The 981460-nt window shown below is 41.6% G+C and overlaps 16 protein-coding genes, 1 long non-coding RNA gene, 1 other non-coding gene and 3 pseudogenes across 69 annotated transcripts; 10 read left to right on the top strand and 11 right to left on the bottom strand.

Annotated features, from left to right (window-relative positions):
- Positions 1-34158: 34158 nt before the first annotated feature.
- RAB3B (RAB3B, member RAS oncogene family) lies at positions 34159-99036 on the bottom strand. Its single transcript, XM_072723978.1, has 5 exons — positions 98865-99036; positions 90537-90764; positions 53750-53868; positions 50535-50659; positions 34159-37931 (listed from the first exon to the last, which is right to left on the bottom strand). Exons 2-5 carry the CDS (start codon positions 90762-90764, stop codon positions 37744-37746), a joined length of 660 nt encoding a protein of 219 aa, XP_072580079.1. The 5' UTR covers positions 98865-99036; the 3' UTR covers positions 34159-37743.
- A 20294-nt stretch (positions 99037-119330) lies between these two features.
- Positions 119331-149194, bottom strand: TXNDC12 (thioredoxin domain containing 12). Its single transcript, XM_025991834.2, has 7 exons — positions 148989-149194; positions 134709-134769; positions 126003-126055; positions 124931-125004; positions 123065-123134; positions 122064-122147; positions 119331-120185 (listed from the first exon to the last, which is right to left on the bottom strand). Exons 1-7 carry the CDS (start codon positions 149083-149085, stop codon positions 120106-120108), a joined length of 519 nt encoding a protein of 172 aa, XP_025847619.1. The 5' UTR covers positions 149086-149194; the 3' UTR covers positions 119331-120105.
- On the bottom strand, positions 131123-132474 carry KTI12 (KTI12 chromatin associated homolog). Its single transcript, XM_025992238.2, has one exon. It carries the CDS (start codon positions 132414-132416, stop codon positions 131397-131399), a length of 1020 nt encoding a protein of 339 aa, XP_025848023.2. The 5' UTR covers positions 132417-132474; the 3' UTR covers positions 131123-131396.
- Positions 149195-149213: 19 nt separating the features above from the next.
- Positions 149214-172514, top strand: BTF3L4 (basic transcription factor 3 like 4). 8 transcript variants are annotated; one of them, XM_072723976.1, is made up of 7 exons: positions 150254-150319; positions 157094-157207; positions 159174-159253; positions 168017-168241; positions 169166-169367; positions 170191-170250; positions 170824-172514. In XM_072723976.1, the coding sequence occupies exons 5-7, from the start codon at positions 169172-169174 to the stop codon at positions 170868-170870; spliced, it is 303 nt and encodes a 100-aa protein (XP_072580077.1). In that variant the 5' UTR covers positions 150254-150319; positions 157094-157207; positions 159174-159253; positions 168017-168241; positions 169166-169171; the 3' UTR covers positions 170871-172514. The 8 variants fall into 8 exon arrangements, with proteins under 8 accessions (XP_072580072.1, XP_025847620.2, XP_072580074.1 ...); XM_072723974.1 differs by lacking the exon at positions 168017-168241 and adding an exon at positions 153483-153549 and having other exon boundaries at positions 150263-150968; XM_072723971.1 differs by lacking the exons at positions 150254-150319; positions 159174-159253; positions 168017-168241 and adding exons at positions 149214-149241; positions 153483-153549.
- LOC112914722 (uncharacterized) lies at positions 155900-211011 on the bottom strand. The gene is made up of 3 exons (XR_003233924.2): positions 210633-211011; positions 203927-204036; positions 155900-156199 (listed from the first exon to the last, which is right to left on the bottom strand). It is a non-coding gene; the product is annotated as an uncharacterized lncRNA (long non-coding RNA).
- Positions 186969-190258, bottom strand: LOC140594191 (sal-like protein 4 pseudogene; annotated as a pseudogene).
- A 179-nt stretch (positions 211012-211190) lies between the features above and the next one.
- On the top strand, positions 211191-400919 carry ZFYVE9 (zinc finger FYVE-type containing 9). Of its 4 annotated transcripts, XR_011994794.1 has the most exons (20): positions 211191-211430; positions 273046-273151; positions 286002-286106; positions 290641-292742; positions 323466-323565; positions 326012-326188; positions 327789-327958; positions 331856-331976; positions 336756-336878; positions 338815-338970; positions 356080-356304; positions 357904-357986; positions 366509-366613; positions 383457-383607; positions 386202-386282; positions 389096-389258; positions 393495-393600; positions 395552-395728; positions 396770-398016; positions 398464-400919. XR_011994794.1 is itself a non-coding variant. In XM_072723960.1 (19 exons), the coding sequence occupies exons 3-19, from the start codon at positions 286037-286039 to the stop codon at positions 396929-396931; spliced, it is 4272 nt and encodes a 1423-aa protein (XP_072580061.1). In that variant the 5' UTR covers positions 211191-211430; positions 273046-273151; positions 286002-286036; the 3' UTR covers positions 396932-400919. The 4 variants fall into 4 exon arrangements, 2 of the variants coding, with proteins under 2 accessions (XP_072580061.1, XP_072580062.1); XR_011994795.1 differs by lacking the exon at positions 326012-326188; XM_072723960.1 differs by having other exon boundaries at positions 396770-400919.
- On the top strand, positions 219371-219725 carry LOC112914998 (small ribosomal subunit protein uS10-like; annotated as a pseudogene).
- Positions 231268-232779, top strand: LOC112914952 (ferritin light chain pseudogene; annotated as a pseudogene).
- Positions 399895-414492, bottom strand: CC2D1B (coiled-coil and C2 domain containing 1B). Of its 2 annotated transcripts, XM_025991830.2 has the most exons (25): positions 414139-414492; positions 412955-413041; positions 411030-411174; positions 409951-410060; positions 409421-409576; positions 408872-408997; positions 408546-408711; positions 408165-408346; positions 407918-407993; positions 407700-407810; positions 407489-407619; positions 407234-407306; positions 406941-407071; positions 406409-406526; positions 406155-406327; positions 405626-405751; positions 405099-405157; positions 404899-405015; positions 404460-404533; positions 404308-404366; positions 404041-404092; positions 403568-403667; positions 403303-403393; positions 402149-402278; positions 399895-401896 (listed from the first exon to the last, which is right to left on the bottom strand). In XM_025991830.2, exons 2-24 carry the CDS (start codon positions 413018-413020, stop codon positions 402150-402152), a joined length of 2571 nt encoding a protein of 856 aa, XP_025847615.1. In that variant the 5' UTR covers positions 413021-413041; positions 414139-414492; the 3' UTR covers positions 399895-401896; position 402149. The 2 variants fall into 2 exon arrangements, with proteins under 2 accessions (XP_025847615.1, XP_025847613.1); XM_025991828.2 differs by having other exon boundaries at positions 401437-401896; positions 406941-407306; positions 414139-414282.
- Positions 414493-417270: 2778 nt separating this feature from the next.
- Positions 417271-447436, bottom strand: ORC1 (origin recognition complex subunit 1). Of its 7 annotated transcripts, XM_072723967.1 has the most exons (20): positions 447133-447421; positions 446445-446589; positions 445452-445573; positions 443549-443652; positions 441197-441296; positions 440447-440574; positions 438455-438633; positions 436970-437288; positions 432818-433187; positions 431325-431429; positions 430369-430564; positions 428109-428206; positions 427401-427502; positions 426802-426973; positions 425809-425916; positions 425377-425526; positions 424330-424449; positions 420354-420523; positions 419543-419630; positions 417271-417612 (listed from the first exon to the last, which is right to left on the bottom strand). In XM_072723967.1, the coding sequence occupies exons 5-20, from the start codon at positions 441289-441291 to the stop codon at positions 417421-417423; spliced, it is 2592 nt and encodes an 863-aa protein (XP_072580068.1). In that variant the 5' UTR covers positions 441292-441296; positions 443549-443652; positions 445452-445573; positions 446445-446589; positions 447133-447421; the 3' UTR covers positions 417271-417420. The 7 variants fall into 7 exon arrangements, with proteins under 7 accessions (XP_072580068.1, XP_072580064.1, XP_072580066.1 ...); XM_072723963.1 differs by lacking the exon at positions 445452-445573 and having other exon boundaries at positions 447133-447370; XM_072723965.1 differs by lacking the exon at positions 445452-445573 and having other exon boundaries at positions 441197-441308; positions 447133-447336.
- PRPF38A (pre-mRNA processing factor 38A) lies at positions 447419-461827 on the top strand. Its single transcript, XM_025991826.2, has 10 exons — positions 447419-447731; positions 449822-449981; positions 451497-451618; positions 454210-454295; positions 457043-457153; positions 459518-459630; positions 460201-460227; positions 460334-460431; positions 460891-460939; positions 461426-461827. The coding sequence occupies exons 1-10, from the start codon at positions 447602-447604 to the stop codon at positions 461466-461468; spliced, it is 939 nt and encodes a 312-aa protein (XP_025847611.1). The 5' UTR covers positions 447419-447601; the 3' UTR covers positions 461469-461827.
- Positions 461828-468099: 6272 nt separating this feature from the next.
- Positions 468100-581961, bottom strand: TUT4 (terminal uridylyl transferase 4). 15 transcript variants are annotated; one of them, XM_072723948.1, is made up of 30 exons: positions 581824-581961; positions 551136-551957; positions 542544-542707; positions 536395-536511; positions 529815-529992; positions 527680-527768; positions 526552-526603; positions 523454-523523; positions 521967-522093; positions 512645-512764; positions 512261-512473; positions 508332-508506; positions 505528-506222; positions 503142-503292; positions 497528-497614; positions 495536-495639; positions 492705-492762; positions 492508-492611; positions 492125-492214; positions 490181-490294; positions 485579-485656; positions 485266-485443; positions 484899-484946; positions 484727-484809; positions 480744-480859; positions 479594-479817; positions 478681-478781; positions 475170-475617; positions 469685-469843; positions 468100-468838 (listed from the first exon to the last, which is right to left on the bottom strand). In XM_072723948.1, the coding sequence occupies exons 2-30, from the start codon at positions 551863-551865 to the stop codon at positions 468771-468773; spliced, it is 4941 nt and encodes a 1646-aa protein (XP_072580049.1). In that variant the 5' UTR covers positions 551866-551957; positions 581824-581961; the 3' UTR covers positions 468100-468770. The 15 variants fall into 15 exon arrangements, with proteins under 15 accessions (XP_072580049.1, XP_072580045.1, XP_072580054.1 ...); XM_072723944.1 differs by having other exon boundaries at positions 468100-468749; XM_072723953.1 differs by having other exon boundaries at positions 475188-475617.
- A 47901-nt stretch (positions 581962-629862) lies between these two features.
- GPX7 (glutathione peroxidase 7) lies at positions 629863-637971 on the top strand. Of its 7 annotated transcripts, none has more exons than XM_072723940.1 (4): positions 629882-630031; positions 634535-634760; positions 634990-635251; positions 637106-637971. In XM_072723940.1, the coding sequence occupies exons 2-4, from the start codon at positions 634635-634637 to the stop codon at positions 637267-637269; spliced, it is 552 nt and encodes a 183-aa protein (XP_072580041.1). In that variant the 5' UTR covers positions 629882-630031; positions 634535-634634; the 3' UTR covers positions 637270-637971. The 7 variants fall into 7 exon arrangements, with proteins under 7 accessions (XP_072580039.1, XP_072580041.1, XP_072580042.1 ...); XM_025991814.2 differs by lacking the exon at positions 629882-630031 and adding an exon at positions 630295-630823; XM_072723939.1 differs by lacking the exon at positions 629882-630031 and adding an exon at positions 630295-632563 and having other exon boundaries at positions 634277-634760.
- Positions 637972-653799: 15828 nt separating this feature from the next.
- SHISAL2A (shisa like 2A) lies at positions 653800-671841 on the top strand. Its single transcript, XM_072723943.1, has 3 exons — positions 653800-654142; positions 659425-659564; positions 671546-671841. The coding sequence occupies exons 1-3, from the start codon at positions 653961-653963 to the stop codon at positions 671812-671814; spliced, it is 591 nt and encodes a 196-aa protein (XP_072580044.1). The 5' UTR covers positions 653800-653960; the 3' UTR covers positions 671815-671841.
- Positions 671842-697266: 25425 nt separating this feature from the next.
- COA7 (cytochrome c oxidase assembly factor 7) lies at positions 697267-709871 on the bottom strand. The gene is made up of 3 exons (XM_025991810.2): positions 709687-709871; positions 706599-706739; positions 697267-698529 (listed from the first exon to the last, which is right to left on the bottom strand). The coding sequence occupies exons 1-3, from the start codon at positions 709790-709792 to the stop codon at positions 698081-698083; spliced, it is 696 nt and encodes a 231-aa protein (XP_025847595.1). The 5' UTR covers positions 709793-709871; the 3' UTR covers positions 697267-698080.
- A 23064-nt stretch (positions 709872-732935) lies between these two features.
- ZYG11B (zyg-11 family member B, cell cycle regulator) lies at positions 732936-823113 on the top strand. Of its 8 annotated transcripts, none has more exons than XM_072723933.1 (15): positions 734207-734332; positions 735089-735284; positions 756692-756857; positions 769456-770210; positions 779624-779764; positions 780651-780827; positions 782532-782596; positions 786555-786654; positions 786914-786964; positions 789416-789577; positions 789687-789734; positions 796920-797117; positions 797251-797303; positions 798866-798963; positions 813939-816668. In XM_072723933.1, exons 3-15 carry the CDS (start codon positions 756845-756847, stop codon positions 814127-814129), a joined length of 2052 nt encoding a protein of 683 aa, XP_072580034.1. In that variant the 5' UTR covers positions 734207-734332; positions 735089-735284; positions 756692-756844; the 3' UTR covers positions 814130-816668. The 8 variants fall into 8 exon arrangements, with proteins under 8 accessions (XP_025847594.1, XP_072580033.1, XP_072580031.1 ...); XM_072723934.1 differs by lacking the exon at positions 734207-734332 and adding an exon at positions 734438-734537; XM_025991809.2 differs by lacking the exons at positions 734207-734332; positions 735089-735284 and adding an exon at positions 732936-733900.
- Positions 804962-805068, top strand: LOC112915091 (U6 spliceosomal RNA). Its single transcript, XR_003233990.1, has one exon. It is a non-coding gene; the product is annotated as a U6 spliceosomal RNA (small nuclear RNA).
- Positions 823114-908636: 85523 nt separating the features above from the next.
- Positions 908637-933546, bottom strand: SHCBP1 (SHC binding and spindle associated 1). The gene is made up of 13 exons (XM_072723928.1): positions 933477-933546; positions 930536-930703; positions 930051-930166; positions 928401-928609; positions 925750-925842; positions 922113-922346; positions 921858-922026; positions 921400-921520; positions 917985-918116; positions 917169-917287; positions 912123-912209; positions 911606-911747; positions 908637-909839 (listed from the first exon to the last, which is right to left on the bottom strand). The coding sequence occupies exons 1-13, from the start codon at positions 933538-933540 to the stop codon at positions 909514-909516; spliced, it is 1980 nt and encodes a 659-aa protein (XP_072580029.1). The 5' UTR covers positions 933541-933546; the 3' UTR covers positions 908637-909513.
- A 10313-nt stretch (positions 933547-943859) lies between these two features.
- VPS35 (VPS35 retromer complex component) lies at positions 943860-971972 on the bottom strand. Of its 8 annotated transcripts, none has more exons than XM_072723924.1 (18): positions 971510-971941; positions 968537-968746; positions 965529-965627; positions 964013-964109; positions 963139-963262; positions 962299-962481; positions 959824-960037; positions 958210-958293; positions 957251-957360; positions 954123-954219; positions 953848-953996; positions 952222-952429; positions 951469-951624; positions 949509-949631; positions 947051-947230; positions 946329-946568; positions 945719-945862; positions 943860-944845 (listed from the first exon to the last, which is right to left on the bottom strand). In XM_072723924.1, exons 3-18 carry the CDS (start codon positions 965541-965543, stop codon positions 944666-944668), a joined length of 2304 nt encoding a protein of 767 aa, XP_072580025.1. In that variant the 5' UTR covers positions 965544-965627; positions 968537-968746; positions 971510-971941; the 3' UTR covers positions 943860-944665. The 8 variants fall into 8 exon arrangements, with proteins under 8 accessions (XP_072580025.1, XP_072580023.1, XP_072580024.1 ...); XM_072723922.1 differs by having other exon boundaries at positions 968556-968746; positions 971510-971607; XM_072723923.1 differs by lacking the exon at positions 968537-968746 and having other exon boundaries at positions 971510-971972.
- Positions 971923-978476, top strand: ORC6 (origin recognition complex subunit 6). The gene is made up of 7 exons (XM_025991808.2): positions 971923-972321; positions 973064-973193; positions 975146-975309; positions 975540-975629; positions 976440-976552; positions 977011-977079; positions 977914-978476. The coding sequence occupies exons 1-7, from the start codon at positions 972089-972091 to the stop codon at positions 978039-978041; spliced, it is 927 nt and encodes a 308-aa protein (XP_025847593.1). The 5' UTR covers positions 971923-972088; the 3' UTR covers positions 978042-978476.
- Positions 978477-981460: the final 2984 nt, after the last annotated feature.

Raw genomic sequence — 981460 nt, 5'->3', positions numbered from 1 at the left:
ATGATGATGCTGTATCTCAGTAAGCAAATTCTGAAGGACTAACAGGTTTTGGAGGAGAAAAGTATAAGCTCAGTTTTGGATATGTTAAGTTTGAGTCATGTGTGTGCCATGGAAAAGAAAGATTAGATTGGAACTCAGAAAAGAGTCTAATTGGAGATGCCAATTTGAAGTTTATCAGCTTACAGGTGGTAACCAAAGCCTATTGAATGAGATCACTTACATTGAAGTTGTAAAATAAAAAGAGAAAAGGGCTGAAGGACCACGCTTTGCAGAGGTTTTAGAAGATAAACTCCCAAAGAGACTGAGCTGAGAAGGAACTACATGAATGGTAAGAGGAAAACCGGAAGAATGTAATATTCTAGGAAAAATACCTCTGTAGGTTGGCCCAATGCAATTCTGACTCTATAGCAAATGTCAAAGTGTCAGATTAGAAGTATAGAATATGAGAACTAACAAAGGATCACAGAACTACTTTAATCTGTCCTCTTCAGATGTAAAGAGAAATACCTACCCAGAGAGGTGAAGATCATAAGCAACCTGTGGCGCAGCAGGACTTCCAAACCATTTAAAATACAGTTAACACAGGGCGCCCGGGTGGCTCAGTCCATTAAGCATCTGACTCTTGATTTGAGCTCAGGTCATGATCTCAGGGTTGTGGGATCAAATCCCATGTTGAGCTCTGTGCTGGATGTGGAACCTGCTCCTGATTCTCTCTCTGCCTCTGCCCTTCCCCTGCTCTCTCCATCTCTAAAAAAAATAAATACAATTTAGGGACACTTGAGTGGTTTGGCTCAGTGTGTGATCCCAGGTCGAAGGATTAGGTCCCGCATCTGGCTCCCTGGGAGGAGCCTGCTTCTCCCTCTTGCCTATATCTCTGCTTCTTTCTGTGTCTCTCATGAATGAATGAATGAATAAATAAATAAATAAATAAATAATTAAACAAAATCTTTTAAAAATACAATTTACCCTGAACAATACAGACGTTTAGGGACACCAAACCCCCCACATGGAAACAAAATTTTGCATATAACTGACTCCCCAAAAACATAACTACTGATAACCTACTGTTATTGGCCAAAAGACTTAACAATAATAAAAACAGTCAACATTTATTTTATATGTTGTATGTATTACGGATTGTATTCTTACAATAAAGTAAGCTAGAGAAAAAAGAAAACTAAGAAAATTTATAGAAAATACACTGTACCATATTTATCCAGAAAAATCTGCATATAAATGAATATACACAACTCGAACCATGTTGTTCAAGGATCAACTGTAGTTTAGAAATTTGCCATTGTTTATTTGAATATTCATACTTATTGTTATGAGTATTCCTCAGAGAAAACCAACTATTGCCATTTTATAGGAAATTGAACCATTAGAAAGTTAAAAAAATTGAGATCCACAGGAGTGCCTGACTGGCTCAGAGAATGGAGCATGTGACTCTTGATCAGGCTTATGAGTTTGGGCCCTGTGTTGTGTGTAGTGACAACTCAAAAATAAAATCTTAAAAAGGAAAAGAAGGAAGGAGGGAGGGAAGGAAAAGAGAAGAAAAGAGAGCACAGATTATAATTTTTAGCCTCATTTACTGAGGCTTTCTCAGAGTATTCAAATACTTTCCTCTATCTTCAGCCACCCTAATACTCCTTCCCATTTTTACCTCAGAGATTCCCCTCCCATTAGGTTTGATGACCCTTCTCTTCCTATTTTTCTGATAAGAAGTCAGAAATTATGAAAATTAAAAACATCTCATTTCTGTGTTTGGTGCTCACCTCTGAAAGTTATTTTAGTCAATGCAATGGCTGTCTGCATCCAGAGGGACAAATTAAGCTCTACTCCTAAACATTCAAAGGTAAATTATTTTATTAACCCCATTGCCACCTTCATATTTGAGAGTCATGATAAGTCAGAAATATGAAATGTTGATTCTAGGTTGAAAATATTGGAAGGGGGACACCTGGATGGCTCTGCCGTTGAGCTTCTACCTTCTGCTCAGGGCGTGACCCTAGAGTCCTGGGATCTAGTCCCACATCGGGCTCCCTGCAGGGAGCCTGCTTCTCCCTCTGTTTCTGCCTCTCTGTGTGTGTCTCTCCAGAATAAATGAATAAAATCTTTGAAAAAAAAAAGATTGGGAGTGCTGTAAGCCCAATAAAGCCTCAAGCCCAAAATCTTCTATTTTACCTTATGCCTAAAATTCCCCCGTTAGTGAGCCATTGTCCTCCTTATAATTCCTTTTAAATGCCAATAATAATCCTGAAAGGAATGAAAAACTATCACCATTTTGTGAACAGATTTGTTTTGTTTCCCCCGTTTTTGAAACATACTGTGGGCAACTTGAGATCACCATAAACCTGGGGTGGTTGAAGACTGCTAAAGGTAGGAAGACAGGCACAAAAGAGGAAGTAGGTAATAAGAGAAATAGTATTTATTTACAATGTTGTCCTGGGCCCACACTCTAAGCAATTATATCTTTGGAGTCTAGCCATTAAGTGTGCTGCCCACTGATTGCTCTCCATTATCGGGTAGCTTTGTATCTAGGTCAAGAAGTAGGAATGTTCTTATAGTCTTCTCTTGGGAGACCAGATGTGTGTACAACATACCAAAGAATTGGTGTGACCATAACAATTGTTTTTTCCTATACTTTTAGCACTAGAGAGAATTTGGTATTCAAACTTTAAAAGAAACTAGGAGAGCAACTCGAAAAAAATCTGTCAAATGAAAAGTTATTCTATTACAAATCCAGCTGAGCGCTCTCATCTCTGATCTAAAGGTATAGATTTTGAGACTCTGCTTGGAAGGGGGAATGTTAAGGCACAAAATGATATTTAAAATATATAAATCAGGGGCACCTGGGTGGCTCAGCAGTTGAGCGTCTGCCTTTGGCTCAGGGCGTGATCCCGGGGTCCTGGGATCAAGTCCCACATTGGGTTTTCTGCATGAAGCCTGCTTCTCCCTCTGCCTGTGTCTCTGTCTCTGTCTCTCTCTCTCTATCTCTCATGAATAAATAAATAAAATCTTTAAAAATATTTATATAAATCAGGGGCCCCTGGGTAGTTCAATCAGCTGAGCTTCCAACTCTTGATTTCAGCTCGGGTCATGATCTCATGGTCGTAAGATTGAGCCAAGGGCTCTGACTGGGCTTGGGGCCTGCTTAAGATTCGCTCTTCTCCTCTGCCCCACCCCCCTAAAAAATAATAAGAATAAAATTTAAAATAAAGTAAAGGGGCACCTGGGTGGCTCAGTTGGTCAAGCATCTGCCTCCTCATTTCAGCTTAGGTCATGATCTTGAGGTCATGGATGCAGAGTCTGCTTAGGATTATCTCTCTCCCTCCCTCTGCCCCCCCACACTCTCTTAAATTAATTGATTAATTAACTAATTAATTAAAATACATAAGCAGAACATAATGCTTCTGTTTTTAAAAACTCTCAGTGGCGGGGATCCCTGGGTGGCGCAGCGGTTTGGCACCTGCCTTTGGCCCAGGGCACGATCCTGGAGACCCGGGATCGAATCCCACGTCGGGCTCCCGGTGCATGGAGCCTGCTTCTCCCTCTACCTATGTCTCTGCCTCTCTCTCTCTCTCTGTGACTATCATAAATAAATTTTAAAAAATAAAAAAAAAAACTCTCAGTGGCTTCTCTTTGCACTTTGAATAAAATTTAGCTGCTTGCCATAACTTATAAGGCTCACTTAATAAGATTTCTGTCCTTCCTCTATGTTTGTTCCATCTCATCTACCTTTGTGCCCTTTGCTCCATTCACATTGGCTTTTTTTTTTTTTTTTTTTTTTTTTTTTTGAGAGAGAGAGAGAGAGAGATTGAGAATGAGTACATGCTTGTGTGCAGTGGGGCAGGCAGCAGAGAGTAAAGAATCCCAAACAGGCTCTGTGTCCAGCTCTGAGCCCAATGCAGGGCTGGATCTCACGACCCGGAGATCATGACCTGAACTGAAATCAAGAGTGGGCTGCTTAACAGACTGAGCCCCCAGGCGCCCCACACTGCTTTTCCTAATGCCTTTCCAATGCACTAAGGTAGTTCTTGCCTTAGGGCCTTTATATCTGTTCTTATGCTGGGACTGTTCTTTAGATTTTGCGTCACTGGCTCCTTTTCACCAGTCATATGTCATTTCAAATGTTACCCCTTAAGAGAGGCCTTCTCTTATCATTCTATCTAAAATATCCCCCATTAACTGAAATTATGTTATCTGTATATCCCCTCTATTTTATCAGGTCCATTGGAGAGTTGGTACTTTGTCTGTCTCATTCCCTACCATGTCCCCAGCATCAGAAATAGTGTCAGGCACATAGTGGGTATTGAATTAATGAATGAATGATACAGGAAAAAGAGAGGACCATTGAAGTTACAAGGTTCCTAGGGAGGCACAAGAGAGGGATTAGTTATAAATTAGAAAGGGACACCTTTATCATCAGGCATGGAGGGAAAGAGGCTCAGACAGGTACAGAAGCAGCAAAGATTTTAAATGTTGTTAGGAGGAAAGAAGGGGTAGAAATTTAATAACTTCCACCTTTGGGGTGCCTGGGTGGCTCAGTGGGTTGAGCATCTGACTCTTGATCTTGGCTCAGCTCATGATCTCAGAATCCTGAAATCAGGCTCTACATCAGGCTCCATGCTCAGCAGAGTCTGCTTTTCCCTCTCCCTCCCCCTCTGCCCCTCCCTGCACATATGTGCATGCTTGCACGCACTCTCTCTCTTAAATAAATAAAAATCTTTAAAAGCCTCCACCCTCTTTTTGAAATATGATACAAAGTCAATGCTGGGAATGAGGGGATAGATAGTGATGGATCCTGCTTCCGTGGGAGTCAGTAAATAAGATATTTGCTTTTTCACTTTGTTTAAATTTCACACATCTTGAAGCCAAGCCCCGTTGTAGTTTTCATTTTCTGAATAACAATAGTTTAGGCCAAGCATTTTATTTACCTTAACTCATTCAGTCCTCATAACAACCTGAGCCTGTTAATCCCTGGTTTACAGATGAAGAAACAGGTTTAGAGAGGTTAAATAACTTGCACAAAATCGCACAACTGGAAAGTAGTATTACCAAAATTCCAAAAGATTTTTTTGTCTCTTACATGCCACCTGTCAAATACCCAATAAACAGATTTTTTTCTTTTTTCTTTTTCTTTTTTTTTTTTTAGATTTTTACTTATTTATTCATGAGAGACACACAGAGAGAGGCAGAGACACAGAGGGAGAAGGAGGATCCCTGCGGGGACCCCAATGCAGGACTCAATCCCGGGACTCTGGGATCATGCCCTGAGCTAAAGGCAGACGCTCAACTGCTGAGCCACTCAGGCATCCTAATAAACAGATTTCTAATTCATTATTTGATCATTGATATTCCTTGTTGTGGTTAATGCCCCGTCTAGTTTTTAAATGCAATATGCAAAATAACAAACGTCATAACTTAGATATCCCAAAAGGACAGTTCGTAACTATCATTAAGAAAGCATCTGGCTTTCCATCAGTCTTCCTTCCTTCCTTTCTGAATGATTATATCTACAAGTCATTTGCTTGGGTGGGGCTAAGCAAACGAGGCCCTGCGCCCAGGGTATGGAAGAGCGGAGAGGTGTTAGAGTGTGAAGGATGCGAGAAGGGTGAACATGTGGGCTGATAGTGCAGAGTATCAGAGTCCTAGCACAGTAAGGAGGGTGAGGGATGATGGCAGCAGTGGCAATGACAATTAGTTACAAACAGCAGTGATTTATCAAATAATAAATATATTGAAGATAATGGAATATTTCTTCTCATTAAAGGGAGATGGGAGGAGTTACAAATATGGAAAAGCAGAAATTAGAGTAAACTGTCATGTTGGATTGGGATTGTAGGTATCAATGTGAAGCCATAATTTTCAATAGCTAGATATAGAAATATAGATATGTGAACATGTATATATATATATATATGGGAACATGAATATACATATGTATATTCTCAAGCCTTGTTCATTGACAGGACCTGGGAGCAGTGACACCCCAACAACAATAAGCACAACTAATATTTCCATCTTGGTTTCTAAATGTTGTTCTTCACTAAAAGGCCATTTTCCTCTAAAAGGAACTGCTTCTTAGAGAAATAACTGATTCTGAGGCAAGGGCAGGGAAGGTACAAGATGAACCTGCAACCTCTTATCTGCCAGAAAGTAGGGAAATATTCAAAGAATGATGAGGACATGTCAAAAGGACGCAGAGGACAACTTGAAGGGGCCCCCACAGGACCAGAATGAGACAATCGAAATAAATAACAATAGCAACAGATTATAACCCCTTGTATTAAATAAGGATCCATCCAAACTGGATATGAATAAATAAAAAGTGGAATGCCAACAGTGAATGTAGAAGGGATGATAAAAAAAACCACCATTTGGCAATCATAATAGCAATAATTAATTAAACCAAGAAACATCTATGTATGCTAAGCCACTTGGTGAAAATTTGATGAGGAATGGGATATTTATATAGCCTCAAAGTACTTCCCCACAAAATACTTATTAATTAAGAAAGGGGAAAGAACAACTTTACTATGGGAAAAAAACACTTAATCTGTGAACAGTTAACATCAGCAATAGGAAAATTGAAATTGTTACCACCTGATGGTATGCAATGAGAAAAAAAAAAAAAAACCAGCATCACTTCTGTGCTAGTGTTTCCTTTTTTTTTTTTTTTTAAAGATTTTATTTATTTATTTGACAGAGACAGAGAGAGATAACACCAGAAGGGGGTGTGGCAGGCAGAGGGACAGAGAGAAGCAGACTCTCCACAGAGCAGGGCTCCATCCCAAGGCCCCAGGTGATGACCTAAGCCGAAGGCAGACGCTTAACTGATGAGCCACCCAGGCACCCCCACATCTGTGGTATTCTTGCTAAAAATGCATTACCTGAGTCTAATTAAGAGGAAATATCAGACTAACCCAAACTGGGAAATGTCCTATTAAATAACTCACCTATAATCTTTAAAAGTACCAGTCATGAAAATCAAAGAAAGGCTACAGAACTGTTTTTGATTAAAGACTCATGATGGGTGATAATTAAATGCCTCACCATAAAGGCCATTATTGGGAAACCATTATTTGACTAAAATCGAGTAGAGTCTGTGAATTAGATGATAGTAAGGCATCAATGTTAAATGCCTTATTTTTATAATTTGTGGACAATGAAAAACATACGGGCAACCTACTCTCAAAGGTTTAGAAATTAAAATATCTTTTTTGTACTGTGCTTATAACCTTCCTGTAAGTTTGAAAGCCTTTAAAATAAGAAGGAAAAATATTAGCAAGGGGGTCCAAAAGAATACCCTTCAAAACATTGGAACTGACAACCAATGTCTTAAATGGAAAATATGATTCCTGGAATTGTGGGTAGAAAAACACTGCTTTGTGGGCTTAAAAATAGCCATTGTTTTCCATCTAATTACACCCTCCAAGATGCTGATAGACTACCTCTTCCTGCAAGCCTTCTTTGACTCTTCAGCCCACACTCATCATCCATACCATAATTAAAATTATGAACTGTTCCAGAATGCAGGATACATATTTTTTGCATCACTTCCTTGGTATTTAATCATATATAAGTTGTGACTTCTCTTATGCTATTATCATATATAATTTTTGGGTTCTTTTTTTTTTAAAGATCTATTTATTTATTTGTTCATGATAGACAGAGAGAGAGAGAGAGAGAGAGAGAGAGAGAGGCAGAGACACAGGCAAGGGAGAAGCAGGCTCCATGCCGGGAGCCCAACGCGGGACTTGATCCCGGGACTCCAAGATCGCACCCTGAGCCAAAGGCAGGCGCTAAACTGCTGAGCCACCCAGGGATCCCCTAATTTTTGGGTTCTTGCTTAAATCCTCTCATGAATATATCATCTCCATAATTGTGTTGCAATGTGCCTAGGAGCAAACATCATATATGATCTTTTTTTTCTTCCCAGGATCTCAGCATGTTTGTTGTTTTTTATTGAAGTATAGTTGTCACACAACATCACGTTATTGTGAAATGTGCAGCACAGTGAGTTGACAACTCCATAGTTATGGTACCTAGCATATGTTTTGCAATCACATTTCCACATTCCAAGGACTGTCAAAGGATAATTGATCTCAATTGATATTTCTTGCATCCCTACTACATATCAGGTACTATAAACAATAATTTCTCACATGTATAGAATGCTTTACAGTTTATGCTACACCTACAAATCCTTGTCTCATTTGTTCTACATAACTCTGTGAGGTAGGTGCTGCCATATGATAAACATGCTCAGAGAAGACCTGTGATTTACTGGAAGTCACACAGCCATTTAATAGAATTTTCTGGTCTTCAGATTCCAAGTCCAGCACTTTTTCAACATCAGCATAGGAAACAGGTAACAAGTCTGGACACACTGGTGGTCATAGGTATTGTATTAATTTTTTATTGCTGCTGTAACCAGTTATCACAAATATAGTGGCTTACACAACATAAATACTTGCAATTCTGTAGGACAGAAGTCTAACAAAGGGCTCACCGGGCTAAAATTGAGGAGTCCACAGGATTTTATTCCTTTCTACAGACTCTAGAAGAAAATCCATTTCCTTGCCTGTCTAGTTTATAGATGCTGATCATGTTCTTTGGATCGTGTCCCCCTTTCTCCATCTTCAAAGCAAGCAACAGTGGATCTCTTTGTGCTTCTGTCTATAATTACACCTTCCTCTCACTCTCTCTTCCACTTATAAAAACCCTTGGGATTAAAATTGGACCTACCAGATAATCCATGATAATCACCCTATTTTAGGGTCAGTTGATTAGCAACCTAAAGACCTTCTGCAACCTTAACTCCCCTTTGCTATGTGTACTAACATATTAACAGATTCCAGAGATTAACACGTGGACGTCTTCAGGGGCCACTCTTCTGCCTATTATCTGTATGTCCTTCAAAGTTTCACTTTCCAAAGATTCCCCGAGCACTTTAACATCTTAAACCATGATATGAACAGTTTTTCATCTACTGAAAACCAACCATCAGATTCTAACAGGACATTTTGTCTACTAATACATTATTAATTTATAGAAATGAGTTATGAAAAATGAGTCAGAGTTCATTTTACAAAAATTAGTATTTTCTGAGTCCAGTGGTTCTTAATTCAACAAATTAGAGAATTGGGGCCAGTGACATTGAGTGACTTTTTCAAGGACACACAGCTAATAAGAGACAGAGTAGGAATTCAAACTTAGGGCCTAGTTCAAAGATCAGGGCTTTTCCATTATACCATTTCTCCACCAAGAATAGTTCCTCCCAGGGCCTAGTGCCCTAATTTAATGCCTGTGATGTAAATATCAATCTGTTCCTTTGGATCATCCACTTTTTGTGGGCTGACTGCCTTGCAAATGTAAATCCCTGCAGAAGATTAACACAAATCCCTCCAGTAGCAAATTATATAAGATGATGGTTGTACACCTATGTTGTAAAGGGAAAGAAAAACATATGTTAGATAGATGTAAGCATTAGTGTATAAGCAGACAGTGTGAAAGCTAGGGAAGGCTTAGAAGAGGCTTGATGGAATCCTGACTCTGCCACTTACATGATCATGGACAAATCCTAAACTCTGGTAAACTCTTTTAACCTTGATTTTCTGATTTGTAAAATACATAATTCGTAGGGTTACTGTGAGAATTACACGCCATAATTCTTGAAGAGCACTTATGCCAGAGCCTGGCCCAAAGTATATGTCTAAGAACTGTTGGCAAGTTAATAAAGATCCTGATGGCTTCTTTACCTAGTTCAGGAATTGATTCTGGAATGGGTGATTTCTTGATCGACCACAAGGTGGAGGTAGAGACACAGGAATTTTGAATTTAACGGGGTAAAAGGAGGAGCCTTTCCTTCTGGAACTTGACGGAATAGATGGTATCTACCTTTAAGCTACCACACATACTCCTCCATCATGAGAGCCTTTGCTTTCTGTTTTTTGTTTGTTTGTTTGTTTGTTTTTCAGAGAGAGAGAGACAAAGGAGCTTTCAATAGATGTTCTTTATTTTTAAAAAGATTTATTTATTTGAGAGAGAGAAAGAGAACGCGGGAGAGAGGGAGCACACACAGGGAGAGGAAGAAGCAGATTCCCTGCTGAGCAGGAAGCCCAATGTGAAGCTCGATCCCAGGACCCCGGGATCATGATCTGAGCCAAAAGCAAATGGTTAACAGACTGAGCCACCCAGATGTCTCTTAATAGACATTCCTTACTGCTGTTAATTTTACTTTGACTTGGAGAAAATGTGGTATCTGGTACAGAAGAGATGACTGTATAGTTATTAGAGAATATCTTTAATACACTTATTTTCTCCTACTTCCTCAGTCCAAAGGCAAGAGACAGATTTTTTTTTAACTTTTTAAAAAATGGGGGATCCCTGGGTGGCTCAGCGGTTTGGCGCCTGCCTTTGGCCCAGGGCGTGATCCTGGAGCCCCGGAATCGAGTCTCGCGTCGGGCTCCCTGCATGGAGCCTGCTTCTCCCTCTGCCTGTGTTTCTGCCTCTCTCTCTCTCTCTCTCTCTCTGTCTATCATGAATAAATAAATAAATTTAAAAAAAAGATTTTTAAAAATTTTATTTATTTTACAGAAAGGGAGAGTGCACGCAAGGGGAGGAGCAGAGTGAGACGGAGGGGAAGATCCTAAGCAGACCACGTGCTGAAATGGAGCCCAACATGGGGCTGGATCTCATGACTCTCAGATCATGACCTGAGCTGAAATCAAGAGTCAGACGCTCAACCAACTGAGGCACTCAGGTGTCCCAAGGCAGTTTTTGTCTGCACTCTTTGTCTAAAAGGCATACTTACCCTTTCTCCCAAGAAGTCCATTGGGTCCTCATGAAAATAGGACTCCTAGATATCTATCTTAGTATCCCAGGATCTTAGCATCGGTGTAGATTTGGCTTCAGCTGTTCTCAGAGGATCACTTTCTAAGTATATTTTGATAAGTTCATTAAAAACTCAACTCTCATTACCTCCAGGCATGATCTTACAGGCTATACAACTATTATAATCTTTAAAAATTATATATTATATACAATTAAGATTAGAATAAATAAAATCATAAAGTCTACTTGAAAGATGAGGGTACTATCAAATATCAATTTCAAAGGGCCACTACATTTAGGACTCAAGAAAGCATTACTATAGAAGCAGAGCTTCTATAGAGTTTTCCCCCAAAATCTAATTGGATGAAAGAAACTCCTCTTCCTTTCTTTGTATAACTAAATGATGAATAAGCATTAACCAAATGATGGAGAATGAAAGAGGAAAGATCATTCAAAGCTGAGTTCCAAGACATGTAAAGGGTCAAAGAAGAAAAAGCAATGTTCTTGTAGGTTTGAAAGTAATTATATATGGCTTAACGGTAAAGATTGAGAGGGGAATGGCAATAGTTAAAACTGGAGGGGTAAGCTGGAGATAAATCACTAGGCTCTATGTTTTATGTTGAGTATGAACTTTATCTGAAGACAATGCAGCGTCACCAAAGGACATCAAGGTAGGGCAAGAGAAGCTCAGATTAATGCTTTGAAAGATCATTCTGGCTGCAAGATAGAGACTAGATGGAAGGTGTGCTAAGTATTTTGTTTGTCTCTCCAGATAGTCTTTCCACCCTACTCCACTTGTTTTGTGTCATAGAAGATTGACCTATAAGGGCTCCCAACAGGCTCCCTTGCCTCTGGCTTCTGGTTGGGTCCAGTATTGGGAAATAGCAGCAGAAGATCAGAGGTGGAGAGGAAAGAAAGGCCTGAGTATTTATCCCCCAGTTCCCTCCCTGCTGAGTCACTTTGTGAGGATACTTCCCTCCACCAAAGCCCATAGCTCTTAACAGACAGCAACCCTCCATTCAACTGCCCTCTTTAGACTCTGATAATCACTGTCTCCCTTATTTTTTCATGCTTTTGGCTAGTAATGACTCCCACTGTTGCTAGCCCCGGAGGAACTTAATTTCCCATGTTGATTCCCCTAAAACCTGCACACATTTTGTAAATAGTTCCTTTATTAAACATACTGGAAATTATCTAGTATGAGTGTGCTATTTCCTACCAGGACTCTAACTGATAAAGAGACAGTAATGATAAAAGTATAATAATAATGACAGCTAACATTATGTTCCAAGCATTCTCCTAAAGAGTTTACATACATTAACTCATTTAATGCTCACAGCAACTCTATGAAGTATCCCTCCTTTGGAATCTGAGATATATAGAGATTAAGTAGTTTTCCCAAAGTCACATAGCTAGTAAGGAACTAAACCATAACTCAAATCTACACAGTCTGTTTTCAGAGTCTGTGTTCTTAACCACTCTACTCCTTTGATGAGGTAAGAGCTGATGCTCTAAGTTGAAGTAATAACAGTGGGATGGAGAGGAATGGAGAGGGTTAAGAGATATTATTCCTAATGTCAGCATAATTTGAAGGATTAGTTGAGATCAAGAGGCAATATGAATGTTTAAGAATGAAATGGACCCTTGTTTATAATTTGTATCTTACCACCTGGGTGATCTTGAGTAAGTCACTTTATTTTTCCGAGTTTTAGTTTCTTCATCTGTAAAATGGGACCAATAATACCTACACCATGGACTGGCTATAAGAATCAAACAAAGTAGGGACACCTGGGCAGCTCAGTGGTTGAGCTTCTGCCTATGGCTCAGGGTGTGGTCCTCGAGTCCCGGGATCTAGTCCCACATCAGGCTCCCCGCAGGGAGCCTGCTTCTCCCTCTGCCTATGTCTCTGCCTCTCTCTGTGTGTCTCTCATGAATAAATAAGTAAAATCTTAAAAAAAAAAAAAGAATTAGACAAAGTATTGGAAGTCCCAGCCAGAACACTTAGGCAAGAAAAAGAAACAGAAGGCATCTAAATCAAAAAGGAAGAAATAAAACTGTCTTCATTTGCAGAGAGAGAGAGAGAGAGAGAGAGAGAGAGAGAGACTCCACTGAAAAACTGTGAGATTAATAAATTCAGTAAAGCTACAGGATACAAAATCAATATACAAATATCACTTGTATTTCTAAACACTAATAATGAGCTATCAGAAAGAGAAATCAAGAAAACAATCCCATTTATCATTGCATCAAAAAGAATAAGATATCCAGGAATATTCTCTTACACCATACACAAAGATAAACTCAAAATGGCTGAAAGACATAAATGTGAGACAGGAATCCATCAAAATCCTAGAGGAGAACACAAGCAGCAACCTTTCTGACTTTGGCTGCAGCAACTTCTTGCAAGACATGTCTCTAAAGGGAAGGGAAACAAAAGCAAAAATCAACTATTGGGACTTCTTTTTTTTTAAGATTTTATTTATTTATTCATGAGAGACACAGAGAGAGAGAGAGAGACAGAGACAGAGAGACAGAGACAGAGACACAGGTAGAGGGAGAAGCAGGCTCATGCAGGAAGCCTGATGTGGGACTAGATCCTGGGACTCTGGGATCATGCCCTGAGCCAAAGGCAGCTGCTCAACTGCTGAGCCACCCAGGCATCCTGAACTATTGGGACTTTATCAAGATAAAAAGCTTCTGCACAGCAAAGGAAACTGTCAACAAATCTAAAAGACAACCTACAGAATGGGAAAAGATATTTACAAATGACATACTGGATAAAGGGCTAGTATCCAAGATCTATAAAGAACTTACCAAACTCAGCACTCAAAAAACAAACAATCCAGGCAAGAAATGGGCAGAAGACATTACATTGACACCAGTTAGAATGACTAAAATTAACAAGACAAGAAGCAACAAATGTTGGAAAGGATGTGGAGAAAGGGGAATCCTTTTACAGTGTTTGGTGGGAATGCAAGGGAAAACAGTGTGGAGGTTCCTCAGAAAGTTAAAAATAGAGTTACCCTACAACCCAGCAATTGTACTACTGTGTATTTACCCCAAGGATATGGATGTAGTGAAATGAAGGGTCACCTGCACCCCAATAGTCATAGCAGCAATGTCCTCAATAGCCAAACTGTGGAAGGGGGAGAGATATACTTCAAAAGATGAATGGATAAAGAAGATGTGGTCTATACATATATAGCGGAATATTACTCAGACATCAGAGAGGATGAATACCCACCATATACATTGATGTGGATGGAACTGGAGGGTATTATGCTGAGTGAAATAAGCCAATTGGAGAAAGACAATTATCATATGGTTTCACTCATATGCGGCATATAAGAAATAATGCAAGGGGGATGCCTGGGTGGCTCAGCGGTTGGGTGCCTGCCTTCGGCTCAGGTCGTAATCAACAGATCCAGGATCAAGTCCCACATCAGGCTCCCTGTGAGTAGCCTGCTTCTCCCTCTGCCTGTGTCTCTGCCTCTCTCTCTCTCTCTCTCTCTCTCTCTCTCTCAATCTCTCTCTCTCTCTCTCTCTCTCTCTCCCTCTGTATCTCTCATGAATAAATAAATAAAATCTTAAAAAAAAAAAAAAGAAAAAGAAATAATGCAAGGGACCATAAAGGAAAGAGGGGAAAGTGAATGGTGAAAAAATCAGAGAGGAAGACAAGCCATGAGAAACTTAACTCTGGGAAACAAACTGAGGGTTGCTGGAGGGGAGGTGGGTAGGGGGCTGAGGTAATTAGGTGAGAGGCTTTAAGGAGGGCATCTGATGTGATGAGCACTGGGTGTTTTTTTTTTAATGTTTTGTATTTATTCATGAGAGACAGTGAGAGAGAGAGAGAGAGGCAGAGACACAGGCAGAGAGAAGCAGGCTCTATGCAGGGAGCCCGACGTGGGACTCTATCCTGGGTCTCCAGGATCACACCCTGGGCCCAAGGCAGCGCTAAACCGCTGAGCCACCCGGGCTGCCCAGCACTGGGTGTTATATGCAACTGATGAATTATTGAAAACTACATCTGACACTAATGATGTACTATATGTTGGCAAATTAAATTTAAATAAAAAATAAAAATAACACTTGGAAAAAATTTTAAAATAAAGATATGCTTGAAAATGACTTTAAAAAATGGTACCTAAGAATAAATTTAATCAAGTAAAAGACCTGCACACTGAAAACTGTTACATGCTGATAAAAGACACTGAAGAAGAAACAAATAAATGGAAAGGTGTTTCATGCTCATGGATTGGAAGAATTATTATTAAAATGTTGCTATGACCCAAAGCAATTTATAGATTCAGGGCGATTCCTATCAAAATTTCAATGGCATTTTTCATAGAAATAGAATAAGTAATCCTGAAATTTGTATGGCACCACAGAAGACTCTAAATAGCCAAGGCAATCTTGAGAAAGAACAAATCTAAAGACATAATACCTTCTGATTTCAAACTATATTACACAGCTATAGTAATTAAAACAGTATGATATGGTCAGTTACTTTATAAAGGAGCCAAGAATAAACAATGGGGAAATGATAGTCTCTTCAATAAAGGTGTTGGGAAAACAGGACAGCCACATGCAGAAGAATGGAACTGGACTCTAACTTATACCATAAACAAAAACAACTGAAAATGAATTAAATACTTGAATATAAGAACTGAAATTACAAAATTCCTAGAAGAAAGTATAGGGGGTAAGCTCCTTGACATAGGTCTTGGCAATGATATTTTGGATTTGACACCAACATCAAAGTCAACAAAAGCAAAAATAAACAAGTGGGGCTACATCAAAATTAAAAGCTTTTGCACAGCAAAGGAAACCATCAACCAAATTGAAAGGCAACCTACAGAATAAGAGAAAATATTTGCAAATCATATATCTGATAATAGATTAATATCCAAAACACACCAAGAACTCATACAACTCAATAGCAGCAAACAAACAAAGATATACAAATAGCCAGCAGGTTTGTGAAAAGATGCCCAAATACAAATACAAATCAAACTACGAGATATCCCCCTCACACCCATTAGAACAGCTATTAAAGTAAAAAATAAAAAAACATGAAGTGTTGGTGAAGATATAGAGAAAAGGGAAGGAACCCTTGTGCACTGTTGGTGGGAATGTAAATTGGTGCAGCCACTGTGGAGACAGCAGTGTGGAGACTCCTCAAAAAGTTATGAAAAGATGTGATATCCACTTCTGGCTATTGGTTCAAATCACTTGAAAAGGTATCTGCAACCCCACATTCACAGCAGCACTTTACAATAGCCAAGGAAACAATCTAAGTGCCCACTGATGGATGAATGAATAAAGAAAATGTGTACACACACACACACACACACACACACAGTGGAACATTATTCAGCCATAAAAAAGGAGATCCTGCTATTTGCAACAACACAGTTGGACTTTTCTTTCCTTCGGGTGTCCACACTACCGTGGTCATCTACGGCATCTTTATGGCATGTCTTTAACTCCTTCTGCTGTAAAATTGAGTGGTTCATAGATCTCTTTCCCCTACGAAACTCCATTAGTCAAGGATTGAGTCATAGAATCCTGTTTCATAGCCTTAGCTTTAGTTACTACCATAATTGGTAGCACACAATAAGTGCTCGGTAGTACTTGGTGAATGGGCGAATAACTCATTGCTCCTAGGAAATTATTTCCTGAGTTTTATCTCAATTTGTCTCTCCTGCAAATTTGCCTCTCCTCCTCAAGAAGGCAAGAAAATTACTCTGTTACTTTATTGATTACTTTTCTTGTTTATTCACAAAGCCTGGGACACAATACGTGCTTACCAAATATTTGTTAAATGAATGAACTAACATCAAGCAATTATAGTCCACTGGCAGCTTAGCACAGTGGAGGTTGTGGCATCAGATTAGGTGGATTCAAATCCAGGCTCTAAAGCTGTGAGATGTTGAGCAAGTGACAGATGCTCAATGTGCCTCAATGTCCTAATATGTAATGAGGATAATAGAACTTATTTCATAGGGGCTCCTGGGAGGCATCTGCCTTCGGCTCAGGTCATGATTCCAGGATACTGGGATCAAGTCCCAAGTTGGGCTCCCTGCTCAGTGGGGAATCTGTTTCTCCCTCTCCCCCTGTACCTCTGCTCATGTTCTCTCTCCCACTCTATCTCAAATAAATAAATAAAATCTTAAAAAAACGCTTATAGACATAAAAGAATTGTGAGAGCTAAAAATGCTGGCTGGCTCATGGTAAGGGCATAACAAATGTTACTCACTGAAGGTAGAGAGGCACCTTGGAGCCACCATTATTTCTTTCTTTCTTTTTTTTTAAAATTTTTTTATTTATTTATGATAGACAGAGAGAGAGAGAGGCAGAGACACAGGCAGAGGGAGAAGCAGGCTCCATGCACCAGGAGCCCGACGTGGGATTCGATCCCGGGTCTCCAGGATCGCGCCCTGGGCCAAAGGCAGGTGCCAAACCGCTGCGCCATTATTTCTTTTTTAAGTCAGTATGTGAGGCCTAGTACACAGGGCATTACTCTGAGGCCGGCCTCCGTTTTTTTTTTTTTTTTTTTTTAATTTTTAAAATTTATTCATTATAGTCACACAGAGCACAGAGAGAGAGAGAGAGAGAGAGAGAGAGAGAGACAGGCAGAGGGAGAAGCAGGCTCCATGCAGGGAGCCTGATGTGGGACCCGATCCTGGGACCAGGATCACACCCTGGGCCAAAGACAAGTGCCAAACTGCTGAGCCACCCAGGGATCCCACTTTTTCCGTCTTTTCTATTCAACTCTTTTCCATCCACTAAGATTTGGCTCATACAACTCCTGCTCCTGGCCCAGTCCCATGCACCTTCTCAGAAGCCCTCCTTGGCTATTTTACTTGGACCTCCTCTCCTCCCCATTCTGAGAAAAACAACCTCCTTTATTCTTTGCTTGTCCATCTATGCTTTAAGATTCAGTGGAGGGGCACCTGGGTGGCTCAGTGATTGAGCATCTGCCTTTGGCTCAGGTCGTGATCCTGGGGTCCTGGGATCGAGTCCCACATTGAGTTCACTGCATGGAGCCTGCCTCTCCTCTGCCTGTGTCTCTGCTTCTCTCTCTGTGTCTCTCCTGAATAAATAAATAAAATCTTAAAAAAAAAAAAAGATTCAGTGGAGTGTTTCCTGTGAAAAATAAGGTCTTTCCAAGTTTATTTTCCAGATGGGCATCCATCTTTTATTAGTGTACCGAGAGGGTTTAGCTCGCAAAACTCATTACTGATTCCAAAGCTGTACTATGTTGTCAGCATCTGTTTCCATGAAACTAAAGAGCCTATGTGATATTTAGACTAAAAATATAATAATCTAAATTTTTTGACTCAGAGTTTCTATTAAATAATAGGAAAAGTATGGTGGTAGACAAAACAATCTGTTTTAGGGCTAGTCTTGGTGAAGGTCCTAGTTTCTGAAAGTTGGAACTGGTCTTTATTACCAGCGTCTTTGTATCCCCCTGTAATACCGAGCAAAATACTTTGCATCAGTATGTATCCAATATGTAAATGATTAAATCATGGCCTGCTAATCCAAGTTCTTGATTTTGTTGTCCCACTGGATAAACATTAAGGCCTGGGGAGTATGATTTACTTGTGTGATGAATTGTTTAAACATAAGATGAAAGAGAAAGCATAAAAGTATGGCCCACAATGTGACTGTATTTAGAGATAGGGCCTTTAAGAAGGCAGTTACAGTTGGGATCCCTGGGTGGCGCAGCGGTTTGGCGCCTGCCTTTGGCCTGGAGCATGATCCTGGAGACCCGGGATCGAATCCCACGTCGGGCTCCCTGCATGGAGCCTGCTTCTCCCTCTGCCTGTGTCTCTGCCTCTCTGTCTCTCTCTGTGTGACTATCATGAATAAATAAATAAAACCTTAAAAAAAAAAAAGAAGGCAGTTACAGTTAAATGAGGTCATAAGGGTGGGGCCCTAATGCACTATGACTAGTCTTCCTAAGGAAAGACAGACACCAAGAGATGCACCTAACAGAAAAGGCCATGTGATGACACAATGAGAAGCTGGCCACCTGCAGGCCACAGAGAGAGGCCTCAGGGAAAACTAAACATGCCCACATTTGATCTTGGACTTATAGCTTCCAGAAAATAAGAAAATAAATTTGTTTAAGCCACCCAGTTTGTCATAGTTTGTTTATAACAGGCCTAGCAGACCAAGGTAAACTTTAATCTACTTTCTAATGGGAGCAGAATTTCCCCAAAGCATGTTCAGTAGAACTTCAGCAGAGTATTGATGGAGGCCCTGAAGAGGTTGTCCAATGGTCAATAACCTTGAGAATCATAGGGTTGAACAAATTAGAGCAGATTCTCAGGTTGCTGACATATGTTCTGGTTTTCCAAGAGGACAAAATAGTATGTAGCATTTGCCAAACTTCCCTGACCGTAGAGACACCCTCTTTTTGGGGGGAGAGTGGCAATGCATGGTCTTTCAAGACCAGCATTTTGCAGGAAATAATTTAGGAAATACTTATAGTTTTGGGGTGCCTGGCCGGCTGGCTTGGTCAATAGAACATACAACTCTTGACCTCAGGATTGTGAGTTCGAGCCCCTCTTTGGGTGTACAGATTACTTAAAAAGAAAACCATTTTAAAAAAAGAAAAAATACTCATTTATAGTTTTGATCTTGATCATCCTGTTCTTAGCTATCCCATTATTCACCATCAGGATCTAGACAGATGTTGAAGAACCTTCGAGAGGGAGTCTGGTTTGCTTCAGATGAATTATTCCCTCTAATGGCGTATGACTCTTCCTGGAGGTCTGTCAAGCTTGTTTCTTCAGTGATCAACCCAGAGGAAGAAGTGGTAATGACCAAACCCAAAAGAAGAATAGTTAAAAGGAAAGGACTCAAATCTAACCCAATTTCCTACATGGAAGTCAAACTACACTGCCAACCAAGACATTTGTAAATATTTATTGTTTTTTATTCCTTTTGTATTTCACTAAAATTGTTGGTAATAAAATCCTTTAAAAAATAACTCTGAGCTTGCAGTGTAAGGAACAAAAAGGTGAAGAGGGAGTATATCTAATTCTGTAGCCAGATTGAGAGAGGGGTGAGGTGAAAGGGTGGCAGGATACCCCAAACCCGGGGCGTATGCCGGTAACAACCACCAGGAAGAGGGAAAAGGAGACTGAGTCTGTGGGACTTGTAGACAGAATTAAAGAAATTCTTTCTGGCTTGTACAATGGGATTTTAGAGTTTCTTAAAAAGTGTGAGGGGTGCCTGAGTGACTTAGTTGGTTAAGCATCTGACTCCTGATTTCGGCTCAGGTCATGATTTCAGGGTGGTAAGATTGAGCTCCATGTTGGACTCTGTGCTCAGCAGAGTCTGCATGAGATTTTCTCTCTCTCACTCTCTCTCTCTGTCCACACCTACTCCACAAGTGCATATGTGTGTGCTCTTTCTCTCAAATAAATTTTAAAATCTTAAAAAAAAAAAGTGAGTGAGGATTTCTTGGTTCTGTCTGTATTGTGGATAGAGAGGTCCTACGCCAAAGTTAGATATCCACTGGGTTAATATTCAACACATATTTATTTAGTACTTGATGTATCAACACCATTCTAGCAAAGAACCAAGACAAAAATCTGCCTTCCCAACCTTTCGTTCTAGTGGGAGTTTATTTTATTTTGTTTTTGTTGGAAAATATATATACAAAAGGTCCCACAACATATGGGACCATATTAAAGAATAATCATAAAGCAAATACACATCTGCAAACAGTCCATCTTAAGAAATAGAATACTACCAGTACATAATGAGCTCCCCGTCTGGCTTTTTTATATCATGTTTACACACACAGAGACACACACACACACAGAAGTAATTACTATCCTGAATTTTGTGTTAACAAAATTTCTTTGCTTTTCTTTATCAGTTTTTCTGCACTGTCTATATATCCCTAAACATTATTGTATCAGTCAGGGTCTTGGCAGAAAACAGGTAGCACACTCCAATTAGAATATAAGGAGGCAGGGTATTATACGAGTACTCTAGGATATTATTTTGAGGCTAGTAACAGTGCTCTTTACCACCCTAGGATTGAAGGAGGAGAGGAGGGAGTAGCTACCAAAAGTAAGAAATAGTGGGCTGTGTGGAGAAGACCCCTTGTTAGGAACTGAGACCTTGAGTGGAGGAAATCCAACCGACTCACAGCAACCCACAGTGAGAGTACCAGAGAATAAATACCCAGCCCCATTCTCCCCTAGTTCTCTAATCCTCCGCTGATGCCTACCATCAGCCAAACCTGACCACAAGCCAGAAGTCGAAAGATTCAGTACGTGCAACTCAGCCTCCTGGAAATAGAATTGTGGAGAGGGAATCTGGGGGCAAACTGAAGATACTCAGCCTAAGTACATTGCTTACTTTGCTTTTTAAAGTCTACATAAATGGAGTCATACGGTATGTATTCTTCTGTGACTTGCCTTTTTGTTTATTCATTAGAGTTCAAACGTGTAGATATAGTTCATTCATATTCAGTTCTGTGTAATATCCCATTGTATGAATCTACTATGATATATTTATCCATTCTACAGTTGATGGGCGTTTGGATTGTTTCCAGCTTTTTGTTAACAGATAATACCAAGCTATTTTCCAAAGCCATACAGATTGACACTCCAGATAGCATTAAATGAAGCTTCCTGTCACTCTACCATCTCGTCAATACTTGGTATTATCAGACTTTCTAACTTTTTGTGAGTTTGATAGGTGGGAAATAGTATCTTTGTGGTTCTAACGTTCATTTCCTTGAACATTTTTGCGTGCTTATTGGCCATATATGTGATTATTTTTTCTTTTGCTCATTTGTCAGTTATATTATAAATACCATCTCTCCCCAAGTACCTTGTTTTTTCACTCATGATATTGTATCTTTTGGTGTACAGAAGTTACTAACTTTAACATAATTGAATTTATACTTTTTTCTCTTTGTGGTTTGCACTTTTGGTTCCCCTTTAAAAAATTCTTTTAACTACTCTGAAGTCATGAAGATATTTCCTATTTTGTCGTCTAAAAGGTCCATTGTTTTACATTATACTAAAAGCTTTAAGTATTTCACAGTTAAGTCTTAAATCTACCTGGAACTAATAATTGTGTATGGTGTAAGGTAGGGGTCAGATTTATTTTTTCCACATAGATAACCAATTTTTGAATAGTTCATTTTTCCCCCAACTGGCTGCAAATACCTTCTGTGACAAGAATTTTGTTTCAGTTATATGTATTAGCGTTTTCCTGGATTCTTTGTATATTCTGCTAAACCTGCCACAGTGCCTGAGAGTCTACTCTTAGGGACTTCAGCTCCTGAAGACTTATTTGATATTAGTTCCTCTGGAGAGATTATATATTAACCAATATATTTTAGATTATTTTTTTATTTTTTTTATTTATTTATGATAGTCATACAGAGAGAGAGAGAGGCAGAGACACAGGCAGAGGGAGAAGCAGGCTCCATGCACCGGGAGCCCGATGTGGGATCCGATCCCGGGTCTCCAGGATCGCGCCCTGGGCCAAAGGCAGGCGCCAAACCGCTGCGCCACCCAGGGATCCCTCTTTCAGATTATTTTAAAGGAAGACTACTTCATTAGTGTCTATCAGGATCTGAGAGTGTGGTCACTTTAACGCTGGAGTAATGTTGGAGAACAGGATTTAAGTCAACATGAAGACTCTGGTTACCTGAAAGGTGATGCCTTTTGCAAAGGGGAGCAAATGAAAGAAGACAGAGAGAGGTGACCCTGATCCTAGTAGCTAAGGAATATTTATGCGAATCTAATCTGTCAGGATGAGCAAGTTTGTGGAGCAGAAGTATTTCTAGAATCATATTTTCAAGATATGTAAAGAAATCTGCTTATGTGAAGATATATATATATATATATAATGTTTTATATATGTGTGTTGAAAAATAGCTATTCTTATTTTTAGAGCTGTTCTTTTAAAGTCAGCTAATTGAATCAAGCATAGATAACCCAACTATTTAATTTAGACAATTGCCAGTTGATTCACAGGCATCCTATATACCATGACAGGCAGGAAGACACCATTAAGGAAGGCATGGAGGCTTCCCTTTCTTTTTTTTTTTTTTAATGTTTATTTATTTATGATAGTCACACAGAGAGAGAGAGAGGCAGAGACATAGGCAGAGGGAGAAGCAGGCTCCATGCATCAGGAGCCTGACGTGGGATTCGATCCAGGTCTCCAGGATCGCGCCCTGGGCCAAAGGCAGGCGCCAAACCCCTGCGCCACCCAGGGATCCCGAGGCTTCCCTTTCAATAGGCACAACTGCGATCTAGGCAGCTCTTACAAAAGCTGGAAGCTTGGAAAGACAGTTCCCCATAGGTGCCTGATAGTGGACTCTGGATATCACAGCCACCTTATCCGTGAAGAAAACTGGGGGCAGGGGGAAGAGTTCTCCAACTTAAGCAGACTGTATAAGTATTAGGAGAGGACTTCAATAAGACCTTTCTTAAAGCCAAGAAACATGTGGCTTTAAGCTTGTGACCACACCTCAACAAACCATTTCTTTCATGGCCCCCTCCAGAACTAGCTTGACTGTGATTTCTCCATGTTCTTAACACCCTCCCAAAATACCATCACCACCATCACCCTTCAGCTAAAAATCCAAGATATCAGCAACTGCCCTGTCCAGCAATCATCCCATCTGTTCAGAACAAGCATTCAATTTCCTTCATTCAACTAATGATCATTGGACACCCTTAATGTGCTGACACCTGTGGAAATCAAGGGATTGAAAGAGAAATGAAACCCTCCTCCCTGACCTCCAGGGGCTCACTCTTTAGTGGTGGCAAAGAAAAACTGGCTGGGCCCCAGAACACATTTGTTTCTTAGAGATTGCCCCAGTAGTGTTCCATAAAGCACTGATGCAGGCACCAAGGCCAGGGGTGTCTGAAACATGGGCAGTTGAGAGAGATCCTTTCCTCTGCTTCCGTGACACCACTAGAGGGGGTTGCTTTGGGTGTATCTCACGTGGGTCTGATTGAGGAGCTGGTCTCCAGAATCAGTCCCTGTGCCTGCCGCTAGCGTGAATTCCCTGACCAAGCTGAAGCTCTTCAGGATGTGAAGGAGGACAACACCCTATCCCAGTGCTACATGTAGCCACGAATTACCTTGCTTAATAAATTGACCCTCACGGCCATTTCCCCAGGCACACGCCTGCCCAAAGGAGGACAACTAGATGCAAATTTCATGCCTAATAGACTTGAACAAGTATTCTCCTTCAATACTGTCTTGATTTTTGAATCAGTCCACTGGCTCTATCTCTTTCCCTTCTCTTGGTGATTTTATTCATTCAAAAAGGATTTGTATTAGGAGGCAACATAGTGTCATTGTTAAGGGCAAGGACTCTGGGGTTTCAGTCCCTGCTCTACATTTACTAATTGTATGGCCTTAGGAAAGTCAAATATCTTCTCTGTTTCCTCATCATTATGAGGCTAATAACAATATCTATCTCCTAAGGATACTAATAAAATCTACCTAATAAAGTAGTGAAGATTAAACTAATATATATGTCAAGGACTTAGAATGGTGCCCAGAACATAGGGAGCACAGTATAAGTGCTAGCTAGTATTGACTATCACCTATGTGCCAGGTGATAATCCCAGCTCTTACATAAACATCTTTAATCCTCATAATAACCCGATGAAGTTGGTACATTCTACAAATGAGAAGTAACAAAAGTTTTAAGTAAAATAGAAGTAAAGTAACTTGCCAAAGGCTCTGAGGGTACAGCAGTGAACAAAATAGTCAACGTCCCCACTGTCATGAAACTTTAAACAAATAAAATAATTCCATCATGATTAATGCCAGGAATAAGACAGTAAATAAAACAAAATGAAGTGGTATGATAAAGTTGCGGTATACTTTTGTGAGGAGTGATGTCCAGGGATGCCCTTCTCTGTCACTGGCCTATGTCCACAGCCACCCTGGTTTACCTCAACACAGCTCAATAACTCTGAATCTTGCAAGTGAGTCTATTGGAGTCTCATTTCCTAGTTTAACTAGGTTTCCAAACTCCTTATGCACATTTGCCTACTGCGTGTCTGGTTTATTTTTCAGAAAAACTGTTTATTTCACAGAAACATGTGGCAATCTACTCCCACAACTAACCGGGAAATTACAGTATAACACGGTAGGTTCTATGGCAAAGGAAAACAAAGTGGGGTATGGTTCCCCAGAGGAGGTTCCTAACTCAGTTTGGGAACCAAGAGTAGAAAGAACAACATATTCAGAGGCTCAAATCTGAAGTGTGCCCCAGTCCTCCTCTTAAACCAAGGAGAGGTTGCGCCTCACTTTATTGGCAGCCCTCACTCTATGAAACTACTACCATTTGAAAATAGTATTTATTCTCTGTGTGAAGGTGAAGGTAGAAGGCACCTCCAGGGGACTCTTGGGCAGTAGGACCCATGAGCAGGCCCAGATTTTCTGTTGGGATCTCTGGGATGACCTGGACTGTCCATACCTTCTAGCAGGACACAGGGATAGAGAAGAACCATATCCTCAGGATTGCTGCTAGCTCACGCAGCACCTGTATTAGTATCCAAAGGATGCTTCACAAAGTGCCACAAACTGGGGGGCTTAAAACAATAGAAATGTATTCTCTTACAGCTTTGGAAGCTGGAAATCCAAAGTCAAGGTGTTAGGAGGGTTGGTTTCTTCTGAAGGCTTTGAGGCAGACTCTGTTGTGCACCTGTCTCCCAGCTTCTGGTGGTTGCCAGAAATCTTTCACCTTCCTTGGTGTGTAGCTGCATCACTCCAATCTCTACCTGCGTCATCACAGAGCCTTCCTCCTTGTGTCTCCTCTGTGTCTCTGTGTCCAAATTTCCCTCTCCTTTCCCTTATAAAGCTATCAGTCATTGGTTTTAGTGCTGACCCCAAACCAGTATAAGTTAATCTTAACTTGATTACATCTGCAAAGACTATTTCCAAATAAAGTCGCATACTGAAGTACCAGGGGTTAGAACTCACATATGCCTTCTGGAGGACACGGTTCAACCCACTGCAGCACATTTTGCAAACTGGAGAGATAGGTGGCCCCTCTGGATGGCTTGGTGAGCAGATGACACTTTTGTGTGAATTACACAAAAGAATCCTTCCTCCCAGCAGAGGCAACTCCACACCAGGGCACGAGGCCCTGCACTTAGAGCCAAGGCTGTATTTCAATCCCTTGGCGGGCACACACTCAATCCAGCCATATACACTGACTCTGACCGCTCTGTACTCTGCTGACTGCCTCAGGTCTGCCCCCCCATCCCTGCCCACTTTATGTCTTCCATCCCCACATCCTAAGGGCAAAAGCCATTTTTGTTCTCTTCTGTCCAGTTTTTAAATGTCTTTTGTGCAATGATCTGATTCTGTATCTCCTGTGAATAGCTGATATTTTTGCCTAGGCAGCATCCATTCTTTTCTTCTCTGGAAAAAGCACCCTCATTTTTTTTTTTCGAGCAACCACTTCTCTCCCACTTTCACTTCATCTGGTTTGAGAAGTTCTGACCCCAGCCTCCCACTCCTGAGATGGAGTTGGACAAGATCTAGGCTTAGCCAATCAACACCTCACCTTCTAGCATAATTGATCTCAGAATAGGTACATGATCCAGGACTTTTGCCAAAACAATTAAAGCAAAGACTGTTTAGATGGCTATATTGGTAGGGTAAGCCTGGAGTGTACTTAGAATGAAGCCAACCCGGAGAATACTGATAACATAATTTAATCACCTAGTTCCAGATGGGCCTGAAACTAAATATATCACTGGACTTTACGATAACATGAGCTAACAAATTCCCCTGTCACCATGACCTCTTTCTTTTCTTGTGATTATTTAAAGTGGGGCTATGTCACGCGCATTAAGGACCACGTGATGTGAGGAGCACTGGGGGCTACACCATATGGAGGCAAATTGAATTTAAATTTTAAAGAAGTGGGGATAGGTCACTTAAAATCAAAAGAATCTTGACTGATACAGAATCTGACACTTCCGTCACCCCTGCTCTGCATTTCCACAGCCCTTCATCCTCTCTGGCCCACCAGGCTCTCCATGCCTGAGTCCTGATGGACGAGAAGGAGTTAAGCAGGCTGAAAAAGGGGAAGGGCTCCCTACCACACTGTAGTGGGAATGGGCGAAGAACTAGACTGAATTTGCTGCCTTCTTAGACTTGTTATAGTTTTGGGGCATTGGCAGGTGGGGAATGGGTTCTGCTACTTTCCAGAGCCATCAATTGTGTCTCCATTTTGTTTCATTCTCTTGCGGGCTCATTGCTGTCTCTCCAGCTCAGCAGCCTGACTTCCACATGCTGTCCAGCAGTATAGCCTAGCCCTCTGTTGGGGTACACTCTGCTCCCCAAGACACAGGGTCTCCAGAAGTACAAGTTGATTGGCTGTCCCTGGCCTCTGGCAGTGCCAGTCCTTCCTCCTCCTTGAAGCCTTTCCGAGAGTTATACTCATCCTGATTTCCCCCTATCTTGAGTCAGTCATGAACTTGCCTTGCCCATCATGAACTTGAATACTGCCTTGTATTGTGGCTTTCATTGCAGTTCCTTCCTAAGATCTCAGAAGTCTACCCCCAAAGTTGTTAGCACATACCCAGGGAAGAGTCTCTCCATACATGAGGTACAGTTCAGTTGAACTTTAATGCACATGCCATCGTTGCCATTACAATAAGGATAGGAGATACATGAAGCTAAGCCAGTCTGAATCAATAAAACATATCAACACAGAAGAGGCAGACACCACAGATATTTGCAAATGGGATCTTCCCTCTTGTTACTGTGCAAACGTGTGTGTATGTGTATCTTTGCATTTGTACAAGCTCACAATACCACATAACATTTCATATATCACTTTGAATAGCTGTTAGGACACAGAATATAGGGAGAATAAAAAAGCATGAAAACATCTGCTTAGCTAGAACCTTATGGGGAGAGATAGGAGCGTTATTATTCCCTTTTCTGCTCAGTCCTCTAGAGGGAGAACTCCAAATTTGCTAATTGCTCCTCCTGAGGACTTCTGTTCAGCCTAGGCTGGCATGAGACGAGCCCAGTCCCTGGTTGAATAAATTAGAAAGAGCAACTGGAGGAGTTGAAAAGTGGTGTGCAAATTGAGTAAGGTGACATTTCTCTGTGTGACTGCTGAGACTATCAGCCTCTGGCCCATGATATGAGGAAACCTCTGTTCTAAGGTTTAACTGTATTAAGGGTGTGGGTGTGGGTGTGCCTCTCCTTTCTTCTCTCCCACAAGCAGAGAGGAAGCCAGATGTAGACACAACTGATGTCTAGGTTTTCTCTTCAGCTACCCCTAATCTCCTCAAATGGGCAGGGCTCAGGATCAGGACCTCTCACTCCTTGGGCAGACTCTCTTGTTCTAAGACCAACCAACCACTTGCTGCCTTCATTTTGTAGTCTTGAGTAGGTTGCTTCAGGTGCAGGCCTCAGTTTTCCTTATCTGAGTACTGGGAATGATAAACCCATATCACAGGGTTGTGTCAAAAACCATGAAGCTTCACTGAGAAAGTACTTTGGGAACTGCAAAGTGCCAAACACACAATTGATGATTTTTGTTATAATATACTAGTCACTGTACAAATGGACCCTACTGCCTGCCTCTCCTGAGCCCCAACCCCATCCACAGCTCACCGCTCTGTTCAGCATGCAGTGGTTGATTCTCTTTGGCTGATCTTAGCTTCTGGAAGTTTCTCTGTAGCCAACCAAACTTCTGGGTATAAGGCATGTTGGCCTGACATTTCTCTGCGAGGTTAGGTTCCTGGGACCAAAATGTGGGGTAAGAGGGGAAAGCTGGTAGAGGTGGAAGGGACCCTTGGAATGACTCTGGAGGGTGTGGTTTCATTCTGGAATGAACACTGCCTACTCCTAGCCCCTCATGCTGGCTCCATTTTATACGTCCGCAACATTTCATAGTTTCTTTTATTTGATTCTCACAACTATTTTGTAAAGTAGGCAAGATTATTAATCTCATTTTATAGATGAAAATATGTTTGTCCAAGGTTCACAGCTAGTACGTTGTAGGACTCAAACCCAAGTCTTTTAAGAACCCTGGTTTTCTGAGCACTGGGGTTTTGTTTTGTTTTGTTTTGTAGTAAATGCTACTCCCAGTGTGGGGCTCAAACTCATGACCCAAGATCAAGTTTCACCAACTGAGCCAGCCAGGTACCTGTTGGTGGGGCATCTTTTGACAAAGGCTCCAGGACACTTTGCCTAATTGAGACCTTGTGTAGTACAATAGTCAACACATGTTCAGCACCTACTATGAATGCCAGGCTCTGCACTAAGGGCTTTACACTCATCCCCACATTTAATCCTCTCAACAACCTCTGGAGGCAGATATTATTCCATTTATATAGGAAGTAATTGAAGTATCATGAGTAACTTTCTCAAAGTCACACAACTGTTTTGTGATGAAGATCTAAGGACTGAACCCAGATCTCTTGGACTATAAACCTTATGCTCTTAACCACTCTACCACACTGCTTTCTCAGTCTTCATCCTATAACTTGGATGTTTGGAGGGACTGGAAGACAGCTCAGCACAAATCTCTCAGCCCTTTAGTTTCCAGCCTTCCAGCTGAATGACAGAAATTGCCCTCAAAAAGATCTTACCCAGCTCAGCCTGATGCATGTCTGGTGCTAGATTCATTTCCCCTTGAATTGGAATGCATTTCTGGCCCTTAAACATGGCTACCTGGTGTTGCTTCTCACTTGCATATGTCTGTGTGCTATTCTCAACAAGCCTCATCAGAGATTCTTGTTGTTAACCTTTAGGAACCTCTGGCCTACTACAGACAGACGTGGACCATCCAGAAGCACTTAATTGCTAAGGGGCTTTCTGGGAGTCTCAGAAACCAAGGCTACAAGTCTGGCTGATTGATGAGGGCAGGGCATGCACACAGCCTTGGCTGTTTTCATCCTACCCAAGAAGAAAGAAGGCTTTCACAATGAAAGGATTCCTGCCAAAATCCTGTTTGCCACTTGCAGCTCTGACAGAAAATGGGCCTAAGCTCCAAGAGGGCCTACAGAAATTATCTAGTCTAAACTCATGAAGCCCAGAAACAGGGAGTGACTTAATCAAGGCCACACAGCCTATTAGCTTTATCCCAGTCCATTGGTAAAACTCAGGAAGAAATGCATCAGAATCTGAAGGGAGCTGGGAATCCTAGTCACACCCCTCAGGGACTTGCTGATTTACTGTGTCAGACGTTAGTATTTCTATGACATGATTTTGTAGCAAGCAAAGGAAACTCTATTCAAGTCTCCCAGAGACTTTCTGTTTGGGTATTTGCTGTTTAGCCACTTCAAAATTATAGAAGAGAAGCTGACAAAACAGATGTCACACAACTCAGTCTAGTCAATTGTATTATCAAGATGGTGGGTGTCACCAAGTTGCTAGACATAGAACAGATGTGGAGAAAGAGCAGCAGTGATGTTAGCTGTTTTGTCTAGTGTTTGAATCCCTGGGAAGCTAGTCTCTGTGTGGACCAGTAACCTAACCATTCTTTGTCTGTGCTGTCATCAGTGTTTGTGGAGAACTACTTTTCACCTTGAGAAATCCCTTTTCCTCCTTAATTCAGGTACATGAAGAGAAAATGGTGAAGAGAGTGGGGTTTGTTCCAGATTATACAATGTCTTCATCAGAAAGTCCACAGAAGTGGAATTTTTCTGAAAGACTCAGTGTTTAGAAATTAGAATTACTGCACTTTGGAGATGGGAGGATGTATAAAGGAGAAAACTGAAAACCAAAGAGGGGACAATATATTTTTGGTTATTAAGTGTTAAGAACTTAACTCCAATGAGCAAAACTAAATGAGGGCTTTACTGGAAACATATACTGAGGTGTGTAATAGAATCAAAGGAAGATGTGATTCCACATCTTCCTCAAGAGGCTGGAATCACAGCTGAGAAAGCCACAGACGCACTTTCTCATCTTAGACCTATGCCTCTGTCTGCATGATAGCCTTGTTTTCCCCTACCATAGATCAGCATTCTACACATTGTTTGAGGATAGGTCATCACAGTTTTAGAGCATGCATCCTCACAATATCTGCCACTTAGAAGGGAAGAAAATAGCTCCAATTTTTTCTTTTTAAATCCTAGGGAAGAATTCTGATTGGCCTTGGTTGGTCACATACTCACTTTATTGACAGTCTTCACTAGAATCACCTGGTTTGGATGAAGGTATAGCAGTACTACAAAAGAAAAGATTACTATTTCCAGAAGAAATTCTGGGGAGAAGTGATAGCTGGCTATTACAAGAAATTATTTACCAGGGGTCCTATAGTAAGTTAGGGGCAGATTCAGGGCTAGAAAGATAATTGATGAAATAACTTTTATTAATAATAATTAAAGTCTCTGGATTCTTTTCATGTGTGGTATTAAAGTAAACCCCAGTGTTACTGAATTGTTCATTTATTTATATTTTTAAAATATTTGTGTTGTGTGGAGGATGGACTGTAAGAGAGCAAGTGTGCACTAGGGAAACTGGTTAGGAACTCTATGGTAGCTCTCCAGAAGAGAAACAAGTGGCTTGAACCAAGATCATGGCAATGGCAATGGAGAAAAGTGGGCGAACTTGAAATACATTTTAAAAGTAGAGTCACAGGACTTGTTGCTGGATGTGGACAGCAAAAAAAAAAAAAAAAAAAAAGAAAGAAAGAAAGAAAGAAAAGAAAAAGAAGGAATTAAGAATAATATCGAGGTTTCTGTGAAGACTGGGGTTGAAATAAATTTGGGGCAGAATTAAGAGTCCTAAGGTGGAGATGTTAAATTTGAGACATGGAAATGTCTACTGGGCCCTGTGTATACATGTCACTACCAAAGACTTGGCATCTAAAGCCACAGGACTAGATTAGGTTGGGAGCAGAGGGCCCAAGTGTTTTTTTTGTTTTGTTTTTTAGATTTTATTTTTAAGTAATCTCTACATCCAACGTGGGGCTCAAACTTACAACTCCAAGATCAAGAGTCACATGCTTTACTGACTGAGCCAGCCAGGTGCCCCTCAACTATTCTTTGAGTCATCTTTTCTGCATACACTGAATCCTTCTGCTGGGCTTCCCACCAGGAATCTCAGGTGGGAATCACAACCATTATTACAGTTAATTCCATAGAATGAGATTCCAGATTCATCCCTCAGGGAGTAGCTAAGAAATGAATGGTGAAATATGCATCAAAACTCCATAGAGAGGGATCCCTGGGTGGCGCAGCGGTTTGGCGCCTACCTTTGGCCCAGGGCGCGATCCTGGAGACCCGGGATCGAATCCCACATCAGGCTCCCAGTGCATGGAGCCTGCTTCTTCCTCTGCCTGTGTCTCTGCCTCTCTCTCTCTCTGTGACTATCATAAATAAATAAAAATTAAAAAAAAAACTCCATAGAGAAGTTTCTTTCATTCTTTGGACAACTAAACAAATGGTGTGACTGCCCTGATGTAAACTATTTTGATGTTTCTCTTTGGGGATAATAGATTTTAAGACCCAGGGAAATTTATCAGACTTGGTTTCAGATAACTTATCATTGCTTCCTTTGGTGGGTTGAAAAAATGGCCACAATACTTTACAGCTCCTCCATCAAGGGACAGCATCTATTTCTCCACCCCTTGTATGTGACTTGCATTAGTCAGTGGGACATTAGCAAACATGATACAGAGGCTTGAGAAGTATCTGCATTGGAGCTTGCCCTCTCTTACTGCTGGAAAAACTTCTAACACCATGTGAACGAGTCTGGGCAGCCTTCATGGAAACACATGGAGGGGCACCTCAAGCACCCTAGTCATTTCAGCTGGGACTCCAAGCATGTGAATGAAGTCACTCTAGACCACCCAGCCTGAGCCAGAAGAATCACTCAGCCAACCCACCAATTTATGAGAAATAATAAATGTTTGTTGTTTCAAGTCACTAAGTTTTGTGGTCATTTGTTATGTCCCTTGGAAGACAGTAATTAACTCTGAACCAGGCAGTCTAAAGATATTTCATAGGTACAAATGTTCTTTCTGTCACTCTTACTCTTTTTGGAGGATCTGTGTCTGATCTGATCAGTCATCAAAGGTTTGAACTAAAAAACGAAAGCTTGAGGAATATAAAGCAATGGCCAGTGGATAGCAGAAGTATTTGGGGGCAGTGGAGTCTTCCTAGGACTCTTGAAACAGCTCCACAAATATGATTTAGTTTTCCCAGTTGTGTTCTCACAGAATGATGTACCTTTTCTTCAGAGCACTTTTTAACTGTATTTGGGTATTTTACAATGTCTAGACTACACCACAAGCTACTAGACTACAAGCCTCATGAAGGAAAGGCTTGTGTTTAATGTGCCATTGATTGTATCCTGACACATACTAGACACTTACTTATTAAATGAGTAAATACAAATGAATAAATCTTCATATAAGGGATAAAGACCTTAAAAAACATCACTTAACAGTATTCATATCTCAGGGGCCTGTCTCGGGTGCAATCCCAGGCATAGGCTGATCCTCCAACTGAGACAGGTAATCAGGGGTAACTTAGTAGAGATGCAGAATCTGAAATCAGTGAGATCCCAGGACACTGGTTACTATAATTCCTTCTCCTTACCCCAAACTATTGGCAAACAAACTCAAATAAACATTCCTCAAGACACTCTAGGAATCTTGACACCCAAGCAAAGAGCCCTGGAGCAGGAGCAGGTGATGTGAACTTGAAAGTCAGGTCTGGGAGATATTCATATAATTCTGTGGAGATTACAAGGCTGTGGTCACAAAGTAATTGTGAGACCAAAGGACTCTCACTACCACTGCTCCATATACTCTTCATCTGAGAGACAATCTGAAGAGAGAAATTGAATGAGCATGATTCAGAAGTGAACTCAAATGATATTACTGATTGACTTGAACACCTTAACTTTTCCAAGGCTATGTTTCCTTGACTGCCACATTGGGATATTTTAGAAACAGCACCCCCATGAGACTATAGGTACCTTGCAGGCAGGGATCATTTGTTTTCATATATATATATATATCTAGTGTTTAACAGATCCAGGTCACAGTAGATACAAAACAGATAAATTTCTACCTGGAGGTGATCCAAGACGGGGTCCTGACTCCATCACTGACATACTCTCAGAGTAGACCTTAGGAAATTTCCTTTTCCTCTCTGGACCTCAACCCTCCTCTTTGTAAAATGAGGATCTGGGACAAGATTTTCTCTAAGCTCCCTTAGAGCTTATATTTGACAAGTCTGTGGCCATTCAGTGCACCCAACCCCATTGCTGCTCCTAGCTGTTAATTAATGCTACAGACTGAGGAGACAGTAATAAGTCATAAATCACTGTATTTACAGATACATATGCATTTAAAACATTCTGTAAAGAGCTATAATACTGTATTGCACTTTTGGCCTACTTTTGCCTCTTTTGAGGTCAAGAGTTTTTGTTTCTGTTTTTAAATCTTTTATTTGGATTGTTAAGCAAGACGAAAACCAGGACAAGTTGCCTCTAACATACCACGCAGCTTGAACCTTGGTAGCTAATTGCACTATTATCGTGATTGAGGAACATTGCACTGTAATCAGCTGGAAGCTCCTGCCTTCCACGCTGCAGAAACAAGGTCACAGAGCAGGGCTGGGGAGCTGCCCTCTAGCCAGCAGCTCTGTTTGTTGCCCAGTAGAAGAGTTTGCCACTATTACATTTAACTCTTGATTCTGTCCGTTGTGAAGAAAATTGCTCTCTTAAACTGGCTCCTGATTTTAAAGAATTTAATAATTTTTAAGTAAAAATTTCAATCCTTGCCTAGGTATCCAATATGAAAGAAAAGATTAATGGATATATGTACTAAAATATCCAAAGGTCACGAGGAGCTCAGTCTGAAATCCTAGTACTAGGGTGGATGGGTGTTACTGCCCAGAAAAACAGTAATTATGCCTGACCTGTATTGATTTGACAGTGTAAAAAAGCACACCTAGAGCCACTGCCTATAAAGAGGTCACATTCTTCTGTGGTCAAAGAAGTTAGCCAAGTCACTCCTGCAAAATGTCCCATTGCTGAAGTAGGGAGGCTGCTTAAAGTCCTGCTTGACAGCTACATAAGATTTGCCTGACAAAGGCAGATACTGTGACTTGGGCCTGAGAAACACTGGACAATTTTTGCTCAGGCTCTTGGAACCTGGTTGCCTCAGAGACTGACTCCTTCAGAAGCATTAGACATCCATCACTTTGGATTAGTCTGAATCGTTGAGAGATTTGCTAACAGAGAAGAGACATAAGTCTTTTCTCCAGTGGACTTAGAACCTGATGGCCTTAGGATCGGGTCCTAATATGAGTCTAATACTTGCTAGCTATACCATGTCTCTTAACCTTTTTGGGTCATAGTTTAATCTATTAAAAATGTAGTACAGAATGTGGTGGAGAGCACAGACCTTGGAGCCTACTGCCTGAGTTTGAACCCCAGTTCTACTATTTACTCATGATGTGGGGTTAGGCAAGCTAGAGAATCTTTTTTTTTTTACCTTATCTTCCTCATCGTTAAATGAGGTTGATTATAGTGCCTCCTTCACAAAGTTGATGAAAGGATAAATAAGTTAATACATGTAAAGTGCTTGGAACAATGCTAAGTACAGAGTACGCATGGCACTGGGGTTAGCTACAACAACATTGGGGTGATAATCCTCATCTCTTAGGTTTATTTTTCAGATCAACTGAAATGATGAAGGTGAAAAAAAGAGTCACAGAGTTATTAGGACTAGAAGGGACCTTAAAGATTACCCAAATAACCCCCTCATCTTATAGGCAGGAAATCAAGACTGGTCCAGAGTCATGCTTGATTTAAGGGCAGAGTCCAGGACTCCTGATTTCAAGTCTAATGCTCTAACCTCTGCATGGCATTGAAGAAAGCAACACCTCCATGGAGCTGACTCTGGAGGGTCCTTTTACGTTGTCAGTGGACCTATGCCAGTTAATGCACTTTCCTAGGAAAATGAGCTGCATTTGAAATGGACAAGAAGCTGGAGGAGACTCCCCCTCCCCCACCAAAACTTCTAAGGTGGTGTGTTAGTGCAGCGGGAACTGGAGATTTGGGCCAAGCCTGGGAGGAAAGATTTTCAGGAATCATTGCTAGTTCCATGTCATTATTTCAGCTAAAAACCAAACACATGCCAGGTCTTAAGAAGCTAAAATCCATTCAGTTTGTTTCTGGTGTCAGAGGGTTTTTCATGGTTGTGATTTTGGTTTGTTTTCTCCTTCAGGTGTTTAATTAAGCAGTTTTCACTAGGAGTGGCTTCACATCCACTCTTCAGTAGAAACTAAGATTTCACTCCCAGGAAAATGAGTTTGAGATTGAGACCTCTGAGTTCAGTTCCCCTAATTTTGCTAGGGTTATGCCCTCTTAGATTTATTCTGCTTTGAATCACCTTCCCAGTTGGACTACTCAGGAGTAACTGAAAGATGGGTTGGAAGAAAGGGCAAGATGAGGGGAAGATACTATCAAGAATGGCAGAGCTACTTAACTCAGAGAAAGGGCGGAGGTCATGATTTCTGTTCTCAAATCAGCCAAGGGTCTCAAGGGTCAGAGGGAACATAGACTGTGAGGTCTCTGGCAGCAGAGCTGGGACAAATGGGGTGAGAAGAGGAAGAAGAATTTCCAAGGGAGAGATTTCAGCTTAAAACAAGGAAAACTTTCTGATATTGAGAGCAGTCCAAAGGTGGTGTAGACAATAAGCTCCCATCCCTGCCTAGAAGGTATGTTTTAGAAGAAAGATATCTGGGGGGCGCCTGGGTTGGTTCAGTCCATTAAGCATCTCAGCGTTGTGGATAGAGCCCCAAGTTGGGCTCCATGCTTAGCAGGAAGTCTGCTGGAGACACACACACACACTCTCTCTCTCTCTGTCTCCCCACCCCCCACCCTGCCACCGCTCACTCTTTCAATAAGTAAGTAAGTAAGTAAATAAATAAATAAATAAATAAATAAAATCAATCTTAAAAAAAGAAGAAGAAAGAGATTTGGTTGTGAGCCCTGGCAGCCACTTATCGGAGATGTGAAGATGGAAATGGACTAGTCAGACTAGGCAACTCTAAATATTTCCAATTCTGGGAGTCTGAAAAACAAAGGCTAATTTCATGGAATTTTCACAGTTAAAACCAGCTGGAAAGCAGCAAAATCAGGAAGTCATGACCCGTTCCTTTATCTTGCCTGTGTTTCTCTTTTCTTTCTCTTCATCTTTCTTGAGCTTACTGTCTTGCTCTTTTATATAGCAGGAACCTTTGACATTTTGCAAGGAATAATCTTTTCTTTTAAGTGTATTTCTGACTCAGCCTTTGCTCCTTCAGCATCATTAGAGAGTCTGAGCTCTCTGGAGATTAGCTCTGGCCTGTCACCACAGCAACTGCCCAGGCCCTGTGGGCAGCCGTAGTAATGGGCAGAGGGCTTTGAGAATCAAAGCTTGGCTTGCAGTGAGAGGAAGCCCCACAGGGAGGCTGATATGAAGCAACTATGTTGTTATGAGGACGTTTTCTTAATAGGATTAGCTGTACCAGTGGGCCTTACTTTCCCAGGTGGCCAGGCCCTGAAAAGTGTCCTTTGTCAAATTTTGGTAAATGGAGGAAATCTTATTTTAAAGGCAGAAAAGAAACTCCCTTTCCTAGTCCCTGAAATAAATCGCCTCTGTAAAAATGGAGTATTCTTCTGTAAAGTGGATCTCTACCCACGTGTGACCTGGCGGTCAGTCTAGAGCTGGGTATCTGTAAGGGGGGCCACCCCCAGAGACCTCAAGGGGGAGACTTCCGCTCCGCTGCAGGCAAGAACAACAGCAACTCGGCTTGCTTGGGGCTCGGGGTGGACGGAGCATAACAGGCGAAGCAGGGGGGCTATGGGGCCACAAGAAGGGGAGATCGGGAAGGTGGGCCTTGCCTAACATGAGCAGTTCTGCTGCAGCAGCGGTGGGGTGTCTGAGAGACGGGTGTTCTTGGAGGTGCTCAATGTGGAGGGGTCTGTGTCCAGCGAATCAGACATTTTGTCACAAATGGCATCTACCAGGCGCTCAAAGGCCTGCCTCACGCTGATGTTCTCCTTGGCGCTGGCTTCAAAGAAGTCAAACCCTAAGGAGAGAAGAGAGATAACAGTAAGGATTTTTCCCTTCCTTTTTATGCCCTCTGGCCAGAATACTCTAGATTAATACAGCCAGTACAAGAGTGAAGCAAGGAGACCTAATTCCATGGGAGAGGAGTCTGCTTTAAAGAGATGCTATAGGGGCACCTGGGCAGCTCAGCCAGGTGAGTGTCTGCCTTCAGCTCAAGTCAGGTTCCAGGGGGTTGGGACCAAACCCCCTGTCAGGCTCCCTGCTCAGCAGGGGGTCTGCTTCTCCCTCTCCCCTTCTCCCCGTTCATGCTCGCTCTCTCTCGCCCTCTTTTAAATTAATAAAACCTTAAAAATTAAAATAAGAAAGAAAGAAAGAAAGAAAGAAAGAAGAAGAAAGAAAGAAAAAGAAAAAGAAAGAAGAAAGGGGGAGAGAGAGAGAGAGAGAGAGGGCAAGGAAGGCCCAGGGCAGGGATTATTGCATCGGCTGTAGTCAGATCCCGGCCCTACCTTCGGCGGCTACGTTACCCCAACGAGTCACCTAATTCTCTTTATGAATCAATGTCCTAGTTTACCTCCCTCATTAAACGAGATAACGCAGGTAAGGTATACAGTGCTGTGCCTGACGCAGAGTGGGGTCATTATATGTTTCCTGCAAGAATGAATTCTTCCAAATGTGTACACAGCACCTCACAGTTTTCCACAGCCTTGATCACGTCCATTATTTCATCTGCTCCTCGCATCACCCCTGGGAGAACAAATGTCTGGGCAGACCCTCTCCATTTCACTCCTGCAGATGCTGTGGCTTAAAGAAATAAGCCGACTTGCCCCAGATGCATAGAGAAGCCAGTCTGAGAAGTCCAGGCTTTGGCCTTTCTGACGGGATCTCCCTCCTCTTTGCCTTGCTTTCCCCTCGCCTCAGCCTGGCCAGCTCTAGTCTAAGGTCTGGGAGGCCCAAGATCCACAGCGGGCAAGCAGCTTCACTCGCCCTTTCTGCCCTGGACACACTGGCTTATCTCCACTCCATGAGGTTCTTCCTCCTGGATTCCCCCAGAGTTCCCCCGTGGCTCCCCTCCCCACACGAACTCAGCAGAAGGCACGCGGAGGACTGCACCTGAGGCCTGAGATAGTCTTGTTTGTTTTGTACCTTGAGATCCTTAAGGACACTTGCTGTGACAATGAACAGAACGTGGTTGTCCAGGGAGACATAAGAAAGGTCTCCTGATTCAGACCAAGTGGCTGCTTTCTAACTGTGGAATTTCGGCCAGGCTGCTGGCAGTCCTTCCCTACAGGTCCCTGCCCCAGCCTCCTCCCTCCTCTTTTGTCCATCTTCCTTTCTCTTTTCTTTTCCTTCCAGGTCCATCTTTTTTTTTTTTTTTTCTCCTCAAAAGCTTTTCTCTTCCCTTTTTTTGGTGTCACTCCTTCTTTTTCCTTTTTTAAAAATTTTTTATTTATTTATGATAGTCACACACAGAGAGAGAGAGAGACAGGCAGAGACACAGGCAGAGGGAGAAGCAGGCTCCATGCACCGGGAGCCCGACGTGGGATTCGATCCCGGGTCTCCAGGATCACGTCCTGGGCCAAAGGCAGGTGCTAAACCGCTGCGCCACCCAGGGATCCCCACTCCTTCTTTTTCCTGATGTTCCTTACACTTTCTCCTTGGGATTCTTTATATTTATTGAGCACCTACTAAATGTCAGACACTAGGCCAGGAGCTTTAGAAATACTATCTTATTTAATTCTCATACAGCCGGTGGGTAAATATAATCATGTTCAGCTTATAAATGAGAAAACGAAGCCTTCAAGGGATTACATAACTCACACAGGTCACATGGCTGTATTAATGGAAATTGAGTTTAGACCTGGGCTTGGCTGGCTCCAAAGTCCATACTCAGCGCCGTCTCCCACTTCTTCTCTTTCTCCCTTTCAATTTCCTTTCTTTCTACCTTTTAATTTCATATCTTCCTTCCTTTTTTTGTTCCTTCCTTTCCTCTCTCCCTTCCTTCTTTCTTTCCTTTCCTGACTATAACTTTCTCTTTCTCTTCTTTACAAGTGTCTTTGGCCCTCTCTGCTTTTATCTATCACAGTGTCTGAATCTGGGGGTCACTTTATGTCTCTGAATCACTTAGTTTCTCTGAGTCTCAGACTCCTTGGCTGTCAAATAGGGATAGCCACAGTGTCTTCCTGCTAAGAGCAGTGGGAGAATTGAGTGAGATGATGGATAATCTGCTGTACGAAGTTGCCTGCTGGAATGACAGTTGCTTTTTCTCTATATTTCATCTTGCTCCTCTTACCTTCTCTTCATCCTGTTTTCCTTCTCTTGTCATCTTTTCCTACAAAGGAGGGGCTCTCTTTCCTCCTCCCTCCTCCTTATTATCCCACTGTCCACAGAGAGGGCTAAAGCCCCCAAGTACAAACAAGGTTCTTCCTCCCTTGCCATCTCAGCTTGAAAGCACTCTCAGCTTTTCCCAAGGCTCCTCTGGTTGACAGCCTCTCTGTGGCCCATTTCCTAATCCAAGAAAGGACAGCAGCAGAAGTGTGCCCTAACTGTGGACATGTGATAAAGAAGGAGGCAGCTGCTGGTTTATTATCTTCAGCCATAGAAACCCAGTCAGCTTCAGAGACCCTCCAGCATGTAGCTTTTCTTAATGACCATCATAAAAACTGACGCTCTGGTCAATTTGATAAGCAAGCCAAAGGCTGGCTTATCACAAATGACAATGTTTAGGGAGGTGGAGGAAGTGTGTTGCTTGCCTAGGAAAGGGACAAATAGGTAAAGAAGTAAATAGGCTTTAACTATTGGTTTGGATGAAGATGAGGATACAAATCAAGGCCAGGGGCCCCTTCTAAGGAACTGGCACTAATAGGTGGACATGTCATGTTGTACAGGTGGGCAGTGAGAAGATGCCCAGGAATCATATAGCCTGGCTGTGTGACCTTAAGCAAGATGCCCAACCTCTCTCAGCCTCTGTTTCTTCATTTTTAGAATAGGGTGACTATTACCTACCTCATAGGGTGGTAATAAGAATTAAATGCACAGAAGTAAGTGAAATAATTGGCCTGTGGGATACATGTTAATTCCCTTTCCCTTCTATTCCTAGCCCACTGTAGTCCCAGCTTCCTTACACTCAGGGCCGTTAGGGAAAACTTTTTCCTCCTCACCAGGGTCAAACAATAAAATAGGTCTTTAATGAACATTGACTTTGTGCCAGGTCTTGTGTTGAGAACCAGGGACAAAGGGAGATCAAATCTAATTGTGGAAAAGACACACTAATCAGAGTTTCAATCTCGCATGTGTGCATAGTCTGTAACAGTTCACAAATACAATTTTATTTTTTTTTTCACAAATACAATTTTAAAACAACCTTGTGAGCCAGGTGGGGCAAAGCAGGAGTTATGACTTGTAATTTACAGATAGGAAAACCTAGAGCCAGAGATGGGCATAAGCCAGGGCTCTATCCCTTATGCCCCCTTGTCTCACTCTCAACTGGAACAGTGACAGAACACACTATAACATTCCTAACCCAGGTAGAGCAAACCAGAGGCTATGCAGGAATGCAGTGGAGAGAGAATGGCAGCGGGAAGACAGCAGGAGGAGGCTTCCAGAAGTTGGTGGAGAGGGGAGGCTTTAAGACTAGAATGGAGCATAACTTCACCTAACGTCTCATTCTTCAGGACTCAGCTTAGATAACAGCCTCTTCATTTTGCTCTGTGCTTCCTTCTGCTATGGCACATTACCCTGCATGGTAGAGGGACATTTGACAAGGAGCTCCCTGAGCAGAGATCGTGTCATTCATCTGGGTCCCAGCATTAGTCAGAGGAATAGGCACTTGGTGAGTGTTGGTTGATGAACAAATGAATGAAGGAGGTGGGGATGAGGATGGACAGTGTGCTTGAGAGGATGGGGATAGTGGGGGTCATGAGACCTCACCTTAACATGCATGAGGATACTGAGGTGAATCAGTAGTTCCTACCCTTGTGGAGCTCCTAGTCTAGTGTGGGAAACAGATACACTGACAATAGTACAGTGATAAATGCTGGAGTGGTGGGAAGCGAGGGGATTAGCAGGGCACAAGAGGAGGCACCTAACTGTCCTGGGGGCCAGGGAAGGCTTCTTGGAGAAGGTGATTCCTAAGCAGGTATCAGCTAGATAAAGATAGGTGATTGTGAGTTTATGTGTGAGCACATGCATGTGTAGCATACCAGGCAGGGGAAACAGCATGAGCACAGATAAAAGCCTTTGGTATGTGCCAGAATGATCATAGCAGTTTGTTATCATTAGAGCAGAAAGCTCAGTGATGAGACAAGGCATGATGAGTAAGTCTTGTGGAAACTCATGGCGAACTCTCCATGTCATGCCAAGGAGATGTTGCCACTGTCATCTCACAGGTACCCAAGGTATGGGGACCAGCTCTTGGCCTTAGCCAGCTCATGGGCCTCTCTTCCTAGCAGAACTGCCCCAAATGAACACCCACCCAATTACTGTCAGACTTCTGGAAGCCTCCACATTAGCAGGCCCAGGTGGTAACCTTTTCCTCAGGTTCATTAGTAAGGATTCTCAGGAGTTGAGAACCTGATGAGGTCAGGAAGATGACAACCAATTAATCAGACTCAATCCTTTCCTCCCTCTAATTGGCTACAGAACAATATTTCTGCTCTTTAATAGGGTTCAACTCTTAGCTGAATCTGAGATAAGCCACACCACCCACCATGATCATGTTTACCTATCCTGTCCAAAGGCAGCTGCCAGACCCACAGATTCTACAGTTTGCCCACACTGCCTGCTTCTGAATTTGACATCAGAATTCTATTAAAAACTCACAGTCAACTGAACTCACCTCTCCTCATCCTGACATTGCCCCAGAACTCTTCTCCTCCACTTTTATGTTCAAATTCCTTTTCTACCTCGCTCTGATACCTCCCAACCCTGTCATGTATCAACCTTCAACTCATCCCCCTCTGGTCACTGAGGATTTAGCAAGGGATTCACCATGTTCCTTTCTGTCAAGAGTTGTTCTCATTTTCAAGAACTTTGGGTTTCATGCGAACCATTCATCCAACACCCTTTATTTCTCAATCATCTCATTTAGAGCAACTTTCTCTTCTGTTTTGCTCAAATATGCTTCTGTCCAGCTATTTTGACTTGGATTTATGTAACTGGGACTGAAAGAGGTCTAATAATGGAATACCCAGCCTCATTGACTTAACACCCAAGGCAGAGACACAGGCAGAAGGAGAAGCAGGCTCCATGCAGGGAGCCTGATGTGGACTCGATCCCAGGACTCCAGGATCATGCCCTGAGCAAACACTCAACCACTGAGCCACCAGGGTGTCCCAACTAGTTCCTATTCCTAATCACCTTCATTATTCACCTGTGGAATCACTGATTCCAAAGAACCTTCCCTTTCTCTTCCTGCCCCACCTCCATCACTCAGAACATACAATGTACCTCAATGTACCTCTCCCTGTACTCCCAAGGCGCCTTACACAGTTGTTTCAGTCAGATTCCAACAGGAAAATGGGAACTATTCTTAACATTTAAACCAGAGGGAATTGGTTATATAGGTGACAGAAGAATAAAGAGACCAATAGAATAGTGAGGAAACCAGAGATCCTCAACAGCAAAGAAACAAAACAAGCTAGCTTCTTTAGCCTTAGTAATAAATGGCCAAAAGAAGCTAGAATCATGGGATCAGGAGCCAGAGAAGAGAAGCAGCCTCTACTTAAGGAGTGGGGAGTGGGAATATACAGGTTTCCCCTTTCTCCATCTCTAATCACCTGCCAGTGTCTCTCCTTGGCTAAACCCAGACAAAAGCCACTATCTCAGGAGCCTGGGAAACACAGCCTGCAAATGTTAACTCCCTGGGATGGTGCAGGGGCTGGGGGTACTTGCAGAAGAGAGAGTAGAAGAGTGAAGAATGATAGCATACGGGCTAAGGACTGACAAAGCCATCTACCCAGAGGATGTTGAAATTATATATCCACTATTTTGTTCCCCTAGTCAATGGGCATCTTACTCTTAAAATATTTATTTATTTATTTTATTTATTTATAGCAAGGAGGAGGGGCACAGAGAGAGAGAGAGAGAGAGAGAGAGAGAGAGAGAATCTCAAGCAGACTCAGCATGGCACTGAGCACAGAGCCTGATGCAGGACTGTATCTCATGACCCTGAGATCACCACGTGAGCCAAAACCAAGAGTCAGATGCTTAACTGACTGCACCACCCATGCACCCACCCCATCAGTGAGCATCTTGAGGGCAGGGAACCCACTCACCTCTGTGTCCCCAGGGCCCACATGTGTTAGGTGATAGTGGCAGATTATTCCCTACCCTCCCTGTAGAGGATCTGGCATCCCCACCCACTGGCAAGTAGCCTGCAGTGCCTGATTGTGGGAGGAATATATCCCCAATCCACTGACATCAGATTTGGTCATGTAACTTGCTTTGGCCAATGGATGTGAGCATTCCAAATCCCAACAAAAAATTTAAGAGCCTTTGTGTAGTTTAGCCGTCCCAGATTAGATCCCAGAGTAAGAGGACACACAGAACAGTCACAACTGACCTGCAGCTGGCATATGTGAGAAACCTTTATGACCTAAGCTCCTAACTTATATGTGTTACCACAAGAGAGTCTGAAGAAATCTCACAAACACTGTGACTGAGGGCAGGAATTTGATGAGAAGCTATGGCAAGCTTTTGGGAAAATACCACTGGATGATGATATACTGGGAATGTTAGGAGTTTTAGTCCAAAGGCTGAGTTTGAGTATTGGGCCTAACACCTGTTACCTGTATGGCTTAGAAAAATTACATAATCTGTCAATGAAAAAATAAAGACAGAGAAGTGTGGCACAGCTCATTATATGCAAGAAAACACAAGTCTAGAATCAACGTCTTCATTAGTATAATGGAGCTGATGGTAATGGCATCCTCCAGGCCAGAAGTAAGAGTAAGGATCACAGAAAATTGTTGTGAAAGCACCTTGTAAATTAGTTACTACACCAAAATTGGTTACTATCAATGTCAACTGGGTCTCTGATTCTGTCTAACCGGACTTAGTGACCCAGGTTTCAATTGTTCACCCCAATCCAAAAAAACCCACATCTAACAGGCACCTAAAATAAGCAAGGCAGTGTACAAGGAATCTGAGTGATAAGCAGGAACTATGTGAATTGAAATCATGGAATCAAAGAGGGGTAGAGCCAAATGGGCCTTCTCGTCAATGAATCCAAATCCTCTGTTTTCAGATAGGCAAAGTAAGACCCAGAGACAGGAAACAAGATGCTCAAGGTCACCTAGTAAACTAGTGGCAGGAACAGGATAAAACCCTCAGCCTCCTAACTCCTGGTCTTGTTTGCTTTTCCCCCTCTACTTTGCTGGAATGAGTGTATGTGTGTGTTCCAAAACCACGTTGTAAATGAGTCTCTCCTTCCCTTGTAGGCAGAAGTGTGTTTCTCTTTTACTATCCTTCGGGCTTTGGCCAGACCCATCTGCATTCAGATCTAGGGAAGGGACAAAAAGCCCCTTCCTGAAGGGCACAGGAGGGCAGAAGCCCTAAAATGCTGTGCCTCTTGGTACAGGAGTCTCTGAAACTCTCCCATGCTCCCAAAGATCCACTTGCCTCAGTGACTCCACAGTCTCACCCATGTCCCAAGAACCTTGAGGATATTGATGGCCTGCTGCTACTCATAGCTTTAACAAAAGCTAGCTGCTGGCCATATCACTAGTCTTAGCCTAGTGAGCTGAGAAAAGCTAAAGGAAAGGGAATCCTGAAGAGGAATCCCATGAAGCAGAAGAGGGGCACTACTGTGGTAGCAAGCAGACCACTGAAACTTAACTGCTGGCATAGCAGGGTAGGACTGATGTGGGGATGAGGAAGGCTGAGCATCCTCACTGTGCACTGATCACATCTTTGCAAAATTCTTAAATGGCCCACAAGATCTTTCATGATCCGATCCCTGCCTACCTCTCTACTCTCACCTCACACCGCTCTCCCCTTGATTGTCTAGCCCCTGTGGCATGGCCTTCTTTCAATATCATGAGTGCTTCAAGCTCTACCCCACATTAGAACTATTTTTGATCTGGAATATGGCCCTCTGTCTCCCCTCCCCCCACACCCACACCCACACACACACTCACACTCACTCTTTGCCTGGCTAACTTTTTCTAATCTTGTAGTTCTCAGCTTCAGTGTTACTTTCTCAGAAGATCTTGATTCTCCAGTCTAAAATTAGATTTTTCTTTCTCACTTTCTTCATAGCACTTGTAACTTATGTTACTTTTATCTGCCCACCATTCCTTCTTTTGGGGAATCACTATTTTAAAGAGTTGTGGTGGCACTATTGGTTATAATACCCGCCTCCCCCAGCCACTGGGACAGGCACATGACTCACAGGTGGCCAATCATAGTCTTCCCTGACATTGATATTTAGTGGTTGAGAGACAGAAAGCCTTTTATTGAAGGAGTTGGGAAAATATGAATCTGGCACTGCCATCATCCATCTTACTCCTCATGCAGAGTTTGACTGGAGAAGGAAGGAGGCTGAAGGGATAAGCAAAGTTGAGAATCCTGGGTCTAGTGGACTTTCTAGCTACATGAGTCAATGGATTCTATTTATTTAAAAATATTTTATTTATTTATTTATTTATTTTTTTGAGAGAGTAAGTCAGAGAGAGAGAGAGAGAGAGAGAGACTGAGAGGAGAGAGAGCACAGCTTGGGGGAGAGGCAGAGGGAGAGGGAGAAACAGACTCCTTGCTGAGCAGGGAGCCTGATGTGGGGCTTGATCACAGGACCCTGGGATTGTGACCTGAGCTGAAGGCAGACACTTAACTGAAGGCAGATACTTAACTGACTGAGCCACCGAGGTGCCCCAATAAATTCTATTATTAAAAAATTAAAGCTAGTTTGATTTGGGATTTTATCACTTGCCATAACAAGAGTACTAATTCGTGCAGAACTTACCACAGTTTCTAACAGGTTTATCAAGATATAATTCACACACCATTCAATTTGTCTACAACATTTTAAATTATATATTTATTTGTATAATGATTTGTTTATTGTCCCTTTTCCATGAGTTCCATGACAGTAAGTATCATAGCTGTTTTGTTCACTATTAGATCCCAAGTGCCAACACAGAACCCAGCTCAGAGTAAGTGCTCAATGAGTAAGTGAATAGATGTATGAATGAATGTCTACCCTATTCTGCGTGCTTAGGATAATGGACAAATTAGGCATAACCTGGTTGCTCTCAAGATCTAGCAGGAGAGACAGGTGTCTAAATAGGCAAATACTGGCAAATAATGGAGGAAATTGTGTAGGACAGACATAGTTTAAAATAGTAAACCTGCCCAAATCTGATCTATTCATTAAGGTCCTCTTTAAGCGCCTCCCTAAAACCTGCACTAAGAATTAATCAGACTTCATCTATGTTCCTACATAAATCTGATAGATCTAAACTGGCTCCACTACTTCTTACCTACATAAACTTGAGCACATTATTTAACTCCTCTGCACTTCATTTTTCAGAGTATTGGATATACATTATAGTACCGACTTTGAAGGGTTACAGTGAGAATTAAGTGAAATAATTCTCTTGCTAGTAACAGAACCTGTTACTAGCAAGTTACTCAATTTCTCTGTGTCTGTTTTCTCATCCATTAAAAAAAAAAAAAAACCCAAAAAAATAACCCAACCCATAGAGATAAGAGAAGCACATATATCAGAGGGCTCTAGGGGGATTAAATTAAATGAGTAATATTTTAAAACACTTAGAACGGTGCCTGGCACGATGTAAATATGTAATAAATATTTAACCAACTCACTTTAAAAAAATCTTAGTCATAAGGGCTTGGCATGCCAATTATATTCTTTCCAAACAGAAAACTAACTCACCTTTTAAAACTTAGTCTTGTTTAAGTCTAAGGACTTGACATGCTGAATATGTATTTTTTTCTAATACATATAAAAGCATGTACATAAAATCATCTTGCACATTCCCAATGGCATAAGTCTTTCTCTTTGGAAAATGCTACTCTCGACTCATACAGTCAATGATTTATAGTTCCCTGAACACAGAGTGCTGTTCCTCACAGCCAGTGAGGAACAGTGTTATTCCCCTGAAATGTCCTTGCTTCTCCCCCTCACTTGGCTGCTCCTATTTGTCTTCAAGACTCAGCTTGGGCATTATGTTCTCTGATCCCCACCGAGTTAGGTGCCTCCTCTGCACCCCCACAACCCCCAGCATATCCCTCTATCACAACACTGATCACTTGGGGTATCACTGTTTCTGTCCTTCAGATGGGGGTGTATATCCTATTTCACAGCACAGTACCTGGCATGGAGTAGGCACTCAGGAAGTCTTAATTGGATTGAAATAAGATGAAGTAGCCAAATACTTAACATAATAAAATTTAATCAAAACATATTTTTGCAGTGTCTACTTGGTGCCAGGCCATGTAAGTAGGCACTGTTGGCACAAAAATAAACTAGACTTCATTTCCTGTCCCCCTGGAACTTTAGGGAGGTGGACAAGTAAACAAGTGTACCCAAGTGTGATAGGTACTGTATCTGCTGTGTGTGTGAGGTGGGGGCATGAAAAAGAGCTCTCAGAGCCAGGGGAGGCTTCACAGAAGATGTGAAGCTTGAGCTGTTTTGAAAAGTGAGTGGAGGGGATCTCTGGGTGGCGCAGTGGTTTGGTGCCTGCCTTTGGCCCAGGGTGCGATCCTGGAGACCCGGGATCGAATCCCACATCAGGCTCCCGGTGCATGGAGCCTGCTTCTCCCTCTGCCTCTCTCTCTCTCTCTCTCTCTCTCTCTCTCTGACTATCATAAATAAAAAAAAATTAAAAAAAAAAAAAAAAGAAAAGTGAGTGGAAGTTTACTGGCTAGATGAAGGTAGGGGGTGGGGAGTAGAAAAGAACACTCTAAACAGATGGGGTGTAGCCACTGCAGGGAAGGTGCTGGGAGTGTCCCTGGGGACAGCAGGTTGAAAGCATAAAGTGATAGCCTAAGGTCACCCAAATAAATGCTTGGCCACATGCCTACTGTTTTGTGAACCTGCGGGACGGGTTGGTGACACTTTCTGGATCCTGTGAACTTCTGTGGTGGGCTAAGAATAGTAAGGTCCAAGATAATCCAACCTCTCTCTTTATTAAACACCTACAGTTTGCTTATTTCTATTCCAGGCTACCCTGGGGAATAGAGGAGGGAAGAAAGAGTATAATACACTCTCCTACACATGTACTCATAATACACATAATACAATATATACATAATACACATATATACCACACACAACTCACATTTGTCTATTTTACAGTTTACTGCCCACAAGCCCAAATATCTATACTTCAGAGACCATCAGAGAATACCTTTAAACTCCCTACTCCTCAATATTTACAATACCTAGGTTGTAAGACATATTTAGAGAGATTGGCTAAAAGTTAAGCAATATATCCTTTCTTCTAGGGGAAGTTTTCTCCAAGGTGATCCTACATTGAACCTCAATATAGAAAAGACAAGAGAAGACAAGAAAACAGGACACCTGGGTGGCTCAGTCCGTTAAGCCTCTGCCTTTGGCTCAGGTCGCGATCCTGGGGTCCTGGGATGAAGCCCCATTTCGGGCTCCCTGCTCATAGGGGAGCCTGCTTCTCCCTCTGCCCCTCCCCCTGCTTGTGCTCTCTCTTTTTCTTTCTGTCAAATAAATAAATAAAATATAAGGAAGGGAAGGGAAGGGAAGGGAAGGGAAGGGAAGGGAAGGGAAGAAGGGAAGGGAAGAAGCTGCTCTTTGAAGCAAGTATTGGTAGGCGTTCTGCTGTGGGGCCACTGAGACAGACACACCTGAAGTGCCTGGGTCTTGGTGGAGCACAAAGATAAAGGCGCTTTAACTTTGGAAAAAGTCAGAGCATCACTGAGCTGCATACTTAAACCACATTGTTTCATCCCTTCATATAATTACTTTTGTTGTGATTGTGTTTTGGTAAAGAAACATCAGTTTACATTGAGAGAAATTCTAAGACACAATGTTGTGATCACTGTAAGGAGGTTTGATATTAAGGACACAGTCACACCCAACATATAGAGTCTGCTCTACAGTTGCCAATGAAAAGAAGTGCTTCTCTGAACAATGGGTTTGTTTTTATGTTAAGGACTCTCTCGAGACCCTGTAATTGACTATGTTTCTCTCTTTGCATGGCTGATAGGAAGCTCAAAAGCCAGTATTTTGGCCCAGTTCTCACACATGCCTGGGAACTTAAAATATATACATTTATCTCACCCTCTTCCTCTTCCTCTTAAGTTCCTCCTCCTTCTGCTTTCCCTTTTCTCCAATTTTCTTATTTTTTTATTGATGTACTATGATGATTTTTATGGGACACCTCAAAACCTTTGTGGAAGGAACTGGTGAAGAAGAGTTCATAAATTTAAATTGTACTTATTAATTCAATGTAACAAAATATACACATCATAAATAACATAACCTAAAAGAGCAAAAAGCTTATATGCACATTGCACAAATATAAAACAACGTACACAGAGCACACATGCACATCATCCACAATCGCAGCACCCCCTTATTGTCCCACTCCCATGTAAACATGCACACACACATATGTTGTGCCCATACCAAGCTGTTCTGCAAGGAGCTGCCCCTTCTCAGTGGGAACAACCCTCTCTTCCTCCATGTCACACTTGTTCCCAACCAGGATAACCTGTGCATTGTCCCAGGAGTAGGTCTTGATCTGAGTAGCCCTAAAGAGAGACAGAGAGAGGACTGTGTTAATGACATCCTGCATGCTGGCAAGGACTCTGCGAAAGTCGAAGACATCATTTCCCTTCCAGGGAGCGAACTACATCCATATTATGTCAATGAACTCAGCTGAGGACACATAGATACCTGCCCCGGCTGGCTGCAACAGGTGCTGACCCGTAAGCCCTGCTTGCACACCTCACCCAGCCCTCCTCTCTCCTCACTGGGCGGAAAGCTCTTTCTTTCTTTCTTTCTTTTTTTTTTTTAATTTTTATTTATGATAGTCACAGAGAGAGAGAGAGAGAGAGGCAGAGACATAGGCAGAGGGAGAAGCAGGCTCCATGCACCGGGAGCCCGACGTGGGATTCGATCCTGGGTCTCCAGGATCGCGCCCTGGGCCAAAGGCAGGTGCTAAACCGCTGCGCCACCCAGGGATCCCTGGAAAGCTCTTTCTAAAACATCTATCTGACCACTTTAAGTCCTTTCTTAAAAGGACTCATCTATAGCCCTCCCGACTAGCTGAGTGATGAAGTGTTCAAGACCTAAGGTGTTCAAGACCATTCACATCCTGTCTCTGCAGCTTCATCACACTTCCTCCCACTTCCCACCCATGCTGCAATGCTCTTCCATGGCTTGTGCCTCTGCCTATACTGGGAGTCCCTTCCCCACACTAACTTATTCCCAGAGCTGATCCCATAATTCCTTGGGGGAAGCCTTCTCAGGCTTTCTCAGGCCTTTTCCCTAGTCTCTCCTTCCTCTTCCATGACTTATAAACATTCATTAAGGTCTCAGATGATTATTTGTAGAAACCAAAATATCAGCAGTGATTTCCTTTATATAGGATGGGTTATGAAACTTTTAAAAAATACTTTTCTGTAGGAGTGCCGGGGTGGCTCAGCTGGTTAGGTGACTCACTCTTGATTTCGGCTCAGGTCATGATCTCAGGTCACGGAATCAGAGTCTGCTTGTCCCTCTCTCTCTCTGCTCTCCTCACCCCCTCAAATAAATAAATAAAAATCCTTGAAAAAATACTTTTCTGTATTTTTCAAGTTTTAAAACTGAACATATGCTACTTATATAATAAGAAACAAAAATTTTAACATAAGGAATAAAACAGGACCCTGATATTGTGGATCTATCTCTTTGTGGGGATGGGCCTAACTCTGTCTCTAACCACTCCAACAGATAGAAATGATTATTTCTCCTTTTGGTTCCCTACACCTTTACTGCGGCACCTGTTACATTTGGCTGAATTTATAAGTCTCTCCTTGAAGGCAGGGATAGTCTCATTTATCTTTGGAGTGCCTGTCCCCAGCACAGAGCACAGAGCAGAGAAGGTGTCCACAAATGTCTGATGAATGAATAGGCCAGCAAATGATTAATCCTGTAGCAGATCTTAAATGTGACCCTATCCTGACACTGACACTCAATTTAATTCAACCCTAAATACAACCTGGACGGATTACCAACTCTGCTCCTAAAGCTTATCCCACCACTAATTTTCTCTTTAAGTGTGAGAAACCATTGCCTCAAGCTACGTAATTCACTCAGCCACATTTGTTGTGGGCTGCCAGGTGCTGAGCACTGGGGCTCAGATGGTGGGTGGAGGCTAGTCTAGGACCAAGTTGCTCAGAGGCAAAACTGAAAGGCTAGGGCTTGGAAGAATAGACACTCAATCTTCAGCCTCAAGGCAGGGAACTAGAGCCAACTCTCCATGTGTCCTCTTCCTGTCATCTTCCTCCTTCTTCCCACCCCCATCCACTCTCAGCTTCCAGATTAGCAACTCAGGTTATTCTTGGAGGAATCGTCACCAGGTGTTAAAATCACAGTGTTCCTGAGACAGAATGAACAGGGACTGATTTGGTGAAAGGGAAGAAAGTCAAAGCCAACAGAGAATGAGCAGTGTGGAGACACTTAAAGAAAGAGCTTGTCACTCCATGGTAGGAGGTGGGGGGAAAGATGGAGAGGGAGGGAAGGAGGAGGAGGGAGACAGAGCATGATTGAAGAGAAGAGAGGAAATAAGAAAGGGGAAAAGGAAGAGAAAAGGGAAGAGAAAAAAGGAAAAAAGAAAAGGAAGATAGTACTTGTTAAAAGGGAAGAGAGAGAGAAAGGAGGGAGGGGAGAATGACCGTCAGGCTGAGAAGGAGAACGAATGATAGACATATGATTGGCACCCGGGACACTCTGCAAAGTCACCCTCAGCTCAAGGCTACAAGGCCCCAACAGTACTTCACATACTGCAGCACCTGTTCTGTCGGAGAAGGGAAGTCCTCAAAGGGTGACTATTATGCAAAGGGGAGCAGATCAGCTTGGCGCTGGCCAGCACTGCTGCAGCACCCCGGGCCTGCTCAGCCTCTCTGGCTCCAAAGAAGACCCATGGCAACAGATGCTCCACCTTTTCCCATCCTCATCCTTTTCACTGATTAGGGGCAAGAATCCCGGACTGTTCCTCTTACCTATCCTCCCCTCATGCTCCCTTCTCCCTGTGAGTTATGCTCCCGGAAGAAAGATGTAAGTTACTCAGAGGTTGTGCCTCAGGAGCTGTGCTTAGTTCCATTATATAGTGGATCTTTACAAACTTTGAATGGATGTGCTTAAAAAAAGATTTTAGGGCAGCCTGGGTGGTTTGGTTTGGCGCCTGCCTTCGGCCCACGGTGTGATCCTGGAGTCCCGGGATCCAGTCCCACATCAGGCTCCCTGCGTGGAGCCTGCTTCTCCCTCTGCTGATGTCTCTGCCCCACCCCCCCTTTCTCTGTCTCTCATGAGTAAATAAATAAAATATTTAAAAAATATATTTTATTTATTTATTCATGAGAGACACAGAGACAGAGGCAGAGACACAGGCAGAGGGAGAAGCAGGCTCCCCCTGGGGAGCCCGATGTGGGACTCAATCCCGGGACTCTGGGATCATGACCTGAGCCAAAGGGAGACGCTCAACCACTTAGCCACCTAGGTATCCTGAATAAATGTGCTCTTGAACCCCATCCCAGGGATAAACTTCATGGGGAAGTTGTATGTGGATTCACTCACACAGTAGGTTTTCCTAGACAGTTTGATGAAGAATGAATGAACAAGGTGAATGAATCTCATACCAATCTTGGACAGCATTGAAGGAATCCTCATTGGTAATGTCATACATCAGAATGAAGCCCATGGCCCCACGGTAATAGGCTGTGGTGATGGTCCGGTACCGCTCTTGTCCAGCTGTGTCCTGGGTAGGAAAAGGAAAGAGTTAGCTTCCTAGAAAGTCTGCTTTTGTTCCAAGAAATCCTTAGACTAATTAACAACTAACCCAAGGTGTATTTAAGGATCACCTATTATGTGTCTTGTACTGTACTTGGTAAGTGGAATAAAACGGTTTTTAAAACCTCATAAAGGGGGCACCTGAGCGGCCCAGTGGTGAGCATCTGCCTTCGGCTCAGGGCGTGATCCCAGGGTCCTGGGATTGAGTCCCACATCGGCTCCCCTCAGGGTGCCTGCTTCTCCCTCTGCCTGTGTCTCTGCCTCTCTCTGTGTGTGTCTCTCATGAATAAATAAATAAAATCTTAAAAAAAAGAAACTCGTAAAAATTGAGGTACCTTAGTTGCCTCAGTTGATTAAGCATCTGCCTTCAGCTCAGGTCATGATCCCTGCCTGGGTCCTGCGATCAAGCCCCAGGTCAGACTCCCTGTTCATTAGGAAGCCTGCTTCTCTTCTTCTGCTGCTCCTCCCTCCCCCCATGCTCTCTTGCTCTCTCTCAAGTAAATAAATAAAAATCTTTTTTAAAAATAAAGAAAACTTCATAAAAATTAATAAGAAAATAACTGAGGGGCACCTGACTGGCTCAGTCACTAGAGCAGATGACTCTTGATCTTGGGGTTATGAGTTCAAGTCCCATGTTGAGGGGGGGCAGAGTTAACTTATGAAAAAAAAAGGAAAGAAAGAAAATAATTGAAATTCCAACAGAAAAATGAGCAAGAGGAACAAACGATTCACAGGAAAAAAGGCAAATGAATAATTATTATGTAAAAAGATTTTAACTATTTAATTATAATTCCCATTATAGATGAAAATGTAATGTAATGTGTGATGTGCAACCTCACACCTTGCTTGTGGAAACTTGGTTAAGTCTTTCTGAAAAATCTATTTCAAAGTCTCAAGACATTTAAAAATATTTTCACTCTTGACCCAGAAATTTTCCTCCTCAAAATTTTTGCTACAAAATTAGAAAATCATACCTATGCACAAAAATATTTGCTGGGACATGGGACATGCTTGTATATGTGATATAATATCAGTTTTGTAACTATAAATTCAGAGAAGAAAACTGGAAAGAAGCACATCAAAAGATTAATAGTGACTATCTCTGTATAAGGGTTAAGAATTACAGGGATTTTAATTTTTTTTCTTGCATTTTTATTTTCTCCAAAATAAGCACATATTGCTCTTATATAAGGAGAAATAAATATTTTGCTTAAAAAGTAACCAACCCATGGTGGGAACATAAGATGGTGTAGTCACTCTGGAGAACAGTGTGGAGGTTCTTCAAGAAGTTAAAAATAGAGATACCCTATGACCCAGCAATTGCACCACTGCATATTTATCCCAAAGATACAGATGTAGTGAAACGTTGGGGCACCTGCACCCCAATGTTCACAGCAGCAATGTCCACAATAGCCAAACTGTAGAAGCCTCGGTGTCCACGGACAGATGAATGGATAGAGAAGATGTGGTCTATGTATATAGTGGAATATCACTAAAAGCCATCAGAGAGGATGAACACCCACCATTTGCTTCGACATGAATGGAACTGGAAGGTATAATGCTGAGTGAAGTAAGTCAATCGGAGAAGGACAATCACCATATGGTTTCACTCATATGTGGAATATAAGAAATAGTGAAAGGGACCATAAGGGAAAGGAGGGAAACTGAGTGGGAGAAATTAGAGAGGAAGACAAATCATGAGAGATCCTAACTCTGGGAAACAAACAAAGGGCTGTGGAAGGGGAGGAGGGTGAGGGGATGGGGGGAGGCAGGTGGGAGATGGGGTAAGTAGGTGACGGGCACTAAGGAGGGCACTTGATGGGATGAGCACTGGATGGTATACTATATGTTGGGAAATCAAATTTAAATTTTAAAAAAGAAAAAATAATAAATAAAATAGGCATAAGAAAAGAGATTGAGAGAAAAAGAAGCAAACTGTAAAACAAACTCTTAACTCTTGAGAACACATTGAGGGTTGCTGGCAGCGGATAGGCTAGATGGGTGATGGGTATAAAGGGAGACACTTGTGGGGAGCACTGGGTATTGCATGGAAGTGATGAATCTCTTAAATTCTACTCCTGAAACTAATATTACATTATATGTTAACTGGACTTCAAATAAAAACTTGAAACAAACAAACAGAAAAGTAACCAACACAATTCTTTATTTTAAGCAGATCACAGTCTAGTTGGAAAGACTGTAAGCAAAACAAGCAAAAACAAGACCAACAGCTAAGTGTTATTGGAACACATTGGGATGCTTCACAAATGTCCACACAGTCCTTAGGTGCGGGACCAGCCAATCTTCTCTGTTTTGTTACAATTTTAGAATGATGATACTTGAGCATGTATAAAACATTTCCCCATGTATTAACTTATTTAAATTTTATGAAAACCCTGTGATAATCAGTATTATTAGCATTTGCATTTTATAGTTGAGAATGCAAAAATGCAGCCAGGGTAAGTGACTTTCCCAAGGTCACAAAACTGGTGACAAAAGCTATGCTTTAAATCTAGGACTTCTGATTCCAAGTCCAATGCATATACCACTAAACCTCAACCAATGAAAGACGTATGCACAAGTATTTCTTGAACACAATCTATAATGATAATAAAAACAAATAAGGAAACAATGATAACTACACCATGCCATTATTTGTACATATGTTGCACTTGTTATGCACACACTTCAGAAAAAACCTGTAGGGCATATATGGTTACTCCATTTTACTCCAGGTGAGGAAATTGAGGCTCAGAGAGATGGTCACTAAGTGTCAGAATTGCAATTCAAAGTAAGTCTGGCTCCTACACTCATGACAATTTATACGTTAGCCATGAACCATGTTTTGTGTGATATAAAAATGGACCAAGCACAATCCCTGCCCTCAAGGATCCTCAGTAAAAGTGCAGAGGTACTAAGACATACCAGTAGACTGATAATTAGCAGTATGTGGCAATATGTCACTAGTTCCATTAGTTCCAGATAATCAGTATAAAGAAAACGTGTCACACAAGTCAGGTAAGATAGAAATATGTGGTTTTGGTAATTATAGAAGATGTCAAAGCAGAGAGAGAGTGTTGTCAGTTAGGAAATACTGAGTTATTCAATAACAAAGCAATCCTCAAATCTCAGCAGCTTAAACAAGGTTTTATTTTTTACTATTGCTACATATCCACTAAGGGTTGGCTGGATGCTCTGCTTTTTGTCTTTCTTATTCCATTGTCTTTCTTATTCCAAGATAAAGACTGACACGGCAACAACCAGAGAGAAAAAGTGTGTGAGTCATGTGTTGGCTCTTAAAACTTCCACTTCTCTCATTTCACTAGCTAAAGCAAGTTACACACTCACATCCAAGAAAATGCAATCTCATAATATGCCCAGGAGGAGAATCATAAATGTGGTAGACAATGAAGCTCCCACTAATGGAATCTGTACCAAATCCAGAAGCATTGCCCTGAAAGATGTGCTTATTTGATAACAGTAGGAGGACAACAAGGACTTTTCTAAAGGAAAATTTTCTAAGCAGAGAAGTGAAGGAGAAGTATTTTGGCAGAAGGAAGAGTTTTTGCCATTGAGTACTCCAAAAGAACTTAAGGAATGGTAGGAAATGGAAAATTGGTTGGTGCTGAAGCTAGAGAGAGCTTTAATGTTGTACTATGGGATTTGGACTTTACCTCTTTTTTTTTTTCTTTCTTTCAGGTTGCATGTCCAGTGCAGAGCCCAATGTGAGGCTCAAACTCATGACCTTGAGATCAAGACCTGAGCTGAGATCAAGAGTCAGACACTCAGCCAACTGAACCACTCCAGTGCCTATGGGACTTTATCTTTTAAAATAAAAGATTTTGAGGCAGGGAATTATCATAATTAGATCTGAACTTTATTTAGAAAGATCACTCTGGCTTGATGTGGAGAATGGACTGGAGGAAAAGAGGGGAGGAAGTAAGCTACTTAGAAGATCTTTGCAGTGGTTCAAGTGAATTCCAATGAGGATTTGAACAAGAACAGTAGCAATGAGAATAGAGTAGAAACAGATTCAAGAGGTATTTAAGAGATGAGTTGTAGGGCATGGTATTGGATTAGAGCCAAAGAGATGAGAAATCGAAGATAAGAGTTATGTTCCTGGCAGGGCTCATTTTCTCCATATCCTCAGCAATTCAGCTCTGGCCAGACTTGCACAATCTGACTCAGCAAAACAAAATCTGTACTTACTACCCCCACAACCCTTGGGGAGCGTATAAATCTCCATCTCCTTTTGTTGAGCATGGTTTTTGGGTGTCTTACTCCTTATACCCTTACACCTCAAGCAGCTTATCAGAATAGTCCTCCTAACCACATACAGTACTTCTCCCTAAGAGTTCTGGCAAATACAATTTTCTCCAGTTTATAAATCAGTGAATGGATGAATGAATTAATGAATAAATGAAGAGATGGACGAATGAGTGAACATGTAACACTGGGAATTTTAGGCACTACTGAGAGAAATCATCAGTTTGCACTATCTATGCAGAAGGTTTGTGTGTATCTATGAAACACTTCAGCAGAATTTGATCCACCCCACCCCCACACACCCTTGCCTCAACTTTCTGAGCTCCTTGGAGTCAACACCACAGATGCGACTCTTTCCACACGAATCTTGTCCCATAGGGTTTTGTCCCATTCAGACTAGTGATTCTGAGGCCCAGGCATGATTTTTGAACAGCTTCACTGCTATTGGGTCTCAACCCTTCTCACTCCATCTGTGTTGTACCATTTTCCCAGCTCTGACTGGAGCCTGGCCCTGTGCCCCAGCTCTTTGACAGAAAAGTCTTGTCACCCAATTGATGTCCAGCTAAGCCCCACAGTGGGTGTAGAGATTATATAAAATAAAACAATAAAGTAAAATAAAATAAAAGCTAGTGTGGAATAACAAATGAGATTGGAAATGGAACCAGTTTCATCTCTGTGCTCCTAGTGCTTAGCACAGGGCTGTGCATTCCATAGAGATTCAATCACCACTTGCTAAACAAAAATGCCACATAGTTTTGAGATTGAGAGCATGGTCTCTGGAGTTAGACTCCTGGGTGTGAATCTCTGTTCTACTGCTTCGCTTACAATGTGGCCATGGTCGGCAGCCTCTAAAATGCTTCCCAACGATCACTGTCTCCTGGTATTTATGCTCTTGTGTAATCCCCTCCTTGGGCAATTTGCCTTTTTGAGCCTTAGTCTCGTCATCTATAAAATGGGAATAATAGCAATATCTACTTATTGTGAAGAATAAGAAAGGTATTAATTCTAAAATGCTTGGAACAGTCCCTAGTACATAGTAAGTGCCATAAAAGAATCAGAATTATTATTTCTGTACTTCCAGAGTTAGCCCCAGGCACAGGGCCAGCTTCCCAGGGTCTGCCCAGCTGGAGTAGATGAGTTTCATGCTATGTGTCACTTCCCACTCATTCAAACATGCCCAGGGCTGCCTCCAGCCAGAGTCTTAATATGATGCTTCCCTCAAAGAGTAGCAAATGGCCTGATGGAAAGAGATGAGTATAAAAGTTGAGCAGGGCTTGGTCTGACTCCCAGCTCTGCGATTCATCAGTTGTGTGATTTTGGAAAGCTTGTATTTTTTTTTTTTTTTCATCTCTCTGACACTCAGTTTCCCCACATCTAGAATAGAAATAATAATGCTGTTTGCAATTAAATAAGATTTTTAAAAATGTCTAGCTCATAACTGGTATGTAAATATGGGAGTACATATCATTTTCATTATTACCTAACTCTTCTAAGCCTTCATTTTCTCATTTATAAAGTAGTGACAATAATAATACCACCCTTGAAGTGCTTTATGTATGATGAATACAGATCATGTATTTGTAGAGCTTGGCACAGTGCCATGCACACAGTAGGTGCTCAGAAAGGTCATAGTAGTTCCTGCTACTACTATTGATAGTGTCATTATGGTTATTTCACTTGAAGAAAAACAAAGTTGGAAACCACAACAATCCAGCTCTCACTGTCCTGTGCTCAATGGAAAATAGCCCAGAGAATTGCTCCTGAAGCTCCCTCTCTCTCCCTCTGTCTTTTATTTTTAAAAATCACTTTGACAAACATAGATTCCCCTCCTACTGATGAGAGTCAGAAATAGAACCAAAGAGGAGACAGGAAGGAGGAGAAAGAAAGAGGCATGAGTCACTGGCTACTTGATGAAGGAGACCATGTCATCAAGAGTAATCAATTCACTTCTGTGAACCAGGCATTCATTGAGCTCTTTCTACAGGCAGAGCATTATGACAAAGACTAGACACCAGGGTGAGAAGCCACTGCCCCAGCCTCCAGCAGCCCCATGTGGCAGCAGGCACACAGGCAAGGCGGAAAGAAGCTAACATCAACTGAACACCTACTATGTGCTGGATATTTTGAAAAATGCTTCATAAATGGGATCTTATTATTTACAGTAACAAAATAAAACTGCTAGTTTTATTTTATTGAGCATTGTAATATGCCAGGCCCCATGCTAAGCACCTTTCCTACTTTACTTAATTATCAAACAGCCTTGAAATACTGTTATCTCTATTTACAGAGAAGAAAAAGTTAAATAATTTGCCTAAGATCTTGCAACCAGCTCATGGCACACTGAGATTCAAACTTGGATCTGTCTGATTCCAAAGCCTATGCTCTTCCCGGGGTGCCTTTTACTCCGCATCATTTCTCTTAATTGTTACAGCAGCCTAAAGTAGAACAAGTTTGAGTCTCCATTTTATATATAAATTAACTGAGGATCTCAGAGATTAAATAAATTGCTGGAGTCACAAGATATAAGGAGACAGAGTCAAGATTCAAATTCTGTCTTTTGACCACAGCCTGTGCATTTTCAGTACAACCTATAGCCCAACCAGACTATGTACTCTTGATCTCCTTCCACCCCCAGGGCAGAACGCAGCCCACTCCACAGCCTACAGCCCCCCTGCCCTCAGATAGGAGGTCCTCTAAGCCTTCCTGGGGTAAACAATCTCTGCTTCACCAGAGGGTAAGGCCGTATATTACCCACAGAGTTTAAACACAATCACATGTGTCTGGCACACAGGTGCTTGACCAATATTAGTTATCTTCTTCATCTTCCACTGAATCATCAACCCAACACAGATCCTTCATTTCTTTCTAGGGTTTCCTCATGGTCGCCCACACATGCCACACTCACTTCTGCTCCATATTTCTGTTCATGCTACTCTCTGCCACATATGCCCTCTCTCAGTTCCTCCATTTGTCTTAACTACCAGATTGTTGAATTCTAAAGTTAAAAGGAAATCTTAAAAGTTATTCAATTTAGAGATGCCTGGATGGCTCAGCGGTCCAGCATCTGCCTTTGGCTCAGGTCATGATCCTGGGGTCCCTGGATCAAGTCCCACATTGGGCTGCCTGCATGGAGTCTGCTTCTCCCTCTGCCTGTGTCTCTGTGTCTCTCATGAATAAATAAATAAAATATTTTAAAAAAGAAAAGTTATTCAATTTACCCTCGCACTCATAGCACCCTCAAACTCCATAGCACACTTGTATTGGGTGTTTCTTTTTCTTTTCTTTTCTTCTTTTTTTTTTTTAATCAGATTTTTATTTATTTACTTGAGAGAGAGAGTGCATGCATGCACAAGTGGGGGTAGGGGCAGAGGGAGAAGCCGACCCCTGATGAGCAGGGAGCCCGACGGGGTACTAGATGGCAAGACCCTGAGATCATGACTCGAGCTGAGGGCAGCTGCTTAACTGACTGAGCCACCCAGGCACCATATTGTTTCTAATGTTGGCTTCCCAAAACCTTAAAAGGCAGCCATTCCACTGATGGACAGTTTTTGATTATTAGAACATTTCTTCCTTCTGTTGAGCTGAAATCTGCATGTGGTAATTTCTATCCATTGATTTAATTCTGTTCTCTGGAGACACAAAGAATAAATCTAATTTTTTACTCATGTGGCAGCCTTCCAAATATTTAAACTCTATGTTTGTTTAGCTCTTAGAGGTTATAAAGTTTGTTCTTATTATCTCAGTTAATTTCCAAAGAAATCCTATGAGAGAAGAACCAACTCCCCATTCCACAACAGAGGCAACTGAAGCTTGCGGAGGCGAAAGACAGTGGACGATGGAAAGGGGCTTAAATAAAACCGGTCTTTTGGCTCCAAGGGACCACAGCTCTTTGCTACATCTCTGTTTTAAATCACCTGTCACAGGGACCTGGACAATTAGCCCAATGACCAGAACAGTGATGGGAACTTGAAACTGTATCCGGGAGGAACAACTACAGGAAGTAAGATGCTGAGTACTCTGGGGAATGGCACTGCTACCTTGGAATATCTAAAATGCCTAACGGGTTTTCCTCTTTTGTCTTTCTTTTCTTTCAAGGCTGCACTGGGTCTGGTAGTGTTTTTATTTATTTATTTATTTATTTATTTATTTATTTATTTATTTATTTATGATAGTCACAGAGAGAGAGAGAGAGGCAGAGACACAGGCAGAGGGAGAAGCAGGCTCCATGCACCGGGAGCCTGATGTGGGATTCGATCCCGGGTCTCCAGGATCGCGCCCTGGGCCAAAGGCAGGCGCCAAACCACTGCGCCACCCAGGGATCCCTGGGTCTGGTAGTGTTGACTAGGTCCTGAAGACCAAAGGAGGGGTACAACACAATACTTGCTTGAAACTCACCCCAGAAAGTAAACCTGCACTGGATGGGGTTCTGAGGCCTGGGAGGCTGTTACCATAAAGCCTGCCTGTGCCTTTTCTTGAGGCAACACTCTTGCTTTGGAGCTCAGCTCAGCAGAGAAGCTGCCCTGACCATCCTGGCAAAGTCAAATGCTCCAATTACATGCTGTCCTGGCACCATGTACTTCTCCTTTGTAGCTCTTATTCCCACTGTAATTTTGTATTTATTTGTGTAATTATTTGATTAAAGTCTGTCTCCCCGGCCAAACTGCAAGTGCCACAAGAACAGGATGTCTGGTTTTGCTTACTATTGTGTCTTGGTGCCTGGCATAGCACTAGCACATAAGGGGGGGCGGGGGGAAGATTTCCAACAAATACTTGTTGAAAGGATGAATTTATTGGGTGTCTGCAACATTTTCAATAGAGCACACTGAATGTCGGATGGGTCTAAAATCCAAATCTCATTATTTCCCTCTTGATCTCAATCCCTTCTGTGGCCTCTCCTGTGGCCTTACACCTAAGGTCCAAACTTCTCAGTAGAACATACTTCAGGATCTAGTTCAGGCTTCCCTTCAGTTACTTCCCTCTCTCACCTCCACTGAACCCATGAGTTCCGGTTTTGCCTAACTACCTGTGGGCCTTTTGCTGATATGCAGATGTTGGCCTATTCTCCTTTATAATTCTCCTTTATAATTCACAAACTCATTCAAAGGTCACATCCTCTCTGAAGCTTTCCCTTACCTCCTGTCCCCTGACAAAGTAACTTCCCTCTCTATCCTTTCATGCTTTGGCATTATATCAGTGGACACATCACAGTTATTATAGTTACTAGTTTATTTATCTGTCTCCTCTTTCAGATAATGAGCATCTTGAGACCCCATCTTATATTTAGCTAAATCCCCTGGCATATAGTAGGCACTTATGAAAGACGCCTGGGTGGCTCAGTGGTTGAATGTCTGCCTTTGGCTCGGGCGTGATCCCGGGGTCCTGGGATGGAGTCCTGCATCAGGCTCCCTACCGGGAGCTTGCTTCTCCCTCTGCCTGTGTCTCTGCCTCTCTCTGTGTGTCTCTCATGAATAAATAAATAAAATCTTTTAAAAGGAAAGAAGACTGCTGAATGAAACTCAAGGGCTGACCATGTGCTGGATAGGGAAAACTCATTTAGAACTTCAAGATTGATTAGAAAAGGGTCTGTGAGATTGTACAAACCACCCCCTCTTACTGGACCCTTCCTATGTCATAGACAAAGGGGGGAGCCCAGAGCAGAGACAGAACTTGGAAGGTCACACAACTACTAAGAGGTCATTTCTGGGGCCTCCATCCCTGTGGCATTCCTTCTCCCCCCAGCCAGACTCCTCCCTCCTCCCTCTTCAATTTACTACCTCTGGGCCATGTTGGGAGTTAGAAATATTGAGCACCAAGAAAGCAGCTTCCAGACTGGCTCTCCCCACACCCTACCCTCTGACCCACAGCTGCCAAGCTCTTTGTATTTTGCAGCAGCATGGAGCAGAGGCATTATGTCCCCTGGGAATGGGAGGAAATCAAGAGGTAGAGAGCTTCTCAGGGAGAGTCAGTGGATCCTGGGAGAAGCAGAGAGCTGAAGAATGGGTAAGTGATCTCTTGGAGCTAACTTGGTGTTACACCCATCTGTCCTCAGCAGTACAGACCACACTGCAGAGCTCCTACAGTGTATAAACATTTTATTGTGTCATCTTATTGGATACTAACAATAACCCTGGATGCAGACTTTTTAGAGCCAGAAGAAATCAATCTTAGCTCATCCAGTCTGACTCCTTTATTTTGCAGGTAGGGAAACTGAGACCTAGGGAGGTCTTACCAAAGTCATATGGCTACTGGGCTGGGGTGGGACTTAAATCCAACTATTTGGACTCCACAGGATGTTTTTTTTTTTCCAGCATACTATGTATTACTGTCGCTAGTGGTTTACAGGTGAGAAAATTAAAGTCTAAGGATGTATAGGTAGCAAGTGATAGATCCTTGAAAGCTCAGGGCAGGAAAGAGGTCACTGGAATCCAGGACTTGGGACTATGCAGCACTTCCCTGCCCACTGTAATCTTCTCTGACATTTGAGGTCCAGATCAAAGAGCACCTACTCCAGAAAGTTCTTTGGGATCCAGCATCAAAATTTGTCATCATTCCTTCTGGGCTCCCACACAATACATGGGACTTTATTTTAGTGACAGAAGAGCACAGAATATTAGAGCAGGAAGGCCCTTATGAGAATAATCAATTCCACAAATCTTTATTGAGCCCACACTATGCCAGTGAAAAAAATCCATGTAATCTCTGCTCTGGGAATTCTCAGTCTAGTGGAGAAGTTACCTCACATGTGACAAATCCCATGTCACATACATAATGGGTCAACTCCCTCATCTTATAGGTGGGAAGTCAAGGTCCACAGAGACGAGTGCCTTGGATTCTTATTTAGGGCATTGGTGTCTTACACAAAATCCTCAAAAATTCAAAACTCAAGATCTCTCAGGGATATAATTATTGATTTCCATGATTTCCATGAAGATATAGGCAATACATTTTACTTCAAGCAGATAAACTAACCATCAAAGAACTTCCTTTCATTGTTCCTCAATATATCTGGCATGTCTTGGGTGTTCAATAAATATTTTCTGAATGAATGGATGACAGCACTTACATCAGGGATTTGTTTCGATTCCGATCTGTATCTCCTCATTTAGACTGTGGGTTTGGGCTATGTCTTTCATTTCTGTACCTTCAGCAATGTCTAAAGCAGTGCCTGGCATGTGACAGGTATTCAAAAATACTAAATGAACAAAGAAATGAAAAAAGGAGAGCAGGGTAGATAATACGATCTCTCTGTTGTCCTAAAAAACAAATGACATCCCCCCAACAAACACTCCTCTTCTTGAACCCCCTCCTTTCCTCTGAGTCTATGAAACCTTGCTTCACCAAAGTGTTCCCTTTATCCCCCCCTGCTCCTGCTCTGTCTTCTACACGGGCTCTTTATCTTCCCTTAGGCTCCTCACTTCCAAGTTAGTTTCAGAAGGAAATTTCCAGTTATCTGGGAACCTCTCCACTGGTCTGAATGCCTCTGAAATATATACAGTTGACTATTAATTATGACCTATTTCATTGTGTCTTCTCTAGCTAATAAGCCTTTAACAATACCCAGCACAGATCTGGGCACATAGCAGGTATTTTAAAGACACCTGCTGAATGAACCATCATTCATAAAACCCGAGTGCTTTGGCATGGACAAATTTAGCATCAGAGTTACCAACCCATTTTGTCCTCCCCCTTTTTGCCTCCAAATTGACATCAGCACCATTCAGAGCATTCTAAGAAGTCTGTCTGAGGAATTCACTTAATTTTTCTCTTCCTGTATCTTTTAGGTGACTCACCCAACTCCCCTTCAAGACAGGAAGAGGTGGGGGAAGAAGTGAGGTAGGAGAGGGCCAGGAGGAAAAAGAGAAGCTTGGAATAAGATTATACCAGGTCACAGCAAGTAAAAGGAAATAAGAGTCAGACTTTGTACTGAGAAATTGCCAGTGATAAAAATAGGAACCTTGTTGAACAGACAATTTGCAGAAAACAAATGGTTAATAAATATATAGACAATCATTCAATAACTAATCAGAGAAATGCAATTTGAAATGATGAGATAACATTTTTTGCCTATTGAATTAGCTAAGATTAAATAATATAACATCCCATGCTGGCAAAGATAGAGCAAAACCGGAATTTCACTATTGAAAATCTATTTAAAGGAAATAATCTGAAACCTAGGAAAAGTTTTACACACAAGGACGGTCACTGATCACTGTAACATGATTCAGAACAGCCCCAAACTGAAAAGTGGTTAAACATTCAAATAATGGAGAACAACTAAGCTTTGAGAGGCCAGAGATTGTGGCTCATTCTTTTACCATGATTTAGAGTGCCCAACACATGTAAGTGTAACAACTACTGTTGAATGCATGAATTAATGAACGCATTTGGTGCAACCTCCCTATAATGTACAATGAAATCGTTAAAAACATATTCATAAAAATTAGCTATACTTACATCATAAAGTTACATTTTTTTAAAAAGCAAGAAAAATTGAATGATCTAGCTAACTCCAGCCTCACTGGAGGCTTGGTCTTGAAGATCTTGAATGCCAGGCCAGGTGCCTGGACAGTGTCCTGACATGTTAAAAAGTCATAGAAATGAAACCAGAAATAAACCAATCAAAATATCAGTAATTTTTTCCTCCTTATGCTTGCATGTAATCTTAAGGTATTTTTTAAAATGAGCATATATTACTTTTATAATTAAGAAAAATTAGCTATACTTACATCATAAAGTTACATTTTTTTAAAAAGCAAGATATAAAAATTGAATGTACAACTTCAAACATGTTAAAAAGTCATAGAAATGAAACCGGAAAGAAACCAATCAAAATATCAGTAATGTTTTCTTCTTTATGCTTGCATGTAATCTTAAGGTATTTTTTAAATGAGCATATATTACTTTTATTATTAAGAAAAATTAAGCTCATAGTTAAGTAGTGGCAGTTGCTATTAATATTAATATTCCTAGGAGAAAAAAATAGGGCTAAAACATGGAGAATAAACCATAAGTTGATAATTGTTATAGATACAGAGTGCATGTTTTTAAAAATTTATTTCTTATTTATTTATTTATTTTTATTGATGTTCAATTTGCCAACATATAGCATAACACCTGGTTTTCATCCCACCAAGTGCCTCCCTCAATGCCCATCACCCAGTCACCCCAACCCCCCACCCACCTCCCTTTCCACCACTCCTTGTTCGTTTCCCAGAGGTAGGAGTCTCCATGTTTTGTCTCCCTCTCTGATATTTCCCACTCATTTTCTCTCCTTTCCCCTTTATTCCCTTTCACTATTTTTTATATTCCCCAAATGAATGAGACCATATAATGTTTGTCCTTCTCCGATTGACTTACTTCACTCAGCATAATACCCTCCAGTTCCATCCACGTTGAAGCAAATGGTGGGTATTTGTCGTTTCTGATGGCTGAGTAATATTCCATTGTATACATAGACCACGTCTTCTTTATCCATTCATCTTTCCATGGACACCGAGGCTCCTTCCACAATTTGACTGCTGTGAACATTGCTGTTATAAACATTGGGGTGCAGGTGTCCTGGCGTAGAGTGTGTGTTATATTTAGTCTCCCTACTTGAGTGTGTGTTTGAAATTTTCCATAAGAAACAGTTAAAAAGAAAAAAAAAAAAGGTAAAGCCTGATACAGCATGGCGTTTAGGGAGAGTATAAGCAATTCCATTTTCACTGAAGTATAAAATATTCAGAAGGATTGTAAGATGTCCACTTTTTCACATTTTACATCTCTGAAATAAGAATATAAATTACAATTGATAGCATTTTAGATTCTCTAAAACACAGTACTTAAAATACTAGGTAGGGGAGGAAGTAGGAAGTGAGGCTGGAGTTAGCTAGATCATCAAGGTCTTGAATGCCAGGCCAGGTGCTTGGACAGTGTCCTGAAGAGACCAGGGAGCTACCGAGGGTTTTGTGGTGCCCAACATGGGGCCTATCACCTGGAAGACATTCAGAAAGTGTGAGAAAGTGTGTGCTAAATGGTGAGGCCCCTGGGGATGGGGACACTGCTGTTTATGTCAAGGGTCAACGAAATTGCCGTTTATGGAAGAAGTGTTTGAGGCCTTGCTTTACCCCCTTCATCACCTCATGAGTCTCAAATCTCTTCAGCTCTGCAGGGCTGAACCATTTGGTTGTCTCATAAAAGTTGTGTTTCTCCCTCCAATCCCTTATAGTACTTCCATTTTCCTGGAAGTAAGAATCATTTCTCCAGAATTTGAGCCAGCACCATAGCTGAATAGCTCATGTGAATTCCACAGGCTTTGGACCTTCCACAGCATCTTTTGACTTGACTTCAAATCCCAAAATCTCAGCTTGGAGCCTGGTCACAGATTTACTTATGAACTCATTTTCAAACAGAGAAACAAAGAGTTAAAATACAGATGGCAGATAGGAGATTAGAATAAACTCCTCAGGACCTCTAGGACTTAACTAGAAAGACAGTCCAGGATCTCTGCCCTACCCTGGGCTGTACTTTCCCTTTGGTTTCATAGCTGCCTTCTTTGGGGAGTTGGCCCAAGTCACCATAGCAGACAAGTCCCCTGAGGATAATTTGCATACAGGTGCCAGAGTATTCTAGAAATAGTATAAACACAAAGCAAATGCCTTGAAATTTATTTACAAGGGATGGGAGACAATCCTCTGAAGAGGGAGGGAGACTCTGTCAGAGGCAGCCTGACAATAGTAAGGGAGCCACGTGTTGCAGGCTGGGAGTCAGGAGGCCTGGGTAGGATTCATCCTACCACTAACTTGCTTTGAGGGGGGTTATAAATATGAATTATAAATAATTCACTCTGGGCCTTGGGTTTGCCATCTTTGTTTTTTTCATATTTTTTATTTAAATTCAATTTAGTTAATATATAGTATGTTATTAGTTTTAGGGGTAGACTTTAGAGATTCATCAGTTGCATATAACACCCAGGGCTCATTACATCAAGTGCCTCCTTAATGCCCATCACCCAGATACCCCATCCCCCCATACCCCATCCCCCCACCCTCGTCCCTCCAGCAACCCTCAGTTGCTCCCTAGAGTTAAGAGTCTCTATGGCTTGCTTCCCTCTCTGTTTTCATCTTATTGTATTTTTCCTTCCCTTCCCCTATGTTCATCTGTTTTGTTTCTTAAATTCCATGTATGCGTGAAGGCATATGGTATTTGTCTGACTGACTTATTGCACTTAACATAATACACTCCAGCTCCACCCATGTCGTTGCAAATGGTTAAGATTTCATTCTTTTTGATGGCTGAGTAATATTCCTGTGTGTGTGTGTGTGTGTGTGTGTGTGTGTTGTATCACATCTTCTTTATCCATTCATCTGATGATGGGGATTTTCTGTCTTTAAAATAAGGACAACTGGGCAGCCCTGGTGGCGCAGCGGTTTAGTGCCGCCTGCACCCCGGGGTGTGATCCTGGGGACCTGGGATCAAGTCCCACGTCGGACTCCGTGCATGGAGCCTGCTTCTCCCTCTGCCTGTGTCTCTGCCTCTCTCTCACTCTGTGTCTATCATGAATAAATAAAAAAAATAAAAATAAAATCTAAAAAAAAAAAAGACATTTTAAAAAAATAAAAAATAAATAAAATAAGGACAACTGGGGCGCCTGGGTGGCTCAGTCAGTTAAGCAGCTGCCTTCGGCTCAGGTCATGATCTCAGAGTCCTGGGATCAGGCTCCAGGTCAGGCTCCTTGCTCAGTGGGGAGTCTGCTTCTCCCTCTGTTCCTCTCCCCCACTCATACTCTTGTGCTCTCTCTCAAGTAAATAAAATATTTTTAAAAAATTAAAATATAAACAACTAAAATAGGGCATCAGACTAGATAATTTTTAGGGCCCCTTCTAGTTCTAAGGAGTCAGGATAAATAGTAATAAAAATAATTAACACAAATCAAGTATTTACTAAGTGTCAGGCACCATGACAAATGTTTTTCATACATTACTTCACAATCTTCACAACTGGCTCTAAGAGGTGGGTAGGACAAAGAAACCAAGGCATAGAGAGGTTAACTACTTGCCCAAGTTAGTAAATGCTGGAGCTAGTCTAACCCCTGTGCCTTCCAGGATGCGAGGCTGCTAGATTTATCCCTAACTTAATAGTTGCAAGCTTAGTAGTCTTACTGCCTTAAGCTCATGCCACCCCTCCCATTCTTTCTCCCCAGGTTAGAACCGCTCCGGGTCCCAAACATTGTGTTCTTCAAAGTCTGTGTTTTATGCTGTTTCCTTTGTCTAGAACAGCCTGATCTCCTGCCCTGCGGGACCAGTCCCTATCTGCCATTCAGAATTCAGTTGAAATGTTTCTGCTTCTAAAACAAAACAAAATAAAACAAAACAACAAATGTTTCCTCTTCTATGATCCACATTTCCCCCCCAGTACCCACAGGCAGAAGGAATGACCGGCTGTGAGTTGTGAGCCTTAGTGTGCGCCAGGCCTGCGCTACCTCCCTGCTGCACTGTGGGGGTGGGGGATTGGGGGGGGGGGGAGGGGAGGTTCTGTGCTCACACCCCTCCGCAGATGAGGGACTGGAGGTTAAACACCTGCGGGGGGGAGGGGGGAGGGGGGAAGAGCTGAACCGGGCAGCCGGGCAGCCCCGCAGCCCCCCTACCCCGGCTCTGTTCTCCCTCTAATTCATTAGTACTCTAGCAATCGCCCAGTTGTCTTAGCCACGACACCACAGACTCCTCCAGTTTTGTTTTTTGTTTGCTTTGGTTTTTACTTTTTAGGTCTGCCTGAAGTGCTGGGAGGCCGTTTGGAGCAGCAGCCCCAGAGGAGGCGGGGAAGCAGGCTGGAGCCAGAGCCAAACCGGGGGGATGAAGTCCTTCACTCTGTCTAACCTTTCATGACCACTTTAAATCTCTTTGGGAACAAGATAAAATATAAATTCTTTTAAATTCTTTTTTTTAAGATTTATGTATTTATTTATGAGAGACACAGAGGCCGAGACACAGGCAGAGGGAGAAGCAGGCTGCAGGCAGGGAGCCTGACTAGGACTCAATCCCGGGACCCCAGGATCACGCCCTGGGCTGAAGGCAGACGCTCAGCTGCTCACCCCACCCGGGCGCCCCTATATTTTTAAGTTCTATATATTGATATTGGATTCTGTTCCCATCTCAGGGGTGGGGTCACCTCCTCCCAGAAGCCCCTTAGAACCTTTATTCTTATCATCCCCCTAACTTTAGTGTACCTTCAACACTTGTCATTTACTTAAACATCATAAGCATTTAATGAGTGGGTACCGTGAGGGGCAGCAGTGACAGCACCGGGGTGGGGGTGGAACGCATCTGAGTTCACATCCCAGCTCGGCCACTTCCGGCGTGTGACCTCAGAGCCGTCCCCTGACCTTGGGAGAGGAGCTGCTGGCTGCGAAGTGGGCTGGAGGCGCCTGGGCGGCTGCGAGGCTCTTAGAGCATCGGCCGCGTGCACTCGGTTTGCAGCTTGCCCTCCGCCTTCTGCTGCTCCCGCCCTGGTGACCATGGGGGGTGGGGGGACAGCTCCGGGGCTGGAGGTGGGGGGGGGGGGCAGGAGGCGGGAGCCCAAGGCCCCGCTGGGAGGAAATTAAAAGGCTGGTCGAGCCTCTACCGGCGGGGAGTGTCCAGGCGGCGCTTGCGCTCTGTCAGCGGCCACAGCGGCAGCGGCAGCGGAGGGGAGGCCAGAGGCCCGGCCGCGGGGGCTTCGCTCCTCCCCGAGTGGCCCCTCGCAGCCCGGGCGCAGCGGCCAACCTTGGAGCCGCCTCCGATTTCCTGTCCTCGCTCTTGCTCTTTGCTCTTCGTCCCTCTTCTCTGGCTGCTCCAGCCCCGGGTGCGCAGCCCGAGGGCCCAGCCGGCGGCCTCGAGCACACGGCCTGCTCCGGGGCGCGCGACAGCCCTGCTCGGGATTGGAGCTCATTTTTCCTAAAAGCATTTTTTTTTTTTTTAAGATTTTATTTACTGATTCATGAGATAGAGAGCGGCAGAGACCCAGGCAGAGGGAGAAGCAGGCCGCACGCAGGGAGGCGACGCGGGACTCGATCCCGGGCCTCCGGGGTCACGCCCCGGGCCGCAGGGCGCCAACCCGCTGGGCCACCGGGCCGCCCAGATCTCGTTTTTGACCCGCGGACACCTGGTGACCCAGCGGGGGGAGCGGGGCTCAGGCTAAGCCGCGAGGCCGTCTCCCCCCCGCCCCGCCCCCGGGGTGTGACCTCGGCCCGGCGCTAAGCCCCCTCGTCTCCGGGCCTGGGCCGGGGGACAGGGCGCCGCCTGCCTCCTCTGGGGCCCAACGAGGTTACCGATCGGCCAGCGGCCCGGGGAGCAGCCACAGGCCCCGAGCCCGAGCCCGAGCCCGGGAGGCTCCCGGCGAGGCCAGGCGCGGGGCGGGGCCGGCGGCCGGCGGGCAGCGGGGTCGGGGTGCGCGGGGCACAGCCGGCCGCTGCAGGAGGAAAGCGGAGCCTCCCGGGCCAGGGCTGGGGCCCCGCAGAGCCGGCCCCGCGGCCTTACGCCCGAAGCCCCGAAGCGCGCCGTCAGTCAGGCGAGGGTGGCGCCGGCCACACGGTGGAGCCCCGCCTCCGGCCCAGGGCGGGACCCCGGGGCCCCGGATCGAGTCCCGCGTCGGCTCCCTGCGCGCGGCCGGCCTCTCCCTCTGCCTCGTCCCTGCCTGTGTGTGTGTGTGTGTGTGTGTCATGAATAAATAAATAAAATCTTTAAAAAAATAAAGGCAAATGGAAGTTTGCTGGTGGAAAACAGAGGTCAGGGGGGAGGGGGGTGTGAGGGGAGGGTAATCCCTGGGGAAAGGGAGAGCGAGAGACAGAAAAGTGCGCCCTGTCCCAGCCAAGAGGACCCTAAGCAGGCATGATAAATACACGCAGTGGTATCCTGGATGGGGTCCTGGAACAGAAGAGGGATATTAGGTAAAAACTAAGGAAATCTGAATAAACTCTGGACTTTGGTTAATAATAAGGTATCAATATTGGTTGATTAGAACCAACGTACCATATTAATATAAGATGGTAATAATAGAGGAAACTGGATGCTGGGTAAATGAGAACTCTCTGCACTTTATAATTTTTCTGCAACTAAAACTATTCTATTGTTTTAAAGATTTTATTTATTTATTTGAGACCGCAGGAGGGAGACGGAGCACAAGCAGGGGTAGGGGCAGAGGGAGAAGCGGACTCCTCACGGGGGTGAGGGGGTGGGGGGGTGGTTCTATCCTAGTTTCTTAGGATCATGACCTGAGCTGAAGGCAGACGCTTAACCGACTCAGCCACTCAGGCGGCCCTACAACTATTCTAAAAAATAAAGTTTTTGTTTTTTTAAGTGCATCCTGTGTTTGGATTGGGGGTTTGGAGAACACATGGGTGCAGAGTGGACTGCCTAAAGGTGAATGACTCAAGATAGAGCTGGGAAGGCAAAAAAGGGCCTGGAGTGCCAGGCAAAGGAGTTTATTGGGTACCAGTGGGCAGCCCTTCCTGGGCTTTGCGCAGTGGAATGACAGTGATCAGAGAGCAGATGGAGCACACAGGGGGACCCGCTTGGGCTGCTGCTACGGTCTAGGGGGGAAATAAGGAGAACCTGAGGTCGGAAAGGGGCAGAAGCGAGGCTCACAGTTAACTCTAGGTAAATATTTATGGAGCAGAACCATAAATATGGAGGGAGGAGGGAAATGTGGGAGATAGAATTGATGGTTCTCATCAACAACTGGATGACTAGGACAAGAGCTGAGAAGAAAAAAGGAGGACCCTCAGTTTTGACGCAAAGGCTCAAAAAGAGAGGGACTATAAATACTCCCTGGGACTTGACCTCCCATCCTTTCCCATCTTGTCCACCTCCACCCTGGGGCTTGAGCTCAGAGCCCTGCGTCACTAGCACAGAGCTGACACACTCACAGAGGAAGGTGAGAAGCACAGGAGTACCCAGCCGTCACCTGGCAACCCAAGGTGTGCGCCAAGGGTGTGGGGGAAAGGGGAGGCAGTAGAAGGAAGAGATCACAAATCCTCCGTTGAGAGGCCTCCCCTACCGCTGCCCCCACCTCAGCAACACATCAGGCAGGACCCAAGCAAGCTAGGGGAATCTTTGAAGGCTCCAGAGGCAACTGGGCATCTCTAGGAGCAGACACTGCTTCTCTCTCTATCCCTCACTGAAAATGGGGATAGAAGGTCCACAACTCATGTGTAGTTTCTCTGCTGATGGACTCTACCCTGGAAGCCCCATGCCTCACAATCTTTAAAATGGTAGCAACCAAGAGCAGTCACAATAGTATGGTGCAATAGAACACTCACGAACCTACCCTGGCTCTACTCTCACTATGTGGCTTTGGGCAAGTTTATTGAGCCCCTAATATATAACAGGCATGGCTTTAGGTCCTTTCCTTATATTGTCTCATTTAATCTTTACTCCACTACTAAGAAGTAGTCATTAATATTATTCCTCTTTTAGAGCTAAGGAAACCAGGCTTCAGCGACATGTTATTTACCACAGTGCTGGGGCCACGTCTTCATTCTGCTTCTATCACTGCTGAACTAACCCGACTCCATTATTCCTTTCACTCTGCCAGGGCAGCAGCTCCTTACAACCTACTACACTAAGGGCCAGGTCACTTACTTACATACCTATGTCTCAGCATCGTACAACTTTGATGCCCATCAGAATCACCTGGGAAGTTGTAGTGGGGTGGAGAGAGGGAGCAGAAGGAGCGCAGCTGGAAAGCTAAGAGGAGATAGTTTATAACACATAACCCATCCCTTTCTGGGCGTTTGCTTGGAGGCTCCAAATGTCAGCCATGATACTGGCTCTCTATCACCTGTAAGGTCCCTGCGGCATCACAGGGCAGTGGGAAGAAGGAAGGGCGCTGGCTGTGAAAAGAGTACGGGATCTGGGGGCCCCTGGGTGGCTCAGTCGGTTAAGTAAACCAATACTTGGTTTTGGCTCAGGTCATGATCTCATGGGTCCTGCTGGAGCCCTCAGTCAGGTTCCATGCTCAGCAGGGAGTCTACTAGAAGATTCTCTCTCTCCCCCTCCCATTCCCTCACACATGTGTGTGCATGCTTTCTCTTTCTGTCAAATAAATAAATAAATCTTAAAAAAAAAAATACAGGCTCTGGCAGCAGATGGCCCTAATTTTGAATCTCAGCTGTGCCATTTACCAATCTTAGCAAGATTTGGTTGAGTTCCTTAACTTTTGAGTCTTGGTTTTCTCATTTGTTCTGTGCAGTATAGTTGTAATAATTTTTTGAAAAATGCATGGAAAGCATTTGCACAATATACAGTTGCTTCTGAATAAATTACAACTCTTAGCAACATTTTCACCACCTATTGAGTGCTTTCTAAGTGCCCAAGCCCTTACCCATGTGAAGATATAACAAGAAGGGTAGGGGAAGAGGGCACAGGATATGCAGGGGTTTTGAAAACAGATCTCAATTCACATCTGGACTTTGCCACTTACTACTTGTGTGAACTTAAGTAAGCTACCTAACTTTGTTGGACTTTATTTTACTTATCTGTAAAATAGGGACAATAACAGTACCTAGCTCACAGGGTCTTGTGAGGATTAAATGAGTTGATAAAAGCTCTGAGCCCAAGGGTGCCTAGCTGGCTCAGTTAACAGAACATATAACTCTTGATCTCAGGGTCATGAGTTCAAGCCCCACATTGGGGAGAGAGTTAACTTTAAAAAAAAGAAAGAAAGAAAGAAAAAAATATATATATAAAGGCACTGAGTACAGATCGCCACCAGCCAGTGCCACTGGCAGCTCACAGCAGCCCTGTGACAGGTGAGAATATTTTACATAAATGGTAGTTCAGGTTTATTGCCACAATAATTATTAATGTGTGAAATCAAGAGGGAGGCATTCCAAGTAGGAATGCACCTCCAACAGTCTCTTTTTTTCTTTTAAAGATTTATGTATTTATTTGAGAGAAAGAGAGCATGAGGGGAGGGGCAGAGAGGGAGGGAAAGAGAGAATCCCAAGCAGACTCCCTGCTGAACTGAACACAGAGCCAGACTCAGGGCTCCATCCCATGACCCTGAGATTGTGACCTGAGCTGAAACTAAGAATCGGACGCTTAGCCGGGGGGCTGGGTGGCGCAGGTGGTTAAGTGGCTGCCTTCTGCTCAGGTCATGGTCCCAAGGTCGCGGGATGAAGCCCCATATCAGGCTCCCTGCTAATAGGATGTCTGCTTCTCCCTATGCCTCTGCCCCTCCCCCTGCTTGTGTGCTTTCTCTTTCTCTCTCTATCAAATAAATAAAATATATTTTTTAAGATTTTACTTACTTATTCATGAGAGACACAGAGAGAGAGGCAGAGACACAGGCAGAGGGAGACGTAGGCTCCTCGGGGTGAGCCCAATGTGGGACTCGATCCTGGGACTCCGGGACCATACTATGAGCCAAAGGCAGACACTCAGCCGCTGAGCCACCCAGGGATCCCGTTAATAAAATCTTTAAGAAAAAAAGAATTGGATGGCTTAATGGACTGAGCCATCCAAGTGCCCCTCCACCAGCCTCTTGACTTCTAAAAGCAGGAATCAAAAGAAAGCAAGGCCCTATTTCCCCCACCACCACCACCACCACTGTCTGTCTTGGTACCATCTGTCTGTATTTTAATTTCTTACATTGTACCTTTTACTCCTCTACTCATGTCAGTCATGGCAAGCAACCAAAATCTCTCAAGCCGTCTTTGATCTCTGGCCTCTGAATCCCATACAGCTCTCTGTACTTTATCTTTTCCAACCCTAGCCCCTCCGTTCCCCACGGACACCTCTCCCTGGGCCTTCTGACACCCAAAGTGAGTCATCAGAGAAATCTCTTTCTTCGTCTTCTCTGAATGTTTAATTCACCTCCTTGCTGTGATGGAAACCTGGTTTTCCCTGAGGACACAGCCTCCCCTAAAGTCTCCTAAATTGATGGTGGCTTCCTCTCTCACCACCTTTGAATCTCTGGGCCAGCAGGTGGAATAAATATTGTTGCTTTTCACCTCTGCTTCCAGATCATTCTCTTTCCTGCCTTCAAAAATCAAAACACCTCCAGCTTTAAATCTCACATCTTGACACTCTGCCACCCACTTATCTACCTACTGACCGGTCAACAACTCCTGGTTCGTTTTTCATTCTCTCCATAATTCTTGGTGATTTCAAAGTCCATAGAGATGAGCCTTCCAACATCTTGGAGCTCTCACTTCCTTGAGCTTCTTTCCTCCAGCAATATTCATGTCTAACCCCTCCCAGCTCAGCCACTCACCCTCCTCATCATACCCTGCATCTTGTCATTGCCAATAGTCATTTCCAGCCTCCCATTTTCAGATCTCTAGGATTTTTCTAGCTCATTCCTTCAATGGTCATCAACCCCTATGATCTCACTGTCTTCTACCCCCCTTATGTCATCACCTCCCTCTCTGCCCAGCTTGAATCCTATGGCCAAAAATACACTGGCTTCCCTGCACACATTCCTGACTGCCCTGGCCTTCTGTTGCTTTGTCCATACCTGGGAAAACAATACTTTTATTAAATCCAACTCTCTGCCTATTCTATGACTATATCCACCGAGCAAAAAGTGATTAGAGAGAAACACACAACCATGTTTCAAATTCATGAATTCATGAATTTAAATTTATGATCACTAATTTCAACTGGAGCCTTTTTTAAAAAGATTTATTTATTCATTCATTCATTCATTCATTCATGATAGAGAGAGAAAGAGAGAGGCAGAGGCACAACACAGGAGGAAGGAGAAGCAGGCTCCATGCCGGGAGCCCGACACGGGACTTGATCCCGGGACTCCAGGATCGCGCCCTGGGCCAAAGACAGGCGCCAAACCACTGAGCCACCCAGGGATCCCCTCAAGTGGAGCCTTAATGTTAATGAGCAATCAAATTACATTTCCCTAGCCTATTCACTCTCCTGCCTTCCCACAGGACAGTCTCCTCTCCCTTGAATCTCCATACTTCCTGCCCTCATCCTTGCCCTCAGCTGATGACTTTCTACTTCATTGGAAAATGGTATCAGGAGAACTCCCACTAGTACATGTCACCTCTAACCTGTGCCCATGATCCCTGCTCTCTCCCCTGTTGATGTGGATGCGCAGTCTGTGCTCCTAGCAAGGGCTCAGCCTCTGCTTGTGAGGCCACCTCCTCTCATCAATTCAAGGATATCATCCCAGTAATTCTCTCCTCTCTCCTGTAGCATCAGTTTTGTGTTTTTGTTTCTTTGTTGGTTGCTTAGTTGGTTGAGTTCTATTGGATTGTTCTGCCGGCATACAAACATGCTAACAACAACAAAAAACACTCCCCCTTCACCTTCAGCTACCAACCATTTGACTCCTTTCCCTAAGAGCAAAAATCCTTGGGGGACCTGGGGGGCTCAGTCAATTAACCATCTGCATTTGGCTCAGGTCATGATCTCGGGGGTCCTGGGATTGAGCCCCACATCAGGCTCCCCACTCAGCGGGGAGTCTGCTTGGCCCTCTGCCCCTCCCCCCACTCGTGTGCCCTCTCGCTCTCTCTCATAAATAGTCTTTAAAAAAAAAAAGCAAAAATTCTTGCAAGTGCTATGCATACGTGGTATGTCCAATTTCCCTTCTCCAACTCCCAGCAGGCTTTCATCCTTACTACTCCACCAAATAGCTTGTATCAAGGTTACCACTGAAATCCATGTTGTTAAATCCAGAAGTCAATTCCCAATCCTCAGCCTCACATTCATGACTAGCAGTAGCATTTGACACAGTTGGTCTCTCCTTCCTCCAAAAAGCTCTATCTCTACTTAGCTGCAAAGACACCATACTTTCCCTTTTCAGTTGCTCTTTTTCAGTCTCCTTTGCTGATTCTTACTCATCTTCCAAACATCTTAGTGTTGGAATATCTCTGGGCACGTCTTCAGAACTTTTCTTCTTTCTATCTGTTGATTTTATTGGCTTCACCACCTCTATGCTGATGACTTGCTAATTTAGATCACCAGCCAGGGCTTCTGCTCTGAACTCCAAACTCATTCATCCAACAGCCTATTCTATATCTCCATTCAGTTTTCCAACAGGCATCTCAAAATTAATGAAACCAAAACTCAGTCTCAATTGTCTCCTCAAATCCTGCTCTCCCTGCTTTCACAAGTATCTTTGACCTTCTGGTCACTCAACCAAACCCTCAGCATCATCCCTGACTCCTTGTCTTCCTTCTGTCCCCACACTCAACTCATCAGCAAATCCTGTCAACAATATTTTCAACATACACGCATCATCTGACCATTTTCTCTTCCACCACTACTACCTCTCTACTACCAGCCACATCATTCCTGGCCTGGATCATTGCAAATCCTAACTGATATTCCCTGCTTCTGCCCTATGTCTGTTAATAATTTATCCTTGAAATAGACATAATCCTTCCTCAGAGCAATCGTATTAAATATTGAAGTGTAAGTCACTAAAATATTTTTGGAGTTAGTAGTGATGGTTGCACAATTTTAGGTATCCTTTAAATAAAAGGGTGAATTTTATAAGATATGAATTATATCTCAACTTTTAAAGTGTTACTAACTATAACATGAATTGGACCCTGGTACAGTAAAAGGACATTATTTGAAAACTAGTGAAATGTAGATAAAGTCTATAGTTAAGTTAATAATATTGTACTAATTTTAATTACTTAGTTTCGATAAATGTACCATGGTTATGTAAGATGTTAATATTAGGGAAACTGGGTGAAGGATATATGAGAACTTGCTGTACTCTCCTTGCAAATTTTCTATAAATCTAAAATTATCTAAAAATAAAGTTGATTTTTAAAAATGTTAGTCAGATCATGTAATTCCTCTGCTCAAAACCCTCCCAACTCATTCTGAATAAAACCTGAAGCCTTTCCTTAATTTTTTGAGGAATCTCCATACGGTTTTGCTTAGTGGCTGCACCCACATTCCCACCAACAGTGTACAAGGCTAGACAAGTGTACAGTGGAATAATGGTTCCAATGTCTCCACATCTTCACCACCACTTGTTTTATTTTGTTTTGTTTTGTTTTGTTTTTGTAATAGCCATCCTAACATATATGAAGTAATACCTTATGGTTTTGATTTGCATCTCCTTGATGACTAGTAATGCTGAGCCGTTTTCATATACCTGTTAACCATTTACCTGTCTTCTTTGGGAAAATGTCTTTTCAAGTCCTTTGATAGAACTGCCATATGATCTAGCAATCCCACTTCTGGGCATGGATCCAAAAGAACTGAAATCAGAATCTCAAAGAGGAGGGGATCCCTGGGTGGCTCAGCGGTTTAGCGCCATCTTTGGCCCAGGGTTTGATCCCGGGGCCCTGGGATAGAGTCCCACATCGAGCTCCCCACAGGGAGCCTTCTTCTCCCTCTGCCTGTGTCTCTGCCTCTCTCTCTCTCTCTCTCATGAACAAATAAAATCTTAAAAAAAAAAAAATCTCAAAGAGATAGCTGCAATCCCATGTTCACTGCAGCATTTTTCACAATAACCAAGATATGGAAACAATCCAAATGCCCACTGCTAAATAAATGGATATAGAAAGTGTGGTATGCACATATAATGGTATATATTATCCAGCCCTTGAAAAAAGGAAATTCTGCATTTGCAACATATGAATGAACCTGAAGGACATTATGCCAAGTGAAATAAGCCAATCACAGAAAGACAAATATTGCATGATTCTATTTATGACATATCTAAAGTAGTAAAACTCATAGAAGTAGAGAATAGAACAACGGTTTCTAGGGATGCCAGGGTGGCTTAGTCGTCAAGTGTCTGCCTTCTGCTCAGGTCAGAATCCCAGGGTCCTAGGATTGAGCCCCACGTCGGGCTCCTTGCTCAGCTGAGAGCCTGCTTCTCCCTTTCCCTGCTGTTTGTGCTCGCTCTCCCTATCTCTGTCTCTCAAATAAATAAAATCTTTAAAAAAACAAAACAAAAAAGTGGTTTCTGGGGCTGGAGGGAGGGGAAATGGAGAGTTGTTTATTGGTATAAAGTTTCAGTTATACAAAATGAATAAGTTCTAGAGATCTCCTGTATAACAGAGTCCCTATAATTAATAATGCTGTGTTGTGCACTTAAAATTTTATTGAAAAGGTAAATCTCATGTTAAGTGTGCTTATCACAAAAAAAAAAAAGAAAAAGAAAAAGATGTGGAGAAGGGGACACAAGAAAACATTTAGATGTGATGAATATGTCTATTACCTTAATTGTGGGGATGGTTTCACACATGTTTGCCTAAGTCCAAATTCATCAAATGATATACATTAAGTATGTACCCTTTTTTTGGTGTCATAAAACTGTTTTTAAAAACTCCAAAGTCTAGTTATGGAATAAATAAGTCATGGAAATAAAGGAGGCAGCATAGGGAATATGGTCAGGGATACCATAATAGCGTTGTGTGGTGACAGCTGATAGCTGCCCTTGTGGTGTAGCATGATGTACAGAAAGGGTGAGTCACCATGTTGTACGCCTGAAACAAACGGAACATTGTGTGTCAGCTATCTTCAAAAATAAAATTTTTTGGATCCCTGGGTGGCGCAGCGGTTTGGCGCCTGCCTTTGGCCCAGGGCGCGATCCTGGAGACCAGGGATCGAATCCCACGTCGGGCTCCCGGTGCATGGAGCCTGCTTCTCCCTCTGCCTGTGTCTCTACCTCTCTCTCTCTCTCTGTGACTATCATAAATAAATAAAAATTAAAAAATAAATAAATAAAATAAAATTTTTTACACAAATTATATATATAGGCCCCTCAGAGGGGGCCTATACACTCCGTCCCTCCCACCAGCTCTCTGGGCTCATCTCTGACCACTGTCCCCCTGTTCCAGCCACACAACCTTACTGCTCCAGGAGTGTGCCAGGGAATCCCCTGCCTCGGGGCCTCAGGGCTTCTGCACGTGCCATTCCTTCTGCTTCTTGTGGAGGGAACAGCTGCACCCCGTGGCATATGACGCAGAGGCAGGAGCTGTGACTGCAGGTACCAGAGGAGTCCAATCCCCTCACAGGAAAAGCTGCACAAAGCACACTACTGCGACACATGACCTTCCTTCATGTCAACCCCCTTTCTTGGGATGTCTCCATTACACTCTCCCTCTTTCCCCATTCTGGAGTGCCACCCCCACTGCCTTCCTCCCAGAAATTTTTTTTACCCACTCTTCCCAATACTGAACTCTTCCCTTTAAATTTCCATTGCATTCACTCAGCACCACACATTTTAGTTTCTTATGGTTTTCTAACTTCTTTTTTATCTCCCCAGCTAAACTCTTTGTGCTATTAGGGCACAGCTCTGCCGAGGGAGTCAGCCACCAACCATCGCCCTCAGCACGGGACTGAGAAAGCATTCAGGTGGGCGTCCATCAATTCCCGAAAGACGCAGAGTCCAGCTCAGAGCACGTCCAGATGCCGGTGCCACGAGTCAATCCCTGGGAGTACCAGAGTTAATAATAACAAAAACTACAAAGTAATAATCATTTAGTAGGTGCCAGGCACGAGGTTAAGCATCATCTTATCTCATTCTCTCAGTACTATGTAGGTGCTACTGAAATTACCCTTATTTCAGAAAGAAGAAAGCGAAGCACAGGCCGGTAACAGGACCTGAACAAGGTAACAATGGCAGGAATGGGTTTGTAGCGTGGGCCTGGCTCACCGCTCACCCCACAGCCTCTGCTGCTGAGGACAGGCTGCACTGCTTCCCAAACATGCAAATCATTTCAGGGAATGTCGGAACACTGCCATGAGGCAAAAGCTGAGGCCAGCCTGGACCACAGACCCAGAGAGAGACAGCCCTGCCTCAGAGGACGTTATGATCTGTGAGACCTGACTCATTACAATACGGCCACCTCCTCCATGAAACCCTCACTGATGCTCTCAAGCTGAGAGGGAGCACTCCCTGTCTGAACTCCTTAGGAACTTTCTGTGCCTCTCGAGGCATCATTCATGTTTACAGCATCATTAATATTTGTACACATGTTACATCTGTCTTATTGCACCAGTGCCTCTTAGAGGAAGGGATGGGTCTCACCAGTCCCTATCACAGCCAGCTATATGACGTGTCCTAAAAGCAATCACGCTTTGGCAAATGTTGGTAAAATCTTTCCTTTTGTTGGTAAAGATCTTCCCCAGCATTAACCTGAAAAACTCTGACTCATTTACCAAGACCCAGCTCAAGTGTCCCCTCCTTTGTGAAGCCAAAAAATAACTTCCCCAGGCAGAGGTAGCAGCTCCTTTCTCTCTCCTACAGCACTTTATCTCCTTATTGTACCATTCCTATTGTATCATAGCTGTCTATTTGCCCTCATATGACAGTGCCTGGAATGTAATAGGTACGGGGTTATTGAATGAATGAGTACACAAATGGGTTGTAGGCATTTATTTTTCTCCCACATCAGTCTGGATAGAGGTAAGGGGGTGATGACCCAAAAAATGGAGGCCCCTTGAAGCCCCTTGGAGCCAATAAAGACTTCTGGTTAATTCATTTGCAAATTCCAAAGGCAGACTATGCCTGCAATTCTGATTTGACTTCCCATAGTCTTTGTTGTGATTTAAAAAATAAGATTAAATCTCTCCAGCAGCTGGTTCCTACCAGCTTTGGGGAGATGAAAGTGTCAACATGTCTCTGCAGCCACACCAGGAAACTTGCTGCCTAGAAAAATCAGTTTTGATTATCATAAGAGCTAAGTATGAGATGTTGTACTCAGGAACTGTTTCCATATTCCTGGGGCCACCGGGACCTGTCAGAGCCCCAGCATCCCTATTCAGCCTCCAGCCTCCTCTGTGCTGCCTACCAGTCTCTCTATGGCTGGCCAGCTTATGTTCAGGTGGCCAGATTTCACCTTCCTGAAATGGTAGGATTAACTCCGGAATGTGTTAAGAAACCTTACTGTGGGGGCAGCCTGCGTGGCCCAGCAGTTTAGCACCACCTTCAGCCCAGGGCGTGATCCTGGAGACCCGGGATCGAGTCCCACGTCGGGCTCCCTGCGTGGAGCCTGCTTCTCCCTCTGCCTGTGTCTCTGCCTCTCTCTGTGTCTCTCATGAATAAATAAGTAAAATCTTTTTTAAAAGGACTGCTTAAGAGCCACAATCCTTCTTAATGTAGGTTTCTGATATGATTATATTTCCCCACATTCCTAAGCTCCATTACATTTATTCCATTCTTTTTTTTTCTTTTAGAGAGGGAGAAAGAGAGAGAGAGAGAGAGAGAGCAGAGTAGGGAGGGGCAGAAGGAGAGAGAGAGAGAGACTATGAAGCAGGCTCCATACCTAGCATGGAGCCCTATGCAGGGCTTGATCTCACAACCCTGAGATCATGACCTCAACCAAAATCAAGAGTCCGATGCTTAACTGACCAAGCCACCCAGGCACTCCATATTTACTGCATCCTTATATTACTTGTTCTAAGGTATGTCTTTGACATTCTCAGATTTAATATTCACTACTTTTCATAATTTTAAGTGACTCTCAAGCCATGTGGTAACCTAAATTTCTTCAAGAGGGTGGTGTGGAAGTAAGATAGTTGGTTAGTAAGTGAATCTAGCTGGTGGCTTCCCAACAGCCTATGTCATCTGGTCTTATTGTTCTCAGCTCCCAGTTATGTAGAAAGTCACTTGTTGTTACCATAGAATTCAGGATTCCCAGAAAATCTCTTAAGGCTCCTCTTATTTTTCTCAGTTTTCATTATTCTGCCCAACTTCCTTTCAGAGTGAATGCTTACTTCTCTCTCTTTAATTATTAAGAGTTGTTAGAGGAGGGACTCTCCCTTCCTCCAAGAGGAAGACTGAACATGGAGATAGAGGCATCTAATGCCAACCTGGGTGGGATGCTTTAGGCATGAAGCATTAGTAAGTCTGGGCCACATGGACTTTGACCTTGGATGCATAGTGCAGGAGCTAATTGCTGCTGTCCCATGTTGGCCTGCGATTGGGTTTCTACGTCTACCTGACTCCAGAGTGAAGTATTAGGAAGCTCCACTTCCCTGAAGACTTGGACCAGGTGCTTCACCCTAGCTTTTATCAGTCATAAGGCTGTCACATTACTCCCCATCTCTCTGACTTCTGCATCTATCTCTCATTTGTTTCCAAACTTAAGTAGGGAAGAAAAGGAGTATCATCTCTTGATCACTCAGGAACCTTAATAAAAATTACTGTCTGTTGAGTGTTTAGTCCATGCTAGGCATTATGTTAGTGCTTTACACACTTTCTCCTTTCAATATCATCACCAACACAACAAAACAAGTAGAATTACTTATTTATTTATTTATTTATTTATTTATTTATTTATTAGAGCATGTGCATGCATGCATGGGTGAGGGGAGAAGGGGAGGCAGCGGGGGAGGGAAAGGAAGGCCAAGAATCCCAAGCAGACTCATACTAAGCCTGGAGTCCATCATGGGGCTCTATCTCAAGACCCCAAGATCATGACCTGAGGCAAAACCAAGAGTCAGAGGCTTAACTGACTGAACCTCCCAGGTGTCCCCAAATTAGGTATTTTTTTATTCATGTATTTAGTGTCTATCTTTCCTCCTAGAGGGCAAACTCCACGTGAGCAGGAAAGCTATTTCCCCACAGCTAGTACAACACCTGGCACAATGTCCATGGAATGAGTTAAAGAATGACGTTTACAGTTTGGCTCCACGTAAGTAACTTCACATCTCTGACCTCAAACACCCATTCTTTACGGAGATAATTACCTCCCTGGGTCAGACCGAAGGTGGGAAAGATACAGACAAAGAATGACTGAGATCACACACAAGACGAATTCGCATGGCTGACAACGTGCACGATCCTCTGGTCTCCTGAAGGCTTCAGAGTTCTCTTTCGGCTCTCCTTTGTGTTTCCTCACTTGATCTTCATAACAACTCATGAGGCAAGAAGAGTAAGGATTATTTTCTTCCTTTGATAGTTACGGAAACAAGCCCATGGAAGCGAAGTGTCACTCCGGATCACAGGACTGGAAGGCAGAGCCAAAGTGAACTCTGAGGCCTTCAGAAGACCAGAGGATTGTGCACACTGTCAGCCATGTGAACTCATCGTGTATGTGATTTCAGTCCGAGGTCAGCTCAGTCCTCCCACAGACCCCGAGATTCTTCCCTTGACCAGCACCAGACCCAAAAGTCCGTGCAATGGGCTCCAAATGGAAGTAATGGAAGGCCCTCCCCTGCTCAAGTCTTCCCATACATAGGCCTCTAACGGTTGCTTGGCAACCCTCACCCAGCAGTAAATGGCCTCTAGTCAGGTCTGTTGCTGTGGAGTTACCAAGTCTCTCTCCCTTCACACTTGTGCATGCTTCCACTCTGTATTAACGAGACTGCTCCCCTACCCCCACATCCCGAGTCTTCTCACATCCACAGACGGGGCTCTCAGGGACCTATGTAGCCAGGACCCCGAACAAAGCACTACCAATACCTTCATCATCCAACATCCTCCAGAGATGACAGAAACTTCTTTTGTGAATGGTCCTGCTCAGCAATGCTCATAACCTCCTCTTATTCCCTCTCTACCTTCCACTCTGACAATGGCTTTCTGAAATCCCCTAAGAGATCAAATTGGCTGGAGAAATTTAATTGAACATTTCAGACCACGCTAGTTCTGTTTCAGCACCCCTGGAACCACAGGAGGAAAGCCTGGGAGGGGACCCAGTCAGACTTTGCATATGGATCAGGAGCCAAGGAAAAAGGAACCTAACATTTATTGTGTTCCTGATATGTGCCAGGCATAATACTATGTTATCACATGCAGCCCCCATCGACAAACCTGTGAGCCTTTTATAGCTGAAGATATTATTTATTCATGGAAATTAAGTAACTTACTAGAGCTCACACAGCTTTAAAAAAATCACAGAACCTGTGTTTATAAAAGCAAATATGTGTAAGTAGATATATATCTATCTAGATATCTAGAGGAGATATATGTTCCTCCTTCTTCCTAAACAATTAATTGATCATCAAATTCTATAAATTCTAGTTCTAAATCTCTCTCCTATTTCCATCTCTTAGGTCATCTTGACACTGTCTAGTATACATCCCAAATGGCTGTGTTCTCCCAAAATTCATACATTTGAAGCTCTAACTCCCAATTTGGCTCTATTTCAAGACGGGGATTCTAAGTTAGTGATTAAGGTTAATTGAGGCCATAAGGGTGGGGTCCTGATCTGATAGGATTAGTGTCCTTATACGAAGAGACACCAGAGAGCCCCCTCACTCTCCATAAGCACCAAAGAAGGGCCATGTGAGCACACAGCTAGAAGGCAGCCACCTGCAACCCAAGGGGAGAGCTCTCGCCAGATATCATCCTGGCTGGCACCCTGTTCTTGGACTTCCAGTCTCTACAACAGTGAGAAAATAAATTTCTGTTGTTTAAGCTACTCAGTCTGTGCTATTTTGTTACTGCAGCCTGAGCAGGCCCTTATAACTTACCCAAACCACTGGTTTCTTTGCTTCCATCTGTCCTCCAAACTAAAGCAAGGGATTATTCTAAGATGCAAATCTGACCTTATTAAAACCCTTCTATGGCTCCCCACTGTCTGGTAATGGTCTCTAAATTTAAACCCCTGTAAGTAAGGCCATGTGAGCATATACCCACAATATTCGTATATTTACTTAGATTGTATGTACATATATATTTACTTCTGTAACAAAAGATGCTAAAATACATTAAAATTACATGATGAATATTTAAATGTTTACATTTTAATGTATTTATGAACAGTACAGACTTTTTTTTTGCTATAGGAAACATATGCACACATGCACAAAATCTCTTTGCTCATTTTTTTTTGCAAAAGCTATATGATTGACTATGTCAGATCTAATCTGATCATCACTGATTTTACCTCAAAACATGTTTGACAATGAACTTGTGCTGGGAGTCAGAGAAACATCAGTTCAGCCATTTTCCATGCCTAGTTGGGCTCACTACACTGAGTATAGTCTTCAGGCAGAGGTTTCTTTGCAGGACACTTTTAACATTACATATCCATCGTGAAGGCTTATTTAGTGAAAATTAGGTAGTATAATCAATAAAGTCACTGCAAAAGCTCACAATGCTCTGAACATAAAGAAAGGAGTGAGGGAGTCACCACTGCCAGTCCTTTAGAGCAAACTGTCCTCTCTCACTTGAAGACTTTTTGAGTTCAGGATATGTGACCATGTGATGTGGAGATCAAATGAAGACATCTATGTCAATCCATATTGGAAATATTGGTAAGCATGCATTTTATGTTCATAGATAAAAATAAACTCTAAGAGTTTCTTTAGCTCTGTAAACAATCATCAGGTAGGTAAACTCTGACCCATGACAAGAAACTTCTGTATGCTGTGCAAGGTCTCCCCGACCCTCCAGCCCTTGCCTGATAGCCTATCCAGCAAATTTCTCTCTCAGCACCCTTCCCGGCTCCTCACGGCCTTGCTCCAGTTCCCCTGTATTCTCACCATTCCCTGATTTTCTGTGCTCTTACCTCTCTGTGTGTTGGCTGTGAAGAGAATGTCAGATAACACAAGAGGAAGCACCCGGCACATTTATTCTCACCACGAGATCGGTGAACCAAATGGTAGTTAAACCAAAGTGGTTCTTCAATTTTAGCCTGCCTCCAAACCACCTGGAAGGCTCGTTATAACACACATTGTTGGGCCATCACTCAGAGTTTCTCATCTGAGGAGGGGCATGAGAATTTGCATTTTTAAAAAGATTTTATTTATTTATTCATGAGAGACCACAGAGAGAGGCAGAGACATAGGAAGAGGGAGAAGCAGGCTCCATTCAGGGAGCCCGACGCGGAACTCGATCCCAGGACTCCAGGATCACGCCCTGAGCCAAAGGCAGATGCTCAACCAATGAGCCATGCAGGCATCCCAAGAGGATTTGCATTTCTAACAAATTCCCAGGTAATGCTGATGATGCTGACTTGGAGACCACACTTCTAGAACCAATGAACTAAGTAGTTTGTTTAGCTTCTCACATTTCTAGTAACTCATAATTCCTCAATACTTTTAATAGAGACTAAATGAACAAAATAAACTTTTATCTCTATATAAATTAACACTTAACTTGATCATAAACAGAAATATGGGCTCTGTAAAACCTAACACACAGTGTAGAGAAAAGAGCACAAAGTTTGGAATCAGAAGGTCTGAGCAGGAATCCCACTTGCAACTGTGTGGTTGACCGAAGGCAAGTTAATTACCAAGTCAGAATTTTTTTCTTCTGTAAAGTAGGAGTGAATTAAAATAATATCTGACCCGTGGGGTTAATTGTAAGATAATAATATATGGAGAAAATTTACAAAATGAAAAGTATTGTATACAGCTAATAAGATATATGCACAATGTATTAATGTACACTTAGGTTGAATGGAGAGATAATAACACATGCTTTGAATACTTTAAATCACTAATTTTCAAAATTTCCAATCCTAGAACTAATTTATTATTGATAAGTATATGGTCTACATTTTGCTATATCATCTCAAATATGTATATATTTTATTAGTACCACAGTAGATACCAACAATAGTAGCTGTGGTGGCCAGCTTCTAAGATGGTCGCCAATGATCCTCACCTCCCAGGATTCATACCCTTGGGTACTTTCCTCCTACACTAAATCAGTGAACAATAGACTACTCTAAGGCTAAGTAATAAGAGACATTGCCACTTTCTCTCTGGTTTCTTGGATCTCTCCCCCTGGGAGACGCCATGAAGATACTTAAACAACTCCATGGAGAGAACCACATGGAACTAAATCTTCCTGCTAACAGCCAATACCTCACACATTAGTAAGCCACTTTGGAATGGGATCCTCCAGCCTCATTCTAACCTTCAGTTGACAGCAACCCAAGCCAATATCTGGCTGCAACCTCATACGAAGCCATAAGACAGAAACCAAGCCACTCCCAAATGTTTGATCTACAGAAACTGTGTAATAATGAATTATTGTTGTTTTAAGCCATCAAGTTTTGAGTGATTTGTTATCCAGTGATGGATTATGGACACAGGAACTAACATTTACTGTGCATTTACCACATCCCAGGAACTATGCTAGGAACCAACAGCCCTATGCTGTAGATGATATTATAATCCCCAAAGGAAAGGGTAACCTAGAGAGATTAAATAATTTAGTCAAAATTCCAAGATTAATAAGTGGCAGAACTGGAAATCAAATCCAAATTTCTACCAACAAAGCTCAGATTCTTGGCCACTCATTTGTATGAGCAGGATATAGGCTCTTAGACAGCTAAGCAGTAGAAGCAACCGAGCCCCCCAGAAGGGAGAAACGTCTGCAGTTCAGGGGCTGGACCTTCAACAGCTCTAGTGCTTGATGCCATAAGACTCAGGAATTCCAAACTTGCCCCACCTCCCACTCCTCACACCAGCAGACTAGTCGCCCTCCAAGATAATCCCATACAAGATGCCCAGGACTCACCCAGATCTGCAGCTTCACTCGCTTCTCATGGCGGTAGACAGTCTTCACCTTGAAGTCAATCCCTACAGTGCTGACAAAGGCTGGGGTAAAGGTGTCATCGGCATAGCGGAAGAGGAAGGAGGTTTTGCCAACACTGCTGTTGCCAATGATGAGCAGTTTGAACATGTAGTCAAAATTCTGGTCGGAAGCATCTTTGACTCCAGCTTTACTATCAGTCACTGAAGCCATCTGTAGGAGAGACCCATGGTCACTCAGGAACATACCTCCAGTGTCACCAATCCTTAACGGCCACTCCACCATTCACACACATACTCTCCACCCGAGCATCATTGAAGAAACACAAACAGCACAGAATCACTCCAGTCCTGTACCTGCCTCCAAATGTTGTCTCAGGATTGGGGTGGAACCTGGTTCCTCCCATTCATCCCTTCAGCAAATATTTATTGAGCATGTTGCTCTAGGTCAAGCCCTGTGCTTGGTAAAATGACTACGGATATGAATCAGACATGGTGTATGACCTCTGAGTGGTCACAGATCAGAGTAAAAAAGCACGTAAACACAGGGCAACAAGGCAGTAGATAAGTCGTAAGACAGAGGGAAGCCTTGTCCAAGGAAGCTCACAAGAAACATCTAACATCTAACCCAACTTGAAGGCGTGATGGTCAAGGAGAGTCTCTAGTAGGAAGCAGCTTCTGAGCTGAGTTTTGCAAACCAAAAGCCAAAATAGTAAACACATGAATATCCCAGGGAAGGCTCAGCACAGGGCATTCATTCCCCTTTGAAAAGCGTTCATAATTCCTCATAGCTCTACGACTGAGCCCAAACTGTTCAACTTGACCAAGAACCAACTAACCAAAGAATAACCTCTGTAAACTTTATCTTCCCCCTAAGCCTTGTCCCTACCGACCTGTGCCACTTTTATATCAAATTACACTTTAAATATGCCATTTTATTTCTTGCTTTGTCCTTTAGACATGTATTCTTTGTTTACAACACTCTTCTAATAAAATCCTGTTCATCCTTATAGATGCAAATGAAGTCTCACCTTCCCCACTCATGCAGAAGCCTCTGTGTCCCCAGAGCACACTCACAGCAGTGCTATCATTTCAAAACTGTTGGAATGGGATCCTCAGCTCCTCCTTTAGACCAAGCATTCTCCTCCTCCTTTAGACCAAGTATCTTGTACTTCATGTACTTCATCCTGCATCTCTAGCCTCTAGCACAAGTCCTAGTACATAATCAGCACTCAGTAAGTGTGTGCTGGATTAATAAAAGTTACATCATCCCTCTGGGATTTAATCTCATCATCTAGAAAATGGAGAGGACAATTTCTGCCCTTCTTTCCTTACAGGGCTTTTACAGGACTCAAATGAGATGACAATAAGTAAGACCTTAATAAACTGGTAAATCCCACACAGCTATGAACATAAGTCATTATTATTCCAAATCCTTTAAAGCCTTGATCCTTTATTTATTTGTTTGTTCACTCATCTATTCAGCAAGTATTTGTTTATGTGCCAGGGCTTCCCTGAGATCCCTGCTCTCTCAAATCTGCCACCACCTCTTTTCCTAGAACACTTTGGATCTGAACCCTATAATCCAGCACTCAGTCCCATAGTCCTGTTGGTGCAGCAGGCACCCTACTTCTCTACCTGCAATCTCCCCTTATGTTCCGCAGTGGTTTGTTAGACAGGCTGTGTAAGTGATTAGAGGAGGGTGGGAGGACAGCCCTCCCGTGAGATAATGTCCAGGGTATCATGCTTTTCAGAAATTCCTGTTTTTGTTTCTCAAAGGAAAAGAAAGAGATTTTGACTGGTGGATTTATCTCTGTGAGCCTCTCAGGCGAGCTGTAAGGACAAGGAACTGACAAATGTAGAAAGTTTAAAGCTCTCTTGAAGAAAGGTAAGACAAGTAAGTGGGGTTATTAAAAGCCCTTTAATATGCCACCACTAGCCTCCAGTGGTCCCTGTTCTTCCTTCTCTTTCCTCCCAGCTCTCAAGCCTTTATCTGAGACCCTGAGCCCCATTCCTATATCAATCTGCCCCATGACAACGCTCATCAGTGGGTGTGGAACATGCCCAGGACACTTGGACACTTACAACATTTACATGGAAGAAGAAGGTGAGATTGGAGAAGAGGGTGCCATTGCTTGCTTAAACTGTCTTATAGACCTAACTTTTCAACTTTTCATGATACAAGATGCAGAGCCTGTTTCAAGAATTGGCAATTCAAAGGAATTAGCCTTTTTCCTACTTAAAACTAGAGAAGCAACCACAACAACTTCACACCATCCTCCATTCTGCTGCCAGTCGTTTTTGTTTGTTCACGAGAAATTTCTGCTTTGAAAGTATTCATTATAAAAAATTAGAAAAGAACACAAGACACCCCATCCACTCAGAAACTACCACTATTAACATTTAAATGTATTCCCTCCCTTATTTTCTTTTTCAAAAATTCTATTTAAATTCAATAAACATATAATGCTCTCCCTTATTTTCTCATGTAACAAATTACCATCTGTTTTTAAATTATATTTTATTATTTTTTCATTTAAAAAGTAACACATACATTGAAAAAAATTCTAATTTCTACTATTTGCAAACATGATCATATCACCATCTGTAGTTGGCATTATTTTCTTAATTTTTACCATAAACAATAAGTAATATGTAACCTAAGGTTTATAGTGAAGAGTTAGTTGAGCTTCCACCCCTGATCCCAGCCTCTCCTCTCCCCAGAAGCAAACATGTTACCAATTTATGCATCCTTCAGGGTTAGTCTTTGCATATATGAACATAGAGATGTTTATACTTCTTATCTATATATAAATGATAGCTTACCATATATCCTTGTCTGTATCTTCTATGTATATTTTAGTAGCTGAGATCATACTTTCCATTAGTTGTGTATCCTGCTCCTTTTCACTTAACATTATATCACAATATTTTTCTGAGATTTGTACAGCACTTCATAAACATCATTTCAATTGACTACATTGTATTCCATCCTATGGATATGTCATAGGACCAATTTCTAATATTGCATCTTTATTTTTCTATTTTTAATTATTATAAATTAAATCAGAGTGGTTCATGTCTTTAGATAAATATTTGCTCAGTTTCTTATTTATTTCCTTAAAAACAAACTCTAGAAATGGAACTGCTGGTCAAAGAATACCATGCCTGAAACACAGATTTGATCCTTACCTCATTTCAGGTCCTCTATCTCATTTTATCCTCTAAGCCTGGGAGACAAAATTAGATGGACAGACATTATTATTCCCATTTAATCAAGATAGAAACTGAGGACCAGAAATTAAGGATTTGCTCAAGCTTGACAGCCAACAGAAGAGACTAGACCTAGTACCATGTATCGTTATAGGGAAGTTCAAAATCCCTGCTCTGTTCTTCAGCTGAATTTTTGGGCAAGTCTTATCACCTCTTTAAGTCACAGCAGTTTTACTTTAAAATATAGAAAATACCACCTACTTCACAGAGTCATGGTACAAATAGAATGAGAAGTTACCATATGTAATTAATCTAGCATGGTTTCTTGGCCCATGAGAAGTACTCAATAAATATTATTTCACTGGCCCCTTTAAGTCACTTCTGCAGTCAACTCTTGTTCAACTGTTCTCTCCCTAATCTGGACTACGTTACTGGAGCATTACAATTAGCCACCTGCCTCCTCTTCTGGATTCATCTGGGTTTTGTCCATCCTTACACTCTATCAACACTGGACCCATAGCAAATTTTTAGGGCATGTTACTCCTTTCGATAAACATTTATTGAGCATTTGCCATGTGCCAGACTATTGATGTAAATGTCATATTATTGGTCTTCATTTTTTCTGATGCAACTGTTTACACTCTTAGATTTTTGGAATAAGAAGGGATTTGGGGGCAGCCCGGGTGGCTCAGCAGTTTAGCTCTGCCTTCAGCCCAGGGCCTGATCCTGGACGCCCAGGATCGAGTCCCACACTGGGCTCCCTGCGTGGAGCCTGCTTCTCCCTCTGCCTGTGTCTCTGCCTCTCTCTCTCTCTCTCTGTGTGTCTCTCATGAATAAATAAATAAAATCTAAAATAATAATAATAATAAATTTTTTTTAAAAAAGAAGGGGAAAAAAAAAAAAAGAAGGGATTTGGGAGTGGCAGCTTTATCATAACAAAAAGCCTGGCTCCCAGTTTTCCCATAATTCAATGTATGAACTTGGGGCAAGTCACTTAAACTCTGAACCTCAATGTTCTCATCTATGATACGATATGAAAGAAAGCATCGCAGAAAGCTGCTATGAATTTAAAATAAGAGAATACATATAAATGTGCTTCATACACCATGTTGAGAAAAACACATGTGGCCTCCTGGAGAATCAACAGGAAAAGTGCCTGCTTTTATGAGGTATGTCTGCCACAGGAAGTGAGGCAAGAGTAGAAACTAGTTTGTTTTCTTTCTTCCTTTTTCTTTTTTTCTTTTTCTTTCTTTTTCTTTCTTTTTGATATTTTATTAATTTATTTGACAGAGAGGGAAAGAGAACACAAGCAGGGGGAGCAGCAGAGGGAGAGGGAGAAGCAGGCTCCCCTCCGAACAGGGAGCCCAATGTGGGGCTCCATCCCAGGACCCTGGGATCATAACCCAAGTTGTAGGCAGACACCTACACAACTGAGCCACCTAGGCACCCCTAAAAATTAGTTTCATTCAGTTCCTAATCTGATCCACTTCCCTTCATTTCCCAGGTTAAAAAAAATGAGGCTCCATAAGGACAAGTGATTTGTCCAAGGTTATACAGCAAATCAGTTGGAGTATTATGACTAGACCTTGTTATTTAATGACTCCCAGATTGGATTAGGCTCGGGGAAATTTAAAACTTCACATTTTTAGGGTGAGTAAAGAAGCATATCTAGCAACCTGAGCAGCTCTTTCCTAGCACTTGCTACCATACTGTCAACATCTGTTTATGGGCACACAGCATAGCTTTCCCAGTAGGTGGTGTGAGAATAGGGAGGGGCCGGAGGGCAGAGAGGTTCTGTTGAAAGGTACATTCAGATGGAAGCCTCCAAGGGAATCTTTTCAGGAAGGTGGCAGGGGCTACAGACATTTGGAAGAGAGGCCAAAAGCAGCCCAGCAGGCAGCCGCCTGAGGCAGATATGAGTGCAGAATGTATTTATAAGATAAGCATCAATCCGATCTTCCCTGTCTTTTGTGGCAGTCACAGAAATGATAGAGCAGCGGAGCTCACTATCTCCGTGACAAGCAATAAAGATGAAGGCCCAGGGACTATTTGTTTGTTTGTTTGTTTTTAAATTTTTATTTATTTATGATAGTCACACAGAGAGAGAGAGAGAGAGGCAGAGACATAGGCAGAGGGAGAAGCAGGCTCCATGCACCGGGAGCCCGACGTGGGATTCGATCCCGGGTCTCCAGGATCACGTCCTGGGCCAAAGGCAGGCGCCAAACCGCTGCACCACCCAGGGATCCCCCCAGGGACTATTTGGGAAGTCATCTCTGGTCCCAAGCTGGGGAAAAGAAGGAAATGGCCCCTCCAAAGACAAATAAGGCTTCCAGTCTGATAGGCAGCAGAAACAAGCACCTAAGGAAGAAGCTAACTCCAGAGAGGAAAGAGAGGAGAGAGCCCTACTCTCTAGTAAGAGATCAACGCTTTACATTTAGTAAACAAGTGAATGAATGAACTTCTCTTTTGATGGACAGAGCACAAGATTGAGTCTGAGACCTGGGCTGGGCCCAGCTCTCTCTCGGCAGTTGTGAAACCTTAGGCTGATCAGTTTCCTCATCTATACAATGAGTTAATCAAAGACTTCCTAGAAGAGTGCTGTAAGAATTACACTCTCCCAGTATATGGGAGAGTGCTTTATAAATCTCTTAACAATTTTTTTTTATCTGTCTGCTTCATGTTTTCTTCTACCAAGTCATCCTGGGTAGTGGAAATAGCTTGGGGTTCCAAATCACACAAACTAGATTCAGCATCCAGGTCTGTCATTTATTAGCTGTGAGACCTTGGTAAGAAATTTTACATGACTAAGACACAGTTTCCTATTTGTAAAACAAGCATTGTTGGGGAAATTATAGTCAATGTTGGTAAAGCATCTAGATAATACACGATATACAGCAGGTGCTCAATAAATGTACTCCATCTTCCCACTGGGAACATTTATTTAGGATAGGAAGAGGAGTTGGGCAAATGTGGACCTTATCATATTATAGATAAACTCCTCCCTAAAGCCATACTCGACTAACTTTTCTAATTCAACCTTTCTTTGGACATTCCCCAGGCCAGCACCACCAGCCCAGTGCAGCCCACCTCCTCACGGTTTCCTCCAGTCTCTTAGAGCCACAGAAACCGTATATTAGCTAGCACTTATTGCCCACCTACTAACTGCCAGGCATGCTCAGTGCTTTCAATGTATTCCATCTCACACAGAATGTAGGCACGCCTGCGTAATACCAGTGGCCTCTCTCTTTTGTACACTGCTTTATAGTTTATGAGGCTCTTTTCACCCATGTTATCATGTTTCATCCTTACAATAATTCAGGGATGGGGGATGAACAGGTCATTTGTTCCTGAATGAATCAACATTCACGGAGTACCTCCTGTGCATCACACCCTGTGCTGTACTCTGGGGAGATGGGGAGGAACTGTAAGGAGTTCCGAGCTCAGGGGGGAAATCTTTTAAAGCATCCTCTATAGGTTATTGGTATCTCTCTTCACATCATATTCCTTAAGAAACTGGAGATTTATTTATTGAACTGGAGATCATTTTAGAGTTTTGCCATTTCCCAGAGTGTTTCCTCTGATAGGAACACACTGTGCTCCACATCCAATCCTTCATGACCAGAAAGCTTTCCCTTACCCATCCGTCTTCTTCTGGCAAAATGTCTTCTCTGGCTAACACACTACCAAGGCTTCCCACTACCATAGCTGGGGCTTTTCATGGAATTCCAGGGTCTTTCTCCCTTAATATGCACAGAACAGGTGGGCACCCACCTGTGAACACATATTCCTTTTATTGTCCCTAACCCCTTTCCATCTGAATTCCAGGAAGTTGAGATGGAAGGCCTTGCCTCTCTTGCATTCCGCTCCACACCTTTAGCAGCTTCCAGAGGCTGCCTCCTTGCCCTCCCTAAAGTCCTTCCCACATTTGGATTCTAGAACAGAGGCGGCCAGTGGATGAATTTTTCTGTCCAAAATTCTCTCCTTGTCTGTGATCCCAGGTGGCAGTGGAAGAGTTCAGTGCCTGCACCCCCGCCCCGGCCTTCTGAGTGGCTAGGACACGTTTAGCACCCGGGTGCCCATGGACTTCACTACGGGCCCCATTATGTTTCCACCTTCACACAACCCACACCTGGCTTCCTCCAGCCCAACCCAGCACACCCATTGCGCGGTCTCCAAGCTCCCGACGGTTCCTCCGCACCCCACCACCCGCTCCCCGCCCGCTCCCGCCCGATCTCCGCCCGCTCTCCGCCGGATCCCGCTAGCCCCCCGCCCGATCCCCGCCCGCTCCCCGCCCGCCCTCCGCCGGATCCCGCTAGCTCTCCGCCGGATCCCTGCCCGATCCCCGCCCGCTCCCCGCCGGATCCCGCTAGCTCTCCGCCGGATCCCTGCCCGATCCCGCCCGCTCCCCGCCCGATCTCCGCCCGCTCTCCGCCGGATCCCGCTAGCTCCCCGCCCGATCCCAGCCCGCCCCGCGCCGGATCCCGCCAGCTTCCCGCCCGCCCCACGCCCGATCCCGCTTGCTCCCCGCCCGCTCTCCGCTGCCAGCCCCCAGGCGCCCGCAGCCCGGGTCCCAGGCCACCGCCCTGTCCCCCGCGCCCCGCCCCTCCCTCCGCAGTCTGGGTAGACCCAGCCGGGCCCCCAGCTCCCCGCTCTGAGCCGCGCCTCCAGGCCCCCCACGGCCATCCCGCCCGCCGGCCTCGGGCTCCGCGTCCCTTCCGCTCCCAGCTCCCGGCTCACAGCCCGTCGCCCTGTTCCTCGGTCCCCGAGCAGCACCCAGCGCTGCCCAGCGCCCCTCCCCTCGCGGCCCGCACCCCCGTCCCGCACCGTCTGGCTCAGTCCGTCCCTACGTGTCCCCGCCCGCAACGCCCCGAGTCCCCCAGGGGCCGCTCGCGCTCCCCCACCTCCCGCCGCCCCTGCCCTCGGAGCAGCCCTCGGCGCCCCTCCCCGGGCCAGCGCCTCGCCCCGGCCGCGGTGCCCCCTCCGCAGGCCTCCCGCCGCCCTGCTCCTCGGGGTCCCTCCCGCCGCCCGCGCCCCTGGCCCCGCTCGCCGCCGCCAGCGCCCCGATTCCCTCCGGGAGGGGAACCCGGGCCGCGCCCCTTACCTGGGACTCCGGGCGCGGGACGAGCGGCTGGCCGCCGGCAAAGCAGCGGGACCGCAGATCGGGCGGCCGGGGGCGCAGCGGGGCTCGCGGACCGGGCGGGGCGGGCGCCCACGGCGGCTACTTGGGGCTGAGGCGCCGGCGACTGCGCGGAGGCCCCGCCCACGGCCGCCCAGGCCCCGCCCACGGCCGCCCAGGCCCCGCCCACGGCCGCCCGATGGGGCGGGGCCCGCGTCCGTCCCGCCCCGCCCCAGGCTCGAGCTGCCGCCAGGTGTAGGAAATCCGTGGTACCTTGGGCCCCCGCCGCCCCACCCCGAGTTCGCCGATATCTGGGCGACTACTGTGATTTGTCACGTCTCATCCCGCAGACTGAACTTACGACGGTGATCAGAGAGCTTTAATAATAATGTAGATGATGACGGGGACCTGGCCTTGCCATTATTGCCCAGGCACTCTCCGGTCATGTCGCTTGAAGCTCACAAAAGCCCAGGGAGAAAGGCCGAACTGGACCGCTGACTACGAGAAGAAATGAGGTCAGAAACCTGGGCCTTGTCCTCTACCTTAAGCACTCCTTTACGTCCCGCAACCCATCGATCCCGTAATAATATCTCCTTAAATATCCCACCCTGCCCTTCCTCTCCACGTCCACAGCTCTCACTCTGGTTCAGGCCTCATCTCTTCTTACCTGCACTGCTGTAACAGCCTTCTACGGACCTCCACACTTGCACTCTCCAACTCATTCTGTACACCAGCAGCCTGAGCGATTGTTCTAAATATCACCATGTTACCATCAACCTTATTAAAACAAAACAAACCCTTTCAATGGCTCCCCTTTATTAGCAGTAGCTTGGAGTGAGAAAATGTTATTGCCTAGTCATTAGGAAGTCCCAGTTCTGTCAGGGGTGGCAGGTAGAGGAGGCAATTCGACCTCCCATCCTGGCTTGGACTTCACTTTAAGTCTTCCCAAGGTCACAGATATAGCTGCCAAGTTGGCTTAGAATCATCGTCCTCCTCCCCGCCCCCCCCCCCCCCACTCTTCCTCCATTCCAAATCTTAGAGGTCTGAGTCAGCTACCAAAACCATTTTTCCTCCAAGTGCCATTATGACCTTATCTGCAATTTGTCTCTCCAACCTGGGGAACTGCCCAATTCATAGTCTCTCTGGTTGTCTAACTTCTCTCTTCAACTTATCCTTATACATTTCTGAGCTTCTCCATCCTCCTCCCACCCATTCACTTTCCCACTGCCCACCTCTCTGGCAGAACTTTCCACCTCTAGAACCCCCATTCCCTTGTCAATAAACTCTTCTACATCCTCTGCTTCTTCAGAGAGTTTTCAGGTTACTTCTTTGCCTTTTTTGAAACTTGACCCTCTTCCAAGACTCCTCTTGTAGCCCTCTGCAAGAAGGCTTCTGATTTTCCCACTCCCCACAAACCATAAAACTAGGAGGTGGAGTCAGCATTGCCACTTCTACCCTTGTACAAGAATTCCTTCTCCTTTGCTCTTCAGCCATCCCACCTTCTACTCCTCATCATCACAAACATCACTGACCCCCAGTTACTCCTTATGCCTTGAAGATTTCGGCCCCAGGCTTGTGGTTATCCTCACTAGTCCCTGTCCTGCCAGCCTGGCTTCACTAGCCACGTGGCTTCCTGATCCCTTAGTCTTTGGTCTCCTCTTCACATCACCCTGGCTCCCTGGCTCCCACAGTCACACTGGAATGTCTTACTGGCCCCAAACAAGTGCCTCTGTGATCTCAAGATCAAATATCCTATACCACCTGCTCCCTCACTCCCCATCTCCTACAAGACCCTAGTTTACTCCTATCAAAATAGGTGAGATGATAATACTATTCCTTCTTTGCAGGAATAATGAGATAAGATACAAAATTATCCTTTTAAAGTTGTGAAGCAATATAAAAACAGATGGTGTAGTGTTTATGTAGCCTTGGATCTTCTGATTACTTTCTCTTTCTCCTTCCCCTGGAAGGCCACATTGTAAAATGGAAGGAGCACAGACTTGGAGCCAGCAAGATCGGGTTTCCAACCCTTGTTCCACCACCTCCTCACTCTGTGATCTTATGCAAATTACATAATTTTTTCTGACATGCACATACCTTATACTCATTTGTAGAAATAACAGTAATGAGAGCTACCTCCCTCCCAGGGTCATTGTAAAGACCAAATAAGAAAATGAGATAGCTACTGGAACCCACTTGATAGAGAGTCAGGCACATAGTAAACATTCAACAAATGGGGAACATTGTGGTTATTATAAAAAAAAATGCTATTTTTAGTCACAACTGCCTTCCAAGAAGGATAGACACTAATGTATAGAAGGTCCTTTGTCCTACTCAGGGCCTTGAAGAATGTGGCTATGTGAGGGTGGGAGGAGGAGGAACACTATATTATTTTGGCTAGGAAAGGGAGGAGAATTTAGAATTCACTTGGCAAAATAGGAGGGAAAGGCAATAAAGAGAACTTGGAAGGGGAAAGAAAAAAGATGAGTAGGAAAATGAGTGGTAAGGGTTGGGCTACATGGGTAAAAGGTCAGAAGAAACTGTTCCATAGCAGGTGGACACAAGAGTGTTTAAGCTCTAGAATGCATAATGGGATACATTGTCATATGTATGATGTGACCACCTTCTGCCACTCTTGAGACTTTAGTAAAGGCCATTAAACTCAGGAATGCTTTCTGAGGGGAGTACTGAGGATGAGTGAGTAGTGAAATTGTGCAATGGTCTGTTTTTCTGAGTTGAAAAAGAAGACTAGAGGCAGAGACTATGAGAACACAGCCCTCGAAGAATTTACAAAAATTTCCAGGAAGGCTTGGAACTTATAAGGGTTATAAAATGTGAAAATTGAGGTTCAAGCCCAATGCATTTAGATCTTAAGGGGACAGAGAGGCCCCTTCTGACACTTGAACTGTATCAGTTATGTCCCCCAATAGCTATCTCCCTATTGACTAGTAGGTTACCACCAGAAAGAACAAATCAAATTTTATTTAATTGCCTTCACTTCCAGATCTAAATGCCCAAATAAAAACAGAAAAAAAGACATATTTTACTCCCAAAACTCTACCTTTTGCCTTGGATCAGATTGATTAATAGCTACGATTATCAAGGGGCACATGGGTAACTCAGTCAGTTAAGCATCTGCCTTTGGCTCAGGTCATAGTCTCAGGGTCCTGGGATTGAGCCCTGCATGGGCCCCCCACTCAGCAGGAGGTCTGTTTATGCCTCTGCCACCACCCCCCACTCATGGTCTCTCTCAAATAAATAAATAGAATCTTAAAAAAAAAAAAAAAAAAAATATATATATATATATATATAATTATAACCACTAAGACCTTAAAATATGATGGGTTCATTCATGTCTTTTATCTCATTTAGTCCTCAATACAATCATACAATGTTTCCTGTTTTATAAATGAGGAAACAGAACTCAGAAAATTTAAGTGACTTGCCAAGGGTGCATCTCTGATAAATGGCAGAACCAGATACCAAGTCTGTCTGATTCCAAGTCTAGAACTCTTTCTATTAGACTCCAGAATTGTGGTTGTTCAGTGAATACCACTGTGATTAAGAGTCCTACAAACAAAATTCCCTTAAATCTTTTCTAATTCCCAGAGTAATCACCTTCTCCAGCTCCTGATATTTATATGAAATATAAAATTGATGCTTCTTATTGAATAAGAATAGTCATTTAGTAGTATCATAAGGGTGGATATCATTTGGAATGTTCAAATCTTTACAAAGTTCAAATCCACATCCCAGTATGAGTCCCTCATGACCAGCTAGGAACTTAGGCATGTTGACAGGTTAAGTGTTTTCACCTGACCCCTTCAGAGGCTGCCTCATGCAATGAGGGAGCTTAAGCAGGTGCCAGAAGGTCACCAGAACCTGTGAAGCAGCTCTAGAAACAGGGCTCAATGAGAGAAGTAGCAGAACACAGGATGAGAAGAAGCAGGGGCCAGATGATCTTAAGACCTTGTAAATCCCGGGCAGCCAGCGGGCTCAGCGGTTTAGCGCTGCCTTCAGCCCAGGGCGTGATTCTGGAGACCCAGGATGGAGTCTCATGTCGGGCTTCCTGCATGGAGCCTGCTTCTCCCTCTGCCTCTGCCTGTGTCTCGGCCTCTCTCTGTGTCTATCATGAATAAATAAAATCCTTTTTTAAAAAACCTTCATAAATCATGTTTAAAATGCTGGAATTTACCTTGCAAGCAAAAGGCTTTAAGCAATGGAGTAACATGGCAACCTATGCATGTAACAAAGAATGCTCTGATGCTGGCAGGTATGACAAGTAGAACGGGAAGGGTAGGGAGCGAGAGACAGCACTTAACACACAGGGAGCACACGAGAGCTTGCTGTGACAGTCCAGGCGAAAGATGAAGAGTATCAGAACTCATGTCCTGGGGCACCTGGGTGGCTCAGTCCTTTAAGCGTCTGCCTTCAGCTCTGGTCAGGATTTCGAGTCCTCTGCCCCTTGGCCCGCCACTCCCCTGCTTGTGTGTGTGCTTGCTCTCTCTCTCGCTCTCTGTCATATAAGTAAAATAAAATCTTAAAAAAAAAAAAAAAAGAAGAAGAAGAAGAGGGCAGCCCTGGTGGCTCAGCGGTTTAGCGCTGCCTTCAGCCTGGGGCCTGATCCTGGAGACCCGGGATCGAGTCCCACATCGGGCTCCCTGCATGGAGCCTGCTTCTCCCTCGGCCTGTGCCTCTGCCTCTCTCTCTCTCTTTCCCTGTGTGTGTCTCTCTCTGCATCTCTCATGAACAAATAAATAAAATGTCTATTTAAAAAAAAAGACCTTTTGTCCTAGCAGTGGGGAAGTAGAGAGAGTTTTGATATGTACTTAGGAAGGATTAAATGCGAGCAATGAGGGAGAAGGAACTGCATGAACCATCAGGTAGGCCAGGAAGCTATTTACTGACAACAGGAGCACAGAAGTTGCTTACTGCTGCAGACAAACCACTCCCAAAAATTCGTGGCTTAAAACAGCAAAAATGGGGATCCCTGGGTGGCTCAGGGGTTTAGCACCTGCCTTTGGCCCAGGGCACGATTCTGGAGTCCCGGGATTGAGTGCCGGGTCAGGCTCCTGGAGTCGAGCCTGCTTCTCCTTCCTCCTGTGTCTCTGCCTCTCTCTCTCTTTCTCTCTCTCTCTCTCTCTTTCTCTCTCTCTCTCTCATAAATAAATAAATAAATAAATAAATAAATAAATAAATAAATAAATCTTTAAAAAAAACAGCAACAATGTATTATTTCTCACAATTCTGTAAATGGCTGAATGGTTAGTCTGCTGGTTTTATCTGAAATCACTCTGAGCGGTCCCTTGGACTGAGAGGTCTAAGACGGCCTCACCCATGGGTCTGGCAGTTGGTTCTGCCGAAGGCTGAAAGCCTGGTTCTTCTCCAGTCCTAACCTACCAGTAGGCTAGACCAGCTCCCACAGAGGCCTCAGGGCTACCCTCTCAGAATGCAGAAGATGCAGAGATGCAGTCCCTTAAGGCCTAGCCTCAGAAATTGCATAACATCACATATACTCTATCTGTAGGCCATGTCAAGTCATAAACACAGCCCAGATTCCAAGGAGTGGAGAAATAAACTTCACCTCTGGAAAGAACACACCACAAAGGGGTATGGATAGGACACAAGGGAGGAAGATACCTGCTGCGTTTCACCAATCTACCACCAGAGTGGGAATAGATTTAGAAAATGAGTATTTCAAATGGCACTTCATGCACTAATCATTCCTTCCTTCTCTGTGCTTCAGTTTCTTCATTTGTAAAATAAATAATGTGCTTGGCCATTCTCTCCACTAACATAATAAGTTTATAAGTGAAATTGGTTACATGCCCATTGAGGACACGGTCCCATCATCAGGGCATACCACCGTCAGCAGCGGTGCAATCTGAGACACACGGGGAAACATTCAAGATGTGGATAGTCAGAGCCCGGGTGCTCCCACCAGCCCGTCCCTCTTCCTTCACCCACCCTGCCAGTCCTTCGCAGGAGCTAATCCATTCTACCTCCTGAGCACTCTCCATTCCATTCCTTCCTCTCCATTCCAGGGCCACAGCCTCCTCCTCACTGTCCTACTGTCACCACAGCCTCCAATTTCCCCTGTAACCCAAGCTCCACATGGCAGCAGCAGGGGGCTCTCTCTAAACCCAGTTTAAAATCCCCTACCACAAGGGTGCCTGGCTGCATGTGACTTTTGATCTTGGGGTTGTGTGTTCAAGCCCCATGTGAGATGTAAAGATTACTTTAAAAAAATAAAATATTTAAATAAACAAATACACATACAGAGCCCTACTCATTGGAAGGTTATCAATCCTGGGGCAGAGGGAAAAACAAATAAGTAAACAAAATACATAAGATAACTTCAGTTAATGATGAGCACATTAAAGGAAATATTCCAACAAGATGATGGAACAAAAGTAACTAGGAGAGGGGATTATGTTAGAATGATCTAAATAGGTTGATTTAAATAGGGAAGTGACATTTGAGTTGAGACCTGTTGGAGGAGAAGGAGTCACCTCATTTTAGAGATGAGGAACTTAAGGGCCAGATAGGCCAGTATTGTCCCAGAGTGAGGCTATGGCTAACTGACCAAACTGAAAACCTCACATCTTGCAGGATGTTTATAAGGCAGCAGCAGCACGGGCACAGATATGGCCTGTGGTCGGGGTCTTCAGTCCACCCGGGACACAAAGTCCCTCTTGGTCTCATCAGTTATCACTCACCACTGACCGGTTCTCTATTTGGACAATCTCTGTTAAATAAGGGAGTTGAATGAAAATAAACCCCAAGGCTTTCTAAGGTAAAACAGTGTGGGATAATCAAAAGCACGTAAGTTTTGGAATCAGAGAGGTCTAGGTTCAAATCCAACTTTCACCATTTGTAGTCATATGTAGTCTTGATCACACAGGTTGCTCATCTGTAAAAAGGGGATGAGAATTATTTTACTGCCTTTTTCAGAGAGTTAAATTAAAAGTGATAATGTATGTAAAATAGGTGGTATATAATAGGCTAGTCAAAAATACCAGCTACTTTAAGGGATCTTTTAACTAAATCCAGCACGCTTGCCAACAGTTTCCCCCTTCAAATACATATCCAGGAACCTGAAGAACAGTTACCACTTACTTAGAATCTTTCAAATAAGTCAGGTTGCCTTTCTGATTTTGGAAGAACCTCTCCCATTTGTCTTTCTCAGAGGGTTTGCTAAGGGAGGCCCGGGCCCTGTAACCCTTTGCAAAGGTTCAGTCTCATACTCCCTCTTGTGTTCCAAATGGGAACTTCATGCTCTCAGGACAGACCAAAAGACATCTGGGGAAATCAACCTGATTATAGGGGTGAAAGAAAGGTAATTAACATTTTTTTAATAAAAAAAAATTAGATTGGGTGTACCGAACTTGGGGCTCGAGCTCACGACCTGGAGATCAAGAGTCACATGCTCTACTGACTGAGCCAGTCAGGTGCCCCCAAAGGGAACTAACATTTGATAAGCATCTACTTTATTCCTGGAACCTCTGAAGTACCCTCCACACACTATCTCACGTCTCTTAACAACCATTCAACAGGAAAGGAAACTGAAGCTCAGCAGGGTTAAATGACTCTTCTAAGTATTGATGTGTAAGAGACAAAGCAGACCTAAACAAAGAACTGGAAAAATCAGTGATGTTTGCTGCACTATAAGAATAAAATTCAACCTCGTTAGCAAACTTGATCTGATCCTTTTCTCTCTTTATCTTTCACTTCTAAGGTTTTTGGTCCTTGCTCTCTGGACATACAGAATGACGCATAGCTTCCAAAAACTGCTTTAAACCTCAGTGTTTTTACAAACCAGCTTCTTCTACCTTAAGTGTCTTCCTTAATATCCCTCCTTTATCTAGAAAACTCCTTAGTCATCCTGCCATCTACTCCATCCTTCTTACCCAGAGATAATTTGTACTTCTTCTGGACCTTGGGCTTGCTGTTTGTACATGAGAGCTAAAGTAGAACAGTTAGCCCTAGGAAATTAATTAACACTGTCCATGCTTTCACACAACTATTCATTTATGGCATACAGGTCTGATTACAGTTTGGGCTGTAAGTCATGGTTATGATCCCAGGACCTGGGATTGAGCTCCACATGGGGCTACCTGCTCAGCAGGTAGACTGCTTCTCTCTCTCATCTCTGCTTCTGCTCACTCTTGCTATCTTTCTCTCTCTCTCTCAAAAAAATAAATAAATAGTTTGTTTTTTTTTTAAACAAAAGGAAAAGCAGTGAAAATATAAGGCCATTTTGGTGGCATGATTAGGAAAAGTTTTACAGAATAACATTTAGGTGGGATTTCTGAAGAATGAAGTAGGCTAAAATATGGGGAAGGACACTCCAGTGAGGGAATAGCGTGTGTTAAGGCCACGAAGAACTTTGAAAGATGGAAAGAACACAATTGTGACTGAAACACTCATGATAGAATGAGAGAATAAGATGTATTGAAGACGAAGAGTGACTTGTGGGCCAAATTATACCATCCACTTAAACAATATTATTGATTTTGGACTTCATCCTGAGAATAATGGAAGAGAGACAATAAAGCAGGGAAATGATGTAACCTGAGTTTTAATATAAAGAGAGTAATCTCGGTGAAGAACAGTTAGAAACAGAGACAAGGATGGCTGCAAGGACACTGCTTGAGTGGCTATTCATTTATTTAACTGTTTCATTAATATTTATTAAATGTCTACTATGTGCCAGATTGTGTCCTAGGCTTTGAGGATATAGCAGCAAGTTAAGTTAAAAGCCCTTCCCTGATGGATCTGATACTGCAAAAAATCTAGGCAACAAATGCTGCTGCTGGTGGTGATAGAGACTAAGAATGTATTAGTTAGCTTGGCTTTCCATAACCAATTACTACAGGCTGGGTGGCTTAAATAACAGAAATTAATTTCCTCACAGTCCTGGAGGCTAGAAGTCTGAGATCGGATTGACTTCTTAAGATCTCTCTTTTTAACTTGTAAATAGCCATCTTCTCCCTGTATCTTCACATGATCTTCCCTCTTCTGTGCCTTAATCTCTTCCTATGAGGACATCAGTCATATTGGATTAGGGCCCACCCAATATGACCTCATTTTAATTTAATTACCTTTTTAAAGAGTCCATATCCAAATGTGGTCACATTTTGAGGTATTGGTCAGCATATCAATGGAGAGGGGACATAAATCAGCCTATAACAAGGAGTGAATAGATTTTTAAAAATATTTAGGAGAAAGAATTAACAGTAATTGATGACTAAGAAGTAAGGGAGAAGAAGATGTCAAGAATAGTCTCAGGTCTCTGACATGTAGAACAGTGGAGGGTGGTGCTATTTGCTTTGATAAGGAACACTATAGGAAAGTTCACTGTTAGGCCCACTGGGATACATTTCCTCTTTTTTTCAGTAGTTCTGATCCTTTGGAAGTCTTAAAGCAATGAACAAAAATACAGTATTTTGACCAGCAGCATATCAGGGTGTTTATTGGCACAGATATCAAATATGCATTAGAGGTTGTATCAAGCATTACCCATGCAAGTCAGAATTAGAAAGAGAACTTTCAAAAATAATTTTTTCAGCTAGATTTCCTTCACTCACCTCCTAATCCCATATCTTCTCCATTACCTTAGTAGGAGCCATATAGGTGGAGTTGTAAAGGGATATGTCAGAATGGAGAAGGTAAAGGTTGAAGAATGAATAAGAATGATGAAAGGTTGACAGCATAGGTCAAGTTGAAGAGACACATAAAATCTACGGATTATTTTTACTATATATATATTTTTTTAAGATTTTTTTTTTTTACTGTAATCTCTATCCCTCAAAGTGGGGCTTGAATTCATGACCTCAAGCTCAAGAGCTCCATGCTCTACTGACTGAGTCAGTCAGGCACCTCCATATGATTTTTTTAAAGGCTTATTTACTAGAGAAAGAGCACAAGCAGAGAGAAAGGGAGACAGGGGAGAGAACTCCAAGCAGACTCCTCACTGAGTGTGGGGCCTGACATGGAGCTCAGTCTCTCAACCATGAGATCATGACCTGAGCCAAAACCAAGAGTCCACTGTGTAAGCAACTGTGCAATCCAGGCACTCCAGATGGTTTGTTTTTAAATGAGAAAACCAGCGCTTGTTTAAATGTGTATAGGAATGATCCAATGGACCATAGATGGATGATACAAAAGAGAGAGAAAAAGAAACATTTATAGATGGAAAAAATCTAAGTACAAGGAGGGGATAGTTCCAGAGCTCAATGGAAGGATTGATTTGTCTCTGATAAGTAGGAGCCATCTTCTTCACTGAAAAAGAGGGAAAGAAGGAGAAGATGGGACAGATGTAGGGCAGGCCTATAGATCCACCAGTGGAAAGTTGAGCAAGTTACATCAGAAGAACTGGATAAGGTCAAAGTGTAATAGGAGATGTTGATCGGTGAGGTCAAAAGGACAAATAGGTGCTTGTGGTCAAAGACTAGAATATCTGCGTTCAAGATTTCAAAGGTAGAACAATTTTGAGTGATAACAAGATGAGACCCTTGGAGTGGGTTGCTGAGAGAGTTGACGTCATTGGTGGTGAGAAAGTCAAATAAATGAACAGCTAAGATGTTAGATGATGGTTCTTATCACTTTTCATGGCAAATAGTGGGAAGCTGAACTTGAGCTGTTTTAAATATAAGGGAATGTCACCTCGCATATCTCAAAGTCCAAAACCAAAGTGGGATTCAAAGCTGACGTAACCCACTGGTTCTGGCCATGTTTCACTGCAGTTTTCTCAGTGTGCCCCCCTCCCTCCGTGTGTCAGCATCATACTTGGTCTGCTAACAGGTACAAATTTCTTTCTTGTGAGACCTCCCAGAGGTTCTAAAATATTCCTTTGAATTATGAATCATTCCAAGAGATATATTACTGTCCAAATGTAGTGAGTCAAGGACTTTCTCTTCCATGAAATATACTTTTGAAGATGCTGCTATAACCTTTTGAACAATGGTTATTGACAACTATATCAGTCACAGTGAGTGACTTACTCTGGCTTATTCATGGAAAAAAATTATATAACATTGAATAGATCATAAATTCCCAAGGAGGCTGGAGAACCACTTTGGGGGTACACGTTACAGATATGCTGGGGAAGACACTACTACTGTTGCCACTAAGCTATAAGCTTGTACAGCCAACACTACCAGTTTCCAACATTGCACATGGGCACTACAACCACCATTCCCCCCAAGAATTCAGTCAAACTTCTGCTGCAGAAAACTGCAGAAGGCCTATCTGACTGGCTGAACCTAGGTCATGAGCCTTTAACCTAGCAGAAGAGGAGGCTGGGAAAGCAATTATCTGGTATTTCCAACTTCTAAAATGGAAAGGGGGTTTTGCCTTCTTTTCAAAATGTATAAGGTGAAGGATTTCTTAAATCTAAGAATGAATTTTAGTGCAATGGCGAAAAAGAATTATAAATGTCCATAAAATCCACTAATTTGCCCTACATAGCCTTCCCCCTGCCCCCTATCTACACTTCAGAAAAATCCCAATTAATGTAATGCAACTCAAAGTGCAATTACCCACCTCACTAAAGGTGATGCAACCCAAAGTCTCTTCATTTACTACATCCAGTCACAAATCTAGAACCTCAAAGTGATGACCTTGGAGTCACATCTATATATATGATATCTTAATTAGGAAAGTTTACCACTAGAGCCAGTATGGTTCTGTTGTGGTTAATAGGAGCCATTCTAACTATTTTAATCAGAAAAGCATTTAATACAGAAAATTAGGTGCTAAAAAATCGGTGGAAGGGCTATAGGAAAAAGATACTGGGCTGAGCCTCAAGGAATGACTCCCAGACAATATCACAGATTGTCCTGAAAAAGAACATGGAAGTTTTATATCAATAGGGAAGGTGGAGAATTCGGAATCTACTCTCTCAGGCTCTGGTTCCAGGATTAAACCACTTTAGGTACCTTCTGGGATTAAGGAAGCCACTGTCCTGCTGGAATATAACACCATAGCTACAAGCGGGGCTCAGGAAGCTGCTGCCGGAACTGTGAGCTCCAGAGCCATGTCACACCTGCAAGGTCATGCCTTCAAAACCGAGGCCTCCTAGGCTTCTGACTCTCCCCTCCCACCCCTGCCCAGTTTCCAATCCAGGTCTCACACGCAAGCATCGCTGTAATGTGAGTTCACTCCTCCAAGGCAATTTTGAGCCAGGTAGCATGATGGTAAATAAAGCAGACTGAAAATCCACAGACGGGGTGACACTGTAGAAGCTTGGTGGGGAGGCCAGCCCGGGGGCTCAGCGGTGTAGCGCGGCCTTCAGCCCAGGGTGTGATCCTAGAGACTCAGGATCGAGTCCCACATCGGGCTCCCTGCATGGAATCTGCCTCTCTCTGTTTCTCTCTCTCTCCCCCTCTCTGTGTCTCTCATGAATAAATAAATAAAATCTTTAAAAGAAGAAGAAGAAGAAGAAGAAGAAGAAGAAGAAGAAGAAGAAGAAGCAGCAGCAGCTTGGTGGGATAAAAAATCCATATTAAGACTCTCTTCCTTTTTTTTTTCTGTTAAAGATTTTATTTATTTATTTATTTATTTATTTATTTATTTATTTATTTATGAGAGACATAGAGAGAGGGAGAGAGGCAGAGACACGGGCGGAGGGAGAAGCAGGCCCCACGCAGGGCCTCGATCCCGGGCCTCTAGGATCCCGCCCTGGGCTGCAGGCACCAAACTGCGGAGCCACCCGAGCTGCCCGAAGACTCTCTTCCAATAAAGTCAGGTCCCTGCTTCATCCCCGACAGGAGGAAAGCAGTATAACCATATGGATTATGATTTAGTAGCTGGCTGGAGCCTCCGGATTGTGGCGTCAGGTCGGCTGCTGCTGGGGGCAAGGGGGCACCCGAGGCAAGCACCCCTCAGCGCCAGGCCCGGAGAGGCCGCCTAACTGTGGGCAGTCACTCCTGCTTGAGTGGCCCGGGAGGGCGGTCAATTTTCCTGCCCACAGAAGGGACTAGAAGTGTAGTGAGGGGCTGAAGGAGCCAGAGGGGTCTTGCAGACAAGACCAAGGAACCGAGTGAGTGGACTGCCCCCTGGAGGCCGAGAGGAAGACGGACATCTCCGCAGGCGCTTTCACGGAGGGAGGCGCCAGGCCCAGGGAGAAATACCCTCCGTCTCGGAAGATGTCAGCTGGGGCAACGCCATGACTCTGCATGATTCTCTGAGATTTAGATGCCACCAAGGGAGAATAAAATAAACACGTAAGGAGCACGTGGGGGGCTCAGCCAGTTGAGCGTCTGACTCTTGATTTCGGCTCAGGTCATGACCTCAGGGTCGTGGGATACAGCCCTGCCCTGGGCTCTGTGCTCAGCAGGGAGTCTGCTCAAGATTCTCTCTCTCCCTCTGCACTTCCCCCTTAAGATAAATAAATCTTTTTAAAAAGAAAAATTTAAACATCTGCCAATTTAAACCTCAAATACCTGAAAAATCTCAGCTCTGACTATAAAATATTTCTGTTTTCATGAAGAAGGGGGTTTTGAAAAAAAGTTTTTGGAATATACAATTATGTTTTCTTTTTTTGTAACTGTATTAGTTATCCTGAAAATTTAGACCCCTTCTATAGCTAGGCACTGATACATTCCTTGAGCGGGTTGACTACAAACAAACTGCATCAGATGGTATGGTGGTTAAAAGGGTGGATTCACCAAACTGCCCACATTCAAATCACAGCTCTGATACCTACTAGCTTGGGTAAGTTACTTATCCGCTGTGTGCCTCAGTTTCCAATCTATAAAGCAGAGATGATAATGATGGTAATAGAACCCAATCCATCAGGTTGTTATCAGGATCAGAAGAACAAATGTCACTGGAAGGTTTAGAATAGTTCCTGGCACATAGTGCTACATAAATATTTGCACTATCAGTTGAGGAATGTTTGAAACCAGTAGTCTTGAAATAAATTTAGGTCGAATAATCCTTGAAAGAATTTTGAAAACTATGTACTTTTGACACACGTAACTTGATATTTAAAAGTTTCATTAGATAACTGCCAAGGACATAATTTCTGGCATACTGTAAATATTAACATTCAAAAATAAAACTTACATCACTTTTTAGACTGTATACACTAGAATCTGAGTGCCACAGAAATGTTATACCCACCTTATCCCCTTAAAACTAATACATACACAAGCTCTTAACAGTTGTAAATTTTCTATCACAGATTCTCCTTAAACATGTATTGCTTTCACCATACCCACAGGATTTTAACTGAATGAAATGCTTTTATATGCTTTACAGTCTTTTATTGGGGCACCTGGGTGGCTCAGTCAGTTAAGCATCTGTCTTTGGCTCAGGTCATGATCCCAGGATCTGGGATGGAGCCTCACATTGGGTTCCCTGCTTAGTGGGGAGTCTGCTTCTCCCTCTGCCCCTCTCCCTTGGTCGTGCTCTCTTTCTCTCAAAAAAAAAAAAAAAAAAACAAATAAAACCTTTTAAAAAATACTCTTTTATTGATCACTGTGCCATACTTCTCTATAGTAAAAATATGTATTTAATTGGAATTAAAATACTAAAATTTCTTTTGATTATAAGAAACTATGTTAGAGGGCAGCGCTGGTGGCTCAGCGGTTTAGTGCCACCTCCAGCTCAGGGCCTGATCCTGGAGGCCCCAGATCGAGTCCCATGTGGGGCTCCCTGCATGGAGCTTGCTTCTCCCTCTGCCTGTGTCTCTGCCTTTCTCTCTCCATGTCTCTCATAAATAAATAAATAAATAAATAAATAAATAAATAAATAAATAAATAAATAAATAAATAAAATCTTTTAAAAAAAAGAAACTATGTTAGATAACTTTCATACCTTATTTTACATCTTTTGCCCTCTTTTATCCCCCTTTAGCTGTCACTGTGGTGACCTGCTACATTAGGAAATTGAGGATATGTACCTATCACTGTATTCCCTTATCTCTTTTTTTTTCTTCAAACTTTCTTTAAATTCTAGTTAGTTAACATATGTGCAATATTGATTTCAGGAGTAGAATTCATTGGTTCATTACTTACACACAACACCCAGTGCTCATCATAACAAGTGCTCTCCTTAAAACCCATTACTCATCTAGCCCAACCCCCACCCACTTCCCTCTATCAATCCTAAATTTGTTCTCTATTGTTAAGAGTCTATATGGTTTCTTTTCTTCTTTCTCTTTTTTCCCTGCTCTATATGTTCATGTTTTACTTCTTAAATTTTACACATGAATGAAATCGTATGGTATTTGTCTTTCTCTGACTGACTTTATTTCACTTAGCATAATACACTCTAGCTCTGTCCCTGTCGTTGCAAATGACAAGATTTCATTCTTTTTGATAGCTGAGTAATATTCCATCCATTAGTTGAAGGACATTTGGCCTCTTTCCATAGTTTGGTTGTTGTTAATAATGCTGCTACAAAGATTAGGGTGCATGTGCCTCTATAATACAATCTGTATTTTTGTATCCTTGGGGTAAATATCTAGTAGTGCAACTACAGGATTATAGGATAGTTTTTTTAAAAAAAGTGCTGCATTCCTTTATCTCTTGCTTTCTGCCTCAAGGCTCTCTGTCACCTCTATACATATAGTTTCTTAGGAAATTAACTCCTCTGAGGCAATCCTCGACTAAGAAGGATAACCAGCTCAATAATGAACCCTGTTTTGACCATCCCTACTGTGCTTCACTCCCCTCTCCTGTTCTCTAGAATCTCCTCCTGAAATATACGACCTATACAGAAGGCCTTATCTCAGGCCCTGCTTTTAAAGGAAACTAAGTTAAAAACATAAGAGTTAAAATTTTTTTTTTAAATTTCCAGATTTAGTTATAAAAATCATTAGTATGTCAGTCAAAACAAGCATTACAGGGGCAGCCCGGGTGGCTCAGTAGTTCAGCGTCTGAACTGTCTCAGTAGTTCTGTGTCTCTCATGAATAAATAAATAAAAATCTTTTAAAAAAGAAAAAACAAGCATTACAAATGCTGATAATTTTTTTTTTTAATTTGTGATAGTCACACACAGAGAGAGAGAGAGGTAGAGACACAGGCAGAGGGAGAAGCAGGCTCCATGCACCGGGAGCCCGACATGGGACTCGATCCCGGGTCTCCAGGATCGCGCCCTGGGCCAAAGGCAGGCGCCAAACCGCTGCGCCACCCAGGGATCCCCAGTGATACAACTTTTTAAAAATATGATTCATGTATTTGTGGGAAGAATGTTACTTATGGCTAGCAGGATTCAGCATTAACTCTATTTTTAATACCAAAAGTAATTCTCAAAATGTTAAAAACTTAATTCTCAGTTTCTGAGCACATGCCAAATTTTTTATTAACTCATTAATGAGGACCAGCAAGATGACAAAACCAATTCAAAGGAGGATATGAGAAATGCATGCATATACATATGTGTGTGTGTGTATATATATATATATACGTATATATATACACATATATATATATGTGTATATATATATATGTGTGTATATATATATATATATATATATATATATATATATATAGCCAGTAACAAAAAGGAATCCTGAATTAAGACTGCCAAATCAAAAAACAAAAACAAAAACAAAAAAAAAACAAAAAAAACCCTGCCAAATCAAATATAAAACCGGTTAATGACCGAAAGGCAATAGAGCCAACTTTTAAAGTTATATTCTCCCTGGGAAAGAAATTATTTTCATCTAATTAACTTTCTTATAAGTTAATATCTAACTCCATTGAGTTGTAAAATGTTTGTGCCCTATTTAATAGTAAATGGTAAATCAAATTAAGTTATATTCTCTTAGAAAATCAGACAGCTCTTTATGCAAGCTTGTTACAACAATGCTCTACAAAAACATTGAAAGTTTTAAACAATTTTTCTTAACAGTACCTATTACGGGATCCCTGGGTGGCGCAGCGGTTTGGTGCCTGCCTTTGGCCCAGGGCGCGATCCTGGAGACCCAGGATCAAATCCCACGTCGGGCTCCCGGTGCATGGAGCCTGCTTCTCCCTCTGCCTATGTCTCTGCCTCGCTCTCTCTCTCTCTCTGTGACTATCATAAATAAATAAAAATTAAAACAAAAAAAAACAGTACCTATTACGTTTAGAAATAGAAATGCTGAGAAATGTTCACATAAATAAATACATGGGAATGGAAGGAAGGAGTTTTGTTTTTGCAATGGCATTGAAGTCTTTCAACTCTTAACTGAGTTATATGTCCCAAAATCACAGTGATCTAACATCAAAAATTTCAAATGATGTACCAGTTGATAATTCAATTAGGCCATCTTTCAATCACATTATAAGCAAAGAAATAGAAAGCATCTACTTGGTGAAAGGATTTGTTGCCCATTCGCTTTCTCAGTTTCTAGAAAGCATACCAAAAAGACTTATCAAATACTTGTTAACTACTTGCCTTTTATTTATTTGCTCATGAGAGAACAGAGAGAGGGAGAGACACAGGCAGAGGCGGAGCCCGATGTGGGACTTGATCCTGGGACCCTGGGATCACGCCCTGGGCCAAAGGCAGATGCTCAACCACTGAGCCACCCAGGTGCCCATCATCAGTCTTTTTAATTTTAGCAATTCCAGCAGGTAGGAAATGGCATCTCCTAGTTCTAATCTGCTTTTCTTTGATGCCTAATAATATGCTTATTGGCTATTGATATATCTTTTGTGAAGTATCTGTTTTTGCCCAGCAGCAACATTGTAATTCCATTTTTTGTTTCAAATAAACGTTAACATAAATCTCTATGACAACTACTCTAGTTCCAAATTATGTTTTTAAGATTTTATTTATTTATTCATGAGACACACACAGAGAGAGAGAGAGAGAGAGAGAGAGAGCAGAGACACAGGCAGAGGGAGAAGCAGGCCCCATGCAGGGAACCCTCCAGGATCAGGCCCTGGGCTGAAGGCGGCGCCAAACCGCTGAGCCACCGGGCTGCCCCCTAGTTCCAAATTCTAAGATTAATTCTAAATTCTAGGAGGTAAAGACTTGTCCTGAGTTTGTCACCTGGATGCTTCTATGCTTTCTTGGAATTCTCCCTCGGGAGAAATGCCTTTCTAAATAATAACTGGGGACTGGAAGAAGTAAGTTTTCAACATTTCCACTATACAACTTGTCTGAATTCAAAACATCTCCAAATAGCACAAACTGCCCATTTCTAATGTCAAGTTTTGCTCCTGACAGAACTATGCTTAAGACAGAACCGTGAAAAAAAAAAAAAAAAAAAAAAAAAACCAAGACAGAACCATGGACAGGACAAAAAGACTAATCATATAGGCTTGGTACTAATTCAGTTTTCCTTTGTTTGGTACCCTAGAGGTTTTTACATAATAGGGCAATGCACCATAGTAAGATTCAAGATGAGAAGTACGTTTTTCTCCTGTAAAGTGGGGAAAAGGTGAACAGTAGAAAGGGAGGTGGGAATGTTTTCTGGGAAGTAGTTTTTTTTTTAATCGTGATAAGATATATATACCTACAAGTTACCATTTAAACCACTTTTAAGTGTACACTTCTATGGCATTAAGTACATTCATATTGTTATGCAACCATCACCACCGTCCACCTCTAGAATTTTATCATCTTTCTCAACTGAAATTCTGTAAATACTAGCTCTCTATTCCCTCAGCCCCTGGCAACCACATTCTACTTTGACTATGAATTTGGTACCTCGTATGAGTGTAATCATACAATATTTTATCCTTTTGTGACTGGCTTGTTTTACTTAGCAGAATGTCTGCAAGATTCATTGATGTTGTAGCATGCATCAGAATTTCCTTCTTAAGACTATCTTCCATTGTATGCATACATCACATTTTGTTTATCCATTCGTCCATGGATGACCACTTGAATTGCTTCCATCTTTTGGCTATTGTAAAAAAAATGCTGGAACGTGGGTGTGTAAATATATACTCAAGTCCCTGCATTTGATTATTTCAGGTATATTCCCAGAGATGGAATTGGTGCACCATATGGTAATTATATGTTTAATTTTTTGAGGAATCCTGGGAAATCACTTTTAAGAAAATGAAGATCTGAATATCAATTCACTCAAGTTTCTGTGTCCATGTATCTCTTCTAAAGTCTTTATGTACCTCAGATTGAAAACTACTGTTCTGAGTCTCACCTTGGAACATAAAGGAGATAATGTGCAGAAAAGCATGAATTTGAAATAAGATAGAAATGGTTGGAATCCAGTATTTACTTGTCTAGAAACTGCGGGCAAGCCAATTCCCTCTCCAGTTTCCTTTTCCATAAATGAGGATAACAATACCTATCCCACAGAACTGTCAAGAGAATGGATGAAAAGAACCTACCATGGAGGTTGACAATTCACTTGAAACCACATTCAACGACATTCAATGTACCTTGATATGTAGGCCAGGGGAATAATCTCTGCCCTAGAGAAGCATGGCTACCTGGTGACAGCTGTTAAGTGTGCAGAGAACTACAGTATCATGTAGTGGGGGGCCAGGACCGATGTGCTTGTGGGGGTAGGTACAAGGACACTTTATCCTCATGAGAAGAATCAGGAAAGACTCTTCAGGAAGAGGGGGCAGTGGAAAGCAAGCCAAGCAAAGACACAAAAGCATAAGAAAGCATGTTGCCAAGGGGAACCTGAAGAAACTTGGTGTCACCACAACACAGAATGCAAAGACAGGATTGGGAACAAATGCAGTTGAAGAAGTAGGCAGCTTCTTAAAGGCCATGATAAAGATCTTGACTTTCTTCTGTGCCTCAGTTTCACTGTGTACCTCAAATTCCTCTGTAACATGAGGATTGTTATATACCTTTCTCATAGGGCTGTTAGGACCAAAATAAAAGGAAATGGGATAACACACACACACAGCACTTAGAAGAGTGCCTGGTACATACCGAGGCCCAAATATTTCCTTATGTTAATCCTATTGTCTTGAGGTGGCCAGAAACATTTTAAGTAGGGGAGTGACAGGGCAGCCCAGGTGGCTCAGTGGTTTAGCTCTGCCTTCGGCCCAGGGCCTGATCCTGGAGACCCGGGATCGAGTCCCACGTCGGGCTCCCTGCATGGAGCCTGCTTCTCCCTCTGCCTGTGTCTCTGCCTCTCTCTCTGTCTCTCATGAATAAACGAATAAAGTCTTTAAAACAAAAAGTAGGGAGTGACAATGTCACCTTTGCATTTTGAACAGATCAATGAGGCAAAGGGGATGGATTGTAGGAGTACAATCCTGTGTACTTGACGTAAGTAGGCAAGAGGCTGTCACAATAAACAGTCTGGGAAACAGAAAAACCCTGCCCTGTACGGAAACAGTGACAGAGGGGACAGAGGGAATTCAGCTACTTAAATAGCAGAAGAGATGAGCTCTGATGCCCATTTGGATGTGGGAGGAGTGGGAAGATTCCTAGATCGGGCCCTCACGGTTAGTCTTCCTGAAGTGATCTCCATCCCTTCCTCCACTCTCCAGTAACAAAAAGGCCATCACAACACATTTCCTTTCAAAGTTTTATTAAAGTTTAAAGGAACAATTAATATTTTTAATTTTTTTTGTTAACCTCAGTACAAAAATACAGTTGATGACTAGACAAAAATGGCTCCACCTAGGGCTTAAAGGTTTCTGTTTCTGGAACAGTAACGGGGCAGAGCATGCTTCCAGCTGGGATTGAGTCCGAGCACACAGCCATTCCTGCACACACATGCGTGCAAACTGGGAAGCCCAAGCAGTAGAAGAGGATGGAAGTTGCCAGGATTCAGGAAGAAGCCCAAGATTATTCCCAGGAGAAAAGGAGAAGAAACAGGCTGGTCTCTGGTGGGCATAGAATTACTGATTTATATTTGAGTTTGTTGTTTTAAATGAGAAACTACTTCTGCAATTTTAATACTGTAGAAAAGATGCTACCGGTCTCCTTTCACCATCAAGGTGAATAAAGCGGGAGGAAACGGAAAAAGATTCAAATATTGACGTATGAGGAGTAAATCTCCAAATGGCTCAAGTTTTATGTCAAAAGCTGTCATTCTTTACATTCCATGACGAACAGACATCTAGGAGGGGGCAGAAGGAAGTGTGCTGTGCTGTGCTGGATCCACAGACGTGGAAACCAGCTCCTGTCAGCAGAAGTCTTCCACAGTGACAGTGCTCCTTCCCACGTAGACAGGAGCAAGGCTTCCTGGTCGGTTGAACTGTCCTGAGCAATTCCTCAATATTCCCTTCCCTGCTGCTTTCCTTCCAGAACACTAACTTTGATGAAAGAAGGGACATATTCATGTTACAACTCATCTTCAAGATGTTTCTCTCTGAAGGCATCCCCCGTCAGCCTCTCCTGAGCTTCCTTCATCCCCTGAACAACTGTGGAATAAAGGTTGGGGGGAAAGAGTATGAAGCAGGTTTTTAATGTCTAACATTTGACAACTAATGTAGATTTTTACTATAGGAGAAATATGACAGGATCTGGACTCAAGGTCTAGTTCTGGATTTTAGTCCTGTAAAGTCATTTACCTTTTTGTATTGGTTTCCTCATCTATAAAATGAAGTAATGCTACTTACTTCACACAGGATCACAAAAGAGCTTTAGAAATTATGAAACGCTACAAAAATACTACTAGTTACTATGGTTTCTCCCCCAGGATTAGGGCTGAATCCCCGTCACAGGCTACAGATGTTCACTTGTCATTAAGGGAATAGAAAACCCTCCTATCACCCCCCGTCATATTATTTGAATGACTGCTGTGTTTATTTCATTTCCTGTGGAAGTTACAGATGAGTGTGTGCGTGTGCTTGGAGGGGGTATGGCCTTCAATGAGGGAGGCAGTCATTGCTAGCATCAACTATACAGAAAAGCAACCAAGTTCTCAGTCAAAAAAAAAGAGCTGAAACTTGTCTCAGGACATCTCCCCTGTTGATTCAGCTTCAAGGGGGGCAGTTGTTTGGGTACAGGCTCTCCAGACAGCGACAGGCCAGGGGCTGGGTTGAGCCGCATTCTGTAAATCTCAGAAAGGAAGCCTACAGCCGTGTTAAGAGCCAGGTAGTACAGTTTGTTATTTCTCTTTTGCTTTGTCTAAGCCTTTTGTAAAGCCAGGCTTGACGTTCCAGTTTCATGTCAGCTGAGCCATGGGGGATTCAGGCAAAGGTCTTGGGTCCACATTTGGACTACTGTGTTGAAAGATGATAGCAGTGTGGAGATAGCAATGGTAAGGTGGATGAAATACTAAAGGGAAGGTGAACTCAAGGGTCAAGAGTTGGCAACCTAAAATCTAGCTGCCTTTCCCATGTGGGAAGGTTCTCTCTAATATACCAGCCTCTGATGATCTGTGGTTAGGTAAGGAAGAAGACATGCTCCTTACCCATGGCAAGGAGATAACCTCTCCAGATCTCTTTCCTCTCCCTGTTCTGAGAAACAAGAGTTCCAAGTACTCAGAACATAAAGTGATCAACAACCCGACAACATGGCAATGTGGGACATGTGGCAACTTAGCCAACAACCCCCTCCTATAGATGATAGGAGGAACTTTGGAAGGAACACAGGGAGAGTACTTAGCAGGGATTCAAATCCCGGCCTCTAGAATGGTTGTGTTCAAGGATTAGAGAACAAGAAGGCATGACATGATTTCAATTTCCCTTCACCTGTTTGTGCTGATGCTGTTCTCTCTGCCTGGAACGTGCTTTTTGCATTATCTGCTGGCTAGGGCTCATTCCTTAGGATTCAGTCCAGGCACTGTGTCCTCCCGCAAGCCTGTGGACTCTCCATGTAGGGCTACCCCCCACCCTATGCCCCACCCTCATATCTGTCCATAGAGACAAATTCTTAGCCTTCTTAGGTCCAGTTAAAGCTTACTATATCATGATACCTTTTAGACTTGATCAGCTACTTTGCATTCTTTAGGAAGAGTAGCGTTAGCACAGTAGGAAAAAAACTTAAGTTCTGGACAGAAATTCCGGCTCTGCAACTTAATTTTGAGACCACAGGCAAGTGACTATCTCCATGAGCCTCAGTTCTTCAGTTTCCTGTGGTTCAGTTAGCGCCACACTGCACTGTAAGCAGCGAGGGAAGGGGCTCAGTCTCATCTTTCTCCTCTGTTCCACAAAGATTCTAGCCAAAAGCTGTTCTTGCTGGGGATGCTCAGCTCACATGTGGAATCCAGCCTCCTCCCACAGACACTGCATGGGGTTCATCCTAGTTAAATTTAGCAGCAAGTCTCCCTCCTCTCTCTCTCTACGTAGCCATACCTTGCTCAGCACTGACATAGAAATACTTGTAGCTGGGGTTTCCATTCTCATTGATGATTTCAGGATGCACCTTGCCACTGGGATCTATTGTGGACAAAACGGCACAACGATTATAGTAATTAGAGAGGTATTTCAAATGCTATATAGTACATTAGGCCTGCTAGGAAATGAGACCTCCCCACTTCGCAGCCCATTAGCTCACCACTCTACCCCTGTGTTTTATGCTATAATCACAGTGAATTCCTTGCAGCTCCCTGAACTCAAGTCTCCCGTGCCTTCGCATATGCTGTTCTCTCTTCCTGGCACGTTCCCTTTCTTCTTGATAATGGTAGGATGCTATATTTCTATTTGTCCCCCCCCACACACACACAGAATCCAGCAGGATGCTGAGGAAACATTAGATGGTCATTAAATTTAACATCTTTTGGGGATCCCTGGGTGACTTAGCGGTTTAGCACCCGCCTTCGGCCCAGGGCGTGATCCTGGAGTCCCGGGACTGAGTCCCACATCGGGCTCCCGGCATGAGCCTGCTTCTCCCTCTGCCTGTGTCTCTGCCTCTCTCTCATGAATAAATAAATTAAAAATCTTAAAAAAAAAAAAAAAAAAATTAACATCTTTTATACATTGTTTGTGGAAAGATATTTGTCTGGTTATAGTACTCCACCCCTTGGATGCACTATGAGGTCAAGGGTAGGAACTGTGGCTTATCTCTGTCCCTGTAGAGCCGCCTAGTGTAGAGCCCAGTGCTTGACATACAGCTAATACACAGATGAATAATGGATGATTCCAGTACTCTGTCACTGATCACAAAGACAGTTAATGGAAAAAATTTTCCTTCAGGTTTGAAGTTCTGGCATTCAGAACTCCCCCACTTTCCAGAAACTGGTTGTTTTGTTTTTAGCCATCCTTGCATAGTTTCACTATATGGAATCAGTGCCTTCTTCACTCCTTTATCTCTCCTTCCACATCACAGATCCCCAGATTAAGATCTTTTACCTTACCCAAAAAAAGGATTCGTGGAATGTAACCCCCATCAGGGCTGAAATCTTCATCCTTTGGCTCCTCTTCATCCTATTAAGTGTAAACCTTAAGTCAGGTCATGTCCTCTCTCTTCAAAACCTTTAGGTGGTGGGGTGCCTGGATGGGGCAGTCGGTTGAATCTACAACTCTTGGTTTTGGATCAGGTTGTGATCTCGGGGTTAGGAGATCAAGCCCTGGGTCAGGCTCCACGCTCAGTGCAGAGTCTGCTTAAGACTCTATCTCCCTCTGCCCCTCCACCTTGCTCTTTCTCAGATAAATAAAACTTTAAACAAAAACCTTTTAGTGGCTTCCCCTCTCTCTCGGGGTAAAACCCCAAGTCCCTGCAGTAGCCTAAGAGGCCCTATGTAATCTGCTACCTGGGCACCTCTCTAACTTTATGTCCTACCTCTTGTTCAGTCTTTTTCAACCACACTAACTTGCTTGCTGTTTTGTCATTAAACAAGCCAGGCATGCACCTCACTTAGGCCTTTGTACTTGCTCTTTCCCCTGCCAGGACATACTTCCTCCATTATCCACGTAGCTCACTCCCTTTTTGGTTTCAAATCTTTGTTCAAATGTCACCTTCTTTTCAACCATCTACTTAAAATTGCAAAGTATCCCTTCCACCCTTCACTTTTAGCCACCATCTGACATATTTTAACTAGTCTATCTCCCCATATTCAATTTCCCATATGTAATTTCAGTGAGTACAGGGAATTTTGTCTGTTTTTCCATTGCTGATTCCCAATATCGACATCACTGACTTACACACAGTATTTCTTGCACACAGCTAAATGAGACTAACATTTTAGCTATAATTATGGAGTTACAGTCCTCCCAGGAGATATGACCACATAATTAGCTTTCTTTTAAAATCTCTGAATTTGGAGTATGCTCACTGAAGGCATTTCTGTTTCCTCTGAGTGGTGATTCTAACTTAGAAAGTGATGCATATGAACTTAGTTCATATGCATAACAAATAAATAGTAATTTTGTCATTCTTGGTGTGGATGCCATTTAGGAGTTAAATGGGATTTCTTCAACCTGTAATATAATTTTGCCTTGAGTGAGGTGTGTCAGCATTCAGGCTATCCACTAGTTACATAAGCAATCCCTTAGCTGCCTCAACATTCCCCATTAACATGCTCAAAAGACTTCCAGTCCTATGTGTAAGTAAATATTATCTTTATAGAAACTCAGGGTTAGAAGTTGCATCATAGAGCATCTAAACATCCCTCATTTGAAGAGTACAGCCTGAAAGGAAGCATAGCTAGGTCATAGTACCTATTCTTATCACTCGGCTCTACGATCTTGACTAAATCAACTCATTCCTTCGGTCCCAAGATGCTCTTTCTGAAAAATGGCTATTACCAATGGCCGAAAAATCCCTTCTAAAATCTGATATTCTGACTTGAGATTACGAGACCTGTAATCTATGTCAAGTACATAAAGGATAGTTCATGAAACAGAAAGGTTTTACATACAAGCCCAGCACAGAGAAGGGGCTCAACTGTATCACATTTCGCAGGGTTCTGTGTCCTGCATGTGTTACTACTATACCTTTAGTTTAGCCACACAAAGATGTAAAACATGTCATAATCATAGACTAAGATTGAAGGGACCTTAAAATTTAGTCATCTTATCCAATTTCTCTCTTCTTCCTCCAACAAATGGAGGCTGGATGGCTTTCTACACTGACACAAGACTTAGTATTAGAGTTCAAGAGGAAAACGCTCTCATAATGAAGCCAGATCCGCTGAATATGATTTTACACCACCAATGATGATAATTTTAAAACAGCAAAGACTTAAAATCATTGCAGCAAGGAGAAACTCTCAAAGTCTTACCTCAAGATTCACCATAACAAAATTATGGGAAAGTTCTGAAATTTCTGTAGATTCTGCAAATTTGGGCTTTAAAGCTAGAAGGAAAAAGATTTTGGAATAGAAGAAAACATCATTGTCATATCCAAACCCTAATTTGCTGAGTTGATTCAAATAACTGGACCTTTTTTTTTTTTTTATTATTTTTAAAAAAAAACCTAAGAACCAGAAATCAGGACACCTGAATTCTGGTCATGCTTCTGCCACTTACAAACATAGGTATGTGACCTGGAGCGACTGACTTCATTTCTCTGAAGTTTTTATCATAAATATAGAATAATGGCATACGAATTTCTATTTGCTTTTTATAGCCACATTTCAATAACTTCTATTGAAGTAATAGACAATAGAGTAACATTTCCACATATACATATAATTACGCTATTTACATTAATTTTATGCTCCTTTTCCAACTAGGATTTTGTTAAGTATAGCATATCAAATAAAGGAAAAAAAAAAAAAAAAAAAGCCTGGAAAGCAGCAAGGTGGCACAGCAGAAAGAACACAGACCACAAATAAACGTGGGTTGTAATTTTGTTCCCACTTCCTCCAGGAAGACTTCCCTAATCACTTCTTATGTCTCTATTTCAGTTTCCTATATCTATTCTCCCTTGACTACTGTAGCTCTAATCCCATACTCTCCCTCATCATATCTCAATTGCTTTACCCTCCAACCCCTTGCAAAGATAACTGCAAACTTCTTGAGGGAAAGGAATCTATGTCATATATTTCTTTGGTATTCCTTAAAGCAATCAGCAGTGCTAGGACAAAATCTGTGCTAGTATTTTTAAAGTGTTACTATTTAAGAACACATTTGAGGGCAGCCTGGGTGGCCAGCAGTTTAGTGCCGCCTTCAGCCCAGGGTGTGATCCTGGAATCCTGGGATCGAGTCCCACGTCGGGCTCCCTGCATGGGGCCTGCTTCTCCCTCTGCCTGTGTCTCTGCCTCTCTCTCTCTCGCTCTCTCTGTGTCTCTCATGAATAAAAAAAAAAAAAAAAAAAAAGAACACATTTGAAGTTTGATTATTTGCACTTACCTTTGCAAGCTCCACACCAGGACTTATGGATAATCACCATCAGAGGTAAGCCACTTAAAAAGATAACAAAAAAATTACAATCTAGTAATTCCATTTCTTTATGTCTATCCTAATGACCACCTTATAAAGACAAGGTTAATGTACAAAGACATTTATTAGTATGATTTAGATTAAAAAAAATTTTTGGCAACCTAAATATTCAATATAGATTATTGTAATAAAACTATTGGTAAGTTCTGACATTCCTGTAAATTCTGCAAATTTGGGCCTAAAGCTAGGGAGACTGTAGAAGAGAAGAAAACATCAAATTACAGTATTTCTAAATATGGTTATGTAATCATTGAAAATGTTAGTAGAATTTTTCAGTTATATCAAATTGAAAACTAGAATGGGGTGCCTGGCTGACTCAGTCAGTATAGCATGCGACTCCTGATACAGAGTCATGAGTTCAAGCCCACGTTGGGCATAGAGCTTACTTTTAAAAAAAAAAAAAAACAAAAAAAAAACAGGGATGCCTGGGTAGCTCAGCAGTGTAGCACCTGCCTTTGGCCCAGGGCGTGTTCCTGGAGTCCTGGGATTGAGTCCAGGTCCCGCAGCAGGCTCCCTGCTTCCTCTGCCTATGTTTCTGAACCCCCCCCCACCCCTCTTTCTCTCTCTCTCTCCTCCTGTGTCTCTCACGAATAAATAAAAATCTTAAATAAATGAATGAATAAATAAATAAAATAAACCAAACCAGAATATAAAATTATCATCTGTAGTTTGGATTAAAATTACAACTACATACAGAGGAAAAGAGCCTAAAAGGAAATGACAGAAATGTACCAAAATATAATAGCAGTTTTTCCTAGGTAACGGGATTGTGGATTTTACACTTTTTCTGTATTTTCTATAATTAAATGTAATTTTTATAATCAAAAGATTTATAAACCTTTTTCCTTTTTAAATGATAAGCAACACAATCCACCTGAACCAGTCTTGGCCAGATGAAGCTCTTATGTTGTCAAGGCTCAAATGCCAACTTGTAGGAGAGCACTATGTAAGCAGCCAGGGGCTTTCTTCATCATCCAACCCCTGCATCACCAGACCACCATACACTGTAGAATACAATTGATGCATTTACTGCCTTGAACTCTATTACTTACCTGTCTCCCTGAAAGACTTTTTTTTTAAGATTTTTTATTTATTTGAGAGAGAGTATGAAAGAGAGCACAAGTTGGGGAAAATGTAGAGAGAGAGAAGGGAGAGAGACAGAGAGGGAGAGAAAAAGGGAGAGATAAAGGGGGGGGGTAGGGCAGCCCAGGTGGCTCAGCGGTTTAGGGCTACCTTCAGCCCAGGGCCTGATCCTGGAGACCCCGTATCGAGTCCCACATCAGGCTCCCTGCATGGAGCCTGCTTGTGTCTCTGCCTCTCTCTGAGTCTCTCATGAATGAATGAATGAACAGATAAATAAATAAAATCTTTTTTAAAAAAAAGGAAAGAAAAAGAAAAAGGTGGGGTGGGGGGGGGAGAGAGAGAACCAGACTCCCCGCTGAGCAGGGAGCCCAAAGCAGGGCTTGATCCCAGGACCCAGAGATCACGACTTGAGCCCTAAGCAGATGCTTAACCAACTGAGACACCCAGGCACCCCTCTTTTTTTGTTTTTAAAGATCTATTTATTTATTTAGGAGAGAGCACAAACATTTGGTGGGAAGGAGCGGGTACAGAAGGAGCAGGGAGAATCTTAAGCAGGCTCCACACTGAGGCTGATCTCAATGGGGCTTGAGCTCACGACCCTGAGATAATGACCTGAGCTGAAATCTAGAGTCGGAAACTTAACTGACTGAGCCACCTAGGAGCCCCCAGACTTGGGGTTTCCTAAGGTTAAGAACTTAGCTCTTTCCACATGCCTTACATCTGGCACATAGAATATTACTGATAACAAACACTTACGTAGCATTTACTATGTAGCAGGCACTATTCCAAATATACATAATTAATTTAGTAACTGTCAAATGAATTATTCAGCTACTTCATTAGAGACCTACTACAAATCTGGGATGGATTTGTGCCTCTAATACTTGAAAAAGCTTATAAACCAAACAGGGCAACCTTATGTGAAAAGTGGGATCTAAGTAATCACAGTAATAATAGCCAAAATCTAACCATGTATTATACATTGCGCTATGTACTTTACATGCATTATATCATTTAAATCCTCACTACAGGGCAGCCCAGGTGGCTCAGTGGTTTAACGCTGCCTTCAGCCCGGGGCCTGATCCTGGAGCCCCAGGATCGAGTCCCATGTCGGGCTCCCTGCATGGAGCCTGCTTCTCCCTCTGCCTGTTGTCTCTGCCTCTCTCTGTGTCTCTCATGAATAAATAAAATCTTAAAAAAAAAAAATTCCTCACTACAGGGGCACCTGGTGGCTCAGTCAGTTAAGCATCAGACTTTGTTTCAGGTCATGATCTCACAGTCCTGGGGTCAAGCCCTGGGACTACTGGCTCCTTGCTCAGCAGAGGGTCTGTTTCTCCTTCTCCCTCTGCCCCTTCCCCTGCTTGTGTTCTCTCTCAAATAAATAAACAAATCTTTTAAAATAAATAAATCCTCACAACAATCCTAAGGTATATACTATTACTGTTCTCAAACAGAAATGAGAAAATTGAGACTAAGACTCCTAAGAGATTAAATATATGGCCCCAAAAAACCTAGGTTCTGCCACTTACTAATTCATGAAGTCTGACACCAAAACCAATGCTCTTTCTGTTACTGTCTACTTCATTTTAGGATGGCAATCCACAATCAATAATTAACTTTAAATCAGATAAGAGGTTGGAAAAGGCCTTACAAGCTGCCTAGTCCAAGCCTCCATTTCATTCCGGAATTATAATGTATCATCTAATACTTTATATATAATTATAATATATCCAATATATTTCATATAACAAAGGGTGGCCCAGACTGCCTGAAGAAAAACATCACCAACCAAGGCAGCCCATCCTTTTAATAGCTCCATGCACTTACAGAGCAGTTTATTTTTTTTTTTTTTAATTTTTATTTATTTATGATAGTCACAGAGAGATAGAGAGAGAGGCAGAGACACAGGCAGAGGGAGAAGCAGGCTCCATGCACCGGGAGCCCGACGTGGGATTCGATCCCGGGTCTCCAGGATCGCGCCCTGGGCCAAAGGCAGGCGCCAAACCGCTGCGCCACCCAGGGATCCCTACAGAGCAGTTTAGAATGCCTTGCTCCCTCCTCTCTCCCAAGCAAACTTCTATTTATCCTTCTAGAGCAGACATCAGCAAACTAGGGTCTGTAGACCTGATTCAACATAATACCTGCTTCTGTAGAGCTGTAAGATACAAATTCCTTTTCATTTTTAAATGGTTGAAAACAAATTAAAAAATAGTACCTTGTGGTATGTTAAGATTAAACATACTTTACCTTTCAGTGTAGCATTAAAATATACTGTTGCATACTTACTGTATATGGCTGCTCTTGTGCTACAATGTGCTACAGTTAATAAGCTGCAAGAGACCTTATGGCCTACAAAACCTAAAATATTTACTATTTGACCCTTTGCTGACCCGTTTGAGTGACAGTTCAAATGTTCACCCTCTGTGAAGCTTTCCCAAAACGACCTTCTCTCAAACAGCTAATTAGTCCTTTCCTCCTCTGGGTTTCCAAAGCATTCTGTCTTCATCCTGCAACCACCAGCCCTTTTCATCCCATAATCATGTCTACATGTGTGTATTTTTCACCAAACTATTAGTTCTCATGGGCAAAGACTACCTCTAATTTATCTCTGAAAATCACAAGTGCTTGCTGGGGATTTACCCCAAAGATACAGATGCAGTGAAATACCGGGACACCTGCACCCCAATGTTTATAGCAGCAACGTCCACAACAGCCAAACTGTGGAAGGAGTCTCGGTGTCCATTGAAAGATGAATGGATAAAGAAGATGTGGTCTATGTACACAATGGAATATTACTCAGCCATTAGAAACGACAAATACCCACCATTTGCTTCAACATGGATGGACCTGGAGGATATTATGCTGAGTGAAATAAGTCAATCAGAGAAAGACAAACATTATATGGTCTCATTCATTTGGGGAATATAAAAAATAGTGAAAGGGAATAAAGGGGAAAGGAGAGAAAATGAGTGGGAAATAACAGTGAGGGAGACAGAACACGAGAGACTCCTAATTCTGGGAAACGAACAAGGGGTGGTGTAAAAGGAGATGGGCGGGGGTTGGGGTGACTGGGTGACGCGCACTGAGGGGGGCATTTGATGGGATGAGCACTGGGTGTTATGCTATATGTTGGCAAATTGAACTCCAATAAAAAGAAATTAAAAAAAAAAAAAAAAAGAGGGATCCCTGGGTGGCGCAGCGGTTTGGTGCCTGCCTTTGGCCCAGGGCGCGATCCTGGAGACCCGGGATCGAATCCCACGTCAGGCTCCCGGTGCATGGAACCTGCTTCTCCCTCTGCCTGTGTCTCTGCCTCTCTCTCTCTCTGTGACTATCATAAATAAAAATTAAAATTAAAATTAAAAAAAAAAAAAAGAAAATCACAAGTACTGGTAAGGTAGGTACCCACCATTTAAGGAAATAAATGAAAGAATTAAAGAAGCTTACAGTGATACTTGCCTTGAAATACAGAATGAAGCACAACAGTTATAGAAGTGTTAATTGCCCTAAGTTAGAGCAAAATATATAGTCTCTCACTAAGCACTGCCAAAGCACTACTTTGGTCAAAGGCATAATAGTGATGTAACATTTAGATACACATATATTAAGTAAATTACATGAATAACATTAAGTTATATTAAGTGAAAAAGATTCCAGCCAACTTTCTTCTCCTAAAAGATTTTATTAGATGAAATAGTAGTTGTCTTTCACTTCCACTAAAACCAAAGCTTCCCAAGCACAGAAACCCGTGGATATATCTGTGACCTTTGGCTCCGGGACAGATTAGCAAAAAGTAGGCAGAGTACTCAAAAAATTATGATATGAAAGAAAGGCCAGTGCAGATGCAGACCTGAGCCATCTTCAGGTTTTGTTCATAACTGTTTTAAGACAACTCATCCATCCAGTCTGCGCTCCCACAGTTCAGATGGGGAAAATCCATGTCTGTTACGTCAAGCAGAACCCAATCTAAACAAACTCTGTTCACCTGACTGTGCCCTGGGGAAATTTGCCAAGATCCTCCGAGCCAGTTCTCTTTTCTTGAGTTTCAATCTATGCTGTAAACACAAGGCCTACCACAGAGGAAAGTGTGAGTAAATCAATCACAGCAGCTCTGCCACCACACATCAACATGCCCTGCAGACACTGAAATTAGTCGATCAAGAAACTTAGGGAAGTGGAGGTTAGACAAGGAGCCACGCCCCCCCCCGCCCCCCGCCCCCGCCCCTAGTGCAGGCTCTGGCTCAGATACTGCAGAAACATGTTGGCCAGCTGAGGCAGGTTCTCATTGTTGGGATGCATCTTGGTGTAGGAAATAAACTGGCGGCGGAGGCGACTCAGTTCTGCCATGGTCAAAGGCCGGGTAAACCGCAGGTGCTCCGTGGTGCCAGGAAGCTTAAGCAGGTCTCCAGGGACCGCGCTCTTCTGCGCTTCCATCAGTCCCGCCAACACCTGGCTCGTGACCTGATCCAACTGGTGCAAAAAGCTGCCGGAGGCAAGGGGCTGGGACTGTGTAGACTGATGGGGCGGGGGGGCCTGGTTCTCAAACAAGGCAGCCCGAATCTCGGCCAGGGGCAACGGCGCCTCTAAGCCTACCAAGGTGAACAGCGGTCGGTCCCAGCGGTTCCGAGAGTCTGGAGCCTCAAAGCGCACCGTCAGGGCTTCCATAAGCTCGGGGGGGTAAGACGCAATGGACCCGAGCCTTGCAGATTCTTCGAATTCTAGAGTCCCAAAAGCCGGGAGAGCGGGCGCCGCGGTCTCCTGCTCCGCTTCCTGAGGCTCGGCGGCCCAGGGCTCCCTGCGGACCGCGGCGCCCGCCGCCAGGGGTCTCCCTCCGTCCTCAGCGCGCGGCCTCTGACCCGCACCGCCATTCGGGCTAGGGTCCGCCGCCGCCCGAGGCCCCGCGCTCACACTGCCCGGCCGCACGCAATATACCAAGCAGAGTGGGGTGCGCGCCGCCCGCGCGAGGCAGTAGAGCTCGTAGCGGAAGCCCTTGATGTAGTTAAGCGAGTCCAGGATGACCACGTCGCGGCGGCTCAGGCGCCGCTCCACCGCGGCTCGCAGGGCGCCGCGCAGCGCCTTCTCCCGGGCGGAGTCGCCGTACACGGTCGCGTCCTCCGCGCCCAGCACCGCCGCGTCGTCCACCACGCAAACCGCGCGGCCCTCGGCCTCCAGCGCCCCGCGCAGCTCCTCCGCGCGCCGGCTCCTGCCGCTGTACGGCAGCCCGCACAACACCACGAGCGGCATCCCGGCGGGGCGCGGCCGTGCGCGGCCGTGCGCGGCCGCCGAGCGTCACTTCCGGGCGGCCGACGTCTCCGACGCAAACCGGAAGGCCACGCACTTCCGACCCCACCCGAGTCCACGGGACCTGCTGTTGCTATGGCAACACGAGTTCGCTCCGAGGAGACCCAGGACCTGCTAGCTCAGGAAAGTGATGGAAACTAGAACGACGGGTTAGTTATGTCAAGAGGCCTCAAAAGGATGGGAGCCCTCTGTGGCCAAAGGCGACGTCCGGCCATTATCCATAATGGGGCCTGAAGGAGCTTAAACACTGCAAGACAGTCTGCACCATATTCAGCACAGGACCGGGGTCAAATGCTAGTTTCCGTCCATTCCTTACACCCAGTGACTCTCAGAAACGGTTAACTCCATAACCATTTCAATCACTCAACCTCTCCACGATTGGGAATTCGGAAATGAACACCAGGCAGTTCCCGCGAGGGAGGTTAAGGGTCTGAACGGGAAAAATCAAGCACCTACAAGGAGAGTCAGACATCCTACAACGGATAGAGTAGGTTGGGATGTAAAGGTATGGAAGAAAAAAACAAAGTGCCCCCAAAACTCACTGAAAACTTTATGTAGGAGTAGTCATTTGCTTTAGAACTTCAAACTTATTTTTTGTTTCTCCTTGGTAAGGTTGCCTGATTAAATACAGGATGCCTAGTTAAATTTGAATTTCAGATAAGCAACAAAAAATGTTTTTACTATTTCTCAGATACTGAATGGGGCATATTTAAAATTACTCCTTGTTTACCCAAAATTCAAATTTAACTGGGAGTCCTTATTTTTATTTGTTAAATCTGGTAACCCTGCTCTACAGAATGTGTGAGCCTTGTGCCATGAAGCTGTAGGATCTGTTCTAGCCAAAGCAAGCATTATGCAGTTGAAAAACAAGGGTTTGGATTGCACAGGTACACTTATTATGCAGATTTTTTTTTATAGTACCGTAAATGTATTTTCTCTTCCTTATGATTTCCTTTAGCTTACTCTGTTGTAAGAATACAGTATGTAATAAATATAACATACAAAATATGTGTTAATTGACTGTTCATGTTACCAGTTTTCGGTTTTGGGGGACTCAAAAGTTACATGCAGATTTTGAGCGTGTGGACTCAAAAGTTACATGCAGATTTTGAGCATCCCTAACCACCCCTAGCACTATTCGAAAGTCAACTGTAATTTTGCAGGTGCAGAAGTGTGCTGCTATGCAAGGATATAAAGTAGATGCACATATACTAGGTCTTTGTATCTCTCCAGTACAATATAGTATAAAACATTCAAGTACTTGTTGTGTCACTTACTAGCTGTATAATCTATTGACAAGTTATTTAATAATCAGTGTCTCATTTTCCTCTTGTGTAAAATAGTAACAGTTCTTATTCCACAGGCTGAACCAACCCCATAGGTTATAAGGATTAAATAAATGAATGCATGTAAAGCACTTAGATCTGTGGTTAGCCTTCCCTCCCCTGCTCTGCCTTTTCTTCCTCCTTTGCATCACCTATGTGCATCAGTGCATAGGCTAAACCTAACTGAAACTTAACACTATTCACCTTGAGACTGTTAGGCAGTGTGGGTTACTGGTTGAGTGCAGGCTCCAAAGCCAGAGTGCCTGGGTTTGAATCTTGGCTCCACCACATACTAGCTGTGTGATCTCAAGCAAGTTACTTAACTGCTCTGTGCCTTAAGTTTTCTCATCTCTAAAATGAAGGTAACAGCAGTACCCACCTCAAAAGAGTTATGAGAATTAAATAAGTTAACTCAAATTATTCAATGTCTGGTGCATAATAAGCACTTAGTAGTAGTATTTTTTGTTATCATCAGGCAACTACTCAATTCTGGCTCTGGCATAACTTTTCATGTGAAAGTAATATTAAGCTGATGGCTGGAAAGTGTTTCACTAGCATAAATAACCTATTGAATGTATTTTTTTAAATCTCTAGGTCCAACATGGGGTTGAACTCACAACACTGAGATTAAGAACTGCATGCTCTGGGATGCCTGGGTGGCTCAGCGGTTGAGAGGCTGCCTTCGGCCCAGGCCATGATCCTGGAGTCCTGGGATTGAGTCCCACATCGGGCTCCCTGCACAGAGCCTGCTTTTCCCTCTACCTATGTCTCTGCCTCTCTGTGTGTGTGTCTCTCATGAATAAGTAAATAAAATCTTAAAAAAAAAAAAAGAAAAGAATTGCATGATCTACCTGACTGTGCCAGCCAGGTACTCCTTCCACTATAAATAACTTAAAACCGTATCTTGTACCTGGCAGCTGCTTCCTTCTTCCCATCTTCTAGTGTCCTCCAATGAATGTGATCTCCAAAACCTGGAAGAAAAGAGCCTTATAAACATTCACCCATGAACAACGAGCAAAGACTCAAAAAGAAATGTGGCATGTTCACAAGATATCCATAAAAAAGCTTTCCTCTGTCAAGAGCATGGTGTTAAAGTCACAGCTCCACAACTTTCTAGGTGTATAGGACCATTCAACTGAAGGTCAACCTCAGTTTTATTTTATATCTATAAAACAGAGATAACATCACCTAATTCATAGTTTTTAAGGAAATTAAATAATGGCTGTGAAATGCTTTGTAAACTAACACTGAGTATGCAAATAATACTATAAGAATGAATGAGAATTTTCTACAGAGTAAACATAAATTAGGTCATGCAAATCATTACTAGTTGAAGACAATACAGCAACATAGATTTAGAGTCAGACATATATGGGTAAGTGACTCCACTACCTATTAAATGTGTGAATACAGTAAATTCTCCAAGTCTCAATTTCTTCATCTTTAAAATCAAGATAATAATAACTACCTCCAAGTGTTGGTGTAAAGATTAAATGACATAAAAGTATTTAAAGCTACTCTTGGGACATCTGGGCAGCTCAATGGTTGAGTGTCTGCCTTTGGCTCAGGTGGTGATCCCAGGATTCTGGGATCGAGTCCTGCATCAGGGTCCCCACAGGGAGTCTGCTTCTCCCTCTGCCTAGGTCTCTGCCTCTCTCTCTCTCTCTCTCTCTGTGTCTCTCATGACTAAATAAATAAAATCTTAAAAAATAAATAAAGCTAGTCATTCCCCACACTTCTGCCAGAGTGATCTTTTAAAATCACACCTCTGCTGGGTAAAAACCTTTCAGAGGCTCTCCAATTATCTAAAAAAAAAAGGTCAAACTCTGATAGAAGGCCTTACACAGCCTTTCAGAATATGGCATCTGCCCATCTCCCCAGGCTTACTGTCCACACTTTTTCTAAAATCCCAGATACAAAAACTACTTTCATTTCCTTAAGCTTGCCGCCTCCTCTGTCTTTCCTTCCACCCTTGCTTCCAATTCATTCTTCAAGTACAAACCTAGAGCGCATCATTACTTCTGGTAAATCTCCCTTACTCCCGGGCACCTGGGTGGGATCAGTTGGTTAAGCATCTGACTTCAGCTCAGCTCAGGTCATGATCTCAAGGTCCTGGGACTGAGCCCAACATAGGGCTCCTTGCTCAGTAGAAAGTCGGCTTCTTTCTCTGCCTTCCTCCTGCTCAGGCTTGCTTGCTCTGTCTCTCCCAATAAAATCTTAAAAAAAATTTTTTCCCTGACTCCCAAAGCACCCCATTCTTGCCCCATCAGTTCCCAGGCTGAATTGTAAATGTTTATGTGCCTGTCTCCCTCACTCTAAAGGGAATTCTCTAAGAGCTGAGATCATATCTGTCTTATTTCCTCCTGTTTCCCCAGCGTTGAGCACTACACATGGTCATAGTAAGTGCTCCATAAAATATTTTTTGTGTAAATGAATCTTATTTAGGCCATACCATGTAAATGACCTAATTTGATATCTGGAAAATGTTGAGTGATTATAATAATGCTGTCATTTATTGGTGACCTTATATGTGCTCATGTTAACTACACATTATCTCATTTAAATTTGGCCTGAACAATAACCCTTTTTATGTTTCCCTATACTTCTGTTTTCTCATCAGTAAAATAAGTAAAACAATAGCTACATCTCATAAGATTGTTACTGAATATTACATAAGAAATACTATAGTTATTAACTTAGCAAACTGCTTAACATTTTATAAATGATCAGTATATAGCAGCTTTGTTTGTTCTTCTTTACAGCTGAGATTTCAAAGGCTCAGAGGAGTTACACAACCTGGAGCAGGTCACATTGCTGGTAAATAGCCAAGCCGGGATTTAAACTTCAATTTTATGACCCCTCGGTTATTACACTATTTTTCAGGTCCTTCTTTCCCAGAAGTAAATTAAAATTTTCATCATTGTTACCACAGGGGAATAAACAGATCATTCAGATTAGCACATGGAGGCAGTATCCAAACTAATCATCATCACTTTTCATTCCCAACAGCATGGGCTGCTAGCCAAGAGAAAATGTGTCATTTGCCAAGCGCCCAAAGTCTAATCCTGAAGAGTCAATGATTAAGTGAGAGTGAAACTGGAACAACTAGAAGGTGCCTAATATGACTGATCACCATCATTCTACCTTTCAATACCTAAACTCAGGCAACTGAACCCTGCTTTGGTGAGATGCCTAACTAGACAGTCTGGAGGGATATCCACCTACAAAACAATAAAATCCTAGATAAAATGGACTTTCAAAATATACTCACTGGGCTCACAGTAATAAACACAAATCCAAAGTAAGCTAAAACCAGATGAAGAATAGTGAACAACAGGCAAAAGGGAAGGCTCACCTGAAAGCAAATGTTCATTACAATAGAGCAAAATGGAGAAGATAAATCTGAGACTCAATATTAAACCAATTCAAAAAAGATTAAAGTGGTAATACCCCCAGGTTTCTAGGCAAATCAAATACCAAACCTGTCTGGAGTAAAGTACTCCCTTCTTTAGGCCTCCAGAATAGCCAAAGATGAACAACAATTATGAGTTTACAATCCTAGAGCCCCAAACACGTAAGAAAACAAGCTACCACAAGTAAGATTCAGCAGAAGCAACAGATAGATTTAGACCCCTGAGGATTTCAGGTATTAAAATTATCAGCCATTGGATACAAAATAACTATGTATGAATGTTTAAAGAAGTAACACAGGGGATCACAAAAATGGGAATGCAATATGCAAAATAAATAGGCAAATCTATAAAGGCACTTGCAGGACTTTTAGAAATTAAAAATATATGAGTACCTGGCTGGCTAAGTCAGTAGAGCATTTGATCTTTGTTCTCAAGGTTGTGAGTTCAAACCCCACATTAGGCATGGAGTCTACTTTCAAAAAATTGTTGGGGTGCTTAGTGGCTCAGTTGGTTAAGTGTCTGACTCTTGATTTCAGCTCAGGTCATGATCACAGGATCATGAGATCAAGCTCTGTGCTGGGCTTGTGCCTAGGATTCTCTTTCTCCCTCTCCCTCTGCCCCCTCCCTGCTTCATTCTCTCTCTTTCTCTCTCTCTCTAAAATATAAAAAAAAAGTTTTTTTGAATTACTGAAATAAAAAAATCAATGGATATTCAGTGATAAAAAGAAATGAGCTATAAAGCCACAAAAATACATGGAGGAACCTTAAATGCATATTTCAAAGTGAATGATGCCAATCTGAAAAGGCTACATAATAAATGATTCCAACTACATGACACTCATGAAAAGGCAAAAGTATGAGATTGTAAAAAGATCAGTGGTTGCCAGGGGTTCATAAGGGAGGGTCGGATGAGTAGATGGAACACAGAATGTTCATAGCAGTGAAATTATTCTGTATGATTCTGTAAGGGCAGATATATGTTATTACAGGCTAAACTGTGTCTACCTCACCAAACTGATAGGCTGAAGTCCTAAACCACAATACCTCAGAATATGATTGTACTTGGAGACAGGATCTTTAAAGAGATAATTAAATTGAAATGAGGTCATTAGTGTGGGCCCTAATCCATTATAGCTGGTGTCCTTCTAAAAAGAGATTAGGACATAGACACATATAAAGGGAAGACCATGTGAAGACACAAAAAGAAGACAGCCATCTACGCGTAGAAACCAATCCTGCCAACCACTGACCTTGAACTTCTAGCCTCTAGAACCTGAGAAAATAAATTTTTGTTTAACCATGTCTGTAGAATTTGTTATGGCAGCCCTAGCAAATTCATATATATCTCATTATATATTTGTCAAAATCCATAGAAGGTGAACCCTAATGTAAACCAGGGACTTTAGTTAATAATAATGTATCAATACTGGCTCATCAATTGTAACAAATGTGCCAAAATTAATGCAAAATGTTAATAGAGAAAACCAAACCCCTAGAGTGGGAAAAGTGAGGACTTACATGGGCACTCATTTTTCAGCTCAACTTTTCTATAGACCTTACACTGCTCAAAAAACAAAATACATTGGAGGGGTACCTGGCTGGCTCGGGTGCAAGAGTGAGCAATTCTTGATCTCCAGGTTGTGAGTTCAAGTCCCATGCTGGGTGTAGAGATTAGTAAAATATGTGTGTGTGTGTGTGTGTGTAGATAGATAGGTAGATAGATATAGACATGTATATATGTATAAATATAAATATAGGCCCAGGTGGCTCAGCGGTTTAGCGCCACCTTCAGCCCACGGCATGATCCTGGAGACCCAGGATCAAGTCCCACATGGGGCTCCCTGCATGGAGGCTGCTTCTCCCTCTGCCTGTGTCTCTGCCTCTCTCTCTCTCTCTCTCTCTCTGTCTCTCATGAATAATAATATCTTAAAAATAAATAATATATATAATAACTTTAAAATTTTAAAAATAAAAAAATTCAATGGATAGGTTAAAACAGCAAATTAGAGACAGGTGGGGAGAAAAATTAGAAGTTATCCAGACTGCAGCATAGAGAGATAAGGACAATAGAAAATGTGAAGGAGAGGGATGCCTGAGTGGCTCAGCGGTTGAGCATCTGCCTTTGGCTCAGGGCATGATCCTGGGATCCAGGATCGAATCCCACATCAGGCTCCCTGCTTGGAGCCTGCTTCTCCCTCTGCCTGTCTCTCTCTCTCTCTCTCTCTCTCTCTCTCTCTCTCGTGAATAAATAAATAAAATCTTAAAAAAAAAAAAAAAAGAAAATGTGAAGGAGAGGCCAAGAGATATTGAGCAGATCAAGAAAACTAGTATTAAAAAATTGGGAGTTTCAGGGGCACCTCAGTGGCTCAGTCAGTTGAGTGTCAGACTCTTGAATTTGGCTCAGGTCATGATCTCAGGGTTGTGAAATCAAGCCCTACATCAAGCTCCATGCTCAATAGAGTCTTCTTGAGATTCTCTCTCCCTCCCTCCCCTCTGCTCCACCCACTGGCTCCACTTGTTCCCTCCCTCAATAAATGGAGGCACCTGGGTGGCTCAGTTGGGTGGGAAGCTGCCTCCTGCTTTGGTCATGATCTCAGGTCCTAGGATCAATCCCTGCATCAGGCTCCCTGCTCAGCAGGGAATCTGCTTCTCCCTCTCTTTCATATTCTGTCTCAAATGAATAAATAAAATCTTTTTAAAAAGTAAATCTTTTTTTAAATTGTAGTTTCAGAATGAAAAGATGAAAGAAAAGGACATCTGAAAAAAATAATATCACTAGGGTGGACGCTGGTTGACTGGGGAACAAAAGTGGAAGGAAAAATACCTTTTGAAATATTAAACCATGTTAGTGTATTACCCACTTAAAATACATTTGCATCTTTTAAAAAGAAAAAAATAGCTGAGAATTTTCAAGAACTGAGATAAAACATGAATTTGCAGATATATGAAGCACAATGTAACTGGGACAAATTATGAAATCAAAATACACACATTTAAACTGTAGTGAAACTGCAGAACCACAAAAATATTAAGACCTTAAAATCAGTTCAAATACAACATATCTTTTTTTTAAATTTTTTAAAAATTTTTATTTATTTATGATAGTCACAGAGAGAGAGAGAGAGAGAAAGGCAGAGACACAGGCAGAGGGAGAAGCAGGCTCCATGCACCGGGAGCCCGATGTGGGATTCGATCCTGGGTCTCCAGGATCGCGCCCCGGGCCAAAGGCAGGCACCAAACCACTGCGCCACCCAGGGATCCCAAAGACAACATATCTCCTACAAAAGATTTTAAAAAATCGACAGGAGCAAACTAGAAATCAGAAGAAAACAGAGTATCAACTTCAAAATACTGAAAAGAAAGTATCTCTAAACTTAGAATTATGTGCCTAGCAAAACTATCAAAAACAAGGGCAAAACAGAGAGTTTTAGAAAAACTAAGGTATTTTTCCACCATCTAGTATTCACAATTAACTATTATTTCAATAAACAGACATTCATTACATAGTATTAGTGGTCAAGAGCATAAACATAGGTAGCGATTAAGAGCATAAACTGGACCTAGACTCCCTGGATTGAATCCTAGCGCTGCAGCTTACTAGCTGCATGACTTTGGGCAAATTACTTACCCTCAATTTCCTCAGCTGTGGATAACTGAGGATAACAACAGTGTCTATCTTTTAGGATTGCTGTGAGGACTGGGAAAATGAATACATTAAAGAACTCCAAACAGCATCTGGGATTGGAGAATTGCTACAAGTATTTCCTATTAATATAATATGCAAGGAGGCACTATTCTAAGTACTTTACAAATATTGATCCTCATAATAACCCTAGAGGTAGGTACTCTTATGAATCCCATTTTACAGATCAGAAAACCGAGACACAAAGTGTTAAGTAACTTTACCAAATTCTTTATCACTAGTGAGTATCAGAGCTGGGATCTGAACCTAGGCAGGCAAGGTCCAGATTCCTTGCTTTTATTCACTAAACAATGGTGTCCCTCGAAGTAGAAGGAGGAAGAATAAAGAGGCAAAGGAGGGAGCAGACAATGCCCAGCCCATAAACCACTGTAAAGACTCTAGCTTTTACTAAGCTCTTGGGTTTTGAGCAGAGTAGTAACATGATGTGGTCTAGGATTATTTCAACTTCTATGCTGAAAACAGACCATTGTGGGGTGTTATGAATTGAATTGAATCTCATAAGAAAGGGACATTGAAGTCCTAACCCCCAGGACTGTGATCTTATTTGGAAATAGGGTCTTTACAGAGGTTATCAAGTTGAAATGAGGTCATCAGGGTGGGCCCTAACTCAGTGTGACTGGTCTCTATATAAAAAAGGAAAACGTGGACACAGATATGCACACAGGGAGAGCATCTACAAGGAGAGAGGCCTAACACAGATCCATCCCTCACTATTCAGAGGGAGCCCATCCTGTTGATTTCATACTTCTACCCTCCAGGACTGTGAGACAAATTTCTGCTGTTTAAGCCACAGTCTGTAGTACTTTGTTACTGTAGCACCAGTAAAATAATATAGATGGGGAAAGCAAAAGTAAATGAGACTAGTAAAGTGGATATTGCAATAATCCAGGCAAACGATGATAATGGTTTGGGCCAGCTGAGATGGTAACGAGTGTGAGATACGATAGGAGTCTGGATGGATATATTTTGAAGGCAAAGTCAAAAGGATTTTGCTATGGATAAGGGGTGAGAGAGTTAAGGACAACTGTAAGGTTTTGGCTTTGGCAACTGGAAGAATGGAATTGCCATGAACAGAATTGGGAGAGAGAGAGTTAGAGTGAATTTTGGAAAGAAACGTTAAGAGCTTAAGGGCACCTGGGTGGCTCAGTTGGTTAAGTGACTGCTTTCGGCTCAGGTCATGATCTCAGGGTCCTGGATCAACCCCAGTGTGTTGACTCCATGCAAAGCAGAGTCTGCTTCTCCCTCTGCCTCTGCCCCCACCGCCAACTTGTGCTTTGAGACTATCTCTCAAATAAATAAAATCTTTAAAAAAAAAATAAAGAGTTCAGATTTGGATATGTTCATTTTGAGATGCTTACTAGACACCCAAGTAGAGATGCTGAAGAGGCAACTGAATGTCTGAGGCTGAAATTCAAGGGAAAGTTATCAGAATGTGGATGTTAGTTAAGCCCTAAGACTGAATAAGATCACCAAGGAGTGAGTGTAGATGGAGACGGAGTCTAATAGCCCTGGAGCACTCCCACGTCAGGTTCAAGAAGAACCAACAGGACAAGACAAGGAACTGGTAGTGAGATCGGCAGAAAGCTAACCATGGATGGAGCCCTGGAATCCAAGTGTTTCCAAGATATTTCAAGAAGGATGATCAACTTGAATGAATCAACTTCTGATTTAACGGATGCTCCTGTTAAATCAGAAATCATCACAATGTTTAGCAAGTGGAGAATAATGCTGACCTTGACAAGACCTGTTTCGATTAGTAGAGTGGGATAAAAGCATGATTTAGAGCAAGATCAATGTAGCCCAGGGGAAGAATTAGAGGAGTGCCCACAACTCTTGCACAGAATTTTGCTGGCAACTACCAGAGGGAACAGTGAGGAGAGGAAGGGTTTTTATTAAATATAGAGGAAAAAATAGGGCTGTTGAAAGCTGATAGAAAAATGACATAAGGGGATCCCCTGGGTGGCTCAGTGGTTTGATGCCTGCCTTTGGCCTAGGGCCTGATCCTGCAGCCCCGGAATCGAGTCCCAGCTCGGGCTCCCTGCATGGAGCCTGCTTCTCTCTCTGCCTATGTCTCTGCTTCTCTCTCTCTCTCTCTTTCTCTCTCTGTGTGTCTCTCATGAATAAAGTCTTAAAAAAAAAAAGAAAAATGACATAATAAAGGTAGGACAATTGATACAGGAAGGAACAGTCAATAATATCTTGAACAGGTGAAAGAAAATGAGAGTTACTACTCAAATAGGGGGATCAGCTTTTGCTAGGAGCACAGATAGTTTATCCAGCAGACAGGGGAGGAAGAATATATGGACGCTAGTACTAGAAGGTGGGTAGATGTAGCGATGACAATTTTTGAAAGTCCTCTTCCAACTGCTTCTGTCTCCTTTTTTTTTTTTTTTTTTTGTCTCCTATTAAATAGCAAGCATGGTCACCAGCTGAGAGCAAAGACTGTGGAGGAAGTATTGGGAAATACTTCCCAAGACAAAGGGTATGAAATAATCCTCTAGGAGAGAAGAACCAAAGAGACTAAAAGAATAAAAAACAGGCGCATTTCAGGAAGAAAATGATTCCAGAAGACCTGATACAAGGAATAGTGAGCAAAGAAACTGACAAACATGTAGATAAATCTAAATATTTTCTGTACAAAAAAATGTTAATGCTCAATTTGTAGAGTTAAAAAAAACCAAAACAAAACTAAAGCACTGAACAATTGCTAATAAGTAAAGAGGAGGTGACTGAAGTTGAAATGCTCTAAGAACCTCTTACCATTAGAGGGTTAGGGTATTAATGTTACATTTTGTAAGTACGCAAATAAAATTTCAAAAGTAACCACCAAAAGAATAGAACTAGAATGTCAACTTCCCAATCAATAATGGAGATAAAATATGAACAAGAAAATACTCGACAGCATAATTTGAAACAATTCACTACATGTACAAAACTTCTTTGGAAATTCATATTAAAAAGTACATTGGAGGGGCACCTGGGTGGCTCAGTCAGTTAAACGTCTGCCTTAGGCTCACATCATGATCTCAGGGTCCTGGAATTGAGCCCTGCATCAGGCTCCACGCTCTGTGGGGAGCCTGATTCTCCCTCTCCTTCCGCCCTTCTCCCCACTTGTGCATGTCCTCTCTCTAACAAATAGTTTTTTTTAAAAAGAAAGTACATCAAAGGGTCACTTCCCTGGCTCAGCCAGTAAAACATGCAACTCTTGATCATGGGGTTGTAAGTTTGAGCCCCACATTGGGTGTAGAGATCACTTAAAAATAAAATCTTGAAAAAATAAAAATTACATTGGAATTTTTCATAATAGTAGTAATCACTACTATCATTTTTTAAATGCTTACTTTGTGATAATCACAATAATGCAATGGTAACAACAATATTAATAATGACTAATCCATATTGCATTCACTATGTGCCAAGTACTGTTTTCCATGCTTTCACATGGAAACTCTAAGTATCCCCATTTTACAGATATGGAAGCTGAAGTTAAGCAGCTTGCCCAAGGTTTCACCGCCAGTAAGTGGCAGAGCCAGGTGGAGACTCCAGGCAGTAGCCACGTGCTCTACTGCCTGTCTAGCAAAGACTGAGTGAACAAACAATGAAGGAATATGGCCTCACCAAAGCAGAATGAAAACACTGACTTCAGATCTGGAAAACTGGGTGCTTTTGCTTTCCTTCAAAAATAACTTGAAAGTGTACAGGGTTAACCTTGTCACTAAAACCACCCGCTTCCCTGACACCACGCACGCGTTCACGCGTGCCAACGTGGAGCACGGGATGACAGTCCAGTTCCTGACGTGGCACAGGCACAGCCACTTCACGTAGGCCACTACTTGCAAGGTGAGCTGAAGGCGCCCACATCCAGCTGCCCTTTCCCTAAAACATCACCTTTAACGGGCGAGGAGGGGAAGGGACCCTTTCTAAACACGGCATTTATATCAGAATTTCCAAGGCCTTCATCTTAAAATTGTTTTCATGAACGAAGTGGGAGATATCAGAAAAGTATTACACACCCTCCCGGGCTGACGAAATAAAGGGTCAGGTGTCAGAGCTGTAGCCAAGCCTCTAAAACAAGCAACACGGTACCTGAGAGGTAGAAAAACACTGTGGCTGAGGGAGTAGAGTCCAACTGCAGTGGAACAGCCCCGGGTTGGAATCCTAGCTCCGTCCTCTGCTTTCACAAATGCATAATATGACTAACAAAATATCGACCCCACAGGACTATTGTGAAGGGGCATAGCGTGGAAGGTAAACCCTTCATATGTGTCAGTGCTAAGTTTTTATTCCAGAGACTTGACAAAGTCCTCCATTTCTGTTTCAGGAGGGAGAGCACAAGAACCATTAAGAGCCTTCCCATTTCTCCTGGAAAGGCTCTCCTGGAGTTCCTGCACTCTGAGGCAGGAGTGGTACATGGCTTACAAGCGTGGCCTCTGGGGTTTGTACCCATTTACCAGCTGACTCCCTTGCCCCATTTAGGGTTCAGAGGGCCCCCATTTTGGGTTGTTCGTTTGTGAAATGGGGATTATGAGAAAAAATATTACCCATCTTAGAGGGTTATCATGAGGACCAAACCAGTCAATACATGAAAAATGCACGCAACAGTGCCTGAAATATAATAAATGTACATAAAACATTAGTCATTACAATCCTCCCCACAGGTGATATATTCCAAATTTTTAGGACACAGAGAACGACAAAAATTATAGTTGACCCTTGAACAACATGGGTTTGAACCGCAAGAATCTACTTATATGTGGATTTTTTATAATACAGTACCATGAATGTATTTTCTCTTCCTTATGATTTTAACTTTTTTCCTCTGGTTTACTTTATGATATAAAACAGTATATAATACATATAACATAAAAAATATCTTGACTATGTTATTGGTAAGGCTTCTGATCAATCAGTAAAGTTCTGGAGGAGTTATATGTTGATTTTTTGACTATGGAGTGTGGGGGAATCAGCAGCCCTGCCCTTATGTTGCTCAAGAGTCAAATATATTCTAGAACACCATAATGTTAGATTTGAAAGGACTCTCAGGAATTATCTCTAGTTCAACACTCTCATTCAATAAGGAGTCCCCAGGGAAGACCAGAGCTGGCTACATGGTCTGACTAGCATTAAATCCCAGCCTCCTGATTCATCCAGTGCTCACAACACACCATCATACTTCCGTTCTTAATGAAAACATGGATCCCTGGGTGGCGCAGCGGTTTAGCGCCTGCCTTTGGCCCAGGGCGCGATCCTGGAGACCAGGGATCGAGTCCCACGTCGGGCTCCCGGTGCATGGAGCCTGCTTCTCTCTCTGCCTCTCTCTCTCTGTGTGTGTGACTATCATAAATGAATAATAATAATAAAAAGTTATATAATAATAATAAATAATAAATAATAAAGTTATATAATAAAAAAAAAAAAGAAAACAGTACGGTCATTCAGTCTCTCCTCCATATAAACCAACAGACCATCTCCTGGAAACATTTGGGAAGAAATCTTAACTCATCAGAATTTTCAGGAACCACTGCTTCAGGTAGCACATTTTGGGTACATGGGCTCTAATTTATTTCCCAAGAATCCATACCCAAGAGACACAAAAAACAAAAGTTTGAAACATTATTAATTCCTTTCAGGAACAATTAAATATTCCTCCTTGGGAGGCCATAATAATAAATATTAACTAAATTTAGCTTTCTAAGTTTCCAACACAATATTAAGTGCCTTTCATTTTTCCACTGAATCCTCACAACACAGACCTCCTTCCTCAGGATGGCCCTCCTAGAACCTCCTGCCCACAGTGAAGATGCTAGTGTCTGCAACTGCTTGCCTACTTGTCTTGACAGTCTTCAGACTATAAGCTGAAAAGACAGGGATCTCAATGATCAGGTGTCTCATTCATTTCTTCTTCCAACAAATATTCCTAAGCATAAATGAGACAGAAATGGTCCTGGCATACTGGGGCTTTCTTACAAAGTGACCCTCAACGTTGCTTCCATGGGGGTCCTTCCCCTTGAACATATCCTTGCAGTGGAAGTGATACTATGCTTTGTAAGGCTAGATAAAAATGCAATGCACTTCCACCTTGTTCTCTTGGAGCAGGCACTCTTAGAATCCAGCTGTCATGCTGTGAGGAAGCCCACACCTTGCCCATGGAAAAAAAAAAAAAATCCCATGGAGAAGCCACTTGCTCAGCTGAGGCCCCAGACATGGAACCAAGGGATCTACCTTCCCCACTGTGCCTTGTTTGAATTCCTGACCCTCAGAATCATGAGCATAATAAAATGACTTCTTTACACCACTAAATTGGGGGGTGGTTTATTATGCAGCAATGGCAACTGAAACAACCACACATAGTTTACGTCTAACAAGGAATAAAGATACTAAATAGGTGACTCCAAGGTACTGCCTACGCCTAACAGTAACTGGAACACAATACATTTTTTGTTGAGTGTCCAAGGTAGTTATTATTATGCCCATTTTGCAGATGAGGAACTGAGCTTTGGGAGGTTTAGCAACTTGCCCTAAGTCTCTCAGCTGGTCAACAGCAGAATAAAGTCAAACTCAGATCTATACCCACACTCCTAACACCATATTCTGTCTCCCTTGGTACTTACAATTTTGTGCTAAGTATACAGTAATCTGTTTCAAACTGGGATTGTCAGTATTGAAAACATTCTGGCCTAGTAGAATCCACTGTGCAGTTTCATCACTGAGATGGAAACCCACATACCACCTTCTTTGACCTTCCTGGCTCATGTAATGCTAGATCCCTCATTCTCCCTAGCTATTCCACTCCATCAGTTTCCTTTCCTTCATAGCACTTCTCTAGCTGAAATTTTCTTGCTTCCTAATTTGTTCTTATTCATGTGTCCATGTATCTCTGACTTGAATACAAACTCTGTGAGAGCAGGAACCTTATCTGTCCTGTCCACTGTTTTATCCCTAGTGCCTAGGGCAGGGCCTGGAATATGACAGGGGACCAAAAATTGATTATTTACTGAAGGAGTGACTGCATTCAGGCACACTGAATGTCCTCCCAACTCATCACCTACCAATATGTATGCAAACAGGGAGGATAAAGCAGAATTTAAAACAGGACTGTAGGGATCCCTGGGTGGCACAGCGGTTTGGCGCCTGCCTTTGGCCCAGGGCGTGATCCTGGAGACCCGGGGTCGAGTCCCACATCAGGCTCCCGGTGCATGGAGCCTGCTTCTCCCTCTGCCTGTGTCTCTGCCTCTCTCTCTCTCTCTGTGACTATCATAAAAAAAAAAAATAAATAAATAAATAATAAAACAGGACTGTATCAGAATCATTCTATCCAGTAAGGTCAGTACAAAAAATGGAAGGAAAGGGGAATCCATGCTACCACTCTTCCACTTAGAAAAGCATAAACCCCAAGTTCCAAAGAAGGTGTAGGTAAAGGGATGGAGAAGGGGGTCACATCTCCTATCCCCCATTCATAACCACTGTCCCCTCAGTCCCCAAAAAAGTTCAGTTTCTTCAGACACATTTGTCTGAAGCACACCAAGGACAACTCGCTGGTGATCCTCTAACATCAGGCCCTCTATCCTTCCTGGCCTTTCTTTATATACCAGTCATGCCTTCCTGGAATGCAGGTCCTATTCTCCCTAAGGCACGGAGGGGGCAATGCCCGACTCTTCGGAGAAGAAGTGAGAAGGGTGATGTAAAACCAGGGAGAGGATCTCTGCATATGCAGGTTCCAGAGGCCCTATGCCGCCCAGCAGGGAAGGGGACTGACTGTTCCTAAGGACCTTACCAGTGCTAAGCACCGATGCTGGACTCTTAGACATGCTTTCCCTGATTTAAGGGCCATTCCTTACTCCCAACCCAAGAATTTAGGGAGGCCTCAAGCACAACTTCCCCATCTCAACGTTCCCCGGACCCGCTACTCCCTAACCCCGAAAAATCCTCAAAATCCAGGAGCGGTTAAGGAGGAAGAAAAAAACCCGGCGTGGCCTCGGAGACAGAAGGGGCGCAGGGCCGTGTGAGCACAAGTCGGGGGTTGGGCGGGCCGGGCCCAGGGTGAGTAAAGGTTAAGACAGGAAGTTGGTCTGACCCTTTCCGAGCCCGATGTGTCCATCAGAAGAGGTGACGAGCAGCAGGAGACCGAAGCCCAGCGCACAGGTGGCCCCGAGGTGAGGCCGCAGCTCCATGGCGACAGTGCGCGGGGCCGCGTCCCCGCCAAGGCCCGCGCCTCCCCGAGCGCGGCTCAGCCGCACCCCTCCCGCCCCAGAGTTTCTAGCTCCGTGACCCTGAGGAAGTGATGTGGGACGGATGTGGGTGGGGCCTCCGGGGTCCGCGTGACACGGGTAAGTTTAAAGGTGCAGATCACGCAGCTCGGTGGGGGAGGAGGGGGGCTCTCCGGCGGCCGGGCGAGAGGGCGGGGGCGGCGGCGGGGACGGCCGGGGCGGGGCGGCTGCCTGCGAGCGGCCCCACACCCAAGAACCGCGGCCCTGAACACTCACAACGCAGATCACTGATCGGTGGGGTCAGCCGCTCCGAACAGTGAGCGCGTTGCCCATTGGCCTCCCCTTTCCTGCTCCGCAAATAAAAAACGTAGACGACCGGATTTCATTCTTCAATTCCTGCCCGGGCCAGGAGGAGAGCTGGCAAGTCTGTTCTGCAGCGCGTGGTCTCGTGCCTTGCAAGAATGCCCTCTTCTGCTGGAGAAGCAGCGCTGGACCTTATTTTTCCCCGCGGTCGCATCACTCACGGGTGATGCAACGAACTGGTGCAAGCTCCGGGAAAACCAAACTTCGGATTATTGCAAAACCGACCTAGCTCTTCATGGAACCAGGACGAAAGTCACTGCAGGCATTTAGAGCGTTAAGTTTCATCTAGTCAAACCTAATTGTTTTGTCGTGCTTAAACTTTGTGGGTTGACTATTTCCTTCTCAATTGTTTTTTTTTTTTTACACGACCAACAGGTCAAAATTTCCCGTCTCCTCCCTGAGTGGAGACTAGTTGAGTCTTCATACTAGTGAGTCCGCACTAGTTGAGTTCAACAGTGCGGAGTTAATGCTCAGTGGAAGCCCTGCGATAAAGTACACACCCAAACAAAAACGTACACTTCTCTTCCGTTGGGATCCCTACCAATCTGTAGGCACCGACACAATGGAATGGAAGGGGGACTGCAAGCTCCAGAATGCAGTGCGGCCACCTGCGCCTGCCGCGCTTCTAGTGGGAGTCGCAGAGCAGCCTGGGTTGTGTAGTCCCTGTCTGCGCTCCCCGGGATAGGCTGCCCCGGTGAGAGAGGGAGGCGGAGCCGGGCGTGTCACGTGGGCCCCGCTCCCGCCGTCGCTCCTGCCGTCGTCTTTCTCTGTCTCGACTGAGGCAGCCATCTTGCTCTTGCCGCGTGCTGTTGTTGGAGGACCCTCCCTGCTTCAGGTGAGACCCCCGGCGGTCCCGCCACTCCACGGCCATAGGCCGCTGCGCACGGTCTCCCCCCGCCCTCTTCTTCCGACACCCGCCAACCACTCGGGCTGCCACTTCCGCCGCGGCAGCCGAGTGGGGGCGGAGGCGGCTGGTTGGGATTGTCGGTTACCGGCGGCGCAGCTGGGGGTCGGCACCTGAGGGAAGGTCCCCAGCAGCACCGCCCCTGTGGGGCGAGCGGGCCCGCGCTGCTGCCGCCCGGATTTTGCCCCAGGAGCGGGGGTCTCTCGCCTCTCTCTTGTTCCTCTTCTTTATTCACAACAACAATGCTGTGACGACAGCCTCTTTTGTCATCTCCTTGATCCTCCCACTCTCCTGCTAGGGAGACTGAGGTCAGCGGCCCCTTCCCCCAGGCGCTTGGGACTGAAGCCGTCGCTGCGCCTTCCCCTCCCGATGGCAGTGTTTGTTTACGGTTGCGCTTCCCTGCGCGCAACCCGGCCGCCTCGAGGGCCCCGCCACGCTGCCGACGCGTAGTGGGCGGTCGGGAGCTGGACTGGCCGCGCGCGCCCCGGCCCCCGGCTGGTGAATGGCGGCGTCCGCCTCCGTGCCCACGTCCTGCACCACAAGTTGCTGCCCCCTCGGGAGGGCAACGATAGCTCCCCGCGTGAGTCTCCTGCGAGCCGTACCCTGCGCCTCGTACTGACCTTTGACCCCGAAGCGAGCTGTAGACCGTGTGGTGGTAAAGCTTTTCGGACCAGAAGGAATACAAGTTCAGAAACTAAACTACCTCTCTGAAGCCCTAATTGGTAGAACCTTGATCCTTCTGCTTCCAAAACTTGTGCCTCTCTTAGAGAAACTCCACATAATAAAAAGTCGGGACTAAAGGTTGAAATGATTGTCTCTCTATGTAAACAGGTGAAAGTGCCCGCCGTATTGCTGGGAACGTAGGCACTCAGTAACTATCGATTATAACCTCATTATTTACCCCTTTCTCGAGTCCTTGAATAAAGGGCTGAACCATCCTGGGATCCCCAAGGAAGAATTGAGTCGTTTATGTTCTTAGGAAGTGACTTCTCCCTTTTGGACCCTCATTTCCAAATCCATTAGGAGAGAGGTGAACTATTTGATTTGTTTATGATTTATTTATACCCTGTTGCTTGCAGGTATTTGAGATGGCTTCACATACAAGACAGGAATAATGGATATAATGAAGTGAAGGTTGCTTGAGGAATAGGAAATGAAACCAGGTGATCTTTGAGGTCTAGTCCACATTCTGAAGCTTGGCATTTCATCCCTCAAACACCAAATCCAATCCTCTTTTCTCCTTCAATTCCACACACCCCAACCTGCTAGTAGACAAAGGACTACTTTCTTCCTACCCTGCCTCCTTGAGTTTACGACTTCCCTAAAATGCTTTTTCTCGGATAATTCTTGGGAAGAAGTTTTCTGTTGTACTAATTACATGGAATGGAATCTGTTCTTTCATCTACATATTGATATAAACGGTTAATTTTCTTTTTTTTCTTTCTTTCTTTTTTTTTTTTTTTTTTTTCAAACAAGTCAAGACTCTTCATCTTGACTTCAATCTCTTGTCTTTGATCTCTTCTCTTGGAGATTGTTATTTCAAAATGCAGAAAAGTCCCAGAAAGTTTACCCTATGTCTGGTTCTAATATTTTCACTTAGCCCCTTTTTTTGTAGAAAGTTCCTTAGGCTCTTTGTTACTTCTCTATATTATCATGGCCATGTTCCTTTGGGAAAAAGTGAATATTTGTCCTTTTCTGTGGATACTGAGTATAGACATTGGGATTTGCCTCAGCAAACTTAAGTCTATGGCAGAGTTGAGACTGGCACACACCTAAGCCTGGCTTTGTATTCCTTCTGTAAAGGAGTGTTTTTAGCTGTTTGAGCATTGTGATACAATGCTGGGCAAAGATTGAGGAATCCTATATTCTGAATGTTATTTGGGAACTAGACTTTATTTAGCCTTAAAGTGTATATATGTGTGTGTGTGTGTGTGTGTGTATACAGATTAGTGCTAAAGTGCAGTATCAGAATACAGAATAGTGCTTATATAACTTTGATTCTCTTTCATCTCTCACATGAAGACATCTTTTTCATGTGAATGATAATTATAAAGAGATTAGAGAATTGGCCAGAAAAGGTTTGATAACAGCCTTTATTTCCTCTTTCACATCTTACTAACGATCTGTTGGTCCACAGAACAAGTAAAACAAGGCTTTTAACCTTGGCTTTTATGTGTTTATACAGTGTGGAATGTTACAACCCATTATAAACTTTAGAACCTTTTTTCTTTAATAGGAATATCACCAGATTAGGATTTATGATTTTACAATTTTCTTTGAATTTCCAAAATCAAAATTAGCCTTAAAAAAGTTTATTTTTAAGAATATCCTTGCCCCTAAAGACACACAAAAATTTAGAAGTAAAGTAGTAGAGATGTTTTTATCAAATTGTGCAAGGAGGCATTTTACCATGTATGCAAGAATATCTTGACAAGTGTGACATACTATATCAGTGCAAGGTATTGAATGAACTCTGTGGAAAGGGTTGCTAAACTGCTGAATGTCTGAAAATCTGGCTCTCTTTTCCTGTTATTAACATACCATCTGACCTTGAAGATATGCTACCTCATATCTTGACAGCTAGAGAGCCTTTGTTGAATTTTTTCTTTGGCTTTTGGTGGGTGGTTTCTGTTTATGGTTACAAAGTTATTTATGGTTCATTTATGATTTGGGAGAAAAAGTCTACTTAAGGTTGTGCTAATAATATTTGGTAAATGCTGTCTACTGTAAAAATCTCTGGGGTAAGAAAACTGGCTTTGTCTAGAGATTTTATAACTGGGTAGGTTTTGCTGAATGCTAAAGAATTGAATTTTGTTTTTAAGGAAGGATCTTCAAATAGGTAACTTGGAGTCCCTTTCTATTTTCTGTTTGTATATTAGACACCCTGGTGGTCCTATTTAATTTTGGTTCTCTTAATATCTGGTTTATGAAGCCAGAACAAGTTATTAATATTTATTAAGAATATAGAGAGAGTATTGATATCATGGTGGTGATGCATATTGCAAGCCTAGTGAACCAGAAGGTACTGTTGCATAAACAGTTATTTTATTTTGGTAAAACAGTGACTTTAACAAATCTATTTTTCCCCCCCTAGATTTACCAACAGCATGAATCAAGAAAAGTTAGCCAAACTTCAGGCTCAGGTCCGGATAGGGGGCAAGGTGAGTGTGGCATAAGAAAAATTGAGAGGAGACTGTATTATTACTAGATAGTAGTATTATTTTGGATTTGTGGTCATTGAAAATCTAAAGTCATTTCAATAATCAAGATCAAACCACATTCCAATTTGAAAATAACTTGTGTAGATTGAAAATAGGTAACTAGAAGACTTCTTTGTCTGGTGGTACAATGGAAATAGCCACCTTTGTTTGAATCCTCTTAACATTTGGTAGTTATGTGACATGAACAGGTTATCCAACCTTGTTAGGCCTCCATCTTCCCATCTGCAAAACAGAAATAATCCTGCATAAGATGCTTCCGAGGATTAGAGTAATACTTATAAAACACCCAACATAGTGTCTGGCACAGAGTATATACTTAATAAATGATAACTGGAACGCCTGGGTGGTTCAGCGGTTGGTGCCTGCCTTCAGCTCGGGGCGTGATTCTGGAGTCCCGGGATCGAGTCCCACATCGGGCTCCCTGCCTGGAGCCTGCTTTTCCCTCTGCCTGTGTCTCTGCCTCTCTCTATGTGTGTGTCTCATGAATAAATAAAATCTTTAAAAAAAAAAATAGCTGTTATTATGTTAGACTCATTTGCAGGGCATCATCTTAACTGGATACACCAACTTCTACAGTTAGGTTTATTAGTTTTAACTGGAAATGCTCAAGCTAATTGTACATTCTGTTCATTGCTAGGTTTTCCTCCTAAATTCCTGCCTATTCTTCTGTGTTGGTCAATATGAGCACAAACATTCTTATTCCATGTACTTTGAAGCCTAAGGAAGAGCTAATTCTGAGAATCTTTGATTCCCTTTAGCTCTAGCCCCTGGCTCAAGGAGAATGCCCCGCCCTTATCTCTGCCCAGTACAATCTTCGTAAAAGGAAAAGCAAGAATGGTACTCAGCTCAGACCTGGGCAGTGAGTAGGTAGGATACTGTGTAGCTTCTCTACTTTTCATTTACTTTGATGATAACCATATCTACGGAGATAGAAAGGGAAAGGGAGAGGTGACTAGCACTTTCTCCTTCCATAGCTATACAGTTATAGGACTCCGGAGTCATAGTAACATGTTCATGTAACCAAAGTAGTCACATTGTAGCATCAGGCATAATGTAATGTACCAATGCAAAAACTTGGGATATTCAGAAACCATAGAATATACCTGGAAGAGCTTGATTCAGCACATTATTAGGTATTTTAAACCAGGTGGTTGGCACATTCATTCATTTAACTAGTTTACTGAACACCTACTATGTGCTGGTCAAGGTTTTCTTCTGACATAGTTCAGCTTGAAAAAGAGACATGCTCACAATTACACCATAGAATAGTAAATGTTAGAATGAGATACAAGTTGCTCTTGCCTAGGAGTGACAATGAAGTCAGCACTGAGCTGAGTTTTGAACAAACAAGAATTTATTATTAGGTAGATAGGTGAGGGTAAATGGGTAGAGTGAAAAGGGGATCATCATTCTCAAGCATGCTAAGACACCTAAGATGCAGATAGCATGGCACTTAATGGAATGGTTTGCTTTAGTTCGGTACAGTTAAAATTTAGACTATATAATGGATACAGAATGGTAAGAAATGAGACAACTAGGTAATTTGGGGTTGTACCATAGTCTTATGTGCCATATTAAGGGGCTTAGGATTTTATCCTATAGGCAACGGGCAACTATTGGAAGATTTTTAAGAACAGTCATTTTAGAAAGGTAGGTGCTGGCAACATGGAAAATGGAGTGAAATGGAAGTTTGGCATAGAGAACAATTCAGAGGCTGCTACTATAGTATATGGAACACAAATTTAGGAGGTGGAATCAACATAACTCATGAGGGGTGAAAGAAAAGTCTGGGATGACCCTCAGACTTCTGGTTTTAAAGACTAAGCATATGGTGGTACCATCAGCTGTAAAACTTAGGAAGTAGAGGAAAAACAGTTTGGTTGCCTGATGAGCTTTCAGACATACTAAATTTGAGGTACCTGAGGATCATTTCATTTGAGGTATATAGCAAGCAACTGAGCTGTTCCTGAGTTAAGAACATTTTACGAATAAATGACCAGCTGTGAAAATAGTCCCTCGTCCATCCTCCAGCAACTGGGTTTTACTACAACCTCTGCGGCTACTCCCAGAATTCTCTTCCATTCCCACCCGCGTGGCTGAGACTGAAGCCCCTGCCTACTCTATAAAGCTAATCCCCTGAGTCCTGCAGGAACTACCCAGAGATGGAAACCTCTCCTTTCCCCTTACTCTGCCAGGTCTCAGGAAGTTTTAGCCCTCAAGACTTAGGCTTCTTTTGGTAATGTTTTATTTCTGTGTTATAGATTACATTTTTTAAAAATTGGCCCAGGAGTTTAATCCATTTTTTTAGCTTTTTAATGGAAATACATATTTAAAGTTTTGAAGTATCTGTTTAGAAATATCTCAGCAAATAGTATAGTTGTCAACCTATTTGCTCAAGCCAGTATTCTAAACATCATTCCAGATTCCTTTTTTCCTCATACCCCATGTCCAATCCATCAGTATGTTGGTTCTTCTGACAGTCTAAGCTCTCACCATCTCCACTGCCAGATTTCTCTTCTCTCGTCAAACTGCTGCAGTAGCTTCCTGATTGATCTCATTATAGTTCACTTTCCACAGCAACTTCAGTCATCTATAACAATCATAAATGAGGTCAAATCATTTTCATGCTTAAAACCTTCCTATTACAACTGGAATAAAATCCGATTCCTGCCCATGGCATTCTAAGCTACATGATTCGGCCCTTGCCTATCTTTCTGATTGCACTTTCCTCCTCCTTCCCTTTTGTTCACTCTGCTATAGCCACGACTGACCTGCTTTCTCTGTAGAAACAATAGGTTCACTCTTACTTCATTCTACTTGGATGGCTCTTCCCCTAGATCTTCCCATGGGTCTCAGCACATAATGTCAACTCTTTAGACGGCTTTCCCTAAACATTCTAATAAAGTAGTGCTTTGCCCCCACCTAATACGTATTCTTATTACTGTGTTGGGGTTTTTTTCCCTTAATGCCTTTATCCCATTTGAATGGTTCTGTTTATTATTGACTTTTCCCCTCGCACTATAATGTATCCTCCTTAAAGTAAGAACTTGATTTTTTTCATTCCTAGATTCTAGGAATGTAGAACACTCATATAGTAGATATTTGATTCTTAATTATGTCAGAATCTTCAGTTTCAGAATATCTTTAGACAACTTTATTGTCAGGGTGGTAGCTATGATTAAAAAAAAAGCATGTTTGGAAGTTGTTACAAAACACACAATTGCTATATTGTATTTTTTTATTAGAAAACTTTTGAAACCTATTGAAATGATAAATGGATACTGGAAAAAATAACTGGCTAGAACTGACCCTCAAAAATCTGGGTTAAGCTAACAATCACAACTCTGAGCAGTCTTCTTAGTCATTACTATTAAGTCAGCAATTTCTTACATGAGTTTTAACTAGAGTATCGTGACTAGGAAGACATGTGACTGCATTTGCCAAATGCAGGGCATCCTAATACTTCTGCTTGGTTATTTTTCAGGGTACAGCTCGCAGAAAGAAGAAGGTGGTACATAGAACAGCTACAGCTGATGACAAAAAACTTCAGAGTTCTCTAAAAAAACTGGCTGTGAATAATATAGCTGGTATTGAAGAGGTACGATCGTTTTGTAAATTGTTAAATTATGTGGACAAATAGTACATTCATAAATAATGATATACACTTTTCAAATGTAAAATATCAGCTTAGAAACTCAGATATTGTCACTCAGGTGTCTTTGAAGGGACTAGGTGTTGAATTTGCTTATTGTATAAAAATGGATGATTGTAAAAAAATAATTTTAGTTGAGATAAGGAATTCATCTTACTTTGTGACTCAGAGTGTTTGCATATGTGACAATATGTGACAAAATTATGAAACTGCTCTTGAATTTTCATGCAAAATAAGATTTTTTTTATAGTATAGAAATAAACTCCAAGATTTCTTCAAATTAGGTGGATTTTTTTTCCCTTTCTGCTCAACGGCATCTCTTTATTACTTCAGCCAAGAAGCTCTAGCATTAGTTTTACATGGATTGGATTTCATGTTAGACCTTTTCCAGAAATTATTGGTTAAAATTTTTTAATCATCTTATGATATTCTGATGATACTGCTCTTCTCAAATACAAAGCCAAAGACTGATGTTATTACAAAAGATACTCAAGAAAAATGATAACATCAGCTATTTATTATCTGTTACCATGTAAATTCACTTCTACCTGCTGATTCCATTTCGGAGAATAACCATAATGTTTAAATTTTCACTGCCATAAATTAAATTGAATGTTTAAATTATATTTAATGATATCATTACTATGTGTGGTACCATCTCACATTTTTTAACAGATCTTTTAATGCACATGTGCTATAAAACAGAAATAATGTGGAGGCAAGGATCACTAATAAATAGCAGAGTACCAAAGAAAAGGCAGTGAAATGGCCACATGTTCCTTCTACTGTGCATATATGAATAAATATAATACATCATTTAAAACTGCTTTGTACTTTCAAAATTAGTATACCAATAAAATAGTAGAAAATGTTAGCCACATGTATCTTTTCCTTTCAGCTTGATGTGCTTGTGCATTCTTACTCTGATAAAGATTAGAACTTCATTTGCAAGTCTTGAAATTAAGCATTTTATATCCATTTTTTTCTTCTGTGTTATTGAAAGCTTATATATATTTTTATTGATCTAAAATAATTTTCAGAGAGATCACTCTTTTTATCGGGGGTGAATATAAGGGGGGAAAATCTAAGCCTCCTTTAAATCTGAGGCTTGGAAAAAAAATAAGTTGCAATAATAGACAATAGCTGATAATGTTAAACCTAAACAACTTATAAGTGTTTTGGCAATCTTATATCTTTGCCTACATTTCTACTCTCTGACTTCCCCCCCCTCCCCCAGCCCTCCCTGCCACCTAAGCACTATTGACATTGTGAACAAGATAGCTCTTTATTGTGGGAACTGTCCTGTGCATTGTAGGATGTTTAGCAGCATCCCTACTCTCTACCCAGTAGATACCAGTAGCCTCTATTTACCCCCCAGTTATGACAACCAAAAATGTTCTCAGACTATCACATGCTCCCTGGGGAACAAAGTCAACCTTGGTTGAAAAACATTAGAGAGAGGAAAAGATTCTATTTATGCCTTCTTGAAGTATAGATTTAACTATGTAATATCTCCAAGAGCATGTTCTAAATGTTTAATTTTGTTCAGATTTGAGACACCTTCTGGTTCTTAGAATTAATAAAATTATTGTGGTCAGATAGCATTTTATAAGTGTTTTATAATAAAATAAGGAAACCAATCAGTTAACAGTCTTTTATCTTTTCAGAATGTAGCCAAACTTGTTACAGTGCTATGCTGAGGTGATGGTAATTTTGTAGTTGAAATTGTCCTAATAAAATAATGATAGTCAGCACTTAATGGACATCTACTGTGTGCCAAGCATTTTGCCAAGGATTTGTTAGGTGTTGTTCAAAAGTTATTATTCATAGTCTCTGTTCTTTGGAGCTTACAGTCTAGTCTAGTAGGGAAACTAATTAGATAACTAGACAAATATCTGTTATCCCATTTCAGATTCACAATCTCTTTGAATCAGTTGTTATTGGTTACAGAGGAGAAAGCTGAGACAGAGAATTAGGTACCTGCCCAAGCTAGTAAGTGCTGGAATCTAAATTTGAACTGAAGTATGTCAAAACTAGATGTCAATTCTGTTCATCAATTTATCCTGCTTTTTGGTCTTTTTAGTTGCACTTTCTTATATCCTCTCTTGGCCTTTCCTCTCTCCTCCTGCTCCCCTCCTTCATCCCTCAAGCCCCCCAAAGAAAGAATCTGCCTTATACCCTGTATTATTGAACACCTACCCTGCAGAATTTATTAGTTACACCATTACAGATAAAAGCAATCCCTACCAGGGTCGCCTGGGTGGCTCAGCATTTGAGCATCTGCCTTTGGCTCAGGGCATGATCCCAGGGTCCTGGGATTGAGTCCCACATCGGGGTCCCTCTGGAGAGCCTGATTCTCCCTCTGCCTTATGTCTCTGCCTCTCTCTGTGTGTCTCTTATGAATAAATAAACAAAATCTTTAAAAAAAAAAAAAAAAGCAATACTATCCGCTATTTCCAAGGACATTGATGTTCCTCTTTTTTCAGGTATTTAATGTAGGCATGATTCTCCCAGAAGCCTTTCTGATAGCACACATACACATTTTGTATGAAGAAGGGTCAGATGCCTTTCCTATGTGCCTTCATAATGCCCTGTATTTTTATTATAGCATTTATTAAACTGGTGTGAATTCTTCTTTGTTGGTACCATTGATGGTCGTCCTAAACTTTAAGGAGTCGTCGTAACTCCAAAACATCGCACAGAAAATTAATGCTACAGGGGCGCCTGGTTGGCCCAGTTGCTTAAGCATCTGACTTCAGCTCAGGTCGTGATCTCAGAGTCCTGGGACCAAGCCCCACATCAGGCTCCCCCTCCCTCAGCAAGGAGTCTGTCCCTCCTGCTCATTCTCTCTCTCCCTCCCAAATAAAGAAATAAATCTTCAGAAAAAAAAAAAAAGGAAAATTAATGCTACATAACAAGCACATGTACACTCTCATTACACGCCAACTCTGTGTGAGATGTCTTCCAGTCCTCACAGACCAATTATACAGAGAAGATATGCATAAAGATAATTAACAATGCAAGGTAACAGCTATACAATTTTTGAATATTTGAACCTAAGATGGGAAAGTTTCACTTTTTTTCCTTCTTTCCCTGTTTCTAAAATTGGTATTTTGAAGACTCAGATATTTGTACTTTATATAACATTTTGCAGATTTTGTGTAGGAATATCTTGTATACTATATATAACGTGGCTTGCCTCAAACATGTTTTGTGTTACTAAGTTTAGAGGTTTTTTCAAAAATTTTTTAAAGAAAATGATGACACATGCTTGGTTTAAAAACAGCTCTTTGGAGGGAGAAAAGAAACTACTGCATTAAATGTAAACATGAAAATATATATGTACAGAAGTTTTCAGAAACACTAAGGATGTGAAAAAATATATCTTAGAAGAAACACGTTAATTACAATTTTGTTTTTTTTGTTTGTTTTTTTTGTACAATTTTGTTATTTTTTATTTGGAATGTTTGAAACTTCTTTCAAAGTGCTGAACTCAGGGTCTGGGTGGCTCAGTGCTTAAGCATCTGCGTTTGGCTCAGATCATAATCCTAGGGTCCTGGGATTGAGCCCTGCATTGGGCTCCCTGCTTAGCAGGTAGTCTCCTTGTCCCTCTCCTCCTCACTGGAGCTTTCTCTCGCTATCTCTGTCACTGTCTCTCTGACTCTCTCAAATAAATAAATAAAAACTTAAAAAAAACAACAACAACAAAGTGCTGAACTTTGGGGCACCTGGCTCACTTAATCAGTAGAGCAGGGGACTCTTGATCTTAGGATCATGAGTTTGAGCCCCACATTGGGTGTAAAGTTTATTTATTTACTTATTTATTTATTTTAAAAGATTATTTGTTTATTCATGAGAGACACAGAGAGAGAGGCAGGCTCCACGCTGGGAGCCCGACGTGGGACTCGATCCCGGGTTTCCAGCTCAACGTGGGACTCGATCCCGGGTCTCCAGGATCACACCCTGGGCTGAAGGCGGTGCTAAACTGCTGAGCCACCAGGGTGCCTCATAACTAAAATTTTTTTTTTTTAAGATTGATTGATTGATTCATTCATTCATTCATGATAGACACAGAGATTGAGAGAGAGGCAGAGACAGAAGAGGAGGGAGAAGCGGGCTCCATGCCGGGAGCCCGACGTGGGACTCGATCCCGGGATTCCAGGATCGCGCCCTGGGCCAAAGGCAGGCGCCAAACCGCTGAGCCAACCAGGGATCCCAGTCATAACTAAATTTTTAAAAATGTTTTATATTCTATGACATTTGAAGGTATTTGGATATGCTTCTTATTTGGTAATCTAGTTGAATATAGTGATCATGCTGTCATCTGTCTTCACCTGGTAATGTAAGTCTATCAACAATGGGATCTGTCCATTTCTCAGAAATGATTGATTTTTATCAGATTTATTTGGTAAGAAATGTCACCAAAAATCTGAGTTTCTGATCCAGATGGCCTAGTTGCTTCAGAGTTATATTCAGAGTACATCTTCTATTGTAACTAGGATATAATTCTGCCTCTATGAAACTTCCTTTATTTCCAGACCTAATTAATTAATCAACCTTTCTACTACCCTTAGCTTAAATTGTTCTGCTATCATACGTTTAATGACCACCTCATATTGTGGGGTATAAAGGTTACTTATTAACCAGTTAGTCTGTTTTTCAGATTATAAGAGTCTTGATAGCAGGGAGTGTGTTTATTCATTTTTAGTCTATAGTATGCTGATTCCCATGAGTTTGTTTGAGGCCTATTAAGTTTAAGGCATTCTGATTATTTGAGATGGAATTGTTCTTAAGAAGTTAGCCTTTGGAGTGCTGGTTTATTCAGTGGGGCTTCTAACTCTTGATCTCAAGGTCATGAGTTCAAACCCCATATTGGGTGTAGAGATTACTTTAAAAGAAAAAAAGGTTAGGCATAGAAAGCTGGAGCTCAGGAAAACACTTAGGGCTGAGAATGTAAATTTTGTAATTGTACACATAGGGTTTTACTGTTATATTTTTCTCATTCTGGTTCTTACTTTTCCTGAGCCACTTATACCGAAAGGAGGACTGTTTCTTTTTTTTTTTCTTTAAATTAATTAATTTATTTATTCATGAGAGACACAGACAGAGACATAGGCAGAAGGAGAAGCAGGCTCTCTGCAGGGAGTCTGATGTGGAACTCGATCCCAGCACTCTGGGATCACGCCCTGAGCCAAAGGTAGATGCTCAGCCATGGAGCCACCCAGGTGCCCCTGGAAGGAGGACTCTTAACCATAATTCCTTTTTCCTCCAACCAGAGCCTCAGGCTCTGAGTACAGGAGAATAAAAGGGAAACATCATGTCCCATTCACCTTTCATTCCATTGAAGCCTTACTTTATCTTTTAAGATCCTGCTTTTCAGGTTTTTGTTTTATTTTTTACTGTTTTTTTTATCATGGTAAAATATATGTAACATAAAACTTGCCATTTTAGCCATTTTTAAGTACAATTCAGTGGCACTAATTATATTCACAGTGTTGTGCAACCACAATTTTTCATCATCCCAAACAAACTATACCCATTAAGCAATAACTTTCTATCCCCTCTTCTCCAATTCCTCATAGCTTCTAACCTACCTTTTGTCAATTTGCCTGTTGCAGATATTTCATAAAATACAATATTTGTTCTTTTGTCTCTGGCTTACTTCACTTAGCATGTTTTCAAAGTTCATCCATGTTTTAGCATGTATCGGAACTTTCCTCCTTCCACAGCTGAGTAATATTCTGTTGTGTGGATAATACTGCATTTACCCATTCATCTGAATATTTTCTGTTTTTATTTATTTTTATTTATTTTTCTGTTTTTAATATCACTTTCCCCCTCCAATATAAAAATATATTGTTGGGGATCCCTGGGTGGTGCAGCGGTTTAGCACCTTCCTTTGGCTCAGGGTGTGATCCTGGAGACCCAGGATCGAATCCCACGTTGGGCTCCCGGTACATGGAGCCTGCTTCTCCCTCTGCCTATGTCTCTGCCTCTCTCTAGCTCTCTGTGTAACTATCGTAAATAAGTAAAAAATTAAAAAATATATGTATATATATATTGTCATTGTAGGGGTACCTGGGTGGCTCAGTTGGTTGAGCATCTGACTCTTGGTTTCGGCTCAGGTTGTGATATCAGAGTCATAAGCTAGAGCCCCGCGTCGGGCTCCAGCACAGAGTCTGCTTGAGATTCTCTCCCTCCCCCTTCCTTTCCCCCTCTGCTCCTTCCCCCCGATTACATGCTCGTGTGTTCTCACTTTCTCAAACAGATAAAATATTAAAAATATATAGTTATTGTGGAAAATTATGGTTATACAGAAAATATGAAGATACTAACATTCAATGATAATCCTCACTAACCAGAAATAACTATTATTAATTTTATATCTTCCCCATCTTTATATGTGTGTATTTTACACATTTGAGACTGTGCTAGATGCACAATTTGGAATCCTTTTTTTTTTCCCCAAATAGCATTATGTTGTAAAAAATTGTTTCATATTAAAAAACTTCTTGGGTCACCTGGGTGGTGCAGTTGGTTAAAGTCCAACACTTGGTTTTGGCTCATTTCATGATCTTTCAGTGTCGTGAGATCGAGCCCCATAAGGTACTCCACCATGAAGTCTTTTTGGTATTCTCTCTCCCTTTCCTGCTGCCCCTCCTGCTTATGCTCTCCCCCTCCCCCAAAACAAATCTTTAAAAAAATAAATCTCTTCTTAATTATCAATGTAGATGTCTACATATATTCCAATAAATGGTTATGCCACAATTAAACATTTATTAATTTATAATATAATACTTTGATAATAAAAGAATCACATGTTTGACTTTTTTTTTTTTTTTTTCAAGATTTTTTTATTTATTCATGAGAGGCACAGAGAGAGACAGAGACATGGGCAGAGGGAAGAGAAGCAGGCTCCATGCAGGAGCCTGATGCGGCACTCAATCCTGGAACTCCAGGATCATGACCTAAGCCAAAGGCAAATGCTCAACTGCTTGAGCCACCCAGGTGTCCCTTGACTTTAATATACATAATATGTATCTTCATCTCTGATTTCCTTCAGAGAGATTCTTGGAAATAACAGTTACTGGCTGAATGAGCATGAACATTTTAGAGTTCCTTTTTTTTTTTTTACATTTTAGAATTCCTCATCCATGTTACCAAATTGCTTTTCAAAAGGTTATACCATTTTATAGTATCTACTGCATAGCTGTGAGGAATCCATCTCATCAGACTCTTGCCACCAGCACATAAAAGAAAATGATCCCAGCATATCATACAATTTAATGACAGCTGTTAGCTGTAGCTCATATTGACAATAATAGGTTATGCTTCATACAAGCCTTTAGAAATAAGCAAGTGCTGAGCTTAGAAGGACTGAATGTGAAAGAAACTGACTTATGGAAGTATGTGCCAAGCCCATAATCTTCAAACTCTTACATCCCTTAGCCTCACAAAACCACAGACACTTGTGTGCCTTATTCTTAAAATGTCTATCATTTTACCCCATTAAGATAAGGGAGTAAGGCAACAAAAGATGAATTTCCTGATAAACATTTAAATGCCATTACAGGAGCAGCTGGCTGGCTCAGTTGATAGAGCATACAACTCTTGATCTTAGGGTCATGAATTCAAGCCCCACGCTGGATGTGGAAATTACTTAAAAATACAGTCTTTTAAAAATAAATAGATAAATGCCACTACATACAGGAAGGAGTATCAGTAAAACTTGATTTTTAAGACAACTGTCAATTTTCAGAACTGCAGCTAGCTGGCCTGGTGGGGACTTGGATACAAAAAATACCACATGGAAGAATTTAAACTTCCTCTCTGAACTGAGAAGGCAGTTGTCTGCGAGCTGTAGAGTTGAGGATAACTTTGTGAGCCTCCAAGAGCCATAAAAGCTTATTGCTGTATAGGAATAAAGCAAGCATCAGATTTACCAGATAGAAGGTTGCTGTGATTAATACATGTGCCCCAATCAGGGTTCACCAAAGGCATAAGGTTTTGATAGCAGCATAATGGGGCCACCCAGCAGTTGCCAAGAATGACTTAAAATGCCCCTGAATTCTGTTGGGCATTCACACTGATTCTGAAAAGTCAGAACAATAGAAAAAGTCAAGCCAAAGATACAGCTCAGGAGGTTCTATGCATCTTCATTAAGAGTACTACTGGAGCAATTTCTAAAACTTGAAATGATCCCTCATCTAGCATTTGGGGAGTTGAAGTCTGACAGCATCCATATTTTAAAATAAATTGTATTTGAGGTGTCCATTCATTTGGCAAATTTGAGTGACTATTATGTACTGGACACTTGGGGGCATACTATGTGTAGTAGGGCATGGTCTCTGATCGGAAGGTATTCACCTTCTAGTAAAGTCAGACTTGCAAACACAATTATACTACAAGACATTTCTTTTTTTTTTTTTTTAAAGACATTTCTATATAATTGCAATTCCCATGAAGTGCAGAAAGTACATAAATAACCCTAAATTTTCATAGAGGAAGAAGCATCTGACCCAAATCTTGGATAAATGAGAATCTGCAGGTGGAGAAGCAGAAAAAGTTTCTTCTAAACAGTGAAAACAGCATATGTAAATGTACTGGGCATGAGAGAGAAAATAGTTTTTGGTAACTATAGGACATGTCAGTATTATTTGAGCAAAAAATAAGAGCAAGGGCATCTGGTGGTGTGGACTGGGATCTCAAAAATGCTGCTTCCTCCATAGTTCAAGTAGTATCCTTTACCTTCAGCTTCCTGTTGAAGTGGAAAAAACATTTTTTAAAAGATTTTATTTATTCATGAGAGACACACAGAGGAAGCGAGAGACAGAAGGAGAGAGAGAGAGAGGCAAAGACACAGGCAAAGGGAGAAGCAGGCTCCAAGCAGGGAGCCTGACGTGGGACTCGATTCCGGGTCTCCAGGATCATGCCCTGGGCTGGAGGCGGCACTAAACCACTGAGCCCCCGGGCTGCCCTAGGTAAAAACATTTTTATATAAAGGAGCTGTTTGATTGGAAAAAGACCTAAGCTGGTACAGTAGCTGGTTTAATGGTCTTTGTTTCCTTGTCTGCTTCTTATCTTTATATTGTATATAGATTGTATTACTTGTGTTAACCAACAGCAGTAAAATAACTGGAAAAAGTGAAGTCTCCATATGAAATGCACACAGTTTGCTTTGTGAATTTAACAAATTCCTTATCCCTTCTTTGCCTCTAAAAGGGTGTGGGGGAAGTGTCTAACTGATCTTGCTCAGCCCAACAATTCATCCTTTGATCATCTCCTCTAATAGCTTGCATCTAGGAGTCTTACATAACCATGTTATTTGCTCAGTAGAGAGGAAAGAATGGTAGATGGAAATAAAATATTCTGGCCTTTAACTTCTAATACTTCATTCTCTAATCTAAAATTAAACTCTCCACCCTTTTCTGGACCTCTCAATTCATGAAGCTACATCTTTTGTGCAACCCCATTTAAAACAACTATTTATAAATGTATTTCTGTTTCACAGTCTGAGATGGAATTCATCCTGCTTTTCACACTAAACCCAACATATTTTAAGCAACAAAGACCTATATTAGGTCGTAAAATATGACTTAACATTTAGCCTTTGGTACAGAAGCTTAAATAGGAAAATGCATGATACAAGGCGGGGGAGAGGGGCTTGTGTTAGCTTCTTGTTTCATAGCCAGTAAGATATATATTATCCATATATCTGTGTTGAGGTTTTTTGCTTTCTCCATTAAGCCTTTATTCTGAGATAAATAATTCTCTGGCAAGCTTTCATGGGGCCATAGAATTGAATTTTTATAGGCAAATAAACATTTCTAAGAATGAGAATGATATCACAGGAAGTAAACTAAACAAAGTTAGGACCCCAGGTTCAAGTTCTAGGTTTGCATGTAACTAGCTACTGTCCTTAGATATGTTGCTTAACCAAGAGCTCTTATCTTTAGTATTTATTTGTCTGATAAGACATTTGAATTAGAAAGCCTCTTAAGTTCAACAAATATATGGCCTGACTTCTGGAGGAATATTGATTTCAAATTTCTTATGACTTAAACATTTGTAAATAACAAATATCTCAAATTCTAGTATTTCAGATTCGTTTCATGCCTGGATGTATTACAGAGATTTGGTCTTGATTTGGAATGTAAAGTCCTACTATATCCTTATTCTTTTTCCAAACTAGAATAATGTGACGCTAGGGTAGATACAGAACAACATTCCATTCCATATCCACTATGCCACCTCCTTCTCAAATCACTCCTCTTCCAAATTTTCAGCCGCTTTACTATTAAACTTTTCTACCTGAACTATAATTATCTTCAAAACTATATCTTTTTCTAAAGCCAGTATAAATTTTAAGACACCTGGGTGACTCAGTTAAGCATCTGCCTTCAGGTCAGGTCATGATCTAAGGGTCCTAAGATCGAATCCTGTGTCAGGCTCCCTGCTCAGCTGGGGAGTCTGCTTCTCCTTCTGCCCCTCCCCCTTGCTTGTGATCTTTCTCTTTCTCTCTCAAATAAAATCTTTTTAAAGTTTTATTTTTAATTCACAATGGTATTTATTCAGAACAGCTGGATTGAATCCTTACTGTATCTAATATGTGTAATAGAACCTTAATTATAATAGAGATACAGGGAAGGGTAGAGAATTCAAATTGTGATTTTTGTGAGAGAAAATTTGGGAAATTATTTGTAGAGCTCAGTTACAGTTTTCCAGGGGATTTGCCTTATTTTCTCTGTGTTCCAGGTCTTGCCTGAAATTTAGAAGCCCCTTTGTTCCTCTTCCTTTCTGGTGCTATCAGTCGTGGTGATCACTTTGAGGAAGAAAAGCCCACTTCCCACTGACCATGGAGAACACTCAGCATCTCTTCTTGATTGTGACAAAGGCAGTTTTTGGATCATGAAATGCTTCTAAAGTAGCCAAGAGTTAACTCTCCTAACCTTTTTATATAATAAGCATGTTACCATCAAGGTAACTTACCCAGTGGAATCAACTACTAGTGGAATCACATTTTTTACACCCTTATTAACTCATGCAAATTCAACTCTACTAAAACACAGTAAGAAAGTGAATGAGTGAGAGATAAAAAGAATTTAGATAGTGCATGTTTAACTTTCCTTTTCAAGCAATGGATAAAGTCCAATTTGAAATAGTCAATTCATGTTGGTGAAAGCTACCAAAAAATGTGAGGATGGTTTTAAAGGTTTCCCAATAATTGATAAAGCATGTTCAGGTGGCCAGGCAAGTGAGTTAGAGAGCTTCTTTGATCTTTATAAGGGTTATTGAAGGTTGTTGAAAAGTCATACTTAAGAGTTAGAGGAACTGACAAAATCCTTTACAAAGAATGACATGATGAGAACAATTTGAAATTTTAAAAATTTACTAAGTGTTCAAAGGAGTGAAACATCTGATTAAATTTCTGAGTGTTCTTTATGGATTTTCAGTGGTTATTTTTTACCATATGCTATCACCCCTTTACAACCTGTCACCTGAATACGATGCTACCCCACCCACCAAATGGAATTTGTACCAAATTAGTTTGATATAGTATAAATCGGGCAAGATAATGGGTTTTTCATTAAGAAGCCAGTTCTTGGCTGATAATTCCATTATTTTTAAAATCTGGGCATGGACTTCTTATAGTAGAAGTCTTTGAATTTAAAATCTAGGTGCTAAAATGACTATTTCTTGACTATCCTAGTAATTTATGCCATCTACACAATTTTATGTTGTTGCTAGGGTCTTTTTCCACCCATATCTACTGCTTAGACAATTATTACCTGGGGATTGTAAAAAAAACAAACAAACCATAATTGGCTAAGTTGTTATTTAAACAAATAATTGTTTTAGTTGTACCAAATATGTGAAGTACATTTTTCTTCTATGATCATATAGGTGAACATGATTAAAGATGATGGGACAGTTATTCATTTCAACAATCCCAAAGTCCAAGCTTCCCTTTCTGCTAACACCTTTGCAATTACTGGTCATGCAGAAGCCAAACCAATCACAGAAATGCTTCCTGGAATATTAAGTCAGCTTGGTGCTGACAGCTTAACAAGTCTTAGGAAGTTAGCTGAACAGTTCCCTCGGCAAGGTAGGTATTTCAGTTTGTATCTTTCCTTGTCTACCTTGTCTACCTTAATTTGAAGAGCCTAATGATTTAAAAGGTGTCCCATTTGATATTGGAAGAATTTATTTGTATGTAAATTTTACTTTTTAAAATGTTGCTTCTATACTTCATAAGTTTTTGAATTTATTTCTTTAATAATTATGCATTGTGGTATATAGAATATTCGGATACATTTTGATAATACAGAGTTGAGAGGTAATTACCTAAAAGGTCTGCAGACCACATTTTATAGGCAGTATTTGATACTCACTTCTGATTAATGACAAGAAGATATTATTATTACAGAACTGTATTTTTAATATTGTTGACTAAACCTATAGTTCAACCATGGCAACCATAAGTTCTGAATTTCCACTATAGCTCTGGTTTCAAATGTGTCTTGTTACCCCTAAAAATCAAAGCACCTTTTACATTAGTGCCCATACTACATAACTAGATACTTTCTTACACCAGAAGAGATGGAAAATCTTAAATATTGATTTTTGACTTACAGCATATGGAATTCAGGGAATAAATTAAGTATAATGTCTTTTTATTCCTGCCCATCTGAATTATTTCATTTTCCATATAAATTTTACCTTCACTGCCCATTGAAATTGACAGCTATATTTAGTATATACCTAATAAAGTGTTACTGATTTCCGTGTAAGTAAAAAGTATAGTCTTAGATCAGACAATCTTTAGCTTTTCTGAACTATGTAAGATTTAGACAAGAGAAAAGAATAACATTTTAAGTGTTTTGTAAAGGCCTTTGTTCTAAACTAATTTTAAAATAAATTTTTTGTAGTGTTGGATAGCAAAGCACCAAAACCAGAAGACATTGATGAAGAGGATGATGATGTTCCAGGTAACTGACATTTCTTTAGCTCTAAGATTTTTAGCAGCCTGTTTATCTCACTTAATTCACTGTATAATGACTTTTAGTTTTTGTTGATAGTGAGCTCATGAATTTAAATTGACTCATAAAAACACGGATACAATCTAATGAAAAAGAATAAAAGACCTCTCATTTAGAACTTAGAATCAGAAATTGTCACATAAAGCTCTGCTGCCTGCATTTGTTAAATTAGAACACTGTGATTTTAAATTTGCATAGTTATTGTTAAAACATTTCTGTGGGAATTGTGATTGACATACAAAAATGCTGTTCATCTTAGTAGTTTGCACAGGCAAAAAAAACCCCTAACATTTCCTTAGGATTAGCATTTTAAAAGCAGATAAATGAAGTACCATCAGTTCATTCATTTCTGCTTCTTGTCCTGTATGTTTTCAGGCTAATTCTAGTAGCCACAATTTGGTTTTTATTAGGGCTACAAGTTAGGAATTTCATTTACCTCCTTTTTATTTATTATTTATTTATTTATTTATTTATTTATTTATTTATTTATTTATTGTATCTTTAACTCTTTTTTTTTTTCAGATCTCGTAGAAAATTTTGATGAGGCATCAAAGAACGAAGCTAACTAAATTTTTTTTTCTGGTGTTTGGAAGCTGGCATGGACTAGATTTAACAAATCAGCTATGTGGTTCCAAAGTTTTACAGACATGGAGAACATCAACTGTTACTAGTTCAGTAATATAAATATTTTGTATATTAATAATGCTGTTTGTTCAGCATTTTTCGGTCATTTGATTTTGCATTTTGCACTTCCTCCCAGGATCTATTCTTTTGGTCAAAATACGAAGTATTGGTGCAGTTTGAGGGTGTTTTGGTGTTTGATTCTCAGTTTTCTGGTTTTTTTGTTTGGGTATTTTTGGTGTGTGTATGTCTGTGTATGCGTGTGGGTATGTATGTATACAGTGGAGAGCAAATTGGAAAACGGTTCTATTTATCGTCCTTCTTCCCCCAGTAGAAAATAAAACAAATCTTTACATTTGTTACTTTTATTTTTTTTCTAATCACAGAATTAATGAAAAGTGACTGTCTTCAATTTCATATCTGAGGAGATTTTGCCCTTGGAAGTTTGGTTTTAATTTGCTTTGTTAACATATTTTTCATACATTTCTCTGGGTTTAAAATGTCTTGAGATATTTTACCACCAGCTCCATGTTGGCATAGTGGGTAGCATATCTTTGGTGCATCTGCCTTAGATTCACTTACCTAGTTAGACCCAGAAGATTTTCTTCTAGCTTTCTTCCTAAATGCCTTTTTCCCTTTCCTTTTGGGCTCCCAGTGGCCTGGTCAGCCTTTGGTAATGCTCTTCCTCATCTTCTACTAGCCTGAGAAGGATGTTTCTCCATATAGAGTTAAGTGAGTGCCTAATCCCTCTTTTGGTAAGACCTTTTTCCCCTCATCTTGAGGAACAACAGCTCCATCTCCAACTTTTTATTTCCCCCTTGATTTTATAGTTTGGTAGATTTCAAACAGGAATAGCTAGCATGTGCTTGCTAAATAATTTTATGCCAGCCTTATCCTGTATACTAGCTGTTCTTAATAACAGGTGCAAAATGCCTGTTTTCAGCAAGGTTAAAATTAGGAATGTCCTTTTGAGTCAGAAAAAGATAGGCCATAGACTCATTCCCCAACACAAATGGTCATTCTATGAAATGGTACTGGCCCCAGGAGGATTTCTTCAACCACTCTCCTACTCTTGGTCTTGAACCTACCTCTGGATTAGATCTTACTGTTGTAGCTGCTCACAGCATCCTCCTGCATGCTTAGAGTAATGCTTTTGGGGGAACACTGGTAAAATACAGTATTTATTTTTTTCACCTCCTTTCAGAGGACTTGGAGGTAAGTTGCATTCATTAATTCAAGTTTCCCTCTTGCTGTCTGATGATAAAAGCTTGCATTTTGCTATATCAGCATTTGTTATAGACAATATTTAAGGACAAGAGTTAGAAAATCTATCATTTCCTGGCTCACCCGCAGACTATGGCTTAACCTTGCAGCATATCAACTTATGTTTCAAGCTAGATATCTTTATTTGATATCTAAAGTGCAAGACCAACAACACATCAAGAGATCTGTAGGCAAGAAGGCAAAGCTCTTGTATTTTTTTCATCCAGACACTTCAATTTATTTTATAAATTTGTTCATTTTTCCTGTTCTGTTTTATATAATACATGGACTTAACTACAAAATAAAGTAACAGTAATAAAATAACAAAAGAGGATAATATTTCCTCTTGTGCTTCTCTTATTATTGTCTACAGAATTTTCTTCTTTTGTATTTCCTCTCTACTCCCCACCCCCTGATGAATTTCAGCCTACTCATTGTTTGAAATATTTCAGCCATTGTTAGGTTAGTAGTTCTAAATGGTCTACATGGTCCAAAATTATTTTTCTCTGACTGTCCCCAGGGGGCACATTGTGGGTCAGAGACAGGGAGACTTCAAGTGATTAAGGACATATAAGAGATAGCATAGCAAATTTTAAAAAGAGCACTCATCTGGAAGTCAGGAAACTTGGGTCCTAGTGCAGACTCTGGCATTAAGTATGACCTTAGGCAGGTCCCCTAACTACTCTGAAGTTCATTGTTAGACAAGTGAGATGAAATCTTAACATTTTTTCTGCTCCTGTCGTTCAGTGAATCTCCTTTCTGAAAATTCTCAACTGATTTTTATGTATTTTCAGAAATGTCTGTTTTTATCAAGGCCCATAGAACTTTTTGTATGTGTATACTGTTTTCCCTTTTTATCACATATTAACTATTCACCCAGAGGAGCCCAGGTCAGTATTTCCCTTTTATCCTATTGACAACTCTTTAATGGCTGGCCTCTCTTGGGTGCAGTGAGCCAATATTCTTTTTTGTTTTGTATTTTCATACCTTCCCCTTTCCTGGACAAAGCATATTGAGATATTGACTCAATCCAAAGAAATGTTTCTGCCTTCAGAGGGAGCAGGCATTGATAAGAGTATGGATGAAACTTTTGTAAATAGTGCTCTTGGCTTAAGTATTAATTATGCAGGTTTTTTTTCACCTATGAAGTAGTAACTATATTTTATATGGTCATGTATTTATTGCTAAGATAACTACAGAATAAGCATTTTCTGGGAAATTCACCTTAAAATTGGAGGATAATTCAAGAAACATCTGTACAAAATTGATTCATGGTCTTAACATTTTATGAGAAGTCCTTTCCATTTATGTGAAGCTCCTTGTTTATCTCTCTTGGGGAAGCCCAAAGTAAATAGTTGGGACCCTACTCTTGTTTTATCCTACCTTACCTATTAAGTAATGGTTTAAGAATACATCCAGCATTTTGATGTGTTAAGTAACTAGTATTTATGGAATTCCATTAAATTAATTTTAATATGCATACGAGGTTCCTATGAAAACCCATAATGGGATGTATTTGATTAGTTTCTTTGTTGTAATTCAGTGTTTAATTTACCTATGCTCTATATCCATAAATGACATCATCATTAGACATAGTATGATATAGTAGGAAATGCACAAGTTTTTAGATAGAAATCAGTTCCATTATTTACATGCTGTAACCTTTCCAACATAGCTACTGTGATGCACAACTTTAGAGGCCATCATTCATATTTGTTGTGTTCCAGGGAACACCATTTTCTTTTCTTTTCTTTTTTTTAAGATTTTATTTATTCATGAGAGAGAGAGAGGGAGAGACACAGACACAAGCAGGCTCCATGCAGGGAGCCCAACGTGGGACTACTCCAGGATCAGGCCCTGGGCTGAAGTCCGCGCTAAACCGCTGAGCCACCCGGGCTGCCCAGGAACACCATTTTCATAAATTACAGTGTGAATAGTGCCTCTGTAATAGTGCAGTGATGGCCTTGCTCTCTGAGCCTGTTTCTTCTTCTGTAAAATGGTACCTGAAAAATGGTCGAACAAGATGTCTTAGAACCTCTTAAATGGTTAACGTGAAGATGAAAGATGACTCAAGTGTGTCATCCCCTATGCCCTGGCAGAAGGGCTCATGGTTGTAGGCACAGCAAAGCTCCATTCTGCACTGCTACCGTCCAGTTCAACCATTACTGCTCTGCCACATAAGAGTTTCCCTAGATTATCATAGCCTCCCCATTGGTTTTGCTTATGTCACTCTCTTCAATTCATCCTCTACACAGGAGACCAAGTTCCTAAATTTCATATCTGAGCATATCATATAGCCTTTAAACATTTATCTCCAACATGCCATTCTGTTTCAAGCTTCCATTCCTTTGCATGTATTTTTACTATAGTACAATATTCAGATTATTTGATTTTCTTTATACTTTCCCCATCTAGATTGTGAGCACCTTGAGGGCAAATAGACCTACATCTTTTATCCCCAACATCTAGCAGAGTGACCAAAGTGTAGTCTGCTCATGATCATAACTAATACATACTGAATACTTAACCATTGGATATAGAGTTCTCTCACTGAACTCTCAAACAGTCCAGTGGGACAGATATTCCAGTCCTTTTATTTTTTATTTTTACTTATTTTTAAAGTAAATTCTACATCCAACGTGGAGCTTAAATTCATGAACCCAAGATCAAGAGTTGCATGTTCTACCAACTAAGCCAGCCAAGCACCCCAGTCCTACTTTAAAGAGGAAAAAAAAATGGTTTAGGGGAGGTGCAAAAGTTACACAACTGATCGGTGGGAGAACAAGGATTCCAGTCTAGATCTATCAAATTCAAGAGTCTAAACGCTAAACATCTCCCCACACCATTCAACAAATGTTTATTGAAATGAAAATTATGTGTATGTGGCCTATAGACAGATAACCTCATATATATATATTCAAATACCACTCAATATTAGCCTAAAGGTCAAACCTATCTTAAGACATATTTAAGAAGTTTGAGGGATCCCTGGGTGGTGCAGCGGTTTGGCGCCTGCCTTTGGCCCAGGGCACGATCCTGGAGACCCGGGATCGAATCCCACATCGGGCTCCCGGTGCATGGAGCCTGCTTCTCCCTCTGCCTGTGTCTCTGCCTCTCTCTCTCTCTCTGACTATCATAAATTAAAAAAAAAAAAAGTTTGAAGCTTTTTTTTTTTTTTTTAAGATTTTATTTATTCATGAAAGAAGCAGAGACGTAGAGGGAGAAGCAGGCTCCCCTTGGGGAGGTTGGTGCGGGAATCGATCCCAGGATCCTGGGATCACAACCCGAGCCAAAGGCAGACACTCAACCACTGAGCCACCCAGGTGCCCAAGTTTGAAGCCTTTTTAAAAAGGAGGATTTGTAATTTTTTGTATATTCAGGAACTGACTTTATAAACTTCATATATTGCATACCCAGGACAGGATCCTTAGTTGTGTTTGGGACTCTTAGGTTGCATATGTTGATCTCCTTGACAGTGGTATTTCTTCTGAAAATTTTGACATCTTTTAGGCATACCTTGTCAAAAATATTCTGTAAACTTGAGCAAAGTGGTGATGAATTTATCCTGCAGACACACTTTTTCTGTTAAAAAAAAAAATCAAGTGTCTAGACGTGCCTGGCTGCCTCAGTTGGAAGAGCATTTGACTCTTGATCCCAGGGTCATGAGTTTGAGCCTCACACTGTAGATATCATTTAAAAAGAAATAGGGGCACACCTGATGTTTGACTCTTGGTTTTGGCTTGAGTCATGATCTCAGGGTTGTTAGCTTGAACCTGGCATGGGGTTCCACACTCACTGAGGAATCTGCTTGAGATTCTCTCCCTCTCTCTCTGCCTCTCCTCCTGCCTCTGTCAGATAAATACATCTTTTTAAAAAGGCAAAAAAATAAGGAGACCCTTTTCTCTTACACCCAATGATCAGAGAATGTTAATTACACAGCAGAATTGTGAGAATTGGAGAATTTTAGAAAAGGCTGAATTCTCAGTATAGTAACAATGGCGATAACTATTCTCAGTAACAGTGGTAATAAGATCTTAGACTAGTATAGGCACCACCCAGGTGCCCCAAGAGATGATGCTAACAGTGAGGTCCTTTGCTAGAATTGTTGATTAACAGATCTGAGTTTGACATTATCTTTCATCAGTTAATGGCTCTTAGCAACAGTCACCCACTTCCACAATTCTTATGGTTATTTCCCATATATCATTCAAATGCTTGAAACATTGCACCTGTTGTATGGAGCATCCCCTCCCTTCTACCTATGTCCACTCCAAATCACTACAGATGAAAGACCGCAGTTACATCTATAGAATGCCAGGGAATCTCATACTCCATCTACCACAGTCCTTGTGTGATCCAATTCCAGGATCCCATCATTAGGATCTGCTTTCTAGGAGCACTCTTGGCAACAAATATCTTAGGTTCCCTAGAAGCGGAGCCTGAGATTGGGATTCTGGTTCAAGTGATTTATTGGGGGGATTTGCTCAAATGAGGAGAGAGAAGTAGCACAGAAGAGGAGAGAAAAACTAAGTAATAGTGTAGATTTGAAGACCAGCTTCAATCTAATCCTACAGGGAAACTCTGAAACAAGAACTGTACCCCAAAATTAATCTCTTCACTCATGAGACTATGTCAGAAGGCCATTGACAGTTCTCCCCACTTCCCTTGCTCACAAGAGAGATGGCTCTTGTTTGGTTTAGGACAAGTTTCCAAGAAGGGGAAAAACTGTGAGTTGTTTTTTTGTTGTTGTTTTGTTGTTGTTTATTTTTTATTTTTATTTTATTTTATTTTTGTTTTTTTTTAAACTGTGAGTTGTTAACCAACACAGGCAGCTACTGAAGAATGTATGCATCAACTGGTAAAAAGGATTTGAATGTGGCACCAACACATCCTTCATAAAAAAACACATTTTCTTAAACTTTGGAGAGATACATATATATAATAGTCACATTATCTTCACATAATAATACATGTTTACAATCCCTTATCCACAAGTCCAAAATCCCAACTAAATTCAAGATGGTTTGGAAAAAAAAGTATATTTTTAATAACTGTGGTACAAATTCCATAAACATAAAAATGTTGGATTATAGGGTACTGCATCACCTGGGGTCTTACTTATATAACCTATGTCCTATGTTTCATTTTTTAAACCCAAAGAATTCCTAATTCTAAAATAAATCTGGCTCTGAGCATTTTGGGTACAAAATTATGGACCTACAGCTACCACTTGTCAATATGTAAACCATACACATGTCAAAAGTAATCCTTAACAATGCTGAAACAGGGATTTGCTTTTCCCATTTCTCATATGGTGGGGGGTCAGAGGCACAGGAAGGTTAACTAATCTGAGTTATTAATTTACTCAAAGTCACAAGCTACTGAATGGAAAATTCAGATCTGTGAGACTTCAAAGGCTGAGTCACCATGCTGTGTCTGCTAGTGAAATCATTTGTTCTTTATATAATGATTTTAGTTCTCAGTAATCTGTGATGTTTTACAAAGAGCACTGTGACTTCCAGGACCCCTATTACCTAAACATCTTTGAAAATCCCTAGATTTGATCACTTTAATGATCTTTTTCTACCCCCTAGAATTCTGTGTGATTCTGTAAATTCTAAGCCCACTGCCAGTGGTGGACTACTACCATTGTTATAACATCTATGGAGGGTCAGTGCATTAGCTTTGCACAAAAATGACAGCTTTCTATTTTACTCATTAGCATCTATTCCTCTCAGAATAATTTTCATGGGATTTAGAAAGGACTGCTTTTAAGCACAACATGGCCAAACAAAATGAAAAGTGTCTGGGAATTAGATATAAATTCAAATCTGGTTTTTGCTACTTCATTCAATAACTTACAAAGGAACTATATCACTATGAGGCACAGGGAGAAAATTGGTCCTTAGATGCCAGATTTCTATTTTACTGTCAGGTTTCTATTATGACTGAATACTATATGTTGGATTTTAATATATGTATTCCTAATTTTTTTTTTAAATTTTTTTTAAGATTTTTATTTATTTATTCATGATAGTCACAGAGAGAGAGAGAGAGAGAGAGGCAGAGACAGGCAGAGGGAGAAGCAGGCTCCATGCACCGGGAGCCCGACGTGGGATTCGATCCCGGGTCTCCAGGATCGCGCCCCGGGCCAAAGGCAGGCGCCAAACCGCTGCGCCACCCAGGGATCCCCATGTATTCCTAATTTTTGCAAAATATATGCCAAGTAATAAATCAAAATTCCTTTCTGCGGATCACAAAAAATGTTTGTGAAAGTGTGACATTTGTTTTACAAAATGAGTATAAGAATATTCATATCTTATGGATTCTTTGTGGAATGAGAGACCACCAAGGTCAGGTTATCTTGACTATCACTGAATCCAGAGAGGCAGAATCTAAGCCACTGATAAACTTTCCAATGCTCATTGTCTAATTAGGCCTTATAGTGGTATTGGGATATTTTGTCCATCTCCTTCTCCTAGAACAAACGGGACAGCAAACAGGACACAGAGATGGCTCTGTGTTACACGGCTTCCTCAAAACTCTCGGCTATCTGCCAGAGACACTGGTTGCCTGCACCAGGGGCTACCCGGTCCTGACATTCATGAAGGGTACAAGAGGATTCTTATCCTGCCACTTGTGTTATTTTGCCCCTTATTGGCCTTTTCTTCCTTCCCTCACAGGCTTGAGGGATGTTTTGGGGTGGTGGTAATAAAGCAGAACAATGAAACTCATTTGGCAGGTGCTTGTGAGAGTCATTTCCTTAACCAATAAGCCTGAGCCTAATAAAATAGAAGGAAAACTTGAAGATGTGAAGTTTTCCACAGTTTTGATTGTGCTCTATCCCCCAGAACATTATTCAATCATGACCTCAAGTTTACTAAACTACATAGCCTTTTATGATGACCTTGTTCAATGAGTTAGAAGAATTTAATTTTGACTTAGATCTCCAGGCACTTTAAAAGTCCTGTTTTATTTATTTTTTTGAAAGATTTTATTTATTTATTCATGAAAGACACAGAGATAGAGGGAGAGACATAGGCAGAGGGAGAAGCAGGCTCCTCAAGGGGAGCCCCATGTGGGACTTGATCCTGAGACCCTGGGATCATGACCTGAGCCAAAGGCAGACACTCAACCACCACCCATGCATCCCTTAAAGTCCTGTTTTAGAGGCAAAATTGGAAGTGGCACTGAGTTAGAGGCTTGCAAGTCACATTCTCATGGCTACCACAGGAAGGTAATCAGAAAAATATTTTGTATTGCATATGTACATGGGCAGGCATCAGCCTTACTTTTTTTTTTTTTAAATCATCATCATCATCATCTAAGGTGAGATAAGATAGGTTTACATCCATCATTCTATTTAATTCCAACAAAAATCCTGAGATAGGTACTATTGTCCCTGTTTTTTTTTTTTTTTTTTTTTTTTTTTTAAGATTTTATTCATGAGAGACACAAAGAGGGAGAGAGGCAGAGACACAGGCAGAGGGAGAAGCCGGCTCCATGCAGGGAGCCCGACATGGGACTCGATCCTAGGTCTCCAGGATCATGCCCAGGGCTGAAGGCGGGTGCTAAACCGCTGAGCCATCCAGGCTGCCCCTATTGTCCCCGTGCTATCAGTGGGGAAAATACGGATCAGAAAGGTTGAGTAACTTGTTCAAGATCACACAGCTTGCAGGTGACCAGCTGGAATTTGAACACAAATAGGTTTGTCTAACTCCAAAGCCAACGTGACAGGTATTGTATTTGTTTGGGCCTGAGTTAATGGATAAGATAAACAGTACAATCCTCAGGGAGCTTGCAGTACTGATAATCCTCCCAGTAATCTTGTTCCTCCTCTGTCCCCTTGCCTCGCAGGCTACCGTTTAATGATTGCTTCTCTGTGCTCATCACAATACTAGGTGCCTTATAGACATCATATCACCTAGCCCCAAAAGCTTCCCTGTCAAATGGGTATTACTAGCCCTCTTTTATACATGAAGAAACTGGAGTTTAGAAACATTATAGCTATAAAGTACAGCTAATATTTATTGAGCTGTACATATAAAGTATAGCTCATATTTCTTGAGTTCTCACAACAACTGTATGAAGTAAGTGCTCTATCATTTCCATCTTACAGATGAGGAAACTGAAGCACAATTCATTCAGTAGTCTTCTCAAGGAAACACAGCTAAGTAAGTGGTAGAGTCTAACCTAGGTACTCCGATTTCAGAGCTTGCTTGCTTAACTCCTGTGCCAAACCCCCTAACACCAAGAGTGCTGGATTTGTATCCCCCGTCTGACTGACCCCAAATTATTCTCTGTCTAGGCCATATATTACTCTTCTGCTCAACTGTTCTACATTCACTTCTTTTGTTCTTTTTTTCTTTTTGAATCACCCACTTCCCCAAAAAACACTCACTGAATACCTACTGTATATGCTACATAGTCGGGAAATAGGATACCCAATCAATGAAATACTATATAGCCATAAAAAAGGATTTCAATACACTAATAGAGCACAATCTTTGGGTTATACTATTAAGTGATAAAGCACGGTACAGAAGAGTAGATATTGTATACTTTTTTATGTGTAGGAAAGAAGGGAACTATGGAATAAATGCTATAGACTCTTGACAAGTATTGGTATGATGAATGACAAAGAAAAGTTAAAGGGTGAATATTAAAAGAGACTGGGCAAAGGAAATGCAACAGGTGAGTCCCCAATAAGATCCTGGATCTGGGGAGGAACAAAAGCTATAAAGTGTTAAGTCCAAACTGCAAAGGGTCTGAGATGTTACCTTACTTGTATAGTTATACACACACACACATACACGAAACCTCCAGATCTGGATCAAAGAGCAACTGTTTTTACTAACACAGCAATCTTAGAACCTATTTTCTATGCCCTACTTTCCCATAGGGTGACAGAAAAAGGGTCTGGTGTCATCTGCTTACACTATGGGAAGTTTGCACCATGGAGTTTGTACTATGTAAGAGAAACTCCAAAATTATGAATCTCAGAGCCTATCTAGAATGACCTTCATAGCTACCCATCCCTCCTTCCAGAGAGGGACAAACAGATCGTGGCTTTAGAATGTAAGCAAATCCCATCTGGGGAAAGGTGGGAATGATCTCTACTTCACCTTTGCAAATGTAAACAAGCAGCTGAGGAGAGGGGAAGGTAAGACTTTTTATCTCTCCAGAAGTCTCTCTTTTTAGGGTTGCTATACAAACCAGCTTTGACAGATTTTTTTTTTCTCTGAAAGCCCTAACCATGTAGAAAAGTGAAAATATTTGTGGAGAGTTGTTTTTTGACCTAAGGGATATCAGTGGGACAATGAGTGAAAATTACATAAGGACTATATATTAGACAAAAATATTTAACAAATGTAAAATTTCCTGAAATTGAGAATTGTATTATGATATATTTGAAAATGTCCTTTTTCTTAGGAGATAAACACCGAAGTTATTTATGGGTAAAAGGTCATGATGCCTGCAGCTTGCTCTCAAATGGTTCAGCAAATAATAATAATATGCCAGCCTAAAATAAAAAATAGAAGAAACAAGTGTTGGTGAGAATGTAGAGAAAAAAGAGCACTACTTACAACAATGTTTAAGGAAGGCACCATTATCCTCTCTGTACAAAGGAAGAGACGAGCTTGAAGATAAAGGTGCTTGCTTAGTGGCACAGCTAGTAGGTTAATGAGCCTGCTTTTTAAACCCAGGTATGTCTGATGCCAAAGTCATCATACTTGTTTTTCCACATGATTTCCTCAGGGGCAGAAACTACTTGTGATTTCTTTTTCTTTATCCAAGGCCTACACTGTGCCTGATAAGTAGCAGGCAGGCACTCCATAAATATTTCTTTGCTGAAAAATTGCTAGTTCATACCATGTTAGATCATACTTCCATGTTTTCTTTGAGTATTTTCCCCCCTGACATGCCCTGCCTTCTTTTTTGCCTCTCCTTCTTCCTTCCTTCCCTCCTTCCTTCCTTCCTTCCTTCCTTCCTTCCTTCCCTCCTTCCTTTCCTTTCCTTTCTTTTTCTTTTTCTTTCTTTTCTTTTCTTTTCTTTTTTCTTTTCTTTTATTTTCTTTCTACCTACCTACCTACCTACCTACCTACCTACCTACCTTTGAAATGCCTTGAAAGGCTCCTCTGTGGGGCGTTCCTGACTGTTGAGCCTATACTGATCTCTTTCCTTCCATTTAAATAATGCCAGCCCCGCAGTTTAGCGCTGGACTACATTCTACTCTATATTGGGCTTATACTGTCTTATTCATGGTTAGCTTCTCAGGATGAGGACAGGGTCTTCTCTTTGGAATGCCTCAGAGCACATATCATAAGCCTAATCACATGGCTCACTGATTGGAAGACTTCTCATCTAGAGCCAAATAGCACTGGGAAGCTACAGTCAATTCTATATTTCTGAAAGTAGCAGTCAAAATCGTACTCTCTGATTAAGAGTCCTGCCTAATTGAGGGGTGCCTGGTTGGCTCAGTCTGTAGGTCATGTGACTCTTCTTGATCTTGGGGATGTGAGTTCAAGCCCATGTTGGACATAGAGATCACTTGAAAATAAACTTTTAAAAAGATTTTATTTATTTATTTGACAGAGAAAGAGAGCAAGAGCTCACAAGTAGGGGCAGAGAGAGAAGCAGGCTCCCCGCTGAGCAGGGAGGCTGATGCTGGACTCAATCCCAGGACCCTGGGATCATGATCTGACCTGAAGGTAGTCACTTAACCAACTGAGCCACCCAGGTGCCCAAAAATAAAATCTTAAATTAAAAAAAAGTCCTCCCTTAGTGAACAGGAAAAATGATTGTTGCCGAGGCACAATAAATTCACTATTAATAAAGGATAAGTGTTGAAAACAGAGATGAAAACAACTCTATCAAGATTTCGCCAAATATAACTCCAAGTTCTACTTTCAGTCCCAGAATTCTTCAATGGCAACTCTAGATTGTTCTACAGAAATTCCCAGGTTCTATTCTGCAAAACCCAGATTCTAATATTGGACCTCCAGGTCTGAGAATACCGGATTCTACAACTAGAAGTCCATATTTCACCATCATTCTACTGTTGGACTACAGATTCTACTCTAGGAACCTAATAATTTGTGTTCAAAATTCTAGGTTGTATTCTTTGAGTCCAATATTCTCCCAATGGACAAACAAATCCCTCTATTACAATCCAAGATGCTGCTTCTGGAATTATAATTCCTATTTTGGCAACTCCAGATTCCATTTCCCAAATTCCACATTCTAATATTCTAATAACCTCAGATTCTCAAGATTCTCAGTCAAGGCTCAAGATTTTTTTAAAAGTATTATTTTTATCTATTTGATAGAGAGGGAGGGTGCGCACAAGCAGGGGAAGCAGCAGGCAGAGGGAGAGAGAGACGGAGGCTCCCCACTGAGCAGGGAGCCCAATGCAGGGCTCAATCCCAGAACCCTGGGCCATGACCTGAGCTAAACGCAGACACTTAACTGACTGAGCCACCCAGGCGCCCCAAGGCTCAAGATTATTATTATTATTATTTTAAGATTATATTTATTTATTCATGAGAAACAGAGAGACAGAGAGAGAGGTAGAAACACAGGCAGAGGGAGAAGCAGGCTCCATGCAGGGATGCCAGGTCTCTAGGATCACGCCCTAGGCTGAAGGCAGCGCTAAACCAACCTCTAAGCCACCCAGGCTGACCAAGGCTCAAGATTCTAACATTGGAACTTCAGGTTCTATTTTTGGAATCACATATCTCACTTTTGGAACAAAAGGCTGCATTCTCTGAACTCAAGATCTTAATTTTGGACATTATATTCTGCTATTACAATTTAAGATTTCATTATTGGAATCTCAGTTTCCAATCTTGGAACTCAAGAATCTACTTTAATAACTTTAGATTCTACTATTAAAACCCTAGGACTTTGTCTCCCCTGAAGGTTCCATTATTAAAACTCTAGATTTCATTCTCAGAAACTAAAATTCTACTATAGTAACTTATACTTTAGTCTCAGAAACACAGATTCTATTATTGGGATTAGACCTGAAGTTGAGGCTGAAATTCTGATAATAGAATTTTGGGCTCCCATTATTGAGACTAAATTGAGGTCTTTCATTTGGAACTCTGATTTCAGAAATGAATAATTTATGTTTGGAATCCCAGATTCTATTGTGTTAAGTCCCTCATTCTATCTTTGCATATAAAGAGTATTCAAGATGCTGCTATTGGCACCATAATTTTTATTAGAGTAACTCCAGGTTCTATTTGTTAAACCTCAAGCTTTACTAAATTTAAATTTCTAGACTCTAGTATCTAGAGGTACTTACCATAGTGGTTAAACGCATGTGCTTTAGAGATACAGAACTTGGGGGATCCCTGGGTGGCGCAGCGGTTTGGCGCCTGCCTTTGGCCCAAGGCGCGATCCTGGAGACCCAAGATCGAATCCCACGTCAGGCTCCCGGTGCATGGAGCCTGCTTCTCCCTCTGTCTGTGTCTCTGCCTCTCTCTCTCTCTCTGTGACTATCATAAAAAAATAAATAAAAAAAAAAAAAGAGAGAGATACAGAACTTGTGGTCAGATACTATCTCTGTGCTTCCCAGGCATGTGACCTTTGGAAAGTTATTTAACCTCTCTGTGCCTCAGTATTTCATTTGTAAAATAGAAATAGTAATAATAGAACTCACCTTGAAGATTTTTTATGGGCATTAAATGTAGTAATAATAACAATAATAATACATGTAAAGCACTTAGAACAATGCTTGGCACATAGTAAGCACTTAATAAATGTTAGCCATTAGCATTATTGCTGATTCTAATAGTAATCTAGTAAGCTAGATTCCAATTTCAAAATTTCATAATTTAATATTGCACCTCAAGGTTCCATTATGCCACCTCAAGATTCTCTACTGAAACTCAAGATGTGCTATCTGAATCTCGTATCTTTTAAATTTTTTTAATTTTTATTTATTTATGATAGTCACAGAGAGAGAGAGAGAGAGAGAGAGGCAGAGACACAGGCAGAGGGAGAAGCAGGCTCCATGCACTGGGACCCCGACGTGGGACTCGATCCCGGGTCTCCAGGATCGCGCCCTGGGCCAAAGGCAGGCACCAAACCGCTGCGCCACCCAGGGATCCCTGAATCCCATATCTTATCTTGTATTTCAAGCTAAGCCTTCAAATTTTAGTACTGTATTATAGGAACTTAAAGTTCCAATCTCAAAATCCAAGATTCTAATAATATAATTCCATGTTCTATTTTTTTTTTGGGGGGGGGGGAGAAAAAAAACATCCAAAATTTATTCTCCAACAAGACAGACAGCATCAGCAGGTAAAAACTACAGGGGTTTCTCCACAGATCATACATTCACACGGGCATGATTTGCTTAACAGGGAGACAGGCTCTGGTGTGTTCTCTGTAACAATATCCACTTCACAGTGTAAACAGGTACTAGCATTGTGTTCTCAACTTACAATTCCAGAAGGAAAGGCACAACATGGCAAAAAAATTTTTGGATCCTAAAGTCAGGTGCAATAACACAGACCAACTTTTGTTAAGTCTTGATCTACTTTTCCACAAAGAAGGAAATTCTCCACTTGGAAATCAAGGTCTTTCTTTCTCCTTCCTTGTTCAACCATCAGAGCATGTTTCATCATTACATATACAAAAAGGGGGGGGGGGGGCGAGAGTTAAAAAAAAAAAAGAATCATGAAAATATCTTCAACGTCCAGGTGCTCCCACCACACATCAACTCAGGTTTAAGACAGGGCGTCAGAACACTTCAGCGGTCATAAAATAGGAAAATAGACACTATGGCTACAAAAATAAAAAATAAATGAGGTAGATAAATTAAAGCTTTCACACTCATGACTTGCCCGTTTGAACATCGTAGCCTTCATGCAATACTCAAGAACAATCTTCATACTAACTTGGCATAAGCTGCACCAAGGATATTTTTTTGTACAAAGTAGTATGTGAACCTGTAAAGAAATATGCCCTTTCCGTGAGTTTCTTCAAGAAGGAAAACCCAGGTCTTTGATTGAGTAGGCACTGGCGAACCAAATTAAGTCACCTGAGGGTCCCTGCTTAGGTGCCTAGCCCTCCTAGTGGCTCAGGAAGGAGGCATCTGGAAAGCATAGGGAGTACATTGGTACTCTTGGGGCTCCAAATGAACTCTATTTAAATAAGCAGCAACACACATTGACTCCCTAAGGACTAAACCAGTCCATTTGAGGGTATCCTACCTAAGGTCCCAAGGTTGAAGGAATTTTGTAATTCTACAACCTTAAAGAAAAAAAAAAAAGTACATTCAGGAACAAAAAAAAAGGAAGGATGGGTACAGGGATGGGGGGGGGGGGTGTCATACGAAACAGGTCCCTAAACAGATGCCAGATCTTGTCCATGTACCCGCATACAGTCACCAGGGAAGTATACAGTACCCCCTCCCCCAATTAGGCTAACAGTTGTCTTGTCCATTGTAGTTCAGTAAGTTCCAACTTGAAATAGGAGGATAGTCTTTGGAAATAGTTACTCTTGGTTGTACAAAGGTTTTATGTATACAGTTTGTCGCAAGTAACAACGCTACTTTGCAGGACCCGCTTCTTTCCAAAATTAAAGGAAAAAAAATTCTAGTCTGTATATGTTTTAGTATTTTTTGTTTTTTTCTTTTTCAATTTCTTTTCTCTTTTTTGATTTTTTTCGATTTTTTCAATTTTTTTTTTTTTTTTTTTGCAAAGCAGCATAACAACATCTGATTGTAGGACTTGCCTGAGGTTGTGATCACAACTGTAAACATCATTTGCACATCAGTAAGAAAAACAGGAGGAGATGGGTTCTTTTAACAAGGAAAAAAAAAAGTAGTAGAGTTCTAGAGGTCATTCTGCCTGCATTTCTCCCTCGACAAAGAGCTTAGCTGACTGCAATCTTATTTTCTTCGAGGAAGTGAGGGAATTGGTGTTTGGGGACGCTGTCGGCAGCACCTGGTTTTTCCACTTCAGCACTGATGGCAGACTGGGAGCCATCCATCTTGGAGATAGTGGTGTTGTTCACAATGGAGCTGGCCCCCAGGGAGACTGGGAGGGTAGGAATCCCCCCACTCCGGATCACAGAGATCTCATTGGTCTTCATGGCCAGACCTCCATTGAGCATGGTGGTGTACTGGTTCCACACGACAGGGTCCATGTTCACCGAAGGGGCCAAGATTTCCTTTGGAAACATCTCAGGGACTCTCTTCCCATCAGTTCCTAACAGAGCCATGGTGTTCTCGATGGCCAGCTTCCTCCCACGGCGTGCCGAGCTATTGTTCGCCCCATGCGTCATATAGTGGACCTTCAAGTTGCCTTTGGTGGTAAAAGCTCGCCCACATATGTTACACACGAAAGGCTTCTCCCCAGTGTGAGTCCGCTCGTGAATTTGAAGAGCGCTCGCCGAGGAGAAATTCTTCCCACACCGTGTGCAGCCGTGTTGTTTGGCCTGTCGGCGTGGCTGGGCCGTTAGCAAAGGTGTCATGCCTGGGGACATGGTCGCAGGTCCAACAAACGCACCAGGGACTTCGACTTTGACATAGGTTGGCTGGGCTCGGATAAATGCTGATGGCAGACTGCTACGACCTTCCATCTCAGTGCGGCTGTTCTCGGAGCTGTCTGCTTTGCCACCAGCATCAGGAGACCTGGACTTGATGCTCTCTGCCTGGCTATTGGCCGGGGACAGGACCTGGAAGGACGCGGTCTCCAGCACATCTGGACTTCGGCTCTGGTACTCCTGGTCCCCCATCACCGAGGACGACGAGTCGTTGGTCAAGCCATCGCTCTCCACCGAGCCGTTTTCTCTGCTGCTCTGCCGCTGCAGGACAAGAGGAGCAGGACCCACTTTCCCCGGGGCATCTAGGGCGGCCGTCACGGCGAACCCGAGAGTGGGGGATGCCGAGTGGATGCTGGGAAGCGGCACGGGGACCTTCAGGGAGCTGCCCGAAGCATCCTGGGGACCCAGCTCGTCCACGTCGATGCTCTCGATGACGTCATCGTGACAGGTGGCACCCACACTGCCATTTTCGCTGACCATCTCGGCCTTGGGACCCGCAAAGTCACAGGGATTCTCGGGCAGAGGCGTGTTGGGCATCTGGCCGCCCATGTGCATCCGGATGTGCTGCTGCAGCAGGACCGCGTTCGTAAACTTCTTCTGGCAGATGGGGCACGAGTGCTGCGTCTTTATGGACGTGTTGGTCCGGTGAACCCCGAGGTGCGTCTTCAGGTTGCCCTTGGTGGAGAAGGCCCGACCACAGATCTTGCACTGGAACGGCCTCTCCCCGGTGTGGGTGCGGTAATGCATCTTGAGGGAGCTTTGGCAGCTCAAGACCCGGTGGCAAATGAGACATTCGTTAGGGTCGGTGGTGGCCTTGTCGATGTTCTCCACCAGCTGCTGTAATTTCAGGGTCTCTGACCCCGGCTCGGGGGTCCCACTCCCTTGGAAGCCACCAACCCTCGGGGAAGTATGGTTTGGCCCCCCCCCCCAGACAGTAGGGATCCATCCTCACTTTCTGGGGAAGGCCCGGGCTGCAGGTCGTTGGGCAGAGGGCCGCCCAGGAGGTCCTTGGGGTTAGTCCCTGAAGAGAGATTCTGAGGTAGCCCTAGACCGGGGGTCCCTGTTACAAGGACAGGTTTGCTGTCTAAAGAGAGACTCGATTCATCTACGGGGACGGGTACAGAGAGTGCATAGGGAATGCCATTGCCTGCTGTCATTTTGTCGTGGAACTCGGCAAAGAGCTGGGGGTTGGCCTTCACCTGGGGATGTCGATGAAAGTGCACCTTGAGGTTGCCCTTGGTGGTGAACTGGTGGCCACAGACAGAGCACACGAAGGGTCTCTCTCCGGTATGGGAGCGGAGGTGGATCTGCAGGGAGCTATCGGACCCAAAAACCTGTGCTTGCAGAGGATGGCCTCGTCTTTGGGTTTGGCCTCCACCGGGGACACGTTCGGTGGCTTCCCCTTCCCTTTCTTGGACGGTTCTAGCGTCACAGTGGAGAAAGGGCTCTGGAAGAGCACAGAGCCTGGGGCTTGAGGTAGCAAAGCACCGGGAAGGCGCGACATGACGTTCGGCAGCACCCTCGTCCCGTCGGGCTTCAGGGCGAAGGACGCCAGCCCCTGGGAGCTGGCGGTGGAAGGGATGTTTGCGTGAGGTAGCTTGGCTGGTTTCAAGGCGTCCAGAGACAGGCCCTGGCTGCCGGCTTTCTGGCTGAGCAAGGCCACGGCCGCAGAAACCTGCTGGGACATGTGGCTGCCCAGGGTCTTGAGGGTGTCCGCTCCCACCACGCCCGAGTGGAGGGCGTGCGAAGCCCACATGTTCACCTGCACGCGGATCTGCTCGGTGAGCTGGATCTGCTGCAGCTGCTGCTGCTGCAGGCACAGGATCTGCTCCAGGACCCACGGGATGCTGCTGGCGCCGGGCACGGGGGCTGGCGGCGCCTCGGCGCTGCGCTGGTTCACCGCCACCTTGGTGCCCCGCAGTGCTTGCAGAGTGACCTTAGTGTTGGCCACTTTGCCTTTGGGTAGATAGCTTATGTCCTGGGACGCGGTGGGCAGGGCGGTCTCGGCCTTCAGGTACACGACAGACTCGGCACCCAGCTTCTCCTTCAGCTCCCCCGCGCCGCCGCCATCCTCCCTGTGACCCTCCTTACCGCCTGGGCTGTGCGGCGGGTGGCCGAGCGCGGCCCCGGGGAACTCCTCCGGAGGCACCGGCCCCTCGCTGTCGTTCATGATGAGCACCGGTGGGGTTTTAGTGCAATTTTTCTTATGTTCTAAGAACTCCGAGAAGCTGAAAAACTCTGCACAGCATTTCTCACAGATGTGAGTCTCCTCCCGACGAGTCCTCTTTGCAGTCATTCCATCCCTGTTGGCTTCACTGCCGGTCCCGGGTGGTTCATTGGAGCACCCGGCTCCCCCGCCGCCGGCGCCGCTGCGGCCGCATCTGCAAACTCCGGGGCCGGCTGCTGCGGGGGCTGCTGGCCCTGGTCCTCCTCCGAGTTGATGTGCTGGGGTTTCGCCTGCTTGCGCCTCGACATGGTGCGAGCACCGGGCCGCCTGGAGAGCCGCGGTTATTTGCCCACTCCGCCACAAATTCCTGGAGTTAGAAAATTTCTAATTCCATGTTCTTTTTTTTTTTTTTTAATTTTTATTTATTTATGATAGTCACAGAGAGAGAGGGAGAGAGGCAGACACACAGGCAGAGGGAGAAGCAGGCTCCATGCACCGGGAGCCTGATGTGGGATTCGATCCTGGGTCTCCAGGATCGCGCCCTGGGCCAAAGGCAGGCGCCAAACCGCTGCGCCACCCAGGGATCCCCTCTAATTCCATGTTCTAATCTTGTAACTCCAGGTTCCAGTTCAGGAACTCTAGGTTCTTTCCCTGAAACTGAAATGCTATTGGACCTCTAGATTTTACTCTCAACCTGACATTTTACTATTAGAACTCTAGGCTTTGAATTCAGAGCCTGAGATTTGGATACTGAACTGCAATATCTACTACTGAAACTTCAGGTTCTATTCTCTATTCATTCTACCAACAGAACTCAGCCACTAACTGGAACTTAAAATTCTGCTATGAAAGCATAGGCTCTACTCTTTGAACTTGAGTCCTGTAATTATATTACTTTTCTTATATTTTGTCTTTTTTAGATTGGGAGAAAGATAGGGGATGTGGAGGGGCAGAGGGGAGAGGGGGAGAGAGAATCTCCTTGGGGTAGAGCCCAACCGGGGCTAGATCTCACAACCTGAGTCCAAATCAGGAGTTGGGCGCTTAACTGGCAGAGCTGACACAGGCACCCCCTATAATTAGATTCCTAAATCACAACTAGAAATTTTACTTTAGGAATTTCAATAATGGCAACCTAAGAACTGTATTTAGAATACCAACTACTATTCCATGACTTTTGTATTTTCTTTGACCTCCAAGTTCTATCAAAGTCTGAGATTCTAACACTAAATTATAGGTGTCAAACTTGGAATGGCAGATTTTACTATTTTACTCCATATATCATTCTTATAACCCCAGATTTGACTCTCCATTTTCTGGCATCTAGAGGATGCTGAGAAAGGTTTCTTGAGCATTTCCCAAGCATTACTACTTGATTATACACTGAATCCTGCTCTCATATTCCTGAGATAACAAATTCCTTGGTGAATGGAGTCCTCTGGCAATGGCTACAATAATAGGGAACCAGGTTGGTCCATGACAAAATTATTAAGTTAATGAAACTTCCTACAGTTTGCCTTCCTTTCCCCCACCCCTTGTCTTATATTTGAAGGCTCTCCTTCAGGTCCCCAGTTCCCTCATGCACTCTCAATGAATCCATCCAACCTACTTAGGTCAAGTAAGTGGCTCTCAAGAATATATTTGAAATTTTTTATGCTAAAGTGAAAATGAATTAAAATATTTCATACATTCCCCTTCCCCTCTCCTCCATTTACTCATTTTTAAAAATTTATTTATTTTAGAGAGAGAAAGCACATGCATGAGTGGGCGGGGGTGGGGGTGGGGGAGGAGAGTGATAAGCAGACTCAGAGCTGAGTGCAGAGCTTGACCCAGGGCTTGATTTCAGGACCCTGGGATCATGACCTGAGTTGAAACCAAGAGTTGAAGCCACCCACGTGCCTCTCTCCTCCATTTAAATACTTAAAATTTAAAGCCTCAGCCAGCGTTTAAGCTCCTAATGTGACATTTCACATATTTTCAAGTAATGAGATTAGTAATTTGGAAAATCACAGGGCCTCTGGAGGACCCTTGAAATCATCACCTTATCTGGTTGATTGATATCATGTTCCAAAAAGATTCTGGGATTTAGAAAAGTTTCCTCATTTCCCTTCTCATTTGTAAAATGGGGCTAAAAATTTATGTAGATAACATATATAGGAGAGCTTTGTGAATATTATGCAATTATGTAATGCTGGTTTTGTTATTACCCCTCTCCTTCACTCTCTTCTAATGAACACTTCTCTAGCTGCTTTGCCAATGACTGCTATGCCATGTGTTGGACATGGCTTGAATTACATTGCTATTTTTCTCCTAAGCAACACCCAGCAATCACTTTAGATTTTCTCTGGCACACTAGAACACCCATTAGATAGACAATTCCCTTGATTGGTTTCACTGAATTTATAATAAATGATTTGAGATTAATGAGCATAACAACTACCTATTGAACATTTATCAAGTGGAAACAGCCAAGAAGATAAAGATGGAGAAGTCTTAATGTCTAGAGTTGAGGAGATTAGGGATATGCCAGCATGTTAGGGAAGACTTCAAAGATCAGGTGATCTGCTACCTCATGAAAGGAGCATAATTCTAAGAGGGGAATAAGAGCACTACAGGCAAACAGAATAATATGAACAGAGGCTCAGAACTGTAAAAGTGCCTTTGATAGGAGCACCTGGCTGGTTCAGTGGGAAGAGCATGTGACTTTTGATCTTGAGGTCATGAATTCAAGCCCCACATTGGGTGTAAAGATTACTTAAATAAACTTTATTTTTTTTAAATTAAGGATTTTATTTATTCAATTGAGAGAGAGAGAAAGCACTAGTGGAGGGGAGATGCAGAGGGAGAGAGAGAAGGAAACTCCCTCCTGAGCAGGGAGCCTGACATGGGGATTGATCCCAGGACCCTGAGATCATGACCTGACCCAAAGGCAGATGCTTAACCATCTGAGCCACCCAGGTGCTCCCAAACTTTAGTAAATAAATAAAAATGCCTTTGAGGGGTCTCTGGGTGGCTCAGTCAGCTGAATGCCTAACTCTTGATCTCAGCTCAGGTCTCCATCTCAGGGTCGTGAGGTTAAGTCCTATAAAATGCCTTTGAGAATGGCAAATTTCTCTGTTAGAGTATCAGAGGATGCCTGGGTGGCTCAGCGGTTGGGTGGTTGGGCATCTGCCTTCGGCTCAGGGTGTGATCCCAGGATCCAGGATCATCCAGCATCAGGCTCCCTCTGGGGAGCCTGCTTCCCCCTCTGCCTGTGTCTCTGCCTCTCTCTGTGTGTCTCTCATGAATAAATAAATAAATCTTTAAAAAAAACATAGAGTATCAGGTCCATGGAAGGAGGAAGTGATAACAGTGATTAATAGCCAATATTCACAGCTTCCCAGTGTACAAAGTCCTTTTAAAAAGGAAGGTTGGGGTGCCTGGGTGGCTCAGTTGGTTAAGTGCCTGCTTTTGACTCAGGTCATGATCCCAGGGTCCTGGGAGTAGGTCCTGCATCAGGCTCCCTGCTCAGTGGGGAGCCTGCTTCTCCCTCTCCCTCTGCCTGCCACTCCCCCTACTTGTGCTGTCAAATAAATAAATAAAATCTTAAAAAAAAAAGAAAAAAAGAAAGAAAGGCTCAAGGAAGACTTTATAGTACAAAGACTGACATGTAGGACTGTCATAGCAGCTAGACCCAGGTTTAAGTCTGTTATATTTGATAAATGATACATTAAGTTTCAGTTTTCTCTCCTGAAAATAAAAGTGCTCACCTCATTGGATACTCATCAGGATTAAATAAATCTGTCAAATTCTTATACTCTAGCTGGCATGTAATAACTACAATAATTAGTAGCTAATATAAACTACTATTATTTAATCTGTAAGGTAGAAAGTACTATCCCAGTACTACAGAGGAGGAAAAAGGTTAAGTGGCTAAGGTGGGATGCAAAAAATCTTTTCTTTCCCTCTTTCTTTTTCTTTCTTTCTTTCTTTCTTTCTTTCTTTCTTTCTTTCTTCTTTCTTTCTTCTTTCTTTCTTTCTTTCTTTCTTTCTTTCTTTCTTTCTTTCTTTCTTTCTTTCTTCTTTCTTTCTTCTTTCTTTCTTCTTTCTTTCTTTTCTCTTTCTCTTTTCTTTTCTTTTAACAATATCAGAGACTCCAGATTGCAAAAGCAAGTTGGGACCAGAGTGTTAAGAACTCTAAATGGGGGATCCCTGGGTGGTGCAGCGGTTTAGTGCCTGCCTTTGGCCCAGGGCGCGATCCTGGAGACCCGGGATCGAATCCCACGTCGGGCTCCCGGTGCATGGAGCCTGCTTCTCCCTCTGCCTGTGTCTCTGCCTCTCTCTCTCTCTCTCACTGTGTGCCTATCATAAATAAATAAAATAAAAATTAAAAAAAAAGAACTCTAAATGGGCTTTATACTGTATAGGTTATGAGGAGCCACAGAATGTTTTTCAGCAGGAGAGCATTTTTAAGTCAGATTTCTGTTTCAGAGAGAATTCAGAACCTTTTGAGTAGATTCGCTGGACTTAAAATCAATGGTTGTAATTATAGTGATAATAAAAATGTATTGAGCATTAATTATGTACCAAGCATGTGGAAGGAGAAAAAACTTTGGACCGCATTTTGTTTTTAGAAAATAGTGTTGGGCAACCTGGGTGGCTCAGTGGTTTAGCTCTGCCTCAGCCCAGGGCGTGATCCTGGAGACCCAGGATCAAGTCCCACGTCGGGCTCCCTGTATGGAGCCTGCTTCTCCCTCTGCCTGTGTCTCTGCCCCTCTCTCTCTCTGTGTGTTTCTCATGAATGAATGAATAAATAAATATAATCTTAAAAAAAAAAAAAGAAAATAAAGTGTTAGATGGCATTACCCTACTTTAAAAACAAACAAAACCAAAAAACCTCATAGGAAGAAAACAGAGGGTCAGCTCTCTTAATACTATATTTAAAAAAAATATATACTATATTTTTAATGTGATTTTTTCCCCTAAAGAGAAAAGGAGATTATATGCTTTTCTTCTACAGGTATTTTACAGACACTATCTCTAATCTTCATAATATGCAGGGCCTGGGGATCTGAGGATGGATGGATAACCTCTCCAAGGTCACAGAGCTGGTAAAATGGCATGCCAAGATTTAAACCCAAGGTTATCTACTCCAATGCTATTGCTCTTTTATCAATACCTTACTTCCTCCCAGTGGGTAAAGAAGATATTTTAAGGCAGGAAGATGTCTCCCTGGAATTATACTCAGAGAATGAGTGTGAGGACCAATGGTGGGTGCTGAGGCTGCTTCCTTGAATGCAGAGAAGAAAAAGAATCTGAATCCTGGAAGCTTCCAGTCATTGGCTGAGACTCTAGGGGAGAAATGAGGGGGATGGGAAGCAGAAAGGGCCAGTAGTTGATGATAATCTACCTGATAAGCCTCACCTCACCAGGTAACCAAGAGCTCTGGTAAACCTACACTGTGCCAGGGACCTGGAGTTGCAGGAACTAATACATTCTGATTCCATAGATCAGAACTAGCAGGGCTCACAGCAATTAAGTCCAGTATCCTCATTATATAGATAAGGAAACAGGCCCTGGGACTTGCCCAAGCATCACATAGCAGTGAGGGACAGAATTTAGCACCCTTGCCTTATTAGGACTTACTTCTCTTTAATTCATGCCCAAATGAAGGCAACCGATAGAAGATGCTTTCCCAAAAGCATGCTTTTAAGAGAACAGAAAATACGTGCAGTAAGAAGGGGGCAGAGAGGAAGGAATGGCACTCAGAATCTTAGGGACAGTTCTGGCCCCCTCCCCAGCATTCTCCGGAGTAGGCCATGTTTGGGTATTTAAGAGGCTGTAACGTGGGAAGATAGTGACTCGTGTTTCTAGCAGGGACCTCTTGGGAGTAGAAGTGAGATTTGTCTTCTTTCCTCCACTCAAAACCACACTTTCTCTACCTGGAATTCATTTGATACAGTATATCCCAATGTAAAAGGATCTCAGGCCTATCAAAGAGACGGCAGAGCTTGGTTCCGTGGGAACTGTGGGCTGAGAGTCAGAAGATCCAGTTTTAGCCCCAACTCTGCCACTATCATTCTAAGTGACCCTAGCCAGCTCTTCCCCATCTTTGAACTTTAGTTTTTAGTTTTCTCATCTGTGAAGTGGGACACTTGTGTCCTACAGTCTGTAAGGAGTCTTTCAAACTCTATCAATCTAATTACATCTTTCTGGGGTCTAAATCGTTAATGTTGCCCAGCAACAGAGGTTCCACATTGATTGGAATCTAGGGGCCCTGATCGCCTGGTCTTGTGCTAAGGCACAAACAAAGTTTTCTAGGTGACATAATCTTGTCTAACTACAGAAGTTCCCTAGCTAGATTGACCTCTTTCTGATGAAAAAGACTCGTCTTTTAGACAGAAGCTTTATCATGCTAATCACCCTGACACCTACTCTGGATTCAGAATATCCATTACTTTACTTGGCAGATAAGATGATCCATTTTTTAAAAAAACATTAAAAAAAAAATTTTTTTTTTTTAAATTTAAAGTAAACTCTATCCCCAACATGGGGCTCTAACTCATGACCTCAAGATCAGGAGTCACATAGTATTTACCAACTGAGCCAGCCAGGCACCCCAAGATGATCATTGTTAAACAGTGTGAAGCATAATATGGAAGCTGAACCTCTCTTAATCTCAACTTCCTCATCTATAAAATAAAAAAAAAAAACTTTAAAACCTGTAAAATATCTACATAACTGGGTTGTTGTGTGGGGCTTAAATAAGAAAATATATTTCACAGTATCTGGCACATCTAATTCATCCACTCAAAGTTGTCCTTCTCCATTGCTATTACCTGAGGCGTCGTCCAAGATACCATCTTGCTTGGATTTCTGAAAGAGTTTCAGATCTTATTTCTACAATTCCATTGCCTCTTAGCAATCAATGGTATTCTAAACATAAATTGAATCATGTCCTTCCCTGACTGAAAATGCTCTTAGGCTTCCCATTTTTCTTCAGGAAAAAAATCTCAAATCTTTACCATGGACTACAAGTCCTTTGTGACCCGACTGTTTGCCTACTCTCTTGGGTCTCATCTCTCGACACTCATTCCTTGCTCAGGTCACTCCAGCCACACTGTCAGTTCCCCAAGGTGCTTTTTCACATCAGGCCATTCATTCCACATGCTGTCTCCTAGCTAACTAGGACTTGGTCTTCAGATCCCAACTTACATGTCACTTTCTCAAAGACAGCTTCCCAAATCCTCCTGAATAATTATTCTCATAGAATAATAACGATCTCCCTGCTCCCACTAATATCTTTCCTGATGATCTTATAATATTTAAGAGCTTAAGAGTATGATCTTTGGAAGCTGAGATCTGGGTTCAGATCCTTGCTCTGACACTTCTGCTGTGTGATCCAGGATCTATTCCTTAACCTTTCTGAACCTCAGGGTCTTAGTAAACGGAGAAGTTAGCATCAACCTCAAAAGATTGTTATGAAGATTAAATGAGAATGCAAATGAAGCACTTAATGCCATGAGCAATAAGTGCTCATAAATTGTAGCTATTTATTATTATTGGTAACTATCACTAATAATTCTGTAAATGCTGCTAGGCCTATGCTATTGTACTTTTGTGCCATGGAAGACAACTACAATTTGTGTCAATATTCCTAGGTTTCAGTCCTGAAATGGATTCCATGGACTTGGGTATCCTTGGTCTTTGAGCCTCATTTCTTCACCTATAAAATAGGCTTATTAGCCCCTCCCCTACTCACCATGAAGGGCTATTATGGGGCTCAAACAGGACAGTACATGTACAAAGGTCATCCAAATTGTAAAGGGCTATATGCAAAAGGTCTGTTATTAATAATCTTTGGCTCACCTTGCAAACGGACACTGAATAAACAAGGTAACATTGAAGTCATGTTCTAAGTGATTGAGGCCAAGGGAAGAGCTTTGGTCTGGAGGCCAAGTCTGAACCTGATCCTTTCTCTTGGGGCCAGCCCTCTTACCCCTAATTGTAGAGGGAAGCCTGAATATCTCCCCAATCTCTTCAATGCCTCAGGGTGTAAGGAGAGGAGAGAAAAGTCCAAAAGTAAGACATGGCTTGTTCGCCTGCTCTATTGCTGTCTGCCCAGATAGGGAGAGGGACCTGGTTAAGTCTCTTCCTGTGTCCTGATTCTTCTGACTCCTCCTTCCAGGTACACAGCATTGTTAAAGCCCTGGATAGAAGGGCTTACTAGCTAAACTAGGAATAATGTTTCACATATCTTCACTGCCCATCCTACTTTGGCATTGTCACAGAAAACATATTTTCCTAGATAGTCAGGTAGATGGGTTAATATGTAAAAGAACAACACATGACTCAAATGTTGACCATCCATCCATTCATTTATTTGTGACCTAAGGCAGATCTTGAGTTTCATGTCCTCATCATATAAAATGGTAGATGCTGGATTCTAGGATCTTTGATGTTCCAGCCAGTGGCATGCTGGTAGATGCCTAATTAGATAATAAGTGAATAAGTAAATAAATACATTTAATAAGTAATTAAATAATGCATAATTACTGGCTCTCTGAGTATAGTTATGAAATGAAGGTTAATATTTTGTTTTTGAATAAGAAAGTGAATCAATGAAGAGATCTATTGGAAATTCACTCATTTGTCAATAATATGACTTATTTGCTACATCAGATGATAGGGTTTTTAAAAAAGATTTACTTATTTAAGAGAGAGAGAGCAGGGAGGGGGAGGAGCAGAAGGAGAGAGAGAGAATCTCAAATGTAGAGCCCAACGCGGGGTTCAATCCCACAACCCCACGACCCTGAGATCATAACCTGAGCCAAAATCAAGAGTCAGATGCTCAACCAACTGAGCTCCCCAGGCAGTCCCAAGTAATAGTTTTCAAGTGTTAGAAGAACATTTCTTCAATTTTTGTTGTGCTTTTCACAATGTGACAGTTATAGATACGATACAATTTTTTAAAAAAAGATTTTATTTATTTATTCATAGAGATGCAGAGAGAGAGAGAGAGAGGCAGAGACACAGGCAGAGGTAGAAGCAGGCTCCACGCAGAGAGCCCGACGTGGGACTCCATCCAAGGTCTCCAGATCACGCCCGGGGCTGCAGGCGGCGCTAAACTGCTGCGCCACCGGAGCTGCCCACGATAAATTTTTTTTGAAACGATACAATTTTAAGTTTAATCCACATTACTAACATTTGCTCTAACACTTTTAAAATCTAGACAATTGGGACTCCTGCGTGGCTTAGCGGTTGAGCATCTGCCTTCGGCTCAGGGTGTGATCCTGGAGACCCGGGATGGAGTCCCAAATCAGGCTCCCTGCAGGGAGCCCGCTTCTTCCTCTGCCTGTGTCTCTTCCTCTCCCTCTGCCTATGTCTCTGCCTCTCTCTCTGTGTCTCTCATAAATAAATAAATATATTAAAAAATAAAAATAAATAAAATCTAGACAATTAAGAAAACAAACCCTGACATGTGCCATTTGCCAATTTCTGTGGTATAAATATTCTCACCATAGCCAATTTCACAAAGTTTTAAAATTTGATGAAGACCAATTTGTCCCTTTTTTCTTTGTTGTTAGAACTTTTGATGTCATATCTAAGAAATCACCACTTAATCCACAATCACAAAGAGTTGTATCAATGTTTCCTTTTTTAATTTAATTTTATTTTATTTTTATTTTTTTTATTTATGATAGTCACAGAGAGAGAGAGAGGCAGAGACACAGGCAGAGGGAGAAGCAGGCTCCATGCACCGGGAGCCCGACGTGGGACTCGATCCTGGGTCTCCAGGATCGCGCCCCGGGCCAAAGGCAGGCGCCAAACCGCTGCGCCACCCAGGGATCCCTCAATGTTTCCTTCTAACAATTTTATAGTTATAGCTTTTACATATAGGTCTTTGATTCATTTTGAATTCATTTTTTTATGGTATGAGGTAGGGGTCCAATTTCATTATTTTGCATATAGATAACCAAGTGCCCTGGCACCATTTGTTAAAAAGACAATTCTTTCCCCATTGAGGGGCATAGTGCACTATAATTTAAAATGTTCAAAACACCGAGTTAAAGCATTTTATTTCTTAGTAAAAAATTGTTAAGAGTAATTTGAATGGTGCTTGCTTTCTTATTGTATAATTTACAATATGACTGATCAACTTTTCCATGCTTGGAACATGCTCCCACTTCTAAGTTTGGGTCAGCTTTCAACATTTTATTCCTTGCTCTTTCAACATTATGAAGTATATCCAATAATTTTAATGTGAAAAACATCTTCATTCTCTTGGTCACAACCATTATCTTCACTTATATCAATAAATTGGCCTTCACTAAGTTCCTCTGGCTGTATATCTAGAGTCTTTCAAATGGAAGGTATATCAATATTCCTATACTCAATGATTTCTTCTATAATTTCATTAACATTAAAGTTTCACCTGCAGCTGTACCCCTTTTTGTTTCTTTTCTTTTTCTTTTTAAAAAAGTTTATCTATGTAATCTCTACACCCAATTTGGGGCTTGAACTCATGAGACTGAGATAAAGAATTTCATACTCCTCTGACTGAGCCAGCCAGGTGCCCATCACTTTTTGTTTCTTTGCTTCATTTGATCTCCCTGCCAACCTCCTTGTTTGATTATTCATTCTTTTAAAGTGTCGTGTGGTTTTTATCACTAGTAGAAAAAGAAGCAACACAGTATATAATTTATTATCTGTGTCAAAATTGAAAAAAAGATGACCAATCACTGACAGACTTTGAAAGAAGTGATTGAGGGGGGGCCTGGCTGGCTCAGTCGGTAGAGCATGTGATTCCTGATCTCTGTGTTGTGAGTTCAAGCCCCACATTGGGTGCAGAGCTTACAAAAAAAAAAAAAGTGATGTGATTGTTCAGTGAACATGATGTGAATCTATTATTTACATAGTGATTCATGGACTGAAGAAATAGCAGCAGTATTTGTACTTTGTGCAATTACTTATAGTTAACATACTACGATAAATGAAACTTCAGGGCTCCTGGCTGGCTCATTCAGTGGAGAACACAACTCTTGATCTTGGGGTTGTGAGTCCGAGCCCCAGGTTGGGTATAGAGACTACTGAAAAATACATTTTTTAAAACAAACAAACCTGAGTTGTGTTTTGAGGGGATGTTACTTAACTAAACTGTGGTAAGTAAAATTCGCAAATTTCAGACCTATGCAAAGCAAGGGCTGCTTGTATTTAACTGTTCTTAATATAATGTATTCAGTTATAGTTTTATATAATTTAGCCTTTTACAAATTGCTGTAACAATTGGCTAGCAAAGTTTCTCAAAACTTAATAATTGGCTCTCATGATCCAATACAAGTTGGCCCCAGCCCATTACTGTTTGCAACTTACATGCTCCTCAGTTCTATAAATCCAATCCTTTCTTCCCACAGCCAAAACTGAGACACACACACACACACACACACACACACAAATACTTTCAAAATAAAGGAAAAACTTTTCACCTCTATTCCTATAGTGTCTGGTTCATAGAGCTCAGTACTTGTAGAATTCAGGTGGATTCATATTCACATGAGAATGCGCACATAAATTCAGTTATTTCCTCATATGCATACCCTCATATGATTGGAGTACAGCATACCCAAATAAAATAGACCTGTAGGTTATCAGGTTGTAATGGATGCTAACTAATGGGCTGGTCTACTCTGTGCCCCCAAATATCTTTTGTTTATTTGGTTTTCTGATTACAAGAGGATATATGTACATTGGAAAGACTAAGGAATGGTGTAAAGAAGCCATTAACTCTTTTCTAGAGCTTTAGAGATAGAGATAGAAAACAGTGTTTGAGGTTAAAAAGAAAAGGCAAGGAAAGATAATTAACTCTGTGTTTACCATGTATCTGGCACTTTGTTGGTAACACATATAATTGTGTACCATACAAATAAGAAAAGTAAGACTTAGAAAGTGACTTCCTTCAAACAGCCTGAAATTGGTGCAGCTTGTATCACTTAACTCCAACGTGCAAGCTCCTCCCACTGCACTGTACCATCTCTGTATACGTTGGGCAGTGGCATGGACTGCGCTGGTGGGTAAAAGAGACCTGCTGAAGTGGACACCCTCAGCAAAGGCCCAGAGAGTCAAATGCTATATAACTTTCCTCCTCCAGTCCAGTCCATACTTACATCATTAGAACCCAGGTATCCAGGGTCTTTCTACTGTACCATACATGCCACGCTGCCTCATCTGTAATTCGTATAAAAAATACATCATAAACATTCCCCAGCATCAAGTGTATCCTAATATTTTCCTTCTGGGACCAGAGGATGGCAGTTTGAGTCATCATGATCAATGTTAATAATAATGTTTATGCTTATGGAAATACGCTCTTGTGTTATTCAGTCAGATTTGACATATATGAAGGCATTTCACTTATATTATAATGCTCGTGGTGGTTTGCCCCTGCCTGGTAGTTGGTGCACATTCCCACTGAGTGTGGGAGGATCCCACGGCCAGCATCCCACGGCCATGCTGAAGCAATGAGGAAATATGTAGTCAGATGGACCTGGGTTGGAATCTTAGCTCTGCCAATTACAGTCACCTTAGATAAGTAACTTCATCTCTCTGAACCTGTCTCCTACTCTGTCAACATGTTGAAACAGCACTCATCATTTTTTCCCTCAAGTCTGCTCCTCTTCCCCTGCTGTCTCTCTCTCGGATTGCACTGAATACCAAGTTGCCCAAGCCAGAAATTCAAGGGTCTCCTTTGACTTCTCCCTCTTTTTCACATGCCAATCTAATCATAGTTTGGTGATTTTGCCTCCTGAAATCACCATTTTCCCTCTACTACCCTTACTCAGGTCACCACCACTTTTGCCTGGGTTATTTCAATAGACACTTATAAATGGCTTCCTTGTCTCCAAATGAGTGTCCTCTAGTTTCTACATAACAGTTAGAGTGATCTTTTTTCTAAAATCAAACCCTTAATGCCACTGACCAGCTTAAATGCTCTAATGGCCTTCGATCACCCATAAGATAAAATCCAAAGTTCTTGACATGAATAAGGCCTTACTGATTTGGCCCCTGCCTTGGCTATCACTGCTCCCAACCTTGCCCTCACTGCCTCAACCAAAATTGCCCTCTCGGTTCTCCAGACACATCACGTTTTTTCTTGCCTCTAGGTTTTTGCACATTCTATTTCTGCTGCCTGGGATATGCTCTTTTCCTAACTATTCCCTTCCCACTTCCCCATTCAATTTATGTAGCTAAGTCCCAGCCATTCTTCAGGTCTCTGCTTAGGTATCATTTTCCCTAAAAACTCCTGCCCAACACCTAAATTTGGGTCAGATGCCTCTGATTTGTTTTCTGTAGTACACTGTACTTACCCTCTAAAATCATAATTGCCTATTTTCTCATCTACCTCTACTAGTAGAGTCTAAACTCCTTAGGCAGAGACAGTACCTTGCTTACCACAGAACATAGTGCCCGGTAAATAGTAGTGTTCAGTAAACAGTTGACCAAGTGATTGAATTAATGAACTCTTCTTTGCTCTTACTGCTCAGGTTTTGTACTCTAGGTTTCAGCATCTGCTTTTAGCCTCTTTTCTGGTTTAGGTGACCTGTTCTTTTCTTGTACCTCCCAAGGCAACTCTATATTCTTTTACTGTCAACATCTTCTATAGTTCATTAGTATAGTCTATTTTTTTTTAAAAAGATTTATTTATTTATTTATTTATTTATTTATTTATTTATTTATGGCAGGGGGAAGGGTAGAAGGAGAGAGAGAATCCCAAGCAGACTCTAAACTGACCTCAATCTCATGACCCCAAGATCATGACCTGTGCCAAAACCAAGAGTAGATACCTGCCAACTAAGCCATCCAGGCACCCCAGAACAGTCCATTATCTGTGCTTGTCAACTCTGACTACCTTCCTAGTTGTCCAGAGAGATTCAGATAATAACATTATTACCATTTAATGAACACCTACTCAATTCCTTGTATATACAATACACATTAGCCTCATCTCATTGATGAGTACACAGGCCCTTCCATTCATACCTTGTAGTTACTCATGATTTGAATCCATGGCTGTCTTTTTCCAAAGCTGTTCCACTACATAGCCTTGAAAGTGCTATATCTCTTATTGTATCAGGTTGGGCAGAAAATATCTGTGTTGGTAGGGGAGAGAGGCAATGATAGCAGTGAGGTACAACTCTTAGTAAGGGAAATTTGGTAATATTTAACAGAACTACATATGTATTTATCCCAGATATCCCACGTCTAAAAATTTACCCTAAAGATATATCTACATTAGAAAAACATGCATATATAAAATTATTCATTGCAACATTGTAATGGAAAATATTATAAACAATCTAAATGCCCTCAAATAGGGGAATGGGTGAATAAACTATAGAAGTGGTTCTCAAACATTTTGGTCACAGGCCCCCCTTTACTCTCTTATAAATTATTGAGGACCCCAGAGTTCTTTTGTTTATGTGGATTATATCTATTGGTATTTATCACCTTTGAAATTAAAGCTAAGAAAATATTTTAAACAATTATTTATTTAAAATAACAATAGTGAACTCATATGTTAACAAAAATAACTCATTTTAATAAAAAATAACTATATATTCTAAAACAAAAACATAGTAAGAAGAGTGGCATTATTTGCATTTTTGCAAATCCCTTTAAAGTTAATCCACTAGAAGATAGCGGGGTTATCATATCTGCTTCTCCATTCAATCTGTTGGGATATGTTGTTTTAATTGAGATATATGAGGAAAATAGATTTTGTAGTTAGGAAAGTGAGGAATGTTTTATTTTTTAATATATTTTTTAAAAGGTTTTATTTATTTATTCATGAGAGACACAGAGAGAGAGAAGCAGAGACACAGGCAGAAGGAGAAGCAGGCTCCCTGCAGGGGGCTTGATGCAGGACTCAATTTCAGGACCCTGGGATCACGACCAGAGCCAAAGGCAGACACTCAACCGCTGAGCCACCCAGGTGTCCTGAATGCGGCAATTTCTTAAAGGTTAACTGCAACATGGAACCTGAAACTATTATCAATGAACTTTTTGTACTCTATTCCATTAAAATCCTTTGGTCTATATTAGACTTTAAGGGGATATTTTACCCATGTATGTTTTTATAACATCATGCATTGGTCATTTTTAAAAAGATTTTATTTATTTATTAGAGAGAGAAGAGAGAGGAGCAGGGGAGGGTCAGAGAGAAAGGGGGAAGCAGGCTCCCTGCTAAGCAGGGAGCCCAATGAAGGGCTCAATCCCAGGACCCTGGGATCATGACTTGAGCTGAAGGCAGATCCTTAACTGACTAAGCTGCCAACACGTCTCGCATTGGTCATTTGAAAAAAATACTAGCTCAGAGTTATGCACGCCTTCCAAATATTAACACGTTTCACTATACAATAATTTTCATAAAAAAACACTCCACAACATTTGTTCATATCACCACTCACGTCTTCAAAAAAGTTTGGGAAGCTGCTGAGCTCATGGTGGTGAATACATTTTCCAAAATTCTAATTTTTACTTGAAAACTTGAATTTTATCTTTGGCAACAAACACTTCCTTGAAGTGACAAGCATATCCATTTTGTTTTCTAGAAAATGTCTGCCAAATTTCCACATCTGAAAAATGACAGTTTATCTGTTGTTCTTTAAAGTAAAAATGATGTTCAAGTAAGTGAGTGGCGTGTGTGTGTGTGTGTGTGTGTGTATGTTTTCTAGCTTTATTCCCTTAGGGAGCTTAGAAGCAATGGTACCACAGTGACAATGAACACACCTACTACCTAGATCTTGATTTTTAAACATCATTCTCCACTAAATGGAACTAGGGTTATGAAAGGAAATGGGTGATTCTAGAGGCTGGGAAAGCACAAAGTAATCCTGGGACGTAGTGCTACAAAGTAAGGGAAATGTTTAAAAAATGATAAGCTCCCAGCTCATTTTGATATAAATCAATAAATTGATAAATGAATAAATGAAGGAGAAGCAAGATGCTCTCCTACACAATAAGAAGACAAAAAAATGTATAAGGAATGTTAATGATGGAATTATAAAATTACCATTTGGCAACAATTATAGTCATAACTGTTTCAAACAAGCATTATCAATAATGTTAAAACTTGAATGTAGTCCCAGATGACTCCCTACAAGATATTTATTAATTACAAAAAGCAAACTAGTTACTTAACGCTGGATAAACCTGACAGATAACACCTTAATTAACCAAGTGAACAAAGTTGTTATCACCAGTGATGGGACACACAGTATCCCATGCCTCCTGAGGCACTAAGGAAGACACAACATCAATTCTGTAGTATTCCCGCCAAAAATACATAACTTGAATCTAATCAAGAAAAAAATATCAGACAAACTCAAATTGAGGGGTATTTTACAAAATAAATGACCTATATTTTTTAAAAGTGTCAAGGTTATAAAACACAAAGACTGAGAAACTGTTCCAAATTAAAGAAGATTAGAAATTTAACAACTATTATGTGTGATCCTGCACTCAATCCTGGACCAGAAAAAAACAATTATTTTTTGTATAAGGAATGTTAGTGGGACAATTGGCAAAATTGAATAAGGTCATAAATTAGATCATAGTATGGTATCAGTGTTAATTTTCTGATTTTGCGAACTGTACTGTGATATTTGTACTCTGTTTTGAGGAAATGCACTGAAAAATATTTAGGGATAAATGGGCCAGAACATAATTACAACAGTTTGTTTATACATCTATAAGTGTATCCATCTCTAGAAGAAGGAGGAAGAATGACAGCAAGTGCACACACAAGTCAGTAAATGAGAATAAAGCAAATGTGGTTAGATATAGGTGAGAGATATATGGGATTTTTGTAGTATTTTTGCAACTTTTCTTTACATCTGAAATGATTTTTTTGAAATTATTTTTTTTTGAACTTTCTCTTTTTAGGGTCTAAAATTTTTTTTTCTAAAGTAATCTCTACACTCAACATGAGGCTTGAACTCATGACCTGCTGATCAAGAGTTGCATGTTCTACCAACTGAGTCAGCCAGGTGCCCCAAAATTATATTTTAAAAGAAGTTTAAAAATCCCATAAACATAACATTTTGAACTATTTCCTTCTAAATAAATATATAAAAACTTAATTGGGATCATACAATACTCTTTTACTTAATGTTGCTTTTCTTTTCTTTTTTTAAAGAGATTTTGAGAGAGAGAGGGAAGGAAGCAACCTCCCTGGGGACTATCCCAGGACTCCAGGATAATGAGCTGAGCCGCCCAGGTGCCCCTTAACACTGTTTTAAATTTGATAGTGAATCCTGAGCAGTTTTCAATGTCATTTAAAATTCTTTAAAAACACAATTATTAATAATATTTGTGTACTGTAATTCATTTAATTCCTTTATAGTTTTCCTTATATTTTTGTTATAAACCTACAGCAATGTACATAATAAAGATCTTTTTGCATATATCTTTACTCACATATTTAATTACCTACTTTTGTTTGATTCCTAAAATGGGATTTGCTTTGTTCTTTTGTAAATGATTCAAGGGACCTAACAATTTCCTTTTTAAGTCTGGGCTGCACTACTGACTTATGGTCTGGTCTAGGGCTTGCTTGTTCGGTAGCACTGTGAATTCTGGGTTTGACTCCTGGCTGTGGTTGGTGATTACAGAGGGGTGTGGAGGATTGCAGCTGGCAGCAGCAGGCTGGGGGCAGTTCAGGGCTGCAGGGCAATCATCTGTTGAAGGGGAGTCTTTCTCTATGGTGGGCCCTGAAAGTTAAAGAGAATGACCTAAAAAGTCACTGAATGGGTGGAATGCACTAGTTTGATGCACATCAGGCTAAGCCAGCCGAGATCAGTTTAACATTCTCTGAGCTGTACTCTGAGACTGGTTGTGTGGACACAGAGATGAACCAAACACTGAGCCTGGGGCTCAAAATCTGATAGGAGAGACATGTAAGTAAACAGAGATTGACAGTGTATTGATAAGTGCTTATAAATTTGGGAAGCACAAGGATTATATGGAACATGAAAGAGGTTTTGTGCCTTATTTTTTTTAAAGATTTTATTTATTCGTGAGAGACACAGAGAGAGAGGCAGAGACATAGGCAGAAGGAGAAGCAGGCTCCATGCAGGGATCCCGATGCGGGACTGGATTCCAGGACCCCGGGGTCACAACCTGAGCCAAAGGCAGAGGCTCAACCATGGAGCCCCCCAGACACCCCTTGTACCTTCTTTTAAACTTTTTTTTTATTAAGAATTTTATTTACTTGTTCATGACAGACACAGAGAGGCAGAGACACAGGCAGAGGGAGAAGCAGGCTCCCCATGGGGAGCCCTATGTGGGACCCGATCCCAGGACCCCAGGATCACGACCTGAGCCAAAGGATGCTCAATCACTGAGCCACCCAGGCGTCCCTTCTTTTAAACTTTTATATAGTATCTACTCACACATAAATATTCATTCATTTCTCTTTCCTCCTCCTTTTTGTTCATTGCACATATAATTTACTGAACATATATATACCCTAGACCACAGTGAGTGGTAGTAGAGTTGGAGAGGAGAGAAATTTCAGTAACAGCAAGAAGTATAATTTATCAGACTCAGTGACTAATTATCCAGAATTAAGGATAACTCCTTAATTTCTTGCCATTCACAAAGCAAGAAAATGGATATCTCTTTGGCCTCATTTCCCCCCCCCCCCCAGTTTTATCGATGTATAATTAATTGACAAGTAAAAACCTTGATTTTTTAAGTTTATTTATTATTTTTGTTAGTAATGTCTACACTCAGCATGAGGCTGGAACTCAGGACACTGAGATCAAGAGTTGCATGATTCTCTGAGCAGGCCAGGTGCCCCAAGACCTTAATTTTTCAGAATAAAATTTAAAAGCAAAGAAAATTTTTATTGGGATGCTGCTATAGCTTAAACTCACGTGAAGAAACTATTCTTAGCATACTGGCTTTCTACGGGATGTGTATGGCATAAAAATGAAAATGGAAAGGTCTATCAGATTAGGAATAAAAGGGTATTTTAGAGTCACTGTGTAGTTGCAAAACTGAGGGTAGGTAACCAAATCAATTGACAGCAGGTGAAAGATAAAAACGAAAAAGGTTTATAGTAAAGGAGGGGAAAACAGAGGAGAGCTATTTCAGGAGCAGAGAGCAAACTGGGTAGGAAGAGTTGAGTGATGGAATGAAATTAGAGATGAAATGATTTACAGTAGACTACTATGATCAGGAAGTGATAGTGATGATAAAGGCAGTCTCTTTCAGCAACATATTTGAATAGAAGGGGAGAAAGCGTGAAGCAAGAGGAAACTGGTCTTGGGAACAAATGAATCATCTTCATGTAGTAGCTACACCCTGGGTAGCATGATTATTCATAAACAAATGCAGATTTCCTGTGGTGGTAGTGAACCAGGTTTGGAAAGCACTGTTAACGCTGGGCTGCCAAACTAATCTAAATGAAAGGGCCTATTTCTCTAGATTGAAAATTTTTAGCAACAGTAACTTACAGCATTTTCTGAGTATTGCAAAAAGGATTGTTAGGGCATCAGATGGGAGACTGAAGGAATCTCAGTGTCTACTTCCAGCTCTCCCTTCTGTTAGATGTATTTCACATGTAAAATGGTGGTAGTAGAGTACTTAATTCATAGAGTTGTTATGAGGATGAATCACAGTTTTTCTCTGAGCCCCAGTTTCTCTTGTTATAAAAAGGGGATAGTGATTTTTTTTTTTTGTAATGTGACTCAGAAGTAGGTGGTGAAGGCACACTCAGGATTGTACAAGAACAGGAACAGCTCATTGATTGGAGGAGAGCTGTAAGGTTATATTTTCTCTAAGGTGGCTGCTCAATTATTATTTGAACGTTCCCAGAGACCTTACATAATTTTCTCATTAAGATTATTATTAGGACATAACCTAAGGTGAGATTGCCTTATAACTTTTATATACAGAAAAATATACTAGCTTTACGCTAAAATCTGCTTTGCAATAGAATATTATAGCATCTAGTGTATTAGGCTCTATTTTTCCTCAGTGGAGGGAAATTACATAAATCTATTAATGAAATTTAGGAAAATTTTACCCAGACCAGGGACAATAAAGAACAATGCACCATCTTTTTTTCCTTTTTTCCTCCCTTTTCTGATGCACTCATGTTTTGAAAGGGATATATTTACACAGAGATTGAGAGAGAAAGAACAAAAACAGATGGGAATAATCTTGAATTTAAGAAAGACTGAGAGGGTGTTTTGGAACCAACAATAATTGGAACTAACATTGAGAAGCTACTTCTCTGGGCTAGTTCTTCACATAAATTACCTCCCATTTTCACAACAACCAGCACCGCAGGCACGAGTAACCCCAGGTTCAGAAATAGGAGGTAACCTGCCCAGGGTCACCGGCTAACCTGCGCCGCCAGGTCCCTGCTTGCCCATCCGCCACAGCGCTCCAGGACAAAAGTGTCCTATTACTGGGGAGTTTGGGCCCAGGCGATCTGGAGGTTTCCTTCCCTTCCGACGGTCTTTTGGTTTCTCCTGCTTTCGGTTCTGGCGTGTGCATCCCGAGGCCGAGGGGGGCCGCACGGGATCCCCGCAAACGGAAGGGTTCCGCAGGCCGCGCGACGCGCCCACTTCCTTCCCTCAGGGCCCGATCCGGGGTCTGACTGCGGTCGGGGCGGAAAAGTGGGGGTGGGATGGGATGGGGGTAACGTAGACGACGGGGGTGGGGTGGTTCTTACCTTTAAGTTGTTTATGAATTTCAGGACAACCCGTTGGCTATTCTCTTGCTCGGCATGTTATGGTTTTTTCTAATTTGGGGTCGGTTTGGGATTAAGGACCTGGTACCCGTCGGAAATTTCTGTACCGCTCTGCACAGCAGATCCAGAAGTTAAGGTCAAAGACCATTCAGGTGCTTTGGGCGCGGGTTTTGCGCGGGCGCGTGGACGCAAGGTTGGCGCTGGGTCCGCATCCTACACGCACACCCACGGAAGGGCTCAGGGGGCCGTCGCCCCCCGAGCGACGGAAGCCCGCAGCGCCCCTCAGGCCCGCTCTGACGAGAACGCGCGGTGACGGCCGCCCGCGCACCTTCGGGGGAGAAGGAGAGGGCCGGGCGCTCGCGGCCCGGGGCGGGGGCCGGGCTTCCGAGGGCAGCGCCGCGCCCGGAGCCCCCGCCCTCCCTGCCGCTCGCGCCGGGCGGCCGCCGCAGTCCCCGCGCCGTAGCGGGCCGTGGGGCCCAGGGGGCGCTGTGGGCCAGCGGCGCCGGCGGCGGGAGCGGCCACGGCGACGCTGGAGGCTCCGCCGCCGCCCCCCCCGCCCGCAGCCCCGCGCCCGGCCCGGCTCAGCGGCGCCCCTCCGGGACCCGCGTGCTGCGGCGGCCCGTGAGCCCCATGCGGCTCGGCGGGCGCTGGGCCTCAGCAGCAGCAGCGGCGGCCGCAAGCCCTTCAGGAGCGGCAGGCGTCGCGGCGGCGCCCTCCGCAGGAGGCTGTCGGCCCAGGCGCGGCCCCCCGGCCATGCCGAGGCGGCGGCCGCGGCTCGAGGTGAGTGTGGCGCGGCGCGGGGGACCCCCGGCCTCCCGCCGCAGGAGGGAGGGGCTCGGCGGCCGCCTCCGCCAGCCCGCGGCTCGGGCCTCGAGCCTTCCCTCCGCGTCCCCGCGAGGCGCGAGGCTGGGGCGACTAGGCCCCGCGCCGCCGGGAAGCCCTCGGCCTGGCCTGGGTCCCGGCGGCCGCGGCGGGCGCGCCCCGACCCCCGCGGGCGGCCCGGGCCCGCGCACCCCGGAGGCCGCCGCTCGGCCCCGCGGTGGGGGCGGGGGGCTCCCAAGAAGGGGGCGCGGAAGCCCGCGGCCCTCGCGGCCGCTGCCAGGGTCGCCCACCGCGCACCGGGCGGGAACAGCCTCTTGCGTCGTATTCGAGCTGAGATTTCCTCACCTGCCGCGAGCTCGCCCCTGCCGCTTCCTGTGACATTTACCTCCGAGACGGGGCTGTTGGAGAAAGCCCCTCCTAGCTTGGCGCCAAGTTTCCTACATAAATACTCACAATGATAAAAATATCCTTTTTTTTTTTTTTTTAAACAATGGTCTGTTCCCCCTTCTCCCTAATAAGAGTGTGAATATTGTAATGCCTCAGTTCTCAATACAAAGAAGTTCCACCTATTAAATAGATCCCCAGAGTGGATGACAAGGGGATTTTAAAAAGTCAGGCTAACTACACTAATGACATACCTGGTCGAAATGGGACAGTCTAAATTTTAGAGGTTAAGTGATCTGGTATTAATGTGAAAAATAATGATTACAGATTGATACCTTAAAGCCAGGTGTTTTGGTGTTTATGGCTCATGATAAATGTGGTTACAGGTTATTCTTGTTTTCCTATTATGTATGTGAAGGTTACAGGATTAATAAGTACTTCTAGAACTTTGATAATTGTGAATAAAATCTGCTTATTGTAGAAAATTCGAAGAATACAGAAACCTGTGTCAACTCTCAATAAATATTTAATAGTGCGGAAAAAGTCACCCATAATCTTATAGTTAGTACATTTTGATGGTCACTTAAAGTTTTAAATGGGCTTGTACTGTTGGTGATTTAAAAGTTATTGGCTTATGATTACCTTGTTAATTATTCAAATTATGTTTAATTATTTCTGTCAGGTTCAGAGTTAACTGGTTCCCTTTTACTATTTAACATCCAGTCGTTTTTGTAGGACTTACAAAAATGTTTTACTAAATTACGTTGCAGTCATAGTTGAACTCATCAACTATGTGAAGAGAGAGGCAGAGACACAGGCAGAGAGAGAAGCAGGCTCCGTGCAGGGGCCTGAGGTCTGCAGGCTCCTGAGGTCTAGAGAAGTTTGGTGTAGTAAACATTTTTGAGGACCTTTCCTGTTAGATGTGGTAGGCTTGGATTGTTTTTGTAAGATTTTGCTTAAATACTTAAAACTGTAAAAAAAAAAATTGGCTTGATTAAAATAATTGGGGGGAGTAGATTAAGTTTTAGAAGTCTAGTTCAATTCTCAAAGGGTCTCTAAAGACTACAACCATTAGAATCAGCTGAGAGTGCTTATTAAGATATACAGATTCCTGGTCCCTTGAATCAGGATTTCGAGATCATGGTGGCCCAAGGATCTTTATTTTTATCAAGCTCCCCAATTCGTAGTCCTCTTAAAGTTTGAGAATCACTGATATACGAAGTTAAAAGTTAACTAACCTGGTCAAGCCTAAATGACAGTATCTGTTTTCTAGCAAAGTTATCAATCTTAAGTGGCAGTACAATCATTTATCATAGCAACAGATAATGGTATTACAATCTTAGAAAGAAAAATGATATTTCAAGGGATAGCTGATTCAATTAACGTATATCAAGAGCCTTTTCTGGTGGCTGTGGTGTTATAGGATACCTGGCCACTTATCTTGGCACTTAATCTCTTCTTGGATTTTAAAGTCATTGTCTATAAAATGTAGATAGATACTACACTTACCTTGCAAGGCTTTTAGGGTTAATTCACCTGAAAAAGTTTTGTAATTTGTGGAAGATCTTTATAAAAGTTTAGCTATTAGTATTAAGTGTTAGGTCCTGTGTTTGGTGTTCTAGGAAGCACAAAAATGACCATGGCCTCTCTGCTAGCAACTAGCCAACTGTGGAGACAGAACTCTTACGAGGCAGACAAGAGTTGAGCAGAACATGCTGGATCTCTCTTTAAGGCTTCGAATATTTAGGGCACCTGCGTGGCTCAGAGGTTGGGCATCTGCCTTTGGCCCAGGTCGTGATCCTGGGGTCTTAGGATCAAGTCCCACGTCAGGCTTCCTGCATGGAGCCTGCTTCTCCCTCTGCCTATGTCTCTGCCTCTTTCTCTCTCTGTGTCTCTCATGAATAAATAAAATCTTAAAAAAAAGAAAGCTTCAAATATTTAATCAACAGCTTGCCCTTTAAGAATTAGTAATTTTTGTATGTGATCATTCCCTTCTATTCTGTAATTGTTTTATTCTGTAAGGAGAAAGTTGTATATGTTGCCTGGTAAGTAATAGTTGTATATTAACTCCCTTAGAAAGGCAGAATGAATGAAGATGGTCCCATTTCTTCTTCTGTTGCTAAGCTACCAGTGTGCATCCCATTCAGTAAACTTTTATTTGGCACCTGTTATATATGTTGGCCACAGACAAGTTGCAAGGCACAAATCTCGTTTAAAAGATAATTGCCTGGACTTAAATACATTCCTAAAGACATTGTGTGTGTGTGTGTGTGTGTGTGTGTGTGTGTGTGGTGGTGTTTTATGGTTGCTAATTGCATGATGTGGTACAGAGTATGGAGTCAGATATGGGCAGGAATTCTTACTACAACTCTTAGAACAATGTGACATTTAGATCCTGAGTTGCTTCTTATGTAGTAATAATTGGAGTAGTACCCATCACAGAGAAGTAGAACTAGTTCCATGAGATAAAAATAATGAAAAGCAATTAGCTCAGGATCTTTAAAAAGCACCCAATAAATGTTCACATCCATTTCTCTTTTTGGGAAAAACAAAGTTAAAAATAGGGTTTGGAATTTATATGTGACTTAAAACATGGTAGCTTTAATTTTTTTTGGAGAATGAATCTACTTTTGGAATTCTTAAAAATTTTTGATAGAAAACAATTTTGATTGTAATTATTATACATATTTCCCATCTCATTTTTACTGAATAAATGAGCTATTCTGTATGTATAGGGTACACTTACTACATTGTCAGAGTTTTATTTTCCATTATTCATTTTCGGACTTTTACGTGATTTTTTATTTTAGTTGTGTGTACCTGACTTGCATTATATCGAGCAACATTTTTAGTGTAAGGTAATAATGAGAGATAAATAGTTGCAGTTATTGAATAAAACTAGTCTATATACTTAGTTTTCAAAAACTATCAATTTGTTAAATTGCATTATTTAAAAACTGAACGGTCTTCAAAACATAGACTTTTCTTTACAAACTGTAGATTAGATCTAGATTTTTATAACCTGTCAGATATGGGATTCAGTCTTATAACCTATAGGACCTTGAACAAATTTCCTACCCCTTTTAAGCCTTAATTATTCTATAAAATGAAGCTGTTAATGCCTATTCTATAGAATTATTGTAAGGATTAAATGATACAGTATGTAAATCAGAGCTGCAATTCAATCTCATGAATCCTGGTAAATCATTGTTACCCTGAAAGTGGAAAGTATACTTTTTGTTTACTTGTATTTGAAAAAACTTGAAAGATCATTATTTATACAGTTTACAACTAGGAAATAAAATCAATATGATTAATTTTGAACTATTAGAGATTGCTAAATTAGGGAGAAATTAAGGTATCAGTAGAGTTAGTATTTTAATGGTGTAGTTAGTGGAATGTTTTATGCGTCATAAATAAATATTTAATAAAACAATTTAAAAATGCTATGTTTAGGGACACTTGGGTGGCTCAGTGGTTTAGCACCTGCCTTCAGCTCAGGGCATGATCCTGGAGTCCCCGGATAGAGTTCTGCATCGGGCTCCCTGCATGGAGCCTGCTTCTCCCTCTGCCTCTGCCTGTGTCTCGGCGTCTCTCTCTCTCTCTGTCTCTGTCTCTCATGAATAAATAAATAAAATCTTAAAAAAAAAATAAAACACAGAAGTAGTAAATCCATGCCCTAGGTTTTAAAGGTTAATTAAACTTAAATGAAAACTTAGTATCTTTTGAGGGAAGGAGTCTTAGGAAGTAAGACCTAAGGAAATGATAAAATGAGTCTAGAACTTTTCATTAAAAAAGAAAGTTTGGGTGTATTCAGTCCTGGGTTCTCCTGGCTGTTTGAAATAATGTTAACTTTATTAGTTAAAGTTAACTTTAAGATGTAAAGTGAAGAATACATATATTTCAGTTAAATTTAAAATATTAGATAAGACTCTTTTAATAACAGCTTTGTTGAGATATAGTTCAAATACTATACAGTTAACCCATTTAAAGTGTACAGTTCAATGCTGTGAGGTATTCAGAGTTATGCAGATATTACCAGCATCTGCTTTTTGATATTTTCATGACCCCAAAAAGAAATCCACTCCCTGTTTCCTCTCAATCTACCCAGCCCTAGGCAACCACTAATGTGCTTTCTGCCTATATCCCATCTCTTCTGGACATTTCGTATAAGTGGAATCATAAGATATATGATTGGTTTCTTTCTTTGAGCATAATGTTTTCAGGGTTTGTCCACGTTTTAGCATGTACCAGTAATTCATTTCTTTATACTACTGAATGATACTACATTATAGGGATATTCCACATTTTATTTATCCCTTCGTCAGTTTGGGTTATTTTTTCTTTTGGGCTGTTATGAACAATGTTACTGTGAACATTTATTTTTTTATTTTTTATTTTTAAAGATTTTATTTTTTATTAATGAGAGAGGCAGAGAGAGAGAGAGAGAGAGAGAGAGAGAGAGAGAGAGAGAAGCAGACTCCATGCAGGGAGCCAGACATAGGACTCAATCCCAGGTCTCCAGGATCACACCCTGGGCTGAAGGCAGGTGCCAAACCGCCGAGGCACCCAGGCATCCCTACTGTGAACATTTAATGTACAAATGTTTTCCTTTGTTTTGGGTATACACCTAGTGTTATATTGTCAGGGTCAAAAGGTAACTTTTCAAACCTTTTTGAGGACTGACCGTTTTGTATTCCCACCAGCAATGTAGAAGGGTCCAGTTTCTGCATATCCTCACCAACCCTTATTATTATTATTTTTTTTAGATCTTTTTAATTAGAGCCATCTTAGTGGGTGTGAAGTGGTAAATTAAGGCTCTATTTGAGGATTATAACTTTTACTTACAGTCATTATGTAAATTGATGAAGCTTTTACTTGCAGATAAATTATGGGAGTCTTTAATGATAAGGAATCTTTTTGCCTTGAGGACAAAAGCTGTGAACTTTCTAGTTTCCTGTTTAGTAAACAGTGAACTGGACAGAACTAGTTAACCACGTTGCGTAGTAATGGGAAGAGTGTTTTATGGGGATTTCCAGCTGGAAGATTATCTTCTAAGAATATTTCCTTAAGTTCAGTTTTCCTTTAACTGTTAAAACATTTCTAAAAAGATAGAGTCCAATAGCATAAATATGCTACCCATTAACATTTCTAAGCATTGAGGTCTGACATATTAAGTGTTAGGTTTTTTTCCAAAATGAACAGCGGAGAAATAAAAAACCCAGCAGAGCCAGGCAGTAGGTTCGAGAGTGCTTTAATGGGGAGTGCCCCCGGGGAGAGGTGGCCTCTGAGTCAGGGAAGGTGCACCTCACCGCACCACTCGGGGGTTCGGGTGGGTCCCTTGCCAAATTAGGCAAGGGAACATCTGCGCCTAGGGGATTGGCTGGGGGTGGGGATAGTACAGACGATGGGGGGTGGTCCCTGGCTGGAAAGTCCTGGATGGAAAGTTTTGGTTTCCCATCTAGGCTTCGATTTACTGGAGATGATGTGGTCATGGCTGCTTTGGCCCAAAGATCAGCCTTTTTGGGTGCCGGGTGCCCCTGTCTCTCAGCCAGCCCAACATTAAGGATTGTAAGGATTGTCATTGTCTCTCCATGATATGTAATTCTATATAAATATAGTTGAGTCATTGTTCTTTATCACCTCCCCCAACGGACTTTAAGTAATCTCTACACCCAATGTGGGATTCAGACTTAAAACCCCAAGTTCAAGAGTTGCATGCTCCCCAGAATGAGCTAGCCAAGAGCTCCTATTCTTTATTATTATACGTAGTATAGTCCCCTATTGTTTGTTCCCATTGAAGATATTAAAGCTTTTCTATGAGGTTTTGTAGAACACAGATCAAAGTCAGCAATAATAACTTGGTAATGTTTCTAAAGATTTTTTTCAAACTAGTTAGGAGATACTTCAGGGAACTATTTGAGCAAAGTGCAAGCTTTGGACCTTCATTCTATATACACAGTATTTTAAGTGTTTAGGATCACTTTTAGGTCCTTTAATGCAGACCTTCAACTGAATGAGATAAAAAGGCCTCACTGGTTTGTTATACAGTCTTTTAGTTTCGAATGTCATAATTTCTATAGAAAATTACAAAAAACATTAGTTCTGGAGCCTTTTAACTAGGGTTAATGAAGAGATATGCATTTTTATTTGTAATATGATTTTTTTTTAAGATTTTTATTTTTAAGTAATCTCTACATTCAAGGTGGAGCGCAAACTCACAACCCCGAGATTAAGAGTTGTATGCTTTATGGACTGAGCCAGCCAGGTGCCCCTGTAATATGGTTCTTTTCTAATCTCTTGTTACAGTTTGGTAGTTTATCTGCCAGTTTGTTTTATTAAAATGAAGAAAGAGTAAATGGTATATGTTTTTGTATTATATTGAAACAAAATATTGGTTACCTCAAAATTTTCTTTACTAAAACAAAGAGCAAGCAGTTTAAAAATTTTGTGAAAATATTGTCAGGGTTTATGTAACTCTTAGTCTCCATTTTTCATTTTCTTTCTTTCTTTTCTTTTCTTTTTTTTTTTTTTTTAAGATTTTACTTATTTCGGGATCCCTGGGTGGCGCAGCGGTTTGGCGCCTGTCTTTGGCCCGGGGCGCGATCCTGGAGACCCGGGATCGAATCCCACATCGGGCTCCCGGTGCATGGAGCCTGCTTCTCCTCTGCCTGTGTCTCTGCCCCTCTCTCTCTCTGTGTGACTATCATAAATAAATAAAATTTAAGAAAAAAAAAAAGATTTTACTTATTTCTTTGAGAGAGGGAGTGAGGGGGTGGGGGCAGGGAGAGGGAGAAGCAGACTCCTCGCTGAGCAGGGAGTCTGTCACACTGGGCTCCATCCCAGGACCTTGAGACCATGGCTGGGCCGAGCCTAAGGCAGATGCTTAACTGGCTGAGCCCTCCATTTTTCATTTTCAATTGAACAAGAGAACCCTTAAAAAGTCATTGAAGCAGAACCCTTCCAGTTTCAGAAAAACCTTAAAACTTAAGAATATATCATCTAGACCTTTTTGTGATTCTAGTGATGTAATAACTGCCCATAGGTATTTGTTTTTATATTATTATTTTTTAAAGATTTTATGTATTTATATGAAAGAGAGAGATGGTTAACACAAGGGGTGGGGGTGGTTTGGAGGGATGGGAAGGGCAGAGGGGCAGAGGGAGAGAGAGAAGCAGACTCTCCACTGAGCAGGGAGCCAGACACCACTGGATCCCAGGATCCTGGGATCATGACCTGAGCTGAAAGCAGAGACTTAACTGACTGAGCCACTCAGGCGTCCCTGTTTTTGTTTTTAGTTAGTAGCTGAAGTAAACTATTTTTGAGATTATTGTGAGGTCACTCTTGGAAGCTTCTGCTCAATGTTTAAAAAAATGAAGGTTGAGCTCTAGGAGGAAGAGGCTGTTGCAGCTACAGTGGAGCTCTGGGCACCCTGCTCCTGCTCCTGACTCACGGCTGTTCGCTCACTCTTGCGGAGGAATAAGTGGGTCAGGAAGCTGCACCCCGCCACAGCCATGGCTTTTAAAGACACCAGAAAGGCACCTGTGGAACCAGAGGTGGGAATTCACTGGGTTAGAACTAACCAGCTGCAACCTAAAATGTTTGGAAAAGGTATGTGCTGACTTGATCAGAGGTTCAAAGGAAAAGAGTCTCAAAGTGAAAGGACCAGTTCTGCTGCCCACCATGACTCTGAGAATCACTATGAGAAAACTTCCTTGTGGTGAAGGTTCTAAGACTTGGGATTGTTTTCAGATGAGGATCCATGAGTGACTTATTGATTTTCACAGTCCTTCTGAGAATGTTAAACAGATTACTTTCATCAGTTTTGAGCTAGGAGTCCACATTGAAGTCACTATTGCAGATTCTTGAATCAGCCTTTTAAATAAATTATCAGTTGTTAAAATATATATATATATATATATATATATATATATATATATATATATATATATAGCTTTGACCACTGTGTGCCATCTTTTTGGTAGGTGTTTCATATATGTTATTTCTAATTCTTAAAATGACTGTCATACTGTCATGAAGGTTTTATAACTTAAGGGAACTGTGGCATGGAGATTTTTACTGACTTTCCTAAGCCCACATCCATGATTCAAACCATGTATCTCTCTGACTACATAGTTTGCAGTCTTTTTCATCATGTGAACCTCTCCATGTGTTTTGTATTTGTTTTAAGATATTCCAGGGGCATCTGGGTAGCTCAGTTGGTTGACCATTCGACTCTTGGTTTTGGCTGAGGTTAAGACCTAGAGTTGGGCTCCATGCTTAGTGAGGAGCTTGCTTGGAGTTCTCTCTCCCCCCTCCCTCTGTCCCTACCTCTGCGCCTCTCTCTCTCTCTGTCCTTCCCTCTTAAAAAAAAAAAAAAAGATACATAGTGCTTTAGGAAGTATTCATATTAGGAGAGTTCAACTTTGTTTGATTGACTTTGGTGGTATTTGCCTTTGAAGTATACTACTGGCATGTAGCATTTTGTATGATAAAAAAATGTGGGGTGTCTGGTTGGCACAGTTGGTTTGGGGTCTGACTCTTGGTTTTGGGTTTTGCCTCCAGTGGTGATCTTGGGGTCCTGGGATTGAGCCTTGCATTAGGCTTCACACTGGGCATGGAGCCTGCTTGGGATTCTCTCTCTTCCTCTCCCCCTCTTCCCTGCTCTCTCTCTCTCTCCTTCTCTCTCAAAAAAAAATGTGTATGTGCATATATTTTGGGAATTTCAGCTTTCATATATGTATTTTTGAAGTAGATAAATGTCTGCCTTGCTATTATCAGAAAAATATAATAACTGATTTCTGGGCTGCATTTCTCTGACGTGAAAATGAATGATGGACTAGATGCCCCTTCCACATTTAATATTCAATCCAAATTTCCAAAGAACTGGATGAAAACATAGATGGCATATGCATAGCTCCAGGCAGTGGACAGTATCATTAATGAAAAAACATAATAGGGGGAATGGGCTAAGGAAAATAGGAGAATTAAGAACAAGGGATTGTAATTTACATAAAAGTTTCTCCTGTAATAAGAAAAGAGAATATATTTCTAAATAAAAACACAGAAACTCTGGGAATTAGCTGGATCAGTAGTCTGCAACTGATGTCTCTTCCCTCCCTACCTGTTACTCCCATTCTTCTGTCCTTTCTTGTGATAGTGTATATGTGCTTGAGAAAAAAACATCTAGATCTGTGTTAAATGAAATTACCAGGTCACCTGTAGCACACTTGAAATAAAGCTTTCATATTGCTCATAAAGTGAAAATTTAGTAATTAAAATGTGAACCCATTATTGCAGATCTTTAGAGAATTTGTTGATAAAGCAAAGAAGGGCATGTTTTATATTAAAAAAGGATGAGATGCATTTTAGTGACAACTTTTATATATCCTTTCTACTCTCAAAATACTAAAGATGGTTATTTTGACATATAGATAGGTGATATTTTGACTAGTTGGAAAATTGTTAGCCAGCTAGAAAATTGTCGTTCTTTCCCTCGTTAGCTTTTGGAGACCTTGATCAGTGAATTTTGACTTTTTTTTTTTTTTTTTTTGAATTTTGACTTTGGAACTAAATCATCCTAGGCCAGGAGCAAGGAAGTATTCTTTAATCAAATAAGTTTGGATATTTTGAGGGAGGGGCAAGATGGCGGAAGAGTAGGGTCCCCAAATCACCTGTCCCCAACAAATTACCTAGATAACCTTCAAATCATCCTAAAAATCTACGAATTTGGCCTGAGATTTAAAGAGAGACCAGCTGGATGCTACCGTGAGAAGAGTTCGCGCTTCTATCAAGGTAGGAAGACGGGGAAAAAGAAATAAAGAAACAAAAGGCCTCCAAGGGGGAGGGGCCCCGCCAGGAGCTGGGCTGAGGCCGGGGCGAGTGTCCCCAGGACAGGAGAGCCCCGTCCCGGAGAAGCAGGAGCTGCACCAACCTTCCTGGGTGGAAAGGCGCCTGCAGGGAGTTAGAGCAGGACCCAGGAGGGTGGGGATGCCCTCAGGCTCCCTGGGACACTAACAGGCACCTGCAGCACGGGCAGGAGAGTGCGCCGAGCTCCCTAAGGGCTGCAGCGTGCACACATTGACCCCTAGCAGCTCGGAGGGGCTCGGGCGGCGGCTCCGCGGAGGGGGCTGCTTGGCCAGGAGCGCGAATCCAACAGTGCAGGCCCCTGAGCACAGGGCGCCGGGACACAGCCCAGAATCCGGCCTCCCCCTGGGACAGGCAGAGACCTGGAGGGCCCAGGACAGCAAGGACGCTCCTGCCCCGAGCTGAGCAGATCAGCGGCCCCGCCCCGGAGCCTCCAGGCCCTGCAGACGGAGAGCCCCGGAGTTACTGCGGGGGCTGAATCCAGGTTTCCAGAGCTGCCATAGCCACTGTGGCTGTTCCTCCTGGGGCCTCACGGGGTAAACAACCCCCACTGAGCCCTGCACCAGGCAGGGGGCAGAGCAGCTCCCCCAAGTGCTAACACCTGAAAATCAGCACAACCCGCCCCTCCCCCAGAAGACCAGCTAGACGGACCAGTTACAGAGGAAGTCAAGGGACGTAAAGTATACAGAATCAGAAGATACTCCCCCGTGTTTTTTTTTTTTTGTTTGTTTTGTTTTGTGTTTTTCTTTCTTTCTTTTTGATTTCTGATTCCCCACCCCTTTTTTTCACCTTTCTTTCTTTTTCCTTCTCTTTTTCTTATCTTTTTTCCCTTTTTTTCTTCTTTCTCTTTTTTCTCTTTTTTCTTTTTTTTCTTTCCTTCTCTCTCTCTCTTTTTCTCCTTTTCCCAGTACAACTTGTTTTTGGCCACTCTGCACTGAGCAAAATGACTAGAAGGAAAACCTCACCTCAAAAGAAAGAATCAGAAACAGTCCTCTCTCCCACAGTTACAAAATCTGGGTTACAATTCAATGTCAGAAAGCCAATTCAGAAGCACTATTATACAGCTACTGGTGGCTCTAGAAAAAAGGATAAAGGACTCAAGAGACTTCATGACTGCAGAATTTAGATCCAATCAGGCAGAAATTAAAAATCAATTGAATGAGATGCAATCCAAACTAGAAGTCCTAACGACAAGGGTTAACAAGGTGGAAGAACGAGTGAGTGACATAGAAGACAAGTTGATGGCAAAGAGGGAAACTAAGGAAAAAAGAGACAGACAATTAAGAGACCATGAAGACAGATTAAGGGAAATAAACGACAGCCTGAGGAAGAAAAACCTACGTTTAATTGGGGTTCCCGAGGGCGCTGAAAGGGCCAGAGGGCCAGAATATGTATTTGAACAAATCCTAGCTGAAAACTTTCCTAATCTGGGAAAGGAAACAGACATTCAGATCCAGGAAATAGAGAGATTCCCCCCCCCCCCCCAAATCAATAAAAACCGTTCAACACCTCGACATTTAATAGTGAAGCTTGCAAATTCCAAAGATAAGGAGAAGATCCTTCAAGCAGCAAGAGAAAAAAAGTCCCTGACTTTTATGGGGAGGAGTATTAGGGTAACAGCAGACCTCTCCACAGAGACCTGGCAGGCCAGAAAGGGCTGGCAGGATATATTCAGGGTCCTAAATGAGAAGAACATGCAACCAAGAATACTTTATCCAACAAGGCTCTCATTCAAAATGGAAGGAGAGATAAAGAGCTTCCAAGACAGGCAGGAACTGAAAGAATATGTGACCTCCAAACCAGCTCTGCAAGAAATTTTAAGGGGGACTCTTAAAATTCCCCTTTAAGAAGTTCAGTGGAACAATCCACAAATCCAGGACTGAATAGATATCATGATGACACTAAACTCATATCTGTCAATAGTAACTCTGAACGTGAACGGGCTTAATGACCCCATCAAAAGGCGCAGGGTTTCAGACTGGATAAAAAAGCAGGACCCATCTATTTGCTGTCTACAAGAGACTCATTTTAGACAGAAGGACCTACAACCTGAAAATAAAAGGTTGGAGAACTATTTACCATTCAAATGGTCCTCAAAAGAAAGCAGGGGTAGCCATCCTTATATCAGATCAACTAAAATTTACCCCGAAGACTATAGTGAGAGATGAAGACGGACACTATATCATACTTAAAGGATCTATCCAACAAGAGGACTTAACAATCCTCAATATATATGCCCCGAATATGGGAGCTGCCAAATATTTAAACCAATTAATAACCAAACTGAAGAAATACTTAGATAATAATACACTTGGTGACTTCAATCTAGCTCTTTCTACCCTCGATAGGTCTTCTAAGCACAACATCTCCAAAGAAACGAGAGCTTTAAATGATACACTGGACCAGATGGATTTCACAGATATCTACAGAACTTTACATCCAAACTCAACTGAATACACATTCTTCTCAAGTGCACATTGAACTTTCTCCAGAATAGACCACATATTGGGTCACAAATCGGGTCTGAACCAATACCAAAAGATTGGGATCGTCCCCTGCATATTCTCAGACCATAATGCCTTGAAATTAGAACTAAATCACAACAAGAAGTTTGGAAGGACCTCAAACACGTGGAGGTTAAGGACCATCCTGCTAAAAGATGAAAAGGTCAACCAGGAAATTAAGGAAGAATTAAAAAGATTCATGGAAACTAATAAGAATGAAGATACAGGGATCCCTGGGTGGCGCAGTGGTTTGGCGCCTGCCTTTGGCCCAGGGCGCGATCCTGGAGACCTGGGATCGAATCCCACGTCGGGCTCCCGGTGCATGGAGCCTGCTTCTCCCTCTGCCTATGTCTCTGCCTCTCTCTCTCTCTGTGACTATCATAAAAAAAAAAAAAAAAAAAGAATGAAGATACAACCGTTTAAAATCTTTGGGATGCAGCAAAAGCAGTCCTGAGGGGGAAATACATCGCAATACAAGCATCCATTCAAAAACTGGAAAGAACTCAAATACAAAAGCTCACCTTACACATAAAGGAGCTAGAGAAAAAACAGCAAATGGACCCCACGCCCAGCAGAAGAAGAGAGTTAATTAAAATTCGAGCAGAATTAAATGAAATCGAGACCAAAAGAACTGTGGAACAGATCAACAGAACCAGGAGTTGGTTCTTTGAAAGAATTAATAAGATAGATAAACCATTAGCCAACCTTATTAAAAAGAAGAGAGAGAAGGCTCAAATTAATAAAATCATGAATGAGAAAGGAGAGATCACTACCAACACCAAGGAAATACAAATGATTTTAAAAACATATTATGAACAGCTCTACGCCAATAAATTAGGCAATCTAGAAGAAATGGATACATTCCTGGAAAGCCACAAACTACCAAAACTGGAGCAGGAAGAAATAGAAAACCTGAACAGGCCAGTAACCAGGGAGGAAATTGAAGCAGTCATCAAAAACCTCCCAAGACACAAGAGTCCAGGGCCAGATGGCTTCCCAGGGGAATTCTATCAAACGTTTAAAGAAGAAATCATACCTATTCTACTAAAGGTGTTTGGAAAGATAGAAAGAGATGGAGTACTTCCAAATTCATTCTATGAGGCCAGCATCACCTTAATTCCGAAACCAGACAAAGACCCCACCAAAAAGGAGAATTACAGACCAATATCCCTGATGAACATGGATGCAAAAATTCTCAACAAGATACTAGCCAATAGGATCCAACAACACATTAAGAAAATTATTCACCATGACCAAGTAGGATTTATCCCCGGGACACAAGGCTGGTTCAACACTCATAAAACAATCAGTGTGATTCATCATATTAGCAAGAGAAAAACCAAGAACCATATGATCCTCTCATTAGATGCAGAGAAAGCATTTGACAAAATACAGCATCCATTCCTGATCAAAACACTTCAGAGTGTTGGGATAGAGGGAACTTTCCTCGACATCTTAAAAGCCATCTACGAAAAGCCCACAGCAAATATCATTCTCAATGGGGAAGCACTGGGAACCTTTCCCCTAAGATCAGGAACAAGACAGGGATGTCCACTCTCACCACTGCTATTCAACATAGTACTGGAAGTCCTAGCCTCAGCAATCAGACAACAAAAAGACATTAAAGGCATTCAAATTGGCAAAGAAGAAGTCAAACTCTCCCTCTTCGCCTATGACATAATACTCTACATAGAAAACCCAAAAGCCTCCACCCCAAGATTGCTAGAACTTATACAGCAATTTGGTAGCGTGGCAGGATACAAAATCAATGCCCAGAAATCAATGGCATTTCTATACACTAACAATGAGACTGAAGAAAGAGAAATTAAGGAGTCAATCCCATTTACAATTGCACCCAAAAGCATAAGATACCTAGGAATAAACCTAACCAAAGAGGTAAAGGATCTATATCCTAAAAACTACAGAACACCCCTGAAGGAAATTGAGGAAGATACATAGAGATGGAAAAATATTCCATCGTCATGGATTGGAAGAATTAATATTGTGAAAATGTCAATGTTACCCAGGGCAATATACACGTTTAATGCAATCCCTATCAAAATACCATGGACTTTCTTCAGAGAGTTAGAACAAATTATTTTAAGATTTGTGTGGAATCAGAAAAGACCCCGAATAGCCAGGGGAATTTTAAAAAAGAAAACCATAGCTGGGGGCATCACAATGCCAGATTTCAGGTTGTACTACAAAGCTGTGGTCATCAAGACAGTGTGGTACTGGCACAAAAACAGACACATAGATCAATGGAACAGAATAGAGAACCCAGAAGTGGACCCTGAACTTTATGGTCAACTAATATTCGATAAAGGAGGAAAGACTATCCATTGGAAGAAAGACAGTCTCTTCAATAAATGGTATTGGGAAAATTGGACATCCACATGCAGAAGAATGAAACTGGACCACTCTCTTTCACCATACACAAAGATAAACTCAAAATGGATGAGAGATCTAAATGTGAGACAAGATTCCATCAAAATCCTAGAGAACACAGGCAACACCCTTTTTGAACTCGGCCACAGTAACTTCTTGCAAGATACATCCACGAAGGCAAAAGAAACAAAAGCAAAAATGAACTATTGGGACTTCATCAAGATAAGAAGCTTTTGCACAGCAAAGGATACAGTAAACAAAACTAAAAGACAACCTACAGAATGGAAGAAGATATTTGCAAATGACATATCAGATAAAGGGCTAGTTTCCAAGATCTATAAAGAACTTATTAAACTCAACACCAAAGAAACAAACAATCCAATCATGAAATGGGCAAAAGACATGAAGAGAAATCTCACAGAGGAAGACATGGACATGGCCAACAAGCACATGAGAAAATGCTCCGCATCAGTTGCCATCAGGGAAATACAAATCAAAACCACAATGAGATACCACCTCACACCAGTGAGAATGGGGAAAATTAACAAGGCAGGAAACAACAAATGTTGGAGAGGATGCGGAGAAAAGGGAACCCTCTTACACTGTTGGTGGGAATGTGAACTGGTGCAGCCACTCTGGAAAACTGTGTGGAGGTTCCTCAAAGAGTTAAAAATAGAGCAGCCCTACGACCCAGCAATTGCACTGTTGGGGATTTACCCCAAAGATTCAGATGCAATGAAACGCTGGGACACCTGCACCCCGATGTGTATAGCAGCAATGTCCACAATAGCCAAACTGTGGAAGGAGACTCGGTGTCCATCGAAAGATGAATGGATAAAGAAGATGTGGTTTGTGTATACAATGGAATATTACTCAGCCATTAGAAATGACAAATACCCACCATTTGCTTCAACGTGGATGGAACTGGAGGGTATTATGCTGAGTGCAGTAAATCAGAGAAGGACAAACAGTGTATGTCCTCATTCTTTTGGGGAATATAAATAATAGTGTAAGGCAATATAAAGGAAGGGAGAAGAAGTGTGTGGGAAATGTCAGGAAGGGAGACAGAACATAAAGACTCCTAACTCTGGGAAACGAAGTAGGGGTGATGGAAGGGGAGGAGGGCGGGGGGGTGGGGGTGAATGGGTGACGGGCACTGAGGGGGACACTTGACGGGATGAGCACTGGGTGTTATTCTGTATGTTGGTAAATTGAACACCAATAAAAATTTATAAAAAAAATTTTGGATTTTTCAGTGTTCTATATATAGAACCTCAGAGATTGATAAATACACTTTAGTGTTTTAAAAATTTAGGAGTAAAAGTAAAGAAACTGGTTCAGAGTTTGTTCAGCCATATATTATCCAGTTTATTAGCTGGGGATTCCTTTTTTTCACATAATACTTAGTAGTATGTTTCTTACTGATGTAGGTTAACTTTTATGTTTTATAAGGCCACTCACAATATCCATGACTATTTCAACTCTTGGGTAATAGGCCCTGATTACTTCCTGAAGGACCTTTCTGTTAACTATTAGAAAAAAGTCTTTTATATTTACCAAGTGCCTTTTTTTTTTAAACTATCCATCCTTTTGTTGGTCTTATGGGGGAGTAAGGTAATACAGGAAAGGAAAGGGAGTGCAAGCTGAACTGACCTACAAGAGCCTCAATCTGTGATACAGATTAAAAAAACAACAAAACTCAGCTAATCCAACAGGGAGCTCCAGAGCAAAAATCACCTGTTAGGGGAGTCCTGCATTGGGAAGAAATGGCTGGGTTCTAGTACATCCACCATGTTTCATCACTGGCTAGGAGCTGCCCCAGAAGAGCCTGGCCTCAACTGGAATGCCAAGATGAATTCTGAACATGCTGCAGCTGGAGCCTGTTAGCTAACTGTCTCCTTGCACCTGAATGCAAGTTCTTTCTTCTTCTTCTTTTTTTTTTTTAACTTTTACAAATGCAGGGCTTGAACTCATGACCCTGAGATCAAGAGTTGGACATTTAACCAACTGATCTACCCAGGCATCCCTCTTCTTTTTTTTTCCCTCCCCTCTTCTTTTTTAATACAAGTTCTTTCTTGAAGGGAGATCCAAGTATTTGCGACAGTCCATTTCTTGTGCTGTAGGATCTAGGTCTCCAAACATTTTCTGAAAGCAGTTCTTTCAGTGTTCCATGGACTTATCTCTCTCTCTCTCAATATTTTATTTTTTTAAAAGTAATCTCTGTACTCAATGTGGGGCTCAAACTCACAACCCTGAGATTAAGAGTCTCATGCCTCAGCCAGGCACCCTGGACTTCTCTTCTTGATAGGAAACTTCAAGGAAATGGATTAGTGAGACAAGCTTCAGCCCTCATCTGTGTAACTGGTCTCAGGGCTGCAGTGGATCTCCTTGTCTCCTTTACTATTCAGTCTAAATTTCCCTTGCCATTAGCTATCATTTCTGTTGGTCTGGGCAATTTACCTAGTGATATGACCCAATCCTCATTTTTGAGGCTGCTGAGAATCATACTGCTATGAGGCTGGAGTGGTTGCATTTGTCCATTCATAGTCACAACTGGGCAGGGGAGTATGTGGGCAAATGCCACCCAGATGGATCATCTGAGTTCCACACATACTCTTTGTTGCTCCTATTATGTAACAGCAGACATACTTCCTTCTGAGGATGAGGCTTAATTTACCCTGCCATGGTGGTGATTCTTCTTGGCTCTTGGTCCAGGGACACAGAGTCCCAGTTGTACTGGCTGCAGCTATAACTTATAACTCAGTATGATCCTTGACATATCTCCTGGCAAAAATATGCCCAGGGTCTCTGGAGTCCAGCATTGCCCAGATGGAAAGCACAGGTCCTCCAGTGGATTGTTGGGAATGATGGTAAGTGGAGGCCATTTCTGCTTCTACCTCTTGGTTCTCAGACTTATGTGTTCTTCCTACTGGGAACATAGCTCTGAATCAGTGCACATACTCTATCCTAGAGGATAGCACACCATTCTTGTCTCTGAGCTGGTTTATCAGCTGTGTCTCTAGTAGGCCATTTCAGTACTCTATAAGGCTGGATGCTTTTGTATGATGCTGTTATATGTATGATAAGACCACTGGAACCCATGGTTATGGGCCCATTGCCACAATTCCTTCATTGTAATGTGGTTCCTTTGGTTGGATGCTACATTAAATGGGATTCTATGTCTGTGGATCAGGTATTCTGTTAGCCATTCCTTAGTGGTATGGCTGGGGTTCTATGGAAAGAAAAACCTATACCTGGAATAACTATCTATTGAATACCTGTGGGGATCAACTGCTGGCCTTTTCAAGATGGAAGGAATAGGATGTGGTAACTGGTTGGTCAGCTTGAGGCATAGTGCTATACTGGGGGTTCAGTGTTGGTCTCTGTTACTCGCAGATTGGATGTTCAGTGGGGGTGGTAGCCTGATTGGGCCTTGCTAAGTGGGAGGCCATGCCTCCTCCTTTGCTTCTATTTTTATTTCTGCCACACTGGCTACTTTATTCATGTCCCATCATGCCAGTTCTGGGGTGGTTCATGTCAACTTTCTGAGTCATTTTGTTCACTTGGTTATTTGGTGTCTCTTTTCATTGGATGCTTCTTGGGGGTTATTAGCACGTGAAAAGAATTTTCACACTTAATGCACTATTACCCATTCCCATATGTCTATTAATTTGCTTCTACCCATGCCTTCTTCTAATAATTGTGTAGTCTTTTTCCTTAAAGGCCCCTGAGCAGTTAGCCATTCCATTTGCAATTGCTTATGAGTCTATATTTTCACCTCTGGCCACTCTTCTTTTTACCAAAGTTCATGACCAGGTGTATCATTTGAAGCTCTGTCCTTAGGAAGATTTTTCCCTTCCCACTGTCAAGGTCAACCCTAAGTGTGGCTATAATGAAGCTGTTGTTTCTTTTTTCAGCTTCCACTCACATACTCAGCCATTTATAATCTATTTATAAGCCAAGCTTTGGCTTTTATCTCCTTAAGTTGGTCATAAAGGATCCCCCAAGCAGCTGTAGGTGTGAACTGAGGAGAAGGTGCTGGAATAATTGTGGTAGCTGCCTACATATATAGCTTACTTGTGTCTTTTGGTTCTGCTTGGGTTTTTTTTTTTTTTTAAGATTTTATTTATTTAGTCATTCATGAGAGACTTGCATACCAGAGAGAGGCAGAGATATAGGCAGAGGGAGAAGCAGGCTCCATGCAGGAAGCCTGATGTGAGACTCAGTCCTGGGTCTCCAGGATCACGCCCTGGGCTGAAGGCGGTGCTAAACTGCTGAGCCACCCAGTTTGCTCAGTTTTGATTTTTTTTTTAATTAAAGATTTATTTATTTATTTATTTAGAGAGGTAGCATGTAAGCAGAGGGAAGGGCAGAAGGAGAGGAAGAGAGAGAACCACAAGCAGGCTCCCTGTTGAGTGCGGAGCCCCACACAGGGCTGTATCTGGATTTCATGACCCCAAGGTCATGACCCAGGTAGAAACCAAGAGTTGGATGCTCAACCTACTGTGCCTTCAACCAAGAGTCAGATGCTCAACCTGCTGTGCCACCCAGCTTGAGTTTGATTTTAGATGTACCATTTCCACTTCATAATGGATTGTTCCTGAGCTCATTTGACTTTATAATTTGGAGAGTCCTGTTGAACCCAGCTCATTATGGGCAGTTCTGGACATACAGTGCCCAGTGGGTGAGCAGTTTCTTTCCAGAGCCCAGAAACACACCAGGAGCTTTTTTTTTTTTTTTTTTTTTTTGTAACAGTATGATTGTCTTGCAGATCTCTGGGTGCCTGCATTGTGATTCTTCCACTAAGGCTTGCTGTAAACTCTCTACTGCATATTTTCCCAACATTTAGACCTCCAACAGGATAGGAACTGCTTGCACTACAGCCTGGACTTGCTATAGAGTTGTTTCCCCTACTCAAAGCTGGCAGTGAGCTTTTCGTATCACTCATTTCATGGGTTATAGCAATATTCCTATGTATACAATGTGTTGCCTCTGGAATCTGAAGAAGCCAACCAGAGTTGTGGTTCCTTTTTTGTACTGGGAGATGCAAGATGCAGCAGTTTGTCTTTTGCTTTGAAGGGAATGGGTTGGAATGACTGTGACCTCCAGAATTCCTGAAACTTCACTGAAATGGCACGGATATTTGTAGAGTTTTTCACCTGCCCTTTGGAGCACATGTATCTTACCATGTACTTAGCATGCTGGCCATCTCTTGTTCATCTTGCACGATCAGCTTGATTAAATGGATCAGTGTGCTGTTCTGAGTCTATTTCTCTTCATACTTTTATGATCGAGTAGGAGACTTAATATAGCCCTGAGGCGGCAGTGCTTTCAGTGGTCCTGCGGATCTGTCTCTTGCTTCAACAGTGTTTGGACAGAACAGACCCAGGGACGCCCCTTCCACCAGCCAACGGCCACCCTCCAACCTTTTTTCCAGTCGCAGCTTTCGGAGCCATCTTCCTGGCCATCTTCTGCCACCAGCAGTGAACACCCAAGTTTGAATTTAATTCCTTATCTGGGATCAACCGTGAGCTCCCAGATTCGTCAGAATTATTCTACCGAGGTGGAGGCCGCCGTCAACCACCTGGTCAACATGCACCTGTGGGCCTCCTACACCTACCTCTCTCTGGGCTTCTATTTCGACCATGATGATGTGGCTCTGGAGGGTGTGGGCCACTTCTTCTGCGAGTTGGCTGAGGAGAAGCTTGGCTGAGGAGAAGCGCGAGGGCGCCCAGCGTTTCTTGAAGATGCAAAATCAGCGCGGCGGCTGTGCCCTCTTCCAGCCAGGACGTGCAGAAACCGTCCCAAGATGAGTGGGGGAAGACCCTGGACGCCATGGAAGCCACCCTGCTTCTGGAGAAGAGCCTGAACCAGGCCCTTCTGGATTCTGGATCTGCATGCCCTGAGTTCTGCCCACACGGATCCCCATCTCTGTGACTTCCTGGAGAACCACTTCCTAGATGAGGAGGTAAAACTCATCAAGAAGATGGGCGACCACCTGACTAACCTCCGCAGGCTGGCCACCCCCCAGGCTGGGCTGGGCGAGTATCTTTTCGAAAGGCTCATTCTCAAGCACGACTAGGAGCCTCTGGAGACCAGCAGCCTTTGAGGGGCTCCTCTGGCAACCCCCCGGTGCCAGGGCTTGTGCCTGAACCTTTTCCCATGCAGCCACTAGGCAGTTTTTTAACCATCCTGGAGCCCTTTCCCAAAACGTGGGCCAAATGGAGACAATAAAGCTTTTTGCAGCAAAAAAAAAAAAAAGCAGCCCTGAGGCAAAACTGTGAATGTATACTGTCTATTCCATGTGAAAGGAGCTGTTTCTGATGAGGATAGAAAACTCATTTGCCAAGTCAGTAGCTACATACCACACTGAGGCTATATTTATTTATCTAGTGTAGCAAACATAATACATCTCGTAGGGGCAGCTTTGGTTATGGCTACTACTTGGTTGAGCTTGTGGTTGTCTCTCATCATTCTCTAGGATCCAGCCGGTTCCTGCAGAGGCGTTAAACACAGGAAAGGGACCACTACCCCTGCATGTTTGAGATCCTAAGGTGGTGCTAATCTCTGCCATTCCTTTTACCTTCACCCTCTATGTAGTACTGTTTTTGATTTACCATTTTGGCTAAGGGGTGGGAGATGTTTAGATTACTTGTAGGTTTCTCTTGTCTTTTTCCCCATGATAGTTCTTACTCCAGAGGTCAAGGACTCAGGGTGGAGATTACCTCAACTTCCGGGGATGCCAATCTTGTTATATTCAGGGCCTGTGAAAATGACTCCCTGGTGGATCTGTAGACTAGTGGACCCATTGTAGGCTGGACTTTGGCCACAACTCCATTTATTGCTTAGTTTCTATATTCTTTTCCTGTAATAGGGCAATAATGATGTTCCAAGGTGTCTAGATATCAACATCAACTCAGACTCTATGACCAATAGTTCTTTAAATGTCTGGGTATTTTGCTTTACCCACTGTATAGTCACCAGAGTAAACAGCCATAGGTGGTGTTGGAGAAGGATATATATATATATATATATATATATATATATATATATATATATATGTGTGTGTGTGTGTGTGTGTGTGTGTATATATATATATATATATCTGAGTATCTGTATAGTATATGAGCCAGCCATCTCTCTAAGCTGGTGGGTCTGGATCTGACAACTAGGTCGGGTCCAAGAATTAGGCAAGGGATAGTAGTTTTTTGTTTTGTTTTTTTTTAAAGGTTTTATTTATTCATGATAGACATAGAGAGAGAGAGAGGCAGAGACAAAGGCAGAGGGGGAAGCAGGCTCCGTGCAAGGAGCCTGATGTGGGACTCGATCCCGGGACTGCAGGATCGTGCCCCGAGCCAAAGGCAGGCACCGAACCACTGAGCCACCCAGGGATCCCCGGGGATAGTAGTTTTGTATTGAGGCCACCACTCTCAGCCTTGTGCTTATGCATTCTTGCCTTATTTTGATTGTAGATATTAAGCAGCAATGTTGACTGCTTATTTTGCTCTAATGACACCATGTTCTGTTAACTATCTCCACAGCTCCCTGTGGGCCAAGGTTTATTGGCTATTTCCCATCTTGCCAGTTATAATAACTGTGGTCCACTAGCTTCTGGTTTTAAGTGCCACCACCTGGTTGCTTCAGTGCCTCATTATCCCTATTGCTATGAGCCAAACTATGACAGCATGTATTTTAGAAGAGAACAACCACTTCTTAGTGATGGTGGTGTCCCTCTCAGCGGTATATTTCTGATGGCCTTGGTGAATGGTGTGTCTTACGCACTCTCTTATGGTACATAATCCTCTGGTGGGTCTTCTGACCTCACATTAATATATTCATTCTAGCATACCCACTTTCCTGAGCCCTTTATTTTTTTTTATTTTTTATTTATTTATTTTTTTCCTGAGCCCTTTAATCCCAAGTTCCATCCTCTGCTGTGTCAATTCAGGCATTTCACTTTTTTTTTTTTTTTTTTTTAAGTAGGTTCCATACCCAGCATGGAGCCCAGTGCTGGGCTTGAACTCATGACCCTGATATCAAGACCTGAGTTGAAATCAAGAGTTAGATGCTTATCCAGTTGAGCCATCTAGGCATCCCAATTCAGGCATTTCAATTTCATTCAATGTGGGCCTTTTTTTTTTTCCAGGCTTCTAGGAGTCACTGTAGCAGGAACTTCATGCCACAGTGGTGACCCCCATCTTCTGAAATGGTGTCCTACCCCCAGTCAAGTAGACTTTACCTTATAAGGCTAACATTCTGGCCTCCTTGACTAAGTGAAGCCCCACTCTGTTGTCTCCGTGATCCTGCTGGTATGTGTTGGTGAATTCTTGCAACAACTTTGGGCTCTTATCTCTTTTCTCCCTTGTGAGGCCCAAGATTTCCTTGGCAAGGTTAACATGAGTTACTATCATGGCAACTAGCCGTGGAGGTGGGGGCCCTTCCTGAGGAGAGCCTTTTATTGCCTTGCAGGTGAGAGACCTCTGAAGTGTTTCCCATACAGTGGGGAATGGAGTTATCCCTGCAGACTCTGAGAGCTCAGAGCAGTCTAGAGAATCGAAGTCTTTGGGGTCAACCATTTTAGATATCCCTCTCCCGTCTGTCATGCTTCCCTGTTGTCCAAACCAGGACCCAAATCTTGGCACAATAAACCTGCCCTCACTGAGCATTCAGTCGTCTTAGCATCGCAGTCTCGAACTGTCCTGAGTTTGGTCTTCAGCTTTTGTGCTCTTCCACTGTGGGTGGTAAGGACCTCTTTGGAGCTACCAGAGAACCCTCTGGTTGTGATATTTAGCTTCTAATTGTTTATTAGCTGCTTTCTCTAGGGAGTTAGTGCAGCATAAAAGCTAGCCACTTCCTTTGTGCTTAACATGCATTATTCCCCTCATACATTTCAAACATAAGAATCATTATACCAGTCACATAGAGTCCTCTTTGGGAATATTCTCCCAAGGAAGTGTTAGCACTCTTCCTAAGAAAGTTTTAACATTTCAGCCACCAACTTGTTACCAGGCACTGTCCACATTTCACATAGTACCCAGGATGAAATCCATACTGCAGTAGGATAGGAAGTGATCTAGTTTCCAAATCTGATTTTTACCTTTTGCTTTCTCAGTCCATTTCTGGTCAACTATGCCAATTTGAGTTCTCCTGGAAGCAGATGCTGGAGCAGAGTTAGGAATACAAAGAAGTATATGATAGGGGAGGAGGAAGACTCCTATGAAAGGAAAGGGGGAGGAAAACAGTTGGCAGGGAGGGCTTCAGTATGATTCAGATCTGACAGTCCCAGACCCAGTGAAGACTCTAGAGCAAAAATTCTTCATTAGAGAGTCCTGCATTTGACAGAAATGGGCATGATGTGACCAGTTGTTGGCTGAGGCTGGCTGCCCAGGAAGAGAATGGTCTCAGCTTCTAGGGATCTTGAAGAAACAGGAGGCTGTCAGCTTACTGCATGCCTAGCAGCAGAATACCATGTTCTTTATTGAAGGGAGATACAAGTGACATATCTCCATGAGTGCCACACATAAGTATAAAGGAATTGTTAGGTATTACTGTTATAATTATCTTCTGATTAAATTTCTTAGTTACTTTTATACTCTTTAAGTAAAAACTTCTAGACATCTCTTATTTTCTCTTGGATTTTTTTTTAAGATTGATTGATTATTATTTATTTATTTATTTATTATGAGAAACAGAGAGAGAAAGAGAGGCAGAGACACAGGCAGAGGGAGAAGCAGGCTCCATGCAGGGAGCCTGACATGGGACTCGATCCCAGGTCTCCAGGATCACACCTTGGGCTGAAGGCGGCGCTAAACCGCTGAGCCACCCGGGCTGCCCTCTTGGATGTTTTTATTTGTCACAATGCATCATGAGTCTTGTGCCTGGAAACAGTATTTCAGGTATGGTTTAGGACCAAGTAGGTGCCCAGTGAATGTTGGTTGAGGCGAACTGTGCTATTGATCATATAGCCTGAAATTGCCCTACCCTCTAACCCCTCCATTATGGACATTTCTTTTTCTTTTTCTTTTTTTAAAGATTTTATTTATTTATTCATGAGACACACACAGAAAGAGGCAGAGACAGAGGCAGAGGGAGAAGCAGGGAGCCTGATGTGGGACTTGATCCCTGGACTCCAGGATCACGGCTGGAGCTGAAGGCAGATGCTTAACCACTGAGCCACCCAGGCGCCCCTGTTTGGGTCTTTTTGAACAGGAATGTAGAACTATAGATCTCTGTAAAGCATCATGTTAAATAGATTTAGTTTATTCTAATTTGATTAGATCTTTTGAATACTGATTCTTTAATCTAGCAGATCCAGCTGTCACACTTTTCTTTATATCATATCACAGATTTCATCATTGTGCCACAAATGGTCATAGCCAAATAATTAACAAAAATGTTGAATAAGTTAGAACCAAGAAGATTTAGGCCATGCTATTAGTGATGTGCCTTCAAGTGGATAGGTGTTTATGGTCAGCTGTTCAGCTTGTTAGGAATCCGTTAACCATATTGATAATATGACCCCTATTTTGACATTTGTCCATTAAAAGATGAGAGACTTTGTTAAATACCTTGCAGAAATTCAGCAAACTAAGCCTAGGTCCTGAGGCAAAAAAGGAATCTATTTGTGAATCTATTTGGCTATAAATGATCAATGCTTTTGTTTCTACATAAGTCTTACTTTTGACATTTATCTGCCATAAAGCAGATAGTCCTGCCTATCAGGACTTGAGATTCCTTTCCAGTAAAATAATATTGGAAAGTTCATAGAGACAGAAAGTAGAATAGTGATTACCAAGGACTGGGGGGAGATGGGAATGGGGAATTAATGTTTAAAGAATACAGTTTGGGAAGATGAAAAAGTTCTGGAGATGGATGGAAATGATGGTTGTACAGTAATGTGGATATGCTTAGTGCCACTGGACTGATTTTTGCTACAAATAATTGGCAGTTGGCCAGCTTTAATCTGATCCCTCCCCTAAACCTCTCCTGCTCATCTGGTGTTCCCCTCACCTAATTTGCTTTGTCCTGTCTTTGCTTGGAACTCTCCTCCCCTAGATATTTTTAGAGTTGTTCCCTGACATTCAGGTTTTGACATAAATGTCACCTTCTCAATGGGACTTTCTTTGGCTGTTCTAAAATTATAACCCCCAATCTTTCTCCTCCTTTTCGTTTTTATTTTTCTCTTTGACATGTATCATCTGGTATGTCACATATTTTACATGCTTATATTGTTTATTATCCATTTCTACCCATTAGAATGTGAGCTCCAAGAAAGCCACATTTTGTCTGTGTGCCTGCTGCTTTATTCCCAGTGTTTAGATATGTGCTGAGAACATAACAGGTGCTCAGATATTGGTGAAGCAAATATTTGTATCATATAAATACAAATTATGTAGAGATTGTTTTTTTAAAAAAGATTTTATTTATTTATTCATGAGAGACACATAGAGGCAGAGACACAGGTAGAGGGAGAAGCAGGCTCCATGCAGGGAGCCCGACGTGGGACTCAGTCCTCGGTCCCCAGGATCACACCCTGGTCTGAAGGCAGTGCTAAATCACTGAGCCACCCGGGCTGCCCATATGTAGAGATTTTTATTGTAATTTTGTTTGTTAGGAGATTTGACACAAAAGCTTGCTCATACAAAGTCTTTCAAACAAGTGCATAGCTTGTTTGCAATTTGATCTTGGCCTTATGGTAGTAAGCTCAAAGATATATTCTTTGAATAGATTTGATGGATTTGTTAATCAGGAAAGTTCAATTTTTTTTTTCTATAGAAACATTTTTGTTTCTTGATGTACCAGTTGCATACATTGAAACAGCTTAGAATTAGTTTTGATTTTTATAGATTAAAACAAAATTCTTTTCCTTTTTTTTCTTTTTAAGATTTTATTTATTTATTCATGAAAGACACACACACACACACACACACAGAGTCAGAGACACAGGCAGAGGAAGAAACAGGCTTCATGCAGGGAGCCCGATGTGGGACTCAATCCCGGGACTCCAGGATTACGCCCTGGGCTGAAGGCAGACGCTAAACCGCTGAGCCACCCAGGGATCCCCTCTTTTCCTCTTTCTAAATTTTTCCAAATCCTACCTCTCTCTCAGTATTTGTTTCATAGTTTTTCCATGTCGCCTCAGATTGTTCTAAGCTGTAGTGATTTTTTGTTTCCTCTAAATTTTTATAACTTCTATTTGTACATTTGTTCCATTTTAATATTGTGTACTTTTTTCTGAATTCTGTCTTATATTTTGTATTGTTACCTAACTCTTCATGAATATATGTCTTCTTGCTCCTCTACTACATATGAAGAATCTTTTTTTTTAAAAGATTTTATTTATTTATTTATTCATGAGAGACAGAGAGGCAGAGACACAGGCAGAGGGAGAAGTAGGCTCTATGTAAGGAGCCCAATGTGGGACTCGATCCCGGAACCCCAGGATCATGACCTGAGTCGAAGGCAGGCACTAAATCAGTAAGCCACCCAGGGATCCCCTCAAGAAGCTTTTCGAGAAAGGAAAATTATGTTTCTTAGTAGTGCTCGGTGAAGTACTTAATTCATTCATTTATCTGTTCATTTAACAACAGTTATATTGACATGTTTACTCTGGTAAGACTGTGCCCAAGTGCTGGAGATAGATTAATGAGAGAGGAACCTGGGTGCCTCAGTCAGTTAAGTGTCCAGCTCTTGATTTCAGTTCAGGAGATAATCTTAGGGTCCTGAAATCGAGCCTTGCTTTTGGCTCTACATTTAGCAGAGTCAGCTTGTCCTTCCTCTGCTTCTCCCTCTTGTCAGTCTCCCCCTCTCAAATAAAGAAATCTTAAAAAAAAAAGAAAAAGAATAGGATGTCTTTGTCATCAAGGAATTAAAGGGCTATTGGGAAGGCAGATAATGTAAATAAGTAAATGCACCAGATTTACCAAGTTCTGCCAGGAGTTCACCGAAGAGATGATGCTTGTGTTCAGTATTGATAATTAGCAAGAGTTTACCACGAAGAAAAAAAGAGAGGGACATCTTAAAGGAAAGCCTGGGTGTACAAATGTGTGAAAGTATGTGGAGCAACATGCCGTATTTGGGGAATAGCGAATAGTGTGGCAATGTAATTTTGTAGGTTGAAAGGATGAGGGGCAGAAGTTGAGGTGGAGACCTAAATGTGAAGCCAGGTGAAGAAAAGCTGCATATGCTGTTTAAAGGAGTTAGAATTTTTTTCTTAAGCATGAGGCACCAATGAAGAGTTTAAAATAGTAGACCAATTGATCTTATTTGGGCTTTTAGAACAATTATTTTGGTGTCAGTGTAGCAGATGTATAGAGGAAGGCAAGAATGGTGACAGGTATACCAGTTGGGAAACTATTGAATAAATATAAGCCAAAGATCAGAGTATGAATAATATCTGAGATAAAGAAGAAAGAATGGATGTGAGAGGTAATTGTTGGGGGGCACCTGGGTGGCTCAGTTGGTTAAGTCTCCGACTCTTGATTTTGGCTCAGGTCATGCAAGATCTCAGGGTCCTGGGGTCAAGCCTCGCCTCAAGCTCCCCACTCATTGCAGAGTCTGCTTGTCCCTCTTCTCTGTTCTCTCTCTTTCTAAGGATTTTATTTATTTATTTGCACATGCGTGAGAGAGTGTGTGTGTGCGTGCATAAGAGAGCACAAGTAGAGGGGAGAGGGAAAAGCAGGTTCCCCGCTGAGCAGAGAGCCCTATGTGGGGCTTGATCCCAGGACTCTGGGACCATGATCTGAGTCAAAGGCAGATGCCCAACCAACTGGGCCACCCAGGCCACGTCCCTTCCTCTCTTCTCCCCCTTCTCTCTCTCTCTCTCTCTCTCTCTCTCAAATTAAGTAAGTAAATAAATAAAATCTTTAAAGGAGAGAGAATTGTTGAGATTAATTAGACATAGTTGATGAAAAGAGTAGTTCCTAGGTGTCTGGCCTTGGATCCAATATTGAATATATGGTGAAAACTTTTTTTACAGAAGGAATATAGGAAATATAATAGTCTTTAGGGAGAAGTAGTTAAAGTCAAGAGAGTGGATGAGAATCTCCAGTGAAAACAAGTAGAGACAGAAGAGGTCTCAGAACATGACTGGATAAAAATCATATTTAAGAGAGAAGCTCATAAAATGAGACCGAGAAAGAAAAGACATGGGAGGAAAATATGTAGAAACTATCAAGTTTTTTTCTTAAGTATTTATTTAAATAGTCTCTATACCCTCTGTGGGGCTCAGACTCACAACCTGGAGATCAAGAGTCACATGTTCCTCCAACTGAGCCAGCCAGGGATTCTGAAAGTATGAAGTTTTAAAGAAGAGAGGGAGGAGAGTTTTTAAAAGGAGTGGTCAGCTGTGCTGGTTCCAGTGCCTAGATTAAGATGAGGATTTAAAGTGTCTATTGGTCTTGGCAGTTAGAAAGCATTGATGAATTTAATGAGTTGCAGTGGATTGAAAATGAGAGTTGGATCCATAATTTTAAAAAATTATTTATTTATTTATTTTAGAGAGAGCATGTGAACATGAGTTGGGGTAAGGGTAGAGGGAGAGGGAGAGAGAGAATCCTCAGATTCCCCTGTGAGCTTGGAGGCTGACAGGAGGATTTGATCCCCGAATCCTGAGATCATGACCTGAGCCAAAATCAAGAGTCGGCAGCCCAACCAATGGAGCCACCCGGGAGTCCCATGAATCTGTAAATTTTTTAAAAAAGAAGTTGGCTCTGCAGGGAAGGCAAAAAGGTAGTAACTAAAGGGGAATGTAGAGTTGAAGAAGAATTAATGTTTTTATTAAAAGATACCTCATACTGAAAGATATATGAAGATATTTATAGACCAAGAGAAGAAGAAATTGACAGCTGATAAGGCACTGAGTATATATATTGGGATAGAGATGGATTACAAAATTAATTAGTATACTGAAAGATTAATATCTACTTAACTAGACTAATTATGAGTGCTTGGGATATACTTTTATTGTAATTTATTAAAACAGCAATGCTGCTTGAGATGGTGGACAACATGGTGGTTGACTACGATGTCAGGACTCTTAGCTAGGTGGAAATGAAGCCCAATGTGATTGACCACTACCTGGGCGAATTCTCAATCACCTACAAGGCTGTGAAGCATGGCAAGCCTGGCATCAGGGCCACCTGCCCCTCTCCCTTCATCCCTCTCGGGTAGCCTATTCAGCCAATAAATGCACAGACTTCTCTTTGAAGGAAAAAAAAAAAGCAACCACCAACAGAACATTCAAAGTCAATTTTAGAAATCATAGAGTAGTTAGAGATCTTCTAGACTAGTCCTTTCATTGGATAGATAAGTGAATTGAGATGTAGGATGGTACTTTTGTCTTTTAAGTTACTAACCTTATCTAAAATTATTTAAATCAAGGTGAATTTTTTTTTAAAGATTTTATTTATGCATGAGAGACACACACAGAGAGAGAGGCAAAGACACAGGCAGAGGGAGAAGCGGGCTCCATGCAGGGAGCCCGACGTGGGACTCGATCCCCGGTCTCCAGAATCAGGCCCTGGACCAAAGGCAGGCACTAAACCGCTGAGCCACCGGGGTTGCCCAAGAAGGTGAATTTTTTAAATGATTTTATTTATTTATTTATTCATGAGAGACAGAGAGAGAAAGGCAGAGACACAGGCAGAAGGAGAAGCAGTCTCCATGCAGGGAGCCTGATGAGGGACTCGATCCCGGGATTCCAGGATCGCGCCCTGGGCCAAAGGCAGGCGCTAAACCGCTGAACCACCCAGGGATCCCCTTGAATTTCTTTATTTTGTTTTTTTAGGACCAATCTTTTGTTATACATATGCTTGTTTAGGTAAAATACATCCAATTTTTAAAATATTCTAATTACTTATGTGACTTATGTGATATAATAGCAACAACAACAACAACAAAAAAAAACAGTCTGGATCAGTCAACATGAAAAGCTTAAAAGCATGAGTTAGGCAGCAAAGTCATTTCTTAGATTCCACATTCACCTCAGATACTCTTGGTTTTTCTTCTTCCAGTTGAATTTTATGTTGCATCTCTGGGGCACATGGCTGGCTCACGGCTCTTGGTCTTAGGGTCTTGAGTTCAAATCCCACTTTCGGTGTAGAGATTGCATGCATACATATACATACACAAACTAACCAACTTAAAAAAATTGAATGCTACATCTCTGAGCATCCAGAGATGTCATGGGTTATATCATATTGTTGGTCCCTCCTTGCATTGGACTGGAGGTTTCCTATTTTCAGAGCTCCTAGCGCTGCTCTTACGCATATATAGTGAGAGATCAGTAAATACATGCTTGAGTAGATGCATGCTTGGATGAATTCATAGACTGGACAAAAAGATAGGCTTTCCTTTTGCTCATGCATATATTTACCAGTGCCCAACAGAAGGAATTTTCTATACCAGCAGGTATAACAATCTTGCTTCTGGATGAGTTGCAATAATTTATAAGCATTATTTTCAGCATTTAGGTATAGTCCCCCTGCTTTACTTTGAAGCATCCCAATCATGTATTTTTTAAGTTGTTTACCCTTATCTTCTGAACTTATGTTACTGGATGTTTTGAAGATACAATTGATGTAGACCAAGGTCTTCCTTATCTACTTATGGATTGTCTTTTTTTTTTTTTTTTTAATTAATTTTTATTGGTGTTCAATTTACCAACATACAGAAAAACACCCAGTGCTCATCCCGTCAAGTGTCCACCTCAGTGCCCGTCACCCATTCCCCTCCAACACCGGCCCTCCTCCCCCCTTCCACCACCCCTATAAAGGAAGGGAGAAGAAATGTTGGATTGTCTTTTATTGTGAAGATTGACCAGAAAATATGTGTGAGTTTATGAAAATTGTGAACATACTCTCAGAATTCCTTTATTATTAGGTGTGTTCCCTCTTCTTTTGTTATTCTTTCCAATTTTGTCTTTAATACAAGCTGTCAGAGCTTTTCCTTTTACAGAAATAATTTTTAAAAAAGATTTTATTTATTTATTCATGAGAGGCACACAGAGAGAGGCAGAGACATAGGCAGAGGGAGAAGCAGGGTCCTTGCGGGGACCTTAATGCAGGACTCACCCCAGAACCCCAGGATCACGACCTGAGCCAAAGACAGACACTCAGTCAACCAGGTGTCTTACAGAAATAATTTTTAAAAGTTATTTAAAGTAAGGATGGAGTGGGGCTGCAGACAGGATATCACCATGTTTTATAAACTCATGTAACAGATAATTTGATACAGTTTTTACCCCTTGGGAATGTACCTTTTTAGTTGGCAACTTTAAATTAGGTTACTTCATGGTTCTATTTGTCCTTTTGGTGTTTCTTTCATGACAAGTGGGGATGTCTCCCTAGCATGGTATTTTTAGTATAGTTTGCTTAGGGTGTATTGGAGAAAAAGCATTACTGTGCACAAATATTATTTGTATATTTTAAAAATAACATTGAACAGGTCAACATGACATTTTTGTGACTTACTGCTTAGAAAGCTTTAAGGAAAATAATTTTAAAGTCAACCTTTCCAATTTTTTTTTTGTTTTGTTTTACACAAAAACAAATTCTTAACTGCCTGGGAAGATTATCGTTGATAATGATCCTTTAGTTTTGAAGAGTTACTAATGTTCAGTATGAAAGAATTGATAAAAAGCTTTTCAAATCCAGTGACATACTTTTTTTGTTGTTTGGAAATAGAACCTTTAAGTCTGTTTCCCCAGTATAGCACCACCCCCATTCCAGGTTTATATTTTTCTTTAGACATGTTTGATACTTTAATTATCTTCTTGACCAGTTTTTTCACTTGGGGGAGGTAGTAATCGTGCCTTATAGAGTGCTTTTTCTTTTGATTTTCATAGCCATCATATTGAGGATTAGGGCAGATATTTTTATTACCCCCAGTTTAGAGGAGGAAAAAATAGTTAAAAAGAAATTAAGCAATTTTTATGTGGTTACACCATGCTAAAAGATGGTAAATTCACATGGAAAGCCTAATTCTGACAAAATTATCAACGTTTAATGTAGGTACTTTTTATGAAACTACAAGCTTGGGAATGTTCAGGAATGTCCAAAATTCTGTTGCTTAGCTCTGTTGGGCGATTACAGAGTTACTAGTCCTTGATTAACAAACCAGACAAGTAAAATATCCTATTTATTGAGTTGGAAGTTTTAATAGAGTTTTGCTAAACACTTTAAAATCCTTTGTTAAAAATAACTGCTCAAGAAATCGAGCAATTTTATCACATTTGGCAGTTGATGAATGTTTTGAAGATGAATGATTTGATGAATGATTTCATTGAAAAAGAATAGTTTTGGGAGCACCTGGGTGGCTCAGTTGGTTAAATGTGTGTCTTCAGCTTGGGTCATGATCCCAGGGTCCTGGGATGGAGTTGCACACCTGCCTCTTTGCTCAGTGGGGGCCTGCTTCTCCCTGTCCCTCTGCCTGCCCCTCCCTCTGCTTGTACACACGCACGCACACACTCTCTCAAATAAATAAAATCTTTTAAAAAGGTAATAGTTTTGTAGCTCTTAAAATGAATTTGTTGTGAGAGGCCAGGTTGCTAATTTTTCTACTTTAGAATTGAAGATTTATTACAGTGGTTTTCATAAGGTAGATTGATGGACATGGTCAAGCATGCATGTTAAGTTCAGTCAGAATAGTGATAGTTTTTTCTAGTTTTAATGCATTAAAATAGCTTTACTGGCTTATAACGTACATACTACAAAATTCACCTGCTTAAAATGTAGAATTCAGTAATGTTTAGTACATTCACAGAGTTATACGATTATCACCACTATCTAATTTTAGAACACTTTCATCACCTCGAAAAGAACACCCATTCCCATTACTAGCCACTCCCTGTTTCCCATTGATCATCATCTTTCCTCCGCTTGGCCCGGCAACCACTAATCTATTGCCTGGACCGGCAACCAATAATCTATTTTCTGTTTCTGTAGAATTGTGTGTTCTGGACATTTCATATGAATGTCATCTGGCTTCCTTCACTTCGTAAAATATTTTCAAGGTTTTATCATATTGTACATATATCAGTACTTCATTTCTTTTTATTACTGAATTGTGTATACCACATTTTTATTTATCCATTCATCAGTTAATGACATTTCAGTTTCTGCTTTTTGATTATAGATAATGCTGCTTTGAACATACATGTACAACTTTTTGTGTAGACATAATTCTAGGGTATTTTCCTAGGAGTGAAATTGCTTGGTCATATGGTATCTCTCTGTATTCACCTTTTCTTTTTTTTTTTTTTTTGAGGGACTGACAAACTCTGCAAAGAAGTGACAGCGTTTTACCTTCCCCTCGGCAATGTGTGAGGATTGCAGTTTTTTCCACATCCTCACCATCACTTGATATTGTTTGTCTTTTTGATTCTAATCATCCTAGTGATTGTGAAGTGATATCTTTATCAGGTTGTTGATTTGCATTTCCTTGATGCTAATCATGTTGAGCATCTTTCATGTTCTTAATAACTACTTGCATATTTACTTTGGAGAAATGTCTTTCAATTCTTTGCCCATTTTTAAATTAGGTGATTTGTCTGTTTTAATTATTTTAATTCCAGTATAGTTAACATTTAAAAATTATTTTATTGATGCTATGTTTATCAAATGTGTCTATTGAGATTATGTAGCTTTTGTCCTTTCACTAATATAGTATATTACATTGATTAATTTTCATATGTTAAACCAACCTTGCAGGTATAGAATAAATTTCATTTATTCATGGTATATAATCCTTTTTTATATGTTGCTGGATTTGGTTTGCTAGTATTTTGTTGAGGTTTCATGTATGTTCATAAAGGATTTCGGTCTGTAGTTTTCTTAGGGTGTCTTTGATTTGGTGTCAGTAATAAATATTAGCCTCATAGGATGAATGCAGAAGTATTCTGTTTTTTTTTTTATTTTTATGAAAGATTGGCGTTAATTTGCTCTTTACATATTTGGTGGAGATCACTGGTGAAAATACCTAGGTTTGGATAGGAAATTTAAAAATTAATAATTCAATCTCTTATTTACAGGTCTGTTCATAGTTTCTGTTTCTTTTGGAGTCCAGTTTTGGTAGTTTATTTCTCAGAATTTGTACATTTCATCCAGCTTGTGTAATTTGTTGGTGTGCAATTAGTCATAATATTATAATTTTTATTTGTTTCTGAAAGGTATTAGTAATGTCCCCACTTACATTTCTGATTTCTGTAATTTGAGTCTTCTCTTTTCTTGGTCAGTCTAGCGAAAGGTTGTCAAATTTTGTGATGTTTTCAAAGAACTACCTTTTGATTTTGTTGATTTTTTTCGCTCTAATTTGTTTTCGTTCTAAAAAAAATAAAAATTAGAATAAGAATTATAAACTTAATAAGTTAGTATTTGAAAATTTGTTTTTTAAAAAGTGTGTTTTAAAACTATAAATTTCCTTTGAAGCATTGCCTTCACGACATCCCATAAGTTTTGATGTCTTGTTGTTTTTTTTTTTTTTTTTGTAAGGTTTTATTTTTAAGTAATCTCTACACCCAGTGTGGGGCTCAAACTTAACTCTGAAATCAAAAGTCACATGCTCCACTGACTGAGCCAGTCAGGTGTCACTGTTGTGCTTGCATTCTTATTCATCTCAAAGTATTTTCTAATTTTTCTTGTGATTTGTTACTTGGTTGTTTAGTATGTTATCTAATTTGTACATGTACAAATTTCCTTCTGTTAGTGATTTCTGATTTCATTCCATTGCATAATTTCAATCCTTCTAAATGTATTGAGGATTGTTTTATGGCTTAACATATGATCTCTCCTGACCCATGTATACCTGAGAAGGATATATATCCTGCTGTTGTTGGATGGAGTATTTTGTAGATATCTATTAGGTCTAGATGACTTACAATGTTGTTTACATTTTCTCTTTTCTTGCCAATCTTCTTAGTTGTTTTATTCATTATTGAAAGTGAAGTATTAAAGCCTACAAGTGTTCTTGTTGAATTGTCTATTTTTTAATTTGTTAGTTTATGTTTATGTATTTTTGGGTTCTTTTGTTAAACATACTTTAGCTTTATTTTATTTTTAAAATATTTTATTTTTTTAATTAATCTCTACACCCAATGTGCAGCTCACACTTAAAAACCTCAAAATCAAGAGTTGCATGCTCTACTAACTGAGCCAGCCAGGCACCCCTACATACTTTAGTTTTAACTCTGACGCATAATATGGATTGGATTCTGTGTGTGTGAACACTGTTGATAACTAAATAAAACATTGCTTCTATCTCATATGCTGTGACCAATAAATGGATTTTGTTTTGATATAGCTTTGATACTTAAATGATTTTGACTAATAATAAATTGTTAATGTCGAGATTATGTAAAGAAACACTTGTTTCTGAGAAGACTCTTAACCTCACTGGGGCAGTGGTTCATTATAATGTTTTATGTGTATGTGAGTCACAGAGAACAGTAGCTGTTTAAACATGGCTGAGGTAAAGTATTTAAATAATGACTTTCCCAATATACTAATTTTTATTGAGATTAAAGGGTAATTGGTAGTGTAATATTCCTTGATCTAGAATAATTTGAGTCAGTACCTATTATTATTAAACTGTTAACAGTATCTACTTTTTATACAACCAAGCTCTAAATCATATCTGGTTTAGGAAGAAGCAGATAGAAAAGTATCTATTATGTGATATTCTATGGATATTCTTTCTTTTTTTTAAGGTTTTATTTTTAAGTAATATCTATACCCAATGTGGGGCTCAAACTCAAAACCTGAGATCAGGAGTCAGATGCTTCACTGACTGAGCCAGCCAGGCACCCTGGTATTATTTCTTTTTGATCCTCCTAACAATGTTTTGATGTGGGTGGTGGTGCTCTCACTTGACAAATGAGCAAATTGAAACTCAGAGATTTAAATTTGACTAAGTCACTGGTGAGTGTTGTTTTTTTTTTTTTTTTTGACTGGTGAGTGGTTTTTTGTTTTCATTCTTTCATTTTTTTAGTCTTTCAACAAATATGCCAGGCTTTGGAGATGCAGCCATGCCCCAGACTGATGTGATCTTTGCTTTAATGAAGTGACTTGTCTGGTGGAATCCTTTTGTTGAGTTTTTGAGCCATATTTCATATACTAATGACAGATGTTTATAGAAGACTTCATAAAACATTTCTGCATTATTATCTAATTTTGTAGTTCTAATTTTGCAGTCTTGTGACTCAGGTGGAGTAGATATTATTGATGATATCTTCATTAATAATAAAACTGAAGGAAACTGAGACCCGGTCATGTAGTTAGTAAATGGCTGAGGTAGTACTCAAAAACATCATCGGGCTGTATGGATCCTGTAGTTCTTCCATTATACCACAGTGTCTCATTTTTTCCACATGAAACTACAAGCCTAGATCACCAAGAGTGATAATCTAGCAAGTAACCTGTCTAGTAAAACTTAACCAAACAGAGCGCTACCAGGCAGAGTGTGTAGGAAGATAAATCAGGAGACCCAAAGAGCTGTGTCTTGTCCTGAAGTGGACTTATTCTTAAATAATTCAGGGAATGGGGGTCCCTGTGTGGCTCAGTGGTTTAGCGCCGCCGTTAGCCCAGGGAGTGATCCTGGAGACCCGGGATCGAGTCCCACGTCGCGCTCCCTGCATGGAGCCTGCTTCTCCCTCTGCCTGTGTCTCTGCCTCTCTCTCTCTCTGATGAGTAAATAAAATAAAATATTTTAAAAAATATTTTAGGGAAAACAATGCTTTGTAGAGATACTAAGACATGAGAAATACCGCACAGATGTCGTCAAGCAATACCTAGATGGGCTCATGGCACAATAACTTGCCTGGGGCATTTTACCCCCCTAGAACATAGACTTGAAATGAATAGTGAATATAATTCAGGGACTCAAACACCAGACTGCAGCTGCAGATAGAGCTATCTGCAGCTGCAAATCAGGGTGTAATCTTTATGTGAGGGAGGGATTGCTTCTTTTACATTGATTACCTCAGTTGCTTCCATGCAGTCACAGAGATACTGATCTTAGTAAAACCATTTGAATGCTGCTTCTGTGTAAAAGCACTGTTAGGCATTGTGGGAGTGATACCAATGTAAGTATGACACCATCCTTGCCCACAAGGAGCTTGTAGTCTAGTAAGGAGATTTTGCATCCATTCAAACAATACTTGTTCATCCAGAGTCGGTTATGTGCCAGACCCTGTAGCAGGTGTTTAGGAGACCAAAGTGGATATGCCCCTAAGCTTTAGCTTATACTTTTTTTAAAAAAGATTTTATTTATTCATGATAGAGAGAGAGAGAGAGAGAGAGAGAGAGAGAGAGAGAGGCAGAGACACAGGCAGAGGGAGAAGCAGGCTCCATGTAGGGAGCCCGACGTGGGATTCGATCCCGAGTCCCCAGGATCGCGCCCTGGGCCAAAGGCAGGCGCTAAACCGCTGTGCCACCCAGGGATCCCTAGCTTATACTTTGAGTTGCTTGGAGAGTATTTTTTTACCTCCTTCCCCTAAGTCTGAGCAATTAGAAACTTTTTATTTTTTAAAAAAGCTTTTATTCATTTATTCATGAGACACACACACAGAGAGGCAGAGACACAGGCAGAAGGGGAAGCAGGCTCCCAACAGGCAGTCCAACACAGGACTCGATCCCTGGACTCCAATCAGGTCCTGAGCCAAAGGCAGATGCTCAACCGCTGAGCCATCCAAGTGTCCCAGTTAGAAACCTGATTGATTGATTGATTGATTGATTGAAACCTTTTATTTTTTTTGTTTGATTGAAACCTTTTAAAGTGAAGAATAGGGCCTGAAATTCTCTTAGCAAAACAGCAATGAATACTGCTATTCTTGTGACTTGGCTACAAATAGATCCTGATAACCTATTTGTCAGCTTGGGTATCATACTAAAAAATATTTGTGTCATATTTTATTTAACAGTCAAATCAGTAAGAAAGTACCAACATCCCAACAGAAATGGACAGAGAATTTCAACAAGAGATCACAGAAGAGGAAATACAAAGGGAAAAATATGTGTCAATCTTACTAGTAACCAGTTATTGATAAGGAACTTGAGGCATAAGGATAACTTCCCCAAGGTCAGACACCTGGTGCTTGTTGAACCCAAATTTGAACTTAGACAATTTGTCCCTAGGGCCTTTAGTCATCTTAATCACCACAGCAAGTGCCTTTGTCTGGGTTGGTTACGTTATGTTGTATACTCAGTTTCTAGAACAGTGCTTACCACAAAGAAAACACTTATACTTATTGAATGAATTCTTTTTTTAAAAAAATATGAGTATTTATGACGCACAATCTTACATTAGTTTCAAATGTTTAACAGTGACTTTTGACAAATTTATACATTAGGCTATGTTCACCCAAGTATAGCTGCTTACCATCTGTCACTGTACAACACTATCACAATATCATTGAGTATATATATTCTTTATGCTGTGCCTTTTATTCCTGTGACTTAATTGATTCTATAACTGGAAGCCTGTATTTCCCACTCTGCTTCACCTATTTTGCTCATCCTCTACCTCCCTCCATGTGAATAAATCCTTAAAATGAAAATGTATTAGGTACTTAATTTGGAGGGTAATTTGTCAGTGTCGAAAAAGGATACACACTGGGATACCTGGGTGGCTTAGCAGTTGAGTGCCTGCCTTTGGCTCAGGGCGTGATCCTGGAGTCCCGGGATCGAGTCCCGTGTTGGGCTCCCTGCATGGAGCCTGCTTCTCCCTTTGCCTGTGTCTCTGCCTCTCTCTTTCTCTCTCTCTCTCTCTCATAAATAAATAAAAATCTTAAAAAGAAAAAAGGATACATGGGATCCCTGGGTGACTCAGTGGTTTAACGCCTGCCTTCAGCCCAGGGTGTGATCCTGGAGTCCTGGGATCGAGTCCCACGTCAGGCTCCCTGCATGGAGCCTGTTCCTCCCTTTGCCTGTGTCTCTGCCTCTCTCTCTCTTTCTGTGTCTCTCATGAATAAATAATAAAATCTTTAAAAACACAAAGATACACACTAATGACTCAGTAATTTCTTAATGTGTATTTTTTTTAAAAAACATGTATATAAGGATGCATGTACAAAGGTATTCATGACCACATTCTTGGTAATTGTGGAAAAATATGGGAAAGTGTAAGTACTCTTAGTGCTATATAAATAACTAATAAACGTATTAGTTATATATAGTTATGAATACAGATAACTAAACTATGATATGAGTATATTTTAGAATTCTATTATGCACAGTTAAAATAAATGAAATGGTGGCTCTGGAAAGATATTTAGATACATCATTTAATGAGAGAAGTAAGTTATAGAACTTTACCTACCAAAATTGATTCTAAAAAAAAAAAAATTGATTCTAGATGATGAAAGAGTAAAACAAGTAAAAATAATCATAGAAATAGAGAAAACACGGATGAATATTTTTATTATATTGGAATGAGGAAGGTTTTTCTTTCTTTTTTTTTTTTTTAAGATTTTATTTATTCATGAGAGACACACAGAGAGGAGAGGCAGAGACACAGGCAGAGGGAGAAGCAGGCTCCATGCAGAAGCCCAACATGGCACTCGATCCCGGGACTTCAGGATCACACCCCGGGCCAAAGGCAGATGCTAAACCACTGAGTCACCCAGGGATCCCTGAGGAAGGTTTTTCTAAGCATGATGTGAAATGAATTCATAAAGAGGATTGATAAATTTGTCTACACAAAAATGGAACATTTCCATGTAGAAAAAAAGAACAAACATTAAACTGGGACGAAGATTCTAAACATGATACATATAAGGCATTTATAGGCAATTTTTAGAAAGGCCAATAAACATAAAAGATATAAATAGATGTTCAACTTCTGTTCATATTAAGAATAGAAATTAGAAAATCAAATCCCATTTCCTACTTGGGGGATGGGCAAGGGTAGTAGTAAGGACAAGAGTGTATAGAAAAAAATTTATACATACTCATGGAGGAAATAAAAATAAATACGGCATGTTTGGAAATTTTGGCAATGTTTATTAAAATTTAAAATGTATACTACTTTTTGTCTCAAATGCCACTTTTAGGGATTTATTTATTTATTTATTTATTTTAGGGTTTTATTTATTATAAAGTGTAAAGGTACGCTTATCAAGATATCCATTATATTGTGTATAGATACAAAAATGTGGAAACAATCTAGATGTACACTAATAGGGATGAAAGTTAAATTGTAATATAACAGAATGCTCTTTAGCTATTTAAAGAGACTGGCAAATCTACATGTACATGCATGTCTCATTTCACACTGTTCTGTGTAATGGTAATTATAATCCTATGTTAAATAACATGTATGAATATAACAGTAGACGTGTATATATTTTAAAAACCCCTTATAGTAACCTGTTGATGTATATCTTTTCTCTTGCTCTGCTCTGAGTACTATTTTTTTTTAATATTTTATTTATTTATTCATGAGAGACAGAGAGGCAGAGACACAGGCAGAGGGAGAAGCAGGCTCCATGCAGGGAGCCTGACGTGGGACTCTATCCTGGGATTCCAGGATCACACCCTGGGCTGAAGGTGGCGCTAAACCGCTGAGCCATCCGGGCTGCCCTGCTCTGAGTACTATTATCCCTAGGGGTAGCATTTATAAATTCAGACATACTGTAGTCTAGTGTTTATATGTTATTTTTTAAAAAGATTTTATTATTCATGAGATACACTGAGAGAGAGACACAGGCAGAGGGAGAAGCAGGCTCCATGCAGGGAGCCCAATGTGGGACTCGATCCGGGAAGCATAGGATCATGCCCTGAGCTGAAGGCAGTGGCCCAACTGCTGAGCCATGCAGGAGTCCCAATATTTATTTGTGATTGAACCAGAGTTTCTTTTTATTTTAGCAAAACAGAACAAATTCTGGTTCACGGAAGCATTTCTACACCACATTTACTTCCGAATGGTAAAGAGGAGAAGTGAAGGAAGAATGTAGTTTCCACATATATACATATCCAGTTGTTAAGAGTCTGGCATAAGAAACCAGATTGCCTGAGTTCTAATCCTGGCTCTGCCACTCTCTGTGACTTTATCATAGTTTAGTTATCTGTATCTCTGTGCAAGTTACTGAACTTTTTGCCTCCATTTCCTCATTATTCATTCAACAAATATTTGAGTGCTTACTATATACCAGATACTATTTGGATGCCATTGATACAACAAGGAGGATTAAGATAAAATGTGTGCCTTCTTATAGTATATGTACATTTTGGAGGGCTTAATTCCACACCAACTACTTAGGGTTTTTAAGAGGATTAAGGGTTTAATACCTGTAAAGCACTTACTTATAGTAAGTGGACAATAAATAATATTATTTCCCCTCTTCAAAAAATGGACACAAAGTGTTGATGATTAAGTATTTTATGAAAGTTTTTGTTAAATTCAACATTAAAGGACATAAAAATAATCTATTTCACCATATTATCTTTGTTCACATTCTGAGTGCTCTTATACACTCAGCCATTGAGCTCTAACTTGGCAGATTATATTATACACTACTGGCCAATGAACCTTACCATACCATGTTGCAAAAGCTCTCATCTAATGAGTATTCTCTCTGTGTTTTTAGTGTCCAGCATGTTGAAATGCAAAATTTACAATGGTTCTTTTAAGGAGTCTTGGTTGAAGTGCTAGAGAAATCAAGAGGGTAGAACTCAACAAATTATTAAGATTGGTAAATTGAAGATCATTATAAACATCAGTGAAGCCTGAGAGGATTGATTAATGATAGCATGGCATTTAATAGGAGAAATTAAATGTAGTTTTGTTTATTGTTGAATTTATAACATATCAACATGTGTTCATAGAAAAATATTTTCTGCTTGCTAAGTGGGCTGTTAGTATTTTGGTGAAGGAGATAGTCATGTAACCTGTCCTCATGCCAGCTGATATTTTACAATATTACAAAAATAATTATAGAGTTAAAAGAGAGCTATGCATAAAACCCATGCTGAAGGGATCAAAGGAGCTCTTCCCTGAAGAATTAACATTTATTTTCAGACATTAGCTGGGAGGGTAGAGTAGAAAAGAGTCAGAAACAATAAACCGAGGAGGGGGAACAGCATGGATAAAGGCTCAAATTTGGAAACAACATGATAGTCTTGAGGAACAGGAAGATGTCAGTGTGAATGGAGGTAAGTAAATAAGAGGGAAAATGGTAAAAGAATGAGGTGAAGGCTTAGGGATTAAATTATGCAGGACCTTATAAAATCATAGTCAGGAGTTTCAATAATTTTAAATGCAGTGGAAAACAATGGAAGAATTTCAGGATGAAGAATCATTTGATTAACTCTTTTTTTAAAATTGTTTAATTGCCACATAACATACTAGTTTCAGATGTGCAATATAATGATTTGATATTTGTACATATTGTGAAATGATCACAAGGAGTATAGTTAGCATCTGTTGTCATACACAGATATTAAACATGTTTTTTTAGATCTACTTTCTTCACAACTTTGAAATGTGCCATACAGTATTACTAACAATAATCACCATGCTGTATATATATTACATTTCCATGACTTATTTTATAACTAGAATTGTTTGTACCTTTTGACTCCTCCCTTCACCCATTTCATCCATCCCCCAGCCCCTGCCTCTGGCAATTACCAGTCTGTTCTCTGTATCTACAAGCTAGGATGTTTCTTTTTTTTAAATTCCACATATAAATGAGATCATGTGGTATTTGTCTTTCTCTGTCTTCATTTCCTGTAATGTTCTCAGGGTCCATTCATGTTGTCACAAATGGTAAGATTTCATTATTTTTAATGGTTGAATGGTATTCCACTGTAAATCCATACCTCATCTTTCTCCATTCAGCCATTGATGGGCACTTTGATTGTTTTCATGTTGTAGTAGCTATTATAAATCATGTTGTAATGAGCATAGGGTGCAGTTATCTTTTTAAATTATATTTTTCATTTTCTTCAGATAAATACCTAAAGTGGAATTGCTAGACCATACAGCAATTCTGTTTTTGTTTTTATTGAGGCATAATTGACATACATTATATTAGTTTCAAGTATACAACATAATATTTTAGTGTTTGTATATACTGGGAACTGTTCACCACAGTAAGTCTAGTTAACATTTGTTACCATATGTAGTTACAGGATTTTTTTTCTTGTGATCAGAACTTTTTAAAAAAAGATTTATTTATTTTAGAGAACACAAGAGCATGTATGGGTGGGGGAAGGAGGCAGAGGGGCAGAGGGAGAGAAACTCAAGCAGCCTCCGTGCTGAGCCTGGAGACTGATATGGTTAAGCCACGTAGTGCTCCCACACCAATTTTCTTTATCTGCTTAGGTTGTCCTTGGTATTTTTAAGTTTTTCTTTCTTTTTTTGTTTTTTGTTTGTTTTTGTTTTTGTGAGTAGGGAGACAGGCAAAGGGGAAGAGAGACTCTTAAGCAGGTACCACGCTGGGGTCCCTGAGTGGCTCAGTGGTTGAGTGTCTGCCTTCAGCTTAGGTTGTGATTCCCGGGTCCTGGCATCCAGTCTGGCATAAGGCTCCCTTGCAGGGAGCCTGCTTCTCCCTTTTCCTGTGTCTCTGCCTCTCTGTGTGTTTCATGAATGAATAGGTAGAATCTTAAAACAAACAAACAAACAAAAAACCAGACACCATGCCAAGCATGGAGCCTGACATGGGGCTCTGACTCACAACACTGAGATCATGACCTGAGCTGAAAGCAAGAATTGGCTGCTTAACTTACTGAGCCACCCAGGTGCCCCTATATTTTTAGCTTTTTGAGGAATCTTCCTACTGTTTTCCATTGTGGCTGCACCAGTTTAACATTCCCACCAACAGTGCATAAGGATTTCCTTTTCTCCATATCGTTGCCAGCACTTGTTATTTCTTTTTTAAAAATTATTTAAATTCTTTTTTTTTAAGATTTTATTTATTCATGAGAGACTCACAGAGAGAGGCAGAGACACAGGCAGAGAGAGAAGCAGGCTCCCTACAAGGAGCCTGATGTGGGACTTGATCCTGGAACTCCAGGATTATGCCCTGGGCCGAAGGCAAATGTTCAACCGCTGAGCCACCCAGTTGTCCCCAAATTATTTAAATTCAATGTAGTGAATATATACTGTATCATTAGTTACTGGGATAGAATTTAATGATTCATCAGTTGCATATAGCTCTCAATGCTTATTACATCCAGTGCCCCTCCCACTTTTAAAGATTTTATTTATTTGAGAGAGAGAGTATAAGCAGGGAGAGAGAAAGGGGGAAACATTCCACTGCTGAGCAGGGAGCCCAATGTATGGCTTGATCCCAGGACCTTGGGATCATAACCTGAGCCAAAGGCAGATGCTTAACCAACTGAGCCACCCAGGCGCCCCACCCCTGCCACTGCCCAAATTGTTAATTTTTACCATTCTCATTGGTGTGAGGTGGTATCTCATTGTGTTTTGATGTGGATTTCCCTGACGCTGAGTGATGTTGAGCATTTTTTCATGTGTCTGTTGTCCATTTGTGTGTCATCTTTGGATGAATGTTCATGTCTTCTGCACATTTCTTGACTGGATTTTTTGTTTTTTGGGTGTTGGGAATGATAAATTCTTTATAGGTTTTGGATACTACTAGCCTTTTATCTGATAAGACATTTGTGAATAGTCCTCCCATTTTGTAGGTTGCCTTTCAGTTTTCTTGACTGTTTCCTTTCCTTTATCTTGATGAAGTCCCAGTAGTTTGTTATTGCTTTTGTTTTTCTTGCCTTAGACACATCTGTCTAGCAAGAAATTGCTGCGGCTGAGATTAAGAGGTCAGCACTTGTTATTTCTTATATATTTTTGATAATAGTTATTCTAACAGGTATGAGATGATCTCATTGTTTTGATTTACACTTTCCTGATGATTAGTGATGTTGAGCACCTTTTCATGTACCTGTTGGCCATCTGTATGTCTTCTTTGAAAAAATGTTCAGATCCTCTGCCCATTTTGTAATTGGATTGTTTGGGTTTTTTTTTGCTATTAAGTTGTATGAATTCTAAATATATTTTGGATACTAACCCCTTTTGGTCATATGATTTGCAAATACTTTCTCCCATTCACTAGGCTGCTTTTCATTTCCTAGATTTTTTTAAAGATTTTTATTTATTTATTTGACAGAAAAAGAGAGAATGAGCACAAACAGGGGGAGCAGCAGGCAGAGGGAGAAGGAGAAGCAGGCTCCCCACAGAGCAGGGAGCTCGATACAGGGCTCAATCCTAGGATCCTGGGATCATGACCTGAGCTGAAGGCAGACACTTAACCCATTGGGCCACCAAGATGTCCCTCATGGATGATTTTCTTTTCTCTGCAGAAGCTTTTTAGTTTGATATAGTCCTACTTGTTTATTTTTGCGTTTCTTGCCTTTGCTTTTGGAGTCAAGTTAAAAGATTACTTCTAAGACCAGTGTCAAGTAGTTTACTGCATATGTTTTCTTGTAGGAGTTTTATGGTTTCAGGTTTTATTTTATTTTTTTTAAGATTTTATTTATTTATTCATGAGAGACACAGAGAGAGGCAGGGACACAGGCAGAGGGAGAAGCAGGCTCCACACAGGGAGCCTGATGTGGGACTCCATCCCAAGACTCCAGGATCACACCCTGGGCTGAAGGCAGGCACTAAACCACTGAGCCACCCAGGTGTCCCATGGTTTCAGGTTTTATGTTCAAGTCTTTAATCTTACTGAGTTAGTTTTTGTATATGGTGTAAGGTAAGTGTCTGGTTTCATTCTTTTGCATGTGGCTGTCCAGCTTTCCCAACACCAGTTACTGAAGAAACTGTCTTTTCTCTACTGTATATTCATAGTTCCTTTGTTGTCAGTTAATTGACGAAATATGTGTGGGTTTATTTCTGGATACTTGATTTTATCAATCAGTGTGTCGTTTTCATGCAGATACCATACTGTGTTGATTACTGTATGTTTGTAATGTACGTTTGAAATTTGTGACTGTGATGCCTCTAGCTCTGTCCTTTCTCAAGAGTGCGTTAGGTACTTGGGGTCTTTGGTGATTCCATACAAATTTTAAGATTATTCTAGTTTTGTAAAAAGTGCCATTGGAATTTTGATGGAGATTGCATTGAATCTGTATATTGCTTTGAGGAGTATGGACATTTTAGCAATATTAATTCTTCCAACTCTTTTTTTTTTTTTAATTCTTCCAACTCTTGAGCACAGAACATCTTTCCATTTTTTTGTGTTGTCTTGAATTTCTTTCATTTGTATCATATCATTTTCAGAGTACAGATCTTTCACCTCTTTGGCTAAGTTTATGCTTAGGTATTTTATTCTTTTTGATGCAATTGTAAGCAGGATTGTTTGTTTAATTTCTCTTTCTGATAGATTTGTAATTAGTATGTAGAAATGCAACCAATTTTTGTATGTTAATTTTGTGTCCTGTGATACAGAATTCAGTTATTTAACTGAGTTCAGTTATTAGTTCTAGAAATTTTTTTTATGGAGTCTTTATTTTTTAGACTTTATTTATTTTTAATTTTTAATTTATTCATTTAAAGAGAGAGAGCCAGAATGTGCACATGCAAGCAGATGGAGGGGCAGAGGAAGAGGGAGAGAGAGAAAATCTCATGTAGACTCCCTGCTGAGTGTGAGGCCAGACAGGGGCTTGATTTCACCACCCCAAGATCATAAGCTGAGCCAAAATCAAGAGTCAGATGCTTAACCGGCTGAGCCACTCAGGTGATCCTACCCTATGTCTTTTGATTGGAGAATTTTAGTCCTTTTACATTTATAGGAATTATTGATAGGTGTACTTATTGCCATTTTGTTCATTGTTTTCTGTTGTTTTTGTAGTTCATCTCTTATTCTCAAGGCTCCTCTCTTTTGGTTTGATGGTTTTCTTTAGTGTTATGTTGCTATTTCTATTTTTTTCTTTTTTTTTTTTTGGTATCTCAGGTTTTTGTTGTGGTTACCATAAAATTCATATATATCTACATAAATGTATAGCAGTCAATTTTAAGCTGATAGTTGAATGCATTCTAAAAGCACTACATTTTTACTCATCTCTCATTTTGTGTTTTTGTTGTTATAATTCACGTCTTTTTATTTCGCATATCCCTAAACTACTTATTGTAGTTATAGTAGGTTTTACTATTTTTGTCTTTTAACCTTCAAACTAACTTTTTATTTAAAACAATTTTTAAAAAATAAACTCTGTGCCCAACTTGGGCCTTGCACTCACAACCCAGAGATCAATAGTTGCATGCTTTACCAACTGAGCCAGTCACGCAGCCCCTACTAGCTTTTTAAGTGGCTGATCCATTGCCTTTACTTTTTATTTGCTTTTACCAGTGAGATTTCTTTCATAAATTTTCTTTTTTTTTTTCAAAGATTTTATTTATTTATTCATGAGAGACACACACAGAGAGAGAGGCAGAGGCAAAGGCAGAGGGAGAAGCAGGCTGCACGAAGGGAGCCCAACATGGGACTCAATCCTGGGATTCCAGGATCACGCCCTGGGCTGAAGGCAGGTGCTAAACCGTTGAGTCACCCAGGGATCCCCTCAAAAATTTTCTTATTTCTAGTTATGGCCTTTTCTTTTTGGCTTAAAGAAGATCTTTTCAGGGCAGCCCCGGTGGCTCAGCGGTTTAGTACCACCTTTGGTCCAGGGCCTGATCCTGGAGACCTGGGATCGAGTCCAACGTCAGGCTCCCTGTGTGGAGCCTGCTTCTCCCTCTGACTGTGTCTCTGCCTCTCTCTCTCTCTCATGAATAAATAAATAAAATCTTTTTTTTTAAAAAAAGATCTTTTCATATTCTTTTTCTTTTCTTTTTTCTAAGATTTTATTTATTAGGGTGCCTGGGTGGCTCCAGTCAGTTAAGCTTTTTGCTCAGGTCATGAACTCAGGGTCCTGGGATGGAGCCCTACATCAAGCTCCCTGCTCAGCAGAGGGTCTGCTTCTCCCTCTGCCTTCTGCCTCCCGCACTCATGCTCACTTGCTCTTTCTCTCAAATAAATCCTTAAAATTTATTTATTTATTTGACAGAGAGAGTGAAGGAGGGGCAGATGGGGAGGGAGAGAGAGAGAGAGACAGGCTGACTCCGAGATCAGAGTGGAGCCCAACATGGTTGATCCCACAACCCTAGCTGAAAATGAGTTAGATGCCCAGCTGACTGAGCCACCCAGGTGCCCCCATTTCATATTTCTTTATGCTGACTTGCTGGTGGTAGTCTTGCTCAGTTTTTGCTTATCTGGGAAACTCTATCTCTTCTTCAATTCTGAATGATAGTCGTGCTGGGTGTTTGTAAATTTGTTGTGAGATTTTTTGATTGGTGATTCAGTCTCATTACTAGTAATTAGTCTATTCTCCTTCATGATTCAGTCTTAGAAGGTTGTATATTTCTAGAAATTTGTCCCATTTTTTCTAGATTGTCCAATTTTTTGGTATATAATTGTTCACAGTAGTCTCTTATAGTCATTTGTATTTTTGTGGTATCAATTTTAATGTCTTTTCTTTCATATTTGATTTTATTTGAGCCCCTTCTCTTTTCCCCCCTGCCTTGGTTAGTTTAGCTAAAGGTTTGTCAGTCTTGTTTATCTCTTCAAAGGACCATCTTTAATTTCATTCATCTTTTTATTTTTTAATTCTGATCTTTGTTATTTCATTCTTTCTACAAATGTTGGGCTACATTTTTCTTCTACTTCCTTGAGGTGCAAAATTAGATTGTTTTAATTGAAATTTTTCTTGTTTCTTGAGATACGCCTGTATCACTATGAACTTTTCTCTTAGAACTGCTTTTGCTACCTCCCATAAACTATATTGTGTTTCATTTGTCTCAAGCTTTTAAAATTTTTCTCTTTTAATTTTTTTGTTGACCCTTGTTTAGTTACTTTAAAAGATTAACTGCTGAGTAGAGAATGGAATTAGGGAGGAGGTAGCAAAAGTAGGTATGAGAGAGGGAAGGAGGGGAAAATAAAAAAACCTATGAGAAGATCATTGAAAAGATTATTACAGTAATCCAGATCTGAGATAATAGGGGCTTCAACCAAGGTAGTGATAATAGACAGAGTAAATGGATTTTCATCAATTTTAGGAGATGGCTATTGATTTTGAGTGTCATGGAGAAAGGGATAGAGAATGACTGTATTATGCACAGCTGGGTAGATGATGATATAGGAAATGGAGAAGAAAAAGCATTGATTAGTATCAGAAAAGATATGCTTATTGAGTTAGAGATGTCTGTAAGATAAAAGAGGCATGAATAGGCACCTGTGTGTGTGTGTGTGTACACATACCCAGAGAAGAAATCTGAAGTGGATAAAAGGAATTTGGGACTTGTTAATAGATGGTGTTAAGGCAATGGTAGTAGAATTTCCTTAAAAAAGAAGATAAATCAAGAAAAAAGAGGACCGAGTACAGAAATTTCAACTTTAAGTTTGGGTAGAAGGAGAGGAGTTAGGAATGGAGTTGAGACGGAGGAGTCAATGAAGTAGGAGAAAATTAGAATTTTTAGTGGCAAATAAGTAATGGAGGAAAGCTTTTATAAAGGATGAAAATGTGATTTACTGTAATTGAATGTTGCTAGGATGGAGAAAGAAGCCAGAAAAGAGTGGGGGCATGAGTGGGAGGTGAAGAGGAGACAATGAGAGTACATAACTCTTTTGAGATTGCATTCTTTTTGAATGTGAAGGGTTCACTATTTGAAAGTTGAGGTGTAGTGGAACATCCAATGGAGAAGTAGTGTATATTGGATACGTGAAGTCGTGGCCCTGGAATTTGAGTGAGAGATGAAGATTAGAGAAATCTGAGAGTCATTCATATGGAGAATGTAAGTAAGTAACTTGAGCATGGATTTGTTTCATTCAACTCAGTTGTTCAGAGCTTTGGCTGAGACAATTCAAGTTTTGCTCTTCTTAATCTTGACATTGTTAAAAGGAAGATAAAATACTGTAAAGGCTCACAAAGAATTGTCAAAACAAGAGCATACATTGTATCTAGTTTTACTGCAAGTATTAGGATAAACAATTTTAAGAACCTATCAATTTGGTTAGTTTTCCAGTAGTTGGTATTTTGTGAAATACTGTAGTTACTGGATTAGTAGTGAGTCATAATCTGGTTTTACAGTATATGTGATTTATCACTCTTGGTGTATACAAGTTGTGGTATACAAATTGTATCACCCTGTTAGTCGGCTACCTAGAATGATCCAAAAGGTAAGATATTTCTCCTACTGAATTCATTTCTCAGTTATTATCTACTTGTAGATTATAGAATATCTAAGTTAGTGTCTGATCTTTGAAATTTTTGGTATGTGATTAAGGTTGAAACTGATTTTGATTCTGTTTGTCTCCATTTATATCAAACTATTGGGATATATTAAAATTCTTATTGTAAGTTAAAGCTTGCTTAAGAAAAAAAAGTCAAATAAGGATATGAGGATATTTTACAGATATATTACAGCTTGTATGTCTCAGGGATAGTATAGAAGGGTCTGTAATTCATTCAGTTTAGATCAGGAGTGCACACCTGGTTAATAAACTGGTTAGGTTGATAGGTTTCCCCAGAACATGGTGTTTAATCTTACAATAAAAATTTATGTGTGTGCATGTGGTGAGAGGAATTCTAGAATTCTGTTTTACAAGTATAATCTGAAAGATATGTACTAACTAGAAATTCAAGGTAAGGAGTTAATTAATGGTTCCAGTCATAGAACAAAAATATCTGTGTGCTATTTTAGAGATGTTGAATATCTGAATAGTTTCTGGCCCTAAATCACATATAAACAAATTCATCTGTGTGGTCTTGAGTCTTATTACTGCAGAGATGAAAATTGTACGTGTTACTTGTTTTAGTGCTAATCTCAAATCAGTTGCTGTTTTAGAGTTTCAGTGTGTGTATACATCTATATATGTGTATATATTTGACACATCACATGTGTTATTATCACATTTCCAAATATTTGTTAAACTGTGCTTTTTTGTTTAGTGAATACTAGATGAAAACAACCACCTGATTCTAATAGCTCTTGACTGAGAATTCAGTGTTCGTGAAAGATGCTGGATTGATCCTTGAAATTGAAGCCTTGTGTGAATGTGGGGTAGCAACAATGTCAGCTCCCAGATTCTGCTCTATTAACATACTTTGGTCTGATCTGCAGGAATAAAGCTCTTCTCAAAGATTCGGATTTCTTTTTTCTGCCACTGTGAATGAGGGTGTTGATATTCAAAGGGTTTTTTTAAGGATCAGATTTACTTAGCGGATATATATCAGATATACCAGGGATCCCCTCCCCAGAACATTTTTATCACACTGAAAAGAAACCCTGCACCCATTTGTAGTCACTCCCTATTCTCTCCTTTCCGTATTTTCTGCCAACTACTTATCTACTTTCTGTGTTTAAGGATTTGCCTGTTCTGGACATTTCATATAAATAGAACCATATAGTATGTGGTCTTTTGTGACTGGCCGCTTGCACTTAGCATAATATTTTTAAGGTTCATCCATATCATAGCATGTATCAGTATGAAGGCCCGTTTTGAGGAATGGAGATGGGCAAGATTAAGAATTAAAAGTTCGGGGATCCCTGGGTGGCGCAGCGGTTTAGCGCCTGCCTTTGGCCCAGGGCGTGATCCTGGAGACCCGGGATCGAGTCCCGCGTCAGGCTCCCGGTGCTTGGAGCCTGCTTCTCCCTCTGCCTGTGTCTCTGCCTCTCTCTCTCTCTCTGTGTGTGACTATCATAAATAAATAAAAGTAAAAAAAAAATTAAAAGTTCAGTTGATTAGGATGACCAGTGCGTAGAGTAAGAATTTGAGAATAGAGAGAAGCTGTCATACTGGAGAGGTAAGCTGAAACCACTGTATGATGTTAAGTACAAAAATAGCATAATCAAATTTGTGTTTTGTGTTTGCATAGAGAAGAGGCTTGATGGACACAAAACGAGAGGCTAGTTAGAATTCTAACAAAATTCTGGGGAATGGAAAGGTGTGGGATATGGCAGTGGAAATGGAAAGAAGTACATGGGTTTGAGAGATTTTATTTTATTTTTTAAGGATTTTATTTATTTATTCATGAGAGACAGAGAGAGAGAGAGGCAGAAACATAGGCAGAGGGGGAAGCAAGCCCCACGCAGGGAGCCCGACATGGGACTTGATCCTGGGTCTCCAGGATCACACCCGAGGCCAAAGGCAGGGCTAAACCGCTGAGCCACCCAGGCTGCCCAGTTTGAGAGATTTTAAAAGGCAGTATTGATAAGACTTGGTGTTAGACTGAACGTAGAGGGAGGGAAAGGAAAGGTAGTATCTAGAATGGTGTTTAAGGCTTTGAGATGGTCAGAGGGTGGATAATGGTGCACAGACTCATTAAGGAGTTAGCTAGATGGGTTTCGGGGTGCTGATCTATGAGGAGTTCTAAAATGGCACTGAAAAGTTAGAGATGAAAAATGCATTTACCAGAACTCTAAGTATAATATTGTACATTGTTTAGAGGAAAACTTTGATAAGGTTCCATAGAAGAAGGTAAGATCCCCTCCCTCACCTAGCTTGTTTGAATGATGAGGTAGTTCCTGAACTGTTCTCTAAGAAGCTCAAAGCCTGTTTTATTGAGTGGGATATGCAAATTTGGAGTCAGAGCCAAACTAGTTCAGTAGAGAACAGGCTGCTATCAATTTGTCTTCTTTTTTTTCCCTTTTATGGTTCTTAACTTTTCCTTTAGAATATTTATATGATTGAATTGAAGAGTATCAAATTGGGGCATCTGGGTCGCTTAAGTATCCACTTGGTTAAGCATCCACTCTTGATTTTGGCTCTGGTCATGATCTCAGGGTTGTGAGATTGAGCCCCTAGTAGGGCTCCACACTGGGTATGGAACCTGCTTAAGATTCTCTCTCTCGGGGATCCCTGGGTGGCGCAGCGGTTTGGCGCCTGCCCTTGGCCCAGGGCACGATCCTGCAGACCCGGGATCGAATCCCACGTTGGGCTCCCGGTGCATGGAGCCTGCTTCTCCCTCTGCCTGTGTCCCTGCCTCTCTCTCTCTTTCTCTCTCTGTGTGACTATCATAAATAAATAAATAATTATTAAAAAAAATAAAAAGATTCTCTCTCTCGGGCAGCCCCGGTGGCGCAGCGGTTTAGCGCCGCCTGCAGCCCGGGGTGTGATCCTGGAGACCCAGGATTGAGTCCCATATCGGGCTTCCTGCAGGGAGCCTGCTTCTTCCTCTGCCTGTGTCTCTGCCTCTCTCTTCGCTCTCTCTTCATGAATAAATAAGTAAATCTTAAAAAAAAGAAAAGAAAAAGATTCTCTCTCTCCCTCTTTGCCCCTCCCCCTTAAAAGTATCAAATTACCAACCTTTTATGTGTATCTATTGCTATGTAATAAATTACACCAAAACTTAGTGGCTTAAAACAACAATTATTGCCCCTTCCTATTAGAGGTTGGCTAGGCTCAGCTAGGTGGTTCTCAATTAGGTTTTCATGACGTTGTAGTCAGACAGTGGCTGGGGCTTGCTTGAGGCTTGCTCATCTTGAGGCTTGCTCATTCCATATGTAAAGACTTATGGGCAAAATCACCTACGTAAAAAAAAAAAAAAAAAAATCACCTACGTGTGGCCTTTCCATGTGGTCTCTCTAGTATGGTTACTGGATTCCAAGAGTGAGTATCCCAAAAGGACCAGGAAAAAAGCTGTTACCTTTTATGACTTAGTTTTGAAAACAGTATTCTTCTGTTTTGTTCTGTTTGTTGAAGTAGTCATGAAGTACTGCCTATGTTTAGAGGAAGGGGGCATAGGTTTCACTACTCTTGTAAGAAGATCATGTGGGGGGATCCCTGGGTGGCGCAGCGGTTTGGCGCCTGCCTTTGGCCCAGGGCGCGATCCTGGAGACCTGGGATCGAGTCCCCACGTCGGCCTCCCAGTGCATGGAGCCTGCTTCTCCCTCTGCCTGTGTCTCTGCCTCTCTCTTTCTCTCTCTCTCTCTCTCTCTGTGACTATCATAAATAACTAAAAAAAAAAAAAAAAAAAGATCATGTGGGAATGGAGATACTGTAGCAAGTATCTTTGCAAATATGATCTGCCACACTTAAATTGAGAGCCTTAGGATAGGGAACAAAGAAAATGACTTTCGAAGATTGAATGCGATTTTGTATATACTGGGTTTAATTCCTTGTCAGATTTACTGGTGGAAATGTTAAGAAATTTGGTTACTAAGCAGTTACTGACTGTTCTCTCGTAACTAGTATTAATCCCAGCCATGATAGAAACAGTATTTAACTTAGAATGTTTCTTCTCATTTTCTTCTTTGCTGTTGTCTTTTTTTTTTTTTTTTAACCTGTGTCCTGGATTGTGGAAATTACAGACTGTTCCCTACTTAACAATGGTTTGACTTACGATTTTTTTTTGACTTTAGAATCATTGGAAAGCAGTACACATTCAGTAGAAAACTATACTTCAAATTGTGAATTTTGATGTCTTCCCAGGCTGGTGATATGTAGTGATACTGTCTTGTGATTCTGGGCAGCAGCAGTGAGCTACAGCTCCCAGTCAGCCATGTGATTGCAAGGGTAAAGACTGATACACTTAAAACCATTCTGTACCCATATACCCGTTCTTTTTTTCACTTTCAGTATAGTATGCACTAAATTCACATGAGCTATTCAGCACTTTATTATAAAATATACTGTGTGTTAGATGATTTCGCCTACTGTAGGCTAATGTAAATGTTCTGAGCATGTTTAAGGCAAGCAAGGCTAAGCTATGATGTTCGGTAGGTTAGGCGTATTAAATGTGTTTTAGATTTAAGATATTTTCAACCTACGATTGGTTTATTGGGACACAATTCTATCATAAGTTGAGAAAGATCTGTATTACCTTCATAAATCTCTTCTGTTATAAACATGTTCACATCAAAGATTTCTATAGATTGCTTACATTTTATATTTTATTTTATTTATTTATTTTTATTTATTTATTTATTTATTTTTCATTTTATATTTTAAACATCATCTTTATTCCTGTCATTTTCCTTATAGGGTTATTAAAAAAACTTGGTTTTTAAATTTTAGATGATTTTTCTTTCACTTGCCCCATATAATTAAAATTTAATCTTCTGTTATATATCCCAGTGAGATAGTCTTTTAAAATTCCTGTATTTCCTGTTTCCTTCCTTTTTCACATTCAAAGGTAAAAATTTAAGTAGCTTGGAATTTTAAAAAAATTTATTTATTTATTTATTTGAGAGAGTGAGAGAGCGAGCCAGGGAAAAGGAGCAGAGGAGGGAGGGTGCAAAGGGAAAGAGAGAGGGCGGGAGAAAGAATCTCACACTGAGCCCAGAGCCTGATGTGGGGCTCCATCTTAGGACCCTGAAATCATGACCTTAGCCAAAACCAAGAATTGGATGTTTGACTGACTGAGCCACCCAGGCACCCCTAGTATGGGTTTTTATTAATTGAAATTCATGTATTCTTTATTCTCTTTTCAGTTATTAACAAATAATAAACATTCATTCCAAGAAAAATTAGGGATATAGAAGACTGAAAAAATGTAAATAACCCAAACACTACCAAGAGATTCTTTGTTGTATTTTGGTGTATATTTCTTAAGACTTGTAAGTTTTGGCATACCCAGCTGGCTCAGTCAGTGTAGTGTGTAACTCTTGATCTCAGGGTTGTAGGTTTGAGTCCTATGTTGAATGTGGAGATTACTTAAAAATAAAAGTCTTAAAAAAGAAAAAAAGAAAGACTTTTAAGTTTTCCCCAAATATGGAGTCATAAATGACTCCTTTCTATTGACATTTAGATTTTTCCCAATATTTTGCTATTTTAACATCCATCTAACAGTTATTCCATATTTTTTTCTATTTTTCCAGTTATTTCCTCAAGATATAAATCTCTAGGAATGCCTGGGTGGCTCAGCAGTTGAGCATCAGCCTTTCGCTCAGTGTGTGATCTCAGGGTCTGGGGATTGAGTCCCTTATTGGGCTCCCTGTGAGGAGCCTGCTTCTCCCTTTGCCTGTGTCTCTACCTCTTTCCATGTGTCTCTCATGAATAAATAAATAAAATCTTTAAAGAAAAAGATATAAAGAAAAGGTATAAATCTCTAGAATGTAGTTATTATGTCAAAGGCCTTGTTTTTATAGAGTGATGATAAAATTTCCTAATTATTATGCTTGTTTGGCTCAGTCAGTGGAGCATGTGACTTTTGATCTCCGGGTCATGAGTTCAGGCCTTATGTTGGGCGTGAAGCCTACTTTAAAAAAAAAAAAAAAATCCAATTATTTAAATCCTTGTCACTTTTTTTTTCTCTTCCACTAGACAGTTCTCTGTTTTTGTTTCTCTCTCGCATGTTTTGCTTACTGTCTCATTCTCCAACACAAAACATACACATTCACAAATATTAGCGTGGAAGAAATCCTCATCATAGGTTGATTACTTAAAAATGGACTTCATTAATCTCATTCGATTTATCTTTTCATGAAACATTTGTTGAAAACTCTGTGCTATGCCCTTGGTTACAGAGAATGAAGACATAGTCATTGTTCTCAATGAACTGACAGTTCAGTGGGGGAGGTAGACAGGCATACTGACAATATAAATTAATTTGTTAAGCGCCGCCATTTGTGGAGAGAATGCATGATGTGAGTATAGGATGACTCTTCTAAAACAGCCTGTAGAGAGAGAATCAGGGAAGGCTTCCCAGGTTGAGTTGAGAGTGAGTTTGAGTTGAACCTTTGGTAATAAAAATTAGCTAGGCAAAAAAGAGTGGCAAAAGTGTCTGAATATAGGCACAGAACATGAAATGATAGAGAAGTGTGATAAAGCATTTCACAAGAAATATGGATATTTTTATATGATTGGAGCTTAGGGAAGTAGTGGGAGAGCAGGTTGGAAAAGAGACAGAGACCAAGTTCTGAAAGGATCTCTATGCCATGCTATTAAAAACAAACAAACAAACAAAAAAACAAAACAAAAAAAACCCTGTACTTCATTCTTAGAGGAAGAGAGTAAGGGGATTTATTCATTAGCTAGAAAAGCACAATCAATTTGGGTAGTATTTGTGGTGACAAATGAAGACTCATCACTGACATCCAGAGATCTGTTCATTAAGTAGGTGAGATAGGAGGGGGGTAAGATGAGAACTGATGAGGGCTTTATTTTATTTTTTTTAAAGATTTTGTTTATTCATAGACACAGAGAGAGAGAGGCAGAGACACAGGCAGAGGGAGAGGGAGAAGCAGGCTCCATGCCGGGAACCCGATGCGGGACTCGATCCCAGGTCTCCAGGATCACACCCCATGCTGGCAGCGCCAAACCGCTGCGCCACCGGGGCTGCCCTGATGAGGGCTTTAAATAAGGCAGTTGTAGGGGCACCTGGGTGGCTCAGTGGTTGAGTGTCTGCCTTTGGCTTGGGTCGTGATCCTGGGGTCCTGGGATCGAGTCCCGCATTGGGCTCCCTATGGGGAGCCTGCTTCTCCCTCTGCCTGTGTCTCTGCTTCTCTGTGTCTGTCAGGAATAAATAAATTAAATCCTTAAAAAAAACATGAGACAGTTGTAAAAATAGAAGGAAAGAGATAAAATTAGGAGCTGTTTATCTGGAATCTTTGCCATGGGAGATGTGTTATATGCTATACTTAATTAAACATCCTGGATATTTTGAATACCTACTATATGACAAGCACTGTGCTGGGGTCTTGGGATAAAGGGGGGGCGGATAAAGGGCTTCTAGCCTTGAGTGGCTAATTGTTTCATGGAGTGCAACAGATTGTAAAGAGAAGAATTACCATGTAGTATGAAATGTGTTATAGATATACATGTATTATGAGAGCATAGAGAACTAAGTGATTATTAATTTCACATTAGGAGGTGACATTGAGCAGAATCTTGAAGGCATTCTATGAAATTTTTCCCCCTGTATCTTGGACTGTATTTAAAACATTAAAAAAAAATTTTATACTGTATTTTATGCTGTATATATACCCAGTTACTAAACTTTTGTTTTTTTCCAAAAAACAATACCATAATGCCAAAAGGCAATGAAATGGCCTCTGCCATAAAGTGCTTATTCTGGGCAAAAAGTACTGGATTACTGTCTCTTATATGCAAAGCATATTTTTATGTGAGGTGAGGAAGGCACTACTTGTTGCTAGTCTGTTTATCTCTCTTTCCCTTTGTTTTTCTAAACTATCTCTTAATTTATTTGCTAGGGCATTGACAACTTTTAAGGCTACTTTTAAGAAAAAATACAGTATTCTATGTTCTCAAAGATAATAATGGAAACTTATGGCTAAATAGGATGGATTGGCACCACACTTGCCTCCCCCCCACTCTTCTTTTTTCCTTAGAACTCCCCTGAAATGATAGTAGGAAACAACATTGGATGGGAGGTTTCGATGAATAGAAAAAGTAAAACAAAGGTCTTGGAAATGAAGAAGCAATAAATTATGGAGGGAGATGTGATGAGAAGAAAGTCTACACCCCCAAAGACCCTTAGAGAAACTTGTGGAGGTTCTAGGGATCTTTAAAGGTTTATTAGGGGAAGTATATTGCTGAAAAGAAATTGGTTGGAAGTCTGTACATGGAGTGGTTAGTTACGCCGGTATTCTACTTACCTTATGGCAGCTAAGTAATGTTACTCCTTGTCCTGCAGGAAACTAAAGATTTATTTTTTTGCAAGAATTGAATTATGAAAGCTTTGCATTAAGGGATTCTAGGCATGTCAGAAGATAAGAATGAGGTGCAGAGTTGAAAGCAGATTGACTAAGGGAAATGTAGTGCAAAGTCACAAATGTAGAGAACAGTCCTCCTGTGTGACTTTCCTCTAGACACATTTAAGCCCCTGGGGGTACATATGGCGATAGGTAGATAATTGGATTTAACCCGACTTGAGGCTTTGCCAGCTGAGGCTAAAAGTCAGAGGGATAAAATTTCAGAAGACAAACTTGTAATGTTTGGGACAGTTACATAATATTATTGGACTTGCCTCACACATTAAAACAGATACAGACATACAGGATTTGACTTTGAATCTATAGAGTTAACTTTGTTTAAAAAACATTTAATTAAATTGTTTAAGTAGAGGTAAGGACCTTACTTTTGCCTCATTCATTTGACCTTGGTACTTCTACCTTGTATATAGCCATTTCCTATTTCTAGTATGATTTAGTTCTTTATTTGATAGATGTAACCTGGTTCTTAGTACCAACAGCACTTTTCATTTAGAATATGTAACAAATACATATTTTTTTCAAGTCCTCAAGATAGGAAAATCTTTCACTAGTGATTTTTTTTTAATTTTTTTTTTTTTATGTTACACACACAGAGAGAGAGAGAGAGGCAGAGACACAGGCAGAGGGAGAAGCAGGCTCCATGCACCGGGAGCCCAACGTGGGATTCGATCCCGGGTCTCCAGGATCGCGCCCTGGGCCAAAGGCAGGCGCCAAACCGCTGCGCCACCCAGGGATCCCTCACTAGTGATTTTTATTAGTCCCTGGAAACTTGTATTTTAGGCTTTTTCTTATTCTTTTATTTTTTATTGAGTACATAATTTTCACATCAGATAATGGAATTATATTTGCCATAATGCCAGGAAAATTTCTTTTAGTGCTTATTATCTTTAAAATTGAATGATGTTCCTTATTCATTAGATCATATCTGAAATACTTTGCTATTCTGAAAATGCTATGATTGTATGTTAGATGTTTTATATGGATAATATGAGATTCTTAATTTTATTCTTATTACAACTACTAATCTTGTTCAAGGCTAAATTAGGCTCTTAAAGAGTTTTAAATTTTCTCTAAGCAGCTACAGAGGTATTTAAATCGGACTACCATAACTTCATAGATGTTGTCATATATTCAGAAGAAGGAAATAACATTTGAGGAAGCTTTGACAGCTTTGTCTTTTGCATACCCTTGATAGTAAAGGTTAATATTGGATTAACAGATCTACTACTTCTAAACAGTAGAAGAGGATTGGAATCGTAAGAGATCCCACTTGGAGGGAAAAACAGTTGTTTTTCCAATAAAAATCTCAACAGGAAGCCTCTGAATCTCAATTTAAGGATTCTGTATGTACAGGAAAAAAAATCACACATTCTCATGAAGCAGCAGTTTTTCTGGCTTTGGATTCTTGGAGGACCTATTGTAATATAAAAATAAGTGGTATTTTTATGAATTAACATAGAACCAACCATTGGATAGAAAGTGCCTGCTTTTGGTGTTTCACTATGTATTATCCATTAAAATTAAGAAATGTTAAAAAAATGCTAAACTGTTTATTGAAACATTTAACTTTTGGCTTTCTTACACAATAAAATATGTCTGCTGCATTTCATGCTGGCCAGGTCTTTGAATCGAATATGTAATTGTAATGTATTATTTAAGCCCATAGCTTTCATTCGTTTGGCTATGATAGGTTTATATGAAGAAAATTAAGGCTTATTGCTTTAGCAAATATAATGAGCAATGTGTTTTTTTTTTTTCTTTAGGATCAAACAGAGCATACTGAATCAGCAAGACTGGCTGGTGGTGCAGCAAGCATCATGAGTAAGCACAGGGAAGTCTGTTCCTTATCACGTGTGTAAGGGGAAAAAGGTAAGAAAACCAGTGTTCTATTTTTATTAAAGACTGAACTTAAGAAAACAACTAAATCTATAGAAAATAATGCTCATGTATATGTACTGCTTGCTTCATTTATAACTTTGCCTCTTGTTAAACCAGGAGTATGGTTTTAAAAAAAGATTTGACTTAAATCCAGAGCAAAGGGTATTTTTAAATTACTGTTGAATTATGTCAAAAATTCTAATTTTTCTGCCAGTGCTTGGCTTTTTCCTTTTAGAGTCAACTTCCACTTTGAAGATAGAATGGTAATTTCAACATGAAAAAGAACATGGATTTGAGCAACATTGTTAAGAGAAAAAAAAATCTAATCTTATTTTTCTTTCTTAGTCATCATGTAAGAGCTAAACAATTAAAGCTAATTTGGGGGCAGGGAATCAGAGATACAGATTTAATAACACTATTTTATTTTGTATTTTTAGATTATGAAGAACAGTAATTTCCAGCAGAAAATTGGAAGTATTTTACTAATTCTTATAGAGCAGGAATCATTGATTTTTTTTTTCCTGAGTAGGAATCATGTTTGATTTCTTTCATGTCTTACAATTACTTAAGGGGTAGAAAATGGTCTGGCATGGGGGAGGGGGAGGGCGAAGTTGGAGATTATGTGGGTAAGATTAGTTTCAAAAACTGATTATGCCATTCACGAATGGCATGTTGCATACTCTGACTGAGTTCGTTGATTTTTCATGTAAACTTTGAGGATAGAGGGATGGGTTGACAGTGTGTGTGATAGGAGACGGAGCTCCTTTACTGCTCAGTTGAGAGTGGAGCAGAGTGGCACTTAGTAGTGCCTTCCCCATCAAAACTTCTGTGCCTGCAGCTGGAAGAGTATTTCTTGTACCCTAGCTACCTCATGGAGAGTATATGAAAGGAGTGCCCTTTTCTGCCTTTACTGGAAAAAATCTTATTCAGGCATTACCTCTTTAGGAAGTTTTCAACCTACTGCAAAAATTATCTACAATAATAAATAGTAAATACTCAGTGATAATCAGTTATTAGAGTATTTGTCATAGTAACCCACTTTACCCCAAAAATATACCCCTACTCAGCCTGATTTAGCTTCACCTTTTCTTTGGCTCCACAGCATTCAGTGCATATATCAATGGTACAGTGTTTTATATTTTAAACTCATATGTTTCACTCATATCTGTCTCCAATATGAAACATTAGGTACCTTTTGGTCAAGGACATTGTCTTATTTCTCATTATAATCTAATGACTAAGACAGTACCTGGTACTTTGTATAGATACTCGGTAATGTTTGGTGCATGGATATATACATGTTCATTGTAATTAGTAGGTAGCATAAAGAGGAAATACCAGTGAAGAAAACATAAAAGGAGCAATCAGATCAGTGCTATAAAAGTGGGACCCTCTAAGACAGTTTCAAGAGAGTGTCCAAAAAGACTCTGGTCAATAGAATAAAAAAGGAGACATGTAGAAACCCAACAACAAAGAGGTCCACAGGAAGAAACTGTATTAAATTAAGTAATTATTTTTCTTTTTTTGAGATATACATGTATAATATTTAGTGACTTCTATTTTGGGAAGAGTTAGATGCTTTTATAAGAAATAAAGAATCCTGACATTAGGGGTTCCTGGCCGGCTCAGTCAGTAGAGCATGTGACTTTTTAAAAATTTTTTTTATTTATTTATGATAGTCACAGAGAAAGAGAGAGAGAGAGAGAGAGGCAGAGACATAGGCAGAGGGAGAAACAGGCTCCATGCCGGGAGCCCGACGTGGGATTCGATCCCGGGTCCCAGGATCACACCCTGGGCCAAAGGCAGGCGGCAAACCGCTGCGCCACCCAGGGATCCCCGAGCATGTGACTTTTGATCTCAGGGTTGTGAGTTCATGTCCCACATCAGGTGTGGAGCCTACTTAAAATAAGTAAATTAATTTAAAAAATGAGTCCTAACATAGGATTTAAATCATCTGGGAGACCCACCTTATGCAATGAGAACACTGCCCCTCTCCCAAGTCTTCAAGAGACCATATGTTTTTTTTTTGGAAGATGAAACTAAAGATGCTCAAGACTTGGGGATACTAAACATAACAGATCAAGGATGAGGCACCATAGTGAAAGCAGGGGAATTAAGGGAAATCCTTTATATTGAAATGTGAGACCCTTCCCCTCACTTTTCTTTCAGAAGGTAAGTCTGGTTTTACATCCTTGTATTCCCTTATAGAAGATAATATGAGTCCTCTCTGGAGTCTAAAGAGAAGACTTATCTATACTGACATTTAGAGGTCTCCCAATGAAATAGCTGTATTCCCGCCTGACCACCATGTAGTGGAAACCTGGTTTGAAAAGCCAGGCATACAGATCTTCCAGTTGGTTTTAGTACTTCCATTTATTCAATAAATAGACTTCCATTTATTCAATAAATAGGCATTTGGGAAAGAGTTCAATGAGAAACAGACCAAAAGTACAAAAGAGGAACTTGAAAGAAATAATTCAGGTTATGCATTTTTTTGTGGGACTATCACAGAAGTGGTGCTATTTTTGTTTTTAATTAATATACTTTATTTTTTTAGAGCAGTTTTAGGTTCATAGCAAAATTGTGCAAAAATTAAAGGGAATTCCCATAATCCCTTGACTGCCCTCGCTCCCTACTTGCCTCCCCCTGTATTGACATTGCTGTGTCCTTTTCATTGCAGCCTATCAGAGAGCACAGATTTCATTTGTCGCATTATTGATGATGCTTTGATACTTGTGTAAGTTGGTGCTTGCCAGGCTTTGCTGTCAAGTTACTCTTTTTTCCTTTGGTAATTAGTATTTTGTGGAAAAGAACTTTGAAGCTATGTAAATATACCCTTCCTCATCACACTTGGGATTCATTCATTCATATTGCAAAGACTCTTGGTTCTCTTTTTTATTTAGTGGGTTATAATCCATTGCTATCATTATTTATTTTGATTTTCTTATTTAGCCTGTGGGAACTTTTTCAGGCTGCTTTCTGTGTCCTTTTGACATGTACCCATATTCTTGGTGTGCATAACTTGCTTTCAGGCACGCAAGATAAGGTTGTTCTTTTTTTAAAAGTTGAAATATAATTCACGTACCATAAAATTCATTCTTTTAAAATGTAGAGAGTCTAGTGTTTTTTATATATTTTCTGAGTTGTGCAGTCATCACATTCTGTGTAGTTTTAGAACATTTTTATCATCCCCAAAAGAAATCTTATATCATTAGCAGTCCCTTCCTGTTTCCTTCCAATTCCCCCTAGCACCTGACAATCACAAATTAATTTTCTGTTTCTATGGATTTTCCTATTCTGGACAATCCATACAAGTGGAATCATATAATATATAGCTTTTTGTATCTGTTTCTTTAATATTTCCAAAATTCATTCATGTTGTAGCATATAGATGTATCATCTGTTTTTATTGTCCTATAATATCCACTTTGTTAATATACCATACCACACTTTATTTATCCATTTATCAGTTGATACACATTTGGGTTGTTTCCACCTTTTGCTGTTGTGAATGATGTTGCTCTGAGCATTTGGGGATTAGTTTTTGTGTGAATATGTTTCCATTTCTCTTGGGTATAAACCTAGGAGTGGAATAGCTATGCCAAAAAGGTAACAGTGTTTAACTTTTTGAGGAACTGCCAAACTGTCCTTCTAGCAATGTGTGACAGTTCATATTTCCCTACATCCTCATCAAAGCTCTTGAAGTTTTTCAACTCCAGCTATGGAATCAGCCATTTCTCTTGGAGGCCCTTGCTTCCTTTTCAGTGGATGACAATACTTAGAAACCAAATCTGGTGCGAGGTATATGCTCATTGTTACTTGAAGTAAAGATAGAATTTTGCTGCCCCGAGATCCTGTGCACAGAGCTAGAGAAGGTGTGTGTGTGTGTGTGTGTGTTTGTGTGTGTGTGTGTGTGTGTGTGTGTGGAGACACACATTTACATCTATATCTATTGTGTGTGGACCTATACACGTTATATCTTTGTCTTATTGTATCTGTTTCTTGAAGTCTGTGAGTTCATACTGATATCTAGAATTCCAAATCAATAGTGCAGGGTTCTTTCTGGTTTTCACCTTTTGTGAATAGAAAGACTAAGTATCATTCCCAATCCTGAGTGAGGGGCAGGCTAGGAATTCTAATTTCTGGAAGTTGATTTTATTGGAATTCCATTCCATCCTGTTCAGTTGTCATTTTGGAGCCACTTGGGATAGTTTTTCCCCTAGCTCCTGGCTTTATTCAGAGAGCCCAGTCTGGCCCCTTCCACTGAAGAAACATCTATACATTTGCAGCCAGTAATTTCCATCCTCCCTGCTTGCTTTCAAATCCTAGGCCTAAAGGTTCCTGTTTAGTTTTGCAGGTTCTGTGGACTGACACCCTTTAGTTCTAACTCATTGCTGTGGCTTGCTTGCTTCTTGGTTTATGTATCTGTATATTTCCTTTCTTGCTTTTGAGTTTGGCTGTAGAAACTATTTTAAAATAAGTTATTTTTTCTAGAATTTCTATATTCAGAGTGAGAAGGAATGTTTCCTACCACTAGCTCAGTACATTCTTTTTCTTTTGAAAAAAGCCAAGCTTATAGAAAAATTGAAAAATAATACAATAAAGACCCATATATCCTTCACCTAGATTCACCAGATTTTACAATTTTGCTTCTTTTTTGAACATCTCTCTTCCTCCCTCCTTTCTCCCTTCCTTTCCCACACTTATACACACATTCACATATTTTCTTTTTCTGAATCATTTGAAAGTTAAATACAGATAATACAACACTTCTTTCCTAAATCATTCAGCAGGCATCTCCTAAGAGTAAGGATATTTTCCTACAAAATCAAAATGACATTATCACATCTAAAAAGAAGATTATTAATTTATCACCTAATATATAGTCCAGATTTCCTGGATTATTCTCTACATGTAATTTTTTTTTGCTGTGTATGTGTATATGTGCGTTTTCTTGATCTAGGATCCAGAGAGCATTCATGCATGGCATTTGATTATTTAATCTCTTTAGTCTCTTTTAATTTGAAATGATGGTTTTTGTAACATTGAATTTTTTGGAAAGTTCAGAACAGTTGTATTATAGAATGCCTTGCATTCTAGATTTGTCAAATTGTCTCTTCAGGATTCAATTCAGGTTAAACATTTTTGGCAAGAATACTGTGTTGGTAATGTTTTAAACTTCTCATTGCATCACATCAAGTGGTGCATCATGTCAGCTTGTTAAACTGTTGGTGATGCTAAGTTTGATCATTTGGTTTAGGTAGTAATTACATCTTTTTACTATAAGCATATTTTTTCCTTCGTGATTAATAATCTGTGGACTAATACTTTGAAGCACTGTGAATATTTTCTTCCCCCAGTGACCATTTATCTGAAGGCTTTCACATTCTTTTTATTTTTTTTAAGATTTTATTTATTTATTCATGAGAGATACAAAGAGAGAGAGACAGAGACATAGGCTAAGGGAGAAGCAAGCTCCATACAGGGAGCCTGATGGCGGGACTCGATCCCAGGACCCCAGGATCATGACCTGAGCTAAAGGCAGACACTCAACTGCTGAGCCACCCAGGCATCCCGCTTTAGCAGATTTTTTGATGCTGGACTGAATCAGTAATTATCATTGGAGTTCAGCATACCTTCTTGACCAGCTGTTCACACAGTAGTCCCTGCTTATCTACAGGGGACACGTTCCAAGACCCCATTGGTGCCTAAAACCATGGATAGTACCAAAACCTGTATATAATATCTGTTTTTTTCCTATATAAACATACTTACGATAAAATTTAATTTATAAATTAGGCAAAGTAAGAGATTGATAGCAATAACTAATAATAAAATGAATAATTATAACAATATACTGCAATAAAGGTTATATAAATGTGCTATAGTGCTTCCCATTGCTTAAAGTAATACAATACCTTTCTCAGACTGGCATTCCACAGCATAAATAATATGATGCCTGTCTACATCTCCAACTATGTCCTAATGTTAACTATCTAAATAAAGTCCTGATCCAGTTTCAGTGATCACTCAGTAATTGCCCACCCCTAGGGTAATTCCTTATATGTCTCTCCCTGTTTGAAATTTCATTTCTGCATCTTGCCATCTGGAATATCTGTTAAAATTTTTCTATCCTTCTGGACCCAGTTCCAACCCATAAATAATGCTTTCTTTGACCATCCAGACAGTGGTCCTGCCCATTTCTTGAACTTTTATAGTACTTACTCTGTAGCACTTACCTGTTAATTTTATCTGACAAATTGATCAAGTAGTACTTTGTGTCTCTTGTACTGTGTTGTAACTAAATTCATTTATTGGGTGGCCCAGGTGGCTCAGCAGTTTAGCGCCGCCTTCAGCCCAGGGTGTGATCCTGGAGACCTGGGATCGAGTCCCATGTCGGGCTCCCTGCATGGAGCCTGCTTCTCCCTCTGCCTGTGTGTCTGCTTCTCTCTCTTTTTCTTCTCTGTGTCTCTCATTAATAAATAAATAAAATCTTAACAAATAAACTCATTTATTATTGTATTAATTTTCCCATTGACTGTTGTTTACCATTAAGTTATAAGCTTGATGTTGAGAATGATGTATGAGAATTGAATTGATTACAATACCCTACGTATAGTAGATGCACAATATATATTGGATCCAATTATTTATGAATATTTTATATATAATGACTGAAATACGGAGTATTGTAAATGTATATTATATGTGCTAGATTGTGTGAGAAATTTCATTGATGCTCTTAGCATTAGAAAGTTTAAATATGCAGTCTTTATCAAAATACAATGGCATGTATATGAAAATTTTGAACTATAAATCATTATACACAAAAGATTTAAGAAAAACCATTAAGGGATTATTATGCAGTCTATTTGTCTAGGGAGCCTGATGTTAACTTAATGTTAACTTAAATTATTTAACAGGAACCAACCAATAAATAAAAGTTGGGTGAATAATCATGGGGAAATACTTGAGTAAATCTGTTAAATCCCCTTTTTTATTGGTAAAATGAAAGAAATAATATTCACACTTTATGTGTCTTAGAGGAGAAACACTACAAGTCAAAGAAAATTCATGTGTTAGATTTACCTCAAAGTTTGTAATAGTAGTTAAATTTTTATTTTCCCTCTTCTTACGTTTTTCTTAGAATTTTTAAAAATTTTAGTTATTTATCCATGAAAGCCGCAGAGAGAGAGAGAGAGAGAGAGAGAGAGAGAGAGAGGCAGGTAAGACACAGGCAGAGGGAGAAGCAAGCTCCATGCAGAGAGAGAGAGAGAGAGGGCCAGGCAGAGACACAGGCAGAGGGAGAAACAAGCTCCATGCAGGGAGCCTAACGTGGGACTCAGTCCCAGTTCTCCAGGATCACACGCTGGGCCAAAGGTAGCGCTAAACCGCTGAGCCACCGGGGCTGCCCCCCATTTTACTTTTTATTTAAATTCAGTTTGCCAACATACAGTGCAACACCCAGTGCTCATCTCATCATGTGCCCTCCTTAATGCCCATCACCCAATAACCCTATCCTCCCACCCACCTCCCCTTCTGCGACCCTTTGTTCCCCAGAGTTAGGAGTCTCTCATGGTTTGTCTCCCTCTCTAATTTTTCCCCCTGCTCAGTTTCCCCCTTCCCTTATGGTTCCTTTCACTATTTCTTATTCCACATATGAATGAAATCTTATGGTAATTGTCTTTCTCCGATTAACTTATCTCACACAGCATAATACTCCCCAGTTCCATTCACATCAGTGTAAGTGGTAGGTATTCATTCTTTCTGGTAGCTGAGTAATATTCCATTGTATATACATACCACATCCATTCATCTGTCGAAGGTCGTAGTGCCTCCTTCCACAGTTTGGCTATTGTAGACATTGCTGCTACGAACATTGGGGTGCAGGTGCCCTGATGTTTCACTATATCTGCATCTTTGGGGTAAATACCCAGTAGTGCAATTGCTGGGTCATAGGGTAGCTCTATTTTTAAGTTCTTGAGGAACCTCCACACTTTTCTAGAGTGGTTGAACCAGTTTGCATTCCCACCAACAGTGCAAGAGGTTCTACCTTTCTCTACATCCTCTCCAACATTTGCTGTTTCCTGTGTTTTTAATTTTCGCCATTCTCACTGATGTAAACTGGTATCTCATTGTGGTTTTTTAAAAATTTTTTATTTATTTATGATAGTCACACAGAGAGAGAGAGAGAGAGAGAGGAGAGAGAGAGAGGACAGAGGCAGAGACACAGGCAGAGGGAGAAGCAGGCTCCATGCACTGGGAGCCCGACGTGGGATTCAATCCCGGGTCTCCAGGATCGCGCCCTGGGCCAAAGGCAGGCGCCAAACCGCTGCACCACCCAGGGATCCCCCTCATTGTGGTTTTGATTGATATTTCCCTGATGGCAAGTGATGCAGAGCATTTTCTCATGTGCTTGTTGGGCTTGTGTAGGTCTTCTTTGGAGAAATGTCTGTTCATGTCTTCTGCCCATTTCTTGCCTGGATAGTTTGTTTTTTTGGGTATTGAGTTTGGTAAGTTCTTTATAGATCTTGGATACTAGCCTTTTATCTGATATGTCTTTTGCAAATATCTTGTTCCATTCTGTAGGTTGTCTTTTAGCTTTGTTGACTGTTTCCTTTGCTGTGCAGAAGCTTTTTATCTCAGTGAAGTCCCATTAGATCATTATTGCTTTTGCTTCCTTTGCCTTTGGAGATATGTCTTGCAAGAAGTTACTGTGGCCAAGGTCAAAAAGGTTGTTGCCTGTGTTCTCCTCTAGGATTTTGATGGATTCTTGTCTCACATTTAGCTCTTTCAACTATTTTGAGTTTATTTTTGTGTATCCTTATTCAGACCTTTTAGGGGAATTGTGATATTACCTCTCCTCCCACCTGCCTCCCTGTATACCAGTAAGAAACCAAGCAGTTTACAAAGAACATTGAGAAATTAAAGAGATAGATAAATATGAGGATTATTAAAATACAGATAAAAATGGGATAATGTTTATTGAACAACTACTGTGTGCTCTTGGCATTCTCTTAAGTAAGTGACATACCTAGTGTATGTACCCACAGAATGCTTTAGATGAATTAATACCAAGAAAGACTTAGAAATAGTACTTGAAAAGAAGAAGTTCAAAAAGAATAACTAAGGGTTGCCTGACTGGCTCAGTCAGTAGAGCATTTGACTTGATTTCCAGGTCATGAGTTCGAGCCCCAAGTTGGATGTGGAGATTGTTTTATTTTTTTTTTTATTTTTTTTTGGAGATTGTTTTAAAAACAACCTGAGACCTATCCTATTCAAATGTACCGTTTGTCTTCTATAATTACATTTTGATTATTGTCAGCTTAAAGGTTTCTAGACCTTATTAGCTTAAAGATCTTAGCATACCTCTAGTGGGATGATGTTTTATAGTTTACCATGGTCTGAGTAGATTTATAAGACATTTTATCCTTGTTTACTTAAGAGTTATAAATTTATATAAATATTTGTATTCATAAATCTATTTTTCACTTTTTTCCAGCTTATTGAGATATAATTGACATATAACATTGTATTAGTTTAAGGTGTACAACATAATGATTTGATATATGTATATATTAGAATGATTACCACAATAAGTTTAGTTAATATCCATCACTTCAGACATAGTTGGCTTTGTGTATTTTCATTTTTAAAATAAATACCTACTAGAGGAATTGCTGAATCATAGGACTATTAAAAATAGTCCTATTTTTAATTTTTTGAGGAACCTGCATACTCCTTTTCATACAGTTTGCATTCCCACCAACAGTGTACAATAACAATTACACTTATTATTTCTGTGTATTTTTTGGTTGGATTGCTTGGGTTGTTTTTGTTTGTTTGTTTTTGCAGTCAAGTTGTATGAGTTCTGAATGTATTTTGGGTATTACTCCTTATTGGATATATGATTTGCAAATATTTTCTTCCATTCAGTAGGTTGCTTTTTATTTTGTTGATGGTTTCCTCTGCTGTGCAGAAGCTTTTAAGTTTGATATAGTTCTACCTGTTTATTTTTGCTTTTCTTGCCTTTGCTTTTGGAGTCAAATCCAAATTATCATCTTTAAGAACAATGTTAGGGGGGTGCCTCGGTGGCTCAGCGGTTGGGCGTCCGCCTTTGGCTCAGGTCATGGTCCCAGGATCTGGGATCGAGTCCCACATTGAGCTCCCTGTGGGGAGCCTGCTTCTACCTCTGCCTGTGTCTCTGCCTCTCTCTCTTGGTCTGTGTCTCTCATGAATAAATAGATAAGTAAATATTAAAAAAAAAAAACAATGTCAGGGAGCTTATTACCGCCTTTGTTTTCTTGTAGGCATTTTATGGTTTCAGGTCTTATGTTCAAGTCTTTAATCCATGTTGAGTTAAGTTGACCTTTGTGTTAATCTTTGTGTGTGGTATAAGATAGGTGTATGGTTTCATTCTTTTTTTTTTTTTTTTAATTTTTATTTATTTATGATAGTCACAGAGAGAGAGAGAGAGTCAAAGACACAGGCGGAGGGAGAAGCAGGCTCCATGCACCGGGAGCCTGACGTGGGATTCGATCCCGGGTCTCCAGGATCGCGCCCTGGGCCAAAGGCAGGCGCCAAACCGCTGCGCCACCCAGGGATCCCGGTTTCATTCTTTTGTATGTGGCTGTCCAGCTTTCCCAACAGCATTTATTTTTTTTTTATATTTTTAATTTATTTATTAGAGAGAGAGAGAGAGAGAGAGACAGGCAGAGGGAGGAGCAGGCTCCATGCTGGGAGCCTGACAAGGGACTCGATCCCAGGTCTCCAGGATCACACCCTGGGCTGAAGGCGGTGCTAAACCGCTAAGCCACCAGGCCTGCCCCCCAACACCATTTATTGAAGACTATCCTTTCTCATATATTGTTGACTCCTTTGTCATAAATTATTTGACCCTATATGTGGTTTTATTTCTGGGATCTCTTTACTGTTCCAATGATTATGTGTCTGTTTTTTTTATGTCAATACCATACTATAACTTTGAAATATAGTTTAAAATTAAGAATTGTGATGGTTTAAAAAAAAAGAATTGTGATGGTTCCAGCTTTGTTCTTTCTCAAGATTGCCTTGGCTATTCAGGGTCTCTTGTAGATCCATTCACATTACTGGATTTTCTTTTGTTTTTGTGAAAAATGCCATTGGAATTTTGATAGAGATTACATTGAATCTGTAAATTGCTTTGGGTAGTATGGACATTTTAACAATATTAATTTTTCCAATCTATGACTCAGAATATCTTTCCATCTGTGTCTTCTAATTATTTCATCAATGTCTTCTGAGTGCTGATCTTTCACCTCCTTAGTTGAATTTATTCCTAGGAATTCTGTTCTTTATGATGCAATCATAAATGGTATTGTTTGCTTAATTTCTCTTTCTGATAATATGGTGTTAGTGTATAGAAACCCAAATGATTTTTGTGCTTCACTTAAAATTTTTTTTTTAATTTAAAAAATTTAAAACTCTATGCCACACATGGGGCTTAACTCCCAAACCAGAGAACAAGAGCTGCACACCCTACTGACTGAGCCAGCTAGACATCCCTTGTGTATTGACTTAATCTTGCAATGTTATTGAATTCATTTATTCTAACAGGTTTTGTGTGTGTGTGTGTGTGTGTGTGTGTGTGTGTGTATCTGGACTCTTAAGGATGTTCCTTTTTTTTTTTTTTAAGGATATTCCATATATATCATGTCACCTGCGAGTGCAGACAGTTTTACTTCTTTTCTGATTCATGTGCCTTTTGTTTCTTTTTCTTCCTAAATGCTTTTGCTAGGAATTCTGGTATTATGTTGAATATAAATGGTGAGAGTGAGCATCCTAGTCTTGTTCTTATGCTTAGAGGAAAGCTTTTAGGTTTTCATTGCTGAGTATGATGTTAGCTGTGGGTTTGTCATAGATGACCTTTATTATGTTTAGGTGTATTCTCACTCTACCCACTTGATTGACGGTTTTTATCATAAATAGGTGTTGAATTTTGTTAAATGCTTTTTCTGCATCTATTGAGATGATCATCCTTCATTTTGTTAATGTGATACACTACATTGATTTGTAGATGTTGAACCATCTTTGTGTCCCTAGAGTAAATCCCACTTGATCATGGTATATGATCTTTTTAATGTATTATTGAATCTTGTGTGCTAATATTTTGTTTTTGGATTTTTGTATGTATATTCATCAGGAATATTGGTCTGTAATTATTTTTTCGTTAGTGTCTTTACCTGGTTTTGGTATCAAGGTAATGTTGGCTCTGTAAAATGAGTTTAGAAGTGTTCCTCCCTCTTGTATTGTTTGGAAGAGTTTGAGAAGCATAGTATTCTTTTTTTTAATATTTTAAAAATTTATTCATTTGAGAGAGCAAGAGCATGAGCAGTAAGTAGGGTTAGAGAGAGAGGGAGAAGCAGAGTTCCCACTGAGCAGGGAGCCCGATGCCAGACTGGATCCCAGAACCCCAGGATCATGACCCGAGCCAAAGCCAGACACTTAATCAACTGTGCCACATAGGCACCCCAGTTCTTTTTTTTTTTTTTTTTAATGTTTGATAGACTTCGTCAGTGAAGCCATCTGGTCCTAGAGTTTTCTTTATTGGGTGGTTTTTAATTACTGATTCAATCTCCTTATTAGTAACTGGTCTGTTCAGATTTTCTGTTTCTTCATGATTCACTCTTGGTAGGCTGTATTTGTCTAGGAATTTATCTATTTCCTTTAGGTTTTCCAATTTGTTGGTGAATAATTGTTCATAGCAGTCTCATGATCATTTGTATTTCTGTTATCAGTTGTAATGTCTATAAATTATATTTTAGTAATTGAAAGTGTAATACAGATTTGACCTACTTTCTAGGTTTAAATAAGTCTCTTCAGGGTGTTTCCTCACCGATGGAGAATTACTTCCAAGCAGAAGCTTACAACCTGGACAAGGTATTAGATGAATTTGAACAAAACGAAGGTGAGAATTTATTTTGGTGAATCTATTTGAATGCATTTATGATGTGGAGAATGTGGGGTATAAGAGGATGCAACACTTAAAATAAAATGACTTAATAATTTAATAATAATAGTATTGTATTTTAATACCCAGAAGAAGAACTAACGTTTTTTAGCACTATGTGCCAGATATGATGGTAAAGCATTTACATAGGCTGTATTATTAATCTTTGAAATAATCCCATGAAAATAGATTTTATCTATACTTTATAGATGAGAGACCAAAAAGATTAAGCAATTTCCCCAAAGTTAGTTAGCTGATAAGTGGCAGGATGATTAGTTATCCAGGCATTATGATACTAGAGCCTGAATTTTCTTTATACAACAAATTTATGGTCAAGAGAAGCTTTAGAATGTGTGATTATATTTCCTAAACTAAGAAAAATAACTTATTGCCTGTTGATTGGCCAATAAAGTACACATACATTTTAAACCTAATTTTAAAAGACTTACAGTTTTAGGGACACCTGAGTGGCTCAGTTGGTTAAGTGTCTGCCTACAGCTCAGGTCATAATCCCAGGGTCCTGAGATCGAGCCCCACATTGTGAGGAGTGGGGGCTTCCCTGCTTTGCAGGGGGTCTGCTTTTCTCTCTCTCTTCCTCTGCCCCTCTCCTTCAGCTCAGCTCTTTCTCCTTCTCTTTGTCTCTCTCGTGCTCTCTTACATGCATTCTCTCTCAAACAAATAAAATCATTTTAAAAAATTAAAGATTTACAGTTTTAAGTTACTGCCAAAATGGTTAGATAAAATGTCTGCTTAAGAGTCACTTCATTTAGGAAAACCTTTTCCTTAAATTTCCCTCTCAGTATGATTTAAATGAATAAGCCAAAATTACTATCTTTTAAAGATTTTATTTATTTGACAGAGAGAGAGCACAAGCAGGGGGAGCAGCAGAGGGAGAGGGAGAAGCAGGCTCCCTGCTATGCAGGGAGCCTGACGGATGCGGGGCTTGATCCCAGGACCCTTGGGATCATGACCTGAGCTAAAGGCAGATGCTTAACTGTCTGAGCCACCCAGGTGCCCCAGGATAAGCCACTATTAGATTTTTCCTTCCCTGGTATTCTCCCTCTCTCTCTCTCTCTGTCTCTCTCTCTCTCTGCCTCTCTTTCTTCTTTTCTGAAAGAGAGAGCACTAGTGGGGGGGGGGGGTGAGGAGGAGTAGAGGGAGAGAGAGAAGCAGATTCCATGCTGAGTGGGGACACCCCCCTCCCTCCCAGGCAGGGCTCCGTGAGCCCTGACCTGACCTGAGCCTAAGGTAGACCCTTAACTGAGCTACCTAGGTGCCCCCTGGTATTCTCTGTTTCTAAAAGGAAATGACATGTAACAAGTTTACAAAGTGATATATTTCGATCTGAAGTCCGTGATTTTAGTAATGGACTCCAGACCTTTACTGTTATCCAGTGATTTTAGGTTGTTCTTTGATAGCAGTTGGAAAGAAAGATTAGGTTTTCTTTTGTTTTGTTTTGTTTTTTTTTAAAGATTTTATTTATTTATTTGAAAGAGAGAGAGAGAGAGCCCATCACCTGAGGGAAGAAGCAGTACCCTGGGACGATGATCTGAGCCAAAGGCAGATGTGTAACTGACTGAGCCACCCAGGTGCCCCAAGAGATTAGTTTTAATGTTGTTGCTTTGGGTCTGTGATAGAGCAAGGCTTACAGAATTATGAGGGTAAGGAAGGAAAAGGGAGAAGGAAGGATACATGCAATAGCCTGCTCTTCTCATATTTAACCTTTGATGACCCATAACTATTCCATAGCCGTAGGATTCATGTAAATGTGAAATTAATCATTTAGGATTTCATTGGATCTACACACCAAGGTGGGAGGTGTATTTTTATTTTATTTTCAATCATTTATACAAATAATTTCTCAATCCTTTCTTTGGTGTGGCCCTCTGTGTACCATGGTTATTTACTATGAGATACCTATACAGGTACTATACCTAATCATATGAATAGTATACTTCTAGAATACCGTTGACTCTAATAAAACTGTTAGTTCATTCCATCAATCTTTTTGTGACCTCTGTAGATTCTAGTAGGGTACTTTGTATATAGTTGATTTTGAAAGTATTTTTTTTTGAATCAGTAAAAATTGTCTTTTAGTTCAAAAATACAGCATTTGCTTATAAAAAATAATTCCTTTAGAAGGAGAACTTCAGAAGCCCGATTCTTGTTTGAAACTATGTTGTTTACTTGTTTTGAACTACTTTTAAAAAATCTTAGTACTAGTTGCATTAAAACTATCACCTCCAGCTTGGTATCTTTCAAAGTATATTTTAAATAGAGTGATTTTTTATTTTGTGTTAATTTCCTTCTTTAAATGAAAAACCACACACAGACTCTGATGACACTAGATAATTAACAGTATGTATATGTAGTAGGTGGTTGAATAATGAAATTTTTGATAACTGATCATTCTTACTTAAATATTATTGAATATTCTTGTATGACACAGCATTTCCTGTTTATTTCAATGAACCATCTTGGAAATAATGGTGCTTTTTTTTTTTAAAAGAAGTATATGTTACTAAATCTTAAATTTGCTAGTTCAAATTTGATCAACCCTGTATTTAACACTCAGAGGATTTAAGACCATTTTCCAAACATTTTGATGTTTTATGATCTTTATCATCTGCCCTTTTTAGCTGCTTTTCACTTCTTCCTTACACAAATTCTTTTTTCAACCCAAACTGATTTTACTTATTGCTCCCTCAGATTGTTGTGTTTGGGGCTATACTTGCTCCCCCTTAGGAATGACCTCTTTTCCAAACTTAAATAAAATTGTTTTCAAAGCCTAGCCCATTTCTTCCTGCTTCTATGAGGCTGCCTCAGCCTCTAAAATATTTCTTCTCTGAATTTATTTTCTATTTATTTTTGATACATAATAGTTTTCAAATACTAATGCTGTTCTGTACTGCTAATTACTCATCTGTATTATATCTGTGTCTTATTTTTCTAACTAGATTATGTACTTCTTGAAGGCCAGAGCTGTCATTTAATCTTTATGCTTCTTAAGCACAATGCTTTTACTATGATAGGTACTCACTAAGCATATATTTATTGTGTACCTACTATATACCAGGCACAATGCAAAGTGAAGACTTACATTGATGGAGAGAAATGGTTGCTGTCTGAAAAAATCAGGTAGAAGCTATTGCATCATAGCATAGTAAATGCTTTAATAGTGATATGAAAGGTCCTAATGGGGCATCGAAGATAAATGTTACTACCTAAGGGAAAATATATCTACATAATTTCAAGACTGTGATTATTAGATTTACTGTAAGAAGAGAACAAGAGAGAGAGAAAAAAAAGAAGAGAGCAAGAAAGACAATAAATGCATTACTTATTTTTCTAAGTTATACATATAGCACATATAGCACACATATAGTTATAATTAGGAAAATAATCGTCATAGTTATAATCTCTTAAAAAGTAAACATGAATTTATGCTTATGGATAGAAGTTTGGGGCAGCCCGGGTGGCTCAGCGGTTTAGCGCTGCCTTCAGCCCAGGGCGTGATCCTAGAGACCCGGGATTGAGTCCCATGTCAGGCTCCCTGCATGGAGCCTGCTTCTCCCTCTGCTTGTGTCTCTGCCTCTCTCTCTCTCTCTCTCTGTGTGTGTGTGTGTCTCACATGAATAAATAAATAAAAAATCTTAAAAAAAAGAATATAAATAGGTTGATTTAATAAGATAAATGAATATTTTTCTGCCAAATATCCTCAGATAATAATATAAACCTAATTAATAATATGACTCAGTTATAATTTCACATACTATAGCAAACTTTTTAAAATGCTTATTATGGACAAATTTCAAATACATACAAAGAGTAGTGTAGTAAGCTCTAGTATACCTATTTTCCAGCTTCAACAACAGTTATCACCCTGCCAGTTTTCATTTGTATCTTCATTCACTCCTTGCTGCTTATAAATTTTTTACTGTTTTTTAAGATGAAATTTACATACATTAAAATGTATGATCTTAACTGTACCAGTTTTGACAAATAAATCTATCCCTGTAACCCACATCCCAGTCCTCATGTAGATCATAGAGCATTGTCTCCATAGAAAATTCCTTTGTTTTCCTTCCCACTTAATTAGTACATCTTTACCACTGTCCTAATTTTTTTCACCTTAGATTAGTCCCCACCCTGTGTTGTATCCAGCCAATCTAAGGTCCTTCCCATTGCTATTCCCTGCCCCCACCACCAAGTACAACCTATGTGCGATATTAATTATGTTACTAGATTGAAATAGAATTCTTTTGTTGTTTGGAACATTCTGGGATATTACCACTTGGTGATATGTAGGAACAATCTTAAGCATATTTTTTTTTTGTTCTTAGCTTAAAAATTAGAAACTTCAAATTCTAGGAATATTCTATTTTTAGATACCCTAGGAATATTTGATTTCAGAATATCTGCAAATGTAGTTAATTAGTCCTAGTTTTTCCATTGTCACCAGCAAACTTATTGTAATTATTTATTTTTTCAGATGAAACAGTTTCTCCTATTTTATTGGATACCAAGTGGAATAAGATTTTAGATCCCCCTTCTCACCGACTGTCATTTAACCCTGCTTTGGCCAGTGTGAATGAACCTCCAGTTTCTAATGAGTCACAACCACAACTAAAAGTCTTTTCTCTGGCTGATTCAGCTTCTCTTACCACAGAGGGAGAGGACCATTGTGCTAATGGACAGGACTATAGTCTGAATCCAGAGATCAACACAATGTGGATTGATGAAAATGCCGTTACAGAAGATCAGTTAATTAAGAGGAACTGTAATCGAGATGATCAATGTAGTACTATCCAAGTGGGAGAGAAGAAATGTGGAAACGTAGCTTGTCTGCCAGATGAGAAGAATGTTCTTGTTGTAGCCGTCATGCATAACTGTGATAAAAGGACATTACAAAGCGATTTGCAGGATTGTAATAATTATGACAGTCAGTCCCTTGTGGATGCTTTTAGCTGTTCATTGGATAACGAAAACAGACAAACTGATCAATTTAATTTTAGTGTTAATGGGTCCACTGAAAAAGATATGAACTCAGAGAAACAAATGGATCTGTTGAACAGACCAAGTGCAGTGGGGGATTCTGTTAAACATATGTGTACTACTTCATCTGATAATCTAACCAGTGTCTGTTCCCCTTCACAATTAAAGGATGATGAAACTACAGGTAGAGACCCATCCATGTCTGTGATTACAAGTTTAACAATTGATTCAGTAATCTCATCCCAGGGAACAGATGAAGGTCCTGCTGCTAAAAAGCAAGAGAACTATATTCCAGATGAAGTTCTCACTGGCAAAACCGGCTCTGCTAGGACAGATCTAGGGAGTCCAAACTCCTTTTCCCACTTGAGTGAGGGGATTTTGATGAAAAAAGAACCAGCAGAGGAGAGAACAACTGAAGACTCTGTCCGATCTGGTCTATCTTTGCTTCTCAAAACAGACATGCCTAATGGGTCTGGAAGGGATAATAACTGTGAACAGTTTTCAGATTGTCTTGTGCCCGGTGACATTAGAGCTGATAAAAACGAAGGTTGTGAACGTGCAGAAATTCTTGGCACTTCAGAACTTCTTAATATGACAGAGCATTTCTCTGATTCTCAGGAGATGACTAACTGGAAATTGGCTAAACTAAATGATATGAATGACAGCCAAATAAATAAAGAAAATGAGAAGTTTCTGCCAATGAATCAGCCTGAGGACATTTACAATGATAGTGGAGGAGAGTGTGAGAGAATGGCAGAAGCAGATCTAGATTTAAAAGGAACTTGCATGAATGAAAGTGAAGGAAGTGATTTCTCCACTATGGATACACCAGCAGCAAATTCTCTACCTAATTGTGATTCCTATGGAATGCAGAGCCCAGTTGTTTGTTTTGTTCCAAAGACCTTACCCTCCAAAGAAGATTCAGTAACAGAAGAAAAGGAAATAGAAGAGAGCAAGTCAGAATGCTACTCAAATATTTATGAACAGAGAGGAAATGAAGCCACAGAAGGGAGTGGACTACTTTTAAACAGCACTGGTGACCTAATGAAGAAAAATTATTTACACAGTTTCTGTAGCCAAGTTCCATCCATGCTTGGGCAGTCTTCACCCAAGATAGTAGCAAACCTGCAATCTATCAGTGTTCCTTTTGGTGGTGCAAGACCCAAGCAACCTTCTAATCTTAAACTTCAAATTCCAAAGCCATTGTCTGACCATTTGCAAAATGACCCTCCTACAAATCGTGGAAATAATATTAAAAACAAAAATGATGTTCTTGGGAAAGCAAAATTAGGGGAAAACTCAACAACCAATGTATGCAATGCCTCTTTGGGAAACATCTCTGTTGCTGATACAAATGGGGAACATTTAGAAAACTACGAGTCTGGGATATCCAGTAGACCGTGCCTTGCATTAGCTCCAGAAAGCCCAGATAATGATCTCAGAGCTGGTCAATTTGGAATTTCTGCCAGAAAACCATTTACTACTCTGGGTGAGGTGGCTCCAGTATGGGTACCAGATTCTCAGGCTCCAAACTGCATGAAATGTGAAGCCAGGTTCACATTCACCAAAAGGAGGCATCATTGCAGAGCATGTGGGAAGGTAAGTGGTGTATATATCAGGTCAGAAATATGATATGCCTATTTTATTGAACTCAATTAGAGATTAATAAAAGCAACATACAGTGAACATACTTCTGATTAAGATGATATTATAAATAGCTTGGAACACCCAGTTCTTGTAAATCTCTAAATAAAAAATGACCTTGCTGAATTTTAGTGTTTATATAATTTTTTTTTTTTTTTTTTTTTGGTGCCAAGATTAAGCTGAATCTCTTACTAGGAACAGATGAAAATTGAGGAAGTGCTAACTTTGTGGTTTCTATATTGATAGATACTTGGTTAATGGAATAGTTTGAAATAAGGAAGTTATTTTTTTAAGAAATACTTGTGAGATCCCTGGGTGGCTCAGCGGTTTAGTGCCTGCCTTCGGCTTAGGGCGTGATCCTGGAGTTCCGGTATTGAATCCCATATCGGGCTTCCTGAATGGAGCCTACTTCTCCCTCTGCTTCTGTCTCTGCCTCTCTCTCTCTTTCTTTCTTCTGTCTCATGAATAAATAAGTAAAATCTTAAAAAAAATAAATACTTGATTTATTTAATATTTTTTTATTCTTGAGAAATTGAATATTACACTTAAAATCTATCCTAGTTTTTACTGTAGGATTTTGGTCACTCTACTAGACATTCTGGAGCATTTTATACACATATACACATATTTTTTCTTTTTCCCCCATATAACTTTTACTTTTAAAGATTTATTTATTTATTCAAGGAGGGTAATAGGCAAAGGGAGAAAGAGTCCCAAGCAGACTCCGTGTTCAGTGCAGAGCTGGGCCTGGGGCCTGCTTTCATGACCTAGAGATCACAACCTGAGCCAAAACAGAGTCAGGCCCTTAAAATCGATTGCCCCACCCAGCCAGGCACCTCTTCCCCATGTAACTTTGGTATAAAATAGAGTTGAGGGATATAGATCCTGTGACAAGATTATAAGAATAATTGAGGGATGCCTGGGTGGCTCAGCGATTGAACGCCTGCCTTCGACTCAGCATGATCCTGCGGTCCCGGGATCGAGTCCCACATCGGGTTCCCTGCATGGAGCTTACTTCTCCCTCTGCCTGTGTCTCTCCTTCTCTCTGTGTCTCTCATGAATAAATAAATAAAATCTTTAAAACAAAAAAAAAGAATAATTGATAGTCCTTAGCTCTCCCTGAGTTTTGCTTGATAGTATCATATCAATTTACTGGTTTATCTTTTTAACAAGATCTGGAAACAAGGAGGAAGGGGATTTTATATTTTTTCAAAAATGCAAAATTTGTTTTCAGGTATGGATTTCAATTTTAGCATTGTTACTATTACTATATAACTTTATTAAGCTTTTGTTTTTATAAAAACAAAAGATTAGTAATTTTCGTTGGGCTGTTGTGAGATTAAATGAAATTAAATGAGATTACAGATGTAATAGTAAGTGCTCAGTAATTAAATCTACTTCCCTTCTTGCCTGACTTATTGGCCTCTTTGTGTTATTTAGGATGCTTTCAACTTTAAAGAACAGAGGATCTGACCCTTAGTGACATAGATAAAAATAACATTTCATGTAACAAAAGCCTGAAGGTAGAGTCTCACTTAGGCCTGGGTACAGTCAGGATCACTGAAGTTTTCTTGATCTTCCTACGGCCTCAATAGAGTGGCACAGCTTAAAACATCAAGTTGAACCTGGCAACTTCTTAAGTACAGGGAAATTGGTGAGGGGCAAGAGAGCCTGTTCTTCTTGCTGCCCTCTCATCAGGAAGGAAAGAATCCCTAGCAACTTTTTTCAATTTATTGGCCAGTTTTAGATCACAGGTTCCATTTTATATCAATTATTGACAAACAAGAACAGGATTGCTAGGATTGGCGAAGATCAGTCACGATCATCCCCTGGGACTAAGCCCAGTGTTGCCTGAACAAAAGTGAGATTCCGTGAATACAAAAAGGAGGAGAATGTTTCCTGGGTGGGCAGTCGGCAAGGGCTACTGTAGGGTACAAAAGAACCAAGTGATGGGGAGCAGAAGGAAGTGAAAGCTATAATTGGGCTGCTGGTCTCTGATTATTAAAATTTGAAGAAAATAATTTTTCTAATTCCTATATCTTGTAGTCTAAGGTAAACCTATGGTCAGTAGTCTAAACAGTCAATTTTCTATTAAGGAATTAGAGCTGTCATTTTTATGTTCTATGTGTTGCTTACTGTGTATAACACTTTCTGAAAATTTTGCTCTCGAGCAAATAATAACACTTTAGCTCTAGATCAGCATATCCAGGTGTAATGAATAAATAGGTAACTTAGGTGGATTTGGAAAGGAAATGGTGGAGGGACTGCTGGGTAGCTTAGTGGTTGAGCATCTGCCTTTGACCCACGACCTGATCCCCAGCGATAGCGTCCCACATTGGTCTCCTGAGGAGAACCTGCTTCTCCCTCTGCCTGTGTCTCTGCCTGTCTCTCTCTCTCTCTCTGTCTCTGTCTCTGTCTCTCATGAATAAATAGATAAATAAATGAATAAATAAATCTTAAAAGAAATGGTGGCAAAATGCACATAAACTGAAAAGTTTGATGGAAGTTTTGCTGGGAATTTATGAATTTTTGGATTGATGTGGATTATAGATTCATATTCTATTTTTTTCCTTTCCATCTCCAGTTACCTCAGGGATGTTCTGTAAAAATCTTTGAGCTTGGGATCCCTGGGTGGCTCAGCGGTTTAGTGCCTGCCTTTGGCCGAGGGCGTGATCCTGGAGACCTGGGATCAAGTCCCGCATCAGGCTCCCTGCATGGAGCCTGCTTCTCCCTCTGCCTGTCTCTCTCTCTGTGTTTATCATGAATAAATAAATAAAATCTTTAAAAAAAATCTTTGAGCTTCCCAGAAGAAAAGAGCTTGTAAATATAGGTATACTTTTTCTAGCTATTAATGAGATGATACTGGGAATGTAGCTAGATAAATAACCCAAGCAATGGGATTTTGTAAAATAATGCTTACTGTTGAAAAAACAAATTTAGTTTGTATTTCCATTAATTTCTCTACTTAATATCTACAGCTTAATTCTCTTTACTCTAACAAGCATATATTAAACATCTAATATGTGAAAGGTTCTGGGCTCGGTATTAGAGATTCAGAGATACAAAAATTGTGATATATGACCTCATGAAGTTTGTAATCAAGAGCACTGATTTCAATAAGTTGGGAGAGGAATATCTGCATTTCCTGGAGTTTAAAAAAAATCCTAAAAAACATTTTGAACCATTGATCTGAGTAGACCATCCCACTACAAATTATAGGACATTGCATTAAGAGCTGGTTATATATGCTTTATATTCCATCTCATTTAATCCTCATTACACTCTTGTAGAATAGGTTGTTAATTTTTTCCTATTTGATTAAGAATCAAAGGCTCAGAGTAGTCAAGGAATATGCCTAGGATCTCATAGCTTGTAAATGCTAGAGGCAGCTTTAAAGCTAGTAATCTTTTTTTTTTTTTTTTTAATTGTGAGAGAGAAGAGACAGTGACAACATGAGCAGGGGGAGGGGCAGAAGGAGAGAAATTCAAACAAACTACCACTGAGTGTGGAGCTGACTGGGGCTGGATCCCATGACCCATGAGATCATGACCTGAGCCGAAACCAAAAGTGGGACGCCTAACTTAGACACCAGGTGCTCCAAGCTAGTATCTTTCTTTCAGTCTTACTGCTTCCAGCATGTCTCCTCATTTATGCTAGCAGTATGAACAAAATACTTTAGGATCATTGAGAATAAGGCATTAATTTTTTTAAGTGGCAGAGTGAATCAGGAAAGTCATGTTATGAGATGACTGGAGAGGGAGATATATAAAAGGATATAATTTATGGGACAGAGTTCTAAAGTGTAAGAGAAAAAAGATCACATCAGAGTACAGGTGGAAAATTCATGGGTAAAGGGAAATTCATCTTACAGAAGAATGGGTCAAGATAAAAATACACTTGAATATCGAAGGAGTTAACAGAAAATTGTGGGAAATTATTTAGTGTAGTTTAAAGCTTATATTCAATTTTTGATAAGCAATTGAATTTTTTTTAAGGTTTTCATTTATTTATTCATGAGAGACTGAGAGAGAGAGGCAGAGACACAGGCAGAGGGAGAAGCAGGCTCCATGCAGGGAACCCGACACAGGACCCTATCCCTGGTTTCCAGGATCAGGCCCCAGACCGAAGGTGGCGCTAAACCGCTGAGCCACCGGGGCTGCCCAGTAATTGAATTGTTATAGCATTTATCTTGGTAAAATGTAATTAACTAGAATGTAAAATAATTACACTAGAATTTATGAAAGTTTTAAAATGTATTTTATATCTATTGCTAAAATGGAGATCAAGATTTCTGGATTCCATTCTTGTCTTCATTGTTAATTGGAAAAGTATGTCACACTCTAAAATGGTCAGCAAATGTGAGTTTTATTTAATGATTTCACACGTTATTAATATATATAATTGCTCCATATAGCAACATAATCCCTCCCTCTCCTTATAGTAGTAGGTGATAAATTATAGAATAGAAAGAGTACAGAGAACTCTTTCCCCAAAAGGTGCCCTCTAAGTTCAGATGATCACCATTATTACATATCCATATTAATTTCCTGGGGAAATCACTGACCTCAGCCAGATCATGAGTATTCATCTTCTGTCAAGCTCCATTTGCCATCAATATTTTGACCCCTTTTTATTTGATCATTTGACTTCAAAGGACTAAGAAAACATTGAATTTAAGAGTAAAGGAAAGAGGAGTTTTGAAAGTGAAGAAGTTTTTTTTTTGAAAATGAATAATTTTTAAAAGAAAAAATGTCTTCCAATTGATCATTTTCTTTCTTTTTTTTTTTTTAAGATTTTATATGAGTGAGAGAACACATGGGGGGGGGGGTGTTGGGTAGAGAGGGGAGGGCAGAGGAAGGCAGAGGGGGAGGGAGAAGCAGATTCCCTACTGAACAGGGGAGTTCAGGGTGAGACAGGGCTGGATCCCAGGACCCTGGGATCATCACCTGAGCTGAAGGCAGATGTTTAACTAGCTGAGCCATCTAGGCATCCCTGGTCATTTTCAAAGCTTTGTCACACTTTATCCATTACCATCTCTGATGTGGCCCATTATTAGTTATTTGGTGCCAGGCAGTTAATGACTACTCTGTTTACTATTTAATAGAAGTAGACATAAAAATATTTAAAAGTAAAATTTCTGGGCAGCCCGGGTGGCTCAGCGGTTTAGCACTGCCTTCAGCCCAGGGTGTGATCCTGGGGACCTGGGATCGAGTCCTACATCGGGATCCCTGTGTGGAGCCTGTTTCTCCCTCTGCTTGTGTCTCTGCCTCTGTGTGTATCTCATGGATAAATAAATAAAATCTTTTAAAAAAATAAAAGCAAAATTTCTTGAACTGATAATTATTACCTGGATATTTTGTATTTGTTTGAGATGGTGTGAAAGATAAAGAATAGAATAACATTTTGAACATTTACACTTTATGCTAGACTTATCTAATATTACAGTTCTGTGAGATATAGTTACAGGTGAGAAAAATGTGCCTCAGAAAGATTAAGTAATCTGCCTATATCCTCAGTTTGAAAATGAGAGAGCATAGATTTTTTTAGAAGATTTTTATTTATTTGAGAGAGACCAAGCAGGGGTTGCCATGAGCAGGTGCCCCAAGAGCATATGGATTTTAAGACAAATCTGTCTGACTCCAAAGCCTTATCCCTTTTTTTTTATTTTTATTTTTTTTTCCTTTTTTTTTTTTTAAAGATTTTATTTATTTATTAATGAAAGGCACAGAGAGGCACAGACATAGGCAGAGGGAGAAGCAGGCTCCCTGTGGAGAACCCGATGCGGGACTCGATCCCAAGACCCCGGGATCATGACTTAAGCCAAAGGCAGATGCTCAACTATGGAGCCACCCAGGCATCCTGCCTTATGCTCTTTTTATGACACTGGACATAGCAACAAGGTTTATCTGTACTTGAATTGCTTACTAGAAATATGTCTTTGTCTTTGGGTGAACATTAGTTTTGGGCAGTGGTAAAGGATTGGGAATTTGAGTATTTGAATTTAAAAGGAAGAGGAGGGATCCCTGGGTGGCGCAGCGGTTTGGCGCCTGCCTTTGGCCCAGGGCGCGATCCTGGAGACCTGGGATCGAATCCCACATCGGGCTCCCGGTGCATGGAGCCTGCTTCTCCCTCCGCCTGTGTCTCTGCCTCTCTCTCTCTCTCTTTGTGACTATCATAAATAAATAAAAATTAAAAAAAAATAAAAGGAAGAGGAGAATTCTGAATGATTGGTGATATCAGGTGAAATTACCAAAATTAGCAGGATTTTAGGTTTAACTTTACCTATCAGGTCTTGATTTACAAAGTAAAAAAACAATACGAACGCAAAGTGATTGAATGAGGAGAGATTTAGTGATGGTAATAATGTGTACCACTTCAGTTTACTCACAATTATTTTTTCCATTGTAATTGGCTTTAAAAGTATAAACGTAGATGAATTTTTTTATTGCATTAGTAATTTGAATAAATAGAACAGAGAAGAGAACTGTAAGAGAGGTAATGTAGAAAACACTGGAATGGATATGAAAGAGCTCTAGGCTTCTGTTTCTTTTATAAAAGGAGAGGATTGCATAGACTATTCTGTTTCCTTGCAGCTCTGAAAGAGATTTTTATGAACGGTTTAAAAGAAAAAAAGAAAATGGAAAGATTTGTACTAGCAGTGATTTATCTCTGTAAAATTATTACTAAATGTACTGATTAGCTAAGGTCACTTTGTGAGAAGAGTACACCATTAAACATTTTGAAGTGTGCTGTGCTGAAAGTGTGTTTTCTGGAAGTCCTCTCGGTTAAATGCTCTTTATCAAGGTGTCAGTTAAATGTGCTACAGAGAGTTTTATTTTGGAATTACTCTTTCCTTTTTGATTCCCAGTATTTCTTCAAGATCCCTTTGGACACACATGACCTTCATTACAGTTTGTAAAAATATAGCTTGATGATATGCCTAATGTTAAAACAGGATTTTGAAAAATGACTCAGATTAACTTTTAATATAGTTCTGATAAGTTTTCCCCTTTCAGACACTTGGAATTACAGATATTTAACATATATTGAGCATTTACAAATGTAATTATAAGACATTAATGTGATGTATTTTATATTTACATACTATATAAATATTTTATAAGTTTATATAATTTACATAATATATATGTTTCTGTATATAATGGCAAAACAGTTAATGTCTAATGCTACTTTTAATTTGAATTAGTGTTCCACAGTAATGTCAGGAGTAATTTTATATATAAAGATGTGTAAGAGAACTATAGGGGTGCTTGGTGGCTCAGTCAGTTGAGCATCCTTGTTTCATCTTGAGTCATGATCTCAGGAATCATGGGATGGAGCTCCGCTAGGCTCTGCGTTCAGTGGGGAGTCTGATGATTCTCTCCCTTTGCCCCTCCCCTCACTTGTACACTCTTTCTGTCATTCTCTCTCTCTCAAATAAATATATAAATCTTAAAAAAAACCTATATAATATTTTGAACTCATGTCATTATGCCATATTTTTAGCTTAAGTGAAAATATACTTTAAAAATTAAAATATCATTTTTAAATTTTTAAAAAAGATTTTATTTATTTATTTATTTATTCGTGAGAGAGACACAGAGAGGCAGAGACACAGGCAGAGGGAGAAGCAGGCTCCCTGGAAGGAGCCTGATGTGGGACTTGATCCTGGATCCTGGCATCATGCCCTGAGCTGAAGGCAGATGCTCAACTGCTGAGCCACCCAGGCTTCCCTAAAATGACATATTTAAAACCAAGAATAAAACACATTATTTAAAATAATTTTTAGACGTTAACAATATTTTTATTCAGTAATATTACAGAATACAGCATCATACTCACGTGAAATATTAGGGGAGAGTTACAATGTTTTTGATGCTATCTGGAATAAAATAATATTGTTTCAGAGCATGAAAAAATTTGATGGTGCTTATATTTTAACCATAGGAAAATGCCTGCTGCATTAGTTATGATAAACTTGCCTGATACCAAATTCGATTTATGTCATATGTACTGTTTTAGCAGGATTCCAAGAGTATTTGTCAATATTGACTTCATCCAGGTATTTAAAGAATTCTTATCCTGAGAGCTCTAGAATATGACAGGAGCTTCCTCATCTTTACAAGGATGGAAATACTGGACTACTATTCTTCTGTTCTTTTTTTCCTCTTATTTACTATTAGATTTACTTTATTTTACCTATTTTGGAACTCAGACATCAATCATGGCACACATTTTTTTTTTCAAGATTTATTTATTTATTTTAGAGAGGGGAGGGAGGGGCAGAGAGAGGGAGAGAGAGAATTCCAAGGAGGCTCCCTGCTGAGTGCCTCCGCCCTTGCAGGGCTTGATTTCATGACACTACGATTATGACCTAAGCCAAAACCAAGAGTCAGCCGCCCAAATGACTGTGCCACCTGAGTGCCCCCTCGTGGCACACTTAAAAAAAATTTTTTTTTAAAGATTTTATTTATTCACGAGACACACACACACACACACACACACACACACACACACACAGAGGCAGAGACACAGGCAGAGGGAGAAGCAGGCTCCCTGCAGGGAGCCCGAGGCGGGATTCGATCCCAGGTCTCCAGGATCAGGCCCTGGGGGGAAGGCAGCGCTAAACTGCTGAGCCACCCGGGCTGCCCTTTAAAATTTTTCAATTCTAATGTAGTTAAAATGCAGTGTATTTTAATATTAATTTAAAATAATGTTTATGATGGCAACCTCTTAATATCTGTCTACCTCTTTTTTTTTTAATTTTTATTTATTTATGATAGTCACAGAGAGAGAGAGAGAGAGAGAGAGAGAGGCAGAGACACAGGCAGAGGGAGAAGCAGGCTCCATGCACCAGGAGCCCGACGTGGGATTCGATCCCGGGTCACCAGGATCACGCCCTGGGCCAAAGGCAGGTGCTAAACCGCTGTGCCACCCAGGGATCCCCTGTCTACCTCTTAATATCCCTGTTCTTTAATTTAGCTTCCTAGACATACCCAGTTAAAAAAACAAATAGACTATTTTTTTAGAGCAGAAAAGCTGAACAGAAAGTATAGAGTTCCCACACACTCCCTGTAGTTAACCCCATTATTAGCATCTTGCCACTAGTGTGGTACATTTGTTAAAATTGATGAACCGATATCAATACATTGTTATTAACTAAAAAGAAATATATGCTGTGGTTTACTTTAGATTTCATTCTTTGTATTGTATGGTTCTGTGGGTTTTGATAAACGGTATTATGTATCCTATTATATAGAATCCTATAGAATAATTAAACTACCCTAAAAATCCCTTGTGTCCCACTTGTGCTTTCCTTCCTCCCCCTGAACTGCAGGCATTCACTGATGTTTTTACTGTCCCTACTGTTATATAACCTTTTTCAGACTGGTTTCTTTCACTTAGTAATATGCATTTAAGGTTCCTCCGTGTCTTTTTTTAAAAAATTGAAGTATAATTGACATACAACATTATATGAATTTCAGGTGTATAAGATAATTGATATTTGCATATATTGTGAAATGATCACAATAAGTCTGGTTAATATGTCACAAAAATTTTGTACAAAATTGTACATATATTGTACAAAATATATGTTACAAAATTTTTTTTGTGATGAGAACTTTTAAGATTTACTCTTTGATGGGATCCCTGAGTGGCGCAGCGGTTTAGCGCCTGCCTTTGGCCCAGGGCGCGATCCTGGAGATCCGGGATCGAATCCCACGTCGGGCTCCCGGTGCGTGGAGCCTGCTTCTCCCTCTGCCTGTGTCTCTGCCTCTCTCTCTCTCTCACTGTGTGCCTATCATAAATAAATAAAAATTAAAAAAAAAAAAGATTTACTCTTTGAGGGGTGCCTGGCTGGCTCAGTGGGTGGAGCATGGAAGTCTAATCTTGGGGTCATTAAGTTCAAACCTACATTGGGTGTAGAGATTACCTTAAAATCTTTGTTAAAAAAAAGATTTACTCTCTTAGCAACTTTGAAATATGCAATACAGTACTATTAACTATAGTCACTATGATGTACATTACATCTCCAGGACTTATTTTATAATTGGAAGTTTGTACCTTTTGACCACCTTTACCCATTTTGCCCACCTCTCACTCCCTGCTTCTGGCATCCACTAATCTATTCTCTGTATGAGCTTTTTTTTTTTTTTTTAAAGATACCACATATAAGTGAGCTCATATGGTATTTGTTTTTCTCTAATATTCACTTAGCATAATACCCTTATGATCCGTCCTGTTGTAAACAACAAGATTTCCTTCTTTTTTATGGCTGAATAAATTAACTATTGTGTATATATACTACATTTTCTTCACCCATTAATGGATATTTAGGTTGTTTCTGTATTATGGCTATTATAAATAATGCTGCAGTGAACATGGGGATACAGATATTTTTGAGTTACTGTTTTTATTTTTTTTAAATAAATACTCAGAAATCCCATTTCTGGGTAACATGGTAGTTCTATTTTTAATTTTTTAAAGAATTGTCATATTATTTTTCATAGTAGGTGCATCAATTTATATCGCCACCAATATTGCACAAGGTTTTTCTTTGTTCTACATCTCTACCTGTTATCTCTTGTCTTTTTGATAGCCATTCTAACAGATGTGTGGTGATGTCTCATTGTGGGTTTGATTTCCATTTCCCCAATGATTAATGATATTGAGACCTTTTCATATAGCTTCTTTGGAAAAATATCTGTTCAGATTTCTGCCCCCTTTTTAAATCAGATTGTTCTTTTAAATTTTATGAGTTCTTTATATATTTTAAATATTAACCCATGGGTGCTTGGGTGGCACAGTTGGTTAAGTGTCTGACTCTTGGTTTCTGGCTCAGGTTGTGATTTCAGGATCCTGAGATCAAGCCCCACATGGTGCTCCGTACTCAACAAAGAGTCTGCTTGATATTTTATCTTCGCCTCCCTCTGCCCCTCCCACTTGTGTCCTCTTTCTCTCTCTTTCAGATAGATAGATAGATAGATAGATAGGTAGATAGATAGATAAATAGATAATAAATCTTTTTAAAAAACTAAATATTAACCCCTTAGCAGACAAATGATTTGCAGTTATTTTCTCTCATTCCATAGGTTGCCTTTTCATTTTGTTGATGGTTTCCTCTACTGTGCAGAAACTTTTTAGGCTGATGTAGTCCTACTTGTTTATCTTTGCTTTTATTGTTTTTGGTTTTGGTGCCAAATAAAAATATCATTGCCAAGACCAGTGTCAAGGAAACTCCATGTCTTTTTGTGACTTGATAGTTCATTCCTTTGTATTTATAAGTAATATTTTATTGTGTGGGTGTACCATAGTTTTGTTTATTCATTCAACTGTTGAATGACATCTTGGTTGCTTCCTATTTTTGGCAATTGTAAATAAAGCTGTTATAAACATTCCACATGGAGGTTTTTGGGTGGGCATAAGTTTTCGGGTCATTTGTAAAAATACCTGGGAAAATGATTGGTGGATTGTATGGTAAACTTGTGTTTCTTTTTGTAAAAAACTGCTGATCTGTCTTCCAAAATGGCTGTACTTTTTTGCATCCCCATCAGCAATAAATGAGTTCTTATTGCTCCACATCTTCACCTGCATTGATATTGTCAATTTTGGATTTTAACCATTCATATAGATGTTTGGTAGTTTCTCATTTTTGTTTTAATTTGCAATTCCCTGATGACTTATGATGGTGACATATCTTTTCATGTGCTTATTTGCTGTCTGTATATCTTTGGTGAAATGTCTGTTCAGATCTTTTTTCCAATTTTAATTGGGCTGTTTGTTTTCTTATTGAATTTAATTTTTTTCTTGTTGAATTTTAAAAGTTCTTTTTACATTTCATAAGTTACAAGGTTTTTTTTAATCAGATATGTTTTTTTTTTTAAGATTTTATTTATTCATTGATGAGAAACACAGAGAGAGAGAGAGAGAGAGAGAGGCAGAGACACAGGCAAAGAGAGAAGCAGGCTCCATGCAGGGAGCCCGACATGGGACTTGATCCCAGGTCTCCAGGATCACGCCCTTTTATCAGATATGTTTTACAAATTTTTCTCCCAGTCTGTGTTCCTTTCATTCTTAGACATATTCACTTTTAATAATCTTAGAAGGATCTCTGGGATTTAACTGAACATTTTCTTAAAATGTCTTTCCTTTGTTTTTAAGTAATCTCTATGCCCAGCATGAGGCTTGAACGCATAACCCTAAGATCAAGAGTCATGTGCTCTATTGACTGAACTATCCAGGCCACCACTCCTTAACTAAACATTTTTATATTGGACATTTCAGTAAAGTTTCTTAGCTGTTTTTTGATTATTAGTGTTAGAAATTATTTATTAGCTTTTCAATTAAGATTTTATTTACATATTTTCTTATTTTTTTCTCCAATTCGAGTCTTAAACTTAGTGCAGATAAGTATCTTTTCTGCCTTAATTGGTGCTATATTCTCAGTCCTAACACATTAGTGGGTGCTTACAAAATATTTGTTGGATAAACCAATGAATACTGTCTCTTAATGGAGCAGTACGTTTCTTATGTAGCACCTTGAGTCTTCAGATAATGGTGTCAAATTCAGAATATAATATAAGATCTTTGGAAAATATTTTAAATTAATTGTGTATGTTTCTCTTGACAGATTCAAACCAAAAAGAGTTTATTTTCCTGATTTCATATTTACTTGATGGGGAACAATAGATATGAGAGTGAGAAATGGATGCTTTAAATAGAATATTCTTCAATAATTAGTTTTCTTTATACTCTGCCTAAAACCTTGACTTATCATTGACATGATGATCTGAACCATTCTGGTATGGTAAAACAGGAAAAACATTTGTATTAACCTTGGTTTCTAAAGAAGTTAAGGAAATATTTTCCATTCACATCCTTCAAAAGTTTGTGTAATGGCTAAAAGCCAGCCTCACCCATGTCATAGCACTTATCACACAGTATTGTGTCTGTCCTTCTCATTGGAAGGTAAGGATCTTGAGATTGATTCTGATTTATCTTTTGTCCCCAGCATCTAGCAAAGTACCTGTCACCCACAAATTCCTTTATAAATGTTGGTTAATGAATGAATAAGTGAATGCCCGATCATCAATTCACATTGAGTGCTTGTTATTTCTCTGTCACTGTGTTGGGTGCTAGGTTTACATGGATGACACTGTGATCCCTACCTACCCTTATGTAAAGATTAATGGGAAGAACCAAAAGCAAACAAATGTATAATTACGAATTGTAATAAGAGCTATGAAGGAAATTGACAAGAAGGGCTAATATAAAAGATGAGGGGTGGAAGATCTGGGAAGGCCTCTGAGAAAAGACATTTTAGTTAACATATGAAAGTTGAGGAGTCAGCCATTCAGAGTGCAGGGAGAAAAATGCTTCAGGAAGAGAGAACAGGTGGACTTAGCTAAGAAGACACTTATACAAGAAACTGAAAGGAATCTAGTAGGGTTAGTATAATAAGGGAAGACAGTCACATAAAAAGAGCTTGGAGAGGAAGCCAGGGAATACATCATGTAGTGTTCTGCAGGTCGTCTGAGGAATACAGTGGGAAGCCATGGGAATGGATGAGCTTACCTAGGGAAGAGTTTACAGAGGGAAGAAAAGGGGCCCAAGGCCGAGCTACTGAGGTCAACAGAGGAATACTGAGGTCAAGCAGAGGAAGACCCAGTACAAGTGACAGAGGAGGCATGGCCAGGGAGTTAGGCAGAAAACCAAAAAAATGTGGTGTCTTGGAAATAAAAGGGAGAATGTAGTTTGTCATAGGAGGGGAGTTATCACCTATATAAAGTGCTGATGGAAGGTCAAGAACATATGAATAGGAAAAGGGACCAGTGGACTGATCTATATCAGACTCTGATAAAAGCAGACTTAGTAGAGCTGTGGATACAGAAGACAGAATAGGTTGAAAATGGGGGATGAGTGGAAAATGGAATAAAAAGTGAGGAGGTAGAGTTTTTTCAAGAAGTTTTGCTGTGAGGGAGAACAAACAAAATTTTGGAGCACTTATTAGATGAAGATGGTGGTTATAGATGAATTTTTTAAAAGATTTTATTTATTTGAGAGAGAGAGAGAGAGCAAGAGAGAATGCACAAGCCGGAGAGGGGAGCAGGGATCCCACTAAGCAGGGAACCTGATGCAGGGCTCAATCCTAGGGATCATGACCTGCACGGAAGGCAGACGTTCAATGGACTGAGCCACGGTGGCACCACTATAGATGAATTTTTTAAAGGATGAGAAATACTTACTCTTGTATTTATGTAATTAAATGAATGATCCTCTAGACATGTTTTTTTGGGGGGGTGGGAAATGATTGATCAAAGGAAGAAGAAAATCCTTAAGAAGGCCAAAGGAATGGGATCTATGCACATGTTGAGGGTTTGGTCTTCAACTGGGGAAAGGAAGATTAAGTTGGGGACAGATTAAGTTAGGATTGTGGATTTATTGTTGAGAGCACAAAGACATTTACTCATACTTGGCTCATACTTCATATAGAAAATATGAACACTGAGAGAGGTAAATGATGAAAGTTTGAGAGGTCTGAGAGTTTCCTGGGAGTAGGAAAGTAAAATCTAGTTAGAGATTGAAATTTTGGTAGCCCTGTGAGACTGGGTATATCAAATTTTCAGTCATTTGGGCAGCCCCAGTGGCTCAGCAGTTTAGCGCCACCTGCAGCCCAGGTTATGATCCTGGGGACCCGGGATCGAGTCCTACATCAGGCTCCCTGCATGCAGCCTGCTTCTCCCTCTGCCTGTGTTTCTGCCTCTGTGTGTGTGTTTCTTGTGAATAAATAAAATCTTAAAAACATTTTTTTCAATCATTTTATACTAGTACAGTCCTGACTTCATGGGATAAAGTCTTTGGGGACATTGTGAGCTTGCTACATTATCTTTGCAGTACACAGCAATTTTTGGAGAAGCAAGAAAAGTTTTATAAGGCCAATCTATGCTGCCATCTCTCTGTCCATTTCCATTTATTCTTTCATTGATTCATTCAAGTTTTACTTATTGCTTAGTGTTCTGTTTTCAACCAAAGAGATGAAAGAAAAAATAGAATGGCTATCCTATTAAAACATACTGCTCATGCTTCCATAGATGACAAAATTTAAATATATAAAATAAGTAATAAAACAATTACAAAAAATAATAAAAAATAAAAAAATCAGAAAACTGTACATGCTTTGCGGTGGGAAGAAGATAGATGATGATGGTAGTGGTGGTGAGAGTGAGATGCTGAATTTTTGTTGAGTGTTAACTGTGAGCCAGGCACTTTTCTAAATGCTACTTATCTTATTTAATATACATAACACCCTGTGAAGTAGCTAGGGTTATAGTCCACATTTTACAAGGGACTAAATAGGCCTAAAATTTTTAAGTAACTTGTTCAGAATCACACAGCCAATAAATGAGTTAGGATTCAAATTTAGAGCCCACACGCCAAAGCAATATGCAATAGTTTCAGGGAAAAACAAACGGTAAGGGAGTGATAAAATTGAGGTCCTTAACTTTAGTAAGGATCACTTCAACACTTGGAATTACAACTGCAGAGCTCCTAGGCAGCCAGCTAAGCAGGAAACGGAAAGTAGCTAAACCTTTGTTTGGTGCATACTCTGTAATTTATCATTTTCCTAGTAAATCCATTGTGAAAGGTTTATTATTCCTATCTTCCAGTTGAAAAAACTGATAGTTTCTTCAGTTAGTGAACTAGGAACCAGTGTTTTCTTTTCTCTCTCTCTCTCTCTTTTTAAGATTTTATTATTTGAGAGAGAGGGTGATTGAGAGAGGAGAAAAGCACAAGCTGGGGGAGAGGCAAAGAGAGAGGGAGGAGCAGGCTTCCTGCTGAGCAAGGAGCCCCAAATGGGGCTGGATCCCAGGACCCTGGCATCAGGACCTGAGCTGAAGGCAGATGCTTAACTCATTGAGCCACCCAGGCACCCCAGTCAGTTTTTTCTTGTCTATATAACTCACATTCTTTTCCTTTAAATATAGTTGACAGGACAAAAATGAAACAGTTCAGTAAGTTTTATGGTGGTTTTTATATTGTTTTCTTAGGGGAATGTCTATGTTTATAGCATGTGTCCAAAGCAAATATATTTATTTCAAAAAGAAAGTTGAAAAATATCTGGTACTTATTAGATGGCAATTTCTTATTTTAAATAAAATTACATGTTAAATTACTCACAATTTACTCTTGAATAACTTGAGTTACAGGCAATTTTGTTTAACATTTGAGAATTTTGGTAGTGAATACAGAATAATCTTTTTTGGACTCGAGTAAAAAGCACTTTAAGAAAATCTGTTGGTTTATAACTTCAGAGATCAGTTTTCTTAAGGTTTGTTTTGTTCTCTGCTGTTAAAACATGACCACTGGTTGTGCTCCTTGGGAAGCAGAGAAGTGGAAATTTCTCACAGTGAAAGTTTGTTGAAATGTATTAAGAGCATTATAAACAGCAAAAGAGATCAATATTTCTCAACACCTAGATTCAGAATAACTTCACAGCTATTTGCTAGCTTCTTTATGATATCAGGCAAGGCACTTTGATCATCTGTAAAATAAAGATGGTAATACTTAACCTATACAATTATATAATAAAGATCTGTTGAATTAATTATGTGTATTAGAAGTAATAAATGTGTTACCTAGTACTATATGTAGTAGACTATCATTAAATGGCAACTTACTATTTTAATTATGTCTTTTTGGAAAATTGGCTGTAGTTTCTTTAAAAAGTGTTCTTTGTTGTAGAATTCTCTATATATTCTGGACATCAGTCCTCTGTCAGCTATGATTTGCAAATCTTTTCTTTCATTCCATAAGTTACCTTTTTACTCTGTTGTTAGTGCCTCTTGATACAAACAAAGTTTTAAACTTTGATGTTCATTTACTTTTCTTTTGTTGCCAAACTAAATGTCATGAAGCTATTTCCCTATATTTTCTTCTGTTTTATAATAGTTTTTGCACTTAAATTTAGATTTTTTTATTCACTTTGAGTTAATTTTTGTATATGGTGTAAGAGTCCAATTTCATTCTTTTGAATATGGGTATCTAGTTTCCCCAGCACCGTTTGTTCAAAACATGTCCTCTTTCCATTGAAATGTCAAAATCATTTGTGTATGTGTGGATATATATCTGGGCTCGCTGTTTTATTCCATTGTTCTTTATGTCTGTGTTTATACTAATATTGTAATGTTTTGATTACTGTAGCTTTGTAGTAAATTTGAAACCGTAAAGTAAGAATCTTCCAAAGATGTCCTTTGTCAAGATTATTTTGGCTATTTGGGATCCCTTGGGATTCCATATTAATTTAAGGATAGATTTTTCTATTTCTGTGAAGATCAGGGAGTTTTGATAGAGGCATCATTGAATCTGTAGATAACTTTGAGTAGTATGGACATTTTAAAAAAGATTTTATTTATTTATTTTAAGAGAGAGAGCACATGAGCCAGTGTGGGGAAGAGCAGAGGAGTAGGGAAAAGGAGAGGGAGAGAATCTCTAGCAGGTTCCATGCTGAGCACAAGCCCAACTCAAGTCTGGATCTTAGGACCCTGAGATCATGACATGAGCTGAAACCAGATGACTGAACCACCCAGCCTCCCAGGATAGTATGGACATCTTAACAATAATGTCTTCAATTCATGAATTGTCTTTTTACTTGTTTATATCTCTACTTTTTTTCAGCAATTTTTTGTCATTTTCAGGATGCCTAAGTGGCTCAGTAGTTGAACATCTGCCCTTCTGCTCAGGGCGTGATCCCGGAGTCCAGGGATCAAGTTCCACATCGGGCTCCCTGCAGGAAGCAGGCTTCTCCCTCTCCTTCTGCCTGTGTCTCTGCCCCTCTCTCTCTCTCTCTCTCTCTCTCTCTCTTTCTGTGTCTCATGAATAAATAAAATCTTTAAAAAAAAAACTTTCGTTATTTTCAGTGTATAAGACTCTCACCTCCTTGGTTAATTCCTAAGTATTTTATTATTCTTGATACTACTATAAATGGAATCATTTCCTTAATTTCATTTTTGACTTGTTCATTATTAGTGTATAGAAATACAACTGATTTTATGCAGGTGCCTACATGCCCCAGTTGGCTGAGCATCTGACTCTTGCTTTCAGATGGGGTCATGATTTCAGGGTCATGAGATCAAGCCCCAAGTCTGGCTGTGCTCAGCAGGGAGTTTGCTTGAGATTGTAACCCACTGCCCCACTCATGTTCTCTCTTTCTCTTTCAAATAAATCTTAAAAAAAAATTACAACTGATGTGTATGGGTTTACTTTATATCCTGCAAGCTTGCTGTTATTTATTAGTTTTTATAGTTTTATGTGTGGAATCTAGTATTTTTTACATATAGGATCACGTCATCTGTAAACAGATAATTTTACTTCTTCATTTATGATTTGAATGCCAATTTGTTTTCCTTGCCTAATTGCTCTGGCTAATCTTCAAATACTAAGCTTGAATATTAGTAGTAAAAATGTACATGCTTGTCTTGTTCCTATCATAGAGGAAAAGTTTTTTAGTCTTTCGTAGCTGTATATGATGTTAGATGTGAATTTTTTATATGTGGCCTTTTATGTTGAGGTAATTTTCTTCTAAGTTTGTTAGATGTTTTTATCATCTAAAGGTGTTGAATTTTGTTAAATGCTTTCTCTGTATTGGTGATCATGTGGATTTCTTTCCCATTCTGTTAATGTAGTATATTACATTGATTGATTTTTCTATGTTGAACCACCCTTACATTCAAGGAATAAATCCCACTTCATCAGAATCCTTTTAATGTGCTGCTGAATTTGGTTTCCTAGTACTTTGTTGAGGATTTTTTTTTGCGTCAGTATTCATAAGGGATATTGGTCTGTAGTTTTCTTGTAGTGCCTTTGCTTGGCTTTGGTATCAGGGTAATGCTGGCTTCATAGAATGAATTAGGGAGGGTTCCTTCCTTTTCAGTTTTTGGAAAGACTTTGATAAGTCTTTCCAGAAACAGATGGCACGATCCTATTTGTTTTTTAAATGTTTGGTAAAATTCACCAATGAGGCCATTTTATTTGGAACTTTTTCTTTCTTCCTCTCCTCTCTTCTCCTCTCTTCTCCTCTCTTCTCCTCTCTTCTCCTCTCTTCTCTCCTCTCCTCTCCTCTCCTCTCCTCTCCTCTCCTCTCGTACCCTCCCCCCCTCCCCTCCCTAGAATAAAGGGTGAATTTACTTTTATTTTTATTTTTTTTTAAGATTTTATTTATTCATGAGAGACACAAAGATAGAGGCAGAGACATAGGCAGAGGGAGAAGCAGCCTCTTCCCCTGCAGGGAGCCTGATGTGGGCCAGGCCCCCAGGATCACACCATGAGCGGACACTCAACTGCTGAGCCATGCAGGTGTCCCTATTTGGAGCTTTTCTTTGTTGAGATGTTTTTGATTACTGTTTCAATCTCTTTACTAGTTATGGATGTATTTGGATTTTCTGTTTCTCCCTGATTCAGGCACAGCAGGTTTTGTATTTTTAGGAATTTGTCCATTTCATCTAGGTTGGTCACAATTTTTTTCCAAAAAAAATTTATTTGAAAGAGAAGGAGAGCGTGCACACATTCGCAAGTTATTGCAAGGGCAGGCGAGGGGAGGGGCAAAAGGAGAGGGAGAGAGTCTTAAGGAGACTCTACACTGAGCCCAACACAGTCTTGATCTCACAACCTTGAGATCTTGACCCAAGCGGAAACCAAGTCAATCACTTAACCAACTGTGCCACCTAGGTGCCTTATTACAATTTTCTTTTAAGTAATCTGTACACTTAATGGGGTGCTCAAACTCAGATCCAAGAGTTGCATGCTCTACCAACTGAGCCAGCCAGATGCCCCAGTCACAAATTTTTTAAGCCAGAAGAGAATTATTTTAAAAATGGAGAGTAGGATATTGAGTCTTAAATCAGTGCTTCCTTTGATAGAACAAATCAGTGCTTCCTTTGACAGAACAACACAGGGATTGAAGTCACAACTCTAAGATCAAGACCTGAGCTGAGATCAAGAGTCAGACACCTAACTGACTGAGCCTCCTAGACATCCTAGTGTTACTTTAAATAGCAAGTGCATTTCAAATAATTTCTCTCTACAATTGGATAATGATAAGTTAAATATGATATATACATTTATTAAATATATATAATTTGACCATTAAGAATAATCATGATGGGATCCCTGGGTGGCTCAATGGTTTAGCGCCTTCAGGCCTGGGGCGTGATCCTGGAGTTCCGGGGTCGAGTCCCATGTTGGGCTCCCTGCACGGAGCCTGCTTTTCCGTGTCTCTGCCTCTCTCTCTCTCTCTCTCTCTCTCATGAATAAATAAATAAAATCTTTTTAAAAAAAGAATAATCATGATAAAGCAGTATAGAAAATGCCTATGATGACACAGGGATAAAATAAAACGCAAACTCATAGTTATGCTTTGTTTATAATTATAAAAGTTATTCTTGGGTATAAAAACATGTATTTATAAATCAACGTAAAATTATAAATAATTTTAATTGGTGGAATTCTGGATAATTCTTTTTGTTTTTAATTCTTAACAAGGTTCCTAGTATTGGTTCAATTAAAAATAATTCAAGATCTATGAAATAGTCTTCCCAGAAAAAACATATTCTTTTTAAAATTATTTGAGAGAGACAGAGTGAGAGCACAAGCAGGAGTGTAGGATCAGAGAGAGAGAGAAACAGACTTCCCACTGAGCCGGGAGCCAGACATGGGGCTTGATCTCAGGACCTTGGGATCATGACCTGAGCCAAAGCAGATACTTAACTGTCTGAACCACACAGGCGCCCCTGGAAAGAGCATATCCAAACTGATCAGTTTCTATGTCTAGCAGTCAATTTATAAGAAAGTTAAGAGAAACACATTAAACATCACCACAGGAAGGCAACCAGTGAAATCCATATTGTGGGAAAGTACAGGACAAATGATTCAGTTCTTTCAATAAAATATGTTTGAAGGAGAAACTATATAATAAAAGAGACTTGAGACATTCACTAATTATAGTATTAAGGACCTCTTTGATTTCTACTTCAAGCATAACATTAAAAAGCTAAATAAAATGTAAAAATATACAATACAGCATTAAATGCATAAATGAGAAAAGAAAGATCTAAAGTCAATCATCTAAGCTTCCACCTTAGGAAACTAGAATGATTGATGTTGATAATGGCAGAGACTAGGCATGTGTTGGGGCAGGGGAATATGGAATGCCCTGTAATGTTCGCTTCGCTTTGTTGTGAACCCAATACTACTCTAAAAAAAAAGAAAAAATGGGGCAGCCTGGGTGGCTCAGCGGTTTAGCACCGCCTTCAGCCCAGGGCGTGATCCTTGGAGACCCGGGATGGAGTCCCATGTTGGGCTCCCTGCATGGAGCCTGCTTCTCCCTCTGCCTGTGTCTTTGCCCCTCTCTCTCTGTGTCTCTCATGAATAAATAAATAAAAATATTTTTAAAAATTTTTAAAAATGGAGTCTATTAAAAGATATGTCTATTAAAGATATAACATTGTTCAGATACTTGATATTAAGAAATTAAGTTTAAGAATCTTAATTTTAAGATATACTACTGTTGAAATAGTCCTTGTGTTTCAGAGTTATGTACTGAAATATTTAGAGATGAAATGCTATCTGAGATTTATTTCAAAATTATTAAATGAAGAACTAGACGAGGATTTGCTTTAATAATTGTTTCACCTGGGCACTGGGCACTTAAGGATTTTTTATGCTGTTATGTCTACTTTTATATGATTGAAATTTTCTATTAAAAATGTTTTAAAAATGCAGAATGACCAAAATATGGCTTAAAGTAGGGGGGATGTGTTTTAATTTTTTGCCTTTAACAAATTAGCACTTTTTAAAAAATATTTATGTATTCATGAGAGAGGCAGAGACACAGGCAGAGGGAGAAACAGGCTCCATGCAGGGAGCCCAATGTGGGACTCGATCTCTGGTCTCCAGGATCACGCCTTGGGCGGAAGGCAGGCGCTCAACCACTGAGCCACCCAGGCGTCCCAAATTAGCACTTTTTAACCTACACATAAAACATAAAACACAATATATGTTATTTATAAAATAACAACAGGACATATAAGAATTAATTTATAGCGTATTACAGGAATTGAGTTTGGTAGCTTCAAACAAATTTAAGGTTTTATGTTGAATTTATTTTCTTATAATTCTGGTGTTGTATTTGTCTGTGTAACCTGGATTGGAAATAAAATTGTGGGATCCCTGGGTGGCACAGCAGTTTGGCGCCTGCCTTTGGCCCAGGGCGCGATCCTGGAGACCCAGGATCGAATCCCACGTCGGGCTCCCGGTGCATGGAGCCTGCTTCTCCCTCTGCCTATGTCTCTGCCTCTCTCTCTCTCTCTCTCTCTCTCTCTGTGTGACTATCATAAATAAATAAAAATTAAAAAAAAAAGGAAATAAAATTGCAAGGTTAAATTAGAGACCTTTTATAGCCCTTCCTGTGGTATACTCTTAAAATGACTAATAATTATTTTTGTTTTCAGTTAATAACAGTAGTTGGTTGGAACAGGTGCTTGAATAGAGGCAGAGTTGGCATCAGAACTGCTTTAGCTCTTACTACATTGGTTTTGGTATTTGCTAATAAGCAAGGGTAAAGTACTTTTCTGACTTTAAGAATTTTTACAAGCTGGGATGTCTAGGTGGCTCAGTGGTTGAGCATCTACCTCTGGCCCAAGGCGTGATCCTGGAGTCCAGGAATCGAGTCTCATGTCGGGCTCCCTGCAGGGAGACTGCTTCTCCCTCTGCCTGTGTCTCTCTCATGAATAAATAAATAAAATCTTTAAAAAAAAAGAAAAAAAATAATTTTTATAAGCTGTTACTGTCACTTTGTGAATAGCTGGGTATTAGTCACAAGCACTTTCATGCTTTTTGTTCTTGCAAGGCAGTTATTTTTGTCATAATTACAGTGCTTTTTGAAGACCTGGGATGTCACTTTTTCCACTTTCTGAATTGGAACGAAATAAGTGAACATTTGGTGATTTGAATTTTCAAGAATTTTCAAGGATTAATAAGTATTATTTACACTCTAAAGGGGAATAAATAGGCACAAATGGTACTTGAGTATAAAACTTGCTTATAAATTTGGCAGTAAGATGTGTTATGTAGAAAGCCATGAGTAGGAAGTTTGGAAAGGGAAATAAAGGCACCATCATTTCACTCGGTCTCAATTTACTACGTTTTATATGTATTATCCATTTAATCCTCATAAAAGCCTTACAAGGAGAATATTAACATTTTATTTTTACATATAAGGAGAAACTGAGGCTGGCAGAGTTTAAAATATTCCCATAAAGGGGATCCCGGGGTGGCTCAGCGGTTTAGCACCTGCCTTAGGCCCAGGGCGTGATCCTGGGGTCCCGGGATCGAGTCCTGAGTCGGGCTCCCAGCATGGAGCCTGCTTCTCCCTCTGCCTGTGTCTCTGCCCCCCTCTCTCTCTGTCTATTATGAATAAATAAATAAAATCTTTAAAAAATATATTCCCATAAAGTTATTTGGTCAGGGAATGATAAAGTTGAGATTGAAGTCCAGAAATGGCACATTAAAGAAAAATTACAAATACTCTAGATGGTCAGAGAAAAATACCATATGATCTCTCTTTTATGTGGAATCTAAAAGTAAAAAAACTAATACCCTAAGCCCATAGAATGGATAAGTGGTTGCCAGAAGCAGGGAGGAAATGAGGGGTAGGGGTAGGGTAAAATGGCAAAATGGTTGAAGGGAGTCAAAAGGTATTGACTTTCAGTTATAAAATAAGTCATGGGGACGTAATGCAGAGCATAGCAATTATAGTTAATATTACTATATAGCATATTTGGAATTTACCAAGACAGTAAATCTTTTTTTTTTTTAATTTTTATTTTTGATAGTCACAGAGAGAGAGAGGGAGAGGCAGAGACACAGGCAGAGGGAGAAACAGGCTCCATGCACCGGGAGCCCGATGTGGGACTCGATCCCGGGTCTCCAGGATCGCGCCCCGGGCCAAAGGCAGGCGCCAAACCGCTGCGCCACCCAGGGATCCCCAAGACAGTAAATCTTAAAAGTTGTCATAACAGGAAAAATTCTGTAACTATGTATGATAACATATGTCGACTAGACTTTATTGTCGTCATTTTGCAATATATACAAATACTAAGTCATTATGTTGTACACCTGAAACTAATATAATGTGTGTCAGTTATACCTCAATTAAAAAAAAATTAAACTCTACAAAGAATAAACCTTAATATATGTAAACAATGAAATAAAGGAACTGACCTCAGTAAAAACAACAACAACAAAAACAAACAAACAAACCCACATAAGTGGAACATTTTAACTGGTCCTTAGCTGGAACATTGAATAGCTTATGCACTATAAATTATCATAATTTGTCTCTTTACAAAGAGACAACTTTTACTATTTGCTTCTCCACTCACATATTCATGTGTGCAGTAATTTTAGTAATCAGGAAGCAAGAAACATTCGTTAAGCACCTATTTTATTTCAGGCACTGTGGTATCAGTATTAAAATACTTCAATCCTTCATGAAGTTTACATCCTAGTGTGGGAAAATGAAGACTATGGTAAATGTAGTAATAGATTGCAGTAGATTGTGTTAGTTGTGATAATAAAAGTATATGGGGTGATATTTTGGTAGTATAATAAGTTTGTATGTGCAGATAATGTAATTCTCTATTTCTAGAACTGTCTTTTTGACTCTGACCCTCAGCTCAGAACTGGGGAAGGATCTTAGATGATGTTTGGAATGTGAAGTGGGATGCTGTTTGTTTGTCACAGTGACTGGGATTGCTACTGGTGTATAGTAATTTGGGACCCGGGCTTCTAAACATCCTGTGTTAAGCAGAACAGTGCTGTGCAGGGAAGAATTGGCTGCCCCAAATGCCAAGAATGCCAAGTTGTTCAGAAACACTGACTAGCCTGATTCATGGCAAGCAACTTCATCTGGTAGTTTTAAATCCAGAATTATTATTGTTCTCATGTGGTTCAAATCTCCTAGATTCTACATATCTATTCCATGGTACTAATTCTAATGACCTGAGGAGCTTATTACATGATAGTCTTTGTCTTTTTGAGAATGAAAACCAGCATTTCTGGGTCATTCTTCTGTTTTATGTTGTGGTACGACACCTGTCAGCAGTATGTACTGTTCTGTGGTGGTTTTGTGATTTATGTTACATTTGATCCCATGTAGTTCTCTGGCATGGGTGATCCCACAGAAATGCATCCATTTGCCTGACTCCCATTTTCTTTTTTTTTTTTTTTAATTTTTTATTTTTTTATTTATTTATGATAGTCACAGAGAGAGAGAGAGAGAGAGAGGCAGAGACATAGGCAGAGGGAGAAGCAGGCTCCATGCACTGGAAGCCCGATGTGGGATTCGATCCCGGGTCTCCAGAATTGTGCCCTGGGCCAAAGGCAGGCGCCAAACCGCTGCGCCACCCAGGGATCCCCCTGACTCCCATTTTCTTACCATTGTAGGTAGTTTCTTGGCAGGTCATCCACTTTTCTAACTAACTTCTGTACCTTTCTCTAATTTCCTTGGAGACATAAAAGATCCCCCTTCACACTATTGTTAGACCCATCGCTTATTGGGAAGGATAGTAGTCTTAGGTGTTGTTGTTTAACTGCATAATGCTGCCCCCTAGCTTGCTTTTTAAAAAGGGTATCTTTGGTTTTTGTTTTGTTTTGTTTTGTTTGTTTGTTTTTTATACTTTCTTGAGGATTTTTTACCCAAAGCAAGTCCTTTACTTTGGAAAGTTGCTAGTTGTATTAATTTTATAGGACTGCCATAATGAAGGACTACTGGGGGATACCTGGGTGGCTGGGTCAGTTGGCCTCTGATTCTTGATTTCGGCTCAGGTCATGATCTCAGGGTGGTAAGATTGAGCCCCAAGTAAGGCTCCAGGCTCAGTGCAGAGTCTACTTGTCCCTCTCTCTCTGCTCCTTCCCCCCACTCACACTCACTCGCTCTCAAATAAATAAATAAAAATTTAAAAATAAAGTACCACCAACTGGTGGCTTAAACAATAGAAATTTATTGTGCCACAATTCCAGAGGTTAGAAGTCTGAGATTGAGATGGTGATAGGGTTGGTTCCTTCTGATGGTCTTGAGAGAAGGATCTATTCCGTGTCTTTTTCCTTGGCTTATAGTTCATATCTTTATGTTTATATCGTAATCTCTGCATACTGTGTCCATATTTGCCCTTTTATAAAGTTACCAGTCATATTGGATTAGGAGCCTACCTTAATGACCTCATTTAATTTGATTACCTCTGTAAAGACTCTGTTTCCAAATGAGTCACATTCTGTAGTAGTACTGAGAGACTTAAATATGTGCATTCAGGGGAGAGACGATTCAACCTGTAACGCCCAACTAATGTCCCTTTTAATTCTATTTTTCATTTAGAATACAGAAAAGGGTCTACTCAAAATAAAATTAAAATATCCCAGTCCAACACCTAGAAAATGTATATAAAATAAAAAGAGAGAGGGGGAAAAAGCCCTGTTTCCATCCAATTCTTATCCTCTAACTTGACCTTTTTACTGTACCCTCACCACCATTGGATGATACCAGTTTTTTTTTTTAATTTTTGTACAACGAAAAAGAGTATCTCATTCCTTTAATTTTTATTTTGTCATAAGTGTTACTTAGTATATCTTTATTTACTAGCCATTTTATTTTTCTTTTCTTTTTTTTTAAAAGATTTTATTTATTCATGAGAGACACAGAGAGAAAGGCAGAGACACAGGCAGAGAGAGGAGAAGCAGGCTCCATGCGGGGAGCCCGATGTGGGACTTGATCCCAGGTCTCCAGGATCATGCCCTGAGCCAAAGGCAGATGCTCAACCACTGAGCCACCCAAGCGTCCCTTTATTTTTCTGTAAATTTACCTATGTGAGTTATCTTCTCTAGAGGTATTTGTATTTTTCTTATTAGTTCATTGAAGCTTTTTATATGTTATGGATCTTAGTCCTTTGTTCATTATATATAACATAAATATTTTATCTAGTCTATTTTAGTCTTTTTGATGTATTGTAAATGGAATTGTTTTGTAATTTCCTTTTCAGATTGTTCATTTTTAGTGTATAGAAATGCAACTGATATTTGTGTGTGGACTTGGTATACTGCAACTTCACTGAATTCATTTATAAGTTTTAATAGTTTATGTGAAATATGTAGGGTTTTCTGTATATAAGTTCTTATCATCTGCAGACAGATATTTTTATCTGTCAGATATTTTACTTCTTTCTAGTTTGGATGCCTTTTATTTCTTTTTCTTGTCTAAGTACTTTGGCTAGAAATTCCAATACCAATGTTGAGAAGAGGAGGTGAAAGCAGGCATCCTTTTAGAACTTAGAGAAAAAGCTTTCAGTTTTTTTACCATTGAGTATGTTTGCTGTGGGTGTTTTGTATATGGCTTTTATTATGTTGTGATAGTTTCCTTCTGTTTCTAGTCTCTTGGCTTTTTATTATGAAAGGGTGTTGCATTTTGTCAAAGGTTTTTTTTTAATTGAAATGATTTTATGGGTTTTTTTCTTTCATTTTGTTAATGTGTATTACACTGATTGAGTTTTGTACATTGAAAAATCCCAGACCCATTCTTTTTTTTCTACACTGTAGCCATGCAGGTCTGATTATATCTTTCTCTTTGATTAAAATATTTAAGTGATTTCCCACTGCTCTCTTTAGAAAACCAAAATTATTAATAAAACATATAGAACCTTTGCTTGGTTTGCCATCTTTTTTTGTAACTGAATGTAATTAACATACAATGTTATATTTCATATGTATAATATAATGATTCAAGAGTTCTATATATTACTCTTAATGACTGTTCCCTATGCTCTACTTTTCATCCCCATGACTTATGACTCCTATAACTAGAAGTTTGTACCTCTTAATTCCCTTTATCTATTTCATCCATACCCTCCCCTCACCCCGCTAACCTCCCCCTGGCAACCACCAGTTCTCTGTATTTGAGTCCATATTTTTGTTTGTTTCTTTGTTCATTTGTTTTGTGTCTTAGATTCTACACATGAATGAAATCATATGCTATTTGTCTTATCTGGCCTCATCTTATTCCTCGCCTCCCTTAACCTAAGGGTCTCTAGCTACATTAACTATTTTTATTTTTTATTTATTTTAAGATTTTATTTATTTATTCATGAGAATATACAGAGAGGAGAGAGAGAAGCAGAGACACAGACAGAAGGAGAAGCAGGCTCCATGCAGGGAGCCTGATGTGGGACTCGATCCCGGGTCTCCAGGATTATACCCTGGGCTGCAGGCAGTGCTAAACCGCTGAGCCACTGGGGCTACCCTACATTAACTATTTTTAGTTCCTTAATGGAGCCATGCTTTCTTCTCCTGATGAGACCTGTGCATTTGCAGTTACCTTGGCTTATTATTGTCTCTCTCTCCTTGTTACCATTTTATGCCTAGAAAACTTTTACCTCAGAGTTTATCTTTCTCATTTCCTAAATAAAACCTTCCTTGACCCTGCCAGTTGTGGTAAAGCCTAGAATACATCTTATTTTACCATGTACTTCTTTTGAAGCAAATAATTTTATATTCACTTGTGTGATTATTTAATTTTAGATTACAATCTCTATAGACTATAACTTTCATTAAGGCAAAGGTCATACCTGTTTTTGTTCACTGATGCATCTAGTATGGTAGCCTGACCCAGCACATAGTTGGGGCTCAAATAACTGTAGCGTAAATGAATAAATGATGCCTTCTTGGCTTTACATCTTGATTACAAAGATTATCATAATTAGGTTTACTGTTTAGAAAGTTTGTCATTTATTGTTTGTGTGAAAGATGAATTAGAAAGGCATCTGAAGATTAGGAGGACAGATCATTATGTTATCTTCTTGGCCTCGGATAATAGAAGCCTGAATAAAGGCAGCAGCATTAATGATGGAGAGGGAGAGATGGTATTTTGGGAGTACCATTTAAGGGGTAGAACGAGGGCAGCCCCGGTGGCTCAGCGGTTTCACGCCTGCCTTCAGCCCAGGGCGTGATCCAGGAGACCCAGGATCGAGTCCCACGTCGGGCTCCCTGCATGGGCCTGCTTCTCCCTCTGCCTGTGTCTCTGCCCCCCCCCCCCCCCCCCGTCTGTGTGTGTGTCTCATTAATGAATGAATAAATAAATAAATCTTAAAAAAAAATAAGGGGAGAACGAATAGGACTTAGCAACTGACTGACTAGATGTAGTCATGGTGAGGGAGAAGGAAAAGTCAAGTCTCAAAATGAAATGCCATCTATGAATTAGAATGAGACAGTATTACGTAGTGGTTAAGAACAGAGCCTTTGGAGACTTATTAGGTAACCTACTAGCTGTACAGCTGAATGATTTTACTTGACATTTTTTTATTTAACTCTGTTAATTGTGAATGATTGCGTTCACAGGTTAAATGAGATAATATATGTAAAAAGCTTGTATTCATACAATTTGCTGTGAACTTGAACAAGTAGTCATTTAACCATCCAAACTCAGTTTCTTCTGATAGCAAAAAGGATAATATATTTCTTGTTCCCCCTGCATTGCAGTTACTTTGAGAAATATAAAGCTTCTGAAAACTAAATTGATAATCATGGTAGGAGAGGAGATGATCTCTCTCGGTCTGAGACCTGAGGTCTATGACCTCATTTCTTGATTCATCTTTGTAAGATAGATACTTCCTTTTTTTTAAAGATTTTATTTTTATTTATTCACGAGAGACACACACACAGAGGGGCAGAGACATAAGCAGAGGGAAAAGCTCTCCCTGCGGAGAGCCAGATGCAGGACTCGATCCCAGGATCACTCCCTGAGCTGAAGGCAGACACAACCACTGAACCACCCAGGTGCCCCAGATAGGTACATCCTGGCCACAAAGACTGGATTAGTAGAATTTATCCTACTGCAACAGCCTTCTGTCTGTATGGAGCTCTCTGTGATAAGTGACTAATGACTCCTCAAGAAAATAAATCTTAGCAGGGAGCTAAGGAGATTCTTATTGCCTGATGTGGAAGGGAGAAGAAAGTAGTATTATCAGGAACCAACTCTGGAAAGTGGAAATAAGGTGCTAGAAATTGGCCTTGGTGAAATTGGTGAATTTTTGGTTGCCTGCTCTGATTTCCTATAGCTGGGCCTGTGCTTATTTTTGTGATTGAGTTGTATACTTTGATTTTTCCTGGCTTTCATAGCAAACCAGTGAAAATAAGTATTATGATTATTATTCCACACATAAAATGAGTAAAAACCAGAAGCTCAAACCTGGAATTCTCAATGCTTGCTTATTATTTTATCCTGCTCTATTGCCTTTCCAAACAGATGTAACTATCTTTAAATGCCCATGTTACATGGTATTGTGTATAGGAATATCACCTAAGGGCAGTTCATTTTTCCCCCTGCTGTGTATTTGTTATGTAATCTTGGATAAGATTTTTATTTTCAACCAACACTTTTACTTCTTGCTGACAGATGTGTCATCTCACTCTTGCTTTTGAATTGGGTCTTGTGCCCAGCTTTCTCAATTGCATTTTCCTTTGAAATTTTCAGTGTTGTAGTAATATGATATCCTGTCAGTCAGTGTTGGTCAGTATTGGTTTATTCCCTTTGTACTGTGATCCTAAATACATTTAGTATGTTCTTTTTCTTTCCTATAGGTTTTCTGTGCTTCCTGCTGTAGCCTGAAATGTAAACTGTTATACATGGATAGAAAGGAAGCTAGAGTATGTGTAATCTGCCATTCAGTGCTAATGAATGGTAAGTATTAAAACAGTTTGAATTCACAGTTATGAAGACAAAACAAGAGAATTCCTATGAAAAGGCTACTGTTTTTTCCTGCCTTTCTCCATATGTTGTTCACCTTCTCAAAAGGCACACCTTTAACTGAAAATATTGAGCTAAATTTCCATGTTTTGAAGATGTTGTAGCATTTCAAGATTCCTGTGCCTAATTTAATGAATGAATGCTAATGTCAGGTAAGTTTTGCAGGAAGAAAGGAGGTTCTCATGGAAATCTGGTGCTGTGTGGCTTTACTGTTCTGTGAAATGACTAAAGTGGGATGGTGGGTAGGCTATTGACTACTCAGATGATGAAATACTAAAATTGGGCCAAGGTTTTCCTTTCAAGGGAAGCTATCTCTTTCTAGGGAATACCTTGATAACTTAAAATGTGTTCTTATTAACACCTTGTTTTATTTATCTTGCTAAAAATAAGTATTTTAGCATCTAAGATCAAATAGAGAAGTGCATTTATCTATCAGTTATCTCCTTAATACTATTTAGATTTGTCATAAGGATATTAATTTTGAATTTAGTTATGTGGTAGAAGAATATGGCCAGAAGAAAGTAAATACAGCTTGTCCAGTGTTCATCTTTTGTGGGACTGGAAATGAATCTAAGGACATTTTAGTTAAAACTTTAAAAAAACAACAATAGAATTTTTGTAAAGAGATACAATAAAATTGATCAGGCTGTAGTATTTTCTCTTTGAGTACCTCTTTGCACAGTTGCCAGAAGAATTGCTAATAAAATGTTCAACTTGGGCACCACTGCTGCCTGTGCCAGGGAGTGTGCATCCTGGAGGCCGGAACCTATCTGCTTCAGACCCCTCCTGCTCTGTCTGTCTGCGTTGCTCATAGTGATGTTTTCCTGTTGCTGGCTTATTAACCTACTGCATGTCAGTTAATCTGATCTGTTCTGATCTCCTGTGATCCACCCAATTTCCTCCCATTTCTGAATTCTTACAGTTTTGATCAAATGTTAATTCATTCTCTCCACTCTTAAGGGTCAATTTTTAGATTGTAGTTATTTCATTCATTTACTCAATTGATGATTTTTAATTCTGCTTTCATTTTCAGCCATATATCCACAGAAAAGAGCATGATACTTAATTACAGTACCTACTACCTCTTTTATTTGATGAGGTCTTTCAAGTTGATAGCTTCTTCCTTTTTTTTTTTTTTTAACTTGGCATAGCTAAAGATGAAGGAAATGGCAGAGGATTAATATAGAATACTTATTTTTATTAAGCCAAGGATGCCCTTACCAGGGGATCCTAAAGTATCTACTTTTTCTGGTTTTTCCAGTGTCTTTCCTCTTGCATGGCTTAGCGAAGTCTTTTTCTGAATATTTAATTTGATGCTTTTCAGTGTTTCCTATCCCTATTTCCTTTCACTTTTTTTCTTCCTACCATTTTTCTGCCAGTGCTTTCAAAGGAACACAGCTATTGTTTTTAGTCTTGTCCTGGAGTTTAGAGGCAATAAATGTTCATAATCTTATGGATCATTCTTTGATGTTGAATGAGAGTTTTTAAGAGATGCTTTAAAAAATTGAGTGGATTCCATTCCTGGGCATATAGTATTACCTGAACCTGAAGATAAAATTTGATATCTTTCATTTCTGTAGTATCTTGCATCCTGTTTACTTTAAAAACAATAGTTGATATGTCAATATTTAGTTAGTAAAATTATATAGAATATACAGATTCTTAACACATTTGTGATCATTCATATTGGTTGATGGCAGTTATATGACATTGGCACATTTTCATGTTCAAATGGGTCCTATGCTTTTGAGGCACACCAGAGGTGTGAAATGGTTTTTGTTGCTGGATACTTTTACATGAAGTAATGATTACACACAAGCAGAATTCACAAAAATGTTGAGATGTGTTCTCTTGAGCTTTAGCCTTCAGAATTTTTCAAGTGAGATTTTACCTCCACTGAGAAAAGCCTAGAAGTCTATAAATGAAACCAAGAATATCATACAATGGAGTTATGCTATTTTAATCTCCGATTTTGATTTTCATTAGAACTTTATAAAATGCATAGAATATTAAACCTGCCCCCGCCATGTCTAAATGCTATCGCAGTTGCAAATTCTAGTTTGATGTTTCACTCCCTGTTAAGGGAACATATGGTCTCTTTTAAAGAAGCCAGGTGCCTAGTCATTAACCTCAGACTGATATATCAGTCTGTATCAGAAGTATCACCTACTTCTTATTTGTTGCTTCCAAATAGTTTACTTAACTAAATGGTCTCCTTTATTGAGTAAAATCACCTATCTCCTTCATACTTTCACTAGCTGGAAGAGAGACATACTATGAGTGTTAATGAGGAGGAACTACATTATTTATCCAATATTGTGGAGGTCTTGATGTCCATATTTTGCAATCCATTCACATTGATTGTCTGTATTTGCTTTAGCTCAAGCCTGGGAGAACATGATGAGTGCCTCAAGCCAGAGCCCTAACCCTAACAATCCTGCTGAATACTGTTCTACTATCCCTCCCTTGCAGCAAGCTCAGGCCTCAGGAGCCCTGAGCTCTCCACCTCCCACTGTGATGGTACCTGTGGGAGTTTTAAAGCACCCTGGAGCAGAAGGTAGGGGATCATGTGCTCTTCTCTCTCTTTTTCCTCACCAAGTTCCTCTGAAAATGTGCTGATGTGATTTTACAGCACAAGTCTTTAAAACACTGTAGATAAGTCCCTTTGGGTGGTTATTAAAGTGGAAGGAACAAGGTGAGAAATGTGTCAAGACTATTTCTGGGCAAATAAAGAATAATACTGTGTTGCCTGATATTTTGGAGGCACCTCTAAAAATATGCTAATACACTCTCCAGCTTAAGAATGGAGTGATTACACTGCTTATACTTGAAAAAAGATACAGAATTTGAGGTTGGTCTGTAAAATCCTAGCTTCATGCCTACTTTAATGTTCTTTGTAGGAGTTTATGAAAATGGAGAGTTCTTTCTTTGGACCAGCCCATTCTAATATTGCTTTTTGAAAACACATTGCCATTTTCTCTTTTCATTTTTAATCTATCCATATAAAAATATGAAAATATGTTAGGTACTTAGACCTTTATAAATCTGGAACTTTAATTCTGATTATATAGGTGATAGGTAGGAAATCATAGGTTCAACTTATTTTAGTCTATTATATCTTTAGGATTATGATATTGTCTGCTGAAAGGCACTTTGTAAATTCAGGAGATAATCAGTAGTAAAAATAACAATTATGTATTTCCTTAAAAAGATCTTGTGAAGAAGTTTCCCTTGATAATTAAGATCAATCTTCTTTGATTAATTTTATGTCTTTTTGTCTAGTAATATTTCCTTCCCCTTGCTAACTAGCCCTCCTCCCTGTTTGAAGATCAAAGACTTCTACTGACATTGTCACATTCTTCCCCATTTCCCCCTCTCTTCAGATCATCCCTTAGTCATATTCCTTGTATTTTTATGAGTTCAGACTTTCTTTCTTAAAATCTTTATTCTCTTCATTTGTTGTTTTTGTTGTTCTTTGCTAGTCGTTCTTTGTTTTGGTTGTTTGGAATTGATTTCCAGAACTGGATTTAAAGAGATCATTTCATCAGACCTAGTGTTCCAGCTTTTCCCCTATTGCGAACTACTTTTGCACTGCCAGGTCACTCTTTTTTCATCTTCAGTTATACTTCAGCCAAAAATCTGGTCAGTTTGCTTCCCAACTCTCTTATATATCTGTGCCAACTCTTCCTTTATTAGTAAATAATTCTTGAACATTCTTCAGGGCATCTTTTGCCCTTTAAAAATACCAAATCACTTTTCCAGATATTTAATTCCTGGGGAAACTTCATACTTTTAGGAGATGTGGATATCTATTGCTAGATATTTTCCCCCTGCTATTAATTTATTTCTTAGGCATTTAAAAAACCTTTTTTAGTTTCTCTGTCAATAATAGGGAACAGAGTATGTGACATTATCATAAGTGTACTTAATATTTTAAAGCAAAGTGTTTTAAATCTTTAAGTTACAGAAATAAAGAATATATTTAAACTCATATTTTATTTATAACTACTTTTAAACACAGTTACAATTCTTATATTTATAAGATGCTAAGAAGTGATTTCTTAGTACTTCTGGAATTGGTGACCTTCTCTTCTTTGATGTTAAGAAGTCCTACCAATATCACATTGATACCTGTTTTATTTTTCTGGCTCCTCAAGTGGCTCAGCCCAGAGAGCAGAGGCGAGTTTGGTTTGCTGATGGGATCCTGCCTAATGGAGAAGTTGCTGATGCAGCCAAATTAACCGTGAATGGAACTTCCTCTGCAGGAACCCTGGCTGTGTCACATGACCCAGTGAAGCCAGTAACTACCAGTCCTCTACCAGCAGAGGTAAGAAAATAAAACAGCAGCTAAAAATGTGTACTTAGTTTACTCAGCATTGTGCTGCTTCTGCCTTGCCACTTTCTAAGTTGAGTGACCTTTCTATGGAACCCTGTGGGTTTCAGATACAGTTTAGTGCATATGTCTGTGTGTCTAGGGGTAAAGTAAAGGTGGCAAAATCAGGTTTTTTTAAAATAAAGATTTATTTATTTATTCATGAGACACACAGAGAGAGAGAGGCAGAGACACAGGCAGAGGGAGAAGAAGCAGGCTTCCTGCAGGGAGCCCGATGTGGGACTCGATCCCAGGACCCTGGGATCACGCTCTGAGCCAAAGGCGGGCGCTAAACCACTGAGCCACCCAGGTGTCCTGGCAAAATCAGTTCTTGTTTGCTCTATATTTAGAGGGTTTTTTTTCCCCCCAAGAGAAAGACTCTTATGAAGGTTGTTCTCAGTGGGCTCAGGCTACTGCTGTAGTTAGATAGAGGTCATGCAGAGGGAATCCTGCCGCCTTTGTACATTGGTTTTCAAACTATGTTCCCCAGCTTCTTTGGTGATCTCTTGGGAGTGCCATGGTGAGGAAGGGCCAGGCCATATACAGGTGGCTGAGGAATCCCTCTCTTCCTTTCTCTTCAACTGAGCATCTCTACTTTCTTCTGTTCTACTTTTTGGTTTCTATGTAAGATTTTTAAAGACTTTATTTTTAAGTGACCTCTACATCCAACGTGGGGCTCAAACTTAAAACCCCAAGATCAAGAGTTGTGCAATCTACCAACTGAGCCAGACAGGTGACCCTGATAGGTTTTTAAAATATAAATTTTGTTTGACTGCAAGAGGAAGTTCTGGTAAGTGAATATTACAGGGAAACGGTTCAGCTCAGTTTACAAAACTAAACCAAGATATTTTATTTCTGTCTTTTACATTGTTCAACACTCTATTTTATTTTATTTTATTAAGATTTTATTTATTTATTCATGAGAGACACACAGAGGCAGAGACACAGGCAGAGGGAGAAGCAGGCTCCATGCAGGGAGCCCGATGTGGGACTTGATCCCGGGGCTCCAGGATCATACTCTGGGCCGAAGGCAGGCACCAAACTGCTGAGCCACCAAGGCATCCCTCAACACTCTATTTTTAAACACTTATCTGGTAAAATGTAGGAAAACAAATTTAGGGCCAGACTAGAATATATTTTTCTCATCTTAATGGTTCAGTAAAATGCATGGCACTTAGTAGGTACTCAGTGAATGAAATAAATTCCTTTTCGCAGATGATACATAAGAGGAAACCCGATGACCACTTTCTGTGAAACTAAAAGATGGATTTATGCATCAATAAATAATAAGTTAGAATAGATTATTTCCTCTGCTAGGTTTCAAATCAGTAATAATGGTTTGTCAATAAAATTTTCCAGTGATGAGAACACTGCAAAATTTTTAGCAAAAGCCTGCTAAAAACTGATAGAGTCCTAAATAATAGCATAGACAAAAATATAGTAAGACATGGACATATTTTTTAAAAAATAGTTTTAGGGATCCCTGGGTGGCGCAGCGGTTTGGCGCCTGCCTTTGGCCCAGGGCGCGATCCTGGAGATCCTGGAGATCCAGGATAGAATCCCACATCAGGCTCCTGGTGCATGGAGCCTGCTTCTCCCTCCGCCTGTGTCTCTGCCTCTCTCTCTTCTCTCTCTCTCTCTCTCTCTCTCTATGACTATCATAAATAAATAAAAATTTTAAAAAAAAGTTTAAAAAAAATAAAAAATAGTTTTAATCTTTATTCAAGTATAAAATCTAGATAGCATTGTGCTTGAGGCACATTAATCTTTAAGAAGCAACTTGATGAACTTATGGACATACCCATGCAACCACTACCCAAGTGAAAATACTCTAGAGGGTTCCCTTGTGTCCTTTTCAAAACCTGCCTGTGTTTTCCCCAAGGTAATCATTATTTTGATTTGTATTACCATGGATTACTTTTGACTGTTCTTAAATTTCATCTAAATGCAAACATAGTATATAGTATTTTGTGTCTAGCTTCTTATGAAGATTTGATTATGAGATTTATCCATGTTGTGTGCATCAAAAGTTGGTATTTTTTTTATTGCTGGGTAATGTTCCACAATATACCACAATTTTTCTGTTTTCCTGTTAACGGACATTTGGATGGTTTCCAGTTTATGGCTGTTATGAATAAAGCTGCTATAAACACTTTTATTTTTTTATTTGGCTTTTTTGGAGGATTTTATTTATTTATTTGAGAGAGAGAGTGTGCGAGTATAAGCAGGGAGAGAGGCAAAGGGAGAGATCCCAGGGTACTGGGATCATGACCTAATCTGAAGGTGGACACTTAACCAACAGCCATCCAGGTGCCCCTATAAATATTTTAAAACATGTTAAAAACAGTTTTTAAATGCTTTTATTTTAACATTTTTTAAAGCTTCTTTTCTTTTTTCTTTTCTTGTTAGAGAATATACTGAAGAGAGCATTATTTTAATAGATCTTTGAGTGTATTCTATTAAGTTGTTAATTAAATGGATTTAACTCCACCCCAAATGTGTCTTGCAGCATTATACTTTATTAGAGTAGTTAATGTGATCTTCATATTAATGCAAAGAAAAATGAACTTGAAGTTTTATTTCACTGCATAGCAAAAGAAAACAATGACTTGTTTTAATCTATGTATTTTTAAAAGATTGATTTGAGAGCAAGAGCAAGCATGAACTTGCCCACAAGCGCAGGGGGAAGGTCACAGGGAGAGGGAAAGAAATTCTCCAGTATAATCCCTGCTGATGTGGAGCCCAATGTGGGGTCTGGACCCAGGACCCTGAGATCACAATCTTAGCTGAAATCAAGAATCAGATGTTTATCAGACTGAGCCACCCAGATGCTCGTTTATTCTGTATTTATCAGTTAATTTTTTTCTCTTTTTTTATTGTGGTAAAATACACATAACATAAAATCCTTCATTTTAGTCATTTTTAAGTGTACAAACCAGTGGTATTAAGTCCATTCACATTGCTGTACAACCATCACCACTATTCTCAAAGTTTGTTTTATTTTTTACAATTTTTATTTTATTTTTTTAAGAAAGAAGTGGATGGAGGGGCAGAGGAGAGAGAGAATCTTCTGCAGGCTCCAGTGGAGTGGAGCCAGGCAAGGAGCTCGATCTCACAACCCTGAGAATATGACCTGAGTCGAATCAGGGACATTTAACCAACTGACCCATTCAGGTGTCCCTTTTTATTTTTAAAAAGCAATGAAAATGAGACTTTTTTTTTTTTTTTTTTAGAGATTTTAATTTTATTTGAGAGAGGGAGAGAGAGCAATGAGTAGGGGGGGAGGGGCAGAAGGAGAGGGAGAAGTAGATTCCCCACTGAGCAGGGAGCCTGACCTGATGTGAGACTTGATCTCAGGACCGTGAGATCCTGACCTGAGCTGAAGGCAGATGCCTAACCGACTGAGCCACCCAGGCATCATTGTAAATGAGACTTTAAGTGGACCCAAATGCATTAAAGGTTCAGAAATTGAGATAATACTGAAACTTAGTTTCTGTTCCACTGCAGTTTTTAAAAATGTTTTCTTAAAAATAAATAAATAAATAAAAATAAAAATATTTTCTTTTATGGCCGAAGAAACCTAGATAGAGAAAGCTTTAACCTAGGCTACAAGGCCTCTTCTCTCATTCTTATGATTTGGTGATGCCAAAAAGAGAAACAATACAATTGGAAATACTTTCATAGTATAAATCCAGGTGTTTGGGAAACCACAAGTTAATGAGAAACTTGTGCTATTTTTCAAAACGTATGAATTCCAAATTTTCACTTAAATTCCGATTTATATTTTCAACAATATTTTGGTAAAATCTTGAGCTCTCTGCAATGCTCACTTTGCTGATTTGCTTTTCCTAGACGGATGTCTCTCCGTTCTCTGGGAGTATAACTCAGGTTGGAAGTCCTGTTGGCAGTGCAATGAACCTAATTCCTGAAGATGGCCTTCCTCCCATTCTCATCTCCACCGGTGTAAAAGGAGGTATGTGGACTTACATATTTCAGCAGGAATAATAATGGCAGGATGCTGGATGTTGTCTTCTAATTAAGGGAAAGAGAGAGAATTCGAGTGATAAACCCACCTTTTTCTTCTCCAGCAGAGAAAACAACTACTCAGTGCCATGAAAATAATTGTTGCTGTTACTTATATAATTTTAGAGTAGATATTTATGTTTTTATATTATATGGTCATTTTATTTGTTGGAAAGATATATTATTTTTAATTATGGTATATAAATGTTCATTGGCACTTTTTTCTTTAATTTCAAAGCATATAATACTCTGATTTGGCCCACCTGATTGAATGGTCAGAACGTTTATCTAACTTTTTGTTTTTTAGTATAATGTACATTCGGAAATATACATGTAATAAGTGGAGAGCACTGACCTTAAATAGCCATTTTATTAAAAATATATTTTTAGTGAGTTCTGGTAAGAAGTAAAATAACTATCCAGTCAAAACAATGCTATCTTTATGTGAAAGTTTGTGTTGATAGATGCAGATTAACATCTAGTTAGTACATTTTTGGGAGATGGGTTTATCAATAAGCTTTCCATAGTTTTGCCTAGTCTTTTACCTGGTCTCCATGCCTTCAGTCTTTCTCTCCTTTGTCTTATCTTCCATGTTGTTGCCAATTATCTTTTAAACATAGATGTTATCATAGATTCCTCTGGCTTAGAAACATTCAGTGGATTCCCAGCGCCTTCAGTATAAATTAATTATTTTACCATGCAATGTTCCTTATATCTTTATCCCAACTTATCTTTCTAACTTTATTTCCAGCCAATACCCCAGTACTTTACATGCATACTACAGATTATTTACTGTCTTCTGAATATTCACTTTCCACACTTTCATGTTTTTTCTTATGCTGTGGAATAATGGGGAGAGAATAGACTACAGAACTGGACAAACCTGAGTTTTAATCCTAGGACCCTTATTTCCTAGCTGTGATTTATCAGTGGACGGATCATTTATCCTACCTGAATCTTTTTCCTAATGTTAGGTAACACACCTATTTAAAAAATCATTGTGAATTTTAAATCAGATTTCATACCTGAAAGTGTATAGCAAGAACAGGGTCTGGTGCAAAGTAGAAATGTAATTAATACTTTCCTTATCTTCTTTCCTCTGCCTAGAATACCTTTGTATGCTGTAGACTCCTTAAAGAACTTCTCAACCCTTCAGAACCCAGATTAATGAAAAGCTCTTCTCTGAATCTTTACCAATGCTGTCTCCATAGAATTGTTTTACATCATCTCCATTTGAATAGAAATTCTTTTTTTTCTTTTTTCTTTTTGTTTTTGTTATTTTTATTTATTTATTTTTTTATAATAAATTTATTTTTTATTGGTGTTCAATTTGCCAACATACAGAATAACACCGAGTACTCATCCCGTCAAGTGCCCCCGTCAGTGCCCGTCACCCATTCACCCCCACCCCCACCCACCTCCCCTTCCACCACCCCTAGTTCATTTTCTTTTTTTTCATTTAAGATTTTATTTATTTAATTTTTTAAAAAACTTTTATTTAAATTCAATTTCCCAGCATATAGTATAACGCCCAGTGCTCATCTCATCATGTGTCCTCCTTTGCCCATCACCCAGTTATGCCATCCCCCACCCACTTCCCCTTCTGCAATCCTTTGTTTGCTTCCTAGAGTTAGGAGTCTCTCATGGTTTGTCTCCATCTCTAATTTTTCCCCACTCAGTCCCCCCCCTCCCGCTTCCCTTATGGTCCCTTTCACTATTTCTTATATTCCATAATTGAGTGAGACTGTATGATAATTGTTTCCCTGATTGACTTATTTCACTCAGTATGATACCCTCCAGTTGCATCCACATCAGTGTAAATGGTAGGTATCTGTCCTTTCTGATGGCTGAGTAATATTCCACTGTATCTATAGACCACATCTTCTTTATCCATTCATCTGTGGAAGGACATAATGGCTCCTTCCACAGTTTGACTATTGTAGACATTGCTGCTACAAACAGCGGGGTGCAGGTGTCCTATTGTTTCACTACATCTGTATCTTTGGGGTAAATACCCAGTAGTGCAATTGCTGGGTCATGGGGTAGCTCTATTTTTAGAGCTCTTATTTTTACCCTATTCCTTCTTGAGGAACCTCCACACTGTTTTCCAGAGTGGCTGAACCAGTTTGCATTCCCACCAACAGTGCAAGAGGTTCCACCTTTCTCCACATCCTCTCCAACATTTGTTGTTTCCTGTCTTTTTAATTTTCAGCATTCTCACCAATGTGAACTGGTATCTCATTGTGGTTTTGATTTGTATTTCCCTGATGGCAAGTGATGTGGAGCATTTTCTCATGTGCTTGTTGGGCTTGTGTAGGTCTTCTTTGGAGAAATGTCTGTTCATGTCTTCTGCCCATTTCTTGCCTGGATAGTTTGTTTTTTTGAATATTGAGTTTGGTAAGTTCTTTATAGATCTTGGATACTAGCGCTTTATCTGATATGTCATTTGGAAATATCTTGTTCCATTCTGTAGGTTGTCTTCTAGCTTTATTAACTGTTTCCTTTGCTGTGCAGAAGCTTTTTAACTCAATGAAGTTCCATTAGTTCATTATTGCTTTTGTTTCCCTTGCCTTTGGAGATATGTCTTGCAAGAAGTTACTGTGGCCAAGGTCAAAAAGGTTGTTGCCTGTGTTCTCGTCTAGGATTTTGATGGATTCTTATCTCACATTTAGATCTTTCAACCACTTTGAGTGTATGTTTGTGTTGTTTATTTATTTTAGAGAGAGAGAGTGCATGTGCAGCATAAGTAGGAGGAGGAACAAAGTGGGAGGGACAGGGAAGAGGGAGAGCCTCAAGCGGACTCCCTGTTAAGCCTGGCGTCTGGCATGGGGTTCCATCTCACAACCATGAGATCATGGCCTGAGCTGAAATCAGGAGTTGGAGGCTTAACTGACTGAGCCATCCAGGTGCTCCTGAAGAGAGATTCTAATAGATCTTTACTATATTAACACTTCCCTGCAATTTAGATATTTTATAGGTTTGATTCTTTTACTTAGAACATGGATTCCTTCAATCCTAATTCATACTCATGTCTTCTCCTCCTATGGTGCTGGACCTATAGCAGGCTCTCAGCAAGGTTGGCTGAAAGTATCAAACTATAAAATCCAGCCATGTCCCAAATAGTTCAACAGTGAACTTATATGTAGGTGAAGCGTTCTTTTGACTAGGACCCCTTAAAAATATTCTTTTATTAGTTAAATTACTACTTAGGTTCATATTTTGGTTATTTTAATGAGTCTTAGATTTAACTTATAAGAAGTTTAATTGGCCTATTCTATTGTTTAAGATAAATAAGATTCCATTTTCATTAAATCTAATTATCCAAACCCCTCCTACTAAGAAACAACAGCTAGTTATTTATATTTACTTAAACCACATTACTATCTCCTTACCAGAATTTTGCAGTTTTGTATTCCAGTGGAATAACTTCATACAAATGTTTTCTTCTTTTTAAAAGTCACTTCATATTTCTCTGTTCAATAAATATTTTCATTGGTAGAGTAGACATTTCTCCTTACATCCAAAAAATAGTTTTTTGGTTTCTCTTGATTATTATCCATGATTTTGATGTAAGGGTGAGAAGACTACCATCACTCAAAATGGCATTACTGAATATTGATTGTATACTGTGGTTTCAGGAATTAATTGGGAAAAGTTCTGTGCAGGATCTCAAGTATTAACTTGTCCGTGTTCAGAATCTATTGTGTGATTTACTAGTGATTTTGGTGATTGATACACATGCTGAACTTTGACTGAGAGGAAGTGTTTCATGAAACCAGTGACTTATGATAGTTTTAGTTTATTTTCTGGGTACATTTGGTAAGTAGTGTATTATCACTTTCTTGTATATCATAGATTATTTTAAATGTTGGTCTTAGAACTTGTAATATATGTGAAATTCTTGTTATAATAGTTGGAGAATTTTTGTTAAATAAAAGAGCTGTCTTTATTTTGCTTTTTCAAGTTTTTATTTAAATTCTAGTTAGTTAAAATATATGGTAAAATTGGTTCCAGGTATAGAATTTAGTGATTCTTTACATATATATAACACCCAGTGCTCATCATAAGTGCCCTCCTTAATACCCATCACCCATTTAGCCCATTCCCTCCAATCAATCCTCAGTTTGTTCTCTATTGTTGAGTCTCTGATGGTTTGCTTCCCTCTCTTTTTTTCTTTCCTCTATGTTCATTTTGTTTGTTAAATTCCAGATATGAATGCAATTGTATGATATTTGTCTTTCTCTGACTTATTTCACTTAGCATTTCTAGCTCCATCCATGTCCTTGCAAATAACAGTATTTCATTCTTTATCTTCATTCTTTTTGATGGCTGGATAATATTTCATTGTATATATATGCCACATCATCTTTATCATTCATTAGTCAGCGGACATTTGGGGTCTTTCCATAGTTTGGCTATTGTTGATAATGCTGCTATAAACAGCGGGTGCATGTGCTAAAGGGGTGTCTTTAGATTATGGCATAAGTCAGTTTGTGGAAAAGTCTACATAGGATAACCATGTTCTTATCTGAACTGGACTGGAACACTTTTGAGAGTGAAAGGGAAACTATTAGCATTACACTGGGAGAGCAGGTATAAACGTAGATTCACCCTATCTATAAATCAGTGCTTAACTCTTTCTTGTGAATAATCAGCCCATTTCTCCATCAGATTTCTTTCTTGATATGTCCCTTTATCTAATCTTTTACATTGTTTTCTTCCCTTGCAGACTATGCTGTGGAAGAGAAGCCATCACAGATTTCAGTAATGCAGCAATTAGAGGATGGTGGTCCTGACCCACTTGTATTTGTTTTAAATGCAAATTTGTTGTCAGTGGTTAAAATTGTAAATTGTAAGTTAGAAATTCGTTTTTTAAAATTAAAATGAGATACTTTACTGACTCATAGATAATAAGTAAAGCTTTTAAATTCATTATACACAGTATTTTTATATGGATGGAGCCACATTTTACTGAAAACTGGGTACCAAAGATATTGGTTTGTATAAAATAACATCTCCCAGAGGACAACTGTGGGACTAACTGAAACTCTTGAAATGAGATAGGTGAATTCCTCAAAGAGGAAAGCCAAACAGAATTTCCTGAGATGGATGTGCTAAGTCACAACTCACCACCAGAGTAGTTGGAAATGGATAAATTATCCAAGAGGGTCAAATAATTTACAGGCTAGATTTAAATCTCAGAAACCTTAATCATGTGCAAACCTTCATTTGAGAGAAGTGTTAGTTAGCTAACACTTACATTAAAATTCAGTACATTAAATTTAAGATTCAGAAGAAACTTCCTAATTCTTGGGGCTAACTTCTAAATTTTGGGGGCATCAGAATGAGTAAGAGAATAGTAAATTAGAATCTTAATTCCAGGATTGTCTTGGAAAATAGAGAATTCATTTATCCTGGATGAATGTCAATAGGCAGAGTTTTGGAGAGAAGAGTAAAGCACTGAGGAACTGTCCTCTAATTCCCACTGTGTACTTGTTTTAAGTTGATCTCGGAGACCAGAAATACCTACATGCTACTTCCTTTGAAAACCTGTATTAAAGAGTGCAGGTTTCTGGCTTCCTTATTAATTGTACTCTTGTATATTTGGCCAGTTATTAATGCTTTCCCCCTTTCCCTCTAGGATCAGGTTTTAAAATAATTTGTGAAATTTTAATTTACCATATCTAGTTTAAAAGTTATACTTAGAAAATAGCTAACCCAGAATTCCTAAAGTGTATACCATCTTAATATGGTTGTATTCAGTGCTTCCTGTTTAGGTATATAAAGTAACAATTCCCAAAGGGAAAGAAAGGGAAATTTTATTAGTTTTGATTTACATTGTGATGTCTGTAATTATATTTGAATCTTATTTCAGCTCCTTTGGGGATCCTATTATGTGTAGAATAAAAATGATAAAAGTATCAGATTGAACATTATTTTTAATTTCATATAACTTGTGCTATATATTGGGACTCTACAATGCCATAAAGTGAAGAAGTGGAAGTAAATAGTCCAGAAAAGCCATTCTTTCACCACTTTTTACAGGATAAAACCAAGTAAAATCATGTTGCTGTTTAGCTAAAATTTTCTCCCAAAAAGGACTACAATTTAAGAAGCTAGAATCTTGAGGACTTGGGTGACTCAGTTAGTAGAACACTCAACTCTTGATCTCAGTTTGTAAAGCTCAAACCACATGCTAGTGTAGAGATTACTTAATAATAAAATCTTCAAAAAAATAAAAAGCTAGAATCTTTCTAGCTAGGTTAAATTTAAAATGTATATATAAATATATTTTTTCTTTAAGCCACAACCTGAATCCAAAGCTATAATACTGGCTTTTGTTGTTGTTTCTAGTTCTACATGAGTAATTATTTCCTTGGTAAAGTGAATTTTTTAAAAATACAGGTGAGAAAAAAAAATACAGGTGAGGGAATATATTCTTTAATCATATAGCCTAGGATACCTTGTTTTATTTTATTTTTATGAAATGCTTTCTTTTAATAATTACACCTTCTAATAATAGGAGTTAAAAGTTTTAAATGCATTTTCTTTTACTATTACTTCTTTTACTTCCCTTCCATTGATTTTCTAAGTATTTACTTAAAGCCAGAGACATTGGAATTCTTTATTTTCTACAATACTTTGTCTCAGTGGATTTATAGTTCACAGTTGAATTGTACAGATTCAATATAACCTGTTTTGTCCTTTGATGTATTGTAACAGTTTTCTGTGCATTTCTTTAAAGGTAAGGATTGAAAAGAATGTCTTTATTTTTATTCCATTTATAGATGTGAACAGGAAGTGCTGGTGTTTCACAACCAAGGGGATGCATGCAGTGGGTCAGTCTGAGATAGTCATCCTTCTACAGTGTCTCCCGGATGAAAAATGTTTGCCGAAGGATATCTTTAATCATTTTGTGCAGCTTTATCGAGATGCTCTGGCAGGTGGGAATGCTTTATGACTTAGTCTGCACCCTTTACAAGATAAAAATTTTACGAGCCCCTGGGTGGCTCAGTTGGTTAAATGTCCACTCTTTTTTTTTTTTTAAGGATTTTATTTATTCATGAGACAGAGAGAGAGAGAGACATAGGCAGAGGGAGAAGCAGGCTCCATGCGAGGAGCTCAATGTGGGACTTGATCCCGGGTTTCCAGAATCACGCCCTGAGCTGGAAGGGAGACGCTTAAGTGCTGAGCTACCAGTCATCCCATAAATGTCCAACTTAAGCTAAGGTCTTGATCTCAGGGTCATGAGTTCAAGTCCCATGTTGGTCTCCAAATAAGTGTGGAACCTACTTCAAAAAAAAAGATGAAGGCAGCCCCGGTGGCCCTGTGGTTTAGCGCCACCTTCAGTCCAGGGTGTGATCCTGGAGACCTGGGATGGAGTCCCACGTCGGGCTCCCTGCATGGAGCCTGCTTCTCTCTCTGCCTGTGTCTCTGCCTCTCTGTCTCTCTCTCTGTGTCTCTCATGAATAAATAAAATCTTTAAAAAAATAAAAGAATAAAAATATTTTTTAAAATATGAGTGAGAATTTAAAAAAAAATAAAAATTTTGGATTCAGTTGCAAAATAATAGTCATAAATACTGAAGCCTAGCATTGGACTTTGGTATCAGCAGCAAGTTAGAACTTGCCAAGGTTTAAGGAAATATAAATTTTAGTACTTTACCTGGTGTGGTTGTTATTATTTTACAAAGGCTGGAATCAAAGGTCAGAGATTACCCATTGACCATGATATAAGAATACTTTTCTTTGAGTGGCTTAGGGTACCTGGTACTTATTGGCAACTGGTAGAAGGAAGCATAATCATAACTTACTACTTGTTTCTTCAGTTAACAATATCTATATAATCATTATGTAAACATTCTTTAATTTTCAAGTTTTAAAAACCACTAGAATGGGCAACTTTATTATGGTTTCAAAGTAAATTATAAATATTGCTAGCCCTACCAGTGTAAAAGTAAATGCATAACTACTGGAAAAGGCTAAGGATACTAATAAAAAGACATATTGTTATAAATTAAGAGAAAAATATATGTGTATTATTTGGCATTACAAAGTTGACCTCCTCTGATTTAACAGAGGAAGTAAGAAGTGGTGTAGTTGAGCTAAATTCTCATCATAACAGGAAGTAAAAAAAAAAAACCAGTACCTGTGGTTGGTAAATAGGAAAAGAGTTGTGTAATAACTACAACAAATGAATAATAGAAGAGATTGTCTCTGAGGAACAAGGCTTGGAAAGGGGAGTGAGATTGACCAGGGTATTAAAATTATTTTCATGTATTACATGGTAATATTTTATAAATATATTAAAACCATTAATTATTCATATTTTCTGAATGCAGTGATTCCCCTTGTGGGATTCTATGTCAAAAAAATGATCTAAAATGGGGCACATGGGCTGCTTGATCAGTTCAACCTCTGCCTTCAGCTCAGGTTATGATCCCAGAGTCCTGAAATTGAGCCCCTCATTGGGCTCCTCCTCAGCGACAGCCTGCCTCTCCCTATGCCCCTAACCCTACTTGTGCTCTCTCTCTCTCTCGCACTCTCTCTCAATAAATAAATAAAATCTTTAAAAAAAATTATCTAAAATGTAAAATACATTTTGTACATGAAAGTGTTTATTACAACATTACTTACTGTTAACACAAAAATTTAGAGGTAACCTAAATGCCTGGCTACAGGTGAAACATTTAAAACTGTTATGCTGATTAGATGTATGCATCTTTTTTAGAACATTTTTTAGCCATTAAAAGTAATATTTATGAATAGAATGTAACAACATGGAAAATGTTCTTGAAGTAAGTACAAAAGCGGGATATAAAATTACATCTTTAGTGTGGATTATAGCTAAAGATTATACCTTTATGTCTTAGTCTCTATGATAATTTAGGTATCCTATTACATGAGGATAAGACAGTAAGTACATCAGCAACTGACCACATACCTATGAAGTATACTTCTGTATTTACTGTGTCAGTTCAAAATATATGGGGTTAATATGTAGTCATTTAGAACCTTCAGGCCATATAATACTCAGGACCTACATTTATTTCCAGAAATGATCTGAAACACTCACTTTTCTCCTCAATTTGGATGTATTCACATATGAAAACTATAAGCAGAGAAATGACATTGGAGGTCCAAGCAATTGTATATTCATGTACATTTTAAGGGGGAATTAGGGACTAAAAGCATGGGAGATTCATGAAAGTCTTGTTCAAGAGTCCATGCTTTATTGTGTAGGCAATGAGGAACAATTGAAAAAATGAGTGACAGACACTGTGTGTCTGGTGGCAGGTAAATTGAGTTAAGAAGCAGTTACAGTGGATAAACAAAAAATTATAGTGGATAAACACTAGAATACTGCTCAACAATAAAAAAAAACCTGCTGATATATACGACAGCATGGATAAATATCACAGATATTGTGCTGAACAAAAGAAGCCAGGCACAAAAAAGTACATATTAGAAGATTCCATTTACATGATTCTCGGAACAGGCGAATGAATCTGTGGTGTTAGATCATGTTTGCTTCGAACTAGGGGTGGTGGAAGGGGGGAGGAGGGCGGGTGTTGGAGGGGAATGGGTTACGGGCACTGAGGTGGACACTTGACGGGATGAGCACTGGGTGTTTTTCTGTATGTTGGTAAATTGAACACCAATAAAAATTAATTAAAAAAAAAAAAAAAAAAGATCATGTTTGCTTGAGGTGAGTTGGGGATGCAGGTGTTGCAACTAACTACAGTGGGGCCCTGGGAACTTTCTGGAGTTATGTAAATATTTCATATAGTGATAGGGATGGTGGTTACATGAATATTTACATTTGTCAAAACTCATTGAACTGTATATTTAAAATCTCCGGGTTTTATTGCATGAAATTATTTCCTAATAAGATTGACTTAAACATTTTTTATTGAGATATAATTCATATGTAACATTACTTTCAGATATAAAATATAATGATTTGATATTTGTACTTACTGTGAAATGATCACAGTAAGTCTATTTAACATCCATTTTCACACTAGTTAATAATTTTTTCTTTCTGATGATAACTTTTAAGATCTACCCTTTTAACAGTTTTGAAATATACAATACAGTATTGTTAACTATAGTTCCCCTGCTGTACATACATCCTCAGTACTAATTTATCTTATAAATGGAATTTTGTACTTCTTGGCCACTTTTACTGATTTTACCCACCCTCTCAACCCCTCTCCCTCCCCCACCAACCTGTTCTCTGTATCTAGGAGTCCTGTGGTTTTTTGTTTGTTTGTTTTTTAGATTCTACATATAAATGTGAGATCATATGTTATTTATCTTTTTCTCTCTAGCTGATTTTACCTAAAATAATGCTATCAAGTTCCATCCATGTTGTTGTAAGTGACAAGATTTTATTTTTTATAGCTGAATAATATTTCATTGTATATATACACACCACATTTTCTTTATCCATTCTTCTATTGATGGACACTTAAGTGTTTTCCTGGTCTTGGCTATTGTAAATAATGTTGTAACAAACATTGGGATGCAGATCTCTTTTCAAGTTAGTGTTTTCATTCTCTTCAGATAAATACTCATAAGTGGAATTGCTGAATCATATGGTAGTTCTGGTTTTTCTTTTTTTTTTTTTTTTTAAGATTTTATTTATGGGGTAACCTGGGTGGCTCAGCAGTTGAGCATCTGCCTTTGGCTCGAGTGGTGATCCCAGAGTCCCAGGTTCGAGTTCTGGGATCAAGTCCTGCATCAGGTTCCCTCTGCCTATGTCTCTGTCTGTCTCTCTCTGTGTGTGTGTGTGTCTCTCATGAATAAATGGATAAAATCTTTTAAAAAAATAATATTTTGGGCAGCCTGGGTGGCTCAGTGGTTTAGCGCCACTAAACCTCGATCCTGGAGTCCCGGGATCGAGTCCCACGTCAGGCTCCCTGCATGGAGCCTGCTTCTCCCTCTGCCTGTGTCTCTTCCTCTCTCTCTCTCTCTCTCTCTCTGTCTTCATGAATAAGTAAATACAATCTTTTTAAAAAATTATTTATTTATTTTAGATAGTGCAAGCAGGAGAGAGGGGCAAAGGAAGAAGAGAGAGAATCCCAAGCAGACTCCATGCTAAGTGTGAGGCTCAGTCCCAGGACCTGAGATCATGACCTGAGCCGAAACCAGGAGTTGGATGCTCAGCTGATTGAGCTGGTTTTTATTTTTGAGGAAGCTCCATACTCTTTTCCTTAGTGGCTGCACCAATTTACATTCCCACCAATGGTGCGTGGAGGTCCCTTTCCTCTATATCCTCACAAACAGTTTGTTATTTTAAAATTGAATTTTTAGAAAAGCTATTGTCAGGATCCAGCAAGAAATTAAATTATCAAGGTTTAATAAAGTAATTAGGTAATAGCAGTAGGAACAAAGATTATTGAAAAGAAATGAAAGACAGTGATGTTTCAGTTCAGTAGGATTTGGTAACCAAGTGGATGTGAGAGGTGAGAAGGGACAAGTCAGAGTGGCTTCAGATTTCTGGCTTGGACATCTGAGTGGACTTTGCTCTTATTCCTTGAGATAAGAAATAGAATAAGAATGGATTTGGCAGAGGAGTGGGATATTGGTTCTTTGTCCATTGTGTTGAATTTGAAATATTGACAACAAATGGTGATACGTAAATGGTTGATGACTGTATAGATATGGACCTCAGGGAGTAGATCTGATATTTGGAAGACCTAGCAGTTACACGATTGTTGAAACTATAGTTGTGAATGGGATAGGTCAGTGAGATGAGACTAGAGCTGTGAATGGAACTCTGAGAAATACCAACAAAGAAAGGCTGTGAGTCATTACATGAGTTATTAAAATATGTTTACCATAAGTGGTTATTCACTTTTCAGAAGTATCATTATATATCAGTAGAATCTATTTTGAACTATCATATTAAAATGCAAAAATTCCGCAACAAAATTACTGATACTAAAATAATGGTGATAGTCTAAGGTCAGACTATAACCATGTAAGCTGTTTTAAATATTCATAATATAGATGAGGGCATGTGCATATATGTCTAAGTAAATAAAACAAGTGAGTCTTAAGAGTTTCTCCTCAACTAGGAATCATTTCACAACTTATAAAATACTGAGACTAGGAGGTATCTTAGATCATCTGGTATAAACTATTTTTTAGATGAGGAAAATGAGAGGTGTTAAGGCTAATCTAAATCATAGACCTAGACGGTGGCAGAATTAGGCCTAAGGCTCCCAGACCTGTATTCTTTACAGTATGTCAGTTGTCTCAATGTGTATATTAATAGTACCGCAGTTTTTAAAAAAAACAACAGGTATACGTAATATCTGTGCTATGTGTTATATCTGTTTTATTAAGAATCCTGTTTTTAGATAAGCAAGGTAGTAACTTGATATATAATTTCACTACATCATTTTAAATAAGTGGAAACATCTTTTACATGTTATGAAATGATCCTAATATTTTTCTCTCCTGTGTAGCACATATTGCAGAGTCAGCAAATTCTGTCTTAAATTTCCTAAATGTGAAAGCCTTGAATACTCTGTCACTTGTGTAGGAGTTACTTTGCCATAAATTACTCAAAAAGCCTTAGAAGCCCTTGAATGAATTTTATTTACAATTTCTTATGAATTTTTAATCCAAACTATATGTATTTAATAATATATGTATATGTCTTTGTGTCCATATATGTTTATTTAGCATATGTACATTTTTTGTCATACATAGTTGCTTATGCTTCCCACAATGAGAGAGAAAGTTACCTTTGGTGAGTAACAACATTCTGAGAGTTTTGGGGTGCCTTCTGGTTATCATTATAGTGCCGTGGGAGATTCTAGATCATGTATTGTTTCTTGCCATCTCTCCTCCATTCCTCCTATGTTTTGTACTTGTTTTTTGCAAACAAACATTCAGAACATGGATTTGAATGAAACGAGAATTGTATGTACTAGATTATTTTTTCTGGAGTTAATCTCTTGTTATTTTCCTCTCTTATTCAAAAATCTTTATGGGCTTTGTATTGCCTTTAGAATAAAATGTGTATTCTGACTTTCAGTATTCTATGTAATCTGATCCTGTTTTCCAGTTTCATTTCCACTAGTAGTCTCCCAAACTAGACATTTCTCGGCTCTTTATATATACACTCTGATGATTTCCTACTTCACTACCCATGATCATGGTGCCTCACTACCACCATACTGTTTCATACTATCCAGACTATCTGGATCCTATCAGTTGTCTTAAGTCTTACTCAAAGATGACTTTCTCTGTGAATTCTTCTCTAATAATCCTCCCAGATAGAAGTATTTTTTTGCTAAACTTTTTTTTAAGGTTTTTTATTTATTCATGAGAGACACAGAGAGAGAAGCAGAGACATAGAGGAAGAAGCAGGCTCCCTCCGGGGAGCCTGATGCAGGAATCGATCCCAGGGATCACAACCTGAGCCAAAGGCAGACACTCAACCACTGAGCCACCCAGGTGCCCTTCTTTCCTAAACTTTTTTTTACTTATCCTTAAAAAATTGTTTGGTATATATAAAAGCGTGTAAATATACATATATTTAATAATTATGCAAGTTATAAAGCTTAACAACAAAATAACCACCCATAAACAAAATACCCAACTTGAGAAGTAAAAATGACCAGCCCACTGAAGCACTGATCAATGACCAATCCTGATTACATCTTCCCCAAACTTCCGCAACCCTTAAATAACCACTGACTTTAATCTTGTGTTAGTTTTCTTGCTTTTCTCTGTAATTTTATCACAAATATTTTGCATCACTAAGGATTACTATACATTTATTTTTGCATGCTTTTAAACTTTATACAATTGATATCACACTGTATATATTTTATGTGGTTTGCTTTTTTCATTCCATCATGTTTCTGACACTTGTTCATAGCTCTAGTGTTTTAGTCCATTCATTTTCAGCTACTGTTTTATACCTATTATATACGTTTACCACAGTTTATCAGTTTTCCTGATGAATAATTTGCTTTTTTTTACCAATATATTGTTATTCAGACATGTTCTTTAAAATTTTTGTACATGAACACTTAAGGAATAGAATTGCTGGTTTAAATATGGATATGAATATCTTCAACTTTATTAGATGATGTTAGACTGTTGCCCAGAGTAGTTTATCAGTTTATATCCACCTGTCCCCATCTCCAGCATATAACAGTTGCCAACATTTGATAGTGTTTTAATTTTTGCTAAGCTAGTAGATAGAAAATAGTATCTCAGTATGATTTGCATTTCACTAATTATTAATGAAGCTGCACATATATTTATTGGCTGTACATAATTTGTCTTCTGTGACAAATATGTCTCTGGTTGTATCTTTCTTTTAATTTTTTTAACATATATTCTGAATTATGGCCTTTTTCTAACAGAGTTAAGTTATTCAGTATGTATTAATTTTCTACTGATGTATTTCTAAGCAACAAACTTAGTAGCTTGAAATAACACCTGTTTCCATGATTAGGAGTCCAGGCACAGTTTAGATGAATCTTCTGTTCACAGTGCCTCACGGTGTCATCTGTGGTGAGGTTTCTCATTCAGAACTCAGGTTGTTGGCAGAATTCAAATCCCTTTTTTCTTGATAGATGTTGGCTGGGTGATCCTCCTGGCTCCCGGAGGCTGCCTGCAGTTCTGTGGCTTCCTGGCTCCATGGATAGTTCACAGCAATGGTGTTTCTTTCAGATCAGGAGGAGTATGTTTCCACTTTGAATCTCTGACCCCTAGACCTAGATTTAAAGGTTTGATGTTAGGCCCACGCTGATAACCTCCCTACTAATTAGCTCCATTGATAAGTAACCTAACCATGGGGTACATCCCATTATATTAATAGATGCTGCTGTTGCTCAAGCAGAGGGAATTACGGTGTATATACCAAGAGGCAGACAGAATTCTGCCTCCAACACAGGATTCTTATCCTCCCAAACATGACACAGACCTAAAACATGCTTTACTTGGGCAGCCCCAGTGGCTCAGCGGTTTAGCGTCGCCTTCGGCCCAGGGCCTGACCCCGGAGACCCGTGATGGAGTGCCACATCGGGCTCCCTGCACAGAGCTGCTTCTCCCTCTGCCTGTGTGTCTGCCTCTGTCTCTCTCTCTCTTTCTGTGTCTCTCATGAATAAATAAATAAAATCTTTTTAAAAAAAATGCTTTACTTGATACCTTCACTAATCTTACTGTTGTCTATAGTTTGTTTTGCCTTTTGTTGTAAAAGAAAAAATGTTTTTATTTATATTCATCAATTCAACTTGGTGTCAGTATCAAAAATCACTGTCATTATTCAATTCAATCAAGATTACTAAATTTGCCATTATATTTTCTCCATATCTGTTGTTTTAGTATCTTGTGTTTCCTTTTGGACTTGCTTTTCTTGCTGAAACTCATCTTGTTATTAGTTCTCTTAGTGAAGCTCTGTGGTTAGTAAACTCCATTAGCCTTTATATGTCTGAAATTTTTTTATTTTGTCTTCTCTCTTGAATAATTCATTGGTTATAAAATTCTAGGTTAATCTCTTTGGGATTTTTTCCCCCTCCCTTTCCTCTTTCGTTCTCTCATTCCTTACTTTCTTCCTTTTACTTCCCCTTAGCAAGTACTTTGAAGATACTCCTTTGACTTTTGGCATCTCCTACAGCCTAGTTTTTTTTTTTCTTTTTAAATATAGTTATTTGTCTTTACTCTTTTACTTTTAGGATTTTATTTTTATCCTTAATTCTGTGCAAGTCCATTGCTAAAGTTCTCTGTGAGCTTTTTAATCAGGTTTATTGAGGTATAACTTATATTCACCTTTTCAGACATAAAGTTCAGTGAGTGTAGATGAACAGATGCAGTTAGGTCATCATCACCAGAATCAGCATACAGAATGATTTCTGTCATCTCTAAACCTTACCTCATGTCCCTTTGTATTTAATCTCCTTCCCTTACCTTCTGCTCCAGGCAACTATCATTTTAATTTCTTTCCCTATAGTTTTGTATTTTCCAGAAGGTTTTATAAATGCAATCACACATTTGTATTTGGCTTTATTTCATTTAGCATAATGCTTTTGAGATTCATCCATATGTTTGGATGTATGTATCGCAGCTTTGTTTATACATTTACCTGCAATGTATGAAAAATTCCAATTATTCTGGACCCTTGCCAGCACTTGATGGTGCCTTTTAAAAATATTTTTGCTTTTCTAATGAGTGTGTTGTAGCATCTCATTATAATTTTAATTTGCATTTCCCTAATGACTAATGATATTGAGCATCTCTTCATATGCTTATTTACCATCTGTAGCTCTTCTCTTGCCCATTTAAACATTGAGTTTTCTTTTTTTTTTTTTTTTTAATTTTTTATTTATTTATGATAGTCACAGAGAGAGAGAGAGAGGCAGAGACACAGGCGGAGGGAGAAGCAGGCTCCATGCACCGGGAGCCTGATGTGGGATTCGATCCCAGGTCTCTAGGATCGCGCCCTGGGCCAAAGGCAGGCGCCAAACCGCTGCGCCACCCAGGGATCCCTAAACATTGAGTTTTCTTAATGAGTTTTTAGTATTTTATAAATTTTGGATAGAAGTCCTTTATCAGATAGTACATTTTGCAAATATTATATTCCAGTGTATGGCTTATCTTTTCATTTTATTACTCTTTCAAAGAGTTTAAGTTTTAAATTTTGATGAAGTCCAGTTTATCAGTCTTTCTTTTATAGTTTATACTTTAGTTTCCTAAGAAATCTTACCTTAACCCAAAGTCACAAAAATTTTCTCCGAATATATTTTTTTCTGGAAGTTTTATAGTTGTATCTCTTACATATAGATATATATATAATTCATTTTGAGTTAATATTTCCACAGGGAGTGAGATGTTGGAGAGTAAGAGTTTCCTGTTCTCTTGAAGATTCTTCTAGCTGAACTAAAAACCAACTTTACATGAGACAGATTAACAGGAGAAAATCAAATTTAGTTTCATACATATGGGGAATCCATACAGTCATGGAAATTCCAGAGACAGGCAAGGTGAGGTATATATGCCATTCTGAACTAAGCAGAGGGAGTGGTAGGGGGTCTGGGACTTCAGAGGGAAGGAATGCAATTCACAGGAAGATGAAAAAGAGTGTTTCAAGTGTTTGCTGGGCCACGCAGAAACAATGTGACATAGAGAACTTTGATCAAATGGGCCTGCATGGGTTTCTTCTTGTCTTCCATACCTAGTTCATGGTATAATGTAGTCATCTATGGGTGATAGTTCTTTTACCAGGCCAGATCCTTTATTTAAAATTTTTGTAGACAGTTATATGGGAAGAAAAGAGCTATTCCTGAATCTGCTGGGTTTTAATAGTTTTTTTAACTCAGAAAGAATAATTTTTGTGCCAACATGGCCTCTCTAAGGGGCAGCTGCCCTTGAGCCCTACAGAGATAAGGCTCAAAGTTCTTTGTTTTTTTTTTTTTTTTCGCTTATGGATATCCAGTTGTTCGAACAATTTGTTAAAAAGACTATCCTTTTGCCATCAAATTACCTTGATGCTTTTTAAATATTAGTTTGCATTCTATGTATGGGTTTCTTTCTCTATTCTGTTGATCTATATGTGAACATATATGAGGATCTAGTTTTATTTTTGTTGTCTAGTACCAAAAGTGTACTTTTGATTTGAAAACACCTTTCTTTAATTTGGAAAATTCTTGGTTATTATCTCTTTGAATATTACTTCTCTTTCATTCCCAACATTGTCTTCCTTTGGAACTCCTTTTTGATGTTGAAGCCTCTGAAATCAATCTGGGTATCTCTGAGCTGTTGTTTTGGGTAATTTTTGCCTTTTGTGCTGGATCCTAAGGTATATTTTCTCTTCAAAAAAGTCATCAATTTAATAGGAATATTAATGTGAATTGATTAATACTTACATGGACATAACAAGGTTTACACTGTTACTGATTTTCAGCTTTTAGATTTAACTTTGGAATGAGGCAAAAAGACCATTAAAATTATAAACACAGAATGTAAATATTAACCTTGCGTGTTAAATCATTTTATCTTTGAAAAATGCTTTTTGTTCCCTTTCAGTCATTTGCAGTTTTATGTTTGCAGACCTGTTTATTTTCTCTCAGCTGTTCTTTGGTTATCCTAAATCTAATCCCTGCAAATTGAGAGCATATTTGTGTAGCGTAGTGATGGGTATGAAGGCACAATGGAGGCTTCTCACTACAAATAAGAATAAACTCCAAATGCCTTTGGCCTACAAGATTCTATATGATTTAGTTTCTGAAGATTTATTTGACCTTATCTCTTACTATTCCTTAGTTTAGCTTCATTGATCGCCTTTGTGACCTTTGAACCCATCAAACTCATTTCTAACTCTTGACTTCTGTACTTACTGTTCCTAGACTTGGAATGCTATTCTTTGCAGATCTTAACTGGTTGGTATCTTCTCTTCATTCAGATCTATTATCAGATGTTTCTACCTCAAAGGATATTTTCCTTACCCTCATAGCTAAAGAAGTGTTCTCTCCCCTGTCTCCATCAATCTTTTACATTACCTTTCTTTTATTTTCTTCAAAACATTTATCACTATCTTTGCTAACTGATGTTTGTCTGCCTCCTTTAGAATATAAGCTCTGGGAGGGCAAGATTTATCTGTCTGGCTCAACTCTGTGTACCAGCCTTTAGAACAAATAGTCTGGCACATTGGAGAAGTTTATCAAAAAACAAACAAACAAACAAACAAAAAACGTGGATTGAAGCAATTTGTCATTTTGTGGAGAAGTATCTGGAGGAAACGAGTCCTGAGAGAACGCTTCTATTAATAAAAATGCTGTGCTTATTATTCCTGACTTTCTTGTTCCCACTGGGACTTGGAAACAAGATTAAATGCTATTGAGGTCAACCTAAGAGCATTTCTGAGACCCCAGTGTCTCTAGTACTTGAGAAAGAAATACCATGAGTCACTCAGATTACTTGGGAAGTTTCTATAATTTCCTATCTTTGAAAATTTTTTAAAAATTATTTCTCTTTATCACCTACTCTGCTAAAATCTTCCTTACTTTGTATCTTTAAATTGTGGTCACTTGGGTTAATCCAGATGAACTTTTGGTTAATTTAAATTTCTTATATAGATTTATCAAAAGGCAAAGTAAATTTTAAGGTACTATATTACTAATGTATATGTTATTGATAATTGCATTCATTTTTGAATTTTATTTTTATTAATAATTTTGTAATGTCATATAAAATTATAGGCCTCAAATATAATGGAATTTGATTTTTTTTTTTTAACGCAGAGATTTATCTCAGCCTAAGAGTATAGATGCATACTCACTATTAATTTAGAAAAAAAAATGTACTTAGGTATTTTGAAACCACCGTCTCTTGCCAATTTTCTATCCCCACAAGTATTTAGAAGAAAAACTGTAGGTGGATTAGAGAAGGGGGGCAGGGAAGAGATTTTAAAATAGTAGTCTCTCTTGGGCAGCCCAGGTGGCTCAGCGGTTGAGTATCTGCCTTCAGCCCAGGGCGTGATTCTGGAGTCCCGGAATTGAGTCCTGCATCGGGCTTCCTGCATGAAGCCTGCTTCTCCCTCTGCCTGTGTTTCTGCCTCTCTCTCTGTGTCTCTCGTGAATAAATAAATAAAATCTTAAAAAAAATAGTAATCTCTCAAAGAATATAAATAATTGATAAGACATTTATAAAAACATGATAGGTATCCTGCAAATGTTTGTGGAATGACTAGGAGTCTGTCAAGCTTTGTGCATCTTAGAAGATATTTTGCTAATATGTGTATCTCTTTTTTGGACCAGTATCTAGCAGTATATCATGTGGTAAATTTTTGATTGATCAATCAATGTCCAGTAATTGTTTCTGATTTTAGTAGCTTACTATTATTTCTCATGGCTATTAAAATTATACTGCTTATAATCTCTAGTATTTCTGAAGTAAGTCACTTTTTTATATGTAAAGTAAGAAAAAAAATGTTTCCTAGCAGCTGTGCTTCCAGGGAAGGAGGAACTTCATTGGTGTTTTCTTCATCATCAGTAATTTCTTGTATTGTTTTTCCAGTTAAAGATGTTGTATCATGGTTTGGATTTTTAGTCTTCTTTTGCAATTAATTATGAACCTTTTTGGTAAACTAGTCTTGTATCTTTCTATGAGCAAAGGAGCCATGTTATTGTGCTTTTTGCAAAGTAATTTTTCAACCAATGAGAAAGAAATATGGAATTATTTATGAAGAGTAATTTAAGGCTAATATCTAGTATTTATTTACTTATTTAAAAAGATTTACTTACTTGAAAGAGAGCATGCCAGTGTGCACATTCAAAGGGGAGGGACAGAGGGAGACATTCTTAAGCAGACTGCCTGAGGAGCATGGAGCCTGATGCAGGTCTCAGTCTCACAACACAGATCAACCTGTGCCAAAAGCAAGAGTTGCAGCCCCCGTGGCGTGATCCTGGAGACCCGGGATTGAGTCCCGCATCAGGCTCCCTGCATGGAGCCTGCTTCTCCCTCTGCCTGTCTTTCTCTCTCTCTGTCTCTCTCTCTCTCTCTCTCTCTCTCTTTCTCTCTCTCTCTCTCTCTCTGAATAAATAAATGAAATCTTTAAAAAAAAAAAAAAAAGCAAGAGTTGGGTGGTTAACCAACTGCACAACCCAGGCACCCTTCTAGTATATATTGAACACTCATTGCATGTTAGGCCATACTCATTGTTTTATGTGCACTATTTCATTTCTTCTCGACAACTCCATGAGATTCTTATTGTTCTTGTCCCCATTTTACATATGAGGGAACTGAGAGGCACTGAGGGCTTAAGTAACTTAATCAAAAATCAGACACGTAGTTGATTAGTGGCTGAACCCCGGTTTGAATTCAGTTGTATCTTCTCTAAATCTCATGTTCTAAAAAAGCAGTAAACGGCCTCTTGAATTTTTTGAAGTTAGATGGCAAATCTCGCAGATGCTCTGGACTGAGGAAATGACGTTTTTTGAAGTACTTATGCTTAACTGCAGTTTATTGTATTGCAAAGAACATTAAGCAGCTATCTAAATTCTTTTGATAGTTTGAAGTTTAGTTATATGTTAATCATGAATATTAATTTCTTAAAGTAAGTAAACCATTTGTTTGGAAATTGTTCCATTTGAGTTAGCTGTGAGAATAAACATGTTTTGAAACAAAAGGAAGCTGTTGTCACATAGATATTTAAATTGTATTTGAATTGAATTTAAAGATGGCTGTAAGCACTTTGAAAAACAAAGTTAAAATTCCAAATTTAAGATGGAAAATTGTAAATTACTATATATAAAATATACTTATTATATATATGTATGAAAGACAGTATGGTATATTAAAAGACTAGGAGATTAAAAGATCTGCTCTCTAGATCTTATTTTGGCACTTATTTTACCTTGTCTTTTGAGAGTCACTTCACCTCCACTCCTAACCTTCAATTTCCTCATCTGTAAAATAAAAAACCCAGAGGTACCTGGGTGGCCCAGTTGGTTAAGAATCTGCCTTTGGCTGAGGTCATGATCCCAGGATCCTGGGATGGAGCCCCGCCTTGGGCTCCCTGCTCAATGGAGAGTCTATTTCTCCCTCTCCCTCTGCCCCTACTGCTTGTGCGCACGCTCTCTCTCTCTCTCTTAAATACATTCATTCATTCGTTCATTCACTCCTTCTAAAGTTCAGTTCTAGTGGCACTGGTCTGAGAATTATCTGATTAATGCCATGCAAAATAGCTTTGTATTCTTGGTCATTTAAGCTCAGAAGCAAGAATCAGTATCTACTTTATGTATATGGATTCTGTAGTAGTCTTGGGATATATTAGTTCAGTAGATTCATTCTATTGTATCTTCCCATAGAGAAGTACCTGTATAAACCAATATATAACAGACTTCACGAGTTCAAGAGCCCCAGATTAAGTTTTCAACGAAAGCTTGTGTTTGTTAAATTCTCATACCCAGTGTTTTATTTTTGCTAGTATCGACACCTGTGGAATGCTACATGTTTATCAGTGAGGTGGTATATAGCAGTCTAAATCACTTATTACGATTGATAGAGATTTACCTTAAAAAATGTTTTTAAGAACATAGATGTTTACAGTATAATGTATAATATGAAGGTGCATAGGGAAGAATCTGAGTGTTATTGAGACAGGGAGAAAGAGGTTGTTAGGTGGTAGAAGCAAAAAGGTAATATCTATGGAAAAATAGCCAGTAATAGATTATCCATAAATAATCCAGTCTCTAATAGGGAAATCCCCAAAGGGATAATGAATGAATGCCTGAGTACCAAGCCGACAGAGTTTTCACCTTTGAGGTATATAAGCACTAGGGCAGTTTTATGAAACATAAACATTATGCTCTTGTTAGAACTTCAGAGGAATGCTATTGTATCCTCTCCATTGTAGATGGAAAAAAAAAAAAAAAAGTCTTCTATCTCTTTTACATCCCATTCTTCTCTCCAGGTTAAAAGATGAAAATTTATACAAACTTTAAAATCTTTGATAAAGCAAAGAAAATCCTATAATATTTGCCTAGTCATTATATGTACATGTACATTATAACAATAAGAGTTACAGTTTTTTGAAAACACACTGTGTGCCATGTGTTCTTAGGCATTTTGCATAAATTCTATCGTTTATTCAACAGTTCTGAAGTTTATAATTTCCCCTGCTTTACACCAATATTGATGCTTGCAGAAGTCAAATAATTTGCCCCCAAATCACATAATAGTGATTGAACTAGTATTCAAACCATACTTCTGTGACTCCACAATCTGTGATTTTTTCCCCTAAAATACATACTGCTTCTAGATATGGGGATTTTGTTTTCATAGATCTGACCCAGCAGCTAAAATGTGCAGCCAGATTTGGTTAATCCTGGGGTAAGAAGAGTACTGTCTCTATATGTATTTGGCAAATAATAATGTACAGGTGAATATGGCTCTCAGCTTCTTACTTCACTCCTGGATTCTGTGACCCATTATTGAACTATTCTGTGAGCAGAGCCTTGTTTTCTAGGAAAGTAAGCATTAAGTTTCCTGATGAGCATTTCTGTATTTGCTGTTATTTCTTTCAGAGATATTGGAAGAAGCTTACACATGTCTAGGGAACCTATCTACCTCTATGGAACATCTCCTGTTGGGAAGTTCTTCTGTAATTCCAAACTGAGGAAAATGTCATCTTAATGAAAGGCTGATTTGTCACTGTTTCATTTAAAAAATATCTGAATTTAAAAAAAATAAAATAAAATAAAAAATAAAAAATATCTGAATTAGAAAGTGCTTAGGCAAGAGCATTTGCACCTAAGAGGAAAAAAAAAACTAGTATGAATTTAAGCCCTGCATTATATTTCATATTTGTCCCACCCAAAATTACAAAATATAAATCCTGTCTGTGATACTATCTTCTCCATAAGTTTCCTTCCCTCAGTGTCTCATACATAACTACGTATGGTCTTAATTTATTATGTTCATGAACTGACTGTATTCACCCAGTGAGATTGTAAGGTCTGTGAGAGAAAGTACCTGGTCATAACATTTTTTTCATGACTTTTGAGGCAGTGATTCTTATCCTGATACCTCCAAAGTGATTCATACAGTAGAGTTGTCCAGTCTAAGGAAGGCATTAATATTTTGGGCTTTTAGCTAGATAGACTTCCACAGTGTGATAATATTTCATGCTAACCAGAGGCCCTGATAAGATTGGAAAACAAATTTTTGGGCAGCCCGGGTGGCTCAGCGGTTTAGCACTGCCTTCAGCCCAGGACCTGATCCTAGAGACCCGGGATCCAGTCCCGCATTGGGTTCCCCGTATGGAGCCTGCTTCTCCCTCTGCCTGTGTCTCTGCCTCTCTCCCCTCTCTGTGTATTCTCATGAATAAATAAATAAAATCTTTAAAAAAAAAAAAAAAGAAAACAAATTTTCATTTAGTAAATACCGTTTATAAATGCGTCTTTCATAGTGAAAGTTTGGGAATTAGTGTTCGGCAGTGTCTGGCCCAATGTTAAGTAATGACGATTATTAAAAATGTGAGTGATTTATTAAGGGAGTAATTAATGAACTTTTTTGTTTTAGGAAATGTTGTGGGCAACTTGGGACATTCCTTCTTCAGTCAGAGTTTCCTTGGCAGTAAAGAACATGGTGGATTCTTATATGTGACATCTACTTACCAGTCACTGCAAGACCTAGTACTCCCAACCCCACCTTATTTGTTTGGGATTCTCATCCAGAAATGGGAAACTCCTTGGGCTAAAGTGTTTCCCATCCGACTAATGTTGAGACTTGGAGCTGAATATCGACGTAAGTGTAAAATAACTTCTACACCATATGACCAAGATTTGATGACTAACGGCCCGAGATATTCAGACCCTCTCCCCACAGTGATACAATCCAGGAGAAGTCTTTTGAAATAGCCAACCTAAATTTGGTCATTGTCTTTACTTATTTTAGCTTTAATGGAAAGGACTAAAAATCTCAAGTGAGGAAGTTAGTGATTATTTATTATCTTGTAAACTTACTGGTTTTATGTAGTTCGCTGATAAATATATAATCATCTTCAGAAAAAAAAATTGGAATTTAACAAGTATCTTTTTACAGTATCTATAGTGAGCATTTTTTGGTAATTTTGTTGGAAAATACTTAGGACAAATTATATTTTACATAACGTAACATGCTAGAAACTAGTGCTGTAGAGATCACTCTCAGTTGATAAAGTGAGCAATAGAAGAGCTTCCTTGCCCATGGTGGAAGCAATACAACTAAGTTGTGAGTATTTTAAAGACATTAAGGCCTAAATGCAAGCTTTCTTTTAAACTATCTTCACTTACTCAGAATTGCTGTGGTCTAGGAATCAGACCATTTGAACAGGGTTCGTAACTCTATGACTTACTAGCTCTGTAACTTTGGGCAAGTCACTCAATCTGTCAGTTTCCTCTGCAAGTAGAAAAAATAATACTTGTGTTTTACATTATTATGTAAGATTGTTAAGAGGATCAAATGAGATAATGAAAAACTGTTTTACAAACTATAAAACAGTATATTATGTGTTTTCAGGAGGTCAGCTTCATTATTTTGCTTATTTATTCATTTAATAAGAATTTAACAAAGCCCTACTATTTGTAACAAATCCTGGAAATTCAGAAATAGCTAAGGCATGGTTATAGGCTCTTGGAAACCTCTGTAAGGAAGACATACAGGAATAATGATTATAGTAGTATATTGTGTTAAAGCACATGTTCAAAGCTAACAAAGTTCTTTTGGAGTTCCAAGACGGACTCTGACTTCACCAAGTGTGAAGGAGTTGGATAAGAAACATCTCTTGGACCAATTTGCTTCTGGACTGAATTGTGAGAGAGACATATGAGTCAGCTAAATGAAGTAGGGAAAGGAAAGGATTGTTTGCAGAGGAAACAACGTGTATATCTTTCTGTCCTGTATAGGCAGTTCACCCCATAAAATTCGAGGAATAAGCCAGCTAATAGGTTGTCTCACCCCATAAAGTTTGAGGAATAAGCCAGCTAATAGGTTGCCTATTCTAAGGAGGATAATCCTGTTAGGGAGGTGTGTAAGAGTAAACACAGAAGAATTAGGAGATATTTGTTTCCTGGATCATATTAATCCAGTTTGAAGAAGAGTGCTTCCTAAGACTTTGTAGTTCATTTTTGAGACAGTTGCATCAAAAGGCTTATTCTGGTCATCAAAAGATTTAATCTGGTATGGTTTGTAGAAGATTCAGAATTTGTCTTTAATGCTACTATGCCAAAAGCTTTTGAGCCCTAAATTTCATATGCTTTAAAACAGCTGTTAGAGTTATATTTTGAAAACTTTATGAATCATGATATCTCTTTTACCAAAATGTTAAGCTGTCAAACTGAGTCTTGTTATTTCTCATTTCCATAGTTTATCCATGCCCACTCTTCAGTGTCAGATTTCGGAAGCCATTGTTTGGAGAGACAGGGCATACCATCATGAATCTTCTTGCAGTAAGTTGGGGATTTTTATTTTCTTTTTTCTTACTGGGGTTTGTACAGGAAAAGGAAGAGAACGATTTCATTTTTTGTTAATAGCCAGGTGGAGATTTATACTATAGGAAAAGAATAACATACATATTCTTTGGAAAGTATATGGAGCTTTGGAATGAAATAGTATAGGATTTCAGCCCTTGATTATACACTTACTAAATGTCCTTGCAGGATTATTGTAAGGACTAGACGTAATCAAGCACCAAGCATTCTGTCTTGTTTTAATTTTAAGCTTCCCGTCATATGGGTGTCCCCTTTGTCTATGTAGCTTATTGCTTAGCCCGAGATTGCTCAGAGATTTATTAAAATACCCTAGGTGACAAAGGTTTTCATCCTTTTTGATGGATTTGTGTATAGATTGGGATTCAAACTTTATTATTTTCCTTTGCACTGGGCTCCCATGTGCCTTTGCACATGCACAGGCTCTAACTCTGTTGACCAAGGATATTGGTTGGCTTGGGCCCACTAAGGTCTTTACTATACGTGTGCACAGACTAAGGTCACTCCTGGGTGTGTGGAGAGTTTGTGAAGCTTTTCAGGGCTGTGTCCCCTCCCAAAGCCTTTGTTAAATCTCTGACTAGCCTGCCTGCTCCTCACTTACCCCAAACAGGCCAGCGAGTAGCAACCTTGAGCCAACCAAGCTTTCTGTCTTCATGAGCTGCTGAGATTACCACTACCACTCCAAATCAAGTCAGATCCTTCCAGTAGCAGAGATTATTGTTTTTACAAACTACCTTAAACTACCTGAGTGGGCTAGGAGGCAGCCCCAAGCATGATCACGGGCTCAGCTCTCATAGGCTCAGCTCTACTGGCCTTGCTTGGAGTTGAACAGCTTTCATGAATAAACCTGTCTCAGGATGTTGTATGCCTTTGGTCTAATCCAGAGCATTGTAATGATTGTTTTTTTTAAAAACTGCTTACCCAGCTTTTTAGTTGCTTTCTGGGGACTGGATTTATTTCCTTAACTCTGTCATGCAGTTGTAGTTAATAGTTTCAATTATGTTTTAAAGATATTTAAATAATCAAAACTTATGTAGCTTTACCTACATAGTTGCCATTTCCAGGGATCTTCATTCCTTTGTGTAAACCTGTATCTCTATCTGCTGTCCTTTTCCTTCTGCCTGAAAGATTTCCTGTAACATTTCTTGTCCTGTGGGTCTGCTGGTGAGAAGCTCTTTTGACACCTGTATTTCTAACAATATCTTTATTTTGCCTTCATGTTTGAAAGATATTTTTGCTGGATATAGAATTCTAGGTTGGCAATTTTATTCGAGTATTTGAAGGATGAATAATAATCCTTCTACTATCTTTTGGTTTGCATTGTTTCAGACAAGGAGTCTATTTTCCCTCTTTGTTCCTCTCTACATAATGTTGTTTCCTTCTCTGGTTGCTTTATCTTTTTTTTAATATATTTTATTTATTTATTCATGAGAGACACACAGAGAAAGAGGCAGAGACACAGGCAGAGGGAGAAGCAGGCTCCATGCAGGAAGCCTGACATGGGACTTGATCCCAGGTCTCCAGGACATACCCTGGGCCAAAGGTGGCGCTTAACTGCTGAGCCACCCAGGCTGCCCACTTTATCTTCTTATTACTGGTTTTGAGCAATATGATTATGTGCCTTGATATGGTTTTTTGGTATATGTTTCTTGTGTTTGGGGTTCATTGAGCTTCTTAGTTTTGTGAGTTTATAGTTTTGTTTTTTTAAGATTTTATTTATTCATTTGAGACAGAGAGAAGGAGAGAGAGAGAGAGAGAGAGAGAGGGAGAGAGGCAGAGACACAGGCAAAGGGACAAGCATGGAGCCCGACATGGAACTTGATCCTGGGTCTCCAGGATCAGGCCCTGGGCTGAAGGTGGCGCTAAACCACTGAGCCACCGGGGCTGCCCAAGTTTATAGTTTTTATCAAATAACTTTCTGTCTACCTCCTCCTCTCCTTCAGTGACTCTAATGTTACAGACAATATTAGGCTGCTTGAAATTGTTTCACAGCTCACTAATGCTTTTTTAATTCTTTTTCAGTCTTTTTTTTTCCTCTTTATGTTTCATTTTGGATGGTTTTAATTGTTTATTGTCTTCAAGTTCAGTAATCTTTTATTTTGCATTGTTAAAGCTGCCAGTTCCATCTTTTTAGGGGAAAAGGGGATTGATCTTACTCATTGTAATTTTCATCCCTAGAAGTCTGGCTTAGGTCTTTTTCTGTATTCTGTATGCCTATACTTAATATTTTGAACATCTGGAATATGGTCATAGTAATTATTATAATGTAATTGTTTGATAATTATAACATCTCTATCAGTTCTAGTTCATTTTAACTACCCCCTTACTTTGAGTTGTATTTTCCTGCTTCTTTGCATGGTTGGTATTTTTAAATTTTTTATTGAATGCCAAATATTATGATTTTTCCTTGCTTGGTGCTGGATAGTTTTCTATTCCTATAAATATTTTTGAGTTGTGTTGCAAGTAAGGTAGTTAATTTACCTAAAAATAGTTTGGTCCTTTCAAGTCTTGCTTTCAAGATTTGTAAGGTGGAACCAAATCTGGTTTACTATAATACTAATTATTCCCCAATACTAAGGCAAGACCCTTCTGAGTACTTGAAATGACTTTTGGCCCTATTTGGAGTTAGGCCAAAGTTCACAGATTAAAGGCACATTTTTTACAATACTGTTGTTACTTCCGACACCAGTTTCAAGTTTAGGGATTCCCAGGCTACCCATACTTCTGACTAACTGGATACAAATGTTGGCATTCCCACTGCCATCTCAGTTTTGGTAATTCACTAGAATGATTCATGGAACTGAGCAAAGTGTATTATACTTATGATTACAGTTTTATTATAGTAAAGGAATTACAAATTAGAGCCAGTAAAAAGAAGAGACACATACTACAAGGTCTAGAAGGGTCCCACATAGGAAGCTTCTGTGTCCTCTGGGACTTGTCACCCAGCTGATGCATTGATACATAATATGCACAGAGTAAGCACCTGACCTTTTGTGTCCCCAGTTTTTATTGGAGTTTCCTTACCTAGGCATGATTGATTGAGTCACTGGCTATGTGATTGAATTCAGTCTGCAGCCCCCCTGATATCATGTGCCCCTAAGCCCCAACCTCTAGTCAGATGGTTGAACTTTTTGTCATGGCCACACCCCACCCTGAGTCATCTTGTTGGCATAAACTATCTAGAGACCCACTGTGAGGGTCTAAATTAACATAGACTATCAAGGGATCCACTGCTGAATAACAAGGATACTCCTGTAGCTCAGGAAATTCCAGGGCTTTAGAGGCCACCTCTCAGGAACCAGGAGCAAAAACTAACCAAATTCTTTGTCGTACAACAATGCTGTGCCTAATGTCCATGGAATAGGAGATTCTCCTCTCTGGTTTTTAGGTCTAGGCACTATATTCACAGACCTGTGTACCAGATAATGTTTCCAGTAATCATTTCAGGTAGTTCTTTCACTGGCCTCAAGAGATTTCTTCATATACATTTGCTAATCAGAACTCTCCTGAATTCTGGAGTGAGATCCCCTACAAATCTTTGGAGTTCTTCTCTGCATCAGTTTTCTGCTCTCTGATACTCTGTCCTGTGAACTCTAGCTACCTTGGGTTTTTGGATTCTTAGTTTTGCCTCAACTCAGGTAATCTGTCCACCTCTACCTACATTCCCCCTTCCTGCACCTGAACTTGGAAACTCTCTGGAGGCATAAGCTGAATAGTCATAGAGCTCATCTTGTTCGTTTTCTGCCTCTCAAGGATCACTGTTCTATGTTGCTTGAGACTAAGTATCTTTAAAAATTATTGTTTCCTGTATTCTGTGCAGCTTTGTTTGTTTCAGGCAGGAGAATAAATCTAGTCCTCCTTTCTTCATTTAGGCTGGAAATGAAAAATTAATTAATTGATTTTTATTTCATGATCCCTACCCTCAATGTGGGACTTGAACTTTTTACTCTGAGATCAAGAATATCATGCTCCACGATCTGAGTCAGCCAAGCCCCCCCCAAAGTGGAAATTTTGAAGTTATATTTTATAAGATTTCCTTCTCTCCCATCTCCCTCCCTCCCTCTTTCTACTCTGGTCCCCATCCTATTGTCACTCTTTGACATCTTTAGTTTTTAGTCACATTTTTGACAAGGTAATTTTTCTAACTGATCATAATCTGTGTTAGCATGAAAAGGAGATATTTATCCTGTAATCTAGTAGCAGAAACCTATGGTTTTTATGGCCTATATCAATTTACTTATATAAACTTTTAGTGGATTATTTACTGAAGTGTCTTGCTCTGCATCACGACTATTGGAGAGGAAAATTTTTTCTCTGTCTTTAAAGATACTTCCAACTGGTCTAAGAATTAAATTAACATGAGACAAATTAACAGGAGAAAATTAAATTTTGTATATATATGTGAGAACCTCACATACATGAGGGGTTCAAAGACAGAAAGGTGAAAGGAGTTATATATGCCATCCTGAGCTAAGGAATGGGATAGGGGCCTAGGGCCTCCAAAGGGAGGAGGGCAATTCATAAGGCAGTAAGAATAAGAACAGATGTTTGCTAATTAGGTGTTTTGGTAATCTGCCATACAGATGGGTCATACAGATAGAATTTATCTCTAGTAATAATTCTAAGTCTGGGAAAGACCCTCAATTTAGGTTCTTCTAGGTAGTTTAGATGAAGGCAAAAGCTTCTCTTGAGCTACAGAGTCTCAGTTGCCTTCAGTTCAAGGTGACGCATTTGGAGGAAACTTGCTTTGAACCCTTTACCACCTTCTCTGTCTCTAGCTTATTAGGACTTACAATCTATTGATTCCTTTTTTTTTTCAGATTTTATTTATTTATTCATGAGAGAGAGAGAGAGAGAGAAAGAAAGGCAGAGAGACACAGGCAGAGGGAGAAGCAGGCTCCATGCAGGGACTGAATTGGGACTCGATCCCAGGACTCCGGGATCATGCCCTGGGCCGAAGGCAGACCCTCAACTGCTTAGACACCCAGGCGTCCCCAATCTATTGATTCTAAGACTGTTCCATTGTCTCCCTCCTCTTGCTTTTCTCTTTCCCTGTCTTAAGATTCTATGGTTTCATCATTAAAATCACTTTTTTGCGGGGGACATAATTCTAGTTCCTCTCTGTCTCTTCCCCTCTATTGTGGTGGCCTGGCAAAATGTAAACCCTATTTAAATTTACCTTTCTTAAAAAAAAATAAATAAATAAAATAAATTTACCTTTCTTAAAGAAACTTTTTTTTCATTGATGTACAGTAAAATTCACCTTTTGAAGAGTTTGGACAAATGAGTTATGTTACTACCACTGTTGCAATTAAGATACAGACAGTTCCATCACTCCAGAAAACTTGCTAGTGCACCCCTAATGTCTGGTAACCATTGATATTCTGTCCCTATAGTTTTAGCTTTTTCTGACTGTCATATAATTGGAATCACCCAGTATGTAACATTTTCAGTCTGGTTTCTTTTACTTATGTATTTGAGATTTATCTGTGTTACATATATTATTTAGGAGGAAATAATAGTCTTTTTCCTTTACTTATCTTTGGTTCTTTGACTGAGGCCCTATAAATGAGACTGACCAAAGAGTGATTAACAGGCATATTTTGGGGTGACATATTCTGGTAACCTTTAATACAAATAGTTCATTCATCTTTATTGCTGTGTAGTGTTCGGTTGTACATATGAACCACAGTTTCCATTTACCTGTTGATGGATCTGTGGGTTGTTCTAGTTTGGGGTGACTATAAATAAAGTTGCTATAAACATTTAATTATGAAATTTTAGGTAAACGTCAGTTTTCCCTTCTCTTGGATAAATACCTGGGAATGGGATAGTTAAGCCATGTTGTACATTTAGTGTTATAAAGAACTGTGAAATTACTTTCCAGCACACCTGTAGTAGCTGGCACTCACAAAGAATATACAAAAAAAATTTTTTTGCCAGCACTTGTTATTTCTCTTTTTTGTTTTTAATTTTTGCCATTCCAATAGGAGTTTAGTGATCTTAAGTTTTGTGATTTTAATTTGTATGCTGTTTATAGTGAATGATTCAGAACATTTGTTCATGTGCTAATTTTTCCTCTTTATATCTTCTTTAGTGAATGTTCGGATTTTTGCCCATTTAAAAAATATGGTTGTTATTTTCTTGTTGAGTTTTGAGAGTTTTTCATGTATTCTGAATATAAGTCTTTTGGTAGATTTGTATCATTTGTTATATTTTCTCCCAGCCTCTGGTTTATCTTTTTATTCTCTTAACACTGTCTTTCACAGAACAGAAGTTAATTTTGTTAAAGTTCAATTTCTTAAAAAAAAATGTTTTTTTATTTATTTGAGAGAGAGAGAACATACACAAGCAGGGTAGAGTAAGGGAGAAGCAGGCTCCCCACTGAGCAGGGAGCTTGACTCAGGGCTCAATCCCAGGACCCCAGTATCGTGACCTGAGCTGAAGATAAATGCTCAACCAACTGGGCCACCTAGGTACCCCTCAAGTTTCTTGATTTTTTTTTTTTTTTATGGAACATGCTTTTTGTATGCTAAGAACTTATTGACTAGAATGATATAACAAATATTTTCTTGGATGTTTCTTTGTAGTAAGCTTATAGTTCTATTTTTATGTGTTATATTTAGGCCTATGGTCCATTTTTAGTTTTTATGATTGTGAGGCATTGTTAGAAACTTTTTTTCATTCATATGTCCAGTTGTTTCAGTACCATTTGTCAAAAAGACTATCCTTCCTTCATTTACTTGCCTTTATACCCTTTTCAAAAAGTCAGTTGGGGCTCAGTCAGTTAAGCAACCATCTCTTGGTTTTGGCTCATGTTTGTGAAATCATGCCCCTCATGGGACTCCATGCAGAGTCAGCTTGAGATTCTTTCCCCCTCTCTCTCCGTCTGCTCCTCCCCCTGTTCTTGCTCTTTCCCTGTAATTAATAAATCAGTCAATCAACCTAAAAAAAAAAAAAAAAGAGGGATCCCTGGGTGGCGCAGCGGTTTAGCGCCTGCCTTTGGCCCAGGGCGCGATCCTGGAGACCCGGGATCGAATCCCACGTCGGGCTCCCGGTGCATGGAGCCTGCTTCTCCCTCTGCCTGTGTCTCTGCCTCTCTCTCTCTCTGTGACTATCATAAATAAAAAATAAATAAATAAATAAATAAATAAATAAATAAAATAAATAAAATTAAATAAATAAATAAATAAATAAATAAATAAAAAATAAGAAAAGTCAATTGACTATACATACCTGCGTGGATCTACTTCTTCATTCATTCATAACCTTATCCAAGCCTGTAAGTGGATGAAGACAAGCCTATTCACTGTTCTCACCTTAGATTCATGACCAATACCATTAAGGAAGCTCTCAGACTTACCTGGCAATCTTTCCTGGTCCATAACACATTCCAATTTTTCTGTTTTCTCAAATTGCCAGTACTCCTCTCCTTTTCTTACTTCCAGCTGATGACCCAGCTCCAATTTCCCCAATAGAAGCAGTCAGAAAACAATTTTCACACTGTTCCATCCAACAGCTTACCAGTATCTATACATTTTCTTTTCTTAGCTTCTAGGACACCTTTCTTCTGCAGACTTCTGACTTGCCACCTTCCCCTTTGCATCATGTTCTGCCTCTCAGTAAATGGCAATGCAGTCTTGTAGTTGCCCAGTCCATATACTTCAGAATCATCTTTGATTCTTCGCTTTTATTCCACATTCCATATTCAATGCAGTGATAAATGTTGTCAGGTTCCCATTCAAAATATATCTGGAATCTCATTGCTTCTCACCACCTTTTGAATTTTTGACACTTTGGTCAAGTTATCACTGTCTCTTGCCTGAATTATTTTTATATGTTTATTTGATCTCTTTTCTTCTATGCTTGTTCCCTTACCTCTATTCTTTACAAAGTAGTCAGGGAGATCTGTTAAAGTAGGCCAGACACCTCACAGTAAAGGCAAAGGTACTTATAGTGGCCTATGAAACCCTATGAAATCTAGCTTTGTGCCATCACTTTGACTTGAACTCCTACCGTTTTTGCTCACTTTGTTTCAGCCACACTGGATATGGTGTGTATATGTGTATATGTTTTACCCTACAGATATTCATTGAGTGCCTAGGCTGTTCCAGGCATCTGGGATATAACAAGAAGAAAACAAGTGAGAGTACCTACCCTCTTGGAGCTTACTTTAGAGGGAGGAGACAGTTAACAAATACAGAAAATGTTAAGTAATGGTAAAGCAGAGTAATAAGCATTCAAATATTTATTTAATATTGTATATAAGGTGTATATGAGACTGGTCTACTTCCTTATGAGAGTTTACATTCTAATTAGGGAATATATACAATAGGATTTCTATAATACATTTCCTTATTTAAATAACTGAGATCTTTTAATTTTCACATTCTTTCTGTTTATGCTGATTTTATTGCTATAAATCAAATCCTGCCATCGGCGAATTCTTTATTTAACCACTTCAATTTGCTTTTTCCTAGGATTTCAGAAATTACCAATATACATTGCCAGTAGTTCAGGGTTTGATAGTTGACATGGAAGTTCGGAAAACCAGTATCAAAATTCCCAGCAACAGATACAATGAGGTAAGATTTACCATGAAGACATATTTCTCATTGTCTCATTGTCAAATACATAAATGAAGATGAAAAATATGTGATTGTTTATAAATTTCATTTTTAAATTAATTGACAGTGAATAATACTGTGACTTAGATGAGTGATGAGGCATTTTATGAAAGAAAATCAAGATGTTAGGTTTGTGATTTATTTAGTCGTTAATTGTGTCATTGATTGTGCTTTTCATACCATGATAATCAGTGATTGATTTGCATTTCAATTAAGGTATAAAATTAACTTTATATCGGTAGTATTCATGGTGAGATCTTTTCATTTTTCCTCCTGTTGTAAGTATATATTAATTTTGACAATACTCAACATTTAATCGTTCACTCCTGAAAGGAATTGTAAGGTTTCAAAAACAAATAAATGATTGCATTTTGAATTAAGCTGTATTTTGTAACTATAATGAAAATTTGCATACTATACACACATTAACAAAATTATGTAAATAGTGCATTTTGCCTACGTGCCATGTGAAGTCTTTCTTAAATTTAAAAGTTTCTTAAAATCAGTACTAAAATGTCCAACAGTAATCATTATGGTATAAAGGAAAAATCTTATTTTGAAACTTAGTTTGATATAATAATGGTTACAATTTGATATTTTATTAGGATGGTAAGTCCCCAATTACTACTTCCACTATCTATTGGTATAAAGTAATTTCCTCCTTCCCTCTCTTTTTTACATTTTTTTCTTCTTTCTTTTTCCCCCTTCATTCAGCCACTCATTCATTATTCATTTGTACACTCAAACATTTTGTACTTTCACTTAGAATCATGTAAATGTCTTTATAAGCTCAGGAGAATGAGCTTTATGAGAATGACCTATGTCAAGAAACGTTTTACCCATGGCTTTCAATACAATGGCTTTTTTCAGGATAGTAGAACATGTGCTTTTCTTTTTTTCTGTGATACAATTAATAGTTTTTATTTGTTATATAGCCCTACCTTGGAATATCAGATAGTAATAGTTGAGATTAGGTAGTGTCAAATCTTTAAAATGAGCAGATTTTTATCAGTACCCTAAATAGCCTTAAAAGAGCTATGCTTTGAAAATGCATTTATTTCTCAAATTTGAAAATTTTTTATTTCACAAACATTTGTTAAATATAATCTGTGATACGAAATACAAAGATGAGTAAGAACATTTTGCTGGCCTTCTGGGAGCTTATTGTCCAGAGTAGGGCAATGAAATGTCATTCTCAAGCAGGTGATATACATTGCTGTCCTTGGTATTTGCAAGATGATGTTTGGAAATTGGATCTGTTTATAAAAGCATATCTGTAAAAAGCTGTGAGGCCTCCATAGTTATTTCAGTACTGACCTAGGACATTTATGACAACAACTGCCATTTATATTACCTGTCTTTATCTGCCTCCTAGGTTTATGGTTGTGCAGGTTCAAGTATCTTTTTTAAAAGACAGTAACTCTATTTCTTGTTGTTTATTACATTTAATTTTCAATAAAGTTTACCAATTATATATCACTTATTTTTCTTATTTGATTTAGCAGACTAACTTTCCTTCTAATTCAATTTTTATTTCAACTCATATTTTAGGTTTATTTCAACTCAGTTCAATGTTTCTCTCATAGTCTTGGACATCTGAATTGTGTTGCTAATAATTCCACTTTACTTTGTAGTTGAAAAAGTAATTTCTTATATATTATTCACTTACGACAATATTTCATTTTTCCTCTTATTTATTTTTTGTTGATATCCATAGTCTTACTTATTTTCTAAACTATGTTTCCTTTTGCTCTAAAGCCTTTGCACAAGCCATTTCCTTATTGATGCACACTTTCCCTATTCCTTACCTGCCTAACTCTCACTCATTTTTCAGGTGTTAGATGATATTTTCTCAGATAAGCTTTCAGTTAACTCCCAACTAGAGTAACTCTCCCTGTTATAAACATCTCTAGAATTCTACACATATTTGTGTGTAATACAAGTATTATATTTGTAATTCCTTCTTCAGTATCTGTTTTCTCTACCAGACATATTTCTGTGAGGAAATATGTCTGTCTTGTTTACCACTGTATCATTAGCAGACTGCCTAGTAAAGAGTAATTGCACAAGAAATATCTATTGAATAAAGACATGAAACAGAACTAATATAGATAAAACATTGTAAAAACAAGTGCTGAAACTTACTGCAGGTTTACTAAAGGTCTAGAGAAAGGAGAGCTTTGGTAAATGGAGCAGTCAGGAATGTTCTTTTATTTCGTTTTGATCTTGAATCCTTAACAGCCAGAGCAGCATGTTCCACATAGGACAAGTTTGTAAATGTTCGTGTAAATGTCTTATAAGTGCAAATGAATAAAAGATTTGAAATGGACAATGAATGATGTTTAGGCACAGAAAAAGAATGGTGAAAAATAACAAGTGAAAAGGATGATAGATGCCTGCAGAAAAAAAGGCAGGAAAGCACCAGGAATGGACATGTCATGAGAGGAAGATAGAAGACGACAGCCTACCCAGTGAAGAAGAGGCTAAAGTAGACTAGGAGATAAAGTTGTACAAAGACTGCTGGATTTTCAGAGGCCTTCAGAAATCAAGCAAAGCAATCTAGACTTAATATGATAATCTGTAGATAGATTTTATAGGTTCTAAAACAGAGAAGTGACTTAAAATGAGTTTTAGAAACCTGAGTTTTGTGGCTATATGTAAACTGTGAGGGGGCCACTAAGGAAAGATTTTAAGCTTAGAAAGCTAAAAAACAGTACTTCTGACAGCATGGAAAATTTAATAAAGGAAGTAGACTTTATATATAAATTCTCTAATCAAGGCCATTCAAGCTCTGTTGGTTTACGTAACCCTACTCATGTTATAATTGTGAGATTATTTTGATCTTTGGGTTGACTGACATTTATTGTTAGTTATATTAACATTATAACATTTATTGAAAATATACTATGTAACAGGCACTATTTATTCTTGACACTGTTTCTGTGAGATTAGCATGTTTAATTCCTTTTAATAGATGAGGATATTAAGGCATAAAACTAGCAGGTGGTGGAGCCAGAATCAAATCCAGATACTCACAAAGGGAAGATGATGTAGAAAGACATAAGGAGAAGATGACCACCTACAAGTCAAGGAGAGAGGTCCAGAACAAATCCTTCTTTTACAGCCTTCAAATGGAACCAGTTCTGCCAACATCTTGATTTTGGACTTCCAGCCTCCAGAACTGTGAGACAATAAATTTCTGTTGTTTAAGCCATCCAGTTTGTGGTACACTGTAATAGCAGTTCTGGCACATTAACACAGAGGTCTGCTTTAAATAGCTAAATGTCGCCATGAAATAAGTAAAGAAAGAAAAGGGCAGTGGAGCAGAGAAAGTGAGCTCTGTGATTGCCTTGTTTTACTGTCTGGTATTTCCAGGTCATAGTTCAGGTAGGGGAAACCCAAACTGAACCTAGAAGTCTCCTTGAGTTGAAGAGACAGAGTTGAGGAAGTAGGGAGGTCATGATGGCTAGAATTTGTAAAACAGATTAAAATAAAAGAAATAAAAGAACTCTGGAGATCTATAGGAGATTCCCACTGTCTCCAGCTGACTACTTATCAGAGTATGTATGTGAGAAAAGCACTAGAAAGATACAGGTAAAACAATTCTCACAGGACCAGGCATAATTTGTCTTCTTATCAACCAAAGTGAACTAGTGGCAGATTATTTCTGCTGAGCCAGATTATCCATAAATTCAGGCTGCTCTGATGTTACCTATCAAGCTTAAGAGAAAAGGCTTAACAGGACCAAGGCACAAGCATGTTAAGGACAGACTTGGAAAATACTAAAAAGACTCAAATCAGACTTTAAGAAATGAAAAAGACAATAAAATGAAAAATCTGGATGAAATTAATAGTAGATTAGACACTGCTGAAGAAAATATTAGCAAACTTAAAAGCATAATTATTAAGGGAGCAGTTCATCAAAAGGATATAACAATCCTAGACATTTATGCACTAATAACAGAGCTTCAAAATTTTTGAAGCAAGAAGTGATAGAACTGCAAGGGTAGACAAGTCCATGACTGTATTTGGAGATTTCAGTAACCCTGTTTTAATAATTGTTAGACGTAGATAGGGAAATCATCAAAGATAGAGACAACTTGAACAGTACTGTCAACCAATTTGACTTGAGTGGTTTTTATAGAACACTCCCCCCCCCAAAAAAAGGCAGCAGAGCATACCTTCTTTTCCAGTGTACACAGAACATTACAAGATACTGTGGTGTAAAACAAGTCCTAGTAAATTTAAAATGATTCAAATTACACAAAGTATGATCTCTGACAACAATAGTATTCAATTAAAAATACCAGAAGAAAAAAAAAATACCAGAAGGATCTCTAGAAAATTCCCAAATATTTGGAAACATAATACACACTTTTCAATAGCCCATGGGTCACAGTAGAAACCTAAAGGAAAATTAGAGAATATTTTGAGCTAATAGAAAATGAAAATGGCATATCAAAATTTGTGAGATGTAGCTAACACAGTGATTAGAGAGAAATTGGTAGCATTAAACTTTTATAGTAGGGGAAAAAAAGACATTTCAAATCAGTGACCGTAGGAAACTAGAAAAGGAAGAATAAAACACAAAGTAAATGGAAGAAAGAAAATAATAAATACAAAACCAGCAATTCATAAAGTAGAAGACAAAAAAAATTAAGAAAAATGAAACCAAAAGCTTGAGATCAATAAAATGGACAGACTTATAGTCAGACTGATTAGGCTGATAGCCTAAGACTCATAGCCAAGAATACAAAATGCCATTATGAGATATGAGAGAGGGGGATATTATTACAAGTCCTGTAGACAGTAAACAACAAAAGTATATTATGAATATATTTGTGCCAGTAAATGTTCAACTTGGACAGAATGGACAAATTCCTTGAACATCAAACTTTTGTATCACACTTAAAAAAAATAGAATACATAACCTGAATATCCCTGTATCTATTGAAAGAATTGAATTTATTGTTACAAACCTTCCTACAAATTAAAATACAGGTTCCAGGGTGCCAGGGTGCTCAGTTGTTTGTGTCTGACTTCAGCTCAGATCATGATCTCGGGTTCTGGGATCAAACCCCACATTGGGCTTCATGCCCGAGGCGGGGTCTGCTTCTCTTTCCCTCTGCATTCCACCCCCGCCCCCACTCATGCTCTCTTTCTTTCTGTCTCAGTCTTTAAAAACAAAACAAAACAAAACACAGGTCCAGATAGTTTCACTTGTGACTTTGCTACACAACAAAGGAAATGATACCAGTTCTGTAAAAACACTCAGAAAATAGATAAGGAGGGAATCTCATTCTGTGAGGCCAACATTACACTAATAACAAAACCAGGGGAGAGGGATCCCTGGGTGGCGCAGCCGTTTAGCGCCTGCCTTTGGCCCAGGGCACGATCCTGGAGACCCGGGATCGAATCCCACGTCAGGCTCCCGGTGCATGGAGCCTGCTTCTCCCTCTGCCTATGTCTCTGCCTCTCTCTCTCTCTCTCTCTGTGTGACTATCATAAATAAATAAAAAATTTAAAAAAAAAAAAACAAGAAAACAAAACCAGGGGAGAAAAATTGCAAGAAATGCAAACTGCAGACCAAGATCCCTCATGAAGATAGTTGCATAAAATGTAACACATTTTTAGTAAGTCCAGCAAAACACAAGATGATAAGGTACATCATGACTAAGTGGGGTTTATTCCAAGAATGCTAAGTTGATTTAACATTCAAAAATTAATCTTAATTAAAATTTAATCTTAATTAAAATTAATCTTTTTTCCTCTAATCTTAATTAATATTAGAGGATAAAAAAAGGAGGATTACATAATGGAGAAAAAGCATTTGACAAAACCCCACTTCCATTCTAAGTGTGTGTATGTGTAAATGTATCTTGGCAGCCTAATAAACACATCTGTGAAAAACCTGCAATTAATATATCAAATGGTGATAGACTAAATGCTTCCACTTTAAGATTAAGAGCAAGGAGAGGATGTCTACTCTTATTTCTATTCAACATTTCAGTGGGGCTTCTAGCCAATGTAATAAGACAAAATAAGATGATATAGGTTGGAAAAAAGAAGATTGTCTTTATTCGCAGATAACATGATTGTTTACTATGTCGGAGATCTAAAGGAACTTACAAAATGGCTACTAGATCTAATAAGCAAGATCCTTGTGTAAATATCAATCATATTTCTGTATATAATAATAAACATTCAGAAATTGGAATTTATGGGGCCGCTAGGTGGCTCAGTCACTTAAGCATCTGACTTGATTTCAGCTCAGATCATGATCTCATGGGTCCTGAGATTGAGCCCTATGTTGGGCTCTGAACTCAGGGAGGAGTCTACTTCTCTTCTTCTCCCTCTACCCTTCCCCTTCCACCCACTTTCTCTCTTTCTCTCTAAAATAAATCTTTTTTTAAAAAGATTTTATTTCTTTATTCATGAGATACACAGAGAGAGGGAGAGAGGCAGATACACAGGCAGAAGGAGAAGCAGGCTCCATGCCGGGAGCCCGACGTGGGACTCGATCCCGGGACTCCAGGATCACACCCTGGGCCGAAGGCAGGTGCTAAACCACTGAGCCACCCAGGGATCCCCTAAAATAAATAAATCTTAAAAAAAAAGAAATTGGAATTTTAAGACAGTAAATAGCATAAAAATATTACATACTTAGGGATAAATTTGACAGATCTGTAATACCTATACACTGAAAGCTAAAAAAACACTGCTAAGAGAAATGAAAGAAGACCTATGGGTGCCTGAGTGGCTCAGCTGGTTAAGCATCCGACTCTTGGTTTCAGTTCAAGTCATGATCTTGCAGTCATGAGATTGATCCCCACAGTGGGCTCTGCACTCAGTGCATAGTCTGCTTCAGACCCTTTCTACCTCTCCCTTCCTTTCCTGCTCATGCTGTCTCTCACTCTGAAAGAAAGAAAATCTTTAAAAAAAAAAAAGGAAAAAAAAGGGCAGCCCGGGTGGCTCAGTGGTTTAGCGCCACCTTCAGTCCAGGGCATGATCCGGGGGACCTGGGATCGAGTCCCATGAAGGGCTCCCTGCATGGGGCCTGCTTCTCCCTCTGCCTGTGTCTCTGCCTGCCTCTCTCTCTCTCTCTCTCTCTCTCTCTGTCTCTCATTAATAAATAGATAAAAATATTTTTTTAGAAAAAAAGAAAAAGGAATTAAAGAAGACCCAAATAAGTGAAAAGAGATACTATGTTTATGGATTGGAAGATTCAGTATTGTTATGATGTCCGTTCTCCCCAGATTGACCTTTAGATTCAACACAATCTCAATCAAAATGCCAGCAGGAATTTTTTTTTTAATTTAACTGTTTATTCTAAAATTTATATGGAGATACAAGGAACATAGAATAGCCAAAAACAAGTAAAAAAAAAAGATTTTATTTATTTATTTGGAGAGAGAGAGTGTACACACTGGGAAGATGGTCAGAATAAGAAGGAGAAGCAGACTCCCTACTGAGCAGGGAGCCTGATGAAGGACTTAATCCCAGGACCCTGGGATCATGACCTGAGCTGAAGGCAGATGCTTGACTGGCTGAGCCACGCAGGTGCCCCTACCCAAAACAACTTTGGTTGTTTTTGTTTTTGCTTTTTTAAAGATTTTATTTATTTATTCACAACAGACACAGAGAGATAGATAGGCCAAGGAAGAAGTAGGCTCCATGCAGGGAGCCCGATGTGGAACTCGATCCCCAGACTCCAGGATCATGCCCTGAGCCAAAGGCAGACATTCATCCGCGGAGCCACCCAGGCATTCCCCCAAAAACAACTTTGAAAAAAGAACATATTTCAAGGATTTATACTACCCAATGTTAAGGTTTATTTTAAAGGTAGAATAATCAAGATGGTTTTATTTTGCTCTCTCTCTCTCTATATATATATTTTTAATTTTGCTTCTTTTCTTTTTTTAATTTATTCAGAGGCAGAGAGAGAGAGAGGCAGAGACACAAGCAGAGGGAGAAGCGGGCTCCATGCAGGGAGCCCAATGTGGGACTCGATCCCGGGTCTCCAGGATCACACCCCAGGCTGCAGGCGGCGCTAAACTGCTGTGCCACCGGGGCTGCCCTGCTCTATATATTTATGTATAGATTAGTGGAACAGAGTAGAGAGTGATTTCAGGTACTGTTTTTATGGGGATATACACATCAAAGTTTTTACATTTTTGTACATTTTGCCAATTTTAAATATAATTGTAAAAAATCAGTTTTTAAAGTAATCATTTAATCTCTTATGACGTAACTGCCAGAATAGAGCCAAACAATTAACCTAATGTCAAAATCTCAAGTCTCAAAGTTTTGTTAATCCTTTACTCAATACCAAGGAATAAAGAAATTTATGTTGGTTGTGATATAATGCAAGGGCCTGTGAAATTCTATGGCTGTACAATTCCCTAACTAGTATAACTTAGGCTCAATGGCCTCTTGAGAATCCTTCCCTCTCTAGTATACTAAAATAGGAGTTTGGGTTTATTTTAATTCAAGGCTACACATATTCTTCAGAGAAATGTGAACTTACAAAAGCATAATTTCAAAGGTTCATTGTAGCATTAGCAAGAACAGATGGCCCTAAAACCTGTTTGAGGAATATCTTATTTTCTGGCCTTCAAAGAATACATTTCTTTTAGGGGAGGAAGAGCTGATAGTTCTCTTTTCAAAAGAATGAAAGGAGTTGCAAATCCAACAATACATTAAAAAATTATTCACCATAATCAAGTGGGATTTATTCTTGGGATACAAGGATGGTTCAGTATTCACAAGTCAATTTGCATTATATCAACAAGAGAAAGGATAGAAACCATATGATCACTTCAATAGATGCAGAAAAAGCTTTTGCAAAGTAAAATTATCCACTCGTGGTAAAAACCCTCAACAAAGTAGGGTTAGAGGGAACATACCTCAATATAATAAAGGCCATATATGAAAAACCCACAGTTAACATCATTCTCAACGGTGACAAACTGAGAGCTTTTTCCCCAAGATCAGGAATAAGAGAAGGAAGTCCACTCATACCACTTTTATTCAACATAGTACTGGAAGTCCTAGCCAGAGGAATCAGACAAGAAAAAGAAATAAAAGACAGTCAGATTGGTAAGGAAGAAGTAAAACTTGCCCAAATTGCTGATGACATGAATCCTATATATAGAATACCCAAAAGACTTCACCAAAAGACTCCTAGAACTGATCAATTAATTCAGTAAGGTCACAGGATACAAAATCAATATCCAGAAATCTGCATTCCTGTACACTAATAATGGAGTAGCAGAAAGAGAAATTAAGAAGAAAAAAGAATGAAAGGAGGTGGTGAAAGGTGTGCTGGAGAGTAGTGCAGAGGAGGGAGGTAAAGTTCCATTGACTTAGTGACATCACTGTTGCTAGTATTAAATGTAGAAGACACTATTTAACCACACATTAAAAGGACTCCCAAGAGGGAACCTTGGCTGCTGTACCTTCACTTACTGCAGCAGGAGGTCACCGCTGAGCTCTGTGTACTGGAATAAGACCCTCCTCCATTCTCTGCATGCCCGCTACTAGGAGGGTCGGTGGCTTCTGGACACTCCGCTGCTAGCCAAGCCCCTAGTTGTCCCTGTCTCTCAGCACTCCCAGCTCTGCTGCCACTTTTGGCCCCGAGGCCACCAGCTCTAATCTCACTATGTTCAAGCATCACAAGAAGTAAGAGACCCCTAGGGTGTCTCTCATCTCCCACAGTTTAATTTCTATATCCGTATACTCATTTCTGACCCTATTTCTCACACATTTTAGAAAACGCAAGGGCTCCATCTTTCTAAGTTTTATTTCCCTATCCATTTCCATAGTGATCTGTCCAATCCTCTGGCCTTAAATACTGTCTCTATGCTGATGTCTTCCTCCAGCCAGAATCTCTCCTCCATTTTGTAAACTTGAGTATCTTGCTGCCTTGCTGGCATCTCTACTTGGGTAGGCACCTCAGGCTTAGCTGGTTTAATTCTGACCTCCTGATCTTCCCTTAAAACTTGCAGCCTTACCTGAATTGGAGGCATGGCCATCCTTTCACTTAGTAGGCCCCAAACTATGGAGTCATCTTTGAATCCTCTTTCTTCCACATCCCATGTTTAATCTGCCTGGAAATCCTGCCAGCTCTGCCTTCCAGAAGCATCTAGAATCCAAGCCTGTCTCAATCTTTAGACCAGTTTGGGTCTAAGTTGTCATTTCTCCTCTAGGTTTGTGCAGGAGCCTCCTAGCTGGTCTTCCTGTTGGTACCCATTCCCCCATCAGTCTGTTCTCAGTACAGCAGCCCTGTTAAAACTAAGTTAGATCATGTCACTCCTCTACTCAGAACCCTCCAAAGATTTTCATCTCAGTCAGAATAAAAACTGAAATCCTCTACACATTTGTACTCCTTAGCCCATTACCTCTCTAACCTAATTTCTTATACCTCTTTTTTTTTCTTTTCCTGTCATTCAGCTTCAGCCACACTGTCCTTAATGTTCCTTGAAACTGCCCCAGGGCCATGGAACCAGCTGTTTTAAATGCCTATAAGGTCCTTCCTTATATATTCCCATGGCTTTTTCCTCACTTTTCAGTAAGACATTCCTTGACTGGGCTATTTGAAATGGTACCCACCAGTACTTCTGGTCCTGCATGCATGCTTTTCTGTAGAGCATTTATCAATGTCTAACATGTCATGTACTTTACTTATTTCATTTATTGTTTTTGTTCCCTCATGCACACATGAGAATGTAAGTTCTGTGATGGAAGGAATTTGTTCCTTGCTGAACAAACCCAACTTCCTACTGAACAAACACAGTGCAGATTAGATGCTCAATAAGTTTTTGCTGAATGAATGAGAGGAGGTTCAAAGGTTCATAGTTGGTGATATGTAGACCCATAAGACTTGAACGTGGGTTGGTAGCTTCTGGACACAGATGAGCTCCAGGTAATGGGAAGGATATTTATATTGTTCTAGAATATCTCCAGGAAAGGATATTCCCTCGGTTCGATAATTACTCAACTCCGTGTTCTTTTCTCAGGTCTATTCCTGTTCCTTCACTCAGGACTTTCCCCTTATCCAGAGTGCTCTTCCTTTATACTTGATTTCATAGCCAATTCGAATATTTTACCTAGAATTCTCCATCCCCCAGACAGTATCACTCTTTCTTTCCTTTGTTTTCCTAGCTTTCTTTACTCATGTAACTTGTATAGCAGATGAGTAGGAAACCCTTTCTGCTTTGAATTTTGAGTCCCCTGAAGGCAGAGTCTGTCTTTCATTCTTCATTGTATCTCTGGTGAAGTGCTTTCTTAAATTTTCCACTGTCTCTGCAGTGTCTTTCTACTTAAATTCATTGTCAGCCTCTTAATAAACGTTTATAGAATTATATCATTAAAACTTTATTAGGTAACTAATCTATGTGACACTGCAGTTGTATGTGAACAAAACAAATTTTTAAAATCATACTAACCACATTTTCTCTTAGTTTAACTTCATAAATCAGATAAACCCTCCAAATCTATCCCTATTTATATGGTTTACTAATTAGTATATTTAGCAAATATTTATTGAGCACCTGTCATAAGCCAAGCCCTGTGCCAAGCCTTACACATTATATAGATATTGTAGCTGTTTCTCGGGGCTGTGCATAAACTTCTCCTGTAGGTATAATTCTTTCCACTTTAAATCAGGAGGTTAAGTAAACTGTCATTTTTAACATGAGATCTCAAGAGAGGAAATCAAAGGACGTGGCATGTTAATTCAGAGATGGACTAGATGTTATAACTCCTCACTTATTTCTCTAACACAATCATTCCTAGAACTGTATTCTTTTAACTGGCTTTAAACAATTATCATGGATGTTTAGACTCTGGGGGTGGGAAACATAGGAAGATAAGGCTTCTGTACTGCTTCACCTGCTATGTTAAAATAGTCTTCTGAGATAAGACCTGTGTAACATTTAGGTCAATTCCTGACTCAGGCTTGACACTCTATAGATGTTAGCTATTCTGCACATACTGTTGTCCCAGCAGTTGTTTCCTTGCCTTTTATCAGTATGTCATTTCCACTAATTCGTGAGCTCTTAGGAAGGATCTGAATCCCATTATCTCATAAGAGGTACTTTGTTGAATTACTTGCTACTGCTTTTTAGGTTGCTTTACAATTTTGTAAGCAGAGTGGAGGAGACAAGCATACAAATTTTATTTGCAAACACATCGTCAGTACTTACTATGTTCTTGGTGCTATTCTAAGCACTTTATAAATATTTATTTAATTCTCATAATTGTATGAAATACTTTTATTATCTCCTCTACAGAGGAGGAAACTAAGACATAGAGAAATCAAGTAACTTGCCCAAGGGTACACAGTGATTTAGTAGCAAAGCTAGGAAATGCAAGCAGCCTGGCTTGAGTCCTTGATGCTAATCCAAACCTGAATGTTGATGCAGTATAAGAAATATAAACAATGTCCTATGGCAGTTAAAGAAGGAAGCAGTCGCATTGGTGTCTGGGAATTAAGGCTGCTTGCAAGAATTGGTTTTTTTTTTTACTAGACCTTATTTTGGGGAGTAACTTTTTCAGGTGCTTGGATACAAAGGATTAATAGGAAGGCTAAAACGCTTAGAGATGGGAAATGGTAGCACATCAAGAAGTAGTCCTGCAAATAAAGATATGGTAGGAAGGGAAGCAAGGCAGGAAAGCTGGTTTGGGGTTAAGAGCATGGGAAGCAGGATCCCTGGGTGGCGCAGTGGTTTGGCTCCTGCCTTTGCCCCAGGGTGCGAATCTGGAGACCCGGGATCGAATCCCATGTCGAGCTCCCGGTGCATGGAGCCTGCTTCTCCCTCTGCCTGTGTCTCTGCCTCTCTCTCTCTCTCTCTCTCTCTCTCTCTGACTATCATAAATAAATAAAAATTTAAAAAAAAAGAGCATGGGAAGCTAATTACTTCAAGTAGAGAACAAGGTAGAAAAGATTGACATGATCTGAGCTGTGCTTTGGTAAATACGGAAACATCATGGAATGGATCAGAACTGACAGACTGCAGAAAAACCAGTTATAAGGTTATTATTAGTCCAAAAAACAGACAAATATATCTTGAATTCTGGTGAAGTTAGGGATAGATACAGGAGATATTACAGAGTTTGAATTGATAGAGCAGAGGAATAGCACGACTAGAAAATTGAGTATATCATATGACAAATGTAATTTCATTTTATGGTCAGCAAAGCCCTTTGAATATTTGGGAAACTTGGTATAAATGAACATGATTTTAAGAAGGTAAAAGTATTCATTTATAAAGAAGTATGAAGTTTGTTTATCTCATTGGGGTTTGAAATTGACATCTGGGGAAATTATTATATAGCGGCTAGCTAACTTATTTACAATGTCTGAATTGAGAATGTTTCTTGGGATGCCTGGGTGCTCAGCGGTTTAGCGCCTGCCTTCGGCTCAGGGCGTGATCCTGGAGTCCCGGGATCGAGTCCAGCATCGGGCCCCCTGCATGGAGCCTGCTTCTCCCTCTTCCTGTCTCTCTCTCTCTCTCTTTCTCTCTCTCTCTGTGTCTCTCTCTGTCTCTCATGAATAAATAAAATCTTTAAAAAAAAAAGAGAGAACGTTTCTTAATCTGCTTAGACAAAGTTAGAAACCACTTTAGCCTAATGATTTGGAAGAAACGATAAAACATTCTTTAAAATTGCTATGTGGGAGCACCTGGCTGGCTCAGTCAGTAGAGCATGCAACTTGATCTCAGGGTTGTGAGTTTGAACCCAATGTTGGAGATAGAGTTTACTTTAAAAAATTATTATATGTGATTATAACAGCTTTTTCATGTGATACAAATGTAAATTGCAAATGAGAACCTAAATTAGTCTATCAATGGACTTTGCTATATAGGAATCTTCCTACTGACTTATCCTGTTTGCAGAAAACTTACTCAAAAGTAATCTTTGGAAAACACTGATAGAAGTTGTTTGAATTCGTGAGGTAGATAAATATCAGTGTGAGAGGAATATTCAGTTATTTGGATGCCTCTGGTGGTATAATTTATTAAAACACAAACTTTGCAAGAGTTATAAACATAACAAAGTAAAGCCAGGAAATGAGGATATCTTAGAATTGTATTGGTATAATATCTAGGAATAAGCTTAACCAAGAAGGTACTAGTACTTCTAAAAAGACTAGTACTCCTAAAACTATAAAACATTGCTGAAAGAAATGAAGAAAACCTAAATAAATAGGAAGATGTCTCATGTTCATGGATTAGAAGACTTAGATGTCAGATCCAGTGCAAGCTCTATCAAAATTCCAATGGTCTTTTTTTTTTTCCAGAAAAGAAAAAGCCAGTGTTCAAATTCTTTTGGAATTGCAAGGGCCTCCAAAGCCAAAATAATCTTGTATAAGAACAAAATTGGACACCCTTCCCAATTTCAAAACTTACTGCAAGGCTACAGTAATAAAAATAGTGTGGTACTGGCATAGAATAGACTCAAGAAACTGGAAATAAATCTGTACATTTGTGGCCTGCTGATTTTGGCAGGAGTGCCAAGATCATTTAATGGTGAAAGAATAGCCTTCAGTAAATGGTGCTGGGACAACTGGATTTCCACGTGTAAAAGAATGTGTATCCCTACTTCACACCATATATAAAACGTAACTCAAAATGGATCAGTAACCTAAATATAAAAGCTAAAACCATGGAGCTCTTTGAAAAAAATATAAGGGTACTTTTTCATGACTTTGGATTTGGCAGTGGATTCTTAGATAATATACAACAGTACAAGTAACAATAGAAAAAACAGATTGGACTTAATAAAATTAAAATCTTTTGTGTATTCAAAGACATTAACAAGAAAGTACAAAGACAATATACAACATGGGAGAAAATATTTACAAATCATATCTGACAAGGGTCTGATATCTAGAATGTATAAAGAATTCGTATAACTCAACAACAAATGACAATCCCATTTTAAAAATAGGCAAAGAGCAACTTTTTTCTAGATATGTCTCCTGAGACAAGGGAAACAAAAGCAAAAATAAACTTTTGGGACTACATCTAAATAAAAAGCTTCTGCACAGTGAGGGGAAACAATCAACAAAACTAAAAGGCAACCAATGGAATGGGAGAAGATATTTGCAAGTGTATCCAAAATACATAAAGAAATTCTCAAACTCAACACCGAGAAAATGCAAGTGACTTATTCCAATAAAAGTTTAGGATCCAAAATACATAAAGAAATTCTCAAATTCAACACCGAGAAAATAATCCAATTAAGATGGGCAGAAGATATGAACAGACATTTCTCCAAGTGTACAGATGGCCAACAAATACATGAAAAAATGTTCATCATCACTTACTATCAGGGGAATACAAATCAAAACTACAATGAGATACCACCTTGCACCTGTTAGAATGGCCAAAGTCAACAACACAAGGAACAACAGCGTTGGCGAAGATGGGGAAACAAAGGAACCTTCATGCACAGTTGGTAGGAATGTGAACTGGTGTAGCCAGTGTGTAAAACAGTCTGGAAGTGCCTCAAAAAGTTAAAAATAGATGCAGTGCCTGGGTGGTGAGTCAGTTAAGTGTCCATGATCCCAAGATCATGGAATTGAGCCCTGGGTCGGGCTCCATGCTCATCAAGGAGTCTGCTAGAGATTCTCTCTCCCCTCTCCTGCTCCCATGCTTGTGCATAAGCGCTCTCTGTCTCTCAAATAAATCTTAAAAAAAAAAAAAAGTTAAAAATAGGACTGCCCTACAACCCAGCAATTACATCACTAGGTATTGACCCAAAGAATACAAAAACATGAACTCAATGGTGTACATGCACCCCTACATTTATAGAAATGTTATTTACAATAGCCAAATTATGGAAAGAGCCCAGATGTCCATTGAGTGATGAGTGAAGAAGAGTGGTATTATACATGATGGAATATTACTCAGCTGTGAAAAAGAATGAAAGGACATTTGTCATTTGAAAGGACATAGATGGAGCTAGAGAGTATAAGGCTAAGCAAAGTAAGTCAGAGAAAGACAAATACCATATGATTTCACTCATATGGAATTTAAGAAATGAAACAGATAAATATAGGGGGAAAAAGAATAAACCACAAAACAGACTCTTTAGAGAACAAACTGAGGGTTGCTGGGGGGTGATGGCTGGGGGCAAGGGTTAAATGGGTGATGGGTAGTGAGGAGGAGATGTGATGAGTACTGGGTGTTGTATGTAAGTGATGAATCACTAATTTCCAAAACTAATTTTACACTGTATGTTAACTCACTGGAATTTAAATAAAAACTTGAAAAAAAAAAGAACAAAGCAACATACTAGTAAGTGATTTCATTGATTTCAAGCATCAGTTAGTAAAACTAAGAAGCAGTGGAGTTTATATATTTCTAGAGGAAAACCCTCCTTTGTGTGGATATGAGAAAAGTAGGCAAATATACTTACATATAGGTCATTCTTTTGACTTAGAATTTCAGTGTAGATATCCTCAGAGAATCCAGTGGGTAGTTGAAATTACTGTAATTAGCTAAACTAATAATGTTCATTGAGCTCCGTGCAGCAACAAAAATACCAAAAAGATGAATGCAAAACATGTCATGTACTTACTTAGGTTATTATAATACAAATCACCTATAAACTATACAGAGAATTGTTGTATATGTTGGGTTTTTTTTTTTCCAATGGTGACTAATTTTCCACTGTGTTTTCGTTACTGTTTTTTGGTTTTGAGGTAAAGGAGTTGTCTTGTGTCAGACCCAAAAAAAGTGCCCATTTATGTTTGGTAGAATAATAAAGTTATAACCCTCTTCTTTGATCGCAGATGATGAAAGCCATGAACAAGTCCAATGAGCATGTCCTGGCAGGAGGGGCCTGCTTCAATGAGAAGGCAGACTCTCATCTTGTCTGTGTACAGAATGATGACGGAAACTATCAGACCCAGGCTATCAGTATTCACAATCAACCCAGAAAGGGTGAGTATTTGAGCTGATTAACGGTAAGAATTGTGCTGGACTTGGAAAGTTGGATATCTCGGCCCCATAACTCTAAACTTTCTAGCTAAGTGGCCACAAACAATTTGATGAAATTAACCTTTCCAAGCTTATTCTCCAAGATGATATTGACTCCCCAAGTAGCCAGGCTCAGAGTTGCAAATGGGATCTCTACTATTGAGGGGAACATTTTGAAAATACTGCCTCAGGACATTGGCAGGGCCAGAATTGATATTTGAAGGTAGGAGACTAGACCTCTTAGTGAGAATATGCTTAGGTAGATTTGAAGCTTGTTGAATGATCATATCCAAAGAATGGTAATTAATAGGTTGCCTGCATTCTGAAAGAAGGCTTCTTGGTTCAGTGGTACTCAGAATATGTCCTCTTCACTTAGGAGATTGTTAGAAATGAAGTGTCTGTACTCCAGATCTGCTAAATTAGAATTTGTTTTTTAACATGGTCCCTGTGTTCAAATGCACATTGATATTTATGAAGCATTGCTTATAGTGGCGTTTCTTAAGGTGTCTAATTGGGTTCTGTGGTTTTGAAAAATAGATAAGTGAAAGTCTTGCTTAATACATTAAACTGAGAAATCCTGGGTTAAACAAGTTTAAACAGATTTCTTTACTACAGGAACCCTCAGAGCCTTTAATAGGCTGATTTGTATTGTGATTTTCCAAAAGGAAGATAGTGCCTAGACCTTCCAAAATTTATTTGACTATGAATCTTCTTTTTACTCAGAATATCTCCCATAACTAGCTTTCTTTAGTAAGCTTTATGAAATACTTCTCTGGTTGACAGTGACATAGGTCACTGTCTTCAATATGTTTTTTAAATCGGTTGTTTAGTAATGGCATAAAACGTCTTTGTCACGTGTATGTATATTCAATATGATATCTAAAATACGGTAGGTGATAAGTCCTCAATGCTCTCCATTAGTCAGCTCACATCGTAGAATATTTGAATTAAGTTCTGGATATCATTAGTGTAATTGATGATATCCATTGATAAAACTAGAGATTCTTCAGAAGATGACTCAGGGCCTATGAAAAATCTAGAAACTAGGTCAAAAGTTTTGAATAAAGTATAAATGTTTAATTTGGGAAAGTATAGATTGGAAGAGTGTGAAAAATAGCTATTTCTATTTTTAAGGTTTTCTAGTACATGGAAATAAGATTCAGTTTATTCTCTGTAGTTACAAAAGGCCCAAACCAGCACCATTGGGTAAAAGTTATAAGGATCTAGATCTGGACTCAATTTGAGAGCACATTTTGTAAGACTGAGAGTTACCAAGAAATAGAACGGGCTGCCTTGTGCCATTTTGTGTTCCTTGTTACTAGGAGTCTTTGATAAAGCCTGGATGTCCACCTGTTAGAGATATTGCAGGGCTACTGAGCAGGAAATTGGATTAGCTTAGTCCAACGTAAGATGCGGAGAAGCCCAGGAGCTCCTACCTGGCTCAGTCAGTGGAGCACTCGACTCGATCTCTGTGTTGTAAGTTCAAGCCCCATGTTGGGTGTGGAGATTACTGAAAAAAGACAAAATTTTAAAAACAAACAAAAAAAGATATGAAGGAGCATAGTGAGATTTTCTTAGAGTTAAATGTGATTAAATGTCCTTTTATGAAGAAATAATGGTAACAGATATTTGTCTTTTGAATAGGTATTTTTTTAAGAGAACTGCATTCGGTGAATAAAGTGGTTGCCAGCCACATCTCCATCTTCAAAACATGTTTTATCTAAAAAAAAAAAAAGTATTAGATCGGGGGACAGCAGACTTTTTCCATGAATGGCTACATGATAAATATCTTAGGCATTGCAAGCCTGTGGTCTTTGGTCGCCAGTTACTCAACTCTGGCATACTTCAAAAACTGCCATAGACAATATGCAAATGAGTGGACATGGCTGTGTTCCAATAAAATTTTACTTACAAAAACAGAGGACAAAAAAAAAAAAAAACAGGACAGAAAAAAAATTAAATTAAATAAAATTTAAAAAAACAAAAAACAAACAAACAAACAAAAAAAAAACCAGGGGACAGGCCAAATAGGTTGTAGTTTGCCAAACCCTAGACTTGACCACTAAGATTTCTTTGCTTGTAAGATTCTTTAATTCTTGGGCAGCCCCGGTGGCTCAGTGGTTTAATGCCGCCTTCAGCCCAGGATGTGATCTTGGAGACCCGGGATGGAGTCCCACGTTGGGCTCCCTGCATGGAGCCTGCTTCTCCCTCTGCCTGTGTCTCTGCCTCTCTCTCTGTCTCTCTCTCTCTCTCTCTCTCTGTTTCTGTCTCTGTCTCTCTCTCTCTCTGTGTCTCTCATGAATAAATAAATTAAAAAAAAAAGATTCTTTAATTCTTGATTGGAGGGAGAGGAAAACAAAATGAGGGGTATATCTTAAAAGTTCATTCCCAAAGCTACCATAAGCATTATTGGTTACTTGTATATTATGTTACATAGAGTTGATGTTCTTTGTTTTCTGTTTGATGGTGGCTGGAGTTACCAACTATCAAATATTTCATTATTGTTCTCAGGCTTTATATCTCAGAGTCTACACTAAACTATTTATATTATATTTTAGTGACTGGTGCCAGTTTCTTTGTGTTCAGCGGCGCTCTGAAATCTTCTTCTGGATATCTTGCCAAGTCCAGTATTGTGGAAGGTAAAGAATAAGTCGTTTACTGCAAGTATATTCAGTCCTAATCATACAACTAAAAAGGATGTTGGAGTGCCTGGCTGGTTCATTTGGTAGAGCATGTGACTCTTGATCTCCAAGGCCTAAGTTTAAGCCCCATGTTGGGCATAGAGCTTACATAAAAAATAATAATAATAATAAAAGTTAAAAACTCAAAAGCAGAGGATGTCAAGTGAAACCATGACACTTCTACAGTAGACTTCTGACTTCTATTATGTATTCGGTAGCATCTTAACTGGTAAGCTAATTAATACTGTTATATAGTGCTTAGTTCTCCAAAGAAGGGAATAAGTGATACAGATAATCATGGGACAGTGACATAAAAATTAAGAGATGGCCTTTCAGAGCTCTGGGTTAGGGCATCCAAGAGGACATAGTTTGAGTTCAGTATATATCATTGGGCTCAAATTCAGTTTGTCTTAACTCACAAGAATGCTGCAATCATCACTTGGGGTACAGAATGGGATGCGTTTGCTGCTGGTTGCTATAATTAGATTAGACATAACACATATCCCAACAAAACTAATTAAATGAGAATTAATGAAAGGCTCATGAGCATACTGTTTATTTTCTTTGTTGGTTGATTCTTCCTATATTTTGATCTGGTTGCTTTGATCTGGTTACTGTTGCTGCATAACAAATTTACCCAGAACTTAGTGGGTTATAGCAACTGTTTTATCAGGTTCAGTGATTCCTCTGGGTCAAGAATCTTGACAAAGTAGTGTGGAGAGGGCTTGACTCTACTCAGTGATGTCCTGGGCCTCAGTTGGGATGACTTGATAGCTGGAGGCTAGAATTTTCTGAAGGTTCATTCACTCACACATCTGGGGCTGGTGTGGGATGATTTAAAGACAGAGTGGTGACTGAAGTACTCACACCTTGACTCCTCAGCATGGCCTGGCAGCCTTGGGATAGCTGGACTTCTTACTCCAGGCACACGTGTTCTAGCAAAGGGCAGAGCCATGTTGCTTCTTATGACCCAGTCTCGAAAGTCAAACAATGCCCCTTTCACCATACTCTAGTGTTGGAAGTAGTCATAAGCCTGCCCAGGTTCGGGGATCCCTGGGTGGCTCAGCACCTGAGCGTCTGCCTTTGGCCCAGGGCGTGATCCTGGAGTCCTGGGATCGAGTCCTGCATCAGGCTCCTGTAGGGAGCCTGCTTCTCCCTCTGACTATGTCTCTGCCTCTCTCTGTGTGTGTCTCATAAATAAATAAATAAAATCTTAAAAAAAAAAAAAAAAAAAAAAACCTGCCCAGGTTCAGGAGGAGAGGAACTAGACACCACTTCTTAATGGGGAAATGGGAAGGTAGCGCTGTGAGAAAGCGCTAAGGTGGGAGATACTGAGATGTGAGATGGGAGATATTGTGACCTTTGGAAAGTACAATCTGCCGCACATAGTGGAAACAGGTTTTCATTTCCACAGTGGCTTACTCCAGTGGCCTGTGTGAAAGCAGTCCTTCCTGAGGCTGGAGTCCAGTATGTTAACTGAAATACATAGACAATCTTACACGTTAATAGACACTGCCTTTGACCTCCTTTATTGGTAAACTTAATAAAACAGCTAGTGAAGAGCAAACTACACTAATATTTTACAACTAAGTCTCACAACTTTGACTACGAAGTGGAAACATGCTATTAAATTGTTAAGGGACACCTAGGTGGCTCAGTTGTTAAATGTCTGCCTTCAGCTCGGCCTGATCCTGGAGACCCGGGATCGAGTCCCGTGTGGGGCTCCCTGCAGGGAGCCTGCTTCTCCCTCTGCCTGTGTCTGCCTCTCTCTCTCTCTCACGAAAAAATAAATAAAATCTTAAAAAAAAAAAAGAAATTGTTAAGAAATCTAGGGCTTATACAGTCATTGGTCTTAAATGACTATTTAATGCCTAAGTGATCAAGTACTGACTACGTTTGGAATTGTGTCTTGACAAGATGATTAAAAAAATACCCTTTAAATGTTGCGGAAATGGTAATTTGAAGTGACACAGATCCTTATAAATGCAAAGTAATATGCTTAAAACTTAGGTCTGTGTCTTTGGACTGAAAATTTCTTAGGTCTTATATTTTACTGTGTGTCAGTGGAGCAGTTGGCTGCCTGTTTATGATATCTTTATTGAAGCTTTTTAGAAATTATTTTATTTTTTAAATTTTATTTATTTATTCATGAGAAAGAGAGAGAGAGAGAGAAAGAGGCAGAGACACAGGAGGAGGGAGAAGCAGGCTTCATGCTGGGAGCCCGACTAGGGACTCGATCCGGGGTCTCCAGGATTGTGCCCTGGGCCAAAGGCCGGCGCTAAACCACTAAGCCACCCAGGGATCCCCTAGAAATTATTTTAGTTGACAAAATTTTGTGTCAGTAATTGCTTAATATGTGACGACTTTATGCTGAATTTCAGTGTTTGCCTTTGACGAGGCCACGTAGAATTCTCATGTGTTAGCTACACGGTAGCTCGTGGAACCATGTGGTAGGTTTGCCCTATTCATCACTAGCCAATGAATGGATTCATCTCTTCTCCCACCGCTGCTGTTTTTATTCGGTGACGTATTTAACAAATATTTCCTGGGCATTCGCTGTATACTGGGCAGTCGTGGGAAGGTGAGAGAGACAGAGGTGCAGACACACAGATATGATTAGAGCAATTAAATACAGAGTGAAAACAGTTCTGTGTGGAAGAGGGATGCGGCCATGTATAAGCTTTCCCTTGGAGCAGTCTTAGGAGAAGCTCTAGCCCCTCTCCCTGGCTTGGCGCTGTTTCCATCTGTATCATCTTGATGCTGATTCTCAGATGGCGTTATGGTCCAGATCACAGCGGAGAACATGGATGCCCTGAGGCAGGCGCTGCGAGAGATGAAGGACTTCACCATCAGCTGTGGCAAGGCGGACGTGGAGGATCCGCAGGAGCACATCTACATCCAGTGGGTGGATGATGACAAGAACGTCAACAAGGGGTAAATACAGTGGACTTTGCCCCTTGTGGCATGTAGTTCTGGGCTGGGCTCTGGGTGTTGTCTACACTGGTGTTTATGACTTTACTGAAAGCCCAAAGAGAAAGTACTGCTTTGAGTGTATATAACATAAAATATTAAATTTCTAGTTTCTTGGCTCAATTTCTGAAGGAAGGAAGTTTCTCTGCATATTTTTGAAGGGAGGGGAAGAGGAGTTGATGAAACAAAACAATCCTCTAAAGTTATTGAGATAATAGTAATAACCTAAGCCTTTTATGGTTTTATAAAAAAAAGCTCTTTTGCTAACATTGTTTCATTTGAGATAATAACTAGTGTTGTTTTTCCCACATTATAGATGAGTAAACAAGTACCTGAAGGCTCCATGACTCCACAGAGCCAGGAAGTGGCAGGGCTAGTACTTAACACCACCCTCCTGGGCTTCAAGCCCTGTACTCTTTCCCAGTATATGGCAGCTCTACTCTGCAGACTCAAGCCAAACCTTTGGCATCATCTTTGACACTTGTTTTCCTCTCATACCCTACACCTATCACAATGGTGAATCCTGGTACTGTTATATTTTATAGTATGCATTTTATATATTCTGTTGGATTTTATTTCAACATCTATCACACCACCTCTCCGTCCACCATCATTTGGTCTGGATTATTGCAATCGCCTTTTAATTGGCTTGCTTGTTTGTAGTCTTGAACTCCTCTTGCCCCCCAACCTAATCTGTTGCTAATACAGCAGCCAGAGCAGCGTCACTTCTCTGCTCAGAACCCACCACTGGCTTTCAGTATCTCTCGGGGAAAAGCCAAAGTGGTTTTCAGCTTATATGGTCTCCCACCACCCGCCCACCTCACAGAAGCAACACGTGCCTTCTTCCCTGAGCACATCGACTCTACTTCTGCCCTCAGACATTTACCCCTGCTGTTCTTTCACCTTGTACTCTGCCCCTCAGTAGCCAAGACAGCCAGATGAGTTCCTCCTTCACTGACTTCAAGGTTTTATCTAAAATGTCATTTTCTCAGTAAGGTCTTCCTTGGCCAACCTCTCTAAATTATAACCCTCCCATACACCTTTCTTCTCTCAAAACTTCCTATCTCTCTTTCTTGCATTATATTTCTCAAGAGAACTTTTAATTCTCTAACATAAAAAATATATTTTTACTTATTATATTGCCCTGGAATGTGAACTCTGTAAGGGCAGGGATTTTTGTCTGGTTTCTTTATTGCTGTATCACCAACACCTAAAACTCTAGTACCTAGTAGATACTTAAAAGATTGATTGGTTGAACAAATATATCCTACGTCATTGTATTAAGCTTTCTCTGGTCCAGTCCATCCCTTTTTCCTTCAGGCAATAATTCTATGTGTAGGTCTTTGGAAATACAAAAATGAATTGTACAGACTCCCTACTGGATAAGTGGTTCAGCCTGGTTTTGAAGATCGTTATAAATAAGTGCATCAAAGTATGGGAGATGCTCATAGAAAACTCTAGGATACAGTGAAAATACGAAAGTAAAGAGGGGGCCTGTAAGGATGCTAGGGCGGTACTCAGGAAGCCCTTCATAGAGAAGTGGCCGCTGATGGAGCTGAATGTGGTATGTGAGTAGGTGTCTGCACATAGTTGAGGCACAGTAGGCATCCAGCCTGGGGGAGCAGCAGGAGCAAAGGCAGATAGAGGGCATTTCTAACACAGCACGCCAGATTTAAAAAAAAAAAAAAAAAAACCTCTTACGCTTTTGTTATTGAACAAAAAGAAGCAATTTCTAAATCAATGAGTATATTTGCCTATTTTATAAATAACCCTTTATCTTCCCATACTAAGTTGGAAATTTAAATTTCAAAAACAATTTGTGTTTAATATTCTCCTATAGTTGAAATGAACATAGTTATTAGGACCAAAAAACTGATAATCTGATGCCGTAAGATATCAGTAACTAATAACCAGCAGGTTGCCCCTTCCTACCTACAGCAGCTGCCAGTGGCAGCATCTTAGAAAACAGGACGAGGGATGCCAGGGGGGCTCAGTGGTTGAGCATCTGCCTTTGGTTCTGGTCGTGACCCCGGAGCCCCGGGATTGAGTCCCGTGTCAAGCTCCCTGCATGGAGCCTGCTTCTCCTTCTGCTCCTGTCTCTGCCTCTCTCTCTCTCTCTGTGTGTGTGTCTCTCATGAATAAATAAATAAAATCTTAAAAAAAAAAAACAAAAAAAAAAACAGACCAAAAACAGGACGAGAATTAGATAAGGAAGGCTCTTGAATTCAAGAGTTTAGTGTGTAGTGTATAAAGTGAATGTTTTCCAGCTTGTCCCTCAGTGTCTGGGTATACTGTCCCAAAATACTCTAATAAACTAAGATTACCCTTTTAAAAAAGATTTTATTTATTCATTTTAGAGAGCGAGTACATGAGCAGGGAGGGAGCAGGGAGGGTGGAGAGGGAGAAAGAATCTGAAGCATGGTCCACACGGAGCACGGACCCTACTTGGGGCTCGATCTCACCAAGAGTCTGATGCTCAACTGACTGTGGCACCAGGCGCCCCAAGAGCGCCCTTGTTTGACACTGTTGTTTCATGAGTTACAAATTAAATTCAGTGTTGTTTAAATAATTTTAATTCAGGTGAATGAAATGAATCCCCTATATTGAAGTTTAAGTTTAATTTGATCTTTTTACATAGAGATTAAAAAACATAAACAGGTTTGAAAATTGTTAGGAAGAGCTTGCGGGGGCGCCTGGCGGCTCAGTCAGTTGACTGTCTGCATTTGGCTCAGGTCATGATCCTGGTGTCCTGGGATGGAGCCTCACATGGGGCTTCTCCCTCTGCCTCATGTGTTTTCTCTCTCTCCTCCCTGCACCAAATAAATAAATAAGATGTTTTTTGTTTATTTTTTATTTTTTAAGGATTTTATTTATTTATTCATGAGAGACAGAGAGAGAGGCAGAGACACAGGCAGGGGGAGAAGCAGGCTCCCTGCGGGGAGACCGATGTGGGACTCTATCCCGGATCAACAGGATCATGTCCTGGGCAGAAGGCGGTGCTAAACTGCTGAGCCACCGGGGCTGCCCTGTTTTGTTTTGTTTTGTTTTGTTTATAAATTTATTTTTTATTGGTGTTCAATTTGCCAACATATAGAATAACACCCAGTGCTCATCCTATCAAGTTCCCCCCTCAGTGCCTGCCACCTAGTCACCCCCACCCCCTGTCCACCTCCCCTTCCACCACCCCTAGTTTGTTTCCCAGAGTTAGGAGTCTCTCATGTTCTGTCTCCCTTTCTGATAGTTCCCATTCATTTTTTCTCCTTTCCCCTTTATTCCCTTTCACTATTTTTTATATTCCCCAAATGAATGAGACCATATAATGTTTGTCCTTCTCCGATTGACTTATTTCACTCAGCATAATACCCTCCAGTGGTCTATGTATACAATGGAATATTACTCAGCCATTAGAAACGACAAATACCCACCATTTGTTTTTTGTTTTTTAAAAGGAAGAATTTGGAATCTTTGTGACAATTATTTTAAATCCTCATCAGAATGAGGGTGAATCTCCACCTATTTATACTTGCTATATTTTGAAGAGGAAATTATTATAAAAAGTGGCCTTTTTTTTAAAGTGGCCTTTCTTTATTCAGAAATCCAGGAGTGATAATTTAGCACTAAAGGGAATTTGTTGCAATAATAATATCAATATTTGTTCATGAGCTTACACCAGCACTGTTAAAATTAACATACTTGGTCAAATGATTCTTTTAACCAATAAATATTAAACTCCTACATTCTAAGCAGTGGGTAAGAACTGGGAGTACAGCATACAGAGGCAAGTGTATCATGTCCCTCCCCTTAAGAAGTTCATTTGTGAGGCAGATATGCAAATGTGTGAGTGTTAGGGTCAGGAGCAGTGAGAGCACCAGGCAGAGAGCGCGATATCAGGTGGTGGCCGTGCACTTGCTGAGTTCAGGAAGGAGCAGGTTTGAGTAGAGAGTTTTTTTTACATTGAAAGAAGCAATTCCTGGAATCATGGCTCCTTTTTTATGTGTCCTTTGAATGATTTCAGTGCACAGGCCCTTCCCACAAGAGCTCTAGTTACGTACATTTCTGTGCAGTGTCTTCTTGCTGTGATGTGTTGCTCAGGTGTGTTCAACAAAGTGCCTGGTATAATTAGTAGCAAGACTTGATTAGAGACATGGTTCTTCTAACTTCAAGAGCTGCTCCCATCTCTTTCCTTTGTCTCTATTGTAGTGTTGTAAGTCCCATAGACGGGAAGTCCATGGAGTCTATAACAAGCGTGAAGATATTCCATGGATCAGAGTATAAAGCAAATGGAAAAGTCATCAGATGGACAGAGGTAAGGAGATGAAACTTTGGGTGATTGGGTGGCTCAGGTCATGATCTCAGGGTCCTGGAATCGGGTCCCTCATTGGACTCCCTGCCCTGCAGGGAGTCGGCTTCTCCCTCTCCCTCTCCCTCTGTGCTCTCTAATAAATAAGTAAAATTTAAAAAAAGAAAGAAAGAAAGAAACTTGGTGTCTTGATCTCCTTTGAGCACAACTTTTTGCAAGGTCCAGAGACACACTGTGGACGGATTCTGGAGGATAAGAAAAGAAAATTTTCTGTGTACCCTCTATACTCCCAGGTCCCTCCAGTCTGTCCAGGAAGAAATGCCACCAAGCACAGCCTGTAGTGATCTGATTTCTCTTCCTTTTTATGAACAAGCTTTTAGAGATTTTTTTGCTTTAGAATTCAAGAAGGATGCTTGTCTGAGTGGTATATACCCTCTGTGCTGTGCTCCTCAGAATGGTGGGCTAGTTAGGCTGTGCTCACAGTTAGTCTCTTACGTAACACAGGCTTTAAAAAATAGGCTCATTTCACCAATAAGAAAACTAAAGCTCAGAGACTCAGTAACTTGCCCAAGATCCCAAGGCAAACAAGTAATGGCAAAGTTCTGCTTTAAACCCAGATGTAGCCAGTGCCGAACTCTTTCCCCCGTGGTCCTGTCTCACCTGAGAGCTGCAGAGAGAGGCTCACCTGGGAGTGGGAGGGGCAGGGCAGCCCGTTCGGGGCGCAGCTCAGGGAGGTTATTCTTGGAGAATAAACGGGGAGGTTGTAGGTCTCTTCATTTCTCTTCAACCTGAGTTACACTCCACAAAATAAAATATTACATGAGAAGACCTCTAAAATTCCTTACAGCCTTAAAAGTCTGAATTTGTTTTAAAAAAATTCCGTGGCTTCTAGCTTTTCTGTATTACACACAGTTAAGTCCAGGCAAGCGATGTCCAATGCTTTACCCAAGTTACCCAGAACCTGGTTTCCCATTTCTGGGGCTGTCGTTCCGAGTGACATACCCTTTGTACGACCAGGCCCAGTGTTCTCATGTGCAGCTCAGTGGCCTTGGCCGCTTTGTCACCATTTTCCCTTGGACGCGTTTCAAGTGGAACAGGGTCTGGGCCACGGGACCTCCTTACCACTCCGAGCGGTGGCCGCCTTCCCCACCTTGCTCCCCAGTAATCCTGAGACAGCAGGCGCCCATTGGCTGGCAGAGCAGGGGCCCAGGTCTCCGGACGCCTCTGCGGACTCCGCTCGGTTGTGGTGCTGCGGCCCAAGGGCCTGGGCCTCCCGGCCACCCCTCGTGGTACTTGTGTGGGCTGCTCGGCAGGCCCAGGGCGGGGAGTGTGCGCAAGAGCCTTGGGTGTTTGCACATCTCCGGCTTCTGTGTTATGCTTTTACATCATTTATAGTCACCAAGGAGGACAGGGCTGCCTTACGAAGGAATAACCGCACATTAGGAAGCCCTGAGCCTCTTTGGCCAGGACTTGCATCTCTCAGTTCTGCTGCTGCTGCTCCGATTCTGTCCGTGCTGCTCCGCGCACTGCCCCGGCCTCAGCGGGCACGGCCGTGCGGCAGGAAAGCCTTGTCCTGAGAGGCAGGAAACTCTGCTTCGTGGCGTGGCCTTGCCTCTACTTCTGTGCCCTGAAGTCGCTTCTCCTCTCGGAGAGATGTGGGACGTGCTGGGGTTGGGTCACAATCTGTAAGAGCTGTTCCCTCAGACTTCACGGTCATTTCCTAAGAGGAGTCACCACATAAAAGGATCACCTTTTAGAAGAACACAGTGCGAAATGCCAGCCTTTTCTGGTTCTGAGGAGAACATGCCCTTACGAGCATGGCTGAGACCAGGGAGATGGGAGGCCTTCCCTAAGGCCTTTGGGCATCAGGGCGGTCATACCAGTAAGTTCACGGACTTGCTCTTTGTCCCCACATCTCCCAGGCACGAGGCTAAAGTCTCTTCTGTTTGGGGAACAGGTATTTTTCCTAGAAAATGACGACCAGCACAGTTGCCTGAGTGACCCTGCGGATCATAGCCGACTGACTGAGCACGTGGCCAAGGCCTTTTGCCTCGCACTCTGTCCCCACCTCAAGCTCCTGAAGGAGGACGGAATGACTAAACTAGGACTCCGTGTGACACTAGACTCCGACCAGGTAAGAAGAGTGTCAGGCAGCCTGGGAAGCTGGGCTTAGCGACGCCTGTATCTTCTGACAAGTGAGTTCCCTGGGTCTTCGGCCTTCCCTCAGCCGGGAACGTCCCCAGATGCACTGCTTGGGAGACTCTGAATCGCTTGAACCTTGGCTTCCTCACCCGAGTATGTCCAAGGACTTAGTCGTGAGGGTGGGGAAGGAGTGGAGGTGTGTGGGAGGACCTGCCACCCTGTGTGAAGGGCATCAGCACTCCTCGTTGCCCGTCCTGTCCTTAGGGACCGACCTGCTGCCCTCAGCCTGCATGTCCCTCACCATCCTCATCCTGTCGTTTCCCTAACCCAGCTGCGTGGGCCTCACCGGCTCTGCTGCTGCCAGCATCCCCATGCTGGTCGCGCTGCGGACTAGGAACAGCCCACCCCCCCTCCCAGGTCCTCGCCCCTGTGGCTCTCTCCCATTGCCCTGTATTCTGATCTAGTGGGTCCCCGGGACGTGTCCCACTTCTCAGGCTTTGGTGCAGAGCTGTGTCACCGTCAGGGAAGATGGGAGAGGTTGTGACTGGGCTCCGCTTCCAGCTGGTCATCAGTCCGCGGGTTTGTTTCCTACTTAAGGTCTTGACCCGCGCGGCCCTAGTGAGCCTATAGGGTAACACGAACAAGGGACTTCGGCCCTTTCTCGAATGCGACTGATGACCTGCTGGAGGGTCACCGGCCTGAGCAGTCGCAGAGCACACCTTCTCAGCAGGCCCCCCTTCTATTCACCTGGGTCCTTTCGGGTGAATGTGCCTTGTGGATTTCGCGCCCTGACGTCCAGCCCCGGAGGCCTCGGTGTTGCTGCCCAGGCGCCGTGCTCTTGGTGCCGCCCCTTCCTGGGAGCCTGAGGCCTTCGGGGTTGCGCAGCCCCAGCAGCACGGTGGGGATGAATGTGTCCTGATGGGCAGCAGACAACGGGGGAGGAGAGGGAAGGAGGGCACGCGGTGGCAGTCTCCCCACAGCCCGGCTGCCTAGCCTTCCCTGGGCGGTGACGTCCCCCTCTCTCGTGTGCCAGGTTGGCTATCAGGCCGGGAGTAACGGGCAGCCCCTGCCCTCGCAGTACACAAGTGACCTGGACAGCGCCCTGGTGCCGGTGATCCACGGAGGGGCCTGCCAGCTGAGCGAGGGCCCTGTCGTCATGGAGCTCATCTTTTACATTCTGGAAAACATCGCATAGACGGAGAAGACCTCACTGGTTTTCTGTTCAGACCTGTTGCAACAGCAGTCATACCCAAATCATTTGCACTTTAGAACTGGAAGATTAAGCTTTTGTTAACACTATTAAATGGGGGGTGGGTGGGAGCGGGGCTTGGGGGCAGGGGTGGGAGAGGGTGGCCGGGGGTCAGGTGTTCCGTAATTCTGAGTCTTCTATGCATTGTCCACCAAGAAGATCCAGGCAGCTTCTGTTACCGCACAAGTTACGCTATCCTTGCTGCTAATCCCCTTCCGTTACCGTTTAGACAAAATTCCTGCTCCCCTCTCAAGATTTCCATATGCTGTTGTGCTCAGAAATGCTCAGATGGGTACAACCATCGCCAAGGATGGGGTTGGGAGGGCAGAGGGGAAATAAACAAAGAAGCATTGGTCTTGCACTCTTTGTACAGAATTGATATAAAACAGGAGACTCCCGCACTGATTTTGTCCCTTACATCACAGTGACTCCAAGTGGAATTCCCCCTCAGTGTTTTTGAGCAGCTCACTCGCTGCAGTGAACCACAGCCCCAGGGGCCATCTCCTGTGGCCAAGGTCCGAGGTAGGGCAGCTCAGTGTGCAGTCCCTCGAAGCAGAGCTGCGTTCAGGATCGCTCAGGCTCTGGGCCTTTCTGGGAAAGAGAGAGTACACGCAAGACACCTCTAGGTCTGTGCTGGACGCATTTCAAGAAACACTGTATTGAGAAGTAACGTGAACCTCCGGGAGAGCTGTAAATACAAAACCTACGTGCGCTTTACCTAGACTCACCGCTTGTTCTTGTTCACATACTAACATTTTGCTTCATTTGCTTTAGCTTTTTCTCTCTCCATAAAAAAATTAAGGCATTTGAGAGTAAGTTGCATACATCATCATCCTTTATCCCTAAATAATGTTTAAATCTTAAAAATGACGTTCTCCTTCATAACTGCAACTTCAGTTTAACATTAATAGGATCCTTGAATCTGGCATCTGTCATGTCCTTCAGAGCATTTTTTCCTCCAAAGCTTCCAGCCTAGGATCAGACTGAGCAAGCAGCTGTCCTGACTCACCTTAATGTCCTCCGTATTTTTGGTGAGTATAGGTTTCTTCACCCCATTTTTGAGTCGACAATGCCTCATTTTGTGTTTGGTGCTAAGTTTATGCATTCTTGGCACTTTAGCAGTTATGCTTGGTCATCTGTAAGCGGAAGCCCTTCCTTCTTTCCTATCCATGCACTTAATTACTTTTCATTGTTAACATTACGTTGGAGTAGTTGTAATTCTCTATTTCGGGGCTCAGGTGCTCTCAGCTCTGGCCAGAGCGCCCCTTCAAGCCAGCGCCCACATCCTTGTGAGGCGCTCCTCCCATTTTCCTCTCTGTCCGAAGGCCACCATCCCAGTTCATGGAGTATCTACCCTGCCTGCGCTTTGGAATGTGCCCCAGTGTCTTTTCGTGGGAGCGGTAGGAGAAGCCAAGATCTAGGTGACCCTTGATACACGTGATATGTGATCATGTTCTCTTTGCTAAAAACTTCTTTAGTCACGGACCAAATGGATTTCACAACTCGGTTTGAAAAATCCTGGTCTAGGGCAGCTCCCTTGCCGCTGCCATCTACTCGCAGCCCAGCCAAGCAGGAGTCCGCCCTTTGCGTGAGCAGCACCGCTCCAAGAATCCCCCAGAAGTTAACGCAGGCCCCTGGGGGTGAGCGCTGCGACACCCCCCCCCCTCCCGGCAGCTAAAGTTGGTTTAGCGCCTGGCGTCTCGGACCGGACCGTGGGCCCTAGCCTTGCGTGCTCAGCTGGGCTGATCCCTCGTCCGGGGGGCGGGGCTTTGTGGCTGCAGCCGCGGAGATCTGTGGACTGGACCTTCCCGTGGACCCAAGGTGCCCCCACAGCACGCTGACTTGTCAGGACTGAGCTCTGGAACCACCCCCCACCGCAGCTGCCAGACGGGAGACACTTAAACGTGTGTCGCGGGCGCGCCACCCAGGCCGCCTCAGCCCCGGAACTTGAAAGCCGCCCAGGAGCTGGCCGGTTTCCCCGCAGTGGATCTTTCCTCCGCTCGGTACATCTCGCAAAGGCGGCTTCTGCGGGACCAGTGCAAGCGTGGGAGTCCTGCTGAGGACGCGCTCTCGCCCTGCATAGTCGGGCCTGCATTTTCCTCAACTGTATGAAACACCTTTTGTTTAGTAAAGTCATCTTGTGGAGCGGAGCATAAAGTAACCCGGGCTGGTTTACTTTTTTCCCTTGTTTTATGTTTCTATATGTTGTAGAACGATACAAAGTGGAGGGCTGAAACCTCACATTTCTAAATAAGTGAAAATTTTTTTAGAATATTGTACAGAGATCCTTATAAAGAAGAAAATAATTGCCATCTTGGTAACTTACTAATTTTAATTATTGAATTCTTACTAAACGTTAGGCAATGTAGTTTGTCTACATATTTTTATCAACACTCTGAGTACCTTCTGGTCTCCAGGGTCACAGGAATGTGGGACTTTGCTTTGTGGAAGTTCCTATCTAGTGTCTTCCCCTGTCCGCTGTGGTCCCTGAACGCTGGCCAGCCCCAAATTTCCAAATGAATTTACTTCTATCATAACTAGTCCCTGGGGAATAATTTATGCATCTTGTGTTTCAGTCATCAGGGCATCTGCTGAACACTTTCTGTTTGTGGTGTGGTTTCTATTTTAGGGAGTGAATATATGGCTAGAAAGGCTAAGGAGTAGAGCAGGCATGATCATGCCCATTTTAGAGCTTGGGTAGCTGAGGCCCTGGGAGGGAAAAATCTGTGATGGAGCTGGAGCAGGTGCAAGTTCCCTGGCTCTGTCTCAGCCCTACAGTTTCATCCTAAAAGGAGCTTTCTTAAGGGACAAGATCTTTTGGGAGCCATCCATGAATACTTAAGGAAACCTTGGAATTTGGAAGTAACAATGAAGGTTTCACAGTGGTGCCATAAGAAAGGAAAATAATGTTAAGGTTCTAAAATCTTTTGCCCTTTAATAAGATAAATTTTAAAATTTTTATTTTATTCAGTTCACTAATTCTAAAGGAAGCACATCTAGCACTAGACTGAAGAAAGAATTTATGACGTAAAGTTATTTGGGTTGTGACTGGTTCCCAGCTGCCCAGGAGTCCCAGAACTCTTGATGTCTGGTTGCTGCAAGAGGACAGATCTTAGGACCAGGAGGCTGGGCAGGCGCCGCCCACTAGTGACCCTTGCACGCCGTGGCTGCTACAAGGGCCTTCTAACAATCTGTTTCCAAGTCCAGTGGGTGGCTTTGTCTCACCTTCCTCAGCCTGCGGGTTGTTTTCCAAAAGCAAAGGGGAATGACACGTACCGGAGGAGAACAGGTCGTGAAAGGACGTCTCTGAGGCACAAAACTGTCAAATCAGAACAGGGCATTCATTCCTAGCGGAGCCCGAACATAAAACCTCCTAGGGCTGTTTGTAACCTCTGAGGATAATTGCAGCTGGAGGAATGCCGGGGTGGGTGCACACCCTCAGGAACCCTCCCGAGTCACCCCCCCCCCCCCTTTGCTCTAGGCCACCTTCTAAAAGCTAACAACCTCCTTCTCATTCTAGATTATTGCTTGACACAGATATGACTGCAATCAAGTGTTCTAGCTCTCACATCTGTGGAAATTTTGGTAATTCACTGATAGGTAAGGAAGACTGGCTAGAAAACTTTAGGAAAAAAGCCGTTTGTCATTCCTATTCTGTTCATCATGAACTGCTCTGCTCTTAAGGGCAGGAAGCATGGTCCAGCCCTATCCTGGAAAAAGACACGAAGAAGTTCTATCCCTGAGCTGTGCTTGTGCAGTCCCATGGTGACTGGGAAGCTGAATGCATCTGCTTCACTCATAGCCTTTAAAAAATCTTGAGGAATGCTCTGTTGAACCTAATGCTTCAAAAAGGGGGGAAAAAAAGATGTTAACGCTTATTTCTAAGAAATGTAGCATATTGCGGTTTTGGCTATTAAATCTAAATCTATTCTAACTCCCTCTGTTGTCTCCATCCATTCAGAAAAACAGAGCCAAAGGAGAATTTCCTGGGCAGGAACCAAGGGACGTGTCTAGGGGAGCAGCAGACCAGGTTGCTTCCCCTTGCCCTCCCTCAAAAGCAGAAGCCATGGTGGCAATTTCTGTCAGTAACAAATGTTACTGCTACTCTGGCTTTTAAAAGTGACAGGGAACAGGGCTTTTACTCAGGACTTTGATAATTACTCTGCATATAGAGTGTTGTAAAACCCCTATAATAAATTTGACCTAGTTTCTTAAATAAAAGCGGCTACATAAAATTACATATATATATATATATATTATTTTTTTTTCTATTTGTTTTTCTTCTTCCAGTTAACAGTCATTTAGACTTAGATGCACGGACCAAACCCGAGACCCAGCCTCGCCCCTACTTCCCAGCATGCCTTCCTGGGTGTAACTTCCTCCTCCAGGAGAGCTTCGGGAAGTAGGGAGGCTGGCGCAGCAGCAGTCAGGAGCCAAGGCACAGGCACAGCTAGGGTAAACTGAGTTGTGTGGGACAGGCTGCACTGACCAAGTGGAGTCACGGAACCCGGCCCCGCCCCAGGCAGGGGTTTCCCGGTCACCCTCAAGTTCTCCCATCTCTCAGTTAGAGCTTTGAAAGGCACATCCAGAAATGTTGCATCCAGGGTGAGGATAAGCTACACACAGTTGCTACACAAGGGTTAAGGGGCTGGAAGACCCCCGGCACAGAGCAACGAGGCTAGGAGGCCATCCGTGCCCTGGCCTGGCGACAGGGGGTGGCAGGGGAGAGCTCCGGGATCCAGCCTGCTCCGGTGGAGGACCAGGGCTGTGGTAACACACATACTCCCCAGATCTTTGGTGCTCGCGTAGCAGCATCTTCCTTACATACAAAGGTTTCTGTAGCCAACAAAGCTGGGAAGAGTACACTCCACGCAGCTGCCGCCCGTTTCCTCTCCCAGCGCAGGCCGTTTCCTGCACGAGGGCACAGAGCACGTGTCGTGAGTCTAAACTGTATTGCACATGCCAACAGTTTAGAAAAGATTTCCTGCAGTCAGACTCGAGACCTCCAGTTCTAGAATCCAAGGAACTTAGCCCCAGCCCTACCCAACAGTTTTGCCCCTTGGTTGTCTTTACAGAGGAGAGAGTCCTAGGTTTTCTCCCCCACAGGAGAGGAACCCAGACCACTCTGGAGGGCAGAGGTCAGGGACCCAGGCAGCTGCCCACCTTACAGGCCCCTGGGCTCCAGGACCAGCCAGTTCTCCAGGACCGTCTGTACATCCTGTCCGCTCAGAGGCTCCCGCAGCCGCACCTTCACCTCCAGCTTGCCCCCGGTGGGCTTCCTTCCATCCAGCACCTGTGAAGGCCACGGAGACGGTAACTGAGAGGCCCGGGGCTGGGAGCAGAGCGCTCCTCGGCTCACGGGTCAGAAAAGAAAGGAGCTCATGTCCTGCAGTGTCTGCACTGGCGGGACAATCCTGCGGTCCTGCCTTCTGGCGGTTTTAGGTTAAGTCTTAAGTAACACGTAAATCCAAGTAAGTATCCGTGCTCCAAGGTGGAGAGGCGACCCCAGGGCTCCGCCCAGTCTTCCCATGGACGCTCCCAGAACAGATGCTCACACTTCAAGCCACAGCCCGAAAGCCACTAAGCCCTAAGCTGCCCTCCTTCACAGGTGGCCCCGAGAGAAGTGGACGGTAAGGCTGCACAGCCAGCGTGGCAGGGCGAGGACTGGAACACAGGCCAAGAGCATCGATCCAGCCCCCCTCCTCCGAGGAAGGAGAGGCCCCAGCCTACACAGGCAGTAGCAAGGACATGGGCCGAGGCCCGCCAGTGGCACCATCTCGGTGCTTACCCGGCACCCTTCTCACTGGACCTTCGTGTCCTCACCTGTCAAACACAAGGTCTCCGAGTCCCTGCCCCTGAAATTGAGGGAGTTCATAGAAGTTCAAGAAGCTCTCTGGAGCCAATTCCTAAACGCAGAGCAGCTACACTCCAGGAGGGCCTCAATCTGGAACTACCTGCTCAGCTTTACGTCCAGAGCTGGTTCTGCTCCACCGTGCTACTAGACAGCTGTGCCGATCACAACCCGCCCCCCCCCCCAAAACGTAGGATGGCAGTCGTCAGACCCTCGAGGGGCCCTCTAGTCCACCATCCCCGGGGACGTAGCGGGGCATGTTGTGCAGAGCATCACAGCTTCCTGTCCAGTGACGCTAGCACGCTGTCTCGGACCCTGTCAGTCTCATACATGGAATGGAAAAGCACCTGGTCTACGGCACATTTACGATGCCTCAAAATGAACGGGTGCAAAGAAACCTACAGTAGGGACTAACGCCCACGAATGTTGGTTCTTACTTGCAGGTCCTTGGGTTTGCTCATCCTACCTCCACAATCTCTCTGATCTCACATTCGTTCTCTAGCCGCTCCAGCTTCAGGTGAGCTGTGCCAACCAGTTTGTCGCTTCTGAAGAAGGACCTGGGGAACCAAGAATCAGCCGACTGTTGGACCGGGAAGGCCGGTGGGAGCCCCGGGCTTGTGCAGGAAAACAGAGTAGGGGCAGCAACAGAAGCTGCTCTGCTCCCCACCCCACCCCACCCCCCCACTCCCCGCCCCGGGCCCATCCTGGCAGTTGCCTGAACAGGGCCTCACCCTTTGTGGAAGATTTCAAACTTGATTCCTTTGCTTTGGATCACCCTCCTGAAGCCCCGGTGGTTTCGGTTGATGTTTAGTTTGAAGAGCTGATCAAATTCTGCAAGAATGGGAAAAGACAAGAAGTGGCATGGACTCACGGCTGGATTTCCCTCTCTGCCTACAATTCGGAGTGACACCTACCAGACAGTGGTGGAGCTTCTAGGCCCTGGTTTGGAAGTCCACACAATTTTTGTGCTCTTGCTAGATACAGATTATACCAAAACGGAAAGGATTTGGATTCAAGTCCCATCTCCATTGCCTCCTTGCTATGGAGCCCTAGGCAAGTCCCTCTACCTCTCTGAGCCTCAGTTTCCCCAAATGTATTACCTCTTGAGTAAACCAACTTAAGATAATAAACTGAAAACACTCTGAAAACGAAAGTTCTGCACACACAGAGGAGAGAGCGGGTCGGAGGAGAGAGCGGTCCTCACCTGGAGAGTTTGTGTTCTTCACTACAGCTGTTTTGCTTTTTTGAGCCTGCTCCTAAAGCAGGAGGATGGAAGAAATCAGGAAAGCTTGAAAAAGAGGTGTATAGGGCGAAACCTCTAGGCTGAGTGTTGAGGGAAGTGCCTGCCCCCCAACCCCGTCTTCAAACCCCTCCCAGTAGCCAGACGTCCCAGGGAATGCAGAGAAACTGGGCACAGGGTCCTGGAGTAGAAGATGGGGCTCAGGGGATCCTCCTTCTACCTGAACCTCACCGAGTTAGGGTAGTGGAACTCAAACCGCACAAAAGCATCCAAGTCATCAGGAGTCACCCCTATGATGGAGAAAGGGGAATTGGGATCAGAAGGAGTAGCCGGGGCTGAGGGGTCTGGGCAAGCGCCCAGTGCAGAGGTGGCCCTGGGGCTACCTGAAGGAGCTGGGAGGTTCATTCCCCGGACGATGATCAGATGCATTTCCGTGCTGTTGAGTTCTGAGAAGATCCTACAGCCAAGAAGCAAGGACAAAGAGCTGTACAAAGAGCAGTAGGGAAGGTCCCCTTGTCCGGTGCCTGCCTGGCTGCCTTGCTGGAAGGTGGTCAGGAGAGCAGGCCCAGGGAAGCAAACCTAGCCTGGGCGAGCAGTGGCAGGGCTGGTACGCACACCTCAGACCTCCGTGACCTCCAGTCCCGAGTTCCCGCCACCATCACCGCAGCTCTGAGCTTCTCATGGGCAGGCAGCCACGGCCCACTCCTTCCCTGCGCCAGTGCCTATGGCACGGCCAGCCCCGGACGCCTCACTAAAAAGGCCTATGTCTCCAGTCTCTTGTCCTATCCCTGCATGGAACCCGTTTCCCTTAAGCCTTGGCACCTCACAATCTGGAATGTCTTCAACTCAAAATGATGGCTGGGAGGGTCAAGGCCCTGGGCCTGGGCCAGCTGCAGGATCTCCAGCTGCTTCTTGCGGTCCTGAGCAAGATTCTCAAACCTGACAGGGACAGGTGGGCACGTCAGCACGGCAGGGCTCATCTCCCCCACCCAATAAGCCGCAGCCCTGGGCCCACTGCTCACCTGGTGGTCTCGGCCACGTTGCCCTGGTGCATGAACTGCTTGGAGAACAGCACACATTTCTGCAAATAAGCGCCCAGAGTGACACCAGAGCCCGTAGCAGGACTGCTTAGTTTAGCATTCGAGGCCTGAGCCCTGCCGTTCCTCTGTATATAGCCTCACCCCCCTTCCCCTAACACATACCCCAAGGCCACTGTTCCCAAGTCCCATCACACTTTTCTAACTTTTTGCTGTTTTCTTTCCTGAGGATAGCCATTCCCCCAAATTCACTTAGCGAGCTCCTGTTCAAAACCTAATAGAAACAGCATTTCAGAGGCTGACTTACGATGGACACACACCCAGACACACAGATACACGCGCCTCCCTTAGTACTCCTTTCTCGCTCCCGTCTTCAAAGTACGTTCCCCTTGGTCACACAACCAGTAAGTAAAAGAGCCAGAATTTGAATCCAGGCCCATCTGACCTGAGCCCTACACCTTTCCCTGAAGGGGGCCGCGGGCACTGAAAGGGGAAGAGAAACAACGACTGACCTCATGTTGCTCCAGAAGCATTTTTTGTAGCTGGGCATACACCTCCTCAGTCTTCTGGGAGAGCTGCAGGTCCTCGTGGTGAATGAGGATGAAGTCGCCCTCCTCATCCGTCAAGGGTGAAGGCACCTGCCCAGGTCACAAGGCCCCTCAGGGGCCCCAAGAGTCAGATTATTTCTCTATTGAGCATAACAAACACCGAATCCACATTACTGTTTCTCCAGTTCCCACTAACCTCCAGTGATGGGAACTCACTACCTCCCACTCTACCCCAGGCCGCCACCACGCTCTGCTTCCCCCTCGCCTTGCCCTGCCTTGTCACCTCTAACCCCAGCTAGCCCCTCTGGCCTCCTGGCCTCCTCTGGGACCACAGGGCAGAGCAACATAAGCAACAGCTCTTTCCCAGGTGTCCCCGCATTCTATCTGCACCTTGCCCCCACCAAGCGGCTGCTTCATTCCCGGCCCCGCCCGTCAAGCCAGCCAGCGCCTCCCCTGACTGAGAAGTTCTGCTGCTCACCGAGGCAAGACTCACCTTGGAGAGGTCCACAGGTCGGCCAGCTCGTACCTGCGTGATCTGAGCCTCCAGGCGTTTGGCCACCCGTAGGTGGGCCTTAGCTTGCTCCAGGTCCTGGCCACGCTTCGCCTGCAGGGCTGCCCGCTGGTATTGCAGTCTCCGTGCCTCCAGCAATGCCAGCTGCTCCCGCACTGAAGGATGAGGGATGATGGCTAGGGCCATGCCTGTCCCTCCCTGGAGCCTTCGCTCATCCATCCTTCTCCCCAACTCACCAGAGGGACTCAGCGACTCCTTAGAACTGGAGGCCTTGGGATCAGGCAAGGCCCGAAATGAAGGGACCGCAGGCTTCGCTGGCTTCTTGGCCACTGGGGCCTGGGCTGGGGGCTCATCCTGCAGGTGCCCGGGAACGTGTCATGGGGGTCTGTTTCCCACCCGGGCTGTGGCAGCTCCCAGACCTGTGCTTCCTTCCTAATGCTGCACTAGCTTGCCATGTAACCGGACGTGAGTGGCTCTCCCGTCACGGGCCCTAGAAAACCTCAGAGCTGGAAGCTGCCTCAAAACCTTCCCAGTAGGAAAGCAGGGTAATGGGGACTGAAGCAGGGCCCTGGAGTCAGAAACGCTGGCTCAACTCTAGCTCTGCTAACTCCTGGCTGGGTGCACTTGACCAAGTTTTTTCTCTGTGAAACCAAAGAAAGCATACCTACCTCACTGAGCTTGTTAGTACGGATGATGACAGGGAGTGGGCTTAGCCCTCGTCCGCTACTCCCCCCAGCCAACCCCTGGAGCCTCGGGCCTGAGCCAAACCTCATCCTCCTCCTCCTCTGCTGAGGCTGGATCCTCCGAGGAAGCCAGCTTCTGGGCAGCAGCTAAAGTAGCTGCCACCACATCTTCCTCGGTGCCCACAGCGGGCGCCAGGCCAGGAATGGGGGGGAATCCTGTGGAAGACAGATGGCTGGGAGAGGGGCAGGGGGAGCCTCGGAGAAGCACGAGGCGGCTGTGGGCCATGGCTAGAGGCAGACACGTGAGCAAGCACTGCCCCTCCCCACCTATCTTGCTCCCAGACCTCCGTATAAGGCCCCCATGCCGAGCCCGCTCACCTGGCGGAACAGGCAATTCAGCAAAGTCCACTCTCCGTCCTGCCCGGTGTGCCCGGATGGCATCCTGATATTGCTGCAAGGGAAGGGGGGACTTGCGGGGACCGCGGCATGTAGACTCCACGCAAGGAGAGGGAGACCCAGAAGGGAAGCGAGCCCCTGAGGCAGCACGAACTCCCGAGACAGAGACAGACAGACAGAGACCCGAAGAGCGAGGCCCATCGCAGCCACAGAGAGGTCGTGCAGCTGTGGGCCCACCTTGGCTATGCGCTCGTGCATCCGCGCCTTGCGCTCATCCCCACTGCCCCGGGCCTGGATGCCTGCCTCCCGATACTTGTTTAGTCTCTGCTGCAGGGCATCCAGTACCGTCGGTGGCTCAGCAGCAACCACTTGAAAGGAGAAAAGAGATGGCATCAGTCTGCTGCCTCTCCCCAGGGCCCCAGCCCACAGTTCCACCATCCCGTCCTACCTGGAGCTGCTGGAGTGTCAGAGCCTGTCACTGGCTGCACTCGCTCCAGGGCTAGGGGTACAACTGAGGGTGCTGTGACAGCCTTGGAAGCCTGTGGAAGGGCCTTCAGATCTGGGGACCCAGAGGAGAGGTGGAAGTGGAGGTGCCTGGTGAGTCCTGGCCCCGAAACTCCCCGATGTCAGCCTGAGCCGGCCCCAACCCCCTGTCCCCATACTGACCCTTAGGTGCTGGGGGCATGGCACTCAGGTCCACAGGCTGCCCCTTCCCCAGGGCCTCCAGGACTGCACCAAATCTCTACAGTAGGAGAAGCAGGTGTGGGCATCAGCCAGGGAACCCTTGTGCTAAACCGCCCCCCCCCCAGACCCATCTTCCTCAGGCCCAGTCTACATGCATGACCATGTGGGTCACTGCCCCCATCTGTGAAACAAGGGGTTGGACACAGGGCCTCTGAGTCAGATGCCATACCTTCCCAATCCTCATGAGTTCTCGGGCACGGTCTAGGTCTCCAGCCCGCTTGGCATTCAGGGCAGCCAACTTGTACTCTCTCTGTCGAGCTGACAGCAGGGCCCATGGGTCTGGGTCTGAATCAGGTGGGGCAGAAATGCCAGGACTGCCCGAGAGGCTTGTCTCCGGCTGAGAGGGCTTGTCTATTAAGAAACAAAAAGCCCGCAGAAGTGGCACGAGGGTCAACGAAGAAGGCGCACCCTTTGGGTCCCAGTGCCTACAGGTCCAGTTGGCCCAAGGACCTTTCAGGGAAGGTGCAACTGATGACAATGGGCAGGGTGGGATGGGGAGGCAGGCTCTGAGCTTAGAGACTAGGACAGGACTTGGAATGCCTCCAGGTACCTGACTCCTTGGTGAAGGGAGCTGGGGCATCTGCCTCTGCCTCAGGGTTCCTGTCAGCGGCTTCCTGGGGGGCCGGCCGTCTCTTGCCCACAGCCACTGGAGGTGGAATCTCATCCTCACTGATCTTCTTGCCTTTCCTCACAGCAGCCAGCTGAGCCTCCAGAGTCTGAAAGAGAGAACCAGAAGCCCAGCGAGTCATCTCAGCCTGAACCCTGCCTGAAGATGGGCCAGGAATCTTCCACCTCCACAAGGGTGGTGGGGAAGCCTTACCCACTGCCCTCAGCCCCACTCCTCCCAGCGCTGTTCCTTGGCCAGGCCCAACCCACCTTCAGGCCACGCTCACAGCGCCTGGCTTTGGCTGCTTCACCTGCCTCCCTGGCACTGGCTGCAGCCTCCCGGTAGTTGTGGATCCGATCCTCCAGCAGAGCCTGCAGCCCCCGAGGCCCTCCAGCCTGTAGATACTTCAGTTCAGGGCATGGCCACTCCAGGGCCAGTTAGGCCCTTGCTGCTCCCTCCCTGCAAGGAAGCTGCCCCCGAAAATGAAGCTCTTGGATTCAAGGAGAAGGAAGAGCCTAAAAGCCTCAAGGTGGGAGGCAAAGACTCACTGGAGAGGCCAGATGCCATGTCAGAGGGAAACACAGAGGCCTAAACAATCTGTGGAGGCCAGGAAATGGCTGCAGGGGGTGGTTTGGGAGAACAGAGAGGCCTTTGAGGCTGGCCAGCCGCAAGCAGCTTCTCAGGCTCTGTCTGCTTGGGGCGGCTTGGAGGAACGCGGAAGGGCTACTGCAGCCTTCCTAAGCAAGCCATGCTACACGCATGTTCTCCACAGACACTTTCAGGGCATCAGAGGTGCACAGGATCCCTCCAGAACCTACCTGAGCTGCTGGGACTGAAGCTGTCAGTAGAGCTGTCTGCCCTGGGGCTTCGGTGTCTTCCTGTCCCTTCTCTTCAGAGCCTCCTGGGCTAGCTGTCTCATCACCATCCTGGGGCCCAGCCTCCTTATCCACACCCAGGACCTCCTGCAGCTCAGTCTGGAAAGAGACAAGTCTCAGGAGCTTGGGAACCTCGGCATCATACCCATGACAGGGTACGAAAATAAAGCCCCCCACCCCCAGCAGCATCGCCAGCATCAATCACTGTGCCTCAAAGTCCTCTTTACCAAAACACTCCTTTAATCTGACCTTAAAAGCCTTAAAAACAGTGAAGACTCCAAATCTGAAAATTCCCAAATGCACAGCTCAGACCACACGTCAAAAGAGACCTCACATCGTGGTTAGGAAAATGGACCCTTCTTGGGCAAGGCACTCACTCAACCTCAGAGCACACACGAGACAAAGCCCAGGCCTCTTCCTCAGGCTTGATCACAGAGCCCCCCCTCCCCCCCACACCAGCATGGCAGACGCACCAGCAAGTCTGCATCCTCCTCCAGCCCTTCCTCCTCCAGCCCTTCCTCCTCCTCCACATCCCGCATGCAGTCTGCAGCCAACTTCTCGATGTGGGCCATAGGCAGGGGGGCTGAGGGAAGAAGGTCACAGACGGTGAGGGCAATCAAAGGTCCGTGAGGAGAGTCTTTGGTCCCCTGTGCCAACAAGACACATCCAGGGAGAAATCCTCTTTCCCTTCCACAGCCAAAGTCCCACCTGGAAAACCCTTGCTCTTCATGACCCAGCTCAAAAGACCCTCAGCTGGGAAAGCTTCCTGGGAATGCTCCCTTCTTGGCATTTTTGTCATAGGTATTCACAGACATGCCCATCTATTCCCCAAAGCCTCGTTTCCCATATGTGTAGACTTTTAACATCCAGGGAAGCTTTACGATACTTTTACAAGGTAGGTGTCACCCCCATTTTACACATGTGAGCTGATAATACCAAGGTTAAGTTTCCTCACATTGCAATCTTAGTAACCAAGATGCAAACCCAGGCTCATCTAACTGTAAAGCCGGTTTGGACTGAGAGAAGTAAGGGCCATGGGTCTCCCAGACCAGTGACTCCCTTCCCAGGTCCTCCCACTGTCCTCATCTCAGGGGCACATGGGATGAGGGATGGTTCTCTCTAAAGGAAAGATTTAGACCCTCAGACGCTCCCAGGCTTCAGGTCTCTGCCCTCTTCCAGGCTGGGGAGGGAGACTGCACTTACTCAATAGCGTCTGTGTACTTACGTGCTCAATGCAACCTGTGCTAAGCCCGAGCCCCTCCGCTCTACTGGGCCCTAGCTAGGGCTAAGATAGAGAAGTGAGTCAGTCTGAGACTCATTAGGACCATTGTCCATAATGGGGAGAGGGGCCGTCAGAGAAGGAGTGAGCTTCCCATCACACAGGTGTATGAGCAGGACGAAACAGCCTCCTGGTGGGAGTACTGCAGAAGACAGGGTATCAAGGACCTGGTGATCCAACTGGCTCCTCCCAGCTGTGAGGAGACAACCGTCTCTACCACCCACCTGAACCATCTGGTCCCAGCAACAAGCCCGCCCAATGCCACAAACTCACCCTGCCCCTTGGGGGCTGGCTTCCTGCCTGTGGCCCCTGCTTCCCCGGTGAGGGCCAGCAGTTCAGCCTCCAGGTCTTCATCATCCTCAGTCTCCTCCATTCCCAGCATCATGTCCTCAGGGCTAAACTCCACAAAGAGCCCCAGCTGAGAGCAGAGAAGGGTTCTTAGGAACCACACAATGAGGACCAGTCCTAGAGCCAGTCTCAGGCAGTCCGAGGCTCCTTCATTATGTGTGAGGCACAATGTGCAGACAGGGAAACTGAGGCCTGCAACATTAGCCTTTGGGGCAATTATCTCCCTAGTGAGTATAAAGAACCCAGTAAGACTACATTGTAAGTAAGTAAGTAAGTAAGTAAGTAAGACTACATTGTAAGTAAGTAAGACTACCATTATTATTACAGCGTAACAGCACTAGCTGTCAGACACTGCACTTAGCATTCTACATGATTTTTAATTCTCAAATCCTGAGACTTAGGCCCTGTTTTTTTTTTTTTTTTTTAATTGTGGTAAAACACGTGTAACAGGGTGCCTGGCTGGCTCAGTTAAAAGAGCTTGGGACTCTTGATCTTGGCCCCATCCTGGGTGTAGAGATTACTTAAAAATAAATAAACTTTAGGGATGCCTGGGTGGCTCAGCAGTTGACCATCTGCCTTCAGCTCAGTGCCTGATCCCAGAGTCCCGGGACCAAGTCCTGCATCAGACTCCCTGCATGGAGCCTGCTTCTCCCTCTGCCTGTGTTTCTGCCTTTCTCTCTGTGTGTCTCTCATGAATAAATAAATAAAATCTTTAAAAATAAATAAATAAACTTTAAAACAAAACATAAAAGGGGTGCCTGGGTGGCTCAGTCAGTTAAGCATCTGCCTTTGGCTCAGGTCATGATCTTGGGGCCCTAGGATCGAGGCCTGCATCCCTGAGCAGGGAGCCTGCTTCTCCCTATCCCTCTGTAGCCCCCACCCCACTTGTGCTCTCTCTCAAATGAATAAATAAAATCTTTGAAAAAACAAATGAAACAGAAAAATTATCTTAATCATTTTTTTAAGGTAAGCTCTACGTCCAATATGGGGCTTGAACTCAGGGCCCTGAGATCAAGAGTTGCATGCTGTACCAACTGAGCCAGCCAGGTGCCCCTCACCGTAACCATTTTTAGGCGTCCAGTTCGGTGGCATTTAGTATATTCACATTACTGTGCTACCACCACCACCACCAGAACTGTTCTCATCTTACTCAACAATTCCCCTTTCCCTCCCCTACCCTGTCAACCACCATCCTACTCTCTGTCTCCATGAATCTGACGGCCCTAGGAAAAGGTAGCCCTAGTTCCATCACCATGCTCAGGTGAAACTGAAACAGCCTTAAGTAGCAGAGCTAGCATCTAAAGTAAAAGGCTTGTGACTTCAGTCTATGCTCTCCATTCCACACCCTCCCTTACCCACTTCTTTTAAGACAATAAAAAATGGACTAAGAAGTTTCAGGACTTGGGCCCAGAAGAAATAAAGGGAGCAGATTAGAGGATACACTTTTCAGTCTCCCACATGGGCCAGAGCCCTGTGTCTCTAAGCAGCAAAGCTCTTCCAATGGCCACAGTCCTCAAGCCTTGGCATCCTTGGCTGGCAAGCAAAATCGTGGCCCTAAATGAGAAACCTACGACAGTGATGACACCCCATCAGAACACCCCAAATTTGGTGGCTCCTGAGCCCGCTCACTCATGGAGTGACCGTGGCAGGAGGACGCCTGGGTCGAAACGCAGCCGGGTTTAGGCTCCGCGGCTGGTCGGCGCTAGTCAGAGGGGCCTGACCGCGCCGCCGCCTCCAGGGAGCGCCGCTCGTCTCACAGGACCAGCGAGGCAGTCAGGCAGGTGACCCGGTTTGCCCGAGCCGCGTGGAGACCCCAGGCGGCCGGGACGCGAGGGGGGCTGCGTCCATACCTGCTTCGCAGCGGCCACGCCCCGGCCACCGGCCTGAGGGCCTTTCCGGGGTCTCGGCCCTGGCATCTCGGCAGCGCGGACGCCGGTCTGACGGGGAAGGAAAGCGCGTCAGGCGGGAGGAGCCTCCGGGCCCGCCCCCAGCAGCGCCGCCGCCGTGGGTGTGGCTGCCAAGCTCCCAGCCCCGCACCTGCACCGCCCGGCGGCGGCACGGCGGTGGGAGGCCCCGGCCCGCCTGCTCGGCTTGGGCGACACCAGGAGGACGGCGGGGGCGCGGTCGGCCACTCAGGGACCCGCTGCGCGCAAGGCTGGAGCCTTCAGAACGGCTCCCGCTACGTTACGGCTCGAAATCCAGTGCCTCAACCAGTAGCCGCCACTGGCAGCACAAACCTGGACACTCGTCCCCACACCAAGTCCCGTCGGGCCGCTCAGCTCCGCAGCGACCCGCATTCCCGCTCGGGCTCCCGACCGCAACAGGACACGACGTGACGGAACCCACGCCCCCGCCGCCCCGGCCTGCCACCCCTCAGCGGCCCCGGCCCGTCACCCCCCAGCGGCCCCCGCCTGTCACCCACACACGCGCGCCCCGCCGGCCTGTCACCCCCCAGCGGCCCCCGCGGCCCCGGCCCGCACCCCCAAAAGCTTCTGGAGAAAGTGATGCTTGTGCTGAGTCATGAAAAAGTTGGGGGGAAGGCGGGGAATGGACTCCCAGAGGGAACCCCCACAAGGGTTCCGGGGGAGGAACCCGCGCGAGGGAGCTGCGGCCTGGGGCGCAGGGAGACGCGGCACGGCGCGGGCGGGGCCCTAGGGGCTCCGGGAAGCACCCGGGGGCGGGGGACGTGACGGAGCCGGGCGGGCGATCCGGGATCCTCCCTGCGGCCGCGGAGGGAGCACGGAGGCCGGGAGGCTGCCCAGGACCGAGCACCTCGCCACGGCCCCGCGAAGTGGCGTCGCGATGGAGACGAGGGGCGAAACCCACGGGGCTCCGAGGCTCACCGGCCGCGGGCGCTCGGGGTGACGGCAGCCCTCGGGGCGCTGAGGCGAACGGGCTCGGGGCAGAGGACGTCAGGTCCCCAGGCCGAGGCGCGAGGGCCGCGGAGCGCGCACGGGAGGCGAAGCCGAGGGACCCGCCCCCGCGCCCGCATCTGCCCCGCAGCACCCCTCGCCGGGGCGGGCCCGCTGCGTACCTCGCCGCGGATCCGACGCTAGCCCGGTCCTAATCCCGCCCGGCACCGCCCAGGGCTCCCGCGGCCCCGGGGAGGCGGCGGCGGCCGCGACAGGAAGCGACCCTGCGGGAGGCGGCTCCCGCCCGGACACGTGACGCCACGCCCGGTGAGGCGCGCACCACGCAGGCGCAAGCCGGGGCGGGCGTGACGTGCCAACAGGTGACTCCAGAGGTGAGGTTTTCAGCGCGCAGGCGCCTTCGGGCAGGTAGCGCGACGCTCGGAGAGACAGACGGTAGTTGGGCAGGTTTGGGGCGCGCCGCTGCTCGCGCACATGCGGCCGCTGCGTCCCGGCAGCGGCTCTTGGCCGCTTCCCCCGCCGAGCTCCCTCCCCTCCGGCGCGACGCCCGCGCCACGCCCCGCGCCCCGCGCCCCCCCGCGCCACGCCCCGTCGGCGTGGGGGCGGGGCTGCCGCAGGCTCCGTCCCGGAGGCGGGACGCTCCTGCTTCGCCCCCGCGGTCGGGGTTTGCTCGAGACCTGGGTCGCCAAAAAACGCGAAGGGGCTGCTCTTTCTCAGTAAGGCACTGCACGTCCCCTTTCTCGCCGGAAGGCGCGTTGCCCAGGTGAGAGCGGCTGGGCCAGGCACCTCGTCCAGGTCACTCCGGCTTGACGCGGAGACAGCTCCCCTGCCCTGCTGACCCAGGGATGTCGGGTGGAGGGGCGTTAACGGGAAGCTTCGCCTACAACAAACCTAGCACCGCGCTCCTGCCGGAATCCTAAAGTTTTACATTATTATTATTTGCAGTTTGTAGTTAGCGGTTTCAAAAATCTTCCACTCTTCTTGGACAAAGGGCCTGTTTTCTTACTGCTTTTGGGCCATTGTCCAAAGAGGTCATTTCACCATTCAAAATGAAGTTTCGCTCTCATATTCTCATCTCTCTTCTCATTGAAGAAGTTTTCTCTTATAATGAAATAATTAATATACACAGACATATGCAATATTTCATATTTGTTTGAATGCAAGCTCCACGAAGGCAGAGGTTTCTGTTTCCCGAGTTCTCTCCAGTGTCTAAAGCAGGTAGCTACTCAATAAGTAGCTCCTATTTTCTCTAGGAACTGACCTAAATACACGGGTATCTACCACAAATTTAAGAGAAAAAAAAATCACAATACAGTTGAAGCCACCTGTACACCTCTCAGGTTGCAGCATTTTCCCAAAGACAAACTTACTCGGCTGAATTCTTTGCCCTCCTCTGCACGTGGGGATCTGGAAGCCGTCTATAGCGTTTGTTTGCGAGCATCAACATCGTGTCATTGGTCTCACTACACACATTCTTCAACTCCTTTTTCTGCTCTATTTGTAAGCTTCATCCACATCAATACTTAATACTGTATCTGGTTATTTTTCATCTCTATAGTATTTCATAGTATGAAAATGATTCTTTCCCAATTGCTTGCCATTACCGTGCCGTAAACATTCTTGTACACAAACCCTGGGGTCCAGCGTGTTTCTCTAGGGTATATATCGAGGTGGGATTGCTGACTCGGAGGGTTCCTGCATTTTCCAGATTAAATATTACCAAATCAGCTCCAAAACAGAGCCAGTTTACATTCCCATCAGTGGGGCATTTGGGTTCTAGTTGTTTCCTATGGTCATGGAAAGGTTTTCTAATGTATGTGTGAAAGAGTTTTGACTTGCAGGCCTCATTTAGTAGGCTTCCATTTTGTTAGTCATTCATGTGTCTTATTGTGTAGATGACTTATTTACTCATTTTTCTTTTTTATTGTGTAATTTTTTGCTCTGATACTGATCCTCTATTAAATCCAATTATAAACATATGCATATATGTACTTTTTTTCTGAATTTTTGAGAACTATTTGCAGATGTTCTTTCACCCATAAATAATTCTATAAGAACATTCAATAGAACGGCAAAAACTTGCCATTCACAAAGTTTAACATTTACCTCAAACTTACATATAATATATATTCCCTAATGTTTATACTTGTTCGCATCCACAACCCAATCAAGGTTCACATGGTGCATTCTATTTAGGCGTTTTGTTGTTGTTGTTTTTTAATTTATTTATTGAGAGACACAGAGAAAGAGAGAGGCAGAGACACAGGCAGAGGGAGAAGCAGGCTTCATGCCGGGAGGCCCGACATGGGACTCAATCCTGGGAATCCAGGATCACGCCCTGGGCTGATGGCAGATGCTTAACCACTAAGCCACCCAGGTGTCCCGATACTGATATTTTTGAAGAGGAACAGTTGCTTTGCATATCTTCCCCTCAATTTTGATTCCTCTGATAACTTTATCAGATTTGGTCGAACATTCTGGAAGGACTATTCACAGGTGCTGTGTTTTTCCTTAGTGCCTGACAGGAGACTTTAGATGTCAGTTCCATTGTTGGTTGGAAATGTAAATGTTGGTTGGAAATGTAAATGAGAATTGCAAAGTTACACAAAAACCCTGCCAAGATTTTGACTGGAATAGATTTGTATTTAGAGACTATATCTCTTTATTTATTTCTCAGTATATTTTCTGTGCCTTCTAAGTCTTTTTAAAGATTTTTTTGATAAATAGTAATTTTTTAAAAATTATACTTTAAAATATATTTCTATATATATATTTATATATATATAGAAATATATGCTATATTTCTAGCAGGCTTTTTTTTTTTAAGATTTATTTATTTGAGAGAGAGCATGGGAGGGGCGGTGGGGGCAGAGGGAGAGACTTAAGCAGACTCCATGCTAAGCACAGAGCCTGATGTAGGATTTGATCTCATGACCCTGAGACCATGACCTGAGCTGAAACCAAGAGTTGGATGCTTAACCGCCTGCACACCCAGGCACCCCAAGTAGTAGTTCTCTTTTATAAACTTTGTTATATTCACATTGTTCACTGACTTACAGTAAATCTAAAGCCTGACCATAGCCATCTAGTTCCTTCCCAGAGGCAATCAATGTAACCAATTTCTTACACATTCTCCCACCACTATTTAATATAGATACACATAATTGTATGCATACCATGTTGCCATTAAATAATTGGCAGGGCTAACAGAAGAGTCACAAGAAGGGCCTACTGTCAGAAGGATGGTTTGGTTTTTATAATTTGGTGTTTGTAATGACTAGACTTCTCAAACACTCTAAAAAAAGCAAATTATTTAATGGAAAATTTCAAAAGTCATGACAGCCATTTCCATGCAGTATACTTTGCTACAACAATCCCATGTGCTTAGAAAGCGGAAATCAAGCTCTTTGCAAAGAGCTGGTCACAGTCCTTCCTTGTGAAGCCCTTCACTCCTTCAGCGCGTATAGCACATCATCCTGGCTGACGTTGAGCCGCACACGAAGGAGCAGGTCGTTTCTGCTGGGCTCCACAAGGAGGAGGTGGCAAGAGCCCAGGTTAGAACACACTGCCATGGTCTCTGACATGGTGGGGTACGGGAGTCCCTCCATTCTGCACAGTGCCACGTGTTGACTGTACACCTAGAAACAAAAAGCAAATCTGAGGTCAGATGCCAGAAAGGGGAAGAGGAAAGGCAGTACTGGCTCTGTACCTCATCATTTATTTCTTGTAGGCAAGTCAGACATTTTTTTTTCTGTTTTTTAAGATTTTATGTATTTATTCATGAGAGACACAGAGAGGCAGAGACACAGGCAGAGGGAGAAGCAGGCTCCCTGCAAGGACCCCGATGCGGGACTCGATCCTGGGACCCCGGGATCACGCCCCAGGCGGAAGGTAGGTGTCAACCACTGAGCCACCCGGGTGCCCCAAGTCAGTCCTTTTTTTCTTTTTAAGATTTTATTTATTTATTCATGAGAGACACAGAGAGAAAGACAGAAAGAGAGAGAAAGAGAGAGAGAGAGGCAGAGACACAGGCAGAGGGAGAAGCAGGCTCCACGCAGGGAGCCTGACATGGGACTTGATCCCAGGTCTCCAGGATCACACCCTGGGCTGTAGGTGGCGCTAAACCACTGCGCCACCGGCGCTGCCCCCCCCCCCCCCAAGTCAGTTCTTATGTAGGATACTCAATACCCTGAAGGCATCACCAAGTGCCCTGATGGGGCACAGATCCAGGGCCAGCATGCTGGTCGGGCTTTGGAATCAGAACAGGTCTCAATCCTGGTTCTCCTGATCACCTAAACACACAACCCTGGGGAAGTTACTTCACTTTTTGAGCTTTAGTTTCATCTATTAAGCATACTCCCACATCCCTCATGTGTTAATGGATATAAAGTATCTAGTAATTGTCACTTACATAAACAATCCTAATCTCCAGGGAGTAAGAGTTCCAAATGAGATTGTCATAATTCAAGTCAAATTTTGCTATAAGGGTACTTTCCTTAGCAGATTATAGCACAGGTGCTAAAGCACAAAGGCCCAAAGAGAATATTGCATAAAGAGAGACGGGGGTACTCCTAAGGCGCCCGGCGCCAGGCAAGCCTGCAGCACTTCCTGGGCACTTGCTATTTATAAATCACCCCCACCCAGGCTGGGAACTTGTCAAGAACAGGGTCGTTGACCAATTCAACTTGGTTCCTGCCACACTTTCACAGTTGATGACACATTACAGATGTTCAGGAAGTGTTTACACACTAAAATGAAAGCCACTCTGGAAGAGCTGTCTCAGGCTCTAAGAGGAGAACAATAATGGGCAAGCATAACTAGCAGTTTAAAACAGGTTTTTAAAAAGTTAAGAAACCATGAAAGTACAGAAGTAGCTGGACCTATCTGAATGTCTAAAATACAGTCTCTCTCACACACACGGACACACACGCTCCCAGGTAGACACTCAGACACCTTTAACAATCTTTTAAGGTTAGTCCATTATCTATGGACACTAATTCTAAACCTCCAAACACTAGCCCTAATGAGTCCAATGTAATTGAAACAATGCTCAAAGAGTGTTTGCATTGATATTTGTAATTTGTTTTTAAAATGGGTCATGCTGAGAGCCTTATCCCCCCCACCCCCCAACACACACACACCAAAGCTGTATTAGGGCAGTAACTCTTGTCTTACTGATCTTTGTTTCTGTTTTTTTTTTTTTTTTTAAAGATTTCTTGGGCAGCCCGGGTGGCCTCAATGGTTTAGCACCGCCTTCAGTCCAGGACCTGATCCTGGAGATCCCTGCATGGAGCCTGCTTCTCCCTCTGCCTGTGTCTCTGTCTCTGTCTCTCTCTGTCTCTCATGAATAAATACATAAAATCTTTAAAAAAACAAAAACATTTATTTAATTTGGGAGAGAATGTGTGCGCGTGCACGAACACACACAGCTGGGGTGGGGCAGAGGGAGGAATCCTGAGCAGACCTGCACTGAGCGCAGAGCCCAACTCGGGGCTCAATCTCACAAGCAGAAAACAAGAGCAAAACAAAAGCAAAATCTAGAAGAATTGAAAACAAAAAATCAATCACCTGTTGAAATGTTGCTTCTTCCAGTCCTGACCGACGGAACTCAGCAAGAATGGCTCTCAGGAAACTCTGTTCCAGAACAGAGGAATTTCTTAAAGAAAATATAAGAATTCTCGTTAAGTGGCTATACCACTGGCCCAGGGAAAAGCCAAATAAAGTTTTCCTGTGTCTTCAGAGAAGAGAGGGGGGAAAAAAGCCTGGGAAATATTTTCTCCTATATTATTCAGTAAGGTTTCCTCTACCCTTAAAGTTTCAAAGCGATATAGAAAATGCCATTTGTGCAAGCCAGGGACACAACTACACATCTGGAAACATACCAGCATGCTCATTTCATGAGCAGAGTGTATCATTCATTGGGCGAGAAATAGCTTCTTCCTTCCTCTTGTTCTAATAGCACTTTACTTCGCTGTGGGTGCTGATACTCATAAAAACCTGAGTACCAGAATCAGGTCATGATTCTCCTACTCTGCTGGTTTGCATTTCTAGCTCCCTGTAGAGTTTGCCCCTTAAGAAAATGGCAGTGTCTTCAGTAAATGCAGGCTGAATGAATAAAAGCACAGAAATTTCCATGGACTTCCTACACTGTGGACCTTCTCTGGGTTCTATCGAGGAAGCTTCAGGGTCAGGAAGCAGAAGATTCTTGCTTTTTAAAAAACTGAGTATATTTGACACATAACATTATGCACTTTTAAGGATTACAATGTAGTACACTGGAACATTTATATATTTAATAAAATCACCTTTGTAGCTATATTTATCAAATTACATAATCACAGTACAATATTGTTATGTACATCCATTAGAAGCAACTTACTTGATGGCAGTGATATATGACGATGAAAACATCTCATCTACTGCTTGGAGTAAGTGGGCTATAGTGACCAGGCCAGGGGAGTCGGGCTTCCTGCAGGAGAACTCACAGATCTCTGTGGCACGCCTACAAATGTCCAGGCAGCGTCGTGCATCTCCAGAAAGGGCTGCTACCTACCAGAGGAAGTATTTTATTCCTTGAGGTCGTTTTACCATTATCTCAGCCCAAGAGAAAAACCAACAGATTCTATGTTCAGCTAAAAAGGAAAGGCAGTGCTGAGAATGGGCTTAAGCCTGCAGGTATGTGCTTAGCCCCAGTGGGAACCTGGTGGAAGCCTGGATATAAATTATTACACTGTTTCTGGGATTCTTCCTTGAGTCTAAACCTTTGTCTTGGATTTATAGATAAATTCATAATGGAAAGGGCAGGAATTCTTAGCTTTATTGAAAATCTGGGAAATAAAACTTAGACCACTGGTCAAGATCATTATTGAACCACCTAGAAACACAAGTGTTCTCATTCCTTTCATGAAGAGAATAATGTGCCCCAAAAGCAGCCAGCCAAAGCCAAGAGGCTGATGTGGAGCCAATCTTGATTACAGCAGTCTCCCTCACAGCATGTGGTAAAATTTGGAGACTACCTGGTCAATGGCTAAATGAACCATATCATGAGGGAAGGAAGCCACAAAGCTGGAAGACACAGAGGAATCTGTGGTTAGATGAATCAGACCAACCCATGAAGCCAGTGACCCCACTGCTCCTTTCTTTCCATGCACACAGGCTCCCTTTATAGGGAATCGTGTCTCTCTCCCAAGCTGACTGAGAAAGCCACTTGCACTATAAATTTCACGGAGATTGGAATTCTTGGACTCTGCAGCCTGCAAGGATCTCTCAGTATTCCAAGGACTTGCCAGCGATCCCCACCATTTGCCCAGCAGCCATCACAGGTAACAACAGCCTGCCTGACGACATCCTGAGATGATTATTTCCTCCCAAAATTCATGCTACGCTAAGTTACAAGAGCAAATTGTATAGGCGTATACATACACATACACAACACACCAAGATTAAAAGTGGTCATCTGTGGGAAGTGAGATTATCAGAGTTTATAAATGTTTTGTGTATATTTATTTTCAGAACGCAAATGTAATGTTCAAATAAAAGTCACTTTTCTAGTAACCCAAGACAAAAACATGAGTATCAGCTTATATTCCCCCCTTCTCTGATTTTCCATATCCAGTGGGTACAGAAGTCCCATGGATGGTTCCAACTTATCACTTCTTCCCTCCCATTATTACCACTGCAGTGGGCCCACCCCACATGGAATCTAACAGAAGACTTGGACTCTGACCTCAACTACTTCATGTGGATTTACAGCCCAAATTTATGTTGTGTCTCCTAAAAACCTCAAGTGGAGAATTTTGTTTAAAAATGGTCCCAGGTGATAGTGGCCCTTGGTAACTGACAGAAGCAAAAACAGATTCTAAATGAACTAACTTCAACCCAGCCCTCAACTAATTCTCAAAGTTCTAACACAAGCATATAGTAAAAAATAAATACGATAAAAAAAAAAAAAAGACACAAAAACAAAGCCACATCTGCATGGGATGCATGGGAAACAGCATCTAATTGTAAAAAAACAGAATATAAAATAGTTATGTTTCTTTATATGTATAGAAATGAAAGAGAGGTTTGAAATTACAGGCAAAGTTTTGAGTAAAAACAGCATCTAAATTTGATGCCTTCTGAAACCAAGAACCCCAAAAGGAAGGGAAGGAACGTGAGAGGAGCAGAGAGTATCGTTCTGCAAGCTGGAAGAGGTGGCAAAGTAATGGTTGATTCTGCAGACTGGAGAGAGCCAATTCCTAAGTCACTATATTAAGGAATCCAAGAAAAAAAATCTAAGTTACACTAAATATCTTCAAAGTGCTCAGATGATTGCAATACTGAAACTGGAAGTAAAGGGGGATGGTTTGGCTAAAATAAGGACTGGTTGAAAGTTAAGAAACCAATGCCCTAGGGTCACCTAGGTGGCTCAGCAGTGGAGCGTCTGCCTTCAGCCCGGGGTGTGATCCTGGAGTCCCTGGATCAAGTCCCACATCGGGCTCCCTGCATGGAGCCTGCCTCTCCCTCTGCCTGTGTCTCTGCCTCTCTCTCTCTCTCATGAACAAATAAACAAAATCTTAAAAAAAAGAAAGAAAGAAACTGATGCTCTGGAGCAGGGGTCAGCAAAGTAGAGCCTGCCACACATTTTTGTCCATAAAGTTTTATTGGAACACAACTATGAGCATTCATTTACCTAGTCTGCATGGCTGCTTTCAAGATGCAAGGGCAGAGCTGAATAGTAGTGACAGAGACTACTATAACCACAAGGCCTATTAACATCTCCTCCCTGGCCCTTCACAGAATAGGTTTGCTGCCCCTTGCCCTAGATTCCTTCCCCCATTTCATGCTGTTGGGTAAATATGAGGGCCACTCACAGGAAGGTTTAGGGCTCTGTGGGTAATTCTGTGCCTTGGTTATTTGTACTGTCGCTATAAAACTCTTTGCCCTGGAGATGATCCCTCTTCTGCATGGCAGGAGTCCAGAGATTTATTCTCAAGCAAGAGTAAACAAAAAGTCTCTGGACCAGGGAACACTAGGTATGATTGCAGGGAGGGGAGGTCCCTTACTAGACATAAATGTTTACTATTTGCATGCTGAATTTGAAGACCTCCACCCTCTCTGACTGCAGCCTACCTCCCCCACTTCCAGAATACTACCCTCCAGGCTAGGACCAAGATGCCTACTCTGGAAAATCTGACCATCTTAACCTAAAGGGAAAGAACTGGAGATAATGAAATTGGCCCAATCAGATTACTCCACAGTGAAGCTCTCAGTGAACAAGCCCCACTCATGTGCTCAGAACTCCCCAAAGCTCTTAAGTCTTCGTGCATACACGAAGTAGACAACCAAGACATCTGAGGAAAGTCTCTAACGCTGCAGACAGAGTCCAAACTCAACAGACAAAAAGCATCTTGGAGGAAAAGAGAGAAAACAATCTCAAATAAACAGATCGGCATTAAAAAGGACACTTTAGAGAGACAAGAGACAAAAAAGAACTTTCAGAAACTACATGATAGCAGAAGTGAAAAACTACCCAACCGAGGAGTTAGGTGCTACCTTTGAGCTCCTAGAAAACAAAGCTTGGATTTGAGCTCCCCATCTGTCTCACCTCTGACCTCAATACAGCAACCCATACAGCACCCAGCTCTGAGCTGCCATGACATGTGTTGCTGCTTTAGGCATTCAGAATTCTGATCATGTCAAGTGAGAAGAACCAGAAATAAGTTTCTACTTCTTTTAAGTGCTGAAAGACTGCGGATCTGTGGATTCTTGCATTCAGCTTGAAGCAGACATTTCACCCACTTCTGCTCCTCAGCAGCCTTAGAGAACAGGCTTGACGGGCATCCTCCCAGTGAGCTTGGAGGATGTAGCTATCCAGTACCTCACACCTACCCTGGCCTGTGTGCCTTGCTAGACACATTACAAACATGATCTCACTTAATTCTCAAAACAATCCTAGGAGGTCAACATTTTTATTCCCATTTTTCAGAGAAGAAAACAGGCTTGGGAAGTTGTTAAGTAACTTTCATATAACCTCCAATCCCCGCTAAATATTAGAGCTGGGATTCAAACGGTTTGCTACTTGACTGCCTATAATGGCCTTTTCATTATACAATGCTGTTTGCCCCCTGAATCCATTAATCTTCATTTGTATGTAAGCCCACCATATTAAAGCCTGCTAATTAATTATACAATGAGAAGGTAAAGGAACTTTTCACACTTTTGTTCTACTTTTGATATTTACTTTTACAGGACTTTCTCAGTTTCTCTTCATCTGCAGAGCACCCAACACAGGCCTCACACTGGCAGGCGTTCAGCCAAGACTTGCTGCCTGGTTTGGAGGTATAAACAAATGCTCCCTGAAGCTGACTTACCTTCCTGGCTACCAGCTGGATGGCATCGTCCTCAAAGGCCTTTATGTTTTTGAGTCGGGATATAAGGATCTGCTGCAGCTGGCTGTGAGTATAGGGCTGGAAGGACATCCTGGTGAGACCCTGAGGAGACAAGATAATAGAGAACAAGTTCATTAATTATCCACCCTCATAGTCCTGCCACATGGCCACCCTTGTGTCTCTAAGCCTGATTTCCAAGTACCATAGAACGGGTTACACATTCCACCCTGGGACCACCACGGATTCCAGCTCCTTTCACTACTGACAATGACCAGTGCTATCCTGCAGGGCAGCAGTAGTTCTCAAGTATTTCTTTATTTTGTTTAAAATAACTTGGGGATCCCTGGGTGGCGCAGTGGTTTGGCACCTGCCTTTGGCCCAGGGCGCGATCCTGGAGACCCGGGATCGAATCCCACGTCAGGCTCCCGGTGCATGGAGCCTGCTTCTCCCTCTGCCTATGTCTCTGCCTCTCTCTCTCTCTCCGTATGACTATCATAAATTTAAAAATAAATAAATAAATAAAATAAAATAAAATAAAATAAAATAACTTTTATTCTACTAGAATCATTTACTAGATCAAGGCAGAGGTGCTCTCATTTGAGTAGGTGGGAGTATCTTTGGCTCTCTGGTAAGCACAGGCCTGGCTCCTGGCTTCACTCATCACGCTCTATGTACTTGATGTGGGCTTCCTGATGAACCACCAGGTCCACAAGGGCAGACGTTGCATCTTCCTTACTCGCCGCTATACTCCATGCATCTAACATCACCTAGCAGGGGTGAGTGCTTCAATATTTGTCATGAATAATTAGACCTTCAGGGCGCTGTGCTGCATAAGAGTACCAGGTGGCAGACACCAAGATGTGTTTGCAGAAAATCGTGTAATGGTGACACATTTAATTAGGAGAATCTCAGAAATCACATTTTATACTTTTCCTATTTATTATAGCTTCTTGTATATTTAACTTTTGCAACTCCTTAGCCCAGGTTATGGATCTGAAAGAACAGCTTGAGAAAAGCCTTTGGACCTACTAGTCGGCTTGATACCCGGTTCATCATGATGCGCTCTGGCAGGTCCATCGTGTTGGCAATGGTCAGGACCACAAGCCGGGCCTCCTTGTGAGTGGGCCAGTCAAAGAGATTGTACATTACGTCTTGTTTCTGAGTCCACAGAAGGTCAAGCTGCCAGTAAATGGATAGAGATGCAGGATCAACCACAGACCCGAGCCAGAGCCGCAAAGTGAAGACCGGTTACCACTGCTTTAGCTGCATGTGCTTCTCAGGTCCCAACACGAAAGCAGCAAGGATATCAAGGGACATATGCCTCTCCCCACCAAAGAACAGACTCAGATGAATGAAGGATGAAAGGAGCCAGGACCTCCCTCTCGACCCAGCACTTGCTCCCGGAGTGCCACAGGCAAGCACGATGCCACTTTTCTCATCCTCCCAGGGGAACCTCCTTACCTCATCCACAAGCAGCACGGTGGTTTCCTGAGAGGACCTCTGGGTAAGGAACCACTTTGCCAGCAGTTCTGCCGCATGGTTAGCTGTTGCCTTTTGGCCTGTCAGTTTCTGCAATGCGGGGAAAGGAGGTATGGTAAACGGCAAGGTTTGTACTCTCCTGAGCTTAATGTTAAATTTGCAAGAGAGGAAGCAATTTAGTCTGAGGACTTCAGCATCCTAAATTCTGCCTTCTGCTCTCATCTTAACTTTAACCTGGAAGAAGAGAAGGCACCAAAAGAGATGATAAAGAAAGTGTTTGAAATGAAAGTGAGCCACAGGCAGGTCCTAGAAGCCTCTCCACAATCATTACTGCATGACTCCATTTATAACTGGACATTACCTGTTCCAAGAAAACAGCAAATGAATGCAAGAGCCAGGTTCAAACTCCAGCCAATCTCAAATCCGTTTGCCACAGTTTGCCACGGGGCCTCCTGTCTGCAGTTTTTACCACGTTAATAAATCCTGGCTTCAGTAATTCATGTCCAGCTCCTAGACTTTAAGGTCCCTGAGGGTAGGAATTTTGCTCTCTTTGCTCTTGCTACAAAGGACAATGTCTGGCACATCATAAACATCAATAAGCACAAAATTAGGGGCGTGTGGGTGGTTCAATCCGTTAAACGTCTGCCTTCAGCTCAGCTGATAATCCTGGGATCCTGGGATCAAGCCCCAGAGTCAGGCACCCTGCTTTTCCCTCTCCCCTCTGCCTCTCCACCCCCTTAGTGTGCTCTCTTTCAAATTAAATAAATAAATAAATAAAATTTTTAAAGCACAAAATTAAGTATTAGGTAAACTTTTCCTTTTAAAAAGATTTAAAAAAAAAATAAAAAATAAATAAAAGATTTTATTTATTCATGAGAGACACACAGAGAGAGAGAGAGAGAGGCAGAGACACAGGCAGAGGGACAAGCAGGCTCCCTGCTATATTTTCCAAAAAATTCAAATAGCTTTACTCACCTGTAAGATTTGCACATAGACTTGATGTGGCTCTGTCAATTTCATGCCATTGACCTCGATGTATTGAAAGGGAGGAACATCATTTGCCTTGGCTGCCTGCTGCAGGCAGCGTATCACCTCGTGCACAGTGGCAGTTTTCCCTGTCCCGGGGACCCCAGAGATGTACATGCACCTATGGCAAGAAGGGAAGACCCGTGGGCTAAGTCTGTGCCGGCTGCCTCACAGTAGCACCAGTGAGAGGTGTGGGGACGTGTGCCAAAGGAAGGGCCCAGACCCCTGATATGTGGAGGTGGAGGTAGTAAGCCATCCTTGGAGGCTAGTCAGAGCAAGACATAACCATGTCTTGTCACAGAATCACTCCTTCTACACAAGCAATACTGTATGCAAAGAAGACCAGTTTCATTTTCTCTGAAAAACAGAATTTTTCCTCCTAGAGAACTAGTTTGACAAAAACTGCTCTAGAAGCCTTCAGGCTTCAGTAACGATTTTGCCTGTTCTGACACTGGGGAAAGACCAGTTGGTTAAACTGTGACACCTGAGGTAGTATGCTAGCAGGGGCCTTCTCCCCAGATCGTCCCGTCTGCCTCAGCATGACTCACCCTCCTGTATGGTCAAGGAGTTTGCTTTCCACAAAGTTGTAGATGTTTTGGAATTCCTGTTCCCGACAGGGAAGAGACTCAGGTACAGCAGAAACATGCAGCCTATGATCCGTGGCACATAAGGGAAAATGAAGATATCAGAAACATTTCACCATCTCCTTGGTAACAAATGGTGTATTTTATTGTGTAGTCTCTATATGAAACTTCATCATAAATCCACAGGAATGCCTTCATTCTCAAATCTCTACATTTGTCCTCATAAGCCCTTTCTCCACCCAAATTACTCAACTGATAGGTTCTAACCAAGGGTACATGTCACCCAGGGAGCTTTCCTAAATTATAGTGGACCTTATCCCACAAGGGATTCTGATTTACTTTTTTGCTGGGAGGATCATGGCTTATATATTCTGAAAAAGTTCCCGCATAGGTCTAAAGGGTGCCATCATGGAGAAGCGGTGTTCTGACTCACCGGCCATCTTCTATCACTAAGCAAACGGTGGCAGTAGTCTGGAAGGCTACTCCTTCGAAAACATGTCCCCACTATCCCACTCAGACACCGCTTAAAAGGTTTCTTCTCTCTAAACACATATGTTCATTTTACTCTCTACCTTCATGACGTATACGAATGACTACAAATTACTTGTTTGACGTGAATGAAAGCAGAGACCCATTCCTGCCTATCTAAAAGGGGCCCACGAGCAGTGTCACCTCAGCCGGGCCTCCTCCAGCACACTGGCTGGCTCCTGGGCAGCCAGGTTTCGGCTGCGGATCTGGGGAGTGGCATGACGTGGCGTATGAGGCTTGGGCTGTAGTCAAAAAAAGAGAACATATTTCAGAAGGAAAAAACCCAAAGCAAAAACACCATTTAGGACACATCAGCAACTCTGACTCATGATAAGATGGCAGGAGAAGTGGTGGATCTCTTAGTCCCTTTCTCTCTCACATTAGGTATGCTGTTCACAGGCCAAACACAATTTCTTTTTTCTCATTTATACACAATATCGGAATTTGAAAAACATGTCAATCTGAGTAAAGAATGAAAGTATAGACTAAATACTATTTAAAAGTAACATTTTCCTGAAAGACAAGAAATGATTAAGAAACCCTAACTACTCTGCCCTATACACAGTAAGGTAGGAGGTATAAACCTAGTTTTTTGAGTCATATGTTTCTCCTTTAGACTCATTTGAAAATATGGTCAAACTTTAGTTCAGGACTTCCATAATCCAGACTGGTAGAGACCTCACCAGATTTTTCCACTCCAAACCCCCAGGTCACTGTTCAGTGTAGGCTAACAGCCCTACTCTCTTTTCTTCCTTGCTACTGGCAGCGCACAGGTCTCCTACGGTACCTTCTTGGTCTTCCCACAAAGCACTCCCTTCCAAGGAGGCCTTTCCCTTATCCACCCTCTGATTTCCACCAGGCAGTGAAGTAGGAACAATCTCTCCAACTCTTCCTCAGGCAGAAAGCGCTTAGATCCTAACACTTTTACAACCATTAACTTGGAGGTAACAAGAAAGGAATACCAAAACCTTGCTGAGAAAGTAAAAAAAAACCTTGGTGGACTTCTGACTTTTTTTATTATGCTAAAGATGCCTTCACACTCTAATATCCCTTTTCTGGGTGGGACCCAGCAGATGCAATCAGAACCTTGTGGGCTGTTTGCATAATGAGAAACCCCAGGTTAAGACTACCTCTAATCCAAAGGTGAAGTATTTGACTTCCTTCCCTGGAGGTCTTTTCTGACTTCAGCCCAAGCACAATCACCTTTTTCTTGATATGGAAAGATGGAGATCAGCTATAGACAAAATCTCCTAAATAAGCATTTCCTAAAAACAATTTGCTCCATTCAATGAGAAGAGTTTCCTGATCAAAGACTCTTGGAAGGCCACAATAACATTAATAAATTTATGGCCTTGAGAAGTCCTATGACAATGAACCAATTTAACTGTGTAATCCAAACATTTCTCCAACATACCTGAACATGGGAAGACCCTCTTTTAATAGCTTTTAACATTCTGCTAAAATTCCACAGGAAGCAGAAGAGATGGCCTCTTCCAACTTCCTTTACACAACTCATTTCCAACACCTCAGTAGTACTCCTATTTCTCAGGTCAATCAAGCGGCACAACAAAAACATTACATAGCTCAGTAGCCCTGGACTCCAGACTTGATACCCACTGAGCACTTGAAAGAGGACTTCACTGCCATTTTGACCTTAGACTATACTTTCTGATTTAGTTCTTCTTTCTAATTTATCTCTTTATGTGGGCAACACATCCCATGATGGGAACTGAAACTACCCCTCAAGCTATAACCACCACCCTGACAAAAGCAAGACCTGCCCTCCGCAGGTCAGGCCCCATGATAATCATTGACCTGACTTTACTGCCCACCAGCATGTACCCACTCACCTTTGTCCCACATTTTTCTGGTAGACATCTACATGTGTTTTCAGCACTTCGGAGACAGACTTTGAGATGCTAGTCTGCTCTCTTCCCCATGGTGGCTTCACTGAAATAAACTCCTTTCTGGTTTCACCCCCACTGGTCTCTCTGCTTTTGGACTTTGTCAGTGTCAAGTAGCCGAACCTGGTCTGCTCAGGACCCCTGGAGCCAGGTGCTCTTGCCCCTGCAATCCCCTGATTACACAAAAGGCACTCTGCTAGGTTTGTGGGGAATGCAAAGATGAGGAGCAAGGTCTCATCCCTTCCTCAGGAAGTCTGTCTCTTGGCTATTTGGCTCTGTATCTTAAAAGAAACTCGGATTCAAAATCATTGTCTACTGAATTCATGTTCAGTCCTAGGGTTCACTAAGATCTTTTCCTCTATGAATATTCCAAGTGGAATAACTTTGAGCATGATAGACGCCCTCAGAATCCAGCTGTTACTACTGTGTGACCTCAGCCACCACAATTTTAAAATTAAGAGAAGGATCCTTCCCTGCAAACAAACCTAAAAGAGCCTTACGGTTTTCTTTGGTGTCTTTGAGGGGGTCTGTAAGGATGACTTCATGGACGAGCTTGGGTCCCTGGATACCCTGCTGGATGTTCTCCCTCGAAGGGGTGGTGTGGAAGTCTCTTCCTCCTCACTGCTAGAGTCTGAAATCTCTGCTGCTGGCAGAAACTCATCCTCTTCTTGGTTACTTTTACTATTACCTAAAAACCTGAATGGTGGGACACATTATTTCTGATATTCAGTGTCTAAATAAAAAGCTCCCTAATAGGTCACTGTGGACTAGAGATATAGTCTTTCCTGCAACCAAGTAATATAGGATACGCTCTGCTTCTTGGGCCCTTGTTACTGTGATGCTCTGCTAAGGGCTTTAATTTTATTATCTTATTAAATCCTTCAACAACCTTGTGACTTGTATATTATTATTCCCATTTTATAGAAGAGTAAACTGAGGCTTAGAAAAGTGAAGTAAGGGATCCCTGGGTGGCTCGGCAGTTTGGCACCTGCCTTCGGCCCAGGGTGTGATCCTGGAGTCCTGGGATTGAGTCCCGAGTCGGGCTCCCTGCATGGAGCCTGCTTCTCCCTCTGCCTGTGTCCCTGCAGCCCCCCACCCCCATGAATAAATAAATATTAAAAAAAAAAAAGTGAAGTAACCCTTCCAAGGTTACATAGTATGACAAAGCTCAGGTTTAAATCCAAGTTGCAGAATCAAAGTTCATGCTTTTAGGCACTCCACTAACAGCCTTGCTGGGTATGAATAAGGGCTCCTGGGACGCCCCCCTGAACCCAGGGCAGCATTTCCTGCTCCTTTCAAACTATGAATTAACACAATCCCACACATACTAAGTAAAAGGCAAATTTAATGGAATAGCAAATAACAAACAAGCAATACAGGAAGCTTTAAGAAATGAGATGATAGATATCATAGATGGCAGTGACAAACATTTTCTGCTTGCTTAGAACAGTCTTACCGAAGCTGCTGCCTAATCCGATTCAAAGTCAAGAAAGAACTTTTTCTACGGATCCGATGCGGGGTAGAGGTAGTTTCATCCTGAGCTTCTGGTTCTTCTGCCTCCCTGCAAGATATCACAGCAAGATTATAAGAAACAGTTTTGGGTACTAGGAATCAGCAGCAGGCGCCAGCAGTAGTCAGTGGCCTGACTGGCTCCTCTTCTTTTACAGCTACTTTGGAAGGAATTAATCACACTTTGCCAAAAAGTTTATAATTGAAGCCTAACTCAAAACCAAAGATAAGGGGATCCCTGGGTGGCTCAGTGGTTTGGCGCCTGCCTTCGGCCCAGGGCATGATTCTGGAATCCCGGGATGGAGTCCCGCATCGGGCTTCCTGTATGGAGCCTGCTCCTCCCTCTGACTGTGTCTCTGCCTCTCTCTCTCTCTGTGTCTCTCATGAATAAATAAATAATATCTTAAAAAAAAAAAAGAAAAGATAAAAGTTTGCCTGAAGCTTATCATTGAAATCAGACTTATGACCTCCCCAGCTGGAGACTAGAATGTTCTCATGCTAGGCAGAGCTTCTCGTCCTCTTTCATTTCTGAGCCATTGATGGATTTACCGTCCAGGCTCAAGGTGAGCAGAAATGCAGCTATATATTCAATACAAAGCATTTACCAAGCAAACCCAATATATACCAGGTACTGGAGTAGTTTCTGAGCAGGAAATATGGCAATGTGTAATCTCTATTTGGTCATGACATTATTTGTGCAGCCCATTATTTATAAACATTGTCTCGTGTCAAACTGCAAAGTTTGTTCTAGATGTATTATCTTCTTGTACTATATGTATTTGAGAATGGTTTCTAGTTTAAAAAAACAAAGAACATGGGCAGCCCAGGTGGCTCAGCGGTTTGGTGCCGACTTCGGCCCAGGGCATGATCCTGGAGACCCGGGATCGAGTCCCACGTCGGGCTCCCTGCATGGAGCCTGCTTGTCCCTCTGCCTGTGTTTCTGCCTCTCTCTGTGTGAATAAATAAATATGAATAATAAATAAATAATGAATAATAAATAAATATTGAATTGAATAATGAATAATAAATAAATATGAATGAATAAATAAATAAAATCTTAAAAATAAAAAAAAAAAGAACAAAAAACAGACAAAGAAAGTGAGTGTTAACATGTGGCAAAGAGCCACAGCAGGACTGTGAAGCATTCCAGGTTTGGGACATTATTTCCTAGATCAGTGATTCCCCAAAGGACAGCCAAATATATCAGAATCATCCCAAGAGCATTTCCAAATGCAGATCCCTGGGCCTAACATTTGGAAATTGATTCAGTACATCTGGGAAGAGGCTCAGAAATCTGTATTTTGGAAAGGTTCCTGGGTGATGCTACAACAATCAGATCTTAGACTTGCTGTTCTACCTTGAACAGCCATGTCCCACACATTGCACATCACATAAAAGATCTCAGTTTGCTCTGTGGGAGGTAGGCTAAGGCCCAGTCACCTCTTTTTGATGTTTTTTGGTGTCAGAATCATGGAAAGCACCACTGAGGATTGCCAGCCCCCGTTGATAGGCTTAAGTGTTCTTTCCTCAATAATCTCCGTGGTATTCAAAGCTGGGACTCGGGTTCTCAGGATTCTCTGACAGTCAGGTGATGCCTTCTTGTCATTCCTGGCACATGAGCTGTGAATCTCTCCAGTTTTCTGTGGAGTTTTCGGAGCTGGAGACAAGGTATGAAGTCCATCAGGCTGAGACCTCTTAGTAGGTGAGGTGATCTCAGATAAGGCCACTTTTCTTTTACTTCTTCCGGGAGAATCCAACAAGGCCCCTGAATTCTGCTGGGAAATCCTAGTGCTAGGTGTCCTAGGGAAACCTAATCCCAAAAGAAATTACCATAGACAATGCATGAATTTTATAATAAGCACTAATATACAACCTCAATCTCATTATAGCTAAATTCCTCCACTGAAGTTTTACAAAGATATGAGTTAAAAAAATATATATATGTATATGTATACATACACACACACACACACACACACACACACCGTTGTCCATGTATATAAATATATATACTTTTTTTTTCAAAGGCTTGCTGCCTCATTGTATTTTAGGGGCCAGTTACTTTATTATTATTATTTTTGAGTGCACCTGTGCACACAAACAGAAGGGAGAGTGCAGAGCGAGCGAGAATCTTAAGCAGGTTTTATACTTAGTGCAGAGCCCGATGCAAGGCTTGATCTCCTGACTCTGAGATCACAACTTGAGCTGAAATCAAGAGTCAGACACTAAACTGACTGAGCCATCTAGATGCCCTATGAGTTGCCCATATTTTTAATCACTCCATGCTTTCTTTCCCCAGGCTAGCCAGCTCTCATAATTTTTCATGTCTTCTAAATTCCATAGGTGATTTTCCTAGTTAGAACCATAGGTCAGCTGTTAAATCAGCTTTTGTGGATAAATGTTCAGAAGTTCCCTGAAGTAAAAACTTCCCAAAAGACTGATTCTTAACCATAGGTGATTCTGCAAGCCCTCAGGCCCCATTTAACAGCATTTGAAAGAATTTCTATCAGTGGCTCGGCTGAGTAACAATAAGACCTAGATTCTTCCTAAGTCAGATTCTATCTACACATAGGTAGAGAGGAGGTGGATCACTGGAGGCAATCAAATGGGTTCTGTGAATACACAGACCCACACCTGGATTTGCTTCCCTCTTACCATAAGGCACCAGGAACCCAGCCATTCATTCAGATATCAATGGAGCTGCAAAAATGACAGAGTACATGCCAGGTGATAGGAGAAAACAAACACTGAATGAGACTCAATCCTGGTCCCCATCCATAAGACACTCTAGTATAACAGGGGAGATGATACACATAATTGCCTGTAATTTGAAGTAAAAGTGTCCTTGAGCACCTAAGTTCCAATATGGCTGTTGAGATAGACCTTGAAAAAAGGCAAGATTTCAACAGAGATGAAAGGGGAGGAAAAGGAACTAGAGGGAGAATAAATGAGATCGATATGAGTAAAGGCAACAAGGCAGGAAAGTACTGGGCACAGAAACGTTCACTTTAGTCACAGTCCATGGCTATGTTGGGATTAGCTGCAGATAAAGTGCAGGAAGTTATCTAGCACCTGTGTGGTGAATACAAGGGTAACTTATATCTAGATCAATATAAAAATGTTCCAGTGTCCTGGTCTCCCTCATACTTCATCCCCTGTTAAAAACAATCCAGGGGTACCTGGGTGGCTCAGTGGTTGACTGTCTGCCTTCAGCCCAGGGCGTGATCCTAGAGACCCGGGATCGAGTCCCACATCGGGCTCCCTGTGTGGAGCCTGCTTCTCCCTCTGCCTGTGTCTCTGCCTCTCTCTCTCTGTCTCTCATGAGTAAATAAATAAAATCTTAAAAAAAAAAAAATCAAAAATTTTTTCATATTCTCTCTCCTCTAATTATATAATTATGTCAAGTCCGGATTTCTTACCCTAACTGTCAAGGTTCTGCAAAATCAATAGTCAAGGGACACCTGGTTGGGTCAGTCAGTGAAGTGTTTGCCTTAGGTTCAGGTCACGATCCTAGGGTCCTGGGATAGAGCCCCCATGTTGGACACCCAGCTCAGCAGGGAGTCTGTTTCTCCCTTCCCCTACCTGGCTCAAACTCTCTCTCACTCACTCTCTCAAATAAATATTTTTTAAAAAATATCAAAAAATACTGCCATTTATTTCTAAATGATGATGTTACCAATTATCATCCTGTTATGTGTCATTAGTCCTTCTGAATCCTTTGCGTATGTGCCAGGTTGGATAAGTATAAGTTATCTGTGTTCTTGATAGCTCCTTAATATAGTGAATATTTAGGAGCTTAACATAAACATGTAAAACATTTGGGAAATTCCAAAAGATTACTAAAGAAATAACTGATACACTGTGTGTGTATCAGGATTGCTCCTGGGAGCCAGAACTCTTCTTGAAGAAGGGAAGTACAACAATGGAAAATGGGAAGGAGGGGAAGAACCCTGTGGTACAGATTAGAAGTATCGGTATGGACAGCCTGAGTGGCTCAGCAATTTAGCGCCACCTTCGGCCTGGGGCGTGATCCTGGAATCCTGGGATCGAGTCCCACGTCAGGCTCCCTGCATGGAGCCTGCCTCTCTCTCTCTCTCTCTATTTGTGTCTCTCAGGAATAAATAAATAAAATTAAAAAAAAAAAAAAAAGACAAGTATTGGTGAGGATATGGGAAAAAAGGAACCCTCATGCACTGTTGATGAGAATGTAAATTGGTAACAACCACTATGGAAAATAGTATGGAGGCTCCTCAAAAAATTAAATACAATCTGGCAATTGTACTTTTGTATACTTATCTGACGAAAATGAAAACACTAACTTGAAAAAATAGATGCACTGCCATGCAGGCATTATACACAATAGCCAAAATATGGAAGCAGCATGAAGTGTCCGTTAATGAATGAATGGATAGATACACACACACACACACACACACACACACACACACACAGAGGAATATTTTTCAGCCAAAAAAGGAATAAAATCCTACCATTTGCAACAACATGAATGGACCTTGAGGGCATTACACTAAGTAAATCAGAGAAAGACAAATACTGTATGATCTCACTTATATGTGGAATCTAAATTTTAAATAAAAAAACAAAAAAACCAAGCTCATAGATACAGAGAACAGATAGGTAGTCACCAGTCGGGGTGGGTGAAATGGCTGAAGGAGGTCAAAACGTACTAACTTGCAGTTACAAAGTAAATAAGTCATAAGGATATAGTGTATGTGGAGGTATAGTGGCAACTATAGTTAAGAATACTGTTATTGCATATCTGAAAGTTGCTATGAGAGTAAATCCTAAAAGTTCTCATCTCAGGAAAATAATATTTGTAAACATGTATGGTGATACATATAAACAACTCATTAGGTTACATACCTGAAACTAATAACATGCTATAAGTTAGTTATACCTCAATCTTTTTTAAAAAAAGAAATTTTGACGCTGCAACATGGATGGTCCTTGAGGACACTGCGCCAACTTAAATGAGTCAGAAAAGGATACGTTCTGTATGATTCCACTTAAATGAGGTACCTTAAAATAGTCAAATTCAGGAAAAGAAAATGAGGGATCTTGGGAGCCTGGGTGGCTCAGCAGTTGAGCGTCTGCCTTCGGCTCAGGGTGTGATCCAGGTCCAGGGATCGAGTCCCACATCGGGCTCCCTGGGAGGAGCCTGCTTCTCCCTCTGCCTGTCTCTGCCTCTCTCTCTGTCTCTTATGAATAAATGAATAAAATTTTTAAAAAAAGAAAAGAAAAGAAAATGAGGTATCTAGAGTAGTCAAATCCAGAATGGTGGTGGTTGCTCAAGGATGGGGGATGGAGACATGGGAAATTATGACCTATTGGTTATAGAGTTTCAGTTTCAGATGATGGGGATGACTGTACAAAAACATGAATGTATTCAATGTCACTAACTGTACACTTAAAAATGACTAAAGTGGTAAATTTTATGTTATGTGTATTTCAACATGTATCCACTCAGTACCTGGCCCACTGCTGCACTAATTCGATACTGTAGCAAGAGTACATATTTTATCATATTCCTGTAGTCTCAATATTGCCCACTGTGACTCATCTCACACTTACCACTGAGTTCCAGTCTCTTCTTTGCCCTTGGGGTGGCAGGATGGGAAGGAGTTGGGCGAGATTTGGAGGTAGAGTGCCTTGATTCAATCCTTTTGATATCATGCTCTGCTCTGGTCCAAGAAGGGCTTCTTATGGCCTTAGTCTTGGCTCCCACAGGCTTCTGGCACCTAGGACTGCATTCTCGTAGCTTATCAAACTCTGTAAATAATTCTGAGGATAGTGGTCTGAATGTCTTCTCATTCCAAGATAGTTTCACAAAGAGTGTCTCCTCATTTTTCAGATCCATAGGTATCACCTCATCTGGGCCTAAAGCTACTACCTGTATATAAGAAGTATAGATGAACAGGAAGAAATGAGAACCAAATGAGCCAAGGGATGCTTCATGAGAGCTATGATTAAATAGCATTCACATCTGCATCCTTACCCAGAATGTCACTCTTCCAAACTAAAGAGGCACAGACATGGCATAGCATCTTTCCAGGCTTTTAGCTATAGGGTATGATACCCAGTCCAATCTATTCACTCATGCCAAATTTCCCCACAACAACTTCTCTAAGCATGCTCCCCTGCTCAAGGCTATAATGGCTCCCTGCTACAGCAAGATTTGATTATTAAACTGATCTTTGGTACCTTCTAATATCTGGTCCCACTTTACTTCCTGAGTGCTTAGTACTCTTCCCAATGGCCTTCCATCACTCGCTGAGCTTGGCTTATCACAGTCCTGCTCAGCCTTCCCACCCCATCATGCTCCTGCCTTTCTTTCTCTGCCTTTCTAAATCCACCCATTTTGCTGCTTCAACTTCTATATCTGCCTTTCAATCCTTTACTCATTTAACTCAGAGACAAATTATCTTGAGGCTTATGTTATGCTGGGCTCATAGACTGGAAAAATCTGACTATGGTCATGCCAGACCTAAGTCTCTCTGCTCTACCATTAAACTAAACTTGGGACCATACTTCATATCATGATATAATCCCCTATTTGGGGGGCCTGAAGTAGCTCAGAAAATAACCTGTATCTTAGTCTCTAAACCAGTGTCTCCATTCAACCTTCAGCTCATTAGAACCTGATTCATCACAAAATCCCATAATACAAATTTGCTCTTAGCAACTAACACTCTTTGTACTGATCTACTCAAGGTGAAGTCCTCATTTAAGTAAGTGTATCCAGCCTTGCAAAGCTTTATGCCTGCCACATTCACAGCTAAATATAATTTCCCACTGAGATACATATGCTAATTCCTGCTCATCCCTCAGGTCACAACCTAAATGTCACTTCCTCCAGGAGGCTCCTAACACATGGAAAGTGCTCTCAATAAATATTTATTGAGATGAAGCAGGTAGCAAGCAGAAGAGACAACAAACAGGAAAAAAATTTATTTCCATGGCATAAGTTAGAGCCAAGAATATTTTTGAGGTCATGCAGTTTAGGAGGCAGCCAGAAATAAGCTCCAAGATAGAACTGAGTATCAAGACATCACCTACCTGCACGCGGCCAATGATGGTCTCAGCATTAATGTTGCTGTTACAGGCAGGGTAATCATACCAGAATATCTCCTGTGCAGCAGGCTTCCGGCCCAGCAAATGCCGTTTACTGACAGGAACTTCACAGAATCGGATAAACCACTGTACTCGAGCACGTTTCTTAGAATGAGGTTCAGAATCTACGAGGCATAGGTGAAAAAGAGAGGTGTAAGAAAATGCAAGAACATTTTATTAAGCACTTCTCGTGTGCCAGACACTATGCTAAGCACCTGATAATACGTGATTAACATATTATTTTTAATCCTTATATTAACCCTGCAAGGTAGATACTATGGCTATCTCCCCTTCACAGGCAAAGTAATCAAGTTACAGAGAACATAGATAATTTGTCAAAGGTCACAGGACCAACCAGCAGCAATCTGACTCTCCCCAGCATCCATGTCCTTCTCACTTTGCTCCACTTCCTAATGAGGTTATCAGTCATCAGAGAAGTTACAAAAGGCATCTGAGAGGAAAAATTCTAATCACAGGCACTGAACAAATCTTGCAAATCAGTGATCATAAAGAAGCTACCAAAAAGCAGCAAAACAAAAAACCTGGCAAAAATCAGAGCATTAGCCACTGAAGTTACTTCTCACAAACATATGCTTACAATTCCTAGCTTTATCTTTACAATAACACCATTAACATCACTCTGTACCAGCATTAGATCACTTAGACCTAAGTATTCATTAGTGCCACCATCATCATCACCTCTTCTCTTCCCCAGCTCTCTCCAGAGAAAGACTCCAGCCATCCAAACATTCCAAAATCTATACCACAGGCCCAAACCTCAAATACAAAAGCCCACAGTGCTGATGTGCTCCCCCTGGTGGATGTTGTTTGATAAGGTTTTCCTCCACATTTGTCAAATACCCTTTCCATCTCTGTGATATAAAACATCTTTATCCACTCACCCTATCAGTTCCTTCTTGTAGGCATACAAACTGCCCCAGGAATTACTATCATGTCATCCCTCTTCTAGCTGTTGGAAGACAAACTTTTGTGTAGTTTCCATTGCTATCTTCCTTCTTAGCGCTTCATTTAGAACTCTGTCCGATTCCCACCTTTCTGCACTCTTTGCTTTGCAAAGGGTTAAAAGCTTAGAAAATTGGTTAAGGACTATGAATGCAGACAGGTAAGCTGTATCTTCCCTTTTGTTCCTCCAGCATTAGGGGCAGTAATGGCTTTCAGCACTTACTGATCTCTGGGAAATATCATCTTTTGTTCTCGCCTTTTCAACACTATACACAGATCACTATGGGTAAAATACCTAAAGTGTTTTTGTGCTCCTAACTGAACATCAACTGATATACCCTCCCAATCCAGCTTACTTATTCCATTGTAAAAGTTACACCTGTGGGGCACCTGGGTGGCTCAGTGGTTGAGGGTCTGCCTTCAGCTCAGGTCGTGATCCCGGGGTCCTGGGATCAAGTACCACATCAGGCTCCCCACCAGGAGGCTGCTTTTCCCTCTGCCTATGTCTCTGCCTCTCTCTGTGTGTCTCTCACAAATAAATCTTTAAAAAATATTTTTTAAAGCTTTAAAAAACGTACACTTGCAAAATTTACCACTACCTTCCTCATGCTAAAATTAAAACACAAGTCTGTATTATAGTGTAAATCACCTATTTTTTTCTTCCCCCCTTTCCCTGAATTCATCCTTTGTCCATTCCAAAAATCCTGCCTTAATGACCATTTTAACCCACTCTTAAAAATAATGGAAAAGGTAAATTCTTGAACCCCCCCATCCCATTTTTACCCAATACTGCTCTAGTGAGTAAAGAAGTTTACTAGATATGAGGGTACAGCCAGTGCTTAAGTGACTCCCCCCCCCAGAATCTAAGGCTCACACCCTCTATGGTGCCGTGAACAGAGAAATCAGCAATCAGAAATCTTGCAGCTCCCAATTGTTCATGATAAGGAATGGTTTTCATTCCAGCCCCAAACTCACCATCTTCAAACAACTCAACCAATTTAGCAACATATGGATTTTCATCATCATCCCCTTCAATCAACACGAACTGTCCAACTTGGATGTGAATCTCAGTCAGACCACCTTCTATTTTGACACTCATTTCTCTAGGAAGGAGAGAAACATGTTAGGAAATCACTTAGGGTGGGCCAAGGACTTCAGACCCTCCGGGGAGATGAAAATGCTCTCTAATTGGAAAATCTCCTAGTTTCTCTCTGATAACCAAGTCTCCTACTAGGAAACCAATTCACCCATAAAGTCATATGCAAGAGGAAATGAAATGGGTTGAATGAATTGTTTTGGTGTGAATGATTAATCCAGAGGCCTTACTGTGAACCCTAAAGGCTCAGTTATTGCCAAAGAAAGGCTTCCCAACGCATAAAAGCTGTCCAGTAACAGATCAAAATTTTCAGAGACCTCTAGGGCTGAGAGGACATAGAAACAATATCGAATCCTGCCCTGTTATCATGCAGAAATACACAGAGCCCACTTTAAATAAATATAGCATCATCATATATACCAAATTTTATTAACTTGACATGTCTTTCTCTATCAATGCTATATTTATGATATCATCTTGCATCAAATAAAAACTCTCCTTATAATCCATCCATATTTATTGTCCCTCAATTCTCCATCTGTAGTAACTAGAACAGGATGGATACAAGTAACAGTTTAGTGTGGAGAAGCTATTATTTCCAGTACAACCAACAGAGTCCAGTCACTCACTTGTAGCTGTGGTAGTGTAGTTTTGGATTCAACAATGGCTTGCCAACCCACGAATAAGTCTGTCTGGTCCTCAGCCTTGTAGAGTAGCACGCCATGGCTCCTGTATAAAAGTCTCGAACTCTGAGTTAACATGACAGTGCTCTGATGGATTCTAGCACACAGTCCCTGCCTTCAGTGAGTTCAGCCTTCTCTTCTGCCCTGCAGGCTCCATGCAGGAAGCCCAATGTGGGACTCGATCCTGGGACCCCGGGGTCACAACCGGAGCCAAAGGCAGACACTCAACCACTGAGCCACCCAGTGCCCCCCTACAGGGGTTTTCTGAACTGAACACTGGATAGTAAGTAGCTATTGATAAGATAAAATTAAATAAGGGATTCCAAGGAATAGAGGCAAAAACACGTAAGAGGTATTTAAGGGAAAAGCAATGGGTCTTATCAAGTATATCATTACACTTACATTAAAGACGAAAATAAAACCAATCTGGCAGTTGAAAGGGGTATTTTCCTTTACAGCTGACAGGCCCTAGTAATAAGTAGTATGAATAGCTGAAAAGAAATGCTTATATTAGGGGGATCCCTGGTTGGCTCAGTGGTTTAGTGCCTGCCTTTGGCCCAGGGCGCGATCCTGGAGTCCCGGGATCGAGTCCCACGTCAGGCTCCTAGCATGGTGCCTGCTTCTCCCTCCTCCTGTGTCTCTGCCTCTCTCTCTCTCTCTCTCTCTCTCATAAATAAATAAATCTTAAAAAAAAAAAAGAAATGCTTATATTAAAGTATATGGGGAAAAAAAGAAACACTTTTACTGACAAAGAAATGTAAATGAAAAATCCAAGCATATCTGACAATCCTCTTTACAATTTGAAAATGGTAATCCAGGGACCTCGGTGGCTCAGTGTTGAGTTTCTGCCTTTGGCTCAGGTCATGATCCCGGGGTCCCAGGATCGAGTTCCGCATCAGGCTCTCCATAGGGAGTCTGCTTCTCCCTTTGCCTATGTCTCTGCCTCTCTCATGAATAAATAAATAAAACCTTAAAAAAAAAAGAAAAGAAAAAGAAAGCTGCAATCCATTAGTCCTAATAATAATGACAATCTATTATCTTAAGTCTAAGTAATCAAGATAAATCTTTCTTCTAAATTAAATGTTTTTATGGAGCTAAAATTTGACAAAACCAGGGTTAAAAAATATTTTCTTTAATCTGACAGAATTACTCTAAATTACTGATAGATGGATTAACAATTTCAATCTGTGTTGAAAAGATAATTTAAAAAAAAAGGCCACAATAGCCAAACTGTGGAAGGAGCCTCGGCGTCCATCGAAAGATGAATGGATAAAGAAGATGTGGTTTATGTATACAATGGACTATTACTCAGCAATTAGAAACGACAAATACCCACCATTTGCTTCAACGTGGATGGAACTAGAGGGTATTATGCTGAGTGAAATAAGTCAATCGGAGAAGGACAAACAGTGTATGTTCTCATTCATTTGGGGAATATAAATAATAGTGAAAGGGAATATAAAGGAAGGGAAAAGAAATGTTGGGAAGTATCAGGAAGGGAGACAGAACATAGAGACTCCTAACCCTGGGAAACGAACTAGGGGTGGTGGAAGGGGAGGAGGGCAGGTGTTGGAGGGGAATGGGTGACGGGCACTGAGGTGGACACTTGACGGGATGAGCACTGGGTGTTTTTCTGTATGTTGGTAAATTGAACACCAATAAAAATTAATTAAAAAAAAAAGATTTTATTTATTTATTCATGAGAGACAGAGACAGACAGAGAGAGAGAGAGAGAGGCAGAGACACAGGCAGACTCCATGCAGGGAGCCCGACGTGGGACTTGATCCCGGGTCTCCAGGATCAGGTCCTGGGCGGAAGGCGGCGCTAAACTGCTGAGCCACCTGGGCTGCCCCAAAACAAGAGATTTTTAATAGCTTACTGATATCCTGATTAAACAAGCTTCTATCCTAAATTTCAGTAGCATTATGTCCAATTTTCTACTTGGGAACATTCTGACCTATAAGATTTTCTGCTTTTAAAAAAGGTATTTTTTTAGTATACTTTGAGGAAACTAATTAACAAAAAGATACTAAGTCATTAGTAAATACACAGCTTACAAATGATGCTTAAATGATTACTTTGAAGAACATTAAGAGTATCATACAGTTCACAACATGGTAGTATTAAAATTAATCTAATTTTAATTAAGTACATCACAGAAATGAACAAACAGCTAGCAAAATTCATGAGTAAAAACAAGTAGAAGATTTGTGCTCAAGTAAAAAATAAATTTGGATTCATTATATCCAATAAGCTTTTGGTAAAAATTAGTAGAAGTGTTCGAGGACACTAAGTCACCTTATGACAGATACTCCTTTCTTTTAGTGGATGGTCTAACACCGAACTATCAGAAGTAAACCTGGAACTTTTCACCTTTCCACAATGCAATCAGGCAAAATAGGCTACGAGAGAACAAAAGGTCCAAGTCAATTACAGGTCTCACTAAACACTGCTGTTAAAAAAAAACAAAAACAAAAACAAAACTGGAATATCACTGAGAGTACTTTGTAGCAAACTGGTTATATCCCAGAAAACTTTCTACAACTCCTGAATAATCTAATGTAGGACAAATGGCTTGATTTGTCACTTTGACTATGACACTTGACCACACTGAAACAATCATCTCATTTTTTTCAAACCCCAAATTGGTAAACAGGGCCATACCTACCTATAAGTTACTCCTGTATACCTAAGAGAATCAACTCCATGCTCTCAAATCTTTAAAATCCGGACGATATTTAAGCTTACTAAAGCAGGTATCCTCCTTCAAAAACCAATCCAAGATAAAATTTAACATTTTTTTTCTAGAAGATCATGAGCTGTGTTCAGTGAGATCAGAATATGGACACATATGTACAAGAGTGGGTGATTTACCCTACGCTGAACAGGCAGGGATATTGGATGAAAGAAGATTGGATTTGGACATAAACCCTGCCTCACTCTGGTCTATCACTCTGTTCTAGGACTGCTTTCCGAAACCTCAAATAGACCAACGTTGTTGGTGCCCTCAAACGTATTACACCATTGTTGTTCTCTCTTCTTGCATATCTTCTCAGGGATGGCTCAAGTCTCAACCCCAATAGAACTTTCTCAGGCCTTCAGTGATACTCAATGGAAATTTACCCTCCCACTACCTTATACTATCCTTCAGGGCCATGTTCCATTATATCACCCTATGATCAAAGCAATAAGCATTATATTACTTCCTTATTTATTGTATGTCCTACATTAGAATGCTAACTTCCAAAAAGCAGAGATCTTGGAACCTTGTCTATCTTGTTCATAACTGCATTCCCAGAGCCTCACTTAGGACTTGGCACAAAATAGGTGAATGAATGAACGAAAAAACAATCTGGTTTTAAAAATCATTAGGACAGGGATGCCTAGGTGGCTCAGGGGTTGAGCATCTATCTGCCTTTGGCTTAGGGAGTGATCCTGGGATCAAAGCCCACATGGGGCTCTCCACAGGGAGCCTGCTTCTTCCTCTGTGTCTCTGCCTCTCTCTGTGTCTCTCTCATGAATAAATAAAGTCTTTAAAAATCAATCAATCAATCAATCAATCAATCCTTAGGACAGTACCAAGTTTGTGTGGTAAGGACAGAACAGTCAGTCCTCATACACTGCTGGAAGGCGTGTAAATTGGTAAAACCACTTTGAAACATGGGCAACATCTAGTAAACTGAACATATGCACATCCTACGATTCAACAGTTCGAACACAATATACCCAACATAAAAACCATCAAAAGACACGAACCAAAATGTTCATGGAGCACTATACAGCAATGAAATCAAACCAACTACAACTGTACACATGGGAAAATCTCACAAACAATGAGCTAAAGAAATCAGACACCATAAGAAATCATACTATATTGATTCCACTCACATAAAGTTTAAAAATAGGTAAAAGTAACCCATGGCGTTCGAAGTCTGAACAGAAGGTAACCTAAGTGACTGAAAGAGAGCACAGAGGACAAGGGTAATGTTTCTGGGATGCTGGTCTTGTTTCTTGATCTGGAGGCTGGTTACACAGGTATGTTCTCTTTAAGAAAATTCATTGACCTGTACATTTATGATATGTGCACTTTTTGGTATATAGTTATTTTTTAATGAAAAGTTCAAAAAATTAACTGAGAATTCTTCTAAAGAGGCATCATAAGGAGGTCAAGCCACTTTGTACTGTTATCCTACTTTCTTACCTTAGGACCCAGAATTTCATCTCACCCACCACCAGCAGAGAGAGATGATGAACGGGGTAGAAAGGCTTTGGCTTCTAGGAGATACCCCACCACAGGCTCTCAATGTTGGAGATACTAGAAATCTGGCACATACACACCACCAAGTGCAGGGTGCCACGCCCAAGGAAAACATAAGGGAGTTGCGGTAAGAGTGATAGCAGATATGTATTAAGCCAATATAAAAACTCTCTATATATTTATCTCATTTAATCCTCAAAATAATCCTAAAACAATACGAGTACATGCTAAGTGCACAGTAGACTCTCAATAATAAGTATGTGCTCAGTGAAAGGTAGGTGCTACAGCACTTCACGAAGATTAACTTGTCCCAGTGTCACACAGGTAGGACAGACTTAATTTGCACCCTGAGCAGCCGGATTCCAATGACTCTAAACCACTTTACCTTACAACACCTGTGTGAAAGCAGGTACTGTTAATACATTCCTGAGAGGCCTTGCTTCAGGTGTGCTTACCACACTTACTAGCCACCAACTGAGAAACCAAATGGACCTCAATTTCCTTACCCACAAAATGGTATGATAATAGAATCTCCCTTTAATTTAACCAATATTTATTAATCACCCACTGTGTGCCAGGCCCCATTCTAGAATTAAGTGAGAAAATGCAAAATGGCAAATTCACTTCCCCACTCCCTTAATCTCTTGCATTTATTTGTAAGAGACAGTGGATCTTTAAAAAAAAAAAAGAAGAAAAAGAACCTGATGAATGTTAGGAAACTCGCGTACAATTCGCATAACATTTTGCATTTACTTTCAGGGAATTCATAAACCTTCTAACATCCACATATTGACCTCTGTTATGTTAAAAAGTATTGCAAAAAAGACCTGGTACACCTTGCTCTCACTGTGGAAACCTCGGCGGGCCTTCACAGGTACTCCTAACAGCGACGAGGGTACTATTTTTACAAACAACTAAAATCGAAAACTGACATACCTAATCACTTCAGTTTCGCAGACAGTAGCCCAGGATAAGAACCTCACATCTCATGCCTCGAAGTCTAGTGCTTTTCCAACTGTGAAAACAGAAGGCGCCTCTATTCCGGGCTAGACTAAACTAGAAGTAAAGTTGGACTTCTTTCCTAGAAAGAAGGTGCATTAAAGGCCGGCAATTAGGAGCGGGTCCCGGGGGGGGGGGGGGGGGGGACGGGGGACGACTTGGGCAGGAGCGCAGGCCTCTTACAAAAAGCAACCTAGATAAGTCTCTGGGCTCAACTGCTACATCCGTAAAATGGGGCAGTAACTTCTGTCCCGCCTTCTCTGCGGCGCTTGGTTCGCGGTGGCTCAAAGGAGGGAAAGACGCAAAGGCTCCACAAGGGCAAAGCAGACAGGCGGCCCAGTTAAGACCACTTCTGAGAACCTCAGGCTGCTGACGACGGGAACGCTCACGCGTCTCTAAGGTTGGCTTCCGGTGCCTCAACTGCACTCTCAGGCCCTGGGGGAGTGGGAAGCCCTTTATAAATCGGGATGTGGAAAAGAATGCTCCTAATGGCCCTGGGACAGGGCCTGGCAGTCAGCAGCGCGCAGTGGATATCCGCTGGATGAATCAATGACGGAGTCCCCAGAGAAGAACTTCTCCAGTCTCCGCGGCTCCGACCCCCGTCCCGCCCGGGACTGCCACTCACCGGGCGCCGAAGCCCTCCGCTCCCACCGTCTCCGCTCCGGGAGTTCGTCGGGCCGCAGCGACTCCAGCCTGCCCCAGCCGGACTGCTCTCACAGCCACCCGCCGCACCGGAGCCCAAGCAGGTTGAAAATGAACCTCGCTACGCAAGGTGGAGAAAAGAAAATTTCGCGCCAAAAGCCGTGGCTCCGCCCCCAGACTGTCCCCACGTTGCGTCACCAGCCAGCCCTCTAGCTCCGCCCACCGACGCGAGGCGCGCGCCGTACGTCTGCCAACGTGCCGCGGCCATCATTGATTCGGTGGGCGACGCTGCTGGCGGAAGGAAGTTCTTTCCTTCGAAGCATTTCCGCTTCCAGATGATGGTCTGAGCTACTTAGGCTCCCTCCGCCCTTCTTCGTCTCTCTCCGGTTCACCTTAACCTGGATGTGACGCATTAAAGGACCCGACGGAAGTAGAACTGAAGGCGTCCTAAGATGGCGAACCGTACGGTGAAGGATGCGCACAGCATCCACGGCACCAATCCTCAGTATCTGGTGGAGAAGATCATTCGGACGCGAATCTACGAGTCCAAGTACTGGAAAGAGGAGTGCTTCGGCCTGACGGGTGAGCGGGCGCGCGCGGACCCTCCTCCACCCTGGTGGCCCCGTTCCGCGTACGGGGCGCGGGGCACCGGCCCCGGCGGGAGACTGGAGCGGAGTCTGTCAGTCACTCAGAAAAATCTAGCACCTGCTGTGTGCCTGGATCGATGTTGGTTGGGCTTTGGGAACACGTGTGAGTCTGCTGCGGCCTGATTCTGAGGGTGTCTGTTGGGTTCTCTGCGTCTATTCATCTTTAACGATAATCTCCCGAGTTCTCAAACCCTCTTAAACTCGGAGACTCTGAAGTCCTTAAAGGAACGTTAACATACCTGAAGCCCAGTTCCTGGTCTTTCGTTCTCTAAATCTGCACGATGTGCAGTTATTTCCACGTTCGGGTCCTAATAGAAACCTTAGTTCTTCCGAGAAGGCTTCCAAGCCTTGCAGTCTTCGAATTCTGGCTCCTGATTTTAGTAGCTCTGCTTTACCGGTGAACGATGTATGGCTTCTTCTGCTGTAGAACGGGTATCTTGCCCACCTCAACGGTTCTAAGGAGTAAAACGCGTCATGTATAAGGAGTATTTGGTATGGTTACTGGTGTGTATTTTAAGAAGCACCCAGCACTACTCTGTGCCATCACTGTCGCTGCCACGACCGCTGTGTGTCCCTGGACGTGTCACATCGTTTTTCTGAGTCACCGTTAAATTTTGGAGTTATGTAAATTTTGGGTGAATTTTGAGGCCTTTTCTCACTGCAGGTTCTCTCCTTGTATGATCTTACCTGTAGATGCCTTCAAATTTCTCTCTTCAGCCCAGATCGCCCTCTGAGATCTCAATTTCTAATTAATAATCAGGCCAACTCAGTATGTCCAAAAGTGAACGTGTGACCTTTTTCCTCCAATGCTAGATTATGTTCCCTTGTTGTATAATTGTATTGCATTCTGCATCTTATTTTAGCTATTTGTCCCATTTCAATTATTTTTCCAATGCTTTCTGCCTTGCCAGACTGTAAACTCTGTAAGAGTAGTAATTTTGTTCTTCTTTATCATTCTACCTATATCTCTAGTATTTAGTACCTGGCTGTAAGTTGTCAACTGTAATGTTGAATGAATTAATAGGAATTTATCAAAAAAAAAAAAATAGAAATTTATCCTAAAGGAACTTGAAATCTGATTTGTAAAATGATTTTCGACTAATGGAATCTCTCATACATTATTTGCTGTGTATCATGTAGATGTTAACATTTATTTGTACTGTCTCATTTAACACTCACTATAGCCCCTTAAACTTTGTACCTTTACTGTTCAGATTTAAATTGACAGTCAAAAAGAAAAAAAGTAAGGTAAAAAGACTTGCCCTAGAGTTCATACAGCTAGTGTTTACTTTTGAAAACAATTGTGGAAGGTTGCTTTTTTTTTTTTTTTTTAAGACTTTATTTGAAAGAGAGAGACCCAGAGAGCACAAGTAGGGAGAGGGGCAGAAAGAGAGGGAGAAGCTGACTCCCGCTCAGCAGGGAGACTGACATGGGACTCAGTCCCAGGACCCTGAGATCATGACCTGAGCTGATGGCGGATGCTTAACTGACTGAGCCACCCAGGCATCCCTTGTGGAAGGTTATTATCCCTATTCTGTAGATGACATTTACTTAAAGTTATGTAGTTATTGGGTCATATACTGTTGCGGTTTCTTTTAGCTCCAGATTTGGCTGCTTTTCTCCAGACATAATGGAGATAGACATGGACACTGGAGATAGACTGCTTATATGTAAATCCAGGCCCTGCTACTCTCCGGTGGTGGACATTGAGCAAGTCACTTAACATTTCTTAGCCTTCATTTTCCTTATCTGAAAACAGCCTCTGTGCAGGAATTTCATGGCTTGTTGTGAAGATTAAATGAGATAATATGACATGCTTAGGAGAATACGTGGCATATAGTCATCCTTTCTTGTATATTGGCTGCTGTTATTATTATTACTATTAATATACACACTTCTAATATTGTTGATTAGTATTGAGCACCAAACCTTGAACTAACTTATCTCCATTTCAGACTGGGAAAAGCTTGGCCCTAAATTATCTGAGATGCCACTTTGTTTTTGTTTTTGCCTTTTTTTTTTTAGCTGAACTTGTAGTTGATAAAGCCATGGAGTTGAGGTTTGTGGGCGGTGTCTATGGTGGCAACATAAAGCCAACTCCTTTTCTGTGTTTGACCTTGAAGATGCTTCAAATCCAGCCTGAGAAGGATATCATTGTGGAGTTTATCAAAAATGAAGATTTCAAGTGAGTGAAATGTTGACTAGCTAATTTAAAAGCTTTCAATTTCAGTGGTCCAGAATTTGGCTTCGGTTAAGAGGAGTAAGAGCAGTGTATCTTGTTTCTACAGAGTTCTACTCTAGGATTTTGGCTCCTGAGCTCTCCAGTGTGTATTTTGTCTGTTCTGATTGTATTGATCTTCTTTACATTCTCAGTCCTGGTAACTGCTCCTCTCCCCCAGAAAGCATTTCACAAATTCACTGAAAATATATTAAGCAGGAGTGAGCGCTTAGTGTGTTCATAGCACTGGAGGCTCAAAGATGAAGAAAACTACATCATGTGGTAGATAAGCAGGAGAACTTTGGTGTAGGTGGAGGGAGGTTCATATCCAGGCTCTGTTACTTATTGTGACCTTAGAGAAGTTTGTGAGCTTTACTTTCTTTACTTGTAAATGGAGATGATGATACCAGCTCAAGGTTGATAGGAGGGTTAAAGAAGATAGTGCTGTATATCTCACAACACAGTGCCTTTTGGTAAAGACTCCCAAAATGTCAGCTGCTCATATTCTTGTATTACTTATTCTCAAGGAGCTCACGGACAAATATAAGAGACAAACATAGTAGCTAATTTTGTACCATCTTCTAAGGGATTAACATATAATCATTTACTTAACCTTCACAACAACCCTGCAAAATTATTATCTCAGTTACACAAGGTAGGAAACTCAGGCACAGATTAATTTCCTTGAGGTCAGATACCTAGTAAGTGGTAAAGCTGGCTTCAGTGTTCAAATTCTTTACTATTCTGTTGTGTTTGTCATATAAAGAAACTGTCGAGCTTCAAATGCCTACTAGTTATTCCAAGTGAAGAATTTGAGTGGATAGTTGGATATAGGAGAAAAGAAAAAGGAATCTTACAAAACAGTAACAGCTAGAAAATAGCTTTCTTACTATGTGGTGTATGCTATGCTTAGCACTTTACACACATTTCTCACTAAGCCAACAAATTAGGCACAATCATCTCCATTTTACAAGAATTGAGAAAGCAAGTAACTTGCCTAATATAACAAAGTCAATAATTAATGGAATCCAAATTGCAACCCAGATGACTTTTTTCCAGAACTAGCACTCTGTGCTGCCTAGCAACAATTTATATATTCACGTGTATGTATATTATTTCTTGTACTATTAGTAAACATATTTTATATGTTGTTGTTAAATTCAGTATCTCATTTGAGATAATCCTTTAAGGTAAATTGGTTCCTATTTTCCTGTCATATATAGACTCTAAATATAATAGACTCTGAAAGTTGAGCAACATGTCCCAAGCTCCTGCAGCCAGTAAGTGGTAGAATGGGAACTTGAACCCAGGTTTCCATATTTTAGCTCTCTTTCTGCTCCATGTTGCCTCAAAATTGCAGTTCTCTCATCGCCAAAGAAGAGAAAGAACTTGTTCATCCACTGCTTTCGTGAGAAAAGCCAGGTATGCAACTCAAGAGCAAGAACTTTTTAGGATGGCCTACTGTTTGTCTTCTTCTGTCAGGTATGTCCGCATGTTGGGAGCACTTTACATGAGGCTGACAGGCACTGCAATTGATTGCTACAAGTACTTAGAGCCTCTGTACAACGACTATCGAAAAATCAAGAGCCAGAACCGAAATGGGGGTGAGTATAGTGTTAAGGGTCTGGACCTTCCTCCCTGAACCAGTTTTTATTTCACCAATATTTCTGCCTTCCTTTTTTTTTTTTTTTTTTTAAGATTTTATTTATTTATTCATGAGAGATAGAGAGAGAGGCAGAGACACAGGCAGAGGGAGAAGCAGGCTCCATGCAGGGAGCCTGATGTGGGACTCGATCCCGGGACTTGGTCCTGGGACTCAATCCTGGCACTCCAGGATCACGCCCTGGGCTGAAGGCAGGCGCTCAGCCGCTGAGCCACCCAGGGATCCCCATATTTCTGCCTTCTTGTTGTAACATTGTGAATGCCCATCATCATTGTTGTTACGGTCTTCATTTCAGGTTCTTCACCTCCTGCATGGAGTATTCCATTAGACTCCTAGCTTCCTGTTAGTCTTGCCCAATCTGCCCTTGTCTGCCTACTTTTCCAACTACATCTTATATCAGTCTCAGCCTTGCATCATGTACTTTTTCCAATGTACTCCATCCCATCTGATCTGCCTCCAGAATGACCTCGTAAAAGCCTTCCTCAGACCTCGCAAAGTTAGTTTTCCATGTGTTACATCATCACGGTTATTTTTTTTTTAATATTCTATTTATTTATTCATGAGAGACACAAAGAGAGAGAGGGGCATAGACACAGGCAGAGGGAGAAGTAGGCTCCAAGCAGGGAACCCAACATGGGACTCGATCCGGGTCTCCAGGATCACGCCCCGGGCTGATGGCGGCGCTAAACCACTGAGCCACCTGGGCTGCCTTTTTTTTTTTTTTTTTTTTTTTTAAGATTTTACTTATTTGAGAGAGAGAGAGAATAGGAGCAGGATGGAGGAGGAGAGGGAGAAGCAGATTTCTCGCTGAACATTGAGCCCAACATAGGGCTCAGTCCCAGGACTTTGGGATCATGACCTGAGCCAAAGGCACACACTTAACTGAGCCACCCCGGTGCCCCATCATCACAGTAATTTTTAGTGGCCTCTTTTTTTTCCCCCCAAGATTTTATTCATTGATTCATGAGAGACAGAGAGAGGCAGAGACAGAGGGAGAAGCAGGCTCCATGCAGGGAGCCCAATGCAGGACTCGATCCCGGAACTCCAGGACCATGCCCTGAGCCAAAAGCAGATGCCCAGCTGCTGAGCCACCCAGGCGTTCCTTCTTCTCTAGCACCGTACTTCCCACTGCAGTATAGGTTAAGTGTACTCAGACTTACATAGGAATCCCACAGTGGGCAGCTCCATACATTTTACAAAGATATTTTTTGTGGAAAAGGCAGATTCAGGGAAATGCAGTCAAAACCTTTTTCTTCTTAGTGTCTAACTAGAATTTGCTTTTTACCTCTACATGTAACATTAAGAAATAGAAAGCCAAGAATTTGTTATTTTACTTTAAACTTTTATTAACTTATTACCTTGTTTATTGAATACATAATTAAGTGCCAGTATCATGCCAGGTACTGTGCTACATACTGGAAATAACATGGTGAACAAGATGGACATGGTTATGGCCATCATGGAATTACTTATGTTTATATTATGTTAAAAACTAAGCTGGGGTTACTCAACCTATTGACAATTTGATCCAGATGATTCTTTGTTATGGGGAGCTGTCCAGCCCATTGTGGGATGTTTAGCCATATCCCTGGCCTCTATCCACTAGTTGTGGGTGACAAAGTTAACTGCTGCTTGAGAACCACTGAACTAAGGTAATGTTTACTATAACAATTCTAAAAAGCTTTTGCTTTACCATGTAAGATACATGCTGTATATTTAGAAATATAGTGGGTTCACATGAGAAATTGTACTTGAGTTATATAATCTATTCAAGAACATCACCATGGGTGGCTTGGTTGGTTAAGCATCTGCCTTCAGCTCAGGTCGTGATCCCAGGGGTCCTGGGTGTAAGCCCCGTGTCGGGTTCCCTGCTCCATGGGAGCCTGCTCCTCCCTCTCCTCCCTGCTCTTGCTCTCCCTGTCTCTCTTTCTCTCAAAAAAAAAAAAAATAAGAATAAAAAACTTTACAAATAACATCACTCCTGGGCACTTGGGTGGCTCAGTCAATTAAACATCTGCTTTTGGCTCTGGTCATGATCCCAGGATTCTATAATTGAGTCCTACATCGGGCTCCCTGCTCAGTGGGGAATTTGCTTGTCCCTCTACCTCCCCCCCCTGCTGTACTCTCACTCTCTTAAATAAAATCTTAAAAAAAAAATCACCCCTATACAACTTAGATATGTTTGTGCATGCTTTTGTGTTGTGTCTCCTGCTAATTGGGACAGCTTCATTCATCCCTTTATCCTCAGCTCCAAGAAGAGGCCTGATACAGATGGCCTCAGTAAAGGTGAGCTGAATGAATGAGGTAAGTGATGACAAGGCTATGCATGACTGTAGTTTGACCCCAGGTCTGTTTAGTAATCCCTTCTCTGTAACCACACTGAGTGGTTTTATTAGCAAATGTGTAGGGAAGGGAGGCTGCAGAGGATTCACACTTTCTATACCAAGTATTTTATAATAGAGTCTTGCACTTTTATTTTTTGACTATATAAATTTATTTCCAAGTTGCCTGAGCATGTGATTGTTCTTTCAGAGTTTGAGCTGATGCACGTAGATGAGTTTATTGATGAACTGCTGCACAGTGAGAGAGTCTGTGATATCATTCTACCCCGGCTACAGGTAAGAGATAAAGGTCTCTTATCAGAATTGCCCTTCTTTCCCCAAGACAGGGACAGAGGAGTACACATACACAATAAAACACTGAAGCCCAAAAAAATAAATAAATAAAATAAAAATAAAACACTGAAGCCCATGATCTCAGGGGTCCTCTTAACTAGTCTTCATACCTATGAAAAAGAGGATTGGGAGAGAAAAACAGAAGTAAAGTATTTGAAGAGTGGGGCTTTAAAAGGGAGTAATACAGGGTGCCTTTGTGGCTCAGTGGTTGAGTGTGTGATGGGCTCAGGGTGTGATCCCAGGGTCCTGGAATTGAGTTCCACATCGGGCTCCCCGCATGGAGTCTCCTTCTCCCTCTGCCTGCATCTCTGCCTCTCTATATGTATGTCTCTCATGAATAAACAAATATTTTTTTTTAAAAAGGTAACACAGGAAATGACTTTTTAAAATGTTATATGAAGGAAATTGTAGGCTGTAAAACAGATAAAAGGAGAGTCAGGAGTGGTAGACTAAGATCTTAATCTCTTAAATGTCAAACTTTATAACCCTGCTCCACTTTCTAGTGATAAATGATTATCCATGAAGCACTTTTCAGGAATGGGTCTTGCAGAGTATTATTTAAAACTACTGTTAAATACAAAGGGAAAACAGTAGGTTGCCTAAAGAGAAAAGGAATGATGTATAATGGAGAGATGACTGAGCAGGGAAATAGATTAAATTTCTGGATTGTTATAGCTGACTAGCTGTGGAAACTGGTTTTATTTTCCCATTTATGAAATGGGGGACTTAGACTACTTCACTGGTCTTTAAACTACCCTGTGGGACTGTTTAAGACTACAGAGAGGAATAAGAGGAAACAGCCCACATATTCCAACCAGAGTAGCTCTTTTTTTCTCTAAGGCACATATTGGGCTTGAAAGTGAGATTTCATGTGAACAAAGGCTTTTTTTTTTTTTTCTTTTAAATGGCTTTATTAATGTATAATTGATGTACATTAAACTACATGTATTTAAAGTGTGGTTTGGTAATTTTGCCATTTGTGTGTACACCCTTGAAACTCTTCACAGTCAAGAATAGTGAACCTACTTGTATGTGCTGTTTTTTTCCTTATTACTCAGCATGGTAATATATGTTTCACGATAGTTCAAAGTAGGAAATAGAATGAATTGCAGGTATCTGATAAATGGGTCAGATGAGGCAGCAAATCAGCTGGATAAAAAGTAGTTGGTAGATGAGTACTCACATTTAAATGCAATGTACCAACTCTTCTTCCACAGCGATCCAGTAATAGGACTCTATAAAAGTTCTAAAAATATGTATGCTATATCTGTTTTAGTCTGTATTGGCTACTGTAAACTGTGTAGTGAAGAGATTTCAAAACTGAAAATCTGCTTTCAGGGCCCAATTCTCACACTTCATTGTGGTTATGTTAACTGTCATTATTATTAGCTGCTCCTATTTTTAGAAATACTATAAGAAATGGATTATTTTGAAGTACAATTATAGGGGTTCGAAAACCCATTCAGTTTGAAAGCAAGCCAATTGATGCAGATAAGATGGTCTGAATAGAGTCTAGAAGACTGCAAAACATGCCTCACTGAGAAACTGAAATCTGACTGGTGTACATTTTATCACCAAGAAGTGTGGTCTGGTGTGGGTCTGTGTGTCCTGGAAGTGACCCTTAAAAACACCTTCTGCTCTGATTCTGTTCTTATTAAGCACCTCATCAATTTAGCTTCTGATGTGTCCTGTCCTGACATTCCAAGAATCTGCTCTGGAATAAATTCTAATTTCATCAAACATCAATACTGTGAATTAATATATTGATTTTAGTCTGAGCATTAGGGATTTGGGATGCCCTGTCTGATACGGTCCTAGATCCCAAACTATGGTGATTGTGTAACTGAAGAGCCTTTTTCCAAGGAGCTCTTTAATGAGGATTGACTACACAGAGTGGTATCTGTTTCACTTCTGCCAACCATTATAGAATTTTGTTAGAGATAAGCTAAATGTTATTTTAGGACTATCCAACATTCTTTATATCCTGGGCACAAGAAAATGGTAAGGGATCGTATGACTCAGGCAGTCCCATTTGGCATTTTTGAACTCATCCTTGCCTTTCGGGTCCTTAATCACACAATAAGCCAGCTAAGCCACATCTCAGAAGAAAATGGAACCAGAAGATGGATCGTGTATATCCTATAGTTTGTTCAAAATGTGTGACTCTACTAGACTGTTGCCTAAATCCCAGGTCAAGTAAAGTTGATGCTATTCCAAACCAGGACCAAGACAATCTTCAGCCCCCAAACTGGGCTGGGCCTCACTGGGTCTCTTAGGGTAGATTTTGCTTTGACCCTGTCTTGGAACTACCAGCCACCAGTCACAGCTCTGAACTTATATTGGCCCTTGTATATGAAGCTCCTTTTTTTTTTTTTCAGGGCTACATCTATATTGATTGATATTTCAGTGACTTTTAAGTGTAAAAGATCACAGAGAATAAAGCCTAAAGCCAACAGAAAATGAAGTTCCCTTCGACTTTGTATTTATGTAATTACAGGGGGATGTAAAAGTATAGATTCCAAGTATGTTAAATTCCTTAAGAAATTTTTGAACTGTCTGGAATATCTTTGAAATGAAATTGCCTCAGCTGTTGATCACCAGTTTCCCATCTATCCCAGAGCCCCAGTGTCAGGGGTTCAGGACATAGAGAAGACAACAAAGCCCCCTGACTCTCATTATGCTTTCTGTAGAAACGCTATGTGCTAGAGGAAGCTGAGCAACTGGAGCCTCGGGTTAGTGCTCTAGAAGAGGACATGGATGACGTGGAGTCCAGTGAAGAGGAGGAAGAGGAGGATGAGAAGGTCAGGCACCTGGGAGCTTAAGGGTTCAGGAGGGATAATTATGGGAGGGGATGAGGGGAATGGTCCTTCCTTGTTTTGTTTTCCGACTTTAATTTTTAACTTTAACCAAAAAATACAATATTTATCATTTAAGAGTATGGGCATTGAAGTTAAATAAAGGCTTTGATTCATATCTCAGCTCTCCATAATCTTGTGTAAATTAATCTCTGTCTTTCCCTTAGTAAAGAAGAATGATACCTTTCTATTAGGATTATTATGAGCATTAAATGAGGTGATATACATAAAGCCCATTGCATATTGGGACATTATAAGTGACTCACAGTTGGTAGCTATTAATATAAATACTTAAAATAATAATACTGTTCATAGTTGAACCTATCCTAAGGATTAAGCTAGCTTAAGGAAAAAAATAATACCTACTACATGGTCATGTTTTTTACTAGTTAAAATGTTGACAAGTTGAAAACAGTCAGGAAGCAGTCAGGTTAACTATTAGCAGCTCAACAGGCTTTTAGCCATTAAAACTTATGAAAAGTATATGATGTGGAAATGCTTATGGTTAGGAAAGAAGGATCTGAAACATCCATGTTGAAAATATAATACTTTATGTATCCAAAAAGGGTAGGGGGGAAATAAAAGAAACGGTGGATACTGAGTGTAAATGGAAGTGTAGCTCTGAGCCAGTAGGCTCCCTTTAAGGAGTGCAAAAGGAAACATTCGTTCATGAATTTAAAGCCTTCTAAGGCTGAGGTGCTTTTTTGTGGTGAGGGAACCAAAAGTAGTCGTTCTGTTTTTCCTTTTTTTTAATGGAAAATTTCAATCACAAAGTGGAGAGAATGTGCCTCCATTTACCTGTCACCTAGCCGCCATAGTATCAACTCAAGCCATTTTATTTTTTTTCTAATGTCTTCCAAATTGTCCCCACACCAGTTTTCTTGACATAGATCACAATCATCAGTATATCTCATCCATATCTCAGAAAAAGCCTAACCATGATAACTATCATCACCCCCAAATCATCAGTAATTTCTTAATGTCAAATATTCGGTATTGAAACTAACATATTTTATGTTAACCAGAATTTAAATAAAACTTGAAACAAGGAAATGAAATATTCAGTATTCACATTTCCCCAATTGTCCTATATTTAATAGTTTGAATTAGTATTCAGAGAAGGTCCATAAATCAAGTCATATTATTCTATACAGATTTTTACAATTGTATTCTTCTGATTATGTCCCTGTGGGGTCACTTAACATGTTTGTTTGTCCCTTGTATCTTCTGTAAACTCTTAGATCTGGAGGCTCAATTGGATTTGAGGTTTTTGTACCCTTTGCAGTAAAGCAACACTACTTCATAGGTACTCATGTGTACTCTCCGTAGGGTGAGCAAAGTCTGTTTCTCTGCCTTATTAGGAACCACTGTGCCTAAATGATCTCTGCCTAGACCCATTAGGGGTTATAAAATCATGATGTTTAATTCTTTGCTTTTTCATCATGTTACCTATAACACTGCTGTAAAATCTCCCAAGTCAATACTCAGTTTTTCTTAGGTACAGTTGATATAGAAAAGAGAAATACTGGGTTACTTCTCAGTTTTTAAAATAATGAGTTGAGTCCATAATATCCTCCCAATGTGATGAATGTGCTTTTGTCCTTGGTAACATAAACTCATGGATTTATGCTAATTGGAGGTGTTTTGAACCAGGTCCTTGTTGATGATGAAATTGTCCCCTCTTTGGCCAAAGGATCGCTGCTCCGCCCTCCCCCCCCCCCCCCTTGACTCATGAAACTGACAACAACCATGGTAGTCTCAGACTCCTTGCCTTCTGACGATATATTCTAGTCATGTTTTATAAGCTTCTGGCCCCAATCTGAAATTGCCATTTTTCCAGGGAGCCATTGGTTTCCTTTACAGGGAAAATGGTATTTAGATACCACACTCTGGGCACTATAAATGCTCATTGCTATGGGTTTGGTTGGTGTTTTTAGGTCTTTACAGTTGGCAAACCTAGAGGAAAAATTTAAGAGTAAAGTACACTTTGTACTTAATTTTACTGATCTTACACCTCTCTTTTCACATTGGAAATCCAACCTTTTAAGGAGATACACGTAATTACTTAGCTCTCACAATTCTCACATAGTCCCAGAATAGCGGTACCAACACTGGAGTAGTAGGATTATTGGAAACAGTTTTTTTATTTGGTAGTTCTTTTTGTCCTTAGGGTTATCTATGTATTATTGTGTTTTAAATTCACTTGAAGGTAGAATTTGGGACAGGTTGAGGAGGGGAGTGTATGTACTACCCCTAAATAGTTCTGTGTTAAGTCTGTACTCAGCGTTGACCTATCCATTTCTTTCCCAGTTGGAGAGAGTGCCATCACCTGATCATCGCCGGAGAAGCTACCGAGACTTGGACAAGCCCCGTCGTTCTCCCACACTGCGCTATAGAAGGAGTAGGAGCCGGTCTCCCAGAAGGTAAAGCCCTAATTCTTGGCCTCTTCCAGGGAAACTTTAAGCCTGGTAATTAATACAGAAGTTTGGATTTCAGGGAGGGAAAAAATTCAGCTTGTGGGGAATGTTTGCCCAGTATAGGAATTGCTATAAAACCACCACCTGCAAAATCTCCGTGGTAGATGATAACCATTTATTTAGTTCACAAGTCTGCATCAGTGATTTAAGCTGGGCTTGGATAGGCAGTGTAAGTTCACATACCTGTTTTGTGGTCAGCTGTCTATTGGCTTTTAATGAGGATACCTGGGGCAACTCATCTCTTCTGTGTGTGTCTCATTCTAGGCTAAGTTAGGCATGTTCCCTCAACTGTGACAGAATTCAAGAGCAGACAAGCTCAATCATGCAAGTTTCCTTCCAGTATCTGTTGGTATCACATCTGCAGATACCCCACTGGCCAAAGCAGGTCACATGGCCAATCCCAGACTTAGAGTGGGAGGATTCTAATAAAAAGTTATGTAACAAAGGTCATGGATAAGAAGTGGGTGAATGTTTGAGCAGTGTGCCTAAGGTTCTTCCTCTTTTCTTTCTGTGTAGGCGGAGTCGGTCTCCTAAAAGGAGGAGGTAGGCCTTCAGTTGACTTGTAATGAAGGATACAGCTTTTGGGGATGGAGGGGTGTGATGTGAGTATAAATGTCAGAAAAAGGAGTCTAACGAATCATTTCCACAGCCCCTCCCCTCGCCGAGAAAGGCATCGGAGCAAAAGCCCAAGACGTCACCGCAGCAGATCTCGAGATAGACGGCACAGATCCCGCTCCAAGTCCCCAGGTATAATATTTGGGACTTTTGCTATTGGTTATCTTAAATGTAATAGATGCTTAACCTTCTCCAGGACAGGAGTGCCTAGCTATATGATTGCTTAAAAGAAAAGGAAATGAAAATCTGAAAATTAAGAATTCACATCTTTACTTTCTCTTAAAAGCTTTACTGAAAGAATGATGAACTTCACTTTTTTCATCTGAAATTATAGGAATTAAGACCTATGTGATGTTTGTGAAATTAACCATAACCCTCAAATGCATATGAAATGGATTCAGTTCTTCTGGCACTCCACCGTAAACAAGCACCCCCATAAACAAACAGTCCAGACAGGTGCTATCAAGATGTGTGTCTAGCATAAGCCAGAAAAAAATATTATGCCAGTGAAAGGGATTGGGAGAAGTGAAAATCACAGTGGAAAAGTAGGTGGGTAGAGTATCACTTATCTAGTGGCCTTTTCTTCCCCAGGTCATCATCGTAGTCACAGACACAGGAGTCACTCAAAGTCTCCTGAAAGGTATGGATTGACTTATTTTAAGAATTTTTTTTTACTCAAACTTCCAATCACACAACTAAGTCAGACCTGAAATTTCGTTTTGATGGGGATATTTAGGAACTTTATTCCAGGACAAAATTGGCCTATTGCCCTGAGAATTACTAGGATTATGTATTTGTTTTGTGTTATTTTGTTTTTTCCATGTAGCATTGCAGCTTTGGAGAGTGGGCCATGAGCTTTGGTCTCAGGAGACCTGTGGTTAAGTCCCAACTTTGTTAACAATTAACAGTTGAGTGACATTGGACAGGTCACTTTCATTTGATAAACTTTAAGATAGTAATACCTGCCTCAGTGTTGCTTAGACATAACACTAAGCACATTTAATGAATACTAGATGTCATTTCTGTCCCATCAGTATCAGCATACATGTATCTTCCTCAAAAGTTCTTGCCTACCTTCTTAAACAGCTGTTAAATTTATTATGGTTCATGTGTGTTACCATTTCAGATCTAAGAAAAGCCACAAGAAGAGCCGGAGAGGGAATGAATAATGGACTCAGTTTGGTATTAGATCAGATGGCCACCTGTGGATCTAAAGGCATCTGTCTTTGTGGAAGGATTAAGATCTTACTCCCCAGGCAGCTATGAGAATATTTTAGCTCTTTTTAACCAATTTCTCTTTTTTTTTTACTTAAGTGAAAGAGGTGCTGAGTTTTGTATCTCTCTTTGAATTGTAATCCATTTGAGGAATAGTGCTTCCCAAGGGCTGCTTTTGACCCCTTTGTGCAACCAATCTTGACTGTACTCAAATTTACAAGGGTAGAAAGGATTTGAGGGGTGGAGAGGATGAGTGACAAGGACAGGATGTGGCTGCCTGTTGACCTTTTTGTTATTAAATTTTACACACCTATTTTCCATTTTTCTGTAGTTTTGTTTTGCTCCATTATGGGAACTGTTCTGAGAATTCTGAGATTTATTGCTGCTGATAGTACACTCAAAAAATCAAATCAGTAAAACCTATAACCTCCAGCTTCTACACCGCCCCCCCCCCCCCCCCAGGACCATGTAGGAATAGTAGTAGGAAAACTGACGAGTTAGCAGCAGCTTTGTAAGAAGAAAATGCATTCAAAAGTAAGGCTTCTCTGGATCATTGGATCATAAGCTAAGGCTTCTCTGGACCAGTTACGTTGAACAGTTCAACAATGAAACTTAAATACCTTTTATATAACATAATATAATGTATGTTCTTCTTCCCCAAGAGCCTTGGATTCTAGGTTATGGTGCTCAGCCTTTATCTTGTAAGCACTGACATTTATCCAAGAATAGTCAGCAGTAAGGTACTAAGACTGAAAAGAAATTATCTAATAACCCCTCAGGGTTTTGACCTGTATTGCTGGAAAACAGTGCCATTCATTCACAAGGCTATAAAATAGAACAGGGAGAGGCCAGGATTTAGAGGGGCATATGGTGAAAGTTGTGTTGGTAGGAAAAAATGATGCATTCAGTTTATCCTAAAGTGTAATTAGAGACTGCTGTAATATAAATAGGAACTGGAGTTGAGCCAAGAGATCTAACCCTGAATTGACAACATTTAGGTAACTGTGAAAGAAGTAGAATTAAGTGGAATTGATTGCCCATGAGGTGTGTGTTTATGTAAGAAAAGCCAACAACAGAACAACAGAATCATTGGCAACACTCAACACTGGTGAAAGGAAGCAGTGCAATCAACCAACTGAAAATGGAAAGGAGCCATTCAAGAAAGGAGAATTAGGAGACAGTATGTTGAAGAAGCTAAGTCTGAGGATTCAGAAGCAAAATAAGAACTGCAAGGTGTCCACAGGCGTTGACAATGGGGGGGGGGGGGGGGTATTCAGTCTACCAGTACTTACCTTTCCTCCTTTAAAAAGGGAAAAGTGAAAAAAAAGGAGTGGGGAGAGGGAACAATTTTGACTTCCTGCAGCTCTGGACCCAGCAAGAATTATGAAGACCAGCTGCCTCACAGGATCCAGTTTCCTGGGAAGCTTTATCTGGTCATAAAATAAACATTCTTTTGATTGCTGTTGACTTGAACTTTTGCAGCAATGTTAAAGCATTTTGGGATATTTGAAATTTCACATTCTTCAGAGATTCTTCTGATGATATTTGAGCTAATAAAAGTTGACCATAAGAGCTATTGTTATCCATTATACAACTATATATAGGACTGCCTTTAAGGATTCAATATAAGCACCTCTATTTACATCTGTTAATAGAGTCCCAGCAGTTAGTTATTTCTTTACCAAAATGATCGAGATCCAAAGAAATGTCTCTGGTTTAATGACCTATGAACCAATCAAGTTATCATCCTGTATTATTGTTAAAATATTCACTTTAAAGTCTAAGATAAATTCAAATACCTGCTCCTGCCCCTCCTCCCCCCACCAAAAAAAAACCCATGCAGCTTTTAATAACCGAAATAAGCCTCCCCAAACAAACTATAAACGCATACTTACTTATTAGGTATATGGTGAAATCTGAATCAATAGTACAGCCAAACTATAGCAGGAAATAGATTGTTCCCATTCTTTCATTAGTTCAAAGAGCTAAGAGTTCTTGAGTGGGATGTGTTGAACATCTCTCTAAAGATTTGGTATATTACTGAATTCCAGAAGAGGTGGAGCTAAAGACAAACTTGGCTGAGAGCCATTTCTGTCATCTGTGTGCTAGCCTACTGGACAGGTCTTGGAACTGTAGTATTCTAACTTTGACTAGTCTATATTAAGAAACATTTTACATCTGTACACTAAAAGTTATATTCTGTAACTAAAACATGTCAGGAAAAAAATTTTTATGTAAAACTGATCTATTTCCTGTACAGTATTTTTTTTAGTATGTTTTTAATATTGGATGTAAACCACTAAATTGATTTCACTTCCTAAAGTATGGTGAAAGTCTTCCAATATAATAACCCAACTGAAAGCTCATTCCTCTAGCCTCTTTCCATTATTTCTATCATATAGAGTGACCTAAGGTTAAATAAGTATTGAGATAAGAATGATCACAGATGTTGGTCACTCCCTACAGAAAGTTAAAGTGGTAAGTTCTTCACAAAGACTATAGCAAAGTGATGTTTTAAAAAAATGCACAAAGTATAAAAGAAGTTCAAAGATGATATTAAAACCTAAGATGGAAAATAAGCTTAATAGAGCTTAAATGAAGATCTGAAAAATTGGAGAAAAGCCTTTTTAGAAAACAGTATAAAATAAGGCATAGAGAAAATAGGCTGGAGGAAATAAATACTGAAAATCATAGAAAACTTAAAAGCTACAAAGATAATAAAATACCTGAAATCGGGATCCCTGGGTGGCTCAGCGGTTTAGCGCCTGCCTTTGGCCCAGGGCGCTATCCTAGAGTCCCAGGATCGAGTCCCGCACCAGGCTCCCGGCATGGAGTCTGCTTCTCCCTCCTCCTGTTTCTCTGCCTCTCTCTCTCTCTCATATAAATAAATAAATCTTAAAAAAAAAAAAAAAAAAAAAAACAAAACCTGAAATCCTACATAGGCATAATTTACATTATTAATGAGAATTGAGCAAATTAGATAAAATTTTCCTGAAATAAAAAGCAAACCTTCAAGAAATATCCTAATGAATTTAAGATATAAAGGATTATAGGGATATACCTAAGCAGAGAAATCAAGTCTTATATAAAAGAGAAAACTTCAGAAGCTGGTCTCCTATGACTCTAAAGGTGTGCAGAAAATAGTGATAGGAATTTTATACCTAGCCAAAGCTGTCTTTAAAACATAAAGAGAGGGATGCTTGGGTGGCTCAGTCAGTTAAATATCTGCCTTCAGATCAGTTTATGATCCTAGGGTCCTGGGATCTAGCTCTGCATCAGGTTCCCTGCTTCTCCCTCTCTCCCTTGCTTGTGCTCTCTCTTGCTATCTCTGTCTCTCACAAATAAAATCTCACAAATAAAAACAATGGGAAATAATTGTAGAACTCAACTTATATATGAACATTGTCTATATAAGAAATAATATAGGGACACCTGGGTGGCTCAGTTCTGGAGCATCTGCTTTTGGCTCAGGTCATGTTCCCCAGGGTCCTGGGATCAAGTCCTGCATCAGGCTTCCTCTGAGGAGCCTGCTTTTCCCTCTGCTTATGTCTCTGCCTCTCTCTGTGTCTCTCATGAATAAATAAAATCTTTAAAAAATTAATATAACCAAGAAGTAGAGGAACTGGTAAACATTTTTTTCATAACAGGAGTCATGCATGATCTCTAACTAAAACATACCTGAAAACTAGGAAAAAATTACCAGCCTCTTTAATGTTTTCTAGAATTGTCCTAAACTTTAAGGGGAATCTTTTAGAACTAATCTTTTTTTCTACTAAAGTTTAGGAAAAAACTTTTGAGTATTTCATCTCACATTTTTTTTGTTAAATCCAAGTGAAATTAATCTGATGATGTATACACACATACACACACACATATATATATATACATATATATTAGATTATATTTATTCATGAGAAACAGAGAGGCAGAGACACAGGGAGAGGGAGAAGCAGACTCGCTGTGGGGAGCCCAACTGCAGGACTTGATCCCAAGACCCCCGGGGACCAGAACCGGAGCCACCCAGGTGCCCCAACTTGCTATATTTAGTAAACAGCATATGAGCCCACTTTTTTGAAACTCTATGTATGTATGTCTATGTTTAAGAAAGATCGTTGGGGCTAGGGGAAGGTGCCTAGCTGGCTCAGCTGGAAAAGCATGTGGCTCTTGGATCTCAGTCACAAGTTCTAATCCCACATTGGGTGAATGAGAAAATAAACAAAAAGTTGGAATGGATAAAGTTCACCAGCTATTAATGGTATTTATTTCTGGTTGATGATCTTTTTATACTTTGATTTTTATACTTTGTTTTTATTTAATGTCTCCCCTTTTTTTTTAATACATTTAAATTATCCTTTAAGGAAAAAAAATGAATTGTTTGGACTTTAAAGTTATTTGATAAGCTTACCAACACAGTTTATATACTGTTTGCTGGGACCACAGAAACGGTAACCAGCTTTCCGGGAGGCAATTTGGCAGTATGTAGCAGGAACTTAGAACTTTATCCTTTTTACTGAATAATCCCATTTATGAATATAAATTCACCATACTAGAATAATAAACACAAAAATAGCTTTATCCTATCATTTTACATATTATTATATATGAGAAAAGCAGAAATGCCCATCAGTAGAGGACTAAACAAATAAATGGTACATCATTAATATTCAGTTTTGAATGATCTTTAATGACACTGAAAATATTAATATTTCCATGTCATTAAACATTATACAAAACATTTCAAAACAATACAATCTTATGTGTGGGGTGTATGTGTACTCTGCAGAAGATTGATAATTTGAGCACTTTTCAATTGCTCCACAATGAATCTGAATTCACAATCACAAAAGTTTACAACTTTGAGAAGTTTGCATACTTCTAAAACTGAGCAGCTACTGTATAAATGACAAACTAAGAGTATTCTATTTTTCCACTTGCTACAGTTTTGCCATTTAATGAGCACTGGTAATTGCTAAAGGAGGCACAAGTCATAGAGGCATTCCTTCATTGCACTTCACAGATACTGCGTTTTTTTTGTTTTTTTGTTTTTTTAAACCAAGGTTTATGGCAACCCTCCATAAACAAGTGTATTGATTTTTTTGTCTAATGGCATATGACAGAGACACCAAGTTGTCTGTATCGTATTTTGGTAACAGTAATCTGTGTCATGGTTTGGGTGCCACAAATCCTGCCCATGTAAAATAGCAAATCTAACAAATGGTTGTTCTGACTGCTCTGTTGACTGGCCACTCCCCTGTCTCTCTCCCTCTTTGGACTTTCCTATTCCCTGAGACAACAATACTGAAATTAGGCTAACTTTTAACCCCAATGGCCCTGAGTGTTCAGGTGATATGACAGGGTGATTGGTGTGACAAACTTCAGTTGTCCTATTTCAAGAAATTGCCAGTCATCCCAACCTTCACCAACTACCACTCTGATCAGTCAGCCCTCAGCATCAAGTCAAGACCTTCCACCAGCAAAAAAGATTACAACTCACTAAAGCTCAGCTGATGGTTAGCATTTTTTTTTACAATAAAAGTATATTTAAATTAAGATGTGAATTTTCAACATAATGGTACTGCACACTTAATCAACTACAATAGTGTAAACATAACTTCTATACACTGGGAAAATCAAAAAAGGCATTTGACTCACTTTATTGCAGTGATCTGGGACCTAACCTGCAAGATTCTGAGGTATGCCTGTATTTTAACACAAAAGCATACAACTGGGCCAGCTATCTCATTAACAAAATAAATAAGCGAACTCCACCATTTAGTAGGATTCTGAGAGATACTGATCTTAACATTTAATAAATACCTTTTCAGGACTGCAAATATGGCAGGAAAGCCCTCAACCTCCTGCAATAGATTTCAAGCATCTTGCAAGCTGGAAAATATGGCAAAAGCCCAGGTAGTCTCCTATTTAAGTAATGCATATCTGAGGAAGCAGAACAAAGATAATACACTGTCCTTAAAATACGTTTGTATTTACTTATAATGCAAATTTCCAAATCTATACGATCATTTAGTCCAAAATCCCTGGCAAATATATAACTGGAGGAGGGGGGTGTTCAGATAAAATTACCTCACTGCAGTGTACCAAAACACCACCCGATATACAAAAATTTTAATTTCAACTATACTCAAGTGACCACAACCATTACTGGTAAAAACCATCTTGGGAAGTGTGCATTCCAGGTAGTAAGAGAACTCAGAATGGATAGTCTGGCACATGCTAGTACTTCAGTAAATAAATATCTCCCTCCACTCTGTCAGTATCACTCTCAGTGCTTAAAAACTCTCCTTCAAAACATCTGTTTCAATTCTCTTTCCAACATATAAATGTGCTACCTTGGATTTCACTTTGTTTTGCACCTCAGTTTTCTCAATGATAGAATGGAGATAGCATATGTTTCTGTCAACTTCATATGGGTATTGTGAAGATCCAGTAAAAGACATAAAAAAGATCCTTGGATCTCTAAAACTAATTCTGTAATTTTGAATACTCTATTCACAGAGAGTAAAACAAATCTCTAAATTGTTACATTGTATTTCCATGATCTAACAACCATATGAATTAACCAAATTTGACTCTTGTCAAAAAGATTTATTAACTTAAAATAGAATTACTTCAAATACAGACAAAAGCAACTTTCTGTTCAAGTTTGAATATTTTCAATATACAAGAATGTAAAAGAAAAAAATTCTGAATCTTCATGTTGTAGTTTTATTTTTTTTTTTCTTTTCTTTACCTTTTAAAAAGTTTTGGCACTACAAGGTTCTGTAAAGAATAGAAGTGACAAATTTAAAACACATGAAAGTTTTTCCTAATTCTTAAGAACAATATATATATAAAGTCTGAAGCAACCAAAGTATGAATACAGCTAATAGAAAATAAAGAATGTAATTTTTAAATTCTCTCTTTATACAATTCATCAAGATTAAACAAAACAAAATTCCCTTAAAAATAGGGTAATAAAATAGATGAAATTTGTATCACTCAATTTGGTGATACTAGTAAAAACTATAGTTCATATTTATATACAAATAATACAGTCTTTAAAAACAGTCTTAGAATTTAAATAAGCTATCTAAACGTGTTAAAATTTTAAATCAGGACCTGATTTGTTTTGTTTTCCATTAAATGTCACTTTTTCTGCTGAATGTAACTGACATTGAGGTACGGATACCCTTGAGACAGCAGGATTGGCTGGTTGCTGTGCATCGGTAGACCAGCTGAAAGAAAATGGACTCGCATTACTCCGACACGTTTCCTCTTGGTGGGTGGGGACAACGCTCTCTACACCGACGGGTGGCACATCTGTCTGTTGGACACAATACAGACAGGAAAACTGAAAGGCTTGTGCCTGTTTATCTGAAAACCCTTAGAATTTAACTTGTAGCTAGTTCTTTTTTTTTTTTTTTTTTCTATTTATACAGTAAAGAGGACATAACACATGTCAAAACATTTAGCAGGGGAAGGAGGAGGGCAGAAGGGAAATGGTATGTGAAAGAAAAGAGAGATGAAGAGGAGGAAAACAACAATTTCACCAAGGAAGAACTTCAGACTCCCCCTATGACCCCACCGAGCCCTAAAAGGGCTTGTATAACCAAAAGTAACTTTCCTCAACCCTAGTTCTTTACTCTGAAGAATAAGCACAGTCAGTGCTCTGCCACTTGATAATACAGGGATGCCCCTGTAGTACATGGATAGTTTAGGAAGGCTAAATGGAATCTGCACCAGTGGCTTCCCCTTAAAGTTATCATTTCATTCAGTCAACATTTCCTGAGTCCCTTAAGTTCTTGAACTCCTAGTTATATTATTTTTTCAGCTAAGAACTCTTCTCCTGTAATCTCCAGGAAAAAAATCCTGTATCTCTAGTTCAAACGTCAAAATCTTGTGTGAATTGATCCCTGATGTCCATATCTTCTGTTAACTCTGGTCCTATTCTTGTCTATTTTACATGCCTGGCTCTCCTAATAAAATATGCATTAGGTATACAAGTTTTACTTAATTCTTGCTTGAACAACATGCACCTGACACACAGTATGCTCTCTCACAATTTATTGAATGCATAAAATTTTACTCCTTGTTTCTGGCCTTCACGTAGCTTCCTTTGTCCCAGAGTAAAACCCACCCAGCCTGTTAATGAATTTGTAAGCAACGGTACCTTGAGTATAGAACGGTTTGTTGGGCTGAAATCTGGCATTTCCCTGATGCATGAAGTTTTGATGCAAACCATAAGGCCACGAAGCTGGGACAAGAGGGAAATGGGGACGTGGTGCATGTTCCCAAGGAATTGGAGGATTTAGTCCTGGAAAGCCTGGCTCTGCATTTTAACAAGACAGGAAAGACATACTTTAAAACATCAGTTTGTTCATTTCAATACACCTTCATTCCACAAAGATGTACTGAGTACCTACACTGGACAAGAACAATGCTAAATGTGAGGATATCAAAGTTTTTAAAGAATCAAATATGTAACTGTGTTCAAATTACTCCTAAGAGAGACATACAAGAGGATGACATATAATATGTGGTCACTGCTGTAATAGATGGGTGGAAGGTGTTCTAGAGAGGGCACTAACATATTTGGTTCAAGGATAGAGAAGGTTTTTCTAGGATGATTAAATAGAATTTTTAAGCACAAGGAACAAGTTAGGCAAAATGAGGCAAAGAGGGCATTTTAGACAGAAGGAATAGCATGTACAGTAGCCAATAAACAGGAAAGCACAGAAGTTTGGGAAGCTGCAAAACAAATAGCAATACAAAGAAAGGAGTAAAGGCAGGGAGTGATAAGAAAAAAAGCTGGACAGGGTAAGGTAAAATTTACATTTCAAAGAACTACAGTACATCATTAAGGAGCTTACATTTTACCCTAAAGACAATGCCAACTATCCTAGAAATAATTATATCATGGCCTGAAAGTTGATTCTATTAGAAACTAAAGCACTTGGTGTAATGGTTGAGAACTTGGGCTTTGGAGCCAAAGAGGTTGAAGTTCAAATACCAATTCCAAAAATTATAAAGGTTCTATTATGCACCTCAGGTTATTGTGAGGATTAAATTAGATAACAGAGGTAATGTGACTTACAGAAGTTCTGGTATGTAAGTAAGAACTCAAAAACACTATGAGTGCTATTCTTTCTACGGCAAACCACCCCATAGTCTACGTCCCTTTAAGATGTATCTGTAAGTAAATCTTTCAAAGTGTAACTTTTTAAAGTACTCACTAAATCTTTTGGATCATTTTGGTGACTTTTCTCATTCAGGGTCATAATGTGGCAGGAAATAATCTGAAAGACACTGTCCTCATTCACTGAACTTCCTAGCAGGAACTCAAATTAGGAGGTACGGGATAGGGAGGAGTACACAGTAAAAAAACTAAAACCCATACTAGACACATTCTTCACAAGCTCAGTCTTCTCGGGAGGTAACCAGAAAAAAAAAAGCAGCTGGTTCATGGAAGTTCATAAAATCAAGTTACAACTAAGAGCTGAGGCTATACTACAAGGTATATTGTTTTTCTTTAAACGAGACTTGGCATACATATTGAGGTCCAGATGAATTGAGAAACGATGTTTTAACACAGAAAGGTATTTCTTAGAATACATTCCAATCTCCCTTGGCCATTTTTCACAACCAAATATTTTCATAATACAAACATGGAGAGAAGGGATAGCTAACACAACTGGAGGATAGAATCAACAAGAATTAAGGGTGTCCTGCAGAAAGTAAGGTAAATTTAAAGATGGGGGATGAGTGATCAAGCCAAGCTTTCTCACAAAGCAAAAGGAGGGGAGAGTGAGCAAGAGAGGTAAGGGAGAGGACTTTCTAGGCAGATGGAACAAATTAATTAACAATTAGGGATAAGAGACAGTATGGTGTGTTTCTGGGATGTTAATTAGTTCATTAAGGCGTAAAGAGATCAACTAGTGATGGTACACGGAGGACTAGAACTGTAAAAACTGAGCCACTGTACCAAAGGGCAAGGCACTGGTGGGTCTGTGTTCATGTTTACATAACTCAGTAACTATCAAGGTACATGTCATGACATATATACAGTGAACATTTGTTGAGTGACAGAATGGCTATGTATGCCATATATCCCTTGACCTTGGAAATCTAAATGAGTTCCCACATTCTGGCATCTCTGCTCAGCAAAATGCATTATCTGTATTGTTCAAAGAGTTCAGAGATACCTCCTCCATCATAGTGCTCTAGGTAATAGTAATAGCATTATTTTTGTTTTAAAAGTACTGTATTTAGGGACGCCTGGGTGGCTCAGTGGTTGGGTATCTGACTTTGGCTCAGGGTGTGATCCCGGGGTCCTGGGATTGAGTCCTGCATCGGGCTCCCCTCAGGAAGCCTACTTCTCCCTCTGACTGTGTCTCTGCCTCTCTCCGTGTGTGTCTCATGAATAAATGAATAAAATCTTAAAAAAAAAAAAAAGTACTGTATTTCTTTTGAAAATTGATAAAGGGAAAGAATCAAGCTTAGTCTACTTTTCCCATACAAACTATATTTCAGGATAATCAACTAGCTAATAAGGGAAAGTTCTTTATAGAAGAATCACAAATTGTGAATAGAAAATCATCATTTTACAACCGATAGTGAAATAATGGTTATCAGCAATAATTATCTATGACAGCTACAACTATTGTGTAAAAATTAATGAGGAACTTAATAATGAATAGAACAGCCTGACTTCGCCTAATTCATTGATCCATCGTAGGTCACCAAAAGAGGAACAGAAAGTAAGTTCTTTTTAAAATGAGGGAACAAGAACCATATAGCACCAACCAAAAAGTAAAATTCTTGCTAACAAAACTAACCTGAATCTAATCCAGACGCTGGACCTAACTACCAATTTACAGAAAATATGGGGACAGAGGTACAATTTAAACAATGCCCCCAAAATAAAATTCACCCCCCCCAAAAAAAATTTCACTCAACACCAGAATGTGGGAAGTTCTATTTCTTAAAGTTTATATGGGGTTTTGAAAAAAAAAAATAGGAAAAACTATTATAAATTAAAGAAGGCTTAAGAGAACAACCATATATAAAGTATGGGGCTTTGTTTGAATCTTAATTCCAAAAAATCAACAGTAATTTCAGAAAAATAGGTAAATCATGCACCTGTGCCAAAATTTCTTGACAGTCATGCAGAGGGGGGTTAAAAAAAAAAAAAGAAAGAAAAGAAAAGAAAAGAAAAGAAAAGAAAAGAAAAGAAAAGAAAAGAAAAGAAAAGAAAAGAAAAGAAAAGAAAAAAGAAAAAAAAAAGAAAAAAGAAAGAAAAGAAAAGAAAAGAAAAGAAAAGAAAAGAAAAGAAAAGAAAAGAAAAGAAAAGAAAGAAAAGAAAAATAGGTAAAGATGAACAAGGACTAGGTATTAGAGGACACTGGGTTTGGTAATAATAGTCTCGTGTGTGTGTGTGCGTGTGCACGCGCGTGTGTGTGTTTTAAGAAATACAAATACATTTATAGGGAAATTTAATCCAGTGCCAAAGATTTGATTAAATACTAAAGCCAAGGGCGTCTGGGTGGCTCAGCTGGTTAAGCATCTGCCTTAGCTCAGGTCATGTTCCAGGGTCCTGAGACTGAGCCCTGCATCGGGTTCCCTCTCCCTCTCCCTCTATCTCTGCCTGCTGCTACCTCTGCTTGTGCTATCAAGTGAATAAATAAAATATTATAAAAAATAAATAAAGCCAAAGCTTTTTTTAAAAAGGGGGACACCCAGATGACTCAGCAGTTGAGTGTCTGCCTTCAGCTTCAGATCAGGGTGTGATCCCAGAGTCCCAGGATCAGGTCCCTCATCAGGCTCCCTGCATGGAGCCTGCTTCTCCCTCTGCCTATGTCTCTGCCTCTCTCTGTGTGTCTCCCATGAATAAATAAATGAAATCTTAAAAAAAAAAAAATGAGGTGAAGGAGTGGGATGGCTGGGTGGTTCAGTCAGGTGTCCAACTCTTAGTTTCAGCTCAGGTCATGATCTCAAAGTTGTGGGATCAAGACCTCACCTACATCAGACTCCATGCTTAAGAGGGAGTCTGCCTGAAATGCTCTCCCTCTTCTTCTGCCTCTACCCTCCCCCCACCAAAATAAATAAATCTTTAAAACAGATAAATGCAGTAAAGGAGTCAAAGACTAGCAAATACTGATAACTGCTAAAAGCTGGGTAATGGGGAGGAGGGTGTAATTCATCATTTTCTTTTTGTGTACATTTCAAATTTTTAATAATACAGTTTTTAAAATAAAAATATTATCAGGGCAGAGATCCCTGGGTGACGCAGCGGTTTGGCGCCTGCCTTTGGCCCAGGGCGCGATCCTGGAGACCCAGGATCGAATCCCACGTCAGGCTCCCAGTGCATGGAGCCTGCTTCTCCCTCTGCCTGTGTCTCTGCGCCCCTCTCTCTCTCTGTGTGACTATCGTAGATTAAAATAAATAAAGATTAAAAATATATATATATTATCAGGGCATCTGGGAGTCGCAGTCAGTTAGACAACTGACTCATGGTTTTGGCTCAGGTCGTGATCTGAGTCTTGAGATGGAGCCTCCAGTTGGGCTCTGCCCTCAGCACAGAGTCTGCTTGAGATTCTCCTTTCTTTCCCTCTGCCCCTCCCATTCGTAAGCTCTCTCTAAAATAAATGTCTTTAAAAAATGGACTAAAAAGCTAAATATAAAACAAGATTTATCTTTTATCAAATATTTTTGATTATGCAATATTTAAAAAACAAATGGATGGTAAGACACCTACATATCACTTGGCAGCTACGTCTAGGAATTGAGAATATGGATTATTCTTTATTATTCAAATGTTCTATGATGAAAATATATTAGAAATCAGAAAAAAGACTAGTGTTTTGTATTTTTTTGTTTAAGATTTTATTAATTTGAGAGAGAGAGAGAGAGAGAGGGAGAGCGTGAGAGAGAGATCACAAGCAGGTAGGAAGGGCAGAGGGAGAAGCAGGCTCCTTGCTGAGCAGAGGGAGCCCAATGCAGTACTTGATCCCAGGACCCCTGGAATCATGACCTGAGACAAAGGCAGACACTTAACCGACTGAGCCACCCAGGCACCCAAAACTAATATTTTTTAATGCTACAAAATGCTACCAACCTTTTTAAAGAACTGATCCTTACTCGGAGAAATGAGTCTAGGGCAAAGATCATACATAGGTTTTGAAGAAAGAAATTGGTAAATCTTGGATCTACTATGCTTAATTATGACAGCATGACAGTTACTTAACCCTGCAATTTCCTTAACTATAAAGTTAGTTTTAATAATACTTACACCATGCTGGATTGCTGTGAAAATTTAAAATAATAATAAAATGAGTAACACTTAAGTATATTACTTCATTTAATATTCACAACATTCCTGTGAGTTAGATGCTATTAATATCCCTATATTACTGATGAAACCAATGCACAAAGAGATTATAAGCAACTGCCTAATGCCACATAATAAATGGCAAGGCTAGGATTCAAATCTAGACAGTGTGAATTGACAGCCCATAAACTTTACCTAATCCTATATTGTCCCTCATAAATATTGCTTCCCATTCTTTTCCTCATATTTATTTCCCCAAGTTCAACCAGTAATACCAATCACCCAACCTTTCTACAGACAGATGCAAAAGAAGAAAAGGAAGGGTTACCCGAATTCCCCACTGTACCATTGTTCACCAGGGAATTTGGAGCCACAGTACGAGGCCAGTGTCCATCATGAGAGGAGTTAGGGATCGCCACAGGTCTGGCAGCAGGCTGTGCAAAGATGATGCTGGGATCGTTCAGGGTAATATTGCTGGGAGCACTGCCTGGTGCAGAGTGGATCACTGGGCCGTGGATAGGCCAGGATGGGGCAGGGATCTGGAGAGGGTGCATTGGCAACAATCCCATATTGTGCATGGGAGAATACTGAGCTGGTGGTGACTGGGGAAAGTTATACATAGGCATCTGGACCTGATGGGGGGTCTGGGTTCCCTGCTGAGGTGGGCCAAGCTTGGGTTGGGATCCTGGCTGGGATGGAGACTGGGTAATGGCAGCTGATTGGGAAGTGTTCTGTGGAAATGGCTGGGGCTGAGGAGAATAAGATGGCGAATCAGACTGCAAAGAGAAAAAGATAACATTTTAAAATTAATTTCAAAACATCTTAATGTATAAAAGCAGAGATTATCTAAATACAAAATTATGGAGTTATTTCATCAGAACATTATAAACACAACTCTGATGTGCATAGTAAGAGCCTCATTTTACATGAAAATAGAATTTTCTCCAAGAGCCTCAAACCTTCTCTGACATATATATTACCCTATAAATGTTTTTACTGTCCAAAGAAGAGAGAACCTAGATGTCATTCCCATCATGCAGAACCCATATTTCCAACTGTAACTAGAAATTTATGTCTAAATATCTCACAGCCACTTTGATTCAGTCCCTCAACAAGCTACTGTCAATTATGTCTGGGCATTGTTGTAGGTATTAAAAATCAATACTAACATGCATGCCCCTGAAGGAACTTAAAGTTTATAAGGGAAAGGAGAAAGTGCAGATGAATAGATTACATGAGCAATTACAATGAAATACAATCATTATCATGATAAGGAATCTATGATATATAGTGTATAAGGAAATCCCAGAGCAGGAATACCTAAACATACTTGGGAGGAGAAAACGATAAGATGAATGAAAGTGGAAATCAAGGAAAGTTTGCCAGAGAAGTGACCTTTAGGTTGAGACACAAGGGTAAACAGCAGTCAGTCTGATAAAATAGGACAGGGACAAGGGAAGGGGAGGAGTGTTTCATGCAGAGGGAACAACATGACTGAAGGTCTATACGCTCATCGACACCTCCTGGCTTGTATAAACAACTGGATTCTGAAAGAAGTTTAATATTACTGAAGTAAAAGGGCAAGGGAATGGCAGATTTGAGGTTGAAGAATGAGGGACATGTTAATGAAGGGTCCCATAGGCCTTGTCATTAAGACTTTTATCCTGAGGGCACCGGGAAACCACTGAAGGTTTTCAAACTGGTAAGGAATATGATCAATCTGTATTTTAGAAAAATTATTCTAGCTTAATGGGAATGAAATAGAGAGTGAGTCTGGGGGGTGGGGGGAAGACTTAAAGAGAGTGAGTAAAAAACTGCTCTAAGATAGCAGCCCTGAAATGACGGTAACCTAGGCTAGGGAAATACAATATAGGGATAGGGAAGCAAATGGCTGTGGGCTAGGGAAATACAATATAGGGATAGGGAAGCAAATGGCTGTGAGCTATTTTTTATGGGTAGAAAATAAGAGGACTTAGGGACTGGATGTGGGGGTTGAGAGAGGGAGTAGTTCTGGAAACCAGCGAATAGGATCATTTAATGAGATGGAGAACACAGGGACAAGAGGTTAAGTTTAGGAATTTGGAAAGAAATATGTATTACATTCTAGACATTTTGAGGTTAAAGTGCTTTGTGAGATATCGGAACAACAATGTCCATTAGACAGACTATGACCCAAATCTCAGGTAAGAGAAAAGTAAGTGCTAAAGGCAAAAAGTAAAAACAGCAGCATAGGAAAGTGGTTAGAGCATAGGTTTTAGAGACAGGGCCTGAGTTCAAGCCCTAGTTCCAAGTGTGTGCTGACCTCATGCAAGAACCTTAAATGTTTCTTCATTCACCTGTAATATAAAATAATAATCTATCTCATAGACTTTTGTGTAGATTAATTAAACAACACAGAATATAAACACCAAATTCAGGACAGTAGATACATTTTAGAATCTACTACTAAAGGAAGGGATGGTGGGAAGGCTTTAAGATGGGAACAGCATCCAAAAGGAATTACATAGGAATTACTGACTACATATCACTTTTTAATAAACCAAAGATAATAAAACGTAAAGAATTGTTAAGGCCTGGTGGCACTACATGGGTATCTATTACTTTCTGTACTTTTCCAATATTTTATCATAAGAAACAGGAGAAAAAAAAAAGATATGGCCAACAGCCACTAAACAATGTTAGCTAATATTACTGTTGTTATATAACATTTATGACAATGTCAGGCCCAGGGTGCCTGGGTGGCAGCTCAGTCAGTTAAGTGTCTGCCTTCAGCTCAGGTCATGATTCCAGAGTCCTGGGATCGAGCCCACATCAGACTCCCTGCTCAGTGGAGAGTTGCTTCTCCCTCTCCCTCTGCTGCTCCCCAGCAGAGAGCTTGTGCTCTTTGTGTCAGATAAAGAAATAAAATATTTAATTTAAAAAAAAGAAAAGAAAAAAATGTCAGCACCATAGTGGGTATTCAAATATTATAAGTGGGGTTAGTGGGCTCCTAAATGGGAGAGTTGTTACAAGACTTTCCCAATACTGATCTTCAAATAGCCTCTAAGAATTTTTTCTAAACACAGATTATACCATATTTAACACCTAGACCCAGGTTTGAATCTTTTAATTTCTCTTATTCTCAGCTTCCCAATTTGTAAAATTTGATCATACTAATACCTATCACTTCACATGGCCATCCAAGGGATCAAGTGTGAAGCACCAAAGCACAGTATCAGGTTTAGAGTAAGGAAGTATTCAATTCGCATTAAATTAATTTAAGGAGTACATGGTAAACAGACATTTACACAAGGGTTAAGAGTAACTCAGCAAAGTTAATATGAAACTTGTAAACCTGAACTCTAATTCAATACTCTTCTTTCAGAGGACGTATTTCACTAGGTATTCATATCAGCTATGAGGAGACACATAAAAGCTTCAGGCAAGTCCAACACCATGCATGTATTGCCCCAACACTACTAAACCCCTAACACATCTCAAGCTTTGTGTCTATTTTTATAAATATTGTGCTGATCTTCTGCCACGAGGCAAAGCCTGAAACCTCAAAGTCATTACCTTATTTTAACCAATCAACAAATGTATTAGGTAGTTATCTTATTTTACAAATAAGAAGGCAGGCTTACTAAAGTTAAGTAGCTTACCCACAGATAAAAAGCCAGATCTGCATTACTCCAAAGGTAATGCTCATCCCACCTCATGTGCCTAGCAAGGACACCTCTACAAAGCACTGTGTAATCTGGATGACTATATTTGCCAGTCTAAAAGATCAATCATATCACCCATCAAAGATAGTACTATCTTCCTGACAAAACTAATCCCTTTGCAGGCAGAGTACTTACACATTCTGAGGACTGTCTAGTCCTTATGGACTGATCACCTTGTTGCTGAGCAGAACCAGCCACTTGTTGGGCATTTACAAGGTTGCGGACCAGCTGGGCTGCTAAGAGAAGACATAAGAAAGAAAATCAACAGATAAAAAAACTAAGAAATGACAATCAATAAACTCCCTTCCTCTGTTAAGAGTTTCAAATCCTTCTAACTTTATAAACTTGGACTTTTAAATCATTATTACGTTTGTGAAAGACTTATAACAACTAGTATTTTTAAAGCCATTTTTCAATCATGCAAATCACCAAAAAAAAAAAAAAAAAATACACTGGTAGTAGAAACAAGAACAAAAAGACATATACTTCTTTTCTAAAGGAGATGATATATTTAAGAAAACCTTCTGCAACAAGAATCTGAGTAACTGGAAATCATCACTTCTAAATATTCTATTTTTTCTTTCATTGAACGTGGGGTTTCTAGTTTCTTAAAACTGGGGTTTCTAGTTCTTAAAATTACTTACGAATTATAACAGGAACAGATCTCTCTCATACATAATAGTAATGGGAAGAGATATAATTTCTCCTGTACATGTTCCCAGAAAAAAAACTCCTGTTAACTTTTGGAGGAAAAAAAAATTTAATTTCTATTAACTTTGCTAGGGAAAGAATAAAGGATGTAACTGAAATCAACAGAATACTTAAAGGGAGTTTACTGAATACAACAGACTGCTAAGACTTTAATAGTGAATGTATCTGAGTACTGTCTAAAATAAAGGCTAAATTTTCTTTTTCTCTCTTTAAGAAATTGTAAGGTCCAAAATCATACAGCTAAGTTTGGAACAGAGAGGAATCAGAATCCTTAGAATGACATCAACACAAATGACCTTATTTCTACCAAAAACTATTTTTGGTCTTTTCTATTTACCTGCCACACTGCTGTTCCTCTGACGGGCCAGCTTGACCTCTGGGCACTCTCTTCGTACATGTCCTGCATCTCCACATATAAAGCATCTGAGGTCTCTGGGGTCTCTAAACTCTCGACTGTCATGGAGGTCTCGGGGGTCAACAAGGTCTCGTGAATCCTTCTCCTCTTCATTTCCATCCTTCTCTTCTTCACTGTCTTTCTTCTTTAGTCTAAACAGTAAACTGCTGATACCAATAATGTGGGGGCTAGGGACTTGTAAACTGAGTGAAGCACAGAACAACCTAAACTATACAAAAGTTTCACAATAAAGGGATTAACATGCCCATTGTTTCATGCACCTTTTTTTAAGGCAAAGGAACTCACATTTAGAGCACACCTACTCATATGGCAGAAACTGGGTATTCCAGTAGCTTAATAATATCAAATTAGAAAAAACTTTAATATCAAATTGTAATCTTATAACAATATTTAAGAGGTTGGTATTTATTATCTCCATTTTACAGAGGAAAAGCTGATGCCTAAAGAAAGTGTCTTCTCTAAATTTAAGTCAGCATATAGCACTGATTGAACCTAGGAATTAATACTCTCTGAAAAGTTCTAAGCTCTTTATACTACACAAGCCTTGAAAACTAAAGAAAGAATTTTCCTGGCCTATTAAACAGAGTATATAGAATATAGGAAGATATATTTGATAATTATATTTTTGGGGGTATAGAGGATGTATATTCCTCAAGGTATATATTATATAGGTATAACTCAAATATCTCACAGATTCAATTATATTTTAATTACTAATTTGCAGGACTGGAAGGTACTCAGCAAGAACCCCATGACTTGGTCATTTTTTTTTTTCTTGGCTCCTGGCACAGTTCCCAGTAGAGTAGGTGTCAATAAATGCTTCTTCAATTAAAAAAAAAAACCCTCAAGAAACAGAAACTGAATGCATTAATGAATACATGAACAAATGAATGAGATACCACTGTGCCATGAATAAATATCATTCTGTAACAAAATTCCACTCCAATACACATTTTACCTAACGTCCAATTTAAAGCCCTGAACTTTCTCACTTATATATGAGCACAGTTATAGCTACAATTGGCCTCACATTTATTTTCCCTGTAATGCTGATATACAATCATTTGCCAACCTTCTCCTTTTAGGGCAGTCTTTCATGTAGTGGCCTATTTTTCCACACACACGACAACATCGATCATTGGGAGCCAGTTCTCCATCTGTTAGCACTCGGGAATCAAAGAAGTATTCCTAGAGAGAAAATAAAACTTTACTAGAAAAAAAAAACCACTATGAATTTTGCAATCCAAATGGAAAGAAGACCAACATGCAAAAGTGGTTTTAAAAAAGGAAATAGGAATGCCTGGGTGGCTCAGTGGTTGAGCGTCTGCCTTTGGCTCAGGGCGTGATCCTGGGATCCCGGATTGAGTCCCACATTGGGCTCCTTGCATGGAGCCTGCGTCTCCCTCTGCCTGTGTCTCTGCCTCTTTCTCTCTGTGTCTCTCATGAATAAATAATATATTTAAAAAAAAAAAAAAACTCGCTATCAAAAAACAAAAACAAAAAAGGAAATAAATGGGGTGCCTAGGTCACTCAGTTGGTTAAGCATCTGCCTTTAGCTCAGGTCATGGTCCCAGAGTCCAGGGATCAAGCCCATGTTGGGCTCCCTGCTCAGCCAGGAGTCTGCTTGTCCCTCTCCCTCTGCCCTGTTCGTTCTCTCTGTCTCTTTCTGTCAAATAAATAAAATCTTTAAAAAAAAAAAAAGGAAATAAATATCAACAAATTATTTCACTGTTATTAAAACCATGATATGAAAATAAGATTAAGAATTATCATCATCAGGACCCCAGGGTGACTCAGGTGGTTGAGCAGCTTGGCTCATGATTTCAGTTCAGGTCATGATCTCAGGGGTTGTGGGATCCAGACCCCAGTCAGGCTCCATACTCAGCTCGGATTCTCCTCCTCCTATTCCCTCTGTCCTTCCTTCCCTCTGTTCTCTCTCTCAAATAAATCAAGAAAAGAAATTATCATCATCATCAATATCACAGTTGCTAATAGTGCTAACCACTTTACATCCACATTATTTCTTCATTCATCTGTGGCATCTTTGCCTAATAACTTATTAAAGTAGAAACTATTTTCATCCTCACTTACAGATGAAGAAATAGAAGCTCGTAGAGTTTGAGTCATTTACCCATAGTAAAAAAGCTGGTAAGTAAACAGGATTTCAAGCTAAGTTGGTCTGACTACAAATCTCCTGCTTTTTGCCTCAAGAAGGCTATTTTGAAAAAAAATAATTTTTTTTTGAAAAGATTTTATTTGAGAGAGAGCAATCACAAGCAGGGGACAGGGGTAAAGGAACCAGCAGAATACCCGCTGAACAGGGAGCCTGATGCAGGACTCAATTCCAGGACTCTGAAATCATGACCTGAGCTGAAGGCAGACACTTAGCTGACTGAGCCACCCAGATGCCCCAAGAATTATACTCTTTACAAAAGACTTCTCTGTAAATAAAGCAATCCTCTGGTTTATTTAAAATATGATTGGATTTGCATTATAACATTTCAAGAACATGTAACATTTAAGAGAAGGTACAGAACCAATACAAAGTAAATAATTTTCCCAAGTTTTAGAAGTAGCAGGATCGTATTTTCTTTATCCTACCACCTAGCATAATAAACTAAGTTTTAGTTTAGTTTTGTTTTGCACTATCACAAGGACCAGTTTGTCCTAACAGTACCCACGTCCCTGGAAGACAAAAGAACATATCCACTTAGCACTCTTCAAATCTACTTAAAGTCAAAGATAAAAGTATAAGAGACACACCTACTAGGATGGCTATCATAAAAAAAAAGAAAGGATGTAGATGAAATGGATCCATACATATTGGCAGTAGGAATGTAAAATAACACAGATGCTTTAAAAAAGTCTGTCAGCACCTCAGAAAGTTAAACATAAATTTGTCAAAATGAACCAGCAATTCTACTGTTAGGTATATACCCAAAAGAAATTAAAACACACAAAAATTTGTGCAGAAATATTCACAGCAGCATTACTCATAAGAGGCAAGAAGTAGAAACAACTCAAATGTCCATCATAGGTGATGAATGGATAAATAAAATGTGATATATATTCCATTTAATGGAATACTGTTCAATCATAAAAAGGAATGAGGTGGTGATACATGGTACAACATGAACGAACTCTGAGAACATTAGGCCAAGTGAAAGAAGCCAGTCACAAAAGGCTACATGTTTTATGGTTCCATTTATATGAAATGTCCTCATTGACAAACCTATAAAAACAAAAAAAGGGTCAGTGGTGCAAAGGAATTTAAAATATATGCCAGGAGCAGACCAGGAAATCTAAGTTAAGTGGGAAGAAAAATGAAGACAGAAGATAGCTGCAGGATGGGAGAAAATGAGTCAGAATAGTAGAGGACCTAATAATGTAAATAGATGAAAAGAGAATATGTGAGTGAGCAAAAAATATGAATGAATAGAAAATATACTTGTCTTCATTTTCAGTAATATAGGAATGAAACACATCTATTTTGTATCCCTACAAGCCTAGTCAGTACATAGGAGAGAAATCAATAAATATGCATCAAAAGAATAAATTTTACTATGGAAAGTATAAGTATGAAAGACTTTGTTTTTATTTCTTTATTTATTTATTTATTTTAGTATGAAAGACTTTAAAGGATATTTTCTACAGTATCAGTTATAACACGGATAATAAAAACAATTTAAATGTTCACCAAAGGAGAATAGTTAAACTAGTATACACAAGCCATAGAATACTATATATTGACTTTTAAAACAGAAAAAAGTAGATCAAAAAATGGTTAGCAGACTCACAGGCCCCTTCAGACAGGCCCCACTGATGTTTGGGTCTTACTGCAAATGATATTCAAGACCGAAGACTGGTATCTACTAGGACTACTTATACTGAGTTATTAAGAGCTGCTAAAACTTTGTATTCATAGACTAAAGTTATTAGCACATTTGTAGTTCACTAAGGACTCTAATATTCTACTAAAAAAGTCTGACAACATGAAACTGCTAGGTTCCTATGGAACATACGTACATATACATACTAATAGTTGGAATTCCCACAATTTTCAGGTAAAATGCTTTGTTAGTGTATCAGCAGATTTATTTTGATCTGACTGTGCTCTTCATATATTATTTTTAATTAGTATGTTAGTAAAATTATTGTTGGATTTTCCTTTTGTTTGACATTTTGTTCTTACACAACTTTGATGTCATTTCAAATTTTACTGTTATTTTCTATCTCTCCATTATAATTATTATCACCACCATCCCCTAAGGTGCAGGATAATAAGAAATGTCTGAGAAGTAATGCTACAAGGGAAAACAGCTGTAGACTCTTCTGCTTTTCTCACCCTACATCCCAAAGAAAGAGTACAGAAACTATACTGAACAAGATCAAGGATATTCGTTATGTAATAGAAGAGACATTTTCTCTCGAGATTGCTTCTCTTGGAAGTTTCTTTTTCTGCGAACCTTAGACCTTCTCCCATTAGAAAGCAACCAAAAACCAGAGTGAGACCAAGAGGAATGGGAAATACTATACCACCCAGTTTAGGCAAAAGGAATTCTCTCAGTTCCATGCCATCAAATTCGGCTATCTCAAAATTAGAGCAGAAGTCTCAGCAAGTAAGGAAGTATTTCTTTGGTGTTGTCCTCTTTATATTTTCATCAAGATTTCTAAAGATGGAAGGGGGCAGTGGGCAGCACCTCAAATTCAAAATTTAAGGATACTGACTCTTGACTACCTTCATTCATTCAACAAATGTTTATTTGTGCCATCTTACCAGGTACTGGAAATATGATGATGAAGAGATAACAGACCCTGTCCTCATGGAACTATGATAGTCTAATGAGAAAGACAGAATTCAACAAAGAGACACACAAAATTTCGCAGTTATCTCATTATGAACTATGGTAAGTGCAATAAAAAAAAAAATAGGGAGCGTATAATTGTCCCATTCCCCTATTTCTAACACCAACTTGGAAATAGGATAAGGTCTCCTATATTACAAAAAAAGCAATTCTATAAGAAAGACTCAGAATTCAAATTATGGTAACTTACAGCTTCTCTGCCAATGAGTGGATAAAAAGGGGTACCAAAAAGTTTCCTTCCATTGATAAATGCCTTCATGATAAAATTGGTCACTATTTAAAAAAGAAAAAAAATAAATAAAGATGCAGACTTTAATGTGTAAAAGCTTTAAAAACAGGGTATCTGTATATTTAAAACTTACTTTTTCTAGATACTCCAGCACCAAGGTTATGATTCAAGTCAAAAGGATCTAGAAAATAAATATTTCATTTTTCAATTAGGAATTATGTTCATTACAACATAAAATATACATAGGAGCCATAACTAGAGACTAACACTACATAATCAGACCATTCAAATGAGCAAGTTATTCTTCTAAAATTATAGATTAAAAAAGACAGAAACTGGGGGAGGGAAAAAAGTAATAAAAGGGTCAAAACATAAAAATCAAGAGGAAGAATCTTCCAAATTCTAATGTGTTTTTAATTTTTCCTTCAATTTCCTTGCCAAATGAATGTCTGGCTTTTTGTTTGGTTTTGTTCCTCAGTTAATGTCAGCTAAATGATTACCTTCAATTGCAATACATTTGGATGTCCACTGCTTCTCAAAAGTTGTCAACAGCTTTTTCTGCCGAATGCTAATTACATATTCCTTAAAATCAAACTCTTCAGTATAGAAGCGAAGCAGTCCCAACCAAAGCTCTCCTAAGGTTTCTGTGTTCTTTCCAAGTGAAGGTAAACGCTTTTTCTATAGGTAAGAAAAAAAGAGATGTCTATACTTACCCAAAATATGGACCTTAAGTATAAGTAAAATTATTAAATTATGCAAATCCTAACATATATCAGTGAGCATTCTATAACATAAAGAATGAAAAAAAATTACCAGTTCTTCTGTTTTATCAAAGAAAAATGCATTCCATCCATCAACCATTCTCTGTGGAATCTGTTTTCCATCAAAGATCTGTAAAAACAATTTTATTATCAGATTTTAAGTTTTATAAAGCAAATGCCTAAGTATCTTCATATCATTTTAGAATGTAGCCATAAAAGATACTGAGATACTTCTTTCCAAAAGGAACATGTCAGGATGGTATAATTTGATGCCAAGGTATTAATGAATAAAATGTATCTGGAAGATCAAAGCTGGGAAAGGATATCTTAAGAGCATGAGACTTTCCAAATAACATATTTGATGTTACCTATTTTGCCTGTCAAAACCCATCCAGCCCAAGACTAATGAAGTGAAACTAAAGAGAAAAAAAAACAATGAAAACCATATTATCATCTAAGGATCATAGATGTAGAAATACATAATACCTATTGATTTGTACACCCAAAGGAAATCAACAGAACTGTATGTTTTGGGGAAGAGCTCTAGTATTTTTACACAGTTATCTGTATCAGATGAGGCTAAAAAAGCCCCTGGCTATTGATTTTTTTGAAGAGAAAATTAGGTAGCTTTTTCTGACATCTCTCCAACACCCGGATAAAAACTATAAAATCTTCATGAATAATTACTCATTGTGAGGAAAGGGGTGGTGGTGATGCAATGCTACTAGAAGAAAAGTATCCTGTGTAAGAGGACTTCTTTAAAAAAGATGCAATAAAGTAAAAAGTTGCAACAGGCTCACGGTCAGCCGACCTCATTTCTAGTCTTAGTCCTGCCTAGTAGTGACTCTAGACAAGACAATTATTCTCCTAAAATCTTAAGTTTTCCCAACGAAAATGAGAGACTAGATTAATTAGGTCAGTTGTTATCAAATTTTATTTTTCTTTTAAGCTATAGAATCTTTTCTTAAGAGGAATCTTCCCGGAAGCTTAAAACAGATAAAAGTAGTACTTTAAATAGAAGGCTGAGTGGAGAAAACATACCCCATTTTTATCTTACCTTGCTTCTCATACATACACTAATGAGCACCTACAGCTTGCCAGAAAATACTTTAAAACCATCAGATAAGGTGGTCCCCATCACCCCTTGCATTTTAGGTGGCACAGTGATTTACAAAATTAACATGTCTGGCCCCTCTAATCTCACACTCAGGTTTAAATTTCTCATAGGCAAAAACTGTAACTTAATTCTGGAGCCAAAATTCCTACTACATCAAAGTCTGTCATACAGAGAATACTTAATACAGGTTTGTTGAATGAATGTATTTACTCCAAAAGCATGTTTACAAAAAGATGAAGTTTCCAGAAACTTAGGCTCATAAGCTGTTTTTGAGAGAGCAAGTGCACAGGTAAGCATACGCATGCAAAGGGGGAGGGACAAAGGGAAAGAGAGACTCTCAGACTTCCTGCTGAGTGTGGAACCCAAGGCATGGCTCCATCTCACAAGCCGTCATGACCTGAGCCAAAATCAAGAGTCAGACACTTAACTGACTGAACCACCTAGGCTCCCCAGTTGCTTTTTAAATTTATGTAACTTACATACAATTACTATCTACCATAAATTCTGACACTTCATAAAAGAAACATGGGAAAGCCTAGAATACCTACAACAAATTCTGCCCTGAAAAATGAAATAAAGGTATTAAAGAAATCAAAGTATAATTTTACCATTATAGGATATTTTACCCTTATAGATGCTATTATAGGTTTACATGGGAATAATACAGGCTACGTCTTTTGACCCTGATTCTTTTTAATGTAATTCTTATTTTTGACTAAGAACCATAATCCAAGCCCAACTATGCTGGCTGATAACACAGTAAATGGACCCTGTGGGCGTTGGAAGATGTTTAATCATTGATTTGCCTATATTTTTTATGAGCTCTCATATTTCATTTTCTAATTTACACTGTTTCAGGCCTTAGGATTAATGCTATCCTCCCTTTCTCTTACACACACACACACACACACACACACACACACACACACTCACACACACAATTTCTCTTTCCATTTCTCTCTTCTCTTTCACTCAACACTAATCATCCTCTACTCAAGCTCTCAGTCCTTCCTCTAAAAACCTCATGAAACAATCATATTTGTACAAGGAGATTCTGTACATTTCCACAATTACTTTCATATTTAATGGTAGTATTTTAGGATCTGCTGCTATATTTAAATTGTAATATTTTAGTTGTGGTAAAATACACATAACAAAAATGATCATGATGGTAAATTTTATAATATTCAGTTCAGTGGCATTAAGTACACTCACACTGTTGTGTACCATCACCACCATCCATCTACAGAATTCTTTTCATCTTGCAAAAATAAAACTGATACTATTAAGCAATGATTTCCCATTCCTCCCTCTCCTAGCCCCTGAAAAACACATTCCACTTTCCATCTCTATGTGTTTGACCACCCTATATAAAGTAGAATCATACAATATTTACCCTTTAGTGACTAGTTTACTTCACTTAGCATAATGTCTTCAAGAGTCATCCATTCAATTGCAATTTTTAAGCTGGTATGAGCTTAGAAAACATGGAAGTTCATAATATCAAGTATGATTAACAATCCCTAACCTTCTTTTAATATCTTTACATGAAAATTTACTTTTACATATGATGATTTTCTAGAATACAGCAAAATCATTCTGCTTAGGAAAGCTCCTTTTGACCTAAAGAACTTTGTGTTATTAACCATGAAAAATATACCTCTCAGAGTCTTACTTATACTCAGTCACTTCAAGTCTAGGTTCAATTACAAATGGAGTCAAAGATCAACAGCTTCATTAAACATATCCTTACCCTTAAAAGTTGATCGATGTCAATGACCAATACTTAAATGATGCCAGAGCAATGGACAATGGGGTCCCATATGACAAGCAAAAAAGGCCAGAAGCAAAAATCCATATATCATCAGTTCATATGTATCACAAAGCCCCCCACAATCAGAGCTCATTATGATGGAAAACATTCCATGGACTGTCTCTCATTTCATCAAGCACTGTTAAGCAGATAATGGGAGAGTTCTTGAAGTTGGCTACTGCAGTCCTATCTATATTTTTCCAATATTATTCCAATAATAATATTAATAAAGATGCTAATGATAGTAGTAGTAATAATAAAGCAAGCACCATTTATGAACACCTACCTTAGAACCCACTATAATTCAAAGGCATTTGACTTCTCTGTTCCTTATAACAATATACTGAAATAATACTATTATTACATTAATACTTTTGATGAAACTTGGACGAGTGGCAGTCAGGCAGCTTATTGAAGGCCACAATGTCAGAATTAGGATTCAGATAAGGTATTTCTGGCTTCAAAATCATGCCCCTGCTCTTTCCATTATATAGTACTGCCTGAGTGGCTCCTCATTCATGGGAATGAGAACACAGACAAACCACCATGAAAACAAAATTTGTTGCCACTTGAGTTAATCACTGTGTTCTGTCAAAGTCATAGCAAATTATAGTAAATGGCTGCTGTGATATTGCTGGGTAATAATGCATTTAAGATACCCAAATTTAAAGCCTTAACAATAGTTAGACTAATATACAGAATGACCTTGGCCTTGTCAGGCCTCCTTAATTCATGTTAAATTTTAAATATCCTACTGTGAACAACCTTGTTAAAAATTACATCACTCAACGTAGATTCAGCAACTTAAAATTTTGTCAGGAAAGGACATTTGAAATTTTTGTTTCTTCTTTACTGTTAATTTAAAAGGAGGAATAAAGGCTGCTATAAGCACATGGCATTCATTAGAACTTTTTAAAACTTACTAAGGCCATCTGACATCCACCATATGGCTTGCTTATTTTGTGATTTTCTTCTCTGCCAGGACTATTGGTTTGTGAAAAGTCAGAATATATGATTTACCAAACAATTCTGATGCTTCTCTCTTACTTCAAAATAATCACCTAAGGATACCAGAACTGGATCCTCCCAAATGCTTGCAAATATACTTTGTCCAAAAATGAGGAGGAATAGATAGATGATTAAGAACTCCTTTGAGCCTATTTCAGAGTATAAATTGGCTACCAAAAGGGAACCCATGAATTATCAAATCTGATGAACAGGTTTCTTCTGACGTACATTCTTATGCTTGATGCAATTAATATGACCTTACAGAGATGAGCAAGAATTTCCTTGGGTTTCTTTCCTCAACCAAAATTCACAAAGTCAACCAAAGTACACACAAGAATATACCAAACTTCACTGCCAGGCAGGAGCAGCGAGAATACTATGGAGAGAAAACACTTTACACTTGCCATCTGAGACCAGAATGTGTGCATTCATGGGCCATACGACTTCCACCATCATCTGCAACATTCTAAGACTGAAATACAAACACACTATGGAAGATATTCAATAGTTCTGTTGTCTAAAATTCTTTTGGCAGTCTATATGCCCCCATAATGAATTTTTCAAAAAGGTTCACTATGTGATTATATCATGAAGAGAAGAAGAAAACTTAGGATGTCCATGCTGGAAAAATCCTTCATGGCCTCATAAACTGACCAAGGCCTACTGTGTTTAATGTTTTCACAAGAAACTCCTTTCCAGTTTTCTTAAACACCTACCTCTTGTAGAACTGGGATAACAGGTGGTTTTCTTTGCTGTAGAAAGTACAGCACCATAAGGATATAAGCATATGAAGATAAACTTCCCCTGGAAGCATCTCCAATGTCACATCGCTAAAGAAACATAACAATGATTGAAAATAAAATTTCAGAATCTTATTCCATGCAGAAATACTGACTACTCTAAGATACTATTTTTTTTATCCCATCAAACTGTCAAATATCTGTAAGTTAAATAACAAACTATTATGAGGATGGGTAAACAGGCACTCTCATACATTACAGATGACAATACAAATTAGCAAAAAATCTATGAAGAATAATATGATAGTATCAAAATTACAAAAGCAATCTCACTTATTAACCTAGCAATTATAAGACGTTATCCTGCAAGCACACCAAAAAAATGTGAAATAACTAAAGTTTTTTTAATCACAGCACACTGTTGTTTGAGATTAAAAAATAATAATAATAAAGCATAGGTTTTAAACAACCGATGACCACACAACTGAACAGGCTGTAGTCATTAAAAAAAAAAAAGAAAGGAAAAAAAAAAAAAGAAGACAAAAGCTTTAGTATACTAATAGGAAATAATTTCCAATATCTATTGATCAGTGAGAAAAGCAAAGTACAAAACAACATTTTTAGCAGAGTTATACCTGTCATAAAAAGGAGATAAGAAACGTATGTATTTGCTTATACTGGTATATTTCCAGAAGAATATAAGAGGAACTTTTAACACCAGTTGTCTCCAGCAAGAGGCACTGGTTGGCTAGGAGACAGGTGTAGAAGGGAGATTTTTCCACCAGAAATCCCTTTAGACTTTTGAACCACGTGAATAAGTTGACTATTCCAAACAAATTTTTAATTAAAAATAAGTCCTAAAAGAATCCTCAGAAACTGCCTTAAGTAAGACTTTAGCTGATATTATATAAAGGGGGAAGAATGATTTCTCTGACATGAAAGCCTTAGTTTCACTGCCACAACTCCACTGAAGTACAGAACCATTTTGCTAAAGGTATTCTGTGAGGTCAATCTAGAAAAGTAGCCATATCAAATACAATTTGAGGATGTGGCTAAATGCCACTCTTTTCTAAGATGACACCTCTGTCCATATATGGGAGACTTATCTGTCTCCCTGTTGTAGAAAAGTGGATTTTTTTTTTTAATTTTTATTTACTTATGATAGGCACACAGTGAGAGAGAGAGGCAGAGACACAGGCAGAGGGAGAAGCAGGCTCCATGCACCGGGAGCCCGACGTGGGATTCGATCCCGAATCTCCAGGATCACGCCCTGGGCCAAAGGCAGGCGCTAAACCGCTGCGCCACCCAGGGATCCCGAAAAGTGGATTTTATGAAATGAAAATGCAATAAAGTCACTCGGCTACTAGAAGCCTTCCACCAACACATTAAAAAATTAACTATTTACTGAGCAGCTATCATAAAGCAGGCACACTAAAGTAGGGATACAGTTCTCTATCTTCATTGAGTTTACACACTTAGTGCAAAACAAGAAAACAATTCAGTAGCATAAGTGTTATAATTGGAGAAACACAAGGTTTTATTGGTATCGTTTTGTTTTCTCAGCCAGAAATATTTATAACTAAACCCAAATCTCAGAATTCCTAACCCAGATAGATACTCAAACTAGAATGATATGTCAACTCTCATACCTCGGGCTGAAAATCTTTACTACACTGAGAAATCTTACTACTGAGAATTTACTCAAGTGTTGAACAAAGGAATAAAGCACATACATGAAAAAGCTAAGACTCACACTACTCTAAGAGGTATAAACTTGAGTCATTTATTATTGATTGCTTCCTTTAAAAAACTCAGATAAACAGAACTGAGAAGATATTTTTCACAAGTCTGACATCAGTATATTTCATTTTAAACACTGTATTTTATAACAAAGCAGATCGTTAACCACTTCATAAATACCTTTGCAAACACTTTCATAGTATATCCCAAGTACTGTACTCTAGGATCAATAGCTGCATAAGTAGCTAACATTCTTGTGTTATGTTGAGCCTGAAAAAAAATTACATATTTGAAAGCATTTCAAATTTACTGAACTTATAAATCAGATAAAAAGTTATTAATACACTCCAAATAGAATATATAATTGCAAAACTTAAAATACCTATAAATGAGTCAAAAACTAATCTTCATCTGAAGGAAATACCAAGATGATTCCTAAAAATATTTTTGTCTTATAATGCTCACATTTGAAACTTTTAAACATAAATGTATAGACAGGGATCTGTAAGCTTTTAAAATGACAAGTGTAAACTACCTGGGTCTACACAGAAAAAGAAACTTACCAATGTATTATATAAACTGATATCACCTTCTAAACCACTTCGTCTATGTTCAAATTTTACTATAGGCACTTTGGCAGTAGTTATAGGCAAAATGTTTCTTAAACCTGATTGAAAACAAACACGAAAACTCCATTAGGTTAAATAATTTTCATAAAAGCTTAAAAATGTGTTTTAAAGCTGTAATTTAAAATTCATACCTGGATGTCTCTTAAGAATTTTTGCCAAATTTTCAATTATTTCCTTACAGTTTAATTTCTAAAAAAAACAAAAGAAACAAATAATAAAGTTTGTCTAACTGAATTTGGCCTCATGCAAATTCACTTTAATGAGGCATTTAATACTAGCATTGAAAATCTCCAGCTATAAGCTAAAGTACGTGGCCTAGAGACCTGCAGTATCACCATCATCTGGAAACAATGGAAATGCAGAATCTCAGGCCTACCCCAGTCTAATGAATCATAACAAGATTCCCAGGTAATTCGCATCCACATTAAAGTGTGAGAAGCACAAAGACAGAAGAATAATGTTTTCAAATATGTGAATACATAACTAGAGATGGACCTGGTGAAGACAAACAGTATAGTGTTTAAGAATATAGGCAATGAATTTAGACAAACCTGGTTTCAAACTTCAACTAAGTATTAACTAGCTGCATGACTCTGACCAGTCATGGACCTTCATACTATTCTACAAAGTCAAAGTAACTATAGACTCCTGCCCTATCAAGTAGTTGGAAGGATTGTATGAGACATGTATGTAAAGCATTCAGCAGTATATGCTTGGCACAAAATAAGCACTTTAAATCTGTAAGCTATTTATTGATTAGGGAAAGTAATACAATTTTTACCAGCATCTACTTCTTCAAGAAAATTCTTACCTCTACAAATTTAAATACATTGATTTTTTTTCAAAACCTGAGGCAGCAGAGTTGATATGGTAACAATAAACATAATACAAGGAATAATTCAGGAAGATAATGGCATTATTTTAAAAACTGGATTAGGCCAAATGGTATATATACATCAGTGCCCACATTTACTACTAAAATCACTTTTGCATATCCCCAACATGTCTTTTTTAGCTACAAGAGAGCGGTAGTCATTGCAGCTTAACCTGAGGATTCAAGGGAATCTATAGTTGCTAATTAACACAAAATAAAACATAGTTTTGGGACGCCTGGGTGGCTCAGCAGTTTAGTGCCTGCTTTCAGCCCAGGGCCTGATCCTGGAGTCCAGGGATCAAGTCCCACATCGGGCTCCCTGCATGGAGCCCACTTCTCCCTCTGCCTGTGTCTCTGCCTCTGTCTCTCATGAATAAACAATAAATTAATTAATTAATTAATTAGATCATAATTTTTCTCTTTATTATGCAAAGATACAATTTATGCTGAATTTTAGGTTTCAACTGTCTCATCTAGAAGGAAATTTATTTTTGCATTGCTTCAACTTTCCAGTGTGAATGCACAGATTATATATAATAGACAAACCCTTAGTTATTAGAAATCTGATTATTAAATTTACATTGAAGGTATCTAAACTCTAACCTCTTCCCCTGGGTAAAGTCATTTCCCAGTCCCTCAATTCTTGCTCTTCAAAATGGAGAAGGGTAGCCTCTTTCCAAGTAGATGGCATTAAGTACAAGGTTAGTTAAGGAGAACTAAAATATTTACGAATTTTCCATTTTTTGAAAAAGATAAAATGTTAATACCAGAAATAATTTCTTAGGGACAAAAACAAGGATCTACCAGACATCTTTACTCTGCCATCTTTGCTCTGGTTCTAACAATTTAAAAGCTACCTTATGAAAAAATTTTCAGAAACATAGGTACACTATTCTGCTGAATTCTTTTATAATACAACAGAGGCTATACTGACACAACTACAGATGCCAGAAGCTTGGCCACACCCCAATCTTGCAAGCAGTCCCTGGTTTTCAGACATAAATTCCAACAGCTATGTTGGTAAAGAAAAGAGCAACTACAGGGATCCTCTCCTTTCTAGTTGCTGCTAGGAAGGCCTGGGATACTTCCCTGTCCAATCAGTCCCTTTCTTTACTGGAGCTTGGACAATGTTTCTACTGCTGGAGGCTGGTATACGAAGAAAGCTAACATGCTAAGACTCTCACTGCTAAGACTGCTCTGGGGGAAGGTCTGCTGCTGGCATCTCACATTGAAACTCCCAAAAGTAGTGGTTAGGTTCTACAGTACTATTAGTACTATATTTCAGCTACATTATGGGTTAAATAAATTACAGAGAAGCAATGAGATACAATGGAAAGAGCATGAACTGTGGAGTCAGACAGACCTGGGTACGAATCCCGGCTCCAACATTTACTAGCTGTGTGAACTTGGGCAAGTCAGTTTATCTCTCAAAGCCTCAGTTTCCTCATCTGTAAAATGGGGTAAATTATCTACCTCGAAGGTGGTTGTGAGAATGAAATGAGGCCTCAATAAATGTTAGTTCCCCTCCCCACCCAAAATGAGTTTCTAAAAGCTATCCTAGAACACAAAATTTGTAACGCTGCTTTACGGAAAAAAAAAATGTTCTAAGTGCCCCCAAATTGCAATTAACTTGTACAATACAACCCATTTATAAATTAGATGTCCACTTATTTTCTATCTTTAGTGATACAAAGACATCATCTAATAGAAGAGATATGAAAAGACAGAGGAAATGAGATCAGCGTTCACTAATACAGCGCCAGCTTCACGTTGATTCCAATAGAAAAAAGTGCAACTCTATGGTGTACTAACTTTTTCCAAAAATTCATTACAAAGCACTTTTAACTCTTAGTGACATGGTTTTTGTGACAGAAAACTATTGAAATAATAAATTTACTTCTTTAGTTATTTGAATGTCTTCTAAAATGATAATGCTAAATGCTTTTACATTTCAAATACTACTATTGCTAATATATTTACACCAAGAATGACACTGTATTTTTATCAACACTACATACATAATTTAAAATACATTCACCACGGGAAGAAAATAAACTTCCACATCCCTTTCCAGACACTAACTCTTACCTCTGCATTTTCATGGCCTTCCAGGGTCATACAAATATCCAGATCACTATCACGAAATCCAAATCCATTTTTAGAAGAGCCAAATAAGCACAATCTTGCTTTTTCTAAATAAAGGAAAACAAAGGTCCAAAGTTTCATAATTATCAGGAAAGAGGAGTCTTCTATTACTTACTAATGGACTAACACAAAATGTCTACTTCTTTGGCTTAAATACCTTCCCTTGCCAGATATACTGAGAAATTCCAAAATATTCATCTAAAGTCCAGATCTTTTGCCCAAGTTCCCACAACCTTTGTTTCTAACTGCTTTTTCCATTTTTCTAAAGACATCATAAAAACAAGTTAAATCTAACTCTTCAACTTTACCACAAACCTACTATTGCTCCTATAATCCCTTTTCTCTGCAAATAGTATCTTTATCTACTCAACTGGCCATGTCAGAAATATATGTATAGTTCTTAATAGCCTTCTCTCTCAGCTTCTACATCCAAACAATCAACAAGTCCATTAATTTCTTTCAATTTAACTATCTCATAAATTCATCCACTTGTCTTCAGGCTCCACAACACTACCAATAGTAAAGTTCAGTAGTTAGAGATTTATCTTTTGGAAATAAACTAGTTTTTTCAGGGCACAATTCAAGTAGTTTTACAATTATCACCTTAGTACACAGAACCGATTCTCCCAAAGTGAGTGATTAATCCATTTGATATAAATTATGATAGTTACCCTTTCATATTTAGTGTCATTCAATAACAGGTACCTCTTCAAAACAAGCTGTGACTTAAATGGATTTCTCTCACTATTAATTCTTTATATATTTAGGCAACAAATTCTGTACTGTAAAAACCTAATTCTCCAATTTGGTTCTGATGTCCAACTTGAAATTTCAATGGCAACTGAGAGACAAAAGAAGCTATGTTCATCAGCAAATAAAAATATGCATGAGTTTGATATAACAGACTTAGATTTGGTCAGTACTTTACATAATAGCAAATATAACAGAAAATGGAATTGTATAGCATATAACAGGTTATCTTTTAAAGTATAAATTCATTCTAATTATAAATCAACTCTATCCTTTTCTAAAATATTTGGCCATAAAACTCTTGATTCTTCACCCTTGTACCCCAAAGGTGCTCCTACTGCTATTTGGACTTCTCAGTTAAATAATATCACCCAACTACTGATGTAAAAGCCTTGAAACCATCCTTGACTCCTTTTCCCCATCTAACATGTAAAGCATCAGCAAATCCTATTGGTTCTACATTCAAAAAATGTCCTGTATCTGAACACTTCCCATGGACTCTTCCAGAACAATATTATGTCTCATCTGAACTTATGCAACAGCCTCCTAAATTGTTCCATTTGCTTCTATTCTTATGGACCTATAGTCTATTCTCTCAGATCATGTCACTTAAAGGTTAAAACCTCCCAGAAACTTCTCATTAGACACTGAAAATTCAAAGTGCTTCTACCAATATCTCTAAGGCCCTCTCAAGATCTCATCTTTCTATTTCAGTCTACCTCACACATCTACTCCAGCCACCTATTGTCCTGCATGGCCTTCAAACATGCCAAACACAATCTTGGGGTATTTGTACTTGCTATTCTTTCTCTATAGAATGTTCTCTCCTTGGATATTCATATAACTTGCTCCCTCACATTATTCATGACCCTCTTCAAATGTCACTCTATCAGAAAGAACTACCATAAGAGTAAAGAGAACTACCCTATCACTATCCTTTTAAGTCCTACACTATAATAGCATTTATTTTCTGAAATCACATTATATATCTGTTAGTTGACTATCTGTTTACCCCTCTTAATATAAGCTGACAAAAGCAGTTTTCACCTTTTGTATTGGTACTGTATTCCCAGCACCTAGAATATTACCTAACACACAACATTCAATGAACACTTTTAAAATAAACAGAACTCAGACTAGGTGGCTATAATAACAAAAACAATCAATTTTTAACATATGACATACCATCATATTCTTTTTGAATAAACTTTTCCAAGCCAATTAAAATTTGCTCCCTGTTGTGTTGTTCAGAAAAGGGTGGTGATAACTCATCTAAGTTAAAAAAAAGAAAAAGGAAAAAGGAAAAAGAAAAGTAAGGAAAATGGAATCTGAAAAGGTCTTCAATTTTTTTCCCCTAAACTCTTTACTTAAAATTTCATTATTTGTTAACTTCTCTGACTTTAAAATCCTTGTTCCTGCAGAGGGACAGCAAAAAAATAATTTTTATAGGTTTATGTATGTTTCACATGATTATTTTCCCTATGAAATATCTACAAAATATATTTACTTCTACAAATTCTTTAGTATTGTTTTCTTTAGACATTCTGCTCTTTCCCATATATATGATTGTTTTTCCCACCTGTAAGTCTATACTCAATATTGTTATGTGAGGCACTTGATCCATTCAAACCTAAGTTCCCTCAAATGCCTGGTCAAGATTCACATGTTCCCTATAAGATGCTTCCATTCATAGCCTTCAATGCCTCCTGAATGAACTTCCTCAGTTCCCCAACCACTTGTCAGTTGATAGTAACCATTCAATATTCTAGCTATTTCATTTATATTCATATTATTTGCCCAAATAAGACCACACAGTCTCAAGAATAGTCTTTTTTTTTTTTTCTATCTCCTCCTCCAGACTTATCTTCAAGAGTTAATGGGAACAAAGCAGTAATTTACTATAATGATTAAACTAATATTCAGCTTCTGAAAAACAAATGTAGCATCTGTGGTTGCAAGCTGAATATAGGCATATCTCATACTTCACTTTACTGCACTTCACTTTATTGTCCCAGATACTCTATTTTTCACAAATTGAAATTTTGTGGCTGAGCAAGTCTTATCATCAAGCCCCTTTTCTCCAACAGCATTTGCTCAACTTATGTCTGTGTCACATTCTGGTAATTCTCATGATATTTCAAACTTTTTCATTATTATTATTGTACTTGTGATGATAATCTGTGATCAGTGACCTTTGATGTTACTACTATAATTATTTTAGGGTGTCACAAACTGCAATCCAAATAAGACAAACAATCAATAAATGTATGTGTTCTGAATGCTCCACTGACTGGCCATTCCCCCCTTCTCTCCCCCTCTCCTCAGGCCTGTCTGTTCTCTGAGACACAACAATATTGAAATTAGGTCAATTAATAACCTTACAATGGTAAGGTTAACTGTTCAAGTGAAAAAAAAATCACATGTCTCTTCAGAACAAAATCTAGAAATGATGAAGCTTAGTGAGGAAGGCATGTCAAAAGTCAAGATATGATGGAAGGTAGGCCCTTGTGAAGGCAAAGGCAAAGCTCCTGAAGGAAATTAAAAGTGCTACCCCAGTGAATACATAAATGATAAGAAAGTGAAACAGCTTTATTGCTGATATGGAGAAAGTGTGAGGGGTCTAAACAGAACATCAAACCAGCCACAATACTCTCAGCCTAATCCAGAGCAAAGCTCTAACTTTCTTCAATTATATGAAGGCTGAGAGAGATGAGGAAGCTGCAGAAGAAAAAGTCTGAAGCTAGCAAAAGTGAGTTCATGAGGCTTAAGAAAATAAGCCATTTGCATAACATAAAAGTGCAAGGTGAGGCAACAAGTGACCCAAGAGATCTAGTTGACATAATTAACGAAGGTGGTCACACTAAACAACAGATTTCCAACACAGACTAAAGGATAATAGGACCTTCATAGCTAGACAGGAAAAGTCAATGCCTGCCTTCAGAGCTTCAAAGGACAAGCTGACTCTCTTGTTAGGGGCTAATGTAAATGGAATCTTTAAGATGAAACCAATGCTCATTTACCAATCGGAATATCCGAGAACCTTTAGGAATTATACTTAATCTAATATTTTTATAAATGAACAAAGCCTGGATGACAGCACAACTGTTTTAACATGGTTTACTGAATATTTTAAGCCCACTGCTGAGACCTACCACAGAAAAAAGATTCAACATTACTGTTCATTGATGTTCCACCTGAGCCCCAAGAGCTCTGAAGGAGATCTTAAGATTAGTGTTGCTTTCATGCCTACTAACCCAACATCCATTTATTCCACAGCCCATGGATCAAGGAGTCATTTCGACTTTCATGTCTTATTTAAGAAATCCATTTTGTAAGGTTATAGCTGCCTCATCAATCTGTGCAAAGTAAACCAAAAATCTCTTGGAAAAGGAGTCACCATTCTAGATGCCATTAAAATCATCTGTGTTTCATGGGAAAAGTCAAAATAGCAACATAAACAGGAGGAGTTTGGGAGAAGTTGATTCCAATCCTCATGGATAACTCTGAGTGGTTCAAGACTTCTGTGGAGGAAGTAACTGCAGATGTGAGGCAGAGAACAAAAGAATTAGAGAATAGGAAATGGAGACTGAATATGTAACTGGATTGCTGCAATCTCAGGATAGAACTTGAACAGATGAGGAGCGGCTTCTAACAAATGGGCAAAGAAAGTAGTTTCTTGAGACAGACTACTCCTGAAGGTGCTGTGAAGACTGTTGAAATGACAACAGAGGATTAAGAATATTACATACTTAGTTGATAAAGTTGATAAACACAGTTGATAACTGAGTCCAATTTTGAAAGAAGTTCTACTGTGGATAAAATACCTATCTAACAGTATCACATGCTACAGAGAAATCATTCATGACAGAAAGAGTCAATCACTGTGGCAAACTTCACTGTTATTTTATTTTAAGAAATTGCCACAGGCACCCAGATCAGTCAGCAGCCATCAATACTGAGGCAAGACCCTCCATAAGCAAAAAGATTACAATTCACTAAAAGCACAGATGACGGTTCATGTATTTTAGCAAGAAGGTATTTTTTAATTAAGATATACACATTGTTTTTCTTTAGGCATAAAGCCACCACACACTTAAAAGATGACAGTATAGAGTAAAATATAACTTTTTTTGGTAAGATATAACTTTCATATGCACTAAGAAAGAAAAAATTTCACTTGACTCACTTTACTGCAATACTCACTTCATTGTGGTGGTCTAGAACCTAACCCACAATATCTCTGAAGTATACCTGTAGCTGAATTACAGGTGATTTTTAAATTATTATTATTAAAATGGTGAGGGGTGCCTGGGTAGCTCAGCTGGTTAAACCCAGGGTCCTGGGATTGAGCCTTGCAATGGGGCTCCTTGCTCAACAGCAGCCTGCTTTTCCCTCTCCCTCTGTCCCTCCCCTACTTGTGCTCTCTCTCTCTTCTCTCTCAAATAAATAAAATCTAAAAAAAAAGAAAAAAAAAGAAAAAAAAACTGGTGAAACTATTTTGTAGGATACTATAATGGTAATACATGACACAATGCCCTTGTCAAAATTCACAGAACTTTGCACTACAAAGAGTAAACTTTGCAGTATGCAAATTTAAAAAAATCATCTAGGAGATTGGAGAACCTTAGGGTGGAATGCAGGCTCCAACAAAATAATCTATATGTGTAAGACAACTTCACTCAAGGGAGGGAGGGAAAAGGGACTAATCTAAGTAACTCTGAAAATGAGTGGAGTTTCTAAGACTAAGTGCAAAAGGAACTACACATAAGTACTGTACTCTGATAAAGTGATTTCCCATAGGGATATTAGATAACAATTCTGATAATGTTATATATGTGTACTTAAATGGAACAATTAAGTAAATGGGTAGCAGATGATGGAAGCCAGGTTTCCCACTGTTGGGAGCAGGAAATTTACAGATAAGCAGAAAGAAGAGTCTTGAATGAGCTATATGGTAATGTATTCAAGTTGGAGTCATCAGTACAAAGTCATGTTTAACTTATAAGACGGTCACATATAGAGATTATTATAGATATGAGCACATACTAAATTAATATGTATATACAAAATTTTCTCACTCAGAGAGGGCCTACAAGCAACAATACCCAGTAATAGCAAGCACCTTAGGATCCAGATCTTAGTTTCTAATACCATTCTCCAATAAAGGGAGCCAGGGTCCTTCAGAGAAATATCTAATTCTAGGACTGCAGTGAAAAATATACATGATGAGCCTGGAGCATCTTGAAGTGCCAGAAAGTAAGGAAGTGCTAAAAAACAACCAAATTAACAAATAAAAAAAACCCACACACCGATAGGGGTATATTAAAGAGTCATAGGAACCAACTGAAAGAGTTCCCAATAGCCAAATCTGGAACAATTTGAGCAATAGAGTAGTATTAGATCATAACCCAAACTATAAAATATCCATGAGCTTATATGGAGATATATAAATGAATGAATAAATAAAAACAAAATGTATTATATCTTAATAAAGCTGCAGGGAGAAAAATGTGCCACAATCCAGTTATTGAACTCCTAGGTATTACCCTAAAAGAAATTAAAGCATATATCCATACCCCAACCCACACATAGACATACAGAGCAGATTACATATTACAGCAGAGCTGTAATAACCAAAATTTAGAAACAAGTCAACAGGTGAATGGTAAACAAACTGTGACACATCCACATAATGAAATACAACTCGGCAATAAAAATGAATGAAACAAAAAAATAAATAAGAATGAAACATTTATACACATAAGAACAAGGATGAATCTCAAAATAATTATGCTAAATGAAAGAAGCCAGAATCACCTTAGAAAAAAAGGGTACATTCTATGTGATTCTATTTATATATAACTCTAGAAAACGCAAACTACTTTATAGCAACTAAAAGAGCAGGTAAGTGGTTGCCTGGCAAGAAGTTAGGAAAGGGTAGTGGGGAGGTATTACGATGGGGAACTAAATATTATAATGTCAGAAATTTTACTTTATCTGGGACACAGCAAGTAATTAAAAAAAAGAATGTTTGCTGAGTGGTTTATCCCAGATACCCATAAATGTTTGTTGAATAAAGGTATGTAAGGCTCTTCCCAAAATATAATTATTATCTTTCTTATACCCTACCAAATCCAAGGCAATTCTTCTCCCAAAGATATTATATATCCTATACTTTTGTGCATAGTCTCCTAGAACTTAAAAAGCAGTTCAAGGTCCATCTCAAATGCCTAAATATTAATTCCAATTCCTATGATCCACACTAATTAATTAATTGTATTTGCACTGCATTTTGTTTACTCCTACTACAGCATGTAATACATCCTTCCAATTACTGCAATTTTCACACGTATCATATATTTGTCTAGAGCAGAACTGTGCAAAAGTATTGCAATGATGGAAATGTTCTTATCTGGAGTGTCTAATTCAGCAGCCACTAGCCACTTGTAACTATTCAGTACTTGAGATACGGCTAGTAAAATTGAGGAACTTAGTTTTAAATTTTATTTTAATTAAATTTAAATACTGGCTACCATATTAGCACAGATCCAGAGACTAAGCTCTTTAAAAGCAACACATAACATGGACTCTGTATTCCCCCTGCCATTTACCACAGTGATATGCATTTAGTAGGCATTTAGTGAATATCTCTTGTTGGGTCTCTGTATTACTGGGAAAAAAACAAAACAAAAAAACCAAAAACCTTTACCAAAACAAAATGTAAACAAACTTTTTAAAATAAATATTCAAAATCTAGGAAAGAATCTATCCATGATAGCTCTAGTAATAAAAGACTTACCAAAACATCTTTTACATACTAAATCAAGTATTTCCCGAAATCGATTGGTCATTGGTGGTAGAGGTTTTAGATCAATTTTCCTGAAATCCTCTGGACAATCATTTTTTGAATGGCCATCTTTTTTGCAGATGCTGCATACTATCGTTGGTGGCTATACAAAGGTAAAAAAATAGTCTAATAATCTAATAAACTACTGAGGGACTTCATCATCACTTAGCAGGTCCAAAAAGACTCTTTTACGTAACTCAATTCTGATAACCTGTGCTTCCAGGAGATTAAAAAAAAAAATAAAGAGTATTAATAAAATGCAGTGTTAAACGTAAAAACCATATTTTAAGACAATCACTTTAACTCTTCTTCCCCACTAAAATGATATTATCAAGATCAGATTTACCCAAAGATGTAAGATATAGGAAATACCAGAAGATGCAATAGGTATGGATTAACGCAAATGTTTCAATCAGCCCCCGAGATAAAAAATGTGCGTTAATTTAATCTGAGATCTTTAACAAAATAAAATATAAAGAAATCTCAAGTGGCACCTTTCAATTCACTCCAAACATTTTCTTTTTTTTTTTTTTTTAAAGGAACTTATTATTTATTTATTTATTTATTTTTGATAGTCACAGAGAGAGAGAGAGAGGCAGAGACACAGGCAGAGGGAGAAGCAGGCTCCATGCACCGGGAGCCCCACGTGGGATTCGATTCCGAGTCTCCAGGATCGCGCCCTGGGCCAAAGGCAGGCGCCAAACCGCTGCGCCACCCAGGGATCCCTCCAAACATTTTCTATCTTCATAGTCCACCAGTTATAAAACCTTGTTTGGCTAGTTGGTTCAATTTATTACATTAGCATGGTACTCAAGAAACCAAACTGTAGGGCTGAACTCTAAAAGTAACTCCGTTTCATATAAGGAATAATAATTCTTATGCAACAGCCACAAAAGTTTACCTAGCCATGAACTCTGATGCAAATTATATACAGAAACCTCTACTTGTGGGAATGCTGTGCTAAAAGCTAATTAACAGTACCGTAGGAATTTTTATTCACTTTTCAAAACTATTTTTAAATGACATGTTTATCAGAAAACTCTAGAAAAATGTTATAAATAACTGGAAAAAATTTTAATTGGAAAAAGAGCTATCTTAAGCTTCCAGGGAGAAAAATTTTATAATTTTTCTTTTTTTTTAGTTTTTCTTTATAGAATAAAAAAATGTACACTGTAGTTATGTATTTAAGAGGCTTTTCTAAAACCCTGCCATTTAATTCATCCTTTCAACACTCTGTATGTCCTAAACACTGCAACCTAAAAAAAAAAAAAAAAAGTGATATATCCAATAAAGAATAAAGAAACACAGTAATGACATTAAAATTTTTAAAGCTTGTCAACTAATTATTGATAAAACAATAAAACTGGATAACTTTCTAGGTTTTTCTAAAAAAATATTCTAGGGGATCCCTGGGTGGCTCAGCGGTTTGGCGCCTGCCTTTGGCCCAGGGTGCTATCCTGGAGTCCCGGGATCAAGTCCCGCGTCGGGCTCCCGGCATGAAGCCTGCTTCTCCCTCCTCCTTTGCCTCTGCCTCTCTCTCTCTCTCTCTATCATAAATAAATAAATAAATATTTAAAAAAAATAAAAAGATATTCTACTTGGTTTACACATGATCTATATAATCTTTTTCTCATCTTGGGTGCTGATATTTCAAATATGTACACTGCATTTGAAGCATATGAATAGGCTAAAACTTTCTTTTATTAACAAAGTGGTTACAGTTTATTTTCTGTTCCTAGGGTATCCTATCTTGATAATTTATGAAGTTAAAGTTCAGACTAGTAGAAAAGTTAAGACTCCATTAATTTATAAAGGATGTGCCAATATCCAAAGAAAAGCTCAATGGCAGACAGAGATCTGGATTCTTCCTATTTTTGATTCCTGTTCTTACTTTCTGCTCGACTATCTTTATTAAATTTATATTCACCCACCCCATGTCAAAACAAACAAAACTTTAAAATAGAATGCTATCAGAATTTGCAAACCTTGTGTTCTTTTTTGTGGAAGAAAAAATAAACATATATGTAAAAAAATAAAATTTAAAATATTTGCTGCCTTTGGCAAACTCATTTGCATATATCTGATGAATCCTTTTATATGAGAAAGTGAAACAAACCAACTAGTAAGAGTACCTGAAATCTTCTGAGGTTTTATACACATTCTTTAAGACAACTATAGGAATAAATGTAAAAGGAAAAAGTGAAAATATACATCAAAATATCATTCCAAAATATAAGTCTACCATCATAGAAGGAAGCTATTTTTACATTTCTGGATCTAAAAATTATAGTCATACAAAACCCACAAAATCTCAGATTGTTTACAAACTGTATCCTACCTTGCCAGAGGTTAAAATAAACTTATCAAACACATAATATAATTCCTGGGTGGGGTGGTTATCATCATCATTAAGGTCAGAAGCATCTTCTGTAGCTTTGCAGTTGCAAGAGGTAGCAGATGTGTCAGTGCTCACAATCTGATGTGAACTTTCTGTTTCTGTATTTGACCTGCAGTCTGTAACAGCAGATTCACTTGGGTCAGGGGATTTATAATCAATGCAATTACACTGGCTGAGTTCCTTTTTTAAACAAGTTTCTGAAGGTGCTAAATCATCTTGTTTCTTAATTGATTTTGGCTCTAATTCACTGTCTTTACTGGTAGAAAGACAGGAAGATTCCCGTCCAAGTTCAGCCAAAGCTAGTTCATTTACCAACAAACTGTCATCTTCAGTAATACATCTCTGTGATGTACATTCCATTTCATATTTATCAGGCTGACCTCTTCCTGCATTTATTTTTTCTGTGCTTTCTCCAAGTAGAATGCAACAATTGGATGCCATATTGTCAGACTTCACTGATTTCTTATTGCTTATTTTCCCCTTCTCTTTTTTCATGGAATCCACAGATTTATTTCCACCCTTCCTCTGAGGACAGGCAAAATACCGATAAGCTGCTCTGAATCTCTCCACAACATATTCATAAACAAGCTGGCTGTTTAAACTCCGTGCAACATTCCTCTTGACTGAAAATGGATCTAGTAAAAAAGGAAATGGTAAGTTGCTAAGTATCTACTAACAAACTACAATTCCAAGCTTATCCAAACAGATTTGAACTGCTATACTGTCAACAGAGTACATTTACCCAAAGTTTTCCTAAATGGAAGTTCCTACAAACTGAGTAAGAGAAATATAATAGCAATATCTTTTCCTTTGTTTCTGTCATAAAACAAAAATGTTAAGGGGCAAAGAGAAGAAAAAATAATAAGGGTAATTAATGAGATGCTAGTCAAGAACATCCAACTCAGTAATTACAAAATTTCAATGATAAAATTGGTAGAAAAGGCATACACCATTATGCCTACCTATTCTGTCATTAGATACAATTTTTCAAACCTCTAGGACCCATTAATAATTTTCATCTCTTAAAAGAATAATTTTCATCTCGTCATAATATTCTTCAGCTACAAACTCTTTGCAATTTAAACAAAATATAACCTATAACTCTCAAAAGCTTCAAGTTAAAAACTATGATTTTAACATTTAACTTCAGTGAGGTCAGAAAATTAAACAGCAAAAGAAATAAAAAAGTAGGAAGAAAGAGATCTAAGTAAAAATTAAACCAAAATTTAAATTTTGATCCAGTCTAAAATGGGTATGCTGAAAAGGCTTATATCAACTACATCTTCATTATTAAGAAAATATAAAAGACCTCAAAAATGCTTATGAGTTTTTGGATTTTAAAAGCCTTAAATACAAGTAAGTCCTAGGAAGAATGAACAAATGGATGACATCCAAAAGACATTTTCTTCATTACTGAGGATCACTAAGTAAAAGGATTAATAGACAGGCTTCAGATTGTTAACGTTTGGGCATCTGTTACTTTTCGCTGTTATCTAAGTCCACAGGCTGCTCTCTAAACCCAAAAGCTTTTCCTCCCCTTCTAGAAGAAGAAAAAGAAAAAAAAAAAAAAAAAAAAGACAAATTATGATAGCTGCAGGCTTTAGAGCTCATTTATCTACTATATGTAAGTGTACAAGATATAAGTACATGTTTGAGTGGGTCTAGAGAAGGCCAACAGAGGACAAGGAACAGAATAATGTATAGAATAAAAAGACTTAAAATGATGGACAAAAATTCAATTCACAATCTATAAAAAGTGAGTGAAATACTGCATGATTTAAATTTTCTCAAAACCATCCTATTAATTTGCATCTCTAAAGATCTTAATATTCTTGGGATTTGATGTGCAACTTTTGTCAACATCAATTTTTTTTCTTTTTTTCTTCAATCTTTTTTCTTTTGAGCTTAGCCACATTTAATAGCTGAGGTATTTTTTAAAATGTTTTTGAAGTATAGCTGACATACAATGTTACATTAGTTTCAGGTGTACAACATAGTGATTAGACTCTATAGTTATGCTATGCTCACAAGTGTAGCCACCATCTGTCACTATACAAACACTATTACGAAACCACTGATTATATTCTCTATATACACCCCCGTGACTTACACATTCCTAGAGATGAGGTACTTTAGAAGACAACAGAAAACCTGTATTTTAAAATTATATATTAACATAATTTTATGAAAGAAACTTACAGGAATACTCTAAGAAGTATTTCACTCACTTTTTATAGATTGTGAATTGAATTTTTGTCCATCATTTTAAGTCTGTTTAGACTATACATTATTCTGTTCCTTGTCCTCTGTTGGCCTTCTCTAGACCCACAGATAAACTCAAACATGTACTTATATCTTGTACACTTACATACAGTAGATAAATGAGCTCTAAAGCCTGGAGCTATCATAATTTGTCTTTTTGTTTCTTCTTCTAAAAGGGGAGTTATACAAACTCTTCTATTTTCCTATATTTCTGAAAATCTTCAGAATTAAAAATTAAAATAAAGGCATGTAATATGCTAACAACTCTAAGCAATATATTTATAGATTAGGAACCTTAAAATAAGTATTAATCCTATAAAATTAACATGGACTTGATAAAGATTTTACCTGACACGTATAATGACAACCTAGTGGCAAATACAATTCTACAAAGCCAAGGCATATAATTTTTAACACTACAGTAGAAACAAATGATGAAGTGGCACACAAAAACATTCTCCAAATGAAATACATCATCTCACCTTCAATAGCTATTCGTCTTTTAGGCCAGTTTTTGTTTTCTCTTGTTAAAATATCTTGTATCCGTACACATATGACATATTCTTCCAAAGCAAAATCCAATGTATAAAATTTTAGCAGCTCTAACCATAACTGTCCCAGGGATACCTGATTTGGTGTTCCCAATGTTAAAGGAGACTGGAAAAGAAAAAATACTTTTCATTTAAGCTTCACAAAACTACAGAATCACTGAATTTTCAGTTTAAAAAGACCTTAGAGGTTACCTTTACAAAAACTAAGGTATAAAGAAGTAACTTGCCAAAAAGCAGCTTGTGGCACAGCTGGGAACAGAATTCTACTTTACTGACTCCTAGAATTTTATGTTCTTCCCACTAAACCAGTGATTCTCAAACGTGGCTGCACATCAGATAACACTGGGAGCTTTAAAGTACACTAATACCTGAGCTCTGTACCATTCCCCTTCCATGCCCTTCCCAAGATTCTGGTTTAACTGACCTGGGCTATGGACTAGGCAAAGGGATTTTTGAAGCCCCTTAAGTGATTTGCATGTACAACCAAGGTTGCACACCACTGCGTAACAATTACTACAGCTCCTTACTGCAGTAATTGCTTTAAAAAGCGAAATAATGCCCTGGGCATTCAAAAGCTAATTCCTTCATTTAGCAAACATTTATTTAGAACCTACTATGTCCCTAGCACTATGCTGAGGATATAAAAAAAATAATGAGAGCCCACACTTAAACAAAATGGTCAACTATGCATCATTTATTCTTTTAAGTGTTGCACATACAGTAACTATTTAATTCTAACAACTCTATGAAGTAGATACTACTTCAGGGCAAAAGATCTGACTCAGGACCACCTGGCTACGGAATTTATGTTGCTAATCACTATACCTACCATACTACCACTCAAATAATGTAAGTTCCTACTTCATAGAGTATTAGGAAAGGAAGGGACAATTTGACAAACACTATGTGCAAAATGGGCCTCTAAATCAGGGAGTTTTTACAAAACAGGTAATGCTGAATTCTAAAGAAATTAGCTAAAAACTGGCTAAAAGTGACCACTAAGGAGCAAAAAGACATGAAACAATCACTCACTCAATTCTACAACTATTAATTGAGTGCCTACTATGTGCCAGGCACTCGGATATAATCATGAAGAAAAAAAAAAAAAAACACCAAGATCCTTGCCTTAGTGGATCTTACTTTCTAGGGAAGAAAAGTAACAAAAGCAAGTAAATTACATAACAAGTTAGAAAAAGCAAAGTGGTGTGGAAATAAGAAAAAGTTGAGTAGGTTTAGTAAAAAGGGGACAAGAGTATGAGAGTAGGACATGGTTTCAGTGTTAAATAGCACGGTCAGTTCTTGTGAAAAAGATATGATTTGAAGAAGAGGAATAGGGAACAGATGAGCAAACATATTGTAGAGGAGTTTGACTAGCTTTAAAAAGAAAACCACGAAAGCTAGTGTGGTATAGAAAGGGAAAGAAGAGAAGAAAAAAGAGCTACTCAGTAAGAAATCCTCAGCTTTTATTCTAAATTAAATAAGAAGCAACTGAAGTGTTTTGAGTGTGGAGAAGAGGAGGAACGTGATATGACTTAAGTTTTCAAAGAACCATTCTGATTGCTGTGCTGAGAACAGACTGTAAGTTGACCCTTAAACAACATGGGGGTCAAAATCTACATATAACTTTTGACTCCCTCAAAACGTAACCACTAATAGCATGCTGTTGACCAAAAGGCTTACTGATAACATAAATAGCCGATTAACACATATTTTATATGTTATATTTATTATATACTATATTCTCACAATAAAACTAGAGAAAAGAAAATATTAAGAAAATTGTAAGGAAGAGAAAAATACATTTACAGTACTATACTATATTGAAAAAAAATCCACATAAGTGGACCTGCACAGTTCAAATCCATGTATTTCAAGGGTCAACTGTGTAGGAACAATGGTAGACAGAGGAAACTCATTATGAGGCTATGGTAGCAATCCAAGTCAAACATGATGGTGGCTAGGACTAGCATATTAACAGTGGAGGCAGTGAGAAGTGTTCAAATTTTAAATATACTTTGAAATAAAATGACAGGATTTCCTGACAGACATGATATAAGGTATAAAAGAGAAAAGTAAAGGATGATTCTAAGGCTTCTAACTGAGCAACTGAAAGGATAAAATGCCATCAAATTAGAAGTGAACGCTATTATGTGGAGCAAGAGGAAGACCAGGAGTCCAGTTTTAGGCATGTTAAGTTAAAGACATCTATTAGACATCTAAGCAGAGACATTAAATAGATAGTTGGAGATACAACTAGAGAATTCAAGAGTGTGGTTTGGTTGAAGATTTAAATTTGGGAGTATCATACAAATGGTATGCAAAACCCATGCAACTGAGTAAGATCACCAAGGGAGTGTAGATACAGAAGAAAGGGGAGGGGATCAAGGACTGAGCCATGGAGCATGCCAACATTAAGAGACCAAAGAGAGAAGGAGAAACCAATCAGCATAGGAGACTGAAAAGAAATGATCAGCCATGGTATACTATATTGAAAGTCAAGAAATTTTTCAGAGAAGAAAATAATCAACTGGCAAATATTGCTAATATGTCAAAAATATAAAAATTGAGAAGTGACAACTGGATTTAACAATGTGGGGCAGCCCTGGTGGCTCAGCAGTTTAGCGTCGCCTTCAGTCCAGGGCCTGATCCTGGAGACCCGGGATGGAGTCCCACATCGGGTTCCCTGCATGGAGCCTGCTCCTCTCTCTGCCTGTGTCTCTGCCTCTCTCTCTCATGAATAAATAAATAAAATCTTTTTTTTTTTAAAAAGTGGAAGATGACAATATAAGTTTTGGTAGGTTGATGAGGGTCAAAGCCTGAGTTTGATTACAATGAGTTAAGAGGAAACAAACTGGAAATAATGAATACGGACAATTCTTTCAAGAAGTTTCACTGCAAAAAGGTGCAAAGGAATAGCTAGCTGGGAAGGGAAATGATATTCATATTTTTTATTTAAAATGGGAGAGATAAAAGCATGTTTGATTTAATAAAGAATGAAAAATTGCTAATTTAGAGCAAAGAGAAGAACTGCTAGAGCAGTGTTCTAGAATAAACAAGAAGGGATAGAATTAAATACACAAATGGAGAAAATTAGCAACTTGGGAAGTTCCTTTACGAAAGCACGTATCAAGGCAGACTATATGGGTGCAGACAGTAGCAGGTGGTGGTGGGAATGTGTAGAAGTTCTTTTTGGATTTCTTCACAGTTGCCTTACCAAAGTAATAAGCAAAATTACTATCTATTGGTCGTTTGAGAGTAGAAAGAAGTCTAGAAAAGTGGGAGAGTTGTATATTCAGGCAACTAAATATAATTCAATATAGCTAGAGCAAACATTTCAGTAATGCTTTCATTTCCGTAATATGTCTATCTATTTCAGAAGACTATATTCTTCTAGAGGACACAATCCATGGATATTTATCTTTGGTCCCCTGGCCCTCAAGATATGTCTGGCACATAGCAGGTCCTTAATAAATGAATGTTGAATGATTAAATAAGCAAGACACCCCCTAAAGGAGGAAAGGGCCTTTATTTTTCCACCAATCTGGCAACACAATTCCCATATGCTAAAGTTTCGATCACAACCCAACTCCTGAAGGAAATTTTCCTTGTCTAAATGAAAAAGAAGTAAAGAATTACCATGAATCAAGCAAAACACATCTTCCAAAATAAGGTATAAATTCATTAAGTAATCTCAGTACTGAAAAACTAAACCAGATCAACCCCTCACTTTTACAGATGAGGAAAATGAGGCCAAGAGGCTTATGCAAAGTCAGTCAATCTACTAGTAAAGAGCTTCAATCGAAGGCATCACAAATTCTACAGAAAGAAAAGCCAAAAACAAAAACAAAAAAAAAGCTTACTTTGCCATGTTTTTCCTTCATGGCATTACTTTGGTTGTCTGTTTCTGTCTTCTTGGTATCATCTTTTGGTTGGTCTGCCTTAGCTTTGTTTTCCTCAGCAATTGAGTTTTTCTCAGTTGCACTACTTGAATTATATTCCCACTTCACAAACTTCTCTTCTACTATGCCCTTCAGCTGAAAGTCATCCATTCTTTTTGGGTCAAAGCCTTCAATCTACATAAAAAGGCATTCCAAATTGGTAGTGGAAAAATTATTTAAAAAACAAAAACAAACAAAAAGATGGACAAACAAACCAGAATTCTAGCTTAAAACGTTTGAACAAAGCACTTTGTAAGAACGAACTACATATATACATGCACATACATATCACAAATTCATGCTTACCCAACTTCCAAGTAAGCAAGGAAGAAGAGGGGGTTTTCTTTGTTGTAGAAAAAACATCACCATTAAAGCAAAACAGTAAGAAGGGATTCCACCATCAGTTTGGGAGTCAATATAGCATAACTGCAAAACAAAGGGGGAGAAAGTACTGCCATTAGCTTTAATCTTCTTTGTTCCCCTCCTAATATAAGTAGCTGTTTTTGTCCTATTGTAATCATGCAAAACGTTTAAGTAACAAAAATTATAAGGAATGACCTGAAACCTCACCACTGTGAAATAACTATTAACACACTGATGACAATCTTTCCATTCATTTCTTTATTGCATATAAAGTCACATATGTATTTTAGTTAAATGGAATATCAAACTTAGTGCTTTTACTTTTACTGTGTACACGCTGTTAAAAGATTTTCTTATCTTCTACTTCTGACTCAGTGTTAACGATCATCTATATACTCTTTCATGCCTTTTTCCATAATAACCATATATAAAGGTATTCCTATATATTTTTATTTTCTATATAAATGCAGAAAAGATTTTATGTCATTCTTTTCCAAAATCATATTATAGACCTCTCTCTGCATATTATTCTTCTCCTTAACAATGCACCAACAATGTTGCTCTAAGTCAATTACTACAAATCTAACACATTCTTTTATTTATTTATATATTTTCCCCCCAACACATCTTTTAAATGCTTAAATTATAGTCTATGATCTGGATGGCTACTCAACAAGTCTCCCCACCCAGAGCATTCACATTTTATCCCTAATTTTTGCCACTTTAAGCAATGCTGTTTTATCCTTATTACTGGTGATTATTTAATATAAGCTATATTCCCAAGAATGTGTTTGATGGATTTCAAAAATGTGTGATAGAGGGATGCCTGGGTGACATAGTCGAAGTTTCTGTCCCTTGGTTTCAGTTCAGGTCATGGTCTCAGGGTCATGGAATCAAGCCCCATGTTGGCATCCATGCTTAGCGCAGAGCCTATTTGGGTTTCTCTCTCCCTCTCCCCCTGCCTCTCCCTACCCTTGCACATACTCGTACTCTCACTAATAAATAAATAAACCTTTAAAAAAAATAAGTAAAAATGTGTGATATATCTAATATCTAATATTAGATATAATATCTAATATCTAAAAATGTGATGTCTAATAAGTAAAAATGTGTAATATATCTAATATCTAATTGTTTGCCAAAATCACGAAAAAATTCTTCTTTTACACTAGTAGCATGAATGTACACTTTCCAAAGTATTACCACTTAAAAAAAAAATGGGATGTATGAAATATCATCTAATAATTACTTCAATTTGCAGTTCTTCAATGATAAGAGATTATACAATTTTCATGTTTATTAACCATTTAGATTTGCTTTTTTCTGAACTGCCTATTGAATTATTTGCCAATTTTTTCTATTTGCATACATTGCATATCAATTTACATTACAGTTAATAACCTTTTAAATCTGATATATGCACTTGAACAATGTTACTTTTCCAAATCTATTTTTATTTTGACATTATTTAAAGAACGTTTTATCATACAAAATGTATTAATGCGTGTGTGTGTGTGTGTGTGTGTGTATATATATATATATATATATTTAAATATGCTTATGCTATATAGCTTCTAGGTTTCCTAACATGGTAAAAAGGTTTCTCCAAACCATAAGTTACATACACATTCTCTAAAATTTTCTTCTAAAATTTTGATTTTTCATTTAAGTAGAATTTATTTTGCATTTAAGTGTCCTAAGGATCCAACATTATTTTCTTCAAGAAATATACCGTTGTTCACTGAACTCTACCTCTGAAACTAATAATATATTATATGTTAACTAATTTAATTTAAATAAAACAATTATATTTTTAAAAAATATACAGCTGTGACAGCACCATTTAGTAAATAAACCATTGTTTTATCACTGAAATGAAATCTTTTATTTTTCATACATTACAATTTCTGGGCCTTTTGTTCTATTCCACAGATCTATTTGTCTATTCCTATGCCAATGACATATGCTTGACTCAAGCAATTTTATAGTAGTAAATTCAGTCTCCTTCACTAGTGTTCTCTTTCTGAATTCTTTTGACTATTCTCAAACATTCGTCCACAGTAATTTCAAGATCATTCCATCAAATTTTTTTAAACTCTTGGTAATTCTAATTGAGATTACTGTACACTTGAAAATTAAATTAGGATGATTTATCATTTTAGGGGTAGCATCTCCCTAAGAACACTGTAACTTTGCATTTTCTAAAAGTTTTGTTGGAGTTCTCATCAATTACTTCCACTAAACTCTCATAACAAGGGACCCCTGGGTGGCTCAGTGGTTGAGCATTTGCTTTTGGCCCAGTGTGTGATACCAGGTCCTGGGATCGAGTCCCACATCGGGCTCCCTGAATGAAGCTGGCTTCTCCTTTTGCCTGTGTCTCTGCGCCTTTCTCTCTGTGTTTCTCATGAATAAATAAATAAAATCTTAAAAAACAAAACAAAACTGGGATCCCTGGATGGCTCAGCGGTTTGGTGCCTGCCTTTGGCCCAGGGAGTGATTCTGGAGTCCTGGGATCGAGTTCCGCGTCGGGCTTCCGGCATGGAGCCTTGCTTCTCCCTCTGCCTGTGTCTCTGCCTCTCTATGTCTATCATGAAAGAATAAATAAAATAAATCTTTAAAAAAAAAAAAAAACTGCTTTCTCACCACAATTAAAATCCAAATTCCTTACCACAGAAACATTCTCTCTCTCACTTCATTCCAGGCACTCCTGCCTTCCTTTCTTTTCCTCACAAACTCTCTTGTACCTTAGGAGAACTGTACTAGGTATTTGTTGGATACTATTCTCTTAGTCTTTTAAATGGCTGGTTACTGCTAGTCTGAGTTTAAATATCGCTTCCTCGGGATCCCTGGGTGGCGCAGCGGTTTAGCGCCTGCCTTTGGCCCAGGGCACGATCCTGGAGACCCGGGATCAAATCCCACGTCGGGCTCCCAGTGCATGGAGCCTGCTTCTCCCTCTGCCTGTGTCTCTGCCTTTCTCCCTCTCTCTCTGTGTGACTATCATAAATAAATTTAAAAAGTTAAAAAAATATATATCACTTCCTCAAAGAGACCTTCCCTAACCATCTGGTATAATGTCACTCTCTTATCACATCATCTCATTTTTATACCACTAAAATCTATCAGATATCATATTACTTGTATTTTGTTTATTGGCTGATTCTTCCACAAACATGTAAGCTTCATGAGAGCAGGACTCTATATATCTTGTTAGATATTTCAAGCACTTAGAACAGTATCTGGCACAAGGAAGCATTTAACAAGTGTTTGCTGAATAAATGAATTTGTTCAGATTTCGTTTTTATACCTTTCAATAATGTAATTTTCTTCTTGTACCTTTTTTTTTTTAATATTTATTTATTCATTCAGAGAGGGCGAGAGAGGCAGAGACACAGGCAGAGGGAGAAGCAGGCTCCATGCAGAAAGCCCGACATGGGACTCGATTCTGGGTCTCCAGGATCACACCCCGGGCCACAGACGGCGCTAAACCGCTGTGCCACCCGGGCTGCCCTTCTTGTATCTTTTTAATTAAATTTATTTATTTTATAATTTGTGGTACTATCACTAAGTAGTATTTTTCGATTTTCACTCTATCAGCTTATTTTTATGACAGAGAAAACCTACTAAAACCTATGTTTATATTGTAATTAGTCATCTTATAAATTCTTTTTTTTTTTTTTACAAATTCTTTTATTAATCCCAATAGTTTTTACTAAAGTTTTATAGGTACAATTATACCACTAATAAAATGCTACTGTTTTTCCAATATTTACATGGTTTCATTTCATTTTCTTATCACATTTTTTAAATCTCCCAAAACAAGGTACAACTTTACTGGTGAACGTCTCTGTAATATTCCTAATTCTAACACATATAGCTTGAGTCATTCACCATTTAAAATGATGGTTTTATTTTTTTAGTAAATGGTCTTTTTTTACATTTGTTTTTATTTCAGTTCAATTTGCCAACATATAGTATAACACCCAGTGCTCATCCCGTCAAGTGCCCACCACCTCAGTGCCCGTCACCCAGTTACCCCATTCTTCTACCCACCTCCCCTTCCACAACCTTGTTTGTTTCCCAGAGTTAGGAGTCTCTCATGGTTTGTTTTCTTCTTTAATTTTTCCCATTCAGGGCAGCCCGGGTGGCTCAGCGGTTAAGCGCTGCCTTTAGCCCGGAGTATGATCCTGGAGACCCGGGATCGAGTCCCACGTCGGGCTCCCTGCGTGGAGCCTGCTTTGCCCTCTGCTTGTGTCTCTGTCTCTGTGTGTGTGTGTGTGTGTGTGCATGCACGCGCGCATTTCTCATAAATAAATAAGTCTTAAAAAAAAGAAACCTGTTTAAATAAATAAATAAATAAAATTTTCCCATTCACTTGCCCCCCTTCCCTTATAATCCTTTTAACTATTTCTTATATTACACGTATGAGTGAAACCATATGATGATTGTCCTTCGATTGACTTATTTCATTCAGCATAATACCCTCCAGTTTCATCCACATTGATGTAAATGGTGGGTATTCATCCTTTCTAATGGCTGAGTAATATTCCCCTGTATATATAGACCACATCTTCTTTATCCATTCGTCTGTCGAGGGTTATCGTGGCTCCTTCCACAGTTTGGCTATTGTGACATTGCTGCTATTAACATTGGGGTGCAGTTGCCATTTCATTGCATCTGTATCTTTGGGGTAAATCCCCAGCAGTGCAATTGCTGGGTCACAGGGCATTTCTATTTTTAACTCTTTGAGGAACCTCCACACAGTTTTCCAGAGTGGCTGAACCAGTTCACATTCCCACCAACAGTGCAAGAGGGTTTCCCTTTCTCTACATCCACTCCAACATTTGTTGTTTCCTGTCTCATTAATTTTCACCATTCTGAATGGTGTGACGTGGTATCTCACTGTGTTTTTTTTTTTAAGATTTATTTATTTATGATAGACACAGAGAGAGAGAGAGAGAGGGAGGCAGAGACACAGGCAGAGGGAGAAGCAGGCTCCATGCGGTGAGCCTGATGTGGGACTGGATCCCGGGACTCCAGGATAGTGCCCTGGGCCAAAGGCAGGCGCCAAACCGCTGAGCCATCCAGGGATCCCCTCTCATTGTGGTTTTGAACTGTATTTCCCTAATGGCAAGTGATGCGGAGCATTTTCTCATGTGCTTGTTGGCCATGTCTATGTCTTCTTTGCTGAAATTTCTATTCATGTTTTCTGCCCATTTCATAACTGGATTTTTTGTTTTGTGGGTGTTGAATTTGAGAAGTTCTTTATAGATCTTGGATACTAGCCTTTTATCTGATATGTCATTTGCCAATATCTTCTCCCATTCTGTAGGTTGTCTTTTAGTTTTCTTCACTGCTTCATTTGCTGTATAGAAGCTTTTTATCTTAAGTCTCAATAGTTCATTTTTGGTTTTGTCTCCCTTTCCTACATATTTTCCTACATATTTCCTACATATGTCTCTCCCTGGGCCAAAGGCAGGCGCCAAACCGCTGCGCCACCCAGGGATCCCCAGGTTTTCTTTTTCAAAATTCCTCTGGCTATTTGGAGTCTTTGCTGACTCCATACAAATCTTAAGATTATTTTTTCCAACTCTCTGAAGAAAGTCCATGGTATTTTGATTGGGATTGCACTGAATGTGTACATTGCCCTGGGTAGCATAGACATTTTCACAATGATCCATTAGCATGGAATGTTTTTCTATCTCATTACATCTTCAATTTCTTTCAGAAGTGTTCTGTAGTTTTTAGGGTATAGATCCTTTACCTCCTTGATCAGGTTTATTTCTAGGTATTTTATGCTTTTGGGTGCAATTGCAAATGGGATTGATTCTTTCATTTCTCCTTCTTCAGTCTCATTGTCAGGGTACAGAAATGCCACTGATTTCTGTGCACTGATTTTGTGTCCTACCACATTGCTGAATTGCTCTATGAATTCTAGCAATTTTGGGGTGGAGTCTTTTGGGTTTTCTATGTACAGTATGTCATCTGCAAAGAGGGAGAGTCTGATTTCTTCTTTGTCCATTTGAATGACTTTTATTTCTTTCTGTTGTCTGATTGTTGAGGCTAGGCTAGTACTATGTTGAATAGCAGTGGTGAGAGTGGACATCCCTGTCATGGTCCTAATCTTAGGAGAAATGCTTTCAGTGTCTCCCCATTGAGAATGATTTTGCGGGCAGCCCCGGTGGCGCAGCGGTTTAGTGCCGCCTGCAGCCCAAGGCGTGATCCTGGAGACCCGGGATCGAGTCCCACGTCAGGCTCTCTGCATGGAGCCTGCTTCTCCCTCCGCCTATGTCTCTGCCCCTCTCTCTCTCTCTCTCTCTCTCTCTCTCTGCATCTCTATGAATAAATAAATAAAAAATCTTAAAAAAAAAAAAAAAGAGAGAGAATGATTTTGCTGTGGGCTTTTCATAAATGGCTTTTGAGATGCTGAGGAATGTTCCCTCTATCCCTGAACTCTGTCTGAAAAGTTCTGATCAGGAATGGATGCTGTATTTTGTCAAATGCTTTCTCTGCATCTATTGAGAGGATAATACGGTTCTTTTTTTTTTCTCTTATTGATATGATATACCACGTTGACTGTTTTATAAGTGTTGGACCAGCCTTGCATCCCAGGGATAAATCCCACTTGGTCATGGTGAATAATCCTCTTAATGTACTGTTGGGTCCGATTGGCTAGTATCTTAGTGAGAATTTTTTCCATGTTCATTATGGGTATTGGTCTATAATTCTCCTGTTTGGTGGGGTCTTTGTCTGGTTTTGGTAGTAAATAGTCTTCATCATTGATTTCGTTTACTAGTTTACTTAAAAGCTTGGCTTTTATGAAGAACTTGCCTTTTCAGCATCCATGTTTTTTCTACTTCAAATTGTTAATATAATAAATTATGTTAACAGACTTCCTGATATTAAACCATTCTTATACTCCTGAAATAAATCCTGCATGGTCATGGCATATAACCTTTTAATACACTATATATTCTACTTATTTATATTTTACTTATACTTTTGCATCTATATAAGACTAGTCTATACTTAGATTTTTTTTTAATTTTTATTTTTATTTTATTTAGATAATTAAGATAATTATCACTGAAGTTTAATGGCTTGGTAAATTTAAGAATATAGGGGCTTCTGGTTGGCTCAGTCAAAAGAACATGTGACTCTTATCTTGGGGTCCTGAGTTCAAGCCCCACATTGGGCATAGAACTTACTTGAAAAAAAAAAAAAGGAATACAATTAAAAATGAGAGGATAAAAAACACTTATAAAAAGAGCTTTAGTTATTCCACTAAAATAAATTCCCATTTATCCAGAGTACTAGGACAGGAAGTGTGCTACCTAATGACTAAGTCAAGTTAATTAGAAACTTTTTTGTAACTGTTAAGAAACTGTTTATGTATGCTGTTAACACTACTGGAATCTCAGAGGAGTAACATTCAGGCAGTTCGAGACAGTTCTTAAAACACAGGGATCTCACTGCCAAGTTGTGTAAACAACCTGAATGTCTATCAACAGATAGAGATAAAAGTCGGTATACACATACAGTAGAATTTTATTCATCCTTAAAAAAGAGAATTCTCCCATTTGCAATAACATGGATGGACCAAGAGGACATTTTGCTAAGTGAAAGAAAAGAGACACAGTAAGACAAATGCTAATAATCTCTCTTATATGTAGAATCTAAAATAGTCAAACTCATAGGAGCAGAGGTTAGAATGGTAACCAGAGGAGAGGGAAATGGGAGAGATTTTGGTCAAGGGATACAAAATTTCAGTGATATAAAATGAGTAAGGTCTGGTGATCTAATGTACAGCATGATGACTATAGGTAACAATACTATACTATATACCTAAAATTTACTAGGAAGATATATCCCAAGAGTTCTCACCACACACACACAATAAAGGTAACCATGTGAGGTAACAGGTTGGTAATCACTTCACAATTAATACGTATATTAAAATATCAACTTGTGCAAGTTGTATTTATACATACAATAAAAAATGAAAATAAAAAAGCCCAGGGAACTTTTTTCCCCTTGCATGAGATGTTTTTTTTTTTTTATTACCTGTCAGTTGGTCCTCAGAATGTTTTTAATTGGAGTATAATTGAAACACGCTATTATATTAGTTTCAGGTATACAAACGTAAATGATTCAACAACTCTGTATGTCATGCTATGCTCACAACCAAAAGTATACCTACCATCTGTTATCACCAATAGTATTATAATACCATTGACTATATTCCCTATACTTGATTATAAGGGACTGATAAGGCTAAAGAGTTTCAACAGGCTTTCCTAAAAAACTATTTCCTATTACTGGAATGCTAAAAATATTTAAGTACTTAAGAGAGAGAGCAACCAGAAAGTAGTCAACAGTAATCTTATTACATCAGTTACAAGAATATATTCATATGCTAGAATTTTTTTAAGGCCTCAAATTGTGAAACCACAACCTTAGGACTTCTGATCATTCCTTATTTTTCAAGCTGTTCCTTACCTTAACCAACCAAGTTGGGTCTGCCCCAACTCTGAGTTCAATCCTCTTATCAGAGTACAAACAAAAAATTCCAAAAAGAATTCTCGAGCATTTTTTGCTCTCATTTATTATTCCACCACTACCTCCTTAATATCCATCCTCTTTGTATCAGACTGAGAATTTGCTCATCCCTAGTACAACAAGTGATGAATACTATACTGATAAGAACATACACAGAAAAACTAAACCCTCTCTAGTCATTTGGACTAATAATGGTAATTACTCCTCCTCCTTACATTCATACCAAAAAAATAACTACAAAAGGAACCACAGCCCTTAATAATTAATTCTAACTTAGGAAACAGATACGTGATTCCTAGCAGTTACCCAATCAGAAAGTGCTATAGGTTACCAATAATTTAGAGAAAAGAGAATAATGTTCTAAAACAGAGATGGGAAAAAAGATGCTCACAAAAAAACCTTGCAAACCTATGTATTAACTTGCATAACTGTATTTTACAACTTTAATTTACATTAAGAGTGAAAACTTGAGCCACATTTACTATGTGTAAGACCATTTCTATACTACATAAAAGGAGAACAACAGTAAGTCAATTACTCTATGAAACTTCACTTTATTTTCACATCCATAATCAGAACCTGCCACATCACCTTCTGTCTGGCACAAATAACTATTTTATCCCCAAATACTAACATTTACGTACATGTCAGTGGGGGGAAAAGTCTGAGTTACCTTAAAGACAAGTATTTTTTCCTCTGTTCCACTTACCTTAGCCCAGTAGCGAAAGGCTAACACCAAGGGAGTGAAGACAGGTTCCATCTTGCCAAGGGCAGCAAGTAAATCAGTAGTGAGGCATGCCATATCATTTCCAGCACTCACTCTACAGAGCAAACCACTGTGAATGGGAAAGAAAAATTTCACTGTATTTATACCTTAAAAACCAGAATATACCAAATCCTATGGCTATCCTTTCTAAGTAACCATATTTTAATATCTAGGAATTCATAATAAAAATAAGAATTTAATAAACTGAGAGCTAACTGAAAACTACAAATCATTTCATCACTAGAGTTCCATATAAAGATTTTTTAAATACTCACTTGTACTTCACAAATAAATTTCAACTTCATTTAGTATTTAAATTCATCAAAAATTACAAAAGTAGCATTATGAGTCACTGAAATTTATTTTATATCAAAGACATTGATTTCATCAACATCAAGTGGTACAACATACCTTCCCAGTTCATTCTTTTTGCTTTGCACAGGATAGAAAGAAAAAATGAAATGAACTGACTAGTTATACTTCTTGACTCTAATTTTTTTCTATCCAAGCTTTCCTAATTTTATTGATACACTACTTTCAGATTAGAAAGAATGTACATATTAATCCACAGGTAATGCTTATATGTAAGTGAAAATAGGAGCTACCTTAAAGGGGTGACAGAATTCTAGTAGAGATATTTTGGTGGCAGGGAGAACAATCTGTGGTTCCACAAAGAGGCAATTTGACATGTGGTTACAAAAAAAAAAGCAAACAAAACCACTAGAGGTCAGAATATTTCCATTCCAAATCTGGCTTTACTCTAAATGATATGAATTTGGTCATATTTTATTCTTCCATGTCTCAATTTTTTAATTAGAAAGTAACAAAGTTGAATCCACAAATCCTTCTAACTGTGAATAAGAAAATATAGTACTCTTAAATTTTAAGATATACAGGTTAGTATTCAATAAAAGAACACTTAATTTTTTCTGTATTGTTTCCATGTCTCCCACATTGATCTCAAATAGTATTATTTCAGTTTCCTTTTTCATAGGCACATTGCTCTCTCAGTCCTATAGACATCTAACTAGAAAGGCAAGATCAGTCTTCAATGACTCATTCAATTCACTGAACTAAAAACTAGATTCTAAAAAGCTGTGAGCTCCTTGAGAAGACAGGCTATTTCTTACTTATGTTTGTATCCCTACAGCGAAGCATATAGTAAAAGTACTTAACATACAGTAAAAGTTCAATACTTTTGGGTGAATCAACTTGAGAAAAAAAATGAAGTTTTGCCTTACTGTGTTTCGTTTTTAACTGGTAGCTTTATGCTTTTAGTCTTTTAGTAAGCTTTTATTTTCAATAAATAGAAACTAGCCTAGTTATATTAATCCAAAGAGAAATCTAAAACAAAATTTTGTCTTGGAAATGTTCACTGCATACTTGGTTGGTGTTATTTCAAAAAAATATTTCTCTTCATTATTACCAACCTTTTCCGATCTTTGCATACCACAACAGGAACTTTGGCGTGAAAATCAGATTCCACATCTATATATAATACTAATAAAGAAAAAAAAATAAACAAGATAATGTCAACTTCTCTCAAATATTTACTCTACGGTAAACATTAAGAAATAGTTTCCTTCTAAAAATCATTCACATTGCTTCTGTGGGATAATACAGACTTATCATTATGAGCATCAACCTAACAAAATCTCTTACCTCTCTTGGTGTCATTTGTTGTATATCACAAATCACAGGCACAATCCCAAATATTGTCCCAAAAATTATAATCACCTTAAGAAGAAAGGACTTAACATCTCTAATAAGTATATAATCGAGTCAAAGTTATTAAACCTTCAGAAATATGGAAAACAAGGAATACCACTTCTATTTTCAAAGGAGTCATAAAATAAGAATCAATAATTCTTTGACAATTTAGTTCTTTTATATTATCCATGAAGTAAAAGGCTAACTCCGCTGTCCCCATTCTCTGTTAATATATGAAGAGTCTGCCCAAACAAAGCTCTTATGGAAGAGGGTAAAGGCACACTCCCACTCTGAAATCTTTTTATACATCTCCCATGCCATAAATGTCTAATCTAATAAAAACAGATGGGGTTTGATATTATTTCATTTAAAGTTTAAAGAAAACCTCTTAGTAGTAATTGTTGGAATTATTAATTTATTTAAAAATATCATGTACTGGAGATTTACATGCCAGGAATTGCAATATGCACGGTGGATATGACAATGAGTAAGATACAAAGAGCTCAATTAAGGGTTTGGAAGACATATATAAACAAAACAATCCTGTAGATGACAGGATAGAAGTCTTAAAGGAGAACAATGAAGGCATAAAGGCAGCTGAATAGTATTCCACTATATACGTATATACCACATCATCTTTATCTATTCATCTGTCAATGGACATCTTGAGGGCACATGATATACTGAGCACTGGGTAGTATATAAGACTGATGAATCACCAAACTCTACCTCTGAAACTAATAAACACTATATGTTAATTAATTGAGTTTAAATTTAAAAAAAAATTTTTTTAAAGGTGTGGGGAGCCTGAGTGGCACAGTTGGTTAAGCATCCAACTCTGGATTTCGGCTGAGATCATGAGCTCAGGGTCCTGGGATAGAGCCCCACATAACCCTCCAAGCTCAGTGAGGAATCTGCTTAAGATTCTCTCTCTTCCTCTCCTTCTGCCCCTCCCATTAGTGCTCTCTAATAAAATAAAATCTTAAAAAAAAAAAGAGAGAAAAGGTAATAATTTTTTTAAAGATTTTATTTATTCATGAGAGACACACAGAGAGAGAGAGAGAGACACAGGCAGAGGGAGAAAAAGGCTCCATGCAGGAAGCCCAATATGGGACTCGATCCTGGGACTTGGGGATCACACCCTGAGCCAAAGGCAGAAGCTCAACCACTGAGCCACCCAGGCGTCCGGGTGGCAATAATTTTTTAATTAAACTGAATTTGTAAGCCCATATATGTGACTTACGATGATTCAGTCATGTATTTAAAATATGTTTGCTAGGTTGATGCTGTCCACTGATTCTAAAGGAGTAAAAGCTCTAGGGCACCCCCGGTGGCGCAGCGGTTTAGCGCCGCCTGCAGCCCGGGGTCTGATCCTGGAGACTCAGGATCGAGTCCTGCAGCCGGCTCCCTGCATGGAGCCCACTTCTCCCTCTGCCTGTGTCTCTGCCTCTCAGTCTCTCTGAATAAATAAATTTTAAAAAAAATACTTAAAAAAAAAAAGAAGTAAAAGCTCTAGATCTACCTCTTATCTGTAATATGCTTTAAAATTTTTATGCAATAAGAAACTATTTATTAAGAAAGAAAGTGATACTAAAAAAAATCCCTTTACAAGATTAACTGGATCAAATCATTCCCTTAATAGCTAAGGAAAATGGCCAACAAGAAGCTGACAAATAATGGAAAACTGATGGGGGGAGAGAAAGAGAGAGAGAAGGGAAGTTTAAAACAGACTATGAAGTCAATGACAGGGTAAGGCTAAGGTCAATAAGCTGTATCTTCTAAGTCAAACTGCAAATATTCTTGCCAGATATTTATGATTCATAAAATTTAAGATAACAATAGTAATAGCAATCATAGTAGCAAGACCTTAATAAGTTATTATAAACTAAGCACTTCTAAACTGTGGCTTAGCCCACATCATTCTCACAACAATCTCCTTATCAAAAAGATACCATACACATATTGTGTCATTTTACAAATGAGAAAACTGAAGCATTAACCCTTATATAATTTATCAAAGGATATAATCAATAAGTCGCAGAACAAAAATTTGAGCCTAGAAAGTCTGGCCCGATCCTGAGCTCTTAAGACTTTACTTTTAACAAGAAAAGCAGTAACTTTTTTTAAAAAGGTATTTAATAATATTTGAAGTATTTAATAATATTTCATATTTACTTTAACAATATTCCATATTATATGTAATATTTAATAATATTACATATTTACTTTAACAATATTCCATATTGTACTAAATGACCTAGGTCCTGGTTAGGACAACTGTCGTTTTAAAAAATTTTTATTTTAAAAAGTAGCTTTACCTATATGAATGTCCATTTTATACCAGAAGCAATCCAAACAAATAAGGCAGAGATGAAAAACTTTTAGAAGGTATGATTTGGTTAATGTAATATAAATGATGAGATTAGATTAATATTAAGTGAGGGGAAGAAAACATATTTACTCAACACGTGGACATATTTTTTCTCCAAGTCTCTTCCAAAATCATCCTTCATCAATGACCTCCTAACGATTATAGGTGTTCTATCGTTTATGCAAGGAATACCCATAATATTCAAAGCTAACATTTTTAAATTATCTGAAAGCAGTACTTTTTTTACATATCAACTTTAAATATACTTTTGATCTAATGACATATAAATTTTGTACCACACTTATTCAACAAGTACATAATAAGTATATGTAATATAATGACTCAAATATGCTATGAGTATTAGTTTAACTTGATTAGCCATATAGAAACATTACATGTACCCTTAAAGAATTTTCTTTAGAAAGACAAATTAAAAAAGAAACTCACCACTTTTTTTTAAAATCCCAAGCACTTGTATCAGAAGATCTGGATGATTCATCTAAAAGATTTCAAATTAAATCAATACACTGATTTCAAAGTTCAAGCTACAAACTTTAGAGAGAATTCAATTTCATTAAATAATTAGATAAAATCATGCTCTGTATCTTAAAGTAATAAAAAAAGGAAAGTGTTTTACTTTTTGTTAATGAACCTTGTTCATGGAAGTAGAATCAAATAATGTAATGCTATTATTCCATCAATATTCCTAGAATTAATAAGTTCTTAGTATGAGAAAGATTCTGGAACTTCATAGCAAAACAAATGGGAAAGAAATTAGTTTACCAAATAATTGTTAAAGAGAAGTTGTTGAGAAAAGAAATTTAAGAGACACTGGTACTGCCAGCATTGTCAAGAGGCTGAGACATTACTTTAAATAACAAGCTTATCAAATGCTTAGTTTAATATGTACTTTGCTGCTATTTTTTAAGTATTTAATAATCATATACTAATCTTAGGTAAATGACCGTATCATATGAGAAATTAAAACATCAAATTTTCACATAAATGAAATGCTCTTTGAGCATTAAAATTATTCAAAAAAACCATAACACATGTCAACCGACTATTTGAAATGTTGCAAAGGTCAATAAATAATGTTAGCAGTGCTAGTTACTACTTATTTTAAAAGTACCCATAATGTACCACGCTACACAAATATGCCAATATACAGTATCTCATTTAATATAAAGTTATTATCCCTATCTTGGAAATTAAAAACTTGTCTCAGAAAGGTCAAATAACTTGCTCATTGCAGCCAAGATTTGAATACAGATGTATGATTTCAAGGCTCTTTTACTTTCTATACTGCTTACTACGAGCAATAAATATTCAACATAATCAAACATATAGCATTTTCCTTTTTTACTGAATTCTTCTCTTTTCTTTTTCCTCTCCCTTATTTCTTTATTCCATCTATGTCTAACACCTAAGAGTTTCCAAAAGCAACCTTTAATTATAATCATAACACTCTACAAACCAGAATTTTATAGTCCCCCACACGTTCTAAAAAGATAATCAATTAAAAAATGCCAAGTGCTAGTTAAGAATCACATAGAAAAAGGTTTTTCTACTTACCCTGGGAGGAAATTTTATATCTATATTAACATCACTATTTTTCAGAGCAAATTTAGTAAGAGATGAGCCATACAACCTAAGTGAACACTCTGGAAATAAAAGAAAAAATATCAAAGCATGAAACAGAGTACAAATAGGGGAAATTGTAAAAAACAATGGTAGGAAAATTGCATTATTTTAATTCTGTGTCTTCCAATTCTTATTAAAACATTTATAGAAGAATTACATCCTTTCTTTAACTGATATAACAAAATAATAAAAATATTTCTCAGTTATGGAGTTCAGAGAGAAGGAAGAAATTACTCATAAAAGTTCAGTGTTTAAACAAAATTTTAGAATAGTTCATTTAGAAATGACTAGAAATTTAACATTTAATATGTAACAGGAAATAATGTACTAACCTAGATATAGCTATTGTCATAAACCACCATTTATTTTTAATATTTCTACTTATGTAAGAGGTAAATGGTAAAAGGATCATAGACACTCAACGCCAACATTCTTTAAAACTACAAAGTGAAGCCTAGTCACTTAACAAAAAAAACAAAATCCTGTGGCTTTGAAGGGTTCACAGAATAAAATATAGAATAATAACATAGAACTTTTTCAGACTATTGAATATATTATTTTAAAAATCATAATAAGGCAATTTTTAAAAAGATCTCATCAGAGAGAGCAAGTTGAAAAATAACATGATTGGAACTATTCAGGCAGGCAAGTGCAGTTTCTTACAAAGTGTGAGTTCTTACTCATTTGTATATATAAAAGTCTACTTGTCAAGTTCACAAAAAGTCTGAAAGTCACTGAAGTCATTAAAATCATAAAAATTTCATTTCTATTCTTAAAATAATAAATTATTTCTTTTTTTTAAAAGCATCTTTTTTTTAAAAGTTTATTTAAGTAATCTCTACATCACATGTGGGGCTCTAACCCACAACCTCAAGATCAAGATGCACACATTCTTCTAACTGAGCCAAACAGGTGCCCCAATAGCAAATTATTTCTGTATTTAATTTAAATTAGTATTCAATGTTTTTTAGATAGAAGCCACATTATTACAGAAATAAGAGAAATGAAACGTTTTCCATTTTTAAATTTCAATTTTATATTCTTTCTTATAAATCTCATAACAAGTGAACACTTTGTCAAGTGTTCAATATCCTTTTGGTGGTGAGAAGTCTTATTAAATAGACATTTAAATTCAATATTGATGCAAAAAAAAATCTTAAGGGCTAAGCAAATATAATCTTTACATTAGTATCTACAATAAACCTGGCACAACTCCCCTTTATCCTCAAAACATAAGCTTTCTGTAAACAGCAGAGTCAAGAAGAAATAAAAGTGCAAATTTTACTTCTAATGATCCCACTTAATTTTTCCTCACCATCAGACAACAGGAATTTTTTTTTTAAGATTTTATTTATTTATTCATGAGAGACAGAGAGAGAGGGGGGCAGAGACACAGGCAGAGGGAGAAGCAGGCTCCATGCAGGGAGCCCGACATGGGACTCGATCCGGGGTCCCCAGGATCATGCCCTGGGCTGAAGGTAGCACTAAACAGCTGAGCCACCCGGGCTGCCCCAGACAATAGGAATCTTATTCAGTGACTACCTGGAATGTATACACCAAAAATAATGTAACTAAAATGTCCATTCAGAAGGCAAAGATATTAAAAAATAATATTAAATATGACCTTTAAGAAATTTTCCTGTAACTGACATTTTAAAATTTTTTCTTATTACAAAAATTATGTTATAATTCCCCATTTTTCCCTTTCTGAAATATTTCCCAAAAAATCAGTTATAGGGATCCCTGGGTGGCGCAGCGGTTTGGCGCCTGCCTTTGGCCCAGGGCGCGATCCTGGAGACCCGGGATTGAGTCCCACATCGGGCTCCCAGTACATGGAGCCTGCTTCTCCCTCTGCCTGTGTCTCTGCCTCTCTCTCTCTCTCCCTGTGACTATCATAAATAAATAAAAATTAAAAAAAAATTCAGTTATAAAATAATTAAATTCATCTACTTCTAAGATGGAGAAACGAAGAGAAAGGAAAACACTAAGAAATTTACACTAAGTTCAATAGAAGCAAGTGGAAGAGTTGTACAATTTTAAAAATTAAGCATAAAGTATATTTGTACCTGGTAAAAATGTTGTTATAACCTTTGACATTTCCTCCACAATTTCCTGACGGACTCTGAGGTCATCATCTGTGATTCCGTGTTCTTTTGCTAATTCAATAACCGCAACACTTAAAGCAGCCAAGTGGGCAGGGGTAGGAGGTGGCAGAGAACGAAGCTCACTTTCTTCTTGTTTTTCCTATTAGTGTAACATTTAACAACATGAAAAAAATGTTTCTATCTTATTATCCTTATATTTAGGGTAGAAAGACTACAAAAATGTATTAACAAATATTCACCTTCTATGTGCCTGATTCAAGACACCTAGGATATGGAAATAAACGAGACAAAAGAAATACCTGCCTTTGTAAGTACTGGAAGATTGAGGGGTGCTTTGGGGTAGCTCCCATTAAACATTAAAAAAATAAAACTTGTTCTACTTTACTATCTGCATAAATTCTGAAATGCTACATCAAAGCCAAAATACTTTAAGTACAACACTTAGCTGATTATTTTGCGGATAATTTTGTTATAGAAAAGGAACTGTTTTATATGTAGTAGAAAGTCTTGAATCCTCTCTGATCTGCATATGGTATCATATTAAATGGTCACAAGAAAACATCCTAGACACTATCATCACATTTATTATACTGCCTACCATTTACATTTGATTTCTGTCATTTTACCCAATGCTAAGGTAAATGACTGTTCCCAAAAACGCTTGATTCTACTAAAAGTTTGAAAGCCAATTTAAACCAAAAAGCTAAAGAGGGACTGACTATACTATATATACATAATGATTTTTAAAGATTAATTTTGTACTCTGATTTTTAAAAAACACATGTTAATTGTGAAGGTTACATAAAACAGTAAAATACAAAGTCATCCACTATCCAACATCATAGTATTTATAGTTAAAAAAAAAAAAAAGATTTTATTTATTTGAAAGAGAGAGTGAGAGCGAGTAGGAGGAGGGAGGGGCAAAGGGAGAAAGACTCCCCACCGAGCACGGAGCCCGATGTGGGGCTTGATCCCAGGACTCCCTGAGATCATGACCTGAGCCAAAATCAAGAATCAAGTTAACCAACTGAGCCATCCAGACACCCCTTTATTTTTTACCATAACCGAGACCATACCATTTCCTTAATGTTATAATGACAGCATTTTTTATTATCACATTTCAGTCAAGAGACATTCTCTTATTTTTTGAGACATAGCTCCCAACAGCTCTAAAAATCAAAAGTAGTTTGTTCTCTCTTCTCTACCCCCCACAATATAGTTAAAGACCTGGAATGCCTGGGTGGCTCAGCAGTTGAGCGTCTGCCTGCAGCTCGGGGCCTGATCCCGGAGTCCCGGTATAGAGTCCCACACCAGGCTTCCTGCATGGAGCCTGCTTCTCCCTCTGCCTGTGCCTCTGCCTCTCTGTGTGTGTGTCTCTCTCATGAATAAATAAATAAAATCTTTATATTAAAAAAAACAAAAACAAAGACTTTGGTTTATTTCTAATTTTATGCATTGTTACCATATTCAGTCTCAACAGAAGTTTATCTAAGACACAGAAAATCAAACATGAGGGTAAAACAACCTTATTTTTATAAATTTCTATGAATACTTCTGCGATCTTAATTATAATCTAAATCTTGGCTGAGTAAAGTTTTCAGGGCTATTTTTTTAGGATCCATCTAAGGTATTAATAGCAACACACTTAACAAAAACAATGATACAAGATTAACATGCAACACAACTATTTTATATATGCAGAAATACCAAAAAATGCTCTGAATTATATTGCTAGATTTTCATGGAAATAAAAAGATAAAAGACAATCAATGAACATACTCCTCTATCTATGCTAATTTTTTTAAAAGATTTTATTTATTTATTCATGAGACACGGGGGGGGGGGGGGGAGAGGCAAAGACATAGGTAGAAGGGGAAACAGGCTTCATGCAGGGTGCCCGACGTGGGACTCGACCCCTGGTCTCCAGGATCACGTCCTGGGCTGAAGGTGGCGCTAAACCGCTGAGCCACCGTGGCTGCCCTCTATCTATTCTATTAATAAGCCTATCCTATTTCCCTTAAGGATACTATTCTATCCAACAGTCTCATTGATATCCTCCTATCATTGATCATCCTCATCCATACTATCATGAGGATGATCAATGAAGTCCCTGCCCTATGTAACTTCATTCTAGTTACAGAAAATAGACAACAGATAAATAAATGTACACTATCACATCAGGTAAAGCTATGAAGAAAATCAAATAGGGTAAAAGACTACAGATTGATGGGCAGGGGTTTTTATTGTAGAATAGAGTAGACAAAGAAGGTCCCTCTAAATAAGTAATGTTTAGCAGAATTCTAAAACTAAAGGAGAGAGGCATTTAAATTTCTGGGGGAAGAGTATTCCAGATACAGAGAATACAAAAAACATTAAATGCAAAGACTTGGAGGCAAGAAAGAACTTAATGTTAATCGAAGAGATCAATGTGGCTAAAGAGTTATTAGCTAAGGGGTGACTGGAAGGTGATAAGGCTGAAATGTTAACTAGAAGCCAAATATTGTTAGTTTCCTATTTTAAAAATTTCAATAGAAACTCAAAACAAAATTAGCAAACCAGGTGTAGTAAAATATTAAATAGATTATATGCCATCACAAGTGCAATGTATTCCTGGAATGCAAAAATGGTTCAACATATAACAATCGATGTGATCACCACCTTAACAAAATGAAAGAAAAAAAATGATCATCTTGATCAATGCAAAGAAAGCATTTGATAAAATTCAACACCCTCTTGTGGTAAAAACAAAACAAAACACTTACCAAACTAAAAATTAAAAGAAACTACCTCAACATAATAAAGACCTATTTGAAAAACCCACAGCTAACATTGTACTCAGTGGTTAAAGACTGAAACCTTTTTCTCTAACATCAGTAACTAGGTAAGAATGCCCATTTTCATCATTTCTATTTAACATATTTATTAAGAGTGCCAGCCAGAAAAAGAAATAAAAAGCAACTAACTTGGACAGGAAGAAATAAAATTAACTCTATTCATTAATCGTTATCTAATATGTAAAAAAACTCTAAAGATACCACAAAAAAACCTGTTGGAACTAATAAACAAATTCAATAAAGTAGCAGGATACAAATCAATACACAAAAATGTTGCATTTCTATACACTAACAATAATCTGAAAAGGAAATTAAAATAATTCCAATTAAATAACCTCAAAAATAATACTTAGAAATTAACTTAGCCAAAGAGATGAATGACTTGTATACTAAAAACAACAAAATACTGCTTAAACAAATGAAAGAAGACATGAACAAATAGAAAGATATCCCATGTTCATGGATTGGCAGGCTTAAAATTGTTAAGACATCAATACTACTCAAAGCAATCTACAGATTCAATGCAATTCCATCAAAACCCCTTTAATTTTTCTTTGCACAAATAGGAATTGATCCGAAAGTTCACACAGAATCTCAAGGGACCCAAAATAACCAAAACAATCTTGAAAAAGAACAACACAGCCAGAAATTCACATTTCCTGATTTTGAAACTTACTATAAAGAGACATTACGGTACTGGCATAAAGACAGATGTATAGGCCAAGAGAATAAAACACAAAGCCCAGAATTAGACCCTCGTATATATGGTTAAATGATTTTTAATAAAGGTCTCAAGACCATTCAATGGCAAATGCACTGCCTTTCCCACAAATGGTGCTAGGAAAACTGGATACCCATAAGCAAAATGGACCCTTATTATTTTACACCATACATCAAAATTAACTGTGTATTCTGTATTTCTATAAATATTCTCAAGCTTTGTTCTGTAACAACATTAAAACACTGGAAGCTGTCCTGTTGGGTCTTGCCTTCAAAAATTCTTTAGTTGGGATGAGACTGCATTTAATTTCTATATATTCTCCACTCCTGAAATAAGATCTTTCTGACTACCCAATGCCCATGAAGTATGAGGTTTTCCAGTCTGGATAGTGAGAAGGTACTATTCTCAGCACTATGTAAGCATCAAGCACTACTCTAATTCCTTCAGATGATTCTTTCCCTGGCTTTAGGCAGCTGTCTCACATGTATGTACCAATCAGTACTGTGCTGAATACTGTCAGAGAACTGTCTTTATATCTATGGATTTCTTTCTATAGCTTTCTCTTTTTTGTTGTTATGTCCAACAAACTCTAGCCACCCTGGATTCCCTGAACTCAAGTTCATCTCCTCAACTCTGGGAGTTTATGAGGCTCCCCTTCCTATAATGCAGTATGGAAACTCAAACTGGAGTAATCATTGGGCTCATCTTATTTGCTTTCCATTCACTGCCTGTCCTTCATTGCCTGAAAACCATTGTTTTTTTCCTTTGGTTTATTTAAAAGTAAGGTAAATCTAGTCCTTATTATTACAACGTCAACAAAAGCAGAAGTCCAATACAGCTGTTTCTAAGGGTTTGGGCTTTTTTTTTTTTTTTTTGAATATTCTAAAATCACCTTATAGTATATATAATGTCTATCGGCTTTCTTTTAAGTTTCTTATTTAGAATTCCCTGAGCTTCCTAGAATTAATGATTAGCATCACTCAACATTTCTTGAAATTTCTCAGTTATTATCTCATAAGCTACCACCAACTTTGTCTTTGTTCTATTAAGTCTTCTGAAACTCTAATTAAATCGAAGTGATAACACTGATAAAATTTGAATTTCTTTTCCTTCTGAGTTCCTGATTTTCAATGCATTTTTTTCAAGAAAGACATACTAAGCACCTACTGTGTGTCAGACACTGTCCTAAGCAATACAGAAACAAAAATAAATAAGAAATGAAACCTGTCCTATGGAATATCGACGTATAAAAGAGAAGAGAAAGCAGACACACACAATACAGTATATCAGGTTTTCTGATCAAGCTGCTCTGCAAGCAGAGAAGGAATACCTAATCCAGAATTGTTGGAAAGGTCAGGTAAAAGAGTATTTCTCAGAGAAAATATACAAGCAGAGACTTAGACACAAGTAGGAGATTATATAGCATTAATATTACCACTTTGAGAGGGGCCTAGGTGGCAAAGTCGGTTGAGCATCTAACTCTTAGTTTCAGCTCAGGCTGTGATCTCAGGGTCATGGGATCAAGCTCTGAACTCAGCATGGAGTCTGCTTGGGATTCTCTCTCCCTCTCCCTCTGCCCCCCCCACTTGTGCACACACATGCACTCCCTCTCAAATAAATCTTTAAAATATATTACCACTTTGAAAAAAAAACAAATAGCTAAAATACTAATAATTTATTTTAAAAAATCATTCATATCTATGTCTATGAAATTTTCTAATAAAAATAACCAAAAAATTATGAATTCCCAAAGTCTAAAGATTATAAGGCCCTACATGGTATGGATTTCTCTAGCTTCATCTCACATCATTTCCTCCTATCTCTCTGTGCCCATCATGCTAGACTCTTTCAGTTCCTCATATGCCATGTCATCTTTTACCTTTTTGCCTTTTTTTTTTTTTTTAAATCTATCTGTTTGTTGTGAAAGAGTGTACCTATGCACATGCACAAGCAGGGTAAAGGGCAGAGGGAGAGAATTTCAAGCAGACTCCCTGCTGAGCACAGAGTTGACTCAGGCTCAATCCCATGATCCATGAGATCATGAACTGAGCCAAAACAAAGAGTCAGATACTCAACCAACTGAGCCACCCAGGTGCCCTCATTGTGCGTTTTAAATTACCCCTTTCAGCCTTTCGAACTACCCATTCAAATGTCACTTTCTCAGAGAAACTATCCCTGTTGCAGACTAATTAAAATATCCTTGTACACTTCCTTAGCACCACATTTCTCCCTTTAATAAAACTCATTATACTTAAATTCTTTTTCAGTGCATACCTTCACCAATACTTTAGAAACTCTGAGGGTAGGAACCACAACCATCTTATTCAACACTGCCTAGACCTAGCACATAAAAACTCAACAAATATCAACTGGACTGATTGCATTTGGCAGGGGTTTTTTTTTTTTTAAGATTTTATTTAATATTTGAGAGAGAGAGAGAGAGAGAGAGAGCATGTGAGCATGAATAGGGGAGCTGGGGCAGAGGGAGAAGTAGGGAGAAGTAGACTCCTCATTGAGAAGAGAGCCCAACACAGGGCTCAATCCCAGGACCCCAAGATCATGACCCGATCCGAAAGCAGACATTTAACCAGACATTTAACCAACTGAGCCACCGAGGGTAGGGGCCTGACAATTTTTTTTTCTTTTTTAATTAAGATTTTATTTTTAAGTTACTTCTACACCAACATGGGACTCGAACTTACAACCAAGAGATCAAGAATCACATGTTCTACCAACTGAGCTGGCCAGGTGCCCCTATCTGCCAATTTTAAATTTAAGTATCAACACACTTTAGTATGAACAGACTGGTCTCTGAAAAGGTTCCCCTCCTGACTACCTAAGATAAGAAGGGCAATCACAGCTTTTAATGCTATCACTTCAGTTACTAATGTAAGATGGGACAAATACCCCATTTTTAGTTTTACAAATAAATGATATAGTTTTATCATTCAAAACATGAATAAAATATTTTGTAAAAAGAACTCACCAAAATATTTTTCTTATGTCGTTTCTCCTTTATATGTTTATGAGCTCCCTGGATGTTTTCAATGTGAATTAAGCAAAGTTTGCATAGATACCGGCAATTGGTATATTCTGGTGAGCGCTGAAACATTAAAAAATGTATTTTTTCAGAAAACAGAGAAGTAAATATTTGACCATATATATGAATTTTATAATTACACAAATATAAGAAAAATAAGCATTAAAGGAATAAATTTTTAATAAACCAGCACTTATATACTCAAAAGATACTTGTCCTTTTCAAAATAGTCATCATAGGAGATCATATTCTCATTTCAAACAACATCATGATGATGCTAAATGTTTGATACTTTACTAATATAGTCTTTAGAATCTAATGTAGGATAAGAAAGGTAGTCTTATTAATCTTATTCCAATGCTCTCCCAAAAACTATTTTCAAACTTTGTCTTTTTAATTACTATAAATAATAAAATCCACCCTCAAATAGATTTCTAAAGAATGAATTACAAATGTGGAAGAAAATTCCAAAAGCTGAGTTCTGAAACACTCCAATTGCAATCTCATGGGAATAAATGGGTAATCTCTTGAGGTAACTATTCTAAAGGGAATAACTCAGACACATAAAAATTATCATAGTACTTTAGTCATACTTTATAAATCTATTCTTGAAATAATAATAAAAAAAAAACTTAGTAATTCCGAAGTGCCTATTATGTGCTAGGCACTATGGTAGGTGCTTCACATATAATTTGTCATTTTAATACCTTTAATAATCCAATTAGCTTGATATTATCTTCATTCTCTAGATGTGAAAAGAAAAGCTCATACAGCCTGTAACTTTCACAAGGATATGGTATGTAAGTAGGAGATGCTGAATTTAAATTTATGTATATCTGAATCCAAAGCCAACTCTACTGATATGGTTAGAAAATGAAAAATTACAAAAAATAAATATACACTGAATTTTAAAACATTATTTCTAGTGCCTTATACTGCAATTTCTGAAATTACAGCAATGCTTAAATTTTTATTTCAGAGTGACCTTCAGTACGCTGCAACTCCTGACAAAAGGATTCTCTAACTTCATAATATGATTTTCTTTAAATGGAAACCTGCCCCAAATTTAGCAACAGTCCTACCATAGACTAAAAATAATTATAGCCATCATTTATAAAGTATGTATTAATCTTAAAACCTTGTAATAATTTCCCCAATCTACTGGCAAAGCAATTAAATCTCAAAAATTAAATAATTTGTCTGAGACAACAAGCAAAAAAGAAAACTCAGTTCAATCCAGTCATTTCAATTTGTAGTGTAAAAATTCTTTCACTATTTGCAATGACATGAATGGACCTAGAGTATTATGCTAAGCGAAATAGGTTAGTCAGAGAAAGACCAATATCATACGGTTTCAGTCCTGTGTGGAACTTAAGAAACAAATAAATGAGCAAAGCGGGGGAAGAAAGAAAGAGTAGTAAACCAAAAAACCAAGTTTGTCAAGAGAACAAACACAAGGTAAGGAGGGGGATGGGTAACCATCAGGGATGGGTTAAATAGGTGATGGGGATCAAGGAAGGCACTTGTGATGAGTACCTGGTAGTGTACAGAAGTGTTGAATCACTGTATTGCACGTGTGAAACTAATATTACACTGTATATTTTTTTTTTTTTTTTTTTTTTTATGATAGTCACATGGAGAGAGAGAGAGAGGCAGAGACACAGGCAGAGGGAGAAGCAGGCTCCATGAACCGGGAGCCCGACGTGGGACTCGATCCCGGGTCTCCAGGATCGCGCCCTGGGCCAAAGGTAGGCACCAAACCGCTGCGCCACCCAGGGATCCCCTATTACACTGTATATTAACTAACTGGAATTTAAATAAAAACTTAAAAAAAACAAACCAAAAAATTTTCAAATCTGTCCTTATTAAAGAATGAATTAAGTCCTTGCAGAAACTCCTATCTCTTAATTTCTAGCCACAACTAGTACTTAATTCTCTAAATATTTTCTGAGCTCATACTGTATGTCAAACATTTGTCTAGGAACTAAGGAACATATAGCATAAACAAAACAAATCAAAATCCGTCATCATAATTTACAATCTACTATACAGAGACATGTAATAAGTAAACAAATGCACAAATAAATAGGAATATGATGCAGGGGAGTCAACTACTTTTTAAAAAAGGATCATCAGAGATGCCTGTGTGGCTCAGTGGTTGAGCATCTGCCTTTGGCTCAGGTCGTGATCCTGGGGTCCTGGGATCGAGCCCCGCATCAGGCTCCACACGGGAGCCTGCTTTTCTGCCTATGTCTCTGCCTGCCTCTCTGTGTCTCTCATGAATAAATATATCTTAAAAAAAAAAGAAAATTAAAAAGGATCACTTAAGACTTTACTGATAAATTCCAAGTAGAAGTAAATGTTAATGCTAAGACCCTTGTCACTTTCACCACTCTTCTTGAACCAAGCCAACATAATTTATTTTCAAGATCAATGTAGTACACCATAATGGCAATAAGCTCTTCCTGCTTCTATTCTTAAAAGAATTAGGAAGGTAAGTAATCCCTTTAAAATATGGATTAAATCTTAATTCTCTACCGAAAACCTTCACTGTCTTCCTCTCATACTTGGAATAAAAACCAGAGTCCTCTTAAGGGGTCCTGTGACATGGCCCTCATTACCACTCGGAGCTAGTCATATACTAGGTTTTTTGCAGTTTCTCAAGACATATTAGCATATTCCTACCTTAGAGTCTTAGCATTAACATTTATTTCTACTTGGAATGTCTCTTCCCAATTCCCACATAGGTCAATCCTTTATGTTCTTTAAATGTATTTTTTTTATTTATGAACACATAAATACAGAACACTAAAAGTCATAAATATTGATGAGATTATAAAGGGAGTCAGGAAAAAAAAAGGGAGTCAGGAAATCACTCATATAAGTTTTTTAATTGTAAAATATTGGCAGATAAGGACTTGTCCAGATTCTTTTGGTAAGAAGTGTATTTTAACATGAATGGGGAGTCAGAAGGCTTGAAATGACATCTCAATTGACTTTGGATAAATCTCTAACACCAAAAACTGCTTCTATATAACCTTAAAATGAGTAATAAAAATTGTTCTATGTGGTAAAATAACTCAATTCTATAAGTAGCTGATCTTTAGTGCTTAAAAACACTATACAAAGAACTTTTACTTGTATTTTTTATTTTTTTCAAGATTTACTTATTATTCATGAGAGACAGAGAGAGGGGGGCAGGGCACAGACACAGGCAAAAGGAGAAGCAGGCTCCATATAGGAAGCCCGACGTGAAACTCAATCTTGGTCTCTGGGAACATGCCTTGAGCCAAAGGCAGATGCTCAACCGCTGAGCCACCCAGGCATTCCAACTTTTACTTGTATTAACGTATTTAATCCTCATAACAGTCAATGAGCTAGGTGTTAAATTTTTAGCAACATTTTAATGATGAGGTTACTGAAGTTTAATTAAAGAGATTAAAGAACTTTTCTGTTATCCAACCACTTAAGTGGCAGAGGTAGACCCAGTGACTCCAAAACCTATAAACTTAACCACTAAGCAAACCACCTCTAATTATTAACCAACTACTACATCCAAGGTACTATATTAAGCACAATAGCAAAGAACAAAAATGTTCTCACGACATCATGAAGCTTCTAGTTTCACAGAAGAGACACATGAAAAATGCATAAACAAATGCTTTAAAATTCCTTCATCATGGTTATATTTTATTTTACCCTTAAACACACACACACTAATAACTTTTTTAAAGTTTCTGCAGACCAGCTAGAATAGATTGCTGGGCATGGAAATTCTAAGTATTTCCTAAACAATATTTAACACTAACTATAGGGAAATTTATCCTTCTAATCTAATAGCTTAGATTCTTAGATTCTTTGGTATAGTTTAAAAGCTACATCTCTATTTATCAATCAGATAATCTATGGATACACTATCTATGAACAAAAGGACCTGATAAAATCAAAAGCAAATAGTTAAGAATATTCTTAATGAATATCTAAAGTTGGTAGAGAAAAAATGTTAGAGTACACTAAACTGGGATGCCTGGGTGGCTCAGTGGTTGAGCATCTGCCTTTGGCTCAGAGCGTGATCCCAGTGTCCTGGGATCAAGTCCTGCAATGGGCTCCTCGCAGGGAGCCTGCTTCTCCCTCTGCCTGTGTCCCTGCCTCTCTCTGTGTGTCTCTCATGAATAAATAAACAAAATCTTAAAAAAAAAAAAAAAAAAGAGTACACTAAACTGAAAATAGAGGTTTTAGAGGACTGGGAAACAAAGTGACAGAAAGAAAAGAGATTATAGACATCTATGCTAGGATTGGCACACTCATTTTATATCATTGCTGCTTAAATTCAAATAAAAAAGTATTTTCCATGCTTCCAAACTTTTCTTTTACACCAAGCCATTCTTTCCTACCACCATCAAATATCCATTCCATTCCAATATCTTTCATCTCCGAAGAACTGATCTTTTGTGCTTTGTATTCTAACCCATCCAGTCCCCTACTTATTCTTAAAACACATTTTTCACATTTCCCTTATACATGCTGTATAATTCACCTGCACCAGCCTTCCCCAATTCACCTAGTAAACTCCTACACCTTCAGATTCAGTTCCAATGTCACCTCCTTATAAAGCATTCTCCAAACTGATGCCTCTATATCCCAACTCAAGTTGGTCACTCTTTTGTCTAAGATTTCAGACAATACTTTCTTATTACTATTATTTGCTTACATGTTTTTCTCTAATTAGTAAACTCCTAGAAAAGCAGTATCATGTTTTTAAAAATGCCACACATTCCCAATTCAACTTCTTATCACTAGATCATGGCACATGAATAGCACTCAATATTTATCTTAACAATACACAGATCCAGAATAGCTACTAATTCCAGACTCGGGGAAGAGAAAGTGAGGAATGAGAGAACTAATAAGTAAAACAGTAAACTGCAAAAAAGACTTTCTTCTAACTCGGACCTTGGGAGACTAGCTATACAACCTAAATTCTCTTCCTTATTATGGGCCTCTACCTTTTGATATTCCTTTCTATTTTCACAAGATGACTATTCTGTCAAAAGTTCTATTAATAACTCAGGATTGCCTTCTTCAATCTAGATACCATCTCATTTTCCTAAACTCTATAAAATTATACCATTTCTTTCTTTCATTTATTTGTCAAGAATGATGACCTATTTCCTTATATACATACTCACAAATATCCCAAATTTCTTTTTGTGAACAGATTGATTTATGATTATTTCCTTCAATACCTAGCAGTGCTTTTATTAAGGCTACAAATATGTACTTCTAAGCTAAGAAATTAATTAGGACTCAGGAACAAGATACTAATGGCTAGAACAATTCTGAATACATAAGAGATATTCAGTAAATGGGGAAGACAAAAGAGGAAAGTAGTGGACAAAAACCAAGGAGAAAAGTGAGTGTAGTATATCATATAATATTTGCTAATTTATTTGTCACTCCAAATGGACTGTTCACTTCTGATTCACCAATTGCCATTTTCATCAATATATCCCAGTGTAGTACTTAGAACATAACAAGCACTCATTTATGTTTTGATGAGTGGATAAATCAGACGTCAGCAAATTTCTTCTATCAAGGGACAGAGTAATATTTTGATAAATCTCTTATGCTTTGGTAAACAGCAAATATTTTATGCTTTGCAAGCTATATGCTCTCTGGAGCAAATAACTACTCACTCAATTCAACTCTGCCATGGTAGCATGAAAGCAGTCATAGACAGCAGGTAAACAAATGGGCATGGCTATGTATCAATACAATTTTGCTTACAAAAACCAAGCACTACACTTATTTTACACAATTTTAAAAACACAAAGCACATAAACAAAAAGGCAAAAATAAGAGGGTAGGCCATAGTTTGTTGATCCCTGGAATGAATCAATGAGATCAGACTCACAGACATAAGGATTTGCTAAACAAAGGGAGAGAAGAAAGGAAGAGAGAAGGAAGGAAAGAGGGAAGCAAGGAAAAACAAATGCTATCTCTGCCTTAGTAATTAAAGAAAAAGAGCTGTACTTGGCAAAGAAAAGTTATGAAACATGCATATTCAACCAAGTAACTAAAATGACATAGTATACTTTTTCAAGTCGAAAGATGTGATCTCTTTCTAAGCGTTCTTCTGCTTGTTTCAAGCCTAGCCTCTGCTCAGGTGTCAATGCAGATTCATCTATCACAGTAGCATTTTCTAAATAGTCCATCTCTGAAGAGTTTTCTTTATTAGAGTCATCATTCTTCATTTTACCTAGAAAAGGAAGCAATCAGTTACCATCAGAAGTGATAAATTTAAAAAATTTTAATGGAAAATAATTTATGCATATACAGGAAAAATATTCTTGCCTTACACTTTCCTTAGCTGTACAAGTTGGAATACTTATGTAAAATACAAGTATGAGATATACATGGTACCAAAATTCACAAAGAAAAATCTATTTCATGGGTCAAATGCCTATCTTGCTTGTTCTTCCAATCTATCAAGAGAGACAAATACGACTAAGGCTGATTACACAAGGTTAACAAAACCATGTTGTAAAATCTCTGAATTCTGAAGTGTGATAAAAAGTTATTTTAAGTCTCAAAGGCTGGTCACTAAAATCACTTTAATGACTTCATCACTATATACACTAGCAGCTAAAAGAACATATATCTTTAGACCACAAACCCACACCAAGCTCCTCTCTCTTTGCTTTCAAAGAACTCAGAATACCTCTACCACATCAATATTTTCTCTTTGCTTCTCTGCCTAACTAGATTGCAATCTTTTTCAAGGCATAGACTGTGTGCTACCATCTTTTCATTTCCAGCACCTAGCATTATGGGACTGGCATACGGTAGGCTCCACTATCAGTGTAATTTTTTTCAATGCAAACTGAATTATGTTAGTCTCTTGCTTAACATACTTAAAAAGCTTTCAAAGAGTTCAAGATAAAGTTTAAACTCTCTAGCATATTATATGCCATCCTTTCCTTCATGAAGGCAGTAAACAGAATAACTACAACATCCTGCCATAACACTTTTAACTTCATTCATACCAAATGTGCTGGAATGGATCAATGCTACTTCAAGTTTCAATGCCTTTTATATATGTTGTTCCTTCCATTATTAAGACTATCCTCACTTCAACTAGTAATGTTTACCTGTCCTGCAAAATTCAGTTTAGGCTAAAACCATTTCAAAGACAGTCTGATATTTTTTATACAGCTGACACATGAGTAATATTAAGGCTTAGGATGTCAAAATCTGCATATAACTTTTTACTGCCCAAAATCTTAACTATTAATAGCCTATTGTTGACAAATAGCCTTAATAGTAACATAAACAAGTCGACACATATTTTGTACATTATATATATAATTACATATGCATTATGTGTATAATTATATAATTATATATATAATTATATATATATTGTATTCTTACAATAAAGTAAGCTAGAAAAAAATTCCTATCAAGAAAATTATTAAGGGGCTGTCTGGGTGGCTCAGTCAGTTAAGTGCCCAACTCTTTTTTTTTTTTAATAATTCTTTTTTTGTAAATTTTTATTTATTTATGATAGTCACACACAGAGAGAGAGAGAGAGAGAGAGAAGCAGAGACATAGGCAGAGGGAGAGGGAGAAGCAGGCTCCATGCACCGGGAGCCCGACGCGGGATTCGATCCGGGCTCTCCAGGATCGCGCCCTGGGCCAAAGGCAGGCGCCAAACCGCTGCGCCACCCAGGGTTCCCAAGTGCCCAACTCTTGATCTCAGTTCAGATCATGATCTTAGGAGATCAGGTCTTGCATTGGGCTCTGTGTTGAGTATGGAGCCTGCTTAAGGGTCTGTCTTGTTTTCTCTGTTCCTTCCCCCCACAAAAAAGGAAATCATAAGAGAAAATACATTTACAGTAACATAATGTATTTATTTTAAAAAGAAAACCAGGGGTTTCTGGCTGGCTCAGTCAGTAGACCATGTGACTCCTGATCTCAGGGTTTTAAGTTCAAGCCCCACTTTGGGTATAGAGATTACTTAAAAAAATAATAATTTAAAAAATTTTTATTTTCTTACCCTATTGCCCTTTTTAAAATTTTTTAAAACTTAAAAAATTCACACACAGGGCAGCCCTGGTGGCTCAGGGGTTTAGTGCCACCTAAATAAAATCTTAAAAAAAAAAAATCCACATAAGTGAACCTGTGCAGTTCAAAAACTGTTGTTCAACTATACAACTGCAGTCTCATAGCACTTGCTATTATCTCACATTTGCATATTACTGTAATTTGTATTCATATATCTATCTTCTACCTTAGATGATGGATTCCTTGATGGTAATGACTACGTTTTATTTAACTTTTCATTTTCAGATTTTAATACATAGGCCGGAGATGATACAATCGAAGTGTTGAACAAATAAATTAATGTGGATGTATCTAAAAACACTGCTTAAAGTAAATGCTCATAGACAACCAAAAGATCTATCCACTCTACCTTCAAAAGCCAACTAACTACATGCAATGTACAAGAACCATGACAGTCTATTCTATCTTTTGATAGCACTAATTTTTCACGCAAAGAAGAAATGGTATGCCTCTGGAAATGATGCGTTTTCTACCACAAGGGCACAGAAGTCTCTGGAATCATATGGCAAACTCTTTTTTTTTTTTTTTTTTTATTTATTTATTTATGATAGTCACAGAGAGAGAGAGAGAGGCAGAGACACAGGCGGAGGGAGAAGCAGGCTCCATGCTCCGGGAGCCTGATGTGGGATTCGATCCCGGGTCTCCAGGATCGCACCCTGGGCCAAAGGCAGGCGCCAAACCGCTGCGCCACCCAGGGATCCCCATATGGCAAACTCTTAGGTAAAGATGTTATAAGAAGGACTCAAAGATCAGAATTACTGTCAGGTAAACACTGATGCACAATGAGCAATTTGCAATGATGTCCTAGTATTTGGAAAAATAATTTAGTTTCTTAGTAGCCATTTTATGATGGAAATATTAAAAAAAGGTAAAACCCTAGTTTTATTTCTACATTTCATGAAAAAGGATAGTAGCAAGAAAACAATATTCTAAAAACAAACAAAAAAACAGAAAATATTCTAACCCTTTTTCTTTTTTTTTTTTTTTAAGATTTTTATTTATTTATTCATAGAGACAGAGAGAGAGGCAGACACACATGCAGAGGGAGAAGCAGCCTCCATGCAGGGAGCCTGATGTGGGACACGATCCAGGGTCTCCAGGATCACGCCCAGGGCTGCAGGTGGCGCTAAACCACTGCGCCACCCGGGCTGCCCCCTCTTCTCTTTTTTATATGTACAATTCACCCAGCATAACAAGGCAACTAACATCAATTCCTGTAAAACTGTCATTTCTGCCAATATAATTATAGAAAGCTATGTATCTTTCTTTAAAAGACAGAAAAACAAAATTATTTAATTTTCTGAAATCAATATCAATATAAAATAACATTAGGAAGAATTTCCCAACTTTTTTTTCCATAGAACTTTAGTCCCATGAGATACTAACTCTCACAAGAGTTGAAAATAGGTATTCAAAAACCCATACATAAGTGTTCATAGCAACACTATTTACAACAAAGGTGGAAAAGACCCAAACCAAACATCCAATCACTGATAAATAAACAGAATGTGGCATATCCATATAGCAGAATGTAATTCAACTGTCTTAGCCCAGGTAGCCATAATAAAATACCATAGTCTAGGTGGCTTAAACAACAGGAATTTATTTTCTCACAGTTCTAGAGGCAGGAAAAGTCCAAAATCAGGGTGCCAGCAGGGTTGGTTCTGATTAGAGCTTTCTGTGAATTGTAGACAGTTGCTTTCTTGCTGTGTCCTCATGAGGCCATTCCTTAGTTAGTGCATACAAAGAGACAGATCTCTCCCTCTTATTTCAATCCTATTGGATTAGGACCCCACCCTTATGACCTCATTTAATCTTAATTATCTCCTAAAACCTCTTATCTCCAAATAAAATCACACTAGGAGTTAAGGCTTCAACATATGTATTTTTTAAGGGGACCAATTCAGTCTATACCATCAGCCTTAAAAAGAAGTACTGATGTATATATATACTATAACACAAATGAACCTTGAAAACATGATGCTTAATAAGGAAGCCAGACATGAAAAAAAATCATATATTACATAATTCTATTTCTAGGAGATACCAAGAATAGGTAAATATATAAAACCAGAAAGTGTAATTAGTGGTTGTCAGAGGATGATGGAGGGAGGGAAAATGGGAGTGAATCTTTTTTTTTTTTTTCAAGACCTGAGCTGAGACCAAAAGTTCGATGCCAGGGACGCCTAGTAGGTCAGTGGTTGAGAGTCAGCCTTTGGCTCAGGGCGTGACCCCAGGGTCCTGGGATTGAGTCCTGCATCGGGATCCCCACAGGGAGCCTGCTTCTCCCTCTGCCTATGTCTTTGCTTTTTCTCTGTGTCTCTCATGAATAAATAGATAAAATCTTTTCCAAAAAAAGTTGGACATTTAACCAACTGAACCACTCAGGTGCCCCAAGGGGACTGAATCTTAATGGGTACCAGGTTTCCTTTTGGGGTGATGAAAAAATTCTGCAATGAGATAGTGGTGATAGTTGTAAAACACTATAAATGTACTTAATGCCACTGAATTATAAACTCTAAAATGGTTAAGATAGTAATTCCCGTATGATTCAGCAATTCCACCCCAAAACATGTTATCAAGAAGTGAAAACATACATACACACATAAACTTAAAAAAAAAAAAAATTCATAGCAGCATTATTCATAAGAAAAGGATAGAAACAATTCAAATATCTATCAACGGATAAAAGGATAAATAAAATGTGATATATCCATACAATGGAATTCAGCAATAAAAAGGAGTAAGGTACATGGATGAATTTTGAAAGCACTGTGCAGGGGTGCCTACGTGGCTCAGTCAGTTAAGCATCCGACTCTTGATTTTGGTTAAGGTCATGATCTCAGGGTCACAAGATCAAGCCCCTATATCAAGCTCCACCGTGGGCACAGAGCCTGCTTAAGATTTTCTCTCTCCTTCTCCCTCTACCCCTCTCTGTCGTCCTCCTTCTCTAAAAAGGGGGGGTGGGGGTGGGGAGGGTCCGGTTGCTCAGTCGGTTGGACATCCATCTGACTCTTGGTTTGGGCTCAGGTCATGATCTCAGGGTTGAGGAATAGGGTTCCACTTTGGGCTCTGAGCTCAGCACCTAGTCAGCTTAGGATTCTCTCCCTGTCCCTCCCCCATGCCCCTTCCCCTGTTTAAAGACACACATGCTCTCTCTCTCCCTCTCTTTCTCAAATAAAAACAAAACAAAAACCAAAAAACCTATTGTGCTAAGTGAAAAAAGCCAAACACAAAAGGCCACATATTGTATGATTCCGTTTACATAAAACAGGCAAATCTACAGAGACAGAAAGTAGATTAGTGACTTCTTTTTTTAGTGGGGGAAAGGGAGAAGGAGAGAGAGAATCTTTTTTTTTTTCCCTCCCAGTGAAAGCATTATCAAGGATTTATTTTTCTAATCTTTTTATTTTTTTTTTATTGGAGTTCAATTTGCCAACATTTGGCATAACATCCAGTGCTCATCCTGCCAACTGCCCCCCATCAGTGCTCATCACCAAGTCACCCAACCCCCCACTCACCTCCCTTTCCACTACCCCTTGTTCGTTTCCCAGAGTTAGGTGTCTCTCATGTTTTGTCACCCTCACTGATATTTTCGTTCATTTTAGCAGGTTCCACACCTAGCGTGGAGCCCAATGCAGGGCTGATCTCACAACCCTGAGATCACAATCTAACCCAAACTCAAGTGTTAGAGCCTCAATCAACTGAGCCACTCAGGTGGCCCCTGAGTAGTGACTCTAATGGGTATAGTTACTTTTGCAGAAATGAAAATTTTCAGGTAGTAGACAGTGACAAAATCTATACAACTTTATGAATATGGTACTAAAAACCACCAAATTATGTTTCTACTCTTTTTTTCTTTGAGAGTACATGCAGGCAAATAGGGAAGAGGAGGGGGCGGGGGTGGGGGAGGCGGGGGGGGGATGTGCAGGAGAGGAAGAGAATCCTAAGCAGACTCCATGCTGAGCAAGGAGCCCAAAGCAGAGTTAGATCTCAAGACCCTGACATGATGATCTGAGCAGAAATCAAGAGGCACTTATCCAACTAAGCCACCCAGGCAGGTGCCCTAAACTGTATGCTTTTAAGTGAGAAATTTTGGCATGTGAATTATATCTCAATAAAGCTATTATATAAAAAGATAGGGGCACCTGGATGGCTCAGTCACTTGAGTGTCCAACTCCTGATCCCAGTTCAGGTCTTGATCTCAGGATCCTGAGTTTAAGCCCTGCATTGGGCTCCACACTGGGTGTGGAATATACTTAAAAAATTAATAACAGCAGTGCCCCAGGTGGTGCAGTCAGTTGGAGACCAACTCCTGGTTTGGACTCAGGTTATGATCTCGAGATTGTGAGATAAAGCCACACACTGGGTTCCCTGCTCAACAAAGAACCTGCTTGAGATTCTCTCTCCACCTCCTCCTCATGTGTGTGCACACACATGTGCTAAATCTTTAAAAATTAATAACAAAAATTTTTCAAAGTAAGAAAAATTTTAAATATGACAGTGATAAAGACAATGGAGAAAAATTAAACCAGCAAAAAGAATTATAAATTTTAGATAAAGGATCCAGCAAAACCTCACTGAGAAGGTGAAGAAGGGTAAGAGAGCAAGCCATATGGACATCTTGGGGATGAATGTTCCAGGCAGAGGAAAAAGTAAAAGTGAAAGCCATCCTTCGTATTTGAGGAAATGCAAAGAAATCACGTACTTGGGACAGAGAGGGAGAAAGAAAGAAGTAGATGAATGAAAGCAGGCAAGTGGGACAGTGGCACAGATCACATAGAGCCTTACTGTTTACTGCAAGGACATTAATTGGTATCTTAATGTAGGGGAAACTACAGAAACATTTTGAAAAGTAGTAACATGATCTGAATAATTTTAACAGGACACTCTGGCTGTTATGTTGAAAATGCAATTAAGGGGCACCTGGGTGGCTCAGTGGTTGAGCGCCTGCCTTTAGCTCAGGTCATGATCCCCAGGGTCCTGGGATCAAGTCCTGCACATCAGGTTCCACAATGGAAGCCTGCTTCTCCCTCTGCCTGTGTCTCTACATCTCTCTCTCTCTGTGTGTGTCTCTCATGAATAAATAAATAAAATCTTGGAAAAAAAAAAAGTACTCAAAAGACATAGACCTTTATAAGCAATTAAAGCTAAGATCAAAATCCCAAAAGAAAATAAACTTCATACCAAAAAGCCTCAAGTAAATCCCAAGTGTCCTAACCAATCTGTTTCCTGTCAAAGAATTTGCTGCACTACATTGGTGAATATAAAATTAGTGAAAGGGAATAAAGGGAAAGGAGAGAAAATGAGTGAAAACATCAGTAAGGGTGACAAAACATGAGAGACACCTAACTCTGGGAAACAAACAAGGGGTAGTGGAAAGGGAGGCGGGTGGGGGGTTGGGGTGACTGAGTGATGGGCCCTGAGGGGGGCCTTGACGGGATGAGCACTGGGTGTTATGCTAAATGTTGGCAAATTGAACTGCAATAAAAAAAAATTTAAAAAAAAAGAATTTGGGGATCCCTGGGTGGCGCAGCGGTCTGGCGTCTGCCTTTGGCCCAGGGCGCGATCCTGGAGACCCGTGATCAAATCCCACGTCGGGCTCCCGGTGCATGGAGCTTGCTTCTCTCTCTGCCTGTGTCTCTGCCTCTCTCTCTCTCTCTCTCTCTCTCTCTCTGTGACTATCATAAATAAATAAAAATTTAAAAAAAAAAAAAGAATTTTCTGCACTACAGCTGAAACTATTAAAAGTACGTATATACATATTTCTTCTATATATACTTATAAACATTTATATATGTATATACATGATATATGTACATATACTTACATATGTATAAAAATATGTATATCTGATCATAGCACTAACTTGCTTAAAACTCTTCAATGGCTTCTCAAAACACTCATAATAAAGTCCAAACTGTCTATCACATCCAAAAAGATCCTTCTTTTTCCAATTATTGTGTGTCTTTTCAGCTGCATCATTTGCCACTTTCACCCCTAATTCTGTTTCAGTCATACTTAATCTCAATCATACTCTCATTCTCACATTTATGTCCTGCATTTTCTCAACCCAAAGTCTAAATCCCTCAATCAGATCACACACTCACTCAACTCTTTAAGTTTTTAGCACTGAACTAAATTACCACTTTATTTATGTGTATCACTCCCATCTAACTAGAAGTATCCTTCAGGTCTGGTGCTGTATTTTTTTATTTTCCCTTGTAAACATATGCTTGGTATATAAAAGGAACTCAATATATGCATGTTTGTTGAATGAATAAGCCACATATTACCAGGAACACTTAAAAAGTGTGTGTGTGTGTGTGTGTGTACACATGTACATACAGACTACAGGAGCCCCTAATTTCTATTTGCACAGGCTTTTAACCTACTGTAATAAATAAAAAGGTTCTTTTTCTGGCTTAAAAAAGCCATATTATTAATGTCCTTTTTGCAATTAAAGTAGTAAAAATCACATTAAGGATTATCTAAAGAACATTAATATCAGAAAATCTCTCCAAAAATGTAACCTGTGGGATAATCTAATTTGTACTTACTCAAATCATCTGCTATGTCTTCAATTCCTGAAGCACTATCATCAGAATCACCAGTATTATCCGCACATGCTTGTTGCTTCTGAGATAGTGGTGAGTTTTCTAAAACAGATTTTCCTCCCTCTACAACATCAATATTCACTTTGTCCAGAGAAGTAAAAGAGCTTGGAATTTTTTTCCCAATTTGCTGTAATTCTGTCCGTCTCATGTTCTCCTTCGACAGTAAACTGGGCACCTTCTCTGGTTCTACTGGTGAACCAAGGACCTTTTCTGATTTCATCTGAGAACTGGGTACTTTTTCTGTTTTCCTCTGTGAACTAAGTGCCTTTTCTGTTGCTGTTGCCTGTGAGCTGGGTGTCTTTTCTGTTTTCACTGGTGAATTAGGGGACTTTGGTGATTTTTCTGCTTTTGCCTGTGAAACAGGTATCTTTTCCGCTTTCACCGGTGAATTAGGTGATTTTTTTGTTTTGCAATGACTTTGATCTCGAAGGACTAATCCTAAATCTTTAGGGATTGCTACGTTGGCAGCATTTACTTTACATGATTTAGCTTCTGTTTTTTCTATACAAATATCATTTTGCTTATTTTTTTTGCTACTATTCTTATTTGGAGAGCTGGTCCCAATTTCTTTTATGGATTTATCATTTCTAGTTTTCAAAGTTTGATTAGATATAGCCCAAGCATTCTTCTTTGGTTCATGATTTTCATTTTTTGAGGCCTTAGAGTCTTCCATTATTTGAAAACCTGCTTCTTTCCAATTGTGGCACTGTAAAATGGCAGATTTCCAGCAGATGAATTGCTTCAAGTCCAGATTAGGCAAACAAACTATTGGGTTGAAACAAAACAAAATGTGTTATTTAAAATGTAAAAGCCATTTTTAAAAAATTGGTGAGACTCTCAAAATTTGTTCTCAAAACTTAAGAGATTGTACAAACTTAAAAACTCTGATAACCATATGAGGAGTTAAAATCCACTTGGTAAATAACCCAAATGGTCATAAAGAAAGTTCTAATATGGGCAGCCTGGGTGACTCAGTGGTTTAGCGCCGCCTTCAGCCCAGGGCCTGATCCTGGAGACCTGGGATCAAGTCCCATGTTGGGCTCCCTGCATGGAGCCTGTTTCTCCCTCTGCCTGTGTCTCTGTCTCTCTCTCTCTCTCTCTGTCTCTCTCATGAATAAATAAAATCTTAAAAAAAAAAAAATGTTCTAATATAATTATGGCAATATGAGAATTTTAGAAGTTAAATTTGTTTTACATTACTCAATAACAATTTCAACTGAAAGGGAAATAAAACTAGCAACTGATGTACCACAATGAATATAAAAGGAAATAGAACAAAGAAAACACAAGCAGTCCAATCTAGGGGCACCTGCTTGGCTCAATCAGAGGAACATATGACTCATGAGTTCAAGCCCCACATGGGGTGTAGAGATTACTTAAATAAGATTGATATTCTCTCTTTAATTAAAAAAGAAAACTGATTATGTTCTTCTTTCTAAATTATTTTACGTTTTTTAACGTAATTTTAAGTTACAATTAAAATTTAAGCCAAAAAAAAAGAAATTAACCCAAAACCATCTTATATTTTCACGATTGCTATCTTTTATGGCTAACTTTATTTTCTAATAAAAAGCTGTACCATTTTTAGCTATAAAAAAATGTTACTGTTCCTGGTTTTTGGATATTTTAATTCATTTAATTTACACATTCTGCTTTCAATATTCTTTATAAGGTGTTTCACATAATTGTCAAAATAGTTGATAAACATACAACTATATCTAAATTCTTGTAGAAACTGTGGCAGGATATCCTGTTACTTCAAAAGAAAAAAAAAAAAAAAGCATGGTGGGGTCCCTAGCAGGCTCAATCCTTAGAACATAGAACTACTGATCTCAGGGTCAGAAGTTCAAGCCTCACATTGGGCAAGGAGGCCACTTTAAAAAAAATATATATATATAGTACTTATATATAGCAAAATTGCTATTTTTAAGCTATCAATAGTACAAATTTTCCCCAAAAATGTTGTAATTCCTAGAAATAAAGTCCTCTCTGAGGAGGTAAGGTTTTGAGTAAGGTTCACCACTTCCCAGTGCACTCAGTAAAACTGGCTGAGTCAAATAAAAATGTTGGACTCATGTTCTAGTTCCTGGTTACATTTTTAGAATGTAGTAAATGAGAGTTAAATGAGATTCTAACCTTATATAAGGAATTATCAAGAAAATAAAAAGAATGTTTAATGAATTTCTTTAAAAAGTTGTTTGAATACAGGAAACAATAGTATTTAGAATATATCCCATTTCATTTTTATATTATAAAACATCAGTCCACTTTCTACTTCTTGCTCTAATCAGGTCTTCCTTCCTTGAATCCTAACAATGCCTACTGACTACTAGAGACTTAGGGAGTTCTCAGGCCCTGAGACCTAAACCAGCAGTTGGCACCAGGTTCTTGACTTTACCATAAGGACGAATTCAAGGACAAGTCCGAAAAAAGTATAACAGAGGAAGCTTTACTGCAAAGTCAAGGTACACACTCAAAGGAAGGAGGAGTGTGGGCACACTCAGAAAGAGGATCTAAGGGGCGCCTGGATAGCTTAGTTGGTTAAGTGTCTGCCTTTAGCTCCGACAGTGGTCCCAAGGTCCTGGGATTAAGCCCAGCATGGGGCTCCCTGCTCAGCAAGTAGCCTGCTTCTCCCTTTCCATCACTCCCCCTGCTTGTGCTCTCTTGCTCTCTGTCAAATAAATAAAATCAAGAGAGAGAGAGAGAGAGAGAGAGAGAGAGAGAGAGAGAGAAAGAGAAGAGAAGAGAAGAGAAGAGAAGAGAAGAGAAGAGAAGAGAAGAGAAGAGAAGAACCTAAGTAGCATGGGTGGATATGGGGCTCTGATTTCTACAGGTGGTTATAATTTGGGAATGAAATATTCATGTGGGGTTCCAGAGAACAGGCATGGATTTCTACAAACTCTGCATAATATTGCACACATTCTACATTAGCTACTATGTGCAGGTACAGTCTGATTTCAAGCTAAATGGGTCTCTGTGTGCATTTAAGTTACAATTACGCAAAGCAACAGCAGCACAATACTTGTTCATGAAAAACCACAGAGCTATCAGAAGTTTGCTTATTTGCCACAGACTATCAGGTATCACACTCTTCTAGAGTCTGAGACTTAAAAAGTTGTAGGCCTACACTAGGTAAGAAAGTATACCAGAAAACAACTGTTGCACGAGAACAGAAAAACTAATCACAACAATAATTACTTCTCAAGTAACCCTTCCAAAGGACAGAGAGGGCAACTACTGTAAGGCATGATTACAGAAAGCCATTGGAAGTTTGTACTACTTAAAAAAAAAAAAAAAAATAGGGGCGCCTGGGTGGCTCAGTCAGTTAAGCATCTGCCTTGGACTCAGGTCATGACCTGAGGTCCTGAGTAAGAGCCCCATGTTGGGCTCCCTCCTCAGCAAGGAGTCTGCTTCTTCCTCTTAGCCTTCCCCCCTGCTTATGCTCTCACTCACTCTTTCTCTCTCAAATGAACAAAAAATCTTTAAGATCCCCCCCCTAAAAAAATTACATAATGAACCAATTTCAGCTAATGCCTCCAACCACTGAGACCCACCCAACTACTAAATGACCCTCAACAAAGAGACAGTGACCCTCTCTGAGTCACAGATTTGTAAACTATAAAATGAGTGGCTAAACTAGGATATCTTTAGAGTCTATTCCAACTAAATGCTACAATTCTACACAAATCCTTGAAACACAGTGATGCTGATGTTGTACTGGTTCTGATCATCTTACAAGTTATAGAAAATTACCAGGGACCACTCAATCTCTATAAAAACACAGCATTTGTACAGTAGTTACTTATTATAGTAATAATTCCACAATATATACAAATATCAAATCATTATGATGTACACATGAATTTATATAAAATTGTATGTCAATGTTATCTTAATTTTACAAAAGAGAGAGAGAGAGCATCTGTCAATAATACTCTCCTACAGGAAAAAAGCTTGCTAACCAAAAGGAAGCCACATAAACTAGGACTCTTGAGACTGAATTACAATGCATGGTATGTGCTTAATAAATAAATTCTAAGTGAATATGTTATTAAACACTTTATAAAGTCACTAAATGTGACTTTATAATTATGTAATCTATCATTTGCAGTTGGTTATTTTTAACACTGAAATACTAGCAATAAACCACCAAGCTTAAAATATTACTTTTAGGGGCCCCTGGGTGACTCAAGTCAGTTAAGCGTCTGACTTCAGCTCTGTGATCTTGGGTTCCTGTGATAGAGCCCCAAGATTCCCTGCTCAGCAGGTAGTCTGCTTCTTCCTCTCTGCCTTCCCCCTGCTTGTACACACACACACTCTCTCTAAGAAATAAATAAAATCTTTTAAAAAATACTACTTTTGGGGGCACCTAGGTGGCTCAGTGGTTGAGTGTCTGCCTTCGGCTTAGGGCATGATCCCAGGGTACTGGAATCAAGTCCCACATCAGGCTCCCTGCATGGAGCCTGCTTCTCCCTCTGCCTGTGTCTCTGCCTCTCTGTGTCTCTCTCTCATAAATAAATAAAAGAAAGAAAAGAGAGAAGGAAAGGGAAAGGGAAAAGGGAAAAGGGAAAAGGGAAAAGGGAGGGAGGGAGGGAGGAAGGAATGAAGGAAGGAAGGAAGGAAGGAAGGAAGGAATCATTCACTCAGAATGCAACAGGTATTGTTTCGATGATTTCTAGTTTCTAGTGTTAGTACTGAGAAAATCAAGCCATTCTTTTCATCTTTTTTACTGAATTGTTGTCTTCTTTATGGAAACTTTTAGGATATTCTCTCAGTGTTCTGTAATTTCTCTTTTTTAAAGATTTATTTATCTCAGAGAGTGAGCACGCATACAAGTGGGGGGGGAGATGCAAAGGGAGAAAGACTCTCAAGCAGACTCCCCACTGAATGCAGAGCCAGATGCAGGGCTCGATCTCACAACCCTAAGATCATGACCTGAGCCTGACAAGACCAAGAGTCTGACACTTAACTAACTGAACCACCCAGGCTCCCCTCAGTGTTCTGTAATTTCTAAATGATGAGCTCTGGGAGCAGATATATCTTCATGAATTTTTCTGGGTATTCAGTTGGTTCTTTTATCTCTAACTCAAGTCCCCCCACTTCTGGTAATTTTTTCTTGTATTATTATGTCTTCTATCATTTTCTCCCTTTCATTTTCTCTGTTCTTTTTCTTCAGTTCCTATTAATTGAACTTAATGTCTCCTACACTGATTCTCCATTTATCTTATCTTTATATTTTCTACCTTTATTTTCTTTCTTGAGTGATTTCCTCACCTCTATCTTCCAACTCTTCTACATTTTGGAGGAGAGGAGCACAAGGGGTATATCGTATTTTCATTTCTAAAAACACTTTATAATTTTCTGATTATTACTTTTTACAGCACTCTGTTCTTGTCTCATGACTATCATCTCATATATGAACACTAATAGTTTGTCTTGAAATTTTTTCTGCTCCTAGTATTTTCCTGAGTTTCTTATTTGTTTTATTCTCTATCAAGCACACTAACATATGTATAATAGGAAAGAAGAGAAAAAAGGAAATGTATTCAAAAGTATTTGAATAGCCAAAAATTTCCCAAATCAGATGAAAGACACAATTATATACTACCAAAAAGTCCAATGAACTCCAAGCATTATAAACTCAAAGAAATCCACACCAAGACCCACTATTATTCAGTTTTGAAAACCAAAGAGAGAATTTTGAAAGCAGTCAGAAAGTAACTTCTCATGTACAAAGTATTCACAGTAAGATTAACAAATGATTTCCCATCAGAAACCATGGAAATCAGGGGCGTCTGGGCAACTCAGTCAGTTGTGCCTCCAGCTTTTGATTCTGGCCCAGGTCATGACCTCAGGGTTTGAGATCAAGCTCTGCATAGCCTCCCCGCTCAGCTTAAGATTCTCTCTCCCTCAGGCCTCCCCTTTCCCTGACCAAAAAAAAAAAAAAAAAAAAAAAAAAACAGGTACAAGGACAGAAAAAGGTATTCCATGCAAATAGTACTACAAAGAGAGCTGGGTGATCATATAATTGTTAAACAAAATACATTTTAAGACAAAAAGAAACAAAGATGACGTTATATATTGATAAGAAGTTCAATCCAAAAAAGACAATTAACAGTTATAAACACACACCTCATAATTGAGTCTCAAAACATAAGAAACAAAAAAAACAAAGAAAAACAAAAACAAAAACAAAAACAAAAAACACATAAGAAACAAAAATTAACAGGCCTTAAAAGAGAAACAGAGTTCTACAATAACAGGGGCTTCAATACCCAACTTTCAGTAATGGATAGAGCAACCAGACAGAAAATCAGTAAGAAAATAGAGGACTTCAACAACCCTAAAACCAAACAGACCTAACGTATTCAGAAGCCTCTACCCAGCATCAACAAAACACATATTCTTCTCTACTGCAAATAGAACAGACCATCATGGAAGACCACAAAACAAATCTTAATAAACTTAAAAAAGACTGAAACCATACAAAGTATCTTTCCTTATCACAACAGAATGAAATTAGAAATCAACACAAAACTGGAAATTTCACAAACAAGTAAAAATTAAACAACATACTCAAAACAATCAATTGGTCAAAGAAATCACAAGGGAAATTAGAAAATACCTTGACCCAAATGAAAACAATGTACATTTTGCCACATTTTCTTAAAATGCAGATAAAGGGATGCTTCACATAATTTTTAAAAATAAGGATTATAGGGTGCCTGGGTGGCTCAGTCGGTTAAGTGTCTACCTTTGGCTTGGGTCATGATCCCAGGATCCTGGGACTGAGCTCCTTATCAGGCTCCCTGCACAGCATGGAGTCTGCTCCTCCCCCTCTCTTTGCCCCTCCCCCCTAACTTAGGCTCTTTCTCAATAAATAAAAAGGTTTATTTTAAGTTTTTTAAACAAGGATTATAAAAGAATACAATGAACAACTGCTTACCAACAAATTGAATAACCTATATGGAATGGGCAAATTATACATACAAACTATCAAAACAGAATCAAGAACAAATAAAAAAATCCAAATATACATATAACAAATAAGATGAAATCAGTAATCAAAAACTTCCCAACAACAAAAAGCCCAGAACCAAAAGACTATATTGGTGAAGTCCATTCAATATTTGAAGAATTAACACCAATCCTTCTTAAACTCTTCCCTAAAGATTGAAAGGGGGGGCAAGGGGGAAGGACTTTCCAACTCATTCTCTGAGGCCAGCATTACCCTAACATGAACACATATTCAAACAATCATCAACAAAAACTAGCAAACCAAATAATGAAGGATAGTTATAAGACAGACAGGGACAAGGGGCCCCCAACCTAAGAGGAAACCACCCTTAAACACCACCCTGGAAGTAGCCTCCACCCTTTTCCAAGTGATAGGTAGACAACAAAAACATGACATGGTGACAGACTCATAGAGGGTTAATCAGATTAAAACAGCCTGCCAGGGAGCACATAAAAACCGCTAGACTTAGAAACTCAGGTGGCAACCCTCTTGGGTCCCTCCCCCCTTCTTCAGGAGCTTTGTATTATCAATAAACTTTGTTTCGCTGCCCACCACTCTTCATTTGGTCTACATCTTCATTCTTCGAAGCAGCATGACCAAGAACCGCGGGCCCTAAAGGAAAAGAAATCCTGTAACATAAGCAGCATATGAAAAGAGTCATATACAAAAAAAAAAAAAAAAAAAGAAAGAAAAAAAAAAAAAGAAAAGAGTCATATACCATGACCAAGTGAGATTTATCTCTAGGATGAGGATGCAAGGGTGGTTCAATATACAAAAATCAATGTAACACATAATATTAACAAACTGAAGGAAAAGGAAAACATAAGGATCTTGACTGATGCAATAAAAAGCATTTGAAAAAATCCAGCAGCCTTTCATGAAAAAAAACATTCAATAAACTTTAATATCAAGTAACTTCCTCAACATGATAAAATCCATTTTACCAAACAAAATAAAAACACAACTAACATCATACTCAATAGTTAGAGACTGAAAGTTGTTTCCCTACAATCTGAAATAAGGATGTTTCCTTTTTCCACTTCTATTTGACATAATACTACTGGAAGTTACAGCTAGAGCAATTAGGCAAAAAAAAGGAAGAAAAGGCAGCAAAATGGGAAAGGAATAGAATTATCTTCTTGCAAATGACATGATCTTATATGTAAGAAAACCCTTAAAAATGCACCCCCCCCCCAAAAAAAAGCACCAAAACCAGAACTAAAAAACTAATTTAGCAAATTGCAGACTACAGAATCAACACAAAGATCAGGTCTATGAAATGAAGAAAACAATACCATTTACTTTATCATCAAAAAGAATAAAATACTTAAGTATATATTTAACTAAAGAAGCAAAAAAAAAATTCTACATAAAACTACAAAACAATACTGAAAGAGATTAGACTTAAATAAATAGTACAATATGCCAAGTTCATAGATTCCTTCCAGTCTCTTTTTCCTGCCTACCTCTTCCTTGGGTTCTGCTTTCAGATTCTAATCACTGCCTTCAGGTAATTGAGGCTTGAAACCATTAAGTATTTAAGCTCCTACTACTTACACCCCCAAGGGAATGGAAAGCTGGAAGACACACCTCTTCTAATGTTCATCATTCATTTAAATGGATTAAGCACTCCACCCCTTGCTTGCTGTTATTAAACTCAAAAATCCCAAGAATGGTTTAAGCCTTTTTCCCAGAGCTGCCAAAAGCTGGAGACAGGACAAACTGCATGATGTGCAGCCCACTGTATACTCACCCACTCGTTTCCTTCACTAAAGTTATCACCAACTAACTTACATTGTTAATATTCTTAAAATGCCAATACTACCCAAAGTTGATCTAAAAATTCAATGCAATCACTATCAAAATCCCAAAGCTATTTATTGCAGAAATAGAAAAACTCACCCTAAAATTCATATGGAATTTAAAAAAACTCTAAAGAGCCAAAACAATCTAGAAAACAAGGGAAAAAAAATTGGAGGACTTACACTTCCTGATTTCAAAGCTTATTACAAAGCTACAGTAATCAAACAGTATGGTATTGTCATAGAAAAGACACAGATTGATAAAACAAAATAGAGTCCAGAAATAAACCCTCACATATTTGGTCAACTGATGTTGACAATGATGCTAAGATTTATACACAATGGGGAAAGGATAGTTTCTTCAACAAATGGTGTAGGGAAAAACCAAGTATCTACGTTCAAAGAAATGAAGTTGGACCCTGACCTTACACTAGTTATAAAAATTTATTCAAAATGGATCACATCAGGTAAGACTCATAATTAATATATTGCATAATTTATTAAAGCACTAATTGTAAAGCAAAAGACCAGAAAAAACTCAAATGGCTATCAATACCACATTGGTAAGAAAAAATAACATTAAATCATAAAATATATTACCATGCAGCCATAAAACAGAATGAGGAAGTCTCTATTCTGCTATGAGAATAGTGAGGACCTACTTACTGTTAAATGAAAAAAATAATACACACAGGGATATCCAGAAGACAATGGGGCACCTGACTGACTCAGTCAGTAGAGCCTGCAAATCTTGATCTCTGGGTTGTGGTTCAAGCCCCAGTGATGGGTCTAGAGATTACTTAGAAATAATCCTTAAAAAAAGAAACAACCAAAGTCAAATTTTCAGAAATAAACAATGGTACCTGGATGGCACAGTCAGTTGAGCATCCAATTTTTGGTTTTGGCACAGAAGCTCAGCATGGAGTCTGCTTAAGATTCCCTCTCCCTCTCCCTCAGCCCCTCCACCTGGCCTGCATGTGCACTCTCTCTCTCAAAGAAATGTTTATAAAGAAAAGAAATATGGAAGCATAAACAATGGAAGCATAAAAACAAAAGGGGCACCTGGGTAGCTCAGTTGGTTAAGTGCCCAACTCTTGGTTTCAGGTGGGGTCATGGGATTCAACCACATGGGGCTAAGCACTCAGCACAACCCTCCCTCTCCCACACCATCTCCCTCCCCCTCTGCCCCTCCCCCTGCTTATGCTGTCACGTACACTCTCATTCTAAAATAAGTAAAATGTATTTTTAAAAGTTTCAGAGGGATCCCTGGGTGGCACAGCAGTTCGGCGCCTGCCTTTGGCCCAGGGCGCGATCCTGGAGACCCGGGATCGAATCCCACATCGGGCTCCCGGTGCATGGAGCCTGCTTCTCCCTCTGCCTGTGTCTCTGCCTCTCTCTTTCTCTGTGACTATCATAAATAAATAATAATAATAAAAAAATTTTTTTAAAGTTTCAAAGATGTAAATTTTTAAATTACACTAAAATTATACCTTATATTTTTTAAAAATTTTATTTTTAAGTAATCTCTACTCAAAACCACGAGATTAAGAGTCACATGCTCCATCAACTGAGCCAGCCAGGAGCCTCTATCTTATATTTTAAATTACAAACATACGGGCAGCCCAAGTGGCACAGCAGTTTAGGGCCACCTGCGGCCCAGGGCATGATCCTGGAGACCCTAGATCGAGTCCCACGTCAGGCTCTCTGCATGGAGCCTACTTCTCCCTCTGCCTGTGTCTCTGCATCTCTATGAATAAATAAAATCTTTAAAAAAAAAATAAATTACAAACATACACACACAGAGATACACACATAATATAAAAACTGGTGAGTCTTCACAATCTTGGATCTGGCAACAGGTTCTTAAATATAATATCAAAAGCAGACAACAGGGCAGCCCCGGTGGCTCAGCAATTTAGTGCCGCCTTCGGCCCAGGCGTGATCCTGGAGACCTGGGATCAAGTTCCACACTGGATTCCCTGCATGGATCCTGCTTCTCCTTCTGCCCGTGTCTCTGTCTCTCTCTCTCTCTCTCTCTGTCTCTCATGAATAAATAAATAAAATCTTTAAGGAAAAAAAAAAAAGCAGACAACAGAGCAGCGGGCTGAGTAGTTGGAACATATGACTCTTGATCTCATGGGGTCATAAGTTCAAGCACTACAGAGATTGCTTAAAAATAAATATTTTTTTTAAAAAAAGCAGACAGCAAAAAAATAAATACTGAATCATCAAAATTTAAAGTTTCTTCCTTGAGATCTGTCTTGGCAATGATTTTTCAGATTTGACACCAAGACCAAAGGCAACAAAAGCAAAAATTAACAAGGAAAACTATCAAATTAAAAGGCTTCTGAGGCACCTTGGTGGCTCAGTCAGTTAAGTGTGGTTCAGGTCATGATCTCAGGGTTGTGAGATCTAGCCCTGAGTTGGGCTCTGCACTCAACAGGGAGAATGCCTGAGATTCCCCCTCTCCTTCTGCTCCTCCCCCTACAATGCAAGGTGCACTCACACTCTCTCTAAAATAAACAGATAAAATTTTTTTTAATATTAAAGGTTTTTTTTAAGATTTTTATTTATTTATTCATGAGAGACACAGCGACAGAGAGAGGTAGAGACATAGGCAGAGGGAGAAGCAGGCTCCCAGCGAGGAGCCTGATGTGGGAATCGATCCTGGATTCCGGGATCACACCCTGGGCCAAAGGCAGACGCTCAACTGCTAAGCCACCCAGGAGTCCCCTAAAAAATTAAGGAGTTTCTGCACGGCAACGGAAACCATCAGCAAAATAAAAAGTTAATCTACAAAATAGGAGAAAATAGATGTAAATCATATAACTGATAAGGGGTTAATACCCAAAATATATGAGGAAATCATGTAGCTTAATAGGTTTTTAAACACAATCAAATTTTAAAACGGGCAAAGGATGTGAACAGCCATTCTTCCCAGGAAGACATACAGATGGCCAATAGGACATGAAAAGGTGATCAACATCACTAATCATCAGGAAAATGCAAATCCAAACTACAGTGAGATATCACCTCACACCTGTTAGAATGGCTATTATCAAAAAGACAAGAAATAGCAAGTACTGGAAAGGATGTGGAGAAAAGAAAATCCTGTGCACTTTGATGGTAATGTTAAACTGGTACAGCCGCAATGAAAAAGTGTGGAGGTGCTCAAAAATTAAAAAGAACTACCAAATGATCCAGCAATTCCAATTCTTGGCATTTATTCAAAGGAAAAACACTAACTCAAAAAGGTATTTGAACCCCCATGTTAATTTGTAGTGTTATTTTCAATAGCCAAGACATGGAAACAACCTGTGTCCACGCATGGATGAATAGGTAAAGAAAATGTGGTATGTATATAAAATACAACATTATCCAACCATAAAAAAGTAGAAAATCTTGCTACTTATAATAATTTGGATGGACCCTGAGGGCATTACACTACGGGAGACAGAGAAAGACAAATACTGTATGATCCCACTTACATGTAAAATCTAAAACAAACTAAAATGAACTCATAGATATACAGAACATTAGTAGTTGCCAGAGGCTGGGCCTGGGGGGAAGGAAGTGGGCAAAATAGGTCAAAGTGGTAAAAAGGTACAAACTTAAGAGTTATTAAAAAAAAATAAGCTCTGGGAATATAATGTACAGCATGGTGCCTATAGTTAATAATACCATATCGTATATTTAAAAGTTGCTAAGAGAGTAAATCTTGAAAGTTCTCATCATAAGAAAAAATAATTTAGGGCAGCCCTGGTGGCACAGCGGTTTAGCACCGCCTGCAGCCCGGGGTGTGATCTTGGAGACCCAGGATCGAGTCCCACGTCAGGCTTCCTGCAAGGAGCCTGCTTTTCCCTCTGCCTGTGTCTCTGACTCTCTCTCTCTCTCTCTCTCTCTCTCTGAATAAATAAATAAATAAATCTTTAAAAAAAAAAAAAAAAACTTATAACTGTGTGGTGAGGGATGTTAACCATTAACCAGACTTACTATAGCGATCATTTCACAATGCATATAAATATCGAATCATTAGGTCACATACCTGAAACTAATATTATGTTACATGTTAATTACACCTCAAGAAAAAAAATTAAAACATCTGTTCAGCAAGGACACTACCAAAAAAGTGAAAAGATAACCAACAAAATGGGAGAAAAAAAATCTGCAAATCATATATTTGGTAAGGGTTTAGTATCCAGAATATATAAAGAACTCCTTGGGGATCCCTGAGTGGCTCAGGGATTTAGTGCCAACTTTAGCCCAGGGTATGATCCTAGAGACCCGGGATCAAGTCCCACATCGCGCTCCCTGCATGGAGCCTGCTTCTCCCTCTGCCTGTGTCTCTGCCTCTCTCTCTCACGAATAAATAAATAAAATATTAAAAAAAAAAACCTCCTACAATTTATCAACAAAAAGACAAACCACCCACTTAACAAATGGGCAAAAGACTTGAATAATTACTCCAAATGGTCAATACATACATGACAACATGCTCAACATCATTAGTCATTAGGGAAATGTAAATCAAAAATACTAAAAAAACCACCACCTCATACATACTAGTATTATCAAAAAAGCAGAAAATAACAAATGTTAATGAGGATATGGAGAGTTTGAAATCCAACTCTCATGCAACTGCTGATGAGAATAAAATGATGTAGCCAATGCAGAAAAGTTTGGTAGTTCTTCAAAAACTTAAACATAGAATTACCGTATGATCCAGCAATTCTACTCCTAGGTATATATCCCAAATAACTTGTATGCCTTGTTCACTGCAACATCATTCACAATTGCCAGAAGGTGGAAGCAACCCAAATAACTAACAGATGAATGGATACACAAAATGTGGTATAGCATACAATGGAATTTTACTCAGCCAAAGAAATTCTGACACAGGCTACAGCATGGATGAACCTTGACAACAATGTGTTAAAGGAAATGTCAGTTGCAAAAGGACAAATACTGTATGACTTCAATTATAAGATACTTAGAATAAATAAATACAGAGACAGAAAATACAACAGAAGTTATTACCAGCTGGGGGAAGACAGGAATAGGAGACACTATTTAATGCATACCCAAACTTCTGTTTGGGATAATAAAAAAAAGTTCTTAAAATAGTAATGATGATACAACACTGAATGTATTGATGTCACTGAGTACACTTAAATGCTAAGTTTTGTTACGTATATCTTACGATAAAAAAAACTTAAAATTCAAAAGTGTTTATTTAAAATAATGTACACTGAACATATATAAGGTATCATGGACCTCAAATCATAAATGTTAATCAACCCAAAATAGCTAAAGTTTTTTTAAAAAAGAAATTTTATATGGGTAAAATTTGTATGTGACAGAATTTTTATGATCAAAGGCAAGTGGAGGACAGCCCAGGTGGCTTAGTGGTTGGGTGTCTGCCCTTGGCTCAGGGTGTGATTGATCCTGGAGTCCCTAGATCAAGTCCCGCATCAGGCTCCCTGTGTGGAGCCTGCTTCTCCCTATGCCTGTGTCTCTGCCTCTCTCTCTCTCTCTCGCTCGCTCTCTCTCGCTCGCTCTGTCTCTCTTATGGATAAATAAATAAAATCTTAAAAAAAAAAAAAAAAAAAGACAAGTCAGTTTTCCAAATAAATGGGATTCCAAACTAATTACCTATTCACCCAAAGTCACCACTTATGTAGGTTTTCTGGATTAGTCAATCCTTTTCCTTACTTGTTCATCTGGTAAGCCTTTGGGGTCATTTTATTATATATTAGAATCTTTACCAGGAATCGTTAAAAGAAATTTAAGTTATGCTTCTTTTCACAAGGAATTTGTTGGCCCAAGATTGCCAACTGTTTCAGAGTTCTTTCCCAATGAGATGTGGAGATTATGTGGGTCCCCAAATTACTCAAGCCACAGTTTTCCTTTTCTTCCTTATAAATCAAGAACTAGCTCTATAGGGCAGCCCCAGTGGCTCAGTGGTTTAGCGCCACCTACAGCCCAGGGCGTGATCCTGGAGACCCGGGATGAGTCCCACGTCCGGCTCCCTGCATGGAGCCTGCTTCTCCCTCTGCCTGTGTCTCTGCCTCTCTCTCCCTCCTGTGTATTTTCATGAATAAATAAATAAAATCTTTAAAAAAAAAAAAAAGAACTAGCTCTATAGACAAAGAGTTCTGCAATGCAAGATTCACCAAGGAGCTCTTGATTCTTCTATTATCAAGCAGCTCCCGAGTATTTATGATATACCCAACATTTTTTTGAGTGTGACTGTTTGTTGGGAATACCTAGTATATCCCATAGATCCAAAAACTGTGATATGTAATTACGCTGATCTTACAAGGCTTTTTCTGAAATTTGACAAATTGGAAGAGCCAGGTGATACGGCAACAACAACCTCTGTAATTCAATGCTGACCACAACATAAGTTGATTTATCAATTCATGTAAAATCCTCCATGAATTCAGGTGGCTTCAAAGGCAGCTATCCTTTATGCAACTCAACTGCTCAACATTCCAAGCTGCTTTAATCTTATGCTACTCTCAGTTTTAGTAAAACAGGGAGAGAAGGAATAGCTCTGGTTACCTTTGCTCACAATTCATTTACCGACACAGATCACTCAGCTGCACCTAACTTCCCTCAGAATGCCTCAAAATAAAAAAGTATTAACAATTCTCATCACAATGGTATGACATGAAATATGGCAGCCTGTCTCAGTGCATGTTACTATTTCCCTCTGATCCTTTTGTTCAGAGCTAACTTCACGAACATGTGATCTGTGCAGTCACACAGGGCTCCCTGATCAGAAAAAACAGACCCTGTGTTTGGCTTAAAACTGCCATCACCATCTTGAAATTCTTAATTTGTAATCTTTGAATTTGTTTTGTCATTTTAAGATTCTATTTATTTATTTGAGAGAGAGAGAAAACGTGCACAAGTAGGGGGCAGCAGAGGGAGCCCCCAGGTACCCCTGTTTTTTAGTCTGATAGGACAATAGGATATGCATAGAAGAAGAGATAAATGCAAAATACAGGTCTTCCTTTCCACCTCATTTTTATGTATCTTTGGTGAAGCCCCATCAGCGTAGAATTCCAACAGAGCCCACCATATGTAGAAGTGCAAGCAAGAATCAAAGTGAGAATAAAGTAAACATGTTGTCTACAGCTAAGTATGCCGAAGCAGCCTCTTTAATTTTTTTTTTAAGGTTTAATTTATTTATTTGTGAGAGATACACAGACAGAGGCAGAGACATAGGTAGAGGGAGAAGCAAGGCTTCCTGCGGGGAGCCGGATGCAGGACTCTATCCCAGGACCCCAGGATCACTCCATAAGCCAAAGGCAGACAGACACTCAACCAAGGAGCCACCCAGGCGCCCCAAGAAGCTATATTTTCTACTTGAACTATACTTTGCTTCAACCACATAAGAAAGGCAACAGTCTTCTAAGAAATGTGACAAAAAAAAAAAAAACCTATTGTATCTTTTCTTATTTATGTTACTTCCCTATATTAACCAACCACTTACGCTAAAAGTGATGACACAGAAAGAAAAAACAAGGCACAGTTCCTTTTCCTTTCAGTCCTGCCAAAGTCAAAGGTAGAACCTGTTGAGGTGCCTGGTTGGCTCACTTGGAAGTGTATGGGACTCTTAATCTCAGAGTCGTGAGTTCAAGCCCCACCATGTTGAATGTAGATTACTTAAATAAATAAAACTTAAAAAAAGAAGAATGGGGTGCCTGAATGGCTCATTTTGCCTTTGGCTCAGGTCATGATCTCAGGATCCTGGGACTGAGGGTGTCTGCTTCTTCCTCTCTGTCTGCCTCCTCCCCCCTGCTCATGTCTGTGTCTGTCTCTCTCTCAAATAAATTAAAACAAAAAACAAAAAACCGTAATGGCACTTTTTCCTACTTTTTTGAGCAAGGTCTTTGCATTTTCATTTTGCACTTCCCCCTGTAAGTTATGTACTAGGCCTGCACTTGTTAAGGTAAATAAATATAAATCTGGAATTTGTATTAACAAAGATTATTTGTCAACATTCACATATAAGGTGCTGGATTAAAAGCTGAAGATATGGGGTACCTGGGTGGCTCAGTGGTTGAGTGTCTGCCTTTGGCTTAGGGCCTTGATTCCGGGGATTCTGGGATCAAGGCCGACATCAGGCTCCCCACAGGGAGCCTGCTTCTCCCTCTGCCTATGTCTGTGCCTCTCTGTGCCTTCCATTAATAAATAAGTAAAATCTTAAAAAAAAAAAAAAGCTGAAAATATAACAATAACGGACTCGTGTATAATAGCAGAGATAATCATATAAACAAATAGTGACAATATATTACATGACACACATTATGGGAACCCTGTGGAAAGAGCCTTAGAAAAGCCTTTATCATGGAAATAACAGTTGGACTGAGAAAGAACTTCTCACTTAAGAGAGAGAGAAGAGGGATCCCTGGGTGGCGCAGCGGTTTGGCGCCTGCCTTTGGCCCAGGGCGCGATCCTGGAGACCCGGGATCGAATCCCACGTCGGGCTCCCGGTGCATGGAGCCTGCTTCTCCCTCTGCCTGTGTCTCTGCCTCTCTCTCTCTCTCTCTGTGTGACTATCATAAATAAATAAAAATTAAAAAAAAAAAAAGAGAGAGAGAAGAGATAGCCCTAATAATAAGATTCTGTATATAGTAAACAAAACGTATTTAGAAAATTTTGGCAAGCTTTTTAGGACCATAAAATAGCATGCATAATAGTGAATATAGAAGATGAACTGAGAGGGCAGCCCAGGTGGCTCAGTGGTTTAGCACCGCCTTCAGCCCAGGGCCTGATCCTGGAGACCCGGGATCGAGTCCCATGTCAGGCTCCCTGCGTGGAGCCTGCTTCTCCCTCTGCCTGTGTCTCTGCCTCTCTCTCTCTCTGTGTGTCTCTCATGAATAAATAAAATCTTAAAAAAAAAAAAAAAAAAAGAAGATGAACTGAGATTATAAATTATACACAAGGCATAACAGATTAATAAGCAGAAGAGTGGCACAATTTATGTTTTAGGTGAACTCCAGAATAGGAAAAAAGTGGAGAGGGGTGCCTGGCTAGCTCAGTCGGTTAAGCATCAGCCTTTTTGGCTCAGGTCATGATCCTAGACTCCTGGGATCAAGCCCCATATTGGGTCCCTGCTCAGCCGGGAGTTGGCGTCTCCCTCTCCCTCTGCTCCTCCCCCAGCTCATGCTCTCTCTTACTAGCTCACTCTCAAACAAATAAAAAACAAATAAAATCTTTTTAAAAGGCGGGGGGTGGGGGGGGGGGTGGGAGCTGAGAGGAAAATGAGAGTATCAATAGCAGTAAAAAGCCTTATTTAGGGTCTTATCACAAGCAATTTTTAGTGGAGTTGGGAAGGGGGAGAAGGTTGTGTTTCTTTCCAGAACCACCTTTCAGATTCTTCAACAAGCACCTCAAATCTCCAAGAGAGAATTTACATTTCCCAGATTTATTTGACTAAAGAAGACTCTTTTGCCAGGGCCACCTATCATCTCACAGAGCTGTGAAGACACAATTTTAATACTTTTCTATGAAAGAGTAGACAGCACTGAGTGAGAAAAGCAGAGGGCAGCAGAGGGCTTAATCCAGGAGCAAAACAATGGCATATGCGAGGAACAGAAAGAAATCTAACTAAAATTCTGCCAAGCTGTGTTAAGGACCTAACTAAATATATAAAATACCAGTCTACTAATTTGTACAATTAGCAAATACTTTAATTCATACTGGGTAGACAGAATGAATATTTCAAAAGAGTAAGGGGGAAGAAAACAATAATGGCATAAGTGGGACAAAGGCATAAAGCCAAAAAGATGTTACATACAGAGATTAAGGACAGATCAGAAAACTAAATAAATTAGAAAGATACACATGTAGATATGTAGGAGATTTTGGTCAGAAGCAGAACCATATGAGTAGGTTTGCCAAGGAATGTAGAATGTCTGGAATATAGAAATTAAGGAAAAACAAAATTAAGGTGTCAGATGACCTTTAATGTCCAACTGCCAATACAATGTCAAGAATTACATCCAATATCAGCAAATATAAGGGAATGACCTAGAGGTTCCTATCTGCAATGCCAAGTCAGATAAGAAATATAGGCAGCAGGCCATTATTAACAGAAGATGAACTATAGACAAAGACAGAATAAATAATATTTAGAAAAACATGGGTCTGGTTTTCCTGGCTTTGAGATGTGAGGAAAATAAATTATATTCCTTACAGGATTAGAATAGAGTAATGGTTCTCAATTTTTCTTCTGTTGTGACACATCTGAGAAATAGAATATATATTCCCAACAGAAATAAAGAGGAACAAAAGAATGAGGAAGAAGGATCATAATTATGAGTGGTTTCTAGTAATTATAAAATGCCTAAGGGAAATGTAATTCTTAGAAAATGGACATCACTGGCTTAAAACTGATACTATCAAAGAAAACTTCAATACAAGTTCCAAAGACTAACATTTTTTAATCTATGTGACAGAATTCAAGAAACTGTCACATAATAACACAAGTTTCTACAAAAATGTCCAGAGCGCTTACAAATTTATCAGCTTTAAAAATAATTGTTTTTGAAGATACAGCATTAGCTAATACATGTTTAGTATGCTCATTCATTTATCTTTATACGTTTATGAAGTTAATACAGTCCTGTAGTATTTCCATTTTATTTATTTTTTTAAAGATATTATTTATTTATTCATGAGAGACACAGAGAAAGAGACAGAGACACAGGCAAAAGGAGAAGCAGGCTACCTATGGGAGCCTGATGCAGGACTCAATCACAGAACCCCAGGATCATGACCTGAGCCAAAGGCAGATGCTCAACCACTGAGCCATCCAGGTGCCCCAATATTTCCATTTTATAAACTAATGAGGTACCCTAAGTTTGTGACTTAGGGTCACAAACAGGACTGGTTTAGGACTGTAAGACACAAGAGTTCCAATTGGTTCAATGCTTAGGCACTAGGGTAGTCTGTTCACCTAAACCGGTATTCTCAAACTTTTTTATCTCAGGCTGTGTTTATATTCTTAAAAATTACAGAAGATGCAAAGGACTTTTTTTTGTGTGGGTTATAGCTATTGATATTCATATGTCATTAGATATTAAAACTGAGAAATTGTTCAAATACAAGAATACACTATTAACTCCTTCTATAAAGCCAGTATAATCCTACTATCAAAACCAAAGACATTATAAGAAAATTACAGACCAGGGGATCCCTGGGTGGCGCAGCGGTTTGGCGCCTGCCTTTGGCCCAGGGCGCGATCCTGGAGACCCGGGATCGAATCCCACGTCAGGCTCCCGGTGCATGGAGCTTGCTTCTCCCTCTGCCTGTGTCTCTGCCTCTCTCTCTCTCTCTCTCTGTGACTATCATAAATTAAAAAAAAAAAGAAAAAAGAAAATTACAGACCAATGTCTCTTATGAATGTAGATGCAAAAACTTTCCAAAAAACACTAACAAACTAAAGGATTACACACCAGATCACCAAGTGGTATGTGTCCTGGGAATGCAGGATTGGTTCAACACATGAAAATCAAACAATATATCATATTAATAAGGGACAAAAACCAGTCATCTCAATAGATGCAAAAATATGTTTGATAAAACTTAACATCTTTTTATGATAAAAACATTCACTGAATTAGGAATAGAAAAAAACTGCCTCAACCTTACAAAGGCCATCTAAAAAACCCCATAGGTAACATCATACTTAATAGTAAAAGACTAGATGTTCTCTCCTCTAAGAGCAGAAACAAGGTCCACTACTGGGCAGCCTGGGTGGCTCAGCAGTTTCGCACCTGCCTTCAGCCCAGGGAGTGATCCTAAAGACCCGGGATCACATCCCACATGGGGCTCCCTGCATGGAGCCTGCTTCTCCCTCTGCCCTTGTCTCTGCCTGTGTCTCTCATGAATAAATAAATAAAATCTTAAAAAAAAAAAAAAAAGAGTCCACTATCTCTACTTCTATTCAACACTGTACTACCCAGGTAGAAAAAGAAATAAAAAGTATCCAGATCAGAAAGGACGAAGTAAAACTATGTCTCTTTGCAGATATTATCTTACATTAAAAAAAAAAACTAAGAAATCCACAAAAAACTATCAGAGCTAATAAATTAGTCCAGCAAGGTTGCTCTCCAAAATCAATATACAAAATTCAATTGTATTTCTATACACTGGCAACAAACAACCCAAAAATGAAATTAAGAAAACAATACCATTTATAACAACATCAAAAATAATAAAATATTTAGGAATAAATTTAACAAAAGTACAAAGCTTGTACATTAAAAACTACCAAACACTGTTGAAATAAGCAGGTAGGGCAAAAAAAAAAAAAAAAGGCAGGTAGGGCAGCCCCAGTGGCTCAGCAGTTTGGCAGCGCCTTCGGCTCAAGGCATGATCCTGGAGCCGGGATTGAGTCTCACATGGGGCTCCCTGCATGGAGCCTGCTTCTCCCTCTGCCTGTGTCCCTGCCTCTCTCTCTCTCTGTGTGTCTCATGAATAAATAAATAAAATCTTAAAAAAAAAAAGGTAAAGGCCTACTTAATGGAAATGAAAGTAAATGCACAAACATTTCATACTTATGAACTGGAAGACTATTAAGATGACAATACTCCCCAATTTAATCACCAGATTCAACAAAATTCCTTTCAAAACTCCAGCTGTTTGTTTTGGGGTTTTTTGGCAGAAACTGACAAGCTGATCCTAAAATTCAAATCAAATTGCAAGGGATGCTACAGAGCCAAAACAATCCTGAAAAAGATCAAAGTTGGAAGACTCATACTTTCAGACTTTAAAAATTTATACAAACTTACAGTAATCAAGACTGGGTGGTATAGAACATGAGAAACTCCTAACTCTGGGAAATGAACAATGGGTAGTGGAAGGGGAGTTGGTGGGGGGGATGGGGTGATTGGGTGACGGGCACTGAGGGGGGCATTTGACAGGATGAGCACTGGGTGTTATACTATATGTTGGCAAATCGAACTCCAATAAAAATATATACAAAGAAAAAAAAAAGACTGGGTGGTACTGGCATTGGCTACACATACAGATCAATGTAGAATCCAGAAACAATGGAGAATCCACAAATAAACAGATGTTTATGATCAACTGATTTTCAGCAAGGATGCCAAGACCATTCAACAAGAGAAAGAACAGTCTTATCAGTGGAACAACCAGATAGCCACATGTAAAAGAATAAAGTTGGACCTCTATCTCACACCACATACAAAGACTTCAATGTAAAAACATAAACTATAAAACTGTTAAAAGAGGTATAAAATTTTATAATCTTGAATTAGGCAATGATTTCTAAGATAAGACTCCCAAAGCACAAGCAACCAATGAAAAAAATACATAAATCAGAACACCTCGGTGGCTCAATGGCTGAGCACCTGCCTCTGGCTCAGGGTGTGATCCTGGGGTCCTGGGATCAAGACCCGCATCAGGTTCTAACAGGGAGCCTGCTTCTCCTTCTGCCTATGTCTCTGTGTCTCTCATGAATAAATAAACTCTTCAAAAAAATTAAAAACAGAAATTTAAAAAAATACACAAACCAAATTTTATCAAAACTGAAACTTAACACACTTCAAAAACATAACATACTTTACTCAAGAAAATGAAAAAAAAGCAATATGCCAAACCCTCCAAAAATTAAATGTAAATTTATTGTATGATCCAGCAATTCCAATTCTGGGTATACAACCAAAGAGCTGAAAGCAGGGACTCAAACAGGTATTTATATGTCCATGTGCACAGCAGCATTACTCACAACAGCCAAAAGACTGAGGCAACCAAAGTGTTGATCAACAGATGAAGAGATAAAAGAAAATTCTAACACAAGCTACAACACGGTAGAACCTTGAAGATACTGTGCTAAATGAAATGTCAGACACAAAAGGACAAATGTTATATGACTCTAATTACATAGAATAGTCAAATTCATTGTGACAAAGTAGAATGGTAGTTGCTAAGGAGCGGGAGGAAGAAGGAATGGAGAGCTACTGCTTAAAGGGTATGGTGTTGGTTTGCAAAAAATGAAAAAGTTCGGGGGATAGAAAAAAGCAGTGATGACTGCACAACCATGTGAACATAGTATCACTAAATGTATCCATAAAAATAGTTAAAATGGTAAATTTTGTGTTACATGTATTTTATCACAATTTTAAAAATTTTAAAAAAGAGGGCATCTGGGTGGCTCAGTCAATTAAGCATCTGCCTCTCTCAGGTCATGATCCCAGACTCCTGCAGTAGAGCCCGCAGTGAGCTCCCTGCTCAGAGGGGAGCCTGCTTCTCTCTCTCCCCCTGCCCCTCGCCCTTATGCTCTCTCAAAAGGATGAATAAAATCTTTTAAAAATAATTTTTTTTAAAGAAAATGAAAAGAAAGCCACAAAATGGGAGAACATTTTTGTAAATCATGTATCTGGTAAGAGTCCAGTATCTAGAATATATAAAGAACTCATAATTTTTTTTAATGGACAAAGGATGTAAACATTCTCCAAAGAACAAATGGCCAATAAGCACATGAAGAGATGCTAGACACCCTTACTTATTAGGGTGCAAATCAAAATACAAATCAAACCATGAGATACAACTTCACCCACTAGGATGGCTGTATTAAGGTGAACAATAACAAGTGTTGGTGAGGATATGCAGAAAATAGAATTCAAAATTCATTGCTAGTGAGAATACAAAATGGTGCAACCTCTTGGGAAAATAGTTTGGCAGGTCTTTATAAAGTTAAACATAAATGGGGGCGCCTGGGTGGCTCAGTGGGTTAAGCATCTGACTCGGCTGACTCTTGGTTTCAGCTCAAGTCATGATCTCAGGGTCATGAGATGGAGCCCCATCTCAGGCTGAGAGCTCAGCATGGAGTCTGCTTGAGATTCTCTCCTCGCCCTCTGCCCCTCCCCCACTCGCTCACAGCCAAGCATGCACACTCTCTCTCTCTCTCTCAAATTAATAAATAAAAACAGGGATCCCTGGGTGGCGCAGCGGTTTGGCGCCTGCCTTTGGCCCAGGGCGCGATCCTGGAGACCCGGGATCGAATCCCACATCGGGCTCCCGGTGCATGGAGCCTGCTTCTCCCTCTGCCTGTGTCTCTACCTCTCTCTCTCTCTCTCTCTGTGACTATCATAAAAATAAATAAATAAATAAATAAATAAATAAATAAATAAATAAATAAAAACAAAATCTTTAAAGTTAAATATAAACGTATCAAAACACCCAGCAATTCCACTCCTGGGTGTATATCCAAAGAAAAAGGAAACATACATCCACACGAAAAAAAAAATGTTTTTTTTTTTAAAGAGAGCATAAGAAGAGAGGGGCAAAGAATCCCAAGCAGGTTCCACACTCACCACACAGAGCCCAATGCAGGGCTGACCTGAGATCATGACCTAAGCCAAAATCAAGAGTCAGACACTCAAACGACACTCAACTACCCAGGCATCTCTCACACAAAAACTTTTACAAAGATGTTCATAGCTATATTATTCATATTAGTCAAAAAGTAGAAACAACCCAAATGACCATTAAATAATAAACAAAACATGGTAGCTCCATAGAACACATTCCATAGAATGCAATATTATAAAAAGAAATGGAGTAGTGACCCATGATATAATATGGAGAAACCCTGAAAACACTATGCTTAGTGAAAGAAGTCAGGCACAAAAAGCCACATATATGATTCCATTTATATAACATGTCCAGAACAGGCAAACTCATAGACAGAATATAGCTTAGTAGTTGCCAAAGACTTGAAGGAAAGGGAAATGAGGAGTGAAGGAGTGACTGCTAGTGAGCACATGGTTTCTTTTTGGAAAGATGAAAATGTTCTGGAATTAGACAGCAGTGATGGTTATAAAACGTTATGAATATATACTTAAAACTATAAAAGGATGAGCTTTATGATACTGTAAACTGTATCTCAAAGAAAAAATTTTTAAAAAGAAATACTATTACATATTCCATTAGCCATCAAAGCAATGTTTTCACATACAGTGTAGGTATCACTCTATATTCTAGATAACAGGAGAGGGGAAAAGGCAAATATTACATTAATATTACTATGAAAAATTGTGGAAAAAAAAAAAGAAAAATTGTGACTCAGAGATCCCCTGAAAAAGGTCCCCAGAGTTTGAATACCACTAACCTAAATTAACACTCAGCACAAGACTGGAGCTTAAATATACTTAATGACCAATCAATTTTATTTTTAATTTTTTCAAGTTTATTTATTTAAGCAATCTCTAAATCAAACTCGGGGAGGCTTGAATCCACAACCCTGAGATTAAGAATAGCATGCTCGGGATCCCTGGGTGGCGCAGCGGTTTGGCGCCTGCCTTTGGCCCAGGGCGCGATCCTGGAGACCCGGAATCGAATCCCACGTCAGGCTCCCGGTGCATGGAGCCTGCTTCTCCCTCTGCCTGTGTCTCTGCCTCTCTCTCTCTCTCTCTCTCTCTGTGACTATCATAAATAAATAAATAAATAAATAAAAAAGAATAGCATGCTCTTCCAGCTGAGCCAGCCAGGTGCCACTGACTGAGCAATTTTTTTTTTTAACTGAGCAATTTTAATGGTAATTATTTAACTATAGGAAAGACTGACAAAATGCAAGCAGATTTCACTATTACGTATAATTCACATTTTACATTCTTAAAATGTATTTTTTTTCTTACAATGTATTTTTTGACAACCTACGTAACTATGGTGAACTTAACACCCTTTGTATACTAAATTTTGACAACCCCAAGCTTGAGGTGCAACACAATGTAGTGGTTAAGAGCTCTGAATCCAGACTCAGACACCCTGAGTTCAAATGCTAACTCTGCAGCAAACTAGCTGTGAAATCTTGTCCAAGATACTTAACCCTTCTGCATCTCTTTTCCACCCCTGTAAATGATAATACAAAAAAAAAGGGTTGTGAAGAGTGAATACTTAAGATCTTTAGAAAGAAATTACATATCATAAATTTGCAGTAAGTTATCTATTACCATTGTAAATCAAATACCCACTTATAACTACCAGACTTTTGGGACACCTGGCTGGCTCAGTCGGTGGAGTATGCAACTCTTGATCCCAGGGTTTAAAAGTCTGAACCCCTTGCTGGGTGTAGAGATTACTTAAAAATAAAATATTTGTAAATACATAAATAAAACTACCAGACTATTATGTGACTTATACCAATTTCTTCTTAAAAATACAGGCTGCTTTGTGCAAAGATTACTCATCTTTGCTGATGAACACAGAGCTTACAGGAAGCCCACACTCCCAAGTGCCCCATCCTAATGCTTTCTAGTGCTAAACTAGAAATCAGTCAACCAGCCTAATCAAGGAATGAAAAAAACTTCCTAAGGAACTATATAACAAGTGATTTCCCCCAGAGGTGTTTTTTTTTAGATTTTATTTATTTATTCATGAGAGATACACAGAGAGAGGCAGTGACATAGGCAGAGAGAGAAGCAGGCTCCTCGCAGGGAGCCCAATGAGGGACTTGATCCCAGGACCCTAGGATCATGACCTGGGCCAAAGGCAGGTCGTGACCTGAACCACCCAGGTGTCCCTCACTCAGAGGTATTTTTATCTAAAAAGAATCTTCTGGGACTCCTGGGTGATTCAGTGGTTGAGCTCAGGGCATGATCCTGGCTTCACAGGATCAAGTCTCAATCGGGCTCCCTGAGAGCCCTCTGCTAGGCCTTTGCCTCTGTCTCTCTGTCTTCTGTGAATAAATAAAATCTAAAAATAAAAAAAAAAAAAAAAGAATCTTCTAAGAAATTTAACATTAACATTCAGGATCCTCAAAAAACCAATCTGATATACAGCAACTACTAAGAAGAAGACACAAGAACAGCATGAAAAAGAGGGCTTGACCATCCACCGATGGAGGAGTTTACCCCACAAGGGTAAACTCTGTTGGTAAGGAAACTGAAGAGAAAAAAAATACTAAATTAGGAATCAGAAAGCACATTTCTTTTTTTTTTTTTAAGATTTATTTATTTATGATAGACATAGAGAGAGAGAGGCAGAGACACGGGAGGAGGGAGAAGCAGGCCCATGCCAGGAGCCTGATGTGGGACTCGATCCCGGGACTCCAGGATCGCGCCCTGGGCCAAAGGCAGACGCTAAACCGCTGAGCCACCCAGGGATCCCCAGAAAGCACATTTCTAATCACAGCTCAACCACTATCTCACTTGATCTTGTTTGGCAAAATAAAAATCCAAAGGCCATAACTGAACATACACAACCTCCACAATCTATTTCCAACCGTTTGTCTCATCACTCTATCCATAAATCCTCAATGCTCGCCACACTAAGTTCTCACTCTTCCTATTTTGAGTCCCGTAACAACTTATGTTTGCATGTGCTATTCCTTAGCTCTGTACAGGCCTCCAGACTATCCCCTTTTCTAACCTAGCAAACTCCTATTCATCCCTCAAGAGCCAACTTCTTCCCTCTGAACTTCCATGATCGAATGTGCTGTAATTTATCCATATTTTAGTTCCCTGAAGGGAAAGACTGTCTTCAATAATTTTGTGTCTGGGGCATCTGCCTTCAGCTCAAGTCATGACCCTACAGTCCTGGGATGGAACCCTGCAGGAGGGTCCCTGCTCAGTAGGGAGTCTGCTTCTCCCTCTGCCCCTCCCCCCTCAGTTTATGCTCTCTCACTTGGGTGGCTCAGTGGTAGAACATCTGCCTTCAGCTCAGGGCATGATCCTGGGGTCCTGGGATCGAGTCCCGCTTCCAGCTCCCCACAGGGAGCCTTCTTCTCCCTCTGCCTATGTGTCTGCCCCTCTCTCTGCATCTCTCATGAATAAAATTTTTTTAAAAATCTTAAGATAATAATAATTTTGTGTCTCTAAAGCCTACCAGCGTCTAGCCTAATGTACAAATGCAAATGTTTGATAAAATGAAAGATTAAATGATTATTGAATGAGCAACTTTAGGCAGTTTATCCTACAAAATTGAGACTACTTGATACATCGGAAAAGCAACAGGTCATATATAATAGGAAGAGCAGTGGGCTGCTCTTAATTTTTCTAACTCTATGATCTTCAGCTAACACTGAACTCAACTACAAAAAAGATTTCATAAGGTTGTTAGACTTAACAAATGAAAAAAATACATAAACATGTCTAGCACAATGCCTGGAACAAAACAGTTACTCAAATGTCAGTTCCCTTTTCTCTCCCCCTTAACTCAGGATAATTATGGACACCTAATGAATTAATTTGATATGAAAACAATCTGGAAACCATAACATATCATACAAATTAAATCTCTCACTTGAGGGAAAAAATCTAAACTGTTCTTTTTTCATTTATATACCCTTTCTTTTTGGATTTGTAAGAAATGCTTGGGGATATTATGCTGGCCTTTAAACAGTTCCCCAAACTATGTAATTATCTAGAATTCTAGAATTGAAACTTAGTTTAGTGTAAACAATTCTAATTCACTTAGTTCAAACAATCTTAATTCCTCTAAGATTAAGAAGAAAAAAACCTACATATCACATATCCTGCTTTAAACTACACTGTTTTTTCCTTGTTTTAGGTCTTTCCATGTTTAGGTCTGCAGTAATGATTTTCATTGAATTTTGTAACATTTTATGGATCTCAGCACTTGTAGTTTACTTTAGAAAATAACACATCTCATTGAATTTTGTATCAAAATGGCCTGATTTTTTTTTTTTAGGATAAACAAAATTTACCAGCATCAGCATTTATAGGTTAAGTCCTATTTATTGTCTGAAAACAGAAATGTTCCATAGAAAATAAACTCAAAAACCTTTTTCACGCCACAGATCCTGATTTGACATTCTATAAAGAACATTAAAAAAAAGAGAGAGCGCGCACAACATAATTAATGATGCTTATTATGCATGTCAAGGTTAACTCTGAGGTCAAAAAAGTTTTCTACTTACTAAACTGAATCTGCTCTGAGAACTAATAAAAATTCTCCTTAATAATTGCAATTATAAATTTTTATATTAAAAGGTCTAAAATTATAACAGACACTGTACTGTTCTAGTTAAGTGAACTAAAAATAAATGTAAACCTCTGTGATTTAGGAATTACAAAACTGAACTAAACATGTGCGTGATAACATCTTGTAAATTTATCTACATTGCTAACGACCTAAAACAATGAAAACACCTTAATTTTCCCTTTATATTTATACATCTGCTATACCTAAAACATTAAATATCAATACGTTTCACTTCCGCTTCTGTATTATTTCAAGGAAACTTTATTTTTTCATTTTCCACACTAGTCAAATTAAAAATTGGAAATAGCGATTTACCTAAAAGAGCTCATTTTTCAAATCAACTTTTTCTTTATATTAAGCATCACATTGTTAAAGCACAAAATTTTAAAGCATACGGCGGTTATCTTCCCCAAAGTATACGGTTTTCAAGAAGCACTCTTTAAAATTTGTTTATGAAAGCATTTCAGCATACTAGACACTAGTGAATTAAAGTACAGCATTCTAAATGAAACAATTATTTCATAATTCTGCAAATTGTAATAAGTACTAAGATGCAAAGTGCAGAAATTACAAGGTTGCTGGGCCTAAAGGAAATTTCAGCGTACAATTAACTCACAGAACATGCTGATATTAACAACAAAAAAAGTCAACTTTTTTTTTTTTAAACCATTCCACAATTCACCGATTTGGTAGGGCACTCTAAATTGTCGTACCCAGTTGGGATTATCCAGCATTATTAGCTAATAGTTCTCATTACTTTAGGATATGTTCTGTTTCGCCAAGTGTTACACATTTCGCTGCTACAAGACTTTGGCGGGGGAGGGGGGGGGTCTTTTGGAAACAAAAGGTAATCTGATCCACTCCAGCTAATTACTAAATGCACGCCAACAGTACGCAATTTGAATTGCGTTTCTAGACACGATAAAGACCACAACATGAAGTAGAATGTCACATGTGTAAGGAACTACTTTTGTATCAGAAATATATCAAAATGAAGAAACATGGTGTACCGAAACGAGGTCCCACGCAAGGTTCAAAATTCGTCGGATCAAAGATCTAATAAACTTATGAAAAGAAAATGTGCAATCAACGTTTTTAAAGTAACAGTAATTCGTCCCATTCAGGTGTGACTAGAAATCTCGACGACGCGCTTCTCGCGGGTCTACACCGCTGGCTCTTCTGCAATCGGACGCCGGGACCAGCGCGCCGGCGGAGGCGGGCACCACACACCGCTACCGCCGTCTGTTTACAAATATGAACCTCACAGTTTCCCACGTCAAACGCCTTCATCAGCACCACCGACCGGGGGCGGGGGAGAAGGCGGGAGAGGGCCGAGGGGCGAGCGGGCACCGCCGCCGCCCCCGCCGCCACGGGCGACCCGGAGAGGACTCACCGCGTATCGCGTGAGTGTATTTACGCGTTTCAGGTACATCTGCGTCCGTGGCGCAGGAAAGGAGCAGGCGAGGAAGGGCGCACACGCCGCGGACGAGCTCGCACCGACCCGCTGACTCTAGAGCCGCCCCCGGGTCTGCGGGTTCCGGCCGGAGCCGAGCGCCGCAGCCCCGCGAAGTCCGGCCCCCGCGGCGCCCCAAGGCCGCCTCAGCCGCCAGGCCGCCGCCCCACGGCCCTCAGCCTGCCTCCCCTCGGGGCGCCCGGAGCCCGTCCCGGCAGAGAGAAGTGTCAGGCCCGGGGGCGGCGGGGGCCGCTCGGCCGGGCCCGGCACCTGCGAGGCGCGGCACCTGAGGCGGCGAAGCGGGGCCGCCGGCCTTCCCGAGCACACCCCCTCGGCGCCCGGCGCCCGGCGCCGCGCCCGCAACCTCCGTACCTGCGAAGCCCGCGAGCTACAGGCGCGCGCGGCGCCTCCTCATCCCAGTGGCTCCCGCTCCCCCCGCCGCCTCCCGCCGCCGCCGCCGTCACTGCCGCCGCCGCTGGAGGCCGGGACACGACGAGCTCAGGACTCCACCGCCATGTCCGCCGCGCCGCGAACTGCATTGTGGGGGGGAAGGGATCGGGTGGGGGAGGAGGAGGGAGAGGGAGAGAAAAAGGAGGACCCGCTGAGGGGAGGGGGCCGAGGGGAGCGGGCGTGGGGGAGGGGCGGGGCGGGCCGGCCGGAGCCTCGGCGGAGGCCCGACCCCGCGGCAGGGCCGGGGAGGAGACGCCGAGGAAAGACTGCAGGGTCCCCCTCCCTTCGCTCTGGGGGGCCCGGGCGCCGGTGAAACGGGGCGGGGGGCGGGGGCGGGGCTGCGTCCGAAGGCCGGTGGTAGCGGCGAGAAACAATGGGGAGGGGCCGCGCCGGGAGGGCAGCGCACTCACACTCCGGCCGCGGACGGGGGCGCGCGCGCGGGCACCCGTTAGCCCGCGAGGAGGGGGCGGTGCCGGCGGGGGCGGGGCGCGGAGCCGAAGGGGGAGTTGGGAGGGGGCGCGGGGTCGAAGGGGGGCGGGGCCGGGGGGCGGGGCCGGGGGGTCCGGCTGCGCGCGGGGGGGGCGGGGGCGGCTCGCGCGGGGCCCCGCGAGCCGCCGGCTGACGGCCTCGGCCGCGCCGCTCCGCCCTCTTCCTGGGCCGGGCTGCCCTCCCGAGGCCCCCAAGAAAAAGAGGGGCCGGAAAGCTGCCGCGTCGCTGCCGCCCCCGCCGCCGCCGGCGCGCACCTTGTGGCCTGGCCAAGCCTCGCCGACCCTCGGCGCCCAGCGCGGGCTTCTGAACCTCAAGCGGAAGCGGGACGGAGGAACCGGGGTCGACACCAGCCTACTCGCCTTTGCCACCAGCCCACCAAAGCTGGAATTCTTTCCTTTTTAAAATGCCTATTTAGGAGTTAAGGAGCTCGGCCGGAAAATCTTAAGAACAGCCCCCTAACCTGGAAAGATTTCAAGAATAATTTTAGTTTAACTCGGGTTTGCAATCGGCTACCATCCCTGGGCCCCTCCTTGCATGCTTTAATGTATTAGGTTCCTCTGCATAGTTATTTAAAATCACGATCTGGGAGGACCTATGGTTTGGTTATTTAAAAAAAAAACAAAAACCCTTGGACACTATTCAACCAACCTCTGACCACAAATCACTCAACTACAATGCTTGCATTTGACACACGCGAGGCAGGAAAAGGATAGAACACGGGTGGACGTGATGGTGAAGGAGCATGCCAAATCTGAAGTGTTTACAAAATACTGCCTTATGACCTTTCATATTTGTCTCAGAGGATATAACCTACCAGAGGTTACAAAGGATATTCCTGTCTGTGGAGTCCCATCTGTTTCCCGCTACACCTCAGAAGTGGATACTTACTGCTCTGTTTGTTTCCATTTGAATTTGAAGCTTATGACAAGACACCAAGCATTGCCCACCAAGTGCTAGACCTTGACCTAGGGACTTCACATATTTCACCCCATTTAACCCTCATAACATAACAATCCCATGTGGTCAGTACTATTGCTCCCACCTACAAAGAGAAAACCAGAGCACTGAGAATAAGTGCATTTTACTCCTACTTGTCTGATTCTACAGGGTCTGGGTATAGTGCAGCAAATAGTGGATTTCAAGTCAAAAGAGCCCTGCTTGACTTCAGAATTTTCCTGGATGACTATGGACAAATGCACCCTCTGCGTTTCCTCATCTAAGTTTTCAAAGGCAAAACCACTTTACAGGGATGTGGTGAGGAAAACAGGAAACAAAAGTTAAAGCCTATAGAGAGGGATCCCTGGGTGGCGCAGCGGTTTGGCGCCTGCCCTTGGCCCAGGGCGCGATCCTGGAGATCCGGGATCGAATCCCGCGTCCGGCGTCCGGCTCCCGGTGCATGGAGCCTGCTTCTCCCTCTGCCTGTGTCTCTGCCTCTCTCTCTCTCTCTCTCTCCTCTGTCCTTCACTTCAGTGAGTGATATCAGTGTCCTTGGAACAAGTTCAGTTGAATAAAATTCCCTGATTACTTCATAAAAGCAAATCACTGAGTTCAGTAGCAGATTCCTGTCTCCAAAAAGTTCACCATTAAGCAAGGAAGGTGGTTCTAGTAAGCTACAATGAAAGCAAGAGGTCATAGGAACAAAGGCCTGGGCTGATGCAGAAGAAAGGATAAATTCACTTGGGTGAGGCTTTAATGGAAGAGATAGAAGCTGGACCTTGGAAGCTTGCCTGCTATGTCCCAGACACATGCCTGATTCAAAAAACATCATTTAATCTGAAGTGTGCAGAAGATAACAAGTCTGAAAATAAAAACTGGGGCCAGGGGCACCTGGGTAGCTTAGTGGGTTGAGTGTCTGACTCTTGATTTCTGCTCAGGTCATAATCTCCGGTTCTTGATCTCAGGGTCCTGAGATCCAGCCCTGCCTCTCTACCCAGCGGGGAATCTGCTTGAGATTCTCTCTCTACCCTATCCCTACCCCTCCCCTCACCCCCACTCCCAACTGAGCTTGTGCATTCATACTTGCTCTCTCTCTCTTAAATAAATCTTAAAAAAAAAAAAAAAAAAAAAAAAAAATCTGGGGCCAGATTGAGAATCCCAGGGCCTCTCTGTTCTTATCCTTTCCAGATGACTCTACCACCTTTCCCATTCCTCAAGACCCAGCTCAACCCCTATCTCCTTTATCAAATATTCCTGATCACACCCCTCCCTCCACTGAATATAATCCATCCTTTTTCTGGATCTCTAGATGTTACTTTTATAAGTCTAATCCCAATAGACTATAAGCTTGAGCACAAATACTTATATTTGTATTCCATATAATATATAATCGTTGAGTTAAACTATACTCGTTAAGTTAAAATTAAACTTTGTAAAAAAAAATAAAAAATAAACTTTGTGTGTGTCATCACAAAGTATATATAGAACAAATAATATTTCTACTTGAAAAGTCAGGAAACTTTGGACATAAGAGATTTAATTAGTCACCAGGATCATACAGTCAGTCACAGGCAAGACTAGAATACCAGTACTGGGGCACCTGGGTGGCTCAGCGGTTGAGCATCTGCCTTTGGCCCAGGACATGATCCTGAGGTCCAGGGATCAAGTCCCACATAGGGGACCTGCCTCTCCCTCTGCCTGTGTCTCTGCCTCTCTCTCTCTCTCTCTCTCTCTGTCTCTCATGAATGAATAAATAAAACTTAAAAAAAAAAAATACCAGTCCTATGTTCTTTCAATAAAATCAGAAACAGCTTACTGAGAAATAAGACAGTAAAATGACTGCTCTGTAAAAATACACTGAGGACTTATATCTGATACTTGCAAGGAAGACATCATAATTGTGGCTAAATCTCTAAATTTAGCCCTCCAGAAGTTCTAGGAACACAGTTTCTTCTAAAACTCAGGTGAAAATTGCTTGTACAAAAGTCTTATTTCATCATATATAATGAGAAATATAATTGCCCAGTGGATCAATACTCATATTCTATTCTCTTCCTAGGTGATAGAAAAACTTAGTCCAAAAATAATCATATTGGATTAAAAGGTGATTTGGTGAGTAAATCAGATCACAAAAAAGGTACCTCAGAGATAACTCTGCTCAAACCAAGTAGATCTGCTTGTAGATCTTAAAGGGAACAAATCATAAAGGGCTATGTATGCCATTAAAACAACAAAAACAGGCTTTCTCCTGTAGTTATCGGGGAGTCACTAAACATTTATAAGCAAGGGAGAGATATGATCTGATCTGCTAAAGATTTTCTCTGAGCTCCCCCTCCTTTTTTTCCTAGATGCCTGATTTCTTCAGGAGAGAGACGTCAGTGTATGCCTTCTTCATGTTTGTATTCCCAGCACCCAGCACAATCCTGACACATAGAACGTACTTAGAAATTACTAACACACTAAATTGTCCATAAAGCAGAAGATATGTTCAAAGTTTAAAACTTTTGTGATTTTTACAAATAGCACACAGTACCAAAGATCCTAATGTAGTGTTTTCACCTCAAAAATAGTGAGAAGGATCCATTTCTTTTTGTCTTTTTGCATCCTTAAAAATAAATGAGGGCAGCCCAGGTGGCTCAGCAGTTTAGCGCTGCCTTCAGCCCAGGGCGGGATCCTGGAGACCCCGGGGTAGAGTCGCATGTCCAGCTCCCTGCATGGAGCCTGCTTCTCCCCCTGCCAGTGTCTCTGCCTCTCTCTCTCTCTCATGAATAAATAAATAAAATCTTAAAAAGAAAAAAAAGAAACAGTCTGTTGTTTTGTTTTGTTTGTTTTAAGATGGTTGGTTTTGTTTTGTCTTGCTTTTTTTGAGTAAAGTCTGAGAATTAGAAAGGATAGACCTCACAGTACAGTTGGATTTATCAAGAACATAGATACATGGCAGGAAATTATGCTATTTAGGTAGCCTAGGACCACATCTTAAGAGCTATATAATATGCCATTTAAAAAAGTAGGCCCTTATCCTGAAGTTAATGGGCAGTCATGGAATATTTACAAGAAAGGCAGAAAAATGATCAGATCTGCCTTCTCTACAGCAAAACTTACAGGTGATCATTCAACTTCTCCTTGAATATTTGTAGTTATAGAGAGTTCATTCTTTCTCAAATCTATGTATTCTAGATAATAGTTCTTCCTTCACTGATTTGAAATCTTCTATAATATCTTTTTAAAAAAATAATTCTGGGGGATCCCTGGGCGGCGCAGCAGTTTGGCGTCTGCCTTTGGTCCAGGGTGCGATCCTGGAGACCTGGGATGGAATCCCACATCGGGCTCCCGGTGCATGGAGCCTGCTTCTCCCTCTGCCTATGTTTCTGCCTGTCTCTCTCTCTCTGTGACTATCATAAATAAATAAAAATTAAAAAAAAAAAAATTCTGATTTCAAGAGTAACATCAGACCTCTTTTTCTTCATATATAAAAACAAAGATGGGGATCCCTGGATGGCTCAGCGGTTTAGCGCCTGCCTTCAGCCCAGGGTGCGATCCTAGAGTCCCGGGTTTGAGTCCCGCGTCGGGCTCCTGGCATGGAGCCTGCTTCTCCCTCTGCCTGTGTCTCTGCCTCTCTCTCTCTCTATGTCTATCATGAATAAATAGAATAAATAAATCTTAAAAAAAAAAAAAAAAAAAAACAAGGATGTGGGGGCACCTGGGTGGCTCAGTGGTTGAGCACCTACCTTTGGCTCAGGTCATGATCCTGGGGTCCTGCAATAAATCCCATATCAGGCTCCCCGCAGGGAGACTGCCTCTCCCTCTGCCTGTTTCTCTGCCTCTCTCCCTCTGTCTCTCATGAATAAATAAATAAAATCTTAAAAAAAAAAAAAATAGGACATGAACTAGATGAACTAGGGCAGGAAAGGGTTTAAGTTCTGTAATTCTAACATGAACTCTTTTTAAGTCAGCTGTTTTACTTTCCTCTAAAATCATCTCTCCCTTTTTTCTCTAAAACAAAAATTAGGGGCACCTGGGCGGCTCAGTGGTTAAGCATCTGCCTTTGGCTCAGGTGGTGATCCTGGGGTCCTGGGATCAAGTCCCAGGAACCTGCTTCTCCCTCTGTCTATATTGTGACCACTTTCTCTGTGTATCTGTCATGGATAAATAAATATAATCTTTAAAAAAATGAGATCATGGGATGCCTGGGTGGCTCAGTGGTTGGGTGTCTGCCTGCAGCTCAGGGCATGATCTCGGTCCAGGGATCAAGTCCCACAACGGGCTCCTGCAAGGAGCCTGCTTCTCCCTCTGCCTGTGTCTCTGCCTCTCTCTGTGTCTTTCATGAATAAATAAATAAAATCTTTAAAATTAATTAATTTAAAAAATTTTTTAAATAAAAAAAAATGAGATCCAACTTCATTCTAACAATCTCCCTATGACCAATTCACCTATGACCTAACATCAGTGTGTTAGGATAATCTGATTCATCTTTGTATCCTATGAAATGCCATGCACTGTCTCCAGAAATAAACCCTCACCTATATGGTCAAATGATAGTTGACAAAGGTGCTAATACCATTCAATGAGGAAGAGGCAGTGTTTTCAACAAATGGTGCTGGGAACCTGGATATCCACATGCAAAAAAATAAAAATGGACCCTTACCTAACACCATACACAAAAATTAACTAAAAATGAATCTGTGACCTAAGTGTAAGATCTATAACAGCAAAACTCTTAGATGAAAACATAGGGCAAAAATATTGGATTTGGAAATATTTTTTTGGATATGACACCAAAAACACAGGCAACAAAGGAAAACATAAACAAATTAGACTTCATATAAATTAAATTTTTGTGCATCAAAAGACAGTATCAGCAGAGTAAAAAGGCAACCCAAAGAATGGGAGAAAATATTTCCAAATCCTATCTCTGATCAGGGCTTAATATCCAGAATATGTAGAGAACTAAAACTCAACAACAAAAAATCTGATTCCAAAATGCACAAAGGATTTGATTACACATTTCTCCAAAGAAGATCCACAAATGGCCAATAAGCTCAATGAAAAGATGAAAAGATAATCAATATCACCAATCATTAGGGAAATACAATTCAAAACTACAATGAGATGTCACCTCACATCTGTTAGGATGGCTACTATCTAAAAGAAAAACAAAACAAAGAAAACAATGTGTTAGCAAGGATGTGAAGAAATAATAAAAAAACCCTGTGCATTGTTGATGGGAAGGTAAAATAGTGCAGCCGCAGCAGAAAACTGTATTGTGGTTCCTCAAAAAATTAAATATAGAATTACTATATGACCTATCAATTCCACTTCTGAGCAAATACTCAAAAGAATTGAAAGCAGGATTTCAGAGAGACTTATATTCCCATATTCACAGCAGCATTATTCACAATAACCAAGCAGTGAAAGCAATCCGATTGTCCATTGGCAGATGAGTGGACAAGCAAAATGTGGTATACACATACAGTGGAATATTATTCGGCCTTAAAAAGGAAGGAAATTCTTACACAAGCTACCACCTTGAAGTAGGTACCATAAACCTTGAAGACATGGTGCCAAATGAAATAGGCCAGTCACAAAAAAAAAAAAAAAACACCACTGTTTGATTCCACTTCTATGAGGTACTTAGAGTAGTCAAAATCGTAGACAAAAAGTAGAATAGTATTTGCCAGAGGCTAGGGGGAGGGGAGAATGAAGTTAATATGTATGGAATTTCAATTTTATGAGATGAAAAGTGTTCTGGAGGTAAATGATGATAACTGCAGGACCATATGAATGTACTTACTACCACTGAACCATACACTTGAAAATGATAAAGAGAGTAAAAAAAAAGAAAGAAAGGAAATTATAAAGATAGTAAATTTTATGTTACATTCCTTTACCACAATTTTTTTTTAATTGTAAAAAAAAAAAATGTCATGCACTCTGATGAGTTCTGGAGCCACAAACCTCACTTCGCTCAAGGGACTCTTAGAAATGTGAATAGGGCAGCCTGGGTGGCTCAACGGTTCAGTGCTGCCTTCAGTCCAGGGCATGATCCTGGAGACCTGGGATTGAGTCCCACATCAGGCTCCTGCATGGAGCCTGCTTCTCCCTCTGCCCGTTTCTCTGTCTTCTCTCATGAATAAATAAATAAAATCTTTAAAAAAAATAAGTATCCTTGAAACATCCTTGATGAGTGAAGGAGACTTTGCCATTTAAAGAAGAGCATTCAAGATTAGAGAAGAAAGATGACAGGGCGTGTTTCAGAAAGCTGCATGCAGCTGGCATAAGGAGGGCAGGTTACAGGAGATGATACTGGAGAGATGGGCAGGGCCAGATCACAAGGCCTGCAGTACCATGCTAACCACTTGGGCTTAGCATGAAAGATAGCCCCCTAAAGGTTTTAACCAAGAGAATGATATAGTATATATCACATTTGGATATTTAAAAAAGATTAATCAGCAGTGTGTAGAAAAGAATAGAGGAGCCAGAACTGAAGGCAGGGCAAACAGGGGCAGGTTGTTGTAGAAAATCAGGTGAGAAATTACAAAAGCTTGAAATAAGCAGGAGAAGTAGTAATGGAAAAAAAGGAACAGATTGGAAAGATATTACAGTGATAGAATAAACAAGACCCAAATGACTTATCAAATGTGTTGTGTGTGGTAGAGGTGAAGGCTTTCATGTGAAAGAGGCCACTCTTGTCCAGGGAAATTTCACTAGTGCCAACTCTGAACAATCAGGAGTGGCTACTGGTAAACAGTTTAGGAAAAGAGCCTAAACCTCAATGTAGATACAGTAAGAAAGAATGAAGAATTAGTAATATCTTCCATGGATGCAGAATGGGAGAGCACTAGCACGTGACAGATATTTAGCATTCCTGTTCTCAAGTAGAGGAAACATAAAAATATACTATGCGTTTTAAAGAATACGTATGGTAGGGGCACCTGGCTGACTCAGTCAGTGAAGCATGCAGTTCTTGATCTCAGGGTCATGAGTTCAAGACCCACATTGGGCATAGAGCTTACTTCAAAAAAAAAAAAAAAAAGGAATACATATGGCATATTTCCATTTTTTTAAAATTAAATAACAGGCAAAACTAATCTTTGCTGATGGAAATCAGAATAGTGTAGATATGCTAGAAATATTCTAGATCTTGATCATGTATATACATATATGAACAACCATTGAGTTGTACAGTTAAGTTTGGTGCTCCTGGGACACTTAGGTGGCCCAGTGGTTGAGCATCTGCCTTCGGCTCAGGTCATGAACCCAAGGTCCTGGGATCGAGTTCCGTATCAGGCTCCCTGCATGGAGACTGCTTCTCCCTCTGCCTGTGTCTCTGCCTCTCTCTGTGTGTCTCTCTCATGAATAAATAAAAATAAAATATAAAAAAATTTTGGTGCTCCGTATTGTATAAATGATACACATTAATAAAGTGTGGAAAAGTTAATGTGTGTTTTAAGGAATGGAAGAAGTCTGATGTATCTAGGGTAAGGAAGAAAGAAAAATGCTAGCAGATTACTGGGAGATAAAGTTGGAGAGGTAGAATGGCAATAGATTATGAAGGGTCTTGGGAGCCCTATTAAAGAACTTGGAATCAATCCTGCAGGCATGAGGAGGGTATCTCAAATTTCGAGGTAAGAGAAGTATATGCTCATATATCTATTTTGGCTGTGCAGAATCTGCTTTGGAGAGAGAAAGATGTTTCTCTGACCCAGATAGGATCTCAAACCCTGTAATTTCTAAAAACCCTGTATTTTTAATGAAATAAAAATTAAAAATAATTATTTTTAAAAAGTAAAAGTCATAGGGGGCAGCTGGCTGACTCGCAGAGACCTTTTGGTGAGGAGTCCATGGCTGGCCAGAGTTCAAAGTCCCAGACCCTGGGAGACACCTGAAGAAACTGAAAGACTTGGGGTTTGGGGCCGATGTGCTGGTGGCTGCTGCGGCTCTGCCTGGCACTGCGTCGTCCCCCCTCCCACGGGGCATGGCCCTGACGGCCTCTAGTTCTGGGTGGGCCCTGGGGGCCAGATGCCTGTGCTGCTCTGAGGACTACGAGCGCTCTCCACGGTGGTTTGCCAACTAAAATGGAGGCAATTCCGTTGGTGAAGCTGGATAGAAACAATCTGGAGGGGATCCCTGGGTGGCGCAGCGGTTTAGCGCCTGCCTTTGGCCCAGGGTGCGATCCTGGAGACCTGGGATCGAATCCCATGTCGGGCTCCTGGTGCATGGAGCCTGCTTCTCCCTCTGCCTATGTCTCTGCCTCTCTCTCTCTCTCTCTGTGACTATCATAAATAAATAAAAATTAAAAAAAAAAAAAACAATGTGGAGGCCATTGCTTAGGAGATATACAATCCTAACAGAGGATTCTTGTTTGGGCTTCTGCTTTGAGGTGCACAGGGCAGTCAGGTGTGGCTACTTCTACCTGGAGTTCTCAGAAACGTGCTGTGAAGGATCTTGGCATTCAGCCCCTGGAAGATCTAGTAGGAGAGGGCGTCTCCCACTTTGCCCCCTTCGTGGGCCTGAGCAGCAGCTAGGGCGCTCACTCCCAGAATTCCAGTAGCTACAACGTGAGAGGGTCAGAGGGTGACCAGGACAATAACATAGACTAGCCCTGTGGTTTGAAGAAGTTAGGTTTCTAAGTTAGGTAGAAAAAGGAAAAAAGTAAAAAAAAAAAAAAAAACAGCTCAGGCAAATGTCCCAATTCCCATTGTAAAGCTTAGCCTTTAAAAACCTAAAGTGGATTATTTAGGAATTAGGATCCTTTTGGAACGCGTGGCTGGCTCAGTGGTTGAGTGTCTGCCTTGGGCCCAGGGTGTGATCCTGGGGTCCTGGGATCCAGTCCCGCATCGGGCTCCCTGCATACAGCCTGCTTCTCCCTCTGCCTATGTCTCTGCCTCTCTGTGTCTTTCATGAATAAATAAATAAATAAAATATTTTTTTAAACAAACAAAAAAAGGATCCTTTTATATTACCTGGAATCAGTTCTGAAACCCTGAACAGAGTTGCTGCACATCCTGTGCACCATACCATACAGGCTGTTCTCTGTACCAAGATCCCCCGTACTGTCCCTGTACTGTCCCCCGGTGCACAGGTGAGCAGCTGTGAGCCCAGGAATCCTCTGGTTCCCCAGCCTGTCTGCCTGTTATCAAGGGCTTTCTGGATAACTGACAGTTTGGATGTAGACGAGGGCTAGGCCTTAATCATTGGGCCTCAGTGGGACTGCTCCTTTGATCTCTGAGCCTCTGATTTGGAATTCTCCAAGACAAATGAAAGTCAGGTATGAGATCTGGATATTAACAGTTACAACTGGGGAAGACCAAGAAAAAGAATTACAACGGAATCTGGTAGGGGAAGCTCTGTGATCTTGGCTCCACCAAGAAAAAAAGGTCAAAGCTTCCCAAAGCAGTGAATGGACTTAGGGACAGGGGCTAACCTTTTGCTAAACAGAAAAGTCTTATACCCCACCCAGTAAATGGACAACTTGGTTATAGAAGCAGATTGAGGATTTATTTATGATCCCTTGAGGAAGTAGCACGGGCCTCTGCAACTCTGCAGGAATCTCTTAAACTGCAAGATTCATATCTAGATATAGTATGCTGGAACAAAGTTTGGTGGGGCAGTCACTTCCCTACTCTGAGTTACTAGTTTCCTTGCCAGTCCATGTATCTGACTTGGTCATTATGCCAGGCCACTCACTACATGCCCCCCGTGTCAGGGGCAGGCCTGATCTACAGGAGAGCCTAATGGCTGTGCAGGAGACTGATCTGAAAGCTGAGCCCAGAGGGGCCTCTTCCAGCTTCCCGCAATGTGAATGAATTAGTACTAGGAGCCAAGGAGCAAGACCCGGCCGGGCTGTCATTGGACTGCAGTCCCCTACCAACTGCTCCCGTTCCTTGGGTTGGGCAGTCAAAGCTCTGTGATGCTAAACATCTAGACTGTCATCACTTCTGGCTGCTCTGAGGGGGGCAGCCCCTTCCATTCAGTCCCTTTGGGAGAGTCTTTTTTTTTATATATATTTTTTTATTGGAGTTCAATTTGCCAACATATAGAATAACACCCAGTGCTCATCCCATCAAGTGCCCCGCTCAGTGCCTGTCACCCAGTCACTCCCACCCCCTGCCTACCTCCCTTTCTACCACCCCTTGTTTGTTTCCCAGAGTTAGGAGTCTCTCATGTTCTGTCTCCCTTTCTGATATTTCCCTTTGGGATAGTCTTAACAAAGAGCTGTCCTTTTGTTGTTGGACGTTGTTGGATAGGGACAGTCAAGGATGGGAAATGTGAACTACATATTAAACCTATACTCCCGTTTACTCTCTGATCTAGGGTTTATAAAGTGTAGAAGGGTGCATGCCCCCAAAGTGAGAGGGAACAGGGCTGCTTTATTTGAAATGTTTTCTGATCTCATTCTGTGCCCCTGCAAGGGGCCCAGCCTCATCTGTCTGGCTTGGCCCCATGTTCCCACTGTCCCCTGATCCACTGCCTGTCTGGTGCAGTTCACCCACCCAGGTGCTGCCTGCCACTCTGCTTTCACAGTGACCAGTTCAATCTTTCTTGATGCTCCTGCTCCTGAAGCCTGAAGTTTCCCTTTCCTTGGCTTCTTTTAAGTTTTTATTTTTCTTGGGTTTTTTTCCCCTTGTTCTTTTAGGAGATCCAGGGAAGAATCTTTCTGATGAGTTCCTCTGTTGGGATTGAGATGCGGAGAGAACATAATTTTTTGTGCATGAAAGGCAGTGTCATGCCTAAGCATCTTCCTACAGGACTGCCTTGCTAGGTGCCTTCCTGCTGTATCTGACTTCATTAGCAGTTACCTTTTCCCACCTCCCCTTGGATACTGCCGCTTAGGACCTAAGCAGAAGACCAGTAAAGGCTGAGTGACACACGCAGGGATGGAGTGGGTCCTGATCTATTTTCTGTAACCCTTGCAGTGCATGTATCCTTCCTTATCCCAGAAGGAAGGGCTGATTTGTGTTACACATAGATGTTAGGGGAGCCACAGTATTAGGGCCTCAAGACTATTATTGCATTCTCCCCCTAGAATTGTCTGGTCATGGTTGAGGTGTAGTTATAGATTGGTCTTCAATACAATAATTATAACTTTTTAGAAAATTAAACCCTAGTAAAAGCTAAAATAATTTTGTGTTATCTGCCCTTGACTTTATATAAACATCTCCTTCTAAGGGGATGCAGAGGGAAAGGAGGGTCGTGAAACTCTGGCCTACTTCCAAATAATGTCCAGGAGACAGGTTAAACATGGTCCACTCCTGCCAGAAAGGGAGCTCTGATTGTGACATTCCTGTTTCCTTTCTGATCTTGCTCTTGGTGAGAGGTGGAAGCCATGGAAAGTAATTTTGAATAATCATCAATTCATATTACCTCCCTCTTGGCTATTGTTTTTGGTTTCTGCCCTCCCATTATTAGGGCAATAGCCCTAGGCCTGTCCTGGATGGGTAGGAGGTGGGCTAGGTCCAACAGTTTGTGTCTAGAGGAGACGAACTCCTTTCTTTTCTGGGGAGTGAATGCTCCCTACCCTATCGACAGTGGTTAGGAGCTCTCCCTTTCCCTACCTATCTTCCCTCTACAGCAGAATTCCTATCCTTCCTTCCTCAATTAAGTATATTGATCACCCTATAATTATGTATCTGAGTGTGTGTGTAATGTGGGGAATGAGTTCTTTACAAATTTTTGTGGCTTGTGGCTTTTTCTTCCATACATTAGTTTCCACCACCAGCCAGGGGCCATTGCCTGGCATTTATCACATGCTGGGATCATGGGGGAAGTGTAGTGAAGCTCACCACTGTCCTTTGTTTTGGAGGTTATTATTTTTGCCTAAGTAGTCCATCCCATACAGATTGCTGTCTATTCCCCCTGGCCCCTATGGCTGCTGGCATAAGTAAACTGCATCTCCCCATTGGTAAACAGTACTATTACAATTTTTTAAAATAACTTTTAAAATAAAAATAAAAATAAAAGTTTTATGTCATTCCTTTTAACAACTGTAAAATTGTTTTTTGTAAAATTACTTTTTTAAAATTACTTTGACTAAATGGTTTTTATTTTTGCAAACATTTAGTTCCCTGATTTCTTAGACTTCTAAAACAAAACTTTTACCTTTTTTTCTGATCATAATAGTATTACATGCCCTTTGCAGAATCTGGAAAATATTAGAAGAAGACATAAGAAGAAAATAACAATAAGAATAGACCATAACCCCACTATCTCATGATCCCTAATCTAAGCAACTTTTTAGCATATTTCCTTCCAGTCCTTTTTTAAAAATACATTTTTACATAGTTTAGATCACACTTTGTATATGCTTTTTCACTTGATGCTTTATCATATTTCTCCTCATCACTAAGAATTTTGTACATATAGTTTCAGCAGCACCAAAATATTACATAAGAGAAGGTACCTGAATTTTCTTAGCCAGTCCCTTATTGTTAGGCATTTAAGTGATTTTTTTTTTGCTATTATAAATTGTCTTTTGCATAAATGTATAAAGCACTATAAGGTTATTTCCTAGGAGAAAAATTCTCAAATGTGGAATTTCTACATTGAGTAGTGTGAAAATTTTAAAGTTTTTAAATTAATATGTATTGTCAAATGGATTTTTAAAGGGTTTGTCCTAAATTCCACTTGCATTATTATATGTGGGAAGAAAAACCAACTAAACATTCCCAAACTTTAAAACTGGCAGTTTTCTCAGAATCTTGGAGCAAAGGCTATACTATGTACAAACGTATTTTCCTTCAAAAGCAAATACTGGCTGGTAGCATAGAAGTCCCAGATTTGGGGAGAGGTGGGGGACTTCCACACTTTACTTACTTTGATGTTTCCCGAGAATCTAAGAAACACACCTTTTAAACACAGTAAGTACCCCCACCTTGCAAGTGCACAATGTTTTAGAGAGAGAGTTCCTTAAGGTTAGACAACATCAACAAAACATCTGGCTGGATCTCCAAAATTCCCTGGAGAATATGAGCCAAGATCATTTTTTTTTAATATTTTATTTATTTACTCATGAGAGACACAGAGAGAGAGAGAGGCAGAGGGAGGCAGAGACACAGGCAGAGGGAAAAGCAGGCCCCTTATGTGGGACTCGATCCCAGGTCTCCAGGATCACACCCTGGGCCCAAGGCAGGCCCCAAACCGCTGAGCCACCCAGGGACCTCCAACCCAAGATCATTTACAGCTTTGGGGAGGGTGAGCCTCTCTAGGGGATCCCTGGAGTTCTAGCAGACAGTAATTACAGCTCTGAGTTTTTCTTGTTTGGACAGCCTTTGGTCCAGTTCCAGAGTCCTTTCTGAGCCTGAAAGCTCTTCCAACTCTCCCCCAGACTTTCACAATCTTTTTTTTTTTTTTTAATTTTTTTTTTTTTTTTTTTTTTTTTAATTTATGATAGTCACAGAGAGAGAGAGAGAGAGGCAGAGACACAGGCGGAGGGAGAAGCAGGCTCCATGCGCCGGGAGCCCGACGTGGGATTCGATCCCGGGTCTCCAGGATCGCGCCCTGGGCCAAAGGCAGGCGCCAAACCGCTGCGCCACCCAGGGATCCCAGACTTTCACAATCTTGAGAGAAACTTCAGGCTTCCCCTTTGTCTCTCTCTAGCCCATGCCTGCTTGCTTGCCTTAGCTTCCCCCACCCCACCCCATCCTCACTCTTCTCCTCTGGCTCTCCCTAGCCTTTCTTCCTTCCCACCATCCCACCTTCTCTCTTACCTTCTTAAGTCTCTTTTAAGATTTTCTCTAAACTCTTTTAATGCTAGTCTGTTTCTCTCTCTTCTCTTTCTCTCTCCCTCTCCTCTCGGGGATAGCTCTCTCTCTCTCTCTCTCTCTCTCTCTCTCTCTCTCTCTGTCTCTCTCTCTGTCTTTCTAGCCTTTTCAGACTTTTAGCCCTTTCCTCTTGGATGGGGACACAACTGACCTTCACTAGGAGGAAACTATTTTGTCACCAAATTTCTGTCACTTGGACTTCTCTATTATCTCCAAATGACATATATAACATCTTCAATTTTGCAGGAGTTTCTTCCAGCCTCTTTCACATCCAAACAGCTTTTTTTCATCCTGCTACCAGGGAGTACTCTTAGGAATACTCCTAGCACTGTTATCCCTCCTAAACCCAAGCATAATGTTGTCCTTCTGGTATCTATGCTTATCATAAAGTCCCAGAAAGTATCACTTATATTGTGCCCATATTTTCCTCTCTATCCAAATTAGGATACACTAGTGCACAAGTTTATAAGTATACTTACAGTTACAGTGAGATAGGATATTTGAAATCTGGGCTGTCCTCAAAAATCTGGGACATAATGTTGCTATAAATTCACCTATCCAGAATCTAGCTTTCAAGCAGTTTCACAAAGTAAGAACTCCAAACATCCTCAGAGTTGTCAGCAAGTTTGTGTTCAATATATTACACTCAGACTAAAAAGAGGTCTTCTCTTTTTGCCCACTCTGGGAACCAGAATTTTGACTGCATGTCAAGTCAGGTGTAGCCATGCAGATTGTTATCTATAGGTCATACATAAAAGGATTTTTTTTTTTTAACTGGAGACTTTTTGAAGGTCACATAAGGGGTTCACTGAGAAAGATTTAACCTGTGCTCTGAAATGAGAGCATACAGTTCACTGCCCATTGACTTACACATAAATCCGTATTGATCTTCAAAGGTGGTTTAATAGGTTCTGGTTTAGACTTCTAATTCCTTCAACATAAAAAAAAAAAAAAATTAGGGAAAGCTTTTAACTAATGTGAGTTCCTCAGGTCCGATTTGGACTTTCTTTCTTACACTTCCTAAGTTCTGCTGATTCTTTTGTCTGGGACCTTTAATCTAATGGTTGCATTTGCTAAGGGTTCACTGTAAGTACGTCTTAACACAGTCATATTTTTGAGGAAGTTTGCTTCCTCCAGGAAGTCTGCAAATCTCTCCCTTCTAATTCCTCCTTGTCTCCTGAAACCCACATATCTCTATGTGAATTAATTTGGCTCTGCCTAACTCTAGATAATCCTGACTCTTTGTCACACGTCTTGTCTGTGTTGCATTTTCTGCCCACTTTTGTCCTCCCCTACAGTAAAGGGAGTATTTTAAACCTTTTTTGTTTCCAGAGAAGAGCAACTTGCTGATTGGAGGATCCACGTTTAAGATGGACCCCCAGAGACACACATGTGGCCTGAGACATCCTGTGTAATTCAATAAACACCCACCTCTCCGCCCACCCCCCACCCCTCTTGGCTGGCTACAGCAAGTGGGAGATTCAGAAAGGGGAGGGAGTCATTGTCACGCCCCCGTGCTCAGTCTCCTGCAGACTAGGTAGGCTGTAGAGAGTTCATGCTTGCACTCGCTCCCAAGTGTGAATGTCAACTCTCAGTTCACATGCAGTTCCAACAAGTTTGGATATCTAGCTTCTATGCCCACAGCAGATCAAAACAGCTAGTGGGTGGGAGTGGGAGGGGCAGATTAAGAAGAGTGGTGAAGGGGGGAGTCTGCGTCGCAGCCCTGCCCCTCCAGTGCTGCAGGGCTCCGGACCCTGACCTCGTCCTAAGTACAGGTAGTTAATACATATAAAGTCACTGCAACAGTGAGGACTATAGGAATATTATTAAACGGAGTAGGCACACAACGAAAAGTTTTTATGAAAAATAAAGGAGATAACTTAGTGCCTAGCACAGACCAAAATAGATGCTCAAGTGCTCCTTGCCATTCGCCAAACAGGCTTCAGGCTTTGCGACACGGGGCTTCCTTGGCCTGATACATACTATTGCCTTTCTTTGCTGGCCATCTGTTCATTTTGTGTCACCCAACTTAGACGCATCCTACCCTCTGAGGCTTCCCTTGGCTTCTTTGGAAAGAATGGGTCACTCCCTCTTCTTCACTTGTGCAGCACTTACCCACCACCTCACTTGATGGTGTTGTAATTACTTATTTATGAATTTTCTTCCTCACCAGATTTTATGATCTTCCTTCATGGCTGGAGCCACATCCTATTTTCACCGCATCTAGCACAGTACTTAGCCTGCAATAAATGTTTTGATGGATGGATGAATAATAGCAAACACTTACACAGTGCTTAGTTCTAGGCTCTGTTCCAATGCTTTACAAGTATTAACTCGTTTAATCTTGACAACAATCCTAAGAAGTATTATTATCTTCTCTAACTTAACAGATAAGGTAAATGACACAAAAGAGGTTATGTAATTTGTCCAGGGTGACCTCAGCTATTAATTGTGAAAGCCAGGGTTCAAATCTAAGCAGCTGGTGCCTGAGACCAGGCTCTTAACCAACTCACTACAATGCCTCTCAGAGAAACAAGGGAACAAAATCACACGCAAACTTGGCTTTCCCTAAAGTCTCACTTTCTCAGGTTTTGGAATGGCTCATTCATTTATCCAACGGGTATTTACATGGCGTTTTCTAGCTGTATACCACCATGTTAGACACCTATCTCTAATTGTTCCCTTCTTTCTTTACCTGACTCCTGCCCCTCCCCTCTCTACTAGCTCTACCGTCCTGTAAACTTTTTTTTCTTTTCTTTCAGTTTCTTAAATGTGTTGTGCTCTGTCTCAGCTGAGGATCCATGGCTGCCACTTTGCCTGGCAAATTCATGCTTTTCCTCCAGTTATTAGCTTAAATTATTTCCTTCTGAAAGCCTTCCATTATACCTCTAGTAAGGTAGATATCCCTGCTCTGGGTTCCCCATGGCGCTTTACTCTTTCCTTATCATAGCATTTGGCATACTTACTGTTGTGGCCTACTTACTTGTCTGCCTTCTCTACTCCACTATAGCTCTGCGACAGCAAGGATGGATTCTTATCCAGGTTATCAATGAATCTGTGGCACCTATCCTGATGATCAGCCCATAGTAGATGTTTGATAAATATTTGTTGAATGACTGATTGAACCATGAACAAGACAAAAGCTCTATGTTTCAGAAATCTAGTGGGGAGGGGGCATCTGGGTGGTTCAGTCAGTTAAGCATCTACCTTTGGCTTGGTCATGGTCTCAAGATCCTGGGATTGAACCTCTGCTGAGTGGGAGTCTGCTTCTTCCTCTGCTCCTTCCCTGGTTCATGTCTCTCTTTCTCTTTCTCTCTCAAATAAATAAATAAAATCTTAAAAAAATAAATCTAGTGGGGAGAAAAAGTCTATAGCGGATACAGGAAGAAAAAAAAACAGATTTCCAATTCTACCTCGTATGAAATGAGAGAGGGGAGTTTAGCCAAATCTTAAAGAATGAATGAGAATTTGTGAAAAGGAAAATGTAATATAGAAGTCATAAGCAAGGGCAGCCCGGGTGGCTCAGCGGTTTAGCGCTGCCTTCAGCCCAGGGCCTGATCCTGGAAACCTGGGATGGAGTCCCACATCGGGCTCCCTGCATGGAGCCTGCTTCTCCTTATGCCTGTGTCTCTGCCTCTCTCTGTGTCTCTTATGAATAAATAAATAAAATCTTTAAAGAATAAAGAAGTCATAAGCAAGAATTGTACTAGCAATTGCTTGGTTGCCTAAGTGGCTAAACAATTTTTCTGCATGCCTAAAAATAACATTAATCTAAACTTAGTCCTACAATTGACTGATCTAATATAAGTTTGGAAGCAATAGGAAATAACTTAAAAGGAGATATGAGGAAATTATTTTTACTCCTTAAGTACCTCTCCTATGAATTCCCATGAAAATCTCTTCTTACTTCTACCATCATATTTATCATGCCGCATTTCCATTGTCAAAGTGTCTCTACCCCCACCTGATGTGCTATTTAAGTCCTGGGATTAAGGCACTTAAAGTCTGATTCAATTCTGTATATATCTCTAGTACCCAGAACAAAGCCAGTCCCAGGGAGAGGATCTGTGAATACTCTAACACAACCATAAAGTCTTAAATGAGCTGACTCCCAGCAGTCTTTCAGTTTTGTCTCATGTCCCATGCTCAGTGCTCCAGTTATTAGAAATTGAACCTTTTAGTTCTCTGAACAAAATTGGGCTCCTTAAAGCCTCTGGCCTTCGCACATGCCAATGCCATTCACAGTGTCTCTTCCCACTCACCTCCCCAGCTCTTCATCTGCCTAACTCCCGCTCATCCTTCTGATTTCAACTTAAATATTACTTTTGAAGGAAGCCTTCCCCAACCCAAAGATAAGTTTAGACATTCCTATAATGTGATCTTATAATACTCTATATTTCTCATTTATATCATTTATTGTACTTGTAAGTACTTCATCATTGTCTCTCCAGTAGACCATAAGTTTCATAATTCAGCACTTGGAACAGAGTATGTAAGATAACAGGTGCTCAATAAAAAATTATTTTGAATAAGTTACTGAATAAATGAATAAAATGCTATTATTTGTTTGTAGTGTGATTTTAGTGGCCCAGCTTTCAGGAAGCTCTGTATGGTGTTATGATAGATTGGAACCAACTAAATCAAAGCAACAAACCACCATTTAGAATTAGAAGCACTTCCCATTCACTATTAAGGATCAGGATTGTTGGGATGCCTGGCTGGCTCAACCCATAGATCATGTGGCTCTTGATATCAGGGTTGTGAGTTCAAGCCCCACATTGGGTGCAAAACTTACTTAAAAAAGAGAGAGAGAATACTAGCTTTCAATTCATCTCTTGCTCCAGATCCTTCTTCTTCTGGTTCTTCAAAGGCTTGCCCAAGCCAGCCAGCCGCAAGATTCACCTTTCCTCAGCAGCCTTTCCCAGAGCATCAGAATATTATTACTCCTAGCTCCAGACCATCATACTCAGCACCTCTCAGCTCCTACCAGTTTCTGGTAAGCTCTGGCACAAGGCATGGGACCGGGTGGTATTGAGGAGCCAAAGAAAAGACAGTTCTTGCCCTCAACAAGCTGCCAGTCTACTGAGAAGACAAAAGATAAATACAAAAAGCAAAACGACATAGCATACTGTTTATACTTAAGTGCCAAATACTTTAAATGTACAAAGAGCATTCGCAAGGAAGTTCAGAGGAGTCATCCTTGAGTCTTCCTTCTTACCATGCACCCAATCACTCTCAAGTCTTGTTGCTGCTATTTCCTTCTTTGCTCTTCTATCTTTCCCTTTCCCACTGTCTGCACTACCACAGTCTTGGTGTAGACCCCATTTACTCTCCTCTGCACTATTGCCAGTGCCCTGGTTTATCTTCTTGCTTCTATTCTCAATCCTCATTCAATTGTTCTCTATTATAGTCAGAGTCAGTATCCTTAAACATAAATCTGACCACGCCCCTCCCTGGCTGAAAACTTAACAGCTTCTCCTTACTCTCAGGCGAAGGTGCAAGTATTAAAGGTCCTTTACAATCTGCCCTCAACTCACATTTTTGGCCTTAAAGCAAAGGCAGCATGGAGAGGGTAGCTCAAGTTTCAGCTGTTGTTCAGTGGTAAATCTGTACAAGGGAGTAAGGTAAGGACTTATCACAAATGTTCATTTGGGCACTGAACTATATATCTCTTTTTTTTTTAAGATTTTATTTTTAGGGATCCCTGGGTGGCGCAGCGGTTTAGCGCCTGCCTTTGGCCCAGGGCGCGATCCTGGAGACCCGGGATCGAATCCCACATCAGGCTCCCGGGGCATGGAGCCTGCTTCTCCCTCTGCCTGTGTCTCTGCCTCTCTCTCTCTCTGTGTGTGTGACTATCATAAATAAATAAAAATTAAAAAAAAAAAAAATAGAAAGATTTTATTTTTGGGGGCAGCCCCGGTAGCGCAGCGATTTAGCGCCGCCTGCAGTCCAGGGTGTGATCCTGGAGACCCTGGATGGAGTCCCACATCAGGCTCTCTGTATGAGGCCTGCTTCTCCCTCTGCCTGTGTCTCTGCCTCTCTCTCTCTCTGTCTCTATGAATAAATAAATAAAAATCTTTAAAAAAAATTTTATTTTTGGGGCACTTGGCTGGCTCAGTGAGTGGAGCATGCAGCTCTTGATCTCTAGGTTTTGAGTTCAAGGCTCACACTAAGTGTAAATATTACTTAAATAAATCTTGATCTCGGGGTTGTGAATTTAAACACAAGAGTCTTATGCTCTACTGAGTGAGCCGGCCAGGTGCCCCTATATATTTCTTTTTTTTTTTTTTTTTAAGATTTTATTTATTTATTCATGAGAGACACAGAAAGAAAGGCAGAGACAGGCAGAGGGAGAAGCAGGCTCCATGCAGGGAGCCCGATGTGGGACTCGATCCTGGAACTCCAGGATCTCACCCTGGGCCGAAGGTGGGTGCCAAACCACTGAGCCTCCCAGGTGTCCCTCTTTTTTTTCTTTTCTTTTTAAGATGTATTTATTTGAGAGAGAGAGTTGTGTGCACAGTGGAGGGGCAGAGGGAAAGGGGGAGTCCTAAGCAGACTCCATGGTGAGCACAGAGCTAGACTTGGGGCTCAATCTCAAGACCCTGAGATCACAACCTGAGCCAAAACCAAGAGTCAGATGCTTAACCAACTTCCCCACCCAGGCACCTCTTATCTCATTTTTAATGAAAAATTTCAGATATACAAAGAATTATAGAAAGTAATATAATGAATACTGACTATATTCCCACAACCCACTGAAGAAATGACACATTACCAATAAAATTAAAGCCCCTATGTATTTGTCTACAGTTGCCTAAGCCTTTTTTCCCCTCCTCTAGAATCCAGAAGTATTCACTATCATGAATTTGGTGTTTTTCATTCCTATGTATGCTTTTTAAAAATGTTTATTTAGGGATGCCTGGGTGGCTCAGCGGTTGAGTGCCTGCCTCTGACTCGGCATGATCCTGGAGACCTGAGATCAAGTCCCACATCAGGCTCCCTGCATGGAGCCTGCTTCTCCCTCTGCCTGTGTCTCTGCCTCTCTCTCTGTGTCTCATGAATAAATAAATAAGTGTCTCTGCCTCTCTCTGTGTGTCTCATGAATAAATAAATAAAATCTTTAAAAAAAATTTTTTTTAATTTTTTAAATTTATTTATGATAGTCACAGAGAGAGAGAGAGAGAGGCAGAGACACAGGCAGAGGGAGAAGCAGGCTCCATGCACTGGGAGCCCGACGTGGGATTCGATTCCGGGTCTCCAGGATCGCGCCCTGGGCCAAAGGCAGGCGCCAAACCGCTGCGCCACCCAGGGATCCCCTAAAAATTTTTTTTATTTAAATTCAAGTTAATTAACATACAGTATAATATTAGTTTCAGGTGCACAATTTAGTGATTCAACACTTCCATACATCACCCCGTGCTCATCATAACAAGTGTACTGTTTAATCCTCCTCATCTGTTTCAGCCATCCTTCCACCCACCTCCTCTCTGGTAACCATCAGTTTGTTCCTCATAGTTAAGTCTGTTTCTTGATATGCATCTCTTTCTCTTCTTTTTTCCCTAGTTCATTTGCTTTGTTTCTTAAATTCCACATATGAGTCTTTCTCTGACTGACTTATTTCTCTTACCATAATACTCTCTAGCTCTATCCACGTTGTTACAGATGGCAAGATTTAATTCTTTTGATGGCTGAGTAACATTTCATTGTATATGTATACCACATTTTTTTATACTTCCTTAGTTGGCGGACATTTGGGCTCTTTCCACAATTCGGCTATTATAGATAATGCTGCTATAAATTTTAGGATACAAGTATCCCTTTGAATTAATATTTTTGTATTCTTTGGGTAAATACTTGATAGTGCCTTTGGTGGATCATGGGGTAGTTCTATTTTTAACTCTTTGAGGAACCTCCTCCATACTGTTTTCCAGAGTTGCTGCACCAGTTTGCATTCCCACCAACAGTGTAAGAGGTTCCCCTCTCTCCACATCCTCACCAACACCTGTTGTTTCTTGTGCTTTTGACTTTAGCCATTATGACAGGTGTCAGGTGATATCTCATTGTAGTTTTCATTTGTATTTACCTGATGATGAGTGATGTTGAGCATCCTTTTATGTGTCTTGTTGGCCATCTGTATGTCTTCTTTGGAAAAACGTCTATTCATGTCTTCTGTCCCTTTTTTAATTGGATTTCTTGTTTTGGGGGTGTTGAGTTTTACAAGTTCTTTATATATTTTGGGTACTAACCCTTTATCAGATATGTCATTTGCAAATATCTTCTCTCATTCCATAGCTTACCCTATGGATGCTTCTAGACTTTTTTTTTCTTCTAGACTTTTTTTTTTAAAGAATTTTATTTATTTACTTATTTAGTAAGCTTTATGCCTAATGTGGGCATACTCATGACCCCAAGGTGAAGAGTCCCATCTCTCCCAACTGAGTCAGCCAGGAACCCTTCTAGACTTTCGATGCATATTTGTATCTCTAAACAATATGTTGCATTATTTTGCATTTTTAAACTATTTTTTTATGATTTTTAAGGTTTTATTTTTAAGTAATTTCTACATCCAGTGTGGGACTCAAACTCACAACAGCAAGATCAAGAGTCACATACTCTGCTGACTGAGCCAGCCAGGAGCACTATTTCTTAACTCTTTAATTAAAAATAATTTTAAGGGACCCCTGGGTGGCTCAGCAGTTAATTGCATCTGCCTTCAGCTCAGGGCGTGATCCTGGGATCCTGGGAGCAAGTCCCACATCGGGCTCCCTGCATAGAGCCTGCTTCTCCCTCTGCCTGTGTCTCTGCTTCTCTTTCTCTGTGTCTCTCATGAATAAATAAATAAAAACTTTAAAAAATAAATTAAATAAAAATAATTTTAAATTCTAAATTTATAGAAGAGTTGCGAAAATAGCAAGCCGTTTTTCTGACTATCTTATTCAGCTGTTGTCATTTTAAATTAAAAAAGCAACAGGCAGACATCATTAAAATGGAAAGAATTTAAGGAATCCAGCATCCTTCTTAAAAAAACTTCTTAGTGCTAAAATCCAGCTAATCAAGACATGAATGTAAATTTTAAAAAAAGAAACTATCATAAAGTACTGATGATGAAAATGGAATCTATTTAAATCTAGAACTAAGCCTAAACAGATAGAGGCATTATAGTTACAAAATAAAATGTAAACATTATGAATCTTAGAGAAAAAAAAAAAGAGCAACAAAAATTAGGCAGTATGAGAGAGATTAGGGAAATGTAAACCACCCCACCATGACAGACAATAATCAGTCAATATTGTCTAATACTAAAATGCATAGTTTAGAGGCACGCAGGTAGCTCTGTCCGGTAAGTGTCTGACTCTTGATTTCAGTTCAGGTCATGATCTCAGGGTCTTGAAATTGAGCTCAACATTTCAGGCTCCACACTCAGCATGGAGTATGCTTACGATCCTTTCTTCTTCTCCCTCTGCCCCTCCACATGCTCCTGCTCTCTCTCCCTCTAATAAATAAATAAATAAATAAATAATGTATGGTAAAAATCATTCTGGACATCTGTATATGTATGTACAAAGCATAATCAACACGTGAAATAATTCCAAAGGGCTCATATGTGCAAAATATTTCAAATAAATGATTTAATAAAAAGATCTTATTGAATTTAACTTAGAAAATAAAACAAAAGACGTCAATAAATGATAGCTATAGAAAGATTATGAAAACAATTGGAGTTGTCATCTTTTAAACTATTAATTTTTAAAATATTTTTAAAGATTTATTTATTTATTTATATCATAGATATTATTTTAAGTGTTAGAATTAAGGGTGATCTTTCCTCCTTGTGTTTTAACTGTACTACTTGAGTTTTTTATGAGCATGTATCATATTTTATACTGTTATTTCTAAAGCATGATAAATTTCTACTCTAAAAAAAGTAAAGAGAGAGGGGGTTTGGTTCTGAAAAAATAATCCCTAACTTTTGAGAGACACATTCTCTCAATAGTACCAGTGGTAATGGTTATATTATTGAGGGCCTATGCTATGCCAAAGAGTTTTCATACAGCATCTTTATTACTCATCACAAGGATAAAAGCTAGGCATGATAATCCCTAATTTACAGATGAAGCTCAGGATGATAAAGCCTTTTGCCCAAACTGAAAAGGTCAGAATCAAGATGTGTACTCAAACCACTCTGATTCTTTCCATTGAACCATTGTTGTGTCCATATAGAGTTAACTCATAATTAAACTTTCTCTTTGAATTTCCACAACCTTGGATTATTCTCTGGATTTTATGATAAACAGTAGGACACACACACCCCCGCAAAAGCATGGAAATAAGATTGCCCCTGAAATAAAATCCACTCTTCACAAAAGAAATTGGCCATATATAAGAAACTTAGAACCCATGTGTAAAACTGAAAAGTTTGGGAACACACTTAGAACTTCAATCAAGATGTCCTGGGAGTATTCTCAAAGCTGCAGGCCTAGAAACTTACTGCAATGTAATAATGGGAAACCACATCAATTGTAATATCTCCTGATTGGAGAACATCTGTGTGAATTGAAAGGGAGGATGGTCAACCATGGAACCTTGAAAAAGGAAAGTCACTGTCCTTAGCTAAGAAGTCTTAGCCAAGCAACATACATGTCATGATTTCCTTGACAAGACCTAGAAAGCAGCCCTCTGCCATGTATTAGACTTGCCTTAGCAGGGGCACCTGGGTGGCTCAGTTGGTTAAGTGTCTGTCTTCGGCTCAGGTCATGATCCCCCCCGTCAGACATCCAGGCAGGTGTCAGGGTCCCTGCTTATGGGAAGTCTGTTTTTTCTTCTCCCCCTGCCCCTCCCAAAGCCCCTCCCTGCCACTCAGGTGCTCCCATGCTCTCTCTCTCTCTCTCTCAAAGCCTTAAAAAAAAAAAAAAAAAGACTCACCTTAGAAACTTATAAATAAGATTCCAAAACAAAATTAATTAATTAATTAAGATTCCTATTTGGGCTTTACTGTGGACCAACTGAATCAGAATCTCAGTAGGTCCCAGGCCTAAGTGCTTAAATCTCTCCCAGTGATTGTGATGTGCAATCAGGGCTGAGAAACAGTTGAAGTGAGTAGAGTTACATCTTTTGGTCTAATTCCAGGCCTGTTGGGCTACTGGGCTCTGATACTTGGCTTCCCTTATAACAAGCTTGGAGGGAAAGAGAAAGAGCCCTGGTCTTTTGATGTAAGTGTTCTGGTCTGCTTTGCAAATAAAAGCGTCTTTGCAAATAATTTCTTTATGTAGATTAATAAATGGACTTCGGGTTTATGCATGTTACACTGAGCTTTGTTAATGTGAGTTTGAGGATATGTCTCTAACCTGAGAGACATCTCCATTCTTCATGTGCCACATAACCAGAGTTCTGAGATTGTCAGGATACTGGACCATGTTAATGCCAGCCTGTGAGGGGTAAGTCTGAGTGGCCAGCTGCCTTTCCCGAGGAACACATCATTAGCCGTACTGCAGACCTAGTTCTTACCACAACCAGATTACAAGGTCTTTAAGAGCACAGATCATGGCTTCCCCTTTTTTATCTCCTACTTCTGCCTAGCACAGGGCTGGCAAGTTTAGAAACTTCCAAAAAAGATTAGGAATATTAATGAAGGAGAGAATATATTTAGTACATTTGGGGAAAAGTCTCTTAATTGTGGAAACTCATATTCTGTCTCTGTTCTCAGACCAAAAAGCTGAGATACCTAGGCAATGGTGTCCATGATTTTGGATTGGATGTCAGGCGCCAAGCAAGGCACCTCATTTCTGAAGCTTTGCAAACAGGTGCCTGGGATGGTAAGAGGGAGTGTGTAATTCTTAGCTAGCTGAAACTCCTTTGTCCTTCAGACCTCAGACTTCATCTTTCCCGGAATATTTTTCTCTGGTTTCTCCTGATTCTTTTATACTAGCCAGTTCCTCTTCTCTGTAATCCCACCGCCTCTTCTGCTTTCCTCTATCATAGCCATCATCACAGTGTACGCAGGCTGAAAACCATGCAACAGGTGTATTAAGTAGGAGAACCGCTGAAGACCAATTGCACAAACAGAATCAGTCTGGCCTATCCCAAACCAGGCCTAATTCTTGGTCCCACCTGCTACAGAGGTAGAGCAGTCTACCTCTACACTGGTCACGTGGGACTGGCTCAAAAACTAGCAGAACTGACCCTTTGGTTCCAGGGTATAACACTGATAATAGTTATAATTTATAAGTGATTACTCTTGGGATCCCTGGGTGGCGCAGCGGTTTAGCGCCTGCCTTTGGCCCAGGGCGCGATCCTGGAGACCCGGGATCGAATCCCACGTCGGGCTCCCGGTGCATGGAGCCTGCTTCTCCCTCTGCCTGTGTCTCTGCCTCTCTCTCTCTCTGTGTGACTGTCATAAATAAATAAATAAAAATTTATAAGCGATTACTCTTGTGGAGATTTGCACTGATCTTTTCTCCCTACCTCATAACAATCAATGGAGGTGGGAACGGAAATGGGGACTGTTATTTCCCAAAGAAAATTTTTCAGAAAAAAATTGAGTTTCAGAGGTGGTAGGCAACCTTTCCAACTATATAGTTAATATGTGGTATGGCCAGGAATTTTATTTATTTTATTCATTTATTCATGAGAGACCTAGAGAGAGAGGCAGAGACACAGGCCAAGGGAGAAGCAGGCTCCATGCAGGGAAGCCCACGTGGGACTCAATCCCAGGTCTCCGGGATCAGGCCCTGGGCTGAAGGCGGCTCTAAACCGCTGAGCCACCCAGGCTGGTATGGCCAGGAATTTAACAAATTTCAAAGTTTGCTTGCTGAAGAAAAGAAGAGGTTTTAGGGGTGCCTGGGTAGTTCAGTTGGCTGGGCGTCTGCCTTAGGCTCAGGTCATGATCTTGGGGCCCTGGGATAGAGCTCCGTGTTAGGATCCCTGCTCAGCAAGGAGTCTACTCTCCCTCTCCCTCTGCCCCTCTCTCCACTCATGCTCTTTCTCAAACAAATAGATAAGATCTTTAAAAAAAAAAGTTTTAATTTTTGACAAGGCAAAGCAATTTCTGAGGAATTTTCTAATAATATAACATATCCCGGGATCCCTGGGTGGCTCAGCGGTTTAGCGTCTGCCTTCCGTCCAGGGCGCGATCCTGTAGTCACAGAATCGAGTCCCGCGTCGGGCTCCCGGCATGGAGCCTGCTTCTCCCTCTGCGTGTGTCTCTGCCTCTTTCTATGTCTATCATAAATAAATAAATAAATAAATAAATAAATAAATAAATAAATAAACAAACAAACCCTTATAAGCACAATATACCTCCTAGTATCTCAATATGGAGCCTAGCCTCAAACCTTCAATACTTCTACCAGAAACTCACATAACAGAGGGCAGCCCTGTGAAATATTTTCCACAGGAAGCATCTGCCCAAATATTTCTAAGGCTGCAAAGTGTCCCAAGAGGAAGGGGGGAGAAGCTGAGGCCAATCACAAGCATGGTGGTAAGTCCAGGTACCAGGTGGACTGAAACAGAGAGAAAATGCAGGCTTCCTGCTCTCTGCTCCCTCTGGAAGCATGCTCTAGTAAAATAAACTTTCCAAGACTCAGGTTCCTAGGTTAGTGATCTGGTTTTCTTCTAATAGGAAGTGAGCTGTCCCTCAATCAGAGAGTGGGGGAGGGAGAAATTGTTGCCAATTACGCTAAATACTTTGGGAGGGAAGATTCAGACATTTTATGTCTCTACAATTAAAAGACCTTTTTTTTTTTTCCTTCTCCCAGCCCCCTCCCCAGACCTCCACTTCATTCTTAGAGTCAATTACCCCAGCCACAGGATAGACATTCTTTCTTTGAGTGTTTACAAGAGAATCAATTTTGAAAGATTTTTTATAATCCTTTTTTTGTGTAAAGAAGTGGACATAACAGAAAGGATTGAGTCCCTGCCAAGAAAAGGATTTCTGAACCTTCTTTGGCTCAGATCAACAACACTTTAAGTTCTTTTCAATAAACCAAGTCACTGGCCCCAAACAGAAAATTGCTACCAAGGAAGAATTTTTTTTTAACAAGATGTCTGAGTTACATTAGAGTCCATAATCACCCTGAATGTACTATTCAGACTCATGTTTTTTTTTTTTAATATCTGCTCCTTTTATTATCTTTTGAAATTGAAGTATAGTTGACATACAATGTTACATTAGTTTCAGGTGTAGAACATAGGGATTTGACGACTCCCTAGGTTACGCTATGCTCACAAGTGGAGCTGCCATCCTTCACCATACACTAGGACAATCCCATTCACTATATTCCCTATGCTGTCACCTTTGTGACTTATTCATTCCAAACTGTTCCAAGCCTGTTCCTCCCACACTTCTCTATCCATTTTTTTCATCCTTTACTCCCCTCGCCTCTGGCAATTGCCAGTTTGTTCTCTGTATTTAGCAGGTTTTTTCTGCTTTTTTGTTTGTTCATTTGTTTTGTTTTTTTAGATTCTACATGTAAGTAAAACTATATGGTATTTGTCTTTGACGTATTTCACTTAGCATAATACTTTTGAAATCCATCCATGTTGTCACAAATGGCAAGATATCATTTTTTTAAGATATCATTTTTTATGGCTGAATGATATTCCATACATATACCACATATTTATCCATTCATCTGTTGATGGACACCTAGTTTTCTTCTATATCTTAGCTATTGTAAATAATGATACAGTTAGCACCAGTATACATACAACTTTTCAAATTAGTGTTTTCATTTTCTTTGGGTAAATATACAGTAGTGAAATTACTGTATCATATGGTGTTTCTATTTTTAAATTTTTTAAAGATTTTATTTGTTTATTTGACAGAGAAAGAGAGCATGGCAGGCCCAGGGAGAGGGAACTGGAGAAGCAGACTCCCAGCTGAGCAAGGAGCCCAATGCAGGGCTCCATCCTAGGCCCCCAGGATCATGACCTAAGCCGAAGGCTCTTAACTGACTGACCCACTCAGGCGCCCTTATTTTTTTTTTTTGGCGCCCCTTATTTTTAATTTTTTGAGGAACCTCCATACTGTTTTCCACAGTGGTTGTACCAATTAACATTCCTACCAACAGTGCACAAGTGTTCCTTTTTCTCCACATCCTCACCAACGCATATTATTTATTGTCTTTTTGATACCTAGCATTCTGATAGGTGTAGCATTGTGGGGGGTTTTTCTTGCTTTTTTTTTTTTTTTTTAAGATTTTATTTACTTATTCATGAGAGACACACAGAAAGAGGCAGAGACATAGGCAGAGGGGAAGCAGGCTCCCTGCGGGGACCCACCCAGGCGTCCCTTCATTGTGGTTTTGATTTACATTTCCCTAATTAGTGATGCTGAAGGTCTTATGTTTGTTGGCCATTTGTATATCTTCTTTGGAAAAATGACTATTTTTTTAATCAGATTATTTAGTTACTTTTGGTGTTGAGTTGTAGAAGTTCTTTATGAGTTCTTCTATTAACCCCTCATCAGATATATAATTTGCAAATATCTTCTCCCATTCAGTAGGTTGGCTTTTTAAAAAAGATTTACTTATTTATTTGAGAGAGAGAGAGAGAGAGAACGAGCAGGGGAAAAGGCAGAGGGAGAGGAAAAAGCAGATTTCCCACTGAGTGCAGAGTTTGCCAACTAAGGGCTCGATCCCATGACCCTGGGATCATGACCTGAGCTGAAACCAAGAGCTTGGCACTTAACCTACTGAGCCACCCAGGCATCCCAGTAGGTTGCCTCATTGTCTTTTATATTTCTACTTCACATGTGATTAATGAGAGCCATTCCTCAAGTGCCAGGCATTAACCTATCCTGATCCCTCTTCTCCAGGATTTTTCAATGTGGGGAGATGAACTCACAGATAATACAAGAGAATGAAAAGACAGTGGGCAAAGTGGGAAAGTCTAAGGGGGGCTGAGCATGAAACATTGAGTTAGAGGGTTGTAAATTGGAATTTGGAGTTCTTGAGTGGGAGGCACAGGGCTTTAGTCATCTCTCAGTGATGAGGGGGAAATAATCGTCTCTCATCTAAGGTTGGAAGGGAATCATCTTTTCCTTGTTTGTCTTTTCCTATGTCTTCTCTTCAACCACTGCCATACCACCTATCTGCCCATTCATTCAACCAGCATTTACTATGTGCTGAGCATTGTGCAAAGCACATCACATACATCTTTTCATTCAACCTTCACAGAAGCCCTGTAGAAATGGAATGATTGCTTTCCTTGACCATTGGGAAACTAAACCAAGGAAGGCTAAGGTCCCATGGCTAACACCTAACTCAACTGACGTTGCCCTTTGTCTTTGCTCGGAAGCCTGTGCACTCTCCAGTAAACTCAAAAGCCAGAGAGTTCTTAGAGATGAGTTAGATAGGATCCTGGGCCCTGAGAAACTCATATTTCAGTGGAGAAGACGTATAAAGAGTTTAATTCATTCAGTCATTCATTCAACAACACTTACTAATGCCACTGTTTGTTGTTGTCATAAAGCAGAATCAGTTTCCTGCCTTTAAGGTACTTAATGGTCTTTAGGAGAACAGACAAAATTTTACAATCCAGATAAATGACAATATAATGTAATGAATCTTTTAAGAAAAGACATAAGGCTTTGGGAAACAGCAAAGGCTCCAAGTCTCCCTGGGATAACTGGGAACAGCTCCACAGGGACAGGGGACATGTTTGAGTGGAAAAAAAGAATGTATAGGAATTTGCCATGAGAAGCTTCGTCCAGTTGTCCAAATGCACCACGCTGTCTTGCCTCTGAACTTTTACACACATTATTCCGCTGCCAGACCAGTTCCCTGCTCCTCCCCCCTGAACTGGCTAAGTCCGCACATCTTTCTGGTGTCTATTTGGGTGACACTTCCTCCTGGAAGTCGTCCTTCACACGCCCCTTTTCCTTCCTACATCCAGACTAAGACTTACTGCCATAGTTTCCTATAGAACTATGTGTGCGTGCAAATCTTGGAAAGGGATAGAGCTTTTGGAACTAACAGTGTTCGGTGTGGTTGAGGTTAGGGTATGCGGCTCAACCAAAAATATTTGCGGCATGAGCATGCGAATGAATGCTTTAAAGAACTATAATTTTACCCAAGAAAGTAGGCATCAACTAGATTATTAAATCTCTCCTAATTCACACATCCAAACCTATGAACTGTCTCTATCACATTCCCCTTATTTCTCCCTAGTCTTCTACTCATTGTTCAAAAAGTCCTTTTGTCCTAGGAACCTTTCCAGACAACTCTCCTCTGTTTTTCCAGTCTTAGCCAAGTGCTTACCACTCTCCTGTGCCTTTCTGGAATCAGTGAGGTCAGGCAGACGGGCTCTGGGGGCCTGATGTTGCTGCTCTCTGGATCAAAGTCCACTAACTGGAACTCTAGATACCAAATTGTACGGAACCTTCAAGATTATCCCTCCTCTTAAGGGGAACTGATCTCCCAGCCTTAAATTATTTGTTTGTTGCTGAAGCACCTATTCCATGGGAGGCGTTGATGGGAGGGACAGCAAGGCCACCATGGACTCCTGGGTCTCTCCACTGGATGATCTATGGGCACCTCAAATTCAACTCATCCAAAATCAAAATAGTGGAAAGGGCTTGGGTTTTGGAATAAGAAAAACCTGGGTTTAGCTCTGCGCTTTACTTGTTATATTGGACATTGGGCAAGTTATTTCAAAGCTCTGAACCTTAGTTTCCTCAAATGAGAGCCCAAAGGTTTTGGAATAGGGGAGTGCTATGGTCTATGCCTGTTTTAGAAAAGATCTGTCCTGCAGCTGTGTGGGGGATGGGGCGGAGGGGCGAAACCAGAGGCAGTTCAGAGGCTGCTGAATAGAAGTGTTTCCAATTACCTCAGCCTCAGCCCCCATAGCACACTCTCCACTGTGACCCCAGAGCCAACCTCATGCTGTTGCCTAGCAACTCACCTGCATCACCCAGGGATCTGAAACTGGGGCCCCACTGACGATGGGGAAATGACCAGTTTAATTACAAAGTCTCAGGGGAATCATGCATCTGTTCATTCCTCAAATAATCACTGGGCTCCCACCAAGTGCCAGGCCCTGGGCTAGGTATTGGGGGTTTAACGATTAATAAAACAGTTTCTTTCTTCAAAAAACTCATAATGTAGCAGAATGGGTAACCAAATGACCTATGATGAGTGAAAGAAGCCAGATAGAAAAAGATATCATTTGCTCACAGGCTAAGTCACTGAAGGGTATTTAAACAAAAGAGAAAGAACCATGATCAGTTTTTTGTGTGAGAAAGATTATTCTTGTGTCTCTGTGGGACATTGCATTGGATTGGCTGGGGCAAGAGTGGAGGCAGGGAGACCAAAGAGAAAGCTGCCCCAGGAGTCCATGTGAGAGAAACTGAGGCCTAATTGAGGACAGAGGCTAAGGAGAGGAGGGGAGGATCTTTAGAAATCCATGACAACCTAACTGCTTTGCATTTTGCATATACTGCTAGAAATAAAACCCCAAGAAGGCAGAGATTATAGTATTTTATTTTGTTTTTAAACTTTAAGTGTGAGAGTTGTGTTAAACAAGTTACTTAGTTGTCTTATTTGGCCTGTAAGTCTTGTTTTATTTATTCACTCATTCATTCATTCCTTCATTCTCTCTCTCTCTCTTTTTTAAAGTAATCTCTGTACTCTACATGGGGCTGAATCTCATAACCCCAAGACTGAGTTACAGACTCTATGGACTGAGCCAGCCAGTGCTCCTCTTTATTTTCTTTTACCTTCTTTCCTCTCCCTACCCCTGCAAGTAACTCTTTAGTGTGTTGTTTGTACAACTGTTTTTATTGCAAAATGTGCATTTTCTTTTTTTTTTAAGATTTTATTTATTTACTCATGAGAGACACACAGAGAGAGGCAGAGACACAGGCAGAGGGAGAAGCAGGCTCCACGCAGGGAGCCTGATGTGGGACTCGATCCCAGGTCTCCAGGATCACACCCGGGGCTGAAGGCAGACACTTAACCGCTGAGCCACCCAAGCGTCCCTGCATTTTCATATTGTGTGCACCTATTTCATATTTATGTAAATGGCACTGGATTATGTACAACACAATCTATTTTTCAAGATCTATCTCTGCTGCTATGTGTATCTTTAGTCCGTTGTTTCTAACTGCTTGCCAGGATTTTAGAATTGTATTGACAATACAATGACGTAGAAAATGCTCTACTGTGGAGCAGAGAGCCTTCAACTGTAACCTCTGCCTCTCTATTAACGTTGTGTGAACTTAGGTAAGTGCCTACCCCTAATTCAATCTTGGCTACCTCACTTGTAAAATCAGAGGTTTCTTTTACCTCTAATTTCCATGCAATCTCCCTTATTTTTTTTTTTAAGATTTTATTCATTTATTCATGAGAGACAGAGAGAGACACACACACACACACACACACATACAGAGAGGCAGAGACACAGGCGGAGGGAGATGCAGGCTCCATGCAGGGAGCCTGATGTGGGACTCGATACTAGGACTCTGGGATCAGGCCCTGAGCCAAAGGCAGACACTCAACTGCTGAGCCACCCGGGCGTCCCTCTCCCTTATTTTATACCCAAGAAACTCAGGTCTGGATTGTATGACTTGGTCAATGTCACACAACAGTTATCAATAGGTTAGCCCACATTTATTGCGTACCAGGCATGGTGCTAAGTGCTTTGGCTACTTAAATAAGTAAGCCCTACTGAGTCCTCCTCCCAGGGCCTCTAAACAGAGCTGTGTTAATTTTCCAAGAGCAGGTGCAGAGACAGCCTGCGGGCACCGGTCAGAAGCAGTAAAGATATTAATAGGACATAGCCTCAAATAGAATCTAAGGCAGCACCTACCTCCACCACCCCAATCAGGCCCCACAACATTCCTGACCTCAAGAAAAGGAAAGAGGTTGGGTACCTAACTTCCTGTTTGTAAAAGGTTATTTATTGCCATAGCATTTACAAATAATAACTGATCTAAGACAAAACCCCTTATCTATCTGTATACCTAATACTATACAGCAATAATTGCAGGATAAATAAGTTTTATTTATTTATTTATTTTTGGATAAATAAGTTTTATACTCTGTTTTTAAAAAGTGTTTTTTGTTGAACAATAAAACAGCTACTGTTGATTATTTACTCTGTGCTAGACACCAAGCACTTGATGTGTATTACTTCATTTAATCTTCATTACAACCCCATGAGGTAGGAAGTACTATTATTATCCTCATTTTAAAAGATAGGGAAACAGAAGCACAGAGTTTGGTAACTGTCCTAGAGCAGTGGAGTTCCAGCATTGTGAATGCAAGCTACAGTAGAAACATAGTTTGTGTTGCAATCTGGATCACTCATACCTCTTTCACAATACTACCCCAACTCTTACTATTTGAGACCTACGCTGATATTTTTCTATTCAATTCTTTTTTCCCCCCATACTGGTCTGAGACACTAAATTGATCCTACGACCTACTAATGGGTTGCAACTTGCAGTTAGAAAACAATGCCCTAGGTGACAAATATACCACAATCCTAACAAAATTACACAAAATGTGAAGTCATCATACTCTGTAATGGGAACTTTCACGTCCTGAGCACTTGCCATGTATCAAGTTCCATGCTGCGTGTTAAAGACATGATCTTACCCTCAAAGCGCCCAGACAGTCCTCAAGGAAACACAGGTAGGTAGGCAATGATATCACAGCAGTGGTTCTCAGTCCTGGTTGCACCTTAGGAGGATTTTTAGAAAGCACTAATGTTGAGGACCTATTTCCAGACTTTCTGATTCAACTGGTCTGGAATGGGACTGGATGTCAGTATTTTTAAAAATCTCCCCAGATGATTCTAAGGTGCAGCCAGAATTGAGGATCGTTGCAATAGAGCATAAGCACTAGGTTAAAGGGAAGCTTAGAATAGACACACCTCGCTACCTAAAACTGTTGGGAGGGGTGCTGGCTGGCTCAGCTGGTGGAGCATGAGATTCCTGATCTTCAGGGTTGTGGGTTTGAGACCCACACTAGGTGTAAAGATTACTCAAAAATAAAAGATGTTGAGAAAAGCCTAAGAAGTTGTTTTTGGATTTGGGATCGTGTGTTGGATACTTCTGTTTTGCTCTGTGTTGTTTTTTGGATTGTCTGGCTTTTTGGATCTACTGTCCTCTCACTGCCCAGTACAGTGAACCTGTGTAGACTAAGTTAATTGGTTCCTTCGCTCCCTGGCTTCCGCTTAGGTATGGGCCAACACCCTTACAGGGGACTGGTGAGAGGGAGGAATGTGAGGGTAATTAATTCCCTGGCTATTTCCTCCAAGTTTCCCCTTGAGCTGGCCGTGAACCTTCTTTGAAGGTAACTGTCCCTTTCACATTGGTTTGATGAACTGGACTCCTCCAGTTTCTGAAACTCCTCTTCCCTATCCCCAGGCTTTCAGATCAAAGGGCGTTAACAGCTACCATTCCGCTCTTGAACTGTCTCCCTTTGTCTTCCTCTATCCCCCACCCACAGGTTTGAAATTAGTCCCTTTGTAAATAAACCTTTGTCTAATTGTCCTAATCTGAGTGTGTCATCTGTTTCCTATTGAGACTGACTGATAAAGCCTGGAAGCAGGATGGGAGCCTGCCATAAGGATAAGGAGGGGGGAGAAAAGGGCAGAGGGAGTGGGATGAGTAATGGCAAAAAGGCATGAAAATATTGTATTTTTGTTTGTATGATTCTCTCCATTGGTTAAGGACAAATTGCTAAATCCAATGTTCAGTTCTCAGTCCTAATATTACTATTAGCAGTATTTGACTTGTTAATAACTTCTTCTTGGTAAAACAAACAAAAAAATTAAGAACTTACAAAATTAGAAAAATAAGCAAAAAAAACCCCACCACTCCTTGACACAAATTTGTCACTTGGCCTCCGTGGTACTGCACTCTCTTGGTTCTTGTCCTTCCTCCAGGTACTTGTTTAAGTCTCATTTCCCCCGATGTCTTCATCTCCCTGATGTTGAATGTTGGAGTCCCAAGAACTGTTCTTCGTTCTATCTACACCAACTCTTCATCATCATCCAGGATCATGGTTTTTGGTTTTTAAAGATTTTATTTATTTATTCATGAGAGACACACAGAGAGAGAGAGGCAGAGACACAGGCAGAGGGAGAAGCAGGCTCCATGCAGGGAGCCCGACACGGGACTCCATCCCAGAACTCCAGGATCACGCCCTGGGCCGAAGGCAGACGCTCAACCACTAAGGCACACGGGCATCCCAGGATCATGGTTTTAAATATTCCATCTGCCGTCCACTCCCAAATTTATATCTCTGACCTGGAGTTCTCTTCCAAGTCCAGACTCAGCTAGCCAACCTAACTAGAGAAAGGAGTGTTGTCTGGAGCTGTCTCCTAGAGCCCATTGTTACATTTTCAGGACTTTTCCCAGCCTCTTGTTAAACACAGCCATTACTAAAAATTAAATTATGTAAACTTAAAAATTAAATAAATTCTATTAAAAACAAAGGTAGTATTCAAAACTCATCACTTTTTTTTTTTTTAATATTTCATTCATTTATTTGAGAGTCAAAGACCAGCAGGAGGAGGGACAGAGGGAGAGGGAGAAGCAGACTCCCCACCCAGTGGGGAGCATGATGCAGGGCCCGATCCCAGGACCTTCATTGAGATCATGATCAGAGCCAAAATCACTCAACTAATTGAGCCACCCAGGCACCCCAAAACTCATCACTTTCCTATATTTTATTATTTCCTATGCTCTTGGTGTTATTTATATCTATTCTCTCTGTATTATAGAAATACTATTTAATGTGTGCTGTTCTTGCATCTCTTTCTAACTCCATATTCAGTGACGTCATGTTGGTAGCTCTGAAATCAGGCATGGTGAGAGTATTATTATTCTGCAGAAATTGGCAAATTTGACCAGTTTGATTTACTACTTTATCGGTTGCTTATACCTAAGAAAGAGACGTAAACAATATTAACAATGCAGATTAAATTTAGATTGCAGGCACGCCTGGGTGGCTTAGCAGTTGAGTGTCTGCCTTTGGCTCAGGGCTTGATTTTTAAATGATCCCAGGGTCCCCGGATCGAGTCCCACATCGGGCTTCCTGCATGGAGCCTGCTTCTCCCTCTGCCTGTGTCTCTGCCTCTCTCTGTGTCTCTCATGAATAAATAAATAATATCTTAAAACAATAAATTTAGATTGCATTGTGTCTGTAGATTTTACACTGTAAATGACATTAAAAATTTGAGGAACTATTCTTCCAGCGTTGGAAAACTGCTATCTGAGTCAACAAAGCAGTCATTTGTGTCATTGACTGGTGAAGTTCCAACATAAGTATTTATTATTTCACTTTCATCTTACTAGTTTAAAGATTTTGTTTTTTCTATTTATTTATTTGAGACAGCAAAAGAGAAAAAGAGAGAGGAAATGGGGGGAGGGACAGATGGAGAAGGAGAGAATCTTAAGAAGATTCTGTCCCGGGGTCCCTGGGTGGCGCAGCGGTTTAGCGCCTGCCTTTAGCCCAGGGCGCGATCCCGGAGACCCGGGATCAAATCCCACGTTGGGCTCCCGGTGCATGGAGCCTGCTTCTCCCTCTGCTTGTGTCTCTGCCTCTCTCGCTCTCTCTCTGTGACTATCATAAATAAATAAAAATTAAAAAAAAAAAGTTAAGATTCTGTCCCAAGCCTGCAGCCTGACCCAAAGCTTGATCCCACAACCCTGAGACCATGACCAGAGCCAAATCCAAGAGTTGGACACCCAACCAACTGAGCCATCCAGGATTCCTACTTTTGCCTTACTATTAATGTAAATAAATATTAACTAATATTTACCTTGGAACTATCCTTTTTTAATTTTTATTTTTATTTTAACTCCAGTTAACATACAATGTTATACCAATTTCAGGTATATAATATAGTGATTCGCCAATTCTATATGTTACTCAGTGCTCATCACTGTAAGTGTTCTCTTAATTCCCTTCCCCTATTTCACCCCTTTCCCCATCCACCTCCCCTCTGATGACTGTTTGTTCTTTCTTTAAAAAAAAAAAGATTTTATTTATTTATTCATGAGAGACACACACAGAGAGAGGCAGAGACATGGGCAGAGGGAGAAGCAGGCTCCATGCAGGGAGCCCGACTTGGGACTCGATCCTGGGTCTCCAGGACCACACCCTGGGCTGAAGGCAGATGCTCAACTGCTAAGCCACCCAGTGTCTTTGTTCTTTCTTTTAAGAGTCTGCTTTTCAGGTTGTCTTTTTTTCTTTGGTCGTTTGTTTCATTTCTTAAATTGTACATATGAGAGAAATCATATGGTACTTGTCTTTCTCCAACTGACTTATTTTGTTTAGCGTAATACTCTCTGGGGATCATTTTAATTGCATGTCGTTGCAAATGGCAAAATTTCATTCTTTTTTATGGCTGAACCTTAGAACAATACTTGTTCAGCAATTGCAACCATTAGTTGGCTACAGATACAAGTTTGGCAAAAATCGTGGCTGCCTGGCTGGCTCAGTCAGTGGAGCATGCAACTCTTGATCTTAGGATCCTGAATTCGAGCCCCATGTTGGGTAGAGAAATTACTTAAATAAATAACTTAAAATTTTCATTAAAAAAGAAGCAAACAAGTGAACAAACAAGCTTGGCAAAAATCAATTAAGGCATTCTGTGAGAATAAATTGGCCATATGGAATTTATGATAAGGAGGATCATATAAAGTGGTCCTCCCTTACCCGAGGCTTTGCCTTCTGCAGTTTCACCTACCCAGGTCAACTGCAGTCTGGAAAAAGTCCTCCTCATGCACCATCAGAAGGTCAGTAATCGCCTAATACTGCATCACAAACGCCTAGTCATTTGCCCCACTTCCTCTCATCATCTAGGCATTTTATTATCTCACATCATTACAGCAAGGGTGAACATAAAAGAGGATGTCAGCTACCTGCATTATGACCTCGGTCTGTACTTTCACATTGATCAGTTCTTCTTTCCAGCTCAAATCTTGACTCAGGCAAAAGACTCTGCAGGCAAAGCATCCCCGAGGGGAGCCCGAGCTACCCCTCAAACAACAAGGACTGCCCTTATTGACCGAGCCAGCAAGACCCTGCCAGTGATTGACTTCAAGATAATGACCAACCTGACCCTAACTGCGCACCTGCGTGGACCCACCTTCCACTGTCCCACTTTTTCTTTATAGAAACCTAGAAGTATTTTCGACACTTTGGAGACAGTCTTTGAGACCCACCAGTCTGCTATCTTCCCGGTGTTGGCCTCACTGAAATAAATTCCTTTCTTGTTTTACTACCAGTCATCTCTCTGCCTTCGGATTTTGTCAGTAAAAAGTAGCCAAATTCGGTTTGTTTGGGACCCCTGGAGCCAGGTGCTCTTCCACTTCTATGCCCTGACTACAAACACAGTACAAGGTATTTTGAGAGGAGGACCACATTCAGCCAACACTATATTGTTATAATTGCTCTATTTTATTATTTGCACTTGTTACAAATTTATATTTATAAATTAAGCTATTTATAAATTAAACTTTCTCAGGTATGTATGTATAGGAAAAAACATGGGTTTTGGGGTCTTTTTTAGGGGGGCAGAGGGAGGGGGAGAGAAGTTAACTCCCCGCCGAGCACAGAGTCCCACGCAGCTCAATCCCATGACCCTGAGATCATAGCCTGAGCTGAAATCAAGATTCAGATGTTTAGCCAGCTGAGCCACCCAGGCGCACCAAAACATGGTTTGTTTTGTTTTTTTTTTTTTAACTTTTTTATTTATTTATGATAGTCACAGAGAGATAGAGAGAGAGGCAGAGACACAGGCAGAGGGAGAAGCAGGCTCCATGCACTGGGAGCCCGACGTGGGATTCGATCCCGGGTCTCCAGGATCGCGCCCTGGGCCAAAGGCAGGCGCCAAACCGCTGCGCCACCCAGGGATCCCAAAACATGGTTTTATATAGGGTTCAGGACTATCCATGGCTTCAGGCTTCTATTGTGGGTCTTGGAACACATCTCCCACAGGTGGGGGAGAACTGCTAAATTTAATTATTTGTGAGTTGTGTGCTATGCACCCATTTATATCAGTAAACTTTATAATAAACTTATACGGACACACACACACACACACACACACACACACACACACTTTTCCCTGGAGAACCAGTTGTCAAACACTGACAGCATACCGCCACTAATAAGCAGCTGCAGAACTGAGCTCTTGATTTTCCATCCCAAACCAGTTGCCACTGTAGGCATCTTCATTTCAATTATGGCAAAACTTCATTCTTCCAGTTGCTCTCACGACCCCAGGCCAAAACTTTAAGTCATCCGTGACTCTTCTCTTTCTCTTATCCCCTACATCCAAGCAACAGGAAATCCTTTGGCCTCTACTTCCTTTTTTTTTTTTTTTTTAAGATTTTATTTATTTATTCATGAGAGGCAAAGAGAGAGAGAGAGAGAGAAAGAGAGGCAGAGACACTGGCAAAGGGAGAAGCAGGCTCCCTGCAGGGAGCCCCACGTGGGACTCCATCCCGGGACTCCAGGATCACGCCCTGAGCCAGAGGCAGATGCTCAACCACTGACTGAGCCACCCAGGTGTCCCCAAGCCTACATTTTGCTTCACACTGATTACCGCAGTAGCCTGCTGACTGGTCTCCTCACTTCAACGATACAGTCACAGTGATTCTGGTTGAGCGTCTGCCTTTGGCTGAAGGCAGGCACTTAACCAAATGAGCCCCCCAGGCGCCCTGCTTAAAACTCTTTAAGGGCCTTACATTCAGATTTTATTTGTTTATTCATGAGAGAAAGAGAGGCAGAGACACCGGCAGAGGGAGAAGCAGGCTCCACGCAGGGAGCCCGACGTGGGACTCGATCCTGGGACTCCGGGATCACGCCCTGAGCCGAAGGCAGGCGCTTAGCCACTGACTGAGCCACCCAGGCGTCCCCAAGCCTACATTTTGCTTCCCATTGATTACCCCAGTAGCCTGCTGACTGGTCTCCTCACTCACTTCAACGATACAGTCACAGTGATTCTGTTAAAATATGAATTAGAAATGCTATTCCCCTGCTTAAAACTCTGTTTTTTCTTTTTAATTTTTTAAAAAAGATTTTATTATTTGAGAGAGAGAGAACATGCCCATACACACGTGAGAGAGACAGCACGAGGAGCAGAGGGAGGGGACAAGCAGACTGCATGCCGAGCACAGAGCTCCGTGCTGGGCTCGATCCCACCGGTGAGGGAGCAGAGGGCAAGCTGAGGGCCAAGCTCCAATGGACACCCGCAATCCACTCCCACTCACAGGTGGGATGTGTGTGACACTCCTCGGGCACTCCTGGCTGCCCTAAAGCTAAGGAAAGGAAAAACAAATGGTTAACTTGTTGAGGTCACAGTTCAGCAAGACCAGACTCTCCCTCAGTTTACAAATGTCTTAGTGATTTATAAGGAAAAAAAGCATTGTTACCAAGAACCTAACTTCCAGAAGGAAACTCCCTTAACTCCTTCAACTATCTTAATGTTAATGCTTTACTAGAGGGGAAAAGAACCTGAACTTGACAATGGCAAGGCCTTTAGTGTCTTGTAGGTCCTCTTTAGCATATAAAAGTTCTGAAAATCCTCCTTTCCCTTTACTCCCCAGCTCCCAAGTATATAGTCAGTGCTACCCCAGGGCAGCAGCTCTTTCTGCCCACAGGTCCTGTCCCCATGCTTTAAGAAAACCACCGTTTTTGCACCCAAGATGTCTCAAGAATTCTTTCTTGGCCATCGTCTCTGGACCTCACTTACACTCAAAAACTACATCACTAGATCATGACCCAACCTGAAATCAAACAGATGCTCAACTGAGCCACCCAGGCGCCCCTCCCTGCTTAAAACTTTAAGAAAAAAAATTGTTTTCTGACAGAGAGACAGAGAGAGAGAGCACAAGCAAGGGGAGTGGCAGGCAGAGGGAGAGGGAGAAGCAGGCTCCCTGCGGAGCAGAGCCCAGATGGTCCCAGGACCCTGGGATCAGGACCTGAGCTGAAGGCAGGCACTTAACCAACTGAGCCCCCCAGGTGCCCTGCTTAAAACTCTTTAAGGGCCTTACATTCAGATTCCAAGCCAGTGTCTTTGCAATGGCTCCTGAGGCCAAAGGGCCTGGGCCTTGCTAGATGCTGGATCCCATTACCCTGTAGTGTCCTCCCCTCCTACCCTTCCCCTCACTTCCACCACACTAGCCTCTTTGCTATGCTCCTGCCTCAGGACCTGTGTCCTTGCTGTTCCCTCTTCCTGGAAGGCTGCTCTTCTAATTTTCCCCATTGTTTGCTCTCTTTTCTCGGGTCTTTGCTCAAATGCCACTTTCTCAGTGAGGCCTCTTGCCAGATCATTGGAATTAAAGTCGCTAAATCCCTCCCACTGCCCACTCCATTCTCAATCCCTCTCCCCAGCTTATCGCCATCTAATGTACTATATGTTTCATATTATACTTTTAGTTATCCTTCTTTTCCCTCTACTAGGATGTATGTTCAAGAACTATTGTCTTTTTTTTTTTTTAAGATTTTATTTATTTATTCATGAGAATAGAGAGAGAGAGAGAGAGAGGCAGAGACACAGGCAGAGGGAGAAGCAGGCTCCATGCAGGGAGCCTGATTGGGACTCCATCCCTGGTCTCCAGGATTAGGCCCTGGGCTGAAGGCGGCGCTAAACCGCTGGGCCACCCGGGCTGCCGACTATTGTCATTTTTTTGTCTGTCTTATTAACTACTATATTCCTAACCCTTAAAATTTGTTTTGTAGATAGTAGGGGCTCAACTATTTGATGAATGAACAAACCATTAATGGGTATTCTAAGTACCCAGGAAAAGCTTCTTTGAGCTTATTATGGGAAGACGAGTACAGGGTATCTAGGAGTGAGTCCCTTGCCCTTCAGGTGCTCTGCTAAGAACTGCGTGTGCATATATGTGTGCCTGTGGGTCTCCTACTTGTATAGAGAGACCACCTGGAATCAGCTGCGCTCTTTCAGAAACACAAAAAAATTCATAGTGGACTGAAAAGAAAATGACAAAATATTCACTGATGGCTAAAATCAATAGCATTTCATATCAGATTCTAGCATAGACAATAAAAGTCACCAGACTAGGGGAGGAGGATAGATCCCAGAAGAGAAACATTTCACCACTACTTTTTTTCCCTGCTTAGTAGAAATGCCTACCTATCTGGATTTTTTTTTTTTTTTAAGATTTTATTTATTTATTCATGAGAGACACAGAAAGAGAGGCAGAGACAGGCAGAGGGAGAAGCAGGCTCCATGCGGGGAGCCCAACATGGGACTCGATCCTGCACTGAGTGCAGGATCATGTGATCGAGACCTGCACTGGGCGTGGGGTCTTCTTAAGATTTTCCCCCTCCTCTCTCTCTGCTTGGGCCCAGAATCACGCCACCCAGGCGTCCCATCTGGGTCTTAACAGGAAATAGCTTGGCCAAGCTTGCAAAACTCCCAGTTGTATGGCGCAGAATTTGCGGACCACCGTCATTGGGACTTGCAGGGAGAGGCTGAGTGAAAGGGACAGGCGGCACCGGCCCAAGGTGGGGGGGGCACCTTTTCTCTTCTCTGCCTCTTCCGAGAAGGCTGCTGCTCCTGGGCAGAGAGGCCACCCTGGCAGTGCAGAAGGAGCCCAGCTCTGACTTTAAAGGCCTGGCTTTCAGTTTCATTGACTGTGAGCTTGCGGCCACCTTCCAAAACTGCTCATCACAGCAGAGAGCAAAGCCCAAGCTCCTCGGCGTGGCCCTGATGACCCCCTCCATGTGGCCCTGACGACCCCCCAATCTCATCTACCCTCTACCTTCTTATGCCAACGGCCAAGCAGCCCCTTGTAGACTCCGGGCCTTCACAGGCCCTGCTCTCTCAGGCTCACATTTCCCCCTCCTCTTCCCTAACCTGCAGAGTTCTCATCCCTCCTTGAAGACAGGATTGTAGTGTCACCACCTCCAGGAACTTTCCTGACTGCTAGGTTCACCACTGCTCATGGCTTAAGAACCCAGAGTTTCCTTTACCTCAGTGTCCAGAACACACGTGCTCTTCCTGTTTCTATGCACTTTCTTTGGAACAGCCAGAGACCTTTCCACACCATAGGACTCGCTGCCACTCCCCTGTTTTAAATAACAACAATGGGCCCTTGGGTGGCTCAGTTTTAAGAGCAGACTCTTGATTTCAGCGAAGGTCCTGATGTCAGGATCATGTGATCGAGACCTGCACTGGGCGTGGGGTCTTCTTAAGATTTTCCCCCTCCTCTCTCTCCTTCCTCTGCCCCCCCCTTCACCTTCTAAATATAAATAAATAAACAAACAAACAAACAAATAAATAACCATGATCATTTCTTGGTTTACTCTTGACCGTACTCTTTACTGTGGCCTACCAGTACTGCGTGACCTCACCCTTACCCGCCTCATTCCTTCCCCTTTGCTCTCTCTGCCCCACCCAGGACCAGCCTTCTGTACTCTTGAGTGCACCATGTTTCTCTCTCCCTCAGGACTTTTGCACTTGCTTCCTGGCTTCAACCTGGCTAATTTCTACTTAGTCTTCAGAGTGCAGCTCAAACTTTTCTTCCTCTGGGAAGGCCTCCTTGTCTATGCCCCCTCCCCGCAGCAGGCTGGTTTAGGACGGTACTTAACACAGCAGTGATTATAGACCTGTTTATGAATTAGTTAATACCTGTGTCCCCCCCCCCGGGAGGGACCCTGCTGTCCTGTTCATCACTACATAGAGGCACCTAGAACAGAACCTGGCATAGACCAGGTACTCAATAAAGTGTTTGTCGAAGGACTATAGGAGTGTGTAGCCATGATATTAACTTAAAAAGGACTTCAGCTGCCTCCATTTTGATCTCAAATTTTCCAGTTGGGCTCTTTTTTTTCCAGTTTGTCTCTTAGCTTGGATTGAAGACCTTGCAGGCAAAGCATCCCCTGATGGGAACCCAACTCACCCTCTCAGGCAATCAGGACTGCCCTGAGCCAGTAAGACCCTGACCATAACTTGACTCCAAGACAGTGATCAATCTGCCACTGCCCACCTGCACATCCCACCCACTTCTGTCCCACGTTTTCCTTATATAAACCTGGAAGCACTTGTGGCTCTGTACAGACAGTCTTTGAGACTCTAGTCTGCTGTCTTCCCAGGAGTGGCCTTCCTGAATAAATTCCTTTCTTGTTTCACTCCCACACATCTCTCTGCCTTTGGATTTTATCAGTTAATAAACAGGTGGCCAAACTTGGTCTGTTTGGGACCCCTGGAGCCAGGAGCTCGTCCACTCCTGCGCCCCAGCTGCACTGTCACAGTGGCCTGTGAGGTCCTGAAGAGCTAGTAGAGCATCAGCACCCAGCACTATGCTTGGCATTTTGTGGAGCTCAGTAAGGGTTTTCTGAATGTGTGAGACACTGTGATATGCTGCTCAGACTCCCCATCAGTAAACACCTGAGACACCAGCTACTGGGAGGGCGGTCAGTGGAAGGCCTTCAACTGTCAGCCCCTCGAGGGACAAGGTCACCTTCCTAGTTGGCCCCACATTCAAGGACTGGTGAAGCAGGGATATAAAACCCCAGTCTGGCCATTTTAGTTTATCTGGGGGACTACTGTGATGGGCCATTGTAGCTCCAGAGTCCCCAGGGGGTCAGCCAACACTGGTCTTTGGCCTGTAGGAGCTCTGGACCCTACAGTAGGAGCCCCCTCCTGTTCCCTCCCTCCCTTCCACAGATGTTGATCCCAAGGGTGCTCCTTCAAAAATTCCTGCACCGTAACCTCCATCTCTGACTGCTTCTCCAAAACCCAACTTGCAACAGGCCCTTTCTGTCTTCTCTTCCCTTTCTCTGTGCCATCCCTCTCAGGAAACCTACATGCATTCACCTAAAGTTTGTAGACACCATTCAACTTGACAAGCACTTTGAAGTCATGGACCAGGAGCAAACAGTCAAGAAAAAATTCTTGGGATGCTTTTTGGTGCAAAAAGGTGCTTTTATTAAAGCACAGGGATAGGACTCGTGGACAGAAAGAGCTGCACGAGGGTCCTGAGGGGTGACTGACGATACATTTCTTAGTGAGGGTTAGGGGTAGCCTGAGACTCTAAGGAATTTTGAAGGAAAGCTTTCAGGACCTTGAGGGGGCCAGCTGCCCTAAGGTAAGGTCATTTACTACTGCCTGGTACGAGCTCATCGCAAGACCCTGAAGGTGCCTGTCAGTGGGCCAGCGCTCAGGAGGGATGCCAATAGCCCCTGGGAGAGGTCGCAGCCACCGGGAAAGGGACACTAAGGAGAAGAGCAAACCGACAGGACAACGCAACGAGGCAAGTCCTAGAGAGCAGAGGAGTCCCGATCCGCGGGCCTCAGGACTCCTTTGTTCCTCTCTGCCCTCAGTTCACCCCATTCTCTCCCTGCCCTTCCGCGGGGGGTCGGTGCGCGGGTGCCCCGGGGCTGCGGGGTCGCGGCGGCCTGCACCCCGACGGGGCCTCCCTGCCGCGGCTGCGGGGCTGCGGGGCTGCGGGGCTGCGGGGCGCGCGGGGGGCCGGCGCAGGGGGGGGCCGGCGCAGGGGGGGCCGGCGCAGGGGGGGCACCTGAGGCCCGGCCGCGACCCGCGCCCGTGGGCAGAGGGCGGGGCGCGCCCGGGCCCCCGGATCCACGCCCCGACCCCCTCCCCGGGGCCGTCCCCGCCCCTCCTCCCGGTCCTCCCCCCACCCGGCCGTCCCCCGCCCGGTCCCCCGCCGCGCCCCCGGGCCCCCCTGCCCGCCCCGCCTCTCCCTAGAGCCGCCCATGCCCGCCCCCGCCCCCCGTCCCTCCCCGGGGCCGCCCCCGCCCCCCTGCCCCCCACCCCCCCCGCGCCCACTCCGCCCTCGCAGCGCTGCCTGCTCGGAGCCAGGCATGGTGGCCCTGGTGGCGGCGTGGCTGCTCCTGTGGGCTGCGGCCTGCGCGCCCCGGGAGCAGGACTTCTACGCCTTCCAGGCGGTCAACATCCGGGGCAAGCTGGTGTCGCTGGAGAAATACCGCGGCTCGGTGAGTGCGGGCGCGGGGGGCGACCCGGCAGGGCCTGCTGCCCCCCCCCCCCCGCAGGGCCTGCTGCCCCCCCCCCCCGCAGGGCCTGCTGCTCCCCCCCCCCCCGCAGGGCCTGCTGCCCCCCCAGCCCCCCCCGCAGGGCCTGCTCCCCCCCGCAGGGCCTGCTGCTCCCCCCCCCCCCCCCGCAGGGCCTGCTGCCCCCCCAGCCCCCCCCGCAGGGCCTGCTCCCCCCCGCAGGGCCTGCTGCTCCCCCCCCCCCCCCCCCCCCCCCCCGGCAGCCCCGGGGCCCCCTGTCCCGCCTTCTCCCCCTTCCCCCACCTCAGCCCCGCGGCGACGTGGCCCGGCCCGGGCAGGGAAACCTGAAACCCCGTCGGCCGGCGCGGGTTCCCCTCCCGGCCCTGGGCTAGGGAGTCAGACCGGCCGGCCCAGCCCCTGTCCCCCGGGCTGCAGAGCGCCGCCCCCTTCGCCCCCACGCTGGGCCCGTGCTGCTCCCCAGGCCTCTGAGAGCCCCGCGGAGGCCACGTGCAGCCCGGCAGGGACCCGCTCAGGTGCGCGCACACCTTGCTCCAGCGCCCACACCAAGGCCCCAGAGGAAAGGCCTTTGCCCAGGGTTTCGCCCAGCTCCACAAAGCAGAGTGGAGAGGGGACTCCCCCATCCATCCGTAGACCTCTCCAGGCGAAACCCTAAGATGGCAGTGGGGCTGAGCTACCAGAGTCCCCCAAGGCTGACAGCTGTCTCCTCACCAAGGCGGGAGCTAGCTCAGAGAGGACGCACAGGGAAAATGGGCCTGGGTAAGTCTTTGAAACAAGAGTGAGTGGCAAGACCCAAGAAGAGCATTCCACACAAAGAACTGTTCATACCAAGGCTCAGAAGCAAACCAACACGGACAAGGAAGGAGGAGGGGTGGGTGGGCTTCGAGCAGCTCTGCTGGCAGGATTATCAAGCGTGACGCTGAGTGCGGAATATGAGACTGGAGAGAGTAGGGAGGGCCCAAGAGGGGCCTTGAACGCTATATTCAGAGGCCTAGATGTTGCACTGTGTGTAATAAAGAGCACTCACAGTCCATTTCTCAAAATGGGCTTGAGGCAAAAAAGGAGGAAAAAAAAGATAGACCTACCTAGGGCCTTGGTGTGGGAAATGTGGGGAGCTGGTAATGGACACATAGGTACAGCATCCAGGTTTGGGTGGACCACAAAGAAATGGCTATCAGCACTTTCTAAACCTTAAAATGCCAAATTATGGTGGGAGTCCTGGTGTTCCTTGTCCTAATTGTTCCCTAATGTGTTGTGAATTTCAAATGAGATAACAGTGTGGAAGTGATGTGGGAAACAAAGGCAAAAGAAAAAATTAAATTTCTTTGCTGCTACAACCCATTGACAAGTCCTTGAAACAGGTAGAGTGACTTTCCTCTAGGAGCTCAGCTGCCTCGATGTTGTTGACACTTTGCTAAGAACAAAAGATAATCTTAGCCTGACCCCCAGGATCCATTGAGTCTGCTTTAACATATAAAAATTCCTCTGGAAACTTTTTTTTTTCTCTTGCCACCCCCCCAAGATACAGGTTGGCAATCATCGTCCAAGCAAATGAGCCACTGATATACATCTGAAGGGTGTATATCAGAAGCACCCTTGACTGGGTCTCATGACTGGGTTTTTACTAAGTAGTAATAATTGACCTTTTCCTGACAATAGTTAGCCCCCTCAGGATCCTGGAAACCTTGCTTCCAAAATGCCTTGGAGATTTGTGCTATCCCTAACCCTCTCTCAACTTGAAAGTGTATAATCAGCCACTCTCTTTCTGCCCCTGGGTCCTGTCCCTGTGCTTTAATAAAAGCACCGTTTTGCACCGACAATGTCTTAAGAATTGTTTCTTGGTTGTTGGCTCTGAACCCCAACATTTTCCTCCATCAGAAGCACTGTACCCAGCAGGGCAACTCATCCAGGACTGAGGACAAAGAACCAGTAGGAGAAGGCCTTCTCCATCTGGTCTCTCCTTCCTTCTAGTGTTGGCATGACAAAGCCCCAGGTTTAGCACTTGACCAACTCTGCTATTCATTATTTATTTATTTATTTATTTTAAAGATTTTATTTATTTATTCATAAGAGACACAGAGAGAGAAAGGCAGAGACAGAAGCAGGCTCCATGTAGGGAGCCCAACGTAGGACTCTATCCTAGGTCTCCAGGATCATGCCCCAGGCTGAAGGCGGTGCCAAACCACTGCGCCACCGGGGCTGCCCTCATTCATTATTTATTATTGAGCACCTACTATATACTAAGTATTAGGCCAGTCTTTAGGATACAGTGGTGAAGAAAACAGACAAGTTTCCCTTTAATAAAATGTATCTGAAATGGAAAAGAGAGAGACAATAAACAGGAACAAAGAAATGAACAAGGTAATTCTTAGTACGGTGGTATTAAGTACTAAGACATAAATAGGACAAAGTCTATTTATTTTCAGAGTAAGGTACTCAGAATGTGAGGAACAGATCCAGAGAAGTTATCCCAGAATTCTGAATGTTTTAATACTCCAGGTCAGGGGGATCCCTGGGTGGTTCAGCGGTTTGGCGCCTGCCTTCGGTCCAGGCATGATCCTGGAGTCCCGGGATCTAGTCCCACATCTGGCTCCCTGCATGGAGCCTGCTTCTCCCTCTGCCTCTCTGTGTGTGTGTCTATCATGAATAAATAAATAAAATCCTTAAAAAAAATTACTCTAGGTCATTGGTAACTCCTAAAAAGCCAAGGATTTTCACTGATGGGAATGAGAAGCCAATAAATCAATCAGAAAAAAATTGAAAAAAGAAAGAAAGAAGAAAGAGAAAGAAAGAAAGAAAGAAAGACAGAAAGAAAGAAAGAAAAAACAATAGGAAAAAAGAACAAAGTCACATACCTACTAGGAGATAGAGTGAGAATTTTAACCCAGGCAGTCCAGTTCTAAAACCCAAGCCCTTAACTGCCAGGTTTAAAGGGAAATCAGAAACAGGCATTTCAGGGAAGCTGTTAATAACTACTAGCTCATTATATGTATTTTACCATAGTCTTTTTAAAAATTGAAAAAGGTTTGCTGGCTGCCAGTACCTGCCTGGCACTGAGTCCAATCCCAGAGACAAAGCCATGAACAAGATTGTATGGTTTGTGCCCTCAGGCTCAACTGGGAAGGCTGTCATTCGGACCAGTGTTGAGTATGATGCATAAGTGACTGCCTGGGAATGTGCTTGTCTAGGACGTGAGCTTACACATGTAGAGGCCTGAGTGTAGTGTGTGTGCTAATGTTTTCTTTGTTTATTCCTATGTGCACACCTGAGTCTGTATCTATATTTGGATATATATATATATATATATATATATATATATAACTATGTGCATTTGGATGTGTCTGTCCATCCATGTTTTGGTCACTTTAAAGATAAACTTTATAGGTTTCAGGTATGGAAGGACAAGTAGAATTTCCTTCCAAAAAAGTGGGCAGATGCACAAGATGTAAATTAAAAATAAGCAACCTTTCATGCTCTCATTGCTCAGGGATCCAGCAGAGAAAAAAGAGAAAGACCCCTAACTAGGGAAGGGAGTTAAGGGTCCTAGTTTCTCCCCATCACAGGCAGACTATGACATGCTGACACAAATGAGAGAGGTTGTCCTAATGACCTGTGGCCCCATGGACTGGGTCCTTCCTTACCTGGTGGAAGCAGGGGAGGGGAGTTCTAACTCAGTGTTCTCACCATTCAGCCCAGTAGTTCTCACCTACTCTAGGACACATGCAACAATGTTTGGAGACATTTTGGACTGTCAAAACTAGACATCTGGTGGGTAGAGGCCAGCGATGCTGCTAAACTTTGTACAATGAATAGGACAGCCCCCGTGTAACAAAGAATATCTGACCCAAAATGTCTGAAGTGCTGAGGTTGAGAAACCGTGTGTAGCCTGAGCAGTTGTGCCTGTGCGTGGCCAGGCTCCCTATGGGAGGGGACTCTCTTTATGGAGCCAGCCAGTATAATCCCGGCTCTTCTAAAGAAGTGGCCAAAGGAATGGGGCTGGGCTGCCCAGACACGGTAAGATTTAAGAATTCTTTTTTTTTTTTAATTTTTTATTTATTTATGATAGTCACACAGAGAGAGAGACAGAGGCAGAGACACAGACAGAGGGAGAAGCAGGCTCCATGCACCGGGAGCCTGACGTGGAACTCGATCCTGGGTCTCCTGGATCGCGCCCTGGGCCAAAGGCAGGCGCTAAACCGCTGCGCCACCCAGGGATCCCTAAGAATTCTTTAACAATGTATAACTAGAAGCTAAAAACAGCATTGGTGCCAAAATTCTAAATGCAGTATTATAATTGAGTTCTATCAGCCAGCTTTGTATTTATCACCTAAAGGCTATAGTTAAACACATTTATTATAAGGTGATAATACATTTAAGGTTTAGTCTAGTGACTCAAGAAAGTGATATTTGTGTGCTGGAGGGAGAGGGCCTCTTATGAAGAAACCCCATGTCTGTCTACAACCCCTGCAGGTGATTGTGTACGTGTGCACATGTATTCATTCAGCAAACACTTTCTGAGGCTTTTCCGTGTGTCACGCCTGGGAGTGAAGCAGACGTAGCTCCTGCCCTCATGGGTTTCCAGTGGGTCTATTGCAAGGGAGGCCACGAGGGCGATGAGCGCGGTCGACTAGGCCCAAACCTGAACGCACATCCACCTTTGCACTCCCCGACGTTACCTCAGGACGTGAGCGCACCCGTGGGTGCACCTCTATAAATGTGTGTGTTGGTGGGCTTTGTGTGATGTGTGCTAAATGTATTTTTGTTCAGACGCGCGCGTGTGCACGTGGGATGTGGGGTGCCTCTGTGGGCGTGTTGGTGCCCATTGGGGTGCTGCCCTTGCGTGCCACCCGGCACTGGAGGTCAGGCCCCGGGGCACCCAGGGCCCCACCACTCAGGCTGCGTGTGTCCGGTTGCTTCTGCCACAGGTGTCGCTGGTGGTGAATGTGGCCAGCGCGTGCGGCTTCACGGACGGCCACTACCGGGGCCTGCAGCAGCTGCAGAGGGACCTGGGGCCCCGGCACTTCACGGTGCTCGCCTTCCCCTGCAACCAGTTCGGCCAGCAGGAGCCCGACGGCGACCGCGAGATCGAGAGCTTCGCCCGCCGCACCTACGGCGTTTCCTTCCCCATGTTCAGCAAGGTCGCGGTCACGGGCACCGGGGCGCACCCGGCCTTCAAGTACCTGACCCGTGAGTCCCCTGCGGTCGCAGCCCCTTAGGAGAAGCCGCTGGCCGGCTGGGTGACGGGCCCTAGCCCTGGGCGCTGGCGCTGGGCGCTGGCGATCGAGAGCAGCCCCACCCGGCCCTTGAGGCCCCCCCCACTCCTGCAGGCCTCGCTGGGACCCTGTTTTCATTCACGGGGCTGCTTAAAGGAGACCCGGCCCTCAGGTGCCGTCTGTGCATCAGGCGAGCTTAGGATAGAGAAAACAAGCCACATCCCCAGAGAAGGCTGGCCAGGAGGGGGACAGGACGGGCGACTCTTGCCCTGAGTTAGGGGCCAAGTCTGGAGGCCATGAGCCAAAAAATACCAGACCTTAATATTTCAGAAATAGATCCCTTTTGCAACCCCAGAAGCCTCGGAACCACAAGACGGGGTCATAGGCCAACCTTGTCACTATGGCCCTGTTTCTTCCCTTGGGCCTTTCTCTTCCTTTCTGGGCTCCATGCTGCTGTCCTGCTCCATGCTTCTGATGCCTTCAAATCCCTACCGCCACCCCCCATTCGCCTGGAGGAGTAGATGAAAAACAACAGTATAGCAAACAAAGGATCCCTTACCGAGGCAGATTTGAATTTTGTTCTGTGAGTCAATCCTAGTATTTGTTTATTCCCCTATGTTTTTATTAGTACTTTTTCCGGGTCTCATAGTTATAGGTTATAGATTTACAGATTTCTTTTTTATACCAGAAGTTCAAATGCTGTGACCATGACAAGTCAGTGTCATCACTGCTTTAGAAGCAACTGGGGAGGGATCCCTGGGTGGTGCAGTGGTTTGGCGCCTGCCTTTGGCCCAGGGCGCAATCCTGGAGACCCGGGATCGAATCCCACGTCGGGCTCCCGGTGCGTGGAGCCTGCTTCTCCCTCTGCCTGTGTCTCTGCCTCTCTCTCTCTCTGTGTGACTATCATAAAAAAAAAAAAAAAAAAAAAAAAAAGCAACTGGGGAGCTCTTAAAAGTGGGTTAGCCTGAGACCTACTGAAGCAGGGCCTGAGAATCTCTTTATATACATATTTTTTAAAGATTTTATTTATTCATGAGAGACACAGAGAGAGGCAGAGACACCAACATCTCCCTGCAGAGAGCCTGATGCGGGACTTGATCCCAGGACCCCAGGATCACACCCCAAGCCGAAGGCAGATGCCCAACTGTTGAGCCACCCGAGTATCCCAAGAATCTGTCTATATTAACCACCTCCCCACACCATCTCCCCACCACCACCATGATTCAGATGCAGCCAGTCCACAGATTAACATTTGGAAACCATTAAGATTTCATTAGAGAATAGGTGTAGACTATTCAGTAGTTTGAGATCATTAAGAAAGGAGGAGCTGATATTGCTTTTATCAAACACTTAACAGAATTCTAAAGCAATAGTTCTCAACGTTGGGGCCATACTGGCATCTCCTGGAGAGCTTTTAAAAAATACTGATCCCTGAATCTTACTACCAGAGATTCTGATTTAAGTAGTCTGGGTGTGGGGATCCCTGGGTGGCTCAGTGGTTTGGCGCCTGCCTTTGGCCCAGGGTGCAATCCTGGAGTTCCAGGATCGAGTCCTGCATCAGGTTCCCTGCATGGAGCCTGCTTCTCCCTTCTCCTGTATTTCTGCGCCTCTCTCTCTCTCTCTCTCTCCCTCTCTCTCTCTCTGTCTATCGTAAATAAATAAATCTTAAAAAAGTAGTCTGGGTGTGGACTGGGCATCAGGATTTTAAAAACTTAATTCTTACCAACAGAACCACTGCTTCAAGGGAAGGATGGACACTGGTAGTGGAATTCCAGGAGAGGGGACACAGGGGAAGCACACTTTGCTCTCTTTCTTCCCTTTTCTCTAGAGACTTCTGGGAAGGAGCCCACCTGGAACTTCTGGAAATACCTAGTGGCCCCAGATGGAAAGGTAGTAGGGGCTTGGGACCCAACTGTGTCGGTGGAAGATATCAGGCCCCAGATCACAGCACTTGTGAGGAAGCTCATCTTGAAGAAGCGAGAAGACTTATAACCACTTTCTCTCCTCTCCCACTGTCCCATTCCCTACTCTCCCTCCGTCTTCCACCTTGAATAGGTGACCAAAGCAAACTCAGTGGTGCTCAATGGTGCTTGGAGGGAGGGCCTATGGACTCCACTTTTATCCCACCTTCCCTATTACTCCTAAGGGGGAAATTTTCTAGTATTTTGGATTACTTGAGTCTTAGAACAACTTATCGGAACTCTTGGCCGATGAAAGCTCTTGACCAATGAATCACCAGCCAATAAGAACCTCTAGCCGGTGAAAACATGTGGCAAATAGAAGTATATCAAGCAATAATCTCCTGCCTATTAAGAACTCTATAAAATGGGACCATTTCCTACCTCACAGGGCTGTTGTGAGGATGAGGATGAAAGATCTATTAAAGTGCCTAGGGCAGTGCCAGCTTATTAGGAGTCATTCAATAAATTTTTTGCATATAAACCAAAAAATAACTTGTAATCAATAAAAACTTGTGCCCAACATGAATTTCCAGCCATTGAGAATCCAGGCCAAAGATTTATTTGTTGTTGTAATTGTTTTTCTCTGTATTATTTTTTTAAATTACAAAAGTAATGCATATAGATTGTAAAATAACACAGAATGATGTAAAATAAAAATGAAGATATCCCCCTCCTCATTTTCTATATCTCACTCCCTGGAGGTAAATAAATACTGTTAGCAATTTGGTACAAAGACTTCCTTTTTTTTTTTTTTTATCGAGCCAATCATTATTGCCCAATAAGAACTCACTGACCGAAAGTACTCAATAATAATAAATAGGCAGAGGTTATAAATAGATAATTCAATGAATATTGTAGAAGGATAATAAGGCTATGAGAAGATATTCAGCCTCATTAAAGTTGGAAAGACTTTTTAAATGATAATACCCATAGCTGGTAAGGGTGTGGGGAGATGGGCATTCATAATACCTGTTGGTGGGACAATGAACTGGCACAAGTGGGTGATTTGGCAGTATCTTTTATTTCTTATTTATTTATTATTATTTTTTATTTATTTATTTTTTAAAGATTTTATTTATTCATGAGAGACACAGAGAGAGGCAGAGACAAAGGAAGAGGGAGGAGAAGCAGGCTCCTTGCAAGGAGCCTGATGCAGGACTGGATCCGATCTGGGAATCCGGGATCAGGCCCTGAGCCCAAGGCAGACACTCAACTGCTGAGCCACCCAGATATCCCAAAATAAAATACTATATAAAAAATCCAGAATAAGGAAGTATAATATTTTTACCAAAATTTTTTTAGTGTTAAGTGAGGGAGAGAGAGAATATGGACCAAACTTTTTTTTTTTTTTTAAGATTTTATTTACTTATTTGAGAGAGAGAGCATGAAAAGGGAGAAGCAGAGGGACTGGCTCAGTGGGAAGCGAAAGGCAGAGCTGACCTGGGGCTCAACCCTAGGACCCTGAGATCAAGACCTGAGCCAAAGTTAGCCACTTAACCAATTGAGCCACTCAGGTGCCCGTAGACCACCTTAATATGGTGGTTGTCAATGAGGGAGTCAGGGGAAAGGGGATAACAGGAGATCTTCACTGTCTTTGTTGAGTATTTCTGTAATGTTTGAATTTTGTATGTAAAATATTTATATAGAATATATATTCTATAAAAAAGTATTTTTTTATAGAAATATAAAAAGAGGCAGCTAAAAACTGAGGTGATAGACAAAGTCACTGACTGATAATTCCTTAGCCAATAAGAATTTCATGTCCACTCCTCCCAAGGTCACTCTTCTAGAAGGGAGACTCAGATTTAAGTCCTGGCTGTGCCCCTGACTCCTAGACCAAGCAAATTGTTTCCTCTCTGCTGTCTTCCATTTTCCCACTGGACAATGAAAGGGTTAAACTGTGCTTATTCTTCTTGCAGTGTCCCTTAATGGTCCCTCTCCAAAGCTACCCAGAGTAAATGAGGGCTCTCTGTGAGTGACCACGAGCCCCACTATGGTGGCCTCCAGGGTGCCCTTACACACCCTGCTCCAAGTTCCAGCTCCACATATGCTGTGTGCGCACACACAATGAAACGCAGCAATGACAGAAATGTTCCTGATGGACACCTCGGAACCACGTTCTCAGTGGACCTCTCTCTGACCTGTCTTGCTTGACCTCTCAGCCACATCTGACATTGCCGACTGCATTCCTTTCCCTGACTCATCCTCTTCCCTTTCTTGGTTTTCCCCCTTTCTCTTTGAGTGCTCCTTCCTCCTCAGTATCTGCTGATATCTCTTCCTCCTGCTTACTCCTTCCTGTTGGTCTTCCTTGGGGTAACAGGCTGGTCCTTCTCACTCCCTGTACCCTTCTACAGCCATCTCATTTGTTTGACCACCATCAATGCCCTATTTTCAAAAAACATTTTATTTATTTATTTATTTAGAGCTAGCAGGGGTTGGGGCAGAGGAATAGTGAGAGGAAACTTTTTTAAAAAATTTATTTATTCATGAGAGACACACAGAGAGAGGCAGAGACACAGGCAGAGGGAGAAGCAGGCTCCATATTGGGAGCCTAATATGGGACCCCATCCCGGGTCTCCAGGATCAGGCCCTGAGCTGAAGGCAGGCGCTAAACCGCTGAGCCACCCAGGCGTCCCAGGAGAGAGAATCTCAAGCAGACTCTAAGCTGAGCATGGAGCCTGTCATGGGGCTCAATCCCATAACCCTAAGATCATGACCTGAACTGAAATCAAGAGTCAGGCACTTAACAACTGAGCCACCCAGGCACCCCGCCATCTATGCCCTACTGACACCCAAATCTCTACCTTGTATCTACACTGGACTCATAGTCACCTGCCTACGAGGCATGTCTACTGAGATTTCAGTTCAACATGTCCAGAACGAAACTCATCATCTCTCCCTGACATACTGTCTCTCTTCCACTGAGCCTTTACAAACCCCACAACCTTTCCTTTCACATACCACTCACTCACTACATTATTATTATTTAAGCAACTGCTCTCCTCTCCTTAGCACAGTGCCTGGCCCTTAGCATATATAATTTAATTATAAAGTAAGCATTTCGAGCACCAGCTCCATACTGTCCCTGACTAGAATCTATCTAGAAACCAAAGATGAGCAAACAGTTTCCCCCAGAAATTTAAAGTCCAGCTGAGGATTCTGCAGGCCCAATTAGGCTGTCATTCCTACGCTCTATCAGCTTTTTTTTTTTTTTTAATTTTTATTTATTTATTTATGATAGTCACAGAGAGAGAGAGAGGCAGAGACACAGGCAGAGGGAGAAGCAGGCTCCACGCACCGGGAGCCCGACGTGGGATTCGATCCCGGGTCTCCAGGATCGCGCCCCGGGCCAAAGGCAGGCGCCAAACCGCGGCGCCACCCAGGGATCCCCTCTATCAGCTTTTTGATGCTCCCATGTCCCCTCTACTGTGCAAGGGTTCCCTAGGGGGAAAAAATCTCTTTATCCTTATCAACTGTCACCTTCATCACTGGCTAATCAGTATCTGCTAACAATTTAGTTTTAAATTAATCTATTGGTAATCAGCTAACAGTTGAGTAGTTAATATTTGAGTTTCAACTAACACTTTAGTTATCTTCTAACACTTTGTTTATAAGCAATATACTTTATCAGGTTTTATCTTAGCATTTAGTACTTTATTTGCCAAGCTTAATTTTTAATCAATATGTTGTCTGCTTAAGTCTTATTACTGTTCCCTTAGCTATCTGCTATTAGTTCAGAGTAGATTAGCAAACCAGAGACCACGAGTTAGGAGTTTGGAAAAGGGTCACTTCTCGCTGTGGGTATGAAAAAGGCCTTTTTGTGTTTGGCTGACTTCTCCTTTTCCAACATCAACTGGTCTCAGGTCCTTCAAGAAAGGAAGACCTCTCTGAGCTGGGCTAGAGTGTGCTAAGAAGAGAGTATACTGATGAGGGTACTTTCTGGAAAGTTATGGTTGAAAGGGACATTCATTAACAAATATGTCTTCAGCACTGTTTATGTGTCGAGTTCTGCACTACGTTCTAGGGATACATCAGTGAACAGAACAGGCATGTTCCTAGCTGTCATGGCACTTAGAGAATAGTGGGAAAGACAAACATTAGTGAGAAAGACAAACATTAAACAAATAATTACACCAATTATTACATAATTATGACAAGCGCAGGGAAGAAGTACAGAGAGACTGGCACTGGAGCTATTCGGGAGTTCAGAAATCTCCCTGATGAATGCCATTTAAGCCAAGAGCTGAAATTTTATTTTATTTATTTATTTTTAAGATTTTATTTATTTGAGAGAGTGTGTGCGTGTGCACCAGGTGGTGAGGGGCAAAGGAGGAGGGAGAAGCAGACTCCCCACTGAGCAGGGAGCCAGCTGTGGGGCTCCATCCCAGGACCCTGGGATCATGACCTGAGCCCAGCAGACGCTTAACCGACTAGAACCACCCAGGCACCCAAGAATTGAAACTTTAATGAGAGTTAGGGGAAAGGAGACACCTCGGTGGCTCAGTGGGTAAAGCCACAACTTTACCATATGTAAAAGTTGGACCTTTAGCTAGGCTAATGGCTCTGCCATCCCTAGGATAGTGACATCATTTGCACAACCCAAAAGAGCTGACCACCTCAACTTTGTATCTTTTTTTTAAAAGAAGATTTAAAAAATTTATTTAAGAATGTGTGAAGAGGGGGAGATGCAGAGAGAGAGAGAGGGAGAGAGAGAATCTCAAGCTGAGCACAGAGCCCAACATGGGGCTCAATCCCACCACCCTGAGATCATTTACCTGAGCTGAAACCAAGAGTCAGGTGCTCAACCAAGTGAGCCACCCAGGTGCCCCTCCATCCTCTACTTTTATGTTAGGGCACTACAGGACGTCCTCCAGGTCAGAAGAACTTAACCAAATAGCCACTCAGACAAGGATCACTGAGAAATAAAGTTTTTACTTGTATGGCCATGTGCCCAGATGAAAATTGAGAGTTTCATTAACATAGAAGAAGGGGAGAACAAATCGTCCTAATAGGTGGGGGGGGGGGCAGGAACGCAAAGCCCCACATCTTAATATCTTTCAAATCTCTCCTCTCTCCTTCTTCCTGCTATCATTATCCTAACTCAAGATTTCTCATCTTTCTAGCTCATCATCTTGGTTCCAACTCCCTCCTTCAATCCATCCTTCACATCACAAGCTAAATGATGGTCCAAAAAGCAAACCTGACCATATCATCATTTTGCTTCAATGTGTCCTCCATTCCTATTCTTGGAGTAAAGGCTCAGTTTCTTAGTCTACCATTCAAAGTCCTTGTGCTTTATGTTCCTCAATTTCTTGCCATACTCTCTTTATTCCTTCTTCCGATTGCACAGGTAGAAAATTTTCTCACTTTCCTTGATATTGCTATATCGATATTGTCTTATCCCTCTTGTATTTTATATATATATATATTTTTTTTATTCATTCATTCATTCATTCATTCATGAGAGACACAGAGACACAGGCAGAGGGAGAAGCAGGCTCCATGCAGGGAGCCCAACGTGGGACTCGATCCCGGGTTTCCAGGATCACTCCCTGGGCTGAAGGTGGCGCTAAACCTCTGAGCCACCTGGGCTGCCCTCCCTCTTGTATTCTTTGGGTGTAAGAAATGCTTGGCTCAGGGATGCCTGGGTGGCTTAGCGGTTGAACGTCTGCCTTTGGCCCAGGGTGTGATCCTGGTATCCGGGATCAATTCCCACATCAGGCTCCTTGCAGGGAGTCTGCTTCCCTTTTAGCCTATGTTTTTGCTTTTCTCTCTTGCTGTGTCTCTCATGAATAAATAAAATCTTTAAAAAAAAACAAAAACAAAAAGAAATGCTTGGCTCAGAGTAGGTGTTCAAAAGGCATTTGTCATTTGACTGACCTCATGGTCATCATCTATTGTTTTTCTGAATGTCCCAAGGACTGTCTGGACCCCTGCATCTGGTAGGCTCCCACCACAGAGGAGATGACCCATCTCAGCAATATGGGAAAGCCCAGTCAGAAACCCCTTCTCTAATCCCTTAGAATATAAGTGCTCCATTCTGACTGCATGGCCAATTGAGCCCTGCTCATCATTCTCCAGAGGGAGTCACAGTTGTCTTTGATATTAGTGATATCATCGTGGCCACAGTTGTCTTTGATATTAGTGATATCATCATGGGACATACCTCTATTAAATCAGGGCCACAGTTGTCTTTGATATTAGTGATATCATCATGGGACATACCTCTATTAAAAAATTATTTGTTGTTTACCTGAAATTCAATTTTAACTAGCCACCCTGGCAACCCTTCCCTGGATTGAATACCATACAGTAGTGAGTTGAGCTAATAGCCTGGAGGCTCCTTTCAACTCCAGGAAACAAAGATTCTAACTCTTCAGATTTACGTTGTTCCTCCCAATGAAAGCAGAAACTCTTTGGATTAAAGTAGAAAACCTAAGAACAATAGTTAACAGGTTAATTGACATGACAAATGACAGTACCCACTTACCAGCTGTGTAAACTTGGAACTGTCACTTAACCCCACTAAACTATCATTGCTTCAACTAGCCAATAAAAGAAAAATCAAGATTTTACCTAATAAGCACTGGGGACTGTGCTAGACACCTTTGTCTATATGTTCCTTCACCTGGAATATTCAGATAAACTAATGTATGAGAAGGTACTCTGTAAGTGGAAATGGGCTGTAACATATATGAAACAGTATTATCATCAATGCAGTACTTGTCTGCAGTTGACTTCCTTTACTGACTCTTGTGGGGAAAGAAGCTTCCCTAGCTTGGTCATATTGCAGAGGAAAGACATTGTTTAGGACTCTAGAGTATAGACAAATGGTTTTTAATTAAGGGTGATTTTGCTCGCCAGGGAACATTTGGCAATATCTGGAGACATATTTTGTTGTTGCAACTGGGGGATGGGTACTACTGGCATCAAATGGGTATAAGCCACAGATGCTGCTAAACATCCTGTAATGCACAGGACTATCCAACACAACAAAGAATTATCTCAAAATGTAAATAGGTTGAGAAATCCTAGTTTAGAGAATTGCAAAGCAGGATTCACATCCCAGCTCTGCTGCTTAGCAGCTGAGTGACTCATAAACAAAGTACTCTACCTCTCTGGGCTTCAGTGTCTTCCTCTGGGACATGGAGGATATTAATAGCACTTACCTCATAAGCCTATTGTGATGATTAAATTCTAATAGACCCACAAACCACTGCAGTGCCCGACACATAGTAAATATCCAGTAAATGATAGTTCCTATGGCTATTTAGGTATTATTGTCTCCATTTAAAAGACAGGGAATTGAGGCTCAGAGACGGGAACAGACTTGCCCAAGATCAAGAGAAAAAGCAGTTCCTGTCATAGGGTTGACAAACGTCACTAAGAATCCCCTGTAAATAAATGCTGCAGTCTTCTTGTGTGTGACATAAGACATGAGACATAATCCTTGCTCACAGCAAAGTGGAAGGAGTGCTCACATACCTCTACATCATTCCTATAGGGTTGGATATTTTGACTTCCATTTTACAGATGAGGCTAAGTAAAAAGTCCAAATTCTTCCAGGAAGTCATTTGCCAAGTAGAAACAGTCTGATCTCATACCAGAATCCTTACCTTTCCCTATTCTTTGCTTCCTGGACTCTGATAACACTCCAGCTAGGACAGGGGTTTAGGGTTAGAGACATAATCCCGGAACAAGGGAAGACATTCACCCCAGACTGCAGAAATCTTGGAGTAAACTCCAGAAGTGGCTGACTGTGGGTTGAAAGAGAACTGTGAACATGAAAAATTCTTACTAACATGTAAAGTGCTGGACTAATGTTGAGACCAGAGAGGGAGATAGGCAAAGGCAGTGTTTCCTTGAGCTTTGGGGACCGACAGACCCAGGACAAAACCGACTGGGTCCTCAGGTGAGTAGTTTAACCTCTCTGAGCTTCAATATATATAATACCTACATATTTATATTTAAAATACATATTTCAGAATGATCTGTTCAGTTATTAATTGCTTCCTTGAGGTATAGTTGACCCTTATGGCCATGCAGGTTTTGAAGATGTGCAGCAGAGACAAGTGGAAATCGAAATCTGGCCTGAACTCTAATTACCCAGCCTTACCTTTGGCATAGACATACATCAGACCACAGGAAAGGTTCCTTTTTTTCCTGTTATGCACAAAGGAATAAAGGCAGCACAAAGCAGCAGCCCTGCCTTCAAGAAGACCCTAAGCTGAGTGCGGTGAAACTGGGACTAAAGCAGGTGCAACTTCCATCAAAGAGGACCCTGTAGTCTGAAGCTGTAATTGCTAAGTGAGATAATAGTACATGGAAGATGTTCAGTGAATGGTACATGTAGTCAGAACAACAAATAATGTAAAAAAGAACGATGCCCTGAGAATTGCTCACAGAAGGGCTTCCTGTAGAAGGGGCTTTTTTTTTTTTCAAGCTGAACATTGAAGGGTGGAAAGGATTTAGGTAAGTACAAGGGGGGGAGCTACATGAACAAAAACCTGGGAGAGGAGGCTCCCTTCTCAGGTCTGATTAAATCAGAAGCTTCCTCTAGGAAAGGAGAGTCAGATATAATTGGAGGGATAGGGAGAGTTCAGATTTTAGAAGTAAAACTGGAATCACTGGGGCTATTTCAACAGCCCAGGTCAAGCCTTCAGAAAATCTCTGCTGATAAGTGTGTGAGGAAAATAATCAAGTGCAGATAAAAGAAGTGCACAATCTGCCTCAAAACTCAAAGGAATTTTTTTGACATTATACTAGAGATCCTAGATAATGTAATAAAACAAGAAAAAAACTTAAATGGCATAAACTGGAAAGGAAAAGTAAAACATGTTGTCTGTGAATAAATTATGTTTTTATATTAACATAAAAAATCTTAAAAGTAGTCTACAAAAAAGCTACTAGAACTACTAAGTGAATTTAGTAAGTACTCAGAATACAAGGTGAATACAAAAAAATAAATTGTATTTCTTTTACTAGCAACAAGCAATTGGACAATCACATTAAAAATGTCATTCACAGGATGCCTGGGTGGCTCAGCAGTTGAGAGAGAGCCTGCCTTTGGAGACTCTAGAATCATGAGTTCTGCGATTAAGTCCCCAAGGGGAGCCTGCTTCTCCTTCTGCCTATGTCTCTGTCTCTCTCTCTCTGTGTCTCTCATGAATAAGTAAATAAAACCTTTTAAAAAAATGTCATTCACAATAGCATCGAAAATAGAAAAAAGGGATAAATTTTACAAAATATGTACAAGACCTTACATAAGAGTATAAAGCATTGATGAAATTACAGAAGAGCTAAATAAATGAAGAGATATACCATGTTTATGGATTGGGAAACTAAATATTAAGATGCTAATTCACTCCAAGTCGATCTATTCATTAAACATAATCCTAAGCAAAATCCCAGCAGGATTTTTTAAGGGGCAGAAATTGACAAGCTGATTCTTTTTTTTTTTTTTTTTAAGATTTTTTTATTTATTTGAGAGAGAAAGCAGGAGTGAGGGGTGGGATAGAGGGGCAAGCAGACTCCCTGCCAAATAGAGAACCCAATGCAGGGCTCCATCCCAGGATCCCAAGACCATGACCCTAGCCAAAGGCAGATGCCCAAACTGACTGAGCCACTTAAGCCCCCCTGATAAACTGATTTTCAAATTTATATGGGCACACCTGGCTGGCTCAACTGGAAGAGCATTCAGCTCTTGATCTTCAAGTACTGAGTTTGAGCCCCATGTTGAATGTAGAGATTACTTGAATAAATAAAACTTAAAAAAAACTTATATGGAAATGCAAGGACCTAGAATTACTAAAACAATTTTGAAAAATAAGGACGAAGAGGATTTATACTACCTGATTTCAAACTTACTTATAAAGCCACAGTAATAAAGACAGAATCGTATTGGCTTAAGGATAGATTCCGATTAATGAAATGGAGAATCCAGAAGTAAATCCACCCATTTTTTATTAATTGAGTTTTGACAAAGGTGCCAAGTTAATTCAATGCAAGAAAAAACAATCTTTTCAAAGGATGATTTTGGAACAACTGGATCCATATGTATTTTTAAAGTTTTACTTATTTAAGTAACCTCTACACCCAATATGGGGCTTGAACTCACAACCCTGAGATCAAGAGTCACCCACTCTTGTCACTGAGCCAGCCAGGTGCCATTGGATATCCATATGTAAAAGTGCACTTCAACCACTGCTTTACACTAGACACAAAAACTAACTCAGAAAGGTAAATGTAGGGACACTTGGGTGGCTCAGTGGTTTAGCATCTGCCTTCGGTCCAGGGTGTGATCCTGGGGTCCTGGGATAGAGTCCCACATCGGGTTCCCTGCATGGAGCCTGCTTCTCCCTCTGCCTGTGTCTCTGCTTCTCTCTGTGTGTGTGTCTCATGAACAAATAAAGTCTTAAGAAAAAAGGTAAACAAAACTTCTAGAAGAAAACATAGGAGAAAGTCTTTACCATCTTGAGGTAGGTGAAGATTTTTTTAGATAGAACACAATAAGCACAGTCTTAACAGAAAAAAATGATAAACTTCTGTTTAAAAGAAAGATTTAGGGCAGCCTGGGTGGCTCAGCGGTTTAGCACCGCCTTCAGCCTAGGGTGTGATCCTGGAGACCCAGAATCGAGTCCCACGTCAGGCTCCTTGCATGGAGCCTGCTTCTCCCTCTGCCTGTGTCTCTGCCTCTCTCTGTGAGTCTCTCATGAATAAATAAATAAAATATTTTAAAAATATAATAAAGATTTATTTATTTATTTAAGAGAGAGAGAGAGCGCACAAGCGGAAGGGGTACAGGAAGAAGGACAGAGAGAATCTGAAGCAGACTCCATGCTGAGTGCAGAGCCCTACAGGGTTCTATCTCACCACCCTGAGATCTTGACCTGAGCCAAAACCGAGAGTCAGATGCTTAACCAACATAGTCATCCAGGTGCCCCTGGAGCCCTGCCTCTTATACATTTTTGGTGGGGATGTAAAATGGTACAGCCCCTGGAAAACAGTTTGGTGAATTCTTATAAAGTTAAACATACATCTATCTACTCTATCACCCAGAAATTCCACTCCTAAGTATTCACCCAAGAGAAATGAAAATATATGTGTGCACATGTGTGTGCATACATGCAAAATGTGTATAGCAACTTTATTCATAATAGTCCCAACCTGGAAATAACCCAAATGCCTACTAACAGTTGAATGGATAAACAAATTGTAGTATTTCCATATAATGAGTGTATTTCCATGTATTCAGCAATAAAAAGGAAGAACTATTTGTATACACAATAATCTGTGAGTATCTCAAAGGTGCTGGGGTGAGGAAAGGAAGGCAGACACAAAGAAGACGTACTATCCAAGTCCACTAACAGAGTTCATGAAGGGCAAAACTCACTTCTAGGGACACAGAGAGCAGAGAGTGGCCCAAAGGCGGAGCTGGGGTGGGGAGGACAGCTAACTGCAGAGGGGCACAAGGGTGAGGACAGGTGATGGAGATGTGCTGTACTAGACTACGGTGGTAAGCACACCAATGCGTACATTTGTCAAACTCACCAGCTTTAAAACCTAAAAATAGGTATGTTCTCTTGTTTATATAATATACCTCAATAAAATTCACTATATTTTCTTTTTTTAACATTCTACATTTTTAAAAGATTTTATTTATTTATTCATTCCTGAGAGACACAGAGAATGAGGCAGAGACACAGGCAGAGGGAGAAGCAGGCTCCATGCAGGGAGCCGGATGCGGGACTCCATCCCGGGACTCCAGGATCACCACCTGAGCCAAAGGCAGACGCTCAACCACTGAGCCACCCAGGCGTCCCTAAAATTCATTTTAGAAGAAGAAAAAACCTCAAGAAAAGCATCATTGTATAGCAATAAAAAAAAAACCATGAAAGGAATCTAAATATTAAGAAAATGGATAAATCATCATACATTTACTAAGTGGAAAACTACACAGCAGCAAAAATGGATGAACCAGATTGAGCATACACATCGGTACAGACAAAGCTCACAAACACAAGATTAAGTGAAAAAAATAGGTTCCAGAATACATGCCGTATAATGATTTCCTTTTAAATTTTTATCTCATGTTGGAGCGTCTGGGTGGCTCCGCGTTTGAGGGGCTGCCGTGTACTGAGTGGAGGGTACGTGGGTGTCCCTATATTATCCTTTACATCGCTTTATGTGTCTTAACAAACACCCTAAACCTAAAGGGTGGTCACCTAGATTCGGGAGAGAGTTTGACTGGTATCAGGTCAAAGCCTGGGTCCCCATTTGTCCCTGGGTGGGATGTTCCATCGGGTAAAGTCCCTTCTCCCAGGACGAGACGCAGGGGCCTTAGTATGGACAGGAAGGGAAAGGATCCGTCCTGGGCATCAGGGGAGAGACCCCGAGGGGACCCGCACTGAGAGGGACGGCCGCGGACCGCACCCCGACCTCAGGGCTGGGGGGTGGATGGGCGCGGACCCAGGCGGAGCAGCCCGGACAGGTGGCAACGGGAAGCGAGCGCCCAGCAGGAGGCCGCGGGGACCAGCCACCAGCACCACTGTGCACCCCAGCGGGGCCTCGTCCTCCGGACCGTCTCCGAGGGGGCTGGGCCGCCGAGGTCTAGGGGCCCTGCTGTGACAGCCGCTCGGAAGGGGCTTCCTGCCGTGGCTCCCTGGCCAGGCTGGGCACTCCTCATCTTGGGTAACTGTAACTGCTGCCCTGCGCAGTGCCGAAGGGGGAAGCGACCCACCTGCCCCCCCACACACACACATGTGACCGGGGCTTGCTCCTCCTACCCGGTTGGCAAGCTACCCTACCTCCTTGGCCCAGTTTTCCTATTGCTATAGTGGTGTGGGCGTGTGTCTGTGTATCTAGAAGACACCATACCGAAGTATTTCGTGTGGTGAGATTATGGGTGATTTTTGTTTTTTCTTTTAACTTATTGTAATTTTGAATTTGTTTTATGATGATACATATGTTGTTACTTAAAAAAAATATTAAATGGGGAGGGGCACGTGGCTGGCTCAGCCGGTTGAGCTTTGGACTCTTGATTTCTCCTCAGGTCATGATCTCAAGGTCCTGGGTTCAGCCCTTCCTCAGGCTCTGAGCTCAGTGGAGAGCCTGCTTGAGGATTCTCTCCCTTTCCTTCTGCCCCTCCCCCTCCCCATGCTCATGCTCTCTCCCTCTCAAATAAATAAATAAATAAATAAATAAATAAATAAATAAATAAATCTAAAAAACAAACAAAAAAACACCAGGGAGAGTAATACTGCACAGGGTTGTTGTAAGTTTTAAAGGAGTGGATGAAAAGCACAGAACACAATCTCAAGATTACAGTGTGTTCTCCATAAATGTGAGTGTTCCTTGTTCACTCCTCCCTCCTCTACTTTCTTTCCCCTGTGGTATTGGACATTCTGGTCCCCAGACCTCAGCTGGGGACAAAGGAGTTGGTGGGACAGGACTCTCATCAGTTACTGGCTGTGTGGCTTTCAGTAAATCACTTAACCTCCCTGAGTCTCAGTTACTTTGCAAGGTGGAAAGAATAACACCTATCTCATAAGAAGTTTTCTGGACTATGTGACATACGAGATGGGAAACTTCCAATCGCTTAGTAGGTCTACAGTAAGTGCCTGCGGGAAGAACCAGCAATAGAGTAGGAGTTAGGCCAGAAGACCTAGAGAATTTTACCACAGGCTCCACAGAGCCCAAAGGCTCCATGGTAAGAGTTTGGCAGGGGTGGTCCATGAACTTAGAGTGGGAAAAAAATTACATCCTGTTTTCACTAACCTCTAATTGGAATTTAGCATTTCTTTCTGTCATGGAGGGAAGCAAAAAAATCACAGTACTATTTAGCAGTATCTGTGATCTGTCACCAATAGAAATGATAGTTTTGTATTGCATTATAATTGCAATATACTTGGAATTGAAATACTTTTTACACTCATCCATCACCTCAAAATTCCAATAACTAGAAAAAGACATTCACAAAATAAATATATTTTAAAAAGTACTTTGAGGGGCACCTGGGTGGCTCAGTCGGTTAAACATCTGACTTCAGCTCAGGTCATGATCTCAGGGTCCTGGGATCAAGCCCACATCGGACTGTGTGCTCAGCAAGGAGTCTTCTCTCTCCCTCTCCACCCAGCTTGTGTTCTCTATCTCTCAAATAAACAAATAAAATCTTTACAAAATATTTTGATAATGATTCTATATAACTGGTATTCTTGTTATCCCAAGTAATTTATTTTTCATAGTTAAAAATACTCTTCTGAATAGGGGCCCATCAGTCTTCATCAGACCGCCAAAGGAGCCCTTGGCTAAACGAGACCTGGGTGCCAGTCCTGCATGGGCCATTGACTGCTGTGTGACACTGGGTTTGTTATTTCTCAGAGGCACAATCACCCATGCTTGGCTCACCTCAGGGTTGTTGGGAGGAACAAATTAATTCTTGGCTGGGAAAGGGCTCTGGAAACTGTTGGCAGCTTCACAATTTTCCCAAAAGCCAGAGCAGAATGCCTGCTACGTCCCAGCTAAGCTCTGTCTCCAGGAGACCTCTCTTCTTTCCACAGGATTTCCACTCCACCCCCTTTACTTTCCATCTGATAAATAAAGAGGCTAAAGTACACCAGTTTGCAGAGATACACAGCTCAGTAGGAAGGTCTTCTGGGGGACAGTAACAATTCCCCCCAGTTTTCATATTTGACTGTATAGTGATCCTTGAGGACACTACCCTCTCAAAATTCATCTTCTCTCCTTCAGACAGTGGTCGCTCTGCAGCCACGGTCCCCGCATTTTCCCTTTTACTGCTCTGTCCTTTGATCATCTGTGTGACTCTCCCACCATACTGTGTGTTTCTCAGGGGCACACTCAGATCTGACTCCTGTCAGGGACTCCAGTGCTCAGCTCAAAAGCATGGCACACATTAGCGTCTTAGAAGCTGGCCTAGATGAAGAAAGGCAACCTGAAACACAGAGAAAAATCAGGGAAGGAGGAGAGCTAGGGCTTGAGCCCAGATTGCCTTGATGCCCATGTTTATCCCCCACACACCCAGAGCAAAGGATGGAGAAACTGGGGAGTCTCCAGGCATCACAGTAACTATTCTCTACCGTCTCCTGTGAAAAATTACAAGAGCTAAAGATCTTGTCATCTCCAGCTGGCCCCTGCCCATCTGTCTAATGAGATTCAGGGGCTTTCAAACCTTTTTGACCTGACTCAAACTAATAAATGTATTTTATATTGTGATCGGATCCATAGTACACACATAGATATGTAACTGAAACATTTTATGAAAGAATACTTAGCTTTACTCTCTGCAATGCACTTTTTCTATTCCATTTAATTATTACTATTTATTTTTATTTTATTTATTTTTAAGTTCAGCCCCAAAATGGGGCTTGAACTCATGATCCTGAGGTCAAGACCTGAGCTGAAACCAAGAATCTCATGCTTAACAGACTGGGCCACCTGGGCATTCCTAATTATTATTTTCTAAAGCTAGCCAGTGACTCATTAACTGGTCACATGTCCCATAGGTCTTGTTCAGCCCCCACACCCCGTGGCTAGCTGAATAGGATAACTAGAGCTCATATAAAATGGGACAACTAAAGCTCAGGAATCTCTAGTCCTGGATCAGTGTGATTGGGCCAGGCTGTGTACCTCTCAGAGCCTCAGTTTCCCCAGTGTACCCTGAGAGGACAGACAGGCAATTTCTAAGGGCCACATAGGCTCCTTCAGACTATATGCCTGGATCCTAGAGAGAACAGTGCTCTGGAAATAATTTCTGAGAGTGGAGAGGTGTGCTGGCTTTGCTTCCTAGGGGGTTAGGGTTACCATTTGGGACGCTGTAGCCCCCTGTTCTAGACCACTGCGGGGGCAAGTCTGAACAAAGGAGTGTGAATAGGTCGATCCATGAGTTAGGAGCTCCGGGGAGGAAGAGGCAGGTAAGGAAGCCAGAGGCTGAGGATATTTAAACCTCCAATGGGGGGACACCTGGCTGGCTCAGTTGGTGGAGGGGGAGACTCCAACTCAGGGTTGTAGGTTCGAGGTGACTTAAAAATACAGTCTTGGGGCTCCTGGGTGGCTCAGCCCGTTAGGCGTCTGCCTTCGTCTGGGGTCCTGATCCCAGGGTCCTGGGATGGGCCCCTCGGCCGGGAGTCCGCGTCTCTCCTCCCCTCTCCCTCCGTGCCCTCTCTCAAATAAATAAAATAAAATAAAATAAAATAAAAATGAATAAATAAATAAATAAATAAATAAATAAATAAATAAATATTTTTTTAAGGTTAAAAAAAAAAGTCCACTGGAAAAAGAGGCCCAGTGCGAACCCCAGAAACAACACGAGCTTGGGGGCTAGAGAGACGCGGGCCAACGCCCCCCGCCGCGGGGACAAGGGGAGGCGCCCTCTCCGGCCCTGGGGCTCATTCCCAAAGTCAGTGAGAATCCCCGCAGCTCCGCGCGGGCGGGCACCCCCCGGGGGTCCCAGGGACGGGCTCCCACGGGCGGGCTCCCACGGGCGGGCTCCCACGCCAACTCGCTGGGCTCGCGCAGCAGCGTCCAGCCGCCCCGCCCCGCCCCGGCCCCGCCCCCGCCGCGCCCGCGCACCTGGCCGCCTCTCGGGGTCCTGGGGGCGCCGGGTCCCTAACGCCCGCGTCCCTGCGTCGCTGCCTCCCTGCGCGCGGCGCCCCGTCCCGGGACGGCCCTGAGCGGCGGCCGGAGGCGGCGGCGGGCGCGGGCGCGATGAGCGGTGCCTGCACGAGCTACGTGAGCGCCGCGCGGGAGCTGGTGCGCGGCTTCCGCTGCCCGCGGCCGGGGGGCGAGGCGGCCGCCGTCTTCTGCTGCGGCTTCCGCGACCACAAGTACTGCTGCGACGACCCGCACAGCTTCTTCCCCTACGAGCACAGCTACGTGTGGCGGCTCAGGTACCGGCCGCTGCACCCCCCCCCCGCCCTCGCGGCGGCCCCGCACTCTCTGCTCCCACGTGCTCAGGAGACCCAAACTCTACCCCACCCCGAGCGCTCACCCGGGCCGCGTCCTGACCTCATCCCTGACCCCGCCCACCCCGCGCCCCTCCCCCGCTCGGACTCCCCACGCGGTCGGGCCCTACACCCAGACCTCAGCCCCAGGTCGCCCCCGCCCGATGCCACCTCCCGGCCTGGCCAAGACTCAACGCTTCCTTCCTCCTCCTGCGCAGTCATTCTTCCAGCTACCCCTTACGGAGCACTGAGCTGGGGATGGCGGGGGGGGGGGGGGGGGGGGGAGTACTGGGGACTGTGGATGGACTCCACTCCGGAGCTAAAGCAGAAGACCAAGGGATCAGAGCCCCTGCAGGTTCATCAGTGGCGTAATGCCGCAGCCGAAGCCAGCTCACCATAGCTTAAAAGAAGTGTAATTTGGGTGAATCCCCACTCAGAGGATCTCAGTTTCCCCACCTGTTCAGGGAAGGGGCTGGATAGACCAGCGCTGACATTCTTGGGACCTAAGTGCAGTGCTCAGAGGGCAATGGGTCTCCATCTCTCTCCACCTCTCTCCATCTCCAAAGGCTTCAAACCAGAAAATAGGACCTGAGCCTGAGCCCACTCTGGGAAATAGGCATCAGGGAAAATGGAGCGGGCCATCTCAGGAGTCAGCGATTTTCCTGTTCCTGGAGGTACGCGACCAGGGGCTGCATATCCTCTGGTAGGAAAGAACAGTCTGCCACAGAAACCTCTCTTTGCAACTATCAGATGAAGAGTATGATAAACAATTGCCCTGATTTCTGACTAGGACCAAATGAGATAGATGAAATCAACTTGACATGTGCCATGGACAATTACAGATAATTGCTTTTCCTAGCCTGTTCAATCTGTAATTCTAGAACTATTTTCAGGTGGCCAGATGTTCCAATCCTGCATATTTGGCTGCTCTCTGTAACCTGAGGAATTACGTTATTCTCTATTCAACTATAAAGTCATTCATTCCTTATAGCCTTTGCTTTGTTCGGGGTGCTATGCTAGGCAACAGGGACACAACGATTAATTAATTATTGCCTGCCCCTGAGGAGCTCATCATCCATTCAGAGAGATATGATATGTACCTAGAGTATGACAATGGAGTATTTGCTGAAGCCCCACTGTGTGCTTAGCCCCGAGCTGAATGCTGAAATATAGTTGCCTTGACCTCCCTTTGAGGTACAGAGATAGTGTGGACCTTTGGGATTGATTAGAACTAGTCAGTCCAAACCTTGGCTCTGTCACTTAATTGCTATGTTAATTCAGGCAAATTCTCTCCAAGGCTTTTTTTCATCTTCAAAATGCCGATAGTACTACCTGTCTCATGGAATTGTTGTGAGGATTAGGTGAAATAATGCATGTGAAAGTAACTAGTACATACTGTAGATGCTCAATTGGATGGACTTTCTTTCCCAATGTCACAGTGGGAAAGTGAAGCTTGGAGTCTGGAAGTGAATCGTCCAAGATCTAGCAATGTCTGGGTAGACGGAGATTTAAAGAGCATCACCTAGGACAAACCCCGAGTTAGGTGTATTTGCACCTTCACAACCCTGGCATGTCTTCTGCCCATTTTACAGATGAGAACTTGAAAACAGATAAGTTACTACTTGGGAATGCCCTGGTGAGAGCAAGTGGCAGAGCTGGGGTGAAACCTCAGGCCTGTCTAGCTCCAAGTCTGGGTTTGTCCTGTGGCACAGCTGTCTAAATCTAGCCCAGCTCTCTCATAACCCCCTCTACTCAGATCATTTGAAAAGACACTCATTGACCCTCTACTATCTTCTGGGCCCTGTGCTAGCCCTTGGAGACACCCTCCCCCCCCCCCAGCACCTAGCCAAGACCCCATCCCTCTTCTAACACCTCCTTCCTAGCACACCCCTGTGGTCCCTCCTGTTGCCTTGGGCCCTCGTGATATGTGGAATGCTTTAGTGGCTCAGACGATGAGGTTGGATGGGGTGACCTCTGAGGTCACATCACATGTTATTGTGCTCCCATTCTGTGACCTCAAGGGCAGTTGAAAGGTTTAGCCTGCAGGGCTGACTCTTTCTAGGCTTGGACAAAACATGGTTTATAAACATCACAGACAGTTGCAAAATGGAGGAGGGGATCTGAGGGTCCCCAGGACATGTAGGTAATCGATGTACTCTAAACCCTAAAACAAACCCCCTGGAGTGCTCCCCAGAGCCCCCCATTGCAGGGTGGCGAGCTTGTTTTGCTCTTGATTCCATTTGGCCTTTTTCATGAAAGTTGGCCCTTAAAAGCATAAAAATCTCCAGGTGAACAACTGTTTCCTTGGATAGTACTCAAGGAGAATTACTGTCTTTAAAAGCGTGTCTCAGGAAGTGAAGACTCCCTGTGGAGAAGCAGCTGGTGCATCACATGTCTGGTCCACTTTCCAAACACCCTCTATTAGTAGCTCTGTGTTTTAGCAGGACGTGAGCCAAAGGCAGCAGCCTTGCCGCAGGGCAGACCTGGTTGTCAGGCACTGTATATACACCACCTCATTTAATCTTTAGGGACACCTGGTGAGATAGGAACCTTTCCAAATGAGGAAAATGAAAGTCAAGAGATGAAGGATTTTTCAGTTTACATATGACAGAACTGAGATTTGAACTTAGAACTGCCTGAAATCCGAGAAGGCTAGGAGCTCTTTAATTTCCCACCCGGGGCAGGAAAATCTAACTTCATTGAAAAGTGTACTCATCCAGGTGTTATTTACAAACCTGTGCAATAATAGAGAACTTGCCACCTCTCGAGGCAGTACATTCACCTGGAGACAACTCCAATTATTTGAAGTCCATCTTCTGCCAAGCACAGATGTTTCCCCTTGGAGCTTCCTCTGTCCCCAGCTCTGTCCTTGGGGCCTGGTTCCTCTGCCCCCAGACTGTCAGAGACAGCGCCTGCTCCCTGACCCACTGCAATCTGGGATATCTCTCCATAGCTCTCTCAGCCATTCCTCAAAGGACCCTATTTTAGAGGACCCTTTCCACCCAGGTTGCCACAGATGTCCCATGTAAAGTGAGTGGTCCCAACCGGAGCACACGTCTTCCAGATAATAGCCTTATAAATAGTGAACATATCTCAAAAGAGGAAATATGTTTAAAGTACTTATGAGAACTAAAAGGTACGGCATGGTCAATATGGAAAATGTGGAAAGGACAGGGGAATCACGGGAGATCCAGTGTCTTAGCTTGGATTCCCCAAAAGACTCAGAAACAAGGATTTGAGAGCCAGTAGTTTTTATGGAAAGCCATCCTACAAAACATTGGTAGAGGGCAGCAAAGTGAAGCAGGGAAGGGCAAGCACAAAGGATAGTGTCAGTGCTGAGGGTCCCTGGAGCTTAAACCTGCTGAAACCTACCCGCCACTATAGAAATTACACCTGAGTCATCCCACCTGAGGGCCAGAAAACCGGGTATTCACATGCCAATTTCTGTCGGTCATTAGTTGCATGTTGATGGGAGAAGCGGGGCGTTAATTTTCCTGCGCTTCTGACCTGCTCAATGTACAAATGGAGACTGTGCCGGGCCGATGGGAGCCCTCAGGCAAAGGGATGCAGATGCTGGCATTTGAAACTGGCCAGAATGTTGTACAATGACAGGACCCGACAGGCCACGGACAGGACGTCCACAGCCTGCGCTACAACCAGACAGCCTGTTAGCGTTGTGATGTGCTTCTATCCCAGCTTACACATGTATAATCATGTATATATTTATGTTTATTTAATTTGGGATTATGCTGTGTATTTAGTACTGTGTCCTACTCTTTTCACTTAACATTGTCTCATCAGAACTTATCCTTGATCTTAAATATTATTTGAAAACACGTTTTGAATGGCTCTATACTATTCCATTGTAGGGGTTCAGTAATCTAGCCTTGAGAAGACAGATTCTCCAAAGCTCTGAGGTGTTTCTGCTTAGTGGTACATAGGCATCAGCTAGCTGGGAGCGGAATCTAGCAGAAGTGCCAAGGGCAGGAGTCTGGGGCTGGGGTCAGGGGGAGGAGTGGGCAGAAAAGCCTGTGAAGGAGTCCTGGGCAGGAGGGGCACACGAAGCCTGCTGCCTGCCTCTCCACTACTGTTGGGAGAACATCTCACAGTGTCTGACGCGTAGTAGGTACTCAGCAAAATTTCTACATGCTTACTCTGTGCCAGGGCTTCTGTAAGGAGAGGACAAAGCTGATCATACACGGCCTGAGTCTGCCTTCAAGGAACACCTAAAGATTGTGTTGAACACCTACTGTGTGTCAAGAATATTACATGTATTAATCATCCTCACTACCACCTGTGAAGTATTGTGTTTTGATCATTTTTCACTTTTCAGACAAAGAAACTGAGGCTCAAAAGGTCTAATAACTTCATCAAGATCTCAGAGTGAATTGTTACATACCTGGGTCCTAACCCAGGTAGGTTTGGTGCCAAAGCCTTTTGTTCTTTCCTACCACACTGGGCTGCCTGACCCAGTGAGAAGCGCCAGAGGCCCTGAGTGAAGTGTCCTGGATGGATTAGTCTGGCATGTGTGGGGGTGGGGAGAGAAAGATGGCCAAGGAAAGCATTACTGAGGAGGGGACATTTGAGATGCACCTTTAAGGACAGGTAAAACTCTAACGTGGAGAGATGATGGGAAGGAATCATGTGAAACAGGAAAGACAGTGGCTCCCAAATGAGCCAGGAGATAGTCATCTGGAGACCAGGTGGCCAGGGCCTGACTTGGGGGAGAGGTGACGAGTTTGGAGGTTTGAGGCAACAGCAGTGAGGAGGTCCTCTAACCATGGAGTCCACACTAGTGTGATGACCCACTGGAAGCTGGATCAGAAACTACCTTGAGGCTGCACGGACAGCTGGTTTCTAGTCAAGGCCTAATATTGTGTGTCTTGGTTTTTAAGAAACAGCATTGTGAGGAGGGCTCTTTAAGACCATGTCCAGCTCCCTGGGGTGGAAGCAGGTCAAAGATTGTAGGGAGGGTAGGAGAAGAAAGGGAACGCATACCGAGTGCCAACTACATGGTGGCCTTGAAGCATGTTGTGTCACGTTTGCAGTGAGTACTTGGCAGTTAGCTAATGCCCTTTCTCATGCTCTACACAAATAGCCTAAGGCAAGTAGAGACAACAAAAGTTGAAGCCAGCTGATCCCAATAACACCTACAACACTTCACATCTCACAGGCTGCCTCCTAAGTCCCTTCCCGACACTCCGCTCCCCGTGGTCTTCTCTCTGCAGCATTGGCACCCTTGTGGGCCTGTCCATAGCAGCAGTGGTTCTCCTGGCCTTCATTGTCACCGCCTGTGTGCTGTGCTACCTGTTCATCAGCTCAAAGCCCCACACGAAGTTGGACCCGGGCTTAAGCTTACAGCCTGCAGGTAAGAAACAGACCTCACAATTCCTTTATTTTAAACAGGCTAGCACCGGGGCACCTGGGTGGCTCAGCTGGTTGGGCGTTTGCCTTTGGCTCAGGACCCTGGGATCGAGCCCCACGTCGGGCTTTCTGCTCAGCAGAGAGCCTGCTTCTCTTGCATCCTCTGCCTGCTGCTCTGCCTACTTGTGTTCTGTCTCTTTTTGTCAAATAAATAAATAAATAAATAAATAAATAAAATCCTTAAAAAAAAAAAAAACCAACAGACTAGCACCTTTACAGAGGGGAGATATATTTTTTTTTTAAAGATTTTATTTATTCATTCATGAGAGACACAGAGAGAGAGAGAGGCAGAGACACAGGCAGAGGGAGCAGCAGGCTCCATGCAGGGAGCCCGACGTGGGACTCGATCCCAGGTCTCCAGGATCACGCCCTGGGCTGAAGGTGGCGCTAAGCCGCTGAGCCACCAGGGCTGCCCATAGGGGAGATATTTAGATGATATTTGGAACATTTGCCTCATGAGAGTTCCTAGAATATTCTGAAGCAGCAGCACATTTTTTTTAGAAAGTTCACAATCTGAACATTTTCATCCTGAAGTCTTCATGTGCCCAGTGTTTATCAAAATCATTTGATATAGTCAGCATTCTATTTGTCACACAAACATTAATCCATCTTGTGGATTTTCTAAGATGGTGTTTTAAAACTCTAGCTTGAAGGAATGAAAACTGATTTTAATATTAAACCAAATAAAATTTAAAAAATAGATAAACCAAACAAAATAGAATCAACAAGAAAAATTTGCTGCTCTCCAAACTCAGTTTCTTCAGAAATTAAACAGTTATTTTTTGATAATCTGAATTGTACTACCCCTTCCTTCATTATTAGCTTAGGCCATCTAGAGCCTCAAAGCTCCCCACCCCCGCCCCGCCCAACAAAAGTGTTGATTTTTCATAAGTCTTTATTGCACGCATTTTTACAACTTCTGCAAGGTACTGTGAAAGATATAAGTGCCTATTGGCAAGTGGTCTTTCTGTATAGTTTGGTAGACAGCATTCAAAATGAGTATTATTGGGATCCCTGGGTGGCGCAGCGGTTTGGCGCCTGCCTTTGGCCCAGGGCGCGATCCTGGAGACCCGAGATCGAATCCCACATCAGGCTCCTGGTGCATGGAGCCTGCTTCTCCCTCCGCCTGTGTCTCTGCCTCTCTCTCTCTCTCTCTGTGACTATCATAAATAAATAAATAAATAAATAAATAAATAAATGAGTATTATTATCTCCGTTTTACAGATGAGAAAATCAAGGCTAAAACAGATTAGATGACTTATGCAAAGTGTTGCCGCTAATAACTGGTAAGGCTAAAATTCAGCCCATGTTTCTCTACCTTAAATTGTGCTCTTCTGTCCAGCACACGGGGTCTGTGCGGATATATAATTAAGTACAAAATTGTTTAATACCAAATGTAAGGAGAATATTTCAAAAAGGTGTGTAGATTTGAATGAGCACTGAATTAGCAAAGGACTTGGTTGGGTTAAAAAGAGAAAAAGTATTCCAGGGTAGGGTAAATAATGGGTAAAAGTGTGTGGGTAGTTCTGAGTAAGACCTATGCAATGACTGGGTCGTTCACCCTGGAGCACCATGTAAATAAGGGCAGGCAGGAATTTAAGCAGAAGACGGAAGGGTGGCAACTATCAGGGTAGTAGAAAAATGTGTAGTAAGTAGCTGAATTTCAGAGAAAGAGAGGGCTTTTTAGTTGTAAAAGATTAGTTTTTCAACTTGACATCAACTTGTGCAACAAATAACAGTACAAGAACCCTTCTCAGATCCTGGTGACAATAAATAATCCTGCTGTTTCTGAGCACTGAAAAGTAGGGGGGAATGGCTTCTGAGGGCAGAAGGGTTCTTCTGGTTCCCCTCGTAGTCAGGAACCTGGGAGGCAGTGGCAGGGGAACGGGAAGAAAGCCTGAGCATAGATCCAGACCACCCAAGGGAGACCAGACAGCCCAGGCTTCAACTTTGATAGAGAGAAATCATAGAAGTTAGTGGAAGGCATAAAAGGACCTGACTGTCTCATGAGAGACAGCATGTACGTGGATAGACTCTATCATAGGCATATCAGTTCTTCCCAAATTAATCTGTACATAAAATTCCCAACAAAAGGGCGGCCTGGGTGGCACAGCGTTTTAGCACCGACTTCGGCCCAGGGTATGACCCCTGAGACCTGGGATCGAGTCCCATGTCGGGCTCCCCGAATGGAGCCTGCTTCTCCCTCTGCCTGTGTCTCTGTCTCTCTCATGAATAAATAAATAAAATCTTTTAAAAAAATTCCCAACAAAATATTTCATGGGATTTGTCAAATTAGTTCTAAAATTAATCTAGAAGAGGGGCGACTGGGTAGCTCAGTCTGTTAAGCATGTGCCTTTGGCTTAAGTCATGATCCCAGGGGTCCTGGGATCGAGCCCCACATGGCTCCCTGCTCAGCAGGAGCCTGCTTCTCCCTCTCCCTCTACCTACTGCTCCCCCTGCTTCTGCTTTCTCTCTCTCTGTAATGAATAAATAAAATCTTCAAAAAAATTAATCTAGAAGAGTAAAAGTACAAAATAATTTTGGAGAAGAAAGAAGAGAGGGGGCCTAGGTGACTCAGTTAAGTGTCTGCCTTCGGCTCAGGTCATGATTCCAGGGTTCTGGGATTGAGCCCCACATCAGGCTCTCTGCTTAGTGGGAAGCCTGCTTCTCCCTTTCCCTCTCCCTCTGTGCTGTCTCTCTCTCTTTCTCTCTCTCTCTCTCTCTCAAACAAACAAATAAATAAATAAATAAATATTTTTAAAAAAGAAAGAAGAGGAGGGACTTGCCATATCAGATAACAGACATTTTAAAAAGATATAATAATTGCTTACTATTGGCACAGCAACTGACAGATAGAATTGGGCAATGCAGTAGTCCTCAACAGGGTACACATTTGCCCCCCATGGACATTTGGCGATGTCTGGAGACATTTTTGGTTGTCACAAAGAGCAAGGTGTCCCTTGGTGGAGGCCAGGGATGCTGTTAAACATCTTAGAAAACAGAGGACAGCACTCTACAACAAAGAATTTTCCAACCCAGAGCATAAATAGTGCCAATGTTGAAAAACGCTAGAATAAAATATAGAGAGTCTAGAAACAGATTAATTAAAATATAGAAATTTGAGTAAAACATTTATTTTTTTTAAATAAAGGGCGAAATTGGCAAATCTGCCTTCATCAAGTCCAAATAGGCATGAAATAAAAATCAGACGGGGCGCCTGGATGGCTCAGTTGGTTAAGTGTCCAACTCTTGATTTCAGTGCAGGTCATGATCTCAGGGTTGTGAGATGGAGCTTGAGTGGGCCTTGGCTCTCAGCAGGGAGCCTGCTTCAGATTCTCTCTGTCCCTCTGGCCACCCCTCCCCCCCACTCATTCTCTCTCCCTCTCAAAAAAAAAAAAAGACAAAAGACATCATACATAATAGTGGTGGACTACAAAGATAACATAAAGATAAATACACACAGACATCCTCATCAATCACAGAGTTGGTATTTGTGAATTTGTCTACTTGCTAAAATTGATCTGTAACCTCAGAATCAATACTAGCAGTGTTTTTGAGGTCATCTGTGGATGTGGATGTGCGCAGAACAGCACACACTTTGAGTTGCCCCCTCACACACATTCCCAGCTGAGGTTAAACAGGTCTACACTTGACCTTCTTGTTTTCAACTCATACTGTAAATAAGTGTCTATTTAGAGCCATGTTTTTTGCATTTCTGTGATTTTTATTAACTTCACTGTTTAAAGTGGCCCCTAAATGTAGTGCTTTAGTATTCTCTACTGTTCCTAAGCCTAGGAAGGCTGTGATGTGCCCTGTGGAGACAATACATGTGTTAGATGAACTTTGTTCAGGCACAAGTTAGAGTAGTACTGTTGGTCATGAGTTTCACTGTTAATGAGACAATTATATATATATATATATATATATATATATATATATACACACACATATATATATATATACATATATATTTAGGATTTATTTATTTATTCATGAGAGACACACAGAGAGGCAGAGATACAAGCAGAGGGGAGAAGCAGGCTCCCTGCAGGGAACCTGATCCCAACTCTGGGATCAGGACCTGAGCCAAAGGCAGATGCTCAATCACTGAGCCACCCAGGCGTCCCGCCAATAATATATGTTAAATAATGTGTCTTTAAATGAAACACACAAAAAGCAAATTTCTATATTGTTTGCTTGACAAAACTGTTGTGACCAGAGGCTCACAGGAACTGAGCCTTGTATTTTTCCTAGGAGCAATTATTCAGTATTTGTTAATTCAGTGTTTGTGGTGACTTTATAGAATATAACTACTGTGAATAATGAAATCAACTATATAGAGAGATGAGGTTGATATCCAAAATATATAGGCACATCTTTAAACAAACCAGAAAAATGTCATTTACAAAAAAAGAAATACAGATGCTCAATACACATGAAAAGATACTGCTCAGCCCTACTAGTAATCAGAAGAGCGTGGGGCACCCGGGTGCCTCAGTCAGTTAAGTGTCAACTCTTGATTTTGGCTCAGGTCATGAGATTGAGCTCAGAGTTGGGTGTAGAGCCTGCTTAAGATTCTCTCTCTCCTTCTCCCTGGGTCACTGCCCCAAGGAAGGAAGGAAGGAAAAGAAAGAAAGAGGGAGGGAGGGAGAAGAATGCACTTTAAGAATGATGTAAGTTTTTAATCTTTTTAAAGATGTATTTATTTATGGGGTGGGGAGAGACCGTGCACACACCAGTGTGGGGGAGGGGCACAGGGAGAGGGAGAACATTCTTTTCTTTCTTTTTCTTTCTTCTTTTTCTTTTTCTTTTTAAGATTTTACTTATTTATTCATGAGACAGAGAGAGAGAGAGAGGCAGAGACACAGGCAGAGGGAGAAGCAGGCTCCCTGAGGGGAGCCTGTTGTGAGACAGGATCCTGAACCTGGGATCACACTCTGAGCTGAAGGCAGACGCTCAATCACTGAGTCACCCAGGCATCCGGTGGGAGAACTTTCTATCAGACTCCTTGATGAGCTTGAGGCCCACTTGGCAGGCTGGCTCGAATTCATAACCCTGAGATCATGACCTAAGCAGAAATCAAGGGTTGGACACTTTTTTTTTTTTTTTTTTTAATTTATGATAGTCACAGAGAGAGAGAGAGAGAGAGAGAGGCAGAGACACAGGCAGAGGGAGAAGCAGGCTCCGTGCACCGGGAGCCCGACGTGGGATTCGATCCCGGGTCTCCAGGATCGCGCCCTGGGCCAAAGGCAGGCGCCAAACCGCTGCGCCACCCAGGGATCCCCAAGGGTTGGACACTTAATGGACTGAGCCACCCAGACACCCCAATTATGTAACTTTTTAAACAAGTACATTGGCTCAATCAGAGCAGCATGCAACTCTTGATGTTGGGGTCGTGAGTTCAAGCCCCACATTGGGGGTAGAGATTACTAAAAAAAAATTAATAAACATTAAAAAATTATATTGGCAAAAATCCAAAAACAGATCATATTAATAGTGAGAAGTTTCAGTGTGAGGAATTGATACTGTTATATGCTACTGGTAAGAGTATAAATAGGTACAACCACTTTGTGGACCAATTTGGCAATATCTATTTAAACTAAAAATATAGGGCAGCCCGGTGGCACAGTGGTTTAGCGCCGCCTGCAGCCCGGGGTTTGATCCTGGAAACCCGGGATCAAGTCCCATGTCGGGCTTCCTGCATGGAGCCTTCTTCTCCCTCTGCCTGTGTCTCTGCCCCTCTCTCTCCGTGTGTGTCTCTCACTAATAAATAAATAAAATCTTAAAAAAAAAACTAAAAATATATACCTATGCTCCCTAATTCCACTTCTAATTATCTACCTTAGAGAAATAGTTGCACTAGGAGATGACTTGTAAGGATAGATCTATGATAGCTTGTCATATTAGAAACAAACTCAATGTCCATCAGTAGAGGAATAATGAAATATGATATCACAGTTAAAAGGAATGAACTAGTTCTAAATAGACCATCTCATTTGCTCTTCACAATAACTGGGCAGAATATAGATCTTCTTACTATGCATTTTACAGATGAGGATTTTATTGACTAGGCCCCAAACTCACCTAGTGAGTGAGTGACAGAGCCAACTCCACCTCCACCCTCTTTCCTCCACTACCCCTGCGCTGAGAGGGAAGTCCCCACCATGTGCTGGATACCGAAACTGCACGTGCACCATCTCATCTAATTTTCCCACCTTTCCCAGTATGATAGATATTGTTACCCGTTTTACAGATGTAAAATCCAGGTGTCAGGGAGGTTAGATGACTTGCCCAAGGGTTTACAACTTATAAATCATGGAACTGGATTTTATTTTATTTTATTTTATTTTATTTTATTTTATTATTTTATTTTATTTTATTTGGAACTGGATTTTAAATACATGTATCTTTCTACCTCCAAAGTCCTACTGCTTCTGTGTCACCAGGCCAAGTCTGTGGGGTGCTCATGTCCTGCTCTTCTCATCTCTCCCCATTTTATCCCCCTAAGCCTTTCTGACTCACAGGAAATATAGTTCATCCCTTAGCCTTAGTGAATGAAAACCACCCTCCTACTTTTCACTGCTCAGCCACCAGCTGGATTATTCAATCTCCTCGGTTTGAGACAGCTTGTGTTCTTGCATTTTGCTTCTTTTTTTTTTTAATTTTTTTTATTTATTTATGATAGTCACAGAGAAAGAGAGAGGCAAAGACACAGGCAGAGGGAGAAGCAGGCTCCATGCACCGGGAGCCCGACGTGGGATTCGATCCCAGGTCTCCAGGATCACGCGCTGGGCCAAAGACAGGCGCCACCCAGGGATCCCTGCTTCTTATTTTTAAGATGGAAAATACATTTCCTGACCTTTTACTAAATGATAGCTTTCAGCTCTCTCTGCCTTTTGCCTAAACTCAGTTCTTACTTCCTCCCCTTCTTCATTAAGCACTGTGCTCTCCTTCCTCTGAACTCAAAGCATCTACTCAGGAGCCTCTTATTCCTCCTGCATCTGAGACGGTTTACAGGCCCACTGTCTTACATTCATCAAGATTCATGAAGAGCTTTACCTTTACAAAGACATTTCATTTCTGTCTCCCTCTCTAGTAGGACATGGGGAGAGATCATTAACCCCATTTTACAGCAGAGGAAACCAAAGGTTAGCCAAGGAAAGTGAATTAGCCAAGCCAGTGAGCTTGTGTTGTTCAGAGTAACCCCAATCTCCCAGATTCTATAGCCTATGATCATTGCACTGTCTTGGGGCCGTGGTATCTGACTATGGGGACAAGGGCAGTGTGGGAAGTACCTCAACAAGAGCAGAGTGGAAATGGACCAGAGTTTCTGAAAATATGTTCCTTCTGCTGCCCAGGCATTCTGTACTATCCCATCACTCCCACCACAACCCTATCCCCCAAACTCAGGATGTAGCAAAGACCATAACTTTCTTACTCTGGTACTTTGTGAGGAACTAGCTTGATCAGAAGGGTGCCTGAGTTCCTGCTGTTGTGCTAGATGCTATGCTTTAAACACCTTATCCCGTTTAATCTGCTCAACTACTCTGTCAAGTTCTCAACCCTATTTTGCAGATGAAGTGAATGAAGTATGTGTAGAGGTGATATTCCAACCTCAGCAGATTTAATAAGAGACCCCCCAGAAATGGGGAAAATGATAGACAAGAGTTCAGTTCTCCCTCTAAAAGGTGTTGGGAGATCACTAATCAGCCATTGCCATCATCCATCAGCTTAGTGTTTTCATAAAGTTAAATACACACTTACTATATGTATGGTTTCCTATGGCTGCCGTAACAAATTTTCACAAACCTGGTGGGCTTAACATAACAGGAACGTATTATCTCACATTTCTGGGGGTCAGAAACCAAAATCAGTTTCACTGGGTTGAAATCAAAGGCTCCAGGGGAGAATCTGTTCCTTGCTTTGTCCAGTTTTTGGTGACTACCAGCATTCCTTTGCTTGTAGCTATATCACTCCAATTCTACATGTGTCTTCACATCACTCTGTGTGTCTGCCTTTCTCTTATAAAGGAAGTTGTGATGGCATTTAGGGCCCACCTAGAGAATTCAGGATAAAGTCCTCATCTCAAAACCCTTAATTTAATCACATCTGCAAAATTTTACCATACAAGGTGACACTCGCAGGTTCCAGAGATTAAGACCTGATATCTGGGGCTACCATTCAGCCCACTATACCATACAAATTAGCAATTATATTCTTGGTTTTTATCATAGAGAAATGAAAATGTATGTCTGCATAAACCTATACGTGAATGTTCATAGCAGCTTTATTTGTAACCAACAAAAACTGGAAACAACCCCACAGTCCTTCAATGAACAGATGGTACAACCGTACAATGGAATATATGTATCAATAAGAATGCACTATTGGTACACATAACAACTTAAGTGGATTTCAAGGGTATTATGTAGAGCGAAAAAAAACAATATTAAAAGCTTGTATACTATATAGTTCCATTTATGTAACTCTCCTGGTATGACAAAATTATAGTAATGGAGAACAGGTTAGTGGGTACCAGGAGTTAGGTTTAGGAGGAAGGTCTGATTATAAAGAGGAAGCATGAGGATGTTTCTTTGTGGTGATGGAACAGTTCTTTTTTTTTTTTTACATATTGTTTGTTTATTTTTTACATGTATTCATTTTCTTTTTTTTAATTTATTATTTTTTTTAAATTTATTTTTTATTGGTATTCAATTTACCAACATACAGAATAACACCCAGTGCTCATCCCGTCAAGTGCCCCCCTCAGTACCTGTCACCCATTCACCCCCCACCATCCTCCCCTTCCACCACCCCTAGTTCGTTTCCCAGAGTTAGGAGTCTTTATGTTCTGTCTCCCTTTCTGATATTTCCCACACATTTCTTCTCCCTTCCCTTATATGATGGAACAGTTCTTTATCTTGACTGTGGCAATGATTATATAAATCCATATTTGTGATGGAACGACTCAGTTAAGTGTCTGCCTTTGGCTCAGGTCATGATGTCAGGGTCCCGGGATCGAACCCCGTGTCAGGCTCCCTGTCCGGCAAGGAGTCTCCTTCTCCTTCTGCCCCTCCCCCTGCTTGTGTTTTCTCTCTCTCTCTCTCCCTCTCTCTCTCAAATAAAAAAAAATCTATATATGTGATAAACTTTGATAGTACCATACACCAGAAAAAGAGTACATACAATAACTGGTAGAAATTGAATAGGATTTGTAGTTTAGTTAATCATGTTGTATCAATGTCAGTCTCCTAGCTTTGAAGTTATTCTATGATTATTTAAGATGTTATCATTGGGGAAAGGTAGGTGAAGGGTAAGTGTACTATTTTTGTAACTTCTTATGAGTCTTCAATTATTTAAAAATAGAAAGTTCAAAACACACTAAAAAAAAGCTAATTTATTGGCTCTGTAGGTGAGAAGTCTAAAAGTAAGGTGGGCTTTCTGCATGGTTTGAATAGAAGTTCACTATGTTGTCAGGCTTGTGGCTCCATCCTCTAAGAGTCTCTCAGCTCTACTTTTTTGAGTTCGTTTACTCCACAGGCAGATTTTTTTTTTTAATTGTAGAAAGCTGGCTACCAGCAGTCCCTGGGACCACTGGCTTTTTGTTTCCTTCTAGCCAGGAGAAGAAAGAAGGAACTATTTCTTCCTTCAAAGATGGGGTGCTGGTGCTGAGCTCTACTCTGATTGGACCATTCAGGTCACGTGTCCACCCCTAAACCATTCACTGTCCCCAGGGAAATGCTTATGGACCTATTGCCAATCCATGTGGCAACGGAATGGTATTATCTGATTGGATCAGATCACCCAGGCCCCATTCCTAGAGCTGGGATGGGGCCAATACCACCCAAATATAATTGCTGTCCCTGGATGGGAAGAGGTGGAATGGATGTTAGGTAGCCAGTGCCAATGTCAAATACAACTTCCTCCTTGAAATTCACACTTCCCCTGGATTCAGAGGCATCATTCTTCCTGAATACCCCTCATTAATGGTTGTTAAAACAAAGGAGTTTTCTAGACAGAGAAGGTATAAAATGTCATTCCAGGCAGAAGAAATAGGACAAGCAAAGAATCAGAGATGTAGAAGAATAGAGCTATTTAGGGCACAGTGAAAGCCTTGGTATCACAAACATAAATTTCTTAAGGGAAGAGTGATAGTAATGAAGCTAAAGAGAAGGGTTAGGGCCAGTATGTGAAGAGCCTCGAATGCCACCTCAAGGATGACAGGTAATGGGAAGACACTGAAGGCTCTGGAGAAAGAACAGTACATGGGACTCACCTGACTTTAGAAAGCTCTCCCTGGCTACAAACTGGAGAGTAGACTGAAGGAGACCCAACTAGAGGCTGTTCCAGTGGTCTGGGAGGAAGAAGATGAAAACCTGACTGAGGGTGGAGGCCTTGAAGATGTAGAGAAATGAGTGAGTATGGAAGACAGTGATTGATGGAATCAGTGGGACTTGGTGACTCACATTTCTAGCTTGAGCACTTGATATGCTATTTTTTTTTCTTTAAAGATTTTATTTTAAAGTAATCTCTACACCTGGGATGCCTGGGTGGCTCGGCAGTGGAGCATCTGCCTTTGGTCAAGGGCATGATCCTGGAGTCCCACGATTGAGTCCCGGGATGGAGTCCCACATCGGGCTCCCTGCATGGAACCTGCTTTTCCCTCTGCCTGTGTCTCTGCCTCTCTCTGTGTGTCTCTCATGAATAAATAAATAAAATCTTTAAAAAATAAATAAAATAACCTCTACATCCAACATGGGGCTTGAATCCACAACCCTAAGATCAAGAGTCTCATGCTCCACCAACTGAGCCAGCCAAGTGCCCCCGAAAGCTTGATAACACATTTTATCCAAAAAGGCAGGAATACTCAATTGTTTCAAGTGCTTCTGATAAGGGAGGTAAGGATTTGTGAGTGACTGTAGGATTTAGTGACAAAACATTTTGAGGTATGTTGGGAGCAGAAACAGAGTAAATTGAGGCAGAATAAGTCATGAACAGGAAATGGGGAATGCTAAGGCCAAATGAGCCTCCTTTCAAGCTCATATACAAGAGGAAGAGAGGCTAAAACAGTAGCTGAAGAGCGTCATGGGATCTATTCTTAAAGAAGAGAATAATGTATGTTTTAAAATTTTTCCAACACTTCTCTGCATGCTAGCTGTGTAGTCAGCCTGTATCCTCATCTATAAAATGAGTTTGGTTTTTTTTTCTATGATAGTCGCACAGAGAGAGAGAGAGAGAGAGAGAGAGAGAGGCAGAGACACAGGCAGAGGGAGAAGCAGGCTCCATGCACCGGGAGCCTGACGTGGGACTCCATCCTGGGTCTCCAGGACCACGCCCTGGGCCAAAGGCAGTTACTGAACCGCTGCACCACCCAGGGATCCCTATAAAATGAGGTTTTTTTAAAAAATTATTTATTTATTTTATGATAGTCACAGAGAGAGAGAGAGAGAGAGAGAGAGGCAGAGACACAGGCAGAGGGAGAAGGACGCTCCATGCACCAGGAGCCCGACGTGGGATTCAATCCTGGGTCTCCAGGATCGCGCCCTGGGCCAAAGGCAGGTGCCAAACCACTGTGCCACCCAGGGATCCCAATGAGTTTTTAATAGTACTTACCTCATGGGTTTATGGTCAAGGTCAAGTCTTCATTTTTTCCCTAACAATTGCTTATTGTCTGTCTCCCCCACTTGACTTTAAGTTCATTAGAAACACTGACAGCTCCTGGTGAATGATGTAGTATGTTGTTAATAATACTGGTTATAAATAAATAAATAAATAAATAGATAAATAAATAAATAAATAAATAAATACTTGTTAAGCGAATGAAGCATTTAAGGCTCTGAGCGCAGTTCTGCCTGCCCAAGGTAAGCACGCAGAAAAGCTAGCCAGGGTGTGTGGGACTGTAGGGGAGGAAGAGATTGCCTTCAGCTTGCTGTTTTCCAGACTCCAGGGAGGAGGGGCCTCCAGGCTGCCAAGGTGGCAATGCCGGCAATTGGATGGAGGTGCTAGGAACAAGCACTCTTGAGCAGAATCACCTCTTCCTGAGCCCACGGCTGGACGGCACCGAGGAGCAGCCTGTGCACCCCAGACGCCTGCTCCAGCACTGCTTCATGGCCAGAGTGACTGCCAGTGACATCCCAGGAAGCCCTGAGGAGGCCCCTATCCCAAACTTAGACCCATGTGGACCAGCCCCATAAACATCCAATAAATGTCTCTACACCCTCTTTTTCTGGAGCCTCTTTTCCATAAAAGGTAGGGGAAGGGGTGATCAGAGGGACTTTGGAGACTGGTGGGATATGAGGGCGTTTCTCAGCAGGCCCCCCTATGCCCTGCTTTGGGACCCAGGGAGATTGCTCTGCCCAGTCTACTGTGAGCCAAAGAGAGTTGAGACAGGAGTCCCAGGGAAATGGTTGGTGACAACTCCATGCAATCCAGTGGGGGGAGCCCGGGGCCTCTGGAGGCTCAGAGGAGCCCCTCACCTACCTTAGGGAGCCCGAGAACTCTGACATGGTCTTCCCATCGCAGAGCAGGTGTACTTTACTTCCCCCAGGAAGCTGGCTGGGACCCAAAGGCAGGTGACTCCTGCTTCTCCTACAGCTCTGCCAAAGGCACAGAAGGAGAGGGGCTATAGAGTACACAGGGCCCAGCTGTGCTTAGGATCACTCCATTGCTGAGGTGGAGGAAGGAGTGAATAAACAAGGGGGTGAGGGATTGTATGGTTAACAGCCGAACACAGGCTGCCCAGTGTGTACTCAGCCACTTCCTGACCCCACTGTGTGGCCGTGATAAAGTCCCTTAGTCTCCCTAAGCCCCAGTTCCCTGCTGGGCAATGGTGAGTGTTCAGTGAAATGATGGACATGGTCTCCCTTCATAAGCATGAAAGTGCTACAAAGACTTTTTTAAAACTCCAGACAGGGCAGCCTGGGTGGCTCAGTGGCTCAGTGGCTCAGTGCCGCCTTCAGCCCAGGGAGTGATCCTGCAGACCCGGGATCGAGTCCCACGTCGGGCTCCCTGCATGGAGCCTGCTTCTCCCTCTGCCTGTGTCTCTGCCTCTCTGTTTCTCTCATGAATAGATTAATAAAATCTTTTTAAAAACAAAAAAATACCTACAGCTAGATGTTTTTCAGTACAACGTAGTGAGGAGGGGCAGGGACTCTGGAACCAAATGCCTGGTTCCAATCCTGACTAAGTGATATCTGTGCTTCGGTTCTCTCATCTATGCAAGCAGGTATATTAGTAGCACCTTCCTTGTAGAGTTTGGGGGGGATTAAATTACTTAGTCCAGCCAAGTACCAAGAACAGTGTTGGCACGTGGAAAGCACTATGTACTAGCCATCATCATCATCATCATCATCATCATCATCTTTATTGTTAAGGAATCTTAGGGCAGGATAGCTGACTCCTGGCTCTTCTCTCATCTTAACTTTGGCAATGGCTTTAGGCTTTGCCTTGGGAGTGCAAGGCAAGGATTGAGGAGACTCTGTGGCCATCAAAAGCAGCTCTCAGCATTTCTGACCATGATACGACCTGCTGCTGGATTTGGCAACAGTGAAATGGCCACTCTTAGACATTTGTGCAAGGTGCTTGAGCCGGCCAAGGGCACATGGTGGCATGGCAAGGCAGGAGTGGCCTAGAAGTGGCCTAGGCTGGAAGTTGAGAGACCTTGGTTCTGGTCCTCATTTGTTGTCCTTTGTGTGTGTGTGCACATGTGTGTGCATATGTATACATGTTTGTGTATGCACATGTGCATATGTGTCTTGTGTGTGTGTGTCTTTTATTTTCAGCACTCTGAACGCAGCACCTTTGTCTACTTACTGTACATCCAGTGGCATCTATTCTGTGCCAGGACTCTCACGGGTTCCCAGAAACAAGGCGGAATTGGCCACAGCTGCTGCCCTCAAGGAGCTCGCATGGAGGGCAAGGAGAGTACACGCAAGGGCAGTAGGCCCCATGGTGGCCCCTCGTGCACTTTGAACAAAGGAAAAGTGATGTCTGAGCTGAATCATCAAACATGAGTCAAAGTTTCCAGGTGAGACAAGGTCAGAAGACATTATGTTCAGAGTACAACCTGTTCCAAAACAGAGAGAGCCTAGCACAGTTCAGGGACTGCAAGTTGTCTGCTGCAGAGAGTGTGGGCTCCGTGTGTACGTGTGGGGCAGAACTGGGTGACAGGACGTAGAGTCATTGATGTTCTGTATGACCTTTCCCGGGACAGATCCTGTCTCTCTTCTTAGTATCCCCATTAGTACATTTCAATTTTCCTCTGAACTTTCTGTGCTGAGCCTTCCAGGAGGTCTCAGGGAAGAATCCAGTACTGCCTGTGCTTTAGGCTACTCATGTCTGATGGGAGACATAATCTATAAATTCTAAAAAATCGGGACGCCTGGGTGGCTCAGCGGTTGGGCATCTGCCTTCGGCTTGGGGTGTGATCCTGGGGTCCCGGGATCGAGTCCTACGTCGGGCTCCCCACATGGAGCCTGCTTCTCCCTCTGCCTGTGTCTCTGCCTCTGTGTGTGTGTGTGTCTGTTGTGAATAAATAAAATCTTAAACAAAAACGCTCAATTGGTCATCAGTGGCCTAAAGCAGTGTTCTCAAACTTCAGACTAAACATCAGAATCAGATGGAGGGCTTGTTAAAATGCAGATTCTGGGCCCATCTCTTTTCCACCTCTTGCTACCTCGGAGTGTCTGAATCTGTGGGTCTGGAGTAAGTCCCCATAATTTTAACCTGCATCCAGGTGATGCTGATGCTGCTGGTCTGGGCTTACCTTTTTGAGCATGATTGGCCAGGAAGAACAAAGAGGACTGGGCTGGAGAGATGAAGAGGCACCTCACACTGAGCAGCTTCCCTGAAGGCGGAGTAGAACTTGCCAGCAGGAGCCCCGGGTGGATGGGGCAGGGATAGGTGGAAAAGGATCGCTGACCTGTCACCTCAGGCCCCCAAAAGCTCTTCCCATCCCCTCAAGTTTCAGGTTCTCCCATTTGAATTCAATCAACCCTGGGAGCTGGCTCTCTCCCCTGGGGTTGGCTTGTCTGAGTCTGGGCTCAGAAGACAACTGCTCACCCGGTGCAGTGGGAGCTGCCTCCCCGGGGCGGTGGGGAGGAGGGAGCTGACGCAGAAACAGCCTGTGCTCGCCCTGCCCTCAAGCGCACATCCACCAGCAATTATCTCTTGGAAATTACTTTCCCGTTATGTTCACAACATGTGCACCTGCCTGGCTGAGAGCAAACACTCAGAAGGCACGGGGGGGGGGGGGGGGGGGGGGGGGGGGGACTCGCGGGGGCGGGGGGTGCCCGGATGGAGGGACGTCCAAGTCTGAATCTTCAGCCAAGAATTGGGGAACTGCCGAATCTTAGATCTTGAAAATACTAGAACCTTGCACTCGCCCTTGTCACACTCCTGCCAGTCTGTTTTCCAGCCTCTCCAACATTCTCATTTATTTATTCCTTCAACATTGACTGCCAATGATTCTCTGCCAGGATCCACATCTGGCATCTATAAGAGACGCCTTCCGGGAAGCTTCTTGGAGGAAGTGATGTCCCAGTCTTGAGGAACCCACTGACAGGTGAAAAGGGGTTCGTGATGGAAGATGCAGAACAGCAAGCAGTTAAGGCACAGGGACTAGCATACACGAAGGCCTGAGCCCGGAGAGAGCAGATGGTGATACAAGGGACAAAAAGCAGTTCAGTTTGAGTGGATGGACACTAGAGTCACGGTGGGGTGGTAAAGATGAAGCTGGAGGGATATGTGAACCAAGTCCTGAAGGCTTCACCATATTAGGGGTCTCACACTTTATCCTGAGGGCAACGGAAGTGACCGGAAAGGGTTTAGCATGGGAAGGGACTCAGAACCTTATGCAGTAGCTTGCTTTCATGTTCTTCATGACACTCGAGTAAAATACGTTCCCCAGGAGCTCTGCTCTGGGGGTCTATTCAACACCTGCTCCTTGGGTTCTTGAAACCTCAGAAGTGTGCAGGGCAGTGATGGCTCATCTGTCCACAAGAAATAGCTCAGGCCCTGGATTCTTTTTAGGAGGAGGAGGCCATTCCACTGTCATTTAAGACTCTGCTCTTCTTGGCCTGGGCCCGGTTAGCTCAGGGGCCAGAGCCTGGTACAACCAAGGCCCAGGCCCTAGACCAGACCTAGAAGGGTGCTATGACTTGCTCTGTCCCAGAGACCTGGGAAGCTCCCATGTGCACAGCACTGACAAGGGTATGAATGGTTCCTTGCATGCCTTCTCCATACCTCACAGGGTCAAGGCCACCCAGAGTGGATGGTCCCCTCAGGGAGTGTTGACTGGGGACATCCTATGGGCCCAGCACTGTGACAAGCCCTTTAGGGGAGAAGATGCAGCTCTGTCCTTGGGGACTTACCACTAGGGATGAAAAGTAGGTTTGACCCATAAACCCCCTAGGGGAGCAGTCAGAGAATTCAAAACCAAGTGCCAAGCTGTGGGCACTCTAAGCCATTAGAGTTGCAGAGTCTAACAGAAGAAAAGAAATAGCCTCGGAAGCCTTTATGGAAGAAGTCGGGGTTGAATTTGACCTTGATGGATCATGGCAATATTTGAAGAGTTTCAATGAGGTAGAGAAAGTGTTCTATAATGTCAACTTTATATTTAAAGAGAATACTACTGGGGCACCCAGGTGGCTCAATGGTTGAGCATCTGCCTTTGGCTCAGGTCGTGATCCCAGGGTCCCACATCAGGCTCCCCACAAGGAGCCTGCTTCTCTCTCTGCCTGTGTCTCTGCCTCTCTGTGTGTCTCTCATGAATACATAAATAAAATCTTTACAAAATAAATAAAGAGATATTACTTGTGGCTCTGAGGCCTTTGGACAAATAGATCATTCATTCACCAGCCCTACTCCAGCCATAGTCATTCAACAAACATACACTTAATATCCTTTGTGTGCCAAACCTTGTTCTGAGCATGAGGAACAAAGTAATGAGTCAGTCAAAATTCCTATCCTTGGGAGCTCTCAGGTTGTTGGGGAAAACCAGTTATTTAAAGGGACAGTTACAGTACAGTGCAGAGAGTGCTTTGTTCATTTGTTGATTGGAAGATGGTTATGCTAACCTTACGTGTGGTGTTAAATTGGTGCGATGTAACTTTGCCACCCCTCAGCCCAGTGATGGGATATATTTTCCCATCCTTTGTTTCTACCCTAACTTTGTGATTTGCTTTGAAAAATAGCAAGTGGCAGAAGTGATGTTGTGCCACGTTTGAGCCTAGACTTCAGGAGACTTTGCAGCTTCCTCTCTCACCTTCTTGAATGCAATGTCACTATAGCCTGAAGGAGCTCATGCAGGAGAGCCCTAAGCCTGGGCTAGCCCGCTGGAAGCCGGGACTATGTAGAAACACCATAAGCTCTCCATGGAGGCCCTCTAGACCAACAGCTCCCAGCCGAACCACTAGAGGAGTGGAACTACATGCGTAACCCTGCGTGAGATCAACAGAAGAATCACTAGCTAAACCCAAAGTGCCAATCCACAGAATCATGAGCAAATAAATGGTTATTGTTTTAAGCCAAATATTTTGGGGTAGTTTGTTACATAGCAAAAGATTACTGACACTTTGTGATACGCTCATTTTTATGTGAGTTCTTTTCACATATTTTGTTACACTTGTGAACAGATGTACGTGTCTTCTCCATTTGTCTATGAGCTCCTCCTCAGAGGAAGGAAACTGTGCTAAATATCTTGTTTGCCACTCCAGATACACTCTCTTTCCTTCTTCACCTTGCTCTGTACCTTGAGAGGGTTACACAGGGGCTTCCTTGCCTTCTAGAATCTGGTAGGGTCTGGCCAACTGGAGTCCCAGCAGAGTACATATGCTCCTAGCTTCCTCCCTGAAGGTTCACCACCAGGTACATCTTTGGACCAAGGGATATGATTCCCGTCAGGTTTTACAATGGCTTTCTTTATCCAGATTCTAGTAAGTCCTCCTTCCCTTGCCCCTTTAGGCCTACGGCTACTAATTAGTGCTCTAACATGACTTGCCCTGGAGGATTTCCTTACTCCTTGTCCCTATATTAAATAATCCCTTTATTAAACTCTTCTCAAATTACCCAGTTTGAGAATGTCATCTATTTCTTTCTGACAACCTGAATGATAGTGTCTCATTCCTTATTCTACCCTCAGCTGCAACCTAGCTCACAGTATATGCTCAATAACTGTCATTTGGTGGAGAAATGAAAATTCCAAGGAAACTGCTGTTAAAGTTATACTTTGATCAGAAAGACTAGGGTCTGGATCCTGACCCTGTGGCTTCCTAGCTGGTTGGCCTAAGGCAAATTTCTTCACTTCTCCAGAAGAGTCTCAAGTTTCTTTAGGTGTTAAATTTGCATAACAAATACCAACACTCCAGGATTGTTGCTCAGGTTATAGGTAGTTTGTAAAATGCCTGGCTCACAGTAAATGATAAATATGACTTTGGTGAGGAGGTAGGAAGGATTTCATAGCTATTTTCCCGTTTCATTCTCTTCTGTGAAGATCTCTCTCTCGCTCGCTCTCTCTCTGTCCCTCTATCTAATCTCCCTGGGCAAACTAAGACCAGGGAAGGAAAATAACCTGTGGAAGGCCACACACTGAGCTGGAATTTGAATCCAGGTTTCTGACTCTTGGTTCACTGTTCTTTTTTTGCCACACCAGGTGAGGGGTGAGCAAGAGGCTTGGCCTCAACACACCTCTCCAATAAGCCAACCAGGAAAGAAAAATAAATAAATAAAGTGAGACCTTCTAGGAGAAGGCAGCAGGGGTTACCTCTTCTTCGAAAGAACTTTTGATTTTTTCCAAGAAAAGGTCTTAGCCCTGCCTACCTCACTGCCCAGCAGGAATCTTGAGAATGAAATCCTCCTCCTGGAGACAGGATGAGGAAAGTCATGCTTGGCTGGGAAGCCCCAGGACATGAAAGCAGTGGATTTTCTTGGGTGGCTCCAGACACTGGAGTCTTCTCCAACATCTGTCCCTTTTGGGCACCCCCTTCCCTTGCTCCAGGCTTTCTCCTCCTTCGAGGCTTCTAGAACACTGCAGTCCTCAATGGCTGAGGCTTTCTCGGAGCTATCACAGTATCTGCCACATAATAGGTACTCTTCAAACCTGTAGAACCAAAGAATGAATGTGTCCTTCTGCATGAACCTCGCCCACGGATACCAACGTCCTCCCTGTGCCTCCCCATTCCTTGCGGTGGGGGACCCAGAGATCATCAGACAAAGGCCACCCCTCGCAAGGTGCTCGTCGGGGGATTCGCCAGCCCCCGTGCGCTCGCGGGGCCCAGGAAGCGCCGTTGGGACTCCAGGGGCCCCCGGAGACCCAGGCCTTTCAACCGCCGCGTGGTGCAAGCGGGGAGACCCAGGCGCAGAGAAACCGCGCGGCGGGACAGTGCCCCGCGGTGCCGTGGGTCCGGACGGCACCTGCGTCCTGCGATCCTGCAGCCCGCGCTTCCCACGCCGCGTGCCCGCCTGCTCCCCCCCACCCCCACCCCCCCCCCAGCCACCCCCACCCCCCACCCCCCCGGCCGCCCTCTCCCCGGGCTGCGGCCCAACTTCCCAGGACGCGGCGCTGCCCCCCCCCTCGCCCCCGAGAAGGGCAGGCACCTGCCACAGGCCGCCCCAGGGGTCAGGGTACAGCCGAGCCTGCCCCCCTCCTTCCGCGCGGCCCAGGAGGCGGGCTGTGCCCCGTCTCTCCTTTCCGCAGTTCTGGGATTTTGACTTTTTGTTCCAAGAAACTCAGAGCAAGTTCTGACTAAACCCGGAGTGACTCGGGGTTCTGACCTTACGTTAGTGACTTCAAATCTGTTCTTGGATAAGCTGCTGGAGTCCTTCGTGGACTGAAATAGGGCTGGAGGAGGTGCGGATGCAGCAAAGATCACCTCCCGCAGAGCGCTGCAACTCTCCAGAACGCATTAAGAAAAACGGTGTAAGACCATGCAGAATTCACACAACAAACATCTGAGGATTTGGACACATTATGCCAAGTAGTTAAAAGTGTGTCTGTAACCCTGAAACACAAGGCACACGGAAAATGTGTTGGCACGTGGAAAATAGAATTTATCCTGCAAAGCCAGATTCCGGTCGCAACCTGCTCATCTGGATCTTGCGCACAGGACTCAGCCTCAAAGTCCAACACCACCCCTTCCGTGTGACAGCCGTGCAGATGTGAAAGTGCTTTGGAAGTTGTGATAAGCTCAACAGATGTTATTTCTTGTTATTAAATGAAGGCTGGAGAAGGATCGCCTACATTTTTTTCCCAAGGCCCTCTGATTGTTAGATTCTGAAGTTATCTATGATTAACATGTGTTAGGCTAAAGGTCTAGATTCTAGAATCCTAAACCTGATTCTAATCCCAAAACCCAGTGAGTCTGACATACTCTGATTTCATGCAAGTGTGAAGGCAAGGTCTGAAGGCCAGGCAGCATGAAGACCGAGGTCAGCCATCTAGGCCTCTGGTGGGGAGCAGCCGGCCCTGCTGTCTGGGCTCACCCGTGGAATCATAGCCAAATTCCCATCAGACCTGTCTTCAGCTCCTCACCCTTCCTCCAGCCAGCTTTCCTTGGGGCCTCATCATCTGTATTATCCATATTCATCACATACAGTCTCCCATTAGGCCCAATTAAATCACTTTGGCAACACTGCAGGAATCAAAACCTCCCTCAATTAGTAGGCCCAGCAGAGGAGGCCCCAATTTAGGATGACTCCACCTGTCGCCCCCCACCCCATACTCCGAGCACCCTCCTCCTATTCCCCCTCACCCATTAGCATAGGGTAAATAGGTAAGCAGCTGCAGGAGCATTCCTTTCTGCAGGTTCTGGTACATCGTGTTCCTCCCTGATGGCCTCACAGGCAGCTGCTGACTCACCCCAGGTCGCTAACGCACCAGGTATCCACGTATTTAGATGGGGCTGCTTCACCAGCTGTAGCAGCACGGGCACATGTGAGCTTCTATGTGTGGACACCACCCAGACACCAGCCCGGGGCCTTGAGACCTGGCTCCCAGGCCACTACAGATAATGGGGTTACACTGAGCTAACACCTTCCTCTCTATTTAAAGAAAACGTTTTGGCCCCGTGAGCCTCCCAGCATGTTCAGAAGCTTCTGAACCAATGTATCAACAGTAAATTGTTTGAAAATGATGCATTGTGATGTAAAGTGATATCTAAATACCATAAACCCCTAAGACGTTCATGGGCAGCCCCATACCAGCACCACTGCCTAGCTGTGCGACCTTAGGCAGGTCATTTTACTTTTCTGAACCATAGTTTCTTTCTTTTTAAATATTTTATTTATTTGAGGAAGAGAAATAGCAAAAGAGACTGTGGGGTAGGGGAGCAGGGAGAGGCAGAGAGAGAAGCAGGGAGCCAGATGCAGGGCTGGCCTGATCCCAGGACCCTGAGATCATGACCTGAGCTGACAGCAGATGCTTAACTGACTAAGCCGCCCAGGCGCCCTTGAACTTTGGTTTCTGTGCGTGTGCATGCGTGTGTGTGTGGGGGGGGGGGGTGCATGCGTGCGTGCGTGCGTGTGTGTGTGTGTGTGTGGTTTTTGAATGCTTAGAGCATGCTGGGCACCATGTCTGGCATGTTACATGGCTTACCTTATATCAGTCAGGATTCTCGGTTGCAAATAATTGAAACCACCCATCCCTGGCAAAACAAAGCAAAAAGAAGCTTTACTGGAAGGCTGCTGGATGGCTCACTGAAATGATGGGGAGATGAGGGAGCCAGACAGAAATCAGGGGTAGCTGGACACAGCCAAAGCCGTCCACCCTCCACAGGAGCTGTCTGGTTAGGACAGGCCCTACTTGACACTGCACAGCCGCTGCTGCTGGCTCTGGTCCCACAGCCTCCTGATGTGATCTCGTCCTCACCCACCTGCCTAACTCCTGCTGGACTCAAGGCCCAGGTGGGGGTGTCGATGTGGCTCTGCCCAGACCCACAGGGGTCAGAGGGAGAAGTTGCTGCCCCCTTCAGCTTCCATACAGCTTGGAATTCCTCCAGGTAGGCAACGTACCTGGGTGCTGAGCAGCCATGCGCAGTCGATATCCACTAAAGTCTTTAGCAACCTTGAGTTGGGGAATATTGTATTTTACGCATGAAGAGATCGTGTCTCTGAAGAGTTTACTTGCTGGTCACCTGGCAGGTAAGTGGGGACACCTACACACACCTCACAGGAATGGAAGGAACAAATGCATGTAGGTAGCCAGCAAATATCAATTCCCTTTCCCCCCATAACAGCTCTTGTTGTGAATGTGTGCTCAGCCGTGGAGAAGGCTTTCAAAGACTTGTTCACATTCTCTGGGACTCTGGGCCTGGCCCCTAATTTCCTGGCAATACCTATACCTGTCATTTATACCAAGAGACTGACTCCTGCGCAGACAGATGGCTTCACCATCATCATCGTCGTGATGCCTTTGGCTCCAGCCTCACAAAACCTGTGTGCCAGGTGTGACTTCAGGTTACCAAATAAGCACACAGGGGCTCAGAGAGGTTAGGGCTCTTTCAAGTTCAAAAGCAAGTCGGAGCCCAAGTCATGGCCGGGCCTCCTGTTTCCCAGGTGTGCCCGGCCCACGGCCTCTATTTCGAAGGAGCAGGCTGAGAGCAGGGCGTCCGGGATTCAGCACTCGCATGGACGCCGAGGCAGACAGAAGCCTCTGAGTCTTCGCATCTTTTCTCCCTTTGCCGGGAAAGCCGAGGCCTGGGAGCCGAAGCCTGCTCGAGCTCACGCGGCCCGGCCGGGGCCTCCACGCAGAGCCGCACTGCACCCCGTGCCCTGCCTTGGCCAGAGAGGGCTGCCCACACCGCCATGGAGCTCATTTGAGACTTGGAGTAGTTACGGGGGACAGAAGGGGGTAAATAGCTCCCTCAGCCGTTGGGCCGAGAGCCTGGCTTAGGTGTGGGCCCAGAAGGAAGGACACAGCAGCAGGATGGCTGAGAGGTAGGAGGCTTTGAGCCTCCAGAAAATTCTGTTCTCTCATAATCAGAAAATGTCTCCAAACTTTATTTATTTATTTTTAAATTTTTATTTATGATAGTCACACACACACACAGAGAGAGGCAGAGACATAGGCAGAGGGAGAAGCAGGCTCCATGCACCGGGAGCCTGACGTGGGACTCGGTCCCCGGTCTCCAGGATCGCGCCCTGGGCCAAAGGCAGGTGCTAAACTGCTCCACCACCCAGGGATCCCCTGTCTCCAAACTTTAGAAGCCAATTAACTCATCCTGGTTGGAACGGACTGATACAGACTTAAATTTATGGCTTATTAGAATAGTTGGGAGGAGGGAATCTGAAGGCAATTAGATCAAACTCATGTGGCCCAAAGAACTGGACAGTCTGTGATCATTAGTGCCTTCATCTGAGGCCCACATGCAGACACTGGGGAGTTTCCATGTGCCTTGGCCCTTGCAGCAGCCTTCTCACCATGCAGATGCCCCCTCCTATCCCTCCTGACTCCTCTCAGAGTCAGCTCAGATAGCACTCCTCTAGGAAAATTTTTTTATTGTTACATTAGATTGGGACCTACTCTGGTCTCCCACAGCCCCTATGGCTTTCCTATATATGTCACATCAGCCACCACACTGGGTTGTCATTGTCTATGCACCTGTCTCCTTCATTACAGACTGTTAACTCCAGGGTATGGAAAAGTCTGCTGTAGACAGGCCCTAGCAAATGTTAGCTAATTGAGTGGATGGATGGAGAAAAGGAGGAGAGGACACCCAGGAGCCCAGCCCTTATCCCAATTCCTCCTCTTTTCCCATTCTAAACTCCGGGCTGAGGAACATTAGTCTCTGTCCCATTCTAATTCCTGGATTTGGCCTTTGGATCCAGTTTCTTTGATAATGAAGCCTCAACTCTCTCCCAACTAACTCTGACCTGGCTGCCCCTGCTCCTGACCAACTACAAGGATCCTGAGTTGCCTTCAATCTAACGTCTCCAGAAAGTGAACTCCAGTCCTTAGAGCACCATCAGCAGACAGCTTTCTGGCCAGCAGCTTAGCCAGGCTACAGTAATCACAGACTGGCATGCCCTCTGGGTGGGCCCTGACTGAGGCACTGAGGACACAGAAATGAATAAGTCTATAGGGACCTTCAATGCACATCTTCAGTGTGTGAGGTATTTGAGACATATCTCAAAGGAAAGTGGACAAATGCAGAAAGGAAAATGCATCTCAGCATGAAGTTGACAAAAGCCCATGAGCCAACCAGGTGCCCCTATATGAGAAGCTCTAGCAGCCAATGGGTCTTTTCCTGAGCCGTTGGAGGGCACTAAGCTAGGGCGGATGGGAGTTAGAGTCTGAATCAGAGGCCTAACATGGAGGTAAAACTAAGCAAGGAGAATGCTAGGACATGTGGAAGGAGGTGTTTTAGGGACCCAGTTACATCAATATTCCAGAACATACTAACATTCTAACACACTAACGTCCAGCACACAGCATTCTGTTGCCTTGCCATTTCATTATGGGTGACATTCCAGCCCTGCAACATTCCTCTCTGCCATTCATTCCAACAATCTGCCCCACCAACATTCCTCCTTGCCACCACACCAACATTTTAAAATACCAGCACTATGATTTGAACCAACCTTCCAATTTCCTTCTACTAAAAGCATTTATTTGTTTCTTGGTTCACTTCTACAAATGGCTCTTAATATTTGGGAGAACACAAACTCTCTTAATAAAGTATTAAAATTTGTGGCTCCTTCTTCCCCAGAAAAAAAATATTTATATATACACATAAATTTTACATATCATTTCAGACCCTCAGCAGGGTTCATGAACTCTAAGGTAAGAACTGTTTAATTCAACCTGCCTGAATCCAGAAAAACATTTAAAATAAAACAAGATCTCAGTTTAAGATGGGATAAGATTGAAAAAAACATGGCAGGGACAAAGTGGAGCCTGGAATGATGCAAAAAGTGTAGAACATAGTGACCTACAACAGCTAAATTTATATCCCACATATTTAGCTCTAAGACTTCCAGCAGCCAAGGCAAAAAGGGAAACCTGTTCACTTACACAGTTCACAGTGTTCATGAGATAAAAACAAACCACTTACTCTTCAGGGGACATAGAACTATTTTTGGTATGAAGACCAGACAAGATTTTCTCCTGAGATCCTCATAAAGAATGATGTAATGGAACCATGGCCTCCACAGGCTCCCTCACAATAAACCCAGAGATGTGTTCTGTAGTACAGTGACCGACTCATGCCAGTTGGCCTGACACTTTCTTGTTTTGTTTTGTTTTTTTCTAGGATTTATTTATTTTAGAAAGAAAGAGAGAGAGAGAGAGAGAGAGCGGGGGTGGGGAGGAGGGTAGAGGGAAAGAGAGAGAATCTCAATCAGACCCCACACAGAGCATGGAGCCCAATTCAAGTCTTGATCCCAGGACCCTAAGATCATGACCTGAGCCTAAATCAAGAGTTGGGTACTCAACAGACTGAGCCCCCAGGTGCCTCAACATTTTCTCAGTTTTAACACTGGAAGTCTTGCATCCCATGAGTCCCTTTGATCCCAGACAAACTGAGATTGTTGATTACCATATCTGTGAATTACTTTGGCAAGAGTCTAAGGTGTCATGTATAATGAAAATTATCTTTGGAAATCCTTTCAATCATTCAACAAGTAAAGCCCACTTGGGCTCTGGAGTCTATCAACCAATTTTTGCTCTAGTAATAGAACAGACTGCTATTTCTTTGGTGGCATATCAGGAAAGACTGGCTTGCCTCAAACACTAGAGTCACACATGATGTGGCAAAATGTGCACACACTGAGGCTTTTATGAGGCATGTAGGAACTCATACAATGCAAGGAACAGCAGATTTACCTCTCTGATAACACACCATTCTGGGGAATAAACTGAGTGAGTGAAATATTATTTAATATATTATTGGTCTTTCTCTTCCCATCTGTTGCTTTTTATTCACAGCAAGTAAAACTGAATTTCTGTAAGTTAAAAACAAATACTATCTATCTCATAGGGTTGTTGTGGGAGTTAAAAGAGTTAATATTTATGAAGCACTTGAGAGAATATTTGGCACAGAGTGTTTGCTCTCATTGTGTCAAACATAGATATATGCTGGCTCCACTCTATGTCCTACAGGCAATTTGGGAAGGATATTCTGTGGCGGGGATGAGGTTTAGGACTCAGCCCTCTGTAGTTCCAACTTCATGAGGGAATGCTTTCTAAACTTCTAGAGTTGCCGAGGGACTGCCTGCCTTTTTTTTTTTCTTTTAAGATTTTATTTATTTGTGAGAGACACACACACAGAGAGGCAGAGACACAGGCAGAGGGAGAAGCAGGCTCCAGCCCGATGCAGGATTCGATCCCAGGACTCCAGGATCACACCCTGAGCCAAAGGCAGACGGCCAACCACTGAGCCACCCAGGTGTCCTGACTGCCTGCCTTCAGACATTTTTCCCCAAACACTGGGTCTGAGTCAGAGGTCTTAGGTGTGAGTGGCCATGAACACACCCTGGTGAGGGTTTTGCTACTCTCAGTCCACTCCTTGACTTGGAAGATCCCCAAACACCAGCTGAAGAATAACAGCTCACCAAGCTCCCACAGTGTCCAGACCACACACCCCTCCACAGTTTGGGCTGGTCTTGGTGAGTAGCCTGGGCTAGCTGAGGTCTGTTCAGAGGCCTGGCATGAGTACCGAACTGTCTGCCACACAGACCAATGAACCACTGAATGTGAAAACACTCTGTATGCTGTGAAGTGCTGTACAGGTATGAGAGACCAGGATTAGTATACAGTGGTGCTGAGTTCAAAGCCCAGAGAGATGATGAGATTGGAGCTTCGGTAGTGTCCACAGAATGAAAAGATGGAGCAAACAGGCAATGATTTCAGAAGGCATGGAGTGAGACACACTTGATAATTATGCCAAGGCCAACAATCGGTAAGAAATCCCAAGCAGCTGGGTGCCTGAACCCTTCTCCAGGCTGAGTGCACATTTCTCTGAGAATCTCAAAGAGGAAATAACTAATAATTACTTGATTACTTTACCAAAAACTCACCAGATGCCTACCCTGGTCTATGCACTGGGCATAATGGTCATGATGTCTGACCTAACTACTAAGGTGGGATCTCCTTGAAACCTCCTTGACTATTGGCCACATCCCTGCTCAACCACTTACTCTGTAATCAGCAAGTCACTTACCTCTTCTTCTTCTTTTTTTTCTTTAATATTCAATTTATTTATCTGAGAGGGAGAGAGTGCACACACAGAGCCAGGGGAGAGGCAGAGGGAGAGGAAGAAGCAGACTCCACTGGGCAGGGAGCCAGATGTAGGGACCTAGGATCATGACCTGAGTCAAAGGCAGATGCTTAACCAACTGAGCCACCCAGGAGCCCCTCACTTACGCCTTCTAAGGCTCAGTTTATATATTTATTAAATGAAAATCATGCTAAATAATACCCACATTATAGGATTTTTTTTTTAAAGATTTTATTTATTTATTCAGAGACACAGCTAGAGAGAGAGACAAAGACACAGGCAGAGGGAGAAGCAGGCTCCATGCAAGGGGCTGCCCCACATTATAGGATTGTACTGACGATTAAATAAAACAATAAGGGCAGCCCTGGTGGTGCAGCGGTTTAGCGCTGCCTGCAGCCCAGGGCGTGATCCTGGAGTCCCGGAGTCCACGTCAGGCTCTCTGCCTGGAGCCTGCTTTTCCCTCTGCCTGTGTCTCTGCCATTCTCTCTCTCTGCATCTCTATAAATAAATAAATAAAATCTTAAAAAAATAAAACAATAAGTAACAAACACATACAGTGCTTAGCATATAGCTGACACTGTTATAAGTGTTTTCTATATGTAAACTCTAATAAAAATCACCCCAGGAGGTAGGTACCATTCTTATCCCCATTTTCCAGTTGGTGAAAAGGAGGCACAGAAAGCTCAAGTAATTTGCCCCAGTTCACACAGCAAATAGGCAAGGGAGCCAGGACTGAACTCAGGCAGTACAGCTCCAGAGCCTGTGTTCTTGACCACTCTACTAGCCTTCTCTCCTTTTCTTTTTTTAAACAAGTTCTATGCCCAATGTGGTGCTTGAACTCATGACTCCAAGATCGAGTCACATGCTCTGACTGAGGCAGCCAGGAGTCTGTATCCTTCATATTTTCAATGAAGTGCTTAGCATAACTCTGCACACAGTAAGCATCCAGTTGATGGGGTTTTTGGTTTTGTTTTTTTTTTGCACCCAGTTGATGTTAACTGCCATCATTATGATTATATTTTAACAGCTGTATTGAGGTATATTTTACACATTATGATTATGTTTTGACTGTTAGAAACACTTTCTCACACTGAGCTGAAATCCACTTCATTCCCCTTCTCTGTGGGTTCCAGTTCTGCCCCCAGAATCTCTTCTGAAAGCCTGTCTTCTCCCTTTCCCCATTCCAGTCTGTTAGAGATTATTGGTCACAGACTAGACTTGCAGAGGCTTGATCTGGCCTCTTTCCTGTCTGTTGGTGACTCAGCCATTGGTCCATGGGGATTGACAAGCCTCCCACAAGTCCCAGGACCACTGTACGTCAGGGGCTGCTGCCTCTCACCCCAGAGCACAGAACCCACATAAAGAAACCACATAACCTATAGGGCCCAGTGAAATGAAAATGAAAATGTGGGGCTCCTTGTTAAGAAATTATTAAGAATTTAAAGGCTATAACAGTGGAGCATTAAATCAAGTGCAGGGCTCTATGAAAAAGTACAGGTGGTGTGTGCATGAAACCAGCCATGAGCACCACCCTGTCTCTCTGACTCTTCACCACCCCGCCCCACCTTCAGTCCATCCAGCCATGTACTGGTAAGAGGCTGAGCCTGGAAAGCTCCTGGCATACCTGAGAAACACAGGAAGCATCTAGCACCAAGAATTAAAGCTCACACAGGCTCTGGTCTACCTTGAATGCCTTGAACCTCCCTGGCTGTAAGATTCAGTCTGCCCACTTCCCCGCTGGCCCCCTTTGTCGGAGACAGTCCCATGGATTTAGTGGACGGTAGAACAAATACCAGATTAGGATCTGGGGACTTATCACTGCCTTGCTGGGCAACTGGAGGTATTTCATGTCCTCTCTGATCTGTTTTCCTGTCTACTAAAATGAAACGGTTCAGTATCAAATTAAGTGTTCTTTCACTGAGCACTGACCAGACATGTTCACATCGTAATGATCATATCATTAAATTGAGCATTTATGGGATGCCTGGGTAGCATACCTCCTTTCATTCTGGTCATCCTTTTCCTCTGTTTTGTTCCTTCAAGGTCCTTCTCTGTGGATCTAAAGGCAGAAGCAAAAGAGAAGGGGCACCTGGGTGGCTCAGTGGTTAAGCGTGTGCCTTTGGCTCAGGTCCTGATCTTGGGGTCCTTGGGATCGAGTCCCACATCGGGCTCCCCAGAGGGACCCTGCTTCTTCCTCTGCCTATGTCTCTGCTTCTGTGTGTCTCTTTTTTTTTAAATTTTTATTTATTTATGATAGTCACAGAGAGAGAGAGAGAGAGAGAGAGAGAGAGAGAGGCAGAGACATAGGCAGAGGGAGAAGCAGGCTCCATGCACTGGGAGCCTGATGTAGGATTCAATCCCGGGTCTCCAGGATCACACCCTGGGCCAAAGGCAGGCGCCAAACCGCTGCGCCACCCAGGGATCCCTCTCTGTGTGTCTTTTATGAATAAATTACATCTTTAAAAAATCAAATAGATTCACCAGACACCATTACATTACCAGACACATTATATACCATTGTACATTCCTTGGTTTGATCCTCATGACAATTTAATGAAATATTTTTCAGAACTCTAGAATTTAAATTTGACAGAGGTATTGATTTTTGTCTTTTTTTCTTTATGACATATCCCCAACTGCTAGAATAACACCTGGCACATATTCAGGTGTTCAAAAGCCACTTGTGGAACAAATGAACAAGGGAACAGTCCAGAGGCACTGATGTGATTTGTTCAGGGTTTCATAGTTAGAAAATGCCACAGTCAGGATTCTGATCCACATCTACCTGGCTCAAAGTCTATGCTTATTCTTTTCCACCTGTCATATGGGTGTGATTCTCATTTTATAGATGAGGAAACCATTGTTCAAGCAAATGGAGATCCTCTCCATCATCTCTACTGCCTCTCCGACCTTGTGGTTCTAAGTGCCTGGGCCCCACCCTGCTGGAGTAATATCACCTTGAAAGCTAATGCAATTTGTCATCTCTTCCCAAGATTCTCGGGCCTCAAGAATACTCTTCTCTCTTCACAAAAGCAGGGTCATTGGCATAGGTTTGAATCCTGCTCTGCTACATACTGTTGTGAACTTGGGCAATTTCTCAGTATCTCTGAGCCTCTAATTTCCTCATCTGAAAAATGGGTTCCATACTTTGTAGACATCCCTGGATGTCCCCTCCTCCAGGAGGTGCCCTGCACACAGTGGGCCCTTAGTGAATATAGCTGTAATTACTCTAGCCCAGGGCTGCTTCACGGTCCAAGCGTGCTGCCACCGTCTGGTGTCTGCTGGGACCTCCTAAAACCTGACTGAAGGCCGTTGGCCCAGGGAGGGTAGGGTCAGCTGCTATTCTTGGAGCTGATGGAATTCAGCTGGGTTTCAAGTTCCCTCAGAAAGCCCTGGCCCAGGCAACTTGGCTGGTTATGTGAGCAGTGAGATCTGACCTCAGCATGTTCTCCTGGGCTCTCCACATGGCCCCGACTGGAGAGAACCTTGGGGCACAGAGCATTCTGCACAGGGAGACCACGTCTTCCTAGAGCTGACTTCAGCCTTTTAACTCTTGTTCATTGGCATCTAATTGGTGCCCAGATGAGCCCTGGGTGGTGTTTGGAGATCTCCTAGAGATTGCAAAGAGTTTTCAACCTTTGGATAACAGGCAGCCTCAGGAAGTGGGGAAAAGGGTCAGGAGACAGGCAGGACTCCAGTTTAATCCCAGCTGTGCTACTTTCTGGGTCTGTGTCTCTTTACAAATCACTTTGTCTATGTGAGCCTCAGTTTCTTTGTCTGAGAGCTCCTCAGAGGGCTGCTGAGAGGATTAGAGCATCTGGTACATAGTAGATGTGAGCTCCTAAATGACAAAGAACCTGTCACATTCAGCTCATTCTCAATGCTGATTGAATGGGTAATGAATTGGGATGCCTGGGTGGCTCAGCAGTTGAGTGTCTGCCTTCGGCCCAGGGCATATCCTGGAGTCCCAGGATCGAGTCCCGCATCAGGTTCCCTGCATGGAGCCTGCTTCTCCCTCTGCCTCTGTGTCTCTCATGAATAAATAAATAAAATCTTAAAAAAATGAATGGGTAATGAATTATGGAGGGCACTGAATGGAAATGCCTTATAGGGCTCCCATCTTTCACCACACTCAACCCTGACCCCAATCTTCATGAGGAATCTGTTTCTTCTCCAACCACCGTGACAGGTGGGCATCTCCTCTTGGTTTGCATAACCTTCTGATAGGAAGCTCACCTCCTCCTGAGGCTTCCATCCACCAGGACTAGTTTTGCTCTCTGGAACTGTACAGAACAAGTCTGGCTCCACTTCCAGAAAATAGTCTTCCAGTGATTTATTACACAATTATAATATGCCGGGCATTGAATTAAGCATGTCCCTTACTTTATCTCATTTAACTCGTCAGCCTTCACATTAGTCCTGAAAAGTAAACATTATTCCTACTTCAATGATAAGGCAAAAGAGGCTCAGAGAGGTAGCATAACACATTTATATATGGCAGAGAAATTATTTAAATCCATATTCTTCTCCAAATTGCTACCTTTTCAGTGTTCAATGGATCCACTGAATGATAGAATTTGTGCCCCAGAGTCCCTTCCCCTTCCTTTAGTAAAGATTTTTTATGTACCTTATCTATACTAGATTTTGAGTAGGGACTGGCAATAGTGATGAGTCAGATATAATCCCTGTACCCCTGAAGCACTTATAATCTGTCCCAAACCCAGTGAAAAAAAACGAGAAGTACAAGCATTGTCAGAGCACCACAGACCTTGGGGATCAAGGAGGGTTTCCTGGAGGTAGTGATGTTTGGGCTGAGTTTTGAAGGACTATTAGGAATGGCCTAGGATTGTATCAAGGGGGGAAAGATAGCAGATGTTTTGGTGGAACTGCTGCATAAAAAGCTGAAAGGGCACTTGGGTGCTCAGTTGGTTAAGCGTCTGCATTCAGCTCAGGTCACAGTCCCAGGTCATGGAAGATGGAGCCCCACATCCAGCTCCCTGCTCCATGGAAAGCCTGCTTCCCCTCCTCCCTCTGCTGCTCCCCCTGCTTGTGCTTTCCCTCTGTCAAATAAATAAATGAAACCTTAAACAAAACAAAACAAAGCCCTGAAGCTGTGGAGCCCAGACTCCAGAGGGTTGTAGTGCCAAACCAAGGAGCTAGGACTATAAACTACGTGAGTGGATCATCTGCTTTAGTATGTGCAAGAAACTCCTGGGCTTTACTTATTTAAAATCCAGATCTTTGGGGTGGCTGGGTGGCTGAGTCAGTTGACTGACTCTTGATTTTCCTCTCAGGTCATGATCTCGGGATTGAGCCCCATTTTGGGCTCTGTGCTCAGCAGGGAGTCTGCTTGGGATTCTCTCTCCCTCTCTCTGCCCCTCCTGCTTGTGCTCTAAAATAAGAAGTCTTAAAAAAAAATAAAGAAAATAAAGAAAACAAAAAGACACCCTCCTGAACACAGCCCCCCCAAAAGTACTAAGCTATCATGTGTCAATTCCAGCTTAGACAGGAACTTTTCTTGATAAGCAGCTTCAAAAACAGTACACCCCTGTGGCTTACACCAGTTCCTAGATACAAAGATGAGCCTGGGCCTGATTTGTGGTCAGAGAATGCTTGGGTGCCCACTGTGCTGTTCATCTCAGCAAGCAGCTGAGATGGTCTAGCATGTGCCCAGCCTCATTCTGGGCACTGAGGATAGAGATGAGGCCAATCAAGTCCCTATTCTCCAGGAACTCATAGTCTTGTGAAAAGCGGAGACCATCAACACACGGCTGATAATACAGTGATCAGCACCGTGACGGATGAAATTCAGGGCAGAGAAAGCCTTTAACCAGTCTAAGTGATGAAGGGAATGTTTCCAGACTGTTAAAGATGAAGAGTATTCTACTTAGAGGGTAGAATGAGGCAGGGACCCTTGCTCTCCATCCTCAGTGTCGGGCAGTCAGGGGTGGGGATCAGGACTTGGAAGGGGTGATAAAATAAATAAAAATAAAAAATAGAAGGTAAAAGGGCATTCCAGAGAGATCAGCCAGGATCATAAAAGCATGGCAATAAGAAACAGCCTGGGTGTTTTGTTGTCACTTTTTTCTTTCATTTTTCTTTTTTTCTTTTTTTGTTTGGCAGTAGTACAGAGACTACAAGCAGCTCCCAAGCTAGGAAGAAGATGGAGCTAAATATGGAGGCAGGGACTGTATCATGGGGGTGGGAGACTTATATGTTAGGCAAAGAATTTTGGCCTTTCCCCTTTAGACAGTGGGGAGGCCTGATTTATAAACTGTAATACAATCACCATTCCTTAAGCCTGGGGAGGGTCACCAGCTGGGAATAGTTTCCACTCTGGATCCCAGCAGGTGCAAGTCTTCTCACTGACTCTCCACTGGGGCAATAGAGGAGGAGGAGGAGGCAGGAGGCAGGCCCCACCCCCACCTCTTCTCCAGGCCCGTCTCCAGCAGCTGTGTTATGCCCTGAATACCTCTGGAGAGCCTCACCATCAGCTCCCTGGATATTAAAAGAATGGCAGCAAAGGCAGGCTGTCTTAAAAGCTAGACTCCCTCACAAGTTAACACTGCCACATGGAAAGAAAACAATTATCTAATTATAAAATATGGTCCCATAAAAATCTTTAAAATTTTTCATTCTTTGATAAGAGCGCCTATTTAGGGTCACCTGCGTAGCTCAGCTGTTTGAGCATCTGCCTTCAGCTCAGGTCATAATGACAGAGTCCTGGGATCCAGCTCTGCATGGGTATGCTCAGCGGGGAGCCTGCTTCTCCCTCTTCCTGCCATTCCCCCTGCTTGTGCACACTAAATCTTTAAAAGAAAAAAAAGAGAGCTCCTATTTAATTCTCCTAACAACCCTAGAAGGCATTGCTATCCCCATGTGATAGGTGACAAAACCAAGACTCAGAAGTCAGATAACTTGTGCAAGGTCACAAAGTCAATAAAAGGCAAAAATCCAGATCAGAATCCAGATTAAGACCTTTAGACCTAACGGGGCACCTGGGTGGCTCAGATAGTTAACTCTCTGCCTTCAGCTCGGGTCGTGATCTCCAGGTCCTGGTCTACTTTGCCTCTCCCTCTGCTTGTGCTCTCAAATGAACAAATTAAAAAATCTTAAAAACAAAACAAAACACCTTTAGACGGAAGAACTTGCAAAAGACTAGTACCCCCATCCTGCCAATACTAATAAAGAATGTATTTATTTATAATTTATTTAATTGTCTCATGAGAGACACACAGAGAGGCAGAGACATAAGAAGTGGAGAAGCAGGCTCCATGAGGGGAACATGATGTGGGACTCGATCCTGGGACTCTGGGATCACGCCCTGAGCCTAAGGCAGATGCCCAACTGCTGAGCCACCCAGGCGTCCCCTAATAAAGAATTTAAAATGAGAAATCTAAAGTGTAAAATCAATGTCAGGAAGTGAAAAAAGTTTTCACTTTTCCCTACAAAGTGATTTGTACATAATAGATGTACAAATAAAATACAAAATATAAAAATAATTGCATTAATTTATATTTTCTCATTCTTTGTTAGGTGCCCTAATCACTCATGCTTAGTATGCCTTTGACGAATCCAGAGTTGCCCATATCTGTAGCATCTGAAATCTAGGCATTGTCCCTCTCCCATGTTACCTCTCAATTTTTTTTTTTTTTTTTTAAGAGAGGGAGAGAGAAAGCTGGCGAGAGGCAGAGGGAGAGAATTTTTTTTTTTCCTAAGATTTATTTATTTTGGGATCCCTGGGTGGCACAGCAGTTTGGCGCCTGCCTTTGGCCCAGGGCGTGATCCTGGAGACCCGGGATCGAGTCCCACATCGGGCTCCCGGTGCATGGAGCCTGCTTCTCCCTCTGCCTGTGCCTCTGTCTCTCTCTCTCTCTCTCTCTGTGACTATCATAAATAAATTAAGAAAAAAATTTAAAAAAAAAAGAAAAAAATTTATTTTAAAAAGAGATAGGGGAAAAGATTTTAATTTATTTATTTTAAATGAGAGAGAGGGGAAAAGATTTTATTTTTTTAATTTTTATTTATGATAGTTAATTTTTATTTATTTATGATAGCAATTTCATAAAACTTCAACAAATTAAAATGAAATTTCTAAATTAAGAAACCAAACAGTTCAAAATTTTAACCAAACAGTTCAAAAAAAGTTTTTGTCCCCATCCCCATTCACAGGCTCCAAATCCATATGAATGGCACTCTCTGCCCACCCAAGTGCCCAGGCTAGGAGTTTGGGTTCTTTTTTTAACCCCAAGCTTGATTCCACCATCTTCCCACCCCCACATTGCTCTCCAGTCTACCTTCTCCACTAGGGTGATCTAATTTCCTGCCCCTAACCCTTCAGTGACTCTGCATGACCCACAAGATAAAATCCCAATCACCAGACCCTCCGGTCTTCCCTTCCTTCTCTGAGACTCTTGCTTCCCCTTCTCATAACGCTGAGCACTGCACTGTGAAATTTTAGTGAGAACACTAATGAGAACACAAACCACTAGTCAATTATGAAACAACTTCTTCATTAGACTATCCAGCCCAAGCCTGGCACCGAGGAAAAACATCAGAAGTAGTTGCTAATGATGATTCAAATGCCTGCTAGCCAGAGGACACAGTAATGAGTCGCTTGCTGTGACTAGAATCTGAAAACCCACTTTCAAACCTTGTCTCAAAGGCTGCACAAGTGAAAAACTCAACCATGCTGGCTCTTACCCATTCCTTCCCAGAGCAACCTTTCTGGACAGTAAATTATTAGTCTTTACATTTTAATAACTTTTGTGAAATGTTACATTTTGAAACTGTTAATGCTAAACCATTGTTTCCAGTCCCATCTCAATATGTGATCCAAAGAAGGCAGGCACCTTGGGTCCCAGGCAGGAACTGCTCCATAAAAAAATAACCCAGCACATCTGCCACCAAAAATCAAATTAACTCTTCAAAATTACAAAACTAATGATTTAATTGAAAAGATGTGATTCTTTGAAAAGTATTAAGCACCACATTGGTGGTGCATTCTAGCCAAAGAATGCTAGCAGGTTGTACAGGACTGCATGAACTGTTTTCTCTGCCATGTCCCAATCCATGTTGTATTTCATGAAAACATACTCCTTTTATAAACAAAAACTTCAAACCTTGCATTAAAAAAAAAAATTCAATGTTTACATTTTTAAAAATTGTGGTAAAATATACATTAAATTTACCATCTTAATCATTTTTAAATGCACAGTTCAGTAGTGTTAAGAACTTTCACATTTTCGGGAGCCTGAGTGGCTCAGCGGTTGAGCATCTGTTTGCCTTTGGCTCAGGGCATGATCCTGGAGTCCTGGGATCAAGTCCCACATTGGGCTCCCTGCATGGAGCCTGCTTCTCCCTCTGCCTGTGTCTCTACTTCTCTGTCTCTCATGAATAAATAAAATCTTTAGGAAAAAAAAAAAAAACCTTCGCATTTTTGTGCAAGTAATTTCCAGAACTTTTTCATCTTGCAAAATTCAAACTCTATACCCATTAAATAAATCTGCATTTTCCCCTCCCCCTAGCCTGTGGCAACCACCATTCTATCTACTCTGAGTTTAGACACCTTGTGTAAATGTAATCACACACTATGTCTTTTTGTGATGGGTATTTCCCTTAGTGTGTCTTTTAGGTTCATCCAAGTTATAGCATGTGTCAGATTTTCCTTCCTTTTAAGGCCGAGTGATATTTCATTGTATGTATAAACATACTGTTTATCCACTCACCCACTGATAGATCTTTGGATTGCTTCTGCCTTTTGGCAATTGTGAATGCTGCTATGAACATAGGTGTACCCATAAATGGAACTGTTGGGTCCTATGGCCATTCTATGTTTAATTTTTTGAGGAACCACTATATTGTTTCCCATAGTGGCTATATGTTTTTACACTCCCACCAACAATGTATAAGGTTCTAATTTCTCCCCATCTTTGCCAATGCTTTTAAAAATATATATATACACACATAACAGCCATCCTGACAGGTGTGGGGTAATTATCTCATTGTGCTTTTGATTTGCATTTCCCTAATTAGTAGTGATGCTGAGCATCATGTTTATTGGCTTACAGAGAGTATTTTAAACATTACACTACTTCACATTTAAAACATAAACTCACTTTTTAAAACTTCTTGTCCGCTCCTGGGAAAGTCCCTCTCTTCTACCAACTTGAGAAGCTGGCAGGCTGTGCTTACAAACCTTCATCCACACAGCAAGCCTTCCTCCTAGGACAGCTGCACAACTGGAAGCCGGGGAAATAGTAGGTGGTGGTGAGATCAGACCTGTTATTGCAGGAAAATGACAAGATCGCCCCCTAGTGACATGTTAGGACGTTAATTTAAAAAGCAAATGTTTAAAAGAAAAAGCAGAACCATGAAGAACATAATCTCCACCCTATCCAGAGAATCTGGAGAGAAACTAATAATACAGACGACTAATCGATCAAAATAGTTTATTCACAGGGACAGTTAAAAAGGCTCAGTTCCAAGGGACAAAATGTGTCACAAAACCCTTGCTTACAAATCCCTAGTGGAAGCTGCCTTGGGAATCATCCTTCAGGTTGATGAGCAATGCCAGGGAAGTGGACTGGAGATGCCGTCAACTGCATATTGCAAAACTAAGGGAAGGCTTGTATTTCATCCTCTTTGGCAATCCTGACACAAACTACCGCTAACTTTTATGTTGCACATCCCTCCCAATCTCTATGAATTTGCTGAGGATCTGACTAAAGGCAAAAAGGAAGCTGACACCAATGATTACAGAAGCCAGAGGGTGGCAGTCGTGACTATTTGACTTGTTCTTAGCGCCTCAAGCCCTCTATTATGTAAATCAAGATACTTTGATTTTCAAGCCCTCCCAACTAAAATAATAATACTAACATCTGATTCCCTCAGGCACCAGTGGCTGCTGATTTTTCCAACTTCCAGCTTTTTTTCTCCCCTCCATACCCCCCACAATCTCTAGGGCTCTCTAGGTTGCTGTTTCTCACTGAGCTGTAAGACTTTGAGAGTGAAAATCCCATAAATGTGTGTGTCTTCACAGAACACAACGGAGAAAAAGCATACTGACTGAAATAAACATTTTAGGCTACAACCCAGTAGGTGACACTCTGGGGCAATGGGTCTTCTGTAACCAGAGCTACTGACATTAAGTCCCAAGTCTTCCTGCTCCAGCAGGTTAACCTTCAAGGGCTGCAGAAGACATAGGAGGTGCCAGCCTCAAGCGGTCTGTTGCCTAGAAATATAGCCCACACTACCCAAAGGTCAAAGGCTGGACATTTTTCTGCTGTTCTTTGTGCAGCTGCCGGGCCCGATCTTTTAGTACCTCGGCCTTGGCCTCATCTTTATCTACACCATCCCCTAGCCTGTACATGCGGCTGGCATTGGCACAGGCCCAGACATGGCCCAGGTCACAGGCTTTCATTGAGTATTTACATGCCAGGCCCATGTCCTTAGGAAAGCCAGGGGCACCCTGCAGGAACATGGCACTGAGATTGAAGCAGCTGGAGGCATAGTGGCCTTCACAGGCCCTTGTGTAGTAGTCTCTAGCCTTCTCCAGGTCAGGCTGGCCGTCCTCATTGACCTGTCCATCATGTGCCAGGAGACCGACATTGTGACATGCCTCCACAGACTTCTTTCCAGGCTTCTCACACGCCATCAGAAAGCAACTGGAGGCAGCTTTCAGGTCCTGGGTTAGTCCACCTGGGGGGAAGGAAAGGGGAAAAGAAAATAAACCCAAGCCAGGGCAGAACTTGAATGTCTCAGGCCAAAGTGAGAGAATAATTGCTGAATAAAGTTCATATATTTTGAGCTAAGGCAGCACGAAAGGAAGGTGGCCCAGTATGATGCACAAACGTTCCAGTTCCTTTAGCCTTGGAATTTTTTGTTCAAATGATATCTTCTGAGACAGGATACCCCTAAAGGAGGTAAAAAGGAGATTATAATAGCTACCTCATGGGTTACAGCAAGAACATGTGATGTTATAAGCACTTTGCTCAATGTTCGTTAATTTCAATGTATAATGAATACAAATTATTTGCCAACTACTGTATTAGGTTCTGGACAATAAACAGACACTGTCCCTAGCCTCGTGCATCTTAGAGTCTAATGAAACATATATTTAACAACCACACAATGTATGATTTTTTAAAAATTTATTTATTCATGAGAGACAGGGAGAGGCAGAGACACAGGCAGAGGGAGAAGCAGGCTCCATGCAGGGAGCCCAACGTGGAGCTCGATCCCGGGACTCCAGGATCGCGCCCTGGGCCAAAGGCAGGAGCTAAACTGCTGAGCCACCGAGGGATCCCCTCAGAGGTAGTTTCTGGCACATTTTGATCTTCTTCCTCTACAGAAAAATACTTCTCAATCAAGCTTAATGAAGCTTTGCATACAACTCATTGTCATTGTTTTGTAGAGCTATAATTTTGTTCAAACCACCACATTCTTCAATCATTACACTAAGTTTCTCGATCTCACCTAGTTTCTTAGCAGCTTGAAAGATATCTAAATGGGCAGCCTGGGTGGCTCAGTGGTTGTATAGTTGGTCACAGCCCATACAGCTTCCTTTTGTGCCTTTTTTTTTATTTTTTAAAGATTTTGTTTACTTATTTTAGAGAGAAAGAAAGTGAGTTAGGGGAGAGGGACAGAATCCCAGGTGGAGTCCATGCTAAATGTGGAGCCCCATTTGAGATCTGATCTGATGACCCTGAGATCACGATCTGAGCCAAAACCAAGAGACAGCCACCCAGGGGCTCCTTCCTTTTGTGTCTTAAAGTCTTCCTTAGAATGCCAATGAGAAATGGAATTAATCCTTGATTCACAACTTACTGTGTCTGGTCCTAGAAGCCAGATGTCATCTTTCACACCGTCCACATTGCTTTCTTCTGAGTATTAGTTTGGGGACTCATTACAAGCTGGAAAAGATGGCAAGTGCTCCAACACCTATTACAACACAAGTGTGTTCATCTGTCCCAGTGATAATACTTCCTATGGCTTTTAGCACAGAGGTCACAATTAGCAATTTAGTAGCTCTTCGAAGCTTCACATTTTAGGGCACAACTCCTCTTTTCACAACCGTTTCAATCTGTTCATTTGGACCATGAGTATAGTAAGAAATGGTTCTAACATTAGTATCTGCTAATACTTCTGGGTCACTACAATGCAGGAGATGAACTAAAGTAGGAAGAATTTGCTCAATAGCATCTAGAGAAGTGCAGGATCCTTGCTGCAACAAAAATTTGAAAGTATCCAGATAAGCTTTTCTAAGTAACCACATGCTAAAGATGACATATCAGGAACTGCAAGAAGGGCCAACAGTGGGTCAAATGCAACATATTTGATAACCAAGTCTCAGAAAACTGAACTATTTTGTACAATGTTTCCTAGAGCTCATACAGCATGTTCACTTATGTGAGCAAGGGAAGATGTCAATGGAGAAATGAATGCTAGGATAGCACCTCTATCTCCCACAGCCTTGGTCTGTCTGATAACCCAGAAGCAATGTCAGTGAGGGTTCAAGCAGATTCAATTGAATGGGACTATGAATAGTTCTGCCCCAAAAGGATGCAAATTTTAGAATCAAACCAGCCCAGATTATGTCTATATGGGCTGTGTTTCCCCAGAAAGCAGTTTCTTAGCATCTTGAGTAGCCTGCAGGTGGCTTTCCAAATTGTTGCTATTTATTGTCTTTGACAATGTTATCAACAGACCAATTTACAATGCCTGGTTGTCATAGTTTTCCTGCAGTGGAGAAGTAGCATTATCAAGAAATGAACTTACATTTCTTTTTCAGCAAAGTCTTCCTTCTTAGCTTTTCTCAGGTCCCCCTTAACTTCTACTAAGCAACACCTCATTTTTATACTGTCTTTCCCCTTGTTCTTGAATCTGTTAAGGTGGGCAGCTGGTGAATTGGGACTGTTGTTGGTAGACTTGGTTATGACACAACGGGAGAAAGGCCAGCTCAGACTTCCACAGAAAGTATAGGCTGTGGGTTGGCTGCCTTCAAACACATCCACTATGTTCAGTACCAAGAGGTGTCCATGGTTTATATTCTTAAAAGTTCATTTTAGTTGCCTTATGGAAAGAGGATCAGGGATTTGCATTAATCTCCTAACTGTAATCCAAGGAGGAGAGGAGAGTGGCTTGCCTAAGAATGGTAAGAGGACATATAAAAAATAGTGAAAGGGAATAAAGGGGAAAGGAGAGAAAATAAGTGAAAATATCAGTGAGGGTGACAACATGAGAGACACCTAACTCTGGGAAACGAACAAGGGGTGGTGGAAAGGAAGGTGGGTGGAGGAATGGGGTGACTGGGTGATGGGCACTGAGGGGGGGCCTTGACGGGATGAGCACTGGGTGATATGCTGTATTTTGGCAAATTGAACTCCAATAAAAAAAAAAATGGTAAGAGGAGAGGGAGAGAGATAGGACAGATTTGAGACATATTTTGGCGATAAGCTGGCCCTGAGCTATTAGGTTACCTCAGAGAGAGATAACACTTGCTAAGGGTATCTCTTGGAAGATAACAGGGACATAATATATTGGGGGTGGGGGAGAAGAAAACAATTAAGAATTCCATATTTGGGGGCCGCCCAGGTAGCTCAGCGGTTTAGCGCCACGTTCAGCCCAGGGCCTGATCCTGGAGACCCAGGATCGAGTCCCATGTCAGGCTCATTGCATGGAGCCTGCTTCTCCCTCTGCCTGTGTCTCTGCCTCTCTCTCTCTCTCTCAATCTGTGTGTCTCTCATGAATAAATAAACAAAATCTTAAAAAAGAATTCCATATTTGATTTGTTAAGTTTGAGATGCCAATGAGAACTCCAGGTAGGAATGTCTAATAAACATCAGCTATGAGTAGTCTGAAGCATATAAGAATGGTCTAGATTAAAGATTTGTTTGGATTATCATCAACTTAATCTGAACTTTCATCTTGTCCTCTAAAGTAATTCCACTTTTTAGAAGAGCAAATAGAGGACTTTTTTTTCTTTGAGAGAAAGAGACAGCACACACGAGCAGCGGGGCGAGGTGCAGAGGGAGACAGAATCCCAAGAGGCTCTATGCCCAACACAGAGCCCGACATGGGGCTTGATCCCACAACCCCAAGATCATGACCTGGGCCAAAACCAAGAGTCAGATGTCCAAACGACTGAGCCACCAGGTGCCCCCAAATTGAGGGTTCTTAATCAAATAGAAGAGAAACAAAAATCATCCATTGTTAGCACCACCTAAAGATTACCACTACTTCATTTTTGGTGTATTTCCTCTTAGCTATGTAGTTTGGTTTTGCTTTTTTGTTTTAAATAATCTCTACACCCAACACGCGGCTTGAACCCACAATCCCAAGATGAGGGTCCCATGCTCTACCGACTGAGCCACCCACGCACCCCAATTTGGTCTTGTTTTCACAGGTAACCATGAGCCTTCTTCACTCCCTGTTAGAAACCCTTCCTAATTTCTGTTTTATTGGCTGCATAATATTTCCTCAAAGAATTGTGTGTCAGAGTTAACTACTATTTCTTTTCATAGGACATTTAGATTTCTTCAAAAAATAGTTCAAGGCTGATTTCGTGTATGAAAACATTTGGCCAAAACATTCCTTACGTATGTACACCCTAGGTATACAATCCAAAGTAACTTTTGCAGCAACCAAACTGTCAGACCTGTTCACATTGATAGAATGTTTTACAATTTTTTTTTAAAGATTTTACTTATTTTTTTGAGAGACAGAGGGAGAGAGCACAGCAGGGGGAGGGGCAGAGGAAAAGGGAGAACAAGTAAACAAGTAAACTCCCTCTTTGAGGGCAGAGCCCAACTCTGACTCTGAGATCAGGATGTTAGTGGAAGTCAGATGATTAACCAACTGAGCCACCCAGAACGTTTTACAATTTAACAAAGCAGCCACATCTGTTCTCATTTGATGTTCAGAAAGGAAGGTATGAGCAGACTGAATTACCCTAATTTTGTCAACAAAGAATTTGTGGCTCAGGGAAGGAAAATGTCTTGCTTGATGTTACACCTTCTAAAAGTGGGTTCTTTGGCCTCAGACTCTTTCCCTTACCCCGAGCTACCTTAGTAACCAGTCTGTGTCAAGAAAAGACACTAGGTGGGTTTTTTTTTTTTTTTTTTAAGGAAAAGAAGGCAAAAGCAAAAAGAGTGGAAAATTTTTGGATCAGAACTAGGCAGAGGAAGTCAACAGTTTTGGCATTTATTTACTTATTTATTTATAAAATATTTATTTATTTATATTAGACACAGAAAGAGAGAGTGGACAGGGAGGAACACAGGCAGAGGGAGAGAGAATCCCAAGCAGGCCCCACATACAGTACATAGCTTGACATGGGGCTTGATCCCACAACCTGGAGATCATGACCTAAGCTAAAACCAAGAGTTGGATGCCCAACTGACTAAGCCACCACATGGGAGAGAGAAACCTAAGCAGACTCCATGCTAAGCATGAAGCCCAACATGGGGCTCAATCCTGAGACCCAGGAGATCACCACCTGAGCCAAAATCAAGAGTCTGCACCACCCAGGAGTTCATTATTTTCTTATTTTTTAAATATTTATTTATTTGCGAGAGAACATGCATGAGAGTGGGGGCAAGTGGCAGAGGAGAATGACAGAGGAAAGAGAATCAAGTAAACTCCCCACTGAGCGTGGAGCCTGACATGGGGCTTGATCTCACAACCCTGAGATCATGACCTGGGCCAAAATCAAGAGTCAGATGCTTAAGCAAGTAAGCCACCCAGGTGCCTCACAGTTTTGGCTTTTAGACATGTCAGGGTCCAAGATTTGCTAAACAGCACTCCTAAAGGGCTTAAGTAGCAAAGATCAGCTACAGAATCTTCTGTGACTGCTATGGTTTGAATAGCTAGAGAAATTTATTTAAGAATGTCGGTTTAACAGGATTAACTACCAATCTCTAAACACTCTGTGTTCTTTCACCTTGACACAGTCTCTGCCTGAGACGACTCTATTCCATCTCCACCAAACAAACTCCACTCTGTCCTTCAAGTCTCAGTTTCAATGCTGCCTATGCTTACTCTGTGACAGTACCCTGCGTCAGCACTGAACACACACTTCCAGCACTGAACCCCCACAGGACTGTATATGTCTCTTTGAAGATGCTTATCAAGCTTTCCCAGGTGTAACAGGTATTGGTGTCCTTTCCTGCTCCTGGTCCATATCTAATTCATTGTTTCGCTGAAGGTAGTAACAGTGTGCTCAATAAAGGAACATTTAAGAAGGAAAAAAGTCTTCAATGTACAACCAGTAATCACATAAATTTGTCTTAGAAGAGAAAATCACTGTAGAGCCACTTTTGTTTTCCCTACTTCAATGAGGATCTCAAAGTCCTTGTAAGAAATACCGTAAAATATGGTATAAACATTACTTTTAGAAAGGCAGGGAGGGGGGTGGGGAGGCCTGGCTGGCTCAGTCATAGAGCATGTGACTCTTGATCTCATTTTTGTGAATTTGAGTCCCAAGTTGGGTGTGGAGATTAAAAAAAAAAAAAAAAAGGAATAAAGACAAAAAACCCAATACTTTACCAAGACACAAATCCAGAGACTTAATAGCTAGAATATTTTTGGTTTTGCATGCTGCATCATATAGGTGAGTTCACACCATATATATAAATTTGTATTTGGCTTTCTTCACTAAAAAATATATATATATCATATTTCGTTTTTCCCCATAGCTACAAAAATTCTCTAGGAACATTATTTTTTAATGGGCTAAATAACATTCCATCCAGGGGACATAACATAATTTAATGAAGCTACTACTGTTGGCACACAGGTTTTGGGGTTTTTTAAATCATTAATATAATGCAGTTATGTATTACTTGTAAATTGTAAGTCAATGAAAATAAAATTTTGCTAGATAAGTAAGACCAGGGCATCTTTCCACGTTGACCTAAGCTGATGGCAGACACTTAACTGACTGAACCACCCACGTGCCCCTTTAAGATTCATATATATATATATGAATATATATATATGAATATATATATATGAATATATATATGAATATATATATGAATATATATATATATATGAATATATATATATATATATACACATATTTATTTGAGAGAAAGAGTGCATGTACGCAAGTCAGGGGAGGGGCAGAGGGAGAGAGAGAATTCCAAGCAGACTCTCCACTGAGTGTGGAGCCGCACATGGGGCTCCATCTCACAACCCATGAGATCATGACTTCAGCTGAAATCACAAGGTAGATGCTTAACTGACCGAGCTACCCAGATGTCCCTCACATTAACTTTTATTTGCATTTTCAGTCATTTCCTTAGGATAGGATACTAGTAGAACTACTAGGTCAAAAAAATGTATCTCTGCTCCATCAAGGGAAGCTGATATTCCTGTTAATGCTAAACTTCAAAATAGAGACTACCATAGATCCCACATCTTATGTGAAAGCAGGAATAGTTCACACAACTCTAGAGAATTAAAACAACATACTCTTCATGAAGTTCTCACTGAATATCCTAACCAGGCTTCGCTGGGCACTGGGAACGAGTGATAATTCTCAAGAAGCTCATACTGTAGTGAACAAAAAAATAGCTGCCTGTCAAAGATCATATTTCCTATTTGTGGTGTTTTTGTAATATGCCCATAAGTTCTTTGATATCCCTTCCTTCAAGAGGTAGGATGTTAGTTCTCTATTAGTGTGAGCTAGACTTACTGATTCACTTCTAACAAATAGATTGTGATAGAAATGAAAAACATGTGACTTCTAAGGGTAGGTCATAAAAGACACGCTGGATTCTATCATGCTCTCTCTTTTAGATCACTCATTATGGAGGAAACCAGATGTTGTGCCATAATGACACACAAGCAGCCAACAGAGAGATCCCTCTCATATGGAACTGAGGTCTCCCGATAATAGCTGGAAAGGCTTTTCCTAACAAGCCATGTGACTGAACCATCTTAGAATTGGAAACTCCAGGGATGCCTGGGTGTTTCAGTGGTTATGTGCCCACCTTCAGCTCAGGGCGTGATCCTGGAGACCCAGGATGGAGTCCCACTTCGGGCTCCCTGCATGGAGCCTGCTTCTCCCGCTGCCTGTGTCCCTCCTCCCTCCCTCCCTCTGTCTCTCATGAATAAATAAATAAAAATCTTTAAAAAAAAAAAAAAAGAATTGGAAACTCCAGCTCCAGTCAAACCTTCAAATGACTATAGCTCTAGCTCCCTGGTTAATGTCTTAACTGCAACCTCATTAGAGACCTGAGGCATATAGGTAAGCCAAGCCCAAATTCCTGACCTATGGAAACTATGTGACATAAGTTTGTTGGAATAAGTTCTTATTTAGTGATAATTTAAACTCTACTCACTACTCCAGTGATAACTGCAATGAGGGCATGAGGCAAAATGATAAGATGGTAGTGAAATAATGATTGGTCCCTTGCTCTGTGCACATGCTGGTGCCTTTATCTGCATTACCTTATTTAATCCTCACACCAGCCCTATGAAGCACGTGGTATTTTTCTCCATCTTACATGTATAACGGAGGCACAGTTAAAGCGATTGGCTCAATGTCCTACTACTGTTAATAGCGTTTCCCAAGGTCTGCCTGACTTGGAAGGCTGTGCTCTTCCCTCTATCCCTCTGTAGAACTCTCCAAATCTTCCTATAAAGTGCTTCTCCAGGGCCTGTGAGGACCCTTCCGAGAAGAGGGCACGGCATGAAGAACAGGATGTGATGCCAGCATTACTATCCATGATAATGACCAAAGAAAGCAGGCGCCTCCTTACCTTTCCCCGTCACATAATAGGCCCCCAGTTTGTAGCAGCTATCGCTGTGTTTGTTCTCTTCACAGTTGAACTTCAGCACCTTGGCAGCCTCCTCAAAATTCTTCTGGATCCCTTCCAAATAGTCCACCAGGCGATAGCATCCTGTGAGGAAAAGGCAAGAGCTGCTTTTCATGTCTGGTGCTGCTGCACAGCAGTGGGGAGGGCTGAGGTGTGGCAGGCCAGAGTGTGTCTTTCATTTAGGACCAGCCTCTGTTCTCCTGAGGTGTGGCAAGGTGATCTCACCACAAAGAATGCAAGTGGTGTCCAGCCATTCCTACAAATGGTGTCATCTGCCCTCAGCCAGGGACTGAGCCACATACAGGCTGGAGAGACCACAGCCGCTCTATTGGCTCTGCCACTCACCAGCCACTGTGGTGGAGCCCTTCTGTTCCCTGTCACCCAAGGCCAAAGACTCAGAATTCCATGATTGAAACTTTGCTGCCTTTGGTTGGGGCTTCCCAGGAAGTTCAGCAATAAAACACTGGAAACCAAAATGGTCTATGGGCTAGTCTCTGTTGTAGCAAGAAAGGGGTGCTCCCATGACTATACTCCTCAGCCAGGCTTGAGAATGAGAAGTCCAAAGACAGACTAGGAATAGAAGCTACTAAAAGAGTTAGAAACAGACTCTCTTTGGCAGTCTCTAGTCCCAGTGAGCCTCCTCCCAATATCTCTCCCCTCTGTCTCTGTTCCTTCTTCTTCATCTCAAATAATACTCATCTCATTCACTTTCATTCAACAAATGTTTGAGCATCTATGTGCAACTGCATACCTTACACTGTTGTAGATGCTAGGAATACAGTCACTTGCTTTCCTAAAAATTACATTCTACAGGAGGGGGAAGAAATAAGTAAATGGGTGAGCAAGATAGATTTATTTTTTTAAGACGCATTTCAACAGTAATAAACGTTATATGATTGAAATAAACAGGATAAGATAGTTTGTTGTGCACGCTGGGGGAATAATTACTATAAACTGGGCAATCAAGGAGGGCCTAAGGACCATGTATAAGTTTAAATGTGAATAACAAGAATGAACTAGCTATTTAAAGATAATGAAATGGAAGGGGGCAGAAAGTCTCAGGCACAAGAAACAATAAATTAAAAGGCCCCAAAGAGGGAATAAACTTAGTACAAATACGGAATAATGTGGATGGAGATGGAAACGGGTAGGAAATGAGAGAGGGACGCTGGGGTGGCTCCGTGGTTGAGCTTCTGCCTTCAGTTCAGGGTGTGATCCTGGGGTTCTAGGATCGAGTCCCGCATTGGGCTCCCTGCGTGGAGCCTGCTTCTTCCTCTGCCTGTGTCTCTTCCTCTGCCTGTGCCTCTCTCTCTGCCTCTCAGGTATAAATGAATAAAATCTTAAAAAAAAAAAAAAAAAAAAAGGAAATGAGGAGAGAAAGGCAGGGACCAGGGCGTTGTGGAACACAGGAAGGGCTTAGGATTTTATTGCAGGTCAAAGGCAAACCACTGGAGGGTTTTAAGAAGAGCAGTGATATGATTCAATTTGCATTTTAAAAGGTTATTCCAGAGTATGTTTGTATATGTCCGGATGAATATGGAACAAAATGCTGGAGGGGGTACACTCCGCGCTGACAACAACAAACGGGCTATCTTGTCATTTAAACATCGAATAAGATAGCATTTAATAGGACAGATGAAAATGTAACTATCAGTTTGAGGGTAGAGAACAGATTTTTAGGGAGTGAGCATGCAAACAGTCGGGTTAAGCAGCTATCTCAGTAATTCTGGGGAGCGTCAGGAAGGCTTCAAAGGATAGCAGCTACAGGAACTGCAGCCTCCGACAGCTCCGGGACGCGCTGCAGCCCTCCTCGCCGCGGCCCTACCCAGCGCACTCTCCTGCGGGCGGCACCACGAAGTCTCTCCTCAAAAACACCTAAGGGGGGCAGCGCGGGCAGCGGGTGGCTCAGTGGTTTAGCGCCGCCTTCAGCCCAGGGCTGACCCTGGAGACTCAGGATCGAGTCCCACGTCGGGCTCCCTGCGTGGAGCCTGCTTCTCCCTCTGCCTGTGTCTCTGCCTCTCTCTCTCTCTGGGTCCCATGAATAAATAAATAAAATCTTAAAAAAAAAAAAAACCCACCTAAGGCTCTCCACTGCCTACACAATGAAATCTAAATGCCTTACCTGATACACTGCAGCCCGGGTTCCCTCTTCAACCTTATTTCTAACCGCAGCCTTCGGCAGCACCTAGAAGGCCGCCGTCTCCTCACTCAGCCGACTCCTCTGCTCCCGCTCCCCGCCCTCGCCCTCGCCCACAAGTCCTTCCCCGCTGTCCTGGTCCTAGGGACTCCCACTCTTCCCAGGACCGAGCCACCCTGGCTCAGCCATCACACTGCACAACAACCCTGGTCAATCTGTCAGCATCAAGAAATAGCTACATCCTAATCTAGAAAACAGGCTGCAGGCTATCAGAAGGGAAGGCCAGTGCCATTTTTTCCCCGTATAAAAATGAAGTAGGAAGAAGAAAACCAGCTAAAGGTACTGGCCGCTCTGGGCGGCCTCTCTTGGGCGTCCCAGCCACCAACACACGCAAGTCAACTCAATGTTTCCAGAACACAAGGGACACACACATTCAGGCCTCAGGGCCTTTGCACCGGCTGTTATCTCTGCCGAGCATAAGTCTCCCGACCGTCCTCACCGCTCTGTTCACAGGCCACCTTCTCAATGACCCCTGTGGCCACGCCGTCCTCAACGCCCCATAGGGTCGTCCTTGTTCCCACTGCACTACTCTCTGACATTTCTAGCACGCGATTCCATGCATCTCCTTACGTTTACTGTCCAATTCTCCCCCACTAGCATGTAAGCTCCAGAAGAAGAGGGAGTTTCGTGGGCTCACTGACGTGCCGCCCCAGCTGCGAGCCCCCAAGTCCTCGACGAACCCACCCCCTTCCTCTCCGACACACACAGGTCGGCAGGGGCCCCCCGCGACCCCACGAGCCCCGGGCCGGGGCCCCTCCGGCCTCCCGCAAAGGCGGCCCGCGACCCCTGCGGCCCCCGCCCCGCGTGTCCGCAGCCTGCGCCGGCGGCACTCACCGTCGGGGTCCTTCTCGCGGTAGCACTGGTAGTTGCACTCCACCTCCATGTTCTCCAGGAAGGACTTCACCTGCTCCTCGTCCTGGAAGTCCACCACGCCCGCCATGGCCCCTGCTCGCCGGCCGAGCCCAGCCCGCCGCTCCGCACGCCCGCCGCGCGGTCACGTGAGCAGCGGGGGCGGGGGCGGGGCGGGGGCGGGGCTTGCCGCCGAGTGCGCGGCCGCTCAGCCTTTCCCGAGGCGGGAGCGCGGCCGACCTGACGTTGAAGACCTTAGGCCGCCGCATCTCTTGCTACTCTCCCTCCTTCCCTCAAACCGGCGACAACCTTCCTGCAGGACTACTTCTGCGCCGCCTTTGCGCCCTTAATGATTTTCTGTCTGCAGTTATTTATTTCTTCATTCATTCCTTTGTTGGATGATCTCTGTGCCTGCTGGGTGCCTCACCGTCCTTGGTCCCAGTAATACAACAGCCAGGAAGTAGTACCTGCCTTTAAAGAGCTTGCGGTTTGGTAGGAAGACATTTGTTTATTCATTCAGCAAGCATTCTGAGCAACTACTCTGGGCCAGGTGTGCTTGCAGAAACCAATATTTGTAAGTCTGTTCTAGTGCAATGAAATGAGAAGCCTGGTTCATCTGTGCGTTCCTCTCAGGTCTACCCCCCATCCTCCCGTCCCCAACCTGAACGACCTAAGAAAGGAATGGCTGTGGGGAGATGATGACCGCAGCACGGCAGCTGCAGAGGTTGTAATGATTCTGTTACAATATAGCAAACGCTTAAACCGTGTTGAACTTTGTTCCAGATTCTATTCTAAGATACAAAGTCCAATTTAATTCTCACTATGACCCTCATTATGACACTACTGAGTAGGGATTCTTATTATCTTCCTTTTAAAAAAGATTATTTATTCATTCATGAGAGACAGAGAGAGAGAGAGAGAGAGAGGGGGGGGGGGGGGGCAGAGACACAGGCAGAGGCAGAAGCAGATTCCATGCAGGGAGCCCGACGCAGGACTCGATCCCGGGACTCCAGGATCGCGCCCTGGGCCAAAGGCAGGTGCTAAACCACTGAGCCACCCAGGGATCCCCGAGGATAGACAGATCTTAATAAGAATTCATGTCCCCCTGCACCCCAATGTTTATAGCAGCAATGGCCACAATAGCCAAACTGTGGAAGGAGCCAGGGTGTCCATCGAAAGATGAATGGATAAAGGAGATGTGGTCTATGTATACAATGGAATATTACTCAGCCATTAGAAACGACAAATACCCACCATTTGCTTAGACGTGGATGGAACTGGAGGGTATTATGCTGAGTGAAGTAAGTTAATCGGAGAAGGACAAACATTATATGGTTTCATTCATTCGGGGAATATAAAAAATAGTGAAAGGGAATAAAGGGGAAAGGAGAGAAAATGAGTGGGAAATATCAGTGAGGGAGACATAACATGAGAGACTCCTAACTCTGGGAAATAAACAAGGGGTAGTGGAAAGTGAGGTGGGCAGGGGGTTGGAGTGACTGGGTAACAGGCACTGAGGAGGGCACTTGGTGGGATGAGCACTGGGTGTTATACTATATGTTGGCAAATCTAACTCCAATAACAAAAAAAAAAAAAAAAAGAATTCATGTCCCCTGTTTACTAAATTGTGACCTTGAACCAATCACAATTATGAGCCTGATTTCTCTTCTGTGAATGAAAATCTCTTGTAGTTGTCAGTAGGACTAAAAGTTCATCTATGCAGTTGTGCTTAGCAGAGTGCCTGGCTCAGAGTCATTCCTGTTTCCAAAATGTTTCTTGTCATGCCCATAATGGCATGAAAGTCTGTGTCCCCCGTGACACTGTGCACTCTGTATCCCTTTTGCCAGTCACAGGGTCAAGAATAGGGCAAAGTGGGGCTGACTTGGTTGGTTAAGTGTCTGTCTTTGAACATGAGAAACTCCTAACTCTGGGAAATGAACTAGGGGTGGTGGAAGGGGAGGAGGGCAGGGGGTGGGGGGACTGGGTGGCGGGCACTGCGGGGGGCACTTGACGGGATGAGCACTGGATGTTATTCTGTATATTGGCAAATTGAACACCAATAAAAAAATAAATTTATTATTTAAAAAAAAAGTGTCTGTCTTTACCTCAGGTCATGATTCCAGGGTCCTGGGATGGAGCCTGCATTGGGCTCCCCTGCTCACCAGGGAGTCTGCTTCTCCTTCTCCGTCTGCCCCTACTATACCCCCACTTGTGCTCTCTCTCTCTCAAATAAATAAGTAAATACATAAATATTAAGAAAAAAAAACCAACAAGCCAAACAAACAAAGAATAGAGCAAAGCTTGGTGAGGGTGATGTAGATAGCTAAATTTAGTGAGGGACAGGCCACAAATGTGCACATTTACTTTTTAAATTAATTATTCAAGTAATACCTGAATACGTGCTTATTGTGAATTAATCTCATATTTTTCATCTAATATTCCTTTTCATTAAGCATGATATAGCTTGTAGACATTGTTTAGACTGTTACAGAGAAATAGAAGGTCAGAGAAATTAAATTATTTACTTGAACACATAGTGAGAGGACCAGAAGGAGAAACCAGCCCTCTTAGAATCCTAGAGTTCACAGTAACCATCCTGGATCTTGGAGGGAGGAATTGAAAAGCATTATAGCACTCAACTCCTGACTCCGGAGTTAGAGTCAACTATTATTAATTGATCATTAATTATGAGTTTAGTGCTTTAGGTTCATTATCTCATTTATTCTTCATTCATTCAACAAACGTTCCCTGGATGCTTAAAAACATGCACCTCTTGGAAAAGGGAAAACACTGGTCAATAAACATGTGATGAGATGCTCCTCCTAATGATTAAAGGATAGTAATCATTTTTTATCTCTTCAGTCAACAAAGATTGGCATCCTGTGTTTGAAAGAATGCAGAGACGGGTGTGCCTTCAGCACAGGTCATGATCTCAGAGTCTCAGGATTGGGTTGGAGCCACATTCGCTCCTTGCTCAGTGGGGAGTCTGCTTCTCCCTCTGCTGCTCACCCCATGATGCTCTCGCTCTCTCTCATATAAATAAATAAAATCTTAAAAAAAAAAACAAAACCTAAATGGCTTTGAAAGAAAAAAGAATGTTGAGAAATGGGCTTTCTAATATATTATTGGTGGGAATGTAAATTGATGCCTCCTCTTTAGAGAGCAATTTGATAATATTTATTAATTTTTTAATGTCTTTTATATGCTTTTGGGGGTGGGAGAAAATTTTGCAAGCCTATCCCACAATGGACTTGTATCCTGAACGTATAGAGAATTTCTACAATTCAACAATAAGAAGGAAATGTTTTTAAAAATGGGCAAAGTGGGCAGCCCCCGGTGGCTCAGTGGTTTAGCGCTGCCTTCAGCCCAGGGTGGGATCCTGGAGACCCGGGATCGGGTCCCACATCAGGCTCCCTGCATGGAGCCTGCTTCTCCCTCTGCCTGTGTCTCTGCCTCTCTATATATATGTCTCTCATGCATAAATAAATAAAATATTTAAAAAAAATAAAAAATAATAAAAACGGGCAAAGTATTTGAGTAGATGTTTTACCAAAGACATAAGGATAGACAACAAGCACACAAAAAGACACCCAGCATGTGAAAATGCAAAGAAAAATCCACACAGATATATCAAATCACTACACAACTATTAGAATGGCTATAATAAACAAAATAATACCAAGTGTTGATGAGAATGTTTAAAAACTGGAACCCTTATATACATTTCTGGTGGGAATGCAAAATCCTGCAACCACTTCCTTTTTTGTTTGCTTGCTTGCATTTTATTTTATTGTGGTAAGTACATTTAACATGATATCTACTCTCAACAAATTTTTAAGTATACAATACATTATTGTCGACTGTCAGTACAATGTACAGTGTTGTAAAACAGATTCCTAGAGCCTATTCATCTTGCTTAACAGAAACTATATACCCTTGATTAGTAATTCCCTATTTCCCCTTCTCCCTAGCCCCTGGCAACCACCATTCTGCAATTTGAGTCTAAGAATTTGACTGTTTTAGATAACTCATAGGAGTGGACTTACTCAGTACTTGTCTTTCTGTGACTGGCTCATTTCACTTAGCACAATGTCCTCAAGTTGTTTGCTTTTTTTTTTTTTTTTTTTTCAATTGGCTCCACACCCAGCATGGAACCCAATACACAGCTTGAACTCATGACCCTGAGATCAAGACCTGAGCTGAGATCAAGAGGGACGCTTAACCGACTGAGCCACCCAGGTGCCCCTGTCCTCAAGTTTTATCCATGTTGTAGCATATTGAAGAGTTTCATTATTTTAAAAGTCTGGATAGTATTCCAGTGTGTTTTATCTGTCCACCTGTCAAAGACATTTAATTTACATTGTTCCACATCTTGGTTACCATGAATAGTGCTGCAATGAGCATGAGGAGGCTAATATCTCTTTAAGATGCTGATTTCAACTCTTTTGGATAAATAGCCAGAAGTGGGATTGATAGATCATAGGGTAATTCTATTTTTAATTTTTTAAAAAGATATTATTTGTTCATGAGAGACACACACACAGAGGCAGAGACATAAGCAGAGGGAGAAGCAGGCTCTTTGAGGATTAGGGGTTAATCACCAGGATTAACTTTATCAGATATGGGGTTTGTAAACATTCCTCCCTATTCCATAGATTACCTTTTCATTCTGTTGATTTCTTTGCATTGCAGATATTTTAAAAAATTTATTTTAAGTAATTTCTATGTCCAGCGTGGGGCTCAAACTCATGACTGAGATCAAGAGTCCCATGCTCTTTTTTTTTTTAAGAAAAAAAAAGTTAAAAAAAAAAGAGTCCCATGCTCTACAGACTGAGCCAGCCAAGTGCCCCAGTGCAATTTCTAGTGTGATGTATTCCCACGATTATTTTTTTTTTGTTGACTATGCTTTTGATGTCGTTAAAATGTGCATATATTTTTGACCTAGAAATTCAAATTCTAAGAATGTATCCTATAGAAATTCCTACACAAGTAAATATTTGCTACAGTTTTTGTTGTTGCCACTGTTGTTACAATAGAAATAACATATCCAAGATTAGGGGATTTGAATTCAATGTAGACATTAAAAAGAATGAAATAGATCTATTTCAACATTGAAAGATGTTCAAGTGCATTGTTAAGCAAAACCCAAAACATTCTATAGTATAACAATTTTTTGTTGTTTAAAAAATAACCTTCTGTAGGTTCACAGAAAAAAAAAAAAAAAAAAAAAAGAACCCCGAGGGAAGATACCCTGAACTGTTAATAGTTTTTTTTTTTCCGTATTTTTTTATTGGAGTTCGATTTGCCAACATAGAGCAATAACATCCAGTGCTCATCCCGCCAAGTGCCCCCTCAGTGCCTGTCACCCAGTCACCCCAACCACCCGCCCACTTCCCCTTCCACCACCCCTTAGAACTGTTAATAGTTAGCTAAGTGCTGGAAAGGACGGGAATAATGTACAGGGAACTTCCAGTGTTTGTATTCCATCTTTATTTTTATTATAATGATATGCTACGTTTGTAAGCAAACAAAATAATAAAAGCATTTTTTTAAAGACTCGATGCCTTCCCTAGGCATGTTCGCAGTCTTATGGGTCATTTCAGGATAAGCACTAATATATCTATTCTATAAACGAGGTCCAGAGAAATAGAGCGATTTCTTCAAGGTCGTGCAGCCCGCCAGGCCTTCCGCGCCCCTCGGCGAGCAGGGCGGCCGGGGCTGGGGCTCTAGCGTGCGCGCGGCCACAGGTCCGGGGCAGCTGCGCCGGCGCGGGTGGGAGGCTGGGGGGCTGGGGTGGTTCTCCAGGTCACTCGGGGCACCAGTGCTCCGTCCTCTGCGGGTCTCCTGCGGACCCTTAGCAGGTGGTAGTGAGCCGTGGAGGCGTCTTGACCTTCCTGCTGTGGCCAATCAATCCCCTAAGCCCGTCCCGCATTGTCCACAGCGCTCCCAGCCTCCCTCCCCACGAAATCAAGAAAACGCCGTGACAGGTGGCAACCCTGCTCAGACTCCGAGTTTCAGCGGTGAGTACATGTCACAGAGTCCCCGCCTGACCTGCCGGGCCTGGGCCTCCAGCCAGAGCAATGCAGTCGGAAATAGGATTCAATTCAACCTCTACTTCCTTGCCTGTCTTTGGGGCGCCCCCACTGTGCTTCAAGCTGGAAAGGCTCCTGCGGAGGGCTGGGGTCCAGACAGAGGAAGGGGCTTGGCTCAGGGCACAGAGCAAGTTAATAACATTGGCATAGACTGTTCCTCCAGGGAAGCAAATTGGATGGTAACCTTTCTAACCTTATCTTCACCTCCTCCTGACAAATACCCTCTCTCTTCCCTGCCTCAGAGTTCCTCTGTGTTTTTTGCCTGTGTATCATCATCTGCAGCAGCAAGGTTTATCAAGAATGATATGGACAGGGCATCTGGGTGGCTCAGTTGATTAAGCGCCTGCCTTGGGCTCAGGTCATCATCCCAGTGTCCCTGCATCACTCCCTGCTTAGTGGGGAGCCTGTTTCTCCCTCTCCCTCTGCCACCCCCGCAGCTTGTGCTCTCTCTCTCCTTCGATGTCAAATAAATAAAATATTTTTAAAAATAAAAATAAAAGAAACTGTTTATTAAAAAAAATAATGATAAGGACTTTGGAATCACACTACCTTGGAATCCCACACTTGCTGTGGGAACTTGGAGAAGTTGTGTCACTTTTCGGCCCTCATTTTCTTCATCTGCCACTGGATATTAACCTCTACTTGATTTACCTGATAGGAATAAATAACTTGGGAGGCAGTTTGGAATAGAGCAGTGGTTTTCCAAATATGGTTCCTGAACCAGCAGCATCAGCAGCATCTGAAAATTTGTTAGAAATGAATATTCTCTGGCCTCACCCCTGATCTACTGCGTCAGAAACTTTGGGGCCTGGCGATCTGTGGTTTAACAAATTCACCAGGTGACTCTGATGCATGCTACAGTTTGACAACCACTGATATACAGAGGGTAAAACCTGTTTGGGTTGGACAATTCTGAGTTCTTCTAAAAGTGTCCCAGTTTTCAAACATTATATGGTCTCATTCATTTGGGGAATATAAAAAATGGTGAAGGGGAATAAAGGGGAAAGGAGAGACAATGAGTGGGAAATATCAGAGAGGGAGACAGAACATGAGAGACTCCTAACTGGGAAAGGAACAGGGGTGGTGGAAAGATGGGCGGGGGTTGGGGTGACTGGGTGACAGGCACTGAGGTTGAGCACTGGGTGTTATGCTATATGTTCGCATCATTTCTACTACTGTTCTTCTACTTCTGCATATTGAACTCCAATAGATAATATACAAAAAGAATTTTAAAAAGGAAATTAAATTTTTAAAAAAGTGTCCTAGTTTTGCCTTTTACTGTTTGAGAGGCCTTAAGCAAAGCATATTACCTACTTGCTCCTTAGTTTACTCATCTGTGAAATGGGACTAATAGTTGTATTTACATAACAGGGTTGTTTATTCATTTATTTAACACAATTTTTTGAGTGTCATCATGTGACAATGACTTTTCTAGGTTCTAGGGATACATCAGTAGATGAAACAGACAAAAATTCCTGCCCTCATGGGGTATACATTTTAATGAGCCTTTTGAGGATTAAGATAATTATGATAATGGTGTATAAAGCTTAGTACAAAACTGTACATATTAAACACTCAGCAAATGGCAGCTATTAGTAATGATGGGGAAAGGGCTTCTAAATAGTGAAATGTTCTATTAGATGAAGCTGTGAGGTCTCTGAGACTTGTCTGACTCATACCTCTGCCATCAGAATCTAACATAAGGCCTGGTGCAGGTTAGGGCTTAGTAAGAATGTGATAAATGTACTCACAGAAGTCAGAGATTAATATTGATATCTCTCTTGCCTGAATGAATGCCTTTCCTATATAATCCATCTTTAGAGCTGACAGCTCAACAATAAGCCACACTCTCCAAGAAGCCTTCTGCCCCTACATTTATGTATTTCACTTTTTCCAGTCGTGTTCACATGTTGTGGTGGGTCTGAAATATGGTTGGTGTATGATAAATCTGTGTTAAATGAGTGAATGGGTGCACTGAAGTAGGGATCAGGAGGCTTCCAGTCTCATTCCTGTTCTTCTACTTCTGCAGTATTTGGCCTTGGCTAAGTCCATTTTCTTTTCAGATCCTCATTCTTGTCTGTAAGATGAGACTCCCAATCCCAACTCCTGCACGATACCGGTGACAGACCAACTGTAATTCTGAAGTTTTAAGGATGCTTCATACAACCACAAAAGTGCTATCTCCTTATCTTATCTTTCAGGAAGAATTGCCAAACACAGTACAAAGATATAATGTAAATATATCTCTTTGCAAACCTTAAAACAATGTAAAAATTAAGTAAGATATCTATGTCTAATCATATAATTTACAATTTATATAATTTATAGGTTGGAGATTATTCAAAATCCTCCCTACTGAAAGTGTGATCTGAAAGTAGGGAGGATTATGCTAAATCCTTCAGTGGGAAGGATTATTTATTCTAAATCCTTCCTATCGAAAGGTCGGCAGCATTTGAGATCTTGGTAGAAATGCAGACTCTTGGGTCCCACTCAGACCTACTAAACCAGAATCTGTGTTTTAACAAGATCCTCGAGTTAGATGCACAATAAAGTTTAAGAAGCACTGCTTTAAGTCAAACTCATAGGACACATGCCCTGAAAAGACTTTGAAGATCATCTTTAACTCCTTCATTTTACAGATGAACACACGGGAGCTCAGCAATGATAGGGACTTGTCTTTCTAAAAGGCAGATCTAACCATGTCACCCTCATGTTGGAAACCAATGACTCCACCACATGCCTAACTCAGCATTCAAGGCCCTATCATCTGGCCCCTTCTTACCCTCTACTTGACAATTCCCCACCTATAGTAGACAAACCAATCACTCTCACCTACTACCTTTTTATATCCTCAGGCTGTTTTCTCTGTGTGTGTTGCTCTTCCCACTTCTCTCTAGCCCCAGCTCATACTACAACACCAGCTCAGACAGAGACCCCTCTTGTCTCTGTTTAGGATGCCTTTCTAACCTTCACTGGCTGACATTGGGCTGTGGTTAGCCAGTTATCTCCCCCACTTCCTGAAGCACTATGGCCATATGCATTATACCAGACTGTGAGCTCCTTAAGGATAGGAACTGGGTCTCAGGTTCCAGCACAGAGTCAGGCACTTTGTAAGAGCTCAATGTATCCCCTGTGACTAATGATTTGTAACATGTCTTCCAAGTCTAACTTTTAGCATTTTTAGACCGCGATTTCCCAGAGAGTGAGGGCTTAATATTCTTTTCTCTTCTTTCTCCATCTCACTCATGAGGCTCCATGCGTCTCAGTCCAGCAGGCACTTGTCCACTACCCAGACTCACTGGTTCAGCTGTTGTGATTGTAGCCGTTCCCATACTGTGTCCCGGACCTGGCTCATGGCAGCATGCTCAGGGAAGTCCAAACGGTCCAATACCAAAAGTAGGGAAGGGGCAGGGTTTCAGGGTAAATCACCTCAAGCCTGGGCTAAGATTTAGTGCCTTCTGTGCAAGCTCAGAAGATTTTAGGCTGTGACCCCAAAAGTCTATTCCTGAGGCCTTTTGTCCCTACATAAGAATTGACAAGTCCAAAAAAAAAATAATAATTGACAAGTCCTTGGGACATGTTGACGATTGAATAAATGAATGAATGGGTAAATTAATCTGGACTTCTAATTGTAACTGAATGCTGACTGCCAGAAAAAAGCAGTTGTGCCGGAAGAGGGTTGTAACCAAATGTCACATAATGTTAAAGTTGAGTTACAGACTCCTTACCTTTGCACACAAGCCCTGCTTTAATCTGCCCCAGCTTGCCTCTCCAGCTTTGTCTCTTCCCTTACCATATGTACACTCTTTGTGCCTCATCCAAAACTATTTGTAGAGCCTAAACACGTCATTGTGGTTTAATCCTCCAGTGCCTTTACACACGTGGTTCCCTTTCTTCCCTTCTTAATTTAGGTAATTCGTATTTGCCTTGCGATGCCTCCTCTGTGCTCCGGTAGACACTATGCCTCTTTTATGAGTGCTGATAGTATCTTGCTGTTGTCTATCTCCGTAAGAGTTAAGCACCAGGGACTGAGTCTTACTCATTTTGTGTCCTCAGTGCCCAGCATATGGCATACACAAAGGAGACATTATTTATTGGGCACATGAGCCAGTGAAAAGAATGTATAGTGAAAGAATTATCATTAGTCAGGGAATTTGCCATCCACAGAATTCCAGGTTTAGAAAGGGCTTTGCAAAGCCTCATTTAATATTTATTGAAGAATAAATTATTTACATGCATATGACCTCCTAGGAAAGAGCTAGGGGCACTGAATAGATGACAGGCGAGGATGCCTAGGGAAGTGGATTTCACACACATATGCCCCACCCCTCTGCCCAGTCCATGGCATTTGTGTGATTTGGAGGACATGGGCAGATGACCTGTTACAGGTCACTGGAGACAAGGCCTCAGTCGTCTGATTGGAGTGATTGTTCCAAACTGGCTGCCACTTCTTTTCTCCACCACCCTGAGAGAGAGAGTGGCAGAAAGGTTAAAGATGACAAAATGTGCACACCAAGTATGAGACCTTAACCAATTACCAGGCCTGGGAATCAAGTTAATTCTATACCATCTCTCTAAACTTTAGTTTCCTGGGACACCTGGGTGGCTCAGTCAGTTAAGCGACTGCCTGTTGCTCAGGTCATGATCTTGGGGTCCCAGGATCGAAGCCCTGCTGTCGCCTTCAGCTCAGCAGGGAGTCTGCTTCTCCCTCTGTCCCTCCCCCTGCTCATTTTCTCTCTCTCTCTCCCTCTCTCAAAAAAATAAATGAAATATTAAAAAAATAAACTTCAGTTTCCTCATCTGTAAAATAAGGATAATAATATCTAGCTTTCAGGATTGTCAGGAGGATTTTATAATAATAGTTAATACTTACATGACACTCATATCTTGCAAGTCCTGTTCTAAGATCTCTCTCTCTATATATATATATATATACATATATATTTATATAGTTATATAGAGAGAGTTATATATATATATATATATGTATATATATATATATAGAGAGAGAGAGAGAGAAAGAAACTCAATCTTCACTAGAACTCTATCAGGTAAGTACAATCAAATCTGATAGATAAAGAAACAGAGACAGAAGTGTCACATAACTTTTCCAAGATCATGCAGCTAGTAATTATGGAGCTATGAGTGAAACCCAGGCAGACTGACTTGCTCCAGAGTTTATGCTCTTATCAAGTTCTATGTTGCCTCTTTAATAAGATAATTATGTGAGAGTGAAAGTGTCTGGTTCCTAGTAGTGCATGATAAATACTGACAATAAAAAAGTAATCTCTTATCTGTAGTTGATGAGGTTGCCCCAAATAGATTAATATTAATCAATTTTTAATTTTATTCATTTAAAAAGATTTTATTTATTTATTCATGAGAGACACAGAGAGAGAGGCAGAGACATAGGCAGAAGCAGGCTCCCTACGGGGAGCCCCATGTGAGACTCGATCCTAGGACTCTGGGATCACGACCTGAGCCAAAGGCAGACACTCAACCACTGAGCCACCCAGGTGTGCCAATATTATTCATTTTTAAAATGTCATATCTTTTGATTATTACATACTCATTCAACTGGAAGAAGATTTTGTGTCTGACTAGTCTGGGCTATTTTGAGATGCTCTAAAGGTAAACTGGCTTTACCTTCTCCAGAGGAACCAGAACAAGTCCTTAGCACTTGAGCCAGAGGGCATTTGAGGGACATGAGGATCCCATGAAATTAATTCCTCCATTCATGCCATGTTTTGGGTCCTGAAAACAGAAGTAAATTGAATCCAGTCAATACTCTCAAGGAACTCAGAGCCCAGTTGAGGATACAAGCAAAGGAGACAACTCTGATAGTACTGCTATAGAGGGAAACTTGTAAGGGATATCTAATTTAATTATGGAGGGATGGATCAGGAAAAGATTTCCAGAAAGAGAAGCCTAGTATCAAAGAGTATGTGGAAGACATTTTTTAAAAAATATTTTATTTATTTATTCATGAGAGACACGCAGAGAGAGGCAGAGACACAGGCAGAGGGAGAAGCAGGCTCCATGTAGGAGCTTGACTCGGGACTCGATCCCAGGACCCCAGGATCAAGTCCTGAGCCAAAGGCAGATGCTCAACCACTGAGGCACCCAGGCATCCCAGTGGAAGGCATATTTGAAGAAAACAGGATAGGGTTTTTTGGCAGAGGGAATGCTATGAGCAAATGCACAGGGGCTTGAAAAAAATAACATTATATATATTCCAAGGACTATGAGTAGTTTAATATGGCTACAGCAGAGCTAGGAGACACAGAATGGAAGTGTTGTTGCCCAAGGTATTGCCAGAGGCCAGGTAGGAAAGTGCCTCAGTTGTCAAATGAAGAAGTTTGTCCCTTACTGTGTAGGAGATATAGAGCCATTAAAAAGCTTCTAACAGGAGTGTGATATAGTTAAAAGAAAAATAACTTGGTAGCAGAAGGGGGTCAAATTAGAGATTTAAGACTGAAGACAGTTTTTAAGCTCATGAAAAGATGCTCGACTGCATTAGTCATTAGGGAAATGTGAATTCAAATCACAAGTTACTATTTCACATCTACTAGGATGTCTATAATAAACAAGCTGGACAATAACAAGTATGGGAAAGAATGTGGAGGAATTGAAAAAAAAAAAGAATGTGGAGAAATTGGAACTCTCAAACATTGCTGGTGGGAATGTAAAATGATGCAGCTGCTTTGGAAAACAGATTGGCAGTTGATCAAAGTTACACATAGAGATACCATATGACCTAGCAATTCTACCTCTAGGTATACCCCCAAAGGAAATGAAGACATACATAAAACCTTTCACATGCATGTTCATAACATCATTATTCATAATAGCCCCCAAAATGAAAATAACTCAAGTGTCCATCAGCTAACAAATGGATAAGCAAATTATGCCTCATCCTTATCATGGAATATTATTCAGCCACGAAAGGAATGAGGTCCTGATACATGCTCCAACATGGATGAGTCTTGAAAATATAATGTTGGGGATCCCTGGGTGACTCAGCGGTTTAGCGCCTGCCATTGGCTCGGGGCGTGATCCTGAAGTCCTGGGATCAGGTTCTGCATCGGGCTCCCTGCATGGAGCCTGCTTCTCCCTCTGCCTGTGTCTCTGCCTCTCTCTCTCTCTCTGTCTCTCATGAATAAATAAATAAATAAAATCTTTTTTTTTTTTTTTAAATCTTTAAAAAAAAAGAAAATATAATGTTAAGTGGAATAAGCTAGATACAGAGGGCTACATATCATATGGTACCATTTATATGAAATCCCCAGAACAGCCAAATCCATAGAGATAGAACAGAGATTAGTGGTTTTCAGGGCCTAGGGGAAGGAAGGAATGGGGAATGACTGCCGTTGGGTATGGATCTCTGCAATTAGTGGTGATGGTTGCATAATTTTGTGATTTTACTTAAAAACCACTGAACTGTACATTTATTTATTTACTTACTTACTTATTTATTTAATAATCTCTACACTCAACATGGGGCTCAAAGCCATGACCCTGAGATCAAGAGTTGCAGGCTCTTCCAACTGAGCCAGCCAAGTGCCCTTGAGTTGTACATTTTAAAGGATGAGTTTCGTGGCATATGAATTTTATATATATATATATATATAAAAGATGGGTGGAAGAGTGACCACTGAGGGTACTGCAACCCCACACCCCTGGAGGTTCATGAAGACTTTCCAGGGGGTACAGAGCATGAACAATTTCTACATCCTCAACTTTTATATGTGCACTGTTTCCTAAAATTAATCTGCCCGATAATCTGCCTTTTATTTCTTCTCTTTGACAATAATGTTTCTCTCACCTTTAAAGGAAAGATATACATCTCACCTGTCCTGAATATTAATGCAAGAATATTGCCCTGGGAACAAAAATGTCTGGAGTGCCAACTTATGATCCCCTATGAGATAAAATTGGTGGGATTTGGATGATTTCTTGCCTGTAAGGGATGAGGGAAAGGAAGGTGTCAAAGATGACTCCTGGGTGACCCTTAAAAACTCATCTGTGGGCATCTGCTTCTGAGCTGGGAGCACCAGAAGGGGGAGAACATGTTTGGGGGAGAGATAAGGAGTTACATTTTGGATCTAATTTCTCAGAGTCCTGTGGCCTGTATTAAATATCAGCTACTCTCCGTCCACCTTGGAAGCATAGGCACATATAGAAATCAAGACTCTAGCTAGACTAGAATGTTAGAACTGACAGAGACCTTGAACCTTATGCATCCTGACCACTCATCCCCTTAGGGCATTTTACAGATGATCAAATTGCTGCCAAGAGAGAATAAAGATTTGCCCAAGGCCTCAGCATCTCAGGGTTCCAAGGGGTCTTTTTTTTTTTTTATTTTAAATTCAATTTTCCAACATACAGTATAACACCCAGTGCTCATCCCATCGGTTGCCCTCCTCATTGCCCGTCACCCAGTCACCCCAACCCCCTGCCTACCTCCCCTTCCACAACCCTTTGTTTCCCAGAGTTAAAAGTGTCTTATAGTTTGTCTCCCTCTCTAATTAAAAAAAAAAACAAAACTTTTTAAATTTTATTTATTTATTTGACAGAGAGGGAGAGAGTGAATGAGAGAGAGAGAGAGGGAGAGAGAATCTCCACACTAAGCACAGAGCCCACAACTTCAAGATCATGACCTGAGCCAAAACCAAGAGTTGACACTTAACTGACACAGCCATCCAGGTGTCCCATCCAAATGGTTTTAAAGGTATTAAATCCCGCCTCCCCAATGTCACAGCCAGAAGTTAGCGTTCAACCCTTCTAACTCTTGGCACAGTGCTCCTCAGTCTCATTCTGAGGTAGCACACTTGTCTCTCAGCAGCCGGCAAGAGAGGTATAAAACCCTTCTGTTTCCTGCTCAAATCATCCTCATTTGCCTTCTGGCATCTGACAGAAAACAGTAGAAAGGAAAAATAGAGTAAGAGTGGCTCTCTCCGGCAGCCCGGGTGGCGCAGCGGTTTGGCGCCGCCTGCAGCCCGGGGTTTGATCCTGGGGACCGTGGATCGAGTCCCACGTCAGGCTCCCTGCGCGGAGCCTGCTTCTCCCTCTGCCTGTGCCTCTGCCCCCCCACCCCCTCTCTCTGTGTCTCTATGAATGGATCAATAAAATCTTAAAAAAAAAAAAAAAAAAAAAAGAGTGGTTCTCTTAGTGTCTTCCCAGACCAGCATCATCAGCATCTCCTGGGAATGTGCTAGAAATGCAAAATCTTGAGCCTCAACCCAGGCATTTTGGATCAAAACCTCTGGGGGAGCGTCCTAGCAAACTGCTTTAACAAGTGCTCTAGGGATCCCTGGGTGGCGCAGCGGTTTGGCGCCGGCCTTTGGCCCAGGGCGCGATCCTGGAGACCCCGGATCGAATCCCACATCAGGCTCCAGGTGCATGGAGCCTGCTTCTCCCTCTGCCTGTGTCTCTGCCCCTCTCTCTCTCTCTCTGTGACTATCATAAATAAATAAAAATTAAAAAAAAAAAAAACAAGTGCTCTAGATGATTATGATAGACACTAAAGTTCAAGAAACATTCAATTCAATTAACAATTCAAGTAACAAATTAATTCCTCATTAGAAAGACCTTCAGGGAGGATCCCTGGATGGCTCAGCAGTTTAGTGTCTGCCTTCAGCCCAGGGTGTGGTCCTGGAGCCCAGGGATCTGAGTCCCACGTGGGGCTCCCCACATGGAGCCTGCTTCTCTGCTTCTCCCTATGCCTCTCTCTCTCTCTCTCTCTCTCTCTCTCTCTCTCATGAATAAATAAATAAAATCTTAAAAAAAAAAAAAAAAGACCCTCGGTTCCCATTTTTATCCCTTTTTATCCTCAGGAGAAATTCTAGTCCTCTCCAAGGCTGTGAGGCGGTGGAATGAGCTCTGGGCTCAGATTTAGCTCTTTCATGGCTGACTTGTGGGGTTTCCTATCTCTGAGCCTGTGTTCTCCCATCTATGAAATGAGATAGTAACCCCTTCTATCAGCTCCAGGTTATTGTTATGAGGATTAAATGTGAGGCCGGCTGATAAACTGCTTTTTAAAAAAACTGTCTGCTCTGACTTTGCGAGGAGGATTGCTAGAGTACGTATCTGGATTGCAACTTTGAGCTCTGAAAACATCCCTTTGATGGTGCTTAGCTCTACACAGAGAGTAGCCAGCCACCAACCAGGGTGGACTTTTCCTAATAGATGATGCTTACTGGGAACTTCTGCCCCGAATCTTGGGTTCTGAGTGGTTGGAATGTACCTCATACTCAGGAGTAGCCAGTTGAAATTTCCATCATACTCAGTGTTTGTTTTCCCCTTTATTAAATTTTTTAAAAATATTTTATTTATTTATTCATTAAGAGACACAGAAAGAGAGGCAGAGACACAGACAGAGGGAGAAGCAGGCTCCCTGCAGGGAGCCTGATGTGACACTGGATCCCAGGACCCTGGGATCATGACCTAAACCAAAGGCAGATGCTCAACCACTGAGCCACCCAGGTACCCCATCCCCTTTATTAAACTGTTTTTTTAAAATATATTTTCAATGTTTTTAATTGGAGTTCAATTTGCCAACATAGAGCATAACACCCAGCGCTCATCCCATCAAGTGCCCCCCTTAGTGCCCATCACCCAGTCGCCCCCATCCCCTGCCCACCTCCCTTTCCACCACCCCTTGTTTGTTTCCCAGAGTTAGGAGTCTCTCATGTTCTGTCTCCCTCTCTTATATTTCCCACTCATTTTTTTGTTGTGCCCAAGATTGCGAATCTGAGAAACCACCAAGGAGCTGACACTGATGCAAGCGCAGGAGGGTTTATTAGCAAGCTGAGCTTGGGTCCAAGTATACCCGACACAGCGGAGCAGGGACTTGGACCCCGAAGTGGGTTACAGCTGGGTTTTTTATAGGCTGGTCTAGGGGATTTTCAGAAGGAATGGAAGAATTTCTCAAGTTCTGTTTACATTTTGATATGGTGCTTTCAAGAGCATTGAGCTCTGTTCTCATTCTAATATGGGACTTTCTACCACGGGGGTGGCCTCTGTTGTCTTTCTGATATGGGATTCCCTGCGAGGACATTGAGGACATTCTGCAGTTTTTCCTATAAAGTTCAGCTCTTATTCACAGGGGCCTAAGATGGCTGTACTTGTGCTAATGCTAAACTTGAGGTGGAATGGCCTTGATTTTTCTCAGCCTCCACATTTTTCTCCATTCCCTTTTATTCCCTTTCACTATTTTTTAAATTCCCCAAATGAATGAGACCATATAATGATTGTCCTTCTCTGATTGACTTATTTCACTCAGCATAATACCCTCCAGTTCCATCCACATCGAAGCAAATGGTGGGTATTTGTCGTTTCTAATGGCTGAGTAATCCTTTATTAAATTGTTAAGGAGAAATTTGTTTATTTTTAAATGGGAGTCTTTTTCATTATCCAATAAAGTTATACAAAAGATGAAGACCTTTAGACCTTTAGAATGGTCCCCTCTCTTAAAGATTGAGGGCACTGAAAATTAAAAATAAGAGGAAATCCTGCCTCTGAAATCAGTGAGTTGTCCTGAAATTCCAAATCCTTTGCTTTTGTTTTTTCCCATTTAACTTTCTCAAGCCACTTTTATTTTATTTTATTTTATTTTTTCAAACCACTTCTAAAATTAGAAGGAATCTGAGCAATCAAGTCCATTTTTATTTTTATTTATTTATTTTTAATAATAAATTTTTTTTTATTGGTGTTCAATTTGCCAACATACAGAATAACACCCAGTGCTCATCCCGTCAAGTGCCCCCCTCAGTGCCCGTCACCCATTCACCCCCACCCCCCGCCCTCCTCCCCTTCCACCATCCCTAGTTCGTTTCCCAGAGTTAGGAGTCTTCCATGTTCTGTCTCCCTTTCTGATATTTCCTACCCATTTCTTCTCCCTTCCCTTCTATTCCCTTTCACTATTATTTATATTCCCCAAATGAATGAGACCATATAATGTTTGTCCTTCTCCGATTGTCAAGTCCATTTTTAAGCTAATCATGGAACTCCTGTTTATCCATCCCCAACATCCTGTCAATTGGCCTCTTTTTTTCACATCCCTTTGCCTCTGGCTCTAATTTCTAAAGCAAAATGGAATAAATTGATATTCTCTTTATAATAATAATAACAGCTATCATTCAAGAACATGAAGAAATCTTCCCTATTTGGTAAACAATGGACTTTCTGGATAAATAAATAGATACTCACAAGCCTTGATTGTACTTAGATTAAGACAAAAGGCCACAAACTCAAAGCAGGAATTTTGAAGGGTACAAGTGTTTTTGAGGGGGCAAAACACTGAATTAACCATTAACTTCTGTTTACACAGAGAAAAAAATAGCACACAACTATATACCATTTGTCTTTGAATTTAAGTTAAAGCTATACTTAATCTTTCCTCATAAAGTTGAGTTTCTATGTTTATCAAAAGGAGCAGAGCTTCCCAATAATATCAAAAGGTTTATTTTAATAGTTTCAAGGAATCTCTATTTGTGACCTTGAGATGATGAGTTGACATCAGAAACTATATTAGTTAGAATGTTTGTTGTAGAAAATGATATTTATTCACTTAAAGTTATGAACTATTTGCCAAAGAAGGCCAATTTACCAAACTCAAGATAATCATCAAACTGATGGTAAGTAACTAATGATCTAGTTCTCATTAACTCAACAAGAATAAAAGACTGTAGGAATTTTTTTTTTTTTAATTAGGAACATCAGTTAAAGTCATTCCTCATTGTAAAAAATGATTTTACTTGTAAAATAAATAAGTGCCTCCAAATGATTATCTTTCAAATCTTATTTACTTTTATAATAGATAATACAGCCTCATGGTTAAAAAATCAAAAGACACAGGGGGTACCTGGCCAGGTCAGTTGGAAGAGTGTTGCTACTCTTGATTTCAGGATTGTGAGTTCAAGCCCCATGTTGGATCTATAGATTATTTAAATAAATAAATAAATAAATTTTAAAAAGCCTAAAAAAATCAAAAGTCACAAAATTTTATATTATGAATAGGCTTTTTCCTCCTACCTGTCTCTTGCCATCCAGTTGTCCTTTCCAGCAGCAATAGGACAATTGGTAGTATCACTTTCTTTTAAATTCTTCCAGGGATATTCTCTGCGTATATAAGTAATGATGTATATGTCTTACTACCATCACTTCTTACGGGAATGATAGTATGCAATATACATTAAGACTACACTTTCACTTAGCTATAGAGCTTGAAAGCAATTTTATATCATTACATAAAGAACTTGTTCTTTGTGGTAGCAGAGTATGTGCTGTAGGAATACATTGTTATTTAACAGTTTATCAATAAACAATTAAGGTTTTTTTCAATCTTTTGTTATAAACAGAGCTTGTTAGAAGTGGAATTTCTGAGTCAAAGGGAATGGCCATTTAAAAATTTGATAGGGGCACCTGGGTGGCTCAGTCAGTTGAACATCAGACTCTTGGTTTTTGGCTCAGACCTGTACCTCAGGGTCCTGGGATGGAGCACCTGGTAGGGCTCAGCAGGGAGTCTGCTTGAAGATTCTCTCTGTCTGCCTCTCTGCCCATTCCATCACATACTCTTTTGCTATTTCTCAAATAAATAAATCTTAAACAAATAAAAAATAAAGTTTGATAAATACCTCCCTCAAATTGTCTTCCATAGAAGTTGTTCCAATTTACACTCCCACAAACAAAATAGAAGAGTATGTATCAAGCTGCCCTTGCCACTACCGTCTTATCAGTTTTGTATATCTTTGCCAATCTGATAGATGAAAAACAGCATTTCAAACAAATTCTAATTTGCATTTCTCAAAAAATTTGCATTTATTTTATTACAAGTAAGAGTGAACATTTAAGAGCCCTTTCTATTTCTTTTTCTATGAACTACCAGTTTATATTTTTTGCATATTTTACCCCTTGGATTTTTAAAAAATTTTGTTTAATTTCCTATGATACGAAATGCAAACATGCTTATAGTCATCTTTCTTTTCTTAAGGTGGCTTTTGCCTTACAAACACTTTTTATTTCTACATAGTTAAATTTGCTAATCTTTTATAGCAACCACTTTTTTTAAAAATATATATTTTATTTTATATTTTTAAAGATTTTTAAAATTTATTCATGAGAGACACAGAGAGAAAGGCAGACACAGGCAGGCGGAGAAGCAGGCTCCATGCAGGAAGCCCAATGTGGCACTCGATCCCAGGTCTCCAAGATCACGCCCTGAGCTGAAGGCAGAGGCTCAAACACTGAGCCACCCAGGCACCCTTTAAATATATTCTAAAAGACCTTCCTCACTTTGAGATTATAAAAATTTCTCCCATGGCTCCATTAAGTATTTTTCAGTTTCAATTTTTTTTTTTACATTTAAATCTTTGATGTATTTGAAATTTATCTTGGTAAATAGTGTGAGGTATAGATCCAAGTTAATTTTTTCTAAATGGCTATGCAGTTATTCTAACACCAAAAATGCTACTACCTTTTTTTTTAACTGACCTAAAATTTTACTGTTATCATACTAAATTCCTATGAATATTTGAACATATTTTTGGACTTTTTATTTTGTGTCATTGATTACAGATCAGCTTTGGCTCCATTCTTTCTTGGTGACAGAACCCTAATTTTTTAAAAAAGATTTTATTTATTTATTCATGAGAGACACAGAGACAGGCAGAGACAGGCATAGGGAGAAGCAGGCTCCATGCAGGGAACCCAATGCGGGACTCGATCCCAGGACCATAGGATTATGCCCTGAGCCAAAGGCAGATGCTCAACCGTTGAGCCACCCAGGTGTCCCAGAACCCTAATTTTTTTAATGGTGATTTTCCTCCACTACCACCGGCTCTCCCGGTAAGGTGACTCCTAGATCAGACATAGAGACTAAATCATGACTGGTCAGAGCTAATATTAGTAGTCTTATTCCCTTTGCTATTTCTTGGCTTACTTATGGCCTATAGGACTTGAGGGGAAGTCTATTGGGTGACTACTATGTATATTAGAAATCTATTAGACTTATAAGGGTAGATGTGTGGTTGGTTGTTGGATATCTAAGTCTGAAATTCAGAACAGAGGTCTGGCTGGAATGGACGTGTAATTTTGGGGATTAGCCCTACATAGATCATATTTAAAGTAATATGATGGTATAAAATAATCAAGGAGTGAGGGCAGCCCGGGTGGCTCAGCGATTTAGCACCACCTTCAGCCCAGGGCCTGATCCTGGAGACCCGGGATCGAGTCCCACATGGGGCTCCCTGCATGGAGTCTGCTTCTCCCTCTGCCTGTGTCTCTGTCTCTCTCTCTCTGTGTCTATGAATAAATAAATAAAATCCTTAAAAAAAATAATCAAGGAGTGAGTATAAATGAAAAGATAAAATATCAAAGTATTGACTGAGGCAGTGTTTAGGAGGTCAGAGAAATGTGGAGAAGCCAGGAACAGCCAGTGAGATAGAAGATCCAGGGCAGTGGAGTGCCATGATAGCCAAGGAGGAAGAAAACTGTTTCTAGTGCTCATGGTAGGTTAAGTAAGAGTGAAAATTGATGTTAAAAATTATGTCACTGGTGGCCTTGATAAGAACGTTTCAGTGGAGTGGTAGAGGATGGGCCCATAGAATATAGGAGAAAGGAAATCAAGACATTGAGCAGCACAGCACAGGCTACCTTTATGAGATTTTGGTGTAAAGAAGGGCAGAGAAATGAGGCAGGCTGGAGAATCAGAACTGGGTCAAGAGAGGTTTTTTTGTTTTTATTTTTTTGATATGGAAGAAATGAGTCTGTGTTGGTGTGTCAATGGGAAAGAAAAACAAAATTATGATGTAGAAGATAGGATGAATTCCTGGATAGATGTCTTTAAAGAAATGAAACCATGTGGGACTCAGCATTATGTTACTGAATGTATGATCTATGGACTAGAGATGGTCTGTGGACAGCTTGTTACCAATTCACAGTAGAAACAATAAATATTTATAAGGTTTTAGAGCAATTTAACAGAAAAATTTTGTCTATGGAATTTAATAACAAAAAGTCTGACATAGAGTTATCAAATTCATAGATACAGAAAGTAGAATGGTGGCTGTCAGGGGCTGGATGAGGAGAGAATAAGGGGTTATTGTTTAATGGGTACAGAGTTTCAGTTTTGCAAGATGAAAATAGTTCTGGAGCTGGATGGTGTTTGGTGGTGGCTTAACAATGTGAATGTACTTAATTAATGCCATTGAACTGTACAGTTAAAAATGGTGAATATGGTAAAAAAAAATCTGGGCTTGCATTCTGTATGTCTCTTTTCATTTTTTATTTTATTTTATTTTTATTTATTTTTAAAAGATTTTTATTTATTTATTCATGAGAACATAGAGGGATAGGCAGAGACTCAGGCAGAGGTGTGGAGGCCGAGAAAAATCAAGGCCATTCCACCTCAAGTTTAGCATTAGCATAAGTACTGCCATCTTAGGCCCCTGTGAATAAGAGCTGAACTTTATAGGAAAAACTGCAGAATGTCCTCAATGTCCTCGCAGGGAATCCCATATCAGAAAGACAACAGAGGCCACCCCCGTGGTAGAAAGTCCCATATTAGAATGAGAACAGAGCTCAATGCCCTTGAAAGCCCCATATCAGAATGTAAACAGAACTTGAGAAATTCCTCCATCCCTCTGAAAATCCCCTAGACCAGCCTATAAAAAACCCAGCTGTAACCCACTTCGGGGTCCAAGTCCCTGCTCCGCTGTATCGGGTATACTTGGACCCAAGCTCGAGCTTGCTAATAAACCCTCCTGCGCTTGCATCGGTGTCAGCTCCTTGGTAGTTTCTCGGATTCGCAATCTTGGGCACAACAGAGGGAGAAGCAGGCTCCACGCACGGAGCCCGACGTGGGACTCGTCCAGGGTCTCCAGGATCCCGCCCTGGGCCGAAGGCGGCGCTAAACCGCTGAACCACCAGGGCTGCCCTGTATGTCTCTTTTTAAATTTAAGTTGCTTTAGTCATTAATTTTTATTGCATTTTATAAAAATGAGGTTTGAGATCAGAGAAAAAAAGTCTTTTAGTACAGGTAATTTGAGAAGAACTAAGAGTTTGACCTCAATTAAAAGCGAAATGGCTCATGCCTACTAAGGAAAGGAAGGCAGAACCCAGGAGTAGAACTACAGGCAGAGCAGGAGAGGTAGGCTGGAAGTCCTGGTGGCTGGCTGGTGGGGAACTTGTGGATGTTCTCTCTTTTTTTGTGGGGGGCTTCGTTTTCTCAGTGAATTAGTAACAAAATTACCAGTTAAGTGAGGATGAGGGAGGAAGGTTTGAAAAGAGATATGAGATAGTCATCTAGTAGGGTGGGACGGTGTGTAGAACTGGAGAAATGTAGCTAAGCATCGGAGGACTATTTGAGGATAACAGATTATCAGATTTAAAGAGAGCCGAGTCAGTATGATTCTGGATTCCCCACCCCCCACCGTCCTTGGGGGGTTTTGCTGCACGTTTAGGCTTAGTTTCACCAGGTGAGCACAAGGAAAGGAGAGCAGGATTGGAGGAAGAAAGGCTAATACCTAGGAATTATTTTCCTGATGGACGACAGAAATTTTTTTTTTTAAGGTTTTATTTATATACTCGTGAGAGACATAGACCGGCAGAAGCAGGCTCCCGACGCGGGACTCGATCCCGGGTCTCCAGGACCACGCCCTGGGCTGCAGGCGGCGCTACCCCGCTGCGCCACCCGGGCTGCCCTGGACGAGCATCTAAACTCAAGGACCTTCAAGGACGGACGTGAGAGCTTTAGAACCGCGAGGAGTAGTGAAACGGTAGTAGGATCAGTGGGTTTTGAGTCTTGGAGGAGTCGAGGGAGGTTTGGATTGGGGTATTAAAGAGGAAAGCTAGGAATGAAGGGGGCTGTGATGGGAGGGGCGAATGAGTAACGCTGAGGTCACGCAGGGGCCGCAGCCGTAGGTGACGAGGGCCAGGCTGAGAGCAGGGCACCGAGAGGCTGAGGACGGGTGGTCCCTGGTGGCGAGGGACCTGAAGTGTGAAGGCGCTTCAAGGATTATCTGAGAACGGAAATCTCCAAAAGTCCTGACAATGGTAACGAAAGACAATGAACCGGAAACGCAAGGGGCTATAGGTTACTTAAACGAGTGAGTGCTCCAATCTCCTGTTATGACGTAATGTCTAAGGCTATAATTTTTAGAGGGAAGCTAGGATTCGAGGGGCTGCGGCTCCTTTAAGGGCCTGGCAAGGGGCAGAACCCAGAGGTCAGGCGCGCGGTCGGGACTCCGCGGAGTGTGCGCAGTGAGGGCGGAGGCGGGGCCAAGCGCCGGCTGGCCAGTGGGGGCGGGGCCTCGCGGGGGCGGAGTCTGCGCTCGGGCTCGGGCTGCGGCTGCGGCTGCTGCACTTCCAGCTTCTGAGGGAAGGAGGCCGAGGCCTGGGCCGAGCCCGGAGCCGCCGCCGCCGCCCGGAGCCTCCTGGAGCCCCCGCGCCGGCTCAGCCTGGGGGCGGGCTCGGGTCCGGCCCGCCGCCGCGCCCAGGACGGAGGCTGCGTGCCCGAGGACCAGGCCTGCGCAGCCATGGTGAGGGAGCGCGGCCTGCCGAGCCGCCGCCGCCGCCGCCGCCGCCGCCCCCGCCCCCGCCGCCGCCGCCCCCGCCCCCGCCCCCGCCCCCGCCCCGCGGCCTGCGGCCTGCGCGTCGCTGCCCGGGGGCCGCCTCGGCCGGCGCTTACCTCAGCCCTGCCCCCCGCGGCGCCCCGCTGGTCCTCCCGCGCTCGGGCCTGCCGGGGTGCGTGCGCGCCCCCGCCCAGCGCTCCCCGGTGACAGCCGCGCTCATGTCCCGGTGCCGCCCCTCCTCGTCCTTTAACCTGACCTTCCGTTTCTCCCCTACGGTCTTGCGGCTTCGCCTGTTTTGGGCTCTGTCCCTGCGGTCCTCCCTCCCGCCTTCGCTGGTGCTCCTTGCCCGGCTCCCGTCCCTCGGTGTTCGCCCCGCGGCCTCCCGCGGCCCCGGGGTCCGGGCGGGAGCTACTCGAGCGCGGCTGCCTCCCAGGAACTGAGGGGCGGGCACGTAGACAGTCGTCGGCTTTCTTGTTCCTCTGCGGTTTTGTCGAGGGGCAGGGGCAGGGGCACCGGCACCGGCACCGGCACCGGCACCGGCACCGGGAGGGCCTGGACGCTTACCGCCCAGGGTCGTGGCTGAGGAGCGAGGCGGGGTGGCGGCCGCGTCCGTCCCGTGACCTTTTGAGATAGCTGCTAGCCTTTGAGGAATAATCAGACATGTTTTGAAATGTTTTAATGTAGAGGTACAGGTCGGGAAATTCAAAAATGTTTTATTTTCAGGCTTAATTATTACTCAGAACAAACGGTTTGTTTTTGTTGGGAGGCCGACCAGGGTATCTGAAGACTGAAAAGCAGGCTGGCGGCCCGATTGTGACAGTGTCTGCGATACCTTCCGACACCTGGTTTGTCTTGCTCTCTCTGCCTTTAGTTGACAGACACTTCGAATATTTGCAAATGTTTTCCTCCCAGTTTCAAAGTAAGTGGAGGCTTCGGTTGGTTTTTTATGGAGTTGGGTTGCACATGCTTTGCTGTACATTTGATGAATACATCGCTCTGTCATAGACAGCAATCTAAATTTTGGTCTCTGGCCCAGTACGATTATTCTAATCAAAACCAAGCCCTGGTAATTGTGTTCTAGGAGGTTAGTCAATTTTTGTTTTTACCTCATTAATTTTTAGGAAAGTGGCTTATTATAAAATCATTTAATCTGTGAGCTTTCCCTGACTGACTGCGTTCTTAGGTTCTTCTGTGCCTGTCTCCCCGACAGCCCTTCACTAACAGTCCAGCACACTGTCCCTGTGGTAACCTGCTTCTCCCTCTGAAATGTGGGTTTCTCCAGGCAGCCGTTGTGCCTTTTTATTCCTGATACACCCAGTGCCAGGCCATACACGTGCTTGAATGATTCGTGATCTGTTTTCCTATCTGACAAGTATGGTCTTAAACTGAAATTTGAGACAACTAGGGGACTACATAGAAAGACTGAATTGGAGAATTTTATTTTTGGTGCAAAAAATAAGTTTAGTAAGATGTGATAATCTCTTTAGAATAAAGTAAATTGTCCTGCCTCAGATACCAAATTTCTAGGTTTTTGGAAGCATTGGCCTTTCCACTGAGAATGAATGTATGAGTACTGAGGGAGAAGATTTAAACTCTTTTTGAGTATTTAGGATCCAAAAGTGTCATTTGACCTGGGCCTGAAATAGAAATATGATTTGTATAGATCATTCTGGGAAGGCAAAGAATGCTTTGTTGTGAATGTGAGTAGAAAGTAATTAGGATGTAATATAGGTAGCAGATTACCTTTATTTAGCATGGAGAGATGAGGAAATGAGGATGTATAGTAGAAAATTTGACCAAAAAGATACATTAGGCATGACTATAATTTCAACTTTGCCTGCAACTAACTTGATTTTCTTTACTTGTTAAAACATACACATGCAGAATAAGAGTATATGTCTGGGAGAAGTGAAGAGAATGCATAATATTAGCTTATTATGAACTGAGAATTAGCGGTAGAGGCTACTCTTTTTTATTTCCTTGTGCAATATATGTAATAAGTGCTCAGTAAATAGAGGTAAACATTATTATAAAGCTTTGTATTTTATATTTTTCAAAATTTTCATTATTGTGTTTTGAGTAGGTAAGATAGGTAAGATATCTAAAACAAGGGTTCTCAGACTTTAACATAAATCAGAATCAGCTGGAGGGCTTGTACTACCACTTCCTGAGTTTGATTTATTAGGTTGGAATAGGGCCTGATAGTTTGCATTTCTAATGTTATGCTGATGTTCCTGTTCCGTGACCAACACTTTGAGGAACACAGGCTTAAGATGTAGTTCACACTTTTTATTCTTATTTATTAAAAATTGAAAAATTAAAAAAAATTAACAATCCCAGTATAACTTTCACCTCCCCAAAAACTTTACTAATATAGCCTACTGTTGACTAGAAACCTTACTAATAACATAGTCAATTAATACATATGTTGTATGTATTATAAACTGTATCCTTGTAAGATAGAGAAAAAATGTTACTAAGAAAATCATAAGGAAGAGCAAATACATTTACAGGACCATATTGTTAAAAACTCTGTGTATAAGCGGACATAGTTCGGACCCGTGCTGTTTAAGGGCCAAAGGTATGAGAGTGGCAACTCTTTTAGGTAGTATGATTAGGCTAATATTTATTGAACAAGATTGTATATATATATATAGGCCCTGTTTTAAGTGCTTTATTTTCTGTCATTTAACCCTCATAGGAACCCAGTGAGAAAAATACTACCTCTGTGAAGATAGAGACCATGTTTGTTTGGCTCACCATTGTATCTTTAATACTTCTGGGCACCTGGGTGGCTCAGTGGTTGAGCATCTGCTTTCGGCTCCGGTCATGATCTCGGGGTCCTGGGATCGGGTCCCACATTGTGCTCCTTGTGGGGAGCCTGCTTCTCCCTCTGCCTGTGTCTCTGCTTCTCTCTGTGTCTCTCATGAATAAATAAATAAATAAAATCTTAAAAGAAAAACACATAGTGCCTGGTACATTATATGTGCTCAATAAATATTTGCTAAGTGAATGAATGACTTTGGGGATGATCAGAAAGTCATGGAGGCATTGTTGAGAAAGGAACATTTGAATTGGGGGTTTTAACAAGCAGGGTTTAAGTTTGGCTAAGAGTTTGGGAAGGAAGGTTATTCTTGGCAAAGAGACCAGCTTAAGCATAAAAACTGGGACCAGAACAGGCATGATGTATTCTGGGAAATGGATGGCTCTAGTATTGAGGGGACGGGAGAAGATGAGACTAGCTGAGCTTTGGCTAGGGTCAGATCATGGAGGACCTTAAGTCATAGGTTTAGGAGTTTTGGCCTCACTGTAAAGACTCAAAGTATCTTGGAAGGTTTTCTTGTCTGAAGGAATATAATAAGAGATTTTGAAGGTTATTACTCTAAATCAATATGAAACATGGTTTGGGTTGGGAAGAGCTTTACACTACTCCAGGAGAAAATAAGTGTGTGAACTTTCACCCTAGGCTTGTTATGGTGGTGATTTGTTTCTCAATTTTTAATTAATTAATTAATTATTATTTATTTTATTCATGAGAGATGCAGAGAGAGAGGCAGAGACATAGGCAGAGGGAGAAGCAGGCTTCCTACGGGGGGACCCTGATGCCGGACTCGACCCCGGGATCATGCCCTGAGCCAAAGGTAGACGCTCAACCATTGAGCCACCCAGGTGTCCCTGGTGGTGGTGATTTAAATGGAGGAAGGAGAATATAAGGAAAAAAAAATATGAAGTTAGAGTGGTGCTAAAGTACACCACTTTTTGGCTAAGTGAATCTTCCATAGAGGTATTATTACGGAGTTGTAGAAGAAGCACAGAATCACTAATAGCTTTTGCAGTTTTGCTCACTGGGCCTCAGTTTTCTTTTCTTTTTATTTTTTTTAAAAAGATATTTATTTATTTACTTATGAGAGACACACAGAGAGGGCAGAGACACAGAGGGAGAAGCAGGCTCCATTCAGGGAGTCCGATGTGGACTCGATTCCAGATCCTGGGATCATGCCCTGAGCGGAAAGCAGATGCCTCCGGATCCTGAGATCACACCCTGAGCGAAAAGCAGATGTACCTAACCGCTGAGCCATCCAGGCATTCCCTCGGTTTTCATATATGTTGCTATTAGGGATTTATGCGAATACTAAAGAAAATTTACTATACAAAGTCTTTTATTTACAAACCGGTCTCCCAAAGGTCATATATTAGGTCATGTAAAAAGAATCAGCACTTCACAAACTTACTTGTTTTTTTAAAATATATTTTCTCTGGTATAAGGAGTAATTTTAAGTAAAATATACTTTACTTTTAAATTACTTATGTAGTTCACTTAATAGTGTATTGAACAAAATATAAAACAAATTTCAGCCTTTTTCTATTTAACAAGACACATTAATGTAAGATAAAGCATTGTCATAGTTTAAAATGAGTATATATTACCATGTAGATTGAATTTAGTTATGTTTATGGCATTAAAATAGATAACTGACTTTAACAAATGTGAATTTCTCGCATTTTTATACTTAAAACATCAAAAGTTTTTTTTTTAAATTATTCTGTTTTATTTCTGTATGACAAAAGGAGTAGTTTTAGGCTGCTACTTGTAGGCCTGTCTCCACAAATAAAATATTGGAAGAATAGACCGTTCATTTTCAATAAATGAAAGGTCAAATTGGGGACTCCTGGGTGGCTCAGCGGTTGAGCAGATAGATGCCTTTGGCTCAGGGTGTGATCCTGGAGTCCCAGGACTGAGTCTCACAGCAGGTTCCCTGCATTGAGCCTGTTTTTCCCTCTGCCTATGTCCCTGCCTCTCTCTGTGTGTCTCATGAATAAATAAATAAAATCTCTCTCTTTTTTTTTTTTAATTTTTATTTATTTATGATAGTCACAGAGAGAGAGAGAGAGGCAGAGACACAGGCAGAGGGAGAAGCAGGCTCCATGCACCGGGAGCCCGACGTGGGATTCGATCCCGGGTCTCCAGGATCGCGCCCCGGGCCAAAGGCAGGCGCCAAACCGCTGCGCACCCAGGGATCCCCTCTCTCTTTTTTTAAAGTCAAATTGGATGTAACTATCACTGCATTTCTTAGTTTTGTTTTTTTTTTATTTCATTTTTAAGTCTTTGTTTTAATCCAGTTAATTAACAGTTTTAGGTGTACAATATAGTAATGGCAACAGTTTCTGTACATCACCTGGTACTCATCACAAGTGCACTCCTTAATTTCCATCACCTATTTAATCTGTACGCCGATCCTCTCCCCTCTGGTAACTATCAGATTGTTCTCTATAATTAAAAGTCTGTTTTTTGTTTTGACTGTCTCTTTGTTTTGTTTTGTTTCTAAAATTTTACATGAGTGAAATCATTTGGTGTTTGTCTTTGACTTATTTCATTTAGCATTATACTTTGTAGCTCTATCCATGGCATTGCAAATGGCAAGATTTTCTTTTTTTTTAATGACTGAATAGTATTCCATTATGTATGTATGTGTGTATATATACACAATGCATATATCACATCTTTTTTTTTTTTTTAAGATTTTATTCATGAGAAATACAGAGAGAGAGAGGCAGAGACACAGGCAGAGGGAGAAGCAGGCTCCCCAAAGGGAGCCTGTTGTGGGACTCAGTCCCAGGACCCCGGGATCATGCTTGAGCCAGAGGCAGATGCTCAATCACTGAGCCACACAGGCATCCCTATGACATCTTTATCCATTCACCAATTGATAGACACTTGGGCTGCTTCCATGTCTTGGCTATTGTAAATAATGCTGCTGTAAACATAGGGGTGCATGTATCCATTTGAAGTAATGTTTTTGTGTTCTTTGGGTAAATACCCAGTAGTGTGATAGCTAGATAACATGATAGTTCTGTTTTTAACTTTTAAAATGATACTGCACTCTTAATTTTAACAACATTGAAAGTTGTGTATATTTCAAAATTTTATTGTGTAGAGAGCATACTTGGTATGTGTGTGGTATTGTGCACTCTACCATACTAAGGAGCCTGCAGTTTGAGTCCTAGTTTATAGAGGCCTTATAGGATTGCTAGGGCCACACAGGTTGTACTGCACAACTCAGGTGGCAACCATATATGTGGACAACAGTGGGTCTACAAAGATCTGTATCCTGTGTTCTTGGCAGTGTCTAGCACATGGTAGGGGCTCAGCAAATAGTTGTAAAATGATTGTTTTGCATAGTATACTAGGACTCTTATCTAATCTTTTAATCTAATGACCTAATCATTTTATGAAAAAAGTCTTTGCATTTTCTGCTCTGTAACACTGAGCACACATTATGAGTTTTTTGTGCCCTTAAATTTAGCTTACACTGTTCCCCCCCCACACACACTGTTTCTTTTGTCAAGAATGCGGTCTCCCTTTTTTGACTCTTTGACTATTAAACCTTCAGAATCCCTTTAAGGCCTATCTTCTTTGCAAAGCCTTTGGTTACCTCCAAGCAGCCGTGGGTTGCTCCTTTTTATATGCTTCTCCTGTACTTTGTATTGTTTGTTAAGGAAAGTGGCTATCTCTTCAGATGGTGAGCTCTTTGAGGACAAGGACAGTACTGTGTTTTTTTTAACTTCATGTTTTAAGCACTTAGCATAATGCCTGAGAAGTAGATAAATATTTGTTTAGTAAAAGAGTGTGTGCACTTTGTAGAGAATAGCATAAGGTAATGTTAACTGAGATGTGAATTATGAAAGAGAGAGAAAAAGGTGAATACTCTTGTGCAGATCCCCTTAGGGAATAAAGAGGTTTGGTGGGCAAGAAATTTTGGATCAGATAGTTTCTCTTACTAGTCCAAGTGGTACTTTCGATCTGGGATATATGTATGTTTCTGTCTAGAAGAGTTAAGGAGGAAGAGTTGGGGAGGAAGCCAAATGATTTTGAGATGAATTGCTAAGCAATGTTTTTGTATAAACACTTTCAAATTATTATTATTATTTTTTTTTTTTTTAAAGATTTTATTTATTTATTCATGAGAGACAGAGAGAGGCAGAGACACAGGCAGAGGGAGAAGCAGGCTCCACGCAGGGAGCCCGATGCGGGACTCCAGGATCACGCCCTGGGCTGAAGGCGGCACTAAACCGCTGAGCCCCGGGCTGCCCACTTTCTAATTATTTGTCTAATTTGTGGAGATGTCCTTCCAGAGAATAGAATATTTAAACACAGATAGTAAAGAATCAGTTACTCGTAAATCTAGAGGGGTAGTTAGTTATTTAGACATTTTGTTAGCTCTGTATAAAGATCTTCTGTTTTTTAACTCTCTAGTTCTCCCTTGTACAGACATTTTTCTTAGCTCTCTAGGATCTTAATACCTGTGCAATGTAGGATTCTCCTTTGCTAGGGACATTTTTAAAGTCTGAATATTCTTGGTTATATAATATCAGTTTTTCTTTTTGCATAGAACTTCTAACCTTTGGCAAGTCATTTCACTCTCTATGCTTCCATATAAAAATCTCTAAAATGAAAAAATTGTACTAAATTTCTTCTCTATAATCCCTTACACCTCTTCAAAAAATATGGCAAGATTCTAGCAAGATAAAGGTAAGTTATTATAGTAGATACATTCTATTATCTATGATACTGTGGGAGCAGGGTACTTGAGCTCTGATCTCCATGCATATATATTACCTAACTTTTTACACCAAAAATTTTTTATGTTAATATTTGCATAGTACTTTAGCATTTTAAAGGCATTTTCATATGCATATCCCACTTATTCTTCATTACCATTTTGTGAAGTAATCAAGATAGAAGTTTAGCACCAGTTTTACAGATAAGAAAACTGAGAAGTTAATTTATTTTCTTAAGATCACACAGCTAGTAAGTAGCAGAGCCAGAATTGACTGCAAGCCCAGTTCTTTCCATTATTAACCTGGCTTCTCTGTTTACTGTATTGTATTTCAAAACTCATGCTAGCAGTTAAGAGAAAAATAATGCTGAAGTATCTCTGAGTTTACCATTCCTATGATCTGCTCATATACTTAGTGATTACTGACCTGAATTTTTATTTTGTTTCTTAGATTGTTTTATTACATGAGTTAAGGTGGAAGGGAAGGGAATTTATTTACCTTTCCAGGCCTTGATCTAAAAAGATAGAACTGTAGCTCCTTGCCCTTTAGCACATAGCTGCTTGTCACACTGGCCAGACCTTGAAGTGATACATGTAAGAAGCTTGCCTTACGTGCATTTTTATCAGCATCTAGGGATCTTTTATGAGTAGTTAATGGTTTTTAAAAAAGAAAAATAAGTCCCCACAGTCCATGCCAAATAGTTTGATATATCTGTACCTTTGAACACAATATATCTGTGCCTTTGGTATTACTTTCTTGAACTTCTTCCTTATTTGTATACTGGTTGTGTTTGGGGAAGGAGAAGATAAAGGATTTAGATCGTATCTAAGGTTATCTTAGATGTTCATTGCTAGAAGTCTGAGGTGGTTGAATCATTAGTAGAAAATACAAAAACAAAACAAAACAAAACGCCTCCTCTCCCCCGGCCCCCAGCCCCAAACCAATAAACTAACAAGAGATTTCCCATGGACTACTACTAAAATGAGGAGTTAAAGATTGTCCAATACCTGAAGTTTCTTATACCCATGAACTCATGACACTTGTCTGTCTTTCATTCCCACGCTTTAATTTCAGGGCTAGACTTAGGACTTAATATTTCTCGATGGACACACAATCTTTTTTTATCTAGGGGAAAAAGTATTTTAAATATACTTATCAATGAATTTGTGCTTGACTGTTCATTTGTTCATTCAATAAACATTGAGTGCCCACTATGTTGTAGGCATTATTTTAGGCTCTGGGAATACATCAGTGAACAAAACACAGCTTTGTTCTATAGACTTTATATTCTATAATAATAGGTAGTATTTACTGAGTAGTTAATTTATCCCTGTTCTCAGTGTCTTGCACTTAGAATTTATTTAATTCTGACAATAATCCTATGATGTAAATACTGTTAATGTCTGCATTTTACAGATCGTAAAACTGAGGTGCAGGGAGATTAGGTACTTTCCCTGAGATTATATCATTTTGTAAGTAATAGAATTGGCACTTTAAACTAGGAAGGCTGATTCCCATACCATCACTTTTCAGAACAATATTACACAATCCTCCAGATAAATGTCGATAAACTGTTTTTAATCATAAAAGTATCAAGTTTGTAATCTTTGTATTCACTGGTTTCTGGCTCAGTCTTAAGAAAAAAAATCATCCAGGTATACAAAAAAAAAAACAAAACACAACACTATTAGAGCTTTGTCTTCTCTTGGAGGATTTGTCAGGTTTAAGAACATTTCAAGTAGGAGATGAGATTTTGAGCCTGTTTCACATGAATTAGAACTGAGACAACTACAAAAAGCCAGGATCCCAAAAGGTAAACTAAAAAATGTCTGTTTGTTGGTATAGGGAGACAAAATAGCTTATTTGTCTTGATATGGACTCTGGATGGGAAAACTCTCTTGAGAATTTATAACCATGAACCTGCTGTCCTATGTGTCTGAAATTTAAATTTATTTTTTTAAATATTTTATTTATTTATTCATGAGAGACAGAGACAGAGAGAGACAGAGACCAGAGACACAGGGAGAGGGAGGAGCAGGCTCCATGCAGGGAGCCCGACGTGGGACTCGATCCCGGGACTCCAGGACCATGCCCCGGGCTGAAGGCAGGCACTAAACCGCTGAGCCACCCAGGGATCCCCTGAAATTTAAATTTATATTACTTATGTGAGATGGTTGCTAATAGGAAAGGAGTGCTTACTGGGTACTCTGTCAGGCATTGTGTTACAGGTTTTTTTTTTAAATATTTTTTTTAATTTTTATTTATTTATGATAGTCACACAGAGAGAGAGAGAGAGGCAGAGACATAGGCAGAGGGAGAAGCAGGCTCCATGCACTGGGAGCCCGACGTGGGATTCGATCCCAGGTCTCCAGGATCGCGCCCTGGGCCAAAGGCAGGCGCCAAACCGCTGCGCCACCCAGGGATCCCCGTGTTACAGGTTTTAAACATACTTTCTCACCTCATCCTGATAATAGCGTCATGAGATAAGTACCAATATTATCCCTGTTCTACCAAGGACAGAACTGAGGATCAGGAAACCTAGATAATTTGTAGTGTAACACCACCTAGAATTCAAATCTAGGTCTATTCTTCCTACTAACTACAATGCCTCTGGAAAAGGGACTTCAGAAAGTCCCAAAGTGCCTCAGCTTCCTTATCTGTAAAGTGAAATTTGTAATATTTCTCCTTTCATTTCATAAGATTATTGTATCAAATGAAATAAAGGATGTGAGCTTGCTCTGTTTACTGTAAGACATTGTTACCAGTATCATCCATAAGCTATTTTTTTCTTATTATTAACCAAAAGAGAGACCTCAATATTCAGGGATCCTGAATCCCACAAGGTTTGTCCTGAGGAGACCATTTTAATACTTTTAATACCAGATATTTCCTGAAGTAGTGTCAATAGGAGAAATAAAATGAGTTTGAAACATGTTACAATCTAGTAATTTACTAATTCATTCAAGAAATAATTTATTGGATGCATTTTATTGGGCTTCAGTTCCAAGGATAGAAGATGCCTGATCTCTTTCATTTTTTTGTCATACTAGCAGCAGTGGAAGCCCCAGTCCCTTCCAACAGACTGTGGAATAGTCTGTTGTGATATATGGACAATTCCCAGTGTCCTCCCCCTCCCCGCTTGGTAGAAATAGATGAGCCATTGCTTAGAGTATTGAAATGCTGCTTTACCATGACCCTGGCAATATAGTAATTGATGAAACTTTAAAAATTATGAAACAACCTACAAAATAGATAACTAAGTCATGGGGAAATGACTAAAAATGTCTTTAGCTGAGTGTTGTATAGATGACTAAATACTTCAAAGAAAGAGAATATAAAAAAGAAAAAAATTAAGAATGATTAAAAGAAAGCCACGAGGAGCACCTGGGTGGCTCAGCCAGTTACGCATCTCCCTTCAGCTCAGATCCTGATCCCAGGGTCTTGGGATGGAGCCCCACCTTGGGCTCTCTGTTCAGTGGGGAGTCTGCTTCTCTCTTTCCTTCTCTGGCTCCCCCTGCTTGTGCTCTCTTTTTCCTCTCAAATAAATAAATAAGATATATATTTTTAATTAATAATAAAAAAAAGAAAGCCATGAGAAGGTTTAAGAAGAGCTAATGAGGGTCAATATGAGATTCTTCAAAGACAGACCAGACCCTGTGGCCTCCAGAATCTCTCAGTAATGAGGTTTCTCTTTTGATTAATTACAAACAAAAGACCCTTTATGGATGTCCCTGGTAAGAATGTCTTAGAGTAAACAAAGCATATTCAAATCCTTCATTTTATTTGATAAAATAACTTAGGAAGTGAAGGGGAAAATATTACAAATGTCATTTTACAGAAAAAGGAAGCTGAGGCACAAAATGAAATGACTTTTACAGAGGCATTGTAGTTAGTAGAAGGAATACTGGACCTAGGATTTTAATGAATAATAGATAAGGAAGAGATCCTTTTTAGTTGGGGAGGTATGGAGCTGGGTTCTGAAGAAATGGAAAGCCATCCAAAAAGATATACTGCTATAAGTGCATGCATGTCATTACTGAAGAGACGGAGAGAGAGAGAGTTGATATCTCAGTAAGACATTTCCTTGCTGTTAGAAAGTAGTCAAGTAGAAAAGCTGGTTTGAGGAGCTATTCTTTTTTTGCCCTGTCTTCATTATCCCATACCCCTAACTGTACCCTGTTCTTATAATCAGTGTTTCAAAAGCAGGGAATCTGCTTATCAGGTACTTCATTTATTCACATACTCACTAGACACTGATCTTTTGCTCTGTGCCAGAGTAGGGGACGCAAAAATGGATAAGGTACGAGTCTTAACCCCAGTCCTTTTTAGTATATGGAGCATTAAACTCCTTCTGATAGATGATGAACTGTTCTAAAAATCCTTTCTACCTTCTAGGGGCTGGTAAATGATGTAGTCCCTCAAACATTAATTTTTATATACTAAGGGCTCCATACTAGAGAACTACTTAGTAAGTTACTAAGAATTACTACAATTTAGTAATCATAAAGCTAAAGTTAGCAGATTAAGAGTTTATTGAAGACTCCAGTCTTTTTTTTTAATATTTTATTTATTTATTCATGAGAGACACAGAGAGAGAGAGAGGCAGAGACACAGGCAGAGGGAGAAGCAGGCCCTATGCAGGGAGCCCGATGTGGGATTCGATCCTCGGTCTCCAGGATCATGCCCTCGGCTGAAGGTGGCGCCAAACCGCTGAGCCACCAGGGCTGCCCAAGACTCCAGTCTTTTATGAAGAAGTTTGACACTTGCAACTGTTGCAAAGCTCCTACTGTAGACGTATGAATGTAGCTTATTGGAATTCCTGTAGTTTGAGCTTTGTAGTAAGTACATCAAGTACTTACTACTTACATGTAGTAAGTACTACATGTACTTACATGTAGTAAGTACATCTTCAGTTGGTAGTTTTTTTTTATGGTTGCTAGTTTTGTATCTTAATTATGAATATTAATTTAAGTTTATTATTGGTATCACTTGTGTTTTGTTTGGTTAATCTAGTGTGTGGTAATGTATATTTGCATTAATAATATTTTTGAGGGCAGCCTGGGTGGCTCAGTGGGTTAGCACCGCCTTCAGCCCAGGGCCTGATCCTGGAGACCCCGGGATTGAGTCCCACGTCAGGCTCCCTGTGTGGAGCTTGCTTCTCCCTCTGCCTGTGTCTCTGCCTCTCTCTCTCTCTCTGTGTCTCTCATGAGTAAATAAATAAAATTTTTATATATTCAAAAAGCCATATGAAACATTTATGTAAGTCATGAAACATAGAATATAACAAATATTTAAAAACCTGGCATCCCATCTCAAGAAGTAAAACATGACCTCTGCCATCTGTGTTCCTCTATGCCACATGCCCTTACACTCAAGGTATCTTTTTTTTTTTTTTACTTTATTATTCTTTATTTATTTTTGGGTTCTTAAGTCATACTTTTTTTTTTTATTGGAGTTCAGTTTGCCAACATATAGCATAACACCCAGCGCTCATCCCACCAAGTGCCCCGCTGAGTGCCCGTCACCCAGTCACCCCAACCCTCTGCCCACCTCCCTTTCTATGACCTCAAGGTATTTTCTATCCTTTTTTTTTTTTTTTAATTTTTATTTATTTATTATAGTCACAGAGAGAGAGAGAGAGGCAGAGACACAGGCAGAGGGAGAAGCAGGCTCCATGCACTGGGAGCCCGACGTGGGATTTGATCCCGGGTCTCCAGGATCGCGCCCCGGGCCAAAGGCAGGCGCCAAACCGCTGCGCCACCCAGGGATCCCCTATCCTTTTTTATTTCATATCTTTCCCTTGCTCTTCTTTATAGATATACCACAACATATTTAGTTCAGAGGTAGCTTTCTAATCTTCTGAAATGATTTTCAGACAATATAATTTCCTATACTTGTGTAGATGTTTAATTGAAATCCTGCTACATATAATTTTTATTTGGCTTAATAATATTTTACTCTTAGCATTTTGCTGTGTCATTGAAAATTATCAGAAACATACATATTGCTGTGTAGTATTATATAGAATTGATATACCATGATTTGCTTACCATTTCCTCCTATTTTAGGTATTTGTATGTATGGATTTTTTTGTCAGAAAAAGTGATCTATCCCTTTGTGTAAATACTGTTGTTAATATCTCATTTGTTAGTTTTTAGGTAAATTCTTAGATGAAGAAGTATTGGAGTATGGGTGTTTTTAATATTATTATTAATATATTCATATCCAGAAAAATTGTGCCAGTTTACACTCTGACCAGTAGTGTTTGAGAGGGCCATTCTGGGCTAATTCATTATGTCAAGGTTATATCCTGTTCCAGATAACACCACATTAACTAAAAAAAAAAAATTAAAGGGATGCCTGGGTGGCTCAGCAGTTTGAGCATCCGCCTTTGGCTCAGGGCATGACCTGCAGTCCTGGGATCGAGTCCCACATCGGGCTCCCTGCATGGAGCCTGCTTCTCCCTCTGCCTGTGCCTCTGCCTTTCTGTGTCTCTCGTGAATAGATAAATAAACTCTTTTAAAAAATTTTAAAAAGAGCTGTGCTGTTTCATACTGGAATTGTTGTTTTTCCTATTTGCCGTAGGGTATTTTTTTTTTAGCCATTGTTCAGGAACCATGTCATTCTGCCTGCTGTACTTGGGATAGTTAATTACAGGGCTTAGTTACCTCAAGAGATCACTCTTCCTGAGAATTTATCTATTCTTACCATTCAGCTGTCACCACTAGGGGATGCTATTTAAATCTGCACATTCAGCTTAGTTCTTTCACCAGAGCATTAGTTCCTTTTCTGTATTTGCCTGAGCAGACAGGACTCTCTCCATGACTACAACAAATTTCCTTTGAAGAAATAATCCTTTGCTTCGTCCTTTTACCAGTTTTGTCAGTGAGATTATAGGAGTATTAATCACCATTTCTTTAAATTTTTATTTTCTAACTTTTCATTTTGACAATTTCAGACATAAAAAATGGCAAAAAGAATGCAAAGAATTCTCACGTAGCAATCACCAAAATTGCTTAAAATGTGTAGTATTTTATCCCATTTGCTTTATCTTGCTCGTCTGCTACACACACACTTTTTTCTCCCTGGTTAACTTCTACTTTAAATCTTGGAGTTGTTGTTGTTATTATTATTTATTATTTTATCTGTGCTTCCCCTCTTCCACCTCCCTTGCTCCCTCACTAGAGCGTGCTGTATGAGATGAGAAGAAGAGTGTAATGTTTGGGATTAAATAACTTGATTCAAGGCTTAATTCTTTCACGTTCTGACTTGATGAGTTTGGGTCTGTTACTCTTTCTGAGCTCTGGTGTCCTCCTGTACAAAATGATGTCCACTACACCATGTTGTGAGGGCTGAGACAATATGTGTCAAAAGTATGCTGTATGAGTGTTGGTCAGTCCTTCAAAGAACATTCGCCTGTTGAGCTAGGCATTGTGCTAGGTACGGGGGTTCAGAAATGCTCACCTCGTGTTAATTCTTCCCGCAAATTATTTTTCACCGTTGATTTATTTTTCCATTTTCATTGCATCGACCCTAATCCACAGCATCATCACCTCATGTCTGAGCCATTGTTTTTTTTTTTTTTTTTTTTTTTTTTTGAGCCATTGTTAACAACCAATGGGTCCCAATTGTTTTTTGGAATTTATATCAGTGCCGAACTAATAATTGCTCTGAGAGATGGTATGGTATAGTGGAAAACGTATGGACTTCATTATCAACAGATCTGGGTTGTGTCTTGGCCCCGCTTTTTTTCTTTTTTTCTAAAGATTTTATTTATTTGAGAAAGCACAAGTGAGAGGGGTGTGGGTGGGGGAAGGCAGAAGGAGTAGAAGCAGACTCCTTGCTGAGCAGGAAGCCTGATATGGGGCTGGATCCCAGGACCCCTAGATCATGGCCTGAGCCCAAGGCAGATGCTTAAATGACTGAGCCACCCAGGCTGCCCTAGGTTCCTTGAACTTGAAGAACATCATGGTCTAGTGGGGGAGACATGCAGTCATAAAAAACAGTGGTTAACATGGGATTGTAAAAGAAACCTAAATTTGGAGTCAGATATAAATGGAAGCTTATGTAGTGATTTATTAAAGCACAAATAACTCTACAATCAGATTGCCTGGTGTCATCCTGGCTCTGGCATTTCTTAGCTGTATCAATGTAGGTAAATTAACCCCTCAAAACCTCAGTGTCCTCATCTTTGTTGAATGGGGATACTGATAGAATTTAACTTAGAATTTTTATGAAAAGTAAATGAAATTATGAAAAAAATTACGTAAAGCAGCTAACATAGTTTATAGCATATAGCATATATTAAAAGGTAATATGAGCTCAATAATTATGATTATGATATGATAGCATAGAGGTTAAAAGCTTAAAAATATAGACTGTTGTCTCATTCTTGATTGGGAGTCCCAGTTTAGCAATCTCTTGGCCATGTGAATAAAAGGAAGATATTTAACCTAAACCTCAGTTTCCTCATTTTTAAAATGCTTCTTGTAATGGTGCTTGGTTCATAGCATGTAGAAATGGAAAGAACTGAGGTATCTAACAAACTCTGAACCAGAACCTAAGGCTTAGTATTTTATGAAAAATAGCTATTCTCATTTTTATCCTTGCTCTGCTATCTGCTGGCTGTTTTATCTTTGACATGTACATTAATTTTTCTGAGCCTACCTTGTTCCACACAAATTTCTTTTGAAGATTGCAAACATATATAAAGCTAGATTAGTGCCTAGTACCACACAGCTTTCATTCAGTACCTAATAGCTATTATGTGAAATTTGAAATTTGTCAGGTGCTGAAAGTAAAATTCTGCCTTGGAAACCAACAGAACTAGTAATGTTTGACTGAATTTTGAAGGTCATGTGAGATTTTGTCACATAAAAGTACTAATCTAAAAAAAGGCTTAGTGGTGTCAAAGTGCCTGTTACATTGCTTAAGGAACCATGTTAAGTAGTGGGTTGCATTAAGTAACAGTTTAGTGTACCAATAAGAGCTGTGTGTTAAAGACCTGGGTTAGGCTGGATTGAGTAAAATGCATTATTACAGTTAATTAAAAAGAACTTTTACTTAATGATCCAAATGAAGTCAGACTTGACCTCCTTCCTCTGTCTTTTGCTATTTTACTAGGAGCAGTATTTGTATTCTGGCTGGAGTGTACCTAGTTGGTAAAGAGGAAGATCTCCCTGAGCAGAAATTTCTGAGAGATGAATTATTTAGACACTGAATTCCAGCTTCTGTTTTGTCCGTTCTTTTTTAGTCTTCCTATGCTGCTATTTGTTTAAAAATAAAGTAGGAGGGGATCCCTGGGTGGCTAAGCGGTTTAGCGCCTGCCTTCGGCCCAGGGTGTGATCCTGGAGTCCTGGGATCGAGTCCCGCGTCGGGCTCCCGGCATGAAGCCTGCTTCTCCTTCTGCCTGTGTCTCTACCTCTCTCTCTGTCTATCGTGAATGAATGAATGAATGAATGAATGAATAAATAAATAAATCTTTAAAAAATAAAAATAAAGTAGGAGCGCACTGATCTCTCAATACTCTGTGTTAGCTTAAATTACTAGGATTTGGGGAATCATGGCAGTTTAGGTTTTTGGAGTAGGTCTCAGATAAGTACAGTTCTGGTTCTGTCACTGGCTTGATACATAACCTCTCTGTTCTTCATCTTTAAATGGAAGTGATTATCCTTGTTCATATCACAGGCCTGCTTTGAGTATCAAGTGAGATACTATATTCAAAACTGGTGTATAAAGTTGAATAGGTAGTATAGTGTGGTAGATAAGGGCATAGGCTCTGGAGCCACATTTCCTGGGTCTCAGTTCTGGCTCTGCAAGCTGTGTATTTCCAGACACACTGCCATTATTCTAAGTTCTCTGGTTCCTGCTTTATCTCATTTAATCCTTACAAAAACTTCATGAGATAGGTATTATGCTTATCAGTATCCTAAGTGAGAAAACTGAGGAATGAAAGGTTGGGTAATGTGTATAGTGCCACAGTTAGCAAGTGGAAACTTGGGATGTGCACTCTAGCTCCAAAACCCAGGTTATTAACTCTTAGGCAGATGCACTTCCCAACAGAAGAGTAGCTAAATAGAAAATTCTTTGGCTGGGGATCCCTGGGTGGCTGCGGTTTGGCGCCTGCCTTTGGCCCAGGGCGCGATTCTGGAGTCCTGGGATTGAGTCCCTCGTCAGGCTCCTGGCATGGAGCCTGCTTCTCATTCCTCCTGTGTCTCTGCCTCTCTCTCTCTCTCTCTCTCTCTCTCTCATGAATAAATAAATCTTTAAAAAAAAAAGAAAGAAAATTCTTTGGCTTATCAATAGGAATTAAGGTAAAGTGGAGTTTCCTTGGAAACGGAAAATTTGTGGGGTCCAAAATCTCCTTGTTGAACACATTTTACTAATTGGTAAAGAATGATTACTTAAATATTTTAAGTGTTCATATATTACTTCCTGGGTTTATTTTGCTAAGTGTCTTGCAAAAAAATATGTTCTCAAAAGGTTTATATATCTTCCCTCTGATGGCTTCACAACTTGCATTTATTTTCTCTTCTGCAAACTAAATAGATTATTTTGGAATTTATGAACTGAGGTGGAAGTGTAGCTTGCTTCATCTGGCTGATTAATTTTAAATATTTAGGAAGATGGTACATGAAAATAGAAAAAGCAGGAAGAACTCATAGTTAAAACTCAGGAAAAAAGAAATTCCGTATGAATTTTAGGATCAGCTTGTTAACTTCTGTGAAAAAAAAAAAAAGCTGGGTTTTGATAGGTATTGTGTTGAAACTGTAGACCAGTTAACAATAGTCTTCTAATCTATGAATATGTCTTTCTATTTATTTAGGTCTTTATTTTTAAAATTCTATACTTCTTTTGTTAAACTTATTTCTAAATATTTTATTTTTTGATGCTATTGTAAATGGAATTTTTTTTAAAAAGGTTTTATTTATTTGAGAGAAAGAGGGTGAGATAGCATGACGTGTGGGAGAGGCAGAGGGAGAGGGAGAAGCAGACTCCCCACTGAGCAGGGATCTAGTTGTAGGGCTCAATTTCAGGACTCTGGGATCATGACCTGAGCTGAAGGCAGACCCTTAACTGACTGAGTGACCCAGGCGTCCCTGGAATTGTTTTCATAATTTCACTTTCAGATTGTTCAGTATAAGTGTATAGACATAATTGATATTATATATTGTAAATAAAATAGATCTTGGGGATCCTGGGTGGCGCAGCGGTTTGGCGCCTGCCTTTGGCCCAGGGCGCGATCCTGGAGACCCGGGATCGAATCCCACATCGGGCTCCCGGTGCATGGAGCCTGCTTCTCCCTCTGCCTGTGTCTCTGACTCTCTCTCTCTGTGACTATCATAAGTAAATAAAAAAAAAAATTAAAAAAAAATAGATCTTACATCCTACAACCTTGCTGAACCTTTTTTTTTAAGTTCTGATAGTTTTTGTTGTCAGTTCCTTGGGATTTTCTTAATACTTTTCAATGATATTATTTATTTATTTATTTGAGAGAGAGAGACTGCAGGAGTGGAGGGAGAGAGGGAGAGGGAAGAGCAGGGAGCTTGATATGGGGCTCCATCCCAGGACCCTGGGATCATGATCTGAGCTAAAGGGAGACACTTAACCAACTGAGTCACCCAGACACCCCTCCTTAGGATTTTCTTTCTTTGTATTTTTTAATTCTTTAAAAATACTTTATTTGGTAGAGAGAGGGAGAGAAAGCACAAAGAGAGAGAGTGGCAGAGGGAGAGGGAGAAGCCAACTCCCCACTGAGCAGGGAGCCCATTGCGGGGCTCCATCCCAGGACCCTGAGATCACGACCTTGACCCCAAAGCAAATGAATCACCCAAGTGCTCATGGGATTTTCTTTTTATTTTTAAATTTTTTGGGGGGATTTTCTTTATACGAAATTATATCACCTACAAATAGAAATGGTTTTACTTCTTCTTTCTAATCTCTATGCTTTTTATTTCTTTTTCTTGCTTAATTCTAGGACCTTCAGTACAGTGTTGAATAGAAGTGGTGAAAGCCCCTATCTTTGTCTTATTCTTGATTTTAATGGGGAAATATTCAGACATTTAAAATTAAGTATGATAGTAACTGGGTTTTCCATTGATGATCTTTTTTTTTATAATAAATTTATTTCTTATTGGTGTTCAATTTGCCAACATACAGAATAACACCCAGTTCTCATCCCGTCAAGTGCCCTCCTCAGTGCCCGTCACCCAGTCACCCCCACCCCCCGCCCACCTCCCCTTCCACCACCCCTAGTTCATTTCCCAGAGTTAGGAGTCTTTCATGTTCTGTCTCCCTTTCTGATATTTCCCACTCATTCTTTTCTCCTTTCCCCTTTATTCTCTTTCACTATTTTTTATATTCCCCAAATGAATGAGACCATAAAATGTTTGTCCTTCTCCGATTGACTTATTTCACTCAGCATAATACCCTCCAGTTCCATCCACATCGAAGCAAATGGTGGGTATTTGTCATTTCTAATGGCTGAGTAATATTCCATTGTATACATAAACCACATCTTCTTTATCCATTCATCTTTCGATGGATACCGAGGCTCCTTCCACAGTTTGGCTATTGTGGCCATTGCTGCTATAAACATCGGGGTGCAGGTGTCCTGGCGTTTCATTGCATCTGTATCTTTGGGGTAAATCCCCAACAGTGCAATTGCTGGGTCGTAGGGCAGGTCTATTTTGAACTCTTTGAGGAACCTCCACACAGTTTTCCAGAGTGGCTGTACCAGTTCACATTCCACCAACAGTGTAAGAGGGTTCCCTTTTCTCCCCATCCTCTCCAACATTTGTTGTTTCCTGCCTTGTTAATTTTCCCCATTCTCACTGGTGTGCGGTGGTATCTCATTGTGGTTTTGATTTATATTTCCCTGATGGCAAGTGATGCAGAGCATTTTCTCATGTGCGTGTTGGCCATGTCTATGTCTTCCTGTGTGAGATTTCTGTTCATGTCTTTTGCCCTTTTCATGTTAGGATTGTTTGTTTCTTTGGTGTTGAGTTTAATAAGTTCTTTATAGATCTTGGATACTAGCCCTTTATCTGATATGTCATTTGCAAATATCTTCTCCCATTCTGTAGGTTGTCTTTTAGTATTGATGATCTTTATCAGGTTAAGGAAGTTCTTTTTTTCATGTTGAGGAAGTTCTGTAAACTATTTTTTATACCTTCCTGTTATGAATACTTTTCTGTGTGATTAGTATATCTTTGAACTATAATTTTTAATGACTTCCATTAAAATATCACATGTATAATTAATGTGATTAAGATGCCTGGGTGGCTCAGTGGTTGAGCGTCTGCCTTTGGCTCAGGTCGTGATCCTGGGGTCCTGGGATCAAGTCCCATATCAGGCTCCTCACAGGGAGTCTGCTTTTCCCTCTGCCTATGTCTCTGCCTCTCTCTCTGTGTCTCATGAATGAATGAATGAATGAATGAATGAATAATTAATATATATATGTATATATATTAGAAGAGTTGTGCTCCTGAGTCAGCTTTTAATTTGAAGCTATATACTTTTATCAGTAGGTACAGAATGCTGAGAAAGATGTTACTTTTCTCAGCCAGTTTTTAAAAAAATTTTTTTTATTGGAGTTCAATTTGCCAACATATAGCATAACACCCAGTGCTCATCCTGCCAAGTGCCCCCCCCCTCAGTGCCCATCACCCCCCATCCACGTCCCCTTTCAAAACCCCGTGTTCATTTCCCAGATTTAGGTGTCTCTCATGTTTTGTCACCCTCACTGATATTTTCACTCATTTTCTCTCCTTTCCCTTTATTCCCTTTCACTAGTTTTTAGATTTCCCAAATGAATGAGACCATATAATGTTTGTCCTTGTCTGATCGACTTATTTCACTCAGCATAGTACCCTCCAGGTCCCTCCATGTTGAAGCAAATGGTGGGTATTTGTCGTTTCTAATGTGAGCCAGGTTTCAATTAAAACTTTAAAAATGAAGATAATACTTGACTACTTTTTAAGATAGGGTTGAAAGAATAAATATTCGAAAATTCATGTAAGATACTCAGTACAATCATATGGAAAGCATCTAATGAGTGATAGCTACTATAATTATATTTTTATTATTATTATTATTATTATTATTAACATATAGAGTATTTATTTCTGTAGTTAAAACCCTTACTCTTAAATCTTTGTGCTTGTTTGATTAGCTCTTTATTCTTCAAACTGGAATAACTGGGTTAACCTTTCTCTGTTTTGAGGATGTTAACACCTATAGCAAATTCTTTTACCCAATAAATTCATTCAGTTTGGGATGGTGATTTTGTGGGAGATCAAGTTTCAAAGTAAATTTGGTCTAGATTTTGGAAGGACTCAGGCATCGTCTAACAGTCTAAGAATGTTATCTTTTGTCTTCAGGCCCATGGAAGTCTGTGGAAGGTTTGAGCAGGGGAGGGTAGTAATTTGGGAAGATTAATCTGCTATACCTCTGAGGTCTTCCCTGACCATCCTTGACTGATTAGGGCACCCTGCTTGTACTTACATACTACCTATTACTTTCTCTAATATAGTATGTAATATAATACTTATAAATGTTATGTAAATACTTGTTTAAATGTTTCTTTTCTTTTTGAGGACATGGGTCACCTGTTATATTCTCACTGCCTAACATAGTATCTAACATATGGTAGACACTGAGTAAGAATATTTGTTGAATAAGTAAATGAATGTTTTATTCTCTACTTTTCTGGAAACTAACTTGTTGGCTTTTGTGTTCCCTTTATGTTTTTTCCTGGGCTCCAAGGAGGAGGCATCTCCCTATTCCTTACTTGATATCTGCTTGAATTTCCTGACTACTCACCTTGAGAAGTTCTGTTCAGCAAGACAGGATGGAACATTGTGTCTGCAGGAACCTGGAGTATTCCCACAGGAAGTGGCTGATCGACTGCTTCAGACCATGGCTTTTCATGGTAACAAATAAAATAAGCAGAGTAAACCAGAATTATGTGCTGTTAATTGGCATTGGATTTTGAAGTGCTGCTGTGGCCATTTAATTATTTTCTTAGAAAAGGACAGATGAGCCTAATTCCAGGAAAAGGAATGCATTTGTTGTTGTGTGTCCTGCTACTTACTATGTAATTTGAAATAAGCATTTTTCTTTTCTAATCTAGGAACATTTCTTTCTTTCCTTTCTTTCTTTTCTTTTCTTTTCTTTCTTTTCTTTCTTTCTTTCTTTCTTTCTTTCTTTCTTTCTTTCTTTCTTTCTTTCTTTCTTTCTGACTTTTCTCATGGCAAAAATAACTTCTCTTTCAAAATATCCGTTTAGAAGTTTGCTGGTATAAAATACTTTACATCCTCATCTGGCAGTGGGAAATATAAGTAAATACTATTATGGGAAAACTAATTTCTGCTTTTGACCTTTTAATTGGGAAAGCATAGTTTTAATTCAGTACTTCTGTTTTCAAAAACAAAGGATGCCTGGGTAGCTCAGTGGTTGAGCATCTGCCTTTGGCTCAGGTGGTGATCCTGGGGTCCTAGGATTGAGTCCCACATCCGACTCCCTGTGAGGAGCCTGCTTCTCTCCCTATCTCTGTCTCTCTCTCCATGTGTCTCATGAATAAATAAATAAATAAATCTTTTAAAGATTTATTAAACAAAACAAAACAAAAACAAATTTGGAAAATAAATTGGAAAACTCTTACTGTGAAATTCTGTTTATGTATATTGAGGATTTTTATTATTTCTGATTAAGTTTTAAGTTAAAAGAGATAATGCCATTTTTTAAAAGATTTTATTTATTTATTCATGGGAGACACACAGAGAGAGTCAGACACAGGCAGAGGGAGAAGCAGGCTCTGCGGGGAGCCTGATGCAGGACTTGATCCCAGGACCCCAGGATCACGACCTGAGCCAAAGGCAGACATTCAACCACTGAGCCACCGAGGCATCTTGAGATAATGTCTTTTTTATTTCTGGTTTATAAACTCTATACTCTCTTAACTAATAAAATTAGTTCACAGCTATAAAATGGAATGAAAATGTGGCAATAATAATAACTGTCATTTACTGATTGCCTGTTACATGCCAGGCATTTTATGTTTTCCTTGAATTTTCTCAAAAATCCTATAAAATAGCATTTTTATCCTACTTATATACAGATGAGGAAACTAATTCAGAAAGTAACTGAAAGGTCATAATGCTAATAAATGTTAGAGGCCTAGTTCAAATAAGTTAAAGTATGTGTGATTCCAAATCTTTGCTGTTTTCACTGCCACACAATCTTCGTACATGCCCATTAGAGCTATCCCTGTTTCTAGATGCCAGATAATGCTGTATACTTTCACTTTTGCTGTGACTATATATACATATAAAGTATGAATCCAAGGAAAGGTGGGAGAAGTAAGGCTGTAGAGACATTTTGGAATAATTTTGGAAAGAAGACATTTGTACTCCGTGATTTTAACTAAATTGCTCAAGTCTGTAGTCTTTAAATTCTTTCAGCCTGCCAAAGAAACTGGGTTAATTTCAATAGGTGCTATATATGGTAAGATTAAAAGTCCCTTACAAAGCTGCACAACAATTTTAAGAGATTATGCCACTGCTTTAATTTCTTTCTGGTCTCAATTTAATGACTGTGCTTAACATAATCATTTTAAATATATATACATGTAGAGATGTTAATCTTATAAGTAAAAAAAAATAAGTGTTAACTAAAGTCTAACTTTACCGGATTCTTTTTGAAATATAATTATTGATAGCTAATAATAGTAGCCAACATTTATTGAATACTTATTATTTACTAGCACTGTGGCAAATGGTTTATATGAGTAAAATAATGGAAGTAGTTTTTAAGTAAGTGTAACTAAATAATTATCCTCCAGGGTGGTGTCCTGGAGGGACTATATGCATAATTATAATGTGTTTTCTACCTCTTTCAAGCTGCCTTCAGATAAGGAAACTGAAGGTCAGAAATACCTCTTTCAAGCTGCCTTCAGATAAGGAAACTGAGAGTCAGAAATAAGTGGCTGCCCCCAGTTGTATCATACCAATGTGATTTCCTGCCTTATTCACCAAAAAGTGTTCTGAGTTATTTAATCTCTTTGCAAAAGAAGCAAGAGTAGGTACTTCTCACCTGAAACTTACATAATATTGTATGCCAACTATACTTCAGTAGTAAAAATAAAAATTAAAAAAGCAATTTGTGAAAAAATAAAGCCTTATGGTAACTCTTACATAACAAGTTTGAAATTCAATTTAGGAATTTGTCAGATGTAGATTAAGATAGGTAATAATTAAAATATAAAAAATTGAAAAAAGTAGAGATACTACTGACATATGCAAAAGAACATATTGCCAATTCTTGTCACAATTTTAAAAGTTGTTTCACCAGTTTTTTTTTTGTATTTGAAAATTTTCATAATAAAATGGAAAAAAGTTCTATGATTACTTTTAAAATTTATAATATATTTTTTCTAATAATTTTAGAAAATCTTAACTTATTTACATTCAAGATTTTTTTCTTATTTGCCCAATTCAAAGGAGTAATGATATTGGTAGCAGTTTTTATTAAAATAAGCCCAATGCTAAAGAGTTTTACTTATAAGATCTTTGATTCTCATGTCACAATCATTGCTTATTCTGTGTCATGGTGCTAAAAGTTCTCCAGGAAATGTGTAAGAGCTAGGAATCAGAATAAGATTTTTGCCATCTAATGATAATGCCTCTGTGTTATATTGTATACCTAACCTAAATTGATACACCTTGACGTGTTTAGCCTTCTGTTTTGGGATTAAATTGAAAAGAGTAATACTTTTTGGAGGAAAAAAAGAGTAATATCTTTTGAAATATTATGGATTGCCTCCTTGAATAGTCAACTAGATTTTCTAGGTAACTGAGGGCTTATACTCCCAAAGTAGTACCCTACTTCTCTGGAGGTCACATTGCTGGTCATCTCAGCTGTTTATAGCCTAAACCAGAAACAAATAAAAAATACTTTGGGGCAAAATCCTTATATATAGGCTTCTGTACTTCACTCCTTGAAAGAAGCTCTTGAGGAGCCCTCATTTAGAGCATATTATTAAATGAGAGTGCTGAGAAAGATGGCAGAATAGGAGGATCCTAAAGCTCACCTCATCCTACAGATAATCTAGTAACACCCATATCAGTGTAGATAACCTAGAGCATATTCTTAGGTGTACATGGTTCTAATTACCTTGGTTTTTTAACCATAACAAATTAAGAAACAATAATCTAAAGGGCACAGGCTGCTGACTAACAGCCCAACTAGATAATATGACAGTAATGGACGATTTAGCTTAAATACATTGTAGCAAGTACAATTATTGGACTTGGAAAAAAGATAAGTGATTCTTCAGTATGTTTATTTTTGAAAGAAGGGGAAGATAATCTAGAAAGATTTCCTTCAGATATAATAATGACATTTGTGTAGTGTTTTCACTTTGCAAGATGATTTTTATATGTATTGTCTTATTTAATCTTCACAGCAGTCCCTGTGAGAGAAATTCGAAACCTAGCATAGGTGCATGGCACACAGTAGATAAAGAATCTTATCTTTTACCGATAAGGAGTCTTAGCCTTGTGGAATAATTTATCTACTGAGAAATAGGAAATAAATGTTGGAACCAGGGCTTAACATTGGACTGATTCTATATCTCATGCTCTTTTAAAAGATTTTTGCTCTTTTAATCCTAGTACTCTTAAATGTAGAAACTTAAACTTAGTTACTAGAAAAATTTACTTAATGTAGATTGACCCTGAGAAGCCAGGAGTAACCTATTATTTTACTACATGTATGTGTATGATATCAGACTTGAGAACAAAGTTTGTAAGATTCTGTGATAGTCACTATAAGATTAAAATCAGTCTTAATTAACTGAGGAATCTATAAAGTTTCATCCTTAAAAGACAAAACTAACATTAAAAATATGTGTAAATATATTTTGTGGTGTAAACAGGAAAACGTTGATCCTTACTCAGGGTCTGTTTCCATTTTTGGTTTGTACAAGGCTTCTTCAAAATCCTTAATGTATGTGTGGAAGGAGTTACTAGTGAGTTCAGAAGAGGCCCAATAGAAATAAAATGTATGGGAAGGAAGTTCCAGAGAAGAAAATTATTAAACACCTGTTGTGTGCTAGGCACTATGTTAGGTATTGAGTGTATAATACTGAACACAGGAATCTTGCTCTTGTGGATCATACATAGTTCAGTGGGACTTCTTTCTTAACTATAGCTAAGGAGCAAATAAATATTAATGGAATTACAACTTGTGATGAGTTCTCTGAGAGAAAAGAACATAGTTCTCTCATGGAGAATAAAGAGAAGGTGTCTACTTTAGATTGCATGGTCAGAGCAGCTTCTCCAGGGAGGTGATAACTAGGCTGAGACCTGTGTGGTGAAGAGGCAGGTTAATAATAAAAGATAGGGCCTCGCAGCACTGCCCAGGAGGTTTTGATTTTTCCCTGATCAGCTAGCAACTCAGTATTTCTAACAGTTGTTTCATATGTTCTTTGCTCTTCATAGACTTTCTGTCATTTACTCTAAGCAAGAAAATTTAAGCCATCAGATGGAATTGCCTTAACTCCATGTCAGCATGCCTTCAAATTTTCCTCAGAGTGATTTTTTATTTTTATTTTTATTTTTTTTATTTATTTTTTTTTAATTTTTTTTTTCAGAGTGATTTTTTAAATTCAACTTTGTATTATGTATTTGTTTCTAAGGCTTTATTTATTTATATTTTTATTTTTAATTTTTTTGTATATTTTTTATTGGAGTTTGATTCGCCAACATAAAATACCCATTGCTCGTCCCGTCAAGTGCCCTCCTCAGTGCCTGTCACCCAGTCACCCCATCCCCCCCATTTCCCCTTCCACTACCCCTTGTTTCCCAGATTCCCCATATAAATGAAACCATATAATGTTTGTCCTTCTCCTATTGACTTACTTCACTCAGCATAATACCCTCCAGTTCTATCCATATTGAAACAAATGGTGGGTATTCATCTCTTCTAATGGCTGAGTAATATTGCATTGTATACATAGACCACATCTTCTTTATCCATTCATCTGTTGATGGACACCGAGTGGATACCGAGGATCCTTCCACAGTTTGGCTGTTGTGGACGTTGCTACTATAAAATTGGGGTGCAGATGTCCTACCCCAAAGATACAGATATATCTGTATCTTTGGGGTAAATCCCCAGCAGTGCAATTGCTAGGTTGTAGGGTAGTTCTATTTTTAACTCTGAGGAACCTCCACACAGTTTTCCAAAGGGGCTGCACCAGTTCACATTCCCACCAACAGTGCAAGAGGGTTCCCCTTTTCCACATCCTCTCCAACATTTGTGGTTTCCTGCCTTGTTAATTTTCCCCATTCTCACTAGTGTGAGGTGGTATCTCATTGTGGTTTTGATTTGTATTTCCCAGATGACCAGTGATGCAGAGCATTTTCTCATGTGCTTGTTGGCCATGCCTATGTCTTCCTCTGTGAGATTTCTGTTCACGTCTTTTGCCCTTTTCATGATTGGATTGTTTGTTTCTTGGGTGTTAAGTTTAATACATTCTTTATAGATCTTGGAAACTAGCCCTTTATCTGATATGTCATTTGCAAATATCTTCTCCCATTCTGTAGGTTGTCTTTTAGTTTTGTTGACTGTTTCTTTTGCTGTGCCAAAGCTTCTTATCTTGATGAAGTCCCAATAATTCATTTTTGCCTTTGTTTCTCTTGCCTTCATGGATGTATCTTGCAAGAAGTTGCTGTGGCCAAGTTCAAACAGGATGTTGTTGCCTGTGTTCTCCCAGGAATTTGATAGATTCTTGTCTCACATTTAGCTCTTTCATCCGTTTTGAGTTTATCTTTGTGTCTTGTATAAGAGAATGGTCTAGTTTCATTCTTCTGCATGTGGCTGTCCAATTTTCCCAGCACCATTTATTGAAGAGACTGTCCTTTTTCCAGTGGATACTCTTTCCTGCTTTGTCGAATATTAGTTGACCGTAGAGTAGAGTTGAGGGCCCATTCTGGGTTCTCTATTCTGTTCCATTGATCTATGTGTCTGTTTTTGTGCCAGTACCACACTGTCTTGATGACTACAGCTTTGTAGTACAACCTGAAATCTGGCATTGTGATGCCCTCAGCTCTGGTTTTCTTTTGCAATGTTCCCCTGACTATTCGGGGTCTTTTCTGATTCCACACAAATCTTAAGATGATTTGTTCCAACTCTCTAAAGAAAGTCCATGGTATTTTCATAAGGATCGTATTGAACGTGTAACTTGCCCTGGGTAGCACTGACATTTTCACATTATTAATTCTTCCAATCCATGAGCATGGAATATTTTTCCATCTCTTTGTGTCTTCCTCAGTTTCTTTCAGAAGTGTTGTGTAGTTTTTAGGGTATAGATCCTTTACCTCTTTGGTTAGGTTTATTCCTAGGTATCTTATGCCTTGGGTGCAATTGTAAATGGGATTGACTCCTTAATTTCTTTTTCTTCAGTCTCAGTGTATAGAAATGCCACTGATTTCTGTGCATTGATTTTGTATCCTGCCACACTGCCGAATTGCTGTATGAGTTCTAGTAATCTTGCTATGGAGTCTTTGGGTTGTCTATGTACAATATCATGCCATCTGTGAAGAGGGAGAGTTTGACTTCTTTGCCAATTTGAATGCCTTTTATTTCTTTTTGTTGTCTGCTGAGGCTAGGACTTCTACTACTGTGTTGTATAGCAGTGGTGAGAGTGGACATCCCTGTCTTGTTCCTGATTTTAGGGGAAAGGCTCTCAGTGTTTCCCCATTGAGAATGACATTTGCTGTGGGCTTTTTGTAGATGGCTTTTAAGATGCTGAGGAATGTTCCCTCTATCCCTGCACTCTGAAGAGTTTTGATCAGGAATGGATGCTGTATTTTGTCAACTGCTTTCTCAGCATCTATTGAGAGGATCATATCGTTCTTGTTTTTCCTCTTGCTGATATAATCTCTCATGCTCATTGCTTTACGAGTGTTGAACTAGCCTTGCATCCCGAGGATAAATCCCACTTGGTCATGGTGAATAATCCTCTTAATGTCCTGTTGGATCCTATTGGCTGGTATCTTGTTGAGAATTTTTGCATCCATGTTCATCAGAGATATTGGTCTATAATTCTCCTTTTTTGGGGTCTTTATCTGGTTTTGGAATTAAGGTGATGCTGTCCTCATAAAACGAGTTTGGAAGTATTCTGTCCCTTTCTATCATTTGGAACATCTTTAATAGAATAGGTATGGTTTCTTCTTTAAACTTTTGATAGCATTCCTCTGGGAAGCCATCTGGCCCTGGCCTTTTGTGTCTTGGGTGGTTTTTGATGACTGCTTCAATTTTTTCCCTGGTTATTGGCCTGTTCAGGTTTTCTATGTCTTCCTGTTCCAGTTTTGGTAATTTGTGGTTTTCCAGAAATGTGTCCATTTCTTCTAGATTGCCTAATTTATTGGTGTATAGCTGCTCATAATGTGTTTTTAAAATCATTTGTATTTCCTTGGTATTGGTTGAGATCTCTCCTTTTGTATTCATGATTTTATTCATTTGAGTCTTTTCTCTTTGTTTTTAATAAGGCTGGCTAATGGGTTATCTTATTAATTCTTTCAAAGAACCAACTCCTGGTTTTGTTGAGCAGAATGTTCTTTAACTCCACATGTTTGAGGTTCTTCCAAATTTCTTCTTGTGATTGAGTTCTAGTTTCAAAGCATTATGGTCTGAAAATATGCAGGGGACAGTCCCAATCTTTTGGTATCCATTGAGACGTGATATGTGACCCAGTATGTCATCTATTGTGGAGAAAGTCCATGTGCACTTGAGAAGAATGTGTATTCAATTGTGTTTGGATGTAAAGTTCTGTAAATATATGTGAAATCCACCTGGTCCAGTGTATCATTTAAAGCTCTTGTTTCTTTGGTGATGTTGTGCTTAGAAGATCTGTCCTATGCAGAAGTGCCATATTGAAGTCTCCTACTATTAGTGTGTTATTATCTAAGTATATCTTTCCTTTGGTTATTAATTGATTGATATATAATGTGGCAGCTCCCCCATTAGGGGCATAAATAGTCATGATTGTTAGGTCCTCTTGTTGGATAGATCCTTTAAGTATGATATAGTGTCCCTCTTCATCTCTTACTACAGTCTTTGGGATAAACTTTAATTTATCTGATATGCGATGGCTACCCCAGCATTCTTTTGAGTATCATTTGAATGGTTAATTGTTTTCCAACCTTTCACTTTCGGGCTCTAGGTGTCCTTTCCTCTAAAAGGAGTCTCTTGGGCATCCTCGGTGGCGTAGCGGTTTAGCGCCGCCTGCAGCCTGGGGTGTGATCCTGGAGACCCAGGATCGAGTCCCACATTGGGCTTTCTGCATGGAGCCTGCTTTTCCCTCTGCCTGTGTCTCTGCCTCTCTCTCGCTCTCTCTGAATGAATAAATAAATAAATCTTATAAAAAAATAAAATATAAAAGGAGTCTCTTGTAGACAGCAAATAGATGAGTCTTGCTTTTTTATCCAGTCTGAAACGGTGTGTCTTTTGATGGGATCATTTAACCCATTCACATTTAGAGTTACTATTGAAAGATATGAATGTAGTGTCATCATAATACCTATTCAGTTCCTCTTTGTGGATTATTTCTTTGGGCTTCCTCTTTCCTTTACAGGGTCCCCCTTAATATTTCTTGCAGAGCTGGTTTGGTGGTCACATATTCTTTCAGTTTCTGCCTATCTTGGAAGCTCTTTATCTCTCCTTCTATTCTGAATGAGAACCTTGCTGCATAAAGTATTCTTGGCTGCAGGTTCTTCTCCTGCCCCCCCCTTTCTTTTTTTTTTTTTAAAGTAGGTTTCTTGCCCTGCATAGAATCCAACTCAGGGCTTGGACTCACGGTCCTGAGATCAAGACCTGAGCTGAGATATAGAGTCAGACACTTAAGCAATGAGCCACCTAGGCACTTCCTAAAGATTTTTTTCTTTTTAAAGATTTTATCAATTTGAGAGACAGAGAGATACTGAGAGAGAGCAGGAGGGGGGCGGGGGGCGAAGCAGGCTCCCCGCTGAGCGGGGATTCTGATCTGGGGCTTGATCCTAGGATCCTGGGATTATGACCTGAGCTGAAGGCAGACACTTAACCAACTGAGCCACCTGGGATCTCCAAGATTTTTTTTTTTTTAAGTTTATTTATTTAAGCAATCTCCAAACCCAACATGGGTCCCTGAACTCATGACCCAGAGATCAAGAGCTGCATGCCCCACATCTGAGCCAGCCAGGCAACCCAAGATTTTGTTTTTAAGTAATCTCTACACCCAATGTGGGGCTCAAATTTATAACTCAAAGGTCAAGAATTGCATGCTCTACCAATTGAGCAAGGCAGGCGTCCCATTAAACTTTGTATTTTTAGATAATTGTTAATTCACATGGAGTTGTAATAAATAATATAGTTTATCAGTCCATTCTTTTTTATTGCAGAGTAGTAGTCCATGTTTTGGAATACATTGATTTGTATTGACATTCATCTGCTGAAGGACATCTGGGTTTCCAATTTTTAGCTATTATGAATATAATATCTCATTATGAATATTATAATGTTAAAATAATCCATTTGCAGGTCTTGTGTTAATGTAGAAGGGTAAATTCCCAGGAATACTATTGCCAGATTGTATGGTAGTTGGATGTTAAGTTTTAAGAAATTGTCAAGCTGTTTTCCAGAGTCCCAGTTCCATTTTATATTTCTACCAGCTATATATAACTGATCCAGTTTCTCCACAGATTTGCCAGCATTTGCTATTATTACCGTTTCTTGAATCATTCTGATAGGTAGCCATTATTTCTTCAAGTATTTTTTAAGCCCTGCCCTCTTTCTCTTCTTCTGGGACTTCAGTGACACAAGTAGCTCTGTTCAATTTGTTCTTCAGTCTATTTTTCTCTGCTGTTATTTAGATTTGGGTAATTTCTATTGTTTTATCTTTTAGTTCACTGATTCTATTATTCCTTCCATTCTGTTGTTGAACCCAACCATTATTTTCAGCTTTAAGATTTGCCTTTGGTGGTTCTTCTTTTTCTTCTTTGTAAGGTTTTATTTATTTATTTGAGAGAGGGAGCACGAGCAGGAGTGGAGGTGTAGGAGCAGCAGAGGAAAAGGAACAGTCAGACTCCCCACTGAGCAGGGAGCTCGACACAGGGCTCAATCCGAGGACCTCAAGATCGTGACCTGAGCCCAAGGTAGACGCTTAACTGACTGAGCCACCCAGGTGCCCCATTTGGTTCTTTGTATTTTTTATTTATTTGCTGAGGCTTTCTATTTTTCATTTCTTTTGAGCATGTTTGTAATTGCTCACATGCATTTTGATGAGGGCTTCTTTACAATGTCAAATAATTGTAACATTTCTCTTATCTCAGTGTTGACCTCTATAATCTTTTTTTCATTTTGAGATCTTACTGGTCCTTGGTATGATGAGTGATTTTTTTTTTTTTTTTAATCTGGACATTTAGGGTATTTTGAGACCTTTCTGTTTTAGTTTGTGTCTCTGACACCACTCCAGCAGTGGAGGGTAGCGGCATTGCCTTGTTATTTCCAGATTGGGGTAAACGTTCTGGTTTCCACTTGTCTTCTGTTGACATCCAAGACATGGGGCTTTTCCTTACTGTGATGCAGAGGATGGCATTTTGGTTCCCCACTAGGATTTTACAGAATTACTACCTAGGTGTGAGTACTTTATTTCTCTCCCCAGTTGGCCTCCACTGACACCATACTGGGGTGAGGTGGCCTCATTACTTTGCACAGTAGTAAAAGTCTTGACTTTATCAGGCTTTCTATGAAACCCAGCAAGGAGGAGGAGCACCTCATTACTGCCAAATGAATGTGAAAGTCCAGGTCCCCCACATTGTATCTGTTGACAGTACAGGGGAGAGTGGTTCTTACTACCCACCAGAGATGAAAGTCCTGGCTCCCTACTCAGCCTTCTCTAACACCTCCCTAAGGGAAGATTGGAGCAACTAGTTACAACTAGCAAGGGTAAATGTCTGGGCTCACCTCTTGGCATTTGCTGGTGTGGGGGAAGATGAGACCACAATCTTTTCTGTGGTGTTTGCTGAAGTAAAGTAGTTCTTGTCTAGATGTTTTCTGTTTTGCTAAACTGCTTCCTTCTTGATTCTTTAGCTAGAATGAGGAGGTTTTTTTGGAGGTATTTTTTTGTTTGTTCGTTTTTTGTGGGGTTTTTTGGTCTATGCCAGCATTTCTGGGTTACCAGCTTTTTCAACTTTAAGTCTGAGTTATATGGAGCAAGAAAAACTCAGAAACTTCACCACATCATTTTTTGGGTCCCAATGCCCCTAGCTGATCTGCTTTTCTTCTCTCTTTTTAAAAATTAATTAATTTTTAATAAATTTATTTTTTATTGGTGTTCAATTTGCCAACATATAGAATAACACCCAACGCTCATCCCATCAAGTGCCCACCTCAGTGCCCGTCACCCAGTCACCCCCACCCCCCGCCCGCCTCCCCTTCCACCACCCCTAGTTCATTTCCCAGAGTTAGGAGTCTTTCATGTTCTGTCTCCCTTTCTGATATTTCCCACTCATTCTTTTCTCCTTTCCCCTTTATTCTCTTTCACTATTTTTTATATTCCCCAAATGAATGAGACCATAAAATGTTTGTCCTTCTCCGATTGACTTATTTCACTCAGCATAATACTCTCCAGTTCCATCCATGTCGAAGCAAATGGTGGGTATTTGTCGTTTCTAATGGCTGAGTAATATTCCATTGTATACATAGACCACATCTTTATCCATTCATCTTTCGATGGACACCGAGGCTCCTTCCACAGTTTGGCTGTTACGGACATTGGTGCTATAAATATCGGGGTGCAGGTGTCCTGGCGTTTCATTGCATCTGTATCTTTGGGGTAAATCCCCAACAGTGCAATTGCTGGGTCGTAGGGCAGGTCTATTTTTAACTCTTTGAGGAACCTCCACACAGTTTTCCAGAGTGTAATCCCCAGATTCAATAGTTTAACACAAAGTATGTTTATACCTAGCTCATGGTACATAAATGCTGCAAGTCCATGGAGGGTTCTGCTCCAGTCACTCTTGGATCCAAGCTGATGGAGGCTCTACTCTCAGAAATCTGTACTGTCTAGAACTCTTTATTTGTCATAGCAGGAAAAGATAGCGTAGGAAGTCATGCACTGACTCTCAGGTGCCTTAATCTATAGGCCGTTGGTCAGAACTACGCATATGGCCCCATCTAACTCCAAGGGTAGGCTGGGAAATGTAGTTGTCTGCATGTCCAGGAAGGCAGGTGGAACTAGATGTTAGTGAATATCTGTACTGTCTACTACAGTCACTTGCGAGCTCTGTGATCTTGGAAAGCCACTTTTCTGAGTCCCAGTTTATTTATCTATAATTTGTAGATAATATTCTAATCTCATGGAATCGTTATTTATATTAAATGAAGTATTGTTATATGGATTTGCTGAAAATGTAAAGTATGCTGGAAATTTTAGCTATTCTTTAATCATTTTTTGAAATTAAAGTGCTGCTTGTATTTTTTTCCAGGTCTACTGAATGATGGAACTGTAGGTATTTTCAGGGGCAACCAGATGCGCTTAAAGCGTGCTTGTATTCGCAAAGCCAAGATCTCTGCTGTTGCTTTCCGGAAAGCCTTCTGCCATCACAAGTTAGTGGAACTTGATGCTACAGGTGTGAATGCAGACATCACGATTACAGACATCATTAGTGGGCTTGGCAGTAACAAATGGATCCAGCAAAATCTCCAGTGCCTAGTGCTGAACTCATTAACTCTCTCCCTCGAAGATCCTTATGAGCGGTGCTTCAGCCGGCTTTCTGGCCTTCGAGCATTAAGCATCACCAATGTTCTCTTTTATAATGAAGACCTGGCTGAAGTTGCCTCATTGCCAAGATTAGAGAGCCTGGATATTTCTAACACCTCGATCACCGACATCACAGCTTTGCTGGCCTGCAAAGACCGACTCAAGTCTCTAACCATGCACCACTTGAAATGTTTAAAAATGACAACTACCCAAATACTGGATGTTGTTCGGGAACTAAAACATCTGAATCATCTTGATATTTCAGATGATAAACAGTTTACATCAGATATAGCTCTTCGCTTACTAGAACAAAAGGACATCCTACCCAACCTCGTCTCCTTAGATGTTTCTGGGAGAAAGCATGTGACAGATAAAGCTGTTGAAGCCTTTATACAACAACGGCCCAGCATGCAGTTTGTAGGTTTGCTGGCCACTGATGCAGGTTACTCTGAAATCCTCACCGGCGAAGGACATTTGAAGGTTAGACTTTAAAAATGTATTATTATATCAGGCTGACCAACGTCTTAGGTGCATAAAGCTACATTAAGCTGCATGTCTAACAACATATGGCACATGTCTGTGAAAGATGGCATTGTATTGTGGAAAAAACCTTCTTTAGAGTCAGAGAGTCCCAATTAAAATCCTAGCTTACCTGCTTCATGACCCAGACCAAGATATGATGTCACTTTTTGGATTTCCATTTCTTTATTTATAAAACATATTCTATTGCATAGAATTCTTTTAAAGATTAATAATTGTATGTGTAAAGTACAGGTGGTTTAGTAGGCCCTGGATAAATGATAGTTCTCATGATGGTAATATTTCGATATTTTGAACAACTGAAACATGCCATTTCTAATGGATCAGATACACCTTGTTGAATTGATATATATTGAGAAGTTCTCCAAGGAGATCTTTTCTGTAAAAATGATGTAATTTTGCTTTTCTTAAGGTTTTCCATGCTTAATGGTTTAAATTCATCTGCTTGGTACTTGGGATTCAAAGATGAAAAAGATACAGGATCTGCCTCCAAGCAGCTTAGTCTGATAGGAGTGATGATGATACAGTCATAAATAAGTATAAAGCCAAAGATCAGTGTAATTGCTGTAAGAGAGTAGGAGAAATTTCTTCTAGCTAGAGAATTTGGGGCTTGATGGAAAAGGTGGTACCTGAGTCAGATCTTAAAGGATAGAATTACGACAAGTTTAAGGAAAAACTAGTATTTTCCTAATATACACTGTATACTCTAAATGCTTTTACATTGATAGGTATTAGCCCCTATTTTATTTTTTATTTTTATTTTTTTATTTTTTGTAAATTTATTTTTTATTGGTGTTCAATTTGCCAACATATAGAATAACACCCAGTGCTCATCCCATCAAGTGCCCCCCTCAGTACCCATCATCCATTCACCCCCCCACCCCCCGCCTGCCCTCCTCCCCTTCCACCACCCCTAGTTTGTTTCCCAGAGTTAGGAGTCTCTCGTGTTCTGTCTCCCTTTCTGATATTTCCCACTCATTTTTTCTCCTTTCCCCTTTATTCCCTTTTACTATTTTTTATATTCCCCAAATGAATGAGACCATAAAATGTTTGTCTTTCTCCAACTGACTTATTTCACTCAGCATAATACCCTCCAGTTCCATCCACATCAAAGCAAATGGTGGGTATTTGTCATTTCTTTTTTTTTAATAATAAATTTATTTTTTATTGGTGTTCAATTTGCCAACATACAGAATAATGCCCAGTGCTCATCCTGTCAAGTGCCCCCCTCAGTGCCCATCACCCATTCACCCCCACCCCCCACCCTCCTCCCCTTCCATCACCCCTAGTTCGTTTCCCAGAGTTAGGAGTCTTTATGTTCTGTCTCTCTTTCTGATATTTCATACCCATTTCTCTTTTCCCTTCTATTCCCTTTCACTATTATTTATATTCCCCAAATGAATGAGACCATAAAATGTTTGTCCTTCTCCGATTGACTTATTTCACTCAGCATAATACCCTCCAGTTCCATCCACGTTGAAGCAAATGGTGGGGATTTGTCATTTCTAATGGCTGAGTAATATTCCATTGTATACATAAACCACATCTTCTTTATCCATTCATCTTTTGATGGACACCGAGGCTCCTTCCACAGTTTGGCTATTGTGGACATTGGTGCTATAAACATTGGGGTGCAGGTGTTCAGGAGTTTCACTGCATCTGTATCTTTGGGGTAAATCCCCAGCAGTGCAATTGCTGGATCGTAGTAGCCCCCATTTTATAGATGAAAAACATAGACTCAGAAATTTGATGATCTACGGGACGCCTGGGTGACTCAGTGGTTGAGCATCTGCTTTTGGCTCAGGGTGTGATCCCAGGGTCCTGGGATTGAGTCCCACATCAGGCTCCCTGTGAGGAGCCTCCTTCTCCCTCCACCTGTGTCTCTGCATCTCTCTCTCTGTCTCTCTCTCTCTCTCTGTCTCTCATGAATAAATAAATGAAATCTTTAAAAAGAAATTTGACAATTTACGGTTAATTAGAGCGAACATTTGGGTTTACATCTAATTCCAGAGCCCCATTTTCCCCCCTACTACCTACACTGCTTGAGCAGACGCATCCTTTGATCCTGCCCTGAGCAGAGTCAGGGATGGCCTAGAAGTAGATATTGTGACCCACATGGTATCTTTTTTTGAGTAATCATAACTGACTCAAAAAAGAAGAAAAGGTTAGTTGTAAATATAAACATCTCAGTTCTTAGGTTATTTGTAACCTTAGAAATAGAATGTAGAAAAAATAGAATGTAGAAAATGATTTTGAGTTACTCTTTTTTATTCATTCAATATTTTATCAAGTGAGAGTGTGCAGTGGGCACTGTGCTGGGCACAGGGATTTGATAGTGAGGCTAAACAGGCATGATTTTGTCCTCATGGAGCCTGTAATTTAGAGAGAGTCAATCAATCAAATGCCATGTGCCAATAGTGTATGTGCTTTAAATATGTACACACATATAATACATTTAAATATACATTACATACACATATATTTATGAATATTATAGATACATACCTGTATATATATGCTTTAAACTGTATTGTGCTAACAATCTAGAAGATACACAATATTGTATTTGAGAATGTTTAATAGACTTAATTTAAGGCTTCTCTGAAGAATTGATGAATGAGTGGAGATCTTAAGGGTGAGTAGCTTGGTAGAGAACATTCCAGGCAGAGAGGATAATATATACAAAAATATGTGTGGTAGGAAGGAACATGGCATATCCAAGGAACTGAAAGAAAGGGCACTGTAGCTAGAGCTCAACCTTAGGAAGTCACAGAGCAATGAGATGGGGCTGGAAAAGTAGATACCAGGGCCAGGCTTGAAGGTTGCATAAGCCAGGTGCAGGGCAAAAAGAAGTGTCAGGACCTTACTTAACAACTTGTTATTGAACAAGACAGTTTTTTTTAGCATAGGGCTTGTTGATGAAAGTATAAAAATGTAAATTGTAATGTTACTTAACTGCCTAACAAATTGGTCTAGTAGTAAAGAATTATAAATATTAAAAGGGGAAGAAATCCTTGTGTGCTGGGAGTTGAGGGAGAATTTCCCAGAAGCGGTGATCTTGACCTTCATCCTGAAAGATAAAAGGAATGTGTCCCTGGTGTGTTACGCTAAATAATGGTTTCAAGGCAAAGATCCTATAATAGGTATGATCCCGGAAGCAATACAGTTTTTGCTGATTTCTTCTTACAGCCAACAAACCCTCCACTGAATTAGCCTAAGTTACAAAATTGAGGCTAGTAAGACATCTGTATTCCACAATGCCTCTGTGAAACAAGTTTGATTTCACAAATGGAACTGTTACTGGTTTGAAGTCTTGGCAATATGAAACACCGACTTTATTTGCTATCATTATCTAGTTTCTACCTCTGTAAACATTGAAGTAGTGATTCTCAACCTAGACTACAATTAAAATCACCTAGGGTGTAATTATGTGAGATGACAGATATGTTAACCAACCTTATCATGGTAGTCATTTTGCAACATATACATGTATCAAATCATCATGTTGTACATCTTAAGCTTACATAATGTCATATGTCAATTATATCTTGATTAAGCAAGGGGAAATATCTATCTATCTATTTATTTATTTACTTTTAAGATTTTATTTTTAGGTTAACTCTACCCCCACTGTGAAGCTCAAACTCACAATGCCAGGATCAAGAGTCACATGCTCTAGGGGCACCTGGGTGGCTCAGAAGGTTAAGCCTCCGACTTTTGATTTCAGCTGAGGTCATGGTCTCCAGGTTGTAGGATGGAGCCTCATATGGGGTTTCACTGGATGTAGGATTCTTTCTCTGCCCCCTCCCTCTTCTCCCATTCTCTCTCCTCCCCACCTCCCACCAAAAAAAGAGTTACATGCTCTACCAACTGAGGCAGCCACACACCCTTGGGAATATTTTTTAGTTAAATCACATGTGGAGCTTGAACAATTAAATCAGAACCACGGGGAGGTGGGACTTAGTCATCAGTATTTTTTAAATCTCCTTAGGTGATTACAATATTCAGCCAATGTTGAGAATCATTGTTTAAAAAAAATTTTTTTTTTTTTTTTTTTTTTAAAAGAAGATCGTTCGGGGCACCTGACTGACTCAGTTGGAAGAACATGTAACTCTTGATCTTAGGGTTGTGAGTTTGAGCTCCACATTGGGTGTAGAGATTACTAAAAAAACAAAACCTAAACTTAAAAAGAGATCATTGGAACTTTCCCTGTTCAACCTATATACAAAAATCGATGTTCCTTTTAAATCATTTAACAACTGATTTGAGAATGAAAAATAGTCATGTTAAGGGAGGAGAGCTGAGATTTCCACATCTCCTTTTTAAAAATCATCCAGTTTAGCAAAATTGTTGAAAACCTGTCTGAAATGATTGTCTTAGTATTGTAATGCTTTTAATTAGTTGAGGAGGCACTTGAGTGGCAGTTAAGTGTCAGAGTCTTGGTTTTGGCTCAGGTTGTGATCTCAGGGTCATGAAATCAATCCCCTTCCGCCCCCAGCCTCCAAATCTGGCTGTGCGGTCAGTGCAGAGTCCACTTGGGTTTCTTTCCATCTCTCTCTGCATCACCCCCTCCTCAATAAATAAATAAGTAAATCTTAAAAAAAAAAAAAAAGTACTTGAGGATGGGTTTTTGGTTTTATATGCCTTGGTATTTTAGGCCACACTAAGGAATTCAGAAAGAGAGACACTGTGACTTCCCAGTATTTCAGTTTTCCTCAGTATATTAAATATTAACAAGGCTTAATTTAAAGAAGAGGGAAAGAATCTTAAGCAGACTCTGTGCTGAGCATGGAGCTCAACACAGGACTCGATTTCATGACCCCAAGATCATGACCTAAATCAAAACCATGAATTGGATATTTAACTGACTGGGCCACACAGGTGCCCCCATCTCTGTTTTAAATTGTTTGCAGTAAGTAGTACATGCAGGTACTTGTTTTTTTTTTTTAACATCTAGCATATGAAATTGGTTGAAGATACTTGTAATTTGAGGAGCCAGACTACTTTTTTTTTTTAAGATTGTATTTATTTATTCATGAGAGACACAGCGAGATACAGAGACACAGGCAGAGGGAGAATACTGGGGGGTCACAGTGTCTCTCTTTCCTGAGTTCCTTAGTGTGGCCTAAAACTCGATCCTGGGACTCCAGGATCACGCCCTGGGCTGAAGGCAGATGCTCGACCGCTGAGCCACCCAGGTGTCCTGTGGAGCCAGACTACTTGATGTGAGGGTTTATAACTGGCTAGAGAAGTATTGATCACTGAATAAAACATATATGCAATGAAATTTGTTTAGAGTAATTAACATTCCAGTAACAAAACTTCTTTAATTTTATATTCAAAGATAACTTGAGACTGTATTTTATATAGATATTATAAAGCAGTTGAATCAACCAAATATAGGTAAATGAAGGCTTACAGAGATCATTGTTAAACATTTTCCCTCTTACAATCTTTTTTATTTCACATAATCTTTCAGTGTCTTTACAAATATAAGAAAATCTAAGAAAAAGTTCAGGATAATTCAAAAAGAACTGAACACTTGGGAAATTTTTATTATTCAATAATAATAATATGCTTACAATGTGAATACATAATCAAGACCAATATGTATGTAAGTATATTTCACATAGGTTTTTGTTTTAAAATATTTTATTTATTTATTTATTTATATTAGAGCATGAGCAGGTGGAGGAGCAGAGGGGGAATGAGGAGGAAAGAATCTTTAGCAGACTCTGTGCTGAGCAAGGAGTCCCACTTAGGGCTCCATCCCATGACCCTGAGATCATGACCTGAGCCAAAACCAAGAGTCAGATGCTTAACTGATTGAGCCACCTAGGTGCCCCTATTTCACATAGTTTAAAAGGCATTTGTCAAGAAGCATCCATTGTTCTGCCCTCAGGGAGAGAAGATGCTTTGCAGTTCAAGTGACCGCTAGTTATTTTTCTCACAGCCAGGCAGCACCCAGTTAGTAGTTGGTGTGTGAACATAAGAATGATTATTGTCTAGGCTAGGATGTGGGTGTCTGCCTGAGGGCATAGCATTTCAGGGCTGACTTCGCTGGGCACTGAGTTTTCGTAGTACATTGACCTGGTCCTTGAACAGCCGTACACCCAGTACCAGCTTCATTTACCCCACTCAGTCAGCTTCTGCAGTTGTTACAAGGGTGACGTGTGTTAGCTATTTGAGTGAGGAGAAACAGAAGAATGGTCACAGATTGTTTCAAAATATATATTTCTTTTTTAAAAAAGAAACTTCCATTGTTATTTCTACAATCTTACATATGCTTTTTATTTTTTTATTTTTATTTTTATTTTTTTACATATGCTTTTTAATATGTGCTCTTGTGTCAGTTGGCACACATCTGTACTGTAGTCTGAGTCTTCCAATTTAGAGATTATATCTCTGAATGACAGGTTTCTTTTTGTTGTTTTTGCATTTTTAACCTTCTTATAAATAAGACAGTTGCTAAGATCATAAACAACAAATGTGTAGCTTAAGAAGTACAAATAAAGATACACTTAGGTGGTACAGTCAATTAAGCATCTGACTTGATTTTTTCTGCTCAGGTCATGATCTCAGGGTTTGAGATTGAGCCCCCATGGCGTGGGGCCCACATTCAGCATGAAGCCTGCTTAAGATTTTCCTTCTCCCTCTGTCCCTTACCTCCCGCCTCAAAAAAAAGAATTGGCAAATAAGATGAACACATTTGAGGCCGTTACTCAGGTTAATAAATAGAACGTTCAGCTGCCCTAAAGTTCCTCCACATGCCCCATCTTGATCACAGCTCTCTCTTCCAAAAAAGTACTTCTGTCCTGATATTAATAATAATCATGTCTTGCTTTTTAAATAGATTTATGACCCATCTGTTTATCTCTAGGCATTTATTTAGTTAATCTTGCTTATTTTTCAAAATTGTATGTCTTTTGAATATCCTTTAATTTACAGATTCCCTTTCCATTCCTTCTTTTCCTTATAATTTGTCTATTAAAGAATCCAGCCCGGGACTCCTGGATGGCTCAGCAGTTGAGCGCCTGCCTTTGGCTCAGGGTGTGATCTTGGGGTCCCGGAATCGAGTCCCACATCAGGCTCACTGCAGGGAGCCTGCTTCTCCCTCTGCCTGTGTCTCTGCCTTTCTCTCTCTCTCTCTCTCTCTCTCTCTCTCTCTGTCTCTCATGAATAAATAAATAAATCTTAAAAAAAAATCCAGCATTTTTGACTTGTAGACTTTGTCTCAGTCTGGATATTCTTTATTATTATTATTATTATTTAAAGTAATCTCTACACGCAGTGAGGAGTTTGAACTTAGAACCCTGAGATCAAGAGTCGCATGCTTTCCCAACAGAGCCAGCCCCTGGATATTCCTTTTTTTTTTTTTTTTTTTTAGAGATTTTATTTATTTATTCATGAGAGACACAGAGGGAGAGACAGAGACACAGGCAGAGGGAGAAGCAGGCCCCATGCAGGGAGCTGATAGAGGATTTGATCCCGGGACTCCAGGATCATTCCCTGGGCCGAAGGCAGGCGCTAAACCGCTGAGCCACCCAAGGATCCCCACCCCCTGGATATTCCTGATTGTATACTCATGATTCATGTTTCTGTGTCTTTGTATTTTCTTCAAATTAGTAGCTAGATTTGGAGGCTTAATTAAGACTCATATTTGATCACTTTGGCAGCTCTCTTAGGTATTGTGCTCTTTCAGTAAGGAAGTACATAATGTATGGTTGTTTTTTTTATTCTGTGATGTTAGTGGTTGTTGACACTAGTTCCATTAATTCATTAGAGATCAGTGGTGAGGGATCCCTGGGTGACGCAGTGGTTTAGCGCCTGCCTTTGGCCCAGGGCGCGATCCTGGAGACCCGGGATCGAATCCCACGTCGGGCTCTTGGTGCATGGAGCCTGCTTCTCCCTCTGCCTGTGTCTCTGCCTCTCTCTCTCTCTGTGACTATCATAAATAAATAAAAATTAAAAACAAACAAAAAGAGATCAGTGGTGATATTCTAATAATTTATTTTTTCACTTTCTAGTTGGATTACATTTACGGAAAGTCACTCTCCATTATGTACATTTGGTTACTCAGTACTATGTGAACCACAATTTTAAGATAAATGTATGAATCTGTGAAATGGGACATTCCTTAGATAGACCTAATTTTTTAAAAAATATTTTATTTGTTTATTCATGAGAGACACATACACACACAGAGAGAGAGAGAGAGGCAGAGACACAGGCAGAGGGAGAAGCAGGCTCCACGCACAAGCCCGATGTGGGACTCCGTCCTGGGCTGAAGTCCGCCCTAAACCACTGAGCCACCCGGCTGCCCGATAGACCTAATTTTGAACAGAATTTCTTCTTTTTTCTTTCTTTCTTTCTTTCTTTCTTTCTTTCTTTCTTTCTTTCTTTCTTTCTTTCTTTCTTTCTTTCTTTCTCTTTCTTTCTTCTCTTTCTCTTTCTTTCTTCTCTTTCTCTCTTTCTCTTTTTTTCTTTTTTTCTTTTCTTTCTTGTAAACACTACACCCAATGTGGGACTTAAAACTCAAAACTGAGATCAAGAGTCATGCTCTACCTGAACAGCCTGGGGTCCCTGAACAGAATCTTGATGCTGGATGGGAGCTAGATAAATCTGGGGGAATTAATTAACAGTTATTTGATGAATATTTAATGAGTGATTATTCTGAACCACAGATATTGCTAATTGTTCTGGTACAGTGGTGAGTGGGTCAGTTGAGTGGGGGGGGATTATGATAATGGTTATGAAGGAGATGTTTCAGGGGACCTGATTTAGATTGGTGGGTCAGAGAGAGAAGGCTTCTCTAAAGAAGTGTCATTTCATTTGAATTGGGAAGAATGAATAGATTAGTCAGAGAGAGGAAGGTTTCAGTCAGAGAGGGTTGTTACATATAATGGCCTTTAAAAACAAACATACAATGGCCTTTTGCTGGGAAAGAGCTTGGTTTATTGAAAGATCGGGGAAAAAAAGGCCAATGTAGCTTTAATATGAGTTAAGGGGAATTAAGGAGTTACCTTGAGACAGATGAGAGCCTAATCATGTGGTAAGGCTGTGAAATATCATAAGATTTTCTTTAGGTAAGAAAAAAAAAAAAAAGAATTTCTTTAGGTGCAGTATAGAAAATGTTACAAGCTTATAGCCGTGTCTAAGCCTATCTAACATACATCTCTTTAGCATATGTATACCTTGATAGGATGACTATTCTGGGTGGGTTGAAAAAGTAATCATTCCCATTTGTTTCAAGCCTTACATAGCTATTCTGGATGCCATCTATACACATAGAGAAAGAGAAAGTTAGAAGGCAGAAGAAATCCTAAAAGCTAATCTTCTGGCTGTGTTCAAAGGTGTCTGGAGAAGCCAATGAAACTCAAATTGCAGAAGCATTGAAGCGGTACAGTGAACGGGCATTCTTCGTCCGGGAAGCTCTATTTCACCTTTTTAGCCTGACTCATGTGATGGAAAAAACAAAGCCAGAAATTTTAAAGGTAAGAATAAGAAACTGGATATGAAAATTTTGAAATTATTTCCCTAGATACACATGATGGCTTTGTGAAGAAAATCAGTGAAAATTTGAATTTAGTCTTCTGCTTTTTTTTGATAATGAGATTGATGATGTATGATTTCAGTTGTTAACCATAAACGAGAGAGAAGATAGTTGTATAGTGTTATTAACGTTTTATAGTAGTCTCAGTAAGCAATATAAATGCGTTCCACTTCATATTTACCTAAAACCAGTGACCACTGTGATTTTTTTTTTTCACCATTTACAGTAGAAAATGGAGGTATTAGGACTGGAATCATGGTGCTGCATTCTATTGCTTCCATATAGACTTTTAAAAGAAGTATAATATTGGAATTCCATAAGGTACCTTCCCATGCTGCTTATGACCCACCTGTGCTTTCATAATTAATTCATGATATTTCCCAATTAAAATCTTTTAACCAAGATAGCTTTTAAAGGGCAGGAAAGGAAGATTCTTAATTTTTGTTGTTTGCTTAGGGCCGTGTTTATCAGAATGTGGTCCTGGAATATTATTTATTTTTAAAAGCATATTTGTGAATCCCACTCTGAGAAATTTAGATTCAGTAGGACTGGATGAGGTACAGGAATTTGCATGTTTAATAATTCCCCAAGATAATCCTAATACACATTTGAAACCAGTGAATGTAGTAGGACTGTATTATATTTGATGCCTCATTTAGTGTGCACAATACTCCCAAGAAATAGTTTTATTTTTTATTTTACAAATTGTGTACCTAAAGATCTTTGAGGTTAAATAACAGTAAGTTAGTGGCAGAGCCAGAAGTGACTTAACCACCCTGTTATCTTGTATTAATAGTGTGAATAAAGAGAACTAATTTTTTTTCCAGCTTGTGGTTACTGGGATGAGAAACCACCCTATGAATTTGCCAGTACAACTTGCTGCAAGTGCCTGTGTGTTTAACTTAACTAAGCAGGATCTTGCTGCAGGAATGCCTGTCCGACTCCTGGCTGATGTGACCCATTTGCTGCTCAAAGCCATGGAACATTTTCCCAATCACCAGCAGGTAAGCATGTGGGGATTCCTATTCACATAGTCCTTTTAGTGTCCCCTACCCATCCTGTCCCATCCTCCATTATAGTTGAATTTAGTAGACCAAGGCTGGAAATTCAAATGCCTTTGCAGGGTTGTAAAGTAATAATTTTATGGTATGACTGAGTATAGGAAAACAGATAAGTAGAAAAGTAAAGAATATACTTCCTGCCTAAAAGTATTTAAATCCAAATGTTGGTGGGAAATAGTGCAAACCATAAAAAAAGCTCATCTTCCACCTCAATCTTGAGGTTGTGGTACTTTCAGCAAATAGCCATAGCACATCTTTTCTGGGTCAGGCACTATCGAGTACTGGGATACAGAAATGAGCAAGACGTGAATTTTCTACTTCTAGCTGTATGGTACTACATAACTTGTTCTATCCTCAGGATGAAAACTAAAAATGCTGCTTGAATTATATTTTTATTTTTAAAAATATTTTATTTATTTATTCATGAGAGGCAGAGAAGAGAGAGAGAGAGAGAGAGAGAGAGAGAGAGAAAGGCAGAGACACAGGGAGAGGGAGAAGCAGGCCCCAAGCAGGGAAGCCTGATGCGGGACTCGATTCCAGGACCTCAGGATTACGCCCTGGGCTGAAGGCAGGCGCTAAACTGCTGAGCCACCCAGGGATCCCCCAAATTATATTTTTAATTCTTAAAACTTAGCATCCAATTGGCAAATTAATAAAAAATAGAGGCCAAAAACCAACTGAAAATGGCAATCTAGATTGATGAGTGGATCATTAAAGCCAGCTTCCCTCTTGAGGGTAGTTTGCCAAACTGGATGAACTTTAAGCTTTTATTTTTTTTTTTTTTTGGTTGGTTTTTAAAAAGATATTTTTTTAATTTTAATTTCAATTTTTATTTTTATTTTAAATCTTTTATTTATTTATTCATGAGAGACACACACAGAGAGGCAGAGATATAGGCAGATGAAGAAACAGGCTCCTCGATCCCTGGACCTGGGATCACGCCCTGAGCTGAAGGCAGATGCTCAACTGCTGAGCCATCCAGGTGTCCCTAAAGATTTATTTATTTGAGAGAGAGAGAGTGAGCATGTGCATGTACAAGTGGGGGAAGGGGCAGAGGGAGAGAGAGAGAGAGAACCTCAAGTAGACTCCCAGCTGAGAGTGCAGTCGACAGGGGGCTTGATCCCAGGACCCTGAGACAAGTGGATAGAGGACAAAGCAGGACCCACTCAAAGACCACCAGAAGGGAAGGAGATAAGCTGATATTTTATTTATTATCCTGTCTCATCAAATAGAAAAGACAAAGAATATGTGCAAGTAAACTTATATGGGTCCAGTAGAAGTCAGTCTTTCAATAGTAGGTAGGCAGAACAAAATATGTAAGAAATTATTGGTGTTTCATCACTGATCTTCCTTTTTTTATAAAAGGCTACCCCCTAGTTAAAAAATACCAAAACAGGGTAGCCTTTAAACAGCGGTTTAGAGCCTGCCTTTCGTCCGGGACATGATCCTGGAGTCCTAGGATCAAGTCCCACATCAGGCTCCCTGTGTGGAGCCTGCTTCTCCCTCTACCTGTGTCTCTGCGCACCTCCCCCCACCCCGTGTGTGTCTCTCATGAATAAATAAATAAAATCTTAAAAAAAACAAAAACAATAAAACCCACAAAACAGTATTTTATTCAGGATTTTTTTTCTCCTTTTGGTTCTTTAGTTGCAGAAGAATTGCCTCCTTTCACTTTGCAGTGACCGGATCCTTCAAGATGTTCCATTCAACAGGCAAGTGATAGCCCTAGAACTTAAAATGGGGCAAAACAGAACTATGTCTTGGGCCATTTCTTACCAGTTGGCATATTTTTGGTGTCTCAGGTCCACAATTAATCAAGTGGGTGGGATTCTGCATTACCTTAGAGAATACTGACTATTTTCTTTAATTTAGTGCTTTGACATTCCTGATAGCAGATTGACCCCTGTTTTCATAGCCCTTTGCCTAAAAATTTATATTACAGTTTTTAGAATATCCACACACTATTGTAGGCTAAAGAAACTGAGGCATATAGAGTCAATGTCAGTGCCCACAGTTTTGTGTCTAGTAACTACAAGGCTAGAAAGACTCAAGTCTTCTAGTTCTAGGTCCAGTGTCATTTCTCTGTATCATACCTCTTATTATTACTGTTATTTGATACTGAATTATAGAAGAAAAATTTTAAATGGAGGTTAAGGGAGGCTATATAGCTGGATTCACGTAAGTATAAAGTGTTCTTCCCTTGTCTAAGATGTGATTTGAGAGCTAAAAGGGATTTTTGTCATCTTTCTAGTTTAAATGTAATTTTTAATGATGGTATTAAAAAATATGACTTACCGAAAAGTGTATTTCTCAAGCAGCAATTTTACTGTGATTTATTTGGGTAACAGTACACTGTTACCTGACACAGCTGAGGAATGAAGTATTTTGTTTACTATTTACTATTTGAAATAAATAGTTTGGATAAAAATATAACTACATATATCTCATGCAGGTTACGAATTTTATTTTATAAATACTGAGCATCTGTACTGGTTACATGAAATTATATGTAGGAAAGACATAGTCACTCTCCTAAAGAAACTTGTCAACTAATCTAGGGGTTGACAAACTTTTTAAAGGGTTAACTAATAATATTTTGGGCTTATTAGCCATAGAGTCTCTGTTGCAACTACTTAACTCTGCCATTGTACCTCCAAAACAGTAGATGAAGTTTATATAAACAAATGGTTTTACTATGTTCCAATAAAACTTTAGAAGAGAGGCAGCTGGCCCCACAGCTATAAAATCACTATATGTAGGCTGTGGTTTACTTACCTCTGATATAGCCAATACACTCTGCTAGATTTGAGCTTTTTTGTGGTCAGAGACTGTGATTGGTTAATCTCTTTGTCTCTAGTGCTTAAGTGGATGTTTGATGGATGAATGAATGAAAAATGAGTATGACAGAAGACAGAATTTTTCATAGAAGAGGATGACACAATGCATTGGGCCCCCAAACGAGGAGGGAAAGATTTCATCTGATTGGTGATCATTAAAGATTTCATGTTAGTGACGGCATTTGAGATAATAAAGATTACGACTAACCTGTATAAAGCACTTCCTATTGCCAAGCACTGTGCTAAGTGTTTTATATATGCTTATTCAGTCCATACAACAGTCCTGTGAAATTGTTACTCTTGTAGTCTTCATTTTATAGATGAAGAAACAGAGACACAGAGAGGTTTAGTAATTCTCCAGGTGATAAAATAGGAAGTACCGAGTTTAGATTTAAATCAAGAATGACTTTAGAACCTCTACTTTTTACATCCCTGCTGTGTTGCTCTGAAGATGAGGGCTGGTTGAATTGTTTAATGTTATAGGAACTGCACCATTATAGGCACAGAGGAAGTTAATAATAATACTAGAAAAAAAAACCCTCATCAAAATCTTGGTATGTGCTAAGTTCTGTATTAAGTTTTATGTGTAATATTACTTAATCCTCACAACAATCCTATTGAATAGATCTTACTATTTTACAGATGAGAAAATTGAAGTTCAGAGAGATTAAGGAAATTGCCCCAGGTTCCTAAAGTTAGTAAGTGGTAGAAGTGATATTTAAAACTGGACTGTTGGGATCCCTGGGTGGCGCAGCGGTTTGGCGCCTGCCTTTGGCCCGGGGCGCGATCCTGGAGACCCGGGATCGAATCCCACGTCGGGCTCCCGGTGCATGGAGCCTGTTTCTCCCTCTGCCTGTCTCTGCCTCTCTCTCTCTCTCTGTGACTATCATGAATAAATAAATAAAATCTTAAAAAAAAAAAAAAATTAAAAAATTAAAACTGGACTGTCTCCAGAGTGTGTGATGTTCTTAAGGACTTTCCTGCATTGCTTCTTGTGATAAAATAATGTATTTTATTATTATCAACAACATTAGGTAGAACTAGAATTCAAACCCCAAAATACAAGAAGCTTCAGAATCCGTGCTCTTAATAGTCAGACTATCTTAATCATAATTGTGGGCAATCCATTTTGCAGTAAGTACAGGGTAGGCAGGCAGGAAAAAAGTTTGAAAGTACCGGCCCATTGTTAGAGTCCAAAAATACTGTGATTTCAGGAATGACATCCTACCTAAATTCTCTGACAGATTTATATATTACTACTGTGTGGGCACAGATTGAAGGGAAAACAGTAGAGGCAGAATGGCTCCTTAGGAATCTATTGTAAAAGAATCTGAGGTGGCTTTGAGACTAGAAAGGAGGTAATAGTAAATTTGAGGAAATTTGCAGAGGAGTAATTTATATTTCTCTAATTCAGCCAACATATATTAATACCATCCATGTATAAAGCTCTCTATTGGGTTCTTGGTATGAGTGCTGAATAAGATATGGTCCTTTACCTCAAGGAACTCATGGGCCAATGGGGGATTCAGGTGGGGCTACAGATAATTACAGCTCTCTGACAGAGTTACATAAAAATGCTAAGGAGCAGTGAGAAAGCAGTGATAAACTTGTCAAGGAAAGCTTCTCAGAGAAAGTGATATTTGAGCCAAGTCTTGAAAGATGAAATTATGGATAAGACAATTAGATACATTCCTTGGTGTCATCCTGATTTCTCTCCTTATCTCATACACTGCATTCAGTCCTTTGACAAATCCAGCTGTCTTCAAAATATATCATGAATTTCAACCATTTCTCTTCATTTCTGTTTCCACCACTTGGACTAGACTAAAAGTGATTTCTCTCCTAAATTATTGTGGTAGCCTCTGAACTGCTCTCTTTGCTTCTTTCTTTGCCCTCTTCAAGTTTATTTTAAACACAGCTAATAGAATAATCCTATTAAAAACATAAGTCAGTTCATGCCATATATCTGCTCAGAATCTTTCTATGGCTTTCTGTCTCCCAAGTAAAAGCTAATTCTTTACAAAGACTCTATGACCTGGCTTCACTTTTACCTCTGACCTCATCTCTTAGTACTACTCTTGTTCCCTCTGCTCTGGTTCTCACTGGCTTCCATGCTATTTCTCAGAACCTTCAGACATACTCCCATTCAGGGTCTCTTATGTCTCTGTCTGCTTAGAATGCTTTCCCCTAGATAGCCACATGGCCAGCTCTCTTACTTCTCAGAAGTTTCGGTGAGGCATTGCCTAGTCACGTTACCTAAAACTCAACATTTCTTTTTTTTTTTTTTTAACTCAACACTTCATATCCTCTCTTTACCTGCTTAATTTTTTTTCTCTATAGCATATACCACATATATTACTTACTTGTTAGATTTATTATCTGTCTTCCATACTAAGCTGTATGAGAGTAGAGAGGTTTTTGTGTTTTGTTCACTACTCTGTCTCTAGTGTCAGGAACACTATCTGGCACAAAGCAGGGACTCGATAAATCTGAATGAATAAATGAATATTTCTATTGTGATAGGTACTATAAGGACCCAGAAAATAATACAATATAGAAATTACTATAGAATAGAAATATGTTAAAATTCTAGAAGATAAATGCCAGATAGTTTTAATCATATTTCCCAAAATCTTGTTGCTTTACAAAATGTCAGAATTAACAGTGAGGCACCATCTCCAAAACACTCAAGTATAATTGTTATTCTTTATTGGTTAAGAGGAAATTCCACTTTCTTTTTACCTACTTAAATTGTAGCATCAGTTCCCAGCTAGAGCTATGAAACTGCCTGTACCTCCAGGATCCATTCATGAAACCCTTTGTGTATTTTCAGGTTTGAAGCAGCCAAGCTTGTCATGCAGTGGCTCTGCAACCATGAAGATCAAAACATGCAAAGGATGGCAGTTGCTATCATTTCCATCTTGGCTGCCAAGGTACCTGAACGCCTATTATTGAACAATTTTCTATAGGCAACGATTTCCTGTTAACAATTACTATTTTCCTCAAAATCTATGTGCAGGAAAAGTTAGTAAGCGTTTTTGCCAGCCTGTTTATTCAAGCTCCATTCAATATTGCAGAATTCCATGTTGATCAGAGATTTTAGTTTGACCTTTGGAGTCTGTTACAGTGAATGGTATTAAAGTCACGCTAGTGAGTTCTTGGACATTTACTTTGTCTTTTGCTTGCTTTCAGCTTTCTACAGAACAAACTGCACAGCTTGGTGCTGAGCTCTTCATTGTCAGGGTAAGTCTATTACCTCCTGTGCAGACCACTAGACAGTTTTCATTTTCATTGTTTTCAGGTAGTATTGTGTATCTTCTGACATTTTATATTTCAAAACATTATCTTCGTTTATTTTTGTAGAGGCAACTTTATTCCTTAACTGAGATGGAAAGAGCTCTGAAGTAGGAGTCAGATGACCTAGGATCTAACTGTAACCTCAGTTTGTGTACTTATTCAAATTATGTGAACCACTGAGCCTAAATAAGCCTTAAGATCCTATCTAGACCTAAAATTCTGTTAGTTTGTTATTTGTGAAGAAAATGTAGAGACTGTTGTAGGCATAAAATCGCTCTAGATGCTTTTGGGGAGAAAGATGATTTAAATAACTGACAAATTATTTTATTTGCTTACAGTTAAGGAGATGATACAATGAACAGTGAAAAGTTAAAAAGCTTTAAAGAGAATAAATCTAAACAAGGGAGGACAGGAGGAAAAAAAAAATCCACTTCAGAATTTCTTGCTAAATCCTGGCATGAAGTGTTTGAACAATAATGATAGATGGAAAAGTCAAATGAAAGACTCTCTCTTTTTTCTTTTTAAATGTTATTTTTAAGTAATCTCTACACCCACCATGGGGCTTGAGCCCACAACCCTGAGATCAAAAAGTCACATGCTCCACCAACTGAGCCAGACAGGTGCCCCAAAAGGCTCCCTTTTTCTATGATTTATATATTATGTCTGTAATGAGAAGATCATTTCTTTGATAATTATGTGTAGAGTATTTATCAGGTACCCATCACCTTATTAGATGTTAGGGATTCACATTGAATTATATCTATAATTTCTGTCCATAAGAAGTACTAGAGAGAATAACTATGTAGACGGTTGTAATACGGTCTAATAAGTATAATAATAGCAATACGAATGAACAGAGTAATGTAAAGAGAGGAGAAGGATATGGTGGTATAATGGAAAGAGTAGGAATTGTGGAGCCAGTGTGTCTGGATTTATTCCCAATTCTATCACTTACTAGCTTGGGCAGTCACATAAATTTACTTAGGGGTGATAAACTACCTTATACAGTCCTTATAGAAGATTAAATGAAAAGGAAAAGAAAATTAACTGAAGGGGAGGCACCTGGCTAGCTCAGTCAGTAGAGTATGTGACTCTTGATCTCCTGGTCGTGAGTTCAAGCCCTACACTGGGCATAGAGCTTATTTAAAAAAAAAAAAAAAATTAATTGAAGTAATATATGCTAAGTGCTTAGCACAAAATATGTTAGATAAGTAGAAAAGGGATACTGATTTTATTTATTTTTTTCTATCTTCAGGGATGACATTTTAATCTTAAATAGAGCTTTTTATTGCTCTATATGTTGTTTTAGTAATTTTGGTTGGAGATATATTCAAAGATTTTAAGGAAGTAGTCCACTTAAATGGTTTTGGGGAAAATTTAGTTTAAGCAGGAATTAGTAGCAGCTGTAGTAGTAGTGATTATGATGATCACTAGCTTTTTTAATCTCTTAATTTTCACCCACAATTTACAGATGAGGAAACAAAGGATTAAATTGGCAAACAAGGTTATGCAGATGCAGATTCTAGTGCCACACTCCTAGCCACTGTGCTATTGAGTTAAATAATTGCACCTAAATGTTTTCATTTCTTAAAATTTTTTTCCTGAATTGTGTGTAACTTTAAGTAATAGTGATCATTGATGTTTTCTTGTATCTGTTTGAGCAGAACTTCCTTTTACCCCCCAAATTATAATCTAAAAATGGAATTATGGTTGCCTTATCTAGGTCTCAAAACATTTATCTTTGAAACTTAAATTTCTCAGGTTAAGGCTATGATAGAAATAATTTACAAATGGAATTTCAAAGCTATTGTCTTTTCAAATTCAATATAGACTTTAATTCTCTTACTATTTGTATGTAACTTGTCCATTCCTTATTTTCTTAAGGAAATCTTGGAATTAGAAGTAGTTCTTCCAATTATTATTTTCTCTTACTAAGTTGACTAGGATCAAATTACTTAATATTTCTCACACTCAGTTTCCTCTCCCCAAAAATGGACATAACAATAATATAGGATATATTTTACTGATACTTAATAAATGTTAGTTTCCTTTCCTCTTCTGCCCCTCTAATTTTTTTTTATCCCAGGATCTGAACTGAATATATGTTTTGACTTAAGGGGTAAGATAGTTTTCCTAAGATTTAATCATTTTGCTTTTTATTTTTTTTACACGGTATTAGATTATAGGTATCATCAGAGTGATAAAATATTTCTGAAGATCCCTTACTTTTTTTCTTGTTGAAGGAAAAATCTGATCTAAGAAGCTGTTTCTTGTACTTAAAATAACCTTTATAGGAAATGTTTTAAGCCATAAGACCAATCCTCATGACATCATTATCCCTACTAATTATAATAAGAGTTTCATGATGAGAAATTCATTTTATTTTCCTTCTTTCAGCAACTTCTTCAAATAGTGAAGCAAAAAACCAATCAAAATTCAGTGGACACCACTTTGAAGTTTACTTTGAGTGCACTTTGGAACCTCACAGATGAATCTCCAACCACTTGCAGACATTTTATTGAAAACCAAGGGTTAGAACTCTTCATGCGGGTTCTAGAGGTTAGAATGGGAATTTAGCCTATAGTTTTGCCATTGCTTGATTGATTTAAGTATTCACTTACCATATTTGATTCTTGAGGTAGTTATAGGTTTCTCTTTCTTTTTATAGTCTTTCCCAACTGAATCATCCATTCAACAGAAAGTCCTAGGACTTTTGGTAAGATATAAACATTTCCTGCTAAATTCCAAGCTGTAATTAATTCTTCTTCTTCTGAGGCAATACACTGAAAGTTGTTTTTTGGGACATTTGGGTGATGTAGTTGGTTAAGTGACTAAAGCTTGGTTTCAACTAAGGTTGATCCTCAGGATTGTGAGATTGAACCTCATGTGGGGTTCCATGCTCAACGCAGAGTCCACTTAGGTTTCTCTCTCCCTTTGCCCTTCAACCACCCCCACACCCCGACACACACTCTCTCTCAAATAAATCTGAAAAAGGAAAAAAAGTTGCTTCTCTATTTGTAAACACCTAATGACATTAGAAAATATACACAATATAATAAAATAAGAAAAGTAGACTCTAAGCAATGTGTACACTTAAGATTCTCAACACATGGAAAGGAAAAATATGTTATGTACTTTATTATATATATTTTTTGGTATAATACAAAGCTTCACTGTGAACAATTTTACTTTTATAAACAGAAGAAAAAATCTCATGAAAAAAATGTCTCTAACTGAGGTGCCTGGGTGGCTCAGTCAATTAGGCATCAGACTCTTGATTTCAGTTCATAACATGATCTCAGGGTCATGGAATTGAGCCCTGTGCCTGGCTCCATGCTTGGCAAGGAGTCTGCATGGGATTCTCTCTCTCCCTCTCCCTTTGCCCCTCACCCACCCCCATGCTTATAAATAAACAAATAAATAAACAAACAAATAAATGATTAATATTTTTAAAAATGTCACCAACCTATGCATATTCTTACATGCTGTGTCTGGTAATTAATAATCACTACTTAAAAGACTGCTTAACAAATTAGACATTTCATAAATATATTGGATATAGATTAAAGGGAGCCCTGTAGGATTTTGAGGCAAAAGTGAAGAATCAAATATTTCATTAATTTTAATCACTACAATAGGAAAAGTGCCTGTGTGGTAAAAGCTGTTTTAGGGTAGACCTCTGCTCTTGAGGAATTAGATAATAGAAGGCATAGATGAATGAGTAAAAAATGATATAGATTTAATGTTTGTTTTACAGATGTAAGAGTATGAAATATTGAACAATGAGTGGATTTTTGGGAAAGCTAAGGGCTGGCATTTAAAGAATTATAGTGAATTATCTATTCACTATAACTTTAGTTATTTAAGTAGAAAATATAAAAAGACCTAAATGCCCAGAAATAGGGAAGTATTAAATAGATCATAGTATTTGATCATTTTATTCAGGATTCACAGGATTATTAGATACAAAAATTGGTTCATGTCACTCAAGAGGAGAAGTGGAGTTTAAGTATTTAGAGAGTTTTCATAGGGCTTTAAAAATGCTTTTTTTTAAAAAAAAAAATCCAAAAAGAATACATGCTTTTATAACTAACAAAATAGTACAGAAGTGTATTTAAAAAGCTTAAGGCTCTATCCCCAGCCTCCAATCACTACTTTGATTAGAATCCTTTGGAATTTACTGAGACTTGTTTATGGCCCAGAATATGTTCTATCTCAGTAAATGTTCCATGTGCACTTGAGAAGAATGTGTATGTTCTTAGTATAATGTCCTATAAATGTCAGTCAGTCTAGTTGGTTGTTATTGTTCAAGAATCCTTACTGATTTTCTGCCTGCTTGTTCTAGCAGTTAATTGATAGGAATTTTGAGATCTTCAACTATAATTGTTGATTTATCTTTTTCTTCTACAGTTCTATCAATTTTTGCTTTGTGTATTTTGAGCTCTGTTACTAGGTTCTTAAGCTGTTAGAATTGTATGCCCTCTTGATTAAGTAATGAAATGACCTTCTTTATCCCTGGCGATATTCTTTACTTTGAAATCTCCTGTCTCCTTTAATATAGTCCTCCCAGCTTTCTTTTGACTAATATTAATTAATACTAATATTTCCATTCTTTTACTGTTAACATGTATATGCCTTTAATTTAAAGTGTGTTTCTTGAGGGCCACCTGGGTGGCTCAGTCAGTTCAGTGTCCAACTTTTGCTTTCAGGTCAAGTCATGACCTCAGGATTATGAGATCAAGCCCCACATTGTTGGGCTCTGTGCTGGGCATGGAGCTTACTGAAGATTCTCTCCCCCATGCCCCTCCTTCCAGTTGTGTCACACACACACATACATATACACACCTACACGCACACGGTCTTTCTCTCAAAAAAAAAATGTATTTCTTGTAGACAGCTATGTACTTTGCGTCTTACTATTTTATCTAGTCTAAAAATCTGCTTTTTATTTGGGCTATTTGGATCATTTACATTTATTTTATTTTATTACTTTTTAAAAGATTTTATTTATTTATACATGAGAGACACACAGAGAGAAGCAGAGACATAGGCAGAGGGAGAAGCAGGCCCCCTGCAAGGAGTCCAGTTTGGGACCTGATCCTGGACTCCAGGATCATGCCCTGAGCCAAGGCAGATGCTCAACCATGGAGCTACCCAGGTGTCCCTACAAATAATCTTTTTTAACCTTCATCTTTGAAAGGCGTCTTTGCCAGATATAGAATTCTAAGTTGACTGTAAAGATATTGATTACCTTTTTTCTTACTTTCATTTTCAATGAAAATTTTAATGTCATTATTATTTTTATTCTTCTCTATGTACATGATTTTTCCTCTGGCTACGTTTAAGATATAGATTAGCAATGATTTTGAGTAATGTGATTATGATGTGCCTCGATGTAATTTTACATCGTGGTTCCTGTATTTGGGATTCATTGAGCTTCTTGATCTATAGGTTTATAGTTTTCATCAGGTTTGAAAAGTTTTTGGCCATTATTTCTTCAAAAAGATTTTTTTTGTACTGCTCTTCTTGCCCCCAACTCACTGGAGACTTTGGAGACTACAGTTTCTCATATATTAAATTGCCTGAAATTGTCTCATAATTCATTGGTGCTCTTAATTTTCTTTGTTAATTTTTCTGCAGAAATGCAGAAAGCTGCAAAAAAGAATGATAAATAACCCATGTTCAGTCCTTGAGCACAAAGGCTGCCAAATTTAATTCTTGCTTTTCCAAAGAACTGCTATAAATATTCTAGGAAGTAATAAAGCAAAATTTTGGAAAAAAAAAAAAAGAGGGAACTGAGAGTGGGGGGGACAAAGTGCCGGTCCCCCAGGAGACGCCTGCGTCAGAAGACGTGGAGGCCGAGGTGGAGGCAGAGACGGCAGCCCTGCAAGAGAAGGAGCAGGATGACACGGCTGCCATGCTGGCTGACTTCATCGATTGTCCCTCTGATGACGACAAGCCACCACCGGCCACAGAGCCTGATTCCTAGTCCTCTCCGGCGCCCCCCCTCCCGGTTTCCAGTAAAGTTATGTCCTGGGATAACAAAAAAAAAAAAAAAGTTCCAATTTGGATAGTTTCCATTGCTGTGCCTTCTAATTCAGTAATCATTTCTTCTGCAATGTCTAATTTGCTATTAATACCATCCAGTGGATTTTTAAAAAATCTTAGACATTGTCATTTTCTTCTCTAGAGGTTCAGTTTGGGTCTTTATTATATCTTTCATGTTTCTGCTTAACTTTTGAACGTAAGAAATACAATAACTGTTTCACCGTTCTACTCTGCTAATTATAGCACCTGTGTCACGGGTAAATTTTTATCATTTTCTGCTCTCAGATGGTTTCAGTGGTGTTCTCTGTGACTCTTGGATTCTGTCTCTGTGTAGTTCTCATCTACCTGGCATTCTGTCCTATGAATTGCCTTGGTCTCCCTGAACTCTCAGCTCCATCTCTTGAATTCCATGGGTTCTGCTTCAGTTCTACGTCCATATGCCACAGCCTAGAAACTCAAAGCAGATCTCACCTTGTTTTCCATATCTAAAGGTCAATATACCTTATTACCTAATGTCCAGTGTCTTGAAAACTTGTTTGATGTTTGTTTTTCCAGTTGTTTCAGATAGAAAAGTAACTCTGGCCCCCTTTACTTCATTTTGGCCAGAAGTAGGTATCCTCATTAGTCTTCCATCAAATAGAATTAAAAACGAGAAATGTGTCTTTTCTATTTACCTACATATTTCTTTTAGTGTAGGTATGATGGCAATGAATTTTCCACTCAGGTTTTGTTTGTATAAAAAAGAACCTTGCTTTATTTTCAAAAGATACATGTCTTAAAAAAAAAAAAAAAAAGGACATGGGATATCTGCTGGCTATTGAGATATAAATGGACATTGTTTTTTTCTTTTGGATTTTTGGCTTATGATTTTCATCAAATTTGGAAAAATTTTGGCCCTTATTTCTTGGGTTGTTTTGTTTTGCTTTGTTTTGTTTTGCTTTGGTACCCTGTCTCATCTCCTCTTTCTGGGACTCCAATAAAAAGTATGTGAGATTGCTTATTATTGTCTCATTGGTTGCGAAATAACCTACTGGCCTTTCTCCCAATTTTTTTTTCTTTCTGTGCTTTGGCTTGGATGTTTCCTATTGCTATGATTTTTAGTTCACTAGGGGTTTTTTTTTCCTGAAGCATCTCATCTGTTGCTAATTTCATCTGGCATATTTTTCATTTCAGATTATATGTATCTTTTTTATTTCTAGAAGCTACATTTAAATCTTTTTTTATAGCTTCATTTTCTCTCTTCACATTTATCTTTTCCTTTCATCCTGAATCATATTTATAACATTTGTAGTAGCTGATTTAAGTCTTTGTATGCTAAGTCTATTATCCCTGTCATTTCTGAGTCCATTTTTAGTGATTAATTTTTCTCTTGGTTTTGGATCTCTTTTTTTTTTTTTTTTTTGGATCATATTTTCCTGACTCTTTGTATGCCTGATACTTTTTTTGGCTGGATGCCATTGTGGAATTTACATTGATTATCACTGGATTTTATTGTTTCTCTTTAAAGAGTCTTGGACTATTTTCTGGCATGCAGTTAAGCTCCTCACAGATCAAGTTTTTCTTTTCAAAGCTTATTTATTTGCTTTGTTATAGGGCTCCATATTAGACTTTATCCTGGAACTGATATATAATTTAGCTCCATTCCTATGCAATGCTTTGTTTACTATGTGATGTCTTCTCTCTGGCTCATGGGAATGTGAACTGTTCTAACCCTGTGTGATTGGGGATGTGTTCATGTATTGCTTTCTGATAGTTCTTTCTCTAGCCTCATGGAGCTTCACTGCCTCATTACTCAGCAAGATTTGAGGGAATCCCTCTATAGGTGTCTTTCTCTCTCTCTGGAGCTTTTTCCTTTCTAGTACTCTATTCTACATATTTTTGCTGCCTTGGCCACCTTGATCACAGATCTTTGTCTCTTCAACTCAGCAACTTGGCAATATGGCAGTAACTGCCATATTCTCTTTCGGTTCTTTTTACTTGCACAGCAATCCTGGAAACTGCCCCATATGAGTACCTTCTCCCAGATATATACATGCTTATTTATATACCTGTTGTTCACTGTCAGAAAATAGTTCTCCATATATTTTTGTCTGGTTTTCTAATAACTTGTTTATGGCAGGAAAGAATGGCCATAATTTTTTTTTTTTTAAGAACCTTATTTTTCTTTTAACTTATCTCTACCCCCCAAATGGAGTTCCAACTTAGAATCCCAAGATCAAGTATTGCATGCCCAGGGTGCATGGGTGGCTCAGTCGGTTAATGTCTGCCTTCGGCTCAGGTCATGATCCCAGGGTCCTGGGAGGGAGCCCTGCATTGGGCTCCCTGCTCGTTGGGGAGTCTGCTTCTTCCTCTCACTCTGCCACTTCTGCTTGTGCTCACTCATGAGTAAATAAATAAAATCTTAAAAAAAAAAAAGAGTTGCAGCCATATGAGGTTTGGGGAGGGGATTCTACTATTGTGTTTGATGATTCTTACTTATTATGGATTGTTTTCATTGCAAATTGTAATTTAGAACTGTGACGCATCATCTTCTGTGGGGCTTTAAGTTCAAAGTGTGTCCTTCTCATACGGTCTTTGTTTCTTTACTTTTTTTTTTTTTTGGTCACTATAAGAATACTATGGGGGCACCTGGGTGGTTCAGTGGTGAGCCTTTGGCTCAAGGCGTGATCCCCAGGTCCTGGGATCGAGTCACACATCAGTCTCCCCACAGGGAGCCTGCTTCTTCCTCTGCCTATGTCTCTGCCTCTCTCTCTCTCTCTCTCTCTCTCTCTCTCTGTGTGTCTCTCATGAATAAATAAATAAAATCTTTTTTAAAAATCCTATGTGAAACATATGAATAGGGAAGAATATGAAAAATGAATGTGAAATCCCTTTTTAAAAGATTTTAGTTATTTATTTGAGAGGGCATGAGCAGAGGGAGAGGGAGAAACAGATTCCCTGCTGAGCAGGGAGTCTGACATGGGGCTCGATCTCAGGATCCTGGAATCAAGACCCAAGCCAAAAGCAGATGCTTAACTGACTGAGCTATCCAGGCACCTCTTTTCTTTTTTAAAGATTTTATTCATTAGAGAGAGAGAGAGAGCATAAGCAGTGGGGAGGGACAGAGAAGAAAGAAGAAGCAGACTGCCTGCTGAGCAGGGAGCCCATCTCAGGGCCGGTTCCCATGACCTGAGTTAAAGGCAGATGTTTAACCCACTGAGCCACCCAGGTGCCCCTGAAATGCCTTTTCTTATTTGAATATGTGAGATTAGAGAGGGCAATGATTAACTGTTGATGCTGGTAGAAAATAGATTATACACATTTAAGTAGATTATACACATTCAAAAGCGCTTAGAGTTAAACTTGTCTCTTCTACCCTCACTCTTTTTCATATTGAAGAAGAAAACTTGTTAGTTCCTTCAAAGTATATACTTGAAAGATGCCTTTCACTTTGATTTATTCTAGAATGACTTAAGTGAGGGAGTGACTAGTCTCTTAACAATCAAAGGTTCAGGGTCTTGGTTCTTAAGAAATGGAATCAACATGTTAGGAGGAAAATTACTATTTCATAGTAGATCAGATGAAGTTTTAAGAATGAGGATTAATCTCCAGAGTAGTAAGTTAGATGTTACATCCTTTGGGAGATCCACAGTCTAAATTGGAAGCCGCCTCAGTTGTTTCCCATGTGAATAGAGGTGTTGTTATGTACTTCCAAGGGAAGCCATTCTAAGAAGGAACAGAGATTGCAATGATTTAAACATGTATTGGCATATGCACAAAAGGTGAAGTTATTTAGTAGAGCAGGATTTTTCTTAGAATGCACAGGATCATATTCATATGACTTTAATTTTTATATCTTCTTTTTTTTTTCCAGAATAATATAGCTGAAGTACAAGAATTGCATTCTGAATTAATGTGGAAAGATTTTATAGACCACATCAGTAGCCTCCTACATAGTGTTGAAGTGGAAGTTAGTTACTTCGCAGCTGGAATTATTGCCCATTTAATATCTAGAGGGGAACAAGCTTGGACATTGAGCCGTAGCCAGAGGAATTCTCTTCTGGATGATCTGGTAGGGTCATTTGGTATTTTCTAGAAGCATACAAACAGCATTAATAATAGTTAAACTATCAGAGTCTCATAATGCAATAATGCAGTGCCAAATAAATATTGTATTCTTTTTTTGTGTGTCTTATGTCTTGCAGCATTCAGCTATTTTGAAATGGCCAACTCCAGAGTGTGAGATGGTAGCATACAGGTAATTAGCAAGAAAACTAATATAAAGCTAGTAACTGTCATTCTGCTTGCTTAGAGATCATTCCTACTAGATGTATAATGCATTTTCCCTCAGGCATCTATCCTTTTACTGGCTTTTAAAAAGATCAAAGTATTTTTACTTTTTTTCTGCTACCTATTATTCATTAATTCTTCCTTCATTCCACATTTATTGAAGCCAAGTGCCAAGGACTTGTTCTGTGTTCTTGAAATTCAAAGATGAGTAAGATATGTTGCCTACACAGTAGAACCTTACAGCTGGGATGCCTGGGTAGCATAGTCGGTTGCGTGTCCAACTCTTGGTTTCAGCTCAGGTTGTGATCTCAGGGTTGTGAGTTTGAGCTGTGAGGAGCCATGGTGGGGTCTGCTTGAGATTTTCTCTCCCCCTCTGTCCTTCCCATTCATGCTTTCTCTCTCAAATAAGTCTTTTTTAAGAAAATAAAAGAACCTTACAGTCTAGTGAGGGACAACAAAATGTGAATCAGATATAATTCACTGTTAAGCTAGTTATATGAATAGAATTCTATGAAAGTAAAGATGACAGAACTTAAATGCACTGGAAAGTGGTAAAAAGCTTCCAGAAGAAGTAGATTATGAGCTGAGTTTTGAGAAATAACTAAGGGGCAGGAGATTTTAGGAAGAAGAAATAATGTGTTAATGAAAAGAGGTCCAGGACAAGATGACACATTGAAAGGACTAGAAGTAGCACCAGGTTAGTTTGGGGAAACAGTTTATAATAATTTCTTAAGGTGCATATAGGATGTCTAACTCTTTATGACAATTAGGTGACTTGATAGCTAAGTTACAGATTACCTGAAGTACTCCATATTGCTGCATAAATAATATTATTCTATCTTATTTTTGTTCTCTACTTCATAAATGCTGATACTGCCAACATTTTTGATTCCCCCAACTTGTGTTCTACCTATTTGGACCAGAAGACCAGTAAAAATAGGCTAATTCTAGACCGTCATGGTGTTCTCTGTCAGTTTGTTATCAACTGACTTCTCCTTTTCTAAGTTTCCAAATCAAGGTCTGCTACTCTTCAAATGTTTATCTTCAAACCAAAGAAAAAAGTCCTTTAAAAAAAAAAAAATTATTTATTTATTTATTTATTTATTTATTTATTTATTTATTTATTTATGAGAGAGAGCATGAGCAGAGGGAGGGATGGAGTGAAAAGCAGACTCTCCCTGAGCAGGGGAGTCTGGTTGGGGGGCTCGATCCCTGAAACCTGGGATCATGACCTCAACCAAAGGCAGACGTTTAACTAAGCCACCCAGGTGCCCCCAAAAGAGTAATTTTGAAAAAAAAAAACTGTTGTTAGTACCTTGTTCTGATCACTTTCCATCTTTTGTACCAAGACTTTTATCCAAATATACTTCTTTCTCAAATGGCTAAGACAAAGAAAATATGTTCTGTGGTTCACTTATATTAGTATAATGGTAGGATGAAATTTCTAGAATGAAAAGCTTAGGAATTATTGCTTTAGAAAATGACACTAAGTATAGGATATAACTTTTCTCTTATCTTTTGAAATTTTAGGTCCTTTAATCCATTTTTCCCATTACTTGGCTGTTTTACAACACCAGGAGTCCAGCTATGGGCAGTTTGGGCCATGCAACATGTCTGCAGCAAGAATCGTATGTACCAAAAAGAACTATGTTTTTCTTTTTCCGGTGAACTTCTTTTTAGACAGGAAAGCCATTTTTAAATAGTATATTGAAGTGATTTTTTTAAGGACACAGATTTTAAAAGATGTATGAGAATCTTCAGGGGTGCCTGGCTGGCTCAGTCAATAGAGCATGTGACTCTTGATCTCAGAGTCATGAGTTCAAGCCCCACATTGGGCAGCGAGATTACTTAAAAAAAGAGAGAATGTTAGCGTATAAACTAAATTTATTCTTTCAGAATTAGCTTAGTAATACTAGGTACTGAATGACACTGAATGAGGCACTGTTCTGACCTCATGGGATATGAAGATTAGGAGCCTACCGTGGACCCATAGGCTAAGCAAAAATTTTATGGTGATCCAATGTTTATGGTTCATTCCAGTGCCCAACCCTCATCTATGTAAAATTCCATTGTTTAAGACATTGCTCTCAGCACCCATGGTCTCTAGAGTAGCAAGAATTTAAACTTTTTTTTTTTTTTAAAGATTTTATTTATTTATTCATGAGAGAGAGAGAGAGGCAGAGACACAGGCAGAGAGAGAAGCAGGCTCCATACAGGGAGCCCGTTGTGGGACTCAATCCGGGGACTCCAGGATCATGCCCTGAGCCAAAGGCAAACTGCTTAACCGCTGAGCCACCCAGGCGTCCCTAGAGTAGCAAGAATTTAGATCAGATTCTGTATCACTCTTTTGAAGGTTGTGCTACAACTCTTTGGTTATTAGTAAAAACTTATTCCATAAATGATTTGAAATATTATACAAGAAACACTTTAATAGTAGAAACACTTTAATTGAGTATTAATTACAATATTTGAAATTAGAAATCAAGATCAAGGAAAAATAATTTGAAAAGGAATTTAAAGTCTATAAGGAAAATAGTAGAATGTAAATATGTAGACCATACATGGTGATTCATGTTCTTTTTGTGATGGGCTGCAAATAATCAGCTACATGATTCTCATTCTATATAAGGAGGAAAAACCATTCCGTATCCTCATAGGGAGATAAATTTCTTTTATAGAACCTCAATAGGGATGATATTAAAAACGGCCTCAAAATGAGCATTATTTTTAACAATAGTATTGTAAGAAATAGCAGTAACATTTTATTAGATACTTTCTTACTCTTTGCTGAAAATTCGGTGCATACTTCAAAAAGACAACTCAGTAAAAGCTCTATTATGTCCAGTTGGTAGGGGAGGAGGGTTTAGGGAATGGGATGTGACATATAAAACTGCTTTGTACTCAACTAAACTTCTACCTAGAAGCTTTTCTGACCCTTTCTACTAATTTCCCAGTTCATTTATAAACATAAGCTGCCTGTGATAGAAAAATTTCCTTTTTTTTATCCCTACAGGTTCTGAGAACTCTCTAGTTTTTTTAATGGCCTGTCCCATGGTATACTCAGCCTCTAATCTCTAGGCTTTTTTCCTCGTTACTCAAGGAATGGACTTTTCACAGTTTTATAAGAGAAAATAAAACATAACAAAGAATAGTGTATTTTCATAGAGGTGTTTATTATTCTGACTACTTTTTAGGTATAGGTGTTCTTTTAAGTTTACTCTGTGGATTGGCTACTCTGAAAAATTTATTCTAAAATGCACTGTAGGGCACTTGGTGGCTCAGTTGATTGAGCATTTGCCTTCAGTTCAGGTTGTGATCCTGGAGTCCTGGGATCAAGTCCCACATTGGGCTCCCTGCTCCATGGGGAGCCTGCTTCTCCCTCTGCCTCTGCCTTTCTCTGTCTCTCTGTCTCTTATGAATAAATAAATAAAATCTTAAAAAAAACACCCGGGTGGCTCAGTGGTTGAACATCTACCTTCGGCCAAGGGCATGGTCCCTGGTCCCTGGGTCCTGGGTCCTGGGATTGAGCCCTGCATCGGGCTCCTTGCATGGAACCTGCTTCTCCCTCTGTCTGTGTCTCTGCCTCTCTGTCTCTCATGCATTAAAAAATATATATATTTGAAAAAAAATTAAAAATTAAAAAAACAAAATGCACTGTAGATGGGGGTGCCTGGCTGTCTCAGTTGGTGGAGCATGTAACTCTTGATCTTAAGGTTGTAAGTTCAAGCCCCACATTAGGTGTGGAGATTACTTAAAAAAAAAACTAATATAAACTAATTAAATTAAAATAAAATAAATAAAATGCACTGTAGGGGCACCTAGCTGGCTCAGTAAGTACAGCATGAGGCTCTTGATCATAGGTTGAAGCCCTCCAATGGGAATACGGATTACTTAAAAAAAAAAAAAAAAAAGACAGTGAGTAAAATGCACTGTATTTGGCGAATGTTAGAGTATTTTATCTCCAGCTTAGTTCAGGTTTCTGCATTCTTGCTTCCCAGGCTTATTTTGTTTATATTTAAATAGAAATGACTTCTCAGTTTGTATTGAGAGTTCTAATGCTGTTTATAACTTTTAATAATTAAGACATAGTATGGCATAGAAGTTAAGTGCACATAGGGGTCTACCTGGATTCAAATCATGTTGCAGCAAACCTAGGCAAATTTTTAAGCCTAGGACCTCATTTTTCACATTTGTTAAATGGGAATAATAATAGTACCTGTTTCAGACATTGTGATGTACATTTTCCCATATTTTAGAAAGTTTTTTAACATGATTTTTAATAATCACATAATCTTTATTGTATGACATATTAGTTTCCTAGTACTCATAACAGAGTTCCACTGTTATGAGTGTGACTCATATGTTATGAGTATGTTCCGGTGACTTAAAACAACAGGAATGTTTGTCTCTCAGTTCTGGAGGCTAGAAGTCTAAAATCACGGTGTTATTAGGGCCATGTTTTCTCTGACAGCTGTAGGTGAGGGTTCTTCCTTGCTTCTAGCTTCTGGTATGTGCTGCCAACCCTTGGCATCCCTTTGCTTGTAAATGCATCACTCCTGTCAGATAACCATCTTCTCCTTGTGTGTCTTTACACTGTTTTCTATATCTGTGTTCAAATCTCCCCTTTTCATCAAAGAACACCAGTCCTATTATATTAAGGTCCACCTAATAACTTCATCTTAACTACAGTAGGAACAATTCTATTTCCAGATAAGGTTGCATTCTGAAGTACTGGAGATTAGTAGGACTTTAACCTCTCTTTTTAGGAGACAGTTCAACCCTTAACATATGCCTCTATACTTAATAATAAATGAATGTAGGAGTAATTTAAATAGCAACTTCCCTATTGATAAACATTTAAGTAGTCTACCTTTTTAATTTTAAAATTATATCCAAACATTTGTTTGAGTAAGAGATCTTCATCACACTATTATTTACAATAGCAAATAACACTAACCAAGAGATCCAGCAATAGAGAAATGTTAAATAATGTTGAAATAACCAGACAGTAGTATATTTGCATGTTATTATTATAAGTGAAAAAGACATGATAGAAAATTATATAAGTAGAAACTTACACTCTTGGAGCCATGACATAGTCACTTATACGAGACTAGCCCTCTAGCCATTTGTAATAGAAAATGTGGGGTAGGAAAGATTCAAAAGTTTTTCTAGACATTATGCAGAAGGAAGCAAAGATTCCCATCCCTGAAAGAGAACCAAGTATACAGTACAGCAATTTCATTGAACTGAGGAGATAGAAATCAAGAGTTTGGTATGATTGTGGTATGGGACAAAATTTATGGAATTTATGAGGCAAAGTAATGCAGAGATGACAGCTACATCTAGAAAGGCCTCCAGAAATCTTCCTAAGTGTTTCTTGAGTCTTTGGCTGATTAGTGAGCAGTGAATGCCTAGGGTAAGACTCCTTGAGGTTTAAGAAAGAACAAATACCAAGGAGATGCTAACCAAATAACTTGGAGATCACACAGGGTTTAGAAATACTAGAGTTCCAATACTGTTTGAAACTCTAGTATTAGAGTACTTAATAGCCCAGGCATTCAATACAGGTGGTAGAAAAGATTAAATGAGTCCTGAAATAAAGGCTTCTCTAGGACAGTCCTAACAAAACTTAAAAACAAGTCTTGAAATAGCTAATGGTTAAGTTGCTCTGAAAATAAATTAACTTTTTTTCCCCAAATTTTAATTTAAATTCTAGTTAGTTAACACATAGTGTAATACTGGTTTTAGGAGTAGAATTTAATGATTCATCACTTACATACAGCTCCCAGGATTCATCACAAGTACCCTCCTTAATACCCATTACCCATGTAGCTCAACCCCCTTCTACCTCCCTGCATCAACCGGTTTCCTCTGCTCTTTTTTTCCCCCTTCCATACGTTCATCTGTTTTGTTTCTTAAATTTCACATATGAGTGAAATCCTATAGTATTTGTCTTTCTCTGACTTACTTTGTCTAATATAATACAGTCTAGCTCCATCCATGTCATGGCAAATGGCAAGATTTCATTCCTTTTGATGGCTGAGTAATATTCCAGTGTGTGTGTGTGTGTGTGTGTGTGTGTGTGTGTGTATGTGTATGTGTATGTGTGTGTATTGCATCTTCTTTATGCTTTCATTAGTTGATGGGCCCTTACGCTCTTTTCATAGTTTGGCTATTGTTAATAAGGCTGCTGTAAATATCAGGGTGTATGCACCCCTGGAATGTATTTTTGTATACTTCTGGTAAATACCTAGTAGTGCAATTGCTGGATCATAGGGTAGTTCTATTTTTGACTTTTTGAGGAACCTCTGTACTGTTTTCCAGAGTGGTTGCACCAGTTTGCATTCCCACCAACAATGTAAGAGGGCTCTTCTTTCTCTGTATTCTTGCCAACGTCTGTTGCTTCCTGTGGTGTTAATTGTAGCCATTCTGATAGGTGTGAGGTGCTGTCTCATTGTGGTTTTGATTTGTATTTCCTTTAGGATGAGTGATGTTGAGCATGCTCTCATGTGTATGTTAGCCATCTGAATATCTTCTTTGGCAAAGTGTCTCTTCATGTCTTCTGCCCATTTCTTAACTGGATTATTTGTTTTTTGGGTGTTGAGTTTGATAAGTTCTTTTTAGATTTTGGATACTAATCCTTTATCAGATACGTCATTTGCAAATGTCTTCTCCCATTCCATAGGCTTTTAGTTTTGTTGTTTTCTGCACTATGCAGAAGCTTTTTATCTTGATGAAGTCCCAGTAGTTTATTTTTGCTTTTATTTCCTTTGCCCCCAGTGACATGTCTAGTAACAAGTTGCTTGAGCTGAGGTCAAAGAGGTTGCTGCCTGTGTTCTTCTCCAGGATTCTGAGAGTTTCCTGTCTCACATTTAGGTCCCTCATCTATTTTGAATTTATTTTTGTGTGTAGTGTAAGAAAGTAGTCTAGTTTTCTCAATACGATTTGTTTTTGTGTGTGTATTTTTTTAATTTTTTTTTTATTGGTGTTCAATTTGCCAACATATAGCATTAACACCCAGTTCTCATCCCGCCAAGTGGCCCGCTCATTGCCCATCACCCGGTCACCCCAACCGCCTGCCCACCTCCCTTTCCACTACCTCTTGTTAGTTTCCCAGACTCAGCACCATTTGTTGAAGAGACTTTTCCATTGCATATTTTTTTTTCTGCTGTGTTGAAGATTAGTTGACCATATAATTGTGGGCAGGTAACTATTGTCAGAGAAAATCTAAGCACTCCTTTACAAAAAAAGACAACAAAATCTAGAAACTTAACATGTTTGATATCTGATAAAAGTTGCCACCTGGGTGGCTCAGTCTCTTCAGTATCTGGTCTTGGATTTCAGCTCATTTTATGATCTCAGGTTGTAATATTGAGTCCCATGTTGGGCTCTGTGCTCAGTGGGGCATCTTCTTGAGATTCTCTCCCTCTTCCTCTGCCCCTTCCCCTGCTTATACGCATGCATTTTCTCTCTCTCTCTCTCTCAAATAAATAAATAAATAAAATCTTTAAAAAAAATTGCTAGATGAAAGAAGAATCAGAAAAATGTGACCTATAAACCAGGAGAAAAATCAGACGATTGAAGTAGACCCCAAGTGATGGTAATAATAGAAAAGTAACTTAAGTGCTCACTTTGGCAGCTCATATACTAATATTAGAAAGATAAAGAGAAGATTAGCATGGCCTATACACAAGAATGACACTTAAATTTGTCAAGTGTTCTATAGTTTTCATGCCTAGAACCATGATAATGTACCAGGAATAATCTTTTTTTTTTATAAATTTATTTTTTATTGGTGTTCAATTTGCCAACTTACAGAATAACACCCAGCGCTCATCCCATCAAGTGCCCACCTCAGTGCCCACGACCCAGGCACCCGCACCCGCCGCCCAACTACCCTTCCACCATGCCTAGTTCATTTCCCAGAGTTAGGAGTCTTTCATGTTCTGTCTCCCTTTCTGATATTTCCCACTCATTTTTTCTCCTTTTCCCTTTATTTCCTTTTTTTTTTTTTAATTTATTTTAATTTAATTTATTTTTTTTTTAATAAATTTATTTTTATTTTTATTTTTTAATAAATTAATTTTTTATTGGTGTTCAATTTACCAACATACAGAATAACACCCAGTGCTCATCCCGTCAAGTGCCCCCCTCAGTGCCTGTCACCCATTCACCTCCACCCCCCGCCCTCCTCCCCTTCCACCACCCCTAGTTCATTTCCCAGAGTTAGGAGTCTTTATGTTCTGTCTCCCTTTCTGATATTACCCACACATTTCTTCTCCCTTCCCTTATATTCCCTTTCACTATTATTTATATTCCCCAAATGAATGAGAACATACACTGTTTGTCCTTCTCCCACTGACTTACTTCACTCAGCATAATACCCTCCAGTTCCATCCACGTTGAAGCAAATGGTGGGTATTTGTCGTTTCTAATGGCTGAGTAATATTCCATTGTATACATAAACCACATCTTCTTTATCCATTCATCTTTCGATGGACACCGAGGCTCCTTCCACAGTTTGGCTATTGTGGACATTGGTGCTATAAACATTGGGGTGCAGGTGTCCTGGCGTTTGCAATTCAGATTGCATCTGAATCTTTGGGGTAAATCCCCAGCAGTGCAATTGCTGGGTCATAGGGCAGGTCTATTTTGAACTCTTTGAGGAACCTCCACACAGTTTTCCAGAGTGGCTGTACCAGTTCACATTCCACCAACAGTGTAAGAGGGTTCCCTTTTCTCCCTATCCTCTCCAACATTTGTTGTTTCCTGCCTTGTTAATTTTCACCATTCTCACTGATGTGAGGCAGTATCTCATTGTGGTTTTGATTTGTATTTCCCTGATGGCAAGTAATGCAGAGTATTTTCTCATGTGCATGTTGGCTATGTCTTTGTCTACCTCTGTGAGATTTCTCTTCATGTCTTTTGCCCATTTCATATTGGATTGTTTGTTTCTTTGGTGTTGAGTTTAATAAGTTCTTTATAGATCTTGGAAACTAGCCCTTTATCTGATACGTCATTTGCAAATATCTTCTCCCATTCTGTAGGTTGTCTTTTAGTTTTGTTGACTGTATCCTTTGCTGTGCAAAAGCTTCTTATCTTGATGAAGTCCCAATAGTTCATTTTTGCTTTTGTTTCTCTTGCCTTCATGGATGTATCTTGCAAGAAGTTACTGTGGCTGAGTTCAAAAAGGGTGTTGCCTGTGTTCTCTAGGATTTTGATGGAATCTTGTCTCACATTTAGATCTTTCATCCATTTTGAGTTTATCTTTGTGTGTGGTGAAAGAGAGTGGTCTAGTTTCATTCTTCTGCATGTGGATGTCCAATTTTCCCAGCACCATTTATTTATTTATTTTTTCTAACAAACATTTATTTAAATTTTTTTACAGTGCATGAAGTAGGGAATAGTTCATTTTAAAAATTTTTTCAATTAAAAATTATTTAAAATCAAGTTAGTTAACAAATAGTGTATTATTAGGTTCAAAGGTAGAATTTAGTGATTCATCAGATGCATATAACACTCAGTGCTCATTACATCAAGTGCCTTCCCATCACCTATTTTTTTAAATAAATTAATTTTTATTGGAGTTCAATTTACAAACATACAGAATAACACCCAGTGCTCATCCCGTCAAGTGTCCCCGTCAGTGCCCGTCACCAATTCACCCCCACCTCCCACCCTCCTCCCCTTCCACCACCCCTAGTTCGTTTCCCAGAGTTAGGAGTCTTTATGTTCTGTCTCCCTTTCTGATATTTCCCACGCATTTCTTCTCCCTTCCCTTATATTCCCTTTCACTATTATTTATATTCCCCAAATGAATGAGAACATACACTGTTTGTCCTTTTCCGATTGACTTACTTCACTCACTTTAATACCCTCCAGTTCCATCCATGTTGAAGCAAATGGCCCAACACCATTCATTGAAGAGACTTTCTTCCAATGGATAGTCTTTCCTCCTTTATCGAATATTAGTTGACCATACGTTCAGGGTCCACTTCTGGGTTCTCTCTTCTGTTCCATTGATCTCTGTGTCTGTTTTCGTGCCAGTACCACACTGATGACCACAGCTTTGTAGTACAACCTGAAATCTGGCATTGTGATGCCCCCAGATATGATTTTCTTTTTTAAAATTCCCCTGGCTATTTGGGGTCTTTTCTGATTCCATACAAATCTTAAAATAATTTGTTCTAACTCTCTGAAGAAAGTCCATGGTATTTTGATAAGGATTGCATTAAACGTGTAAATTGCCCTGGGTAACATTGACATTTTCACAATATTAATTCTGCCAATCCATGAGCATGGAATATTTTTCCATCTCTTTGTGTCTTCCTCAATTTCTTTCATAAGTGTTCTATAGTTTTTAGGGTATAGATCCTTTACCTCTTTGGTTAGGTTTATTCCTAGGTATCTTATGCTTTTGGGTGCAATTGTAAATGGGATTGACTCCTTAATTTCTCTTTCTTCAGTCTCATTGTTAGTGTATAGAAATACCACTGATTTCTGGGCATTGATTTTGTATCCTGCCACGCTACCAAATTGCTGTATGAGTTCTAGCAATCTTGGGGTGGAGGCTTTTGGGTTTTCTATGTAGAGTATCATGTCATCGGCAAAGAGGGAGAGTTTGACTTCTTCTTTGCCAATTTGAATGCCTTTAATGTCCTTTTGTTGTCTGATTGCTGAGGCTAGGACTTCCAGTACTATGTTGAATAGCAGTGGTGAGAGTGGACATACCTGTCTTGTTCCTGATCTTAGGGGAAAGGCTCCCAGTGCTTCCCCATGGAGAATGATATTTCTGTGGGCTTTTTGTAGATGGCTTTTAAGATGCTGAGGAATGTTCCCTCTATCCCTGCGCTCTGAAGAGTTTTGATCACGAATGGATGCTGTATTTTGTCAAATGCTTTCTCTGCATCTAATGAGAGGATCATATGGTTCTTGGTTTTCTCTTGCTGATATGATGAATCACATTGATTGTTTTACGAGTGTTGAACCAGCATTGTGTCCTGGGGATAAATCCTACTTGGTCATGGTGAATAATCTTCTAAATGTACTACTGGATCCTAATGGCTAGTGTCTTGTTGAGAATTTTTGCATCCATGTTCATCAGGGATATTGGTCTGTATTCTCCTTTTTGGTGGGGTCTTTGGTTTTGGAATTAAGGTGATGCTGGCCTAATAGAACGAATCTGGAAGTACTCCATCTCTTTCTATCTTTCCAAACAGCTTTAGTAGAATAGGTATGGTTTCTTCTTTAAACGTTTGATAGAATTCCCCTGGGAAGCCATCAGGCCCTGGACTTTTGTGTCTTGGGAGGTTTTGGATGACTGCTTTAATTTCCTCCCTGGTTATTGGCCTGTTCAGGTTTTCTATTTCTTCCTGTTCCACTTTTGGTAGTTTGTGGCTTTCCAGGAATGCGTCCATTTCTTCTAGATTGCCTAATTTATTGGCGTATAGCTGTTCATTATACGTTTTTAAAATCGTTTGTATCGATGTTTTTAAAATCGTTGGTAGTGATCTCTCCTCTCTCATTCATGATTTTATTAATTTGAGTCTTCTCTCTCTTCTTTTTAATAAGGCTGGCTAATGGTTTATCTATCTTATTAATTCTTTCAAAGAACCAACTCCTGGTTTTGTTGATCTGTTCCACAGTTCTTCTGGTCTCGATTTCGTTGAGTTCTGCTCGAATCTTTATTAATTCTCTTCTGCTGGGTGTAGGATCTATTTGCTGATTTTTTCTCTAGCTCCTTTATGTGTAAGGTTAGCTTTTGTATTTGAGTTCTTTCCAGTTTTTGAATGGATGCTTCTATTGCGATGTATTTCCCCCTTAGGACTGCTTTTGCTGCATCCCAAAGATTGAGCTGTTGTATCTTCATTCTCATTAGTTTTCATGAATCTTTTTAATTCTTCCTTGATTTCCTGGTTGACCCTTTCATCTTTTAGCAGGATGGTCCTTAACCTCCACGTGTTTGAGGTCCTTCCAAACTTCTTGTTGTGATTTAGTTCTAATTTCAAGGCATTATGGTCTGAGAATATGCAGGGGACGATCCCAATCTTTTGGTATCGGTTCAGACCCGATTTGTGACCCAGTATGTGGTCTATTCTGGAGAAAGTTCCATGTGCACTTGAGAAGAATGTGTATTCAGTTGAGTTTGGATGTAAAGTTCCGTAGATATCTGTGAAATCCATCTGGTCCAGTGTATCATTTAAAGCTCTCATTTCTTTGGAGATGTTGTGCTTAGAAGACCTATCGAGGGTAGAAAGCGCTAGGTTGAAGTCACCAAGTAAAAGTGTATTATTATCTAAGTATTTCTTCACTTTGGTTATTAACTTATTTAAATATTTGTCAGCTCCCACATTCGGGGCATATTTATTGAGGATTGTTAAGTCCTCTTGTTGGATAGATCCTTTGAGTATGATATAGTGTCCCTCTTCATCTCTCACTACAGTCTTCGGGGTAAATTTTAGTTGATCTGATATAAGGATGGCTACCCCTGCTTTCTTTTGAGGACCATTTGAATGGTAAATGGTTCTCCAACCTTTTATTTTTAGGCTGTAGGTGTCCTTCTGTCTAAAATGAGTCTCTTGTAGACAGCAAATAGATCGGTGTTGCTTTTTTATCCAGTCTGACACCCTGCGCCTTTTGATGGGGTCATTAAGCCCGTTCACGTTCAGAGTTACTATTGACAGGTATGAGTTTAGTGTCATCATGATATCTATTCAGTCCTTGTTTTTGTGGATTGTTACACTGGACTTCTTCTTAAAGGGGAATTTTAAGAGTCCCCCTTAAAATTTCTTGCAGAGCTGGTTTGGAGGTCACATATTCTCTCAGTTCCTGCCTGTCTTGGAAGCTCTTTATCTCTCCTTCCATTCTGAATGAGAGCCTTGCTGATAAAGTAATCTTGGTTGCATGTTTTTCTCATTTAGGACCCTGAATATATCATGCCAGCCCTATCTGGCCTGCCAGGTCTCTGTGGAGAGGTCTCCTGTTACCCTAATACTCCTCCCCATAAAAGTCAGGGATTTCTTGTCTCTTGCTGCTTTAAGGATCTTCTCTTTATCTTTGGAATTTGCAAGCTTAACTATTAAATGTCAGGTGTTGAACGGTTTTTATTGATTTTAGGGGGGGATCTATTTCCTGGATCTGAATGCCTGTTTCCCTTCCCAGATTAGGAAAGTTTTCAGCTAGGATTTGTTCAAATACATATTCTGACCCTCTGTCCCTTTTGTCGCCCTGGGGAACCCCAATTAAACGTAGGTTTTTCTTCCTCAGGCTGTCGTTTATCTCCCTTAATCTATCTTCATGATCTTTTAATTGTTTGCCTCTTTTTTCCTCAGTTTCCCTCTTTGCCATCAACTTGTCTTCTATGTCACTCACTCCTTCTTCCACCTCGTTAACCCACGTTGTTAGTACTTCTAGTTTGGATTGCATCTCATTCAATTGATTTTTAATTTCTGCCTGATTAGATCTAAATTCTGCAGTCATGAAGTCTCTTGAGTCCTTTATGCTTTTCTCTAGAGCCACCAGTAGCTGTATAATAGTGCTTTTGAATTGGCTTTCTGACATTGAATTGTGATCCAGATTTTGTAGCTCTGTGGGAGAGAGGACTGTTTCTGATTCTTTCTTTTGAGGTAAGCTTTTCCTTCTAGTCATTTTGCTCATTGCAAGTGGCCAAAAACAAGTTGTATTGGGAAAAGGGGAAAAAGAGAGGAGAGAAAGAAGGAAAGAAAAGAGAAAAAGAAAAAAGAAAAAAGGAAGAAAAAAGAAAAAAAGAGAAGAAAAAGAGAAAGAAACAGAAAGGAAAACAATGGTTGGGGAAACAAATCAAAAAGCAAAACAAACAAACAAACAAAGAAAACCATGGGGGAGTATCTTTTGATTCTGTATACTTTAAGTTCCTTGACTTCTCCTGGAACTTGTCCGTCTAGTTGGTCTTCTGGGGGAGGGGCCTGTTGTGCTTATTTTCAGGTGTTAGCACTTCGGGGAGCTCCTCTGCCCCCTGCCTGGTGCAGGGCTCAGTGGGGTTTGTTTACCCCGTGAGGCCCCAGGAGGAACAATCACAGTGGCAGGGGTCATCTTTGGAGCCCTGGTTTCAGCTCCCGCAGTAACAATGGAGCTCTCACTCTGCAGGGGCCTGGAGGCTCCGGGGTGGGGCCGCTGATCTGCTCAGCTGGGGGCAGGAACGTCCTTGCTGTCCTGGGCCCTCCCGGCCTCTGCCTGGGGGGGGGGGGGGGGGGGGGGGGAGAGGCCGGATCATGGGGTGTTTCCCTGGCGCCCAGTGCTCCCGGGCCTGCACTGTTGGATTCGCGCCCCTGGCCGTGCAGCTCCCTCCGCAGGGAGCCGCTTCCTCTGCTGGAGCCGCCTCTGAGCTTGGCCCGGGGCACGCAGCCCCCTCTCCGCCCGCCTCTGCCGGAGCCCCTCCGAGCTGCTACCGGGTCAGAGCTGCTCCCCGGTTAGGTCAATGCGGTCAGGTCAATGCGGTCAGGTCAATGCGTGCGGAGTGCTGCCGCCCTTTAGGGAGCTGGGCGCACTCTCCCTGGTGCGCAGTTGCTCTGTTAGTGTCGCAGGGAGCCTGAGGGCATCCCCGTCCTTCTTGGGGTTCTGCTCTAACTCCCTGCAAGCGCCTTTTCGCCCGGGAAGATTGGGGAAACTCCTGCTTCTCTGGTATGGAGTTATCCTGTCCTGGGGGCACTCCCCAGGCCTTAGCCCGGCTCCTTGCGGGGCCCCTCCCCCCTGGATGCCTTTTGTACCTTTATCCCCCCCCTCCCTTCCTACCTTGATAGAAGCCCGAACTCTTCTCACTGTAGCATTCCAGCTGTTCTGTCTTTAAATCTCAGGCCGAATTCTCAGATTTTCAGGATGATTTGAAGGTTATCTAGGTAATTTGGTGGGGACAGGTGATTTGGGGACCCTACTCTTCAGCCATCTTGCCCCTCCTCCCTTATACAGCCATTTTAGAAAACAGTTTGGTGATTTCCTATAAAGTTAAGCATATGTTTAGCATTTGCCCTGCATTCTAAGTATTTCCTCAAGATCATTGAAAAGCCTGCAAAAAACTTGTGCAAGGATAATTATAATTAATATTTACTCATTGTAACAAAACACTGGGGGATAAGAATGCAACAAATATTCATTTGTACAATAACATAAAAAGCATGTAGCATATTTAATGCATTGGAATACTTAAAATACTTGTACTTAATACTTAAAATTTTTTTTTAATACTTAAATTTTTAAAAATACTTTTTAAAAAAACCCTGAAAGTATTACATATATATGTAACAATATGGATGCATCTCAGAAACATCATGCTGAGCAAAAGTAGACTCAAAAGAATGTTCACTGTATGATTTTATTTACCAGGCAAAAAATAGTCTATATCATAGAAATTAGAAATGTCATTGCCCGGGTAAGGCTGCAGAAGAGATTGACCTCAAAGGTACACAAGGAAACTTTTTTTTTTTAATATCCTATATTCTGATTGTGGTGGTGGTTACACAAATGTATACATTTGCCAAAAGTCATCAAGTTATATATTAAATTGGGTATATTGTGTATAAATTATGCTTTAATAAATATGACTAAATCTAAAAAAATCTTTTTTAAGATTTTATTTGAGAGAAAGAGATCATGAGCAGGGGGGGAGGCAGACGCTGCCTCCCTGCTGAGCAGGGAGCCTGAGAAGAGACAGGAGCTCAATCCCAGGACCCTAGGATTATGACCTGAGCTGAAGGCGGATGGTTCACTGCCTAGATGAGCCACCTAGGCACTCCAAAATTAAAAAACTTCAAAAAGTCATGTATGGAAGAAGAAGAAATACTTGAAAACAAGGCAAAGAAAATATTTAAAAATAAAGAGTACTGCATGTGTAATATGAATACCATTAAATTAAAAAAAAACATATAGGAAATGCATAAAAGTGTAACAGTACCTATCTTACCTGTGATTTGAGATCAAAGAAATCTTCTTTTCCGGATTGTCTGCACTTTAAGGTTATGATTTTTATTTATTTTTTTTTTATAAAAAATGGTTTATCAATTCCATTTTTGTGCAAAATACATGGTAGAAATCTATCCAACCTAACCAATCAACATGCTACCTGCCCCATGGAAAGGTACTTTTATCAAACTGATTTTAAGAACCTACAAATACTTCTTTTACCATGTCTAAAGTAATTGCCTATGCTTTTCCATGTAACTGCTTTAAATTTGCACATACCTCCATTATTTCCTCCATCCCAGTTGTATTCCTCATCCCAGGATACGGAGGAGGAAATTTGGTTAAAACAGCTCTCTAAGCAGTTTTCTGCTCTCCTTTCTTACCAAATAGAGACTTGTGGATGTGAGGGACCAACTGCCCCTGCCCCCAGTTATGGTAGCCTTGATAAGAGAACCATATATATATGAATATGAGAATCACACACACATATATATAGGAATGAGAAAATATTATTTGTGGAGCCTCGCAGTATAGACATAACACCATTACAAAGGTATTTATCAAGCTGTAGCATATGTTAGTAGTAAATAACAAAATATCTAAAATTTAAATGAAAAAAACTTTTTTGCATGTGGGATAATTTTTAAGTGTCTCTCCTCTTTTTCAGCCTCAAGGTATTGCAGCATGCTGATTGAGGAAGGAGGATTGCAGCATTTATACAACATCAAAGAACATGAACAGACTGATCCCCATGTCCAACAGATTGCTGTGGCCATTCTGGACAGCTTAGAAAAACACATTGTGCGACATGGGAGGCCTCCTCCCTGTAAAAAGCAGCCCCAGGCTAGACTAAATTGATAGCCATAGGTAATTGGATAATTGAATCACAGGAATCCTTTTTGTGATAGGTTCATTTGCAATATCTTATCCTCTGTGATGTTTTAGGGGTTTCTATGACAAGAGTCATAAGATCATTTTGGGATTGATGGTGTACAGTACTGCCCATGTGAACAGTCTCTAATTTGTCTTGTGATTTTTAACTTCTGGGGCAAGAAGGATCTCTTCCTTCATCATTGCCTTTTAGGAAATTTTCCACATCTCTCTGTGTTTCAACTTACCTGTGCTTGGAATTCTTCAGTTTTATGATAAAGTTTGCATGAACCCTTAGGCCAGACTTTTCTGATCTTAAGGTCCCTTCCAGTCAATTTGCAGCTTCAGATAAGCTGTTAACCTGATTTCTGGCACTGCTTCAGTTGTAAGTTTTATACTGCTTCTGTATAAAATGCCTTTATTCTGTGTCTGTGTACCTTTTATAAGATGTCCTTCTTAGTATGAAAGAACAGAAATCTGAGTCCTCTTTGAAAGCTACTCACTGACTGGAGCCTGGGTAGCTGGCAGGAAAAATATATTAGAAAGAAAACTAGTAAGGGGAGATTAGGAACTGGAGAAAGGTCTGCTCTTATAGTATAGTTTTTAAACTGGGACAAGCTATCCTTCCAGAGCCTGCCTCTCCTGAGGTAGTGAGCAGTAGCTTGTTCTTCACATCTACTCCTGGGAGCATGGGCTGCTGCTTCCTACACAGACTGCTGGTTACTCTAGAAATATTTCCCCAGGCATCACAGTGTAAAATATTACAGCATTCTGTGTTAAAGATTAACTGTCTGAATCTCTATACATCATACTGTTGTGAAAATGTGAATTTTTATAAAATTGTCTCTTGTTAAAACTGACCTTTCTTTTCCCTCTATTTCAAAGTCATTTTGTTCAGTGAAATAGAGATTACACATGGTATTACTTGCTCAGTTAAAATACAGTTAACAACAGTAAATTCTGTCACAAGAAGTTAAATTTTTCTTTTGTTTCAAAATACATGTATCTTAACGTTCTCATGTTAGAGAAAGATGTCCATATCTCACTGCCAAAATTGAATGAGAAGCACTAGGCTATTGTTAAATGTAATGATTCTAGTAGTGGTGCATAAGAGGAAATATTTTTTAATGGGTTATTTTTTAGACAGTTGCCTTTCCTTTATGATACTTGTTACGGCATAGTAAAGAATCAGTTCTCATTATATTAATAATGACAGCTGGGAGGCAGCAAGTCACCAAGAAACTTAATTTCCATTTAAAATTTTAGTTTGTGAATAAGGTTAGTGACAATTTCAGATGACTGTTTTCTTCATAGATGGCCAAAATGTTTTCAATAGAGATTTAAATGGTATGTTTAAATTATGGTGATTATTCAGAAGCATTTTTATTTAGAGAGGAGCTGGCTTATTAGTACGCTGGTAACATTTTTGATATATGTATTTCAAACCACTGTCACAGAAATCATACTTGAATTATTTCATACTCCTTCACAGGGATGAAAACTTAAACTAAAAGAAAACAGGTATTTAGAACCATTAAAAACCATATTATATTCTGGATTACTTCTGACTTAATTGGTTTAAGGAATTTTTATAGGCACGAGAAATTTTCACAGATTGTCTGTTTCAGAGGAAGTGGAAAATTCTTCTAACTTTCCCCCTTTTTTCCAGATTTTAATGTCTAAGGCAAAATTTAGAAAATAGGATGGCCTACACTAGCTTGGAATTGCTAGCTATGTTAACTATCTCCAGGTCTCTTAGCTTGTATAGTTAAGGGAAAACCTGTTTGAGAAGTTTGGCTTGAAGTTTCTCTTATATCCTGTTCAAGACAAAAATGCATGTTCCCTATAGGCTAATCTTAGGTTTTTATCTTTACAAATTGTTTTCAGAAATAGCTAAAAAGATACAGAAAATAATAACTCCATTATTCAGAATAACTTGATAGATGAAGACTCAAAAATACTTAAAATTAATTTTAAATTTACTACTTTGAGCATTGGTAATGGTGGAATATTTCTTAAAAGCAAAATAATTGATCACATCCCAAATAGAAAAATTGTAGTGCCTTTGTGGTTGGGATAGTTCTTAAAATTATGTATCTAACTTAAGGCACAGAATCATCTGTAAGGTCTTGAATCTGGCTAAAATATAGTAGATGTGTATATTAAAATTATGAGGCATAATTGACCTGTGTCCACAGTTAGAATCTATTAGGCCTCCCTTTTACATGTGTATACTGGAATGTAACAGTACTTGGTGCCTTCAAGGTTACCTCTTCAGTGGTTTAGAGGTGCTGTTTCAAGCACAATTTAAGAGTAGGGTTGAACCACTCATTGCTCAAATCATTGGTACATTCAGATATGGTAAAATGTTACTCCAGTTCACAAGCAGCAGCAAGGTTTAGATCTACCAAAGGAAATGGAATTACATTTTTTTTAGAGTATAATGATGCATGTTGGTATCATTGAGTAAAACAAGAATGGTCTGAAATTAAAGCAAAAATAAAGTATCTCGAAGGTGCAATGGAAATGAGCTGTACTTAACTCTGTGAAACAATCTTTTCTTGAGTGAAGCTTTCACCTAGCCTCTCATATAAGGGAGTTAGATCGTTTTCAACAGTAGCTGCGGAGGCACAATGGAAATGCAATGTACTTAACTCTGAGAAACAAGCATTCCTAGAATGCAGCTTTCATTATCCTCTCACTTAAAGGAGATAAAACCTATTTCAACAGTAGATGTGGAGGCGCAGTGGATATCGGATATACTTAACTCTGAGCTTTCCTTGAATGCAGCTTTCAAGTAGCCTAGCCTCTCACATACAGGAGTTAGGATATCTCTCAAAAGTAGGTATGGAGGGACTTTGGAAATGCACTGTACTTAAATGTGAGAAACAAGCTTTTATTTATTAACTATTTTTCTTTTTACACTTTTTAATTTAAATTAAATTTGCCAACATAGTGTATAACAGCAGGTGCTCAAACCATCAAGTACCCTCCTAATTGCCCATCACCCAGTTACCCCATCCCCCCACGAAACACCACTTGCACAACCCTTTGCTTGTTTCCCAAAGTTAGGAGTGTCTCATGTTTTGTCACCCTCTCTAATTTTTCCCACTCAGTTACCCTCCTTTTCCTTATAATCCCTTTCACATTTGTTATATTCCACATATGAGTGAAACCATATGATGATTGTCCTTCTAAGATTGACTTGTTCAGCATAATACCCTCCAGGTCCAGCCACATTGAAGCAAATAGTAGGTTTTCGTCTATTTTGATGGCTGAGTAATATTCCACTGTATACATAGACCACATCTTCTTTATCCATTCATCTTTCGATGGCCACCGAGGCTCCTTCCACAGTTTGGCTATTGTGGACATTGCTGCTATAAACATTGGGGTGCAGGCGTTCAGGCGTTTCACTCCGTCTGTATCCTTGTGGTAAATACCCTTGTGGTAAAATAGTGCAATTGCTGGGTCATAGGGTAGTTCTGTCCTTAATGTCTTGAGGAACCTCCACACAGTTTTCCAGAGTGGCTTACCAGTTCACATTCCCACCAACAGTGCAAGAGGGTTCCCCTTGCTCCACATCGTCTAGTTTCTTGTTAATTTTCGCCATTCTCACTGGTGTGAGGTGGTATCTCATTATGTTTCTTTTTTTTCAGATTTTATTTATTTATTCGTGAGAGGCACAGAGAGAAAGAGGCAGACACAGGCAGAGGGAGAAGCAGGCTCCATGTAGGGAGCCTCATGTGGGACTCGATCCCGGGACTGCAGGATCAGGCCCTGGGCTGAAGGCAGGCCCTAAACCATGCAGGGCTCCCCTCTTGTCTCACATTTAGATCTTTCATTCATTTTGAGTGTATCTTTGTGTCTGGTGTAAGAGAATGCTCTACTTCCATTCTTCTGCATGTGGCTGTCCAATTTTCCCAGTACCATTTATTGAAGAGACTGTCCATTTTCCAGTAGATAGTCTTTCCTGCTTTGTTGCATATTAGTTGACTATAGATTTGAGGACCAATTTCTGAGTTCTATATTCTGTTCCATTGATCTGTGTGTCTGTTTCTGTGCCAGTACACACTGTCTTCATGATCCCAGCTTTGTCATACAGCTTGAAATCTGGCATTGTGATGCCCCCAGGCATGGGTTTTATCTTTCAAAATTCCTCTGGCTATTTGGGGTCTTTTCTGATTCCACACAAATCTTAAGATTATTTGTTCCAACTCTCTGAAGATAGTCCATGGTATCTTGATAGGGATTTGTATTGAACGGGTAACTTGCCCTGGGGTAGCATTGACATTTTCACAATATTAATTCTTCCACTCCATGAGCATGGAGTATTTTTCCATCTCTTTGTGTCTTCCTCAATTTCTTTCATAAGTGTTCTATAGTTTTTAGGGTATAGATCCTTTACCTCTTTGGTTAGGTTTATTCCTAGGTATCTTATGCTTTGGGTGCAGTTGTAAAGGATTGACTCCTTTATTTCTCTTTCTTCAGTCTCAGTGTATAGAAATGCCACTTATTTCTGTGCATTGATTTTGTATCCTGCCACGCTGCCGAATTGTCCATAAAGTGGGAGCCACCAGTATGTCAATCAATTAATAACAAAGTAAAGAGATACCTAGATAATAATACACTAATAGTAGGAGTCTTCAACACGGCAATCTCAGCCAATGACAGACCTTCTAAGCAGAATATCACCAAAGAAACCAGGGCCTTGAATGATACACTGGACCAAATAGATTTCACAGATATACACAGAACTTTCCATCCAAACATAACTGAATATACAACTTCTCAAATTCACATGGAACTTGTGATACTGGGTCACAAATCCAGGTCTCAACGGATACCAAAAGACTGGGATTGTCCTCGGCATAGTTTCAGGGGACCACAACACTTTGAAACACTTTGAAACTAGAACTCAAACACAAAAAGAAATTTGTTTTCTTTTTGGTATTTTTTTTTATTGGAGTTTGATTTACCATCATTTAGCATAACACCCCATGCTCATGCCATCAAGTGCCCCCCTCAGTGCCCGTCACCCAGTCACCCCAACCCTCTGCCCACCTCCCTTTCCACTACCCCTTGTTTGTTTCCCAGAGTTAGGAGTCTCTCATGTTCTGTCTCACTCTCATATTTTCCACTCATTTTCTCTCCATTCCCCTTATTCCCTTTCAGTATTTTTTATATTCTCCATATGAATGAAACCATATAATGTTTGTCCTTCTCCGATTGACTTATTTCACTCAGCATAATACACTCCAGTTCCATTCACATCGAAGCAAATGGTGGGCATTTGTCGTTTCTTTTTTGTTTGTTTTAAAGATTTATTTTTATTTATTAATGATAGAGGCAGAGACACAGGCAGAGGGAGAAGCAGGCTCCGTGCTGGAAGTCCGACACGAGCCTCGATCCCGGTACCCCAGGATCTCGCCCTGGGCCAAAGGGAGGCGCGAAACCGCTGAGCCATCCAGGGATCCCCTGCATTTGTCATTTCTAACGGCTGAGTAATATTTCATTGTATACATAAACCACATCTTCTTTATCCATTCATCTTTCGATGGATACCGAGGCTCCTTCCACAGTTTGGCTATTGTGGACATTGCTGCTAGAAACATTGGGGTGCAGGTGTCCCGGCATTTCATTGCATCTGTATCTTTGGGGTAAATCCCCAGCAGTCCAATCGCTGGGTCATAGGGCAGATCTATTTTTAACCCTTTGAGGAACCTCCACACAGTTTTCCAGAGGGGCTGCACCAGTTCACATTCCCACTAACAGTGCAGGAGGGTTCCCCTTTCTCCACATCATCTCCAACACTTGTGGTTTCCTGCTTTGTTAATTTTCCCCATTCTCACTGGTGTGAGGTGGTATCTCATTGTGGGATTGATTCGTAGTTCCCTGATGGCCAGTGATGCAGTGCATTTTCTTATGTGCATGTTGGCCATGTCCATGTCTTCCTCTGTGAGATTTCTCTTGATGTCTTTTGCCCATTTCACGATTGGATTGTTTGTTTCTTTGGTGTTGAGTTTAGTAAGTTCTTTATAGATCTTGGAAACTATCCCTTTATCTGATACGTCATTTGCAAATATCTTCTTCCATTCTGTAGGTTGTCTTTTAGTTTTGTTTACTGTATCCTTTGCTGTGCAAAAGCTTCTTATCTTGATGAAGTCCCAATAGTTCATTTTTGCTTTTGTTTCTTTTGCCTTCGTGGATGTATCTTGCAAGAAGTTACTGTGGCCAAGTTCAAAAAGGGTGTTGCTTGTGTTCTCCTCTAGGATTTTGATGCAGTCTTGTCTCACATTTAGATCTTTCATCCATTTTGAGTGTATCTTTTTGTTTTGTAAAAGAGAATGGTCCAGTTTCATTCTTCTGTACGTGGCTGTCCAATATTCCCAGCACCATTTATTGAAGAGTGTCCTTTTTCCAGTGCATAGTCTTTCCTGCTTTGTCAAATATTAGTTGACCATAGAATTGAATGCCCATTTCTGGGTTCTCTGTTCTGTTCCTTTGATCTATGTGACTGTTTTTGTGCCAGTACCACACTGTCTTGATGACCGCAGCTTTGTAGTACAACCTGAAATCTGGCATTTTGTTGCCCCCAGCTCTGGTTTTATTTTGCAATATTCCCCTGGCTATTTGGGGTCTTTTCTGATTCCACAGTATCTTAAGATGACTTGTTCCAACTCTCTGAAGGTAGCCCATGGTATTTTGATAGGGATTGTATTGAACGTGTAACTTGCCCTGGGTAGCATTAACATTTTCACAATATTAATTCTTCCATTCCATGAGCATGGAATATTTTTCCATCTCTGTGTCTTCCTCAGTTTCTTTTTTTTGTTGTTGTTGTTGTTTTTGTTTTTTTGTTGTTGTTGTTTTCTTCCTCAGTTTCTTTCATAAGTGTTCTATAGTTTTTAGGGTATAGATCCTTTACCTCTTTGGTTAGGTTTATTCTTAGGTATCTTATGCTTTTGGGTGCAATTGTAAATGGGATTGACTCCCTAATTAACTTCTTTCTTCAGTCTCATTGTTAGTGTATAGATGTGCCACTGACTTATGTGCATTGATTTTGTATCCTGTCACACTGCCAAATTGCTGTATGAGTTCTAGTAATCTTGGGGTGGAGTCTTTTGGGTTTTCTACGTACAGTATCATGTCATCTGCGAAGAGGGAGATTTTAACTTCTTCTACACCCATTTGAATGCCTTTTCTTTCTTTTTGTTGCCTGATTGCTGAGGCTAGGACTTCCAGTACTATGTTGAATAGCAGTGGTGAGAGTGGACATCCCTGTGGTGTTCCTGATCTTAGGGAAAAAGCTCCCAGTGTTTCCCCATTGAGAATATTTGCTGTGGACTTTTCATAGATGGCTTTTAAGCTGCTGAGGAATGTTCTCTCTATCCCTGCACTCTGAAGAGTTTTGATAAGGAATGGATGCTGTATTTTGTCAAATGCTTTCTCTGCACCTGTTGAGAAGATCATATGTTGTTTTTTTTTTTTTTCCTATCTTGTTAATGTGATCCTTCACCTTGATTGTTTTATGGGTATGGAGCCAGCCTTGCATCCCAGGGATAAATCCCACTTGGTCGTGGTGAATAATCTTCTTTACATAAGGTTGGATCCTATTGGCTAGCATCTTGTTGAGAATTTTTGCATCAGAGACCAGAAAATAAAAGTAAAAAAAGAACAGAACAAAATAAAACAAAAGGACCACTAAAGTGGAAAACAAATTTTAAATTTTTTTTTTTAAATTTTTATTTATTTATGATAGTCACAGAGAGAGAGAGAGGCAGAGATACAGGCAGAGGGAGAAGCAGGCTCCATGCACCGGGAGCCTGACGTGGGATTCGATCCCGGGTCTCCAGGATCGCGCCCTGGGCTAAAGGCAGGCGCCAAACCACTGCGCCACCCAGGGATCCCGGAAAACAAATTTTAAAACAAATTAGTAAAAATAAAGAGGCAAATACCACAAATAAAGAAGAATAAAGAAAAAGAAAGTGAAGAAAAGGGGAAAAAGAGAAAAATTGGGGGATAGGTGGTGGTGAAGAAGTTGTAGTGGAGAGAACGTTATCTACCTGAGGGGTCCTAGAGGGTGATCATTTTGGTTTTGATTGTATTAAGTTCTGTATGTTGGAAGCTGCTCAGTACCAAATTTATATAAACCAGCAATACTTGTAGAAGGCCCTACCATTGACCACCAAAACATAAGGTAAAAGAGGGGCAGAGTGGGAAGGAAGAAAGAATATAATCTCACAGAATGAACCAGCACTGTGTACCACTTGGTTCTAGATGCATGATGGTCATGTTTTAGAAGGCATTAATTTCCACCATTGTAGAACAAAATGAGGTAGAGAAAAAAACACAAAACAAAAAGAAAAACCCCTATCTCGACTATCTCCCAAAATTAAATTGAATACATTGAAAATGAATCCAGAAGGGAAAACTATATCTAAGACATGTAATTGTAGAAATACGAAATTCAAAAAGGAAGAAACTTGACAATGAAGAGGTGGTAAAATCTTGTAGTTAAGATGGTAAAAGAAAAAAAATATTGGAACTTTTTAGTCTGATATAAAAACGAGTTGTAATGGAAAAAGCAAAAAAAAAAAAAAAAAAGACCAAAAGAAAAAAAAAAGGGGGGGGCAGCCCCAGTGGCGCAGCGGTTTAGCGCCGCCTGCAGCCCGGGGTGTGATCTTGGAGACCTGGAATCGAGTCCCACATCAGGCTTCCTGCATGGAGCCTGCTTCTCCCTCTGCATCTCTCTCTCTCTGAATAAATAAATAAACAAATCTTAAAAAAGAGGGGAGGGGCAAGATGGCAGGAAAGTAGGGTCCCCAAATCACCTGTCCCCACCAAATTACCTAGATAACCTTCAAATCATCCTGAAAATCTACGATCGGCCTGAGATTTAAAGAGAGACCAGCTGGAATGCTACAGTGAGAAGAGTTCGCACTTCTATCAAGGTAGGAAGACGGGGGAAAAAGAAATTAGGAAACAAAAGGCCTCCAAGGGGGAGGGGCCCTGCGAGGAGCCTGGCTGAGGCCGGGGCGAGTGTCCCCAGGACAGGAGAGCCCCGTCCCGGAGAAGCAGGAGCTGCACCAACCTTCCCGGGTGGAAAGGCGCCCGCAGGGAGTTAGAGAGGACCCAGGAGGAGGGGGATGCCCTCGGGCTCCCGGGGACACTAACAGGCACCTGCGCCCCTGGAGAGTGCGCCGAGCTCCCTAAGGGCTGCAGCGCGGGCGGCGGGACCTGGAGCAGCTCGGAGGGGCTCGGGCGGCGGCTCCGCGGAGGGGGCTGCGCGGCTCCGGGAGCAGTTCGGAGGGGCTCCGGCAGGGGCTCCGCGGAGGAGGCTGCACGGCCGGGAGCGCGAATCCAACAGCGCAGGCTCCGGAGCACAGGGCGCCGGGACACAGCCCAGGATCCGGCCTCCTCCCGGGACAGGCAGAGGCCGGGAGGGCCCAGGACAGCAAGGACGTTCCTGCCCGGGGCTGAGCAGATCAGCGGCCCCGCCCCGGAGCCTCCAGGTCCTGCAGACAGAGAGCCCCGGAGTTACTGCGGGGCTGAATCCAGGGCTCTAGAGCTGGCCCCGCCACTGGAGTTGTTCCTCCTGGGGCTTCACGGGGTAAACAACCCCCACTGAGCCCTGCACCAGGCAGGGGGCAGAGCAGCTCCCCAAGTGCTAACACCTGAAACACAACAGGCCCCTCCCCCAGAAGACCAGCTAGACGGACAAGTTCCAGGGGAAGTCAAGGAATTTAAAGTATACAGGATCAGAAGATACATCCCCGTGATTTTTTTTTGTTTTTTGTTTTTGTTTTGTTTTTTTGTTTTTGCTTTTTGATTTGTTTGCTTCCCCACCCTTTTTCTCCTTTCTTTTTCTTTCTTTTTCTTCTGTTTTTTCTTTTTTCTTCCTTTTTTCTTTTTTCTTTTTCTCTTTTCTTTCCTTCTTTCTCTCCTCTCTTTTTCTCCTTTTCCCAATATAACTTGTTTTTGGCCACTCTCCACTGAGCAAAATGACTAGAAGGAAAACCTCACCTCAAAAGAAAGAATCAGAAACAGTCCTCTCTCCCACAGAGCTACAAAATCTGGATCACAATTCAATGTCAGAAAGCCAATTCAAAAGCACTATTATACAGCTACTGGTGGCTCTAGAGAAAAGCATAAAGGACTCAAAAGACTTCATGACTGCAGAATTTAGATCTAATCAGGCAGAAATTAAAAATCAATTGAATGAGATGCAATCCAAACTAGAAGTACTAACAACGTGGGTTAACGAGGTGGAAGAAGGAGTGAGTGACATAGAAGACAAGTTGATGGCAAAGAGGGAAACTGAGGAAAAAAGAGGCAAACAATTAAAAGATCATGAAGATAGATTAAGGGAGATAAACGACAGCCTGAGGAAGAAAAACCTACGTTTAATTGGGGTTCCCCAGGGCGACAAAAGGGACAGAGGGTCAGAATATGTATTTGAACAAATCCTAGCTGAAAACTTTCCTAATCTGGGAAGGGAAACAGGCATTCAGATCCAGGAAATAGATCCCCCCCTAAAATCAATAAAAACCGTTCAACACCTGACATTTAATAGTTAAGCTTGCAAATTCCAAAGATAAAGAGAAGATCCTTAAAGCAGCAAGAGACAAGAAATCCCTGACTTTTATGGGGAGGAGTATTAGGGTAACAGGAGACCTCTCCACAGAGACCTGGCAGGCCAGATAGGGCTGGCATGATATATTCAGGGTCCTAAATGAGAAAAACATGCAACCAAGATTACTTTATCAGCAAGGCTCTCATTCAGAATGGAAGGAGAGATAAAGAGCTTCCAAGACAGGCAGGAACTGAGAGAATATGTGACCTCCAAACCAGCTCTGCAAGAAATTTTAAGGGGGACTCTTAAAATTCCCCTTTAAGAAGAAGTCCAGTGTAACAATCCACAAAAACAAGGACTGAATAGATATCATGATGACACTAAACTCATACCTGTCAATAGTAACTCTGAACGTGAACGGGCTTAATGACCCCATCAAAAGGCGCAGGGTGTCAGACTGGATAAAAAAGCAACACCGATCTATTTGCTGTCTACAAGAGACTCATTTTAGACAGAAGGACACCTACAGCCTAAAAATAAAAGGTTGGAGAACCATTTACCATTCAAATGGTCCTCAAAAGAAAGCAGGGGTAGCCATCCTTATATCAGATCAACTAAAATTTATCCCGAAGACTGTATTGAGAGATGAAGAGGGACACTATATCATACTTAAAGGATCTATCCACAAGAGGACTTAACAATCCTCAATATATATGCCCCGAATGTGGGAGCTGCCAAATATATCACTCAATAACCAGAGTGAAGAAATACTTAGATAATAATACACTTATACTTGGTGTCTTCAATCTAGCTCTTTCTATACAAGATAGGTCTTCTAAGCACAACATCTCCAAAGAAACAAGAGCATTAAATGATACACTGGACCAGATGGATGTCACAGATATCTAGGAACTTTACATCCAAACTCAACTGAATACACATTCTTCTCAAGTGCACATGGAACTTTCTCCAGAATAGACCACATACTGGGTCACAAATCGGGTCTGAACTGATACCAAAAGATTGGGATTGTCCCCTGCATATTCTCAGACCATAATGTTTTGTAATTAGAACTAAATCACAACAAGAAGTTTGGAAGGACCTCAAACACGTGGAGGTTAAGGACCATCCTGCTAAAAGATGAAAGAGTCAACCAGGAAATCAAGGAAGAATTAAAAAGATTCATGGAAACTAATGAGAATGAAGGTACAACCGTTCAATCTTTGGGATGCAGCAAAAGCAGTCCTAAGGAGGAAATACATTGCAATACAAGCATCCATTCAAAAACTGGAAAGAACTCAAATACAAAAGCTAACCTTACACATAAAGGAGCTAGAGAAAAAAATCAGCAAATAGATCCTACACCCAGCGGAAGAAGAGAATTAATAAAGATTCAAGCAGAACTCAACGAAGTTGAGACCAGAAGAACTGTGGAACAGATCAACAAAACCAGGAGTTGGTTCTTTGAAAGAATTAATAAGATAGATAAACCATTAGCCAGCCTTATTAAAAAGAAGAGAGAGAAGACTCAAATTAATAAAATCATGAATAAGAGAGGAGAGATCACTACCAACACCAAGGAAATACAAACGATTTTAAAAACATATAATGAACGCCAATAAATTAGGCAATCTAGAAGAAATGGATGCATTTCTGGAAAGCCACAAACTACCAAAAGTGGAACAGGAAGAAATAGAAAACCTGAACAGGCCAATAACCAGGGAGGAAATTGAAGCAGTCAACAAAAACCTCCCAAGACACAAAAGTCCAGGGCCAGATGGCTTCCCAGGGGAATTCTATCAAACGTTTAAAGAAGAAACCATACCTATTCTACTAAAGCTGTTTGGAAAGATAGAAAGAGATGGAGTACTTCCAAATTCGTTCTATTAGGCCAGCATCACCTTAATTCCAAAACCAGACAAAGACCCCACCAAAAGGAGAATTACAGACCAATATCCCTGATGAACATGGATGCAAAAATCTCAGCAAGATACTAGCCATTAGGATCCAGTAGTACATTTAGAAGATTATTCACCATGACCAAGTAGGATTTATCCCCGGGACACAAGGCTGGTTCAACACTCGTAAAACAATCAATGTGATTCATCATATCAGCAAGAGAAAAACCAAGAACCATATGATCCTCTCATTAGATGCAGAGAAAGCATTTGACAAAATACAGCATCCATTCCTGATCAAAACCCTTCAGAGTGTAGGGATAGAGGGAACTTTCCTCGACATCTTAAAAGCCATCTATGAAAAGCCCACAGCAAATATCATTCTCCATGGGGAAGCACTGGGAGCCTTTCCCCTAAGATCAAGAACAAGACAAGGATGTCCACTCTCACCACTGCTATTCAACATAGTACTGGAAGTCCTAGCCTCAGCAATCAGACAACAAAAAGACATTAAAGGCATTCAAATTGGCAAAGAAAAAGTCAAACTCTCCCTCTTCGCCTATGACATGATACTCTACATAGAAAACCCAAAAGCCTCCACCCCAAGATTGCTAGAACTCATACAGCAATTTGGTAGCGTGGCAGGATACAAAATCAATGCCCAGAAATCAGTGGTATTTCTATACACTAACAATGAGACTGAAGAAAGAGAAATTAAGGAGTCAATCCCATTTACAATTGCACCCAAAAGCATAAGATACCTAGGAATAAACCTAACCAAAGAGGTAAAGGATCTATACCCTAAAAACTATAGAACACTTATGAAAGAAATTGAGGAAGACACAAAGAGATGTAAAAATATTCCATGCTCATGGATTGGCAGAATTAATGTTGTGAAAATGTCAATGTTACCCAGGGCAATTTACACGTTTAATGCAATCCCTATCAAAATACCATGGACTTTCTTCAGAGAGTTAGAACAAATTATTTTAAGATTTGTATGGAATCGGAAAAGACCCCGAATAGCCAGGGGAATTTTACAAAAGAAAACCATATCTGGGGGCATCACGATGCCAGATTTCAGGTTGTACTACAAAGCTGTGGTCATCAAGACAGTGTGGTACTGGCACAAAAACAGACACATAGATCAATGGAACAGAATAGAGAACCCAGAAGTGGACCCTGAACTTTATGGTCAACTAATATTCTATAAAGGAGGAAAGACTATCTCCTGGAAGAAAGTCTCTTCAATAAATGGTGCTGGGAAAATTGGACATCCACATGCAGAAGAATGAAACTAGACCACTCTCTTTCACCACACACAAAGATAAATTCAAAAATGGATGAAAGATCTAAATGTGAGACAAGATTCCATCAAAATCCTATAGGAGAACACAGGCAACACCCTTTTTGAACTCGGCCACAGTAACTTCTTGCAAGATACATCCGCGAAGGCAAAAGAAACAAAAGCAAAAATGAACTATTGGGACTTCATCAAGATAAGAAGCATTTGCACAGCAAAGGATACAGTCAACAAAACTAAAAGACAACCTACAGAATGGGAGAAGATATTTGCAAACGACATATCAGATAAAGGGATAGTTTCCAAGATCTATAAAGAACGTATTAAACTTAACAGCAAAGAAACAAGCAATCCAATCATGAAATGGACAAAAGACATGAACAGAAGTCTCATAGAGGAAGAAATAGACATGGCCAAGAAGCACATGTGATGTGGAGAAAATGCTCCGCATCAGTTGCCATCAGGGAAATACGAATCAAAACCACAATGAGATCCCACCTCACACCAGTGAGAATGGGGAAAATTAACAAAGCAGGAAACAACCAATGTTGGAGAGGATGCGGAGAAAAGGGAGCCCTCTTGCACTGTTGGTGGGAATGTGAACTGGTGCAGCCACTCTGGAAAACTGTGGAGGTTCCTCAAAGAGTTAAAAATAGTTCTGCCCTACGACCCAGCAATTGCACTGCTGGGGATTTACCTCATAGATACAGATGGAATGAAACGCCGGGACACCTGCACCCCAATGTTTATAGCAGCAATGTCCACAATAGCCAAACTGTGGAAGGAGCCTCAGTGTCCATCGAAAGATGAATGGATAAAGAAGATGTGGTCTATGTATACAATGAAATATTCCTCAGCCATTAGAAACGACAAATACCCACCATTTGCTTCGCTGTGGATGGAACTGGAGGGTATTATGCTGAGTAAAATGAGTCAATCGGAGAAGGACAAACATTATATGGTCTCATTCTTTTGGGGAATATAAAAAATAGTGAAAGGGAATAAAGGGGAATGGAGAAAAATAAGTGGGAAATATCATAAAAGGAGACAGAACATGGAAGACTCCGAACTCTGAGAAATGAATAGGGGTGTTGGAAGGGGAGGAGGGCGGGGAGTGGGGGTGAATGGGTGACGGGCACTGAGGGGGGCACTTGATGGGATGAGCACTGGGTGTTATTCTGTACGTTGGCAAATTGAAGACCAATAAAAAATAAATTTGTTAAAAATAATATATAAAAAATAAAAGTGAATTAATAACCCAGCAAAGAAAATAAATAAATATAATAAATTTTAGCTATTATGATTGAGGAAAATGGTGTTTTATATTCAGAAATTTTTCCTAGTGAGATTAAATAAATTTAGAGTTTTTTTTTATGAAAATGTCTTCCACGCTTGCCACTTGCCTCCCAGGAGCTTCTGACAAACGTCTCTAGTGAGGATTTTCGAAACTCCATTGGCAGGCTGTGTGGAGCTGTGAGGGACCGTGGGTGAGCTCAACTCGCAGAAAGAGGCACCTGCGGGGTCAGAGGCGGGATCGGTGTCATCGCCTCCGGCCTCCACCAGGTGGCGCTGTGCTGCTCCCCGAAGACTTGGCGCTGATGGGCAGGTTGCGGGTGGGGGCGCTGGGTTCTCTGGCTCTGGGGCTGAGCATCCCGCCCCCCTGTCTGCAGGGGCCCCCACAGGAGAGCCACGAAGCCCTTGTGTCTTCGCCATTTATGTCAGAACCCTGCGTTCACCCTGCCTGCGTCCGAGCTTTTTCTTTCGTTCTTTTTCAAATCTCAGACAAGTGACTGAGTTTCAAAATTTCAATTTTGAGGGACTCCCACGGGGGAGACCTGTGCTCCTCCTGCCCGGGAGGGTCTCCTCCCACTTCTGGCCTTTGCTGGCCTGGCCCAGGGACGCGGCCCCGTGACTGGACCGGGGTTGGCAGCTTATGGCCACACAGGGCAGATAGCTGGCCCTAGACCTGCGGCTCTCAGCCAGGTTCCCTGCTCCTGAGCCTGGGAACAGTTGGCGCCACTGTCCTTGGGACCCCTGGGATCCTGAGTCCACCCTGTCGCTCCAGGGACTGCCCCCCACTTCTCCACCTGAGCACCCTCAAGGGTGGTGTGTCCCCCACTCTAGCAGATTTCTGAAAGTTCAGATTTTGTGCTCTGCTGCCTATAATATTGTGCATAGACCTGTCAGCTGGCTCCCTGTCCCTGTGGGATCCGGAGCTGTGTCTCCCCCAGATCAACTGATGATTTTTTTTAAGATTTTATTTTCTGTAATCTCTACACCCAACATGGGGCTTGAACTCACTACCCCAGGAACAAGAGTTGCATGTTCTTACGAACCACACTGAGCAGTCAGGCTCCCTTTGATTGATTCACATGTATTAATTGAACCAGACGTGCTGCAAGTATCAGGGCAGAAAGTGAGCCCACGATCTGAGGTGTGGTGGAGTCATTGGGACCTTGATCAATGTTAAAGAAAGCATAGCTTCCCTGGGAGCCCAGGGAGTGGGGCCCACACACGTGAAAAGTTGATAATTTCCTTTACCAGGAGTCATTTCACTGACGATTTATTTAAAATGCTATTCAATGGCAAATGTGAATCTAGGATTGGGATATAGTGAGAATGCTCTAGGATTTGGAGGTAACTAAAGCTCCCTGTCAAGGACTCAATGTTCCAGTTGGATGCAGAGATAGGCAAGCAAGCAAAGAGATATGAAACATGGTTCTGGGGTGTCTGGCTGCCCTGGTCAGGGGATCTTGATCTCAGGATTGTGAGTTTGAACTCCATGTTGCATATAGAGATGACATAAAAATAAAATATTTAACAAATAATAAATGGATGAACAAATAAAGAATGACATTGAAGGTAAGTGCTTGCTTCAGGAAAAACCTCCACCGGACTATGTCTAACCTGCAACCTGTTCTTGATCGTCCCCGCTTGCACTACTTGGCCCAGATGACGTTCTCCACAAGTGACGGTCCCGCCTGAGTGGGAGTGGGCTTCCTTCATTTTAAGACCTGTGTTTCCCCTCATTGTGCAGGGAGAGAAGAGCTGTGAAGGCACGAGTTCGGTGGATCAGCATAAACCTAGGCAATGATCATTCCCGAACCCCGTAGCCAGAGCTCGGCCTCCTTTTAGGATCCGATGTCATAACGAAGCCTGTATGGTCATTGGCTTGGATGCAGGGTGGAGGCTGAACTAGAATTATGAAGAACAAAATAGGGGGAAAACCAGAGGCTGAAAGAGAGGAGGACAGATTTCACCATCTGTAGCCTTCGCAGGGATCTGGTGTCCTTTCCTAGGAGGGGCCCCCCCTCCGTAGGATGCTTCCTACCCCTCTGCGCTCCTTGTTGGAACCTGGCAGGCACATCTCCGTGCCTCCAGCACCTCTGCAGTCGTGGTTTGTAGCATCTTCCATGTACTCTATCATGTGACCACAGCGACATGTATGTAACAATCTTGCTGCTGTTTGACAACTTTCAGGGGATTCCGACTTTTGTTGGTTTTGGGGTGTGTGTGTCTGTCACTGTGCAGCTATCTGATCCTCCAGCTGCATCACCCTAACACCGAAATGGTTGACACAACATTATTTCTGGTGCTGGTGCTGGGCGGCTAGCTGGGTTCTCCTGGCCGACTCGGGGCTCACTTGTGCAGTGCCGTCCCGCCGGAGGGTCAGCTGAGCTGGAAGGTCCGGCTCGGCCACATTCCCGTGTCCAGCAGTGGGTCCCCGCCGAGCACCAGCTGCTTCTCTTCTTCCCGATGCCTCTCCAGTGGGGAGCCAGACCTCGGGGCCTCCCTGGGGGGAGCTCCTGAGGAGCCGGCTGCCCATGCGGGGAGCCCTGGGGCTGCCCATGTTGGGAGTTGGGGTGGGTAGGGGGCTGGGGTTCCTTGGTCCCCTGCGCTGCCTGGCCTTCAGGCCGAGCCCCACGCTCACCCAGCCCCTACTCACGAGATCGTGGAGGGTGCCCTCCACACGCTGGTGCAAGAGATCCAGCAGCACAAGGTGTGTAGGCTGAGCCCGCCTGGTAAGAGTGGCCCAGGTGCATGAGCTGCAAGTGCCTACTCTCCTGACGTCCCCTCCAGGGCCACACTGACCGCCCTGCTGGCCCTCTGTGCCCAGGCACACAGGCACGGGGCGTGGAAGGGAGGAAGTGCCCCTGGAACCTGGCCAGCCCAGGCTCCCAGGACAGAGGGAGCACAGACCTCCCAGGGTGCTTTGCACAGACCCTGGTGACATGAGGCTCCCCAGCTGTCATTCTGTCCCAGCCCCTCCTGGCCCGCAGGGCACAGGCTGAGTTGCAGTAGAGTTTGTGGGGTCCTGACCCTGGCATCTGGCCGCCCCTGGAAGGCACATGGGAACTTCAGCTGTGTGTGCCTGGTGGCCCCCCTGCAGGAGCTGATCAGGGGCCTGGGCGGTGCTCCCTCTTCCTCTCTGGGGGTCTCTCCGCACACCGTGCACAGAGCTCTGGGAGATGCAGAATGGGCCGTCCGTGCTTTTCACACAACAACACTTTATTGAACTTTCAACAGCAAACGGGCTCAGAGCTGAGAGTGCGTGCCTTCCCCTGGGGAGGGAGACCTTCCTGTCCTTTAGGGGAAAATGGGAAACACACGGGGGTGCATGCTCTGGAGTCCTCCACCTGGGAGCCTGTGCAGACTCTGTGTGGGGGTGCATGTCTTGAGGTTGGGGCCTGAGAGGCGGTTCTGAGGACAGCAGAGCTGACCTGGACTTGCAGCTTATGGGCTCCTGTGCTGCGTCCCAGCACGGCAGCTGGGCCCCGGCCTCTGGCCCCCTGGTGCCAGGTGACTGATTGCTGGAGCCCCAGCATGTGGAAGAGCCTGCCTCCTGGTGTGGGTGTGGGTGGGGCCCACGGGCCTGTCCCTGCTGCCCCCCCCCCCCCAGGGTGTCCCGTTATTCCCCTGCCTGCCCTAGGTCAGCGACCTGGATCTGTGGGGCACGCCTAGGGCCCAGGAGGCCACATCTGGCTGTGAGAAGGCTCGTGAGACGAGGCAGGGCACGGTGACTGCGGGCCAGAGCCTCCAGGCCCCCGCACTCACTGTCACGCTCTGCCCCCAAGGTCTGCGAGCATCTAGCTGCCCCGTGGACGTAAAGGGCAGTGGCCGCGGGGCAGGAAGGGTGTCCTGGGCCCAACAGCATCATCCTTAGTGGGCTGGGAGGACACTGTGATGGGAGTCCCGGGCGGGCTCCAGGGCCTGGTCTGTTCTGTGGCCTCTGGGGTGGCCCTGGCAGGCACCGAAGGGAAGGGGACCCCGTGTTCTGGCTTCAAGCCCATGTCTGGGAGCCGCCTGCCTGCACTGTCTTGTTGCACTGGGAGGATGAGGAGGGAGTTCCATCACTGGGGGGCAGCTGGGCCAACGAGGGGTCCTGGGCTGGGGGCAGCTGGGCCAGAAGCGGAGCCCCCAGTGTTCCCGGACACAGGTGTGCAGCCGTGGGCTCTGAAGATCTTTCCTCCTGCAGCGGCTCCTCAGCCTTGAGGATGGCCTGGCCCGGAGCGGGTCCCGGCTGCTCAGTCTGGGTGGCTGGGCCCGGGGAGGCCTGCTCATCCACTCTGGGCGGTGGCTCAGCAGCCGGAGAAGGGAGGAGAGGCCCAGGCACCGGGCACACTTGCTCTAGGCCCAGGGCCCTCATGGGGAACTCGTCAGGTCCCGCTGGAAAGAGGCAGGCTGGGTTAGTGTCTCCAGCAGGCTGTGTCCCCAGTGGGGGCCCAAGGGTCCTCACAGCTCTCAGGTGGCCCCCGGGCTGACACTGTCCACAGCCCCCCACACTGCTGGTGCCTAAGTCCTGCATTGGGTGTCCGCAGGCCCAGGCCTGGCCTGGGTTCCCTGAGGCTGGAACAGAAGAGGAGAGCCCCAAGATGAGGATGACAGCTCCGGGGCTCTGTCCCCTGTGGGTGGCCCCAGCACGTTGAATAGGGAGGGGATGGGGCCCTGAGCCCACCTGGGGTGGGAGGAGTCACACTTCATCCTTCGGAGCTGGGTCATGGAGGCCCGAAGGTGTCTTAGCACCTCCTCATCCTCCAACCCCCAGGGCTGGGCCAGTGAGTCCTGCAGGAACTCCTGGAGCCCTTCCAGGGGCAGCTTCAGGAAGCCTTCTGGGCGGTGGGTGTAAGTCAGACCCAGAGGGCCCCGCCCTGTGGCCCCCGGTGCCCCCAGGGTCAGCGTCTGGGGTCCTGCTGTGCCCAGGAGCACCATGGGCAGTGCGCTGGCTGGGGTGGCCCCTGCCTGCTGCTCCTCTCAGGGAGTCCCGCTGCACCCGCCTGCCCTGCCGTCCCCCCGCCCCAGGTCTGGGTGCTGCTCAGAGCACAGGGTCACCACCCCTGTCCCCCTCCTTCGGGCACACCTGGGCTCCCAGGGGCTCACTTCTGTGCACCTTGAGGATGGTGTAGGCCATAAGTGTGAGCACCTGCTCCCCGTCCAGGATGTAGGCATCCCAGAGCTTCAGGGTGAGCAAGAAAGGGGTCTAGGGGACAACGGGGTGGGAGGAGCTGCCTGAGCAAGGACCCCTGGGGGTCTCAGCTGGGGCTAGGCTAGGACTCCCATGTGCCCACAGCCCTTGCCGCCCCCTGGCTTCCTCCGACGAGGCCCCACTGCACCCCCTGTGTGTGCCATTCTCCCAGGGAGATCAGGGCTCCCAGCCACTCTGGGTTCCGATCCTGCCCAGCACCCCATGCACACCTGGGGGCACAGACTTTGCCTCCTCTTGATGACATGTCTCAAGAGGACCCCAGGCTGGCCGCAGCATGGGCCGAGGGCTCATCCACACTCCAGCTGAACCAGCCTTCCCTGGGATAGCTGAGGCAAAGAAGGCCCGCCCCCCGGAACCTCCTCCAGGGACCCTCTGGGCTTCTTCAGGATGGGTCTGGGCTGCGAGCCTCAGCCTCAGGGCCCCAGGGTTGGGCCTGGCTCGTCTGGAGAGTGGGGTTGAGCTGGGCCCTCCCCGGGGTCAGGGAGCAGGTCAGGGAGCCGGGGCCCTGGGGTGGTCTTACCCAGTCAATGAAGCACTGAAGGAACCACTTGGGGGTGTAAATGCCAGTGCACATCTGTTCCTCATCCTGGCGGAAGGGCAGGAGGTGCTCAGGCCCCACACTGCGGCCCCTGGCACCAGGTGGACATGTTCCCTATTGCCTGCCCAGCCCCGAGGATGCATCCAGGCCCCAGATGAGGAACGTGACCCCAATCTCTGGGCAGCTCAGAAGGGCTGTGCCCCCCAACCCCCGCCTCGGGCCACAGGGACAGAGCCTCTAGGAGCTTCCACTCGCCATGTGCTTCTTCAGCTTGGGGAAGGCTCTGCCTAGAATGTGCTCGTGATGGGCCTGGAACCTCGGCAGTTTGTGGAACCCTGGGATGAAGAAGCCTAAGAAGGCCCCAGGCCCCCACGATCAGGGCCTCCTCCTGTACCAGGTGGGGTGGGGGTGGTGTCCTGACAGGTGCCTCCTCCCCCATGCCCTGACCCCCGTGTGCCCACAGCCCTCTGAACCCTGACTGGGCCCGCTCTTCCCAGAGGGCAGGACTGCCTTCCAGGTCGGGGTGCAGGGCCCGGGGACCCTCATCCTCACAAAGACCCCCTGGGGTGTGGTCTGGGGGCTGAGGACCAGGCCCAGCTGACCCAGCACCCTCTTTCCTGCAGTGGCCGCCGCAGAGACAGGAGGGTCCCCAACCCCGAGGGTCAGCGGGTGCAGGCCATGGGGAGGGTGATGGGTGTGCACACCCCTCTGTGGGGCTTGGAGGTCAGGCTGGGGGCACCTGGGAAGGGGGAGATGCTGGGCCTTGCAGTGGGACCTGGTGGGCAAGCAGGCAGCAGACAGGGGCCGAGGGAGCAGCAGGAGTACAACACTAGTCTGCAGATGGTGGGGCAGGTAGCATGGCTCCAGGACCCCAAGCCACCTGGGGAGACAGTACTCTTGTCCGTGGAAAGGCGGACTGAGGGGATCGCTGCCTGCCCCCAGTGCAGCAGCCTGCAGGGAGGCCCTCCTGAGCTCCCCTCCCGCCCGGCGGCCCAGCAGGCCCCTACCGTGCATGGCGTGCCTGTCGTTGGTCATCAGCTGGGCCAGCGCCCAGAAGGCGTCCTCCTCGGGCAGGAACATGAGGAGGATGGCCGCGATCTCACTCGTGCCCTGGCAGTAGCCCTCCTCCTGCAAAAGCCAGAGCCCCATGGAGCGTGTCCACCTTGAGGCCCCCTCTGAGCCCTCCCCACGCAGGCATCAGGCTCCCATGGCTCCCTCACAGCCCGAGCTCCTGGAGGGGGCTCCCAGAGGGCAGGAGGGCAGAGCAGGGCCACCTGGACCAGCTCGGGCACCAGCACCATGGGCCCAGCTACCAAACCCTGTGGCCACCGTGCCAGGGCCCCCATCCTCAGACCAGGAGGAGGGGCCTCCGTGAGCTGTGCTGCAGGGGACCCGCCAGGTCTGGAAACCCCCCCCTTGAGGACAGGTCAGGGGCCTGACTGTGGCCCCTGGGATGTCCCACAAGGGAGGCTGGGCCAGGACACCCCACGGGGCCATGGAGTGTGTTGGCTGGTGTTCCTCGGGGACTCTTCTGGAATGCGCCATGGAAGAGGGCGGCCTCCTGGTCGGCCATGCCCTTGTGCCCTTCAGGGGAGTGGGAGCCTTCCCCGCCCGGGTTCTCATCAGTAGTTCCGTCTATCAGGGTCCAGACCCGAGTTCTAGGATGGCCGCGGTGCACACGGGGGCCCCGGGCAGCCCCTGCCCTCGGGCATGCAGGCCCTGCTTCCCCTGGGAGGTCTGTACCCCGCCCCCTGCCCGGGTCCTGGAGAGACCCTCCCTGGCATCTTGGGGCCGTGGAGCTGGGGCCCTAACTGTGAGTCCCGCTGGTCACTAGCACTCAGGACAAGGCTACCCACGGGACAGGAGGCGGGGGCAGGGACACTCATGGTGTCGTACATGGAGTAGGCCGCCAGCACGTGGAACAGGGCTCGCTGCCTAGGAGGGGGGACAGCGGGGTGCTCTGCTCAGTCAGCCCCTGGCCAGCAAGACCGCCGAGGTGTGGACACCTGCCCCGCAGGCCCTGCGGTCCTCAGGGCCCGTCCGTGGGCACCGATCTCTGGGGTCAGGTCTGCGCACGGGGACAGGCAGCGACCTCACACATGCAGCATGCCAGGGGTTATGTGCATCCTGGGTTTTCCGTGTGCCTCCGTGTGGCTCCTGCCATGGGGTGTGCAGCTCCCGGCTCCCCCAGTGCCGCCAGAGCCCTCTCCAGCCCTGGAGTGGCCCCCACCCTGGGAGCCAGTGCTCCCCCTGCCCTGCTCCTGGCAGGTCCTGACACCTCTCCTCCCCTGTCCTGGCCTGTCCCCCTGTCCCCGGAACACCACCAGCCCCATGTGGCCGCCTGCCCTGAGGACATGCAGTCGGGACGTCTGTGGCCCTGAGTGCATCCCCAGGCCTTTGCAGGTGTTCCTGGGCTGGACTCTGTGGGGGGACCGCGTGCCTGCCCATCCCAGAGCATCTCGGGGCTCCAGCATCTTGGCAGTCAGCATGTTGGAGGTACAGGCCATAAGCTAAACTCTCAGGAGTGTGTATGTTTGGGAGACAGCTGTCCGCTAGGAGTCTGTGGAAGTTAGTATGTAGCTCCAAACTAAGGGAGGAGTTCCTCATAAGTCGTTGGATTGATCCTGGAGACACTTGCCTCTCACAAAACTTCTGTCCCGCAGGATCGAAATCCTGTGAAAACGAAGCATACAGGCAATCAGCATGTGGGAGGTACAGGCCATAAGCTCAACTCTCAGGAGTCTGAATGCCTTGGAGGCAGGTGTCCGCTAGATGCTGGATTGACCTGGGAGACACTTGCTTCTCACTCCTCTTCTATCCCGCACCTAACGAAATCCTGTGGAAGCGAAGCCAACAGGCAGTCAGCATGTGGGAGGTACAGGCCATAAGCTCAATTCTCAGGAGTGTGTATGCCTTGGAGCCAGCTGTCCACTAGGCACTCATTTATGGGAATTAGAACCTAGCTCCACTCTATTTGAAGACGGTGTTTGGATGTCGCTGTATTGAACTCAGGACACATGACTACGGGCCTGCCACTTCCACACACTTTTCACCTAACCTCTGGCAGCATCGAAACTAAGTATGTTAGGAGGTAAGTCCACAGGCAGTCAGGATGCGGGCGGGTCCTTCCCTGAGCTCAGCTCTCACAAGCAAGCATGCCTAGAAGCCAGCTTTCAACTAGGTGAGTTCCCATGGAGTGAGAACGCAGCAGCATCCTGAGGAACTTCCATAAATCCTGCTCTCCTGGACTCGGAGTCACAATCCTTCCAAGACCGCAGCTTGCCACTTGCCTCCCACCAGCTTCTAACCAACACCTCTATTGAGGGTGTTTCCGAAACTCCATCTGCAGGCGGTGTGGAACTGGGAAGGACTGCCTGTCAGCTCAATTCGCAGAAGGAAGTTCCCCATGGAGACAGCTTTCAACTAGCTTCTCAGGTATGGAAGTTAGTATGTAGCTCCAATCTAGGGGAGGAATTCCTCAGAAGTTGCCGGATTGAGCTAAGACACACTTGCCTCTCACAAAACTTCTTTCCCTCACGAACGAAATCCTGTGGAAGCGAAGCCGACAGGCAGTCAGCATGTGGGAGTTATAGATCATGAGCTCAACTCTCAGGAGTGTGTATGCCTTGGAGGCAGCTGTCTGCTCGGTGCTCATTTATGGGAATAAGAACCTAGCGCCAGTCTAATTGAAGACAGTGTTTGCAGGTCGCTGTATTGAACTCGGATACACATGACTACAAAACCGATGAGAAATTAAATAATGAACTGTAATATGCAAGGGATTGGGGCAACACAGTAACGGAGGAACAGGAGATAACTAACAGTCTACCAGGCCTCAGCATCCATGCACTCTTCCCTCTCCTCACATCTCGTCCTCCTTTCCTTGCAGCCACGCTGGCTGTCCTTTTAACCTCTTCTTGCCAAACCAGCGTCTGTTTTGAGTATCTGCATTGGGGTCCTTTCTTCCCAACACAGTGTCTCCAGACACGTGCAGATCTAACTCCCTTTTATTATTCTGTTCTCAGGAATGTCACCCTCACTGAGACCTTTCATACTTTTCTCTCCAATAATTCCCCAACTTTCCTTCTCGGCATACAGTTTTGTGTATCATATAGCATTTGCTCTTTTCTTTCATGTGTCTTTGTTTTTGTGCTTTTGTCCACCTCCAGTTCCTTTAGGCAGGAGCTCGTGGTGTTTTTAGCCTAGCGTAGTGCCTAGTTATGGAATGAATCAAAGAGAAGTTCTTTGAACCCACTTCCCCTTTTAACCAGCTAGACTGTAGGGAGAAATGCCACAAAGAGTTTCAAGTTGTCTCTGGGTAGGGGGATGACCACAATGAGTTTTCCTCTGCAATTCCTCCAGCAGAAGTCCCTGGGTACCATTGCAGAGGAGGTTTCCTGCCTCATGTTCTCCAACTCTAGCAATACAGCCCCAGGCAGGTCACCACCAAAGAAAAGGACAGCTTTATTTGGGTGTCCTCAAGGCATTGGCTTTCCAGATCACAGGGGCAAAGGAGCAGGACCTATGGGCTCCAAGGGCAAAGAAAAGGACCTCAGAAGCCTCCCTTTTGTTCCTTTCCTGTCCTCTCCATTGGTGTCTACTTTACAAATAAGGAACCTCACCTCAGTCAAAAGAGTGACCCTGCTCCCACCCATGCCTATCTAAATGAGGATCCTGAAGGCCCTGTGGAGACTGGTCTTGTCCCTGGAACTCAGATGCAGTGTACAGTGCTCTGGCATTTTCCTAGAGAAAATAAACAAATGATAAACAGGTAGACAACCTGATTAACCATCAGAAAAATGCAAGCCAAGAATACAATGTGATATCACATCACATCCATTGGAAGAGCTAGCATAAAAAAGACAAGAGACGAGAAATGCTGCTGAGAATGTGGAGAAAAGGGAACCCTTGGGCTCTATTGTTGGGATCGCACATTGGTACATTCACTATGCAAAACTTATGGTGGTTCCTTAAAATTCAAAGATAGAACTACCATTATGATTCAGCAGTTCCACTTCTGGGACTATATCCATAGAAAATAGAAGAATATGTCCAGGAAATATTTGCACCTCCATTATCAGGAAGCACTATTTTCTTTTTTTTAAATAATAAATTTATTTTTTATTGGTGTTCATTTGACCAACATACAGAATAACACCCAGTGCTCATCCCGTCAAGTGCCCCCCTCAGTGCCCATCACCCACTCACCCCCACCCCCTGCCCTCCTCCCCTTCCACCACCCCTAGTTCGTTTCCCAGAGTTAGGAGTCTTTATGTTCTGTCTCCATTTCTGATATTTCCCAAACATTTCTTCTCCCTTCCCTTATATTCCCTTTCACTATTATTTATATTCCCCAAATGAATGAGAACATACACTGTTTGTCCTTCTCCGATTGACTTATTTCACTCAGCATAATACCCTCCAGTTCCATCCACGTTGAAGCAAATGGTGGGTATTTGTCGTTTCTAATGGCTGAGTAATATTCCATTGTATACATAAACCACATCTTCTTTATCCATTCATCTTTCGATGGACACTGAGGCTCCTTCCACAGTTTGGCTATTGTGGACATTGCTGCTAGAAACATCGGGGTGCAGGTGTCCTGGCGTTTCATTGCATCTGAATCTCTGGGGTAAATCCCCAACAGTCAGGAAGCACTATTTTCAACAACCAAGACAAGAAAACATCTGTGCCCATCAGTTGTGAATGTATAAAGAAGTGTTAGCTATAGAATGAAATAGGAATCGGCCATAGGAAAGGAAATCCTGTTACGTGTAATAACCATATTAGACTTTGAAGGCATTATGCCAAGTGAAATAAGTGAGACAGAGAGAGGCAAATTATGATTTCATACACACGCATGTAATTATATATTCTCTTATTTGTGGAATCTAAAAAACAACAACAACAACAACAAAAAACCCGAAAAGCCTAATTCAGAAAAAGAGATCAGATTGAGGTAACCAGAATGGTGGTTGAGGGAATGGTGAAAAGATGCAAACTTTCAGTTTTAAGATAAAGAAGTAATAGCAATTTACAGTACATCATAATGACTAGAGTTATTACTGCTTTATGGTGTATCTGAGAGGCGTCAAGAAAGTAAATCTTGAGAGTTATCATCACAAGGAAAGTCGTTTGCTTTTTTATTTACTTTAATTTTGTATCTATAAGAGGTGGTGGTGTTTAACCAAACTTATTCTGGTAATCGTGTCACAATACAGGAATGTAAAATCATTATGCTGTTTACCTTGAACATACATAGGGCTCTATGTCAATTATATCAATAAAACTGGGGCAAACATTATTTTAATATTCATAAGATCAGAAAAATTGACTTGGCAAAAATAAACACACCTAAACAAAACTTATAACAGCAGACACTGTCTGTAGTCAGTAGATAATGATATGGATAAAAAAATCCAACCATTTGCCTAAATAGAATTGATTCTGGTTTTAAAACTCATCGAATTAAAATTGAAGTCAATGCAAAAGAATTTTTAATTTGCCTGAGATTTAAAAAATTGATGGAGGAATAAATTAACCCTGAAAATAACCTTTTCTAAAGCTCTTCCATGTTTTGGAAAATTTGATTTTAAGCCTTAAAGTATCTGGGCATGTGATGAGAATATTTTGTTTGAGCAAAGTTGTCTCAGGGAAAATGGCTGAGATAAAATAGCAGCAGCAAAATGAGAGGGTATAATTGAAGACTACATTGTCCTGTGCTCATTTCTCTGTATTTGCAGCCTTTAAATAAAATATACTTTATTGATGTACAATACACATGATCAAAAACCTACGTTCTGGGGATCCCTGGGTGGCACAGCGGTTTGGCGCCTGCCTTTGGCCCAGGGCGCGATCCTGGAGACCCGGGATCGAATCCCACATCGGGCTCCCTGCATGGAGCCTGCTTCTCCCTCTGCCTGTGTCTCTGCCTCTCTCTCTCTCTCTCTCTCTGTGACTATCATAAATAAATAAAAATCAAAAAAAATTATTAAAAAAAAAAAAGAAAGGGTGAGGGTCAGGGTAAGTGTCAGGGTTAGAGTGAGGTTCAGGATTAGGTTCAGGGTCAGGGTCAAGGTAAGTGTCAGGGTTAGGGTGAGGATCAAGATTAGGGTTAGGGTTAAGGTTAGGGTCAGGCTCAGGCTCAGGCTCAAGTTTCATGTTAGGGTTTAGGGGTTCGTGTTTGGGGTTGTGGTTTAGCGAAAGTACTAAAGCATTGCTTAGGAAATGTACATTTGTGGTGTTTGTTTCTTTTTGCAAGGAAGTTAAGGATTTTTGAGTCTGCTGGTAAACATGGTTTATGCTTTGTTGTTTCATAAATTTATGTCTAAAGAATTCTGATATAAGGGTTCACACTTGCTCACTGCATTGTTTTCAAGGGAGACTAAAGTTTCTAAAAATTAAAATTCTGCCACATGTCTATAAGCTGATAAGAATGAGGGGGGAATTCTGCATGTAGAAAACTAGGAGATATGTTACAAAGATCTAAGGAATGGAAATGCATTCAAGCTGAAGGTAAAAGAAGGAAATTTTGAAATAAATAAGACTGGTTGTTTGGAAAGATATGACATGGTACAAAATGTAGATGCAAAGCTAGAATTGGGATTAGAGCCCAGGAATTTGGAGGGATATATCTGCCAGTAGTGAGTGTGTGTTGGGTTTAAGATTATGGTTTGGATTAGGGGTTGGGTTTAGGGCCCACAAGCTTGGATGGTCCTATCGGCCTACCAGGTGGAGACCTCCCGAGACAGCTGAGTTGAGGATGAGACTCAGTGAGGCTCAGGCAGGCGCTGAACATTGGCCTAGGCTCAGGGAGCCCTTAGTCTATCTATGCTCCTCCTATCTGCCCCTCATACAAGTGGCACTTTTTCCAACCAGGTGTTGCCGACCTTTATGGTGTCACTCATTAGTCCCCCATCCTTCGAAGGTCATAGCCAGGCCTTAGGACTTGATCTGGCATCACCCAAATTAGTGTGATGGTTAGGGCCCAGGAGCTTGGACAGTTAATGGGTTAGGGTCAGACTGGGCTGCAGCTGCTGCACAGGGTGTGCGTGTGCCTGTGCATGTGTGTGTGTGGGGGGGGTGCTGAGGGTGGTGGCATACTCGCGATGGCTTCTGCAACTAAATATCCACTTGCCAACAGTCAAAATCCTGAAGAAGAAGGGGAAGTAGGCTGATGCTGAAATCCGAAATCCATTCCTCCTCCCTAAGCACACACAGCGGAACCCACCAGAACTGATGCCCACACATTCTGGGTCACAAATCAGGTCTCAACTGATACCAAAAGATTAGGATTGTCCCCTGCATAATTTCAGACCACAATGCTTTGAAAGTAGAACTCAATCCCAAGAAATTTGGAAGAATCTGAAACACATGCAGGTTAAAGAGCATCCTCCTAAAAGATGAATAAGTCATCCAGGAAATCAGAAAAGAATTAAAAAGATTCATGGAAACTAATGAAAACGAAGATGCAACCGTTCAAAGTCTTTGGAATACAGCAAAAGCGGGCCTAAGAGGGAAATACGTTACAATACAAACCTCCCTCAAAAATTTGGAAAAAACTTAAATACACAAGCTCTCCTTGCACCTAAGGGAATTGGAGAAAGAACAGCGAGTAAAGCCTACAAACCTACACCAAGCAGTAGAGAGATAATAAAGATTCGAGTAGAAATGAATGAAATAGAGACCAGAACTGTAGAATGGATCAACCAAACCAGGAGTTAGTTCTTTGAAAGAATTAATAAGATAAATAGACCCCCCAGCCAGCCTTATTTAAAAAAAAAGAAGTGAAAAGACTCAAATTAAAAATCAGGAATGAAAGAGGAGAGATCACAACCAATACCAAGGATATACAACCGATTTTAAAAACATATTATAAGCAGCAATATGCGAACAAATTAGATAATCTACAAGAAATGGATGCATTTCTGGAAAACCACAAATTACCAAAACTGGAACGGGAAGGAATAGAAAACCTGAACAGGATGATAACCAGAGAGAAAATTGAAGCAGTCACCAAATATCTCCCGAGACACAGAAGTCCAGGGCCAGATGGCTTCCTGGGGGAATTCTATCAAACATTTAAAGAAGAAATAATACCTATTCTACTAAAGCTGCTCCAAAGGATAGAAAAGGATGGAACACTTCCAAACTTGTTTTATGAGGCCAGCATTACTTTGATTCCAAAACCAGACAAAGACCCCACCAAAAAGCAGAATTATAGACCAATATCCCTGATGAACTCAGGTGCAAAAATTCTCAGCAAGACACTAGGAACAGGATCAAAAATGCGGTAAGATTATTCACCACAACCAAGGGGGAATTATCCCTGGGATGCAAGGGTAGTTCAACAGTTATAAAACAATCAGTGTGTTACAACACATCAACCAGAGAAAAAACAAGAACCATATGATCCTCTCAATAGATGTAGAAAAAGCATTTGACAAAATACAGCATCCATTTCTGGTCAAAACTCTTCAGAGTGCAGGGATAGAAGGAATGTTCCTCAATATCTTAAAAGCCATCTATGAAAAGCCCACAGCAAATATCATTCTCAATGGGTAAAAACTGAGAGCCTTTCTCCTAAGATCAGGAACACGCCAGGATGTCCACTCTCACCACTGCTATGCAACATAGTACTAGAAATTCTAGCCTCAGTAATTAGACAACAAAAAGAAACAAAAGACATTCAAATTGGCAAAGAAGAAGTCAAACTCTCCCTCTTCGCAGATGCATGATACTGTATGTAGAAAACCCCAAACACTCCACTCAAGATTGCTAGAACTCATACAGCAATTTGGCAATGTGGCAGGATACAAAAATCAATGCCCAGAAATCAGTGGCATTTCTATACACTAACAATGAAACTGAAGAAAGGGAAATTAAGGAGTCAATGCCATTTACAACTGCACCCAAAATCATAAGATACCTAGGGATAAACCTAACCAAAGAAGTTAAAGATCTATGCCCTAAAAACTACAGAACACTTCTGAAAGAAATTGAGGAAGACACAAAAAGATGGAGAAGTATTTCATGTTCATGGATTGAAGAATACATATTGTGAAAATGTCTATACTACCCAGGGAGATTTAATGTTCAATGCAATACCTATCAAAATACGATGGACTTTCCTCACAGAGTTGGAACAAATAATCCTAATATTTGTGTGGAATCAGAAAAGACCCCAAATAGCCAGGGGAATATGAAAAAGAAAACCAATGCCGGGGCATCACAATGCCAGGTTTCATATTATATTACGAAGCTGTGATCATCAAGACAGTGTGGCTCTGGCACAAAAACAGACACATAGATCAAGGGAACAGAATAGAGAACTGAGAAACGGGCCCTCAACTTGATGGTCAATTAATATTTGACAAAGCAGGAAAGAATATGCACTGGAAAAAGGACCGTCTCTTCAATCAATGGTGTTGGGAAAATTGGACAGTCACGCGCAGAAAAATAAAACTAGGCCATTCCCTTACACCAGCCATAAAGACACACTCAAAATGAATGAAAGATCTAAATGTGAGACAAGAATCCATCAAAATCCTAGAAGAGAACATAGGCAACACCCTTTTTGAACTTGGCCACAGCAACTTCTTGCAAGATACATCCATGAAGGCAAGGGAAAGGGAAACAAAAGCAAAAGTGAACTATTGGGACTTAATCAGGATAAAAACTTCTGCACAACAAAATAAACAGTCAACAAAACTAAAAGAGAATCTTCAGAATGAAAGATGTTTGCAAATGACATATCAGATAAAGGACTAGTATCCAAGATATATAAAGAAATTATTAAACTCAACACCCAAGAAACAAAGAATCCAATAATTTGATGGGCAGAAGGCATGAACAGAAATTTCACCAAAGAAGAAACAGACATGGACAACAAGCACATGAGAAAATGCTCCCCATCACTTGCCATCAGGAAAATATAAATCAAAACCACAATGAGATACCACCTCCCACCAGTGAGATTGACAAAAATTAACAAGAGAGGAAACAACAAATGTAGGATGGGAGGATGTAGAGAAGGGGGGACCCTCTTGCAATGTGTAGAGAAGGGGGAACCCTCTTGCAATGTGAATGGGAATGCAAGGTGGTGCAGTCACTCTGGAAAACAGTGTAAAGGTTCCTCAAAGAGTTAAAAATAGAGCTACCCTATGACCCAGCAATTGCAGTACTGGGTATTTACCTCAAAGATACAGATGCACTGAAATGCCAGGAAACCTGCACCCCAATGTTCATAGCAGCAATGTCCACAATAGCTAAACTGTGGAAGGAGCCATGATGTCCTCCACCGCTGAATGGTAAAGATGTGGTCTATAAATACGGAATATTGCTAAGCATAAGGGAGGACAAATAACCTCCATTTGCTTCGATGTGGATGGAACTGGGGGGTATTATGCTGAGAGAAGTCAGTCAGAGGACAATCATCATATAGTTTCACTCCTACAAGGAATATAAGAAATAGTGAAAGGGATTATAAGGAAAAGGAAGGGGACTGAGTGGGAAATTAGAGAGGAAGACAAACCATGGGAAACCCTTAACCCTGGGAAACAAAAGGCAGTGGAAGGAGAGGTGGGTGGGGAGTTGTGGTAACCGGGTGATGGGCACTGAGGATGGCATATGAGGGATGAGCACTGAGTGTTATACTCTATGTTGGCAAATCGAACGTCAATACAAACAAAAACAAAAAAACCCCTCACTCTGGGCCAGTGAGGGGTCCTGGGCTGGGGACAGCTGGACCAGAAGCAGAGCACCCAGTGTTCCAGACAGAGGTGTGCAGCCGTGAGCTCTGGGGAACTTCCCTCCTGCAGCAGCTCCTCGGCCTTGAGGAGCTTGAGACCTTGAGGATGGTCCTGCCGGGAGGGGGTCCAGACTGCTTAGGTTGTGTGGCTTGGCCTGGGGAGGCCTGCTCATCAACTCTGGGCAGCATCTCGGCAGTAGGAGAAGGGTGGAGATGCTCAGGTGCCAGGGGCACTCACTCCAGGCCCAGGAGTCTCCTGGGGTAACACTGCAGGTCCCGTTGGAAAGAAGCAGGCTGGTTTAGTATCTCCAGCAGCCTGTGAGTCACCAGCTGGAGAGCCCCAGCAGTCCTCAGGGCTCCTGGGTACCCCCTGGCCTGACCCTGTCCACAGCCCTCCACACTGCTGGTGCGCAGCCCCTGCAGGGAGTGCCCACACGCCCAGCCCTGGCCTGCTTTCCCTGAGGCTGGAGCAGAAGAGGAGAGGCCTAGAGATGAGGAGGAAAATCCGGGGGCTCTATCTACCGTTAGGAGCCCCAACAAGATGAATTGGGAGGGGACAGGGCCCTAGGTCCACCTGGGCGGGGGCAGGTCACACTTCATCCTTTGGAGCTGGATCATGGAGGCCCAAAGGTGTTTGAGCACCACCTCATCCTCTAGGGCCCAGGGCTGGGCCCGTGCGTCCTGCAGAAACTCCCAAAGACCTTCCAGGGGCAGCTTCAGGGGGCTCTCTGCGCAGTGGGTGTGAGTGAGACCCAGAGGCGCCCTGCTCTGTGGCCTCTGGCTGCCTCCCAAGGGCAGCAGCTAAGGGTCCAGCTGTGCAGGAGCACCATGGGCAGTGCTATGGCCGAGGGAGTGCTGTGCCTGCTCCACTCAGGGAGCCATGAAAAATTTGCCAGCTCGACCATCCCCCTATCCCCAGGCCTGGGCGCTGCTCAAAGCAGTGGGTCAACGTCCCTGCCCCCCACCCCCACCCCCAGGCTCAGGCACACCTGGGCTCCCAGGGACCCACATTTTCCTCTGCACTTTGAGGATCATGTAAGCCTTGACTATGAGCACGCCCTCCCCATACAGGATGTAGTCGCCCCAGTGCTTCAGGGTGAGGGATAAGGGGTTTTATGGGAGTGGGAGGTGAGAAGGGCATCCTGAGCAGAGCTCCTGGGTGTCTCCCATCTGCCCAGAGCCCCTGCCGCCCCCCTGGCTGCATCTGATGAAGCACCCCAGCCCCTCCTGTGCATGTACTCCTCCCAGGGAGATCAGGGCTCCAGGCCTCTCTGGATTGTGATCCTGGCCAGCACTACTCACAGAACTGTGGGGATCAAACTCTGCCCCCATTTCTGCCAACACTCCACAAGAGGACCCCAGGCTGGCTGCAAGATGGGCCGAGGGCTCATCTACACCCCAGGCTAACCAGGCGTTCCTTGGGGGAGCTGAGGCAGAGACAGTCTGTTTCCTCGAACATCCTCCAGGGAACCTCTGGGCTTCTCCAGGTTGCTCTGGGATGCGAGCCTAAGCCTTAGGGCCCCAGGGTCGGGCCTGGTTTGTCTGGAGGGTGGGGCTGAGCTCAGCATTCCCCGGGGTCAGAGGGCAGGATGAGGGAGCAGGGGTCCTGGGGTGGCCTTACCTGACTGATGAAACACTGAAGGAACCACTGGGGATGTAAATACCAGTGCATGTCAGGTCCTCGTCCTGGCAGAAGGGCAGGAGGTGCCCAGGCCCCACGCTGCGGCCCCGTAGAGCCAGGTGGACACATGCCCCATGGCCCCGCCCAGCCTCGAGGGTGCCCCAGGCCCTCTGGAGGAGGAACTTGATACCAAACTGGCAGGTCTGAAGGGCTGTGCTGGCATCCCTTGCCTCAGGGCCAAGGAGATGGAGCCTCTGGGGAGCATCTACTCGCCATGTGCTTCTTCAGTTTGGAGTGAGCTCTGTCTACAATGTGCTCATGATGGGCCTAGAACCACAGCAGTTTGGGGAACCCTGGAATGAAGAAGCCTGAGAAGTCTCCAGACTCCCAAAGATCAGGGTCTCCCCTGCAACAGGCGGGCAGGGGGTCCATCCTGGCAGGGCCTCCTCCCCCATGCCCTGACCCCCACCCCAATTCAGAAGGCAGAATCTAGTCCTCCCCAAATCAGGTGTGGAGTTCCCACCTCTGAGTGCTCAGGGGCTGACCCCCAGGTCCAGCTCCCTTCCTACCACTTCCAGGGTTTTCCTCTTGGGTGTCTCAGCTCCAGCTCAGAGCAGACACGGCCCTCAGAGGGCTCAAGGGGAAGAGGTCCTGACCCGGAGGGATGGGCCAGCCTCCAGAGAGGCGTTCCCACAAATTCAAACCCTGTCCTGAGATGGATGGAAGGGGTGTCCAGGGAACTCAATGCAGAAAGATCTGATTGTCTGTGACCTTCCACAGTGACGGGTCAGCATCATCCCAAGGGTCCTGTGGAGACCATACTTGATATACCTGAAACAGAGGGGAACGATCAGTGCCAGGGACATGGGAAAAGAGGGAGCAGAATGGCTCCTCTCCCCTGAATCCTGAGGGATATCAGGACCCTCTGAGATGGGCCGCGCATGAGGGGAAGGGCCTCTCTGCCCAATGGGAGCAGCCTGACAGCCTTACCTGCTTCTACCAGAGATAATACTGACCTGGGTCTGACCTGACCTGTTGACTCTGGTCCCCACCTGGGCTCAATGGCTGCCAATCACTAGGAGCCAAGATCAACCCTCACTCCTACTGATGCCCGGGTTGGTCCCCAGGGCCTCACTTGTTCCTAGTGACTATGGTCCTTGTCTGGGTTGACATGGCCCATTCTTGGCTCTGATCCCCATCTGGGCCTCACCTGGCTCTGATGCCCCCAGCCCCTTCCGGCCTCAAATGGCTCTGATGCCCCCAGCCGTTTCCTCATGCTCTGTTCCTCTGATTTTCTTCTCTGCCTGGGCCCTACCTGCTCAGCTTAGATTCACATCCTCGATTGGGTCTCACCTCTTCTTCCTGGCTAACAGATCATCTGGACATCTGGTCTACCTGAGGACTATGATCCCCACCTGGTCTTACCTGCTTATACTGGCAACAACGCCAAATTGGTTCTCATTGGCTGCACTCTGCTATGATCCTCACCTGTGATATAATTGCTCTTGCTGCTCATAATATCATTTGGGGCATACCCGCTGCTACATACATGAGTATACTCACCACCTGGGCCTCATATGGACCTGTGTCTATGACCCCCACTTGGGCTCATTGGGTACTCATGACTAGGATCCAGGATGGATCCTCACTTTCTACTGATGCCCGGAACCGTCTCCAGGGTCAAACTTGTTCCTGGTGACTCTGGTCCTTGTCTGGGCTGACGGGGCTCATCCTTGGCTCTTATCCCCTCTTGGGCTTCACCTGCTCTTGCAGGTGTGGTCCAGACCTCTAGTGGGTGCTCTAGCATCTATGGTGCTTGTCTGAGCCTTAGCTGATAGTATTTGGCTATGATATGAGCCTTTTCCAAGGCCAGCAGGGTCTCCAGGTCCTCTTGCCTGGTGCTGCAAACCAAACACATACAAGGATGACACCACATGAAAATCTCAGAGGACATATACGTCTGTGTGCTCCCTGTGGGCAGGTCCCCATCTGTCTGACCAGAGAGTGGAGACAACCCAATAGCTCCGGGGGGGACGTGCTGGGCTGAGGTTAACACATCGGCACTCACTGTCTGTAGCTGGCCCACCTACAGTCCCTCTTCCCAGCCACTGTCCCAGGACATGACGTCATGCTGAGAGGACGGAGCTCTCACACCCCCTTATCAGGAGCACAAGCGGGCCCAGGAGGCTACAGTGAACTGACCTGATGCCTGAGGTGATGTCTCCCAGCCCAGGGCTGGCGCTGAGATGGCGGTGGATGGGCCTGCCAGCGAGTATTCCTGCGGGCTTGTGGCAGACTGAAGTTTTCCCTTAGATGCCACAAGCACAACGACCAAAGGGAAAAAGCAATGAACTGGACTTCATCAAAATTAAAAACTTATGCCAGCAAAAGTGTGACCAAACTACCCACCCTGAATGCAATGATTTGTGAATAGCCTGAGGGGGGGCTCTGGAGGGAGTTCAAGGGGCTCCATGTTCCAGTTCATGAAGATATAGCCTGCTCATGGGCCAGGAGGACCCAGAGATCCCTGGCCGTCCACCCAGGACCACAGGTTGGGAGAATTGGTCATCACGTGTTGGGGTCCATGCACCTAGGATGGGCTGGAAAGGTCATGGTTGGGTCTCCCCTGTACAGAACAGGGCTTACAGGGGAGCAGTGGTCCCGGATGAGCTGCCTGAGCCCCGACCACAGCCTCCTTCCCTGGACTGGGGCAACAAGGAGGCAGCCCTGACCCCGTGGAGCTGTGGAAGGGCTGCAGGAGATGCCTCAAGGGCATCACATGGGGGTTGGTGTTTTCTCACCCCAGCCCAGGAGGCCAGCGTCCTCACCCAGACCCACAGGCCACTCAGTGGCCCGAGGGGAGCAGGGAGCAGCTCCCACTCACCTGTGACCTGTCACTGTATGAGCACCTACACTTTATACACTGGGGAACTGGGGAGAGTGGGATAATTCAGACTCTTTGAGCCAGATCCGGAGCACAAATGCCTCCAAATCCCTGCAGAAGCAGAGTAGCGCCAGGCAGCGGTGGAACCCTGGGGCGCCACAGTTCCACGCACAATGGGGCCCCGTGTCATCATTGTAGGTCAGCAGGGTCCAGTCAGCACTTAGCCCTGCATCCTGAAGGCCAACGTTGTGAGGGGAGGTCCTGTCACCACTCTGGGTAGGAAGGGGATGCAGACACCCTCCCACATCCTTAGTTCCCACCCTCAGACCCTCCAGGCCTCCCACACTCTAAGTAGACTGGAGGTCCCAGCTGTCCTCCCACCCCCAAGGGTTCACAGCATGGTTTTTGACGTAAGAACATTTGAGGTGCTCCTGGTTGGCTCAGCTGGTTAAACATCAACTCTTGATTTTGGCTCAAGTCAGAATCTTGAGGTTGTGGTTTGGAGCCTCATGTGGGGCTCAGCCCCGGCTGGGTGGGGAGCTAGCTTCAGAGTCTCCCTTTTTCTCTGGCCCTCCCTCTGCACGGTCTCTCAAATCTTTTAAAAAATCAACATTGAATACAGTTGCGAAATCTTTATCGTCTCTGCAGAGGTGCCTTCATATGTGTAATGGCCATGTAAATGATTTTTTTTATTTAATTTTTTTGCTATAGATTCCCAGGAGTGGTACTGCAGAATTATGTGGTAATTAAATGTAACATATTTTTTTTGAGAAAACTGCTAAACTCTGCTCAGGAGTGATTGTAAGATTTTACAAAAACTGTGTGGAAACAGTTTTTTCAAAGCAGTAGTCTAGATACTAGAAGTGTGACTCTTGGACCCTCAGGTGAGATTTATTTAGCCTCAGAACAAACTGCTAAACTATCTTCCAAGGCAACCATATTTATATCCTCAGCATGGAGGAGCATTCCTGTCATATTCCACCCTCCAGCAACTAGTGACCTCCTTTTTGGGACTTTATCATTTCTAGGGGCGCCTGGGTGGCTCAGTTGCTTAAGCATCTGCCTTTGGCTCAGCTCATGATCTCTGGGTCCTGGGATCAAGCCCTGCATCGGGTCCCTGCTTTGGCGGGAGCCTGCTTCTCTATGCCTCTGCCTACCTCTGCCCCTACTTGCTTCCTCACTCTCCGTCAAATAAATAAAATTTTTTTTAAAAAAAATATAGCATTTCTAAAAGGTGTGTAGCACCATCTCACTTTTGTTCACATTTGGAACTTCCTAATGTTAGAGAATTGTAGCATACTTTTGTAGGCTTGTTTATTACTTGTGTATCATCTTTGTCCAGGTGTCTGCTCAGATATTCACCCATTGTTAATTAAGTTATCCGTGTTCTTATTGTTAAGTTACGAGGGTTTTTTGGTGTAGATTAAATAAAATTAAATATTTGAATATCATATGTGTGTTTTGCAATTATTTCCTTTCAATTTGTGAGTTGTCTTTAGGTTCTCTGGGCAAAGTCACAGAGTAGCAGTTTTAAATTTGTAAAGTTCACATTATGTTTTTTTCTTTTCTGAATCATGTTTGGTATTGTGTGTTAAAACCACCACCATACTCAGGGTCTCGTAGATTTTGTTTTATGTTGTCTTTTTGATGTTTTAATAGCTGTGTGTTTTAAGTTTACATGCAATGTTGAGTGACTTACTTACCACATTACTTACAATGTTGAGTGACTTATTTACCACATTATTTCTGCCTATTCATCTGTCGATGCACACCTGGGTTGTGTTCATAATTTGGATAGTTGTTCATAATGCTCCTATAAACCTTAGGCTGCATGTTCCCCTTCGAATCTGTACTTTTGATCCTCTGGGTAAATAACTAGCTGTGCAATCTCTGAATCGTAGGGTAGTTCTATTTTTAACTTCCTGAGGATTCACCATACTGTTTTACACAGTATGCAACAGGCTTCATCTGTTTGATTCCCACCATCAGTGTAAGAGAGTTCCCCTTTCTCCCCTTTGAGGGAGAGCCTTTGAGGAGGAGCGATTTCCTGGCATTGCTATGAGGGAGAGCCTGGCCAGAAGAACAGGCATTCCAGAAGCCAGAATTCAGGTGAGTTTTTACAGTGTGTCATGGGCATTGATCCCTGTGGAAGGGACTGTAGCCCTTAGATGGTACCGGAGAGACGTGAGCTTCTTGGGGATTACGCCCGGGGTGTGGGGCAGAGGCACCAGGGCCAGAGTGTTGCCCATGCCAGTGAGAACCTGTCCAAAGGAAGAATTTCCAAACTCAATGGGTGGTTAACATACATGCTTGTAGAAACGGTGACCGGACCAGAGTGGGAAAACATCCAAGTTGCCCGCTCTACAGAGAAGCCAAAGTGTCAGCGCTTCAACCACTCACCGCTCAGCCCAATTATCCATTGGGTAGGCCCCCAAGATGCTCTTAGTGTGCCTGGGCTTGCTGTCCTGAGTGTGGAGAAGGGTGTGATGCTGCCCTGGTCGCCAGGACCCTGGGGCTGGAATGGATCTTGCCCAGGAGACACACCTTGTGCGGATAACCTAATCAGCCTGGATTACAGGCCCTCATCCAGGTGAGGGAGAGGCGTCAGGGAGCCCAGCTGTGTTCGGCTCTTCTGCCTTAGTTCTGCACACAGCGCTTTCTGAGATGGGAGGTGAGAGTTTGCTTTCAGGGAGGTATAGGCAGACTCTCTGAAAGACTCTCGGTTGGTGTAAGAGCCTGCGGAGGTTGCTTCAGGTGGCACACTTCGGATGTCCTCTGACAAGTCTCGTCCAGGGTCAGAGAGGATCCTCCAGATACTGGCCTGAGCTCCTCTTTCCTCCAGCCAGGGGGGGAGGGAGGGCAGATGCTACGTAGCTGTTCTGGATGTGGACGACTGGCTGCCCATGCCTTGCCCTCGGCCCAGCAGAGATGTGCCTGCAGTCTGACACCGTAGCAGTGAGGCGAAGCCTCCGAGGCAGAGGATGTGGTTTTCCACATGTTCACAACCAAGAGTAGAAAGGGACAGAGGTGTTGAAGGCAGCCGGGAGCAGACCTCAGGACATGGGGTATCCTGGATAAAGTGGGGAAGACCATCGGCTGAGTCTCGGTCCCAGACTCAGGGCACGGCTGATCCCCAGGCTGCAATCGGCAAGGAAGGTGAGGGCAAGGCAGAGAAGGAAGAGCAGGAGAAACATCTGCCAGGCAAAGCGACTTAGGCCCAGTCCTTTCCTGGCCAGGTGGCCAAGGTCGCCCAGGGCGTGCACCTGGTTTTCAAAGACCCGTGGAAAGGCAGGGACAGCCATTCCCCAAGATTCAGCCCCAAACATTCACTGCCTTTTCCCTGGAGAGAGCACAGGGTGAGGTCCATGAGCAGTGGGTGAGGTGGGACACGGCAGGGCACGGGCAAGCAGACTTGGCCTCCCGTGCTCCTCCTGATGGCCATGACCCCTCTTTTCTGTCCCAGGTTTGATTTCAGAACAGACGACCTTGGCACCCAGGGCAGAGCCCAAGTGGCCCCATGAATACCTTGGCAGCAAACCCCAAAACCAGTTTTCCCGCAACGGTCCTTTGGACCAATGCCGCCTGTCCAGGGTCCCAAGAGGTCTCAGAATCAGCTCCCTTCGATCCCCTGGGAAGCATGCAGACACAGGCTTCAGGGACATGTCCTCTCCCCTCCGTGGATGTTGCCCCTCCAGTTTCCTGTGGGGGCTTTGGGAACCTGAGTCTGGGGGCCAGGCTGGTCCCACCCACCTTAGATGAGCAAGGGGGAAGTGCTGCCACTGGCAGAGACCTGGAGAGCCATTTCTGCTCAGGGCTGCTCATTTCTGTCTGGGCCTCTCACCAGGTCATGCTGACCTTGGCCTCCACTCCCCAGGGAGAGGCCAGCATCTGAATGAGTACCCCGGCAAGGCACCCCTGCCCTCACAAGATGACCGGCAGCCTCCACTCGCTGATCCCCCTCAACACTGGAGCCATGCAGGTCCCTCGGGTACTGACCAGGCCATGTCGAAGAGGGTCCAGGGGTCCCGGGAAGTCACGGACACAGGAGGGTTCCAGGATGGGACAGAGCAGCAGCCCGCCCATGGGGAGAGCCCTGCTTGTTGGTAACAGCCCTCCCTCGTGCAGGGCCCTGTGCCCCGCTGCCCCCACAACACCAGCTATGTGCGGATATCTCGTTTCCTACAAGAGCTTTACTCAGCTGATGAGATGGATGAATACTCGCATCCCTTGTGGATGAGGCCTCTGCAGGAGGAGGAACCTCCAGGACCCCTGGAACCACCCCTCAGCAAGGACAATTTTCACATTGTGCTGGACATGGTGCATGACTACTTGTGGCCCCAGGCCTAGGAGCAATGAGGTCCCATTCTCACGATGCCCAACCCATTCATTCGGGCCTCCGAGGAAACATGCGGCCCTTGAGTGACCCAGAGGAGGGGAACCTGCAGCATGGCCCGGGGCCCGATGGAGCCGGAGGCCAGAAGGAGCAGTCATCAGTAGCCAAGACAAAGGAAGGGCTCCTTTTGGCCCCTTGGGTGGGCTTCCATGGCCTTTCTGATGTTCCTCCAGGCCCCTAAGGCCTTCCCAGGCCATGTCCCTGGGCCAAGGACACTGTCCCAGACACCCGAACCATCAGAGGCATGGTCAGCATGCACAAAAACTCCTCCTTGCCATTGCCCTTCCCTCTGGAGTCTGGGAAACCCCGGACCTGGCATCCCAACCAAGGTGGGAGACCAGGTCTGAAGGACTCTTCCGTGTGGCTTTTCTCACCCCCAGGACACAGTGTCCTGTCTCAACAAACAAAGACGGGACACTCAGGGTCTGGATCATGGCATCCAGGAACACGGATGCCTCTAGGCTGTCAGGGCGGTTACTGGCCCAAGGGGCAAAGCCTGTGGTCTCCCACTAGAAGCCTCCTGTCCCAGGCTACAGCTGGAATGCCCTGGGGCCTCGGCCTGGCATCTCACCCAGAGCACTGCCAACGGTCAGCAAATGGCAGCCAGAAGGGCGGGCCACAGCCACTCGGGGTGGTCAGTTTGAGACAGTCCCACTGGGGTGCATTCCACAGCCTCAGCCGCGTGTGTGCGTGTGCTTTCCTTCTGTGGGACCCATCAGCAGGCCCCTGGACCCTCAAGGGTCCCTGGCTATTTAGGAAGTAGCAGACGTTAGCTGTCAGCCTATCGCAGATCTTCCCTTAGCCAGGTCACCTCTTTTCCCTGCCAAGGGTCACTTGAGGAAACCTCATCTTGGCTGTGCAAGCTATATGGGATGACCCATGGCTACAATAAACATAGCTCTGCCTCCCCTGTGTGATCTCTTGGCTTAATTTGTCCCCCCGGGGCTTTGGTCCTGCCATTTCTGTGTGTCATGGGATATTCACAATGCTTCCATTGCCCGTGCCTGGGATGGGGTGTGGAGACACCACGACGCCCACCTGTAGCTCCTACCTTTGGCACAGACATGTGCACAGGCCACACTCACCCTCCCCGCACTCAGCCAACTTCACCACTGGGAGGAGGTGCTGCTCGTGGGAACACTCCTCCAAGGGCTGGATGGGGATGCACAGGGACACACACTGCATGCACACGATCTGACCTCGATGTTCTCAGCTGAGGCCCAATTCTTTCCTAACCCTGATCCTCTAGGCAGGTAGTGAATCTCCGCACTCCTCCCTCATGGTTGCTTCCTCCCTTTCTCCTTGTCTCTCCCTATTTCTCGAAATCTCTGTTTCTCCCCTGTCTCTCTCTGTCTGTCTCCTGACTCCTCTACTTCACTTTCGCTCACAGGTAGACACACACAGAGGTCACACTGTCACGAGAACGGCCTTAACAAATTACTGTCTGGTTCCTTAACCTCGGGAGAGGAACGTGGGACAAAATACTTGGAAGAATAAGGGGATTGGGGGCTGTAGGTCCCTTTGGGTTTACTCTGCCCCTGACATGTCCCACACACCCTGGAGATGAGAGCTGACATCCTCATCTGAGGCCCCCTGGAGCCAACACGTATATTTCAGCGTTTGCAAGGAAGCGGAGTTCTGAGAGTTGGCCCTTATATCCCAACCTGTCTACCTCCCTAGTCACCTCTGTGCACACATGCATATAAATAAATATCTGTATCTGCATTTCCTTTTTTGGGAAAGATTGTATTTATTCTTGGGGGGAGGCGTGGAGAGAGAGAGAGAGAGAGAGAGAGGGAGGGAGAGAGCGAGAGAGCTCGTGCAGTGGCAGGAGAGAAGCAGGCCCCACTGAACAGGGAGCCCACTTGAGCCTCCAGCCTGGACCCTGGGATCACCACCTGAGCCCAGGCAGACACCCAAGTGAGGGGGCTGCCCAGGCACTCGGGATGTCACTTTCTATGTGCATCTGGCCTCCACAGGGGGATTGTGTGGACCTGTCTGTTGGTACAGCCAATGCTAGATTCCCTCCACCAGTAGCTTCTGTAGACACAGTAGGTGGGTCCGGCTTCCTCCTGCTAAGAATGGGTTGTGACGTCAGAATCCATGGTATCTGGTGAGGGTGGCCTTGGGGCAGATGGGACTTGAACTTGGTCTAGGGAAACCCTGGGGAAGCATGGCCCTCTTGCTGAGGTGGGAGGACTGCTGTCTCAGAGTATTGAGGGGAGATCCCTGGACCCTCGGCCATGGCATGTGCTACACCCATGTCGGTGAGGTATGGTTGCGGATGCAGCCACACTGGGTCTCAAGGCCACAGGTCAGCCCTGGAGCCTGTCCTGCCGATGGGTGGCCTGGGCCATCCCTATCCATGAGCTTTCCAGGGGCCTTGGCATCTGTGCAAACTGTAGCCACCACGCTGGGAATGAGCCTGGATTAGAAAATGTCCAGGTGTGAGCTGGCAGGACGGCTGTGGGTCATGGCCTTAGATGCAGGGACCCAGGACCTTGAATCGGTAAGAACCACCTCACCCCACCGTCCACCCAAATGGGAATCCCTCCAAATGATCCTATGGTTCCAGCCCAGCCTGAGAACTAAGGACCAAGGTACACGGTGCTGGCAGACATTTTTCTGGAGGCTGGAGGGCTGCTCCCGGCCCTGTGCTAGTCCTCCACAGGCACTGCCTGGCGACCGACCACCCGCACCGTGGGAAGAACAAAGTCCCTGCAAGGAGCACCTAGCGATGCCCACGGGCCTTTGCTGCCATCAGCTCCAATCAGGACTTGGACTCTGGAGTTCCCTCGGGGGGCGCACCCGCTCTGAAAGGCTCTGCATTTAGGGCGCCTCCCGCAGGAAAGTCTGGGTCCCTCGGTGAGGGCGCCCCGCCCTCCCAGCTCCTTGCGCTGCAGCCCCACACAGAGGAGCCCAGCAGGAGATGGAAGACAGAGAGCTGCCGCTACCCTGCACGGGGTCACCCCTAGGGATTCCAGGAGACGCCTTCCCTCCATCTCTGCAGAAGAGGAGCCTTTGAGCCACAACCCTGGGGCTCCTGGAACCGACACACAGGCGCCACCAGCACGCACCTGACACACACGCGCTCCCGCCCACCGTGACCAGATGTGCATGAACCGCCATCCGCCCGGCCAGATGGGTCCCTTCAGCACACGTTCCTCCTGGCTGCCCCTTGTCCCTTTCTGCTACACCTACTGCAGAAGTGGAGGATCCCTCCAGGGCAGGGAGAACACAGACATCCATCAGGGCGCCCCTAAATTTTGGAATTTTGAAACTCAGTCCTGGGTCTGATATTAAATTAAAAAAAAAAAAACTCACACACAGGGAGGGTGAACGCAGGGTTCTGACACAAACTGCGGAGAAAAGGCTTGATGACTCTTCTATGAAGGCTCACTGTAGACTGGGGGCGAGATGTTCAGCTCCAGAGCAGGGAACCCAGGGCCCCCACACTCATCCTGCCCAACAGCACTGAATCCTCAGGGAGCAGCACAGCATCGCCTGGTGGAGGCAAGAGGCGCTTACAAGGAGCCCTGCCTCTGAGCCCTGCAGGTGCATCTTCACTAAGGCAAGTGGGCACCTGACAATCAGAGGAATGGGTCCTCCCCCAGAAGCCCACATAGACCACTGGCTCCCACCAAAAGTACTGATCACAGCAGCCAGCAAAGCATCAGCTCTACAGGGAAAGTAGGATCTAGCTTCCTATATACTTTGTTCTTTCTTTATTATTTTTCACTTATTTTCTGCAATTCTTTTTTTATAAAGTGCTTAATTTTAATTGTTATCTATATACTTTATATTTAAATTATTTTGAGTATTTTCATTGTACTTTAAATTTCTTTCTTATTTTGGGATCTAGATTCTTTAAAAAGCAGGCCAAGCACACCAAGGATCTATTTTTTGGGGAGGTTGTTTTTACTGTTATTTTGCTTTACTTTTTATTGTGCCTTTTTGTTTTTATTGAAGTTCGATTTGCAGACATATACTATAGATTTTAGGGGGGGGGGAATCTCTCTGTCTCCTGGATCTGAATGCCTGTTTCCCTTCCCAAGTTAAGGAAGTTCTCAGCTATGATTTGTTCAAATACACATTCTGGACCTCTGTCCCTTTAGGCGCCCTCGGGAACCCCAATTAAATGTAGATTTTTCTTCTGAGGTTGTCATTTATTTCCTGTAACTTATCCTCATGATCTTTTAATTGCTTTTCTCTTTTTTCCTCAGTTTCCTTCCTTGCCATTAACTTGTCTTCTATGTCACTCACTTGTCCTTCTATCTCGTTAACCCTCATCGTTAGGACCTCCAATTTGGATTGCATCTCATTTAATTGATTTTTAATTTCTGCCTAATTAGATCTAAATTCTGCAGTCATGAAGTCTCTTGAGTCCTTTATGCTTTTTCCTAGAGCCATCAGTAGCTTTATGATTGTGCTTCTGAATTGGCTTTCTGACATTGAATTGTAATCCAAATTTTGTAACTCTGTGGGAGAGAGGACTATTTCTGATTCTTTCTTTGAGGTCAGTTTTTCCTTCTAGTCATTTTGCTCAGTGCAGAGTGGCCAAAAACAAGTTGTACTGGAAAAAGGAGAAAAAGAGAGGGGGAAAAAGGGGGGGGGGAGTGGGGACAGGGGAAACAAACAGAAAACAAAAAACAAGGTGGTGTATCCTCTGATTCTATGTACTGAAAAACCCTCGACTTCCCCTGGAACTTTCCAGTGCGGCTTGGTCAATAACTTGCTTTTCCCCTGTCCTTCTAGCTGGTCTTCTGGGGGAGGGGCCTGCTGTGCCTCTTCTCAGGTGTGTGCACCTGATGGAGCTGCCCAGCCCCCTGCCAGGTACACAGCTCAGTGGGAGCTGTTTATCCTGTGAGGCCCCTGCTCAGTCCCAGGTACAAGGTGACACCAGGAGGAACAACAACAGTGGCAGCGGCCAGTTTTCCAGCTCTCAAGTCAGATCCTACAGTGAATACAGCAGCTCTTAGTCCACAGGGCCTGGATTCTCAGGGGGCGGGGGGCGCTGATCTGCACAGCTTGGGCCACCCCTTGGCAGGAGCGTCCTTGCTGTCCTGTGTCCTCCCGGCCTCTGTCTGTCCGGGGTAGGGGGTGGGAAGCGCCAGGTCCTGGGCTGTGTCCCCGAGCACCCTGGACTCCGGGGCCTGCACCGCTGGAATCGCGCTCCCTGGGCCGCACAGCCCCCACCGCACGGAGCCCCCACCCGAGTCCCCGCTGGAGCTGCTCCCGGGGCCCTGAGGGGCACTCACTGCAGACCTTTAGGGAGCTTGGCCACGGTGTATGGCGTGCTCTCCCAGGGGCACAGTTCCTCTATTAGTGCCCCCGAGGGCCTGAGGGCATCCCCGCCCTCCTGGGATCCTGCTCCAACTCCCTGTGAGCGACTTTCTGTCCAGGAAGATTGGTAAAGCTCCTGCTTCTCCAGGACGGGGCTTTACTGTCCTGGGGGCACTTGTGGCTCCGCCTTAGCCCGGTTCCTCGCTGGGGCCCCTCCTCCTTGGATGCTTTTTTATTATTATTATTTTCGTCTTCATACCTTGATATAAGTGCAAACTCCTCTCACTATAGCATTCCAGCTGTTCTCTCTTTATTTTTTTTATTTTATTTTTTATTTTTATTTATTTATTTATGATAGTCACACACACACACACACACACACACAGAGAGAGAGAGAGAGAGAGAGAGAGAGAGAGGCAGAGACACAGGCAGAGGGAGAAGCAGGCTCCATGCACCGGGAGCCCAACATGGGATTCGATCCTGGGTTTCCAGGGTCGTGCCCTGGGCCAAAGGCAGGCGCCAAACCGCTGCGCCACCCAGGGATCCCCTGTTCTCTCTTTAAATCTCAGACCGGATTTATAGGTTTTCAGGATGATTTGAAAGTTAACTAGGTAAGTGGGTGGGGACAGGTGACTTGGGGCCCTAGTCTTCAGCCATCTTGCTCCTGCTTTATCTTATTTTACAATGGTGGAAGTTAGGACCTTCTACCACATGGCCAAAATACACCCAGAACCAAGTGGAACACTGTGTTGGTGGATCGGAAGAAAAAAAATGGTGAAAAATGAAAAAGAAAAAATCTGGTGAAAATGGCTAGCCTACCCAGGGCAATTTACACATTCAAAGCAATCCCTATCAAAATACCATGAACTTTTACACAGAGTTGGAACAATTAATCTTAAATTTTGTATTGAATCAGAAAAGCTCCCGAATAGCCAGAAGAATATTGAGAAAGAAAACCAATGCCCGGCACATTACAATGCCGGATTTCAAACTTTCTTACAAAGCTGTGATCATCAAGACAGTGTGGAACTCGCACAGAGACATAGATTAAGAGAATAGAACAGAGAACCGAGAAATGGGCCCTTAACTCTATGGTCAACTAATTTTTGACAAAGCAGGAAAGAATATCCACTGGAAAAAGGACAGTCTCTTCAGTAAATGGTATTGGGAAAATTGGGCAGCCACATGCAGAAGAATGAAGGTAGACTATTCTCTTACACCAGACCCAACAGTAAACTCAAAACGGTTGAAAGATCTGAATGTGACACAAGAATCTATCCAAATCCTAGAGGAGAACACAGGCAACACCCTTTTTGAACTCGGTCACAGCAACTGCTTGAAAGACATATCACCAAAGGCAAGGGAAAGAAAAGTAAAAAAGGAACTATTGGGACTTAAGATAAAATCTTCTGCACAGCAAAGAAACAATCAACAAAACTAAAAGACAGCCTACAGAAAAGGAGAATATATTTGCACACAGGTGGACACACTCCCCATGGCCCCACCCAGCCTCAAGGGTGCCCCAGGTCCTCTGGAGGAGGAACTTGATACCAAACAGGCAGGTCTGAAGGGTTGTGCTGGCACCCCTCGAGCATCTACTCACCATGTGCTTCTTCAGTTTGGGGTGACTTCTGTCTACAATGTGCTCGTGATGGGCCTAGAACCACCACAGTTTGGGGAACCCTGGAATGAAAAAGCCTGAGAAGTGCCCAGACACCCAAAGATCAGGGTCTCCTCCTGCAACAGGTGGGCAGGGGGTCCATCCTGGCAGGGGCTTCCTCCCCCACGCCGTGACCCCCACCCCAACTCAGGAGGCAGAACCTGGTCCTCCCCAAAGCAGGCATGGAGGCCCCTCCTCTGAGTGCCTAGGGGCTGGCCCCCAGGCCCAGCTCCCTTCATACCCACTTCCAGGGTTTTCCTCCCTCTCTCAGCTCCAGCCCAGCACAGACATGGCCCTCAGAGGGCTCAAGGGGAAGAGGTCCTGACCCGGGGGGATGCGTCAACCTCCAGAGAGATGTTCCTGCAAATGCAAACCCCCTCATGAGATGATGGATGAAGGGATGTCCAGGGAACTCAATGCAGAAATCTCAGATTGTCCGTGACCTTCCACAATGATGGGTCAGCATCATCCCAAGGGTCCTGTGGAGACCATACTTGATATGCCTGAAACAGAGGGGACCGATCAGTGCCAGGTACATGGGGAAAGGAGGGAGCAGAATGGCTCCTCCCCCCTGATTCCTGAGGGTTATCAGGACCCTCTGAGATTGGCCAGGCATGAGGGGAAGGGCCTCTCTGCCCAATGGGAGGAGGCTGACAGCCTTACCTGCTTCTACAAGAGATAATCCTGACCTGGGTCTGACCTGACCTGGTGACCATGGTCCCCACCTGAGCCTCACCACCTGGTGGCCATGGTCCCCACCTGGGCTCATTGGCTACCGATTAGGAGCCAAGATGGACCCTCACTTCTATTGATGCCCGGGTCTGTCCCCAGGGCCTCACTTGTTCCTAGTGACTATGGTCCTTGTCTGGGCTGACCTGGCTCATTCTTGGCTCTGATCCCCTCCTGAGCCTCACCTGGCTCTGATGCCCCCAGCCTTTTTGGGCCTCACCTGGCTCTGATGCCCCCAGCCATTTCCTCATGCTCTGCTCCTCTGATTTTCATCTCTGCCTGGGCCCTCCCTGCTCAGCTTAGATTCACATCCCTGATTGGGTCTCACCTCTACTTTCTGGCTAATACATCTGGACATCTTGGGCACCTGAGGATTATGATCCCCACCTGGTCTTACCTGCTTATACTGGCAACAACGCCAAATTGGTTCTCATTGGCTGGACTCACCTATGACCCTTACCCGGGATATAATTGCTCTTGCTTATGATATCATTTGGGGCATACCTGCTGCTACATACCTGAGTATACTCACCACCTTGGCCTCATTGGGACCTGGGGACTATGATTTACACCTGGGCTCATCAGGTACTGATGACTAGGATCCAGGATGGACCCTAACTTGCTACTGATGCCCAGAACCGTCTCCAGCATCAAGGTTGTTCCTGGTGACTGTGTTCCTTGTCTGGGCTGACCTGGATCATCCTTGGCTCTGATCCCCTATTGGGCTTCACCTGCTCTTGCAGGTGTGGTCCCCACCTCTAGTGGGTGCTCTAGCATCTATGGTGCTTGTCTGGGACACAGCTGATGGTATTTGGCTATGATATCAGCCCTTTCCAAGGCCAGCAGTGTCTCCAGGTCCTCTTGCCTGGTGCTGCAAACCAAAGATATCCAAGGATGACACCACATGATAACCTTCAGAGGACACATGCTTCTGTGTGCTCCCTGTGGACAGGTACCCATCTGTCTGACCGGGGGGTGGAGACAACCCCATAGCCCCAAGGGGGACGTGTGGGCTGGAGGATCACTCATGGGCACTCACTGTCTGTAGCTCACCCACCTATAGCCCACCTTCCCAGGCATGTCCCAGGACATGCCGTCATGCTGAGAGGACAGAACTCTCCCATTCCCTTATCAGGAGGACAAGGGGGCCCAGGCAGCTGTGGGGAACTGCTTGGGGTGATGTCTACCAGTCCAGGGCTGATGCTGAGATGGTGGTATATGGGCCTACCAGCAAGTGTTCCTGTGGACTTGGGGCAGATGGAAGGTTTCTCTTAGATTCCACAAGCAGAATGACCAAAGGGAAAAATGAATAGTACTTCATCAAAATTAAAAACTTATGCCAGCATAAGTGTGACCAAACTACTCACCCTGAATGCAAAGATTTGTGAATAGCCTGAGGGGGACTCTGGAGGAGCATGAGGGACTCCATGTTCCAGTTCCTGAAGAGCAAGCCTGCTCATGGGCCAGGAGGACCCAGAGAGCCCTGACTGTCCACCCGGGACCACAGGTTGGGGAGATTGGTCATCACGTGTTGGGGTCCATGCATCTAAGATGGGCAGGAAAGGTCATGGCTGGGTCGCCCCTGCACAGATCAGGGCTTACAGGGGAGTGGTGGTCCCAGATGAGCTGCCCGAGCTCTGATCACAGCCTCCTTCCCCTGGCCTGGGGCAGCAGGGAGCCAGCCCTTACCCTGTGGAGCTGTGGAAGGGCTGCAGGAGCTGCCTCATGGGCATCACATGGGGGTCGTGTGTTCTCACCCCAGCCCGGGATGCCAGCGCCCCCACCCATACCCACAGGCCCCACAGTGGCCTGAGGGGAGCAAGGAGCAGCTCCCACTCACCTGTGACCTGTCGCTCTGTGAGCACCTACACTTTACACACTGCGGTACTGGGGAGAGTGGGATAGTTGGGGCGCTGTGAGCCAGATGCGGAGCATGAGTGCCTCCAAGTGCCTGCAGACACAGAGTAGCGCCAGGCAGTGGTGGAACCCTGGGATGCCACAGTTCTGCCCACAATGGGGTCCCGTGTCATCACTGTAGGTCCGTGGGGTCCAGTCAGCACTTAGCCCCGCACCCTAAAGGCCAAGGGTGCAGGGGGTAGTCCTGTCTCCATGGAGGGTGGGAAGGGGATGCAGGCACCCTCCCATGTCCTTAGTTCCCCTCCTCAGGCCCTCCGGGCCTTCCACTCTTCTAGGTAGACTGGGTGTCCCAGCAGTCCTCCTACACCCAAGGGTTCATAGCATGGATTTTGCACTTAAGAACATTTGATGGGCCCCTGGGTGGTTCAGTAGGTTAAACGTTGACTCTTAATTTTGGCTGTGGTCAGGATCTCGAGGTTGTGGTGTGGAGCCTCACGTGGGGCTCAGCCCTGGCTGGGTGGGGAGTCTGCTTCAGAGTCTCCCTTGCCCTCTGCCCCTCCCACTGCACACTCTCTCAAAACTTTTAAAAATCAAAATTGAAGATATTTGAAAAATTTTTATCATCTCTGCAGAGATGTCTTCATATGTGTAATGGCTGTGTAATTGCTTTTTTTTTAATTTTCTTTTTTTTTTTTTTTTTTGGAATAAATTTCCAGGAGTACTACTGCTGAATTATGTGGTAATTGTATGCAAAATATTTTTTTGAGAAAACTGCTAAACTCTTTCCCAGGAGTGATTGTAAAATTTTACAAAAACTGTGGGGAAAAGGTTTTTCAAAGCAACTGTCTAGATACTAGTAGTGTGACTGTTGGACCCTCAGGTGAGATTTATTTAGACTTTGAAAAAACTGCTAAACTCTCTTCCAAAGCATCCATATTTATATCTGCAGTATGAATTAGTATTCCTGTCCTGTACCATCCTCCAGCAACTAGTATTTGGCACTAATTTTTGGCACTCTAGCCTTTCTAGAGGCATCTGGGTGGCTCAGTTCCTGGGGTGCCTGGGTGGCTCAGTTGGTTAAGCATCTGCCTTTGGTTCAGGTCATGATCCCTGGGTCCTGGGATCGAGCCCTGTATCAGGCTCCCTGCTCTGGGGGGAGCCTGCTTCTGTCTCCCTCTGCCTACCTCTACCCCTACCCTACATGCTTGCTCACTCTCTGTCAAATAAGTAAAATTTAAAAATATATATAGTATTTCTAAAAGGTGTGTAGCACCATCTCACTGTCGTTCACATTGGCAACTTCCTAATGCTAGAGGATGTAGAGCCTACTTTTGTAGGCTTGCTTATTATCTGTGTATCATCTATGTCCAGGTGTCTGCTCATATAGCCACCCATTGTTAATTAAGTTATCTGTGTTCTTATTGTTATGTGGGTTTTTTTGTGTGTACATTGAATAAAATTAAATAGTTTGAATATCAGATGTGTGTTTTGAACAAATATTTTCTTCAGTTTGTGAATGGTCTTTAGGTTCTATGGGCAATGTCTTTGACAGAGTAGCAGTTTGAAATCTGTAAAGTTCACATTATGGTTTTTTTTTTCTTTTCTGGATCATGTTTGATGTTGTGTGTTAAAACGCACCACCACACTCAGGGTCTCATAGATTTTCTTTTATGTTGTCTTTTTGATGTTTAGATAGCTGTGTGTATTAAGTTTACATAAAATGTTGAGTGACGTTTGGTGGAAGTCGTAAAACTTTTGCCCACATTTCATTTCATATCCTATGGTTTCCAATTTGTTGTTCCTTCAGTATTTCTGGAGGAGCCGGGGTATTGTAGCGTATTTCAGTGAGCCATTGCAAAGCTTCTAGGACTCAGCTGGAGCCTGGGACGAGGCAGGTGGGGCCCTAGCAGTGAGGACCCCGGCTCCTGCAGGCCTCCTGCAGTGCCTGAACACCCTGCAGGGGGCGCCCGAGCTGGCTGGCAGGTGCAGGGGGCCTTGTCCACCTGTAGGAACAGGAGCCCCCGCTCTGGGGAGGCTTGGGGAGCACGTGCGCCGCGGCCACTCTGACAGCAGCCCTGGCCTCCTCAGGCCCCGGGGTGAGGCTTCGGGCAGAGGTGGGGCCGCGTTCACACTGACAGGAGCCTCTGGCCTCCCCAGAACCCGCTGTCGAGGATTCGGGAAGACATGGGGCAGTGTCCACGCAGGGGGGACCCTCAGGACCCATGGTGGTGAGTATGGGGGCTGACATAGGGCGGGACATGCCTCCAGAAATTGGCCTTTCAGGACCCGCTGTGGAGGCTTCTGGAGGCATTGGTCGGGTCCCCGCCAACATCAGCAGGGACTTCAAACCACAAGGTAAGGGAGTTAGAGTAATGTTAGAGTTAATGTTAGAGTTAGGGGGTTGGGGTTATGGTTAGGGTAAGGAGTTAGGGTAGGTAGGGTTAAGGTGAGGTTTAGGGTTAGGGTTAGTGTTTAGGGTTATGGATTGAGTTAGTGTTTAGGGTTAGGGGTTAGGGTTAGTATTTAGGGTTAGCGTTTGGGTTAGGGTTGGGGTTGGGTTAGGAGTTAGGTTTTAGTGTTAGGGTTCAGGGTAAGTGTTACATTTGGGTTAGGGGTTAGGGTTAGAGGTTTGGGTTAGGGGGAGGTTTTGGCTTTAGTAATGGGGGTTAAGGGCTAATGGTTAGCGTTAGGGTTGGGGGTTTTGGGTTAGGGTTATGGTTAAGGGTTAGCGGCTACGGCAATGGTTTGGGTTAGGTTCCAGATTTGGGGTAGGGTTACAATAGATGTAGGGTTTGGGTTAAAGGTTTAGGGTTACATTTCAGTGTTTAGGATTAGGGGTTAGGGGTTAGGGTTAGAGTTCGAGTCATGGTTAGGTGTATGGATTAGGGGCTAGTGGTTCGTGTTTGGTTTCCAGTTAGTGATAGGTCTAGTGTTAGGCTAGGTGAAAGTTCGGATTAAGATTAGGGTTAGGGGGATCCCTAGGTGGCGCAGCGGTTTGGCGCCTGCCTTTGGCCCAGGGAGCGATCCTGGAGACCTGGGATCGAATCCCACGTCGGGCTCCCGGTGCATGGAGCCTGCTTCTCCCTCTGCCTGTGTCTCTGCCTCTCTCTCTCTCTGTGTGTGTGACTATCATAAATAAATAAAAATTTAAAAAAAAGATTAGGGTTAGGGTTATTGTCTGTACACAGGTAGAGATTGGATTTGGGCACGTGCCTGGCACTGGGACTCCTAGTATTTTCAATGGGTTAGTTTTAAGTGTTTTGTTTAGGTTTGGGATTAGGGTTTTTGCTTGGCATCCTTCCATTCAGAGGCCTCCCAGGAGAATCAAACTCCAGGCTTCTGCTGGGGTGAGAATAGACATGGAAGGTATCTCCTGAGCTGAGATAAAGAGAGGATATATGGCTCTAAAAGGCTTTATTTGGATTTTCAATTTCCTTAATCATTTTATCTCTTGTGTGCACCGGTGTCATCAATACTAACAATTGTTATTTTAAAGTTTTACTTGAATTCCTGTTAACACAGTATAATATTAGTTTCAAGCGTAGAAGATAGTGATTCAACCCTTAGATTCAATGCCTGGTACTCAGCCTAGGTGCCCTCCATCATCCCCATCCTACATTTTCCCATCCCCCCTTCACCTTCCTCTGGTATTTATTAGTTTCTTCTCTATGGTTCAGAATGTTTCTTGGTTTGCTTCTCTCATTCCCCGCCCCTTTGCCAGTTTGTTTTGTTTCTTTAAATCCACATATGAATGCAGTCGTATGGTAGTTGTTTTTCTCTGACTTATTTCAGTTAGCATAATTATAGTCTCTTTTTCCACATCGTTGTAAATGGCTTCATTTCATCCTTTCTGATGACTGATACTGCAGTGTGTATATTTACATCTTTTTTGCCCATTCATCTGTCGATGGGCACCTGGGCTGTGTTCATAATTTGGCTAGCTGTTGTTGATAATGCTGTTATAAACACTGGGCTGCATGTCCCCCTTCGAATCTGTATTTTTGATCCTCTAGTTGTGCAATTTCTGAATCATAGGGTAGTTCTATTTTTAACTTCTAGAATAATCTCCATACTGTTTTCCACAGTATGCAACACGCTGTTCCTGTTTGATTCCCACCATCAGTGTAAGAGGATTACCCTTTCTCCCCATGCTCACCAATACCTGTTGTCTCCTGTGTTGTTAATTTTAGCCATTATGACAGTGTCAGGTGATATCTTATTGTTGTTTTGATTTGCATTTCGCTGCTGATGGGTGATGTTGAGTGTCTTTTCATGTGTGTGGTGGCCACCTGGATATCTTGTTAGAGAAAGTGTCCATTCATGTCTTCTGCCCATTTTCAATTGGATCATTTGTGTTTAGGATGCTGAAATTTATATATGCTTTATGTATTTTGGATACTAAGTCGTTACTGGATATGTCCTTTACAAATATCTTCTCTCATTTTTCATGTTGCCTTTTAGCATTGGTTGTTTCCTTTAGTGTGAAGAACCTTTTCACCCTGATGAAGTCCCAATAGTTTATTTTTGCTTTTGTTTCCCTTGCCTCAGAGGCATATCTAGAAAGATCCAATGGTCAATGTTAAACACATGACTGCCTATCATTTCTTCTTTTTATGGTTTCTTGTCTCACATTTAGGTCTTTAATCCATTTGATTTATTTTTGGCAAATGGTGCAAGAAAGTGATCCAATTTCATTCTTCTGCATGTGGCTGTCTAGTTTTCCCAACACCGTTTGTTGAAGAGACTTTTGCCATTGCAAATTCTTTCCTGCTTTGTTGAAGATTAATTGAGCATCGAGTTACAGGTTTGTATCATGTTTCGATTTTCCGTTCTGTTCTATTGAACTGCGTGTCTTCTTCTTCTGCCTGCAGCATACTATTTTGATCACTAGTGCTCTGTAATATAACTTGAAGTCTGAAATTGTGATGGCCCACCTTTGGTTTTCATTTCCAACACCGCTTTGGCTATTTTGAACCTTTTGTGGTTCCATACAAATTTTAGGATAATTTGTTCTAGCTTTGTGAAAAAACGCTATTGCTCTGTTGATAGGGATTGCATTAAAAGCTTTTATTTATTTATTCATGAAAGACACAGAGAGGGAGGCAGAGGTACAGGGAGAAGCAGGCTCCCTGCAAGGAGCCTGATGTGAGATTGATCCAGGATCTCGGGATCATGACCTGAGCCAAAGGCAGATGCTCAACCACTAAGCCAGTCAGGTGCCTTGCTGATTCAAATTCTTTGCCAGGTATTAGTCTGTTCACATTTTGTATTTCTTCCTTTTTAAAGAAAAAAGAGATTCTATATATTATTTACTCATGAGACACACAGAGAGAGAGAGAGAGAGAGAGAGAGAGAGAGAGAGAGGCAGGCATAGACACAGGCAGAAGGAGAAGCAGGCCCCATGCAGGGAACCTGAACTGGGATTCGATCCCGGGTGTCCAGGATCACACCCTGGGCCAAAGGCAGCACTAAACAGCTGAGCCACTGGCTGCGCTTCTATTTCTTCCTATTGCAGTTTTGGTAGTTTGTACATTTCTAGGGATTTATACATTTTTTTCAGGTCTCCCAGCTTGTTGGCATATAGTTTTTCATAGTTATTCTCTTTTAATTGTTTCCTTTTGTGGTGTAGATGTCTCCTCTCTCATTTGTGATTTTATTATTTAGGTCCTTACTCTTGTTGATAAGTATGGCTAGGGTTTGATCCATTTTATTAATTAGTTTGAAGTCCCAGCTCTTAGGTTTGTTATTCCATTCTACTATTTCATTGTTGTTTCTGTTTTGCTTATTTGTGCTCTCGTTTATTATTTCCCTTCTTCTGCAGGCTTTACACTTTGTTTGCTTTCCCTTTTCTAGCTCCTTTAGGTATAGGACTAGGTTGTGTATTTGAGACTTTTCTTGTGTCGTGAGGTAAGCCTGTATTGCTATGTACTTCCCTCTCAGGACAGCCATTGATGCATCCAGGAGGTTTGGACAAATATGTTTTCATTTTCATATGTTTCCAAATATTTTTAAAATTTCTTCTTTAATTTCCTGGTTGCCTCATTCATTCTCTAGTAGGATGCTCTTTAATGTCCACATATTTGAGGTCTTTCCAAAATTTTTCTTGCAGTTGACTTCACGTTTCATAGTGTTTTGGTCTGAAAAGTTATTGGTATGATCTCAATCTTCTTGTACCTGTTGAGGCTGATTTGTGGCCCACAATGTGATCTGTTCTGGAGAATGTCCCATGTGCACTTGAAAAGAATGTGTATTCTGCTGGTGTAGGATTAAATATTCTGTATATCTGTTGAGTCCACCTGGTCCAGTGAGTCAAAACCATTGTTCCCCTGTTGATTTTCTGCTTAGATGATTTGTCCATTGTCACAAGTGGGTGTTAAAATCCCCTGCCATTGCATTATTATCAGTGAGTTTCTGTAGGTTTGTTGTTCATTGGTTTATATGTTTAGGTACTGCCATGTTGGAGGCATAAGCAGTTACAGCTATTCGATCTTCTTAATGGATAATCTACTTAGTTATGAAATAAGGCCCTTCTGCTCTCTTGGTCCAGTATTTGTTTTCTCTTTCTGTTTTTTTAAGATTTTATTCATTCATGAGAGGCAGACAGAGAGAAGCAGAGGCAGAAATGTAGGCAGATGGAGAAGCATGCTCCCCAAGGGGAGCCCAATATGGGACTCGATCCTGGAACCCCGGGATCACACACTGAGCCAATACTAGATGGTCAACCACTGAGCCACCAGGTGTCTCCAATGTTTGGTATCAAATATAGATTTTCTGATATAAATATGTGTCCTCCAGCTTTCTTTTGAAGTCCATTAACAGGATACATGATTTCGCATCCCATGACTTTCAATCTGTTGGTGTCTATCGGTCTAAAGTGAGTATCTGGAAGGCAGAATATAGATGGATCTTGTCTTTTAATCCACTCTGATACCCTATATCTTTGTGGCCTTTAGTCCATCTACATTCAGAACGATAATTGAGAGATATGAATTGAATGCCTTGGTGTTACCAGTAGAGTTGGTGTTTCTGGTGATGTTCTCTGGTTCTTTCTAGTCTTTGTTGCTTTTGGTCTTTTTTTCCCGCACGAGAAGAGTCCCCCTTAAAAATTTCTTGCTGGATTGGCTTAGTGGTCATGAACTCCTTTATTTATTGTCTCTCTGGGAAACTCTTAATCCCTCTTTCTATACTGAATGATAGCCTTATTCTATAAAGAATTCTCAGCTGCATACTCTTCCCATTCAATATATTGAATATTTCCTTCCACTGCTTTCTGGACTTCCACGTTTGTGTGGACAAACTTCCATGTTTGTGTGGACATCTCCCGTGAACTGGATTCATCTTCCCATGTAGGTTAAGGACTCTCGTTGCCCTGCCGCTTTCAGGAGTCTTTCCTTGTGTGTGTATTTTGTGAATTTGACTCGATGTGTCTTGGCGATGGTTGGCTTTTGTTGAATTTAGTGGGAGTTCTCTGTGCTCTTGGTTTCAGTGTCTGTGTCCTTCCTCACATTACAGAAGTTTATATAACTTGTTCAAATAAAACTTGTGCCCCGGGATCCCTGGGTGGTGCAGCGGTTTGGCACCTGCCTTTGGCCCAGGGCGCGATCCTGGAGACCCCAGATCGAGTCCCACGTCGGGCTCCCAGTGCATGGAGCCTGCTTCTCCCTCTGCCTGTGTCTCTGCCTCTCTCTCTATCTCTCTGTGACTATCATAAATAAATAAAAAATTAAAAAAAAAAACTTGTGCCCCCCTTTTTTTAAAATCTTTTTTTTTTTTGGATCCCTGGGTGGCGCAGCGGTTTGGCGCCTGCCTTTGGCCCAGGGCGCGATCCTGGAGACCCGGGATCGAATCCCACATCGGGCTCCCGGTGCATGGAGCCTGCTTCTCCCTCTGCCTCTCTCTCTATCTCTCTGTGACTATCATAAATAAATAAAAAATTTAAAAAAATTATAAAAAAATAAATACATCTTTTTTTTTTAAAAAAGAGAGACAGAGAATGTCAGCGAGAGCAGAGAGAGAGAGACAGAGAGAGAGAAAGAAAGAGAGAGAGAAGGAGGAGAGACAGTGTGTGTGAGAGAGAACAAGCTGGGGAGGGGCAGAGGGAGAAGTAGAAGGAGATTTCCCACTCACTTTGGAGTCTGGCTTGATCCCAGGACCCCAGGAACATGATCTGGAGCAGAGGCAGATGCTCAACGCACTGAGCAACCCTAGCACCCCTTGAGTCCATCATCTTGAGTGATGTCAGCGTCCATGTAGATGATCTCGTTGAATCTACAGTGTCCATGTAGATTCAATGCTTTGGCCTCTCCTTTGATTTCTTTATCAATAATATCCACCCATCCATTCTACCTCAGCTGCTTATGGCCATACCTGGTGTTTTCCAGTACCCAAGAATTATCCCACTTCTGAAATCATGTACTCATACATTGCATTTTCGGACTACTACTTCCTGAGCTTACAATGTAATCACTGAATTGTTCCTACTTCATGGGGACCACAACCACTGACCCTTCCTTTCTTCTTATTGATTCTGATTCCTTTTATCTTGATTTCTCTCCTTACCCACTACAGAATCTAGGATTCCTAATTTCAATGATTTCCTTACCAAAGTCTATGCTCTCTTGCCAGATCTCTTTATTCTGCTTTCTTGGGCAGAAAATCCCCAGTATGACAGATTCCAACAATTTGACATTCTGATGTTGATGAATGCTGCTGAAAAAAAAATGTCATACAACAAGGAAGTTGCAAAATAATACCCATAATTCTCAATACCTGTAAGTCTTCTCATGGTGTATTGTTTATTAGAGTTAGAGAAATATGCGAGACAACCTTAATGCACGTCAATAAAGACTTAGGCAAATTGTGGTGCAGCCATGAGAAAATGCTCCGCATCACTTGCCATCAGGGAACTGCGAATCAATCCCACAATGAGATCCCACCTCACACCAGTGAGAATGGGGAAAATTAACAAGGCAGGAAACCACAAATGTTGGAGAGGATGTGGAGAAAGGGGAGCCTCCTGCACTGTTGGTGGGAATGTGAACTGGAGCAGCCACTCTGGAAAACTGTGTGGAGGTTCCTCAAAGAGTTAAAAATAGACCTGCCCTACGACCCAGCAATTGCATTGTTGGGGATTTACCCCAAAGATTCAGATGCGGTGAATCGCTGGGACACCTGCACCCCGATGTTTCTAGCAGCAATGTCCACAAGAGCCAAACTGTGGAAGGAGCCTCGGTGTCCATCGAAAGATGAATGGATAAAGAAGATGTGGTTTATGTATACAATGGAATATTACTCAGCCGTTAGAAACGACAAATACCCACCATTTGGTTCGTCGTGGATAGAACTGGAGGGTATTATGCTGAGTGAAATAAGTCAATTGGAGAAGGACAAACATTATAGGGTCTCATTCCTTTGGGGAATATAAGAAATAGTGAAAGGGAATAAAGGGGAAAGGAGAAAAATGAGTGGGAAATATCAGAAAGGGAGACAGAACATGAGAGACACGTAACTCTGGGAAACGAACTGGGGGGGGTGAAACGGGAGGTGGGGGTGACTAGGTAAAGGGCACTGAGGGGGGCTCTTGATGGGGTGAGCACTGGGTGTTGTTGTATATGTTGGCAAAATGAACACCAACAAAAAATGAATTTATATAAAAAAAAACGATGGTGCCGTCAATCCTAGAATATAAAAAGGACATGGAAATGTCCAGATGTAAAAAATAAGGATAGATGAGCACTTAAGTTTATGTTAATGACAGTCGGGGACGCATGGTGTGCAGATGATTAAATTTGTTAACTGCTAGGGGCTTGGTTTTTGCTGCTTATCTGGAAGTAAAACAACTGTCGTCACTAAGAATTGGAAAGGTCTCTGACTAGTATCTGAGTTTTAAAAATTCCCCTGAGATAATAATACCTGTGTGTGGGATGCCTGGGTGGCTCAACCGCTCTGCATCTGCGTTTGGATCAGGGGTTGATCCTGGGGACCTGGCATTGAGTCCCACGTCGGGCTCCCTGCAGGGAGTCTGCTTCTCCCTCTGCCCATGTCACTGCCTCTCTGTGTGTCTCTCATGGGGAAATAAATAAAACCTTAAAACAAAAATAAAAGAAATCCTGTGCCTACCGCTTGCCCTGGTATTGAGTCCAAAATGTGAACTGTGTGGAGGAGGGGCAAGATGGCAGAAGAGTAGGGTCCCCAAGTCACCTGTCCCCACCAAATTACCTAGATTACCTTCAAATCATCCTGAAAATCTACAATCGGCCTGAGATTTAAAGAGAGACCAGCTGGACGCTACAGTGAGAAGAGTTCGCGCTTCTATCAAGGTAGGAAGACGGGGAAAAAGAAATAAAGGAACAAAAGGCCTCCAAGGGGGAGGGGCCCGTGAGGGGCCGGGCTGAGGCCGGGGCGAGTGTCCCCAGGACAGGAGAGCCCCGTCCCGGAGGAGCAGGAGCTGCACCAACCTTCCCGGGCGGAAAGGCGCCCGCAGGGAGTTAGAGCAGGACCCAGGAGGGCGGGGATGCCCTCGGGCTCCCGGGGACACTAACAGGCACCTGCGCCCAGAGAGCACGCTCCACACCCCCGGTCCGAGCTCCCTAAAGGGCGGCAGCGCGCACGGCTGTACCCGGGATAAACTCGGAGGCGGCTCTGGCAGAGGAAGAGGCTCCGCGCGGAGGGGGCTGCAGCCGGGAGCACGAATCCAACAGCGCAGGCCCCGGAGCACAGGGCGCCGGGACACAGCCCAGGATCCGGCCTCCTCCCGGGACAGGCAGAGGCCGGGAGGGCCCAGGACAGCGAGGACGCTCCTGCCCCGAGCTGAGCAGATCAGCGGCCCCGCCCCGGAGCCTCCAGGCCCTGCAGACGGAGAGCCCCGGAGTTACTGCGGGAGCTGACTCCAGGGCTCCAGAGCTGCCATAGCCACTGTGGCTGTTCCTCCTGGGGCCTCACGGGGTAAACAACCCCCAATGAGCCTCACTGTGGCCTCTCAGGATAAACAGGATAAACATTACCCACTGAGCCCTACACCAGGCAGGGGGCAGAGCAGCTCCCCCAACTGCTAAAACCTAAAAATCAGAACAGGCCCCTCCCCCAGAAGACCAGCTAGACGGATAGGGGAAGAACAAATTATTGACCAAGCAGCACTGGAAAGTTCCAGGGGAAGTGAAGGGACTTACAGTATACAGGATCAGAGGATACTCCCCCCCCCCTTTTTTTTGCTATCTGATTTCTGTTTGTTTCCCCCACTTTTTTTCTTTTTCTTTTTTTCCCTTTTTTCTTTTTTCTTTTTTTCCTTTCTTCTTTCTCTTCTCTCTTTTTCCCCTTTTCCCAATACAACTTGTTTTTGGCCACTCTGCACTGAGCAAAATGACTAGAAGGAAAACCTCACCTCAAAAGAAAGAATCAGAAACAGTCCTCTCTCCCACAGAGTTACAAAATCTGGATTACAATTCAATGTCAGAAAGCCAATTCAAAAGCACTATTATACAGCTACTGGTGGCTCTAGAAAAAAGCATAAAGGACTCAAAAGACTTCATGACTGCAGAATTTAGATCTTAACAGACAGAAATTAAAAATCAATTGAATGAGATGCAATCCAAACTAGAAGTCCTAACAACGAGGGTTAACGAGGAGGAAGAATGAGGGAGCGACATAGAAGACAAGTTGATGGCAAAGAGGGAAACTGAGGAAAAAAGAGAGAAACAATGAAAAGTCCTTGAGGATAGATTAAGGGAAATAAGTGACAGCCTGAGGAAGAAAAACCTACATTTAGTTGGGGTTGCTGAGGGCGCCAAAAAGGACAGAGGTCCTTTTTGAACAAATCATAGCTGAAAACTTAACTAATCTGGGAAGGGAAACAGGCATTCAGAACCAGGAAATAGAGAGAACCCCCCCCCCAAATCAATAAAAACCGTTCAACACCTCAACATTTAATAGTTAAGCTTGCAAATTCCAAAGATAAAGAGAAGATCCTTAAAGCAGCAAGAGACGTGAAATCCATAACATTTATGGGGAGGAGTATTAGGGTAACAGCAGACCTCTCCACAGAGACCTGGCAGGCCAGAAAGGGCTGGCAGGATATATTCAGGGTCCTAAATGAGAAGAACATGCAACCAAGAATACTTTATCCAGCAAGGCTCTCATTCAGAATGGAAGGAGAGATAAAGAGCTTCCAAGACAGGCAGGAACTGAAAGAATATGTGACCTCCAAACCAGCTCTGCAGAAATTTTACGGTGGACTCTTAAAATTCCCCTTTAAGAAGAAGTCCAGTGGAACAATCCACAAAAACAAGGACTGAATACATATCATAATGACACTAAACTCATACATTTTTTTTTAATTTTTAAATTTTTATTTTTTTAATAATAAATTTATTTTTTATTGGTGTTCAATTTGCCAACATACAAAATAACACCCAGTGCTCATCCTGTCAAGTGTCCCCCTCAGTGCTCGTCACCCATTCACCCCCAACCCCTGCCCTCCTCCCGTTCCACCACCCCTAGTTCATTTCCCAGAGTTAGGAGTCTTTATGTTCTGTCTCCCTTTCTGATATTTCCTACCCATTTCTTCTCCCTTCCCTTCTATTCCCTTTCACTATTATTTATATTCCCCAAATGAATGAGACCATATAATGTCTGTCCTTCTCCGATTGACTTATTTCCCTCAGTATAATACCCTCCAGTTCCATCCACGTTGAAGCAAATGGTGGGTATTTGTCATTTCTAATTGCTGAGTAATATTCCATTGTATACATAAACCACATCTTCTTTATCCATTCATCTTTCGATGGACACCGAGGTTCCTTCCACAGTTTGGCTATTGTGGCCATTGCTGCTATAAACATCGGGGTGCAGGTGTCCCGGCATCTCAGTGCATCTGTATCTTTGGGGTAAATCCCCAACAGTGTAATTTGCTGGGTCGTAGGGCAGGTCTATTTTGAACTCTTTGAGGAACCCCCACACAGTTTTCCAGAGTGGCTGTACCAGTTCACATTCCACCAACAGTGTAAGAGGGTTCCCTTTTCTCCGCATCCTCTCCAACATTTGTTGTTTCCTGCCTTGTTAATTTTCCCCATTCTCACTGGTGTGAGGTGGTATCTCATTGTGGTTTTGATTTGTATTTCCCTGATGGCCAGTGATGCAGAGCATTTTCTTATGTGCATGTTGGCCATGTCCATGTCTTCCTCTGTGAGATTTCTCTTCATGTCTTTTGCCCATTTCATGATTGGATTGTTTGTTTCTTTGGTGTTGAGTTTAATAAGTTCTTTATAGATCTTGGAAACTAGCCCTTTATCTGATATGTCATTTGCAAATATCTTCTCCCATTCTGTAGGTTGTCTTTTAGTTTTGTTGACTGTATCCTTTGCTGTGCAAAAGCTTCTTATCTTGATGAAGTCCCAATAGTTCATTTTTGCTTTTGTTTCTTTTGCCTTCGTGGATGTATCTTGCAAGAAGTTACTGTGGCCGAGTTCAAAAAGGGTGTTGCCTGTGTTCTCCTCTAGGATTTTGATGGAATCTTGTCTCACATTTAGATCTCTCATCCATTTTGGGTTTATCTTTGTGTATGGTGAAAGAGAGTGGTATAGTTTCATTCTTCTGCATGTGGATGTCCACTTTTCCCAGTACCATCTATTGAAGATACTGTCTTTCTTCCAATGGATAGTCTTTCCTCTTTTATCGAATATCAGTTGACCATAAAGTTGAGGGTCCACTTCTGGCTTCTCTATTCTGTTCCATTGATCTATGTGTCTGTTTTTGTGCCAGTACCACACTGTCTTGATGACCACAGCTTTGTAGTACAACCTGAAATCTGGCATCGTGATGCCCCCAGATATGGTTCTCTTTTGTAAAATTCCCCTGGCTATTCGGGGTCTTTTCTGATTCCACACAAATCTTAAGATGATTTGTTCCAACTCTCTGAAGAAAGTCCATGGTATTTTGATAGGGATTGCATTAAACGTGTAAATTGCTCTGGGTTACATTGACGTTTTCACAACATTATTTCTTCCAATCCATGAGCCTGGAATATTTTTCCACCTCTGTGTCTTTTTCAATTTTTTTCAGAAGTGTTCTGTAGCTTTTTGGGTATAGATCCTTTACCTCTTTGGTTAGGTTTATTCCGAGGTATGTTATGTTTTGGGGTGCAATTGTAAATGGGATTGACTCCTTAATTTCTCTTTCTTCAGTCTCTAGTGTATAGAAATGCCACTGACTTCTGGGCATTGATTCTGTATCCTGCCATGCTACCAAATTGCTGTATGAGTTCTAGCAATCTTGAGGTGAGGTGGAGTCTTTTGGGTTTTCTATGTAGAGTATCATGTAATCAGTGAAGAGGGACAGTTTGACTTATTTGCCAATTTGAATGCCTTTTATGTCTTTTTGTTGTCTGATTGCTGAGGCTAAGACTTCCAGTACTATATTGAATAGCAGTGGTGAGAGTGGACATCCCAGTCTTGTTCCTGATCTTAGGGGAAAGGCTCCCAGTGCTTCTCCATTGAGAATGATATTTCTGTGGACTTTTGTAGATGGCTTTTAAGATGTTGAGGAATGTTCCCTCTATCCCTACATTCTGAAGAGTTTTGATCAGGAATGGATGCTGTAGTTTGTCAAATGCTTTCTCTGCATCTTTGAGAGGATCATATGGTTCTTGGTTTTTCTCTTTGTGATATGATGAATCACATTGATTGTTTTACGAGTGTTGAACCAGCCTTGTGTCCCGGGGATAAATCCTACTTGGTCATGGTGAATAATCTTCTTAATGTGTTGTTGGATCCTATTGGCTAGTATCTTGTTGAGAATTTTTGCATCCATGTTCATCAGGGATATATTGGTCTATATTCTCCTTTTCGGTGGGGTCTTTGGATTTGGAATTAAGGTGATGCTGGCCTCATAGAATGAATATGGAAGTACTCCATCTCTTTCTATCTTTCCAAACAGCTTTAGTAGAGTAGGTATGGTTTCTTCTTTAAACGTTTGATAGAATTCCCCTGGAAAGCCATCAGGCCCTGGACTTTTGTGTCTTGGGAGGTTTTTGATGACTGCTTCAATTTCCTCCCTGGTTATTGTCGTGTTCAGGTTTTCTATTTCTTCCTGTTCCAGTTTTGGTAATTTGTGGCTTTCCAGAAATGCATCCATTTCTTCTAGATTGCCTAATTTATTGGCGTATAGCTGTTCATAATATGTTTTTAAAATCGTTTGTATTTCCTTGGTGTTGGTAGTGATCTCTCCTTTTTCATTCATGATTTTATTAATTTGAGTCTTCTCTCTCTTCTTTTTAATAAGGTTGGCTAATGGTTTATCTATCTTATTAATTCTTTCAAAGAACCAACTCCTGGTTTTGTTGATCTGTTCCACAGTTCTTCTGGTCTCGACTTCGTTGAGTTCTGCTCGAATCTTAATTAACTCTCTTCTTCTGCTGGGTATAGGATCTATTTGCTGTTTTTTCTCTAGCTCCTTTATGTGTAAGGTTAGCTTTGTATTTGAGTTCTTTCCAGTGTTTGAATGGATGTTTGTATTGCGATGTATTCCCCCTTAGGACTGCTTTTGCTGCATCCCAAAGATTGAACGGTTGTATCTTAATTCTCATTAGTTTCCATGAATATTTTTAATTCTTCCTTGATTTCCTGGTTGACCCTTTCATCTTTTAGCAGGATGGTCCTTAACCTCCACGTGTTTTAGGTCCTTCCGAACTTCTTGTTGTGATTTAGTTCTAATTTCAAGGCATTATGGTCTGAGTATATGCAGGGGATGATCCCAATCTTTTGGTATCGGTTCAGACCCGATTTGTGACCCAGTATGTGGTCTATTCTGGAGAAAGCTCCATGTGCACTTGAGAAGAATGTGTATTCAGTTGAGTTTGGATGTAAAGTTCTGTAGATATCTGTGAAATCCATCTGGTTCAGTGTATCATTTAAAGCTCTCATTTCTTTGGAGATGTTGTGCTTAGAAGACCTGTTGAGTGTAGAAAGTGCTGGATTGAAGTCACCAATAATAAGTGTATTATTATCTAAGTATGTCTTAATTTTGGTTATTAATTGATATATTTGGCAGCTCCCACATTCGGGACATATATATTGATGATTGTTAAGTCCTCTTGTTGGATAGATCCTTTAAGTATGATATAGTGTCCCTCTTCATCTCTCACTACAGTCATCGGGGTAAATTTTAGTTGATCTGATATAAGGATGGCAACCCCTGCTTTCTTTTGAGGACCATTTGAATGGTAAATGGTTCTCCAACCTTTTTTTTCAGGTTGTAGGTGTCCTTCTGTCTAAAGTGAGTCTCTTGTAGACAGCAAGTAGATGGGTCCTGCTATTTTATCCAGTCTGACACCCTGCGCCTTTTGATGGCATCATTAAGCCCGTTCACGTTCAGAGTTACTATTGAAAGATATGAGTTTAGTGTCATCATGATACCTATTCAGTCCCTGTTTATGTGGATTGTTCCATTGGACTTCCTCTTAAAGAGGAATTTTAAGAGTCCCCCTTAAAATTTCTTGCAGAGCTGGTTTGGAGGTCACATATTCTCTCAGTTCCTGCCTGTCTTGGAAGCTCTTTATCTCTCCTTCCATTCTGAATGAGAGCCTTGTTGGGTAAAGTATTCTTGGTTGCATGTTTTTCTCATTTAGGACCCTGAATATATCCTGCCAGCCCTATCTGGCCTGCCAGGTCTCTGTGGAGAGGTCTGCTGTTACTCTAATACTCCTCCCCATAAAAGTCAGGGATTTCTTGTCTCTTGCTGCTTTAAGGATCTTCTCTTTATTTGGAATTTGCAAGCTTAACTATTAAATATCGAGGTGTTGAATGGGTTTTATTAATTTTAGGGGGGGAATCTCTCTATTTCTTGGATCTCAATGCCTGTTTCCCTTCCCAGATTAGGAAAGTTTTCAGCTATGATTTGTTCAATTACATATTCTGGACCTCTCTCCTTTTGGGCGCCTTCAGGAACCCCAACTAAATGTAGGTTTTTCTTCCTCAGGCTGTCGTTTATTTCCTTTAATCTATCCTCAAGGTTTTTTATTGTTTGTTTTTTCCTTAGTTTCCCTCTTTGCCATCAATTGTATTCTATGTCACTCACTCGTTCTTGCACCACGTTAACCCTTGTTGTTAGGACTACTAGTTTGGATTGCATCTTATTCAATTGATATTTAATTTCTGCCTGCTTAGATGTAAATTCTGCAGTCATTAAGTCTCTTGAGTCCTTTATGCTTTTCTCTCGAGCCACCAGTAGCTTTATAATAGTGCTTCTGAATTGGCTTTCTGACATTGAATTGTAATCCAGATTTTGTAACTCTGTGGGAGAGAGGACTGTTTCTGATTCTTTCTTTTGAGGTGAGGTTTTCCTTCTAGTCATTTTGCTCAGTGCAGAGTGGCCAAAAACAAGTTGTATTGGGAAAAGGAGAAAAAGAGAGGAGATAAAGAAGGAAAGAAAAGAAAAAAGAAAAAAGAGAAGAAAAAGAGAAAGAAAAAGAAAGGAAAAAAAGGGAGGGTAGCAAACAGAAATCAAAAAGCAAAGCAAAACAAAACAAAAAACAGAAAAACAAACAAACAAAAAACACGGGGGAGTATCCTCTGTTTCTGTATACTGTAAGTCCCTTGACTTCCCCTGGTACTTTCCAGTGCTGCTTGGTCAATAATGTGTTTTTCCCCTGTCCATCTACTGGTGTTCTGGGGGAGGGGGCTGCTGTTCTGATTTTCAGGTGTTAGCACTTGGGGAGCTGCTCTGCCCCCTGCCTGGTGTAGGGCTCATTGAGTAATGTTTATCCTGTTTTTCTGGTGAGGCCACTGTGAGGCTCAGTGGGGGTTGTTTACCCCCTGTGAGGCTTCCAGAGGAACAACCACAGTGGCGAGGCCAGCTCTAGAGCCCTGGAGTCAGCTCCCACAGTAACTATGGGGCTGTCAATCTGCAGGGGCCTGGATGCTCCGGGGCGGGGCCGCTGATCTGCTCCGGTTGGGGCAGGCCCGACCTTGCTGTCCTGGGCCCTCCCGGCCTCTGCGTGTCCCGGGGGAGGCCGGATCCTGGGCTGTGTCCCGGCGCCCTGTGCTCCGGGGCCTACGCTGTTGGATTCGCGCTCCCGCCCCGCAGCACCCTCCGCGGAGCCTCTGCCTCTGTCGCCTCAGGCTGCTCCCGAGTACAGCCGTGCGCGCTGCAGCCCTTAGGGAGCTCCGCCTGGTGTGTGGCTCGCTCTCCCTGGGGCGCAGGTGTCTGTTAGTGTCCCAGGGAGCCCGAGGGCATCCCCGCCCTCCTGGGTCCTGCTCTAACTCCCTGCGGGCCCCTTTCCGCCCGGGAAGGTCAGTGCAGCTCCTGCTCCTCCGGGACGGGGCTCTCCTGTCCTGGGGACACTCGCCCCGGCCTCAGCCCGGCTCCTTGCGGGGCCCCTCCCCCTTGGAGGCCTTTTGTTTCTTAATTTCTTTTTCCCCGTCTTCCTACCTGATAGAAGCGCGAACTCTTCTCACTGTAGCATTCCAGCTGTTCTCTCTTTAAATCTCAGGCCGATGGTAGATTTTCAGGATCATTTGAAGGTTATCTAGGTAATTTGGTGGGGCCAGGTGACTTGGGGACCCTACTCTTCTGCCATCTTGCCCCACCCCCCGGTTATTCTCTTTCCCTCTCTCCAAGTACTTAAAAAACATCCTTAAAAGTGTTTGTAAACTATCAAGCAAACCTCGGATTGGTCTTTGGATCCAGAAGGAGAACTTTGATACCTCCACAGAGCAGGTTGGGAGACTACAGGGGTTGTCGCTGGGGAGTGACTTTCAGCCCAGGATCACATAGATCTCTTGATTTCCAATGGGAGGGCTTCATGTCGGGGTGTTCTTTTGAAGAGACAAATGAGTCAAAGGGAGCGGCATGTGGGGTCCTTAACCTTTACCTGAAACCTGACCCTAAACAAACCTTATCCCGAACCCGCAACCTAACGCTAACCCTAACCCGAACCTGAGCCTGAACCCGAACCCTAACCCTAAACGAAACTCTAACTCTAACCCGAATCCTAACCTGAATCCTAACCCCAAACGGAACACAAACCTTCACCCAATGCTAACTTTCCCGTACCTCAACCTGAACCCAAAACTGAACCCTAACCCTAACCCTACCCTTAAACCATACCCCTAATCCGTAAGCTTAACAGTAACACTTACACTCACACTAATCCCTAATCCCTAATCCTAACCCTAACCCTAACCCTAACGCTACACTGCAAATCGAACCCTAACCCCAACCCGAAGCTTAACACTAACATTAAGCATAGTTCCATTTGGAACTTAGGTGTGACATGCCATTGTGTTGGATGTATCCTGTTGGTCAGATCCCAGTCACGAAACACCTCGCGGTGACACAGCGATATTTATGCCACAGGTCATTATCGCTGGGAGCCATTGTGAAGGCTGCAACCCCCAGAGCCCAGAAGAGGGCACCTCGGTCTCATTCAAAATAGAACAGGACACAATTGGACAGTCTGACTACAGAAGATGACCATGGCTGCATCTTGTAGCATTCCCACCCCATTATGCTGCCCCATTGAAATGAGGCCGGAGGTAAAGTGACCATTGTGATATTACATTGCTGGAACCGAGGCCACTTTCAAGTGGTACCCCATGCCACATCTCACCCCTTCATGTCAATGCACCATCCTTAAAATTGCGCCTCAGATACACAGGACATCAGCTCATGTGCGTTACAAATATCATCCATAGACCCCTGATGATGTCCCGAGGAAGGAGATTCTGCCTCTTCCATCACCGAGCAGGGTGGGAACCTGGGGACTATGTGAGAGGCACGGTGGGTTAGATAGGTCACAGATCTGGGAAGGCAAGCACAGAAAGAAAGGTTTGAAATCATCTCCGTCTCCAGAAAAGTGGGACCTTCCTCGCATTTTCAGAGAGTTGTGGCTATGGCATTTTTGGCTCCTGATGTACAGTTAAGGGGATGGCATGGGGTAAGCAGTCATCTGCCACGAAGGGGCTCTGGATAGGTCTGACTGAAGGGAGGGGCCCAAGGGCTGGAATCTTGAAAAAGTGACATCACTTCCTTGGGGACAAGCGTGTAACGGGTTTAGAACTCTGGTAACCAGGAAGCTGCATTGAACAATGTCCCTCTTTCCAGCTCACTTAACTGGAGCCGGTCAAGAGAAGAAGATGTTCTGTTGCTGTTGCCCTACTTTCAGTGGCTCTGGGCTTAAGAGAGTCGAGACAGAGAGATGTTCATGTCGCTATGGACGTCAGCTCGGCCCTCTTCGCCGAAGCTTCTTGTTATGTGCGGGAGACCTCAACAGGTACCGTAAGGCACCTGGGGAAGCCATTGGAGAGCGGGCCACACTGTAATCTCAGCTGAGGGGGCTCACACCTCTTTCACCCTCATTGAGTGCTGTGTCCGTTTATGTGTAAGAGGGTGTGTTAGTGTGAGACTGTGTGCGTGTGTGTGTTTGTGTGTGTGTAGAGGGGACAGAGGAGAGGAACATGACCTTCCTGGGCCAAAACCAGCTGCCACGGTTTGGATGCCTGACACATCTTTGCTGTTCAGACACCAGGTCATAGTAGGCAAAATGAGAAGGTGAGTCCTGAGGGCCAAGCTCAACTTCAAGTATGTAAGTTATGAGCGCAAGAGTCTCTTCATCTGGCTTCTCCTTGCCAGATGTCCCTTCAGCTGCCCCCGTCATGTGAAGCGGAGAACACGATTTCTAAAGGGGATGTCCCCTTGTTGTGTTGTGGAGGGAGCCCTGTACATATGGGGCACTGTATTTGCAGAGCTGCACCAAGGAGATCTTGGAGGAGATGTTCTGTGGTTTCAACTCTTCTAACTCCCTAGACAGTGATCGTGTGCACCAGGCAAACAAGGAGCAGTGCTGTTCTGAGGTGAGAATGGGAAGAGGGTTCTCCAAAGAGAGATGGCCCCCACACAGACATGGAGAGAAACCTGGGGCCCTCCCGTAGTGTTTCCACACGAGTGCCGCACAGGCCCAAACGCAAAGAGACCTGAACCTCCACCTCTAACCTCCGGCGACGTCTGAGGTGATTAGACACTGTTCCCCTAGGTTGAAATGGTGCAGAATAGATTTCATGCTTTTGAGGAGTGGGGGTGGTTTGTTTTTTACACTCAGAGCAATGAGTGTCTTTGCGTTTCACTACCATTTTTCTTATTTCACCCACGCGCCCCAGGTATCCTGTGTAGAACGCATCTCCACTGTCGTTGCACAATGTCTACAGGACTCACAAAAGATCACACTAAAGAGGGTGATTTAAGAGAAAAGGAAGGGTGGGATGAAGCCATTCTCTATGTTTATCTCTAAGGTGTCATGTGCCACAACACATCAGATCATTGTAGGCCCAACGGGTCATGAGCTGTGTCCTTAGAGGTCCTCGTAATACTCCATCAATGGGGCCGTCTGGCACAGTGATTCAGCCATTCAAGGCCCTTGGCACTTGACATGATGCCATTCTCTTGCCACGTCTGCTGTGCTGCAAGGAGCACCTTGTGTGTCCCCACAGACTGTTTAAGTTGCTTGATCTGCCATAACCTGGAAGCCCATTTTGGGTGGAAGCCCTCTGATGCCTCCTGACCCAAGTAGCTGGCTCTGTCTTTTTTGTAGATATCCACAGTGTAAATCTAGGATGAGGCTTACTCCTGACCATGACCATAACCCTGAGGCCTAACCCTGAGGCCTAACCCTGAGGCCTAAACCTAAACCCTAAGCCTTAGGCCTAACCCTAAAACTGACCCCAGGCCTAACCCTAACCCTAACCCTAAGCCTAAACCCTAATCCAAACCCTAACCCCTAGGCCTAACCCCTAACCCTAACCCCTCGGCCTAACCCTAACCCTGACACTTAGCCTAACCTTAACCCTAACCCTGACCCTAACACTAACCCTGACCTTGACCCTAAACCTAACCTTAAACCTAACCCTAACCCTAAAGCTGAGACCAAACCCTGAGGCCTAAGCCTAACCCCTCATCCTGAGGACTAACCCTAACCCTACCCCCTAACACTGAGTCCTAACCCCTAGGCCTAACGCTTGGGCTTAAACCTAAACACTAACCCTGAAGCCTAACCCTAACCCTAACCCTGAGGACTAAACCTAACCCTAAGGCTTAACCCTGAGGCCTAACCACTAACCCTGTGGCCAAACCCTGAGGCCTAACCCTAACTCTAAACTGAACCCCTAACACTGAGGCCTAACTCTAACCCTAACCTAACCCTGAGGCCTAACATCTAGGCTTAACCCTCAGGCCTAAACCTAAACCCTAACCCTGAGGCCTAACCCTTATCTTAACCCTGTGTCATAAACCTAATCCTGAGGCCTAAACCTGAGGCCTAACCCTGAGGCCTAACCCAGCAGCATAACCCTGAGGCCTAAACCAGAGGCCTAACCCTGAGGCCGAAACCTAAAACCTAACCCTTAGGCCTAACCCTAACACTGACCCCAGGCCTAAACCTAACACTAACCCTAAGCCCTATTCCTAACCCTAACACCTATGGCTAACCCCTAACCCTAACCCCTCGGCCTAACCCCTAACCCTATTCCCTCGACCTAACCCTAACCCCTTACCCTGAGGCATAACCCTAAACCTAACCCTGAGGCCTAACCCTAACCCTAACCCCTTATCCTAACACTAACCCTGAAGCCTAACTCTAACCCTAACTCTAATCCTAACCCTGACCCTAACCCTGACCCTGATCCTAACCCTGATCCTGACTCTAACCATAACCCTGACCCTAATCCTAACCCTGACCCTAACCCTGACCCTGACCCTAACCCTGACCCTGAACCTAACCCTAACCCTAACCCTAACCCTGAGGCCTAACACTGAGGCCTAACCCGAACCCCTAATCCTGAGGCCTAACCCTAACCCTAACCCCTAAACCTGCCGCCTAACCACTAGGCCTAACCCTGAGGCCTAAACCTAATCCCTAACTCTGAGGCCTAACCCAAAACCTAACCCTGAGGCCTAACACTAACACTAACCCTAACCCCTTTCCTTAACCCTAACCCTGACTCCAAGGCCTAACCCTAACCCTAACCCCTCGGCCTAACCCTAACCCTAACCCCTAACCCTAACCCTGAAGCCTCCCCGCTGGTCCCGAGGAGGCCGGGCCCCTGTCAGCATGGATGCGACCCCCCGATGGCTGTTTCCTGTCTGTTGACTACGGTAGGATTTCCAGCGCTGAGAGGGGACCTCCTTGGCTTGTTCCTGCTCTTAGGGGAGACAATTTCAGGTTTTCACCCTTGGGGATGACGTCAGCTGCGGGGCCTCCTTCACGGCCTTTCCTCTGTTGATAGACATTTCCTCAAAACCCACTGTGCTTTTTTTTTTTAATTTTTTTTAAATTTCTATTTATTTATGATAGTCATAGAGAGAGAGAGAGAGAGAGAGAGAGGCAGAGACACAGGTGGAGGGAGAAGGCTCCATGTAGGGAGCCTGATGTGGGACTCGATCTTGGGACTCCAGGATCACGCTCTGGGCCGAAGGCAGGCGCCAAACCGCTGCGCCACCCAGGGATCCCAACCCACTGTGCTTTTTACGCTGTATTCTGTCAAATGCTTTTTCTGCAACTCTTGAGGGGATCGTATGCGTTTTGTCCTTTCTCTTGTTTTTTGTTTTTTGTTTTTTAAGATTTTATTTATATATCCTTGAGAGACACAGAGAGACAGAGAGACAGAGGCAGAGACACAGGCAGAGGAAGAAGGCTCCATGTAGGGAGCCTGATGTGGGACTCGATCTTGGGACTCCAGGATCACACTCTGGGCCGAAGGCAGGCGCTAAAGCACTGAGCCCCCTGGGCCGCCCCATGTCCTTTCTCTGGTTAATGGGATGGATCGTGCTGAGTGATGGTCAGAGGGGCCACGGGGGGCAGGTGGGCAACATGGATGAACAGTAGGAAAAGCTACAAGCGTCTGGTTCTAAATAAAGAAATCCCAGAAATTTAGAAAGTACAGCCTGGCAATAGAGTTAGTACTGTTGGGACAACTTTGTACGGGGACAGACGGTGACGCCGCTTCTCGTGGGGAGAGCTGAGTGAGGCACAGAATTGTCAAGTCACTGGTTGTAGCCCTGAAACCACTGTCACATTGTGTGTCGACTGTACTTCAATAAATACCAAGGAAAAGGGGTTTCCGGTAGGACTCCCGGTGGGTCCGTGAAGGCATTTACACGGTCGTTACGCACACGAAGGCACCTCTGCAGAGGGGATCAAGATGCTCACGTGTCTTCATGTTAATTTTTAGAAGATTTACTTGAGAGAGGGTGCAGTGAGGGGGGGGGCGGAGGGAGAGGGGGAACCTGGAGCGGACTCCTCACCCACCGGAGCCCGAGCCCCACACGAGGCTCCACGCCACAACCTCGAGATCCTGACTTGAGCCAAACTCAAGAGTCGACATGGAACCGACGGAACCACCCAGGAGCCCCTCAAATGTTCCTAACTGCAACCCCATGCTGTGAACCCTGGGGGCCGGGGGGACGTCTGTGACCCCCAGTCTGCCTTGAAGGGCGGGAGGCCTGCAGGGCCCGAGGATGGGAACTGAGGATGTGGGAGGGTGCCTGCATCCCCTTCCCGCCCGGCGTGGGGACAGGACCCTCCCCCGGGACCCTCGGCCTTCAGGGTGAAGGGCTAAGTGCTGATTGGACCCCGCCTGCCCACAGTGATGATGCGGGACCCCACTCTGGGTGGAACTGTGGTGCCCCCGGGTTCCACCACTGCCTGTGGCCACTCTGTGTCCGCAGACCTTCGGAGGCACCGGTGCTCCGGATCTGGCTCGCAGTGACCCGACTCTCTTGCTCTCCCCAGTAGCCCAGTACTCCCACTCTCCCCAGTACCCCAACCCTCCCACTCTCCCCAGTGCCTCCACTCTCCCACTCTCCCCAGTACCCCAACCCTCACACTCTCCCCAGTACCCCAACTTTCCCACTCTCCCCAGTATCCCAGTACTCCCACTCTCCCCAGTACCCCAGTACTCCCACTCTCCCCAGTACCCCAACCCTCCCACTCTCCCCAGTACCCCAGTGCATAAAGAGGAGGCACTCACACAGCGACAGGTCACAGGTGAGTGGTAGCTGATCCCTGCTCCTCGCGGGCCACAGTGGGGCCTGTGGGTCCGGGTGGGGGCACAGGCCTCCCGGGCTGGGGTCCACAACACCCTGACCCCCCATGCGATGACCGTGAGCAGCTCCTACAGCCCTTCCACAGCCCCACGGGGTGAGAGCGGCCACCCTGCTGCCCCCGTCCAGGGAAGGAGGCTGCAGTCAGAACTCAGGCAGCTCCCCCCGGAACTCAGTGGCTGGGAAGGTGGACCCCCGCTCCCCTGTAAGCCCTGTGCTGTGCAGGCACCCAAGCCATGACCCTTCCAGCCTGTCCTAGATGCATGGACCCTGACAGGGGTGACTGACACCCCCCCCCCATCCCGCCCTGTGCCCGCTGGGTCCCCCTGGCCCGTGAGCAGGCTTGCTCTTCACGCTCGAACGTGGAGTCCCTCGTGCTCCCCCAGACCCCCTCAGGCAATTCACACATCGCTGCCCTCAGGGTGGGGAGTTTGGTCACACTCTTGCTGGCATCAGGTTTTAATTTTGATGAAGTCCAGTCCATCGCTTTCTCCCCTTGGTCGTTGTGCTTGTGCTTTTTCTAAGAAAAACCTTCGATCCCTGCCCCCACCCCCATCCCGCAGGGACACTCGCTGGCCGGCCCACCCACCACCATCTCTGCGCCGGCCCCAGGCTGGGAGACGTCACCCCCGAGCATCAGGTGGGCAGTTCCCCGGAGCCCCTGGGTCCCCCGCCCGTGTGCTCCTGATACCGGGGTGGGAGCACTCTGTGACCCCAGCGTGACTGCATGTCCTGGGACAGTGGCTGAGAAGGTGGACTGTAGGTGGGCGGGGGACAGGCAGCGAGGGCCCGTGTGTGATGCTCCAGCCCAGCCTGTGCCCCTCAGGGCTATGGGGTTGTCTCCGGCTCCAGTCAGACAGAGGGGCACCTGCCCACGGGGAGCACCCGGACGCATGTGTCCTCGGAAGGTTCTCATGCGCCGTCATTCTTGGATGTGTTTGGATTGCAGCACGATGCAGGAGGACCCAGAGACCCTGCTGGCCTTGCAAAGGGCCAATATCGTGGCCCAGTACCATCAGGTGAGGCCCAGAAGGGACCATAGACACTACACACCCACGACAGGGGGGACCATACCTGCAAGAGCAGGTGAGGCTCAAGAGGGGATCAGAGCCAAGGATGAGCCAGGTCAGCCCAGACAAGGACCATAGTCACCAGGAACAAGTGAGACCCTGGGGATAGTCCCGGTGTCAGTAGCAAGTAAGGGTCCATCCTGGATCCTAGTCATTGGTAGCTGAGGAGCCCAGTCACCAGGTACAGGTGAGGCCCAGGTGGGGACCAGAGTCACCAGGTCCAGATGAAGACCACAGCTACCAGGTCCAGGGGAGCCCAGGTGCAGACCAGAGTCACCAGGTTCAGGTGAGGCCAAGGTGGGGACCACAGTCGCAGATCCACATGAGGCTCAGGTGGAGACCAGAGTCACCTAGGTGAAGCCCAGTTGGGGACTAGAGTCACCAGGTCTGGGTGAGGCCCAATTGGGACCAGAGTCACCAGGTCTGGGTGAGGGCCAGGTAGGGATCAGAGTCACCAGGTCAAGTGAGGCCCAGGTGGGGACCACAGTCACCAGGTCAGGTGAGGCCCAGGTAGGAACTACAGTCACCAGATCCAAGTGAAGCCCAGTGGGGGACCACAGTCACTGGGTCCAGGTGAGCCCCAGGTGGGGACCACAGTCACCAGGTCAGGTAAGGCCCAGGTGGGGATCGTCACTGATAGATAGAAGCAGGTGAGGCTGTCAGGCTGCACCCACCAGGCAGACAGGCCCTTCCTCTGGTGCCCGGCCAATCTCAGAGGGTCAGAGCTCCCTCAGGATTCAGGGGAGGGAGGAGCCCTTCTGCTCCCTCCTGTCCCCATTTCCCTGCTCTGATTGGTCTCCACCACGGAGCCCCCTCTGTTGCAGGCGCACCAAGCAGGGTCTCTGCAGGACCTATCACTGTGGAAGGTCACCAACCACCAGGGTTTTCTTCAGTGAGTCCCCTGGACACCCCTCATCCATCTCAGGGTGGGTGGCATTTGCAGGAACACCTCTTTGGAGGCTGACCCTCCCCTCCCAGGTCGGGACCTCGTCCCCTGGAGCCCTCTTGAGGGCCATGTCTGCGCTGGGCTGCAGCTAAGACACCCCGGAGGCCGACCCAGGACGTGGGCAGGAAGGGAGCTGGGCCCGGGGGGAGGCCCCTGGACACTCAGGAGAGGGGCCCCCACGCCTGCTTCGGGCAGGCCCAGGTGTCTGCCTCCTGCATCCAGGGGGCGGGGTGTCCAGTCCCTTCAGCAGGGGCTCCCGCGGGTGAGGGGCTCTGGGGCCGGGGTGTGCTCTCTGTAGGGGGACGGCCTGGTCTGGGGCGAGTCCGCAGGGGTGCTCTCACCCACACCCCCCAGCCAGGGCCCCCGCAGTCCCGAAGGCTTCTGCAGGGCTGCAGGTAGATGCCGGGGACCAGGCCAGGGCAGGGAGGGGGGGAGGCCGCAGAGGGAGGGCCCAACCAGGCAGGAGGAGGGAAGAGGAGGAGGGGGCTGCCCTGGGCGGGAACGAGGGAGGGGACAGCCCAGTGGCCTAGGTTGCAGGGGACGAGGCTGATGGGTCAACAGCCCCACGAGAACCTGATGGATGCTGGAGACCCCAGGTGGGGCCCCCTTAGCCCTGCTCACAGCCCAGTGGCTGCTGGGATGGCTCAGGGGTGAGTCGTGCTCAGGGACTCCGACAGGACAGGAGGTGAAATGGGCCAGAGGCAGAGGTGACAGCAGAGAGGGGAGTCAGGGGACAGCAGGGGGACGGCCAGGGGGCAGGGCGAGGCCGGCTGGACGCTGGGCAGTCAGGCCCTGGGGAGGTGGGGGGACCTCAGCTGGACGGTCATGGGGCACCCGGGCCACGCTGACAGCTCTCCGGCTGGTCCATCGAGGAGGGGGGCTCCGAGGGGTCCCCGCCCAGCCCCCAGGGGGTGACCTGCCCCCCCTCCTCAATGGACCAGCCGGAGAGCTGTCAGCGTGGCCCGGGTGCCCCGTGACCGTCCCGCTCACCCCCGGCAAACACCCTTCTCAGACACCCCAGACACCACCCCCGCCAGCCCTCAGGCCGCTGGCAGCCCTTGCCCTCCCTGGAGGAGCCCTGCCCTCCCCAGGCCCCTGGGTGCAGATGGGGGGTGGTGGCTGTGGGGCCAGGGCCTCAGGGCTCTGTGTCTCTTGCCTTCCAGGGACAAGGACGGGGTGCAGACAGCTGGCCCCAGCCCCTGCGAGGCCAAGGTGAGAGCCCGTCCTGGGCCCCGGGCAGGACGTGGGGGGGGCTGGGGCCAGCTGTCTGCACCCTGTCCCCCAGGACATCCCCGGATGTCTCCCCAGTCCCCCGTCCCAGCGCTGCACTGGCTGCCAGGAACGCACCCCAGACCCGGAGCCGCAGTCCGTGGGGGGCCCTGCGCCTTCCTGGCTCCTCCGGGTCCCGCGGGGGACTGGACGCACCCGAGCGCCCACCTCCTGCGGCTGGAGCCTCATCTGTGGCCCCCGCTTGTCCTCTTCCAGAAACTCCACCAGGAGACCCAGCACGTGGACAAATGGATAAAAATGCTCAAGCGATGGGACCACTACCTCCCCAGCGAGAAGGTGAGGCGCTGGGTGCCCCGGAGGGCTCTCTGTCCTGACGGGGCTGGGGGGCCGCCCTCAGTGTCCTCCTGCCCCATCCTCAGGGGAGCCCCCTGCCTGGGGAGAGTCTGCTGGGAGCCCGAGCCTCCCAGGCCCCGGGACAGCGGTGGGGGAGCGTCAGGTCGGGGCCATGGTCCCTGCTCCTCGTGGGGGACGGGGCCCAGCTCCAGGGAGACCCAGCCTCTCCACAGACACTGTGGAGCCGAAGCCGGAATCTTCTAGATGCCTCTCGCTCCCTGGGCTCCAAGGGGCCGCCCTGGGCCCCTCTCACCAGCACTGCCTTCCTCCCCGCAGCTGCGGCGCTGGGTCTACAAGAGGGTCCCGCCCCAGGTGCGGGGACAGGTGTGGCTGCGATCGCTGAACATCGACCAGGTTAAGGCCAGGAATGCCGGGAAATACCAGGTGGGGCCCGTCCACTCCCCATGGACCCTCAGTCCCCTCCCCACCCGGGCTGAACCCCCTTGTCCCCTCCAACCCGGGCTGACCCCCCCATGTCTCCTCCCCACCCGGTTGATCCTCCATGTCCCCTCCCTGTCCAGGGCTGACCCTCAGTCCCCTCCCCACCCAGGCTGACCCTCAGTCCCCTCCCCGCCCACGACAGCTGGGCACAGGCCCTCACGCAGGCCCCGCAGGCACGGTGGGCACTCCCGCCGTCCCCGGCCTCCCAGGGGAAGGAAGGAGGTTCCTGCAGGACACACTCCCATGGTGGCCCCAGGGCTCCCTGCCCAGGATGGCAGCCGCTGACAGGTCGGAGTCTGTGTCCCTGACGCCAGCTCCTCCTCCCGGAGTCTCCCCGCAGGAAATGAAGGAGGCGGCCCTGGTCTCCTCCCGGGACATCATGCAGATCGACCTGGACGTCAACTGGACGTTCCGCAGTCACACCATGTTCTGGGACCGCTACGGGGTCGGGTGAGGCTGCTGGGCCAGCGGGGTTGGGGGGCTCGGGAGAGGCCCGGGGGCTTCTGTGCAGGGGACACGGGGTCTCTGAGGCCAGGGGGAGAGATGGCAGCAAACAACACACTGCCACATGGTAGGGTGCTGGGGATGACCCCCGTGCCCCCAACCCCTGGGTCTCGGGGATGGGGAGGCCCCAGGAGGGGGCCTCCAGGGGTCACCGTCTGAGCTGAACCCCAAGGGGGTGAGGGGCGGCCCCGTGAAGAGCAGGGGGCCGGGGTGGGGGCGTGGGGGGCAGTAAGGGGATCTGGGGGCCAGGTGGCCCGGCCGCGGCTGGACCGGGACACATGGACCCGACGAGGGTCAGACAGGTCAGGGTGACACCCACCCTCGGTGCTTTATGTACTTCTGAATTCTGGGCATTTTATTTTAGACAATTTGCAGTTGGTGAGCACACATAGCATGACGACCCCCAGATACCGCCCCCGGTCCAGGCAGGCCCTGCGCTGAGCACACGGGGCCCCAGGGACAGGGGTCACAGCAAACCACAGACTGGGGTTGCCTTTATCTGTAGACGTCTCCGTGTGCACCTTAGCGAAGGGGGTGCCCTGTGTCCGCAGCCCCCCACCCCATCCCCCTCAACCACCGCCCCCATGCCATCCCCACACCCCCAGACCCCCCACCCCTACACTATTGGTCCCGCCCCCCCCCCCCCCACAAGGACGCGGTGCAGCTGCCCCCTGTGGGACATGCTCAGCTTCCCCGGCCACCTTGGGGTTCTCTGGACGGCCTGCTCCCGTCAGAAGTCCGGGTGTCCCGTAGAGTCCCCAGGGGCCGTGGGGAGGGGGGAAGGCAGGGAGCCCCCGACAGGGGGGTGCAGGTGGGTGGAGCAGAAGGTGCAGCTCCCTCTGTGTGCAGCGGGTGGGGTGTGTGGGAGCCCGGGACCCCAGGGGTGACCTGCAGGGGTGCCAGGGGCGGGGCTGGGGAGCCGCCAGGCAAGGGTGGCTGGGCTTCCCGGGGGGCCGCTCGGACCGTCTCCCCATGAGAGCTCGGTGCTCCTCCCTGCAGGGAACCTGCTGCCCCCTGGGGCCCCCGCGGCCCTCAGAGTGCGGCGGGTCAGGCTGACCTGTGACCCCCGGCCCAGGGGGAGCTGGCCTCCAGCAGCCTGGGCCCCGGGGGCCGCAGAGCCGGGGTGCAGACTCAGGCCGCCGGGCGGGGGGCATCAGGCAGCTCCTGGCAGCACAGAGGGGGCCGCACCCCGTACCCCCCCACGGGCTCAGATAGTGACCACAGGGGTTCGCAGCCTGTATCGGGGTCACACCTGCACGACCTTCCCTGCTCTCCTCACGGCGGCTCAGACTTGGAGCCCCGAGATGCTCTGGGATGGGCAGGCCCAGGGTGACCCCAGAGTCCAGTCCAGGGACACCTGGGAAGGCCTGGGGGTGCGCTCAGGGCCACAGACGCTCCAGCTGTGTGGGCTCGGGGCTGGTGGTGTTCCCGGGACACGGGGCCAGGCCAGGACAGGGGAGGAGAGGCGTCAGGGGCTGGGGGGACCGGGGCAGGGGGAGCGCTGGCTCCCAGGGGGCGTGCAGGGGGCGCCGCTCCAGGGCTGGAGGGGGCGCTGGCGGCACTGGGGGAGCCCGGAGCTGCACACCCCTCGGCGGGAGCCACTCGGAGGCGTCGGACACCCCAGGGTGCACATAACCCCCGGCACGCTGCACCTGGGAGGTCGCTGCCTGTCCCCGTGCGTAGACCTGACCCTAAAGATCGGCCCCCGCGGAGGGGCCCTGAGGGCCGCGGGGCCTGCGGGGTGGGTGTCGGCAACTTGGTGGCCTCGCTGGGTGGGGGCTGACTGAGCAGAGCCCCCCGTTGTCCCCGCTCCTAGGCAGCGAGCCCTGTTCCACGTGCTGGCGGCCTACTCGGTGTACGACACCGTGAGTGTCCCTGCCCCGCCCCCTGCCCCACGGGTGGCCTTGTCCTGAGTGCTGGTGACCAGCGGGACTCACAGTTAGGGCCCCAGCTCCACTGCCCCGAGATGCCGGGGAGGGTCTCTCTCCTCCGGGACGGGCAGGGGGCGGGGTGCAGACCTCCCGGGGGAGGCAGGGCCTGCGTGCCCGAGGGCCGGGGCTGCCCGGGGCCCCCGCGTGCACTGCGGCCATCCTAGAGCTCGGGTCTGGACCCTGATAGACGGAACTACTGATGAGAACCCAGGCGGGGAAGGCTTCCACTCCCCTGAAGGGCACGAGGCCGAGGTGCCCAGGAGGCCGCGGCGCCCAGGAGGCCACCCCCTTCCACGGTGCATTCCAGAAGGGTCCCCGAGGACCCCAGCTCACACACTCCCCGGCCCCGCGGGGTGTCCTGGCCCAGCTCCCCTCGTGGGACCTCCCAGGGGCCAGTCAGGCCCCCGACCTGCCCTCTGGGGGCTCTCCAGACCTGGCAGGTCCCCTGCAGCCTGGCACAGCTCATGGAGGCCCCTCCTGCTGGTCTGAGGACGGGGGCCCTGGCACGGCGGCCGCAGGGCTCGGTAGCGGGGCCCGGGGTGCTGGCGCCCGAGCTGGTCCGGGTGGCCCTCACCTGCCCCCCGCCCTCTGGGAGCCCCCTCTGGGAGCCCGGGCTGTGAGGGAGCCAGGAGAGCCCGACGCCCACGGGGAGGGCTCAGAGGGGGCCTCGGGGCACACGCCCTCCGTGGGGCTCTGGCTCTTGCAGGAGGTGGGTTACTGCCAGGGCATGAGCGAGATCGCGGCCATCCTCCTCATGTTCCTGCCCGAGGAGGACGCCTTCTGGGCGCTGGCCCAGCTGATGACCAACGACAGGCACGCCATGCACGGTAGGGGCCTGCTGGGCCGCCGGGCGGGAGGGGAGCTCAGGAGGGCCTCCCTGCAGGCTGCTGCACTGGGGGCAGGCGGGGACCCCCCAGCCCGCCCCCCGACGGGCAAGGGCCCCGCCTCCCCGGTGGCCTCGAGGTCCCGGAGCCACGGCCACCCGCCCCACCGTCTGCAGGCCGGGCTCGCAGTCCTGCTGCTCCCCCAGCCTCCCTTCCGGCTGCCTGCTTGCCCCCCAGGCCCTCCTGCCAGCCCATGGCCACACGGGGCACAGGGGGTAGCGTCTCCCCCTCCCGGGGGCCCCCAGCCTTACTCCCAAGCCTCACAGAGGACCGTGCACGCCCATCACCCTCCCCGTGGCCTGCACCCGCTGCCCCTCGGGGCTGGAGACCCGCCTGTCCCTGCGGCAGCCCCTGCAGGAGAGAGGGTGCTGGGTCAGCTGGGCCTGGTCCTCAGCCCCCAGCCGATGCCCCGCGGGGTCTCTGTGAGGACGAGGGTTCCCGGGCCCTGCACCCCCGGCCTGGGAGGCAGCCCTGCCCTCTGGGAAGAGCGGGTCCAGTCAGGGCTCCGAGGGCGGTGGGCACACGGGGGTCAGGGTGTGGGGGGAGGCCCTTGCCCCGACACCCCCACCCCGCCTGGTGCAGGGGGAGGCCCTGATCGTGGGGGCCTGGGGCCTACTCAGGCTTCTTCGTCCCAGGCTTCCAGAAGCTCCTCAGGTTCCAGGCTCATCATGAGCGCGTCCTCGAAAGAGCTCTCCCCAACCTGAGGAAGCACATGGCGAGTGGGAGCTCCGGAGGCTCCGTCCCTGGGGCCCGGGGCAGGGGGTGGGGGGCACGGCCCTCCGAGCTGCCCAGAATTGGGGTCACAGTCCTTCCCCTGGGCCCGGGGGCGCCCTCAGGGCTGGGCTGGGCCATGGGGGGCTCGTCCACCCGGCTCCAGGGGCCGCAGCGTGGGGTCTGAGCACCTCCTGCCCTCCCGCCAGGACGAGGAGCAGATGTCCACCGGCATCTATACCCCAAAGTGGTTCCTGCAGTGCTTCCTCGGCCAGGTAGACACCCCCCCCCCCCGGACCTGCCCCCTGCCCCCGGGGAGGGCCCAGCTCAACCCCACTCTCCAGACGAGCCAGGCCAGACCCCGGGGCCCTGAGGCTGAGGCTCACAGCCCAGCCCATCCTGGAGAAGCCCAGAGGGTCCCTGGAGGAGGTTCCAGGGGGCGGGCCGTCTCTGCCTCAACTCCCCGGGGGGCCGGGTCAGTCGGGGTGTGGAGGGGCCCTTGGCCCATCGGGCGGCCAGCCTGGGGTCCTCTCGAGGCATGATGTTGTCAAGTGGGGGCAGAGTCTGTGCCCCCAGGGGTGCGGGCGGTGCTGGCCGGGGTCGGAACCCGGAGCGGCCGGGAGACCTGATCTCCCTGGGAGGAGGGCATGCACGGGGGTGCTGTGGGGCCTCGTCGGAGGCAGCCGGGGGGCGGCAAGGGCTGTGGGCTGATGGCAGGCCTAGCCTAGCCCCAGCCGAGCCCCCCAGGGGCCCTGCTCAGGCCGCTCCTCCCACCCCGCTGTCCCCTAGACCCCCTTCTCGCTCACCCTGAAGCTGTGGGATGCATTTATACTGGATGGGGCGCGGGTGCTCACGGCCATGGCCTACACCATCCTCAAGGTGCACAGGAGTAAGTGAGCCCCTGGGAGCCCAGGGGTGCCGTGGCGGGGGGCAGGGGCGGTGACCCTGTGCTCTGAGCAGCACCCAGACCTGGGGTGAGGGGGGGCGGCGGGGCAGGCGGGTGCAGCGGGACTCCCTGAGAGGAGCAGCGGGCAGGGACCACCCCAGCCAGCGCACTGCCCATGGTGCTCCTGGGCACAGTGGGACCCCAGCCGCTGCCCTGGGGGCACCGGGGGCCCCAGGGCGGGGCCCTCTGGGTCTGACTCTCGCCCACGGCCCAGAGCGCCTCCTGAAGCTGCCCTGGAAGGGCTCCGGGAGTTCCTCCAGGACTCTCTTGCCCAGCCCTGGGCCCTGGAGGACGAGGCGGTGCTCAGACGCCTTCGGGCCTCCATGACCCAGCTCCGGAGGATGTGGAGCGACCTGCCCCCCCCAGGGGGGCTCAGGGCCCAGTCCCCTCCCGACTCGGCCTGCTGGGGCCGCCCACAGGGGACAGAGCCCCCGGGGCCCGTGTCCTCATCTCTGGGGCTCTCCTCTTCTGCTCCAGCCAGGGAACCCCAGGCCAAGGCTGGGCGGGCGGGAACCCACTGTAGGGCCTGGGCACCAGTGTGGGGGGCTGAGCACAGGGTCAGGCTGGGGGGCCACATGGGAGCCATGAGGACCCCCCCAGTGGGGGACACACAGCCTGCTGGAGACGCTGACCCCATCGGCCTCTTTCCAGCAGGACCTGAGGAGTTCCCCACGAGGCCCCTGGGTCTGGAGTGAGTGTCCCTGGCGCCTGGGCCTCTCCTCCCTTCTCCGGCCTCTGAGACACCACCCAGGGTGGAGGAGCCGGCCTCCCTGGGCCCAGCCACCCAGCCTGAGCCGCCCGGACCCCCTCCTGGCCAGGCCATCATCCAACTTCCCCCCCAACGATGGAACTCCCTCCCCATCCTCCCAGTGCAACAAGACAGTGCAGGCAGGTGGCCCCCAGACATGGTGGGCTTGAAGACAAAAAACGGGGTCCCCTTCCCTTCGGCACCTGCTTGGGCCACCCCAGAGGCCCCACGACGGACCAGGCCCTGGAGCACCCCCGGGACTCCCATCACGGGGTCCCCCCAGCCCCCGAGGGACGACGCTGTTGGGCCCAGGACACCCTTCCTGCCCCGCGGCCACTGCAGCTCGTGTCCCTCGCTGGGCAGTGACGGGCACAGCCAGGGCAGAGCCAAGGCGGCGCTGAGCCCGCTGCCCCGAGGCCCCGCACAGGCCCGGGACCCTCTGCCCTCCGCGTCCACGGGGCAGCTTGATGCTCGCGGGCCTCGGGGGCAGAGCGTGGTGGTGAGTGAGGGGGCCCGGAGGCTCTGGCCTGCCGTCACCCTGCCCTGCCTCGTCTTTCTGTCCCTCCCGGAGGGCGGCACCCCCCGCACAGGACACCAGCCCCTGACCCAGAGGGACCTGGGCTGGCCTGGCCCCGGGCTCTGTGGGGGCAGGGGCGACTCGAGCCCCGCCCCAGGCCCAGCACAAAGAGTAATGGGATCCAGCGCCCTGGGGCCCTGGCCAGGCCTGCATTCTGGCCCTAGGCTGAGCGAGCCCTCTCACAGCCGGATGTGGCCTCCTGGGCCCTGGGCGTGCCCCACAGATCCAGGTCGCTGACCTAGGGCAGCCCTGGGGATCCCGGGACACCCCAGGGCAGGGCAGCAGGGGCAGGCCCATGGGCCCCACCCGCACCCACACCAGGAGGCAGGCTCCTCCATGTGCTGGGGCTCCAGCAGTCAGTCACCGGCCCCAGGCGGCCTGAGGCTGGGGTCCAGTTGCCCTGCGGGGACCCAGCGCAGGAGCCCATGGGCCGCAGGTCCAGGTCAGCCCTGCTGTCCCCAGAACCGCCTCTCAATGCCCCAACCTCAGGACACGCGCCCCCACCTGGAGTCCGCACAGGCTCCCAGGTGGGGGACTCCAGCACCCACACCCCTGTGGGATTCCCGCTTTCCTCTAAGGACAGGAAGGTCTCCCAGGGGAAGGCGCGCACCCTCGGCTCTGAGCCCCTGTTTGCTGTTCTAAGTTCAATGAAGTGTTGTGTGAAAATGCACGGCCGGCTCGTTTCTGCGTCTCCCGGAGCTCTGTGCACGGGGTGCGGAGACACCCCAGAAAGGAGGAGGGGCACCGCCCAGGCCCCGACCAGCCCCTGCAGGGGCGCCACCAGGCACACACAGCTGACGTCTCCACGTGCCTTCCAGGGGCGGCCAGACGTCAGGGTCAGGACCCGACAGACTCTACTGCGACTCAGCCTGTGCCCGCGGCCAGGACGGGCCTGGGACAGAGTGACAGCCGGGGAGCCTCAGGTCACCAGGGTCTGTGCTAAGCACCCTGGGAGGTCTGTGCCCCCTCTGTTCAGGGGGCCTGGGCTGCCCGGGCTCCGGGGCGTTTCCCTCCCCTCCCCGCCCCGTGCCTGTGCACCTGGGGCACAGAGGGCCCACAGGTCGGTCAGTGTGGCCCTGGAGGGGACGTCAGGACAGCAGGCCCTTGCAGCTCTCACACCTGGGCCACCCTCACCGGGCAGGCTCAGCGTGCACATCTGGTGCTGCTGGATCTCTTGCACCAGAGTGTGGAGGGCACCCTGCATGCCCTAGAGAGTAGGGGCTGGGTGAGTGTGGGGCTTGGCCTGGGGGCAGGCAGTGCAGGGGACTGAAGGACCCCAGCCCCATCCCCACCCCGACTCCCACACACAGGCAGCCCCAGGGCTCCCCCCATGGGCAGTCGGCTCCTCAGGAGCTCCCCCCAGGGTGGCCCCGAGGTCTGGCTCCCCACTGGAGAGGCATCGGGGAGAAGAGAAACAGCTGGCGCTCGGTGGGGACCCACTGCCACCCACGGGAATGTGGCCGAGCCGGACCTTCCAGCTCAGCGGACCCTCCGGCGGGACGGCATGGCACGAGGGAGCCCGGATCGGCTAGGAGAACCCAGCTAGCTGCCCAGCACCAGCACCAGAAATGATGGTGTTTCAACCATTCCAGCGTCAGGATGATGCAGCCCGAGGATCAGATCGTGGCACGGCGACAGACACACACACACCCCAAACCCAACAAACGTCGGAATCCCCCGATTATTGTCAGCAGCCAGATGGTTACAGACACGACGCTGGGGTCCCCGGTAGGACACACGGAGGACGCTCCAGACCACGGCTGCAGAGGCGCTGGAGGCCGGGGGATGTGCCTGCGGGTGCCGACAGGGAGCGCGGGGTGGCGGGAAGCACCCTACAGAGGGGGGCCCCTCCTGGGAAAGGACGCCGGGTCCCCGCGAAGGCTCCTGATGCTGACATCTGTCCTCCTCTCCTTCAGCTTCTGGTTTCCCCCCTATTTTGTTCTTCCTGCTTCTCCTTCAGCCTCCACCCTGCATCCGAGCCACTGACCACACGGGCTTCGTTACGACATCGGGTCCCAAAAGGAGGCCGAGCTCTGGCTCCCGGGATCGGGAAGGATCATCGCGGAGGTTTATGCTGATCCCCCGAGCTCGTGCCTTCCCGGCTCTTCTCTCCTGCAGAACGAGGGGAGGCACGGGCCTTACAGGGAAGGAAGCCCACTCCCACTCGGGCGGGACCGTCCCTCGTGGAGGCCGTCATCTGGGCCAAGGAGTGCAAGCGGGGCGATCAAGAACAAGTCGCAGGTTAGACATAGTCCGCTTTGTCCTGAAGCGAGCCCTCACCTTCGATGTCATGCTTTATTACTTCATCCATTTATTATTTGTTAAATATTTTATTTTTATGTCCTCTCTACACCCAACATGGAGTTCAAACCCACAGTCCTGAGATCAAGGTCCCCCGACCAGGCCAGCTAGGCACCCCAGGGCCATGTTTCTCATCTCTTTGCTGGCTCGCCTATCTCTGCACCCAACTGGGACATCGAGTCCATGACGGAGGAGCTTTAGCTACCTCCAAACCTAGAATGTTCTCGCTGTATCCCCATCATAGAATGACCTTCGCCATTGAATAGCAATTTAAATAAATCGGCAGTCAAATGACTCCTGGTCAAGGAAATGGCCAACTTGTCTCGTGTGTGGGCCCCGCTCCCTGGGCTCCCTGGCAAGCTCTGCTTTCTTTCTTCTTTCTTTCTTTCTTTCTTTCTTTCTTTCTTTCTTTCTTTCTTTCTTTCTTTCTTTCTTTCTTTCTTTTTCTTTCTTTCTCTTTCTTTCTTTCTTTCTTTCTTTCTTTCTTTCTTTCTTTCTTTCTTTCTTTCTTTCTTTCTTTCAGATTTTATTTATTTACTCATGATAGTCACACACACTCACACACACACAGAGGCAGAGACACAGGCAGAGGGAGAAGCAGGCTCCATGCAGGGAGCCTGACGTGGGACTCGATCCAGGGTCTCCAGGATCACACCCTGGGCTGCAGGCGGTGTTAAACCGCTGCGCCACCCAGGCTGCCCAAGAAACACACTCTTAACCATAGAGAATAAGCTAATAAATACCAGAGGAATGTGTGTGTGGGGGGGGGGGGGGGGATAGGGAAATGGGGGATGGGGATGATGGAGGGCACTCGGCATTGTATCCAAGGGTTGAATCACTATGGTGTACATTTGAAACTATATTATACTGTGTTGACAAACAGGAATTCAAGTAAAACTTTAAAATAATAATTGTTAGTATTGATGAAATGGGTGCGCATAAGAGATAAAAACAGAAAGGAAGCTGAAAATCCAAATAAAGAGTATTTAGAGCCACAAATCCCCTCCTTATCTCAGCTCAGGAGATGCCTGCCATGGCTATTCTCACCCCAAGAGAAGCCTGGAGTTTGATTCTCTGGAGAGACCTCTGAATGGATCAATGCCAGGCACATACCCTAACCCAAAACCTAAACAAAACACTTAAAACTACCCATGAAGATACTGGGAGTCCCAGTGCCAGGCACATGAACAGATCCAATCTCTACCTGTATACAGACAATAACCCTAACCCTAATCTTAATCCTAACCTTCACCTAGCCTAACTCTAGACCTATCACTACTGAAATCCAAACACGAACCACTAGCCCCTAATCCATACACCTAACCCCGGTTCCAACCATAACCCTACCCCTACCCCTACCTCTAAACCCTAACCCTTATCCCTAACCTCTAACCCCTAACGCTAACCATGACTCAAACCTTAATCCTATCCCTACTCTAACCCAAACTTTAAACCCAACCCTCACCCAGACCCCTAACCCTAAACCCTAAAACCTAAACCAAACCCTCTAACCCCCAACCCAAACTGGAACCCCACCCTAACTCTAACCCTATCCCTTGCCCCTAACCCGAACCCTAATCCTAACCCTAACCTATAGCCACTTGGAAAATAATTTGGGATATTCTGACAAAGTAAAATGTGTAGGTACTATATAGCCTAGCAATCCCACTCATAGGTGTTTACCTCCATAAAAATGAAAATGTACGTTCAAAGACTTTCACTCAAATAGTCTCATCAATTTATCTATAAATAACCCAACACTCCAAACACCCAATGTCACCTAACAACTGATGAATGAATAGACAATACTCTATATTCACACAATAGAAAACCACTCAACAGTAAATAAGAAACAAACTAGTGACACATGAAAGAATATCTATTTTAAGCATATATGCTAAGCTTAAGGAGACAGACACAAAATATTACATACTGACTCATTCTTTTTGTTATGTAACTCCAGAAAAGGCAATATATATAGACAGAAAGCAGATCAATAATCTCTAGGGTCGAAGTGTTGGGGGAGGAGATTGACTGCAAAGGAAAGTGAGGGAAATTTTAGAAATGATAGAAACATTCAACGTTGTAGATGGTTACACAACTACATACATTTGCCAAGACCCAGAGAATTGTATACTTAAAATTGAGATGTTTTGGTATCCAGTAAACCAATAGGAGCAAAAAACAAAAACAAAAACAAAAAACAAAAAACAAAACAACAACAACAACAACAAAACTCAATAGCCAAGGTTTTGAAAAATAAGAACACAGTGTGGGAGGGAATGAGAGTACATTTCCCCCAAGTCACCTTACTAGGAAACATCTTGCTATATGGAGAGTAGCCAGGAAACAGTTTTTCCAGTCACATTTGATTGAGTGCTAGTGATTTGGATCCTGGTAACAGAATATACATTTAGGTGGAGATTATTAGCCAGTAGTACTTAAGCCAGAGAGTCAGAAGTAGACAAACAGGGGAACTTAGTATGATTCCAGGTAAGAGGGGAAAGAATCAATAGATGTATGGAGAGAACTCAGTAACCAACCAGTGAAAAAAAGTTCTACACCATATTCAACACAAAACCATATTATAGATGGATTAGAAATGTAAATTTAAAGATTGCAAAGGTACTGAAATATGAAATATTTTTATAATTTGGCAGTAGGTAAGCTCTATGTAAACAAGTCACATGACCCAGAATTTGACAATAAAACTTTTAAAATTCAGTGAAATAAAATATATCAACAAAGCTCAGATAGCTCGAGATTTTATATATATATATACATGTACACTACATACATACATACATACATGTAGTATGTATGTAGTATACATGCTTGCAATATAAAGGATTTTAAAAAGCACCCTATAGAAAACTCCTGTTAATAACAAAGTCAAACCATCCAATAGGCAAAGGATATCAATGGGCAATTTTCAGAAAAATAGGTGTTGAAAATATAATGATAAAATATCAAATAGTAATCAAACACAAGTCCAAATGATTCTTTCACTCATGTGACAAAAATAAAATCTTTTAAAAATGCTTAAGTAATCTCTAAACCCAAAATGGGGCTCAAATTTACAACACCAAGATCAAGAGTTGCACACTCTACTGACTCAGCCAGCAGAGTGCCCCAAGCATTTTTTTTTTAATTGACAATATACTGTATTATCAGAATATGGTAAAACCGTCACTCCCATATATTGTGGGCAGGAGTATAAACCAGTGCTCATTTTCTTAGAAAACAATCTGGCAATAACTATCAAAATTTAACCCTCAACCCAAAAATCTTCATCCAATAATTTAACCACAAAAAATTTTAGAGAAGTCACATGTGTGGCATTGAGCATCCTTTTATGTGTCTATTTGTAATAATGAAAAATTGAAAGAAAACCTGAAAGCCCATCAACATGGGGGAATAGGTTAAGTCATGCCTCATCCATCGCTAGCCTGACATCTATGTTTTTGCCTCCAAAGCCGCCCTTCCATCTACTTCTGGAAACAGAACACTTCTCCTCTAGAAACTGCTTTCACCACCTGCAGAATGAGTCAATCATGAAACTCTACCCCTCTTCATGGGGTTAATAGAGACTCAATGAGAGCAGATGGCACCATCCCTCAGGTTTCTAGTGACTGGTCAAAGACAAGCAGACACTGGCAAAACCAACCAAATGCTAGATCTCTCCCCCTTCTGGGGACATAAAAACTGGGGCTACTGAGGGCTTTTTGCCACCACATGGAAAAAGCCAACCTGAGGATTTGAAGCCAACACAAGGAAAGCCAGAATTAAAGGACAGAATGACACAACCATGCCTAAAATCAGCTCTAGTCTTCAGACCTCCTGCTTGCAGGAACCAACCTCATCAGTCCATCTGAGTGGGGTTCCTATCACTTATAAATAAAAGAATTCTGACAATGGAGTAAAACACAAACACCAAAAAATATAGATTTCTATAGTAGGTTTTAAAGTTAATTTTCTGATTATATACTATGCCTTTTTTTATTATTTCTAAAGAATATATATTTTTCTATTAACAGTGAGAACTAAGAAAAGAGAATGTTCACTTTAACACATATTAAGACTTACAAATTTTTGTATACATAGGTAATTTTTAAGTCATAGAATAAAATAAAATGTTATACAATTAAATGCTATGTCTAGGGGCACCTGGGTGGCTCAGCGGTTGAGCATCTGTCTGCCTTCAGCTCAGGGCGTGATCCCGGGATCTGGGATTGAGTCCCACATGGGGCTTCCTGCAGAGCCGCTTCTCTCTCTGCCTGTGTCTCGCTTCTCTCTATGTCTCTCTTGAATAAATAAATCTTAAAATCAACGTTTTATTGGTAAGTTTCTTCAACCTCCCTCTAAAGACCCAAATCTGCTAAGTGGGTATTTCTCCAACCTCCTACAACTAGAAGTTGCAGAAGTTCTAGGAAAGTGGGATGGACACACTTGAGCACAAATGACCTCTGGGTGAATGAATGAAAATACGTTCATGTACATATCTGCGGCATAATACCAGAATAAAAAACCAAAGGAGATACTTCTAGAGAATCTCAAAGAAAATACTGAAATCAAGGTATCTTTGTTATCTGCCGTAAATCTGAGATTACATTAAGAACAGACCACAGAGATAGGACATATAATTCAATCAACACTGAAGACAGCCCTTCTTCCATGTCAGTGTTTCCACCTCAAACGTCAAATCCACATCCTTCCAGAACTCTCTCCCTATCCCCTGTACTAAGTCATCTTCACAACTGAGCCAAATGTACTCTACATAACTTAGACGAGAATGCATTAGGCATACTCACTAATAACACAGAGAATAAAAATTAATGTAAGTTTAAATTTAAACTAAGATAGAAATGAAATCTAAAAACTATCATGCAGGACGCCTAGGTGGTTCAGTGGTTGAGGTCTTCCTTCGGCCCAGGATGTGATCCTGGAGTCCCAAGATCGAGTCACCCATCGGCTCCCTGCATGGAGCCTGCTTCTCCCTCTGCCTGTGTCCCTGCCTCTGTCTCTCATGAATAAATAAAATCTTTCAAAAAATAAAATAAAATAAAAACTATCCTGCTATAAAAAGGAATAAAGAAGGTATTAACTTACCTTGCTACTTGTCATTCTCTTGACACTCACTCCAGCCAGTTACAATATATGAAATCTAAACTCCAAGATAAAGTGGAAATTTGATTGGAAAACCAATTTGACTTTTTTTAAAGTTGAATAAATGGTTTTTAAATCAGTATTTGGCTCCAACTAATGCAGAATTAGCATTTCTTCTGCAACAGGATTTAAAAGAGTAAAAGAAAAATGCCTTTCAATAGTCAGATAAGATATCCAACATAAATTCTTCCACATTTAGTATTATGCAATTTAAGAAACAACCACACTGAAGAAAAACCTTAATACTTTTTTTTTTTTTTTTAAGATTTCTTTATTTATTCATCATAGACATAGAGAGAGAGAAAGAGGCAGAGACACAGGAGGAGGGAGAAGCAGGCTCCATGCCAGGAGCCCGACGCAGGACTCGGTCCTGGGACTCCAAGATCGTGCCCTGGGCCAAAGGTAGGCGCTAAACTGCTGAGCCACCCAGGGATCCCCAACCTTAATACTCTTTCTGAAACATTAAAAAAAAAAACAACAACACTAAAAAGATAAACTTTGTGCGCATTCCAAAGGACCACACATGCTACATATGCTACACATATGCTATGGCCCATAATGCATCTGGAAAAAATATAACAAGATTCAATTTTTTATTTCATCATTTTAATTTTAATCATTAAGCATATTAATGACACATATACTTTTTAAAAATATAAATATTTTAAAAGCTGTGCTTTACAATATGATATTCAAGAACACAGAGCTGATATAGGTTGTAAAAGTAATCACTTTGTCTAAGATATTTGAAATTTGATCAGAATACTGTTATGGCGAAAAAAAAAACAAACTTCTTTTTATTCATTCAAATTCAGCAACAGTGAAAATGCTCTACTTATGCATTGGCTCTGAATAACACATCTCATGTTTCAAACCTGCCATGCTAACTATTACTGTTTTGATGATTACATAATTCAACATAAAAATGCATCACACTCAGATTCTCAATAAGTGATTACACAGATAACCTCCCAATCATAAAAGCTTTTATTTTAAGACAAGTATTATGCAAATGCAGCATGGAAATCAGACTTGCTGTTAATTAGGAGAAAAAGACAAGTGTAAGAACACTGCACATTTGAGACCTATTGCAATTCTGTGCACTCATCTTGTATTCTGTCTTCCTCGTGTCCGAAGTGCTAGGTTAAAGTGTATTTATACTAGAAAGTTACTGATAGGCTTAATAATACGACAGAAGGATGTGTTTGAGAAAGCAAGACTTTCCAGATAAGAAATCTTCATTTTCTATTTTATATTTCTATTTTATATGTTTTTATGACCTTCCTTATACAGAGGAAATGTCTCTTGTGCAACACCTGCAGACAGAAATAGAGTCATTTCACTCACACCCAATCAAATATATCAAATGTGAAATACAGACATGAAGCGAACTACGATAGCAGCAGGTACTCTTAGGGCAGCATGTGCAAAATCCACTATTTTGCTATCTATTTACATCATGGTGGTCAGAAAAGAAATGTGCCAAAACTCCCTTTCCCATTCCACTTGAACTGGTTCCCCACAATTGAAACAAACATCTCCTGTGACATTAACTTGTCGTCAGCTTGCGTGATCCCCAGTTCACTCAACCTTTTCTTCTTCATCTGGCCCTTCTGTGTAGAGGCAGCAACTAGTTCATTCACAATTTCACAGTTGCCTTCAACTTGCTCAGAAAGGCTGGATCTTGCATAAAGCTCCATTTTGCCAGTTGCACACTGAATCAGCTCCTCTAAATCTATCCTTTCTGCTGTATCTGCCTCTTCACTTGTTGGAACTTTAAGTGCTCTATTTTCTGGAGAAATAAACAAATTATAATAAATAAAGTTAAATGTACAAAATAACTCCACAAAAATATATTTCTATATTCTGTGAGAGCTTTCAAGTTTTTTCTGCCAAGGATTCCTGCCGTCATCTGAGTAGATTCTACAAACTCTTTGCTGTAAGTAGCTCAACGAGCAGTCGTTTTCCTCTTTGTACCAAAGCTTTCTGACTCTCCTACAGGATTACCAATTTTGAATTCTTTTCTCTTTTTACCCTAGAATCTCCTTCACTTAACAGACCTTTCCTGGGTATTTACTACCTACTACGCATGGCTTTAGGGGCTAGATGCAAAGATTAATAAGACAGTGCCACTCTTCTTAAAGGAACTCCACTCCAGCAGCTGATGACAGCATTCTCAGTGAGTACGTATCTGGGGTAGAATTCTAGATGGTTCCTGCAACGCCCAACCCCTGGTGCTACCTTCATGACTGCTAAATGGCAAAATGATTTTGCACATGTCATTAAGGTTACTAAGCAGCTGACTTGAAGAAGATAATTAGGTATCCCTAATCCAGTCATAGGGGCTCTTTAAAAGAAGGAAAAGAAAGCATGAAGAAATTCATAATGTGAGAGAGATTTGAAGCATGAGCAACATTTGCCTTGAGGGAGGTTCTCTTGAGGAAAGTTGGAGATACAGAGGGTTATAGGCCAAGGACCTGGCCTCTAGAAACTGAGGACAATCCCCAGCCAATATAGCCAAAAAATGGAGACCTCATTCCTATGACCTCAAGCAAAAAAATTTTTTTTAAGATTTTATTTATTCATTCATGAGAGACACACAGAGAGAGAGAGAGAGAGAGAGAGAGAGAGAGAGGCAGAGACACAGGCAGAGGGAGAAGCAGGCTCCATGCCGGGAGCCCGACGTGGAATTCAATCCCCAGTCTCCAGGATCACACCCTGGGCTGAAAGGCAGGCGCTAAACCGCTGAGCCACTGGGGCTGCCCAAGCAAATGAGTTCTGCCAATGATATGAATGAGCTCAGAAGCCGATCTTCCCCCCAGAGCTCTCAGACAAAAGCCCACTCACCTCTGTGTTCACCCTTGTGAGACCCTAAGTACATAATGCGGACAAGCCCATTTGGACGTCTGACTACAGAACTGTGTGAAGAAAAAGAACTCACAGATAACTAGAGTGGGTCCTGAGGATGATGAGGACTACTTTCCTCACCCATGCCAATGCTTAATCCCTCTCTGACTGAGATTTCATAGTAATCTGGGTCTTGGCTTGAAAGTCATGAATTTCCTAATGATTTAACTCAGCTTTGCTGCCATAGAAAGACAGTTGACAGGGAGGCATTTACTTCTGCCTATAAAAAATAGAAACAAACTTCACGATCCCCTCCAGCAAATGCAGACTGACACACGCACTTCTCTGCCTCCACCCTTAACAAACGCCAGCAGGAGCTACCATTGCTCTCATATGTCCAGCTTTATTCCATAAATATACAGAAAGCCAAGCATGATAAGAAGGGCAGTACAGGACCAAATAATATTCTTATTACAACCACACACCAAGGTTTAGAAGGAATAGGTGAACTAGTTGACCTTGAAAGTTTCTTTCACCCTGGGAGTCTGCAATGTTATAGCTTTCCCAAGCTTCTCCAACCCCATGTCCGAGCATATGCCAGTTATCTTTGTTAAAGGAAAGGAAGACTCGGATCCTTAATCAGAGTTCAATGTTGAAATAAAGCAAACTAGATCCAGTTTTTATTTTTAAAAATCACTAAATACAGCATACCTTCGGTTTCATCTTGGACATTTTCCTGCAGGTCAGAGAAGATTGTAGGTTTCACCAAGACAACACCATAACCTTCATTATTATGTATGACATTATTCACCATGGATATTTTGGGAATGTCATAATGTTCATCTAAGAAGTCCTGTGACATTGAAAACAAATGTTTTAAGGAACTGTCACATTCAACACCACCTGATTTTTAAAATCTCACTTTTTCCCGGCTATTCTAAAAATAAAGGAGAAGGCTATATTTATTAATAAGTGGTAGCGCAGTCTGAGCTGAGTGACATAGCATTCCTCTGTCATTTCTGCAGATCTATAGACAGCAATATATTCTCACAAAAGAACATCACCAACTATTGATATCAAGATGATTATTAAGATGTATATACTGCTTGTGCTTTCAAAACCAGAAAGCGATAGAACTCAACATGAGAATTTAATGAAACAATTATTTCTTGGATGAAACCATTCTAACTAACTTTTGGAAAAAGGGTGTTTTAGCAGGAGCACTCACCTTAATGAGTATCCCTTCCTTGCAGTGATGGATCCCATTGTCACTTAAGGTGCACTTACTCCCTGGATAGATTTCTATACCAGCACCCTACAAGTTATGTTTTAAGGTGTCACAATCAGTTTTTTAAAGACAAGACTACAAGAGAAGGCTTATTACAATCACTTCTTAAACCTTAACATAGTGCAAATACAAAGTATTTTACAGAAAGCTTTGTTAGATATTTCTAATCAACATTTCCATTTGCTCCATTTCCAGCAAATTGTCTATCATTTATCACTTTCAAAAATGATTCACAGATATACACACAAAAAACACTGGCTAAGATTATCAACACTTGATTACTGTCCCACTCCCTTTCATTCTGGACAAGTCAGTTTTCTGATCCTGCCAAAGAAAAAGAACAAAGTATTTAACAATTTTGCAATTATTTAAAATGAACATCTTCTCTGAGATACTCAATTAGCCGGAGAACAGTATTTGAGTCTAGTAAAATATTGTAATATAAGGATAGAAAATAGAACTGATATTTTTTAAAACCCATCAGTTTTATTTTTATTTATTTATTTTTTAACCCATCAGTTTTAAAACATCTCAACGTAACTTAAAAATCAGTATGAGCTAAAGAATTAATGACCTCCACTACTACACACATGTTAAAATTAGCCAATTCAAGTGTATCATTTTACAAAGTAACCAGAAAGATCCATGTATGGAAACAATTCTTTCACACTATCCCTTGGGACTACATGGTATCAATTAAGAAGTAACAATAACAGGAATAATTTATTTACTGAAGTTATACTAAGCACTTTGGGAAGTAAAAATAATTTATTCAAACCTCTATAGTTATTTAAGAAATCATTTTCAGAATAATTTCATATATAATATCATACATGAAGAAACACTGCTATTAACCATTTATAATACATTTACTGTATGTATGTTGAGAGTATGCCATGAGAAAAATTTATTATTATATCCCTTTTAGGGATAGGAGAACATATATGCCCAGATGACCCACTACACACCAATCTAACTCTCCATTAGGTAAAAAGATCTGCTAATTGGGCTTTCTTCCCCAGACTTGAGGCTGAAGAAGCTGGCAATCCATGAACACCAGACACAGACCAGAAGCCTCCTGAAAAGCCTGCTCTCTCTAGCCAAAGAACCAGGCAGCCTGGAAAGTCAGAAAACTTTCAGACAATTATAGCTCTATGCCAGCCAAACACCACAGATAAAAACAGTGGACCGTCCCCACACGTGCTGGCAAACGCCGAAAGGAGAACATAAACTTCCTTCTCAAGACTATCACCAGGCACCGCAACTCTCCCTGTGGGGTGGTGTCAGAGAAGGCCAAGTAGGAAGCCACCAGCCAATAACAAGGCCCTAGAAGCGCCAGCACTCCCACCCGACAGTCAAAGTGCTACTGCTCCTCCCCACTAGGGTGGTACCAGAGCAGGCCTGGCAGGAAGCCTGGCCTTTCACCACTGCCCAGTTTAACAAGGCCACTGCCTTGGGCCGTGGTGTCAGGGAAATCATGTAAGAATCAGAATTTCTACCCCTTCCCAGCAGTAACAAAGAGGTCCCCCATTCAAACTGGGTGTCAATGGAAGCTAAATGGGGAACCCGGACTTCTCCCTCCCTGTACCTCTCAGTAACGAGGCAGTACCCTCTACCTAAACCCTTCCTGTACTGGTGTCACCGAAGTTAAAACAGAAGATCCAGGCTCTCATAATACCACAAAATATCCAGGTTTCAGGTGAAAATCTCTTGCCAAACCAAGAGCCAGAAAGATGTCAAACTGTCAACAGATGCTAAGACCAACTGTCAGATGTTAGAATTAGCTGACAAGGATTTTAAAGCAGCCATGATAAAAATGCTTTAATGAGCAATTATGAACATACTTAAATGAAAAATGAAAGGCACACAAATTAACAGAAAGGCTCAGCAAAGTAACAGAAGATATAAAGGACCAAATGGAAATTTCAGAGCTCAAAAATGAGAGAAATAAAAAGCTCCATGGATGGGCTCACCAGCAGAAAGGAAAAGACAGAGCAAAGAATCAGTAAACTGGGAAGATAGAATAGAAACTACCCAATCTGAACAAAAGACAAAAAATGCACTAAAAAAAAAAAAAAAAGTGAATAGGGGGATCCCTGGGTGGCTCAGCGGTTTAGCGCTGCCTTTGGCCCAGGGCGTGGTCCTGGAATCCCGGGATTGAGTCCCACATCAGGCTCCCTGCATGGAGCCTGCTTCTCTCTCTGCCTGTGTCTCTGCCTCTCTCTTTCTGTGTCTCTCATGAATAAATAAGTAAAATCTTAAAAAAAAAAAAAGGGCAGCCCGGGTGGCTCGGCGGTTTAGCGCCGCCTCTGGCCCAGGGCCTGATCCTGGAGACCCGGGCTTGAGTCCTGTGTCAGGCTCCCCGCAGGGAGGCTGCTTCTCCCTCTGCCTGTGTCTCTGCCTCTCTCCGTGTCTCTCATGAATAAATAAAATCTTAAAACAAAACAAAACAATGGTATCTATCCTCTCCAAATTGATATACAGGTTTATAAAAATTCTTATCAAAATCTCAGACTTTTTGTAGAGAGAGACAATATTTTTCTAAAACATATATATTGAAAGGCAAAGGAATTAGAATAGCTGAAACAATTTTGGAAAAGACAAAGTGGGAGGAATCACTACCAGATTTCAAGACTTACAGTAGCAGGTGTTGGTGGAGGGACAGGTCCACACATTAGGAGAAGGGAACACAGAAAGCAGAAATAAGCCCACACAAATTTCCCAGATGATTTTTGACAAAAGTGCAAAACGAATTTATTGGAAGAAGGACAGCCTTTTAAAGAAATGGTGTGGTTACAACTGGATATCTATGGGCAAATAAATAAACCTTAACCTAAAATTCACATTTATACCAAAATTTACTCAAAAACGGATCATGACTTACATGTAAAACGTAAACCATAAAATTTTTAGGAGAAAAGAATAAGAGAAAATCCTTGCGACCTAAGGCTGGGCATAGAGTTCCTTACACTTAACACCAAAAGCACTACCCATAAATGGAAAAATCAATAAATTAGGCTTCATCATAAATTAAAGCTCTGTTCTATAAAAGCTCATGTGAATAAAATGAAAAGACAAGCTATAGACTAGCATAAAAATCTGCAGGGGCACCCGGGTGGTTCAGTCGGTTGAGCATCCAACTATTGATTTTGGCTCAAGTCATGATCTTGGGGCTCTGAGCTGGATAGGAGGCCTGCTTGGGATTCTCTCTCTCCCTCTTTCTCTCTTCCGTCCCTCCCTGCCTGCCTCACAGGTGTATACACTCTCAGGAAAGAAATAAAACAAAACAAAAACTGTATGCAAAGCAAATACCCACCAGAGGACTAGTATCTAGAATATAAAAAGAACTCTCAAAACTCTACAGTAAAAAAGAACAAATAATCCAATTAGAAAATGGTCAGAAGTCATGAATAGACATTTCACTGAAGAGAAGGATGGCAAGTAAGCATATGAAAAAATGTTCCACATCATTAACCACTAGGCAAATGCAAATTAAAACCACACACCTAACAGAATGGCTAAAATCAGAACAGTAAAAATATCAAATGCTGGGGAAGAAGATATAGAGAAACTGTATCACTCAAACATCTGCTGATGGGAATGTAAAATGATGTAACCACTCTAGAAAACAGTTTGGCCATGTCTTTTTTTTTTTTAAATTTTAACTTTTTTTTTTTTTTTTTTTTAAGATTTTATTCACTTATTCGTGAGAGAGTGAGAGACAGGCAGAGGGAGAAGCAGGCTCCATGCAAGGAGCCTGATGCGGGACTCGATCCCAGGTCCCCAGGATCACGCCCTGGGCTGAAGGTGGCACTAAACCACTGAGCCACCCAGGCTGTCCTGGCCACGTCTTTAAAAAAAAAAAAAAAAGTAAACATGCAGTTGCCACATGATCTACAACTGCACTCCTGGGCATTTACTCCAGAGAAATGAAAACGTTTCCCACAGTAACCTGTACACAAATGTTGGCTGTAGCTTTATTTACAACAGCCAAAACTTGAAAACAACTCAGATATCCTTTAACAGGTGAACAGTTAAACAAACTGTGCAACAACCATATGCTGGAATACTATTCAGCAATAAAAAAAGAAGAAACACTTGGTACCTACAACTTGGGTGAAGCTCCAGAGAACTGTACTAGAACTGTGCTGAGTAAAAAAAGCCAACCTCAGAAGGTTATGATGATTTACATTTACATAACGTTCTTGGGACGATGAAATAACAGAAATGGAGACAAGACCAGGGTTTGCCAGTGATTAAAGAAGAGGTGTGATGGAGAAGCAAGTGGCTGTCGCTGTCAAAAGGCAACATGCAGGATCCTTGAAGTGATGGTAATACTCAATCTGACTGAATGGACTATCTGGCTGTGCTGTTGTACTACAGTTTTACAGGATGTTACAACTAGTACAGAATACACATACAGGATCTCTCTGTTCTACTTCTTACAACAGCATGTTATCTCAGTAATTTTCTCAAAATAAAAAGTCTAATTTAAAAAAAAGCAACTGAGCTTCAATTGCTACAAAATCCATTTATAAAGTCAACAAATGTGAAGGGTCTAAATCTCTCAAAGTTATCATAGAGAAACTGAGATTTCTTATTTCTCTTCCTTATATAACTACATCCGGCTTAGTACATAAAAGTGTCTGAACTTCTTTGAAGAAAGAGAACAGGAATATGCATTTACATCTTAGTCCCACATTTTGTTTACTTATTTAGAACTTAAACCTAGGGCAGCACCGGTGGCTCAGCGGTTTAGCGCTGCCTTCAGCTCAGGGTGTGATCCTGGAGACCTGGGATCGAGTCCCACATTGGGCTCCCTGCATGGAGCCTGCTTCTCCCTCTGCCTGTGTCTCTGCTTCTCTCTCTCCTCTCTGTGTATTCTCATGAATAAATAAATAAAATCTTTAAAAACAAACAAACAAACAAAAAACAAAAAGAACTTAAACCTAAACTACTTCCCCAAAGGATAAGAGATTATCCTACCTTGGCACCATATAAATCTGAGTTCTTCATTAAAAATTCTGCTGACGTTCGCACTGTGACTCCGGTAGTTTCACACTGCAGCACACAGTTTTCCAATGTGGTCTTACCACGGTGGATGACTAGGATGAAAACATGCAATCAAAGCTTCAAGTAATGTGTTTTCCAATATTAGAAATGTGTTTTCCAATATTAGAAATATTAAGTGGTCTAAATATTTCTCTAGCTACCACTTAAACTTTATTACTGGAATTACAAACTCACAATTTACAAAACAATGACTAACATCTAAAAGCAGCTTTCTTAAAACCGAATGAAATGATCTCAGATATGCAAAATCAAGTTAAAGAGCAATTTTCCAAAAAAGTATCAGAAAGTAACTTTCATGAGATCTTGGAAGGGAGAAGAAAAGGAGACCCAATTTAAGAATGGCAATACAGGGACGCCTGGGTGGCTCAGCAGTTGAGCATCTGCCTTCAGCTCAGGGCGTGATCCCAGGGTCCTGGGATCGAGTCCCACATCGGGCTCCCCACAGGGAGCCTGGTTCTCCCTCTGCCTATGTCTCTGCCTCTTTCTCTGTGTCTCTCATGAATAAATAAATAAAATCTTTAAAACAAATAAAAAATAAAGTAACAAATTTTCAATAGGCTGAACTATTTTCTACTTCAGAATAAGCTTCCTAAGTTATCATGTTATGTACATAAATAATCAGCCTTCCTTATACTCAAGAGTGGTTTATTGAATTGCATCTTCTAGGAAAAGTAAAGTTTTCTCTCAAAGCCTGGAACAAAATAACACAGGAAATATTCAGATACTTACTCAAGATTCCTTCTACAGCATCATGCTGAATAAATTTTATGCCTGAGATTTTAATATCCACACCTGTACAGTCCACAAAAGTATCTCCTTTGCCCCTCTTTTCTATCACAATATCATCTGGTAGACCATATCCTAAGGAAGAGAACAAGAGTATTTAAGATGGGTGAGGGCAAATGTTTAAACATAAAGTTACTATAATAGATCTCTCTATTTCAAATGGCCCCAAATGACATGAGACCAGTCAACCAAGTTGCATTTAAATAAAATCTACCTCACATATCTTGTTTAATTTAAACCAGGCTATACAATTTTTAATAATAACCACACCTCAATCTGCCCCTGTTATCAGGAACTCTATATCCTATCAACCATCTCAGACCAGCTCAGCACTAAATTTGCTTACAAAAATGCTATATAGGGACTGGGTGGCTCAGTGATTGAACATCTCTGCCTTTGGCTCAGGGTGTGATCCTGGGGTCCTGGGATTGAGTCCCACTTTGGGCTCCCTGCAGGGAGCCTGCTTCTCTCCCTCTACCTATGTCTCTGTCTCTCATGAATAAATAAATAAAATCTTAAAAAAAAAAAAAAACTTTAAAGCATTTAACACTTGTAAATTTTTTTCCCAACTCTAAAATTCTATTATTCTAATATAAATTTGGTTTGAAAAAGCCTAAGCATTTCTCAAGATTTCCTAATTTTAGTATTCTCTTAAATAGATTGACACAGAATCTGACAAACTGACTTAAAACAATTTGTTATTGAAAAAATAGGTCTACCTTGTGAACCAATAAAAAAACATTGGATCTCTACAAATCCCAAACTAATAATATAGGCCAGACCTCTTAATGGGCTTACAAAAAACTGGAGCATCAGAAAACTAGCAAAGTTGCCTGACTCTCATCATAAAATAAAACCAATAGACAAAGCTGTAAGAAATAACTCTTGTCGAAGACTGTTTGCATGAGTAAATGAAAGCAATCACTACATTAAAGGCAAAACCAGTGAAGTTTTTCTGTACTCAAAGGACACAGACAAGGGGCACCTGGTGGCTCAGTGGTTGAGCATTTGCCTTTGGCTCTGGTCATGATGCCCGGGTGCCAGGATCAAGTTCCGCATCAGGCTCCCCACAGAGAGCCTGCTTCTCCCTCTGCCCGTGTCCCTGCCTCTCTCTGTGTGTCTCATGAGTAAATAAATAACATCTTAAGAAAAAAAAAAAAAAAAAAAAACACAAAAGACACAGACAAGACTTCAGGAGCACTAGAGGAGAATGCAAGGTGACCCCACACCCAGGAATGCTGCCAGTGGTGGACTCTGGACGATTGGATTATATGTATTTTTGATATTTCTTGTGTCTGTCTATAGTTGGAACATTTCCTACAATAACTATTGTTTTTTATCATCAAAAAAATTATTTTTTTTAAAGATTTTATTTATTTATTTATTCATGAGAGACACAGAAAGAGGCAGAGACCCAGGCAAAGGGAGAAACAGGCTCCATGTAGGGAGCCTGATGCGGGACTCGATCCCAGGTCTCCAGGATCACGGCCTGGGCTGAAGGCAGCGCTAAACCGCTGAACCACCCGGGCTGCCCTCATCAAAAAAATTTAAAAATAACTGTCATACTGAGAAAAAAAAACAGATTATTACATAAACAAGCTACATATTCTTAGTAGTTTAAAACAAAAAAATATCACTTAAGTGAATATATATTCTAAACAAGAAAGTAAAACCCTACAAGTACTGTCAACACTCCACACATAGTACATACTCAATTATATCTCTTGTGATAAGCATTAGCTATAGATCAGACAAGCTATCATAAAACCTTTTACATTACTCATGAACAAGTACTCCATAAATTCACACTAGAGATACCATAGGATTTCCCAAATTCTCAGAAATGCCCTCTGGCAGTAAATTTAGTTATCTGTACACTTAACTATCAGAATTCTATATGGTTATTTATTACACTTTTGCAATTTCATTATTAATATCTTTACCAATCTAGGAAGATCTCTTATCTACCACACAATCTATAATATCAATGCTATTTTCAGTATGCCAAAAAATAGTGTTTTTATTGCTGTGATTTATCCTCCAGATATGTTATACACACACACATCTATTATATATCAAATATTGGAAAGGAGAAAGAACAAAAATTACACACATAAACAAAAAAGGGGGTGAGGTGATGTACTAGTGAACAGAAGGAAATTAAACTCCCAGTCTTGCTTCCATTAAGAAGTTTTGACAAGGTAAAGAACATAGCTTAAGCAGTTTGTGACCAGCTGCACAAGCCCCAAAATGATAAAGGATTTTTTGCATTACAAGCTTTATTGCTAACTTAAAGCTCTTTTGGTAAATAGTTGAACAGGTGCATCTAAATTTGACATGTTATGGAAATACACAGGACCAAGATGAACCATTGTAAAGTAACCTAAATTTAGGAAACACTTAAAATGTACAATAGGATATGACTGTTAAAAAGTTATTTTTAATAGAATCTTTTGATATTAATATTCTCAAAAGTACACTTTGGTCAAGATACAAAGTGTAGAATTTAACATTCAGCAAGCTTCTTTTATTTTTTCCCTAGAGAGAGAGTGAGAGCATGAGTTGGGGGAAGGGCTAAGGGAGAGAAGCAGAATCTTCACAGAGCATGAAGCCCATAGCTGGACTTGATCCCAAGACCCTGAGATCATGACCTGAGCCAAAACCAAGAGTTGGACCCTCAACCAACTGAGTCACCCAGCAAGCTTTTATAGAATTAATAAGATAAAGATTCGGACCTATACCTATGAAAAAATAGGTTAAACTTAAAACAAAAACTACATGCATCAATATGTCTGTAACATATAAGAAATAAGAGTAGACAGGAAATAAAAAATACTAAACTCTAAAAAAATACTGCTAGGAAAACTTTTTATTCTAGAAATGAGATTTCCTCCCCATAAACCTACAATCTAGAAAATATACTTCTTCCTAAATGGTCTTTTTTGTCTTTGTGTATGTTGTCTTCCCAACAAGTTGCTCAAACACTGAGTCAATCCCCACTTTAAATACTCTTAATAGGGATCCCTGGGTGGCGCAGCGGTTTGGCGCCTGCCTTTGGCCCAGGGTGCGATCCTGGAGACCCGGGATCGAATCCCACGTCGGGCTCCTGGTGCATGGAGCCTGCTTCTCCCTCTGCCTGTGTCTCTGCCTCTCTCTCTCTCTCTCTCTCTCTCTCTCTCTCTCTGTGACTATCATAAAAAAAAATAAATAAATAAATACTCTTAATATTTTAAGGCAACTCATTTGAAATCAAATGGATTAAATCATATTCTTGGAGCTTCAAAAAGATCAGTGACTTACTATTTTTTCTTAAGGGTATCATGCAAGAGACTTTGGTCTCATGATATTCCAGACTCACCTTCCAAATCAATGGAGTCAGCAATGGCAAACGTGCCATGCACCATGTAATGGCCAGGGCAAACAATCACAGTGTCACCTTCATAGCAGGCATTTATAGCAGACAATGGATCGCTATGGAACTAGAAAACAACAACGGATTGCAAATATACACCCCCAAAAGGCAACCTATGTATCACTCCAGGAACCCTCATGTTCACTTTATAAAGGCAGCCAAAACTGCTTACTTAAGTATCTCAGCTACTGCACTGAACCCACCCCACACTTGGTAAGTTACTAATGCTGATAAAAGGCAAAGTTCTCACTACTACCCATCACACACACACACACACACACACATACACACACACACACACACACACACACAAAACAACTCTGAAGCTCCTGTAAACACTCTGTGGAATTCAGGAAAACCTGAAGTAGAAGAAAAAAACCACGTGGGCAAAAAACTACTTTTACCTGAATTTCTGTTTCCTCCTTACAAAGCTCCTGAGAAAGCCTGTCCCTGAGCAGAGACCGCAGCAGACCAGTCATCATGGTGGAGGAGACCACATGCATGACCTTCTGACCATTTGGACGAATGCCCTTTGCTTGGATATTCGAATTCTTCTGATAACCAAACACGTATCTTAGAGAAACCAAAAGACCAATCAGTTCTTAGTAAGATAGCTGGTTAGAAAAGATGCCAACTAAGAAAAACAAAGACACACATACCTCAACAAAGGATTCTCAATGAGTTTTAGCTTTTGTTTCAACTGCTCAATCTCTGAATACAATTTTAACCCTTCAACCATGGAGATGTTTTCCTGCTCGGAATCAGAGTTACAATTTGACAAACTGCTTCTCAGATTTAAAAATTTCCTGTAACTCTCCTCACACTGGGACAACAGATTGTGGTAATCCACAATAAGTCCTGAAGGAACTCGGTCTTCAAGGATGTCATAATGCCTGAAAGTTTAAAAGCAAATTGAAATCCACTGACTTTCTGACACATTTTCCTATCATTGAAACAGCCCATTTAGTCCTCAAAGACCAGGAAGAAAAGCGTTTTATCTTACACAACTCAGGTACACGTAATGTCTTTCTGAATAGCACTCTATTATAAATGGAAGCTATTGAAAGTTTTAAGGATCACTTCATTAAGGTAACTAACTTTTCTTGCTTTGGGAAGTTGCACAGATCCACGCATGTATGCTTTAGAAACACTGAAAGTTCACTTTTTACCATTTATAATCATTATTTAATGAAAAATTATTTTCTCATATATTAGATTCAAAATCTTAATCATAAGCAGATGTCAGAGAGCAAACTGGAGGTGTAGGGGTAGGGGAGGAGGGAAGTATCCCAATAGTTTCATAACATTGTTGCAGATTACCATATTTATAGAATCAAAATTTTTAATGATTCAATCACTGGCTCTAGTCCTTCCTCACATTTAAAGCACTACAGCACAAAATTATGCTGCATATTCCCTTAGGAAGATTATTATAGTATGTTTCAAAAACATAAGCCTTTGAGATTCTCAGAAAAAAAACATAAAGCTGCCATTACTAGAGAGTGATTAAAACAAGTACCGGACAACCTTATTGGCACTTACAACTTATTATTAGTTTATATACCCTCTCAAATACATAGAACAAAAAGCATTTCTAGATGCAATAAAATAATTTATGAATGTAGTACAATCAAGTTAATGGATGTGAAATTAATGGATTTGAAAATAAACTGCAATATTATTGTCATTACCTATATATAGTTTTACAATAATTGCCTTATTTCTCAGTTAAAAGTATGCATACTAGCTAGGCCTGAAGCCAGAGTTTTCCAACCTTGGCTGCATATTAGAATCACTGGGAGCTTTTAAAAATACAAATGCTCAGGTCCCCATTCAGACCAATTAAATTGGTCTCTAGAAGTAGAGAAGTTTTTTTAAAGTTCCTTGGGGATTCTAATATGCAGTCAAGGTTGAAAACTACTGCCTTAGATGATGTTTTTTTAACTTAGTCATGCTCTAAATAAGATGGGGGAAAAAAAACAGAACCACATCCTAAACAAATTTACAAGAAATCACAATTAACATTCAAACAGTATTTAAAATGAATAAAAAATACATTTTTTTCCACTTTTCAAGTAAATGAATTAGGTGAAGCTTGAAAAGCATGGATTTTGTCAGCTTTGGTTAATCCATGCTCTTTTAAAGATATTCTAGAAATCCACTTTGCAAAGAAAAAATTGCACTGACTGTTTGATCAGGTCTATTAAGTTATGAAGATTAAGACTCAAATTTTAAAATGAGTTTCTTAGCATTTCCAATATCCATGCCAATCCGCTTATTTCTTCTCATTAAAGTGACACTTTGTGGTTTGGAAGCAATGAACCAACATCTGTGTCTCAGACCCATAAGCTTTGAAGCACAGCGTCTTGCATTAAAAAGTAAAAACATTTACTTCCCAAATTAAGACAATATGGTTTGATTCCCTTTAAATCCTGCCTGTTGATAACACTACTCCTATCTTTGCCCAGAGACCTTTTATACTCTGCCCTACATTTGATAACATTCCAGTTTCCCCATCAAGTACCATAGCTTCTTCTCTGCAACTGAAAACAATTACTCCCTTATGCCTTCCCATCTGCCAGTGTATGTAAATCATTTGTTGTTTGAACATGTAAAGCTGTCAAGTCAGAATACAGTCCTTTCCAAGATCAAATTTGCTAGATACACAAGTCACCTACCATTACATTTCACTCCAATCAAAACCTAAACTAGAAGATATGCAAGCTTTTTGAAATTCTGGCATTTTATAGAATACACTATGGGAAAATAGGAATGCACGATGGAAAACTTGGAAAGGTTAAACAGAAATTATACATGATTCTAAATCAGGTAGAACCATTAATCAGACTTCTCACATATTTTTTACTTATTATTTACTATATAAACTAAGAGAAACTTACTAAATCTAATTGGGTTCCATAAAATGTAAAGGATCACTGCCTTATCTTATGTAACCAAATCATCCTTCATACAGGGAAAAGAAACATTACCTTCTACAATTTTTCTTTCTTTTTTTTTTTTTTTTTAGTGCAAGTTCTAATTTTATTCTTATTGAAGCACTGCCTTTAAATTACCACTCATGAATACATGGAAAATTGCCTGGTCTTAGAGTTCCATCTCGTGGAAATGTGAATGCTACATTTAACAAAATCAGTGCTTGGGCTGCATGGCTAAGTTAGGCTTTTTGTTATGTAAGTATTTTTCCCTATTAAAATCTGACAAATTAGGGGATCCCTGGGTGGCTCGGCGGTTTGGCACCTGCCTTTGGCCCAGGGTGCAGTCCTGGAGTCCCAGAATCGAGTCCCGCGTCAGGCTCCTGGCATGGAGCCTGCTTCTCCCTCTGCCTGTGTCTCTGCCTCTCTCTCTCTCTCTCTCTCTGTGTGTGTGTGTCTATCATACATACATACATACATAAATATTTTAAAAATAATAAAATAAATAAAATAAAATAATAAAATCTGACAAATTAGAAGAATGTGTTTCCCTATTCCGGAAATTTTTATGCATCACCAATATTAACTGCTTAGCATTTTCATTCATTTGTCAAATAAGACTTAAAGGACAAGAACTTGACAAAACAGGGACGCCCGTGTGGCTCAACAGCTGAGCATCCGCCTTTGGCTCAGGGCGTGATCCTGGAGACCTGGGATCAAGTCCCGAGTTGGGCTCCCTGCATGGAGCCTGCTTCTCGCTCGGCCTGTGTCTCTGCCTCTCTCTCTTTCTCTCTCTCTCTCTCTGTCTCTCATGAATAAATGGATAAAATCTTAAAAAGAAAAAAACATCCTCAAATAATTCTGTTTAACCAGGTGTTTTGCTGTAGGAACTTAGAATAAAGCCAAATATTTTCTAAAGTACTCTAAAGTACTTTATTTTCTAAAGTATTTTATTTATTTTTAAAAAATAAAGCAAAAGAAGTCTTGTATAATTGTATACAAGTCTTGTATAATTCAACTAATTTCACTATCTTTCAAACAATTGTCTTTGAATTTAACACAGGGTTTTTGTTTTTTTTTTAAACGTGTTAGCTCAACTAGTTTTATTTATTTATAAACCAGTGAACTCTTTAACTTCAATGTCCCTGAACTCTGCTGTTAGACTCAGTTTATAAACTAAAAGGAGGCTTCTTGGCACTTGCACAAGTTTCATTTAATAACTTGTCAATGGGTTAAACTATTTGTATGATGGCTTGCTCTATGTGTGGGCGGGCCCCTGGAGTATGTATACACCAAACAGGTAAAATTAAGCCATGGGTAGCTATTTTTCCAACATGTACAAGGTCACTAATAAATAACTTACAATCTCAATCGAGGTTCAACACATCTGACAAAATAATCATACTCATCCTCCTCTTCTTCATCCCAGCTCCTCCAAATATTTTGATAGAAAAACCTAAAAGGAAATTCATATCATTCAAATTCAATCACTGGCTCAGTGTTAGGGATTTGGAGAGGTGCAAGCTAAAGAGTAAATCAAAACAACCTTATCAGCCACAATAGAGAATGATGCATAAATGCTAGGCTTGATAGTTATGAGTCAATAGAACTTCTTTGGATTGGCTAAAGTTTTTTGGTTTTGTTTTTAAGATTTTATTTATTTATTTGACAGAGTGAGAATTAGAGAGACCACAGCAGGGGGAGTGGCAGAAACAGGGAGAAGCATACTGCCTGCTAAACAGGGAGCCCAACTTGGGACTCAATCCCAGGACCACGGGATCATGATCTGAGTGCCCCTAAAGTAGTTTTTCTATAATATTGGTTCCATTATGACCTTTCTTTAATTAGAACTATTTATTAGGGTGCCTGAGTGGCTCAGTTGGTTGAGCATCTGCCCTTGGTTCAGGTCATGATCCCGGAATCCTAGGATCCAGCCCCAGGTTGACTGAGTAGGAGTCTGCTTCTCCCTCTCCCTCTGCCTGCCCCTATCCCCAGTTCATGCTCTCTCTCTCTCTCACACACACACACATAAATAAATTAAAATAAAATAAAACAAAAAAATAAAATAAGAACTGTTTACTGACCATCTGTAATTGGTTGGATGGTGGTGTCATTTCTTAATATAGAAAAGATTGGAAGAGAAACAGATTTGGGTTGAAACCAGAGTTGTTTTCTCCACGTGTGAATTGAGATGCCTATCTGACCTCCAAGTGGATGACGTCAAGAGGGAAGATGAATAAACAAGCCCAGAGCTCACCAGAAAGGTCAGGGCTAAAGATATAAATCTGGGAGTTGTCGGCATATTGATGGCATTAAATGTTCTCAACCTTGGCTTCATGTTAAAGTCCCCTCAGAAGCTTTCAAAAACTGGTTTTCAAACCTATTCCAGACCAATAAATCAGAATCGGGAGTGGGGAGGATATCAGATACAGAATCCATATTTTTTAAACCTCCTCAAGTGATTTAACAAATTTTTATTATGGAAAATCTCAAACATATACAAGAGCAAATAGTATCATGAATACCATGTATGTATCACCCAGGTTCAACAATTATCAACACACAGGCAATCTTACTTCATCTCTACCTTAACCCATTTACTTCTCTGCTCCCCAGCCCCACCATCTGCACACCAGATTACTTTAAAGCAAATGTCAAACATATAACATCATTCACACATTTTAATGTGTAACTCTAAAATAAATCTTTATACTAAGAAAACATTATAATTCTTTCCTATCCAAATATCCAGTTAGTGTTGAATTTACCTCGTTTGTCCCTTCTGGTATTATTGCTATTGTTTTATCATTGGCTTGTTCAAACAGGTATCCAATTGTACTTAATTAAATTACTTTTATTCTAAAGATTATCCCCTCTCCTTTTCTCCCTGCAATTTATTTTTTTAAAGATTTTATTTATTTATTTATTCATGAGAGACAGAGAGAGAGGCAGAGACACAGGGAGAGGAAGAAGCAGGCTCCATGCAGGGAGCCTGATGTAGGACTTGATCCCCGGAACCCAGGATCATGCCCTGGGCTGAAGGCCCCAACCACTCAGCCACCCAGGGATCCCCCCCGTTTTTTGTTTTTAAGATTTTATTTATTTATTCATGAGACACACACACACACACACACAGGCAGAGAGAAGCAGGCTCCATGCAGGAAGCCTGATGTCTCCTTGCAATATATTGAGAAGTTTTCCATACTCTGAATTTTACTGATCGCATCCTCATGGGGTCATTCAACATGAGGATGTTACTTCTGTTTCTTTTATTTCTGGTAAACAGATAGTAAGATCTAAAGACTTGGTCAGCTGTAGGAAAGATTTTTTTGGCAAGGATACTTAAAGGGGGACACAATGTACTTCCATCAGGAAGTATATGACACCTGGTCATCTCTTCTGATGATGAGGTTAAGAATGACCAGGGGATTCAGGTATTGTCAGCCTGCCTGATGCATCTACTACAAAGTTTGCCATGAGTTTTTAATCAGCTAATCGTGACCATCACCTAGAACCTTTATTTTATTTATTACAGGTTATAAAATACTGATATTCTGATCCTATCATCCTTTTTCATGTGTTAGACTACACCTATAAAAACAATTCCCAGGTGATTCTAATGTACTTCCAAGGCTGATTAAAGAGAGAGAAGGGCAGATAGCCTCGGATGGATCCTGGGTAACTCCAACATTTTAAGTTTTGAGGAAGAAAGGAAGAGCAGGCCAGGATGACCAAGAAGCTGGAAGGAGAATGTGTTAAGAGATGAGAAGGATCAAACAACTAGAATGTGACTGAGAGGGAAAGCAAGATGAAATCAGAGAAGAATAAATAAATCAAATCTTAAAAAAAAAAAAGATTTCTCTATCTTTGAGTATTTTAAAATATTGCAATGACCAGCTTTACAGTGTGAGTTTTAAATCTGGGTATATAACGCAGACCAGAATTACTGCCCTTCATCTGACATTTCTGGCCATGAGGTTATTTTCATCAACTCTCCTTCTCCTCTCTTCCTACCTGACATGTTCAATTGCAAGGGCTGTCTGGTCAAATACTCCAGAATCATCAAACACCACCCACAGCTCCTGCAGGGGCAACCGATGTTCCTTCAGATCGAGGAGCTCATTCATACACTCCAAGGTAAAAGAGCTCACTTGAGATTCACAGAGGTATGGGTCGGCAAGCCTCACCACTGCCTTCAAGGCTGCAAAGTCCACATCTGTGACCTGAAATTTAAAATAATGTGACTTACATGGAAATCAAAATTAAGATACACACAAAACACTACAGCCTGATTTTTTTTTTTAAGTATGTAATGGCAACAGAGAGCCTTCTTCCATTATATAAAAAATAAACAAGAAGGGCCTGGCTCTTACCCAAATGGAGCTTACATTATAACTGAAGAGACAAACAAACAAGACAAGACAGTATTGAGCATGTGACAAAGTATAACCAGAGGGGTGGTGGTCTGGTTTTGCTGGGATGATCTGGAGAAGTCATTCTTAGCTGGGATGTACGGGATGAAAGAGAAGCAGCCATCTGAAGAGCAAGAAGGTGAAAAGGCCCTGTGGCAGAGAAAAGCTTGGCTGCTGGAGCAGCAGACAGGTAATATTTCTTACTGGAATCAAAAGAAAGAAATGGGCAGGGGAGGGGCAGCAGGAGATGGAAGTGAGAGAAAAGGCAGAGAGATCAGGACAGAAAGGACATTGGAAGGAGCTTGGACTTTATGTTCTCTAGACAATGAGAAACCACGAAGCCAATACCAGGGCTTCGGTAAATGCAATGCATTAGAGGTGTTAAGCAGGGGTAGGACACATTTCTCTTAAGACCATGACTTAGACAACTTTTAGGGAATAGGTCAGGGTGGAGGTGGGGGGTTGCACATGGACAGGACGACTGGGGCACTGACGACACTATGGCAACAAAATTAATAGGACTTTACTGCCACCAAAGATAGTAACATAATAAAAAATTTAAGCCACCAGGAACAGCTGCCACCCACTGCCTCGCCCATAATCACTGCAGTAAATGATGCCATTTTCTAAAGGAGCTGTAGCAACAACTTGTATTCTCACTCCCTGGCTTAACATTTTGGATTAACTGGGGTTTTTTGTGGTCCAGTTAACACTGAGAAAAATTCACAGCTGTAATTACAGTGCAAATTTAGTGTAAAAGGCCCAGTCAGGTGAAAAATAAGATTGTTTTTACTTTTGACAATGTGACACATTATCAAGAAATTAACCATGTACCTACAAATTTGTTAGGCAAGAAATAAGCCAGTTTTAAAAGTCTTGCTTGGTTTGAGCTACTTAATGGGCTACAACTAAGAAGGTAAAAAATTAACTGAACTTTCTACATTGACTTCATAATGAGGCCTCTTTATTTTTTAAATGGTCTCAAATACCTCCTCCACCTCATAGGTTTATAATCCACTTCCGCCTGTCAAAGGACACTGAAAGTTTAACCACCTCAATTGCCTGTTAGCTCCTCCTTGGCCACCTTTAAACTTCATGGAACACTTCAGACACCATGACAATTAGATGTGAAAAACACACTATTTTCAATCAGCTCATAAACTTTAATTAAAAATAAGCACTTTGGCTGTAAGTCTGAAGGAAAGTGCTTTTGGCTAGAGCCAAATGTCTTTAACAATGGAATTAAATTTACCTCAACCAGCACCTCGAACACATTAGTGTGCCAGACCGCCCGCCATCCAGATGGTTCAAGGACCTTCTCCAAGAACTCAGCTGTGAATTCTCTTACTTCAGAGGCCTTGCAGTCAGCTACAAACAAATTAAACACAGTTAAGAATGGAGACTGCAGGGTGGCCCGGGTGGCTCAGCGGTTTAGCGCCGCCTTCGGCCCAGGGTGTGACCCCGGGGTCCCGGGATCCAGTCCCACGTCGGGCTCCCTGCATGGAGCCTGCTTCTCCCTCTGCCTGTGTCTCTGCCTCTCTCTGTGTGTCTCTCATGAATGAATAAATAAATAAAATCTTAAAAAAAAAATTGAGACTGCATAAAGCAGAGAAAAGTTAATAAATCCACTTTCCCAGAACCAACTGGCAGTCTGGGAGACGGAGACAATCTACTTGTAAACTGAAAAGATAAAAGAAACAGAAAAAAAAAAAAAAAAAAACCCAAGACCGTACTCACCTAAAATGTAATCTTGATAAGCTCTGAATCGCTCATAGAACAAAAGTTGACTTGTCTGGAATATTTCTGGGAAATGAGTCTTTCCCTCGGGCACAAAACTTTGTAAATTAGAACCTGGCTTATCATGATTGCTACAATCACTGCATGAATCTTCATCTTGAAACAGACCTAAAAGAATGAAAATAAGCAGGCTTAACCATCCCAGACACTTCAGTGTTTACAGACTGCTTCTAATTTCATATTTTCATTTAGAAATTCCTAAAAAAAAAATACACACAAGGATTTGGGTGTGATGCTTTATTTACCTTTATCATTGTCAGGAGAAATCAGTTTTCCAAACTTGAAAACACCTCAAAATCCAAGCTCTACTTCAAAACAGTAAGAACTTAAAATCTTTCATAGGTTAGTTCTTTGTTGTTCTATGAAGTTTTTCAGAAGGCAGAGGGAAAGGGTTGTTTTTGATTCACTGGCAATCACCAAAGATCTCCTTTAAAGGATAAAGCCGTGATTCTTACTATAGCTAGCAACTTATAATGGTCCAATATCTTAGAGATATTTTTTTTCCCAAAATAATTCCATAAAGCTGCATTAAAGTTAGGAGCTGGTATCCTACATTCCTTCGCAAATGAGATTAAACCGTCCTTTGTTTTCTGCAATATGAGTCTGTCAATGGCCCTCCAATAAACAGATTCTTAATAATGCATGAGGTTTACTTCACTAAAGCCACCTCGCTAAAAGTTCCTCCTCACTAATTTCAGTGACTGTGTCTAAAGAAAAGATTAGAAAATGCTCATCACATTAGGTTTGGGCTGTAATTGACGTTTCATGAGGCATGATTTGGTCAGGGGCATATATAACTCTGTATAATACGATGTTCTTAATAGACAAAACAACTACCAAATAAACAATGCTGAGGATAGCATTTACGCTGGCAAAATGGTCTCCACAGCTTATTTCAGGGAGGGTATCTTTCTCTCCACTGCAGCCCACCCTGGCACCCCCTGCTGCTCGTATTCCCTCCTTCCTTCAACTTCTTTGCCTCTGTTCAGGCCCCACTAGTTACTACACGGTACTCAGGGCTCTACTGCTCACAAATGCCAATGCACACAAGCCTCGGAGGACATCAGTACCTCACCAGCTGCGTGGCAATGTCTCTGTGCCTCAGTTTCTTGTCCTATAAAGGTAAGATGGAAATAGATGCCTATTTCACTTAAATTAAGATTAATCAATTTGTTGGTCATGATCACAGTAGTACCTGTTAAATAATATAAATAAATGTTTATTAAAGAAATACTACTTTTGCCTCACACCCGTTAGGATGGGATTATCAAAAAACAACAAGAAAAATATCAAGGAAACAAGTCTTGGTGACAATGTAGAGAAACAGAACCCTGGTACAGGGCAGGAGATCCCTGGGTGGCTCAGCGGTTTGGCGCCTGCCTTTGGCCCAGGGCGCGATCCTGGAGTCCCGGGATAGAGTCCCGCCTCGGGCTCCCAGCATGGAGCTTGCTTCTCCCTCCTTCTGTGTCTCTGCCTCTCTCTCTCTATGTCTATCATAAATAAATAAATCTTTAAAAAAAATAAAATAATAAAATAAAATGGTACAGGGCAATGGAGAACAGTATGGTGGTCCCTCAAAACTTTAAAAATGGGTGGACCGGGTGGCTCAGCGGTTTAGCGCTGCCTTCAGCCCAGGGTGTGATCCTGGAGACCCGAGATCCAGTCCCACGTCGGGCTCCCTGCATGAAGCCTGCTTCTCCCTCTGCCTGTCTCTGCCTCCCTCTCTCTCTCTCTCATTAATAAATAAATACATTTTTTTAAAAAAATTTAAAAATAGAATTACTTGGGCAGCCTGGGTGGCTCAGCAGTTGAGCACCTTCCTTCAGCCCAGGGTGTGACCCCGGGGCCCCGGGATCCAGTCCTGCGTTGGGCTCCCTGCATGGAGCCTGCTTCTCCTTCTGCCTCTGCCTCTGTCTCTGCCCCCCTTCTCATGAATAAATAAAATTTAAAAAAATAAAATAAAAATAGAATTACTATGGGACGCCGGGGGAGCTCCGGAGGTTGAAAGTGTCCCTTCAGCTCCGGTCGTGGTGGAGTCCTGCATCGGGCTCCCTGCTCAGTGGGGAATCTGCTTTTCCCTCTGACTGCCCCACCGCCTGCCCCTTTAATAAATAAAATCTTAAAAAAGAAAAAAACAAAGCAGGATCTCCAAAAGACATTTGTACATCCTGTGTTCAGAGCAGCAAAGGGCGGGAGCATCCCAAGTGTCATCTACACACAAAGTGGATGAATGGATAAGCAAAAGGTGTCATCTACACACAAAGAACATTATTCAGCCTTAAAAAAGGAAGGAAATGCTCACACACACACCCCCCACACACACACCACGGGTGAGCCCTGAGGACACGACGGCAGTCACAGCAAGAGAAGTACAGCTGTAAGCCAAGGACCCGAGGGGCCTAGAGTGGCAAGTGCCCTGGGGTGACCAGGGGGTGGGGGAGGGGAGGCTGGGGGTCTTCGCCACGTTTAGCATTCCAGGTGACAAGGGGGAGGAGTCACGGGAGGGGGGGGCAGCTGCACAACAACGGGAGTGTCTCTAACGCCTCTAAGCTGCGCAGCTGACAGTGACTGGGGGGCACCTGGGATCAGCGGTCAGCGCCGCCTTCTGCCCAGGGTGTGACCCTAGGTCCCGGGTTCGAGTCCCGCGTCGGGCTCCCCGCGTGGAGCCTGCTCCTCCCTCTGCCTGTGTCTCTGCCTCTCTCTGTCTCTCTCTCTCTGTGTCTCTCATGGTTAAATAAGTAAAATCTTTAAAAAGCGAGAGGGAGCAGGAGGGGGCCGCGCCGGGCTGTGCCCGCCCACGCCGCGAGCTCACGTCCCCTCCGCGCCGCCGGGAGGCCCACCCACGCCCCAGGCCCGCGACACGGCCCGCCGCGGGGCTCACCCCTCTCCGCGGCCGCTGGCTCCTCGGCGTCCGCCCGGCCCCGGCGCCCCGGCTGCGCAGCCATGGCCCGCGGCCCGTCCGCCATTTCAAATTTCCGCGGGCTGTCTCCTCGCCCGGTAACAGGCTGACGCCGGCGCTTCCCATTGGGCCGTGGGCCGAGGCGGCGGGCCAATGAGAGGGAGGCGTCCGCGGCGCGGCCCCGGCGAGCCCCGCCCCGCTGACTCCACGCAGAGCGCCACCTACCGCGCGGGCGGACCGCCTCCTCGCCAGGCCCCGCGTCCTCTGCTCCCTGGGAGCGACGTGCACGAAGCTGAGCCGGAGCATGGTTTGGGCTTTTCCGAAACGCTAGCAAGCCGCGCCGGGAAGTCGGCCTAGCACGAAGGCACCGGACTGGGGATCAGAACACAGCGTGTAGGCTTGTTTCTGCCACCACCGGTGGGATCGCCTTAAGCCACTTGACACAAGGTCACCTTCGGTTGTGCCGGTGACCTGGGCTCGCGGCTACGCACCTGCCCCGTGGAGCACCAGCCCCGCCCCAGCACCCCCGCACCTCCCCCCCGCGTGTGTGCACAACGCCCTCATGCACACACACTACTTCCAAAGAAGGTCAAAGTTAGTAAAAAAAAAAAAAAAAAAAAACTAAAAAAAAAAAAAGTTAGTAAAAGTGTGCTTACCCATAAGGGTCAGTCAAGAGGCAACGGTTATCTCCAGTAACAACAGCTCACACTGACTGAGCCTCGTGCACAAGACACCCTCCCGCATGCTCCACCTGTCAGCCGCAGCCGTCCTGTTGTACGTTACCTACCCCCCCCCCCCAAAAAATGTTTTTTAATCCAGCAATTCCACTTCTGGATATGTATTCAAAGGGGGGAAAAGAACCACTAAGTCAAAAAGATATATGCACTTCTATGTTCATTTCAATATTATTTACAATAGTGAAGAAATGGAAATAAGTGTTCAATAATAGACGAATGGATAAAGAAGATGTGGTATACATATGCAACAGAATATTACTCAGCCATCAAAAATTTTGTGGCAACATGGATGGATCTAGATGGTATGCTAAGTGAAAGAAATCAGACTACATTTATCATCATGATCACTTCCTTAATATAAATACTGAATAACTATGCTGTATATATCAACTACATTTCAATTTTAAAAAACCTATCAGCAATTATACACTCTTGGGAAAGTCTGTGTATTCATAGGCATTTGCAAATCTTCAAAAAAGTCATGAAGGCGTACATCAGTGCGTACAGAACGTTTACAGCAGCATGATTTTTTTCAAAAAGTTTTTATTGTGGTAAAATACAAATATAATGAAATTTACCATCCTATTTTTAAGTGTATAGTTCAGTGGTTTTAAATTCATAATGTTGTGCAACCATCACCACCATCCATCTCCAGAACTCTTCATCTTGCAAAACTAAAACTCTATACCAGTTTAAAATTAACTGAGCACTATGTTACTCAACCTTCAGAAAAATCCTATTATCCTCATTTCACATTTGAGGAAACAAAGTCTCCAAGAAGTAAACCAACTCACCCAATTTAACCCAGCACAGTCAAGATTATAAACCAGCCTTATTGGGCAGCACCTGCCTTCGGCCCAGGTAATGATCCTGGGGTCCTGGGATCGAGTCCCACATCAGGCTCCCTGTGGGAAGTATACATGGAATATTATGTGATCGTTAAAATAGCGCTGAGGAAAATTTACAGCAATGCTCCTATAGGTCTTCATATGAAAAATATAGAATCCAAATTTCAATGTACACTGCACTGATGATGATGATTAAACTGGATAGATTTTTTTTTTCTCTGCCTATCCTCTAGCTTGGCTAAGAACTGCACCCTCATCCACATGGTTTCCACAGGAGCAGCTGGGTGAGTGCACACATGCACGTACACAAGTGCAATTCACACATGTGCAGGCCATAGCTGGTAAGGTTTTCCTGAGACAACACAACTTTGATGTATGGGCCCATTCAGCAATGCCTCCTTGTAGTAAGATTTTCTCTTTGTCACTATACCATCCCACAAATTATCTGCTTCCTGTGAGTCTTAAATTAAAAATGGGCCACACACAGTCTGGAAAACAGGGGAGAACTCCCTGCTTCTCCCTCTGCCTGTGTCTCTGCCTCTCTCTGTGTGTCTCTCATGAACAAATAAATAAAATCTTTAAAATAAAGAAATAAACAAACCAGCCTTACTCCAGAAGCCACCCCATTAGACTTCAGCCGGGCTCTGACTCGGGGCTGTGGTAGGCAGGGGACAGCAGAGATTACCAGCACCAGGACATGGGCTGAGCCACAGAAAGCCAAGAGCCTGGTTGTAACAGGCTGTGCAGTCTTGTCACGGGGAAAATGTACCCACTTTCTGCCCTGAGGGTAGACCTTGGGCTGGAGTCCCTCGGATGCCTTATGACTGAAAGGAATTAGAGCCCGGGGAGGCAACTGTGGAAACCTGCACTTAATTCCACTTGCTTTTCCAAGAAATATGATTTCTTTGACTTTTGTGTGCAGCGCCTGACCTAACATTTATTTGTTCACTGAGCAAATATTGAGTTCCACCAGGTGAAAACACACAAAACAATAAAATCAAGACAAGCATCAGGCCTTGAAGACAAAGCTAGCTTTCTCATCATTGCCCTTTTAACCCTCCCACCCGCAAATGCCACAAGTAGCAGGATTTCTCCTCCCTCAGCCCTGGAGCCAATATAGCTCTCTTCTTGTTCAATTACCAAATATTTCATCAACTGTTAAGATATTACCTGAACCAGTGCTTCTGGGAAAGTTTTAGAAAGGAGTAGGAGGCCACAGAGCCGAGACATAATACCTGTGCTGCTGCAAACTCCATTAAGGATAAATTATTTATTAAATTGGATGCATTTCCAAACATGCATCAGTGTTTATTCATTACTTATGTAACTATATGGAAAGTTTTTAGAGCTTTCCCCTAAATGGAGACCTAGAAGGTGTACACATTCCTTGGGAGTTTGCTTTCCCTGCCCCCTCCCCCTTATCCTAAGGAAAGAATTTTTTTACTTCTTACTTTCCACTTGTGGCCCATCTCAACCTTCCACCTTCCCTAAGTTGGGATGGCATCCATTATTCCCGCTCTTTTTTTGTATCTTTGCTCTCTTTCCCAACACCAGGTCCTTATGTTATGTCTACACAAGGGCTCAAAACTAACTGCCCTCCCCAAAATCTTCCCAAAGCGCAGTTTCAAGCCTAAGATAGAGCCTACATGCCTTCTTTCTCTGTAGTGCCTTCCTCTCCTGCATTCTTTTTTTCTTTTTTCTTTTTTTTTTTTTTTAAGATTTTATTTATTCATGAGACAGAGAGAGAGGCAGAGGCAGAGACACAGGCAGGGGAGAAGCAGGCTCCATGCAGGGAGCCTGATGTGGGTCTCAATCCTGGGACTCCAGGATCATGTCCTGGGCCGAAGGCAGGCGCTAAACCGCTAAGCTGTCCAGGGATCCTGCATTCTTGAAGGCCAGTGGCTCACTCCATCGCCCTCCACTTCCCAGGAGCACTGAGTGCCCAGCACCTCACCTCTGTAGTCTTTCTTCCCTTGGCTTCTGGGTGCTCATTCTCCTAGTCTTCCTTCCTGCCCTTGTGCCCCTTCCTTCCCCTCTGGTTCCCTAAACCTAGGGGTTTCCCAAGAGTATGTCCTGACTTCATCTGTCTCAGGAGGTACCCCAAGTGTGTGAAGAGAGCCAAGTGTGGACTGTGCCAATCACTGTGAGCACATGGGAAAGTGGATTTGCTAATTCACTTGACAAATAATAAACAGAGAATATAGGCTATGTGCCAGGCACTGCTCTAGATTCAAGGGAAATGGGCAAACAAGACAGGTAAGGCCTCTGCGTGGAATTCATAGTCTACTGAAGATACAAGTAAAAAAGCAATTAAGAGTCTATTAGGAAAAATACTAAAAATAAAATAAAGGGGCACCTGAGTGGCTCAGTCGGTAAAGTGTCTACCATTGGCTCAGGTCAGGATCCCGGGGTCCTGGGATCCAGCCCCACATGGGCCTCCTGCTCAGCAGGGAGTCTGCTTCTCCCTCTACCCCTCCCCTTGTGCTCCCTCTTTCTCAAATAAAAATACATACATAAAATTTCTTTAATAAAAAGGATATTGCCTGAATCACGAACCATTGAATAATGCCCATAAGATCTTTAAGGTTTATTCAGTTGAATTTTGTTTTTTAACAAATGTAATATTACAATGCTATAAGCCAAAGGCTCAGGGTTAGAATCAAGTGGTTTAGACCATTCCTATCGTGTTGCTACCCAGAGGCCTCCTGCAATCACAGATTCATCATTAGCCTATTTCCTGAGTCAGCGTCACTGAAGGCTACCTGTATTGGGGGCCCCTGCCCTAGACCAGCCCACTAGTTTCCCCAAGGACAGAAACACGTCTAAGGTGGTGGGTGATTCATGGTGTAGCTGAGAGCTTTGACCCTCTGGGAGACAGGGGCCCACTGTAGGTCCACTATCCCACACCACAGAATGTAACTGCGCATCCACATGAATGAGTTTCTGGGAGCAGACATAAATCAAGGTAGACGGGCAGATTCTGACCAGCGCAGAAGGGTAGGGAGGGCCCCCAGAGCCTGGGAGGAATCCCACTGGGGAAGCTTGTCCCTCTACCTGCTGCTGTAGGAAGCCCCCCGTGGGCCCAGGGTGCGCAGGGATCCCATGATGTTCACTCTGCTGCCGGGAGAGGTGAGATGCTAGTCTCTGCTAACTCTGATTTGAAAGTCTGGGGCCCCATTGACAAAAACAAAGACCAAGGAATAAAGCCAGACCTGAATTTTGGGTTGTATTCTCCACTAGAGGGCGGCTTAAACTTTCAAAAGAAATTAAACTCCAGCATTTGGTAAAACGTGGAGTTCTTTATGCAAATTTCCTCTTGAGATTCCAGGCCTTGTGGGAGGCTCTAGGGATGAGAACGGAACAAATCAATGTAGCTCTTCCCCATGGAGCTCACAGACCAGTGGGAGGGAGACACCCTAAACAAGAGAACACCTGGCAACTGTAGAGTCAGAACCTGCAATCATCGCCGTCTAGGAGAGAGACTCCCGGAGCAGGAACCCGTTTGCACTGGTAGACCTCACCGAGGGGAGGCTATTGGGCTGAAGCCTTCAGGAGAAGACAGAGCAGCCATGGTGGCAGGTGGCAGGGGTTTCAGGAAGATGAGGGGAATCCAGGAAGGAGGGTTGGGGATGCAAGGGGGCGGTCCCCGCTCCAGAGGCTCTGAGGCAGGAGAGAGTTCCGTGTGTTGCAGAAGCGGAAGATGGTCCGTGAGGCTTTGGCAGAGTGACGGAGGAAGTGGCTGCCAAGAAGACTGCTGGGTAACACAGCCTCAAAGGCTTATGAAGGTTGCTCCATGGAAAGTTCAGATATTATTCAGCACGTAATAGGATGCCATTGATAAGCTTCAAGGAAGAAGAGGTGATTTGACTGGTGCTCTGGCAGGAACATTCTGGCTGCTATGTGGAGAATGCCTCGTAGAGAGACTTTGGTGTTTGGGTACATTTGCTACCTGCCCACACAGATTGTGTAAAACTTTAAACTTTGCTGCAGTCTTGAGGCAGAATTTCTTCTCTGGGAAACCGTAGTGTTTGCCCTAAAGGACTTCAGCCAATCAGATGAGGCCCCCACCAAGGTGACCTCTTTCACATGAACCCCGGTGACTGTAGATGCTAACCACATCTTCAGAGCGCCTTCACAGGGACACTTACCTTAGGGTCTAACTGAATGACGGGTACCGGCCACGGTGGCGCACACACCTAATCATCGCAGCATAGGCCCTGATAAAGGAGCCAACTACTGGCACACAGGGCAACTGGGAGGACTCTCCGCGGAATCTTGCTGAATGAAAAAAGTCAATATCAACAGGTTATATGCTGTATAATTCCATTCATATAACATTTTTGAAATAACAAAATTTCAGGGTGTCAGGGTGGCTCAGTCGTTTGAGTGTCTGCTCAGGTCATGATCTCAGGGTCCTGGGATCAAGTCCCATTTTCAGGTCCCTGCTCAGTGAGGAGGCTTCTCCCTCTGCCCCCCACCCCTGCTCCCCGCCACCCCGCCGCTCATGCTCTGTCTCTCTCTTGTCAAATAAATAGATAAAATCTTTAAAAGGAAAAAAAAGAAATAACAAAATTTTATTTTATTTTTTAAGGCTTTATTTATTTTTTCATGAGAGACACAGAGAGAGGCAGAGACACAGGCAGAGGGAGAAGCAGGCTCCCTGCGGGGAGCCCGATGCAGGACTGGATCCCAGGACCCCAGGGTCACGACCTGAGGCGAAGGCAGATGCGCCATCACTGCCACCCAGGCGTCCCTAAAATCCATTGACTTTAAATCGATTTTCCCAGTTTTACTTATGCTCATCATGTGTGTATACGTTTGTGTGCGCACATACTAAGTTCTATAAAATTTTATAAGCCATGTAGGTTCATATACCCAACACTGCAGTCAAGATACTGACCAGTTCCAACATTGCAAGGCTCTCCCATGTCACCCACTTAGAACCACACCCCCCTCCTTCCTTTTCTCTTTTCTCCACCCCACCCCCACTCCCAGTGCCCATCTCTTTTTACCACTAATTGCTCTTCCATTTCTATAATTTTATCTTTTAGGGACCCCTGGGTGGCTCAGCGGTTGAGCATCTATCTGCCTTCAACCCAGGGTGTGACCCCGGGGTCCTGCGATCCAGTATCGGGTTCCCCACAAGGGTCCTGCGATCCAGTATCGGGTTCCCCACAAGGAGCCTGCTTCTCCCTCTGCCTGTGTCTCTGCCTTTCTCTGTCTCATGAATAAATAAAATCTTAAAAAAAAAAAAAGTAGGGGGCAGGCCCCAGGGGCAAAAAGAGCCAGGGTCGTGAGGAGTGGTCCACTGTAAACTTTCAAGTTGGGAGGGGGTTAGGGAGAGCGTAAGTCTGAGGAATTTTGGAAGCAAGGCTTCCAGGACCTTGAGGGTTAGCTGTTGTTGGGAAAGGGTCATTTATTACTGTCTAGTGAAATCTGAGTCATGAGACCCTTCCGACGTGTATCGGTGGGTCATATGCTTGGGGTGATTGCCGATCTGTATCTGGGGGGTGGAGATCAAGAAGTTTCCAAAGGGACTATTAGATCTTAAAGCCGATTTACAGGATCCTGGAGGGTACGCTCAGATTGCCTTTGGCCTTAGCCAAGCACCAGCCTCAAGGGAGGCAGCCGAGCCCCTGGAGGAATGTCACTCTGCCTCCATCCAGGGGTCAATGGGCCGGGGTCAATGGGCCGTGAGCAGTAAGGAAACTTAAGAATTTCTCTTCTGCCTTTGTTTCCCACATCAACGAGATCGGAGTTTGTCTCTGCGTCTCTTCGTGTGCTTCCCTCTTTGTCTCTCTGTCCCTGCCTCCTCTCCCACTTTGTCTCTCTCTCCCACGTTATCCAGAATCCTGTTTGGAGGGTGCCTGACCCCAGCCCCCAGGAAGAGGCTTGCCATTCGATATCCCAGCAGAAACCAGCACCTGGGGCCTGGTCACAGAGGAAGAGCCCAAGACTCAAATACCATGTTTCCCTTGCAGTTTGAAGGCTGTTTGTCAGCCCGCACCAAGCACCTGCCTTGTACCCTGCTTGTCATCTTCATGCTGTCCTCATTTATCTGTCCAGATGGAGCAATTCCAGGAGCATTCTTTGGCGTTCGGTGCATCTTTTTAACTTAGTCCTTTTTTTCCCCCCTTTTTTAAGCTGTATGCCTGCCTGGCCCCATCTTTTTCAGAGAGGTGGTTTTGTTTCTATGGCAACTGAGGGTCTATTGTAGTCAAATATGGAGCCCCATTCAATCGCAATCTTCTCATCCCCCTGCGGTTTACTCTGATTTTTATGTTGTATTGTGCTGCTTTTCTTCTGCATCCTCAATCAGGCAGTGGCATTAGTTTTGCTGTATTAGGCAGAGGCCGCTCAGAATGCCACCTTAGATGGCTTAAGAATAGGTACTAAAAACTTTGTCTGTCTGGGGCACCTGGGTGGCTCAGTGGTTGAGCATCTGCCTTCGGCTGGGGTCGTGACCCTGGGGTCCCAGAATCTAGTCCCACATTGGGCTCCCTGCGTGGAGCCTGTCCCTCCCTCTGCCTGTGTCTCTGCCTCTATGTGTCTCTCATGAATAAATAAAATCTTTTTAAGAAAATGCTTGTGCCTAATTGCCCTTTAAAAGAGCAAAAACCAAAAAAAAAAAAAAAAAAAATAAAAGAGCAAAAACCTCCAAGAACATTTCCCTCAACAACATTCTCTTGTCCTAATAGCATTTGATTTACATATCTGACTCCAAACTGTTCTAGGTCTTTCCAAGCCAACAATAATAGTAATAATAATACGCTACCATTTACTGAATCCATACTATGTATTCTTGTGCTCTCAAAAAAACAAAACAAAAAAACCCAAAACCCCCAAAAACAAAAACTAGAAGAAAAATGAGGCCAAGGGAGCAGACACACAAAACACAAGCCCCAATTCATTATATTCCACGGACATAAAATTGCCAAACTGGCAAAAGTGTGTCAATTCTTAGTTTCTTTTCTTTGTATTTCTTTCATACAGATAGGTACAAGTTTAACTTATTTCAGTTCATGGAACACACCTGGATAGCCTAGCTCTAGCTATAAAATATGGGACTGCAGCGCAGGTCAAGCATTAGCCTTACGAGGCTGAAAAGGCTGCCTGCCTGTGACTTGAAGTCACACGAGGACTCCTAAAACTCTCTCCAGGCTTTACTTGGACATCCTAGCTCCTTAAGCCCTTCTATGCTTTCTTGGACGTACTCTTATCATTTCTATTACTGCTGGTCTGTTTTTGCCACCAGATTAAATTCTCAAAGCTAGGGACCTTATCTTGTTCACCTTATTCCCAGTGCCTAACTGTGCCTGGCACCTAGCAGGGGTTCAGCTTTTGTTCAATAAAGAAATCTGCAAATTAAGATTAAACCAGAGCTCTGCTTAAAAAAAAAAAAAAAGCAGAGCTTTGGTTTCTTAAATGTGGTCTCTTCACCTCACCAAAAAAATCTGAAATACTTTATACCCCATGCTAATTCTTTTACCTCTGAACCTTCCTGAGCTCAATTCAAGTATTCTTGAGTCACAGCTTTACCTTTCCAGCTGTATTTCACAGAACATCTGAGTAAAATGAACATGTCAACTTCTATTCCACAATCAGGTTTATACAGAATAAAGTGACACCTGCAAAGTACAGAGAGGGTTTGCTGGAATAACATTCTACAGAAAAGCTTAGCATACTTGGTAGACTTTAATGGTACCAATTCTGTAACTTTATAGAGACTTGTTCCTATAAAACCTGGCACCTGTTTAGGCTGCCATAACAAAAAGCCTTAAGCTGGGTAGCTGATAAACACAAGTCTAGTTCTCACAGTTCTGGAGACAGAAAGTGCAAGATCAAGGCACTAGCATGGCTGAGGGAGGGCCCTTCCCCAGGCTGCTTACTGCCAACCTGTGTCCTCACAAAGTAGAAATGGGCAAGCAAGCTCTCTGCCTCCTTTATAAAGGCACTAATCCCATTCATGAGATTCCACCCTCAAGACCTAAGCACCTTTCAAAGACCTCACCACTCAGCATTATATTTGGGGGTTAGGACTTCAACATAGGAATTTGGGAGGGTCAGGAGGGGCACAAACATTCAGATTATAGTGTTTCACAAGGGCTAGACATTTATGAATGAGGGACGGGGGACAGATGTTGAGGTGTTAAGTGAGGTGGTCATTTGAGAATGTAAGTTGCAACTTCTCGTACATGGTGTGCAGCTTAATTCCTCTTACCACTGAGTATGAGCTAGACTTAGTGACTCCCTTCTAACAGAATTAACAGTATGTCACTTCCAAGGTCAGGTCATAAAAAGGCATGTGGCCTCCTCTTAGCCCTCTCACGTGGGTCCCTCTGGGTTATCTGCTGCTGTGTCATGAGGACACTCAAGCTACCCCTTTTTAAAGGCCCACAAGAAGAGGAACAGAGGCCTCCAGATAACCGTCATGTGAATGAGCTAAGAAGCCAGCCCCAACCAAACTTTCACAACGACCAGCCAAGCTGCTTGCAGATTCACCCAGAAGATGGTGAAATAAATGCTTGTTTCAAGACACTAAGTTTTGGGATAATTTATTATATCATAGATACAGGTGGTGAGCCTCCTGAAAGTTTATGTGGAGGCACCAGCCCGAGAACAGGATGAGGCCAAAGAAAAGCAAATGGATCTAAACAGAAGAGTAGATGGTGCCTTTGAAGAAGCAAATGCTGTAACTCAACAATGTCTTTATATTAAACTCCACAGGCATTTTACCAGCTCCTTCTACATATTTAGTACAAAAGGGTAAAAGTCCAAAATTGTTAATAGCAACTTTATTGTTCCACTGGTGCAAAAAAAAACAAAAACAAAACAAAAACATAATTGTACGATGCATTTCCCCCTAAATTTACAATAATGAAGGTTATACATAAATTATATTGATCACAAATTTTCTATTTTATACTAATATTTAGAACAAAATTATTTGGATAAATATGCCCAGAGGACAACTTAAGTTCTTAATGGATGATTGAGTCCAAATATGCAAAATATAGCTTTTGGTATTGACCATGGTGTTTCAGAATTCTCAGACATGCAATAATATATTCTAGTTTTAGGGAAAATTTTACACATGGCCTTATCTTGCATTTAGGGAAAAGCCCAAGCTGAATTTCACATACGTAGTATCCCTTTCCTCTAAATTATTCTCAAATTGGACTAGAGAACAAAGAGACAGACACTTTCAGGTTAGTACTCCCAAGTAATGAAGGAAATTACACAACCAACAAAACAGAATAAAGGAAGAAGAGCTTCATTAGTAGCTAAGAGGTGGTTTGTCTTTCCTTTTTTTTTTTTTTTTTTTTTTACAGACCACATGACTTTTAAATAGCAGATCAATCATGCCACCTGGGGTGATAAGACAGATTGAACACTTATGAAGTGAGTAACTTTATTAAGGTCCTGAAGGTGAGTGTCCGGAGGTGCTGGGTAAAACACATCACAGGTAAGAACGGGAAACCTACCTCAGCATTTCTGAAAGGCACAATCTATGGAAGGGAAACCTAGTATAATAAAACCCTTACTGGATGTACATGGAAAAGAGTAGGGTGAGCCTGTTTCCTTTTCAAAGGACGAGACCTTCATAAATTGGACCCTCAGATTCTGGTGATTCCCGCCTCAAACGCAAATGCTCCAATGTGTTATGAAAATGTTTGTTGATCTGCTCTGTTTCTTCACTGGACTCAAGATTTGGGAGATCTTCACGAATCTTTTGGATAAGCTGGTTCAAAACCTGAATTGTGACCTACAAGAGAACATGTACAGTTACAGAATCTAGCATGTACCATATAAAAAAGAAAAGATAATCCAGTAAAAATTTTTGAGGATCTTGTGTTACTCTCACAGTCATCAAAGTAATTATAAAAAAAGAGAGATGAAAACATGATGCCTGGTTCGAGCAACAACTACTGACAATTCACCAAAAAAAGACAAAACAACAACAACAAAAAGAAAAAAACCAAAAGCTTAACAAAAAATAGAGCATCGTGTACCAATACAAGAAAAGCAAAATTTTATTTAACTGATAAATCTTGACCAACACTGTATTAGTGTTAAAAGGGGAACCCAGGGCAGCCCGGGTGGCTCAGTGGTTTAGTGCCACCTTCGGCCCAGGGTGTGACCCCGGGGTCCTGGGATCGAGTCCCATGTTGGGCTCCCTGCCTGGAGCCTGCTTCTCCCTCTGCCTGTGTCTGCTTCTCTCTCTGTGTCTCTCATGAATAAATAAATAAAATCTTAAAAAAAAATAAAAATAAAAAAATAAAAGGGTAACCCATATAAGGAATTATTCTAAACTTACGTGATAACCAATAAGCCTACTATATTTATATATTTTTTCAAACAGTGACTAAAAAATATTCCATAAATATTATAAAATATTCATGAACAAAAGAGATGAGAATTTTCTTGCACATATGAGTTCTTCCCTTAGAGAGATGCATCTATAAACCAAAGAATACTAAAGAATGAACAGAGACTAGTAGGTGCATTCTCCAAACCCTGACCCTTGTAAATAAAAAAAGAAAGCATCAAGATGATTAAGTTTTTTATGTATCACATCTCTGAAGAGCAGGAAAGAAAAATATTAGTTCAGTAACAATATTTTATTACAGTTACTTACCGCATCATTTTCCTTTTCATAAAAATAGATATATCTGTTCAGAATTTCTATAAAAAGTTGCACTTGTAAAGAGGGGTCCATGCACTGATTTGCTATTTTCAGAGCTTTCTTTAGGCATTCCATTACCCTCTTGCCTCCATGAAGCTAGAATAAAAGGGTGAGGTGGGGGGGGAGGGGGAGAGTATTAAAGAGATTAATGAATTACAAATGTCCCATTTCACACAAAGAAATAAGCACAACACTACAGTGGCTCTTTTTTAAGGTGCACAACAAATTTAAATCTCATTTCTTTTTTTTTTTTTTTAAAGCACGCAGCTATAATTTACAAATAGAATTTATTTTATGTATTTATTAATTAAATGTTTTGGTTTAAGATGTATATTTTTTAAAAAGCAGTGTATAAACTTACTGTATTACAATATACTCAAAGTGAAGCTTCACCATAGGATGTAACTCTATACATTATACATTACTGTCCATTTCATTTCTCTTAATAAACAAGGCAACTTTGTCAGGCTTCCAAGCCCTCCAGATGTTTCACCTCTAGTGCACAAGGCCGTGGCAGCTATCCCCTTCCTGCAGCATGGTCGGGAATGACCTCCCTCCTTACCTCCTCCCCATTTTTGTCTGTGTTTCTGCCAGACCAGAAGAGATGTGCACAGGTGCTCACAGCTCGGCCCTGATCGGGTTTCTTCAGAAGTTTGGATGCAGCAAGTGCACACTGAGTTCTCAAAGGTTCATGATTCTCTTCACTGAAGCACTTCATCCTCTCAAAAGTACCAATGATCAAGGTGATGGCAGCCAGCTGTGCTTTGGAATCACTGATTTCATCTTCATACAGAGAAAATGCCTGGTGAACAAGAAATAGAAGAGACCTTACCACCATCTATTGGAGTGTTTTCTAAAGTACTTCCCACCAAAACCCCATCTGGTGACAGGCTCTGTACTCCCTTCAGATCACACGTTGACCCCTCTCTTGGAGAGTCCTAAGACACAGCTCATGCAGGAAAGATACTGACAACCTGCAACAAAGTTGTTTTAACTTTTCCTTAACCCAGAGTTCCCAAACTAAATTTAACAAAGGAGCTTTTCACTCCAGGAAACACTTATACCAAGACCCACCCAGAAATCTTAAATCTCATTAGCCCCTAGTGGATGGTCCATTTTCCTGCAATCATTGCAACTAGAGCATTAAGGAGTTCCAAGACGGTGGGAAGGGGTGGTTATACATTCACTGAAGAGGAAATCCACGTGCACTATATCTTACCTACAACAGGTGGCTGCACACAGCAAAACCGATCAGACAACACAGAAAGGAGAAAAGACAATCACCTGGGACATAAATTCATATGCTACCGTTTCATGATTTTCAAAACCAATTTCTCCAGCAGCTAGAGCCCCTTGAAGGAAGAGTCTCAAGGGTAATTCTGCTAGCTCTGCCTTGATCAAAGCACTGATAGTCTGGTGAGCGAATGAAAAAATCTTCTGGCATTTCTTTTCCCATTTGTCATCCTAAAAGAGAAAAAAGTTTAAATTACCTTCCTTTCAAGATGAGCCAGCTCAAGAATATTCATTTTCTTTTTTTTAAGAGTTTATTCATTTATTCATGAGACACACATACAGAGAGAGAGAGAGAGAGAGAGAGAGAGAGGCAGAGACACAGGCAGAGGGAGAAGCAGGCCCCATGCAGGGAGCCCGATACACGGAATTCGATCCTGGGTCTCCAGGATCACACCCTGGGCCGAAGGCAGGTGCTAAACCACTGAGCCACCTGGGCTGCCCAAGAATATTCATTTTCTTTCTTTTTTTTTTTTATTTTTATTTATTTATGATAGTCACACACACACAGAGAGAGAGGCAGAGACATAAGCAGAGGGAGAAGCAGGCTCCATGCACCGGGAGCCCGACGTGGGATTCGATCCCGGGTCTCCAGGATCGTGCCCTGGGCCAAAGGCAGGCGCTAAACCGCTGCGCCACCCAGGGTTCCCGAATATTCATTTTATGAAGCTTCTATAGAACAAACAGGGAAAGCAGGAGCGCTGAGCTCAAGGTTCTCCTGTTATCCTCCTTCATCTCATTTATGAAGCACACAAGTCCATCAAGCACAGTATCTTCTCAAACATCCCTTTGTGGTTACTGGCTGTATAATTTTTGAATATTTGGCATTTTGTTTTTACTCATCAGAAACTCAAAACACACCCCAACTGGACAGAATTAGGAAGATAAGCAAATGGATTTTAAACACTGAGATCATCCCTAAATCCACCACCCAGCATTGATCACTGATAACATTCTGATGTTAACATCTTTTTTCCTATGCAAATGTATTATAACTGGGATCGCTATTCTGGTTTTGTTTTCTACTTTATAGTAACTTATCAGAAGAGTTAAATTGGGTTCATACTGCATATACTTGCATCAAACTTCTTTTCCTTCACTTATTTTGTCATAACAAGCTCCCTCATGATACTAAGTTCCTGGAAATCACTTTAATGACTAGAAAATATTCCACACACTGGATGTAGCATAATTTATTTAAATATTTCCTTTTGGAAATAATCTGCAATACCACAACGAATGCTAATGTTCCATATACACAAGGTTTTTTTGAATCCCTAATTATTTACTTAGTATAAATTCTTAGAAGTGGAATTATTAGATCTTTTAAGGCTCTCCATATTGCCAGTTTTTTATACAAAGACTGTAGTATGTCACATGCCCACCATTACTAGGTGAGAATGCATTCTCATAATACCATTGCCATTGCAAACCTTCTTTCTCTTTTCTCTTTACCAGTTTGATTTCTAAAACAGAGGTTCATTGCTGTAATTACCAGTGAGGTTAAATATTTTATCTATATCTGACCATTCAAATTTCTTATTAAAGCAATCAGTTCTTTTCATTTTTTAAAAGAGGGTAATAGTCACAGACTTGCTATAAGGATTAAATGCAATAATCCAAGTATACAGATAATCCTTGGCACAGTATATGGCACATAGTGAATGCTAGCTGCTATTTCTATTGTTACATTCACCAAAATCTATACATGGAATGCTGGAAAAAGTCCTAAATGAGCAGGTGGCATAATAAAAACTGGCTATGTCATGCTGGCAAGTCTACTGAATAAATCTTGTTTCTCCAATATTGGAGAAGTAAGTTTACTGAGTTTTTATTCTTTAAACACTGATTTGACTATCCAACTTTAGGTACATCAGATTGAAGGATTTCCTATAAAACTATCATCATTGAAGATTTAAGCCATGATTCTGCTTAAGGAATACGTGCATAAAAAAAATACATGATTCATAAAATTATTCAATTTCAGGCTTTTGGAGAGAGGTTATTATGCAATGCTAGGCAAAACTATCTTGAATTAGATCTCACCTATTATGTACTTGCAACCTCTGCATGAGATTACTGTATCACTTTAGAATTAGTAGAGACTCTAAAGTAAAATCATTCTTAAACTAAAGCACTCTGAGCCAATTTTGTAATAAATTTATCAATGTCTCCAAGTAATCTTTAAATACGGAAAACCTAGCATAAATTTACACTGCTTTAATCTTTCATTTCTAAGTGTTTTTTGTGATCCCTCAGCTAGTATGCAATCTACCAACACTACGGTTAGGAAAACTTAACACAGGATGTATAAAGAATTGATCTATTGAAACTGGAATTTTATTATTCCATAGTCTATTTCTGTATATATTTGAAATATTCTATAACAAATACACATAAAGAAGAAGAAAAAAAAGAAAAAAAGTAGTGACATACTTAAATGTAAACCCACCACTTTAGAATTCTCTTTGTAGCGAAACGCCAGCTGGTAGGCTGCAAACACCAAAGGTGGCAGTGTGAAGCGAATCCGTTGATTTCCACCAGCTCCAAAATGTTTTCGTGCGGTGTTTAAAATCTGACCAAAAAAAAAATCCCCCCAAAACATTAATCTTTCCTGCACTATGATTAATCATTTATAAAATTAAATGAGGGCTCTAATCATTGTTATTGCTACAATTTTTAATTGCATCTGCTGCTATACCAGGCTTAATGGTAGATGCTTACATTTCTTATTGCACTGAGTCAATAAAACCAACATCATAACCAAAACAGTAACCCTATTTCACAAATGAAGAAGCCGGAGGTTCAAAGAGGCCACATAATGTGCCCAAGGTTACAAGACCAGTCAGAGGCAGAGATACATGTTAACATATTTTCATATACATATGTACAAAGTCGGCTGTGCTGACAGAGATTGCAGGCTCTGAAGACAGACTTCTACTAACATTTACTTACCTGAGTGACCCTGAGCAAATTCTTTACCTTCTCTTAGCTATTAAAGTTTCATTTGCTTTTGCTGTTGGGAAGATCAAGTAATACACATGAAGAGTTACTAGTACCTGACACAAGGCAAGGGTGCCAGGGCTTAGAAAATGTTGGTTATTACTAGAATGCAAAATAGCTATATGTATTTTGTTGGTATGTCTTACCTGCTAATTTGGAGAAAAAAGACAAAGTAAAAGGAAATGGCAATATACTTTAAAAGAGCTACTGTGAAATAAACGTCATATTGTCTCGGAAAAAACCGCAAGAATTCATGAAATACTTTTTAATATGTGTGATACAATGTGTGACATATCCAGGTTTTTAAAATTTCTCTGATATAATAGATAAGTGAATGCATTTTCCCTTGGGGAAGTCAGAGCTACTGATCCTCGCCGTAAAGGTCTCTCAGTGCACAAGCATAATCAACTGGCTACACGTGGAAGGGATACTTCCTACTACTACATTTGGAACAGAACAAAAAATGAAAACACATGTAGGCACGTATGTGAGACACAGAAACATAAGGGAATCAATCAGCCAGTCACTATGTACAGATCACACACAGCGCACAGCTGGCCTGCCCAGAATGTTTATCAGTAAGCCAAGTCAAAGAGTATCACACTGCCGACAGAAATCATTCTTCTTCACACTGCTTGTGATGGAATACAAGAGTGTCAACTACAACAAAAAAAGTCACCAGCAGGAGAAAGTCAGGACTCAACCTCAAATGAAAGTGTTCCCCCAACATATCATCAGTTTAACAGCCTACAAATCCAACAAGTTAAACTACACTTTTCCCAAACAATAATTAGATTGCCATCTGTGCTAACTTCCATTAAAATAAATCATCATGCATCAATCACCAATATTCCTACTCAGGCAACATATTATTCATTTCACAAAGATTTATTGAGAACTAATGATAAAGAAAGGAAAACTTCTGATTGTTCTTCACCAGGAAAAAGAGGTTAAGAGAAAGAATTTGAATTTTAAAGTCTTTTCATACATTTTTAAATTTGTCAACTTATATTTTCAGACTTCAGACACATAAATACAATTGAATATACGGATTGCTGCTTATACTCTAAGTTTTATCCTGATAAAGTTATGACAAACTGGATAAAAGGAGAATAGTTAAAAAAGAAAATGAACATGAAGAAGTACTATCCACTCAACTAAGGAAGATGGGCTTTCTATAATTCTTAAGTCCTCAAAGAAACTAGAGCAACCAATATATTTCCCATAAGCTCACAATTATGCATTTCTATATAAAGTCAAACTCCATGGGTATCACTTAATCTCTTATTCAGCTGCAACTTTTTCAAAACCTTCTAAGACCACAACTGTTTCAGACCATTTTAGGTACATCTACATGGAATTTCGACCTAGGAGTCGTGACGGTATGTGATAACTGAGTTAACTCCTACCAAGTACTGCTGATCTGGGTCCTCAGACCGCAGAAGATGAATGAATCTGCCCACAAGGCTCTGCTCATCAGCAAAGTCTTCTGGATCAGGGTCTTCTATGGGCTGATCTGGCTGATCCTGAATCAATGTGGACACCAAATTCATTATGGAATCCACCTGTAACACGAGAGATGCAGGAACCACTGAAGTGAAACCATCAGCATATAAAGTCACTGTCAAAGCGTTTCTAGTTGTGTAACTCCCAAGGAGCAAACTCTTTACCTTCTCTTAGCTATTAAAGTTTCATTTGCTTTTGTTGTATTAAAAACATAATTCCTTTTATTGTAAGAAGGTTTATGTATATTGATGTGCATACAGACAAGAGTAGAAAAACACACACCAAATATTAACGAATAGTAGTTATTCTCTTTCTGGTGGGCTTATAGTTTTATGTATATATTTTTTTAGGATTTTTTTAAAAATTATTTATTCACAAGAGACACAGAGAGAGGCAGAGACACAGGCAGAAGGAGAAGCAGGCTCCATGCAGGAAGCCAGACGCATGACTCGAGCCCCCCAGGCATCCCAGATTATAGTTTTATAATTTCTTCTTTATACACCTCTAATTTCTAATTTATATAATGAATAAACTCTTTGTAACCTTTTTTAGTATTAAATTACCGTCTTCTCCCATTTCATATGTCTGCCTCAAGGTCTAAAATCATTACAATATTGTTTCTGTTTTCCTAATATCGCATGTTGGTATTCTCTTACCTGGTCTTGAGAGACAATTTCTGTGTTATAATCCAGAACATTACTAAGCACATAACAACTCATGCTCTTTCTGGACTCATAGTCAAAATACTCAAAAAGTGGGTGAAAATGTTTTAATTTCAAGACTGTTAAGATATTGTTGTAAGTGTCAACAGGTATCTTCAAAAGTCTGGTGAGCTCTTTTGAAACTGCACTACTGGTAGCAATACTACAAAAAAGAAAAATAACAGCCCTTTAATGAGTAAAATTAACTTTCTATATATACAAATACACTCTGCATAAAAACTTGAAGATTTTCATTTTCACGTTAAAGGAAACAGGTCAAGTGAATTACATCACCTCAAAATACTCCAATGACTTCCTTCTAAGAAGATAAAGATGCCTATCTAAATACAAACATGTACTCATCTCTTAATGTTCTATTAATACAAAATAAGACGTAACATTGAACAGGTTATACAGCTGGAGTTAAAATGACTGTCTAGAATTTGACATTTTTAGGAACATATTTTAAGTGATAGTTAAGTTCTTGAGCACCCAGTAAATGATGTATACTCATGAAGAAAATGAGTAGGGAGAAAAATTCATCCAAAACTAGCAACTCCACAAAATAGGAAAAAAACTGCTTCTTCTGCATCAGATGTTGGTGATTTAGGAAAAGCAGGCTGAATTTAAGGTAGCAGCTTGTCGGAGTATTCCGTGCAGTGCAGGATGGGACAGTAAGGGGACTGCTGGGGAAAAGGTAAAGGGATCACAAGTGCCCACAGTGGCCACTAGAGGATGCCAAAGACTAGGAAAGCACAGTTGAGGAAGCTCCCAACTATTGGCAACAAAATGGACTTTCCTTGATGGTATCAAAAACAAAGCTCAAAATAGAAAGATATTTTAAACCAATTTAATTTCACCTTAAATATATATACATACATACATACATATATATATATATATATATATATATGCTCCTAATTTTTTTACAACTTATTCATCTGTAGAAAATCACTTCCTATGAAAATACCGCTTAACATAAACACAGCTGACCCATGAACAACATGGATTCGAACTGTGCAGGCCAACTTATTCATGGATGTTTTCCTACAAATATAGTATGGTACTACAAAATGTATTTTCTCTTCCTGTAATTTTTAAAATAACATTTTCTTTTCTCTAGCTGACTTGATTTTAAGAATATAGTATATACTACATGGAATGTACAAAATATGTGTTAATCAACTTACTGGTAAGGCTTCTGGACAACAGGCTATCAATAGTCAAGTTTTAGGGAGTTGCAGAGTTCTTCAATTGCGCAGAAGGTTAACCTCCACATTGTTCAAAGGTCAACTGTTAATTCCCTTACCAGTTTGAAAACTTATTCATATATTAAAGGGGTCTGAAACGGAGAGACTCTGGTCCATGAAGACTACTTAAGAGTCCATGAATGCCACTATTTGATCATGTACACAGCCAACATATTGGTTGTTACTTTCTGCCCTGATTAATACCAAGCATTATCAATCTAACAAACGCTTAAGACAAATGTAAACATTTCAAAAAGCAATTAAGAAAAACTAATCTAGAATTAAGTAAGTGCTTTATGAGGGTTTTTATAAAAATGTAACTTTGACTTACTGTTCAAGGTTGAGCTTATTAAATATCTCCACTGTAGTTTCTAGAACTTTATCAACATAGTCCACACGATCAGGGTAACACTTCATAGCAAGATTAATTAGAGAGACTTGTAAAGATACAACATCCTCTGAAGGCATGTCTTGTCTAGACTGAAATGTTTAGAAAACCACAGAATTTATTTTAAACAATCACAAAAGGGTCTACCTCCTGAGAAGTTTCAAAGTTTTTTTTTTTTTTTCAAAGTTTTAAGAACTTAGAAGAAAAACCATACAAACCTGTATTACTGTAGCCACCTGCTGTGAAAATATGTCAAAAAGTTTAATATCTGCTGGGATTCCAGGTCCATCTTCACGGTGAGCAAATAAAGCTAATCTGAAAAAGAAAACAATCTGTAACAAATACAGGGATTTAGGCAGTGGGATCATGGATGACATTTTGTTCTTTATACTTTTCTATATTTTTACAAGGTTTTTCTCCTAGAACACTAAAAAAGATTTTAAAAAGGACTGGAGGGGATCCCTGGGTGGCGCAGCGGTTCGGCGCCTGCCTTTGGCCCAGGGCGCGATCCTGGAGACCCGGGATCGAATCCCACATCGGGCTCCTGGTGCATGGAGCCTGCTTCTCCCTCTGCCTATGTCTCTGCCTCTCTCTCTCTCTCTCTCGGTGACTATCATAAATAAATAATAAAAAAAAGAAAAGAATAGTGAAATATAAAATAAGATTTCTTTAAAAAAAAATAATAAAAAAAAAATAAAAAGGACTGGAATGGAGTCGATCATTCCCTCAATTCATTTAAAAAAATTTTTAATAGTGTTGTATTAGTTTCAGGTGTACAATATAGTGATTCAACACTTCCACACATCACCCAGTGCTCATTATACAAGTGTCCTCCTTATCCCCATCACTTATTTCTCCCACCGACCTCCCCCCTCCCCCCCCCCCCCCCCCGTAACAAGTTTGTTTTCTAGAGTAAAAAGTCAGTTTCTTGGTTTGTCTCTTTTTTTTCCCCCTTTGCTAATTTGTTTCTTAAATTCCACATGAGTGAAATCATATGGTATTTGTCTTTCTCTGACTTATTTAGTCCAGCATAATAGTCTCTAGCTCTATCCATGTCATTGCAAATAGCAAGATTTCATTCTTTTTATGGCTGAAAAACATTCCATTATGTATATATTTCTTTACTCATTCATCTATTCATAGACACTTGGGCTGCTTCCATGATTTGGCTATTGTAGATAATGCTGCTATAAATATAGGGTTGCATGTATCCCTTTGAATTAGTGATTTGTATTTTTTGGGTAGATATCCAGTAGTGCAAATACTGGGTCATAAGGTAGTTCCATTTTTAAGTTTTTGAAGAACCTCTACACTATTTTCCAGTGGCTGTACCAGTCTGTATTCCCACCAACAGAGTACGAGGGTTCTTTTTGCTCCACATCCTCAGCAACACTTTTTTTTTGTGGTTTTGATTTTAGCTATTCTGACAGGTGTGAGGGGACATCTCATTGTAGTTTTGATTTGTATTTCCCCTGATGATGAGTGACGCTGAGCATCTTTTCATATATGTGTTGGTCATCTAGATGTCTTCTTTGGAGAAATGTCTGCTCATGTTTTTTGCCTATTTTTAAATTGGATTATTTGCTCTTTGGGTGTTGAGTTGGTCAGTTCTTTATATACTTTAGATACTAATCATTTAGTGGATAGGTCATTTGCAAATATCTTCTCTCATTCAGTAAGTTCCCTCTTAGTTTTGTTGACTGTTCCCTTCACTGTGCAGAAACTTTTTATTTTGATGTAGCCCCAATAGTTTATTTGTGCTTTTATTTTCCTTGCCTCAGGAGACATATCTAAGAAAATGTTGCTATGGCCCATATCAGAGAAATTACTGCCATGTCAGAGAAATTGCTCTCTTCTAGGATTTTTATGGTTCTAGGTCTCACATTTAGATCTTTAATTCATTTTGAGTTTACTTCTGTGTATGGTATAAGAAAGTGATCAATTCATTTTTAACCAGTTTCGTCAATAATGTCTTATTTTACTGTATTCTTACAATATGTTCTATTTTGCACCATACATAATTTTTTTTTTTAAGATTTTGTTTGTTTATTCATGAGAGACACACAGAGAGAGAGAGAGGCAGAGACACAGGCAGAGGGAGAAGCAGACTCCAAGCAGGGAGCTCGATGCGAGACTCAATCCCGGGACTCCAGGATCATGCCCTGGGCCGAAGGCAAGCGCTAAACTGCTGAGCCACCCAGGGATCCCCCCATAAATAATTTTCAACAGCCTGATTTTGCAATATTTTTTGAAGCTTAATCAAGTAGACAGGGATAAAAATTCATTAAAGTGACAAATGTATTTTAACAGCCATGATTTGAAAGAGAAATCTTCAACGATAAATCTTATTAGCCTCCATTAAGAATATGTCCAATTCGCATATAATTCTTGCTGCCCAGATTTAAACTGATAATTTGGAGAATGTGCCATATAAATTCTCAGACTTTAATAACTTAGGTATTTAAAATGTAACAAAAGGTATTTGCAGAAATATATCTTCACTTGGGCTCCTGGTTTCACGATGTCAGTGATGTGTAAGCAAACGAGCAGGACACATATTATATACTAGCACTCAGTATGGTTGCCAAGCAGGTACTCATTAAAGCCATTATCAAAGGCCAAGTTTTATACCTGTAACCAAGATGAATGCCTAAAATAGTAAAATTCAAACATAAGGGGAATTTTCTAAACATATTTAATACTTCAAAATTCTTCTTTTAAAAAATGTGACAATAAAAAAAAAATGTGACAATAGAGTGATTACCTAAACATTCTTAATCATACATCTAATAGCTACTTGGTTAAAAAAACAAAAAACAAAAAACTCCAAATCAAATCAGTTCCCACTAAAAGATAACATTAATTATTGTAAAAAAATAAATTTTATTCTTTGAATTTTAAGATTTAAATAATGGATCTGTAGGACATTGCCAATTAAATGTATTTCCATGGGATCCCTGGGTGGCGCAGTGGTTTAGCGCCTGCCTTTGGCCCAGGGCGCGATCCTGGGGACCCAAGATCGAGTCCCACGTCAGGCTCCCGGTGCATGGAGCCTGCTTCTCCCTCTGCCTGTGTCTCTGCCTCTCTCTCTCTCTCTGTTTGTGACTATCATAAATAAATTTTAAAAATTAAAAAAAAAAATTTAAATGTATTTCCATGCCTCCTGCCTAAGCTAGACAGGCACCTGGAAGAAATTCATACTTACAGAACTAAACTGTTCATAAGTGTAATTACTTTACAATCATTAATATAAAAAAGATGTAACAGAAATAAGCAATTCACAAAAATGTTTTAAATTCATTAGTCCCAAGTTGGAACACTGCCCTCTAGTGTTGGAAGCACTTACCTATCAATTAAAGCAATGATTATGTTCTTCACATTTACATTTTGGTGTAACTCAGCACAGGCCCGGAGAAAAGGATTCAAAGTCTGAAGGTGGAATTCATCAGGGAAAACCTGAAAATCAAATAATAATTAATTGATACAAGTAAACGTATTTCACATTATATTTTGGACTTATGGTAAAGTTCATATTTGTTTTTTTTGTTTTTTTCTTTATTTTTAATTTTTTTTAAAGTTCATATTTGTAAAAATAATTGTTTTAATCTTACACAACTAAATTCAAATATATTACTTCTGAGCTTCCTTAAAGCTCAGATAAATATTCCACTAACCAAAATACATCTATAACTAAACTAAAACTAACAAGAACTGGAGAACTTAGAGGCTACTCTTTTCCTACATTTTGGAGGGAAAAACACATCAATACTAAGACCAAGTCATCAGTAAGAGAAAAGAATCCTTTACTCAGGACAGCTTATCTTTTTTTCTTTTCAAAAATTTATTTGGGACGCCTGGGAGGCTCAGCGGTTGAGCGTCTGTCTGTCTTCTGCTCAGGGTGTGACCCCAGGATCTGGGATCAAGTCCTGCATCGGACCCCCTGTGAGGAGCCTGCTTCTCCCTCTGCCTGTGTCTCTGCCTCTCTCATGAATAAAGAAATAAATCTTAAAAAAAAAAAAAAAATTTTTACTTGAGAGAAAGAAAGAGAACATGAACCCGCAACTGGGGAGGAAAGCAGAGGGAGAGGGAGACTACTCACTGAGCCCAGACTGGCATGCAAGGCTCAATCCCAGGACCCCAGATCATGACCTGAGTCAAAATCAGGAGTTAGCCACTCAACTGACTGAGCCACCCAGGCACCGAGGACAGTTTATTTTCTATTCTATCAAGATTTTTTTTTTCAAAACAAAACTATTTAAGATAAAATGAGTCCTTTTAAAAGATGCAATATATGTTCTCACTTACCTGAATAATACACTCCATGAGATACTCTTGAGCCAAAGCATCCCTGCAATTCACAACTTGCTCCAATATGCCAGTCAAAACAATCTAAAAGGGTAAGGGTTAAAACATTTTTAAATGCTAAGCCACGCCTCTAATAACATTTAAGCTATTGAGAATCTTTAGATTTTTCTTTAAAAAAAAAAAAAAAGATTTTATTTATTTATTCATGAGAGACAGAGAGAGAGGCAGAGGCAGAGGGAGAAGCAGGCTCCCTGTGGGGAGCCTGACATGGGACTTGATCCCAGGACCCCTGGATCATGGCCAGAGGCAAAGGCAGATGCTCAACCACTGAGCCACCCAGGTGCCCAAGAATCTTTAAGATTTTTCCAACCCGGGATCCCTGGGTGGCGCAGCGGTTCGGCGCCTGCCTTTGGCCCAGGGCGCGATCCTGGAGACCGGGATCGAATCCCACATCGGGCTCCCGGTGCATGGAGCCTGCTTCTCCCTCTGCCTGTGTCTTTGCCTCACTCTCTCTCTCTCTGTGACTATCATAAATAAATAATAATAAAAAATTAAAAAAAAAAAGATTTTTCCAACCCATTCTTTTTAAACGAAACCTTAACATTTCATAGAGGAATTTTTAAATAAAAATTTAAATTCTGGACTTCTACTTAGAAAGTCATTTAAGACATTTATCAAATTCATTTTTCTTTTATAATTTGTGCCTTTTGTATCCTAAGAAATCTTTGTCTAATCCAACATTATAGGATTTCCTTTGTGTTTTCTTCTAGAAGTTTTATAGTTTTAGGTTTTATATTTAGGTCTCTGATCCATTTTTTGAGTTTTTCTATATGGTGCGAATGGGTCACCATTTAAGGATCTTGTTTGCCCAGAGATGTCCAACTGTTTCAGAACATTTGTTGAATAAGTTACCACTATGCTTTTATCAAAAGTAACTCATTACATATGTGTGACACTATCCTGGATTATCTCTTCCAGGGGTGAGCAAATCTAGCTCAATGTCTGCTTTTGTAAATCACTTTCATACTGTCTGTTGTTGCTTTTTGCCACAACTTGTCGTTTAGTAGTTACAGACAAGGCTTGCAAAATCAAAAAATATTTACTACCTGGTCCTTTTTTTTTTTTTTTAAAGATTGTTTATTTATTTATTCATGAGAGAGACAGAGAGAGAGGCAGAAACACAGGCAGAGGGAGAAGCAGGCTCCATGCAGGGAGCCTGACGTGGGACTTGATCCCAGGTCTCCAGGATCACGCCCTGGGCCAAAGGCAGATGCCAAGCCACTGAGCCATCCAGGGATCCCCACTGTAATAATATTTAATAAAAACATTTTAGGGATCCCTGGGTGGCGCAGCGGTTTGGCGCCTGCCTTTGGCCCAGGGCACGATCCTGGAGACCCGGGATCGAGTCCCACGTCGGGCTCCCGGTGCATGGAGCCTGCTTCTCCTTCCGCCTGTGTCTCTGCCTCTCTCTCTCTCTCTCTCTGTGACTATCATGAGTAAATAAAAATTAAAAAAAAAAAATTAAAAAAAAAAAAAAAACATTTTAATTAAGAAAATCAGGCTTCAAATTTATCTCATGTTGTAAGAAAAGGTAACAAGTAAAAGGATATAAACCTGTTTGTAACGTTCCACATTTACACCTTCCAACTGACTGAGGCGCACCAAATTTGTTCCCACTAAAATTCTCAGTTCTTGTCTTTCTCGTTCTCTTTTTTCTCTATCTCGGCTATGTCCCTGATGTTGCATTCGCACCCAGAGTTTGTTCATCTCCGCAAAGTTAAGTAGTACAAAATCCATGGAATCACTGATATCACCAGTTGTTTCTTCACTGAAAAGAGAGAGTTGAAAAAATCTTTACATCTATTATTTACACTATAGGACCAACTTATTGTTACCATTCTCCTTTGTACGTTTCCTTTTTATCCCTTTAATACATTGATACTTAACAGAAAAGACTTTCAACTTCATTGGCTTAGTGTTCAACCTCAAGGGAAAACAGACTTAAGAGAAAAAAATACCAGGGAGAGGACACAGTGCAAGTATAAAGGAACAAAACACTTTCCCCCATTCCCTACCTTGGCCCAACTTATTCTCAGAGCAACTCTATTAATTCAAAAAGCCTAAAAAAAACCTGATACGCATAACGTACTGCTAACTACACCATTTTTAAAAAATATATATATATTTAAAGGTTTTATTTATTTATTCATGAGAGACAGAGAGAGAGAGGCAGAGTCACAGGCAGAGGGAGCAGCAGGCTCCATGCAGGGAGCCCGATGTGGGACTCAATCCCAGGTCTCCAGGATCATGCCCTGGGTTGAAAGCAGGCACCAAACCGCTGAGCCACCCAGGGATCCCCAAAAATATTTTATTTATTCATGAGAGACAGAGAGAGGGGCAGAGACACAAGCAGAGGGAGGAGCAGGCTCCATGTAGGGAGCCGGACGTGGGACTTGATCCCGGTCTCTAGAATCACACACCCTGGGCTAAAGGTGGGCACTTAACTGCTGAGTCACCCAGGGATCCCCAACTACACCATTTAAAAAAAGATTTTATTTATTTATTTGAGAGAGAAAAAGAGAGCACAAGTAGGAGGGTGGGGCTGAGGGAGAGGGACAAGCGGACTCCATGCTGAGCACAGACCCCGATACAGGGTTCGATCCCAGGATAATGACCTGAGCTGAAGGTAGATCCTTAACTGATTCAGCAACCCAGATGCCCTAACTACATCATTTTATTGTTGAACATTTTCAATTAGAATATAAACTTTGTGAGGGAGGAGACCATATATTTCCTGCTGATTTTTCATCTCATAGGACAGGGAATATAGGCTTCAAAATTTTTTTAATGATTGCCTAATTAAATGTTCAAAATTGACAGTCAAATCATAATAAAACAACCTCATTATCTTCTCAGCATTGTTAAATTTTTACCTTTTCTATATCATTTATCATATGCATGGTAAATTTTTATATTTTTTTCTCTTAAAAAGAAATTGATACAGATATACTAGAAATTACTGAACTGTATACCTTAGAAACAAATGAATAAGTAAAGTTAAACAATGAGTGCCTGACTGGCTCAATCAGTAGGGGCATACAACTCTTGATCTCAGGGTCCTGGGGTTTGAGCCTCATGTTGGATGTAGAGATTACTTTAAAAAAAAAAAAAAAGTTTTTTTAAATAAATAAACTTAAAAGGAATTAAGGTCCTCAATCTAGGAAATCTGCATATAAATAGTTCACCTGGTTGTTGTAGACCACAGCTGGTTGACCATCATCTTTATTGTGGGATACAACAAGTGAAATGGATGTGGATACTGGAATATTGGTCACAAGAGACAGGGCTCTCAAAGGCTTTTTTTTTTTTTTTTTGGAGTTAATATGCAATTTGTGTTCACAGATAACTTAAATCACTTCTATCCAGGGCATCTAGCAGTCCATAAATGACAAAAATGGATAACACACTCAAAAAACAATATGAAAATTAGCTACCTCATGGAAAAAGTTAAGCATTTGTCAGTATTTCACTACAAATATAATTTCAAAATATAACTCATTTAAAAAGTCACATCTTCAAAGAATACTTAATGTAATGGAAAAATACTCATAAAATTATGTTTAATGAAAAAAGCAGGTTCTAATAACCCAGACATAATTTTTATTTTATTTATTTATTTAAAGATTTATTTATTCATTCATGAGAGACACAGAGAAAGAGAGAGGCAGAGACACAGGCAGAGGGAGAAGCAGGCTCCACGCAGGGAGCCCAATGTGGGACTCGATCCCGGGACCCAGGGTCATGCCCTGCGCTGAGCCACCCAGGTGTCCCTAGAAGAGTACATTTTGCATCATACCACATATACTGAAGAATTCTACATCACAAAGGAAATCTCCAACTGAAATGTTACAAGTACTGGTGGGAGGAAAGAAGTAGTACTTCTCCCAAGTCCTGTGGGTGGGAGAAATATTGTTTTTTTTTCTATACACTTTTCTATACTTCTTATATATTCTACAACAAAAAAGTATAACAACTAAATCAAAAAAGAAAATCACACACACAAAAAAAAAGAAAAAGAAAATCACTTACTCTGTTGGCTCTCCTTCATCAGGTAAGATGTTTCTGGTACACTGAAGAAGATAGTTTCGAAGAAATAAACCTCTTAAGGGATGCTGCACACCACGACACATTTCTACCAAATCTTTTAAGATATCTTTCCTGGACTGAGGAAATGACTTGACATATACAACTCCAACTGTGATCAACAGGTAACTAGGGGAATTATGAGGAAACACTGGATTAAAATATTCATAAATAAATAAAAGACTCAAGTCAAGAATTTGATTATGTACAAACATATTGAACCCAAACATATTAAAGCAAGATGGACCATTCTACATTCCATTCTACAATGAAAATATATCTAATTTAAAATGCAACCACTCACTAACCCTCTCCCCAATTTGTACATATATTTATATACAAATTACACATATACTTACACACATACACAAATATATGTATATATGTAAGTATATGTTGCACACACATACACTTATATACATACATAAGTATCATTACCATCTTTAAGCATACTAGTAAGAGATTAAATGTCATATTAATTTTTCTAGTAGTCAAAACACTAAATAGTATATCTGCTTTTTCTATTTCTAAAATTCCTCAATTATCTATATAAAAAGTAAAATTATACCTTAAAGCCTTAAAAGAAAACTCAGAATATCTACCAAAATGCTAATTTCAATTTGCTAAGAAATTAAATAACCTTAAAATTGGTTTTTAAAAATCAAAGTTTAAAGGCTATATCATAAAGTGGAAAATGAAAAAAAGAAAAAAAAAAGAAAAAAAATAAAATAAATAAATAAAGTGGAAAATGCAGATATAAAAGCCCTCAGATTCTCAGTTACTTACAGCCTTGGGATAATGTTTCCAGCATACTGTACAAGTTCATAGAGATCTGCCACTTTTCTTCCTTTAGCAAATTCATCTGTCAGGTAGACCTCCAAGTAGTGTAGTTCATCAGAAATAGCCATATCTTTTAATTACGATTAAGGACTGATATAAAGCCAAGCCAACATAAGCAATACTCTGGAATTTGTTGGAGTCATTAAACTATTGGGCAGATACCATAAATGAAGATAGAATTTCAGTTGGGCTTTCCTTATTTTAAAATAAGGGTTTTTATTCACTCAAAACAAATGAGCAAAAAGAGGCAGACAAACCAAGAAATAGACTCTTAACTACAGAGAACAAACTGATGGTTACCAGAGGGGACAGGAGTGGGGGGATGGGTGAAATAGGTGATGGTGATTAAGGGAGGGCACTTGTTAAACACCAGGTGATTAAAATAAAAACTTAAAAAATAAATAAAATGCAAAAAAGATAAAATAAGGTTTTTAAAAGATGTCTGGTAAAGCAAAGCAGTAAAAACAAGGAATGCCCAATCAGACTACTAGAGGGTTTTGAAATGGCAAATCATTTTCATTTGAGTCATGCATGACAATATCTAAGCATTAAAGAACCAACTGCCTAACAGCCTCAATATCCCTCATGAAGGGACTAAAAATTGAAATACAACAACAAAGAAATTTAAGCATAAAGGGTTTCTGATATTAAGTCTTTCTTTTTCCTCGCTTACAAAATTTACATGGAGTACTACTATTTGGTTAAGACAATGAAAAGTAATGTAACACCAGAAAAACTCAACAAGGAAAAAACAAAATATGGCCTTATCAAGAAAAAAAAATATGATCAAAATGGTCAATCCTCAACATTCAAAAGATACAAAGTTCATAGTAGCTCTTTGGTGATAACATAGAAGTCCGGAGTTCACCAAGCATATTAGAAGCATGTTTCAGAGCATCCATAAGCTTGTTTTTGTCCTACAGAAATACCAAGAGAATTGAGGGGAATGTTTAATTTAAATAAAGATGTAACTTGGATTTGTTACACAGTATACAGAACTTAAATTATTTTAATCACATGTCAGGTTTTTTTTGTTTTTTTAAGAGTTTATTTATTTATTCATGAGAGATGCAGAGAGAGAGAGAGAGGCAGAGACATGGGCAGAGGGAGAAGCAGGCTCCATGCAGGGACCCCAATGTAGGACTCGATCCTGGGACTCCAGGATCACGCCCTGAGCTGAAGGCAGATGCTTAACCCCTGAGCCTCCCAGGCATCCCAACAATCAGATTTAGTTTCACCTTGCCTTCTTCCTACTGAAAGAAAAAGATTCATGGTTTCTCACCAGGACTGTGAAGCTTAGCAAGTCTTATGTACCTAAGACTACAAACTTCCTGGCATAACTAATTTTTTCAACTCCTAATGATTATGAAACTAGCGCCATGAATTCACATGCGCCTGCAATTGAGAGAGCTGGCATACCAATTCTTTTAAAGCAAGCTACTATCCTGACAATGGCTTTGTCATAGGTAAAGACTCTTTAGAGATGTCTGAAATGACCATCCTTGTAAGTATACTTTCCTCCTCACAATGCCCATGTGTCCCACTAAACACATATTATGACAATGCCTTTAGATACAGGAAGCAATATTCATACTCAGAAAGAGACAAAAACAAGCAATATCAAGTTCCATACCCACTCATGTTCTCTATGTCAAGACATTTTTTGGGGGGGGGGAAGAAAAAAAAATACAATACATACAATTGGTTAAAACAGCTTATCACTAAGCTTTAGAAATTGTGAGGCACTTTACAAAGGTAAAATCATCATCATCAGAGCAACTTATAACTTGAAGTTTGGTTCTATTTCTTAAATTTTAATGCAGAGAATCTATAGTTTCTACACAGATTACCTCCTACTCTGTCTTTTAGAATATGAAAACACAGAAATTTTCAAACTGGTTGTTGCAAAAATATATGTCCATTCAGGATGGAAACAAAAGCCTTCAAGATAGAAAAAAGCTGAATAATCCAAAATGAAAGTATTTAAATACATTCTTTCAAAAAATATTTATTCAGCACCCATTTTATGTCAAGTACTCCTCAGGTTTGAGGTATAGAACCAATGAGACCAGTAACCGAGGTCAGATATTGGCACGGCGATAGAAGGTAAGGTTTCTTGTCCTCGTGGGGCTTCTATTCTGAGAGGGAAGACAGACAATCCCAAATCATAAACACAAATGCAAGTAAACGGGGCTCCCTGTTGAAATTGCTCCATGCAGTGCTTGAGGGACATGGGACAGAGGACACTGAAGATTACATTCAGCAGGAGCAGTGGTGTTATACAACCTTGCAAAACACACAGACTGCAATTTTGCCTCTCATGTTGATATTCTTACCAGGCATCTCTTCATCTGGAATGACTGGACCTTCACAGCCTGGATGGCTTCATCCAAGAGCTTTTCCTGCTCATCCTGAGGTGACTGCTGTGTTGTAGGCTAAAAAACAACAAAAAACTTCCATTAATGTCTCATTAGCACTCTCTTCCAAAAAATCTGCTACTTCTGTAGTTCTAGCCATAGCCCTTTCCCAAGGCTTTCATAAAAGCCTCATTCCAGGCCTAGATCTTAAACCCATTTATCTATTTTTGACAACTATTTTTTTTTTTTTTAATTTATGATAGTCACACAGAAAGAGAGAGAGAGAGAGAGAGAGAGAGAAAGGCAGAGACATAGGCAGAGGGAGAAGCAGGCTCCATGTACCGGGAGCCCGAGGTGGGATTCGATCCCAGGTCTTCAGGATCGCGCCCTGGGCCAAAGGCAGGCGCCAAACCGCTGCGCCACCCAGGGATCCCTATTTTTGACAACTATTAAATCGAGAGCTATACCCAGTCACCCAAATTAATAGCATAATAATACTGAAGGGTAACAGTAATGTGTAGAGTATCTCTACTCTCAGAAACTGACTCAACATTCCTGTAGCAGGTTGGTCCCAAAAAACGTGGTGTTAGTTTGAATCCAACAACAGAACATGGCCATACAACCAATCTGAATCCTTGTGATAGGTATAGCCTAAACAAAATCTCTAAAATCCTCTTTTTTGCTCTATACTACTTTTCATCTACATTTTAGACTAGTCTTAGATCAAGAAACCAGTTTATGAAACACTGACCTTCTCAGACAATATACGAGACTAAAAAACTAAGAAATAAAATAGCTGAAATTATTAGTGACTGATAGGAGAAGACCACAAGGAGTACTCTCAAGTCCCTACATTACCATTTCATGTAGAGAGGTCTACAGCTATAATGGATATCTAGATACTCTTCTTTTTGTTATCAGCAAAACCCTGCCTGCAAAATTAATTAGATCTACCAAACGGAATTAACCACACGATCCTTTACATGTATAAACACCGTGTTTATACCTCTACTGCAGCATGCGTTATTTTGTAATTACAAATTATGGCCATTTTTATGTCCTCAGGACCCAACACACTGCCTAACACATAATAGATGCTTCATAAATGCTCAGTGTATGAATGAAATGAGCTGGTTTTAGAATGTTTAGGTTTATATTTAATAAAAAATGGCTAAAGAATCAACAGATGGGGGTGCCTGGGTGGCTCAGGTGGTCAAGCATCTGCCATCAGCTCAGGTCATGAACTGAGGGTCCTGGGATCAAGCCCGCATCCAGCTCCCTGCTCAGCGGGCTTCTGCTTCTCTCTGCCCCTCCCCCCAAATGCAGATTCTTTCTTTCAAATAAATAAAATCTTAAAAAAAAAAATCAACAAATGGTTAAGTTGTAGTATACACATATACATAAATATATATATTGGAATATTATTCAATCATAAAAAGGAAGAAAGTAGTGATATATGTGACATGAATGAAACTAAGAAACATTATGCTAAGTGAAAGAAGCCAGGCACAAAAGACCATGTAAGGTCTGAGGTCCATTCATATGAAATGCCCCCCCCCCCCCCCCAAAACAAATCATCCATAGAAAGAAAGTAGACTTGTGGTTACCAGAGGAGAGAGTGGGGAAATAACTGCTTAATGAGTACAGGTTTTCCTTTGGGAGTGATAAAAATGTCTTGGAACTGGAAACGGTGGTTGTGTAACACTGCAAATTTACTAATTGCCACTGAATTGTTCACTTTAAAATGGTTCCTCTTGGGACTCCTGGGTAGGTCAGTTGGTTAAGTGCTCTGCTCTTGATTTCAGTTCAGGTCATGACCTCAGGTCCTGGGACTGAGCCCCAGTTAAGCTCTGCGCTCAGTGGGGAGTCGGCTTGAGGATTCTCTTTCCCTCTGCCCTTCCCCTCACTTGTTCTCCACTCCCTCTAAAGTAAATAATCTTTAAAAATATAAAGGGGCTAATCTTATATGAATTTCACCTTAATAAAAATGACTAAAGGTAAGATGCCTCTATACAATGAGATGGAAAGGAGGAAGGCAAAGACTTATGTATAAACATAAAAGTTAGGGGATCCCTGAGTGGCTCAGCGGTTTAGCGCCTGCCTTCGGCCCAGGGTGTGATCCTGGAGTCCTGGGATCGAGTCCCACGTCAGACTCCCTGCATGGAGCCTGCTTCTCCCTCTGCCTGTGTCTCTGCCTCTCTCTCTCTCTCTCTCTCTCTCTCTCTCTCTATGTCTATCATAAATAAATAAATCTTAAAAAAAAAAACCCATTGTGAATCAGAATCACTTATAAAAATGGAAAACTTTTTCTTGGTCTAATTTTGGAAAGAGGAAAAAAAATTAATAATAAATGCCAAATGTCTCTATTTTTTTTTCCAATGGCAAACTCTAGTAACCTGTGCTTCCCTATGACCACACTTCTTCACAAGCATATACAAATATCAAAGAAAAACGAATGTCTTTTAAACTAAATTTAAAGGGAACCTTAATTTATACAGCAGAACTACTAGTGTTAAAATGTCTCAGAGGCAAAGACAACCCCAAGCATCTGAGGATTCTGACTTCATGAAATTCACCATCCATCCTGGACTGGTTCTCTGAGAACTTCAGTGACACCAAGCTAGGGTTTGGATTTTTTTGGCCCTTTATCTCTAGATGCAATAGATTAGAATCTATTATTAGAATAAATGGACTTCATTAGGTTCAGAGATAAATATAGATACATCAGGAAATTTTTATAATTACTTTTTTATTGTGGTAAAATATATATAACATACAATTTGCCATTTTAACTACTTTTAAATGTGCAGTTCCAAGGCATTAAGCACATTCACATTCTTGTACAGTCATCAGCACCATTCATCTTCAGGAGTCTTTCATCTTTTCCAAGAGAAAATATGTACCCATAAAACAATAACCCTCCATTCTCTAGTGCTACCCCACACAACAACCATTTTGCTTTCTCTGAGTCTGACTTCTCTAAGTACCTCATATAAGTAGAATTACATTTTTGTGTCTAGCCATTTCAACTTAGCATAATGTCTTCAAGGTTCATCCATGTTGTAGCATATGGCAGAATTTCCTTTCTTTTTAAGGATGAATAATATTCCATCGTAGGTATATACCATATTTTATCTATTCTTCTATTGATGAGATACTTGGTCTGCTTCCACCTTTTGGCTATGGTGTATAATAACCTTAATACAGCAAATAAAACTGTGGTTACAAAGAGACTACAAACCTAAAAATTTTTGTATAAACTGAATAGATTCAGTGATCTATTAAGAAAACTTTAGCAGAATTCTTCTATTTTGCATCAGCTGGGTTTAAAATAAACATATAATATAGGCAACTACAGACTTATTACAAGGTAGGCTACAAATGAACTAAAACTATAATAAGGAAATGTTATTTTTAGAAATTACTCTCCAAGGCAATGTAGCTATTATACAAATGTAGCCATTATATGGCTATTCTAAGGGAGTGTCTTGAGGTTCTTCCTGGGAAGTGTCACATAGAGCAAGAGCAGTAAGAAATGTGAGCATGGTTTGTTTGTTTGTTTATTTATGCATGGTCTCATTAAACACAAGCCAGGTAATCAAGGTCTGCTTACTTACGGAACTAGTTCCCCATTTACAAACGGCTTTGTACCTTTTTTTTTTTTTTTTTTTTTTTTTACGGCTTTGTACTTAATGTACTTAAAAGGTTACATGGATGAGAGAAAAATAATGGAAACATTACAGAATCAAGATCAAACTAACATGAGGCTCTCTTGAGCTTGAGACCCAGGCCAAACAGTGCTCCCAAGAAGTCTACATAGCCGTCAGGCTCAGAGAAAGTGATCCATCATGAGTGGATCACTCATAAAACTGCTCTCCATTCAAACCACGTGTATTCATTTCCTCTTCTATTAAACAGAGACAGTAAGAGTACTTATATTACTATTATGAGGAATTAATGAAATGACACAGATAGAACTCAGAATATGCCTAGCACTTAATAATCAAGCACTTTATAAGTGTCACTATTATTATACCTCCCCTTAGATACAAGCCATTATCTCCAGCCATCTAAGCAACTTATTTGGTCCATCTCCTCACTGGTAGGTTGTAGCTGTCATCCAACACGCTGTAAGTCAACTGTAAGAGGAAAATCTCACAGATACAGAACATCATATTCAATGTAAGTACTACTCTTGTAATTATAAGGCACACGATTGCAACTGAAGTAGGGAGCATTAGGACGATGAGAGCTTGGCAACTTCAAAATATGATTTGAACACTAACCTGGCTCCAGCTTCATCTGCCAATACATCTCCCCAGGAATTCTAGGCTGGACACGCCACGAACAATATTCACTTGTCCCAGCTTCATCTATTAGCGACACTTATTCTCTTCTCCATTTGGAGAATCTTTTTTTCCTTTTTTCAAACTTTTGCTAATTTGAGGCACAGCACAAGCAGGAGGAGGGAAAAGGAGCAGCAGACTGTCCCGAGCAGGGGGCCCGACGTGGGGCTTGACCCCGGGACCCCATCATGACCTGAGCCCAAGGCCACCCCGCGGCCGCTCCCCCGGGAGGGTCTCTGCTTCTGTCGCTCGCAGGCCCTCGCGGGAGAGATCGCGTCACCGCGCCCTTCTCCCAGCTCCCCGGCCCCGCAGCCCGGGCTCCAGCGCCCGCACAGCACCCCTCACAGTTACATCCGGGCCCACAAGCACCGCTCCCGCCTCACTCTCGGCGTCGCTCCAGCGCCCGGCACGCTCCGCTTTGAGGCCACAGGACGCCTGAAGTGACCCGGCTCCCAGAATCCTAGGAGCCAACGCTTGTTTCCAGGCGCAAAGGGGAGACTCCAGGATGACAAGCGACCCGCCCAAGTCCGCATCCGGGCTCCTCTCACAGGTGCTCGGGAGCGCGGGGCTGCGTCCAGCTCATCGCCTCAAGCGGGCTCACCCTGCACAGGGCCGAGGCGCAGGAGGCCAAAACTCTGACTGGGGCGCCCGGGGCTCGGCGCTCAGCGCCGCCCTCCGCCCAGGGCGTGACCCCGGGTCCCGGGATCGAATCCCGCGTCGGGCTCCCCGCGTGGAGCCTGCTTCTCCCTCCGCCTGCGTCTCCGCCTCTCTCCCTGTCTCTCATGAATAAATACATTAAAATCTTTAAAAATAAAAAATAAATGAACCCCGTGACCTTCACCTCACGAATGCCCACAACAGGCACATCCTAGTCAAACGTTTGCATCGTCCTCGTACCAGCCGCCGACGGAAAGAGTTCTCGGGGGCCCAGTCCCCGCGGAGGCAGGACGGCCCTGACGGCCGCGGGCGCCTCACGGGGCCCCGCCTCGCAGCGCGGCGCACGGAGCAGCCGGTCCCCGGGAGGCGAACAGGCCGCGGGCACCGCCTGAGGACGCGGCCCCGCTAAGGAGGCGCAGGCGTGTGGGCCGCAGCCCAGGGCCCGCTGCAGCGAGCGACCCGGAGCCGGCCAACAAGGGTCGGGGCAGACAAGTCGCCCTTCCGTCAGGGCAACGCGCACCACACGGGACGCCCCCGTAAGCAGGCCCCGCAGCTGGCCGGCGGACGCCGCGGGGAAGAGCCGAACACCAGGGCGCCGCTCCGATCCTCCGGCAGGTGGTTCTCGCGCAGCCAGAGGGCGCCACGCCGGAAACGCTCGCCGGCCGGGGCGCGACCTCCGGGCGGCCCCCGGCCCCTCACCGCGGCGGACCCACCTCCGCGACAGGCGGCCGCAGGCCCAGGCACGCCTCAGAACCGGGAGCCGCCGCCCACCCCGGCCTCGGATCAGCCCGCCCGTGGCCTTCCCCGGCCTGCCCTCGTCCCGCAGGCCCAGCCCGGCGGCTCCCGGCCCCGACCGGCGTGCGGGGCTCCGGCTCCGCCCGCGCGGCTCCGCGGCGCTGGGAGGGCGCAGGGGTCGGGGGCAGGGCCGACCGGGCCCCGCGGCCGCTCGACACTCACCATGGCGACTCCCCGAGCCTGCAGCGAGCAGCACCCACCCCGCCCGGAGCCTCCCGCGGTCAGGTGACGCTGCGGCCGCCGCAAACCCCGCCCCCCTTAGCCCCGCCCCCGGGCCCCGCAGACGGCTCCTCGATTGGCCCGCGTCTGGGAACTCAAGTCTCGCGTGTTTATGGGCTCCTGCCACTCTCCGTGGAGGGACGGACCTTAGCGCCAGCCAGTCCGTCCGCGGTGTGTGGAGGGGGGCGGGCGGGGGCGGGGCAGCGGGGTATCTCTCGGCGGCAGGAAGTAAAGGCGTCGTCTGAGAGTTTGTTACGACGGGAGGAATGGAAGGAGAGGGCGCGGCCGGTCCAGCTTCTCCTGCCTGGGAGCGTGCAGCCGCGGTGCACATGCGCGACAGGAAGACGGCTTGATGGTGGAGCGCTCTCAACTTCTGGTCCCCGCCAGTCCAGATGCAGCAGGGGGTGTGGCCTGGCTCCCGTCCCGGCCAATCCGGAGGCAGCAGGGGGTGGGGCCTGGCTCCGTCCCAGCCAGACTGGATGCAGCAGGGGGTGGGGCCTGGCTCTGCCCGAGCCAGACTGGATGCAGCAGCGGTGGGGCCTGGGTCCCGGCCAATCCGGGTGCAGCAGGGCTCCGTCCCAGCCAATCCGGATGCGGCAGGGGGTGGGGCCTGGCCCTCACTGGCAGGCGCGGGGTTTGCGCGCGGCTTTCGTCCGGTTGCCGTTGTTCGCGCGAGCAGGAGTCGGCGCCATGGCGTCGGGGCTGATGTCGTGTTTAGCCGCGCGCTTGGGCATCGCGGAGCCGGAGGTGCTGAGGTGGGTCTGGCGGCGGCGCCGGGCCGGTGAGGCTCTGCCCCCAGGAGCACCTCCCGCGGCGGCCGACGGGGACCCGCAGGACGGGGCGCTCGTAGACGTCGGTGGGAACCGCGTGCGGGGCGCCGCGCGGCCTGCGGGGAGTCGGGACCTGGGTGGTTCCGCGGAGCCTCCTGGCGGCCTGTGCGCGGCGGCGGACACCTGGCCGGGCGCCGCGGGGCGGAGGGGCGGGGGCGCGCCCTGCCGGCCGCTCTCGCGGCAGCGGCCGCCACCTCAGGTTGACGGATGTGTGAGGCGGTCTCGGGCCTGAGCGGGGTGCGGGTGCGGGTGCGGGCCCGGGGGGCGTGAGGGGGCGGCCCGTGCGGCACGGGGTCGGAAACCCGGCTGTGGCGGCGGAAGGCCCCAGGCCGCCTCGCCCCCGCAGTTTGGGTGCCGTTGGCTTCGAGGAACCGGCGGAAGGAAGCGACCCCGGGGGAGCTGGCAGCCTTCAGGGCGCCGCAGCGGAGGAACGAGAGCACGTGCTTTTTGTTTCAAGAAACCGAAGAACTTAACCTTTGCCCTAAAGCGCTTGAGCTCGGTGGTGCCCAGGGTCAGGGCTGCTCCATCCCCCAGGACAGCGTCGGCCAACCCAAGGATGCGGGCTCCGTCCCACCCCGCGTAAGCCTCGCCGCGGCTGGGCCCCGAGTGCGGGCCGCCCCGCTGCCTCCGTCGTTCACCACAGCGAGCGTGTCCCCCTTATAACCAGGAAAGCAGAGGAGTACCTGCGACTGTCCCAGGTGAAGTGCGCTGGCCTGTCGGCACGCACCACGGAAACGAGCAGCGCGGTCATGTGCCTGGACCTCGCGGCGTCCTGCGGGAAGTGCCCCCTGGACAGAGTGAGTAGGTGCTGCCGGCCGCCGGCAACCTGCTGCAACCGTGAACTGTTTTTAAGAATTTATTTATTTATTTGAGAGAGAGAGAGAACACGCAGGGGGCACAGAAGAGCAGGCTCCCCACTGAGCAAGGAGCCTGAAGTGGGGCTGGTCCCAGGACCCCGGGGTCATGACGTGAGCTCAAGGCAGATGCTTAACCCCCAGGTGCCCCAACATTGAAACTTAAGTATGCACTGTAATTTCTTTTTTGGACTAAACTCAGAACTCTTGTTTTATTTTTTTCATTTTTTTTTTTTAAGATTTTATGTATTTATTCATGAGAGAGACACAGAGAGAGGCAGAGACACAGGCAGAGAGAGAAGCAGGCTCCACGCAGGGAGCCCGGCCTGGGACTCAATCCCAGGACTCCAGGATCAGGCCCTGGGACAAAGGCAGATGCTTAACCTCTGAGCCACCCAGGCATCCCAGATCCCAGAACTCTTGTTTTAGAATTTTCCTGGCTATTGTCATGTGTGATTACTCTAGATAAGCTTTAAAATAATTTTCAGAGTTGGCAGAAAATTCCATTTACCATCTAGTTTCCTTGGCCACTTCTTTCTTTACTCAAGACCATCTTTCATGTCGCTGCTAGCATCGTGCTAAAGCACATGCTTTGTTTTTTAATTTTTTTTAAAAGATTCTATTCATGAGAGAGAAAGAAACACAGGCAGAGGGAGAAGCAGGCTCCACACAGGGAGCCCGACGTGGGACTCGATCCCAGGTCTCCAGAATCATGCCCTGGGCTGAAGGTGGTGCCAAACGGTGGAGCCAGCTGAGCTGCCCCAAATACCCATGGGTTTTAAAGCATGCACTTTAGGGACCTCTGGGTGGTTCAGCGGTTTAGTGCCTGCCTTCGTTCGGCCCAGGGTGTGATCCTGGAGACTCAGGATCGAGTCCCACATCAGGCTCCCTGCCTGCTTCTCCCTCTGCCTGTGTCTCTGCCTCTCTCTCTCTCTCTCTCTCTCTGTGTCTCTCATGAATAAAAATATTTTTTAAAAATGTGTATTTTTCTTCTAGCATCACAGTGGTTGAGAGCACAAGCTAAGGAGTCAGGAAGAGTTAGATGTTGAGACCAAATCTCAATACCACCAGTTATTAGTTCTGAGCTTCTTCTCCTCATTCATAAAGTGGGGATAAGAGTATCCATTTCACTAGATTGTGAGGATTAAACCATATGTAGTACACTTAACAGTGCATATCACTTAACGATACACTCATTAAGTGGTGGCATTAAAAACCCCATTAGCTCCCAGTGGGTTGGCTCCCCATTAGTTCAAGCTTCTCTTGAACTCTAACCTCAAGCTACACGATATATTTCCTTAACAGACTATGTACTTTAATGACTCACAGCTTTGTAAATACAACTATTTTTTTTTTCTTACCTGCCTTTCTTTTCTGGCAATCTCCAGTTTGTCTTACATGACCCTGCCTTGCTGTTACATCCTTTCTGAAGCTTCTTTTGACTTTCTGTTAGAGTTGCTTTTCCTCTGTTGTTTGCCAGTTTCCCCCTCTCGTCCCTCCTCTACACACTCATCCTTCCCACCTCTACTCCGGATACTTCCTTCTTTCCTTTTCCCAGCGATTTCCTCATTGGCACTTTCATTGAAAAACTGATGACCATGTATATATCTCTTGTGTTTTTATTCACAGCTTGGCTGTACTAACACTTGTTTTTTAAATTATCTGTGCTTATGCATTACTGTCTAGTGTGAACCCCTTGAGAGCAGAACTCAGCTCTGCCTAACATGATTACTGACTTTTAACTAAATGAAGCTAAATGGTTAGCTAGACCCAGCCACTTGTCATAGAATTAATTTTGAAAAATTGACTTACTAAACAAGTGTTTAAGGGCACCAATGTGTAGAATGATTATCATAATTTTTATGATAAGTGCTTTTTTTTTTTTTCTTTCAAAGGCTTATTTAATTAAACTTTCTGGCTTGAACAAGAAGATGTATCAGAGCTGTCTTAAATCCTTTGAGTGTTTACTGGGCCTGAAATCAAGTATTGGAATAAGAGACCTAGCAGTACAGTTTAGCTGTACAGAAGCAGTGAACATGGCTTCAAAGATATTGCAAAGGTATGAAGCATAAAGAACCTTAATTAAAAATTTGTACTAAATTTGTACTGATACATAAAGCAGAATTATCTATGTTCTATTTTCAGTCTTAAAAAAATAACTGATATGGTAAGGTGGCATAATGTATATCTCATGCATTTAAATAGCTTATAAATTCTGATTTATATTTTAAGTCTCTTTGAAATAATATTTTTTTAACAAATAATTCTGCAAACACTGCTTTCCCTTAGCTATAAATCCAGTCTTCCACAAACACAGCAGTTGGATCTCGACTTATCCAGGCCACTTTTCACCAGTGCTGCATTACTTTCAGCGTGCAAGTAAGTGTGCCTTTTAACATTGAGAAGAGTCCACGATTTCCAAAGAGATTGCTCATTCTCAAAGAGGACTTCTAATTCAGTGATTTCAACTCAGAACATATTTTCCCATATAAATAATATTAGAAATAGTAGCCAAGTGACTAGATTCTGTTTATCCCACAATATAGCTGACAATTTGGAACCACTGTTGCCAGAAGTTGAGCTGAAAGCAGATGCTCAACCCCTGAACCCCGCCTGGCATCCCTGAACTGAACATTTAAAAGTGCTATGATTGTCGTTCAGCAAATCAGTAACATCTGAGATTCACAAAGAAAGGATTCTTTAAGGCACGAAGCACTAAAGCAAATGTCTTCTATGTGCCCCTTTTGTTACATAACAAATCTCATATATATATATATATATATATATATATATTTTTTTTTTTTTTTTTTTTTTAATTTTTATTTATTTATGATAGTCACAGAGAGAGAGAGAGGCAGAGACACAGGCGGAGGGAGAAGCAGGCTCCATGCACCAGCAGCCTGATATGGGATTCGATCCCGGGTCTCCAGGATCACGCCCTGGGCCAAAGGCAGGCGCCAAACCGCTGCGCCACCCAGGGATCCCTCTCATATATATTTTTACTCAGTCCAATAAATAACTAGCTTTAAAAGGCAAATATACATAGTTATACCTAATAATATATGTTTGGACTAAATGGAAAACTAAACAGTTGGGGCATGGGTAGAAAGGAAATAAGTTGATAATCTAGTTGGCCAGAGAAGATAACTATATTGGTCTTAAAAACTAATTTGTCAAATTCTTTTGCAGAATTCTAAAGCTAAAGGTGAATAAAAATAAAATGGTAGCTACATCTGGTGTAAAAAAGGCCGTATTTGACCGACTATGTAAACAATTAGAGAAGATTGGGCAGCAAGCTGACAGTGAGTATTCATTCCATATTTCAAGAATGTGTCATTTGAAAATGTAAACCAGCTGGTAAACACCTAATGTTTTCAAACTTGCAAAATGGCTGCTTTCTGAATTTTGTATTTAATGTGGACCAGGTAAGTTGGTAGTGAGAAATTTTTTTGTTTTTCAAATAAAGTAGCTTAATAACTTTTAAAATACCCGTGATTGTATGACTCCATGCCTAAAAAATAGGTTTTTTGTTAACATGCTCCAGTTTGAATGCCAGCCTCCATATACATAAACTGGAACAGGAAAAATTCTTAGGTCTGACAAGAGAAACCAAGGGCAAGATTATTCACCTTCTCCTTAACCTTGTATTTGGTCAGTCATGGTGTCTAATTGTTTCTTGTGATCCCAGATAAGCCCAACTACTAAAATTAAGAATCAGAGAAAATTTAGCCCTGATGACACATTTTTTTTTTCCCTGAAGGAGAGGCTGGAGATTCAGCTACTCCACCAAAGAAGAAAAAGAAGACAATGGCTGAGACTCCAGCAAGCGGTAAGGTGAACTAACACTGGACAGACTTTGAAATCAGTGCAATGGGATTAGTGTGCAGTGGGTTTAATATGGTGACTAGTCCTGTGCTACTTGCCTGACAAGAGTCAGGTTTTTTGTTTTTGGTTTTGGTTTTTTAAAGATTTTATGTATTTAATCGTGAGAGACACACAGAGCGGCAGAGACACAGGCAGAGGGAGAAGCAGGCTCCCCACAAGGAGCCTGATGCGGGACTCGATCCCGGGAGCTGGCAATCTCTCAACCGCTGAGCCACCCAGGCATCCCAAAAGTCAGGTTTTAAATAAATCTGGACAATCGTTTGGTGAGACCAGTTTTCTAAGCAGTCATTTACAGAAGTAAACAAAAATAGCTTGTAAATATGAACACACCTGAAGCCAAACTGCTTAGGTTCAAATCCTGCATTATTTACCATCCACTGGCTCCATAACTTTAGGAAAGTCACTTAATTTCTGTAAATCTCAATTTCCTAATCTATAAAGTAGTGATTAATATTAGCAGCCACTTCATAGACTTGTGGTGAGAGTTGAATGACATGATGCTGTTGAAGTACTTGGTACAGTGCCTTGAAGCACAAGATGAGTGCTTGATAAAAGCCAGCTACGTTCAGGGTGTTGTGGGGTGCTTGGAGGAGGAGAGAGCAAAAAGCTGATGTTAGCTGCTGGTTGCACCTTTCGTTTCAGCATGATAATCCCTATTTTTTATTAATTAATTAGATACTTGAAACAAGTTTATTAACTAATTAGACACTTGAAACAAGTTGGCTTTTTTCTTGTCAGTGAAATATTTTGAAACACTTTTGAAAATTTTCTCTCCCAGAAACAGAGAAGATAGTAGAGAGCCCACGTAAACTGCAAAAAGATGAAGATCTGACACAGGATTATGAAGAATGGAAAAGGAAAATTTTGGAAAATGCTGCCAAAGCACAAAAGGCTACAGCAGAGTGATTTCAGCTTCCAAACTGCTGTGAGCTGCAAACAGTACATCTGCCACCTCACTGAAGATGTGAGGGCTTTGGAATTTTGTTTCAACTATTATAACAAGGATCCTAAGACTGTTGCCTTAATAGCAAAGAAGCCAGCACTGGGGCTAAGCTCTTGGCGGCAGGCTGGTTGGTGACACGAGCAACAAATCCTTAGGTCAGGCACGGTGCCTGGTTGCCTTGGCCTTGGCTCCCCACAGGTCTGCATTCCTACAAAATGGAATTGGAGCCATTTTGCTCTTTTGTTCATGCAGGAGACAGTTCCCTGTCCTATCCAGAATAAAATTCAGGCTGAATGGAGTCTTGGGGATTTTACTTAACGTTTTTGTGTAAATTTTTTGGTTTGACTAAATCAATATGTGGTAAAGCCTAAGTTAATAAAATATTATTTTTGTATGCATTCATGTCACCCTTGTCATCAGTTTGGGGGAATCATTGCTATGCCAAAAGCTGTCTACTTTAGTAGAAAAAAGCCATATGCTGAACCATAGTGCTCACCAAAGCAGACTCTGAAATCAGACTTCCTGGCTTAAGACCCTGCTCAACCACTTGCTACCTGTGAAACCTTGAACAAATTAATCAACTTCTTTATGCCTCTTCTATAAGTAGGACTAAAAATGGTGTCACTTCATAGAATAATTTACAGGTATATCTGAGCTGATACATGTAAAACATTTATTTAGCACAGTATCTGGTATAAACCAGTAAGTGTTTAGCAAATGTTAGACTGGAGAGAGAAATTCACATATAAATATCTCACGTGGTGAATTACACACTAGCCTAGTAAAAAGTCAGGTGGACGAGGGTTATTTTCTTTGACATTCCCATACAGAAGAATGTAACCTTATTAAATACTCCTTATTTTGAAACTATAGGGAAGGGCCTTTGTGGAAAATAAGTTGCTAGTGGCTCTGAGGCATCATGCCAGGCATGATTTGATTTGATTTGATTTGGTTTATTTTATTTATTTTATTTTATTTTTTTATTTTATTTTTTATTTTATTTTATTTTTTTATTTTTTAAATTATTTTATTTTATTTTATATTTTATTATTTTATTTTATTTTTTTATTTATTTTATTTTTTTATTTTATTTATTTTATTTATTTTATTTTATTTTATTATTTTATTTTATTTATTTTATTTTATTATTTATGATAGAGAGAGAGGCAGAGACACAGGAGGAGGGAGAAGCAGGCTCCATGCCGGGAGCCCGACGTGGGACTCAATCCCGGGACTCCAGGATCGCACCCTGGGCCAAAGGAAGGCGCTAAACTGCTGAGCCACCCAGGGATCCCCCTAGGCATGATTTTAACTAAAATTAAGAATACATGGTCTAATTATTTCCATAAAGAATGTAGTAAAAAGACTACATCCAAATTTTAAAAACCTATTCAGAATGGTATCAGTAATACTAGTGGTTGCATTTTATCTGCTAGAAATAAGGCATGAGGGCAGCCTGGGTGGCTCAGCGGTTTAGCGCCGCCTTCAGCCCAGGGTCTGATCCTGGAGACCTGGGATCCAGTCCCACGTCAAGCTCCCTGCATGGAGCCTGCTTCTCCCTCTGCCTGTGTCTCTGCCCCTCTCTCTCTGTCTCTCTCCTCTGTCTGTGTCTCTCATGAATAAATAAAATCTTTAAAAAAATTGGGGCGGAGGAGCAGGGATTGCCTAAAGCAATCTTTCCAAGTGCCCTCCTAGGGCAGCAATTCTTTTGACAACAGTTTTCTAACACATTTACATTCCCAGTGATGGATGCTTACTACCTAGTGAGTATGTTTCAGTACTATTGTAGAGATTTTGTGGAAGCTCTGTTCTTTAACACCTCATAGTATTTTTTCATTTAACTGATTTGAAAAATTTATGAGAATTTTCAAATGTATAGAACAGTAAGGAGAACAATATAATGAAACACTCTACCCAATAGTTAACAAAGATTGCTTAACTTACACTTGCTTAACTGTATTCATTTTTCCTGAAGTCATTTAACCTAGTCATGACCACATTACTATTATCATACCTCACAAAATTAAGAGTAATTCTTTGTATTATTCTTTTTTTTAAGATTTATTTATTTATTTGAGAGAGAATGTCTCAAGCCGACTCCATACTGAGTGTGGAGCCTGACACAGGGCTCAATCCCAGGACCCTGAGATCATGACCTGGGCCAAAACCAAGAGTCCGATGCTTAGCTGACTGCATCACCCAGGCACCTCTGTAATTCTATGTATTATTAAATATAAAATTTAGAATTTATTTCCTTGAATGTCTCTAAAATATCTTTATTGTTCATATCAGCGTCAAAACAAGGTCCCCACTTGACATCGTATTGCTAATTTTTAATTATAAAAGCAATACATACTCGTAAAAAAAAAAAAAAATTCAGGGCAGCCTGGTGGCTCAGCAATTTAGCGCCACCTTCAGCCCAGGGTGTGATCCTGGGGCCCCGGGGTCGAGTCCCACGTTGAGCTCCCTGCATGGAGCCTGCTTCTCCCTCTGCCTGTGTCTCTGCTTCTCTCTCTCTCTCTCATGAATAAAATCTTTTAAAAAAATTTCAAGTTAATCAGAAAGTTATAAAGTTAAAACTGGAATTCCCCTCTCCCCATCACCCACACTCCACACCCCATTGCTAAGTTTCTTGCATATCCTAGAAAATTTTAATTCATGTATAAGCATGTGTCGCTCCACAAATGGGATGATGCCAAATATATGTTCTATAATTTTCCTGTAATAAAGATGGCTTTCAGCGTATCTACATCTGTTTAATAGCTGCAAGGTATTTCCCTATATTGATGTGGCAAATTTTATTTAACAAAATTCTTACTAATAAGCATGTGAGATTGTTTTCATTCAGCTATTAGCAACAGTGCTACAGTAAACATTTTGCATATTTCTGTCCACTTGTTCAAGTATTGCTGAGAGATTTCTAGAAATGAAATTGCTGGGTGAAACTGTGGGTATGACTTTTATTTGGATATATGCCCATCGAAAGTGGAAGAATTCCATTTTTCTCACAAGCATGACAATCTAACAGGTGAAAAAAGTGGGTCCTGACTGCTTTTTAGAGTTTCTCTGCCCAGCAGTTTCCAATGACTATTTATTCATTCAGATGGAGAATCCATTAGAAATAGTTGGTACCAGCACAGTTACAATCTAAAAATACCAGCAAAGTAGAGAACTGAAAATATCTGTAAATTTAAAGCTTTAAAATTTCAGATAAGGGAGGCTAAAATCCCATTACCTCTCTCTTGTGTGGGCTTGACCTAAACAAAGCCCTCGAGGGGACTCTTGGTGTGAGGATTGGAGGGAGGATTAAAATCTGGCAGGTAAAGAATTCTCTCTATATCTGCCTCCCAATATAGAAGCCATTAACCACATGTGGCTATTA

The sequence above is a fragment of the Vulpes vulpes genome, chromosome 10 (assembly GCF_048418805.1).
Source record: "Vulpes vulpes isolate BD-2025 chromosome 10, VulVul3, whole genome shotgun sequence".
In the NCBI taxonomy this organism is placed as follows: Eukaryota; Metazoa; Chordata; class Mammalia; order Carnivora; family Canidae; genus Vulpes; species Vulpes vulpes.
Note: the sequence above shows the minus strand (reverse complement) of the source record. Positions and strands in the feature narration are given on the sequence as shown.

Bases quoted from the DNA above. Each gene is read 5' to 3' on its own strand.
- CC2D1B (XM_025991828.2), bottom strand. From the start codon at position 413,020: ATGCCAGGGCCGAGACCCCGGAAAGGCCCTCAGGCCGGTGGCCGGGGC. The intron at 409,577-409,950 runs GTGCGTCTGCCA...GTCTCTTTCCAG, and splicing joins AGGAGGATGCAGACTTGCTG to ACTGAGCTGCAGGAGGTCCT. The intron at 407,811-407,917 runs GTCAGTATGGGG...CTGGGTCCCCAG, and splicing joins CATGCCCCCAGCACCTAAGG to ATCTGAAGGCCCTTCCACAG.
- SHISAL2A (XM_072723943.1), top strand. From the start codon at position 653,961: ATGAGCGGTGCCTGCACGAGCTACGTGAGCGCCGCGCGGGAGCTGGTG. The intron at 654,143-659,424 runs GTACCGGCCGCT...TTCTCTCTGCAG, and splicing joins AGCTACGTGTGGCGGCTCAG to CATTGGCACCCTTGTGGGCC. The intron at 659,565-671,545 runs GTAAGAAACAGA...GATTGCCTTCAG, and splicing joins CTTAAGCTTACAGCCTGCAG to CTTGCTGTTTTCCAGACTCC.
- PRPF38A (XM_025991826.2), top strand. From the start codon at position 447,602: ATGGCGAACCGTACGGTGAAGGATGCGCACAGCATCCACGGCACCAAT. The intron at 449,982-451,496 runs GTGAGTGAAATG...TTCTTCTGTCAG, and splicing joins ATCAAAAATGAAGATTTCAA to GTATGTCCGCATGTTGGGAG. The intron at 460,940-461,425 runs GTATGGATTGAC...TTACCATTTCAG, and splicing joins CACTCAAAGTCTCCTGAAAG to ATCTAAGAAAAGCCACAAGA.
- TUT4 (XM_072723944.1), bottom strand. From the start codon at position 551,865: ATGGAAGACTCTAAGGCCTCAAAAAATGAAAATCATGAACCAAAGAAG. The intron at 542,708-551,135 runs GTAAGTACAAAT...TTCCTTTTCTAG, and splicing joins AGACATAGCAGATGATTTGA to GTAAAATGAAGAATGATGAC. The intron at 512,474-512,644 runs GTAAGCATGAAT...CTTTTTATGTAG, and splicing joins CTTGCTTACTTGGAAGTTGG to ATTGAAGGCTTTGACCCAAA.
- ZYG11B (XM_072723930.1), top strand. The intron at 779,765-780,650 runs GTAAGAATAAGA...TTTTTTTTCCAG, and splicing joins CAAAGCCAGAAATTTTAAAG to CTTGTGGTTACTGGGATGAG. The intron at 780,828-782,531 runs GTAAGCATGTGG...TTGGTTCTTTAG, and splicing joins ATTTTCCCAATCACCAGCAG to TTGCAGAAGAATTGCCTCCT.
- ZFYVE9 (XM_072723960.1), top strand. From the start codon at position 286,037: ATGGAGAATTACTTCCAAGCAGAAGCTTACAACCTGGACAAGGTATTA. The intron at 357,987-366,508 runs GTAAGTTGGGGA...GCTTTTTCCTAG, and splicing joins CCATCATGAATCTTCTTGCA to GATTTCAGAAATTACCAATA. The intron at 386,283-389,095 runs GTAAAGAATAAG...GCTGATTCTCAG, and splicing joins CAAGTCCAGTATTGTGGAAG to ATGGCGTTATGGTCCAGATC.
- ORC1 (XM_025991827.2), bottom strand. From the start codon at position 441,291: ATGGCGTGCTACTCTACAAGGCTGAGGACCAGACAGACTTATTCGTGG. The intron at 440,575-441,196 runs GTGAGTGACTGG...TCTCCTTCCTAG, and splicing joins CTACACTACCACAGCTACAA to AGAAATGAGTGTCAAAATAG. The intron at 419,631-420,353 runs GTAAGTTGCTTC...ATTTTCTTTAAG, and splicing joins TCATATATCACTGCCATCAA to AAATTCCTCTGTTCTGGAAC.
- COA7 (XM_025991810.2), bottom strand. From the start codon at position 709,792: ATGGCGGGCGTGGTGGACTTCCAGGACGAGGAGCAGGTGAAGTCCTTC. The intron at 706,740-709,686 runs GTGAGTGCCGCC...TTTTCCTCACAG, and splicing joins CCGCGAGAAGGACCCCGACG to GATGCTATCGCCTGGTGGAC. The intron at 698,530-706,598 runs GTAAGGAGGCGC...CCTTCCCCCCAG, and splicing joins CTATTATGTGACGGGGAAAG to GTGGACTAACCCAGGACCTG.
- KTI12 (XM_025992238.2), bottom strand. From the start codon at position 132,416: ATGCCGCTCGTGGTGTTGTGCGGGCTGCCGTACAGCGGCAGGAGCCGG.
- RAB3B (XM_072723978.1), bottom strand. From the start codon at position 90,764: ATGGCTTCAGTGACTGATAGTAAAGCTGGAGTCAAAGATGCTTCCGAC. The intron at 53,869-90,536 runs GTGAGTCCTGGG...TTTCCTACCCAG, and splicing joins GAGTGAAGCTGCAGATCTGG to GACACAGCTGGACAAGAGCG. The intron at 37,932-50,534 runs GTATGGGCACAA...TTCTCTCCTTAG, and splicing joins GCTCCTTGCAGAACAGCTTG to GGTTTGACTTCTTTGAAGCC.
- TXNDC12 (XM_025991834.2), bottom strand. From the start codon at position 149,085: ATGGAGCTGCGGCCTCACCTCGGGGCCACCTGTGCGCTGGGCTTCGGT. The intron at 134,770-148,988 runs GTCAGACCAACT...CTTTTCTTCCAG, and splicing joins ACACATCGGGCTCGGAAAGG to GTTTTGGAGATCACATTCAT. The intron at 126,056-134,708 runs GTACAAGATACG...TATCTTTTTAAG, and splicing joins AAGAAGGAAGCAGCTGCCAG to TGGCTTACCTCTGATGGTGA.
- SHCBP1 (XM_072723928.1), bottom strand. From the start codon at position 933,540: ATGGCTGCGCAGCCGGGGCGCCGGGGCCGGGCGGACGCCGAGGAGCCA. The intron at 921,521-921,857 runs GTAAAAGTAGTT...GTTGTTTTCTAG, and splicing joins AGGAGGAAACAGAAATTCAG to TTCCATAGCGATCCATTGTC. The intron at 909,840-911,605 runs GTATGCTGTATT...TTATTTCTCCAG, and splicing joins TGTCCAAGATGAAACCGAAG to AAAATAGAGCACTTAAAGTT.
- GPX7 (XM_025991811.2), top strand. From the start codon at position 634,816: ATGTATTTTTGTTCAGACGCGCGCGTGTGCACGTGGGATGTGGGGTGC. The intron at 635,252-637,105 runs GTGAGTCCCCTG...CCTTTTCTCTAG, and splicing joins GGCCTTCAAGTACCTGACCC to AGACTTCTGGGAAGGAGCCC.
- ORC6 (XM_025991808.2), top strand. From the start codon at position 972,089: ATGCAGCAGCGGTGGGGCCTGGGTCCCGGCCAATCCGGGTGCAGCAGG. The intron at 975,630-976,439 runs GTAAGTGTGCCT...ATTCTTTTGCAG, and splicing joins GCATTACTTTCAGCGTGCAA to AATTCTAAAGCTAAAGGTGA. The intron at 977,080-977,913 runs GTAAGGTGAACT...TTTCTCTCCCAG, and splicing joins GGCTGAGACTCCAGCAAGCG to AAACAGAGAAGATAGTAGAG.
- VPS35 (XM_072723922.1), bottom strand. The intron at 963,263-964,012 runs GTATCTTTTGAA...CGTAATTAAAAG, and splicing joins AAAGAGCTACTATGAACTTT to ATATGGCTATTTCTGATGAA. The intron at 960,038-962,298 runs GTAAGTGATTTT...CTCTCTTTTCAG, and splicing joins GATGAAGGAGAGCCAACAGA to TGAAGAAACAACTGGTGATA.
- BTF3L4 (XM_072723971.1), top strand. From the start codon at position 153,496: ATGAATCAAGAAAAGTTAGCCAAACTTCAGGCTCAGGTCCGGATAGGG. The intron at 169,368-170,190 runs GTAGGTATTTCA...AATTTTTTGTAG, and splicing joins TGAACAGTTCCCTCGGCAAG to TGTTGGATAGCAAAGCACCA. The intron at 170,251-170,823 runs GTAACTGACATT...TTTTTTTTTCAG, and splicing joins AGAGGATGATGATGTTCCAG to ATCTCGTAGAAAATTTTGAT.